At 43.4% G+C, this 1,051,116-nt stretch overlaps 6 protein-coding genes, 1 long non-coding RNA gene, 8 other non-coding genes and 2 pseudogenes across 28 annotated transcripts; 10 read left to right on the top strand and 7 right to left on the bottom strand.

The window, feature by feature from the left end:
* Window positions 1-13,745: 13,745 nt before the first annotated feature.
* Window positions 13,746-13,818, bottom strand: TRNAG-CCC (transfer RNA glycine (anticodon CCC)). The gene has a single exon. It is a non-coding gene; the product is annotated as a tRNA-Gly (tRNA).
* A 6,283-nt stretch (window positions 13,819-20,101) lies between these two features.
* Window positions 20,102-24,558, top strand: LYZL4 (lysozyme like 4). The gene is made up of 5 exons (XM_061129167.1): window positions 20,102-20,166; window positions 21,091-21,301; window positions 21,406-21,555; window positions 22,220-22,298; window positions 24,489-24,558. Exons 2-5 carry the CDS (start codon window positions 21,163-21,165, stop codon window positions 24,556-24,558), a joined length of 438 nt encoding a protein of 145 aa, XP_060985150.1. The 5' UTR covers window positions 20,102-20,166; window positions 21,091-21,162.
* Window positions 24,559-69,449: 44,891 nt separating this feature from the next.
* On the top strand, window positions 69,450-75,058 carry CCK (cholecystokinin). Its single transcript, XM_061129140.1, has 3 exons — window positions 69,450-69,496; window positions 70,530-70,745; window positions 74,655-75,058. The coding sequence occupies exons 2-3, from the start codon at window positions 70,532-70,534 to the stop codon at window positions 74,786-74,788; spliced, it is 348 nt and encodes a 115-aa protein (XP_060985123.1). The 5' UTR covers window positions 69,450-69,496; window positions 70,530-70,531; the 3' UTR covers window positions 74,789-75,058.
* Window positions 75,059-86,118: 11,060 nt separating this feature from the next.
* Window positions 86,119-185,149, bottom strand: TRAK1 (trafficking kinesin protein 1). 6 transcript variants are annotated; one of them, XM_061127859.1, is made up of 16 exons: window positions 184,907-185,149; window positions 158,200-158,394; window positions 125,483-125,559; window positions 119,069-119,185; window positions 116,254-116,354; window positions 115,326-115,434; window positions 113,410-113,488; window positions 112,304-112,434; window positions 111,352-111,426; window positions 110,666-110,803; window positions 107,545-107,621; window positions 105,877-106,113; window positions 104,329-104,645; window positions 98,459-98,803; window positions 91,024-91,126; window positions 86,119-88,970 (listed from the first exon to the last, which is right to left on the bottom strand). In XM_061127859.1, exons 3-16 carry the CDS (start codon window positions 125,531-125,533, stop codon window positions 88,172-88,174), a joined length of 2,679 nt encoding a protein of 892 aa, XP_060983842.1. In that variant the 5' UTR covers window positions 125,534-125,559; window positions 158,200-158,394; window positions 184,907-185,149; the 3' UTR covers window positions 86,119-88,171. The 6 variants fall into 6 exon arrangements, with proteins under 6 accessions (XP_060983842.1, XP_060983843.1, XP_060983844.1 ...); XM_061127860.1 differs by having other exon boundaries at window positions 98,585-98,803; XM_061127861.1 differs by having other exon boundaries at window positions 98,648-98,803.
* On the top strand, window positions 109,124-109,862 carry LOC133045655 (large ribosomal subunit protein uL24-like; annotated as a pseudogene).
* Window positions 185,150-206,802: 21,653 nt separating the features above from the next.
* Window positions 206,803-206,909, top strand: LOC133046354 (U6 spliceosomal RNA). Its single transcript, XR_009690485.1, has one exon. It is a non-coding gene; the product is annotated as a U6 spliceosomal RNA (small nuclear RNA).
* Window positions 206,910-235,590: 28,681 nt separating this feature from the next.
* On the bottom strand, window positions 235,591-237,689 carry LOC133045656 (uncharacterized). Its single transcript, XR_009690303.1, has 3 exons — window positions 236,819-237,689; window positions 236,393-236,501; window positions 235,591-236,159 (listed from the first exon to the last, which is right to left on the bottom strand). It is a non-coding gene; the product is annotated as an uncharacterized LOC133045656 (long non-coding RNA).
* A 174-nt stretch (window positions 237,690-237,863) lies between these two features.
* On the top strand, window positions 237,864-762,677 carry ULK4 (unc-51 like kinase 4). Of its 4 annotated transcripts, XM_061127853.1 has the most exons (40): window positions 237,864-238,360; window positions 241,436-241,588; window positions 249,537-249,780; window positions 262,400-263,173; window positions 268,040-268,196; window positions 273,501-273,600; window positions 275,244-275,383; window positions 277,996-278,158; window positions 281,206-281,307; window positions 281,865-281,948; window positions 283,564-283,639; window positions 285,961-286,053; window positions 288,276-288,391; window positions 288,543-288,612; window positions 289,956-290,052; window positions 294,619-294,723; window positions 296,516-296,576; window positions 297,922-298,103; window positions 298,986-299,032; window positions 306,356-306,434; window positions 341,937-342,044; window positions 348,835-348,918; window positions 359,248-359,409; window positions 377,339-377,521; window positions 388,901-389,028; window positions 413,149-413,282; window positions 414,727-414,848; window positions 414,967-415,023; window positions 421,549-421,600; window positions 421,702-421,796; window positions 431,235-431,286; window positions 431,381-431,525; window positions 451,225-451,317; window positions 483,902-483,950; window positions 531,960-532,065; window positions 594,308-594,474; window positions 605,540-605,638; window positions 639,581-639,766; window positions 759,880-759,965; window positions 761,366-762,676. In XM_061127853.1, exons 5-40 carry the CDS (start codon window positions 268,059-268,061, stop codon window positions 761,427-761,429), a joined length of 3,825 nt encoding a protein of 1,274 aa, XP_060983836.1. In that variant the 5' UTR covers window positions 237,864-238,360; window positions 241,436-241,588; window positions 249,537-249,780; window positions 262,400-263,173; window positions 268,040-268,058; the 3' UTR covers window positions 761,430-762,676. The 4 variants fall into 4 exon arrangements, with proteins under 4 accessions (XP_060983836.1, XP_060983835.1, XP_060983837.1 ...); XM_061127852.1 differs by lacking the exons at window positions 237,864-238,360; window positions 249,537-249,780 and adding an exon at window positions 239,280-239,420; XM_061127854.1 differs by lacking the exons at window positions 237,864-238,360; window positions 241,436-241,588; window positions 249,537-249,780 and adding an exon at window positions 239,280-239,420.
* On the bottom strand, window positions 270,985-272,784 carry LOC133046220 (T-complex protein 1 subunit zeta-like; annotated as a pseudogene).
* On the top strand, window positions 603,368-603,440 carry TRNAG-CCC (transfer RNA glycine (anticodon CCC)). The gene has a single exon. It is a non-coding gene; the product is annotated as a tRNA-Gly (tRNA).
* LOC133046323 (small nucleolar RNA SNORA70) lies at window positions 707,424-707,558 on the top strand. Its single transcript, XR_009690461.1, has one exon. It is a non-coding gene; the product is annotated as a small nucleolar RNA SNORA70 (small nucleolar RNA).
* On the top strand, window positions 707,466-707,946 carry LOC133046216 (large ribosomal subunit protein uL16-like). Its single transcript, XM_061129136.1, has one exon. It carries the CDS (start codon window positions 707,509-707,511, stop codon window positions 707,917-707,919), a length of 411 nt encoding a protein of 136 aa, XP_060985119.1. The 5' UTR covers window positions 707,466-707,508; the 3' UTR covers window positions 707,920-707,946.
* LOC133046348 (U6 spliceosomal RNA) lies at window positions 758,434-758,540 on the bottom strand. Its single transcript, XR_009690479.1, has one exon. It is a non-coding gene; the product is annotated as a U6 spliceosomal RNA (small nuclear RNA).
* Window positions 762,678-765,238: 2,561 nt separating the features above from the next.
* On the bottom strand, window positions 765,239-765,345 carry LOC133046365 (U6 spliceosomal RNA). The gene has a single exon (XR_009690495.1). It is a non-coding gene; the product is annotated as a U6 spliceosomal RNA (small nuclear RNA).
* A 1,102-nt stretch (window positions 765,346-766,447) lies between these two features.
* On the bottom strand, window positions 766,448-812,667 carry CTNNB1 (catenin beta 1). Of its 6 annotated transcripts, none has more exons than XM_061127868.1 (16): window positions 812,477-812,667; window positions 780,811-780,871; window positions 780,142-780,369; window positions 779,695-779,948; window positions 779,326-779,564; window positions 779,036-779,237; window positions 777,768-777,912; window positions 774,717-774,820; window positions 774,300-774,638; window positions 773,886-774,044; window positions 771,571-771,690; window positions 770,783-770,933; window positions 770,577-770,698; window positions 769,564-769,624; window positions 768,390-768,610; window positions 766,448-766,846 (listed from the first exon to the last, which is right to left on the bottom strand). In XM_061127868.1, exons 2-15 carry the CDS (start codon window positions 780,821-780,823, stop codon window positions 768,402-768,404), a joined length of 2,346 nt encoding a protein of 781 aa, XP_060983851.1. In that variant the 5' UTR covers window positions 780,824-780,871; window positions 812,477-812,667; the 3' UTR covers window positions 766,448-766,846; window positions 768,390-768,401. The 6 variants fall into 6 exon arrangements, with proteins under 6 accessions (XP_060983851.1, XP_060983847.1, XP_060983846.1 ...); XM_061127864.1 differs by lacking the exon at window positions 766,448-766,846 and adding an exon at window positions 784,665-784,764 and having other exon boundaries at window positions 767,311-768,610; XM_061127863.1 differs by lacking the exon at window positions 766,448-766,846 and adding an exon at window positions 767,311-768,086.
* Window positions 812,668-828,295: 15,628 nt separating this feature from the next.
* On the top strand, window positions 828,296-828,368 carry TRNAG-CCC (transfer RNA glycine (anticodon CCC)). Its single transcript has one exon. It is a non-coding gene; the product is annotated as a tRNA-Gly (tRNA).
* Window positions 828,369-864,094: 35,726 nt separating this feature from the next.
* On the top strand, window positions 864,095-864,201 carry LOC133046377 (U6 spliceosomal RNA). Its single transcript, XR_009690506.1, has one exon. It is a non-coding gene; the product is annotated as a U6 spliceosomal RNA (small nuclear RNA).
* The last annotated feature ends 186,915 nt before the right edge of the window (window positions 864,202-1,051,116 follow it).

Raw genomic sequence — 1,051,116 nt, 5'->3', positions numbered from 1 at the left:
TTACCTTCAGGAAACCCCATTCTGAAGGGAGATACAGCACTTCCTCAGAGAGCCTAAATCTGAGGGCAACACAACTCTTCCCTCGGGGAGCCACAAACTGAGGAGAGACTGCTTTGCCTCAGGGAGCTTCACTGTGAGGAAAACTCAGCCCTGCTCTTCAAGAACCATAGTCTGAAGGGAGATACAGTTCTGCCTCATGGAGCCCCACTCTGAGGGAGGCACAGCCCTGACTTCAGGGAGCCCAAGTCTCAGGGGAGACGTAGACCTGTCTCAGGGAGCCCACTCTGAAGAAACCTAGTCCTGCCCTTGAGGATCCACAGTCAGGGGGAGATACAGAGCTCCTTCAGGGAACCTGAATCTGAGGGAAGACACAGTCCTGTTCTCAAGGAGCTTCAGTCAGAGGGGAGACACAGCCCTCCCTCAGGGAGCCCTGCTCTGAGGGACAACACTGCCCCAAATCGGGAGCCCTGAGAAAACACAGCCCTTCCCTCAAAGAGCCCCAGTCTGAGGAGGAGATAAGCCTGGCCTCATGGAGCCTTATAATGAGATCTGAAACTGTCCTGCCTCAGGGAGCCCCACTGAGGGGAGATACAGCCCTGCCTTCAGGTCACTTGACCTTGTGGCCAGGCACCAAAGAATGGGATGTGCTGGCCAGACCAGCCCAAGCCTCTTTTTGCTCTGATCTGGGTAAAAATAACCTCAGCTACACATGCCGTCCACTCCCCCTTTATCCTGGACCCTGCCCAGACCCAAGTCACTTGTCAGCTCTTCCTACTCCTCAGCCTCTTCTTGCCTGGGATGGGACACGGCCCAGAAACATGGGGCTTTAGGGGCCCAGACAAGTTTCGGAGCTTTGCTGCAGCCCAAGTGAATCCTGACACCTGGCGCCACTTCCAGGTAGCCATCCTGGATTGGCTGTTGGCCCTCTTGCCTTGTGATATGAAGTGATTTGCTTCAATTTGTCCTTCCTTGAGGTGTGTAGGCATCTCTGTCCTCTGCCCTAAAGGTGGTGATGAGTTAAGGAGGCAGCACTGCTCCTGTACTGGGAGCAGTCAGGGTTATTGGGAGACCAGAATCCTCTGGAAGGATGAGTTAGGGTATGAGTGAGGGCTACAGGCTAGGCTTAGCCTCTCTGGGTGGTACAGCCCACAGGAGGGGCTCAGTGGGAACCATGCTCTGGAGGGGATGGAGCCTCAGGGAGGGGAGGTCTTGAACCGGTGATGGAAGTGGAGTATGTGTGTAGATAGCCTACAACTGAAGAGCAGGAAGGGAGTACTACTCAGCTGAGGGTAGAGGACTTGCAGGCCAGAGGGCCTCTGGGGGCAATTGTGTATCAACCAGAGGACCAGGAGAAGAGGTCCTGCCCCAGGAAGTATGCAGTTGTGTGCATTAAGAAATATTCCATCCCTTGTCTTGGAGAAGCACCAATTCATGGGAAAGCTTGGGCCTGAGGATCCCTTAATCTGCGGCCAGAGTAGGGTTGGGGTTGTAGCCTTCCCTCCAGGGGCTGGATGCATTTTATCATGGCCAGGCTGCTCTAGCCTGGCACATGCTGGCCATTCAGCAATTGGAGTCTTCTCCTTAGTCCTCCTGATGTCACTGTGAAAAATACATCCATGCAGAACATGTGCCTTCTGGTAACACATTGCTGATTATTGGAGTGGAAATCACTGCTCCCCTACTCTTGTCCATGTGGTTCAGTGGTTGGGTCAGGTTTAGCCTTTGGTTGCGGTAGTGTATATATGCTCTAGGTCTGACCAATGAGAGCCTTGCTGATGGTCACATGTCTCAAGCTGAGCCAGTGAACATCAGCCCTGGAACTTTTGCTGGAACTCTGGGAAAGAAGTGTTTCTCTGCTAATAAGCCAGGAAAAGATAAGCCTGCTGCTGTTGTGGCCATATTGGCTTGCCTGAGATTTGAGTCAATACACAGGAAATCAGACTCAAGAGATGGTGAGAGACATATCTGATGACATTATTTGAGTCCCTGGATTCGGCTGCACCTAAAACTAGTTTACTCATGGACTTCTCAGTTTCTGAGATATAACTCCCCTTTTTGCTTAAGCTAGTGTATGCTGGCCTTCTGTCACATCAAACAGAAGCAGTTCTAATACTGCCAGAGTTCAAGCTGTTGAGGGAGGCCACCCTCAGACTGTGCTAGGCGCCTCCATTGTGAGTATATAGAAACCCAAATCTGACCTTGTTATATAAGTCCTATGCTTTAACTCCTTCTGAATTACATCTTCTCCATCAAAATTTACCTGTCCCATGTCCCACCCTCTTGACTTTTCTCCTGCCTAAGAGTTGGCTAATCTGATAAACAACTAACACATTAATGTGTTAATTGCACATGCAATTAACACATTAATTCCATGGACAAAGGAGTCTGGCAGGCTACAGCCCATGGGGTTGCAAAGAGTTGGACATGACTGAGCGACTTAGCACGCAGTATGCACATACGCAAACCTTGGCAAGAATTTGTCTCAAAGAACCTTTTCCAGAAGGAGAAATTCTAATCTTGATAATCTTGAGCCCTCTGTAGACGAGGTTTCCAGAGAGGCTTTGGGGACCTGTCTCATTTCTCTAGTCAGGTGGCCCGGTGGGAGTTCCTAGTTCTGAGGGCTTAATAGCTTCATCTCTGGTTGCCTTCAGTGAGTCCTAGCCACATGCCATGTGGCAGCATCACCACCAGATGGCAGTGGCGCCAAGTTCCTAGGCCTCAGAATACTGCTCAGCCCTGCCATTAATCTGGGAGAAACAGCTTCCACCACCCCTGCACGTTCTCTACTTCAGATCAGAGAGGTCTCTGTGTCCTGGCTTACAGTATATGGGGATTTGTGCGGGAGATATTGCTGGTTCTCTTCTGGGGCCATTAGTCCTTTTCTGTGCCCAATTCGGAGAGTTTAAAACTCATCTCTTAATTGTCCTTCCTCTATCCTGGCATATCTCTGCATTCCCAGCATGCCAGGGCTGACAGGAGGGATGGCTGGAGACCCCGAGCATCTTCTGGGCAGGGCCAGCCCTCTCCATGGTCCTGGGAGTGTCATTGCCCAGTCTGCCCTCAGTCATAGGCTTGCGACAGTGACCTCTCACTCCAGAATTCCTTAGGCCAAGCCCATGGAGGATGAGAGTACAAGTTGTGGAACCAAATAGCCAGCCTCACATCTCAGTTCTGTCCCCTACCAGCAAGGTGACTCTGGGATACTCAGCTTACTTCTTTGCCTATACTACCTCCTCAGGAAAATGGAAATAAAAAATACCTACTTAATTGGGTTGTTGCGGGGGTAGAGGAGCTGACAAAGAAAAGACTAATGCGTTTAGAGAGTATGAAGCATAAAAGTGCGCAAACAATCATGGGCACATTTCTCGATCAGTGTGGGCTTTTACTGTTTTTGTACAGGGACACACGTACTCTGTGCGTGTGTGTGTGTTTGTGTGCGTGAACATCCGTCTGAGTGACACTACCAATCGCTATGTAAAGGAAGTGCTCCTTGCAGGTGGCAACTATATCCTCCTCATCTGACTTTGGAAACCATACCTCAGGCTGGCTCTGCGGCTCCCTGGGAAGCAGAGCAAACATTTTCCTTCCCCTGTTGCTAGCCTCTGGGTGGTTATGCAACCCAGGTCACTGTGTCCTGTGGCCCTTCCTTGCCTCTATCTCCCTCTTCAAGCTTGGAGTGAAGGGGTCTTTCAGATTCCCCTAGGAAGTGAGGTGCAGAAATGGGGCTGCCAGATTTAGCAAGTAAAAATACAGGTCACCCAGTGAAATCCGAGTTTCAGGTAAACATGGAGTGATCTTTTAGTCTGTCCCCAGTATTGTATTTTATCTGCAACCTTAGGCATGGGCCCTCTCTGTTGGGACCCCCCCCCCCCGCCCCGCCCCACAACACACATACCAGTCTGAGGTCCCAGTCCTATCCTCCATCCTCTGCAGGGTCCATCTGGTGGGTGGTGGAGGAGCAGGGCTGTTTCCAGGGAAGACCCCAGGATCCACCTTCCTTGCTGCCCATGTGACTCCTCTCGAAGTGCACCCTTCCTTGATCTTGGCATCCTCCTCTCCTCCAAAGCAGGGAAAACTAGGTCTGACCTATCACAGGTCTTCCAAGTTTTTAGACTGCCTGTAAATTTCATGCCAAGTCCTTCAGTTTCCTATAACTCAGAGTTGACTTCGGACGTTTAAAAGGCAAGCTAAGGTTTTGACTCTCTTGTTCTCCCGTCCTGCCCCTCAGGAGGTCTTAGGTATTGGGCTGAAGAAGAACCAGGATACATGATGAAGTGTAGCTAATATTTCCATGTGTTCCCCAGCAACACACAGAGGGTCTCATTGAAATCTCCCCATAGTCTCATTGTGATTCCCATCCAAACCTTGTTCTTTGTTTCCATGGCCACTGGGGTGCTGGTTGTTATAGGTGTCAGGCTATTAAAGGACAGGTGTACCTGGTTCAACATCCTCCTCCCTTGTCATCTGTCAGAGAGGACAGCAGTTGGCTCTTGGAGCTGCTTCCCAGAGGGGACTATCATTGTGTCTGTTCTGTCAGCCAAATGCATCACATCAGAGAATCACTCTGCCATGCGCTCAAGAGGGAGAGAAGACAGGAGGCTGCAGAGACTTCTGCAACTGTGAAGGGCTTTATCACAGCCCAGAACACCCTCCAGTAGATACTGCCTCAATGTCTCCTTGTTATTCGAGTGTCACTGCCGAATGCACTGGGAACCTGCATAATCAGGCTCAGGAGACTGAGGGGACCTGGGCATGACATCCCCACGTGGCACAGTGAAACTGCAAGACAACGGGAAATGGGAATTCAATTCTGGAAAGAGTTCTTCCTCAGCCATCAGGCTAAAAATGCACTCATTTGTGTAAGACACAGGACTTAGTCACTGAAGCAAGTGAATGTGTGACAAAAGGAAGCGTCCTACACTTGGCAAACTTGCTGAGAATTCACACTTCCTGAGTCAAAGCCACTGACATTTCAGAAGAGCCAAATTTAATCAAGGCGTTTTTGAAAGATCCAAACTGAATCAGAGAGACATGAGGCCCTATTATCAGCATGAATCTCGATGACTATGCAGAATTGCATTTGCTGGGAAGCACAGCTTTCTCTGAAAGTGATGGGAAAATCAGTTTTGCAAGACTTGGGAAGAGGGCTTGTTTTAAGTCAGGATATTAGGAAGCCTGGTGGCTCAGCGGTAGAGAATCGGCCTGCAATGCAGGAGACGTGAGTTTGATCCCTGCGTCAGGAAGATCCCCTGGAGGAGGAAATGGCAACCCACTTCAGTATTCTTGCCTCGGAAATCCCATGGACAGAGGAGCCTGGAGGGCTACAGTCCATGGGATCGCAAAAGATTTGGATGCTATTGAGTAAATAAACAACATTAGGATCAACTATGGAAAGAACTGCAATTGCTATGTTTCCCCTCAGATGCTATGTTTCCCCCAGGACGCAGCTCAGAATGTCTTGCGCATATAGTGTGCAGTTTTGCAAACTTGAGGATTATAGCCTTGAGGATTAGGGGTTCAAGGGAAGCCTCATTTAAAGGCTAAAATGCAAAACCTGAAAGGGAGCTGCTCTGAGGAGAAGACTTGGCGGCCTCTGTCCCTATCTGATATTTGCCACATCTGTCTATCTGTCTGTGTATAGTATTTCTCCCCCTACTAGAATGTAAGCTCCACAAGAGCAGGATTTAAACATTTTTTTCTATATTTATTATTTTATCTCTGGTTAGTAGTCATTTTATTTATTTTTAAAAACTTTAATTGAAGTATAGTTGAATTACAATGCGGTGTTAATTACTGTTGTACAGTAAAGTGACTCAGTTATACACATATATACATTCTTTTTCATATTCTTTTCCAATATGGTCTATCACAGAATACTGAATATAGTTCCTTGTGCTATACAATAAGAACTTGTTGTTTATCCATTCCATATATACCAGTTTGCATCAAGAACAGGATTTTTAAAACTATAATTCTTAAAGTTTACACTCCATTTACAGTTATTACAAAATATTGGCTGTATTCCCTGTGTTGTATAAATATATTCTTGTAGTTATCCTACACCCAGTTGTTTGTACCTCCCACTCCTTCCCCCCTATATTGCCCCTCCCTGCTTCCCCCTCTTCACTGGTAACCACCAGCTTATTCTCTATATCACTGAGTATGCCTCTTTTTTGTTAAATGAATTAGTTTGTTGTATTTTTTAGAGTCCTCATATAAGTGATATCAAGTGGCATTTGTCTTTGTTTGTTTGACTTATTTCATTTTGAATAATGCCCTCCAAGTCCATCCATGTTGCTGCGAATGGCAAAATTTCATTCTTTTTAATGGCTGAATAGTATTTCATTTTTCCGCCCTGATTTGTTCACTACCATATCACCAGTGCTGTGAACACTGTCAGGCACAAGGTAGACCTTGGTATGTATTCATTCAATGAGTGAATGAATGGACAAATGAAAGAGTGAATGACTTAATGAAAAGAACTCTGAGGCCATGCACATCACATCCTATATACTATTGTTAATATTTATTAGCATCCACTATACCCTGTATCCTAATGGCGTATTAAGCAGCTCATACACCTGATCTTGGCTTCCTTGGTGGCTCAGTGGTAAAGAATCCACCTGTCAGTGCAGGAGACACGAATTTGATCCCTGGGTCAGGAAGATCTCCTGGAGGAGGAAATAGCAATCCACTCCAGTATTCTTGCCTGGGAAATCCCATGGACAGAGGAGCCTGGCGGGCTATAGTCCATGGGGTTGCAAAGAGCTGGACACAACTGAGCAACTAAACAATAAAGAATTACAAGTAGCAAGATGCTGCTTTCCTTGAATCTATGGAGAGATGTTATTTTCAGTTCCTGTTAACATTTATGTCTTCCCAGAGCTAACTGATAGTCAATAAAAGAGTCCAAAATGCAGTACTTGGATGCAATCTCAAAAACGACAGAATGATCTCTGTTTCCAAGGCAAAGCATTCAATATCACCGTAATCCAAGTCTATGTCCCGACCAGTAACGCTAAAGAAGCTGAAGTTGAATGGTTCTATGAAGACCTACAAGACCTTTTAGAACTAACACCCCAAAAAGATGTCTTTTTCATTATAGGGGACTGGAATGCAAAAGTAGGAAGTCAAGAAACACCTGGAGTAACAGGCAAATTTGGCCTTGGAGTACAGAATGAAGCAGGGCAAAGGTTAATAGAATTTTGCCAAGAGAATGCACTGGTCATAGCAAACATCCTCTTCGAACAACACCAGAAAAGACTCTACACATGGACATCACCAGATGGTCAACACTGAAATCAGATTGATTATATTCTTTGCAGCCAAAGATGGAGAAGCTCTACACAGTCAGCAAAAACAAGACCGGGAGCTGACTGTGGCTCAGATCATGAACTCCTTATTGCCAAATTCAGACTTAAACTGAAGAAAGTAGGGAAAACCACTAGACTATTTAGGTATGACCTAAATTAAATCCCTTATAATTATACAGTGAAAGTGAGAAATAGATTTAAGAGACTAGATCTGATAGACAGAGTGCCTGATGAACTATGGACAGAGGTTTGTGACATTGTACAGGAGACAGGGATCAAGAACATCCCCAAGAAAAAGAAATGCAAAAAAGCAAAATGGCTGTCTGAGGAGGCCTTACAAGTAGCTGTGAAAAGAAAGGAAGCGAAAAGCAAAGAAGAAAAGGAAAGATATACCCACTTGAATGCAGAGTTCCAAAGAAAAGCAAGGAGAGATAAGAAAGCCTTCCTCAGTGATCAGTGCAAAGAAATAGAGGAAAACAATAGAATGGGAAAGACTAGAGATCTTTTCAAGAAAATGAGAGATACCAAGGGAACATTTCATGCAAAGATGGGCTCAATAAAGGACAGAAGTGGTAGGTACCTAACAGAAGCAGAAGATATTAAGAAGAGGTGGCAAGAATACACAGAAGAACCATACAAAAAAGATCTTCACAACCCAGATAATCACGATGGTGTGATCACTCACCTAGAGCCAGACATCCTGGAATGTGAAGTCAGGTGGGCCTTAGAAAGCATCACTATGAACAAAGCTAGTGGAGGTAATGGAATTCCAGTTGAGGTATTTCAAATCCTGAAAGATGATGCTGTGAAAGTACTGCAATCAATATGCCAGCAAATTTGGAAAACTCAGCAGTGGCCACAGGATTGGAAAAGGTCAGTTTTCATTCCAATCCCAAAGAAAGGCAATGCCAAAGATTACTCAAACTACCACACAATTGCACTCATCTCACACGCTAGTAAAGTAACACTCAAAATTCTCCAAGCCAGGCTTCAACAATACATGAACTGTGAACTTCCAGATGTTCAAGCTGGTTTTAGAAAAGGCAGAGGAACCAGAGATCAAATTGCCAACATCTGCTGGATCATCGATAAAGCAAGAGAATTCCAGAAAAGCATCTACTTCTGCTTTACTGACTATGCCAAAGCCTTTGACTGTGTAGATCACAATAAACTGTGGAAAATTCTGAAAGAGATGGGAATACCAGACCACCTGACCTGCCTCTTGAGAAATCCATATGCAGGTCAGGAAGCAACAGTTTGAATTGGACATGGAACAACAGACTGGTTCCAAACAGGAAAAGGAGTACGTCAAGGCTGTATATTGTCATCCTGCTTATTTAACTTATATGCAGAGTACATCATGAGAAATGCTGGGCTGGGAGAAGCACAAGTTGGAATCAAGATTGCCGGGAGAAATATCAATAACCTCAGATATGCAGGTGACACCACCCTTATGGCAGAAAGTGAAGAAAAAATAAAGAGCCTCTTGATGAAAGTAAAAGATGAGAGTGAAAAAGTTGGCTTAAAGCTCAACATTCAGAAAACTAAGATCATGGAATCCGGTCCCATCACTTCATGGCAAATAGATGGGGAAACAGTGGAAACAGTGGCTGACTTTATTTTTGGGGCTCCCAAATCACTGCAGATGGTGACTGCAGCCATGAAATTAAAAGACGCTTACTCCTTGGAAGGAAAGTTATGACCAACCTAGATAGCATATTAAAAAGCAAAGACATTGCTTTGCCAACAAAGGTCTGTCTAGTCAAGGCTATGGTTTTTCCAGTGGTCATGTATGGATGTGAGAGTTGGACTGTGAAGAAAGCTGAGCGCCAAAGAATTGGTGCTTTTGAACTGTGGTGTTGGAGAAGACTCTTGAGAGTCCCTTGGACTGCAAGGAGATCCATCCAGTCCCTCCTAAAGGAGATCAGTCCTGGGTGTTCATTGGAAGGACTGATGCTGAAGCTGAAACTCCAATACTTTGGCCACCTCATGCCAAGAGTTGACTCACTGGAAAAGACCCTGATGCTGGGAGGGATTGGGGGCGGGAGGAGAAGGAGACCACAGAGGATGAGATGGCTGGATGGCATCACTGACTCGATGGACATGGGTTTGGGTAAACTCCGGGAGTTGGTGATGGGCAGGGAGGCCTGGCGTGCTGCAGTTCATGGGGTCACAAAGAGTTGGAAACGACTGAGCAACTGAACTGAACTGAATTAATAATTCATGTCACCTCTGAGTCTCCAGTTCCCCATACAAAAATGAATGTATTTACTACTACATATAAAAAAGATAAGCAACAAGGACCTACTGTATAGCACAGGAAACTATATTCAATATCTCCCTTTAATTTATAATGGAAAGGAATATGAAAAAGAATTGATATATATGTATATGTGTAACTGAATCACTTTAATGTACATCTGAAACTAATACAACATTATGGTTTAGTGGTTAAGACTCCACCCTTCCAATGCAAGGAGCACAAGTTAGATCCCTAGTTGGGGAAGTTTCACATGTCTTGGGGGGTAGCCAAAAATAAAGTTTAAAAAAATTGTAAATCAACCATACTTCAATCTAAAAAATTATCCCTCAAGCTTAAGATTTTAAAATTGCACTGTGGTAACTTATACCTCAATTTTTTAAAACACAGACTAATATATATAGATAAACATATATATGTATACACTTACCATATGCACAATATATACACACACATTTATATATGTATGCATTATATATAATATTTATGCATATGTGTGTATTTTACAAATGTATATATTATAGATTCATATATGTTATCATATCTAAATCTAATCAAAGAGTTTTTCTTTTGACTACTTTTCTTTTACTCCTGGCACAGTTAAAACTTTTGTTTTCCTTAAAATCAGTCTCCTTTTCTTCTCTTTAAATTTGGATTTTGCCATTGTGACTCTACAGTTGGCAAAATATTTTAAGCTTTCAATATTTTCTAATCAGCTGAATCATCAGGAGTCATAGAGAACTATTCTTGAAATGCCAGGGATCAAGTTCATTCTGCCCAAACACACAGCCTAACCTTCCTCCTTCTGAGACCTTGCCTCCGCCCCGGATGCACTGGAAGTGGTCTCTTTATCTCAGACTTCTGTGACTTCACACAAGCTGTTCCCTGTGCCTAGAAAACCCTTCCTTCTTTCTTCATCTGTCTGACTTCCCTACATCCTTCAAAAACCTAACCATTCTCCTTGGTATCCTCACCCTTTCCTTTATCTGCTTCCCATGCATGGCCTCTGTGTCAGAATTCTTCCCACTGAACTCTATCTGTTTCCAACTCTGTGAATGTCTCCAACTAACGTCCAGAGATACACTGCACAGTTTTACCTCCCCTTCCAATATTGCCCAGCAAACAGCGAGTCAGCAATTTGTCAGGACATGACCTCCAAATGGATAGACAACCTTAGGTTCAAGTGAAGCACAGTAGTTTTACAGGGTTTTCATAAATTAAAAATTTCCAATATTGCAAAAAATCTGGAGACTGAGGAAATGAGTTCATAAAAACAAAAGTGCTGTGAATGCAAATGTGTAAACAAGAAGCCTCTCTTTCCTATGAAGATTAATTGTCCCCCACGGGCTAGCAGCAAAAAAAAGAGTAATGAAGGATGTCAGAATTATTTATAAAGATCTGGCTCCTGTGGCTTTGATGAATTTATCATAAAATGCTCTACAGAACTTCAGACCCAGTGGGAGCCTGTTGCTTCTGTGATCACAACTCGAGATGTGTTTAAGGTTCTGCCTCAGGCTGAGTTTCAGAAACATCAAATGCTGGAGTGTGTGTGTGTGTAGATAAGAATAGTCATAAAAGCTTTGGAAAGCTAGAGAACTATTTGGAAATATATCTCATCAGGGACTGCAAGTCTTTGAAATATCTACTCCAAATCCCCACTCATTTTCCCTCCATACAACTCCTGGGTAGAAAGACACAGAAGACCTGCTTTTGTGAATTTAAATACAGGCTTCCAACCTAGAAATCAAGTGAACGTTAGTGATTCTTAAGGATAAGATGAAATCTCTGAGTAAAACCCTCAGTTCCACCCAAGATTCGTGATCCCAGAGATGTCTCCCACCATCTACCAGCTGCCATGTTGTCACCACCTCCAATCCTTCCTTCACTGTAGGAAGTATTTTCAACAAATAAGTTGAGGGAAGAGGAAGAAGAAAGTCAGGTGGAGGGGATAATCATCTGAGCATCTCTGGATCCTCTTCAGTTAATTTTCAGTTCAGTTCACTTCAGTCGCTCAGTTGTGTCCAACTCTTTGTGACCCCATGGACTGCAGCATGCCAGGCCTCCCTGTCCATCACCAGCTCCAGAAGTTTACCCAAATTCATGTCCATTGAGTCAGTGATACCATCCAACCGTCTCATCCTCTGTTGTCCCCTTCTCCTCCTGCCTTCAATCTTTCCCAGAATCAGGGTCTTTTCAAATGAGTCAGCTCTTCGCATCAGGTGGCCAAAGTATTGGAGCTTCAGCTTCAACATCAGTCCTTCCAATGAACACCCAGGACTGATCTCCTTTAGGAGGGACTGGATGGATCTCCTTGCAGTCCAAGGGACTCTCAAGAGTCTTCTCCAACACCATAGTTCAAAAGCACCAATTCTTTGGTGCTCAGCTTTCTTTATAGTCCATTTCTCACATCCATACATGACTACTGGAAAAACCATAGCCTTGACTAGACAGACCTGTGTTGGCAAAGCAATGTCTCTGCTTTTTAATATGCTATCTAGGTTGGTCATAACTTTCCTTCCAAGGAGTAAGCGTCTTTTAATTTCATGGCTGCAGTCACCATCTGCAGTGATTTGGGAGCCCCCAAAAATAAAGTCAGCCACTGTTTCCACTGTTTCCCCATCTATTTGCCATGGAGTGATGGGACTGGATGCCATAATCTTAGTTTTCTGAATGTTGAGCTTTAAGCCAACTTTTTCACTTTCCTCTTTCACTTTCATCAAGAGGCTTTTTAGTTTTTCTTCACTTTCTGCCATAAAGGTGGTGTCATTTGCATATCTGAGGTTATTGTTATTTCTCCTGGCAATCTTGATTCCAGCTTGTGCTTCTCCCAGCCCAGCATTTCTCATGATGTACTCTGCATATAAGTTAAATAAGCAGGATGACAATATACAGCCTTGATGTACTCCTTAATTAGAAGAGCCAAATTTTATCTCAAGTCTGCCTGGCTTTATCACATGTCACAACCTTTTCATAGGACTGTAGAGAATTCACCGAAATCTGGAATCCGGCTGGCTGAAGGCTCTTCCCACCCTTGCTGCCTGGAAATCAACATTCTGTAGTCTGAAAAAACGGTATGCGTATCATTGAGGTCTAAGAATAATCTTACTTAAAGTTACATTTAATGACAATTACAGCATTGAATTGATTTCAGAATACTTGTGTTGTTAAGTATTGATATCTAAAATTTGGACCTCAGTCACTAGGCTGCTTTAATCAGATTTATATAATTCACCTGTTGTAATATGATATAGTATGACAATTTGCAATTCTGTGGTGCATGATAAACATCATGGTACATGTAAGTGAAGGAACCTTGTAACAGAAGAGGTTTATTTATAAAGGTGTCTGGGATAAGTAGAGGATTAACTGTAGGGATGAAGAGATTTAGTGAAATTGAAAGGCCAAAACAGGTCATAAAGAACACTTGTAGAGTGACATTATTTGTTTAATTGGTAGCTGCATGAAGGGCCATAAGACTATTCAATGAATTAATAAAGATTATCCATCTGAGCACTTTCTGTTGCTTGTGACTCAAACTACTTAAAGCATGGACTTGTGGTTTTATTTACTAAACCATCCAAAGATAGATCTGACAGGACTTCAAGGCTCAAAGTCTGTGTTCAGGATATGGTTTCTCTCTTCATTTCTGGGCTCTGCTTACTTTGTGTTGAGTCCATTAGCACAAAGACTCTCCCCTGTGATCCCGAGATGGCAACTGCCAGCTTCTCACTGCTGTGGCCACAGCTTTCATGTTTGACATCAACAGGAAAGAGTCAAGGACCTTCTTTTAACTTTCACTGAGCTTTATGGGTTCTGAATGGGTCCATGTATCTATCCCTGAACCAGTAACTGTAGCCAGGGGTATGGGATACACTGCGTGGCTCAGCCTCGGGTCACATGCTCCAAACTGGAGTATAGCCACTGAAAGTAGGTAGACCCTGAAAGAAATGTGTGGCATTATCTGAAGTGCTAATGGATGGTGGGAAGCAAACCAATAGAATTTTATTTTAGTCTGCTTCAGGATACTCTAAAACAGATTCAAGGAAGTGATTCAGGGGACTGTTCAGGGGTTCCCTGAAGTTGTCTGTACTTGTGTTTTTTTTTTTTTAATATTTATTTTTATTTATTTATTTGGCTACGTTGGGTCTTAGTTGAGGCATGTGGGATCTAAGTTCCTTGACCAGGGATCGAACCTGGGCCCCCTGAATTGGGAATGCAGAGTCTTAGCCACTGGACCATCAGGGAAGTCCTGGTAGTGTGCATTTATGTTCATTTTATAGGGGCAGGGTCCATAGCTTTGATTAGATTATCAAAGGCCAACCCAAAGAGTTGGCTCTGCTAAAATAATGGTAAATATTGAACCAGACAGAAGTGCTTTGTAAAAACTGAGCCTTGTGCTTGCACTGTCTTCTTGAATGCTTTCAATTTAAGATCTACAATCTGCTTTCCAGCTGCCTGTTATGAAATGATGATGAACCTATTGGGATTACCAGAGATCGTCAATAATGATTAAAATATCATTTCTTTAGCTTCCAGAAGTTGTGGGCCTCCTTTTCCTCCCAGGAAAGTCCTGTTTCTGGGGCCACAACAGAGGGTCCCCCACCCTCTGTCACAGAGGCTGAGCTCACAGCCCTGCTGGGAACCCAGCCACTACCCGCTCCCCTTAGAGCGGTGGCCTCAGCAGTCCGTTTGGCCAGGGATGGAGAGCTGCTCATTCTGGGTGAGGAAGAGGCCCTTTGGGAATTACTACCCTGTCATAATTCCAAAGCCTCATGCAGGCTGATATTTTCCTGCTAATCCCAGGCCAGGTACATTTTTGACACCAGATAATGTTAGTCTTCTGACTGATACAGTGGCAGGTGAGCAAACACTGGGCGGCCGGCAGAATCCCTTACTTCCTGAGCATCCGTGATCGTGGATTCATTGATGTTTAAACATATAGAGACCTGCCACACCCTCGCCCTTTGCATTTGCCAGATTAGGTTATCTGTGAGTGATTGCTGTAAACAGCTGCCCCTCATTTCCCCCTCTCACTTGTACTTTGGCTTTTAAATGGGTTCAAAGCCTGGCATTTTGCTGATTTTTCCCCATCTGTGACCCACAGACTAGCCCAAGGATGCTTAGAGTTTAATGTACACATGAGAATTCCCTGGTGATCCAGTGATTAGGACTCCACACTTCCACTGCAGGGGGCATGGGCTTGATCCCTGGTTGGGGAGCTAACAAGCCACTTGCCATGTGGCACAAGCAAATACGGCAATTTAATATTAATTAAATTAATTAATTAAAATAAAAAAATAATGTGCACATGAATCACCCAGGGATCTTGCTCAAATGCAGATTCGACTCAGCAGACCTGAGGTGGGCCTGAGATTCTGCATTTCTAACACACTTCCAGTGACACTCTTGCTTCTCCAAGGTCCTCATGACTAAGAGCAAAGGTCTAGGCCAAAGGCTTTCAACTCTGGCTACAACTCTACCTGGGGAGTTGTAGAAATACCAGTGCTTGGGTCCTACTTTCAGATTGTAGGACCCAAGCACTGGTCCTACTCCCAGATAGTAGGACCTACTAGGTCCTACTCCCTAGTTTGTAGTGTGACACCCCAGATGCCTCTGACGTGCAGCCAGGGTAGATGTCCCCTGGTCTCACCCCTCAGCCTACAGCCTCTGCCTGCCAGCTCTCCTCACTGCCAATCTGGCTCACTCACACCACCTTTGTGCTGCACTCCTGGAGTCCCTTCTCCTTCATCCTTGGAACTCACGGAGGGCTTCTTATGGACTAGAACTTTCCACACAACCTGATCTGATGAAGTCAGCATTACTTCTATCCCCATCTTGCAGACAGAGAAACTGAGGTTTGGAGAGTGAAGCATCTTGTCTTAGGTCACACAGCTATTAAGCAGCAATGTCAGGACTCACCCAGGTCTTCTGTTCCTGGAGCACAACAGCAGCAGAGTGAGGGTTTAAGAGGATGATGGCCTCGGGAGTCAGACAGACCTGGGGTCCACCACTCACTGTTGGTGTGACCTTGGGCAGGCTACCCAGATGCTGAAGTGTTGGGTCCTCCTCTGTAAAATGGAGCCACTTCTCAGGGCTATCGGGAACATAAAATGATGTGACCCATATAAGCCATTGCCCCCAAGGGCTTCCCAGGTGGCGCTAGTGGTAAAGAACCTGCCTGTCAATGCAGGAGACATAAGAGACGAGAGTTTGATCCCTGGGTTGGGATGATTCCCTGGAGGAAGAAATGGCAACTCACTCCAGTATTCTTGCCTGGGAAATCCCATAGACAGAGAAGCCTGGTGGGCTACAGTCCTAGGGTTGCAAAGAGTTGGACGTGACTGAAACGACTTAGCATGCATGTACAGCACACACCAGAGCCTGGCCCCAGGAGAGGTTCTGGCTGTCTCCACATCACAGTACTTCCCGTGGGCCCATCTTCTTTGGCACTGGGCACAGATGTCTAGATTGTAAGTCATCTTTTCTGTGCTCTTGTCAACTCTTCAAATGGAAAGCAATTTCCTCCAAGGCAGAAAAATGCAAGTATGCGTATGAAATGCCTGTGGATGTGATTTTTTGGATTCATGGCTTCAAATTGGTTTTCTTTGCTCCAAGAGGCCTTGCTGTAAGAGGCAATGGATTCACTAGTGCTTGTCAATGGATGGAATTAAGTGTCAATCAGTGGAAAATGATCGTGCTCAAAGCACGAATAAGTAATTGCCCCACTGAAATCATTCATTCATTCATCTACTCATTCATTCATTCATTGCCTCTGTTCCCTCTGACCTCATGGGATTACTGAAAACAACTCAGCCTGAACCCCCCAACAACAGGCAAGGCTGTCTCTGTGTCTTGTTTCCCATCGTGCTGGGGGCTAGAAAGATGAGGAGGTCGCATGTGTATCGCATATGTATCTCATGTACACAAGGAGCTACTTTTTAGAAGCTCCACACCCAGGACTTTCCAATTTTAACTCTAAAAGTCCCACATCCCTAGAAATCCCTGCATCCCAGACAAATGGGGACAGTTGGTCACCCTACCCCAACCACATGAGTCTGGGGGATGTCCTTTCTTTTACAACCCAACAGCTCTGTGCCTTTCTGCCTCCCTTCTCCATGGAGGGCCCTTTAGTGTGAGGTGGTTCCTGCTGGTTTCCCTCATTTCCTTTGTGTCCCAAGCCTCTGGGATGGGAATGGTGGCTGCTTCCCCCCCACCCCCCCATGCTGAGACTCAAGGTCATGATGGGTCTCCTGCTGGTTCCCTGCTCAGGGTCTCTCTTGGCCCACCATGAGGTCTTTCTCCTTCCATTTCAGTAGCTGAGGGAGGCTTTATCCTACGCGGGAAACTAGAAGACTCTTCATAGAAGAGAACACCTCCTCTTCCCTCCCCCTTTCTGCAAACACACTTTGCCTCAGACAAGTGCTCAGTGAGTAGACAAAAGTGGGGCTATTTTCTTTCTGATGCCATTTCAGATAAAGTTTTAAAATATTCTTTGAAACTAGGCAAGCAACACCACAGCTAAAAATGCTTGGCTTTGAAAATAAACCTGTGGCAGATTTACACAGATCCTTTGAATCTGTCAGAGATGCTTTCAGCAGCAAGTACAAGTGTGACGAAGTGGGGGCTCACGCCACACAGCTTTGTTTTTCTTGCATAAGAAGTCTAGAGATGGGCGGCTGTTGATAGTGATTCAGGGATCAAGGGTGTCAGGCTCTGATTTGGTATCTGTGTCATTTTCTATGTCCTCTCATGTCAAATAACAGCATCATGCCTTGGGTGGCTAAGTTCAAGGGGGAAGCAGGGTGGCCTTGAATGGTACACTCTCCTTCCTTGTCTCTGTTACCAAAGGGAAATCATTGCCAGAAGCTCTCTCCCCAGTGGGTTTCCCCTTATATCCTACTGGTAAGAACTGGGTCATATACCCATCTGTAGGCCAGGGACAGGGGCCACCTCCTTTGTAGTTCAGGGATCTCTGCCAATGCCTAAACACTACTGAGGTTCTTTTAGGGAGGAATGCTTTTGGCTGGATAACCAAAAATGAATTCCCAGACTTTTTTGAGCTCAGAAGCCCCAAGTTCTGGTCCTGGTCCTATTTCTGTCTTGCTCAGATATGAATAACGTGAACTAGATGCTCCTTCCCCAAGCTCTGATATGGCCTCAATGGGCCACTTGCAAAGACAGCAAGGAAGGTGAGCTGGCAGGGGGGTTTCTGCTTGAGATTGGCTCCATGGCAAGAAACACTTGTGAAAATAGGTAAACTAGATCATTCCAAAGATAACTTCTACCTGGAATGTTCTTGAGTGTTTACAGGATTGACTGGCCAGCATCTGTTCTTATCTCCAGGCATTTTGTATGTTTGTGTGCAGACACTGTATAGATATAGATGCAGATACTGACACAGATACAAGTGTAATTATAGATTGTGTTATTGGGTGATGTCTGAAGAGCATATGGATCTCCATCTGCTGGGGAAGGCTCAGGAGAAGTTCAGCTCGGGCCCAGGGCTGGGGAAAACTCAGAGACCACAGCCCTGTGAGAGCCGTGAGACTGAGGGACTCAAGGCTGGATCCCTATCCCCAGTTAGAAGTGGCTGAGCCTGGCCCCATTTCAGGAACTCTGGCTCCTGTAAGGGACTTGGAACTTGCAGCTGCCAGATCTATCTTATTGTTGGATTAATAGGTGACAAGTGATCTTTACAGAAACCAAAGCTGTGATGGAACAGCTGGAATGATCCCACTTATGTGCACATCTCTGTATTCTGGAGCTAAAGGTGGCCTTCCCGTACACACAGGTGTTCCCCACTTGTGGGAGGAGGGATCCCAGCAGCTTTGCTGGAAGACTTGGGACCAAAGATCAAAGATTGATGCCTGAATCATCAAGCCTGGGGAAAAAAAGATGAGTGGCCAGTGTGCTGGTGTGTAGCTTTCCCTGTAGGGCATGAGTGGCATATAAGATCATGACATCCCACTGCTGTCAGGGCTAAGCCTAACGCCTAGGTTAGAGTGCTGCCATCAAGATTTCTCCACATAAAGCACATTCTCTGCATCCCCTCCCCTCACCACCTTTATAATTAATACAAGCCAGGGAGGGAAGGAAAACGCATCTGGTTCTAGGACTGCAGAAGAGGATGGTCTCACAGCGCACCTTCCTTAAAGCAAGCACATCTCTGTCCACTCCCAGAACCCAGAGTGTGTCCAGATAACAATAAGCTCATATAATATCCACTCCCAAGGCTACAACTTTCTCCCCTGATGCAAATTCTGTTCAGGTCATGGCCACTGAAGAATGAGTGATGATGCATTATTCCTTGGAGAGGGATTATAGCATCAGAGCTTCCAGGGATCCCAGGGACCAGCTAGGGCTGCTCCCTTGGAAATGCTCCCAGAAGCAGAGTGTGGATGTCTCATAGTAGAAATGACCATAACCCTCATGCCTCCAATCCAGGCCCCCTGGCAGAAGCTTGTTTGTGGGTAGCTCCAAATGATGTAAATGGAGAGAGTATCCTGAAGAGTCTGGGTGAACCAATGCAATCACATGTAGCCTTAAAAGTGGACACAGCAGGGGAAGGATAGGCTAAAAAAAACTGGGAAAGTAGCATTGATATATCTCCAGTGTCCAGTGTCACCTACATCGGCAGGCAGATTCTTTACCACTGTGCTACCTAGGAAGCCCTTAAAAGTATATCTACACACACTATCACATGTAGAATGGAGAGCTAGTGGGAAGCTATACAGGGAGCCCAGCCTGATATTCTGTGACGACCTAGAGGGGTGGAATTAGGGTGGGGGGGTCTCAAGAGGAAGGGGATATATATAAATAATTATGACTGGTTCATGCTGATGTACAGCAGAGACCATCAGAGCATTGGAAAGCAAGTATCTCCCCCCCCCCCCAAAAAAAAAGTGGGAGAGGAAGCAGAAAGTGAGTTCATGAGATACAACAGTGGAAGGGGAGATAAGTGAGATTCAACGTGAAAGAGGGTTTTCAACCATCCTTGCCATCTTTGAAGATAGAAGAAAGAGGGAAAGCCTAAGAAAGGCAGATGGCCCCTAGCAGCTGGAAATGACCCTCAGCTGATAGCCAAGCAAGGAAACAGAGATCTCAGTGATACAGCTACAAGGACTGTAGTCTGCCGGCTACCCAAATGAGCAAGAGAATGGATCCCCTTTAGGTCCCCTAGGAAGGAGAACAACACTGCCAACACTTTGCTTTTAGCCTGGTGAGCCCTGTTAGACTTCTGATCTATAGAACTTCAAGATAATACTTTTGTGTTATTTAAGCTGCTAAGCTGAAGGCAACTTGTTATAGCAGCAATAGAAAACTGATACAAATGCATTGGTGACCAACCGCTCCCTGTGTCGGAATATTCTGGTGCATAGCAACTGATGTCATAGAAAAGATTCTAGAAAAGCAGGTCAGGAAGAAGGACTTACGGTTTGGAAGCTCTTGAGCAAAGGTGAATGGGTTATCAAGGCAGTGAAAAGTCCAGAGAACAGAGTGTAGATAGAGCAACTTTCCTGCAATAAATGAAAGGCTGCCACAGTGGCTGCTCTCCCCTTCCTCTGAGCAGGCACCAAGGGCCTCGGAAGAAGGGTGAGTGGGTGTATCTTGGGCAGGAACTGGGACAGGCAGGATGATCCCTGGCTGCAGGAGATGCTTATCAGCAAACTCACTTACTGCTTATCCGATGACAGTTCTGTTGGGAAGAGGAGGCTTTTGTTTATTCATTCATCCATTCACTCATCAAAGATTCACTGTGGACCTACTGTGTCCCAAGGTCTGTTCTGAGTTCTGAGGATAAAGCAGAGAGCAAGACAGGCCAAGTTTCTGCAAGCCTGCTGCTTATACTCTCACAGGGGAGGTAGACAAATGAATGAATGAACAAGGACCTTTCTGAAATTTACATATATTATGAAGAAAACAGAAGCAGCTATTTTCGTGATAGGACAGTGGGCAGGTGATCCTATTTGAGTTGGTGAGCTTGTTGGAGCTGAGACTGTGAACAGGAAAGGGCAGGCTCTGTAGTGGTTGGGGGAAATCATGGTCTAGGCAGAAGGAAGAGCAAGTGCAAAGGACCTGTGGTAGACATAAGATGGGCATGTACAAAGAAAGGAAACGTGCAAGGTGAATGTGACGGTGTGAAGGTGAACAAGGGGAAAAGAGGTGTGAAAGGAGAGGCTTTGTGAGGCTAAGGGACTTCTCTGCCATTTCCAATGAATCAGTGGCACGTCTGGACTGGACCAGGTCTCCCTGTGAGGACAAGAGAAAAGGTCCCTGGAGTTTTGTTTGTAGAAAATCTGGGGTCAAGACAGTGTAAAGGTTAAGGCCACAGCTCAGAATTTGTATTCCAGGATAAAAAGCAGTGGTGGAATAATCCAATATGACAGTGGCCATTGTGCTAGTCATGGCGGGACTCTGATGAACTAAGTATTGTGGTTAAGTCAGTAAGGTCTCTCCCTTTTCTGAACATGCTGAGTTGTATACCCCCTGACTCACAGCACCCTTCTCTTCTGCCAGGGTCCCTGTGATCTCAGTGGGGATTGTGACTCCATCCTCTCACTTAGCAGCCAGCACCCTGAGCTGGGGAAGATGAAGGTGTCCATGGTGCTGTCTCTCATTGGGTACCTGGTGGTTCCAAGTGACACTGCGGTTCTGGGGCGCTGCGTGGTGGCTAAGAAGCTCCATGATGGAGGCCTGAGTGATTTTGAGGGCTACAGCCTTGAAAACTGTGAGTGGCCCCTCTCAACCCTCCTCCTCACCTCTTTAACCACTAGCTCCTTTCTAGGCTTCCCCAGTGCTCCTCTGAGCCACGCCCTGTCTGTTCCATCTCAGGGGTGTGCCTGGCTTATTTTGAGAGCAAGTTCAACCCTATGGCTGTCTATGAAAACTCGCGCAGTGACTTCATTGGATATGGCCTCTTTCAGATCCGCAACCATGACTGGTGTGACCACGGCAGGAACCGCTGCCACATGTCTTGCTCTGGTAGGTCCCTCCCTCCTTCCGTGCTGGGGGCTGTGGAGGGTGGAGGGCAGCCACATTGAGGTCAGAGGGCTGCTTTCCCCATGACCAGAGTTAACAAGTTTGGAGCTGAGAGGAGGAGGGCCTGGCGGAGGCTGGACTGAGCCAAATCCAGAGTGGGGTCGCAGGAGGCTGTGCTGCACTGTCAAGAGTCCACAGGGAGAGAGACCTGTGGGCTTGGTGGCCTGGGATGCAGCGATGGAGACTCATGTCCAGATGGGCAGAGGAAGAGGCAGGGAGGAGCATGAGGGGTGAGACTAGGCAGCTCTGGCTAGGCCTAGTATAACTGTCTCTCTTCCTCAAGGGGAGCAGAGGCTGCCACTTTGACAGGCAGAAGTGATCACTGGGAGAAGACAGGCCTGTAATGTATATCTCATAAGAAGATGATGTGTGTTTATCTCCAGAATCCAATGGGAGAAACATTCAACTATCTGTAGTAGAGGTGGTATGGGGTATTGTGATGAAAATATGGTAGAATAGATATCCTGAAAAACCCTCCCACTAGATAAAATGTAAAAAAAGAGAAAAAAAACCTCTCTAACCTGAGCTCCTGGTAGCTCCCTTGATATCACTCTAACTTAGCTGCTGAGTGGTGATGTTGTATCACTCCACTTCATTTTCTTCACAGCTTTACTGAATCCAGATTTAAATAAGACAATCGAATGTGCCAAGACAATTGTAAAAGGGAAAAGAGGGATGGGAGCATGGTAAGTAGCCTGTGTTCCTGACTTTCACCCACACATCAGGTCCCATTAGTTTGTGACTTTTGATGGGTGGTGATGCTAAGTTGTGGCTAAGTTGTGCTCGACTCTTTGTGGCCCCATGGACCATAGCCCGCTGGGCTCCTCTGTCCATGGGATTTCCCATGTGAGAATACTGGAGTGGGTTGCCATTTCGTTCTTCAGGAGAATCTTCCCAACCCAGGGATCGAACCCACATAACCAGCGGTGCAGGTGGTCTCCTACATTGCAGGCGGATTCTTTACCACTGAGCCATCAGGGAAACCCATCATGTTTCTTATGTGCTAGAGAACACACGGAGAAGGAAATGGCAACCCACTCCAGTGTTCTTGCCTGGAGAATCCCAGGGACAGAGGACCCTGGTGGGCTGCCATCTATGGGGTCGCACAGAGTCGGACACGACTGAAGCGACTTAGCAGCAGCAGCAGAGTACACACATCACCTAGGAAGCCTTCTCTCACTGATCTTACTTTGACTACATTTGAAATTAACACATGAATGTCAAAAAATCTGAAATGGATGAATTTATATATGCTGATACATTCATTCATTCTAATACTCATCGGTCAGATATTAAGTGATCACTCATCCCATGCAAGGCACTAAGTCAGGCATGCAGGTTATACCTGAGCAAATGAAACCAATCCCCACCTTTACAGGGTTTATAGGGCAGTGTTGCTTTTATGTGTCTCATATATTTCCTAGTTAGATGTGTAGCGACCAAGATGGAGCCAAGATTAAGAGGAAAGTTTGTAAAGAAATCAAACCATGTTTTTCTCTCTGCTGGAACAGTATCCAGCACAAAATAACCTACATTAAGTTTTTGTTAAATAAATCATAAAATAGAATCATCATTTTTTAAATACTTAACTGTTAGTCCTTCTTGAAACTTATGTTGATACAAAAAGTGAGATAGGGAATCCAGCTTCGTATTTTTCAAATGCTAGTCGGTAGTCTTGACACCACTTCTGCCTTAACCCGTTTTCTCACTAATAGATTGCATTTTAAAGAGGGAATCCTCTTGTTAATGTTAACTGTCTTCTGAGTGTTTGAAATATCTTTCATACATAGTCTTGACTTTCCAGTTAATTTGGAAGCTTGGCTGGCCCCCTAGGGTAAGCACTAATGAGATAAAATATCTTTGCTGTGTGGCACTAAGTAGAAATGTGTTGGCCCAGGCTGATCAAGTCTTCTCACTTACTCAGAATTCCCAGTGAAATGAGCTCTTATTAAGTTAATAAGCTGCAGTGGCTTTTCCAAAGCTCAGATCAGGCTGCTCTGTGAAGTTGGTGTGGACAGGATGGGAGAGCACCCAGGCCACCACTCCTTGCTCCTCAACGTCCTCAGGAGTCCCATCTACAATGCCTGCTCGGGGCTAAGGAGGCTGCTGTGATTTCTGAAAATATGTCTGTGTGCTCACCCTGCTGCCTTGTAGCCACGAGGGGCCAGGGGACCCCAGCCGCTGTTCCAACTGTGGGACAACCTACCATGGAACCTCACACCTGACCAAGGGATGAGATGAACTAACAGGATGTCTAATGGTTTGCAGCTGGCCTGCTGACTCCAACGGCCTCTGGGATAAGAGAGGAGGACATGGGGTCTGGAAGCTGGCCAAGGGGCTGGGAATAGCAGGGTCATGTTTACAGGCACCAGGAGAAAAGGCAGAGAAACTCAGTCCAGCTGACCTAGGCAGGGTCGAGGAGCTCGAAGGAATTTTGGAAGGTGAAGGGTGAAACAGGTGCATGGAGAGGTGGCCCTGGCTTGGGGATGGAGTTTCCATTTCAGAACTAGAATCTGCCAAGTACTCACCACACATGTCACAGAACTTCTCCGATGCTCCCTTCAGGGAAGTTAAAAATGCCTTGCAGGACTGGAGAAGGATTTCACAGTTCACAGCTCAGCCTCCCCATCTCACAGTGTGGGGTTTATGAGAAAGGGGGTGGTGTATAGCGGATGCAGGGAGCACCCGCGCTCACGCCTGCGAGCGTTGGAGGAACCACGGAGAGAGACGTACTTGGGATGCACAAAAGCTTTCAGCAATGTGCCCACTCAAGTGCTCCAGGCATCAGGCAAGGGGTGTAAATGGGCCAGCGGGGGCTGAGCTGCAATGATAGGGAGCCCCCTCTGGTTCACTGTCCCCGGCTTTCCTCCCTCTAGGCCCTCTTGGACTCTCAACTGCCAGCACTCTGACACTCTGGCACGGTGGTTGGACGGATGCAAGCTGTAGCTGCTGGGAAAGCCACTGCCACACTTGCCGCTGGCATCTTCCTAGTGGAGCTGCTTTCCTGCTTCACTGCCTTTACTCATCCTGTTGATTATCCCACCGCGGGATGCTCCAGAGGGAAGATGGCAAAAGTTTGCTTCATTTGGGGTGCAGGATGCAGAATAAACTGCTGGTTATTCAACCTGGCCCAAAGGGCTCTGCTTGTCTTACTGTACTGTGATTGTTATGGTGGACATCATTATTCACCATTATCATGCTTCCTTATTGTTCCTTATTCCTTAATCTCAGGTGAAGGACTTTTTTTCCCCCCAAACACTAATTGCTGCTTCCCAGGTAGGGAGATGATGGTACTATTTTTTCATTTAAAACAATTTTTAAATGAAAATTTAAAAATTTTTCATTTAAAACAATTTTATTTATTTTGACCACACCCTGTGGCATGTGGGATCTTAGTTTCCTGACCGGGGATTGAATTTGGCCCCCTGTATGGGGAGCGTGGCATCTTAGCTACAGGGAAGTCCCTTCTTGCACTTTTAAAATTAAACAACATACATTTAATAGGTAAAACTTGGAGAGTACAGAGTCATAAAGAAGGAAATTAAAAATGCTCGTTGTCCCCCCACTGGAAGCAGTTTTCATTACTGTTATGTAGACACAGTTGAGGGTATCATATGAGTAAGGATGGTTAGTGTTAGTCTGTTTATATGCCCTTTCCTACTTCAGGGTGGATGTGGGCATATTTTTTTCCATATAAGCTTGAACTCCTACTGTGTACACAGTTCTGTATCTTGCTTTTTTTTACTTCATATTTTGTGGTCTAACATTTCCAAAATTGAAGGCAGGAGGATAAGGGAACGACAGAGGATAAGATGGTTGGATGGCATCACCAACTCAATGAACACGAGTTTGAGCAAACTCCGGGAGTTGGTGAAGGACAGGGAAGCCTGGCGTGCTGCAGTTCATGGAGTAGCAAAGAGTTGGACACGACTGAGTGACTGAACAACTACAATATTTCCATGACTTAGACGGGGATCCCAGCACCGTTTTTAACAACTGCATGATCTCATTTAGTGGACAAACTATAATGTAGTTTACACATGACTGTTTATACCCCCTCTTGTTACTCTGTTCGATCTATACAAGAACAAAACAAAATGATGTGACTGAATCATGGCCACCTGAAAGTCAGGCCACATGGAGAGCAAGTCAGCCCTTCGTTTTGTTTGCATCCTGGTCTCTTTCAGAAAGCCGAAGAAAGAGCTGCAAGTGAGAATTTCAGAGGCAGAACTTCTCCTTACTCTCAGCTCTGACTGATCAGCTTAATCAGTTGGTTTTGTATGGCTTCCCCCACCTCCAGGGAAAAGGGTGTTTGATAGATCCTGCCCACACAGCACGAATCATACAGTGAAATTCCTGCTGGCAGCCTCCCTTGCTGTTGAGGTCACTGAGAAGCTTTGCAGACCATGAGAGCTCCTCATTGAGCTGGGAACACACACCGTCTCCAAGGGTGGGGCTGCATGCGATAATGCACCTGATTTCAACCCAACATTATCCCAGACATTAATGACCACCTACAATTGATTAAAACTATCTCCTCAAGTGCTACATCCATTGGGCTGCCGCCTCCTTCCAGCCCATTACTTCTGCCGTGGCTCGTCATCATCCTCTAATGGCCACTTGTGTCAACATGGGCATGAAGCTTGAGGACAAAGCAAATGTTAATGTATCGATCAGACTGCCCTCTCTAGGGTTTCCCAACACTGTCTCCTGGTGTGATGCTCTCAAAGAAAGCCACTGATAACGGGCCTTACAATGAGCTGTCATCCCGGGGCCAGATCTCGCTGTCTGGTTTATTTATTTATTTATGGTTGTGCTGGGTCTTCATTGCTGCACAGGTTTTTCTCCAGTTGTGGTGAGCCAGGGTTACTCTTCATTGCAGTGCACAAGTTCCTCATGGCCGTGGCTTCTCCTGGGGAGCACAGGCTGTAGGGCATGGGGGCTTCAGAAGCTGTGGCTCCCAGGTCCTAGAGCTCAGGCTCAATATTTGTGGTACACAGGCTTAGCTGCTCTGTGGCATGTGGGATCTTTCCAGACCAGGGACTGAACCCATATCTCCTGCACTGACAGGTGGATTCTGTACCACTGAACCACCAGGAAAGCCACCCTCCCTATCTGGTTTACACAATAATCAAAGCTAGATTTTAAAAATCTCATGAACAAGGACTCCTGAGATCTCCCTGGTGTGGTCAGTGGCTAAGACTCTATACTTCCAATGTAAGGGGGCCTGGGTTCCATTCCTGATCAGGGAACTAGATTCTGCTGCAGTTAAGACCCAGCATGGCCAAATAAATAAGTAAAAATAAATATTAAACAAACAAACAAAAATTACTTCTGTTACTGTTACTTCTATCACTAGAAGCTACCATATTAACTCCAGTTTTACAAAATAATACACTGAGGCCTTTACATGCAATATTTTCAGACCTTGCAAAACCTTACAAGGCAAATATGAATCATAACTATATCACAGGTGGGGAAATTGAGGTTTGGAGGGGCTAAAAAACTTGAGTTTACTCCAGCCTGGTAGGTGATGGGGACATAATGGGTATCCTCCCCAAACCTATCACTTCCTCACACAGCCCCTCCAAACTCTGGTACTGTATCAGTGTTAATTTTTCATCCCATTAATTAGCTGGAAAATCAAGTCTCCAGTTTTTTGTTTTTTTTTTTTAAGTCTCCGGTTTTTGAATGAAAGACTTGCTATTGAAGAAGCTTTAGGCAACTGGCACAAAACAATGGGTCACTGTCAGAGTGCTCAGAGGATTGAAATTGAGGCCCCAGGAGATGAAGTAACTTTCTCAACTACAGAAAAATCAATGAAGAAGGCAGTGTGGTGACTTGTAATCTTTCCACACTTGTGTCACCATGAAAATCACCTGTACTGGCTGTTAAAATGCTGATTCCTGGGCTATGCCCTCAATCTACTGAGTCACAGTTGCTGTCTCTGACCTGGGAAGTATCAATGTGCACCAGTTTCTATGAGCTGGGGAATGTCTATTACCTCCATTCTGCCTTCTAAATGTCTGCAAATGTAGCTCAGTGGAGAAGCCAAACCTGCATCTGAAACCCTGTTGGTACAGGTCGGTACCTCCTGGGCTCCCAGCTCCTCCAACTGCAGGAAGAGCAGAGAAGCAGGGGTGTTGCTCATGATGCCTCAGTGGGAGATTTATTTACTACAACAAGAGGGAAGTGGGAGGGTGGGATGGATTGGGACCGACATATATGCACTGTTATGTATAAAGCAGATAACTAATGAGAACCTACTATATAGCATAGGGAAGTCTACTCAGTGCTCTGTGGTGACCCAAATGGGAAGGAAACCCAAAAAAGAGGGGCTCTATGTATACAGCTAACTGATTCACTTTGCTGTATAGCAGAAACTAACCCAACACTGTAAAGCAACTATACTCCAATAAAAGTTAATAAAGAGACAAAAGTGATTGTACAAATCCTCAGAGGTCTGATTTAATTTGGTTAATTTGTTAAGTACTTATTGCAGCAAAAAATTTTAATGTACTTTGTTTCTTCTACTCGTGTATTTATTTTTGGCTGTGCTGCATCTTTGTTTTTTAAACTTATTTATTTCTAAATGAAGGATAATTGCTTTACAGAATTGTGTTCGTGTGTCTTTGTTGCTTTGTGCAGACTTTCTCTAATTGCAGCGAGCGGGGGCTACTCTCTAGTTGTGGTGTGTGGGCTTCTCATTGCAGTGGCTTCTCTTGTTGCAGAACACAGGCTCTAGGCACACAAGTTCAAAAGTTGTGGTGCATGGGCTTAGTTGTTCTGTGATATGTGGGATCGTCCCAGACCAGGGATTGAACCCATGTCGCCTGAATTGGCAGGCAAATTCTTATCCACTGTGCCATCAGGGAAGTCCACTTTGTTTCTTTTGATTACTAATTTTTACATCACTCTATAAGCTCATAATATAAAGAGCAAAATAGACATTACTGTGAAAGAGATGACTGCTCACTATCAGTGGCTTTGAGGGCACCACACCAGGAGTTGGTGTTGGGAGACCTTGCCACTACTGCATCTCCGGGAACAACAGCTCACAAATCTGGCACGGATGAGCCTTCATAGGTTTTGACTACAACTACGTATCCTCATCCTCTTGGCCATCCCTGAGACATATAGGGGAGAATCCAATTTTGGCTACGTCCATCATATTCTCTGTCCTTGAACTCAGGGGCTGGGCCTCGGGTTGCTAAGTCATGGACAAGTCAGTTCACTAAAGAGGTCATCACCAAACCTACTGCTGAGTCCACATACCTGCCCCTGGCTCCTGCCCGTCTCCAGCCTTTAGTTGGCTGTTCCTTTTTACTCCGTGGGATCCAGCGGTACTTACACAGTGTGTACTCCGTCACAGTTGTGTTCAACTCTTCATGACCCTTTGGTCTGTAGCCCACCAGGCTCCTCTATCCATAGGGTTTTTCAGGCAAGAATACTGGAGTGGGTTGCCGTTTCCTCCTCCAGGGGATCTTCCTGATCCAGGGATCGAATCAGAGTCTTTTGTGTCTCCTGCATTGCAGGCAGATTCTTTACCACATTGGGGAAGCATTTACACAATACATACTGCTTTTTGTTTAAGATAGCCAGAATAGACTTGTCTCATATGCCATTCTAAGAAACTTAATCCAATGGAGAATTTAAAAAAAAAACCCAAAAAACAAAACTGCAGATGGTTTACACCAGTGAAGGTTCAAAGAGATGCTATTATATAGTCAAGGTTCCTAGTTCTGTGTCTGCACAAAGTAGGTCATCAACACGCACAATACATACCTCATCTCCCTTCCTTGTTTCCTTCTCTTGGGTGCCTACTTGAGCGATATACTCATTACCTCAAGAGGCCAGAAGGCTCTGGAATGTTGTCCTACTGTTCCAGGAGCCCACAGTCCTCTGCCCATCTCATCTCCATACTAATGCAATTTCTGAGCATGACATATTGTGAGTGTGGCAAAAAATTCTGGAAGATTTATTAAGTTCCCTAGTTCTTATAGGTCAGGGACAATTTCTTATAAATTCTTGCTTTTGCTAAACATTTTAATATGCCATTGTCTAGGCAACAGAATTTTTCTCAATTAGATTTTAAGGCTAATAGGGGGAAGAACTTTCCCTCTTCCTCTCCAACACTATCAGGAGAGGCCATAAGTCCTGATCAAGAGCTGGTGCCTTGCAGGGGAACTTCAAACGTGATTCTGTTTTGCAGCAGAACTGAGTCCTACCTCCTGCTCCAGACCTGATGTCTTGCTGAGGCGGTGGGGGCTGCCAGTGGGAAGAACCCCCAGTCACAGTGGACCCCACAGTGGCGTCCCAGTACTGCCCAAACAGAGTCTCCCACCAGGGGACACTGACCCCTGAGAATGAGTCACTTGTCTGGTTCTGATCATCAGCCACATAAGCTCAGAAATTCAATCTTTTAAGTCCCAGAAGTTATTATTGCTTGAATAAACATCACCAATAAGGGAGCTGAGAATAAACCAGAAAGGAATTTACTAATTTCAAGCAGCCTAGAGGCTGACAGCAGTGAGGGGAGAACATTCTCTCTCTGGAGGCATTGCTCCGCAGGAAGCCAGGTTATTCAATGGTGCCTTGGTGAACATGAACTCAGAAAGTGAGATGTTAATGGTTCCAGTCTCTTTCTTGGGCAGAGGGTGGGCAGGCCCCACAAACATGCAACTTCTGCCTCTCCTTCAGGCTTCCCTGGTCTATCAACCTTCACCGAGGGACCCATTCTCCCCACAAAATGGTGACTCCACTGTGGGCCTGGAGCCTCTGCATTTCTGTTTACTGGGTCTTGAGCTGATTTTCTGCTGTAACACTCAGGACATCCTTAATTCCTTCCTTTTCACACTCTTGGGTCTCTCTCTCTCTCTCTGTTTTTTGCTTCACTATGAGGCATGTGGGCTTCCTCGTAGCATAACTCAGTCGGTAAAGAATCTGCCTGCAGTGCAGGAGACCTGGGTTCGATTCCTGGGTCAGGAAGATCCCCTGGAGAAGAAAAGGGCAACACACTCCAGTTTCCTTACCTGGAGAATCCCATGGACAGAGGAGCTTTGTGGGCTTCAGCTCATGGGGTCGCAAAGAGTCGGGCACAACTGAGCGACTAAAACTTTCTGAGGCATGTGGGATCTTAGTTCCCTGGCCAAGCATTGAAACCCGTGCCCCACTGCAGTGGAAGCCTGGGGTCTTAACCACTGGACCACCAGGGAGGTACCTTGGGGGGTCTCTTTTAGTCATCTGCAGGTAGAATTTGGTTTGAATGGGACTTGAGAGTGGGCAGGAGGGAGGAGTTAAGGTTGACTCAAGTGAGAGATTTGGTGGCAGGCTGGGCAGTGGCACCATTCTGAGTAGTGTGACAACAGTCCTCCTGTATGGAGGGCTGTGCTATGGACCTCAGAATCCTCACCTCATTTAATTTCCCAGTGTTCCTATGAGGAAAGTACCAGTATATTTCCCAATAGGCTGAATGGCAACTTTGATAAATTTGCTCGTTTTGTTTAATCATTTTGTTTTAATTGAAGTTTTCATTTTGTCTTTATAGCAGCTTTTAAAAGGAGCATTCAGAGCGTCCTTGCTCCCGTTTCCTGCTGCTGCTACTCTGGGAGCCTAGGGGTGGAGAGAGGGAAGATGGAGGGAAGAGAGAGTAATATATTCTTTAATAAGGAGAAGTCTTATGAGCATATTCTTCATTCATGCTTCCTTATTCATACGGATGATGTATTTATGAGAGTCCTCATAATAAAGAGCACAGTCTCATGAATGTATTCTCCTTTTGCATCCCCCAGCCCTCACCCCAGCCTGCCTCTCTTTACTCCTCTTTCTCTCCTTTAATCTCCTCCCTCCTTGGTGCTTCAATTTCCAGTTGCAGCAGCAGAGAGCCTGGAAGACAAGAGCTACATATCCCATAAAATCCTGTTCAGGGGACCAGATGAGAGTTGATCAACAAAAACAGGATCCATCAAAGAATCAAGTGATTTGGTGAATCACTTATTTGGCAGACTGGCTCTTAGTATTTGGGGCAAACTGAACATTTGGCTTGGCTTTTGGCAAACTGCCCAGGTTAAGTGACCTGAAGTCCTTTTCCAGATAGCAGGAAGCAGAGGCTGGGGAAGTCGAGGAAGTTGTCTGAGGTCACAGTAACAAATGTGAGTTTCACAATGTTAAAAGGGCTGGTTAGAGCATGAGTTGGTGTCTGCAGGATAAGACTGCAGGAGAGAGGACGGTAAACCCAAGGATGGTTCCCAGAACCGAACTGGGCAAGTTGATTTTCTTCTTTTTAAAAACAGTTAAAGAGAAATTTGTATTTTAATTTTTAAATGGATAAGAGACAGTGTCAAATAAAAATTCCATTGAATTCATCTAAAGAAGCTGATTTTTAAGTGTCGAAACCTGAAATGCCTACAAAGACTGGGAAGGTGAGAAAACAATTGAGGGGGTAAAGGAATTAGAAAAATCTAACTTACTCTAAGAAAAAACAGCGCAAAGTGTGTTGCTACCTGGCTCCTGTCACTTGGCATCAAGGACAGGGAGGCATTAGAGATGGGTGGAGGACTGTGGTAAATAGAAGAGGGAGGGAGCTGCCATCAGTATTATAGATCCTCTGATTATTCAAAAGGAGCTGGAAATCTTGATTTTGATATCAAACCTCCCTAGCATAAGTGTAACTTCAAATTACTTTTAAATACCATGTAGGCCAATGTAGGGCTTTCCTGATGGCTCAGATGGTAAAGAATCTGCCTGCAGTGTAGGAGACCCGGGTTCGATCCCTTGGTAGGGAAGATCCCCTGGAAAAGGAAATGGCAACCCACTCCAGTATTCTTGCCTGGATAATTCCATGGACAGAGGAGCCTGGTGGGTTATAGTCCATAGGGTTGCAAAAAGTCGGACATGACTGACTAACCCACATACACACACACACACACACACACACACACACACACCACACACACACGTGCGGGCCAGTGTAAGCAAACCTGCATGGTGGATCTGGTCTGCAAACTTGCACCCTTGTCAGTTAGTGGGCATGGAACCATCACCAAGTCTGGAATTTGAATCAAAATCATGGTTTCCATGTGGCTGTGGGGATTCTGCAAATTCTGATTATTCTAAAGAGTAGATAAAGAGGTCAAGGAAAGACCTCAATTGTCACAAGAATATAATCTTACTACTAAAAGGAAATCAATTTCAAATATACCACCTTGTACATGGAGTGAAGAATTTAAAGAGCAGGCTTTGGAACCTGAGAAATCTGGTGCTGAATCCCAGACCTCTCTCTTTATGCGTTGTGCAGCCTTGAGCAAGTCAATTAACCTCTCGGTGTCTTTACTTCCTTATATCTATCTGCATTCTTATGAGGCTTCAAAACAATAAGATACAAAAATCGAGATAATTGGCACATGGGAGATTCTCAAAAAATGGTGCTTGCTAAAATAGCAACAGAGATCATTATCACTGATGATAATGATCATGATTATTATCAGTACATATATTTATAAACCCTGAGGAAAGTGCTAATTAAACTTGTGTTCTAAAAGCTCTTTTCCTGGGTGATTTTTCCATGATAATGGCGAGGCATTTTGATGTTACTTTCTCATTTCATTATACGTATATTTGGAAGTCACAAAGCCTAGCACTTTTTGGTAATTCTGTCTGCAAAGCACTCAGGGAACTCAAGTAATCCATTCAAATCCAAGCTCAGTGGGAATTTCTGACATTTGACTTATACAGCATAAGGCATCTCCAAATACTGACATCCATTGGCCTTTCAGCAAGACTATTCCTTGGGAGGATTCACACAGAATTCAGCCCCTTTCTCAGGCACAGAGCTCCTTAATTCTGTTGTCCACCCCTTCCACGTTGCCCATCTCTTATTGTGCTATTCAGCTCAGCTCGGTCTGCAATCACTGCATTTTACAAGAGAAGTGGTAATCTTCCAGGCAGTCCTCCCAGGACCTGTGCGTGCACACACACACACGTGTGTGTGCTGTTTCCCGCTTCCATGCTTGGGGTGAATCTAAAGAGCTGGTGCTGAGGGCTGAATTAGGGCCTGTGTGGGAAATAGGGACCCTTATGTTTTGAAAAGAGTGAGGAAATCACCATAGTCCCAAGTCAGTCCTGCAGAGAGAAAGCTGACCTGCCTCACACTCTGGATAGTGCCCAGGAACACAAGACTTGGGGCTCCAGAACACTTGATGACAAGTGTCCACAATCTATCACCTCGTTCCTGACTCAATCCTCACCTCCCAGGGCCATCTGTACCAGTTTCTGGTTTTTAAGTTTTTTTAAAAAAAATTTCTTTTTGGCTGCATTGTGCATGTGGGATCTCAGTTCTCTGAACAGGAATCAAACCCTTGCCCCTTGCACTGGAAACATGGCGCCTTAACTGCTTGACTGCCAGGGAAGTGCTGAATTTTAGGTTTTGCCTCCTAATTCTAGACCAAGTTCAGACCGGGTATGCAGACTTCTCCGGATGAGCTGTGTGCCCTTAAAGCTGATACTGTGGGTGTCTTGCCTTAACCATTCCCATCCACGTGGACCTCATGATGTCCCCAGCAGGTGCAACTTGCTGCTTTAAGAAGCCTTTCTCTGACTACTTAAACCTACTTGACACAAGCAGCAAGTAATGCTGGGAAATTAAGCCCTGTTCCCCAGCAGCCCTCAACCACTGGTGGATGGTCACCGGGGTAGATGACTATTCCATCTTGCTGAGGTGTGTTCCACCTGCTTTCGAGAGGTCTCAAAGGGGCTGAACTCTAATTGTTCACAGGCGTAGCCTACACATTAAACACTCCCTTTTCTGACGCACTTCCCCACTCTCACACTGATGTTTCCCAAGACCACCTCACAAATAGTCTCCTTGGCTCTGAGGGGGCCCAGCCTGAGACAGCCCTCTGTCTCAGGATGTCTCAGGATGATACAGAGTAGTATCATCCTCACTGGCCACCTTTATGTGTCAGACACAATATTCACCTCACGTCAGCTCCCCGGGGTGGATGCTGTTAAAACTCCCACTTTACAAGTGAGAAAATGAGGCCACAGGCTCAGCAAGTGGCAGAGCTGGGATTTGTACTCCCATCTTTCTGGCTCCAAAAGTCCTGCGGGTTCCATCACAAGACACTCACCTGATTCCCTCCATCTCTCCTGCCTATTTAAACCCTGGCTACCAGGACAGAAGTGGGCATGGTTGACCAGTTAGTGTGAGACCAATTATCACTACAAATAAAGAGCAGGAAATTATAAATTGGGGACCAAATGTACCAAGACAGCTGGCTCCAGCCCACAGAGGCAGGCAGGCAGCACCATTATTTTGAGAATCCTCCTGGGCACAGAAAAGCAGCCTTCGTGTCTACGGAGGTTGGCACAGGGATGCTGATGTCCTCCCCAGCAATAGGCTGTGTAGGAAGACCCAGTGGAAAAACCCAGCCTGGATCCTCTCTGGCCTGGCACTTCTTATAAGAAACAGAGGACTAACAGTTTGGAGTCTGGGCTTCTAATTCCCACCCTTCCCTTTATCGTCTGTGTGAATTTTGGCTTCTTGCTTCCCTCCTCTGGACCTTGGTTTCATGGGTTACATGTCCTGAAGCTACAAGCATAGGCCAACACAGTCCCTTCAACTGTTGCAGGAAGCGTTGAGAGAATTTTAAGAGTGAGGTGCTTCATTTGAAATGTTCTCCCATAATGCTTAGCCCGTGGCTGACCCCAGACCCAACTTCGTCCTCGGACAGGGTAAATAAAACTGTGTCCCACTTGGGCTCTCTCTGCTTCCCCTTGAGTGATGGCCTCAGTGAGGGCCCCCTGGTAGGGGAATAAGTCATAGCAGCTCGTAGAGAAAGGTAAATCTCCTTCAGACTTGAGGCAACTGCTTTGAGTATTGCAGAGGGGAAGGGCATGCCCAGAGAACCAAGAAGGGCTTTATAAAAAGACACGCTGCTTGGCTGAAGTCCTGAAAGGTATACAAGACATTTTTTTTTTTTTTTTTTGAGATGAAACAGGATGTTCCAGACAAAGCAAAGACCCCTGACATTGACCAGGGCACACGCTCTTTCATTTGGAAGCAGCAGCGGCCATCAGAAAAGAAAAGGATAATGGGGAAAGGCTGAATTCAAGCATTCAGATTGTGTGAGAGAGCTTCTGAATTCAGACAGAAGAATGGGCAACTCTGCAGAGGAGACTTGGCCTATGAGCTCTACCAGTCAGGACTATGTGACAAGCCGCAGAAATCAATTCTAACTGACTTTAGCAAAGAGAAGAATTTATTAGGAGGATGTGATGAAGCTTGCAAAATTGAAGGAAAAGCTGACCAACCAGCCTCAGAAAATACCAACCAGAATCAGGACATCTAGAAGGAAATAATGGTAGGACTAATGAGCAATGTATTAGTCAGATTGTGCCACAATAAAGCTGCTTAACAAATAGTCCTCGAGTCTCAGTGACTCTCAACCTTTCATTTTTCCTGTCCAGGGCCTGGGGATTGGCTGGGATGGCTGTTTCAAGCTCCAGTTAAATTCAGGTGTGCAATACATGTCTCATTCTCCTTGGACTTGGGGCTACCGGGGGCTTGTCTTTTCATAACAGAAAACAGAAGAGTAAGCCAAACCACAGAAGGACATTTAAGACCTCTGCTTCTGTCGTGTTCAGTAATACTCCACTGACCAAAGCAAGTCCTATGGAGAAAGAGAAGGAAAAATAAGAAGGTGGAAATTCACGAGGGATGTGGGTATGTATGTATGGGAGAAGAGGGTGGTTTTTCAAGGAAAGATACTGTAACTACTAAATAAGAGCAGTTTGTCAGTAGAATTACAACATGGGGGTAGGGGGCGGACAGCCAGCCAGAGCCCCCTACTCTCTTCAGAACCTCAGTGACCCCAGCTTTTTCCAACTTCCTGGGGAATGCCCTTAAAGTGTTAATATCCCCTAAGCCTCATGGTATGGGAGACCCTCAGGTGGTTTTACATATTCCTGCTCAGACCTAAGTGAAAAGGCTGAACCCCCAGGAAGCAGCCTTCATGTTCAAATTCTTGAGTGAAGTATTGAGCCCCGTGGCTCCCCAGTATTGATCACGGGGGAGCACCAAGGGTTGTCTCAGATCGCTCAGGGGTTGTGGCACCCGAGCTGAAAGCACCAAGCTTCTGGTCACTCATCAGGATGGGGAGCAAAGCTCCCCGAGGTTATCCCTGAAGCCATCCCCCCACCCCAACTCTGCATCAGGACTCTGTGAATCTGAGGTTCTCCTGGGAAAACAATCTTGGTTATTCTTTCTCACTCAGTGCTGTGCCTCTGGCTGCTCTCAAGCTCAAAGCTAAAAGTTTTCATTCCCATGGGTGATTTTCCTCTCTCAGCCAGGCCACAACTTAGGTTTCCATAAGCAGAGCACTGGTTGCTAGGTGACAGCCTCGCTCTGGGTTCCAGAGGCAGCCAAGGCAGATATGGACTTAAGAATCTGAAGCTTCCTCTTTCAAGACAAAATATAAAAGTTAAAAGAGGAAATAAGACCCTAAATTAATTGGAGGGTTATATAACAACCAGACACAGTCCACATGCCCTTCCCACCACCCTGCCAAGACCAGTGGGATATATTTAAATGTATTTTTCAAAATAGGGGGGAAAAGTAGGAAGTTGAACTGATAAATATAGTTGGCTCTTTTGATTGGGAGAGGAAACTTCTAATTACATCGCTTTTCTAAGCTCTGTCAATCAGATCTACACCTTCATTAGCCTCTGAGTCATTAGTGGGACTTATTAAAACAATTAGAGCTGCAGAGAACTGCAGCCATAAGCAGTTCTGACAGCTGTGTTGGAGATTTAAACTTTTCATTAAAATTGGATTGAGGCTCTTACAAATCAATACGGAATAGGCGAGCATTCCAAGTGAAAAATGAGCAAAGAACGTGAATAGGCAATTCATAGAAGAATCACAAATGGCCAATAAACAAATGAAAAAAGTTCCAATTCATTGGCAGCTAAGGAAATATATTAACAATAATGAGAAAGCATTTCTCAAATTTATTAAGTGACAAAGCATTTGTAAAATGATAGTATACAGGATGGGCAAATATACAGAATATCTGCTATTTTGACACACTGTTGGAATGTGGATAGAGCAGACCTTTCTGGAAAGTAATTTGGCCACATACTGAAAGTGGTAAACACATAAGCATCTTTTGAACGAGCAATGTGGCATCCTTGTTTACAAAGATGTTCACACTGCAATGTTTATAAAAAGGGAAATTTTGGAAAAATATCTAATGGTGGGATGTTAGTTAAGTCAAAAGAAAGCATTTAATCCTACAAGCCATCTTTCTCTGGATGTAGTAGGGAAGTGTGCAGGGAAGAGGGGCTAGTCCTCATGAGCTGAACACACATGTGTACCAGGTAGATTCCATGCAGAGTCAGGGCGGGGCTTCCTGCCCCCAGGTGATGGCTGCTTTAACAGTCGCTTTTCTCTTTTGCTAAGAAACCCAGGGGACTGTAGAATGTGAGGTGACAACCCAGGGTGGGGTTCCAACCTTCAGCCTCACCCTTGGACCCAAGGACCCTTATCTTCAGATAAGGCTGCCTCTTATCACAGATTCATTTTTACTGTCTTTCAAGCCCTGGACAACAGGTGTTTATAGGTAGTGGTGGAGCTAAGTTGTTGCTTTTGCTTTGGAGGAGTCACATCCGTGCAGCCTGCACATTGACAACGTTTATCCATAATTCATGAGGCTGGAGACCCAAACAAAGAGCACATTCATACGCTGGCCTGTGGGAGTCGATTATCCATACAGAAAAATGAGGAACATTTTCTCCTGGAAGAGTTAGCATTTATCATCACTCTGTTTTTGTCATCATCCTAGGCTTTTATTCTTGTGCAATTTTGTACCTTTCAGTGCTTCATGGTTAGAAATGAATCAAATTCAACTCACCACATCAGCCAGGAACAGCGCAACCCAAGGACTCAGAGGATGGGCCTGTGGTGTGGTGGGGAGAGCACTGATTAGGCAACTGGAAGATGAGAACTGCCTCCAGCTTTCTGTTCCTTACTAGCTTTGGGTCTCAGCTTGCTTTTGTTTGTAATCTATAAAATAAGACATCTGAATGATATTATAATAATCAAGTGTAGTGTCTGGTATATCATTTGTGTCAAATGTAACTGCACCAATATTTACCCACCAAAACTCAGATAGGCATGAAATGTAATTTTCTTTGTGTATGCATGTTTCTCTGTGTGAGTGTATGTTGTATATGGGATATATGACTGTATATAATGACCACACACACACATACATATAATCGTATCTTGCTTTAAAGTCATTTCCCTCTGAGGGCAGAAAACATCTACATTTATCAACGAAAGGTAAAACTGTCTCCTGATTTCAGTGTCCCTTTTGTGTAAATGTTTAGCTAATTCTAAGTTCAAACTTCATGTCTGGAATGACAATGCTCATCTGTCATGGAGTCTCCTTAACCCCTTTCTTTTCCAAGGAAAATGCAAATCAAAACTATAATAAGATATCAATTCACACTCACTAGTGTGGCTGTAGTCAAAATGACAAATAACAAGTGTTGGTGAGTATGTGGAGAAGTAAATCCTCAAGCAATGCTGGTGGGAATGTAGAACTATGCAGCCACTTAGGAAAACAGTCTAGCAGTTCCTCAGAAGGAATTAATATGACCCAGTAATTCCTCTGTTGGGTATATACCCAAGAGAAATGAGAGCATGTGTCCACACAAACACTTGTGCATAAATGGTCATAACATCATTGCTAATAATAGCTCCAAAGCAGAAATAACTCAAATGCTCATTGACTAATGAATGGATACATTAAATGTTGTATATCCATACAGTGGACTATTTAACAACAAAAGGGATATAATACTGATATATGCTACAATATGGATGAGCCTTGAAAGCCTTATGCCAAGTGAAAGAAAACATCACAAAGGACACATATTATATGATTTCATTTATATGAACTGTTCAGAACAGGCAAGCAGTAGAAATAGAAAGTAGATTGATGGTTGTCTAAGGTTGAAGGTGATGGTTAGGGGACATGGAGAATGACTGCTAAAGGATATAGAGCTTTGTTTCGGGATGATGAAATGCTCCCAACTGATTGTGATGATGGTTGCATAATTCTGTGAATAAATATCCTAAAATCCATTGATTTATCAAGCTAGCTAGCTAGTGAAGTAGCTCAGTTGTGTCCGACTTTTTGCAACCCCTTGGACTGTAGCCTACCAGGCCCCTCCCTCCATGGGATTCTCCAGGCAAGAATACTGGAGCGGGTTGCCATTTCCTTCTCCAGGGGATCTTTCCGACCCAGGGATCGAACCCAGGTCTCCCACATTTGTGAACTTAAAGAGGATAAGCTGTTTAATTACGTGAATTCTCTCTCAAGAAAGCTCTTACAAAAAGTGAAGAGATGGTCTCTTTCCTGCGATGTTAAGCTGGTAGAGTAAAAACCTGAAACTACGAATGACCGTATTTGCCTATTTCTAAAGGAAGCCAACACAAAAGAAAGCAAAGGCAAGGGTGGAGAAAGTTTCCTGTAGATATTACCTGGGTCTCTGATTCAGCCATGCCTGAAGCCATATTCTCTGGTGACTTCTTTGGTTATGGGAATCAGTTAATTCCTTTGTTTTAAAACATTTTGTTTTGAGTGTCTCTATCTTATAATTGAAAATATCCTGACTTGTATAGCAAGATAGGCAGCCTGGCTTTGTAGCATTTACCTTGCTTACAATTCCAACTCTAATTTGTAACAAGACATCCAGAACTTTCTCAGCTGCATAAACCTCAGTGTGGGTAAGAGGTGCCTGACTCTGCACACAGGTGTACCAGGCTCTGAGAAACACGTGCACTGAGCCCGCTCCTCACAAGGGATGAGCATGGCTGGGACCCCAGTGACCTGAGGCCCATAGTCACAGGCCAGCCTGTAACATGGGGTTGATTTTGCTGCAGGGGTAACTATTTCAATCACCACAGCTTCTTACTTGAAAATATCTCAGATGCTCAGACATAAAGTATAAAGTAAGTAAACTCATTAAAGCCATGGAACACTTGAACCGGAGATAAAAAGTTACACAAACCTCAGTTTGTTTCTAAAAAGCTATGTGAAATGTATTCAAGTTATTCAATTTAGCAAAAGCAAGACCTTAAAAAGAGATGTTTAAGCTGGAAGAAATCTAAGGCATTATCTGGCTCAGGGGTTTCTGTTTTCCAAACTGAGTTAATGAAAAAAGAAAAAGAAAAATACTCTCCTTCCTGTACATTGGAAGTAACAGTATTAAACTCTGATTTCACCCCAAAGAAGCATAGGGTGGCTTCCTTGTGGTTCCAAAGGTGCCATGGGTTGGCCATGCAGGGACCACTCAATAAACTCATTTTCTAAAAAGAAAAAAAAAACAAAACAAAACTCATTTTCTTACTCAGACTAAACACCATCATCTTATTAAAATTCATTTTAAGAGCAGATTTCATGTTAAAATTTAATTACACAGTTTGAGCTCTTCAGGAAGTGAGGATGAGGTAGATGTAGGGCTATAGACTGATGGGCAGCAGTCAGGCTCACGGTGGGTGGTGGGGGGAATGGAGAGAAAAGGCAATGTGTCCAAAGCTCAGGAGGTAAGAGGAGGAGTCTAAATCAGTCAAAGATGGAGAAGAGAGAAAAAAAATAGATGGAGGAGAGGGAAGCTCTAAATCAATAAGGTCTCCATCCAGGGCTCCAGTGAGAGCTGGGGCCAGACGGGTTGGGTGGGAGACTGGAGAGCAAGAACCTAGGAGTTTGGACAAAGATCTGGGTCAGCAGAAGTCAGGGAAGGGACGAGTCTGGGAACCCGGTGGAGCTCAAGGCCAGCAGGAAGGGCTGGCAAAGCCCCACCTGTGGGCTGAGGGCCACCTGTTGGCACAGACGTTCCTGGCTGGGTGGGAAGTCAGGGGCCACTTCTTCCTGCACCTGAAACTGGCTCTACCAAGGATTCTCTTCCCACCTGACCCAGCCCCCTGACCCCTAGTGCCCGGCTCTGCGTGCTGTGGCTTTGGACCTGGCTCCTGTGTTCAGAAGTTGGTATCTGATTTCCAGACAGTCACCCTGCCTGCCAGAGCTCTGGTCTCAACCATAACTCACCCCACAGCCTGGAGCCTGAAACCTTCCACTCACTTCCAGTCTCAACGGTCACTGTACTATGGTGTCCATTGTCCTTTCCCTCCCCCCATGTCACCTCTGCTCCCACCAGACTGTCCCAGTCTTCCAGGCACAATTCCCTCCTCCAGAAAACTGCCCTGTCCCCTGCAGCTTTAGGGAACAATGCTCAGACCATGATCTGAGCTGCACCTTTAGCCCTTACGTTGCCCGTGGGTGTCAGTCATCTGATTTGTGAGCCGTCTTAACCTCTCAACTAGAGTGGCAAGTCACAGAAAACACGTCCCTTGCAGCCTTTATATCATTGACTCCCAATAAAAGTTTCAGTTGAGTGAATGAGGCCATTGGGTAGAGTTTTCTTTTCCAACTGGCTTCTCAGCCTGATTGCAGGAGACTTTTGCTAACAAGCTGTTCTAAATAACATTGGTTTGGTATTTCAGCATTTGGAACTGCTTATTGGGCTACTGGTAGAAACCAAACCCAAGGGTGCCTTTCAAGTAAAGGACCCAATGTTTAAAGCTTACAGTGAAAATAAAATAATGAATACCCAGGAGGAATCTTGAAGTCAGGGCTGGAATATCAAATTCATTATAATTAATTTTTGTCCAGCTTGAGAGCTATGAAAGCAACTTGGAATTTCCCTCAAATCTAATCAACAATCTCCAGGAAAGGAATAAAAGACTGTCCCTGGACCAGAGTCACTTGGGGAGGGATGTCAATGAAGACATCCGGGCTGGCTGGGTCAGGTGATATCTGAGCAACAGGGGGCTGTTCCTAGGCCAGGAGAGGAAAGAGAAAGGTGGAAATGCAATGCTTGTTTCCATAGAAAAATGCCAGTGAGTAAAATAAACATAAATAAAATGTGATGATATTAGATCATTATTGAGCATCTTTTTGGTGTTGATAATGGTATTGTGGCTATGCTTCTAATAAAAGACTCTTTGTATTTTAGAGATAGCTACTAAATGATTTACTAATAAAGTGATAAGTGCCCTGGGATTTGCCTAAAAATAAAGGACATGCAAGTCATGGGTAAATGAAAATTTGTTATATTGTCTTCTCTACTTTTATACGTGTTTGAAATCTTCCATGATTTGTTGTTGTTTAGTCGCTAAGTCATGTCCGACTCTGTGTGACCCCATGGACTGTAGCCTGCCCGGCTCCTCTGTCTGTAGAACTTCCCAGGCAGGAATGCTGGAATGGGTTGCCATTTCCTCCTTCAGAGGATCTTCCCCACCCAGGGATGGAATCCAAGTCTGCTGTGTCTCCTCTGGAGCCACCAGAAAGCCCCTACCTTAATATAAAGTGAAAATGAATAAAACACTCCTGAGCCATCCCTGCTGGCTGATTCCTACCATTCATGGCTATGGCTTCAGAATTTCTTCACAAGCTGACTGACAGTGGTTGGGGGTGTGAGGGTCAGCTAAGGAAATTCTATGAAGTATTTTTGCATAACAAGAGCATTCCTTTCACTCAGATGGTTTATTTGGAATGACCTGGTGATTCCTAGATCCTGTGGCAGTTACGGGAGAGGGGATGGTAAAGCAACCCAAAGACTGGCTAATCCTGGGGAAATCCTGGTGAGTTTTACTTGAAGTCAGACTCCTTCTGGAACATTTGACCTGTTCCTACAGTTTTGGGGACTTAGCAGAGGAAGAGAATCAGCCAAGCCACAACTACTGCTTTATCTGGCTATAGAGGGACTTGGTCTACTCCTGTGACCTAGGCTGGCCTAGTTCTGTATGGCCAAGCACTGGACTCAGAGTTCAAAGAGTATTTGCAGGTTGATTAATTGATCAATTATGATCAATTAATTGATCAATTGATGATCCCCGTAAAGTCAGGTTGTTGACAGCACGCACTTGGCCCAAGCCTAGGCACACTCCACAAGCAGTCATCTCCTCCTTTGGATCCCACATATTATCTACCCCTTGAATATATCAAGACTGCATAGAACCGTTAAGCCGTTAGCTCAGGGTCCTGAAGGTACAGAGTGAGCATTATTCACTTACAATGAATATGGGAAATGCACATGAAAAAGCCCACCAAGTCATTTACTTATCCTTGAGGGGACCTGTAATTTTAACTTGCATGTGCTTATGATTCTCGAATCTGTCGTGGTCTGGGTATGGGTTGGGAAAGAAGTTCCAGACATAAGACAGAATGAGAGGGAAATAAAGTATTAGAGTGGGAGACGCTGTTAGAACAGCAGGCCAGCTCAAGGGAGAGCCAACATTGAACAGGGGTCCTCAGCCCACTTTTATACCCAGGGTACAAGGAGTGGGATAGGGGTCTTGTGGGTCATTCGCTGATTGGATGAGGCAAGATTACTGGATGGGGGAAGAGTAGGGCAAATACCTTCTCCCTGTGGGGTAGGAGGAGAGACAGGTTATGCTGTTCCATTAAATGCTACAACATGGGGGAGGGAAGGACGATAAGGGTCTGATTTTTCCACTCCTGCATTCCAAGACCTTCCTTGGTTTTATCTGCTCTTTCGTCCTTGGGTCACCACAGAATACACTTCCCAAGAACAAATAACTTCCCCAAATTCTGGGGACTTACACTAGGGAGATTTGATATCAAAATCAAGATTTCCAGCTCCTTTTGAATAATCAGAGGATCTACAATACTGATATCTGCCCCCTCTTCCATTCACCAGTCTTCACTCACCTCTAATGCCTCCCTGTCCTTGGTCCTAAGTGACAGGAGCCAGGTAGCATCACACTTTGCCCTGTGTTTTTTCTTAGCGTAAGTTCGATTTTTCTAATTCCTTTACCCACTCAAATGTTTTCTCATCTTCCCAGTCTCTGTAGGCATTTCAGGTTTTGACATTTAAAAATCAACTTCTTTAGATGAATTCAACCAAATTTTTATTTGACACTGTCTCTTATCCATTTAAAAATTAAAATACAAATTTCTCTTTAACTGTTTTTTAAAAAGAAGAAAGTATATTTCCCCAGTTTGCTGCTGGAAACCACCCTTGGGTTTGCTGTCCTCTCTTCTGTGGTCTTATCCTGCTGTAGATATACGGTCCTTAGCCAAGAGAAGGGCACCGTGGCACTGTCCTAGATATCATAGACAAATTGCCTTGGTCCTTGGTTTCAGACAGTCTCAAATGGATACATTAGCTCCACACAACTTAGGAACTCTTACTATAAAGGAATCTGGGAAATGTAGTTTTTCGTTTTCTAGAGGCTGCAGGACCAGAAGGCAAGCAGAAGAGGAAAGTGTGTGGTGGGTATTGACAGAGTCAGTCTACAGTATCTGCCCCAATGACTTTCCAAACTCTTCCAGTGAAAGTTTCAAGGAAGAAGGTAAGAAGAGAATCAAATAAATACTATGAAAGCTGTGAAGACAAAGAGCCTACAGCCAGACTCCACAGCTCTAACACTTCTTAGCCATCTCATATTTTATCTTAAAAATTAATGGTGAAATTGCCTTCTACTCCATCATACGCCTATGTTTGGTTGTTTACATAAAATTGTGACATTTTCCCTGGAAAAATTGATGCTCTAGGTAAAAGCAGCACTTTTATGTAACAACTGTTCATACTCCTGGGATGCTGAGAAGCTCAACTGGGGTAGGTCCATCTGCCCTGGCCTGACAGGTTTGGGATGAAGCCAGTGTGACAATGTTTAGAGACATGTGGATCCCTGGGCCTCACCCAGGCCCCAGCACCACCAGAAAACAAAGTCAAGAATCCTTCAGTGTTGAGGTTTGAACTCTTAACTGTAGGGTCAGGAACCAGGCAAGAGAAGCCCATGGAGGGTGCGGGATGTTGTTCTCACTCCTTCTCAGAGGAGCCAGGGAAGACGGAATAGTGTGAGTATTCTTACCACCTCTGCTGCTCTCATGGGCAATTTCTCCTGTATCACACAACTCCCTATCAGTTTGCAAATAAATTCAACCTCTTTCCGCCATGATGACTGCTTCCCATTTGTAATTCTCAAGCTCTTATCTGCAAAACATTTAACATTCTTATTAAAGCCTGTTTAAAGATGTCTTCCTTTGATAAAGTGGCAATTACCGGGTATATGGGTTGTACCTCAGGATCTTTTATCATCTGACGATCAATGGGATTGATTTAGCTTCTGAGCACTATGGATCTGAATGTTTTCCAGCCAACAGTAGCACCACCAAATGGTAATCAGGTCATCGTTATTACAATGGATAATAGATAAATCCCTGACAGGAATGGGATTCGAGAATACCATGATTCCCTAGGGCCCTTCCTTTGCAGTCTTAGGATCATTAGTGGGAAATAGTCGAGATTCTAATTTTGCTGTTTCCATTCCTGCTCTGAGGACCCAAGGACATTCTTGTCAGTGCTGCCTAATTGCCTGGTTATACATTTTTAAAAGTACATCTCTTGGATAAAGAAAATTATATGTGTTCTTTGCAGTCTCCTCATTTAAATCCCTAGAAATTTGAGAAAATGTATTTTTAACCATTTATAACTATTTTGGAAAATAAGAGATGGTACTGTTAGTGGAAATTGTGAGGTTTGCCTGAAAGTCAGAAGGCAAATGAAATTGATTTGAAGCAGGAAACCTAATTCCAAAATATGAGAAGGAGAAGGAAAGGACTCTTAAAAAGCAGGAAGGGTTTCTAGGGGGAGCTCAGAGCTGGGAAGAGGTGGGTACAGAGACCTGAAGGGGTTCTGGTGGCATATGAGAGAAGCAGACAGGTGGTTCCAAACCTCTCCCCTCTCCCACTGCTTGTGCCAGTAGTAGGTGACAGAAGTGTTAGTGTTCAGGTGGGACCAGGGAGTGTAGATGCTTAGGTCATCAAGCAGGCAGGATCTTTCATGCCCAATGACTCAGAAAGAAACCGGTGGTCCCCATGTCCAGAAAGCTGGATTCTTCCCAGGAAGCTGCATGTCACCCACTGCCTGTATCCATGATGATGCATGTGTGCATGCTCAGTCACTATGTCAGGTCCAATTCTTTGCAACCCCTTGGACTGTAGCCGGCCAGGCTCCTCAGTCCATGGGATTTCCCAGGCAAGGGTACTGGAGTGGGTTGCGATTTCCTCTTGCAGAGGATCTTCCTGAATCAGGTATCAAACCATCAGTGATGATAAACTGGTAAATCATAGTACACACACAGTCTTAAAGGACAACTCCACTGCAAAGATGAACCCAGAGCCAAAATGTATTAAACACCTGAAGAAAATCAAAATCACACAAGAGAGGCACTAATGAAGCACCCGAGGAGGCATAGTTAATCAAGAGAATAAAATCTCAGAAGCATGAGAGAGAATTTTACACTAAGCAAGAATAAGTTAGCTTAAAAAACAGCTTCAGGTTTTTTTAAAGAAATCTGTTCCTATTTTCTTTTAGTATTGATACTTATGATTTCATTTTTTTACATGTAGATCTCTGATCTATCTGAAGTTTACCGTACTGTACATGTAAAGTATTGGTCCAGTGTGGTCTTTTACCAAATGACTGGCCAGTTATCTGAAACCAGTGATTAGCCATCCCATTTTCCCCAGTAATCTGAGACACTGTCTTTATCCAACACTGGATTGACATATATTCTTTGGTCCTATTTCAGGTCTTTCTATGGTGCTCCATTGATCTGTCTGTCTCTTCAGCCACCAATTAGTTTAAATATTGAGGATTTCCAGCATGGTTTAATATATGATAAGGCTATACCCTATTCTCCACTATTTTTCTCTTTTTTGTGGTTTTCCTGGTCAATTTTGTCTTTTTATTTCTCCATAGGAACTTCATATTTATCTTTGCAAGTTCCAAGGTGGTGGTGGTGGTGGGGGTGGGAAGGCTTTTTGTTTCTGTAGAGATCACAAATTCTTTAAATAATACGAGCAGGATTAAAATCTTTATGATGTTGTCCTCCTACACAATAATACATTTTATCTTTCATTGGTTAAGGTCTGCCTGTTTTACTTTCAGGAGTGTTTTAGAGTTTTGCATAAAAGGTTTACACATTTCCTGTTCAATTTATTTCTAGATATTTTATCTTTCTGATGCTAAAGGGTAGTGGCAATAGTTTCTGTTTTGCCTTGTTCTTAACTTTAACAGGAATGCCTTTGGTAGCTCTCCATTAAATAAGAAGCTGGCCTTTGAGTTGAAACATATTTATTTTATCAGAACTCAACCTAATTTTTAAAGTATTCTTTGGCCATCTGGAGAATTAGGGGAAACTGTATTCCAAGATTGCGTGTAAGAGAAAGGCACATTTAGAGAACAGTAAGTCATTTAAAATAACTGTAAGTGGCAGGAGGCTAGGTTGCCTGTTACGGGAAGGGTAGGAAATGTGGATGAAGACCGTAACAGGAAGACCATGAAGACCTCACAGCTTGGACTTTCTTCCGTAGTATAAAAACCACCAACAGTCTTTAAGCAGGGGAATGACATGATTAGATTTGTATTTCAGTAAGATTCTTCTGGAGGCCATGGCTGTTGGTTCCATTGGCAAAACATTTCCAATATGACTGCAAATCAGACCAGCTACAACCACTGAAGAAGCCAGGAGGAAGAGGAAGCACTGAATAAGCCAGGAAGATGAACAAGTTAGGTCCAGAAAAAAAAATTGCAGCTATATCACTTTTTTTTCTTTGATGACAAAAATTATGGAGTAAGTAAATCTATTTAGAACTACACTGAAGGATGTTTTCTCTTTTTTTCTATAGTATCAGGACATTTTCAGGTTTTTCCCTTCAAATCTGAAAGTCTAGCTAAGGAGATTCAGTTCCAGGAGACTGCCAAGTCTTCACTCACCTCGGTGTGAACTCGAGTGGGCAGACCTAGTCAGGAAGTGGCCCCCAGAAACGGGGCAGGGCCTGAGGGACACTTACAGATAGTCCCAGAAGTACTTCCCTTGGCTGAGGACATGACTTTCTTCTCTCCCTCTCTGTTTTCCTGCGTGGAGGTGCTGGACATAATCAAGCACAAAGCACAGCTTAGTGGGCAAAGAATATGATGTTTGTATTCATGAAAAATTCAACCCTAATTACACCTTTGGGAGCCAGTGGGAGTTATTGAAACAGTGTGTCCAGGGTGTCCATTTGTTAATAGATGCTGGCCATGCGGGTACTTATTTTCCATGCCATTCATAAAGCCTTTGACGGACAGAAAGAAGCTACTTGTGACAGTCCATAAAATAATAAGATGTGAAGGATATTATGTTAACTCTTTGGGATGATTCTCATTTAGTATCTGGTCTAGGAGAATGTCTTTCCCCCCTTTAGTGCAATATTCCAATAAATGCAATAGTCAGCTTAGCAGGAGTTCTAAAAAGTAGACATACTAACTTTGGCTCAGACACCAGGGAGGCATTTTGCTGCCATTAAAAAGAAATTATTTTCAATATGTCTGTGAAGGAAATAGTCTTTAAATTTTATTTCTGACTCTCAGTTTAGTAATGATAGCTCCTAGGTTTCAATCACATGGACTGACATATAGAAACCATTTAATCAAATGGTTTTTGACCCAACTGAGATGGGGAAAACTCAAAGAAAGGTTTCAAAGGACTAAGGCAGATCAGACATGACAGTTATTCCAGCATGACAGCCAGCTTTCTGAAAACTAATGAGCAGTCAGTTAAGGTAAACACAAAAAACTGTAAAGGGAAATCGAGCTGGTCCTTTTGTTAGAAGACAGAGACTCTACTAATAGAAACAAAGGTCTTCAACCTGAAACTCTAGTGACTTCCACCAAGATTGTGTAGGTTAAACCATACGAAACTTCTGATATTCTACTGCTTTTGACCTACAAAACCAGTCATTTCATATAGCTCAATCTATGCTTTAGGAATAACATCATGTTCACCATCCTAGAACTTGGCATAAGCTGCCATTTCTTTAACTCTAAAGCCATAAGCTCCCGGAATGCAGCCTCCTGTCCTAAACCTCTCAGGTCCTCTCTTCCATCAGAAACCCATGTCTGCAGCCCAGACCAGTCTGCTAGTCTTCAGGCCCATGGAACCAAAAGTCCCTGGGTGTCTCCACAAGGAACTCAGTTTGATAGTTTAAGAAATATGTCCACAAACTCTTTGAAATGCTTCCCTTTAAGAGGTGGCGTCCAATTCCTCTCCTCTTGAATGTGGACTGAACTTGGTGACTTGCTGTTAATGAACAGAATGAAGGGATGTGTGTAGCTTCTGAGACTGGACCATGAAAAGCACTGCAGCTCCTGCCTTGGTCCCTTTCTCTCATCACTCATGCTGGAAGATTCCACAGTGCTGTGAGCAGCCCTATGGAGAGGTCCACATGGTAACAAACTGATTCCTTCAGCCAACAGGCATGTGAGAGAACTATTTTGAAAGCGAAAAGTGGATCCTTCAGTTTCAGTCAAGCTTTCAAAACCCTGCATCTTTGGCCAACATCTTGACTGCAGTCTAATCAGAGACTCTAGACAGAATCACCCAGCTAAGAATGTCTCAAATTCCTGACCCACAGAGACTGTGAGATAATAAATATTTGTTGCTGTAATCCAGTAAGTTCACGGTAATTTGTTACACAGCAATAGATAATGAATATATCCAAGAATAAGAAGCCCAACTCTTCATTCACTGTTGTATTAGTTTCCCAGGATTACTGTAGGAAATTACCACAGATTTGTTGGTAAAGAATCCGCCTGCAATGTAGAAGACCCTGGTTCGATTCCTGGTTTGGGAAGATCCAGTGGAGAAGGGATAGGCTATCCACTCCAGTATTGTTGGGTTTCCCTTGAGGCTCAGCTGGTAAAGAATCCTCTTGCAATGTGGAAGACCTGGATTTGATCCGTGGGTTGGGAAGATCCCCTGGAGAAGGGAAAGGCTACCCACTCCAGTATTCTGGCCTGGAGAATTCCATGGACTATATAGTCCATGGGGTCGCAAAGAGTTGGACACGTCAGAGCACCTTTCACTTTCACCTTTCAACTGAGCCAGTCACTCCAGGAATCCAGAAACATTTTAGACGCTTCTATTTCACTCACCCTGAACATCAGTTGATCACTGAGTTTTATAGCCTCTACTTGTTAGACACCTCGGATCTGTCCCATTCCATCCAGCCCCACCGTCACCGCCTCAGTTGGCTACCTCATTTCCTTGTAGCCAGATGGCTGGAATTGCTTCCTGAGTGGTCTCCTTCACCTCCAACTACTCCCCATTTCTTTGCAACCAGAGTGGTTTTTCTAATGTTCCCCATGTCACTCTTCTGCCTGCAAGCCTTTAGTAACTGCTTGTTCCCTCAAGAAGTCTTTGGGTTAACCCCCAAATTCATCCATGATCTAGATTCCCCTCCCTCACCTCCTGCCATTTTTCACAAGCATCTTTGGCTTTAGTAATGCCAAATTTGCCTTCAGACATGACATTAGGAAAACCAAGTCATTTCACACAGGTGCTGACTGTTCTTTCCATCTGAAATGCTCATGACTTTCTCTTTTCGCACCTTTATCTAGGTATATTCAAATGTGTTTAAAATTCAGCTTACATTTCATATCTTCCTAGAAACCTTCTCTAAGTCCCCAGAGGGATTCCGCTGCTTCACCTACAGCCTCCCTATGCAGTAGGATAATTCTGAAACCATCTTTCCCTTTAAAAATGTGTTTCCATGATATCTCATGCCCATTCACTTTTTTATCCCTAACGCCTGGCACAATTGTTGCATGTGGTAGGTAACCAGCAAAAGCTTGCTGTTTAATAAACAAGTGAATAAGAGTCAGGAAAAGCAACATTTATGGCATGATTATAGAACCTTGATTGAAAAAAAATCTTTTTCTTGATAGTGTAGCTTTGCCCCTTTATTTATTTAACAATATTCAGAATTCTAGATTAACATGGTGGTGCCTTCTAAAAATTCACCAGCATGGTGACTGGGCCCTGCTCACACACCTATGACCACGGAGGAAAGGGACAAAGCAACAGAGGAAAGTCACAGTCATCATCATCTCCATGCCTGTCATCCAGGAAGGATGGGGTTAAGCTTCCTCATTCCTAACAACCAAGGGTAAACAGACTGAGCTTGAAGGAATCCAAAAATCGTTCTCTTCTTCTAAAAGACACACTAGTCAAATTAAATTGAGGCCTGAAGAGTGTTGACAGATCTCTGTTTTGGAAAAGGAGGTGGTAGCTCCTCTTCCAGCAGATGAAAGGCTTCTGTGGCCTGAGGAGGAAGGAGTATTTCTAGTATTTGGGCTTCCCACAGGTGCATCTCCATGGCTACCTTTTCAACATCCCTAGAAACAAGGGCCAGGCTGACAGAGACATCTGCCAGAGGGCAACCTGGATTTTCCACATGGAGCCACCACAGCCTTGACGGAGAATGCCCAGGAAGAGAGGAAAGGGGGACAGGGCTAGTTGAAGGGGCAACCTAAGGGCTTGACGGGCCAGCAGAGGGGACCCACCAACTAGCTTGAGTGAATGGCCCAGGACACCAGCCTTGGGGAAACCCTGGAGAAATGGGAAGATGGCTTGAGTAACAGGAGAGGTCAGCAAAGCTCATGCAGCAGGCTCAGCAGTGGCCTAACACATCAGGAAGAGAGGCCAAGAAGGTGATAAGAGGCTGTCAGGGGAAGGCTGGGCTGGGCGGGGCTGCATGCTCCCAGAATCTTTGTACCTGTCCCTGGGCCTCACAGAGGTGAACACTGTCTGTTGGTCCTGGTAAAGATGGTCACAAAGAATGCCCCTGAGTCTGAGCAGAGAGATGGATATTTCCTGAGTAGATGGGGCAGAAGTTAGAGCCTACAGGAAGCTCTGCCGGGATGACCTCCAAGAATGGAGGTGGAAGAACCCTGCAGGTCAGGGGCATTGGCCAGTTTCCTAAGGGATCTTGCCTGCACACTCTCATGTGTGGTGCAATATGTGATTCTTGAGTAAAAGAACTAAAACCTGCATGATAGGGATTCCCAATTTCCTCTTGCCTTCTAACTTTGTCCCTTATTCTTATTTCTTTGCTATAGAGCTCCCTCATGTTCGAATCCTTGACTAGAAGATAAGCCACAGGGCTTGCAAAAATGCATCTTGGAATATACCATGCTGACGATGGTGTTGGGATTGTACCAACGACCTGAGCAAGAGGCAGAAAACCAGGAAAGTGAAAGTGAAAGTCACTCAGTCCTGTCCGACTCTTTGAGACCCCATGGACTGTATAGTCCATGGAATTCTCCAGGCCAGAATACTGGAGTGGGTAGACGTTCCCTTCTCCAGGGGATCTTCCCATCCCAGGGATCGAACCCAGGTGTCCTGCATTGCAAGCGGATGCTTTACCAGCTGAGCCACCAGGGAAGCCCAAAATGTGAAAATGTTAGTCATTCAGTCGTGTCTGACTCTGTGACCCCATGGACTGTAACCCACCAGGCTCCTCTGTCCATGGAATTCTCCAGGTAAGAATACTGGAGTGGGTAGCCATTCCCTTCTCCAGGGGATATTCCTGGTCCAGGGATTGAACTCAGGTCTCCTGCATTATAGGTAGATTCTTTATCATCTGAGCCAAAGTGACCTTTAAACCACGAGTTTCCATTAAAGGCAAAAACTGCTGCCTAAACCCAAACCAAGTGTCCACGTACTCAGTTTTCCCTGTCTGATAAAAACCCTGACTCTGTTTTAATCTGGGGTCACCTGTCCTTTAAGTACTCTCTGATGTGCCTTGGTCAAATAAAGTACTTAATTTCTATTTAAATAATGTTCTGATACTCAGAAAAAATGACTCTAGAATGTTATTCTGGTTGTCTGTTCCCAAAGTCACCTTCTGGCAAGTGCCCAGTGGCATTCAGAGACAGCAGGATTAGCCTCTTTCTGCTACAGTGTTGGGCTTCTTCGTCCAACCTTACTTTGCTGAGCACATGGCTATATAGGACAGGGAGAGTTGGGAGGGTGAGCACATAGAAGTGAGTGCAAATCACACTTCTTCACTGTTTTTTTTCTCTTGGCCACACTATGTGCCATGTAGAACTTCCCTAACAACAATCAATCCTGTGTCCCCTGCAGTGAAAGTGTGGAATCTTAACCACTGGACCACCAGGGAAGTCCATGATTTAGTGCAAATCAGATAGAGCATCGTGGTCAGCTCACCTGTCTCAGTCCACCTATAAGGAAAAAAGGTGGAGTGGAGTAGGGACAAGATAGGGGAAGTTTAATGTGCTTGGGTGCATGATAAGTACAAGCTTCACCTTATGAAATAAAGAATTCAAGAACTAGAACTTGCTGTGTATTCCATGACTCTAATTTCTCAAGTCCCAATTCTGCTGGGCTACAAGAAAAACAACCTCAGTCCTTCCTGGGAAACCCCACCCTCTAGGTGGCCTCACAATCCCAGGTCTTGCACAGCATCAAGGCATTATGGAAAAGGAACTCTATTTGGTCCTTAGTCATGGGTGCTCACAGGGATTCGTGATGACATTTGTCATCCAGTCTTCCCAACTCCTTCAGGCTGGGCAGATCTGGAAGAGAATTAGTATCTCTTTGTGAAGCATCAGTTCAAGTCAACATGATCTCCAAGTGAGGGAACACCACCCCTCTGCAGAGGGAGGGGTTTGCTTTTGCCAACAAGGGAAGTTCAAGGGAATTTAGGGATTCAAGACTGTTGAATTTGCCATCAAAATGTTTCCATCCCAGGTGTCAGGCTCTTACTCTTTTCCTATTAGTACCTCATAAAGGGGATTGTTTTCTTAATTTCTCTTTCTGATAGCTCGTTGCTAGTATATAGAAATGCAACAGGTTTCTGTATAGTAATTTTGTATTCTGCAACTTACTGAATTCATTGATTGGTTCTAATAGTTTTTTGGACCACTAAAAAACTTAGAATTTTCTTTAGGATTTTTTTATATACAGTATCATGCCATCTTCAAACAGTGTGACAATTTCACTTCTTTTTCACTTTTAAAAATATTTAAAATATATAGGGAAGATAAAAGATAATGACTGACAATTTTAATCCAGTAATCCAATTCATGGAGTTAAACTTGAAGGGAATAATGAACTTAAAGGAAAAAGATAAATTCACAAAGATATTTTAGGTCCTTACCTTCTGTAAGAAAAAGCTAGAAATATGAATGTTTAGCAGTAGTAACTCTGGTTCATTCATTCCTTCATTTCATAGACATTTATTTGGCTTTTACTATGTGCTAAACATTAGGTTAGGAAAAAAACAAATATGGCATTTGTTTAGGGATCTGCTGGAGGGAACGTGCAAACACATTTAATTCACAATGTGAGAAAAACCACGAGGATGATTTCCCATCTTTAAATGATTTCAGTGAACTTTCCCCGGTGCCCCACCACCTCCCCAGATGAATTGATTTCCAATTCATTTGACATTAATTTCTAATGTAATTGCAATGTGGTTTTATAAAAGATAAACAAAATGACTTTTCAGGTAGCACATATTGATCACCCATAGCACTGAAATATTGAAGAGTCACAAGATAGGGGAGGTGATATTTGTTCAACAATAGAATTGTATCCATCAAGTTTTAATGGCCTGAGAGAAGATGTGTGGGGGGGAAATGAGCATGATTTATTTGTAAGTGTAAATCTTATCAGTTTTTAATGATGACTTTTTACTCTCTCTGAGCCTAAAATGATGCCCCAAAGGTAGCTTACCTCAGGATAGTAGGGGATCATGCTTACTCTGTTGCCGGGCCCAAGTTAGCAGCCAGGTAAGCACATGGGAACACGTGTGTGAGGAGACCTAACTTTACATCAGAGGATCAGCTTGTTGCTGATCTTTCTTAACACAAAGGCTTTCTGTTCATAATCTCAAAGTGGAACTTAGACTCAGATGCTTAAATGTTCACTTGATAAGCTACTCTTCAAAGTATGTTTATGTAAAACACTAAAACTTTTTATGGTTGAATCAGACCTGGATGACGATTTAGGATGTCTGTAGTCCATTTCTCTGCCTTTAGATGGGACCATGGCTACTTCAACTCGGAAAGATGAGAATTTATCTTTTAAAAAAATCAGTGATTTATCTGAAGCTTGATAAAATGCATGTTTTCTAAATCCAACAAGACACACTTAATTCAGTATCTTTGGAACCTGGAACCTGGACATATGCATTTATTATTTGACCCCAGGTGATTGTGAAGCAGATGAATTTCTAATAAGATCTTAAGGAAAATAGTTCTATAGGAAATGATTTTAAGAAATATTAGTTCATCAGCTCTCTATAGAATTTACAAGTGTAAAGAACAGCAATAATCATTTGATGTTTTTCAACATTCTATATACCACTTATTAAAATTATAAATATTTTAAAATTATTTTAAAATTTCAAATAAATAAATCAGTGATAATGGTAATTGCCCCCAGAGCTAGATAGCCATTTCTGCTAGTTTGCTCCATTCTTTTGAGATATTAGCATTTCTTATGCTTCAGTATAAACTTAGTTACCAGGATCATAAACATTTTTACCTCGGCCATCACACACCCCTCCCACCCCCACCCCCATTCTCCTCTCCACCTACTCAATACCCCTGGCTCTACTTGGATACTCTTATTATTAATAGCAAGCCTAGAAAATGGAAACAAATCTATAGTGACAAGAAGAGATCACTGGTTTCCTGGGGATTGAGAGGGAAGCTGGGAAGAGATATCAGGAAACTCTGGTGGGGGTAGGGATAGAAATATTTGTTATCTTGATTGTCATGATGGCTTCAAGGGTGTAAACACATGTCAAAAGTGACCAAATGGTACACTCTATGTGTAATTTTTGTACTTTAGTTATACCTCAATAAAGTTATTTAATAAGTTCTTAGCTCTCTGAACTTCTTTCAGATTCAGCCTAATTTAAAAGCTTTGGTTTACTCATTTGCAAAGCCAGACCCCTCAGTCAATAGCTTGTCTCCTCAGTCCCCAGAGCTGGAAACCACAGCAGTAACCTAACCAAGCTTCACTTCATAAGACAGCCTTGGCTCCCTGTAATCATATAACTACTTCACTATCAAAGCTCAGAGAAATTAAGTCAGTTGCAATTTATTCTTGTCAGAGAGCACTACACTTGCAGTTCTGCTGGTTGTGGGTGACTCTGTGACACTGGAGAGGCAGTACAGTGGACATTTCATAGATGAATATTCTGAGGAGGACATTCAACTTCATGTGTATGGACCACCCCCCCCCCCCCCCCAAGATCTCCTCAAGGCCGTGACTAAACCTCTCTCTTTCTGAATGTGTTTGTTGAGGTGTACTGGGGTCCACCCAGTGTCTCCTTCCCAGCAGCAGCCCAGTGGTGTTATGGGGAAGAGAATCTAGGGCTTCTTCCACATCAGTCCCCATCAGTCCCTTACCTCAATTCCCTTCATGAGAGAGCAGTAAAGAGTGAACATGAGAACGCTGAGCATCTTAGAACACCTCCAGAGCCTTCCAGAGTAAAGGTTCCAATTGCATTTCACTCCAAGGCAGGGGCAGAGGGGATTGATGATGAAGACATGTACCTATATCTTAGCTGCCTTTTTGCAGGAGTGGTGTGAGTTTGTAATTCTAATCACAAATACCCTTCCTTCCCCAAGAAAAAAAATGTTTCTTCCTCCATTCACAAGGTGGGACAGGGTTGATAGAAACCAAGCTTCAGATTGAGTTGAATGTGACAAAAGCCTGGTTTAAACAAAATGACACAGAATTGGAATGTATTGACTATTATACTAGGAAATCCAGATGTAGGTCTTCTCAGGCACAGATGGATATAGGTGTTAAAAGGCTTAGTCCTACCTCTGTCTCTCTCCTTCCCAGCTCTCTTGCCCTCAGTCCTCTGTACAGGCTGAACTCTCAATCAGACTCTTGCATTTTTGTGACCAACCATGGCTCTTGATTACAAAGGCCCCTATTGATCCTACTGTTTCCTAGATAAAAATAGGCCAGCTCCCTCAATAGTAATATATCTATTCTTTGTAAGATTTTTTTGATGTGGGTCATTTTAAAAATCTTTATTGAGTTTGTTACAATATTGATTCTGTTTTATGTTTTGTTTTTTCTTGGCCACAAGGCCTGTGGGATTTTAGCTCCTGGACCAGGGACCGAACTTGACCCCATATATTGGAAGGTGAAGTCTTAACCACTGGACCACCAGGGAGGTCCTCAATCAAGTCTCATAGGGGAACTCTGATTGGCTCTGCTTTGGTTAAGTGCTGATTTGGGGACCAATCACTGCAGCCAAGAGAATGGCCATACCTACTGCCAAGGCCCACCCATGAGGGAATAGGTGAGGAGGGGAATTATAGACCCACCCAAACCCCATGGGTTGGCTTCCTGCAGTAAAGAAGAGCTCTGCCAGCAGAATAGGAGAGGAGACGGCACTATGGGAAGCTGTCACAGTCCCCTAGAAGGAGGAAGAGAAATTGCTAGCATCCCAACCAGACAGGCTGTTGCCTAAAGCAAAAAACTCTCTATGCTTGCTACCTCCTGGTGAGTCCCAGAACTCATCTTCTCTCTTGTGAACCTCCATGGCTCTCAGCCATCTGGGGGAACAGGAGACTCTTCAACTTTGCTAGAAAGGCAAGGGCCCTGCCTCTGCCTGTGCTATCTCGCTTCTGCAGCAGGAGGAAAGGCTATTGGGCTGCCTTCTCCATTCACAGGAAAATAAGGATGCCAGCTTGTGATTTATTCAGAGCAGAGAGAAATTCGACCTTCATCGAGAAGAAAATAGCTCAGAGGGGCAGAAGTGTTGATGAATAAAATGTCACCATTCTTGGTTTTGACCTGGAAGACTTAGGCATATGCTGATGACATTCAGGGAGGAAAGGGGCATCTGTAATCATCTTCTATTATGTGCCTGAGGTTAGGTTCTCAGAAAGTCTAGCATTTGAGATTCTTTCTCTCCTGCCCTTATTCAGTGTTATCCCACTTAAGAGAAAGGAAATTTTAGCTGATATTCCAGTGATTCAAAAGCAAGTTTAGCTCGCGTTAAAGTTTCTCCTTTTACACCGAGCCTCCCCCCGCCAGTTCCCTGATCCCTGCTTTGCCATTTGTTGGCTACATGGCCTCAGTCTCTCCAAGCCTATTCCCTAAAGGGCAGGTAGAAATAATCAGACCATTTTGATAGGAAGACACAGCAGAAAAAGTTCCCAAACTTGCTTTCCCCAAAACCTATGACAGCTTTTTAGAACCACATTTTAAAATAGATTACACTGGTATTATGACATGTGTGCTATATACCAACGGAAGTTATTATCCAAGCCTCCTAAAATGTGAATTTATACACGTTTTCTATCTCTTTGTCCTATGCTAAGAATTGTGTTTTTATCACACACTTTTCTTAAATCTATCCACAATTGCGTCCACTTTCCCCTGCTTCTGAAGTCTGAGCCTACTTTCTCGTCAACACAACTAGGACAACAACAGGGGAAGGGAAAGAGAAAGAAAAGAAAAGAGAGAGAGTGTGTGTGTATGTGTTTGTGTGTCCCCATGTGTGCATACACAAATAAGTGATGAGGTGGGCACCATTCTTATCTGACCTGTGCATTCCTGCCTAGGAAGGAAGTATTCCCATATGGACCCTTTGTGAGAACCCAGTGGCTTCATGATGTGAGAGGGCATTCAACCAGCCCCAACCTCATACTTAATGGAAGGGACATGTCTTTCTGCAAAGTTATTCCACTCAGAAAAGAAAAAAAAAAAAACAACCCTGTATTCCTGTATTCTTCCCTTTGCCTTTTTTGTATACTAATTGCCAAGTACAGAAAAAAAAAATAATAGCTTAGGCTTGCTTAGAGTAATGCTTTGAGGGCAGAGATTTCAGGATGACTTTAACTATATGACTATTGTCTGCTGAGAAAATATGGACTTGCAATCATTTCTCCAATAAGGAATATTTGCTTCACTGACAATATCTCTATGTTTTACTGCTGTTTCTGTATCCTTCCATGCACAGAACAACCTTTTATTTTGATGCCAAATTGTAGTGCAATGTTTTAAAAGACATTTAAAATAGTGTTTAAACTCAACATACGACAGTGCCATTACTTAGGTGAAGCCTTATCAATAAGAACAACCAGGGTCATCTACTCTTGAGCAAATTGTAAAATGCCTGATTTCAAATGCTAAAATGTGAAAAATGTCTACATCTTAGAATTGATAAAATATAGTAAATATAAATGATTTATGCACACAGACACTTCCATGACATAAAACCATGTTCAAAAGGAAATAATTTGCCCACAAAAGGTCTTCTAATTGCTGTTCTCATTTTGACATCTTCAAGTGCTCTTCAAAGTTGTATCACTGCTGACCCATTAGTTAGCCTAGTTTTGCAAACTGGACTACAATGTAAGCACACTTCTCATAAAATGAAAGTGATTACAGTGTGGGCATTCTGAAGGACATCCCTTGTTCTTACCACACACCCAGCTGGGAGACTGTAAACCATCCTTTGCTGCATGAACTGACTTTAGTTGAGACTTAACAGGGGCAAACCAGAGATTTAAACTCAAGAACATCTGACACTGAAGTCTAATGACTCAAAGAATGTCCTCCCCAAACTCCCCAGCCTCTCCATTCAAACCCCTTCTGAGTATAACCTGCCGTCTCAATGAAATACTGTGCTCTCTCCAAGGGCCTGTCTGAGAAGGTGAGGAATTAATGCTAACTCATACCTCTGATTGCATAGCAATCCCACAGCTGGCAGTAAGTGTCCTATTCCAGAGGAAGGGGAGAAGCCCAGCTCGTAACCCATGTCCCAGACACAACGGGCTTGGTCCATACCTGGTTTGCCACCATCCCCTACAGTGAAGACGGCCAGCTTCCCAGTACTCATAAGCCCTTACACTTACATTAGCCTTAAAGAAGGTATGAGAACATGACCCCAGGTATTCTTGGGACACATCTGGCTCCAAGTGGGAAAGGCAATTGTAAATTTCAGTTAACCAAGAAGGAGAGAATTCAGGCTTAAAATGGGGGACTCCTGGCCAGACAAATATTTTTCTTTAGATGCCCTTATTCTGGTTTGACCTCAGATCTTATCCAAACAGAGGATAGATGCAGGTGGGGAGTTAAGGTGGACATAAGGGGATGGGGAGGTCATTGTTAGAAAAAGCTAGTTTGGGGTGATTTGTTACGTAGCAATTGACTTCAGAAGGAAGAGGAGTAGGGAGGAAGGTTAGACTCAGAGGCTGTGAGAATGGCCTAGGTATGAGCCCATGAGAACCTGAGAGAGAAAAACAATCACCTTTGATTTGACCCAGAAAGCTCAGAGCCTCTAAATTACCCTGACAGACCTGCAAATAATCCAGCAGCCAGAAATTCTACCACCAAAATCTTCCAGATTTGGAACTTCCCCTGTGCTCCCAATGCAGGGGACCTGGATTCGATCCCTGGCCAGGGAACTAGATCCCAGATGTTGCAACTAAGAGTTCACATGCTGCAACTAAAGACCCCCCATTGTGGTTGTTTAGTCATGTCCATCTCTTTGCAACCCCTCTACAGCCCTCAGGACTCCTCTGTCCATGGGATTTTCCAGGCAAGAATATTGGAGTGGGTTGTCATTTCCTTCTCCAGGGGCTCTTCCCCACCCAGGGATCAAACTAACATCTCCTGGGGCTCCTATATTGGCAGGTGGATTCTTTAACACTAAGCCACCCGGGAAACCCTACAAATGTAGACCCAATGCAAAGGTTTCGATGGCCAGTAGTTAATTTTGGGAGGTGACCCCAGGAACCACAGGGATGGAAATAAGGAAGTGAGACAGGGCAGGGAAGACATCCAGTAAAGGTTGTATTACTGAGCATGACACCACCAAAGGCCATTATGACTGAAATGTGCTGGAAACCTATGAAGCCGGCGTGAAACACGGCTCAGTATCAGAGAGCTGGGGAATATGTTCACCACTTCCTGCTAGTCGCTGGCTGAGGGCTGCTCCTCTGGGCAGTCATTCCTCAGCCCTTGAAGCAGGCTCCCCTCGATTAGAGAGAACATTCTGGCAAAAAGTCACAAGGGCTGGGAGCTGGAAGTCAGAACAACCCACACAGGAAAAGTAAGTGCTAAACAGACTCGGGCAAGGCACCCTTGGCATCTGATAAAGTAGCTACAGTAACACGTGACAGCCTGGTCCATGAAGGCAAGTTCTTTCCAATCACAGTGCCGATCGCCTAGGCCTTTTTAAAGCAAGAAAGCAAATTTTTATGGGAAGAAGAAAAAGAAATACAACCATTGCCAAGAAACCAGCAGCATTTCTCTAGGCAAATCCTTGAGACCCATCTGTACCTTTCCAAGGAGAGCAGATTGCCTTGTGAGTTCCAAGGTTTTGGCTGGTAACAAACCCAGCTCCTCGCCTCTGATTTCCCAGCTGTGTGTACAGCACAGGCGAATGCCTTTAGCAGCCTGGCAACGCTTATAGCAATTAGGATTGCCAAGAAATAGCTACATGTTCACTCCTGCTCTCTGAATCCATGATTTTCCATTAAAATTAGCATATTGTTATGCAAGGGGTCGTCCCCAGGGAGCCCCAAACAAACCTCCTAAAACTTGAAGGTTTCAGTGGACTTGAGCCTTGAATGCTGTTCTCTGTTCGCTTTGACATCAGTGGAGCCACTGTTCTCAGAAAAGAGAGTGAGTGATAAAACTCCAGAGCCTTGGATCTGGGAAAATCCCAAGACATCTTTCACCTCTGCTTTCTCCATCCCCAAGGGCTATCTTCTCCTCAGTATCTCATTCTGAGATCAATAATTTTGTTCCAAAAATTGCTGATTGTGGGAAAGGGCTGGAGATGCCAGTCTCCTCATCCCCAAGCCCTCATCTCACACAGAGAAGGTTTATCCCATTGAGGGTTTACATCCTTCTAAGAAGTGGTTCTTTGCCAACTTGGATGGTTGTGCAAATGTAGGGCCCTTAGACTGAAGTGGCTTGCTCTACCTGATACAAACAGTGGGTATGAGACCTGAGACTGAGATCTAATATCATTTTCACTACAAAGTTCCCAGGGTCAGGGAAGAAAGGAAAAAGTACCTGCCATGACAAAGAGGACAGGTTGCTTGAACATTTCTCCAGGTCCAAGTATTTGTACCCATAGGTGCCTATGTTCCCCAAAGAACAAGAACAAAATAGGGAGATTTGTGTGTCTTTACAGTTTGAAAAGGTAATGGGGTCTTCCCTGAGATTTGAATTTAGGGGCTGCAAGAGCTGCTGTTAATGCTTCACCTGATATAACCTCCACCCCCCTGAATTCACCTGCAGCTACAGGGGACACTTCCTGTATCCACTGATGGCTTCCCATTCCGAATACCGGCATCTCTTTTCTCTGCCTGTTAAGGCCTCCTCTTTCCACCTGCCAGAGTAACCCTCAATAGGAGTCATGGATAAATGGTCCAGTGGAAAATTCTGAAGTGTTTCCTATACAGTTCTCTGAGCCCCAGTTGCCCTTGGCAGTAGCCTGTTCTTTAACCCACGTTGTAATCAGCTACTCTCTCTTTCCCATCTTCTCAGTTTGGTTGCCTGGAATGGTCCAGCCCAAACACACCACCTGCATCTGGACTTGGTCCCAGGGTCTGTTTGGGGGGAGACCCAAACTAAGGGACCCCAAATATAAGGCAACATTCTTGACTGAAGATTGAGCCTCATTTTCCTCCCTGCTCCAAGCTCTGGAAACTTACATAAGAAACCCAGCCTGGCAACTACCATCATATTCTCACTCCTCTGTACATCCTCACTGCCCCTGGGCCCAGGGCCCTGATGCTCCCCACTCAGCTGGAGGCCTGTCTGTTGCCAGCATCTCTGGGGAAGTCTCAGAATCTGGTAAACAAACTCCTTCCTTCACTTGACATCATGGGTGCTAGGAAAATCTAGGCACGAGTCCTCCATTTCCGGGCTGCCAATTTCTGCATATGCTGCAGGTTTGTGCTACTCCTGAAGGACTGGGTGTTGTGAAAAATCTAAACAGAACTTTTACTTTCATGGTAAAAAAAAAAAAAACCCTGCTGCTTTTCAGCACACAATGATTTTCTCTCTTCTTTTTGGCTCCCTTTCTTATCAACATGTCCTTCACACATTGCTCAGCATCATCCCTAGGCAAAGTAGCCCCAAACTTGCTGTTCCCAAAACCCTGAACCTCAAGAGCACCTCAGCTGGCTCTGCCCACCTCTGCACTGAAACTCGCAGCTCCCTTTCCACCCTCAGGTCTCAGGCTTGTCTGAGAGAAGCTAGTACAGATGCGATGGTGTTGTCAGGCCCAAGGGTCAGGAGCATGGTGAGATGGAAGAATAACTGTGTATTCAGAGCTGTTTGTGCATCATCTCTCCTTTTTTTTGGCAACCATATCCTCACTCGCTGCCCTCTACACACTCCACCCCATCTTTCTGGAATCCCTGCCTTCAATCCCTGCACCCAGTGTTTCCCCAGATTCAGTAAGGAGAGCAAGAAGCAGGTGGAGCAGGATTAAGCCTTAAATATCCATGTTCTGAAGACTTGGATTCCCAGTCCCATCTGACCTGCTCTGAAATCATAGATATTTCACATTCTCCCTTTATTGGCCTAGTATATCACATATAACTCTTATAATACGCCTCTATGTGTGTGCATGCATGCTCAGCTGCTTAGTTGTGTCCGGTTCTTTCGACCCCATAGACTGTAGCCCATCAGGTTCCTCTGTTCATGGGATTCCCCCAGAAAGAATATTGGGATGTGTTGCCATGTCCTCCTCTAGGGGATCTTTCTGACCCAGGGATCGAACCTGCTTTGGCAGGTGAATTCTTTACCACTGAGCCACCTGGGAATTCCATAATACACTTCTACACACAATATTTTAAAAATCAATATAATGCTCTCTATATAAGAGAATATAAAGTATATTCTCTAATATAAAAGGAAAGCCATTTAGAATACAATGATATGTATCTCAATATGTAAATGGTTAGGCACAGCTAACTAGAAGACAGTTGTCAGATGTTTATACTTACTTAGAATGAATAAGTTTGGATTTAAAATAAGCAACCCAGGTTGCAACTGAATTTTACAGACATTTTCCCTTTACATTTGATAACTTGAAATAAAAGTTAAATAACATAAGCACAGGATTTTGTGAGTGGGCCAATACACAGGCCAATAGAGGTGTGAACTCAAACACCACAAGCAACGCTGGGGCTGGCAACATGAGTTTTCAGAATGGTGGCCACTTACTCTTAAAACCACAAACAAAACGAAGTACGATCCTTAGTGGATTTAACATTCTTGGAAAGTTATGTTAAAACTGTGCCAAAATGCTTTTTACTTAAGTTACATGAAATTAGCTTCTAGTCTTGAATAACTAGAAACAAGCTTTTCCACATGTGAATACCCAAGGGGTCACCCAACATTATGTACTTGTCCGTCTAGCAGGTGGCCAGACATTCTGCCTTCCGGCACCCTCCCACCAAATGCCAGAAGGCATCACTTGTTATTTTGCTCACCCCAAAATTCTTCATAAATGTCCAAAATGTCACCTAGAGAGCAGTGTCATTCACACTGAGAAGTATCACCCACCCTTTGCCCTCTACACACACAGGCCACAGATTTTCAAACAGAACGGTGACCCAGAGATTAAACTCAGTGGTTTAGTAGGGTCAGCTCTCTACCACCTCAGAACTCATGTTCTCAGGCAGTGAGCTTGGCTGGGGAGCTGGCCAAGCATCTAGAGCTGAAGCATTGATAAACAAGAAAAGATATATATGCTGTCTTTGACAGCTGGGAACAATTGCCTGAAGGGTAACTTGGCAATATTTACCAAAATTTTAAGTGTACAAACTCTTTCAGCAACTTCTTTTCTAGGAACCTGTGCATGAGCAGTATGATATATATTCAAGGAGCCTCAGTTATAATTAGAACATATTGGAAACTATTTAAATTTTTCAGTAGGGCCCTGGCTAGATGAATTAAGGCACATCCATCCATTGGAGTATTCTATAGACACTGAGGTAGAATTATGCCAATAATACAAAGTGACCTCTAATACATATCTTAAATGAAAAAAGCAAAGCAGAGAATATTGTATATTATGTGCTTCCAAGTGGAAATTATTTGTGTGTGTGTTTGACACATTTGATTTGTTTGTATGTTCATGGATTCTCTGTGGAAGAATTCACTAGAAACTAGAAGCACTCCTTGCCTCTGGGAAAGAACAGGGGTGAGCAGGAGACTTCATTTTAACTATATAGCCTTTTCTACCTTTAAATTAATAAGCTTTTGAGTTATGTGCACTTAGGCCTATTATTGAATTTAATAACCACTTGAATTGGTAAAATTTAGAACCTTCCCTGATAAGGCTGTCCAGCAACAGCCATGTCCTCTGGCATTAATTTAGAGGAGGGCAAATGCAGCAACCAGGGTGGTAGGTAGGACATGTCTCCACTGGAGGCTGGGACGTTGCAGGGACATATGCTTGTCCTTTGCTGCAAGAGGCTCCTCTTCAGAGGGAACCTGTATCAGCAGGACCACAAAGACTTCAGACTTCCCCTGAAAGAACTTAAGCCTCCCTGTTTGTTAACTTTTCCCAGCTATGGACAATAGAGGCTGCTCTTAATACTTCTACAAAGGAAAGTGACACTAAAGACAAACCTGACGACACTGGTGGATGGTCTCCCTGGCAACTACCATTCCTGCTGGCTTTTTAGGATTGGTTTGAAAAGCAAAGGCTCATTCTGCATGTGAGGATCAATGGGCTGGCCGCTGACCTCTCCTCTTTCCTGTCATCTATTCAGGAGATGACCTTTCATTTCTGGTGGCTCTTACATCCCTGGCTAAAAGAGATTGTGTTAAAAATGATTCTTATGGCTATTTGAGAGTCTAAGACCCAGGCAGAGCCCAACAAATGGCTTTTCACTCACTACTATACATCTAGTCAATCCAATCAACTGAACTAAGCATTGTTTCCTCGGTGGACATGTATTGATCACTTAGCGTGTGTCCAGGATAACCCTTGCATTGGGTGACTAAATCATGGTTCCTATCCTCTGGCATGTTGGCAGATACGATGGTCAAAGAGATGAAGAGTTCAGTCAATAAATATTTATTCAGGAGCTGTTTTTCTTCTAGGCTTGGGGCTGCTGGTGAGATGTGTACTTTGGGTTATCTCACAGAGACCTTGATGGGATTGAGTCCACAACAGTATCCCCCTCATTAACATGCACTTGATTTCCTTCTCTCTCTTCCCTGCTCCCTTACTCCTACTTCCTTGAGATCACTCCCAAGTAATCTCCCTGCACCCAGGTTGTCTCAGCCTTGCTTTTGTGAGCACCTCATCTTAAGAGATTCTCAGGGAACTCATCATTAGTAAGAGGAAATGGTTCACCAAAACCACAGCTCCTTCTTTCTTTTCTGCTAAATTGCTCCATATAATTGCAGATGACATTGGCTATGTGGGCCTTTGGGAAATTCCAGGACAAATAATGGCATTTGCTATACAAGTTCAAGGGGGGAAAAAAATTCAAGATCCCAAACACAAGACTTCAAGCACATTTCTAATCACAGCAAACAATCTCCTGACCTCCTTTAAATGGAGATCACTGTAACAAGTTTAAATTCTGTGAATAATAAAGTAGGAGGGTCTAGTGTGTCCCTGGAAATTCCACTCAGTTTTCTACAAGAGCAAAATGGACATATGTCTTTGGGATACTTCCCATGGTTAAAAAAAAAAAAATCCTGCATGGAAACTATCACATCCCTGTTTCAAGGGCTGCTTTGGGGGGATGCCTCTCCAACTCTGGGTGGGATCTCAGTTAAATTATTTTCAGCACAATTAGATGGAAATTTCTAGGTTCCAAATCAGAAAACAGTTACAGGTTTTCACTCACCTCTGCTGTCTACAGTGACACATCTGGATGTGGTTCCCACCCTTTCCATTTCCTGGATGAAAGTAGAGACCTTTCACATCATGTGGCATTTATTTTCTGTCTCCCTGACTAGAATGGAAGCACCACAAATGCAGGCATTTTGCCTGTTTTGCTCCCTATTGTATCCCAACAGTGTCTGATAGACAGTTGGTGTCCCCGGTAGGATTATGCTGAAATTAGACAAAACCTTGGGGGCACATGATTTATTAGGGAGATGATACCAGAAGTGAGAAAATGAAAATACAGGAGGAAAAGTGTTCAATAAATATTAACTAAATGGATGGAGAGAAGGGAGTTCAGTAACTGGCTTACCCTAAGGAAATTCTATAGCAGTGGTTCTCTAAGTGTGGTCAGGGGACCATCACCATCAGCAGTAGCCTTAGGGAAATCATTAGAAATGCAGGTTTCTGGGCCCCACCTCAGACCTACTGAATCAGAAACTCTGGGAGGTGTTTGAGCAAGCCCCTTAGGTGATTATGCTCCATAACAACTTCATGTTCTCAGACATGCCTTGACCACAGTCACAAATAAAATGAGTTTCACCAAGTGAACTACACAGTAGCCTCGTGGGAAAACCACTGGGACACATCTAACCTGCAACTAAACGTTGCCTTTAGATTGCAGAAATGCAGCAGCCTCTAGAGTTGAGAAAAGGGGGACAGCAATCAGAGGCATCTCCCCACCAAGCGCCCTTGGCTTCCCACCCACCTCAACACGCACAGTCCCAGCACCCCAGGAGCAGAGTACAGATTCTGGGTTGAAAGAATCAGGTCCAAACCTTTCTCCAGGAAGGGGAAAGGCGGGAGGGGTGGGTGACTGCCCTCAAGCCTCAGGCTGGACAGTCTCAGTCCGCTGAGGCTCCAGGGACCTGTGGAGAAGCCTTGGCCAGGCGCTGCTTCTGCTCACTCCCCGGTTGCTGAATTGGGGTTGTCAGTAAACTCGCAGCCCCGGGAGAACTGGACCACTAACTAGCTGACTCTAACCCAAACGGCTTCAGGGCGGAGGTGGCTGTAGACCCCTAGGGCGCACTGGCCAGGGGCGCGACCCGGCAGGGAAGGGCACACAGCTGCCGCGGCGCCTCCCGCGTCCCCACTGGGGGGGTGAGTGACCAAAGCGAGTTCTTTATTTCAAAGACGGCGGGGACATGCCCAAGTGTGAAAGCTGGGGAAGATGGGAGTGGCGGATGCCGATGCCAGAGGGTAACGGCGACTGGGGGGCTTCTGGGGACACTCGCTGGCGCCGCTTGGCCACAGGAGCTGCGGGCGCCGCGGGCAGAACGTAGCTCCGCTTGGAAGAAAACACAGCCCTTTCCCAAACTCCGGGCAAAGCCCAATAGCCTCATCCTCATTTTACAGCTACGTAAAGCAGACGCCCGCAGCCAGCCGTGGAGGAGCCCTTTCGCTGACCCAGGGACCCTTGACCTCGGGATCCTGGGATCTAGGGGCTGAGAACAAAGTTAAAAGACCAGAGCGGCTTGGGATGCTCCAAGAGGGGCCGACACTTCCACCATCTCAGAATTACACTTTGCTGACACCCAGCACTGTCTAGTGCCACCCCATCCTATCCCCGGTTTCCTTTCCGGCGCCTCTCGTCCCCAAAGCGAACTACAGGCGCGCGGGCAGCTTCTCCATCCCGCAGGAGAGTCCCATGCCTAGGTCTCCCACCCTGAAGACAGGGAGCTTCGCGCTAGAATGGGCAAGGGAGAGGGGGTGCACGCAGCTGGGGGAGGAAGTCCCCCCGACCGAGACGCGGCTAACGCCACCCACCCCGCCACCACCCGGCTCCACATGGCCATTGCCCCCTGTCTCCCAGCAGCCACCTCAATCTATTGTCGCCCTGGCGGCCGCCCTCGGAGCACGTGCCGCTACCCCTCTGCGTCAGTCCTGGGTAAACAGATGACTGGCCAACGACTCAGGCGGGGCTATTTAAGAGGCAGCCTCCTGCCCGCCTACCTTGAACTTGGCTCAGCTCCCCGGCTGCTCTGGCTGGAACGCGAAGCCGGCTGCGTACTGCTCCGAAGGTAGGTTCCCGGCTCTCGGGGATCCAAGTGTCCTCGAAGAAGGGTTCTTCACTTCTGTTCCCCTTCCATTTCATTTTACTGTTTTCTGTGTCTTCTTTCCGACAGCTCGAAAGACATTTCTCCAAGCCACAAAGGGCAGTGCGGGCTGGGTGGGGAGGACTGGTTTACAGACTTCTCGCTTTGCTCTCCAGCGCAGGCGACGCTGGAGCATCTATTTGCTCGGGTTCGCGGGCAAATTGCGATTCGCTAGATGTTATACAGCGGTCCAGTGAACTTTACAATCTTTTCAAATAAACTACCGAGAGGTTTTCAATTTAAATTCATTTTCTGAATACTGCGGGAAAACTCAAGGTTTGGGGGATAGAACTGTCCCAGTGTTTTATCTGCGCGGATCTGAAACGCAGCGGTGCTTGGCGGACGCCGGAGGACTGAGCGCAGATTTCTGATTTTTTTTAAAACCCTGCCTGTGTTTTACATAGTTGCTCACTGCCAATTCCCATTTGCACCTTGAGGAAACTTGAAAAATAACGGCTTTTGTGTATTGGTCTCATCTTTTAAACAATGCTTCTCAGTTTTTCACCATTTATTTCCCGGTTTGAAGCGTCTTAGCTCTCTGGTAAGGTGCCTCTTTTCTTCAAGTCTCTTATTTTTCCTACAGAGTCGTCCCTTTCGGATAATTTTCACCTGTCTTTAATCTCTTGTTTTTCCAGTTAGGAGAAGAGAGACGACGCTGTAACACTTGCTCAAACTAAAGGAAAACAGAAGACATTCTTTCTGCTCAACAGGGCAGCGGACAGGGTCTCTCTCCGTCCCCCGCACCACTCCGGGTCCCCGCCTGCGGTTCACCCCAAAGAGGAACGCGGTGCGCCCGAACGCGCGTGCTGGGGTCACCGGCTCCCTAGTGCTGGCGGATCCGGAGTCCCGCGCCTTTGGGCTGAGCCCCCTCCTCTGTACCTTGGGTGTCCGACCCTCCTCAGGAAGCCACGGATGCCGCACCTTTTCGTTCACGTCCCCTTCCCTCTGCTCCCCGCAGCCATGAACCGCGGCGTGTGCCTGTGCTTGCTGATGGCCGTCCTGGCGGCGGGCGCCCTGGCGCAGCCGGTGCCTCACGCGGACCCCACGGGCCCTCGGGTGCAGCAGGCAGAGGAGGCGCCCCGCAGGCAGCTGAGGGCGGTGCCGAGGGCGGACGAGGAGCCCCGAGCACACCTGGGCGCGCTGCTGGCCAGGTACATCCAGCAGGCTCGGAAAGGTACGCAGGCCGCCTCTCTGTCCCTCCCTTCTGCCTCCAGGCCTGACCTTCTTCTCTACCATCGGGCTAGTGAAGATGGGCGACTCGTGGGGAGCGAGGGGGTACCTGGGCAACGCGATAAGGTGAAAGGTTTTTCACTTTCTTTTCTCTGATTCTGCTTGCCCCAGACAGTGCAGTTTTCTGTACCTCCTTTGTAGCAAACTGAGAGGGAAGGGGCAGGACTTAATTTATTAAGAGAAAGCTTTCTTTAAACTAATTTTTGGCACTGTGTTGCTGTTTAGGTTCAACATTTTGTAAAGATATTAAAAGATGATTACTGAGCAAATTACTAACTCAGAAAGAGTTTGCAGATCCACTAAACACCCTCTACTGTAAATATAAACGACCCAGGAGCTGCCCAGCTACTGCATTTGGAAACCCTCTAGCAGGCAATGGTCAGTGCTAAGAATTCTTGAGAGCTGACAGCAACAGTCTAAGAAGAAGTGACTATGTGTCGATTTTTATGGAAGTATGTAACAGGAAGAAAGAATCAGGAGCAGTTTTGAGTCCTCTTTTAGCAGTGGTTTAAGATGATGACCCAGCAAGAGATGTGTTTATTTTTACTCTGCTGTTGGAGACACAGACCTAACTGCGGCAGGAGCTAAACAAGTCACACTTTCCTCAGCATCAAAGTCTTTCTCTAGGAATAAAGTAATTCATCAGCTCAGTAGCTGAGTGGCATACGGACAGCCCTGTCCCTTTCCAGGGCCTGACTGTCTCATCTGTAAAGAGGGCATGAGGTGGGGTTCCCCTCGGCTCCTTCTAGCTCTTCATGAGACTCAGAGGGAGGCTCATTCATCTCTAGGGTCCTTGGAAATCATGATTTGAACTGGGACAGATTTTTTTTCCTATCAGCTTTATCTAAAGTGACACTAATGGTGAAGCCGTGTTTTAAATTGGACCAATATGGCTGGATGATAAACCAGCAAATGCTGCTGGGAGAGGTGGGAGGTGGGCTCCTTTCCCACAAGGCTCTTTTAACCTGCTGGGGTTCTGGGGGCCTGGATTTGAACTTTAACTTGTGGCTTGATGAGATGGGGAGAAAATAAAGGATTTGGCTCTCCAGAGTCTCCTACAATTCCATAGGAAGGTGAGAAGGGACCTTTTTGACCAGGGCATTTCAGAAGGAAAAAAAAAATAGAAGATGATGTATTACATTTCATCCTCTTATTGGGGGATTGTCCCAACTACCATCTTCTATTTTGCTTTCCTCCTAATTATATTGAAAGATGTGGAAATATTAGACAGATGACAGAGAATATCTGAAAATTTGGAGGTTCCTGCTGACTGTCTGAAAGTAGTTTAAAATCTGTCCTTGGATATGGGTTGAATATCCTAGGTTTTTCATTGACCATAATCTGGAAGCCCCTTCCTACCTTCAGGAAAGATCCACCAGAAACAGTTCTGGGAAAGAAGCCAGTTTCCAAATGATTTCCCCAGAACTGACACTTCACAGTGACTTTATACCACAACTCTTAGCTGGAAGGGCCTTCCTGCTGTCTTTTCTCAGCCCTTTGCCTTTAGCCTGCAGTGAAAAACAAACCCATATGGGAAGAATCGTCACTTGAAACTTTAGCTGCCAACACCAAGGATCAGTGCTCGCTGGAAAAAAAAAAATCATTCTCTTCTATTTTATAAATATGAACTAGAAATAAGTAACTCCATCTATATGGTTTCTTTGTTTTATACATTTTGAGATCACAGTGAATATTTACTCAACTGTAGTATATGCCATGCTTAAAGATTCTAAATAAGATAATGCACCCTTTGGGGAGAGCTCAAGAGTTTATCATTAAGAACTGTCTATGGAGATGTCAGTGATCTGAAGAGAAGGAATTCTATTAGTGTGCACCTCCCCCAAGCCCAGCACAGTCCAGTGCTCCATCTGTATTATCTCTCTCTGTCCTCACAATAATCCTGTGCAGTAGGGTCTGTTATCCTCATTGTGTCAGTGTAGAAGCTGGGATTCTGAAGACTGAGTGCCTAGATTGGCAGCACATCTCGGCAGCAGAAGGGCTGGGAATTTACTCAAGTCCTGCCCTCCCCAGAGGGTCTGGAAGCCATTCAGCTTCCCAGCTGTACTGCTCATTACAAGTTTTAAAGTTTCAAGGAGCCAAGCCCTTCAGTTGTGTGAGCTGGTTGTAAGTGCCTGCTCTGTGTACACAATGGGGAAGTGAGTGAGGACTCGTAAATACACAGAACCGTGTGTGGCATGGGGAAATTCTGGGTGAAACAGGCACAGTTTCCACACTGCACACGATGCCCCTGACCACAACCGCTGAGGTTGCTGCTCACGATGAAGCTGCCATGATGCTCCCATTAGGTGGCATTCCAGTGGTGCCCAGCCCTTGGAGGGGGCATTCAGCAGCAACAGGCAGGAGGATGAGGCATATTTTGGTGTGACTGTGTACAGATAACTGGGTCTGAGAATTTTGCTGAATGAAGGGACTAATAGTTCATCTGAAAGGTGTTAAATAAACAGCAGAGGCTGATTTCCTCTGCATAGACTGACAATGCCTGCAAAAGAGCTGGAATGTGCTGGGGTGATGCTTAGTTCCAAGACTGAGAAGTAAAGGGGAGGGGAGAGAAAGGGGACAGGAAGAAAGGGTGGGGACACTGCTCCGTAGGGTTGTTTCTGATTTTTAATTTAGCTAGCTTTATTTGATTATCAGGATACCTGCTTCTGCAGTGTCATCAATAAATAAACTGTGCTCTGACTTGATGCAGCTTGTGAGCAGCAGTTGGCAAGGTCAGCCTTCAGAAGGGCTCAATGCCAGCATTGTGAGCAGTGGGGACACAGTGGCCCCCAATATAATAGGAATCATTGAGTGAGCCTCTACCCCTCTGCTCTTGAAGCCACCTGGGCTTTGCCCACTGAGATCCCTGAGGGACCATTCTTGCCCCTTGGTTTGTACAACCGAAGGTATGATACTGACTTTATCCCCAGGATGCCAGTGTCTATGATCTGTGGGCCAGAATAGTCACATGCCTCATCATGGCCCTGCCCACTCAACATGAATCATACCTGGACTCATCCTGTTCCGAAGGACACAACTCCCATGCCCATGGGCCCATTTCAGGTTCAATGACTGCATGTTGCTCAAAATGGCTGAACTAAACTACCTCTGCTCTGCCCACCCTTCTTTGAGTGTTACTGAGATGCTAAGATTTTAATCTGCCGGTGTGCCTTTTTCTCAATATCGTTTTCTTTTTCTTCTTTTTTTTTTTTTTTAGAAAAAGAAGGTAGCTTTCAAATTAATAATTTTAAAACAGCATTTATCTAACAGTGAGATTGGATTCCATTTTAGAAAAGCCATTCTACCGTCAAAATATTGTCATCACATTACCTTGACAAGAGTCAGGTTGGCTCAGGGATATTAAGGGGTAAATTTTATTTTTTTTGCCCTGTAGGATCTTAGTTCCCCAACCAGAGAATGAACCATGCCCCCTACCTTGAGAGCATGGAGCCTGAACCACTTGACCACCAGGAAAGGCCCTTAAGGGGTAAACTTTAGAGATGGGTACTATTGGGGAAATCCTGCTACATAAGGGAAAACACACCAAGGAGTACAAAAACCTAGGCAGGTCTCAGCTATGAAAGGCAAGAAAAAGTCAATTCACCTAAATTCTTACAGATTGCAAACTACACCCAGGACTAGAAAATACTACCCTCTCTCCAGTTACATAGACATGGGTCTTTCTTTTCTCTTAGGTTTTGGCCAGGCAATCTCACTCTCTTGATACCTCTTTGATACATTTAAGAGGGTGTATGTTACATCTTGCCTGGCCTTTTCTATTATTTGCCTTTACAATAGGAACTAGTGATGCTCTTAGATATAATTATCCTGTTTCCTTCCTCTCTGCCCCTAGCTCCTTCTGGCCGAATGTCTGTGATCAAGAACCTGCAGAGCCTGGACCCCAGCCACAGGATAAGTGACCGGGACTACATGGGCTGGATGGATTTTGGCCGGCGCAGTGCTGAGGAGTTTGAATACACCTCCTAGAAGACCTGGCCTTCAGCAGTGTGATAGGAAGCAACCTCCTGACTCAAATGAGGCAGAATAAGAAAACAATCACACTCATCACTCGTCTCTGATGTCTGACATTTAAAGTATCTATTTATTAAGTTTTCAATGTGAAAAATCTGTCTGTATCATTGTCCAACACAACTTTGCACCTTGGCAGAAATGTACAAAAAGACAACAAAATGTTTTCCTTATCTGTGATCCCCAGTCCTAATGTGTTACAATGCTATTAAAGTGATTTTCTTCTTCCCTCTTTCTCTGTGTCTACAAATGGCAAAAGGTCCTTTAGTCTTCAGAAGGTTCAAGGAGGGATTCCTGACATATGGAACAAAAGGATGAATCCCTACAGTCGATGATCAGAGAAAAGGGACCTGGGTTTTATCCAGCAAAGGCCCTAGGTGGCCTGATGCAATAGGACATGAAGCCCCAAAGGAGACAGACATTGGAAAGAAAGGTAGTCAGTTTACTTTACAAGGTTCCATATCAGTTGGACACCGCCCAGTGACAGTCTGGGAAGTAGATGGTAGTCTATGTGTCACTTTAGTTCTCAGTCTTTGATATGCCAAGTAGGACCAGATCCAAGCATGCATGGCTTGGGGTTGAGTCCTGGAGTTCGTTAACGACTATATGGGGTTGCCTTCCTGAGCTACTCCCCCTCTCTCTACAATCTCCCCAGAACTTTCCAGTTCCCTGGGACTCTCCCTTTTGGTCCTCCACCCAAAAACTTGGCTCTGGTTATCCTGTTCTACCACACAAACACTCTCATATTTGGGCCCACGTTCAAGTCTGAGTAATGGAAGAACTGTGAGTGGAAAAAAGCAATAGCGGTTGATGAGACCCTCTTGAGAGCATAACTCCTCCGATCCAAGAGCCAGTTTCCTCTTCCTCAGTTTTGGCCTTGGCCAAAACTGACTGGCCTTGGCTCATGACTGACTGTTACCACTGTGGCTGTGTGTTGCCAGGGGGCTGTGGCATGAAAGAGAAGAAAAGAAAAATGGAATATTTATGCTCTCTGACCATTAGGAATTCCCTTTTTTATTCCTTGAGCCAGAACTAAGGGATATCTCCTGGACATGGGTTTGCTGTGCCCCAGACTGCACTTTTAGTCCTAGGTTATGTTAAGTTCAAGAAAAGTCCCACACACAGTCTTCCAGGCCTGCTTCTACATCCTCTTTGCCCACCAGAACCTGGTAGTTTCTAATGGAACTCTAGGATCTTGATGAAATATTGTCTCAAGATGTGATGAAATTTAAAAACTCAGTCACTCACACCATCAGGGTATTCTCTAAGATTGGGTGCCTTATTTTTTTATCTTAATTCTGAATACTTTACTATAATTTCGAAGAGTCTTCTGGTTTGGAAAAATCTCAAGACAGCACAAGAGTTACTGACAAGTGGGATATTATATCTAATCAAGCTCCAAGACTAGCAACTTTTCTACCTTTTCCTTCCCATGGCTCATATGCTGGTCTGGGCACATAGAAACAGGGAGAATTGGCAACAGTTGAAGCCTTTCCTGCCCTAACACTTCTGGACTGTAGCCAGAGTGACTCACATTGATTGATCTTTTTCCAAGTTCCATTCTGGAAAGGATTCAACTGCTCTCTTTATCACCTTGTGTATACTGTTATAAGCCCTTCACTGGCCCAACAACATGTATGGAAGCACACCTGTATGTCAGCCACTATGCTGATGTGGCAGGTATAGCAACCAAGAGCTCCAGTGGGAGATTTACAAAATCACAGTACAGTGCTTCAGGAATTATGGCAGATACTAATAATATTCAAAGGCTGGGAGAGAACAGAGAAGCAGAGCTGGCTGAATTAAGGGGCAGGACATCTGGGCAGCTGCCCTTGGAGCCAGTCTCAAAGGGACATCTAATCACCACGGCAGCAAATCAGGTGTCAGTGAATTTCTTATTTTTTTTTTTTTTAATTTCCTTATACTTAGTTAACTGAAGAAATGGGCATCCATTCCTCCCCTACAGAGGATGACAATGCCCTCAAGTGGACAGTTTTTTAAAAAAAAAAAAACCACTCCTATGGTTCCCAGCTCCTCTCTGTAGAGAGTCGCACTGAAATCTGCAAAATTCAGGCCCACTTCTTTGCCAACCTGCTGATTAACCCTCCCAGTCAGCTGAAGTTTCAAAACTCGATAATTCAGGGCCCCGGACTGTTTATTCTAAGAATGGGTGATTTCTTTAAATCTTAATATTGGAACTTTTAAAATGACTGCCAAAAGGCTCCAGGGTTTGGAAAATCACTCAATGAAACTGAAAAGGGAACAAGAGCCACTAAGTTCTTTTTGTAGAATTAAACTCAAGGAAAAAAAGGAACTCTTAAATGTATTTTGAAGACAAGTTGGTAACTATGGTTACCTCTAATTAGTGAGGAGCTCATGGTTTCCAAATTTGAGTGGAGGAAAACTGAAATGAAAAACAATTCCAAATTAGTAAAAATGCTAAGTTCCATTGAGTGCATGTAATGTACTTTAGAAATGCAATTTAATGTCTGTTGAGTCTAGTAATTAAGAAGTTGGTCTTGCATTTTGGATTTTTTAATTTTATTTTTTTCTGTAATTTATTGCATGTTACAAAAATATTGGAACATGACAGATCCGTTTGAAAAATAAAACCAACCAATTGATCCTTCACCATTAAGGGTTGAGAAGTACCACACTACATGTTCTTAAAGTCCCAGGGATTTGACACCTGGCTAAGCCCCTTGTCTTCACCCCTGTGTAATCTGCTGGTCAGAACTCTGGCCTTGACAGCAGCCTCAGAGGGGACCAGAGACTGGGCATCAGCTGATGCAAATGAACGGATCTTCCTACCCAGTTCCCGAGCCAAACAACCATTTCTGTGGTGGGTCAGCCACTCATACAGCTGAGCACAGAAGGCAATAGCTTCTCACAGACTAGTGACCCAAGGGTGATGAACACCGGTGGCTGGAAGTTAGGCAACCAGGGGAGTGGGGAGTCTCATGCATGCTGTTGCTGTTATCCTGCTAGTCTACTTAGTGTCACAGGTGACAAACAGAAGTTCTCTGGGAAGACCAAGGGTTTATGTACTGGGGGGCTTGGGAGAAAACACCTCTCTGGCTTTTCTCTTCTGAATAAGGTCGCTAAACGTTGACCTGCACTTGTGAGTCTCTGCTACCAATGGCCCCCAATGCTGCAGCTGCCTGCCCCTAGAAAACCCTGTTGAATTCTGCCTTGCCCTGTGCCTTCCCTCAGACTGGGGCTCCCTAAGGGAGGGCTGTGTCTCCCCTTATTTTCTGGTTCCCTGAAGGAAGGTTGTTATAACCTGCCCCCTGTGGTTCTCAAGGACAGGGTTGTATTTCTTCAGACTGAGCTCTCTGAGGCAGGGCTGTATCTTACCCTCAGACTGTGGCTCTTCAAGAACAGGGCTGTGTTTCTGTTTTCCTCATAGGAAGCACCCTGAAACAAGGCTGTGTCTCTCCTCAGACTGTGCTGATTTTTCTTCTTTTTTAAAAATAATTAACTAATTTATTTATTATTGTTATTATGTTGGCTGCACTGGGTCTTTGTTGCTGGGGCTTTCTCTAGTTGCAGAGATCGGGGGTGCTACTCACTGTTGCGGACATGAGGCTTCCCATAGCGGAGCTGTGATTCTGGGGTAGGGAGGGGGGTGACACTCAGTACTTGTGGCGTCTGACAGTGAGATCTTCTGTGTCTCCTGAATTGGCAGGTGGCTTCTTAACCATTGGACCACCAGGAAGTCCAAGAGCTGTGTTACTGAGAGTGGTTTCCAGAGGCAGGGCTGCTTCTGTTATCACACTGGGGTCCCAGCAGTCTTGGCAGGTTTTTTGTTTTCTTTTGGCTATGCCCCTCGCATCTTGCGGGATCTTAATTCAACTACCGGTTGAACCCCTATGAGGGCAATGAAAGAGTGAAAGCAGCGAGTGACCCTGAGGGAACACTGTATCTCCCCCTTCCTGTGTCTCCTCAAGGGCAGAGCTGTGTTTCCTCAGATTGAAACTTTCTAAGGCAGGGCGGTATCTTCCCTCAGACCAGGGCTTCCTGACAAACAGCTGCTCCCCTCAGACTTGGAGTTTCTGAGGCAGGGCTGTATCTCCTCAGACTGGCTCTTCAAGAGCAGGGCTGTTTTTCCTCATAGTGAGGCACTCTGAAACAGGGTTATGTCTCTCCCTCAGACTGTTCTGTGTTCTTGTTTTAATTAACTAATTTATTTATTATTATTATTTTGGCTGCGTTAAGTCTTTGTTGCTGGGATCAGGCTTTCTCTAGCTGCAGAGAGCTGGCCTGCTACTCTCCCCTGAGGAGCAGCACACGGCTTCTCATCGCGGAGCGGCAGCTCTAGCGGGCGGGACCTGGGCCGGGGCGCTCAGTACTTCTGGCACACTGGCACGTGAGATCTTCCCGTGTCCCCTGCATTGGCAGGAGGATTCTTAACCACTGGGCCACCAGGGAAGTCCAAGTGCTGTGTGGCTGAGAGTGGTTTCCTGAGGCAGGGATCTTTCTGTTATCACAGTGGGCTGGAAGATGTCTTGGCGGTATTTTCTTTTGGCCAAGTGCCTCGCGACTGGCAGGATCTTAGTTCCTGCACTAACGGTTGAACCTCTGTGAAGGCAGTGAAAGAATGAAAGCAGCAAGTGACCCCTGTGGGGGAACGCTGTATCTCCTCCTCTCCGTGTCTCCTCAAGGGCAGAGCTGTGTTTCCTCAGACTGAAGCTCCCTGAGGCACTATTGCATCTTCCCTCAGACTGGGGCTTCTTGAAGAAGAGCTTCTCTGCTCCCCTCAGACTTAGGATTTTGGAAGCAGGGCTGTATTTCCCCCTCAGACTGTGGCTCTTTGAGAGCAGGGCTGTGTTTCCTCAGCTTGGGGTTCCCTGAGGGTAGGTGTGTGTTTCCCTCAATTCTGGGCTCTCTGAGGAAGAGCTGTATCTCCACTCAGAATGGGGCACCCTGAAGGCAAGGCTATTTTAACCCTCAGATTTGCCCTCCCTGAGGCAGAGCTATATACTCCACTAGTCTGTGACTCTTGAAAAGCAGGGCTGAGTTTACCTCACAGTGAAGCTCCCTGAGGTAAAGCAGTCTCTCGTCTCAGCTTGGGGCTCCCTGAAGGAAGAGCCGTGTTTCCCTCAGATTTGGGCTCTCCAAGGAAGGGGGCTTTCCCTTCAGAATGGGGCTTTCTGAAGGCAAGACTGTATCTCCCCTCAGATTCGAGTTCCCTCATGCAGGGCTGTGTCTCCCCTCAGACTGCGTGTCCCTGGAAGGCAGCGCTGTGTCTCGCCTCAGATTCGGTTTCCCTGAAGGCGCACTCACTCCTCTCACTCCTCAAGCTCAGGGCTGTATTTGGTCAGAGTGGGCTCCCTGAGGCAGGGCTGTTTCTGATCTCAGTATCGAGCTGTGTGGCAGGTCTGTGTCTCCCTCCCAAATTGGGTCTCTTTGAAAGCAGGACTATCTTTCACGACAGTTGGGCTCCCTGAGGTATGGCAGTGTCTCCCCTTCCAGTTTCCTGAAGGATCATTATATCTTCCTTCATTGTAGCTTCTCAAGGGCAGGGCTGAGTTCCTCAGAGTGAATTCCCTGAAGCAGGGCTGTATCTCACTCAGACTCTGTCTCTTGGAGAGCAGGGTGGATATTTCCTCACAGTGAAACTCCCTGAAGTAAAGCAGTCTCTCCTCTCAGCGCTTGGAACTCCCTGAAGGAAGAGCTGTGTTTCTCTCAGATTTGGGCTCTCTGAGGAAAGACTTTAACTCCGTTCAGAATGGGGCTCCCTGAAGACAGGATGTATCTCCCCTCAGATTCGAGTTCCCTCAGGCAGGTCTATTTCTCCCCTCAGACTGGGGCTCCCTAAAGTCAAGGCTGTGTTTCCCTCAGATTCATCCTCCCTGAGGCAGGGCTGTGCTTCCCCTCAGATTCCATGTCCCTGAGGGAATGCCATGTCTCCCCCTCACTGTGGCTCCTCAAGCTAAGGGCTCAGAGCGGGCTCCCTGAGGCAGGGCAGTTTCTGATCTCAGTATGGGGCTCTGTGTGGCATGTCTATGTCTGTCTCCCAGACTGGGTCTCTTAGAGAGCAGGACTATCTTCTCTGCTAGATAGTCAGTGGGGTTCCCTGACGTAGGGCATGTATCCCCTTCAGTGTCTCCCCTTCCAGGTTCCTGAAGGATCACTATATCTCCCCTCACTGTGGCTTCTCAAGGATAGAATTCTCTCCCCTCAGATGAGGACTCCCTGAGGGTAGGGCTGTTTCGCTTACATTCCAATTGTGGAAGGGCTATATCCTCCCTCTTAATGGGGCTCCCTGAAAGCAAAGCTGTGTCTCCCCTCATTCTGGGGCTCCTTGAAGACAAGGTTGTGTCTCCCCTCATATTTGTGTTCCCTGATGGAGCTCAGTATCCCCCCCTCACTGTGATCCTTAAGGGCAGAGCTGTATCTCTCCACAGATTGGAGCTCCTTGAAATCAGTGCTGTGTTTCCCCTTAGAGTGGGGCACCCTGAGGGAGGGCCATATCTTCCTCTCAGGCTTCAAGAGCAGGGCTGTGTTTTCCCATAGTGAGGATCCCTGGGTAGGGAGGTGTCTCCCTTCAGACTAGGGCTCCCTGAAGACAGAAATGCTCCCTTCTCAGAGTCAGGTTCTCTAAAGGAGCTCTGTGTCTCCCCTTCATTGTGGATTCTCAAGGGCAGGGTCTCCATCTCTTGAGGCTTGTGCTCCCTGAAGTCAGGGCTGTATTTTCCTTCAGACTTGGGTTCCCTAAGACAGAGCTGTATCTCACTCAGGCTGTGGCTTTTGGAGAGCAGGGCTGAGTTTTCCTCAGAGCGAAGCTCCCTGAGGTAAAGCTGTCTCTCCTCTCAGCTTGGGGCTCTCTGAGAAAGGGCTGTATGTCCCTTCAGAATGGGGGTCCCTGGAGGTAAGTCTGTATCTCCCCTTAGATTCAAGTTCACTCAGGCAGGGTTGTGTCTCCCCTCAGACTAAGGGTCCCTGAAGGCAGAGCTGTGTCTACACTCGAACCACAGCTCCTTGAAGACAGGGTGATATCTCACCTCAGATTCCTATTCACTGAGGGAGGGTTGGGTCTCCCCCTCACTATGGATCCTTAAGGGCAGGGCTGTGTTTCCTCAGAGTGGGCTCCCTGAGGCAGAACTCTTTCTAATCTCAGTATTAGGCTCTGTGTCTCCCTCTCAGACTGGGTTTCTTTGAGGTCAAGACTGTGTTTTTCAGGGTGGGGCTCCCTGAATAAGGGCTGTATCTCCCCCCTCAGACTATGGCCCTTTGAGAGCAGGACTGTATTTCACAACAGTGGGGTTCCCTGAGGTAGGGCATGTATTTCCTTACAGTTTCCTGAAGGATTGCTAGATTTCCCCTCACCGTGGCTTCTCAAGGACAGAGTTGTCTCCCCTCAGATGTGGACTCCCTGAGGGTAGGGCTGTTTCACTCAGATTCTGGCTGTGGAAGGGCTATATCCCCTCCTCTTAATGGGGCTCCCTGCAGGCAAGGCTCTGTCTCCCCTCAGTCCGGGATTGCTTGAAGAGAGGGTTGTGTCTACCCTCATATTTGAGTTCCCTGATGGAGATCTATATCTTCCCCTCACTGTGATCCTCAAAGGCAGGGCTGTATCTCTCCACAGACTGGGTTTCCCTGAAGTTGGTGGTGTTTTCCCTCAGAGTGGGGCTCTCTGAGCCAGACTTGCCTCAGACTATGGTTCTTTGAGATCAGGGCTGTGTTTTCTTATAGTAGCGCTCCCTGCTACTACAGACACAGGACTGTGTCTGCCCTCAGATTTGGGCTCCCTGAAATCAGGATTGCATTTCCCCTTAGTATGGAGCTTAGTATGGAGTCTCCCCCTCAGACTGTGGTTCTTAGAGAGCAGGACTGTTTCCCCTCAGATTCTGGGTCCCCAAGGGAGTGCTGTCTCCCACTCACTGTAGATTCTCAAGGGCAGGGTTGTATTTCCTCGTATTGGGGCTCCCTGAGGAAGAACTGTATCTTAGAATGGGGCTCCATTCTTAGAATGGGACTTCCTGAAGGCAAGACTATTTTTCCCCAGTTCACACTCCTTGCTGCAGAGCTGGGTCTCCCCTCAGATTTGGGTTCCCTGAAGGAGCTCTGTATCTTCCCCTCTCTGTGGGTCCTCAAGGGCAAGGCTGGGTTTCCTCAAAGTGGTCTCCTTGAGGCAGATCTGTGTCTCCCCTCAAACTTAGGCTCTTCGCGTCAGGGTTGTGTCTCCCCCCATTTTCAGTCTCCTCGAAGGAGTACTGTGCTCCCCTTCACTGAGGTTCCTCAAGGGCAGGGCTGTTTCCTCATTTTGGGGTTCTTACATGCAGGTTCAGTTGCTCAGTTGTGTCCGACTCTTTGTGACACCATGGACTACTGTAGCCAGCCAGTCTCCTCTGTTCATGGAATTTTCCAGGCAAGAATACTGGTGTTGGTTATCATCATCTACTCCACAGGATCATCCCGACCCAGAGAATAATCCTGCGTCTCCTTCATTAGCAGGTGGATTCTTTACCACCATGCCACCCGGGAAGCCCCTGATGAAGGTCCATCCTCCTATCAGACTTGATCTCCTGAAGTCGGGGCTGCCTTTCCCCTCGGAGTGGGTCTCCCTGAGGTGGGGCTGTGTCTCATCTCAAATTCAGGCTCCTTAAGGTAGGGCACCGTGTCCTCTCAGACTGAGGCTTCCTCAGGTATCCATCTTGCTTTCTTTCCTAGGATCTTTCACATCTGCTCAAGGCATTGCTGAGCCTCCATGTTGCTGGCTTAGGCTGAAGGCCCTGCTTTCCCTCTCTGGTTTTCAGTTCTTTGGAACTTCAGAGTTTGATCAGCCTGAACCTTGGGATTTCGTGTGGTGAGATCCTAAGTACCACTGAACAATTACTTACCCCAACCCTGGATTCAATAACAAAGAATAAAAAAGTATTTTAAAAGAAAGATATATTAAAAGGGGGTGGGTTCATTTCAAAAGATGGAAATACCTTAATAGAGAATAGTTTTTTGTAAACTGCTTTTTAAAAATGCTTTTCTGTGTCTCCTGGGAGTGGCAAGAAGCTATTTGGGGTGGTTTCCTCCCCATCCTCTGCTCAATTTTTTCACTAATACCCTAAACCTGTGTATATGCCATCCCCTGGTTTATGAATGCCTCCCTTCAGTTCACCTGGCCTCATGACTTTCCTCAATATTTCTCCTAGGACAGTTGCCTGCCTTGAATTATTGATACTTTTCAGGGAAACGCATACTCATCTGATTTTAGGATTGGACCATCAGGCAGGTTCCTTCAGGTCTTCTGCTGTCTCCAAGTGCCCTCTACAGGCCAAAGAAAATAAATCCTCACAGGATATAGTGTTTTCCAGCCAGGAGCCCAAATGTGCAAAAATTTAATTAAAAAAAAATTTTTTTTTACTTAATCCCCCTTATAACCTCCCAGTCAGTTAAGGTAATTCATAACTTTCTACCTCCACCAACTTCTCCTCATAAAGCATCTAGGTTCTATGACCAGCTTTCATTCTAGCTTGTGGGAGGCACATGTCCACTTTATTTATCCTGTCTTACCCATTGGTTTTAACATCCACTGTTGTCTAAATGAGTTAGTTTTGCAAAATAGTGGTTTCTCTAACTCTATTGTCCTTCTATTCATCTTTCTACTTAGAAGTATGCATTCTAGGTTCCTTTTCCCATCCCTCCTCCATACCTTTACCCTCTGTTTGGAATGCCTTCCCCACTTGGCAAATCCAACTCATCCTGGAAACCCAGATGCAGGGTTACCTTGTCTCAGAGGCTTCCTGCACCAGTTGGTAGATTAATTCACTCGCTCTCTCTCCTCTTCAAGCGTGGTGGCTATAGCTACAGCTGCCTGGCCTCCCTGAGCCTCTGAGACAGAGGCCCCTCCCATGGCAGGACACCCAATCAAACTCTGCCTTATCTGGCACAGTAGAGCTTACTGAGCCCCAGGGTCACCTGGAGGACTTAGTGAAACATACCTGGGCCCTAGCTCCAGGGATTCTGATGAAGCACCCTAAAACCTCACTGGCTTAACAACGAAAGTTGGTTTCTCCTTCAGAGCATATGTCAAATGTGGGACGGCAGGTCTCATGGTTCCTTGGAGATCCAGGATGATGATGGCTCCACCAACTTGTGACACTACCATTTCAAATGCTTGAATTTACAGCAAGAGAGGAAAAATCATGAATGGCCTTTTCTCTGCTCACAGCCCACTGGCCAGAAATAATCCTGTGCCCTGACCACTGCAAAGTGGCTGGGAAACATTGACATCACATGGACAATTTGATGAACACTGGTTTCTCTGCCATAACCACTCGCCCCTTATTTACTGGCACACAGACACACAGACCTGCTCTCAGATCCTCAAACACACCAAGTGCGTTCCTACCTTTGAGCCTTTGTAGCAGCTGCTCTCTTTGCACTGATGCTCCTGTGCCAGAGCTCACATGGTTGATTCAAATGCCACCTCGGACAGGCCTTACCCAACTGCCCAAAGCAGCCACCTAGTCCTTCAGATCAGCCTATTTCAATTCTCTGTACAGCCCTTATTATGCCATATTTGGTTATCTCTTCCCTGTTAAAAGATTGTATGTATACTCCATGAGAGAAATCGACCACTTATCACCGTGTCCCCCCTACCTTCAACAGTGCCTGGTCCATCATAGATGTTCAAAATATTATTTCCTCAGCTCAGTAAGCTAAGGGATTTCCCATTTACAGGTTAAAAAAATGGAGGACCCAAAGAGAAGTGACTTACCCAAGGTCACACCACTACTAAATGGTAGCACTTCATTGAAATCCTTGCCACTGAAACCACCAACACTATGTTTGCTTGTATTACGTCACTGCTTCCACACATTAAAGTGGCAGTAAGTTTTGCCATTTTCTTCTCCGTCTAGTGATCCTCCACTGTCATTGGCTTTTAAATCTCAACCAAGTCCAATGGAAGGCAATACGACAACATCTATTTGGGAATTTATCCTAAAGGTAAGTTCATGTATGTGGAAAATTGCATATATGTGATATTTTTCTCATCTCAGTGTTGTGACAGTGAAAGTTTAGAATTAACTTAAAGGTTCACAGGGGTGTGTATGTATTCACACACGGGCATGTGCATATGGAAGAGTAGTATACAGCCCTGAAAAGAGAGAGCACCTCCAGCTCTGACTGGAAGTTTATCTAAGGGAGAGTATTACCTTAAAAGAAAGGTGGGATACAACAGAAATATATGTCTTTCATTTAAGTTCCCCCAAGAGCTGAATCCCTCATGTCTTTCAGAGATCAACTCCTCAATGAAAAGAACAAAATACAAATCAGTAGCAGTGTGGTTTCCATCATTTGAACTTATTTTATTGGTACTCATCAGCAAATAAAATTTTATTGTTGATTTTGGATGCATTACAACACACTTTTTGGTAGTGGTTGCACAATGTTGATCATTTATTAACTATACTAAATACTGCAACCTCTGAATTGCTGAATTTTACACGGGTATTTCCTTTGTGGTGATGGGTGGCTCCTCTCTCTGAATACATAAAATGGTCCATTCCATCCATGGTTTTCATATTCCTTTTTTATTCTACCTACTGCTTTAAAATACATTCAAATAAAAAGGTATAAGTTCCGTGCAGTGAGTGCACACATACCACAGAGAGGAGGGTTGAAAACATAATTAACCAACACCCTCGTGTTCAGAGAATAAATAGTCTGAAATCATGGGACTGAAGCTTGCTCCTGGGAACTTTCTCAAAGTATCTTCTGTGGACAAAAGTTCACACTCACTCAATTGAAGGATACATCTTTTGCCAAGGGGGTGGAAGAAAAGGGGAATGGGGGGTGCAAAATGATGATTTTACTTGCATATGATGTTATCCTTCCATAAACATCTAGAACAAATGGCCACAGAGCACCGTGATGTGCAGTCCCCAGATTAGAATAAATAAATGATCTGCTTGGACTGGAAAGCCACAGACACACTGTGACCAAGCTGGATAGGACAGAGAATGTTTGTTTAAAATACAGCACACACAAATAATAAATAAAAGTTTGAAACTTAGTGGATGACAGCGATGGGACCAGGCTCCCTGTTTGTTCATGGTTCTCACAACACCTCTACCTTTTCCTAAAGATAAAAAGTGGCACAAGGACATGAAGGGCTTTTCTGGGACCACTCTTTTCTGAAACAAGAGGGCAAAACGTGAGGGTATCGAATGGCTGCAACAGAAGACCACAGATGTGAGAATACGCTCAAGGGTCTCGGGTCTAGAGTAAAGACCAGAACCAGCGGACCACCAAAGCCTTGTTTCTCTGTGAACCAGTTTGGTGTTACCTTTGGCCCTGTTTCTACTCTTCCACTGTTGACAAGTTTCACTCACCACCTTTCCCCCGACCCCTTTTCCTTAAGGTCCTATTGTTAAAGTCACGTTGGGTCTGGTCTTAATCAATTGGCTGTGACACTGGGTCCCAGAAATAAGCTGCTATCTCACTAGCTGCTTGGTGTGTCTGAAACTTGTATTTTGGTGTCACAGAACCACAGAGAGAACATTTTACTGCGACTTCCCATCTAGTACCATTACTTCCCTGCATATATTAAAAAAAAAAAAAACATGGAAAAAGTAAATCACACGAACACACAGGGGCTGCCAAATGGTGCAGCAGGAGTGTAAATACATTCTCTTTCAGGTCAGATATCTGGCCTGACAGTGGATTACAAAACATGGAAGGATGACTTCGCATCGAAGGCATGAGAAGAAAAAGTCACAGGTCAAAAAAAGAAGCAACCGTCCATTGGGGCCAAGCAGTTAAGGTCTTAAAAAAGCTGGGACCCCAGAAAGAAAGAACAACTCTTCCATCATGAAAGCTACGGCAACTGCACGTGGCTGCGGACGGAGGCCCCTTACGCTCCTACGGGGCAGGAGAGGCGAGATGCCCAGTGACGCTGGGGTGGCAGAACCACTGTGCCACCTGATAGCTCAGGATGTGTGGCTCTGGCAGGCAGCCACAAGTTCACTGGTTTCCTATCCATGGGATAAGAACACACTTGGGGGTTTCAGTGCTTCTCAAAGGAAAGAAGAAGGAAAGACACCCGGCTGCTCCTGCCCCCGCCCGCCAGCATAGGCTAGGTCCTCAAGAGAGTGATGTCGGTGCGGGGGCGCTTCCTGCAGGATCTGAAGGAAGGGCAGGGTGGATACAGGTCTCCAAGTCCTATGTACACATTTTACAGAGTCTCCACTCTGCCCCCATTAGGCACGAGGTTGATTTGTCTAGCTCAGGAGGGGATGGACAGAGGAGGGCAGAGGGAGCGTGCGCAGGGCAGGGGGAGGAGAGGGAGGCGGGAGCCAGCCTGGTCTCCTCTAGGGGAAGGGCCTCTTCCCAGCCTCACCGTAAGCTAGTTTGTTTGGGAAGCTTAGCACCCATCAAGATGCCCGAGGTGAGGGTCACAGGGGCTTTCATCTGCATGCTGGACCCCACCATGGTGGGGAAGCTGCGGTTTCGTCGGATGCCACTGTTGAGCTGGAGCCCACCGATGGCACTCGTGACGGTGGGGCATCCGAGGGGCAGGCCTTCGGGTACCAGGCCTCTGGGGACGAGGGCCTGCGCAGGGCCTGGGGGCCCACAGAGAAGAGGTCCCTGGTCCTCAGTCAAGGCGGGGACGTGGGCTCGCCCCGAGTTCACCACTTTGGCCACGCCAAACCTCCTGACTTTGTCCACGAGGTTGAGGTTGGAGACAGACACGTCGGTCTGGCTTTCACTGCTCCGGACTGCCTTCTTCTCCCTCACCTCCCTCAGGATGGAGCTGGCTGGCTTGGAAGCCAGGAAGTTGTCGTAGGGAGGGCTTGTGCACTTGAACTCAAAGGAAGGTGGAGAAGATGTGGGTGTCTGCATAGGTGAGTTGGGTGGTGTGGAGGGGATCACGGCCATCCTGGGAGTATAGGAGTGCAGGAGGGTGCCCCGACCGGCCCTGTCCCAGCTCTGGGGGTCATACACAGCCGCGGAAATGCCCCGCTCCTTCAGCAGCCACACCAGCCCCAGGGACGTGCTCATGGTGGTCGTGGACTCACGGACGTTAGTGAAGGATTCGGCCAGGCTCAGCCTCCGGGGAGTGCACGGCGTGGCCACTGGTGTGGATTTCAAGTGGCTGGCACTGCCACAAGCCGGAGTCGGGGCCGAGTTAAGGCTGATAAGAAAACACAACAGGTCATTGATCAGAAAATGCCCAGGAGAACCAAGGAAAGGGTCCGGGCCAGCCTCCTGCAGGGGTGCAGGGCAGGCCTGGGACATACTGAGGGGACTCCTCCAACCCAGGCTCCCTGGATGCCTCTTTTCATGTCTGATCCTCCCTCTCATCTGTAGAGGCCATGGAGTCTCTGAAACTTGGGGGGCTGGTTTACATTAACAGGAAGCTGCACGTGATTCCCTTCTCTCAGACCTAGAGGGTGAGTACAGTTGTTGCCTTTACAAGTGAGGAAATTAGGCTCAGATTAGGTGACTTACTCAACGTCACACTCAGCTACTCAGTGGAAGATCCTTGGATTTGAACCCAAGTCTGAGTGACCCCAAAGATAAGAGAGGAAGCCCTGCAGCAGACAGGTGCTCTGTCTCTACCAATTTCCTCAAATTCCTGCACTCACACAAACTCGGGAGTGGGGATGCTGGTGGGTGGGGAGCACTCAGAGGAACACAGGATTAGAAACCACAGCAGATCCTGAAGCTTAAAATGGTAGTCTTCAAAAGGCACAGGTGGATTTCTACAAAACTGATCTATAAGCAATCCAGGGCGAAAAAAATCTGTACTTGGCCACAGAACCACTTCTAGAGAGCTTTTCCATTTTTGTTTCAGGCTGCCATTCTTTCAAACTCAGGCAAAAAGCTTTCTCCTGCTACTTACTTCTCAGGTTTTTTTTATCCCTGATGAGATCATAAGGACTTAGAGAAGAAGGCAGGGGTGCAGTGTTGAGTCCTGCAGCTACCATCAGAAGAGTGCCAGGGCACCAGCCTCTCCCCAGGGGAAGCTCTGTCCACTGGTTTTCAACACAATCTCTTCAAACATAGAGCTGGGGGACGGGGAAGCCAGGTTCTCCAGAGGCAGGAAGGGAGATGGAGACAAGCTAAAACTTAGAAATCCCCTTCCGGTAAGAACCTTGGTTAGACCTGTATTAGTGTTGGCACTTGGCTTGACTGGGGTGTTTAGACAGGTTAGGGGTATCTGCTGTCAAGGCCGAATTAGGCAGGCACAACCACAGAGACACATCCACGCCCACATTGCGGGTTAGTGGCGGCCACACGTGCACACACAGCTCCTTCACAGGGCCCTGCCAGGCGGGCCCTGCTGGCAGTGTGCTCACCCCCTGCCTTGCCTGTGGACTCACTCTCTGCCCTATATCTGCTCTCAGCTCAACAGGGCCTGGGGCTGCTTCGTCGTCCTCCTCACATGACCTGCGGAGAATCATTCATAGTTGAAGGTGCTCCTTGGGGTGGCTGCTCCCTGTGAGCTGGCCCAGCTCACCTCCCTCCTATGAGATACTTTCCACTCACCCTGACACCTCGCGCCACAGAGAAAATGGCTGAGGGGGGTCACACCACCATGTTGGGTAAGACCGTTTTCCCTTTCATCAGAAGCTCTGGGAGGTCAGAAATCTAGTCAAACAGACCCTTCCCCCAACCCCACCAAGGCCACACAAGTCCTCTCGTCAGATGGTGCCAACTTCTATCACTTCTTGGAGGCACCCAAGGGAAATGGACCACACCAAGCATGTGGTTCTGTTCAAGTTTTATCATTTCGGTTGTTACAGTGTGGCTGCGATGCACGCATGGTTCCTGGGGCTATTTCCAGAGGCATAAGGGTTACCACAGGGTTCAGTAACTCCATTCTGTGAAAGAACATGTTCTACTGGCAAATTCTGGGGCAAAAAGCCAACAGACTTGGCCTTAGAGCCTGCGGTAGTGCCCTGAACTTCAGCTGGTTGAGGCGGGGCCTAAGAATCTTTCATGGCCAATAAGAAGGCAACTTAAAGTGGGTCCAGGTCTCTCTATTCTGTGCTGGGTCTGAATCAATAGGGGTCTTGATTCAAAAAAAAAAGGATGGGACTTGAACAGGTGAGAGATGCTTCCACTGGCTGGAGTTGGTTTTGAACAACCCTCTTTCTATTTCAGCTTTCCTTGACAGTAAGTCTTGCAGGGAGTGCTCCCACCTCACCCCACCCTGCCCACCCCGCGGCTGGGTCCCTTACCTTGGTGTGACCCGCGTGAGCTCGTCTGAAGGATGCAGGATGCGACAGGTGGTGAAGGTGAAGGTGGAGTTGGTCTGTGACATGCACTTCCCAGGGTGGTGGGCTAAATTGGGGGGAGGGGAGGAACAAGATATAGTCCTTGCATCCAAGTAAACCCACGAGAAAAGTCAGAGTCCCGCATGGCCCTCAACAGATGCAAGAAGCGATGAGCTACCTTGTAAACTGGATCTGGGCGAGGAAGGTGAAACGCGAATGTTCTGGGTCGAAGGTGGTCCCTCAAAAACAACCACACTTTTGAGCACTGGCATGCAGAGCATCGAATTCCAGCTTCCAACCCAATCCAGACAGGGTTTCCCATCAGCGTTCTTTGGCCAGTAGTGGATCCAGTTTGAAGGGCCAAAGGGCCCTTGGGGGTAAATTTGGGTTCCCTCCTCAGAGATCTGAACCGGCTTCCTTCTTTTGTTGCTTTACTTTTCTTTTCACTGGCAGATAGGTGCCAAGCTCTGCCAAGGGGAGGGGAGAGGTGCAGGGCAGGGAGAGGCACTTACACCTAGAAACAGCGCAAGGCTCATGGGCTCCCTTTTCAGTTTATACAAAAAGGGGCTTGAGGAAGCTGGCTCCACTACTGCCTATCTGTGGTCGGCAGGGAAGGAGATGGAGCCTCAGCTGCCTCAGCAACAACACTGCTGGCAAGAGTCCCAGGGCCCAGGCTCTCTGCCAGGACTGGGCTGGCACACAGCACTGTAAGCAGCACCAGTCCCCCTGAGCTGCTTTCTTGCCATTTCTAGGATGTCTGGTTTCTGATGAAAATGAGTAAGTTGTCCTCAACTTATTTCCTTTGAAAGCTCCAAAGAGTTGTTAAGGCAGCTGAAGACTAGGATCTGGAGCAAAGTAAATCACAGAAGCTTTAGGACCATGCATCAGAAAACCACAGGTGAGAAGTAGGAATAGAGTCTACAGGAGACATCATGATTGTAGAGGTCATCCTCATTCACAACTCAAATGTAAAAGGAAAAAAATAAAAATAAAAGGAAAAAAAAAAAATGTTGCTCCCAACAGCATGCATGGTGAGGTCTAGGATCATTCCCTCCTCCCCACCAACTCCACCCCTGCAGCCTCTCAGCCCCCAGAGACCTCCTGGGAGAAAAACGATTAGGATATTGGAGGCCATGAGCACGCTGAAGATTCAAAAGTCTGGAACTAGAATCTTCTAGCTCTTTATGGCAAGTTTTCTCTTGGATTTGACAAAAAGGAAAACAAACCAGAAGAGATCAGTGCCCCAAACCTACAGATCCACACACAGGTGACTGTGTCTTTAAAAAAAGAAAAAGGAAAAACAAGAAACTAGATGAAATAAAAAAAATATTGGAGACACGCAAATTGAAGGCAGGCAGGACAAAGCCAAAGCACAAAAATGGTGGCAGTGACTCAGGAGCTTTGCAAGACTGGTTTGCCCTGATGACTGTGGCCCAAGTCATCTCTGGGTGGCAAGGAAGGCTCCGGTAGCCCCTGCCACGGCAGCCAGCATCACAGCCACAAGAGCAAACTCTCAGCCTCAAGGAGCTCCAGGCAAAGCAGGAGGGGTGTGGGAAACACATGTAAAAATAGCCTTTATGCATCTTTGTTGCTCAATCAAAAAAGTAGTGGTTTAGGAACTCAGATAGCTGAGAAATGACTGTGAGCAAAATAAAAAGGGAAGAAGCTATGAAGAAAAGGCAACCAACCAATCACGATTCTCTGATTGCAATAAAGTCTAGAAACAAAAGCAACAGAAAACCTGAGAAGAGCATCCCAAATAACAGACATGATGGGTTATTTGGGAGGAAAGAAAGAAAAATGCAGTAAGTAGAATTAGGACAGAACGGTTATAAGAGAGAGAACATTTTTTTAAAAAAACCAAACAAAAGCAAGGCTGGATTTAAACTTAGAAGCATACTCCATTTAAACACATGGCCAGAATATCAAATCAAAAGGTCACACACGTTCACCTCCTCCTCCACCCCATTACGTATTGGATCTTCAATCGCAACAGCTAGTGTGAGATGGACATTTTAGACACCGTTGCATCAGCAGAAGCAAAACCCATCTTATGCAAATGGGTTTTGGGAATAGGAAAAGGCTGCTAAAATTCAGAGGTCATCATTCCCCAGAAGCGATGGACAGCTTGAGAAGACCGAGGTAAATCAACAAGGATCAAAAGTGCCAAAGCCAGAGGTTCAGCCCCTCTGCAATACCACTGGGACGCCTGGACCCGCCAGCTCTCTGAGTCACCACTGCCCGCCGGGCCGCTGCAGCATCTCCCTTCCTTGGGATACAACACAGACAGAGTGAGTTGCCACAGAGCCGTTAAGGGCTGATTCCTACAGTTCTGTGTACAGGAGAGAGCAAATTCCCAAAGCAGGAGGCGCTAAGTCTTCAGGGCAGGGAGCAGGGGCTCAGCGAGAGGGCCCAGGCCCTACTGCGCCCCAAAGCCCTGCCTTCGGTGCTGTGAGTTCGTCTTGTGCTGTTCACAAGAGGCCTCCAAGGACGGGCTTTCCTGGATTTAATGCTCTGACTTCCTACTTAAATCCTCCTTCTTTTTCTCAGTCTGATTGGAAGACCGCAGTGCTGTGAGCTAGAAGTACAAACACTGACAAATACTTTCATCAAGTATTTTATTTAGGAATGAACTTGCATTTCTTCCCCTCTCCTCCCCCAAGCCCCTAATCCTTAATTATTTTTATTTGTTCTTCCTCCTCCAGGTTCTGAAACTGGTACAAAATACTAATCTTTCAAAGGGAACTTTTACACTTAGTTAATCCTTGATTATTCAAGATTGTCTCTGCATGAATTTTTCTGGGGTAAAATAAGTTCTGTGATGAGTCCATGTGGGAAAAACTCCATAAACCTTTGTTTGCCCTGTGCTTTGTCATTAACGTAAATGCTGTTTGGGACTAATGCAGTTTTAACAGGTGTTTTTCTCTGAGGAGTAGGGAAACAAGGGCAGTTTCAGATAGAGCAGAATCGGTTTTTATCTTTTCTTTTTAAAAAATAAGATAAAGGTGATTTTAAACTACACAGTGTTACAAGATGACATTTGAAAACCCTTAGTACCAGGCTTAACATGGGCCTGTAACTCTTTTTCTCTGCTTCTTAAGCATTTCTTCTACACAGCCCCCATCTACAGTTTGAAAGACCCATGAGTCCCCAATGCAGACATTCAGCCCATCGGTTCCAGGAAGGTTTCTAGCACAGAGACTGAAAACCACATCACAAGATCTTATTCTGGCTTCTGTACAACTTTTGGTTCCTGCAAAACTTAAAAAAATGAAAAGTTTAGTTGACCCACGGCACCACGTTTTCTACTCTCTGTTTCATCTAAAGAGTGACTGAACAGAGGAATAATCTCATGGCGTGGCAGAGAGAACCGGAAATTCTTTCAAGTGGCTTCTGGGGTATCTTCAGGAGATAAAGTGACTTTTTGGAATGCTGTTAAAAAGTCAAAAGTGCAAATATAAAAATCTCTTTGGAGTCTTAACATGCCAACAGAGCTGGATCCCGTGCCCTCTTGCCTTCTTGTCTGTCCTTCTTGTCTGCAACCACCGACATGTGTGGGGAGCTGGCCTGGCTAAGTTGCCCCAAGTTCATCATCCAGCTGGTGCTCCTGAAGCCAGTTCAAGGGTGCACTTCTCCAGGGCATCACTAGGTGGTACAACTGGACAACAAACCTGAAACTCAGTTCCCACCGACGTGCTCCCTCAAGGGCCCTTCACTTTAGAAAAGGCTGAGTGCAAATACCCACTCAACAGTCCACGTGGGCCCCTCCCAGCACTAGAGCACCCCCCTATGGTTTTCAGAGATGAGGTTCCTAGAGAAAACGCTTCTAGAGAGCAGGCTTGTTCTGGAAGTTTTAAGTAGGGTTGACTCCATGCTGTTTGAGACAAGTCAGTAGAGCAATTCTTCATTCATTTTTCCACTTCAGGCTGTGTTGGCCTGTTTTGCTGTGGTGTAGTATACACTTTGATGCAAGAGCCCAGAACTTCCTTAACATCTCCTAACACAGGGGTGCGAGCAGATCCTGGCTCTGTCCATCATGACCAAATTCCTATAACTGCTGCACACCAGAGCAAGGTTGAAACGTCTGGCCACAGTGGGAACTCCTCAGCTCTCTAGGTAGAGACAAGAAGGAACATCCCCAGACACAATGGTCTGTGAATTGAATGTACCAGACTTTTCCTTCCAGATTCTTCAGGTCTCCACGGCCAACGTTCCCTCACAAGCCCCTTTGGGTCCTGCTTCCCCAGTGGGACTAAGTGTGAGAGAATGCCCACTGGAGGCTTTGTTCATACCAGCCCCTGCCCCAGAGGAGGCTGGAGTGATACTCAGTTCCTTAATCGTCTGCTTTTTTTAGCTGTTCCCTTCCCTTCAAGTAACTTGCCTAAGCAGAGTCTGCTATGTCACAAATAAGAAAGCTACAAAGGAAGCTAGTTCTTGGCTTTTGCTTCTGAGGGGCCGAAGAGCTGCACCTTCAGGGATTTCCAAGGGTATTTTTGACCAAATGAGATTTTTGCTTTCAACGCTTACTTTAGGACCTCAGCCCCAAAGATAACACAGCTCTACGGCAGAACCATTGCCAGGCAGGCTGCCAGGACGTGTAGGAGTCTGTTTTAGGACATTTCTCCTACTGGAAATGGTCTCCATGTGTATGAGTATTAAATAAGCTGACCTTTACTTTCTTCTATGTTGCTTTAATCCTGCCTCTGTCTTCCCTTTAAGAATCAAGGCATCCAGGTAATTCAACTGGACTGTCCATCCAAACCACCAACCATCTGCTGACCTAACTGTGTGATTTTAAACTCCAATCTTAAACCTTTACCACATGCAGGCTCTTCACTACACGTAAATACCTAAAATTCGAAACACTGACAGCACAAGATTATTTCTGATAAAAGTACACTTTCTCTATGAATTAAAACAAAATACATTACTGAAATAAAGTAAAACTAATCATCTAAAAATTGTTTATCATAATCCATTTTAATCATCTAAATTATTTACAAATATAACAAGGATTCATCCTTTTTAAAGACATGGAATTATAAAAATCAAATAATGATACAATAATACATTAAAATATATTAATAAATATTTTTCAGTACTCAAAATGTTTTCTCCATGAGAGAGCAGGCTCTAGACAAAACTGCCTAATATACAAGTTTTCCCAATTTCCTCCCATAATACCAGTTGTTATAAAAGAAAGGTTAATCACCTTCTGTCTTCAAAGGTTCTCCCTACTAAGTCTTCCCAGGCAGATGGAAGCTCCTGGAATTATGCTGTTTGGCAACAGGAAAGGGGAGACCAAGGCAGAGAGCAGGCCAGCCTGAGTACAAATCCCAAGACAGAGGATGCCCCAGGCCTCCCCGTGGAAGCTTATCTGTCTGCCCATGACTCCACGATTATGTGCTTAATGTCACTCAGGGCCCCTGGGATGATTCGCGTCGAGTGACGTGCTTCTTACGTTCCAAGATCAGAATGGTCCCATCATTCCCCAGAGGAAAAAAAGCCAAATCATTGGCCATGCCTTTCCCTCTGGCACAGAACTTTTGACACATCTTACTCAGAAAACAATCTCAGAAGAACCCTTGTCTAGATGATCAGACCTTCTCTAAATTCCCTTTAGCAATCTAATTCTTTTTGCGCCACACACTTCCAATGTGACCCCTCTACAGTTTCCACTGGAGGTTTGTGTGCTCTTCTCAAGAGTTGTTAGGATGGATTTGTTCCAGGTTTGAGGAAGGAGAGAAGAAGCAAGATATGCCTCTGTCTGTGGTTAGGAAAGTGTTCAGGACTTAGCTCCTCATACCTGGTCCCCTTGCCCCCGCTGTCCTCAGAGGGATATTCTTAGCTGACACTATAAGCTTTATCCCTTCTCTACAATTTTTCAAAGATGAACCTAATGGTGCTTCTTTAAACTTACAGCATTCACTTCTATTTCACCTGTCAGGCTGCAGGGAGGGGTCACCACACTTAATACAATGCTTGCTGCTTCAGTCACAAAATCAGCAGACACAGTGTCTCTTGCACCACTGTCTGCCTTCCAGAAGGGCACTGATGCTGATGACAAAAGGAGGTAACAATACCTAAGCTGGTTTCCTCTTTGTGAGAAGATCCTAAATAATAAGCAGTTTCATTCCCTTGCAAGCTGAATTTGGTAACTTAATGGCTAAAAAATAAAAATAAACCTAGGTGTTAAACAATCTTTTTTACTTGATGATACCTAAAGTTTATGTCAAAGGAAAAAAAATTTAAAAAAGAGTCCCTTGGCCACAGGTGTGTGAACTTACCCAGGGGATGGGAGACACCACCATGAACCTCAGCTCTCAACTGCTCTGTACTATATGCGAGTGTTGTACCTTCCATGAATGAAAATTGTCAGTCACAAAGATGAATGTGCTCTTCTCAAACCTGGTGACTTGGAAATGTCATTAGGAAGATGACATTGGGTTAATTCTTCTTTATCTGGGTCTCTCTCCCTCAGCCCAAGCAATGAGGAGGTCCAGGAAGTCTGGGTAAATAGTAACCCATGTGATCCTGTGATCCCAGGGCCCCGAACACAAAGCCTTGCATCCCAGTGACCTCTAGGATGTATAATTCTGCAAACTCATGGTCATAACTTTAATATTGGGGGTGGGGGGGTGGGAGAAGTGGGCGGGAAGAAAACAGAGATCAGGCAGGGCTCTTTTCCAGATTCATCTAGAGTTCTCTCTCTAAAAAAGCTTACTGACATTCTCTTAGGGTTTGCTGGATTAAGGAGAATTGCTAAAGCACTTTTAAAAAATCCACTTTGAACACATGTATAAGCTGGAATGAAAACACACATATCTTCACTACAGTTAGGTAATGAACAGGCTGATCTCTGAAGTGCTGTCTGAAATCCTGAACACTTTCTGGGCTTCTTCCAATTTTACTGTATTATGCAGGTAACAGAGTCTTTCATTAACCTTCTGAACATTCCAGCACTCAAAATTGCCCCTAAAATTGCCCAGCTCAGCTCAGTTTGGAGGTCATCAGAGGACTCGAAAAGCTGCCCCTTAGACAGGGGAAGCAACCCAGAACAGAAATGGGGAGCTGATGCTCGGGATTGGGGGGCGGGAATGATGGGGCAATAATCCACTTCTTTTTAGCAGCCTTTCCTGCTCCCCTTCAAGAGCCTGCTGGGCCATGCACCTCCAAGATGGGCAAGGAGCCGCACCCATTTGTTACAAAAGGAGGCATCAGACTCTATTAAAAAACGGAACCCCATGATGGTAATGCTTTCATCATCACCCACACAGACGAGCAGAAGCTACAGACAGAGAGCCACTACGGATGGTGCTCGGAACGGAAGTGAGAATGGCCTGGAACTCTGCCTCCGGTGGAGGTGCCAGGTTCACAGGACTGATGGCGGTGCCCTCACCAGACCCCTCCTCCTCCTCCTCCTCCTCGGCCGCTGGTGGCTCCTGCATCTCCTCTGGGAAAGCCTGAGGCCGGCTTGGGTAACTTCTGCTGCCTGAGACAGTCACACGTGCTCGGGACCTCTCACCTGAGGTCTCTGGGTGCTGAACTGGCGTGGAGGTAGCTAGGCCCGGGAGGGAAATGTGGTCACCTGTGTCGTCTTCTTCAAAGTCGTTAAGGCAGTACACTTCGTCCAGGTCAACATCCAGCGTCCTGAAGCCCTTGGTGACCACACCAGGCCGGGGGTCCAGAATGCCCCCGAGGTGAGGCTGGGCCAACTGCTGCCAGTGGTGAAGGGTGGCAGAACCTTGCGAGGAGAAAGGGTGGGGGGGAGGGGGTGACAGGGAGAAGAGAGGGTTAGGATGGGAGTCTAAGCTGATGGCTCTTCACCACCCTCCAGCGCGGAGTGCGAGCCCAGGGGGCCCTGGGTGTCGTAGGTGGACTCTGGGAGGGACACCCACGGAGTTGCCTTGCCCCCCTCCTGCTGCGTGTCAGGCCCTAACCCCCTTCCATGCCCAGAAGGAGCACCAATCTCAGGGCAAAAATCCATTTTTTTAACAAAGTAAAATTAACATCATACTATGTGTCAAGGATGTTGGGTAACAAACTCTTTATTTTAAGCAACTGATGTCAACCCCCAAATCCAACACAGAATCACTTTAGAAACAGAAGAGGGAAAAATAAGCACAACAAGCTCAGAAAGAGGGGTGAGGGGCAGGGGTGGATATGGGTGGTTTCTATGCCAAGTATACAATGCTGGGAACAGGGAAGACAGCAGAATAAGATGATGTCAAACCAATTCTAGGCACCCACATCAAGAGAAAAGACAAAAGAAATGAACATAGCACATGGATAAGTGGTGGGCACGGCCGTCACCCCCTTTACCTAAGTTTTCTGTATGCTGCCAGCAACCTTGACAGGCTGCAGGTTTGGGGAGTGGGAATTGGCTTAAAGAGATGTGATTTAAGAACATGCAAGTCCACCCAGAGGTCTGAAGCAGAGGAGTCAATCTCCTCAATGACACCAGACCCCAGGACTCAGATGACATGGTGTAAGGTCTGTAATAACACCAGAGTGTGTCCTGAGGACCTTGAGGGTACACCAGGTACTCACAGAGAGAGGAAGTCCAAGACTAAGCCTTGTTAGGAAGCCTGGGCTAAGACGTATATGTACTAAATAACAACATATCAGACCCTTTAGCATGTTGCTCTGTGCCAGGATTCTGCCCAACCCATCTGCCAGAGCAACTCTTTCCCCCTTAGGACATTATTACCTCTCACACGGCTCTGGTATTGGGGGTGCCCAGCCCATGAGGCTGGGCATTCTATCCCCATTCCACAGATGAAGAAGTTGGCCACACTGAAAACATGCCAAACTCAACAGAGAGACTTTGAAAGTGGTTCTCAAGCATGAAAATGCAAGAGCCTTCCTGCACAAATAACCTCTCAGACTGTCACTGCTGGCTTCCTGAGGGCATCCTCTGTGAGGAAGGCAGCGATCCCTCCAGGCTGCCCTGGGGAAGGTCAGAAAGGGGAACTAGGGAGGCCAGGAGCCAGCAGCTCATGAGTCAAGATAAAAGAGAAGCGAAAGGCAGGCAGGCAGTGGGGCCAGGAAGTGGTCCAGGAATGTAACTGAGCTCCCCAACCTTCTGCTGTGCCCAGCTGAGTGCACTGCCTCCAAAACACTGCTGCAAAATAATTTCTCATCGACAGTCTCAGCCAAGGAGTCTTGAAAGGGTTTTGTAAATGGGCAATTTCAAATCCACTTAAAACAGAAAAAGGTCATACACACTTTGGAGTTTATCCCGGCATTAAGTGTCACAAGTACAATAGCACCCTACTTAACTGGAATCTATTGAATAAAAATAGAAAATATTCTAAATGCAAAAAGGAAAGAAAAAAGACCAAAGATGCATATAATGAAACAAACCTGGTCCATGGGATCCTAAGTCCTAGGTTCCATGGCACTATTTTTTAAAAAGCTACCCTGTACAGAGACATCTCAGCAGGGCAGCTTGTTTTATATGTATCACCTCGACTCATTCCTCAAAACCACCCGTCATGGTTAAGTATTATGACCCACACTTTCACAGACAGAAGTTCACTGAAGTTATCTAACTTCCAAAGTCACTGAGTTAATTGTAGCATAGTCAGTGTTCAGTGCTAAAGGCCTAGTTCTTTCCATAAACTCACCCCACTTCCCTCCCCAAACCATAGGTCTGAAAACAAGCAAGGCCATCAGCATTCCAGCCAGGAATCTGGGCTCAATGAGAATCTGGAGGAATACACAGTGGGCAGTGAAACTTCCTCATGGGTGTCCAGGGCCTGCCAGGAGATGCAATGGGGTTTCCGGCCACTGGGGTTTCTCCTGCCACTTCTGGGGACCTCCATGCAGAGTAATCCAAAATGGGCCCACAGTTTGTGTTCACTATTCACACATCCACATTCCTGGTAACAAAATTGTACTGGGGAGAAATTTTAAACAAGGAATTTTGATACCCAGCTTGTAGCAGCACAACCAGGGCTCAGAAGGAAGATGAGAAATCCCCAGGTGCAATGTGGCCACATCACCTCTACCTTTGGAAGGGGTCTAAAGGAAAAGCAAACACACTGGAAAGTGAAGAACTGTGTCAAGGAAGTGCCAGATCTCCCCATCCTTCTGAAGGGGGTTCTAGACATTTACAATGCACCAGGAAAGAACTCAGTGGGGCTAGAGGTCTAGGCCCAGAAAAGAGTCCCGTGGGCCTCCATCTTCCATCTGTTCAACAGGATGCCCCATTTTCCCCACCCCATGCATGAGTCCAAGACACAAATGAGGCTACAGAGAGTTGCTATTTGGAGTTCAATAGCCTACAAAGTACAGCGAGTTATTTGCATTCCCTGAAAATGCAGAGCAAGGGAATCTAGTGAGACTACAATGGAAAGATTATGCTGAAAGATGCATAATACTTGGCGTTTTACCCCACCTCCCGTTACCATCACCTTCTCCCGCCCACATGAGTGACGCTGGGGTCTGGCAGGCAAAGAGAGGAAATGTGTTCCCAGTCGGCACCAAGATGAAGGTCTACGGAGCAGGGTGTGGATAGGGCAAAAACATAATTACAGTTACTACCCTTTTCCTTCTGTTTGCTTTCTTTCCACACCCCACTGTTTTAAATAAAAGGTTTTCATGTCACCAAAGGAGAAGACGACTCAATCCATTTATGTCGGCAGGGCACCTGAGGCTTAAAAGTTAGAACTAAACTTGCTGGATAATGGACAGCTTGGAAGTGTGTGCTTTTCCCTAATTACATATTAACTTGTTTATCTGGAAATACTATCTGGTTATAATTAGAAAGGAAGAGCAAAACAGAGGGAAAAAATACTGTCCAACTCATCTTTTTAATGCAGATCTATCTCTTTCTAGTTTGAATGTTTTGTTTGTTCTTCACCTACTTAAAACGTGTAAGGTAAGATGAAGAGACAAAACACCTAGCCCATCTATTTTGGCTGACACCAATGAGCAGATAGCAAGATTAATTAAATAGGTAAGGAAGACAGATGGAAGACACAGACTGGCTATCTGCTGTGATCCCAGCCAACATTCTCCAGGGGCCTCAACCCAGGTACATTTACCTGGGTCACTGGAGAACACTGGAATCCTACAGCTTCTTGGCGGTCCAGTGAAAAAGGATGTAAGAACATGGCACCAGCGCAATGCTGGTCCAGGTCTCAACACTGGTGAGGCTAGCCTTCTTACCTGAGTTACCAGAACAGGGACAAGTTCAAGGAGCCCACAAGTTAATAAGTACCTAGTAGATGCTGAGCATAATGCAAAACACATCATGTTTATTCCTTGCCACAATCCTGTGTGGCCGATGTGAGCCCTATTTTACAATAAGGGAAACAGAGCTCAAAAAGGTGAAGTAACTTAGCCAGCACCACAGTTAGAGCTATAATGAACCCAGCATCAGGCATACTTCTGTGTTAGCACTCCACCATATCAAATTAAACACAGTAACACAAAAAGGTACTTGCAGAGGAAGAAAAAAAGTTGATTATATTTTAAACAGTTGAGAAGTCAGAGGACTATAAAATGGAGCCAGAGGGATAGACTCTATCATGAGAATACCTTACAGGCCATATTGATAAGATATGACTTTTTATGGTAGTGATACAGGTTCCTAGTGAACAGAGTTTTATAGATGAAATTTATCTCGCAAATCTAATAGGATTTCCTCTTATTCTATTAATTTATCACAGAAATACTGCTATCTATGTCACAAGATTAAAAAAGAAAAAGATGACTTGGTCAAAATAATTTCTTAAAAAAATCTCTTCTAAAATATGCCTGGAAAACGAGTCAAATATATATCCTTAGATGATCAATGAAACACAAAGTAAAATGTAGAAAGCAGACAAGATAAAGATGATAAATTCCAATGACCTTTGAGAGACAAAGGAGAAAAAAGAAAAGAAAGGCAAAAAGTAAAATTGCAGAAATGAAAAATTTTATTGAAAGAAAAACAGACATAATAGTGAATCAGAAAACAATCACCAAGCTTACAACTGAATAAATTAAAAAAAGGATGAGCTATCCCTCTTCTGAAATCTAAGAAGGACCTACATTATACAATTTAGAAGTAATCATGAAAAAGAATGTTTGCCCACCCGCTTCCTTCCTTTTCAGAACATGAGATCCAGCATTTCTTGGATCTTTAACAAGTACAATCTCATCTTACAGCATGCATCCTAACAGAGGTGAAACTCCAGCCCCCACTCCAGGGCTGAAAACTGGTTCTTTTGGGGGTGAATACCTGTACTCTTTTTAGGCACAGATACACATATAATACATAAACAGTATATCTATCACATTAAATTTTCTGAGGGGATAGATTAGGAATTAATGTCTAAAATGGGTTCTTAAAGAAGTTGAGAAATACTGCCTTTACAGAAATTCTGATTTGGCTTTGCATTAGATAAATAATATAGAGTTAAAATATCTTCTCAAACTCTCATGGGTTTTCAAACTAAAGGAGGGGGAAAAAATGAATGTTACAAATACCTGATGGTTCTTAGTAGGGCAGTGATAAGTAAAGGGAACATACTTTATAATGCTGAAAGCAGAAAGAAAGAAAGAAAGAAAAGTGTTTCCATGAGTTTAATCATCTAGGGTGTTCCTGATACTAAAACCTGAATGGCCCCTGGAAAAGGTTGGCTTAAGGAGGTACAGAGCTCACTTTCCTCCACAGCCACCCCCTTCCCGGCCCCCAAACTGTGGAGGTCTAGAAGCCTTGCTCAGAACACACTGCATCTGAAGAAAGCCACACCCTTTTTATTTGAAGATCAAAGCAGAACATGTGAGTCAACAAACAGGAAACTGCTTTCTCATGGTTACTGAATAAACAATTTAAAACAGCATTAGCTTTGCACCCCCTCCCTGACACCATATTTTCTGAAAAGTCAAAGCATCAATTCTCTACACTCCTCAGAGCCCCCTGACATGACCTAATTAACTCCTGAGGATGTCAGCAGCACCTCTGCCTTCCCTAAACATTTGTATTTCAAAGATTCTGAATCCAAGAGAATGAGGAAACCAGCGCCAAACACATTTTCTTTTCTTTGGCTTAGTTGATGGAGGTTAGTCTGGGCTGCCTGTGTGTGCATTTCCAAACCTACACCGGGAGGGGTGGAGGCCGGGGCACTCAGAGGAACTCAAACCAGCAGCGGGGGTGGCTATCGCGGAAGAAAAAGGAGTAGGCGTTACAGAGGTTGCCCGCTTTCCGGTGGTGGATCAGCGACCACAGGGAGTCGCTGACGAGGGCAGAGAGGGGCCGAGGCCCCTTGTGATCACCTTCCAGCGGCTTGACGATCTGAAGCTTCTCGGGCAGGTAGGAGCGGCTGCTGAACGACATGCCGGAGAAGCCGGTGAACTCGGAGAAGCGCGAGTGCGTGCCCAGGGACATGATGCTCTCGGTGGGCGTCAGGGAGCCGCTGAGCAGCTCGCCCTTCTCCGCCAGCTCCCTGAGCTTCCGCTCCTGCTCCTCCTCGAAGAATCTCCTCTCCGAGAGGTAGTTCTCCCGGCGGAGGGACAGCCGCCGCAGCGCCGTCTCCAGGTCGTGGGAGCCCGGGGTGCCCGGCGTGCCAGGCTTCTTACTCCGCTCCTCGTTTCTAGAAGGAGGGGAAACGGCGGGTGAGCGCGGAGCAGCCAGCAGGGGGCGCTGGACAGCACTGTCCTTACTACTAGTTTCCGGGCGGCAGCTGGGACTTCTAAGGGAACCAAGGCAAGCGGCTAAATGTAGGCAAAAACCGGGAAACGAATGCCTGTCCAGAAGAACAATTCCCTCTGCTGGGTTTTTCTTCCTCAGGGAGGTGAGGAGGGGGCACTAAGGTGCAAGGAAAACTTGCAAACACTACATAATAAACCCAGCTCCTACAAACATCTCCCTCGTGACACCTCGGGAAGAAACCTTCAGGCTGCAATTCCTGGTCTCCAACAGGACAGTTGGCTGCAGGGATGTGCCTTTTTCCTCTTGAATTTAGGGAGCTGAGAGCTCTAAGAGAGTTCTGATCCAAGCTAGTGGTTATCAGTGGGGAGGAGGCGATATAGGGGCAGGAGATTAAGAGGTACAAAGTACTTTGTATAAAATAAGCTACAAGGATATATTATACAACACAGGGAATATAGCCAATATTTTATAATAACTATTAATGGATTATAATCTTTACAATTGTGAATCACTATATCATACATCTATAACTTACATAAGATTGTTCTGCAACGATACTTCAGTAAGAAAAATAATAATTAAGTCCAAAAAAACCTCAGAGTTCTGATCAAGCATTTTACAGCTATCTGACTCCTTGATCAGAAAAGCCAATTTTGTTAAGTCATAGGAAAAGGATGGACAATGAGGGTGGGGGTGCGGCTCCTGCAGGGCTTCAGGAGGAGAGGGAGAGACCACTGCTAAGGAGGACCCACCCCAGGCATGCAGAGTGTGGTGGGCACTTGCCAGGCACGCTGCACCCTACTTTCTAAAGCAAACCAGATTCTGGTCATGAGACAGAGCCTGAGTCCTCCTCAGCCTTTCAGAATCCAAGCTACAAAGGGGTTCATGAAATAAACGCCTAACAGATAGAGATTAAGAGAAAAAAATATTCATTTATCCTCCCCTCCAACATTTTACAGAAAAGCTGACTTCTGGTGTGTCCTGTTACAACCCTTTAAACTGGTTAACATACCAGCATCAAGATAAGCATTAGCTCAGCCGGTTGGCACAACAAATATGAGAACTGAAAGGTCTACACTTTTAAGGCCTCCCTCTTCTGATGACTGGACCTGTGTTCACACACCCCCTACCTATCCCCCAAACAGAAAGAGAAAAGTCCCCGGCTGGCTCACCCCAGCTCGGCTGACTCTGCTTCCAGGATGATGCTGTTGGTCTTGTTGTCCAAGACCACGTTGCCAACGTCGCTGCCGTAGAAGCTGGACCGGGGGGTGCTGACGCAGCTGGACAGGAGGGAGTTCATGGCTGAGGACTGGTTGGAGCCAGGGATGTTCATGGGGGACGGGGTCAGAGACCTTTGCTTGACGACTTGGTTGATGTTCCTCACGGTCTCAAAGACCCGTTTCTGGTGACTGGGGAGAAAGCACAACATCACCCAAGACTAAGCAGATGCAGGAGTGACCCTGGCGTTCAACCCTCCCAACACTATTTACTGAGGACCCAACAGGCAGCAGGTCCACTGTGACCCCCAAGCAACCTGCCACCCTGTACCTCCCATGTGTTTCTTAGAGTGTTGGTTGGAATTCAAGAGATTCAACGCCCACAGAATTCAAGGCTCCACTACATGGCTGTGTGCTAAAGGTGATGCTAGCAAAAGTGATACTGCTTCCTACTTCCCTTAAGCTTGACCTACAAAGATATTTAATACTAACTTTTGTCTCCTACCTAGTCTTCTTGATAGTCTCTAGAATGCAAACTTCAGGAGGGCAGTGTTTACTGCTCAGCACATAGTAGGGCTCAAAATATTTTTATAGAATGAGTCTTTGTCAACCATTCATATTTTTTTTTAAAGTGTGACTTCAAGTTAGTCTTAAATGTTTATAATGAGATGATAAACACTAGATGAGTCTCTTTCTTTTCCCCCCCTGGAAACTGCCATCTCTAAGGGCAGAATTGCACTGTTCATTTGTTCCCTTTTAAGGAGAAAATGGTAGGTGTGTTTCTGTAATGGCTGCCTCTTTCTGGGTTGCAAACAGCTTCACACACGCACTGAGGTTTAGGGACACTGGTCGCTCCCGGGGTTCCAAGTTCTGTCTATGCCATTTGGATACAGAGAAAACTTGATTAAATCATGCTCCAGGTTTCTTACAGCTCTAAGCAGGTCAAGTGCAAGGTCTCAAGTTGGCAAGAGAGATGATAAAGGCTGACACCCCTAAATGTATGCAGAAAGGAAATGGAAGCCTTGCTCACACCTTCCCAAAGAGCTCTCTGTACCTCACACATACATGCATGCGTGTTCAGTCATGTCCGACTCTTTGTGACCCCATGGACTGTAACCCACCAGGCTCCTCTGTCCATGGGATTTTCCAGGCAAGAACACTGGAGTGGGTTGTCATTCCCTTCTCCAAGCAACCTTCCTGACCCAGGGATCGAATCCGAGTTTCCTGTGTCTCCTGCATTGGCAGGTGAATTCTTTACCACTGAGCCACCTGGGAAGCCCTTCTCTGTATCTCATAATGCATCCTATTTTTCTTTCCTTAACAGATGTTAAAAATATTTTAAAGTAATGTTTTCCATCAAAAAGAAAGATAAAAGTGAGTGGGGGTGTCAAAACAGAGCTTGTGTGACAAGAGATGAGAAATACATCTGCCCTTCCCCAACTTTCCACAAGTTCATAACATGTATTTAAAACCCAACCAGAGGAGCCAGTTGGAAGGAGGATGTTGTTGTCGGCTTCATTCTCTAAGTTCCCTTCATCTGGATCATCTGTGGAAGGCCCACGGGGAGTCCTGCACTTTGGCGCCCACCCCACAGCCCCTGGGAGCTGAGGACCAAGGCCTTACGCAATGTCTGGCGACTCCGACTCTTCCAGCTGCAGCTCCTTGCGCATGGTTCCCTCGATCTCCGCCGCCAAGGAGTCCTGGGAAAAGCCGGGAGACACACAGCGAGTGAGCGATTCAAGTTGCTCTGTCTCTAGAGGAGAATATGAGTGTGTGGCCCCTGCAGGGGTGGCCAGAGAAGAGACAGCAGCCAGGTACTCCAGGGGAAGGGAGACGAGAGCAGGTGAGCACATGGGGAGCTCCGACCAGTGGGCAGCCCTTCAAGAAGGGACTTCAGAGTAAAGATTCAGGAGATGAAGGAGGAAAAAAAAAAAAAAAAGACAAGCTAGTGGGAAGTAAGGTCTGAGAGTGGAGGCAAGGAAGGGAGTGCTGGACGCTATGGATGAGGTGATGAAGCATCAGAATGATGTTTATAAATGAATGACATAATTAGGATTGAAGAGGAAGCCAAATACATGGAGTTAATTACTAAAATGTTAGTAACTGCAAGTGTGATAGAGTAACTGGCAGCAACTGTCACTCTGAGTGGGAGATTAGCACAGGTGGTATTTTGGGACACCTGTGGCAACTGACAAGTGCTATTGTGACAAGACATGTGATTTTGATGGATGACGAAGTCCCAGAGATGACTGTGCTGCTGTGGTCGTTACCTACCTTCACAAGGGAAGGAAACACCAAGTGCAATTCGGGATTAATGAACATAAAAGATAAAATCTTCCTCTGAAGTTCACGGGCCCCCTGAATCCTGTCTGTAGATCCCAGATTAAGAACTATTGCCATAAGGTGAGAGAATTGGGAACATACTTGAGAAAAACTGCTACTCGCTGTTTTATTCAGCAGTTAGAAGGGGCTGGGAGCAAGGGAAGCAGATCCGAGTGTTCTGCTCCAGAAGCATGGGCATGATGTAAGCTTTAGATTGCCTTAAATACCTTTCATGCATAATGCACTTTATAAATAGCCCTCTTCAAAAACTGAGCTCTGCCAACAGCAGAAAAAGGCAAACAAAAGCTCCACCTCAGCAAATAATAAAAGCTGAGACTCAATCTCTCAAAAAGAAATTTATGTAAACCTTCAATTCAGCTTTTCTTATGGCATGGTTTAGTTTTAAAATACATCTGTCCTTGAGAGCGGGGAACGCAGGAGGGTGAATCCCAGGAATGCAGGAAATAAGATGGCCCTAGGAGACGAGAAGCCGGGAAGAAGGGAAAGCGAAGCAGGGGATATACAAAGTTACATGGGTTGTCTGTGAGTCGAGCACAATGAGCTCAAGATCAGTGGATTTGGGGGGCAGAATGTCCTTGTCTGCCTTCATTGGGATCACTGAATCACCAATGTGCTCCTGGGAAAGTTGACTGTTGATGCTGTGTCTTTCTTTTTGGTTTTCCTTAGATTTCAGTCAGGCTGAGAGAGAGTTCCAGCCTGACTTTATATTGTGAAGGTGAAAAGGAGACTATGATTTAGGAAAAGTGGGCCAGACAGCAAGGGGTCGGGGTAACAATGTCAGCAATGGGGTGGGGGGTAGGGAGGAATAAGAGTCCCGAGTAAAGGCTAATTCAAAAGGGACCAAGTTTCACAAATATTTATACAGCCCTCCATGCCGATCTCATTTAGGGGGCTTTTCCTCAAAAGTTATTCTCTTCTCAGAGGGAACTGGTATTTCATCAAACCACTGAAACAGAGCCTGAAACCTTCTTGGTGGCTGGTTTTTCAGTCTGTTGATTCAGCCACCCAGATCTAATGTCTAGTGAGGACCTGTGACTCTACAACATGCCAAGCACTGCACCAGGTGCAGAGTATTAAAGAGAGGGAAGGAGATCTTTTCCCTTCTGTGGCCATTGCTGAAGTGCCAGCGGCCAAAATGAAGTTCAATCCCTTTGTGACTTCTGACCGAAGCGAGAATCGAAAAAGGCATTTCAATGCACCTTCCCACATTAGCAGGAAAATTATGTCTTCTCCTCTTTCTAAAGAGCTAAGACAAAAAAAATAATAAAGAGCTAAGACAGAAGTACAACGTTCGATCCATGCCCATCCGAAAGGATGATGAAGTTCAGGTTGTACGGGGGCACCACAAAGGGCAGCAAATTGGCAAAGTGGTCCAAGTTTACAGGAAGAAATACGTCATTGATACTGAATGAGTGCAGCGGGAGAAGGCTAATGGCACAACTGTCCATGTGGGCATTCACCCCAGCAAGGTGGTCATCACCAGACTAAAACTGGACAAAGACCGCAAAAAGATCCTCGAACGGAAAGCCAAATCTCACCGAGTAGGAAAGGAAAAGGGCAAATATAAGGAAGAAACAATTGAGAAGATGAAGGAATAAAGTCATCTTGTCTACAGCTTCATTAAAAACTGTTAAAATGAAAAAAAAAATAAAGATAGGGAAGGAGGAGATAGCAAATAAGACATGGGTCCCCACCTTCAAGGGGCCCTAGTTTGACAGAAGAAGATAAAATGAGAAAGTTCCCCAACCAAATATTACTGGGAAATGACCAGCAGAGGGGCTCCACCCTGTGCCACCCAACCCCCCACCCCCCACCCTGGGAGAGGTCAGCCTCCTGGAAAGCCCTCTTCTCAACCACATTCCCCTAAAGCATAAACATGAAATAGATCAGGCCAGAGCTAAAAAAATAAGATTGTGGGGAAATAATATAAAAAATATTAAAAATACTGCACACAGCACAAAGGGAAATATTTTTTCATATTACAGATACCAGAACCAGTGAGAGAATTGTTAATAAGCATACAAAGAACGAGTAGAACCATAAGGCAACCTAAGAATTCTGGAATGCACTTGTGAGGCCCAAACAGCACATGCTCTATGAAAAAATAACGTAGAAATAGCATCTTCCAAATATCTGAGGTGTCTACTAAACCCAGTTCCTACTAAATTTATCTTCTAAGGGCGGGGTGAAAAACACAGATTCGGAAGGATGGAAAATAAAGAACTATCTTGTCTCGTGTGGTTAAGAAGCTACTGGCTGGGCTCACAAGACCTCAATTTGGATCCAGATCCGAGCTGTAAAAGGGAGAAGCCAGCCCCCGTAGAGACTCAGCTCCAGAGCCAGGGGCACCTGCTAGCCTGAGGGTGGGAGGCGGGTGGCCAGGCGGCAGGTGGACACTCACCATGGGAAACAGGCCCAGCGAGTGGTAGCGCCGGGACGTGGTGTTGGGCATGGTCTTGTTCCGGAGGTTCTTGAGCTCCTCCTGCGCCTCATGGAGCATCTCCATGCACTCCGCGTACTTGTCCTCCAGCTCGCGCAGCTGCGGGAGACCAGGAAAGAGCAGAAAGGGCTGGAATGGTGAGACCAGGTACCTCCCACGAGCCCGGAAGACCCAGGATCACTAACAGATGTCCTGGCCCCCTAGCAGGACCGGCTGTCCTGTGGCCTGAGGCCAAATAGGCCTCAAGGCGCAGTTTTTCTACAACTTGGGGCAAGCTTGCAGACTCAGAAATCTCCTAAAAGACTAACAACTGAGACAAAACAAACGAGAGGGCAAATCATCACTCCCTCGTTTCCTTCCCATCTCTGAATGGGGTTCCTTTTGTACACCATGTTCGGTGTCCTCTCCCTTATTGGAATGTTTGTCAGGAATGCATGTACGCCAGGCTCCAGGCTGGTCAATAGCCCAGCCTCCCGGGTGCTTGTGACCAGCGTCAGTGGAGCTGGGAGCTGCCTTAGGAGTAAGAATGACATTTAATTCATTATCAAAATGGTCACTAAGAAGGATGGGACCCACAGCCTGTCAGAGGGAGGCTGATGCGCCTGAACTGGGATGGGGGCCTTATGAAGTGAGGGAGAGCCACTCACCTCGGCCGTGAGCTGCCTCTGAGCATCCTTGGCAGCCCCCAGGTGCTGGACGAGTTCTTCATTTTCCACTGCACACTAGAATGTGGCAAAGGGAAGTCAGCTTCTCTTTTAAGACACTTAGCAAAGGCTAACATTTTCCCACTTATTGACCAATTCATTATGATCCTATCACACATCCACAAGGAGATTTTTATCTTATACTGGAGTAAAATTTTGTCTTTTAGCTTTGAAGGCAATGTCTTTCCTATGTCTGTATTCATTCCCTATTGCCCACCTCCACATCCATAGTTGGGCTTCCCTGGTGGCTCTGGGAAGAATTCTGTAAAGAATCGGCCTGCCAATGCAGGAGATGCGGGTTCGATCGCTGGGTCGGGAAGATCCCCTGGAGAAGGAAATGGCAACCCACTCCAGTATTCTTGCCTGGGAAATCCCCTAAATAGAGGCACCTTGGCGGGCTACAATCCATGGGGTTGCAAAGAGTCAGAGATGACTTAGCGACTAAGCAACAGCTTCCATAATCACAGCTGCTTTCTGGAAGTCTTTCACCTTGGGCTTCTAGCAAAGGCCTGATGTGGGAAACAATTGGTTTTTTGCTGCTTCATCTTAAATCGAAAGGGGACATTGTTCTGTGCAGAACATACAGCTGCCCTGTGTAAGGAGAAATGCTAACCTAGATGATTTATACCTTAAATTCCCAAACTCTCTATTTATAGCACCTTTACGTGTCTTAATGAGTTCTATTCATTTGCAGACTTTTCTTAGGAAAATAGATAGTGATAAATATGATCCCTTTGCCAATTCAGGGTAACCAGTTTTATGCTATTGAATCTGTTAAGCTTCAGCAAAAGTTTTCAATGGACAGCACAATTTCCTAAAATATGAATCCAAAGGGTCTTTGGGGTAAATGGCCCCCTTCTCGATCTCAGAACTGTTAGAGAAACAGAAGCCTTACAGCTTTCGCCTTCTTCTGCAAATCAACTATTTGGGAGAGGAGGTGTGTGATCTCTTCTTGCTGGCGAGCAGCATCCTCTGTCTTCTTGGCCAATTCCTCAGAGATGCTGGCAATCTGCACGTTGGCGTCCCCTTTGACCAAGAAACAACAATCACAAGAGCCAGAGACAATGGTTTCTTTGTGGTTTGTACAAGGAAAAAAAAAAGTCCTTATTACAAGACAAGGGAAGAAGTGGAGAGGGCACATGATGATAAGCTTGGAGGGAGAGTCCCCATCTTCCTCTATGGACTTGGTCTGTCCTGAGGAGGAACCAACCCCTAGCTGTGGCTCCCAGGGTCAGTATGGAAGCCTCACCCACTGCCTAGAGTCACCTCCCCAGAGAAAATCAGGCAGGCTTTGGCGGTCAGCCCAGAGACACCACGCCAAACAGAAAGTGACTCTGACCAATTCCACATGTCCCATACAAACACATCACCAGTGACAGGAACTCCTGTTGTACTCTGTTCTAGAAAGGAACTATTGCATGCACAACACAATTCTCCTGGGCGTTTTCAGCCCATACTCAGAGCCATAACTCATTTTACTAGATTTAAACATAGGGTGTGTTTCACTGATATTCTGCTGACACTCAAAATATTCTGTTTGCCCTTTTGTCTGATCTTAATGTGTAAACTTATCATGGAGAGGGTGGGGGAAGGCACATAATATTTGCAAAGCTCAGAACTCTGGCCTCAAGGTTTACACATCAAATCACTAGAAAGTTATTTCTCCACACCTTCAGTTCAGGACTCTAAAGCTGGACCTAATTTAGCCATTAAATAACCAATATTCCTGCAAAAAGCCAAAATGAAAATTAAGTAGCCATTTTGGAGAAAGACTGAGAATGTGTGGCTTGACGACCTCCCACCCAGTTTGTCGTAAATGAGGGTGAGGGGTGTCACACAAGATCAGGGGAGGCCTCTAGTATTCAGGGAAAAAATGCTAATGAACCCAGGCTGGCAGGAAGACCGCATTCTAACAAGTGATGCAAATCCATCTGGTCTTAACGATGGCAGATGGGAAAAGTAAAAGGTGGGGGGACAGGAGTGGCAGGGGGCGGGCCATACTCAGCTCCTTCACACAGTCGTTGACCAGCTGCTGCTCTTTTTCTTCATAGGTGATGGTCTCCGTCTTTAGCTGGCAGGCCTGTGGACAGGGCTCAGGTCAGAGGCCCCACAGTCACACCTGGACAGGCCAGGTGACACAGCGAGGGCTAACCTGGGTCTGGAATGCTGCCCTCAGCATCTCCCCAGCTGTCACCCACTGCGCCCTCAGACACAGAAAGTCATCCCAACCGCTAGAGGGCACCACACAAAGCAGTCGCTAAAACTTCGAGCCCCTCCATTAGTCCACCTATCTATTCATGTGTGTCTGTCCGGGCTCACAGTCGCGGATCCTTTTGTGACCCAAAAGAGCCTATGACACATCCCTGCCTACAGTGGGCATTCTAAGGATAAGCCCCACAATAAGAAGGGTTAACAATTATCACACCTGCTCTGTGCTAGGTGAGGTCCTCTGAGGTTCACAAGTGGGAATCTGTCCTGCTGTTTTCAGCTGAGCCAAAGCAAGACACAATATGAAAGCATTAAAGTTCAGAGACCTAGGAGCTATGCTTGGACTCTGTATGGCTTCGCTCCTGGGTGTAAAGGTGGGAAGACAGAGATTTGAAGGCTATAAGAAAATGCCACAGGTAGAGAGGTATCTCTGAGCTCTCAGGTCCTGGCCCCAGAGACATCACCATCCTGTAAGCTAGGTGGAGGAGTAAGAATCTGTGGCTGGGATCAGATTCCCTCTGCTTGCTTTACATGACGACTCCAACAGAGGGACCAATCACCATGTGCCTGGGGCCAGGGCATTTACTTAGGGTGGATGCTGGAACTCAGAATGGGGAAAACTGGACTGGAGTCTTGGTTCGGCTGCTGGCTGGCAGAGAAAGCTTGGGTAACCCTCTTGATCACTCTGGGTTTATGTCTCTTATCAGTAAATGAGGGGCTGAAAGAGGTGTGGGCTAAGAGCCATGACCCTTTTCTCAGGCATAAGAGTATCTTGTTAAGCCCAGACATGAGGCTCTTTGCAACAAGTGAGGCAAGTTCAAGGTGACAGGTGGTCTGCCATATTGAGGGACTTAGGGAAGCCCTGGGCCAGCTTAGGTGAGCTTGCAGCTCAAACTTGACAAACCAAGGGCCTGATAAACAGGATTGAACCAAACCTCTGGCTGGAGAGCATAAGCTCACTGATAATTAAACAAAAAACACTAAATCTCCATGCATCTGTGTTTCTGGATAGAGGCAGTAGGTAAAGTGAAATTATGTGGGTTTGGAGTCTCAGAGACTTATAAACCCTGGCTTTATTGTTCACTAATTTGCAACATCTTGGGCAATCAAAATACCTAGCAGCCTGGGTCCGGGTTTTCCCAAGGTTTTTCCAGCCTTGTTATGAAGACTTTTTTTTTTTTTTTTAAAGAAAGCAGGCAAAGTACCCACCACAGAAATACTCAAAAGCATGAGTTCCCAAGTTGCTTCGGCTCAACCTTTTAAAGTTAGTTGTCTAAGAAATATGTCTCCAAGTTCCCAAGTACTATTTCCTTTGAGCACATCTGACCTGCAGTAGCATGAGCACAAGGCTCTCACACCAGGCCTCCAAGCTGTTTCTACATCTGAGCTGGAGACCACCAGAGCAAGGCCCCACCTTCCAGGAGCTTTTGCCCTAACCGCGAAGGTGGAGGGTTTGCCACTCTTACCCATCCTCACACTGCACAATTCACCTGTCTGTCTGCTGCAACCAGGATGGTGTGTGCTGCCCGGCTCATAAATGAGGCACGCCTGCTGGGCGCTTGGTGTGGCCGTGACCCAGGGCCAGGTAGCCCTTCCACAGACCGTCACCCTTGAGAACAGCAGGGCTGTAATCACGGCTGTACTCTCCAGATAAGCATGCGGGGCCACCACGCTGGCAGAGAGGGGACAGGGCAGGGAGTGCACTTCACCTCAGATCGAAGTACAACGTTCTCCTCTTCAAGGTCCTTCAGCTTCTTCTGCAGAGAATCCAGATGGAAGTAATTCTGGACGGAGGAGGACGACTCATTCCTCTTCAACCTGGGGGAGAAAGTCCACTTCCTAGGGAGGGAGACACTTCCTCCCACCACCTGGCAAACCACACAGCACACAGAGGGGGGCTTCCAAGGAAAGCTCAGGCAGGTGTGGGTGTGACACTGATGCATCAGGCCTCTCCCCCGCCCCCAGGAAAACAGCACAGGCTCACCTCACTTCAGTCCTGCATCCCAACCCTTGGCTGCCACTTTGCCTCAGATTTCTGGGGAACCAACTCTATTTCAAGCCTGCACAACTCTGGGATGCCTTCTATCTGTCAGGTACTATTTTAAGTACTCTACATGTATGAACTCCTTCAGTGCTCACAGCTCTACGAACTAAGTTACTATTATTATCCCCATTTTACCAATGAGGAAACAAGCAGAGAGGTTAAGTAACTTGGCCATAAGCACACAGCAGTGAGCCCCAGAGCCAAGATCTGAACTCAGGTCATTGGGCTCTAGAGTTCATGTTCCTTACAGGAGACTCTGCTGACAGAGAAGAGGAGCCCAAAAAGCCCCCACAGCACTGCTGGCCCCCGTATTCCCTCCAACAGCAGAGCCCAGCCTGTTACTCATTCACAGCCAAGCCTAATCAATCTACACTGACAACTAAGCTGTCAGAAAGACCCAGGAAGAGGAAAACTAAAATCCCATCAGAAAAGGAAAATCAATCTGCCTGAGGCACTCAGACGCTTGGCCTGGAGGAGGCCGAGGGCAGCCGGCTTGTGCTGCCAGTGAAGATGACCCTGTCTGGGCAACTCCAAGGTCACGGAGCACAGCCAGCGGTGCTCCGGCCTCTGGAGACAGGCCCTGGGTGACTTACGGGGTGGAGCACACAGATTCCGGCTCACTCTCCTCCGCGGCGCTGGTGTAGAACTGAAGCAACTCATCCTTCATGGACAGTTCATGCCGGAGCTGTGACACCTGCACAGACCCAGTCAAGACCCATCACACACTCTCCAAACGAGACGGCATCCCCACTCATGCTTAAACACTTCCTGCCCAGTGGCAGGATTTTAAAATTCCTCATTCAAAGTGAAGGCACGTCATTGATTTTGTGCTATTCAAGGAGAACAAACGGTTGAGTCTGATCCTATTTAAGAAATATACGATCAATTACTTTGTGGCAAAAAACCCCTCCACTTAAATTTGTAGTTTTTACTTTGGTATGGAGAAGAGGTGAGAGGGGACGAGAAGGTGCTAGAATGATGGATGGGGTGGGGGTGGGGGGACGAGACAGCATATGGGTTTTGCAAGTAAACAGATGACAACTGGGAAGACACCCAGAGAGGTGGACCATGTTATCAAATGAAGGAAGTCATTTATTTCTGCCCAAACCAAATCCCACCTCAGATCAGGAACCTGGCAAGGCCAGCTAGCTAGGTGGGCAGCAAGCTGGTCGGCCCTTGTTCTTCCACCTGGAAAATCTCACAGCCCCATGTTGTGACTGCTACACCCTCACGGGAATTCTGGCCAAGCATGGCCAGATCTTGCTTTGCACTCAATGCTTACAAGATAGGAATTCCAGATATAAGAATAAAAGAGGCAACCATCAGGAACTGGCCATACCAACTACTGCAGGCACAGTTCGACAAATCACACTTATTTATACTTCAGGTTTAAAGTAAACAAACCTGGGTCATAAAATTGTTCACCTGCCCTTTCACTATTCAGCACTGATGAATAGGCAACCAGCATGAGAACTGTAATTGTTTTCATTCTTTCTTGTTTCGAATTTGATTTGGATTCTATAGTTGATTCCAACTTTTCCTACATAACACAGTAAATATATTTTATCTTCTGTGGTAAAGCCAGTTTTATGTGCTTCAAGGCTTCAGCTTCAACCCCTAGACATCATTTAATGATGTGCTAAAGGAAATCAGTTTTCCAAGTCCAGGGTTCCCCAAAGGAAAGAAAGGCACTTCCACCCTCATAGGGCAGGATGTACTCTGTGAAAGGTGAGGAAGCCCCACGCAAGGGCAGCAATGTGGAGAAACAGCACGTGAGGGCAATAGGTGACCATTTCCTAGTTTCTGACGGCATGTCTCTCTGCTCAGAGGGGGCCAAGGAGCGGGGCGGGCTAACCTTCTCTCATGTGTGGAAGAAGGGGGATTCAGATCAAGATGCTAGAGGCTGGGGAAGCAAGGGTTAACTTTATTTCTTCTACCTTATCAGTATCCTACCTCATCATCTTTTTTTAATTTTTTCTATTTTTAAGAAATTTTTCACTGGGGGATAATTGCTTTACAACGTGGTGTTGGTTTCTGCCATACAACAACATGAATCAGCTATATGTGTACATATATCCCCTCCCTCCTGAGCCTTCCGTCCACCCCACTCCCCACCCCACCCCTTTAGGTCATCACAGAGCAGTGAACTAAGCTCCCTGTGCCACATAGCAGCTTCTCACTAGCTATCTGGTTTACACATAGTAGTGTATATGTTTCAGTGCTACTCTCTCAGTTCATCCCACCCTCTCCCTCCTCCACTGTGTTCGCAAGTTCATTTTCTAAACTGTCTGCATCTCTATTCCTACCCTGCAAATAACCTACCTCATCATCTTTTTAAAGAGAACCCAGGATTAAAACCTGTCTTTATACAATGCTGTATGTCAACTGTCTCTCAATAAAACTGGAAGAAGAAGAAAAATCAATAAAAATGACAGTAAACCCTTAAAAACCTTTTTCTTACCTGGTGGCTACTCTATTTCATCACATGAAATGATGATTAAACCGAGACAATAGCTGGGAATAGCTTTAATGAGGAATACGTCTCAGTACATCTTAGGGACATGCATGAGGGCATCCCCTCCCACTAAGAAAGTTTCTGATAGAAAATAAGGGAGAAGAAATGAGAAGAAGGAAAGCAAATCAGAGTCCTCACAGTTCAAATGCCCTGTTCAAAGGATAGTTAAGATGATGGCAAAGACGCTACCAAAGCGGGACCTGATTCTAAGTTTCTTACTCTTGCGGCAGCAACCCCACCTAAGCCTGCAGCCTTCCTCCTCCATCCACACCACATCCCCGCGGGAAACCCAGGGCTGCTCTGCTGTGACCTCAGCCCCTAAGTTCCACACAAATTGTTCACAATGATGGGGGCTGATGACACCAGCCGAGATTTGTATCATCGAAATGGTAGGGTTTCTACCATGAAAACAATGGGCTACTTTTGGTTTTGTTTTACAAACACAAAATTATACTACTGTACTGACGAAGGGGCCATCACTGCCTCGCTCTGCAGCATGGCTGGCCTCCGGCTGAGGTTCCTTCTCCACCCACCCACACCCACCCCAGCTCAGGGAGCCCTACTCCTTGCTGGAATAGCCTGTGTGCGCTGTTGCCAAAGCTCTGAGTGCCTTTCTCAGCCCACAGGGTGATCTGGACTCTTGGAGGATAGAGACTGTGACTGGTCCACACTGTGGGTCTACTGACCACACGAGGGCAGGTCCAGCTTGGACCATCCCGTCCTCATTGTCAAAAGGGACAAATGATCAGAAGAGATGGCAGAAAGTCAGCCCTCTGTGTCTGGGCTGGGCTTTTCCCAACAGGAGCCTGTTCTAGCATCACTTTCTTCGGCTGTACCCACGGCACCCAAGCCCCTGCAGACAGCTGCTCCTGCAGAGGCCGCCAGCACCTCACCTCCTCCCTGATATGCTCCACCTGCTCCTCCAGCAGCTCGTTCCTCTCGGTTAGAGTCTTGTTCTTCTTCAACAACGACTGGCCAATCCGAGCAGCCAACTCTAGATCCCGCTCTTTCTGTGAGAGGCAGAAGTGAGAACAGAAATTGAGAAAACCCATGCAACCAGCAGGAGCCCACAGGACTCCATGTCAATGAAGGAAAACAAGGGTGTTTAGCAGTAACAATGGATTACTGATTCACCATCCATGCACTGGCCTCTGATACATGTTCAAAGAGCAGTTCACTCAGTGACACGGACCCCAAACAATGAAAGGGAACCTTCCAATCTTATGAAAACAAGTCTCTTCCTGCAGGGAAAAAAACGTGCTTCCCAAAACCTTTCTATGCAACTGCTTTTGGTCTTTGTGTAATCATTTGATAACCTGTCTTCCTACCTGTGGGCTGGGCTATAGTCTTATGAGTGCCCAGCAGAGGGAAACACTTGGGAACTATTTACGGGATGAATGAGTGAATCCAGAAATTCCAAGTGTGCTAAAATAGCCAAGGCAGCCTCTTTGGCATACTTAAGTTAAGATGGAATTTACTGAGTTCCTTAGATTCACTGCATATGCAACAAAAATATTTAAAGTGACTCTAAAATAGAATACAGTTTTTTTTTTTTAACGTATGGTTACTTAGACTTTATTTTTTTAAAGAAACAGCTCTAAGAATGGAGAAATAATGCATAAAATCACCCTACTTCAGAAACAAAGACCGTTGCAGACATAGAATTTTCTGTTAGCTCAGCAGCTGACATTTAGGGCACAGCAATGCACGGAGGAAAATCTTTAGTGGCATATAAAGGTCCAGCTGCGTTTATGGGAGGAAAGCTGGCCCCTGACAGTGGAGACAGTGGGGTGGATGCCATCACCAAATGCAGACTTATTGATCCTTGCTGATGAAACCACTGGCTACTATGTGTAGATTCACCTGCTCACTTATAGGTTGGCATGGGGAGGAGAACTCTGGAAAGTGAAAACCTTTAAGAAGTCTAGGCTAATTATTCTGCTCATTTGGTGTAAAAAAGCAGAAGACCAGGGACATGAAGTTTTGAGCAGAAAAAAGCTGGGGAGGAGTCCTAGCTTCTGATAACCAAGTGACCTTATGGTTTACACTTAACAAGGATCTTCTAGATCCATTTCTTCCAAACACAGATTATAAATATCTGTAGGTTGAGAATCATTCTAGTCATGGCAACTGACATTTTGTTTCAAACGACATTCAACAGCACAGAACTGACATACCAAGGTGCATTCCATGAAGGAAGGTTATTATCTCATGTTTAAATGTCACTTGTCACGTATTTACCTACAACCTAAGAGGCATTTCTTAGAGTAGCTACCTATCCAAAGTTTAACTGCTTCATGTGAACTGTTCTACCCTATAATTTGAGAGTCTGGGTTCTGGTTGAATATCCCTGGGGCCTGGTTCCCTTGTCTGTGAGAAGAGGTCAGGTGGAGGGGCAGACTAGCTGAATGACCCTTTCAAAGAATCTTCCAGCTTTATGGTTCATTGAGTTGTAAGACTTTACAAAATGCAGCTTTTATTTCCAACTTTTTTCATACCCACCAAATTATTTCATGCAATGGAATAGTAACACACCTTCCTTCACTCATCATGGGAGTTTCGATGAATTATGAGCAAAGCATAGTTTGGGGGGACTGGAACCAATAGTGATTTAACTCCCTGGAGCTCTTACACAAACGATGGTCTCTCTCCCCTAAGTCTTCCATGGTCCTGAAACCTGTAACTGCTGCCACTACTGTCCCAGAAGACAGCTGGGGGTCATGTCAAGTGAGCCATAGATTCATCCAACTCCTTCCCCATCTGTGCCTCCCCGTCCTGCCCTCCCAGGGAACAAAGGGGACCAGTGAGTTTGCCCAATCAACCGAGATGCCCCTCTCTCTGTGCGTTCATCTGCACTGCCTTCCACATCAAGGCAGAGTCCTTATCTCAGTGGCCCTTTATCATTTGTCAGACCCAACAGTTGTGCATAGTTGGTACCAGCAGGAAACGACCCACAGAGATTGTGTGAGGGAACCCACTTCTCCAGAGGCTGCCCCCAAATTACCAACTAGTACAGGTGGCTTGCACTGGCTGCTGTTGTTTAGATGCCAAGTCACATCTGACTCTTTTGCGACCCCATGGACTGCAGCACGCCAGGCTCCTCTGTCCATGAGATTTCCCAGGCAAGAATACTGGAGTGGGTTCCCATTTCCTTCTCCAGGGAATCTTCCTGATCCAGGGATAGAACCCAGGTCTCCTGCTTGTCAGGTGGATTCTTTAACTGCTGAGCTACCTGGGAAGCCCTTCAGCTGGCTACGTCTCAGTGAAAACTGTAGCACCCACTGTCCAAAATCATGGTCTCCATAACTCTCACTCCAGTCCATTAAATCTCTCTACTAGAACAAGCCCTCAGACTGAATACCCAGCAGGTGTTTTATGCTCTTCAGCTCACTGCCTACTGTTCTGTGTTGTTGCCGTCACGCATCCAAGCTGCTAAGATCCTGTGCACACAGACATTTCATACACAGATTTCAGTGCAAACAAATCAAGCCAAAATCATAATGGATAAAGACAAGCTCAGCAAGGCACTGCTGAGCACATGAAGGATGCCGAAGGCTTCCCACGGCACACAGAAGCCAGAACCCAAGAGGAATGGGGAGCAGGCAGGGGAAGGAAATAAGTGGGGGTGGGCTCAACCACAAAGCCCCCCAGCCCTCTCAACCTATGCTGATACACCCCAAACCTCAGACCCAAGGCTTCCTTGCCCTACTAAAGGGACGACTCTCACTTTGTCTATATCCCAAATCTAATCTTCACAGTAACATAAATAAAATGCTCTGCTGGGGAAAAATAAGAAGTTACAACAAAAATATTCAGAGATGAAATGAAAACCTTAAACAAAAAGGTTGTGAGAAGGTCTCTGGTTTTTCTCAGGCAAAAGACTGGCTGGGCTTCTCTTTAAGAATTTTAGGAATGAAAGAGTCTCATTTCTTACAGCCAGCCAACACATGATAAATATTTACTTCTAAAACCAGGAAAACAGGTAGGAGATGACCGCTGGAGCAAACTACAGTGAGAAAAATGGAACTGTAAACACACTGTGACCCTTGGAAATAAGATATTAAAATAACCGGTTCTTTGATTCCCCAGGAGATGGCAGCCAGGTGGGGCTCAATCTGGCTCTCCCTACTCCCTATCTACATCAAAGTTTTCCTGAAAATTTAAAACACTGTGACTTGTGTCTCGGCCCCATTTACCAATGAGCACTCAAGCTGCCTGGCATGGCCCCGGAGACAGAGAATAGCCTGCCTCCCACACTGAGCAGTTGACTCATCTCATTCACCCACTTAAGGATGAAAAGCATGACTAAGGGGCCCCCAGAATAACCCTCTCCGTAACTGGGGAGGAGGCAGCATTGCCCAAAGGTAAATTCCAAGCAGCAGCAAGCCAGGGCAAGCTGCAGAATCCTCTTCCCCTTCAATGAGAAGCAAACTCTTCGGGCTGGCTGAGGGCTGTGCGTGGCATCCTATGCAGATCCTGCTGGTACCCCATCTGCACGTGGCAGGTGTGCAAAACCAAAAGAAACAGAACCAAAGCCAGGAAGAGTGCAGTATGGGACAGCTGCCACGTGAGTGGGACAATCAGACTTTAACCATGAAACCCTGCCTAGTTCCAAAGAAAGGCGGCAACTCAGATATGACTCTTATCAGGAGAAGGACAGGAACGGCGTTGTATATAAGACACACAGATGCACCCAGACCATGGCCAGGGGAAGCTGCTAAAAATAAAACAAAGAGGGCAGAGCAAAGAGCCACCTGAAGAAACTGCCCCCAAAATATTCTTTTCAACAACCCAAAAATTTTTTTTAAAACCATGACAGCATACTTTTTATACAGTGACACTCATTTAGGAAATTAGCTGTGAATTGTTGATGACCAGAATCTAAATACAGGGCTGGAGTCCCAGTCTCCTCTGAACACGATCCTCAAACATCTAAGCAGAGATGGGTCTGGCCCTGTGAAAGCCTCACCCAGCCCTGCCAGCTCACACTCATCAGGAGCCAGGAACCATGGGCCCTGGACACTCACTGAAGCAGCATCCCATTTAAAAAAAAAAAAAAAAAAGTCACCCAGTTCATGTTTTTAAAGTAAAAATGTCTCATTGACAATCACCTAACCATACTCTCCAGAACTAAATAAACATGGCAATAAACAGCTACAGCCAAAAGCAACAGGGCCACAGTGGTTAAGGGCCCAGGCTGGAAAACAGCTGTACTATGTGGCCATCTTCTGTTCTCTCAAGAGTAGGTCCCTTCACTGTAGGATGGGGCAGCAATGACATCTACTTCTGAGAACTAGGGTAGAATTAATGAGATGATGCACTACAACAGCTAATTCTCAAAGTTTACCCTTATGAATAAGCATGACCACAGAGGCAGGCATTTATCTAAGGCCTGTCATTTCCAAGATTAAAACGGAGAAGGAAATCAACAGGGTTCCCGCCTTGGAGAAACTTCTAACCAACCCAGCTGGAAGAAAAAGCGAACAGAACAATAGGATGGCTTACAAACTCAGGGCAGGTGGGGGCACGGACTACCTGTGGCTGGGGGTGTGTGGCAGCTTCAGAGGTCCCCAGTGAGCCCTGTAGCATGACATTCAGAGGCAGGAAGAGACAGAGGGGCCAGACGGTGCAAAAGGTCACAGGTAGGAGAGAAGGAGGCAGGTACCGGGGAAGAGTGAAGAAGAGGATTCAGGAATGTGGTTAAGTGGATGGCCTTGAATGCCACGCCAAGGAGTTCCGAGTGTCGGGTTTGGGCTGGGCCAGGTGATCACAAAGGGTTTGGGAGGGTGGCAGTTGCAAAGAAGAAAGGGAGAAAACTCAAAATCTCGAGCCAGGGCTCCAGGAGCCGTGGTGGTAGCCTTGGGAAAAAATAATAAAGCACAGACACAGGAGCACCTTCAGAAGACTGACTGGGTGTGGGGTGAGGAGTGGATTCAGAAACAGGGCGCTGCTGGGGAAAATGGACGCAGCAGAAAGGGGGCTGTGAGAACCATTTCCGAAAGTTGGTGATGTTGGCCGAGCTAGCCTACGAGCTGCCCAGACAGATGCAATTGGAGAACCACCAGGGGGCCAGTGCCCCTAAAATGCCTCAGCAAGGGTCCTGTCACACAGCCAGAAAATCTAATCTCACTTATTTGGGACTGAGAAATCTGGGGTTTTCCTGACATACAGGTGGTCAAGTGGGTCTCCATTCCTGCTCTGTGTCAGCCCCAGTGGATCTACCAGGGGGTGGCCTTCAGGAGAATGAGAGGGAAGTGGGTACCCGGGGAGGTGGGCCCTCAGGAATGGGGCATGGGGGTGGATCAGAAGGATCCCATCCTCAGAACAGGTAGGAAAAACCTGGGTGTACAGAAGGGAAGAGCCCAGGGAGAGAGAGACATGAAAAATGGGGTGAAAAGACCATCCCCAACCCAAGAACAAAACCTCAGGTCCCACACTGCTGCTTTGTCCTGCCACTGGCTGAAAATGAGGGTTTCTGTGTCCCTCATATCTTTCTACTCTACTCCTCAAGAAGGGCTAATGAATAGTCACATGACTCCTATCGTGCTAGATTCTAGAGCATAAACCAGGATCTAAAAGTTAAAATCTCTGCATTTCAGGCCTGATTTTGTGGGAAGAGTGGAAGAAGTTTTAAAGATAGGCATTTATTCAGCAAATACTGAGAACCTACCATGTTCTGGCCTGTTCTAGGTGTGGGGATACACATAGTATACTCATCTGCCTCTAGAGACCATCAGAGCACCTTAATTCTCAAATGTCAACAGGATGCTGAGAAGAAATTGAGAAAACCATAGTCTCTAAAATGCCTGCAGCTCATCTGATCCTAAGAAAGTTTCCTAAATTTTTCTTGCCAAGCTTGTTTTGGTTATTTCCATGCCGACACTGCATAGTAACATTCCCTTAACCTGACTAAGTAAAAACACAGCACAACAAAACAAAAACATTACAAAGTTATGAATAATGATGTCTTTTTTCTGACATTTTTATATACATTTAACATATATCATTAGTGTACATTTTAAGAGTTTATAAAGCTTCAACTGGGTATTCTATAGCAAGTATTTAAATGTTACCCTATTCCATTATTAATACATTCCTTTTAAAATCCAAAATATCTTGTACAAAATTACAGTAACTAAAGCCAACATAGCTACCAGCTCAAAAAATAAAAGCCACTAAAATCATACTCTGAGAGGGCTCAATTTCTGACACTCTTCACCAAGAAAAATAGTAATGTCTGCTTTAATCAATATAAATTATAATCAGTCAGTTATAAACGACTTTTTGCCTTTCCCCGAATCACTTACCTCCTCAAGAAGCCGAGTTACAGCATCTATGTCATTATATGTTTTAGTCATCTGGCCAACTCGTTCAGCACATAAAACTGCAAGAAATAAAAATGACCATGTAACTACTGATGCTACAAGTCTGCCAAACAAATGACCCACCTAAAAAAGTGGCTCTAACTTATGTTGTCGTGAGTACAAAGGGTATTTGGTTTGGCCAGGTTCAGCCCCACTAGGTTTGATGCCAGAGAAAAGCCCCACTCTGTGTGGGGTGAGGGGACAGGGGTCTACTAATCACTGCAAAGCCTTGACACTGCATGTGTGTGTGTGTGTGTGTGTGTGTGTGTGCGTGCACATCCGCACGTGCACACTCGGGGGGTGGTGCTGAGGGCAAGGCGCCGGAGCGGAAAGGGGTCTGGCCTCCTATCTGGTCAGCAAACTAAAGTGGGTCAGCAGCACAGTGAGTGATATATAAACCGCCAGAAAGAGCCCTAAGATCTAGACCCCACTTTCTGTACAGACCCACGCACGTGGACACAGTGGGTCCTTTCCAAAGCAATTCTTGGTATCAATTATTAAACAGTCTTAGCTGATAATTTCATAATGGCCCAGCCTCCTCTTCCCCAAATGGCCTAAATTCTAAGGCTCTGCAATTAGTTTCCAAACCATGAAAACCAGGATGATAGATTTTTTTTTTTTTTTAATCCACACACACACACTCATACACAGAGTATTTCATAACATATGACATTTGCTTAAGAGGTCTTAAGAGGCTGCCTCCAGGCCACTTCAGGACTATGTCTTCAGGACTATGTTTTTCCTTTGGGGAAAAAGGGTGTGCACTGAAAGAAGGCTTTAGCTTCCAGAAAAATCTCAGGGTTGTTTTATTTTAAATCAATGGCAAGGAAATGATTTGTAGTCCAAATACCGTGAAGGTAGCATGGGTTTTATTCTGAGGAGGAAGGAGAGAAAGCAAATGGATTTAGAGTCAAAGTATAAAATTTTTTGACACCAGCCACTTAGGGGCCAAATAATAACTTGTTAGTAATTCCTCATAACTAAGACTCTAACAAATAATTCTTTTAAGAGTAAAAGACTTAGCTCAACAAGACTGCAACAACCCACTTGCAGTCATAGCCCAGGCAAGGCCTTTGGGAATTGAAATGTATTTCTAACCAAACTCAGTAGCATCACTAATGGCTAATTGCAGCTGGAAAGCAATATGTCTCTAAATATTTTATAAATGCAAGCAGAGATCATCCTAGTGGGTGAGCTCAGAGAAATCGGATCTGTTGGAATGATTTTCTAGTTTAAGGAAGAGACCTGAAATCTGGTTCCAAATCTGAAACCCTCCCAAAACAGGGCGCTCTGAGCCAGGATCGGGGAGGGTTCTTCTGCCGGCCTCTCCACCCAGCGCTTTATGGCAGAAACCCTCTGGCCGCTGGCTGGAGGAAAAGCAAGGGAAATCTACAGGGTTGGTTAAAACCAGAATTTAACTTGATGGAGATGGAGTCCAGCTCAAATTGCTCTAAGCAGTTCATCAGCTCGATGTCACAAGAAACTCTTAAGTGCAGAATCCTATGGTGCAGACAGGAGCCGGTTTTCATGCTGCAAGGCTGTGATGCTCTGCAACAGTGCAGACAAGACCCAGAGGATGTCCAGTCAGCTCCCTCTAGGAGAGAATGGCAAGCCGGGGCATCAACGGGCAAAAGGCCGCTATGCTGAAACCTGTGCTGTGCTGACTCCAGGGCCAGCTAACGCCCACCCTAGCTCTCCTCAAAAGACTAGGTCCTTCGCTTTACTGGAAAGAAAGACAACCAGGCTACATTTTGAACTCATCTTGGCTCTATGTTACCCTAACGTAAGAGAATAAGACTCAGAGAAGCTTTTTGCTCTGGGATTGAATTAATTGAAAACTATATTTACATTTTAAAGCTGTTTTTTGAATTGTGATCACTGTAGTTAATTATGTGTAGATAATCATATGCAGATGTAAGAAATAACAGAGATTCCATATACCCTTTACCTGACAGTAACATTTTGTAAAATTATATCACAACCAGAGTACTGACATTGCTACAATCTAGGAATCTTACTCAGATTTTTCCATTTTACCTGAACTTGTGTGTGTGTGTGTGTGTGCACGAGCGTGTGCACCTGCACATGTGAATATTAAGCTTTATATGATTTTATCGCTGGTGTAGGTCCACCACAAGGACCCGTTGTATTGCCCTTTCATAAAGCTATTTTTTTTTTTTTTTAGGATTTAACATGCTTTAACAACTGAACCCAATAAAACATACACCTGGACTGGGGTTTTTTCCCAGCATGAACCAGTCAGGCATATGTCATCACCACACACATAGTGACAGGAGGCGAGGGGTATAGAATGATGCAGAGACCTCCAAGGAGGCTCTGAGGTCCCTGACAGCCCAGCCACAGAAGTCAGAGGCAGAAATGAAAAACTACTATGGAAGCATGTGCTCTGTTATTCCAGCTACGTTTTCAAAAATACATATAATCCCAATGGTGAGGGGGTAAGGGACTACAGATTTATAAAACACAGAAAAAAATAGAATAGCCATCCAGTTCAGTTCAGTCACTCAGTCATGTCCGACTCTTTGCAATCCCATGAACAGCAGCACGCCAGGCCTCCCTGTCCATCACCAACTCCCAGAGTCCACCCAAACCCATGTCTACTGAGTCGGTGATGCCATCCAACCACCTCATCCTTTGTAGTCCCCTTCTCCTCCTGCCCTCAATCTTTCCCAGCATCAGGGTCTTTTCAAATAAGTCTGCTCTTCACATCAGGTGGCCAAAGTATTGGAGTCTCAGCTTCAACATCAGTCCTTCCAATGAACACCCAGGACTGATCTCCTTTAGGATGGACTGGTTGGATCTCCTTGTAGTCCAAGGGACTCTCAAGAGTCTTCTCCAACACCACAGTTCAAAAGCATCAATTCTTTGGTGCTCAGCTTTCTTTATAGTGCAACTCTCACATCCATACATGACTACTGGAAAAACCATAGCTTTGACTAGATGGACCTTTGTTGACAAAGTAATGTCTCTGCTTTTTAATATGCTGTCTAGGTTGGTCATAACTTTCCTTCCAAGGAATAAGTGTCTTTTAATTTCATGGTTCCAATCACCATATGCAGTAATTTTGGAGCCCCCAAAAATAAAGTCAGCCACTGTTTCCCCATCTATTTGCCATGAAGTGATGGGACCGGATGCCATGATCTTAGTTTTTTGAATGTTGAGCTTTAAGCCAACTTTTTCACTCTCCTCTTTCACTTTCATCAAGAGGCTCTTTAGTTCTTCTTCACTTTCTGCCATTTGGAGAGAACTGCAAATTTCAATTTTCTTTTTTTACTTTATTTTTTTGTAGTGACCATGCCCTGATGGGAAAAACATTACTTACAATATTTTCCAGGAAATATTTGACTACAATATAGGGTACTCCCTGAGGTAACTTTTAAGAGTAATTCATAATAGCACCACCCTACATTTACCAAGCATGCTAACTACAGCCTGGCCTTGTTCCTAGCCCTCTAGATGGATTATCTCATTTACTCCTCAGAGCAAAAAATACTACAGGGTAGGCACTCACCTTAACCCCATTTTACCAAAGAGAAACTGAGGCCTAGAGAGGTTAACTAACTCACCCAGTGTCACACAGCCAGCAAATGGTGAATTTCAAAGTAAGAGGAGACTCCTAGCAGAGGCAGCAGCTAACACTTAAGGAGTCCCTGCTATGTCCAGGAATTTAATGTGCTTTTCTTGTTTACCCCTCAGAACAATTTGCAGGGTAGGCACTATTATGATGAGTATTCTATGGATGAGGAAACTGAGGCTAAGAGAAGTTAAGGACCCGAGCCAAGGCCACAGCAAATGAAGCTGTGTGTCCTGTGGACTGAGCCAAGGCCAGTCTGGCTCCTGTATCAAACTAGGGAGCCATAGAGGATTCCAGGGCATGGCTGAGGTCAGCACAAATCAACAATGTTTAAGAAGCATAAAGAAAGCAAAAAGCGCCTGTGCTTTAGGTCAGATCTGTGATCCTGGTGACATGAGGCTCACGTTTTCATAGGAGAATCTACCAAGGCCATGAGGCCCTGGGCAAACCCCGTAATTATGTCTTGGGCTTCCTCTTTCAAGAAATGAGGACTAACAAATGATGCTTTAAACAGTACAACAAGCACAGTTTGCACTTTTCAAGCACCAATTTTCCAGATACTCAATCTACAATAAACCATCTCAAGTTTCTCTCTCCGTGAGAACAGTATCTCAAATAGAAGTTTCACTTCTGAACAAGGAAGCTCTACCAAATAAATCTACTTCCCCCCAAAAGGTATTGAAAACAAATGAAAACTTTATGCTCAGTAGGAGCCAGACATAAAAGACCATATATTGTATGACTCCATTCATATTAAGTATCCAGTATAGGCAACTTCTAGAGGCAGGCCGCAGATCCGTGGTTCCCTGAGATGGCAGATCCGTGGTTCCCTGAGGTGAGGAGCGGTGGTGGTTTAGTCGATGAGTCATATCTAACTGTTTGTGACCCCATGGACAGTAGCCAGGCTACAGTCTGTAGTCATGGGATTCTCTAGGCAAGAATACTGGAGTGGGTTGCCATTTCCTTCTCCAGGGGATCTTCCCGACCAAGGGATTAAACCGGAGTCTGCTGCAATGCAGGCAAATTCTTTACCGACTGAGCCACCAGGGAAATCCAATATAAGAAATAGGAAAGGGAATTAATTGTAAATAGACATGAAGGATCTTATGAGGCGGGATAGTGGGGGGCAAGATATGAATGTTCTAAAACTGAATTATGGTGATTGTTGCCAACTCTGGAAATTTACTAAAAAACACTATAAATTATTCACTTACAATGGGTGAATTTTACAGTATGTAAATTATACCTCAATATTTTAAGTTATCATCAAATTATATGCAAAGAAGCATCCCTGGGCTACATATGCCACAGCCAGTCATTTCAACAAAATGTGACAAATGCATTCTTTCTTGATCTCATGATGGAGCCTTTCTCCAGCCACAAGAATGTTCTCAGACAGCAAAAGTGTTTAGGAGTAGCAAATCAGTGATTAGAAAATCAGCACTGATAAATGGAACATAAATGAACTAATCTAACCCACATGGACTAGACTATTTTCAATCAGATAATTTTCATAGCATTTGCTTAGATGGCAGAAGTTCACGGTACATCTATAACACCAGCTCTTTCCAATTTTCACTCTTATACTTTCCTCAAGTTACAGCCACTTTTTGGAGATTCAGCCATGCCCTTCCCTTGGCTGTTGCCCTTTAATATCTATTTTCAAAATAATTTAGACTTGGCCCAAATGCCCAAGTGTATTAACTACTAAGACCTGTAAGACACACATGATTTGGCTTTAAACACCCCCCCCCCAAAAAAAACCCCCAAACCTAACTATTTTCATGCAGCCCTTGATGTGTGTATAGGAACAGAGTGAGGTTCACAGTGCTATAGTACTTGGTAATAAAAAACAATGCTCATTTGTCTGCAGTTAGAACAAAATGAAAAAAGAACTAATTCCTTGTTATTTCTGTTTAAATGGCTCCATGTCCAAAATGGCCAGAAGCATAATGAACCTAATTCTTACAAACGTCCTATGTCCCTTCCCACCTATATAAGTCACATGATAGCCCAACACATAGTTGATGCTCAAAAAAATGGAAGAGTTTCTTTTACTCCCAGACCAGTCTTTGCAAAGAAAGGCTCATTTCTAACCAACCAGAGGGCCCAGAGAGGGGTGATAACATAAAAGCTTGGTGTATATCTCATCACCTCCAGATGAACATGTATCTTGGAAAGAAATCCCCTCCCCACCAGGCTTCCTGCATAAAAAAGAAGACATCTGGAAACAGGCCAAGTTCAAGCCCAATGTGATATGATGAGGCACAAAGCTGCTAAGAAAGAAGCTGCATTAACAGAAAGGTATCAACTAATAAGCAGTTGTGGTCCTAAGCCAGAAGCAAACAGGCAGACTGTCGGCCACGAGTCCTCACAGGTGAAAGGTTCTGGTTGATCATGACAACTTTTAGGGACAGTCTCAGGGATGGCGTGGTGGCAGAGGCCAACCCAGAGCCCAGAGTTCACTGCTAACGGCAGTGTGTTTGGTCATGAGCAGCATCTGCATGGTGCTGGGTCTACGCACTGGGAGCGGGGAGCGAGGTGTCACTTGCCAAGCGTGGAGACCTGACAGGACAGCTCTGGCTACATGTGCCTGCTCATCAGTATCGCCATCAGTTGAGATGAGGGTGTGATGACTGTCCTGGCTCACTTTCCTTTGCCAGGGCTGTCTGAGAGAGGACACCAGAGCAACTTACTGAAGAGGCTGGGGAGAAAAAAGAAAATTACTATCTGGTATTTACAACAGGCTAACAGCTTCCAGGCGGAGAAGGCAATGGCGCCCCACTCCAGTACTCTTGCCTGGAAAATCCCATGGACAGAGGAGCCTGGTAGGCTGCGGTCCATGGGGTCACGAAGAGTCGGACACGACTGAGCGACTTCACTTTCACTTTTCACTTTCATGCATTGGAGAAGAAAATGGCAACCCACTCCAGTGTTCTTGCCTGGAGAATCCCAGGGACGGGGGAGCCTAGTGGGCTGCCGTCTATGGGGTCACACAGGGTCAGACACGACTGAAGCGACTTAGCAGCAGCAGCAGCAACAGCTACCAGGAGCAGTTTACAAATAACTATTTCACTTAAAACCAGAACAACACAGTGACACAGATATGACCTCCATGAGACACTGTGAGGCAGAGAGAGGGGCCAAGTGACTTGTCCAAAGTCAGACAGGACCTAACTATGGACTTGAACCCAGTATGTTGGATATTACAATCATCCACCCCGCCCTACACTGGAACACTCAGAGTTGACCTATGGGGGCCATTCATCACCAGGGTATTTAATGAAGGCCTCCTCGGTGATATCCAAATGGCTCATTCATGGATTGCTCACTATTTGCCCAGCAGTCTGCTAAAGTACTGGATGTCTACCACCTCCTTCAATGTCTACATTCATCCTAGGAGGGAAGTACTACCATAGCCCACATTTTAGACATGAAATTACACAAGGTCACAAAGCTATGAGAGGGTCTGATTCTATTCAAACTGGGGCTCTTAAGCACAGCTGAGTAAACAAAATGAATCCTACCCTTGAGGAATTTAAGCCCTAATTGAGAAGATAAGACAAATTAGCATAATACAGAGGAACCAGCAGAAGTGCCAGGTGGGAAAAGCTCTTAGGGAGTTCAGATGGCTAGGGACTGGGGAACAGGTACCACAAAATGTACAGCTTTGCTCATGGCCAGCCTTGGGGTGACGCTGTTACCTCTACCCTAGAAAGAGCCCTGAGCAAGGGACATGTGTGGTGCAGCCATGGATACTATCAAACAAACCCCAGGCTGAAACCAAGGTGACGAAAACAATGGGCAGAGAGACCTTTGTAACAGAGGTGAGGTCAGTGCCGATAAGCTAGGCCAGCTCCTTTCTCTCCGCCCTAGACCCTACAGGGCGGAGTCCTGCAAGACACTCATATCACTACAGACCCCAGGGCCAAGGCCTGATGGCGCTTTCTCTCTGGGGTGGACATTCCCACCCCACGAGACATCACACCGATGCTGCTCCTGTGCTTCACCTTGGGATTCTTCACTGAAGAATCTGGACACGTGATGCTGGACACGTGCCCGAGGCACTCCATCGAGCTCTGGGTTCCCACTGTCTAACAGCATCATTTGCATCTCGGCTTTTTGCAGATGATAATTACTGGGTAGTGCTCAGCCCCTGAAAACTGGCCTGTGTCCAAAACACTGACTACTGACCGGCAGCAGCCACCTCTGATGAGGGGACGTGCGCTCTCTCACAGTCTCAGGGCTCAGTAGACCCCAGACCACGCCACACGCTCTTTTCAAATCCTGCCACCCATCCTAAATATACCTGCCAGGAAACCAGTGACCAATCTGGTAGTTGGATGACAGTCTCAGAAGAGTCTTTGTTGTGAGAAAACACAACAAAGACCCCTCCCTCGAGAAAGCGGGAGGAAACTGCCCATAACACACCACAAGGGCGTGGTGAGAAAACTCCACTCTTCACCAGTGTCTTCCTGGAGCTGGTATCACAGCTCGGGCACAGAGGGGTGTGACCACTGCATCATCGCTCAGCAGCACTGTGACTCCCCCTGCTCCATCTCGGGGATGGGGGGAAAACAAGAAGGCCCACCTCAGAGAATGCCACTCAGCAAGAAATCACTTGAGATCAACTCAGTTTCTGCACCACACAAGCCTCCGGGGACCAGAAGGACACAGAACCTAGACATCTTCTCTCCTGAAGACAAAAAGAGCCATGCTGCCTCTGACAGCTGTGTGAGCCAAGCAAGCTGCTTCTCTGGGTGCTCCATGGGTTAGGAAGATGATGTGAGATAATGTGAGGCAAGGGCCCACAGCTCTACTAGCTGAGAGCTCAGGTGTGGTGGAGGGCAGACCCCACGGCGGGGTGAGGGCCCTGTTCTGTGCTTACAGTCCTGGGACTCTGGATAACCTATCTGAGTCTCAGCTGCTTTGAATGCAAAATGGAAATAATACTTATTTCAAAGACTGCTTTGAAGATGAAATGGGTGACATCAGGAAGTGCCTATCACTCCCACAAGGTGACCTGGGAGGGACCAACATATGTCTCCTGTATCCTTAGTTGCTGTTCAGTCACTAAACCGTGTCTAACTTCTTGTGACCCCATGGATTGCAGCATGCCAGGCTTCCCTGAGCTTCCCTACCTCCTGGAGTTTGCTCAAACTCATGTCCATTGAAACAGTGATGCCATCAACCATCTCATCCTCTGTCGTCCCCTTCTCCTCCTGCCTTCAATCTTTCCCAGCATCAGGGTCTTCTCCAATGGGTTGGCTCTTTGCATCAGGTGGCCAAAGCACTGGAGCTTTAGCTTCAGCATCGGTCCTTCCAATGGATATTCAGGGTTGATTTTACTTTAGGATTGACTGGTTTGATCTGTTACCCCAAATTAATTTTATTCTTCAGTTTTCAATCAAAAGCACCTCTTTAGGAACTCTTAGCAGTGTAGGAAACCGCCTCAGAATCCAGGGAACACAGTTGCATCTACATCAAGCACATATTTTCACTATTCACAGAGACTTCTCTTGCACACGTGGTAGTGTGACAGGATCAGAAGAAAACAGAGTCCTGCCCAGTGAACTCCTTGCTTCCAGCAAAAGTGGACACAGAAACCAAGCATTCTGAACCAAATCCCTGTCTTCCTGATCTACGCCACAGACTTCTTCAGGCTGGGAGCAAGCCTCGTGACTTTTATTTTCCAATGAAAACTGAGCACATTGATGATGAAGTGTGCCTTCCATATCCATGGGCTGTACATATGCAGATTCAACTAACCCCAGATTTAAAATATTCAGAAACAAAGAAAATTCCAAAGAGTTACAAAAAGCAAAACTTGAATTTGCCACTGCTGGCAACTATTTGCATAGCATTTACAAAGTATTAGGCATTGCATCAATAAGTAATCCAGAGATTTAATATATACAGAAGGATATGTGTAGGTTCTATGCAAATACTGTGCCATTTTATATGAGGGACTTGAGTATCCATGGGTTTTGGTATCTATAGTGGTCCTGCAACCAATCCCCTGTGGATACTGAAGATCAACTGTATCTTTCTCTTGCAGTTACTGTCTTAAAAATATTATTTTCACCTTCTGGACAGCTAAATTGGAGAAGGATATGGCAACCCACTCCAGTGTTCTTGCCTGGAGAATCCCAGGGACGGTGGAGCCTGGTGGGCTGCCGTCTGTGGGGTCACACAGAGTTGGACACAACTGAAGCGACTTAGCAGGACAGCTAAAAGCTTTTTTATTAGAGAAAGGAGGGAAATTGGATGGGAACAAATAAGAGGCCAGGAAGAGAACTGTAACAGGCTATCTTAAGAGGGCAAATACAGAGCAGAACCCCAATCCTCCCCTCCATCAAATCTGATCACAAAGTAGAGACCCTGGCATCTGTGAGGCATGAGCATCGGGCAAAGTGCACCAGAATCATGCAGAGGGTGCGTAAAACCCAGACTGCTGGGCCACACCCCAGTATGTCTGATTCAGTACGTCTGGGGCTGGGCCCAAGAATGTGCATTTGTAACATGTTCCTGGGTGATACGGATGCTGCTAGATGGGACCCCACCTTGAGAACTGCTGGCACAGTATTTAAGAGCGGTCTATGTAGGGTCCTAGAGCCAGTTTACAGAGGTTGAAATCGCCTACGAGCTGTGTTACTTCAGATGAGTTGCTCACGTTTCTTCTTATAAGCCTATATAATGGAAAATCATAACAGTCCTTAAACTCCTATGCTTACTTTAAAGATTAAATGCATGAATTTAATTAAAGTACTTGGAATAGCACCTGGCATATAGTAAGTACATAAAAACAGAGGTTATCATCATCATTTTCATCTAGCTTTCAGTTTAAAAAAAAAGTTTTAAAAAATATATATGAAATATATATAAAATATGTGCAGTATATTTTTTCTTCTCTTGATAAAGATATATGATACTTCTCTAGAACCTACTATAACCTTTCATTTAGAATCATATGGCTCAATAATTGATTTGAAAAATCATCTTACTATGCTTTAAGACAGCAGCTCATCTCATACTTTAAAGTGCACAGGAATCCCCTGAAGGTCTTGTTAAAATGTAGATTCTGACTCAGCAGGTCTGGGGTGCTGCCTGAGAGTCTGCATTTCTAACAAGCTGCCAGGTGATGTGGACACCCAGTCCACATGCTGAGTGGCCTGGCTTTAAGGGACACAAGCTGATCTAGTGAGGTGTGGGCTAGCCCTGGTTCTGTTAGAACAGATAGATGCCTTTCTCTGGATCATTTCCAAGAACCCAATAAATGCACAGTCCCCACTGGGCCGTCACTCCTCTCTCCTTTCACCTCCATCATCTCCTTCAGGGAAGGACTGGGTGGGGCTCCAGGCTTCAGCAGTGCTCCCACCTAGTAGTAGTAGTGAAAGTTGCTCAGTCATGTCTGACTCTTTGCAACCACATGGACTATACAGTCCATAGAATTCTCCAGGCCAGAATACTGGAGTGGGCAGCCGTTCCCTTCTCTAGGGGATCTTCCCAACCCAGGGATCAAACCCAGGTCTCCCACACTGCAGGTGGATTCTTTACCAGCTGAGCTATAAGGGAAGCCCCTGCTCCCCGCTCCCCTTAGCCAATTATACACTTTTAACTGTCCTATAGGTGAAGTGTTAATATTTCAGGGTAGTAAACTCAAAAGACAAACACGTTCAGTATACAGCCAACTATAAACCGTTTAAAAAACAAAAGTTATTGTAAGACATGGAAACAGGCCATCAGAGAGCAGAATTTTGAAAAAAATCTTTTGATTGCTTTTACTCAAAACCTAAAGAACTTCCCACAGTCGCTCTTTAAACATTCTGTTTTACCCCCCTCCCCACTCCTCTACAAAATCTCTTTTTCTAGGCTTTGAGTCAAAACCCCAAAAGCCCAACTAAGAAGCTCACACTCAGCATTTGGGTGTATCTTTATTTAATACCCTCCCTCTTTTCAAAAAGCAGCACCTCTTTGATAAAGCCTGGTGGTAGGTTCCCAGGTAATTCCAGTGTCAGCCCTTATACTTTTTCTATTAGAAATATTTCTCTCTATATATATACTTTTTTAAAAAATCCCTATTTCAAAATGATGATTAATAATTTTTTAAATAAACAATTTCCTAAAGTAAACAAAAACATTTAATAATGACTCAAGTTTCTATTAACCCACCAAAACTCATTCTGTCAAAAGAAAACAATGAAAACTCTTAAAACAGAGTGCTAAGATGCCACAAAGAGGGAGGGCACTACTGATATTTGCAACAAGTATGAATTTCAAAGAACGTAGTTAAGCAACAGAAGCTAGACAAAATAATACACACTGTTGATTCCATTTACATAGTTGAGAACAGGCAAAACAAATCAAAGGGGATACAAGTTAAGACAGTGAGTGGTCTTCCAGGAAGGAGGTGTAAGCTAGAAAGAAAAAAGGGGACAAGGAGACGTCCCAGGATGCTGGAAACACAGCCTCTCTCCTGGTGGCTTTACAGTCACCATGTAAGACATGTGTACTTGACCTTATACTCCACTGAGGAAATAAAAGACCGCTGTGAGACCAGGAAAACAGCCAGTTCTATGTAGATGCTAACAGGAAAAGGATCAGACTGGAGCAAAGAACAGAATTTACCCTCCTCCAAGAGGTCCAGGGCTTCCTGCTGCTCCCGGGGGGGCTTCCTCTCTTCATTCTGGCAGTCATACTCAAAACATTCTTCTTCTCCCACATCTCTTAGGGACATTGCTGAAGTCGCCCCAAAGCCAAAACATCACCCTAAGGAGCTGCCCTTGAGGGAGCTCCTGGCTGCCTTCCCGGAGGAGGCATTGGGGCCGGAGCCCCTGGGGCGCACGCAGGGCCCTGGTGGGGGCCACGGACATGCCCCGGCTCAGCTGAAATGGAGGGTGTGCACAGGGCCACTGGCCCATCGCCACCCAGGTGGACCCGGAAGGAGGTGGCTCCCAGAGGCGGGGCGCAGGGGGTGAAGCACCTATCAGGATCGGGAAAGCCCCGCCCAGTCCTGGCGCGGGGCTGGACGGAGGCGGGGTGGCTCTGACAGGTGCGATGGAGTCAGAGGGGAGGGGAGTAGGCAGGTGCACGGTGTCAGGCCAGCTATTTGCATCCAGATTCTTCTCCCACTTTTCCTCCCCCAGAAGCAATGACGAATGGTGACTTCCTGGAAGTTTCACGGAGCGATTGCAAAGGCTAATACCAACTATGCCTCAAGCAGATACATACACCTGTCTAAAGTTGGGGCTCTAGCAGAGGAGGTGCCCTGGCGACTGATTGCCCAATACTCTCCGATGAGAGAGCTTCTGTGGGTGTGCCTCAAAAGGGAGACAAATCTGAGTGTGACAACAGTATGACACAGTGCTCAACAGGGAAGGAAAAGACCGTTTGGGTTTCTAGCAAGAGGAAAAGGGGAAATTGCAGTAAACATGACTTGTGTTAAGCCTAATTCACCCCAGTCTTTCTTTGGTAGTAATATATTGCATTTGCTCTTTTTAAACTGCATTTTATAAACTCCACTCTTACTCTACATCCATGGTTTCACAGCCAAATTTATAAATATTTTTTTCTAATTGCAGGATAAGAAGGGAAAAATCTATAGCCTAAAAGTTTGCAAAGTTGCCTAAAAAAAAGAATCCAGTTTTATTGCATATCTCATGATCAATTCCTTTGCACTGTTTGATTTTGCCTGTAACAGTGAAATGACAGGTCCTTCCATCAAATCCACTGAAACGTGGCCTGAAGCACTGCTGTCTCAGAGAATCACAGCATATTCTACAATTCCTAGGCGTTAGCCACCTCCCCACTACACCGTGGCAGGTCTCTCTGCTCCTAAAAGCTATAGCAGGAGGCCCAAACTACCTCTCTGGCCAGTCACCTCCCTCAGGTAACCAAGAAGGCCTTCAGCAGAGGCAAGATCGTCAGCAAGAATTCTCTGTACAAGTTCAGGAACTTGGTCTTGTCCATCTTTGAATCCTTAAGGCTGCAGATCCTTCTTAGGCAGCTAAAAATGTCCTCTACACGGAATCACTACCTCCATAAAAATGAACAGAGGACCACAGACCAGTGCCTATAGACAGAAAATGAAATAGAATAAAGATTTTATTAAAATTAATACCTAAAGACATATGCCTTGACAGGTTACTTTTCTGGAACCTGAAAAGAATTGCTACATTTTACAGTGGTAAAAATGTGTTGTTTATAAAAAGTCCGGTCAGTAGGAAGTCAGTGGCAGGAAGCACAAAATCACATTTGAAAATCTTCATAAGTTTATATACAATGTTTATAAAGGCAAACACTCTGGGAGGGGGGATACTTTCTTTAATCTCAATTGACGTTATCAAATTGGGGCTTGTTAATTCAATTCAAACGACAGTGAGTCTTAAGGCCTGGGAAGGGAGGGAGGGAGAAATCTCCACTTCGTGCATTATTCATTGGTGAGTATCAGATGGACTATGAGATGTGCAGGTTACTGGGCGGGGCTGTAGTATATACAAATGAAAACAAGAGGTGATTTCATATATGTGAAAATACTATTAAGTGACTTTATTCATTACCAATTGGTTATACTCATCTCTTAACTCAATCCTAGGCTACCCTTAGTAAATGATGTCCAAGTCTCTCTGTATTATATAATTTAAAATATATATATACAAATTAAAAATAAATTTAGGACACGGTGTCATGAACACAAGACCACTCTAGCCTGCCCATGTCACCCCTATTCTCTCAGTTCCCTCATTCTTCAGGTACTCCCCACCCCCACCTCAAACCCCTTCCCCTTCCTTTGCCCCACATCCTCTGCAGGAATGTGAGGGAATTCTCCAACCTCATCCACCTCTGCATTCGCTTCAAGGTTAAAGGCAGAGATGGGCCAAAGTGCATCGTCTCTGAGAGAACAGTTTTTCCAAAAGTCAAAGCAGAATATGACACTTAAAGGTCAGCAAGAAGGCCTGGCCTTCCCTGTGCCAGGTGACAGACAGACCATGGGACATGGACGTGGGGCATGGAGCTGAGGGCGGCCCGGCCCTCCCTCGAGAAGCTGCTTGCTCCAAGAGTCAAGCAGCTACAGTGCGTGCTGTCCATCAGTGAGGACCAACGCAGGGGCTCGGAGCAGGAAGGAAGGGAGTGGGTTCGGCCCAGGTCTAGGGAAGCTCAGGGCTATGGGAGGGACGTGTCACTCGCCTCCCAGTGGGCAGAGGGACCTCTTCCTGTGAGGCTCCTCTCCGAATCTGTTTCACATACTCCCCGAAGCTCCACCCTCCTCTGTCCAAAGAGTGGTTGCAAGCCACTAGAGCTACCTGATTAAAATGAAATAAAGTCCAAAATTCAGTGACAGTAGCCACATTTCAGACACTCCACAGCCACAAGGGGCTAGTGGCTACCAAACTGGACAGCACAGAATGCTTCCATCATCACAAAAAGTCCCACAGCACAGGCACGCCCAAGGGCTGCCCCTGGTCTTTAGACAGGAGCTTGGCACTCCTGGACCTGCACTTCCCCTGTAGCCTGTTCCTGCTACACCTCCTCCTCCACAGCCAAGAGTCTCCTGCCCCTCCGTGTCCCATGCATTTTGCTTCACTCTCCATGAGCCTCGCTGTCCTTTTACTTCTCCAACCATACAGAGCAAGGTGGCCATCGGTGAAGGTCACTTCCCCAAGGCCCTTGCTTCTGCTATTTAAAAAAAGAGAGAGAGAGAAACAAAACACTCTAAAAACTTAGCCTCTATGCTCCCTCTGGCCCTCTCTCAGCTCTTGAGCCCTTGGCTTCTACATCTAAGGAAGGACATTATCTCTGCTTTACTAAAGTTGCTGATAAAAATGTACAGCTACATCATAAATTTACATTTAACTCTTAAAAAAAAAAATCCTCTTAGCAGTCATTCAGAAAAGTGCTATGTCTGGAAAGGGAAAGTCAGTGTCTACCTCCAGGGGCACATCCCACAAGAAACATGAAAAATGGGGCCTGCTTACATACATTTGACACAAGTGCAGGAAAGTCAGAAAATCATCTCAAAAGCCCAGTAACAGTTTCTCAGTGAATGCTTAAAATATCTGACAGAACCTCACTCACAAACCAGTTACCCTGACCCTGGGTACATTTTAGAGGTCACTGCAATCGGGGAACAGCATACGTGCTACCTAAATGTAACACCATGGATTTTCATCATGGATAAGAAGTCGTAAGAACAACCACTGTGTAATCTGCCTAAGTGTTTCCATTTATAAAATAAATATGAACTACCCCCATCTCCCACCCTGACATTCAAACCTGTAACGTTGCAAAAGGGGACACAAGGGTGGATGATTACCAAAGAGACTACAGCAAGAAACAGGGTCAAGATACTATACCTTGTTCAACAAACCAGTTACCTTTTCAGAGGAATTTTTAAAAAGAACTTAATAACTAGTACTGTTTCTGAAAAGATAAAATTAAGCACTGGCCTGGCACTTCGCTGGTCAGAAAGAGCATTTACTTTATTTACATGCTTTTACCATCCTACGAGATGGCTCTGCCCAGTGGGGTTGTCCCCATTTTCCAGATGGGAGAGTTGGGTTGATGGAGGCTTATGGGGTCCCAGGATGCACCTAACTACTGGTAAACAGAGACAACAGGCCTCCAATGGAGTCGCTTGTGCTAAGCCCCGGGGGCAGTCAACCAAGACTTAATACCTGACCTAATTGCAGCTTCAGCCTCTCCCAGGAATGAAGTCTTAGCCAGACAGTCTGGAATTTCCTGGTCAGCAGTAATGAGGTAATCGGCCTGAGAGACCCCACTCGTCCCCCAAAGAAAGATGAGATAATCCTTTTTCTTGTCCCCGCTGCCTTCTGTCTACAAAAGCCTTCCATTTCATATAGCTCCTCTGAGCTTCTTTCTACTTTCTAGATGGGATGGGGCTCAATTCATGAATGGTTGAAGAATGCCAGTTTTATCTTTATCAGTTGAGTTTTGTTTTTAAATACCACACAGCCTCAGAGAATGCAAAACGGGCCTTAAAGGCAGACTCCAGGCCCATGCTTTTCCTGCCATTCTGCCTATTTCTAGAATAATTATGAAAGTGCACTGTTTCTTTAACTCAAGGACATATACTTGAACCCAAACCCTTCTGAAAATTAAAAAGACCTCACACTCTTTCTAAGCATACTTTTCTTAAGTGACCAGTAGAGCCAAGAAACAACCTAAGATTTCATGACAGACAGAAAGAATCATCTTCCAGACCCCTGTGCCTGGGGATGGTCTCCACAGCACAGTTCTCCAAGCACATCTGCTGCAAAGAACCAACTACAGCATGCGCTAAAGATTCTGATTTCTCAGGGCCTCTCCTGGTCTGGACTTAGTCTGGGAATATGCTTTCTAAATAATGGGGTGACTCATGACTTGCCAGGTTTTAGAAGTTCCTGCAATTAAGAGATGGGACACATTTAATGTGGGTAACCAGGAACCTGTTTGATGCTAGAATTTTAAGCTGAGCGCATGTGTACAAATTCTGCTCAGGCCACTGCTGTATTACTGTGTTGATCATTGGCTATTTCAAACCACTAAAACTTACTTTAAGGTACTAGGCAATCAACCTCTCCAACTGCTTACTATTCTAAGCTCCTGACCCATGCCCCTGCTATACCCTCTGGGGTCTGATTATGTTTGCGGGGCAGGGGGGCAAGACAGAGTATTAAACTCCACAACTAAAACTCATTAAGGGGGAAGGATACAGTCAGTAGACTGAATAAACCTCAAAAGAGAACAGCAGCCATTTCCTAAGTCCACATTTAATAGAGTGGTCCCTAATAGTCCTGCAGTCTATATTCCCACCCTTATGTATTACTTTTTCAGTGCTAACCTTGCAACTTAAGTGCAAGTCAGTAACTATGACCTAAATGATGATTTTGCATCTTTTTTAAAAACATTTGACTCATCTTTTGTTATTACTATGGAAAGCGCCCTGGAAGTTTCCCTCATTCAAGATTCCAATGACAAATAATAAGAGAAACAAAGCAACACTGTGTGTCTAACTCCTACCTGGCCTCCTCACCAGGAAGTTCAGAACCAGGAGATGAACGGGCTATTCAAAGACTGCTTTGCAGTTTTAAAGATGCATAAAAACAAAGGCACATTGCCTCCATTTCCAGACTAACCGGGTGAGGTCAGGAAAGAACCCAACTAGTCAGACATGTATAAACAAGCACCGTCAATATTAGCATATTCCTGAATTCCCCACTCCCTTTTGCGGGCTTTCCTAAACCACATTAGTTCTGAGCTTCCATTCCTTTGATTCTCCCATTTTGCTAACTATCTTTAAAATGGGATTATGAAAATGTCAGTTGTCCCAGCAAATTCCGTCCCAGTGGCCTTCTCCACTTCATCCAAATTGGTACGGAGGAGAAAAGCAACTATTTCACTCAACATACACTCAGACAGTAACTGCCATCAACATTTATTTACCCTTGGACAGATGAGCTGCCTCTTTTTCTGTTTTCCTTTTCTGCTGGAAGAAGAGAGATCTGGCTGCCTGGGGCCAAAAGACTCAACCAAGAAACGGCTGGGTAAGAAAATCCTTCTGAGAGACACCCAGACAAGACCTGGCCTCCTCTCACCCTTCAGATTGAGCACCGCGAGTGACTGCCTTCATTTCCTCAGACAAGGGTGTAAATAAAGCTGGACAGTTCCACAGTTAGGGTAAGACAGTGAGAAACCTTCCCCCGTCATTTCCCGGGCGGCTCTGAGGGAGCCATGGCCACACCCAACACCTCCACTGGGAGGTTACTCCCTCCGCTGTAACCAGCGTGCCGTGGTCCAGTGGTCCAAACTCAAAAAAGTTAAGGAGGGTTCAGCGAGTCACAAATCACCAAGGAAAATTCAAGAGGTCAATGATGGAATCTGAAAAGAAGCATCCCTATAACGGCCTCCTGGAGTTGGGTAATAGGATAGGAACTTGCTTTAAGAATAATATACCCAAAGTAAAACAACTGAGTCATCTTTCCCCCTCACGACCCTGGGAGCTGCCCACCATCATCATCACTCAAGACGTTTACAGATGCACAGGGACTCGACATGGCAATGTCTGCATCTAACGCTCGGGGATGGTGGGGCTCAGCTGGGGAAGTTTCTCGGCGCATTCAAGTACCCACCCACCCGCTCCAACAAAGCCTTTTGGCCTTTCTTCTGTGGCTCACAGTCAAGGCTGAAATTAGCAAATACAGAGATAATTATGCAGTTCTTCAGCTTATTAATGAGGCCAGGTCCCAGCCTGTTACATCATTCAGGTTAATCAATTGTAGCCATGTTAGAGTGATCTGAAACTCCCGATTCAATTAAAAAGCAGTTACCTTACCTATTACTGCCTCGTGTGGGCTGAGAACATTATGAACACCAGGGAATGGACCCTTCAGGTATACAGATATTGGGTTCTCTTGTGTGTGTGTGTTTATGTAAAGGCATAGATAGAGGGTCACTTTAAAAGAGAAATTAAAGACGACAGGTTAACTGTGTCATGTACAATTTGATGCCAACCCCCTAGGCGCCCGAGGCCCCTCCCCTGTGGCCTGAGAATGCACCTGAGTGCCATTTTCTGGTGTCTGGAACCTCCCGAGGCTGCTCCAGCCACAGAAACTCCGCCTAGTCTCCTCTGGAATGCACCACACCCTCCCTGCCCAAACGCAAAGGATACAGACTCTTCCAGCCCCTTCCAACATCTCCCACCCCTATCTCTGTGGGATCCTGCAAGATAATTCATTTGACTTGACTGCCAGGTGGGAAGCTGCTTCTGCCTTTTTTCCAGTCTCCCCTGGGCTCCCAGGTCTGGGCCCAGGAAAGCTGGATTCTCTAAGGCCAGAGGATCACTTCCTGAAGATACTAGTCCCTGGACCATAGATGATGACGTCTCCACTTGCACACACACATGCACACACACACGCATCACCCCAGAGAGAATTCAATCCCACTGAAGTGCAATGCTCACAAGCCCAGCACGCCAACACCATCTCCAGACTGGCCAAGGAGCCTCCCCCCATCACGAGCCCTGCCCACCTGCTGTCCCCCCTTCACCACGCCTTCGCAACGGTCAGAGCCATGCGGTGCTGCTCCTGTGCCCCTCCCTCCTCCAGTCTCCCCAGGAAGGTTCCAGGACACCCCCTCCCCCAAAGGGAGACAATGGCCCTACACATCCCCGCTCTGTTTTGCAGGAGCCATAATTACCGTCTGAGCATTCTTCATAATACCAGTCTAGTTCATAATAATCCGCTTCGATAAATTTCTGCATAGTCAGTATTCTGGCAGAGGAAAGAATGGACTTCACGGCACCATCGACGTCAGGTGAAACGCTGCCATGCCCCCCTGCCCTTCCAGAATGCCGGGCAGAAGAGCATCCCCAAACATGCCAGAATTAAGCTGTGCATCCTTAATGACAGTCTGGAGCCAGGACGGAAAAGGGGCAGTGAAAAGGAAAATCATGGAGGGGGAAGAGGAGGAGCACAGCTATCAGAGACCCTGGCAGTCCTGCTAATAAAGCGGCAGCGGCCAGCAGCCGTGAATGGGAGTAGCCAGAGCCGTCCTATCCGGGAGCACAGAGGGTGACGTCAGGGACACACACCACCACCCTGAGGTCTCACTCCAGCCTCGCCGCCCGCTCCCGCTCATCTTTCAATCTAACAGTTGCCATAGAAACAGGCTGGCTCAGAAAAAAAAAAAATGATGCAGAGATGGAGGAAATGTCTTCCAAGGATGCTGGGAGCAGGGGCTGAGAGGTGCCACGTTGGGAGAAAGGAGGGCGTGCAGGCAGGGAAGGGGGTGGCGCCAGGAACCTTATCACCATCATCTCTTCCAACAAATGTCAGGACAAGTTTATCTATCTGCTTAATCCTGGGTCACTATGGACTTTGCATTTGAAAAATAACCCCTTTAAAAACCTGCAACTTCTTTCCTCAACCTGATTCTAAACATTAAACATCTTTCCTTAAAAATTTTGACCGCTGCCTAAAGGAAAGGTAAATTACTCAGAAAAGGGAACCATTTTCATACAGATACAGTCCTGTTCTCTGTTCATGCCTTGGCTCAAACTCCTGGAAAAACAGCCTGCAGCATGCAAATAGAGGAGAAAGCCATCACCGAGGGAATTGTGCAATAAGATAGACTGCTTTCATGGACAGTTAAATGTGTTATCAAAGTACAAAAATACACACCAGAAGGAAAGAGCCCACCCTCAGGAAGGTGGTTCCCTCCAGGAAAGGAGTGAGGCAATAGGACCTTGAAACTGTCCTTATAAATGCATTGTGGATGTTTTATTTGGGCTTCCCTGGGGGCTCAGTGGTAAAGAAGCCGTCTGTCAGGCAGGAGACAAGGGTTCTATCTCTGGGTCAGGAAGATCCCCTGGAGGAGAAAATGGCAACCCACTTCAGTATTCTTACCTGGAGAATCCCATGGACAGAGGAGACTGGTTGGGCTACAGAGTCCATGGGGTAGCAGAGTCAGACACAACTTAGTGACTAAACAAAACATTTTATTTCTTACCAAAAAAAAAAAAGGAAAGTGAAGCTAACATTTATTAGTCCTAATTATTTAGCATGTTTGAAATATTTCACTTAAATGAGTAATGGATAATTAAATAGATTTTAGACTTGCTATAAGTTAAACTCATTTGCTAAACAGGGTTGCTCAACCTCAGCACTACTGACACACAATTAGGGTCAGATTGTTCTCTGTTGCAGGCGCTGTCCTGGGCATGGCCTCTACCCATTTAGGTGCTAGAAGCACTACCCTGTCTCTCTGTTGACATGACATCCAAAAACGTCTCCAGATGGTGCCAAATGACCCTTGGGAGCAGAATCTCTCTTGAAAACTGTTGCCCTAGAGCAAAACTACCTATGGAACCTCACCAGCCTGTGAGCCGGGTACTGTAACCATCTGTTGGTGTCAGTGGCAACAAATGTGCCAGCTCGGTCCAGCTTTCCTCTTAATTTTCTACTCAAGACTGTAGAATGTGGGAATGAGTAATAGCAAAAGGACTTTTTTCCACTACTGGGAGGGCAAGCTTCTTTCCTTCCACAGTGGTCAAACAGGGAGGCTTTCCCTCTATCCTTCCAAAGGCACATGACGCCCTAGTTAATGAACTTGGAGGAAAAGGCATCCCTCTAGGGCAGGGCTTCCCAGGCTTTAAAGTGCATGTGAATTATTTGGAGCTCTTGCTAAAGTGCAGATTCTGATGCCTCAAGTCTGCAACTGTGCACAATTTTCTGCATTTCTAACAAGCTCTCACATGCTAGCAAGGCTGCTGGTCCCCAGATGACACTTCATGGCAAGGCTCTTCAGGAGGAAAGAACGATTTGGCAGTAGATTTTATTTGTGTGTGTGTGTGTGTGTGTGTATGTATATATATGTGTATATCTGCCTAACTGTGTGTATGGGCAGTAATTAATTTAAAGGAAAACTATTTGAGTGTGTACGTTGAGGGGGCGGTGGTTTATACATGCCCTTCCCTCTCCCTGACCCCAACTTGGATACACATTTAAAATTTTCTAGGACATTAACCTATTTAAAGTCAGCAGCCACCAGTTTTAATTCCTGCTGTAACTGCCCCCATTATCTGAACACATCTCTCTTCCTTTGGTCCTTATCATGTCTCTCTCTGCCATCGATGGCAGCTCTCAAGAACACCACAGCAAACCACCAGGCAGCCTCTCAGATGTCACTCCTCATGACAGATGAGCTGAGGCTGGCGTCCTAAGGTTTTTGTTTGTTTAAAGTTCCCTAAGGTGCTTCTGAAAGATGATTATAGGTCTCATAAATAAACTGATGGACAGTTAACAGTTTCCTCAAAATCAGCATGTTTAACAGGTTCAATCCAATACAGGGGGTGAGGTCTAGTATGAACTTTCAAAATGAAGATGGTATAAAGGAACAAAGAATGCAAACTCCATAGAGCATCATAGAAAAGTCAGGTGCAGTTAGAAACCTCTTCAACAAAGGCTTATGTAGGAGACTTGGGTTTGATCCCTGGGTTGGGAAGATCCCCTGGAGAAGGGAATGGCAATCCACTTCAGTATCCTTGCCTGGAAAATTCCACGGACAGAGGAACCTGGAGGGCTACAGTCCATGGGGTCGCAAATGGTTGCACACAACTGAGCGACTAACACTTTTCAACAAAGGCTTGGCACATTTACCTCACAGTGGTATGAATTTTTAAAATATTTTATTTATATACCATATCACCACAGAAGCAAAAAATAATGAATAGATGGATGGATGGATACACGGATGGACTACTAATGGCAGGCAGTTTAATATCATAGCTCAGAGCAAGGACTTTTGGAGTCGGACGGCCTGAAGTTTGGTTCAGGCTCCTCATTTGCCATCTGTGACCTTCTTAGACACCTGAGTCTTACCTGCTAAATGGCATGACTATAATACCTGCCACACAGACAGGGTGAGGCATTAGTTAATGCACGGGAGAGCACTCAGCATAGTGCCTGGGACAAAGTGAGTCTGCAACAAATGTTAGTTGCAATCATCTTCATCACTCTAATTCTTTAAAAAAGGAAACAAGCCAGTATGAGCAATTAAAAAGAGAGCACAATTTTCTAAGCTATAATTAGGGAAATGAGGTAGAAACATCATTTATTAGCTTTTTTCCAGCATAATAAAAGGCATTGAGTTCACAGTAATGAGCAGGCATGGTAATCTAGGGGTGGGATGGTGCCATTTCTCAATAGCAACATATCACTGAACATGACTTTTATCAAACCCAAAGATTGTATACATCTAATTTACTTTTTAAGAAAATGCAAAAGAAGGAAATGAGTAAGGAAACAGCATTATTTATGGGTGAATTTTACGGGCCTTGAGCAAGTTTTTGTTTTTGACCAAGTTTTAAATCGAACGTCTATATCAAAATTGCCGTGTGATAGGCTCCAAAGGATAAAGTAATCCATCCACAACTCTGCAGAGATTAAGGTTAAAAATCCAGGTTTCAAGGTTAAAATCCAGGTGTGCATGCATGCTCAGTGGTGTCCGACTCTTTGTGACTCTGTGGACCATAGCCCGCCAGGCACCTCTGTCCATGGGATTTCTCATGCAAGAACACTGGAGTGGGTTGCCATTTCCTTCTCCTGGGATCTTCCTGACCTACCCCCGGATCAGGAATCGGGACAGGTCCCAGAAGCAGCCTGAGAGAAGCCCTTGTCCACTCACTCAACACTATTTAAGGAGTGCTGACTGCACATCAGGCCTCAGCCCTTTACCGCTCACTCACTCCTCAGACGCCTGCTCCCTAAGACCCCCCCTCACTGGGCAGACGAGGGAAGGGGCCTCAGAAAGCTGAAGTTGTTTGACCAGGATCGCTCAGCAAAACCCAAGAGCAACTGAATACAAACCAGGCACCAGTCACCTCCAAAACTTTTTCTGTCAATAACTGAGAAAACACTGAAGGAGTATTTACAAATGAAATTTGAATGCATGATACAGGATGCTCGGGGCTGGTGCACTGGGATGACCCAGAGGGATGGGATGGGGAGGGAGGTGGGAGAGAGGTTCACGATGAGGAACACATGTACACCCATGGCGGATTCAAGCCAATGTATGGCAAAACCAATACAAAGTTGTAAAGTAAAATTAAAAAAAAATTTTTTTTGAAAGAAAAAAAAAAGGAGGGGGTTGGAATTAAAGGTATATTTCTCTACCCATCCCCAGCAGGTCAGCATTCTGATGCGAATTTTAACACGGCTTCTTGGAAAGTTGTTGATTCCATGTCTTGGGGCAGGAAAAATCAAGATAGGCCTGCAATAGCATGTTGCACAAAAGTAAACAACCACTCCAAAAGGTCTGGGGTAGGAGTGATCAGGCTTCAGAGCCCACTTAAAAAGACATCACATTGCCAGCTTGTGATAATTCTAACATCAAAAAGAAAATAAAATCAATAACAGTTAAAGGTTGGGTCTGTCAAGACCATGAATATCAATGAACATGAAAACAAAAAGGGCAACCAAGTGAATAAGGCTACGGACATAAAAAGCAAAGTGGAATATAATAGGGAGATATTTTTAATTTATCTTAAGCAAGGGAGGGTAGGTGTGTGTGACTGTTCTATTTCTGTCACTAATATTTTTCATAAAACACTGTATGAACACTGTTCTATGTAGGGTGGCTATGAATAAGCCAACCGGATATGGAATGAGGAGGCAGGTAAAAGAATAGGAAAACCTGATGCTGTGGCCACAACTACCCCCAGGTAGAAGGAGGATCAGCTAGTGAGCTGCAAAGTTAGTTACGTATCCTCTTTTGTAAGCATTTAGGAGAATCTAATAGATTGGGTCTGCCAAATTAAGAAGACTCTAATTACGAGAGGACTCATAATCAAACTTAAATGTTTGCTGTTCAGTCACTAAGTCCTGTCTGACTCTTCGTGACCCTGTGGACTGCAGCACGCCAGGCTTCCCTGCCCTTCACCATCTCCCAGAATTTGCTCAAACTCATGTCCATTGAGTCAGTGATGCTATCCAACCATCTCGTCCTCTGTTGTCCCCTTCTCCTCCTGGCCTCAATCTTTCCCAGCTAATGAGTCAACCCTTCGTTATCAGGTGGCCAACTTAAATGATTAAAAGAAAATAATAAAATTTCTAAGGTTTAAACTATTAGCTGTGTAGTAATTCATATACACATACATGATTTTATATACTCATATGCACATATATGTATGCAATAAGAATTCAAAATAAATTATTCACACATTTTAAAAATGAATACATGCTAACAATTTTGGATTAAATTACAACTGATGCAGTTATGAATTTGCCTTGAAGTGTCTCAGATGTTACATGCCACATGCCACCTTCCTCCACACCGCAGATGATGAGCACGGGCCACACCAGGGCCCCCGAGTGGCCGACCATACAAGCAGGTGGGAGAAGGGTGGCTCCCGTGTTCCTCCCTCTGGGTGGAAGCAGAACCGCTCAGGGCCCCAATCCTCCTCTACAACATGCCCCTGGTCTCCAGAGCTTTCCTCCCTTCAGGAAGTACTGCAAGCCTTCTACCTGCATCCCAGGGCAGCCAGGACAGAAGAGGGGAGGGCTGCCTAATCCTCCATTCTTGACGGGGTCAGGGGGACTCGCATGAAATACAGGCTGACAAGCAGGCCTTCCCTCCACCGGTTGCAGAAAATTAACTAACAGGATGCTTCTGCAGAGTTTTCTTTCTGATCTTTATTTTTTAAAACACTGCCACTGCCAGTCACCGAGCTCCCGCGGCAGAAGGCAGGATGCTAACGAACAGCTTGCTGTCAACTACCCCCTCCCAAACCATCTCCACCTCATTTCAGGCACAGGAAAAACAGGCACCCATCCCACCTCCAGGGAGAAGGTGGGGACAGAACAGAGGCGGGAGACAGCACCCAACAAAGCACTACAGAGACAAAGAGCCCCCCAGCTTGGAAGCAGTCCTCATTAAAATCACTCATACACCTGAGCAGGATACAGAGAAGCAGAGTTCTGATGTGTTGCTGGGGTTCCCAGTTTGCTTCCTGCACCCTGGGAGGGCTGCATGGGGCATCTCATTCCTGCGACCAGCAGGTCACGTAGCAGATATTCCAGGGTTCAAAACATAAATCAGAAGCTTAGAACACAAGCCATAACCCAGAATCACTATGGCCTGAGCCCATCGCTGGTGGGGAGGGGGGTGTGGATGGGCTAACAAGCTGAGCTGTCATGCCAATTTCCCACCTGAGTCTGTTCCAGCTTTGTCTTAGACATGCTGGATTCCCTTGAAAAGGAAAATAGTCAATCCATATAGGATTGCTTGCCAACCAATTTTGTTCTTAAAAGAAAAAGCAAAGACACACCAACACTGGAATCTGGACTGATGAGAAATAGTGGAAGCTGGCAGGCGGCAGGTGACAAAGCAGGCCTAAGGTCCCAGGGTAACCTGCCTCCTGGTCTGAGCGCCCAGCTGCCTTGCTCACTGAATACTGGGATTCCTGGTACCGTTGGCACCCAGTGTGGTATGGGTGTGGCTGCTCTGCAGCTTCAGAGATAAGCATTTTCTATTCCCCCTCCGCACTGATGCCTGAAACCCTGGCCCACACCTGGGGATGAGGATGGCAGGGGGCGGGGAGGGGGTGGGTGGGTGCCTTGACTGTGTGTCACTGACACATGAGAAGTGACTGTGCGGCCAGAGCTTCTCTGTCTGCAGAAGTCCACCTGCAGACTTCTGCTAAAAAGCAACGAAAACGGGCCCAAGCAAGAACCGTTCTGCTCACACGAGGAGTGAGCGTAAGAGGGGAGAAGGCACAATTCCAGGGCTCCCTCAGGTCCTCACCTGCAGACAAAATGGACTGAGGTCTTGAGAATGGCAGAAAGGACACAACTAGGATGACAGCATTTACCTTAGAAAATTCAAGGCAACTGTTTATAAATATACCATAACATATACATTTTAGTGTTATTTGTTAGCAAAGGATAAGGGAACATTTTCCCCAGCCATTAGATCCCTTCTCCATCCTCTATACGACCTTCCCGACACCCATCATTCATCTTTCCTTCCTTCTTTCAACCCCACCCACCACAACGCTTGTCTGGCTCCACACGCACCCCTCCTACACACACAAACACAAACACACCATGTTTTCTCTTAGGTCACACCTCCTATAACTTGTGATCCCTCCCTTTAGAAGGTCAGCATTGTGCGTAATTTAATTCAATTTGCACAGGTTCAGTGCATACTGTGGAGTCTATTTTTGTTTCACTTAGGATTTTGGACTTTCCTGATGTCTTAGATGGTAAAGAATCCACCTGCAATGTAGAAGCCTGGGTTCGATCCCTGGGTTGGGAAGATCCCTGGGTTGAGAAGGGAATGGCTACTCACTCCAGTATTCTTGCCCGGAGAATTCCACAGACAGAGGAGCCTGGTGGGCTACAGTCTGTGGAGTTGCAAAGAACTGCATAGGACTGAGCGACTTTCATGACTTTCACTTCACTTCATTTAGGATTTTGGTTAGATGAAGGCAGTCTCTGGAAAGTGGCAACAAAGTGATCTTTCTATTCTATACATTGTTTGCAATTTTGCTTTGTCTTTGCAAAAAAAAAAATAAGAGAAAAACTTGTTTTTTAACTTAAAAGATACTTTTGCATATTCTTATTTAATCGGCACTTGTTAAACACCTATTTCATGCAAGGCACTAGGCGGACTTCAGCCTTTTTAAACATGAAGCAGACATGGGCTGCACAATAACAGTTGGACTAGATGAATGGTCTTTGATGGTGTGTTGTTGTTTAAATTAAATTTTACAAAATTAAAATGGGACGGGGAGCTGGATTAACTGCAGTTGCCCAGACCCCATCCACTCCTTCCACACAAGCAAGGAAGGATGCCAGCCAAGGGCCTCGAGAGCATCCTGTGTTGGCCCCACCCGGTGCAAAGTCCCAGGTTAGGTAGTGAAAGAAAATCAGTAATCCGATGTTTTCACTTCCTGAGCCAGAAAACATCAACCTGAATGAACTCAAACAAAGTCAAGCTCACAAAAGATTATAGGTACAGACTAGTCACTCAATAAATACTTGTTGACTGATTCATTAATAGTACTTTATGGCAAAAGCAAACAATGAGGTGATGTCTTGAAACTCTCATCTGTTTTACAACCTCTTCTTGGGGCTTCCCTGGTGGCTCAGATGGTAAAGAATCTGCCTGCAATGCAGGAGACCTGGGATCAATCCCTGGATCAAGAAAATCCCCTGGAAAAGGAAATGGCTACCCACTCCAGTATTCTTGTCTGGAGAATCCCATGGACAGAGGAACCTGGTGGGCTACAGTCCATGGGGTCACCAAGAGTTGGACACAACTGAGTGACTAATAACACTTCTCTTCTTTGGGAAAAGATTGTTCTGTTGAAGTCGTCAGCAGATCATTTGCACTTGAGACACAGAGAGATTTCATTTCTTGACAAATGCTCTTTAACCAAAAAGTTACCAAAAACATGGCCCTAGGAAAAGGAACCAGAAGGAGCCATAGCTATCTACATACCAACACAGCAATCTTCATGGCTGGTGTCCACTGACTACTTTGTGACTAGAAAAATCTACAGCAGTCATTTCCACCTGAATTCAGGAACCATGACCTAGAGACCACAGGATGCAGGGGGAAAAATTGCAGGAAAGAAGGAAACCTCATCTTGAAACTAAGCTACATCAGGCTAAGTGTCACTTGGGACAGTGACCTTTTGAAAAAAAAATCAATTTTGAATATGTCAGACACATTTTTATGAACAAATAAGCTACGGACATATTCTAAAACAGGGTTCGCATTTTTCATGTTTACTAAATGAACTTTATTCTTAAACAGAATTTTTTTCTTATTTAGCTTCTCTGAGAGAATGGTTAATTAAGACATAAAGTTAGAGCAGACAATACAGGTTGGGAACTCAGAATCCCACTATGACATATGTATACCTGTGCCTGATTCATGTTGATATTTGGCAGAAAACAACAAAATTCTGTAAAGCAATTATACTTCAATTAAAAAATAAAATGGGGGAAAAAAAGGACCCCACCTTACTAGCTGTGTGATTTGGGGCAAACTTAACTTCCCTGAGCCTCAGTGTCCTCATCAGTAGTATGGGGGACAGCGAAAGTTTTTTATTCAGTGGTCACTGAGATATAACTGAGATATCTGTAAAGCATTACAAAACTGTGCCTGGCACACAGTAAGACTCTCCTTTCTTCTTGCTGGACCATCGAGTCTTAACTGTCCCGTGTTGATGGGTTCATTTGCTGTGTAGGTGGTTTTTACTTTGTGTATCCCTCAGACTCTGCAGGGGTGAACACTGCTGAGCGTTCACTGGACTGCTGAAATCTATCTGAAAAAGGTCATTCTACCACCAGGTAAAGGTGAACACCCAAAGCCTTCTTGCCTATCCTTAACAAGCCAGGCAAGGGCCAGATTTAAAAAACGAAGCGTTGCTTGTCTCCTCTGAGGGATGACATGTGGGCAAAGGAGATGAGTAAGCTCACCTTCTGACACCCAAGGTGTCCGCTCTGATCTCTGAAGCAATGGTGTGGGTGAGCGTATTATTCAGGGAGTCTCACCTGGGGAGTGTATCAGAACCCCCTGGAGAACCCCTTACCCTGATACCCACCCACTGCCCTGACTGATGCAGAAAACAAATCTAAAATGAAGGGACGGTTTATGTTGTCTTCCCACACACCTCACAATTTATTTCACACACTGGTGATGGCAGAAACCATCATAATATTGTAAAGTAATAATCCTCCAATGAAAAATAAAATAAAATAAAAAAACAAAGAAAAACACACGGGTGAGTCACAGTGGTGTGAACCATGGCATCTCCTGGGTTACACATGTAAACACACAGATGAAGTCCAGAAACGACACCAAGTACAGAGCAGGGCTCTTAACCTGGGCTTCCGCGGACCTCTGGCTCAGCAAGGCTCACAGATCCCTCCTCAGCAGAAAGATTTAAAGACAAAAGATACAAAGGACCACAAAGAAAGCAACTGTATTATAATGCAGTTATCAAAACTTCAAAAAAAGATCTGTGATAAAAGTGCTTCTTTATCAATGCACATTAAATAATAAGATCAGCACATCTAATAATGAAAGTAATGTCAAAGCAGAGATGAGTGAAGATCTTATTTCTTCCATATCTGCTTCTTCTGTAGCATGACATGAAAATATTTGTGATTTCTACTGGTGACTAAGTCACAGGTCTTAGTAATACCACTGCGCTTTGTTTTCCATGTTTATAAAGAAAGTAAATGATGCGTTTCAGTTGGACGTTTATGAAATTAAGGATGTAAATTTTTTTTTTCCTTTACAAGTTAAAAGAATCCCCAGTTTCTCTCTATAGATCCCTTGGAGGGTGGTTCTAGAACCTTGGCTTCCCTGGTGGCTCAGACGGTGAAGAATCTGCCAGCAATGCAGGAGACCTGGGTTGGATCCCTGGGTTGGGAAGACCTAGGACCTCAGTTTGAAAGCCCTGCTCTATGGGTGCTGTATTTAAAAGATAATGCTTGATCATTCAATTAACTGATATCTAGCAAATACACACTTTACCCTCATCACATGTACCACAGAAGAAAATGTAGAGTTAAAGTAAGACTTAGATGCAATCATGCTCTAAAAAATTTCAGAATATCTGGTCAACATATATTTTCAATTCTTGTAGTTTCATTATAATTTGTGTTATGCACTGCCAGACTCCACCAGGATGTTTTTTCCTCTCTCTCTCCTTTACATATATCACTACAGTAAAATAAATAATAGCAAGTCACAATATCTGTTCACATCTACTGTAAAGAATTTTAGAAGGTATAGATCAGCGCTATTGAATAAATACAATGAGTCTTTCACACTTCAATTTCCTTGATAATAAAATCAGCCTGGCCCAAACAAACTATAGACATTTTACAGGGATGAGAAGAGGCAATTCCTATGAAAGGTCTCTGACAACAGTGAAGTGTTACCCTCAGGTGGTGTTCCAATCACACCGTGATTTTAAGTGATTAATCAGTGTGTATGTGAGGGACCTAAGAGTCTCCCTTAGCAGAAATGGCCAAGCAGGATCCTATAAAATCATAGGAGAGTCTGTTAAAGAAGAGTAAGTAACGGGCAGGGATTTCTAGAAAAAGAATTCTACCGTGAAGCAGTCTGAAGGAAACAAATATGAAACCTACCTAAGAGGTCACCCAGGACACGGTTTTCCACAAATACCATGTCTCCTTGGGTGTACACGTACCACGAGTAAACAAAAGTGACTTGTAGTGGGCCTCCTCTAGGCTACAAGATACACTAGAAGTTCTAAAGCATCAACTTGGACATGAGTTCAAGTCTAATGTACTTCATACTGCCCTGGTGTAGATTATTCTATTTTTACTCCTGTCGAAACTGATTATCTGCAGTGCTCACAAAGAGGATTGTGCAGGATTTGCAGTAAGCATTGAAACACAGGCCAATTTAAACAAAATTCTTTTCTTATTAATATCCAATAGATAAAACGTGAAAATAGCCCAGATACATGCTAAGTGAGAAATTTAGAAATTCTCACTTGTTTATTATTAATGATTTCACAAGTTTAAGAATATTGGAAGTTGGTTTGTATTAGAGAAAATAATTATAGAAAACTTTACAGGTGCACAATAAGCTGCTTTTGAACCTAGTTATCCCTAAGAAGAAACAGGATTGTTGTACTTTTTAAAAAAAAAAAATGGTGATATGCTGATACATGAATATGTAAATGATGTCACACTAATTTAGACTAGGTTCAAATCAACTTGAATTTTAAGTCAAGAGTGTCAAAACAAAAGAGAACTGGTCTCACCAATCTTACAGGGCTGCCATGAATTTCTAAAGAGAAAAATTACATCAAAACTATCTCTTGAATGAACATCAGAAATATTATTGGTATGTTGTAAATCAACTATACGTCAGTTTAAAAAGAAAAAATATCATTGGTGTGAATTTTTTAAATTATCATATATTTTTCAAGTCTGCAAAATCAGGTTTCACACCCTTGCCATCACAAACACACTGAGAAAAGTCCCACCTCGCGTACTGCTCACCCCCCCAGTTGTCAGCTCTGCAGCCCACAGCAGGACCCGTCTGCTGCTGAAGCAACATCTTGCCTCTCCCGACTAACCAGCTGAGTGGACTTTCACACACACATCAGTAGCCTTGGCATGTCGTGTTATGTCTTAGAAACAGTGAGCAGTCTTGAGGTTTCCAATACTTGGGGTTTTAAATGCAGATAAGCTCCTCCCCAATACAAGCTGCTAAGGACTCATATGGAACTTCTAGTAAGGAGGGAAATGGGAGCATCTTCTAATCTTCTGCATGGTTAAGAGAAAGCTTGTTCAAATGAAAACTCATACTTGTTCCCACTACTCCAACATTTCTCTCCAGAAACCTCGAAGTCAAGTGAGGCCTTTTATGGAGCTGAATCCCACAGCCACATTTCTTCAGATACTTTCCACATACAGCAGGCCATGAGACACAGCAGCCAGAACACGCACACATGTGTGCCCGTGGCTAAGCGGGGAGGAACAAGGCATCCCAGGAAAGGGGAATCACTCACTGAAGTACTTCAGCGTCTCCTCAATCTGCTCGGTCGTGAGGTCAATGTTGACATCTGGAGAAATGAGGGGGGTGTGAAGCCAGTCGTCGTGGTCATAACCGTAGATGGTGTCGGCTCTTAGCTTGTAATGGGGCAGCTGCTCCTCCAGCAGGCTGATGATCTCGACTTCTGGAAGGTCGGTGCTGTTGCACACGTCTGCAGGGAAGAAGACAGACAGATGAGAGCCAAGACCTGGTGGTGGCCTTGCTGCTGCTAGTGACCTAACCCTGGCGCTTGTAGCCAGAGTCCTGGGCTACTTACATGCAGCACACAGAGGCCAGACCAGGCCATGTCAGAGATCTTTTTCCAATTTAAATTCTACTCTTGAAACTTCAAGTTAGGCATGTTTGTTGCCAGACCTACCTGAAATAGCTCCTGTTGTTTAGCTGCCTACTTTCTGTGAAGTAAAGCCAAAACTCTTATGCCTTCGTCAGAAGGGTTGGGCTTTCTTCCCAACCCTTTCTCTGGCCACTCTCTCTCAATCACCCCACACTTAGGTCACACCAGTTATAAGTTCAGCAATATGCCAAATTCCTTCCTGCCACTATTTTACCATTCAAGCCATGTCCACACATAGGTAAGATTTTGGCCTTCATTTAATTCATTCATTCACCTGTTTATCCTCCAACATTTCTCTTCCTTCCATCCATCCATCATTATCCAACTATATCCTGAGTCCCACAGTCACAGGAGACACGCCATAAACACAACAGTCACAGTCTTGCCTCTGTAATTCTTATATTCTCATGGGGATTCCGGCCACTGAACCAACAGGTACCCCTCCGTCAAGGCACAGTTTGAATACCACCTCTTCCTCGACAGGATGGTGCTTTGAGCTCACCAAGCTGAATTAATCCATCTTCCTCGAGGAGAATGTGGACACCTGTGCCCAGAAGAAGGGTTATACCACAGACATAGCATCTTCTTGTTTAACAGGAAGGCCACGCAGCAGACCAAAAAAAAAAAGGCATAGAATTGTAGGTAAACAAGAGTGTTCAGTGGGCAACGTCACCCCTTCTTGAGCAGGAGCCCATGGAAGGCACTTGCTAGCCCCTCAAATCTCCCACCATCCCATGCTTACCCCTTCTTACTTAAGTCAATATGCAAAGCTTCACTGTAGAAGGACATTATGACTCAAAAAGTCTGCATGGTGTTTCAAGTGCTGAGGAAAGAGTTATAAGTGGAAAGGGAAGACATTTCGAATTTTACTTGGAGCTCTGGGGACTGGAGAGGGAACATGTGAACGCTCTGGATTCTCTGCCTCATGTGGGAAATGTCACGGCTAGCACACTTGGCATTTCAGCCAGCCCCCACCAGGCCGGAGCTGCTCTGCCACCCTGCAAAGGTCTGCGGAGAACTGAGTGACGTTCCTTCCCTTCCCCTTGGCCACAGTCAACAGCCCACCCTCAAGGCAGATGTCTCGTATTTCTTTACCATCTCCCACTAGTGACAAAACACCCTCTAGAAGCTCCAGATGGGCTCCTAACTAAGGAAATACTTCCCCATCTTGCAATCAAGTGGGAAATAAGTTCCCACCAACCTCATCTCCAGGGGAAGCCTCAGAGCCATAAAATGACCACCATCTAGCTGAGGGGATTCAGGGTCAAGGAGGGCTGACACCTGACCAACGGCAGCTCTTGACCAACCACAGACCTGCTGCACAAAAGGCTGAGCCAGCCTGGCCGCAGGAGGATGGGCAGGGTACCAATACATTCCTGCACGATGTCCCCAGGCAAGGGGCTAGAACCTTCTGGTGTCACGGCCACTTGGTGGTGGGCAAGGCAACGGACTCCAAGAAATAAAAATAAAATCCCTTCTAAGAATACCGGGTCACTTGTGAGCACACTGGCAGCTGCTCCGACACTGAGACTCCCCTGTCCTTCCACATTCTCAGGGCTGAAGGTCAACATAGTTACAGTGTGGGTCCTCAGGCCCAAGAGGTGTCATTTTCCTTAAAGCATATGATGACCAGGAGATAAAGTATCAAAGGTGAGGCTGTGCCAGAAAGCCTTTTGAAAAACATTCTGTATATTTGACTTTTCCGCAACGTGACTTGCTATATAAACTTCAGCAAGTCTCACAGCTGCCCGGCAGGCCCGGAGAATTAGGAAGGGATGATAAAGACCACCCAGGGAGATCTCTGTGACCTTGGGAGCCAGGCCAGGTGCCCCCAAGAGCCTCCTGAGAAGGGAGACACCGCCTCTGCTGCATGGAGAAAACACATCTGAGGCCTCAGGTTGTATAAATATGACAGCCTTCGAGAATTCCCCAGGAATGCTTCCACAGTGCCAAGCACCCAGCCAGGAGCCTTCAGTGCGTCCTCCTGGCAACCTGAGACGTAGCTAATATTTGCTCTGACTTATATGTGAGAAAGCAGATTCACAGACGCTGTGGAGTACCTTGGAGGTCAAGGTCACACAGTTAAATAAGCAGCAGATCGTGTGTGAGAAGCCTCGGCCGTCTGACTGTAAACTATATCCTTCCCTCTTCCATCTGCCTCCCATCTCCCAGCAGGGACACTACAAACGCTGGAGGATTCCCAGGCTCTTCTCAACAGGAAGTGTTTGTTCTAAACAGGTAAAGAAGATTTCACAGGCACATTGGGTAGAGGTGCTCCGCTCGACACACTGACAAATCAGGGAGGTGTCAGGATGATTTTCGTCCGGAGAGCAGGAAGGAGAGCCAGGAACTGCAGCAGCTTATCAACAGACCCGCCCTCTCTCTCGGGGCTGTTGTGCATGAGTGCTTAGTTGCCCAGCCTTCAAGACCCTTTGGGTTGCAGCCCACCAGGCTCCTCTGTCCATGGGATTTTCCAGGCAAGAATACTGGAGCAGGTTGCCATATCCTCCTCCAGGGGATCTTCCCAGCCCAGGGATTGAACCTGCATCTCCTGCACTGAAGGCAGATTCTTTCCCGCTGAGTCACCACGGAAGACCCAAGAGGAAACCCCTTGGCGCTTTACTAAAGGTCAGTGCGTGAAAGGACACTGATGGCCCCATCTGGAGGAAAGGAAACATCAAGCTCTCTACAGTCCTCATTTCTCCACAGCTCCAACCACACTATTAACCTGCTATAAGAGGGGTGGGAGGGACACTCAACAGGGAGGGGATACATCTATATACATGTCTGATTCACGTTGTTGTAGAGCAGAAACTAACACAACATCGTAAAGCAATTACACTCCAATAAAAAATAAATGATAAAAAAAAAAAACAAGCTATAATATGTAGTCCTGGGGAAGTCTCAGATGAAGGGCATCCACTTCCTGATTGAACCCAGACCCTGACAGGTCCATCCATGGCTTCCGGAAGATCTACAGCAACAACAGCCTGGCATCCACCGACCCTCAGCTGGTCAGACCATCCAAAGGCCAGGTTCATCCAGGCAGGCAGGTGGACTCACCCTCAACATCCTTCCCTTCATCAGTCACAGCAGCCCCATGCTGGCTGGCCCCACCTGCGACAGACACAGTTGCTTTTTTTTTTTTTTTGGCCACATTGTGTGGCATGTGGGATCTAGTTCCCTGACCAGGGATCGAACTTGTGTCCCCTGCATTGGACGTGTGGACTCTTTAACTATTGGACCGACAGGGAAGTCCCATGAAGGATACTTTTTAAATCACAGTATTGCCCTGCTTTAAAAACCTCCCCACTCCCTATAAAGTGCTTCATGATTCAGCCTGTACCTTTCTAGGGCAGAGTCTCCTGACTCCTTCCCAGTATCAAATTTCTGCTTCTTTCTTGCAGGAATGTAACCTCCAAGGTAAGGATGGGCACACAGCCACACAGCTAAAAACTACATTTTCCAGCTTTCCTTGCAGCGAGGTCTGTCTATATGCCTGGGTAACAGGATACAAACAGCACTTCCAAGTCAGACCCTATCCAACTGTCCAAACACAGAGATGGGGCTGGTACTGGAGTCACCTTCAACTGTGAAAGTAAAGGCAGCACCTACAGGGTTACCAGAGCAACCTTGGGTGCCAGGGACAAGCTGGCAGGGAGCACACCTGGGCCATCTTCCATTTGGATTTTCAAGAGAGAAAGAAAAACACATCTACCTTATTAATGCCACTTCTCCAATATCCCCTGTGAAGCCACATTGATTTTTCACCATTCTCCAAACACATTTTTACACAAATGTTGGTTTTGACACCAGCTGCTCTAGCTATCTGGAAGGCCCTTCCCTGCCAGCAAACTCCATCCCAAAATATCACTCAAATGTCACCTCATATCAGGCTCCCCTTGACCTCTCGCCTCTGGTTATGTATTTAGATTATTTCAGGACAATGTTACACGCATTTTCTAAGTCTCTCCTCTACTATCAGTGAGGCCCTCAGGAGGAGTTCTGAATTACCCCCTTAACATCCAATCCAGCCCTCAGCATCACTCAGCAACAGGAAGCACTCAGGAAGCGCTGGATAAATCATGGAACAAAGGGAGAAGAATCAGCAATGGGTAGCATGTCTAGCCTTCAGCATGGGGGAGGTGGAGCCCTATAGTGCCAAGGTCTTTTTAAGCTCACTCTGTATCATCCAAGGTCTTAATCAGCAAGGAGTAAAGTCCTATGGGGAAACGAATGTCCCCTCAACCACTCAGAAAACACTGATCTAACGTCCACCATTCTTAGAGCACCACCTGCCTGGTGGGCTACACTCCATAGGGTCCTAAAGAGTCGGACCCAACTGAGTGACTAACCCTCTGGGAGCAGAACTTGAGAGCGCTCGTCACCTCTTCAGAACTATAACCCTTCCTAGGTTTCTTCACAGCATAAGGTTTGAAGTGGACCTTCCTGTCCAAGGATGAGGGCTGTGGGAGGTGGGAGGCTGTGGCAGGGGCTACAGGTTCAGCTGTATCCACTCTACACCTGACTTGGGTTAGATCCATAACCCCACAGAGGGGCCAGAAGAAGGAACCTCCTTCTAAGCATTTGTACTGATGCAAAGCTTCCCTGGTGGCTCATGGCAACAAATCCGCCTGCCAGTGCTGGAGATGCAGAAGACATGGGTTTGATTCCTGGGTTGGGAAGATCCCCTGGATGAGGAAATGGCAACCCACTCCAGTATCCTTGTGTGGAAAATCCCATGGACAGAGGAGCCTGCTAGGCTACAGTTCACGGAGTCTCAAAGAGTCAGACACAACTTAGCAACTAAGCCACCATCACCATGGGTCACATGTCAGGTTCATGAAACCTACTAGGGACCCCAGAGGATGCTGACATTTTAGATGCTGTGGCTGTAAACTAGCGTCCGATGTTTAAAAATCCGAGAATCTCATGTAAAAATACAGATCTCTGGCCTCTTGGAAAAAGTCAGCATGTCTAAAAGCACACAGTTATAGACTCTGAGTGGTGGCTGCCCCCAAATGGGAGGGAAAGGGAAATTCCAGGGGGGTTTCTGGGCCTTCTGCCCACACGCTGGAGCGGAGGGCGCTGGGCCTGGGAAAACAGAGAACTGCAAGGAAGTGGAAGTCTCCTGAACACTCTCCCAGGCTCCAGAAAGCCTAAAGAAAACAGCAGTGTGGGGGAGAGGCAAGGATAAAATGGGGCATAGAGCACAGTGCTGGACAAAGAGGAAAGGCCTGGCCAGAGAAAAGTCTGGCAAAATCAAAGCAAGAGAGGAACAGAAGGGCACAGGACGGGAGGAAGGAGGAAAGCCAGCACCCAAGGCAGGCCGGCCAGCAGGGCCACGGCTGCCACCTGCTGGCCGCACCGGAGGCCCTGGGTGCAGCAGGCGCTGCTCCAAGAGTGTGGAAACCAGGCTCCCAGCCACGGCCCTGCCCCAACTGCGCCATGACACCTGAAAGTCACCTCGCGGTTTATCTGGGTCTTTGTCCCTCCATCTGTAGAACAAATGCATCAGGTTGCACAAAAGTTCTCTTTCTACCCAAAAAGTCTCTGGGCCTCCAGACCGAGGGTGGGGTGGGGAGGCAGCCACCACACCCAGAGCATCCCTCCTCCGCGGAGGAGGCCCCATAGCACCTGGAAATGCCAAGTTCTTCTGAGAGGCCAGGGATCTGTTTTTTAACATGAGATGCCCTGATTATCAAATGTGGGACGACAGTTTAGAATTCTGTAAAATACGTGAGAGTCAGATCAAACATGTGTGAGTGTCTCCAGTTTGCATGCCAGGACTTCCCATCCTGGTGCCTCACTATGGGCCTCAGGAGAAAGTTCTAGGCTACACTAGAGGTGACGGTCAAAGAACATGACCCCAGTTTGTGCCTGAGGAGGTTCTGGAAGGGGCAGTAAGCCCCTCTCATCACCCATTAACCTCGGCAGTGACGGCAAACCCACAGCCACATGTTAAAGTTCTCCCAAGACCGCCGACCTACTGAGCCGCTCACAAGTCATTCTGTACAGACTTGGAAACAAAGCCTTTTCCTTGAGTTATTAGGAATAAAGGGCATGGGCTCAGAGACTCTCACACGGGCCATACTGGTGTCAGGGACACACGTGACACTTTGCAACTGGTACCTGTCATACATTCTTTTGGAAAGTTCTCCCCTATCATGGGGTTACATAGTTTAGAGCCTTAGCTAAGGAACTCAGTGTTAGTAATTACTCCCTAGAATGCCATGAAAGATGTGGTTTCACTAACTACAGAGGGACCTTTAGAACTAAAAATTACTGGCTCAACCACTTCGTTTAATAGAAGAGGACGCTGCACACAGAGGCTGAGGAGGTGGCTGAACATCCCAGAGCTGCCTGTAACAGCCGCGAGGGCTGGTGTGCACGGCCCCCACACCAGGAGCCACCCCTGACGAGGTGGCTGGCGAGCTCCACTGCTGACCTGGTAACCAGCAAGGGCTCAGTAAACATTGTGCTGAACGATGCAAACCGCTGGTATCTATTCCTACCTTTCACTGACTCTCAGAAACCAGCAGGCAGTGCGGGGTGAAGATCAGGAACACATTTGCAAACCAGGAAACCAGGGTCCGGAAGGTTATAAGAGGAGTTCAAAGCACCCTGCTAGGAAGGGGCTGAGCCCGCTGCACATGGCATCACCTGGTCCCTCCGACTAATCTGCACACGACTCACTGCCGCTCTCTGTGGCCCCCTGAGAGGATCCCCTAGGGAAGGAACCTGCACGAGAGCATTTCTCCTGCCTTCACTCATTTGTGGGCATTTCAGCAGAACTGAAGGACCCTCCCGAGAACTGAGCCCGGGGTGCTGGTGCCCCAGGGCAGGCAGCGGCGCACGGCATACCCTGCGATTCTGTACTGGGCTCCGTAGACGCTTCTGTGGCTCCACCTCAGGCCTCCTGCGCCGGGAGCTCCAAGGCTGGGACCTGGGAGCTGGCATCTACAGCAAGTCCTTCAAGAGGGTCTTAGCCACCAACATTGGAGGGTTGACAGTCCCTTGTGATTATAATTATAATTATAATTAACTAAATTTGCTTTCTTTAAAAAAAATGGATAAATGTGGCTCAATATTCAAACAGTCTAAAAGGGCAAAGTCCTTCCCCGCTCCAGTCCCTCCCACACACCTGCCCACTTCCTGCTTTCACCATCTCAGACTCCGCCCCGGAGCTGGATCCAGCCTCTCCCATCTTTTCTGCTTACAGAAGGGGACCCTGAGGCCCTGCCGCAAGTGCGGGAAGCTGGGCGAGGTCTCGTGGCTGAGCAGTATTGGGACTGGATGCCAGAACCACCGACCCTCTCCTGGGCCCCCATCCTGAGCTCACCTCCTGACGCAAACTCCCGCTCACATTCCAGCCCCACAGGGACAGGGACAAGAGCCAGACTTCTCTTCTCATCCTGCTGCCTGGCTGTGGGCAGTAACCTGGGTCTCCAGGAGTGGGGAAGGACAAGCAGAGACACCCGCCCAGGAGTGGAAAGAAACTGCCAAAGAAACTAGGATTTGGAGACAGAAACACAACCTGACCCTGGAAGGGCCATGGCCTTACCTGCCACCAGAAGCAGCTCTTTCTAAGAAAAAGGATAAATAGTGACCCCGGTTCAGTTCCGTGAAGATGGGGTGTTAGGTTCTGAGCTGGCGCTTGATCACACAGGACACCAGCCCCTGTGACAGCACACAAGCAGAGATGGCTGAGCCGCCCGGCGGCCGCCTTGACAGGCAGGGTCTCCCATGCGAGGTTCAAGGGCCACCTTGTGCGACCGAACGTGGCCCTGTCCACTCAGACACGCCAGAGCATTGTGCAAGCAGAGGGCGGGAAGAGGCGGGACAGAGCGAAGCCAGAAGGACCCTGCTATGGAGGCCCCAGGACGTCACAACTAACTGCAGTGTTCTGCAGAAATAGTGACTCCGACGGGCTTGGCATAGAAATCCACAAAAACAGACGATAGCACATCACAGGTTAGACCGATTCTAACACAAAGACATAAAGCTAGAACTGCACAGAAATTTTATTTTAAAAGAAAAAATTAATTTTAAGAGATAAACCTCCAGGAAAATGCTCAAAAAATGGGAAGGGTGGGGTGGGGTGGATTACTATTCATTTGAATTTGTTTTAACTAGGCTTCCCAGGTGGCACCGGTCGTAAAGAATCTGCTGTCAATGCAGGAGACCCAAGAGACGCAGGTTCAGTCCCTGGGTTGGGAAGATCCCCTGGAGTAGGAAATGGCAACTACTCCAATATTTGTGCCTGGAAAATTTCCATGGACAGAGGAGCCTGGCAGGCTACAGTCCATGGGGCCGCAAAGAGTTGGACACGACTGAGTGACTGAGCACATATTAAAAAATTTAAAAATAACAAAACACTGTGGTATTCCCATTTTCTAGATATTTCCTCTTAAAAATGTATATATTACATATAATTATTAAATTGTCAGAGGAAAATTTTTTACATGAAAATAGCCAGTGTCATTGTGATTGTAATTAATGTGCTCACAGCTGAATTAGTATTTAGACAGATGGAGCTGGTGGAAATTGGAACAACACTTGGAGTAAACAGTTTGACAGCATGTTTGGAGAATCAAAATTCTGTCATGACCCTGAAACCAGTAACCTCCCACATGGGATTAAATATAAGAGAGGAATCCAAAAAATCTGGAATGCAAAATACATAAGCGTGTTTATAGTACATATCTGATAAAGCTAAAAACATGCATAGCCAGGTTCTTTGAAAAGTTAAACAAAATTACCGTGTGTGTGTTAGTTGTTCAGTCATCTCCAACTCTTTGCGACCCCCATGGACTGTAGCCTACCAGGCTCCTCTATCCATGGAATTTTCCAGGCAAGAATACTGGAGTGGGTTGCCATTTCCTTCTCCAGGGGATCTTCCTGACCCAGGGATCAAACCCGGGTCTCCTGCATTGCAGGCAGATTCTTTACCACCTGAGCTACCAGGGAAACTGGATCAAATTACCATATGATCCAGCAATTCCATTTCTGGGTATATACCCAAAAGAAGTGAAACCAGTGACTTGACCAGATATTCGTACACCATGTTCACAACAGTATTATCACAACAGCCAAAAAGCAGAAGCAACCCAAGTGTCCACCAGTGGATAAACAGGTAACAAAATGTGGAGTTCCAATAACACTGGGATATTATTCAGCCTTAAGAAAAGAAGAAAATTCTGACATACATTAGAGTATGGATGATATGCCAACCAAAATAAGCCAGTCACAAAAGAGCTGAAACTCTATGAATCCTATTATAGGAGGCTGTTAGATTCAGATTCAGAGAGATAGACCGTAGTAAGGTGATTGGCAGGGGATGGAGGTAGAGGAGAACAGGGAGTGGGTGTTTAATGGGTACAGTTTCATTTGCAGAAGATGATAAAGTTGAGGTAATTTATGGAGGTGATGTGTGTGCAACAAAGTAAATGCTCCTAACACCAAAGAACTGTACACTTAATGATGGCTAAAACAGTAAACTTTATGTTATGTGTATTTTACTCTTCTTTTTTTTTTTTTTTGGCTACAAGGCCAAACTGCCTTCCAGTTAGAAGATAAATAAGTACTGTACTTGTTTATGTACAACATGATGAATGATGTATATAAATACATAAATGATGTGCAACATGATGAAAATAATTAATCCTGCTGTATGTTATATATGGAAATTGTTAAGAGAGTAAGTCCTAAGAGTTTTCATCACATGGAAACAATTTTTCTCTTTATTTAATTTTTTTGTCAATGTAAGATGATGCGGGATCTTAGTTCCCCAACCAGGAATCAAACCTGCATCCCCTGCAGTGAAATCACAAAGTCCTAACCACTGGACCACCAGGGAGCGCTTACCTTTTTCTTTTTTTAATAAAAGAGGACCACGCTACTATTGTTATCTCCCACTGTATGACTTTCACTAGCGTTCTGGCTACAAAGTTGTGTAACTCCTGGTATTTTTAGTGTCCAGTTTTGCAGAACAGGAAGTTTTTTAGGAGCAAGTATTATCGAGTTGCAGCAAGAATGCCTATATAAAGTTTAATTTTCGGGTAGTCAAGTTTTTTCCACCAGTATTACTGAGATATAGTTGACTTACAGCACTGTATGCATTTAAAGTGTACAGCAAAAAAAGTGTACAGCACATTGATCTGACCTACATATACCACTGAAATGATGATCACAATAAGTTTAGTGAACGTTCATCATCTCACATTGACAAAAAATTAAAGAAAGAGAAAAATTGTTTCCATGTGATGAAAACTCTTAGGACTTACTCTCTTAACAATTTCCATATATAACATACAGCAGGGTTAATTATATTCATCATGTTGCACATCATTTATGTATTTATATACATCATTCATCATGTTGTACATAAACAAGTACAGTACTTATTCATCTTCTAACTGGAAGGCAGTTTTAACAGCTTTCATCCAGCTCCCCTCTCCCTTGACCCTTACCCCCACCTTTAGTAACCACAAGTCTGATCTCTTTTTCTATGCGTTTGTTTTTGAAATATAACTGAACCACACTATGTTAGTTCCTGTTACACAACATAGTAATTCAATATTTCTATGTATTTCAAAATGATCACCAGGATAGATCTAGTTAGAATCTGTAACCAACCAAAGATACTACATAATTATTTACTACACTGCCCACATGGTACATTTCATACTGTGACTCATTTGTTTTGCAACTAGAAGTTTGTACCACATATTCTCTCCGTTGATCATTTTCTTTATAATCTTAATTAACTCTTTCTGTCATGCTTAGGATGGCCTTCTCCATCTCAAGATTATTAATATATCCAGCAATATTTACTTCTACCACATTCATAGCTTCATTCTTAACATCTTTGAACCAACTGGATTTCATTGGGTTTGAAGGAGCTACTTCCCTGGTGGATCAGATGGTAAAGAATCTGCCTGCAACACAGGAAATGCAGGTTCAGTTCCTGGGTTGGGAAGAAACTCTGGAGAAGGGAATGGCTACCCACTCCAGTATTCTTGCCTGGAGAACTCCATGGACAGAGGAGCCTGGCAGGCTACAGTCGACAGGGTTGCAAAGAGTCGGACATGGTTGAGTGACTAACACATACACACTTTTTATAATGTATCCAGCTGTACTTTTTATAATGATAACAAACAGAAGCAATAATAATGGCAAATATTTACAGATGCTACCATCTTCAAGTATTTATTTCTACTGACGCATTTAAACCTCCCAACAGGCCTAAGAGTAGAAATTATCATCATCCCCATATTACAGAAGGGGAAACCTAAGGCACAGAGAGGCTAAATAACTGAACCTACAGCACACAGTAAGTATTAGACCTGGTTTTCTAACACAGAGTCTGGACCCAGTGGCCACAGACACCACCCATGCTGCCTCTGACCCTCTGGTCTCACTGATTAAATAATTCCTCTGTATAACTGTCTTTTCTCTAAACTGTCCTCCTCTTCCCAACTTCCACTCCCTTGAGTACTTTGCTTTGAGACTTCTTGAGACAGAGAACATCACTAAACATCACTTTACTTCTGACCCACTCAGAGACTTTTGTCTTCAAACAGGAGCACATCAGACATGACTAATCTTACTTCTGTCCTGCCTCCTGGTGGTTCTACTCTCTTGAGGTTTCATTAATTACCTGTCTTTTGTTTTATAGACTATGTGCCACCAGATTCTTCTTTTTTTTTTTTTTTTTCGGTAATGATTTAGGGCAGAATTTTCTTCACGTGTTGGAAATAGAGGGTGCCAAGCAATGTGCAGGGTGGCCTCCAACTCTGAGTTACCATCACCAATCACCCTTTGAGCTACACAAACACTATCATTTTCTTGTGGGGGGTCATGACGTGAAAAAGAAGGAAACACTGATTTGAAAGGTTCACATTCTATCTTTAAAATTAGACATCTTATCATGCTAGTGGCTTCCCAGCCACCCACACTCTCCCACTTTCCTTAGCCTCCCTTATAGCAAGGTGTGACCAAGAGTGTTAAGCTCTGGTCACTGAGATTTAAGCAGTGGTGTGGCGAGGCTTTTCTAAAGGCTGCCTTCCTAAAGCCTGGAATTTGGACATGACAGCTGAACTTCAGTAGCCTTCTGAGAACGTGAGGTGACTTTGAGGATAAAAAGCATGAGTATGATGGAACTAAAGGACAGGAGAAGACTGGACCTTTGAGGACAGAAGGGTTATACCAGCACTGCAGAGCCTCCCTCTGAACTTCTTTGATGTGAAAGAAAAATAAATCCTGTGAGGTGAAGACACTGTCCTCTGCAGCAAAGCCTAAGACTTACTGATGAAGGTACTTTCCATTAAATTATTAATACTAGGAGATAAATCTGTATTTCTCTCATTATCTGTAGCAAAAATAGGATAATTTGTTTATAGTTCATCTCACTATTCTCAATCCTACCTTGGGTTTTGTTGCTCTAATCTGGGGGTTCAGATCCAATTTCCTGTTTTCAAATTAACTCTTTACACTTACATTTGCTTTCTGATTTCCAAATACGTCACACAGCTGGTATTTATAGTTAGACTCTCTCAGACCCTCACCCTGAGCAGCTGCCAGAGTTCACAGCCCAGTCCTTCTGTCTGTCTGCTCCTTCCCAAAGTCAGCCCTTTACCAGGGGACAACGGAAGTCAGTTAGCATAGGTGATAAACTTTGAGAGAAAGAATTATGTGCCAAATCACAGAGACTTTACTAATAGAAGAAAATTTTGTGATCCCAAAATACCTACTGTGCCTCTACCATTCAGTGCAGTAAACTGCTTTATTGTTCATCTAAATTAACTTCCTGAACAGGAAATTCTGTTTATAAATGAACAATGGTTACTTTTTCAAAACACCACATGAGATCATGTGGATATTAAAAGACTTCAAACTCATCCCTCAACAGTTCACTGCAGCCTGATAACAAGCGGTTAAAATAGATAAAACGGTAAAACCTGGGCAGGAAACAACTCCGTGTTACTGGAACCAGGTTTCAAACCAACACAAACATAAATTCAAAACGTATTAATAGAAAATTACAAAGGGTGACTTTTTACAAAGCAGAATACAAATAAAGAAATATAAGTGTTATTAAATATAATAAAGGAAAAAATTTTTAAGTTATCTCATCAGGTGACATCGGTATGGTCGTCATGAGCAGTTAAAGTTTCTGTTAAGTGTGCACTTGAATAGCACAGATGACTACTCAAGAAGAGCTCTTGCTCTGCTCTCCAAGGCCAGGGATGAGCAAAGAAAAACAAGGACAGCAGGAACCAAGAAGGGAATTCCTGAAAGCTTATTAAAAATGCAGCCCCACTGGGGGACATGTGAGTGTATTGGTGGGTGACAGCTATGGGGCATGGAGTGTCTTTTTAAGGCGATGGAAATGTTCCAAAATTGACTGTGGTGATGACTGCACAACTCTGTGAACATACTAAAAACCATCAAATTATATGCTATAAATGGGTGAATTATATGGTATGTGAATTCTATCTCAATGAAGCGGTTACTCACATACAAAAAAATGTAACCACAAAGAATGTTTAAAAAGGTTACTAGGCAGACCTACCATCTTTGGACACATCTCCAAATCTTCCACCAAACATTGTTCATAAAAGATGCATCTGAATCTACCTTCCCCACCTTCCCCACCATTCTAGGAAAGCCCAAGGAATTTCTAATACCCTTCCAGCCATTTCTACTGAAAATGGGTCAAGCAAAATGAGAGCTCATGCTTAAAAACAATAAGCTCTGGCGGCCCGGAGAATCCAACAATATGGACCAACTGTTCATGGCTTAACAATGCTGAGTGGGTTGGGTATTACTGGACCCACCAGAAGCCCTTTGAATTTATTTATTTATTTGGCTTCTCAACTAAAAAGGGATATTTCTCTCTTGTTAAGATGACATCCTGATACAGATCAGGGCTTGAAGGTGTAGACCAGGAGTCCACCAACTACGGTCCACTACAAAATTCAGTCCCCTGTCTGTTCTTATAAATAAAAATTCCACTGGAACAGAGCTATACCAGTTCCTTAGGGTACCGTCTGTGGCTGCTGTCAACTACAACAGAGACCACAGAACCAACAAACCTAAAACATTTACTCCCCGGCCCTTTAGGGAGAAGTATGCTAACCCCTGGCTCTAGGCCATTGGAATCTACATCCTTCCCCCACCCACACCCACCCAGTTCCCTAGCCCAGCAGAGCTAAGAGACTGTGCCAAGGGCTTAAAGGTCAGTGATACCATGGGGTTTTCCTGAAGACCACCTACATGCCTCTGCCATTCAAGGCCACTCCTGCTACCTGAGGATCCTCTAAAACCCAGGCTGACCTTCCCTCACTTCCCACCCTTGCTATGGCTCATCGTGAATAAAGTATCATTTCACAACTCTGTGACCTTGAGCTGGGCCATGGAACTTCCCTTGGCCAGTGGAATGTGAGTGGACATCATTTACTGCATGTCCAGTCGGAGGCTCTGAATATCCCTGTGTGGTTATATTTGTCCCCTTGAGCTCCTGCTCTCTGCCAGGAGAAGAACATGGCCCTAGAGAGCTGCCGCCCTAGGGCCAGACACGTGGAACAGAACTGAACTGAAGCCCAGGCATGGAAACTAATGACCAGGAATAAGTGTTGCAGTAGCCACTCTAGAATTGGGAGTTGTTTGTTACCCAGTATTTCTACAACAAAGCCTGACTAATACATACCCAATTTAAAATCGTGTCAAGTACGGCCACTGATAACTAGGAGGATGATGTTTACTGCATAGGGCTGAAATTCCATCACCATCAGGATCTCCTAACAAGCAGTCTAAGCAAGAAAGATGTGGCCATACTGGGCTTTCACAATACCCTCTCTTACAAAAACAACTTCTGGAACTAACTCCAGCAAAGAGCAGATGGGAAGAGAATAAAGGTGGGACAGACCAAGGCAGGAGAAGGGATAGGGGCAGATTTCTTCTGTTATACACATCTAAAGTTGGCAGTCCTATCTGTCATACTCTTGAGACAATTAACTCCTCTTTCTTCCATTCCCTTTCAAAAGTTGCAAACCGCGGGTTGCTGCAGGTGTCTGGTCCCAAGATTAAGGCTGCCACTCCTGCCGCTAGTGCTTCCCTGACCCACTAGGTGGCGCTGCATCTGCACCCGGTAGGCTTGCACTCTCCCTCAGGTCCCAGACAAAGGAGAGATCAGAATACTTTCAGGCTTTCTACAAATGTAGACTTGACCCTTCCCATTTCTACTCACCACAAACCCCTACTTAAATAGAACTGAAATAGCATTGAGTAATGGAGTTCAAACCTGAAGTTATGACAACCTGAGTTGTCTGTTGTGAGGTTTTTTCAATACAGAAAAAAAAAATTAGAGTAATATTTATCAGATACACTGAAATCTAACATGTTGGATTGGGCATGAGAACAGAATTTCTACCAAAAGAGAAGGGAGGTCAGGGTCCCCCTACCCATCGGCTTTGCCTCCTCATCATCTTTCTAACCATTAATCTGCAAGACTTTCCCTCTCTCCCGCCGAGAACATGATCCAGGTGCATGGTCCACCACACAGATCAAAATCCAGCTAGGGCTGAAAACCGCCTGGAAGAGGACCATTCGAGTCTCACCCTGAGCTGACTCTCTGGGGATCTGGGCTTTGTGCTGGCATTCTCTCGCTCCTCCAGCCACACTAGTTCATTTTCTTCCATCTGTCTTTCAAACTCCTTGCTCATTTGCGACTCACACTACGCCCGGCGTGTGCTCACTTGTCTACTGTCCAGTCCCTCCACCCGTGGCCTCGGATCCACAGTCACCTTCCCCACCGTGCCCATCACCTCCCAGGCAGACACCATTCAACTCCCCACCTCTCCTCTCCTGGAGGATCCCCTCCTGGATCACACCCCCGGTCCTCCCAGCTCTCCAGCCCTCCACTCTGTGACCCCTCCACCGCCTCTGCCCATCAGCTTCATGCCCACAGCCCTTCCTCTCTCTGAGGTAAGTTCGTGGCATCCACAGGACAAAACCCAATTCTGCACAAAAACAAATGGTCCACCTTACTCTGCCCTGCAGCTGGGCTGGGCGGGTCGAGGGGAGGAATTACAAAGCACGATGGGCAGACAGAGCGCCCTAGAATGTCGTGGGCTCCCAGGCTCACCACCCCATGTCCTCCTCCAGCGTGGTGCCCACAGAGGCCCTCAGGCACCAGGGACAGAAGTGAGATGGGCTGGAGAGGGTCTGAAGCAGCCTCTCCCTGGACAGTAAACTAGGGTAACAAAGCCTCTGCATAGCTTCCAGGTGCCTAGAGCAGGAGGGGCTCTCTCTCTCCTCCTCTCCCAGAGGTTGGTGGTTCCCTCCTGAGGACTCCCAGAACTCCTAGCCCGCAGGCCTCTTCTTCACTCCACTTCCCTCTCTGCCCAATTTACCTCCATCCAAGAATTCAGAAGGCTTCCTTGGTAGCTCAGCTGGTAAAGAATCCTCCTGCAATGCAGCAGAGCCCAGTTCGATTCCTGGGTCGGGAAGATCCCCTGGGGAAGGGATAGACTACCCACTCCAGTATTCTTGGGCTTCCCTGATGGCTCAGACGGTAAAGAATCCACCTGCAATGCAGGAGACCTGGGTTTGGTCCCTGGGTTGGGAAGGTCCCCTGGTGGAGGGCATGGCAACCCACTCCAGTATTCTCGCTTGGAGAATCCCCAAGGATAGAGAAGCCTGGCGGGCTGCAGTCCATGGGGTCGTAAACAGTCAGATACAACCAAGCAACTAAGCACAAGAATTCAGAAGACGTCCTGCATGGGCACTGCAGGCAGGGTGAGCGGAGGCCCTCTCTGCTCCATCCTCTCACCTCCAAGGTATTTCCAGTTAAATCCCGGTGTTTCCCAATGAGCAGTCCAAAGCCCTTCATTATCATGGAAAGCGTGTTACCCAGACATAATAGGGAAAGGGGCCAGCTTTACAACAGGCCAACTTCACCCCCTCCACAGGCTGGAAAACACCAAAGAACATTAACCCCACATGGCCTGTAACCTGTTGTCTCTACCCAAGAGGTCCTGAGTCTTGGCCAACCTAGATCCACCTCAATTGTAAAAAACTTTCTACAAAGGGGAAAAAAAAAAAGAACTGTGTCTGTGTTTATGAAGTAGAGGACGGGAAGAACTGGGAAAGGAGAGGAAAGGAGAAGGGAGGAGAAACAGGTGGCAAGGAGGAGAGAAGAGGGGTGGGAGGAAAAAGAGATGGAGGGAGGGAAGGGGACGAAGTGGGGAAAGGAAGAGAGAAGAAAAGGGGGTAGAAAAAGAAAACTGAAAATGAAAGTTCTCCAAAAGCACCATCTGGAACGAGAGAGCCCACTGGCCTCAGTCTCTATGGCGTTCCCTGTTCTGCATATGAGACCTCTTATGTCTGGCTTCTTTCACCTCGCACGTGGCTTCCAAGTGCTATCCATGCTACATAGCTATATCAGTACTTCATCCCTTTTGACCCCTGAATCATACCCCATGGTATGAATATATGGCATTTTGTTTATCCAATCATCAACTGATAGACATTTGGGTCTCCTTTCTGGCTACTGTGAATAATGCTGTTTGGAACACACATATAAAGTTTTGTGTGGACTTATGTTTTCATTTCTCTTGGGTACATAACTTGGAGAAAAACTGTTAAGTCATGAGCAGCTACTATGTTTAACCTGAAGAACCACCAGACTGCTTTCCATGGTGCAAGCTTTGGGGAAGTTTGTTACACAGTGACAGATAACTAACACAAGAGAATTAAACAAAGTTAGACACAAGAGGCATTGAGGACAGTGTGAAGCACATAGTAAGCACTCTATCAGTGTTAGCTACTATTATCAGAGTACTTTTCCACCACAGGGCCTTTGCTCATGCTATCTTCAATGTGTGGATTGCTCCTTCCCTCTCTTCCTCTCTGCTGAACCTACACAGCCTTCAGATTTCTGCCTAAATATGGCTTTCCTACAGGAGCCTTCTTAGAAATGCCACTTCAGAAATCCCCTTTACATAATCTCTAAGCACCCTGTACTTCTGTGAATATTGGACATAGTCATAGTTAAATAGTAATTTGTGTAACTATTTTCAAGACATTTTTTCCTCTTCTGAAATATAAAAGAATCTCACCCTGGCATACCACCCTACCCTCTGTACACACAACAGAATCTCCAAAATACCTCTTAAAGGCCAACAACCCACTAGAAAAATGAGCAAAGATAAATGGGCTGCTCAAAAATGAGCAGGCTGTTTGCAGAAAATGAGACAAAAGAGAAAGGAGGAACAGACTCATTCATAATTAAGAAGAAACAAAATAAGATGAAATACCATTTTGTATGACTATCTGATTAACCACGATGAAAATGGTCGATCAAACCCAAAGACCCCCGCCTCCCCACATGGATGCTGGGCACTTAATAGGTGCAGGCTCTTTGGAGGGCTATGCTGTAATGCACACCAAATCCTAAATTGTTAGCCCACAGACATGTGAAATAAGTGACCCAAAAGACATACATGCAAGAATGTTGTTCCTGGGGGCACTGTTAAAAAGCAAACACTGGAAACAAAGCAACTGTCAAGAGAGGATTGACAAAAACAGTGGCTCATTCTTGGCCGCTGAGAGGCCAGTATGGTTAACTGCCCTTAGAGCTAATACCTGCACAACAAGCCCATCCACAGGGGCGGCGCATGCCTGCTCACTACACACTCTAATGAGGCCAGGTCCATGAAGCTACGAACAGAACTCAGGCACCATCATTTTACTTTAGTTGCTCTTTTACATTACAATAAGGCATTCCACTGTTACTTCTAAGATGATGTATTTAGAAGGATTCATTACCTATTAATTTCTGGTTAATAAAGGAGGAATTGCACAATGCTTGTTACCAAAAAAAAAAAAAAAAATTTATGTCTGAGAACATAAATAAATGGAAGATGATAATGATACAGCCAAACAATGAGCAACTATGAAGTCATTTCAAAGCATAAGGCAACATCCTGTGTACTGCAATGAAGCAATCATAATATTGTTAATTTTTAAAATGCAGATTAGGGTATACGGTACGGTCCCATTAGTGTATTTTCAGAAAAAAGAATTAGGTGCATAAAAATTTACTGGAATGATTTTTTAATGGTTAAACTGTACAGATGGAAGGGTGATTGCTTCTCTACATTGACTATGCTTTGGTACAATTTTGAGTTTTACTATTTGCATGTGTTATTTTTATCATTAAAACTCTCCTTAAATGAACTTAATAGAAGAGAAAAACACACAATGAAGGAGGTTAAATAGGGTCAGAAAACAACACTGTTGGGTCCAAACCCCAAGGATGCCTGGTTTACATGAGAGGACAGGTCTCCCCCCTCTGCACCTCCTTAAAGATGAGGGTGATATCAGTCCCTGCCCGGCAGGGTTGTGCTGAGAACAAAGTGAGTTTCCAGAGCAGTGCCTGGAAAGCTGCCAGGCACAGAGCAACTACCCAGTAAGCGTCAGCCTTTGTTAGGATCTGTGATGGCTAATTGTCAACCAGACTGAGCCGTGGGGTACCCAGATATTTGGCCGAACATTATTCTGGGTTGTTTCTGTGAGGGTGTTTTTGGATAAGATTAAGCTTTAAGTCGGTAGACTGGGTAGAGCAGATTCCCCTCCGTGATGTGGGCGGGCCTCATCTAATCCATAGAAGGTCTGAATAGAACAAAAAGGCTGACTCTCTCTAGGGTAAGACAGAATTCCTCCTGCCTGACTGCCCTCCAGCTGACATCAGCTTTTTCCCACCTTTGGACTCAAACTGAAACACTGACTCTTTCTAAGCTGTTAGTGATCACTCAGTCATATCTGACTTTTTGTGATCCCACGGACTGTAGCCCACCAGGCTCCTCTGTCCGTGGAATTCTCCAGGCAAGAGTACTGGAGTGGGTTGCCATTCCCTTCTCCAGGGGATCTCCCTAACCCAGGGATTGAACCTGGGTCTCCTGCATTGCAAGCAGATTCTTTACCATCTGAGCCACTGAGCCTGCTAATCTCTGGACTGGAATTACACCACTGCCTCTCCTGGGTCTCCAGCTTGCCAGCTATATATCTTGGGACTTGTCAGCTTCCATAATTGCATAAGCCAATTCCTTAGAATATGATATATAAACATATATAATATATAATAAAAAAATATCCTGTTGGTTCTGTTTCTCAGAAAAGCCCTAACACAAGATCTATGAAATTTGATTTGTTCCAAGTCCAATTACAGCTATAAAGTTCCTGTTCATGATAGTTTCTGCTTGATTTGCTCAAGTTTGTCTGAGGTCAAGATCAGAGGTCAGAGAAGAAAGTCAAGGTTCTCTGGGCCATGAGTCCCAGAATCACCAGTGAACTGTGTGACTGGGTGAACATTCAAACCCACCTGCGAGCCACACCCAGCACTCTCTCTTGTTGAATCCCTTCCAGGTCCCTACAGCAAACCTCAGCAGAGGGTCACAAAAGGATGCTGAGGACAGAGGCTCGTGTCTGGCCCTTCCAGTCCCCCTAAAGAGCAGCTCGAACACAGCGTGTGTGAAGGGACAACTGCTCTGATACTTGCAAAACAAACCAAAGTAAATCCATTATGAAAACCCCGAACCTAAAGGAACACCCTTAGGAATGCTATTTGCGGCTGGGGGACTCAATGTACTGAAGCCCTTGCAAAGCACCCCTGATCAAACCTTTAATAACACTACTCTTTATTTTTTATTTTATTTTTTAATTTGGCCACACCACACAACATGTGGATCTTCATTACCGCACAACTAGAGATCAGACCCGTGGGCCCAGCATTGGAAGTGCAGAGTCTTAACCACTGGAATGCCAGGGAAGTCCCTTTATTTTTTAATTTTAATTTATTATTTGTCAGTTTCCTAAAACAGTTTGAAACGGGCAAAGACTAACACCAATACATCAGATACATTAAAACTTGTCTCAAATTCAGAACAAAAATGAATTATGAAGATAGGAATATATCAGGCATCTGTAACTATAGCCTGTCAATCACGTCAGGACTCTTACTAATAATTTTAACTAAATTTTACAGTACATGGCAAAACCCTGTCTGATAAATATTCTACCCACTCACTTAAGGATGAAGAATGGAGGAAAAGCAAGGTCAGCAAGTTTAAAAGACAAAGGTGAATGTTTTGTGTTTTGCTGAAGATTAAGTGTTAGCTCTAAAATGAGCACAACAGGGCCCTCCTCCTGCACTGCACTTGCAAAAACAAACCAACTGCTAAACCGGGGCCATTCAACTGAGAAAAGCAAAGATCATTTCTAAGTTATGAATTCGGAAAGAGACGTGCAGTTCCCTAGATCCTAATTCACATTTTCTCACTCTGTGAAAGAAGGGGTGTTTCATCGTCCATTTTTTTTCTGTTTCATTTAGCCAAGTAAGTACCATTAACATTATACGTTTTCAATGGAAAACACAATAAAAATTTTATACTAGACAGGAATTGATAAGAGACTTCACATTTAATTCATAAAAGACGTCCATAATATTTTATTTGAGCATGTTTTCAGAGGTTAAGTCACCAAGTCTGATGGCTTAAATTGGTGACAGAAAAGGAACAAGTCTGAAATGGTGACCCTGCAATGACAAGGACACCCAGGCAAGACAGTCCCCATGAGCATAGCGGGAGCAATCCTGGCCGGGCCACAGCGAGTCGCTTCCACCTCTGCCCGCCTCCAGGGCTCTGAGGGGGAGACCAGCTCTCACCTGTGGACACCATCAGAAGGCTGGCCTCAGGTAGCTGCTAGTTGAACAGAATGACTGGCCAAGCCTGAAGATATTTCAAATACACACACACCACAGCATCTTTATAATCTCCCATCCAGAGTTCTCATATGTCTTGAAACCTACAACTGAAAGGCACAAGAAGAGCTCACACTTCCGAGAAACTCAGTGGTGTGTGGTCCCAGACAGACAGTGAGTAACAGCGTACAGACAGGACGGCAACTAGACGCACCAACTGTCGGACTCCGATCAGCTTAGAGGAAGTGAGAAGTGTTAGCCCCACAGCATGAGACAAGCCAGAGCAGAACCGATTAGCAAGCTCGCCATCACTGGGGTGTGGACGGGAGGAATAGGATCAAGCACATTTAATACAGAGGGGAAAAAAGAAAACTGAGGGTAGAAAAAGAGGAAAGGATGGGGGGAGACACTGTCTGCCTGGGTTCCTCACCTTCTGAAAAATCCCTTGCTGACCCAGACACCAGATGAGGCTTTAAGAAACCAGGATAAGACACAGGGTCAGGAAAATCACAGAGGAGGAGAGGCCAGAGGGGACCCTGGAGACCTTGGTCAGCCGCTTCAGACAGTTTCGAAGGGCAAGGTGGTGGGAGTCCAGAAGCCTGGTCCCAACTCAGACGCGCTGCTCATGGCCCCGTGGGGGTCATCCGCCTCTTCTGAGCCTGGATGAGGGACTGAGAAGGGGGTGAGCGGCTTCCAAGGTCCTTCCACTCTGCATGTCAGCAAGTCAATATCGCAATTTCCCATCCCCGGTCCAAGGACAACCTGCCAAGCTGAACAGACAGGAGAGAAACAACTTCTCCTGCAGCCTTTCGGCTCTCTGGCCACAATCTTCACAAAGAAAAGCACAGTGGACATGCCGGGCAAACACACTCACCACATGAGCTTGTCCGAATGAGCCTGCCTGGGCAGAGTCCTGGCAGAGGCTGGGCCCTCATGGGCTGCCCAAACTGAAACACCAAGGCCATGTGCAGAAAGAAACTCCAGCGGCCGTTCAGAGTGAAGAGCGATCCTCCATTAGCACCCAGCCTGGGCAGCACCTCAGCACAGCCACCTTCTGCACCTACTCAGCATTTCTCTGAGTTTGCTTGTTGGGACAAATCCTAAGACTGTGCTCTGCCCTGGAAGCACAATGGGTTACGTAACTCCAGGCAGCCTGGGCACCCTGTCGGCTCATCTCGTTAAACCACCCCAAACCGAAAAAAGACGCACCCCAAAATGTGATATCCCTGGGGAGGGAGAGAGAGGGAGAGCGGGGCTTTGTGCTGGGCAGTTTGGCTTTGCCTAAAAATTAGAGAGGAACAAAAAGCCTGTTGTTCATCTCAGCGCTCCCTGGGAACCGGGGGTGGCATGGATTTATCTGAGGCTGGATGCCAAGCGGTCTCCCAGGACTGCACTTGGCAAAGCACTTGGAGTCCACATATGTGGACTCAGTGATACTCAATAGGGTTTTCTGTTTTGTCTTCCTCCCAAAGGCCAACATACAAAGCTTTAACCTGAGCGTGTTCTGCATTGCCTGGCTGCCTTAAGCACGCAACAGTGGCTGTGTTTACACTCTTGTTTACCAAGCCTCTGCCAAACGTGACAGCACTGAGCTGTTTCTCAGCTGTCCCAGGGCACCTGCTACGGATGTTCCAGCAAAGAGCCGCCAGCTACCACGCCCCAAAGGGTTTGACGTTTCAGCACTGCCATTCTGCCATTACTCTGCCCTCGTGTGTCATGTTCGAAGTGAAACTACTTTAACAAGTGAAACGCTTCCTGGATTTTACTGGCAAAATGCCACTAGGATCCCAGTGGTGAGCTTATGTGTTCAGACAAATGAAAATGCAGTTGGGACACTGCCTCCTCTGAGAAGCCCTCCTTTCCCCTTCAAGGCTCAGCCAGGCACCCTCCTTGGTGCTTATCATTGGTCTAACCATGCTACATAGCCTATTTCTACTCGCTCATCTGTCTCCCCAACTGGACTGTATTCCTGGCGGAGGTGGGGCAGGGAACATGTATCTTGGGGTCACAAGCTACAGAAAGCCCCGCCCCTTAGAGCTCAGGGATCTTCAGCGGATGCCGAGCCTTTCCTGATATAGTCCTTTACTTGCAAAATAGGGACAACATTCCCCACTTCATGGGAATGTAGTAATAATTAAATGACACGTTTCATTCGCTTAGCAAATAGTTACGGAGTAATGGCCACATGCAGGTGCTCTTTCAGTCATGAGACTCAAGGATGCACAAAATCCTTGCCCTTGCCTTTGTGATTACCCTAGTAGTAGTGTCTATTTAACTGCAAGTTTGGTCAACAAAATGCAACCATGTAGTAGCTCATGGCTAAATCTGGGGAGGAAGCTAAAGCAGGTAAGGGAGATGGGGAAAGGGGTAGACCATTCTCTCTGCAGGGGACTCACTAAAGGTCTCCAAGGAAATGCCATTTGGAGAAAGTACAGTAGGAATCAGGAGGCCACCTGTGGTTAAGGCCACCCAGGAGCTGGGCAGCAGCAAGAACAAAGGCCCTGAGGTGGGATGTTCTGGGTCTGTTCAAAAATTAGTGAGGAGGTCAGTGTATCTGGATTGGAGTGAGCTGAAGAGGAGATGGGTCATAAGGGCACAGGAAATCCTGTCACTTAAGCCATGGTCAGAAGGGAGCCAAGGAGAGGTGTGGAGCATAAGAGTTAAGCCATCTGACTTTGTATTTAGAAAGTCACTCCTTTGGATAGGCAGAGACTGGACTGCACAGAGGCAAGCAAGGAAGCAGGAGGCCCAGTCAGGAGGCCACTGCAACAATCTGAGCGTGAGATGAAGGTGGCTTTGACCAGTTACTGTTGGGGCTGGCGAGAACCAGTCAAACTCTGGACACACTATGAACCATGAGTCACTAGACTTCCATGTGAACCAGGGTAGGACAGAGATACAGAGATCACGAGTGCCTCCAAGGCTTCTGGCCTGAGCAGCTGAAAGGGTAAAAGGACCATTTGGAAAGACTGCAAAGAAAGCAGGTGGAGGAGGGAACCAGGAGTTCACTAAAGGCCAGGTTAGTCAGAGAAGCCTATCAGGCATCTATCCCAGTACAATGCTGTGTGTGGAGTCAGACCGTCACATCTGGCCTTCAGGGGGAAAGTCCAGCGTGAGGACAGGCACTGGGCAGTAGTCAGTGCAGAGGCAGGTTCTAACTCCTGGCACCTGGGTGAGATCACTTAGGGAGTTGCGGACCCAGGAGAGAGAAGAGCTGAGCCCCGGGGCTTCCCAGGTTCCCGGAGAGGAGCAGCCAGCCAGGTCAGGACCCAAAGCCAAGGGAGGACCACATTTTCAGGAGAAGGGGGTGGTCGGCAGTGTCAACTCCTGCCGAGAAGGCTGAGGACAGACTGCCGAACTGCATGAGGCCATCAGTACTGGGGGTACGGTGGGGTCTAAGCCTGTGCGTAGTGGACGCATGAGAAAACAGGAGAAAAACCAGAGTCAGCAAACCAAAGAGCAGAGACAGGGATGCTGGCTGTGGGGAAAAGAGCAAAGAAGGATTCCTCTTAAGAAGGAGGATGTGGTCACCTGTTTTTGCGCTAATAGGAGAGATACAGGAGCGAGGAGAAATGGATGGTGTGGTAGAGACAAGACAGGTGCTGGACATGTGTCCTTTGGGGGCCAGGCAAGTAGCAGGAGGATTCAGCACACAAGTGGAGGAAGGGCTCGGCACCCAGGGGTTCAGCTGGGATCCCCGGCATCTCCACGCCCCTCTTACCCAGGAAGCTTTTGACACGGGGTGGGGTGGAGTGGGGTCCTCAATGCTTAACTGGTGAGAAAACAGTGAAAACCAACTGGAAGCAAATCTGCATATCTGAAACTGTCAACGAACATTATTTCCAATAAGAGTGTGAAAGCAAACAGTGCAGACAAGGTGAGACCTGGGCAGAAACTTCGATAAAAATGCAACTGGATGTATCACGATGCTCCTCACTGCTGTTCCGCACACCAGCCCACACCGTTCCCACTCACGGCCCCTCTGGGGCTGGCTCCAAACACTTGTCACGAGGACCCCTCAAGGAAAGAGACAAGTCAGAGCTCCATTACAATGTGCCTGAACAGCAGGTGTTGCCAATGCACTGGGTAGGTGGGGGCGGATCACCCTGTTCCCAGGACACTGGGAAGGTGTGACTGCCCCAGGCGTCTGTAAGAATTTGAACTTGACGGTGTGCACAGGGCCCTGCAGGGAGTTGCCCACCGCGGCAGCCCACAGCACCATGGCGTGTTATTTTCATTACACCTATTTTACGTCGGAAGAAACAGAGCCTCAGGGAGAGGGGCAAGGGACCAAACCACCCTGAGCGCCGCTACGGGCCGGGCGCACTGCTCAAGACTCGGTGCTCCCATCTCTAACCTTCAGGACAATTCTGTTACATGGTGTCTTCATCTCAGACAGTTCAGTTCTGGAAGGCAGGCCTCACAACCCCAAAGCTGAGACTCTTTGCCTTCTGGTGGTCTCTCCTCAACCTCCAGGTCCCTCCCCTAGACACCCTCCTGCAGCCCCACCATTCCCCAGTCCTCACTGACCCCCCCATCCCCGGCAGGGAGAGGCCCCCTTACCGGTGATGGTGCAGGCATCTCGGTACCCTCTGCAGCTGGGCGCATCTTCCACGGCCTCGCTCACATAGTGCTCCTCGGGGATGCCCAGGCCGCAGGCTAGGACTGCATGGTTGCACGCCTCCGAAGGGGGCACAGAGTTGGCCAAAGCGTCGTCGTGCAGAGCTGTGGCGTCCAGCTTGGCAGGTTTCACGGGGAGGTGCCCACTGCCATCGGCGGCCCCGCTGCCGGAGTCTGGGGCAGTCGGGCAGACAGCCCCCAGGAGGTCTGGCACAGTGGCAGTGGCTCCTTACGGGGAACCTAAGGGACAAGCCAGAGAGAGGAGCATGGTGACTTAGAAGCTCTGAAAAAAATGAACAAAATCTTCAGAAAATAAGAGCCCCAAGATGACGAGTGATCACATTGCAAATTCTGTTTTCTTCGAGCCAAGGTATTTCCAATTGAATTCTTCAGTTCTGATAAAGAATTGCAAGTGAAGTTCTATTCAACCACTCAGGGACCAATACAGACTGAAATACAGGGTGTGTGGCTTCATTTACTAACTGAAACCTGTCTGAAAGCAGCTCTAAGCATATAGACAGACTGGACCACAGCTAAGATGAGGGCACCCACCCTGATATGGGGCTCCCCAGATGGCTCAGTGTAAAGAAATGCCTGGCAGTGCAGGAGACGTGGGTTTGATCCCTGGGTCGGGAAGATCCCCTGGAGAAGGAAATGGCAACCCACTCCAGTATTCTTGCCTGGGAAATCCCATGGAGAGAGGGGCCTGGTGGGCTACAGTCCGTGGGGTCACAAAAGAGTTGAACATGACTTTGCAACTACACAACAACAACCCTGAAATGACCATACCCAGGCCACTTGGCAGCCACACGGAGTGTGGGAAGAGCTGTGTGTGAGCATTCTGCACAAGACACAGATCCATCTCTCTGTGTTTGCTCAGTCACCCAGCGAGTGTCTGACTCTTAGTTCAACTCTTACCAGTCTCATTTTACAGCTGAAGGACAAGGGTCCTCAGAGAGGTTCAGAAGTTTCCAAAGGTCACAGAACCAGGTGTGAACTAAGAAAAGTGATAGGAACTCCATGGGAAAATGATCCTAGGCACCTGGTCACTACCCCTCACTCCACTGTATGCAGACATTTCCAAGACTTCACACGGGGTTCAGGAACAAAGCAGTCGCAGCCCTGGATGCTCTCTGGCTCTGGCCAACCCTGGCACAGCAAGCAAAAGGCTTCTTTCAGGCAGAGGAAACAAACAAGGCTTAAGCAGAGTGAGGGTGGACGGCCCTGAGAGATGAAAGCGCCTCTGTCTTACTCAGTTCTACTTGGGGAGCCTGCGGGAAGGAGAGATTTTTCTTAGCAGAGGAGTGAGAAATTCTGCAACCAGGTCAAAATGTCAGCAAGAGGGGCCAGGAAACAAAGCAGGAAAAAAGAACGCAAGCAGGCCAGTGGTTTTGCATTTGAGCTGAGGGGGTTCTCCTGCCTCTTGCTGGGGCCCCTTGGCCCAGGTGCCCTGCCTCACTCTTCTCCACTCGTGGTCCACAATTCCGGCCCCCAGGCTGTCAGAAAAGACTGGAGTTGCTCAAGCCTAATCCAGTTTGCTGTCAACAGAAAACATATATGCATGTTCCTACAATTTCCTTCTTCTCCAGCATGGGATTTTTCTACAGCTCAGAACTTGAGCTAAAACCCCCCCAGAGCTGTGTGACACTGGGGGGATAGTGTTGCTCCTCCAGACCTCAGCCGCACCATCATGAACAAAGAAGGGACTGAATGAGCATCAGAAAACCAGTGGCCTTGCAGCTGAGCCTCGCCAGGAACCCCAAATGCAGGTGGGCGGAGCTGCAGGAGGGCGTCTGTGTCCTCGTCAGCCCTTCCCCCACTCCCCCAGTGATATGAGCATGAACCCTCTGCCACCCATGTGGAGGTGACCTCTGGCAGAAGAGTCAAGTGACACCTTGCAGACAGAACTGCCCTCTGTGAACATGAATCACCCATTTCCCAAGCGATACTGGAAGAGCTTCCTCGAGGACAAACTTCCTCCAAGCTGTCCGAAGGAAACCAGAACAGAACTTTGGGGCTGGAGGCCCAACAGTTGACAAGGAGAAGCCAATGCTGGGGGATGGGGGAACCCCTTCAGGATCAGCCAGGTGCCTGAGCTTTCAAGGTTTATGTTCTGGGGGGCAGAGGCAGCCAATATATCCAGGGACTAACTTACTGTCACAGTTCAGCAATTCTGAACCAACAGGTCCCAGAACAGCAAAAGTTTTCATCAAGGGACAAATTGTTTATCAGGACCATGTAGCCCTCTACTTCTACTGTGACAAACTGCCACAAATCTAGTGTTCTGAAATAGTCATTTGTCAAGTCAAGACTGCTATAGGTTATAGCAGTCCAACAAGAGCCTTGCCAGGCGGGTTCCAGTCAAGGCATCAGCAAGGCTGAGCTCCTTCCTGGAGGAGCTACAGGGAAGAACTCATATCCAAGCTTATTCAGATTGCTGGCAGAAATCAGCTCCTTGTGGCTGCAGGACTGACGACCATATTTCCATGTTGGCTGTCAGCCAGGGGCTGGTCTTCTTTCCTCGGGGCTGCCCATGTTCCTTCTCATGCTTTCCATGGGCTCCGAGAGGCCTCTCTCCAGTCCCCGCATGTGACCCCTACATCTCAGAGCCTGCAAAGGCATGTTGAGTCCACATGCTCTATCTGCTTCTGCTGCATCTTTCTAGCCTCCTCTCCTGTTCTTTTCTGTTTTCAAAGGCTCATGTGATTGATTATACTTAGATAATCCAGGACAATCTCCCTATCTTAAAGTCATGTGATCAATAACCTTATTTCCATCTGCAAAGTCCTCTCATAGCAGTACCTAGATCATTGCTTGACTGATTAACCAGGGATAGGAATCCTGATAGAACAACTTGAGATTTTGCCTCCCTCAAGGGCCTTTGGTTCTAAAAGAAACAGTATGCTTTAGAAGTCCCCACATTTCCCCAAGCCTAGTGAGAAGGCAAATCAGTCAGCCCACAGTCACCCAGACCCTTTTGGTCCTAGAGGAAGATTTAGATCCAACGATGGGTACCACACAGGACTGGATTTAGTCCCAGCTCAACCATTCCCTACAGACTGCAGGGGTCAGGTCCCAGATAGACTCATCTATAAAATGTGGGTACCACCAACCAGTTGTCAAGTTGCTGGAAGAAGTAGACACAACAAAAGCAGATGGTCTGCCAGGCCTAGGACAGCAGGCCTGAAACTGAATTAAAAGTTAGGAGACCTGCCCTAAGGATCATAAGCATTTCAGCACCTGAATGAGCAGTGGAGGCATTTTTTCAATACTTATTTCTATCTTAGGAATAATAACATTAGGCCAGGGAACTTGCAGGCTGAGGACGGTCCTAAAGGAAAAGAGTCATTTGAAATTAGGGTGAACACTCCAGAACCTTGACACCTGCTTCAGGATGACTTGCTTACAACCTATTAATATCTTGACTATGGTGTGACTGGCACCGGGGCTTCCCCTTCTCTGGCAAGGGCCATGTGCTTTGTTGCCATCTTCAACTACTTCTCTGAGCAAACTGCTGCCTGCTTAAAAGGTGGCAAGATGAACATGTGCTTTTTGAAAGTGCAGAGAGCCCCAGCATTCCTTGTAAAATGAGCTGTGGGTCTGGCACTGGGCTTGGTCTTTTATATACATGACCTTGTTCAAGGTTCACAACCTATAAAGTAATATCAGTATCTGCTTTTTACAGTACAGTACACAGGCTCAGAGAGATTAAATAACTTACCCAGGATTTGAACCTAGATTTTTTTTCCCCCCTTTATTGTATTTTTTCATTGAAGTTTAGTTGGTTTACAATGTTGTATTAATTTCTGCTAAACAGCAAAGTGATTCAGTTATACATATATACATTCTTTTTCATATTCTTCTCCATTATGTTTTATTACAGGATATTGAATATAGTTCCCTGTGCTACACAGTAGGACCCCATTGTTTAACCATTCTATACATAAATGCTGATCTCTGCCAGCCCCAATGTCCCACTCCATTCCTCCCCAACACCTTCCCCTTTGGCGACCACAAGTCTGCTCTCTATGTCTGTGAGTCCGTTTTGCAGACATTTGTGTCACATTATAGAGTTCACATGTATGAACCTAGATTTAAATGGCTCCAAAGATGCTGCACTATTAGAGTGGTGAATATATTGTGCTTGTGTGTTTAAAGTTGTTCTATGTCCAATGGAGAATCAGACGTTTCATGGGATCTTGACCAATAATCGTTCTCCTGCATCTGTCCACTGTCTTTTCAAACACGGCTCTTGCCATAACAGAGGCAAAGGAACTCAAAACCCCATTCAGACCACTCAATTCCTTATAAGAAATACGCACACCTCAGATAGGCCAAAGATGGGGTCTGACCTCCAGGGCCATGCTGAGCTGGCTCACAGCTGATGGGCGACCGTGCAGTTCTGCTCCTCTTCTACCACCTCATCTGACCTTTCTGGCCAGCTCCATAAATAACGAGACAAGGGGCTAAAGAGTGGAAAATATGATGTAAGAGTTGAACAGCTGGAGAGGGAGGAGATGAGCTGCAGTTCTGCAGCAACAGTGCAGAACTGCCAAAAGCAGCCACTTGGCCCTACAGGAGGATACTGCTCACTGAGGGCTTTCACACGGGTGTAATACCCTTTGTCCTGTAAAATAAACCCACAGCATAGCTTGGTAGATCTCCTCATTTTGTGAGGAAGGGGTGGGGAACAGGGGTAGGGAAAAGTTAAGCGATTTGCTCAAAGTTTTCTTCCTATAATTGGCAAGAAGCAGGACTGGAAGCATTTCTTATTTACTCAAAAATTTCAACTACTGCTACACCACGACGCTGCACAAGGAAGGAGCAGTTTGGGAGAGGGCATATGTGACTACCCGAAGAATGAGTAAGATTTGGAACAGCTAATATCAGCAACTACCGCTTCCCTGGAGGCTCAGACGGTAAAGCGTCTGTCTGCAATGCAGGAGACCTGGGTTCGATCCCTGGGGATGGGAAGATGCCCTGGAGAAGGAAATGGCAGCCCACTCCAGTACTCTTGCCTGGAAAATCCCATGGATGGAGGAGCCTGGTGGGCTACAGTCCATGGGGTCGCAAAGAGTCGGACATGACTGAGCGACTTCACTCTCACTTTCACAGCCAGAAAATCAGAGCCATGTTGGGAACCAAAGGCCCAGGAAAGGAGATGCCCTATGATCTCCAGGAGGGCTACCATGGCCTTTTGTGAAGTCCTATGAGACCCCTGAGGGTCCCTAGAAAAGGAGAGGCCAGGACAGCTGGAGACTAAGACCAGAATGACTGAAGGAAGAACTTGAGCATGGAATGGGGGCTACACGCTTGTACCCATCACGTGTGACCAACACCTGTGCCGTCACATGCATACAGCACCTGCACCTCACGCATGAACCCAAGAGGTGTGCCTGACACATGCACAGCTGCCTTCACGTGCCCTCGTCACGTGTCCCCACCACGTGTCGCTGACCCTATGCAGCAGAGATGGGCGCCCGTCACATGCCCCCGACCCGTGCACCAGATAGGTGCACCCGTCACATGAGCAGCTCCTATATACGCACCTACATATACGGGCACCTCTGTGTCTTTCCTTCCTTGCTCTCTCTCTCTCTTCCACACGTTCTCATGCCTAGGCACCCACATACACATGTGAAATAAATTTCATTCTTAAGGCTATACTCTTCTCCAGCTCTGAAGGTGAATCTCACCCCATCCCACCCACCCCACTATTTTTTTTAAATCAAGAATCACTCAAAGAAAACTTCTGTCACTCAAGGCAATGACTCTGACCAAGCTTAGTCCCATACCTCAACCTCTTTCTAAACTGTGCTAAGGACAGAAACAAATCCACCAGCAAAGCCTCTGTCCCCTATAGATCCCTAAGAAGTAAGGAGAAATCTATTTCATCCATCAGGTCTCACTGAATGATAACTGTCATGTGACCAAATTGCCTGGTTTCCAAAAATAATTCTGCTGCAACCCACAGAACAGAAGTGCCCAGCTACCCTGCCTTCTGCAAGCCCTGCCCCATCTTCTGAAAAAAGGAGAATAAAAAGGCAGCATGCTCTAACAGTCTTACGTAACAGTCCCGGTCTCTCCGGCTGGCGGCAGCAGATTTATAATGCACCATAAATAGCTCCCACTCAGGGGAAAGGAGACCAAGAAGGAAGGCTGTGCTGTAGAGCCTCTCCTCTTTCGTCCCCAACGGAACCTTCATGTGTCTTCCAGCACAAAGCAAGTTCAGGGAGATCAGCTGGCCCATGTCCAGTGCAGATATAAGTTACCCAAGAGACCCTAAAAGCTGAGCAAGATGTTGAGAGCACTATCTCCCACGTTAGCATAGGAACCACAAGCTCCTCTGCAGACAGGCTCCCCAATATGCCTACAGGGCTGCTCTGTGCTTCCAAGCCAAACTGGGGGGAAACAGTACTCTCTGGACATTTCATTCTGCCAGCCAGGGAATGTAAGGCCAGCCTGATGGGTGGCAGGTAGGCTGGAGATGGTTCTTGGAGCATCCCCGCCCATACGCCCCCTGCCCCAATTCTAACCCCCTATCAGAAAATTCAGATCTGCAGCAGAGTCCTCTCCACATCTCCAAGTCCAGGGAGGAGCCCAGCCTTTGACTAGAGGCTGGTCAAAGTCAGACAGGGTGGCAAGAACAGGAACTTCATCCCAAGCCCCTGTGGGGTGGCTTGCTGGAAATCTCTGTGATTCCAGATTAGAAAGATGTTGCTATGAAGAAAGAAAACGTCCCCTGAGAAAACCTACATGTCCCAAACAAGGAAGCCCTGCAGTCCACACTGTGTGCGCTGCCACTCTGAAGGGGTGTGGGATGTCTGGGGAGCAAGAAATGGGGAGAGAGAGAGTTGGGGTCCATGGGCAAGGCAAGTGCATGAGGCCAGAGTCAGTAATAAACCATGTACAGCCAGAACAGCGGCTGCAGTGCTGTCACGCTTGAGGATAAAGTTAATACAATAACCAGAGTGAGAAAGAGGCCCAGGAATGTGGGGCCAGGGTGGGAGAGGGAGAGGGAAGAGAACAGGTCTCTGTACATGACCCCTCCTTGGGCCCTGGCTTTCACTGCACTCACTCCCCAGGTGGAGTCTGGACTTTAAAAACCCATAATGACTCCAACAAGGAAAAGAGCACGAATGGTTCCCATTTATCACAGTGACTGTGACTGTGAGCCCGGCCAGGCCTGGGTGCATTACCCCAGGGAATGCTGACCTAAACCTCACAAGACCTGTGGGCCAGCATCATGCCCCTCCTCCAATTGTTGGCAGGGAAACTGGGGCTGGAGGTTTCTCCCCACAGTCCCAAGAACCTAGAGGTGGGGCTGGTGTTGAACCCAAGGGTGTTTAATGCCTTAGCACATGGCAAACATACCAATAAACACAAACATCAATTTAGTTCATGGTATCCTTCTCTTGGGCTTCCATGGTGGCGCTAGTGGTAAAAAAAAAAAAAAAATCTGCCGATGCAGGAGACAGGGGTTCAATCCCTGGGTTGGGAAAATCCCTTGGAGGAGGGCATGGTAATCCATTCCATTTTTCTTGCCTGGAAAATACCGTGGGCAGAGGAGCCTAGTGGGCTACGGTCCACAGGGTCACAAAGAGTCAGAGACGACTGAAGCAATACCACACACAACACATCCTTCTCTTACCACTTACGTAGATCTGAAATTTTTCAAAAAACCAGGTGGGATATAAAAAAGCAATCCTACATGAAAAAGAAAAATTTAAGATTATAAGAGAATGTCAATTACAAGACAAATGCTTTCAAAGAAAGTATGAAGATTATTTTATACTGAAAAAATGTTAACGCCCCCAATAAAAATGCTCATGTAGGGAATCATTATGAGAGAAAATTCAAATAGTAGTTTTCAGGAGAAAAATCACAAGTAATCAGAGAAACAAAAATGAAAACAAGTAGGAGACACTCTTTTGCCATCTATCCCACTGCACACTTTTTCCCCTACTTATAATCTGTGCTGCTGATCATGCAGGTTATGAGGTGGTTCATGCTCAGGAGCGTGCATCAAAAGCAGTTCCAAATGCATTCTTTTTAATGGCTGAGTAATATTCCATTGTGTATATGTACCACAGCTTTCTTATCCATTCATCTGCCAATGGACACCTTGGTTGTTTCCATGTCCTGGCTATTGTAAACAGTGCTGCGATGAACACTGGGGTACACATGTCTCTTTCAGTTCTGGTTTCCTCAGGGTTTATGGCCAGCAGTGGGACTGCTGGGGCGAACAGCAGTTCTATTTCCAGTTTTTTAAGGAATCTCCACACTGTTCTCCATAGTGGCTGTACTAGTTTGCATTCCCACCAACAGGGTAAGAGGGTTCCCTTTTCTCCGCACCTTCTCCAGCATTTATTGTTTGTAGACTTTTTGATAGCAACTATTCTGACTGGTATGAGATGGTACCTCATTGTGGTTTTGATTTGCATTTCTCTGATAATGAGTGATGTTAAGCATCTTTTCATGTGTTTGTTAGCCATCTGTATGTCTTCTTTGGAGAAATGTCTGTTTAGTTCTTTGGCCCATATTTTTATTGGGTCGTTTATTTTTCTGGTATTGAGCTGCATGAGCTGCTTGTATATTTTTGAGATTAATTCTTTGTACACCCATGACTGATTCATGTGAATGTATGGCAAAAACCACTGCTGCTGCTGCTGCTAAGTCGCTTCAGTCGCGTCCGACTCTGTGCGACCCCATAGATGGCAGCCCATCAGGCTCCGCCGTCCCTGGGATTCTCCAGGCAAGAACACTGGAGTGGGTTGCCATTTCCTTCTCCAATGCATGAAAGTGAACAGTGAAAGTGAAGTCGCTCAGTCGTGTCCGACTCTGTGCGACCCCATGGACAGCAGCCCACCAGGCTCCTCCGTCCATGGGATTTTCCAGGCAAGAGTACTGACGTGGGATGCCATTGCCTTCTCTGGGCAAAAACCACTACAATATTGTAATTAGCCTCCAATTAAAATAAATTAATTAATTTACAAAAAAAAGCAGTTCCACTTCTGCAATAATTTCCTAAGGAAAAACCATAACTGTGTGCAGAGACTGACCTTTCCCCTTCAGCACTAAGTCACAATGAGAAACCAGAAAACAAAGTTGTCTAATAATACAGATTTCAATAAAATAAAGCATGGTCTAACCATATAACAGGACTGCACACGTCCCATTTCTAAAGATACTGCAGAGAAACCCATGCAAGCCAAGAAGAGATGCTTGGGATAGAATGGATGGGGGAAAAGGCAGGTCACAAAACAGTGTATAGAATATAGTGTCTCTGTTTTAATAAAAACAAGATGCATAAAATATAATTGAAGGGTATTTCCAGTAGAATTTCATCTCTGCAGGCATCCTTTCCCCATCCACAGAACTACACCCAACAGTCTGTTACCCCTCCTTATTAGGTCCTTGGCTGTCCTCCAGCACAACGGTCCAGCCCCAACCTCTTCATGCTTCAGCACTGACTGCGGCATCATCTGACCCACCCACACATTTAAACAGCCTGGATATGAGCACATTTCCTCACCCCGGCCACACAGGTGCAACTGCATTTCCTAAAGCACACCACTATAAGCTCAACCCCTCCGGGGACAGAAAGACACAGCTGCCATGAGTCACCATGGGATGTTAGGCAAGTTAAAGTCAGTTAAGCCTCAGTTTTCTCATCTACAAAATGGGAAGTAGTATTAATACCTAACAGTGCAAGGATCTCATGGGAGATGAAAGGAGCTAATATAGTACAGTCAAAATGTCCTCTAGTGAAAGTGAAAGTGAAAGTTGCTCAGTCGTGTCCGACTCTTTGCGACCCCATGAACTATACAGTCCATGGAATACTCCAGGCCAGAATACTGGAGTGGGTAGCCCTTCCCTTCTCCAGGGGATCTTCTCAACCCAGGGATCGAACCCAGGTAGCCTTTAGCAAATGCTCAATAAATAATAGCTCTGCTCAGAAACCCTCTGAAAGTGGGGGTTAACCTGTTGAGGAAATGGGGACTCTAGGTCAACAGGCATTTTCCACAATCAGGCTTTATAAAAAGTCCAAGAACACATAATTTGTATTCCATTCTTTGTATGGTTTGGGAAGAAATGAGTAAAATAAAGACTTATTTCTGATTTTTCACTGTTGTGTCCCCAGTGCCTGGGAAACATAGTAAAAGCTGGAGTGTAGACTTAATTAAATGATGTGGCCTTTATGCTCAAACCTACTGAACACAACCAACCCAACTGTTCTGTCTTAGCCACAATTACACAATAGGCTACTCACAATGGTGGTGACCAAAAAGTATAATGGCTTTCCACTGAGTCAGCCATTGTATCAGGAAATGAGAAGGAAATGTTTGAGAGGCTTCCTGAGTGACAGAAGTACCATCAACCAGGATCATCTCATGGTCAACCTCTGAAATTAACCCATAAAACTTAAAGGGGGAAATTGCATCTAAACATCAAAGGAAGACAGGAAGTTTTTGTTTTAAATTGTGTCTCGAAGAAAGATTCTTTCCATTTCCATATCGGCTTCTCCATGTGCGCTGACCTACAGTGAAATCATAGCCTTGTGTTTTTGCAAACAGATTCCGCAGCTATGGAAACAGAAGTTGTCGCTTACGCTGACTTCACTGTAGGATCAAGTGAGAAGAAACATCTCAGCTTGGACACGGCTACTTAGCTACAAATATTGTTCTTTGCAATAAAATGTGCTTAACTGCAATCAATAAATAAAACCCTTAAATTCCTAATCCCCTAGATAAACTGTACCACATAAAAGTTCATTTGGCTAACAATTCATACTTTAGGCACATATGTAGTCAAAAGGTGTCCCATTCCTGATTTTATTAATTCTAAATAGTCCCCAAGAGGCAATCGGGCCCCACTTGGTCCACATTCAAAGTCGGATTCTAGACTCAAACCACCTTGACAGCAAAGAACAAATTCCCTACATAGCACTGATGCAGGCATGTGGAAATTGCAAGAGAGGAATGGGGCATCTTAGCTCAATTTTTATCATCCACTTTCAGTAAGTAACCCAAGCAGACCTTGGTATTACTCATGAAGTAGCAAAAATAATTAGGAATGCATGGTATTGAGAGCAGAAGTCAAAAGTCTCTCTATAAGAACATCCCAGGAAGCAATGAGGTCAGAGATCAGAGCCACCAAGGGGCTGAATCAGGAAGCACACTCTCCCCTCCAAGAAAAACCCACCCAATTAGTCTTTCTGACTGAAATTAACAAGGCTGTTACTAGGAAACCGGTCAAAACAGCCAAGCACTCACTGAGTGAATTTACAGTTGGGCCTTCAGTCACAGAGCTTCGTGGGATGGCAGGCAGTCCCTAGGGTGAGGGACCATGACAAGCACAATGTATAAATGCAGCAGCAAGACAGGAAGTGAAAGGAGGAAACACCAGCTAGGAACGGGATGATGGGGGGTGGGGGTGGGGCAGGAGGGAGGGGAGGGGAGGGGGAGGGGAGGGCAGGAGGGAGGGGAAGGGAGGGGGAGGGGAGGGGGAGGGGAGGGGGAGGGGAGGGGAGGGGGAGGGGGAGGAGGAGGGGAGGGGGAGGAGGAGGGGAGGGGGAGGGGGAGGGGGAGGAGGAGGGGAGGGGGGAGGGGGAGGGGGAGGAGGAGGGGAGGGGGGAGGAGGAGGGGAGGGGGGAGGAGGAGGGGAGGGGAGGGGGAGGGGAGGGGAGGTGGGAGGGGCGGGAGCAGGGAGGACACCTGCTTGGAGTCATCCCCAAGCAGAAGAGGGCTGGCGCCTCACTAGTCCCCACCAGACACCACCTTCCAAGGGTGCCAACTGCTGGAGGCCGGCTGCACAGAGGCACCACTTCTGCCTGCTCATGACCTTGCTCAGAGGGACCAATAACCACATGCAACTTTATTTATCAAATCATGTTCTCTCTCTCTCTCTCCCCATCATCTTTCCAACACAGAGCAAGCAGCATCTCTCGACAGCTGTGGCGGGTCTAACACACCTCACAGCCTCTTCTTCACAAGCGAAAGTTGAACAGCAGATCCAGCTAAGATGTTTGATGCTCAACATCAAAACGACACCACCTGCATGACCTCAGGAGAACTGATGGGGTCACACTTTTACAACTGTGTTATGTTTTGCCTACACTGTGCTTTCAATTTTTTGAACTAATTGCCAAGTCTTAAAAATCACTAAGTGTTAACACCAAAAACAATCTGGATTTCTCAGCTCCTCTTGATAAATCTGGAGAGCTGGCAAGTTCAGGTTCACATTCCCGAGATTTTACTGAGAAGTAACACTTGGTTAGGAGCTAGAAAGTACCATGTACCGCTCCCTAGTACAGGGTACCCGGCTGGTCTCATTCCTTTGTGTTATCTACCTGGCCTCTATTAGCATGTTCTATAGAAAAAAAGTGGGGCAGTGTCCTGGAATCTTTGCTTCCACTAAGACAGAATGATTTCCCTCTTTTATACATCATTTTGCAAAATTCCAGTTATCTCTGGAATAGGGATAGGTTTTAGATAAAGTTGCAATTAGCTTATTGTTTATACTTACAATTGTGACATATAACCCAACATATTAAGTTTTTTTTAAAGAAATCCTTAAGCTTCACATAATGAGAATTTTCTCCAGCTAATTTTGCTGTTCAATTTACAGTCAGAATTTTATAGGAGAATTGTATTAGACCTTCAAAGACTAGATAATTCCAATTATAGTTAAATTGTTTCAGAGTATAGGAAATGAAAAAAAAATCAATTTCTTATTAAGCAAATATAACACTGACATCTAAGCTAAATAAATATAGCACAAAACAGTGCTGCTATGGACACTGGGGCATGTGTCCTTTTCAATTATGGTTTTCTCTGGGTATATGCACAGTAGTGGGATTGCTGGGTCATGGTGATTTTTATTCCTAGTTTTCTAACAAATCTCCATACTGTCTATATAGTGGCTCTGTCAATTTACATTCCCATCAACAGGACAAGAAAGTCCCTTTTCTCCACACCCTCTCCAGCACTTATTGTTTGTAGATTTTTTGAGGATGACCATTCTGACCAGTGCGAGGTGATACCTCATTGTTGTTTTGATTTGTATTTCTCTAATAATGAGCAATGTTGAGCATCTTCTCATGTGTTTGTTGGCCATCTGTATGTCTTCTCTGGAGAAATGTTTGTTTAGATCTTCCTCCCACTTTTAGAAGAGGCAATGGAAGATAAAACGCCAAGTAAAACAGCAAAGTATAATACTCAGAAGTAAGTGGAAAAAGGTATAGGTAAAACATAGGCAAACATTTTAAAAATCACACAAAGTTCTTCATTATGACACAAATTAATTGTAAGAGTTAAATACTGGAAGCAATCTCAATGTTTCTATATAGGAGTTCATTCAACCAAACAATGGAATGCTATGTAACAGTAAAGAAAAATATAGCAGGAAGAGCCCCATAAACACATTCTAGAACAGTCTCTGGAATATACTGTTATGTGAAGAAGAAAAACATGAAAACATTATTACTTTCTCTACAAGGACAAAGGGAAACAAAATATTCACACATAAGTAGTGGCAACCCACTCCAGTATTCTTGCCTGGAAAATCCCATGGACAGAGGAGCCTGGTGGGCTACAGTCCATGGGGTCGCAAAGAGTTGGACACAACTGAGTGACTTCACACTTCACACTTCAAGTAGCTATTTGTTTTTACAAAAAGAAACACAGGATAAACTAACAACTGTTAATGGATTCCCTTTGGGAGTGGGTAGGAATACGGTGAAAGAATTAAGAATGTAATGAGCCACCTTTGGGTATAGCTTTTCCTATACTTTGGACTTTGCAGCATGTTAATGTTTTACATAATCTAAAATTTTAATTAAGTCAATGAAGATGGAGACTCTAATATTGCATGCAAACAGAAAGAGGTGAACATAACCACAAGGCAAATGGTAACAACCTTAGCGACCTTAGCACATAGAAGAAAAGAAAGCATTAATCAAAAAAAAAAAAAAAATCAGGAAAAAAGTGTCAGTGACACTCTTGCACACAATACTCTACACTGACTTGATGAGATACATTCTTTATGGGTAAAAAAGAACTGCAAATAGTAAATTTTGAATTTTATTTAGTAGGTGTGTTGATGGTAGTGGTACTGTCATTCAGTTTCGCCCAGTTGTGTCCTACTCTCCAACCCCACGGACTGCAGCATACCAGGCTTCCCCGTCCTTCACTATCTCCCACAGTTTGCTCAAACTCATGTCCATTGAATCAATGATGGCATTCAACCCTCTCATCCTCTATCTCCCCCTTCTCCTCCTGCCTTCAATCTTTCCCAGCATCAGGGTCTTTTCCAATGATTCTGCTCTTCGCATCAGCTGGCCACTGTATTGGAGCTTCAGCATCAGTCCTTCCAAGAAATATTCATGCAGTAGCATAAGTACAGCCAATTTTTAAATTATTTGAGGTACAATGTGTAAATATATTGGTGGTGTTTAGAACAAGATTTGAGGGTTGTTAGTTTAGTTAGAAGGGCAGGGAAGGCATTTTTGGCAGAAACCATAAGAAAACCCTAAAGAAGTTCAACATGGGTGGAACTTAAGATTCAGGGGGTAAGGCTGGAGAGGAGCGGGCAGACACAGGCTACTTGAGCACACAGCTCCACACTGCTACCGCTCACACTGTAATCTACGTAACTGCACACTAAGGTGGCCCTGGTCTTGTACCTCGTGCTAAAAAGAGCTCGGCCTGCATCCAGGAGGCAAATAATCCAGCATGGCAGACGTTGTCTCAGCTGCAAAGTTCATCCTGAGATACTCAGTGAGTTAAAGGAAACCCTGGGCTCTGATGTGAGCGCTTCATGGCCCAGAGGCCAGGAATTCTCAGCATAAACCAGCACCACCAATTGAGATGTACAGAAAGGCACATGTTTTAAAATCTACTTCAGAACTTCCATAGTTCTGTGACCTCTGATTAGAATCAAACAGCAGCAAAATAAACAGCCTTCACCCAAAAGAACTACTGCAAAAAATGTGGCTACTTAACCCATTGAAGTTGTACCCTTAATATTCTAAGGTAAAATCAATTCATAGCTCATTTTCAGAACAGCGTTTTCATTTCTAAGCAGTCTTGCACAAATATTTTGATTTCAGTATTTTAGGAAACGTTCTGAAAGCTTCTTAAACTGATAATTTTTTGCTTTTTCATGATAAGTCAGTAATAAAGCAAGATACATCTGGCCCTTATTAGTCTAGAATCACGTGGTAGCTTCCCAGATCCAGTTGACAACATCCTAAGGGTTCTTAGGAATTACACTCGGGTAATTCAGCAAGTTCAGTGTTACAACTAAAAGTCTCCCTGACTGACTTGGGACTGACTGTGACAGAATTCATTTTTTTCTGACGTATCACTACCCAGTCCAGAAGGGTTCTGTGGCATGTCCCCCAGGTCCTATCTCACCTTGGTCTTGGGGTGTTTCAGTTATCTATCATGAAACAGCAAACCACTGCCAAACACAGGTGCTAAAAAAACAAACAAACAGTGACTCTCACACTTCTGTGGGTGTGGCAGAGGCCCAACTGGACAGTCTTTCTGCTGGTCTCACTTGGGGTCCCTCACGAAGTCGATCAGGTGATAACAAGGGTCAGAGCATTTTAAATGAGTTCCCTCACGTGTCCAGTAATGTGGCAGTGATGCCGGCAAGACTGCGACCTCTATCAGGTGGAAACGTGTCGTTTCCATCACTGGGCTTCTCCAGTGGAGGCGGGAGTGTTCAAAGTATGAGGCAGAATTCACAGATCTCTTTAAACTTGGTCTTGAGAGTTACACTGTGTCACTTCTGCTACAATCTATTGGTACCAGTAAGTCCCAAGGCCACCCCAGATTCAAAGGGAAAAGATACAGACTCCACTTCTCCACCGGAGTGTGGCAACAATCTGTAGCCCAGCTCAGGGCGAGATATCAACCTTCCCCTTAGACAATAAGGCACGGCTGTGTGGCTCCTGTCTGCCTTCTCTGTGTTTACCACATGGTTCACACTCTTTCCAAAGAGCAAGAACTCACAGCGTCACAACAGCTTTCCTGGAAGAAAAGTCTGATAGCACAGAGAATCTGAATGCTTCTTCAGCTCACGGTCAAGGACAAGGGTTGACAAACTTTGTTTTTGTAAAAGAAAAGGAAGTGAGTATCTCAGGTTTTGAAAGCAGTACGGTCTCTGCACAACTACTCAGCTCTGTCACAGAAGCAGGAAAGAAGCCGGCTGCTGCGGCTGCTGCTAAGTCGCTTCAGTTGTGTCCGACTCTGTGCGACCCCATGGACAGCAGCCCACCAGGCTCCCCCGTCCCTGGGATTCTCCAGGCAAGAACACTGGAGTGGGCTGCCGTTTCCTTCTCCAATGCATGCATGTATGATAAGTCGCTTCAGTCGTGTCCAACTCTGTGCGACCCCATGGACAGTAGCCCACCAGGCTCCTCCATCCACAGGATTCTCTAGGCAAGAGTACTGGAGTGGGTTGCCATTTCCTTCTCCAAAAGAAGCCAGAGATAATATGCAAACAAATGGGTATGGCTGTGTCTCAATAAAACTTTATTTACAACAACAGAGGGGGGATCGGGATGGGGAATACATGTAACTCCATGGCTGATTCATGTCAATGTATGACAAAACCCACCGAAATGTTGTGAAGTAATTAGCCTCCAACTAATTAAAAAGATAAAAAAATTAAAAAAAAAAACAACAACAGATCAGAAGGATGGAGTTGGCCTACAGAACATGATTTGTTGAGCCCTGGTCTAAGAGAATGAGTGTTGGATTTGAAATTGAACAATCAGGCCTGGAATTCTGACTTCACTACTCACTACCCATGTGACCTCCGTTGAGTTTCTTCAACTTTCTGAGGTTGCATTCTACATCTAAAACGTAGAGATAATGCCATTTATCTTCCCGAGATGCTTGTAGGCAGGGATACACAAGAAAGTGCAGAGCCCCCTCCCTCAGTAAGACAAATATGCCTTAGTTCTAGCCCACAGGACCTGGAGAACAATTCCTTTGTGGGGGGTGGTCCCCGGGAAACCTAGCTAGCAGGACAGAATGACCATCCACCACTGTTCTCCAATGAAATGGAACCTTCACTGATGAAAATTATATTTCACAGAAGACTGAACAGTCTTTGTTAGAGACCTGGCCCTGTTCTGCCCTTTCTCAATAGCAAACTATCTTGTTTTGAGGCATACAGACAGTATGCACACAAATGGTTTTTCACAAACAAGCAGCATATGTGGTCAGTGAAAAAAAAAAACAAAAAACAAAATAAGCAAGCCTCAAAAGTGTGATGACTCAAACAGAAAGTTTGTTCAGTGGCACAGCAGTAAAATCTTACTGTATTTAAGCTGGTTTTGTGGCTTCCGAGAGCTTAGCCAAAAAAGTCTCTGAGACAAGTATATATTTACATATTTTTTAATGCTAAAGGTATAACTGGAATTTTTTTTAACATGGGAATGCAAGCTTTACCTTTTTAAAATTGACCCTGATGGGGGGAAAATGTATTCAAAAATTCAAAAAAAAAAAAAACAAAAAACACAACTATCCTTAGCCCAAAGGAATTTAAAGCATTAAAGTATTTTGTTTGCATCTCCCCTAATGGGGCAGCACTTTGTAATACCAATAGTCCTCTAAGAAAATAAGATTTCTACATCAATAGCTGGCAGTGGTCTACTCCCGCTTTTGGAAAATTCCATTCATCCAGAGGAAAGTGGATATATCAGAAGGTGGGTGATTTGCCCACTGTCAAAACCTTGTCCACTGTAGGATTCTCCTGCAGCACCCACGTGAGCAGGATCCCGGCCACGGCTCCTCTCGCAATTTCAACGTCCTCTTCTCCCACAGCAGGGTGGCCCTCGCCAGGAACAGCTGTCCCTAGTCTCCAGGAGAGACAGCTGCACCCTGGAGAGACGGCGTTAGAAGGGTGCGGGTTCCCTCCTAAGCCCCAGAGTGCGTGCCAACGGCTGTCATCATCTGGATTGAATGTCCCCTTCCAAAGCAGTCTGGACCACATCCAGAGCGAAATAAATAAAGCTAAAATCCAGGCAAACGGATGGAAGGGTGGTGGACTGATGGATCGATGAACATGTTGCTTCTGATTCATAAATTAATAAATGGATACAGATTGTGGGTCTCCTGACTCAGATATCAGAAGGGAAAGGAGTAAGATGACTTAGCCTGAGACAAGCAGAAAGAAGCAAACATTCCCAAATTCCCTTGTACTTGTACTAGAGCAGAATGGAATTCTCACATGATAGCTGGGATGTCTATATTAAGGATCTTGGGCCAGGCCTCTACTAAATAAAGTTCAAGTGGCGCTGAGTTCACATGCTACCCAGAGCACTCCCAGACAGCTGATTGTTCTCCCTGTATCTCCTGCTTTGGAACTTGAGCTTCAAAGTAGCTCCTCGCCTGCTCTTGTCATGGCCAGAGTCCACAATGTACCTGGGAGGTGTGACTGTGATGAGCTATCAAAGGACCAACAGATAACAAAGCTGCCTCCCTCATACCCCATATGTGTGTGTGTGAATGTGTCTCTCTCTGCCTGCGTATGTACACATAAACCCATCACTGGAGGTCAATAGTTATGTAAGATGCTATGACCAGGGGAGGCTGGATCAAGGGTGTGTGGGAACTCTCTGACCTCTCTTTGCAATTTTTTTGTAAATCTAAAATTATACCATAAGAAAGAGATTAAAAAAATAAATAAATAAACTTTAGGTCAACTTGAAGGCCTGAAGCATATCATTCGAGTTTCCAAAGCTGCCTCCTGCGTAAGTCATCAATTCCTTCAGAGGGTCAGTGTATCTAGCCCTGAAATGAAGCTGATCAGGTTCCCAAAGGACCGCAAAACATACCCGACATTCTGTGACTATCTAACATGAAGGTGGCTTCTCCTTCCCGGGGGATCGTCTGCAGCTGCACCCTGGTGAGACTGAAGTGGAGCCGGGCAGGACAGGCAGTCAGCTGCTGACCATGCTCCGAAGCCCCCACATTGTCACCACCTCCCCGCCTCCACTCTCCCGGACGCAAAGGGCCAACAAACGCAGACGTGACACTGCCCAGGGGAAGGAGAGGGGCAGTCTTCACGAGCCTCCTTCGCACCCACAGGAGAAGCACCTTCCTCAGGAGACAGAAGCAGACCGGTCCTAACTGCAATGGCAGTGTCAAAGTCACGGCCCCGGTGGTGGGGAGTGGGAGGGGGATGGTCAGTGGGGGCAGGGGGTGGGGTGAAGAGGTGGGGGAGGTCGGGGGTGGGAAGTGATGGTCAGTGGGGTCGGGGGGTGGGGTGATGGTCAGTGGGGGTGGTGGTGGTGGGGAGAGGGTGGGGGGTGATGGTTAGTGGGGGTGGAGTGAAGAGGTTGGGGGTGGGGTGGTGATGATCATCGGGGGTGGGAGATGGGATGAAGAGGTAGGGATGGGGGGCTGGGGTGGGGTGAAGAGGTGGGGGATGGGGTGGGGTGGTGATGGTCAATGGGGGTGGGAGATGGGATGAAGAGGTAGGGATGGAGAGCTGGGGTGGGGGTGAAGAGGTCGGGGGCTGGGGTGAGAGATGGGGGAATGGCAGTGAAGAGGTGAGGAGTGGGGTAGGGGGATTGGAGTGGGGGTGAAGAGGTGGGGGGATGGGGGTGAGGAGGTAGGGAGGAATGGGACCACGGTGATGGGCCTGGACCAACCAATGCCAGCCCATCACTTCCCCTCCCATAGCCCCACATGTGGCTAAGGAGGAAGCTGAAAAGTGGAACAAAATCTGGATTCCGTTAGGAAAAAGGTAGAAGATGGATATGTGAGTTGGCAATCAGTTTTTGCTACTCCCATCATTCATTCACTCATTCATTTGTTCATTCATTCATTCAAGTAGTGAGTCTGCTGACAGTCCATGTCTAGAAAACTCTTGCCCAGAATTAGATTCTAGCTGTCTTGAAAGTTAGGGTACAGCCATATTTACATAGGACTATTCCATTTCCCTGATACTTAAAAGTAGCACCGGATATCCCAGTCTAAATACCAGAGAGTAAATTACTGTTTCAGAGTGATTTTAAAGTGCACCAGTGCCTCACTTCCCTGGTCACTGCTGACGGAAGCTGCTCCGTCTGAATTGGTTGAGGCAGTAGAAGGTGCCCTTCACCAGGCCCGGTCCTAATAATAGCAGCTGTGTGTGACTCAGGTTACAGGTTGGTTCAAATCCATATAAAACTTGCTCCTCTGACTGAGGCAATTTTGGTATTTAACTTTGTCTCTCACATGAGATTCTTATTTTTAAAACCTGAGTACGGGAAACAGAAAAATTGATGTTGAAGTATGTTAGAAGGGATACAGAGCAGTCTATTATTATAATGAAGGCCAGAAAAGATTAAGGACTTGTGATTTTTTGAAAAAAGAAATCCCAGGTACTCAATGTTATATCCTCAAGTGGCACACATTTAAAGCTTAATAGTGTGAAAAACGCATACTATTATGTTGCTACTGGGATGTTAAAAAGCAAGATTTCTTACCTAGTTTCTACAAGATTTCTGAGTGAATGGAACAAAAGAGAATGTTTTTGATTTTACAACTTCTAATACTCCCCTGGGTGAAATAATCTATTTAATGTCAGTTAATGAGTATACTAACTAATTTTTAAAATCAATAATATGAGATACAAGGGTATATTTACATTTATGTTGAAATACTGTAAGCATGTATTACAGAATACTTAGCCCAAGATATATTTCAATTAAATAAAATAATTTCAGAAGTTTGTGTGACACAAATGGCCAATAAATGCATGGAAAAATGTCCAATATCAGCAGCCATCAGGGAAAAGCAAATCAAACCCACAGTGAGACACTCATTCACACCCACTATGATAATGCAAACAAAAAAGACATAATAACAAGTGTTGGTAAGGACATGGACAAATTGAAACCCTCATACAGTGCTTGTTGAAAAAAGTAAATGTGGACTACCCTGGTTGTCCAGTGGCTAAGACTTCACACTTCCAATGCAGGGTGCTTGGGTTCAATCCCTGTTTAGGGAACTAGACCCCACATACCGCAACTAAAGATTTCACATGCTGCAACTGGAGAGCCTACACACTGCAGTGAAGATCAAAGATCCTGCATGCTGCAACAAAGATGCAGCGCAGCCAGATAAATACATATTTTTTTTAAAAAAAGTAAAACAGTGCAGCCACTTTGGAAAGTAGTGTGGCATTTCCTCAAAAGGTCATCATGTTATCTAGCAATTCCAGTCCTTCCAATCTAACCAAGAGAAATGAAAACCTATGTCCACTCAAAACCTTGTCTATGAGTGTTCACAGCAGCATTATTTATAGGAGCCCCAAAGTATAAACTATCCAAAAGTTCATTAGCTTATAAATGGATAAATAAACCATGGTATACATCCACATGTGGAATATGATATGGCAATAAAAAAGGAATGAAGTACTGATCCAGGCTAGAACACAGATGAACTTTGAAAATGTCATGCTATGTGAAAGGAGTCAGACACAAAGGACCACATGTTATATGATTCCATCTACATAAAAATGTCCAGAATAGGCAAATCCAAGAAAACAAAGTAGATCAGTGGTTGCCTGGGGTTGGGGGGTTGGGGGAAATATGGAGTAATGGTAATGGGTATGGAGTTTCTTTTTGGGGTGATGAAAGCCTTCAAAATTGATTATGGTGATGGCCGCAAAACTCTATGAATACACTAAAAACCAGTGAATTCTATACATTAAAGGGGTGATTTGTATGGTATATGAGTGAATTCTGTACTCTAAAGGGGTGAATTGTATAGTATATGAGTTATATCTCAATAGAGCCTTTTTAAAAAAGTTTTTTAAAAAGTATTTGGGTGCTCGCTTCAGCAGCACATATACTAAAATTGGAACGATACAGAGAAGATTAGCATGGCCCCTGCGCAAGGATGACATGCAAATTCGTGAAGTGTTCCATATTTTTACTTTGCAGTAGTTTAATAAAGGTGTGTTGACTTCTTAAAAAAAGATAAAAATAAAAAAAATAAATAAATTAAAAGTATTTGGGAGGGACTTCCCCGGTAATCCAGTGGTTAAGACTTCGAGTCTCAATGCAGGGGGTGCATATTCGATCCCTGGTCAGGAAGCTAAGATCCACATGCCTCGTGGCCAAAAAACCCCAAAACATAAAACAGAAATGATATCATAACAAATTCAATAAAGATTAAAAAAAAAATTCTATGGGAAGTGGGTAACAGCAAAGAGACAGGCACAAGAAAGTTTCTTAGGAGTGACAGAACTATTCTGTATATTGGTGGTGGTCACACAACTCTATACATAAATGGATGCAAAAAAAAAAAGCCTGTTACTCTGAATGAAAATATGAAAAATAAGTATTTTCCCATAAGTCTATGGCTTTGGGTATCCACAGCTGATGTGTGATGAATGAATGTTCAAAGATAATCATATCAGTGATTAATCTATGAGACAGGGAATGACTGACCACTTGCTGACTTGGCTGTATTTGCTTCAGTGAATAAAATAACCAAGTCACCTCCACTTAGTACCGTGCATAAACTGTAACATCCTTTCAAATATGCTGGGAACAGGTATGATGGTGATAAAACAGCAGAAGCCATTTTGATAGGAAATAATGGGGTCTTCCAGATAATGATGCTCTTCTTCCAGCCACTAGGTGAGGAATGGGACTTGCTATACAACTGGCGAGCAGGTGACCTGGGCTGAGTTATTTCAGACCCTCCTGCTTAAATCTTCCCACAGCTCCCCATCATGGCTAAAATAAAACCCAGACTCCTGATTCCATCCTGCAAGGCTCTCACTGTAAGTATGTTATCTGGCTGTACCAGGCTGGAGACCAGGACACAGCAGGATGGCAGGGTGGGCCATGAAACCAGCAGGCCCGACGCTTCAGACAAAGGGCAAAGGAGGTCATTCACTCCAAGCGATTCATTGATGGCTCTGACCTGGTACTCAGGACAGTAACTGGACATACGAGCCCTCGATAAACAGCCGTTACTGTTACTATTACAGACACACAAGTTCTATACACATACACAGACACGCACACACACATCAATGTCAGCTTCCTAAGGACAGGTCGTGGCCTCCTCTGTATCCTCAACACCCACAAAACCGGTCTTAGAGGACAGAAGGAAGATTCAGGAAGAACCCGAGTGTTCAGAGAAAATTCTAAGAAAATGGAAAGCAGACCTTTCAGTGTCCCAGTAACTTTCATCACACCCTACCTAAGTGTCAGGGTAGGGCAGGCTGTCTGCAGGGAGAGAGATTTTGGTTCCTACCTAGAGTGAGATGAGCAGTCTATCACTGGTCATTAAAAAAGCAAAGGGGACCCTCAGCAGAGTTTCATTTCACTCAGTGAAAACAAGTTAATGAGGGAGGGAAGGCAGTGTCCCTGGATTTGCAATACTTCTCTGCTCGGGCTCGTTGAGGCCTGCTTACCTGACCAGCCAGGTCAAGCCTGGTCGGTGTGAACCTGACTCAGAGCAGACCCTTGGCAGGGACCCCTCTGGGCCTGGATCCTGGGGGTGGTGGTGGGGAGGCAGTGGCTCCTCTGACAAAGATTTCTTTGGTTTTCCCCTGGGTCCAGGAAGAAAGGAGACTATACCACAGAACGGGGACCTAAGCACAGTACACCCAGCTCCCCCATGAAGAGGAGAAGCTCTCCAGCTCCCCTCAAAGCAACCAGTGGCCCCAAGGGTCCTCTTTTACCCTCTTCCTTTGCCACCAACAGAGTGACCCCTAATTCTGAATGGAACTGTGATATTTCCTGTCTCACAGAGTATTTGGAGTTTTCTGGGTTTTTTTTCCCAGGAATGGTGAGCAGGGGGGGTCATCACCCACTCTTTCTTTCTCTACATGCAAAGGATGAGTTCAGTTATCACACTGCACGAACTGTAAACATTCACTAAAAGTCAATCAGACAGGGTCCATAAGGTCCACCAGCTTAAACAAATGGAAAAGAAAAGACTTCATTGTGTGGGGCATTGCCTGGGAGAAGCAAGAACTCATAAAAACGGCCATTGTTGGGGAGGAAAGAATCTGATGGCTTTATTCCGGGCAGCACATGAAAAAGCAACATTCAGCCAGCTTGCAGAGTCAGGGAATCTAAATGGCAGTAGAGTGGCCGGTCAGCCAGCTCCCCCTGCCTTTCCCCCTTTGCAGAAGGCTTGAAGGGAGCCAGGCCCACCGACCGCTCCAAATGCCAAGGGAAAAATGACTCCTTGAGGGCCTGTGCACCCAGCCCCCAATTTTCTCACAGTGCAGGGATTTCTGATAACTGGAACTTAAATCCTGGGGCTCCTGGCCACCCCAGTCCTTAGCACACTGGTGTCTGGGGCTCTTCTGTGATGGGGGGGAGGGTCGGAGGAAGACAATGGAGAACAATGCATACAGTGTGAACTCAGCTGGGTTAAACACACATCCCGTACCCATATGCACAGAATAAAGACTGGCAGGAACCCCCAGAATGCCAGCTACTCTTATCGCTAGTATCCACATGCATAGGCCTTGTTAGTTCTTCACATAATGTACAATAAGACAAGTTGTTTTTTCCTTCAAGATTTAATCATGCTTTGGGTCCACTTGGCTACTTTCCTAAATCAGAGGCTGAAGTTGCTCAACAATGGCATAAGAAGCCTTAGGCAGTGATGTTCCAGGGCCATTTCCCTCAGGAGTCCTCAGATGAGATTACGGCTCCCTGGGGGGACAGCTTGCCAGGTTTTCTGGGACTAAACCCCAAACCAACAACAGCTGACTTCTCTGTGTGTCTGCAAGATCATCTGGACCAGTCAGCATGCGTTAGAAGCTTCTGGGGTGTGTGTGTGTTTGTGTGTGTGTGTGGGCACTCAGTCATGTCTGACTCTCTGCAACCCTGTGGACTGAAGCCCACCAGGCTCCTCTGTCCATGGGATTCTCCAGACAAAAATACTGGAGTGGGTTGCCATGTCCTACTCCAAAGGATCTTCCAGACCCAGAGGTTGAAACTGTGTCTCTTGTGTCTCCTGCATCAGCAGCCAGGTTCTTTACCATAGTGCCACGTGGGAAGCCCCAGAAGCTTCTGAGAGGCATGTGAAAATACAGTCTGCTGGGCCCCAAGCCTGAGCTTCTGTGGTCTGGAGTAAGGCCCAAGAAAGTGCATTTTAGACAAGCTCCCAGGCTGATGCTGATACCTGGGGACCATAATGAAGCCATTGTATGAAATCAACAGGTAATTTCAGGCCAAATGCATCTCTAAGACACCAACACACTGAACTACAGCATAGGGATGATGCCATGCCCCTTAGAGCCCTACCTGAGATAGGTGTTTTTGATTTGGAGCCTCCTTTTAATTCCTGTGAGTCTGGATGTAACTGATTACTCCCTGCTTCTGATGGAACCTACAGATTTAATCATTCAACAGTTGGGCACATCCCAAGTGGACTATCATAACAGAGGCCACGGGACAGCTGCAAACCACAAAAGGCTTCCAAATGAGCCACTGGGGTGTCACCAGGCAGTACAGAACACAGGACTAGAAGAGGAAAAGGCAATCCTAATGAGCAAGAAAGAGTTATTTTAAGGTCCTCAGAAAATACCAGAATTGATCACCAAAAAGCATACATTTACTGGAAAGGAGGAAAAAAACTAATCAATTAGCGCCAGAAATATGACTTGGTGTTTTATGGATTTATGATGGGAAGTTAGTCTTTGGGCAATACATTTTTATTTCTTCTTCCTGAAACAAGTACTGAAATTCCAGCAGACACTGTACCTTTTAGCCTAAATCCAAAGGTAACAACTCTGAACACACTGCTCCATCTTCTCCCGTCAGACAGGCTCCAAGCATGCAGCAGACATCCTCTGAATTCCATCTTCCTAGGAGTGGGAACTCCAGCAAGAGCTGGTTTATCCTCTGGGCCTGTTAGATGAGCCACAAACTCCTCTAAAGGAGGAAGGTCTTGTACAAGCAGCCGGACAAGGTAGCACAGAGGGAACCGACCAGAATCTACATCAGCTGGTGGAGCTGGCTAACTCCACCCTGCCTTCCCAAGTTATAGCCTTCTGAGGGGCTCTCTTAGAAGTTTTGGATTGGTGCAAAATTATGTGTGATTTTTTTTTTTTTCCAAATGTGCTCTATGACAGATCTGAATCTATAAAAAGGAACACAACTGTAATAGTTGCTCAATCAAAACACAATGCTTCCAGTTTCAAATTTGGCATCTGCTACCCAACTGAGGCCCCAGTTTCTTACCTGTTTGCCATTCAGTTTGGAGACCGCTGCCCCAGAACACACATTACTGGCTTAGGTACTGGCCTGGCATGGAAGGGAGGACGACAGGGAAAGAGGACTAATCTCTGCAGGCTCGGAGATGGGGAAGCACAAGCGCTCCACTTACAGGACACACTAAACCGTTCAATTATCTGAAGTTCACACGACTGAAAAGCTCCAATGAACAGATTTTTTAAAATTACCTTTATACGTAATGGGCAATGACAACAATGGCCCTGGAACATGGGGCTGATTCTGAAGAATGTCTGAATAAACAGTCCACTATGCAGTGTTTCAATTTATTAAACACAAAGGCCTGGGAATTCCCTGGTGGCCCCGTGGATAGGATTCAGCGCTTTCACTGCAGTGGACCAGGGTTCAAACCCTGGTCAGGGAAACAGATCCCGCAAGCCTAGTGGTGCGGCCAAAAAATAAGACTAAAAAAAAACATAATGGCCTGATTTCTAACCCTCCCAGGTGAAGGAGTCCTGACTAAGGGTGGAAGACGCATGCCAAGGCCTTAGGATCACAAGACAACCGCAGGCTGGGCTGAGATGTGAGGCCCAGTCAGGCACTGAACCAACCAAGGCAGTGAACCTCAGTTGCAGAGGCCTCAGAGGCCCTGTCCTCACTTTAAGCAACAGCATTAGGCAAAGGGTGTCTGGTCTCCCTTACCCCGGATTAGGCCCAGAGCTATCCCCAACCTCACAGCAAACCTTCAGATTTTGTTTAAATGAATTAAATGTGATTCCATCTTTAAAACTTCTACTCTGGAACAGTTCCCACAGTGGGTTTCCTGTAAACAAGCATGAGTCTGGCTTCTAAATAAGGTTATAAAATGAAAAGGTATACATTTATAGAGATAAAATATACTATACAATGTGTCTTCATAAGCAGAAGTTTATGGTAGCCATAGGTTTCTGCTTCAAGAAATCTTAATCATCCTTTTTCAAGACTGCCACCTCTTACAAGATTTTTTTTAAAACAGAAATACACAGGTATCAGCTGGTAAAGATTTGATTTTCTCTAGGGAAAGTGGCTTTACAACTCTTAATTTCTTAAACTAGACTAACTTTAAAATCCAGAGAAATCACATAATTCAAGTGAAAAAACAGAGGCCCCAAAAAACTGGCAGCAGGCTCGCGGCTGCTTCATTGGCTGACCTTTGCTACTAAGTATGTGTAATAGCCAATAAATAATATTTATTAATAAACACTTGGGCCTCCCAGGTGCCAGCAGTGATATACAGCCGCCTGCCAATGCAGGAGACCTACGAGATGCCGGTTTGATTATTGGGTCACGAAGATCCCCTGGGGGAGGGCATGGCAACCCACACTGGCATTCTTGCCTGCAGAATCCCATGGACAGAGGAGCCTGGCGGGCTAGAATCCATAGGGTCGTAAAGACTGAAGCGACTTAGCATGTGGCATGTCCCCTCACCCTCATCACCTGATGAAGGAAGCACCCCATCTCGCTCCTACCAAGGAGGAGCCTGCAAGTTTAGAAGCGTAGGAAATGGCTGCATAGCTGGCAAGGGGCACAGAGGGGCAAGAATCTGGGCGGTCTGGCTGCAGAGCCCAAGCTCTTGGCATCACAAGGCCAAACTTGTACCGACAAATCCAATTTATTGACTCCACTTTCTAGGAAAGCTGCCCTCTTACACAGAGAAAACTCCTTCCACGTAACACAAATGATATCCAAAGAGCTTTAAAAAAACAAACAAACAAAAAAAACCTGAAGAGTAGATGAGAATGAGGTAGGAATAGACTGTAGTACTGAAAAACGGTACTTTAAAATAACATCAGTTTTATTATAGTCCCCAATCTAAGACAATCCAGCATGTGGGGTCACCTGAAAGGTGGGTTTGTACTCAGGCCAGGGAACCGGGGCATCTGGGCTCCAGCAAGTGAAGAGAACTAGCTGGTCGCAGGCCACCCTTTCCATCCCAAAGCAATCCACTTCCGGAGATCAGGACAAGGACTCACAACCGCAGGGCAATGAACATTCGAGATTCTGTTTTCAAAATATTAAACTATGATCACAATCATCATTTTGCCTCCTGCTAACCAAAGGTATTTTAAAGGGCCAGGAAGAAGGCTGTCCATCAAGTCATCAAGAACCCTAAGAGGTCAAAGCATTGTCCTCTTCCACATCCCAGTCCCCTGGGGACAGAGCGGGCAGGGCTCCTTCTCCCCCAAACAGGCCATCGTGAGAACCGGGGACACCAAGAAACAAAGCCAGGGACTAGCTCAGAAATAGCCACGTCCTGCAGACACAGCCTATCTGAGCTCATGAATGCTGGGATCCCCTTTACTCCCCACCTCCATGGAGAAAGTAGGACACGGGGTTTCGAGTTGGAGAAATCTACAGGCAAAAAGCCAAAGACAACATCCACCTAAAGCTGGATTCGCTCACAGGCTGGGGGCTGGGGGCAGAAGAGGGGGGCTGGGTCACAGGAGGACAAAGCATTTCCAAGACAAGGGGGGAGGGGGAGGGCAGGGGTCAGGAGGAAAGGACTAGGGAGAGAAAAAAAGGGGCCAGAAGAGAAGTGGGGAGGGAAGGGGGGATGAGGGAGGGACCAGCAGGAGAGGCCATGGGGAGGGGACAAGACGGAGAGAAATGGGAGAAAAATAGGAGAGGGGCAAGGAGGAAGATGGGGGATGGGGCAGGGAGAAAGAGAAGAGGACAGGCAGGAGGAGAGCTAAAAGCAAAAGACCAAATGAGACAGCTGAGTGCCATGAAACGGTTGCTAAGCTGCTGCCCATAAACCCAATAATAATGGTCACGGATACACTAATCCTTGCCCCAAAAGGGGGAGGAAAGGTCAGAAAGAACTGTAAAGCAGGGTTCCCGGGATCGAATTCCACATAAGCATCCTTCCTAATGTATTCTTCACAAAGGAGGCCACATCCTCTGGTAACAAGAACCCAGGATCATCATTGTTTTTAAAAGATGAGACAAAGAATCAGTATAATGAGCAGCACTTCCAGACCATGACAGGTCAGGGTCTACTTCAGTAATCACAGACAGTAATCACAGCAGTGGCAATGATCACATAATCAGCCCGAGAGAGTGGAACAGCCCTTTCGCCATCAAAATTAAGAATTGTATTCCTTGTCTGGGATGTACACTGTGAAGCGATCACTTTCATAGGTTCATTTTCCAAAAGGAAAAAAAAAAGACAAAGAATTGTAGTTCAATGAAAAACAGTTTGCAAGCATAAGCAACTGCTACTAAGTCTTCTGCTTCATTGAAAAGAAAAGGTATTTTTACTTCATGGCAGTTCTGAAAAATATAAAAAGTAATGAAGCAATTGCTGAAAATCATGTATTATAATACACCATGTTAATATAGGACTAAGACTATATGATCAGCTCAAGAGATGCAGAAAATGCGTTTCACAGGATTTCAACCAACTTTCATGACAAAACATTCAACAAACGAGAAATAAAAAGAAACTTCCTCAAGCTGACAAATAGCACCTATGAAAAACTTACAGATAATATCAGACTTAGCTGGGAAAGTGTTTTCCCATATGATCACTTACTGAACATTATCCTGCAGGTTCTAGTCAAAGAAAGTAGGCAAGAAACCTACTTGTCAGCTGGGCAACCTCTAACTGGTTTCCATAGTATACCTCTGCTGGTTTACTATATACTACACTATACTTCACTATACTATACCCCTCCTGCTGGTATGCTGGTCACTGGGAGGATAAAATGCTATAATCCATGTAAACACTTGATAAATGTTGTCCATTGTTATCATTAAGATAGAAGAGAAAGGTTAGTCCAGACCAGTTCAGTCGCTCAGTCGTGTCTGACTCTTTGTTGACCCCGTGGACTGCAGCAGGCCAGGCTTCCCTGTCCATCACCAACACCCGGAGCTTGCTCAAACTTATGTCCATTGAGTTGGTGATGCCATCCAACCATCTCATCCTCTATAATCGCCTTCTCCTCCTGCCTTCAATCTTTCCCAGCATCAGGGTCTTTTCTAATGAGTCAGCTCTCTGCATGAGGTGGCCAAAGTATTGGAGTTTCAGCTTCACCAACTGTCCTTTCAGTGAATATTCAGAATTGATCTCCTTTAGGATTGACTGGTTTGATCTCCTTGGTGTCCAAGGGACTCTCAAATGTCTCCTCCACCACAGTTCAAAGGCTTCAATTCTTCTGTGCTCAGCCTTTTTCATTGTCCCGCTCTCACATCCATACAAGACTACTGGAAAAACCACAGTTTTGACTATAGAGACCTTTGTAGGCAAAGCAATGTTTCTGCTTTTTAATACGCTGTCTAGGTTTGCCATAACTTTTCTTCCAAAGAGCAAGCATCTTTTAATTTCATGGCTGCAGTCACCATCTGCAGTGCTTCTGGAGCCCAAGAAAATAAAGTCTGCCACTGTTAGAGCCCAACTTTGGAAACTGAAAGAGATTACCTAGATCTTGCTTGGCTTGGTTCCTCTAAAACACTCGCCCAACACAGATCATGCTGCTTCCTCCACCTGAAGGGCCTTGCTCCCTCCGTTTGGCTGGGTACTTCTCCTTTAGCGCTCGGTGCCTCAGGGGAGCCTTCTCAAACTCCCTAAGCCAAAAGATCCTATGACAGCCTTCCAAGCACAGTGGCCTCTTGGTCACAGTTACAACTTTACATTTGTTTGTGAAACTGCATTATGTTCATCTACAAAACCATACTATAAATTCCAGGGGGCAGGACTATGTGCCCACACACCATCCCCAGCAACCTGTTTACCATTCACTCAACAAAAACGCTGTGCCAGTTATCTAGAATAAACTTTACTTAAAACCAACTGAGTATGGAATTTAATCACATTTACAAAATACCTTCAGAATAACAGCTAGATGACTGATTGCATAACTGAGGACTATAGCCTGGCCAAGTGGACACATTGAACTGTCAACTGAAAAAATAGTCACAACTGAAAAGTTTATTTGGTGGGGATCTTTAGGACTTCAAGCCCCGGAAACAGCATCTCAAGTAACGCTGGGAGAACTGCTGTGAGGAGGCAAGGGGAGGAGCCAGGTTGTATAGAAGTTTGTAACAAAGGGCAAGTAGTCTGAACATCAAAAGTATTTTTGTGAATTAAAGAAAACAAGATATCTCAAGTTAAGGAATTTAGCGCCTTTCTATGTATGGGAAGATGCAAGAATCTGGGGTCACTGAAATCATTTCTTTAATAAGCATCTGAGTTCTCTGGGGCTGGTTATCCCGCGTTGTCCTTCAGTGCTCATTGAAGGGAGTGGCTGCAGCCTAATGGCTGCTGGATTGCAGGTGTTGGTCTCCTTCCTGGTTGCCCCGGAAGGCTGGAATTGCTGATGACACTGACATCTTTGTTTATTTATATAGCAGGAAATACTCCATTTCTCAGAACTGACTATCACATCCCCTAAGATCAGAAACAGGGCAAGTAAGTCCCCTTTAACACGGTGCTGGAAATTCTAGCCAGGGCAATAAGGCAAGAAATGGAAATGAAAGGCCTATGGATAGAAGAGGAAAAATAAAACTGTCTCTATTTGAAAAAATAAACACAAAATACTGTGCCAGGCACTCTGCTAGGTTAGGTCCTCAGCATTCCCAGCGCACATCATATATCAGGTCCCTGACTTCCAGCAGCTTCCATTCTATTTAGGGGAAAGGCTGAAAACAGAACCCATAAACCAGTAAGACTGTAAAAGAGAATCAGCCCCCAAAATGGGCATGCCGTAAGTATTTGTTCAACAAAAGAAAGACAAAGAACCTTCTTTAATCAGTTACTTGACTCTGAAAACTATCAAAGCAGCTTCCGCTTGTATCAGAGCACAACAGCACAGCTCAGCTCCACGGCTCCGCGAGGCTATCAACTCTGCTCTGCCAGGCTCACTTCAAAGGAGCTTCAACTCCCCCAGAAGGTTAAAAGTCACTTCAATAGCCAGAGGTAGATCTGGTCTGAAAGTGAGGAGACACTGCTTCTAATTCTCAGAAGCAGAAACACATCCATTTTTCCCAGTTGTGCCATGAGTCAGAGCAGCCTCAGCTATCTCACGACCCAGGAATTCTGTTACACAGCTCTGGTGATAACAACTTGTGATTTTAAAAGGTTCACGAACGTGCGATAAAAGAGAGCAATGGGAGGCTGCACAGAGAGTTGGCTCCTTTAAGGCTGGCTCCTATTTCCAAGCCCACGCCCTTCTATCACCTGGCAGAGGGGCAGAGCAGATGAAAACTGATCACGTTAAGATCGAAAAGCTCACTCTTGCTCTGCACTCATTCAGTAATATTTACTGAGCACTGATTTTCTGCCAGGCACTATTATGTGCTCCTGTATGCTCACTCAGTTGTGTCCAACTCTCTGCGACCCAATGGACTACATATAGCCCACCAGGCTCCTCTGTCCATGGGATTTCCCAACCAAGAATACTGGAGTGGGTTGCCATTTCCTTCTCCAGGGGATCTTCCTGACCCAGGGATTGAACCCAAGTCTCCTGCACTGGCAGGCAGATTCTTTACCACTGTGCCACCTGGAAGCCCTCTATGCCTTCCTGGTACTGGGACTATAGCAGAAAATGAATCCAACAAAAAGGCCTGTCCTCATGGAACTGGAGATCTATAAGGAGTAATTATCTCAACAAGCTCTCTTCCCTATACTACACAAACAAGAACGGCCCTTTGGGTCAAGAGCTGAATGCCAGGTCAGATGTCTGTATGCCCTCCACTGTCCAAGTGAAGCCTCTCAACGATCCTCTTTACCTTCACAGGGCCACAGACAAGAATATCAGCGGTGAGAGGCCACTGGGAAAAAAAAAAACTGCTGATACAGATGGGTAACGTGGTGTCAAGAAAGGTTTCCGAGGCCAACCTCAGGCCAGAATGAAAAGGTGAGTGGAATCAGCCAGGCTGCTAGATCAGGGTGTGCAGGGATGGGGGGAGGGGTGCTCTACAGGGGATGTAACAGCAGAGGCGAAGTCCTGGAGGAGAAAGAAAGCACCACTCAATTAGGGAGCTGAAAAAGCTCTGAATGGCTTCAGCAAGGGAAGGAGGGGCAGTAGTCACTTTGGCCCCATGGGGAGTTCCTGAACGGTTTTAAGCTGGGGAATGAAGGTATTCAATTTGCACTTGAGAAAGGTCACTTTAGCAGCAGAAAATATTGGAGCAGTGGAGCCCAGCAGGGCATTCAGGGAGATCTGGGAGGTGACTGCCTGGAAGTGGGGGAATGACAGATATGTTGAGTCAGGAAAAGGTCCAAGTTCCTGCTTGAGTAGCTGGAAACAGCGGTCCATATGACTAGTAAGACCCTTTCTTTGCTGGGGAGAAGGAGGGGGCAAGGGAGAGTATGTGGTGGTGTTCATGCATCTGGAAACGGAGGTGTGCAGGGGGCAAGCAGGTAGGTAAAAGGGTACAGAGCTCAGGAGGAAAGATTTGGGTAGTGGCGGCAGCCGAGGCCATAGGCATGGTGGTGTTCGGGGCAGAGCGCAAGGCAAGGTGCTCACCTGAGCACACCACCACTCAAAGGCTACTTGGGGACAGAGGAGGCTGCAGGCTGCCAAGGCGGGGTGGTGGAAAGAGGAGGAGGGAGGCCATGAGGGTGTAGCTTTCCAGAAGACAAGGGGAAAGAGAATTTCACATGCAGGTAATTTTAGTCTGTGCTGTCAAAGGTCAAGGACGCCAGGAGTGGAAGGTGTGTGCTGGATTTGGCACCAAATTCACTGTGCTGGTGGTGGAATCATGGGCTTGGATGCTCGAGAGCAGTAGGGCCAGGGACAGCAGGAAAGGATGGTTCAGTGAGACTGGCAGCAAAGGAGAGGAAAGAACTAAAGCTGGAGGGAAAAGCGGGCTCGAGAAAGACAGCAGAGTATGGTACAGGATAGTGGGTGGGGTCCACGGATAAGATGAAGCTCTCCTAAGAAACAGAAAGGAGGGCCAATCGTCAAGAACCAGCCCTGAGTAGGTGGGAGAAGGTGGGGTCCAACAATAGGGTGCAGATCAGCCTGGGAATAAAGAGGGTCTTTCCCTCACTTTACAGAACAGAGAACAAGAGATGGGCACTCCCATAGCTGGGCATATGAAGGCTGGAAGGCAGCTAGTTGCCTGCTTCAGCTCACTCGATTAAGAGGACCTACTAAAAGCAAGCAGTCAGGTGTTTGAGAAAGACATGGGAAGTCTAGAATAGTCACTGCGGCAAAAGATAGAGCAAGAAGCCCAAGGAAACACAAGGGGACCACTGAGCAGAAGCCATGCCCCATCTGAAGGTGCTTTACAGAGTGACAGGTGATTATATAATTTCTCCATTCATCCCCAAAAGAGACGGGCAGAGTTCTGCCAGGTGACACCAAGGAAGGGCAGCAGGTACTCAGCGATGACAAGCTGGGGTGGAAGAGGAGAAGCCAGGACCATGGATGGGGCAAGGAATGGGGACAAAAGACTGGAAGGACTGAAGTTCAGAGAGCAGAGAGGTTACACTTGGGATATCAGAGGTGGAACACATAACCCCAGGAGATGACATAGTCTGGCTGTGACCGGGAAAGTGGGTGAAGCAGGGTGGAGAAGTCACTGCTGGAGGAGAGATGGGCAAGGTGCGAGGTGAGTCATCAGAACCCAGAATGATTCAGAAGTCAGCCAGGGCAAGATGCATGTGTGTGTGTGAGTGTGTGCTCAGTAGCCGACTACAGCCCGCCAGGTTCCTCTGTCCATGGGATTTCCCAGGCAAGAATACTGGAGTGGGTTGCCATTTCCTCCTCCAGGGGATCTTCCCAACCTAGGGATCGAACCCACATCTCTGGTGTCTCCTGCACTGCAGGAGGATTCTTTACATCTGAACCCCTGGGGGAAAATGACCTTATGTCAAATGCTTAACTCTTCCCTGGTAGAGGCAGAGAGGCTTGGAGCAGAAGGAGGAAGAAGGGGATAATAATACACTGAAATTCACCAGCCCCAAAGGAACAGGCTCAGAGCTCCTTCACTAAATGCCTACCACATGCTGCCAAACCAGCAAGAATAAGGCAAACTGTTCTATGCATCACCTTCTTTACCCCACAATCACACTACACAGTCTTATTCTACAGATGGAAAAATAGAGGTTCACTGGCTAAGAATTCACCTAAGGTCACAGAGCCTGAACATGCTGGACCCAGAATATGAGGTTCTGACTTCTGAACATCACATCAGCTGGGCCTCATCACATTCACAGACAGACAGGGTAGATTGTATTATTTATGGCCCAGCAATCACTTATGCCCCTTCCAGGGCTCTCTAATTGTGCCTCACACCATCTTCAAGGAGGAGGGGTCAGGGGCCACCCGCTGGTGGCTAATAAGCAGCCAGCTGTCTTCCTCAATGGCTCAGTGTCCTGGCTGAGATGGGAGGCCACAGTAATTACCCAGAGCCCATTAAAAAGAGCCCAGAATGGGATGTGCTAACAGCGCCAGTATAAACACATTAAAATATCAGTTTTTAAGGAAACACTAGTCTGGAATTTATATTCCTAAAAGAGCTAACTTGATCCTACTCAACAAGAAAAATCCCTTCCTTTTCACACTTCCAAACAAAGCAGCCGGTGTTTTAATTCCATGACGGTGAAGTTTCATTTTTAGAAGGACAGCAGCCTACTACACTTGTTTTAGAGAGGTAAAAAATATTGGTGTCATAGTCTTGGAGTGATTTAAAAAAAAAAAAAAAAACTCTTCCAGAAGGCAGCATGCCTCTTTGTCCTCAAATACTTCAGATTCCAGGAGAATGTGCCCTCCAAATTCTTTGCCCATAACCTCAGCTCTGACCCACTTGAAGCATCAGCACCTGCTTTACCAGGGAAGCTGTTAAGTATTCTTAGCTCAGACCCACCAAGGCTGTGCGTGGACCAGCCGAGGCCCCTCCCTTCTCAGGGGCTATGGTCGAGTTCGGTTTCTCCCCGTGCCACGCCTGAAGGCCAGTCTTGCAGGGAGGGAAATAATCTCAGACTGCTGAGGTGAGCGACAGTGATAATGATAAACCCTGGATCAGCTGTTTAATCTTTTTAATCCCCCTGGTACCTGAAATTCTGATCCTCCCTGGGGGGAAAATGCTATCATCCACATCCATCATAAGGAAATTGGAAATGCACCTCAGACAGCCTCACTCTAATATATGAGAGAAACATTTTTAAAACAGTCAAGTTCCCAATGCCAATGGCAGCAACATGTCTGGACCTAGAGATTATCATACTAAGTGAAGTAAGTCAGACAGAGAAAGACAAATGCCAGAGGTATCACTTATATGCAGAATCTAAAAATGATACAAACTTATTTAAAAAACAGACTCATAAAAAAAAAAAAAAAACAGACTCATAGACATAGGGAACCAACTTACAGTTACCCAAGAGGAAAGGGTCGGGGGAGGGATAAATTAGTTTGGGATTAGCAGATACATACTACTAGATATAAAATGTATAAACAAGGTCCCACTGTATAACAGAGGGAACTGTATTCAATATATTGTTAAAGACTGAAATGGAAAATAATTTGAAAAAGAATCTATATATTACATATATATATATAAAATTGAGTCACTTTGCTGGACATCAGAAACTAACACAATATTATAAATCAACTATACTTCAATTAAAAAAACATGAAAAATAAAATAGCAATTTCCAAGAGGGCACTGTTTCCAGACACAGGTTAAACAAATGTGCATACGTATAATGAGACAAGACTATCAGACCTTTAAAGAATCTTTGGAACTTTTTCAATTTTGAAAATCCAAACTCCTAAGGTTAATTACCATCAGCTGTTACTGACACTGTGCTCTGAGGGAAAATGCTCCTCTCTCTCTGTCATCTGTGCTTTCTTCACGCTCATTGATCTGGGATGAAGTCTGAGATGTACCTTCTGACTCCTGCCGCGAAGACTCATTTCTCAACCATAAAAGAAAACAGCACTCTCGTCCTCCCTCTTTAGCTCCCACTTGAGATGAGGACGCCTCCGCTCACTTCTGTGGTGTCGGGAAAGTTTATACCCCGGTGTCCCTACCAAATACTTGACTAACAAATTACACACAAGCATTTTCAACACCAGGATTTTTTAATTGTGTAAATGCTTTAAGAAGTTAAAGCAAACAAACAAACAAAAAAAAAGAAGTTAAAACAATCCCACTTAGAATACATGTAAGACGGAAGCCATCACACTAGACCGGCCTTGCTCACGGCTCCCCTCACCATCGGCCAGCTATCCCACACTGCCAGCCCCAGGGCCACATCACGTCCCTCCGCTTCTCTGGAGCTGCCACCACTCTCGGGGGGCCTGCACCAACCTCTCCTGTCTCCCTGCTGTCACTCCTGCCCCCAAGCCCTGGCTCTCCACACAGCAGCTGGGGGATCCCTGAAAGAAGTCCATCAATTCACGCGTGCATGCCAAGTTGCCTCAGTCGTGTCCAACTCTTTGTGACCCTAAGGACTGTAGCCCATCAGGCTCCTCTGTCCATGTGATTCTCCAGGCAAGAATACTGGAGTGGGTTGCCATGCCCTCCTCCAGGGGATCCTTCCAACCTAGGAACTGAACCCATATCTCTCTTGTTTCCTGCATCTTCAGGCGGGTTCTTTACCACTAGCGCCACCCCAGCAACTTCCTTCCAATCAAATTCGGATTAAAATTTCAATTCCTGACCAGGACCCAGAAGGCCAGTGGAATGCAGGCCTGCCCTGACCACCCACTTATCTGTGTCCACTTGCCCCAAGGAGGTCCTACCCTCCAGCCTTTCTGCAGCGGCCTGGGCACTTGCATTCTGCCCTGCTTGAGACTCTGTGTCTCTGTATTTTCCCACGGTTCAATCCCCTCCCTGCACTATTACTGGGTCTCTGCTCATCACCTCTGCTCCCTACCTGGCATTACATCGTGCATCTGTTTCTCCTTTATGTCTCTCTCTTCTCTCTCCTGTCCCCAGACATCAAGTGTCTCCTTTACTGTCAAATCTCAACTCCTGGTCCAGGGAAACCAGTCAACACACACTTAGCAATTGTCATTCTAAGTAGACCACCAGCTCCCTACTCTGCCAAGAATGCCCTCATTCCAACCAAAGGTGACGTTTACCTGCTGAAGACGGATGAAATCACAACCAACCACCTTCCTGGAATAAGCATAAAACGCTCAGCAAACACATGGGATGCAGGCATGGACACATCTCTGCCCACAGTCCAGAGCTCCAGCACCTGTACCCACCAGTCTGTAAGATTTCTCTTCTCCAGATAAGGTTAGGAAAACAAAATAAGGCTGCTTCTGTTTTTCTTTCCAAATCTCTCAATTAGCAGGGAAATCAATATGAATAAATTAGTCACCCAGTTCAGCATCACTTTTCTTGTGATCTCACTCTATAGTTCGGGTTTGGGGTGGGGTTTTTAAAACTTTTTACAACTAAATACCTTTTTAAATTGAAAAGAAGTACCTTTCCAAAATAGTTACACTTACTCTCACTCAAAGAAAAATGCCTAGGTTATAGAAGGTTTTTCTTGAGATCTACTTCTGAAAGTTATAGCCATCATGAGAGTAAGAAATAATGCTCATGTATGTATGTATTATCACATTATTTTTGAAATAAGAATACAATGTTGTGCCATAGCTACAAAATTAATGTAAATATTTCAAAATATCAGCACACAAACAGGAGGAAACTTCTGTAATGAAGCTTGCATGACTCTGAGCTTTAAAGAATATACACTGAAGTCATATCACGTAACAGCACATTTCCTATTGGAAATTCAGGCTCCTAGAACAATAATTCAACTCAATTTGATATTGATTCTACCTTGTGATTCCAAGCTGAGATGTAGATTACTCTAAAGAGAAGGGGAGAGGGGAGGACCGATAAAAGTTGGTCAATGAGATGCATGAGAGGTCCATCAGCAGAACGGACAAGGCACAAACTGTGTGCCAAAGAAAACAAAAACTACCAGTGCTCCAGGCTGGCTCATCGATCTGTTCGGGTTTTAAAGCGGCCCTGCGGCTACCACTGTGCTACAGGACTGAAGATGGCATTAAGCCAAACAAGCTCCAACGGAACATTACCCTCGGCCTTACGGGCATTCATTATACTTTCTAGAAATGCCAAGGTTCACTTTAAACCTAAAACGGGCAAATTTGCTTCCTATCCTACTGTGTCTTTTTAAAGTCCATACAGGGTTAAATAAAAGGGCCTAGAAGTAGCAAAGAAGGAAGTATGGGAGGGAGGGACAGAGGGAGCCCAGGGGAGTGAAGACAACACAGAAATACAAAGAGGAGAGAGACAGAGGGAGGGGAAAAGCCGCAGAGAGGGAACACACAGAGAAGAGAGACAGAAGGAATAACAGAGAGAGAAAAGGAAAAAGTTCATGGGAAAAGCGAATAATGTGTTTCATGGAAAAGTCGTTTGTTTCCAAGTCGCTCTTTTTCCATGTACTGTATGATGCCATATGTGGGAAGTGAGGGCGGCTGGAACTCGGCCCAAGAACATCTGCCACGGACCTTAAAGGCCCTAATAATAGCCCAGCTGGTGTCCCCAGCCTAATGAGCTCACTGCCCACGTGACCGTCTCCCCTCCGGGATACTTCCAGGGAACGGAGGGGCCAAGGGCAGGCCCAGGCACGCCCCCTGCCCTCCCCCACGTCCAGGCTCTCCTACCTCCTCGGCCTCCGTCCTCCCTTTCCTGAAACCACCCCCACCCGTTTTCCTGAGCTGACTTAACTCTGATCCACCAGTTCCCAGGACATGGTTCTCAACAAGAAAGGCAAATATCAGAAACAGAAGGTGGGGACATCGCTACAGATCTTCTGGACGTTAAACGGGCCATGGTTATGCCAATAAATAATTCAACAGCTTAAATGAAATGGAGACACTCCCTGAAATATGCAACTTGCCAAAACTAACACCAGAGGCAAATAAAAGGATCTGAAAAGCCTACTAAAGAAATGGAACTCCTAATGAAAAACCATTCCACATCCAAGGAACAACCAGGATGCCACCAAGTGGGCTTTTCTGCCCAACTACAGGCCCCTTTAGGAGCCCTGGCAAGTCATTCTCTGGGACAGGGAGACTCTAGGCCAGCTTGACTTTCCCACTGAGCACTGCTTGTTACCAGGAGGAAACCATGAACAGCAAAATCAGAAAGTGGGGGTGCTGGGGGTGAGCAAAGAAGTGAGGCTTTACAAGTTCAGAAAGTTTTAACCCTCTCTGGTATAATTTTTTGAAACTAATTCTCATCACGGTGCACTTTCAAAAGCCCTCTTGCATTTGAACAAGTGGCCCCTTAACATCTGGATGGACACGGATTTCAGCGTCCAAGGGGAAACCTGTCTGAAATTGACAAGAGGAGACCCCAATAGCACTGACACAGTATCCATAGCAATTGGAAGAGAAGCTGAAAAAATCTGGTATCCCTCTCAGTCCAAGCAACACATCCTGACCGTAACAAAGAGCCAAACGGACATGATACATGGGGCTTCTTCAACAGAAAAAGACAAAGACGGCCACATTTCAGAAACCGCGCTTGGTGACACACAATAGCACCAATGTTTGTAAGCATGCAGCACCAGGCTAGCAAATTACATGATTCTATCCCTGCCTACCAGGTAATTATATCAACAGCAATCACATGATTAGCTGAAAGGTGGGCAATCATTAACTTTTCCTACTGTTCAACACTGTTACACACCAAATTATACCTTGTTAATGCCATGAATAAGTTATCTAAGCCTTGACAGCTTCCTGTTTCGATTTAAAACACCAATGCCACTCCTGCTGTAAGCTAACATGGCAAAATTCACAAAAATTTAAATAATAATTGTGGTATTTTAAGGACTATCATAAGTACTTTTATACATTATTCCCTTTTGTTGAAATGTTTAATATACTGAGAATCCTTTCCAAAAATAAGAGTTGTTTCCATTCACAAAGCACTAAAAGCATTAACAGAATCATTTTAGTCTTTATCAACCTTGTTCTTTCACTTTCACACTTTTTATGTCATACAGCCAAGGTCAAGTCTATGGTTCTCAAGTCTTAGAGACTCCCCCGGCTCATCTTCAGGCCTACAACGGTACACCTGGCCAAACCATATTAGGGCATCAGGCAAAACAAAACTCAGTAATACCAATTCTGCCTTTATTTAAATTTTTGATTTTTTTTTTTTAAAGATTTCTTTGCATTAGTTTACCTTTTGTTTTTGTTTTTTTTTTAGAAATACGGCACTAAAATACTGTTGATCTTGATTACTTAGATTTTTGGCAACTACCTCATCCTTAAATGTGCTACCTGAGGCAAGCGCCTCAGTGACTTTACCTTAGCCCAGGTCCGAGCCCACAATAGTAACAATACACCCTGGGTGCACCAGCGAAGAAGAGTAAACACTCAGGCTTCCCAACTACCTCCCAGACCAGACAACAGCTGCCTGATGGACCATCTACTAGGGTATGTGTGTATATGTTCTTCAAGACAGGGGGGTAGGGGGGAATGGGGAATGGTATAAAACTCACAAGTTTGAGCACAGTTAAATTCTATGGAGCAAATATTTTACATCATGTTGCATTAAAATCTAACAGTTGCCAAATCACCTAGAACCTTTAATTATCTTATATTTTTGGCTCCATTAATTTTTACTCATATATATTTTATACAGTCAATACCTCCTCACAAGTAACCACCACTATTCAGATCCCTGTTACAGGATAGTTTTGCCTATTTTTGAAAATGGAATCCTACAGTGTACACTTTTGTGTCTGGTCTCTTTGACTCAATTGTGTTGTTTTGTTTTGTGTTTTTTGGCCTCACCAAGTGGCATGCATGATTTCAGGTCCCCAACCAGGGAGAGAATCGGTACCCCTGCAGCAGAAGTGTGTAGTCTTTAACCACTGGACCGCCAGAAAATCTCTCTTTGGCTCAACATTTGCCTGTAACTTTCATCCATTTGTTGCATGGATTAGTATTTCACTCCTTCGTATTGCTGAGTAGCATGCCGTTGCTTGGACATACCAATCTGTGTATACAGTCAATGGACATTTGGGGTTTTCTACTTTGGAGCTACTGTTAGCAAAGCTGCTATGAACTAAGTCAAGAATATTGGTTTCTGTCGCGCACATATGGAGAAGTGAATCACTGGGTTGCAATGTATATGCTCAGCTTTAGTAAATACTGCCAGTGTTCCCAGTGTTTGTTCTTCTTCAAATATGGTGCGTGAGGCTTCCAGCTGTTCCACATTTTCACCAGTGGTTGATATTGTCAAATTTCTTATTTTGTCCATTCTTATTTGTCCATTTGTCCATTCTGATGGGGCTGCTAAAACAAGCAATTTCTAATGCCTTCCAATTTTATCACAATCCTATATAGCTCCAATATCACAAACTGTAAAACCTCAAGAAAGGTGTACAAAGATCACAAAGTGCAGAAAAATCTAACTCAGAGCTTATTGTTTCAGGAAATCATAAAAATACAGACACAAACAATATGTGACACAAACCCACATGATGTCTGGCAAGAAAACCTGCAAATGTTCACAAATACCCGAAGAATTCTTACAGTCGATGTGTTACTATAAGAGTACAAGGCTAAGCCAGCATCTCTTCTGAACCATAGAGAACCACAGAGAGATACAACTCTACAAATAAATGCACACCTATTATGCATAAACAAACACGAAGAACATTTTAGCCCTTAGCCTACTTGGCCTCTCACAGAAGAAGGACCCATGAACCCCACCTATTGCCACAAGAACACTTTCCCCCAGCACTTCGGTCTCCTGGCCAACCTGTGTGAGTGCTTCTACACTTATCATCACTGTCCACACAGGGATGGCCACCAGACCTTTTCCTCATACTCAGATCTCTCTTCCAAGCATCAGCCCCAGATGTCCCCCATCCCAAAAGCTTCCCTCATAGCTCAGGGGGTAAAGAATCTGCCTGCAATGCAGGAGACCTGGGTTCATTCCCCAAGTCGGGAAGATTCCCTGGAGGAGGAAATGGCAACCTACTCCAGTATTCTTGCCTGGAGAATCCCATGGACAGAAGAGCCTGGTGGGCTACAGTCCATGGGGTCACAAGAGTCAGACATGACTTGGTAACTAAACCACCAATCTCACAAACACCTCACACACTGCACCTTCACAATAGCATCCTCCAGGCCTTCACCCCTGCATAACTGAGAGATGTTAATACAGTTTGGAAATCTCAGCCCCATCCTTGACTCTGCCCCCTCCAACCCTACCACCATCTACTCAAAGTGAGAACAGGGCTCATCCTCCCAACATTACTCAAAGGAATCCACTTCTTTCCACCCACAGTATCATTTACAACCCCAGGTAAAGTCACCTCTCTCTCTCCTTGCATAAAGCCAGAGTTTCACAGAAGGTCTCAGTCAACCCAGAGGTGGATGGGACCTTGGAGCACAGACTGCCCTGGGCACATTCACCAAGAGAAAGCCAGTCGCCTCCGCTAACTCACCCCTGCCCTGCCACAGCCTTCTCTTAGGAGAGTCTAGAAACTGCATCCCTTGGCTGTCCTTGTGAACAAACGTTGCTGCAACTTCTGACTTTGTGAGGGAATTTCTGAGACTTGATTATCCTGATCATTCTCTATCATGCTGTCTTTTGCCAAACAGAGAATTCACTATCTCATAAATGATAAAGGTTTGACTAATAAGATGACCAAAATCCCAGGAATATTTACTTTATCCCCTTTCACATGAGTATCATTTCTCTTTTAGTATCAAGAGATTTAGCCCACCTAAAATTCTTTCATGTTAACATTTAATAGTTGCTATGACATTCCTCTTGTACTTCATAAAAAGTAGTTCCTTCATCTAATAATACAAACTATTTCCCTACCTTGCAAGTATAATATAACCACATCCACTGCATTAGTGCACATTTTAGTCTATTTTGCCAATGATTTGCTTGTCATTCCTTATTTACTATGGTAGTAGAAAGAATATTCTGCTTATTTTCTCAAATAGAAGGGTATTTTCTCAGAATTTTAACACCAAACTACACTTCTCCTTTTAAGAGACCTTTGAAATGTCTTGATATTTGTTTCCAAATATCACATCCAGAGGGATTTCTCTGGGATCCTTGCAAAGTTAACCCCTCCTCTTCAAAGCCAAAGGAGGGAAGATAGCTGTCATTTGAACAAAAGCCATAGCCTCATCACTGCCTTAGGTCACGGGGGCCATTCCTGTTAGTACCACAAAAATGAAGGCCAGCATATACCTCTAGGGCATGGTACAGATAAGTGTTCCAAAAGTATCTGTGGATGAATGGATCATAAGGAGTTCAATAACAGTAACAATAATGGCTAACACAAAATGCTTACTGAGTCAAGCATACATATTAATCTATCTGATCTTCTTAATAACTATATGAGATTATCATATAAGGTACTATATTCAGGAACTAGCTGTCACAAACAAGAGTTCTTTGCTGGGTTTAACATATCTGTCCCTGACAAAGCACCAATCTTAAAGGATGGGGGGAGGGGACATGGCTTCGAACACATCAACAGTATGTTATGGAGTTCTTGGTGGTCCAGCAGTTAGGACTCCCCAGGTCTGATCCCTGGTCGGGGAACTGAGATCTTGCATGCTGCATGGCATTGCAAAAAAAGAAAAGAATTTTTTTAAAAAGTGTTGGATGCCTATCTAGTATTCATAAAAATAGACAAACAAAATAGTATGCTAGTTTATCCAGACAGATTGTTACATCTGGATGTTTTTAATTTTTAACAAGTGAAAAAAACAAGACTACATCCTACTTAGCTCCATAAAGCAGAACTGTATAATCCCCATAGCACTCGGCATTTTATTTAAAACATTCTAGATGCAAAGGTTGGGATGAAATACTCATCTGGATAGGACTCTTCTCCGCAATGAAAGCCTGCACCCGGATGTACCACTCAGACAGAGCGCCAGTGAGTCATACATGTAACAAATTGCTCATTTTCCTGCTCCCCATCTTTCCTCTAAATCATTATGCTGCTATTCCAGAATCATAGGTTTGGATTTCTGTTTGTTTGTTGATGTTTTTAATCCCCCAGCATAGAGCTTACCAACTCCAACTTTGGTCCAACATTTAACTTGACAAGAATCTGCCTGTCCCTTTAAGTAAACCTCCAATTTTCTTCCCAGGCTTGAAATTCTCCCATGTAAGCAAGGCCAACATCTTTGGACTCTTGTTTTAACTAGGAAAAAAATGCCCTTAACATTTTAACTGTGCTGCCAGATCTCTGTTGATGTCAGTCCACCAACCCCCCCTACCCCTCACCACCACTCAAAGTCAAACCAAATTAACTGTTGGAACCCTGTATTCAGAATCACAAAATGGAACGGACTGTCTTACTGAGTTACCCTTCTGTTTTCATCCTCTTTGGTCCCCAGCTCACACACTCCAATTTCCATTCAAAATAAAAAACGTGAGGGAAGAATAGAAACAAAGATCATAAAGACGCAGACACTAAAACACTAACAGCTTCTAGAAACCTTATTAACCTGAATCCCACTACACTCACTAAATAATTAAATGCGATGCCCCTCGAGTTAAACAGCAAATAGCAGCAAGGGTTGAAGCAAGAGCTCCTGTTATCAACCACTTTTCAGGAATCCCCTGATCAAAGCAAGGCCAAGACCCTGGTTAGTGCTGGAGGATAACAGAACTCAGGGAGAAGAGTGACTTGAAATCACCATGTCGTGCCCAGTAAGATGGCAATTATCAAAAAAACCCCAGAAAATCGGACTTGCCTGGTGGTTCAGTGGTCAAGACTGCGCTTCTTTTTTTTTTTTTTTTTCTTTTTAAGACTGTGCTTCTAATGCAGGGGTCTCAGGTTCAATTCCTGTTTGGGGAACTAAGGTCCCACATGCTATGTGGCCAAAAATAGTAATAATTAATTTAATTAAATACACACAGCATAAAACTATAAAAAACACAGAGAATCACAAGTGTTGGTGAGGATGTTGAAAAATTGGAACCCTTGTGCATTGCTGATGGGAATACAAGATGCTGCACTCACTGAGAATAATGGTATGGTGATTCCTCAGAAATTAAACACAGAACTACCACAGGATCCAGCAATTCCACCTCTGGATACATACTCAAAAGAAATGAAAGCAGGGGCTCAAACAGTTGTTTATACACCCACATTCATAGTGGCATTATTCACAACAATCAAGAGATGCAAGCAACATGAGTGTCCAAAGAGAGATGAATGGATAAACAAAATATTTACATACATAGCAATGGAATAATATTCAGTTTCAAAAAAGAATGAAATTCTGGTGTGTGATACAACATGTTAAACCTTGAAGATATTAGGCCAAGTGAAACAAGCCAGATACAAAAAGACAAATACTGTATGATTCCATTCATATGAGATTCTTAGATATTCAAACTGATAAGAGACAGAAAGCAGAATGGTGTTCGCCACAGGCTGAGGGGAGAGGGAGGGTGGAGAGTTAGTGTTTACTCAGTACGGAGCTTCTCCGGGGTAAGATATGAAAGTTCTGGAGATAGACGGTCATGATATTTGCACAACAATATGAATGTACTTAATGCCACTGAACTGTGCATTTTCAAATGGCTAAAATGGTAAATTTTATGTGACATTTACTTTACCAAAAATTTTTTAAAGAACTAAAAATGGTCATTGCATTAGGGATTTCCCTTCATCTCAGACTGGGGGGACTTGGGCACCTCTGGGGGAAAAAGACAATTTGGCAAAGACAGGTAACTTGCTCCCACCCCCGCAGGAGATTATGAAAGAAGCATGGCAGCCCTATGGCCCTGTACCTGCTGGGGAAGCGGCAGGGAAGAAGGGAGGGTGGAGAGAGTTAGACTTACTGGGGTCAGATCCATTTACCTTCCATCTGGCTCCCACTCTGTCATTTTTGAAGTCTCCGGTGTTCACAGCACATGACCCAACACTGAAGAGTGACTCTTCATGGGGTAGGTGGATGGATAGATGGATGGATACATGGACCTTTCAACTACTTGGCTAGAATTTGGGGAGAAGACCCAATTGACCACTCTGGCATACTTTTAAGAGCTTAAAACACCTCTCAATGTGAGGGTAGGGAGGGTAAATCGCTGGCTAAGTTTTGGGCTGCTTTTCCTCACTTCTGATTAGAATGATAGTTTGTCCCTGCCCTCTTTGGGTCCTCCAATTTTAGGGTTCCTTGCATACAAATGAAGGAAGGGAAGAGGAGGGCATTGAGAAGGGAATGGGTTCAGCAGTCTTCCCGCTTTGAGCACCAATTCTCCCCAACAACATAGGGAGCAAGGGTGTGCTGGCCACTTACTCCTCCCAATATACTTGAAATCTGGCCTTGTGCTTCTAAAAAGAACACTTTGTGTAACCATGAAGGAATGCCTGACAAGTAATACCACCTCAGGACATGTTTACTAAGTAGATTCAGATTTAGCAGGTCTGGGCAGGGTCTCCCACTTTGAGGGTGTCACAAGCTCCCAGGTAATGCAGATGATGCAGGCTGGCCCACCACACGTTGAATAATAAGGCTTTACACTCCTGCAAGTACATCATGAGTAGTTCATATGAAGCGCCAGGACAGATGAAACACAAGCTGGAATCAAGATTGCCAGGAGAAATATCAATAACCTCAGATATGCAGATGACACCACCTTTATGGCAAAAAGCAAAGAGAAACTGAAGAGTCTCTTGATGAAAGTGAAAAAGGAGAGTGTTACTGGCTTAAAACTCAACATTCAAAAAACTAAGATCATGGCATCCGGTTCAATCACTTCATGGCAAATAGATGGGGAAACAATGCAAACAGTCACAAACTTTATTTTCTTGGGCTCCAAAATCACTGCAGATGATGACTGCAGCCATGAAATTAAAAGACACTTGCTCCTTGGAAGAAAAGCTATGACCAATCTAGACAGCATATTAAAAAGCAGAGACATTATTTGGCCGACAAAGGTCCATCTAGTCAAGGCTGTGGTCTTTCCAGTAGTCATGTATGGATGTGAGAGTTGGACCATAAAGAAAGCTGAGCATGGAAGAATTGATGCTTTTGGAGTGTGATGTTGGAGAAGACTCTTGAGAGTCCCCTGGACTGCAAGGAGATCAAACAGTCAATCCTAAAGGAAATCAGTCCTGAATATTCATTGGAAGGACTGATGCTGAAGCTGAAGCTCCAATACTCTGGCCACCTGATGCGAAGAACTGACTCATTAGAAAAGGCCCTGATGCTGGGAAAGATTGAAGGCAGGAGAAGGGGATGACAGAGGATGAGATGGTTGGATGGCATCACCAACTTGATGGACATGAGTTTGAGCAAGCTCTGGGAGTTGTGAAGGACAGGGAAGCCTGGTGTGCTGCAGTCCATGGGGTCGCAAAGAGTCAGACACGACTGAATGACTGAACTGAACTAAACACTCCTGCAATCAGTTGGGGCCATAACAGCAGTGACCAAGATCAGGCAGAAACAATAACAGTCAAGATTTTCCTCTCACGAGCATCCCCCTCCTCCCACTGCCATTCTCCATCCAAGCCACAACCATTTTGTTCCACCATGAATCTGGACCCTTAGCCACTTTGGCATAATTAGCCAAGGCATCTACAGTCACTCACTCCCAGCTTTTCTCATTACACTGAAGACAATCAATGCTCCCGGAGGTCAAAGAAATTTGTCCTCCCCAAGAAAAGTGCGCCTGTGGTCCTCAAACAGTAACTTGAAGACAGTCTCTGCACTCACTGCTTACCTGCTTCTCCTAGTTAAAATGCATTATTCAATACTACAAGCAAAGCCAAACCATTTCCAGCACCCTAGAGAGACATTTTAGTTTTGGCCACATCTCAAACTGGAAACTATTTGTTAAGGACCATAATAAAAGGGCTTCCCTTGTGGCTCAGCTGGTAAAGAATCTGCCTGCAATGCAGGAGACCTGTTGGGAAGATACCCTTGAGAAGGGAAAGGCTACCCACTCCAGTATTCTGGCCTGGAGAATTCCATGGACTATATATATAGTCCATGGGGTTGCAAAGAGTCAGACAGGGCTGAGTGACTTTCACTTTCACTTTCATAATAAAAGGAGGTGAGCCTACATGCTACTAGATCATGCCTCCTCTACTTTTTGTGAAACTGACAGCTTGCAGAACACCACTATCCAAAAAAAAAAAAAAAAATTCAGGCCCACCCAGAGCATATGCTGCTGATAATAAAGAACTGCTGAAAAAAAAAAAAAAAAGAACTGCTGGAAGGACTTTGATTTTACCAGAACATCAGAGGAACTGATGGAGATCTTATCTAAGTCCTCCAGTTCTCCACATGCATGGATGTTTCTTCTCTGCAAACCTGGAGAGAGAAAAATAAAATCTCATACCCTATTCTAATTAGTATCTATTTTAAGAGCTGCAAATACACCTGCATCTACGTTATCAAATGTAGAATTTGCCAATAGCTAATCTGTGTAAACAGAAGTCAGGAGACAGAGGCATTTTTTTCAGTCAACATATTCACACTATCTACTAACTAAGCCTAGGCATTAGAAGGAGCACAATGAAAAGGGGAGAGCTCTGAATGGTATGCTAAGGATGGGACTTCCCTGGTGGCTCAGTCAGTATAAAGGAGATCACCTGTAACACTCAACAGAAAGACAAACCACTTACTCCACCTGTTTGTAGTGATTTTCAACTAATTATTTTAAAAACTTTTTTTTTCAAAGTCCCCTGAACACCCAGAGCAGGGTCTTCCTTAACATTCAAATGCAGATAATTCATATTCTAGTGGTTCTTTAATTTACTCATATACCTATTTCCCCCCCAAAAAATGGAGCATCCTTTTCAGATATCAGTACAAAATCCATTTCCTCTAGGAAGATTACCTTCTGCTTTTAAATGTCCTGGCATAGCATAAAACCTGCAACTTGAAAAGAGCCTAGAAATAATTCAGCTCCAAGACTGTCACACTGGGGACTTCTCTGGTGGTCCAATAGTTAGGATTACTTACTTCCACTTAAAGGGGCACAGATTTGACCTCTGGTAGGGGAAATAAGGTCCCACAAGCCACGCAGTGGGGCCAAGAGGAAAAAAATTATCAAACTGGGGTACAAATGCTTACCCTGCAGGGAGCTCCCAAAGCCCCAAGGAAAATAAGGTGAATCTTTTTGAGTGTTTTTTGACTCCAGGCAGCAATTTAAAGTCTTTTTATACTAAAACAAATAAGATGAATCCTGCATTTTATTCATCAAAGGAATAATGGAAGTAACACTGAAAATTCACTGGGAAGTGCTGGAAGCCTCAGGCTGAGCCCCCCAGTTCCCCTTCCAGGGTTCCCTCAGCCCTGAGGGCTATGAGGGTAAGTTTCAGACTCTTTCAGACTCTAGGGACTGTAGCCCGCCAGGCTCCTCTGTCCATGTGGTTCTCCAGGCAAGAATACCGGATGGGGGTTGCCATTTCCTTCTCAGGGGACCTTCCTGACCCAGAGATCGAACCCGTGTCTCCTCTGTCAGCAGTCAGATTCTCTATCACTGAGCCACTTGGCAAAGTCCGGCTTTAGAAGGATCAGTAGAATCCTTTTCCTATTGAGATCCGGGAGCCAAAAGACGTTCCCAAGGATGTGAGTGGCTGCCTGAGAGGTCACTGCCCCTGTTAGTCTTCAAAGAGATTTACAGTGCTTCTCACCATCACCCAGGCGAGGCTGGGAGCAGTCCTTCCTAGAACACTGGACCAGAAGCCCAAACAGAGATTTTAAGAGCTCACCTTCCACTGTGTTCCACCCTCTTCTATTTCAGGTGCACTATTAACAAATACATAATTAAAACTGCTTCTCCATGAATAATGAAGCCACGCAGTCCTTCATAAAACACATGTCAAATCCTTTCTTTAACCAGCTGCACATCATTTGGTATTGTATGTAGTTCAGAGGCACCCAGACTGATACATATGCGATTATTTTCTCTCTCTTCACTAAAACTTTGAACTTCTCAACAGTGCAGGTAGCCTCCATTTGGATACACCTAATAAAAAGGCAAGTCAAATTAGGGAACATTGATTCAAAAAGAAGGAAAAAGAGCGGGAGAGGAACAAGAAGACCCATTCAACAGTGTTTCTGTATACAACAGAGACTCACCCAGGTTAAAAATCTAAGAACCCACATGAGCCCTGGGATTGGTGGAAATAGTTGTCCCCTAACATCTTAATCTCCTAAAAGGACCATCCCTTTGTCTCTCACAGAAATCCAAATACATACCAAATACAGGTGAATTAAACAGATCAGGGTTCATTGTCAAAACCAAAGGTCATGTGATCATATATTTGAAGAGGCTGGCTGTTGTAACATTATCCTCAAGTTTACTAAACTGAAAGACAGGTGAAAGACTTGATTTAATATCAGCAACCCTCAGTAAGTTTAAAGGAACTCCTCACCCTCCAATGCCTTTCCCACTGGAGCCCAGCAGGAGAAAAGAAGCACCTCTTTCGGAAGAGCAGCCGCCTGCCTGCCTTTCTCAGCTGTTTTCTAGGCTATATGGTGTAACAGAATAATCAAGTCTAGGAAAACACCAACAGCTGCTGGGCAGAGAAAGCCCAAGGTCGGCCCTCCACCTTGGGAGCAGACAGTCACGGGGGGAACCCAGAGAGTTAATTCCAGCCTCATCGAACAATTACAGAGACCTACTATGTGCAAGGTCAGGGGCAGGAGCTCAGAAGAAAGTCCACATCACATGGCAAACAGTAAAATGCTGCTAGTCAGGAAACAAAGTTTAGGAACTCCTCTCAGTGTGAGCAGTGCTGTTTCATTTTCAAAGTCCTTTTACAAAATCTGATTCAACCCTCCCAATAAACCTATAAGAAGGAAAATAACTTCTATTATGTTTGCTATCATACCCATTAGGGCTCAAAAACCTTACCAAGTCACAAATCTAGTCATGTTGGAAGAAGACCTAAAAACCCTCCCAGGTCATTCAAACTTTTACAGACACTTTCATTCACAGCAGTCTTTAATCCTTACAACAGTTCAGGGAAGTTTGTTTGGGTTTTGTTCGTTTGTTTTGCAGGGGGTGGGGGGCGTGCAATCCCAAAGAGGGGAGAGCCTGGTCAAAGAAGTTAAATAAGCACCCAAGGTCACATTGCCAGCAAAGAGAGGAGCTGTAATCTGAATCCAGGTTCCCCCCTTCAAGTTCTTCTCTAACACACCAGACAGGATTATGAGCAACACAGCCAGAGTGGAGACACCCTCCACGGAGAGCTGAGGGTGGGAAACCAAATCCCACAGGTCCCTAGGGCATCAAACAGGAAATGGTTGGTGCTGGGACCAAGCTGAAACCCAACTCTGGTCTAACCTGCTGCCCACGGACATGCACTTTCTACCCAGCTCAGCATCATCCCCAAGCCTGGGTGAGCGTTCCAGGTGGCTCGGTGCACAACTGTCTGGGCACCTCGGTGATAAAGATGGGGCCAGAGATAGAAGGGCACACACACGTGATCTTTCCAAACCAAGAGGCAGGAGCCATCTGTCACTCCAGGTTCAATTCTGAACCTGCCAGCCGACCTGTCATTGTCCACAGGAACTTGGGACACCCTCCCTGGTGCAGACCGCCCAGAGCCCCCATCGCTCAGTCTGGCGCCCTCCCTCTCTGCTGCTCTTGCAGTTGGACACCGGAAAGGACGCTGTTCCTAGCTTGTTTGCCTGGGGTGTATATCTCCACCCTACCCCAGACCCAAAAGATGCTCCACTGGAAAGGGTACCCATCCTGCCTACCCAACTGCAGACACTGACAACATTCACCCATTTGCTTGAAGCAAAGTTCTAGTGAGGCATATGGGGGACAAATATTTTTTAATCAGAGGCCTAGACATACTTAGAAAGGGCCTAAAGCGGACTCTGATTTCAGTTTCTGAACAGGCGCAGCGAAGGGGTGTAAAATACGTAGACTTAAAGGGTAGGGGGCACCCAAAGACAACCCGGGAAGCAAGGAAGCGGGGCTTTAGATTTGTGTTTTCCTGAACACAACTTTACAAAAGAGGAAGCAATACATTTTATTAAGTTTCTTGTAACTGCAGGAGGCTGACCTTGGAGATTCGAAAAGAACTGAAAAACTCGGGTCCAAAAAGTGACAAAGTGAACTTGTTAACTCTCGGGATGGAAAGGAGGGGGCCTAAAAGCCATTTGTCCCGTGCCAAACACTCTCAGAAGATGGAGTTTACATTCGTTTGGCGGGTGAGTAGGAATGGGGTGCCGCTCGCGCTCTGGCCTGGCTCAGCTCGGGGCTCTTTGAAGGTCGCCTCATTGTCACTTCGAAGCGCCGGAGCCGGGAATCCAGGCCACGCGGCATGACCGACACGATGCACTATGGGCACCTTTCTGTGCCCCATGGCCCTCCCGCAGGTGCGGCCGACGCCGGAGGGGGCCGCCCCCGCAGGGTCCCGGCCTCTCGCCGTTATCACTGCATGCACCCACACTCCCGAAACAGCTTCCCCACCCATCCCCGAGGGCCCGATGCGCTTAAGTCACCGGTCAGCGGTCCCCGGGCTTACCCTCGAGAGGCGCACGGAGCGCGGCCCCGTAGCAGGCGCGATCCCGGGGGCCTCCGGCGCCGGGCTGCCCAAACGATCGGCTCTCCTGGCCGCCTCCTTCTCGTTGTCCTCGGCCCAGTCCCGGCCGCCCGGCGGCTCCGGTTCCCTCCACAGCAGCCGGCCGGGCGGCACCGGGGTGCACGCGGCGGGCTCGGCTGGGGCGGCGCCTCCTCCTCTTTCGGCTGCCCTCCCACCGACTCGGCGCTCCCGGGCTCGGGGTCCGGGGTTCTGGGACGCGGGGCTCGTCGGGGCGCTCCGGGTCCCCCGCGCTCCCTCCTGCGCCGCCCTCCCGCGCGCGGCCCCTCTCCCGGGGCGCCTCACTCGTTGCGCGCGGCCGTCAGAGGCTCGGGGGCACGCGGGGGCGGCGGCCTGGTGGGCCCCGGGGCGGCGGGCGGGGGCGCTGCTGTGGACCGGGGCACTGATGCGGGCGCCGCGGCGCGGCCTCTCGCCATGGCTCTCGGCGGGCGGGCGCTTCGCACCTCCCCTCCGCGCTGCCGTCACTGCCCGACGCGCGCCGAGCCCTCCCCTTCCCCCGCCCCGCCTGCAGGCCCGCGCCACCACCTCCAGGACGCCCGCCGGGCGGAGCGCGTCGCTGCTGCCCGGTGCTGCGCCCCTCTAACCTCTCCGGCAGGTGGCCGGCTCCTGCGCCTTTACCGGCCTCTGGCCTGGAGAAGTCCCGGGCGAAAATACCTGGATCGGGAAAGGTATCCCACATTCCCACTACCACCGCCTCCGCCCCGAGCACTTCTAGCACTTCTTGGTGTCAGTCCGGCCAGTCTATGGGGAGGGTGAAACTCACGCTGACTGCCGTGAACGCGGGGGAAATCCAGGCGCTCCGTTCGTGCAGGCCGGGCAGTCCCCTAGGAAAGCAATCCTTAGGCTTAAATGGGGGTGGGCCAGAGCCAGGAGGTGAAGGGAATATGAATGAACAAAATGCCACCAAACGGTAAGGGAGGGAGACAGGGGTGTGGAGGATCAGGAAACGATCCAGGAAGTAAGTGCATTCAGGCTACTCTAATATGCAAATCACCAGTGGACAGTTTAACGGGGAACAACACGCATGACCTCATTTCCAGTTGAAGCTGCTGAGTTTACAGCAGCGGCCTCGTCCCTGCCCAAAGGTCATGAAGGACACTGGGAGGACATGGAGAAGACTCAGATCAGAACGGAAGACCCAAGGAAGCTAAACCAGAGAAAAACCTGGTTTCCGTTACTGGAAGGGGACTTGAAGAGAAGGTGTATAGTAAAGATCGGTTCAAGCAGGAATCATCCACGGATGCTGGCTCTAGGGGGTTGTGGTTTATTGTGGGGCAGATATTTGCCTGGGTTAGTGTGTCTCCCCCATAGGTGGTTTAGGCTTATTAGTAGCAAGAGAAAAGTATTCAGTATACAGAGGGGCAGGGAGACAGCACCTTGACCAGGATCAAAACTGACTTCAGGGATGAAAGCAGATGGATAACATGTCTTCAGAACACATCACCTAGACAGTGTTTCCAGGGAGAATGCAGAACCTGAATCTAATGATGATGAAACCCCAGACAAACCAAAATGAGGAATATCTCTTTCAAAAGGAGGCAGGGACTGTATTCTTCAAACATGTCAATGTCGCAAAAGAAGACTTGGGAAATGTTCTAAAGAGTGCTAAAAAGTCTTGACAACTAAATGTGATAGCTGGTCCTAGACTGGATGTTTGGGGGAGGGGAGATGCTGTAAATAACATTCCAATGGACAAAATTGGAATCCTGATAGTAAAGTATAGGCTCAATATGCTGATGTTGATACTTGTATTATGGTCATGTACAAGGATATCCCTCTTCTTAGAAATACACTCTGAAGTATTGCGAAGGGGTAAAGAGGCACTATGTATGCAATTTATCTTCAAATGATTCACAAAAAAACTGTTGATAGAAAAAAATGCTAAAGTAAATGGGCAAAAAAATTAACCATCAGTGAATCTGGATTCAGGGTGTATTGGAATGTTTCTGTAAGTTTGAAATTATTTTCAAAGAAAAAGATTTTGAAAAACCATCAAGTGGGAGATGAGATGAGATGGGAAGAAGGCAAGAAGTGGTCATAAAAAGACAACCCAAGGGATCCTGGTGGTTTTAGGACTTGTGGCTTTAGAATAGGTGATAAAATTTATGTAGAACTGATACATAAGTACAAGTAAAACTAGGGAAATTGAGGAAGACAGGTGGACTGTATGAATGTCAATACCGTAGTTGTGATACCATATTAAAGTTTTCCAAATGTTATCATTGGGGAAATTAGGCAAAGGGTATTATTTCTTATGACTGAACGTGAATCTACAATTATCTCATTAAAAATTTCAATTACAAGGAGTTCCCTGTTGGCCTCGTGGTTAGGATTCTGGGCTTTCATTGCCGTGGCCTGATTAGGGAACTGAGATCCCCACAAGCTGCCCAGCACAGCTGAAAAAAGAATTTTTTTCAGTTACCAAAAAAAAAAAAAGATCATGTATGTGCCAGATATGTACATAAATGAGCATGGCTGCCTGGGAGTTCAAAGAGCAGATATGCGGAGCTCCTAGTAGGTTTAGAGCCGACATGGAGCTGTTACCAACAGTGAGGGTTTTTTTAAGGATGAAGAGACTATGTGAAGTATAACTGACAGATCAGGTTCCTTCCAGTTCTGTAATTTAAGAATCCAAGAGCTGGGGGATCTTTGAGATCATCTAGTCCAACCTTCTCATTTTCAGGAAACTGCGGGCAGAAAAGTGGTACATGACCAGAGGAGCATCAAATTAGTGGTAGACCCGTAACTACAACTCTTGTCTGCTGAAATATGTCCAGTGCTCTTTGCACCTTTACCAGCTGCCTGTCACTCTCCATTTCCACGAGATAGAGTCAAGGTTGGTACAGAATTCTGAAGCCATTCATTCAGCCATTTTGAGCCCTTGCCTGTGGCCTTGTGGGAGCAGGGTCCTGACGTTTGGTTCCCAGCACCAGATGACAGACTGTGGATTGTGCTCTAGAGGAGGAGGGGCCGGTCTGCCTCTTACACTCACAGCTTGGAGGAAGCAGGTGGCAGATGGAACCCCTGGAGCAAGTCAGCCCCCCCCCAGCTATGGGCCCTGAGCTACTTGAAGCTGCTGGTAGCCTGCTGCTGCTGCAAGTCAAGAGTGCAGGGCCCTGGGAAGGATGCAGGATGGATACATGGAAGAGAAAACAGTCATTGCCCTGGCAGGTCCCAGCCTCATCCAATATCAGGCAGAGGTGTCTGCACCAGAAGTGACTCTGGCCTCCCTTGGGTCATGGAAAGTCACTATTCTTTCCTTTTGTCAAATCTAATCAAAATCAAAATCAACACATGTTTACAGATATTTGTCAGGCTCTGAATTAGTTACTGTGGGAAAATGCATACAAACAAACAAACAAAAAATATCCGATCCTTGACCTTTAAGTGAAGTGAAAGTGAAGTCACTCAGTCTTTGTGACCCCATGGACTGTAGCCTACCAGGCTTCTCCGTCCATGGGATTTTCTAGGCAAGAATACTGGAGTGGGTTGCCATTTCCATCTCCAGGAGATTTTCCTGACCCAGGGATTGAACCGGGGTCTCCCACATCATAGGCAGACGCTTTACTGTCTGAGCCACTTGACCTTTAGGAACCCAAAATATAGCAAGGGACCCAGGATGGAAATGTAGAAAATGACCTGACCAAATAATTAAGATGCTAGCTTTGTTGGGTCAGGTTCTCCTCAGAAGAAGGGTTAGAGAGGGCTTGAGGGGAGTGATCCCATGGAATAGAGGTGGGAAAAGGAATCAGGACCACACAAAAGAGGGAAGGAGAGAAAGCCCTTCCAAGGGTGCTTGGTCTAGGTGGTAAACACTATGATCAACTGAGCTCAGTCCCACTGCGGTGGCCCTCTGAGGAACTGCAAAGAATGAAAGACAAAAGAAGGGAGCATCTATCCGCCAGGTCCTGCCTCCCCCTGGTCAAGTGGACGCTGAGCAGAAAAGTAAATCAAGCAGGTATGACACGGGAGGTACAAACATAAAATGATGCCTGATGTACCAGCAAAAAAGCAGCCTGAGGGCAGGGATTTTTGTCTGCTTTTATCACACTGTTGCTTTCCCAGCACCAAAGGAAAATGAAAGTGAAGTCGCTCAGTCGTGTCTGACTCTTTGTGACCCCATGAACTGTAGCCTACTAGACTCCTCCATCCATGGAATTTTCCAAGCAAGAGTACTGGATTGGGTTGCCATTGCCTTCTCCAGAGGGTCTTCCCAACTCAGGGATCGAACCCAGGTCTCCCGCGTTTGCAGGCAGACGCTTTACCGTCGAAGCCAGTTCATAATTTCCCAGCACCAAAACCAGTGCCTAATTCATAATAGATGTCTAATCAATAGATACAGAATGGATGAAATACTAGCTTAGCTTGAGGATAGAAGAAATTATAGAAAATAGACGCATAAGTCATTTTTCAACAATTTGTATATGTATGCGCCTATTTGTGCCAGGTATTGGATAGTCCAGGTATTGGATAGGATGACAGTATAGTGAATAAAACAGGTATAATCCTGGCCTTATTGGACATGCCAGTCTAGGAGATGAATCAGGTAATATGATACATGAACACATATTCAATTAGCTTGTGACAAATGCTCTGAAGAAAAGGATGCAGGCACTAGAAGTAGGTAATAGGCAGATTTATGATAGTTGGTCTGGGAGGACCTGTCTAAGGAGGTGACCCTTAAGGTGAGATCCAGAGGAAGAACAGGAGCCAACCGAGCAAAGGGGAAAGGGACAGCATGAGACAAACAGAGGCAATAAAGACCCTCCTTGGCTGGAGTCGTGGGAAAGAGCCAGACCATGGGTTTGTGATGGTTTGGGTAAGGAGAAAAGAGTTTTAGGTAAGAGAGTGATATCATCAAAGGCAGATTTTTAAAAAGTTCCCCCCAGCTGCTGTGTGGAAGATGGACTCAATTGGACAACCAAGATGATCTCATGGCTTTGGAAGGTGTAAAGAGGACCAGACCATTTCAGGGCCAGCCAGGGAGACATGGCTTCCACGGCATCTACCTCCACCACCTCTACTGCCCGCCAGTCATACTTCAGTAATGTGCTGACACCCCACTCTAATATGCGTGGCCCCCCCAAATTGAACTAGTAGAGTATAGGTTTGCACAACTGAAGTTTCGTTAAAATCAATATTTCTCAGACAATTTTACAGTTACTATTTTTTTTTAAAGGAAAAAATGTTTTCTACTCATTTCATAGATATATAGGAAATAGGTCAATTATTACAAATAAAGCTTAAACTGACATGGAGCACCCTAAATGATTGTGGGGGTTACTCACCTGTAACCACCTCCCACACATACATCTTCCAAGAAAAGAACTTGAACCTGCCACCATTCTAGACCAAGAGCAAAAGTCCAACTACATTATACCCACTCTGATGTTATCACTGAATGTCTTATCCTTGGGTTTTAATCTAACATTTATTGAGCACATATATGTGCCAAGCACAGTACTAAGTGCTTTAACTATAACAGCTCAGTGAATTCACAGCAACTCTATGGGATAGCTATTAACACTTTATAGATAAGAAAACTGAGCCTCAGAGAAGTTAATTAACTTACCCAAAGTCACATACTATGGACAAGGTCAGAATCCAATCCAGGCTTCTAGCCTCATATGACTAATTAAATACATTGCTTTGGTTCTCCTGCAAATAAAGTAGAATCACTCAGTCTTGGAAGATGGGAAGGATAGAGAGGTGAGGATTGGGGTGGGAAAGTAATCTTATAATTAAGACAGGTAGCCTTCATGTTTATAATGCTGACCCATTGCTCACAGATTTCTCAGAAGGGAAAAAACATAGATTAATACCAATAAACTCTTTATTGCATCTAAAATTAATCTTGAGATTTTAAACACCATCTTTGCATGGATAACTTCCAAATTTATATTTTTGGCATTGACTTTCCCTCCTGAACTCCAGACTCATCAATAAACTTCCTACTTGATGTTGCCATTTGGATGTCGAATAGACATTTCAACCTTCTAGGTCCTAACCTGAACTGCTGGTCTTTCCCCAGTTTCTACTCTTACAGGCACCCAGATTTCAGAGGCTCAGGCCCAAAACCTTATAATTGTTCTCATCTTTTCTCTATTTTTTTGCAATGACGGTATTTATGTTTTTAATTAATTTTTATTGGAGCACACTTGCTTTATAATGTTGTGTTAGTTTCTACCACACAGCAAAGTGAATCAGCTATATGTATACATATATCCCCTCGTTTTTTTATTTCCTTCCCATTTAGGCTACCACAGAGCACTGAGTAAGTTTCCTGTGCTATACAGTAGGTTCTAGTTAGTTATCTATTTTATACATAGCATCAATAATGTATATAGCCAATCCCAATCTCCCAATTCAGCCACCCTCCCCTGTCCCCCTTGGTGTCCACACGTTTGCTCTCTTTGTCTGTGTCTCTATTTCTGTTTTGCAAATAACATCAACTATACCACTTTTCTAAATGCCACATATGCACATTGATATATGACATTAATTTTTTCTCTTTCTGATTTACTTCACTCTGCGTGAAAATCTCTAGGTCCATCCACGCTTTTACAAATGTCCCAAATTCGTTCCTTTTTATGACTGAGTAATATTCTATTGTGGGCTTCCCCGGTAGCTCAGTGGTAAAGAATCTGCCTCCTAGTGCAGGAGACTCGGGTTCAGTCCTTGGAGAAGGAAATGGCAACTGACGCCAGTATTCTTGTCTGTGAAATCCCAAGGACAGAGGAGCCTGGTGGGCTATAGTCTTTGGGATTTCAAAAGAGTTAGACACGACTTAGCGCCTAAATGACAACAACAATATTCCATTATATAAATGCACCACATCTTCTTTATTCATTCTTCTGTTGATGGACATTTAGGTGTTTTCATGTCTTGGCTAATGTAAATAGTGCTGCAGTGAACATTGGGGTGCATGTGTCTTTCTGAATTACGGTTTTCTCTGGGTATATGCCCAAGAGTGGGATTTTTTTCAACCCCACATCCAATCTGTCAGCAAGTCTGTTGCTTCTACCTTCAAAATATAAGCCAGAATCTACTTACCACTGTCACTCTCTGCAGCTTACTCCAAACCACCGTCATTTCTTCCAGATTCCTATAAGAACCTGCTAATTTTTGGACTAGCTCCCCTGGCCCCCGTCTCCCCTATAGTCCATTGTCAACACAGGAGCCAATGTTCTGGAAACTGTGAGTCATATCATGGCCTTCCTCTCTTAAAGCTCTCTATTGTCTGCCAGTTCTCCCAGAATATAAGCAAAAGTCTTCCCAGTGGCCCGTTAGACCTACACTATCTGCCCCAGACCTTATTTTCCTCTTTTCTCCAACTCCCTCACTCACCACACAGGCACAGTGGTCTCCTCGCTGTTCCTTGGACATTCCAGGGACACCCTCGCCTCAGCACTTTTGCTCTGTTCCCTTTCCTGGAATACCCTTCCCCTCACCTCAGTGAGGCCTCCTTGAACCATCTCATTTAATAATGCCACTTCTTTCCCCGGGGCATCCCAATCTCCTTGCCTGCTCTATTTTTCCCTTGTATAGCACATTTAAAAATATTACAAAATGTATTTATTATTGTTGATTTTCATTTCCTCTTTCTGGACTCATGAGAGAGACATATGCCCAGATGTATGTTCAGCACAATGTCTAGAACATAATAACTGCTCAATAAATATTTTTTGAATGATCAAGCCTTTAGAATCTAACCAAAGATCAAAATTTTATTGTTTAGGGTCTAAAAAAAGGTAGTAATTATTGTTTTTTAATAGCAAAGTTAAAAGATCTTGAGAATATGTACTAAACATTCTTATCTGCCTTTTCACAGCCCATTGTGAAGTGAACATCTATCAAAAACCTGCTAGATCCTGCTTGTTTTCACAATCTACCTTATTATCCTTGGCGTAATGAACGTCCCATATTACTTTCTGATTATGGTATAAAAGACTTCTTATCTCCAAGTTCTAGGACTTGGATGACTCTAAAGTGAACGCCAGCTAAACCTCAGGCTTTCATGGACTTTGAGCTCATCTAATCCTCTTTCTAAGCTAAAGATTCCTTATCGCAGTTTAGCCTGATAGAGAACTACCTTTACTATTTTAATGCTCTAGTTGCTCTATCTATTTTCAAATTTATATGCCTTTCTGAGTTTCTGCTGCATATTTTAAGTGTGGTTAATATTATCCTGGAGAAGAAAATGGCAACCCACTCCAGTATTCTTGCCGGGAAATCCCATGGACAGAGGAGCCTGGAGGGCTACAGTCCATGGGGGTGATAAGAGTCAGATATGACTGAGTGGCTGTCACAATATTATCCTAGTTGCCTGTTTCCTAGTGTTGTCTGTATATGTGTTTTTTTTTTTTTTTTTTTTACTTTTCCCTGAGCAAGGGATTCTTCATCCAGGGTCCATGGGAGTCCCAGGATAGGTGTTGGGGTTTATTAATGAGAGTGGACTAAAGTGATGTAAGGGCTTCCCTGGTGGCTTAGTGGTAATGCAGGAGACCTGAGTTCAATCCCTGGGTCAGAAAGATCCCCTGGAGGAGGAAATGGAAATCCCACTCCAGTATTCTTGCCTGGAGAATACCATGGACAGAGGAGCCTGATGGGCTACAGTCCATGGGGTCGCCAGAGTTGGACACGACTTAATGACTAAACCGCCACCAGCAAAGTGATGTAATCAGCAACTCTAAAATATAATGGCTGAATACAATGGCTTATTGTTTGTTCAAGTAACAGCCTAGAGTAATTCCAAATTGTTTCACCCACTTACAAAAGGACTTGGGCTAATTTTGACTCTGCCATCTTAGGTCACCCTGGGCCTGGCCATCTCAATTAGGGGCTGCAGTAAATAGCATGGAGGAAGTTTTATGAATCAGGCCTGGCAGGGACACACATATCACTTCCACTCAAATTTTACTGACCAGAGGTCCTAGTGACATGGTCAAACTTACCTGCAAGGGAGGCTGGGAAATATAGGCTAGCTGGACAACCAAGAAGAATGGGAAAACAGATTTTTGTGCTCAGCTAGCATTTTCTTTTTTTTTTTTTTTTTCAGCTAGCATTTCTGCCTAAAGGGGTCTGGGAAACAGACACATGCAAAGACTACGTCCTTTAGCTACATTTATTTTGTGTTGTTTTGAAAATTATCAGGAAATGTGCTTTATCAGTAAAAACTATAAGCTTACGGCTTTACTATACTTCATGCTTCACCAGCATGTATGACATTATATGATTGGCTCAGCTAGGTCACATGACTGTAAAGACTTAGGGTTACAGTTTGTTACTAATGAAAGATACCAGTACATATGGTCTGGTAAGGTGCAAGGCATTATCACGCCATCATACCAGGTTCTGACATGTGTTAATAAGAATTGAGAAAAACCTATTGTGAGGGATATGCCACCCACGTCTCTCATGGCCCTGTAGTTGTGTTCAGCCCATGCCAGCTGCCAGCCTTGCATCTCTCTCACTGACCGCCTCTCCTGCTCACCGAAGGCTGCTCTGCTTAGTGCAGTGGCCTGAAATTTCTGGGGAATCGATTGTACCAGAAGTTCCTCTGTCCCTTAGGGCAATGTATGTTTTATGCTGGCTGCCAGACTCCCTTCATGTGATTGTGAAAGTGAAAGTCGCTCAGTTGTGTCCAGCTTTTTGCAACTCCATGGATTATACAGTCCATGGAATTCTCTAGGCCAGAATACTGGAATGGGTAGCCTTTCCCTTCTCCAGGGGATCTTCCCAACCCAGGGATCAAACCCAGGTCTGCACTGCAGGCAGATTCTTTACCAGCTGAGCCACAAGGGAAGACCTTGTGATTAAGTTCCAGTTATTTTTGCTGGATTAAACATTCTTCATTGGCCATCTTTCTTCCTGTCTCTCTTCTCTGATCTCCTGCCTGTGTTTCCTTGTTGTTGCTATTTAGTCACTAAGTCGTGTCCATCTCTTTGCGACCCCATGGATTATAGCCCGCCAAGCTCCTCTGTCCATAGGATTGCCCCAGGCAAGAATACCAGAGTGGGTTGCCATTTCCCACTCCAGGGGATCTTCCTGCTCAGGGATCCAACCCGAGTCTTCTGCATTGCAGGTGAATTCTTTACCGCTGAGCCACCCGGGAAGCCCTGTTTCCTGGGATCACCAAATAAATTGCTTGCATAGTTATGGTCTTCTTTTGGAGGAATCCAAACTAAGACACCTATCCTACCATGAGTATTACACATATTAGTCAGTGTTTATGCTCAGTACAGACTCTACTGGAAGCCATCAAGGCAAAGAGCCTCAGAGAAAATTCTTTAGTCACGCTGAGATTATGGCACAATAGGAGAGCAGTAAGGAGAGATAGGGTAAGCTGTTTCTGAACTACAAGGACTCTGAGAACAAAAGTAACTATCTGGCACTGCTCAGCTCCAGCAAGTAGAATTCTTCTCCTGGTGTTACTAATTTTATCGCCTTTAGCAAAATAAAGCAGTTGACCAGTATGAATAGATTCCTTCTTCTTTGACTGGGCCCCAGGGATAAAAAACCAATAAGAAACAAACTCCATGTAGGGTAAAATAACTTGGCAAACAGGAAGCTGTTTTAGCTGACGGAATAAGGTGAGGAGACACAGCGTACCTTATTCCTCCCAAGCCCACCCCATGTGAACCAATTAAATGGAGGATGCACCAGCAGCCTCTTAAAGGAAGATGCTAGGCCTATCTCTTAGCTGAGTAGACAAAGAAGGACTTTCAGGAACGGGAACAAAGTGCTCATTCCTTTCATTTTACTTGAATCACCCCATGGGACAGGACACAAAAGCCAGCTCATCCCACGTGAGATGACCTTATTGCCAACAAAAGCACAAGGCATGGGGCAAAGTGCGAGAGCACCTATGTCTGACCATCTTGGACATTCTGAAGAAAGGGTGGATCTTCTTCCTGAAAAGAATTCCAATGTGAGTCAGCTGCCACTCAGAAGCCTTATTTGAAGCAGCCTTCAAGGCCATACATTCCAGTGCCAAGCAGGAAAAAAAGGACACACACTAAAAGAAATGTAAGTCATTGTTTTCCTTTTCCCCTCCATTTCAAAAGCTTGTTGAGCCGAACACACCTTATTGATTCTTTTCCTCCCCATCTCAATTAATTTGAAAGATTGGCACACTGTTTCTGTTTCTTTAATATTTACCCTTAAATTTGTAACAAATTTATATTTCTTTAAGAAAAAGACATTAATCTTACTTGAGGATGTACTCCAGGAAAACAAGAATAAACTCAAATAAAGAACCTAATCCTTCACATGCAAAACATAGTGATAAAATACAATACCTGCCTGGAGCAGCTGGGAGTACTAGGCAGTAAGAAGTGCTCAAAACACCAAAAGCAAACCCAACCCAAAATAATGGGGTTTGTCATAGGGCACAGAAAAGAGTTTCCAATTACCAAAGCTGAGAGAGCTTCCAATGGCCAAAGAGCTTCCAATGGTCAAAGCTGAAATAACTTCAACAACAAAATAAATCAGTGCTAGATTTTAACGCCAAGTACAAAATAAATAGCCATGACTCCACACTGATATAAATAACTGATTGAATGAATAAATACATGATGGACTTCCCTGATGGTCCAGTGGCTAAAACTCTACTCTCTCAATACAGGGAACCTGGGTTCAATCTCTGGTCAGGGAACTAGATCCCAAATGCCGCAACTATAAGATCACACAAGCAGCAACTAAGACCCAAACTAAGACCCAGCTAAGACCCAAACTAAGACCCAACTAAGACCCAGCAACTAAGTACAGCCAAAGAGATAATTAAAATATGGACTTCCTTGGTGGTTCAGTGGCTAGGAATCCACCTGCCAATGCAGGGGACATGGTTCAATCCCTGTTTGGGGAAGATTCCACATGCCACAGAGCATCTAAGCCTGTGCACTGCAACTACTGAAGTCCATGCAACTAGAGCTCATGCTCCGCAACAAGAGAAGACATTGCAGTAAGAAGCCTGCACACCGCAACTTAGACCCTGCTTGCAGCAACTAGAGAAAGCCCACGCAGAGCAAGGAAGACCCAGTGCTGTCAAAAATAAATAAATAAATATTAAAAAGTCACAGTTTAAATAAATGAATACATGGGGAAGCAGAGACAAATCTCTCATATAGAGGAATTTCAGTTAAAGTGTGTAGATCTCTACTCTCAAGTGGGTAGAGAATAACTCCATACTCCATAAGTGTGGACTGCACATAGTAACTTTCTTCCAAACAGTATAGTGCAGAAAGGGAGAAGAAATCCCTTGACAGCGGATAAACGTGATAAACACCAGTTCAGCAAGGCAATCAAGATTTTCAGTAGTGCTAAGTCAGGTTAATAGCATGTACTTTTGATATGATATGATGAGGATAGCAGTTTGCCACTGTGGGCAACCTCTCCCCAGCCCACAACCCCAGTCTAATCATGAGAAATATATCAGAAAAATCTCAGTTGAGGGACATTCTAAAAATATCTGACCAGTACTCTTCAAAACTGTCATGTTCATCAAAAACAAGGAAAATCTGAGAAACTATCACAACTGAGAGGAGCCTTAAGGGGACACAACTAAGTGTCATGTGGTATTCTGAATGAGATTCTGGAACGAAAAAAGAGCATTCAGTACAAACTTAGGATATCTGAATGAAACACGGACTTTAGTTAATAAGGTATCAATATTTTTTCATCATCAATATTTGCAACAAATGTACCACATTAATGTAAGATATTAATAATAGAGGAAATTGAGTATTGGGCATATGGGAACTCTTCTACTATCTTTGCAATTTCTCAATAAATCTAAAACTATTCTTAAAACGTTTATTTCAAAAATAGCAGTGAACATTGAAATTGGTATAATTTAAGGTCTCAATAACTTTCAATAATATGATAAGAATATTTAATGCATTGGTTATTAAAGAAAGTGAAACTGTTAGTCAAGCTCCTCTGTCCATGAAATTCTCCAGGCAAGAATACTGGGGTGGGTTGACATTCCCTTCTCCAAGGGATCTTCGCGACCCAGGGATTGAACCCAGGTCTCCTGCATTTCAGGTAGCTTCTTTACCATCTGAGCCACCAGGAAAGCCCTACTAAAGTAAAGTATTATTTAAATGTTAACAAAATGAATGACTTGAAATTAAAATATAATTTCTACTAAATCTGGACAGTTAAGGGAAGGGAAGAAGACGGAGAAAGGAGATCATCAGTCTAATGGCTTCATCCTGTGTAGTGTATTATGTTGATGAAGAAATATGTTTTTTTTTTTAAGATATTAGGGGTTATTGCTAGAAAAACTGAAGAAGCTGTTGAACATCCAAATCAACGGAGGGGAACACTGATAAAGTATAATAAAGTCAAAACAAAATATGGTAAGAGTAAGGGTCAGAGGAAACACTGAGAGGTAAATTTTCCTTTAGAAAGAGAAGACTCTCGGGGTGAAAAAACAAAGTCTAGCTTTCTGGTGTTTGCAAAAGACAATGATTTCTTTTCAAAAGTTGGAAGCAATGGGAAGGGCAAGAATACAACAAAACAATGCACAATAAGTTAAAAGAAAAAATAAAAAGAAAGCATAATATGGCAGCAGTGTCCTCAACTTCTCCACACCTGACTTTCCTCAGTTAGCTCACACACAGCCTGAGTCCATAAGACGCAGAACTGCAGGGAGTTCTGCCCTTTTCCCCAATAAACCTGAGGATCCTAAGAAATATTTACATGTTACAAAAATTCCTCCTATTATTCTTGTCACTTCTTGTGCTCACCTCCAAATGACTGTTGCAGACCCCTCACCTCTGCAGAGCTCATCAGCCAATACCACTCAGAAGCCCCCAGCTGTCCGCCTGAGCACAGCTAATATAAGGCTGTCATGTTTAATTAGATTTGACTAAAACCTGTGGATAGTAAATACACGTTAGCCCAGTTAATCAGATGGAAAGACTCGATGTTATGATATGTCATTTATCCCCAATCGAATCTGTGAATTTTATGTAATTCCAATCAAATACCAAAGACATATATATGACAATATATCCTAAAGTTCATACGTGAGAAAAATATATAAGAAAATATAAGACAATTAAACAAACAATCAAGGGGCATTAATTTTGACCACAAAGCGACATATAACATAAAGTGACAGTAATTAAGGGGTTATTTCTGTCATAGGAATTGCACAGAACTGAGAGTTGAAAAGCAGAATTATGTATCTGTGAGACTTTAATTTCATGGCTAACAACACACTATTTTCCCCTTGTTATAATAATTTAGATTCTTCCCTTGGGCTTCCCTTGTGGCTCAGCTGGTAAAGAATCCACCTGCAATGCCAGAGACCTAGGTTTGATCCCTGGGTTGGGAAGTTCCCCTGGAGAAGGGAAAGGCTACCCACTCCAGTATTCTGGCCAGGAGAATTCCATAGACTATACAGTCCATGGGGTTGCAAAGAGTTGGACACAACTGAGCGACTTTCACATTTCAGATTCTTTGTCGTTGTTCAGTCACTAAGCTGTGTCCGACTTGGCAACCCCATGGACAGGAGCATGTCAGGTTTCCTTGTCCTTCACTGTCTCCCGCAGTTTGCTCAAACTCATGTCCATTGATTCAGTGATGCTATCCAACCATCTTATCCTCTCTTGGCCCTTTCTCTTCCTGCCTTCAATCTTTCCCAGCATCAGGGTCCTTTTCAGTGAGTTGGCTCTTCTTATCATGTGGCCAAAGTACTGGATCCTCAACTTCAGCATCAGTCTTTCAAATGAATATTCAGGGTTGATTTCCTTTGGGATTGACTGGTTTGATCACCTTGCTGTCCAAGAGACTCTCAAGAGTCTTCTCCAGCCCCGCAGTTTGAAATCTTCAGTTCTTCAGCACTCTGCCTTCTTTATGTTCCATCTTTCACATACATGTATGATTACTGAAAAAACCATAGGTTGACTACTGGAAAAACCATAGGTTTGACTATACAGACCTTTGTGAGCAAAGTGATGCCTCTGCTTTTAAATACGGTGTCTAAGTTTGTCATAGCTTTCCTTTCAAGGAGCAAGTGTGTTTAATTTCATGGCTACAGTCACCATCTGAAGTGATTTTGGAGGCCAAGAAAATAAAATCTGCCACTGTTTCCACTTTTTCCCCATCTATTTGCCATGAAGTGATGGGACCAGATGCCATGATCTTAGTTTTTTGAATGTTGAGTTTCAAGCCAGCTTTTCATTCTCCTCTTCTCATCCTGGATAATCAAATAGAAATTGGTTTAGTGGAAGAAAACTGTAATAAGTTTTATTAACTCTATGGTGCCCATTGTGACACGGGTTTTAGGCAAAATCCTGGGACAAATCAGAGAAAGCATTTTTCAAAAAACCACTTTTCTCTAAGTGTTCCAGTCTGTCTTCTCTAGTTTCTTTTTAGTTCTTCTCCATTTTAAAAGAGATGGTCCTGATAATATATCCGTATGGGCCTTCCCTCATCCTTAGAAATTTCAAAATTAACAGCTACCACCAACACACTCAGCAGTTTTTTTTTTTAAGTTATGAAAAATTTAAAATGTAAAAATAGAATTGTATAGTGAGCTCTATGTATTCACTGCCAGCTTCAACAGTTATCAATGCAGAACCAATCCATCTCTAGCCTCACCCAGTCCCCTCATCTCTTGAATTACTTTGAAGCAAATCCCAATGCCAGACATCATATGATTTCCCATAAACATCAGGGTTACAACTGGGGCTAAGATTAGAGTCAGGGCTAAGGTTAGGTCTAGGGTTGCAACAGAGTGAGCTTTAGGGTTATGGCTTGGGCTTGGTTCAGGGCATTTGTTAACCTTAGGGCAAAGAGAGCCCTAGGGCAGAGGTAGGCTGCATCCACATCCAGGGTTATAATTAGGGTTAGGGTTAAGGCCAGTGGAATTCTAATATGATGAATGTAGCACCTGTTCTTGATTTCACATTCAGGTTTTCTTTACCTGGCTATGGCTCATCCCCCATTCACTTCCTTCTCCTGAAATTTACTCTTAACTGTTATAACCCTAGTGCTGGAAATCAGGCTGCCCATCCCTTGTAGCCTGCAGTAATAGTTTGACTGCTGTAGGCATTCTCAAGTGACACCTTGCCTCAAAGTGGGACCAAAATCTGTGTGCAAGTTATGGTTCCAGCTCCAAGCAGGCACAGGCCAAACGTAGTCTCCACTGCCTTGCTCTTCCCATGCCCTGTCCTGTTGCCTTCACTGCCCTCCCCTACAAGCACCTTCCCAATAAATCACGTACACAGAAATTCCCTTCTCAGCTTCCATTTCTAGGCAACTCAAACTAAGACAGCAATCAACAACCCAAACATAGGAAGAAAGGGGATGAATGTTCTGAGCTGTCAAAAATTGACAATCACCTGCTTATCTTAATAAGAAAAGGAAACAAGATGCATAACTTCCATTGACTACATTTTCCTACTCTAGAAACAATCTTTTTTTCTCTCTTCTTCCAGTAAGCTCAAGAAGTCAGAATCCTATTTTTTTTGTTCACTGCTTTAGCCTCAGGAGCTAATGTAGTGCCTGACATATGGGGGCTCTCAATATACGTCTGTTGATGTATGGACAGATGATGTGCATGATTCCTGTGATCTTGCTCATAGATTACCTCCCACTCCAGGCAGTCATGATGCCAGACTTTTTTCTCATCATTTGAGGTTCTACAGTGCAGAGAGTTGGACACGACTTAGTGACTGGAGAACAGCAGCAACAAGCCACAGCCAGACCACGAGAGAGTCAGTACCTTGATTCTGAATGACTCTCAGCAACACACACCACACTGTCTTGTCTTAACCATTTCCCCTATCTTTTCATTGTCATCCCTGTCCCTTCATTCTTGGCTGATAATTTTTCTTTCTTCTGTATTAGAAAAATTTAATACCCAAATGATTAAGAACCATCTTTAACTTGTTCAAAACATGGAGAACTCAATGGAGCAACGTTAATAAGCTAGCAACAAACCACTATGTGCATATTAAAAAACTGGTCTGTGTTGAAGGAGGCACCTCAAATTTGTGAGGAAATGGAGAATTTTAGTGCTACGATAATTGGTTAATTATTCTGAAGAGTAAGAAAATTATAACCTGGTTTACCAATATTCATCAAAACAGATTACTGATGGACTAAGTAATCTGACACTGAAAACTGAGACAACTAGAAAGATAGGTGAATAGTTAATCTCCCTGTGGGAAATGCTTAAGATTGAAAATAATTCCTTTTTTTAATCACAAAGGAAGTGTTAAGCCTTTGACACCACCCTATCATATATGAAACTTATCCTCAAGCAAAAAATCAGAGATACTCGCCAAAATGGTTGTATAAGATTGTTCGTTTCATTGTTAACTGTATCAGGAAAGAGGAAAAGAAGGACTTCCCTGGTGGTCCGGTGGCTAAGACTCAGTTCTCCCAATGCAGGGGGCATGGGTTTGGTACCGGGTCAGGGAACTAAGATCCCGTATGGTGCAGTGGGAAAAAAAAAATAAGAGGAAAAGAAACTGACTTTTACTCTGGACAAGGACAGCTTGCCTCTCCTCTCCCCTGTCACAGACTCTTAGGGAGGCTGACCTCATAATCTGAGAAAATCTGAATTTTTTTTCAGATTTTCTGAATTCGGAAAATTTAGAAAATGAGAGAAATATCTGAATTCAAATAATCTGCAGATTCTTTGCACTGCTAAAGGTAAAAGTCAGGAGTGGGTGATACTTGTCTAGGCAAGCTCCTCGATGAATTTGCTGATGATGAAAGGTTAGATGAGATCAGTTCTGTCTAGAGGGAGGTGAGTACTGGCTAGAGTTCAGATGCTCCATCAGATCACATGCTAAGGCTAACAGTTTTTCCCAGAGGACAAGGAAGAACGGAGGGTAAAGTCCTGAATGAACAGAAGAGGTAATAAGAGAAAACAGGCAGAGTCCAGGGAGGAGGGTGGTGCATGGTATGTGGTCACCGGTGGGAGGACTTGCAGGCTATCACTGGGCCACATTCCATTTTGTCCACTTAAATTATAGACATATAAATAAAGTATACATGTATATAAAATATAAACGTATTCGTTTAAATTACATGATGTACAGATAGAATACGTAGAACAGTTATGTGCTTCCACATCTGAACTGTACAAAATGCGTCTCTCATACCCCGTCCTACGCCCACCTACCCACTTCCCCTCCACCCAGTCAGTAGTTACTGGTTTCCTGTCCATCATTCAGGAGATGCTGGATCTGTTTTTTTTTACATATGAGCAAATAGTGACATATATTCTTGCCCCTCTTTTTTTCTCTCCACAAATGGTAGTCTACTATGCTCAGTGTTATGCATCTTTTTTCCCTTTACTCATTAATCTTGGAGACGTTGTCATATCCATACACAAAGAGCAAATTCATTTCTAATTTAATCAGTCTTCTGCTGATAGAAATTTGAGTTGATATCAATTTTCAAAAAATTACAAAGAAGGCTGTAATGAACACTTTTGAGCAAATGTCATCTTGCAAATGTAAAGAATATATCTACTAGATAAATTTTTAGAATTAGAATTTCTGGGTCAATGGGGATGTACATTTATTATTTTGATAATTATTGACAAATTGCTCACCCATCATCAATGTGAAAGTACCTGCTTTCTAACACTCTTACCAGCATTACATCTAATACTCACTTAAATGTTTTTTATTAAAATTAGTTGATTTACAATGTTAGCTAGTGTTAGTTTCAGGTGTATAGCAAAGTGATTCAGTGATTTACACATATATTGTTTTTTACGTTCTTTTCCATTACAGTTTGTTTCGAGGTATTGAGTGGAAGTTACCTGTGCTATTACAGTAGGTCCTTGTTGGTTTTCTATTTTATTTATAATAGTGTATATATTTTAATATCAAACTCCTAATTTATCCCTCCCCCACTCTCCCCTTTGGTTATCAGAAGTTTGTTTTCTCTATCTGTGTCTATTTCTAACACTCAGTTTTCAGTTGTGTTGTAACCTTTCTCTGCTATTGCCACACCTTCAGTAAAATTTGTTTCATACAGTAATATGAGCTTTGAGGAAGGAAGAAGAAGAAAGCAGTGTCAGGTGTAGGGGAGTCAGGGCCAGAGGTAAAGAGGATCTGAAAAGGGACCAACCATTAAAAAATTTGTCACACAAAGTAGCCAAAAAATATACATATTTTCACTGGAAATCTAGTTCATCCTGGAGTTGCCACAGTATGTGTGATGCATGTTAGAATGAATAATTTTGTTATTAAAGGAGAAAGGCCAGACATCTTACGGGCTATGGGTTATTAATAATATTATACGGTTGAAAATCCCCCATCCAAGAGGGAGGTGGTGTCTGGTTATTCAGAATAAGTTGGCACTGGAAGAATGATCATGCTTTCTCCCAGGCCTTCCAGAGTGACGAGGTGCAGCAATCCTGGACTCCAGCTTCCAGCAGGGTCTGTTCTCTGCGCTGGCCGCCTGAGAGCAGAGCGTGTCATACCTCAGGGAGGGCTAGAGACCCCGGGACACCATGGCCAACCTCTTTGTCCAGTTCTCCGGGGAAATGACGACCCTTCAGAATGTCATGGAAACCATCTCCTGCCCTCTCAAGTTTACACCCCTGTTGCGTTGATTCCTACCCACTCTCTCTTCTGTTTCATTCATTTCTGTGTTCATCTTTGCTAAGGCCTTTCATTTCCATCAGCACATTTTGTTGTTATTTTTCTAAGCTTGAACTAAATCTAATGACAAAGAATTGGCAAATCCACAACCGTAATGAGTAACTTCCAAAAACGGTTCTCAGGAACTGGCAGAGCAAGCAGGATAAAGCACCAGAAAAAGGGGATTTAAAAGATTTGAACATGTCAGTTACTAAGCTTGAAAATGTGCATATGAAATTTTGAACCCAACAAGTAAAAATATATCTTCTTTCCAAATGCCCGTGGAACATTTAACGACATTAACCACTTATTAGAGCACAAAGGAAATTTCAAAAAATCCCTCAAATCAAGTAGTATACAGGCCAACAACAACAGCAAAAATCCATCCAGTTGCTAATTAAAAATGAACAGAATCTAATTCTTAAATATCTCTTAAAGAGAAAATAAAGTGGAAACTATGGATGCTATACAGCTTTATTTATAAAACTTTATAGCATTTATAAAGATACTAATTATAATTTTGAAATTTCAGTCTGTTTTCTGCATTGTCTTTGTTTCCTCTGTTACTTTTATTCATTTGCTTATTTTAATCTTTGTCTTTAATGATAGAGCCTTTTCTTGTTTATTTTGATATTTCTTTGTGTTCACATACAAGTGAAGTGAAAGTCGCTAGGTCGTGTCGTGTCTGGCATTTTGCGACCCCATGGACTATACAGTTCATGGAATTCTCTAGACCAGAATACTGGAGTGGGTAGCCTTTCCCTTCTCCAGGGGATCTTCCCAACTCAGGGATCGAACCCAGGTCTCCCTCATTGCAGGCGGATTCTTTACCAGCTGAGCCACAAGGGAAGCCCTCACATACAAGAGTAAGACACTAAAAGGCTCATTCAGTGTTTGTTGCATATTTTGAAGGTTCATTGATTAAGAAACTTTATTTTGGGTCAAGGCACTTGAGATAGGCTCTTTCACTGGGAGACCTTCCCTAAGCTAGATGTCAATATTTTCTCTTGGGCAAATCTCTTTCCTGAACAAGGAAACTTCCAATCTTTGCACCAAATATGAAAACACTAGCCATGCCATCTTTCTGGGCAGGAAGGGCCACAAGGTTCAGAAGGCATTCCCCATCCTCCGGTGTTCTAGGTCCTTTGCTCATGTCACTAACAAAGTGATTCGAAAGTTTCATCTTGAAAGCAAAAGCCAGGGCAGACAGATGCTGCCCAGAGTGTCAAGCCAGCTGGTAGGGGAGGTGGAATTCTGTTCATCCATTACCAAGATGAGGATTACATGCCCGGAGACTCAAATGTTAGTGGCTAAGTTGGGGTTACTTCTGCTATAGATCCTCTGCTTTTCCAAGTGTTTTCTGTGTTCCAGATAGAAAGGCCTGAGATTGTCCATCTGATGATGATTTCCCTCCTTGTTCTTTTTAAATTAATTTTTATTGGAGTATAATTGCTTTACAATGTTTTGTTACTTTCTGCTATACAGCAAAAATGGAATCAATCACACATATACATACATCTTCTCTTTTTTGGGTTTCCTTCCCATTTAAACCACCACAGAGCCTTGTGGAGAGTTCCCTGTGCTATACAGTAGGTTATCATTAGTCATCTATTTTATATATAGCAGTGTTTCTATGTTAGTCCCAATCTCCCACCTCATATCACCCTCCCCTTTCCCTCTTGGTATCCTTAAGTTTGCTCTTTACACCCCTGTCTTGAATTCTGTTTTGCAAATAAGTCCATCTGTACTACTTTTTCAGATTCCCTGATAGCTCAGTTGGTAATGAATCTGCCTGCAATGTAGGAGACTCCAGTTTGATTGCTGGGTTGGGAAGATCTGCTGGAGAAGGGATAGGCTACCCACTCCAGAATTTTGGGGCTTCCCTTGTGGCTCAAATGGTAAAGACTCTGCCTGCAATGCGAGAGACCTGACTTTGATCCCTGGGTTGGGAAGATCCCCTGGAGAAGGGAAAGGCTACCCACTCCAGTATTCTGGCCTATAGAATTCCATTGACTGTACAGTCCATGGGGTCGCGAAGAGTCAGACACGACTGAGCGACTTTCACTTTTCACTATTTTTTCTAGATTCCACATATAAGAGATGTTATATGATATTTTTCTCCTCCTGACTTCACTGTATGTGACAGTCTCTAGATCTATCCACATCTCTGCAAATGGCACTATTTTCTTTCCTTTTATGACTAATAGTCCATTATATATATGTACCACATCTTTATCCATTCCTCTGTTGATGGACATTTAGGTTGTTCCCCATATCCTGGCTATTGTAAATAGTGCTGCAATAAACACTGGGTTGCATGTATCTTTTTAAATGATTATGGTTTTCTCTGGATATGTTATGCCCAGGAGTGGGATTGCTAGGTCATATGGCAGTTCCATTTTTAGTTTTTTGAGGAATCTCCATAGTGGCTGTACCAATTTACATTCCCACCAACATTGTAGGAGGGTTTCCTTTTCTGCATATTCTATCCAGCATTTATTGTTTGTAGATATTTTGATGATGGCCATTCTGACTGGTATGAGGTGATAACTCATTGAAGTTTTGATTTACATTTCTCTATAAGTAGTGATGTTGAGTAGCTTTTCATGTGCTTTTTGGCCATCCTTATGTCTTCTTTGGAGAAATGTCTATTTAGATCTTTAGCTTATATTGTGATTTGTTTGATATTAAGCTGCATGAGCTGTTTATATATTTTGGAGATTAATCCCTTGTTGGTTGCTTCATTCGCAAATATTTTCTCCCATTCTGAGGGTTATCTTTTCATTTTGTTTATGGTTTACTTTGCTATGCAAAAGTTTTTAAGTTTACCTGGGTCCCATTTATTTCTGTTTTTATTTTCATTACTCCAGGTCATGGGTCAAAAAAGATCTTTCTGCGATTTATGTCAAACAATGTTCTGCCTATGTATTCCTCTCAGGGTTTTATAGTGTCCAGCCTTACATTTAGGTCTTCGATCCATTTTATTTTTTTGTGTATGGAATTAGGGTGGAGAAGGAAATGGCAACCTACTCCAGTATCCTTGCCTGGAGAAACTCCATGGACAGGGGGACCTGGGGGCTACAGTCCATGGGGTCGCAAAAGAGTTGGACATGATTGAGTGACTCAGCAACAACAAATGGTATTGGGGAGTGCTCTAATTTCATTCTTCCCTCCTTGTTGTTAAGTGCCATTAGGGTTTAAGTCTTGATTCAGTCATTTCAGTGAGAATTTTGGAGGCTGCGTGGTAAATTGATGTGTTCAGTTCCTCCAATCATGAATCCAAATTATTTTGTGAGGACAGTTATAGCGTTTCCCAAATGATCTGGTTTGGTTCGTAAGTAGAAGTGGAACATCTTTCTTAGGTTCCCTAGTTGTTCCAAAAATATAGGAACTTCTTCAACACAGGTGATGTGTATTTAACCAGTTTTAAGGAAGAACTACATTCCAGATACTTATTTCTGACATTAAGGATGAGGCTGTCAAAACTCAGAATTAGATGATATTTCATTGTATGTCTTGATTAATTAGGAAGTGATATATGAGGAAATGTTTTTTCCACATCAAATCTGCTAAATACAAAAAACTGACAATCATGCTTCCCATAAGACTCTTGGGAAGGCAAGAAGGGTTAGATGTCAAAGAACAGGAGACGTGATTAACTTGAGATGAGAGACAGACACAGTTCCTACCCGTAAAGGTTTGCAAAGCGTGGTCCGTTATCCGCAACATTCGCATCATGTTTATAGATATGAGAACTTTGGGGGCTCACCAGACTTACAGAATCAGAAGTTCTGTGGGTGGGCGGGCCTCGTTTTAACCAGAGCTTCAGATAATTCTGATGCCAAAGGTGATTATCCATGAGCTAACTCCGTGTGGAAGAGAGGAGCTTGTGCTAACGTTTTTGGTGGTTGGAATTTGAGAGTTTGGAGCTTTGAAAGTCATAAGCAACCAACTCGAGATCAGGTTTCTGGTCTTTTCTCGTGTACAAGAAGGGAGATAATCAGTAACATTCTCTTTTCTAACAGGTAAGGAACCTGAGGAGCGATTGTCACAGACTAAATTGCCCCTTCCACCTAAAAGGATGGAAGAAAACTGAAGACAGTGGACGAAGGAAGAAACGATGAGGGCACAAGACTGTACTGCCACCAACTATGCAACTACTACTCATGAAGGGCTCCAACGACCAGTCCAAAAGCCCGATTCCCCCACCCAGTGCTCAGAGGGCTCAATTCTGTAATACAGCCGCCGCACTTCCAGACCCCAGCCAATAGCAACCCAAACTTCGCAGCCAATTAGAGCCCTGCGCTTTTTCTGGCGTTCTGCGTGCTGCCCTGGAGACGGGTTGGACCGATCCAAACGCGGAGGGGTGCGGAACTCGCAAGGCCAGTTACCGACGCTCTGAGCCTTGCCTTCCCAAGCACGTTCTACCCCGGTTTGGGGTCGATCGGTGAACTCGTCCTAACGCTGGGCGCGGGGCCATTGAAGTTGACTTGGGGCTCCTGAAGTTGACCCTAGCGGCTCCACTTCTCGGCCGTAACTGCTCAGCCAATCAGCGCTGGTCGCTCAAACCGGCGTTCTGCGTGCTGCCTTGGAGACCGGCTGGCCGAATCCAAACCCGGAGGGGTGCTTCACCTACACGGCCTCACGGTGCTCTTTTCGCGTCCCGCCTTGCTCCATTGCTTCGCCCCTTGCCTTTGGCCAGTGGACTCGTCTTCATGCGCGGGGGCCGAGACGCGAGCACTCGAGCTAGCTAGGTATCCATCCCATGGACGTGCGGCTTCTCACCACCGAGCGAGCAGGTGAGCGGCAGTGGCGGTTTTAGGGGCCACGAATTTATGTCCTCGTCTCTCTCAGCGTTCGCCGGTCTGCAGGGGGGCCGCCCACCACTCTCTCTCCCTCCGTGGACCCTGTGGCCCCAGCGCCCCTTCTCTCTTCGGGCTCCGCGTTTTTGTGCTTGTGTTGAACTCTACAAAACTTTTGACTTAGGGCACACGGGACACCTCTTCTAGGACCTGGGTTCTGGAGATGCGCTTTACAGACACCTCAAATTCGGAGCTTTCTCTCTTAAAACTCTGGTTTAGCTTCCTGGGTTCTAAGCTGGCCTCGCTGACTGATGTCGTTGGACTTGGGGAGGCAGTGAAAGCCTCCAGTTTGGGGGCGGGGGTAACGGGAAGAGAGGGTGTTAACGTAGCGACTTAGAGCCTACGCTTTCGAGGTCAGACGAAGCTCAAAGCCTGCAATTGATTTGGTCCGAAAAGTGCTGCGAGGAGGAGCACCAGTTTAGTGCCCGGTGTAGTGCCCGACGCCTCTTGTGCTCTCGGGAAAGGTTGACTTGGATTTCTAAGGTAGCGTGCAACCGGAGGGCTAGTTAAAACGCAAATTGCTGGACCCCGCTTCCAGAGTTTTCTGATTCAGTAAGGTCTGGGCCCCAGGGTGGGGAATTTGCACTTCTCAGTTCCCAGGTGTTGCTAATGCTGCTAGAGAGCGAGTTTAAAGATTTGAAGGTGTGGATGATTAGGAGAAGGTTCTTGTCTTCACCTGCGTGCCCCTGCTGCCTGGTGTGTTTCAGAGTTTGAGTATAGGCCCAGCCCGCTGAAATCATAAATGCTTCAACTGCTGATAGGTGTGAGTTGCTCTGTTGATACCCGGGTGAACTTGCAGATTAAGAGAGACTTAAAAGATGCACAGTGCTTTTTAGAAAATGTGCAAGACTAAACTGTGGTGTCTGGGAATGCGCACTTGAATGAGAAAACTATAAAGAAAGGCATGGAAGTCAGGAAGTGATTACTTTTGGGGGGAGTATGAGGAGTTGTGATTGTCCAAGGCTCAGGGAAGGACTTCTTGGCAAAGTGCTGTCGCTGGTCTGGGTGGTGATTACAAGGATGCCCTTCTTGTAATAATTCTTTAAGCTATATGTTTATTTTGTGGGTTTTTTTGTATTTGTGTTTTGTTTTACAATTTAAGAAGTTACAACACTTAAAAAATGCATTAGGAAGTCTGAGGTGAGAGACTGAATAAAAAAGAATCTTGAAGTCAGTGGTTTTCAAATCTGAAAGATAATTTATAAAATACTCTGAGTTCTTATTTTGCTGTAAGGAAGTTGAGCCCATAGAGAGAGGAGATACTGCAGGTATAAAACCACCCTTGTCTAAGCCTACTCTGTAATTGATACGTTTTGTTAATTTCAGGCTATGTGCCCTGCTCAGATGCCTCTATTCAGTGAAAGATTGAGGAAATGAATTTGGCCTGACTCAAATTCAAAATTTTAAGATTTTATTTTTCTTGTGGCCTAAAAACTTGTTCTGAAGGAATCACTCATCTTATATAAAAACTTATTTTAACATCTTATGCTGATGTATCATAGCCAATTTGTGAACATTTAAAATCTCAGGTTATTTTTTTTGACACATAATTTCTCCTGTGCAGCCTGCATTTTGGTGGCTCAGGAGTCAGGACTGGTTCTCTTTACCGGAACCAAAAGACTGCCAGATATTTCTCCAGAAAAGATGGCCTTATTTGGCATCAGCAGGGAATTGCAATTCGTTTTGTGTAACCACGACAAGACACGGTGCAGTTCCCCAGCTTGGCAGGGAAGGAGAAAGATTTTATAAAGGGGAAGAGTAAGTTGGGAAGGCTGTAGTAGACAAAGACTCCATTGACGGAGTTCTTGCCAGGAAAGAAGAGGAGTCTTTCTTCTTCCACTTGGGCTCGGCTATCATCGCAGGGTATGAGAGTGCCCCATTTCTTGTCTCCCAACTCTGTTTAATCGAGGTTTCTGTTTAATATGTATATACATATTTTACATTTCTCTCGTTTGATCAAGATCTTTCTCTGAAAGCATCGCTGATCAAGAGTCAGTTTTTGTAGTTGCAGTGGCTTTTTGTCCCTCTATGTCAGAAAGTATCTTTTCCTGGGGAAAGTGCAGAGTGGAACCCTATTAAGATAACAGTTACCAAGGAGGGGAAGGAGAGAGATCTACCAGGCATTTTTAATCTAAAATCTATGTGTTATCAAGGTCACAGACATTGGTGATCATTTGACGTCTTATGCCATCATCTAAGGTTTGGCAACCGTATGGTTAGCCCATTCAAGATGGTTGTTCTCTTGGTTTCTGTACATGCCTTGCTCGACCACGCCCTACTTCACTCACAGGACTATCCAATCCTTTTAATTAGTCTCTTGTACCTGATGAGCCCACCTGACATCAGTTCCCCTGTAAATGGTAGACTCCTCCTCCCTCAAGTAGTGAAGATTGCTGCCATGTCCTGTTCTGCCTGCTATCTGCCACACAGTGGGTTGTCTCTCCAGCACCTTGCTTCAGGCCTTTAAGACCCCCTGTCCAATAAGTCACTAATGTCTCTGTCACTGACTCCAGGCTCTCTCTTTGAGGCTGAGCAGTTGCGAGGCTCACAGGCCTGCAGGGTGCAGCCCTCAGTGACAGACTTCCAGCAGGCCAGATCCGCATACCTTGGGAAAGCTGTCTCACTGGATGTTGTCTGCTTTAATTCCGAAAAATCTTTACTTTCAGGTCACCAGTTGCTGTGCAGGTCCAGTCAAGAGTTGTGCACTTTCTTTTCACGTGTCACGTGAATCCAAAAGTTGTGTTCCTTGGAGTTCGGTGGCACAAGGGTTGGTTAGTAATACTCAGTAGGGACCTTTCTAGTGATCCTGAAAATGGTTCTTCTAGAAATGTCTTTTCCAGTAAACGAACTCTCCAGGTTACAAGGTGTGATGCTGGAGGTCTTTGTTTCCTGAGGGTGCCCTATAAAATGACTGCCCTGCCAAAACATGCTTATTTTTCATAGAAGCAATTAGGCCTTTCAGTATTGGAGTAACTCTGCATTTATTAGTTGTGGATTGTAAGAAGCAGGAGCCCAGGGCATTGGGTGTCCTGTGACTATCTCAAGAGGTTGAGAGTTTCTGAATTACAGAAGGGTTGGATCTGAGATTTAGAAGGACCAACAGCGATGCTTTTGGTCGAGATATTTGGAGGGCCTCTGTGTTTTGCCAGTTGAGTTTTAAGAATGCTGGTCCTTTAGCCCCATGAGGGACAGTAGACTGTCTGCAAGCAAAGGTTTCTGTCCAGTGTGACAACACACAGATCATGACTAAATCGTACTTTATCTGTTAGATGACACAGTATGTAATCCATTTGCCACTAATTAATGTTTCCCCAGTGGTATTGATTCATGAAGGCCGTCATTTTGTTAGCAGACTGACAAAATGCATATATAGGAATAAGGAGTGGGAATTTTAGTCTCCCATATGGCAGTGCTGTTCCTTAGTCCAAACCAAAGCTTTTTCTTTTATCAAACCAACAGTTGTTGAATTTCTAATCTTGTTTTTCCTTTTCTGAGACCAACTGTTGGCCCTTTGTGCCAGTTTTTCTAAATTATCATTTTGGGAAATATCTCTCTGGACCACGACAGAGGTTTGGTCGCTGTTGGTCCCTTTAAGGGCAGCATTTCTTGCAGCAATATTAATAGCAGCCAGGTGATTTTGTTCTGCTTCTGGAGAGTCAAGCTTAGGATGCCCCAGAATCTTAATAATAGCTCACCTGGCAGGTAAAAGTATTGCATTTAATCATTTCTGAACATAGGAGCCACTTGAAATTTTATTTCTCCTGGAAGTAAGGAAGCCATGTTACTTCCTTAGCATTCCAAGATTTTGAGCTACTCTGAAAGCATATCTACTATCAGTATAAATATTGATACTTCTGTTCTTGGCTGAAGTATAAACCCCTGTTGTTTAGTTGCTAAGTTGTGTCTGACTCTTTGAAACTGCATGGCCTTGTAAAAGACTATGTCTGATTGTTATTCACTCATGAATATAAGGTGATTTTGTTGGCCAAGAAAATGAAGTTGTTTTAGTGGGTGGTTTTAAAAAAATGATTTGAAAGAGTTGGCAAACTTTCTCCAGTAAAGGGCCAGATAGTAAATATTTTAGAGGGTGTGCAGGTCATAGGGTCAGTCTTACTACTATTCAACATTGCCGTCGTAGCTGGAAAGCATCCTTAGACAACATATAAATGACTGGACATAGCTGTGTTCCACTTACTTACAAAGGAGTCAGCAGGCTGGATATGGCCCAGGAATCAGTAGTTTGCTGACCACTGACTTTGAATAATATTTGAATTGACTCTTAAAATCTCTGTGGGTTAGATAGAAATGCTATCATTCCATATTTATTTACATAGTGTTTTCACATGCATTGTCTCATTTCTCGTAATTTATGGTTAGATGGGGCTTATTACCCCATTCATTACACAGTTACTGACAAAAAGTGCTTTCCGGTGTAACAGAGTAAGAGCTGTATCAAGATACATTGACTGAAATCTCATTCATTCCCTGGTTTTGTTCCATGTGTTCAAAATAGATGTCATTTTCATTACTTTTGTTAAGGTCTTGTTGCTAGGGAGTTGAATATTGGTTTGTGAATTCTTTTATTTATTTATTTTTCCTTAGTTTTTTTTCATTTTATGAAAACAAAGACACTTGTATCAACATTTGTAGGCGGATTTTTGAATTTATAGAATTATTAGATTTATTTATTACATATTAAATAGCTTAGGCTGATCAATCATGCAACTAGTTTGGGTTTTGAAGTGTCATTTTTGTTTACTTTTTAGAAGTTAGAGATGCTATTAGACTGTCATTTTATTGAAGGTGAGAAGTCAACCCAGAGATGGAAAACTTCATCCTGTATGAGGAGATTGGCCGAGGAAGCAAGACTGTGGTCTACAAAGGGCGACGGAAGGGGACCATCAATTTTGTAGCTATTCTTTGTACTGATAAGTGCAGGAGGCCTGAAATAACCAATTGGGTAAGTCAAGTACCTCTGCCTTTGGGAAACCTCTCCCTTTGAGAAAGGACAGAAAAGACTATCAGAGCAAGTAGTATGTAAACAGAAGTCGCTGATCTCACTGAGGCCGACAGTACATTTTCAGTCTGGGATGGGTGACCTTCTCTCTTTGGTGCCAACAGTCCTGAATAATGGCTACTAAACATACTCAAGTATCAATAATTAGCAACTTAGATTTCTGGCGTTTGTTTTTTTTTTATGAGTCAGGGAAAATATAGTCTATATCAGATCACTTAAAAATAAATTTATTTGACTGTGACAGGACTTAGTTGTGGCAGGTGGGATCTAGTTCCCCGACCAGGGATCAAACCCTGGCCCTCTGCGTTGGGAGCTAGGAGTCTTAGCTACTGGACCATCAGGGAAGTCCCTAGATCATTTACTTCTAAATTTAGTACATGCTTATGAAGCTTTCCAAAGGAAGGACATTAGGTGAGACTAACTTGGGTTTAAAATAGTTGTACCACTTTACAGCCCAGACTCCTTGGACCAAACCTAGCTTTTTTTTTTTTTAAATTGTGGAAAAATACACATAACAAAGTTTATCATCTTAACCATTTTTAAGTGTGTAGTTTGATATTGTAAGTACATGCCTATTGCTGTGCTGCCATCACCATCTTATATGAGGTACTTTTCAGAAACAAAGTACAATACAGTGGTGATTGCCAGGGAGAGGGGAAGTGGGGAATTATTGTTTAATGCGTAGAAATTTTCATTTTTGCAAGATGAAAAGAATTCTGAATGACTGAATAATCACACTCTTAGTACTTAGCCACAAGAGTTGAAAACTTAGGTCCACACAAAAACCTGCACACAGATGTTTACAGCAGCTTTATTTATAATCGAGATGCCCTGCAGTAAGTGAGTGAATAAACAAACTGGAACATATATACACTGGAATACTGTTCATTAATAAAAGGAAATGGGCTATCAAGCCACAAGTAGACACAGAGGAACCTTAAATGGACATTCTTCGGTAAGAGAAGCCAGTCTGAAAAGGCTGCATAGTGTATGATTCCAACCATGTGACATTCTGGAAAAGGCAAAACTATGGAAACAGTAAAATGATCAGTAGTTGCCAGAGTTTGGGGGGTGGGGGAGAGTGGGAGGGATGAATAGGCGGAGCACAGAGGATTTTAGGGCTGTGAAACTCTTCTATATGATAGACGCTATAATAATACAAGTCATTACAGATTTCAACAAACCCATGAAATATTCGATTTTCCCCAGAGACCCTACCATTATTCATTTCCACAGCAGTGTGCAAGGGATCTTATTTCTCCACACTGTGGCCAACACTTGTTATTTTTGTCATTGTTGTTATTTATTGTTATTTTAAACAGCCATCCTCACCTGCGTGAGGAGGTGTTGGCTTTTGAGAGGTGTGTGGACAGTTGAGGGAAGACAGGTGTATGGGACAAGATGCTCTCTAGTTGGTCGATTCGGAACTGGGAACAGGAGGAATTTCTCTTCTGATTACGTTTTCACTGAGGTGAGAATCTTAAGTCTTCAGTTAGGGGGAAGGGGCAGGCAGTGTTCTAGAAAAGAGGAAAGAAAAGGTGTGAATAGGTCATCTGGAGGGCAGACTGGCTGGGGCCCTTTGAGAGTGGGGTTCGTCAGTGGAAGGCAGAGCAATCAGCATGGTTTGTGTCTGCTTCGGTGCCTTAGGTATATGCAGACTGTGGGGAGGGTTGCACTGAACCAGAACTGCAGTCCTAGAGCGAGTGAGCTGGAAAGGGAGTGAGTGGTGGTCATGGATTAGGGTGTGTGGAAGAGATTTTGGAGAGAATAATATTACCAGTTAAAAAAAATCTAGCAATGCTGTCCAATAGACATATAATGGGGGTTATAAATCCAACTGTAAAGTTCATAATATCTACATTGAAAAAGGATAATAAATAGGTGAAATTCATCTTATTAATATATATTAGTCTCATTTGAGATTAATAATACCATGTATTATTTTTTCAGTGTGCAACCAGTGAGATAGTTTTCTAATTTTGATGTTGATTGTTGGGTATCTGGTGTGTATTTTACACTTGAAGCTCATCCCAGCTGCCGCTCCAGAACACAGTAGCCCTCTGTGGCGAGTCCTGGCCACAGTATCTCCTGCACTGGCCAGTGGAGGCTGCACATGGGTGATGGAGGTCTGGGCGGAGGGTGAGATGGGCAGAGCGGTGTCTGGAAGAGTAGGTACTTGGCAAGTATTGAGTGATGGGAGTCAGGAGGAGTGTGCTGTGGCCTGAATTCTTTTGGGATTTCTGTATCTCCTTTATTTTTTCACTAGGACCTCCCCTTCCCAAGCCAGAATTAGCAAGGCTACCTTTAAACTTATTTACCCAGGGTTCTCCCCGCTTTCTAGTGGCCTTATATTGGGGGTTTATTACAAGATGCTCCTCAAATTCTCCCTTGGTCACTCTGGTTTTCTCCTCATCTGTCTTCTAAGTCATGTAGATTAGTTCTCCTTTCTTTTTGTTACAATATGAGCCCACCAAGTTGTTCCTGGAGTGTGCTAAATTCCATTTCTTAAACAGGGAGCTCTGTATTTCAACAAATTATGGGCTCATTAGCCTGTGTTGAGTGACAGTAGAATTTTTTTTGGTTTGTTTTTCTTTCTTTCTTTTTTTTGGTTTGCTTTTCAGTGAATATTTAATAACAAGGTAGATGACATATGCTTATCTAATATTTTTGTATCACTGAGGGTAAAGCAAAATGTCCTGTTTACTGGGTAAGTATGACCTGCTGTGTGTGGACACTGCAGTGCAATTTAAAAAATAGTGTAATTATAATTTCAGACCTTCAGAATCTGAATAGGTGCCAGTGTTCTCTCCTTTTTTAATATGGGAAAAGAAAATCCTTTGAAGATCATTTGAAGCTTGGACCAAAATTCCATAGCTGTATTATTAGGATCACTCTGTAGTCTTCAGGATTCAGATACAAGGGAAGCTTCAATTCAGCCTTTTAGGGAAGACATTCCAGCTCTCATGATCTCATCAACCAGGAGAATGTTGGTGGCAATCACAGTGCAGGAGTGAGGAAGCTGTTTCTTTTCACAATAGTTATTCCATATGCCTGCTTTTGCTGCTACCATTGGTTCACCAGTGTTCAAGTCCACACCCACAAGCTGACCGGATTCTGAATGTTCTGCTTGAACTTTAATTAGTGTTTCCTGAAGGTCAAAACCAGAGTTCCGAGCAAGAACCTTGGGAATAATGAGCAACGCATCAGCAAATGCTTGGACTCCAAGCTGGGCCCTGCCCTTTACGCTGGGCTTGTGTTTATCCAGGGCTTCTGCCATGTCCACTTCCACTGCGCCAGCACCTGGGACTGCACAGCCATCATCAAGAGCATTTTTAACAGCCCTCAAGCCATCTCTTATTGCATCTTTGATTTGAGTAAGCATATGCTTATTTGGTCTTTTGATCAGTAATGTGACAGAGCGAGGATTGTTACATTTCTCAATAAAGGTGAACTTCTCTTCTCCCAATGTATATTCATAGACAAGTCCTGCATGTCCCAAACAATCAGGATTTAGGTCATCAAGAGAATTTAGTGCTATCCCACCACAAGCAAGAGTCAACCTTTCCATGTTTCTCCTTTTAGCTCTGCGCAGAGCTATTATGCCTTTTTTGGCAAGAGCATCTAAGGAAAGGGGATCAATTCCCTTTTGATTAATAACAACGAATCCTTTATCTGAATCACCACAGACTTTCTTTTTCAGGTCGATTATTTTTTTAATATTATTTTTTTAACTCTGTCTTTGATGAATTTCTTTTCGGCTTTCACTAATTTCTCTCTCTCCTCTGCACTCTTGTAAAAAAAAAGCCAGAATTCACTTCTGTTTTTTCATATTCTAATGACACGTTGCATGTGAGGATGTATGCATCTTCTCCTCTCTTCATATCAGGATGCTGTGCCCCGTGGTCCAAAACAAGACCTCTGATCAAGCTTGTATCTATTTCAGATTTATGTTTCATCTCCGTGATCTCAACCATGAAGAGATCAATAGGTTCATCTTGTTTTTTAATGGCCAAAATGGAGTCCACTACAGCCTCTGTTAAGACATCAGCGAGTTCAGCATGAACTTTAGTACAAAGAGATGTTCTGGCCACGTCTATAAGTGTTTCCCTTTCCATCTCTTTGCTTTGTTCCAAAAACTGAGTGCCTTTTCCTTTGCAGCTTCAAATCCTTCTGTAATTATTCTGGGATGAAGACCTTCAGAAATGTAGAGATCCGCCTGCTTCAGCAGCTCTCCAATGATGAGGACATTGGACGTAGTACCATCACCAGTTATGTCATCCTGGGCTGTTGCTACTTTGGCTATTAAGGAAGCTGTTGGGTGTTGAATTTGCATTTCAGGAAGCAGCACATTTCCATCTTTAGTGAGTTTGATGTCTCCAGCACCAGAAACAAGCATCTTCATGGTGCCCTTAGGTTCCAAGTTGGTCCTCAGCACGTCCTGCAGCCCCCGGGCCGCGCTGATGTTGACCGCCAGTGCCGCCTGCGCTCGGGCCACGTTGGCCTTGGGGTTCAGGGTCTTCACGGCTGCCATAGCTGACCCAGCAGAGGAAGATAAGGGGACGCGGCGTGGCGAAAAGCCCCGAGCTGGTTCCGACAGTAGAAAGCAAGGATCCAGTGCACTTTGATAGTCAGTCATCAGCAATTCTGAGTCTTGATGTTCTGTACACATTTTTGTAGTTTTAGTTCCTGTATTTAATGGGATTTTTAAAGGGAGAAAGCCAAAAATCCCCAAAGCAACTTAATATTTTTTAATGGACACGCTTTTGCATCTTTACTACTGGGTTTTTGAATTCACTCTTGTTTTTGGTATACAAGTATTCTCATAATCCATTGGAAATGTACATTTTAAGATCAGTATGTTCACACTAGGGCTTCCCTGGAGGCTCAGATGATAAAGAATCCACCTGCAATGCAGAAGATATGAGTTGGATCCCTGGGTCGGGAAGATCCCCTGGGGAAGGAAATGGCAACCCACTCCAGTATTCTAGTCTGGAGAATTCCATGGACAGAGAAGCCTGACAGGCTCTACGGTCCATGGGGTTGCAAAGAGTCAGACACAACTGAGCAAGTAAGCATATAACCATCATTCTTAATGTCTATGTTTTAAATTATTTATTATTTTATTCCTCTGAATAAGTTCCATTGTTTTCTTATCTATTTCCCAGGTGTGATATTTAGGTGTTTCTTAGTAGATTCAAAGGTTTTAAGAACTTGTTTTCTTAGTGTGAATGCTGTGTGTGTTTATAGGTCCGTCTGACCCATGAAATTAAACACAAGAACATTGTAACTTTTCATGAATGGTATGAAACCAGCAATCATCTCTGGCTAGTTGTGGAACTCTGCACAGGTAGGAATAAAGAAGTGCTATGATTATAGTCACTGTATAGGTTGCTTTGAAAAAACATATGATGTAGGTTTTGTTATTTTTCACTTTTTCTTCTATTATGAATATAAGCATACTATTGACTACATTAACTTGAACACCTGTTTTTGATATATTAGGGACAGGAAAAAAACAAAGGTGTTTGGTAAGAGGAAGAGATGCAGTTTAGGGTTAACTTTACTTTGGTATAAAATAATGCTATATCATCTTCATAAAATTTAGAAATAATTTTTAGTGATGATTGATGAAACAAGTTTTTCCATTCAATATAAAGAAAAGATTTGAGGTCAACTACCTATTATCTAATTAGTTCTTATTTTTTTATTCTTATGCAAAGGATACTTGAACTAGTAAAACTTAGGCAATATAGAAAAATAGCTGAATCAACAAATTCCACCACCTGGCAATAATTAGAGATAAAAGCTCTTGCTTGATAAAATTTTCCAAGACTGTATACAGAGAGAAAGGTGACTAAATACATAGGTATTGTCTGGACTTTTAGTTTCAGTGTCTTTAGGAAGAAAAGTAAGAAGTACCACAGTTATACATTGAGTAATAATAATCATTAAAAAGATGAAATGTAATCATTTCTAGCTTTATGAGTCTCTTACCTGTTGGCCCTTAGAATTTATAAAGCAATTATGAAAGAGCTTATTTGGAATAGTAAATTGTTTGCATTTTGCCTTTTATTTTTTGAATCAACAGGAGGAGATGGTTTAATTTCTTTCATCAGATGTACACACTGTTGAGGTGATCAGGGGACTCCACCTGTGTTACTTTTTGTTTCAGCAGTTATTTCTGACCCCTGGCTGTTGTAGCAACCTAACTCATTTATCCCTATGTTTGGAATGGTTCCTCACCCACGGAACAAAATGAACAGAACCCAGAATGCCTCCTACCTTCATCACAGGAATTCTGATTGAACTTTCAGCTGCCAGCTAAGACTTCTTTTTCTGTGAACTTGACTTCTAATTATAATCTTTTTTTTTTTTTTCTAATTATAATCTTGATCCTAAAAAAAAAAAAAATTGTTTCTGACACTTAGGTGGTAGAGTTATGACAGGGATCTTGCAAGGATATAGACGTGGAATTCACAATGTGTCTGCCACTGACCTTTTATTTCATCAGTGGTGTACATCAGAATTTGTAATTTTCTAATTCTTAAGAAGAGCACCTTTTTGTGCCAGGCAGTACTTGCGGAATGTGACCTAACTTTGCATGGGGGTAAACGTGACTATCCTTTGCACAGTGTGATTAAAGTGTACAGTTTATGGTAGCACTTAACACTAATTTCTGTAGCTGTTTCTTTCCTGAGGGGTCTGGAGTGAGAGATCACAGTGCCAGAGCGATTCTTCCTTCACTCCACTGGCGTATTTATTGACTATCCTTCCAGGCCGAGCAGCCATTCGCTCTTAGCTGGCTCTGGAGTGTGGAGATTCCTGTTAGGGTTCCTGGACCAGTGTTCATTCATGAGTATGTTTCCCTGTCAGATTGTCCAGATGAACTGATTTGATAATGTTTTAATGCTCAGGTCCCAGCATGGAACCTTTCTAGAAGCACTGTCTAATGTTGGTGGGTTAAAGTGGGTGATTTTAATCAACTTGCAGGTGGTTCATTAGAAATGGTTATTGCTCAAGATGAAAATCTCCCAGAAGATGTAGTGAGAGAATTTGGAATTGACCTGCTGACTGGATTACATCATCTTCATCAACTTGGCATTCTCTTTTGTGACATTTCTCCTGGGAAGGTAATTCATGAAAGTTTTGATTCCCTGACTGTTTGTGTCTCAATTTATAATGCTTCCTCAAAGATGTTTTTATTTTTAGATACAACTTTGATATATTTAGAGCATGTTGAAATTTTTTAGTCAACATTTTTTTTTTTTTAACAAAAGGAAGTACATAGTATTATATTTTAGGTTCCTATTTAGCTGCCTATTGAAGTACCTTTTAGAAAGTGAAATCTCCCCTCCTTTCAGGATTCTTGGAGTAAGTATCATTGCTCCTGAGGTACATTGTGAATGATGAGCTCAATAGACATATAGAATAAGACTCTTTGTTCTTAAATTATAGTTCACACTTATGAGCCATTATTTTAGTTTGATAATGACATTCTTGACAACGTGTGTTTGATTCCTGCTATTTTATATCAAACATTTTTCTTTTCTGGTAGAACTAATTACCCATCACTAATTGTGTTTCCGTGTTGTTGAGTCACAAACCTGTTTAGTGTCTGAGTCACATCAGTATCACTCACTGATGCTGAGATGCTGTGTGTCCTGGACCAGTTACCCTTTCTGTCTCTGTGTAGCTTAGGTTTCTTGCCTGTGATGTGTGTGTGTGGGGAGGGTAGATAGTTCAAGGAGATAGTGAGAGTGACATACTAGGTTTGGGTGACATTCATAGGACTTTTCTGGTAGATGGGGTGCTCTTAGTGGTACCTCTTACCTTTATGAGTTCATACTCTTAGGGGTTGTATGTGTTACTGCTCTTAGTTGCTGCTTCTCCTTTGTTAATGAAATGAAAAGTTGACTATGTCTTCGTTAAATGTTACTTTAAGCCATCTGTATAAGAACATAATGAAACCTACAAAAAGAAAACTCCATAAAAACTCTCTGTAACAGACATTCTTATTTGAAATATTCATATACTTGTTTGAAGGCTATAACCACTTAACTGTGTTACAGCCCTGAATGTAAATGGATGGGTGTAACTTTGTTTTAAAAAAAACCTCCATTTGTGGACATGGAAATGTCAGTTTCATTTTCACCTGTAATTTTCACCTGTCAAGAAGTATTATTTTCATTTTTTTCAACCATTTAGAGCCATAAAAACCATGCTCAGCTCATGCTTGTACAAACATAGGCAGTGGCAGTATGTGGCCCAGAGGCTATAATGTGCCAGCTCCTATATGTGAGTTTTTTTAATGAGGTCTCATATCAGCTGTTCATAATCTTGGAGTTTCAGGCTGATATATGAGGTAACTTTTATTCTAGAACTGGGTTTGGAGGAGTTCCAGCAGGATCCCTATATCTGTAAATGGAGTTCTGTTGGAACAGCCACACCCTTTCATTTACATATTGTCAGTGGTTGCAGACTTGAGAAGTCAGGGCAGAAACTGTATGGCTTGCAAAGTCTAAAATATTTACTAACTTAAGAAAAAATTACCTGTCACCTGCCGGTGGTTCTGCAAGTGTGTTCCTTGGACCGGCAGCATCAACATGACCTGGGACTTGTTAGAAATGCAGGTTCTTGGGCCTCACCCCAGATCTGTTGAATCAGAAACTCTCAGGGGAAGGACTCGTTGTTGTCTTAACAAGGCCTTCAGGTGCTCAAAAAAAAAAAAAAGTTTAAAAGCCACTGTGGTAGACTAACTGACATCCTTAGTATTTGTGACTAGAAGTAAAGAGTAAACTTTAAATTGCTTTTGAGGATCAAAAAGCCCCTTGCGAGGGAGGGAAAAGATAAAGGTCAGAGAACACTGGTTCCTCGTATAGTTTCAATAATCAACAGATAACTTCTAATCACAAATTATATTAGCAGACTTGAGCACTTTTCACATGCCCATCACGGTCAGAAGCCGTTTGCATTATGTATAACCTCAGTCCTTAAAACTATCTGAAGTATCACTTTCCCCATTTTATAGGTGACGAGGCTGAGATTTACAAAGGCTAAGTAATTTCTGCAGGTTAGACTGCCAGTAAGTGGTGAACCTCGGGGTCAAATCTAGGTCTCTAACTTCAGAACCCTCAGTCTGAACCCTGAATCACACTTCCTCATTTAAATAAACAACCCCTAGGACTGGTGGGTTTCCAAATCCTCTTTCAGCTGTCACTGAGGGTTCGTGAATAGATTGTTTCATTGACATTCTTCATCTTTCCCAAAAGACTACTGTTTCCCTCTGTGGTTTTATGACACATTTTTCATCTGCATCTGAGAAGGGAGAATTTAATATTTGATTCTATTAGTGTTGGATTTATATTTCCTGCTTTTTGGGGCTTTCCCAGTGACTCAGCAGTAAAGAATCCTCGTGCAGTGCAGAAGACCCGGTTCAATCCCTGGATCGGGAAGATCCCCTGGAGGAGGGCATGGCAACCCACTCCAGTATTCTTGCCTGGAGAATCCCATGGACAGAGGAGCCTGGCGGGCTACAGTCCACAGGATTGCAAAGAGTCAGACATGACTAAAGTGACTGAGTATGGCATCTTCTTTTAAAAAAATTTGTGTTTAATTTTCTGAGTTGTGATGAAGCAAGAAAGTCAATACTCAAGGTTCTATAGTGAGATTATAAGAGGTACAGATGGAAATGAAAATTATGTTGAATTTGCTTTTGAACACATTTGTTTCTTCACCTTTATAGATACTCTTGGAAGGGCCCGGAACACTGAAGTTTAGTAATTTTTGCTTGGCCAAAGTGGAAGGTGAAAATTTGGAAGAGTTCTTCACCTTGGTGGCAGCAGAAGAAGGAGGAGGTGACAGCGGGGAAAATGTAGTGAAGAAAAACATGAAAAGTAGAGTGAAAGGTATGAGGCGAGCTTCAAGGTCAGAACTCCAGTGGTGGGCCACCCAAGTCACGTGTTTTGGAGAAAATGTCCACTTTTTATGTTGCCAGCCAAATGATGTATTGAAAATAAATGATAAGGACCAGGAGAAGCCTGGATTTATGGATGGCTTTGTCTAGGACCTAAGGTTTTCCATGCGAATCTAATGCCGTTTAAAGCACAGGGAACCTCTGAAAAAGCCTCCTTCGCTTCATCACTGACCGCTCGTTAGAATGTAAGGAAGGGGATTTTGTCTCCCTTCCTGCTGTATCCTCAGCACTTAATACCGGTGTCTGGCACACAGCAGTAGCTCGGTACATGTTCAACATTGTTAAGTAGCTAATATTCTGCAAGTATGGACGATTTTTAGGGATGCATCCTTGGGAGGTGGTTTTGACAGTGAGAGGGGGCCTAGGCTGTTAGCTCACTGTGCTTGAGGGGAGAGTGTGAAGTCAAATTCTTTCTTTTTCCTACTTTTTTTTTTTTCTTTTGACCATGCCATGTGGCATGTGTGATCCTAGTTCCCTGACCAGGAAGTCATAATTTCTTATATGAGACCTTCTGATAAAAGTGGTAAAGATCTTTTTTCCTTAAGTTCCTGGTGCAGTACTTGAGACTTTGGACCAGTGAGACTCATCAGGAAGCAAAAGGTGCTGGGAGAGAGGGCGGCATCCCTGGGCCTGGTGGTCACATGGCTTTGATGAGAAGAATGAGATAACGTGATGGGGAGCAGCAGGTCAACCAGAGGCCCACAAATATGAGGAAAGAAATTTAACTTTTAGGGTTAGTGTTGAAGTAAAATTTCATGCCCAGGAAGAAGGCTCTTTAAATCCCCAAATATCTTCCCATGGGATGACTGGCATCCTGTGAAAATGAGTATTGTAGACTGCGCTTTAATTACAGAAGACCAGGAGGGCAGTGTGTTTCAGGAATGTACCTTTTGCAATAGTCCCTTCCAAAGGGGAAGAGGGCTGTGTTACAGAGAAGTGTCAGTTTTTAGCAGTGATGCTTGGTTACTTCTGAGCTTAATCCAAGAACAGTCCCCATGAAGGGGGTACGTTAACCTCTCTCCAAGTGACTGGTGGTGACTCACTTCATGGGAAGGACATTCTCATAGGAAGATAGAAAGCCCTGGATTTTGACAGGTGTTCTGTAACTGCCCAGCTCTGTGGCTTAGAGGATGTGAGGGTACTTTCCAGGCCTCAGCGGTTCATGTCAGTAAGCAGGGGGTGCTTTCTAACCCTGGAACTTGGATTTCTGGGTAATACTAAACTCTGTCCAGTGTACGTGGTAAACACTAGTACTGTTGACCAGATGGCTCCCTGCTCCTCTCCTGGACACACAGTAGGTTTGCATTGCCCTGCCACGCTCCCCAGGTGTGCATAGAAGTCTCTTAGAGTTGGGAGTTTCAAGAGCCAGTGTTAAGTTAACCACATTCTTTGCCCACCTTGCTGACTGAGGAAGCATGTCTTGAAATGTAGCCTGAGTCTTGGATGGACTGACTGTGAGGGTCGGAGCCCATTGGCTGACCTGTAGGGGATGTGTACTTTCATGATGAAGAAACTTGTGTCGTTAAGCCGGTGAGAATTTGGAGTGCTGACTTCTGTATAACTTAATCTATTCTAATCAAGATATTGTTGATAACAGTCAAAGGTCCTTTTCTTACAACTATCTGAATAGTTAATTTAAAAGAAGACACATCGGTGTGCCACACCTCTTACTCAGGTGATTATTCAAAAGCCTTAAATTTCAATACATTCTCACATATGCAGATAATACTACTTTACCTGTAGAAAGTGAAGAAAAACTAAGAGCCTCTTAATGAGGTGAAAGAGGAGAGTGAAAAAGCTGGCATAAAACTCAGCAGTCAAAAAACTAGGATCCTGGCATCCAGTCCCATCAATTCATGGCAAATAGAAGGGGAAAGAATGGAGGGACAGGTTTTATTTTCTTGGGCTCCAAAATCATTGTGAATGATGACTGCAGCCATGGAATTAAAAGATGCTTACTTAAAGGAAAGCTATGATAAACCTAGACAGCATTTTAAAAAGCAGAGACATCACTTTGCCTACAAAGGTCTGTCTAGTCAAAGCTATAATTTTTCCAGTAGTTGTGTATGGATGTGAGAGTTGGACCATAAAGAAGGCTGAGCGCCAAAGAATTGATGCTTTTGAACTGTAGTGCTGGAGAAGACTCTTGAGAGTCACTTGGACAGCAAAGAGATCAAACCAACCATCTTAAAGGAAATCAACCCTGAGCGCCAAAGAATTGATGCTTTTGAACTGTAGTGCTGGAGAAGACTCTTGAGAGTCACTTGGACTGCAAAGAGATCAAACCAGCCATCTTAAAGGAAATCAACCCTGATTATTCATTGGAAGGACTGTTGCTAAAGCTGAAACTCTAATACTTTGGACCCTGATGTAAAGAGCCAATTTGTTGGAAAAAACCCTGATGCTGGGAAAGATTGAAGGTGAAGGGAGAAGGGGGCAGCAGAGGATGAGACGGTTAGGTAGTATCACTGACTCAGTGGACTTGAATTTGAGCCAACTCTGGGAGGTTATGGAGAACAGAGGAGCCTGGTGCGCTGCAGTCTGTGGGGTTGCAGAGTCAGACACGTCTTAGGGACTGTGAAAGCACATATTCTTAGCAAGTGCTGTACTCAGTCACTCAGTTGTGTCTGCCTCTTTGCAGTCCTGTGGACTGCAGCCTGCTAGGCTCCTCTGTCTATGGAGATTTTCCAAGCAAGAATACGGGGGTGGGTTGCCAAGATCTCCTCCAAGGGATCTTCCCAACCCAGGGATGGAACCCGGGTCTCCTGCATTGCAGGTGAATTCTTTACCGACTGAGTCACCAGGGAAGCTCTCTTGGCAAGTGGGACCTTAAAATTAGAAAACATAAAAATGTAAAATATGCATGAAGATTTATTCATGTGCATGTTCTCTGATCTTTTTTCACTTTACTTAGTCTTTCCTATGTGTTGGCAACAGTACGAATGCCTAACAAAACTGTCCTTTCACCTTTATTTTTAGGATCTCTTATCTACACAGCTCCAGAAATTGTGAGGGGTACCGACTTCTCCATCACCAGTGACCTCTGGTCCTTGGGCTGCCTGCTCTATGAAATGTTTTCAGGTGATTACTTTCTGGTTCAGTTTAAAATCAGAGCTGGACACACATACATAATGGTTACATATGTAGTTTGCAAAGAGTTTACCTATAAGAAGTGAAAAAGCTGATTTTTCTAAATTTTTCTATATACTAATTTTGGCTGACTTGCTTGGTTGTCTCAGCATGTGCAGGTTTTTTAGGAAGGAGGTATTTTTATGCTAATCATTTGGAATGTTGAAATATGCCTAATTGTTGAAAACTGATTACTAGTAGAAAATCTTGTAAAGGTACCTTTGACTATGAATTTTCAGATGTGTCCAATGGCCCATGCAACCCTTGGAGTATGGTTATCCGTAAGTGAATTTTGTATTTTTAGGATGATAAATTTTCAGTTGCAGAAATATAAAAATGTATAGACAGTGTGCCTGGTGTATACTCAGCATTCAGTAATTAATTAGGCTGTATGTGTATATTTTTCCTATAAATTATATAGTCTTGAATTGTCTGTAGTTGAGATTTATTGAGAATTATTGATGGTAGCAAACTGTTGTTTAATTTTGCAAGTTTTTGTTTGGTTTAAGGAAAGCCTCCATTCTTCTCAGAATGTGTCTCAGAACTAATTGAAAAGATTTGTTATGAAGATCCTTTGCCACCTATTCCAAAAGGTAGGATTTCTTTTTTTATTGTAAATGTAGTCATTTTACTACACGGACCAACGGTGCACTTTTATCCCAAAGTGTTTCTGTTGATTCATAACCCCTCAAATTTGTGTTTTCTAAATAGTCACAAATTGGTATTTTTAGAAATTTTAGTATTCCCTTTGCCATTTTTAAAAAGATGCTGAAATGGAAAGCATAGTACTATTAAGTTCCCTCATTTAAAAATACAAATTATTTTGTCCTCCTATATCAAAAGAAATCTGGTTTAAAGATTTAAAACTCAAACTTTTATGTCGTTTTGGTGTGTTCATATGTCTGTACCATTTACTTAATATGTACTCATGTCCCATGTAGTTAATTCTGTGTAGTGTTTGAATAGGAACAAATCAAGCATTTCTCAGTCTTGTGTCTTGAGAAATCAGAATGCTACCCTGATAAGCTCAAGCTTTTAAGCTAGATTTGGTTGCAGTGTTTTAAAAGTATTGAAAATTTAATCATACAAATTATAATTAATGTGTCTACCATTATTAATTTTAAGGAAAGAAAAGAAAAAGAAGGTACAGACATAATAAAACACTTTGCTACATACCTCAAAAGATGTGAATCTTAAGACCCCAAAATATAAGACTTTATGAAAAATAAGGTTGTGAGTTTTAAAAGAAAAAAAAATCCTCAATAATTGATGGAAGAAATAGGAATGCAGAATATTTTCAGTATTTTAAGAATCATCCTAGGTAAAAAAAAAACAAAAAATCTTGCTATTTTGAAAGGGATCTATATTTCTTAAAAAGTGTTTCTTTCTTTCTTTTTTTTTATTAACTTTAGTTTTCATAGAAATCAGTCATTCCTTTTTCCTATAATGATGACTTCTGATTTTTTACTTGAGTACTCATAGCATTGAGTATTGTTTTCTTGTATAAGTTGAAGACATTTATGCAGGGTAAAGAAATCTGAGAATGAAGGTTATCAAAGGTCTGGGCAAGAAAACCACTGGCGGCCCAAGGGTAATTATTTCACAGAGATCTTGTTCAGACTGTGGCCATAGTGCCTAATAGCACCATCTGTTTTGATGGCTTTGGCCATCATCTTCTGGGCCACTTCTTTTAATTATAGACTGATAATTTGACCAAGGTATGCATCTGTCCAATATAAAAAGAGAACACTTGGAGATGTGTGGAATTTGACAGTATCATAGTATTGTGATGTTTATTCTTTTCCTGTTAAAAAATCTTTGAAATAAAGTGGGGTTACAAGTACTGTAGTCACAGTATATTATCAAGCAAAGCTGGTTAAGTTAAGAATGCCTCAGAAAATGAAGCATAATTAATAGTTGAAGACAAGGGTGTGAGCTCATGATCATTACTGGGGTTGTAAAGAGAAAGTTTAAGAAGTTAGTCAGAACTTAGTTTTTGAGGTACATGTGTTATTGTGGTCCAGGGAAAAAGTTTTAAATTTTTGTTCCCTCCTCCATTAAATGGAGGCTTTATTGTTACTCATATATTCAGTGTTCTTTTAAAAATAATTGATATGCTTAAAATGCTATTATTATAATGTTGATGCAGGGTGTATTTTCAGTTACTTATCACTTTTCTTTCTTTTTGGGGCATTATTTTGTGTCTAGATTCTTCTTGTCCTAAAGCTTCTTCAGATTTTATTAATTTGCTTGATGGTTTGCTTCAAAAAGACCCTCAGAAAAGGTACGTATGGGTAATATTTTAATATGAATGAGCAGTGGAATATTTTTTATTTTTCCTTTAGTGTACTTCTAAAATTGTACTCTTCTTATTATAGAAAGAACTGTTCAAACTGATCTCTCTCTTTTGGGGGGAAAAAAGAAATGAGAGTCTACATTGAGTGGCTGCTCTGTTGGCAGGTGTTTTTAATCAGGAGACATTTTAAAAGTCAGTTTTTCTTCTAGAGTAGCAGGTAGTTGCCTCATAGCTTGACAGATTTTCTTGTAACTCCCAAAATCCAAGGCATACACTTTTTTGTTTCCATTGTGGGTTTCAGGCTAAAACTGCTTAGACTTCCCCACTGTGGATGTGCTGTCAAGATACTTCATGTGATAATGACTAACAGGGCCCTATTTTAATGTGATGTCATTTATCAATATGATATTCCTGTCATACTGGGAATGTCAAGTGGCAGATCGCAGGCACGGTGTGAATTTTCTGTGTGGCAGGGATGGCAGAAAGTTAGAAATCCTTAGGATACAGAGTAGGGGAGGGCGGAAGGGAGTAGGGAATGAAGGCGGGGGTCTCCCTGGCCTGGAAGACAGGAGAGGCTAGTTTCTGGTTCTCGCACTAGATATCTTGAGGTTTTCGACAAATGTTTGGGGTCTCTACTTCAGGGTGTAAAATGAATAGATTTAATATAGCATGTAATGTATCAGCATTAAATATGAGAGAAGCTACAGAAGAAAATGTTTATACTTGAATAAATTGTAAGACACTGCTGTATTTGCAATAGAATGCTTTTAGGATCAGAGTTACTTTGGTGGATAATCTCCCAGACTTTTTGGATAAGATATAAATATGCTTAATTTAGGACCTTATTTAGGATACATTTTTGTGTGTTTATATTCTATATGAAATACTTTTTTGCATAAATGGGACCACCCCATAACCTAGTTTCTTTACTCTATATATCTGCTTGATCATTTTATTTTTTCACTTGGTAATTTTAAATGGCCGCTGAATGTACATGCAATTATGTATGATAACAACATTTAGAGTGCTTTTTTTTTTGAGAGTGCTTCTTGATTTAGAATATCATATATACTGACTGCTACAGTAAGATAAATATGTTTTTGTCTCTCTTTGTTGTTGTTCACTTAAGAAGTTATCTCCTTTGAATAAGTTTCTCAAGATGGGTTTGCTGGCCAAAGGCTAATAAGAACATTAAAAATGTGGACACATTTGCTGATCCCAGGAACATGGGAAGGTTTATACTTCCAGCAATTTTAGAAAGCTCCTTCCCTCCCATTGTTAAATACAGTGGGTGCTTTGTTGATCTTATACATTTTTTGCTACTTTGATAGATGAAAAAGAAATTCCGTCAATGTATGACAAAACCCACTACAATATTGTAAAGTAATTAGCCTCCAACTAATAAAAATAAATGAAAAAAAAAAAAGGAATTCCATTTTATTGGCAGTTTTAATTGTTAGTGAATTTTAGGAGCCATTTGTATAAAAGGGATATATACTTGTGGCTGCCAATTCGTTATCGCTTATATTTTAATTTCTACCAAAGTAGTTTGAATTTCATTTCATAAATTTTGAATAATTAGATATAAATGACTATCTTTTTTGAATTTTAGGCTTAATCATTTTGAGTCTGAGTATACCTCAGGTATAATTGATCAGTAGTAATACTTAATGGTTTGAAAGTGAGTGCAGTTTTCAGATACGGCCTGAAGTTATCTTAATGTGGGTGATCTAATTAAATAATGTTTTGATTCCTAAACAGAAGCGTGAGTGTGTATAGCCATGAAGTTGATAATCTTACTTATTTCTGAATGAACTTCTAAAAGTGAAGTTACCAAAAAAAAAAAAAAGTGAAGTTACAAAATTGGCAGGGCAGGAATAGAGATGCAGATAGAGAGAACAGACTTTGGACCCAGCGAGGGAAGGAGCGAGTGGGATGAATTGAGAGAGTAGCCCTGAAACATGTCCATTACCGTGTGTAAAATAGATAGCTAATGGGAAGTTGCTATATAGCATAGGGAATTCAATGGAGTACTCTGTGACAACATATGGGGTGGGTTAGGGGATAAGAGCGTTCAGGAGGGAGGGGACATGTGTACTTATGACTGATTCACATTGTTGTATGGCAGAAGCCATCACAATATTATAAAGCAATTACCCTCCAGTTAAAAATTAAGAAAAGAATAAAGAAAATAGATAATAAAAAGGAATATGTGAAACAAATCTGATATGTGTAACTAGGACATGTCCTGGGAATTCTCCATGGTAAATCATGTTAAAATAGATTTTAAACATTTCTGTTTTATAAAGACTGACTTGGGCAGACCTGCTGCAGCATTCATTTTGGAAGGATGCTTTTGCTAGAAGTGATCAGGACTCAAGCACTGAGGATTCCAACGTCAGGTAGTACAAGCTGATCTTTGTGTGTGGGGCATGGTTATCAAACACTTGGCCCATTATTATGATGGCAGCCTCAATGATGTGACTTTCTGTGCTTTTCATAATAGAAAATCAAGCATTTGTTTAATTAAGGGTTGCTTAAAGAGTTTAGTCATGACATTGTGTGTGCTTGACTTTGCTCATTTTCTGGTCAGTTGTTTATTCTCCAGACAGGGTTTTAGTACCTTAGTCATTAGTTGTGTTCACCTGGATTCCCACCTTGTCAGCACATGGCAGGAGCTCATTTCCCACTTTGAAATTAGGTGCAGTCCTGTGACTTGCTGTGGCTAATGAAATGTGAGCAGAAGTGATGAGGTATTTCTGGGTAGAAACTCAAAGAGCCAGTGTGTGATTTGCTACGTTTCTTTCTCCTGTTGAGGTGACCAGGAAGAAAATGTCCAAATAGAGTTGCTTTCAGGCTGGGTCTTTAGTGACCACGATGAGCATAGCTTTCTTGCCAGCCTGTGGTGGCTGTGTGCACGAGTGAGACATAAAGCTAGGAGATTCTAGGTCACTAGTATTTGTGGATCATGTTACCACAGCATAACCTAGCTCATCCTGACTAGTATACTTCATTTTTATTATTAAATCTTCTTAGCCCAGGACACTTACAGAAGTGATGGTGTTTTGAAAAGAACATTATGAGAAGTAGATGAGTCCATAATCGACTCCTCCTCTCTCCACTTTATTCAGTGATAATGGTTGTTTGATTCTTAATTTTAATCTTGTCAATTTAGTGTACTGGATAGAGAAATCTGAATTCTATATAAGGTCTCTCTCAAACTTTGGTTTCTGTGATCCACTGAGCTTCAACTGTTTTCACACTTCAGGCTCTATGAAGAGTACAGAAACCTGGGCTTGGGTCCTTGTCCATCAGTGTCAGCAAGTCCTAGGACACCTCTCACCTTAGTATGCCATCTTCCTTTTGATCTGTATGCCTTTTATTTCTTACTGGCCTTACAAGGGCTTTTTTTTAGCATGGTAATGAATGAGGTAATGAAAGAGTGGGACACGACTGAGCAACTGAACTGAGTGAATGTGGGGTGATGAGAAGGAACGCCATTGCCTGGTTTCTGATTTTAGAATGCATTCAGCCTTTCTGCATTAAGTACGATGGGCTTCCCTGGCGGCTCTAGTGGTAAAGAACCTGCCTGCCAGTGCAGAAGATGCAAGAGCCACGGGTTCAATCCCTGGATCAGGAAGATCCCTTGGAGAAGGAAAATAGCAACCCACTCCAGTATTCTTGGCTGGAGAATCCCCATGGACAGAGGAGCCTGGTGGGCTACAGACCTCAGGGTTGCAAGAGTTGGGTACAACAGAGCATGCATACACACCCACACACACATGAGCTGGAGGGTTTTGTAACTTCCCCTTTGCAGTTGGAAACATCAAATGCCTTTTTGTATCAGTAGATACGATCATGTGGTTTCTCTCCTTTAGATTCTCTTTATGGACTCTTATATAAATTGGTTTTCAAATATTGAGGCAACCTTGCCTTCCCATTGTGAACCACACTTACTCATGGTGTATATTTTTATGTCTTGATGGATGTGTTTGGGATGGATGGATGTGACAGGAGGATGATGAGAGAGGAAAAATAAGAGAACAGAGAGATTTGTCTCACCTTCTTGGGATCATAGCTCTCTGGTTAGAGAAGAGGATGTTCCTCCCGCAGGATTTTAGGTGTGGGCCAGAAGTGTCTGCTGCAAGATTACCTGGAGGCTGGGGCAGGACAAAAGGGAATAAGAAAAACCAAAAACCAAACAAAAAACTCGGGTATTTCCCCTGCTCTGACCCCTAGGGGTTCCCTTTCCTGTTCCTTGAAACAGAGGTAGAGGACTTCTTGTGGGGCTCCTTTGAGCCCAGGGCTCGCAACACTGGAAGGGCGGGAATAAAAGGGAAGCTCACTACTGCTCACTGATGCTTCGAGTGCTGGTTTACTTCTCCTGTTGGCCCGCTGCTATTTATTTTTCAGGGATGAATTTTATAGGCTCCTTAGCACAGTGCCTTGCACACAGTAAGTGCTCATTTTAGTTACTCAATGAAAAATACTACCTTTCTAATTCCATAGTTTGGCCAAATGTCCTGTGCAACGTAAATATCTTTGCCAGCCTCTTGTTCAACACAGAAAACTATAGAAAGCTCAGTAGTAAGCTTGACTGAGTTGAGTTTCTCTTGTTAAACAGCAGAAACACGGAATATTCTGGGTCCCAAGATGCCACAGAGCTTCTGAAGAGCCCTCAAGGTGGACAGGCAAAGGGGGAGAAGAGTGGGCAGCGACTCAGTCACTCTTTCAGGCTAGGTGAGCTTTCATTTGACCATGTTCCTGCTGCTCCGAACACTGTTTCTGGCAGTCCCTAATTTGTTTATCTCTCTCTTCAAATCTCTGTCTACATCGTGCCCTGCTCATATTTTTGTTCACTTATGGATATTGTTTTACCTTCCTGCCACAGAAAATCCTTCTGAGTTGCGGCCTAAGAGTGCCCTTGGGGGTCAATTGAATGAGTCCATGTTTCTTCTAAGGTACGTAAAATAACAGACTGGTAAGGAGTCTATGGGAGATGAAAGCTAAGTCTTCTTAAAGTGTCTTGTCCTGGTGGCAAACCATGTTGCACAGAAATAAAGGACAGCGGTAAATGCCATGTTCCCATTTTGCTGTCCTTGCAAGTTACTGTTCAGTGCTGGCCAGTGGAATGTAGACTTCCCTTTGTATTTTTAAAAATTTTAACCAAACCATTTTAACTTTTCTATGTATGAGGGTTAAAACTTCTTTATTTTGTACTTCTACTGCAAGTAAAATTGAATTTAAAATTTCAGAAGTCGGGCTCCTTTATTTGACGGAGATTTATAGGAAAGAACAGGTTGTGTTTTTCTTTAAATATAGTTTTATCTGGGAGGCTTAAACAATATTTGCAATCATCGAAATAATAAAATCAGAATGGTATTTAAAGTGATTAGGCCAGTGTATTTAAAATTTTAATAATGTGTAAATATTAAGTGTTATAGTTCATTTATAGGTTCAGCCTTATAGTTTAATTTCATGACATGGAAGTTATAATAATAAACTAAAATTTCCTGATTTGTTTTACCCATATTTAAATATAAAGTATGTTAAGTTTGTCTATACATCTTAGGCATTTAAATTCAGTTAAAAAAAATTTGTACAATCTCTGGTAAATTTTGTGATCTAAGTAAGTGCTTGTTTAATGAATGAATACAAAGGCAGGTAAGTGAAGGAGAGGTGATATTTGGAAATTTGAAGGAATTCATCACAAAAAGACCATAATGATTTAAGTGGAAGAATTTCATAAAATGCCAAAAACTCAAACTCAGAGATCCGGATGTAATGGAGTGGCCCCCAGAGTATGGCATCCATTGATAAGTGTGGGAGGAATCATTAAAAACAGATGAGGATTATAACTTGGTACTTAAGTAGGTACCAAAGTAATTTGCCAGTTCAAACATTTTATGAAATAAAGTTATAAACATTTTCCATGCTTTGTAGAATATCTGAGCTACTTTATTAATGTAAGTCCTGCCTAGATCAGCAGATATTAAAAAAATAATATTTTTAAGCTTCTGGTTAAAACAAAATACTGTATATAGCAGCCATGCCGTGCCCAGTTAATCAGTCGTGGTCTGCCTCTTTGTGTCCCCATGAACTGTAGCCTGCCAGGCTCCTCTGTCCTTGGTATTTCCCAGGCAAGAATAGTAGAGCAGCTTGCCATTTCCTACTCCAGGGGATCTTCCCTACCCAGGAATCGAACCAGGGTCTCTTGTGTCTCTTGCATTGGCAGGCGGATTCTTTACCACTAGTGCCACCTGGGAAGCCCCTTGAATGATGTTAACTGGTGTGTGTTTTTCAGTTCTCGTCCTACTCCAAGAACCAGCACTGCAGTGACGTTAAGTCCTGGTGATGCTGTGACTCAGAATTCACCACAGAAGACGTCTCCCTTGACCAAAGTAAGCAAAGATAGAATTTTTAATTTTTTTTCTTATGCAAGATAACAGAGACTCACAAGAATAATTGCAAGTTAATCTGTGAACTATGTTTGTAATTGTAAGATTTACAATTAAGTCATCTTCCTTGATGATCACTGGTTTTTCTAGTAAATACTCTTAAGAGAGAGGTGCTTCAAAGGTGTTTTCTTGATAGCAGCTGTATTGAGATGTAATTGACACACCATGCAATTCACCCATTTAAAGTGTATAATTCAGAGGCTTTTAGCATACTCAGAGTTATGCAGTCATCACCACAGTTAATCTCATCATTCCACGAGAAGCCCTGTGTACCCATTAGCAGTCACTCCTGTTTTCTTCCAGTTTCTCTAACATTTTGCTCTAGGCAACCACTAATCTGCTTTCTGTCTTTATAAATATGCCTGTCCTGGATATTTCCTTTAAATGGATCATATAATATGGGATCCTTTGTGACTGTCTTTTTTTTTTTTTTTTCACTTTAATGTTGTTTAAGATTCATCCAAGTTGTAACCTGTATCAATACTGTATTCCTTGTTATTGCCCGATAATATTCTGTTGTATATACCACATTTTATGTTTCCATTCATCAGCCTGTGGACATTTGGGTGGTTTTCTTCTTTTGGCTCTTCTGAGTGATGCGGCTGTGAACGGTTGTGTACGTTTTTGTGTGGGTATGTATTCTGTGCTACATCATATGGTAACTCTTTTTAACCTTTTGAAGAACTGCCGAATCGTTTTCCAAAGCAGCTGCACCATTTTACATTCTCAGCACCAGTGTGTGAGGGTTCCAGTTTTCACATACTTAACAAAACTTGTTACTGCCTGCCAGTCAGTAGATTTTAAAATTGTGGTAAAATATGCATTACATAAAATTTACCATTTTAACCATTTTTTAGGGTGAGTTCAGTGGTGTGTAGTGTTGATACAGTCACATTGTTACGTAACCGGCAGTACTGTGCATTCCCCACGTTCTCCCAGACCCTGACAACCACTATTCTACTTTCTGCCTCTGTGAATTTGCCTAGTAATCTAACGTAAGTGGAATCACAATATTTGTCCTTTAGTATCTGGTCTATTTCACTTAGCATAATGTCTTCATGGTCCATCTATCTTATAGCATGTGTCAAAATTTCATTCCTTTTTCAGGCTGAAAAATATTCCATTGTGTGTTTGTACCAATTTATTCATTCATCTTTTGATAAACACTTGGGTTGCTTCAACCTTTTGGCTATTGTGAACAGTGCTGCAATTGTCTCTCTTTTATTATTGCCACTCTAGTGGGTATCAAATTATATCTCACTGTAGTTTTGATTTTGTTTCTTTGTTGGCTAATAATACTGAGCATCTGTTTGAGTGCTTATTGGGAATTTATATCTTCTTTGGAATAATGTCTATGTCATCTTTTTGTCCATTATTGAGTTGTAGGAATTCTTTATATATTTTAGATATATGATTATAAACATTTTCTCCCATTCTGTGAATTGTTCTTTCACTTTCTTGATGGTGCCTTTGAACCACAGATGTTTTTAATTTTGATGTAGACCAAATTATCTTTTTTGTGTCTGTTGTTGCCTGTACTCTTGGTGTCATAACTGAGAAACAGTTGCCAACTCTCAGGTCATGAAGGTTTATTTCTATGTTTAGCTCTTACATGTCGGTCTGCAATCCATTTTTTTTTTTGCAATCCATTTTGAGTTAGTTTTTGTATATGGCATGAGGCAAGGAGGTCCATCCAACTTCTTTGGTTTACATGTGGATATCCAGTTGCCTCAGCATCATTTGTTTAGAAGGCTCTTCCTTCCCCATTTAAACGTCTTGGAATTCTTGTTGAATGTTGTACTTGGTCAGTCATATCCAACTCTTTCCAACCCCATGGGCTGCAGCCCATCATGCTCCTCTGTCCATGGAATTCTCCAGGCAAGAATACTGGAGTGGGTAGCCATTCCCTTCTCCAGGGGAACTTCCTGACCCAGGAATAGAACCAGGATCTTGTGAATTGCAGGTGGATTCTTTACCAGCTGAGCTACCAGGAAAGCCCAAGAATACTGGAGTGGGTAGCCTATCCCTTCTCCAGGGGACCTTCCTGACCCAGGAATTGAACTGGAGTCTCCTGCATTGCAGGAGGATTCTTTACCAGCTGACCTATCAGGGAAGCCCTGTTGAGTATTAATTAACTTAAAGGCTTGTTTCTGGACTCCACTGACTGATTCTTGCCTCATGCTGGTAGCACAGTGTCTTGGGCACTGTGGCTTTTTAGTAAGTTTTGAAATTAGGAAGTATGATTCTTGACTTCATTCTTTCTCAAGGTTTTTTTTTTTTTTTTGTCTATTCTGGGTCTCTTAAATTTCCATCGGAATTTTAGGATCAGTTCACCAGGTTTTGAAAAGAAGCCATCTGGGATTGTGAGAACAATTACGTTGCATATCTAGGTCAATTTGGGGAATATTGCCATGTTAGCAGTATAAAGTTTGCTTCCACAGACATGGGATCTCTTTCTACTTAGACCTTCTTTAGTCTAAGACCTTCTTTAGTTTCTTTTCTATTTAGACCTTCTTTAGTTTCTTTCAATCATAGTTGTTTTGAATGCAGAAATATTTTGAATTAAATATTTTTCCATGTTATCTTTTATTGTATTTTTTGCTTGGTAGATATAATTGCTTTTAATTCTTACCATAATTTTTATGTAATGTGAAATGCATTTGAACCATGTGAAACTTAATTTTGCATTGAAATGAAATGGTAAAAGGTTATAATAAAATCTCCCTGTACTAATACATGTTTTGTTAGATGTGAGATATGGAATCAGTATAAAAGTAAAAAGATGCATTCTAAAATGTGATAAATGTTGAATTTGTTTTGCCAAAGAAGTTTATTGTAGAGGAGTGTATGTAATCATCTTATTGAGAATATTCAAGCACTAATTATAGAATTACTAAAAGGGAGCTTAGATTTTATAATTCTTTAAATGATACCTGATGCTTTTTATTCAATTAGAACAATTTTAGAAAACTTGGAAAATGTAGAAGAGGACAAAGAGAATAAAAAAGTGCTTGTAATTTAATTACTACCTAGAGTAACCACTTATTACATTTTGATATAACTACTTTTGGTTCCATACATGTATGTTTATTTTTAAACAAAGGAACATAATTTTATAAAAGTTTCTTTTCCTTTAATAAATAAGACCTCATTGTACTCTTTGGTTAAGTTATTCCTGAGCATTTAACAGTTTTTTTTTTTTGCGACAGTCAATGATGTATGGTATTTTTATAATCTTTTTTTTGTACATACATTCACTGTATATGTATGAAATTAATTTTTACATATATAGTTTTCTAATTGGTCTACTTTACTAATTCTTAGATTATTTTAAAAGTTTTTCAGTTGATTTCACCTTGGCTTTTGAGTTTTTCTGTTTTGAAAGTCTGTGTTCTTAAATTTTTACACTTTTTACAAAAGTTCCTCCTAATTCTTCATGAGTCTCTAATATCCTGTCTTCTAAGTTGCAAAGTGGTGGTAGTGGTTTCCAGGAACTTTATTAGCTGATTATTCTGTCCTTTACCTTAGTTTTGAATAGTTTCTTTTTCTACTTATTTTTCACTTTACTGATTTGATTTTCTGGTTATCAGTTTGTTGGTCAGAGTTTCAATGGATATTCTTAATGCATAAATCCAGTTTTTTTTTCTGATGTGAAATACTTAAGGTGCAGCACTAGGAATAAAAATTGAATTTAAGAAGAGCACAAAGAAGCGTCTCGAATAACTGAAGGGGAACATTTAGTTATTTGTTTTCATTATGTATCAATTCCACTTTGGGATTTATAAAGATATAGGCGTTTAATACTTCAGCCTGGAGTTTTTTTACACTGTAATTTAAGCTTTTTTTTTTTTTGTAATTTAAGCTTTATATTGACTATTTGGTAAAGCGGAAATAAACAGATTAATTTTTGGTGGATGAAAGATAAAAAACATGCTGATAATTGTAAGATCAGTTTGCCTCTTCATAGTTGAGCACATCAGACTATAGATTATCTGTTTCGTAGTTCTAACCAATCTTTGTGGTGAGCACAAGCAAGTCAGCTACTTTCTCTGAGCTTTGTTTTTTCCCCTATAAAACAGGAATAATAATACAGTAGATACAGGGTTTTCGTGAAGATCAGATGAGACTGTCTGTGGAAGTGTTTTGAAGAGCAGTGGTGGTCCATTGATAAAAGTGACCTCTTTCAGTGGCGTCTACTTGGCATGTTACTGACTCCGCCACTTAAAGCTCTTCACTAGTCACAGAAACATGAGGCGTCCCAGGTGGCACTAGTGGGAAGGAATCTGCTTGCCGGTGCAGGAGAAGCGAGGCAGGAGGGTTCAGTCCTTGGGTTGGGAAGATTGCTTGGAGGGGAGGGCACAGCAGCCCACTCCAGTGTTCTTGTCCGGGAAACCCCGTGGACAGAGGAACCTGGCAGGGCACAGCGCGTAGGGTTGCAAAGAGTCGGACACAACTGAAGCGGCTGAGCACACAGTCACGGAAACGGTCTAATTCTTGTTACTGTTCCAGACTGCAAGTGGCCACGTGAGTCAGCAGGATCTGGAGTCCCGGATGAGAGAGCTTATCTACACAGACTCAGACCTCGTCATCACCCCAATCATTGACAATCCGAAGGTGTGGAAAGACCGCAAAGACACCCTACCACACTGGGGCTGGAGTCTGGGTGACGTTTTCATTCCCCAGTCTTATCTTCTCCCCTGATGCTTGTGGTTGTCTGCTTTTCTTTCTTTCTTGCCACCTGCCCATACTTACCTAGGTGAACGACTGCAGACATTCTCCCTGCTGGTATGTGGTGAAGGCACGTGTCAGTGAGCAGCGCTCCCCAGACTGGGGTGGGGGGCTGATCACAGAGAGACATAGCTCTCGTAGATGGGCAGGATGGCAGGGCAGGTGGTGGCGAGAGGCGGGGAGCTTGCATGCAGCTTCTCTTGGCGTTAATATTGTGCAGGAACGTAGCATGGTTAGTAGAGCTAGGGGACTGGCATTGGTACAGTGCTAGTAACCGCTGAACTTGCTCGAATTCTATCACCTGTACCACCCGTGTCCCTCTTCTGTGCCAGGATCCCACGTTACAGTTGGTTCTTTGCCTCCAGTCGGTCCTTGTGCTCCATGGTCTTGTGGTAATTTCTTACTCTTCCCTTGTCTGTTATGATCCTGGGCTTCTCTGGTGGCTCAGACGATAAAGCGTCTACCTGCAATGTGGGAGATCTGGGTTCGATCCCTGGGTCAGGAAGATCCACTGGAGAAGGAAATGGCAACCCACTCCAGTACTCTTTTCCTGGAAAATTCCACGGATGGAGGAGCCTGATGGGCTGCAGTCCATGGGGCCTCCAAGAGTCGGATACGACCTAGCGACTTCACTTATGATCTTGATACTTTGAAGAGTACAGTACTGGGTAGGTATTTTATAGAATGTCCCTCAGTTTGGGTTTGCCTAAGCATTTCTCATGATTAGAAATGACGTTAGCCATTTTTTGGTGAGAACACTACCAGCAAAAGTTTTAAAAATGCTCCCTAGGGAGTTGTTGGATATGTTAGAAATGAGGGTTGAACTTTTAAATTAAAAGTGTCACAATTAAGTCCCCCAGCTAACCCAAACTCATGGATCCAACTGCTACATGTAGTCTTCATTTTGCTTGAGAAAACTATATGGTCTTCTGTTCAAGACCTCAGCCCACCTTGCTGCTCTTCTGTAAATCCTGACCGCATCAAGCCTAAAGTCCTTATTGATTCTCTAGTTTCTTAGAAACATTTCTCTGAAGTCTGTAATTGTGTTCTGCCATTTTTGCATTCTAATATAAATATTTCATGTTTTTTCTGTTGTTTAACAGATGTTTGTCGTATCTTTCCAACCAGAATGTCAGCTCTCTGCAGTTGGATCATGTCTTTTATGTGTTTCTCTCCCCCTTCGCCCTTAGCACAGTGCTTTGCCTTGACAGGTAGCCAATATATATTTATTGAATAACTAAATTTCTAACCTAGAAGTAAATTAGCTTAAGAGTAAGCCAAGATAGGGTGACTGACTCTTTTCCATGAAGTTTTATTTTATTGCAGACATCAACTGAAATGATTTTTTTTTTTAAACTGAAATGATTTTATCTTATGCCTTATCACTTGTATTTGTATACTAATCTGAAAGGGCTCTGTTGAATGCTTGTTCTTTTTGGTGTTGAATTTTACGTTATTCTTCTCTGTCCTCATTGATTTGTAATGGTGTCACCGACTTGATGAACATGAGTTTGAGTAAGCTCTGGGAGTTGGTGATGGACAGGGAAGCCTGGCGTGCTGCAGTCCATGGGGTCGCAAAAGGTTGGACACGACTGAGTGACTGAACGGAACTGAATAGGAGATACATCAGGAGACAGATACCCATCTCAAAAGTTTTTTTTTTTTTTTTTAACCACAGATAATGAAACAACCACCAATTAAGTACGATCCAAAAATATTGCATCTACCAGCACATTCAGGTAGGATCCTAAAGGGCTTATCAAACACATAGATTCATGGCAGACAGATACAAATATAAAATGTAATTGTAAATGGAATATTTTATTTATGAATAGCTAAATTTTTATTTTCCTGCCAGCTGGCTATTTTCTTGAGGCATTGTTGTATAAACCCCCTAGAATCCTCTTGTGCCAGCGTTTGCCTCACTCAGCTGGATCCACTCTGCCACATACTCTCCTGAGCAGGAACGTTTCTGTGAAGCTGGGTGGATTTTCCTGTTGTGCATGCGGGCCCTTCTCCCACCCTGGACCTTAAAAGCCAGTTGAATTTCCAACATTAATCGTGCTGTTGTGGGTAGAGAGAGTTGGAAACCATAAGGAAGAATCGAGATTTCTCCCTGAGGGAGTGGGGCAATTGAGATTGGAGTCAGATGGCTCATTTTTGCAGGCATGATGTAGGCCTGGAGAGACTTGAAGGGTGATTGTTACTTTTCTTTTTTCCTAATGGAAAGTCTTATTTAGGGTGAGTGTAAGAATATTTTTAATACCTTGAATTTTGATGTATTTTGCTTGATAAATTATATTTTAAACTAGACCTGTAAAGATTCTTCATCATAGCTGGAGTAGAATCTAAAAATTGAAATCAAAGTAAATGTAAAATAAAATATGTTCACGTTTTAAGTATTCCAAGTAGAAGCACAATTTATGAAAACTAAGAGGGGTTTATCTCAAAATACTCCTTCCCTTTTCCACTTGATTTTGAATTATTTTAAGAAATTATTGTTAAAGCTTATTTTGTTTAAATGTAGAGATTATGTGAAATTACGTTAATTTTAGCTGGTGTTTCATTTTCCAGTTTTTGCCTTTTGTTTGTAGGCATTTGGAGGTGGCACTCCCAGATGGTTTCAGCTCTGTATTAACCTAGTTACATTTACTAGTCATTTCACTGGGACTTCATAACAACTATAGAAATTTTGGCTTTTCCAATATTTTAAGGCTAGGTTGCTTTATTTATGCAAAGGCCATCTTGTTTTTTTAATAGTAGTTTTATTTAGCTTTGCATTTTGTTATGCTCTTGGTTGCAAGAAAATTCTACTAAATTTAGGCATCTGACTTGTTTTTTTAAGCATAGTTTTCCGTTGACATAGTTTAAAACATCTCCGTGGGTAGAAAAATAGAAGACTATAGAAGAGTAACTAAACATAGTGACATCTTTAGAGTGTTTTTTGGTTTTGATAGTGTAAAGTTAGGATTTTCTTTGCCCTCACTTTAGCTGTTGAAATTCTGTGTTCCACTTTCTCTTGCAACATTTTTAGCAATCTTTTTTCATGTAATCCGTACTTTTGCTATTTTCTTTCTTCTGCAGTGGATAAATTAGTATTTCTGGAAGACCAGGATTGGAATGATTTTCTGCAACAAGTGTGCTCGCAGATCGACTCCACGGAGAAGAGTACGGGGGCCTTGCGAGCCAAGCTGAATCTCCTCTGCTACCTGTGTGTGGTAGCCGGGCACAGAGAGGTGGCCCCCAGGCTCCTCCACTCGCCCCTGGTGGGTTCCTAAATCCTGGGAAGCAAATACTCCCTTCACGTCCTTGCAGCCTGCTTTCTGCACTTAACTTTTTTATTTCTATAGAGAGAAAAGTAAGCACTAAAATACTAATTCAGTTTAATTAAAATGAGAAAAGTCATTTATCAAGATAACAGGTTTGCCAGTATTGTCCTCTGTTTAACGCTTAGATCTAAAAGCATTTGAATCGACATTGACTTTGAAGAGCTTCTTTGGTAACACTCCGCTTGCATTTTACGTTAACTTGTAGTAATTGTAAGATTTATTTCATCAGTGAAATCATAAAACAGAGATCTTTTCATCAGCTGCTGGAGTGAACTGCCCATGTGGAGTAGGGGCTCTTTTTGTGGGTCTTCCTGGTGAATTCCAAGGTTTCTGATGTGACACAGAATGGGGAATTGAGTCTCTAAGCCTTTTTCCTTCTTCCTCTGATAATAATATTTATTGGGCTGTCTTGGCTCATCAATGAAACCATGGGAATTTGGCAGAGCTTTTGAAGTCATCCTCAGAAAGGAGTTAGAGTGTTCTGGAGCATTTTCCTTTCTGGGCCTTCATTGGGGAACTATCTTGAAAAAATTTAAGTTCATTTTCTTGCAGAGTAGTGTTACAGTTCCTTATTTGATACTTGTGTTTGTGGGATGAGGGGCAGTGGCATGTTTAGAGAATAGAATTGAGTTGGAGAAATTGGATGTACTTGTTTCTTAGTTTTTATCCAGTATATTCAGTGCTTTTGCATCTTTGTAAATAATTACTTCCCTGGTGTGGAATTTGCATTTCATTTGTATATAGGTTTAATTTGTTACCTTAGTGGTCAGTTGCTGTCTCATTTCGTGATTGAAATTCATTTTAAATTTTATATTCTAGTTCCAGTTGCTAATCCAGCATTTGCGAATAGCTCCAAACTGGGATATGTAAGTAACATTTATATTTTAATAAATTATTCTTATTTTATTAAGTAGTTAAAACATATTTATTAAAAGCAGATACTCTTAAATTCTTATTACAAAATATTCTAAAGTAATGATAACTCTGAATCGTAGTCCTTTCTGTACCATTCCAACTGTAAGTTTAAAAATGAAAGTGAAATTGAAAGTCGTTCAGTCGTGTCTGACTCTTTGGGACCCCATGGACTATGCAGTCCATGGAATTCTACAGGCCAGAATACTGGAGTGGGTAGCGTTTCCCTTCTCCAGGGAATCTTCCCAACCAGGGATCAAACCCAGGTCTCCTGCATTGCAGGCGGATGCTTGACCAGCTGAGCCGCAAGGGAAGCCCACGAATACTGGAGGGGGTAGCCTATCCCTTCTTCAGTGGATCTTCCCTGACCCAGGCATTGAACTAGGGTTTCCTGCATTGCAGGCAGATTCTTTACCAACTAAGCTATCCTTATCCTAATATTATAAATACAATTCTGAGATTATATAAACTACTCTAAAACTTTTTTCATGGTTACTGTTTAGAATATTCTTTTTTAAATGATTTTAATTAGTTTATTTCTGGCTGTGCTGGATCTTCATTGTTGCAGGCGGTCTTCTCATTGCAGTGGCTTCCCTTGTTGCAGAGCATGGGCTGTAGGCATGTGGGCTTCAGCAGTTGTCGCACATATGCTCAGTAGCTGAGGTTCTCAGGCTTTAGAGCACAGGCTTAGTTGCTCCGAGGTATGTGGGATCTTCCCTGATCAGGGATCAAACCTGTGTCTCCTGCATCGGCAGGCGGATTCTTTACCACTGAGCCACCAGGGAAGCCCTTGAACATTCCGAATCAAATGCTTTACACTTATCCCTGTGTTTTAATTTAGTTACACTAAGGTGTTTTCCTTTGCCACTCTATCTTGCCTTAAGGTAGTTCACAAAATCTAATGAGATTATGGTCTGTAAACTCCTGATGGAAGGATGTGTACTTGCTTATATGGAGGCAGCAAGCTTGGTGAAAAGCACATTAGATAAAGTGTCAGCAGGCTTTGTGCTCTGGTCACCAGTGAGACTCGATCAGATGATTGATTATTTCTTTCGGAGACTCTCAGCTTCTGAGGGAATCTCTGGGGGATGATGAAAGTGCTTTCGATTCAGACAGATGTGGGAGTGGATTACAGGTCCGCCCCTGGGCAGATTATTACAACAGTTGAGTGTCAGTTTCCTCATCTGTAAAATGAGGATAGTGTACCAAGTTCACAGATTTTAGGTAACAATTACAATTCAAAAAAAAATTGAAGTGTAGTTGATTTGCAATGTTGTGTTAGTTTCAGGTCTACTATATAGACTATGTATACTACTATGTATAACTGCAAAGTCATTCAGTTATACATATATAAATTCTTTACAATTAAATATTGAATGAAGTCGGTGTGTGAGGTATCTTGTACGGTGCCTGGTTCTTAGTGGGTGCTCTGTATATTTTGGGGGTGTGGAAGTTGTAGTTGGTGCTGTCAAGCTCAGTTTACTGTTGAGAAGCACGTGGAAACACGAAGGTGAAGGGGTTTTGTAAAATGGGCCAGTGGCAGGAGAGGAATTCTTCCATGCTGGTGAAATACGGGGGAAGCAACGGTGTCCACAGAATGCTTTCTTGAATAATTACTCTTACACATCTCCTAATATTACTCTCCCAAGGTTAATTCTGGCATTACAAAATAGGATTTTTAGGTCATTTTTGAGCCTACTGAACTTTGACAAGGATTGTGGTATGCTCAACAACATCATCTAACCCTTCAGCTGAGACTCAAATTACACCTTTGAATGGGGTGCCCCCTGCTGACTTTTAAAAACAGACATTCTTAATCCTTTCCAGGTACTACTGTTTTTTTCTGTTTTTTTTTTAGATTGAAGTTTACTTGCGAAACAGGCTTTCTTGATAGCTCAGTTGGCCAAGAATCTGCCTGTAATGCCGGAGACCCCAGTTGGATCTCTGGGTTGGGAAGATCTGCTGGAAAAGGGATAGGCTACCCACTCCAGTATTCTTGGGCTTCCCTTGTGGCTCAGCTGGTAAAGCATCCGCCTACAATGTGGGAGACCTGGGTTCGATCCCTGGGTTGGAAAGATCTCCTGGAGAAGGGAAAGGCTACCCACTCCAGTATTCTGGCCTGGAGAATCCCATGGACTGTAGAGTCCATGGGGTTACAAAGAGCCAGACACAACTGAGCGACTTTCACTTACTTGTAAAACAGTTTTAATTTGAGGAAAATGATAGCTAGATGAGCCCTCTGCTCAGAGTCTTATTTTTCTCTCATTGTCCATTCAAATACTACTTCTTCCAGTGAGGCTTTTTCTGATCCAGGTCTTATCACCTTGACAGCATATGATAAGGGTCTTTAACTCAGCTAGGGGATAATCACTGTTGAAATAGGTATGCTTGCTCCTTGGTGGTGTTCTGCATATAGGAAAACAAAATGAAAAATAATGTGGTGTAATTTTGTTAAGTTTCTCTTCCCTTTATATAACATGTTTTTCATGTCATGAATTTTTTTGCCCATGATTTTTTTTGTGGTATGCCTCTTTTTATAGGCTGTGAATATTTGATCATTTTATTTACCCTGCCCCTATTTTTGGATAGTATCATAATGTAAATAATACACTGATGAACATTTTTGTGCTTAAATCTTTGTGCCTATCTATTTTTTCTTTTTCCTCTCAGGGCAGATTTGTAGAATTAGAATGAACAGGTAGAGAACAATAGATAATTTTTGTGACTTCTGATAAATTGCCGAAATGCTGTGTACAAACATATCAGCCTGCATTCCTAGTCACTTTGTATAAAAATGCCCTTTTGTTAGAACTCCTAACAGTGAACATTTGTAAAATCTTACTGTTTGATGTTCAGTTGCCAAGTCATGTTCTGCTCCTTATGACCAGATGAACTGCAGCATGCCAGGCTTCCTTGTCTTTCACTATCTCCCTGAGTTTGTTCAAACTCTTGTCTATTGAGTCGATAATGCCATCCAGTCATCTCATCCTCTGTTGCCCCCTTCTCCTCCTGCTCTCAGTCTTTCCCAGCATAACCTTTGTCAATCAACTTTAAGGAGGTATACTTCACAGATAGTGCATAATATTGTGATTTAAGAAAGTTTATTAATTATAAATTGTACATAACAAAATTTATCATTTAGCCGTTTTAAGTTATAACTCAATGGCATTACGTATATTGTAGTACTGATGTTGTGCAGCCACGATCACTGTCAATTTCCAGAACTTTTTCAGTTCCAAACAGAATCTCTTATCCAGTAACCATTAAATCCTGATCTCTCCTCTTCCAAGCCCCTGATAATCTCTATCTTTTGTTTCTATGAATTTCCATCTTCTTGGTACTTAATAGAAGAGAGATCATACATTTGTGCTTTGGTGTGTGCATTACTTCACTTACCTTAAGGCTTTCAAAGTTCATCTGTCTTGCAGCATGGATCAGAATGTCTTCCTTTTTGAGGGCTGAATAATATTCCACATATGTGTATGCCATAGTTTATCTTTTCATCTGTTGATGGACACTGGGGTTGCTTCTAACTTTGACTATTGCAGAGAGTGTGGCTGTGAGCACTGGTGTGCAAATACTTGTCTGAGTCCCTGCTTTCAGTTCTTTTGGGTAATATACCTGGGAGTGGAATTGCTGGATTATTTGATAATGTTTTGTTCAGTGTCTTGAGAATACCGTCATACCATCTTACACCATGTCTGCACTATTTTACATTCCCACCACCAGTGCATGAGGGTTCTAGTTTGTCCACATCCTCTTTAACCCTTAGTTTTTTCCATTTTTCTTTTCTTTTCAGTAGTAGCTCTTCTAATGCGTATGAAGTTATATACAATGTGGTTTTGATGTGCATTTCACTAATGACTAGTAATGTCAAGCATCTTTTCGTGTCCTTATTGGTCATTTGTTTATCTTTGGAGAGAAGTCTTTTCAGGTCCTTTGCCCACTTTTGGTTGTCTTATGTTTATTTTTAGGAGTTCTGTATGTATTCTGGATATTAACCCTGTATTAGGTACCTGACTTAACAAGTGCGTTCTCCCACTCTGTGAGTTGCCTTTTTGTTCTGTTGATAGTCTTCTTTGATGCATACATTTAAAAATTTTGATGCAACCAGGTTTTTCATTTTTTTCTTTTGTTGTCTGATTTTAGTGTCATAGTCAAGAAATCATTGCCAAATACAATGCATCAAGCTTATACATTTATGTTTTTTTCTACGCTGCACTCTTTACTGGAATGTTTGTAAGTCTGAACAGGACTACCGGCCTCCATGTTTGGTGGGAAACCCCATTTCAAATTCCTCTGATCTCGGGGGTCACCACTGCCCAAAGTCACCCCTTGTCTCAGAGACAAGCCCCGGACTCTGGTCTTCTCCAGGACAGGCTTCTGTTCTGCCTGTACAGTGTCCGTCAGTAATGTGAGTGTTTCTACACTTCCTTATGTAAAAGATTTTTATATAAAAGGTCCATACACAGACACAAACTCATTTGCAAGTGTACCAGAACCTGTATTCCACTCCAGTCAGAATGTCTTCATTTACTAAGAAAATTATGATGCAGGGCTTGAAAATCATGACCATAAAAATTGAAGGCAGGAGAAGAAGGGGACAACAGAGGATGAGATGGTTGGATGGCATTACTGACTGAATGGACTTGAGTTTGAGCAAACTCCAGGAGATGGTGAAGGACAGGGAAGCCTGGCGTGCTCCAGTCCAGGGGTCACAAAGAGTTGGACATGACTGAGCGACTGAACTGAATTACGAGTTTTATAGTTTTAGCTCTTATGTATTGGTTTTTGATCCATTTTGAGTTTTGTTTGTTTTTTTTTTTAGTACAGTATTAGGCAAGAGTCCAGGTTCATTCATTTTGTTTGGTTGTTGCCACCTGGGCTTTTCTCTAGTTGCAGCAAGCCGGGGCAACTGTCTAGCTGTGGTGCAGAAGCTTCTCATTGCGGCGGCTTGTCTTGTTGCAGAGCACGGGCTCTCGGGTGTGAGGGCTTCCGTAGTTGCAGCTGGTGGGTTCTAGAGCTCAGGCTCAGTAGTTGTGCACGGACTTAGTTGCCCTGAGGTGTGCGGGATCTTCCGGAAACCAGGGATCAAACTCATGTCATCTGCATTGGCAGGTGGATTCTTTACCAGTGGGCCAGCAGGGAAGCCCAGGTTCATTCTTCTGCATATGTATATTTCCGTTTCCCCAGCACTATTTTTTGAAAGGACTGTCCTCTCCCCATGATGTGGTGTTGGCAGCCTTGTTGATAATCGTGTTCACCACATACGGTGAGGGTTTGTTTATGGGCTCTCTGTTGTTTCATGGGTCTATAAATCTGTCTTTCTGTGAGTATCACAGTGTCTCAATTACTATAGTTTTGTAGTAAGTTTTGCAATCAGAAAATGTGACTTCAACTTTGTTCTTGTTTTTCAAGATGGTTCTAGGTTCCCTTGATATTCATATTCTAGGAATGAGTTTTCTAGTTTTTGGTATAGCTTGATACTTTAATAAAGTAAATGCTTATTGTCAGTTTTTTTTTTTTTTTAAATACAGTTTCTCCATTTGTGAGTTACTTCACTTATTAACGGATTGGATTTCATTTGGTAGGTTTCTTTCAGAATTAAAAAAAATTTTTTTAAGAAGGATGTCTCCCAGAGGCTGTGCTTCTGGAGTTACTCCTTCGTTGAAGCTTTCTGGCTGTGGTTCTGGGGCTCAGGCCCAGCAGGCTGACCGAGGCCTCCCAGCACCTTCAGACCACACCCGTCCTGCCCTGGTTTGTTCTCATTCTCTCGTGTCCTGACTGCAGTTTTGGTAGACTCAGGGCCCAGCCCGCCTCTTTCTTCTTCCTCTTACATGTGACCAGTTGGATTCTGTTTTTCAGTGAAAAAAGAGGTTTTCTTTATATTGCAGGCCTGCAAAATTTTACTAGGATATATCTTTTTACAAATTTTCTTTGCCAGTCGGTCTCTTAAAGGCTTTAAAAGCCTTTCTTTTGCTTTTCTCTATCCTTGTGATTTCTTCATCTCTTTTTCATCCTTTTTCTGCTCCTGAAACTCTTGTAGGATGGATGTGGGATTTTGTATCTCTTGACTCTGGATTTTCTTGTGCTTCCTTACTTTTTTATTGAGATAAAATTCACCCTTTCTTGGTTTTTATCGAATTTATTTTTTAGAGCAGTCTTAGGCTCACTGCAAATTGAGGGCACGGTAAAGAGATTTCCCATATACCTCTGCTCCCCCATACGTGTTGCCTCTCTAGTTATCAGTATCTCCCTGAACGGTACATTTGTTATCAATGAAGATCCTAAACTGACATGTCAAAATCATCCGGGCACTGTTTAGTGATGTGTTGCCATCGTTATGGTATCATAGAGTATTTATTGGAAAATAAGCAAATCTGTGTTCTGCCTGTTCACACCTCTGACTTTTATTTAACCACTGACCTTCTTATTGCTTCCATGGTTTTGCATTTTCCAGAGGGTCATGTAGTGGGGATCATAAAGTGTGTAGTTATTTCCGATTGGCTTTTTTTCCTTAGTAAGGAAACACATTTAAGGAACACAAGTAAGGAACACATAGTAAGGAAACACATTTAAGGAACACAAGTAAGGAACACATAGTAAGGAAACATAAGTAAGGAACACATTTGAGGTTCCTCCATGTCTTTCCATGGCTTGATAGCTCATTCTTTTTAGTGTCAGATATTCCATTGTCTGGATGTACCACAGTTTATTTAACCATTCACATACTGAAAGGAGTAATTACTATTTCTTTCCTCTCTCTGGCGAAGATCTTTGAAAAATTTTTACTTTGCATTTCACCATTAAAGCACAACTTCAGTTTTTGTCACCATTACAAATGGACTTTCCAGGTAGCTCGTTGGTGAAGAATCCACCTGCCAGTGCAGGGGATGCCAGATACACAGGTTTGATCTGTGCATCGGGAAGGTCCCCGGAGGAGGAAATGGCAACCCACTCCAGTATTCTTGCCTGGAGAATCCCGTGGACAGAGGAGCCTGGCAGGCAACAGTCCATGGGGTCACCAAGAGTCGGACACTGCTGAGCGACTGAGCACGCACGCACGCAGTTGGGCTGCAGAGGGCATTGTGTTCATGTCTCCCTGTGTACACAAAGTGGCATTGCTCTGGGCCATACACGTGGGGGAATGGATGATCACCCTACCCATTCCGCTTTTCTTTCATGGTGACGCTTACAGTTGTGTAATGTAACTAAATGGGGTTGATTTCCTTGGTCCTAACTCTCCACTTCAGAAGCCATTTTCTGTCTGTTTGCAGAAGGGCCAAGGTCGCTCGGGTGATTGGTTTACTGGCCTCGCACACAAGTGAGCTCCAGGAAAATGCACCTGTTATTGAGGTAACTTCTTTTATTACTGAAATGTGATGAATGGCAGAGAATGCTCTCAATTTTAGAACATACAGCTTTCATGGGTATTCACTTACGTGTTTTTCATGGAATGTGGCAGCCCCTATAAAGTAACCTCAGTAGACCTTCACACTTCAGCACAGCCTCTCATTTTCAACATTGGCAGTTATTGAAGGTGATGTGGTGGAGTTACATAGCTTCTGGGCTCTATTCATTGTGATTTCAACAATTTTTAGATGAAGCTTTGTTTCATTAACTAGATTACTTGGATGTCTGGATTAACATCCATTTCTTGGATGTTAATTTTAAAAAGTAATAGTGTGTATTTAGCTATCTAGGAAACTTTTGAATTAACGTATACTATATTGTGAACTGTTTTCTGTTGGATAATGAGGGATTTTCAAAATAACTTGAAATTGTGTCAGGTGCTCCTTTATAATGCCATCTTTTTACAAATTCTGTTATTGCTTACACGATTTTTGTATTGTGTTGCTCAGTCACTGAGTCACGTCCGACTCTTTCAAATCCCGTGGACTGCGGCACGCAAAGCCTCCCTGACTCGCACTATCTCCTGAAATTTGCCCAAGTTCATGTCTATTGAATCCAACAAAATTTTTAGTTCTGTAACAGTCGAAACAACCACTAGATGGCACTCAAACACAGGAAACAAGGTTTTGCAAGGTACGCCACCGTTAAGACCAATTGACTGTAGCAATTGAGACAACCACTAGAGGACGCTCAAACACTGGAAGCAAAGTTTCCCAAGTTAGAACTTCAGGAAGAAATAAGCTTGGCAGGTACATGGCAATTTGTTCATCTTTTCCCTGTTTTTTTGGTTTCTGCTGCATGAAATGTGGTTCCAGTCCATTGGCTATTATTACCATTTTAGATTAAGGAAAGCCATGACAGCCTTTTGAGAACAATGCAGTCGTTTCAGGAGATGAGGATTCCTGTGAGGCCCAACTATGAGCCTTAGGTTCAGAACTCTTGAGACGAGGTTTCTGTAGCACAATTGTGTGTCCATATGTAGTTTTTCAGTAAATCATCAATAAAATTCCAAGTGTGAAATGTGCCCTGATTTCTCCAGTACGTTTCAGTAAAACTCGTGGTAGAAGATCCTGTAGGCATTTTGGAGGCATAGACCTCATTTTATTTTATTAATTTTTAAAATTTTATTTTTTTAATTGAAGTACAGTTGATTTACAATGTGTCACTTCTACTGTCTGTCTATATCTCTTCTTTTTTCAGATTCTTTTCCCTTGTAAGTTATTACAAAATACTAAGTATGGTTTTCTGTGCTATACAAGTAGGCCCTTGTTATCTATTTTACATATAGTAGTATATAGATGTTAATTCTTAATTATCCTCCTCCCCTTTCCCCTTTGGTAGCTATAAGTTTTTTTTCCTATGTCTGTGGGTCTATTTGTGTTTTGTTTATAGGTTGATGTGTATTATCTTTCTTTTTTTTTTTAAATAAAGATTCCATATATAAGTGATATCATATGATACTTGTCTTTCTCTGTCTGTGTTACTTCACTTAGTATCATAATCTCTGTCTGTCCATGTTGCTGCTAATGGCACTATTTCATTGTCTTTTTATAGAACCTCATTATTCATCACTGTAATCCATGGTGCCTAGCCAGCCAAGTAACGTGTGTACATCTGGTATTCAGTCCATGTTAAAAGATTTAATAAACGATTACAAGAATGGTAGGAAAGTGTGGCAGTATAATTTGTTACAAGGAGACAGGAGAGATGGATGGAGAAAAATCTATTTTACTTTTCTTATGATACAGTTTAAGTCCCTTCCATCTTATTCTGCCATCACTGGCTACAGAAAAGAGCTAGTTGTGGTCTCTTGTATATATTTAGAAGCATTTATTAAATTCTTCATTATGTTTTCTACAGAAAAACATAGCTAGCTTTTTATACTTTTCCTCCTAGGCAACACATTATCACCCTGAGTTTGTTGTCATTCTTATGTGTAATAATTTAAAATAAATATTATGATATTATGTTACGTATATTTAAATCTTAAACATGCAGTGGATATATTTTAGGAAATTGAATATAAAACCTTAAGATTCAGAATTGGAAGGAATGTTAACAGATACTCTAGTTTGATCCCTTCATTAAACATTTTCATTATGGAAAATCTCAATATATGTAAAAGGAGAGAGACTGAAATACTGAGATCACTTCCGAGAGTTACTGAAATTTTACGAATGTTGTCTGTCTGTTGTCTCACCCTCTCACTCACCCTCCTTATCTCTTTCCCTTTGTCTGTTCTCCTCCCTCTGTCTCCCCGCTCCCCTGTTAGTGTTTTTTTTTTTTTTTTTGGCGGTGCTATGTGTCCTGCTTGCCGGATCTTAGTTTCCTGACCAGGAATTTTTTGAACTCCAGCCCCCAGCAGAAAGTGTGGAATCCTAACCACTGGACTGCCAGAGAAATTCCCAACCCCCAACCCCCGCTATAGTATTAAAAAAAAAAAAATCCTGGACATCATATTGTACTCATAAATGCTCTAGTGTATATATCTAACAGAAAAGGCTTTTAAAAAATAGTCACCATGCTGTTACCACAGCTAAAAAAATCGACAGTGGTTCCCCAATATTTAATACCAGTCGGTGTTCAGATTTCCTTGATGTCTCACACATGTCATTCTGTATTTTTTCTTTTTTTTTGTAATTTTTCTTTGAACCAGGACTGAAATAAGGTCCTGTACTGCATTTAGAGAACATTGACTATTGAGTCCCTTAATTTCAAACATTTTCCTATTATTTTTTAGTGCCATTTATTTATCAAAGAGAAATTGGCATTTGTTTTAACCAGAGCTGAGTTTCATTAGGTTTTATTCTATCCTTTGTGGTCCTCTCCTATATTTCCCATGAACTGCTTGTTAGATGCGTAGACTTGCTTAGATTCAAGTTGTTTTATGGAGAAAGGGTAGGAATTCTTCCTGGTTGGTGCTCTGTGTTTCCTGTTGACTCATAGGAAGATGCATATAATGATGTCTGGTTACCTCCGTATTAGTGATGGTGTGACTGCTCACTAGCTTCAAGTGTTGTCAATGCTATGATTTTGAACTTTTCCATCACGCTAACATTTCTAGCACCCATTGATGATCAATGCTTAGTGGCATTAATCCTTCAGGGTTCCAAAAATGATAATTTTCTCTTTCTATAATTCTTTTCTCATATACAGCTGGTAATTTTTCTTACGGTAGAACTTTCCCACCTCAGCTAATTGGTTATCCAAAAATACAGTGTGTTTAGCAAAGGCAGGATGAATGATTATCCACCTTTATAGACCAATATTCAGAATAACACGTTGTGCATTAGTAGTCTTAATTCTGTCCAGTGAGATTTTTTTTTTTTTGTATTAAGAAATTACGGATTTACATGTGTATGTTTGTACATTTCAGTCTTCTGTAGGTGTTAGTCTTTTGGACTGAGTTCCACCTCAGTCCAACAGGAGCCTGTTAAGGTTTGCTCCTTTCTCCTTTCTGTGTGAGCTGACTACTCTCTCTGATAACTTAGTTGCTTTCTGTCAACGAGATTTCACTACCCTTGGGAATAGTCAGTCTTAGTTCTGAAGTCAGTTCTACAAGAAACCTTATTTAATTTTAGCTGACAATAGTGCTTAGAGAACACAGTCTGGGTCTGGGTGTCACTGATGCTGGGATTGTCATTTCTTCTAGCTAGGAAATATTCGTAAAGAGAAAAATCACAAGTTCACTCATACCTGTACTTCCAATTCACAACTTTTCTATTTAAAAATTTAAGTGCTCTTGTTATAAGCTGAAAGCCTTAGTTGCTCATGACATCAACACACTTAACTTCTTTAACCAATAGTTGAGAATAAATGGTTTAAAAATAATAACTATTATTAGTAACAATAAAATTACAAAGTGCTATTTAAGCTACTATTATTATTATTTTTTGGTCCTTGGGATATACTCTACAGACAGAAACTGAGTTCAGATCAATTCAAATAATCTTGTCACCAATTTGATATATAATTATATGTATTTTCCTTTTGTGTTGCATATTTTGGGATTATAGATGCAGGGATTGCTTTGTGCGTTCTTTTTTTGGATTAAAGATGGTAATACTCTTTTTTACTGAAGTGTTACAAATATACGGAAATGTGCACAAAACATAAATTTCATGCCCAGTGAATTGTTGCAAGTGGAAACCCAGGAAACTGCCCCTGGTTCAAGAAACAGAACATTGCCAGCACGCCAGGAGATCTTTCGGGCCTGATCTTGATCACTCATCTCTCCCTTTGCTCTAAAGGTGACTCCTGCCATACCTTCTGATGCTGTGATTACTTTGCCTGTTACCCAGTTATATTTAAATGGAATCACATGGCATGTGGTCTTGTGGTCTCTGGCTTCTGTTACATGTCATGTGTGTGAAATTCATTCTCGTTGTGGGTGTCTGTCGTGCCTTTTCATTACACCATTGCACCACTGGTGATGGACGTTTGGGTTGTTTGCTATGTTTGGCTATTACAGGTAAATCTTGTGAAAACATTTTGATGCACTTATGTGAGCCTTCTATTGGATAAACCTAGGAGTTAGAGTTGCTGGGTCATAGGATATGTGTATGTTCAACTTCACAGGGTCATCTAAACTGTTTTCCAAAACAGTTTTATAACCTTAAAATCCTTTCACCAATGAAAGAGAATTTTCAGTGCTCTGTGTTTTCATTAATACTTGGCTTTGGCATAAAATCGTGTTAAATTAGCATCTACCAAGTTCTTGATTTTTAGCCTATTTTTTTTAACATGAATGAGTGTTGAATTTGATTCTGTGACATCTATAGAGGTGATTGTATCGGTTTTATTCCTATCTCTCTTAATAGATAGGTTATATCAATGGCAGTCCTAAAATTAAACCACCCTAGCATTTTTAGAAGGCCTTCCACTCATGATGTATTAACATCTTTATAATGCTCTGTTGGATTCTTTTTGATCATATTTTTTCTGGATTTCTGTCCCCATTTTTTTTCCCCATGACACTAAGTTCTTGAAAAGTCCAAGTGAGTTGCCTTGTGCAATGTTCCATGTTTGTCTGTTTGCTTTCTCTTGGTATCATTAAATTTGATTCTCTAGTCCCAATGTTTCCTATAAATTCTAAGTTAGGTCTGGAAACTTGATGGGTTCAAGTTAAGTTCTTTTTAGAAATACTGTATCATAGATGATGTTGGCTACTTCGTATTTCATTGTATCAGGAAACATGGTGTTTGAACTTACTTGGATCATTTGTTAAAGAGGTGATGCCAGATATCTTTGCAGTGTCTCCTTCACTGCCAAGTTGAGTGTACAGTAAGAAAATAACTTGAAAAGTTACATGAATTGTAACTCTCCTGTTTTGATCTTTTTCTAAATTAGAACTCGTGATTTTAGTTCATGGCATGCTAATCACTAATTCCCACTGTGTTTTTCTCTCGTTTTCAACAGATTAATTCATTAGTTCATTGTGTATGCAACTGTATTATTGCTGTTACTGTTTGAAAATTCATCCAGTTTTCAAATTTATTTTACTTTTTGTCATTTTTTTTTTGCTAGGATAATCATTATCTTATGAATTCTTAACTTAAGGGTATTGACCCTCTGTTATTCAGCCTTCTACTGAATTGATTTTAGATTTTTTTTTTTTAAACTTTTTGTTTTGTATTGGCGTATAGCTAATTAACAATGTTGTGATAGCTTGAGGTGGACAGCAGAGGGACTTAGCCAGATACATACATGTAGCCATTCTCCTCCAAACTCCCCTCCCATCCCGGCTGCCATATGGCATAGAGCAGAATTCCCTGTGGTCTTAGGTTTGAATTTTATGGTAAGTGGTAGATATATGGTGATTTGAAGCATTATGCAGCTTAGTTCTCTCTGAACCTTGTATACTTGTGGAACTCTTAATGCAGGACACGATGAACTGTATTTACGGACAGTTGACTCTTCTGGCATCTATTTTAAAGGCTGTGGTGTAGCATGTCCACTTTAGGCTCTTGTTCTCTGTTACGCTGCACAGTCTCACTGCTCCCCTGGTGCCTTGCATGCTGTAGCTTTTCATTGTAGCTTTTCATTACTGAAACAACTGCACACGGTGAGCTCTCATGGTCCTTGTTTCCCACGGTCCTCATTTCCAACATATCATTTTTTGGAAGAACAAATGATACTTGTTCCACTTTGGGGGATGTACCTGTTTCATGTACATAAATGGAATTATTTTTACCTAGAGTTTTTCCCATGTACTGTCTATTTATAAAATAACATATGTTTTTCAAACTATGACAACTTAGCTACTTAGATTACTTGGAAATCCTCCCACAGCAGCAAAACAAAAAATCTAGAAATACAGGATAAAATGTAACAAAGACTTTTAAAATACTTAGTTGGATGTCTGGGAAAGTAAGAAAAATTTGCAAAAGTCAGAAATAGGGAGCTGAAATGTGAAATGGTAAGACTTTGAGGCTATCTGAGGCAGGGTAGGGTGGTGGTTATTGTCATTGAGTTTTGAGATCTGGTGGAACCTGAGAATAGAAATTGAGGCCTTAGGTTGCCCAGCAGCAGTTAGTTGGAACTAAGGCTCTTGAAGAGCTACACCTTTAGTAGGAAGGGGAATTTGCAGGAAGAATAAGAAAAGGAGATATCAAGGAAGCTTGTTGATTTTATCTTTAGCTCTAGAAAAGTTTAAAGTTTTTATGTAAGTTTGTAACCAGAGTTTTTTGGGTTTTATTACTGTTTGGAGTACGCATTTACACTTCTTCCCAGGTGAGAAACTGTTTCATAAAAATCAGACCTGGGTTGGAGTTGTGGCTCTGGTAATGGATGAGATGCTTCTGCCAATAATGATAAGGCATCTAGACAGAAGATAAAACAGAAGTAGGTAGAAGGTGGAGGGGATGCCCAACTTGGAAGAAAGGAAGCTGACCCTGTGAGCTGTGTTTTCAACTGGCTTATCCTCGGGCCGTTGCTCCGAGTTCACGTAGGGAACAGAGTTCAGGTAGAACCCAGCAGTCTTCCCAGGTCAAGGGACTGAGTCCCACCTCCTAACTTGGTGGGACTTGACCTCCAAACTCTTATTTCCCCAACTGTGGGCAATTGTGGAAATTTCTGCTCCTCTTTGATCTCTCACCCTACTGCTTTCTGCTGGGTTCCAGGGAGTGTCACTCAACACACACACACACACACACACACACACACACACACACACACACACACACACACACACACACACACACACAGCCTCCAAGTTAGCTGGAGACTTCAGAAAATTTTGGAAAATTTTTAACACTTATGTTATCAAACATTTTTTCTAGCTCATTCTATAGTTTATGTGTATATTATGTTGTATGTACACATTGTGTGTGTTTTTCCATTGTATGTGAAATAGAGTAATGCTGATATAAAGTAAAATGTAATTACTTAACAGATGCTATCATAATCTCAAGAGTATCCAGTGAAAAAGTAAACAAACAGCTATAGCTAATTTGGTCAGTAGAAGAAATGCAATGCAATTCTGAACTCAATGAAAAGTAAGTTGGGAAAGGAGGATTAAAGGGAGAAACATAAAATGGGACAAATAGAAAGTGAATAGCAAGATAATAGACTTAAACCACATCACATTAATAATTATATTAAAGTTCAGTGGCCTAGATACTTCATTTAAAAGGCACAGGTTGTCATACTGGATTAAAAAGAGAAACCTAGCTATATGAAGTTTACATAAGACATACTTTAAATATGAAGATAGACTAAAAACATGGAAAAAGATATACCATGGAAACACTACTAATAAGAAAGCTGCATAGCTATGTTAATAAAAAGATAGATACTAAGGGAGTAACACTAGAGTTAGAGATAGGTGTTTTATAATAAAAGTTTCAGTGCATTTTGTTGTTTTAGTCGCAAAGTCATGTCCCACTCTTTTGAGACCCCATGGACTGTAGCCTGCCAGGCTCCTCTGTCCATGGGATTTTCCTGGCAAAAATACTGGAGTGGGTTGCCATTTCCTTCTCCAGAGGATCTTCCTGACCTAGGGATTGAACTGTGTCTCCTGCATTGGCAGGCAGATTTCTTTTTTTGTTTTTTTAGATTTAAAAAAAAATTTTTTTTAGATTTCTTTTTTTAAAAAAATTTTTAAAAATTTTGAATTGGAGGATAGTTACTTTGCAATATTGTGATGGTTTCTGCCATACATCAGCATGAATCAGCCATAGGTATATGTGTATGTCCCCTCCCTTTTAAACCTCCTTCCCCATCCCACCCCTCTTGGTTGTCAGAGAGCACTAACTTTGGGTTCCCTATGTCACACAGAAAATTCCCACTGTCTGTGTACTTTACATTTGGTAATGTATATGTTTCAGTGCTGTTCTCGCATCATCCCACCTTCTCTCTCCCTCACTGTGTCCATAGGTCTGTTCTCTGTGTCTGCATCTCCACTGCTGCCCTGTAGATAGGTTCATCAGTACTATCTTTCTAGCCTCCATATATATGCGTTAATATACAATATTTGTCTCTTTCTGACTTACTGCTCCTTGTATAATAGGCTCTAGGTTTGTCCACCTCTTTAAAATTTACTCAAATGCATTCCTTTTTATACCTGAGTAATATTCTATTGTGTATATGTACTACAACTTCTTTATCCATTCATCTGTTGATGGACATCTAGGTTGCTTTTAGGTCCTAGCTATTGTAAATAGTGCTGCAATGAACATTGGAGTACATTCCTTTTTCAGTTATGATTTCCTCAGGGTATATGCCTAGTAGTGGGATTGCTGGGTCTTATGGTAGTTTTATTCCTAGTTTTTTAAGGAACCTCCATACTGTTCTCCACAGTGGTTGTATCAATTTACATTCCCACCAGCAGTGTAAGAGGGTTCCCTTTTCTCCACGTCCTCTCCAACATGTATTGTTTGAAGATTTTTTGATGATGGCTCTTCTGACCTGTGTGAGGTAATATCTCATTGTAGTTTTGATTTGCATTTCTCTAATATCAAGCGATGTTGGGTGTCTTTTCATGTGTTTATTAGCCATCCATATGTCTTCTTTGGAGAAATGTCTGTTTTAAGTCTTCTGCCCATTTTCTGATTGGGTTGTTTGTTTTTCTAGTATTGAGCTTGTGTATTTTGTAGATTAGTTCTTTGTCAGTTGTTTCATTTGCTATTTTTGTCTGTCATTCTGTAGGCTGTCTTTTCACTTTGCTTATGGTTTCCTTAATTGTGCAAAAGCTTTTAAGTTTAATTAGGTCCCATTTGTTTATTTCCATTACTCTAGGAGGTGGGTCATAGAGGATCTTGCTGTGGTTTATGTCAGAGTGTTCTGCATATGTTTTTCTCTTAAGTTTTATAGTTTCTGGTCTTACATTTAGGTTTTTAATCCATTTTGAATTTATTTTTTTGTGTGGTGTTAGGAAGTGTTCTAATTTTATTCTTTACATGTAGTTGCCCAGTTTTCCCAGCACCACTTATTGAAGAGATTGTCTTTTCTCCGTTGTGTATCTTTGCCTCCTTTGTCAAAGGTAAGGTGACCATGAGTGTGTGGATTTATCTCCAGGCTTTCTCTCTTGTTCCATTGGTCTATATTTCTGTTTTTGTGCCAGTACCATACTGTCTTAATAACTGTGGCTTTGTAGTAAAATCTGAAGTCAGAAAGGTTGGTTCCTCCAGCTCCATTCTTCTTTCTCAAGATTGCTTTGGCTATTTGGGGTCTTTTGTGTTTCCATACAGATTGTGAAATTATTTGTTCTAGTTCTGTGAAAAATACTGTTGGTAGTTTGATGCGGATTGCATTGAATCTACTGATTGCTTTGGGTAGTGTAGTCATTTTCACAGTATTGATTCTTCCACTCCAAGAACATGGTATATCTCTTCATCTATTTGTGTCATCTCTAATTTCTTTCATCAGTGTCTTATAAAAATCCTCAACAAAATCTAGCAAACAGAATCCAACAACACATTAAAAAGATCATATATCATGATCAAGTGGGCTTTATCTCAGGGATGGAAGGATTCTTCGATATATATGAATCAATCAGTGTGACATACCATATTAACAAAGTGAAAAATGAAAACTACATGGTCACCTCAATAGATGCAGAGAAGGATTTTGGCAAAATTCAACACCCATTTATAATAAAAAGTTTCTCCAGAAAGTGGGCATAGAAGGAACATGTGTCAACATAATAAAGGCCATATACGACAAACCCATTTCAAACATTATTCTTAATCGTGAAAAGTTGAAAGCATTTCCTCTAAAATCAGGACAAGACAAGGGAGCCCTCTCTCGCCACTGTTACTCAGCATAGGTTTGGAAGTTCTAGCCATAGCAATCAGATAAGAAAAAGAAAAGGAATCCAGTTTGGAAAAGAAGTAAAACTCACAGTTTGCAGATGACATGATTCTTTACATAGAAAACCCTAAAGATGCTTCCAGAAGATTATTAGTGCTAATCAATGAATATTGTAAAATTGCAGGATATAAAATTTAATGCACAGAAATCCCTTGCATTCGTATACATTAGCAGTGAAAAGTCAGAAGGAGAAACTAAGGAAACAATTCCTTTCACCATTGCCACAAAATGAAATACTCAGGAATGAACTAACCTATGGAGACAAAGGACCTGTGTGGGAGGTGCATTCTTTACCACTGAGCCACCAGGGAAGCCCCTTCAGTGCATTAGGAAGTATTAGCAATTTATATGTACTAACTATGAGCACTTTAAAATAAAGGGAAAATTGACAGAACTAAAAGGAGAAGTAGACAAATATGTTACTATTATTGAATATTTTTTAAACAAGCAAGAAGAAAAGAACATACTGATAGAAGATTTGAATGATATGAATGAAATTGAATTAATTGACATTTACAGAATACTAATGCAAAGAACTGTAAAATACATTTATTTAAAATGCACACTGAATATTCACTAAGACTATTGTCAGCCATAAAACATATCTTAACAAAGGATTAGAATCAGTTAGGATATATTCTCTTACGGCAATGGGATGACATTAAAGTTAATAAGATGAAATTAGAAAATTTCTCAAATGTTTAGAAATTAAGCAAATTACTTTTAAGTACCTGATGTTTGTTTTCTTTATTCATCAGTTTCATGATTTATTTAATTGAAGTATAGTCAGCTTAAAATGTTGTGCTAGTGTCAGATGTACAGGGCAGTGATTTAGTTACACATGATACAGATCTATTCTTTGTCACATCCTTTTCTCTTATACAAGATATTGAGTATAGCTTCCTGTGCTGTATACTAGGTCATTGTTGCTCATCTGTTTTTATAGGAGTGTATATATGCTAGTCCCAGATTCCTAAATTATCCCCTGCTCCTTTCCCCTTTGGTGACTGTTTTAAGTTTGTTTTCTATTTCTGTGGATCTGTTTCTATTTTGTAAGTGAGTTCATTTGTATCTTTCTTTTAAAAGTTCCACACAGAAGTGGTATCATATTTGTCTCTGTCTGGCTTACTTCACGTAGTATGATATTCTCTAGATTCGTCCATGTTGCTGCAAATGACATTATTTCATGCCTTTTTTTATGGCTGAGTATATTCCATTGCATATATATTTAATCTATTGCATTTTCTTTATTCATTCATCTGTCAATGGACATTTAGGTTGTTTTCATGTCTTGACTATTGTAAATAGTTCTGCAGTGAACACTTTCTTTGTATGTCTTCTCAAATTAGACTTTTCTCCAGGTACATGCCCAGGAATGGATCTTACTGGTAACTCTTAATTTTAGTTTTTTAAGGAACCTTCATACTGTTCTTCATAGTGACTGTACCAATTTTCATTCCCACTGACAGTAACTCATGTGTTAATGAAGAACTCCCAAGAGGATTTATGTAACATTTAACCTTAATGATAAAGGATACCTAACACATCAAGATGTTTGTGATGTTGTTAAAATGGTAGTAAGAGGGGATAACCCACAGCTTTAAGTGCTTGCATAGTGAACATTAGCTGTGAAAAGCCTCATGCATATCAGAATTACTGGGAAGGTTTGTTAAAATGTGGACTGTTGGACCTCACCTCTAGCATTTCTCATTCAGCAGGTGGAGGAGGGCATAAGCATTTGTGTCTCAGTAAGTTCCCAGATGACTTTTTAATGTTGCTGGTTCTGGGACTATAGTTTGAAAACCAGTATATTGGAAATCAAAAATGTTTTAAGTTCCATTTTAAGAAAGTTAGAGAAAAGAGCAAATTCAACACAACTCTGTTAAAATAAAGGAAGTAATAAAAAGTAAGAGCTGAAATCAATGAACTGGAAAAGTAACTATATAAAACCCAGTAAAACCAATAATTCATATTTTGTTACCTTAAAATCATTAAAACTTATAGCCAAGAGAAAATAAAGAGAAAATGCAAATAAACAATATCAGGACTGAAAGGAAGACAGCAGGGAGAAAACTGAATATTCAAGGGACTGAGTAGCTTCATGCTTACTTAAATGGTGATGACCTAAATGGTCAAGTTGCCCGAATAACACAACTTTCTGGAACTGATGGAAGAAGTTCCATCAAGAAGTTCTCCACAAATTTGGAGAACCCTGAGTCTGTGAATAAATTAGTAAAAAACCTTCCACCCAAAACAGCTCTGGTCTTGTATGAATTCACTGATGAATTCAACCCCCCCTCCCCATACAGTGTAATGTACACATGCACACACACACACACACACATGAACATAAGAGTACATACACTGATATATGTTTATTTATATTTACACAACATTAGGTTTATTTAGCTTTATGAGAAGGTGCAGGGCAGCCAACATAGCATGAATGATAACAGGCTGATTGCCTTAAAGCAGAGAATGAATTCAATTCACTGTCACAGGAAGAAAGGATTAATAAATGTAGATGGAGTGGGGGTAAGATTTGGTGGTGGAGAATGAGGGATCTCATATCTAATGGCTTCTGATGATGGAGTACATCAAGGTCACCACCGCAGAGAGCCAGAGAAGATATGGAGCTGTCATCTCAGAATGATAAGAGGGCTCCATAGAAACCAAGTTTGATTTATTTCACCTTAAATTCTTCATTGCAGTCTGCCTAGTGGTTGTGTGATGTTCTGTGGAGGACAGTGGGTTTTAATCAAGGGAAGGGTTGAGTGTATTGAGGGGAGGGAGTGGTCACTCCCAAGCCCTCTTGCCTGAGGCCTTACTGTTTTAAGTCTTTCTCCCCAGAACCCCATCTATATATGAAAGCATGTAAAGACTGTGAGAAGGTGGTGGGCTCATGGGCTTGGATGTTTAAAGAAATATTGGTGAAGGGCTTTGGATAAGGAAGCTTGAGAGAAGCTCTGAGTGGAGGTGAGGGAGTGTTTGAATTGGAGAAGCTGGGGATACCATGAGGGGTCCGGGTGTGACGGTGGGTCAGCGGCTGATTCAGGGTAGAGGAACAGGGGAGTGAGTGAGGAGCTCAAGGGGCTGTTGTGTGGTCAGGGGTCTGGTGTGTCCTTCACAGAGACGGCCACTTGGCTGAAGGTGGGGGCAGGAGTACAGGTGGAGAGGAAGGCGGTGAGCCAGGAGCCCGTGGTCTCAGCGGACAAGAAGTGTGAGCTGGGGGCCAGTAGCTGAGGGCGCTGAGCTCATGTCATCATCATGACAATGTGGTGTCATGATGCAAGACTCAGAACCACAGGTCCTTGGCCAAGACCAAGGGTTTGAGATGGTCAGCCGGAGTGAGGAAGACACCAGCCTCACTCCGCCTCAAAGTGCACTTCGGTTCCGGCTCAAGATGCTTGCTGCTTGGCAGGGCAACGTGAAGCACAGAGAGACATCGATTTTCCACCGAAATCTCAGGGAGAATGATCTCTGTCTCCTTTGGATAAAGTGCTATTAGAATCTGTCCCACAGTAAGGACTCCCTTAAGATCCGTGCTGTGTACGTGAGGGTTTGTGTTACAGCCCAGGACAGAGCCCTCCACAAAGTATTGCCGGTGGGAAGAACTCTTGATACATTAGCCATGTTTTTGTGAACTTTTTTCTCTCTAAAACCTGAATTTGAGCAGGATTTTCTTGTTGATGGCAGTCTGTAGAAATGGTGCTGTGTGTTTCCCTGAGAAAACTACCTCTGCCTTGTGGAGTGTCTGTTCCCCTTCTTGTCAGAGTTATTCAGTGGCCCCGCAGGACGCTGTGTCCCTCACTTCAGCCGCCTCGGTAGTTTCTGTGCCGTGGGGCTGGAGAACGCCATCTTTCATAGCAGACGCTGTGTGACCATTTCTGGCTTGTGCGAGGCCCTGAGCTGGGGCTGGTTATCATGTGTAACCCTTCCCCGTTACTAGTTTCAGTGAATTTGCCCTTGCGCCTCCCTGCTAAACAAACTTGTGCTTCTTTTACCTTTCGGACGTCATGAGAGGTAAAATGTGTTGAAATTAACAAAGCAGGAGTTGTATCATGTTCATGCCTTTGTGTAGAATGATGTGAAATGTTCTGGGTTTGTTGTATTAAGCCATGATGTTGAAGTTCGTATCATTTGGGGAATTGGCATATTTGAATCAACTTCTGCATACAAATTAAACATCTCACATCAAAGCATATTTAAAAGGTGTGTTTCCTAATTTCTTATAATGATAGAATTCATTTAATTTCTTACCTGACATCTTGTAGAATGATTTTTAGCTTCTGTGTTTTCTCTCTGACTAATTTTTATGCTCATTTTACCTGGGCTTAATATTTTTAGAGCAGCCATTGTGAGGCTTATATATTTGAATGTGATGTAATTTAGTAATCCTTGGGAACTAGCAAACCATCACATTTAATTTTCTGTTAGATGAAAGAAACATGGGAAGAGAATTGGTGATGGAAAGAATTGCCAAGAATACAACTCATCATAGCTGATCCCTGAAGCAGAAAAATGCAATTTAAAAATGAGCTTCCGTTGTATTGCTGAGGAGTGTTGAAAAGATGATGTTAAGAATATAGTAACAAGTAAATAATACTAGTTTTATATATATATATATGTAGATGTGAGCTTGTTTTATATATATATGTATAAAACTATATATGAAGTAAAGTTGCTCAGTCGTGTCTGACTCTTTGCGACCCCATGAACTGTAACCTACCACGCTCCTCCATCCATGGGATTTTCCAGGCAAGAGTACTGGAGTGGGTTGCCATTTCCTTCTCCAGAGGATCTTCCCGACCCAGGGATTGAACCCAGGTCTCCTGCATTGTAGATAGACGCTTTACCTACAGCTTTATCAGCTGGCTGTCTGATAGCCAGCTCCAAACTATAGTATTGGAGCTATGTCTCTGTGCCATAGCTTTTCAATTATTATATATCAAAAAAGATTCAATTTTAATATCAGATAATGGTAACTTGACTTCTTAGGAAAACATTTATATAGTGAGCATGCATAATTGTGTTCTGCTGTTCCCAGAAAAAAAAGTCATTTAACCCTCAACAAATGTATATATGCCAATTGCACCGCAGGAGATGCTTGCATCAGATACAGAGGAGGGGACCTGCCACCGTGCGGCTGTACCTGTGATATACATCTGGCTTGGTTTCCTCTGCCTGGAGTGGCCTCTCCCCTCATCTGTGTCAGGATTAGTTTGTGGTCACCAGAGGGAAGTGAAGACGAGCGGAAAGAAGGAATATGCATCTTTTTCTGTTATGATTGCTAGGAGTCATGACGATACCCCACGCTGGTAAAAAGACGTGTATTAGGACAGCATTCCTGTTCTCGTCACGGTGGGTGGAGTCTCGGTGGTGGGCTCTGCAGGCTGCACGTGTTGGCTTGGCACCGCCCTCCTTAGCTGCTGCCACATCGCCATCCATGTACATCATTGCTTGACCAAGAGAGTGCGCTTCAGGGGCTGATTCTCTGATGCCGAAATGACATATAGATCCAGTGTCCCTGGTGACTCGAATAGTGTTTTTTTTTCCTTTTTTTTTTTAAAAAAAATGAGTAAACTAACTCAAAACTATAAGACCAATAGTTTGTGAAGGCCTAAAATGCTGTTGCTCAAAGTGAAACCTGACAACTTATTCATTGGTCTGTCTAAGTGTACAACATTGGTGTTCTGGTATTTTTTTCCAAGGAGGAGAGGATGAATCCAGCTATTGGGGTGGACCTGTCACTTTTTCAAAAATTATTTATTTGGCTGCACTGGGTCTTGGTTGCGGCCTGTGGGATATACTTCTCTGACCAGAGATCGAGCCCAAATCCCCTGCATTGGGAGCATGGAGTCTTAGCCGCTGGACCACCAGGGAAGTCCCTGACATTTTCTATATTAATTGGTTTCACAAAGCAGTATAAAAAACTAGAAAGCAAAGATTTTCTTTTTTTTTTCCCCCAATTTCTATTGGATTCTTATTTCTTTTTTCCATTTATTTTTATTAGTTGGAGGCTAATTACTTTACAGTATTGTAGTGGTTTTTGCCAAACATTGACATGAATCAGCCATGGATTTACATGTGTTCCCCATCCCGATCCCCCCTCCCACCTCCCTCTCCACCCCATCCCTCTGGGTCTTCCCAGTGCACCAGCCCTGAGCACTTGTCTCATACATCCAACGTGGGCTGGTGATCTGTTTCATGCTTGATAATATACATGTTTTGATGCTGTTCTCTCAGAACATCCCACCCTCGCCTTCTCCCACAGAGTCCAAAAGTCTGTTCTGTACATCTGTGTCTCTTTTTCTGTTTTGCATATAGGGTTATCGTTACCATCTTTCTAAATTCCATATATATGCGTTAGTATACTGTATCGGTCTTTATCTTTCTGGCTTACTTCACTCTGTATAATGGGCTCCAGTTTCATCCATCTCATTAGAACTGATTCAAATGAATTCTTTTTAATGGCTGAATAATATTCCATGGTGTATATTTACCACAGCTTCCTTATCCATTCGTCTGCTGATGGGCATCTAGGTTGCTTCCATGTCCTGGCTATTATAAACAGTGCTGCGATGAACACTGGGGTGCACGTGTCTCTTTCAGATCTGGTTTCCTCAGTGTGTATGCCCAGGAGTGGGATTGCTGGGTCATATGGCAGTTCTATTTCCAGTTTTTTAAGGAATCGTCACACTGTTCTGCATAGTGGCTGTACTAGTTTGCATTCCCACCAACAGTGTAAGAGGGTTCCCTTTTCTCCACACCCTCTCCAGCATTTATTGCTTGTAGACTTTTGAGTAGCAGTCATTCTGACTGGTGTGTAATGGTACCTCATTGAGGTTTTGATTCGCATATTCTCTGATAATGAGTGATGTTGAGCATCTTTTCATGTGTTTGTTAGCCATCTGTATGTCTTCTTTGGAAAAATGTCTGTTTAGATCTTTGGCCCATTTTTTGATTGGGTCATTTATTTTTCTGGAATTGAGCTGCAGGAGTTGCTTGTATATTTTTGAGATTAATCCTTTGTCTGTTTCTTCATTTGCTATGATTTTCTCCCATTCTGAAGGCTGTCTTTTCACCTGAAAGCAAAGGTTTTCAAAGGTAACTATCACTCACTCACTCTTAACTGGTGGCTCACTCAAATTGGGATAATTCAGTCATGGTTTATTTACAAAGGTGTGATGAGTAGAATGGATGATGTCATTTCCAGGGTTGGTAATAGAATCGTTCTCACCTTTTGGCCCTAAAGCTGGATTTAGAAAAGGCAGAGGAACCAGAGATCAAATTGCCAACATCCATTGGATCATTGAAAAAGCAATAGAGTTCCAGAAAAACATCTACTTCTGCTTTATTGACTACACCAAAGCCTTTGACTGTGTGGATCACAACAAACTGTGGAAAATTCTGAAAGAGATGGGAATACCAGACCACCTGACCTGCCTCCTGAGAAATCTGTATGCAGGTCAGGAAGTGACAGTTAGAACTGGACATGGAACAACAGACTGGTTCCATATTGGGAAAGGAGTACGTCAAGGCTGTATATTGTCACCCTGCTTATTTAACTTATATGCAGGGTACATCATGGGAAATGTCGGGCTCGATGAAACACAAGCTGGAATCAAGATTTTCAGGAGAAATATCAATAACCTCACATATGCAGATGACACCACCATTATGGCAGAAAATGAAGAAGAACTAAAGAGCCTCTTGATGAAAGTGAAAGAGGAGAGTGAAAAAACTGGCTTAAAACTCAACATTCAGAAAACTAAGATCATGGCATCTGGTCCCATCATTTCATGGCAAATAGATGCAGAAACAATGAAAACAGTGAGAGACTTTATTTTTTTGGACTCCAGAATCACTGCAGATAGTGTGACTGCAGCCATGAAATTAAAAGATGCTTGCTTCTTGGAAGGAAAGCTATGATCAACCTAGATAGCATATTAAAAACCACTACAATATTGTAAAGTAATTAGCCTCCAACTAATAAAAATAAATGAAAAAAAATCTAAAATAAAAAAAAAAGCAGAGACATTGCCAACAAAGGTCCGTCTTGTCAAAGCTATGGTTTTTCCAGTAGTCATGTATGGATGTGAGAGTTGGACCATAAAGAAAGCTGAGCATCGAAGAATTGATGCTTTTCAACTGTGATGTTGGAGAAGACTCCTGAGAGTCCCTTGGACTGCAAGGAGATCCAACCAGTCCATCCTTAAGGAGATCAGTCCTGGGTGTTCATTGGAAGGACTGATGCTGAAACTGAAACTCCAATACTTTGACCACCTGATGGAAAGAGCTGACTCATTTGAAAAGACCCTGATGCTGGGAAGGATTGAAAGGCAGGAGGAGAAGGGGACGACAGAGGATGAGATGGTTGGATGGCATCACCGACTCAGTGGACATGAGTTTGAGTAAGCTCCGGGAGTTGGGTTTTCCTGGACACCAGCAGGCTTCCTGGGACAGGGAAGCCTTGTGTGCTGCAGTCCATGGGGTCGCAAAGAGTCGGACACGACTGAGCACCTGAACTGAACTTTGGCCCCAGAGGGAAAAAAAAGTAAATGGATTGGGATGGATGTGGTCCCTGAAACCCAGAAGGAGCTCCGATTGGGAGACTGGTGGAAAGGGGCAGGACCATGGATAGTGGAGTCAGCACAAGTGCCAGGGCGGGAATGACTGGCCCCTGCCTTCAAGGGCCTCTCTCCCAGTGAGGGTACAGTGTGGTCCCCTCCATGATCAGAGGTTCCCAGTGTAATCAGTGTGCTGCTGGCTTGCAGGCTGGGCCCTCCAGGGACCCGAGCTCTCTCATTGCTCAGAGTTGGCCTCTGTTCATGGCAGGTGACCCCTCTACCACGGCAGTAGTCAAGTTAGTCTTGGTGAGTGAAAGTCCATGTTGTTGAGCCCCTGTGCTGCCTCCATCCTTCCCTCCATGTTCTTTGTACACAGCCTTGTTGAGTGAGGACCCGTGCTGGTGAAGGATGCTGCCTGGCGTCCCCGGGATAGGTCTGATCCTCTAGCTGTTTGGTAAGGCCCTTTTGCGGGCATTTATGTGAATCGGTCATGAATGTCTCCACTCTGTTCCCATTCTAGGAACCTGTCTGTACCTGTCTCTTCCAGACTTTTTTTAAAATTTATTTTTAATACAGTGGTTTTCTTTTCAAGTTTTTGGTCCCCTCGCAAGCCTATTGAAAGTCACTCAGTTGTGTCCATAAACTATATGAGAGCCCATAAACTATACAGTCCATGGAATTTTCCAGGCCTGGAGTGGGTAGGTAGCCTTTCCCTTCTCCAGGGGATCTTCCCAACCCAGGGATCAAACCCAGGTCTCCCACATTGCGAACAGATTCTTTACTAGCTGAGCCACAAGGGAAGCCCAACAATACTGGAGTGGGTAGCCTGTCCCTTCTTCAGTGGATCTTTCCGACTCAGGAATCGAACCAGCGTCTCCTGCATTGCAGGTGGATTTGTTACCAACTGAGCTATCAGGGAAGCCCTGATAGCTCAACTGCTTCTGGGTTGGTGTAGATGCATCGCTGCATCCGTCTCTCTCCAGGCAGTGCGTGTGCACTTACCATAAACAAAGTCCTGCCCACTATGGATGGGGTTGCATGAAGTGGCCATCTACTTTCTCCTGGTGCTGACGGGCCGTGGAGACCCATGTGTGCACCAGGTCTGTCTATGCTTTTCCTCCTGGAAAGAAGGAAACATAAAACTTCATAGGAAGTCACAGGGGCGGGCTGAGGAAGGGAGAGGCGGCTGAGTGGTGACGGCAGATACCAGGGAGTCTGAGCCGCCTGCCTATCAAATGCGAGTAAAGAATCTGCGTGGCTTGGACTCATGCATACCGTTTCAGTTTTTAAAATGCTATTGTGCATAACCAGTTTTATGGTGGCCTCTGATTCATGGTGGCCAGATCAGGTACCATAGTCTTCCAGAGACAGGCGTTAAGTCTCAGCCAGGGCCCTGAAAGGAGCCAGGTGCTGCTTTTCAAATGGAGATTGGCAGCTGGCAGAGGGTAGGGTAAGACCTTATTCCAAAATCTGAGGGGTCTGTGTTCTGGCTCTGCCACAGACTTTTTGTAGTGTTCCTTTCTGCCACAGACAGTTCTGACAGTCTGTGCTGCATCTGGCAGACCAGCTTGGACCTGCTGCAGAATTCTTTCTTGGGCCCCTCTCAAAACTGGCAGCCTTGTCAGTGATCACTAAGTGAGTTGGCACCCCTAAATCCAGACAGGCCCACTAGTTGTGGGACATCCTAATCTTGGGTAGTGTCAGGGATAGCAAATTCCCTCTCACTTTAGAAGGAACGTGATCATATGCTCCAAGAGGGCTCCTGGGAACTTCAGCAGTGTTAATAGACCATGAACTCTTTGAAGGCTTTATCTCCTACCCTCTGGCATGCAAATTTAGAGTACTGCCCACCAGATCCAGTTAGCATCACGTCCTCAGTGTAACAGAACAGCTGGTGTCCTGCAGAGTATCAAGATGGTCAGAGTCTGTATTGTGACAGAATGGGTGACTTGACCTATACAGGGGCAATTCAGCAAGTAGTAACTACTTCTGATTTTTTATTTTTATTTTTATTACTGATTGGAATAAAAAAGAGAGCCATACTAGGTGTCAGGAACTCTGTTGATTTGCTTCGGTAAAGATGCCACATCTGAAACTGAATCTGCAGCTACAGTTGGCATCATCATCTGATTAAATCTGCAAAACCAGTAGTCACTCTCCACGATCCATGTGGCTTCTGCACTGGCCCGACAGGCAAGTTCAGTGGGCACGTTGGTAGAAATCCCTGCCGTGGCTCCTTCCATGTCTTCTGTGGCAGTGATCCCTAATCACCGATTCTCCGTGGACATGATTTGCTTCGGGCTTACTGTCACTGAGTGGACAGGCAGGGTAGGTGTTCTTCTGCTTTGGTCCTTCCTACTTTAAATAGGGATCTTCTGTGAGCATCCTACTAATTACTTGGTATCTGTGGTCACTCTGTGTTCCCGGGCTGGGAAGGTAACCAGAGCTCGGTGCCTGGGATCACGGGACAGATGTAAGGTGGATTTGGCTAAGACTCCATGTTAGCCCCCGACCCTTAATGAGCTCTTACTCTGACTCCTGGACTGTAGTGGCGGCTTAGGTCTCTGGAGACCAGCCCTCATTCAGAAACAGTACCTAATACATTCAGAGAGTCTGGGTGTTTCCCATTCCCCAGTGCTCAGTCACATGGTCATTGGCTGTGGACCCTCTGCGGAATGAAGGTGTTGGGACAGATTGACATCATTTACCTGTGGCCAGTTTGGAGGAGTCTGTTTCAAGGGGATCTTCAGATTAGTCAAGGAGCTCTGGGTCTGTGAACCAGCTTGGCTGTGGGATCTGGATAAGAGGCTGTGAGTCCTTGATGCAGGGACTCTGTTAGGTCTCTGCCCAGTAGGCCTAGAAATGTTCTTATTCTATGTCAAACATCAGTTTTTGTTGTTTAGTTGCTAAGTTGTGCCTGACTCTTTTGCAACCCCATGGACTGTAGCCCACCAGGGATTTCCCAGGCAAGAAAACTGGAGGGGGTTGCCATTTCCTCTTCCAGGGGATCTTCCTGACTCAAGGATCAAACCTGTGTCTCCTGCATTGGCAGGCAGTTTTTTGGTTTTTTTTTGTTTTTTTTTTAACTGCTGGGCCACCTGGGAAGCCTAAGCTTAGTAGGCTGATTTGATGGTCAGTTTACCACTGTCTTAGATTCTAGTGGATCAGAATACTCTGGTCACCAAACTGCCCCGTGACTTACTGGCATTTGTGTAGTTAAGAGCTGCCATTGGTCTTCGCTGTCCCTCAATTCCGTTGTTCGCTCTGTGGTCAGAGAACCGAGCTCCGTGGTCAGTGTTTCTCACTGTCGTCTCTGACCTGCCAAGAGTTCCACTGCAAGGCTGCCCAGCGTGCTGGGGCCCCCGCACAAGGGGGTTGTTTCTCAGATCCTCCCTGGAGGGCTGGTTCAGCGGGTGGCTGGGCAGGTTAGATCGCCCTTTGTGGAACCACTCCAGCATTCCCAGTTCCCTGAGCTCTTCCTGACTCTGTCCTCTGCAGCAGTGCTTCTCAACTTGGGTGGCATATTAGAATTCCAAGGGGCTTTAAAAATTCTGATGTCCAGGCCATAGCCCAGACCAGTTAAACCAGAATCTCTGGAGTTGGATGCAGAAAGCTGTCGTTTTTAAAGTTCACAGGTGATTGCAGTGTGCAGGCACTAGAGTTCCACAGTAGTAATTCTCAAAGCATGGTTTAGACCATTAGCATCGCTTGGCAACTTGTTGGAGCTGCAAATTCTTAGGTCTTGCCCCAGGCCTACGGAGTGAGAAACTCTGAGGGCACGGCCCAGCATCCTGTGTTTTTACAGATTCTTCAGTGATTCTGATGCATACTCAAGTTTGAGAGCCACCCTCTGCTGTATGGGCTTCCCTGGTAGCTCAGCTGGTAAAGAAAATACCTGCGATGCAGGAGGCCTGGGTTCGATTCCTGAGTCAGGAAGATCCCCTGGAGAAGGGTTAGGCTACCCACTCCAGTATTCTTGGGCTTCCCTGGTGGCTCAGACGGTGAAGAATCCACCTGCAGTGTGGGAAACCTGGGTTTGATCCCTGGGTTGGGAAGATCCCCTGGAGAAGGGAATGGCAGCCCACTCCAGTATTCTTGCCTGCAGAATTCAATGGACAGAGGAAGCTGGTGGGCTATAGTCCATGGGATCGCAAAGAGTTGGACACAACTGAGCAACTTTCACTTGCTGTATGCTGGCGAAATCCTAGCATTTTGACCTCATTAATTATAGGCCATCGTTAAGGCCATGTTTTAATTGGTCAGTCTAGCAAATTCCCAAGTGTTTGAATCTCTGGACTCCCTGGCAAGAAGCATTGTCAATGTGACGTGCATACCTGCTTTCGAGGCCTGGTTTGGTTCTCAGGGAAGATTGCTTTTTCCCATTGCTTCATTCAGCGCCAAGGTCTCAAGATGCCTTACTGCCCTCTCTTGCAGTTTGGTTCATTTCTTACTCGTACATCATTGGGGTCCCAACTTAATGTGAATGGTCTCCTAAGTGATACCACACTCTGGGCAAGCCCTGGAGTTTGTCACTTGTTCCCTTTCAGAAGGTCATTTCAAGGTCACAGAGATTCATCACATGCCTGCAGGGTGAAAGTATCTTGACTGCTTACCTATTTTCTTATTTTCCTGTTTTCTCTCTGCTGGCATATTTTCCAAGTTTCAGTCTTTGAGATTCCCATAGCTGCCAGTTCAGCTGTGCAGTTTATAAAGACATTAAAAAATATTTTATCTAGCATTTTAAAATTATTTTCAGTGGGAGGAATATTTAGGACATCTTGTCTGCCATCTGCCAGAGACGGGCAAAAGAATTTTAATGATTAATCTGGTTTCAAACTGCAGATTTATTACAGATTTATGGCAATTTGACACCCAATTTCCTAACCTGCAGGGCAGGATTTATCAGTATACTTCTCATTCACAGCTTTTCTGGTGATTGGTGCTTCACAACTCTGGTGTCAGATCCGTGATACAAGTGTTGATGGCAGATATTAGCTGCGACACAAATGATCTTCTTCTCCCCTAAGATATGGGTGCAGTAATTTACTGATTGTGTTGTTTTGTCAGTAATTATTTTAAGGTACTAGAACTTTGTCATTACTATGTATGACTAAAGTGATCTGTCTGAATTGGATGATTAGAATTCTGTCTTAGTTGGGGTATGACTAGCTGATACTGTGGTAATAGCAACCATCAAAACCTCAGAGGCTTTAGAACTCTCTTGCTGTTGGCCTGGGTGCTCTGAGGGCAGCTGACTTCAGAACCCCAGCTGCTTGCAGCTCATCTCCATCCAGCAGGTATGCTCACGTTTCCTGGGACACAGGGACAGAGTAGAGAAAATTGCCTATGGATTCCTGGGTCGGAAAGATCCCCTGGAGGAGGGCATGGCAACCCACTCCAGTATTCTTGCCTAGAGAATTCCATGGACAAAGAGGATCCTGGCAGGCTATAGTCCACAGGGTCGCAAAGAGTCGGACACAACTGAAACGATTTAGCACGCACACATGTATACACATCATTTCTACTTTCAGCCAGTTGGTTAGAGTTAGTCACATGGTCCCATCCAACTTCGGGGGAGCTGGGAAATATTTTCATGTGTCCAGGAAGGGAGAGGAACTGCATGGCACAAGTACTGTTTACTGCCTCTGCAGGCTGACTGCCTAACTGGAGCATAGAGGGTATTTATTAGGGGAAATGAGCAAGGTCAGACTCCAAGAGAAGGATTAGAGCAGTCAGGGCCTGGCAGCTCCAGAGGGCCTTTGGAGCAGGGCCCTCTTGGAGTCTTGCTTGGAGCCAGTGCTAGTAAACTTCAGCTGGTTTGTTTATTCTGTGACACTCCACTCAAGGTTCAGGTTTCTGAGCAGGGGCCTTGCTGGCTGTTTAGGTTGTGGCCTCGTCTTTTTTTTTTTTTTTTTTTAGTTTTGAATAAAACTCTGATTTATTATTTTATTTTTAAAGACCTCTGATTTTGAGGTAATTAACACAAAATTTTATTCTCTGATAAGATATAAAGGACAAAAAGAAATCCTCTAGTGATGTAGTTTATTTTTAAAAAATTTTTATTGAAGTATAGTTGATTTACAATGTTGTGTTTTCAGGTGTATAGCAAAGTGAATCAGTTATATACATATGAATATCCATTATTTTAAAGATTCTTTTTCCATACAGGTCATTACAGAGTATTGAGTAGAGTTTCTTGTGCTATACAATAGTTTCTTATTAGTTATCTGCTTTATGTATAGTAGTGTGTACATGTCAACCCCAGTCTCCCAATTTATAACTTTCCCTACCCCTGATCCCCTGGTAACCATAGACGTGGTTTCTACATCCGTGTCTGTATTTCTGATTTAGCTTTAATTGAACCAGACCAGAAGGGAAGATGTTTCTGAAGGAGCCAGGGCCCTCACAGTTTCCATGTTTGGAGGGCCTGCTTTGTCATCGCATCACACAGACAAGCACAATTCAGGAGAGGTGTTTTCTTCAAAAGGAACTTGAGTGGTGTTAGGAAGAGGGATTGGGTGACTGGCGACCAAAAAGCGACACATTCTTTTGCAGTTTTGAAATTTGTTGACATCTAATTAAAAAAAAAAAAAATCAGGGAACTTGATAAACTTTGTGTACCAAGTGCTTCCAAATTTTTTTGATGGCTGTTAAAGAAATCTGCTTATGCATTTATTTGCTTTTCCTGACAGTGTGTAGTCTTCAAGATAAAAAATTCCACCAGTTCCAGGTTGTTTATTTACATTTAGGCCTCGGCAGGGTAGTGACAAGATAGCAGTACTGACTTTTTCTCCCTGATTATTTACTTTTAGGAGTTAGATGCCAGTTTGAATGCAGATAACCCTCCAGTTCTGTATTTGTTAAAATGAGGTGTTTATCATGGTATGTTCCAGGGGGAAGAGAGTTTTGTGGCTATTGTTTTGGCCTCAAGTTTTTACGTCAGAACATCCAAATCAAAGATTGAATGGTTTGCTTGACTTGATATTTATGGGCATGTGGGATTTGGAAATGCTAGGCAAAATATAGGAGAAGGAAATGGCAACCCACCCCAGTGTTCTTGCCTGGAGAATCCCAGGGATGGGGGAGCCTCGTGGGCTGCCATCTCTGGGGTTGCACAGAGTCGGACACGACTGAAGTGACTTAGCAGCAGCAACCCAATTATCAATAATATGCAGAGAATTAGAGATTAACGATTATATCCACTTTGATATCCAGAAGTCACTAGGAGAACTTCTTACCGTGTTGCAGCATTACAGTAGTATTTCCAGTTATTAGATACAGAACAGATTTTTTTTCTCTTCAAATAAGTTTACCATCTTTCTGTTTCTGCCTCTTCAGCCTTCTCTTATCTGTTTCTAGTGTGTGTTTTCTCTCTCACAGTTTTTAAACCAACACTTTTGAAAATGAGATCTTGAAGTTTCAAGTCTACAGATCTGAAATGCAGTTCCCAGTGGAGTCTGAGATTTAATACAAATAAAATTGAAGACAGGATTATGAGGTTCATGTTTTATGTGAGCAAGCTGTGTTTGGGACATTGAAAATGGTGTTCTAAGAAAGAAAAAGGTTGGGCAGAGTGGTATCCATTGGAATTCTCTGTTCCTTTGAGGTTGTGAAATGCTCCTGCTTGAGGGGTTGGGACTTCCACAGGGAAGAATGCTGAACAGTTATCTAATTTGAAAGGTTATGTTGTTGTGATGTCTGCTGCTGCATCTCCCATTGGGAACAGTTATATAGGGCTTAAAAACGTCCCTTTGGCCTAATAAAACACTCGAGTCTCTTTGGTCTGGAGTTTATTTCAATTTCTATTTGTAGCTGTTAATTGTATACCTGTTAACATGAACATTTAAAAACTATATTTTGAGAGTCAGGAGCAAGCAAACTCTGTGTGAGTTCAGAATATTAGTTTTATAACTGCAGAACTTCTTCATCTTCTGTCTCTCTGCCTAAGAGACTCAGTTCGGGTATGTGAAATTGAAGCACAGCCGACCTAGTGTCAATCCGATAGTTTCAGATAAAGCTGAAAGAGGCCTGGCTTTCCCTTGTCAGAGTTGTTGTAAAATGAGTTTTGAGTTTAGGACTTCAGAGTAGTTTAAGATATAGGATTTTGTTGTTGTTCGGTTGCTCAGTTGTATCCTACTCTTTGCAACCCCATGGACTACAGCGTGCAAGGCTTCCCTGTCCTTCACCATCTCCTGGAGCTTGCTCAAACTCATGTCCATTGAATCAGTGATGCCATCCAACCATCTCATCCTCTGTCTTCTCTTTCTCCTCCTGCTGTCAATCTTACCCAACTTCAGGGTCTTTTCCAATGAGCAAGCTCTTCGAATCAGGTAGCCAAAGTATTGAAACTTCAGCTTCAGCATCAGTCCTTCTGATGAATGTTCAGGACTGATTACCTTTAGGATTGACTGGTTGGATCTCTTTGCAGTCCAAGGGACTTTCAAGAGTCTTCTCTAGCCCCGCAGTTCAAAAGCAACAATTCTTCGGTGCTCAGCCTTTTTTTATTGTTCAGCTCTCATATTTATACAGTTTTATCACCACATACATGACTACTGGAAAAACCATAGCTTTGACTATACAGACCTAAGAAATAGGATTACAATCCTATTATTATATTTGGTTGTTGTTATAATTATTATTATTATTTATAATTATAAATAATTATTATTATTTGAAGTAATCAAGCAACCAGTCATGCCTATGGTTGCAGAAGCATAGTTTCTTTCAGGGTAATAGAATCAGTGATTGTGTGATATGCCTTAAAGCATAATAATACTAGAAGTAAGACACCCTCCACTCTCCTCATTTTCCTTAGATTTTCCAAAAAATACATACAATAGTAGCATAATACCTGAATATCCATCCCATTTAAAAAAAATCTATTTTAGTTTGATTTTTATACACTATAGGAGAAACATGCCTAAGAACAATATCCACATATTACTTGAATTTCTGAGTTGGAAGAAGAACTAAACAATCTCATTTACGTTTTTTGTTCTGTTTAGTATTGGCATATTTTAGTGTCATACTTAAGTCAGCAAAGTTATTTTTCCTGCTTGGTGTTTGTCATTTATGTGGTTATTCTTACAGTTTTCCTTTTTAATATTAATGTTTCTTGAAATTTTTACAGAATGAGTGGAAAATCTATACAGTAATATTGCAGGGAAACTTACTTGTGCATTGTTTAATGGTATCCAAAGTTAAGTTTTGCAAGTGAAATATTGGGCTGCTGTGACTTTACTAGCATAAATCATATGATGTTTGTCTGTCTCCAAGGCACTGAGTTCCAAAGCAGTTTCTGTTATGCTGGAGGCAGTTCAGACAGTTTTATATCTTTAAGGGTCTGCAGCATTAAAATGTTTTAATTTCCTGTGATGTTTACTGATACCAAATGGCCGGTGGATGATCAAATGGAGCAGAGCTATATGTCCCTACTGTGAATTTTGTGAAACAGAAAGTTGGATCTGGGTTTTGAATTTAGAACGAGGTTAACTTGAAAAAGTTAAAATTTTATTTTGGGGTAATTGTAGATTCACATGCAGTTGTAAGAAATAGTGCAGAGAGATGCTGGGTATATATGGTACTTCATCTTATTTTCCCTGATGGTGACATCTTGGAGAACTATCAGGCAATATCACAGTCAGAATGTTGACGTGGAGATAGTTAATGAACAGAACAGTTTCATCACCACAAAGATCACCCTTATTGCCCTTTATAACCATACCCACTTCCCTCTATCTCATGCTCTTCCTTCCCACCCCTGGCGACTGACTAATCTTTTCTTCATTTCTGTACTTCTTTCGTTTTGAAGATGTATATAACCTTTCAGAGTTGGCTTTTTTGTTTAACCTAATTCTCTGACTCTTCATTCTGATTGTTGCGTGTGTGCACATTTTGTTACGTTCCATTGCTTAATAGTATTCTGTATTCATTTACCTATTGAAAGATAACCTGGATCATTTCCAGTTTTGACAGTTACACATAAAGCTGCTGTAAAACTGAACAACAGGTTTTGTGTGGATGGAAGTACTCATTTCTCTGGGATAAATGCTGATGAGTGCAGTTTCTAGGTCCTGTGGCAGCTGCATGTTTAGTGGTTCATTTGTTATGTTTTTTTTGAGAAACTGCCAAACTATTTTCCAGCATGGCTGTACCATTTTGCATTCCCACCAGAGATGGTGTCAGCCATCCAGTTTCTCTCCATCCTTAGCAGCAATTGCTATTGTCACTCTGTTTTTGATAAGAGGTGTCATGATAGCTCATTGTGGTTTTAATTTGCATTTCCATAACTGTCAATACTGTTGAACATCTTTTCATATGCTTATTTGCCAGTTGTATCGCTTCTCTGGTACAATGTCTCTGTGCTTTTGGTATCAGATCTACTCTTTACCTAGATTCTGAAGACTTTATCATATATATATATGTATATATGATATATATATTTTATTTATATATATGATATATATATATTTTATATGTCGTATATATATATTTTACTTCTGTTTTTCTGTTTTACATTCAAGTCCATGATCCATTTTGAGTTACTACTTCGTATAAAGTGTCAGACTTAGGCTGAGGTTTACTATTTTTCCAGTGGAAAGCCAGTTGCTCCAGCAACATTTGTTGAAAAGATGGACTTTCCTCCCTTATACTACCTTTGCATATTTGTCAAAAGCTAGTGGGCAGCCATACCAGTGTGGAGCTAGTTCTTAATTCTCTGTTCAGGTTCATTGATCTGAGAGTCTGTCTCTCTGACATCGTCTCACAGTCTTGATTACTGTAGGTGTATACTGTCTTGAAACCAGGTAGAACAGTTTTCAACCACTTTATTCTCATTTTTCAAAATCATTTTGGTAATTCTGATACTTCTGTTTTCCCACATGAATTGTGGGATAATCTTGTCAATATCTACAAAAAAGTCTTGGTAGGATTTTGGTAGGAATTTCCGTAAACCAGGCTATCAGTTTGGGGGAAATTGACATCTTCACTGGGAGTCTTACTATCTGTGAACCTAGTATATCTCCTTTTCGTATTCATTTATGAGATGGTCAGTCAGGATTGGCCACACGAGGAGAAAGAGCAGAGGCTCAGGAAAATAGAGTTTATTATGCTTAGTGCTCCTCGAGACAGGTGGCTTACAGAGCCATGTGGAACAACACCAAGGTGGTCAGGAAGCAGAAGACCGGAGTGTGTAGGCTGTGCCCTTTGTTGGGGTTTCCACGGGAAAGGCAGAGCAGGATGAATAGCTTAGAATTGGTTGGTCTGAATACTTTCAGCAGCCTATGGAATAATGACAGTCTCGAGTTGCCCGGTACCTGGCCTAGGATGATGAAGACAGAAGAGTATTGCCTTCTGAGGTATAAGGACCAGATAGAGGAGGTGTGGTTCTGGGCTTGGTGGTTGGCATATTGAAGACACGCTTCCCTGCTGGCTCACGCTGTCAAGTATCTGCCTGTAATGTGGGAGACCCATGTTCGATCCCTGGGTCAGGAAGGTCCCCTGGAGAAGGGAATGGCTACCCACTCCAGTATTCTTGTCTGGAGAATTCCACGGACAGAGGAGCCTGGTGGGCTATAGTCCATGGGGTTGCAAAGAGTCGGACATGACAGAGTGACTAACATTTTTCATTTTTCACTTTCCTGGGCCTTAGCTACCTCTAAGAATCGGCTGGCCCTAGGAAGGTCGTTCTCTCCCCAGCCAGAATGGTTTATTTAAGATGTCAAAACATCATATTGTATAGAAAATAAAATATCCACACACATACATAAAAATACACCTCTTCTTTTATTTAGATCATCTTTGGGTTTTTCTTTTTTAACATTGTTTATATTTATATCATATATAATTTAATCACAGTCTAGTGGCATCATTTCTCCCGTTCAAGTGAAGTATAGAAAACTTACCTCCTTTTTCAACCATTTAACCTCCCTCTGTTTTATATAGTTAGCATATTATTGACCAGAGATATATTGATATGTCTTTTATTACCTTAACGTTATTGACCAGAGATGTTTCCGTGTTCGCTTACATAGCACATTGTTGGCCATAGGCATTAGTTTATGCAAAAATCCCCTGGTCAGTAGTGAGTAACATATATCCTCTAAACACACTTAGAACCAAATCAAGCATTTTTATAATGTTTGCTTCAACTATCAAAGTTAATTTAGAAAACTTGATAGGAGAAAGAAAGACTATTGAATTTACCTGTATTTTTGCCTGTCATGTTCTTGTTTCTTTCCTCATATTCCAAGGTTCCTTTTAAAAAATCATTTCCTTTCGTTTTAGAAAACTTGCCTTTATCCACTCTTTTATGGTAAGTGTGTGGTTTTCATAGGGTAAAAAATGGCTGAGCATTGTTAATTTCGGATGGTTCAGTGTAATATTAATGAATGATCAATGGCTGATCAATACAGGGTAAAGGAAAAGAAACGCTGTGTGTAGAAATGACCTGCAAAGGCTAATGTGTTGTATATGATTGCTTTTTCCTCCTCAACCATTTTATATAGGGGACACACCGTGTGTAAGGCAATAAGTGGTGGGGGTTACCTAAGATGTTATGTCTATATGGAGGAAGAGTACTCAGCAATAAAAAAGAATGCATTATAGAATAAATAACATGCCTGAATGAATGAATAAATAAATAAAAATAGCATGCCTGAATCTCAAATGCACTATGCTAAGTGAAAGAAGCCAGAAAAATAAGAAAACATGATATGTGAAATGCAAACTAATGACAGAAAGTAAATTGGTAGGAGAAGAGAAAGGTAATGGGATGGAGGGATTACCAAGGGAACTTGGGGAAACACTTGAGGGTTTTGCTGTCTTGATTGTGGTGGTGATTTCACATGGGATGTGCGTATGTCAAATGTATCTGATTATACACTTTAAATATATACGACTGAGGGAATTCCATGGCAGTCCAGTCGTTACAACTCAGAGCTTTCACTGCAGTGGCCCCAGGATCAATCCCTGTTTGGGGAACTAAGGTCTTGCAAGCCACACGGCACGGCAGAAAAACAGCAACAAGAAAATATAGCTCATTGTAGGTCAGCTATAAATCAAAACTGTCCCCACATCAAGTATTCCTCCCGTGCATGACTATCATGCAGCTGCTTGATGTCCAACTCCAACTTGTCCACACTCTTGTTTACAAAGTAGAACCAGTGATCACATGCTGGGATGTTGTATTATCACACTGTGAAGTTGTTCTGAAAATTTTAAATTGCTCACTTTCAGTTTTTAAACTTTTAAATGATAAAGCGAGATATAATTGACATACAACATTGTATTAGTTTTAGGTGTGCAACACAGTGTTTTGGTGTATGTTCAACTTAAAAACCTAGGTCTTATCACCATGAGAAATAATCTTGTTTGTGCACCATGTTTTGAGTCGCACTTTTTCAGAGCACTGTTTCCATACTACTTACGTACATATTTTCCCCCCATCTCATTCTATATGTATCATTCTGAAACCATTCAGCCCTAGTTTATGGTCACAGCGTGATTTGATTAACCTTGTGTTCTGGGGTATAAATTCTGGCATGGAGCATGGGATTTTCTCTGCATGAGTCCTAGAAAATTAACTAGATCTGATAAAAAATATGCTGCAGAATTTCAAAGTGAATTATACCGAAATGTTGTTATAATATTGCTCCTCTCATATTTTTGAAGGAATCACTTAAAATTTTAATGCAGTATAAGAACTGAATGCAGGATTTAATGTAGAATTTAATGCAGTATAAGCCTCCAAGTGGCAATAAGTGCCAAGTGGGGCAAGTTGCTTCCACTCTCTCAGCCTAGATTTTCTGGCTTTAAAGACAGAGCCACAGTTGCCTGGCAGAAGATTATCGATACAGTGAAAGTGCTTGGTAACTGATACATGCTGCAGGTGTTGTTTCTGTTCAGTTACTCAGCTGTGTTGGACTCCTTGTGACCCAGTGGACTGCAGCATGCCAGCTTCCATGTCCTTCACCATCTCCTGGAGCTTGCTCAAACTCACGTCCATTGAATCAGTGATTCCATCCAACCATCTTGGCCTCTGTCGTCCCCTTCTCTTCCTGCCTTCAGTCTTTCCAAGCATCAGGGTCTATTCCAATGAGTCAGTTCTTCGTATCAAAGTATAAGAGCTTCAGCTTCAGCATCAGTCCTTCCAATGAATGTTCAGGGTTGATTTCCTTTAGGATGGACTGGTTTGATCTCCTTGGTGTCCAAGGGACTCTCAAGGATACCAGTTTGAAGGCATCAGTTCTTCCACGCTCAGCCTTTTTTGTCCAGGTCTCACATCCATACATGACTACTGGAAAAATCATACCTTTGACTATTACTTTGAAGGCAAAGTAATGTCTCTGCTTTTTAATATGCTGTCTAGGTTGGGCATAGCTTTTCTTTCAAGCAGCAAGTGTCTTTTAATTTCATGACTGCAGTCACCATCTGCAGTGATTTTGGAGCCCCCAAAAATAAAGTCTGTGACTGTTTCCATTGTTTCCCCATCTATTTGCCATGAAGTGATGGGACTGGATGCCATGATCTTTGTTTTTTGAATGTTGAATTTTAAACCATTTTTTTCACTCTCCTCTTTCATCTTCATCAAGAGGTCCTTTAGTTTTTCTTCACTTTCTGCCATAAGTGTGGTGTCATATGCATATCTGAGGTTATTGATATTTCTCCTGGCAATCTTGATTCCAGCTTGTGCCTCATCCAGCCTGACATTTTGCATGGTGTACTCTGCACATAAGTTAAACAAGCGGGATGACAATATATAGCCCTGACATACTCCTTTCCCAATTTGGAACCAGTCTGTTGTTCCATGTCCAGTTCTAACTGTTGCTTCTTGACCTGCATCCAGTTTTCTTAGGAGGCAGGTAAGGTGGTCTGGTATTCCCATCTCTTAAAGAATTTTCCACAGTTTGTTGTGATCCACACAGCCAAAGATTTTAGTGTAGTCAGTGAAGCAGAAGTAGATGTTTTTCTGGAATTCTCTTGCTTTTTCGATAATCCAACGGATGTTGGCAATTTGATCTCTGGTTCCTCTGCCTTTTGTAAATCCAGCTTGTACATCTGGATTTTCTCAGTTCACATACTGTTGAAGCTTAGCTTGAAGGATTTTGAGCATTGCTTTGCTAGCATGTGAGATGAGTGCAATTGTGTGGTAGTTTGAACGTTCTTTGGCATTGCCCTTCTTTGGGATTGAAATGAAAACTGACCTTTTTCAGTCCTGTGGCCACTGCTGAGTTTTCCAAATTTGCCGGCATATTGACTGTAGCACTTTCACAGCGTCATCTTTTAGGATTTGAAATAGCTCAGCTGGAATTCCATCATCTCCACTAGCTTTGTTCGTAGTGATGCTTCCTAAGGCCCACTTGACCTTGCACTCCAAGATGTCTGACTCCAGGTGAGTGATCACACTATCATGGTTATCTGGGTCATTAAGATCTTTTTTGTATTGTTTTTCTGTGTCTTCTTGTCACCTCTTCTTAATATCTTCTTCTGTTAGGTCCATCCCGTTTCTGTCCTTTACTATGCCCATCTTTGCATGAAATGTTCCCTTGGTATCTCTGATTTTCTTGAAGAGATCTTGAGTCTTTCCCATTCTATTGTCTTCCTCTATTTCTTTGCATTGATCACTGAGGAAGGATTTCTTATCTCTCCTTGCTATTCTTTGGAACTCTGCATTCAAATGGGAATATCTTTCCCTTTCTCCTTTGCTTTTTGCTTCTCTTCTTTTCTCAGCTATTTGTAAGGCCTCCTCAGACAGCCATTTTGCCATTTTTGCATTTCTTTTTCTTGGGGATGGTCTTGATCCCTGCCTCCTGTACAATGTCATGAACCTCTGTCCATAGTTCTTCAGGTACTCTATCAGATCTAATCCCTTGAAACTATTTGTCACTTCTGCTATATAATCGAAAGGGATTTGATTTAGGTCATACCTAAATGGACTCGTGGTTTTCCCTATGTTCTTCAGTTAAGTCTGAATTTTGCAATAAGGGGTTCATGATCTGAGTTACAGTCACCTCTCGGTCTTGTTTTTGCTGATAGAGCTCCATCTTCGGCTGCAAAGAATATAATCAATCTGATTTTGGTATTGACTGGCTGGTGACATCCATGTTTAGGGTTGTCTCTTGTGTTGTTGGGAGAGGGTGTTTGCTATAACGAGTGCGTTCTCGTTGCAATACTCTGTGAGCCTTTTCCCTGCTTCATTTTGTACTCCAAGGCCAAACTTGGTGCGATAAATAGGTAAGTTTATTTTACTGGGTATGTTTGTATCTGCTTTGGCAAACTCCAGGAGATGGTGAGGGACAGGGAAGCCTGGCATGCTACAGTCCATGGGGTTGTGAAGAGTCCAATATGACTTGGTGCCTGAACAACAACAACAACAAATTTACATCATCGTCCAGGAGAGTTCCTATTTTTTCTTCAGGAATAAGGTCCATATATTGAAAATCATTTGTAGACCAGTTGTTAAAAAGGTCAGATGAATTTTGTAGAATGTTTTTCCTGTTACATATAGGGTAAAGAACTGAGAGGTATGCATGAAATAATACACATTTTTTCCCCTTCTTTTCAGGCAATCACTCTTTTAACTGAATTAATCAGGGAAAATTTCAGGAACAGCAAATTAAAACAGTGCCTTTTACCAACCCTGGGAGAGCTGATCTATCTTATCGCCACCGAGGTAAGACTATCTGGTTGACTCTATTGCTCTCTGATGTGTTCTGACATTTCCTGGCTGATAAGTGTTAATATCAAAGTGTTTTGATTTTACCTCTTTGGGCACATGTAAGGAATTCAGTGAAAATTTTGCCTGTGGAGGGGAGAGGCTCTTGGTGTCTTTCTGACTCTTCTCTCTCTCCTGGTCAGTCTTTCCTCTTTCCCAGTGCCCCTTTTTCTTTAAAGTGTAGGAGAGTCTCAAGCTGTATTTTAAAGCCAACAGACCAGAGCCCCTACCTTACCCCTCCCCACAAAAGTGTCCCCAGGTTGCTGCCATCTTTGACTCCTCTAGGCAAGAAGATATCATTGATTCTTCCAGTATAAAAACACCATTGATATTTAAAACACTGTGTGTAAATATACACACAGTAGGGTGTGTGTATAGCGTGCATCTCCTGGAGTTTGCCAAGGCAGATACAAACGTACCCAGTGAAATCAACTTACCTACTGAGAGCACCAAGTTTGGCCTTGGAGTACAAAATGAAGCAGGGCAAAGGCTCACAGAGTCTTGCAAAGAGAATGCACTGGTCGTAGCAAACACCCTCTTCCAGCAGCTCAAGAGACGACCTTTTAACATGTATGTGCGTGCGTGCTAAGTTGCTTCAGTTGTGTCTGACTCTTTACAATCCTGTGGACCGTAGTCCACCAGACTCCTCTGTCCATTCTCCAGGCAAGAATACTGGAGTGGCTTGCCATACCCTGCTCCGGGGAATCTTCCCAACCCAAAGATTGAAGCTGTGTCTCTTACTTCCACCTGCATTGACAGGCGGGTTCTTTACTACTAGTGCCACCTGGAAGCTTCCCTGATGGCTCAGATGGTAAAGAACCTGCAATGCAGGAGACGTGGGTTCAGTCCTTGGGTCAGGAAGATCCCTGGAGAAGGGAATGGCAAGCCACTCCAGAATTCTTGCCTGGAGAAGTCCATGGACAGAGGAGCCATGAAGTCGCAGAGAGTTGGACACAGTGAGTGACTAAAACACATGCTGTTATTAATAACATGGTGGTGAGAGCTTGTGACTGCAGGTTTTGGCCTCTCTTTGGGGGAATATCTTGAGTAGATATAGATACATTATGAGTCATTGATTTCATGTGATGCTCTCTTTTAAATGAGTGCCGGTACATTGTAAGTTAATCAAAAGTTCTTTGTTTCCACTTGTTTTGGTTCTAGAACTTGCTTAAGTGTTATATAACCTAAGTGTCCTTAGTATCTAAGTTGACTGGATAATCATCATTCTGAGATGATTAGAGTAATTATTAGAAAACATCAGTATTTAAAATCACTTAGTTCCATATTTAGTATTGAAAGCTGGTACAACAAATCTCTCCTCCTCATTCTTCCTTTTCATAAATGTCTTGGCTCTACCTGGTCATTTGCATGTCAAATTCTAGAGTCAGATTGTCCAATTTTGAAATCATCTTTTGAAAACAGCATCGACTATGCAGAAGTACTGATATATTTATGATTTTGAGTCTTCTAATACATGTTTGGAATTGTGCTGAGTCTATTAGAGTATTAGTACATTTATGGTATGTTGTCCTTTAATGCACAAAAACATGTTTCCGTATATTTATATTACAAATTTTTTAATGTAAGTTGTTTAACTCATAGAGCTTTTTGTGTATTTCACTTAGTTGAGTTTATTCTCAGATAATTTTATATTTTGAAGAGATATCACATTCATGAAACTACAAAACTTGGAAGTATAGAAAGGTACACAGCCTGTGGTCTCTTTTCTTTTTTTGTCCACTTCTGTGTAGTTCCCCAGTAAATAACCATTGCAGTTTCTTTCTTACTTATACTTACAGAGTTATTTTTTGCCCAAATGAGAAAGCAGAAATGTAGATTCTTACTTTGTCTCATTTTATATAACAAGTAGAACAACGTTTTTCATTTAATAGTTACACAGTATTAAAAAGTATATGGAGGTTTATACACTGGAGCTAATTCTTAATAATTAAAATGGATGTCTTCTTCAATTAGTATTTAGAGCTCCCTCCCTCCCTCCTCTTGCACTGGAACATTGTCTTGTGTACTAAGTTTTGTGAAAGACAGCTTTCTTTGTGGTTCTTTGGGGATGGGGCTGGAGAGTTTCTGTCAACTTTATTCTTACCTTGGGCCCTTGAGGCCTTGACATCAAACCTCAAAGTTACCAAGTTCTGCAGGCTTGGAGAATGGAAGCAAACTTCAGTGATGTGTTTATCCCTTCATGTTTGCAGCTAATTTTTGGCTTGATTATTCTTTGTTTTTTTGTCAGCTCTCTGAGGCATTTTAAGGATGTAGAGTAAAATTGCTTTCCTTAGAAGAGTGGTCTGGTATCTTGTCTGCCGTCTTATCAGGGATGGGAGTCCAGTCCAACTCTTTTTTGTGAGTGTGTCTTTTTTTTTTTTTAACCTTTTCACTCAGCTTAATCGAGGTATAGTTGGCATACCATAAACTGCACATGTTTAAAGATGGCAGTTTGGTCAGTGCTAATATATGTATATATCTGTGCAACCATCACTACAGTCAAGATAATGAAAATCTCCATCGCCTCCAAAAGTTTTCCTGAGCACCCTTGGTGATCCCTTCTTCCTGCCCCTCTCCCAGTCCCCAGGCAACCACTGATTTGCCTTCTGTCACAAAGACTAGTTTGCATTTTTTAGAGTCTTCTATAAGGGGAATGATACAGAATCACATTTTTATCTATTTCTGAAAGTAGATGTGAAGAATCATTTCCCTTGGCACTTACTTTAATTGGATATAAGCTAGGCTATTTTAGCATAGGGATGATTCTGTGGCCATGACACTTGACCACATATTAATGATATGGCAGAAAGCAAAGAAGAGTTAAAGAGCCTCTTGATGAAAGTGAAAGAGGAGGGTCAAAAAGTTGGCTTAAAACTCAGCATTCAGAAAACTAAGATCATGGCATCCGGTCCCATCACTTCATGGCAAATAGATGGGGAAACAAGGGAAACAGTGAGAGACTTTATTTTCTGGGCTCCAAAATCACTGCAGATGGTGATATGCAGCCATGAAATTAAAAGACGCTTACTCCTTGGAAGGAAAGTTATGACCAACCTAGATAGCATGTTAAAAAGCAGAGACATTACTTTACCAGCAAAGGTCCGTCTAGTCAAGGCTGTGGTTTTTCCAGTGGTCATGTATGGATGTGAGACTTGGATTGTGAAGAAAGCTGAATGCCGAAGAATTGATGCTTTTGAACTGTGGTGTTGAAGACTCTTGAGAATCCCTTGGACTGCAAGGAGATCCAGCCAGTCCATTCTAAAGGAAATTAGTCCTGAATATTCATTGGAAGGACTGATGCTGAAGCTGAAACTCTAGTACCTTGCCCACCTGATGCAAAGAACTGACTCATTGGAAAAGACCCTGATGCTGGGAAAGATTAAAGGTGGGAGGAGAAGGGGATGACAGAGGATGAGATGGTTGGACGGCATCAGTGACGTGATGGACATAAGTTTGAGTAAGCTCTGGGAGTTGGTGATGGACGGGGCAGCTTGCATGGGGTTGCAAAGAGTCAAGACACGACTGAGCTACTGAACTGAGCTGAACTAACCACAGGAAGTTCTATCCACAAAAATCACTAATGTTTCATGAGATGAGAGTGTTTTGTGGCCTTGTAACTTTGAATGTAGGTAAACCTTAATGTCTCAGGGCAGTGCTGACCTGCTGGAACTGACCTGAAGTGATTGATATATGTATACACATACCCGCATACATACATACCGTGTATAACATAGAGACTGGAGTCCTGACCTTTGGCTCTCTGATAACACCCCAAGGTTATGAGATTGAGGACAGCAACCCAGACCGTGATTCTGCAGAGGAATGTGTGAGACAGCACATCTTAGTTTATGCATTTTTTTCTTCCTTTTGTCAAGGATACATAATGAGCTAGAGTCCAGGTGTTCGCATGTTTTGTCTCTTTTGGTCCGGCACTTCACCATCTGTCACCTGGCCTGTTGTAAGAAGTCCCAGATGGTCTCGTTGCGTCACTCTTGTGTGCACCGCAGTTTCTTCCCCAGACCTGAGCTGGAGGAGCCTGTGGAGACACAGAAGACGCCACGGTTGTCACTCCTAGAGCTCTCCCTGTTCCCTGTCTTCCTGCTGCCACAGCTAAAACCCTCTAGTCACCTCTGGGCCTTGGGCGCTGCTCCTCAGTTCCCGTATGACCTTTGTCCTCACTACCCTCTTAGCCGCTTCGTCCTTCCAGCCTCACTGACCTCCCCGTGGGCCCTTGGACCCCCTACACACTGATCCTGCCACCACACTTGTGCATTCGCGTTTCTTCCTGCTCAGTGTTTACCTGCAGATATCTGCCGTTCCTCTCCTCTTGCATGGATTTCTGCAGAGAGCCTCCTCCTGAACCTGAGAACTGTGAGATGAAGCCCTTTGCATACAGGCTTCCTCTAACCCCTTGGCCAGCTGTGCTTTTCTTTATAGCTTGCAGGACTGTCTTGCCTTGTTTATTTTGTTTACTTAAAAAAAATTTTTTTGTCCGCCGCCCGCCCCACTGAATACTGTTAAGACAGAACATTTGTCTGTCTTGCTCACAGCTGCATGACTGTTGTTTAGAAGAGTTCTTGGCACACAGTAGGTGCTTTTTTTTCACTCATGAACTGCAGCATGGCCAGTGGTCCAGGAGGTAAGGGAGCAGGGCTGCAGGAGACAGGGATGTGTCTTGGAGGGCTCCTCGGCCAAGTTGGGGGCCTGGGTTTTGATCCTAAGAGCAAGAGGAAGCTGGTTAAGAGTTTTAAAAAAGGGAAGGATGTCATCTGACTTAAGTGCCACAAGGATAACTCTGGTTTCAATGTGGAGAATAGATGGGAGGATTGTAAGAGAAGCTTCTGCACCCTAACTGTGAGTAAGTGAAGTAGGAGCAAAATCAGGAGAGGAGTGGGCATTTCAGAAAAGAGTTTATAGGGCTGAATGTGGAGCTTAAGGTCCAAGAAAAAGGACTACAAAGAGTCTCCTGGTTTGAGTGGATACAAAAGTCACTGGGAACCCAACAAGAGCTGTTTTGTGTATTTATTTAACATGGAGGGGGAGGCAGAAGAAATCAGACTTCTGTGTGTTGAGGATTTAGAGGGACGTGGGATCCTGAGGAAGTCAGTGGAAAGTGAGCATCACCATGGGAAAGAGCAGAGGGATGTGGGGTGACAGGCTGTTTTGAAAATGGGAGATGACAGTGAGTCTGGTGGGAATGGGAAGGATCCCATGGAGACACGACGTTGAACACTTAGGAGCAGTAAGGGATAGTCCAGAAGCTAGTGACCCTGAAGGAAGAAGAGCGGGAGGGGACTTGTTAGCCCACATGGAAGGAGTGGAGGAACCTGCCCTGCGTGACCCAGGGTGTGAGCAGCAGCCAGCTACAGGTGGAGGTGAGCGCGTGGTTCCTCTCTCGTGACTCTCATGATCTCTGTGAAGAGGAAAAGCGAAGTTTTGGGAGGGCAATGGGTTGAAATGCTGTAGTTCTTCAGGAGAGGGACTGGATCAGAGAGAGCAGGCCTGGTGAGTGGCGTGGAAGGTCCCCGGGCTTCCCCATCCTACGTCACTCGTGGAGTCTGTGTTTTTGCTGCCACCCCTCCCAGAGCCCAGCTGTCTGACTGCAGGCCTGGAGAGAACAAGCCACTGCCTTCCAGTAAGCCTGAGTTTCCCCAGACCTGAGACAATGGAACTCCAAAGGATGAGGTCCTTCAGGCCTTTGTCAAGAGTGATTCAATTATAGGCCAGGAATCTCAGTGGCAGCCAAGGTGGGTAGGGGATAGACTGGGGTAAAGAAAAAGGGCGAGGAACATGGGAAGTAGGGTCCAGGGACGTTAAGGAAAGGTTGTGGTGGATGTCGTGAATAAATGAGCTGAAAGGGAGGCACGTTGTGTTTGAAAGTTAAATTGGGTGCTGAACGAGTGATTTTTGAGCTGGAGCAGCTCCGGTTGATAATGGCTAGATTATGACCATGTATGGCATTTTATGATTAAGGGTACTGTGTTAATGAGTCACAATTCTCATCATGGGTATTAAGTACTTTTGTATCGGTAAGGTACCACTTCTAACATTTGGACAATCTTAAAACAGAAATAGTCTGTCTAAGCAGACCCTCCTTTCTTCTGCTATAACCAGAGTGTGTGTTTTTTTTCACCTTTCTCTGTGGTCCCGGATTGATTCTGTGACTTTATGTGTTAGGTTCCAGGAGAGTTCTTGTGGTTATTTTTCTAACTTAGTTCTTCTGTGAAAGAATTGTTCCTGATATCCTTAAAGTCAGTGTACTCACTGATCCTAGTTACTTGGTTTTGTTGAGCTTCATCTTGCTAGGTAGTGTCCTGCGTTTTCCTTGTTCCTATGGATTATCCAGAGATACTACTCCAAACTGCATGTTCTGTGCTTTCAAGTCATTCCACATAATGTCACACCTTTAGGTAGAAGTATGTATGTCGTAATCTGTGGTTATCGATGGAGTGGTTTCTCTATCCACCAGATCATGCTGTCATCCCTTGGTCCTTTCCATCCAGCTGTTGCTGAGGGGAGCTTATCAACATCATGTGTGACATACTGGGAAACAGAAGAAATGCTTTGTATGTATCTGCAGTAAAGGCACCTCATCAGGTCGTAGTTGGCAGGTTGTAAGTAGTACTTGCAGTAGGGTGTTAAGAAGTTCTGCGTCATTTGTCTGTATGAAACTTAGCCTTTTTTTCTTGAAAGGGTTAACGCCTTCTGTGCCTTAGCCTCACTGCTTTTCCTTCTCCTTCATTTTTAGGAAGAAAAAAAAAAGAACCCCCGAGAATGCTGGGCTGTTCCCTTGGCTGCATACACGGTGCTAATGAGGTGCCTTCGGGAAGGGGTAAGGCTCCTTTGTTGTCCTCTGTGGACGCCTGCAATTGTAATAACCCTTCAGGCGCTGTGTGAGGATTGTAGCCTGCAGCGGTGCGGGAGCCTGTCAAGCAAGCACTGCACCGCTCCTGAATTTAAATAATCCCGACAAGCCACCGTGAGCCTGTGACCTACAGTGGAGCAAGTGAAAAAACCAACTCACATTCACTTGTTTAAATGTCTTGCTTTTAAAGAGACGATAGCAAATATGAACAACCTAAGTAGCTCTCAATAACATATCCTTAATCCCCCCACCCCTTCCAATTACCAGTAACTCAGTTTAGTAAGCCAGGTGTATGTAGGGAATTTTCTGCCAGCCTCAATAGCCCAGTGATTATCTTGTCATGTTGCCATTTTGTGGTTCAGAAACAAGGAAGCTGCCACCAGCATCCATTGATTTTAATATTAAGTAGTCGTTATTATGTGATGTGGTTTCTTCAGCTTATGCACATCCCTTCTCTTGCTACTGTTAATGGCTGAAAACCAGCCAGCTGGCCAACCAGCCAACTTGCATAAGTAGCTCCTGTGTGTGACCGTGAGGAGGTTTTATAACTGACCTCAAAGGCTGGCGTTTTTCTGTTTTCTTTAAACCTTGACATTGTCTCACCCAAGGCACAGCCATAGGCTAAAAGCATTCCTTAAGGAATGAAAAAAAAAATGTCAAAACAAACTTCTTCCTTTTGAGTTCATTACTTCATGCATGTTATGGTAATGGAATGATGTTCCAAGTACAGAAAAATCTCTGCAGTTTTCCCCTAGTGATCCAGAAAGGCACCGGGAGCACGTCCCAGCCTGTAGGGTGAATGCGTAGTCAGTTGTCCCTGTGGGGTATGCATGAAGCCAGTGAACTGTGCTGGATCAACAATATGAGAATTAAGTTATCTTTATCTGTAGTCAAAAGACATGTTTGGGTTTATCATTCAAGGCCTCAAGCTAGGCACACCCAGGGGGCACACGATGAAGAAGGTGGACTTTATGTTCATGCACACATCTACCTGTTGTGGGAGAAGAGATGAAACTATAAAGTGGGATCTGTCAAGTGCGTTCACGCCAAAGAACAAAATACAGGAGCTCAAAGGAGAAAGGAGTCTTCCAGGAATTTTTTAAATGGTGTAAACAAAGTTTCAGAACTTTGTATCTTTAATTTGTAAAACTTAGATTAATGCTGAGTGAAAGATGGTCAGTTCTAACCCATGAGGTGGTGTCCTTTATTACATATGTCCTCCCCAACCCCTCCTGTATTTGTCATTGAGTGCTTAGTATGAAGAATGTTTGCTATGCATGTGTATTGTTAATTGTAACATAAGGATACGGCTAATGATATAATGATAGAGTTAACAGTGAATATACACATTTGTTTTTTATTCTCTCTTGGTATGTGTGTCAGGTTTTGTATATTTTTCATGAAGAGGGAAGAAAGTCTAGAACTCTCTAATTTGTGAGAATGTTATATATTTGGAAGATGTTTTAGTGTATGCTTTGGCAGCACGTACACTAAAAAAAGACAAATTCAGAGGTGAACATTCCCCCTAAAAAAGGATTTGTCTTTTCAAAGATAATTCAGTTGTAGCATTTCTTGAGCAAATTTGTCTAATGTATTCAGGACATAGTTGAAGGTAAAATAATTTTTAAGCCACTTGTCTTCGATGATTTAATTTTTTAATGTAGAAAACTGTTTTCCCAGCTCCTACTGGTATTTCTGAAAGTAGGTTCTTTTCTTACAGAAGATTGTATGGATTGTATGGATGTGGTTAAAAGTGCTCTGACTCACTGTTAAAAAGCAAGAGGCTGGTTGCTTAGAGAATTCTTCTCCAGCTCTTCTGGATTGAAATTTGTACTTTCTTTCAAGGAATAATTGCTCTTCTGACTTTGGTGATAAACTTCACCAAGGTTTTCTTGTTTTTCTTAAATTTTTTTTTCTTTTTGCAAATTTTTCTTTATTTCGTTTCCCTTTTTGAGTGTATTGCTAAATACTAGATTGATTGATTCTAAATGTTGAACTCTGTATAGATAGATTGGCACCATGTTCTTTTGAGACTTAATTTTTCTTTCTTTTGCTTAAAGTTAGGTTGAGATTGATCCATGTTGATTGTGTAAAGTGTAGCTCATCGGTACCACTGAGTAGTGTGTTGGTGTATGCCTCAATACAGGAACACAGGCACACACGTGTATCAGTTTATATAGGAGTATCCATTAACCCACATATTCTTGAACATTTGATAGAGTCACAGTTTAAATTTTTAACAATCTCATGAGCATTAAATTGTTTCCTCAGTGTTGTTTTAATATGCATTTTCTTGATTACTAATGAGGATGACCATCTTTTTCTGTTTATCTTGGTTTTTGGAATTTCTTGTTTTGAAAATGATTATCAAGTCTTAAGCCAGTTTCTTCTGTTGCTTTGTAGGAATTCTGCATACCATCATCCTTCTGCCCTCCCTCCACCAGCTATTGCTATAAAATATTTCAAGTATTCGAAAAGGAAAGAAAACTAATGGCCTTTATTTCCATCAGCTGTTAATATATTTGCCTTCTTTGCTTTAAGATGTGTGTATGTATATATATCCATATATGTGTATTTATTATTTATTCATTTGTTTATTTTCTGAGATGTTTGAAAAAATTCAGATGTCATGGTATTCTACCCACAGAAATTTCTTTTATGTATTCTGGATATTAATCTTTTGTTGTTTACACGAGTCCCAGATACTTTCCTATTTTGTGTTTGATCTTTTAGTTTTCTTTACAGTGTCTGTTGCTAAGCAGAAGTTCTTAATTTTAATAGATATTTATCAATCCATAAGATGTTTGGTCTTTTCATTTTCTTTATAGTATCTGTGGCTAAACAGAAGTTCTTAATTTTAATAGAAATTTATCAATCCATGAGATGGTAATCTAACACTAAGATGTGCTGTTACATATTCTTTTTTGTGTGTATTAGTTCAGTTCAGTCGCTCAGTCGTGTCCGACTCTTTGCGACCCCATGAACTGCAGCACGCCAGGCCTCCCTGTCCATCACCAACTCCTGGAGTCCACCCAAACCCATGTCCATTGAGTCGGTGATGCTATCAGGGAAGCCCAAAAATAAATAAAAGTTTTTGTGTATACTTTTATTTTTGGGCTTCCCTGATAGCCCAGTTGGTAAAGAATCTGCCTGCAATGCAGGATACCCCGGTTTGATTCCTGGGTTGGGAATCTGCTGGAGAAGGCATAGGCTACCCACTCCAGTATTCTTGGGCTTCCCTTGTGGCTCAGCTGGTAAAGAATCTGCCTGCAATGCGGGAGACCTGGATTTGATCCCTAGGTTGGGAAGATCCCCTGAAGCAGAGAAAGACTACCCACTGTAGTATTCTGGCCTGATGAATTTGCAAAGAGTCGGACAGGACTGAGTGACTTTCACTTTCACTGGCTTTATTTTTGGCTGTGCTGGCTCTTCGCTGCTGCGCAGGCTTCCTCTAGCTGCAGCGAGCGGGGCCTCCTCTCTAGTTGCGGTTGCAGGCTTCTCACTCTGGTGGCTTCTCGTTGTGGAGCACGGGCTCCAGAGCATGTGGGCTCCGTTGTTGTGTCCTGGGCTCTAGAGCTCAGGCTCGGTAGTTGTGGTGCGTGGTCGTAGTTGCTCCGAGGCATGTGGGATCTTCCTGGGTCAGGGATCCAACCTGTGTCTCCTGCATGGGCAGACAGATTCTTTACCATTGAGCCACGAGGGACGCCCATGTTACATATTCTTCTACAAGTTTTGTTTTTTCCTTTTTTCTGTTTAGAAGCTTAATTTATTTGTAATTGTTCTGTGTGTCTGTGTGTGGTGATACGTGTGGGTCCAGTTCTGTTTTTAAAATGAATCAGTTACGCCAGCATCATTGAACGAGAAGTCCGTCTTCTCCCCACGACTCTTTGCTGTCAGCTCTGTCATGTCTGTGTGCATGTCTCTTCTTGGGCTCTCATTAGTTCTGTTGGGCTATTATCTGTGCCACACTGTTTAAATTAATTGTCTTTATTTTTTAATAATTTTGAAAAGTCACAGTGACATTTTTTGTTACCATTGTAATCTTTTTCATGAGTTTCTGAGCTCCTTTTTAACTTTCTTTTTACTTGAAACGTTGATTCTAAAAATTACATGCAAGGTCACCTGTTGGTACGTTGATTGAGAGTATACGTCTATGAATAAACTTAAGGAGGATTGATAGTAGTGAAAATGGAAGGCATACTCAATGAGAAGACTAACAAGAGAATGACATATTTGGTTTAAAAAACACTGAAATAAGATGATTGTAGTTCCTTTGGATTCTTCATGACATTCTGCTAGTGTATTTAATTGACTGCTAAGTCAACTCTCTCAGATACAGCTCCCATTCTTTAGAGGTAGCATTTATGAAACATATTATGTACTGGCTGGATACAGGAGAGGCAGAGATGATTAAGATACTGCCCTATCTTCATTTATGAGGAATAGGAAAATGAATTTTTTTAATCTCTGGTTTAGTATGCCATTTCTTGCTGTTTTGTAACTACATTTTCATTTTCTTCCCTTCTCTTGTGTAGTGACTAAGACACTTAAGACTATCAACTTTCGTCTCAACCTAGTGTTAGCTGTGTCCCATTATTTTGACATGTAGTGTTTCCATTATTGTTATTTTATAGATAATCCCTAGTTTAAAATTTTTTCTTGGTCCAGGGTTTTTTATGGGATGGTTTAAACTTTTTCAGATGGGTGGAATTTTATTGCCTCTTTTTTCTTTTGTTACAATAACAAAGTTGCATTACTGTATAGATTAAGAATGTCTATTCTATTTCTCTTTTATGTTTTTAAATTGTGGTAAAATATATATATAATATGTTCCATCTTAGCTATTAAGCATATAGTTCAGTGGTATTAAGGACATTAACATTGTTGTGCTGTTTCTGTTCTTAAATATATTGATATTTTCTGCCTAACTTATTAGCCTTTTTATACTTTGAAAACTTAGTAATGTGCCTTATTGAAAATGGGCCATTGATTCTGATTTTTACGCCTTTTCCTTCTAATCTGTGCATTGAGAAAAATGTGGTATGGGAATTGTACTTTTTTGTTTTAACTCCTATGAAAATTTCTTAGAAGACAATTTTAGTTTTAAATTATAAATTTTGTTTATGTTTCTGGTGCATAGATAACTAACTTTGCCAAGGGATTTTCCTACATGTTCTGTGATAAGGGTTTTCTAGTCAAATACATTGGGACACATTGGGTTAAGCAAAGTTGAATGGTTTCATTTGTATTTAGTACTTTTCAGAACTTTTAATTATGAATCCACATGGGAGCATATTGTATACAATGTTTTCAAATTTATTTGCCCACAGACATATCTTATCCTGTGGCAAATTGTAGGATGCACTTTGAGAGAGAAAGGTAGTCTTATTCTGGGACTGTTGCGAGTTTATTTAAATAGTGTTCAGTAAACTTTCTTTTTTTCAAAAGATTGCCTAAGAGATAATGACCTTGTTTTCCAAACAGGTCAACTTGTTATGATTTCTGTAATTTTAACAATGATAGTAGAAATGTGAGTCAAGTGGTTTTGATCTTGTTACAGACGTAAATGCTCAGGTGGAAAGAGGGAACTATTTAGAGTGAGAGACTTAGGGTGGAACATGCCAAAAAAAAAAATCTGGTATAACTTTTTATTTTTAAAAAATTTTGTTTTTATTTTGGCTGTACTGGGCCTAGGTTGTGGCACTTGGACTTAGTTGCCCTGTAGGATGTGAGATCTTAGTTCCATAACCAGGGATCGAATCCTTGTCCCCTGCATTGGAAGGTGGATTGTTTGTTATGAATCCTGGACCGCCAAGGAAGTCTCTCTGGTATAACTTTTAAAGAGAGCATGGCAGTATAGAAGAAAAGGTGTCCGTGATGACACTGGGTCATTGTTTCGACTTGGCGTTGGCATTTTGGAGACTTTGAGCTGGGAGTCAGAGGATGTGGATTTGAGTCCCAGGTGTGCCACGCTGGAGTAGTTTGGTAGTTGGAGCCCCACCTGATGTCTTGTGTGGAGAAAGGTACCTTGCTGGTTGATCTTCCACGTGCTCCTGACTTGGGCTCTCTTTGCTGGCTTTGCATTCCACTGCTCTGACCCTCATGTTTGTTGTTTTTCAGTCACTAAGTTGTGTCCAACTCTTTGCAACCCTATGAACTTTAGCATGCCAGGCTTCCCTAGTCTTCGGTATCTCCCTGAATTTGCTCAAACTCATGTCCATTGAATCAGTGATGCCATCCAACCATCTCATCCTCTGTCTCGTCCTTCTCCTCTTGCAATCAATCTTTCCCAGCATCAGGATCTTTTCCAGTGAAGGCAACTGGCTCTTCATATCAGGTGGCCAAAGTATTGGAGCTTCAGCATCAGTCCTTCCAGTGATTATAATAGCAAAGACAAATTATGTACTTGGTATCATCACTGTATTGATCCTGGGAATGCTTGGCATTGAACTCATGTGGCATATGTTCAGTATGTTCATGAAATAGGGAGGCTGAGAAAGCTGACTTTCCTTGAAGGTAGTTATTTTTATCTGGATAGGTAGCAACCTACTGTACAGTGCACATAGAAGCTGAAAATAGCACCTAGAGTGTTTCCACATGTTTAGAGGAGATTAATTTTATGCATTTGTATCTAATCAACCTCATCTTTTTAAAATAACTTGCATAATAGTCTGTATATAATTATGGGTGCTGAACTGACACCTGGCATATGTTAAAATGTGAGGCTCAAATAATAAATCCTTGGCTTAATTATTCATTTCTGAACAATAGCTTATTAGACAATTTCTATGTAACAAGTTTCTTTTAAGAGGAAATTGAATTTTCAGTTTTTAATTAGTGCTTTTAAAAAAGAAAGCTAGTGGTAAATTGCTTATGTATTTAATTAGAAAAAGACAGGACTTGAATTAGAAAGTATAGAGATATTAGTCATTATGTGTATTATCTTTGAAGTGTTTTTGGACACTAGTTATCTAAAACGAGGACAGAGAAGTTAAATTCTCTTGATATTGGATAGAAGTTAAACTGTACAGCTCCATTTTCTGTTTTTGTTACTGTCACAGTTTTAAGTTTAATCTTCCTAATAAAGAATGTGTGTGCCATCAACATCGGGTTCTCTGTAGGTATGCACCATTCCTCTTGCCTTTATATAGTGAAAGTGGGCAATGTGTATGGGGAATAGGAACGATTCAGGCTTTTTTTGTGGTTTTCTTTTTAATATCACTATTCATAATATTTGGAATGCTGATATTAGTAGAATGCAATAGGGCTTACCAAGTATGGAGTTGCCTCATGTGTCTTAAAGCGAAGCTTTGAGAATGGCATAAAGAAGCAATCCTGAGTTTTTTTCTGAGCACGGGAGTAGATCAGTTTCCTGACTCTTGGTGAGGTCAGAGGCACCAAGCGTGGCCTGCTCCCTGCCAGAGTGAGGTCTGCACCTCTGCTTCTCCTGTGGCAGATACTCTTAGGGGGGAAGCTCCACAGGGCTCTACAGTTCACACTGGTTGGACTTCTGTGGAAATTGTCATGTTCCTTTAACTGTTCTATCCCATTACATGCTTTGTAGACTTAACAAATTCTATAGCTCTTCTGTGTCTTTCTCATTTAATACCTGTCTTTTTTTAAAAAAACTTTTTATTATTATTTTTAGTTTCATGGTATTGTGGATGGAGGGAATGATGTACGTATGATTTTAAGTCTTTGGAATTTGTTGAGACTTCTCTCATGACTCAGTATGTATGTATAACTGGGTGGAAAAAGTTCAGTTCTGCCATTGTTGAGTGATGTGCTTTTTTTCTTGAAGCAGGTCAAGCTTGTTAATCTGATTGATACATACAGATATAAGTCTATGTTCATGCTGATTGTTTTTTGTCTCTTTTATCAGAGATAGATATTTAAATTGTTTTCAGTTTTATTGCAGTATAATTGACATGAAATTGTAAGATATTTAAAGTGTACAAAGTGATGATTTGATACATGCATACATGGTGATATATGCATACATTCCCCTATCAAGTTAACACATCAATCATCTCATATTTTATCCTGTTACCTTTTTTGGATGGTGGGAGTAAAGAACATTTAAATTCTCCCCTTTTAGCAAATTTCAATTATACAATATAGTGTTATCAACTAGAGTCACATTGTTTTACATTCAACCTTCAGATCTTATTCATCTTATATGTGAAAATTTGTACCTTTTACCAGCCTGTTTTGAAAGATGTTATTGTTGGGTATACATTTATAGGTTGACAGTTACTTATTTTTCTTTTGGTGCTTTAAAGGTATTGTTCCTCTGTGTTCTGGTTTGCATTGTTTCTGATGAGAAGTCTTCCATCATCCTTACCTTTGTTAGGTAATGTGTTAGATAGTCTCTATATGTCCTTTTACTGTCACTGTTTCTACAAGTTTCTCTTTATCATTGCTTTTTAGCAGTCTGATTATGATGTTCAGTTCAGTCACTCAGTTGTGTCCGACTCTGTGACCCTGTGGACTGTAGCACGCCAGGCTTCCCTGTCCATCACCAACTCCCAGCGCTTACTCAAACTCACGTCCATTGAGTCAGTGATGCCATCCAGCCATCTCACCGTCTGTCGTCCCCTTCTCCTCCCGCCTTCAGTCTTTCCCAGCATCTGGGTCTTTTCCAGTGAGTCAGTTCTTCAGATCAGATGGCCAAAGTATTGGAGCTTCAGCATCTGTCCTTCCAATGAATATTCAGGACTGATTTCCTTTAGGATTGACTGTTTTGATCTCCTTGCAGTCCAAGGGACTCTCAAATCTTCTCTAACACCACAGTTTATTATTTTTTTTTCCATTTATTTTTATTAGTTGGAGGCTAATTACTTTACAGTATTGTAGTGGTTTTTGCCATACATTGACATGAATCAGCCATGGATTTACATGCAACACCACAGTTTAAAAGCATCATTTCTTCGGCGCTCAGCTTTCTTATTATGATGTACCTTGATGTTATTTTTCTTTCTTCCACTTGAGGTTCATTGAGTTTCTTAGATTGGGCTTCCTTGGTGGCACCAAGGGGTAAAGCCACCCGTCTGCCAATGCAGGGAGCCATAAGAGACGTGGGTTTGATCTTTGGGTTGGGAAGATAGGTTGGAGGAGGGTGTGGCAACCCACTCCAGTAGTCTAGTTTTTTCTTTTTTTGCTAATTGCTGTGTCTTCACTAATCTTCTCTAATCATTGAGTCTGCGGAGTCTGATATGTTATTCCAATTCAGTGTATTTTTCGTATTAAACATTATAATCTCTAGTCTTCTGACTTGGGGTCATTTTTTAATCTGTTTCTTTCCTTCTTAACATGCTTATGCTTCTTTCTTTTTCAGTATGTGGACTGTATTTTTAATAGCCATTTAAATGCCTTTTTCTTATTCTTTCACTGAATTTTCTCTTATGAGTCATATTTTCCTGCTCTGTGTGTGTGAATTTAATCAGATGTCAGATACTGTGATTTTTATGTTGTTGGGCATTTTTTAAAAGTCTTTTAAGTACTTTTGTGCTTTTTCTTGGACTCATTTAAGTTACCTGGCAATAGTTTGATCCTTTTTGAGACTTTTAAGCATTATTAGGACAGTATAGTACAGCCTTTAGTTGAGGTTACTTTGGTCACACCACTGGAGCAATCTCTTTCTTAGCACTTTCCTTGATGCCCTGTATTTAGGTGGTCTTTAGTTAATTATTTCCAGCCCAGAGTAACTTCTGATGATTGTTCTGCATATTCCTTATGATTTTAAAATCATTGTTAAGTTTTTGTTATACTGTAAGTTGTTATGTGTATTTTCTAGATTATTTCAGCGTTTTTATGGAAACATGTGGAAAATTGGGGGCTTCCCTAGTGGCTCAGTGGTAAAGAATCCACCTGCAACGTAGGAGGTGTGGGTTTGATCCCTGGGTCAGGAATATCCCCTGGAGAAGAAAATGGCAACCCACTCCAGTATTCTTGCCTGGGAAATCCCATGGACAGACAGGGGAGCCTGGCAAGCTATAGTCCATGGGATCTCAAAAGAGTCGGACACAACTTAGCAACTGAACAACAACAACAACAATATATGGAGAATTATGTTAAACTACGTTTAACAATCAACCAAATGTAATAGTTCTGTAGTAGCCTGAAGAAATGACCACGCCTCCAGAAACACCTAGTGCATCCAGGGGCAGGTGATGGTCTTGGTGTCAGGTCTTTATTTATAAAGCCATGGTTATGAAGAAATGACATGTATATATTTGTCATCTGAAATATTAATAATACCTGTTCAATTTTCTCCTGGTTTTCTTCTCTCTGTAGGAAGAACGTGTTGTGAATCACATGGCGGCAAAGATCATTGAAAATGTCTGCACTACGTTTTCTGCTCAGGCCCAGGGCTTCATCACTGGGGAGATTGGACCTGTTTTATGGTACCTATTCAAACATTCCACGGTTGATTCTCTTAGGATAACAGCAATATCGGTAAGATGCAGTGTCTTTGAGGGATGTATTTGCATGTATTTAAATAGCAAGTTTGAAGAACCGTGCTAGATATAGAGTGAATTTCATTGGATAGGTAGAAATCTCAGAGTGGCCGTTGCTGAGAACAGTAATTTGATTCTTCTCCTGAGGCGAGAGGTCTGTCGGGACATTCCAAAAGGATCTTGTGTGATCCTGACACGAGGATTCTAAAAATTATTTGGAGGTGATAGTGGAAAACTGCTGAAGTGGATAGGGTATAGCGTTTGGTCTGGTATGTTTTTAGTGTTCCTTGACTGTTCTTGTCAGCTCCCTCTTTCAGATTTTATGTTCAGTGGGTTTGTCATATGGTTCAAATGAATTGATATTAATGTTCAGGCATCTATGATTTCGTAGTTTTTGTATTCTGATTGTTTAGTACTTCACTTCCGTGGTTATAATGACTTGGTGTAAAAGGTCATTCTGTATGAAGATGTGTTACTCTGGTTGTATCAATGTAAGGGCCAGTGAAAACGATACAAGCCTTTCTCATGCTTTATTTAAATGCTGCTTTTGATCACCAGTCTTATCTGGGCCCTCAGTGTTATCTGGTACCCTCCCTGTATTTCTCCAGTCTCATCCTTGTGCTTCTCGCTGTGCCAAATTTCAGACCTTATCTTTATTCCTTAAGCCTCCAATCCCACATTTTTCCCTCCTTCATTCTCACTAAGTGACTTCCCCCATACTTCCCAGATAAAAATGGAGTCGTCCAATGGGAATTATCGCAGTGTATGTCTTCCGCGTCTGTGGACCTGTTTGCATCTATACCTATCCTGCCTCAGTTCTTCCCTTCCTCTTACAACTGATGAACTGCCCCTTGTCCTCTCAGAGAAGCTTCTCCATTATTCTTCTATCTGTTCTTGAGAATCTTTAGTCAAATGGTTATTTTTGCTCTTTCCTAAATCTTTAATCTCTCCTTGTCTACTAACTCTTTCTAATTAGCGTTCATGTATTCTTTACCCCACTAAAAAAAAATCCCACATAAAAACATATCCAAAGTTTTCTAGGGTGTACCTCCATTTGTTCCCCCATCACCCCAGCCATACTTCTTGAAAGGGTTTTTGCCACAAATGCTCCTTTCTGGCCTGTTTTCAGTTATCTGTCCTAAAAATGTGAATGAACCTAGTCTTGCTGAAATCGCTAACGACTTCAGTTCAGTTCAGTTGCTCAGTCGTGTCCGACTCTTTGCGACCCCATGAACTGCAGCACGCCAGGCCTCCTTGTCCATCACCAACTCCCGGAGTACACCCAAACCCATGTCCATTGAGTCGGTGATGCCATCCAACCATCTCATCCTCTGTCATCCCCTTCTCCTCCTGCCCTCAATCTTTCCCAGCACCAGGATCTTTTCCAATGAGTCAGCTCTTTGTATCAGGTGGCCAAAGTATTGGAGTTTCAGCTTCAACATCAGTCCTTCCAATGAACACCCAGGACTGATCTCCTTCAGGATGGACCAGTTGGATCTCCTTGCATTCCAAGGGACTTTCAGGAGTCTTCTCCAACACCGCAGCAGTTCAAAAGCATCAATAATTCAGTGCTCAGCTTTCTTTACAGTCCAACTCTCACATCCATACACGACCACTGGAAAAACCATAGCCTTGACTAGACGGACCTTTGTTGGCAAAGCAATGTCTCTTTTTAACATGCTGTCTAGGTTGGTCATAACTTTCTTTTTTTTTTTTTGTCATAACTTTCTTTCCAAGGAGTAAGTGTCTTTTAATTTCATGGCTGCAGTCACCATCTGCAGTGATTTTGGAGCCCAGAAAAATAAAGTCAGCCACTGTTTCCCTGTCTATTTCCCATGAGTGATGGGACCGCATCCATGATCTATGTTTTCTGAATGTTGAGCTTTAAGCCAACTTTTTCACTCTCCTCCTTCACTTTCATCAAGAGACTCTTTAGTTCTTCTTTACTTTCTGCCATATGGGTGGTGTCTTCTGCATATCTGAAGTTATTGATATTTCTCCTGACAATCTTGATTCCAGCTTGTGCTTCCTCCAGTCCGGCGTTTCTCATGATGTACTCTGCATGTAAGTTAAAGAAGCAGGGTGACAATATACAGCCTTGACGTACTCCTTTTCCTATTTGGAACCAGTCTGTTGTTCCATATCCAGTTCTAACTGTTGCTTCCTGACCTTCATAGAGGTTTCTCAAGAGGCAGGTAGGTGGTCTGGTATGCCCATCTTTTGAAGAACTTTCCACAGTTTATTGTGAGCCACACAGTCAAAGGCTTTGGCATAGTCAATAAAGCAGAAATAGATGTTCTTCTGGAACTCTCTTGCTTTTTTGATGATCCAGCTGATGTTGGCAATTTGATCTCTAGTTCCTCTGCCTTTTCTAAAACCAGCTTGAACATCTGGAAGTTCATGGTTCATGTATTGCTGAAGCCTGGCTTGGAGAATTTTGAGCATTACTAGCATGTGAGATGAGCACATTTGTGTGGTAGTTTGAGCATTCTTTGGCGTTGCCTTTCTTTGGGACTGGAATGAAAACTGACCTTTTCCAGTCCTGTGGCCACTGCTGAATTTTCCAAATTTGCTGACATATTGAGTGTAGCACTTTCTTTTTTTTTTAAAAAAATAACCATACGGTAGCTTTATTTTTAGTTTTTTTTTAAAAATTATTATTATTATTTTTTTTGTCATACATTGATATGAATCAGCCATAGATTTACACATATTCCCCATCCCGATCCCCCCTCCCACCTCCCTCTCCACCTGATTCCTCTGGGTCTTCCCAGTGCACCAGCCCTGAGCACTTGTCTCATGCATCCCACCTGGGCTGGTGATCTGTTTCACCATAGATAGTATACATGCTGTTCTTTTGAAATATCCCACCCTCACATTCTCCCACAGAGTTCAAAAGTCTGTTCTGTATTTCTGTGCCTCTTTTTCTGTTTTGCATATAGGGTTATCGTTACCATCTTTCTAAATTCCATATATATGTGTTAGTATGCTGTAATGTTCTTTATCTTTCTGGCTTACTTCACTCTGTATAAGGGGCTCCAGCTTCATCCATCTCATTAGGACTGGTTCAAATGAATTCTTTTTAACGGCTGAGTAATATTCCATGGTGTATATGTACCACAGCTTCCTTATCCATTCATCTGTTGATGGGCATCTAGGTTGCTTCCATGTCCTGGCTATTATAAACAGTGCTGCGATGAACATTGGGGTGCACGTGTCTCTTTCAGATCTGGTTTCCTCAGTGTGTATGCCCAGGAGTGGGATTGCTGGGTCATATGGCAGTTCTGTTTCCAGTTTTTTAAGGAATCTTCACACTGTTCTGCATAGTGGCTGTACTAGTTTGCATTCCCACCAACAGTGTAAGAGGGTTCCCTTTTCTCCACACCCTCTCCAGCATTTATTGCTTGTAGACTTTTGGATAGCAGCCATCCTGACTGGCGTGTAATGGTACCTCATTGTGGTTTTGATTTGCATTTCTCTAATAATGAGTGATGTTGAGCATCTTTTCATGTGTTTGTTAGCCATCTGTATGTCTTCTTTGGAGAAATGTCTGTTTAGTTCTTTGGCCCATTTTTTGATTGGGTCATTTATTTTTCTGGAATTGAGCTTTAGGAGTTGCTTGTATATTTTTGAGATTAATCCTTTGTCTGTTTCTTCATTTGCTATTATTTTCTCCCAATCTGAGGGCGAGTACAGCACTTTCACAGCATCGTCTTTATTGCTAAATCCGGTGGATATTGATGGATATATATATTTTTTATAATTTTATTTATTTATTTTTGGCTGTTGTATAGACTTTCTTTCTCTCATTGCAGTGAGCAGGGGCTACTCTCTAGTTGTGGTGCACAGGCTTCTCATTGCAGCAGTTTCTCTTGTTGTGCAGCGTGGGCTCTAGGGCGTGGGCTTCAGTAGTTGCAGTTCCTGAGCTCTAGAGCACGGGCTCAGTAGTTGCAACACACAGGCTTAGTTGCTCCATGGCACGTGGGATCGTCCTGGATCCGGGATGGTACCTGTGTCTCCTGCATGGGCAAGCGGATTCTTTACCACTGAGCCATCAGCAAAGCCCCTGGTGGATATTTTTGAGTTCTTTTATTTACCATGTTATTTTGAAGATCAAGGGCTAACAGTCCTGCTCACTGCATGTCCGTAAACAAAGGACATCTGTTTCACAAGCTTCACATTGTTAGAATCCCCTCCCCAAGTTGTGATATTAGTAATTACGAAGAAACTGTACACCGGTGAACTTTTGCAAGGCATCTTTGAGTCATATCTTACTTAAGGCGTTCATTTTAATCCTGGACTTTAAAAAGAAAAAAAACCTGTCTTGCTTTAATTGGGTTTATGTTATCATTTTTATCTTTATGCTCAGCATGGTTTCTTTTCTTGGCAAAGTTCTTTCCAGTTTCCACCAAACTCTAAAACCTTCTAGCACTTTCTTCATCTGACACAGTAAGCTTCACTCTTTCATCTTGGGCTTCTTATATTTTGTTGTCAGCATTCATCTAAATTATTAAGTTTTCACTGAAATTTTACCAGTTTCCCCCCAAATGTCTCTTTCTTCTTTTGTGCCCCAGGATCATATTCAGTAACGTGTTAATATATTGTTTTCATATTTCTTTAGTCTCCTTCAGTTTGAAACAGTTTCTCAGCCTTTCTGGGAACTTCATGTCATTTATGAGTTTAAAGGGTGTGGGACTTGTATTTTGTAGGGTAAGGCTCAACCTGGGTCTGTCTAGTGTTTTCCCATTGAACCTCCTTAGCCCCATTGAGGATCCCTGCCTGTACCAGATGCCTCTGTGATGGTTGCCATATGATGGTTACCTAGTTGTTTCATTCCTTTTATATTAGAAGTTGGCGAATGTTTTCTATAAAGGGCCAGATAGTATGTACCTTGGGTTTTGCTGGCCACATACAGTCTCTGTTCCATATTCTTTTTTTTTTTTTTTAAGGCTTTATGTTATTATTGGAGTATAATTGCTTTATAATGTTGTGTTAGTTTCTGATGTGTGACAAATTGAGTTGTATGTATACATATATCCTCTCTCTCCTGGGTCTCCTTTCTACCCGACCTGATCCCACCTCCCTAGGTCCCATATTCTTTTTGTTTTATTTTTCTGTTTGTTTTCTATAACTCGTTAAAAATGTAAAAACTGTTGCACATTGTACTTAACAGCAGTGCAAAAATAGGCCTTTGGTATTGGTTGGAATTCTATCCTAAGGATGCGCTTTCCCTTCTCTCACATATATGTGTGTATTTGTATCATCTTGATCATGGATGCCTGTTTTATTTGATGACGTGTAATGTCATATTACTGTTACCACTGTTATTATGTATTGTTTGGATGCTCAGATCTTGCTAGAAGCCCTCCAAGCTGGCTTTTGTGTCCTATTGATCTATTTCTGTCATTGCATGATCACTTGATTCCTTTCTGAAACCATGCAGTTTCTGGACTACTTTTGGACTTTCACTCTGCCAACCCTGGAACCAATAATTTCTCCAAGGAAGCTTTGATGTTTAGAATCCACAGTCTGGGTGATGTGCTTACTGCTTTGGGGTTTTATTGTTTTCAGGCCTTCTAAGTATTCAGAGATAGAAAAAAAGTGTATGTACCCATATATACATACAGAGCTTCCCAGGTGGCTCAGTAGTAAAGAATCTGCCTGCCAGTGTGGGAGACATGGGCTCGATCCCTGGGTCAGGAAGATCCCCTGGAGAAGGGAATGGGTATTCATTCCAGTATTCTAGCCTGGAAAATTCCATGGACGGAGGAGCCTGGCGGACTACAATCCATGGGGTCTCCAAGAGTCGGGCACAACTGAGCGACTAACCACACACGCATGCAACATATACACACATATATAGAATTATTCTTACATCTATCATTGTAGGTATTTGGAACAAAACTCATGTATTCATACTGATACTTCCAATTTTAATCCAATATATTAGAATTCTTTCTAGACCTCCCATTTTCTATATTTGTAAATCCCTTCTTGGACAGAAACCTGTTTCCCTTTATTCTCAGTATATTTATTGATCTGTTCAATTCATTTATTCAGTGTAGCAGACTCTGTCCCCTCTGGCCTCCTCCTCCTCTGTGTCTTCATCCTCCTGCCTTGCCACTGCCACTCTACTTCCTGGGCCCCATGAGCAAAGGCTCCCATTCCTGTGTCTGCCCCCTTTCTTCAGAATCTGATGTGTTATCTTTGGGAGAGGAAGGAAAGTGAAGATAGATGAAGGAAAACAAAGGCCTAGATGTCATTTTTGTTGCTTCATCTTCCTTATTTCCTTCCCCTTTGCTGTTTATATCCAGCTCGTCAACCTGTCCTTTGACTGTAATTCATAAATACAGCCCAGGACTGTGTGCCTCTCTCTGCAGCTCTGTTGTTACCCCTGAAATCCAGGCCGCCACCACCTCTCACTCAGACTGGCCTGGTCATCTCTTGGCCCCATTAGTTCAGTCGCTCAGTCGTGTCTGACTCTTTACGACCCCATGAATCGCAGCACGCCAGGCCTCCCTGTCCATCATCAACTCCCGGAGTTTACTCAAAGTTATGTGCATTGAGTCGGTGATGCCATCCAACCATCTCATCCTCTGTCGTTCCCTTCTCCTCCTACCCCCAATCTCTCCCAGGATCAGGGTCTTTTCCAGTGAGTCAACTCTTCACATGAGGTGGCCAAAGTATTGGAGTTTCAGCTTCAGCATCAGTCCTTCCAATGAACACCTAGGACTGATCTACTTTAGGATGGACTGGTTTGATCTCCTTGCAGTCCAAGGGACTCTCAAGAGTCTTCTCCAACACCACAGTTGAAAAGTATCAATTCTTTGGTACACAGCTTTCTTCACAATCCAACTCTCACATCTATACATGACCACTGGAAAAACCATAGCCTTGACTAGACGGACCTTTGTTGGCAAAGTAATGTCTCTGCTTTTTAATATGCTATCTATGTTGGTCATAACTTTCCTTCCAAGGAGTGTCTTTTAATTTCATGGCTGCAATCACCATCTGCAGTGATTTTGGAAAAATAAATAATAAAAGTCTGACACTGTTTCAGCTGTTTCCCCATCTATTTCCCATGAAGTGACGGGACCAGATGCCATGATCTTAGTTTTCTGAATGTTGAGCTTTATGCCAACTTTTTCACTCTCCTCTTTCACTTTCATCAAGAGGCTTTTTAGTTTCTCTTCTCTTTCTGCCATAAGGGTGGTGTCATCTGCATATCTGAGGTTATTGCTATTTTTCCCGGCAATCTAGATTCCAGCCTGTGCTTCTTCCAGCCCCGCATTTCTCATGATGTACTCTGCATATAAGCTAAACAAGCAGGGTGCCCCATAGAGTCCCCTATACCAGTGTGGGCCTCAGATGAGCAGCATTAAATAACCTAGGAATTTGTAAGAAGCGTGGGTTTTTGAACCCTGACCCAGAGCTACTGTCTCAGAGTCTCTGAAGGGAGAGGCTCAGTAATCTGCATTCTAACAAGCACTTCTCATGCCTACTGAGGTTTGAGAACCACTGCCCTAGGCCTTGACGCTCTTGGAAAACACTGCCCTGGGTGTAGTGTGAAAGATGGCTAATTAATCCTTCCCCCTCAGGAATGGCATCCATTCCTCAGGGATTTGTGGTTGAAGGGAGTGGACCTGATTTGGGAAATGTGTTGAATGGATAAGAGGACTTCTGGATTTATTAGGTTTGTAGGGAATCTATATATGAACCACAGTGGGAACCAGAGAAACCTTTAGAGTTAGATTGAATAGAATGGCTCCAGTGAGGGAGGTGACTGGGCTGTTTACAGTCCCTGGTGTGCCGAGAGGAAGAGTGACAAAGTGAAGAGTTTCAGGGTGGTGGTTCACCCTGGTGTTGTAGGAGAGCTTTTCAGCAACACTGACTACTTCCTCCTCTCTCTCCACCCGCTGCCCCTTTCCCACGTATCTTAAGGTCATGTATCAGAGGTCAGATGAGGGGGTGTAGAGTTTGAAAAAGTCCCCAAGGTAATTTTGATATGACATTAAAAAAATCATTCAAGAGACAGGAAAGAAATGGTTCTTAAACTTATTCCACAGTGATTCTGTTCATGTTTCTAATAGGTATGCAGCCTTCACTTCCGAATTAGTCTCTTTCCTAGACACTGCTTTAATAAATAGATGGTTAAAATTCTGGAAAATATGGGTAAATCTATGGCTGATTCATGTTGATGTTTGGTAGAAACCAATGCAATACTGTAAAGCAATTATCCTTCACTTAAAAAAATATTTATGAAGAAACTGGAGATAACACAATGTTCTTTTTGAGGTAAATTTTATAGTGAATTTCGAGCTGAAAATGTTCTTTCCAGCTATAAAATGTACTTTCAAACTCTGTTTCAATAAGCAAATATTTTAAACACCAAATCACTGAAAATCAATCTTGAGATTTGATTTTTTTAAATTTGGGGAATACAAGTACTCATATGCTCTTAACCTCTGTGAACTCTTAACTGTGTTTTATATCTAGAAGTGACAAATTACAAGAAATAACCTTTATGAGTTTTTCCAAATGGAAGATAAGTTAGGCATTTGAGCGCCTTTCTGAAGACAGGACCTTATAGTTGCCCTCATATTGGTTTGAATACATTTAGAAGTAATCTGGACAAATCTTGCATCAAGAAATAACCCATATGGCTGGGTAGATATTTTATATCAGTTTCAAGTCAGTATTATTTTGAAAGCCTCTCCCAAGAATTGTTACAGTGCTAATGAGAATTACTGTTCACTGTCTTTAAGTCACTTTAAGGGAGATCTCTAAATTTCCTTAAAAAGTTCAAATTGTAGCATGATCTTTAGGGACTCCATTTAGAATGCTTTTTTTTTTTTTTTAAATCCAAGAATTGAACAATATTTGAGATAATATTGAAATAATGAAACAATTTCCTTTTTTCTTAATTGAAGTATAGTTGACTTACAATATGTTATATCAGTTTTAGGCGTACAGCATAGTGGGGCTTCCCAAGTGGCGCTACTGGTTAAGAACCTGCCTGTCAGTGCAGGAAGCATAAGAGATATGAGTTCCATCGCTGGGTTGGGAAGGTTCCCTGGAGGAGGGCATGGCAGCCCACTCCAGTGTTCTTGCCTGGAGAATCCCACGGACAAAAGAAACTGGCAGGCTATAATCCATAGGGTTGCAAAGAGTTGGACAGAATTGAAGTGACTTACCATGTACACATGCACGTGCAGCAGAGTGATTCAGTATTTTTATACATTATACTTCATTAAGTGCTATTACAAGATAATGGCTGTAATTTCCTATGCTGTACATGCGTCTTTATTGCTTGTCTGTTTTACACATAACTTTGTGTCTCTTAACCTCATGCCCTCACTCGCCCCTCACTGCTCCCTCCTCTCTGGTAACCAGTACTTTGTTTTCAGTGTCTGTGAGTCTGTTTGTATTTCCCTCTACACAGCTGTTTGTATTACTTTAAAAAATTCTACGTATAAGTGATACCATACAGTATTTGTCAAATATATTTCACTAGGCAATATTTTCTCTAGATCCATCTACATTGCTGTAGATGGCAGAATTTCCTTCTTTTTTATGGCTGGGTGATACTCCATTGTGTGTGTGTGTATGTGTGTGTGTATACACTGCATCTGCTTTATCCACTTACCTTTTTTGGGGGTTGCTTGCATGTCTTGGGTGTTTTAAGTAGTGCTTGTTACAAACATTGGGGCTCATCTGTCTTTTCAAATTAATGTACTCATTTTTTTGTAGATATATTCCCAGGAATGGAATTGCAGGGCCAAATAGTAGTTCTATTTTTAGAATTTTGAGGAACTTCCATTCTGTTTTCCAGAGTGAATGCCCCAATTTACATTTCTACCACCAGTGTACAAGGGTTCCTTTTTCTCCACATTTTCTCCAACATTTTTTATTTGTAGACTTTTTGATGATGGACATTCTGATAGGTGTGAGGTGATACCTCATTCTACAACTCCACTTTAGCCTGATTCCAAAACCAAAGACACTACAGAAATAAAAATACCAGGCCGATACCTTTGATGAACCACTGATGCAGAAATTTTCAACAAAGTATTTGCAAAACAAATTGAACAATATATAAAAAGGATCATATACCATAATCAAGTTAAATTTATTCTAGGGATCCAAGGGTGGTTCAACATTTGCAAATCAGTCAGTCAGGTACATCATATTAACAAAAGGAATAATAAAAATCACATGATTATCTCAATAGATGCTGAAAAAGCACTTGACAAAATTTAGCATCCATTCATGCTAAAAGCTTTCATTAAAATGGGTATGGGGGTACATATCTCAACATTATAAAGGCTATTTTTGACATATCCACACTAACATCATACTCAGTGGTGAAAAGCTGAAAGCTTTTCCTTTAAATTCAGAAACAAGACAAGGATGCTCACTCTCATCACTTCTATTTAACATTGTATTGGAAGTCCTAGCCACAGCAGTCAGATAAGGAAAATAAAAGGCATCCAAATTGGAAAGGAAGAAGTAAACTGTCATTATTTGCAGATGACATGATGCTTCATATAGAAAAACCTAGTCTCCACAAAAAAACCATTAGAACTGGTAAATGAATTCAGCAAAGATGCAGGATACAAGATTAATAGGCAGAAATTTGTTGCTTTTCTATACACTAATAGTGAACTATCAGAAACAGAAATTTTAAAAAATCCTGTTTTAAATCACATCAAAAAGACTAAAATACCTTGGAATAAACTTAACCACAGAGGTGAAAGACCTCTACTCTGAAAACTATAAAACACTGATGAAGGAAGTTGAAGATGATTGGAAGACATAGAAAAGATAGCCCATGCTCTTGTATTAGGAGAATTAATATTATTAAAATGGCCATACTACTCAAAGCAACCCATACATCTAATGTAATTCCTATCAAAATACCCATGACATTTTTCATAGAAGTTGAACAAATAATCCTAAAATTTGTGTGGAACTGCCAAAGACCCCTCATTGCCAAAGCAACCTTGAGAAAAAAATTATGAAGCTGGAGGTGTCACCCTCCTATGCTTCAAACTGTATTATAAAGCTACATTAATCAAAACAGTGTGGTATTGGCCCAAAAATAAGACATACAGATCAGTGGAACACAGAGCCTGAAATTAACCTATGCATCGGTGGTCAATTAATCTTCAGCAAAGGGGGCAAGAATAGGAAAAGATAATCTCCTCAGTAGGTGAGTCATAATTTTCCCCTCTTTCCTATTCTCTGTCTCTTCTTCCTCTGAGAGTTGCACAAGAGAGCTTGCCCTTCCTAGAACCTGCTCTGCATCTTCATGTCTCCATGTGAATACTTGTTCTCTTTTCTCTGGCTAGAATTTTCTTTTTTTTTTTTTTTTTGATAGTGGAGTGCAGTTTATTACACCGGCGGGCCCAAGGCAGAGTCTCCTCTTAGCCAAGGACCCCGACCAGCATTTGTGAAAATCTTTTATACCCCATGTGTCCAAACCCACTACCCCAATTCCCTTGAGACTTACATAAACAAAGGAAGGGTAAATACAACTACAATAACCCCATCATTCACGTGTTATGTGTTCAAACAGTCAATAATCAATAAGCCCGCAGTTACATTCCAAATAGTTAATAACTGATAAGCCTGTGCTTACATTCTGATAGATAGTGTCGGGAGGCAGGGGTGATTAGTGTCTGTTCTTCAAGATTCCCCTGCCCAGAGGGGGGTCTTACCTTCCATTGTCATCCCCACAGGCGCTAAGCACAGAGTTCAGAGTCCACTGGAGAGGTGGCCACGCACGATCAGCACAGACAGGCCTGAGATGGAGTCCAGGCCCTATGAATTCCTTCTTCATTCTCCCCTCTTGATGCTCTTAGTTTCCATAACGAGCATCATTTATTGAGATATATTGTACCTTAGCCCTCCTGCCACCCACATGAGAGAATGCTATCAACCTCTGGGTTACAAAATTCACAAGGCATTGTAGGAAGCAACGTCCACAACGCAGTATGATCAAGATTACTATAACAACAGTTCATTAGACATGGCTTTCACTTGATTTTGCATATCCTCCAAGGCAGCAGATACATCTTCAGACAGGTCAGGGATGTACACACCATTCGCCAAAGTCCCTCCTTGGGCTGCTGTGAGTATGTCTAATGCCATCCTATTTTGAATTACTGCCTTCCTCATCTGAATCTGTTCTTCGTTCAAAGCTTGAATGGCTTTAGTACTGTCTAAGAGGGCCTGTTTAATGAAATTAGTTAAGGCCTCTACCTTAACCATGATATCCGTTGTCCCTACAGAGGGTATAAACAAGGCAGCAAGATAGTCATACCATTGGAACACGGATCGTGTCCATCTTGCATGCAGATAAGGCAGGTTTACTGGAGGCTGGTGTAGGCTAGGCTTAATTCTGCCATGGGCGAAAGCAAATCCTAATGTGCAACTCCCCACCCAGCCAACTGGTAACCATGGCCATAAGTTAAGCCCACAGAGCCACTGGGTCCCATTGGGGGCTACCCAGCAGATTCCAGGATTATATTTCCAGTCGGAACCGGGCCACTGAGCAGACTGATTGGGGTGATAGGTAACTTCCAAGATTTGTTTACTTTGTTCAGGGGACAAATAACAGTTCTTTTGGGTCTAGGGGATGGTCTCCAAATCCAACTTTCTGTTCTTTTTGTTCCCAGCAAATAGTAGCAGGGGCAATCAACTGTCCTTTCTCAGGAGTCATCCAGAAATATTCATCCCAGACCTGGTAGTATTGCTCAAGGCACCGGGAGTCCTGGCCCCCTTTTGTAAGGGAGCCCTGTTCCTCTTTAGTTCTCATATATGAGGTATAAGCCTTTGTTATCTCCGTAAGGCTGGTGTTCATGTTTAATGTAACCCTATGTCCCTGGCCCATTGATGGCTTCTTCTAACACCAGAGGGCAAAGAAAGGTTATGGTTGGTGAGAGAGAGGAAAGTTCCTTTCTGTTGTTAAAGTCCCCATAACGGAGTGACGATACCCATCAGGGGAGTCTGTCTATTACTGACAGGGGCATAGCCCCACATACCCAAGTTCAAAATTGCATTGGTGAGGCCGAGCAGCAGGAGTCGTTTACCCAGCTCCATTCTGTGGAGGGCTCGTCTAGGACCTAGTTTTCTTCTTCCTCCTCAGAATGATCTTGGTTTCCCGTGGGTCGGTGGGGTCCTTCTGGGTGGTCCACTCGGCGTCCTCCGGGTCAGCGTGGTATGTCGTCTTTGCTCTGGTGTGATGGATCAAGGGACAATACCTGCAACTTTAACTGCAGTAGGGGTAGTTAGAATAACATAAGGGCCCTTTCACCAAAGGGCTAGCAAATCATGTTTCCAATCTTTGACCCATACTTGGTCACCAAGTGTAAACTCATGAATCTGTTCCCCAAGGGGGAACGGCACCCTTTCTTGTACAAACTTAGTTACCCGATTTATTACCTTACCTAGTTCCATCTGCTGTGAAATCCTGTCCCCCCTCACCTGAGGCAAATTTGTTGACACCTGTTTTCTTATGGAAGAAGGCCTCCCATACACAATTTCGTGTAGAGAATAGCCTTGGGACTGTGGGGTCATCCTGAGTCTGAGCAGAGCCATTGGGAGCAAGTACACTCAGGAGCAGTCAGTCTCTTTGATCCATTTGGAGAGTCTCTTTAAGTGTCCGGTTAGTTCATTCCACCATCTCAGAACTCTGGGCCTCCTCTTTGTAGATCTGTGCCTTCTTCTTCGACACCCGGTAACCTGCTTCCATCAACAGCTGGAGCAGTGCATTTGTCCTTTTCCAGCATTTTTCCTTGGTCTCAGGCAGCCAGCAGCAGGTCATCCCCCTATTGTAGGAGCTGACATCCATACTCTTCCGGATGGAATGAGTCCAGATCAGAAGCCAAGGCTTCCCCAAAGATGGCTGGGAAGTTTTTAAACCCTTGTGGGGGAGTCCAGATGAGCTGTTGTTTGGTGCTCCCCACTGGATCTTCCCATTCAAAGGCAAAGATGGGCTGTGACGCTGGGGCGAGGCATATGCAGAAGAAGGCATCCTTGAGATCTAGGCAAGTGTAAACTTTAGTCCTCGGTGGGAGGAGGCTAAGTAAGGTATAGGGGTTTGGAACAGTGGCGTGTAAAGTCACAGTAGCCTGGTTGACTAGCCTGAGATCTTGTACAGGCCTGTAGTCCTGTCCTCCTTCCCTTTTGACTGGCAGGATTGGCATATTCCAAGCTGACTGGCACTCTACTAGAATGCCTGCTTGTTTCAATCTATTGATGTAGGGCAATATGCCGGCTCAGGCCTCCATCCATAGCGGGTACTGGCGCCCTCTAACCGGGATGGTGCCTGGTTTGAGTTCCATTATCACTGGGGCATGATGTTTAGCCAGCCTGGGGGGGGAGGGGGTTGTCTTCCACCCAGACCTCAGGGAATAATTGAGTTAGCTCCCTCATGCTCTTCTGGCCCACCCGGTTCTGCCTTCAGAGGCTCATGCAACCTCCACTCATTTTGGGTTGGTATTGAGAGAGAGGGCAAATAAGTCATAGAGTCCGTCCAGAAGGTGGGCCTCTCATCGGGGGAGAAAGTCACTTGTGCTCCTAGTTTGGAGAGCAAGTCTCTTCCCAACAGGGGTACTGGGCACTCAGGAATGTAGAGGAGTTCATGAATCACTTGGTGCCCCCCACCCCCCCATCTGACATTTTCTGGGCTGGCAAAACGATTTAGTCATCTCTTCTCCCGATACCCCAGTTACAGCGGTAGTCTTTGTGGACAGAGGTGCCACAGGTTTTGTTACTACCGACAGTTCTGCTCCTGTATCCACCATGAAGTCAATGTTTTGGTCCCCCACTTTTACGGTTACCATGGGCTCTCAGGGACCTGATATCTCTGAGCCCTGGCAGCCCTAGTTAATTTCCAGGTCAGCAAGCCCCACAACTGCAGGAGCTTCCTCTTCCTTCCATGCCTTAGGGCATTCATTCTTCCAGTGGCCAAAAGCTCGGCGCCAGGCACACTGGTTTGGCTGTAATGGGCCCAGGGCCTCCCTTGGGACCAGCTGAAGGACTGTCCTGTCCTTGGGGCAGATGAGGTTTTCTGGAGGGCCCGAGATAGACTTTCCCAGAGCAGCAGCTAGCACTGTAAGTCTCTTGTCTGTTCTCTTTTATTCCCTCCGGCTCTCTGGCAGAGCACGGTCTCTGCTTAATTCCAACATCTCCCTCCCCCTCTTGTCAGTACTCACCGGGAGAGGCGGGTGTAGCTTGGGCGGTTCGGTTGGAGCGGGATCCTGGAAGTGTTGGCCAGAGGCTTCTGTCACCGGGATCGGAGCCTGCCCAAACGGCGGCTCTACGAACTCCGGGAAAGCTGGCTGTTGCAGAAACTTCACCTGGCCCTGGATCGGGCATTAAGGTGGCCTCCGGTCCTGGTGAAGCACTGGGAGGCAGGCGTGTCATTATCCAGTATGCGGGAGGGGTCAGGTCATCCCCGTCCAAATCCTGTAGAATTTCCTTTTTATCATCAGTCAATTTTTGTGCCATTAATATTTTTCCCTTTCCCTTCTGGATACAGAACCTTGTCCAAGTAGGAGGGTCTCGAGCTAACCCTAGCCATGAGTCAATAGATGGATATTGATCCAGGTGTCCTGGCTCTCCTGTGACTTTAAGTTCACGGTGTTCTCTGGTGGCCATCCTGCTCCCATAGGGGTCCATTCGACCTCACAGAGTATGTGGAGGCAGTTAGGCTTCATCTTCACCCCATAGTCTCCTCCTAATCCCTTCTTTAAATTTTTAATCATGCACTCCAATACAGTTGCCTTAGATTCACTTTCCCCCATCTTGCTTACCTTCTCGGACCTTCTTCTACTTTTCCTTTTCGTTCTGTCTACGAAGTTCTCAGTACCCTATGTACTTCTGATAGTTCCACTCAGTGACACTTAAATTGCCATTCTGCCTCCTTCCTAATTGGGGCGAGAAGAGCCTTACCTGCCAGACCCCAGAGGGAGAAGGGGGATCTGCGTGTCTTCACCTGACAGTCAGCATAGCTGAACCAGAACATCACATGGTCCAAGACTGTTTCTCCCTTAAAGTCCATTCTGCCTTGGTGGGCTTGATCAGGTGCGAATGAAAACACAGATGGGTTAAATATCCCATGTCCCAGGCCATCTCCGGAAAAGCCAATTCATACTCACTTCTGTATCCCCCTCCTTCTAGCCTAACAATTCCGAGGGGGTCAAGAATTTCACAGCAGATGGGACACCTCCTGGGGGAGGGCAGAATACAAGCATACAAGGACCAGTTTCCTATCCTAAAAATCCCCTGGCGATCGCTTGGTAATAATATTCCCCGAGACGGCGTGGACACACCTCCTAAACGACCTTCACAAATTTCCTTCCTAAACCCTAGCACGCTCGTCGACCTGTGTACCAAGCAATCGCCGCCTGCCTATTCCAGGCTCCTGTGGGTCCCCGCTCCTTCTAGTCCCTCCCAGGGGGGTGATCAGGCCCCCTCTTCCACCCTGCCGGGTGGGCTCCTCCTCACCTGAGCGCTCAGTTCCCCTGCTGCTGTCCACTACCTGCTGACGTGAAAGGTCCGGGCGTTGAGAAGCAGAATCCTTCCAGAGGGGCGAGGCGCCTTCCCCCCTCTAGGAGATTCAAGCCACAAAGCCTCGGGGTGGCCTCAAATGAGACCTGTCTCCTCAAAGTGAGGAGTTTCCCGGCCAATGCACCAAATGTTATAGCCAGGCTTTCCGGGAAACAAACTCACTCAGAAGGACAAGGCAGATAGTGGAGTGCAGTTTATTACACCGGCGGGCCCAAGGCAGAGTCTCCTCTTAGCCAAGGACCTGGCTAGAATTTTCTTATTTACTTTTTTACCTGTCCATTTCCCACTCACCTTCAAAAACTGACTCAGTTACCATTCTCCTTCTGTAGCTTTTGTTGACTTAACCTTTTGTGCTTTTCCAAGCATAATTGAGCCTACTTCTATTACAATACTTACTAAATTCTATTAGTTTGTTAATTGTAAATTTCATCTTTAATAGTCTATGAGAACTTGAGAACTCAGGGATCTTGATTACTTTGGTTTGACTTCTATCATTGCCACTTGCTAACTTTATGCCTTTGAGCAAAGTACTTAAATACTCTGTCCCTTAGTTTTATTATCTATAAAATGGGGCTAATAATAATACCTTTCAAATGTTATTTGGGGGAATTAAGTGAGATAGTCTTTAGATAGTCTCAGATTGTGTTCTTCACCTACTAAACATAAATGTTAAATATTTACTTTTATGACAGTTTCTTCAGCCTTTAACTGTCTACATAAAGAAGGCTTATCTTAATGTTTTCATTGCTTAAAATAATTTATGAGCCTATACAGAAAAACTTTTATCATTTTAGTTAACTCATAACGTACATAGGAGAAGGAAATAGCAACCCACTCCAGTACTCTTGCCTGGAAAATCCCAGGCACAGAGGAGCCTGATGGGCTGCCGTCTATGGGGTCGCACAGAGTCGGACACGAGTGAAGCGACTTAGCAGCAGCAGCATAACGTACATGATACTTGTAAGGTTTTCTAATGTTTTATAACTTAAAATTTTTAAATTTATTAATTTTTTATTTTAATTGAAGGATAAGTACCTTGCAATATTGTGATGGTTTTTGCCATGCATCGGTATGAATCAGTCATAGGTATACATGTGTCCTCTCCATTCTGAACCCCCTTCCCACTTCCCTCTCTGCCCCATGCTTCCCAACTTAAATTTTATTGGAAGTTGGATTATTGTTTTAATTTTAAATGTGTCTAAGTTGTTCACATTACTTATGCCAAGGTCAGTGATGAAGGAGCAAGTTAAGCCCCTTTTTCTCCTTTGCACAGAAGTATTTGCTCTCTTTCTGGGGGTTGGTTCATGCCCTTGGAGCCTTCTAATGTGTTTCTTCTCCTCTCGCTGCAGGCCTTGTGCAGAATCACTCGCCATTCTCCTACTGCCTTCCAGAATGTCATTGAGAAGGTGGGACTGACCTCGGTAATACACTCCCTGGCCTCTGCCATCTGCAAAGTCCAGCAGTACATGTTGACCTTATTCAGTGCAATGCTGTCCTGTGGGATTCATCTTCAGAGGCTAATCCAAGAAAAGGTTTGACCTATGATTCCACTTTAAAAATGGTGGTTTTCTCCTGCAATTTTAGTGGCTCCATAAGCAATATATCTCTGTAGAATTTATTTTTCATCTCAAGCGGGCCCTTTTGAATTTTGCCAAACCTCTGTACCACAGGCCATTCATCTGAAGATGTTAAAAGAGTCTTTTAGTGATTAAAATAGAAATCCGGTAAATGGCTCTGCCGACTTGCCCCATTTTAGTAATGTTAGAAAATTTATGAATCCTTCCTCCATGCTAATATTTCTCATGCCTCTTTGTCCTCAGCCCCCATCTCTCTTCCCATGTTCTTTGCCTGCCTTTTGGAGGGGTCCCTTTATATTCTCTGCTCACCCTGACTCATTTTTATTCCTTTCCTTGTCCTAATACTCCACTAGCACACTGAACATTCAGAGCACCCTTTCTCTTGTTTTTAACTTCGTCTCCTTCCAATCCTTTGATATACCTGTATTTTATGTACTGTAGAGTCTGTAAGTGTTCAGTTCATATCACAAAACCACACGGCTTTAAAGAAGTCTCTGTTGTAACTGTCCTCACTATCTTCTCTAGCGGCCTGCTGAGGAGCGATCCCTGAGCCAGAAACGTTGGCATCACCAGTGAGCGTTTCAGACCCTCAGGCCCCTCCCTGACCTGCTGAATCAGAGCTGACATTTTAATGAGGTCTCTAGAGGATTGGGTGGAAGGTTATGGTTGGAGAAGTCCTGCCCTTGAACATTAGTGTCCAGTGAGGTGTTAGCAGATGAAAGTCGTGGACCACAGCTACATACACACATTTGGAAAGCAGCGAGTCAGAGATATTTTCAGTTGTACAACCTTTCCCAGTTTTTCAGTTGCTCATGTGTATTATGAATCTTCCTAAGGGTGATGTAGTATGCAATGTTCTTTACACTTATTGGACCAATTATCTAACTTTTTCTGAGGGATAATAGCTGTCAAATTAGAGTGTTCTGAAACATTCTCAGCAGGTAACACTGCTAAGAAGTGTGGAATGGGGCCACTTAAATATAATGTTTGCTGTGGTTCTTCTGCATAAAATGCAGTGTGTTAAATTTGATTTTTTATAAAGCTAAAAATTTCTATAATTAATAATTGTCATGTTTACATAGTAAACTTGATTTTAAAAGTCAAAATAGAGAGCAAACCAGTTCTTGGCTTTTATTAGTCTGATTTTGATTCTGCTAAGAAATTTGAGCCTCACAGAAAGTATAGTTTGTGTATCTAATTTTTTGCTATTTAATTTACCAAGTCATTGAAGGTTGTTATCATTGTGTTAGAAAGATCACCATTTGAGTAGTTTTGCTGTGTAAATTGTGGTAAGGGTGGTTTACTTTTCTTCACACAGGCATGGATTGATTGAGTTTAAAAAACTGTATTTCACAAAGATAGTAAAATAATATGCATTAATTAAATGATTTTATATTTATTTTATAATGTTTAACTAATATTCCATATATCTTAATGATTGAATAATTACCTGTGTTAATTGAAAAATAATCTTTTGAATTTAATTAGTATTGTTACTTAAATATTTTAAATTGTGGTAAAAAACGTAAAATTTGCTTTCTCAACCATTCTTACGTGTAGTTAGTAGTGTTAAGTATATTTGCATTGTTGTGAGACAGAGCTCCAGAACTCTGTCATCTTGTTAAACAGAAGCTCTGTATAAACTGTACATTTTGGGTGTTATGTTTTAGGACTTTGGGTTTTATTGAAATCTCCCGTTTCGGTGGGTCTCCTCTGACACTGAACTGGCAGAGGAAGGATGGCGTTGCTTTGTTCCTCTCCTGTTGGTGTGGAAACCCAGATTGCCCTGTGGACTTCTGTTGACACCCCAGGGACGTGGCAGAGCTCCTCCTTCCTGCTGGGTAGGGGTGGGAGCCCAAGCTTCCCACCACCTTCTCTGATGCCTTCCTGGCTTCCCCAGTGAGGAAAGAGCTCCTCATTGCTCTTCCACTGACACTGGTTCGGTACAGGAGGGCGCCCCATTCCTAGCAGAAGTTGGCAAAGGTGGAGGCCTCCCACTAGCCTCTCATGATGCCATCTCAGCAGGAATGGGGAGAGGAGCATCTCTGCTGCTAATAAGGGTGGAGGTCTGAGCATCCCATCAGTATCTCTGCTGATAACCATGGTTGGGACCAAGGGGGCTTGTTGCTGGGTTGGGATGAAAGTCCCAGCTCTCCTTGTGGTCCTTTCTGTTTCCCTGGCAGGGAGGAGTGTTGGATGCCTTGTTACAATCACGTGAGGGTGGGAGTCGAGGCTCCCCTCTTGCCCTTTGCTGAAGGGGCCATGGTTTTTTCATGGTGCTTGGCTGAAGTAAAGTAGCTGTCATCTGAATGTTTTTGGTCTTTCCAGGCTGTCCCTTTCCTGATCTTCTGGCTTGAGAGAGCTGATGTTTCCTTTGTATTTGTATGTGTTTGTGTGTGTCTGATTGAGAGAGCTGATGTTTCCCATGTATTTGTGTGTGTGTGTGTGTGCGCGTGCACACATGCACATACGCTATTGGTGTTTCTGGACTGCTGCATTATCCAGCACCCAGCATGGGTTGTATGAGGCAGAGTGAAACACCAGCAAACTCATTGAGATACTGATCTTCAGGCGCAGAGGCCTCTAACTGTTGTGCATCTTTTCTGTCTTGTCCTCTAGTCTTTAAAATGTATCTGTGTCCATTTAAATACGGTGAATTGTCATTTAAAAGGTAAGGTTCTATTTTTCGTTAATTAAAACAATTTACCATCATATTGAACATTTATCATAGATTAGACACTTAATGACTTGTAACCCTGGGTTATTCGCAAATGAGACTTAGTGCCTTGAGTGATTTTGTCAAGTTCATGGAGGTTATAAATGCTAAAGCTGATGCTCAGGCCAGACAGTAAGCAAAGAAACAGAATAATTTCGGATAGTGTTAGTGCTCTGAAGAACATTGAGCAGGATGATGTTGATAAAATGTCTTGCAGGGGGATGTGTGCAGGGGGTGGAGCCAGACACCATTTGCTGGGGGAGGGCAGGGGGAAGTCATGGAGTACCTCTCTGAGGAGGTGATGTTCCAGCTGAGCCCTCAATGACAAGAAAGAGTGCATTGTGTGACATGTGCAGGAAGGACTCTGTAGTTAGTTCAGCTTCCCTGAAATGTGAGAATTCCCGGAGAGACCCTGGAAGAGAAGAAAGAGCAGCAGTGCTATCCACGGTGAGCAGTGGGGAAGGGATGTAGAAGGAGGCGCGAAAGTAGGAAGAAGATGCAGCTCATGTAGGGCGGTGATATTGGCCTTCCTTACGGGTTTTGACACAGTGCCGGTAGTGTTATTTTTAGCTAAAGAAAAATACAGATATTTGCATATAGGTGTGTGTTTTAGGAGTTATTGTTGGTAATTGTGTTTTTTCCAGGTGTTGGTTGTTAATAGGCTAGAATGAGTGGAAGAGGAAGAGACCCAGAAATAGATACCAGGCTTACTACTTCCAGGTGGATATGGGAAGAAAGAACCACACCTGTCTATTTGGGGGACTGATGCCTATGTATTGTGGTAGATTTTTGTGTTGAAATTCAGCCCCCAAAGAGGCCCCTGCCATTCCTTTTAAGTGAGAGAAATTACTGTTTACTGCAGAAAATTTAGAAGAACCTAAAGAAGAAAACAAAATAGACTATAATCTCACTGCCCAGAGCTAATTACTGTTGCCATATAGGTTTATCTCTTTTAGTCTTTGGTTCACATGTCTATGTATTTTATGCACACATTTATAAAATTATGATTGAAATGTGTTGATTTATCATAGTTAGGCATATGTCTTTAAATATACCCTAAGAACATTTTAAAAATAAGTGTTCATTTTGTGGCGTATGGTAATTGAACCCTTCTCCCACTGTCGAGCTATTTGCCTCTAACTTTGTGGTTTGTACTCAGCCTGATGCAGTGAACATCCTATTTCCATGCATCTTTGTGTCCACTGCTAATCAGTTACCACAGGTGTTATGCATACTTCGAAGCCTGTGCATAAATAATGCTAAATTATTCTCTAGAAAGGTAGATGATGAGAGTACTGTTTACTTGTAATTTAACCAGCAGTCATTAAGACACATGCTATATTTATCTTACAATAAAACCTAGAATTTAGGATTACTTGATTAGCAGCATACTTTATGATTTATAGTTACTTGCAGTTTGTAGGGATTCCCAGGTGGCTCAGTGATAAAGAATCTGCCTGCCAATGCAGGAGATGCAGGTTCGATCCCTGAGTCGGGAAGATCCCCTGAAGGAGGAAATGGCTACCCACTCCAGTATTCTTGCCTGGAAAATTCTTTGGAGAGAGGAGCCTGGCAGGCTGCAGTCCATGGGGTCGCAAAGAGTTGGACATGACTGAACATGAACATGTGTGGTTTGTAATTAATCTCTCTGATTCTCCATTTGAAGTATGTAATTGTAGCCATGTTTTCATGTTACACTAGATTCATTAGGTCATATTATTATTACCTTCTGAATAATGTTTATGTTCTTGAATGGACATTGATGTGTTCAAAGAATTAAACTTCACAGTATCACCTGCATTAGCTACATGGGTATCATTGTCCTTAGACGATCATTATTCAGCAGTCATGTGCATCACAGTGCTTGATTTATTTTTGTCATCATCTTCAAAAGGATCTGCTTGCCTATAATGTGCTAAATGCAGAAGATTCCTTTAGCAAAATGAGTGTGTGTTCTATACACTGTGGTGTGAAAGTGATTGTTCACAGCCATGGTACAAGGGGACTCTCTCTGTTACAAATCATGTATTCCGCATATTCTAGTAATTAGAAAAATTGGGCAAAACAAAAAATGACAAAATGTTTTTCTGCCCTGTTTTCAAAAAAGAGAAAAAGGACAAATGAAGCTCTTCATAGGATACTTTCAGAATCCTTGGTAGATGGTATTTTATATGTAATTCTTGCATCATCACTAGATGTAGGGAATTGATAACCTTTTCACAGTTCAGATGCTTGAATGACTCTGGATGAGTAGCTTCTGGAAGGCATGACCAGGCATAAGAGAAAACCTTGTAAGTTAGATGTGAGCTTATTTACCAGTCTTGTGCCATATAAACTGATTTTTTGAATACCTGGTATACTTCCTACTTTTATTTTTCGGTCTCTTCCAACCTCTTATGGCCTACAAATACGGAATCTTAAAGATTTGGGGCTGGAGGAGTTTGAGGGTGCTGAAAACATTTTTGCTGATGATTTACCAGGGAGAGAGGTACTGGATGAAGTCATTGCAATTCTCCTTAATTATAGTATCTAGAAACTAAAAGTAGTTAATGTCACTTATATTTATTTGTATTAGGGTATGTTTATAACTCTTATGAATTTTAGGATGTAGTATTGAAAATCCAGGATATATGGAATATAGAGTACAGAGGAGTAAAATAAAGTGCTTAATGTTCGCAAAATAATCTCATCAAGATTTTTGTATATACTTTTCAAACTGATATTTATTGTGTGTATGTATATTAATATGTACACATACACAGACATTGACAGATTTCCTTCTCCCTGCTGCCACATGCACATGCAATTTTAGAATCTTTTTACATAAATTAGATCGGTCTATTGAAATTAGATTGATTGTTCATACTTTCCTATTCAGTGGTGTTAGGAATGTGTGTGTAACTCAGTATAACTCTTCAGTATTGTTTCTAAAGGGTTATAGTGGTCCATGATGTGAAGGTACCCCAGTGCTTTCCAGCAGTTCACTACTGCACATTTTAGAATCCCCCCCTCCTTTTTTTTTTTTTTTTTTGCAAGAGAGAGCATTCTTATAAATTCTTTTGCGTGGACTTCTGTAATTATTCCTTTAGGAGAAACTCAAGTAAAATTAAGCACTCTTAGCTGCTCCTCTGAGAGTCTGTCACCAAGGATTTTGTATTCAGTATCTTGGGTGTTCTGTTACAGGGACCACAGGTAGATGTATGAGCATGGAAGAGGTCAGTTCCCATGAGCTCTTCCTGAAGAATTTGTCAGAGAAGGACCTTCAGGCAACCGAGCAATGGTTGAATCAGCTAAGAAGACCAAGTAATGTGAATCAGGATGATTGTTTGATACTAGATGTCATTGCAGTTTTAGAATGGCAGACTCCTTTCTTTCCTTCCTTCCTTCCTTCCTTCTCCTCTCCTTCCCCCCTCCTCTCATGTACTTATCTACCTATATACACACATATGCGTACATACATGCATATGCATGTCTATGAATGCATCCAGGGAGAAGGGGGAAAGCATGTGGAAATTGTAGTAAACTGGTGTACTGCTTTGTAAAAAAACAAAGTCACCCGTGTGACTTAAAAAAATAAAAGCAGACATTAAAAATCCAGTGCCTCGTTCTTGATGTTAGAAAACTGAAAGTATATAAAACCCTGGGAACCCTACTCTGCTCTATTTCAATTAATTGAGCTTAGTACACTCACATCAACTTGTTTACATGTTATGTGGATTCAAACATCTGCCTCAGTGACGTATTTTTTTCCCGTGAGGTATGTGACCTTGAATGTGCTTCTTAGCTGCACAATCAGTGATGCATACTTTGGCACTTCGTATGCTTTGGGGTCACTTAACAATTTAAACATTACTTTTTAAGAGTCATACCATGTTTCAAGGTGCATTTGTTCATGCTCATTGGTAAGATGATTTCCTTCTGGGTGTTACTGCCTATGGATACCTTTGTAATTTGTGCCTGACTTGTTAATTTTAACAGGAGCTGGTGTCCATTTTTATTTCAGCAATCTAGTTTGACTGAAGCTATTTCAGGTTTCATAAGTTGACCAAGTAGCACAACAGTGATTAATAATAAACCAGAAGGTACAGATTGCTTATGATATTTGGAGGTACTATGGAAGATTACTATGAAATTTCATGCATATAAAACTTTGAAAAATCTGAAAGCCAGTCAGCTCAGGTTTTGTTTTATTTTGTTTGTTTCTCACAAAGTCACTAGGCATCCTGACTCAAAGGTTGCTCATTTAAAATATGGTAATTAGTTAATGCATATTAATAACATGAGTTTGTATTCACATTTTTCATCTGTCTACATTAATAAATGTGTTGTATAAGAGACGTTTTACTTACTTGGCTAAACTTCTTTAAGGAAAGTGTAATCCAAAACCAATTTTAGTACGTTTTTCACTTCCATCGACATTAAATGGGAAAACCATGTCAGCATAGTCATTCACACACATGATTTCTCTCTCTCTCTCTCTCTCTTTTTTTTTTTTTTTCAGGTTACTGTCTTCTGATGGCCAGGCTGTACTAAGTGATTTTTACCTATGACAGTTGATTGAAACAAATCAATTTTACCTCTGGAGATTTGCAGGAAATAAATCACTGTGACGTTCTCTACATCACTGTGGTTTTTTTTTTTTTTTAATCTCATAATTTTGTCTTTATGATATGTACTGGAGGAATTTTTATCCTTTTGCTTAATTTTGATCAAGATACCACTTTGTGATGTAAGCTTCATATCTTTCAACCAATTCCTCACATGGTGAACATTTCATAACATCATCTTTATGTTATGTAGATATGTCTGTTCTGAAATCACTGCCAAGAACCATTTGACTGTTGGACAGAAGCTCTTCAATCTGTGGTTTGGGCTATAGACCTCAACAGCTTCTGCTTTTTTCCCTCCACGTGTAAAATTTAGTTGTGTTGAGCCAAATGGTGAGATGAATTTAAATCAAAGCTGAATACATAGTGGATTGCAACCTACAGTGACCCGGGGTTATTTTGACTCTCTGAAGGTGGTTTTGATTATTCATCCTTGGCACTAGTCTTTGCCTGTAGCCTGTAATCTTGTTGTAAGATTAATACTGTTCTAGAGGTCTGGTGCATGTTGCTTAAGATTAACTGTGGTGCCCTGGGCAGTTAGTTTTAGGGAGTCAGTCAGCACTGTTCATTTAGTTTTTCTGAAATGACAAGATGAGAATTTATTTGGGGCACAAGGTGCTTTCAGGTATAGATCCAAAATTAGAGTCTGTAATATATTGCATCTTATAAGGGACTGGGAATTTTGGTGTTACAAACAAATCTTGTATGCGATTTTTTATCTTTGTTATTTGCCATAGTTTTTCTAGTTTGTTTCACTCAAAATCATAAGCATTATTTTAGTTTTTCAAGATTGTTAGTAATGGCTGCATAACATTCCATCAATAAGACATAGACTAGACCTCATTATGACTTCTTAGTGACATTTCTGTGTTTTAAAATTAAAACTGTTGCTGCATAAAACTTTCATTGCACCTGGAAAAATTTCCTCTTTCACTGTATACTTAAGCTATATTTCACTTATCTCTTGCTGTGTAACTACTCAAAATGTAGTGGCTTAAACAAGACCAATAATTTATTCATCTCACCAGTCGGTAATTTAAGCAAAGCTGGGAAAGACTGAGAATAAACTTTCCAGAAGGCTCACTCAGATTGACTAGCAAGCTGGTGCTCGCCATTCCCTGGGAACCCAACTGGGCTGTAGCTTGGGATCCTCAGTTGCTTTCCACGTAGGGCCCCTGAGGGCTAGTACGGCTTCCTCACAGCATAGCAGCTGGGTTCCGAGAGAGAGTGTCTCAACAGAACCAGACAGGAGCCGCATGGCCTTTGCAAACCTGGCTTTGGAAATCGTGCAATGTCACTTCTGTGGCATCTTTTTCCTACTCCACCTGCCCTCCTCATATGCATCCTTACTGGGTATAATGTTGCTATTCATTCGCTCAGTAGTGTCTGACTCTTTGCGACCCCATGGACTGCAGCATGCCAGGTTTCCCTATCCTTCATTGTCTCCCGGAATTTGTTCAAATTCATGACCATTGAGTTGGTGATGCTATCTAACCATCTCATCTTCTGCTGCCCTCTTCTCCTTTTGACTTCCATCTTTCTCAGAATCTTATGATTTAACAAAACCCCTATTTTGGAATCTTAAGTTGGTTTCCTATTTTTGTCTGTCTTATGAACAGTACTGCCATGAGCATTCTTGTACTTAAAGCTCTTTTGATCATCACTTTGTTACACTAAAATTCTTGAGATACAACAACTGGGTCAGAAGAAAATAACATTTTTTTTTAAGGCTTTGGAGAAATGACAACTCACTTTCCTACCAGCTAGAGGAAAGACTAAACACTTAAACTTTCATTTTTTTTCTTAAGTGTTTATTAATTCATCAGTCTGTCTGTCTAACTATTCACCTGCCTGCCTGTGCCGGGTCTTAGTTGTGGCATGTGGGATCTTCACTTGTGGCCTGTGGACTTCTTAGTTGGGGCATGTGGAAGCTAGTTCCCTGATCAAGGATCGAACCCAGACCCCCTGCATTGGGAGTGTGCGGTCCTAGCCACTGAACCACCAGGGAAGTCCCACAAAGCTGACATTTATTTAACATAGCTAATTTAGACCTTTTCAGATTTTGCAGTTGTCCCTGTAATGTTCTTTGATGTGAAACAGAACTTCCAGATACTGAATTGCAGTCAGATATCATGTCTCTCTAGTCTGCAGTAGTCTGAAACCGTTTTTCAGTACATGGCTAATGGATGTTTTCATGGTTTTGCAGTTATGCACGTGTATGTGTGAGAGTGGTGTCAGTGTGGGAAACAGTTTGTTGTTTTGATCTATGGACTGTACTGTATAAATTAGAACTGAGAGTTGACTGTGGGGAAATGGGCTTTCTGCTGTCAACTGGAAAGGTGAAAACAGGTCCGTTACTCAAAGGCCACCTTGGTGTTGATGCTGTTTTTCACCCCAGTTGATGAATTAGTTTGATTATTTGGTTCAGGATCTAGGTGAGACTGATGGATTTGTTGTTCAGTTGCTCAGTTGTGTCTGCCTCTTTGCAGCCCCATGGACTACAGCATGCCAGGTTTCCCTGTCTTCACCATCTTGAGTTTGAGCTTGCTCAATCTCATGTCTGTTGAGTCAGTGATGCCATCCAATCATCTCATCCTCTGTCATCCCCTTTTCCTCCTGCCTTCAGTCTTTCCCAGAATGGGGGTCTTTTCCAGTGAGTCAGCTCTTTGCATCAGGTGGCCAAAGTATTGGAGCATCAGCATCAGTCCTCCTAATGAGTATTCAGGGTTGATTTCCTTCAGGATTGACTGGTTTGATGTCCTTGCAGTTCAAGGGACTGCCATGCCCTGTAGGCATGCCGTGTAGGGCCACTCAAGATGGATGGGTCTTGGTGGAGAGTTCTGACAAAATGTGGTCCACTGGAGAAGGGGATGGCAAACCACTTCAGCGTTCTTGCCTTCAGAACCTCATGAGCAGTATGAAAAGGTAAAAAGACTGGTGCATAGATACAGATATATCTCCATTTTAAAATAGAATCATGTACATGGCTGTGTAAGCACTTCTTGCCTTCAAGTATAGCACCCAGTGTGAAAGCACTTTGGCAAAAATAAAAAAAAATTGAGCTGCTTTCATCTACCTTGGACACACAGTGTCACTCGTAGGTGCTTGCCTCTGCCAAGGACTCTCAGGAACTTAAAGTCCTGCTCTCTGTAACCATCTTTATAACAATCCAATTCCATAATTCTGCCTACTTATATCCATTAACCCTGTGTGTATGTGTATTCCATTTTTTGTATATCCGTAGGCTTCCAGAATGATGTAGTCTTTTTGTTACAAGAGAAAAGACAGTAATACTCGTCAACACTTATTTTTCTGTGTTGTGTTAAACCTTTAAGCAAAGAATGTTATAGAAATAGTAGAGTAGGAAATGGCAGCCCACCCCCGTATTCTTGCCTGGGAAATCCCATAGACAGAGGAGTCTGATGGGGTCCATGGGGTCGCAGAGTCAGACCTGACTGAGCATGTGTACATATATACCCATATATGTATAGAAATTGAGGTTTTTTCCCTTGTGTCCCATATTGGCTGTTGTTTTTACTTTATGTCTGTAGGACCTCAGTTGTGTAGACTAGAGGTGTGATCTTTGTGTGTGCAGGTTTGCTCAAAAGTTCATGCATACGTACAGTCGTGACTTTAAGTTCTAGTTAGTTATTGCCACACTTCCAATCATGTGATGGGTGGTTAAGAATCAGGCTTTGTTGTCTGTCTGACCTGGATTTGAATCCAATTTTGTGATTTTGGGGCAAAGTGCTTAACTTTTCAAGATTTCCTTTTTTAAAACAGAGATAATATTGTCACCTTTTCCAGCTACTTTTCAGGTTTAAATGAGATCATACATTTTAATAACTTGGTATAGAGTATAGCAATAAAAAAGATTTTCAAAACTGACAGGTGATGTTATTTTATTTTATGCCATCTATTTTTTTTATTATAATCTATTGACCTTCAGAGTTGACTGTTCTATTTATTTGTTTCATGCTTTCTTAAAAAATATTCTCATGTTTCCCGCAGGACTTTGTCTCTACAATTATCCGTTTACTGGACAGTCCCTCCACTTCCATTAGAGCCAAAGCCTTTCTGGTTCTATTATATATTTTGATTCATAACCATGAGATGCTGCTGCTCAGCTGCCAAGCCAGGTAAGATTTTCTCTGATTTTGCCAATGACTTCAGTTTGGTGCCTGTTTTATTAGTAGTGTTTCTTGACCCCTATGTACCTGGTTATTGAATGTCATTTTCCTAGATTTTTCCAAGGGCTTAATTTTTCACTTATCACCTCTATTTGGAAACACTGATGTCGGCTGGTGGTTAAGTACTAGGGATTTCCTAGATCTGAGCACAGTGTGTTAAAGGTAGGGTGTTAAAGGTGGTTCTGGTTTGCATCTTTGTAAGGCATTGTTGATGGGTGGTTTGGTCATAGTTCTCATTAGTATGAGGTTCTGGAAAGAGTAGCAGGAAGCCCAGAAGAACTAGTGTAGTGCAGCAGAGAAGGAGGCAGGATGGGGATCTGGAGTATGTGGACTGTCCTCGACTGGGCAGATCTCTTATGGTTACTGAGTCTCACCTCTTCTCTCCAAAAGGAGAAGCTTCTTAATGTACCTCAGGTTCCCTCCATCCTCTGATGTTTCTCGATTAATGTCTTTGAAACCGTCTGGCCCTGTTTGTTACATACATCCTGGAGGAACCTTGAGCACATGGTTTACTGTCTATTTCTCGACCTCGTTTTTTACTTAAGGTAGAATACTGGGAAGATTCTAGAATTGCTGAGATGGATCTTGATTAGGGATTGGAAAATTTTATCCTGCAAACAGAGAGTACATGTTTTAGGATTTACAAGTCAAGAAGCAAAATTGTGAATATTATGTATGTACTTCTATTACAAGAGAGAAGACAAATTTTCACAAATTTTTGGTTGACATAATTAAAAATACACTATTCGCAATATATCCCTGGGATGGACTGGCAGATGCAGACTGTGATATATAGAATGGATGAACAAGGTCCTACTCTATAGCACAGAGAACTATATTCAGTAACCTGTGATAAACTGCAGTGGAAAGAATAGGAAAAATAATGTATGAATCACTTTGCTATACAGCACAAATTAACACAATATTGTAAATCAACCACTTCACTGAAGTTAAAGAAACAGTATATACTGCTAATAATTGAGTATATACTTTTTGTAACATAGGTCTAATAATGGGAAAAATAGAATTCTTTTGGGGAGAAGACTTAACATTTTGCTTAATTAGGGGTCAAAGTGAGAGTCCTTATTATCAAATCTGATTGCAAATGTTCCTGTTGATGCTGATCCCTAATGCAGTTCTATGTTTCTTATCTTTGAAAATGTCTTTTCATACAGATGGGTTCTACCACATGTCAATATCAATTCATGGGCACATGACTTTCATTGAGCATGTTCGTCACTTCGAAGGCGTTTGTAGTTTTCTGTTAGATTCTTCCCTGTATCTGTCTTTAGCCTGTCATCACATTGCAGGTGAACCACTTCTAGGTGTGGGTCATGCGGAGGGTCCTAACAAATTTCCATTGATTCTGATCTCTCAGGGATCAACCTGTTGTTGTCTTATGTCCAGTTGAGAACTGATGTCTCATATGTTTTGTTTATTTGTTAGTGGTTATACATGAGGGGGTGTGCCCTAATCCTGTGAGCCCATCAGGGCTGGAAGCAGAAGTCCCTTTTACCTATCAGTAAAGACCTCATCACTGTCTTTGCTGCCTCTCATCTCTCCTTGTATCTACCATCATTTTCCTCCAGGAGAAGTAATACAGTTTCTCAACAGGTGTTCTTCTATCGTTTCTTAGACTCACAGTCTGGTCTCCATGTAGCAGCTAGAGTGTCTCTCACACAGTGTGAATCCGCTTTTGTTTCTTGCCTGTTCACATTCTCCTCATAACATCCCGTTGGGCTGAAGTAACACCCCACACTCTGACCGTGGGCTGCTCTGTCCGACTTCATCTCATGCCTGCCCGTCTCTCAGCCCTTGTGTTCTACCACTCCTTCGCCCGCTCCATGCCAGCCCAGCCGCACAGTTCTTGTCGCTTCCTGCACACGCTTGCTCATCACACGCCCCTCCAGTGTTCCCCACGCCCACGGTGCTCTCCCCGCACCTATGTGCTTGGCTGGTTTCCTCAGCTCATGCAGGTTTCTGTTCAGTCTACTAGTTACTACTTCTGAGAGCCACTCTAATCATCCTATCTCAAATTCCGCTTCTCACCCCAACTCAGAGACTAACTGGAAAGAACCGAATCACTCAGACTGAGAGCCTGAGTGGGACAGGCTTGGTCCTCCTAGGAAGTGACTGTGATTTCTGTGTCCCCGAGTGAATATTTAGAAACTTTGGCCATGGTGGACAGATGGTGGCCTGAATGCACACCCTAACCTCGACCCCTACCCTGCACTCTCTGGAGAGAGAAGGGGCAGGGTGCCTGGAGGGTGAGGCTTAGCCTTGCAGGAGAGGTAAGGGTGGCCCCATTCTTCCTGTGCTGTGGGCAGAGACGTGAACACTCTGTCCTCTAAGCCTGGGGGAATAGCAGACTTTAGGTCTTCTGTTGGGTGCAGAATGCAGGTGCTGTTGGTGTGTGGTATTTGGGCCAGTGGTTCTGTCCCCAGGCAATCCACAGTGGAGCTGCCTTGGGGGCCAGTCTTCCCCTGACTGAGGGTGCAGGGGGGTGATCTCATTTTCCAGCACTTGGAGAGAACATGTCCCTTGCCCACCTGTATCTTTGCCACAACCTGGCCTGATCAGGTGCCGAGCCGGGGGAGGAAGTCTTGAGCGAGCAGAGCTTGGTCACAGTCCACTGACGGAGATGCTGGAAGTACTTGAAGGAGGAAGAACAAGGGCAGGCAGCCCTCATGGAGGCAGAACTAATGGAATAGACAGAATGTTAACAAACAAGGAATGAAAACTCCATGGAGAAGCAGTTTCCTGAAATTCAGCAGAAGAACCAAAAGCAAATGGCCTCTGCTGGGGACAGCATTAGTGCTTTGAAAGGACACAATGACCCACGCAGAGCCAATGACAAAGACATGGAGATGCATGTGGAAACAATAGGGAAGTTGGAGTGTTGGTCCAGGAGACCGCACATGCAGAGCATGGGGAATGCCAGGAGGAGGAAAGGAGCAGATGGAGGAGGGTTTCTAATGGAAGAAATCTCAGTAGTCATCTTCTGCTCAAACATGTTCTCTCCTGATGCTGTATTAAACTGAGGGCGAAGGAATCAAAAAGTCACAGAGCTGCAGAGGGGGAGGTGACTGGGGCAGAGGAATACTGTCACCTGTCCCTGTTTTTTGCAAGCTGGAAGGGTGAGAGATGAATGTTCACTGAGATCATTAATGTCTGCAGAGGGAGAAGCTGGGAGGAGACCTGATCACCGCCTGGCAGAACTCAGGACAGGCTGGGAAAGGCAGGTGTAAAGGTACCTTTGAAGTCAGTGGTGAGAGGGAGGTGAGACTCAATGTAGGAGGATTGGTGGCAATTTGCATGAAGACTTGATTCCTAGGCCTGAGCATCCGGGACCCTCTGCCTCTTCTGCTGCACCAGGAGACGTGAGATATATTCAGGGTGGTTTGAACCAGTAAGGCTTCAGAAGTGGGGTTTGAGACATATCAGAGGGAGATGAGATGCTTTGTGAGACCCTCTAATGAGGATCGTAGAAAAGCTGCTTAGTCTCAAGGGTGAGGACATCTGCTTTCTACCCTTCTTTAACTTGCAGGCTGTTGGCAGCCTGGTTTCCATGCTCTTGACCAGAGTTTGGAGATTAACCTCAGGGAAGCTGATCCCATCCCCGCAGGGACTGGCCATTTGGCTGTCCCCTACCGTAGCTCAAGAAACCTTGCCCCATATTCCTGCATTGGAGCCCATCCATCGTGAGCCCCACTCCTGCATGCAGACCTTCCAACAACACTTCAGTGCATCCTCTTAAAATATAGATGGGCAACCAAGAATCACCAGATACATAAGGAAGCATGGAACTCAGAAGTCAAGACTCGCCAATAGACAAGACAAACTCAGCAGAAACAGAGACTTAATGAGAAACAGACAGTTCATGGAAAAAGGAGTGAGGATGATCCTCAATCTGTGAGTAAATGCTGAATCTTCCTTATTATTAGAGGAAAACACCTCATACTCCTCGTTACAAGAGAAACTACACTGACTGTTCTTTCTCACTCAGCACGTTGATAGCGTCTGAAACATGTTCTGTGGGGGAGGCTGTGGGGCAGCTGGCACTGTCCTGGGCCGCTGGTGGGAATGGCAGAATACTGTGACTACATGAAGAAGAATTTGGCTGTATCTAGAGAAATTCCATATTTTTACCCTTTGTCCCAGCCATCTCACTTCTCGGATATGCTGTCCAAAGGTCTGTTATTGACAAAGACATGAAATGACACATGTGTGAGGCATCGTTTGTTAACGGTAAACTATATACAGCAGACTAGCTGGAGAATTGTGGTCACCCTTGTGTTAGTTTCTCCTTCTTTCTGTAACATGACAGCAAACTCAGTGGTTTAGGACAACACACATGTATTCATCTGACAGTTCATGTGGGTCAGGAAGTCAGGCTCTCCGTAGCTGGACCCCCTGCTCATGTCTCACAGGGTCGAAGTGCAGTTATTGGCTGGTGCTGCAGTCCTTGTCTGAGGCTGAGGTCTTCTCCAAGAGCACTGATTGTTGGCAGAGTTCATTCCCTTGCAGCTGTGAGACCGAGGTCCCCGCTTTGTTGCTGGTTTATGGCTGGGGCTTGCTTTCGGCTTCTAGAGGCCGTCCTTCCTCTCCATTGGCAATTCACAGCAGAGCCATTTGCTTTTTTCCTGGAGGCGAGTAGTTGCCCTTTTTATACCTTGAATCCCCTCCACCAACTCAAATGTCTTTGGCCTCACTCTCCTGCCACCACCAGTGGAAAACCCCATTTTTAAAGGTTTCAGCGGATTGGGTTAGGCTCATGCAGGTAACCTACATAATTTGAGGATAATCGAATTGGGACTTTATTTTTAAAAATTTTTTATTGGAGTATAGTTGCTTTACAATACTCGTGTTAGTTTCTGCTGTGCAGCAAAGTGAATCCACTGTACATATACACATATCCCCTCCTTTTTGGATTTCCTTCCCGTTTAGATCACCGTAGAGCATGGAGGAGGGTTCCCTCTGCTATGCAGTAGGTTCTCATTAGTTACCTATTTTATACGTAGTGGCGGACATGTGTCAACCCCAGTCTCCCAGTTCTTTCCCACTCCTTTCCCCTCTTGGTGTTTATATGTTTGTTCTCTACATTTGTGTTTCTTTCTGCTCTGCAGATAGGTTCGCCTCTCTTATTTTTCTAGATTTCACATATGCATACTAATATATGATACTTGGTTTTCTCTTTCTGACTTGCTTCATTCTGTCTTACAGTCTCTAAGCTCATCCACGTCTCTGCAAATGAAATAAATTTGTTCCTTTGTATCTTTAAACTCCCTTCACTATTGTACTCAGATTAGTGTTTTGAATAGTCAAGGGGTAGGAATCATGGGAGAGACATTTTTAGAATTCTTCTAGCCACGGTCCCCATGATGGAGGACTCTGCAGCTGTTAGAATGGACAAGTAGGATCTCTATACACAGCCATGGACTGATCACCAAGACGTATTATCCTGATAGAAGCAAGGTGCAGAAGGGTACTTTTTATATACTAACTTTTGTGTAGGAATGAGGGAGAAAACAGAAAAGACATATGCACTTATTACTATTTTCAAAAAGAATAGAAGGATAAATTAAAAATGAACAAAATGGCATTTTATTTGGAGCGAAAGACAATAGAGAACAGCGATGGGGTGACAGCTCTACTTTGCATACACCTGTTTTATGATTTAGATTTAAGTGTCAGGTGAATTTTTAATATAATTAAAAATAAAATTAAATAAAGCAGTCTCTAAAACTTGAAAAATAATTTGGTAGTGTGTGATGTGACTCCAAAGAAGAGATATTGAAGTGTATAAAGAACACTAATTGTTTAGCAGTGCAGTTGATTCTTGAACAACACGGGATTGAACTTTGCAGGTTTACTTACATGCAGGTATTTTGCCAATAAATATAGACAGAACTACAATCTGTGGTTGGTTGACTCCTTAGATGCAAAACTATGTGAACATTGAGAGCATAGTTCATATGTGACTTGAGCATCCACAGATTTTGGTATCAGCAGTGGGTCTTAGAACCAAACTGGTAGTTCCATATGAGACATCTTTCATTTCAGTTGCTGTTCCTTCAATAGCCATGGTTCATTTTTCTCTGCTGTCTTAAAGGCATTTTCTTTGTCTTTAGGATTTAAAAAAGTTTAATTGTTATATATCTTTAGTGTGGGTTTCTCCTATTTTGAGTTTGCTCATTTAAGTCTTCTGCTGAATTTGAGTATTTTTCAGGCATTATTTCTTCAGATACTTTTTCAGTCCCATTGTTTCTCTCCTCCCTTTCTGGATCCTGATGATAAAAATACAAGGCATTTTGTTATTGTCTGGTAGGTCCCTGAGACGCTTTCTTTCATAAGCCTATTTGTATCTGCTTTTCAGATATTGTGAATTCAGCTAATCTGTCCTTAAGTTTCCCGATTGTGTTTTCTGTTACCTGTGCTCCACTCTTGAGCCTGTCCATTGACTTTTAAGTTTTGGTTATTGTAGTTTTCAAAAGTTCTGTAGCTTACATTGGTTATTTTAAAAACTTTTTTCTCCTGAAATTTTCAGTTATTTCATTGGTCTTTCAGATCATTTGAAACATTTTTATGATGCCTGCTTAGAAATTCTTATTAGATCCTTCTAGTACCTGGTTCATATTGGTGTTAGCATCTCTTGATTGTGTTTTTTTGATTCATGTTGTGATTTTCCTGGTTCTTGCTATGGTTTGTGATTTTTAAGATTATATCCTGGACATTTTGCCTATTACCTTGTGTAATAGGATGTGTCTTCATCTCGCTTGGTGTTAAGTCTTGTCACTGCTAGGGGAGGGACGAAGGGCCCGCTCATCACTGGGCCCCGTTGATAAGTAACCTGCCAGGGAAGTCAGATTGCTGTTTGCTTCTCCCGGCCGGGGAATGGCAGTTCAGCCACTTGCTCAGACACGCTGTCACTGCCCCTGCAGGGAGACTGGAGAGTGGCTTGCTTGGCTGGGCAAGGAATGGAGGGCCTGCTGCCCGCTGTCTTATAGGTATTACGCCTACAGGGGAATCAGGTCACTGCTGCCTGCTTCCACCAGGCAGAGGGTGGAAGGTTAGTGCACTGTTTGGCCTTGCCCACACCTCCCAGATGGGAGGTTGGTATGTGTTCCTTTTTGCTTTGCTGCCCAGGTATTACATCAGTGTGCATATGAAATGCAGTGTTGAATATAAATGTTTGCAAAAGGGAGGCAGGCTTCAGGTTAGAGAGATGTTAAAATTCTCTATGATGAGTTCATAGAGAAAATTGTTCTCTCTTCCATACCTGTGCCTTGGAACTCCATTAGCAGCTGGATGTTTGAGCTAACGGCAATGCTACCCATCTCCTGAGAACTGAAACCTCACATCAAGAGCCCATGATAACCTTTGCTACATTATGTAGATATTTTTTTCCCTGCTTACCATCATCACCATCAGCCTTTTGTGGACTAAATTTCAGTACATTTTCTATGATGTCAGCTCTCAAATCTATCTTGCACGACAGGCAGTGAAATTGAGCTGTCAGGATTAGATAAAAAGGATATGATAGCCCCCAAATGTCCACCTATTTCTCCAAATGGCTTCATACTCATATTGAAAATGACGGGAGATAAAATAGGGTCTTATGTTTCTCTAGAAATGATAACCCTTTTAGGGGATGAAGAGCCTTGTAAGTTCATTGTGTAGTTTGTTATGAGCCAGAAATGTCAATGCCTCCTGATGGATCAGGTTTTCCTAGACCTTTTTTTTCTCCCTTCTCTATAGCATTGCTATTAATATGGTAATCAGTGGGGGGAAAAATCTGCTTTGATCTTAAAAGGAAGATTTAAAAAAATTTTACTCTGTATAATTGGTTAACTGTGTGGGAAAAATTATTTTCTCAGCTTACACCATACAAAAGTCAATTCCAGATGGATTAAAGAATTATATGTGAGAAAGAAACTCTAAACAGCTGGAAGAAAATATGTTTAAATATGGGCAAGGAAAGCTTTTCTGAGCAGAAAAGCAATGAAATAAACCATAAAAGGAAATACTGATAGTTTGGCTATATATAGTTTAGAAACTTTTATATGCCCCACAAATCAGAAATAAAATGCTAAGAAATTCTGTAAAGTTTTGTGTCGTATGTAATAGAGTTAATCTATGTAAAGAGATTCATAAAAATAGTCAGTCTCAAGAATAATCAGAGAAGTGCAATTTAAAATGATAAATACTTTTTCTATCCATTATAGTGTCAAATTAAGGAAAAAAACACCTACCACTATCTTATATCCTAAGTACAGTTAGAGGGGTAACTTTTGACTAGTTGGTGAGTTTACCTTTTTGAGGGCATCTGAGCATGATGACAAATGGATATCATGAATCCTAATGATTGAGAAGTTCTACCGTTATAAATAAACTTGAATCACAGAATTGTACTTTTGTCAAATACTTGAAGGATATGACCCAGGTTTTTGTGGGTTGCTTAGAGTTTCCTTAATTTTAGCTATTAGATACAGAAGTTATCTGGGCTTCCCAAGTAGTGCTAGAGAATACACCTGCCAATGCAGGAAGAGACAGAGATGTGAATTTGATCCTTGGGTCAGGAAGATCACCTGGAGAAGGAAATGGTAACTCACAGCAGTATTCTTGCCTTGGGAAATCCCATGGACAGAGGAGCTTGGGGCACTATGGTCCCTGGAGTCTCAAAGAGTCGGACACGACTGAGCGACTGTGCATGTGAAAATCCTGCAGGTTCTTCAGAGACTCTCCAAGGTCCTTGTGACCCTGTCCACACTGTTTGGCAGCAATGTAATATTTCCTCGGTGATTGTGATCACTCACTCTTCATCAGTAGAGTGATCCTCTCCATCCCCCAGATGAATTATTTTGTCCTCTGGTGGAAACCTTTCTTGCTCGGAACCATTCCAGCAAAACTCAGGGTCGTGGAAACTGTAGGTAAAAAAGCAGTGAGTGGGCTGTTAGGTGTAACAGTGAGAGGTAGTCATTCCCACTTCTGCCTCTCAGTTACCACCAGACCCGTGTGTTTTGATGATGGGGAATGCTAAAGCCTATGTTTAGTTTGCTGATGCAAAGCATTCCACCTCCTTGTTATGAGACCTGTTGTGTTTTTTCCCAGCTGGCAGCACCACCGAGTTTGCAGTCGCCCGTTCTTCCTCTCAGTTAAGCCCGGTGTTTCTGGGTGATGGGCTACTTGCTGAATTCAATGGGCCTGAGCATATTACCCACTTCTGCAGTCAGTAAGTTTCTTGATCAGATAGAGTGTTACTTTTGATTATCATGATGATATATAAGGGACTTCTTTTGTCTGTACTTAAAGGAGAGTTTACTGCCCCTTTCATGCGCCAGCCTGTTGTTAGCTGGCTGACTGGTCTCCCCAGGTTATGGGCCAGGCTGGGCGTGCAGTTTTGCTTTCTCGTGTTGGCTGGATGGGCAGGATCTCGGTCACAGTTGAAGAGGCGCATTCCTTGTGCTGAGCCCATGTGTCTCCTCTAACACTGCCGCCAGGGCCGCTCTGGCTGAGGGCCCATGAGCAAGCCCGGGAGTGACTGGAGAAAGAGTGTGGGCTCACGTTTGCAGGGTGTGTCATCCTCTCTAGCTGCTTGTAGAGAGGCTTCTCTAAAGTCATTGTCCTTTAGCGGGCATCCACACGGTGCACAAATGTCATCATGCTTTGTGTGCATTCTGAGATGTCCACTCATACAGACCTTTCCCAGAACTTCTGGTCACCAGTTTTTAACTCTTTTCTTCTTTTTTTTTTTTTAAAGTCCCTGGCTGCCGGAGCCTGCCGGCAAACGAACTGGTCAAGAACGCAATTACCAGAGTACCTAGGAAAAATAAGACTCAGAAAGAAGACTCAGAAAGAGAAAGATGGGGTTGAGAGGGACGGAGTCCACTTGCGTCTGACTCCGCCAACTTTATTGAAGAATACCACGCCTATATATACGCTAACAGGAGTTACTAAGAATAGATCGAGGGTTTGCATACGTGCAGAGCTACAGATGTTTTAAATTCCCACACTCAAGATCAGTAAAGCATTAATTACCCTAGCGCCCAACATGATTAAGATCATTAGAACATTAGATAGAAAACAGGCTTCATCAATAGAACAATAGATGGAAAACAGGTTTCAAGCATGATGAGCTTATCAGCACCAGAAAAACAGGCAAAAAGGTCACCGGTGTGTTTTTTCCCTGAAGGAGACAATTGCCAGTCTCTACTTTAACAAGAAGGGGTGGCAGGACAAAGAGAGACCTTTTGATCTCTCTTAGAGCCGTAAGGGGCCTGTACATTCAGGCCGGCTCCCTGCACCTGGCCATCAATAGAAGATTCGAGCTGATAGCCAGTGCCCATGAAATCAGCCGGCATCAGTACCTTTAGCCATGTCTCAGTTTGAACGTAAAGTAAAACAAAATGTGTTGGGCTTCCTTTTCGGGGATGCACTTGGTTTCTTTTGTCATGCTGTTAGCAGTCTACTTTGATTTGCTGCCAGCGTATTGTAGTGAACCGTTCACTAACCAGGCTCAGTGGTTTTCTTGTTCGGTCAACTGCTTATAAATAATTCTTCATCAGGATCGAGAGAGGAGAGACAGTGCTAAAGAGAATGTGTCAAAGGACTGTGCACCACCTGCTCATTCAGCTTAGTAGTTCTTACTGGACCTGTTCAAGCTCCGCTCTTAAATTTATCAGTGCACTTGGTGATGGGTTACTGCTGTGTGTGCCCAGCGGTAGTGGCTTGGCGTGTCAGGTTAATGATACAGTTAGTGATGGGTTACTCATACCATGTGATCATTGGATGCCACTCGTCGTGTTCATCCTCTATCAGGGGCTGTTTCTCACAAGAACAGTGATCTGCAGATGAGAATATGACTTAACTCTAAAACTTGGCAGCTAAAACCCTTAGCTGCTCTAACAAAATATCAAAGATTGGTGGCTTATAAAGGGGCTTCCTTGGTGGCTCAGATGGGTGGCTTATAAATGACATATATATTTCTCATAGTACTGGAGGCTGGAAGTTGGAGATCAGGATGCCATTGTGGGTTGGTTGAAGGCCCTCCTCTAGGTTGGAGGCTTATCTTTGTGTTCACACATGAAGGAAGGGATTAGGGCCCTCTGCAGGCTCTCTTTTATAAAGGCACTGATTCCTTCATGAGAGCTCTACCCCCGTCACCTAATCACCTCCTAACATCATAGCATTGGGTGTTAGGATTCTAGTTAAATTTGGGGGTGAACACAAACCTTCAGACGATAGCAACCTGAAGACCCGTGTTGTGATTCATTTATTGGTGTTTTCCTGGGGGCCCCATGTAAATATCACATAAATAATCCCACAAGATAACCCACAAGATCCTGGAGTATCAGTAGATGTGTTGGGTCATATGGCCCACATGGCAGAACTGCTTACCCTGCAGATGGGAATTGCAACAGAGCTTTCATTCATTCCAGCTCCATTAGAAACTAGTTAGTGTATGGGTCTCTCAGAAAATGGGTCAGAGGGACACAGTCAAAGGGGGTGTATATTGCTGCCTAGGTTCACAAAGCCCACTTTTTGGTCATAATCAGTAGAAGATAAAATAACTTGTCTTTGCTCTGGAGGGATAGCTCAACATGTTCTAGATTATTAAGCCCTAGTAACTTCACTGGGGCCTAGTAGACAATGGATTTTTATGGAGTTCATCTGTCTCTTAAATGTCTTACTAAGCCAGCTGAAGTTCCTCAGGTCCAGTAGCCTAATGTCTAACGTCATCGGAGTGCTGGTGTGCAAGTACAAGTGTGATGTTGGTGGGACATCAGGACGTGCAGGTCTCTGCTGCCTGATAACCGAGAGCGGGCTTGTTGGCAGAGCTCAGAGGCAAGGCCCTGAACGTTTGCTGTTTGCCGCGATGACTGTAACAAGCAAACATGTGCTGGTGGTTCTTCCATATTTACATGTAGAAAAAAGCCTTTGCCAGGTCAATAGCAACTATAAGATCCCAGGGCAGTGTTAATTTGCTGCAGTAGAGGTACCAAGCTGAAATCACAGCTGCAGTTGGAGTCACAACCTGTTTCCATTTTGGGTAATCCACAGTTGAGGTCCATCACAGTCATTTTTCTGAAATTCTACACAGACCAAATAGACAAATGGACATATAATAGATTTTTATCATCCCTGTGCCTGTCAGTTTTGTTTTTTTTTTTGATGTTGGTATCAATTTCTGTCGTTTGGTTTTCTATGGATATGAGTTAATATCTTTTTAGAGAAGGGACATGTCAGGAACTCCTGTTTGTCCCACCCTTTTTTTTTTTTAAATCATAATGGCCCTTGCTGCAGAGATCATGTAGCCAGTGTGTGGATTCTGCTGATTGCTAACTATGTCTATTCCTAAATGTTTATTACATTTTGAAACTGAAGAAATAAACACAGAATAGGTCTGTACATGTGGTGTGTCCATGTCATTTAAATTTAGATCAAAACTATCACCTGAGCATCATAACCCAAGAGGCAGCAGCTTTAATTACAAAAAAGAGTATTGGATGATGAGCTTGCTGAAGATCCCTTATTTTTCTTAATATGTATATTTTATTGAAGTATAGTTGACTTACAGTTTCAGGTGTGTGGCAAGCTGATTCAGTTCTACATATAAATTTATATTATTTTTGAAATTATTTTCCATTATAGGTTATTACAAGATATCGACTATAGCTCCCTGTGCTACATCTTTGTTGCTTGTTGCATATCTGTTTTTTAAAAATTAGAAATCTAGCATTTTATTCATACTGAGTCAAACAAGTAGAATCAAAACATCATAAATTTTTTAGTTAGGCAAAAATTCATAAGTTTTCTAAAAGGGTCCCTTATTTATTTATTGAAGTATAGTTGATTTACAATGTTTCAGGTGTACAAGTAATTCAGGGATATATATATACATATGTCTTTTTTTCAGGTTCTTTTCCATTATAGGTTTTTATAAGATATTGAATATACCCATGTTCTAAATAGTAGGTCCTTGTTTATTTTATACATAGTAATCTGTATCTGTTAATTTTAAATTCCAAATTTATTCCTTCCCCCAAAATTCCATATTTAAACTACACATTTTCTCTGAAGGGAGAAAAGTCAGTTATAAAAAATGTGCAGTAGATAGATACCAATGGGTTTAGATTGAAGTGAAGCAAGGAAAAATGTGGTGTTTTGATTTTCTGAAATAGTATGTGGTCTCAACAAGGAACTGTTTGTGAGGTGGTCTAAGGTGAATCCAAATGGGATGGATTAGCCACAGTTTGCATCTTATGCAGCATCATACTGCACATGGGAAGGTCTGCAGCAGAAGTAGACAGTGGAGTGGCCCATTGGTGGGCACAGTGAGTCCAGTAGGACCGGAAGGGGATGGAGGGGTTTCAGGGGGTAGGAATGGGGGTGGGGCAGGGGTGATGGCATCCTGGGGCATCCCGGACTAAGGTAAAGGAGCGTGGCTTCTCCGTTTAAAAAATACGTATGATTGATTTCTCGCAACGTGGATGTGCCATTCTCTCTGAAAAAGACTATTGGAGTCTTATCTCCTATTCTCACCCTTTCCAGGCAGTTTGTTCTTGTCTCTCAAGTTCCTTTCTGTTTCTCCTCTTCACCTGCACACTTGTAACTGCTAATGGCCTATCTGGCTTCCTTCCTCTCCCATCATTTATCTGTGCCATACCAGAGTCACATTCTTCAAATGCCACTTTCATCAGGTCACTCCTTTGCTTTAAAATCTCTCCATTCTGCAGTCTTCCTGGGATCCTTCTCCTTGTAGTTACCATGGTCTTTGTGCTGGGTTTGCTGGTACTAGTTTTTTCAATGACTGTCCTTAGGTTTGAGGAACTTGCTTCTTCTTATCAGTTCCAGCGCCTAAACTTGTCTGCCTGCCATTTGGAGCTGCGGATGCTGCTGGGGTTCTCCCTGCTTCCCGGGCAGGTTTCTCCTTCCTGTGTGCCTGCCTCTGCCCCCTTCCATCTGCACTGTCAGCTTGACAAAATTCTTGGAAGGTTCTAGCTGTGAATGGTACAGCTTCCTCTTTTTAGGGATAATGTGGATTTCCTGAGGGGATGTGGGAAAAAGAGAAGTGAAATGCTTGGGTTCAGCTGGCCAACTTAAAACCAGAATTTTCCTGTGCAGTGAAAGGGCTCGTGGTAGGAGTTAACATGCATTCTTTGCTTTATCCCCACCTCAGTCCCTTCTTCGCTGGTTCTCCCTCCTCTGCACCTTCCTGGGCCCTCTTTGTTGCTCTTTCACCACTGTCCCAGGGTCATTTCATCCAATCCAGTGGCTTCAAATAGGTTGGTATGCATCTATAAGACCTCTCCAAACTCCCGGTTTGTATATTCTTTACATATTCACTGTCATGCCCAAGAGGAATCTTCAAGTTGCCCCAAAGGAACCCACTCCGCTCCCTAAGTCTATCTCCATGCCCAGGCTTCCCCATCTCAATAACACTTGGATTATTGTTCAGCTTGTCGATCTTTTTAACTTAATACCCTTGTAGACCACTAAGAAATAACGTTTGCAGTTTGGTTGTAGAGAAATTGTAAGGTGTTTATGGATTCTATACTCAAATGTCTCCACATTTTATTTCCTTCATAGGATGTGAGTTCTTTTAGTAGCTAATGTTCCCTTGTCCGTGAAGTCAGTTTATAGCCTGTGTAAACACATCCTGTAATGGGAAGGCGTTGGAGAGGGCATGAAGAAATGGAGCATCATTCTAGAGGGAGTTTTATATTGTTATGGATCCCATCAGTCTTTTATTTCTCCCAGCAGAGGTAATGGATATCTCCTTATGTTTTAACAGTCTGTACTAGTGGCTGAAAGTGAGTAGTTTTTGCCTTAAAGAAATGGTATATCATACTATGGCAGTTAAGTAGCACAGTATTAAATTTTTTGTAATAGGTAATTTAGATTTTAGAAAAAATTGACTCCTCAGACACAAGTATAAATTTCCTTTTTCTATTCTATAAATTTTGATGGAAGTTCTTGTGCATTCTTTGATGTCCAGAAGATAAACATTTCCATTTTCTCTGCTCTCTGTTTCTTTTATTTATTTGGAGAATTTATTTATTTGGATCCCTGTTACTTATTTGGAGGATTTCCTGGAACAGGGAAAGAAGCCCACTTTTGAACCATCATCATCTCTGGTTAGATTAAGGTGATCCAGGGTTACATGTAAATCCGGTCTGGAGGAGCTTAACCCTCGGTCTCAAAGTAATCCTTCCACTTCTCACGGACTGTATATATAGACTCCAGTGCTCATCAGAAAGCAATTGGGCCTGCAAGAGGATAAGATGATATGATACAAAAAACAAGTGAGATAAATTACAGTATCCACAGAGGTTACAGAGAATGGAACTAATCACAAAGATACCTTAAAATAACTATGATCAGTGTATTCAGGAATTTGGAAAATGGACAATTTCAGTAGAGAACTAGAACTATAAAAACAAATAGAGTGGATATTCTATAACTGAAATGCAGAACTCGCGGGATTGGGTTAACTACATATTAGACACAGCTGAGTAGAGAATTAATATACTGTTCTGAATTCATCTGGGACCAATGAGGAGAGACAAAAGGATGGCAAATATGAAGAAGAGCAGAAGAGACACAGGAGAAAACAGGAAGTGATGGTTTTTATAGTAAGTGGTAAATGGATCATTTTGATATCAGTATAAGAAAAAAAAGCTCTAAATTACTCTCTGCATAGAAGTTAATTCATGTCGATTTAAATCATGTAAAAAGAGAAAACAAGTTTCCAGTAGCTAACACATGAAAATTTCTTTATTACCTTGGAATAGACCAAGATTTTTTTTTTTAAGTGGGACACAAGAGCACTGTCATAAAATATTGATAAATTGGATTACCTTAAAATTAAGATCTTGTGTTCACCACAAGGGATCACTGAGAAACTAACAAGTCCATAGTGTAGTGGAAAGTATTTGCTACACATGTAATTGATGTGGGCCCTTAACTAAAATGTATAAAGCATGGAAGAGCAGATAATACAAGAGAAAAATGAGCATAGACTTGAACAGGAACTTTACAAAACCGGTTATCTTCAAATGGCCAATTAACACATGAAAAAATTGTGGCAAGAATATAGAGCAATTGGAATTCTTATACCTACCCGTTGCAGTGTGAATTGACTTCATCTCTTTGGAAAACTGAACATCAGCAGTGCCTATTAATCTGAAGCCAGGCATACCTTATGATCCAGCGGTCTCACTTCCAAGTATATATCCAACAGAAGTGTTTCCATGGATCCAGCCTAAGTTATGCTTGGTAGGACGCATGAGTTGAGACAGCCTCAATGTCCGTCAGCACTGAAATGAATAAATTGTGGTATATTTACATGCTCGAATACTACTCAACATTGGGCATTTTTGACATGAACTTTAGCGTCAGTAAGTCTAGGATGTTTCTCTTGAGCCAGTTAGTTTCGCATTCCTGCTGTCAGCCTGGGACGCAGAGACCTGGTTGCCTGGGTCTGGGGAGCCCCGTGGGGAAGGGGGCTAGAAGTCCTGGTATTTGTTGAGAAATTCACCTAGACTCCCTGTTTTGTTAGGTGGCCCCTTCTTTGGCTTGGCTTGCTTTCTCTTAGTCTAGAACCTTTCTGCTTTACTTTCTGTAGAGAATAAATCTTCAAACTTCTGCCTTTGTACAAGTCTGATAGCTGTCACTTAGATTCATTGGGTAGAAAAGGTAATCTACAAATGAAATTGCTTTTTAGTCAGACTTTGCCAAAAATGTGTACTTGAAATTGCTTTTTAGTCAGACTTTGCCAAAAATGTGTACTTTTGCTCCTTTTCTTCCACCCTTAGTTTTATTTATTTATTTTTTTTTTAATTTTTTTTTATTATTATTATTATTTTTTTCCAGTGGGTTTTGTCATACATTGATATGAATCAGCCATGGATTTACATGTATTCCCAATCCCGATCCCCCCTCCCACCTCCCTCTCCACCCGATTCCTCTGGGTCTTCCCAGTGCACCAGGCCAGAGCACTTGTCTCGTGCATCCCTCCTGGGCTGGTGATCTGTTTCACCATAGATAGTATACATGCTGTTCTTTTGAAATATCCCACCCTCACATTCTCCCACAAAGTTCAAAAGTCTGTTCTGTATTTCTGTGTCTCTTTTTCTGTTCTGCATATAGGGTTATCGTTATCACCTTTCTAAATTCCATATACATGTGTCAGTATGCTGTAATGTTCTTTATCTTTCTGGCTTACTTCACTCTGTATAATGGGCTCCAGCTTCATCCATCTCATTAGGACTGGTTCAAATGAATTCTTTTTAATGGCTGAGTAATATTCCATGCACCCTTAGTTTTAGAAGTAGCTTTTCAATGCATATTACCAGGGCAAGTGTGTCTGCCTGGAAAAGCACTGGGATTAGATTCCTTTTAAAATCCTTATGATAAAGCAGTTTCCAGTGGATTGAAGACTTCATTGTGAAAGACAGAAGGAGAAGAAAGAAGAGGGACAGTTCTAGACCATATATAAATTTCACATCAATAACAAAAGACCAGTAACCCATGGCTGAATCAGCAGAAGACCTGAACAGGTATTGCAGAAATGAAAAAATATGAACAACAGAGAAATATCAGAATATGCCTACCATAATAATTACTAAAGTTTGCATTAACACCACAAGATCAGTTCAGTCACTCAGTCATGTCCGACTCTTTGCGACCCCAACAACTGCAGCACGCCAGGCCTCCCTGTCCATCACCAACTCCCGGAGTTTACTCAAACTCATGTAGATTGAGTCGGTGATGCTATCTAACCATCTCATCCTCTGCCGTCCCCTTCTTCTGCCTTCAATCTTTACCAACATCAGGGTCTTTTCAAATGAGTCAGCTCTTCGCATCAGGTGGCAAAATATTGGAGTTTTAGCTTCAACATCATTCCTACCAATGAACACCCAGGACTGATCTCCTTCAGGATGGACTGGTTGGATCTCCTTGCAGTCCAAGGGACTCTCAAGAGTTTTCTCCAACACCTCAGTTCAAAAACATCAATTCTTCGGCGCCCAGCTTTCTTTACAGTCCAACTCTCACATCCATACATGACTACTAGAAAAACCACAGCCTTGACTAGACGGACCTTTGTTGACAAAGTAATGTCTCTGCTTTTTAATTATGCTATCTAGGTTGGTCATAACTTTCCTTCCAAGGAGTAAGCCTCTTTTGATTTCATGGCTGCAGTCACCATCTGCAGTGATTTTGGAACCCAAAAAGTAAAGTCTGTCACTGTTTCCACTGTTTCCCCATCTATTTGCCATGAGTGATGGGACCGGATGCCATGATCTTAGTTTTCTGAATGTTGAGTTTTAAGCCAGCTTTTTCACTCTCCTCTTTCACTTTCATCTAGAGGCTCTTTAGTTCCTCTTCACTTTCTGCCGTAAGGGTGGTGTCATCTGGATATCTGAGGTTATTGCTGTTTCTCTCGGCAATCTTTGATTCCAGCTTGTGCTTCTCCCAGCCCAGCGTTTCTCATGATGTACTCTGCATGTAAGTTAAATAAGCAGGGTGACAATATACAGCCTTGACGTACTCCTCTTCCTATTTGGAACCAGTCTGTTGTTCCATGTCCAGTTCTAACTGTTGCTTCCTGACCTGCATACAGGTTTCTCAAGAGGCAGGTCAGGTGGTCTGGTATTCCCATTTCTTGAAGAATTTTCCACAGTTTATTGTGAGCCACACAGTCAAAGGCTTTGGCATAGTCAATAAAGCAGAAATAGATGTTTTTCTGGAACTCTCTTGCTTTTTCGATGATCCAGCGAATGTTGGCACTTTGATCTCTGCCTTTTCTAAAACCAGCTTGAACAGCTGGAAGTTCACGGTTCATGTGTTGCTGAAGCCTGGCTTGGAGAATTTTGAGCGTTACTTTACTAGCGTGTGAGATGAGTGCAATTGTGCCATAGTTTGAGCATTCTTTGGTGTTGCCTTTCTTTGGGATTGGAATGAAAACTGACCTTTTCCAGTCCTGTGGCCACTGCTGAGTTTCCAAATTTGCTGGCATATTGAGTGCAGCACTTTCACTGCATCATCTTTTAGGATTTGAAATAGCTCAGCTGGAATTCCATCACCTCCACTAGCTTTGTTCATAGTGATGCTTCCTAAGGCCCACTTGACTTCACATTTCAGATGGTCTGGCACTAGGTGAGTGATCACACCATCGTGATTATCTGGAGAGGTCTGCCAGAATGTGGTCCACTGGAGAAGGGAATGGCAAACCGCTTCAGTATTCTTGCCCTGAGAACCCCATGAACAGTATGAAAAGGCAAAATGATAGGACACTGAAAGAGGAACTCCCCAGGTCGGTAGGTGTCCAATATGCTACTGGAGATCAGTGAAAAAATAACTCCAGAAAGAATGAAGGGATGGAGCGAAAGCAAAAACAACACCAGTTGTGGATGTGACTGGTGATAGAAGCAAGGTCCAATGCTGTAAAGAGCAATATTGCATAGGAATGTTAGGTGAACATGGAATGTTAATGAACCTGGAATGTTAGGTCCATGAATCTAGGCAGATTGGAAGTGGTCAAACAGGAGATGGTGAGTGAACGTTGATATTCTAGGAATCAGTGAACTAAGATGGACTGGAATGGGTGAATTTAACTCAGATGACCATTATATCTACTACTATGGGCAGGAATCCCTTAGGAGAAATGGAGTAACCATCATAGTCAACAAAAGAGTCTGAAATGCAGTACTTGGATGTAGTCTCAAAAGCGACAGAATGATCTCTGTTCATTTCCAAGGCAAACCATTCAGTATCACGGTAATCCAAGTTTATGCCCCGACCAGTAACGCTGAAGAAGCTGAACAGTTCTATGAAGACCTACAAGACCTTTTAGAAATAACACCCCCAAAAGATGTCCTTTTCATTATAGGGGACTGGAATGCAAAAGTAGGAAGTCAAGAAATACCTGGAGTAATAGGCAAAATTTGGCCTTGGAGTAAAGAAAAGCAGGGCAAAGGCTAATAGGGTTTTGCCAAGAGAACACCACAAAATAGAAATGAGCAAAAATTTGATGCTACTGAATACTGGTGAGGTGTAACTCAGGGGGAACTTGTATGCTACTGGGACAACCATTTTGGGAAACCATTTGGCAGTGTTGTGAAGTGGGACATTTGAGGTTCCATTTCTTTGTTTTATTTTTTTAAAACTGAACTATACTTGATTTACAATATTATGTTAGTTTCATGTGTATAGCAAAGTGACTTGATTATATATATATGTATGTATGTCTATATTTTCTAATTCTTTTCCATTATAGTAGTTGTAAGATAATGAATTATGTTTCCTTCTTGTGCTATATGGTAAATCCTTGTTGTCGATCTATGTTTTATATAGTATTGTGTATCTGTGAATCCTGTACTACCAGTTTATCCCCTCCTACCCTTCTGCCTTTGGTAACTGTTAAGTTGTTTTGTAAATAAGTTCATGTGTGCTGTTGTTTAGATTCCTCATATAAGTGATACTGTATCTGTCTCTCTTTGTGTGACTTGGTTGAGTTAGAGAATAGGATGAACAGCAGAGGTGGCCTTCCCTGGGAATGTTCTCTTAAGATCTGTTCACTCCAGAAAACAGTGTCTTCATTTTGGTGGTGGTCATTAATTTTAATAATTCATAGAAGCAACTATTATTAGGAATAACAGCAGCTAACATCTCTTGAGTATGTACCTTGTGTTAGACCCCAGACAATTTTCTCATTTAATCTTCACGGCAATCCTACAAGGTAGGCATTCTTATCCCGTTTATAATGAGAAAACTGAAGGTATAAAGAGCTTAAGAAATTTGTTCAAGATCACGCTATTAGAAGGTGCTAGGGCTGGGAGTTAGAGCCCGATTTGTTGAAATCTCTGTCAGTATTGTCAAGTTGAAAGAGTGACCCTACTGAAGGAAAGGAGAAAAATAATTTAGAAATCATAATGGGCCACAGGCTATAATAAAGTTTTGGGATACTCCTGTGATGTTGCTGTTGATTTACCTCTTGTTTAAAGTCACCGTGGCTTGGCATAGTGAGAAAATGGAGGTCTGTAGTTCTTACGAAAAGGAGGTAATATTTTTGAGGACACTCACCATTTATCATCTGGTACGGTATGTTGTGTAATTGAGCGTTATATCACCTAAAGTTTTTTTTTTTTCAATTGGCTGTGTAGAGCATTGATACTACTTCATGTTTTCAAAACACTTAAGTTTTGAATAGATGACTCCTACTCATGGTTCATAAACCAGAAAAATCCAAAAAGTAAGAAGTTTGTCATGTATGGATGTGAGAGTTGGACCATAAAGAAGACTGAGTGTCGAAAGATTGATGCTTTTGAACTGTGGTGTTGGAAAAGATCCTTGAGAGTCCCCTGGACTGCAAGGAGAGCAAACCAGTGAATCCTAAAGGAAGTCAGTCCTGAATATTCATTGAAAGGACTGATGATTAAGCTGAAGTTCCAGTACTTTGACCACCTGATGCAAAGAGCTGACTCATTAGAAAAGTGATGGGAGTGAGAGCAGATTGTGGTGGGTGGAAGAAGTTAAGAGGAGCAAAGAAGATATTGGAAGTAGATTGATTTCTTAAGAGGTTTGCCTGAGAAAGGGAGGAGAGAGGCCATGGGGCAGTTGCTAGAAGTACAGGAAAATAGTTTGTTAAATGGGAGAGAGTGAGCATACAAAATGGAAAACAAGGAACTGGCTGTTTCAAGATTCTGAGAAAAGGGAAGGGAATGTGATCCAGACAGAATTGCAAGGAGAGAGAGGTCAGTGGTTGTGATGGGAGACCAGGAGGCCAGGATAGGACACACAGTAAGTTTAGATTTAGGAAGAATTTCTTCATGATGCTTTCTATTTTCTCTGTATAGTAGGAGGCAGAATCACTCACTGAGAATCTCATAAGAGGATGGAAATTTCAGGGTTTAAAGAGAAGAAAATTTTGGAGATAGGCTGAGTGCTGGTCCTGTTTTGTGCCGTTGAGTATTGGTGTCATCCTTTTACAATGGAGTGACTCTGCTCCATATTTAACTTCAGCAGCCTCTCTGCAGGCATACAGGAAGTGTATAGATCACTGGGTTCATCCGGATCATTTGACTACGTGGGTGTGAAAAAAAGCGTGTACTGAAATGATAGATGATGGGATGCAATCGTGGGTGTGAAAAAAAGAGTGTACTGAAATGATAGATGATGGGATGCAATCGAAGCAGGAAGTAAGTGAGGAAAAGGAAGCATTTTTTCGGAGATGTCTTGGATTGGGAGATGATGTCCTGGGTTTTGAAAGACAATGTCATGGGTTGGGAGGCAGTGTCGTGGGTTCAGTCAGTGGAAGTTCCTTGGAGGCTGAGGAACTGTCACAGTGGAAGAGTGCACGTAGCAATAAGAGCAGATTATAGTCAGTACAGTCAGAGGGCATATTTGAAATACTTAGCTTGGAGGGGCTACAGTTAAATGCCAGAATCTTTAATGTTGAATAAAGCTTTTCAGCAAATGGCGAGACTGGGCAGGGACATACCAGGCAACGCCATCTTGGGGGACCATAAAGGAAGATGGTGTTTTCTGGTCCTGCTCCTTAGTTGGGTTGATGGAACGGGAGTCAGCTGATCAAGAGGTTCCTGGAGTGGCTGCTATTCACTTGGAAGCCCTAGGCCACAGCGATAGCGTGTCCTGCTGTGGATTGCCGGGAACGCCAGGCTGACTGGCTCCCCAGGCTGATGCCATTCATTTTACCACATCTTCTATCACATCCCATTTTATGTGAAGCTCTTGGATTCCTCTTACCATGAAATGATTAGGGTCTCGTTTCTTTGGCTCACTTATCATCATGGAGCTCTGTGCTCTCTGTTGTTTAAGTCATAGCGATATATTTCTATGGATTCATCGGGATTTACTTTACATTTTGAGCAGTGTCTTGTATTTGTTAGAGTGTGACTAGGGCTTTAATCAGCAACTGAAACAGAGATGCCACCTGGCTTATATGGATCTTAAACTTTTGATTGGGTTTCATTCCCAGGTCTTTACTAATAGAGCTACAAATAATGACCAGCAAGAAGGCAAAAGGATGCATAAATCTACTAAGAGAACCACATAAATGCTGAATGTTAAGATTTCAGTGTATGTTGTGTATGTGTATTGTGTCTAGAACCACCCTTTTCTGGTTTACAGTGGGAGTTTGGTGAAGTTTTGGGAAGCAGAAGTTGGGTGGGATGATGATTGAAACAGAGCTGGAGAGATGGTTGATGATGGCAAGAGGAGTCCAGCAAGGGGGATTGCTACCAAGAGGCCTTTGACGTCAGGGAACTCATTGCCCTTTGGAAAGTTGCAGGGACTGGGAACTTGGGTAGTGGGCCTAGCAAAGGGAAGGAAGTGTGGGCCTAACAGTTTTCAACAATACTCTTGGTACCCAGAGTGATGATTCAACAAGTCCTCTAGTTCTGGGTTGGAGGCTATTGGTTCAGAGATGGATGATAACAAATGCCACTGGTTTGAAGAAGAAATAAGTTTATTAAGAGACAGATATCATTAAACCAGAGGACAAAAGGGCATGTGAAATCCAGGTGTTCAGATGGTATCTGCCCTCTGTATTATCCAGTGCTGAAATGAATCATTTTCCTTGGATTTATGTACACAGTTTAGTGAAAGAACTGGAATTTCTATGACTTGCCTGGGATTCAGAGCAAGTTTAAGACTCATGTCCAACGAACGTGCCGACAACTGGTGGTTCTACTTTGAATCTTCAAAATGCCGAAGCCCTCTTCTCTCCAGATGCTTTTGTTTGCCTTTCATCTGTCATCTGAAGAACGTGGGGTTTCTTTTAATGGGCCAAAGGCAAATGAAGTCAGGGCGTCGTTTTATAATACGCTGGCAGAGATATTCAGAGTTGCCTTGTTTTCTCTCTGCATTAACGTCTTCATTTTTCTAAGGCAGAAATAGACTGTGCCTGACAAGTCGCTCCATATCTAAATGTCAGCATGATGGGGGCGGTGCCCCCTGGAAACACTTGCCATGGTGGCATTTTCGGGCAGATGCTATCAACTATTTTATCATGAGAGGTAATCTTTGGCCCTGCTCTGTGTATAGACTGGTGATGTACATCGAGAGAGACAGCAGAAAGACCACTCCAGGCAAGGAGCAGCAGAGCGGCAATGAATACCTGTCCCGATGCCTTGACCTGCTCATCCGTCACTTGGTGCAGGAGCTGCCACGTATCCTGGGTAAATTGGAGTCTCGTCCATCCTTAGGCCCTTCCTGCTTACCTTTCTGTGACTTGGCTTTTAGGCATCTCTTCTCTTTTTGTTCTTGATGGTCTGTTTTTTACAGGCAAGTGCAATGATACTTCTTGAATGTGTAGTTTCAAAATTTCAACGTGCCCTATCTGTTATCATAAATATTTTGTATCAGTGACATGACTGAGGCAATGAGTAGGCTAAAGGGCTAAATTAAGTTTCATTGAGGTGTCATCTCGCAGTCCTGGAAAAGAAAAGGAAAGAATTTCAATTGGTGAAAATTGGACTTAAGCTATCATTTTAGGAACTTCTCTCAAGATTTCTCTTTGCACAATTCAGAAGAAAAACATTTTTCCTTCGGGTTGTAACCACAAATTTATTTTTTCTTAAAATAATTAAAAAAATACATAGGCATCAAAATTTAATATTAAAAAAATTTGATATTAAAGTTTGAAAATTTCGTTGGTTTGAAAAATTTAAGATGAAAGTAATAATGATCTGCAAAGGATGTTTATTACAGCTAACAAAATCTGTTATTCCACTGTTATTTACAGATGCAAAAATCATCTAAGGAATGTGTACATTTAGTTTAAAATCTCAGTCCATGCTTTCCCAGCAGATGTGGCTATAAACCAGAAATGTTTAAAATGTTAAATTTGATCCAGCCTGTTATGGTAAAAGATATTTAGACTCAGAAATTCAGAATATTAAATGAAAGTAATGAAAATATCTTCATGGCTGATTGACAGTGACTTTTTGCTCCTTATTAATAATGTGGGAGATTTTTGCCTGTTCATGACTGAAAATAGAGCTTTTCAAAATTTATTTGGATTGTAACCCTTTTAAAATCTCCAGACCAAAGGCCACAATCTGGTCAATTGGTAGCTGACTTTCTTTTTACATGACTCATCTTGTCTTAGGAGATGATGATGAGATTCATGTGTCTAGCAAGGCAAGGTTTATTTATTATTCGACTTGGCTATCCAATGAGAAGTATTGGGAATTGATCTCTTACTTCTACCATCCTATTCTATTACCAGAGAAGTCTAATCTATGATCTCTTAGCTTATAATTCTTACAATAACTTTTTCCTAAAAAAAAAAAACAAACAAAAAATAACTTTTTCTTGTTTACAAAAGTAATGGATACTCATGGTTGATATTTGGAAAGTACAAAAAAAGAAAAATCATTTTTGTATTCTATTTTAAATTTCCAGATGAGAGATCAGTCTTACATCCATCTTGTCCCCAGAGGCCACAGCTTTCTGTTGTAATGTCAAGAGTTGGGAATAAAACAACGCAGCTTCTACCCACTTCTTTTATTTGGAGATTATTTCCCTCAGCAATCCCATTAGTACTCAGCCCACAGCTAGTGCTCCCTAAGCATTTGTGGTCTCTAACCTCACATGTGTGCTCTGGGATGTGCTTTGCAGGTGACATTCTTAACGCCCTGGCTAACGTTTCTGGTCGTAAACACCCATCCACAGTTCAAGCGAAGCAGCTGAAGATGTGTCTCCCCCTCATGCCTGTAGTGCTTCACCTGGTAACATCTCAGGTATCATCTTTTTTGGGGAAAAAAGTGGAGCTGAGAAGCATCAACTCAGACAAACATGATCATTTCTTTCTTATGCGTGGTATTCAGGATTTAATCTTTGGAAACTGTCATCACACAGGTATTTCGACCTCAAGTTGTAACGGAAGAGTTCCTTTTCAGTTACGGAACTATTCTTGTGAGTAATGCTGAATTTTTCATGTTCCTAATAAAAATGTGGCTGTCCCTGCTGTTTGTGGGATTTGGTGTCAGAATGAAGTAATTTTAAAATCTTAGTGGTATTTATTTGTCTCTAGGGAAGTAACCTTTTTGTATTTTTATCTGTTGACTATAATAAAATTTGACATTTGGGGAAAAATACATTCTCTCCCAATAATGCATTTTGTTTAGAGACAGACCCAGGTAGGGTAAATAGGTCCATAGAAAAGATTTTCATAGTGTTTGGTATTAAACATCATGAAAAGATTTAAAATAATGAAATTGGTAAAAATGGAATTCTGGAAACATAGTATTATAATTTACCTTGGCTAACATTGTCCAGCTATGTGCATGCAGTGTCTCTTTCTGTGATGACATTTCTTTAAGTGGAGCTCGATTTAACCTTATCTTTAGTTTTAATGAGATGAGTAGCAGTGAAAAACAAATCACTGTATTATCTTTCACTTCGATTTTTGCTCACAAAAAAAAAATAGTCTTTTTGTTAAGGTTGTGGCTCGTGAATTATGTTATCTTTTCCCCTTGCCTGGAGCACTTACAGTATATACTGTTGATAAAACAGCGAGCTGTACAAAGGGAAAACGAAAACATTTGTCACGCAGCCTATTCTGTCTTCCTTTGATGTTACTAATAAACGCTGAGCTGAGATTTTAAAAATGCCATATCAGATAGGTATCTCGTTAAAATGAAGTAAATATCTCAGTTTTATTGCTGGTTTCTGTATGATGTTTTGAAGTGTGACTCTTGAGTAGAGAGGTCACTGACTTTTGTAAGCAGTGTGTTTAGTCGATGCAATATAGGTTCTTTTGTACTCAACTTCAGATCATTATCATCCTTGAATCTTGAATTCTACAAAGCATATAATTTTTGCAGCACATTCATGAATTTGCAAATTGTGAGAATTTTGTTTGCCACCTCCTTTCATATGCTTTCTAATCTTTTTAAGGACAACATGGGTATCGTTTTTAGCAGCACTGTAGTTCTATGTTTATACCTCCATTGCACTGATATGTTGATGCCTGATAATAGTAATTTTACCCTTGCAGCCCTCCTTGGAATATTTTGGCCCAGTGTTTGTTTGTTTGGGCTAAGTAGAGTTCTCCTGTGTTCATTCTCTTTATTTTTCCCTCGTGTAGTAGTTTTGCTGTGCTTATGTTAACTGAGTACAGTTTAGATTTTCAAGGAACTATCAAGATTTTCAAGGAACTATTAGGAACTCCAATATAGAAGTCTTTGTGGATTTTCATCTGTGTCTTTCAGGGAGACATGTAACCTCTACTTCATGTAACCCATCTGCTCCCGCCGAGGAAGGGCCTCCTCACCTTCTCCCAAGAGGGAGTGCACCCTTTGAGGGGTGGGGGGTGTTCAGTAGGGCTCAGTAAGGGTTTGCTTCACATAGGCACTTTCAGGGAATGGAAGATAACTTGCTTGGTTCAAAGGTAACTGTGATACTGAAAATTCTTTAGCAGTCTTTCGCTTGATAATGTTGCTCAAGTAATAGGAGTTTACACACACAGTGGAAAAGGTCTCTTGGCTCTGTTTGGGCCATTTTCCTAGTTTGAGTCACGGCCAGTTCCAGAGCTCTTCTTTTGTAATTTTTCTTACCGCATCTGTTATTTGGCCTTAGCTGTGCGTCCGTCTTTCTTGACTTAGTGTTGCTAAGTTGTCACTAGTCCAGGGAGAGGAAGCTTTGACTGAAGTCATGGACCTGGCTGTAGTTATCCACCCAGTTCTGGTGCATGTTTCTGTGAGCTGTTGAGAGTTGGCTGTTGCTTCTGTGAGTTGATCCACAGTCTGTCCAGAAGATGCCACAAATACTGTTGTTAGTTACAGTGTCCCTCCAGTGCCAGAGGCATAGTCTACTCCTCCCTTGGAAGGAGTAAAAACCCCTTGGAAGTTCACAGTGCAGGATCTGCACATTGAAATCCTTGAGTTTTCTGCTAGAGACCAATTATTTTAAGTTTTGTCTAGGCAAAGCTGCCCTGGAGTTAAGAGGGTTTGTTTGTTGATTTGTGTGGTTTTTTTTGGGGGGTGGGGGCAGAAGGTGGGGTGTGGGAAGGCTGCAGAGCTATTAATGCCCTGTAGGCCAGCGCAGGGTGCTTCTCCCATCCCGGGGGCACAAGGCGACCACACTGTTCCCATGTACACCTTTAGCACTGTGCTTGGAAAGCCTTGTTTTCCTGGTGCTGGTGCCCAGTCGCCCAGTTATATTTGACTTTTTGAGACCCCATGGACTGGAGCACAGCAGGCTTCTTTGTCAGTGGGATTCTCCAGGCCAGAGTACTGGAGTGGGTTGCCATTTCCTTCTTCAGGGGATCTTCCCAACCCAGGGATCAAACCCACGTCTCTTAGGTCTCCTTCATTGGCAAGGAGGTTCTTGACCACTAGCGCCACCTGGGAAGCTCTTTAGATAACATTAAAGTACCTATCAGAAATAATTACTCTCCAGTTTTGTTTTTAGAAAAAATATTCAGTTGAGGCTGCTCACCAAAGTGATATGTATACAGAAAAATGGAAAATAAAGGCAAATATAAAAGGACAACAGGCTGTAAAAGGACAACAGGCAGGTCTGTTGTCCTATTATATTTTAAAAAAGAAAAGTGAAAGTCACTCAATCGCGGCCCCCTGGACTATATATAGTCCATGGAGTTCTCCAGGCCAGAATACTGGAGTGGGTAGCCTTTCCCTTCTCCAGGGGATCTTCCCAACCCAGGGATCAAACCCAGGTCTCCCACGTTGCAGGCAGATTCTTTTTTTTTTTTTTTAAATTTATTTTTATTATTATTATTATTTTTTTCCAGTGGGTTTTGTCATACATTGATATGAATCAGCCATGGATTTACATGTATTCCCAATCCCGATCCCCCCTCCCACCTCCCTCTCCACCCGATTCCTCTGGGTCTTCCCAGTGCACCAGGCCGGAGCACTTGTCTCATGCATCCCACCTGGGCTGGTGATCTGTTTCACCATAGATAGTATGCATGCTGTTCTTTTGAAATATCCCACCCTCACATTCTCCCACAAAGTTCAAAAGTCTGTTCTGTATTTCTGTGTCTCTTTTTCTGTTTTGCATATAGGGTTATCGTTATCACCTTTCTAAATTCCATATATATGTGTTAGTATGCTGTAATGTTCTTTATCTTTCTGGCTGCAGGCAGATTCTTTACCAGCTGAGCCACAAGGGAAGCCCAAGAATACTGGAGTGGGTAGCTTATCCCTTTTCCAGTGGATCTTCCTGACCTGGGAATCGAACTGGGGTCTCCTGCATTGCAGGCGGATTCTTACCTACTGAGCTATCAGGGAAGCACATTAGCTTGAGGTATTCAGGCTTTTGGTCCACCGTTAGTAGCTGTTATCTAAGAACTTATTGGGCTTCTGCTCAAGGAGCTCTCCAGGGGTTGCTGGCCTGCCTCACGTGGGTGGAGACAGCAGCCATACTTGGTGTGATCTTCGCTCATTAGAAGGGTCCTGAAGGCACAGGCTGGAGGGGCAGTTGGAATTTTGCTTCCCATTGGTTTCTGTTTTCATACTGGTACCAGGCAGGCATGGTTTGCCTTTTGACCTGTAGGTATCATTTTTAAAAAATTTATTTTGGTAGAAGAATTCAGGATACTTTTTATATTTGGAGGCCTGAGTATAGGCTTTAGCTCCACCCCCCCCCCCCCCCCCCCCACCCCATGCAAAAGGAAGGTTTGGTCTCTTTATGATTTAAAGAGGCACGTGTTTGGAAGCAATTTAGTAGGACACTTTTAAACCATTATTAAGCTTTCGAAGGGCCCAGGCCAAAGAGGACTACACAGCTGATGATTGCTGTTTTTACTTCTTATTGGCAGAAGCAATGTGTCATTCTACCTGCCTCCCTCTCCAGTAAGAGGGGGAAAAAAAAGGTACCCAGGGACACTTACGCAGTAAAGCATCTGGGGAGGTGCTATGGGGAAGTGCCAAGGTGAACTTCAGCTTAGTTCTTTCATACCTTCACTGAATTGGGCTGGGAAACAGGAAGCAATGATATTAAGGAAATCTGTTTGAAAACTCGTGATATTCACTGTGTTTCTTGTGTTCTTCTGAAAATACTCTTGACTAATGAGCTGAGGAAGAGGACTTAGTCGTGTTTATTCTTAAGTTCTGGCCTCATTAGTTTATGAAAGTTCAGTGGTTATGTGGTGGTTATAGTTTCTTACAAAAAGAAAAATTCAGATTTTCAAATGAAAGAAATGATGAAATGATTCTGGTTTTCACACAAGAATGTGATTATAATATCCATCATCAATAAATCAGTAAATCTTTGCCAATCCTTGGCTTTGAGAAAAGACCCTCTCCAGATTTTTATTTTAAGTGAGTGTTGGTCTGTTGATAGATTTTGACTTCAGCTGTAGAAGATAAAGCAGAGAGCGGGTACTCTTATAATTTTATTTATTAATTTTTGGCTGTGTCACACATCTTGTGGGATCTTAGCTTCTGGCAATGAAAGTGCCAGATCTTAACCAGTGGACTGCCAAAGGATTCCCTTATATTTAAAAAAATATGATATTATATATTTGTTCATTGCCACATGAGTGTTCTTGTTAGGAAGATATTTCCTTTTCTTAAACATTGTTTATTTAAAAAAAATTTAACACACCTTGAAGTCATATACCCACCTTGCTTAGAGAACTTATTTTCAGCTTCTCAGAAGTACTGAACAGTAAAGCGGGGCACTGGTCTACGCTGGAGTCAAAGCTGTCTTTCCTTCCCCCCCCCAAGATGGGGCCGTACTTTTGCCCCACAGTCCTCCACCTGATGAGCCTAGTTGTGGAGTAGCTGCCCCCTCTGGCTGCTCATCTGTTGTACTCAGCTTTGAAACTCACACTATCAGAAGATGCCTGGTGTAGTGTGGCCATCTACAGATTTTTCTGGGTCATTCTCCCTCACTGCCATGGTCTTTCAGCACTGGATTCGCTGTCATTGTTAGAGAATCGGGTATCTCTGTGGAGGTTCCTTCTAGCACCTCCTCCTCTCAGCTCCTCGACCACCTGTCTTCCCATGCGTGTGTCTTTCCCTCCCTCAGCGGCCTCCACCCGTAGCCTTATTTTCAACATCATACTCTGTGGCTACCACACCTCATTTTCAGCTCACTACCCCTGCTCCTCATCTCCAACAGTCCTTTAGTTCCTCTGGGACTTAAATTGGCCTTACCACTTTGCACTCACCATCCTGTCCTCCCTGGGCCCAGTTTTCCTGAGCTTCGAGTCCCTGGTTCAACCCCATCCCTACCTGGCATATACCCGTGATCCCTTTCCTGTCCCTTCCTCCATTGTCCTCCTCTGGCAAACCCAAGTGCTGGTTCACTTTAATTCTCTACCTCCTTCACCCCTGCTTTGAGTGACTAAGTATGGCTCGAGAAAAACATGAGGAAAATAGCTGGTCTCACTTTAAATTCATGACTGCTCACTTCAAGCGAGTCCTCTCTGCAGACTGGGACATCAGGTTCCTTTTCCTAATTTATATACCTTCACGCTCACCTGGATGATTGTTCATACATTCCCTCCTCTCCTTGAATCTCCAGTGTCTCCTGCCCTGTCCTCATTCTCACCTGATTAATTCCTATTACACCGAGAATGAAGAGAAAGAAATCGACCCAGAGACATTTAAATTGGCAAATCAATGAAACATTCAGTAGGGATTTTTAAAAATTTAAACAGGGGAAGTATAAGGAAGAAAATAAATTAAAAGAACCCTATGGTTTCACCATCTAGAAAACGCTTGTTGCTGTTAAAAAAAAAAGGAAAAAAATAATACATGTACCTAGTTAGAAAATTCTAACAGTGCAGAAAGGCAGAAAATGAGTAGTGAAAGTATACCTCCTGATCCAGTATTCTTCTTTACAGGGAGCCTCTGTGAATGGTTCCTGTGATTAATGCCTCAAAAATCTCTGTCCACAACTATGTTCATGTGTTATCTACATATTCTTCAAAAGTTATACAGAAAAATTGTAGTATTAACACTGTTTTGTCTCTTTCTTAAGCTGTAGACATTTAAGTAAATTTATTGAAATCGAAAGATACCTTTCTTTCAATTTTTCAACATCAAATTGTGAAATTATTTCAGCCAAATTGTTAAAATGTCTCTTATTTGTTACGTATGTAATTTGGCTGAAATAATTTCACCTGATTTCAAAATAGGGACATGACTTTTGCTGAATAAATAGGTATTTAATGTTGAAAAAAAATTCTAATGACTTTTGTGTGTTAACTCAGAGACTTTCTAAGAATGTTATCTTTCCCCTTCTGGATAAAGAAATTAGTGCCTACTTATGACATGAAATTTAGAAACTGTAGAAAAATGTAAAAAGAGTATAAAAATCACTTGATGCCTACCACCCGAAGTAAATCATGGTGAACAGACATAGGATCATATGTTCAGTTTTTTTTTTTTTTCCCTCTGCATAGTTTTTACATCAGAGTTCTTTTAAAATCTCCATTTATTAACATTTTTATATTTTTTTCAGAGTCATATTAAATCTATAGACTCAGGAGAAACTAACATAGATGGAGCTGTAGGTGAGTAGATCATGGGGCATTTTACATCTTTGCTTGAAGATTTTGATACTATGATTTTGGACATGTAAATAAACATCTATAATAATTAACTGTATTTCTAGGAATGATGGCATCAGAAGAATTTATCAAGATCACGCTGTCGGCTTTTGAAGCAGTGATACAGTATCCTATTTTATTGAAAGACTATTGCTCTACGGTCAGTTCTGGGTGCCATTGAAAAACATATTTTTTTACTTACTTGGTAACTGTCTATAGGGAGATTAGTTTACATATACTTGGTCATACATGTTCCTCACATGAAATAACTGTTGAGAAAAGCTGACCCCAGACAGGATGAACCTAAGAAATCTCTCCCTATCTTGTTGACTTATTTTGGGGTTTTTCTTTGCTTATTATTTTCTTTCCCTTCTGGTCCACACCTTACTCACAGGGTGCCCCTTGTTATTCCTGGCCTAGAGTTTCTCAGCCTTGGCACTGGGCTTCCATGGTGGCTCAGATGGTAAAGAGTCTGCCTGTAATGCAGGAGACCCAACTTTGATCCCTGGATTGGGAAGATCCCCTGGAGAAGTGAATGGCTACCCACTCCAGTATTCTTGCCCGGAGAACTCCATGGACAGAGGAGCCTGGTGGTCTATAGTCCATGGGGATCACAAACATGACCGAGTGACTAACACTCTCACTTTCAACCTTGCCACTCTGGATGTTTGGAGATGGGCAGTTCCTTGTTGTGGAGGCTGTCCTGGGCATTGAGAGATGTTTAGCAGCATCACTGGCCTCTACATAGTAGATTTGGAGGCTCCCCTCAGTTGCAGCAATCAAGAAGGTCTCTACGCATTGCCAGATGTTTTCTGGGCCTGTTTTTCCACTATTGCTAGTAGTCCATCAGCCATTTACACATCTGCCGTATGTGTCTGTTTCTAGGCTATATGTTCTGTTTCATGAATCTCTTTGTCTAGCCCTTTGCTTGTACCAGCTTATTTCTTCCCATCATAGTAAACCTGGAAACCATGTCTGCTTCATGCTTTTTAACATTTTTCCATTACTCTTGACCCTATTCTTTCCAAATACTTTATGGGATCAGTGTGAGAAATTCACACAACCTGGTTGGAATATTTATGTGTTTTATATTGAAATTATAGATTAATTTTGCAATAAGGAGTTCATGATCTGAGCCACAGATAGCTCCCAGTCTTGTTTTTGCTGACTGTATAGAGCTTCTCCATCTTCGGCTAAAAAGAATATAAACAGTCTGATTTTGGTATTGACCATCTGGTGATGTCCATGTGTAGAGTCTTCTCTTGTGTTGTTGGAAGAGGGTGTTTGCTATGACCAGTATGTTCTCTTGGCCAAACTCTGTTAGCCTTTGCTCTGCTTCATTTTGTACTCTAGGGCCAAATTTGCCTATTACTCCAGGTATCTCTTGACTTCCTACTTTTGCATTCCAGTCACCTGATGAAAAGGACATATTTTTGGGTGTTAGTTCTAGAAGATCTTGTAGGTTCTCGTAGAACCGTTCAGCTTCAGCTTCTTAAGCATTACTGGTTGGGGCGTAGACTTGGATTACCATGATATTGAATGGTTTGCCTTGGAAATAAACAGAGATCATTCTGTCTCTTCTGAGGTTGCATCCAAGTACTGCATTTCAGACTCTTGTTGACTAGGATGGCTACTCCATTTCTTCTAAGGGATTCTTACCCACAGTAGTAGATATAATGGTCATCTGAGTTAAATTCACCCATTCCAGTCCATTTTATTTCACTGATTCCTAAAGTGTCGATGTTTACTCTTGCCATCTCCTGTTTGACCACTTCCAGTTTGCCTTGATTCATGGACCTAACATTCCAGGTTCCTATGCAATATTGTTCTTTATAGCATTGGACTTTACTTCCGTCACCAGTCACATCCACAACTGTCTGTTGTTTTTGCTTTGGCTCTGTCTCTTCATTCTTTCTGGAGTTATTTCTCCACTGATCTCCAGTAGCGTATTGGGCACCTACCGACCTGGGGAGTTCATCTTTCAGTGTCCTATCTTTTTGCCTTTTCATACTGTTCATGGGGTTCTCAAGGCAAGAATACTGAAGTGGTTTGCCATTGCCTTCGCCGGTGGACCACATTTTGTCAGAACTCTCACCATGACCCGTCTGTCTTGGGTAGCCCTACCTGCCATGGCTCATAGTTTAATTGAGTTAGACAAGCTCTATACAGTCAGCAAAAACAAGACCAGGAGCTGACTGTGGCTCAGATCCTGGACTCCTTATTGCAAAATTCAGGCTTAAATTGAAGAAAGTAGGGAAAACAACTACACCATTCAGATATGATCTAAATCAAATCCCTTACGATTATACAGTGGAAGTGACACATAGATTCAAAGGATTAGATCTGATAGAGTGCCTGGAGAACTGTGGACAGAGGATCATGACATTGTTTAGGAGGCAGGAATCAAGACCATCTGCAAGAGAAAGAAATGCAAAAAGGCAAAATGGTTGTGTGAGGAGGCCTTAGCTAAGAAAAGAAGAGATGATAAAGGCAAAGGAAAAAAGGAAAAATATACCCATTTGAATGCAGAGTTCCAAAGAATAGCAAAGAAAGATAAGAAAACCTTCCCCAGTGATCAGTGCAAAGAAATAGAGGAAAACAATAGAATGGGAAAGACTAGAGATCTCTTCAAGAAAATTAGAGATACCAAGGGACTATTTCATGCAAAGATGGGCACTATAAAGAACAGAAATGGGATGGACCTAACAAGCAGAAGCTATCAAGAAGAGGTGGTAAGAATATACAGAAGAACTATACAGAAAAGATCTTCATGGCTCAGATAACCATGATGGTGTGATCACTCACCTAGAGCCAGACATCCTGGAATGAGAAGTCAAGTGAACCTTAGGAAGCATTACTATGAACAAAGCTAGTGGAGGTGATGGAATTCCAGCTGAGCTATTTCAAATCCTAAAAGATGATGCTGTGAACGTGCTGCACTCAGTATGCTGCAAATTTGGAAAACTCAGCAGTGGCCACAGGACTGGAAAAGGTCAGTTTTCATTCCAGTCCCAGAGAATGGCAATGCCAAAGAATGTTCAAACTACCACACAATTGCACTCATCTTACATGGTAGCAAAGCAATGCTTAAAATTCTCCAAGCCAGGCTTTAGCAGTATGTGAACCATGAACTTCCAGATGTTCAAGCTGGATTTAGAAAAGACAGAGGACCCGTAGATCAAATTGCCATTGGATCTGTTGAATCATGAGAAAAGCAAGAGAGTTCCAGAAAAACATTTACTTCTGCTTTATTGACTACACCAAAGCCTTGGACTGTGTAGATCACAGCAAACTGTGGAAAATTTTTAGAGATGGGAATACCAGACCACCTGACCTGCCTCGTGAGAAATCTGTTTGTGAGTCAAGAAGCAACAATTAAAACTGGACATGGAACAACAGACTGGTTCCAAATTGGGAATGGAGTACATCAGGGCTGTATATTGTCACCCCACTTGTTTAACTTATATGCAGAATACATCATGTGAAATGCTGGGCTGGATGAAGCACAAGCTGGAATCAAGATTGCCGGGAGAAATAGCAATAACCTCAGATATGCAGATGACACCACCCTTATGGCTGAAAGTGAAGAACTAAAGAGTCTCTTGATGAAAGTGAAAGAGGAAAGTGAAAAACCTGACTTGAAACTCAGCATTCAAAAAATCAAGATCATGGTACTGGTCCCATCACTTCATGGCAAATAGTGGACAAACAATGGAAAGAGTGAGAGACTTTATTTTTTTGGGCTCCAAAATCACTGCAGATGGTGACTGCAGCCATGAAATTAAAAGACAATTGTTCCTTGGAAGAAAAGCTATGACTAACATAGCATATTAAAAAGCAGAGACATTACTTGGCCAACAAAGGTCCATCTAGTCAGAGCTATGGTTTTTCCAGTTGTCATGTGTGGATGTGAGAATTGGACCATAAAGAAAGCTGAGCACCGAAGAATTGATGCTTTTGAATTCTGGTGGTGGTGAAGAGTCTCGAGAGGCCCTTGGACTGCAAGGAGATCCAACCAGTCAATCCTAAAGGAAATCAATCCTAAATATTCATTGGAGGGACTTATGCTGAAGCTGAAACTCCAGTACTTTGGCCACCTGATGTGAAGAACTGACTCATTGGAAGAGACCCTAATGCTGGAAAAGATTGAAGGTGGGAGGAGAAAGGGATGACAGAGGATGAGATGGTTGGATGGCATCAATGACTTGATGGACATGAGTTTGAGTAGACTCCAGGATTTGGTGATGGACAGGGAAGTCTGGTGTGCTGCTGTCCACGGGGTTGCAAAGAGTCGGACACGACTGAGCTACTGAACTGAACTGATAGATTAATTTGCACAGAGTTGACTTCTTTGATGCTTCTCATCAATGACTATATTTTACCTTGATTTATTTTTCTTTCTAACGTATAGATCTGTGTGTCTGACCCATGTCACTTTCCTTTTTTCTAAGAAACTTAACATTTCTTACAAGGCAAGTCTACTGGCAAAACATTTCTTCAGTTATTGTTTGTGTGAGAAATTCTTTATTTTTCCTTTTATTCTTGAGGGATAATTTCACTCAGAATTCTAGGTTGGTGTTTTTTTTTTTCCTTCTCAGCACAAAAATATTTCATTCCAGCATGATATATCAGGTAAAATGACCTGAGATCAATGAGCTAGCTGTTAGTATGAAGTTTTATGTTTCTTTGGCTAGGAGCCAAGCTGTGTTTACTCTTTGTTGTAACTGTAGGTTTCAGAGGCTAAAATTAACGTGTAATGTCCTTGTTTTGTCTATCCTGTCGTCTTCAGATTTCCCTAACAGCGCCTTCTGGAATAAAGCCTGTGCCTTGCAGCTCTCTCAGTTGTAATCCTGGGTTATTACACAGGAGCCCCGTTGATGTTGGGGTGAGGTGTAGTGGAGTGGGTAGAGATCCATAGCCCCTAGGTTTAGGTCACATTCCTTTTCTGAGTCTGTATGCCTCGGCTGTGACCCTCACACATACTTCTCAGCACCCACACCCCCATGCCCCAGTTGGTGAGATGGGAAGGCTTACAGGGTGTTGGAATTGGATATTTCCCCCCCAGCTCAGGTTTTGGTAAAACCTGAGTAGGTTCAGCTTTTGGTAGAATAGTGTCTCTTGAGTCCAGCCTTTGTTAAGGAGAAAAGAATGCTCTAAACATATTTCAGAATGGTTAGTTTTTCCTTTCCTCTTCCAGAAGCATGAGACTTATCTCTGGTCTTCAGTCTGAGAATCTGGTGGGGCTCTGGGAAGTAAAACTTTTGGGAGGTGGGTGGTTGCACTAAGGTTGGACCTCTAGGAGGTTTTATCATCTCAGACACCAATTCTTAGTCAACCACTGTTGAAGTTTTTGTACCAGTTGCTGGCTCCAGTGGCAGCTTCTGCTCCTGTTAAGCTGTGATTTTCTGTCTTTGCCTTTCTCTTCAGTTCTAGGGACAGTTGGTTTTCTTTGTGACTTGACTTCTCTGATTTATCTGAGAAGAGTTGTTGATTTTCAGTTTGTTTAGCTGTTTTCTTCTTGTGAGCATGGTTGTGATAGCTTTCCAGCTTTTATTTTAGAAGTTATCAATGGTTATCATATTTTTTTTTTCATTTATTTTTATTAGTTGGAGGCTAATTACTTTACAGTATTGTAGTGGGTTTTGTCATACATTGACATGAATCAGCCATGGATTTACATGTATTACCCATCCTGATCCCCCCTCCCACCTCCCTCTCTACCCGATCCCTCTGGGTCTTCCCAGTGCACCAGGCCCAAGCACTTGTCTCATGCATCCAACCTGGGCTGGTGATCTGTTTCACCCTAGATAATATACATGTTTCGATGCTGTTCTCTTGAAACATCCCACCCTCGCCTTCTCCCACAGAGTCCAAAAGTCTGTTCTGTACATCTGTGTCTCTTTTTCTGTTTTGCATATAGGGTTATCATTACCATCTTTCTAAATTCCATATATATGTGTTAGTATGCTGTAATGGTCTTTGTCTTTCTGGCTTACTTCACTCTGTATAATGGGCTCCAGTTTCATCCATCTCATTAGAACTGATTTAAATGAATTCTTTTTAATGGCTGAGTAATATTCCATATGGTGTATATGTACCACAGCTTCCTTATCCATTCTTTTGCTGATGGGCATCTAGGTTGCTTCCATGTCCTGGCTATTATAAATAGTGCTGCGATGAACATTGGGGTGCACGTGTCTCTTTCAGATCTGGTTTCCTCAGTGTGTATGCCCAGAAGTGGGATTGCTGGGTCATATGGCAGTTCTATTTCCAGTTTTTTAAGGAATCTCCACACTGTTCTCCATAGCGGCTGTACTAGTTTGCATTCCCACCAACAGTGTAATAGGGTTCCCTTTTCTCCACACCCTCTCCAGCATTTATTGCTTGTAGACTTTTGGATAGCAGCCATCCTGACTGGCGTGTAATGGTACCTCATTGTGGTTTTGATTTGCATTTCTCTGATAATGAGTGATGTTGAGCATCTTTTCATGTGTTTGTTAGCCATGTGTATGTCTTCTTTGGAGAAATGTCTGTTTAGTTCTTTGGCCCATTTTTTGATTGGGTCATTTATTTTTCTGGAATGGAGCTGCAGGAGTTGCTTGTATATTTTTGAGGTTAATCCTTTGTCTGTTTCTTCATTTGCTATTATTTTCTCCCAATCTGAGGGCTGTCTTTTCACCTTGCTTATAGTTTCCTTTGTTGTGCAAAAACTTTTAAGTTTAATTAGGTCCCATTTGTTTAGTTTTGCTTTTATTTCCAATATTCTGGGAGGTGGGTCATAGAGGATCCTGCTGTGCTTTATGTCGGAGAGTGTTTTGCCTATGTTCTTCTCTAGGAGTTTTATAGTTTCTGGTCTTAAATTTAGATCTTTAATCCATTTTGAGTTTATTTTTGTGTATGGTGTTAGAAAGTGTTGTAGTTTCATTCTTTTACAAGTGGTTGACCAGGTTTCCCAGCACCACTTGTTAAAGAGGTTGTCTTTTTTCCATTGTATATCCTTGCCTCCTTTGTCGAAGATAAGGCGTCTATAGGTTCATGGATTTATCTCTGGGCTTTTTATTCTGTCCATTGGTCTATATTTCTGTCTTTGTGCCAGTACCATACTGTCTTGATGATTGTGGCTTTGTAGTAGAGTCTGAAGTCAGGCAGGTTGGTTCCTCCAGTTCCATTCTTCTTTCTCAAGATTACTTTGGCTATTCGAGGTTTTTTGTATTTCCATACAAATTGTGACATTATTTGTTCTAGTTCTGTGAAAAATACCGTTGGTAGCTTGATAGGGATTGCATTGAATCTATAGATTGCTTTGGGTAGTATAGCCAATGGTTATCATATTTGTAAACATTTTATATATATGTGTGTATTTATATTTTGTAAAAGTCATGATATCATAGACACCTTAGAATTTTAGCACTGTTGTAAATAGTGTCTTTTTAAAATTATGTTATTTGGTTGTTGTAGGGACATTGGGAAGAGTATTGATTTTTGGCTATTCATCTTTTGATAGTCTTGCTTTTTGGACCATGCTTAAGGGTCAAACTTACAGAATTGGACATGTAGATAATTTTATTTTAGTCCTACTCCTCTCTTAATATGCTCTCTTAAACCTTCAGGGTGGGTGTTGAGCATGTTGATAGGGGTTGATGGTGAGATGTATCTCTCTTCTTTGCATAGTTTTTGCTTTTGACATAACTGGGAGTTTAGAGTTTTCAAAATTCCTTTGTGAAATTCGAGGTCTATGCTTTAAGTGATGTGACATCACTCAGTGAAAGGGGGTAAAAAAAAATCCCTTATCCTTACGGTTCTTGTACAACTGTGTAAATTTATTTTGTGAAGTTGAGCTAGAACAGGGTAATACTGATGGGCCACTACCCATGTGTGGAGATCCTGACCTGTGTAGGACATTCTTTCATTGGTTTGGAAAACAGGAGGGTGGTGTTGGGCTGTGGGCCACTTCTTCTGCCTTTTGCTGTGGTGAGAATGAATAAATATCATAGGATCAGGAATCAATGCAGGTATAAACAATAGGAATTTTATTTATTGTCACCAAAATAGTTCACCAGGTGAGACAGTTGTTTTGAGAATTAGACAATGGGAGTGATTTGTCCTTTCTTCATCATCTGTTTTCATCCTGGGGTAAATTGTTATTTTGGAGTTGATTTCAAACCGTATTTGATAGTGCTCTGTCTGATATAATAAGAAAATCATAGAGGTGGTATGTGTAATGGATTTAGATCTTTTGAATCTGCGTCTCAAAACCACCAAGATTAACTTGTCATAGCACTTTGATGTACTTGTGAAAACCTGAAGATTGTGTATCTCCCTTTTTCCCAGTATTTTGATGATTGTTTAAACTTGATTAATGATCACCAGCTTAAGTGTGTATTAATCTGACGGTTCAATGTCAATGCATGCCAGGCAGATTTTGTATTACATACTAATGTTCCTTTCATCAACTCTGAAGGTTTTGATAAACTACTGTCTTGATGATCACAGTGTCATTTTGACCTGAAGACTTTTTCAGGTTGAAATGAGCTTGGTTGTTTATTAAATGTCATGCAGAGTTTAGATGCTGGGTGAATTTAGCAGTTGATGTTTTTCACCCCTCTGACTAGTGATTTGTCAGTGAAAAACGCTGTGGGTAGTGGTTGATATTGTAACAGGGGCGGGGCAGGTGTGACTGACACTTAGCAGTGAGCACGTGACCCCCGGGGGGTGGGCGAGGACTGTGGTAGAGACCCACTTTGCCTATGGTCAGTGGGGCAGTCGTCCTCGTGGCAGAAAGTACAGTGAGAGGTGGGTTGTGGCCTTCTTTCCCAGGACCTCCAGGCCCTCAGGCTAGTGGGTGAGGTGGGGGCCCGGGGACAGGCAGGGGGCTGTGCCCTGCAGGCTCCAGAGCTCTTGCCAGGCCCAGGCCTTGAGGAGATGCAGACCTCTCCCCCATTCTCACCTCCACGGCCTAAAGGTGGCGGTGGTCATCCTGGGTGTTGGTCCACAAAACCATGCCCCTATTAGGGCAGCCTGAGGGCCACTGGGTGCTGGGAGCCTGGCTCCCTCAGTGATGACAGCTGGGCAGAGTCTGGAGACCTGGCCCTGAGGATGCTGCCAGCTGAGATCTGCCTGCTTAGCTGGGCAGGGCACTGGTGGGAGGACAAGGCTGGGGGCTGTGCCAGCATTCAGGGCAGGGGGACTGGCCTGCATGGGGTCCCTTTCTCTTAGACAGGCCTGGGCCTGGGAGGGTGAAAGTAGAGTCTGGTGACCTTGTCCTTTCTTATCGGAGCAGAGAATAACATTTGTTTCGTGAAGGTTTATGGGAACATTGTGACCAGCTACAAGAACGCAGGATCTGACTCCTAGAAATCTGTAACAACTAACCACACCCCTTCCTCACCTTGCCTCTCAAAGGCTTTAGCTGAAAGCTTTCAGGGAGTTTGAGGGCATGAGCCACTCATCCCCTTGCAGGGCCCTGCACTAAACATTTCTCTGCTCCATACTCCGACTTTTGAGTGTTGTTTGACCCCACTGTGCATCAGGCACACAGACAGTATTAGTTTTTTGTTTGTTGGGATTTGAACGGAGTCTTTTGCATCTTGTCTTGTAGGTGGTTGATTATATCCTGCCCCCCTTGGTGTCACTGGTTCAAAGCCAGAATGGTAAGTGTGACCACATCAACAAGCACAGCAGGTGCACGTTCTGTTTTCATTCCGACTCCACGTGGTCACGTTCTTGGCATCTCTGTCTTTCCAGTGGAATGGAGACTCTTCAGCTTGCGGCTACTCTCAGAAACCACGTCTCTGCTTGTGAACCAGGAGCCTGACAACAGCAAGGAGGTGGTGCATGTCGACTCTGACAACAATCTTCTGGCTCTAATTAGAGACGTCTTACTTCCCCAGTAAGTCCCATGTGCTGCACTTGGTCAGGGAAGGGTGGGGTGCCCAGAAGGCCACCATCAAACCAGGTCCAGTGATGGGCTCGGGGTCTCAGTGAGGGTCCTTAGTTTTTGTGTGTGTGCTCATGCACTCACTGTAGGAGGTCTAGAAAGAGAGGCAGTAACTACCTCACTGCATGGGACCCAGGAGAATGGGAGAATCTCAGTCCATCTTCAGAAACATCCATTCAGAGCTTTATCTGTTTTTTACAAGGCACATGACTGAACTTTTGCAGATTCAAAGCTGTTTGTGGCCAGAAGGATAAGGTTTATTATTCAAGGTCAGCATGATGAGACTTCTGAACTTGAAACTGGGACTTTTCCTGGACCTACTCAGAAATTATAGAGAAGGAAAGACATCTTCCTTCGCTCCTCCCCAGACTCTTGGAGTGGAAATTGTTTAATTAAAAATAATATATTTGGGGGAGCTGATGTGGGGAATAGTACCAGAACAATTAATGAGTATTAATTAACAGAAGGGGTGTATTTTTTTTTTTACTCCATTTGCTTATGTAGCAGACACACAATGGGATGACTGCTGAGAGTACCCAGTGCAAATATGTTAAGCTCTAAAATGGCATGTTATAATTCAAGCAACTCTGTAAATTTTACCAAACAAAAGAAATTGAAGTTAAATAAGTGCATGCCATATATCACTATTAAATAATTTTTTCCCCCCAAATTAAACAAATGTTGGAAGGTGTGTCAGGCATTGATGTGCATGCCTGATCCTGCTTCCTTAGGGCCTAGGCTGCAGTCTGAGTCAGGCCAGCAAGTTTCCAAGGATGGCAGCTGCACCAGCTGCTCCCTGACATTTGTTAAACCTCTCAAGACCTTTCTCATTAAAAAACATTTTTTTTTCACAATACAGAAATGAGATCTGATTATATTCTGAAGAGCTCAACCACTGCTTGTTGACTCAGGAAGGTATATTTTATGAAATGTGTAGCCAGTGTGTGACAACCCTACTCCCAGCTGAGAAAGCCTGTGTTGACTCATGGGAGCTTGACCCTGATAGCTTGATGTTAAGGCCAGCCCCTTGGTTCTTTCTGCTCCCCATGCCTCTGCAGTTAGGTTCAGGGAGACCCCTGGTAAACATACAGTAAGAATACTTTTGATACCCCCATGTAAGAAAATGATAATCTGTATGAGAAAATATTAAACTTTGTCATTGGTGCTTTCTCAGTGATAAACTATCAATGAATATATTTTTGGTTGCATTTGTTATATTTGCACATGTGCATTTGTGGTTTGTACTTAATGAATATAAGATTCAAATCTTTTTAAAAAAAAAAAATGATGGATTGCTTGCCATGCACTGTGTGGCACGTGGGATCTTAGTTCCCTGACCAGGGATCAAATCCATGACCCCCTGTGTTGGAAGTGTGGAGTCTTAACCACTGGACTGCCAGGCAAGTCCAAAGACTCAGACCTGTCTCATGGAATTGATCAATACTTTCACTGCCGTCTTACATTTCCTAACTACTTAACGTATAAACATATGCATCTTTCTGATAACAAAAATGCTTAAGTGTAGTTTTGTGCAAAATATGTATTTTTTAAAAAATGTTATGTATGTATGTATTTTTGGTTGCTTTGGGTCCTTGTTGCTGTGGGTGGGCTCTCTGTAGTTGCCGCTTGCAGGCTCTAGGGCACGTGGGGTCAGTATTGTGGCACATAGGCTTTGTTGCCCTGAGGCAGGTGGGATATTCCCAGATTAGGGATGGAACCTGTGTCCACTGCAATGGCAGGCAGATTCTTAACCCCTGGACCACCAGGACAGTCCCAAGGGTTTTAAAAGATATACTTTGGATAATCTATTACCTGACAACTTGTACTGAAGTTGTACTGAAGCACTTTGTAGGACCTGAGATGTCCCCCAAGTATTTCCCCCAATAAAACTTCTTGGCTTAATGTTAGTTTGTTAACATCTATGCATGTTTATCTAATTGCGTTTCTGAAGTCTGCCCACTTTTGGAGCAGTTTTTAGTATAGAAAGTGTTGATTCTATAACTTAGTGCTCCTAGTTTATTCATCTGAGCTGTAATGAATAGTATTTATTTCCTTTCATGTGCATATGTACCTTTCCCAGAGGTGAGGAATTAAAGAGGAAAACACAAATGTAAATCACATGGCAATTCAAGAACAAATATAATGTAGATGAGCTCAGGTCTTTGTTCAGCAATTTGAAATGCACTTTGGATAATGGTATGGGATTTACTGGGATGTAGTGTAGAATGTTTTCAAAGCTTGTGGACTGATTCTGATGTGAAGCGCAGGTCTTGGCTCTGCATTTCATTCTCTAAACCTCAGTTTCCTCATCTATAAAATGAGGACAATAGTACCTAATTCAGAAGATTAAAAAAGGAGGATTACATGGGATGCTTCTCTTAGAGCACTTAGTGCAGTATGGGGGCATAATACGTTCTAGACAAACGTGGAGCTCCACTACTCTTATTATTAGGAACATTATCATACTCTCTCATATTAAACTCTAAAATGAAGATTGAGATGGTACAATGGGTGTTAGTCACTCAGTCGTGTCCGACTCTTTGTGACCCCACGGACTGTAGCTCACCAGGCTCCTCTGTCCATGGAATTCTCCAGGCAAGAATACTGGAGTGGGTTGCCATTTCCTTCTCCAGTGGTACAATAATAGTACATATTTCATAGGAGTGGCCATTAAATAGTTAATAATAATTGTGCCCACTTGTATTTAGTATGGGGTCAATAGGTAATCTATACAAATTTTAAAAAGTGAAATATATGTGATGCATTCATTTAACTTTGATAATGGAAAACTAGAAACCTTGACAAGGAATTTGGCTTCTGAAGATAGCTCTTAATTATAAGTTTAGAAATGCTCATAATGGTATGTACATATAATGGCTTAAGAATAATGAAGTTTCTAGAGTTTATAGGAGCTATATAGCACCTGCTTCAGTGCGCAAATAGACATATTAATGTTGATCCTTTTAATTTTGTTAAAGTTTTAGTTATCTTTGACTGTAAGCAGTACTTTAGATAAAGCCACAGTGACAATCTTTTCAGTCTTTTCACTTGAAAGGGTTGTCTTAGGACAGTTTTATTTGCAAACAGTAATACTTAACTCAGACTAACTTGCTAAGTAATTATTTTCTCACATAACTAAGAAGTCAGACTTGTGCTGGTGTCAAATATAGCTGAATTCAGGGGTTTGAATTATGTCCACAGTACTGTGTGTACATGTCCTCCTCACCGTCTCTACTCTGCCTGCATCTGTGCGGCTTTGTTCTCAGAGAGGCTCTTTCTACTGGATTAAGTGGCCCCTGGATGATGATCCTAGGGGAAGAGTGGATGTCTCTTCTGAGAGCTGTTGTAAACTTTTCAGGGAGCACAGTAATTTAATCCTGTTAGGTACCATGTTAGGTACCTGTGTTCCTGGTGCTTCTCAGAACTATAGTGTGATTCGAATGAAAACTCAGTTGTGAGAATAAACACCATATTAAATATTAGTTATGATTCTCAGAGAAACAGAAGGAATAGGATGTATGTGAGTATGTGTGTGTGTTCGTATATGTATGTATATATATAGAGAGAGAGAGAGTGTGAGAGCGCAAAAGAGATTTGTTATAAGGAATTGCCTCACATGATTATGGAGGCCAAGAAGTCCTGAGATCGGCAGTCTTTAAGTGAGGACCCAGACAAACCAATGGTATAGTTCCAGTTTGAGTCTGAAGGCCTGAGAACCAGGAGAGCTGAGTGGGTAAGTGCCAGTCTGAAAGCTGACAGGCTGGAGACTCAGGAAGAGTCAGTGTCTCCATTTAAGTTCAGAAGCAGTAGAAGACCCATGTCCCAGCTCAGGGAAGTGGGGCAGGGGGAGTTCCTTCTGATTCAGTCTTTTTGTTCTGTTTTGGCCTTCAATTGATGAGATGAGGCCCACCCACATTAGGGAGGGTAATCTGTGTTACTCAGTCTACTGAGTTAGTCTCATCTGGAAATACTCCCACTGATGCACTGAGAAGAATCAGTAATGACACGTCAGTAATGAACCCTTCATGGCCTGTGGCCCAGTCACATTGACACATGAAGTTAGCCATCGCCCCAACTATCATAGCTATCACGAATAAACAACTTACTGTGTGAGCTGTGGATATCGAAAAACTGTCACCTCTTGTTACTGTCCATGCTTTGCTTTCTCAAGGGATGAGCTTTGGTTTCAAGTGTTTGGTCAGTGCCTTTTGTATATGGAAGATTATATAATGTGACTTATAGAGAGTTGGTATTTGAGTTAGACTGTGAAACCTGAGAATGATTAGGCAGAAGAGGAATGGATACCCTAGGCTGGAATGGGGTAAGCACAGGCGTGGAAGAGGCAGAGCCTGGGCATTAAGCAGACCAGATTATTTCTAGCAGAAATCTGCATGTGAGTTCTGTGGAATAAGCTTGGGAGAAAATGTCTTCTCTCTTCATCAGCCTATTTATTCACTGATCCTAATTGAATCCATCTTATTTCACAGGCATATTTCTAATAATGACCACGATAGGCACAGCCTCTGCCTTTGTGGAATGTATTGTCTGGTAGAGCCAGATATTTCAGAAATGAGTAATTTTTTTATCTGAAGAGGTTTGTAAATCATGTAAGTCATAAATGCTCACTTAAGTCCACTGTACTGTACCGTGCTCTGTCGTGTCTGATTCTGCGACCCCATGGACTGTAGCCCACCAGGCTCCTCTGTCCATGGGATTTCCCAGGCAAGAATACTGGAGTGGGTGGCCGTTTCCTTCTCCAGGGGATCTTCCCGACCCAGGGATTGAACCTGAGTCTCCTGTGTCTCCTGCATTGGCAGGTAGATCGTTTACCACTATGCTGGGAAGCCCCTTACTTAAATATACATTAAACAAACATGGAAGCCACCTTTCTTAAACTGTGGGTCTGTACCATTTTTATAAATGTGCTTTGGAGCATGTGTTCTTCCTGAAATATTCTGTGTGCTTTTTTTTTTTTTTTTTTTTTTTTAGTTGGAGGCTAATTACTTCACAACATTTCAGTGGGTTTTGTCATACATTGATATGAATCAGCCATGGATTTACACGTATTCCCCATCCCAATCCCCCCTCCCACCTCCCTCTCCACCCGATTCCTCTGGGTCTTCCCAGTGCACCAGGCCAGAGCACTTGTCTCATGCATCCCACCTGGGCTGGTGATCTGTTTCACCATAGATAGTATACATGCTGTTCTTTTGAAATATCCCACCCTCACATTCTCCCACAGAGTTCAAAAGTCTGTTCTGTATTTCTGTGTCTCTTTTTCTGTTTTGCATATAGGGTTATCGTTACCATCTTTCTAAATTCCATATATATGTGTTAGTATGCTGTAATGTTCTTTATCTTTCTGGCTTACTTCACTCTGTATAAGGGGCTCCAGCTTCATCCATCTCATTAGGACTGGTTCAAATGAATTCTTTTTAATGGCTGAGTAATATTCCATGGTGTATATGTACCACAGCTTCCTTATCCATTCATCTGCTGATGGGCATCTAGGTTGCTTCCATGTCCTGGCTATTATAAACAGTGCTGCGATGAACATTGGGGTGCACGTGTCTCTTTCAGATCTGGTTTCCTCAGTGTGTATGCCCAGAAATGGGATTGCTGGGTCATATGGCAGTTCTATTTCCAGTTTTTTAAGGAATCGTCACACTGTTCTGCATAGTGGCTGTACTAGTTTGCATTCCCACCAACAGTGTAAGAGGGTTCCCTTTTCTCCACACCCTCTCCAGCATTTATTGCTTGTAGACTTTTGGATAGCAGCCATCCTGACTGGCGTGTAATGGTACCTCATTGTGGTTTTGATTTGCATTTCTCTAATAATGAGTGATGTTGAGCATCTTTTCATGTGTTTGTTAGGCATGTGTATGTCGTCTTTGGAGAAATGTCTGTTTAGTTCTTTGGCCCATTTTTTGATTGGGTCATTTATTTTTCTGGAATGGAGCTGCAGGAGTTGCTTGTATATTTTTGAGATTAATCCTTTGTCTGTTTCTTCATTTGCTATTATTTTCTCCCAATCTGAGGGCTGTCTTTTCACCTTACTTATAGTTTCCTTTGTAGTGCAAAAGCTTTTAAGTTTCATTAGGTCCCATTTGTTTAGTTTTGCTTTTATTTCCAATATTCTGGGAGGTGGGTCATAGAGGATCTTGCTGTGCTTTATGTCGGAGAGTGTTTTGCCTATGTTCTCCTCTAGGAGTTTTATAGTTTCTGGTCTTACATTTAGATCTTTAATCCATTTTGAGTTTATCTTTGTGTATGGTGTTAGAAAGTGTTCTAGTTTCATTCTTTTACAAGTGGTTGACCAGTTTTCCCAGCACCACTTGTTAAAGAGGTTGTCTTTTTTCCATTGTATATCCTTGCCTCCTTTGTCAAAGATAAGGTGTCCATAGGTTTGTGGATTTATCTCTGGGCTTTCTATTCTGTTCCATTGATCTATATTTCTGTCTTTGTGCCAGTACCATACTGTCTTGATGACTGTGGCTTTGTAGTAGAGTCTGAAGTCAGGCAGGTTGGTTCCTCCAGTTCCATTCTTCTTTCTCAAGATTACTTTGGCTATTTGAAGTTTTTGTATTTCCATACAAATTGTGAAATTCTTTGGTCTAGTTCTGTGAAAAATACCGTTGGTAGCTTGATAGGGATTGCATTGAATCTATAGATTGCTTTGGGTAGAATAGCCATTTTGACAATATTGATTCTTCCAATCCATGAACATGGTATGTTTCTCCATCTGTTTGTGTCCTCTTTGATTTCTTTCATCAGTGTTTTATAGTTTTCTATGTATAGGTCTTTTGTTTCTTTAGGTAGATATACTCCTAAGTATCTTATTCTTTTTGTTGCAATGGTGAATGGTATTGTTTCCTTAATTTCTCTTTCTGTTTTTTCATTGTTAGTATATAGGAATGCAAGGGATTTCTGTGTGTTAATTTTATGTCCTGCAACTTTACTATATTCATTGATTAGCTCTAGTAATTTTCTGGTAGAGAGAGTCTTTAGGGTTTTCTATGTAGAGGATCATGTCATCTGCAAACAGTGAGAGTTTCACTTCTTCTTTTCCTATCTGGATTCCTTTTACTTCTTTTTCTGCTCTGATTGCTGTGGCCAAAACTTCCAACACTATGTTGAGTAGTAGTGGTGAGAGTGGGCACCCTTGTCTTGTTCCTGATTTCAGGGGAAATGCTTTCAATTTTTCACTGTTGAGGGTGATGCTTGCTGTGGGTTTGTCATATATAGCTTTTATTATGTTGAGGTATGTTCCTTCTATTCCTGCTTTCTGGAGAGTTTTAATCATAAATGAGTGTTGAATTTTGTCAAAGGCTTTCTCTGCATCTATTGAGATAATCATATGGTTTTTATCTTTCAATTTGTTAATGTGGTGTATTACATTGATTGATTTAACAAAGGATCATAAGAGACTACTACCAGCAGCTCTATGCCAATAAAATGGGCAACTTGGATGAAATGGACAAATTCTTAGAAAAGTATAACTTTCCAAAACTGAACCAGGAAGAAATAGAAGATCTTAACAGACCCATCACAAGCCAGGAAATCGAAACTGTAATCAAAAATCTTCCAGCAAACAAAAGCCCAGGACCAGATGGCTTCACAGCTGAATTCTACCAAAAATTTAGAGAAGAGCTAACACCTATCTTACTCAAACTCTTCCAGAAAATTGCAGAAGAAGGTAAGCTTCCAAACTCATTCTATGAGGCCACCATCACCCTAATTCCAAAACCAGACAAAGATGCCACAAAAAAAGAAAACTATAGGCCAATATCACTGATGAACATAGATGCAAAAATCCTTAACAAAATTCTAGCAAACAGAATCCAACAACATATTAAAAAAATCATACACCATGACCAAGTGGGCTTTATCCCAGGAATGCAAGGATTCTTTAATATCTGCAAATCAATCAATGTGTGCTTTTGATTTTTCCCCATTTAACTTTTTGAATCTTAGGTTTCTCAACATTATATGCCACAAGGACACTACTTCCTACAGTTTATCTGTTAAGATGGCCCAGAACACTGGATTCCTTTGATCACAGTCTAAATAGTATTCCGTTATGGAGATTTCCATGTCAGGAGCAAGAAAGGGATGTTTTCATCACAACTTTAACTTTGAATATAAGTATTAACTAACAATACAAGAAAATTAAACTCTAAACATTCTATTAGCTTTTCTATCAATGCATAACATGTTAATGGCTTCCCCCATGGCTCAGTCAGTAAAGAATCTGCCTGCAATGCAGGAGACATGGGTTCAATTCCTGGGTTGGGAAGATCCCAACCACTATAATTTGGGACTTCCCTGCTGCTCAGACAAATAATCCGCCTGCCAATGCAAGAGACTCAGGTTCGATCCCAGGGTCAAAAAAAAGATCCCCTGGAGAAGGAAATGGCAACCTACTCCTTAGAATACTTAGTACTCCAAGTATTCTTGCCTGGGAAATTTCATGGAGAGAGGAGCCTGGCGGGCTACAGTCCATGGAATCACAAAGAGTTGGACACAACTGAGTGACTAACACACACAGTGTACAATACTGGACTTAGTCCTTGTCTGAAGACTCCAGGAAAATTCTGCTTCCAGGCTCATTCAGGCTACTGGCAGAATTGTTTCTTGTGGTTTGTATTAGTTTTTCACAGCTGCTGTAACAAATTACCATACAGAGACCGGCTTAAAACAACAGAAATGTTTTCTTTCATGGTTTAGGAGGCCAGAGGTCTGACATTCAAGTGTCAGCAGGGTTCTTTCTTTCAGGGAGACTCTGAGAGAGAATTGATCTGTGGGCATCGTGGGTTTATGACAGTGTCCCTCTGGTCTGCTGTATTCACGTGGCCTTCTCCGCTGTGTGTCAGCTTCGCATTTCCCTCTGCCTCTCTCTCGTAAGGACATCAGTCATTCTATTTAGGGCCTACCCTCCATGCAGGCCCATCTTACCTGGAAATCCTCAACTACATCTGCAAAGACCCAGAGAAGGTCGCATTCGCAGGGCTCAGGACTTGAACATGTCTTCCGGGGGCCGTTGTTTACACAGCTTACACAGTTGCAGGACCAAAGCACCTATTTCTGTGCCACTGCCCGGTATTTTAGCTGCCCGGAACTCTTTCCATGTGGCCCCTCCATCTTTGAATCAGCAGCAGTTTGTCAAATCCCCTTCATGCTTGCCATTTCCCTGACTTCCTCCTTGGCCACCAGCTGGAGAAAACTGTCTGCTTATTGAGCTTGGTAATGTCAGTCACTGGCAGTCTGGATCTTGTGATTAGAATATATTTGTATTCAGATCTCCGTCCTGCCATTGACTTGGTGTGTGTACCCTTACTTCCTCCTCCCTTCCACCTCTTCTGCCCATTTTTTCCCTTTCTTCAAGACAGTTGAGATGCCAGGAGCATAACTGTTACCTGTATGATTAATGAGAAAAGGCTTTTTTTTTTTTCTGAGAAGAAAGATAAACCACATATAGTCAGAAAATTGGCATGATTCTTTTCAGCAGAGACAAGATTTAATTTTAAAGGTTGCTGCAGAAGAAAAAGAGGCAATATTTAATGGAGCTTAATCCCAGAGTGACCTTATTAATTAAAATCGTTACTGCTCAGAAGTTTTATATCAAAGTATTATCAGTGAAATCTTAACACTGAAAGTAGTCTTCTGACTGAACATTTTTTTCTGTCGCTTGTTACATAACGGGAGGGCATTGCTCTTTCAGTATTTAGCTGTAAATGGAACTACATCATCCATTCAGGGAACACATCATTACTCTTTTTAGGGAAGAGGAAATTCTAATATTCATACAAACATAAATAATGTAATTTGAGCTCCCTTGTGTGATCATTCATAGGAGGTTTAAAACGCTTCCTCTCTTCTCGCCCTCCTTTCTTTCTTAATTCATTCAATAAATGATGTCAAGAGACTTCTGTGTCAGTCACTCAGGATATTATGGTGAAAAAGACCGAATCCCTGCCTCTTGGTGCTCTTACAGTCTAGTGGGTGAGACTAAACAAATGAACACATAAGGTGATTTCAGTTCATCGTGAGCGCTGTGAAGAGAAAACCGAATGTGTAAGTAGATAGAGAATGACACCTGCCGTATCAGCAAAGGGTGGTATGGCCATCAAGCTATCAGCTGGTGCAGCCACCCCAGACTGTTCCCTGGGGGGGTTCAGGATGGAGAAAAGAACAGGTCCTTGATAGCTAAGGTGTGTATCAAAGGAATGATTTTAGTAATCCCTGACTCTTGCATCTTCCCATACAGAGGAAAGTGCTAGATTCATTAACGTGAGATGTCTGGTTTTTCTTTAATTAACAGTAATCCTTTGTTCCAATTATCTACCTATTTTTTGTTATAAAAATGCCTGTATATCCTGACTCCTCCCTTTCCTCTTTGTGCAGTCCCTCAGAGCTGTCTGAGAGGCTGCCTCTCAGGTTTAAGTCCCCAGCAAGTCTGCCAAATAAAAGGTGTCTCAAGTTTTAGTTTATGCTTTTTTTCACCCCAGTTGATGAGGGGAATGGAGGGAGAGCTTATTTTATTTGGGTAGCATATCAAGGAAGGCTTTCTGCCAGGTGGAAAGCCATGGGGGAAAATGTGCTATGAAATTTGCCTTTGATAGATTGGAACCACTTTGCCCATATGTTTTTGTTCTATTTTCATATTTTCTTATAGCTTTGAGTGTTTTGTATTGAAAAGAGATCATGCTGATATAAATGTGTCTACAGTGTCTTTATGACAGTAGAGCATTCAGCATTTCTCTCCTGGGTAAAGTGAGTACTGTCTTTTTTTTTTTCCTTCTGTTTTCTAATTCTCTTGTGACCTGTACAATCATCAGGGCTATAATGACTTCATAAATTATTAAGACGTTTTTCAGAATTTCAGAAAGGACTGTATCCTTGACAACTTAGAATTGTATTTCCTTTTAGAAATATGAATTTATAAATGGGTTTTATTGTGGCAACACACTGTAGAGTTTGTCTCTGAAATAATATCCAGCAAAAGTCTTGAATTTCACTACCAAATTTCTGTGTTGGTGGCTCAAAAGACATCCAGATGGTTCTCTGTATTGCATCTTTGTCCTCCTTAACTACAGTATTCTGTGTTAAAACAGGCATGAACTTGACCATATTTGATGGGAATCAGACTATATAGGAGTATTTCATTTTCAGCCTTTCCTTAGATAAACTATTATTTTTTTTGCAGATAATATTCAAATGTTTTTGTACCAAATGAAAGTTCTACTTCTTTCCTTCTACTTAAATCCTTTTATGTTTCTGAGTGTTTACCTAAATCAGTGCATTTAGGTACATAGGTACAGTGATGTTTTTGCTCCCTTGGGGGAACAACCTATGAGAATCTAAATTGGGATAATTTGAGGAGTAAGGATAAATACTCTTACATTCCTCTGAATCAGAATAATTCTAGTGCTCCAGTTTTTTGGATAGTATTTTGTAAACCTTGAATATTACTTTTTTGAAGTCTTTTTTTTTGGAGCCTTTTGGGCCTTTATAATTAAAATTTGTTGATTTTATCCAAGAAGCCAGACATTAGGGCATACTATCTGAAATTATATTTAATACTTATTTTGAAGTCTTACCTTTCTTTCACTTAAAAAATTTAATATATATATATCTATATATCTTCCCACCATTTGTTTATTTCTCCATCCACTTATGTGTCCAGGTTACTGCTGATATACTTGAGTATCTCTGCTTTCATACAAGACAAGAGAGTATTGCATAGAACTCAGGTCATGTAAAGACACAAGACTGGAAAGTCTTAGGATATAAACTCATTCATAAAATTTTTTGACTCAGTTCATAAAATTTTGGAGTTGACTCAGGATATCACCTAGTACAAAGTTTGGAAGATCCTGTACAGAAAATGCCAAGAAGAGTTGGTTATCTACCCCTTTCTCATAGCAGTCCAGGGTAAGTTCTGAGCCTTCTCTCAGGGTAGATTTCACTTCCATGTTTTGATGTTTGGCAGTTTTCTCTTTCTCTAACCCTACACATCTCTTTCTTTTAAGCTGTTTAAGCCTGGAATTCACCCTGCATTGTTACAAATGCATTTTAACATACTGCCTTCCTCATAGCTTTCCCTTGCTCAGAGACATTGAAACCTTCAGAATGCAGAAAATAATATTAACAGTTCTTACCCAGCCATTCAAGATTCTCAGTGTTTTACCTCCTGCCTCCCATTTCGTGTTAACATCTGCCTCTTCCACTAATGGTTTCTCCATTCCTAATGAGATTTACTTAATACTTTCTGAAATTTCCTCCTTGCAGCCTGTTTCTTCCTCCAGACATCATTCTGTGAATATCTATATCTATACTTATATAATACTTATATAACTTATATAATGTATTGAATGTCTACACCTACGTTTATAAATGTTTTAAAATCATTGAACAGTTTCTGGTTAGTAAGTATCTGGGAGTTCCCCAGTGTTTCACTTTATATTTACTGCTACGCCATTTTCAGGACTATGTCTTTGGGTGTGTACTGATTTCCTTTTGTTGAATCTCTAGAGGTGGAACCACTGTGTTAAAAATTACATACATTCATCATGTTTGAGCAGATTTTTCCAAAGATAGCGAACGGTGTATATGACCAGTTTCCCTTTATGAAACTGCCTATTTTTCTGTACTCTTACTAGCTTCAGCTTGCATTCCTTCTGATACTCATGATGTTGACCAACCCCCCATGTTTGTTGGCCATTTATATTATTCTTAGGTGGGTTTTGTCCTCCCCTCCCCCAATGTGGGATTGTTATTGGTTTGCAAATAGCTCTTTATATATTAAGAATGTATAAAATATATCAAAATTCTGTAAATTTCCCTAATTGATTTGTTTATGGTGATTTTGTCATTGAGAAATACTTACTGCTTTAAAACTTGAAAGCTGTGAAATTTTTGGGTTCATTTCTCATTTGTTGTCATGCGGTGGAGGCCTTCTCACTCATGAATTTGTGAATGTTTACTCATTTTAGTACTTCAGCAAAGTTAAAAATTTTTTACTTGAATTTTTAATTTATTGATGATATATTTTCATAAGATATGGCCTGACTGTTCTGTCTTCCTTTCTGTGATGACTCTTGCTTGTCCAGTATTGGATCACCTTTCTTTCCTTTTAATTTGTGTCTGTTTTTGATCCCACCCTACACTTAACTGTTCTAGTGGCTTCGTAAAGTGCTTTAGCTTTTCATTTAGCAGGCTCTTCCTCATTGTATGCCTTGAAGTCCCTTGGATATTCTGGAACCACTCTTTTCTCCCAAATTCTCCACTGACACGTGAAATGTGAGTTCGGGGTTTAATTCCAGCATAGTGGACTTCTTTATAACCTTGTGCCTCCCATTTGCCTCAATCAAATAGGCCCTTCTTTCCACTTGGCCAGTTCTTTGGTTACACTCCCAGAATAACGTCTCACAATAATCCATAGTTATTTAGCTAGTCTGTTTAAATGTTCTGCTAGCCTGTCTCACTGGACACGGTTTCTCCAGACACTTAACAAGGTAGGGAAGAGTCTGTCCCTTAAATCCCCAAATGTGATTTTAAAAGCTTTCTCTCCTCTTAGAGAATTTGATATGAATGGCTTCCCCCCCTGTTTTCTAACTCTTTGAGACCTAGCAAAGACTCCTTATCTGGGGAGGATCCTAGAAGTAAAAGAGTGAGCCTGGTCTTGGGTTTCTATATGGACAGCATGCTTTTATGTCGGTAACAATCTCAGTCTCTGGCTCATGGCTCTCAGAGTGCTCCTCTCCAGCCCCCGGCCATCCAGATGGGCCATTCCTCACTGGTCACTCTCCTTTATAGCCATTTCAGGAGTCTGGATTATCATTGTTTTTCTTTTGTTAGTTTTTGTTTTTTCTGACAAGTGTCATTCAAAGGAGTGCAAGATCCATTTACTATCGGCTCAGTTGCTTTATCTCTCTTGTGAAGACAAGCTTAATATATCAGCATTTTGGGGGCTAATTTTTGCTGGCTATTACAAACCTATCTTTGATTAAACTAAAATATATTCAGCATGTCAATATTTGTGTTCTGAACAGATCCATTATTTGTTTTACCCTTCTTTTCCAAGGGGAGAAAAACAGCAACATTCTTGGGGAAAATGGTCATGCATAGGCTGGTACAAGCTTCATCCTTCTCTCCTATTTCAAGGTTAGATAACGTCAGACAACCTCAGCACATTTGTATTGTATTTCAGACAGTGAAAGTTTCAAAGGTGTTTTGTTTTTAAATGTAAGCTTTACATGTTCTCGTTAAGTCCATTTAAAAATATTTCATATTTTTCAGTCCTCTTGAGATTGTTTTCTCTATTATATTTCTATTTGTCTGTTTATCCTCCTATACGTTCTGTACCAGCACATGAGTTACATCACATGGGAAGCTTTTTAAAATTCATAAGTTTGTAGTCCTTTCCTCAGTGATTCCAGTAAGTCTGGGAGCAGGGATGGGGTGGGGCTGTCCAGAGTAACTGAGTGACTCATAAGTTTCTCACCCTCTAGTCAGTTGAAAGTCTCTGGCTGATGATTTCCAAATACTAGTAACCAGTAGAAGAGCTCATTCTTCTCTTACCTCTGACTCTACTGCCGCACTCTATAAACTCAGCAGTGCCTCTGTTTCCCTTTTAAGTATGTGTGCTATGAAGGCTTTGCTTAGCAGGTGGGGGCATGGTTCAAATCCTGCATATAATGAAGAAACTGGTGCTTGACTGCCTTGTGGAAGAGTAGTTCTGAGGCTTTGGAATATTCTTGCCAGATAAGAGAGTCTCTGTACTCCTGGGGCCTTGAGCCATGCCAGATATTTCTGGATAACAGTGTGAATTACAGTGGGGCATTTTGACTGTGACTCCCGAAGGGGCTGGAGACAGAGGTCAGTCACTAAGGTACTCTGTGCCTGAGGAACTGACCCCTAATAACACCCTGCATGCCGGTGCTTTCCTGGCTGCGAGTACTTCACATATGCTCCCACACATTGCTGCTGGGAGGACTGAGCCCTGTCCACACAGCTCCTCTGGGAGAGGACGACGAGAAGCTTGTGCCTGGTCCCCCTGGACTCTACCCTATGTCTTTCATCTTTGCTGATTTTAACCAGTTATCCTTTCTCTGTAAGAAACCGTACTTAGGAATACAGCAACTTTTCTGAGTCCTGTGAGTCCACCTAGCAAATCACTGAACCTAAAGCTAGGCTTGGGTGTCACCAATTTAGGATAAGAGCTTTTTATTTCATAAAACTATTAGAGAAAGGGATAATGCTGTGTTGTTCCTGTTTTGAAAAAATTCTGAATTGTAAGCTTTACAGATACTTTTTTTTCACCTCCAAAAATGTTCCCTGATTTTTGTTTTTTTCATATGATAGAATGTCTTACTCTCATCAATTTGAATTTTTTTTTCCATTCTTAATATTACTTATACTTGGTTTTTCTGTATTTCTTTTAACATTCTCTTACTGTTTTATTTATGATTTTATCATGAACAATTAGTGTTTTGTCTTCTGTCTTTATCATACATGGGCAGATTGCTAAAATTTAAAAATATTTCACAAGAAAAATTACTAAAATATGGTAGTTTCTGACTCCTTAAACAGAGCAGTCTGCCCAATTTAACATTTCCGTGATTCACTGCCCCCATATTGAACATTATGGTGTATAATGGGCTCTCAGGTCCCACTGGGGACTGAGCGCCTGCTTCCTCTGTGTTAAATGCTCCCTGAACTGCTCTCTGCTAGGAGTTCTTGGGTTTGCTTTCTTTCGTGTTTCCTATGCTTTCAAACTGCACTTCTTTAATTCTCGGGTTGCCTTTCTGTAATAGTCCCTTTCCTCCCTTTAGTTGGCTCTTTTTGTTTTTAATCATTGTGGGCTCAGAGGCTGTATAAGTAAGCTTATTATGCAATGATTTCCAAAATGAGAGTAAATAGGCTCTGAGTAAGAGCCTGGGGCCCTGTTCTCTAGATGATAAAGCTTTCGCTCCACATCATGGAATTTTAAATACACATTTTGGATTTTTGGAGATGTTTTGCTTCCTTGTTAGTTGTTTTGGAGAGTTATAAAGTTGATGGGTTAGTCTGTCTATTTCTTCATTCATTCAGTGCTTATTAACTGAGCGTCTGCATGGAGCTGTTTACTGCATAGCTCAACCTTAGTAGGTCAGACACAATGTTTAGTCCAACTCTTTTTCTGTTAATAGCAAATAACATGCGTGCACAGCCTGACTTTGTTGTAGAAACTTCTGATGATGGTATTTTGAATTTTATGATCTGTGGTAATACTTTTCATTTTAGGTTCTAAGGTATAAATAAGCATGCAATGCAGAAAACAGTTGACATAGCAGGCCTGAGACTGCTCTTCTGAGAAAGGTCTACTTGCAGGGTTGGCCATTGGCTGCCATCTTGGAGCTAGGCTCCCAGAGAGCTGCCAGTCAATGTTTAGCTAAAGAGGGTGTGTAGTCCACTGTGTCTCAGACTGTCTGTGCAGATGGTATGGTTTATGCCAGATGCCTGCTTCCATTTGGGAAGTCTAGGACTTTGATACATGTTAGGTTGCCTATGTGATCCAAGTCTATGCCCCAACCAGTAATGTTGAAGAAGCTGAAGTTAAACGGTTTTATGATGACCTGCAAGACCTTCTAGAACTAACATCCAAGAAAGATGTCCTTTTTATCATGGGGGACTGGAATGCAAAAAGTAGGACGTCAGCAGATACCTGTAGTAACAGGAAATTTGGCCTTGGAATACAAAATGAGGCAGGGCAAAGGCTGTCAGAGTTTTGCCAAGAAAATGCACTGGTCATAGCAAACACCCTCTTCCAGCAACACAAGAGATGACTCTACACATGGACATCACCAGATGGTCGATATTGAAATCAGATTGATTATATTCTTTGCAGCCAAAGATGGAGAAGCTCTATAGAGTCAGCAAAAACAAGACTGGGAGCTGACTGTGGCTCAGATCATGAAATCCTTATTGGAAAATTCAGACTTAAATTGAAGAACGTAGGGAAAACCACTCAGTCATTCAGGTATGACCTAAATCAAATCCCTTATGATTATACAGTGGAAGTGAAAAACAGATTCAAGGGATTAGATCTGACAGAGTGCCTGATGAACTATGGACAGAGGTTCATGACACTGTACAGGAGGCAGTGACCAAGACCATCCCCAAGAAAAATAAATGCAAAAAGGTAAAATGGTTTTCTGAGGAGGCCTTACAAATAGCTGAGAAGAGAAGCGCGAGGCAAAGGAAAAAAGGAAAAATTTCTTTGTTCCAAAGAATAGCACGGAGAGATAAGAAAGCCTTCCTCAGTGATCAGTGCAAAGAAATAGAGGAAAACAATAGAATGGGAAAGACTAGAGATCTCTTCAAGAAAATTAGAGATACCAAGGGAACATTTCATGCAAAGATGGGCTCAATAAACGACAGAAATGGGATGGACCTAACAGAAGCAGAAGATATTAAAAAGAGGTGGCAAGAATACACAGAAGAACTATACAAAGAAGATCTTCATGGCCCAGATAACCACAGTGGTGTGATCACTCACCTAGAGCCAGACACCCTGGAATGAGAAGTCAAGTTGACTTTAGGAAGCATCACTGTGAACAAAGCTAGTGGAGGTGATGGAATTCCAGCTGAGCTATTTCAAATCCTAAAAGATGGTGCTGTGAAAGTGCTATACTCAGTATGCCAGCAAGTTTGGAAAACTCAGCAGTGACCACAGGACTGGAAAAGGTCAGTTTTCATTCCAATCCCAAAGAAAGGCAACGTCAAAGAATGTTTAAACTACCACACAAATGCACTCATCTCATCTTACACGCTAGCGAAGTCATGCTCAAAATTCTCCAAGCTAGGCTTCAACAGTACATGCACTGAGAACTTCCAGATGTACAAGCTGAATTTAGAAAAGGCAGAGGAACCAGTGATCAAATTGCCATTGAATCTGTTGGATCATCGAAAAAGAAAGAGAGTTCCAGAAAAACATCTGCTTTATTGATTACACCAAAACTTTTGACTGTGTGGATTGAATAAACTGTGGAAAACTCTTAAAGTGATGGGACTACCACACTACCTTACTTGCCTGCTGAGAAATCTGTATGCAGGGCAAGAAGCAACAGTTAGAACTGGACATGGAACAACGGACTGGCTCCAAATTGGGAAGGGAGTATGTCAAGGCTGTATATTGTCATCCTGTTTATCTAACTCATATGCAGAGTACATGATGTGAAGTGCTGGGCTGGATGAAGCACAAGCTGGAGTCAAGATTGCCGGGAGAAATATCAATAACCTCACATATACAGATGACCCCACCCTTATGGCAGAAAGCGAAGAAGAACTAGAGAGCCTCTTGATGAAAGTGAAAGAGGAGAGTGAAAAACCTGGCTTAAAACTCAACATTCAAAGAACAGAAATCATGGCATCTAGTCCCATCACTTCATGGCAAATAGATGGGGAAACAAGGGAAACAGAGACTTTATTTTCTTGGGCTCCAAAATCACTGCAGATGATGACTGCAACCATGAAATTAAAAGACAGTTCCTTGGAAGAGAAGCTATGACCAACGTAGACAGCATATTAGAAAGCAGAGATATTACTTTGCCAACAAAGGTCCGTCTAGTCAAAGCTATGGTTTTTCCAGTAGTTATGTGTGGATGTGGGTGTTGGACCATGAAGAAAGCTGAGCACTGAAAAATTGTTGCTTTTGAACTGTGGTGTGGTAGAAGACTCTTGAGAGTGCCTTGGAGTGCAAGGAGATCAAACCAGTCATTCCTAAAGAAAATCAGTCCTGAATATTCATTGGAAGAACTGATGCTGGATTTCCAATACTTTGGCCACCTGATGTAAAGAACTGGCTTATTGGAAAAGATGCTGCTGCTGGGAAGGATTGAAGGCAGGAGGAGAAGAGGACGACCGAGGTTGAGATGATTGAATGGCATCACCGACTCAGTGGACATGAGTTTGAGCAAGCTCCAGGAGTTGGTGATGGACAGGGAAGCCTGATATGCTGCAGTCTATGGCATTACAAAGAGTCGGACTTGACTAAGCAACTGAACTGAGGTTCCCTGTGTGACCAGCCCCATGCAATAAATACCTTGGTCCCATGAGCCTGTAATGGACTTCCTTGGGTGCTAGCATCACACATACGTGCAGCAGTTTTCTGGCTGGGAGAAAGAGCATGCTGTGTGACCCCTTGTGGAAGGGAGAGAGGATAAGGAAGCTTGCATGTGGAATCTTCCAGCTCCACCCGTGTCTGTCTCCCTTATGATTCTGCTCTGTGCCTTTGTTGTACTAAGTCTATACTATGAGTACAACCATACATGGGTCTCATGAGTCCTCTAGAATCTCTGAATGTGAGGTAGTTTGCCACACCTAACACGAATGCTAAAGTTTCTGAGTCTCTTACTGTGAGGGTAGCCTGTACTGATCATTTTAGCTGAATTGTCTCACTGAATCTTCCCAGCACCCATGCTCTGTGTGGTAGGCCGGTGTCATCACCTCCACTAGCAAGTGCAGGTCCTGTAGCTCATGCATTTATTTCAGTATCTGCTTTTTTTTTGAAACATGTTTGAAACTCATGGGACATTGTTTCTGTTGATCAGAGGAAACTTACAGTGAGAAAAGCGCTGAGTGTTTTTTAATCATGTTGTCCTTTCAGGTATGAACACATCTTCACGGAGCCGGACCCTGTGCCAGCATATGCTCTGAAGCTGCTGGTTGCCATGACTGAACACAACCCAACTTTTACCAGGTACTGTTACTTCAGACTTTGATTTCTTTGTTTCTCATCTATGAAGTGAATTTTATGTGTTCTGAAAATGTTAAAGATGATGAGATTATACAAGAATCGAGTTTAAGTTACCAAAGTGATAAATTTTCATGTTTTATGACTTGTAATATCTGTGATCTATGGTGTTTTGGATTATATTCTCATATTTTTATTCTTTGCTGGAGTTTGCATATTGTGGAATCCATAATGCTCTAAGATTATAAATTCTTCGAAGAGAAAATACTAACACATGTACTTTTTAAAAAGTCAGTTGTCACCTCATTGTACTGAACAAGTTATTTATTAAGTCCCTGTCATATTTATTGACTATAACTTTTCAACTATTTTAAGTTGACATACTTTTCATTGAGTGGTTGAAAGCTTTTTGCCTTTATGGAAGACACCACCTGTGATGACACCAAATTAGTTGCTAGAGCAGCGGCAACTGCTTCAGTCTTGCAAGCAAGAACTGGTCAAAGAGCACCCAGGTCTGTAGAAGGGCAGGAGAAGAGTTGTTGCTTTCAAAGAAGAACACTGATTTTGATTGTGTGGGTTATGTGGGTGATGTCTGACCCTGTGGGTTTGGATCCTGCACCTGTAGAGCTGTCCTTCAGTCTTTCTTAAAGAACTAAATCACACAGTTGCAACCTGGATTTCAGCTAGTCTGCTGTTTACCAGTTCTGCATAGTGGTGGTGATGTTTTTGTTCAGTCGCTCAGTCTTGTCTGACCCTCTGTGACCCCATGTACTGTAGCACACCAGGTTTCTCTTTCCTTCACCGTCTCCCAGAATTTGCTCAAATTCATGTCCATTGAGTCGGCGGTGTCATCCAACCATTTCATCCTCTGTTGCTCCCTTCTCCTGCCCTCAGTCTTTTCCAGCATCAGGGTCTTTTTCTGATGAGTCGGTTCTTCTCATCAGGTGGTCAGAGTATTGGAGCTTCAGCATCTATCCTTCCAATGAATATTCAGGGTTGATTTCCTTTAGGATTGACTTGTTTGATCTCCTTGTTGTCCAAGGGACTCTCAAGAGTCTTCTCCAACAGCACAGTTCAAAAACATCAGTTCTTTGGTGCTCAGCCTTCTTTATAGTCCAACACCCACATTTGTACATAGTGATGAGCTACCATTAATGCTGGACAAGAAAGGCTCTTTGTAGAGTATCCATATTGAGTGGCAGTCTGAACCAAGGCAACCTTTGCAGGGGGTGTGCCATGCCTGGCATGCACCTTGACCCAGTCACAGGTCAGCCACAGCGCTGGGGCGGTTGCAGCTCTCAGGCTTGTGTCCTGTGGGTGGCCGTGTTCATTTCCAGAGAGTGACATATAAATGTGACCATGTAGTCTGGGTGTCACATTGCAAAAGAACTTGGAGAACACTTAAGTAACCCTTTTATATCCTCGGCAGTTCTTAATCCTGTGTTTCTGTAGCCTTTCAAAACTCTGTCCAGTGAGTCTTCCAAAATTTCTGATTTAGAAGGCATCATTCTTTCTTCCTACAGAAGAAATTTAAGTCTGAAGAGTGAATCTGTGTTAGAAATTAAAGCCAAATTCAGATAGTTGTTTCTTTCCTGGACCTTCCGTACCAAGTGGTAAAATTACGTACTAATTTTATCCCTTCATTAGATTGAATGGATTGTATTTCCTTTTTTTTAAGTTGTCTCTTGCTCATTCATGAGACATGTTTTCGAGACTACTTCCTCTTCTTGCCAATTCTTTATTAAATGCATCTAACTTTTCATGTTGAGGGTAAAAAGTCTAGTGAGGTAGAAACAGATAATTGATGACCTAAAATCTTTTTATTTTAAAATGATTAGACCCTAGGTTTAGAAGTCGGTTTATTCTTTTGAAAAAAGATTTACAACCAGAATTCAGTGGATTAATTTTTATAAACTTTTTTGTTTGTTTTCCTTGCATAATTAATATTTGAGTATCTTGTCTTTGTATTAAATTCCAATAATATAACCAAGAGGTACTCTGGGCTTCCTTATTCCCCACCACTGATACACAAATCTTTGCCAGGGCTAATAGTTATTATTTTGGTGGGTGTCCTTCTTGAACTTTTGAGGGGCTATTTAAATTCAGTGTGAATATACTGAGATAGCTTCTCTTTCTGGTGGTCAAATTTTAAACAATCATAGATAGTATCATTGGGTATGTGTTTTACTGAAATTTGCTTTTTCATATATCAAAATCATTTGAAGATCTTTTTATATCAGTATTTATTCACACTTTGGCAATCTTTGCCAATTTACGGATGGAAATGGGATTTTGTTTTATTTTGCTTTTACTTATCTACTGATAATCTGTAACCTCTTAATATTTATTCACTATAATTAAATTGTGAAAAGTGCATAGCTTTCAACCTCCAGTTCTACTTCTAAGTATCTATTCTAGAGAAAAATGCATATATGTGCAAAGATTTCAGCCTAAGCAAGTAAGTTTTAAAATGAGAACAATGATTTTAACATTAAATTATGTTACAGTTATAATAAACACAACTGTGTAACAGTTTGACAGGGCAAGATTCATTTTGAATATTGTTCTACACAAATATCCTAAAAATTTTGTAAACTGAAATTTATCACCCCCAAACCTCATTTAATAATCACTTTTCCCTTTTGTAGGGTCTCTTTCTGTATTCACTATTCTCCTCTGTTTGCCTTTTCTCTTGAAACAAGATATAAAAATAAGTGCTGTCCCATGTTGATTTTGACTGAGGCTCCACAGATCAAGAGCAAACCATTAAAGGCCTATTACCACCCACCTGCTCTCTCCCTCTCCCCACATCTTTCTAAATGGAGGTCCTAGATCCTATGGGTCCTAGCAACCTGTGTGCATCTTGCAAAAATCTGTTCATACACCTTGATGTGGGGGTGGGGGAAAGAAAGTTTTTATTTCCCTAACTAGATTTTCTTTCTTTTTTCCCCAAAAAATGATTTTTCAATCCAACATTTTGAAATGGGTAATAAATTTCTACTTGGGGAAAAGATACAATATGCCAAGAAGAGCAGTTCCTTCCTCTGTCCCGCATGTCCTTTCCTCATCTTCTTATTATATCCTGTGTGGTTTGACTACTTTTATTCATTTTAGGTTCGAAGGCAAACTAATAGCACTGTGTATTGTCTCATTTCTCCCTTTCACACACAAATAGCATATTATGTATGTTTTTCTACCCTATGACTTTTTCCCCAATTTTGTTTCTATATGGATGCATAGAGAGCTTCCACATTGTGTTTTACAGTTATAAAGCCTTCCATTGTATGGATGTGGCATGCTTCACCTCATTGATGTCTAATAGATAGATGTGGGTTGTTCCACATTGTTTGCTCTATCAACCCTTTGATAGACAATGACAATTGTCTATGAACAGACAATTCATAAACAATAATCTTATTCATGCATCATTTTTTAGTATGCATGTACATCTTACAGGGTAAATCTCTAGCTATGATATTTGTGTATCAAAAAATAAATGCACTTAAAATTTTTTTTTCTTAAGATTTGGCCACATTGCCCTATATGCGTCCTGTGTGTGTACATTCAGTCATATCCAACTCTTTGCCACCCCATGGACTGTAGCCCGCCAGGCTCCTCTGTCCATGGCACTTTCCAGGCAAGAATACTGGAGTGGGTTGTCATTTCCTCCTCCAGGGGATTTTCCTGACCCAGGGATTGAACTCGTGTCTCTTGCATCTCTTGCATTGGCAGGCCGATTCTTTACCAGCTGAGCCACTGGGGAAGCCCCTGCCCTATGTGGAGATTTTACCATTTTGCATCTTCAGAGGATATGTTTGAGGATGCCTGGTTCCCTACAACCCTGCCATCAGAACTCGTTGTTAAATTTTGGAATGTGCCAGTGTGGTGAGATAGATTATTCCCTGGTAATTTTCATTTGCATTTTCCTTTTCATGAGTGAAGTTGAGTATTTCTTTATATGGTTGAGGCCCATTTGTATTCTGCTTTTTGCTCGTGCTCCTTGCCATCAGTTCTTGGTCTTGGCGATGCCATTCTTCAAAGGGAAACTTCCTGCCTGGCTGTCCATTGCACAAATACACTACAGTCTGCTAATCCAGTTTTACTTTTAACAATGTCTGCACTGTTCCTATTTTTTTTTTTTTTTTTTTTTTGCTGTCGTGAGTAGCATGACCATGAGTATTACTTTATGTGCTCCTTGGTGGATCTGTGTATGTGTCTCCATTGAGTATTCATTCTAGAGTGGAAGTACTGGCTCACAGAACTTGTGCTTACACAGATCCAGTAGATATCACCAAGCAGTTTTCCTTATTGGTTGTACCAATTTACATTCCTACTAGCATTGGTCAAGAGGTCTGGTTGTCACACAAGCTTTAAAAATTTTTTTAAAGTCAGGTTTTATTGAAGTATAAGTTTCTATACGGTAAAACACATGCATTTTAGGTATGCAGGTCTCTGAGTTTTGAGAAACATACTCAACTGTGGAATTATCATCATGATCAAGATCGAGTATTTCCATCATTCCAAAATATTCACTTATGCCCCTTGGACTGTTGTTAGCTGATGAAGATTCTGCTTGTGTGGAGAATAATATGACCAGACTGACTTTATGTTTCATTTTAATTTTTTTCCCATTTATACAGAATTTCAGTACAAGTAAACTTTTTTTTTTCCATTTATTTTTATTAGTTGGAGGCTAATTACTTTACAATATTGTAGTGGTTTTTGCCATACATTGACATGAATCATTTGAATCAGTTCTAATGAGATGGATGAAACTGGAGCCCATTATACAGAGTGAAGTAAGCCAGAAAGATAAAGACCAATACAGTATACTAACGCATATATATGGAATTTAGAAAGATGGTAACGATAACCCTATATGCAAAACAGAAAAAGAGACACAGATGTACAGAACAGACTTTTGGACTCTGTGGGAGAAGGCGAGGGTGGGATGTTTTGAGAGAACAGCATCAAAACATGTATATTATCAAGTGTGAAACAGATCACCAGCCCAGGTTGGATGCATGAGACAAGTGCTCAGGGCTGGTGCCCTGGGAAGACCCAGAGGGATGAGATAGGGAGGGAGGTGGGAGGGGGTATCGGGATGGGGAATACATGTAAATCCATTTTAATTTTTAAAATGTATTTTCAGAGGTAATACAGAATGCATTTCAAATTTTAGTGTTTGAAAGAATTTACATAGAAAGGCATATTTTTACCCCAGGAGACAGCCACTTTTTGACCAGTTTGTGTGTGTCTTTCACATAGATAATAGTATGCTGACTGCACCATTCTTCACTTCTTTCCAAAAATATGTGTAACAGCTTTGTTGAGATATAATTCTCATACCATCTGTACTTTTTTTTTTTTTTAAAAACAGATACATAGTGTTACACTTTATGCATATTCCATATTTTGTCATCTTTTGGTGAATAGTTATGCTTTTCTAATGTATTGGTATTATAAAACAAAGTTGAAATTGATGAGGTAGGTTATTTATCATATTTGTGAACATACATGCAAGAGACAAATAATGAGAAGTGTAATTTTTTCACTACAGGGTACATAATATCACCTGGGGATCTTTTAAAAAGTCTAAAACCCAGGCCTTATTCCAGGCCAGTTAAATCAGAGTCTCAGACTGGACACAGGCAGCGGTAGCTTTGAAGCCCGCCAGGTGATTACAATGTGCCAGACGAGTTCAGGAACACCTGGTCTAAGCATTTGTAATTTTAGAGGTGTTGCCAAATTACCCCCAGTCTAGACTGTACCAAAGGTGTGTGAGAGTGCCTGTTTTTGCTAAAATTTTATTGAATTACTGTATACAAGTGTTTGATCTTTGCAAGTCTGATATGTGAAATTTGTCTATTATTTATTTCTAGTTTGCATTGTGACCAGATTGTGTGAAGTGTTCTATTTCTAATTTTTATTATTTGAATTTATTTGTGGTCTAATACTATGCCAAAACCTTTGACTGTGTGGATCACAATAAACTGTGGAAAATTCTGAAAAAGATGGGAATACCAGACCACCTGACCTGCCTCTTGAGAAACCTGTATGCAGGTCAGAAAGCAACAGTTAGAACTGGACATGGAACAACAGACTGGTTCCAAACAGGAAAAGGAGTACGTCAAGGCTGTATATTGTCACCCTGCTTATTTAACTTATATGTAGAGCACATCATGAGAAACGGGGGGCTGGAGGAAGCACAAGCTGGAATCAAGATTGCCGGGAGAAATATCAATAACCTCAGATGTGCAGATGACACCACCCTTATGGCAGAAAGTGAAGAGGAACTAAAGAGCCTCTTGATGAAAGTGAAAGAGGAGAGTGAAAAAGCTGGCTTAAAACTCAACATTCAGAAAACTAAGATCATGGCATCTGGTCCCATCACTCATGGCAAATAGATGGGGAAACAGTGGAAATAGTGACAGACTTTATTTTTTTGGGCTCCAAAATCACTGCAGATGGTGACTGCAGCCATGAAATCAAAAGATGCTTACCCCTTAGAAGAAAAGTTATGACCAACCTAGACAGCATAATTAAAAAGCAGAGATATTACTTTGCCAACAAAGGTCTGTCTGGTCAAAGCTATGGTTTTTCCAATAGTCATGTATGGAAGTGAGAGCTGGACTATAAAGAAAGCTGAGCACCAAAGAATTGATGCTTTTGAACTGAGGTGTTGGAGAAGACTCTTGAGAGTCCCTTGGACTGCAAGGAGATCCAACCAGTCCATCCTAAAGGGGATCAGTCCTGGGTGTTCACTGTAAGGACTGATGTTGAAGCGGAAACTCCGATACTTCAGCCACCTGATGTGAAGAGCTGACTCATTTGAAAAGACCCTGATGCTGGGAAAGATTGAGGGCAGGAGGAGGAGGGGACGACAGCGGATGAGATGGTTGGATGGCATCACCGACTCGATGGACATGGGTTTGTGTGGACTCCGGGAGTTGGTGATGGACAGGGAGGTCTGGCGTGCTGCAGTTCATGGCGTCACAGGAGTTGGGCACGACTGAGAGACTGAACTGATCTATGTTTAATTGCTTACTGTCACCAAAACAAAATTAGTGCTAGGCCTGAAACAAGTGTCACCCACCCCTAATTTGGGTAAGTGCCTAAAACAGTAACTCATTAACCTGTAAGATCTTCCCCAATGACTTGGTAGTAGTGGTTTTTTTAGGCAAAATGCTTTGTTTTTCAGTGCATATCAAGAGTAGATGCCTTAATTTTTTAAAATCTTTTTCTTTTAATTTATTTATTTTAACTGGAAGCTAATTACTTTACAATATTGTAGTGGTTTATGTGTAAGTAGGTTTCTAGTAATATAAAAATGAGTGTGAACCTTTTTTAAGTAAATTTATTAGATCCATTAGCATCATGTTCTTAAAAGGATAGTCATTTTAATTTAGATTGTACATATTAAGAGTTTAGAGAACCAAGCAGTAAGTATTGGAACATGAAATCATTTTATGTCAAGTGCAACATTTATTTTTTAATTGTTCTTATTTTATGGTATTCTTAGCAGATGAAGAAGTCTTCAAAAGCTTAGCTGTAGTACAATTGAGAATTTATTGTTCCCCTTCAAATACGGGCCAAGAGCATGATCAAAAAAACCCCAAAAAACCATGGGGCCGTGGTGAATCTAGCTTATTCCTGGGTTTATAGCAGAAAGGTAAATTGTTTGCATGAGTGTTGGTTCAGTTTTCCTGTCTGACGGGAGGTGTGAACTCCCCGGAGCTCTGCCCTCTTCTCTCACCTTAATTTTACAGTAGGGTGCACCAAGCCATTGCTCAGAGAGAGTCACACCCCAGAAGCGTGTTTCCATTAAGAGCTAATCAACTTTCAGCAAACCTTCCGTAGCAGACAAATTAAATTTTAACTTCTTGAGTTCTTTTGGAGCAACATTTAACTCTTTCCCTAAATTGGAAAAAATATGCTGTGTAAGATTTATCATTTTAGTTGCTTAAAAATTGTTAGACCCCTGTCTGTTATGGCAAGATTTAAAAAAAATGCCCTTTAGAAGAAAGGAACTTTAGTGGTCTCTTAGAGGAAGTTCTTGGTGACTTCTTACCTTACGGCACGAGTCTCCTTCTGACTTCCCTCATTGGCTTTTGGTTCTTTTGTTCGTTCATTCACTCACTTATCAAATATCTACTCAGCAACCATTGAATGATGCTAGGACAAGTGATAATTAAGGTAAAGTTCTTACCACCTTCTAGGTGCTTAGAGTTTAGTGGAGGAAACAGATTTATCAATAGACTTTCTTTTTTATAAATTAAAAAAAATTTTTTTAATTGAAGGATAATTGCTTTACAGAATTTTGTGTTTTTCTGTCATATACCCACAAGAATCAGCCATAGGTACACTCATATTCTTTCTTTTTTAAGATTTTTTTTTTTTATGTGGACCATTTTTAAGGTCTTTATTGAATTTTTACACTACTACTTATGCTTTGTGTTTCAGTTTTTTGACGGTGAGTCATGTGGGATCTTAGCTTCCTCACCAGGGATCAAACCCTCACCCCCTGCATTGGAAGGCAAATTCTTAACCACTAGCTGCCAGGGCAGTCCCTAGCCATAGGCTTTCTCAAGACAGTGTAACAATTGCAGGGTACAGTCATATCCAGGAGGTTATGGGAGCACCTAAAGGAATTTAACCTAACTAGCTGTATAATTTTGGCACAGTTTCTTAACCTGACTATACCTAAGTTCCCTCATCTGGAAAATGGGGGTAGTGTTAGTATGTGGTCAACAGAAAATGCAATGTAAGTGTCCCTCTTCCCCTCCCCTATCTTTAACTTTTGCCATTTTAATTATGATATGTCTTCATTTGGGTCTGTTTGGGTTCATCTTGCTTGGGACCCTCCTCAGTTCCTGTACCTGTATATCTCTTTTCTTCTTCAAGTTTTCAGGTATAATTCCTGAAATACATTTTTGCTCACCTTTTCTCTTTATGAGACCTCTATAATGTGAATATCGGTGTGTTTAATGTTGTTCTACAAATCTCTTCAGCTATTCCTTTTTTTGTTGTTGTTGTTTTCTTTTCTGAGAGTGATTTCCATCATTCTGTATTCCAAATTACTTTTTGCATTCTTTTGTATCTGACTGCTATTCGCTTATTTCACTTATTTATTTCACTTATTTAATTTTTCATGTCTGGTTGCATCCTTCTTATATTTTCTTATTCTTTATTAAAATTCTCACTGTGTTCATCTATTCTTTTCCTTAATATGGTTAACAGTTTTATAATTCACTGAAAAAAATTCAATGCTTTGAATTTTTATCTGGTAAAATATTTTTTTCAGGGGTGTCTTTTGATCTTTGATTTGAGACTTGTTTCTTTGCCTTTTCATTTTTCTTAACTTATTCTGCATCTATAAATTTAGGCGCCACATGTACAAATTGCCATCTTAAAGTGCTGTCCTTATGTGGGAGCCTCCCTAGGCAGACTGTGTGTGCCCTGGGCCTTTCGTGGGAGATCTGAATGTGCCAAGGACAGAACACACATCTTCCCTCAGTGTGTGCTCACACCTCTGTCCTTGGCAGGGGTTGGGGCTGGAGATGGAGAGGCTATGGCTGGAGCTGGGTGTGAGGTGGGACTTCCTCTCTGCTCAGTGGCCGTGGCCACCCTCACAGGGGCAGGGTCTGACCCCACGTTGTAGAGCTGAATCCCTGATGGTCAGGCTGGACTAGCTCTTTCTGTTTAAGCGTGTGCCTTCCGGGCTCCTGGCACTGGGACCCTCGTCCCAGAGAGGGGCAGTGCTGAAGCCGGGGGTCCCATGGGGGCTCTTGGCTCCTGTCAGCTACAGACAGAGGTCTGACCTGTCTCTGAAGCACCGCCTGTGGAGACTCCAGCAGCTGTTTCTCTGTCTCTTCTCGGAGGCAGTGTCAAGTCCAGATCCCCTTTGTCCTTAGCCTGCTCTCTCCATCCTGCTTCCAGGGCAGGCCAGCCCGTGCTTCTGCATGCTGGGAGGCCAGGCTTCCCGCAGCCCTGCTGTTCATCCCACTGATCCTCCAGCTGGCCAGAGGCTTGTCTCCCTGGGTAGGACCCCAGGGTTGGGGCACTCAGTCAGCGGCTCAGAGCCCCTCTTCCCCAGGGCGGGTCTCCACCTGTGGATCCTCCCCTTTACTCTGCATCCCCGCTCTTGGCACAGGTCCTGACCTGATCACTTTTCTTCCCTCCCTCCCCAATTATGTGTGGATCTTTATTGCAGACAGAGTCTTTTTGCCAGTTTCCAGTTACTTTCCACTGAGATTTGTTCCCCATGTAGATGTACTTTTGATGTGTTTGTGAGGGAAGGCAGGCACCACACTCTCCTGCTCTGCCATCTTGAATCCATCTCCCACCGCTGTTAGCTATTTTTTGAAAATGAAACATACCTTCCATTCTTATGAAAGATTTTACACTTGAATGTGTTCATTTTATGTTGTTTGGTTCTAGAGAAATCCACAGCATATAAGTGTATTAGAATGTCTCTCTGCTTTCCTTGTAAACGACTTTTTGATTTTGTGACCCTGTGAAGTTTGTGACTCCTGGACTTTAGCCAAGGATGGTTCTTTCAATACAGAAATCTTTTCTTTCAATGCAGATGTGAATTCAGGGTTACATGACTACTTAGCAGCTATTTCACGATCAGAAGTGGATGGTTTCAGCTTACTTTTATGGTGTGACATTTACAAGTCAATCACTTCTAAGTGGTTCTAAACTCTAGTTTATTGTACACCTTTGAAAGTGTGGTTCTCCAGTTGTGTACAATGTAGAGTGGTGGTAAAACTGAGTCGGGGTTCAGTAAAACTTTCTGGGTTTCACAAGACATCCTTATCTGCAGGCTTCCCCTTGTTGTCTAAAGCAGAGACTCACAAGCTATGGCCCACAGGGCCAGAACCTGCAAAGTAAGAGTGGTGATTACATTTTTAAAGATTCGTGCAACTTACCAACACAGAAGAATTAGAGGCCCAGAGACGTTGTGTCTGGCAAAGCCTAAAATACATACTTTCTAGCCCTTTTCAGAAGATCTTTCCTGACCCCTGAACTGAGGGAATAGAACTTTTTTGTCTTTATTCATGTGAACCCTAACCCCTAGAAAGAAATATTAGAACATTAGTGCTGTATGGTACTTTGGAGAGATCATCTGAATGTTTAAAAATGTATATTACATTTTTTTTAGCCTGGGAGTTTTTTTTTTATAATTCATGATATACTTTTGGAGGTGCCTAAAATTATTCCTGGTTGGTGAGATCAACAAACAAAGAGATGGCTGCCCTCAAAAAATTAATGTGTTATACTCACAGATTCCAAGAGGAGGGGGTACCCCACGCCACGGGCAGCCACATGGGGAGGCAACAGAGGCAGGCAGGAGGCGCAGGAGCCGAGAAAAAAACGTGGGCAAGAGCCTGTCTGTGGTCCACAAGGGAAGGAGTGCGTGAGCTGGCTTAGGTTTGGCTGCTTGACCAACTTCACTGGGCTTTGAGGTGAGGGGTTTGTCTCTCCTTACCTGGTACGTGGCCCTAGGATGATAAGGGCAGGGAAGTAGCGGCCTGGAGTTTAAGGGCTTTGTATGAAGGAGGCTGGTGGGGGTTTGGTTGGTTTGCATTGGAAAGGCAAGCCGTGAGAGGGGCCTTCCCTCCAGAGTTAGCGAGATCCTGGGCTTCCCTGGTGGCTCAGTTGGTAAAGAATCTGCCTGCTCTGCGGGAGACCTGGGTTCAATCCCTGGGTCAGGAAGATCCCCTGGAGAACGGAGTGACAATCCCCTCCAGTATTCTTGCCTGGAGAATCCCATGGACAGAGGATCCTGGAGAGTTACAGACCACGGGTGGCAAAGAGTCAGACACAACTGAGTGATTAACACACTAAGACGTCAGAGAATCAAAAATTCAGAATAAAAGGATATGATTAGCATCCTGATGTCTTCATTTTACACATGAGGAAAGTGAGGCCCTCAGAGGGAATTTGGATGCCCCAGACCCCATGCCCAATTCAGAGAAGATCAGATTTTGGATCTAGACCTCCTGGCCCTCTGTCCTTTGTACTATCCAGCAGAACCACTTTTTAAAAGGTACCCAAGTGAATACAACAGTGTACGTTGAAGTCAGATTGTTTTACGCTTCTTTGTGTCACACTACTGGTAAGATTGGTTCAGTTCCTCAGCATGGTTGTCTGTGGTGCTGTGTGGATCTTATCATGGCACCTGCAGGCTTTTTCTTTGTTTCCCTCTGCCATCATCACTAGTTTCTGGTTCTCCTCTCTGTCTATTTTTATCACTGAGGCAGCTCCTGGCACAATTCTGGTTAGTAATTTCCTGATTGCTGACCTCTTCGTTTCCTCTGCTTGTGACTTAAACCACTCCTACAGGGTTGGAATACTTCCTCATGTTAATTATGAGATAGCTAATCATCCTATCTCCTACAGGAACTGATGTGTTTATGTAAACCCTCATGGAGTATTAAATTCTCTCCATCCATCCCAGTATTCTGATTGAATTATGGAAGGATGTGTGAGTGTGTGTGTGATAGAATTATAGAAGAATTATGATAGAATTATGGAAGGATTGTGTGTGTCTGTGTGTGGTTAGTCATGTCCAACTCTTTGTGACCCCGTGGACTATAACCCACCAGCCTCCTGTATCCATGGAATTTTCCAGGTAAGAATACTGGAGCAGCTTGCCGTTTCCTTCTCCAGGGGATCTTCCCTACCTGGGGATTGAACCTGCCTCTCTTGCGTCTCCTGCATTGGCTGGCGGGTTCTTTACCAGCTGAGCCACCAGGGAAAGATACCAGACTAAAACTTCAGGAGTTTGATCCAAGGCCATCTATTTTCCTTTGTGATTTGTGAGGAAGATCAATCGTAATTGACTCAAATCTGTTTTGACCTTTTAGAGACATCTTTCCTTTTCCTAGTGTAGGTAGTGGTAACACTTCTGCTTGTTTTCTTCCACTGTTGCTCATCACAGAGATTGTCCCTAAGTTCCTGCTGACTTGGTGCACATTCCATTGCCTAACCTTATTGTATGGGGGTCAGCCGGGTCCACTGAGACTGTTCATCTCTGTCCTTAGAAACAGCTTAATCTTTTCACTCCGTATTCCCACAGCAGCCCTGCGTGCTGGGAACTTGTGTTTTGTGTGCCCTCTATCCCTCAGTGGTGTTGGACTCTTTTGCGACCCCATGGAAACTATAGCCTGCCAGGCTCCTCTGTCCATGGTAGTTCCCAGGCAATAATACTGAAGTGGGTAGCCATTTCCTCCTCCAGGGAATCCTCCTGACCCACGAATCGAACCTGCATCTCCAGCTTTGGCAGATTATTTTTTACCACTTGCACCACCTGGGAAGCCACACTGGAGGCGTACTCACTCTAGTTATCCTCCTCTGGCTTGCATGGGTTCAGTGACAGCTTTCGTTACAGAGTGGCAACTGGGTCCTGACCAAGAACCCAACAGGCCAATGTGTCTGGTCACATGGTGTCTGAGCTCTAACCACACTTGTCATATCGGAGGCCAGCATTTAGTTGAAGTCTCTGATCAGGGCAACGCCTGAGGTTTTGTGGTCTGCAATCAACAATAACTCACAGTTCCTTCCTTCTTTATTTAATAGATGTTCAGAGATCTTTAACAAAAAGCTACCTAACATTTTCTCCTGAAGTAGTTCCTTACTTGCTCACAACAAAACTCATTTGTATCTTTTCTCTTCTTCACAAAGTCTCTTGAAGTTTTGCAGTTTATTTCCATTGTAGAATTATGGAACTTCGGGGCAGAATCTGCTGATATTTTTCTGTGTACAGGAATAGTTAATATTATTTTTTTATTCATTGAGTCACCCTGCAAGTAGTGTTCTCTGAGTCGGGTGAAACGTACACGCTTCTGATTTTCATGGAGCTTATGAATGCCTGGAGGGTAACAGAATAAACAAGGAAATCAACTTAAAAACCCCGTGTACAGAATAATAAAAAGCAGGGTTAGAGAGTGGAGAGTGATGGGTGGAGTCAGCTGCTTTTAAGAGGGTGGTCAGGGCTTCTTGGGAAGGTGACAGCATGTAAGAGTGAGGTGAGGGAGCTGAGTAGCTGTGTTAATGCTAGCGTCCTAATGAAGGAAGTGAGCCTCTGTTTTACTGGGACTTACAGATGAAGGGAATAAGAACAGTGTCAATGCAGCTGCAAGTGTCAGTAAGATGAGAATGAGCTGGCAGCAGGAGTAATATCGTAGGGCTTATTTTTAGTGGCATTCAGGGGCAAAAGCCTGGGGGCAGGGGTGGCGGTTCACTGAGGAGGGAATGATGGTGGAAACAGGGAGCACCAGTAATTCTAAAAAGAGTTTTCCTATAAAGCAGAGCTGAAAAATGGGGAGCTGGAGGGAAATTCGGTGTCAAAGCAGTTTTTGGCTTGTTCTGAATATTTTAGTGACGTTTCTCTGTTGATGAGGATGATCTAAGTGCAGAAGTTGATAAACTTCAGTTTAGGGGCCAAATCCAGCCCACCTGCTTTTGTAAATTAAAAGTTTTATTAATAAAGACCCTGATGCTGCGAAAGATTGAGGGCAGGAGGAGAAGGAGGCGACAGAGGATGAGATGGCTGGATGACATCACCGACTGGATGGACGTGAGTTTGAGCAGACTCCCAGAGATGGTGAAGGACAGGGAGGCCTGGCGTGCTGCAGTCCACGGGGTTGCAAAGAGTCAGACACGGCTGTGTAACAACAATAGCAGAAAACAGGCCACACTTTTCCATTTGTTTATCGTTTGTGGCTGCTTTTGTGCTGCAGTGACAGGGTTGGGTAGTTAAAGAGACCACATGATCTGCAAAGCCAGAAGTATTTGCTTGTGTCCCTTTACTAGAACAGTTTCCCAACCCTCAATCTCACAGTAAGGGTAAGGTGGGTGAAGCCACAGAGTGAGCAGTGCCTTGCCAGACTGATACCTTGCCTCCTGAGGGTAGGCCCTGCAGCGCCCCCTCAGGGACAGGCGTTAGAATCCTGTGCACAGGCACAGGGTAGGTGAGCTGGGACGTTGGCAAGTGATGCTCTGGGTTTGGGATGCTTACAAATGAGACGTTTGAAGTGGTGCAGTTAGTAATCTGTCTAGAAACTGGGTACCTGAGGTGGGGAGATTAGAAAACAGTTTGGAAGTGTTGAGATCAGTGAATTGAGAGATGAAGGTATTGAATTCTTATTTGAATAACTGGAAACCATGTTCTGTATTCCTATTTTTAGAATATTTATAAAAATACTAACACTGTACTAAACCTCCATGCTGTTTACATATTTTCTCTTTGGGGCTGTTGTCATTTGTTACTTACCTTTTCCCCCCTGATTTAAAGTAGAGAGTAAAATGGTAAATATTACTGTGATTATTATAATTTTCATTTTTATGAGTTCCTCTTTTTATACTTGCTTGATTCCCAGGGATGCAGTGGTAAAGAATCCACCTACTAATGCAGGCGATGTGGGTTTAGTCCTTGGGTCGGGAAGATCCCCTGAAGAAGGAAATATCAACTCACTCCAGTATTCTTGCCTGGAGAATCCTCATGGACAGAGGAGCCTGGCGGACTACAGCCCATGGGGTCACAGAGAGTTGGACATGACTGAACACATACACACACAAACACACTTTTCACACTTGCCTTTGAAAAATTAAGACATTATTTTCCCCTGTGAAAAACGTGTTATGTCCCCCATAATAGACTGTTGAACCGTGTTCAGAATCACTATTTATTTTTAGCTCCTTCAGATAGGCTGGAGCTCAGTCCTTTCTCGAACCCTGCTGAGAGGTGTTTTTTAGCCTGGGCCTTCGTAGCTCAGTTGGTAAAGAATCTGCCTGCAATGCAGGAGACCCTGGTTCGATTCCTGGGTCGGGAAGGTCCCCTGGACAAGGGATAGGCTATCCACGCTAGTATTCTTGGCCTTCCCTTGTGGCTCAGCTGGTAACAAATCTGCCTGCAACGTGGGAAACCTGGGTTCAAGCCCTGGGTTGGGAAGATCCCCTGGAGAAGGGAAAGGCTACCCACTCCAGTATTCTGGCCTGGAGTATTCCACGAACTATACAGTCCATAGGGTCGCAAAGAGTCGGGCACGACTGAGCGACTTTCACTTTCTATCTAGAACAGACATCTTCTGTCTGGAAACATATCCGTGTCTTTCCTGGTGCCGCTTGACGCAGCCCTTTAGTGGTGGATGCATGCAGCCCATGATCACTGGTTTTCTCCACCTAAGCTCTACACTGTCAAGAGCCCTAGGCTTCCTCGGCCCCTAGACACAGCCAAAGACTGTTCTGCAGGCTCTGGCCATCGTGGAGATGACACGACAGCATTGTGAACAGAGCTCTGCTCACATACCGCGGTTCTTTTAGCACAGGAGTCTAGCCTGGGCTATCAGAGCATGATGCAAATTCTAGGACTGCCTTCCGAGCCTCCAGAGTAGTTCAACCTTGGTTCAGTGGCAGCCTCCTCAGGTCACCGGTCATTATTAGGGAGTGACCCAGTTGCATAGAGAAACTTTTCTGTGGGGTCTGTGCAGACACTTTCGTATGTGCGAGTCCACAGTGACCTATTCCAGCCTGTTCTGTGAGGAGGCGAAAGCTTGAAGTGGCCTGTGTGCCAGTGAAATGAGACCTTCCCTGTGGGTGGTTCTAGGGGGAGTCAGTGCCCGTGACTAGACGGCAGTCATGGGCATGGGTACGACGCACACCTCCGGTAACTTTCGTGAGCCGTTGTCACCTAAACATTGACGTCCTTCGGCAGAACACTTGATTTTTCATGTATATACAGGGTGTGCTGTCAAAGCAGTCTACTGTATTCTTTACCATAATCAACATTTTTCCATTTGTTTATCCAGTCACCACAGGCTGGATCGTTACCTTCAGGATTTAAAAGGAATATTCTTTAAATGATTTGTTTATTTAACATCTTCATTTTAACTGGTTCATTCCGGAATGTATCAAGATGACAGTTGAATCAGTTGCCTCCGACCAGAATATTAATGTGTGACACATTTATTTTGACTGGTGCATTTATTTTTCTTGGCTTGATGGGAGTTTCCAACTCTTCTTATTGGCATCTTTGAGTTTTGACTCATCAACTTAATGCCTTTTTGTCATTTTGCACTTGTAGAGCAAATTTGTCTTTCTTTAGATGGTGTTAAAATATGAGCACAGAAAACAATGCCAAAAGGAGAAGATAATGTCGTCTGGCAATGAAGCACCCTACGGTGCCCTTATTTTGATATTTTGTGTTTATAGTTACTAGCTGTCTTTACAAATCACAGTTCATTTAGAAACCTTTACCTGGTTATTGCAGCCAGCAAACCTTCGTGGCATCCTAACTGTAGAAATAACAGCTAAATAAAGTCTCTTGGTATGATCAGTGTACCTTCTAAAGTCTGAGAGAATCGGTCTCTTGATAATTTTGGGCAAGTTTTAGCCTTATATTTCTGTTGTCACGTTTGTGCTTTCTTTGGATGATTTCCCTAGGTAATGGACCATTGTAGAATTAACAGTCTAACAGTCTTAAGCTGCACGTTCCTCCTTGTTGTTGTTAATCTACTCTTGATGAAGCCAGGCGTTGTCTGTGATTCCGTCGCATACACCTGTCACTGTCAGTCAACTCTGTAGAACAAAGTGATACCCCACTGAATGGAATGTAACTTGAGGCACAAGACAGACTCCCAATTCAGCTCTCCTGTCTCCACACCAAATTCTCTCACACGTCAAGTCTTCTGATTCCATGTGGTGACAGTTATTGGTCAGAATGTATTACAGTGTTTGCTGTACAGATGGGACCTTTGTCATATAATTGAAGAGCACAAGAGCTGCCAGACTAAACAGTGGTCTGGGTTTCAAATAATGTTCTGTGACTTCCTTGGCATGTTTTTATCACCATCCCAAACATGTGTTATTACTTAGCATTCTCGGCCACAGCAGATTCCAGAGGAAACAAGCCCATGCGGTGAAGGGGACTGGCCCTGGTTCTTTAAGGAGGTAAATGCCGTGTGCCCTCAGGACGCACGTGGTGTGTGCGCCTCTCTTCTCTGCTTGGACTCGTATATCCTGCTTAAGCCAACTGTTTACAGACTCAACATAACGGTCAGCTTTTAGGGACAGATATCATTAGGTATCTTGACATTCTGAAGAAGGGTGGGCCCAAAGGGCAAATGGACAAAGAACTTGAAAAGGCCATTTCTAACAATAAACGTGAAAAAGAGTTGCCCTCATTAGTAATCAAAGAAAATTCCACCAAAATAATAAAAACATCATCATATTGATGGAGTTTTTAAAAATGTTAATAGCCCTTGTTCACAGACTAGTGGAACACGGACTGTCACAAATGGGTGCATCTTTTGTGGCAGGCAAACTGCCAGTATGTGTTAAACCTTAAATATAGCCTTTGATTCCACGTCTAGGAATTCATCCTAACAGAAAAGAGTAAGAGATGCACACAGATTCTTACATATAAGAATGTCCATTAAAGCATGATTTAAAACAGCAGCAACACTAACAGTAAAGACAGTTGGTATCTATTTTGACAGAGAGTTTTCCATGTACCAGACAGTGCCGGGTACTTCACAGGCACAACCTCATTTGCTTCTCAGCATCAGGAAGGGAAGCAGGCAGTGGTATCACTTGGGAGAAAAGTAATGTTCGGGGTTTCACACTTTCCTGGGAGCGCAGAGCTAGGAGGGTTGAATGAGAAGTTGAACTCATTTGACACAATCCCTTAACCACATTTTACTTCTCTAATGAATACTACCAAAAAGTGGAAAACAGGGGTCCATCAATAGAGGAATTCTAACAAGTAGGTTAGAAGAATATACAGTAGAATATTGCTCAGCTATTAAAAAGAATGAAATAAGGCCATTTGCAGTAACATGGATGGACCTAGAGATCGATATGGGGCTTCCCAGGTGGCTCAGTGGTAAAGAATCTGCCTGCCAATGCAGGAGATGCAGGTCTGATCCCTGGGTCAGGAAGATCTCCTGGAGGAGGAAATGGCAACCCACTCCAGAATTTTTGCCTGGGAAATCCCGTGGACAAAGGGGCCTAGTGGACTACAGTACATGGGATTGCAAAGAGTTGGACACGACTTAGTGACTAAACAACAGCAACAGAAATGATCCTACTAAGTAAGCCGGACAGAGAAAGATAAATATTGTATGATACCACTTCATATGTGAGATCTAAAAAATCGATTCAAATGAACTTACTTACAAAAGAGAAATAAACTCACAGGCATAGAAAAAACTCATGGTTACCAAAGGGGAAAGGACAAAGGATAAATTAGGAGTTTGGGATTTACAAAAACACACAATTATATGTAAAATAGATAACCAGCAAGGACCTACTGTGTAACATAGGGAACTATCCTCAGTATTTTGTAGTAACCTGTATGGGAAAAGAGTCTGAAAAGGATATATATATATAATACATATATATATATATATATATATATATAACTGAGTCACTTTGCTGTACACTGGAAATTAACACAACATTGTAAATCAACTGTACTTCAATTAAAAAAGAAAAAGTTGACAACTAACAAACAGAAAAGAAAGGTATGTAGATATGAGAACTAATATTTAATTGAATATGTGATGACATGGGAAATGTTCTTAATACTTTAAAAATCCCAATGTATGTAGTATGACTTGACTTTTTCTCTTACCCCGTATTATGATGTAATACACCTAATGGTTTGTCAGAACAGGCAGATTCCATTTCTAATCCCAGGTCTGTCGTTGGCTTTGTGAATGAATGACTGTGAGCGGACTGTTTCACTAGCCTAAGTGTCAATGTTTTCTTCTGTAAAATGGACTCAGCTATGGTTATTGGACATCAAACCAGCTATGGCTGTCCAAGCAACACAAAGAACATGCACAAGAAACAGTAACTATTATTTTAAAGATGAAGTTGGTCCCATGTCTTATATGAATCCAAAAACAGGGAAGTAATATATTAAAACTTACTAATGATTTTCTTATAGTGCAGACATTAGAATATTTTATTTGTAATGCTTTGCTATTCTCCCCAGTAGAACATTCAATGAATGTATTTTATGCCTCTGTATTTATATATTTTATGAAAATAATTTAAATAGCTATATATAATTATTAAGGCTTTTATTCATTTTGTATAATCAAGAAAAAGCATACATTTCTTAAGTACATACCCAGACACAGACTGGTGGTTCTTATCAAAAGCTATAACATGAATGACAATCTATAACCCATCTTATAGTTTTTGTGGTCAGCAGGATAGCCTTTGGTTCAATGGTTTCAGGTTGATCTTCTCTCTATTTTTATCTGTTAGCACCAGTATCATGGATTGATCTTAGAAGTAGCTCCTGAAATGAGCTTGGGGGTCCTAAAATTACTCAGTGTAATGAAAGTGCAACTTCTAGGAACAGAGACTAAACTGAAGATCTGAACACCAAGAAGATGAAGCTATTCTTTTTGATTCTTTTCCATTTCACTCCCTTTGACATCCTTTTCTGGTGAACTTTTGAGACTTCCAGGTTTTCTTTTTTTGGCCAGCTCTTTATTGACATATTGGTGTTCCATAGATGTCTGTCCTCACTTGTCCTTCCTCTTTCCGAGTTTAACTCATCTTCTTATCCAGGCTAGCCTTTCCCTGAAACATTGTCTTAATATTGTATCTTAGAGCAGCTGAAAATCATGAACTCTGCAAATTAATTAGCTGTGTACCTTGGATAAGGTTCAATTCTAGTGTCCTTCTCTGTAAGGTCACTCATGCCTATCTCACAGTAAGGATTAAGTAAGAGATGAAGTTCTAAGACCAGTGAATTGTTGTATAGGAGCTTCCGCAGATGAGGTTGCTTGCTGTGATGTTTGTTGTTCCGGTGGCGGTCATGGTGGTGGCCTCCAGGTAGGACAAATGAAGTACTGAAGTCATTCTGAACTTCTTTCCTCTTCTCTCTCTCCTGCATCAGATAGATTTTCTTTTATTTTCCTTAAAAATATATAAAAATTAATGAAAAAAAATAAAAAAAAATAATAAAAAAATAAAAAATAAACTCCTATTTCTTGAGTCTTAAAAAAATTTCTTTCTGAGTCATTGGGAGCATGGAGTCTTAGCCCCTGGACCACCAGGGAAGTCCCTGTATTTGACAGATTTTCAAGTCATGTTGATACAGCCTTGCTAATCTTTTCCTGTTTACTCCTGCTTTGGTTCTTATCACCTCTTGAGAGTCATCACTGACAGCTAACTGATCTTCCTGTTCCCAGTTCTTTTTGTGTTCAGGCCATCCTCTCGCTATAGCCTGAATAATCATTGTAAAAATTTAAAGCTGGTGATGGCATCGTTGCCTAGTCCTTCTCTTAGTGGCACCCAGTCACCTAGATCAGGGACATGTGCTAACTCATCAAACTTCTTCTGCGAAAGGCCAGATAGTAAACATTTTAGGCATCACTCGCCATATGGTCTCTGCTGTAGCCTCTCAGCTGTCACTGTGGTGTAAAAGCAGCTGCAGACAGTGTGTGAAGGAATGAGCATCGCTGTGTTCCAATAAAACTTTATGGAAGTTGAAATTTGAATTTCATGCAATTGTCATATGTCATGAAATCTTCCTTTGATTTTTTTCCAACCATTTTGAAACCTGACAATATTCTTTGCTCGTGGGCCACACTGGCAGGTGGCGGGGTTTGGCCTGCAGGCTGGAGTTTACCAAGTAAGTTAAGCTCACCAGCATGGATAACAGGATCATCTGCAGTCAGCCCTGGTTTATTCCTCCAGCCTGATCTTGCACTGCCTTCTCTTTACTTCTTCCACTTATGCGATAAACTTGCCTTTTCTGTGTCCTTAAGGAGCCATTCTGTTTTTACTTTCTCTCATGCTGTTCCCTTTGCCCAGGGCGCAGCTCATTCTTATCTGTCCTCTCTCCGCTTCTGCTCCATCCTTCATTGACTGTTGATCTATAACCTACTCCTCTTTCAGAGTTCAGCTCAAGCAGTCCTTATTCTGTGCAGTGCGGACACTGATCTAAGCAGCTGAGGTTTGTGTCTCAGCCTCACTTCTTGTCGCTAGACCATTTCGTTGTGCCTTAGTTTCTCATTAAAAAAAAAAAAAAAGAAGAATTAGTCATCACCATCATCCCTGTGGTTTCTCTTTGTTAGAATCCACTAATCTAGCACATGGGCAGCACTGGAAATCATAGTTATTGGGCCATCCACAGTTACTCTGCACCTCAGATGATTCCTGTGATCCTTTCTGTACCCTTTATAGCCATCTCTCATAGCACTTCTAACACGGGACATAGCTCTCAGTGTGTTGTATTCAGTAATGATAGCACTCAGTAATGTTTATTGAGTGAGAGCAAGGAAAGGGAGAAATCTTAGCCTGACTTCAAGTGGATTCAAAAAAGGTCTCTCATTACTGAGTAATAAGGATGAAAAGGAGCCACAGAAAACAAGCAGATTCATGAAATTGAAAATAAAATTTAAAATATCTCATATACAATTAGTGTTTTTTAAAAAGTATTGATTTGGCTGCACCAGGTCTTAGTTCCCACATGCGGAATCTTCAGTTGTGACATGTGGGATCTAGTTCCCTGACCAGGGGTCAAACCCAGGTCCCCTGTGTTGGGAGCCCAGAGTCTTGGCTGCTGGACCACCAGGGAAGTCCCTGCAAGTGCTCCTTCAAGTGTTGAGCTCATGTCCTAAGTGGAAAGAAATGCTGTCCACATAATATACAGTCTAGTGATTCTCTTAGGAAACTGTGTCCCAGCCTGTCCTTTCTCTTACTGGCTGGGTTTCTTTCTGTTTGTTGTCTTTGCCAGTTTGGTGCAAGGATGAACATGCTTCTTACCCGTAGCTTCAATATATGCGGAGCTGTGGGACCAATACAGAGCTGTGTCTTGAGGAGAGTGCCAAGGATGCAGTGGATTACTAGATCAAGGAGGCCAGCTGCAGAGCCACAGAGTTCAGAGAGAAAGAGGGTGAGGGCTCAGGACCCAGAGCAGGGAGCGGGGGCGGTGTGGGCGAGGCGGGCCGAAGCCCTTGGCTGGTTAACAAGAGCATCGGCGCCTGTGTGGGGACGGTGCCTGTAAAGCCACAGACGAAACGGGACTTTCAGGCACCTCACAGCATCTAGACTTAGAAGGAGTTAGAGATGTCTTGTCAGTCATTCCATACGCTGCATGAAGAGCCTCTCGACTGCTGCTTTTCTTTTTCACCTTTCATACTATCTGTTACAGAAGCGTTCTGTTGCCTAGATTCAATCAACGGGTGTGGACTTTCACAGGGCTGTATTGGGCATCTGTTGAGATAATAGAAAAGCATTTTGCAAACTTGCTAATGTTCTTCTTTTTCCATCTAAGATCTCCTTTCTGTTGGAAAACACGTGCTTTTTTTACATAACCAAAGTGTCTCTTAACTGAACTTTGTGTCTTTCTCATGCTATTTTAGTCAGTGGGAGGTTTCGGTACTTCAGAGGCACATTCTGGTATGGCTCATGTGCTCATTTAGTTCTCAGACTTGCTCAGCAAATGAAGCAGTCGGCTTTATAACTTGGCTTAAATTGTTTCTATATTGTATATGTTTTGGGACCGCTGGGGTGCAGATTTCCTCTAGGAAGAAGTGTGATGCCTGTTCCATGGAGGATTCTGTAGATCTTTGTAAAATGACCAGGTCTGAAATACTCTGTGCTAAAGCTGCTAAAATCTTAACCCCGAGTTTTTGGGTTGCTGGGGAAATAAGTCTTTATATGTGTCCTTTTATTGGGAAGGCTTCTGCAGTTCTCTGTAAGATAGTTAGCAAGCATTGCAAGCAAGGGCAAACATTTCAAGGAGAAACATCGTAAATGTTCCTGCTTTCAAGACAGACATAATATTATGCCATAACTAAACATTATGAAACCATTTCCTTTTGAAGCTGATTCAGTGAACCAATAATTTGAAATTCAGCTAATGTTAGAGACTTTTTATTTAAAATGACTGTTGTTGGCCCACTTAGCTGGTAAATTATGTAAGCCATAAGAAACAAAAAAAGCTTTGTTTGTAGTCTAGTGCTCAGTTGTGAACAGATACGAAATCTAAAACTTGTACCCAATGTTGTTGGAAAGCTAACCAATGTCCAGCATCTATTTTGGGGTTTATACACAAGTTGGTCAGAAGCAGCTTATTCAAAGAATCAAATCTGAATTATATTTTTTTAAAAAAAGGAGGTGAAATAAGATGGAATTGAGGTGGAGGCAAGGTCAAGTCTGTAGTGGGCAGAATTCTTAGATAACCTTTAAGACTCCAAGCCCATGTTCTCCCAGTTATTCAGTTAAAAGACTAATTTATTGCTGCTATGAGGGGTTATTGCAGATGTCATTAAGGTCCCAAACTAGTTGACCTTAAAATATAGAGATCATTTCATGGTGGGCCTGACTAATCATATGAGCCATTTAAATCTGATCTAGAGGTCAAAGACATATCAGTTAGAGAGATCTGAAGCTTGAGAAGGATTTTACATGGAGGAGATTCCCCATTGCTGGTTTTGGAGACGGAAGGGGCCACATGACAAGGAATGAGAATGTCCTCAGGAACCTGGGAGGGATCCCTGGCTGACAGCCAACAAGGAAATAGGGACTTGGGTCCTACAACTGCAAAGAACTGAATTCTGTCAGTAGTAAGGTTGAAATTGGACCCCTTCCACCCTCCTAATGAGAACTTAGCCCAGCTGGCATCTTGATTCTAGACCTTTGATACTCTGAGCAGATAACCCAGCCATGCTGAACTAGACTTCTGACCTACAGACCTTTGAGTTAATCAGTGGGTGTGATTTAAACCATGAATTTTATGGTAATGTGTTATGCACCAACAGACAACTAATACGAGGCCTCAGTCATGTCTCCTCTGCATCACTGCAGTAGCATATTAACTGGTTTCTCTGGTTCTGCATTGGTGTTACTCAAACTATCTGGTGAAGAAACAGATTTTGAAATTTCAACATGTTGCAGCCCAGTACCACGCCCATGGCAGATTGTGTTTTATAGAAATGGCTGCAAAAACATCTCCTGCCCCATGCTCTTCTGTTATGTGACAGTGCCTCTCCCTCTTCAGATGGCTCTAGCTCCCTCCACCTGAGTCTGGGCTGGACTTTTAACCTCTTAACTGTTTTCAAGTGATGCTCTATGTTCCAAGGTTCCGTTACAAAAGGTCATGCAGTTTCAGCCTGGTTCTCCCGGAAGGCTCTTGCTCGGCGCTCAGCTGCCCCGCTGTGCGAGGCCACGCCACGTGGACAGGGCAGTACTGGGTGATCCAGTGAACAGAATTAACAGCCTTCCTTGAGTCATCCCAGCCCAGATACCAGACATGTGAATAGAGAAGCCTTCAGATAATTACAGCCTCTAAGCTAGTCTAGTCAACCCCAGCCTTTGTGTCTCCCCGGCTGAGGCCTCAAACACTGGGGACAAAGATAGGTCATCCCCCACTGTGCCCTGTCCAGATTTCACCACCCACAGAAGCCATGGACGTGACAGAGTAGTTATTGCTCTCTGATGCTGCATTTGGGGTTGGTTTGTTAAGCAGCAGCAGATAGCTGGAATAAACATTTTTCTAAAATGCTATGAAAGTGAAATTAAAACAAACAGAATATGAGCAAAAATCACATAGTGTCACTTCTGTGCTACTCTGTTGGTCTAAGCACTTTCAAACCTGCCAGATTCAAAAGGAGAGGACGCAGACCCCACTTCTAAAAGAGAGGAGACACGAAGACTTCAGGAGCCATTAAAAAAGAAAAGCCTTTACATTTTGAGATAAATTTAGCCTCATGGCAAAGTTACAAAAATATTGCAGAAAATTTCCGTATATCCTTCACCAGGCCTCCCCTAGTGGTAGCATTTTATAGAGCCATAGTACAACTTTCAAAACCAGGAAATGAACATTGATATAATTTGTTGTTCAGTTGCTCAGGCAAGTCTGACTCTTTGCGACCCCATGGACTGCAGCATGCCAAGCTTCTCTGTCCTTCACCATCTCCTGGAGCTTGCTCATACTTATGTCCATTGAGTCGGTGATGCCATGCAACCATCTTGTCCTCTGTTGTCCCCTTCTCCTCCTGCCTTCAGTCTTTCCCAGAAGCAGGGTCTTTTTAATGAGTTGGCTGTTCGCATCAGGGGGCCAAAGTATTGGAGCTTCAGCATCAGTCCTTCCAATGAATATTCAGGGTTGATTTCCTTTAGGATTGACTGGTTTGGTCTCCTTGTAGTCCAAGGGACTGTGAAGAGTCTTCTCCAACACCACAGCTCAAAAACATCAATTCTTCAGTGCTCAGCCTTCCTTATTGTGCAACTCTCACATCCATACATGACTATTGGAAAAGCTACTGGAAAGACCAGTAGTTTTTTTGACTATACTTTGATTATACGGACCTTTGTTGGCAAAGTGATGTCTCTGCTTTTTAATACACTGTCTAGGTTTGTCATAGCTTTTCTTCTAAGGAGAAACATCTTTCACTGTCAACTAATCTGCAGATCTTACTCCAGTTTTGCCAGTTTTCCCAGTAATGTCCTTTCTCTGGTTCCAGGTCCAAACTAGGACCCCACACTGCGTTTAGTTTTCATGTCTTCTTAGTCTGCTCCAATCTGGGACAGTTCTCACCCTTCTGTTGTCTTTTTAAAAAAGAATTTTTTTTGTTTTAATTGTAGGATAATCACAGCATTCTAATGGTTTTTACCATACATCAGTTTGAATCAGCCATAGGTATACTTTTGTCCTCTCCCTCCCCACCCTGTCCCTCCTGGTTGTCACAGAGCACTGGGTTTAGGTGCCCTCTGTCATACATCAGATTTGCACTAGTTATCTGTTTTACATAGGGTAATGCATTTGTTTCAATGCTATTCTCTCAAATAATCCTGTTGTCTCCTTCACAGAGACCTAAAGAGCAGACCTTCTGTTGTCTTTCATGACTTACACTTTTGACGTATTATGAGTGGTTATTTTGTAAGATGCCTCTCACATTTGCTTGAATTTTTCATGGTTAGATTAGTGTTCTGCATTTTTCACAAGCATACCCCAGAAGTGAGGATGTGCCCTCCTTGATGCATGATATCAGGGTGTATATGACATCAGTATGTCTGACTCCTGGTGATGTGAAATGTGCTCCCTGGGGAAGGTGGTCTCTGCCAGGATGCTCCACTGTAAACATCTCCTGGACAGGTCCTTTGATGCAGATGTTCTGTTTGTCATCATGTGTTGCTGGGGCCATGTTTTAAAACTGCCATAAAGTTTAAATTTATCATCAAGTCTAACATAAAAATGTAATGTTTCCAGTTTCTGTCACTATATTGTCATAGGTCTGTGGCTGTTGGCAGGCTGGCTCTGGCCTGCAGACCACTCTTTGAGGAGCGATGTTCTAGCCTGCACTGCTTCACCTGTTCCTTTTTCCTGTTACTGTCAGATTGGAGTTTGAATAACAAATCCAACCGTGTTCTTCTTCGGCTTAAAATCCAGTGGAGGCTTCCCATCCTTTCAGGGTGAAAGCCACACTTGTGAGCATGACAGTTATGTTGTTGCTTTACTAATTAGCCTTCTCTGATTCTCTTCACCACATCTCCAGGTAGGCACGCCTGTCTCCACACATTGTAACCGGCCAATCCCCTGTCTTTCAAGCTCATGATCACCTCCTTTCAGTCGTCTGGGCTGCTCCCTAAGTTCTCCCCATGCCTGGTCACCTATACCCTGTGAATATGCCTCTGATGGAAGTGGAGTTTTGTTTTCTTGTTTGGTTGTGTGTCTGTCAAGCCATTTAAAATGTTTTCATGAGATATAGTTGATGACAGTGTTGTGTTGCAGGTGTATAGCAGAGTGACTCAGTTTTACATGTACATATAGTCACTCTTTTTAAGATTCTTTTCCCACATAAGTCAGTACAGAGTACTGAGCGTAGTTCCCTGTGCTGTGCAATAGGTCTTTATTATCTATTTTATATGTAGGTGTCTCTATACGTCAATCCCAATTCCCAGTTTTTCCCTTCCATTTCCCCCGTTAACTGTAAGATTGTTTTCTATATCTGTAACTCAATTTCTGTTCTGTAAATAAGTTCATTTGTACCATTCTTGTAGATTCCACATTTGAGTGCTATTATATGATATCTGTTTGTCAGACATTCATCAAGCCATTTGACTTGACTGAGCTTGAAGGCGTTGATTTTGAGCTGTAAGATTAGCTCGTGACAAGGGTTCAAAAGTGTTCATCATAACCTGACATAGTATCCAGGAAGAAGTGTCTCCAGTACTAAGTAAGGTCTTTGTGACTAGACAGACTCCAGAATTGCAGAGACCGCGGAGAAGCCTTTGGGGAGGACATTGTTCCTGAAGGATAGGATTGACTGATGAGGACTGTGACTCTAGGCTCCTGGCCCTTCTTTATGTGTGTTGTCTCCACCCTGGGAGCAGATTAAAGCCTCCAAGTAAGGAAGCAAACTCAAGACAGTGTAACTTGATGGATAGACCCCCATGTTTCTGTAGACGTGTTTTATCACTTTTGGAGGTCACTTTTCTTGCCTGTATAACTGAGCAAAAAGCAGGTGGAGATCCTCTGCCTGCTTTTTTTTTTAAAAAGAAAGCTAATAATAGTTTGAAATTCAACCCAACCTACTGCTGTATCTCTCTGAACAGAACTAGAGTGATCTCCCTGTACCAATTTTCCCTACCTAAGTTGAACCTAGTCTTTTGTATCTAAATATTGCTAGTTTATATTTAGCCCTATTTTCAAAGTATATAAAAAGTAGTTGTGCCAGCAAATAGAGAGAACCAAGCCCACCTTGACTCCATAGGTCAGTCAATAACTTTACCTCTGAAGCCATTGTTTCTTCTTACATCAAAAGTGTTGACCTATTATTTAAAGTATATTTTAAATAATAATAAATCCTTTTGGTTATCATTTAGCATGATTTGTGATAAAATTTTCTTGTAAACTTGTGCTATGGCTTTCATAGTTAAATCTCAACCAAGTATTTTTCAGAATTTAAATATATGGTATTTTAAATGAGTTATCAAACATCAGTAAATAGTTTAAAATTTTTATCAATACATAATTTATCAATTAATAAAATAATTCATTAATTGAAAATTAAAAAAAAATTCCCAACACCAATGGCAACATTTGCTTTAAGAACAGGAGTTAGAATTCCAGATAATATATCCTAAAGATTTTCACAAGTTCATTTAAAATTTTCTAATGCAAACAGTACCTGTTTTGTTAATAACATGAACCACAGATATACAAAAATCCCAGTGAATCTCCTGAAATAAACTTTGTAAGGAAAATTCTTTCATCACACACACTCTTATCATTAATTACACCATTTAGGGGAAAAAGAACCCCTCCCCTAAACCATCCAAAAAAACCCAACGTAAAGTAGTCCCAGAAATGGAGTTTAGAAACGGCAGTATATTCAACTTAATCATCTGGAATTACTTAAACACAGTGTGCTTAAATGGCTAACATAAAGGGAGAAAAGTTTACTACAGTTAATAACTTCACAATCCTTTGAAGATGTGGGATAATTTCAAAAAGATCTCTACTTTGTTTTTGGTTTAGAAGATTCAGATAAATCTTTCCCTTCCTGTCCTTTGGGCTGTCCATAAGCCATAGCATTTTCATTCTTTTCAATTTTAGGAAATAGCAGACTCATGTAGTAAAATGATACTGGTCATTTAAATCATGGAGGCCAACCACAACAGAGCCCCCAAATAAGGTCGCCTTTTGCATCATGATTTTCCAAAGTCTAATATAATGATTTAAGACTTTATGCCTGAATAATTCCCTGAGAATCAGCCACATCCATGTTGTTCAGAGGTAAGCCTCGTCCTCCCTGGGCTACAGAGGCCCAAGCCCCGGAGCTGCTCCCCGGAACACCAAGTCAGAGGAACTGCACTCCATTATTCAGAGCACATTAAGGGTTTGGTCATTTGAGAGCTGAGCTACTAATTGGACCTGTGGTGATAGGAAAGGAGATGCATTAAGTAAGCAGACCCAGTTTTTAAAATCAAAATTTAAGAACATATTAAAAACTAAGGTCTCTGAAGCAGCCTGGAATCTGTGGATTTCAGGTGTTTTTTATACAACTCACAATAGGTCACTACCCAGTACCCATATAAGTGAAATAAAAATGCCACAGAAACAATAGTGTGTGTGACACCTTTAGATATCTATTTTATTATTTTAAATTTAAGAAAATGCTAGTCAATATTCATCGCCTACTTATCGGTCACTTCCCACAGTCTGAAAAACGGATGCATTTTAGATAGTTGTAAGTGTTTGCAGCTAGCCCTGTCCCATACCTGTTTTAGCATTCTTTTGGGATTACATGTGAGGTTAGTTCATGGGTCACAGAAAATGTCATAGAAAAAATTTTTTTTCACTAAAAGTGATTTTTTTTTAACCTTGAGTTCACTTTTAATTTTCCAGACATGGCTCTAAATGATGTGTTAGTCAGATCAAAGAACAAAATTGTTCTGGTTGATTGTGTTCAGAAGAATGTAAGGATCGAACTGTTAGAACTTAAAAGAGTGTTAAGAGGTAGTGCAGGTCAGCCTGCTTGTCATGCAGAGACCTGGAGATGAACTAGTGGCAATCTTTAAGACTGAATTAAGGTCATTTATGTAGTTTATATGACGCTAGTGGTAAAGAACCTGCCTGCTAATGCAGGAGACGTGAGAGACAGGAGTTTGATTCCTGGGTCGGGATGATCCTCTGGAGGAGAGCATGGCAACCCATTCCAGTATTCTTGCCTGGTGAATACCATGGACAGAGGAGCCTGGAGGGCTACATAGGGCCCACAGGGTCGCAAAGAGTCAGACGCAACTGAAGCAGCTTAGCATGCACACATGTTGGTAATAGAATGTATTTTAAAATACCGTCATAAAAAGTCTGGCCTTGTGAGTGTCTGCTTTTGGATCTGAATGTTGGAGTAGGCTGTGATACAGGGAGCTGTCACTCCTTGGTACCACTGAGGAAGCACGGGTGCCTCTGTCCCTGTGATGTTCCTGGCTTTTGGTTGCTAGGGCAACCACACTCAGAAATATATGTGCTTGGCTCTTTCAGGCCTGGACCTGGTAAGAGTATATATCACAAAAATTTCAGAAGACCAATTTAGGAAATGATGTGGTTAATATCTAGGAAACGAAGAGAAATAAGGATGTGTTGACCTAAAGTTGCATTTGGTCCTGAGTTTGTGCATTTCCTATCCTACCCACTCATGGTATAAGGAGCTCCATCTTCCTTCCTGGGCCTGCAGTTGCCCAGGAAAGTGAGAGAATGTCAACGAATTTAATACTTGTAGTCAAAACTTTTCCCCTCTGATCTATCGAGACTATAGAAAATGATCACGTTTATTTTTGCTAGATACTGAGCTAGTGTTTTCTAAGTGCTTCTGTCTTTGGGGATTCACTCTGTAGCTCGCTTTTCCTTAACAGATATTTCTAAAACACTGTGATTTTTTTTTTTTTGCTAGTCTCATAGGCTTTTCTTTTATCAATGTAGTATTATAGACAAACAAGCTCCAGGGAGGCCAGATGATAAATTTCCTTTCTATCCACCTGATGTCCTCTGTGAAATAGACAAACAGCCCATACCTACAGCGAAAGGAATATGCTTGTCTTAAGCGCTGTGGTTTATCTACAAAGTAAAGTCTAGTCAAGTTAAGGAATTTGATTTTCTTTTTATTTATTTATTTATTTTATTTATTTTTCCCTTTTATTTTTATTAGTTGGAGGCTAAATTACTTTACAATATTGTAGTGGTTTTTGCCACTAAAGGAGGATCAACAAATTATAGTTTATGGACCTAATATGGGAAACTGCCTGTTTTTGTAAATAAAATTTTATTGGAACACAGCCATGCTTATTAATTTATAGATTATTTATACCTACTTTTACACTATTGTGGCGGAGGTAATTGTTGCTATAGAGACTGCGTGGCCTGTGAAGCCCAGAATATTTACTATTTGGCCCTTTACAGAGAAAGTTCTCTGACCCGTGGACTAAAGGAATATTTAGAGATTGAAGTATTGTTCTTAAAAAAACTATCCCTTTTGAATAAAGGCTATTTTCCTTTAAATTGCTTGGAGAAAGTCTTCTGTTACAAAAAATGACCACTTATCACTAGGTTTGATGAAAGTGCCTCGAAGCTATTGTGTGATTGGTGTCTACTTTTTTTTAAAGTTAAAGATCATTAAAAATCATTGAACATTACATCATTAATGTTGAGAAAATAACTAATGAGGTACATATGAAAGATTACAGTGTGGGAAGCTTATAATTTAACTACATGAAGGATAGGTTGCATTATTTTAGCTGACATTGCCTATTTTGATAGTCTTTATAATAATTGTTTTTTTAAATACATTTTTTACATTTATATATATGTTTGAGGTTTTGCCTGGTGCAGATCAATGAGGCAAAGCTAATAGTCATTCTCAAAGAAGCCTCACATTTCTTGTGTTTAGATGTAATTCAGTGTATTAAAATGAGTGTTTAATCATACTATTCCTCAGTCACAGTATTTCAGCAGTAAAACATGGGGCTGCAGTGCTCCCTGTTGGGGCAGCCGTTTAAATAATTTTAAGAATCATTATTAATACATTATCTTTGCATTTCTTTTTAACAGACTTGTGGAAGACAGCAAACTGATCTCACGCATTTTTGAAGTAATTCTGGTAAGAGAAGAAGTGTGTGTCTGAAATTCAAGTGAAAAATTGAAACATTTTTAAAGCTTTGGCCACATGGTTTGGTTGGGCGGTCTGCACAGCGGATTGTGTGTCTGTGGTGTCACTTAACCTGTGGGGCCTCAGTTTCCTTGTCTGAGCTCTTGTCTAGCTCTGCGATTGTACAGGGATATTGTTTAATGATCTGGACCTTTCTGGAAATCCTTCACATTTTATTTCTATTAAGTTAAAAATTACATTATCTACTATAGAAAGATATATATAGAAGTATGCTGGGAAAGATTTGAAGGCAGGAGGAGAAGGGGATGACACAGGATGAGATGGTTGGATAGCACCACTGACTCAATGAACATGAGTTTGAGCAAGCTCCAGGCAATGGTGAAGAACAGGGGAGCCCGGCATGCTGCAGTCCATGGGGTTCCAAGGAGTTGGACACGGCTTAGCGACTGAACAACAACAAAATATACAAAGAATATCTGAGTTTGGTTTGTGGATGAAATGGCAGAATGATGATCGCTGTGCTTCAGTCTGCATGTTCTCATGTTCAGCATGAAGCTCTCTGACTTTGTCATCACTGAGTCAGGTCAGCAGTTTGATGCCTATGGGCGGAAGTAGTCCTCATCAGAATGTAGAGTAGCTTAGCTTCTGTACACCATTTTTTTTTTTTTTCCTATTCATAGAACGCAGCTTGATTGAAAACCGCCAGTTAAAGAAAACCTTTCCTCTCTGGTTACTCTGTGTAGAGAATAAAATGGGATGCAGGGTTGGATTTTCTCACTTCTGCTAAATCTCTATTTATACTAAACTTAAATCTGAGAATTACACTGAAAACCGAGTTGGTACTTACAGCAAGGGAGTGCCCTTAGACAAAAAAATGTTCTCTTGTACCTGGGTGGGTTGTCCCCCTTTACCAAAAACTTTCCCTCCGTGGCTGTCAGTGCAGGCAACAAAGGAGGGGACCCATCCCTAGTCAGATCAGTGGAACCTGACTCGGTCATCCATAAAGCAATAGCTTGTACCATCAGATAACCCTACACATGGAAAATTAGCTCTCTTTAATCATCTTAAAATATTAATCTGCATGTTACTTGTGCTCTGATAGGGCTGTATGGTGAAAACATTATTTTTCTTGGCCACAGATTGCCCTTGGAGGAGAGCTGTGGGGTTTGCTGAGTAATTTGAGTTAGGTGGGGAGTAGACGTGGGCATTCCCAAAGCACGCTCAAGTGACACCAAGATGACCCAGAGCTGGCGTCCTAAGACGATTGAACCATTTCCAGTGGTCAAAGGGGATTTTAGAGGAAGTGTCAGGAGAAGATAATGGCAACCTCCTTCAAAAGGTCCCATGCACGCACTGCTGCACTCACTGCCCCGGCCCTGTAGCAAGCTGACCCACACCTCCGCCGGAGACTCCTGGACACTCAACAGGCAAGTCTGGGTCAGTCTCTTGTTGGTATGCAAATGTGATGCAAAGCTGCATGCAGATGAGGGCAGTGTTTTTTTTGGCACTCTGCTTGGGTCCTGAGCCCAGCAGAGCCACGCTCCCAGTCCTCTGGCCCCGCTTCATGACGGGGCCTGAGACTTGCACCCACAGAGCAGATCTGGGAGCTACAGTTATGCAAGGCAGTTCACCAGCTGGGTCAGGCACTGGGGGTGGGGGGTGGTGCCGAGGGTTGCTGGGAAAGGAGGGGCAGTGAAGGAGGTCCAGGCCGGGGCATCCTCCCCTCCGCTCCATCCCCGCATGATACCAAAGGGCCTCTGTCCTTGTTACAGCCAGGAGGGAAGGGATCAGTGTGGTGGCTCCCCTATGTTCCCCGGTTTTGTCTGCAAGGGAAACAGACTGGCTCAGTAGCTTTCCTCTATTTCCTGGTCTCAGCAGAGCCCAAGAACATAGCCAGAGGAACCGTGAGAATCTGCCCCCAGCCCGCAGGCGTTGCTCTAGCGCCCATTTGTTTCGCTTCCAGCAGAGCAACCTTTGGGCATTCAGGAGAAGAAATAGAGAAAATAGAGAAACAGGAGGTGACGCATCATGGCGATCACCAGCTGTCTAGTGGAGATTGTTAAGCTTCGCCTGGTGGTATATGTACCTCCTGCCTTCCGCAGGACATACATCGCTTGCTAATTTGTGGAGTCGGATTTGTGTTTGGAGGGCCATGGGTGCCGTAAACGGCTGGGTTCAGCCACATGGCTGGGCAGGGGGCAGGAGCCAAAGCTGTCTACTCTCAGCCACATCTGGCTTGTGCTAGACTTGGTGTTTCAGACTCAGAGAGCTGGAGCTTGGCCAGACTTGAAACTCTCGGATGTTACTCACCCCCTTGCTGTGCCCAGGGGGCTTCTGACCTGCTAAGATCACTACAGCTCCTTGTGACTGATAGAAAGTTCTCACCCCAGCCTTTGGCAGTCATCTCACGGTCTGAAATCCCAATGTGGGAAATTCTCCCTTGTGCCTTACCAATCCCCCTCCCCCTCGCCCCCAGGAACGTGCTGAATCTTTGTATTACTGGCAACTAGCAAGGCTTCATATTGTGCAAATGTTTAATTGATCAGTGCCACCATTTAAACCTTTGTTGTTGGGTTGTAACTGTCACAGGGAGTGGATGGAGGTTACACACACTCTCCAGGTCAGGATTCCAGCTGGTCCCATGTTGTGTGACTTCAGAGGCATTTCTAGGTGAGACTCTTCCTCCAAATAGAACATCTCCATGCTCAAGTTTCTTGTAGGCTCTTATTTTTTTAAAAAATATAAAGAAAAAACAATTGGAAATCACTTTTTGGGATAGGACTTTTGATGTCCTTGAAGAATATTCTCAAATCCTTATTCTGTTTTCATCTTTCTTGAGTTGAATACCCTGAACTGTTTTCTCTGTATACATACATTTTTAATCAATGAAGTGTCTTTTTTAGCGGTTATCCTATGAACTACTGCCTTGTCCTTTCCAATTTTTGTCACTGAGCTAGACGTAAGAGAGTGTTTTATTGATTCTGTGCTGTACATTTTTTTATTAAAATTTTAACATTTCTGAAACTGGACTGTACTTCCCAAACCAGTGACATTTAACAGTTGCCTTTAGCCAGGTGACCTGATTGTCATTGCCTTAACCGATACATTTCAGTTTTCCTTTTCTTTTTATTAGTGCCCAATAATAATATATTATATAAAAAAGTCTAAGTTTAAAAGAACTCTTTCAATAAAAATGAAATGCAAATTCTAAGTAGTAAGAAACCGTGCCGTAGTTTAATTGGCAGCACTTTTCTTCTGTAGTGCTTGATAAAATAATGGTGTATCTTAGAACTGACGGATTCCTAGATTCAAGGAAACACAGTTTATGACTTTAGTTAGGTTTGGTTTCTAAGTTCGAGGGCCTAGGTGGTGTCTGGTGTATATAGAACAGCTTCTCGTAGTGGTTTGATCAGAACAAGACATAATGAAAAGATTGGGCCGAGACCCTTGGCTACTGCCCTTCGGGCCACTCACTGAAAAACAAAGCAGCGTTTCACCTGTTCAGCTGGTGGTCCACTGTGATCTCCTGATGAGTTTTTTCTTTACTCTCAGCCCATAACTGTTTTCCATCTTTGGTTTGAGGTACCTAAAGCCTGATAATGGAGTTTATAACTTCCTTCTTGTCTTGAGTTTCCCATATGATGTGCACTTTTGCCCACGATGTAAGACATCCTGTCTGAGATGTTTTTCTTTAAGAAAGCAAAACTGCCTCATCTGGTGGGCAGGGACTTTAATCAGCGTCTGTGTCTTTCCTGCGGGCCCAGAGGAAGGTGAAGATGAAGGCAGCAGAATTCTGTATTTGTTGTCCTGTTTGGTAGGAGCTTTACTGAGAGAGAAAGAGAGTACTATCATTTCCAGGGGAGGGAGTGATGGGCTCTGCTCCATGTAGGGAGAGGAATCTCACAGAAGTAACCTTTTAACAGGGGGTTGTCATGAGGAGAGTGGCCTCGAAGCTAGGCTATACTGAGTACTTAAATGTGCCTGCACCAGTGCCATGGAGAGATGGTAGGGAGTGAGTACTTTGGGACCAGACCCTGCAGGTCTTTTTACTGTGGTTCTTTGCAAATAATTTATACTCTTCAAAATCAGGATCCTCTAAACAAAGTAGTGGTTTCCAGTGCAGGGGGCAATATAGGAGTAGAGGACTAAGAGTACAATTATGTATAAAATAAGCTATAAGGCTATATTGTACTTGGGGAATATAGCCAATATTTTATAATAACTGTTAATGTAGTGTAAGCTTTAAAAGATGTGAATCAATATATTCTGCACCTGTAACATATATTATTGTACATAAACTATACTTCCACTTAAAAATTAAAAAGTCAGGATCCTCTACTTAAAAAAATCTTTCTGAGCCCCTTTGTGCCAGGGCAGCATGCAGTGAGGACATAGACTGCCTGGCCAAGGGGTTGTGTTGGGGGGAGATTTAGGGTCATGAGCTTTTATTGGAAACTTGAAACAGGTTGAAAGCTGGATTTTGGGAGCTTCCCGCAATTTCCATCAGCGAGGCTTTTGAGATCAGTCAGAGGGACTCTGGGATGGAAACTTAAAAGACAGAACTGGTCTCAGAGGTCTGGTCTAAGGGCCCAGGAGTTCTAGCATCACATTCAGGCCAGAGAGCAGCCAGGATATTTTTAATCCTGGGTTGCACCTGCAAGTGTCCCCACTCTTGGCAGGCCAAGTGGTGGACAGAGCCAGGTAGCTGATGGCTTACAAAAAGGAGCTGCCGCAGCAGCTGGGTGCTGCTTCCCTGGCAGGGCCCACCTGGGTGAGACGCTGAGTCTTCCCTGACAGCACAGGGCCACTGCGGGACAGCAGAGCCTCAGGCAGCCTGCCCTGAATTAAGCCAGGCTCCCATACACAGGCTGCAGGGTCTGCGACACTCAGGCAGTCTGGATCTGCTTAATAAATGGGGACTCCTGGGGAAAGTCAATCACAGGAGGGCCTGATGGCTTGGGTTTTGAGTGTTGAGTTGCTCGATGAGCAGGATGGAAAGTCTTCTCCCTTTCTCCTTCTTTCCTCGTTCTTCTTTCCTCATTGGAAAGTGTTCCAAAGAGTAAACATTGTGTTTAAACGAGTCTTAAGTATGAATTTGGATGGATCAGCCTTTGGATTTTGCTATAACTCTGGTCTCTCCTCATTTTATTTCAGTAGTTTTTTCTTTTGGCCTACTTCCGTAAATCATTTTAATGCCAAGTAATATGGGCAACCTGTATTTTTTGGAAAAAATCTATATTCATAGCAGATTTTCCAATATGTGCCAAAATATCACTGTCATGATATTTTATGTCTATTCCAGAGCAAACAATTAAAGAGCAATTTCATTGGCAAATGTTAACAATAAAAATGGGATTAGCAATACACTAGTTTGACAATTATATTGTTTTAGCAGTTCTCAATGATAGCAGTTGAAGCAAGCTTGAGTAAATCTTTCAAGTCAATGGTACCTTTAGGAAAGAATCTCTTTATGGACTTCTGGTGCTGCATTGCTTCAGTCCTGTTTAACCCCCAGTGGATGCCTGAAAACACAGGGTGCTATCAGACCCTGCATGTGTGTATGCTGAGTCTCTTCAGTCATGTCCAACTCTTTGCGACCCTATGGACTGTAGCCCACCAGGCTCCTCTATCTATATCATTCCCCAGGCAAGAATACTGGGGTAGGTTGCTGTTCCCTTGTCCAGGGGATCTTCCCAACCCAGGGGTTGGACCACACCTCTTAAGTCTCCTGCATTGGCAGGCAGGTTCTTTACCAAAAGCCCTGTGGACCTTTGGAGCATAAAGGATTTAATCACTGACATACTGTGGTGGTACACACTGGTAGCCACATCACACTTAAGAAATGTTTCTAATCCTGAGTATTCATCTGACTTTTAAAGTTACTTTGTTTTTTTTTTTTTTTTCCAGTGGGTTTTGTCATACATTGATATGAATCAGCCATGGATTTACATGTATTCCCAATCCCGATCCCCCCTCCCACTTTGATCCATTCTAGTTGCAGCCCATCTAATGTGAGTTGGTTCTTAGGGTTAAAATGACAAGTTCCTTATAAGCTAAGACCCTTTTTGTGTTCAGTATGCCATTGATAAGCTTCCGCTATGCACTTGAACATGAATTTCTAAAACAGGAAACGTGGTTTGATTCCAATTTCAAAACACTTGACCTAGGAAAATACTAAAAGTTACACAAAGAGTGCTTACTGGATGCAGGGGGTGAATCTGATTCCTCAACCTACATGGATGCCAGTCAGGGATTCTGTGGATTGTAGGGTGGACTGATAAGCAATTCATGTTGTATTTGAAGATGAGTTTATACACCGCTAACCATGTATAGTTTGAAGTGTTTTATTTGGTGGCGATTGGGAAGGAGGTGGATTTGCACAGATCTATTCTTAGTAGCTTGTGTCATAAATGTATATTTGCCAGATAACTCTGGCAGAGTTTCGGGCAGAGGTGCAATGTACTGATACTGGATTGAATGAAGTGAATTTGCTCAAATAGTAACTGAACCAGTGGCTTTGATCTGATCAATACTATGTTATCTAGTTAGCTGAATAAATGGGTTGAAGCTTAGTAAAATAAACGTATCAATAACTTGGGTAAAGCATGGTTGCTTTCTGCATAATCAGCTCAGTTGGGCTTTGAGAGAATATGGACTTTATTAAGTTAAAAGCTACAAATTATACTCATTGAAAAAAATGCTGAAATAAGGCTTAGGATACCTTTGGCCAATCTCAGGGCACATAGTGAGAGTATGTCACATAGAGCTTCTCCCAAGCCAAGGGGATCTTGAGTTTTATCATCATCATTCTTGTTTCTCGGGCTTCCCTGGTGTCTCAAGCAGTAAAGAATCTGCCTGCAATGGAGGAGACCTGGGTTCGATCCCTGGGTTGGGAAGATCCCCTGGAAAGAGGGCATGGTCACCCACTCCAGTATTCTTGCCTGGAGAATCCCCATGGACAGAGGACTCTGGCGGGCTACAGTCCATGGGGTCACAAAGAGTCGGACACAGCTGAGCGACCAAGCACATTCTTGTCTCTAGTTCTGTTACAATTCCTGGGCTTCACATTGAGGAAACATACTAACTCTTCCTTCTTTCTTCTCTGCAAGGAGGTGGCCTAGTTACAAAGCACAGGAGAAGGTGATAAGTACTTCTGTAGAGTATAAGCTTTTGTGTTTTGTTTTTTTAAATTCTTAGTTGATTGTGGAATGAGACTTGTGAAGTAAGGGTAAAATTAGGGCCCAGCAAGCAAGTGAAACCTGAATAAGATTAAGTTGTTACAGACAAGTGAAGAGAGTTGTAGTCCAGTAAAGTGTCATGAGAGGGAATCGAGAGGAAACAAACACTGGATTAAATTTTGAAAAGCAAAAGAGTCAGTATAATACTGGAAGAAGAGGCAGAACTCTTGGTTGAAGGTCCGTGAATCTTAGGTAGTTATGTGCGCCTCTCCCCCTGCACTCATCTCATTGCCTATGCTGTTGATTAAATTTCTCGTGTAGACCTGCGCTTTTCAGCATGGCAGTCGGCAGCCACATAGAGCACAACAAGCATGTAAAACACGGCTGGTCTGAGTTGAGATGCAGTCTAAGTGTCAAACACATACCAAATTTCCAAGGGAAAAATGAATGTAAAGTAGTTGAGTAATTTTCTTGTATTGATTACATGTTTAAATGGCAGTATTTGGAGTATATTGGGCTAAAGGGACTATTGTTAAAATTAATTTTGATTCTTTCCCTTTTTTTTTTACTGTAACTTTCAGAATATTAAAAATATGTTGCTTGTATTCTATTTCTGTTGGATTATGCTGCAGTAGGTGATTTCTTATCTATTTCCTCCATCGTATTGTGAATTTCCCTTCAGGAGGAAGTCACTCTAAACACAACCATGTTTGTTTCCAGCACGTTGTCCTCCCTGCTTTTTGCTTTTCAGTACATTTATGGGATGGTTAAATAGCATCACTGACTCAATGGACATGAGTTTGAGCAAACTCTGGGAGATAGTGAAGGACAGGGAAGCCTGGGATGCTGCAGTCCATGGAGTCACAAAGAGTCAGACAGGATTTAGTGACTGAACAATAACAACATTTTATTTTATTAGTGAAGAAGTGAGAGAGGCAAGGCATGGCTGTTCAGTTTAGACCCTTTCCTTCTGGAGTGCAATCACACTTGACTTTTCTCTCTTGATGGTGGATTGGAAGATGAAACAGTAGGAAGGGCCAACATTCTTTAGTATAATATATTCACAAAAGGCAGTGTGGTTGTAGCTCCCCTGAATTTTGGCCTTGACTAGTGATATCACTCAGTTTTACTTCTTTCCTAATGCTGCTTTATCTGAGGATGCCCAGCCGTTGGCCATTGGTCAACTTTGGGTTCAGGCTTGTGTTAAAATGCCCACTGTGGTCCTCAGGCCTTGCCCATTCTCATAGCTCCAAAGTCCCATGTGTTTGGGGCTCTTTGATAGATGGAACCAAGTAAAATAGCTTGTGGTAAATATAAAGAGTTACTGAAAGAGTCAAGTTTAAAAGCGATGATCATTCTTTCTCAATATATGGTCAGCGAATGGTACATTTTCTCAAAATTCTTCGGTAATGTAGGACCGCATGAGTTTATTCATGTGCTAAACTATTGAGAATACCAACTTAAGAATGTGGAAATACCACTAAAAAGTTACTAGTTTTGAATAAAGCAGCAAACATCTACTAGCATTTGCTTTTCATGATTTTTGCATTTGTTTTCTTGGATGAGTAAGAGAAAGCAGAATTTATGTGCTGACCCAGCACTGCAAAGGGTTTTCAGGCTGAGCCAGGAAATCTGATGCTCTAAAGTAGTTTACAGATTTATGGGGAAAGGAGAGCTTTTTAAATAGTTATAGCAAGTAAAATTGCATTTTGGATTTATTAGAGGTACCAAATTGGAGGAGGACTGTGATGAGCCAGTGAGGGCAAGTTATTACAGAGGACTTTTTGGTTTATTTTTGCTGACAACAAAAGCAGTACATGCTTGTATAAAAGTTCAAACAGGACAGAAATGTCAAAGATAGAACGTGAAAGTCTTCCTAATAGTTTGATGCGTATTTTCTTCATTAGTTTCCATGTATGTATTATATCTGTTTTTTCTTTTAAAAAAGTGGGACCTCTTTTTTTCTTTTAAAAAATTTTAAAAAATAATATATCTTGTATCTATCTTACATTGTAACGTTCGTGGCATCAGGGTATGTGTGTGTACACCCCTGTGCTGTGCTGTGCTATGCTTAATTGCTCAGTTGTATCCGACTCTTTGCGACCTCATGGACAATACCCGCCAGGCTCCTCTGTCCATGGGGATTCTCCAAGCAAGAATACTGGAGTGGGTTGCCATGTCCTCCTCCAGGGGATCGTCCCAGGCCACAGATCGAACCCAGGTTGCAGTGGAGGCAAATTCTTTACCGTCTGAGCCACCAGGGAAGCCCATGAATACTGGAGTGGGTAGCCTATCCCTTCGTCAGGGGATCTTCCCAAACCAGGAATCAAACCGAGTCTCCTGCATCGCGGGCGCATTCTTTCGCCAGCCAAGCCACCAGGGAAGCCCCATGTACATGTATAGGCATGATTTATTTCTATTATGTGTTAAATGTATAATTTGATGCATTCTTACATATGTGTATTCAATTGAGATAATGAACACAACCATCATCCTCCAAAGTTTCCTTGTGCTTATTTTTAATCTATCCCCCTGTCCTCACTCCTGTCCCAGGCAACTATTAATTCACTTACAGTCTCTGTAGATTAGGTTGCATTTCCTAGAATTTTATATAAATGAGTAGTAAGGGGTGGACTCTTTTCTTTTTTAATGAATCCCTGGCTTCTTCTATTGAACATAGTTTTTCCTACGGAGAAAGCATTGGGTCTGTTGTGACCCATGGGGTTTTGTTAGAATCCTTGAGAAGGTTGAGAAGTTCCCTTTTATTCCTAGTTTGCTGAGAGATTTCACTGTAATGGATGTTTCTCTTCATCTATTAAAATGATCATGTAATTCTTTATTTTTAAAAAAAAATATGGTGAAATTACTGATTTGTGTGTGTGTGTGTGTGTTAAACCAGTCTGGCCACGTGGAGTTAAAACCTGTCATGCTCTGTTTTTTTTTAATATATAACATTGGATTTGATTTAGTAAAAGTTCTAAGTATTTTTGTAACTGTGTCCATGAAGGATGTTGTTCTATAGTTTTCTTAGAGTCTTTTTCTGACTTTTGTATCAGGGATATGTTGGCCCCAGGGATTGAGTTGGAATATGTTCCCTTCACTTTAGTTTTCTGGAAAAAATTTCTTTTATTAGAGTTGGTGTTTATCATCTCCTTTAAATGTTCAGTAAAAATAACCAGTGAAGCCACTTGGGCTTGACGTTATCTCTATGGGAAAGTTTTAAAGTATAAATTTATTTCTATGAATGGATGTACAGTTATTCATTTTATTTCTTCTTGATATCTTCAAGGAATTTGTATATTTCATTTAAGTTTTCAAATTTGTTGTCATGAGGTGGTTATGATACCGCCTTATTATCCTTTTAGTGTTTGAGAATCAATAGTGGTGCCTCCCTCTCATTTCTCATACTGCTTATTTGAATAGTAATGAGAAATTGACTATTTGCTGTCTCTTTTTTCCTCCTCTAATTTAGTTAGCTAGAGGTTTACTGCCTTTATTTGCCTTCTGAAAGAAGACCTCGCCTTTGGTTTTATTGATTTTCCCCCTGATTTGTTTTTTCATTAATTTCTGCTCTTTATTATACCCGTTTCTCTGTTTTTCTTTGGGTTCGCCTTTTGCTTTTATTCTAATTTTTTTAAGAAATGCTGAGGTCATGAGTTTATTCTGTCTCAACTAATATGTTCATTTAGTACTATGAATCTCCATCTAAGTGCTGTCCTAGTTCCATCCTACAAAATTTAGATGTTTCATTTTCATTTAGTTCAACATAATTTGTAGTTTCCGTTGTGATTTCTTTTTTGATTCATGGATTATTTAGAAGTCTGTTATTTAGTTTTCCCATGTTTGAGGCTCACGTGTATATTTTTGTTGATTTCAGTTTAATTACACTGTGGTTGGAGAACATACTTTCTATGTTTTGCATCCTATACAGTTTCTTCAGACTTGCTTTATCACCCAGCCTGTGGTCTGTTTTGGTAAATGGTAAATGTTTCCCCTATACTTGTGGAGAAAGTATAACTGCCGTTGTTGGTTGGAATGCCCTGCGAATGTCAATGAAGTCAAGGTGGCTGTTAGTGTCTGTTCAAATGTTCTGTGTCTTTACTGGTATTCTGTCCACTTGTCTGTCACTTTTGAGAGAGGGGTAATGGTGTCTCTGGCTATAATTGTGTCTTTGGCTATTTCTGTTTTGGTTATACCATTGTTGTTTTCTGCTTTGTAGCTCTGTTATTCCATGTAAAAATTAAACTTGGGATTATGTGTTATCTTGAGGAGTAGAACTGTTTATTGTAATGAGATTCTCGTCTTTCTCCCTGGTCATATTTTTTGTCCTAAAATCCACTTTATCTGATGTTAGCATCACCACTGCAGCTTTCTTTGATTAGTGCTAGTAGATACATATTTTCCCATCGCTTAAATTTTAGCCTGTGTGTTTATATTTAAAGGTGTTTTCCTGGCAATAGATGTAGTTGAGTTTTACCTCTTTATTCAGTCTTATATAATTAGTCTTCCATCTGAGGTGCTTAGAACATTTTCATTAAATGTAAATATTGATATTAGCATATTTAAATCTGTTGTACCATCTCACTTCTGGTTTTGTATCACATCTCCTGTTCTTTCTCCTTTATTTCTGTCTTTTCCAGCTGGCTTTTTTTTTATCAGTAGAGTACCTTGCCTTCCAGTGATTGGTGTAGGGTTTACAATATGCATCTTTAATTTACCTCAGTCTGCCCACTGTCATGTAGGTGATTACCCTGATCTATGATCGCCTCCAATGAACTACCGGACAGAGCAGCCAAGGGCTCCCTGAACACAAAGGATCACAGATCAAAAACAAAAACTCACATCACGTGTTTTATTGAATCATTTAAGTATGTACAGTGAGAAGCAAGGTATAGACTAGATTAACACGTTTTAAATAGGGTGCAAGCAGGGTGAAGTACACGCCATCTGAATCCTGGCTAACAGGATGTTAGTATCCCCCCCGCCCTCGTAAAACTTCCTCTGAGTTGAGTCTGAGGATCACAGCCCACCAGTGGAAAGTATCTCACACCAATAGTACATACTTGGAGAGACATGTATAGTTGGCCCTGTTTGTACTTGGTAGTGAACTAGCTCAGCATCCGTGGGTTTTATTTGTATTTCTTAAGCAAAGATGACACTGGACCTGAATAGATGTCATTGAAGTGCGAGTTAGTTAAAACTTCACGTATACTGAATATTTTTGGTACTTGCTGTTTCGGTATTCAGTTTAATATTTAGTGCATCATGAATATTTAGGGTCCAGATGTCTTATGTATGTTTAAGACATGTACACTGGTCTCTTCTGTACACTGGTCTCTTCTGGTCCTTTCATTCAGTTCTATTCACGTCTAGCACACTTACACTCTGTATGTCATGTCATACAGGCGTCAGGCATTCCATTTTTTCTTCCATCTCAGAATCCTTGTAATATGGAAGTGTAGTTTGCACCACTTCATATTTCATGTGAGAAGCTTTCAGCAGCATACTTGGATTTTTAGTGACTTCTCATCACATAGATCCTGAAATCGAATTCCAGCCAAACCCTGTGTGAGCTGACTGGGGCTCCTGCCCCGCGTCCTGTTCACTTTCTCTTCCCGACTCTGCCGTCACCATGCTCAGGCTCAGTTTGCGGAGTAGATACCGCGTAGACCTACCTTTCTTCTTCTCAGGACCTTTGTTTCTACTGGTCCCTCTCCCCAGAATATTCTTCTCCCATCCCTTGCAGGACTGAGTGCATCTCATCCTTCAGATTTCAGACAGACCTTTCTACCTTATCCAAACTGTGAGAATATGGGCCTGTCTCCCTAGCCTCACCTGCCGTCTGGCACAGAGTTACCGTTAAGTGGCCACCTGTTACGTATCGAATAGTTAAGGTGTCATGATTATTACTTGTAATGTAGTGCTAGATTTAACATGCACAGTTTTGAAAGGACTTACTTAAAAACAAGTCCTCTCACTTTTACAACAAATCATTGGCCACAGGCTTTAGTCTCTACAAAAATCTCCTAGTCAGTAATGTGTTAACTATAGTACATTATCAGAAGCAGAAAATCTACATTGGTATACCTTATATGCATCATTCAGTTTATGTATATTTTTTGAGATTTGTTTTATAGCCAAGAATATGGCCTATTGGTGTGTGTTCCATGGATGCTTGAAAGGAATGTGTATTCTGCAGTTATTGGTTGAAGTGTTGTATAAATGTTGATTGGACTCTGTTGGATGATGGTGCTGTTGAGTTCTATATTGCTGATTTTCTTTCTACTTATTTTATCAGTTGAGGAAAGAGGGGTATTGAAGTCTTTATTTATAATTATGGATTTGTTTCTTTCTCGTGTCTCATAGTTTGTAGTTCCATGTGTTTGCATCTCTCTTCTTGGTTCATACATATTTAGGATTGTTATGTCTTCTTAGTGATTTTATATCATTTTATCATTATTTTGTCATTATGTAATATCTATGTTCCTTTTAATTTTCTTTTCTCTAGAGTATATGTTTTCTGATACCAATATAGCCACACCTGCTTTGTTTTGACCAATGTTTGAAAAGTGTGTCTCTTTCTATCCTTTTAATGTTTGGTCTCCCTTTATTATTATAGTTTATATGAGTTTCTTGTAGGCAGCATGTAGTTGGGTCATTTTATTTATTAATCCATTCTTCAAATCTGTCTTTTCAGTGGTTCATTTAGACCTTTTATATTTAATGTAATTATTGATATGTTAGATATTAAATTTGCCATATTATTTTTTATTTTTCCTCTTTTTTTCCAGTTTTCTGTTTTCTTTTTCCTGTTTTCCTGTGGATTACTTCAATATTTAGTTATCGTATCTCCTTAATCTCCTCTAGCCTGTGGCATTTCCTCAGACGTTACATGTTTTGAATGACCTTGGTAGTTCTGAATATTACTGGTGTTTTGAAGAATATTATGTAATTTGAATATGTCCATTTTTTTCTCTCATGATGAGCTCGTTACAGGTTTGGGGGAGGAATACCATAGAGGTGAAGTACTGTTTTCATCACATCCTATCAGAAGTGTCTGCGGTCAACAAGACCTCTCACCGAGTGTGTTAACCTCGATTAAGTGGCTGGCGTTTGTCAGTTTTCTCTGCTCAAAGTTTACTACCCACCCCCACCCCCCCCCCACCCCCCCACTTTCTGTACTGTACTTTAGGAAGCAAGTTATTAGGCAAGTCTGGCACTCAAAGGGTGGGAATTAAGTTCTAGCTTCTTGAGGGCAGAGTATCTACATCAATTGTTTGGAATTCTCTATACAGATTTCACTCTTTTCCCCATTTAGTTACTCTTTGACAACTTTAAAACTTCTCCTCTAGATACTGACTCTTCAAGGTTTCTTATCTTCTTTAATTTACATTGAAAGTTTGAATTTTTCTAGAATATCTACTCCATTATTAAAGTACATTATGTGAATATTTATTTTCATATATGGACATTTACCCTTCTTCCTAACTTGGGGGTGTTTGTGACTTATCTCATTTTGTCTGCATTAAGATAACTAGTGTTTAATGGTTTCTTCCCTTCCACTCCCCAATCACTAACTAGCTCTTGGATATTTACCAGTTGAACTGATTGTGTTCTATTACATTAATTTAAAAAATCATTAATCGTTGCTTTTTCTCTTTTCACTAGAATTGTTTTGTTCTTCTTTTGGTCTCTTGATGTAAGTGCTTTGATCCATTTATCAGTTTGCCTTCTGAGAAATAACAGGCATCGACCAGAACTACATCCGTTTTCCCAGTGTGTGTCAGAGAGAAGTGGCGAGTATTATTGTGTGGAGGTGTGGACTGTGACCTGTGATGGTTCAGTCCGTTGGTTGTCAGGCCCTTCTGGGTGTAGTAAAATGCAGCACAGGCCTGGGCCTCAGTGAGCTCACAGCTCACTGTGGGGGCGGACAGAACTCCATAGCTGTAACGTGGAACAGAGACACCGTGGGCCATGTCCCCGCTGGGGGAGATCAGCGCCCCTTCCAGGAGGGACGCACCCTTGTGCCAGGGAGTGCGTTGGACCGTGTTCACCAGCAGAAGCGTGTGCTTGCTCTGCTCCGCTCCCCAGAGGGAAGGTTTGCAGGCCTCTCCTCCTGGTGCTCAGATGATTTTCTGCTCACCTGCCAACATCAGCTGCCAGTGGGTCCTCGTCTCTTTTCCCAGCTGTCTCTTGCGAGGATTACCTGAGACACCTTTGTCCCAGATGCTCATAGCACCCTGTCCTCCTTAATAACACGTGTGAAAGTTTGCAGTTTTATGGTTGCTTTGGGTGATTAGTTGGTTAAAAAAGTCTACCACTAGATTACTGACTTTGTGAAGTAGGAGCAATGTCGTATTTGTTTGCCATTGTTTCCTGCTCTTGGATCACTGACAGGCACATAGTAGGTGCTCAGTGAGTGAGTGTGTGAGGGGATGAGTGAGTGTGCGAGGGGATGAGTGAGTGTGCGAGGGGATGAGTGAGTGTGTGAGGGGATGAGTGGGTGTGTGAGGGGATGAGTGGGTATGTAAGGGGTGGTGGTGGAGGGTAAGGGAAGGTATGTGGGGTCCACACTGTGAAGGGTTTTATGTCCCTGCTGGGGAGTTCAGACTCTGCTTCCTGTTCTCTGTGAGCCTTGGAAGAATGTTCACCAAGGATTTGACATGGTCAGCTTTACTTTAGAAAGATCTGCCTAGGAACCATTTGTGTGGAAAGCACATTTTCAAACATGTGAATAAAAGAAGCAATATTAAGTAGATACTTTTTATTTTTGTAGGTAGTAACCAATAGTTATTCACTGACATTCACATTTTAAAAATGCCTTCTCTGAGCAAGCTTTTTATGTGGTAATGTAGATTCTCTCCTGTGCTGTGGGTAGGATGGTGTTGAGAGAATTTGCACTCATGATGGGCAAAATATTGCCTCCGCCCACTGAGATGTCCACATTCTAATTCCTGAAACCTATGCACATGCAATGGGAATCTAAGTTTGTAGATGGAATTAAAGTTGACATTTTCTTGGCTTATCCGAGTGGGCTCAGTGTAATCACGGGATTCTTACCTGTCCGAGGAGGAGGCAGGAGGAGTTTTCAGAGTAACCTGATGAGATGTGTAGGACCTGGGTAGCCCCTGCTGGCTTTGACGGCAGAACATGGGGGCCCCAGGCCAAGGGATGCTGCAGCCTCCCAAAACTGGAAAACTGGCTTCCGGGAAGAAGCGGAGCTCTGCTGACATCTTGATTGTCAGTTCAGGGAGACCCGCCTTGGAGTTCCAGCCTCCAGAACTGTAAAATAACAACACTTCTGTGTTAACCTACTAAGTGTGTGGTCCTGCTGAAGGAATACTACTCACCGTATTTTATAATAAGCCTGCCAGGTAAATGGTCATGAGGAACACCACAGAGCAGTCTTGGTAGAAGCAGCAGCTGGGACTGACTCGGGAATCCATGTGTGTGTATCTGGTAGGTGATGCCGGTGTTCACAGATATTTGATGTTTTCTTAGATTAAAATTCACATTGTGATTCTTGAACTTAACCGGCTGAGGCAGAAGCCACGGTCGTGTTACCCTGACGGCCGGCCCTCATGACTCACGTCTTAGTACTTCCTGTCGTGCTACCGTTACTCTGGCCATTTCTAGGTTTCCTTGTAAAGATGATTCATTTTGCTCTCCACGACAGGCTTCTGATGAAATCCATTACTCATGTGCTCCGGGAGACTGATCACATACGTGTCTCTCCCCCTGTCTGGTCTCCTCAGATACTCTGTATCTGTTGAATCACTGGGATTTTCTTTTACTTCACTGTAAAATGTATTATAGTTTTCCGTAGCTCCAGTTGAGCTACAATGAATATTTTAGAGGGTTTAGTGTAAAAAGTGTGCAGTGCTGTGAAACTGTTGAGATAGACGGTGGGGCTTGCAGCTGAAGCAAAGCCAGGCCTTTCTCCCTGTGACGGAGGCAGCTCAGGGCGGGAGTGAGGTCACCTGGGACCAGGGTGAATCTTGATTGGTTTTGCATATTGAGGATTCCTGTCATGTTCAGTGGGTCCACTCAGCCCTCAGGGGCCTTGGGACTCTTTAAGGTTCGTTAACTTGAGTTCTTTGGGGAGGCAGGGATTGCCAGTAATGAAAACCATGCTTAGAAATGAGTCTTTTAATTTTTTTTAAAGGAAGTTGTCATTTTTTTAATTTAGGGGACTACATTTCAAGAGGCATGTTTTTGTTTTTCCCTGTTTGCTACTCGCCATATTATGAATTGTAGCCTTTACCTCTGCAGAGATCCTCTGCGCCCCTCCCCACAGATCTCTTCAGTTTGTGTTTTGAGGAGTGTGTTCCTTTTCCTGGCCCCTTTTCAGTGGTCTCGTGATAGACTGGTGATCTAGGGAAGGTCACCAGAGCGGAATGTTTGCCTGCGGGTGGTACCGTCTTCTTACCTGCCCAGAAACCTGCCCCTCCGAACCTCAGTGTCCCTGGCCTGGGCAGTGAACCCAGAGGCCGACACAAGTTGGCCCTGCACTGAGTTCATTGGTGGGTGTCTCTAGGACTTGCCTGTATGGGAGACTGGATTGTCTATCCAAAGAACCCAGCCTGGGGTATGCTGTGGAGGGAGGGGCAGGGAAAGGGAATTAAGTCTAGAAAACTACATTTTTCTTAAGCTATAAAAGACAGATGTACAATTTGCCATGCTGACTGGTGCAAAGCCCTGCAGGTTTTGATCCTAAAGAAGAAAAGCCCCCCTCCATGGTCCACATGGAGAAAAGAAGCTTTGAACCCTGTAGAGTTGCCCCCAACAATCCTTCAGGAAGGTCCAGCTATAGAAGAAGAGTGAGGTCTTGGCTTGTCGATGGATGGTGTGTGGGGGCATTAGTCCCTTAAGGCTTTTCCATGGTGCCCTACCACGGGTCGGGGGAGACAGCAGAGCCTCTGGGTGGGACATCCCTTCCCAGTCACCTCTATGCTGCCTGAGAATAGGGGCGCTCAGTGGATTTCACTCCCAAATCCTAATGGAGCAGTCTGCTATTAAGCCTGGCCACCAACCCAAGGAGCTGTGAGGAGGACTCAGGTGTGCTGCTGCCTCTATCTTGAGGTGGAGTTCAGGGATGCTACTAGTAAGATGCAGGACAGACCCCACAACAAAGGGCTCCTTGGCTCCAAATGTCAATAGTGCCCATGCTGAGAAAGCTTGTCCCGGGATCTAGCTCACTCACTTTCTTCCCGTGGCTACCGCCTTCACCGTTGTGGGTGACTTTCGTTTCCATGTGGCTAGCCACTCAGTCGGAGAAGGCAATGGCACCCCACACCAGTACCCTTGCCTGGGAAATCCCATGGACGGAGGAGCCTGGTGGGCTGCAGTCCATAGGGTCGCTGAGAGTTGGACACGGCTGAGCGACTTCACTTTGACTTTTCACTTTCATGCACTGGAGAAGGAAATGGCAACCCACCGCAGTGTTCTTGCCTGGAGAATCCCAGGGACGGGGGAGCCTGGTGGGCTGCCATCTATGGGGTCGCACAGAGTCGGACACGACTGAAGCGAATTAGCAGCAGCAGCAGCAGCAGCCACTTGGTACCTCGGCCGTCTTAGTTCTCACATTCTGTCCATCCCTCGCGCTCCCTCATGCACCCAGCCTGTGGGCACCTGCTCTGCTTAGCTTCAGGCTTCTTTTGGGTTCTGCCAGTAGTCTCTGCAGGCCTGGTCAGGGTGAAGGGAACAGGAGGAGAACAAGGTCAGACATTCCCTCTTCTCATTGCCCCCCGCCTTAGCGACTGTCCTGGCAGAGGCTGAATTCCATTGTAATTTCAGTTCCTGTCTGGGGTCCCCTCCTCTGTGACTCCGCCTCCTCCTGGGCTGTGGCAACACGGCCCTTTCCCTTGTCTCTTGGGGCTTGGGGTGGTCTCTGCTGGCCCCTGGGTGCCTCACCGCCCTGCTGGCTGTCTCCAGCTTGCCTGCACACCCATGAAGAGTCCCTTCACTCTGTTTTCTGCTAAGTTCTGAGTGTGCCCCCTGTCATCTGACCTGGTGAGTGTATCACGCCTCATCTGATAGCACTCTCAGTATCTGCTGCAGGCTTCCAGATCTTAGGTTCAACTTTCATCTTTCCTTTGGAGTCAGAGTCTAGTGTTCAGCTGTACATTGGAAATCTCCATGTGGGTGCCTTAGAAGTATCTCAGACTTCATGTAGCCAAAGAGACCTTTGGATTCTGTGCCCATTGCCCTTCCTTACCCATACCCAAACTCTTGCTTCAGTAGTGTTCTCCATCTCTGTACAGTTTACCTCTCCTCATCCATATACGACGGTCCCAGATTGTATTTTATTTTATTCTTCTCCCAAACATATCTCCATTTGCCTACTTTTTCCATCTCTGTTACCACCACTGTATCCAGGTCACTGTCCTAGCTTACCTGGAAAGCCAATGTGTCCCGACTTAGTTCTCTGCTTCAATGTTTTTTGGTTTCTTACCATCTGGGTTCCAAATAGCAGCCGGCTTTTACCTTCCTAAGATGAAAATGATATATATCCCTCTCCAGTTTAAAACCTGCCAGGGCGTCACATCTAACTGGAAATAAAACCAGAGCTCTTCATTCAGACTCACCAAGGCCACATCATCTCTTCCTTGCACCTCTCACCACCCACCCCATCATCTACTTCAACCACGGTGGTTGTCTTTTTTTTTTACATTGTCAAGCTAATATCCACTTGGGACCGTTTCCCTGAAATGCTTTCCCGTCACCTTGATATGGCTGGTAAACCCATCATTCAAGTATAAATTTAATTTTGTCGGAGGTTCTTCTTTCCACTGACCTGGTATTTACTTAAGTCACTGTCTCTTAAGATCACATGATTTTAGTTCTTAATATAGCCCTTAACACTTTTTGAAATATTTCTTAGTTCTTTATCAGTTTTGTGTCTTCACTCAGTAACATTTAAGCTCCATGAGAGTAGGAACACTCTCTTATCTTTAGCACTGAAACCCCAGCACCTGGAAGAATGGGTGACATTGCTAGAAATTTTATTTATTTTTCTATTGATTGCCTATTCATGGTCTTTGCCCATTTTTGGATATACATACTTAGCATTTTCTTAGTGATATATAAGATCTCTTTATATGTTAATTACATTAATTTTGTCACATATGACCTAAATATTTGCTTAGTTTGTCATTTGATTTTCAGTTGTATTTGTTGATTTTTCGACAGACATTTTAAATAATTTTGAAGTCATATCTATATATTTTAAGAGTTTAATTTTGATGTCACACTTTAAAATACTTTCTCCACTTCTGATTTGAAAAACATTTCTCTCTCATGGTCATGATTTTATTTTTTAACATTAGACTTTTTAATCTACTTAAAATTCGCTTAGGAGTGTGATTTGAAACAAAGATCTAAAATTGTTTTTCTCCAATATTGAATGATTTAACATATACTTAGGGTGTTTTGTATACACAAGGTACTTTATGCATGTTGCCTTCTAATCCTCGTAACACTCGTAACAACCTCATGAAGCAGCTTTCCTCCTCCCCGCTCCCTGACTGTAGCAATGAAGAATGAGGAGGCACAGAGAGGTTAAGTAAGACTTGCCCAGGATCACAGACTAGTAAGAGTTGGTTCCCTCTTGCTCCAGAGTCTGTACTGTTCACCATTAGTCTGCTGTCTCTGTTACTATTAAATATTCATTTCTGCTCTGTTTTGTAAGTAGCCCATCCATCTCCACGGTTTTGAAAGAAGCCACTTTTAACATGATGTGAAGAGATATGCATATTCAGGTCTCGTCCCAAACTTTCTGACCCACTTAAATTTATTTAACCTCTATTGCAGTGAAAGTGCCACACTTAAAAATTTAGACTTTCACTTCATCTTTTCCTCATTCTTCCTCTTCAGATGTTTTAGTACTGTTATATTTTTTTTTTTTTTTTACTAAAACTCAACTTTATAGAAAAGTAAAAACCTGGACCTTCTCTATTAAGGTTGTTTAAGTTCTGTAAATTCTGGCTTTCCTAGGAAGAGCAATGAATAGACTTTTAGTGGTATGTGAGGAATTACTTTCTCACACTAGGATGACTCAACTCTATAGCCGCTGTAGGTCAGGGCTTCCCTGGACATGAGATTATAGTATGAATATGGTTAGCACAAGAATAGCATCTGATGACAGAACAGATGCTCAATAATCATGTTATGAATGTAGAAATGAGGGTAATGTGTCAGTCTCTGCATTCTTTTTCTAATTTTCATGTGTACCCTTTCTGTCAGCCTTACGTATTTAATGAGTAATAATGGTTTCGCTCAAATGACGTGAGGCATTGAAATCTACCCTCTTGTGCCAGTTCCTGTTGGGGAGAGAAGAATGCCACATTTCCAGGATTGCCCTTCCCTCCTCCATGGTTATTATTATCACCACTGGAATGGATTAAGAGAGGCACCAAGATGTCTGATTTCTCTGCAGGGACTTTTCAGAGATTTCCTTTTCAGAAAACTTTCCTCATTAGAGCCTAGGCAGTTGGGGTCTACAAGAAAAAGTTCAGTAACACAAGCCTGTTGTTTCTTCTAAGGGATTGTTATGTGACTCATTGTTTCTGAGAGAAACGGAAGCATCCATTATATGAGACACTAGTTCGTGGAAATGAAGATGGGTAGGGAGACAGAAAGCATATCATTGGGGAACCTTTTGTTCTACTGAGATTGGCATTACAAGTGGCCCCTTTCCAAAACTGATCTGTAAATAAAATTCCTTACCTTTTATTATGCCAGCATACCTTTCTTTAGGTCGGCCTAGCTGGAGAATGGTTTATGACCTAGAGATGAATGATGTCTTCCCAGGAAGAATTTAATCTGTTCAGTATCTTCATAGAATGTTCCATATGTCAGTATTTGTAACGAATTCCTTATGATGAAGCCTTGGAATTGATGTGCTACCTAGAGGACCACGTTGTTTTCTAATAGATGAGACATTAAAATCCCACTTAAATGGAGTGATTGTCAGTGCTAATGGTTAATTCTTGGGAAACACCCCCCGCAAAAAAAAATTAAAAATGTCAACTGAGTCATTCAGTTTGGCTTGTATCTTGCATCCATGACTTGGGTTCAGTTGAAAAGCGAAAACAAATTTGGACTTTGGTGGCCTGTGGCAACGTTCACGTTTTGCAGTGCAGATTTATGGTGCTGTATACTCAGTGTCAGCTGAATGTGCTTTTTTGTGTGTGGCTCATTTGTCCATCATTAATGAAATTTGTGATATTAGTTGCTTAAGAAAAATAAACTCACCAAAAAACTAGGGTGGGACTGTTAATGGGTCTACCAGAAAACAATTGTGTAAGTAGTCAACGTAATGGTAATATTATTTTGTACACTGTTATTTCTGCATGTATTTCCTCTTTTACATTTCAAATTGAGGGGCCATTCTAGGGTAGAACTTGCCATGATCTATGGACAGAGTTTGATAAACTCCTAAGCCAAGGGTAGTGCGAGTTTCTGTTGCATTGTGTTGTTTTGTGCCTTGCCCATGTGTGTGCAAAATATACACACATTTGCATACTTGTTGACATGCACACATCCACATTTTTCCTTTGATATTTTCTCAGGCAAACTCACTGCACTTACATTACTGAGCAGAAATAATTTATGCCAGATAATTTTTATGATGTAAATATGTAGATAAATGAGCAATGACTTACCCCCCCCCCACCTTGTTAAATGTTACAGTATATTTATGGAAGCCATCACTGCTTCAGGAGACAAAGAACTTGGGAAGAGGAAGTAAATGTGATAGTCTGTTCACTGGAAAAGGAAATAAACTAGAACATATTTACTGGCATTAGATCAATTAGTCACAGTGACATTTAATCAGTATTTACCTAAGGAAAATCATGAAAAACATCGTCATGTTCTGGTCTCTGCTGGTTTGTATGAGTTTAAAACTCTATGCGTTCTACAACAGGAAACGATAACATCCTAGATCACCACTTTAAAATTGACTTACTGTGTGTGCTAAGTTGCTTCAGTCATGTTCTACTCTTTGCAGCCCCATGGACTGTAGCCTGCCAGGCTCCTCTGTCCATGAAAGTTTCCAAGCAAGGATACTGGAGTGGATTGCTATTCCCTTCTCCAGGGGATCGTCTCCATGCAGGAATTGAACCTGTGTCACTTATGTCTCCTGCATTGGCAGGCGGGTTCTTTACCACTAGCACCACTTACTGTTGTCCTTTAGGTATAATTGATTTTCCTTTTTGTACAAGTATTGCATTTAGATCTTCATTGTATAAAAACTGAAATACACAGAGAAGCCCAAAGAATAGAAATGAGCTATAACCGTGTACCCAGAGATAATTGGACTTAACATTTAGTGTATTCTGTGTTTGTTTCTGGGCTTCCCTGGTGGCTCAGATGGTAAAGAATCTACCTGCGATGCGGGCGACCTGAGTTCAATCCCTGGGTTGGGAAGATCCCCTGGAGAAGGTCAGGGTGTGTGTCTCTCTGTATCATTTCTGTTTTAGATATGAAATAAATTTCTTTGCATGATTCCAGTATGCATGAATTTAAATTACCATGGTTTAGTTAAGTAACTCCAGTTTCCTAGCAACAACTGAGATTTCACTTATGGTGGTATATAAACTGTGAGCAATTGCATTAAGTACACAATTCTCTGCCGGCTCTTTAATCAACACTTGACTAAGTGAATAACAGATGCTACATGATGGTGAGTGGCCTATTGCAAAGTCTGTTGGTGATTTGTCACTGGATATCAGTTCAGGCTTAGACAGCAAAATGTGTAGTTGTATATCCTCATCATCTCCCAGTGAGAAACCCATGGGATGTTTTATTAATACAAAAGTGGATGATCAGAAAAGAGATTGAAAAAGTTCAGCAGGGAAACAAAAAGTGATAATGTGGAAGCAAAATCTTAATCAAATGTAAATGGAGTTAGAGAATAAAAGTCTGTGACTTGGTGAAGATCAAGTCTATCAGTGCCATTTTCCCAGTAACATTTATTTTTTCTTTTTGCTGACTTCACTGTCTTTGTGTCACATTTGGGTCATTCTCACACAATTTCAAACTTTTTTTGTTATTTTACTTGTTACAGTGATCAGTGATCTTTGCTGTAGCTGTTGTAATTGTTTTGGGATATCACCAACCATGCACATGGAAAATCGTAAACTTGATTGATAAAATGTCGTGTGTCTTCCGACTGCTCTGGTGACCAGTAGCTCCCCCATCTCTTTCCCTCTCTTCAAGCCTCTCTGTTCCCTGAGAAAACAATATTGAAGTTAGGTCAGTTAATCATCTTGCAGTGGCCTCTAAGTGTTCAGGTGAAAGGACGAGTCATACATCTCTCAACTTTAAATCAAAAGCTAGACATGACTGAACTTAGTGAAGAAAGCGAAACCCTTAGTGAAACCCTGTGATGGGTTGAAAGTTGGGCCTCTTTGTCAAACAGTTAGCCATGTTGTGAATGCAAAGGAAAAGTTCCTGAAGAATATTAGAAGCGCTACTCCACTGAACAGCAAGCTGCTTTATTGCTGATGTGGTGCAGTATGAATGGTCTGGATGGAAGATGAAACTAGCCAAATATTCCCTTAAGCCAGACCCTAACCCAGAGTCAGGCCCGCATGCTCTTGAGTTCAAGGAAGGCTGAGAGAAGTGAGAAAGCTGCAGAAGAAAAATTTGAAGCTAGCAGAGATGGTTCATGGAGTTTAACATCTTTGTAACATAGAAGTGCAAGATGAAGCAGCGAGGGCTGATGCAGAAGCTGCAGCAAGTTACCCAGAAGAATCAGTAGATTTTTGACGTGGACAGAACAGCCTTCTCCTGGAAGAAGATGTCATCTAGGACTTTCATAACTAGAGAGAAGTCAGTGCCTGACTTCAAAGCTTCAAAGGACAGACGGACTGTCTTGTTAGGAGCTGATGAAGCTGGTGACTTTTAAGTCAAAGCCAGTGCTTATTTACCATTTCAAAAATCCTAGGGCCCTTAAGGATTAGGCTAAATCTTTTGCCTGTGCTCTATAAATGCAACAGGAAAGCCTGGATGATGGCCTATCTGTTTCCAATGTGATTTGCTAAATTTTTTTATGCCTACTGTTGAGACCTCAAGAAAAATTTTTCATTTCAAAATACGTTACTGCTCATTGACAGTGCACCTAGTCACCCAAGAGCTTTGATGGGGATGTACAACCAGATTAACATTGTTTTCATGCCCGCTAACACAAGATCAATTCTGGAGCCCATGGATCAAGGAGTAATTTCAACTTTTAAGTCTTTATTTATTTATTTTAGTTTTTAGAATACAATCTTTTTTTCATAGTCAAATCCAAAGAAAGCACTTGGTTTTCCTTTCCTTTATGACACTTGTAGAGGGGAGGGAATGAACCTGATTAGTGGTGGGGAAATATATATAGAGGTTGGCAAACATTGATAGTTGCTGACCCATAGCTATTCCTCCCCCTCTGCTGTGGTTGGCAGTCATATTCCCCAGCCCCAAGGCATCCGCTTCCTAATCCTCGGGACCTGTGAATATGTTACCCTTTATGACAAAAGGGTGGGGGAGCTTCCCAGGTGGCTCAGTGGTGAAGAATCTGCCTGCCAGTGTAGGAGACACAGGTTGGGTCCCTGGGTGGGAAAGATCCACTGGAGGAGGAAATGGCAACCCACTCCAGTATTCTTGCCTGGGACATCCCATGGACAGAGGAGCCTGGCGGGCTAAAGTCCATGGTGTCACAAAGAGTTGGACATGACTTAGTGACCAAGCATGCGTGCATGATAAAAAAGGGACTTTGCAGATGGGGTTAAGACTCCTGAGGTGGAGAGACTATTGTGGAGTATCTGGGTGGTCTAATGTGATCAAAAGGTTTTATAAGGGAAGAAAGGAGGCAGTCGAGTCAGAAATGGAGATTTGATGCTGAAAGCAGAGGCTGAAGTGATGTGAAAGAGGGAACATAAACCAAGAAATGCAGGAGGTCTTTTGAACCTGGTTGATGCAAGGAAATTCTCCTCTTGAGCATCCAGAAGGAACTCAGCCCTCTCAACACCTTGACTGTAGCCCTGTTGGGACCCGTTGTGAACATCTGTTAAGTCTTATTCTTTATAAAAGGCATTTCATAGGGCTGTAACTGCCATAGGTAGTGATCCTTCTGAAGGGTCTGGGCAAAAGTCATTTGAAAACCTGGAAAAGATTTACCACTCTAGATGCCATTAAGATCATTCATAACTCATGGGAGGAGGTCAAAATACCAATATGAACAGGAGTTTGAAAGAAGTTGATTCCAACCCTCATGGGCGACTAAGTTCATGGCTTCAGTGGGAGAAGTAACTGCTGATGTAGCGGAAACAGCAAGAGAACTAGAAGTGGAGCTTGAAGATGTGACAGAATTGCTGCAATATCATGATTAAACCTCCATGGCTGAGAAGTTCCTTCTTGTGGGTGAGCAGAGAAAGTGGTTTCTTGAGATGGAATCTCCTCCTGGTGAAGATGCTGAGAAGATTGTTAAATGACAACAGAGGACTTAGTTGATAAAGGAGTAGCAGGGTTTGAGAAGACTGACTCCAATTTTGAAAGAACTTCTGTGGGTAAAATGCTATCAAAACAGAATGGCAAGCTACAGAAAAATGGTTTGTGAATGGGAGAATCCACTGATGCAGCAAAGCTTCACTGTTATTTTAAGAAATTGTCACAGTCACCCTGACCTTCAGCAACCACAGTCATGACCAGTCAGCAGCAATCAACATCAAGGCCATGCCCTCCACCAGCAAAAAGATTATGACTTGCTGAAGGTTCAGATAGTGGTTAGCATTTTTTTTAGTGATAAAGTATTTTAAAATTAAGGAAATGCATTGTTTTTTTTTTAGACATAATGCTTTGCACAATAGACTGTAGCATGAATGACTTCCACATGCCCTGTTACACCAAAAAAATTTGTGTGACCTGATTTATTGTGGTAGTTGTGTTTTTGTGATAGTCAGAAACTGAATTTGCAATAGCTCTGAGTTATGCCTATACCACTGACTGTGGGAAATTTTGCTCAGTCTTTACAGACTTTCTGCTCAGCTTACTAGCCTTGTGCAGTTTTAGAATCCATCAGATGTCTCCTGGGGATATTGCTTTCGCATTTGAGGTCTCCCAAGTTTCCCATTTGTCATTCCAGCCCTGTACAATCTTTAAAATTGTTGCTGGTTTCTCATGCCCTTAGTAGGTACTGAACTGACTTTTAGCCAGCATCCAGAACCAGCAAATGCCCCGGGAGGAAAATATTTGGAAGCATCAGTTCATCCTGGAAAAGTTTTCCACTTTCTGGAATTTTTGTTCCCTTCTTGGTGCTCTTAGAGCTCTCTGTTACCTGTACAAATTTGATTTTGTAATTTTTCTGGAGTTTTCCAGTTGTTTTAAGGTGATATTTTTGGTCTATGTGACGTATTATATCCTACTCAAGACAGAAGCATCCTCATTCATTAAATTCTTTTATCTTTTTGAATTTCATCCTTTTGCTTTGTCTTGGTAACTTCATGTTTTCCTTAGCTTTTAAAAATTGAGTATATGTGTATTTTGTGTGTGTGTGTGGGTATCTAATGCTTAGAAGGACCAACCTAGACAGCATATTAAAAAGCAGAGACATTACTTTGCCAACAAAGGTCCATGTAGTCAAGGCTATGGTTTTTCAAATAGCCATGTATGGATGTGACAATTGGACTATAAAGAAAGCTGAGCCCAGAAGAATTGATGCTTTTGAACTGTGGTGTTGGAGAAGACTCTTGAGAGTCCCTTGGATTGCAAGGAGATCCAACCAGTCCATCCTGAAGGAGATCAGTCCTGGGTGTTCATTGGAAGGACTGATGCTGAAGCTGAAACTCCAGTACTTTGGCCACCTCTTGCAAAGAGTTGACTCATTGGAAAAGACCCTGATGCTGGGAGGGATTGGGGGTGGGAGGAGAAGGAGACGACAGAGGATGAGATGGCTGGATGGCATCACCGACTCGATGGACATGAGTTTGAGTAAACTCCGGGAGTTTGTGATGGACAGGGAGGCCTGGCATGCTGCGATTCATGGGGTCACAGAGAGTCGGACACGACTGAGCAACTGAACTGAACTGAATGCTGCATATTTTCCTTTGATAACTTGAACAGTATTCCATAGATACTAATATTTTATGTTTTCTTTATCATTATTTTCATAAAACTTTGCAGTTTGGGTCTATATTTCCCTCAAGGGTTTAAAAATAGCAACCATGCTTCAAAAATATAAAAATTTTTAAAATCCTTAAAAAATAAATAAAAATAGCATTTAAGAAAAACTTGTTTGGTTTTTAAATTGATTAATAGTATTGAATAATTGCATTGAAGAATTTTTATTTGGGGCAAAATTTATTGACATCTTCTTTCTGCCTGCTGTGGTCAGTTCTCTGTATGCTTGAAAATTGTTCTCTCATTCTCTACAGAGCTTAGAATTTGACATACACCTCTAAGACACAGTTTATGGAGCATGTTATTGTGCATAGCCATACCGGTGTCCTAGCTTAGATGAAAGGAGGTGGTATGTGGTAACATATTATTAGTGTGTTTCCATGTGTTTGTCTTCGTCTCTCCTGATTTCTGGAAGTTGTTGCTATGTTATTGGGTATTTACATATTTTAAAAATATTTCTTTTTGTGTATTTGTTTGGCTTTGCTGGGTTTTCGTTACAGCATGTGGGAAGTTTAGTTGTGGCATGTGGGATCTTGTTCCCTGACCAGGGATCAAACCTGGTCCCTTTGCATTGGGAGTGTGGAGTCATAGCCACTGAACCACCAGGGAAGTCCCTTGGGTGTTTGCATATTAATAATCACTATGAACGTATTACATTTTACGATCTCTAGTTAAAATTGTTTCATCGTTATCTTGTCTTTCATGTTTTTTGTTCTTTCTCTTCAGACCTTAATACAAAGTTAGAATAGAAAACTGGTATAAATTTATGTCTGGTGATCATATACTGTTCCCCCAACCTCTTCTTCATGGGTACCATTCTTTCTAAATATAAATTTTTCCTCCCCAATTCTTTATTTCTTAATGGTTTCCATCAGGATTTGGCCCAGAGACTCATTTAATTTGCAAATTGTGATTCTGGTTAAGCTTTCTATCTTTTTCATCATCACACATTGTGGAAGTCAACTTGCTTTGGAAAGAATATGTGAAACCCCACCTGCCTATTTGGACAGGCACTTCTGTTCTCTGCAGGACAGAGTGAATGAACCACCTCTCCCATCTTCCTCTGCAGTGTCCCATGACAGAATGAACAACCTCTCCTATCTTCCTCTGCAGTGTCCCATGACAGAATGCATGATTGTTGATAGTCATCTGTGTGCCCCTCAACAGATCATGTGATTGTTCACAACTCATGCACTCCAGGACTCCCAACTGGATGTCTGTGCAGGAGCGTTTTGCTGGAAGCATCCAGTCCTGCACTTCTGGTCATTAATAGCACAAAACTGAACAGGGTAGCAGTGCCTCGCAGAGTGGGAGGGACGGAGGGCAGGCGTGGGGGCCGAAGGCCTGAGAAGGGGAAGTGGGAGCCAGCAGCTCCTGATGTGGAGATGACTGTGGCTCGCTTTCAAGTCTGGTCTAGGAGGAGCTGCCTGGCTGAACGTTGTCTAAGCAGGTAATACATTACTGTTCAATATGACTCTAATTAGAGGGTAATGTTTTCCTCCCGAATAAATATAAAACAAAGTATTCATCTCTCTGAATGGTTACTTCCTGATTGCTAGAATGGGTAAAATTTTAGATGATCCATCTCATCTTATTAATCCCACTGGGTTTCATAGTAGAAAATAAACGAGACTTGTTTATGCTTGCAAATCAAATTGCTGTAAAAGGTTGTTTCAATAGACAGAGGCGAAATCATAATAAAATAATTTGGTAAAAATGGGAGCTAAGAGTATGCTTAATGGAACATGATTAGATTTAATTTTCTTACTATTTCCATCATTAAAGCTCCATTATCTTTTCTGAGACCTCATTTAGGCTTCCGGCCACAGTGCAACTCTGAGGCATTTCTGGGGAGCACACAGAAGCTGGCAAGTTCCATTAAAAAACAAAAATAGCTAGTAATATGTTCTTCTTTCATTTCTGCTATTTGCTATCGGCGTCTCACATCCAGAATATCTTATATCCTCTTTCTAACCTCATCTCTTGAAAGCTGTGTATATCATTTTCTGAGAGTTTTCAGACAGAAGTTTGGTGTTATAGTTGAAAACAAAAGCTCAGACATACTGATGGCCATCCCTGAAGTGCAGAGGCTCTGAGAATTCATAAGAATCCCTCTGGTTACCCCTTTACCATCAAGTGTATCCACGGCTAAATCGTACTTGTAGGTAGTAACAGAATCAATAGTAGTGTTAGCCTTCTGCTCATGGTAGTAGGACAGTTAGGAATCTGTTTGCCTTAAAAAACCTCCAGAAGGAATTGCCCCCTGTTCCCTGTAACTAAAGGGTGAGAGTTGACCTTTCCAGCCAGAGAGGTAGAATGTAGTGAATTTAGACTTGGTCTGAAGTCAGAGGTCCACAGGGTGGAGGCCAGGAGATGAAGGATGATCAGAGGTGAGCTGAGCTGAGCTGGAGTGAGCCCTGTGAGCTGCCCACGAGGGTGACATATCACCACTCCTCCCCACTGTGTGCGGAGATGATGTAACTCATTTCCATGAGTCATGGTGACAGTATATTTCTAGTTTGCTTTTAATTCCAGTGAATCCCCAAGAAATCAGTATCCTGGGCACTTAGTATAAAGCAAGATTTAGTGTGGATTGCAAAAGTCTAGGGGCTTCCCAGGTGGCTCAGTGGTAAAGAATGTGCCTGCCAACGCAGGAGACACGAAATACAGATTCAATCCCTGGGTTGGGAAGATCCCCTGGAGGAGGAAATGGCAACCCACTCCAGTACTCTTGCCTGGAAAATTCCATGGGCAGTGGAGCCTGGCGGGCTGCAGTCCAGGGGGGTCACAAAGAATCAGACAGGACTGAGCCTGAGCACGTGTCACAGTTACAACACTTAGCTGAGTGATCGGCCTCGGCGTGTGCCTGTAACATCTGACGTCTCTCAACTGTGTGTTCCTAAGTCACAGGGTCTCTGCTCTTCCTCAGGTGCTAGACCTCCCCAAGGCTGCTGTTTCCTCCTGCCTATCTCCATTCTAACATTTCCTTCCTAAAGTCTTCTCTCATCATCTCAGTCTTTCAAAGTCTCACTTCCTGGGGTGCCGAGAGAGAGACTTGCCTTCGACGTGGCACACCACCCCTTAGCCTGTTCTGTCTGCCCTGCCCGCCCACCGGATGGGCGGCTACCCAGCGGCAGGTGTCTTGGGGCAGGTTTGGGGCGCTTCATCAGGATCCAGGGTGGGCCTGGCATATGCTGGCCTTCAGGACAGATTGTTGAAGGAGTGACATTCAGTTGTGTGTGGAGGAGATTTTTCATTTTTTACCTTCTTCAAAATAATATACTCATTTTCTGTAATACAGGAGGATATCAGTTGGGCATACCACTCAAAATGATGAAAAACCAACAAATTGTTCACATAGTACTTGGTAAACATAGTTTTGTGTCTTTGTGTGTGAGTGTATGAATTTGTATGTTTTAAAATTTATGCAGTGTCACATTGAAACTTTTTTTTTTTCAGTGTGGTATCATAGAATCATTCGTTTATTCTCTTCAAGTCAGTTTTGTTTTCTGTGTTATAAAACCCTGTGATTAAGAGCACAGTAATTCATAAACATACTCTTTTCTCCCTCCCTTCCAACATTTACGTGTCATAGTTGGTCTTCATAGTAACTCAGCTGGATTCTGCTCTGTGGGATTCTTTTAGGGGTCTAAAGAAAAGCAAGATTCTGAGGATTTTTCTTTTCACCTTATATCACAACTTTATGTTGTTCTTGGGTTGATCAGTGAGCATTCTGGGAATGGGGTGGATGGGGGATGCCCGTCTAGCCCTAAAGCTAACTGAGTGTTCTTTGCAAATTGTTGTTCAGTCGCTCAGTCACGTCCGACTCTTCGCGACCCCATGGACTGCAGCACACCAGGCCTCCCTGTCCTTCACCATCTCGCAGAGCATGCTCAGACTCATGTCCATTGAGTTGGTGATGCCATCCAACCATCTCGTCCTCTGTTGTCCCCTTCTCTTCCTGTCGTCAATCTTTCCCAGCATCAAGGTCTTTTCTAATGAGTTGGCTCTTTGTATCACGTGGCCAGAGTATTGGAACTTCAGCATCAGTCCTTCCAGTGAATATGCAGGGTTGATTTCCTTTAGGATTGATTGGTTTGATCTTTGCCATAATCCACCAAGAAATATTTGAGATGGTGCAGAATGATTTTGGGTTATAATCACAAAGCTTAGAAATTGTTATCATTTGAGGTTGTTTTACCTCTCATTCAAACATTCGTCTGTAAAGACATAGCATTGAGTTTAACATCAAAGGATGTTAGGGAACAGAAAGACCTTAGCTCGAGTCTCCTGGCAGATAATTTCTTTCCGGGAATCCATTTCTGCATCCGCAAAAGGCGGTACTCACCCCCCTTTCCCCAGCCCCTGCTGCTGCCGGCCTCCAGTGGAGCTCAGAGCCCTGTACCTGATGAGGCAGCCGCTGGGTGCTCTGCCCCTCAGTCGCCGTAGGGGAGAGGCTCCCTGTCATCTGTATGGCTTTAGACACCCTGTTTCCCGCTGTGTGAGGTTTTGCCTCTTTCTCTGCCCTTGTTGGATCTGGTGACAGTGACTTGGATGACGTGGCTCAGAGTCATTGCTCTTGGCCTCTCTCTCTGGTGGGAGGCAGAGTCTTGCTGGGAGCAGGGCCCACGTTTTGTTGAACTCCAGAGCATAGTTAATATGGAATGTTTCAGAACTGGAGCTCCGTGAATGATTTCTCCCGCCTCCTCAACAGTTGTGTGGGGTTGTTGGTTGGCTTAACCTGCTACTTGTGCTCTGAGAGATGAGATTCTGAGTTTAGCCAGTAAGGCTGGCATATAATGGCATCCAGGCTTCCGAGAATGGGCTCCATGTGCCTCTGAAGCCCAGGGACAGCTCCCAAAGATAAGCACCCTTTCCTTGTTCACCCCACACCAACACAAGTCCATGACGTGCATCCCAACAGGAGTAAAGGGTTCTTGCAGGGACAAGAACTCTGTCTCTGTGCTCCTCTCTCTGAAACGCTGGTCAGGGTTTACTGGGAGGCACCCAGAGGCTGGACTTGTGCTAGGCCTCTGACTCACTTTTCATTCCGGGTGGAGGTGAGCAACTGCCTGGTGACACTGAGACTTCTCGATCTGACCCCTGCAGACGAGGGCTTACACCCCCAGCTCAACCCTACTGGGTTCTCTTTTCTTCTTGGGAAAATATTTTCTGACACTCTTGTCTTCCTTCCCATCCTCTCTCCCTCCCTAATCTGTCTCCTTTCTATCCATCCTCCCTCCCATCCTTCTACCTTCCCCTTGTTCTTAGGACTCATTCTGATTTCTGTTTTTTTTTCCTCATACTTGCATGAGAAGAATTTAATGATGCCAATTTGACATCTAAGCCCTTCAAGCTGAAGTTCATTTCTTGAGATATAGGAGTTAAAAATATGAAAACACCATAGCTTACCCTTTCCCCTCCTCCTTACTCCTTAATTCCTGAGCTCCAGGGACTTCTCCTGGACTGGTGGGACTGTTGCATTCATGCAGAAACAATGTCATGACCAAATGGGCACTCCGTGGATGAGGCTGGGAAGCCTAGCATAGAGCCAGGGCTGCCAAGGGTGTTCGTCCCAGAACAGATAATAAAGGGGAAGGTTGGCTGATGTTTCAAGACTCTTAGACCTCCAGTCTGGCTTAGCGTATAGAATTAATTTAAGTTCTCATTCTCTTTTCGACTTCAGAAATGGACATTGACCAGTTTACCGTCACTTTCTCCCCTGGTCAAGTTGGTCAGTCTCCTGACACTTCCTGTTGCCCATGCCCATGCCAGGGCAGCCCATGCCCTGCTTATGTTCAAGGTCTGCTGGTTTATTGATCCTTTCTCTCAAACCTTTACCCAGCAAAAGACCCTTTGATCCCCCTATAGTGGTCCAGCATGACCCACATTAACACTGCCCAGTTTATGCTTGAACTTAGGGAATCTTCCAACTCCAGTTAATTTTTTTAAATGCCAGTAAGGGCACAAAATCCCATCTAGGAGATGAAAGATCCCTGAGATGATTTTATCCCATTGCACGCTGCCAGTTTATTCTCCAAGATGTTATAGTTGTTATCACTGTGTGGCCCAAAACGAGCTTACCAAATGTTCCAATGTGTTTATACAAATATTGCTGTTATTAACTAGAGTCTAAGAAAAGGAAAACTGATTGCCCTCCATTATGGAGCTTGATAACAGAAGTGTGATCATGCATAAAATACCCACCCAGTGCAGCAAATTCTGGGGTGAGTGACAGAGATCTGGACTGCCTTATGCTGCTGATTTTTAAACATCACATATATGTGTTTGCAGTTTCCCTGGTGTCTGATTTGTTACCTGCTCAGAATAACTTATTGGGAAAAGGTGCTCCTTGTTGAACATTTATGCTATGTGAAGTGGCTTGGTTCTTCTATCTTCTCTTTAGAGATGGCCCTCTGCAACAAAAACTGGTTGAAAAATCCTATCAGATCCAGGAAGTATTTGCTTTGAGGGCCTGGGGGTCAGTAGGCATCTTGTTAAGGTTTTCTCATTTGCTCAGTGGTAGCCCACCTACCACTTGCTGTTCAAGGATAGGAGCTACCTGTCAAAGAAGGTGTTCGGGACAACTGAGTCTACAGCCCCGGGGAGCAATGCTTCACTTATTACTTGTGCAATGTGAATACAAATTTTATCCATTTTAAAAGCTACCTCCTTGATTCTGCATACCCTGATGTGATCTTTATTGTTTTTATTAAAGTCTAGTTGATTTACAATGTTGTGCCAATTTTTTGCAGTACAACAAAGTGATTCAATTGTATATACATTATTTTTTGTATTCTTTCCCATTATGGTTTATCATAGGATATTGAATATAGTTCCCTGTGCTATACCTACTGTATGGACCTTGTTGTTTATCTAGTCTATATAAATAGTTTGCATATGCTAACCCCAAACTCCCCCTCAGTCCCTCCCTAGACCCTGGCAGCCACAAGTCTGTTCTCTATGTCTGAGAGTCTGTTTCATAGACTTCTTTCATAGGTTCCTTTATGTCATATTTTAGATTCCATATATAAGTGATATATTTGTCTTTCTCTGACTTCTTCACTTAGTATGATGATCTCTGGTTGCATCCATGTTGCTGCAAATGACATCATTTCATTCTTTTTTATGGCTGAGTAGTATGTGTACCATATCTTCCTTATCCATTCCCTGGTTTGATTTTTCAAGTTGTGAAGGCAAAATGAGGTGATGGAAAAGGAAGATGCACTTCTGAGTTTAAGTCCAGGCTCTGTTCCTCTGTTCCTTTCTCAGGGCTTCTCTTTCTTTATATTTAAAATCAAATGATTGACCTAGAAAATTCTCTAAGATTCTTCCAAAGTCTGGTAGTATGATTCTTGCTTTGTTCCAGGTTTGCCAGCTGGTGAATAATGGGGCACACCAAGAAGCTCTTTTTTTTTAAGCTCAGTTTTCTTTTTGCATATTGCATTGTTGCTTTATGTGCCTCAAAACCATAGGTTTAAATAAACATGCGGTCAATTCCCATTAATTTCTTTTTCCTGTAGGACTTACTAGTACTGCTTTGAGACAGGATCTATGAGTACCAACACTTGGAAAACTCCCATAGTCAAGAGATTGATAGTTGAAAACTGTCTTATGATAATTCTGTGTGTTGATCTTTTCATTCATCTTTGCCTTATGTAATATTTTCTTTCATTCTAAGGGGACACTTCTATTGGTGAGCAGTTCCCTTTAATGGAGGGTCCTGTTAAAACTGTGTCAAGGTCTTTCAGAATTTCAGAGTGTACATTTTCCGTGTGGATGCAAGTACTTCATGAGTACTTGACACATACACAGCAGGCGAGAGATTCTTATGAATTTCATTTGAAGTCAAAAGATCTGAATGTGTCCCTTATTGCAAACATTATTCAAAAGTAAATAAGATACCAATTGAACACATTTTGAGAGAGATCATTTTTTATCCTTGTGTAGTTCTGTTTGATACCGTTAAATAGCAAATTTTAGGTGTTCCATAAATATTTATCGATTGCTTGATTGAAAGAGGTTTCTAGTTGCTGGCAAGTTCATTGCTCGAAGGAGCATCCCACAAGCCATGTTTCGCTTCCCCAGCTGTGTTCATCATATAAGGAACATGGAGCATTTCAGTAATTTACCAGAGGCCACTGCATATCAGCCACCACACCTTGGCTCTGGAGACCTGGCTAAAAGTCCCAGTTCTGCCCCCAGAGGGCTCAGCGTTGATCCAGGAATGGATGAACAACAGTTAAGGGGTTGTGGCAGGTGCTGTGATGAAGGCAGGCATAGGACGGTGGTGGAAACGTCATGCGGCATGAGAAAGGTGGCCTCCCCTGCCACTCCCAGCCACAGCAGACGACATCTGGCCTGAATTTTTAAGAATAAATCTGTTTGCCAAACTTTTATTTTTGTTTCTTATTACTATTATTGTTGTTTTCACTTTGGACTGTGGCAGGGATGCTAGAAGAAGGCAGGAAGGGTTTTGTGTCTGGATGCACACTTGGGTTTTTTCTTTCTTCCCCATCCCCTTGCTGCCAGCCTGTACTTAGCTCAGAGAGCACATTGTGGGTGAGGAGGGGCCTGTCTGTCAACACTGCAGGCAGACATACGAAGGGGACACGATCCGTCCCTGGGGGCCTGCCTCTGGCTCCGGGGCCAGGGTTCTCCCGCCTGACCAGCACTGGCCCTGGCCCACCACGTCTGCCTTGAGGCCTTGGGCCCTCCTGGGAGCCCAGAAGATGGAATCTTCCCGCTGAAAGCCCAGAGGACGGAATCTTCCTGCTGGAAGCCCAGAGGACGGAATCTCCCTGCTGGAAGCCCAGAGGACAGAACCTTCCTGCTGGAAGCCTAGAGGATGGAATCTTCCTGCTGGAAGCCTAGATAATGTGAGAGGGCGCGACTGGGGAAACTCGGTGACGTGTTCACCTGCTGGAAGGGCGTCCGCAGTGCACTGCAGGGGTGTTGCGCAGACCGGGACCCTCGAGCCGCGTGGGCATACCAGTTGACAGATGGCTCCGGTTAACCCAGGCCCTCATCTGCGCCAACTGAAACGCATCGCTAATAGTAACTTATGTTTGCTGCTAGAGGGCCTCCACCATACCTGTCAGTCACGTTTAAAATCCACCTGAAACTCTTATCTCCCGTGTCCCTAACCAGAAAGATGGAGGGAGATCCAACTAAAAGAAGGGAGTTAATTTTATGCCACCAGGCTCTTAGGCCAAGAACACCGTATGGTCTTGTCTATAGGTGGAAGAAGACCCTGACCCCAGCGAGTCTCCTCCGAGCCTGCTAAGTCCCATGAAACCCTGACCACAGGGCAGAGGAGCTGGGTGACTGCTTCACGGCTGGCAAAGCAGAGGCCCAGCGCCAGCTCCCTCACACCCAAACCGTCCCACTTGGGACCCCCAAATCCTGTCCTTTCTTCCCAGGAAATCCCATGTGTTATGTTTATGAGCGAAAATTCCATGGACAGAGGAACCTGGCGGGCTACAGTCCATGGGGTCCCAAAAAGTCAGACACAACTGCGCAACTAACACTCACACATATTTATGAGGTACGTGAGTGAATTCATTTTAAATTACTCTGTGCCCAAGGCCTTGGATCTCCCTTGCTCTGTCATCTCCTGGGTCTTGTGGTTTTCTCCCACTCTCAGGCTTTGGGATCCTGCTGGGACTTTGAAAAAACTGGACTGTGGGAATCAATGGATCTCCTGTAACCTCCAGTGCGCTCATTCTCCAGACTCTGTGGCCCCAGATGTCAGCTCCGGGAGCAGAGACGAACCTCTGCCGCTTTCGAAAGCAGTAGCTGTCAGCTGTCAGGACGGGGAGGCCAGGGATAGAGACACATTAAAAGATGGCAGTGGGGATGGAAAGCAGATTGAAGAGGGGCTCGGGGAAAACTAGGGGGCTGCTGTGGCTGGTTGGATGTGGGAGACAAGAGTAGAGGCAGTCATCTCTGGTGATTCAAAGATGCATGGCCGGGCAGCCGGGCAGATCGGAGAGTTCATTAAAATGGGAAAAAGAAAAGAGGAAGAGTGAGGGCGAAGGAGCCGAGCTCAGTTTAGATTCCATCGAGTTAGTGCTGCTGGTGGAACAGCCTTGTGGAAAACTCAGTCATATGAAAGTGACCTTCTCCCCACATGTGGACTCAATGTTGTTTGGGCTCCTATTTTAAAAAAGAATTTTTTAAATGTTTAATTGGAGGACAGTGATGTTACAAATACTGTGTTGGTTTGTGCTATCCATCACCATGAATCAGCCACAGGCATACATATGTCCCCTCCCTCCTGAATCTCCTCCCACCCCATCCCACCCCCCAGGTTGTCACAGAGCACCGGGTTTCAGCCCCCTGAGCCATACAGCAAATTCCCTCTGGCTGTCTTTGTTACACATGGTAGTGTTTGTGGTTCCGTGATGCAGGCTCCAGATCTCTAGGAGTCTGGCCATGCAGGAGAAGACAGAAAAGGATCGTGGGTTGATGCCACCCTGTGTCCTGTGGCAACACCTCTGTGCCAAGTGCTCGTGCCTGCATGGTCCAGATGGCGCAGCAACATAAGCCCGCCCCCCGACCCCACCCCGAAACGTAGTCTGAACCTGCGCGCTGAGTGGGATGTGCTGTGTGTTCATTTCAGGGAGATCGTGGATGTCGTGTGTGTGTCATTTGCGTGTGCTTCTACTTCTCATTCTCTCAGTGGCTCCTTCCTAACCTCCCAGGATTGGTTCTTGTCTTCTGATATGTTGTCTTTTGAGTTCCGGCCCACACCAAGGGCAGAAGGGAGTGACCACGGTTCATTCTTACTGTTGATCATTAGAGGTATCTCCTACCTTGACTGTTGAGACCCCAGCCCAACATTTTCATCTGAAGTCTTCCAGTGCCACTTCCACCTTCATATGCTGGAATGGAGTCTGACGCTGTCTTTACAGTGAGTGCGCTTTGGGAAGGCTGATGGCTTTCCAGCAGCATTTCCTTGCTGTGCCCTTGGTGTTGCGGAGCTGTCCCCTTTAAGCACTGAAGCAATTAGTTTCAAGAAGGCTGATTCTTCAGGGTCCAGTGCTCTCCTGCCTTTCATTTGCTGAAGCTGTACATCTTAATGAAGTTGTTTCATCTATGTTACCAAACACTAGAATTTTGCGGCTTCAATTCTAATTATCTCTACTGGCAAACGCTGTTTTATTAGAACTCTCAAGTGCCCTGTTTATTAAATGTCCGTACACCATGGCGTTGGGGCACACAAATTAGGTCAGCTCTCCTTATTGGGTTCTGGACGGAGGGGTTGAGGATTGTCATCATAATCCTCAAGTGCAGTAGGATCGTCTTGGGTGTCTTTGTGGGAGGGCAGTGCTGGCTTCTCCTTCTGCCCTGAGCTCAGCTTCCATTCTTACCCCTCAGCCAATGCTGACGCTGAGTGTCTCAGTCCTGTGACTGTTGACTGTGGGGCCACTGTGTAACTTCATTCTTGGGTGTGGTACGCTCATTCTTTCCTGTCCTGTAATTGCCAAATACCCACATCTTGCTTCCCGGGTTGCATATCTCATGACAGGCCATGCATATTAAGGGATCTTTTGAAGCCAGGAGGTCCCAGTGGTGGTAGCACAGGGCTGGGCATGTTGTAGCTGGAGAAGTTAGAGGGCAGTGTTAGAACGGCAGCCTCAAATCAGCCTTTCTGTCCTCTTTCCACCCCCTGCTCCAGAGTCCTTTACGTCCCTGGTCCTCAGGTTGTGTTGGTTAACCTGGGATGGGCTGACCAGTGACCCTGATGTCCTGCACTCCGCCCTCCTGCTCTGTCAGTGTTTTCACTAGGCAGCGTTGCTTGGTGATCAAGGGTCACCTTCCATCTCCTAGATTGAATCCCAGCCTCACAATCAAGAAGCTCAGTGATCTTTGGCGAGTGACACTTCACCTCCTTAACCTCAGAGCCCGTATCTGTGAGAAGGGGGGATTTGTAGCCACTTCGGGGTTTTGGTGAGGATTAAATGAGATGATCCAGGTGGAGGGCTTGAGGTACGGGCCATAGCGTGTAGTCCGTTATCAGTATCTTTTCACTTCCGCCTTGTCCATGCTCGGGCTCGTGTGGCTGCTCTGCCGCCATCAGCACAGAAGCTGCTGGTGTGCTGGCCCCTGACCCTGTGCCCGAGGCCCTGCTGTGGTCATTAAATGTTTCCCTCTCTCCTCACACTGCTCTTACTGCATGTGTTGGGGCATCAGTGGTGTGGACCCCTTGTTTTGTTAGTGAGCTGTGGGACTCTCTTTAGGGAGAGGGGCTCTCTTAGAGGAACATCTAATGAAGACACAGCCTTTGATCAGCGTTATCCCTCCCCTCCATCTCTGGCCTGTGGTCTTTGAATCAAACTTGTGGTTCCTTTCCTCTTTATGCTAATCTTGCAGGGTCCCCACATATTTACCCTGATGTCCTCTCCCTTCATATAATTCTCTACTCTGGTTTTGAAAGAAATATGATGTTTTTCATAGCATAACTTATCCCCTGTGGGCTATGAATGTGGTTGTGAACCGCAGGAACAAATCTTATTAAAGTTGCTAAGAGAAGTGAAGTAACTCAATTTGATAGAAATTAATAGAAGTGTGCTTAATTCACTTTCATACCTTCTCAACTGCTCTTGTCATGTCTTGAGCATTGTTTTTGGGGGAAATTAAGTTCCAGGCCACAGCAGTTACTGTCTGATTTCCCCTAGAGAACCACATCGTTGTCTTGAGCAGGCACAGTCACTATGTTCTATGGTTTCTCTCTTTCAAACTAAGTAAGAAGCATTCTTGTAGGTAGAGGAGGGAAGAAGTGAATATAATTTTAACAAAGCCCCTATTTTATACTGAACAAAGTTCACGGTCTGTGAATAGTTTAAAAAATCAATAGCATGAATCAGCCATGGATTCACATGTGTTCCCCATCCTGATCCCCCCTCCCACCTCCCTCCCCATCACATCCCTCTGGGTCATCCCGGTGCACCAGCCCCGAGCACTTGTCTCATGCATCCAACCTGGACTGGTGATCTGTTTCACACTTGATAATATATATGTTTCGATGCTTTTCTCTCAGATCATCCCACCCTTGCCTTCTCCCATGCTTAGCTTCCAACTAATAAAAATAAATGGAAAAAAAAAATCAGTAGCAAAGAAATTAAAACAAAGTGTTTTGAATAATGGCTGAAATAGAAAAGGAGCCATGTCTCCCAGTCTGGTTATAGGATCTTTGGTCTCTATTCTCTGCATCAGATATTGTGCCCTGAGCATCTCCAGTGATAAGGTTAGTGGGGGCTCTTGATAGCCAGAGTACACCTTTATGCCCTTCTGCAGGTGGAGCACTGTGGGGCTGGCAGAGCCCCTCCTTCTACAGTGACTCTGGAAACTCCAGGCCGGGAGTCTCAGGACTTAATTGGCTGGGGTACATTCCTGGGCTCTTAGTATTCAGGGGTAATAGAGGTTTGAAAAGTTGACTTTTGTACTTAAAGAAAATGCCTTTATCAACAAGTAACTCTCACTTTTGAGCACCAGGAAAAACTGAAGCATTGACTTTAGAACAAGCCAAAAATACTTCCAAGAGCATAGTAAGATCATATATAGTCACAAAAGTATGTTTATGAAAGGAACAGTGGATTTATCTCTAGTAAAACTGACCTATATTTTCTGACAGACTGGCCTTTGAACAAGGACTGGTATAATTTTACCAAATGGAAACAAAAGAAGAGATTTATTACTGTCTTTATTCTTCACAAGAATAAGTTTCCTTTGTATCGTTAGCTACTTTATCATGAGTAACATGTCATGTCATCTTGGTGCTTATTAATCATCCTTTCCCTCCAACCAATTGTAAGAATAATTAGATGAAATTGGTGGTAGCCCATTGCTTCCACATTAATATTCTTAAGCTGGTGTCAGTGAAACAGTCAAACATGAATATCCACTTTAATACCTGTGTTTCTAAAGAATAGAACTTTCCAGGCATTGATATTTGGAAAGCAGACCTTTTGTAGATGATTAGGCTCAAGAAATAGAGTGACTCCCATTGGTGGGATGTACATGTCTGATGACTGCAGTTTAGAGCCCGATGCCATGTTGATGTTTTTGTGAGCTTTTGGAAACCATGTGTTCATCAAGGGACTCTGAGCAGCTCTGCTGAAGGTCCTCATTCTGAGGCCTGGGCTATTGGTGCATATTCCCTCCAGACTGGTCACAAGGCAGAGGAAGGATATGACCGTGAAGCCATCTCTAGCCCTTAAAGCTTCTGCCCAAATGAGTCCAATTGGCCAAAGCCAGTCTTTGGGGCAACTCTAAGTATGAGTGGGCAGGAAAGGGCCATCCTCCTATATATCTAGGAGAGGGAAGTGGGAATTGCGTACATTTGTAGTGACCAACTCAAAGTCACAAACATAGATTCTTGACTAAAATGGGAAGCTGGCTCCCTGAAAAGACCAGTAATATAGGCAAGGCTTTGGTGAGTCTGATCAAGAAGAGGGAGGAGATAGTGTAAAAGGTGATGTCAGTCAGCTCAGAGAAGATAGGTGAAGATAGGAGAGATTGTTCTGTATGATTCTGTTACAGTATGTTTGAAAACTTGGGACATTATAGATGATTTTCTTGGAAAATGGACATAAAGTTGGATCAGTATGCATGCTAAGATGTCTTTCAAAAAAATATGTGAAGATCTACCAGTAAAAATACACTGATCCCAGTTGCTTTTATTAAATACTAGGGAGTTCTACCATCTCCCCCAGAAATAGACATTAGATGCATAATAAATGTTTGTGGAATAAAATGAAGGGACAAAGGGTATCATCAAACTGATACTAAATTCAGATGAAGATGTAACTCAAAGGCCATTAACACTGGAGAACATTGATGGCAATTCAATTCAGTTGCTCAGTCATGTCCAACACTTTGTGACCCCATGGACTGCAGCACATCAGGCTTCCCTGTCCATCACCAACTCCTGGAACTTACTCAAACTCATGTCCATCACATTGATGATGCCATCCAACCATCTCATCCTCTGTCGCCCGCTTCTCCTCCCAACTTCAATCTTTTCCAGCATAAGGGTCTTTTCCAATGAGTCGGCTCTTTGCACCAGGTGGTCAAAGTACTGGAGTTTGAGCTTCAGCATCAGTCCTTCCAATGAATGTTGAGGACTAATTTCCTTTAGGATGGACTGGTTTGATCTCCTTGCAGTCCAAGGCACTCTCAAGAGTCTTCTCCAACACCACAGTTTAAAAGCATCAATTCTTTGGTGCTCAGCTTTCTATATGGTCCAACTCTCACATCCGTACATGACTACTGGAAAAACCATAGCTTTGACTACACGGACCTTTGTTGGTAAAGTAATGTCTCTGCTTTTTAATATGCTATCTAGGTTGGTCATAGCTTTTCTTCCAAGAAGCAAGTGTCTTTTAATTTCATGGCTGCAGTCACCATTTGCAGTGATTTTGGAGCCCAAGAAAATAAAGTCTCTCACTGTTTCCATTGTTTCCCCATCTATTTGCCATGAAGTGATGGGACTGGATGCCATGATCTTAGTTTTCTAAATGTTGAGTTTTAAGCCAACACTCTTGTCTTTCACTTTCATCAAGAGGCTCTTTAGTTCCTCTTCACTTTCTGCCATAAGGATGGTGTCATCTGCATATCTGAGGTTATTGATGACCTGATGGTCAAAACCGAAATCAGATTGATTATATTCTTTGCAGCCAAAGATGGAGAAGCTCTATACAGTCAGCAAAAACAAGACCAGGAGCTGACTGTGGCTCAGATCATGAATGCCTTATTGCCAAATTCAGAATTAAATTGAAGAAAGTAGGGAAATCCACTAGACCATTCAGATATATCATAATGAAATTGTTAGAAAACGCCGCAGGAGGAAAAAGCCACCTCTAAGGATCGTTGATGAAGGCCTTTATTGAGCGGTCGCTCTCGGGCAGAACTCCCAGGGGCGGGTGAGCGAGGAGACAAAGGGAGTCTGCGAGGTATGAGGGGTGGGGGGGAGGGGTTTTATAGCCAGGGCTGGCGTCCAAGCCAGGTCTTTTCATATAAGGAAGAAAGCGCGGGCTACAGCGGCGGTCAGTGTCTAAGGGCTCCGTGTTGGTACATGATTGGACCAGGCTGCAGGGGGTCGGTCTCCGGAAGTTTAGCCAGCCTCCGGAATTTGCCTTGCGGCACTTTTCCGGGGCATGTCTCAACATACCCGACCTTTCAGAAATCTCTTACAATTACACAGTGGAAGTGACAAAGAGATTCAAGGGATTAGATCTGATAGAGTGTCTAAAGAACTATGGATGGAGGTTCCTGGCATTGTACAGGAAGCAGTGATCAAGACCATGCCCAAGGGAAAAAAAATGCAAAAAGGGCAAAATGGTTGTTTGGAAAGGCTTTACAAATAGCCGAGAGAAGAAGAGACGCTAAAGGCAAAGGAGGAAAGGAAAGGTATATCCATTTGAATGCCAAATTCCAAATAATAGCAAGGAGAGATAAGAAAGCCTTCCTCATGATCAATGCAAAGAAATGAGGAAAACAATAGAATGGGAAAGACTAGAGATCTCTTCAAGAAAATTAGAGATACCAAGGGAACATTTCATGCAAAGATGAGCACAATAAAGGACAGCAATGAGATGGACCTAACAGAAGCAGAAGATATTAAGAAGAGGTGGCAAGAATACACAGAACTATATAAAAAAGATCTTCATGACCCAGATAATCACAGTGTGATCACTCACATGGAGCCAGACATCCTGGAATGCAAAGTCAACTGGGCCTTAGGAATCATCACTATGAACAAAGCTAGTGGAGGTGATGGAATTCCAGCTGAGCTATTTCAAATCCTGAAGATGATGCTGTGAAAGTGCTGCACTCAATATGCCAGCAAATTTGGAAAACTCGGCAGTGGCCACAGGACTGGAAAAGGTCAGTTTTCATTCAAATTCCAAAGAAAGGCAATGCCAAAGAATGTTCAAACCACCACACAGTTGCACTCATCTCACATGCCAGCAAAGTTATGCTCAAAATTCTCTAAGCCAGGCTTCAGCAATACATGAACCATGAACTTCCATATGTTCAAACTGGATTTAGAAAAGGCAGAGGAACCAGAGATCAACTTGCCAACATCTGCTGGATCATGAAAAAAGCAAGAGAGTTCCAGAAAAACATCTATTTCTACTTTATTGACTACACCAAAGCCTTTTACTGTGTGGATCACAGTAAACTGTGGAAAATTCTGATAGAGATGGGAATACCAGACCACCTTACCTGCCTCCTGAGAAACATGTATGCAGGTCAGGAAGCAACAGTTAGAACTGAACATGGAACAACAGATTGGTTCCAAATAGGAAAAGGAGTACGTCAAGGCTGTATATTGTCATCATGCTTATTTAACTTATATGCAGAGTACATCATACAAAATGCCGGGCTGGATGAACATTGATATAACTGTTCTAAAATAAATAAGCAAATAGAACCTGGCACTATAATAAAAGTACCAATCCAGATGTGGTCAGATGTGGTCTTCTGAAGGAGGTATGCCTTACTTGCTTTGTTTAAAGTTGTAACCTTCCCCTACAGCAAACCCAAACAACTGTTCCCTGTTCCGTTTCTCCTTGCAGTGTGTTTCATCCTTTAACATAGAATGTAATTATCGTCTTCCCCCCTGCTACCTGTAAATTCTACAAGGGTGGGGCTGCTTTTTGAAAATTTAAAAAAAAAATTTGGTTTGTTTTATTCACTGATATAAGCCAAGTACCTAGAATACTGGGCACTTTGTAAATAAAAGTTGTAAGAAAGACTTAATTCTCAATGCAAAATGGGATCCTGTACTGGATCCTGGAACAGAAAAGGATGTTAGCAGAAAATGTGACATTTGAATAGTCTTTAGTTTTGTTATTAGAACCATACCAATGGTACCTTAGTTTTGATCAACGTACTTTGGTTGGGTAAGATGCTAACAGGGGAAGCTGGGTGAAGGGTGTATGGAGACTCTGTATGCTGTCTTTACAACTCTGCTGTGACTCTAAAAGTATTTCAAAAGAAAATATTTGGGATCCCTTAAAAAGTTAGAAAGAAGTTATCTTTTGTGTCTTGTCAATGAGAAATTGGACCCAAGTTACTCCCTGGTATGCTATGTGAAGTGTTAGGAAAAGCAGAGTTCACTCTTTCGGGTCCCTGTATAGTTTATTACACTGAAGCAGTGATGCAATAAGTCATGTTCAACGTCACCAGCCATGTGTAAGAGTGAGGAAGGAGAACAGCAGTAACAGTTGACTCTCAAAACTGCAGAAATATTTCTTTAAGAAGTTTTTCTTTCGTGATCTCAAAGTCACTTTCAGATGTGGTTTCATAAGTTCTACGTACTTGACCTCTAGTCACTGTGACTCCTTAGTTGCCCATCAGAAGCCCCGAGGGCAGAGTGGTTGTCCTTCAGCGCTTGGGCAGGGGATAGCATGCAGCCATGCTGGTGCCCTGCGTGGTTCACGCTGCCTCCCAGCTCACCTGACTCACCGATGGGACCTTAACATAGAGGAATTTTGCCTCATTCAAGTGGAAAAAGATAATCACCCAACCTCGTGCAAAGAATGAAGGCAGGTCAGCAATCAAAAAATGGGCCAAAGAACTAAACAGACATTTCTCCAAAGAAGACATACAGATAGATGGCTAACAAACACATGAAAAGATGCTCAACATCACTCATTATCAGGGAAATGCAAATCAAAACCACAATGAGGTACCAGTCAGGATGGCTGCTATCCAAAAGTCTACAAGCAATAAATGCTGGAGAGGGTGTGGAGAAAAGGGAACCCTCTTACACTGTTGGTGGGAATGCAAACTAGTACAGCCACTATGGAGAACAGTGTGGAGATTCCTTAAAAAACTGGAAGTAGAACTGCCATATGACCCAGCAATCCCACTCCTGGGCATACACACTGAGGAAACCAGATCTGAAAGAGACACGTGCACCCCAGTGTTCATTGCAGCACTGTTTATAATAGCCAGGATGTGGAAGCAACCTAGATGCCCATCAGCGGACGAATGGATAAGGAAGCTGTGGTACATATACACCATGGAATATTACTCAGCCATTAAAAAGAATACATTTGAATCAGTTCTGATGAGATGGATGAAACTGGAGCCCATTATACAGAGTGAAGTAAGCCAGAAAGATAAACACCAATACAGTATACTAATGCATATATATGGATTTTAGAAAGATGGTAATGATAACCCTATATGCAGGACAGAAAAAGAGACACAGATGCATAGAACAGACTTTTGGACTCTGTGGGAGAAGGCGAGGGTGGGATGATCTGAGAGAAAGCATTGAAACATGTATATTATCAAGTGTGAAACAGATCACCAGTCCAGGTTGGATGCATGAGACAAGTGCTCGGGCCTGGTGCACTGGGAAGACCCAGAGGGATGGGATGGGATGGGGAGGGAGGTGGGAGGGGGGTCAGGATGGGGAACACATGTAAATCCATGGCTGATTCATATCAATGTATGGCAAAAACCACTACAATATTGTAAAGTAATTAGCCTCCAACTAATAAAAATAAAATAAAAAAATAGAAAAACAAAAAAAAGAATGAAGGGAGGTCAGTCATGTGACCATTTGTCTTTTTTATGATGTAATGATGTTACTCTGTTTCTGTACAGTTATGATGAAAATGGTACTCTGTTGCAGGAACATCAGGAGAACATTCTGGGTAACACCATGCAAAGTGTGGTTGCATTGCTCAACAATCTTGTTGCCTGCAAAGATTCGAATATGAAGCTACTTTACGAGCAAGGTAAATGCTTCTTAGAATTCATCTTTAATTATGTTGAATTTTGCCTATTTATAAGTTTCTTCATCTCACATAGTAGACAGTTAACAAGTACTACTTAGAGTTGATCGATCAAAATAGATGCTTAAAGGTCTACAAATATGATAATTTTACCAGCACAAATGGGAAGTCTGGTTGGATTGTGATAGTGTCTCAGAGTTAATTCATTCTTGTTCATGACACAAAATCAATAGACACTCCTTACAGATGATAGATCAAGAAATGGAAATGTAAGCATCCTGTGTAGACTTTTTGCTACCAATCAAAATAAAAACATACATGCTCAAAATCACCTTGGAAAATGAGACTGAATGCGTTGAGGGTGGCTTTCCTTTACATCTTATGCATATCTGTAATACTGAAATGAAAAACTTTTAGAAGTTTTTAAAGAGCTCAATTAAAGAGTTCAGTTTTTTGTTTGTTTGTTTGTTTTAGGTTTAAAACCAAATTGGGAGGGCAGTACAGAAATTTCCCATATAACCCCTGTCCCCACACATGGAGAGCATACCCCATTATCAGTATCACTCACCAAAGTGGTATTTTTTTAATTTTTTTGCCAAAGATAAATGTACATTGATATAATAATCATCCAGAGTTCATAGTTTACATTCAGGCTCACTCTTGATTTTGTACTTTCTCTGTGTGTGGACAAGTGTGTAATGCCATGTGGGGCTTCCCCAGTGTGACTCAACGGTAAGGTGCTCGCCTGCAGTGCAGGGGGCGCAGGAGACACAGGTTCAGTCCCTTGGTCAGGAACATCTCCTGGAGGGGGGCAGAGCAACCCACTCTAGTATTCTTGCCGGGAAAATCCCATGGACACAGGAGCCTAGCAGGCTACTGTCCATGGGGTCGCAAAGAGTCAGACGCAGCAGAAGCGACTGAGCATGCATGCATAATGACATCCATCCATCCATTATCATGTTGTACGGTGTATTTTCATTGGCTTACCAGTCCTCTGTGCTCTACCTGTCCATCCCCACTGCCTTCTGCAACCTCTGATCTTTTTACTGTCTACACAGTTTTGCCCCTTCCAGAACATCATAAAGTTAGAATCATACAGTATGTCACCTTTTCAGACTGGCTTTTTTTCACTCAGTAATATTAATTTAAGGTTCTTCCATGTGTTTTCATGGTTTGATGGCTCATTTCATTTTAGTACTGAATAAAATTCTCTACTGTCTGGACGTACTGCAGTTTGTTAATCCATTCACCTAATGAAGGACATCTTGGTTGCTTCCAGGTTTTGGCAATTATGAATAAAGCTGCTATAAATATACGTATTAAGGTTTTTGTGTGGACATAAGTTTTGAACTCCTTTAGGTAAATACCGAACAGTGTACTTGCTAATAGTATGTTAATTATTTCATTTTTTAAGGGATGCCAAACTATCTCCCAGTGTGGCTGTACCGTTGTGCATTCCCAAAGTGAATGAGAGTTTCTGTTCCTCAATACCCTTGCCAGTTTTGGGTGTTGTCAGTGTTCTGGATTTTGGATGTTCTGTTAAGTGGTCATGGTAGCTCCTTGTTTTAATTTCCCTTTCCCTGATGGTATACAATGTGAAGCATTTTCTTATATTCTTGTTTGCCATTTGTGTATCTTCTCTGGTGGAGGTCTCTGCTAAAATCTTTAACTTAATTTTTAATTGGATTATTTTTTCTTCTTGCTCTTGGGTTTCAAGAGTTCTTTGCATTTGTTGGATAAAGTCCTTTATCAGATGTGTCTTTTGCAAATATTTTCTCCCAATCTGTGACTTGTGTTTTAATTCTTTTGGAGAGCCAAAGTTTTAATTTTAGTTAAGTCCAGTTTATCAATTTTTAAAAATGGATTCTGTCCATGGTGTTATTATCTCAGAAGTCTTCACCATACCCAGTGTCATCTAGGTTTTCTCCTACATTATCCTCTAGGAGTTTTGTAGTTTTGAAATTTTACAATTAGGTCTGTGATCCATTGTGAGTTAATGTTTGTGAAGGGTATAAGGTAGATTTTTTTTTGTATGTTGCTGTTCCAGCACTGTTTGATGGGGAGACTGTCTTTGCTCCATTGTGTTTCCTCTGCTCCTTTGTCAAAGGTCATTTAGCTGTATTTATCCAAGTGTGTTACTGGGCTCTCTGTTCTCTTCCATTGACCTATTTGCTTTATACTTTCACCAGTACCCACTGTCTTGATGACTGTAGCTTTAAGGTAAATCTTTAAGTCGGGTGGCATCAGTCCTTCAAGTTTGTTCTTCTCCTTAATATAGACTTTAGAATCAGTTTGTTGATACTCATAAAATAACTTTCTTGGACTTTGATTGGGATTGCATTGAATCTATAGATAAAGTTGGGAATATTGTTACATCTTAAACACAGTGTTTACTACTTTTATATTAATAAAATCTCTCATTTGAATGTTCATGAAAATAAGACTTGCATAGGATCAATGAATAAAAAAATCCAAGATCAATGGATAAAATCTTTAACGATCAATGAACTAAAAAAATCCAAGATCAGTGGATAAAATCTTTAAGTCACGGTTTTGATTTTCCCCCCAACATTTAGAGTTGTGTTTCTGTGTGGTCACTATACCTAAATGTTGGCAATGTTTTTTTCTCCCTTAAGAAGCATGTGCATTCTCAACAATAATAAATATTGCTAAGAGTTGAGGGATTTTAGTACATTGAAACATTTATCCTTTTATACAGCAGCATCATATTCTGTTTTATGGGTTCATTTCAGTTCAGTCACTCAGTTGTGTCCGACTCTTTGCCACCCCATGAATCACAGCACGCCAGGCCTCCCTGTCCATCACCAACTCCCAGAGTTTACCCAAACTCATGTTCATTGAGTTGGTGATGCCATCCAGCCATCTCATCCTCTGTCGTCCTCTTCTCCTCCCTCCTTCAATCTTTCCCAGCATCAGGCTCTTTTCCAATGCGTCAGTTATTCGCATCAGGTGGCCAAAGTATTGGAGTTTCAGCTTTAGCATCAGTCACTTCCAGTGAATACTCAGGACTGATCTCCTTTAGGATGGACTAGTTGGATCTCCTTGCAGTCCAAGGGACTCTCAAGAGTCTTCTCCAACACCACAGTTCAAAAGCATCAATTCTTCTGCGCTCAGCTTTCTTTACAGTGCAATTCTCACGTCCATACATGACTACTGGAAAAACCATAGCCTTGACTAGACGGACCATTGTTGGCAAAGTAATATCTCTGCTTTTTAATATGCTGTCTAGGTTGGTCATAACTTTCCTTCCAAGGAGTAAGCGTCTTTTAATTTCATGGCTGCAGTCACCATCTGCTGTGATTTTGGAGCCCAGAAAAAGAAAGCCAGCCACTATTCCACTGTTTCTAAACCTGTAATCTAATGGATATGGGTAGTTTCCAATCTTTTGCTATTGAAGACAGTTCTTAAGCACACATAACCTTCACATGGGAGCAGAACTATCTACAGAGTAAATTCCTGGGGTTAGAATCACTAGATCAAGGGGTATCTGCTGCTGCTAAGTCGCTTCAGTTGTGTCCGACTCTGTGCGACCCCATAGATGGCTGCCCACCAGGCACCCCTGTCCCTGGGATTCTCCAGGCAAGAACAGTGGAGTGGGTTGCCATTTCCTTCTCAAGGGGTATATGCCTCTGTAATTTCCATGGGTATTGACAGGTTGTCGTAAGCAGCCTGACAGTTTATACTTCCATCAGGGCACATGAGATTACTTGTCTCTGGATCTAAGCGCATGTTATGTTTTCCCATTTGTTTGACTTTTCTTTCTTTATAGTTTTCTTTATATAGGCCATATGCATTTCTTCCTGTTTATCTCTCCCCAGATATTTTATCCTTTTTTACTTGCTATCGGAAATAAGGAATTTTCTACCAGTTTAGTTTTCAATTATTTTTTTAAGTATGTGTTTGAAAGTTTTTTTAATTTCCGTTTATTAACTTTGTCTCTAGGTTTATTCTCTTATTACTTTCCATGGTGATGACCTAGATGATTCTCTTTATTTTCTGGTTATGTAATAATAATGATTGCAAATAGAAACAGTCTTTAATTTTTATAGTTCTACTTTTTCTCTCTAGTCTAATTGCAAGATTCAAAGAGAATGATATAGAGGATATCTTGGTATTGCCTCAGAATCTTTTTTTTCTGGTTAAAGAAGTGTTTACATTTTATCTTTTGCAATCAAGAATAAATAATAGTAAATAAATAATGATGACTTTTGACCCCTCTGGAAATGATCAAATGATTTTTCCTTGGATCTATTCATGTCATGGATTATATTTAATAGAGTATCTAATATGCAACCACCCTAGTTGCATCAGTTTGGATCAGTAAGCACAGTTAATTGTGATATAATATTCTTTAATTGTGCTGCTTCAGGTTTTTGTTAATCTTTTATTCAAGATTTTCCTTTGCTGTTTATAAGTGATTTATCTATAGTTTTGTTTCTTGTTTCTTTTTTGCTGGATATTAGTGTTATTGCTGTATTGCTGCTTCTTTTTAAGGAAGTTTTCTTTCTTCCTTTGGCTCTGGAACAGTTTAGATATCTTAGATATTACCTTTTAAAAGTTTTATAGAAGTCCCTTGTGAAGCCATCTGGCTTGCTCTCTTTCTTGAAGGTACGGTAGCTGTGATAGCTCTTTGACACCATTCTATATTTCCACAGTGATAGTAAATCTTTTTTCATTTTCCCATCTTTTATAGAGTCAGTTACAGGATATTATATTTTCCTAGATTGTCTTCATTTCACACACAGTTTCAAATCTATAGACTTGGACAGAATAGCTTCTCATAATTCTTTTGTTTTCTTAGGTTTCAGAAGTTAACTTCCTGCTTCCATTTATATATATATTTTATATATGTATTTAAATATATTATATATATATTTATATATAATGCATATATTCCAAAATATATATATGTATTTGCACTTTTGTAATTTTATTGATTAGTTAAGATAATGGTTTTAACTATTATGTGCGCATTTGTGTGCGTATACAAATGTGCATATAGTATTTAGGCCAGTTTGGGAATTTGCATATTAGTCCTAGTTTAAAAAAATTCTTCTTTTATCTACTGATTCACTCTTTGTGAATGCTTAACTCATTTATCTCCTTTTTGCTTTATCATTAAAATATTTAAAGCTATGAATTTTCTTCCAGTATTGGATTCTGATCTGTAGTGCATCCATTGTTTTTGTTTTCTGCATATATTTCAGTTTTGGTGTACGTTCCTTCATTGAGCCAATAATTGTTTAACAGTGAGGGTTTATTTTGTTTTATTAATTTTGTTCTTTCTAGTTTTATTGCACTATGGTCAGCAAGTTTCGGCAGTACTGTTTTGTCTTTTTAGAATTTATTAAGGGTTTCTTGTAGCTAATATATGGTCAATTTTCATGATTTAATATGTATACTTGGGAAAGTGCATGTAGGATTTCTCTCTTGACGGTAACTGATACTAACATGCCCTCCCACCAAAACAACAGGAAAATTCAACAAAACATGTGAAGCAGTTTGTTTTCAGTCACTGGAAAATAGGCAACATTGGGTTCTGAGCCTTGAGAAGCGAAACACGAGGTGAACCTCATCACACTCTTTGTTTTTGTTCTCTTTGCTTGTTTTTTGCCTGTTTATGGAAGCAGAGTCCAAGAAGAATACCAAGGTCTTGCCGAGTTAGGGAGGAAGAGTTCAGTGTTCAGGGATGAGAACTAGTGAAGGTTCACAGGGAAGAGTATAAGAGAAGAGATGCAAAGAGGGATCGGGCCCAGAAGTCTACATGGAGGTTTCACACAGGTCCTTTGTGAGGGCTGGGCTGCAGTGGGCAAGCACAGAACAGGATTCTGTTAGGCCTAGAAAAAGGATAGAGCAGATGCCATAAGGTTGAGAGCTGGATTGATACAGCAGAGATTATGCTCATGGGGGATGTAGGAATTCCAGCCTAGCTACTGGGTGGTACCTTACTATGGTCCTAAGTAAAGTTGCATCAGCCTGAAACCAGATGCTAGTCTAGACCTTCCATAGCATTTCAATCATGTCCTGTGCATGCTATACTAAGTCACTTCAGTTGTGTCCAGCTATTTGCAACCCAATGAACTGTGGTCTGCCACGCTCCTCTGTCTATGGGATATTTTTCAGTAGTGGGTTGCCATTTCCTGCTCCAGGGGATCTTCCTGACCCAGGGATTGAACCCATGTCTCTCATGTCTTCTGCATTGGCAGACAGATTCTTTACCACTAGCACCACTTGGAAAGCCCTGGACTAATTCCTAGGGCTATGAATTAAACTATAGACCTGTCCTGACAAAGAATAAGACTAAGCCCAAGGTCAAAAGATTCACAAAGAAGTTTACTGCCTGCTAGAACAAAATCGCCAGGAGTCCAGGTGGTCTTAAGAAAGGTGGTTAGTCTGCAGGTGTGGTGGGGTGAGGAAGCGGGTAAGTGTGGGGTTCTGGGGTACACTGAGGCTGGGATCACTTTCCTGGCCCTTGCTAGTGGTTGGTGGGGAGGAGAGGTGTGACTGCGGGAAATCTGTTTCCATTCTCCAGAGATACACCAGGTGTGTCTTTTCATCATACTCGGTTGCTCTACAGGCTTCTTGGCTACTCAGCGTGGCTGATTTTTCCAAAGTTGGGTAAGAGATGTGTTGAGTGTTTGCCAGCCCAGAGTATACTAAGATTCAGTGGGGTGTGGCCACATGAGGAGTCACTAATGATCTGCCACTGTATGGGCTTGAATGTTTGTGGTTGGTTTGAATAAAGTCTTCTTGTTAGTTTTTATTTTGGGTCAATTCTGGCTCAGTTGTCGCTGTATGTATTCATTACATTTCATACGGAATTAAATTCCCTATTCCAAACGTTACAGTTACGTGTAACATTAATACTTTGAAAATCGTCCTGTTATAAGTGAGCTGTGGTGCAGATGAAGTGGAGATGATTATTCCTGCCTCTAAGTGCTTCAGTGTGGTTCTATGTTAGGCCAGTGTCTGACTGAATTTCGTTGTTGGGCCACATACTAACAGTGGAGGGACGAGTTCTAAAGCACACGTCTCCCCCCTCAGCTTTAACATCTCTGAAATGAGTGCAGCAGCACTGGTATCCAGACAGCAGTCCCAGTGTAGTTTCTGCTGTTGGCATGTGTGTGTTGAACCTTGTGGAATGAGTGTGAGTGTCCCGGAAGTGAACCCAGACACCTCGGAAGAGATGCATTGTAGTACTGTCCTGCATCCACGTTCTGATGGAGCCACATTTACGAAACAGTACAGAGGTTGGATGATTCCAGGTTGACAAATAAGAGGAGTCAGTCTCCAAATGGGAAGGACTTTTAAGAAAAACTCAACCAATTCAATGTGCGTAGACATCCCTTTTTGTGTGTCATAAAGGCAGTGAATGAGAAAATCCACATCAAAATATGTCTCAGAGCACACGCGTTGAGTGTAAGATGCAGTTCTAAGTGATAAAGTGTGTGCCATGTAAGTGGCAGCATTTTTTCTTTGTTGGTGGTATGTAAAATGGTGTGGTTCCTTATGATCTCTGGCATCTTAGACTCAATGAGGAGTGGTAGGTAGTACGGGTGAGAACCTCAACACGGCCTCTGCGCATCCCATAAGCACGCAGACTCTGAGAGGTAGGGTCATCAACACAGCACCAGTGTGTAGCTGCATTGTATCATCCAGGTTTTTTGCTTTAAAATTTTCATTTTTAAATGAAGTGTTTAGGGAAATAATTAAAAAACAAAGTAAGACCTTTTGTTTATATTTGAAAAAATGTTACTGTTATTAACATTTAAAATTGGATGCCGGCTCATTCCTGTGCAATGACCTTTAGATAATGGATATTAATTCCAGCTTCAGTCTTACCAGCAGAGCTGTCAGCATAATGGATTTACATGACAGACTGTGGCAGCCAAAAAACTGTAGCCCCTCCAAAGGACCGTTTAGGGAAATTATGTTTGTCCTCATGGGTTTATGGTGTGTCAGAAATCAAAACACTCATTTCTTGCTAGGTATATTATAAAACTGCCTAAGTTGGTGTTTCCTCAAGAGACCAGAAAATTACTGTGAGAGTTGTTTGAGCTTTGACGGTGTATTTAATAGCTCTCTTCAATTCTTTTGTGTTTAAGGATAATGTTCAGAATGATGTTAAAGAGGCGAAGTCGGCAAACTTTTTGTGTAAAGGACCAGATAGTAAATATTTTAGGCTTGTAGGGCCATGTGATCTTTGCCACCACTGCTGAATACTGCCAGAATAGCAGGCAACAGGACGGAGAATCCAGATGTGAGTGGTAATGGCCCTTGTCCGTAAGTTTTCTTTACAAAATTAGGTGGTCAACTCACTGGCCATGGTTTTCCAGCCCCTCTTGTACAGTACCTAACTCAAATTCTCCCAAAACTGCTCTCAAATCTTCACGTCAACATATTTGTAAAATTTAGTTGTTAAACTATGCTTCAACTCAAGAAAAACTGAAAATTAAATTTAAATGAATATATTCAGAAGAGATTACTACCTTCATGGTTGCATGAAGAAATAAATGAAATATTTGCCCTAAGGGCTTAATCTAAAAATCATAATAAATACATACATACATCTTACTTAACTCTGCTCCTGTAGCACAAAAATTGCCATAGAGAATAAATACATGAAGGGATGAGCATGACTGTGTCTCAGTAAGATTTTATTTACAAAACAGATGATTTCCCACTCTTATCTAGTTCATTCAGTCTGTCAACAAATATTTATATACCAGGCATTGTTCTTGGTGTGAGGAATGAACAAAATTGGCAAGATTTCTGCCTGCATGGCACTTCCATTCTGATGGAAAAAATAAACCACAAATCAAAACAATGAACAAGAAAGTTTATGTTAGATAAAGTTAGATGTCACATGATGATAAACACTGATTTAAAAGAAAAAAGGAAAAGGGGAGAGGTGTCTGCATGGAGGTGGGGTTGAAATCCTACTCTGGGGAGCCAAGGAAGGCATCACTGTGAAGGCGGTGGTTAAGTAAAAGCTGGAAGGAAGTGAGGAAGCAGCCATGCAGATACCTGGGCGAAGGTGGGTGGGGAGGACAGTAGGTGTGAATCCAGGGTGGGGGCCTCCCTGGCGGGTGAGGAGCAGCAGGGAGGCCAGTGCAGCTACAGCGGAGGAGACGCTGAGCCAGGGGAAAGGATGAAGCAGTAGGACTGGCTGGTGCCTTCGGGGGCACAGGGTCAGTTTTGTCCAGAGCGATCTGGAAACATGGCCAGACTGCAGTTCAGTTTGAACTGAAGATGAGGAAACTGGTCGGTCATTACTGACTACCTACTTACTCTGGGTCAGGAAGATGCCCTGGAAGAGGGCATGGCAATACACTCCAGTATTCTTGTCTGGAGAATTCCATGGGCAGAGGAGCCTGGAGGGCTGCAGTCCGTAGCATCTCAAGAGTTGGACACGACTGAGTGACTAACACTTTCACTTTCATCACATATTTGAACTTTTCTTATTTCTCACTACCTTGGTATCACTAAAACTTTGCATTAACAAACTGCCCCTATTAGCTTTATGTCTGTGTGAAGTTTTGAATCTGAAGTAAATTCTTATGCGATGAGTAGGTTTAATCCAGCTATTACTTTTAGAAATTGTTCTCATTTTAAATGAATATAGTGGAAATATATAAGATACAAATGCTGTCAAAAATATTGAACTTTAACTGAACAGAGAATGGGCATTGCTTGAATTTGACAAGACATTGTTTAGTAAGGTAATGTTGTTATTCGCTAAGTCCTGTCCAACTGTTTGTGACCCCATGGACTGCAACATGCCAGGCTCCTGTGTACTCCATTATCTTCCAAAGTTTGCTGAAATTCATGTCCATTGGGTCAATGATGTCATCCAACCGTCTCATCCTCTGTTGCTCCCTTCTCCTCTTGCCCGCAGTCTTTCCTAGCATCAGGGTTTTTTCCAATGAGTTGTCTCTTTGCATCAGGTGACCAAGGTATTGGAGCTTCAGCATCAGTCTTTCCAAGGAATATTCAGTGTTGATTGCCTTTAGGATTAACTGGTTTGATCTCCTTGCTGTCCAAAGGACTCTCAAGAGTCTTCTCCAGCACCCCAGTTGGAAAGCATCAATTTTTCGGCATGCAGCCTTCTTTATGGTCCAACTCTCTCATTTGTACATGACTACTAGAAAAACCATCGCTTTGACTATACAGACATGTGGCAGCAAAGTGATGCCTCTGCTTTTTAATAGGCTGTCTAGGTTTGTCAGAGTTTTCCTTTCAAGGAGTATTCTAATTTCATGGCTATTGTCACTGTCTGCAGCACAGAAAAATATCTGTCACTACTTCTACCTTTTCCCTTTCCATTTTCCCCATCACATTGTTTTCCAGAGTGGCTACAGCATTTAAAATTTCCACCAACAATGTTTGGAGGATTCCAGTTTCTCCATACCCTTTCCACTGTTTGTTATCTTGTGTCCTTTTCCATTATGGCTGTCCTAATGGTGTGAAGTGATGTCACACATGGTGTTGATTTGCAATTCCCCAAAAGTTAAGGACATTGAGCATCATTGCATGATTTGTGTAGGACTGACCTTGGGAACAGGAGAATCTTGGAGAAGATGATGACCCTCTGATCTATTTTTCATGTAGTGACTGCCAGAATGATCATTTGAAGGGGCAAATCTTATCATATTATTCTGTCTGGTAGCTTTCTGCTGCTCCTGGGAGCAAGACTGGACTCATTAACATAACAGACAGCTCTTATTTCACCCACTGCCTCTCAGGCCACTTCCTCCTCTTCTGTCTGCGCTGTGGCCACAGCCGCCTTGTCTCTGGTTCCATCAGGTGCTGGGCTGCTCTCCACTCTGTGCCATCCCACCCACCGTTCCCCATCCTTCTTACCTTCTTCCTTCCTTCAGTGCTCAGTTCAAACACCGTTTCCTCCAGAAAACCTTCCGTGATACCCCGTATTCTCCTTTGTTGCACGTATTTCACTTTTAATTAAAACATGAGCTGTATAATTAGCTGGTTAACGTCCATGCCATCTGCTAGGATGAAAGCCCCACAGAGACAGGAACCTGCCTTTCCCATTCACAACTGCACCTCCTGTGCAGTTGCTGATGCGTAGTAGTTGTTTAGTAAATTGCGCTGACACCCGGAGTGGTTCCCATGCGCTGTGTCTAGAGTGAGTGCTCTGGGTCTGCACTCTGCACCTCTGTGTTGTCTGCGCTCGTCTGCAGTGATGTGTTTCGTACGTCTCTTCCCTCCATGTGTGTTTGTTGAGAACCTGATATCCATAAGGCAGTATTCGCTGGATTCTTCTTAGGCCGCCAACGTGGGTAAAATTTGAGCTGCTCACTGATTTTTTTCATCAGTTCTTCTCCAGTTCTTCTCCACTTTTGCAATCCAGCTAACTCATCTCCAAGGAGCAGATCCTCTTGCTCTGAAGCATGATAAAAGCCATTGGCAGAGACTGAGAACGTAATCTGGGATTTTGCAGAGCCATTTTGGGGAGCTACAGACTTATAAGCAATGATTCTTTCTCATTTCTTTTATTTTGTCTTACCTTAATCTTGAAATATGAAGAATTATGTGTTGGATAGATTGAACTGTCCAGTTTTCCTTCTTTAGTATTCCATTGATACTGATTGGCCTGCATGTCTTCACTCCCCCTTCCTATGAGTCTACTGACCAGTGCTCACTTAGGCTTCTTAATCTGAAATACTTTGAGATATCCAAGCCATATGATCACTTATCAGAAAAGTTTTTCAATGAAAGAAAAGAAAAAGACATTTAACAAGCTCTTTGCAAGGTCACATTAAAAACATGTTAAAAATAGGAAGGAGAGGGACACATTATAGCAGGTGTGAATTGATAATAGTGTCAGGAAATAGCATACAATGAGTTGAGCATCCTATAAATTCTCAGAGGGCTACTGAAAGACTTTTGAAGTTATCTTCCAAGTAAAAGGAAGGATACAAATCCATTATTTAGGGAGAAAGTTAAGAAGTTAGCATGTGAGTGGAAGAAAGTAACATGGTGTGATCATTGAAATAGCTGGGTTTGAATCCTAGGTCTACAGTTTATTTGGTGAGATCTCTTTAGGATAATGGCACCCATTTCGTAGCTTTGATTTGAGGATTAAATGATAATATATGCAGGTTTGTCATGTATAATTAGTAAACTTAGCATAAGTATTTGAAAGTAAGTACTAAAAATAGCTGAGCAAGCCTCTCATGGGGCCATACAAGCAGATCATTAGAGTAAGAAAAGTGAAGCCCCAGATAGGTTACTAGATTCTAAGGCAGCATCAGACACTTTAAATCATAACTTTCCCACTCTAGCAGGTTATGATAGAATGTACTGAAAAATTCACAAATATGACCTTAGAGCCCCCTTTTAGAAAACGGAAGTATAGTTAATTTACAGTGCTGTGTTCATTTCAGGTGTGCAGCAGAGTGATCGTTGCGCACATCGGGTTGGCCAAAATGTTCATTTGGATTTTCCCGTAACAGCAGATGGGAAGCCCGAATGGACTTTTTGGCCAATCCAGTATATACACACACAGGTACTTTTTCATATTCTTTTCCACTATAGTTTATTATAAGATATTGACTATGTTCCTTGTGCCATACAGTAGGACCTTGTTGTTTATTTTATACACAATAGCTTGCATCTTCCAATCCCAGGCTCCTAATTCATCCCCCTACCCCTTTCTCCTCTGGTAACCATGTTTGTTTTCTATGTCTGTGAATGTTTCTATTTTGAACTTTAGTTCATTTGTATCATATTTCGTTTTCCACAGATAAGTGATGCAATATATTTATCTTTTTCTGCCCGACTTACTTTACTTAGTATGACAGTCCGTAGGTCATGTTGCTGCAAATGGCATTATTTCACTCTTTGTTTAATGACTGAGTAGTATTCGTGTGTGTGTGTGTGTGTGTGTAACATACTGCCTCTTCTTTGTTCATTTGTATGTGGATGGTATGTAGGTCGCTTCCATGTCTTGGCTGTTGTGAATAGTGTTGCTGTGAACACTGGGGCGCATGTGTCTTTTCAAATCAGAGTTTCCTCTGAGTGTATGACTGGGGCTTCTCAGATGGTGCAGTGGTGAAGACTCTGCCTGCCAGTACAGGAGACGCTAGAAACATGGGTTCAGTCCCTGGGTCAGGAAGATCCCAGGAGGAGGAAATGGCAACCCATTCCAGTAATCCTGGAAAAGTCTATGAACAGAGGGGCCTGGTGGACTACAGTCTGTGGGGTCACAGAAGAGTCAGACACAACTGAGCGACCAGGCGCGCACACATGGGGTATATGCCTAAGAGAGGGATTGCTGGATGATGTGGTAATTCTCTTTTTAGTTTTTTAAAGAACCTCCATAATGCTTTCCATAGTAGCTGCACCAGTCTACATTGTCACCAACAGTTTTGCAGGGTTTCCTTATCTCCACACTCTCTGTTCTTTATTATTTGTAGACTTTTTAATAATGGCCATTCTGAGTGGCCATTGTTTTTTTTATTTATAAATAGGTATTTATTTGTAGAATCCTTTCTTCCTTCTTTCTGTGCTCCCTCCAGCCCACCCTCTCTCTCCTTTCTCTTTCTTTTTTATTGAGATATAGTTTACATATAATATGTATGTTTAACATATATACTGTGTTGATTTGATACACAGTTATATCACATGATGTAATTACCATTTTCTTTTTGTGGTGAGAACATTTGACAGCAAAAAAACAAGTAGCCTAATTCAAAAGGAGACAAAGGACTTGTATAGATATTTCTTAAAAAAAAAAAGCCCAACCACATAGCCAATAAACACATGAAAGGATGCACAACATTATTTGTCATTATGGATATACAAATCAAACTATAATGAGATACTTCTTCAAATTTATTAGGATCTCAACTGTTTTTTTTTTATTTTTATTTTTTAAAAGGAAAATAGCAAGTGTTGGTGAGGTATGGAGAAATTGGAACCCTCACACATTGCTGGTGACCACGTGAAATAATATGACTGCTATGGAAGACAATAATGATTCCTCAAAAGTTATGCATAGAATTACCATATGATCTGGCAATTCCCCTCCTAGGTATATGCCCAAAAGAAGTGGAATAGAGCCTTAAACAGATAACTTACACGTGAATGTTCATTGCAGCATTATTCACAATAGCTAAAAGGCAAAAATAATTCTCAAGCCCGTCTGCAGATGAATGGATAGCAAATGTGAGGTGTACGTATAGCAGAGTACTATTCAGCCTTAAAAATAAATAAAATTCTGATTCATGCTGCAACGTAGGTGAACCTTGAAAATATTACACTAAATGTTGGAAGCCAGATACAAAAAGGACACATTGTGTATGATTTTTACTTATATGAGATACCTGGAATAGACAAATTCATAGGAGCAGAGTGAAATAGTGGTTGGCACAGGCTGGGAGGAGGGAAATGAGGAATTTTATTTAATGGGTACAGGGATTCTATTTGCGATGGTGAAGATGGTCTGGAAATTGTGACATTGGTTACACAACACTATGAATGTATTTAGTGTCACTGAATTGTATGGTTATAATAGTAAGTTTTATGTTAGGTATGTGTTTTTACCACAATTAACGAAGAACCCCAGCTGAAAATGATATATGTCTCTCTTGCTCACATTAATCAGTGACATCTGGTTTCTGGGCCATGTGAGAATATAGTTTTGGGCATTGGAAAGTCTGACTGGGCAGCCACTTCTCAGCAGAGATGCCACAGTTTTCAACAAAGAGCACAAATATTTTGAGAGTAGCAATTATTTTGGCAGCAAAGATTAGTTAAAAAAATTTTTTTTAATGTATGTATTTCATGAGATAGCAAATTCACTTTGGAAGTAACTTCCTTGAAGCTGTAGGATCAGAAGATCCTGAAACTTTCCTATCAAACACAAGCCAGGGAAAAGAAATTAATATTAACGTTCCCATTTTACCCATTTTAAATGTATGGAGTGTTGAAAATGAGTAGAATGTACCCTGTATTTGTGTTTGTCCTGTGTCTTAAAGTTGAGGTTTCCATGAATTTACTCTGATTTTATTGTCTCTGTTTTCCCCATATGTTCATATGCACTTCAAGTTCTCGACCACAGTGCTTTCCAGAAGCAGGCTACTCTCTGATGGCCCAACTCTGGGGCATTGGTGTCTCCTCTGTGTAAGGAGGGATGTTGAGTTTACTTTTGGGGGAAATGTTAAAGAAATGTTGCAGATAAAACTAGAAGCTCCTTCGCTTAGGCATCCAAGATGGAGAGGCCGATGGAAACCATTCCTTCTAAGGAGCAGCAGAGCGTGCTGGGAGGGGCGACTTGTAAGCTAGATGACCAATGAGAGCTTCCAGCGCTGTCTTTGGATGTGTCATGGGAAACAGGGAGGAGATTCATGCTGTGAGTTGCTCCGATAGGCAGGATGTTGGGTCTTAGGGAAAGTTCCATGGCAGCCACTTCCTGTTCAGCATAGGACAGTTCTTTCCAACAGTTTGAAGACTTAAGTAGGGAGAAGTCCACTTCAGGACAAACCAAGTACCATCAGTCTCAGGAGACCAAGCAGAGAAGTGATTCCAGTGCGGATGGGAGGTTGGCTTACGGCCTCTGGAGATCCTGACAGCCCTAGAAATTTTGTGATTCTCTTTATACTTACCAATAGTTTGCAAATATTTCTGCAGCCTCTAAGATGAACAGCAGAGGAGGAGTCGATGTAATGAAAGAAAGCTATTAAGATGTAAATTGTTTTCTCTGTTAAGTGCTTTCCCAATGTGCTGAAACACACATTCACTTTTATTCCCTTCTGTCTAGGCTGCTGACAGTCAGGAACTAAAGATGGAAATGTGGAATCAAGCAGGTTATACCCATACAAAGAGAGACAACTAACATCTGGCTCTTTCTATTATTTTCCTTTAAATGATATAATCAGCGTTGCATAGTGTGTCTAACGCCTTCTCTTTTATATCCTTAGTTTTAGAGAAAAAAATCTAATGCCAGGCAGCCATTATTGCAGCCCACTGCTGGCATATTCAGCAAACAGTAGGACATTTAAAGTGAGGACAGTTATTAATGGGTTTAGAACAGTAATAAAACTTTATAGAGGAGTTTAATAAGTCATTTACAGACCATGAAACAAAGCTAATATTCACCCTTCATGGGTGAAGTATTCTATTTGTCCTGTGGTCCTCTGCTTTGACTTTTAGTCAAATGTCAAGAGATCACTTAGATTTCAAATGTCTTTATATGCATTTTATTGTTAAAGCCTGTAGAATTTTGCACGCTTAGAAAAAATGAGTCCCCAAAGAGCAATGATATAGTGTTATCATTTTCAGTAAAATGTAAGCAGTCAGCTCTGTCTGTCTTTCCAGTTACAGATACATAAATGCACTAGTGATTGGCAGACAATATGATCTTCTGTCTATATAAGCACCGAATTTTGGACTTAATCCAATCTTTTTTTTCTAGATGTCTCTTGGATATTAGCTGTACCTAGCTGAATAAATAACAGGGCTTTTATTTTTCATTCTGTTAACATTTTCCACCACAGTTGAATCTTTCTGGGCATTATAGTTTGTCCTCCCCTCCCTACTAAGAGCTCTTACCCTGCACCATGCCCAGAAGATTTCCTTTCCTGTTAGAGACAGTTGTTCTGATTTGGGTTTAGTTTTTTTCCATGTCATTCAGTAACTCTTATATAAATCACAGAGGATTTAGAGTTGGACTGTTCCTAAAAGTCATTTATTCAAACCTCTCATTGTACATATGATGAAAGCAAAGCCAACAAGGTGCAAAAACTTCCCCTGGGCTCCCCCAGCTGGAAAACAGCTGAATGATCCTGAGATGTGAGGTTGCTAGCTGAGGGCCTCTGCTCCCTGTTCGGGCTCACCCCTGTCTTCAGAGCTGCAAGTGTTTGGTCAGAGCACTGTTGGGTGCTCTCTTCCACATCTCATTTGGAGCCAAGCTTTTGCTTAAGTTTCATTTGCTACTGATGAAATTGACTGGAACACTGTCTCTTTCTTTCAGGGTAATATTACTTACTGATGGCTCATGGTCCTCTTTTGTAAACATCAGTCAGTATCTTCTCCTTTGATGTCCTTGGTAAACAGTGGCATGGTATTTTATTTTTGAGACATCTGGCCAGTGTTGAGGCGAAGTGACTCTCTGCCCAGAGAATAAAGCCATGGAGTCTTTTTATTTTTTTTTTTTTAAGATTTTAAAAATGTATGGCTGTGGTGAGTCTTCATTGCTACATGTGGGCATTTTCTAGTTGCAGCAAGTGTGGTGCATGGGCTTCTCATTGTGCTGGCTTCTTTCTTGTTTTGGAGCACAGGCTCTATGTGTACAGGCTTCGGTATAGTTGCAGCTTGTGGGCTCTAGAGCACGAACTCGGTAGTTGTGACACATGGGCTTAGTTCCTCTGTAGCATGTGGGATCTTCCCAGATCAGAGATCAAACCCATGTCCCCTGCATTGCCAGGTGGATTTTTAACTACTGGACCACCAGCCCAGCCATGCATTCTTTAATCCTGGGCTTCCACCAACTGAGCTCTCCATCTGGGGATGGCATTCACCCTAGTGCTCTGATACATAACTGATATGGAAAACCTGATGCTTACTTTAAAGATGTTTCAAATAATAAAAAAAAAAAAGAGAGAAGTTACTTTATTTGAAATAAAGAGTAACTGGGGACAGGTCCATGTTGCAAAATTAAAGCAGTAATCAGATTGGTGGAGTGACCATACTATGCTTAGTCATGTCAACGTTGACAGCATGGCCAATCCAAAAGGTTTTTACTGAGCTTGATCAGGTATTTGTTATTAAATAAAAGGATATTCATTCAGATTCATATAGCATTCATATTCATATAGCATGTCATCTTTGCTTAATAAATATTTATTAAATGAATCAGTAAAAGAATGAATGAGCAAAGGCTCTTGAAAATTACATTAAAGATAATTGCATATGGTGTGTGCTCGTGAGAAGATGAGGTGAGAAGAGAGAGACTAGGTCTGAGAAATTGAGTATTTCTTGCCATATCAGTGAACAGGAGGTCACAGTCGTTAGCACTTCCAGCCCTCCACTGTGAGCTCCTGAGCCGTAATGTCAGGAAGGAAAAGAATACCTGCGACCTCACAGCATCAGACTGCAGCCACTCCCTAGGGTGAGCCTTGAGGAAGCTCAGGATGTGACAAACTCGGGATACTGGCTCCAGATAGCTGAGATGCATATGAAAGGAATAATTTCAGTGAGCCCAGACTCTTGCATCTTCCCATACATAGGAAGTGCTAAATTCCTTAACTTGAAATGTCTGGCTTCCTCTAATTAAGAATAATCTTTTGATATTCAGACTACTTGCCCTTTGTTGCAAAACTTCTGTAAAACCTGGTTCCTCCCCTCAGCTCCTGGGAGCAGTTGTCTCAGGGTTACTTGAGATGCTGTCTCTGGGCTTGAAGTCCTAAAAATTCCCGCCACATAAAACATAACCCTCAAGTTTTAAGTTGTAAATAACATTTTTTTAAGTTGACAGGTTCAGTAATGAAAATAATGGCATTAATTACAATAATAAGACGTGAGATCTGAAGTGGCACGTTTCCTGAGAACCATGCTGTCTAGCCCTGAACACCTCTGAATCAGGGTCTCTGCCTGAAGAGGTGAATGTCCCTTGAGGAAAATGAGTCATCCATATCCAGAGAGCCCATAGAGAGAACTTTCAGAATGGCAACATGGAAGTGGAACTTGTTTTTGGTTTTTTAATTGGGTTTCCCTGGTGGCTTATAGGTTAAAGCGTCTGTCTGCAATGCAGGAGACCTGGGTTTGATCCCTGGATCAGGAGGAGCCCCTGGAGAAGGAAATGGCAACCCACTCCAGTATTCTTGCCTGGAGAATCCCATGGAGGGAGGAGCCTGGTAGGCTACAGTCCACGGGGTCGCAAAGAGTCGGACACGACTGAGCGACTTCACTTTCACTTTTGCCTTACAATGCTGTGTTGGTTTCTACTGTACAACAGTGTGAATCATCTTTAAGTGTACATATCATCCCCTCCCTCTTGAGCCTTCCCTTCCTTCCCCCCACCCCCACCTCAGTCATGTCCGACTCTTTGCGACCCCACAGACTGCAGCACACCAGGCCTCCCTGTCCATCACCAACTCCCAGAGTTTACTCAAACTCATGTCCATTGAGTCAGTGATGCCATCCAACCATCTCATCCTCTGTCATCCCCTTCTCCTCCCACACTCAGTCTTTCCCAGCATCAGGGTCTTTTCCAATGAGTCAGTTCTTTGCATCAGGTGGCCAAAGTATTGGAGTTTCAGCTTCAGCATCAGTCCTTCCAGTGAACACCCAGGACTGATCTCCTTTAGGATGGACTGGTTGGATCTCCTTGCAGTCCAGGGGACTCTTGAGTCTTCTCCAACACCACAGTTCCAAAGCATCAATTCTTCGGTCATCAGAGAGCACCAAGCTGAGCCCCCTGTGCTCCCTGCACCTTCCCACGGGCCATCTGTTTTATACATGGTGGTGCATATATGGTCAATGCTTTCCCCATCGTCCCACCCTCTTCTGCCCACCCCCCACAAGTCCATTCTATACATCTCTGTCTCTATTCCTGCTCTGCAAATAGGTTCATCAGTACCATTTTTCTAGATTCTGTATACACTTGTTAATATGTGATATTTGTTTTTCTGACTTCACTCTGTGTGACAGACTGTAGGTCCATCGACATCACTGCAAATGACCTAATTCCATTCCCTTAATTAGGCAAATATTCCTTTGTATATATGTACCGCATCTTTATCCATTCATCTGTCAGTGGACATCTAGGTTGCTTCTGTGTCCTAGCTGTTGTCAGTTGTGCTTCAGTGAACACTGGGGTGCATGTACCTTTTCCAATTATGGTTTTCTTAGGGTGTATGCCAAATAGTGGGATTACTGGGCCACGTGGTAGTTTTACTCCTAGTTCCTTAAGGAAACTCCATATTGTTCTCCACAATGGTAGTATTAATTTACACTCACATCAACAGTGCAAGAGGGTTTCCTTTTCTCCACACTCTCTCCAGCAGTTATTGTTGTAGATTTTTTGATGATGGCCATTCTGACTGGTGTGAGGTGATACCTCTTTATAAGTTTTGATTTGCATTTCTCTAATAATGAGCATTGTTGAACATCTTTTAATGTGTTTATTAACAATCTGTATGTCTTCTTTGAGAAATGTCTGTTTAGGTCTTCCACCCATTTTTTGATGGAATTTTTTTTTTTATATTGAGCTACATGAGCTGCTTATATATTTTGGAGATTAATCTTTTGTCAGTTGCTTTGTTAGTAAATGTTTTCTCCCATTCTAAGGGTTGTCTTTTCGTTTTATGGTTTCCTTTGCTGTGCAAAAGCTTTTAAGTTTAATTAGGTCCCATTATTTTTGTTTTTATTTTCATTACTCTAGGAGGTAGGTCAAAAAGGATCTTGCTGTGATTTATGTCAGAGTGTTTTGCCTATGTTTTCCTCTTAAGAATTTTATAGTGTCTGGCCTTGCATTCAGGTCTTTCATCCATTTTGAGTTTATTTTTGTGTGCGGTGCTAGCAAGTGTTCTAATCTGCCATCTGTTCAAAGTCTAGCTCCTAGTTTCTCCCTTCACACTCCTCCCCAAAACAGTATGGATCTACAGGGGGTGCTTCTGTGTCCTGGGGCGGGGATTGGAGAAGGGAGAGTCTCTCCTTACAGTGAGCTTCAAATGAAATAAACATTATTTTAAACTCATATTATTCATTTTAATGGTATGAAATACCTTTTAGATTTTAATCAAATGTGCTCTATTATTTTTGAAAATGTGATTTAACCTTTCACAGTAGAGCAGTTTACAGATTGTATTATACAGTTTTATGTACTTTGCATTGTACAGTTTTATGGGTTTTGCCAGGTATATGTCATCATGTGTCCACTATTACAGTATCCTACAGAACAGTTTCACTCTAAAAATCATTTGCTCCACATATTCATCTCCCCATCACTCCCACCCCAAGCCCTGACTTTGTAATATCTTCCTACCTTTACCTTTTCCAGAAAGAATGTCATCTGTTTGGAAGAATCCAAATGCAGCCTTTATCACACTGCTTTGTTTTACCTAATGATACACATTTTAAGGTTCCTCCATGTCTTTTTTTAGCTTGATATAGCTCATTCCTTTTTATTGCTGAATAACATTCCATTGTGTTTACCATGTATTGTCTTTTAGTATTACACTGGACTACCACGGTTTGTTTATGCACTTAGTTATTGAAAAATATCTTTGTTTCTTCTCAGTTTTGGTTATTATGAATGAGTCTGTTACAAATATCCATGTGCAGGTTTTTGTGTGGCCCTAAGTTTTCAGTTCATTCTAGTAAATACTAAGGAGAAAAATTGGGTTATCTGGGAAGCTCGTGTTTAATTTTGTAAGAAAGTGCCAAACTGTCTTCCACAATGGCTGCACTACTTTACATTCCCACCAGCCATGAGGGAGAGTTGTTGCTCCATATTCTCACCACCGTTTGGTGTCAGTGTTTTGAATTTTCACTATTCCAGTAAGTTTTTGGTGGTGTCTTGCTGTTTTAATTTGCAATTCCCTAATGACATATGATGTGGAGCATCTTTTCATATGCTTATTTGGCATCTGTGTGTATTTTCTTTGATGAAGTATGTGTTCAGATCTTTTGCCTGTTTTTTAATTGGGTTGTTTGTTGCCTTATTGTTGAGCTCTAAGGAGTCTTTCTGTATTTTGGATACAAGTCTTTTCTCAGATATGTGTTTTGCAAATATTTTCTCCCGGTCTGTGGCTTATCTTTTTTTTTTTTCTTCTGGTTTGATTAGTTTTGATAGTTGGTTTTAATGGCTGTGGCAGCTGAAAAGTAAACCTCATCACAGTGCACAGATCTGCCTGGAGAAAATGCACCATTGACTCTGCTTCCTAAATTATACTTATTTTCAGAACCATATGCCAGTTATGCAAATATTTTAAGAAATAATTTGTCTAGTAAAATTTCATTTTCCCAGACCATTGCCTATTCTTACAAACTAATTGGAACCCATCACATTCTTCCATAAATTCAAGACCTATTGAGGTTTACTTGGAAAACATTTAAGTGGGTGTGAAAATAGTCTCCATTTGGGGGTCATATTTCATTTACCTTTTACTGAGCCTTTACCGGGTAGTAATAAACTACACTAATTTTTAAGCATGCCACTTAATGAATTTTTACATATGTATAAAGATATATAACCAACACACAGATCCAGGTTCAGAGCATTTTTACTACATCAGGAAATTCCTTCACATCCCTTCCCAGCCCGTGCCCATATGCAGGGCTCATCAGCATTCTTATTCCTATCACCATTGATTAGTTTAGTCTGCTCATGAACTTCATATAAAAGAAATACAGAGTATGTGCACTTCTGTGTCTGGCTACTTTCATGGCCAGATTTCAAACCAGTCAATCTTAAGGGAAATCCACCCTGAATACTCATTGGAAGGACCAATGCTGAAGCTGAAGCTCCAGTATTCTAGTCATCCAATGCGAAAAGCCGACTCACTGGAAAAGTCCCTGATGCTGGGAAAGATTGAAGGCAGGAGGATAAGGGGATGACAGAGGATGAGATGGTTGGATGGCATCACCGACTCGATGGACACGAGTTTGAGCAAACTCAGGGAGATGGACAAGGACAGGGAAGCCTGGCATGCTGCAGTCCATGGGGTTGCAAAGAGTCAGACATGACTGGGCAACTGAACAACGACAACTTTCGTGGCATAATTTTGATGAGACTCATCTGTATTGTTTCTTTCATAAGTTTTTTTTTTTAACTTAAAAAATTTCTACTTAGTATCCCATTGTACTAATGCATTACAGAGTCTTTCTGTTCCTACTGATGAACATTAGGCTTACTTTCAGTTTATATCTGTTATGAATAAAGCTGCTGTGAACATTCTTGTATACATCTTTTTGTGGACATATCTTCTCATTTGATTTGGATGCATACAGAACCATGCTTGCCCACACACAGGCACATAGACATACATACATCTGTCTGGAAGCATCTTCTCAAGTGTTATGCTAATTTGTGTGTTAACTGGCCATGTAAGAGAATTCCAATTGCTCCATGTATTTGGTCTCTGTCTTTTAATTTTAGTCTGTCTGTTGGTGTGTAGTAGTATGTGTGTTTGATTTTGTAATATTTTTATGTGCCAATTGGCTGTTTGCATATCCGCTCTTCTGTCTTGCATTATCTTTCTCTCAGTTCTAATGTTGATTTGTGTTTTTCTTATTGAGTTAGAGGTTTCTTTATATATTGTAAGTAAGAGTCCTTTGTTGGATGTATGCATTGCAAATAGTTTCTTCAGTTTTGTCGTGTTCCTTTATACTCCTTAGTGATGAACTTAATGAGCAAATGTTCTTTTTTTTCTAATTTATTTATTTTTTGTTGAAGGATAATTGCTTTACACAATTTTGCTGTTTTCTGTCAAACCTCAACATGAATCAGCCATAGGAATATATATATCCCCTCCCTTTTGAAACCCATTCCCATCTCCCTCTCCATCCCACTCCTTTAGGTTGACACAGAGACCCTGTTTGAGTTTCCTGAGCCTACAGCAGATTCCTGTTGGCTCTCTATTTTACATGTGGTAATGTACGTTTCCATGTTACTCTTTCCCTACATCTCACCCTCTCCTCTCCTCTCCCCATGTCCATAAGTCTATTCTCTATGTCTGTTTCTCCACTGTTGCCCTGTAAATAAATTCTTCAGTACTGTTTTTCTAGATTCTATATATATGCGTTAGAATATGATATTTATCTTTCTCTTTCTGACTCATTTCACTCTGTGTAATAGATTCTAGGTTCATCCACCTCATCAGAACTGACTCAAAGTCATTCCTTTTTATGGCTGAGTAATATTCCATTGTGTGTATGTACCACAACCTCTTTATCCATTCATCTGTCAATGGACATCTAGGTTGCTTCCATGTCTTAGCTATTGTAAATAGTGCTGCAGTGAACAATGGGATACATGTGTCTTTTTCAGTTTTGGTTTCCTCAGGGTATATGCCTAGGAGTGGGGCTGGGTCATATGGTGGTTTTATTCCTAGTTTTTTTAAAGAAATCTCCATACCGTCTTCCTTAGTGGCTGTATCGATTTACATTCCCACCAACAGTGCAAGAGCGTTGCCTTTTCTCCACACCCTCTCCAGCATTTATTGTTTGTAGACTTTCTGATGGTGGCCATTCTGACTGGTGTGACGTGACATCTCATTGTAGTTTTGATTTGCATTTCTCTAATAATGAGTGATGTTGAGCATCTTTTCATGTGTTTGTGTGCCATCTGAATGTCTTCTTTTGAAAAATGTCTGTTTTGGTTTTTTCCCCACTTTTTTATTGGGTTGTTTGTTTTTCTGGCATTGAGTTGTATGAGCTGCTTGTATATTTTGGAAATTAATCCTTTGTCAGTTGTTTCATTTGCTGTTATTTTATCCCATTCTGAGGGTTGTCTTTTCACCTTGCTTATAGTTTCTTTTGACTCATTGGAAAAGACCCTGATGCTGGGAGGGATTGAGGGCAGGAGGAGAAGGGGACGACAGAGGATGAGATGGCTGGATGGCATCACCGACTCGATGGACATGAGTATGAGTAGACTCCGAGAGTTGGTGATGGACAGGGAGGCCTGGCGTGCTGTGATTCATGGGGTCGCAAAGAGTCGGACACGACTGAGTGACTGAACTGATTGACTGACTGATAGTTTCCTTTGCTGTGCAAAAGCTTTTAAGTTTAACCAGGCCCCACTTGTTTGCTCTTGTTTTTATTTCCCTTACTCTAGGAGGTGGGTCATAGAGGATTTTGCTTTGATTTATGTCATTGAGTGTTCTGCCTATGTTTTCCTCTAAGAGTTTTATAGTAAGTGTTCTTAATTTAATGAAATATAGTTCACATTTTTATAGTTAATGCTTTTTGTTGAAGTTAATGCTTTTTGTTGTATAGTTAATGCCTTGTTGAAGATATTTTCACCTGTGCTGTAGTCAGGAAGATTTTTTTTTCTGTGCTTTCTTCCAAGTTTTATTATTTTCCCTCTATATGTAGATCTCAAATTAATATTTGTGTACAGTGTGATAAAATGGTCATGGCTCATATTTTATATTCTGCATTATTCATTTAAAGACCTTCTCTCTTCATGTAATTTTTCTTCTGGTATAGATTTGAGCTTTTCCAGCAAATACTAGAACAAATTATGGTATTAGAAAAACTCCATCAGATGATGCTGGAGACTTTCTCAAACATCCTTTTTCAAAGTGCTGTCTTTATAGTAGTTAATTTATGTGGTCAGTGTTTATGTGCTGCCCTCTCCTTGGGGAGTTTAGGATCAAGCTGTACACACAGCTGTGTGTAAAATAGACAGCAAGCAAGGACCTGCTGTGTAGCAGAGGGAACTCTGCTCAGTGTTATGTGGCAGCATGGATGGGCGCGCAATTCATGGGAGAATGGAAACATGTATGTGTATGGCTGAGTCCGTTGCTCTCCACCTGAAACTATCACAACATTGTTAATCAGCTAATGTTATTCAGTCACCAAGTTGTAGCACGCCGGGCTTCCCTGTCCCTTACCATCTCCTAGAGTTTGCCCACGTTCATGTCCATTGCATCAGTGATGTCATCCAACCATTTCATCCTCTGTTGCCTTCTTCTTCCACTGCCTTCAATCTTTGCCAGTGTTGGGGTCTTTTCCAATGAGTCAGCTCTTCCCATGAGGTGACCAAAGTATTGGAGCTTTAGTATCAGTCCTTCCAATGAGTATTCAGCGTTGATTTCCTTTAAGATTGAGTGGTTTGATTTCCTTGCTGTCCAAGGGACTCTAAAGAGTCTTCTCCAGCACCAGTGTTTGAAAGCATCAGTTCTTCAGCACTCAGCCTTCTTATGGTCCAGCTCTCATATCCGTACATGACTACTGGAAAGACCACAGTCTTGACTATATGGACCTTTGTTGGCAAAGTGGTTTGTCGTAACCTTCCTTCCTAGGAGCAATCATCTTTCAATTTCATGGCTGCAGTTACTGTCCACAGTGATTTTAGAGCCCAAGAAGAGGAACTCTGTCACTGCTGCTACCTTTTCCCTTTCTATTTGCCATGAAGTGATGGAACTGGATGCCTAATCTTAGTTTTTTTAAAATTGAGTTTTAAGTTGACTTTATCACTCTTGTCTTTCATCCTCATCTTGAGTTCCCCTTCACTTTAGCTCCTCTTTACTAAAAGTTCCACTTTTAAGCTCTTTAGTTCCTCTTCAGTTTCTGCCATTAAAGTGATATTATCTGCATATCTGAGGTTGTTGATATTTTTCCTGCCAGTCCTGATTCTAGCTTGTAACTCATCCATTCCAGCATTTCGCATGATGTGCTCTGTGTATAAGTTAAATAAACAGGGTGACAGTAGACAGCCTTGCCGTACTCATTTTTCAATTTTGAAACCAGTCAGTTGTTCCATAAGGTTCAAACTGTTGCTTCCTGACCTGCATATAGGTTTCTCAGGAGACAGGTAAGGTGGTCTGGTATTCCCATCTCTTGAAGAGTTTTCCACAGTTTGTTATGATCTGCACTGTCAAAGACTTTAGCATAGTGAATGAAACAGAGGTAGTAGTTTTTCTGTAATTCCCTTGCTTTCTCTATGATCTGTGGAATGTTGGCAATTTAATCTCTGGCTCCTCTGTCTTTTCTAAACCTAGCTTGAACATCTGGAAGTTCTTGGTTCACATAATGCTGAAGCCTAGCTTGAAGGATTTTGAGCATAACCTTACTAGCATGGGAGATGGGTGCAATTGTCTGGTAGTTTGAACATTCTTTAGTACTGCCCTTCTTGGAAATTAGGATGAAGATTGAACTTTTCCAGTCCTGTGGCCACTGCTGTGTTTTCCAAATTTGCTGACATATTGAGTGTGGCACTTTAATAGCATCGTCTTTTAGGATTTTAAATAGCTCTGCTGAAATTCCATCACCTCCACTATCTTTCACGGCAGCAGTGCTTCCTAAGGCCCACTTGATTTCACACTCCAGAATGTCTGGCTCTGGGTGAGTGATCACACCATCATGGTTATCTCGGTCATAACGATCTTTTTTGTACAGTTCCTCTGGATATTCTTGCCATCTCTTCTTGCCATGTCTTCTGCTTCTATTAGGTCCATACCGTTTCTGTCCTTCACTCTGCCCGTCTTTGGATGAAATGTTCCTTTGATTTTTTCAGTTTTCTTGAAGAGATCTTTAGTCTTCCCCTTTCTCTTGTTTTTCTCTATTTCTTTGCATTGTTCATTGAAGAAGGCCTTCTGGTCTCTCCTTGCTATTCTCTGGAACTCTGCATTTAGTTGGGTGTACCTTTCTCTGTCTACCTTGCTTTTTGCTTCTCTTGTTTGCTCAGCTATTTGTAAGGCCTCCTCAGGCAATCAATCACTCTGCTTTCTTGCATTCCTTTTTCTTTGGGATGGCTTTGTTTGCTGCCTCCTGTACAATGTTCTGAACCTCTGTCCATAGTTCTTCAGGCACTCTGTTTACTAGATCTAATCCCTTGAATCTATTTGTCTCCTCCACTATGTATTCACAGGGGATTTGGTTTAAGTCGTACCTTACTGGCCTAATGGTTTTCCCTGCTTTCTTTAATTTAAGCCTGAATTTTGCTACAAGGAGCTGATGATCTGAGCCACAGTCAGCTCCAGGTCTTGTTTTTGCTGACTTATACAGCTTTTCCATCTTTGGCTACAAAGAATGTAATAAAAAATGTGATCCACTGGAGGAGGGAATGGAAAACCTCTCCAGTATACTTGCTGTGAGAACCCCATGGACTATATGAATAGGGAAAAAGTTCACATAACTAGGAATAAATGTATTGGATAGACTGTCTACACTGGGAGCTCTTAAGACATGACTGAGGCATGTACAAGGATGTTCATATTACAGTATTTATAATAGAAAAATGAAAAGCGACTCAAGTGCTCATCAGCTGTAGAATGCTTACATATACTTTGGCATATTCACACATTGTGATGCTGCGTAGCAGTGAGAATAATGAACTACAACTACTATTAGCGCAGTGTGAATGGGTCTTGTGTGATTCTAATGCTATAGACTGCAAAACCAGGCAGGCAGTCCTTGATTTTGGAAGTCAGCACAATAATGACTTTTGGGGAGGAGGATGATGTCTGGAGGGAGAACAAGAGGATTCTGGGTGATGGTGATTCCCCTTTCTCAGGCTGTTTACATGGGTATTTTCAGATTGGGAAAATTCATCTAGGTGTATACTTATGCTGTTTATACACTTTTTTGTCTAAAGCAATAAAAAGATTTTCTAAGAAACTGTTTTTGTATATGCAGATGGTAGGTTAACATTGAGTATTGTGTGCCTTAGATTCAGTAAGTGAGATTGGTTTGTCATTTGATGGTACTACATAATAGCAATGTGACCTTGAGCACCCAGCTAGGGCACATGTGTGAACTGCTTCCTTATCTGTAAAATGTGGATAATATTATCATTTAGTTGTATCAAGAATTAATATGGCACATAAGTGTCACTGAGAAAATGCTCATTTCCCTCCCGTTAAGGGCTGTGTGTGTGAAAGTGTGTAAAAACTATATGTTTTATATATATATATATAAATAGGTGTCTGTGTACACATATATCTATAATAGCAACAACTCAGTGGATTTTATATTACAACTTGTGATTAGATGATCTTTCTACAAATGAAACAATTTCTAAATATATGTTTATGGTTTACATTTTGAGAGGAAAGTATAACTATATATTTAGCTATGTTAAAACATAGAGCAGAGTTCATTCAAAATTTTTACAGTGAGATTGTGGCCATATATTTTTTTCCCTCTAAAAGCTTTTATGTAATAAAATGAATCATTAGTTACATTTAGGTTTTATAGATAATAGGTTGGGATCTAATAATGATTTTTCTCTCTTTATAGCTTGTCAGATTTAATCAGTGGGTAATCAGACATTGATGGAAAATGAAATTCAGAGTTGTGCTTTACATTTTCATATTTGCATACATCAGTCTGAAGACCCGAGCCATTTTATAGTCCAAAATAACGGAAATGTCTTTGATTTCCATCCACATAGTCATTCACATATTCATTTATTTAAATATTTGTTGAGAGTGGCTATTTCCAACTATTATTTTAGGCACTGGTCACATCATTGGTTAAAACAAAGGATTCTGGCTTAACAGCACTTATATTCTAGAGGAGAGAGACAGTAAATAATTTGTGTATCAAGTATATGTCAGATCATGACAGAATAAGGGGATAGTACATGGGAGATGGGGGTTGCCTGCAAGATGACTGAGGGATGCTCCCCTTTTAAGATGATATTTGAGCAGAGATGTTAGGGAAGGAAGAGGAAATCATATCATTGTGAAAGGAGTGAGCACTCTGCCTGACCAGCAGGATACCTGATCAAATGACCCAAAATAAGAATTTTAAAAACACATCTCTACTTCAGTGGAGTGTTTTTCTTTTGTTTGCTTTGTTTTTGTCTAGTTTGACTCACCCCAAATGGCCTTTTGTATTGCTGAAATCATAGCAATGATTCAAATGACTAGTTCTGAGTGTTGAGATTCTGGATTCAGTATATCTAGTTTTAGCTCCTCTTTTCAGAATCCTTGCTTTTAAAATGTATGTATATCATGAGTAAACTTCAGTTTTTTTTTCCCCCAGAAGAACATAGAGCTATTGTATGTCATTTTTAGAACTTTTCAGATGTCAGCTATTAATCATCAAGTTTCTTCTTTTCTTAACAGACCAGAAACCCCAGATGATTCATAAAGCATGTGTACTAATTACATTTATGTTATATTTTTAAGGTAAATATAATGTGAAAAAGAGACATCACTATTTAGGTTAATTTTTCAGCAATTCAGAACTCAGTGTCTTTAGTCTTTTTCAACATTCTAACCTAAATAGATAATTTCTTAAAAAAGAAAAAGTTATACTGTGAGATTAGCAGGAATTTTTGGAGAGAATTTTAGGGTGGACAGGACCTTTCGAGCTCTTCTAAACTGCTTCCTTAATGTTGGTGAGGAAGTCTTGAGGAAGGTGGGGTGCCTTGCAAAGCTAGATCAGACAACCATGAACTGCAGGTTCTGAAACCAATGCCATCTTCCCTGTTCCTCAGGCCAGCTTTAGATCATGGTGTTCCCACAGTGTAAATAAGAGCTGAAGTCATGATTATTTGTGCAAGTAATCTCTGAAATGTTTTATACATATGGAGTTTGTTCAAACAGCTAACCATATTTATTGAGATATAATTTGCATGGGATAAAATGTACTAATTAAGCATGCAGTATGATGAGTGTACAGTTGTGAAACTGCCACCATAATCAAGATGTGGACCATTTTTGTCACCCCAGTTTCGTTGTACTCTTTTGCAGTGAATTTGCACACTCACTGTTAGCCCCAGACAATTGCTAATTTTTTCTGTGTCTGTAGTTTTCTCTTTTAAAAAATATGCTGGATCGAGGGTTCTCGGCTATCACCAGCACTTCTGAGAGTTTCTCAGTTGGCCTGATCCTGGAAATAGGCTGCAGGATGCATGCAGGCTCTCACTCTGTCTTTCTGATTCCTGAAGAAATGTTTTCTACCTTTGCTCAGCTTGATCTCTTCTTGCCCTCTATACCCGCCTCAACCCTCCCATCACCAGAAATAGATGATAGGAACTCAAATATGGAAGCTGATACCCTGGCCCCACCTTAGAGTAATGAAATTAGAGTTTTTGTATATTGGGACCCTGGCATTGATATTTTCTAGATATCAGGGTGTTAGCCAGGATTGAGAACAACTTTCTTAAATGGTTTCAGTAGGAAAAAAGAGATAAGAGGAAAATTAATGAGCTAGGGTCCAACTCAAGTTATAAAAAGGAAAGAAAAAAAGACCCAAGGGAAGGAGGTAATTAAAAGCAGCAGTTAATGAAGCAGGAAAGTTCATTAATACGGTAGAGAACATCAGCCAAACCAACACATGGATCTTTGAAACAATTGATAAGATTGATCAAACTCAGGAAAGCCTCATCAGAGAAAGGGAGAGAAGGTATAAATAAATAGTATGAAGAATAAAAGAGAGCAGTTACTGAAGAAGCAATAAAAGAATATTATGGAAATGTTATGCCAATAGTTTGAAAACAGAAGAACTCTCAGAAAAAGAAACTTACCAAAGATTCAAGATATGGAAAGTCTGAATTGTATTTATAACTAGCCTAAATATATAATTTATCATCCAAATCTAGTACCTTTGAAAAATTTACTCAACATATGTAAATCAGTAGTGCTGTCTGTCTATAACTGTTTAAGAAATTAAAAAACCTTCCTAGAAAGGATACGTCAAGCTCAGATGGTTTTAAATGGAAGTTCTATAGAAGTTCAAGACCAGATAATTTCAATCTTACACTTGTCGCCATTGAATAGAATAACAGTTAATAACCCCAACTCATTCTGTGAGGTCAGTATAACTTCATACTGAAACTACCATAGGACAGTACATTAACAAAAAATTACAGGTCAAACTCATGTATGAATATAAATGGCAAACAGGATTCAGTGAAATATAAAAAAGAAAACACAGTATAAACATACAGATTTTTACCTGGCAATCTAAGAATGGTTTTGCATTTGAAAAATCTGTAAAATGTCACTAACCACGTTCACACACTAAAGAGAAAAAAATATAACTTCAATCGATGCAGAAAGCCATTTGATAAAATTCAACATCCCTTTAGGATTAAAAGGAGAAAAACCCAAAGCCCTTAGCCAAATAAAAACAGAAGGAGACTTAACTTTGATGGAGGGTATTTACTAAAAATATCCAGCATACCTAAAATTTAAGATAATGCGTAAGAAGCATTACTTCTGAAAATCAGGAACAAGATCATTGCCCATATACAGAGTAAGCCCCTGTTCAGCACAGAACGATGTTTAAAGGATATAAAAAAATAACAGTTTTCAAGAAACAAATTATTGCTATCTATAGAGGATACAATTTTCTACATGGAAAGCCCACTATAAGAAAATTACTAGAAATAAAGGGAATTAGCAAGTTGGCTCAATTTAAGATTTATATAAAAAATTATTCTATATATAAAAATAGAATTTTAAAAGATAACACTTAAAAAAGCATATAAATAAAAATAAAAAAATAAAAAATGAAGCCCCAATACATTAAATAAATATGTACAAAACCTTTATGTGGACAATTATAAAACTTTATTCAATGACATTAGGAAAAATAAATGGAGAGATGTATGTTGTTCATGAATTAAAAGACCTGATGATGATAACAGAGATACCAGTAGTCTCCCAAACTGGTTTATGAACTCAGTACAATTAAAATAGGTGTATTATTGTTGCAGGAAAGGGGACCCCTTCCAGGGCCAGAAACTGGGCTCTTTTCTAACCCTCGGAAATGAATTGCTGACAAAGCAAGAGATTTTATTGGGAAAGGGCCCCGGAGGAGAGCAGGAGGGTAAGGGGCCCCAGGAGAACAGCTCTGCCACTGGCTTGCAGTCTCGGGTTTTACGGTGATGGGATTCGTCTCTGGGTTGTCTTTAGCCAATCATTCTGACTTGAGTCCTTCCTGGTGGTGCACGCCGTGTTCAGCCAAGATGGGTGCCAGAGGGGTGGATTCTGGGAGGTGGTTGGACATGTGGTGTCTCCTTTTGATCTTTCCTGAACTCTTCCAGTTGTTGGTGGCTTATTAGTTCCATGTTCCTTACCAGGACCGCCTGTAGTAAAACAGCTCATGCAAACGGTTCCTATGGTGCCTGGCGAGGGTGGGCGGTTCCAGTGTGCTTCCCCTAACACTATCAGGGTGTTGGTTTTGGAAGGTTGGTTATCTGATTCCAGGATTTTATATCAAAGAAGAAAGGCCATATATAATCAAATTCTACTAATTAAGACAGCAGCGTTTTAGTTCAGATATGGTCAAATAGACCCAAGGAATAGACAGATTGCTCAGAAATAGAGCCCTGCTTGTTCTGTGACAGAAGTGGCATTCTAAATCTTTGGAGAAATGATGTAAATATTCAATAAATGGTCCTGTAATAGTAGCTTTTTAAGATGAGGGATAAAAAGAAATTGGGTCTCTACTTCATACCATTCATAAAAATCAGGTCCATATGTTTTATATATTTAAATACAAAAGAGTAAACTTTAAAACTTTCAGAAGAAATGTTGAGTGCCGTGAGGTTTTACAAATTTGTCCTTTTTAAGACACCATATACGAAGTGAAAAGACAGAGCATAAACCGAGGGAGCTGTTTCTGACATATGTAAATTGGCATAGGGTTAGTTTCCTGTGTATTTGAAGAACTCCCTCAGTTCACTGAGAATCAAGAAAGACAAACTGCCTACTAGAAAATTAAACAAAAGAAATGAATAAGTGCTTATTGAAGAGATAAATGGCAAATAAATGTGAAAATAGCAGGTTTTTTTTTTTTTTTTTTTAATAATCGTTGTTGTTCAGTTGCTAAGTGATATCCAACTCTTTGTGACTCCATGGACATGCTAGTCTCCTCTGTCCTTCACTATTTCTTAGAGAGTTTACTCTAATTCATGTCCATTGAGTCGGTGATGCTATCTAACCATCTCATCCTCTGTTGCCTTCTTTTCCTCCTGCCCTCAATCTGAAAGCATTAGTTCTTTGGCAGTCAACCTTCTTTAGGGTCCAGCTCTCAAACAGGTACATGACTACTGAAAAAAATCATAGCTTTGACTCCATAAGGGCTTCCTAGGTGGCTCAGCTGGTTAAGAATCTGCATGCAGTGCAGATGTGGGTTCGATCCCTGGGTTGGGAATATCAGCTGAAGAAGAGAGTGGCTACCTACTCCAGTATTCTGGCCTGGAGAATTCCATGGACTGTTTAGTCAGTCCATGGCATCGCAAAGAATCGGACATGACTGAGCAACTTTCACTCACTTGACTATATGGACCTTTGTTGACAAAGTGATGTCTCTGCTTTTTAATACGCTGTCTAGGTTTGTCATAGCTTTCCTTCTAAGGAGTAAGCATCTTTAATTTCATGACTGCAGTAATTTTGGAGACCAAGAAAATAAAACCTGTCACGGCTTCTACTTTTTCCTCATCTATTTGCCAAACAGTGATGGGATTGGATGCCATGATCTTAGTTTTTTGAATGTTGAATTTTAAGCCAGCTTTTTCACTCTCCTCTTTAACCCTCATTCACTTCCTGTTCACTTTCTGCCATTAGGTCTAGTATCATCTGCATATCTGAGGTTGTTGATATTTCTCCCAGCAATCTTGATTCCAACTTATTTAATAATAGGGAAATACAAGTTAAATTCTCAATGAGGTACCATTTTTATTCTATTAGATTGACTCTCAGTTCAGTTCAGTTGCTCAGTCGTGTCCGACTCTTTGTGACCCCATGAACCGCAGCACGCCAGGCCTCCCTGTCCATCACCAACTCCTGGAGTCCACCCAAACCCATGTCCATTGAGTCGGTGATGCCATCCAACCATCTCATCCTCTCTTGTCCCCTTCTCCTGCCCTCAATCTTTCCCAGATTGACTCTAGGTTACTGCTAAAGTTACGGATCAAACTGAACACTGTTGATGACTGTGTACACTCATAATTCCACTGTGGACAGTAGTTATACTATCTTATAAAGTTGAACATTTGTATATCCTTTGAGCAATTTCTCTTCTGCAAATATATCTTAGAGCAGTTCTTGCATATTTGAGTCAAAGGAAATGTACAGAAATATTCATAGCAAGGGAACAACCCAAATGAATCTCAATAGGTGAATGTGGTAAAACCATATACTGGAATATTTTCCAGCAATGAAATGAATGTCTCATAGCTATATGCACCAACCCATATTAAATGAGGAAAAAGCAGGCTGCACAATTCTGTCTGTCATATAATAACCAATTTTATAAAGCTCAAAAACAAAAATAATACATTTAGGGATATGTACGTGTAATAGGACTGTGAAAGCAGAGCCAAAGTAATAAGCCATTCAAAATCCAAAATACTGGATATATCTAGTGAGGCTTATGGAGGCAGATTAAATGGAGTTAGTAATATCTTAATTTTTTAAGTTCAATATAACATTTATGTGTATATTTTATTATAGTATTATGCTTCATAATTTACTTGTATGCCAACATTCTTTTGATTACGTCAAAATACAGCAAAATTTAGTAATAAAATGTTGAAACTACAGCCATAGAGTATTTAGAAAATAATGGCTCAGGGAAAACTTTGTATTCACACCTTGGTTTTCAGTTAATCTCTTCTTAGATTGAAGATAAGGGATTTGAATTCTTCTATTAATAAATAAGAAAAAGGAAGGTACATGGACCATGTATTCAACTCAGGGAGTTCAAATGAAAGCAGCACGGAATGGAAGAATTAATGTGTTCATAAAATTAGATGGCAGAACAAATTTCAGAGCTGAAACGTTTTTGCAGAGGCAGATGGAACTATGCAACAAGATCAGGCAACTACAAAATGTCCAGAGGATCTATGTCTGGAGGTATACTCCTGTGGGGGGCTGCATCCCCATGTAAGAAACTTGTAGACAGAGAAATGGGTGAAACCTCTGAGGAGACTCTCAGCCATGGCCTGTGGTCCACTGTGGTTACAGGGACTGGAGGGCTTGGTCCTTCAGCCTGAGTGTAGGTGGGTAGGACCAGGGTGGTGGGTTCCTGGGCAGGGAGTCTCTGGTCACAAACAACCTTATTCTTCATCCTTCATTGCCGTGCAGGTGTTATTTTATTCTTCCCCATGAATGTGCCTTTGTCTTCAACATAAAGCTGGCAAGATTTTGTTGAATTAGACCATTAATTAAAATGTCAGTACATTCTCTTTTGTGGACATCTAAAGCCAAAAGTGAAATTGGACAACTGAAAAGCTCAAGTTTTAACTACTTTATGTAGAAGTTTAAATTTGAACTCCTACCCTTTGCATCTTATAGTTTGTTGTACCTAGGCTATGAGCCCACTGCAAGAAAGTGAAAAGTGAAAGTGTTAGTCGCTGAGTCGTGCCTGACTCTTTGTGACCCCATGAACTGCAGCCCACCAGGCTCCTCTGTCCTTGGGATTTTCCAGGCAAGAATTCTGGCGTGGGTTGCCATTTTCTTCTCCAGGGGAATCTTCCCGACCCAGGGATCGAATCCAGGTCTCCTGCACTGCAGGCAGATTCTTTACTGACTGAGTTACAGGGGAAGCCCACTGCATATTCTGTTCAAATGAAGAAAAAATTGCCCAAGATGTCTTGCCTCAGCACCCTACACACAGGAAAAAAGCTGCCACTTGCCAAGAAATATTAGTATTCCATTGTGGTGCTTCAGAGATTTTGCAGATATTTATTTACTTTGGTCTTTGGTGTAAGTCATCTTATGATTACCCAGACTACTGTAAAGGTAAGGTATGTGGTTGGAAGGGGAATTTAAGGGCATATCATAAGCAAGACATCGTTCTTTCTCTTCATTTCCATGGAGCACCTCTGTTCTCATCTGTTTTGTATATTGAGGTTCCTCGTGATACTTCCCAATAAGAGTTTTCATCAATTAAAAAAAATGGAGGAAATTTCCTGGTGGTCCAGTGGTTAGAACTTTATGCTTTCATTGCCAAAGTCATGTATTTGACCCCTGGTCAGGGAACTAAGATTCTGCAAACCGTGTGGCATGGCCAAAAGTCTGACCCAGCAATCCCACTTCTGGGCATACACACTGAGGAAACCAGATCTGAAAGAGACACGTGTACCCCAATGTTCATCGCAGCACTGTTTATAATAGCCAGGACATGGAAGCAACCTAGATGCCCATCAGCAGATGAATGGATAAGGAAGCTGTGGTACATATACACCATGGAATATTACTCAGCCATGAAAAAGAATTCATTTGAACCAGTCCTAATGAGATGGATGAAGCTGGAGCCCATTATACAGAGTGAAGTAAGCCAGAAAGATAAAGAACATTACAGCATACTGACACATGTATATGGAATTTAGAAAGGTGATAACAATAACCCTATATGCAGAACAGAAAAAGAGACACAGAAATACAGAACAGACTTTTGAACTTTGTGGGAGAATGTGAGGGTGGGATATTTCAAAAGAACAGCATGTATATTATCTATGGTGAAACAGATCGCCAGCCCAGGTGGGATGCATGAGACAAGTGCTCCGGCCTGGTGCACTGGGAAGACCCAGAGGAATCGGGTGGAGAGGGAGGTGGGAGCGGGGATCGGGATTGGGAATACATGTAAATCCATGGCTGATTCATATCAATGTATGACAAAACCCACTGGAAAAAAAAATAATAATAATAAAAATTTAAAAAAAAAACACACAAAAAGCAGTGTTCAATTGCACTTTAGTCATATTTATTGAATTCTAACTTAATAAAGGGCTTCCTTGGTGGCTCAGATGGTAAAGAGTCTGCCTGCAGTGCGGGAGACCCAGGTTTGATCCCTGGGTCAGGAAGCTCCCCAGGGAAAGGAAACAGCAACCCACCCCAGTCCATGGGGTTGCAAAGAGTCAGACATGACTGAGAGACTTCATGCAATAATGCAAACTTAATAAAAATATTGGCAAGAGAATATCAGAATGGATGAGTGAAGTGATCGCATGGTAAGTATGTAACAGAGTCAGTTTTAATTAAGCTTGATATTTAAATTGTCATTAAATTTGATCATACAATATAATACAGAAGTGTGAAATTTAGGGCAAATTTTTGTTGGGCTAGATTTCCCATTTGAGCTTTTGGTTTCTGGAGATCTTTTTTTTTTTAAACATTTCACATAAATGGTACCATCCAAGATAGTATAAAGTTAGGATAGAGTTCCCTAGAGGCTCAGATGGTAAAGAATCTGCAGGAGTCACAGGTTCGATCCCCGGGTCGGGAAGATCCCCTGGAGAAGAGAATGACTACCCACTCCCAGTATTATTGACTGGGAAATCCCATGGACAGAAGAGCCTAGCAGGCTACAGTTCGTAGGATCGCACAAAGTCGGACACAACTTGAAGCAACTTAGCACGCTCTCATGCCTGCCAAGATAGTATAGTTTTTTGCATCTGGCTGTTTTTTAACTTAACACTTCTTGAGGTTTATCAGTGTTGGCTTGTATGTTAGTATTTTGTTACTTCTCATTAAAGAATAGTGTTCTATTGTGGCTTTAATTTGTGTTTTTTCTTTTCCTTCAATTTTGTTGGGTTTTTAATCAATTAACTAGTCTTTAAGAGAAGAAACTCTCTAATGTTTGTCTGTCTTTTGTTTCATTCATTTCGGCTTAATTGATGTTTTCCCCCCCAAGATTCCTAAGATGGGAATTTATAGAATTGATTTTTAAAGCTTTCTTCTTTACTTGCATTTAGAGCTACAGATCTTTTCTAAACACTGTTGTGTTCCATGAATCATTTTGACATATTTTCTAATTACCCTCATTCCCTCTTTAATCCATGGGTATTTTAGAAGTATATTGTTTAATTTCCATATATTTGGGAGCTTTCTAAATACATTATTATTACTGATTTATAGTTTATTTCCAATTTTGTTGAAAGAACACGCTGTAAGATTTCAGCTTTTTGAAATGTTTGAAGATTATTATTTTGAACTGGCACGTGGTCTGTCTTGAAGATTTCATGTGTACTGTTAAGGAATGCGTTTTCTGTGGCTGTTGGATATAGTAGTCTGTAAAAATCATTGACCTTCAGTTTAATTTTGTTTTTCTCTTTTTTTTCAAATTGGATAATTTCTGTAGATCTATCTTACCTGCCTACTGATGTTTTCTGCTGCCATTTCTAGTTTGCTTTTATGAAAGAATAAATTTATTTATTTTTGACTGTGCTACGTTTTTGTTGCTTCACAACAAGAGAAGTTGCAGTGCACAGGCTTCTCATTGTAATGGCTTCTCTTTTTTCAGAGCATGAACTCTAGAGCATGCAGACTTTAGTTTCTTCACATGAGCTCAATAGTTGCAGCTCCCAGGCTCTGGAGCACAGACTCAAGAGTTGTGGTGCGTGACCTTAGTTGCTCTGCAGTATGTGGCATCTTTCTGGACCAGAGACGATCTTGTCTGTGTCTCCTGTTTTTGGCCAGTGAATTTGTGACCTCTGAGCTACCAGGGGAGCCCTCTAGTCTACTTTTGATTGCACCCGATGAATGTTTCATTTCCAATAATGTACTTCCTAATTTTAGAAATTCCATTTTGTTTTTAGGTTTTATTTCTTGAAGAATTGTGATTCTTAATTCATTATGATCATACTTTCTTTTATGTCTTTCAGTATATTTTCATTTGCTGCTTTAAAACCCTGTGTACTCTTGATGTTTCTTTTCTTGGTTGTTGGTTACATTTCCATGATCATGAAAAATGATGATGATCATATATGCAAAAACAGCTACCATTCCCTGGTAGCTCTTCTGGAGGCTATATCGTGAACCTGAATTTTGTTGTCTTCCTTTAAAGAATGTTGACTTCTTTATTGGCTGTCATTGTATTTACTGCTGGTTCTGCTTGATTGTTTCAAGGCTTGTTTTAAATTTTTGTCACCATAGGTTATCAGTAAGGTGTGGCTTTTCTGAGGTCTCAGTTGAATACTCAGTGTGTTTGACAAGGCCTGTCTTCTCTGAAATGTCAAAATTCGTGTTCTCCCAGCTCCATGCAATCTTCATACTCTCTATCAACCCACAGCTTCCAAGGTACTGTTCTCTATCTCATTTCCTGGAATCTCATCCAGTCAACATGTCAGTATTTGGCCAAAAACTTCAGGGTACCACAATGCAGATTTCTGAAGCTTCTTTTCTGGGCAGCTCCACCCTCTTCAATAGTCTGCTGGGCAAATTCTGGTTGCCTCAGCAAGCCCTTGGAGAAGGCAATGGCACCCCACTCCAGTACTCTTGCCTGGAAAATCCCATGGACGGAGGAGCCTGGTGGGCTGCAGTCCATGGGGTCACTAAGAGTCAGACACTACTGAGCGACTTCACTTTCACTTTTCACTTTCATGCATTGGAGAAGGAAATGGCAACCCACTCCAGTGTTCTTGCTGGAGAATCCCAGGGACGGGGGAGCCTGGTGGGCTGCCGTCTGTGGGGTCGCACAGAGTCGGACACGGCTGAAGCGACTTGGCAGCAGCGGCAGCGAGCCCTCGCTTTAGTCTCCTGCTCCTCAGCACAGTGAGTCTGTCATGCTCTCCCCGGGCCCTGCTACCCTGTGCTTAGTTTGGAAAGTTCCTCTAGGTAGAATGCCAGGGTGACTACAAAGCTCATTTCATGAATTTTCCCTCTCTTCAGGAACCAGAGTCGTGTACTGCTTGTCTCACATCTGAAAAACAATTGTGTCATTCATTTTGTCTAGGCTTAACATTATTTATGGTAGAAGGACTCATTTGATACCCATTATGGCATCATGACTGGATGTCAGAGTCCTCTCTGTTTAAGTTTAGTTTACTTATTACAAGTGCCTCTTCCTTTATTCAAGAGTCATTTGTGTTTCTGTTTGAAAAGTGTATCTGTTCATTTCCTTTGACCACTTTTCTTCTATGATTTTAGCATTTTCTTATTGGCTTGTCAGTGTTCTTTACAAATAAATGAAGATTGACCCAGTGATGTGTTATGCAGGTATTTGCTACTTTGTTGTTTGACTTTTAATGTTGTTTGTTAATGTTATATTTTACTATGGAAATAAGACATTTTTTACAAATATTGTTTATAGTCTTCCAAGTTTTGTGTTACATTAAATACTTTCTCAACTCTAAACTTAAAAGTTCTCTTTTATTCTGTTATTTTTATGGATTTAGTTTCAGTTATTAAGTCATTGATTCACCTGGAATTTATTTGATTTTAAATGGTGAGAGTAGGATTTATGACTACACAGTAATGCCAGTACTATTAAGTGAATATTCCATCTTTTCTCCATTGATCTGAACTGATCTGAAATGAAGTCATATTGAATTTCTGTGTATTTTTGTGTTGATTTCAGACCTCTTCATTTTTGCCTTTAGGTTTATTTACTCAAATGCCAATGCCAAAGTTTAAATTTTTGTAGTATTATTATGTATTTAAATGTTTGATTGGGATAATTCTTGCTTCTAGTCATTTTGCCTTTTTTAAAAGGTTCCTTGCTATTTTGTTTTTTTTTTCCTCCATGATAACTTTATAATTAGCCTGTCTAGTTTCAAAACACACATTGATGGCTTATTCTTATTGCAGTTACTTTGAATTTACAGGTTAATTTAGGAAAAAGCAACATTTTTATGATTTTGAGCTTTTCTGTCTAGAAACATGTTATGACTCAGTTTGTCCATCTCTCAGACTCTGTGTCCTTTGATAGTGTTTTATGAATTTGTTCATGTAGACCTTGCAAAGTGCTTGTTACATTTATTCCTAAGTATCTCATCTTCTTTTGTTGCTGTTATAAATAGAATCGTGTCTTCAATTCCATCTTCTAAGTGGCTATTAGTCTCTTACACTGAACGTTTTTTCCTTTTCTCAACAAATTCTAATCTGTTGATATTCGTAACCTTCACCTAAGTATTGTTTCCTGTCTCTGTTTACTTACTTTCCTCACTGTCATTCACACAGATGTTTATTAAGTGCTGGTAGGTGTTAGCCACTAAAGTGGACTCTGTATGGTGTTAGAAAGTGTTCTAGTTTCATTCTTTTACAAGTGGTTGAACAGTTTTCCCAGCACCACTTGTTAAAGAGGTTGTCTTTTTTCCATTGTATATTCTTGCCTCCTTTGTCGAAGATAAGGTGTCCATAGGTACGTGGATTTATCTCTGGGCTTTCTATTTGTTCCATTGATCTATATTTCTGTCTTTGTGCCAGTATCATACTGTCTTGATGACTGTGGCTTGGAGAAAAGGGAACCCTCTTACACTGTTGGTGGGAATGCAAACTAGTACAGCCGCTATGGAGAACAGTGTGGAGATTCCTTAAAAAACTGGAAACAGAACTGCCATATGACCCAGCAATCCCACTCCTGGGCATACACACCGAGGAAACCAGATCTGAAAGAGACACGTGCACCCCAGTGTTCATTGCAGCACTGTTTATAATAGCCAGGACATGGAAGCAACCTAGATGCCCATCAGCAGATGAATGGATAAGGAAGCTGTGGTACATATACACCATGGAATATTACTCAGCCATTAAAAAGAATTCATTTGAATCAGTTCTAATGAGATGGATGAAACTGGAGCCTGTATACAGAGTGAAGTAAGCGAGAAAGATAAACACCAATGCAGTATACTAATGCATATATATGGAATTTAGAAAGATGGTAATGATAACCCTATATGCAAGACAGAAAAAAAGGCACAGATGTATAGAACAGACTTTTGGACTCTATGGGAGAAGGCGAGGGTGGGATGATCTGAGAGAACAGCATTGAAACATGTATATTATCAAGTGTGAAACAGACCAGCAGCCCAGGTTGGATGCATGAGACAAGTGCTCGGGCCTGGTGCACTGGGAAGACCCAGAGGGATGGGATGGGATGGGGAGGGAAGTGGGAGGGGGGTCAGGATGGGGAACACATGTAAATCCATGGCTGATTCATGTCAGTGTATGGCAAAAACCACTACAATATTGTAAAGTAATTAGCCTCCAACTAATAAAAATAATTGGGGGAAAAAAAAGTGGACCCTGGGTAAAATGATGCAGAAGATGTAGTCCATACCCTCAAGCACCAGTGATTTTACTGTCCTCTCATCTAAATTAGTTTACATATTCATTTATCTATGCAGTTTCTGAACGAGTAAGTATTTACTGGAAACCTGTTATTTCCAATGCCCTGATAGACATTATGGGACTCACAAAAAGCACCCTGTTCAGTTCAACTATATATATTCCAATATTTTTAAATGTACTTTTCATTCCATTATAAGTTCTGTCTTTGAGGAATGTGCTGTCTAGTTGGGGAGAAGCCCTTTACGCAAACAGATAAGTAGTACTGCAAGATGATACTGGAGAGGCGGTTGACATAAATGGAAGCTCCCAAAGGAGAAGGAGGTGTGAGTGCAAATGTGTGTGCTGAGTGAAGTGGAAGGGCAGATGAGGACAGACCACCTCGGCTTGAAAGAACAGTAGGAACAACGCTCAGAGGTAGGAGTGAAGGATGAGGGCCTCTGAAAGTAACGGGTGGCCATGGAGGACCGGGCAAGATGTGCGTAAAGTGTGTAAGATAGCACTGCACTGAAAAAATATGAAGTGTTCAAGAAAAGATTACTCTTAAATGCCTATAGTATATATACTATTATTCTATATTATTTATTAGGGTTTTCCATATAATATGCCATAGACATATTTCTATGTCTGTATATATAGTTCTACTTAATGGTTTTAAATCTTATTAGTCTCTTCCCTGTGCAGGCTTTTAAAGAAGCCTGTTAACCACCAAAGTAGTTAACTATTATTATTGTTACCTTGGCTAGATTATCCAATAGAATTTTTATTTTTTAAATTGAAGTATAGTTTGTATACAATTTTGTGTTAGTTTCAGGTATGGAGCAAAGTGATTCAATTCTGTGTGTCTGTGTGTATATTGTGTATATACATATATATTTATTCTTTTCAAGATTCTTTTCCATTATAAGTTGTTACGAGATATTGAATATAGTTCCCTGTGCTGTACAGTAGGTCCTTTTTGTTTCCCAACAGAATTTTTAATGAAAATTGTGAGTGTGGGCATCATCTTCTTGTTCCTGACCTGAATCTACATACCTCTACTGTTGACTGGGCAGTGATCAGATCCTGTCTGAACATAGACTTCTGACTCACAACCTCTGCACCATTCAGTCCCAAATGCCAAACCACCACCTCTGTACCCCAAATCAGTCAGGACTTAACTGCCTTAATTTTTCCCCCTGCTTCCAACTCAGGACTAGCCATAGAAAGCCAAATACCCTCCCCCAGACAATAACAAGGGACCTTGCCACCCCCAGCCTCCCCATGCCAGCAGCCTCCAGCCAGTGCACTTGCGAAGCCTTCCTGTCTTTTCATTATAAAGCTTTCCCTCTCCCCTGCCTGTCTTTGCGTCTCTGCCAAATGCAAGTGATGGTTGCTGACCCCTTTGGGGGTCTGCAGGTTCTGAATAGCCTTTGCTTGTTCTCATTGGGATGGCATTTGTTTATTCCCACACACTGCTAAGTGCATCTTTTATTAATGGGTTTTCTAATGATTAATCAGCTCTGAATTTCTAGAATGAATCATTCATCATTCGATCTTATTGTAATGACAGTTACTCAATACATGTTTGTGGAGTGCCAGGTGTGAGCCAGCGACTGTGTGAGGCTTACGTGAGAGAGGAATAGCCCAAATGGATGTTTCCTCCTTTTGGAGAATATATGGGCTAGTAGGGAAGACAGACTCCTCATCAGATAGGTACACACCTAGATTGTGAGGAGAAGGAGAAAAATACTTCAGGAAACTGAAAAGCTGTGGGTGGGGAGGAAACCCAGAAGAGTGGGGTGTCCTGTTAACCAAGAAGAAGGCAGCTTTTTCAAAAGATCAGATGTGTCAAGAGCCATGAAGAGGTCAAGTGCAAGGGGGTAAAGAATGAGTAGTATGTTCTGTTTCTAACCAATCTTCCTCATATATTTTTTTTCTATGGTTATTTCTTCCAGCCTCATCTTTTACATTCATATTTGAGTCTTTACAAGTTCTCCTATATCTTGAATTGATTTCCAGCATGACTTCAGATTTTTCAGAAATGTGATATATAAAAGCTGCATATCAGATTCTTCCCTTATGTTTATTTTCTCCACCAGAAAATGGAAAATGAAATGCATTCCCTACTGATTGTTGTCATTTACTTGACAGCACTGGTGCTGAATGCGTAATATTGCTCTGCGTCTCCTGCACCGTCAACTAGAATGGGCTGGCTCTGTGAGTGGCACCTGTTAATTAACTAATGTGGAAAGATGTCACTGATGTGGAAGACTGTCATGGGATAATAGACCTTCTGTATACAAATGCTGAAATAACTTTCACAAAATAAGATTTTAATGAAGCAAATTGATTTTCAAGGCAGAGTGTCTTGGTGCCATGGCGATTTTCTATCCCTTCTTTTTGTTTACTTATGCTATAGCCCTTTTCTGTTTCTCTATTGGTGGGAGAGATTCAACTTGGTATGTAAAACCCTCCCCATTAGCTTTCTTATCCTTATCTGTTCCTTTTGAAATAAATCTGGGTGGTTTTTTTTCTTTTGCATTCATTTATTAGACTGAATAGTTGTATTTTCCTCTTTTTCCTTTCTAGTCATTTTAGTTACAGAATAGCATTCTTTCAGAGTAGGTAGTAGTGCAGACCATGGAACCAGAAGGCCTTGGCAGAGGCACCTAACCTTTCTCAGCCTCAGCTTCACCATCTGTGAAATGGGGCTGTTAAGGAGCTTTTTGGTTAGATAATGTTTAAAGCAATAAAAATAGTACCTGGCACATGATTAAGGGCCATATAGGTTTTTGCTGCTATTACTGTTTCTCTGGCTAGTTCTAATATCTAAGTGTTAGTTTGGAGTTTTGATATATTGATTTATTTTACTGATAGTCACAGTTTGTTATCATGAGTCTTTATTGAAATGTATGAAAATAATTTTTCATGTAGAGTTTTAATAGGTTTAGAGAAAAACAATATTTATTTGCCACATTTGTGGCTTATGATTACAAAGTATCAGAGCTAGAAGAAACTTCAGTTGTCACTTAGTGCTCCTTTGTCATCATTTTCTAAGGAGGAAATTAAGGCCTGGTGAGGAGGAGCGGGTTGAGCACAGTCACTGGTAAATTCTGGAGGGCTGGGACCAGGACGCACTTCTTCAGGTGTCCGGTCAGTTGCGCTTTTCTGCTGTAACTTGAATGACAAGAGTTTCACTCTCCATTTTTGACCAACCACAAATGAACCAATGCATGAGCCTTTCCCCACAGAACAATGTAAGGAATGTAGAATACCTCTAACATTCTCAAATTGGGTTCTCTAAAATTTTGGTCTGTCGATGTGAGCTCAAAAGGGCATCTCATTGGTCGGAAAAGTGGCTGAGGACTTCTTGGTAAAGACGACACACCAAGCCAAGAGAAAGGAACTTTTGTTCCTTCTGGGTATTGGTTTCTTGTTGCCATAGTAACAAAGCTGCAGGTTTAATGTCCTTCAACAGACAAAAATTTATTCTCTTACAGTTCTGGAGGCCAGAAGTTCTAAGTCATCCCTTGGCAGGGCTTTATTCCTTCGGTAGGCCTCTGTTCCCCTTCCTTGAAAACCCAAGCTGAAGAGCTGCTGGAAGCTGCTGCATTCCTTGCCTTGTGGCCGCTCCCTGTATCACTCCAGCCTCTTGCTTCTGTCATCACATATCCTACTACTAGCTCCCATCTCCCTCCTGCCTCTTATGAAAACTGTTATGATTATGTTGGACCTGCTTGCATAATCCAGGATAATCTCCCCATCTTGAGATCCTTAACTTAATCATGTTTACATTGTCCCTTTTGCATTATAAGGTAACATTCAGTTTGTGGGAATAGGGCATGGATATCTTTGGGGAGAGGGGGTTCTATTTATCCTACCACATTTTCAAAATACCATCAAAATAAGAGTCAAGTCTTCTAACTTATTAACTCCAGGGGAAATCAGAAGTTGCCCAGGAAAGGAAAAATAATCATAGTTTTCTTTATGAAGTATTTAGGAATAGTGTTTACAGTCATAGCAGTGTAATCAGAGAACACAGTTTGATTAAAAGTAAGAGATAGGGACTTCTCTGGTGGTCCAGTGTCTAAGACTCAGCATTCCCAATGCAGGCGGCCCAGGTTCAATCCTTGGTCAGGGAACTAGATGCCATATGTTGCAACTAAGAGATACCACTTGCTGATAAATAAATAAATAATTTTTTTAAAAAGTAAGAAATAATCATAGAGGGGATGAGGGGAGGGACTTGTGTGCCCGTGAGGTGGGGGTGGGGAAAGACAGCCTCATTTCATCACTGCATGGCAGGAAGTCATTGGATAGTGTCTAAAACGAAAAAAATGCAAGTGTGTTATTTAGTAAGACAGAGATAAATAATAAAATGATAAGTAAAAAAAAAAAAGCTAGTTGCCTCTGGGGAGAGAAGGATGACCTGGGAGTACAAGGAGACTCTGATAAAAATAAAAATAAGTGCGAATTGAAAGAAAGAGAAGCAGGACAGTGATAATGCATGGAGTCAAGAAAAGATGCTTTTGAACATAAAAAACCAGAGATCAAATTGCCAACATTCATTGGTTCATAGAAAAAGCAAGAGAGTTCCAGAAAAACATCTACTTCTGCTTTATTGACTATGCTAAAGCCTTTGACTCTGTGGGTCACGATAAACTGTGGAAAATTCTGAAAGAGATGGGAATACCAGACCACTTGACCTGCCCCCTGAGAAATCTGTATGCAGCTCAAGAAGCAACAGTTAGAACTGGACATGGAACAACAGACTGGTTCCACATAGGGAGAGGAGTACGTCAAGGCTGTATATTGTCACCCTGTTTATTTAACTCATATGCAGAGTACATGTGAAGTACCGGCTGGATGAATCACAAACTGGAATCCAGATTGCTAGGAGAAATATCAATAACCTCATATACACAGATGACGCCACCCTTATGGCAGAAAGTAAAGAAGAACTAAAGAGCCTCTTGATGAAAGGGAAAGAATGAAAAAGTTGGCTTGAAACTCAGCATTCAAAAAATGAAGATCATGGCATCCGGTCCTGTCAGTTCAGTTCAGTTCAATTCAGTAGCTCAGTCATGTCCTCCTCTTTGCAAACCCATGAACCGCAGCACAACGGGCCTCCCTGTCCATCACCAACTCCCGGAGTCTACCCAAACTCATGTCCATTGAGTCGGTGATACCATCCAACCATCTCATCCTCTATCATCCCCTTCTCCTCCTGTCCTCAATCTTTTCCAGCATCAGGGTCTTTTCAAATGAGTCAGCTCTTTGCATCAGGTGGCCAGAGTATTGGCGTTTCGACTTCAGCATCAGTCCTTCCAGTGAATACCCAGGACTGATTTCCTTTAGGATGGACTGGTTGGATCTCCTTGCAGTCCAAGGGACTCGCAAGAGTCTTCTCCAACACCACAGTTCAATAGCATCAATTCTTCTGCACTCAAAGTTCTTTATAGTCCAACCCTCACATCCATACATGACTACTGGAAAAACCATAGTCTTGACTAGATGGACCTTTGTTGACAAAGTAATGTCTCTGCTTTTTAATATGCTGTCTAGGTTGGTCATAACTTTCCTCCCAAGGAGTAAGTGTCTTTTAATTTCATGGCTGCAGTCACTATCTGCAGTGATTTTGGAGCCCAAAAAAATAAAGTCAGCCACTGTTTCCACTGTTTCCCCACCTATTTGCCATGAAGTGATGGGACTGGATATAGTTTTCTGAATGTTGAGCTTTAAGTCAACTTTTTCACTCTCCTCTTTCACTTTCATCAAGAGGCTCTTTAGTTCTTCTTGACTTTCTGCCATAAGGGTGGTGTCATCTGCATATCTGAGGTTATTGATATTTCTCCCGGTTCTGTCACTTCATGGCAAATAGATGGAGAAACAATGGAAACAGTGACAAACTTTATTTTCTGTCTCCAAAATAACTGCAGATGATGAGAGCAGTCATGAAATGAAAAGACACTTGCTCCTTGAACGAAAAGCTATGACACACCTATAGAGCATATTAAAAAGCAGAGACCTTACTTTGCAGACAAAGATCCGTCCAATCAAAAGTATGGTTTTTCCAATAGTCATGTGTGGATGTGAGAGTTGGACCTCAAAAGAAAGCTGAGCATGGAAGAATTGATGCTTTTGGAGTGTGATGTTGGAGAAGACTCTTGAGAGTCCCTTGGACTGCAAGGAGGTCAAACAGTCAATCCTAAAGGAAATCAGTCCTGAATATTCATTGGACAGACTGATGCTGAAGCTGAAGTGCCAATATTTTGACCACCTGATGTGAATAACTGACTCACTGGAAAAGCCCCTGATGCTGGGAAAGATTGAAGGCAAGAGGAGAAGGGGATGACAGAGGATGAGATGGTTGGATGGCATCACTGACTCAATGGACATGAGTTTGAGCAAGCTCCAGGAGTTGGTGATGGACAGGGAGGCCTGGCGTGCTGCAGTCTGGGGTCACAAAGAGTTGAACACAACTGAGCAACTGAACTGAGTAATGTGAAGGTTGACAATTGCAAGACTTGTAGTGTATCCCATTAAGAGACTTAAAAACAAAAAGTCCCAGTCACTGTGTTGGTTTGGACTCTTAACAGAGTATCAGAAACAACTCAAACTAGCCACAGGAAGAGTGAGTCTGCAGATGCAAGGCTGAGTGATGGAGCTCAAGGCAGAATCATTCCTGGGCCCCAGAAGCAGCTGGAACGAGGGGCCCACAGGTGGCACTGGAAGCCCTTCTCCTCCCTGTTTCTCTTTTCTGCCCATCGTTTTCCTTTCCTTTCTTGCTGTGGCCCTGCATCCTTGGTCCTTGAGATGATCCATCACCACTGCTATTCTCCTGTTTGAGATGTTAAAGTGTGTTCTTCCGAGAGATGAAGCTCTCTGCTTCCTTGCCTGACTCTGGAACTCCAAGGGAAGAAAACAGTGCCAGGATGCAGTCACCTTGTGCGGAGTGCACAGCGACCAAACTTCTCAGCTTTTCCTTCTTGGGATTAACTGTATTATGGAATTTTATTTTAAAAATGAGACACTGTGTATTCTATTTAATAGAACAGGTTAGCACCTTGTATAATGTGGGAAGATGCCTCTGGTAGATTCTTCAGTGAGAAAAAGCAAGCTATAAAATCTACTCCATGCGTGTATGTATGTGTGTGTTTATGTATATTTCACATGCCTAGAAAGACTCTATAACAGGCTCTTAAGGAATGTGAGTTTTGAGGAAATGGAATGTTTGGGAAGTTTTAATCGTCTCTGTCATACATTTTATATACAAATACATATAGTTGTATTATTTGAATATTTACAGAGTATAAGAAAAACAAGAAAAATGTTAATTTGTCCATAATGAGTATATATTGCTTTTAGAATAACAAAACCAGTGGCAGAAACCTGTGCCACTTTGGATTGCCTATAGGATAAAATCTAGGGTCTCCTGCCTTGGGAATCTGACTACAGCTTCTTTCTCACAGGCCCTATATTCTAGCTTCATATAATCACTTGACTACGGCATGTTCAAATCCCAACTGGACATCTTTATTGTGTTTCTTGGCTAAAACTAGTGAAGTCCTCCTCCTCCCTCCTGCCTGTCCAAACCCTCCTGTCTTTCCAAAGGTCACTTCCAGGCCCTCCTTCCCTATAAATGCTTGCTGCATCCTTCCATGGATCCTGATCTCTAACTGGTAGCAACAAGCTGGTGTTTTATTCTGTCCTGTGTTTCGCATGTGATTATCTTTTTTTCCCTTTTATAAAGTGATTTTATTAAATTGATTTGGACATACTGTAGATCAAATAATATTTTCCAAAGATAACAATTATGAACTTTAAATATCGACATAAAATTAGTAGCTTCAAAACTGTTAGTCATATTTTCTAGAAACAGCATGATAAAATAATTCTACTATGTAGAAATACAAAAGTCTAGGACTAGCTGAAAACTCAGAAATCACATGTGGATGTCTTTTTAATGGGCCTTGAAGGGAAGGAACTTTTTTTTTTTTTGAGTTTTTCCCCTCACTGCCTGGCACTATGAAATTTACATCACAAGTGCTCCAAGTATTGCAAATCACCCAGGGTTTGAGTGACTGATGCATGTCACTCTTACCAGCTTAGAGATGGATGGCAGGGGAAGGAGTCTTCTGGGCCCTCAAGAGCCCATCTCTGGCTTAGGGTCCCGCTCATAAAAGCCCCTCCATAATTCTATAAATGCTGCATTGTTATTGGAGCAGAATTAGACAAAGCTCTTAGGCTTTGCAGGAGGACCTTAGACCTCTGCCCTCCTCCCTGCTTCTCCATCCCACTCTCTACCAGGACTTTCCTGGGTCTTGCACCTGAATGATCCATTGTTCTTTTCCCATTAATTTCCTGATAAAACTTTGAAACTTTCTGCCCCTCTGAGTTAATAAAAGTTAGTCATAAATGACTTTCTATCATAAGTTTCAGGTATGAAATTAGCATCCACTTCTATATATTCTCACATTCCTAAATTGCTCCAGGGGTACTTGCTTAAGTTAATCCTAAGCTCTTTTAGCTATCTCTGAGTAGTCAAAATTCACGTGTCTTCAGTGCATAGATTCCTTAAGTGTGTTAAACTTCTTTCAGTTTTGTTTTTTTTTTTTTTAGCAGTTTTTATAATTGACTTTGTTCTACCCAAAACTTTTTCCTCTCAAGTAAGCAACTAGACCCTCATTTTTGGCCACACAGAAAAATAGGTTTACCTGTTGCTGAAATTCAGGGTCTCTGTTTAAATCAGAAAAGTGCATTGTAGCCCATGAGACAGGTGGCCAGAATAAATCAGAAGCTTGGAGCAATTCAGTGCAGTCTCGTTTATCTGTGGAGCTAAGTGATTCTATTGCTAATCGCAGGAGAATCCAGGGATCACTGTGGACTCAGGGGAACTGGAGTGGGTTTTGTTTTTAAGATAAGACTCATATATAGAGTTTTCATAGGAAAGTAGTTGGAAATGAATGCAGAGTCCCTTCAGGTTTTCAGAAGAAAAGTTGTTGTTTAAACATTAGTGTCCATCATGTTTGAGAGGTCCCAGCCTGTGAGGTACTTTGCATTTCAAGTTCAGTGAGATAGTAGTTTCAGAGCACAGGATTATGAATTGGCTAGTCGTCCTTATCAAGCAAGATGTATTCACTGTCCCTCTCCTGACTGGGGAAAGCCAGACTCTCAGAGACCCTCAGTGTTTGGGAGTGACAGGTGTGGGGTGGGGGCTTAAGGTGCAAGTGGACTCCAAAGGTGAAAGTGGACCCCAAAGCCCCATGACAGAGGAGTCAGAATTGAGAGGGCCAACACAGGAGAAGGATGAAGGCCGGGACTAGGCGTTGGACTGGCCTTAGGCACAGTGTGGACACTCAGGGCCTCTTAGGAAGCCCCTCTGCCAGCCTGTGCAGGCACGTTGGACAGAGATTCACAGGCTGGAATAGCAGAGGCAAAGGCCAACTCTGAGATGGCTCAGCCATTCTTAACCTCGGAAAAGTTCGGACATATTTTCCTCTGGGGCCATTTCTGTGTGTGGGTGGCAGCTCCTTCACTTTGGCGTAGGATCTGCCATTCACAGACATCTCCGTTTATCCTACCTTGTGTTCAGAACGACATCACCACTTTCACCCTCAACGTTTAAAAGAAGAGTTTTAATTCAGCTGACATGGTGTGACTCTGGTGGTTTTGGTGGTTAAGCATTGGTCAACTTGGGAAAAACGAAACCATTTCCCCACATTGAATTGCACAGATGTTTTTATACTCCTCTTCCGGATTGTCTATTCAGGTTCTCTGATGGACCCTAGTGGAAATGACCACATGTTTGTTTGATGTAAGCATGGGATTATCTGCAAGGAAGCCTCTATCTGGGGAGGTTACCCTTGGGTTTAGAGTGTTGTTTTCAAACCATTAATGATAGAAAGGAAAAGTACTTTCAAAAGCTTGGAATTTCAAAGTGTAGTCTCACATTTGTTCTCTGCTCCAACAGATTTTGAGAAAGTAATAGTATAATAAGGACAAAATGACCTTGGCTAGAGTGACCAAAGTTGGAAGCAGCTCATGCATGTCAACATTTCTGGAACATTAAACACTTGGAAATAACTTATGGGGATGGCTCCTTTAGAGATTTGCTTTTAGTTCAGTTCAGTTGCTCAGTTGTGTCCAACTCTGTGACCCCATGGACTGCAGCACGCCAGGCTTCCCTGTCCATTACCAACTCCCAGAGCTTGCTCAGACTCATGTCCATCGAGTTGGTGATGCCATCCAACTATCTCATCCTCTGTTATCCCCTTCTCTTCCCACCTTCAATCTTTCCCAGCATCAGGGCCTTTTCCACATCAGGTGGCCAAAGTATTGGCGCTTCAGCTTCAGCATCAGTCCTTCCAATGAATATTCAGGACTGATTTCCTTTAGGATTGACTGTTTGATCTCCTTGCAGTCCAAGGGACTCTCAAGAGTCTTCTCCAACGCCATACTCCAAAATCATCAATTCTTCATCACTCAGCTTTCTTTATAGTCCAAATCTTAAATCCATACATGACTACTGGACAAACCATAGCTTTGACTATATGGACCTTTGTTGGCAAAGTAATGGCTCTGTTTTTTAATATGCTGTCTAGGTTGGTCATAGCTTTTCTTCCAAGGAGCAATTGTCTTTTAATTTCCTGGGTGTAGTCACCATCTGCAGTGATTTTGGAGCCCAGGAAAATAAAGTCTGTCACTATTCCCATTGTTTCCCCATCTATTTGCCATGAAGTGATGGGACCAGATGCTTTAATGCAGAATAATTCTTGGATTTTTTTTTCGAAGAATTGGTTATGATCCATGTAAAGTAGTTCTTGCATTCTTTAACTTAATTTTTATTTCTTTCAGAGATGTTGGGATGGAATATTAAGATGTCACCTGGCCAGAGAACTGGGCAATGATAGAATGCTATCCTGAGTGTCTTTGTATAGGGTCTCTAAGGGAGATGACAGGCAGGCAAGGCACAGAAACCTTGCTCTTAGCCCCACCTCCTCTACGAAGTCCTCCTGCTGCTCGAGAAACAGAACTGACTGCAAGAAACAGAGTTGACTGTGGCTTTCCCTGTATATTTACCTCTGTGCTGAAACTTCACTCTTGGATCTTAACCCCTTCATGAAGGGGTGCCATCTCTTCCTTGCACGGAAATGGAAGCCATCTAGCCTGAGGGGCATGGCAGGGGATACAGCAAGGGGCTGTGCATTTGGCCCAGGAGGTCTGAAGCAGAGCTGACCTAAGCCACAGGTGGTGGTGGTTCTTGTTCAGTCGTAGGTCGTGTCCAACTCTTTGCAACTCCATGGACTGCAGCATGCCAGGCTTCCCTGTCCTTCTGTCTCCCAGAGTTTGCTCAGACTCATGTCCGTTGAGTCAGTGATGCCATCCCACCATCTCATCCTCTGCTGCCCCTTTCTCCTCTTGCCCTGTCTTTTCCAGCATCAGGGTCTTTTCCAGTGAGTCAGTTCTTTGCACCAGTTGGCCAGTGTACTGAAGCTTCAGCTTCAGCATCAGTCCTTCCAATGAATTTTCAGGGTTGATTTCTTTTAGGATTGACTGGTTTGATCTGCTTGCAGTCCAAGGGACTCTCAAGAGTCTTTTCCAGCACCACAATTGGAAAGCATCAATTCATTGGCTCTCAGCCTTCTTTATGGTCCAACTCTCACATCCTTATATGACTACTGGAAAAATCATAGCTTTGACTATATGGACCTTTGTCAGCAAAGTGATGTCTCTCCTTTTTAATATGTTGTCTAGGTTTCTCTTGAGTGTATCTCTGTCTGGAGTCTGAGTGAAAAGGAGAGGAAACCCCCTCCCAAGACAACTACAAAAGGCATGTCTAGGCCACTCCCAGGGGCTCTGGCCTCTGCCTCCACTGTATCGTCCTCAGCCTTCTTGGAGCAGAGGGAGGTGGACGAGAGTCATACCCATGTGCCTGCCGATGGTGGTCCCCACCTCACTCTGGAGAACGTAACCCTGGCAGTGTCCTGGGACTTCCTTCCCTCTTTTTGGAGGTAGGGGGTTTTTCTCTTGACTGGGGAGAAGGAAAGTGGAGACTTAGGGAATGTCACCTTCCTTCCCTTCCCTTCCCTTCACCACCTCCTTAGATGTATTCCTTCACTTTAGGAAAGCATGTCCTGTGTGAGGTCGTTCACAGCGCTCTGCCCGTGTTAACAGTCTTATCCTTGGTTCCCGTGGGTCAGGCGAGGGGACAGGGGCTCCCTCCTTGGCCCCTGCAGTGGTTGTGCAAATGCCAATCTACACTCCCCTTCCTTCCAAGAAACTCTATTTCCTAACTCCCTCTGTGAAAAATTCCGGATAGCACGGAAACAAATATGTCAAAACCTATCTGGTATGTGGGAAGATGTAACACAGAAGGTTTGGCAACTTGAAGTCTGACATCAGGGCATAGGACCCTACAGACTTTACCAACGAGTCATCAGGGACCTGGAAACTTTTCTCAGGCTTCAAACTGTGTCAACTCTGTACCCTTGACACCATTTTTCTCATTGATTCTACTCATTCACTGATACCTGTGGCATTATGTTATCGTGATTCTTTTTCTGTTATGTTGGCACCTTTGCCTCCATTTCTTCTATAAATCCCTTTCCTGTCTAGGGTCTACTCGCCCTTCAGTCTTAGACTCTGGGCCTTGTGTGTCCTTGGGAACTTTCCCACCCTCTCCAGTCATCTTCCACCTCTGTTTTCCAGTCTGACTGCTACCCGGTTTCTATGTGTTCATTTCCAGCTACCTTTGGACTCTGGCATCTGGACGTTATCTCAAAACTCAGTATATCTTGAAAACTAACTTATTATTCCTAGAAAACTTGCTTGCTCACTGCTTCCAGTGAGAGTCTGGTTTTTCTCTTTCTGGGGCTTTTTCGCCACACCTTACTGCTGCCACAGAGTCACAAATCACACTTGGTAAGTGATGTTTCTGCCTCCTCCTTGTTCCCCACCCCACCAGCACTTGGTCATGGCCAAGTTGCAAAGGCCTCCTCTTTGACTCTCTGGTCTCAGTTCCCCTCTGGCTGCTCCCAGAGGCTCCACGGTATTTATAAAAGTCCATGGACCTCAAGAGTTATAATATATGCAGGTCCAGATCACTTGGGGACTTTGGCTTACTTGGTGACCTTGAACTGGTGACTTAAATGCCATGAGGTTTTGTTTTCCCTTATACAAAGTGGAGATAACAGCATATGGATAATGAGCTCTCCTGGAGCTGTTAGAGAATTCATATGAAATATGACATGTAAAAAGCCAAGTAAAGGTCCAGGCAGAAAGCAGGTGTTCAGTAAATACTGCTCTCATCCCAGTGGAGACCACACCCTCGGCTTCACTTCACTTCCTCCACCCCGCCCAGTCTATCCCAGTCAATTTTATGTTTAGCTGTTTTAATCTAGAGCCTGTTACACAAAGTGAAGCAAGTCAGAAAGAGAAAAACAAATATTGTGTATTAGCTGAAACTCCAATACTTTGGCCACCTCATGGGAAGAGTTGACTCATTGGAAAAGACCCTGATGCTGGAAGGGATTGAGGGCAGGAGGAGAAGGGGACGACTGAAGATGAGATGGCTGGATGGCATCACCGACTCAATGGGCATGAGTTTGAGTAAACTCCAGGGGTTGGTGATGGACAGGGAGGCCTGGCGTGCTGCGATTCATGGGGTCGCAAAGAGTTGGACACGACTGAGCGACTGAACTGAATTGACTGATGTGTGCTTTGCGCTCGGTCGTGTCTGACCCTTTGCAGCCTAGTGGTCTATAGCCCTTAAGGTTCCTCTGTCCATGGAGATTCTCCAGGCAAGAATACTAGGGTGGATTGCCAGGCCCTCCTCCAGGGATCTTCCCAACCCAGCGATTGAACGCAAGTCTCCCTCATTGCAGGTGGCTTCTTTACCATCTGAGCCGCCAGGGAGGGAAGCCCATGCACATATATGGATCTAGAAAAGTGGTACTGATGAACCTATTTGTGGGGTAGGAATAGAAACACAGATGTGGAGAATGGACTTGTGGACGTAGCAGGGGAAAGAGAGGGTGGGTGAATTAAGAGAGTAGCTTTGATGTATATATCCACCACCATGTGCAAAAGACAGCTAGTGGGAAGCTGATATGTAGCACAGGCGCTCAGGCCAGTGCTCTGTGAGGACCTGGAAGGGTGGGATGAGGGTGGGTGGAAGGGAGGCTGAAGACGGAAGGGCTACGTGTATGCTTAAAGCTGATGAGCATTGTTGGACAGCGGAAACCAAAACAGGCAATTATCCTCCAATTAAAAATAGATTTTAAAAAAGTTCAGGTATGGTTTATATACAGTGAAACAAACAGATCTTATATTTATACCTTATATATTATATATATGTGCATTTCTGTAACCAACACCTCATTAAAGTACAGGACATTTCTGTCACCTTAGAAAGTTCTGTCCTGCCCCTCCCTCAGAAGCAGCTACTATTCTCTTTTCAATTAATATAGATGAGTTTTTCTTTAAACATGTTCTTACCACTGAGTTTATACACCTCATTTGCTTCTGGTGTCTGTCTGTTGGCCCCATTTGTTTTTTGAGATTCAGCCGTGTTGTGGGATTCAGTGGCTCATTCCTTTTTATTGCTGAGAAGTACTCCATTGTATGAATGGATATTGCTTTGTTTATCTGTTCTCCTGTTGGTGGTCACCTGGGCTATTTCCAACATGGGGCTATTTTGACTACAGGTCTCATGAGTCTTTTTGTGAATATATGTTTTCATTTTACTTGGATAAACCCCTAAGAGTAGAATTGCTAGGTAATATGGTAAAAAAAAAATTATTTTTTAAAAAAACTGTTGACTGTTTTCCATCAGCCATGCCTGTGAGTTCTGGTCACTCTGCATCTGCACTACCATTTGGTGTTGTCAGGTTTATTTTATTTTATTCATTCTAATTATTTCTGTTTGTGTGGTGGTATCTCACTGTGGCTTTCCTTTTCCTTTTCCTGATGGCTAATGGTGTTGAACACTTTTCATGTGCTTTTTGACATTATCTTTTGTAAACTAAGTGTTCAAAGCTATTACCCATTTTAGAAATTGGATATTTCAGTTTTTTATTATTGAGTTTAGGAATTATTTATATGTTCTGGATATAAGTTCTTAGATATGTAATTTATAAATTTTTCTCCTAGTCTTTGGCTTGTCTTTTTCTTAATTCTAGTGATGAAGAACCCCCTCTCCCAACTCAGAAGACAGAAAATGCAGGTTTCATCCCTGGGTTGGGAAGATCCCCTGGAGGAGGCCATGGCAACCCACTCCAGTATTCTTGTGTAGAGAATCTCATGGACAGAGGAGCATGGTAGGCTAAGGTCCATAGCGTTGCAAAGAGTTGGACACAACTGAAGCAACATAGCATGTATTTCTTAATGGTGTCTCTTAATTTGCAAAAGTTTTAATTTTTGATGCAGTGTAATTTATCCACTTTCAAATGATGAGGACTTTTTGAGTCCTGAAAAATCTTGCCTACCTCTTAGTTGTGAAGATCTTCTCTTACATTTTCTTCTAGAACTTTTGTAATTTTAGCTTTTATGTTTAGATTTGAGGTTTGCCTGAAATTAATTTTTTAATATTATATTAAATTAATTTTTAATATTATGCACCTTTTTTTTCTCAAACAGCTGATCAGTTTTTCTATTCTCTTTCATTGAAAATAATTTCATTTTTCTAAAGAATTCCTTTGTTAAAAATCATTTGATCTCATAGATGAGGGTCTGTTTCTCGAATCTGAAATTGGAAATATCTGCGTGAACTCATTATTTTTTTCCCCTGTCTGAAAGGTGTATACTTATCTCTATCCACTTAATCAGTGACCCAGTAGCAATGAGTTTTTCTTGTGCTCAGATCATGGTCTCTGAATACCCTTCTCGTTAAAAGAAACCGGGACTCCTGCCCAGTCTTAGGCAGTAATTCATAAGGTGAAATTGGGACATATTATCTTAGCGGAAGGTAAGACACTTTAAAGGGCCCTCTCTCAGTGACCAAAGATGGAACAAGTTGAGCATAAAAGAATAATGATTGAAATCAATTAATATTCATAAGATATGTTATTTAAAAATTTATTATATTCACAATGATGCTCCATAGTGAACTGATTAGTAACTTCAGTAATCTCTAGCCAGTTTGGTCACATTTAGGACCTCCAGACACTCCAAAATCACTTCTGGAAACAGGCAGATGACAACAAAGAAACATTTATCAACCATCTACCTTGCCCTGCCTTTACAAACCACATTTTATGATATCCAGATCAGTTGACAAAGGTTCTTTACAGGAGAAAACCAGCTCAAAAAATACAGAAGGGCTGATAGAATTTGAAAATTCTGTATTGCCATGTCTAATGAAATAATGGGACTGGACATTGGACATTAGTAGATAATGTTTGATGGGGAAATTTATACTGGATGAGTTGGGCTAACTATCCCTGAACCCGTAGGTCAATTTAACATCATTAAGGGTGGAACAGACAGACAGTATATCCCTCCAGATAGAATGCTACAGGGAATACAGAGTGCCCAGCTCCAAGTATTATTGCCAAAATAATCAAACCTGAAGTAAATCTAGTCTCTGGGTCTAATTACCAGTTTACAGGAAATGCATGGTTATAGGAGCAGCACTACAAGAACATCTATGGGAAAAATATCCTCATTTCTCCAACAGATAAATGGCGTGAAAAATTGAAGGTGGGGAAAGGACTGTTAGAGGTTGAAGGAGACTTAAGACAATGGCAAACTGTTGATAATTACTGAAGAGGGTGATAAGGATTCATTTTTCTAAAATTTCCCCTGGCTTTCTTCGTTTTCATAATAGTTTAAACAAGAAAAATGTGTGTTTTCATCTTCAGTGAAAGTTCTGTGAAGAGCACTGACAGATAGGCCTCTTACATCATATTAATGGGCTTCGCTGGCATTGTCACGGTTGTGAAGAAATATTTAGGTCATATTTCATGTCTAATCTCATATGGGCACCTTCCACGACAGGCGGTGACTTCTGTGTTTATAGTCAGAGCTTGGTGTTTGCTGTCTTTGTTCCTTCACACAACAAGCTGGAGAGTCCAGCCCAGGAGGGATTCGATTGCATGCTCTATTTGCACTCCTTCCTTGCAGACTGAATGAAGCTCAGGAAAAGCACAATTGTTCCTCATCTGTTTAGTCTGAGTCAAGCAGCACGCTGCTGGGTATCCAGTGGTCAGTGCCTCCTTCTGACGGGCTGTGTCCTCCTCTGCTGTTCACGTAGCTGGGTCCCCTGCTCCTCCGACCACCAGCATGCTGTGTCACAGAGTGATCGTGAACTCCACAAAGGAAGACACCTTCTCCGGCAGCATGTGTCTACCAAATACGACTCTCTTAAAAGACCTTTGTATTTTGTATTTTGAGTACTCCCAATTAACAAACAACGGTGTGATCATTTCACGTGAACAATGAAGGGACTCAGCCATACATACACAAGTATCTGTTCTCCCCCAAACCCCGCTCCCATCCAGGCCGCCACAGAACATGGGGCAGAGCTCCCTGCTCTACACTGTAGGTCCTCCTTGGTTATCCATTTTAAATATAGGAGGATGTACGTGTCCATCCCAAACTCCCAGACTATCCCTTCCCCCCCAGTCTTTCCCCCTGGTAACCTCTTTTTAAAGCCCTTCTGCTCTACCTGCAGCTCACAAACGCCAAGAGCTGATTCACAGCATGCCCTTGAGGGATGCCTTGTAACTCACAGGAGAATGCCTGCCAGTGTGATGCACACGTCTTACCAGTTGCTGTTCTTTACCATATGCTGTTGATGACTTGTACTATCAAATCTTGTCTTTCAGTCGAGAAATTTTGCTCTTAATTCATTAGCATATTCCTTTCCCTTCAAATATATTTATTTTCAACTTCGTGACTGTGCCAATTTTCAGCACAAGGAGTACAACCTTGATTGATGCCCTGTAATTTTGGTTTCTCTCTGCCTTTAGTGACAGAATTAATTGCTTTGTAGTCTAATTACTTTGCACTTGTCTAGGAAAAACAGATCGGTTTACTGGAAATGACAATGTGCAGTGTTTGGGAAAGATAGCAGAGCTTGGATGGCTGTGCTGGGCAGTTTCCATCTAGTTGATCATCTGGGAACTAGGGACAAATGGATTGCAGGTCCAATAAATAAATGGATTGCAGGTCCAGCTTATAACACATGTCATATTTCCTTACCCTGTTTTTTCCCCAGTTTGCTTGTGTAGAATAGTTACATTGGAAGATTCACTTTTCCTAGAACATTCAGACGATGATGATCTCTTCAGACTGAAGGACCCCCCACCATTTCGATTTATGACATTTCATGTTGTCTTTTCATCACTTTTGCATCTGAATCATTTGGGGAATTCAAAGTGTAATTTTACATAACAAAAACAATACGAAACATCAGCTTAAATGTATTTGTTGTAACAAGTACATCAAACTAAAAGTTGAAGACCAACCACACTGTAAATATGAGGTTTGCAGAAACAAAATGATTGAACCTGGCAATTTCTCAATTTCACATTGCTTGAAATCATTATGTTACATTTCATAATTTTGAGAATGCATGTGAAAAAAAGCACTTCATTGCTTGATCTTCTTGAGGTGACCCAGTTACTTGTCAATCCTAATAGATCCTTGGATTTGTTGCAGGAAGGGGGACCCCTTCCAGGGCCCAAAACTGGGCTCTTGTCTAACACTTGGAAATGAATTGTCCGAGGAGACACATGTGCTGACAAAGCAAGAGATTTTATTGGGAAAGGGCGCCCGGGTGGAGAGCAGGAGGGCCAGGGAACCCAGGAGATCAGCTCTGTCACTTGGCTTGCAGTCTCGGGTTTTATGGTGATGGGATTAGTTTCTGAGTTGTCTTTAGCCAATCATTCTGACTCAGAGTCCTTCCTGGTGGTGCACGCCTTGTTCAGCCAAGATGGATGCCAGAGAGAAGGATTCTGGGAGGCGGTCGGACAGGTGGTGTCTCCTTTTGACCTTTCCCGAACTCTTTTGGTTGGTGGTGGCTTATTAGTTCCCTGTTCCTTATCAGGACCTCCTGTCCTAAAACAACTCATGCAAATGGTTCCTATGGTGCCTGGCCAGGGTGGGCGGTTTCAATCAGCGTGCTTCCCCTAACAGATTCACCTGTGGTCTCTGGACCATCACATGAAGAACTGTGCCTTTAAACAGAACCTGGGGACAGGGTGTTCACACCCAACACATTTTCTTCCAGTGTCAGCGACTCTTCTGTCCCTGTGAAACCTGTCCATGTAGGATGGTGTTTTTCAAAGTGCAATTTGGGGAACCCTCCCATCAGAATCAACCTGGGGTGCTTTTTAGCAAGTATATACCTAGGCCTCAACCCCAGGCTCCTAAGCAGTCTTTCTGGGAGTGAGGGGTGGGGACCTGCGTTTTCAAAACCTTTCCCAAGTGTGTCTAGTACGGATATAGTTGAAGGACTGTTCAGAGTTTATGGAATGTAGAATACATGTGCCTGTTCTATTGGCTTCACGTGACACTTTATTCTTATGTTTTATGATGACAGTTTTACCCTTCTCCTATTTTACCCTCAGGACTGGTCCGTCACGTCTGTAACCTGTTCACTGAGACTGCCACACTGTGTTTGGATGTGGACAACAAAAACAACAACGAGACTGCAGCCGCCCTGCTGTTCTCCCTGTTAGACATTCTGCATGGCATGCTGACCTACACTTCCGGAGTCGTGCGGCTGGCTCTGCAGGTAGAGGGCCCCTCCTCCCGCCTTTCCAACAATCCTACACCACGCCCCACATTCTCATCATTCTCTTTTCTCTCATCTCCCTCTAATGTGTCTTTCAGTTTGAAAAAGAGCATATGATTCGATAGTCATCTTTGGGTGACCAGTGTCAGACAGCTAATCTGAATATGAAAAGAAAGCAGGAGGGGTCAAAGACAAGACTTAGTCAGCACTTATTAGGGAACTGCCAGCAACTCAAGAGGTCATTTGCATTGTGGGGTTGGCCATGCATTATGCAGTCTTTGCTGTCTGGAGATGGTGCTCCCGCCACCTCCAGCAGTATGAGTTAGCTAGTGAGGAGTAGTGGATTGAGTTATCAGGCATGAACACACATGCACATACATGTAATATGAATATATATGCATAGACACACACACACACATGTGTGCATGCATATACCTTGCACTTGCTTTCCCTTATGGTCGATAATGTGAAATTGCAAGATGCTTTTGAGAACTGGAGGTGTGTATTTAGTGGCCATGGAAAAAGTCAGGTTGCCCCAGACTGTAACCTGGCATTGTGGTCTGAGACAGGAAGGGCATATGAGTTCATCAAGTACTTTCTGGGCCAAGTGTTAGCTCTCACCACATGCCTGTCTCCTTTCATGTTTTCTCTAACCAACTGAGTTAGCTGATCCTTAGATCACATGATAGCACACGGCCAACAGGAATTCACTGATACATTTGGAGTCCCAGCTAAGTCACAAGTGCTGTGTATCACTGGTAGAATACTGGCCTGGATAGATGGAGAAGCTAAGGTTGGAAGCAGACCGTTCTGATACCTTGCCAAGAGTCATAGTAGCAAGAGCCAAGAATGAGTCCCTCAACCCTGGTTTAGTCTCTCTTGTTCATCATTATGATAAATGGCATCTTTTATCCACAGTGAAGCTGGTGAAGTATTTGGCTTGTTTCGTGTGGCTTAATAAATAATTCCAAGAGCCCCTCAGCAAAGATGATAGTTAGTCAATAAGTTTTAACCCAAACTTGTAAAGCCAGTAGATGAAAGTGGCCTTTGAACTACCTGCTTGTTTTTATTTGCTCATCTGTAAATGAACAGTAAAGCTTGGCTAAGTACTCATGGAATCCTGAATTATGGATTCTCTTAGATTTCCCTCTTTTTTCTAATAAGTATCTCATCAGAGAGCATCATTTCTTGTTTCAATTTCCACAGTGGTAGCTTTATGTAATTCTTTAAGGTGTAGATGTTTCTCAGAGGATACTTTGATGGTATCAATCTATAAGAGATTGTGTGTTGTGGATAAAAAGGATCAGACGAAAAATTTCTTTTAATTCTAAAACAATAGAAATTGCTTATTTCAAGTCATTAGGTAGATATTAAAGGGTGTTTAAAACTCCTTAATACAAATTATTTTCTAATTTTCTTTTTTCAATTTGATAGTGTACCAATACATCACTTTTTTCTTTCTTTCTTTTTTTTTTTTTTTTTAAGCACCAGTCTGTTTTACTGCTGTCATTGTTCTAAATCTTTCCCTTAATATCTGCCACATATTGCTTTTGATCTTGATGACCGACTTGGATCTCCATGATACCTGGTATCAGTCTGAAAGCGGTAGACTCTTTGAGATTGAATTAGGGAAAGAATTGGGTAAAGAAATGGAGTGGGCATCAAAGACAGACACATCCTCCTGCAATACTGAGCTGTAGGTTCTTTTGAAGCATAAGTCACCTCTTCCATCTGTAAACATGCTCCACACTTGGGATTCTTCTGCATTCAAAACCCGTTTCTACTCTTAACACTAACCTCTTAAAACTAGAACTTGACTGTTGCCAGTGTCTAAAATGATAATACTGTTTAGATTTTGAGGCACCTGTCTCTTTTTCAGGGAGGAGGAGGATATGACACAGGCATGTGTACCAAGGAGATGAGGAGTTGGGGAGGGAGGTGTCAGAATGTCTCTTAGGAGCCCAGACTCTGCCCCCAACTTGCCTTGAGGAGTACTGTGCCAAAGATACAGAAGCAGACACAAATATGTGTGCCCAGCTCACTGGGGTAGGGGGGCCCCATGGACTTTGCAGGTGGGAATACCTTGGATTCAGATCCCAGCCACAACACTTTCACCTGTGAGATGCTGGGCATCTTATTTCACCTGTCTGAGTGTCAGTTTCCTCATCTGTAAAGCAGACATGATGCCAACTACCCAGCAAGGGACTTAAATGAGAGAATACAAGATATGTAAATATAAAGGACATATTTATTGCCAGGAAAAATATCAATAACCTCAGATACGCAGATGACACCACCCTTATGGCAGAAAGCGAAGAAGAACTAAAGAGACTCTTAATGAAAGTGAAAGAAGAGAGTAAAAATGTTATTTTAAAACTCAACATTCAAAAAGCTAAGATCATGGCATCCAGTCCCCTCACTTCATGGCAAATAGACAGGGAAACAATGGTAACCAGTGAGAGACTTTATTTTCTTGGGCTCCAAAATCACTGCAGATGGTGACTGCAACCATGAAATAAAAGACAATTGCTCCTTGGAAGAAAAGCTATGACCAACCTAGACAGCATATTAAAAAGCAGAGATGTTACTTTGCTGACAAAGATCTGTGGAGTCAAAGCTATGGTTTTTCCAATAGTCATGTATGGATGTGAGAGTTGGACTATAAAGAAAGCTGAGTGCCGTAGAATTGATGCTTTTGAACTATGGTGTTGGAGAAGACTCTTGAGAGTCCCTTGGACTGCAAGGAGATCCAACCAGTCCATCCTAAAGGAAATCAGTCCTGAATATTCATTGGAAGGACTGATGCTGAAGCTGAAACTCCAATACTTTGGCCACCTGATGCGAAGAACTGACTCATTGGAAAAGACCCTGATGCTGGGAAAGACTGAACGCAGGAAGAGAAGGGGACAACAGAGGATGAGATGGTTGGATGGCATCACCACCTCGATGGACATGAGTTTGAGCAGGCTCCGGGAGTTGGTGACGGACAGGGAAGCCTGGTGTGCTGCAGTCCATGGGGTCACAAAGAGTCAGACACGACTGAGCGGCTGAACTGAGCTGAAAGTACATATACTTGGCCCAGGGAAAGTAAGCCATGATTGGTCACTGTGTTATTAATAGAAATAAAAGGGAAGGCAGTCATCTCCCCTTCCTGTTTACAGAGGGTTCCTGGGGGCAGTGATGTTCTCTTGTCTATGTCCCAGCACTAGGGAAGGCACTCAGTATGTCTTTATGGAGTAAACCAGCTCCTAGCAGGCTTGTGAGGTATTAATGTATGGTTTTATTTCGCATTTGTGAGCCTGGCCCAGGGCTTGGCCCCTGTGATCTTGGCACAAGGATCAAGAGAGGAAGGTTGTTGAGTGTCGGGGAGCTTCATTTTGGTAAGACCATCAGCATGCAGATAGTGGAGCAAATCATCACCTTGAACCGCATCCAGGGTCCTGCAGAGTGAACGGCGGGGCAGGGTGCTCACAAGTTTGGGGGTCAAGGAAGGAACATAATCAGTATCAAAATCCAAGTCACCCGACTTCCCAGTCTGGCCCTTGTCTGTCATTTCTGGAATAACGGGAGAAACTTCACGCATTACTCGAGAGGAGGGTGGTTAAACTGCTTTCCATTAGTAGATGTGTCAGTGTTGCCCAAGGACTGAAATGTGGCCCCCAGGTTCCTCCTTCATTTCACACTCATGTGAAGGCTGTTGGGATTTCAGTATCTCTCTCTCTTTAAGAAAGTCATTTTTATTTATTTTTATCCATTCTGTGCAGCTTGTGGAATCTTAGTTTCCAGACCAGGAATCAAATCCGTGCCCTCTGCATTGGAAGCATGGAGTCTTAACTGGATCACCAGGGAAGTCCCTGTATTTCAGTATCTCTTGAGGTTACCGGTTCGACTCCTCCACGGCTTTCTCCCTGCGATTTTCCCCATGAGCTCGCCCCTTTCTGGATGTTGTTCAGTCACTAAGTCGTGTACAGCTCTTTGCAACCACATGAACTGCAGCACACCAGGTTTCTCTGTCCTTCTTTATCTCTTGGAATTTGCTCAAACTCATGTCTATTGAGTCAGTGATGCCATCCAACCATCTCATTCTCTGTCACCCCCTTCTCCTCCTGTCCTCAATCCTTCCCAGCATCAGGGTCTTTTCCAGTGAGTCACCTCTTTGCATTAGGTGGCCGAAGTGTTGGAACTTCAGCATCAGTCCTTCCAATGAATATTTAGGGTTCATTTCCTTTAGAATTAACTGGTTTGATATCTTTGCTGTCCAAGGGAGTCTCAAGAGTCTTCTCCAGCACCACAATTCAAAAGCTTCATTTCTTCAGTGCTCTGCCTTCTTTATGGTCCAACTCTCATATTCGCGCATGACTACTGGAAAAACCCATTGCTTTGACTATATGAATTTTTGTTGGCAAAGTGATGTCTCTCCTTTTTAATACGCTGTCTAGGTTTGTCATAGCTTTTCTTCCAAGGACCAAGCATCTTTTAATTCTATGGCTGCAGTCACTGTGGTGATTTTGAAAACTCATGAGATTTGTCACTGCTTCTACTTTTCCCCCATCTATTTGTCAAGAAATGGTGGGACTGGATGCCATGATCTCAGCTTTGTTAGAGTTGAGTTTTAAGCCAGCTTTTCACTCTCCTCTTTCACCCTCATCAAGAGGCTCTTTAGTTCCTCTTTGCGTTCTGCCATTAGAGTGGTATCATCTGCATATCTGAGGTTGTTAATATTTCTCCCAACATTCTTGATTCCAGCTTAGGATTCCTTTAGCCCGACATTTTGCATGTTGTATTCTGCATAAAAGTTAAATAAGCAGAGTGACTATATTATACAGCATTGATGTACTTCTTTCCCAATTTTGAACCAGTCCATTGTTCCATGTCTAGTTCTACTTGGTACTTCTTGTCCTGCATACACTTGTGTCCTGGAGATAGGTAAGGTGGTCTGGTAAATTCCCACCTCTTTCAGAATTTTCCACAGATTGTTGTGAGCCACCCAGCCGAAGGCTTTAGTATAGTCAGTGAACGAGAGGTAGATGTCTGTTTTTAAAATTCCCTTGCCTTTTCTTCTTTGGAGAAATGTCTGTTTAGTTCTCTGGCCCATTTTTTTATTGGGTCATTTATTTTTCTGGAATTGTATATTTTTGAGTTTTTCTGTGATCTAGCGTATGTTGGCAGTTTGGTCTCTGGTTCCTCTTCCTTTTCTAAATCCAACTTGTACATCTGGGAGTTCTTGGTTCACATACTATTGAAGCCTACCTTGGAGAATTTTGAGCATTACTTTGCTAGCATGTGAGATGAGTGCAATTGTGTGGTAGTTTGAACATTCTTTGGCATTGCCCTTCTTTGGGATTAAAATGAAAACTGACCTTTTCCAGTCCTGTGGCCACTGCTGAGTTTTCCAAATTTGCTGACATATTGAGTGTAGCACTTTAACAGCATCATCTTTTAGGATTTGAAATAGCCCAGCTGAAATTCTGTCACCTCCACTAGCTTTGTTCACAATTATGCTTCCTAAGGCTGACTTGTCTTCACGTTCCAGAATGTCTGGCTCTCGGTGAATGACCACCCCATCGTGGTTATCCGGGTCATTAAAACCTTTTTTGTACAGTTCTTTGTATTCTTGCCACCTCTTCTGTCTCATGGTTGAATGCAAGTGAGATTCGTCTGTTGTAGCCCATGGTCCTCAGCATGTCTCTCCCTCCCTTTGAAGACTGATGATATCTCTTTGTCTCATCACAAGATTGTTTTCTTGGCAGGACTGTCCAGGCCTGCAATGATCAGCCCCAGGGTGGTTTTCCAGCCTCGTATGCCATGCCTTTGTGATTCCTGTTCCTGTACCAAACAGCCACCTTGGCATTTTCCGTGGGGCGCCTGCACCTTATCACTCCAGGCCTTCCCTCACCAGATGCCAGCTCCTGAAGCACCTGCTGTGCATGTCCTTCCCTGTAGACCTCATGCCACCATCCAACGATGAAGTCCTATCACCTTTCCCCAGTCCCACCTCAGCTTTATTTCCATGTCCACTGTAGCAGTTTCCACATTCTGCCTTTCGTGCCATGGAAAGCTTACCATTGTTTTTTTTTTTTTTTTTTAAATTATAGTTAATTTACAATATTGTGTTAATTTCTGCTGTATAGCAGTGTCTCAGTTATACACATCCCTTTACTTTGCAGTTTTTCACTAGATACTGAATATAGTTCCCAGTGCTATACACTAGGACCTTGTTGTTTATCCATTCTGTATGTCATAGTTTGCATCTGCTGATCCCATACTCCCCATCCATAACCACTCCCATCCTCTGCCATGGCAACCGCCAGTCTGTTCTCTGTGTCCGTGATTCTGTTTCTGTTTCATAGATAGGTTCATCTGTGTTGTAGTTTAGATTTCAAATATAAATGATATCATGTGGTATTTATCTTTCTTTTTGTGACTTACTTCACTCAGTATGATAATCTCTAGATCTATTTGTGTTGCTGCAAATGGCCATTTTTATGGCTGAGTATGGCAGAAAATGAAGAGGAACTAAAAAGCCTCTTGTTGAAAGTGAAAGAGGAGAGTGAAAAGGTTGGCTTAAAGCTAAACATTCAGAAAACTAAGATTATGGCATCTGGTCCCATCACTTCATGGCAGATAGATGGGGAAACAGTGGAAACAGTGTCAGACTTTATTTTTGGGGCTCCAAAATCACTGCAGATGGTGACTGCAGCCATGAAATTAAAAGACGCTTACTCCTTGGAAGGAAAGTTATGACCAACCTAGATAGCATATTAAAAAGCAGAGATATTACTTTGTCAATGAAGGTCCGTCTAGTCAAGGCTATGATTTTTCCAGTGGTCATGTATGGATGTGAGAGTTGGACTGTGAAGAAAGCTGAGAGCTGAAAAATCGATGCTTTTGAACTGTGGTGTTGGAGGACACTCTTGAGAGTCCCTTGGACTGCAAGGAGATCCAGCCAGTCCACCCTAAAGGAGATCAGTCCTGGGTGTTCATTGGAAGGACTGATGTTGAAGCTGAAACGCCAATACTTTGGCCACCTCATGCGAAGAGTTGACTCATTGGAAAAGACCCTGGTGCTTGGAGGGATTGGGGGCAGGAGGAGAAGGGGATGACAGAGGATGAGATGGCTGGATGGCATCACCGACTCGATGGACATGAGTTTGAATAACCTCTGGGAGTTGGTGATGGACAGGGAGGTCTGGCGTGCTGTGATTGATGGGGTTGCAAAGAGTCGGACACGACTGAGCAGCTGAACTGAACTCAGTATTCCATTGTGTATATGTACCACGTCTTCTTTAACCATTCATCTGTTGCTGGTCACTTAGGTTGCTTCCATGTCTTGGCTGTTGTAAACAGTGCTGCTCTGAACATAGGGATGTCTGGGTATATGTCTAGGAATGGGATTGCTGGATTATGTGGCAACTCTATTTTTAGTTTTCTGAAGAACCTCCGTACTGTTTACCACGGTAAAGCCTGCCATTCTTTTAAGGAAATTGTGAGGCTCTACAGCCTGGGACTGAGTTGTATCATCTGTGCATGGCAAGCATGTGAGTGATGGTGTTTGGGAAGCACACTGAGGATTGACTTGAATTGGTCTGGCCACACCACTGCTGGTTATACTTTAATTAAGCTTACTTAGGACATCAGACAGCAATTGCCTGAAGAACTGACTGTCCCTTATTCTCTACAAGACACCTTGTTGTGGCTCAGATGTTCAGTTGTGTCTGACTCTTTGCAACACCATGGACTGTAGCCCAGCAAGCTCCTCTGTCCCTGAAATTCTCCAGGTAAGAACACTGGAGTGGGTTGCCATTTTCTCTTCCCGACCCAGGGGTCGAACCCATGTCTCTTACATCTCCTGCATTGACAGATGGGTTCTTACCTGCCCCCTGTGTGCCAGACTCATGTAGTAATGTTAGATGTAATAGGTTTATATCCTCCCTGGCCTTTTTTAATGCCAAGAAGTTAGCTGAATCCCTTCATCTCATTGAAGGTAATGCTATTAATATATTCCATTTAATATTACATATGGCTCACAAGTTGTCATTCCCACATTTTACATGTTTACAGCCTAGAGATCTCATTTGAGATCTATTCTTAATATATCCAGTAGCTTCCTAAACGGGACCACAGGAATGCCCCATGGTCCCCTCAAACTCAGCATGTCCAGAGAAGAGCTCAGAGCAGAGCTCAGCATCCCCCTCCCACACCATCCTCCTGCTCGCAAGCCCCACCACTCTCTTCCTGCCACGCAGACTAGAAACCTGGGAGTTATTCTTAAAATTTCCCTTTTCCATATTCCTCCTCCAGTCCTTCACCAAATCCAGTAGATTGTACCTCAAGCCCTACTGGTAGCACCTGGCTAGTCTGCCGTCTCCTCTTGTTCAGGCTGTGACAGCCTGGGGGACCAAGAAGCCAGGATGGCCAGGAGTGGGGCCGGTTGCCACCCAGCAGTGCCTGGAGCGGTGAGTTGTGGCCAGGGGCCAGGGGGACCGCAGGCAAAGGCAGAGCCCTACACAGAGAGGCCAGCAGCGACATCGTGGTAGAGGCGGGGTGCCTCTTGCTGTTAACTGAGCCCTCTGGGTGTCCCTGGTAGCTCAGCAGGTGAAGAATCCGCCTGCAGTGCAGGTTTGGTTCCTCGGTCAAGGAGATCCGCTGGAGAATGGATCGGCTACCCACTCCAGTATTCTTGGGCTTCCCTTGTGGCTCAGCAGGTGAAGAATCCACCTGCAATGCAGGAGACCTGGGTTCGATCCCTGGGTTGGGAAGATCTCCTGGAGAAGGGAAAGGCTACCCCCTCCAGTATTCTGGCCTGGAGAATTCCATGGACTGTGGAGAATTCCGCAGTCCATGGCGTCACAAAGAGTTGGACATGACTGAGCAACTTACACTTCTGGGGATTTCCCTGGTAGTCCAGTGGCTAAGACTTTGCACTCCCAATGCAGAGGGCCTGGATTCGATCCCTAGTCAGGGAAGTAGATTCCACATTCCAGAACCAGGCATTCACATGCTGCAACTAAAGGTCCCACATGGCACAACTAAGACCCAGCATAGCCAAATATATAAATAAATATTAAAAAGAGAGAAAAAAGATCCCTCTGTAACATGCACACATAACGCCATGGATCTGGGAACCAAAAGGCTGACTGAGGGTGTGTGCTGTCAGGGAGCTCGAGAGACCCTGAGGGAGGCTAGCTGGGCCTCGAGGCTTGTTGCTCAGCTCCCTGCATGTGATACACGTCGCACACAAAGCTGCTGCCGTGGACCTGTACCTTGGGAGGAGAGTTGAATTGCAAGTGTGTCCCAGATGTGCACGTCCCTCTGTGTAAAGCTGTAGCAATCCCTTTCTGGAACCCTCGGCTTCTCTGCAGGGAGTTGGTACCCAAATGCCGGCAGGCAGGGTTGGGACATTTCTTGGTGATGATAAGAAATGACTGTAGGTTGTAGAGGGTCTGGAGGGCCACTGGCCATCCGGGTGGGAGGAGTCCCACAGTGTGTGCTATGTTTGTGGACGTGTCTCCTTGCTTACATGTGTTTGGAAAGGAAGCAGTGGCACGGTGCCCTTCATTGTCTAGGTGCTGGTTCGCAGGACTACCTTCTCTTTCCCAAGAGACGATCATCTTCTCTAAAGGCTAATGTGCTAATGTGAAAAGGTCAGTATTCTGCCTTCAGAAGGCAAGATTAACAGCCAAGCCTCACAAAGTTTCAGACCTAGGATACTGCTACACATCTGTTTTCTGGGAGAAAGTCCCACCTTTCTGGTAGAGGCCAGGGGTTGAGGTAGAGATAGGGGAGAGGTGAGACGAAACGCCGAGCTACTGCTTACTGTCATCCCTCTTGGCTGTAGAGAGGTGCAAGCTGTTAAAAGGCAGATGACTGATTTTCCATAATGTCTTTTTGAACCAAGGAAAGCAGGCAGCCCAGATTCCATCCATAGGCCTGAAGGCAGAAGGAGCCTTGACATTTATGAGTGGGGCCCTAGGGTCCAGAGTAAGGACCTGAGGTGGGGCAGCCTGCTCTAAAGGCTCTGGCAAAGGTCATTACCTAGTAGTTCTGTTCTGAGTAAAATTAAAAACAGAGAGGGTATACACAAATGAAATGTGTATGTACTATAGCAAACACAATAATCAGTGAGTTCTCTCAGTGTAGAATTACTCATCTGTCATAGAAATCTCCTCTAGAATGAGACAGTTTATATAAAGCTCCTGGGAAAAGATATAGCCACTCCTTTATCACTTCTTATTGCATTCTTCCAAAGCACTGCAGACGTGTATCTGAGCCTCTTCACGCAGTAGTCGAAAGTCTTGTTGTTGTTTAGTCACTTAGTCATGTCCAACTCTGCGACCCCATGGACTGTAGCCCACCAGGTTCCTTTGTCCATGAGATTTCCCAGGCCAGAATATTGGAGTGGGTTGCCATTTCCTTCTCCAGCGGATCTTCCTGGCCCAGGGATCGATCCAGTGGCTCCTGCCACATCTTCTGCATTGCAGATGGATTCTTTACTACTGAGTTACCAGGGAAGCCCCAGTCCAAAGCCTATTCATTCGATAAATATTTTAGATGTTATTCAAGCAGATGTGTGCACATAGAGATGGAAAACACAGCAGAATGGATTTGGTTTGCATCATAAAATGTGCATAGAAGTGCCCAAAAGAAGCGAGCTTGTGTTATTTGGAGTCATTTAGCCTGGATTCATCCTCCAGCTAAGTCATCCATTATCTGTGGGACTTCAGACACACTACGCAACCTCTCAGAACTTCTGTTTTCTCCCCTGAAAAATGGGGATAACCTCACCGTGTCTCAAGATGGTTCAGAAGAAAAAGTGCTTACCCCCCAGGGCCTGTCAGCATCAACATTATCCTGCCAGTGGCCGCCTGCGCTGTTGGTTTATCACACCCACACCCTCCTCTGTGGCCTGGGCTGGTGGCAGTGTGCTCTCTCTGTCACCACGCATAACTTCTCTTGGGGGCCTGTGGTTAGAGGCCTCCCCGGCCGCCGTCAGGTGTTGGACTGGTCTCCCTTAGCCAAGCTGACTAATCTCCAAGACCCCTTCCCCTCTCCTCTACCTGTGCAGGCACAGAAATCCGGCTCAGGAGGGAGCACTCAGGCCGCGGAAGACTTGCTGCTGCTCGGCAAGCCTCTCATAGACCTCGTCAGCCTGCTCATCCCGCTGGTAAGACAGAGCTCACGCACCTGCTCGTGCACCTCTTGGGTCGTTGCTGAGGGTCAAGTGATTATGTTAGTCTCATGATGTCTTGAGTTTCTCTGCAATTTTGATTCCTTTCAAAACTAGAACCAAAAGAAATGTCAGAACAGTGTTTAGCCTAGAAATACTAAATTTCTACTTTAAAACCCGGGTGACTTATGATTCATTTAAGTGGATATCTAGTAAGACTGAGCCTCAAATTCTTCTTCATGGAGGTGAGGTTTAAAAAAAAATCAATAAATGAATTCCAAGAAGGAAGAAGAAATCCATTGTGGGGATCAATTCTCTTTCAGAAAGATACATTAGAGTTACTTGGCATGCAGGACTCCCCCAAAATGCAGAAGCATAGGCAGACTGCTGTCTCCTTAGAAATAGACTGAAATAAATGAAATTACACAAGACACTGCACAAGACTACAAAGTATGTGAAAAGAACCCAGTGGAGGCTTGGAGTTTGGAGCAAATGAACCTCATTATCTGTTTGACTTGCATTTCCCTGATAATTAACAATGTTGAACATCTTTTCATGTGCCTATTGGCCATCTGTATGTCTTTGGAGAAATGTGTATTTAGGTCTTCTGCCCATTTTTTGCTTGGGTTGTTTTTGGTTATTGAGTTGTGTGAGCTCTTTATATATTTTGGAAATACAAATGAGGCAAATACAAATGAACAGAGGGGAAGCTAACCCAAATCCTGCTGTCTTTATGGACATATAAAAGATTCAGAACATCCTCATTAAATGTAACTGATGCAATATGTAGGATATTATCTGTAGGATAATACTTACATCAATAGCATATAAGATTTAAACAATAAAAATAGCTCAAAGCAGATGAAGAATCTATTTCAGGTAAACTTTGGATTCTCTTTTTCACATATGTCTCTTATGGATGGATTTTGGTGTTTGCCACATTCTGAGATTTGCTTTCTTTTAACGGTTGAATTTATTCGAATTAGAGTTATTCTTAAACTTATCTTTAGTCTTAATTTTATTGTCTTATTGTGTATTTTCTTTCTAAATGTTTTCCTAAATTAGATGTAGGGTTTAATGCAAAGCAAAGGAACCTTTATCAGGACAAAGAGAAGCATTCTACAATGGTAAAGAATAAAATGCACAGGAATATATAACTATGAACTTTTTGTGTCAAATACAGAGCATAGAACTCTAAAAATGGAGAAGAACAAGAACATACAGGGAAAAATATTTTTAAAACACAGTAGTATTGAGAGACCTAACCTATCTCTCGGAGAAGGCAATGGCACCCCACTCCAGTACTCTTGCCAGGAAAACCCCATGGATGGAGGAGCCTGGTAGGCTGCGGTCCATGGGGTTGCTAAGGGTCAGACATGACTGGGCAACTTCACTTTCACTTTTCACTTTCATGCGTTGGAGAAGGAAATGGCACCCCACTCCAGTGTTCTTGCCTGGAGAATCCCAGGGACGGGGGAGCCTGGTGGGCTGCCGTCTGTGGGGTCGCACAGAGTCGGACACGACTGAAGTGACTTAGCAGCAGCAGCAGCAACCTATCTCTCTCATTGCTTGATGAATCAAGTAGATAAAAATGATAATGTAGATCAGGGGTTGACAGATGAGGCAATGTGGGCTAACTCCACCCTCTTTTTGTAAGTCAAGTTCTATTGAACACAGCCACACAAGCAGTTCATTTATGCATTGTCTGCAGCTGCTTTTGCATCTCAACGGTAGAGTTGAGGAGCTACAACCTGGACTCTGTAGCTCATAAGCCTGTGATGTTTGCTATCTGACTCTTTACAGAAAAAGGGTATAGAGGATATGAAAACTATAATAAGATTAATAGAAACATATCTGTCTCTCTACCCTGAAAATTGAGACTGTACCTCCTTCTCGAATTTCTGGAAACACTTCACCATGCATTAGGTTAAAAGAATATCAGTAAATATCAGAAGAATATCAATAAGTAGGAATTGTATAGACAACATATTTTAACCATAATACACTTAAAGTAGAAAGAAAAATGAAAACAATTAAAAATACACTGTTAACAAATATTCTCAACGAGCACAAAGATCTTATGATTGTATCTCTCTGGATCTCACCAAAAGACAAAAAACACATAGTGATTTAAACAGGAGAATTTCAATATAAAGACTCTTTAAACAGTAATTGGAGAGTAAATGTAAGATTTATAAAGAACACTGTAAGTTATTCAAACGCTGAGGGAGAGTACCCAAGGAAGGACAGACTTGAAGGGTCAAGAAGCAGCAGCTAGAACTGGACATGGAACAACAGACTGGTTCCAAATTGGGAAGGGAGTACATCAAGGCTGTATATTGTCACCCTGCTTATTTAACACATGTGCAGAGTACATCATGCGAAATGCCAGGCTGGATGAAGCACAAGCTGGAATCAAGATTGCCGGGAGAAATATCAATAACCTCAAATACGTAGATGACAGCACCCTTATGGCAGAAAGCAAAGAACTAAAGAGCCTCTTGATGAATGTTAAAGACGAGAGTGAAAAATTTGGCTTTAAACTCAACATTCAGAAAACTAAGATCATGGCATATGGTCCCATCACTTCATGGCAAATAGATGGGGAAACAATGTAAACAGTGAGAGACTTTATATTTTAGGGGGCTCCAAAATCACTACAGATGGTGACTGCAGCCATGTAATTAAAACACTCTTGCTCCTTAGAAGGAAAGCTATGACCAACCTAGACAGTATATTTAAAAGCAGAGACATTACTTTGCCGACAAAGGTCTGTCTGGTCAAAGCTATGGTTTTTTCCAGTAGTTATGTATGGATGTGAGAGTTGGACTATAGAAAAATCTGAGCACTGAAGAATTGATGCTTTTGTACTTTGGTGTTGGAGAAGACTCTTGAGAGTCCCTTGGACTGGGTGAAGCAGATCACCAGCCCAGGTTGGATGCATGAGACAAGTGCTCAGGGCTGGTGCACTGGGAAGACCCAGAGGGATGGGATGGGGAGGGAGGTGGGAGGGAGGATCGGGATGGGGAACACATGTAAATCCATGGCTGATTCATGTCAATGTATGGCAAAAACCACTACAATATTATAAAGTAATTAGCCTCCAACTAATAAAAATGAATGAAAAAAAAAAAACAAACTTGAACTTTTCCACAAAAATAAAAACCATATTTGGGTGAAAAAAAAAAAAGAGTCCCTTGGACTGCAAGGATATCCAGCCAGTCCATCCTAAAAGAAATCAGTCCTGAATATTCAATGGAAGGACTGATGCTAAAGCTGAAACTCCAATACTTTGGCCATCTGATAGGAAGAACTGACTAACTGGAAAAGACCCTGATGCTGGGAAAGATTGATGACAGGAGGAGAAAGGGATGACAGAGGATGAGATGGTTGGATGGCATCACCAACTTGATGGACATGAGTTTGAGCAAGCTCTGAGAGTTGGTGATGGACAGGGAAGGCTGGCATGCTGCAGTCAGTGGGGTTGCAAAGAGTCGGACACGACTGAGTGACTGAACTGACTGACCTCTCCTCGCAGGCCTCACTGGAGATGGTGTGACTGCAGCCCACAGGACAGTGGACAGATCTGCTGGGTTGCCCAGTCCCTGGGCAAGCAGGAAGCAACCTTCACAGTGCAGGTGCATCGTAGCCAGTGGGTAAACACACAGGGGGAGGCAGGGTTCTGATGGTGGTGGGAGGCCTGGAGGGTGTGTAGGGGGATCACAGGAGATAAACCCAGAGAAGAGGACAGACAGGGGAAGTGGGGATGCCAGTGTCCTGGAAAGCCTGGAGTGCGTGATACCCCTGGGGGTGGTGGGTGTGGGGGAACAGTGGATTTCTGATCACAGGCCAGGCTAGGATGGGGGCCACAGAGGGGCCCATACTGTGGGCCCACGGAGAGGTCAGGTCTCTGTCAGATGCCGTCACATTTCACACTCTGGCCAACAGTACAGCTGCCAGAAGAAACAGGAGAGCCCCTTTTGTTGTTGTTGTTTGCTTGTTTTTTATTTTTAAGATTAAAAATTTTTTTTTAATTGGAGGATAATTGCTTTACAATGTTGTGCCAATTTCTGCCATACAGCCACGTGAATCAGTCATAAGTATACACGTATCCTCTCTCATTTGAGCCTCCATTCTTCCCTCCCCAATCACACCCCCTCGGTCCTCACAGAGCGCTAAGCCGAGCTCCCTGTTTTATATGGCAGCTCCCCACTAGCTGTCTGTGTTACACGTGGTGATGTCTATGTCTCAGTTCTTCCCACCCTTCCCTTCCCCCAACTTTGTCCACTATTCCATTCTCTACGTCTGTGTCTCTGCGTCTGCCCTGCAAATAGATTCATTGGCACCATTTTTTTAGATTCCATGTATATGCCTTAATATACGATATTTGTTTTTCTCTTTCTTTCTTACTTCACTCTGTGTGACAGGTCTTAGGTTCATGCACCTCAGTTCAACTGACTCAAATTCATTCCTTTTTATGGTTGAGTAATATTCCATCATATATATTGTGTGTATATATATACATATATATATACCACAACTTCTTTATCCATTCAACTGTCAATGGACATTTCAGTCATTTCTGTGTCCTGGCTACTGTAAATAGTGCTGCAGTGACCATTGGGGTACTTTCTGTGTCTTTTTCAGTTATGGTTTTCTTAGGGTATATACCTAGTAGTGGGATTGCTGGGTTATATGGTAGTTTTATTCCTACTCTTTGAGCGATCTCCATACTGCTCAATATCAGAAAAACAAACAACTATATCAAAAAATGGGCAAAGACCTAAACAGACATTTCTCTGAAGAAGACATACCAGCTGGGCAACAAACACATGAAAATATACTCAATATCTCTCATTAGTAGAGAACTGCAAGTCAATACTATAATCAGGTGTCACCTCATACCAGTCAGAATGGCCATTATCTGAAAAAATCTGTAAAGAATAAATGCTGGAGAGGATATAGAGGAAAGGGAACCCTCTTGTACTGTTGGTGGGAATGTAAATTGATACAGTCCCTTCTGGCTGCAATGTGTTCCCTGAGATATTTTCGCCAGACTTTGGAACTCTGAACTCTTATTAATAGTAACTTAATCACACTTAGGTTCTAGTACGTTAGCCAAACATTTACCTAAGGTATGTGAACTCAGCTGTATACATACATATTTATCACTGAAGTCATTAGCTTTAAAAATAGCCTGCAACAAACATTCAATTTATCTTCTCTGGAAAAGATAATACACATTTATATCTATGTATAAAGTAAAGAAAAACAGACATAAGGCTATTGAGGGCCTCAACTGGAGCACGTACAGACCAAAGATAAATTTTACATTGGTTGTTAAAAAATGTAATAAGTTACAGAATGAGGTGTTGGAATTGCTTTCCCACAAGGAAAAATAAGCAGACTTGTAGTTTTCAGTGGACTTGGGTAATTGTAGAGGTATTTTGCCTAAAGGAAGGAGAATGAACTTGTTAGCTTTTGAGGTTCTTTTCAGATAGGGTCCTGTGAACGTAAGCATGCTTATCCTTCAGGGAATATGAAGCCTGTCAAACCATATTTATACTATACCCTATGGAATCATAATGAACTATGAGAATAAGACAGCGATTTTAAGTCTGTCTTGAGTATGTACTGGTTTGAGAATATGATGATTCGAGACTCTCTTCCCAGAAATGCCTAGGCTTACCTATATTCTCTACATAAAACATAATTTCAAGGGGATCTTTGAACCCTCAGTTGGTAACTGTAGTATAAGATATGGCCAATCAAAGATGTAACAATTTGACTGTGTCTCCTGAAGAAAAGATAAATCAAAGTAATTGTTTGACCTGAATTTTTTTTTTTTTTTTTTAAATAGAAAGCCAGGCTGTACTTCCAGGATGAATTTTGTAACTAGGTAATTAATTGCTATTAAAAAAAATATATGCTACAGATTCCTTTTCCCTATGTTAAGATAAGTATTTTCAAATTTGTAAGAGATAACTGGTCTTAAATTTTTCTTTGTTATATGCCAAAGTTGCCAGTCTTTAGCCTGGCTTATACTTTTCGTATTAGCCATGCCTTTCTCATCCACTGAAACACCGACTCTGCCGCTTGGGTAGGATTGCAGTCCTCATCTGATATCTCCACTACTGATCTCCTAAAATATTCGCTGGATAACTTTTTTTTTTTTTTTTAGTGAAATGTCTGACAGTTCTACTTGTAAACTTGTAGCCTCCTGACAAAAAATTTTTGAATTACAGAGATCCAACATATACTCTGCAGTTGATAATATACAAGATCCTCAACATACCTTCGTAAGCATCCTGCCCAAGATCAAGGAGCAGCCACTGCGCACACAGACATGCCAGTTTATCACACAGTGGTGGTGGTGTTCAGTTGCTAAGTCATGACCCAACTCTTTGCGACCCTGTGGGCTGCAGCATGCCAGGCTTCCCTGTCCTTCACTGTCTCCTGGAATTTGCTCAAACTCATGTCCATTGAATCAGTGATGCCATCCAACCATCTCATCCTCTGTCATCCTCTTCCCTTGCCCTCAATCTTTCCCAAATCAGAGTCTTTTCCTATGAGATGGCCAAAGTATTGGAGCTTCAACTTCAACATCAGCCCTTCCAGTGAATATTCAGGGTTGATTTACTTTAGGATTGACGGGTTTGATCTCCTTGCTGTCCAGGGGACTCTCAAGAGTCTTCTCCAACACCACAATTCGAAAGCATCAATTCTTTGGCACTCAGCCTTTATGGTCCAGCTCTCACATTCATACATGACTACTGGAAAAACCGTAGCTTTGACTATACAGACCTTTGTTGGCCAAGTGATGTCTCTGCTTTTTAGTATGCTGTCTAGGTTTGTCATAGCTTTCTTCCAAAGAGCAAGTATCTTTTAGTTTCATGGCTACAGTCATCGTCTGCAATGATTTTGGAGCCCAAGAAAATAAAATCTGTCACTGCTTCCACTTTTTCTTTATCTTTAATTAAGTGATGGGACTGCATGCCATAATAAAGTTTTTTGAATGTTGAGTCAGTGCAATGTAGAAAATTTTGTGCTATACTTCTAAGTTCCATGGGGCCTGTGGAGGGAATAACTAACTACATTATTTGGGGCAAGGAAGAAGGGCAAAATTTACCCTCTTAATCATTTCAAGTGCATAGTTCAGTGGTATTAAATACATTCATAATGTTGCGCAGTCATCACCACCTCTGTAATTCTTCTCATCTTTTAAACTTAAATTCTACCTACTAAATAATAACTGTCCAATCCCCACTCCCCACAGTCCTTATCAACCACCATTCTATTTTTTGTCTCTGTGATTTTTTTTTAATTTTTTTAAAATTTTTATTTTTTTAATTAGTTGGAAGCTAATTACTTCATAACATTTCAGTGGGTTTTGTCATACACTGATATGAATCAGCCATAGAGTTACACGTATTCCCCATCCCGATCCCCCCTCCCACCTCCCTCTCCGCCCGATTCCTCTGGGTCTTCCCAGTGCACCAGGCCGGAGCACTTGTCTCATGCATCCCACCTGGGCTGGTGATCTGTTTCACTATAGATAATATACATGCTGTTCTTTTGAAACATCCCACCCTCGCCTTCTCCCACAGAGTCCAAAAGTCTGTTCTGTACATCTGTGTCTCTTTTTCTGTTTTGCATATAGGGTTATCATTACCATCTTTCTAAATTCCATATATATGTGTTAGTATACTGTAATGTTCTTTATCTTTCTGGCTTACTTCACTCTGTATAAGGGGCTCCAGTTTCATCCATCTCATTAGGACTGGTTCAAATGAATTCTTTTTAACGGCTGAGTAATATTCCATGGTGTATATGTACCACAGCTTCCTTATCCATTCATCTGCTGATGGGCATCTAGGTTGCTTCCACATCCTGGCTATTATAAACAGTGCTGCAATGAACACTGGGGTGCACGTGTCTCTTTCAGATCTGGTTTCCTCGGTGTGTATGCCCAGAAGTGGGATTGCTGGGTCATATGGCAGTTCTATTTCCAGTTTTTTAAGGAATCTCCACACTGTTCTCCATAGCGGCTGTACTAGTTTGCATTCCCACCAACAGTGTAAGAGGGTTCCCTTTTCTCCACACCCTCTCCAGCATTTATTGCTTGTAGACTTTTGGGTAGCAGCCATCCTGACTGGCATGTAATGGTACCTCATTGTGGTTTTGATTTGCATTTCTCTGATAATGTGTCTCTGTGATTTTGACTATTCTAATCACCTCATATAAGTAGAGTCATATAGCATTTGTCAGTTTGTGAATGGCTTTTTTCTTTTGTCATAATATCCTCGAGGTTCATCTGTATTAGCATACATCAGAATTTCTTCCCTTTTTAAGGTGGAATAATATTCTGTTGTATGTCTAGGCCACATTTTGCTTATTCATTCATCTGTTGCTGGACACACTTGGGTGGCTTTCCAGTTTTAGCTATTGTGAATAACTCTACTGTGAACATGGATATACAAATATCTTTTGGAGACTCTGCACCAATTTTTTTTTTACTATACCCAGATATGAAATTACTAGATCCTATGGTAATTTTAAATAAATTCTTTGTCCAGTTTTTAATTATGTTGTTTGCTTTTATGTTGTTGAATATTAGAAAGTCCCTGTATATTCTGAATGTTAATCCATCATCAAATATGTTATGAAAATACTTTATGACATTCTGTGGATTGCCTTTTTACTCTGCTGATATTGTCTTTGGATGGACAGTTTTAAGAACTTCATAAATTTTCATGATTTGCCTAATTTCTCATTTGTTGCTTGTACGTTTTGTGTCATATCCAAGAAATCACTGCCAAATCTGGTATCATGAAGTTTTTTACCTATGTTTCTTCTGAGAATTTTATAGTTTTAGGTCTTACATTTAGCTGTTTCATTAACTTTGAGTTTATTTTTGTGTGTGTTGTTAGATAAGCGTCCAGCTTCATTCTTTTGAATGTGCAGATCCAGTTTTCTCAGAACCATTTGTTGAAAAGATTGTTTTTTCCCATTAAATGGTCTTCATGCCCTTGTTAAAAAGTATTTAACTACATATGTGAGGGTTTATTTCTGGAATCTCTCTTTCATTGGTCTCTATGTCAGTCTTCATGCTGTTACCACATGCGTTTGATCATTGTAGAGTAAATTTTAAAATCTAGAAGTCCAGCTATGTTGTCCTTTTTCAAGATTGTTTTGGCTATTTTGGGCCATTTGAAGTTACATATGGATTTTTGGATGGGGTTTTCTATTTCTGCAAAAAACTTTATTGGGATTTTGAGAAGGATTGCATCAAATCTGTAGATTGCTTTAGGTAATATTGCTGTGTATTATTTTGCTTGATTTTCATATACTGAATCATCATTGCGTTCCAGGAGTAAAGCCCACTTGCTCATGGCATTTGATATTTTAATATGCTGTTGAGCTTGGTTTTCCAGAATTTTGTTGAAGAGGTTTGCGTCAGGGGTCATCAGGGTTATTCATCTGTAGTTCTATTTTTTTATAGTGTCTTTTTCTGGGGTTAGAATCAGGATAATGCTGGACTCATGGAATATGTTAGATGTTCCCTTCTCTTCAAATTTTGGGAAAAGTTTGAGAAGAATTAGTATTAGTTCTTTTTAAAATGTTTGACATAATTCATTAGTGAAACCCTGAAGTGTCTGGGGCACTAAGATCCTGCAAGCTGCAAGGTGTGGCCAAAACTATAAATAAAAGGAAAAATAGACTTTAAAAAGTCACATTATCTCAGTTGGCATCTGGCATGAGCAGCTGAATTGGTGTTTGAGGTGTAGCTGAGGACCCTGGTTCCTCAGGCAGTAATGAATCTGCCTGCAATGCGGGCAAGCCGGGTTCATTCCCTGAGTCAGGAAGGTCCCTGGGAGAAGGGAATGGCAACCCACTCTATTATTCTTGCCTGGAAAATCCCATGGACAGAGGAGCCTGGTGGGCTACATTCCACGGGTGGCAGAGTCAGACACGACTGAGCAACTGACACTGACGTCGTGTAGCCAGGGAGCCGGCCTTGTTTGTATGCCTCCACTTCCTCCTGGAGAGTCTCCGCTCTCTGTTCTGGACTGCAGAGACTTAATACTGATTCAGTCTCCTTGCTGGTTACAGTTCTGTTCACATTTTCTGCTTCTTCAGGATTCAGTCTTGGAAGATGTTGTGTTTCTGGGAATTTTTTCAACATTGTTTTTGTAGAAATTGTTTAATTTGTTCTAAAACGTTCATGGAATACAAAGAATCTTAGCATAGCCAAGGCAACTATGGAAGAAAATAAAGTTGAAGGGTTTAACACTACCTCATGTCAAGATGTACGCGAAGTTATTATAATCAAAATGGTGATGTATTGGTGGAAAGATACTTTTGAGGTTTGTGGATATATTTCTTATCTTGATTGCTCTATGTTATAAATATGTACAGTTTCTTTGCCTGCCAATTATGCTTGAAGGAAACTTTTAAAACATAAAGTCCCTTTGAAGTTACTCTATTATTATCATTTCTTCCAGAATGAATTCTGCTGGTGATCTTCGTGTTCAGTGGTCTTCTTCATTTTAGGCTTCCTTTCTAGTCAGACTCATTAAGAGAAGTTATTTGTACTGTATGATGCTGCTGTTTCTTTTCTCTGCGCTAATGCCTTGCTATGACTGCTCTGGGTCCCCAGATTCCCATATTATGGTGATACTGGATGTATCGCAAATCTAGACTCCGAGCCTGTCGAGGATTTGGCACAGGTTCTGTTGCTGCTGTTTTCAGTAGAGCAGCTTCATTTATTCGTGGAAGCCCCAAGGCTGGAACAGCTATTTCAGCTTCCTTTCGTGGACAGGGAACTCCAGCCTCCACTTCACATTCTGGGCCTGACTTTTGTCCTAGCCCAAACACGGGCTCTGGCCCCAATTATATTGGTGTTCCTAGTTGCTGCTTCTAACAGCTTTTGAACCTCAGGCTTCTGTGTGTGTGTTTCATTTGTGGTCCACAAAGATATTTCTCTGTATCTTAATTTTTTTTTCTTCTTTCAGTTGTTAGGCAGTTGTTGGTGCAAAGTGTGAAGTCACACACTGTGTTGACTAGAAGTCATTTGTCCATTTCCCAGCTTTATTACAAGCACTTTCAAAATGCTTGGCCACCACAAGCTCTCAATAAATAATTGTGGAGTACATGGATAAGATAAAACAAGTGCCAAAACCTAGTTACAAAACAAAATTGTAATACGAGCTGGTTTATGTCATGCTGTATGTGTGTGTGTATAAAGGACACCAGAAGAAGGGAGGGTAGGGTGATTTACACCAAAGATTTAACAGGGTATTTCTCGAAAGTTTTTTTAATTGAAATATTGGTTTAGGATGTGAGTCATAAAACAGAAAGGTTTCGTGTAATGAGGTGGGACAAGGATCCTCCCGAGGGGGCACAAAACAGTGGACATTCAGCCTCAGCCTTGGAAGCATTCTCCACTCAAAGAGTGTCCAGAAGGTGGCCTTGGAGGGAGCTGATGCGCTGCACCAGTGGGGACCAAGGGTCTTCTTGCTCTGCCCAGAGTGTAGGGTGTGAGGCATGGAAGCTCAACAAAGAAGTTGCTTATTCTGGCTCTTTACACTCTCAAGATATCTGGCATTCTCTCCATCAGATGGAGAATTGTACCTGGAGTGTAATTTTAGCTTCAGAATCTTGAGCATTTTTCCTAATACACTGTATCATTTTTAGTAAACAGTGAGGTGTGTTTTTTTCCCCCTAAATTTAGGATTTGAAATCCAAGTCAGATCTGACAGGTAACTCCACTCTTCTTGGATGATTCAGAAGCAGGTATCTCTCCATCCTCTCTTCCAGTGGCCAGCTCAGTAGGAAAACTTCATAAATATTCACCAGCTCTGCAACTCAAGTTTCTCACAGTAGCTGCTACAACAGAATTCACTCTTTAATTCTGCCAGTAAAGGTCAACATACTGTTCTGTTCTGTGGAGACGATGAGCAATTTGGTTGGATTTCCTGTGGCAATAAATTGACCCTGTAGTGCTATAATAAACTGTATTTCAGTCCTCCAAAATAAGCAGCTAGGTATGTCTCAACAGAGCATAAAAGTTCATTTTGAATTTAAAAATGTTGTTCTTCTACTTCGAGACTCAGGAAGTTACATGTCTTGGCACCTATGTTGCATCCATGAAATGATAAGAATAGTGATTTCTTTTAGGAAGAAAACAGGTGAATTTTTTTTTTTTTTATGTGCAGAAAGGTTTTTTTGAGGGGGGTGTGATTTGCTAATCAATTCTTTTTAAAGATATTGTTCCCTTTTGCTTGCAGTACAATTGATTTACAGCATCATATCAGTTGCAGATGTACAGCACAGTGATTCATGTATACATATAAACTTTTTTCAGATTCTTTTCATATGTAGGTTGCTACAAAATATTGAGTATAGTTCCCTGTGCTATACAGTAGGCCCTTGTTGTTTACCTGTTTAGTACTATGTATATTTTAATTCCCAAATTCCTAATTTATCCCTCCCCCTGCCCTCTTTTCCCTTTGCTAACTGTAACTTCGCTTTCTATGTCTGTGGATCTATTTCTGGTTTGTATATAAGGTCATTTGTATCTTTTTCTTAGATTCCACATATGAGCAACAGCATGTGATATTTATCTTTCCCTGTCTGACTTACTTCACCTAGTATGATAAGCTTTGGGTCTATCCAGATTGCTACAGATGGCAATATTTCATTGTTTTTTTAGAGTTGAGTAATAATCCATTCTTGATGCCCTTTTGAGTAGACATGTCACAAGCAGCAGCCCCTGGGCCTGCTGTCTAATTACTGTCAAAGAGCATGACTACCTGGCCCCCTTCCCAAGCAGGACATTTGGGGCAGACAGGCTCTAACACGTCCTTATACAATGGCCCAACACAGCCATTTGACACAATATATAAAGGCACCTTTTTCATCCAGTTTATTTGAAAGATTCACCAGAGAGTTGAAATGACCATTTGTCACCTGCTGCTGCTGCTGCTAAGTCACTTCAGTCGTGTCCGACTCTGTGCGACCCCATAGATGGCAGCCCACCAGGCTCCCCCGTCCCTGGGATTCTCCAGGCAAGAACACTGGAGTGGGTTGCTGTTTCCTTCTCCAATGCATGAAAGTGAAAAGTGAAAGTGAAGTCGCTCAGTTGTGTCCGACTCTTAGCGACCCCATGGACTGCAGCCTACTAGGCTCCTCCATCCATGGGATTTTCCAGGCAAGAGTACTGGAGTAGGGTGCCATTGCCTTCTCCTTCAAGTCAGTAATTGGACCAGAGGAGTACTTCTGGCCCTTTCAAGTTCTATCATTCTAAAATTCACTCAAGAGATAATGAAAAATACTTAGTATCAGTAGCAGAAAAGGTGTAATATTTTTCCAGAAATATTCTCAAGGAGTCTTTGTTGCATGCAGTTCCATGTTCATTCTTGTAAGGTATCACTTGGGCCAGAAAGTAATTGTATTCATATTTAGTTCAAAGTTAGGATTTACTCTCACTTGAATCCTAACAATTTTAGACTCATCTTTGGGCCATGTCTACATGATCTGGTAAAATAGGTTGAGACGCATCGGCCTTGACTGATTGGAACTTGTGAGCATACTTCTTGGGAATGTGTCCCGTTGTGGGTTGTGTGCCTGTGTCCCCGTTCTATTAGTTATTTTTATTTTCATTTTGATGGGATTCCCTAGGGTCATTAGTGGTCAGGTTTCCATAATTTCTGTCTATCTCCAGGAACAATAGTGGGACATCACTGAAGACTTGCCATGTAGAATTCACTTCCTGTCATCATTCTGCCATCAAGAGCATGCCTGTTGGACTGTGTACTTTCAAGTGCAGTAGACAAACATTGATTTTACAGAGAAGTAAATGTGACTATAAGCTGTTTGGTTGAGCTTTTCCTGTCTATCTTTTCTGTCAGTGTGAATTGAAGGGTTAAGTTTTCAGCTCATAACCTTTTTTTTTTAAAATAAGTATGGTTTCACACATAATTAAAGATACACTTGAGGCAAAAATAGGAAACTCACATTTCATGTAAATGAAACCTCAAAGCTGTTTGGAATGTGGAGACCAAGATAATTACAAAATCCATCATGCAGAAACACTGCAAATACAGACAATTCAATGTGTTACCCAGTTATCAGTTTCTCTTCATTTGTCACTGAGAGAAAAACAGATTGAATGTTTGATAGCTAACCTCATTTTTCCTGTACTAGTAATTGTTTAAAAATCAAGTTCAAAACACTTTGAGCATTAACACTGGGAAAATATAAAGTACCAAAACGTAAAATAATAATAAAATAAAATAATATGTTTTTTATGCTGGAACCTCACATACATGATGCCAAAAAATGTGAATGAAAAACTAAAAAAAAATTATTCTATAATCTTGATTTATGGGCAGAACAGCTCCCATCTGAGTTTTTGTTTGTTTTTAAGGTGAAACGTTGTTTCTCGCCTGCCTTTGAGGGTGTTTCTGGAGGAGATTAGCATTTGAACAGTAAACTCAGTAAAGCAGATTGTCCTTACTGATGGATATAGGCATCACTCAACTGTTTGGTGGCCTGCATAGAACAAAAAGGCAGAGGAAGGCACATTTGGTGTGCGCTTGGGCTGGGATGTCCATCTGTTGCCATCACACGTTGGAACTCCTGGATCCTGAGTCTTCAGGCTCAGACTAGGGTTTGCACCGTTGGCTCCCCTGGTTTTCAGGGCCTTTGGATTTGGATAAGAACTATACCATCAGCTTTCCTGGGCTTCAGGCTCTCGGATGGCAAATCCATGGAACTTTTCAGCCTTTATAACCATGGGAGCCAATCCTTCATAATAAATCTCTTTCTGCATAATTATGTATCTCCTGTTGGCTCTTTCTCTGGAAAATCCTATCTAATATACTAATTGAAAAGGCTGTAAATTTAAAATTTTAATACGTATTGCCACATTGCCATCCCTAAAAGGTAGACTACCGTTTTCATTCTCCCCAGAAGAAAGGCTACCTGTTTCCCCACAGCCTTGCTGATACTGAATTTTATGAAATTACATCATTTTGCTTTTCTTGTAGATGACATTTTGTATGTCTTTGGTGTTTTGTATTTATTTAATTTTTAATGTAATTTAACATCTTTGATGGGTTTGTTAGCCACTGGTGTATCTTTTTCTATAAATTCCTTTAGTGTATTCTTTGCTGATTTATTTTCTGTTTAGTTTACTCTTTTCTGTTGATTTTTTTAAGAATTCTTTGACTAGTAAGATGTTTATATTATTTTGTCATAACAAATATACCTTTTATTTTCTTTCTGTATTTATAATTTTTTTGGTACTTTAGCTCTAAAGGTAATTTTCATTTAGTAGTCACTTTAATCAGTTTTTCTTTATGACTTTTGAGTTTTATGTCATCTTTTAAAAGGTCTTCCCATTCCAAGAATATAAATATATTCATCTGTATTTTCTTCTGGTACTTTCTTGATTGATTGTTTTCTGCCTTTCTGTATTCAGTTTAGTCAGGATTATTATTTTGTTGTAAGGAGTAGGGTGGACATCTATGTGGTAGTGTATTTGTAAAAGATTTCAAACATTACATACTAATAAGATTTTGTTTTGTACGCTTTGGCATATAATTGTTAGGTTAGTGGGAGTAGCACCTACATATCCTATGAAAATACCATTTCTTTGAATACAGTTGGTTCTATTTGTTCTTTGTACCACAATCATTACCTAATTGGGAGTAGTTTGTATTCTAAGAGACAATAGGAAAACATGTCCTGTGAAAATAGCATCTCTTTGACCTAATTGGATATCTTCCTAATAAAACTAAAGGGGATGAAACTGTAGTGATTCTTTTATAGCACAGGAAAGAAGGTGCGTAGTAGGAGAGCTGTTCTGATGCGCACCCCCCACCCCAGGGGATTACCAGGAGAGCCTTCCTTTGGCTTTGTGTGATCCTCCAGAGAAACTAGCATTTTCGGTGTGAAAAGACAGCTCTTCTCCGCTGATTCACCAAGTACAAATAGTCATGATCAAGACATTTGGGATGATGATGAAAACTCCATTTAAAGTCAAGAGGTGTTATGGATAACAACTTGACGTGTGTGTGTGTGTATGTACTTTATATCTACTTCAGTGTCATACTAGTTGCATTTTACTTTGTCAATGTTGGTCTTTAATGTCTAGGCCTCCTACAGTGTATGCTAGATTTTTAAAGTGTGGAAACTGCTGTTGCTTTGTCTTCCAGGGGGCTAATAGCCTAATGAAACTGAACTCTGGATTTATAGGTAATAGCAACAAAAAGGGAAATGGTTACATCTCTTAAAGGGAGAGACAAAACTATATTAGCTGATTGATTGGACAGTCATTGTGAGTCTGTCTGGGGCTTCCCAGGTGGCACAGTGGAAAAGAATGTGCCTGCCATTGCAAGAGAAGCAGGAGATCCGGGTTAGGTCCCTGAGTCAGGAAGATCTCCTGGAGGAAGAAATGGCAACCGACTCCAGTATTCTTGCCTGGAAAAATTCTATGGACAAAGGAGCCTGGTGGAATACAGTCCATAGGGTCACAAAGAGTCAGACACAACTGAACACACATGCACATGAGGCTGTTTGGCAAGACACGTGGTATTTCCATGATGCAGTTGGGTCATCTCTGAGCACCCATTCATTTAATTGTGGTTGAGTTGGCTTCATTGGTTACCAGATGAAAGGCTTTGGGCAAGTTAGTAAGTCTCCATTCCCATGTCAAAAAAAGGAGGAAATTTTAACACCTCATGGGGTTTTAGGAAAACTAAAGGAACAATGTGTGAAGAACTCTTGTCACGGCACTTTGCACATAGTAATTATCACCATCACTGTGTTCTTTTCTCTCTCTGTTATACTGATGGTGGTCTTATCTTTATTACTCAGGAATATATTAAACATGCGGTGAAAAACCATCATGGCTACCACCTCCAAATGTAATTCCCAGATGCCTTTAGAAATGAACTGTGTTTAAAAGATGAGCAGTAAATACTCTTGAGTTTGTTTTATTTTTGCCACCCCCCCCCCAAAAAAAAAAACTCTTTGATTTTATACAAATTCAGAAAGCCTGTCTGCGCATCATTTTGAAGCAGAAAAATAATGTTGATATTTAGTAGTATGGATATTTAGCCATGACTGTGATGCAGTGAAGTTAACAGTTTTGATAACGATGTTTGGCTTTTTTGTTTTGTTTAATGCCTGCAAAATTATCCTGCCTACGGCTCCCAGAGGCCCTTCCCATACAGCATGTTCTGTAATCATATTACTGATCTAATAAACGTCTATCTCTTACTGTAATAAACTCTCTTTGTGAACAGCCTCATTAATGTGCTGAAATAAGGGACCCCAGGGTATTTCCAGCAATTTCACTGTAGCTCTAAAGTGAGCTGGCCTGACGGCACTGTTGGTGGGAAAACTACCCCTTCAGCTCCAAAGAGTGAGTCTCCTGCAGGGTCACAGATCACAGACGTGCAAGGGGCAGAGCCTCCCAGTAAAGCTGCTTTAGGGGCAGCAGAATCCTACAGCGCAATACTTCAGACCAACAGCCTCACTTTCATTTTAATTCTGGATCAGTCTCTTTGAATAAATGAACCATTAGTTTGTGAAGCTGAGACTTTGCTGTATGGAATTTATGTGCATTGTCTGGATAATAAAGCCATAACTATGATTAACCAGTTTTATGCAGAGAATTTTCTTCTTCCAGTTGTAAAAATTGCCTGGTTTGGTAAGTTTTTACTTTTAGGAAGTGGTTTTTAAATTTTATTAGCTTGGTAATTTTACCATAAAATATCTGTTCATTTATTGGAAATAAAATCCATTTTTAGAGATGAATGTATTATCGCCTATGAGTTTTCCTTTGGAGTATACTCTCTACTTCAAACCTCTACTATTTAAATACAAGCTTTGCAGAAAGGGATTATTTTAGCATAAAGAGGACTCCAGGTATATTTCAATATCCTGGAGTCATCAAACAGTCATTTTTGCAGAATTCTGAACTATAATTCTATAACGCATTTTAAAAAATTCAGATCTCTTTCTGCATTATTTGATGGTCATAAAAAAGTATGACGGTCTGTTGCAGAAACTATTATATGCTACCTTAGTCCATCTTAACCTTCTTCAGCGTTTGTCATTTGTTATAGTGAGTCTTGGATTTGCCTTTTGTCATTTAGTGAAGGCCATTATAGAGGGTACCCAGGAAATTGCCCCTTTTTAAAATTTTAGGGATATTTATTTTTCTCTTTCTGATTTACTTCACTTTGTATAAACAGTGTCTAGGTTCATCCATGTCTCTACAAATGGCCCAGTTTGTTCATTTTTATGGCTGAGTAATGTGTACCACACCTTCTTTATCCATTCCTCTGTTGATGGACATTTAGGTTGCTTCCACGTCTTGAATATTATAAATAGTGCTACTATGAACATTGAGGTGCCTGTATGTTTTTTGAATTATGGTTTCTCTCAGTATATGCTCAGGATTAATGCATATATGTGGAATCTAGAAAAACATGCATAGAAGATCTTATTTGTAGAGCAGAAATAGAGACACAGATGTAGAGAACAGGTATATGGATACCGAGAGGGCATGAAGGCAGTGAATTGGTGGACTGGAGTTGACACATACACAGTCTTGATACTATGTATAAAATAGATAACTGATGAGAACATACTATATAGCACAGGGAACTCTGCAACATGTGACTTATGTGTGCCCACTTAACACATCACTCTACTTCACTCCCCAAATTAGATGTCATTATTTTATATTGTTAGGTTAATTATGTTCCTATTATGGCTTGCAACTGTAATTATCTTTTATTTTTTGTCTGGCTATTCATTGTGAAAACTAATAAGCATCTTTTACTATTGTGATTATGTAACTATTATTCTTGCCTGGAGAATCCCAGGGAAGGGAGCCTGGTGGGCTGGCGTCTATGGGATCACACAGTGTCGGACACGACTGACGTGACTTAGCAGCAACTATTATTCATTTTAATACCATTGCATCGTGATTGGTCAACCAGAATATAATAGAATTCTGTAACGTAAAACTACGATTTAATAGAGCCTGTAATCACTTTTTAAAATTCAGATGCACATTAGAATTATCTTTTAATTTTTCTGAAAAATATAAAATGCCCAGGTGTTGTTTTTTTTCCTCCAAATCTCCAGATGTGATTTAGTTTATGTTTTCCAATTTCTCTCTTTTTTCAGTTGTTCTTTCTCAAGCCTTTATCAAGTGTAGTAAGCAGAAAAGCTTTTGTGTACATATATATAAATAATATGTATAATAAATATATTTTAGAAAACATGAAGTTTTGCTCAGTGAAAAAATTTTATGACATTTTGGTTCCACTTGTTTAACTAAGTATGACTAGAATGCTAGATGTCTAATTTGTATTCACTCAAAATTTTGATACAGTTCCATTTACTCTGGCATCTAGTATTACTGCTAAAGTGTAGAAGGCTTTTGGAGAAGGAAATGGCAACCCACTCCAGTATTCTTGCCTGGAAAATCCCATGGACAAAGGAACCTGGTAAGCTACAGTCCATGGGGTCATAAAGAGTCACAAAGATTATTTTAGGGATTTTTTAAAAAAATTTTCAATGAGGCTTGAAACTTCTAATCCAATTCTGAAAATACAAGAAATACTATGTTGTTAAAAAATTAATATGTGATACAGTATTAACTAAAGTACAGATTTTTCTTCAAATTTCACAAAATTTTATGCTAGTGTCCATTATTTGTTTTCATACCTTATTTAAAGAGTCCACATTGTATTTGGTTGCATTGAGCAACTTCAGCATGCAACAAAATCTGGTAAATTCTCTTTTCATTTTTATTCTGTTACACATTATTTTCTACTTTTCCTTATTATGGTTTCTTAGATACTCCCATCATTTAAAAGTAGACATTTTCAGCCATTAAAAAGAATTCATTTGAACCAGTCCTAATGAGATGGATGAAGCTGGAGCCCATTATACAGAGTGAAGTAAGCCAGAAAGATAAAGAACATTACAGCATACTGACACATGTATATGGAATTTAGAAAGGTGATAATGATAACCCTATATGCAGAACAGAAAAAGAGACACAGAAATACAGAACAGACTTTTGAACTTTGTGGGAGAATGTGAGGGTGGGATATTTGAAAAGAACAGCATGTATACTATCTATGGTGAAACAGATCACCAGCCCAGGTGGGATGCACGAGACAAGTGCTCCGGCCTGGTGCACTGGGAAGACCCAGAGGAATCGGGTGGAGAGGGAGGTGGGAGCGGGGATCGGGATTGGGAATACATGTAAATCCATGGCTGATTCATATCAATGTATGACAAAACCCACTGGAAAAAAAAAAATAATAATAATAATAATAAAAATAAATAAATAAAAGTAGACATTTAATTTCCAAATACTTGGTGTTAAGTATCTTTGATATTAATTTCTCATTTAAAAGCTTTCTTCTCTGTAGTTACCCTCTGGGTTTTTTCAGTGTTCTAACTTTATTGAGGCTTTTAATGGCTAAGTCAAAGATCTCTCTTGGTAAATGTCACATTGCACTTGAAAATATGTGGGTTATTTTCACATATTGTTTGATACAGATTTCTACAGAATTCCACAGTGATAAGAGAGCAGACTCTGTATAATTTCAATACCTTTAGACTGTGACATTTTTGCACCTTGTTTTATGTCCCTGGTTGTATTCCAGTGTCTCCTGGTTTATCATCCATGAGAGTTTGAATGAAATTTGTATCCTACTGGTGTGTTAAAATGGTATGCTGTGCTATGCTTAGTTGCTCAGCCGTGTCGGACTTTGCAGCCCCAGGGACTGTAACCTGCCAGGCTCCTCTGTCCATGGGATTCTCCAGGCAAGAATACTGGAGTGGGTTGCCATGCCTGCCTCCAGGGGATCTTCCCAACCCAGGAATCGAACCCATGTCTCCCGCATTGCATGCAGAGTCTTTACCATCTGAGCCACCAGGCAAGCCTGTGAAAATTGTATAAGTCTTAATAATGTTGAATTGGTTCATTGCTCTTCGGGTCTACTCTGTCCTTCTACTTTTCTGTCCATTCTATTAAGTTTTGAGAGTTTGATACTGAAACTTCAACTAAAAATCTGAACTTATCTACTTAAAAAATAACTAATATATAGTGGAACTATGTGTAACTTTGCTCTATGTTTTCCAAATCTCCCTCAAATATGTGATAATACTTTCGATAATTTAAAAAATCAAAAAGAAATGTAATTTAGAAAAACAAAAATTCAATCAAGGGTTAAGGATTGTAAAAATGCTCTAGGAGACATTCAAAGAACAAAAGTTCAAAAAAGAAAACCATAATTAAAGAATATAAACATCCAATAAAAAGACAAAATAGCATATTGAGCAAAGCTAAATGAATAATGAAGATGATGATGTCAAGAAAACTTTTTTTTACAAAGGTCAAAGAGAAAAGGCAGATTGCCAATCAACATTCCAATCATTCTGACAGTGGATCATTCAGGAGTATTAATAGAAACCAGAAGATGATGGAGTCCTTTATAAAAGGTCTGAGAAATAATGATGAACTTTGAAGTATCTGTTAAACTAAATAATCATTTTCACACACACACACACACACACAAGACATTGTTACCACTAGACCTGCAACTTAAAAAACAGTTACTGATAAACTCAGTATACTGGATAAATCAGGATTTGGAGGAGAGTTAAGGGTATGCAGAGGAGCTTAAAACTGCATTTGTTGGATCATCAGTAATTATCTTGCTATACTCTATAGATCTTTATGTTTGAGAGACTTCATCTCAATTTAAAAAGTGATTATAATATAAGAAAATAGATACTAAAAACACCACAGTGTTATTAATGACGATATAAGAACACTGTCTCAGAATTTAAAGGAAGAAGAAAAGAAAAGTAGATCAGGGGACTTCCCTGGTGGTCCATTGACTAAGACTCCACACTCCCAATGCAGGGCGACTTGGCTCCATCCCTGCTTGGGGAACTAGATCCCACATGCTGCAACTGAAGAGTCTGCATGCTACAACCAGAGTAAAAGTGTTAGTCGCTCAGTCGTGTCCAACTCTTTGTGAACCCATGGACCCCTGCCAGGCTTCTCTGTCCATGGCATTTCCCAGGCAAGCATACTGGAGTAGGTTGCCATTTCCTTATCCAGGGGATCGTCCCAACCCAGGGACCGAACCTGGGTCTCCTGTGTTGAAGGCAGATTCTTTACCATCTGAGCCACCAGCGAAGCCCACAACTAAAATAACCCGAAACTAAAAGGATCCCACATGCCACAACTCAGACCCAGCACAGCCAAATTAAATTAATTTTTTGATAAAGAAGGGAAGACAAGAGCATTTACAAGAAAGGCGAGCTTGCACGTCTTAAGAGGGGAGAGTGTTTCAGTGGTTGGAGAGTATTAAGAGCCATGAAGGGGAGACAAAACAAGAATGGAGAGAAAGTTCCAACTGATATATACGTATATGATATAAAAACTTAGAATCAACTTGTTGATTTCTACCAAAACAAACAAAAAACCCTATTGGGATTTCAATTGGGATTACGTTTAGTCTTAATTTGGAGAGAATGGTATTTTAACAAAATTGACTTCCCGCTCATGAATGTGGTGTATCCCTTCACTTATTTGGGTCCTCTTTAATTTATCGCAACAATATTTTATCTTTTTAAGTGTATAGGTCTTTCATCTTTTGTCAGACTTATCTCTGAATAGTTCAGTTTTTTGGATGTTATGGTACATGATATTTGTTTTTTTGTGAGCATCTATTATATTTATTGATGGACATTTAGGTGGTTTATAGTTTTTTCAATTACAGCAATGCAATGAATAACTTTGTAAATGCAAATATACTCACATCTGATTATTTCCCTTAAAAATTTTTTTTATTTTTTATTGTAGTTGCTATGCAGTATTATATTAATATCATAGTATAGGTATACAATATAGTGATACATAATTTTTAAAGGTTGTACTCCATTTATATTTATTGTAAAATATTGGTTATATTCCCCACATTGTACAATATATCCTTGTAACTTATTTCATACAGAATAGCTTGTACCTCTTTTTTTTTTTTTTCATTTATTTTTATTAGTTGGAGGCTAATTACTTTACAATATTGAAGTGGGTTTTGTCATACATTGACATGAATCAGCCATGGCGTTACATGTATTCCCCATCCAGATCCCCCCTCCCACCTCCCTCTCCACCCCGATTCCTCTGGGTCTTCCCAGTGCACCAGGCCTGAGCACTTGTCTCATGCATCCCACCTGGGCTGTGTACCTCTTAATTTCCCACTCCTATGTTGGCTGTCATCCTTACCCTTTCCCCATTGGTAAACACTAGCTTTTTCACTAGTTTTTCTCTATATTTGTGAGTCTGCTGCTTTTTTGTTGTGTTGACTAGTCTGTTGTATTTTTAAGATTCCGCATAAAAGTGGTATCATACTGTGTTTCCTTTCTCTGACTTATTTCACTGAGCATAATGCCCTCCAAGTCCATCCAGGTTGCTGCAAATGGCAAATTTCATTCTTTGTATGGCCAAGTAGTATTCCATTGGTGTGTATGTGTATATATATGTGTGTGTGTGTGTGTAGTGCATATTCTTTATCCATTCATCTGTTGATGGACACATGGAAAAACAGATGAGGTTTCTTTTGTACCTTGGCAATAGCAAATATTGCTGCTATGAACTTTGGGTTGCATGTATCTTTTCCATTTAGTGTTTTTGCTTGTAACCTTTAAACTCATTTTTGGACTCTAGTGGATAGTTTGTGAATTCCACTGAATTTTCTACACCAAGAATCATGTCTTCTGCAAATAAGCAGTTAAGTCTTCTTTTCCAATCTGGATTTCTTAAATTTATTTGTTTGTTTGTTTGTTTGTTTATCCGTTTTGGCCCGGCTGCACTGGCCAGAACCTCCCCTGCTCTCCCCTGGTGAGAGCAGATGTTCCTCTCTGTCTTCCTGATCAGGGTGAGGCGTTCAGTCTCTGACATGTTTCTATCACCTTCTACTCCTTGTTTGCCGAGTTTTTGTTAGAAACAGGTGTTGCATATTGTTAAATACTTTTTCTATTGAGATGATTGTGGTTTTTCTTTTTAAATTATTAATATGATATTATGGGTTGACTGTATCTCTTAAAAAAGATGTGTTAAAACCCTCACCCCCCAGTACCTCAGAATGTGACCTTGGTTGGAAGTAGGATCATGTACATAATTGGCTAAGATGAGGTCATGCTGGAATAGTGAGGGCTCCCTGACCCACTGTGACTGGTGTCCTTATAAGAAGATGACCATATGCAGCCAGAGACACAAGGGAGAATACCGTGTGAGGATGGAAGCAGAGACTGGAGTTCTGCTGCCACAGGCAAGGCACATCTGGGGCTCTCAGAGCCTGGAGGAGGCAGGAAGGATTCATGCCTGGAGGCTTCAGAAGGGGCATTGCTCTGTCCCCTCCTTGATATGAGACTTATAGTCTCCAGAACTGCAAAATCAGTTTTTGTTTTTTAAGCCCACTCAATTTGTGGGTTTTTTTAGCCCATTCAACTATGATAGCAACCCTTGGGAATTAATACATATGATATGTTACAGTGACTGATTTTTTTGAATGTTAAACTGACCTGTATTCCTGGGATACACCCCGTTTTGTCAAGAGGTATTATTTTATCATTATCCTTGTCATGTTTTGTTGGCTTGGAGTTGCTTTAATTTTGTTTAGAATTTGTGCATCTGTGTTCATGAGGGACGTTGTTTTGTAGTTTACTTTTTTATATGGTTTTTGTCCTGTTTTGATATCAGGGTAATGTTGATCTTAGCAGATGAATTGGGAAGTATTCTCTGCTCTTTGATATTCTTGAAGACTGTGCAGAGTTGTTACTGGTTTTTTAAAAAAGATGTATCAAGAAATAACTCATACCTTTAACCCCTCTAAAGTGTACAATTCACTGCTGTTTAGTGTATTTTCAGAGTTGTGCATCATCACCGTTATCTGATCACAGAACATCTTTGTCACCCCAGAAAGGAATTTCATACTCATGAAAAGTCACTCCTCATACTCTCCCCTCCAAACCCTTGTCAATCACTAATTGGCTTTCTGTTTCTATAGATTGGCCTATTCTGGTTATTTCTTATACATGGAACTATATAATATATGGCCTTTCTCTGAGTATGATGTTTTTTTGAGGTTCGTTCATGTTTCTAGCTTGCAACATAAGTACTTGCTTCGTTGTTTTGGTGAAGGATCTTCCACGGTATAGATATACAGTATTTGTGTATCCACTTATTAGTTGATGGACATTTGGGTTGTTTCCGCTTTTTGGCAATTTTGAGTTAAGGCTGCTGTTAGCAATTGTGTTCAGGCTTTTGTGTAAACACACGCTTTCTTTCTCTTGAGTATATATCTAAGAGTGAAAGTGCTCAGCCCTAAGGTCAGCCTATGTTCAACCTTTTGAGAAAATACAGTGTTTCCCAAAGCTGCCGTTGGCTCCAGCAGTGTATGGAGGTTCTAGTTTCCCCACACCCTCGCCGACACTTGTCATTATCTGCATTTTTAATTGTAGCCATCGTAGTGGGTGTGAAGGTGGCTCTGACTTGCATTTCCCTGATGGCTGATCATGTTGGATATCTTTTCCTGTGCTTACTTGCCCATTTTGTATACCTTTTTGGGGAAAAAAATGTCTTTTTTTCTTTGCACTTTAAAAAATTAGGTTATTTGTCTTTTTATTACTGAGTAGTAAGAAATTTCATATTTTGTGTGTATACACGTCCCTTATTATCTATTAGATTACAGTAATTTTCCCTTGTTCTGTGGATGATCTTTTCACTTTCCTCATATATGGAGATGAAGTCATTTATCAATTTTGTTGTTGTTCTTGTGCTTCTGGTGTCATACGCAAGAAACATTGCCCCACTCAAAGTCACAAAGGTGTAATGACTTTTATATTTTCTTCTAAAAGTTTTGTATGTTTTATTTCAGTTCAGTAGCTCAGTCGTGTCCAACTCTTTGCAACCCCATGGACTGCAGCCCGCCAGGCTTCCCTGTCCATCACCAACTCCCAGAGCTTGCTGAAATTCATGTCCATCAAGTTGGTGATGCCATCTGTTTGTATGTTTAGCTCTTATATTTAGATATTTGATCCATTTGGAGACAGTTTTTGGATGAGGTGTCCCAGTCCATTCTAAAGGAGATCAGTCCTGGGTGTTCATTGGAAGGACTAATGTTGACGCTGAAACTCCGATACTTTGGCCACCTGATGTGAAGAGCTGACTCATTTGAAAAGACCCTGATGCTGGGAAAGATTGAGGGCAGGAAAAGAAGGGGATGACAGAGGATGAGATGGTTGGATGGCATTACCGACTTAATGGACACGAACGAGTTTGGGTGGACTCTGGGAGTTAGTGATGGACAGAGAGGCCTGGCGTGCTGTGGTTCATAGGGTCGCAAAGAGTCGGACACGACTGAGCAACTGAACTGAACTGTGAGGTATGGGTCTAACTGCATTCTTCTGCATGTGAATACCTACTTGTCTCAGCACAATTTGTTTAAAAAGGCCACTTTTCCCCCATTAAATTGTCTTGGCATGCCTGTCAAAAATCAGTTTACCATAAATGTAAGTGTCGAATTTGGGACTCTAAATTCTATTCCACTGATCTTCTGTATATCCTTATGCCAGTACTACATTGACTGGATTATGGTAGCTTTGCAGCAAAATTTGAAGTTGGGAAATGTGAGCCTTCCAAATTTATTCTTCTTTTTTAAGATCATTTTGGCTATTAGTCTCTTGTATTTCTATTTGAATTTTACGATCAGCTTATCAAATTTCTGGAAAAAAAAAATCCAGCTGCAGCTCTGAATGCTTTTTATTTGCAAATCAGTTTGGGGCATATTGACAACCTAATAATATTAACTCTTTTGATCCTTGAACATGACATATTTTGCAGTTTATGTACCTTCCTTAACTTTTTCCTACAATGTTTCAGCTTTCAAGTCATGTACTTCTTTTAACTTCAGTTTTAAATATTCTTTTTGATGCTACTGTAATGCAGTTGTTTTCTTTGTTTGTTTTTTTTACATTCTTCATTGCCAGTGTGTAGACACACAATTGATTTTTGTATATTGATCTCATATTCTGCCCCCTTGCTGAACTTGTTTATTTTTATAGTTCTTTAGTGAATTCCCTAGTATTTTTGTATGTAAGAGTATGTCATCTGCAAATAGAGTTTTCCTTTCTAGGTGATTTCTACGTATTTTCCTCGCTTAATTGCCATAACTAAAACTTCCAATATAATGGTGAATATAAATGGCAGGAAAGGACATCTGCCTTGTTCATGATCTTAAACCATGGTAAGTATGGTGTCAGCTGTAAATTTTGCCCGAGATGCCCTTTATCAATTTAAGAAAGTTCTCTTCTATTTATAATTTGTTGAGTGTTTTTTAATACTAAAAGGGTTTTTAATTTTGTCAAATGCTTATTTTGTGACCGTTGAAAGACTCATATAATTTTTGTCTTTTATTCTATTCGTGTTGCACATAACCTCGATTGATTTTTTAGATGCTAAACTAGCCTTTCATTCCTGTGATAAATTCCACTTGGCCGTGATGTATAACCCCTTAATATGTTGCTGAATTTGGTTTGCGAACACTTTGTTGAAGTTTTTGCATCTATATTCATAACAGCTGTTGGTCAGAAGTTGTCTTTTCTTGGAATGTGTTTGTCTGATTTTGGCATCGGGGTAATACTGGCCACTAGACCATTCCAGTATGACCTAAACCAAATCCCTTACTATTATATAGTAGAAGTGACAAATAAATTCAAGGGACTAGATCTGATAGACAGAGTGCCTGAAGAACTATAGACAGAGGTTCATGACATTGTACAGGAGGCAGTGGTCAAGATCATCCCCAAGAAAAATAAATGCAAAAAGGCAAAATGGTTTTCTGAGGAAGCCTTACAAATAGCTGAGAAAAGAAGCGAAAGGCAAAAGAGGAAAGGAAAGATATACCCATTTGAATGCAGAGTTCCAAAGAATAGCAAGGAGAGATAAGAAAGCCTTCCTCAGTGATCAATGCAAAGAAATAGAGAATGGGAAAGACAAGAGATCTCTTCAAGAAAATTAAAGATACCAAGGGAACATTTCATGCAAAGATGGGCACAATAAAGGACAGCAGTGGGATGGACCTTAAAGAAGATATTAAGAAGAGGTGGCAAGAATACATAGAAGAACTATACAAAAAAGATCTTCATGACCCAGATAATCATGGTAGTGTGATCACCCACCTAGAGCCAGACATCCTGGAGTGCAAAGTCAAGTGGGCCTTAGGAAGCATCACACGAACAAAGCTAGTGGTGGTGATGGAATTCCAGCTGAGCTATTTCAAATCCTGAAAGATGATGCTGTGAAAGTGCTGCACTCAATATGCCAGCAAATTTGGAAAACTCAGCAGTGGCCACAGGACTGGAAAGGGTCAGTTTTCATTCCAGTCCCAAAGAAAGAGAGTGCGAAAAAATGTTCAAACTACCACACAATTGCACTCATCTCATACGCTAGCAGAGTAGTACTCAAAATTCTCCAAGCCAAGCTTCAACAGTATGTGAACCACGAACTTCCAGATGTTCAAGCTGGATTTAGAAAAGGCAGAGGAACCAGAGATCAAATTGCCAAGATCCACTGGATCATCAAAAAAGCAGAAGAGTTCCAGAAAAACATCTACTTCTGCTTTATTAACTATGCCAAAGCCTTTGACTGTGTGGATCACAACAGACTGTGGAAAATTCTTAAAGAGATGGGAATACCAGGCTACCTTACCTACCTCCTGAGAACTCTATATGCAGGTCAAGAAGCAACAGTTAGAACTGGACATGGAACAACAGACTGGTTCCAAATCGAGAAAGGAGTATGTCAAGGCTGTATATTGTCACCCTGCTTATTTAACTTATATGCAGGGTACTCATGCGAAATGCTGGGGTCGATGAAGCACAAGCTGGAAACAAAATTACCAGGAGAAATATCAGTAACTTCAGATACGCGTATGACACCACCGTTAAGGCAGAAAGCAAATAACTAAAGAGCCTCTTGAAAGTGAAAGAGGAGAGTGAAAAAGTTGGCTTAAAACTAAGGATTCAAAAGACTAAGATCATGGCATCGGTCCCATCACTTCATGGCAAATAGATGGGGAAACAATGGAAACAATGAGGGGCTCCAGAATCACTGCAGATGGTAACTGCAGCCATGAAATTAAAAGACGCTTGCTTCCTTGGAAGGAAAGCTATGCCAACCTACACAGCATATTAAAAAACAGAGACATTTCTTTGCTGACAAAGGTCTGTCTAGTCAAAGCTATGGTTTTTCCAGTAGTCATATATGGATGTGAGAGTTGGGCTGCAAAGAAAGTTGAGCACAGAAGAAATGATGCTTTTGAAGTATGGTGTTGGAGAAGACCCTTGAGAGTGCCTTGGACTGCAAGGAGATCCAGTCAGTCCATCCTAAAGGAAATCAGTCATGAATATTCATTGGAAGGACTGATGCTGAAGCTGAAACTCCAATACTTTGGCTACCTGATACGAAGAACTGACTTCTTGAAAATACCCTGATGCTGGGAAGGATTGAATGTGGGAAGAGAAAGGGATGACAGAGGATGAGATGGTTGGATGGTATCACTGACTCGATGGATATGAGTCTTAGAAAGCTCTGGGAGTTGGTGAAGGACCGGGAAGCCTGGCATGCTGCGGTCCATGGGGTTGCAAAGAGTCAGACACGACTGAGCGACTGAAGTGAACTGAAATACTGGCCACACAGAATGAGTTTGGAACTGTCCATTTTCTTTAGCTTTCTGAGAAAATGTGTATAGACTGGGTTTTACTTCTTCCTTGAATCTTTGGTAGAATTTGCCATCAGTGCCATCTAAGCCTATAGCTGTCTTGGTGAAAAGGTTTTTAACCAGAAATTCATTTTCTCTAACAGATAATATACTGTCCAGGCTACCAGTTTCTTCATTGTGAGCTTGCCCTTGCTCTCTTCTCTCTAGTACTTTGTCCTGTGAACTCTAGCTGCTTGGTTTTCTGAGACTTTTCACTCTGTCTCCTCAGCTTAAAAAATCTGCTGGTACCCACCTCAGTTGCTGTCTCTCTTAGGCCTGGAGACCTCTTAAGCCTCTAACCTGGGAGAGGGGTAGAGCTCACCTCAGTTATTTTCCATCCCTGGGCATCACTGTACTACATTGCCTCGTGTGTGGTATTTTAAAAACCATTGTTTCGTATATTTTTCTAGTAGTTTGTTTCTTCAGACAGTTGGGCATATCCTTATTCTGTTATTCCAGGGAGATTTTATACCATCACCATCTTTTTTGTAGTGGTGGGGCAGGGCTCACACACACACAAACACAAACATCAATTTTGCAAGAATCCAACAAATAAGGCATCTTTGGAGTTACTACTTATGATAAGCATCCTTCCATCTTTTCAACAATGAAGCTAAACTAACTCATAAATGAAGAAATGTTAAAAATAGGTTGAAATAGAAGCTTGAATACCTGTGCCTGTCTCACTGGCTACCCAAAAGCTATGAAAATATAGCATCAAATATCTTATGATCATGGGAGAGTGGAAAAAGAAGCTGTTAATGGAAAAGAAATCTCATGCAGTTACTCAGTGATAGAAAGCAGATGGAACTGAATCAAAATCTAGTGAAGAAACCAATTACCCAGAACATACAGAGGAGAAAACTAACCAGAAGGTAGGAACAGATGCTGTTGATCTGTAAACTTCGAGTGGAAAAGTGCTGGAGGCCCTAGACTCTTACCAGGCTATTGGAAGATGAGCATTTAGAACTGGCAGGCCAATCAAGCCCCTTCCCTTATTCATTGTCTCAGCTTTATTCCAGGTTAATAAGTTGAGGTCTGTGCTGTGAAGAGGATAAACCGTCTATCTGATGTGATTTCTAAGATGGGGGTCATCACTTAGAAAGAAACATTTCAGAGTTTGAAGAAATCACAGAGACGATTAGAAGAAATCGCAGGGAAATCAGCATGAAGAAACAGATACACACAAATGCAAAGGAAATTGGAGCCATCTGCCTGTACTAATCTGCCCACTCTTTCATTCATAAAACAGAATGCCAGGGACCACCAGACACTTGGGGAAGCCTGATAGCCTGAAGCAGAAAAACCAAGGTGAACAAACAGCTGAGCCCGTAGGAGACAAAGTTGATAGGCAGTGTAACAGGTTGAATTGTGCGGCGCCCCGCCCCCCCGCAATGAGATGTTGAAGTCCTAACTCCCAGCACCTCAGAATATTAAACTTTATTTGAAAACACATTCCAGATGAGGTCAGACTCAAGTAGAGTGCATCCCTAATCCAATATGACTAGCATCTTTATTAGAAGACAACCATGTGAAGTCAAGAGACTCACAGGAGAATTCCATGGGATGACGGAGGCAGAGATAGGAGTTATGCTTCCACAAGCTAAGGAATGCCTGGGATTTCCAGAAAATCACCAGACGCCAGAAAGAAGCAAGGGAATGTTCTTCCTTGGGTTTCAGAGGCACCAAGGTCCTGCTGTTTGATTTTTAAGCTTCTAGCTTCCAGAGCTGTGAGGTAATACATTTCTGTTGTTATGCCACGCAGTTTGTGGTACTTTTTATGTCAGCCCTAAGGAACTAATACTGGTAGTAAAAGGGAATTTAATAATTCTTATCAAAAACATAAAATGGTCAGATAACCCACAGGAAGATTTTAAAAAAAGGAATCAGAAAAATAAATGGGGAATAAATAGAAGACAAGTTATAAAATTGCATGTTAGACTTAAACCATAGCATTTTTATATTATTTATCTTAAAAATGGAAATTATCTAAATGTACCAATTAAAAGATAGAGATGACTAGAGGGGATAACAAAACATGATCCAACAGTATGTTGTCAAATATAATGATTTAGGCAGGTTGAAAGTAAAAAGTTGCAAAGTATATATGGTGAAAATAATTAATTTTTAAAAAGCAGGAGTGGCCGTCTTAATGTATAGGTTAATTTCTTGGTTGTGATCTTGTACTGTAGTTATGCAAGATGTTTCCTTTGGGGAGGTCCGATGAAGTATATATGGTATCTCTCTGTATTGTTTCTTATAATGGCATATAAACTTGCCAATATCTCAAAATAAGATTCATTCACATGCAAAAGAATGAAGTTGGTTCTCTACTTATATGCAAAGATTAAAATGGAAAGACCTAAATGTAAAAGTTAAACTATAAACTTCTTAGAAGGAAAAATAAATGTAAGTGCTAAAACTATAAAAATTCTTAGAAGTGTAAATCTCAGGACCTTGAAATAGGCAATGGTTTCTTAGGTTTGACACCAAAATCACAAGCAATAAAATGAATAGGTAAATTGGACGTTATCAAAATAAAAAATACATTGTGCTTCAAAGGACACTGTCAAGAAAGTGGAAAGACAATCCACAGAATGGGAAAACAGTTTTGAAATGTGTATCTGCTGAGGGAATTATATCTAAAATATATAAAGGGAATTGTATTTAAAATATATAAAGAATACTTAATTATGATAAGACAAATGACCTAGTTTTAAAAATGAGAAAGATCTGAGTAAACATTTCTCCAAAGACGATATACAAATGACCAAAATGCACATGAAAAGATTTTCAGCATCACTAACCATCAGGGAAGTACAAATGAAAGACCACTATGGGTGACCACTCCACGCATACTAGGATGTCTGTAATTAAGAAGATAGGTAATAACAAGTGTTGGTGAGGATGTGGGGAACCTGAAACTCTCATACTTTGCTGGTGCTAATGGCAGCTTTGAAAAATAGTCTGGTGATTCCTCAGAAAGTTAAACATAGAGTTACTTATTGTATGATTCAGCAATTTCACTTCCAAGTATATACCTGAGAAACAAAACGTGTGCACAAAAATGTATACACAGATGTTCACAGCAGTACTACTCATACTGGTCAAAAGTGAAAACAACTCAAACGTCCATCAGCTGATGAATGTATAAACAAAATGTGGCATATCCATTGCATAATAAAAAGAAATGAAATGCCGATACATGCTACAGCATGGATGAATCCTGAAAACATGCTAAGAGAAAGAAGCCAGTCACAAAAGATCATATTTTGTATGATTTCAAGTATCTGAAATGTCTAGAATAGGCAAATCCAGAAAGACAGAAAACTGGTTAGCACTGACCGGGTGGGGAGGAGGAGATGATACAGGGTTTCTTTTTCAGGTAAGATGAAAAAATTCTAAAATTGGTTCTGGTGGTGTTTGCACAACTCTGAATATATGAAAAACCATTGGATGATGGATACACGAGAAATCACTGAATTGCATGACCTAGGAATTGTATCTCAACAAAGCTATTAGAAATAAAACTTGAAAAACTAAAAGATCAAAATGCTTATGGTATGATTATTATTTCATAACATATCTTATAATATAGAAACAGTACTTTCTCTCCCACCTGTTTAGTCAATAATGATTTGGAAACAGTTGAAACCATTCCTTACTATCTTCTAGGAAGTGGATTTTCCTAAACAAGCTATGTCAACAATGTAAGGGTTGTGCCTCAGAAAAATCAGTGTTTCCACACCCATAGACACACACACACCTGTATGAACATATGCATATGTAAATATGCATCTAATATATAATTAGTCCTTTGCTTGTCACAGGTCATTCATCACTATGGATTAAAGAAAAGACTGTAGAATTTCCTTCTGATTTTGTGCTGTTAGTCTTGTTTGAGTTACTCTTTACATTTTGAAAAAGATCCAGTCACAAGAATATTCAATTAATTAATGTTTGTACTCAGACTGACATTCTATCTTTTGAGCTGTAATTCTTGAGGAATACCAACATCATCTTCAGTGAAGCTGATGAAGTCCTATTTGTTAATTTTCAGCTTCCTAACGAGGATCCTGAAATTTTTGAAGTTTCATCCAAGTGTCTGTCTATACTGGTTCAGTTGTATGGAGGGGAAAATCCAGAGAGCCTGTCTCCTGAAAATGCAGAGACCTTCGCTGATTTACTGACATCCAAAGAGGACCCAAAGGACCAGAAGCTTCTGTTGAGGATTCTCAGAAGAATGGTGAGTCCACACAGAAATTGGGTGGGCCGCCTCAGTGGTAGCTGGAAGACGGGGAGTAGTCAGGTTTCTCGACCTCCTTTTATTAAAGAACTCATGATTACCTTTGCCTGTAGTCACCTACTGTTAACATTCATCATATTCCACATATCTATCTGTATATACACAGAATTTTTGCTGAACTGTGAGAGAGTTAGACATATTATTTGTGCTTATCCCTTAATATGTGAGTGTGTATTTCCTAACGAAATGAATGTTCTCTTAACTATAGTTATCAAAGTCAGGAAATTTACCATTGAGACAAATCTTTTACTAATCTGCCATCCATATTCCAACTTTGTCAGCTGTCCCCATAATGTCCTTTATGGCTTGTTTTCCAATATAGATTCCAGTCCAGCATCATGTATTTTAGTAGACAGATGTACTTAACCTGGAATAGTTCTGTAGCCGTTCTTTGTCTTTTATGAGGTTTCTAAAGAGTGGGCCAGGTATTTTGTAGAATTTTCCCTCCATGCAGGTCTCTCTGCTGTGTTCTGGACAACTAGATTCAGGTAAGTCCCAGAAGAACCATCAGATCCAGAAGTTCATCATGTCTATTTGCCATTTACTGGTGATGTTAGTTTTGATCACTTCATTAAATCAATGTGTAGTTATTATTTTTTAAATTTTTTAACAGCTGCAAAATGGAGATTTTCAAACTCACAGTATTTCTAACTTCCATTATTGTACATTAGGGAAAAAATTCCCTTTTGCACCTTTTATGTTTTGTTTTTAAAAAGGTGTATATACTTGAAGGTCCTTTTGAAGACTTTTTACAACAAATCTTGTTGTGCTGGTTTTGAAGGCCATTGTTACAGTAGCTATTAGTGAAGTCAGTTGAGGAGTAGAGGTCTCATTAGTTTGTGTCATGTTTTGGCTTGTCTGTGTGTGGTCACTTCTAGATCCAGCTATTGTGAGGAATCCTTTGGCAGCAGAGGCTGTGGATGCTCCAGAGAGTTGTCCGCAAGACAGTGTTTGTGTTAATTTGATAAATAGCTGCAGTACAGGATGGAGCTGAATCTCCATGGCAGGTTTTGGGTGACAGAACTAAAAGAGAGATGAAGTTACCCTCCTAGCTGCTACATTTTACCTTCGTATAGCCGGACCTCCCAACCCCAGCCGTGCTTCCTGCCTAGTGGAGTGGCTCCCTGCATAACACAGTTTAGGTGAGATTCCGAGTATGCAGGATTAATACTTCTGGGCGCAGTAGATCTTGGTATGGTAATCCAGCCTAGCACTAGGTGACTGAATCACATAGTAAGGCAGGTATTTCCTCTTCCATTTCATTTGGCTCTTTCTGAGAATTTAAAGGTGAAACTCTCAGTTTGGTATTACTGTGTCTTTAACACCTCTTTAATCTTCCTTTTTTAATAGAGAGTAAGCCTCTCAGGTGACCAGCTTTTTCACTAGAGAGTAAGCCTCTCAGGTGACCAGCTTTTTCAGTAGAGATTTTATTCAGTTAAAAAGGGAGCGTCGATGTGAAATCAAGTACTAGAAAACGTAGTAACATGAGTGATATGTAGATGTGGCAAAATTGTGTATTTAGTATTGAATTACAAAAGCTTGGGGAATATTGACCTCCTATCTGATATGATTAATTTTATAGAGATTCACCATATCTTATTTGAAAATCTTAGGATGAAGTTTCGATTGGAACTTATAATTTTCAGATCTTTTCAGCATGGTTTCTTAGGCTATATATGACATGACCCCGTAGGGGTCACCCGGGCAGTACTGTTGTCAAGCAGTATGATAATATTTCTGTCCCAAAATGTATGAACAGTCACACTAAGTGGGCAAATAAAAACTATATGTGACTCCATGGGATTCAGGTTTTGCCACCAAATATGTTTTTAAATGAAACTTACAAAAATAATTGATTTTCATAGCTTTCTAGATTTTAGATTTGCAGATGGGAGATTATGGACTTGTCTCTGAAATAAATTACATCATTTTCTAAAACCAGATTAACTTAATCATGCAGAAAACAGTTAGATACCAACTTAGTCAAAGTAACCAGACTACACCATCTTTTAGTTAATTTCACAGTCTGAAATGATTTCCTTATAGTTTCTGACCTACCCCCTATAGGACCGGGTAGGTTTTGTTTGTGGGACAAAAGTTGAATCCTAGTGACTTTATCTGTGTGTGTGAAATTAAAAGTAGTTTGTGGTGCTGCTCATCCTTTTTTTTTTAAATTGTAGTAAACATAATATAAAGTTTGCCAGCCTTCTGTGATAAGTGCTTTATCATCTTCTGAAAACTTTCTAAATTACCCCTGAGTCAGTCAGTGTTGGATTCAGGTGATGCAAAATCAGGGATTCTGGGTCTTAAGCTTGCCTATCCTGAGGCTCCATTCTGCTTAAACCTGGTACTGAGTTCAGCGTGTTTGGAGAGAAACAGCAGCAGATGACGCAGAGAGGGGTATGGCGCCAGCGCCCACTCCCCAGCTGGTGTGAGCCTCCCTGCCTCCTCTCTCTCACTGCTTCCTGTCTTCACCTCCGTGGCTGCCGTGGATTTGTAACTGTCAACTTGCTGTTCTCACCTTCACACCTTACCCTTGTTCAGGGTGGTGATGCGGTCTTGTTCGTTTTTGTATCTTCAGCGTGTTGCAGTGCCTGGCCCCTAAAAGGTGGTCCGCCGATGATGTTTCTAACTGTGATAAGGACTTTCGGTGCATCACCTCATTTAATCGTCACAGCACTCTTAGAGACCAGCTCCAGTGATTGTTCCCATTTATTTGTAGGTTAAAAACTAAGGCTCAGAGAACTTATGTAACACTCCCTGGGCCACCAACTGGGAATGGGCAGGGCTAGCATCAACCAAGTTCAATTGACCTTCACCTGTACCCTTGCCAAGTAGCTGACTGCTTTGCCACTGCTCTGCCGAGTACTGATCTGGACTCTGAGGGCACCCAGTAAGCTGAATCTGACTGAATTTTGATCAGGAAGGCACCCACGAGATTCAGTCTTCATTATGGGAAAATATAGAGTTGTTACTCTGTGCCTGCACTACGCTGGGGATCCTAAGACAGTCAAGCATGGTCTTCCTGCTCCCTGTTCTCAGGGAGTGAGGCAGAAGCACGAGCTTCATTATGAAGCAGAATCTGATTGGTGCTGGGGTAGAGGAGCCAGCAGGGCCGCAGAAACAGTCCCTTGGGGGAGGAAGTTGAGCAGGACATGGTGTTTGAGCTGAGTGTGGAGGATGTGTTGGTCATCCATGCGTGGACCAGGAGGAAGCACATCCTGAACAATGGCCCCGAAACCCACAGGGCCAGACAGACAGACACGAGAAAGGACAAGACAGCCCGGGGGGACCAGACATTCGGAGTTCAGACAAGTGGTTAGAATTAGGAAGTTCCAGTCTCTGAAACTAGAGGACAGTGGTAACATCTCAATTGAGTTCAAATTACATTGACTGTGGAATAAGGCTTTCTCATAGCACCTGGCCTGCAATTGGAATTTAATAAGCAGCCACTGAGCTGAGTAAGAAATGTCTATAAAATAATCTCTACTTTTGTTGTGGGCGAGTATTCATTTTTGCTCTTCATTGTATATTGTCTGCTCATTTGAGTGCTTTATAGATGCACAGGTGAGGCTGAGAGGTACTTTGATAGGCATTCAGTTGGCCCTCAGCCTGACACTTCAGTCCCCTCCACTCTATCGCCTCCAGGTTTCTGAGGAATGGGTGAAACTGGATGGGCGGATGCATGGAGGATGGGAACCTGGGAGAAAGAAGGAATGTGACAGATTTCCTGTACTTAAATCCTTAAATCATAAGGGGGCTGGCTTCTTAGGCTCTCCTACTTGGACTGGAGGAACTAGATTTGATAGAGAGACAGGGACCAGTCAAGATTTGTTACCTGCTTCAGTAACTGGATTAAGGAGGCCTGTTAATTGCAGCCTTCATTTGTAAGAAGTTAAAAAGGAAAAGAAAAGCTCCTTATGTACCTACCTTATTAAGTGCACATTCATTCTGAGAATAGTTCTCTTTTTCTTTTTTTTCCTTAATTGAGGCAAAACTGACATATAACATTAGATTAGTTTTAGGCATTTAAGATAGTGATTTGACATTTATATATATCACAAAATAATCACCATAATAAGTAGAATTAACATGTATGGCATACATAGTTACACATTTTTCTTGTGATTAGAACTTTTAATATTTACTATTTTAGCAATTTTCAAATATACAGTATAATATTATTAACTGTAGTCACTGTGCGATATACATCACATCCCCATGACTGACTTATTTTATAACTGGAAATTTGTACCTTTTAATCTCCTCACCAGTTTTGCCCCACTCCCCACCCCTCACCACTTATCTGTTCTCTGTATCTATGAGTTTGGCCTTCTCTTTCTTTTTTTCTTTTACGATTCCACATATAAGTGAGATTATGTGGAATCTGTCTTTCTGTGCTTGACTTACTTCATTTAGCGTAATTCCCTCAAGGTCGGTCCATCCATGTTATCACAGATGGCAAGATTTCATTCTTTTTTTATGGCAATAATATTCCATTGTGTATGTGCATCACATCTTCTCCTATTAGTGGACATTTAGGTTGTTTCCATATCTTGGCTGTTGTAAATAATGCTGCAGTGAACACTGGGGTGTATATATCTTTTTGAAGTAGTGTTTTTGTTTTCTTTGGATGAATACCCAGAGGTAGAATTTCTGGATCTTAAGGAAGTTGTATTTTTAATTTTTTGAGGAACATCCTCACTGTTTTCCAAGGTGGTTGCACCAAATTATATTCCCACCAACAGCGCACTGGTGTTCCCCTTTTTCCATGTCTTTGCCAATTCTTGTTATTTTTCTTTTTGATAATAACCATTCTGACATGTGTGAATTGATATCTCATTGTAGTTTTGATTTGCATTCCCATGATTTGTAATGATGATGAGTATATTTTCATGTACCTGTTGGTTATCTGCATGTCTTCTGTGGAAAGCTGTCTATTCAGATCTTCTGCCCATTTTTTAATTGCTTAATTTTCAATTGGATTGTTAGGTGTTTTCTTACTCACTTGTATGAGTTCTTTCTATGTTTTGGACATTAATCCCTGGTCAGGTGTATGATTTGCAGGTATCTTTTCCCCGTAAGGGAGGCTGCTTTTTCCTTCTGTTGATGGTTCCCTTCATTGCACGGAAGCTTTTTAGTTTGTTGTAGTCTCAGTTGCTTGTTTTCGCTTTTGTTGCCTCTACTTTCCGTATCAGATCCAAAACATAGTCTCTAAGACCAGAGTCAAGGAGCTTACTGCTTATGTTTTCTTCCAAGAGTTTTGTGGTTTTAGCTCTTACGTTCAAGTCTTTAATCCCTTTTGAGTTAAGTTTTGTGTATGGTGTAAGATACTGGTTCAGTTTCATTCTTTCACATGTGTCCGGTTTTCCCAGCACCTTTTATTGAACAGATTGATCTTCCTCTAGCTTATATTCTTGGCTCCTATGTCAAAAACTAATTCAGTGTATAGGCATGGGTTTATTTCTGGGCTCTCTATTCTATTCCATTAATCTGTGTGTTTTTCTGCTAGTACCATACTGTCTTCATTGCTATATACTTGTAATATAGTTTGAAACCAGGGAGTGTGATGCCTCTAGATTGCTGTGGCTACTTGGGGTCTTTTGTGGCTCCATACAAATGTTAGAATTGTTTATATCTGTGAAAAATGCCATGGGAATTTTAATAGAGATTGCATTGAATCTGTAAATCACTTTTGAAAGGCTCTACTCTCTGAGACCATCTCTTTTTAAGCCCTAAATGAGAAGTGCCCACTTTTCCCCAAGCCTGAGCAAGCCTGAATGATTTCAGAAAGGGTGACCCCAAATACACTTGGCCCTGCCATTTCTAGGACCCGGTAATGAGTGTGTCTTGGAGAAGGCAATGTCAACCCACTCCAGTACTCTTACCTGGGAAATCCCATGAACGAAGGAGCCTGGTAGGCTACAGTCCATGGGGTCGCAGAGAGTCAGACACAACTGAGTGACTTCACTTTCGCTTTTCACTTTCATGCATTGGAGAAGGAAATGGCAACCCACCCCAGTGTTCTTGCCTGGAGAATCTCAGGGACGGCGGAGCCTGGTGGGCTGCCGTCTATGGGGTCGCACAGAGTCGGACACGACTGATGTGACTTAGCAGCAGCAGCAGCCATGAGTGTGTCTGTGACAGGTACACTGTGGTCTCTAGAGAGCTGTCTTGGGAATATTGTGGCAGTTTCCTCCCTATGACTTACACAAAAGGCCCTTTCTTGAAATATTTGTTTAAACTCCCAGTCTTGTGACTAGTAACTTTGTAAAAACAGAATTTGCACTAACAGATGAAAGAAATAGGATGTTTAATTTGTAGTGATGGTGTTGGGATATGTTTTGCCCCAGCGTGCTCTTCCTTATTTAGTCTGTATTTAGAACATTGAAAAAATGTTGAGGAAACCTAAGGATTTAATTATGTAACTGTCATTTACCAGGAAGTTTGGTGGTTTTATAATTATACTTTGCACTCCGGCTTTACTGTGATAGAAACCCTTCAGATCTCTTCCAAGTTTACCTGTCCCCTAAACTTGATAATCAGAGGGAGTTTTTTCAGTGTAACGATTGCAAATTAAATACCTGTCTCTTAATTAAAGCTATCTTACTCTAATGCTCAAAATGTTGACTACATACAAACCACCACAAGCTTGTTCTATAAAACTGGCTTAAATGTATGCTGTTGACTACTCTATGAAAGAAGAGGATGGTCCACAACAGGGTGATGGTAACATGCTGGGGCCACATTCACCTGCCCACCCACCCATCCACCTGGTGCAGTAGAGATGGGAGGAGTGGGACTTGGGATCACTCTCTGAAGATGATTAGTACTAAGTTCAGTTCAGTTGCTCAGTTGTGTCCAACTCTTTGCGACCCCATGAACCACAGCACGCCAGGCCTCCCTGTCCATCACCAACTCCCGGAGTTTACCCAAACTCATGTCCATTGAGTCGGTGATGCCGTCCAACCATCTCATCCTCTGTCGTCCCCTTCTCCTCCCGCCTTCAATCTTCACAGCATCAGGGTCTTTTCAAATGAGTCAGCTCTTCGCATCAGGTGGCCAAAGTATTGGAGTTTCGGCTTCAGCATCAGTCCTTCCAATGAGTATTCAGGACTGATTTCCTTTAGGATGGACTGGTTGGATCTCCTTGCACTCCAAGGGACTCTCACAAGTCTTCTCCAACACCACAGTTCAAAAGCATCAGTTCTTTGGCACTCAGCCTTCTTTATGGTCCAGTTCTCACATCCATACATGACTACTGAAATGACTAATCCATTCATACTAATCCAGTCTTGTAGTCATAAATGGATTAGTATTAAAGATTATTACAAATATCCACTCCTTGGGGGCCCTTTACCCTGTGCCTTTCAGAAATCTTGCTATATGCTCACCATCATTTCCCTTCCAAATTCTCATGTGGGCCCCCTCGCCCTTTCATTTTCACCATAAGAACAGAGATGTTGTGTTGCTAAAAATCGGTGTAACAGTAGTATCTTCAAGTACAGAGTTTTCAAAGCTCTGAGGATACCAAATAAGAAAAGGAGGAATTCTGCAGCCGTTCGTTTCTATTTCAGTAGCAGGATAAGTTGTAGATGTCAAATCAGAAGGGACCTAATTTCTATTAGAAAACTGAAGAACTATTCCTTCAGGTGGAGCACAAAGGCAAAATGATACTTCTCTCTCTCTCTCCCTTTCTCCTAGCTAATTTTTCTCATGGTAAATCCTTCTTTTCTTGGCTTATTTTCCTAAAGGAGAAAAACATGGGGAGATTGTTGTGAAAATTTTTAGAGAAACACTGTGTACCCAAAGGCATAAAAAGCCATTGTAATCGATTCTTGTGAAATCTCATCCCTTAGAACATTTCCCTGAGACTCAGAGGATTCTCTCAGGAGTTTCCAAGAGGGCTCTTTCCCTGAATCCATACACACCATTCGTGGTTAAGCATCTCTGCCCATGTTTGCCATAGGACTCGCAAGTTATTGAAAACTCTTTAATTTAGCTGTATCTTTCCACCAAAGAAACATCTTGCCTAAAAAGTTTTTCCTTAGTTTCCTGAGATTTTCAGCAAGACAGAATCAGGAAGTTTATGGCCAGTGGAATAAGGTCATCATTTACTGCCAGTATTCTTAGGACCGAAACTTCTGTGTTTCTGTGAGTGAAACCACATCCACCTCAAAGAGCCCGAGGAAGTGTGTGGATCTTTGCTGTAGGTTTCCTGAGGGTGTGCAAGTAACAGAGAAGGCATCTGTAAAACCCGCTTTGAGCAGGTCTCATTCCCCTCCCGTTTCCTGTGCACACCTTGCCCCTCGCCCACTGCCCCCTCCGCTTGGAGGCGCCTCATGGCCAGGCTGGGGTCCTCCCTGTCTTCCTTCTCTGTCTGATGGCTGTGGGCCCTGGGCAGCATCACTGCCTTCCTGTTTTGACTTTTTTATCTCAGAAGATTCAGCTCTCTGCTCACCTCCTGAAATTCCTCTATCAAATGAAATTCTTTCTCCAAGGGTCCTCTCCTCTTTCAAGTTTCCATTGCCGTGGATGGTATTTTTACTCACCTTTCTGTTATAAAAACCACACAAAAATTGGGAGGGTGAACACCTGCATGATCAAGAATTATCAGAACTGTTATTTTACCATATTTTCCAAGTTTCTCTGTATACTTTATTCACACAAAGTGGTGTCACCGTGATATTTCTCATTTCTGTGTGTGCCTTCCTCTGACTTTAATAAATGAACTCTGTCCACTGGAAGAATGGTTAATGTCTATGTTGGATTCATAGGAATACCTTCCTTTATTCTAAAGGGTTGTTTTCAAGTTGTTAAGCTGTACATAACAAAGAATCAGAATTGGGTTTTGGGTTTTCAGTCTTTAAATAATTATAGGAAAAACTGAAGATAAAATAATTTCAGTTGATATGTTAAATATTTATCTGAGAGAGTATCATATTTTTTTGAACTTCTTATTTTGTATTGGGGTACAGCTGATTAACAGTGTTGTGATAGTTTCAGGTGGATAGCAAAGGGACTCAGCCATACACATCCATGTATTCATTCCCCCCAAACCCCCTCCCATCCAGACTGCCACGTAACACTGAGCAGAGTTCCATGTGCTGTTGGTTATCCATTTGAAATACAGCAGTGTGGACATGTCCGTCCCAAACTCCCTAACGACCCCTTCCGCCTGGCAACCGTAAGTTCATTTTATAAGTCTGTGAGTCTCTTTCTGTTTTGTAAATAAATTCATTTTTGTATCATTTCTTTGTAGATTCCTCATATAAGGGATGTCATGTGATATTTCTCCTTCCCTGACTTATATCACTCAGTATGACACTCTCCAGGCCCATCCATGTTGCTGCAGATGACAGTATTTCATGCTTTTTAATGGCTGAGTAATTCCATTGTATATATGTACCACATCTCCTTCATCCGTTTCTCTGCTGATGGACATTTCTTGGCTATTGTAAACAATGCTGCAGTGAACACTGGGGTGCATGTATCCTTTCACATCATGTTTTTCTTCAGATATATGCCCAGGAGTGGGATTATAGGGTCATACAGTAGTTCTGTTTTTATTTTTTTAAGGAACCTCCATACTGTTCTTCATAGTGGCTGGACCAATTTACATTCCCAACAGTAGTGTAGGAGGGTTCCTTTGAGAGAGTATTTTAAATTCAAGCTGTTAGAAAAGTTGAATTTAAAGGTGAACTATAAACTCTTATTGTTGTTTTGTGTAAACAAGTGCTTTTAAATTGATCACCAGCAATATTTGACCATGTTTAAGATAAATGATTTTGCAACAGAGGAGTTCCTTTTTGTTCTGGAGTAAGTAATTCTGGAAAACTAACCACTTAATGTAGATTCACTTAAACTGGCCACCTAACAACTGTGGTAAATAATGACAAAATGTTTGACTGGGGCTTGATCTCAATAAATGAAACTGAAAGTTAATTAAGTTAATTGATTTTGTCTTTTAACTACATTCTGAGGGCATTCTTATAAGGAGTTAATAGCCTTTTGTAATACTATACAGGAAAAGTCTTCACTAAGAGTGACCACTCAGTCAGCAACCAGTTATGACGTGCCTGCTCAGTCCTGGGGATAGAACCGTGAACAACACAGACTAGGAACGCTGCCCTACTGGAGCCTATGGGGAGAGTGAGATGATAACTGCAATCACAAACTATTCCTACTTCAGATAATAAGAGCACTAAGAAGAAAAATACTGAAGGAAAGAAAGGAAGTACAGTGGGACACCTGCTGCTCTAGCTGATGTGACCAGGGAAGGTCTCAGCGAGATGACATCTCAGTAATGACCTAAAGGAGGTCAGGGGGCCAGCATTTACTAAGTCTGCAGGACAGGTGCCTCCCCAGCGTGTGCTGGGAGCCCCAAAGTAGGCTGTGTGTCCAGAGCAAAATGAGCAAGGAATAGATTTATCAGGCACGAGGGAGATGATGGGAAAGGCTTTGGTGGAGGGAGGAAGTTACCCTTGCAGAGATCATGTTTTTCTTCAGATGTATGCCCAGGAGTGGGATTACAGGGTCATGCGGCAGTTCTGTTCTCACTCAGGCCTTTATCCTGAGTGAGCAGGGACCTGCGGAGGGTTTGGGGCAGAAGGCTGCCACACCCAAGAGCAGTCACTGAAGCAAGTGAAGGGCGAGAGATGCTAGCGGGTTACTGGCACCCCGGGAGTCCTGGTCAGGGCTGGGGCAGTTATATTTTGGATAAATCTTGAAGACAGAACCAATAGAATTTGCAGAAGATTGGATGCGAGCTATGAGGCAAAGAGAAAAGTCAAAGGTGATTTCAGTTTTAACTCAAAACCTAAACGGGCAAAACTCAAGAGGAGCTTATCTGGGGGATGGAGTGGAAACTGAGAGCAGAGTTTGGGATGTGTTATGGTTGAGAAGCCTGCCAGACATCCAAGTCAGTCGGAATGTCCAGCTGGCTGTGGGAGCTCCAGGACTGGAATTCCAAGTGAGAGGTGTTCGGACTGGAGGGAGAAATGGTGAAAGGTGGTGATCAGGGCACAAGCTGCTTGTATGTGGATTCTGGAGGACTGCCACGTAACAGCAAAGGTCAGGTCTCAGGTCTAACCACACAAGCAAGTGTCTGAGATGTGGAGGAAACAAGGTCATGGGAGGGAAAGCCAGAGACCTGAGTGGTGCTAGAAGGACCCTCTTTATAAACAAAATGTTGCCAAGCACTGTGACAAGCGTGGTGCTGGGGACAAGGACAGAGCTGGGGACGGAGTGATCCCCAGAGAGCTGCAACAGGGGAGAGTAGCAGGTGCCATGCTCTGGTGACATTAGATTTAAAGCTGGGGAGGTCTGAAGGGGGGATGGGAAATGGTCAGGAAGCAGCAAAGAGAACCATGGAGCCACCTCCAGGCTGGTGGTCAAGAGACGCCTGCAAGGGAAGTACTGTCATGGGGGAGAAGCTCGGTGTTTTCATTAGAGCCAGAAAGTGAAGGGAACATCCTGGAAGAGGTTGAGGATGTAGGAGATGGTGCTGGTGACTGTCCAAAGGGCACGGTGAACAGAGGTCAAGAGGAGGGGTGAGCAGGGAGCCGGAGAAAGGGCTGCAGAGAGCCTTGTGGATGTGAGTCCAGGGCAAGAGGGGTGACCAGGGCTCTGCTTAGCGGTCAGTGCAAGCTAGGATAAAGTGTGGGTGGTGAGATGGTGTGGACAGAGTGGGTGAGACTGTGAGCAAGAGGCAGGGACCTTGCTGGCACCTTCAGAGTTCTGGGTCTTCTCCTGACTCCAGCCAGGACACAGAGGGGATCCCTCATCTCTCTGCCCATGGGAGTCAGCAGAGGGTTGGTCTTATTCTGAATGTGCAACTACCCACCCAGAAGCTGTAGCTGGGCCCTTTCACTCCATCACATTGGGCTCTACCAGCAGTTCTAGACATTTTCGTGTGTCATCTTTCACGTTATTGAAATTGCATGATGGTATAGCAGCCTTAATATTTTTAACCTTCTCAGCATCATCATAAAATGGTGTCTTTTTTTTTTTTTTTTTTACACAACTGGTGAAGGTCTTCATTTATTTTCCATTGCTATTCAAATTAGTATTTCCTTTTGAAGCTCCTGCCGTTTTTTCTCTTCTTTAGTTGGTGACCATCCAGTCTTGTTGATCTGTCAGACCTCCCCTCATCCAAGGCTTTGGATGTGGTTCTTCCACCATTGCCAGCAATGATTTAATGAAATCCCATATATTTTTGCAAGATTCAAGTTTTCACTTTGCAGTTGATTTATATATCACAGATATGTTAATAAAAAACTGTGCCTAAGCCTAGATGAAGTGTGTGTGTGTGTGTATACACACACGAGAGAGAACCACCAAACCAGTCTATCAGTAAAGATACCTGTGCTCCAAGTTCCTGGGGGCTGGGTTTTGAAAATAAAAATTTGGGTCATAAGAACCCTAAGCCACTCTGTAACCACCAGTTTAACTTAGCAAATCTGATGATCTCACATGCTGGCATAGTTTCTGCTTAAGAATTTGCCTTTAAAATCAACCATCACAATAAATGAACCTTCTGATCTATGTCAGTAGACATTTACTTTGATCTTCTAGTGTTTTGATTTGTGGGATGGATGAGTAAGACTGACCAAACCACACAATCCCTTTCCACTATGTATTTCTCCTTAGAACTTCAGGAGATGTATGAGGAGGTTAGGTAGCCCCCCATGTGGGGAACAGAGACTAATTCTTATGAGCATCTTAGGGAGCTGAGCCACAAATCCTAGACCAGCATCCCAGTGATACACATGGGACTGTTACTAAGACCTGTCACAACTTTTCCTGTTTCAGAGATTAGCTTTTTCTGACACCATTGCTGAAGGAAATATATGAAAAGTGTTCCTGAGAATTATTTCCTGTAGCATCTTACATTCCTATTTCAGTTGCAAACATGCCACTGTCTTGACCCTGCTTGAAGCAAATAATGATTGGGACTCTCATTTCCTATTAACCTTGCCTCCCTTCCCGATTTATACCCAGAACATATTTATCCTTTCTTCAAAGGAAGTCACTAAGTTCTACACAGTACGATGTTTTCAGGATATGAACTGCTAAATTCATTCTGAACTGATAGTACTTTATTTCTGTGAACCCTCAAGAAACAATGTAGGTTTCATTAATTGGGCCTCCAAAATATTTGGCTTTAAGTCCCACAAAAGTTTTGATGCCATTTGCATTTTTTTATTTCTTCCTTATTATGTTAAGAAACTAAGTCTGTTTATAAACTCCACATGGACTTTCTGTATAATGGTTATGAGGTTTTAATGAAATTTGAGTGTGTCTCTAGAGATCACAGATACTGGGGCCTTTAACATCGCAGTGTTGCCTAGCAACCTGGAAGTCATTACATTTCCAGGCTCCGTAATAACATGATATACTTTTCTTTGCCAGTCTCTGATGAAAATGTAATGGAAATAATCCCTTTCTAAAGGTTGCACTCCATGAGTGGGCAGCAAAATAGATTTTTTTTCCCTCTTTTTTTGCGGTTTGGGCAGGTTTTTAATTCAGCACACAAATATTGTTTTTTGGATGTTGTACGTGACAGAATGAAATGTATTCTAAGATGATATTCTTGAAAGGAAGACCTACTCTTCTGATCTAATGATGAGAAATACCGTAAAAGTTGTTAACATGCATCAGTATACTCTTACCAAGTTGAAATGAAGGTTAAATTTATTAGTTGACTACCAGTTAATGCAAGAATGTATGCTTACTCCTAGAAAATTTATTAAATCTAAGTATTTGCAGGTATTAGAAAGGTTTTCAATGTATGTGTGTATGCTAAGTCACTTCAGTGGTGTCAAACTCTCTGTGACCCTGTGGACTGTAGCCTGCCAGTCTCCTCTGTCCATGGGATTCTCCATAGTAAAACCAAATACTTTTGAGTAATAGGAGCAAAGCCAGTCTACATTAGTAAAAAGTTTGACTTATTGACTGTTTTTGAAGAGATACTTTGTAATTTTTCTAAAGTAGTATTTTTTAAATTATGAAAGTAATACACAGTTTGCACATGAAGTTCATAGCAGCATTGTTTGTAATATCCCACAAGTGGAAACAATCTGAGTGTCTATCAGCTGATGAATGGATAAATAAAGGTGGTATATCCATGCAATGAAATATTATTCAGCTGTGAAAAGGAATGAAATACTAATATATGCTACCACGTAGATGAACCCTGAAAACATTTTGCCAAGTGAGAGAAGTTAGATGAAAAATGCCACACACTGTATGATTTCCATTTCTGTGAAATACTGGAATAGACAAATTTAAAGAAACAGAAATGTTGGTGTTTGCCAGGGGCAGGAGAGAACAGGGAATGGAGGGTGACTGCTAATGGATATAGGGTTTTGAAGGGAATGATGAAGGTGTTCTAAAATCAATCATGGTGATGGTGATGCACCTTTGTGACTATACTAGAAACCACCGAGTTGTACATTTTAAAATGGTGAATTTTATGATATGTGAAGTTGTTATTAAAAAATTAAAGTATCAAAGAAAGGGACTATGACTTGGGAAATATATAACAGTAGAAAGAAGAAAATAATGGCATCCTTAAACTTATCCATACATTACCATAGTTGATGTTAAACATATATGTGTGTATGTGTATACACATATGCACATAAACATACATGTATATTGACATACCTTTCTAAACAAGCTGAGATTTTAAATCACAACAGTGAGAAAATTCGTATATTTACCTTGCTTGCCTCTGCAAATCATTGAAATGATCAAAATAAGTATAAAATTAAGTGAAAACACACAATCAATCTCACAGGAAACAAGGTCTCAGTAATAGATGCCTCGTTTGGGAAGTTTCTAGAAGACACAGTTAATTAACAGAAAAAGTATTCTGAATTGAGGAGACCAAAGACCACCATGGGGAAAGAAGCAGGACTAATGAGATGCTCTGGAAGAATCCCAGGCTCAGGAAGGGCAGGGCTCAGACCCAGCCCATGCCTCAGAGCTGCTCATCGCAGGATCTTCCCCAGGCTGCCGTGTGGTGTGCATACCAGGAGCCGACTTCCAGGCCGGACTGCCCTGGTGTCTCTCTTTGGCCGCCCTCCACCAGAGTGGATGCTCAGCCTTCCATCCTGCTCCTCCTGTCACGTTAGGTCTTCATTCCACCCCAGGGCAAGGCTGCCCACAGCTTTCCACAGCATCCTTCAGGAGCAGCTCTCCCAAGGAACTCAAAGTGAGCTCCTAAAAATTGAGAGGGAGCTCCTAAAAAGTGAGATCTTCATTTATGAAGACAGACAGACAAAGAAGAATCGCTGGACATTTGAGGGGAGTCTTTGGCCCAAGAATGGCCCCAGGTGAACCCAATGAGCCAGTGGCCACAGGGAGGGGGAAATATATATAAGAAAGAAGACTTTAAAAAAAATTCTAATTGGTATTCTCACAAAGACTTCAAAGACTATTGCATCCATAAAACAAAAACATGACTTTCAAATTTTAAAACCCAGCAGAGGGATTGAATAACAGAATAAACTCTGACAAAAAGCCAAGTGAATTTTTTATGAAACCAACGTGAAGAGTTCTTTGTGCACACAGAGTGAGAGAAATGTCAAGAATTGCGGATAGGTCCAGGAAACCCCGCAGCTCTTCATGGGAATGGAATTTAGCAGGTCTGAGGATCCACCCATCTTCAGTACCCTCCTGGCACAGAGAACAGGATGGGACGCTCAGCCGTGGCGTGTGGATGGTTTCCCCACACGCTTCAAGGACAGCAGTTTGCTTCTAGGGCCTATGCATAAGTGTATATCTATTTCCTTCTTTTCTCTCTTAAAGGAGGCAAGTGTTACTGTTTGCTGTGATGTGAAGATGTGTTCACTCATGACAGGCCCTGATATAGGACAAACAGATTTTTCAGAACAGATACTGAGATGACTCAGCAGACGTCACTGTTTAAAAATTGAGGTGTAGTTGGTAAACAGTGTTATGTAAGTATTGTACAGGTGTACAACATAGCGGTTCATAATTTTAAAGGTTATGCTCCATTTATAGTTATTTTTAAGTACTGGCTATATTCCCTGTGTTGTGCAGTACATCCTTGTAGCTTGTTTTATACTCATAGGATGTACCCCTCACTCCCCTACCCCTCCCCTCTTCCCACTGGCAACGGCTACTTCTTTCTCTCTATCTGTGAGCCTGTTTCTTTTTTGCTGCATTCACTAGTTCATTGTATTTATTAGAGTGCACATGTAAGTGGTATCATACAGTATTTGTCTTTGACTTATTTCACACAGTGTAGTACCCTACATATCCATCCGGGTTGTTGCAAATGGCAAAATTTCATTCATTTTTTATGGATGAGTGATATTCTTTTGTGTGTGTATCACATCTTCTTTATCCGTTGATCTGTTGATGGACACTTAGATTGCTTCCATCCCTTGGCAATTGTAAATAATGCTGCTGTGAACATTGGGGTGCATGTGTCTTTACCAATTAGTGTCTTGGATTTTTTTTTTTTTTAATATATACCCCAGAGTGGAATTGCTGGATCCTATGGTAGTTCTATTTTTAGTTCTTTTGAGAAACCTCCATACTGTTTTCCACAGTGACTACACCGATTTACATTCTCACCAACAGTATATGAGGGTTTCCTTTTCTCTGCATCCTCGGCAACATTTGTTATTTGTGATCTTTTTGATCTGCTTGTTTTGGTTTGCATTTCCCTGATAATTGGAGGTTTTGAGCATCTTTTCATGTGCTTCTTAGCCATCTACCTGCATGTCCTCTTTGGAAAAATGTCTATTCAGGTCTTCTGCTGATTTTTAAAACCAGGTTGCTTGTGTTTCGGATGTTGAGATGTATGAACTGTTTATATATTTTTGAGAATTAACGCCTTATTGATCATGCGTGTGCATGTGTTCAGTCACCAAGTCATGTCTGACTCTTTGTGACCTCACGGACTGCAGCACACCAGGCCTGCCTGCCCCTCACCATCTCCCAGAGTTTGCCCATGTTTATATGCATTGAATCAGTGATGCCATCCAACCATCTCATCCACTGTTGCCCTCCTCTCCTTTTGCCCTCAATCGTTCCCAGTATCAGGGCCTTTTCCAGTGAGTTGGCTGTTCGAATCAGGTGGCCAAAGTATTGAAGCTTCAGTGTCAGTCCTTCCAATGAGTTGGTTTCCTTTAGGATTGACTGGTTTGATCTCCTTGCTGTTTAAGGAACTCTCAAAGAGTCTTCTCCAGCTCCACAGTTCAAAAGCATCAGTTATTCTCGGCTCTCTGCCTTCTTTATGGTCATGTCATCTGCAAATATTTTCTCCTGTACAGTAGGTTGTCCTTTCATTTTGTCAATGGTTTTCTTTTCTGTGCAAAAACCTTTTAAGTTTAATTGGGTCCCATTTGTTTATTTTGAAAAAGCACTTTGGGAATCACAATTGTGTCTAGTGAAAACACTCAAGAAGTGCCGTCTTGGGGATAGCTTGCTGGTGTGTGGTGTTGACAGGACCTCCAGCCCGTTGTTACTCAGAACATGATCCCAGACCTTCAGCAATTTCATTACCTGGAAGCTTATTTGAAATGCAGAATCTCAGACCCCACCCTGTGCCTGTTAAATCCGAGTTTGCACTTTAATGTGGTCCCCAGGGAGTTTTAGAGGCAATACTTATACGGTCTAGAGGTGACTTCTGAAAATCCAGAATGGGTAGTTAACAGAACCATAAACACAATTTGAGTCTGAGAGACTCCCTTTTCAGAATCTAGTCTGTCTTTGCCAATTCCAAACTTACGGTTATGCTTGCTGAGAAGGGGATTGGAACTCTTAATTGCTGTCTATTTGTTTCTGGAAGACCTGCTGACATTGACTTCTACAAATCTTTTTTATTTTAATTTTTCTTATATTTGAAGGTGATAATGACATTCGAAACTGATTCAACTGTTTAGGGTTTCTGTCTCTAAACGCTGTTTCATCCAGTAAAGAATTCACAAGGGAAGAGACTCTTAGCAGCACTAGAAGGGAAATACCAGGCAGAGAATACTGGTTAAAGAATGCTCTGAAACAGGTTAGCGGGGGGTAGTTGTTTTATCTGTTAACGTGGTCATATCTGCCTGCTCACACATTAGTAATGCAGTAACGAGGACAGAGGGCCCAGCTTGGGGTCTGGCGGAGGTCAGGGGCTCAGCAGTCTTGCTGCGCCATCAGTTCAGGCGCAGAGGCTGGCCTGTGGGGATGGGGGAGTGTCGAGTGAGCCCTTTCAGACAGTCACACCCAGTGGCTGGCTTAAGGGAAGACACTGGAGCCTAGATAGCAGGTTGAGACCTTACTCTGTCACTTTTCTGCTGTGTGTCCTTGGACAAGTCACGTAACATCTCAAAGCCGAGTGCTGATTTGCCTGTTACGGTCCTTAAATGAGGATCACCGGGGATAGTTTTGCATGGGGTTTATCATAGTGCACTGCATCCCTTGTCACAGCCCAGAGAAAGCTGTGGATAAAAGACATGCCTACAGGTGCGCGCACACACGGATAGATATTTTGGAAACAACAAGTGTCTTCGTAAATATCCAGCACCCAGACATACATGCCTACCATATTCTACACTTACATCCTTCTTCTTTGCTCAGTCAAGGCTGTGTCTGTCTGAGAACACACATCCTTCTTGTCAGGGACCCACACCTTCTGCCGAGGTCTCCAGCGGCAGCCGGATGAGAACATCCTCTGCAGGATTCCCGTGTTTTTATTGCCTGCCTCTGCAGGAGCCTGGGGCTCTGATGTCAGTGTTCCTGCAGCCACAGGCAGATGCGAGGAGGCAGCCCAGGCCCCAGCAGACTTCCAGCCCTGGGTGGGGTAGGGGGAGTCTCTGCTGCCTGCTTGCCCACATCAGGGCCCGGCCTCTCTGTGTCTCGCCCCGGAGTGCATGGAGCAGTCAGCAGGGCCGCTCATGACTTATGCATGAAGCGAGCTGCTCCCATCTGGCCTCCCTCAAGGTCTTGACCCTCCCCGGGCCCCTCCCTGCTGCCGACGCATAATCCACAGCCCCTGGGGAAGCCGAGGCCCACGGCCAATTACTGTGGGCACCTCTGTGCGCCCCCTGAGGAGCTACTTGTGCCTTGTTAGGCTTAATTGCGAGGCCACCGAGAGCTGGAGCCTCTGGTATCATCTCATCGGTGGCCCCAGGGCATCCTGAGGCCCGATCCTGAGGATGGGCAGCGAGGCTCCCAGAGTCCGCTGCGAAGCGGCAGCGTGACGGCCTCTGTCACCGTGACAGAGGCCTGAGGGTGGTTCTGGTGTCAGGGCCACTGCAGCTTCCGACGCGGGAGACCCATCACTGCCCAGAAGCTTCCAGGGACAGTGCAGCCAGAGTCAGGCTTCGTTCTCCAAGCTCCTGAGCCGTAGTCAACTGGAGTGCTCACTGCCGCTAAGTGGGGGACCTTCCAGCCATCGTCACTGTTAGGTGATTCCAAAGACTTAGGAGACAGTTTTCTTCCAAGTTACTGTCTTGAAGAAAGTGAAAATGAAAGTCACTCAGTCATGCCCAACTCTTTGCAACCCCGTGGACTATAGCCTGCCAGGCTCCTCTGTCCATGGAATTCTCCAGGCAAGAATACGGGAGTAAGTAACCATTCCCTTCTCCAGGGGATCTTCTTGACCCAGGGATCGAACCCAGGTCTCCTGCATTGCAGGCAGATTCTTTACCATCTGAGCCACCAGGGAAGTTCTTGTTACTGTCTTGACCACCCTCTTAATAGTGATATAGAAGCCAACATTGTACTGGGTGTTTTCTCGGCTGCCCGCTAAGCTGAGTCGTTGACCTGGCCAGAGTTAGAGCCACTCTTGGAGAGGAGGTAGGAATGCTGTATTTTCCCCAGTTGAGAAAACAGAGGCACAGGAAGTCAGGTGAGGACGTGGGACATCCAGGATTTGAATCCAGATTTAACTTAACATCTTAACCGTCATGAGTAGTGTCCGTTATATCATACGTATTCCAAATAAGGAAGAAATTGTACACCTTAAATGATCAAGGTGGTGAATTGTGTGTTATGTGTATTTTAATCACCATTTAAAAAAAGTAAAGAAGAAAAGGAAGATTTGGCAAAATCCTCCAGGGACCTGTTTTATAAATCTGTTGCTGATGTGAGTGTCTTAACTGATCTCACTGTTTTATCAGTAGCCTGAATATGTCAGTCTCTAATTCAATCACAAATTCTATCTTTTCTCTTAAAGTTGCCTTTTCTCAAAAAAGAAACAAAAATATGCCCCTCTCAGAGGAAAACCCCAGCCTTTCCCTCACCTGCGAGGCCCCCAAAATTTGGCCTGTTCCACTCCTGACACATCTCAGCATGTTTCCTGCCACTTTTCTTCTTGCTCTCTCCAATCCCGACGTACCTGCTGTTCCTCAAACACAACCACGCCCCCATGCTTGTGCCTCAAGGCCTCTCTTTCTGGGAGATTCTTTCCCAGTCTCACATGGCCTTCTGCCTCCATTTAGGTCTTGACTCAGGGATCACCTGGGCGGTGGGGCCCCCCCTGGGTAGCCTCAGTGAACAAGATGCCCTTGTGCCCTCTGTTGCCTGACCCAGCTTGCTTTCTCACCATTTCACTCATCATCTTCTTGTGCCTTGTCTATATGCTTGTTTATTTTCTATTGAGTATCTTCCCCACTAATGTTATAAGAGCTATAAGGTCTGCTTTTCACACCTTTTCTGTGTCCCTAGGTACATTAGGTGTGTGCATGATCAGTCATGTCCAACTCTTTTTGACCCCGTGGACTGTAGCCCAGCAGGCTCTGCTGTCCATGGGACTCTCCAGGCAGGAATATTGGGTTACCATTTTCTACTCCAGGGGATCTTCCCAACCCAGGGATTGAACCCGCGTCTCTTGTATCTCCTGCATTTGCAGGCGGATTCTTCACTACCGCACCACCTGGGAAGCTCCTAGCACCTAGAACTACACTGGACCTGTGGGTTGTTTGGGTAAATGAATGGTTTTTGTAAACCTTGGCACCTGTTCCTCCCTGGACAGACTCAAGCCACAAGCTGTCCTGCAGAGCCCACTCCTTCATGGTGGGTTTGGCCCTGTGGCTAGAGATTGTGTAAGAGGCAGTGTGGTGTAATGACAAACATCATGGGCTCCAGAGCCAAAAGAGCTCATTTGAAAACTGGCTCCACTTACTAACCCTGTGACCTCAGGTGGCCTAACCTGCAGTGTCCTGGTGCCTTCATCTGTAACATGGGATTCTAATAGTACTCTCCTTGTGTAGAGTTACTGTGAAGATCAGGTGAGTTACTACTGCAAAAGCAGTCAGAACAGTGCCCAGCCCATGGGAGGTACTCTCTACCTATCAGCTCTATGGTTTTAATTAATATTTATCTTTGGATCTGCCATGACACCTGCTACAGCAGCCTCAACTAAGTGGGCATTAATCAGATCAACGTGTCCCCTGTTGGGGGGACAGCCTAAGCGAGAGTGGGTAGCACATTGGATTGGCAGGCGGTAGACTGATTCCCAAGCCACTCCCATTTCATGACCTCGTTTAGCAAACATGCCGAGCCTTGCTTTGCACCACTCTCTATGCTGGGCATTGGGCAAAGCCATCAGGAAGCATTCTACCTTGTACCCCACTTCCCAGCCTGCCCCCTTCTTTTTAGCTTCTGCTCCCCCTGACTTGTCCCTTACTTAGGACTTGTACTCGCCACTTGAAGCTACTCCCAAGCTCTTGGTTCTCATGGGTTTTGCCTGGTTTCACCTTCTACCCTGACCCTGTCTTCCTTGTGGACCACCTAGACCAGAGGAACATTCTTTTTTCTTAACTAGCAAAATTAAATCTTTATTTTCCGATTGTACAAATAACATCTGACCTTTAGTCATAATCATTGAAACATTGCAAAAATGCCTATGAAAGTTAAAAATCCCAGAAAGGGGAATCCAGCTAAACATATTATCCTATAACTGCCCTTTTGCACTGGTTGGTGTGGCATGGAGGTTTAAATCTGGTACATCTACAGTTAATAAATAAGAAGCGTATGGCTTCCACTGCTGTGATCTGGAATACCACTGCATTCTCGGACTTCTATGAGTGATTGTATCAGAAAAGAAAGGTCAGAATCACTAAGAATTCAAAAGGGAGTATCAAGATAATAGGGCAAACTTGACAATAACAGGTCAGATGCATTCCTGCCAGACAGCTTCAGGTCTGGTCTGTATGTCAGACACACCCCAGTGCCTGTCACAGCTTCATCTCCTGTTAACAAGGCCTGACGTGTTTGGAGTGATCCTCTTTTCTTTAGCATAGAAATACTGTGTAAAGTCACAGTAGAACTCATAAACAGCTCAGCAGAGAGAACACCAGGGGACAGGACCCCTCCACAGTGGCCTTCAGTAGGGACACAAATTTAATTCTGAGAGCCAGGTTAGGAGTGATTTTTAAATATTACCTGTATGGAAAAATGACTAGATAGTTAAATGCAGTATCCAGGTGTTTATCTAAAAGAGGCTGTGAGAGATCCTCCAGGCTTGAAATCTGCCTTACCAAGAGTATTTGTTCATCATAAGTTTTCTGTTTTGAATTTGATGACATTTTTGTTTTTAAGCTAGTGGTTTCATTTTAGCATACCCGGTAATGAAATAAACAAAGTGTGAAATGTGAGAGACAGTGCTAGTTAAACATTTATACCAGCCCTATCCTGTCTTTCTGGAAACCATTAAAATGTAATGTTTTTATATGAAATCATTATAAATTTATAACAAGTCTAATCTGTGGCAATGCACTGTTGCATGGGCTGTGAGTTACTGCTCTGAATTTCAGGTGGCAGATGCTTTCCCTGAGAGAGACGGGGCTGGGGTGACTGGGTCCTCTGATGCAGTGTAAGAATATGTATTCTAATTTGCATAAAACATGAGTGCTGATTATGCAGTTTGATTTGAGACCTTCTAAAATATTTTTCCCAAACAACAGTCTTGACAATCAGCTCTCTTACAACAAGAAAGTGCTGATTGATTGTGAATATTTCCCTGAAGACTTTCTACCCCCAATATCTCTATTAAGGATGTATCTGTAGAGATGATCACACACACACACACACACACACACACCCACACCCCCACACACCCACCCACCCACCCACTCACCACTGAATCTTCAAGATGGGTACAGTAATGGGGCTGTTCGCAGATATCAGTGTCTGCAGGACTTTGCTAAGCCCAAGGGCATTCTTGGGTTTGAAGATGGGGGTTCAACTCAGGACTGGACTAGATCTCTCTTCCAGGGGGAGTGTAGATGTGGGTGGTTCAAAAGCTACCATGTTTGGGGGTGTTTGAGGTGTATTATGAATGCCTTTTCACCTCACAATATCTCTGTCCTTCAGGGCCTCCCTGAAACTCATCATTTCCTAAAATTCCACTATGAGTTTCACTAGAGATGTTTCTTTGGGAAATGAGTGCTAATCATTAATAGGCATGCAGTATTGGAAAAGTGATGTCTTTACCCTTATCACAGTTAGTTCCTTGGGAAAATAGGAGTTTTCTAGCGGCTTTCCAAGGTGACAGGGAGCTGAGGGCAACTCCTTCAAGAATGTGGAACGTAATAGGATCATGGCAGTGCCTTGATGCCATGGGGTAAAGGAAAGATGATGACCCAGATCACGAGGGGTGAGGGGTTCACAAGGGAGGGGTGGGCTCAGCGAGCCATTGAGGATTTATTTCCACAATATAATGGACGGCAAGTGTTTACCTATACAAGAGTGCACAGTAGTCCTCGCCTGCAATTCCATGTATCTGTGATTAATACGTTATACTGTAGTAAACACAGTTTCTTTGGTGAGCTGGCCTGAACCTGGCAGAGTTTTACTTCTCTTGTCTCAAAGTGAGACCCTTGTTTCCTGAGCTTCTAGGACCCTTTTACAAGTTGGCCTCTGTTATGCTTCCTTCTGGTTCCCTCCTTTAAAAGTACAATAAAAGCAGATAAAGTACAATAAAAGAGCACTCTATTGTGTCTTGACCTCAAAGAGCTCCCAGTCTTAACAGTCAGGAGGCCTATTTCCACACATTGTTTTGTAATTAGAAAGTAAAATCAAGAAAAACTTGAACAGAAATGAGAATTACAGACAAACACGATCCATAAATGAGGTAGCTGGTTGAAATCCATTCTCCATGCTGCCTAAAATGGCCAGAGAGGCTGGTTTGTAACGGATGCAGTCTGTGAACGTGGCTGACGGTAAAGCTTGAGAAAGGAGAAGCCCCTGCCAAGTCCCTCAGGCCTGCAGTAAAAGGGGGTTGGTCCTAATGGTCTCATAAGGCCCCTGCCCGTGAGGTTGTGACCCCCGCACAGGCTGTGCTCATTCACTGTGGACTGATGGGAGGAGGAGCGTTATGGGGGTGCTTTTGAGGCGCTGACCATAGACTCCCTCTCACGTGCCTCACGGCTGGACTACATATCCCAGTGCCCCTTGCGCTCTGGTTCTAGCCAGTGGGGTGTAGGTAGCACGCGTTTGTAGTCTGTGAGTTGGGGCTGCTTAGGAGACAGAGGTGTCTTTTCCACGCTCGCTTTGTTAGCTGGATACACAAGGCTTTGAGGCAGTTGAGCCACAGGATGGAAGGTGCATGTGCCTTAGAGGCATCAGGCCACCTGTGAAGCTGGCACTGAACTGTCTGTTACAGAAGACGAGTGTAAACACCCAGGGTGCTCATCCCCTGAGGTTTAGGTGGCGGCATGGTGGAGACTATCTGATATCTCATCTGGCATTATTTTCATTCATGTAATCGGTGTTACTCTACAGAAGTAAATTGGAAAGTTGTTTTACTCTAGTTATGATTGGCTTCATATTAACACACTCTTACTCCAGATGGTTAACCAAATGCATCCATACAGACGTGTGCCTATTTCATTGGCTCTCTGAGAGCCTTATCTGGTTTGTACTCAGTGAAGCAGGTCAGTGCTTAGGGAGGCCAGACCCTGCTCGTTCTAGCCAGTGGGAACCTGATGTCCACAGAGGCTTCCGAGGTGGGGCGGTCCAGGAGCAGTGGGTGCCACACTTAGAACTTCACAGAGTAAGCAGGAGACGGGAGGCCTGGGAGAGGTTGAAGTCAGACGGTGTCTGAGATTTTTTAAGCCTAGAGAAGGCTGCCGGATACTACTAGTCTGGAAGGCAAGTCCAGTTGAAGAAAAGCACAGGAAGGAAAGAGCAGGAGGCAGATTTCGAGGCCCATGGGCACCATTCTGACTCATTGGGTGGAAGATGCTACAGATCTGTTTGGCTTGAGATTTGAAAACCATATGCCCGCTCTCTCTGGTTCCCTCCATTAAAAGCAGATAAAGTACAATAAAAGAGCACTTTATTGTGTCTTGACCTCAGAGAGCTCCCAGTCTAACAGGCAGGAGGCCTTGGTAAGTGAGTGGGCCTTGTCTGACCTCGGGAGCTTTCTCATTCCCTGTCCAGTCACCTGCCCTCCTCCATGCCACACAGCTTCCTGTTTGGGTTTGGGGCTCTGCAGAGGCTGGAACCTCGTCTGAAGGAGGAGCTTAAGCACAGAGGAGCCAAGTGCTCTCCTGGGCTCCTCCAAAGTGTGCTTTTCTGGGAGGGGAGGTTACCATGGCGTTAAGTGCTTTTGGCTTCCTCTTTGTGTCTGGAGAGTCCTGAGCCTGGAATCAGAGCCTGGGGAGAGTGAACTGCTACCTGAAAGAGGTCGGGGATGGGTTGGGGGGTTGTCCCAGCAATGTGACAGGGACTCGGAAAGCACTGGTTAACAGGGACCAGCTCGGACCCCTAGAGGGCCACCAGGACTTGATACAGACTTCTCAGTTGTCTTTTTTGAATGACCAGTCCCTTCTCATACTCTCAGTAAATACTGTTAAAATATTATTCACGAAAGCAATGCCTGAAGGGATAAAGGACATGGGACGAGTGTGTGCCCTCACAGGGGCAGTGTAGGTGTGGCCTCGCCATCCTCTGTGGCTGCAGTGACAATCGGAGCCCTTGACGGGGAGGGAGTCAGTGGTCCCCGAATCCAGGTGGTAGCCCAGAGGCGAGCCAGAGGATGCCTGCAGCCAAGAAAGAGTACGGGCCACAGCTAGAGGCGGGAGCAGTCTGGAGACATCTCAGCACTCTCAAATACACTGCAGCAGTGTTGCTCCTTTTATTGTTCTAATTTTGTACCCAAGGAAATGTAAGACATTTTTCCTAGTTGCTTCCCCATATAAAATTTCAATGCCATAGATATTTTGTATGTATATATGTAAATGTGTATATTATAAGGGCTTCCCTGGTGGCTCAGATGGTAAAGAATCTGCCCGCAATGCAGGAGACCCAGGTTTGCTTCCTGGGCTGGGAAGATCCTCTAGAGAAGGGAATGGCTACCCACTCCAGTATTCTTGCCTGGGAAATCCCATGGACAGAGGAGTCTGGTGGGCTATAGTTCATGGGGTTGCAAAGAGTCACACACGACTGAGCAGTACAATAATGTACATATGTATGACTGTATCCTGTATCAGTGTATATGTGGCAGTCCTTGGGGGTGGACGGCAGACAGGAGATGTCTACAGCTTGTAACTGGAATAAGAAGGAATGAAGCCGTGACTTGCCAAACACCTGAAATTTCTAATTATTTCAGAATACCTCTTTGTGAAATTGGCGGTTATCCCATTTTTCACCAGTTGCAAGTGGGTGAAATCCCTGGTGTATTTCTGGAAGACCAATCCATGGCTTTTGTCCATCAGAGGTGTGTGGTTTCCACCAGAGAGCTCCTGGTTTGACTCCTTTGTGAAGCAGGAAGGACCCTTAGCCTCTGCCTCCATGTACTCTGATTCCCAGCCTTCTGCCAACAGTCCCACCAAAGTATTTCCCACCAGGCTAAGTTGTTGCTTCGGAGAGCGGAGGCCTTGACTTACCAGCTTCTAAAGGGGTTGTCAGGTGGTGATGCAGGCTATGAAGTTCCTCTCCAACTCAGAGGCTTGCTGACTGTCCGGAAGATGACTCTGGGGAGGCTTAGCCAAAAGGGGTGGCCACTCTGAGAGCCAGCTGGGAGGGAAAAGTTTATCATGTGATGCCCTTAGAGGTTTTGATTTTATTTTTGCCGGATGAATGAGGGAAATTTTTCATCATGAGGTCCTACACTTGCCATCCCATGGAGTCACACACAGTGGTACATGACTGAGCACATGAGCATGTACACGCATGCACACACATGCCGTCACTGATGCTCCTGAGAAGCCCTGAGTTCTCATGACTGGGCTTTCATCCTGGAAGAGCAGGATGGAGGCAAATCTCTTGTGAACCTCCCTGCTCTGGAGGAAGAGGCCCTGCAGCTCAGTCTCCAAGAGGACAAAGTCTCACTAACTTCTCTGCAGAAAGAAATGGCACACAGCTGGCCACAGTACCCAACAGCTTTGAGACTTCAAATTGGAAATTCGAACTTCTGGATCTTTTCTGTGGTGACAGAGGCACCTCCATTGAGGCAGACTTTGTCAAACACAAAGATACTTCTTGAAAGCCATAGTAAAGAGTGAGCCATGAATTTGTTGCAAAAGAATACTACACAATTCTGGGGTTGCTTGATGCAGGCTTAGCTTTCATTACTGTTAAAACCTAACTACACACACAAACACAGAAGCTATTTATAACAGTAAACCTTCAAACTGGAATTTATTATGAAACAGAATTACTTTTTGGTTTATATGCACAGTAAGCATATAAAAAGATTAAGTGGGTTGACCAAAAAGTTTATTTTGATTTTTTCTTAACATCTTACAGAAAAACCCAAAGGAGTTTCTTGGCCAACTGAATTTAAAATTCTTTATACCAATTATTTCTACATTGTATTCATCTTAAAGAAACAAACCTGCAGTGAAGTATAACTAGTTATGAAAACTCTGGTGTTTTTCTGGAGAATGGATCCATAACTTTTATTTTAGTCTTAAAAAGGCCCATGACTTGAAAAGGAAAAACAGAAGGTCAGGGACAGGCTGCTCCTCTGTAGGGGGAGAGAAATAGCTATGTTAGAATTTTATAAAATGAATCCTTCAGCTTACACTTTCATTATCTTCTTAGGTTAAATATGAGGGCACTAAATATGATGAATAGTAAGTTTGCATAAAATATGGACAAGATCTGTGTTTGTGAAGGAATGACTCTTACCAGTCACATTTATCATGATGTAATATGAAATTATAAAATATACATCATGTGCCTGGAAATATACCCATGAAATAGCATAGAGAATTTATGTCCATATTAATAATGGCATGATGGTCACAATAATCGAGGTCTTATTTTTCAGAAGGGTATCGTGACCTTGACGGGGGCGCCATGGTGATACTTCCTTTACTTCATGGAGGAAAACCCCTATGTAAGAAAAATTATTCTGTTTCATTGACAGTAGGTGTGAAGTGCCTTGGGCTCTACATTGCATCGAAGGCCCCATCCAAGGGAAAACTTATGTGCCTTGTATGTGTGCCCAGTGTTCCAAGGGGAAATTGGCTTTATGTTTGTATTTGATAAATGGGGTGAGGGTAGAAAAGGCCCCATTCCTGTTTGACTGTTCTGAAGCCTGCTTTTGCCTATCCTAGGCTTCAGTTCTACGTGAGGGACAGGACTTTGAAGCTGATCCTTATTATTACTGCTACTAGTAATACTCAGTTCAGTTCAGTCGCTCAGTCGTGTCCGATTCTTTGCAACCCCATGAATCGCAGCACGCCAGGTCTCCCTGTCCATCACCACCTCCCGGAGTTTACTCAAACTCATGCCCATCGAGTCGGTGATGCCATCCAGCCACTCATCCTCTGTCGTCCCCTTCTCCTCCCGCCCCCAGTCCCTCCCAGCATCAGGGTCCTTTCCAATGAGTCAGGTCTTCGAGTGAGGTGGCCAGAGTACTACTACTAGTACTATTGTGGGTCCCTCTCATCTGTCCGCTCAAGAAATGTTGGCCGTTGGCGAATGGGGAAGTTCCATGCTGACCTCTGAAGAAGACTCAGAGTTTGGCTTAAATCATCCCAAGCTGAATGGACTTAGAGGCTGGCTCTCAGAAACCAACCTGCATAGCCAAGGCTTCTTTGAGGATGACCCCAGAGACCTGCAGTTTCTGAGCATGCGTTGTTCTGCAGATGTCCCTTTCGCCCCTGGTCAAGTCACAGGAGTCTGTGACTGCCTTCCAGGAGCTGTGTTAGGTGTGGACAGAGAGATGGAAGGATGTTGTGGTGAGAAGACTAGGCTCTATAAATGATACACTTGGGGTGGGGGTCAGTGTATATGGTCAATTCAGTAGGAGTTCAGCCTTCCATCTTCTGTTGCCTTTGGCATGGCCTGACCCCCACAGATCCTCTGGTCTCCCAAACATGCCCCATCTTTTTCTTCTTTTCTCCTCCTTTTGATCCATTTAGTTTATTGAATCAGCAAATCTGCCTGTTCATAACTTTCCAATACCGTATTGCTCATGTAGGGAACAGCTTTGAATGCCTGTTATAAATCAAGCTATACACTAGGGATTACCTTGTATTTATGTTGCCCTCAGTGAGCCCAGAGTAGACGGCAGGAGCAGGGTAACATGTGGAACATGCGCTGGGATGATTCCTTTGGGAGAAGGGCCTCCTTTTTTTTCCTGGAGATACTAGGACTGCTTAGAGAGGGTAGTATCAGAGGTGAGTTTGATACATATGTGTTTGGTATAGACATGCAGATATGGAGGGAGGAGCCTTCCAGACACAGGAAGATCATGAGCAAGAGTGTGGAGGCAGAGAAGGGACATCCATGTATAGGGAAGAGAAGAAAGTTTTAGATGGTTTTCTTAATGTTTTTATTGAAGTATAGTTGATTTACAATGTTTCAAGTGTATAGCAAAGTGACTCAAGTATATATATATATATACATACACACACACACACACACATATATATATATTCACACACACTTTTTCAGATTCTTTTCCATTATGATATTACAAGATATTGAATATGGTTCCCTGTACTATACAGTAGGCCCTTGTTTATCTGTTTTATATATGTAAGTGTTAGTATGTATCTGTTAATCCCAAATCCCTAATTTATCCCTCCTGCTCTCCCAGTCCCCTTTGGTAACCATAAGTTTGTTCTGTATGTCTGGGAGTCTATTTCTGTTTTGTAAATAAGTTCAAGTCATATCATTTGTATAAGTTCATTTGTATCACTTGCACATGGAATCATTAGATTCTGTGTATAAGTGATATTTTACAATATGTGTCTTTCTGTCTGACTTACTTCACTTAGCATGATGATGTCTAGGTCCATCCATGTTGCTGCAAATGGCCTTGATTCATTGTTGTTGTTTTTTTTCTGGGGTGTGTGTGTGTGTGTGTATACATGCCCAGGAGTGGGATTGCAGGTACATGTGGTAGTTCTGTTTTTAGTTTTTAAGGAACCTCCATACTGTTCGGCATAGTAGCTACACCAATTTACATTTCCACCAACCGTGTAGGAGGGTTTCCCTTTCTAGATGAGTGTTAAATGCGTGAAAGAGAAGAGGAAGAATGAAGTTGGCAAGATGAATCAGAGCCTTAGTTGGCAGTGGCTTGGCTGCCTCTCAATGTTTTGAGAGCCAGGGAAACTATCTATGTTGTTTCCTACAACGTTATAGGCTGTCAAAAGATGTATGTTAGTCAGTCAGTCATGTCCAACTCTTTGCAACCCCATGGACTGTAGCCTGCCAAGCCTGCCAGGCTCCTCCATCCATGGGATTTTCCAGGCAAGAATATTGGAGTGGGCTGCCATTTCCTTCTGCAGGGGATCTTCCCCACCCAGGGATCGAACCTGGGTCTCCTGCATTGCAGGCAGACATTTTACCATCTGAGCTACCAGGGAAGCCAGTATGGGCTGCTAGGGTCTCCCTTTTTCTTAGACCATGAACTCTAAACTAGAAATATGCACAGTTAGAAATATTTTTGTTTTATGATTTGTCCAAAACTGAAGAAGCATTTTGCATGCTAAAGGCTTGAAAGCAATAGACACACAGCAAGTCTAGTTAGAACAAGTGTAACTTTGCGTCTATTCCTGGGATAAACTTTAAAGCTGGTACAGTGTGCCTTTGAACTCAGCTAGAGCTGCAGGGAATGGCACTTTTATTTAACGCCTGTTCTATTGAAAAAAAAAAGGTATAAATCTTGACTTGTGAATCCTATGATTTTTTTTTTTTGCCTAAATTCTTGTTCCTATGTCTAAAAAGGGGGAGATTCCAGTGACTAAATTCTGTAATTGGAATTCTTTGAAGATAATCCCGAGTAATGACTCATGTATTATAGGTTATTTTTAAGCCATGAGAATAGTTGGAAGCGCATCAGAAAAGGCAATGAGTCTATACGTGACAGAGCCCCCGGATTCACACAACTGACTCACACCCTTGTCATGTTCACTGCTGTGTGCTCCAAAATCCTGGGGAAATGGCTTTTTAAGTGAATTATTTTAGAGGAAGAGATCTCAGGGATATAGCATCGCTGCTTGCTCTATTTTACCTGAGATTTATTTGCCACAGCATACATGAAAATGTACTTATTCCTTATTCATTTTGCAGTTATTATGAAAAGTCATCCACGATGAAAACGAACATCAGCCTGAAAATATTAAACTAAGCTTGAAATCATTCAGTGGCAAGATTCAGGCTTAGTTTAATCCCATTTCAAGCACCCTTGCTCCCTCTGCACATCTGGTATAGAGGCGCCTCCTGCCCTGATGCTGGGAAAGATTGAGGGCAGGAGGAGAAGGGGACGATAAAGGATGAGATGGTTGGGCAGCATCACCGACTCAATAGACATGGGTTTGAGCAAACTCCGGGAGATGGTGAAGGACTGGGAAGCCTGGCGTGCTGTAGTTGATGGGGTCACAAAGAGTCGGACACGACTGAGTGGCTGAAGAACAACTTGCTCTCCCCAGCCCTGTGTTCTGAGCACTTATAGGAGCGCTGAGTGGGTGCTTGCAGAGCTCACCTCCGGGAGAGGAGGAGGACCAAGGACTTCAGTAGCCAGAAAGGATGGGATTAGTGCTGTGAAAGAGAAAATCTAGTGTTAGTTGTGTGACAAGTACAAGAAAGAAACAATAGGATCTTTGGAGAGGCCGGTAAAATTAAATCCTGATATTTCATAATGTGTCCAGACTTGAGTGGCGTGTCATGTAGAAGACCTGGGTGACAAAGACCATCCCAGTGAAAGCGTGTCCTCAGTGAATCAGGTGACCCACTTGGTAAGCACTGGTTGATCACCTCATGAAAACACCTTCCTCCCCCGCAGAAAGCCCATAAGCAGGTCCCCAGTGCCTTCTGGATAAACTCTGGAGTCTTGAACTTGGCTTGAAAAGTCCCTTCTGACTTCTGCCCTAACCCTCCTTGTAACCTCACTGCAGCTCTTCTGGACACTGATAGCTCCCCTCACTGGCCAGACTCTTGCTCACCCTTGAGGTGTTCCCTATCCCTGGAGCTGTGTCCCCTCCCAGCCCCTGCTCCCGTGCTCACCCTTTTTCCCCTGGCAAATCTCTCCTGTTTCTGCAGACTTAGTTTGCAGTCTTTTCTAGCCAAGATCAGGTAACATCTTGGTCTTCCCCAGTGTAACATTTCATGGCATGATTGTGCTTTGTTTTGGCACATAGACTGGATGATCTTTGATGCTATTCACATCCACCAGCAGTTATCAGAGTGCATGGACTGTACATAGCAGACACTCAGCGATCGAAAGGGAGGGAGGATGGAAGCATTGAGGAGGGGATGAAGTGGGGAGGAAGAAGGAGAATTGAATATCTACAAGAGAGTGAGCCAGGCACTAGGAATAAAACATCAGTTTAAAAAAAAAAATCCCCTCACCCACAAGGAGCTCACAACCTGGTGGGGGAAGAGAGCTTTGAACTGAGTTATGAAAACCACAGCATGAGAAAGCATACGACAGGGGTGCAAAAGTCATGTGCAACCAAGTGTGCAGAACCCCCTCAGGGTCAGCGGGGAGCAGGGGCCTCCGGCAGGTGGGTCCAGGCGGCAGTGAGGAGGCCGCCCTGGCTCACATGCTCCCTGGCTGAAGGGTTACTGTCTGCAGACACAGGTGCCCACTGGGCCCTCCTTGCTTCCTCCCGAGATGGTTGGATCAGGCCTGTGCTTTGTATAGGGACACTGAGGGTCTCTGGGCTTCCCCAAGTCACAGGAGAGCCCCCAGGCCTGCTCTCCTGCGTTTTCTGCAGGTTCTTCCCCACCTCCACTCCCGTCTCTCTCTTGCATGAACAAGAAGAGGAATACTTTCAGCATTAATATTGATCTGATGAGCTGCTTGAAGTAAGGTTTACCCTCTGCAGTGCTGTTGTAATAAAGAACACATGTGGGAAAGTATATAGAGGCTTATCAGGCTTGGACATTAACCAATATTACCTTGTTTAAAGTGTTAAATACATATTTTATATATATATATATATATATATATATATATATATATATATGTTTACGTTCATATACATATATAAAGCTAACCTAAAGATGCCCGAAGTGCAGTCTGAGTCACTGTTTATCACACAAACTGTGTAAAACTGAAGAGAAGGGCACATGAGCCCTGCTGCGGCTCCTCGTTCCCCTCTTCCGTCCCATCAGTGATCTTCTCATGGGGTTCCCAGTGGGAAAGAAAAAGATAATTAGCTCCTGGCTGTGGGAGAGGCTCCCAAGGTGGCGGAAGCATATTCATTGTTACAGATGACTACAGTACGACCGGAAACGCGTAGGATGCAAACCAAAACAAGACCACAGCTTGTCGGCGGTTTGCTTTTTGTTCCTCTGCCTCTTTATTAGGCTTCTTGCGTATTTCTTATATGGCTTTAGCTCTAATCACAGTAGCAACATTCTAATTATCAGGGGCCTCTGAATCAGCTTTGATGGCAACACAGACAAGGAAGTCTGTTAGAAACCTCGGCTCAGCAGCAAGTCGGAATGGAAGCTTTAGATTGCCGTGCAAGTACGTCAGTGTCCCAGGCAACCTTCTCCTCTCCACGCCTGTCCCTTGCCCCTGGATGGGAGTGCCCTGTGGCTGTTACTGACACGGCTGGGTGCACTGGCCTGTCCCCATGCATGAAAATGCACATGGAAACTTGACTCTGAACCTTCACCTCGTTAACACCTACTCCCTATACGGTCCTGTACTCAGCACCGACCAAGAAGCTAAATGGAGACAGAAAAACATATTAAACCATCTTGGCAGTTTCTTCTATTTCATCCACCATTTTAAAAATCAGATTTGGTATATATGTACCACAGCTTCCTTATCCATTCATCTGCTGATGGGCATCTAGGTTGCTTCCATGTCCTGGCTATTATAAACAGTGCTGCGATGAACATTGGGGTGCACGTGTCTCTTTCAGATCTGGTTTCCTCAGTGTGTATGCCCAGAAGTGGGATTGCTGGGTCATATGGCAGTTCTAGTTCCAGTTTTTTAAGAAATCTCCACACTGTTTTCCATAGCGGCTGTACTAGTTTGCATTCCCACCAACAGTGTAAGAGGGTTCCCTTTTCTCCACACCCTCTCCAGCATTTATTGCTTGTAGACTTTTGGATAGCAGCCATCCTGACTGGCGTGTAATGGTACCTCATTGTGGTTTTGATTTGCATTTCTCTAATAATGAGTGATGTTGAGCATCTTTTCATGTGTTTGTTAGCCATGTGTATGTCTTCTTTGGAGAAATGTCTGTTTAGTTCTTTGGCCCATTTTTTGATTGGGTCATTTATTTTTCTGGAATTGAGCTGCAGGAGTTGCTTGTATATTTTTGAGATTAATCCTTTGTCTGTTTCTTCATTTGCTATTATTTTCTCCCAATCTGAGGGCTGTCTTTTCACCTTACTTATAGTTTCCTTTGTAGTGCAAAAGCTTTTAAGTTTCATTAGGTCCCATTTGTTTAGTTTTGCTTTTATTTCCAATATTCTGGGAGGTGGGTCATAGAGGATCTTGCTTTGATTTATGTCGGAGAGTGTTTTGCCTATGTTCTCCTCTAGGAGTTTTATAGTTTCTGGTCTTACATTTAGATCTTTAATCCATTTTGAGTTTATTTTTGTGTATGGTGTTAGAAAGTGTTCTAGTTTCATTCTTTTACAAGTGGTTGACCAGTTTTCCCAGCACCACTTGTTAAAGAGGCTGTGGTACATATACACCATGGAATATTACTCAGCCATTAAAAAGAATTCATTTGAACCAGTCCTCATGAGATGGATGAAGCTGGAGCCCATTATACAGAGTGAAGTAAGCCAGAAAGATAAAGAACATTACAGCATACTAACACATATATATGGAATTTAGAAAGGTGATAACGATAACCCTATATGCAGAACAGAAAAAGAGACACAGAAATACAGAACAGACTTTTGAACTTTGTGGGAGAATGTGAGGGTGGGATATTTCAAAAGAATAGCATGTATACTATCTATGGTGAAACAGATCACCAGCCCAGGTGGGATGCACGAGACAAGTGCTCCGGCCTGGTGCACTGGGAAGACCCAGAGGAATTGGGTGGAGAGGGAGGTGGGAGGGGGGATCAGGATTGGGAATACATGTAAATCCATGGCTGATTCATATCAATGTATGACAAAACCCACTGGAAAAAAAAATAATAATAATAAAAATAAAAAGTAATAATAAAAAAAATTAGCAGAAAAAATAAAAAAATAAAAATAAAAATCAGATTTGCATTTTTCCTCCAAAAATTACTTGATTAACACATCTGCTCAATTTCTGTGCTTTCTTGGCTCTTAAGATAGTGAAATTTGTTTCTGAAAGGCTTAGGGAATATTCTTTCAGATGATCTTATGGGTGATTTAGGTTTTGTCCTTCTTCCTTTAGCCTCCACCTGAAGATGTAGCCCATCTCCTCCCATGACTCTCAGGAAGAGTAGCCTTGAGTCCGAGGGCAGAGATGAGAGGGGTGCCTGCCCCACTGGGACCGGATCATGGAATGCAGCGCCAGCAAGGAGGGTGACTCGTGTCTGCCGCTCATGCGTGTCTGTTCTCCTGGGTCAGACACGACTTTGCACTTGTGTTGCAATCCCTAGAATGTCTGATGATAACATTGGTACAAGAGAAAAGAGGAAATGGAGATTTGAGGGATGAGGTTGTCTTCGGAGTTTCCCCTTCCCTCTCAGTTATAAAGAATTTATGGTAGAGGCATGGAGTATGCTCAGTGAGGATGACCTAGGCACTTGTGTTTTTGTGCAGTCGTGACATCAGAATCATGATACAGTACTCGTGATGGTTCCAGCATTAGGGTTTCTCTCTGTAGGGTGCTGTTCTGAGTTGGGCAGGTTTCCATGGTGGAGGTAGACTTGTCGCTATCCATATTTCCCCCATCTGTTTTCACTGGGGGTGCTGCTAGGCCAGCTTCTCCAAAGAGTGCAGTTTTGAAACAAAGTCACAGTACTTTCTCTGTAGTACTTTTTCTGAACCAGACCTAGCCCTCTGGTCACCATCTGTAATGGCCACCTATTAAGACAGTAATGCACAGCGCAGTAATGCAACAAACCACTGCAGAACTCTGTAACATTGCATCAATAAGTATTTGTTTCTTGACCACATGATTGCAAGTCATCTGGGTTTCTCTGATCTAGTTGAGACTCAGCTAGGTCTGGCCCAGCCCACAGTTTGGATCAGCCTCACTCCATTCCTCACGGCCAGTGAACCGATCTGAACAAGGCCTCCTCCTGGCAGTGGCAGAAGCACAAAAGACCAAACCCAGCCATCCAAGTGTATTTCCGGCCTCTGCCTCTGTCATGTTCACTAACATCCCATCAGCCAAGTTAAGTCACGTGGCCAAGGCCCAGTGAACAGTTGTTGAACATAAGGTAAACTATCACACCATCACGGGGCCTGGCCACAGAAGGCAATCCCATACCGGTCTCCTCGTTCCTCTTTTCTGCTTATTCTGAAACACAGCTGCCAATGCTGAAGGATCCTAACATCTCCATGGTATAACCATGGTACTCACGGGAGAGTTAGGGGCTCACATGCTGGAGAGCAGATGGGCTCTTAATCCAAAGGGACTGCCACTCGTGACAGCAGTCTGGGATGTTCCCACGTGGGGTGACTCAACAGCCAGACTTCCATCTGGAAATTTAAGGAGATTGGTCCTATCCCCAGCTTAGGAAACATCCTCATACCCCCGTTTGTAGTGTACTGTTTGTACCCATGTGTGTCTCCTCTCCTGGCTCTTGTGTCCTTCAAGAAGGGAAACTTGTCCCTTTGTCCCCTATTTTCCCCTCAGCTCACCCAGTTCTATAAAAGACTCCAGTGAACACCTAGAAAACAGCAGAAGCTCCAGTCTTACACCGCAAGTGGTTACCACTATGAACTTGGGCTTATTTTCCCATCATTTTAATCAGAGAACATTTGAGATAAAAAGACATTGAGTGGTCATATAGTTCAGCAGCGTTGAGTAGAATAGTCTACAATTGGAAAAGCTCTATATTATACTGCCCAGTACAGTAGCCACTAGTCATACGTAGCTCTTGAGCACCTCAAATGTGTCTAGTGGAACTGAGTTTTAGTTGTATTTAACTTTACTTAATTTAGACTTATACTTAAATAGCCACATGTGGCTAGTCACTACGTATTACAGTGTAGATCTGGTCAAGCACTTGTTGATCCAGAGTACACATCAGTAGATGTGTGTGTGTGTGTGTGTGTGTGTGTGTGTGTGGCTGTGATGGGTGTGTGTGTGTGGCTGTGATGGGTGTGGGTGTGTGTGGCTGTGATGGGTGTGGGTGTGTGTGTGTGGCTGTGATGGGTGTGTGTGTGTGTGGCTGTGATGGGTGTGTGTGTGTGTGGCTGTGATGGGTGTGTGTGTGTGTGTGGCTGTGATGGGTGTGTGTGTGTGTGTGTGTGTGTGTGTGGCTGTGATGGGGGTGTGTGTGTGGCTGTGATGGGGGTGTGTGTGTGTGTGTGCGCAGCTGTGATGGATGTGTGTGTGTGTGTGGCTGTGATGGGTGTGTGTGTGTGGCTGTGATGCGTGTGTGTGTGTGTGGCTGTGATGGGTGTGTGTGTGTGTGGCTGTGATGGGGGTGTGTGTGTGTGTGGCTGTGATGGGGGGGTGTGTGTGGCTGTGATGGGTGTGTGTGTGTGGCTCTGATGGGTATGTGTGTGTGTGTGGCTGTGATGGGGTGTGTGTGTGGTTGTGATGGGTGTGTGTGTGTGGCTGTGATGGGTGTGTGTGTGTGTGTGTGGCTGTGATGGGTGTGTGTGTGGCTGTGATGGGTGTGTGTGTGTGTGTGTGTGGCTGTGATGGGTGTGTGTGTGTGTGTGGCTGTGATGGGGGTGTGTGTGTGTGTGTGTGGTTGTGATGGGTGTGTGTGTGTGGCTGTGATGCGTGTGTGTGGCTGTGATGGGTGTGTGTGTGTGGCTGTGATGCGTGTGTGTGTGTGTGGCTGTGATGGGTGTGTGTGTGTGTGGCTGTGATGGGTGTGTGTGTGTGTGTGGCTGTGATGGGGGTGTGTGTGTGTGTGGCTGTGATGGGGGTGTGTGTGTGTGTGTGGCTGTGATGGGTGTGTGTGTGTGGCTGTGATGGGTGTGTGTGTGTGTGTGGCTGTGATGGGGGTGTGTGTGGCTGTGATGGGGGTGTGTGTGTGGCTGTGATGGGGGTGTGTGTGTGTGTGGCTGTGATGGGTGTGTGTGTGTGGCTGTGATGCGTGTGTGTGTGTGTGGCTGTGATGGGTGTGTGTGTGTGTGGCTGTGATGGGGGTGTGTGTGTGTGTGTGGCTGTGATGGGTGTGTGTGTGTGGCTGTGATGGGTGTGTGTGTGTGTGTGGCTGTGATGGGGGTGTGTGTGTGTGTGTGTGGCTGTGATGGGTGTGTGTGTGTGGCTGTGATGGGTGTGTGTGTGTGTGTGGCTGTGATGTGTGTATATGTGGCTGTGATGGGGGGTGTGTGTGTGTGGCTGTGATGGGTGTGTGTGTGTGGGGCTGTGATGGGGGTGTGTGTGTGTGGGTGTGTGTGTGGCTGTGATGGGCGTGCGCTGCTGTGCCCAGGCTTTCTCTAGTTGCAGTAAGCAGGGTTGCTCTGGTTGTGGAGGCCAGGCTGCTGCTTGCGGTGGGCTCTAGGGCACGCACACCTCAGTGGCTGCAGTGCTCGGGCTTAGGTTGCCCCAGGGCATGTGGGATCTTCTTGCACCAGGGATTGAGCTGGTGTCCCTGCGTTGCAAGGTGGATTCTCAGCCACTAGACCACTAGGGAAGTCCCCAGTAGCTATTTCTTGAGTGGATGCATGAATGAATGAGAGAGAAAGACCCCCTACTCCAAGGTCACACAGCATGGCAAAACTAAAATAAGAGCCTTGGGGATGGACAGGCTGACTCAGGCACACAGCCCGCCCCCCACCCCCCGACCCCGCACACATTCCATCACCTCCTTGAGGCCTATTTACGTTACTTTGGCCTTACTTCTGTACTTGAAACCTTCTAGCAATATCTGAATACCTCATGGTCAAATAGGTTGTAAAAAAAAAAAAAAAAAAGAAGAACAAAACTATTTTTATGCCTTTAGTAATTTGAAGAGTGAGCATTAAAAACTCACCCAAACATCAAATAATTTTTACACAGTAGAAATAATATATACTTGCCATCCAAATTAAAACACATGCTCCCAGCAATTTAATTATGCAAATATGATACAAGCAGCAGTGAAACAGTGTTAAAGGGGAGGAATGAAGATTGATAAGCTGAAATTTCTGGTGACATTTTCTTTTTTAATTTCCTCTTTTGGTTAATATTATGCTGATTTTCATGCACTGCTTAGGTGGAGACTTTGTGATAAGTGCCTCTACAAATTTATGCAAATAATATTAATCACCTTTGAGACAACAGCAGCCGTTCCCAGCCCCGCTGCCCACAAGAGTTAGGCAACCGCACTAGATGGGTCTTGAGCTCTGAATGTGATTAAATTCGCTGGTAAGCAAAGCTGCTGCGTTCACAAAGCTGTTTTCCTAATTTAGCTGCTCGGAGAATTCTAAATTCAAAATATAATTCCCACCTTTACTCTTAAGGCACTAGAGGTAAAGGACCCGCCTGCCAGTGCAGGAGATGTAAGAGATGTGGGTTGAATCGCTGGGTTGGGAAGTTCCCCTGCAGGAGGGGGTGGTAACCCACTCCAGTATTCTTGTCTGGAGAAGAGGAGCCTGGCAGGCTGCCATCCAGGGAGTCACAAAGAGTCAGACACGACTGAGCAGCTGAGCACATTTGCTCTCAGGGGCAACCGAACTGGTGCCCAACTAAAAATTGAAGAGTGGGATTGGTTGTGTTGCCCTGTTCCACTGGTCCTTTGCAGTCAGGAACTCTGTCTTAGGGTGGGTCCTTCACAAGCTAACTTTGAGGTGAGGATGCTGGTGCAAGGAGTTCATTGAGAGTGCTCCCTGGAGACACGGGACGGGGAAGTGGAGAAAGGCGGACAATAGTGGGATCTCAGGCAGAGCTCTGATGGTGGGGTGGTCCATCCTCATTTCACAGGGGACACCAAATGTTAGTTATGCACCCGAATTGGTCCCCATTTGAGACTCGGGCACTGGGCTTTCATCCGTGGCCCTCCAGCCAGTCCCTGGCAAGAGCCATCCTGTGGGACATGACTCCTAGGCACTCACCACCCTCTGGGAGCGCGGGCTGGGAGGGGCTCTGCAGAGCTGGGAAAAGACCCCCCAGGGGATTGGGTAGAGCACTGGCAGTGTCCCCACTGCGGGCACCCCCAGCTTCTCCAGAGCACATGGTCTCTCTGCCCTGGAGTCCCCCTGGGCACTGGAGGGCTTCCTAATGCCCAGGCAACTGGGATTTCATTCATAATGGTTATTTATTATTCCATCAGGTCACATTGGTATTTTAACAGCAGTCTTCAAGTCTTAAACAGAGGGGTGAGCTGTGGAGGGAATATGTAGCCAAGCTCATGAAGAAGGTGTTCAGATCAAGACAGCTAGCTCCTCATGGGCAAGGCCAACTCCTGAGGAGCCCATGTAATCCAGGAATTAAGATCTGGTGGTTTTTTTTTTTTTTTTTCAATTTATTTATTTTTAATTGAACGATAATTGCTCTGCAATATTGTATTGGTTCTGCCAGACAAGATCTGGTGTTTTTATTCAAGCATCTGGGAATTTCCATGTACATCCTGGGGGTGCTATGATGGTTCTTTCCCCATCGTGGCCAGAATGTTCAAAGATCGCTCTCTGAGCAGCAGAATGTGTCCTGGTGCCCTCCTGCCACCTCTGCAGCCCTGGATGTAGTCAGGGGCAAGAAACTGGAATTCCGGGGACAGGTACCCCTGCTTTGAGGCACTCAGATCCTATTGGAGCAAAACCGGGGCCCCAGACACTGTCTCTCTTCTTGTTTACTTCCTCCCTTTCAAAGAAGGTGCTCCTCTGATGGGCTCTTTCTGGAAAAGCAGAAATGCTCTTTCAAAGGTGAACATAAAAGCTTTTTTGGCAAAGAAATTGCTTTGTTCCATTTGAGAAACCTCTCTGCCTCTGAGGGGAGGGAGGGTGGCGTATTGTGAGCCCTCATCAGCTTTCCCTCAGGTTTTCAGAGATGAGGCTGGACAGAAAAATTCCCCTGTTCTCCCTGTGGCTCTCCATGACCCCTAGTCACCAAGCTCTCAGAGCTGCCCGAGATCCTGGGGTTTCTTTTAGGATGGCCAACTCGGGGGGCTGGGCCCAGAGCTGAGACAGCGGGAGAGGAACCAGATTTGGGTTGACTCTCTGGGTTGAAACAGACTAAGTGGCTTCGATAATTCTACCTTTATGAAATGAGGACATTGTGTGAAGGGGGACTTGTCAACTGTAGTGCGGTGCATTTTAGCTGTCGGTGGCGATAATGATGGTGAATTCTGGGTCTCAAGACCTCATTGTTCCATGCGTGTACACAGATGTGCTTGCATCTGTGTGTGTGCGTGCACTTTTTCCTGTCCTGGCAAGGGTGGTTGATGTTGTTATGCCCTCAGATATCAGCCCTTCTCCCATCGCCACCCCCTGAAACAGGGAAAGTGAGGAGCCCCCTTCTTCACCCAGGCCCTACCAGCGACAGAGCGGGGTGAATGCCACTCTTATTCTGAACCCCTCCCCCTCCTCCAGCCTATACTGAGAGTCTGTCAAAACAATGTCAGTTTTATTTTTTTATTATGGACATAGCATGCCTGAAAACCAGAAATTTTAAAATGAAGGAAAACAGTCACAATATAACAGAGGATGAGATGGTTGGATGGCATCATCCACACAATGAACATGAGTTTGAGCAAACTCCAGGAAATAGTGAAGGACAGGGAAGCCTGGCGTCCTTCATTCAGTCCATGGGGTTGCAAAGAGTCAGACACGACTTAGCGTCTGAACAACAGCAGCAGTTCAGTTTGAAGGATCCTTTAGCAAGGGTCATTTTTCTTCAACCAACAGATATTTTCTCCTTGTTTCAAATTCTGTAATGTTGATAATAATGGGAGAGACTTTATCCAGCCATCATTGTTCAGTACATACCAGGGTATAATTAATGCAGGACAGCTTTTCATATGTAATAAAATGAGTAAGATCTTTAGAAAAAGCCCTCTGATGGTCTGCATGGAGACCCCCACCCTGCCTGGTCCCACCCATTGCCAGACTCTGTAAGTGCAAACGCCGGAAACCTACCTGGGGGAGTTAGCAGCCTGGCCAAAGAAGGGGCAGACCACAGGCATCTGTGAAGTGGAGTGTGGGTGGGCTTTGGGGTGCAATAGTTTCACCTCCAGCCCCACACCTGACTGTACCAGCAAGCTAACTTCTTAAACCTTCAGTGCATTGACTCCTTGAGAGCTGGTGAGAAGTGGCTTCTTGCTTGTTCAAAAGCAACACGGGACCCACATCCATAAGACACTCCCCTGACAACTCTGTCAGCTGAACCCCAGGAACAGTGGAGAATGTTTCAGAGAGTTTGAAGTTCTTTCACCTTCATTTTCTCTTACGTTTTCTTACAAGCTTTAAACTAAACTGCATGTTATTTTCCCAGAGCTCCCTTTCTTTTGGACAGAAAATGTCTTCCTCCAGAGGCAGTTTCCTTATTGTGGGGATTTTCCTGGCACTGAGGTCCTGCTGGGAGTGCCTGAGGCTGGTACTCTGCGGGTTGCAGGAGAGGGAGCTGAGCCCTGATTCTCCCACTCACCTTCCCTGCCTGGCCTCCCTGGAGAGCTGAGGGAGTCTGCGTGGAGGACAGGCTCACCTTTTTTGTGGCAAATGCTCTGCAGTCAGCTGGCAGAAGTGGTTCCCTCTTCTGTCCTTGTAGCATCTCTTTCTCTCCTCAGCCTCCCTACCTCTCTCTCCCCCTCCCTCCGTCCCTCTCTCTGCCTTCCTGCCTCTCTTTCTCTTTCTCTGTCTGCCTTGTTCTAGAACAGGCTTACAGGGTCCTTTCCACCCCCCCCCCCCCCCATTTTCTGGTGAAATATTTCTTTACAAGAGTTAGAGCATTTTTTATTTGGGTTCCTTTTTTTTCCCATATTGCTTTAGAAGCTTTGAATGGACATTTAAAAAATATCTAAAATAAGAAATAATTTCAGACAAGAAAGTTGTATGCTATTCAAAGACCAAATACATCCTTTCTTTCTGTCCTTACATGTATGCCACGCAGCTCTGTAGCTCAGCTGGTAAGGAATCCACCTGCAATGCAGGAGACCCCAGTTTGATTCCTGGGTTGGGAAGTTCCACTGGAGAAGGGATAGGCTACCCACTCTAATATTTTTGGACTTCCCTGGTGGCTCACACAATAAAAGAATCTTCCTACAATGTGGGAGACCTGGGTTCGATCCCTGGGCTGGGAAGATCCCCTGGAGAAGGGAATGGCTACCCATTCCAGTATTCTGGCCTGGAAAATTCCATGGACTGTACAGTCCCTGGGGTCACAAAGAGTCGGACACAGCTGAGCGACTGTCGCTTCACTTCTGTCCTCACATGTGTGACATCCAGCAGTCTTAGATGCCTTATGCCTCCAGGACACACCTGTTTTGTCATCACTAACTTCTGTGGTGTAGGTCAGCATTATGCACAGTATTCCTTAACAAAATAGTCCTTTGCTTATATACCTTACAGGCTGTAATTTTCTTACATTTTATGTCATCAGTGGTTGTAACTTCTTTGCAGAAGGGAAAAAGTATTTCAGTTTATGAAACTGTTTCTTGTCTTTTTTAGTCTGTCCCCAAGGAACATCAGCTAACACTAAGAAATATTTTTGTAATTTCCAATCCAGTTAAGCTTAGTGATAATATGAAGATGAAGGTATTCTCATCTAACTACTTACTTATTTAATAAATAAAAGACATTTATTAACTTTAGTAAATAATTTATTTATTAAATAAAAGAAAATAGAGATTGATAAGTATTCAGAGTCACTGAAGACATCAGTCCTACTGTGTCCCTGGTCATGAAATGTGACTGTCTACACTCAGATCATCTTACTATGAAGGCAACCAGCATTAAATGCCCCCAAGCCTTAGTTCCTAACTCAAATTCAGCTAATTTAAAACTCCCTCTTACTTTGTTTTCTTTGCTGTCTTTTAAAAAATTATTTTTTTTTTTACAAAGACATAACGTAATTATTGACCATATTCCCCTCATTGTACATTTCATACCCCTGACTCGTTTATCTTGCAACTGAAAGTTTGTACCTCTTAATTCCTAACCACCCTCCCCACCGTGGGGAGGAGGATTGTTAGGAATTAAGAGGTACGCCCTCCCCACTCACTCCCTCCACTCTGGAAACTACCTCTTTGTTCTCTAAACTTATAAATCTGTTTCTATTTTGTTAAGTCACCTATAGGTGAAATCATATAGTATTTTTCTTTCTCTGCCTGACTTATTTCGGTTAGAATGATACCTTCTCAGTTCATACATATTGTCACCAATGGCAAGATTTCATTCTTCTTTACGGCTGAGTAATATCCCACTGTATTTCTGTGTGTGAGCATATGTGGGTGTGTGTATATGTATCACATCTTCTTTATTCCTTTATCAGTAGGCATTTAGGGTGCTTGTGTATCCTGACTATTGTAAATAATGCTGTGGTGAACATAGGGATGCATATGTTTTTTGAAATCAGTGTTTTGGTTTTCTTTGGATAAAGACCCAGTAGTGGAATTGCTGGATCGTATTGTGTTCTGTTTTTAGTTTTACTGAGGAATCTCAATACTGTTTTTCATAGTGGATGCACCAATTTGCATTCCCACCAACGATGCATGTGGGTTCTCTTTTCTCCACATCCTTGCCAACACTTATTATTGGCTGTCTTTTTTATAATAACCATTCTGATAGGTGTGAGGTAGTATCTCATGGTTTTTATTTTCATTTCCCTGATGATGTTGATCTTTTCATGTACCTGCTGGCCATCTCTACATCTTTTTTGTGAAAATGTCTATTCAGATCTAAAGTTCAGATCTTTTGCCCATTTTTTATTGGAAGTTTTTTGGAGTGTTGAATTGTATGAGTTCTGTCTTTATTTTGGATATTAGCTCCTTATCAGATATATTGTTCACAAATATCTTCTTCCATTTTTCACTAGGCTGCCTTTTCATTTGTTGATAGTTTCCTTTGCTGTGCAAAAGCTTTGATACAATCCCATTTGTCTATTTTTGCTTCTGTTTCCTTTGCCCAAGGAGACATTTCCAAAAAATATTGCTAAGACCAATGTCAGAGAGCATACTGCCTGTGTTTTTTCTAGAAGTTTTATGGTTTCAGGTCTTATATTTAAGTTTTTAATCCATTTTGAGTTTTTTTTTTTTTTTTGGTATATAGTGAAGAAAAAATAGTCTAATTTGCTTCTTTTCATGTGGCTGTCCAGTTTTCTCAGCATAGTTTATTGAAGAGACTGTATTTTCCCCATTGTATATTCTTGCTTCCTCTGTTGTAGATTAGTTGCCCATGTAAGAGCAGGTTCATTTCTGAGCTATTATAGTCCAGTCATCTATATATCTGTTTTTGCACCAGTGGCATGCTGATTTGATGACTGTAGCTTTGTAGTGTAGTTTGAAATCAGGGCGCATGATGCCTCCAGCTTTCTTATTCTTTCTCAAGATTGTTTTGGCTCTTCTGGGTCTTTTGTGTTTCCATATGTATTTCAGAATCATTTGTTCTAGTCCTGTGAAAAATGTCATTGGTATTTTGATGGGGATTCCATTGAATCTGTAAATTACCTTGTGTAGTACTGGTGTTTCAACAATATTCTTCCAGTCAGTGATCCTGGCATACCTTTTCTTCTGTTTACATCTTCTTCAATTTCTTTCAGTAATGTCTGTTTTCAGAGTATAGGTCTTTAACCTCTTTAGTTAGATTTATTCATGGGTATTTTATTCTATTTGATGTGATTGCAAATGGGATTTTTTTGTTAATTTCTCTTTCTGATAGCTCCTCCTTAATGTAGAAATGCCACAGATTTCTGTTTATTAATTTTGTATCCTGCAACTTTGCTGAATTCACTGATGACTTCTAGTATTTTTCTGGTAGGATCTTTAGGATTATCTATATATACCCTCATATCATCTACAAGTAGGGACAGTTTTACTTCTTCCTTTCTAATTTGGATTCTTTTTATTTCTTGTCTGATTCTTCAGACTTCCAGTTCTGTGTTGAATAAAAGTGACAAGAGTGGGAATCCTTGTCTTGTTGCTGATCTTAGAGGAAATGCTTTCATTTTTTCACAGTTGAGTATGATGTTAGCTATGGGCTTATCATACATAGCCTTTATTAATTTGACATATGTTTCTTCTATACCCACTTTATAAAGAGTCTTTATCATAAATGGATGTTGAGTTTTGTCAAATGCTTTTTCTGCATCTGTTGAGATGACCGTATGGTTTTTATTCTTTGATTTGTTAATGTGTATTCACATTGATCAGTTTGCAGGTTTTGGACTAGTATTGCATCCCTGGAGTAAATCCCACTTGGTCGTGGTGTGTTATCCTTTTAATATATTGTTGAGTTTGTTTTTCTCAAATTTGTTTCAGAATTTTTGCATCTATGTTCATCAGTGATTTTGGCCTGTAATTTTTTTGTGTGTGTGATATCTTTGTCTGGTTTTGGTGTCTGGGTGATGGTGGCCTCATAGGATGAGCTCAGAAGCATTCCTTCTTGCCAAATATTGCTCAATAGTTTGAGGAAGAGATGTGTTAACTCTTCTCTAAATGTTGTTAGAATGCACCTGTGAAGCCATCTGGTCCTGGACTTCCATTAGCTGGGAGTAAAACTCCATTCTTACTAAGTATACTAACTACAATTTTTTTGTAACTTACTTGTTCCACTTGCCTTGCAAAGAACACAATTATAAAGAAAGAATCTTGCGCCATTGTTAAAAACATCTTTAAAGAAATCAGTTTAGAATTTATCAAAGTTTTGTTTCACTCACGTTTCATCAGTTTCATGTAAATAACAATTTACCTTTGTAGACCTTTCTCTCCTTCACAGTCAACTTTATAAATTTTTGTCCTGCTTTAAAATCTCTGTCCTTCATGGAAGCAACCTAGATGCCCATCAGCAGATGAATGGATAAGGAAGCTGTGGTACATATACACCATGGAATATTACTCAGCCGTTAAAAAGAATTCATTTGAATCAATCCTAATGAGATGGATGAAACTGGAGCCCCTTATACAGAGTGAAGTAAGCCAGAAAGATAAAGAACATTACAGCATACTAACACATATATATGGAATTTAGAAAGATGGTAACGATAATCCTATATGCAAAACAGAGAAAGAGACACAGAAATACAGAACAGACTTTTGAACTCTGTGGGAGAAGGTGAAGGTGGGATGTTTTGAAAGAACAGCATGTATATTATCTATAGTGAAACAGATCACCAGCCCAGGTGGGATGCATGAGACAAGTGCTCAGGCCTGGTGCACTGGGAAGACCCAAAGGAATCGGGCGGAGAGGGAGGTGGGAGGGGGCATCGGGATGGGGAATACATGTAAATCTATGGCTGATTCATATCAGTGTATGACAAAACCCACTGAAATGTTGTGAAGTAATTAGCCTCCAACTAATAAAATAAATAAATAAATAAAATTTAAAAAAAAAGATCTCTGTCCTTAGGAAATGAGCTGTCATTTTGACTATCCCTTTCACCTACAGCTGTAACATTCCAGAGCCCCATTCAGTTTTTTCTTCCCCCCTTTATTCAAATCTCTCCTCATTCAAAGGGTGAATTAAAACATGAGTTAAACATGAAACTTTAAAGAAGCTATTTCTGGTTATTTCTCTTCCACAAAATTCAAATCTGTTCTGATACTAATATATCCATCTCACATATCTTTCTTAGGCAGTAATCTTCAAAGACTCAGGACTCTTTCTTTGTTTAAATGGCATTTAGCTGCACAAGGGGACTTCCTGCCACCTATTTGGAGAGCGTGTGGAAGTTGAGCGAGGAAGACTAGCAGAGAGAAGCACTCTCAGAGCCCGCATTAGTGTTGCTCTCCATGGCTCACACTTACATATATTTATAGACAAGCATAAAGCCTCCAAAGAGGCTTAAAGCAGGTGTACCAGGTAAAAAAGAACGTTTGTCTGTAGTTATTTGTGTTTACATAAATATATAGTCCAAACAGAAAAACAGCCCATAAAAAAAAAAAAAACAGTCATCTTGGAAGTCCAAGAATTTAGAACTGAAGGAACCTAGGATATCAAACAGGACACCGTTTCTTTGTAGCCAAGGCTTTGGGTCCCTCCACTGTGATGGGGGAAACAAAACAGTGGCTAATAGTATGTTTAGTGACTTGACAGACCTCCAAATGAGAAGAGGGCCTCTCAACCCAGTTCAGAGGGATCATTTTAACAAAGGTTTCTGTAGGTTAAGCCCTCTCCAATTTCCATCCCTTTCACAAACCTCTAGTTCTGCCCTCTTCCCATCACCATAGCAACGCTTCTAATAACCGACTAGAGGGGAAGAAGCAATTTTGCAAATGTGACCATCTCCTACTCTCAGTTTTGCCACTCTGTGTGTGTTTTCTTCAGTCATCCTATCCTGTGGACTTTTGTTCTCCTCTCAGGATCTTACTACGTTATAATAAATAGCACCTCACCATTAAAATGGGACAGCCAGGCCTGAAAGCTTTAAAAACTTGGCACTAAGTATTTCACTTAGATCAGTGGTTCCCAAGTGCCAGTCCATGGCCCAGCTGCTTTAGAGTCAGTGAGACCCCAGTCCAGACCAGGTGAATTCCAGTCTCTAGTCATGGTGCCCATCAGTCTGCATTCTTAATGTTCTCCACTGAGGTGCTACCAGGTGTGCCACTTACTATAAAAGAAAGGGTGTCCTGTTTGATGTCCTTGGTTCCTTCAGCTCTAAATTATTATACCTCTGTAATGACTTTGGGGGATTTTTTATGGGCTGTTTTTCTCTTTGGACCATATATTTATATAAGCACAAATAAATATAGACAGACACATATTTTTTACTTGGTACACCTGTCCTAAATAACCATCATCCTGACTCTGTCTATATATCCTATAGAACAAATAGATGAGGAATAGATGCAGTTCAGTTCAAACTGCATGGATGATAAAGGAAACTATAGGATCTGTTTTAGACAAAAAAAAAAAGAAAGAAAAGGAAAATTTAATTGGAAGATGGCACCACCCTTAGTTATCGTTAGGTAAGATATGAAAGATTTCAGAATTTCAATCCCACTTCTAGGCATATACCCGAAGAAAAACATAATTCAAAAATGCACATGCACCCCACTGTTCTTTGCAGCACTGTTTACAACATCCAGGATATGGAAACAGCCTAAATGTCCATCAGCAGGTACGTGGATAAAGAAGATGTAGTACGTATATACACAGTGGAATATTACTCAGCCATAAGAAGGGACAAAATTGGGTTATTTGTAGAGACATGGCTGGATCTAGAGACTGTCACACAGAGTGAAGTAAGTCAAAAGAGAAAAACAAATATCGTATATTAATGCACATATGTGTAATCTGAAAAAATTGACATAGATGACCTTATTTACCAAGCAGCAGTAGAGACAGAGCCATAGAGAAAGGACACATAGATACCAAGGGGGGAACAAAGGGGCGAATTGGGAGACTGAGATTTTTATACTGTGTAGAATACTAATGAGATCTTACTAGCACAGGGAACTCGACTCAAAGCTCTGTGGTGACCTCAATGGGAAGGGAACCCAGAAGGTGGGGTGGGGGGAATATGTATGTGTATACAGCTGATTGACTTTGCTGTACAGTAGAAGCTAACAGCATTATAAAGTAACTATAATAATTAAAAAACCTTCAGAATTTTAAAACTACTAGACATTAAAGCAAAAAGAGAGTAACGCAGGCCAAGGTGGGTATGAAACATCTGCCATTTTCAACCCTTTTTCCCTAGAGGCCCGGTATAGATCCCCCAATTCTGGTTGGCTGTCCAGCTTCTCAGCACTAATTTTTTCCGTGATTTATACTGCGTCTCCACTGAAAAGGATGTAAAAGCTGTCACGGTCACAAATAGAAATGAGTGGTGACTGTGTATCACCAGTTCCCATCTCTGAATGCAGGTCTGTTGTGTGTACCATCGGATTTTACTGTTATGACATTAATTTCCATAGATGCCCCTGGCAGCCAGTCTGCAGTTTGAAGTTATCTGGGTCACACTTGTCTGCTTGATTCAGTTTAGTGACTTGATCTGAAACATTTCCAGGTGATATCCTCACCATTTATTCTGACTCTGCTACAGTCTGCAATGGGACTTTCAGGAAAGGTTCTCTGTCGTCTTGTCTAGATTCATCACAGTCAGGCAAAACTCATCCAGAAGTGTGTTATTTGCCTGCCTTCTGGGTTTCAGTGCACAATGCTTTGCTGAAGAAAGAAAAAAAAGATTTGTTTCAGAAATTTCAGCTGAGATGACTAGCAAATGGTTTTGAAGATTGATTGAAGTTGGTGTAAAGGTTGGTACCAACCTTCTTAAAGAAAGGATCTTAAACTGCTCTTATCTTGCCTGCGACACCATCCGGCCTTCTAAGCAGCACAGTGTAGGCTTGGTCCATTGAGCAGCTGAGAGTTCTGGCTTCTGACCAGTACCGACGTTGAAAAGGTGGGAAGCTCTTCATACTGTCCTTTTACATCAGTGTCATTAATCATGATGAAATCAAGTGGATTCTTGCTTGGACTTGACTATTTTCCAGAATTTTTCCTAAAATCACTTGAATATTTGATTGGAATAATTCACAAACATTGATGTGGCCCCAAGATCCTCTTTGTCATTGGTGCTTCTGGAGTTGATCAGCTTTGAAATGGAAATGTTGGCTTGCTGGCTTGCATTTTATTTTTTCCCTCTTTGCTTGGAGAATCTCTGCCTCCTAGAGGAATTGTCCCCATCCCCCAGGCCATACAGTGGTCCAGCTCAGATTTCCAGTAGGTGAGAAAGAAAGCCGCATGAGCTTTTAAGATCCAGCATCCCAAGATCTAAACCTGGACAGTGTATTAAAAAGAGGAAACTTCACTTTGCTGACAGAGGTCCGTATAGTCAAAGCTATGGCTTTTCTAGTAGTCAGTGTATGGATGCAAGAGTTTGACTATAAAGAAGGCCGAAGATTTGATGCTTTCTAACCATGATGCTGGAGAAGACTCTTGAGAGTCCTTTGGACAGCAGGGAGATCAAATTAGTCAATCCTAAAGGAAATCAACCCTGAATATTCATTGGAAGGACTGATGCTGAAGCTGAAGCTCCAATACTTTGGCCACCTGATGCAAACAGCTGCCTCAATGGAAAAGATGCTGATGCTGGGAAAGATTGAGGGCAGGAGTAGAAGGGACAACAGAGGTTGAGATGGTTGGATGGCATCACTGACTCAATGGACATGAGTTGTGAACAAATTCTGGGAGATAGGGAAGGACAGGGAAGCCTGGCATGCTGCAGTCCATGGAGTCACAGAGCCAGACAAGACTGAGCGACTAAACAACAACAAAAATGATCTTGTATTGCTACAGCATATTTATTTTTACATTTCATTTTATCTTTAAAAGCTATTTATTTTAGCTTATAGAAAACTTGGAAAGATGCTTAAGAAGAAAGAAAAGTTATACCATAATCCCAGATAAATTGGTCATAACTATGATGTGTTTCCTTCTAATCATATATCTACCCATTACATATTAACAAATACTCACTGATCACTTGCTCTTCATAAGGTACTAAGGAAGGCTCTGAAGTTATTGACAGTTAAACAGAGACCAGTTACATTATTAGGGAACTCTCATTAAATCCAAGGGGATAAAGCAAAATGCTAAGAAATTTGTCTCAAACAACTTTAGAGATTCCCTGGGTTTGGCAGTGGTTTAATGATGAGGGAAGTAGATTGCAGAGAAAAGGGTCATTTTCACCTTGAATCTATAAACTATGTAAAGTGTGTAACTTAATATAGAAAAAAGAGAAACGGAGGCATCCTGAATGATGTAGTGACACTTTTGTTAACGTGGGGTTAGGAATATGGAGAGCAAAGAAGAACATGGGAATAACCGCAGGTAGACATTCTTCCTCACGTTTTTACCTTTTCCTCTGGATCTAAAGGCAAGGAACTAATATTAAACAGTCGAGTTTTATTCTGTGTCATGCATTATTATCCCAAGAACACTCCATTTTCATCAGATAATTGAAGTAGGTTAGCTGTCAAGAACCCTGGAGTAGATGCCCAGTTTGAATTGACTCACTCAAATGTTTCTGCTCACTTGGTAAATCCCTTACATGCATCACTGCTGTGCCATTTTCTCAACTATTGGCCCAGAGGGGCTGCCTGCCACCCTGGCACAGTGTGGCCTGATACAGTCCAGACTGGCTAGATCTCTTACCCTAATGGATGGTTGCAGGCTGGCCCTGCAGAACTCACAGCTACCTAAGTCAGTCTTGGGGCAACTCCCTTCTTTCACACAAATGGCTGCCATGCCTAAAAGAATTCATTAGGGAGTTTAGTAGTAGCCCATGTGTGTGTGTGTGTGTGTGTGTGTGTGTGTGTGTGTGTGTGTGTGAGAGAGAGAGAGAGAGACAGACAGACAGACAGACAGAGACGGGCCACTCCTTCTGGCCTCCTCACCTCATCTCTCAATGACCTTTGTAGCACTGTGAGCATAACAGCATGGCTTAATAAAAGCCCAGGAGCCCAGACTGCTTCCTTGGCTGTGGCTGAACTGCTTTCGTAGGCTTAGCTCTACTGAGACTATAGAGACTATAATGCCTTGAGATTGTAATGGAGCCCAAGTGAAACTGTGGGCATGAAAGTCCTTTGAAGCCACACAGTGCTGGGGGCGAAGGGTTCTTTGGGCTTTTTAGATGACTTAGGGGTGAATTGGATCTCCCAGCCTGTGACTTGGCTCTGAGCCTCTAACTCTCCAGTAACCTCTCACCTTGATGATCCACTGCTTCTTACAGCATCATTGCTGGTCCATGCCCAGTTGGGTTCCTGAACCTTCATTCCTTGGATGGGTTTGTAGGACCAAGTAGGCGAATAGTTAGACCTCACCTTACTGCTTTTGCCTATAAAAACTGCCTAGGTAAGCATTGCCTGGGGAATTGGGGTCCTGTGTGAGCAGTGGCTAGCCTTGGGAAAGGTCCAGATGTGTTCAATTGTCCGATAATTCATAAAACTCATTTTTAAAAAGTTAGTATAGGATCGATTTCCTTGGGAAGGCAAAATCAGTCCCAGGAGGCATGTGGGGAGAAGACAGAAGTTGATTGAATGGAACAAGGAGGAAGTAGGCATGCAGAAGTTCAAGAGCTGCTGAGCATCCTTGGGCTGGCAAAGTCTAACCTCTGGCATCGACTCTAATGCACGGAGTCCAGAAAGCTCAGTGACAGCAGGATTGTAAAATCGGTGGCAGGAAGCAGCTCTTAGCTTCAGGGGAGAAGCGCATTTAACTGTCTAAAGAGGAACCTCGGGGTCTGTGGTGACGAGGCCAATTAAGGTGATATTAATCTGAAACATCTTCTTGCTCAAACAAGTAGAGAACTTTAATTCTGGTGCTTATGTTCTAATAATCTTCTGTTTCTGTATTTTATTCCTTAATGAAATACCATTTTTCAAATCTAATGTGTTCTTCCAGTAAACACCTTTATGAAGAGCTTTATTTTTTCATTCAAACAATTTTAAATCCTAAGATATATAAACAAAGGTGTTTATTGTTGCATTGCATTAGTGAAAACTTCAAAATAATCTAATGTTGATCAATAGGGCACCTATTATGTAAATGGCTGGCCCACCTATATAATAGAATACCGTGCAGTACATAAAAATAATGAGGTGGAACTACTTATAGATAGGAAAAGATGTTTGTAGTATTGAATTATACAACTGTATTTTTGGTAAGATCCCATTTTTATAAATACCGAATATATATGACTAAATAAGCTTAGAAACTCATCTATAAAGAAGAGTCATCAAACTGTTAATGGTGTGTTCCTCTAAAGGTGAAACTTGCAGAGGGAAAATTTGATTTCCTTATCCATGTATATATGTACTGATCTGTAGCATATGGGTTTTCTTTACAGTTTTTTGTTTTTTTAGAATTCAGTTTCCTTTAAAACTGAACACCAGCAGAAAGAAAAAGATTTCAGGAGGAAAAGATCACTAGAGGCATCAGGTACTATAATTTTCTTAAACCGGATTCACCACTCCCCAGATTAAGCCAAGAAATTTGAAAAACCTGAAAAAAACAGAGATTTCAAAGTAGGCAAAATAGGCAATGGATGTTCCCCAACATCGTCTGCTTAAGAATTTGAACTGTGGATACACAGAGCCTCTGTCTTGGATGCATCTCGGAGGCATTGTCCTGAGTGAAAGAAGCCAGTGTGTCTAAAGGTTCCATAGAGTAGGATTCCGTTTATCTGACACTCTCAATATGGCAAAGCTATGGGGAAGCGATCAGTGGTTACCAGGGTTTGGGAAAAGGGATGGCAAAAGGAAATTGTTTTTGGTGAGGGATTCGCTCTGTATCTTGATTGTGGGTGATGGTAAACATGCCACTTACATGCCAAAATTCATAGAACTAGTCACAGAAAAGTGTATTTACTCTATGCTAATTTTTAAAAAGTAAAGCAGTAAAATAAAGAACAGGGAACCAAGGAAGGTTGTGTGTCTGACCCCCACATAGAAGCATGGCTGTGGTCTTCCAGTTGTTCAGCACCATCTAGCCATCCACTCTGCAGGTCTCACTCTCCTTGACTGAGCCCCAGAGGCAGCCTTACCCTCACCTCTGCCCATGATCAGTTCCTCCACCCACAAACTATAAGGGATTGTTCAGTTTCTGTCTGAGTAAATCCCATGTTCGGAAGCTTAGCATCTTTCAAGACTTTATGTTGGATTTGCATATATACCTTGTATGTAACTTCTCTGTAACTTCCACCAGTGGAATCTAGTCTAACTGGTAATAAGATGAACTACATCTAACCTCTTAAAACAACAGAAACTTCTGTATACTGCAGTAATATCTCCGCTCTCTCAGCATCTCATGTCTCCTCCTCTGAACTGCTGCTTTGCTCATCCAGCTACATGCTGTTTTCCAGACCCTCCACCTCTCCGGGCTCTTTTATCTGCTTCCTCATTTACCAGCATCCCTCTGGAAACACAGGGGCCAGAGTGAATGTGCTTCTGTGTCTGTCTGTGGTCTGACAATAGAGAGCAGAGCTGGCCCAGCCCTGTTGCTGATGCTAACGATTTGTTACTTAGTGACACTGATGGTCGCTTTTCCATCTCCAGAAACCATATAGCTCTGTGGACTTGAAGTGTGCAAACACTTCCTTTTTATTTGCTGCTGTGAAACCTCAACTCTCATCTCATTCTGCAGGAACAGGATCTTTGTCTTTTCCTGCAGAATTCCATGTGTATCCTGTTCAGTTGTGTCTTCCTAGAGTGACCATCCCAAGCTATCCAGACCACTTTTCCTCCTGCAGGGTTCTGGCATCTGGCATGTCTACTTTTCCCTCCAGCCTCAGGCTCAGACATGCCAGGTCTTCATCTCTGCCATCTTCATCTCCTAAAAGACTGGAAGAAGGGAGAAGTCTGAATTTCCTGGCTGCCCCATCACTGCTGACTCACGAGGGAAGCCTTTTCCCAGAGAAAAAAAAACGCCATCCTGTCCCCAAGCTTTCCTCTGCCTGTGTTCCTTTCTGAAAAGATGGCTCTTGTGTTCCGAATGTTGTCACTCCTTATAGGTGACTGTTAATTGTACGTAATTGTACACCGGTCTAGGTGGCTGGGGCAGAATGGCGCCGCCTAAATACAAGTTATCACACTAATTAGCATCACTGCATACTCAAGCAGGTTGGAACCCTCCCGGCCTCCTCCAGTACTCCATAGTGCGCAGTTACTATGAAATTACTACACATCTGCGTGATTATTTCCATAATTGCTGCACTTGAAAGGTGACTGCCGGTCTCTTCCACAATGAAAAGGTGTTAATTATGTTAATGATCAGGAACTCTGAAGCAGCTTCTCTTAGTGGGTCCTGGAGGGGAGATGTGCTGGAGTAGACAGAGAAGGCAGGTGGCCGGGGACCTGGTGCCAACGTGAGGGCAAATGGGCATGAAAGGAAGTAGAGGTTTTACAGAGAAAAGTGAGGAAAGTATCTAAAGGAAGAGCAAATTAGAAACGGTCACTGAAGCAGTTTGTTGGTGTGATTAAAAAGTGCCCTTGGTATAATGAGGTAGATAGGCTAGAGATTTGGTGCCGTTTGTTTCTGAACAAAGTCCCCTATGGTCATCATCTTTTAGCAGGTTGCTCAGGACGTGAGAATAAAGACAGAAGGTGCTAGCTTGCCCTTTTTCTTCCCTTTCTAGAAACCAGGGTTTTAATTCTAAAGTTCTTTTTTTTTTTTAATTCTCATTTCAGCAAATATAAATAAACTCCCAAAAGCAAAACTTCTGTGCTGGTCCACCTTATCAAATGCTTGAAAACACCAAGAGAGCCTAATGTATAAATGCAATGTTAACAAACAATGAGCTGTTTTATATAGTTATTCCTAAATTAGTTGATCAAGAGCCCGCATTCATTTCAGAGCCCTTACCTAAAGCATTGGGCTTTCATGATGGCTCAGCGGGTAAAGAGTCTGCTTGCCAATGCAGGAGACACAGGAGACGCAGGTTCGATCCCTGGGCTGGGAAGATCCCCTGGAGGAGGAAATGGCAACCCACTTCAGTATTCATGCCTGGAAAATCCCACAGACAGAGGAGCCTGGTGGGCTACAGTCCACGGGATTTCAAAGGGACAAACAGGACTAAGGGACTAAACAACAACAGTTCCAAACACGTAAAGGACTCATACAACTCATCAGCAAACAAACAGAAATAGCCCTATTAACAAATGAGTAAAGTATCAAAAGATTCAATTAGATATTTTCCCAAGGAAGATATACAGATGGCCAAAGATAGTAAAAAGATGCTCAGCATCACTAATCATCAGGGAAATACAAATCAAAACCACAGTATCACCTCATGCCTGTTAGGATAGCTATTATCCAGATGACATCAAATGCTGGCAAGGATGTGGACTAAAAGGGAGCCCTTGTGCCCTGTTAGTGGGAATGTAGGTTGGTGCTGCCATCCTGGGACATCTGCCCTGTGTTCTGAAGGCCTGGCTCTTGATGGGGTGAGCTAGGAGGGGTGGGGACATGCCCTCTGGGTTGGTGGTCCCTCGGGGTGCTAGTCTGGTTCACAGTGCCCCTGTCCTCCATGGCCTTCACTGTGTCCCTCCCAAAGCACCAGACGCTGTCACCATGTCTAAGTGACCTTGAAATAAACTGTCCAGCCTACCAGTCAGGGTGAAGCGACTTAGGGAGAAAGGAAAGAAGAAATGTCATTAAAAACAGCCTAAAATTTCTGTCAAATGGGTTTTGCATGTGACCACCAAAATGCAGACTGCCCGTGAGCTTTTCTTTTATTCCAGAGTCCCCCAACTTGTACCATATTGACCGTGAGATTCTTTTGCCTGAAGAAGCCTAATATGTTTCTTTTTACTTTTGTTTGCAACAGAGGAGGAAGGATATAGTAATCTACTATATATGTGTTCTTGTGTATATACAAGCACACAAATGGAACTTCCTTTAACTTAAGGTTAATACATTTTCTAACAAATGCAGGGTAATCTAGAAGAGGAGAATTGGGAATTGTAGCCGGCAGGCGTTTCAATCACGGATTCTAAATTGCACTTCAGTTAATAATGAAATTCTTGCAGGAATTAGCTTCAAACTTGTATTCAAGGATCGAATTTGAGGAGTTGTCCATATTGATTTGTGAGGTGTAACGGTGCCTCCCGTGATCCGAATGCTGTGAATTTGCTGCCTGCAGAGAGAAAGAGAGCACAGATCAGAGCAATCTGTTACTGAGGGGCCCCAGCTATACTAAAGCAAACAGCCCCAACTAGTGGGGGGGTCTGGGAGCCTAATCATTCTGTACAGTGATTTTTATTGCAGTATGAGAAAGCCTTGGCTTTATTTTATTACACACATAAAAGCATTATTTTATATCTCTATATAAGCTTGTGTGTGTATGCCAAAGTCGCTTCAGTCGTATCCGACTCTTTGCGACCTATGGACTATAGCCCTCCAGGCTCCTCTGTCCATGGGGTTCTCTAGGCAAGAACACTGGAGTGGGTTGCCGTACCCTCCTGCAGGGTAATCTTCCCAACCCAGGGGTAGAACCCACATCTCTTATGTCTCCTGCATTGGCAGGCAGGTTCTTTCTCACTAGTGCCACCTGGAAAGCCCCTATGTAAACATATTGGACATGAATTTGAGCGAACTTCAGAAGATGGTGAAGGACAGGGAAACCTGGTGTGCTGCAGCCCGTGGGGTCTCAAAGAGTCGGACACAACTGAGCGACTGCACAACAAATATAAACATATACATTTATCTGTACATATATGTACAGATATACATGCATGTACACAATGCAATTATGTGTATACACACTGTGTAAAATAAAATATATCATTTCATTAAAAACACCTTCTTCAGTGCCAGGAACTTCACTCCTCACATGCAGTTTGTGTCTCTAAAAAATCATTTGTAACCAAGACTGTGACATAAATTCTAGAATTTACTGAATGGATGAGTATTTGTATTGAACGTGTCTGCTTTATATAACATAACATAAAATCTGATTTGTTTTTTACATTTAATTGGAGTTTAACTCTTAGCCTTTCTTTTAAGAAACTGATGAATAATTTATATTTAAGTGTAAATATTTTTTGAAAAGTTTCTGTCTCTAGTCCACATATCAGTTCAGTTCAGTTCAGTTACTCAGTCGTGTCCGACTCTTTGCGACCCCATGAATCGCAGCACTCCAGGCCTCCCTGTCCATCACAAACTCCCGGAGTTTACTCAAACTCATGCCCATCGAGTCGGTGATGCCATCCAGCCATCTCATCCTCTGTTGTCCCCTTCTCCTCCTGCCCCCAATCCCTCCCAGCATCAGGGTCTTTTCCAATGAGTCAACTCTTCTCATGAGGTGGCCAAAGTATTGGCGTTTCAGCTTCAGCATCAGTCCTTCCAATGAACACCCAGGACTTATCTCCTTCAGGATGGACTGGTTGGATCTCCTTGCAGTCCAAGGGACACATATAGTCCGTCTTAATTCTTGCAACTTCCTGGGACATCCCTACCTCCTGGGCTTCTTTTAGATGTTCTCATTTTTCTGAGTGAACAAACTGACACTGTCACTTTTTGGAAAGAGGGTTTTACCTTGGGGATTCTTGAGAAAATCCTGCCATGATACCCATCTTACAGTCACCAGGGTCCAGCTGAGTGTACAGTGTCAAGCTGTATTTTAATGAAAAACATATCATTTAAACCATCAAAAGATTGTAGTTTATGCTGTGAAGAAATGAGGAACATTCTTGCCCTGTAACAAAGCCTACTGGTCGTTCCCTTTCTTCCTGCCAGTGTAGGCGATCTCATTTGGCTGATTACCTCCTTTAGAAGGATGATGCTTTGTTTTTATTCTCTTGGTGTTAATGTTTTCCCAATCTGTAGTTTTAGTACAAGGTTTCCTTCGTGCAAAAAGGAAGTGCACACCGTTTATCATGAGACGCTGGTTGGAAAACAGGAAAACCAAAGGTGACTCCTCTAAGATCATGGTGCACAGGGTGAAGGAGGAAGATGCCCTTATATTGCTTTTGATAAAGTGGAGAGAAAAATGCTACCCAGAGAGGGAGGGTACCTTTCATGTCAAGCCTTTGTTTATATATATTTACTGATTTTTGTTTATTTGGCTGTACTGAGTCCTAGTTGCAGTGAACAGGATCTTCAGTCTTCCTTGTGGCATGTGGATTCTTTAGTTGTGGCATGTGGGAATCTAGTTCCCTGACTGGTGATCAAACCCGGGCCCCTTGCATTGGGAGCACAGTTTTAGCCACTGGACCACCAGGGAGGTCCCTCAAACCGCTGCTTTTGCTCACACTGTTCCCCCGTTGTTCTTTTCACTGGTCCAGATCTCATCCATCCTTCTCGACCCCTGGCTCTTCCTGCTCTCTCAATAACTGTCGCACCCCTCTGCTGTCTTCACACTGAGTGGTTGGTCCCCTAAATGACACTTAACCCTCTGTACCTGATGGTAGTTCTCTGCGCCCTGTTGTCTCAGATTATTGAGTTCCTGTTAAACCTTTCGCATCTAGCCTCCTACATCTCATGCCTTTGCATACTTCTGTGTGGAGTGGGCTTTCCCGGTGGCTCAGTGGTGGAGAATCTGCCTGCAGTGCAGGAGACCCGGGTTTGATCCCTGGGTTGGGAAGATCCCCTGGAGGAGGAAATGGCAACCCACACCAGTATTCTTGTCTGGAGAATTCCATGGACAGAGGAGCCTGGCGGGATCCATGGGGTCACAAAGTGCATAGAGCAGATACTCCATAAATGCACTGAATGTGGTGAAGGATCTCATAAGATGTCCAGTGGTACCCCTGTTGCTCAGCTTAGCTTTCTGATTCTGCAGAGAACTGATGAGTGTTGAATAATAAGAGATACAGTGGCGCTGAGCAGACACCGCCTCCCCGCAGCCATGCCCCCGTCTTCTTTGTGTCTCCAGCCCAGGCCACGTGCGCCAGAGGTTCTCAGAACCCGCTCATTGAACTGAAAGAGAAAGGGCTGCCTTCTTGATGCTGTGGCCCCAAGTGAAATAGCTGCCATCTCAGAACCCAGGTCTCTGGTCGACCTGGCTTCCTGCGGGGCCAAACCCGCACTGTTAGCCATCGTTCCTGGAAGCATGAGAACCGAAATGCTGCCGGATCAGGGAACAGCTTGAGAGAACCAGGCGCAGGCTTTGCTGTATTCCCCTCCTTAGGGACCCAGGAAGTAACTAACCTGCACCATCTACCAGAAAGGGGAAACCTTTCATATCTTCTCTTTTTTTATATTTTTTTTCTGTTTTTCTATGTTTAAAATTCTGAAGTCTGTCCATTTTCTCTTGAACTGCAGTTATTTTTCTTGTTACTTTTTTGGTGACCGAGTAAAAATAATCCTAATACAAAGCCCCTACATCATCATACCTGCCTTTTACAACATCTGCAAGTGCTCATGGGAGTGAAACTGGGGAAGGGGTATCGGGGGATTCTTAGCACTCCCGCACCCAGCCCTGCCTGGTGGGTGGGGAGTAGGCAGGGCCACGGGCGCGGCTGCGGATCCCAGCCAGCATCAGCCCCTCGCCAGGTGAAGGACTACCTTTCTGTAGTGCAGGAGTGCTGAGACCGCGAGAGTATTTAGTCAGTACTGGAAGTCCTGATTGTCCGCAATGTTCATTTCTGTCTTGGAGCTGAATTTAAAGTCTCTCTCTTTAGACAGACTTACCTGGCCCATGCTTTGTTGTTGTAGTTTGTTGTTATTCAGCTAGAAGTCAGGATTTGGTTTTTTCTTCTCCAATTTCCACTCACGCACAGAGAGCTCTTTTGTGTATGTGTATATTTTTAACTTACACAAATGACAGTGTACTATTGATAGTACTCTTTTTTTATGCTTTTTTCCCCAACATTATAAAACTTTATTTGTGTTACTATATGTACAAGTAGTTCTTTGCCTCTGGAATATATTAATAGATCTCAGATGGACTTGCAGGACTACACTTAGAGCATGGGCAGGCTATCTTTCAAGACGTACTGAAAGATAGTTTGACGTGATTTGACAGACTGGATGCACCAGGTTAAACTCCCTCCAACAGTGTTTTTTAGGACTCTTGGCTTCTGCACATCCTTGCAGGGTTTGGTTTTACCCAACTTTCTGTTTGCCAAGGGCTTATATCCATTTTAATGGGTGTCAAGTAATGACTTGTAAATTTAATTTGTGTTTCTCTGAAAATAAGTACTTTTGTGAATTTTCTATTCCTATCCTTTGCTCACTGTCCTGTTGGCATCCTTGGCGTTTTCTTGTTGATTTGCAGAGATCACTTATATGTTCTAGATATTTAGATCTAAAAATGGTAAATATGATCTCTATACCTGTCATGCTTGTCAGCTCTTCCTATGATGTGCTTCATTAACCAGAACAGTATCTGTTGTCTTTGGTGTGTACCTTTGGGACCTTGCTTAAGAATTCTTCCCCTTATCCCAGTCATACAGATAACCCATCTACCATGTGTCCTTTTCACCTTAATTTTCAAAATGTCATCCTGTAAGTCTTTGGTATACATTGATTTCTGTTTCTTTTTGAGTGAAGTAAAAAATCTCCACTCTGGTTTCAATATGGTTGCGATGTAGTCCAGCAAGTATGCTGAGCACTGGGTGATACGGGCAGAAGGAAGCATCTGCCATGTCTTTCTCTGGTGGTTCCCAGACTTCAGTGTTTGTGGGGATCACCTGCGAGCCTTGAAGAAATGCACATTCTTGATCCCTACCAGAGATTCTGGCTTACTATAAGGTAGTATCTCTCAAGGTACCAGCTACAGACCACCTGCATCAGAACCACTTTGAACTGGATAAAAAGCAGAGCCTGATCACAGATCTAGTAACAGATGGATGGGATGGGGAGGGAGGTAGGAGGGGGCTTCAGGATGGGGAACACGTATACCCGTGGCGGATTCATGTCAGTGTATGGCAAAACCAATATAATATTGTAAAGTAATTAGCCTCCAATTAAAATACATAAATTTATGTTAAAAATAAAAAAATTAAAAAAAAAAAACACTGTCCACAAAAATTCAAACAAGGGACTTAGAGCAAAGGGAATGCCAGGGAAAATTTACCTGCAACACCCCCAACCCAGCTTTTAGAGTGGCGGCAGGGGGGTCTCACTGGCTGTGAGGGAGCCAGGCTTCTGTATGCAAGAGTTGTTAAATATTTTAACCCAGCTCTAACCCAGCTCTCTGTACACGAATGCTGAATTTGTAAAAGACACGGGAGACTAGAAAAGGATTTTTCAAGGCTGTTGTTGGTTTAGTCGCTAAGTCATGTCCAACTCTTGCGACCCCATGGACTGTAGCCCATCAGGCTCCTCCATCAGTGGGATTTTCCAGTCAAGAATACTGGAGTGGGTTGCCATTTCCTTCTCCAGAAGGCTGTTACCACCCTGTTAATACCTCTGTTAAGACTGCTGTTAATACCTCTCATCTTATTGTAAAGGAGCCCCCTGAAGTAGTAATGGGAATGTGAAATCTTGGGAGGAAGAACCTTCTCAGGATCCAAATTTGCTGTATTTTAAAGGGAAGAAGTGAGACCTGGCAGTTAAAGTTCATGGACTGTTTCCAGGCTTTAAAAAAAAAAAAAAAAGTCAGATATAATTGCATTAAATTACTGAATCTCCAAATGTGTTTTGAAACAGCCTCAATGCCTTTTTTGAAGGACAGGCTTCTTAGAACCAATTCAGTAGCCTGTTCAAAACTGAGAAGCATTTTGGTCCAGGACCATGGCAAGTGACAGCTATATGCAGTGCCTAGCCTGGGTTGTGGGGCTGGGCAAGGTTAGTGGGGATCCCTTTGGTTCTACAGATGCAGAGGAATTTATGCTAGATGCATGAGGCTCCTGTGGACCCAAGCACTGTCCTTGTTACTGAAAAATAGAAATGCGCTGTGATTCCAACAGTTGACTTATATTATCACATTCATCTTCATCATCAGGGTAATAATAGTGATACCCTCTGGATTCATACAGCATAGTTTACATAGGACTTTGCACTAGATTATCTCATAGTCATAATGGCTACCTTTTGTTGAGTAGCCACAATGAGATGGAGGTTTTATGTTTATTGCCCTTAGACCTCCCGAGAAATCTGTACTTTTATAGTTAGGGAAACAGAGGCTCAAAACCACTAGGAGAATCGCCTTTAAGTCTCATAACCAGTAAGCTGCGGAGCAGGACTCAGAATTCAAACAGCAGATTTTCGAATCACTTGTGGCCCATTCTACAGTGTGAAGAAAATTCAAGTTTTTTTTTCATTTAAACTCTGAAACATTTGAAATTTAGCATATTTATATCACTACTGAGTTTTATGAACAGTAAGTTATGAGAAAGTTCTGTGAGAACTGGACTGTAAAGAATGCAGAATGCCAAAGAATTGATGCCTTCAAACTAGTGCTAGAGAAGACTCCTGAAAGTCCCTTGGACAGCAAGGAGATCAAACCAGTCAGTCTTAAGGATGATCAACCCTGAATATTCACTGGAAGGACTGATGCTGAAGCTCTAGAATTTTGGTCATCTGATGCAAACAGATGACTCATTGGAAAAGTCCCTCATGCTGGAAAAGATTTCAGGCAGAAGGAGAAGAGGGTATCAGAGGATGAGACGGCTGGACAGTATCACTGATGCAGTGAACATGAACTTGGACAAACTCTGGGAGATGTTGAGGGATAGGAAAGCCTGGCATGCTGCAGTCCATGGAGTTGCAAAGAATTGGACATGACTGTATGACTGAACAATTTGAGAAAGTTTTGTATCTATATACATGAAGAAACCATTATGGAATCCACAGGTAAAAGCTTGAGCTCTCCATTTATTCAGTGACTTAGGTGCCACCTCTTATTAATTCAGTGATTTAAGGAAACTTATTTGACCTCTCTGATGTCAGTTTCCAGATCTGTTACTTGGTTAATATAAGTACCTATTTCATATAGCTCTGAGGAGGTTTGCATGACCTAATACATAGAAAGTATTTAGAAAAGCATCAGGTACCTGGTAGACAATAGATGTTTGAAAAATGAGTATGGTGATATGTTGGCATTTGTCTTGGCATGTAGGAGATGTATGTGCTCTGACCACATACCAGGATATATTTAGTCTAGTAAAAGGATGTGTGCACGGGTTTCTTCTTTTTTAACAGACCTTGATTTTGAGACAGCCACAGACCAGCAGGTTCTCCCTTTTGATCTGGGCTCTCCCCAGTTGGATAGCATTTAAACACCTAACTTGACTTAGCAACTGAACAACAGCAACAAAATGCCTAACTCTTTCTTGATAAGTTATGATATGACCGTGCATATATGACATGAAAAGCGCTTTTAAATCCTTAGAGCCATTAAGAGCTCAGCAGAAACAAGATGTCCTAATACTCTTATGATGGAAGTCATCTGGTTTGCAGTATAAATTGCAATCATGAGCACCCCCCTGTACTAGTCCACAGAGCACCCCCCCACCCAGAAGAGATGCCCTTGGACACCTGAGAAAGAAACATAATGTGCAGGTCCATTCCAAAGGCTGCCTCAGTCTCCAGATGGCCACTTAAATGTCTCTGGGGCCATCTTGAACTAGTTTTAACATTGTGTTCAAGTTAAAAGGCCTTAATCAATGATGACTTCCCTGGTGGCTCAGACGGTAAAGTGTCTGCCTACAATGCGGGAGACCTGGGTTCAATCCTTGGGTTGGGAAGATCTCCTAGAGAAGGAAATGGCAGCCCACTCCAGTACTCTTTCCTGGAAAATCCCATGGACGGAGGAACCTGGTAGGCTACAGTCCATGGGGTCACAAAGAAGAGTCAGACACGACTGAGCAACTTCACTTTCACTTTCAAGTTAAAAAGGGACCTTCACACAATGAATATCTAAACTCATTTTCGTAGACCTGTTTCAGCTAAACGTATCTTTTCAGACACAATCCTTTATTCCTCAGAATTCATCCTAATAGATCCAGTGGTACTGACCCCTCTATCGTTCTTTTTAGAACAAAATTAGCACACTTGGAATTAAGTTTTCTAAATGAATCAGTCATCTTCTGCCAGTTAAGGCCTCTTCATTCCAAATGCTGCCCGGTTTATTTGAAAGCGGTGATTGGACACAGTGTCAATCAACAGTGTCCAAGTTGTTTTTCTAGATTTTTTCTGACCTCACAGACCACACTGCCAATTGCCTTCCGCCCTCTCTCTGAGATGACTCAGGTGGCCTGCTGACCCTATTCATCGAGATTTCCCTCAGGGCCTATCACAAACCCTCCCCGACTTTTCTTCTACCAACATCGAGCACAGTATCCTAACTAGTGTTAGGCAGCTATAAACAAATCTTCATTTGTGGCATTTCTCCCAGTACTATTTATAATGTAAAGTTTTGAACTAAAAGCTAGATAAAACTATGCATGCTTACTGCATACAAAACCAAACCCAAGTATTCATTTTTATGAAAATATGCAAACAACCATTTAAAAAAAAAAAAACTAACCTAACAATCCAGTTCAAACAGATGTGTACTTCTTAAATTATAGCATCAAACTTACACTACAAACTGAAATTACGTTTTGAGACCCACATTTTAAAAATACCCTCTCAACTCTCTGCTCCAGAAAAGCAAAACCCCGTCTAGTACCACTTGCCACTTACCCACTCATGGAATGGAAGAACAGAAAACAGGGGCTTGTTTTCTCCTGTCTTATTTTTTTCCACCTATGTTTTCCTTAATTAGCATTTTCTCAAGAGAGAAGATAAAGAGTTGTGAGCCATTTTTGCCTTAAAATGCATTAATAATTTACCTCGGTCCCTGGGACGACAGCATAGGATATACCCATTAGTTAAAGGGTCAATAAAACCGCATCCACAGGAGAAAGGAGGTCCAGTGACTCATTCCCTGCAGCATGTGTGAGTTAACAGTAAACAGGTATCAAAGGAAAGGAGTCAGCAGCAACTTTCCCAACTGCAGGACCAGAAAGTAAGTCTTTCTTGTCTGTCATCACGGGAAGTTATTCTAGTTGGGTGACAGAGCCGCAGTCTATGGTTTAGATGGCAGTGGATGATAAATCAGAACAGCTTCTGGAGTATTTTGGTATGTTTCTTCATCAGAATTCCAATTCTGTTGAGCATCAGCCATTTATCCTGAGGTTCCTACTGTGATAAAATCAGTAATTTTTTGTTTAGAAGAATGTGTGTTTGACCAGGAAAAAAAATGGTGGCTGTGTCTTTGTCAGTGGCGGGGTGGGAGAAGGGGACGAGCACGGGGGGACATTGGGCTGGAACTGGCCTGTGTCACCTTCTCTTCTGTCACAGAAGTTTAACAAGCCCTTGTGTGAGATTATTTACCTGTGTGAATACCTAACTGGGCTTCCCTGGTGGCTCAGCTGGTAAAGAATCGCCTGCAATGCGGGAGGCCTGGGTTCAATCCCTGGGTTGGGAAGATCCCCTGGAGAAGTGATAGGCTACCCACTCCAGTATCCTGCCCTGGAGAATTCCATGGACTAAACAGTCCATGGGGTTGTAAAAAGTTGGACATGGCTGAGCGACTTTCACTAGCTGTAGGGGGACTGCTAAAAAGTGAAATGATTTGCAGCCAATTAAGCCGACTGTGCTCTTTTCCCCATGGGGGCCCAGTGTGCAATGGCTGCAAACAGCAGCCTCCTTGGTAGTGTATGCAACCTGTTGCCTGTACAGGTAGCCCTAAGGGACCTTGGAGACAACTCTTCCTAGTGGGCATTCATGACTGGCCTGCTGTTTCTCAATCTAGACTCCAGACAGGTATGCGTGGTGCCTTTGGAAAGCCCCAGGGCACAGTGGCCAGGGTCCACATTGGCCAGGTCATAATGTCCATCCGCACCAAGCTGCAGAACAAGGAGCATGTGATTGAAGCCCTCCGCCGGGCCAAGTTCAAGTTCCCTGGCCGTCAGAAGATCCACATCTCCAAGAAGTGGGGATTTACCAAGTTCATTGCGGATGAATTTGAGAACATGGTGGCAGAAAAGCGACTCATCCTGGACGGCTGTGGGGTCAAATACATCCCTAATCGTGGTCCCCTGGACAAATGGCGGGCCCTGCACTCATGAGCATCAGCTCTGTTCCCTCCTTAATCACGCTCACCAATAAATGCTATTTCCTGTCAAAAAAAAAAAAAAAAAGTGAAATGATAGTGTTTCAAAATCAGAATAGTTTGGATTGCTGAGAGCCTATTTTACATTAAAATATTCAGTCATATAAACATGTAAATGTTTAAAGGGAGTATTAATTTTTTAGAAAATATGTTTTTTAAGTTTCATAGAAAAATATGGGCCAAAGAGCAAAAGAAAAGGGAAATCTTCCAAAATGTTAACTTACTCACTTAACAAAAATTTGAGTTGCCTGTTATGGACAAGATACTGTTGTAAATGCTGGCACCTGGTGATGAACCAAAAAAGAAAGGTTCCTGCCTTAATGGAGCTTGTACATCCATTGTGGGGAAAAAGCATAGAATTCTAGTTTTTTTTTTTGAAGTGTAGCTGGTTTATGATATTATGTTAGTTTTAGGTATAGAATTATATGTTATTAGAAGGTAATGACTATAATTTGCCGAGCTGTTCAATATGTGCTTCTTGTTCATCCATTGTATGTATAGTAGTTTGTATCTCATTCCTACATTCTTAATTTGTCCCTCTCCCTCTCCCTTTTGGTAACCACAAGTTTGTTTTCTGTGTCTGTGAGTCTGATTCTGGTTTTTTTTCTTAACTGAAGTGTAGTTGATATACAATATTATATTTCAGGGGCACAGCATAGTGATTCACAATTTTTAAAGGTTATACTCCATTTATAGTTACTGTGAAAATATTGGCTGTATTCCTTGTGCTATCCAGTATATCCTGTAGCATATTGCTTTCATACATAGTAGTTTATATCTCGTGATCCCCTCCCACCTATTCTGCCCCTCACCCCTTCCCTGTCTCCAGTGATATCCACTAGTTTGTTCTCTGTATCTGAGTCTCTTTCTTTTTTGTCATATTCACTAGTTTGTTTTATTGTTTAGATCCTATGTGTAAGTGATACCATATAGTATTTGTCTTTGTCTAACTTATTTCACTTACCTTAATACCCTCCAAGTTCATCCACATTGCTGCAAATGACAAGATTTCGTTATTTTTTTATGGCTGAGTAGTATTCCTCTGTGTGTGTGTGTGTGTGTGTGTGTGTGTGTGTGTGTGTGTGTGTGTGTGTACCACATCTTCTTTATTCATTTACCTGTTGGTAGATACTTAGGTTTCTTGATTGTTGTAAATAATGGATATTTGGATGCATATAGCCTTTCAAATCAGTTTTCACATTCTTTGGGTATATAGCCAGGAGTAGAGTTGCTGGGTCATATGGTAGTTCTATTTTTAGTGTTTTCAGAAACCTCCATACAGTTTTATACAGTGGCTACACTAATTTACATTCCCACCAACAGTGTATAAGGGTTCCCTTATCTCCACATCCTTACCAGTATTTATTTGTGGTCTTTTTGATGGTAGTCATTCATCATGGTGGTTTTCATTTGCATTTCTCTGATGATTAGTGATGCTGAGCATCTTCTCATATGCCTGTGGGCCATCTGGATGTCTTCTTTGGAAAAATGTCTTTTCAAATTTTCTGCCCATTTTTAATTGGGTTGGTTTTTTTATATTAAGTTGTATGAGCTGTTTATATATTTTAGATATTAATCTCTTATAGGTCTTACCATTTGCAAATATTTTCTCCCATGTATTAGGTTGTCTTTTCCTGTTGCTAATGGTATCCTGTGTTGTGCAAAAGCTTTTAAGCTTAATTAGGTCCCATTTATTTATTTTTGCTTGTTTCCTTTGCCTTAGAAGACAAATTAAAAAAAATGTTGCTATGATTTGTGTCAGTGTTTTGCCTATGTTTTCTTCCAGGAGTTTTATGGGTTTGGGACTTACATTTAGGTGTTTAATCCATTTTGAGTTTATTTTTGTGTATGGTATTAGAAAACAGTATAATTTCATTTTTATATTATAGCTATGTAGTTTTCTCAGCACCACTTATTGAAGAAACTGTCTTTTTTCTGTTGTATATTCTTGCCTCCTTTGCCATAGATTGATTGACCATAAGTGTATGGATTTACTTCTGAGCTCTCTATTCTGCTTCATTGGTCTCTGTGTCTGTTTTTGGGCCCACGCTGTACCGTTTTGGTCACTGTAGCTTCGTAGTATAATCTGAAGTCTGGGGTGTGAAACCCCTAGCTCTCTTCTTTCTCAGGCTCATCTCAGCTGTTCAGGGTCATTTGAGTTTTCATAGAAATTTTAATGTTATTTGTTCTAATTTTGTGGGAAGTGTTCTGGTTCTGTGGAGCTGGGTTTGAGTCTCTGGCTGTAGGGCCCTGAGTGTGTCCTGGGGGTCCTGGGTCCAGTGCCTTGAGCTGGTTTGTGGGGTCCAGTCCTGGACCCTCTCACTGGGATAGCTAAGGGCTTAGGTTATCTTAAGGCAGGCTGCCTCCTGCTGAGTTGGGGCCCTGTCTTCACCCAGTTAGTTGTTTGGCCTGAGAGATGCTAGTTCTGGTGCCTCCATACTGGGTGGAAGTAGTACTGGGTCCTGAGGCTAATAAGCTAAAGGGAGGATTCCAAAATGCCACTTGTCAGCACCAGTGTCCGTGTGCAGAATGAGCTCGCTAAATGGCTGCCACCAGTGTCTGTGTCCCAGGGCGAGCTTTAGTTGCCCCTTCCTTCTCCAGGAGACTCTCCAAGATCAGCAAGTAGTTCTCACACAATCTCCTTTCATATGGCTGCTTCTGCCATATGAGATTTTGTGTGCATTCTTTAATAGTGGAGTCTTTATTTCTCACAACCCTCTGAGTCTCCTCAAAGTAAGTCCTGCTGGCCTTCAGAGCCAAACATCCTAGGGGCTTGCCCTCCTGACGCAGGACCCCCAGGCTGGAGAGCCTGTTGTGGGGCTCAGGCCCTTTCCTCCTTTGGGAGAACTTCTGCAATGGTAATTATTCTCCCGTTTGTGGATCGCCCACCCAGGGTTATGGGCCTTGACTATACTACATGAATTCCCTTCCTGCCCATCTTGTTGCGATTCCTTCTTTATATCTTTGGTTGTGGAAGAGCTTTTCTTACAGGTTCCAGTCTTTTTTTAGTTGATAGTTGTTCTGTAATTGTTCTGTTTTGTGATTTCGGTGTGCCCATGAGAGGAAGTAAACTCAGGCTCTTTCTATTCTGCCATCTTACAATCAAGTCCTCTGTTCATTTTTCTTCATTCTTTGTTTTCTCTTTGTTGTTTGGATTGTAGAATCTCTATTGATATAACTTCAAGTTTACAGTCTTTTTTCTGCCCTTTGAAATCTACTGCTGAGGGTCTCTAGTGAACTTTCTGTATCACTTCTGTACTTCTCAACACCAGAATTAATTTTTTAAAAAATTTCTCTGTATTGATATTCTCTATTTGACGAGACATTGTCATCATATTTTGCTTTGCTTCTTTAATCATGATTCCTGTAACATCTTTGAGCATATTTATAATGCTGCTTTGAAGTTTATTATGTCTGTTAAATCTAATATCCAAGTCCAGTCATGGTTTCCGTTGTCTGCTTTTTCTTCCTGTTTGGGTCATATTTATTTTTCTGATTGCATATGCATAATTTCTTGTTGGTAACTGGTATTTAAGATAAGTGAAAGTGTTAGTTGCTCACTTGTGTCCTACTCTTTGCTACTTCATGGACTGTAGCCTGCCAGGCTCCTCTGTACATGGAATTCTCCAGGCAAGAATCCTGGAGTGGGTAGCCGTTCTCTTCTCCAGAGGATCTTCCTGACCCATGGATCAAACTGGGTCTCCTGCATTTCAGGTGGATTCTTCACTGTCTAAACCACCAGGAAAGCCCCATTTAAGATATCATAGCAACTCTGGCTACTGTTCCCCCTTCCCTCGGAGCTTGTCATTGTTACTCACTTGCTTATTTGTTCAGTGATTGGCAAGTTATTGTAGTGGAGTCTGTTTCTCCTAACTCCACAGTATGAAGCCTTTCTTGGAGCTTTCTCAGGAGTGCAGCCTTGAATATACTTCACAGTCAGCCTGGGGTGATCCTGATTTTAGCAGCCTCTCTTTTCCTAATCTTTCCAGTAAGCTGTCTCCATTTTTGGTATAATATCCAGCTATGATCCTTTATTAATAACTGATTACTGTCTCTGTTTTCAAGGTGCTCTGGGGAAAAAAAAATTGTTCCACAGCACAATCCAAATAAATCTGGGCCCCTTCACAGGGGAGTTTTTGAGGCTAGTCTTGAGATTTGTTCTGACCCTGGGAGGGCTTCTCTGAGCCATCTGTCTCCTTGATTCTCTCTGGCAAAGAAGCTAGCCTGCAGTTTAGCTCGTTGCTGCAATGCAGCTACTTGCCTCCCCCTTGCTTGCCTCCTGCCAAAGGCTCATTTGTTTTTGAGAGCATCCTTAGACTTGTACTTTCTCAGTTCTAAATAAAGTCAGTTCATCTGGGAAGAGCTTTGATGTGCGTTGTTCTTATATCCTGCCTCTTCTCCTGGGCAAAATCTCTGAAGTTACAGATCTGGACCTGGGAGAGGGGATGGTGACCAGTTTCTCTTCATCCTTGTTTTATGGCTAGTGTTGGGTGGAAGACTACAGCCCCTGGCCTTCTCAGCTTACATATTCTGGAATGGAACCTCTTATGAACAAACTGGGGTGAGGGCCATCAGGGCACCAGTTGTCCTGGCAACCTGACCTAAGTCATCTGCTCTCTGAGTGGGAGCCGGGTGGAGAAAGGGCACTCCAGCCTCTCAGCTTTGATTTGTCAGGAATTTAGCCTCTGCAACACATAGTTGGGTAAGATGAGAAACACAGGTGGCTTGCCGCTGTTGGGGTGTATCATAGCCCTTAAGCAAAAAAGAGCCCAGTATTCTTGATGTACCAGCCTGGAGCGGAATCTCCGTGATACTGAGCTACAAAGGGTGAGGGATGGAGTAGTTGAAATGCCACATGGTTGAAATGCCACAGACTTTCACTGTTCTTGCTGAATGTTAGTAGGTTTTCTTGAATAACAGTTTCTTCATTTGCTGTAATCCTTTAAGACGATTTTAGACACTAATAATTTCTTCCAATTATGTTTGTTTTGCTGGGAATGGCCCATGAAGCTCCTCACACATTCATTCCGGAAGTTGGGAATACGATTTTTACTCAGAAGAACAACTACCGGCAAACTGATTAGACTTGAGCGTCTGGCAGTCATTTTCTCACAAAATGAATGAAGTTTGTCACTTCTTTTTTCTTAATATTTTTAAAAAATTTTACTTATCTATTAGGTTGGTACAAAAGTAATTGTGGTTTTTGGATTGTGAATTTTAAATCATCATACTAGGCTCAAACACATCTTTATTAATCAAAATAGGAATCATTACAATCAATACATTTTTTGCCAGTGAGAAATAAGTTTATTCTTGAAGCATAAAAATCTGTGCTTCAGGATTTGACAAACTCTTGGAAAGCATTTTCTGCCTCTTGATGGTTGTGGAAGTGTTTTCCCTGCAAAAAGTTGCCAAAATGCTTGAAGAAGTGGTTGTTGGTTGGCGAGAGGTCAGGTGAATGTGGCGGATGAGGCAAAACTTTGTAGACCAGTTCGTTCTACTTTCGAATCGTTGGTTGTGCGGTGTGCAGTGGGCGTTGTTGTGAAGAACTGGGCCCTTTCTGTTGACCAGTGCTGGCTGCAGGCCTTGCAGTTTTCAGTGCAGCTCATTGATTTACTGAGCGTACTTCTCAGAGGTAATGGTTTCACTGGGATTCAGAAAGCTGTAGTGGATCAGACAGGCAGCCAACCACTAAACAGTGACTATGACCTTTCTTGGTGCAAGTTTGACTTTGGGAAGTCCTTTGGAGTTTCGTCTCAGTCCATCCACTGAGCTGGGCATCTCTGGTTGTCATATACAATCCACTTTTTGTCGCATGTCACAATCCGATCAAGAAGTGGTTTGTTGTTGTGTAGAATAAGAGAAGATGACACCTCAGAATGATGATTTTTACATTTTTGGTCAGCTCATGAGGCACCCACTTATCAAGCTTTTTCACCTTTCCAATTTGCTTCAAATGCCAAACAACTGTAGAATGGTCCACACTGAGTTCTTCAGCAACTTCTTGTGTAGTTATAAGAAGATCAGCTTCGGTGATGGCTCTCAACTGTCATTGTCAATTTCCAATGGCAGGCCACTGCTCTTCTCATCTTCAAGGCTCTTGTCTCCTTTGCAGTTTCTTGAACCACCACTGCACTGTACATTCTTTAGCAGTTCCTGGTCCAAATGTGTTGTTGAGGTTGCGAGTTGTCACCTGTGCTTTATGACCCATTTTGAACTCAAATGAGAAAATCACTCAAATACGCTTTTTGTCTAACATCATTTCCATAGTCTAAAATAAATATACACAGAAAGTAATGTCATTAGCAAAAAAAAAATTAAGTGAGAAATGCATATTAAAATAATGTATAACATAACCACATTTATTTAAGAATGTATTCTAGTATTAAATGGCAAATTTCAACAGTGCAAAAACCACAATACTTTTGTACCAACCAGAAAAACATCTAGTTCTGTTTTATTGACTATGCCAAAGCCTTTGACTGTGTGGATCACAATAAACTGGAAAATTCTGAAAGAGATGGGAATACCAGACCACCTGACCTGCCTCTTGAGAAATCTGTATGCAGGTCAGGAAGCAACAGTTAGAACTGGACATGGAACAACAGACTGGTTCCAAATAGGAAAAGGAGTACGTCAAGGCTGTATATTGTCACCCTGCTTATTTAACTTACATGCAGAGTACATCATAAGAAATGCTGGGCTGGAAGAAGCACAAGCTGGAATCAAGATTGCCGGGAGAAATATCAATAACTTCAGATATGCAGATGACACCACCCTTATGGCAGAAAGTGAAGAAGAACTAAAGAGCCTCTTAATGAAAGTGAAAGAGGAGAGTGAAAAAGTTGCCTTAAAGCTCAACATTCAGAAAACTAAGATCATGGCATCTGGTCCCATCACTTCATGGGAAATAGATGGGGAGACAGTGGCAGACATTATTTTTGGGGGGCACCAATATCAATGCAGATGGTGATTGCAGCCATGAAATTAAAAGACGCTTACTCCTTGGAAGGAAGGTTATGACCAACCTAGACAGCATATTAAAAAGCAGAGATATTACTTTGTCAGCAAAGGTCCGTCTAGTCAAGGCTATGGTTTTTCCAGTAGTCATGTATGGATGTGAGAGTTGGACTGTAAAGAAAGCTGAGCACCAAAGAATTGATGCTTTTGACCTGTGGTGTTGGAGAAGACTCTTGAGAGTCCCTTGGACAGCAAGGAGATCCAGTCAGTCCATCCTAAAGAAGATCAGTCCTGGGTGTTCATTGGAAGGACTGATGCTGAAGCTGAAACTCCAATACTTTGGCCACCTGATGTGAAGAGCTGACTCATTTGAAAAGACCCTGATGCTGGGAAAGATTGAAGGCAGGAGGAGGAGGGGACGACAGAGGATGAGATGGTTGGATGGCATCACCGACTCAGTGGACATGAGTTTGGGTAAACTCTAGGAGTTGGTGATGGACAGGGAGGCCTGGTGTGCTGCAGTCCATGGGGTTGCAAAGAGTCAGAAATGACTGAGCAACTGAACTGAACTGAATTTTTATGTATTTTTGGCTGTACTGGGTCTTTGGTGATGTGTGCAGACTTTCTCCAGTTGTGGTCTGCATGCTTCTCACTTCAGTGGCTTCTCTTATTGTGAAGCATGGAGTCTAGGGTGCATGGGACTCAGTAGTTGGGGTACACAGGTTTAGTTGCCCCATAGCATGTGGGATCTTCCTGGACCAGGGATTGTACCCATGTCCTCTGCATTGGCAGGTGGATTCTTAACCACTGGACCATCAGGGAAGTCCCATGTCTGTCACTTCTGAAAAGATCATTGACATATTTATTGTCACAGATTGAGTTTTCAAGAAAAATTAGAATTATAGAAATGAGTCATCACCATTGAAGAGTTTGATAGCTTCCCAATACTTGAAGACTTTTCTGATGAGATCAGTTGTGGTATCCATGGATAAGACTTTTTTTTGGTATTCAATAATGAAATGTGTCAACACTTGGACACATCTTCACAGCTCAGGTGAACAGTGTCTTCAAGATACAAACACATGTTATTACAAAACTTTATGTAGTAAAAGATATTTAAAGTGTGTGGTAAGTCAAACAGTTTCAATGTAATAGAATATGAAAAGTTTACTGATATATTTCCACTTCTTATCACAATTATCCTTAAGAAACTACCACCTGTTGTCTTTTGGTATGATGTTAAAAAAGAATATTGACATGTCCAAGACATGTCTTGGAAAGACAACTATGATACTTCTCCATTTTCCAGTTTTCTGTCTATGTGAGTCTGAATTTTCTTCATGTACTTCAACCAAAATAATATACCCAGCAGATTGAATGCAGAAGCAGATATCAAAGTCCAACTGTCTTTTTATACACCAGACATTAAAGAATTTTCAGAAGTGTAGAACACTGCCACTCTTGTTGCTAAATTTTCTTGTGTTGAAAAATGCATTTTTTAAAGTAAAACATTTGCTAATATGCATGGTTTATCATGATAATTTTTAATGAATTTACAAATGTTTTTAAATGTCTCAGCTTTAATTTATAGTATCGTAAATATTAATGAATATTTTTATTAAAAAACATGGGTCCACTTCAGTATTCTTGCCTTGAGAACCCCTTGAACAGTATGAAAAGGCAAAAAAGATACGACACAAGAAGATGAGCCCCCCCATGTCGGTAGTAACATGCTACCGGGGAAGAGAGGAGAAGTGTCTGCTCCAGAAAGAATGAAGATGCCGGACCAAAGCAGAAATAGCACCCAGCTGTGAATGCATCCAGTGGTGAAAGTAAAGTCTGATGCTGTGAAGAACAAGATTTCCTAGGCACCTGAATGTTAGGTTAATGAATCAAGGTAAATTGGATGTGGTCAAGCAGGAAGTGCAACTGGGAACATGGACATTTTAGAAATCGTGAACTAAAATGGACAAGAATGGGCAAATTTAATTCAGATGACTATTATATCTACTACTGTGGGGAAGGATCCCTGCCAAGAAAAGGAGTAGCCCTCATAGTCAACAAAAGAGTCCAAAATGCAGTACTTGGGTGCAAGCTCAAAAATAACAGAATGCTCTTGATTCATTTCCAAGGCAAACCATTCAACATCACCGTAATCCAAGTCTATGCCCCAGCCACTGATGCCAAAGAAACTGATGTTGAACAGTTCTATGAAGATCTCCAAGACCTTCTAGAACTAACAACAAAAAAAAAAAAAAAAAAGATGTCCTTTTCATCATAGGGGATTGGAATGCAAAAGTAGAAAGTTAAGAGATACTTGGAATAACAGGCAAGTTTGAGAGTACAGAATGAAACAGGGCAAAGGCTAACAGAGTCTTGTCAAGAGAACACACATTAATAAATATACCCCACATAAACAAGAAGTCTCCATTTTTAAAAATATTATAAGGGGTCATGAGAACAAAAAGTTTGAAAACCACTTATCTAATGTTGACTTATAATAATTTCCATTAAATCTGTTTTCATATATGTGTGTGTGTATTTGTACATAAGTGTGTGATATATACATACATATTTATAATGTATATGCACAAAGACATATATTTATGAAAGCTTGCACTGAATAAGGATGTATTCTTTACAAGGACACATGGAACAATTATGCTTACAGATTATTACAAAATTTCTTAACAAATTTAAATTATATACTCAGACAGCATTTCTAATGACAGTCAAATTAGAAATGGATAATAAAGTAAACCATCCTGTCACCACTGCCTCCACTACCATGCTTTGTTTGTTTGGAAACTATGGAATACATATTCTTAAATGATTCATGGCTGTAAAATAATTTCATAATGTTAAGATTTAAAATGGAACAGTTCTGGTTGTCTATTGCCTCAAAACAAACCACAGTGAAACTTGGTTGCCTGAAAATACAACACTTATTTTGTTGACTGGTCTGTAGTTTGGCTTGGACTCTGTAGAGTCAACATGTCTCTGCCCCTCTGTCCACGGGTCATCCGCTGGCACATCTCAAAGGCTGGGATTGGAATCATCTGAAGGGCTGCTCTTGTGTCTGGCATTGGATCGTCACTGTCAGCAGCTGGAACATGTGCGCACAGCCTCTTCACATAGCTTGGGCTTCCCCAGTAGATGGCGGCTGATTCTAACAATGGCTGTCTCAGTAGAGCTTTGCAGTAACTACACACCTCTTATGACCTCGCTTTAGGAGTCACTCACCATGCCTTCTCTCCAAGTAAGCTCAGTCAGTGAGGCTAAAGGAAGCAGGGAATTAGACACCATTTTTTGATAGGAGGATTATCAAAGAACTCCTGAGCTTGTTTTAAAACCACTGTAGAACTGAAGTAATAAAATTATATAGCTTAACCTAAGTAGCACTTTGGTACCTTACCTAGAAGCACATTTTTAGCATTAAAAACAAATTTTGAAAGTAAAAACACTGAAAACAAATGTGTTAAATGTTCAGTTAAAGAAGCTTGTAAAAATAACATTAAGCCTGAAGAAAGCAGAAGGGGGGAAATGCTAGATGTAAGAGTAGAAGTTAATGAAATAGGAAATAGTGCAGTTAAATAAGATCAACAGAATCAAAAGATGTTCCTAGAAAATGCTAATAAAATAGTCCAACTGGCTAAGGGAAAATAACAAATAAGTGCCAACAGTGGGAGCAACAGCTAACGCTTAGCACTGGATGTATTAGTTATTATCACACTTGTTGCCAAGGACTGATCTAAGCGTTTTGCATACAGTAACCAGTTTAATTTTCACAACAATCATGTGCGATTGGTACTTTAGATAAGGCTAATTTACAGATGATGAAACCAGAGCATTATAGAGGTTGAATAATTTGCCCATGGGACACAAAGCCACTGAGTGCCTTACTGCTTTTCATCTTTGCTGTGTCTGTAATTATGGACTCTCCTGATTCCTAATGGCGTTTTTTGTCTTCTCTCATTTTCTCCTGAGGTTTGTCTGCTCAGTTGGTCTTTAAGAACTATCTCTTGACTTTGTGGATATGTGTTTGTTTCACACATCTTTGCTCATACAGTTCTATTTTCTCTAGATTTATTATTTTTCTTATTTATGTATTTACTTACGTATTTGACTGTGTCAGGTCTTAATTGCGGTCTGCACTGTCTTTAATAGCGGCATAGGAACTCTTAGTTGCAGCGTGTGGGATCTAGTTCCCTAAGCAGGAATTGAACTTGGGCCCCCTGCATTGGAAGTGCTGAGTCTTAGCCATGGATCACCAGGGAAGTCCCTCTTTTTCTAATTTATTAAATTGCATGATAGGCTCATTACTTTTCAGTCTTTCTTCTTTTCTAATATAATCATTTAGGGCTATGAATATCTCTCATAAGGCCACTTGCACAATTCTACAAGTTTTGATATATAACATTTTATTGTCACTTGCATCTTAATGTTTTGAACAATTTTATTAGAATCCCTTCTTTCTATCATGTATTATTTTTAAGTGAGGTTTTGGGGTTCCAGACCTCTGGGTTGTTTTGTTGTTACTGACTTCTAATTGAATTGTACTGTGGTCAGAGAACCTACGTGTGTGGATTCTTGAAATTTTTTGAGACTTGCTTCACAGCCTAGTATATTATCACAATGGGCTTTCCTGGTAGCTCAGACAGTAAAGAATCTGCCTGCATTGCAGGAGACCTGGGTTTGATCCCTGGGTTGGGAAGATCCCCTGGAGAAGGGAATGGCAATGCACACCAGTATTCTTGTCTGGAGAATCCCATGGACAGAGGAGCCTGGCGGGCTACAGTTATCACTAATGTTTTATGAGTGCATTAGAAGAATATACATCTTTCAGTTGTTGAGTGTAAAACTCTCTATGCAGTCATTGGTCATGGTTTAGTCACAAAGTTGTGTCTGACTTTTGAGACCCCATGGACTGTAGCCTGCCAGGCTCCTCTCTCCATGGGATTCTCCAGGCAAGAATACTAGAGTGAGTTTCCATTTCCTTTTCCAGAGGATCTTCCTGACCCAGGAATCAAACTCAGGTCTCCTGCATTGCAGTAGATTTTTTACTGACTTAGCTATATGTAGTCATTAGATTGAGCTTATTTTTGGAAATATTCTCTGTCTACTTATATTTTGTATCTGCCTGATTATCAGCCAGGTTGTAAGTTTGTACATTTCTCCCTGTAGTTCTATCAATTTTGCTGTCTACATTTTGATACTATTTTACTGGTGCACTCAAGTTAAAATTGTTATATTAGTGATTTAAAATCTTTAATATCTTGTGTAACTTTTTCTTTCCCTAATAATTGTTTTTATCTTTTTTTGTTTGTTTTTATCTTAATTAGTTTAGTTACTCTATTTCCTTCTTACTTTACTGGGAGGTCTTTTTCCACAATTTCCCTGCAAACCTTCCACATCCTTGTTTTAGAAATGTCTCATAAATATCAGGAAGCTGGATTTTGTTTGCTGTTCTTTGTGTAACTGTTGCAGTTTTAACTCAAATGTTTTCTTAGTTTAGCTCCTTTATTGTAAAATACCTTTTATACAGAAGGGAATGTGAATAATTGCATGGTTTAAAGAGTAACAATACAAAACAGATGGGTAACTGTGATGCGGTGTAGGAAACCAACATTGTCAAACCCTCCTATACCCTTCCCAATACATTCTGCTCTCTTTCTAAACATAACCTCTCTTCTCACTTAAAAAAAAAAAATTGTTTATTTGGCTTCATCAGTTCTTAGTTGTGACATACAGGTCCTTCATTGCACCATATGGCATCTTTCGTTGTGGTGTGTGGACTCTCTAGTTGTGCTGGGTGTGCAAGCTCAGCAGTTGGGCGTGCGGGTTCCAGAACACACAGGCTTCAGTAGTTGCAGAATGTGGGCTTAGCTGCTCCATAGTATGTGGGATCCTAGTTCCCCAACCAGGGATCCAACCCATGTACCCTGCACTGCAAGGGGGATCCTTAACTGCTGGACCACCAGGGAAGTCCCACTCTCCTCACTTTTGTGATAATCTTCCCCTTGCTTTTCTTTATAATTTCATCTTTCACATTAATGTTAAAATTTATTTTCTAATAAAAGCACTGTGGTGGTTTAGTCACTAAGTCATGTCCCACTCATGCGACCCCATGGACTGTAGCCTCCTAGGCTCCTCTGTCCATGGGATTCTCCAGGCAAGAATACTGGAGTGGGTTGCTATTTCCTTCTCCAGGGGATCTTTCCAACCCAGGAATCTAACCCAGGTCTCCTGCATTGCAGGCAGATTCCTTACCAACTGAGCTACAAGGGAAGCCAATAAAAGCACTAGAGACTTTAAATTATCCTTTGAGTAGTCCTTTAGTTAAAAACAGAATTTCAAATGTAGTCTTTCTATCCTTTTTTGAATCTAAATATGTTCTGTGTTCCATTAAATACACTCTGTGTTTTCTGTAGTCACCCTTGTGGCATTTAGCAGTATGTTTTAAATATTCCAAATTTATGCATTTTAAAGGTATCTTTAAATTGTTTTCTTCTATTTTAATTGTTTCATAGGTCAGAAGATACCATCTAGCTGATAATAATCATTAGCTATTCATTGAGACTATTTTTGTAGCCAATATGTGGTCAATTTTTTTTTTTTTTCATTTTTTTCCACATGTTTGAAAAACAACTGTACGTTTTAGCTATAGGGTACAGAATTTTATGAGCTTCCCTTGTGGCGCAACTAGTAAAGAATCTGCCCACGATGAGGGAGAGCTGTGCTGAATCCCTCCTGGGTTGGGAAGATCCCCTGGAGAAGGGAAAGGCTGCCCACTCCAGTATCCTGGCCTAGAGAATTCCATGGACTGTTATAGTCAGTGGGGTCGCAAAGAGTCAGACACAACTGAGTGACATTCACTTTCACTTTTCACAGAATGTTATAGAAATCTGTATGCAGGTCAGGAAGCAACAGTTAGAACTGGACGTGGAACAACGACTGGTTCCAAACTGGGAAAGGCGTATGTCAAGGCTGTATGTTGTCACCCTGCTTATTTAACTTATATGCAGAGAACATCATGTGAAATGCTGGACTGGATGAAGCACAAGCTGGAATCAAGATTGCCAGTAACCTCAGATACACAGATGACACCACCCTTATGGCAGAAAGTGAAGAGGAACTGAAAAGCCTCTTGATGAAAGTAAAAGAGGAGAGTGAAAAAGCTGGCTTAAAGCTCCACATTCAAAAAGCTAAGATCGTGGCATCTGGTCCCATCACTTCATGGCAAATAGATGGGGAAACAAGGGAAACAGTGACAGACTTTATTTTCTTAGGTCCAAAATCACTGCAGATGGTGACTGCAGCCTTAAAATTAAAAGACACTTGGGGAAAAAAAAAAAAAGACACTTGCTCCTTAGAAGAAAAGCTATGACCAACCTAGACAGCGTATTAAAAAGCAGAGACATTACTTTGCCAACAAAGGTCCATCTAGTCAAAGCTATGGTTTTTCCAGTAGTCTTGTATGGATGTGAGAGTTGGTCTATAAAGAAAGCTGAGCACTGAAGAATTGATGCTTTTGAACTGTGATGTTGGAGAAGACTCTTGAGAGTGCCTTGGACTGCAAGGAGATCCAACCAGTCCATCCTAAAGGAAATCAGTCCTGAATATTCACTGGAAGGACTGAGGCTGAAACTCCAATACTTTGGCTACCTGAATCAAAGAACTGATTCAGTGGAAAAGACCCTGATGCTGGAAAAGATTTAAGGTGGGAGAAGAAGGGGACAACAGAGGATGAGATGGTCAGATGGCATCACCAACTCAATGGACATGAGTTTGAGCAAGCTCTGGGAGTTGGTGATGGACAGGGAAACCTGGCGTGCTGCAGTCTGTGGAGTCACAAAGAATCGGACACGACTGAGCAACTAAACTGAATTCAGTATATTTATCTTGTTAGTTCTGTTAGAGTCCTACTTTTATCATCTTTACAATGTTTTTGGCTTCCCGATAGGCATTTCTCACTGTGACTATAGATTTCAATATCTTCTTACAGTTTAATCTTTTATACTTTGTATATTTAGGGTTGTAGTGTTCATGGGTATGCATATCCCAGTTGTTAAGTTCCTGGCAGATTTCCTAGAGAACTGTTCTTGTATCCATATGTTCGGCCTTCCTCATCTTCATTGCTTTTTAAAAAAGAAAGTTGTTGCTATACAATACTATATAAGTTACAGGCTTCCCTGGTTGCTCAGACAGTAAAGAATCTGCCTGCAATGCAGGAGACTTGGGTTTCATCCCTGGGTTGGGACAATCCCCTGGAGGAAGGCATGGCAACCCACTCCAGTATTCTTGCCTGGAGAATCCGCATGGACAGAGGAGTCTGGTGGGCTACAGTCTCTGGGGTTGCAAAGAGCTGGACACGACTGAGCGACTAAGCACAGCATCCACAGCATAGGTGTAAAATAGAGTGATTCACAATTTCAAAGGTTATAGTCAATTTATAGTTATTATAGATTATCAGCTGCATTCCCCATTTGTACAATAAAGCCTTGTAGCTTATTTTATCCCTAATATTTGTCCCTCTACTCCCCTACCCTTATGTTGAGCTTATGCTTTTTACCTGAAGGTCTCCTTTACCCTTCTTTTGCTCATTGTATTCGTCAGGGTTCTCCAGAGATATGGAACCAACAGTATGTGTACAGAGAGAGGTTTATTTTAAGTAATTGGCTTATGCAGTTCTAGAGATGTGGTGAGTCCAGTGTGCAAGGAGGCTGAAGACCCAGGGAAGTTGCATTTTGAGTCCAAAGGCAGTCTGCTGGCAGAATTCCCTCTTCTTCTGGGGAACTCAGCCTTTTTCTTCTGAGGACTTCAGCTGGGTAGATGTGTCCTACCCTCATTCTGGGAGGTAATCTGCTTTACTCACAGTCTACTAATTTAAATATTAACCTCATCTAAAGAATGCCTTCACAGAAACATCAAGAGTAGTGTTTGACAAAATATCTGGGTTTCTGTGGCCTAGCCAGGTGGAAACATAATGTTGGCCATCTGACTTGTCATTCATTTGTCCTTTTACTCTCAGCCTTACTGTGCTTTCTCAGCTCTTAGCTGAGTTTCATGTAAATAAATTAGAGTTAGATTTTGTTGTTATTTTTATCTATCTGACAATATCTGTCTTGTCCATTTATTCTATTTGCATTTATTGCAATCATGTTTGGAGTTAATTTTTTCTACCATTTTACTGAGTTGGCCAAAAAGTTCGTTCAGGTTTTTCATCTACGATCTTACAGACACACCTGAATGAACTTTTTGGCCAACCCAGTATTTTGTGTTTTTCTGATTCTTTCCCCCTCCTTTTTTTCCTAGCTTCTAATAAATTGAGAGGTAAGTGTGTGTGACACACACACCTTTTCTTCTTCTAGTTTGAAAGATAAACACATTCCATTTGTTTTATTTAGTAATCATCTTTAAAAAGTTGATGGGTATAATTGATTTAATGAAATCTAAATGGAGTGCTCCTCAAAGCATGAACTACAGATTGGTGCCAATCCAGGAATTTTTTGTACAGTGAGATTTAGTTCACAATGAGATTAATATAAGGTTGAGTTTCCTCAGCAAATGAGGACGGAAAGTGGGACCTTGGCCTAAGTATGACAAGGGAAGTGGAAACTCAAGCCTTTGGGTACCAAAATGAGCATATCTGAAGCAGCTACCACTGCTTCAGGTTCTAATTCCTTCCTTGTGTTTTCCCACTGGGAATTTCCCTTACTTCTTTGCTAGTTCTGCTATTTATTTAAGAAAATGTGGATTATATTACCAGCACATCTAGACGTTACAGTGTGAGAATTTTCAGTCGAGGCTTTCATGTTAGGAATGCAAGTCTCTCCCAAGGCACCTTTATCATTAGGAAAAATATTAATATATTTAAAAGAAACAAAGGAACCCACCTTCACAGAGGGCTGGTGTTTCCCTCCCCAAGGTGGAGATCTTCCCTCTCTGGGCCCAACCCTGTGGTTTTGATGTCCCAGCCTGTGTACCCCTCTCCAGATTAGAGAATGTTGGACTTCCCAGGTGGCGCAAGTGGTAAAGAATCCATCTGCCAATGCAGGAGATGTAAGAGACACAGGTTCAATCCCTGGGTCAGGAAGATCCCCTGGAGGAGAGCGTGGCAACCCGCTCCAGTATTCTTGCCTGGACAGTGCCATGGACAGAGGAGCCTGGCGGGCTACAGTCCATGGGGTCACAGATATAGACATAACTGAGCACGCACACATCACCTTGTAACTCTGGGCAAGAGGCTGCCCAGACTGCCCCGAGTGGTCATAGCGACGTTGTACTTGTGTTCTGGTGTCCCTTGCAGCTGGGCTGCAGGCAGGGGTTCCAGCTCTTCCTCTCAGATCCCCTCATGGCACGCAGTGATGTGGGGCTAGTGACATGAGAAGCAAGGGGTGGCGGGTGTGCGCTCAGTGGGGAAGTGACGGGCTCCCGGTCTGTGGGACTGCCGCCCTGGCTCTGCGGAACAGAAGCAGGGGCTGCTAGTCGTGGCTGTGGGCTAGCGAGCTTCCCACTCAGCAGTGGCCCTGGTGCAGGCCGGGGTCCCTTGTAGCAGTGGTGGTAATTGGCATGGACTTTGTCCCTGAAAGCTTAGCCTCACGGCTTTCAACTCCCCGCAAGACTGTGAGCTCCTAGTATCTTTCTGTGCTCACGGCAGTCAGGGTTGATCTTGGCGGCTTGCTGCTAAACACTAAGAATCCAAGTGTCACATTTATCCATGTTAAAAGTTCCTGTTGGTACTGAGCAAGCAAGTCCATGCTCTCTCTCTTTTTAAAAGATATTTATTTATGTGTTTGGCTACACCTGATCTTAGCTGCGACATGCGGAATCCTCAGTCTTCATTGTGGGGTGTTTGGTTGCAGCATGCAAACTCTTAGTTAAGGCATGTAGGACCTAGTTCCCAGACCAGGGATCGAACCTGGGCCCCCTGCATTGGGAGCACAGTGTCTTAGCCTCTGGAGAAGTCCAGAGGATCACCAGAGAAGTCCCCAAGTCAGTGTTCTTTTGAAGAGGAAAACCCCGGGCAGATTGTTTACGATTTTATGCATCATTCTGGGTCAGCCCTGCTCACATGTTGCAGGCCTTCAAAGGTGCCCCTCCCTTCAGTGACAAATACGAGCAGTGCATCCGCTGGACGTGCCTGCAGGATCCCCACCCCTTCCCAGTTCAGGGACGAGGGGGGTTCTTGGGGATTTTGAACACCTCTCAGCTGCCACCTCTCACTGTATTCTCTGCCGTGCAGCTCCCGGATTCAGTCCCAGGCGCTTCAGTACGCTGCCATCCTCCCCAGCTTGACATATCTCAGAGCACAGGTGTAGCCAGAGTTTGCTATTCAAGGTGACCCCGAGTTACAGACTCGAACACGTCAAAGGAAACTACAGTGCAGAAAAGACGCTTTTGCAGCCATGGTCTTAAAGGTCATCACCATTCCCTGGCCCAGAGAACCCCATATCTCCGAGGATACTGCTAGACACGTAGGCAGAAACTCACTTCTGTTTGTGAATTGTTGGAAGTTGGTTGTCTGGATTTTACTGTGAAGAAATAAGTTAGGGAGAAATCAAGCTTGACACCTCCCTAACTTCACTGCCTCACATTTGCATGTTACTCCAGATGTGCTCTAATATAAAATGTGGTGGCATAATTCCACCATCACAGGATCTTAATTTGAATGACTACCACTTCTCTCGTTCTCTTTGGGAAGTGGAATTAACACTCCAGCATGAACTAGAAATGCTAAATTGTTAATAGCCTCCCTAGAGTTTTACTTCTTGGTATGCCATCTTCAATGATTTAATCTTGATTTAGGCAGAATGAAATATCACAGTTGTAGGCTTCTGAACTGGAAGCTCTTTAAATGTTTTTCAAGAATAGGAAAACCTTTTCTCTCAAACCCTGGAAAGAAGACAGTGTCAAAACCAATTATGAGCCAAACAATGATTATCAGAGCCGATGCTATCATTTTTAAAAATTATGACTTAAGAACAATAATAACACTTGCTCGTTTGTATTTGAATGTTTGCTGTTTTTGCAGATTATGAGCATGATATTGATTTTGGTCTTCTGACATAAATGCATAATTCTGTCTTCTAATCCTTTGCTATAGACTGTTTTGTATATTTCATTTAAAGAAAATGAATTCTTTAATATGAAATTCTCTTACGTCTATATAAAATCAAGTATAAATAATTTACATTTTTTAATATTTAAATAAACTTGTTTATCTAAAATTTGACATAGAGAGCCAAAGATAGCTGCTTTGTTAACAAAAATCACTGGAATGTTTGAGATTATCCACACTCCCCAACAGACATTGATCCTGAATTTTTTATTTGGAGTCATAGATTTTTATTATTTGTCTTCATTTTAAAATTCTCTGTTCAGTTTAAATAAGGACTCTATTTTGGCAATTTGGAATCTGAACTTTTGGGAGAATAATTAGGAAGAAAATAAATCTATGTTACAGCAAAGCAACATTCTAAGTATTTCAAGTACTTTGGAAATAGTTAAAGTAAGTGGCTTATCACAACATGGTAAGTTTTCATAAAACACCCTCTTTCAATCACAGACTTGGTTATCAGAGAACAACCTCACTGCTCAGCCATCTATTCTTTCATATTTGTTGTTCAGAGGGCCACCAGACATTTATAAGCCACAATGGCAGCAAGGCCTCCACCGGCCTCCCTGTTCTCTCTCTTATTATGGATTCGAGACACAGGAAAAGCCCTGTCTACTAGCTTGCTGAAACAACTGAGCCCTGATTCAAATACCATTTTGTTTCCACTCAACCATGAACTGGAGAAAACTCTGTTTATCTCTGAGAGAAAAGCTAAACATATTTTAAACTGATAGTAAAACTCTTAAAATACGTCTGTTCAGTTCTCCACTAGCCAAGCATTCTTCGTAGCACTTCTGTTCGTAAAAGTAGCTTCTTGTGAGAACACATGAAATGCCCACTTTCTTCATCCAAGTATTTGAATGATTATAAATTTCTCCTGTTCTTGCTGTGACTCTGACATCCTCAGCTCGACCATTCCTTACAATTAAGCCTGGGCTTCAGTGTGGATCTTAAATAGAAAATTTTAGTGTGTTAATATTATAAAACTACTTGTTAATCAAGAGTCCAAGATTGTTTTCTGTTATTAAACTGAGATTCACTGTAGGTAGTCAGCATCAAGTAGCTCTTAGAAATAGAGTACCCCTGGCCAAGTGGTGTTCCATTCATCGTGAATTCAAGCTTAGTTTTCACAGACATGCTTTGTACTTGTACATATTTTGATTGTGAAATCATTCAGTGATAACATACCTGACAATGTCTACTAAGTGGCAACCCATCTCTTGATTTTATGTTTTTTCACATTTCTTCATTTGTGTTAATAGAGACGTAAAGATGCATTTACCCAAATGCATTCCTTTGCAAGTACTCTAAGCATAGGACCCCTGTTTCTGCAGATCATGATCAACTATTTTAGCCAGAGCTGTTGTCTGGCTAAAACGTAAATAAGTTAGGGTTGGTGTGAAATCTTTTCAACTGTCTCTGTGCCATTAAATAAGTTAGTGACCACATGTTACATCAGTTCCTGATAGATAACTCAGAGCTAGTTAGAAGGTATCTTGGGTTTGGGGGAAAGATGCACTCCACTGTGTTCTGTCGTTATGTTGAAATGCACATCTCCCCTCATCTAAAAAAACTGAATAGCGTTTCACTTGAGAATGAAATAAAATGCCAGTCGGTTAAGAGAGAGAAAAAAATCTACTTCATATAACATTCTGCACATCAACGGCACCATCTCTGTAGGTATTGATTTCTCCCCTTTCACTCAGCTCAGTCTCAACTATCAAAGGTAGCCAGCAGTGCAGATGATCCCTGATCAATCAATGATTCTGAAATCACGCCTTTTCATTTTGGAGTGAAATACAGCTGCCTTCTCAGACCCTTCCTGGGTCCTGTTCCATCCATATGGCAGCATGACCTTAGACAAGTCCCCGAGGCCATCACACCAAACACTCCCATGACCCTCCTTTTCAGTCTGGGTTCAGTTACTTCCTTATTGTGACTTCAGATCGCTGCTATCCTAGGTCAAACAGAAGCCCCCAAAAATCCAGGAAGTGGTCAAAATTTGATTATATTCAGTCCAGGAAGTGTTCAGTCAGGCTTGTGAGATCTGAACTCCAGAACCTCACTGGAACAACCCTGGGCCACGCCACAGGTGTCTTTGTCCTCGAGACTGTAATAAGTGACCTGACCTCACCTCCAGTGATCTTCTCCTCCTCATCTCTCCTTTGTCCACACTGGCCCTGCTGTTCCTTGAACCTCCTGGTTTTTGAGTGAGTCCAGTATACCCTCGTCTCAGGGTGGTGACAACGGGGTGGTGCAATGTCAGATTTTCAGAATGTTTTGGAGACAGAAATGGATTTCCTAACAGATTGGGTTTGGGGTGTGAGAAAAAGAAAGGAGTCAAAAATGACTGCAGGTAGAGTAGATCTGGAGGGCAACATGAGGTGTTCACTTGTTCAATATGGTAAAGCTGAGACGTCTATTAGATACACAAGTAGGTGTCCACCTGCATATTTTTTAATTTTATTTTTAATCAGAGGGTAATTATCTTACAATACTGTGATGGTTTTTGCCACACGTCAGCATGAATTGGTCATAGGTGGACATATGCGCCCTCCCTCTCGCATCCCTCCCCACCCCACCCCTTTAGGTTGTCACACAGCACCGGCCTTGGGTCCCCTGAGTCATACAACAGACTCCCACTAGCTCTCTGCTTTACATAAGGAAATGTGTATGTTTCAGTGCTGTTCTCCCAAATCACCCCACCCTCTCCTTCCCCCGCTGCGTCCAGAAGTCTGTTCTTTATGTCGGTGTCTCCTTTTGCTGCCTCGCACATCGGATCGTCAGTACCATCTTTCTAGATCCCATATATGTGTATTAATATATGATATTTGTCTTTTTCTTCCTGCCTTACTTCACTCTGTATAATAGCCTCTAGGTTCATTCACCTCATTAGAACTGATTCAAGTGTGTTCCTTATTATAGCTGAGTATTATTCTGTTGTGTCTATGTACCAAAACTTACTTATCCATTCATCTGTCAGTGGGCATCTAGATTGCTTCCACGTCCTAGCTATTGTAACCACCTGTGTATTTGACATTTCCTTCCAGTCTATGAGACTTGGTCTTGGCGTGGCATGTACACAGGCTCAGAATCTTCTGGGATTTCCTTGTTCTTGTGTGGATGTGATAAGCTGAAAGTTATACTGACTTCCTGGAGCATTAGCTATAACCCACCCCTTCATCTGCCATGCACAAGAGCCTGCCAGCATGCAAGAAAGTGAACGCAATGTTTCTTGGTGGTAACCTTGGATCTCAGATTTGTTTTCTAAGAAGACAAAAATAATTCTTTTATAAATGTCAGTGTTTTACCTACTGTTAGCCACGAATCACTTGAATCATGCCTGGGAAGATGTCACTATAGCATTCTCCTAGCTGAGACCTACATGCGGCTTTCATGTCATCCTCTGCATGCACTGCAGAAGTGATGTGGCTTCACCATGCTGTCTGGTGGCTGCGTGTGGACATCCTTAGTTTAAGACAAAGCTTCTCCCAGCTGTGCTCCTATTATTTGGGGAGTGTTCTGCAATCACTGGTTAACTTTAATATAGAAATCAGTGAAAACTTATTGCTAGATTCTATATGATTATGTTAAATAATGCCCATTAAAAACATACATTTACACATACATAGGGAAGTGACACATTCATTGGCAAATATTGTATCTGTCGTGATGAAGATTGCTCCTCTGAAAATTCATTTAGAAAAGCCAGTACCCAACAGTTTTTACAATTTAGAGCTGCTGTAAATGTCCGAGAAATAAACATCTGAGTAACATTTACCTCTTCCTTAATTCTCTGCATTTTCAAAGTTTTATGCCAACCTCATTTATCCAGTGATACATAAATCAGACAGCTCCACGGTTGCCCCAGGCTTTCATCCAGTCAAAGAAATGTAACCAAAGCTCCCATTTTTTTCAGTTTTTCATCTACTAAATTTGCACCTCCTAAAAATAAATCCAGTGCTAGCAAGTGTGTGATGACAGTGGTGCTCAAACCCTGCTGCGGTCACTGAAAATCAGTTCAGTCTGCATGGAAAGTATCTGATGGCATGTTTCAAGGGCCATATTATTGTGAATAACCTTGACTTGGTAATTCTGTTCCTAAGAATCTACCCTAAAGAAATCATCTGGAACATGGAAATGTTCTATGTGTAAAATCATTTCTAATTCTCAGAAATTATAAGCAATCTAAAAACCTATCAACATGGGCACAATTAGGTAAATGATATACTCCTTCAGTGGAATGTTTTATAGTGAGAAATTATTATAATAAATACAGATTAGCAGTGTGGGGAAAGTTGCAGGCTATGATGGTTGGAAGTAAAGCAGCACAAAAATAATACATTCACTGTGATTATAAACCATTCTTCCTGGGCAAAGAATCACAGAAGGTAAGAGCTTCCCCACTAGGAGACCCTCCCAATTGCATCAGTTAATTATGGCTGCATTAACCAGTCACCCCGAAACCTGACTTAAAGCAAGAGCCATAGCCGCAGCTCATGATTCTGCAAGTCAGCCCTCTAGGCTGGGAGGTGCCGGCGATTTCTTCGCTGGCCTTGCTTGGGTGTCTCATGCACCCCTGCTCCGCTGCAGGTCAGGATGGTGGCACGGCAGGACCACTGGGTGGGCTCATATATCTGGGGCCTTGGCTGGGACAGAGGGGACCATTCTGCCCGGTGCGGCCTCTTCTCCAGCAAGCTCACCTGGGCTTATTCTCTTAGAGGGCCAAGGGATGTGTGCGAAAACCTCTCCAAGCCATGGCTTGGAACTGGTGCAATATGGGTTCCTTCACATCCCATTGACCAAAGCAAGTCACAGGGCCAGCCTGGAGTCATGAATGGAAAACAGACTCCACCTCTTGAGAGGAGCCACAGGGCCACATAATCGGGTGTGTAGATACAGAAGGAAGAATCGTGGTAGCCATTTTTGTAAATGTTGGACCCCACCCACTCATTGAATTGTTGGGGTTCCTTGTGCCCCATGGTGATTCTCTGAAGAGCTAGACTGATCCAAACCTGATGTTTCACCCCAGCTGAGATCAAACCCAAACACCCAGACAAGCACCGCTTGGCAGGTGCCATGGTGTCCATTCTGGCTCCCATGCCATGCCAGTTCTGAGGTATTTTGAATATTTTTTTCCATCTGACCCTCTCTGATTGGAGGACTCCCATACGCATGAAAATTTACCACCTCTACTGTACAGTTTGGAGAAGAATCTGGTCATTATATGATTGAATCTTCAGTGAGAGAGGGTGTAACTATGGAAGCTGGAACCTTTATTTCTTATTTCTAGGCCAAAATCTTATTTTTTTTTTTTTTTTAATTTAAGAGCAGAAAACGAGAATAGGAAGATCCAAATATTTCTAAACAGCACTAATTCTGGAGACTTTATTTATGTTAAAGACAAGAAAATATGAGTGGACCAGGCATAATGTTGAAGTTATCTCTCACTTCTGGAGACTGACCAATGTGGGCATGAATTGTTGTTCATTTGCCAAGTTGTGTCTGACTCTTTGCACTCTCTTGGACTGCAGCACACCAGGCTTCCCTGTCCTTCACTGTCTCCCAGAGTTTGCTCAAGCTCATGTCCATTAAGTCAGTGATGCCATCCAACCATCTCATCCTCTGTCTGCCTCTTCTCCTCCTGCCCTCAATCCTTCCCAGCATCAGGATCTTTTTCAGTGAGTCAGCTCTTTCCATCAGGTGGCCAAAGTATTGGAGATTCAGCTTCAACATCAGTCCTTCCAATAAATACTCAGAGTTGATTTCCTTTAGGATTGACTGGTTTGATCTCCTTGCTGTCCAAGGGACTCTCAAGAGTCTTCTCCAGCACCACAGTTCAAAAGCATCAGTTCTTCAGCATTCAGCTTTCCTTATGGTCCAGCTCTCACATTCATACATGACTACTGGAAAAACCATAGCTTTGACTATCCAGACCTTTGTTGGCAAAGTGACAGCTTTTTAATACACTGTCTAGGTTTGTCATAGGTTTCTTCCAAGGAGCAAGCTTGTTTTAATTTCCTGGCTGCAGCAAAAACTACTACTTTTGTCCTTTGAGTCCCATTGTTCTCGCCCCTTCCTGACAGAAAAACTAAAATAGTTCATCCATCAGAAACCCAAAAGCTAAATTTTGAAAGTATTCCAGTAGCTTTCTGGTTTGAGTTTATATATTAGCCTTATAAGCGAAATATTACTTTTAATCTCTTGTGTTTTAAGCTGATTGTCACCTGCTGTGTCTGTTAGCAGAATTGAGTGTTAGATGTGATATCCTAAGTAGAGATGGGCAGATTTTTGCCTGCTGTAAACCCAGAAGGCAAAGTGCTGCCGCGTTGGTTGTTGACTGAGAGCATATTGATTTGTCTTAGACCTTTGGCCTGTGTCTGCTATAGGTGTGGGCATTACATTGCCAGGAGAGCATCTTTCTTGTCCTTCACATCTGGGATAATGAGCTGAAGTTCATGCTCTTTTGCAGTATGATCATGCACCCTGCCATCCAAGAACTTCTCATGGCCTGACTATCCTCAGCCTCTTGCAGTGAGAGGCCATGCTTGGCAGGCAGTTTGCTTTGGAAAGCAGCAGTGCATGGTCCATCAGAAAGCACCTCAGATGTTGGAGAAAGCAGATCAGTTCATGGTACAAGTTCATGCTTCGGTATCAGTCCTTCCAATGAGTATTCATGGTTGATTTCTTCTAGGATTGACTGGTTTGAGGTCCTTGCTGTCCAAGGGACTCTCACGAGTCTTCTCCAGCACCACAATTCAAAAGCATCAATTCTTCAGCACTCAGCCTTCTTTATGGTCCAACTTTCACATCCATTCGTGACTACTGGAAAAACCATAGTTTAACCATATGGACCTTTGTCAGTGAAGTCATGTCTTTGCTTTTTAATACGCAGTCTTATTTGTGTGCTGCCCTGCATTTCAGCGCATTTTCACAATTAAGAAGGGACTTCTGCCATCACTCTTGCCGATCCTATTAACCTGAAGTCACTTCCTTTCCATAATTCTCGTGATTCTCTGCTCATCAGAGTCAGGTGCACACTCCTTCGCATGGTGCACAAAGCCTGTCACAGCTGGCCCCACGCAGTCCCCACCTGGACCTCTCAGCAACCCCTCTGTAGACCCCACCATCACTACCCCTGACCCGTGCTGGGTCCTGGACTCACCACACCATTCATGCCATCATGCCTTGGTTCCCGCTGTCCTCTCTATAGGGAGCCATTTTGCTTCCTCTCCAGCTCACAAACTCCATCTCACCCTTCAAGCTGCAGTCAGGTGTCACCTCCACCGTGAAGCCTTCTCCACCCACCTCACACCTGCCAAATGCTAATCTCCAGGCATTTGCCTGAGCTGTTCCCAGTGAATCACGGCTTCTCTCTACCCAACTGGTCTCACCAGCAAGATCTAATCCACCACCAGCTGGAAAGGGAGTCTGGGAATTGTAGTTCCTGGGTTCCTGCTGACAGGCAAGAGCTTAGAAGGGTATGAAGAAAGAGCTTGCGTGTGCCACAGCCCTTCCCCACAGGAGCCATGACCTCAACGAGGTCGGATAGTCCTGGGCGGCACCCGGTTTGTATAATGTTGCCTCCCAGGCACTCAGCACCTCAGCGGTAGCACGCAGTCCAATTGCTGGGGCCACCCCCAGCCCTTCCCAGTGCAAGCCCATCCGTCACTGATACCACCACCGCTAATACCACCAGAAGGGCTTGTTGAGGAGTGAACGCCAGGGGAAGACGGCGAAGCCTGGGAGAGAGGCAGTATCACCTGAACCACACTGTGCGGGTCCGCGCCCCAGCCCCTCCACCCCCAGCAGGGTGGAAGTACTGGACTCCTGTCTCAGCTTCCCCATCTGCTCCGTGGAGGTGATAGTCATGCCCTGTGTGACGCTGTGGGCTGATTCGGTGAGTTCACACGCACAACCGCCTGGTACAGAGCACCTCTGCAGTGAGCACGGCTGTCCTTGTGGTCAGCACCACGCCATCTTCATCACCGCCGTCATCCCTGTGTGAACACACAGCAGGGACCTTACCGGGTCCGGTACCGCAGTGAGGCTGCGCTGATGGGGAAGGCGAGGGTCAGGGAGCCGTTCCAGGAACAGGCCCACCCGCTCCCCTCCTCGGGCTTCTGCCTGCCCGTCCGAGCTCTGTTTCCTCTCCACAAGGGGGAGAGGTGGGTAAATGCGCCCCCAGGTTCCTCCTGCTCTGCCGACCGTGGGCCCCGCCACCCCCCCAGCCTGAGGCTCTGAGAGGGGCCGGAGGGGTCCCGCTCAGGCTCTCGACTTGCGAATGCCAGCCCCAGCCTCGGCCTTTGTCAGTGTGAGTCACCACGTTGTATTAAAGTCACTTTGTACTTTGTAGACATTTTCAATAATGCTAAATTTCTGAGGGAGTTCTGTGGCAGTGTTTATGATCATTGCTATGGGTTTTGGGTACAGATGATTATAAAAGCTAATTAAGAATTCCTTAGGGATTTAATCATTGATTCCAGTCATTTCACTGTGTCTTCTCCTCACATGCCTGAAACAGTATCCTCGGTAAGCAGTAGCCATGATTTTTCAACGGCCCTTGCACTCAGGTAACGGGTGTTATTACAAAATTAAGACCAGTTTAAGTGTGTGGTTTATAATCGCTGTAACAGCAGCAGTAAGGAAGCAAAGCAGTTTAAATAGGCTGACTAAGAACGTGTGTGGATGCACGGGTGATGCACCTAGAACGGCACAAGGTCGGAAGCCTCAGAAGCGGCCCGGCTGCCGATGCCCCTGCCCTCACAGCAGTGCTCCCTGACAGTCAGATGGGGGCCCAGTGTGGGAGACCCTGCTCTCCCATGAACCAGAACAAAGCGGGGACCCAAAGGTTCATCAGGTTTGCCCATCACATTTCAAGACTAGGTTGGCAGTGGTGGCCATTCAGACAGTTACTCTGACGAGGCTTCTTAACCGGGTAACACAGCCACCAGGCGGTTCCAGGAGAAGGGCTGGCACGTCTCTGGCTGCAGTTACACGGGGGCATGACAAACTGAGGTCCTCAGAGCATTCTCAGTGTCAAATGCCAGGTACTAGTAGCTGTGTTACTGCCAAATCACAAAAAACCCGGAGCACTGTGTAAGCAGGGAGGGCGGGTGAACTCCTGGAAGGGAGTTCAGAGGTGCGCGTAACTCCCTGAGGCTCTGCTTGCTCCTCGGGCAGCTGCCCGCCTTCCATGAGCTGCTTTCTCGGGCGGTAGACAGTGTATTAAAAAGCAAAGACATCACTTTGCCGATTAAGGTTCGGATAATCAAAGCTATGGTATTTCCAGTAGTCATGTACAAATGTGAGAGTTAGACCATGAAGAAGGTAGGGCACAGAAGAATCGATGCTTTCAAACTCTGGTGCTGGAGAAGACTCTTGAGAGTCCCTTGGACTGCAAGGAGATCAAACCAGTCCATCCTAAAGGAAATCAAACCTGAATATTCACTGGAAGGACTGATGCTGAAGCTGCAATACTTTGGCCATCTGACGTGAAGAGCTGACCCATCGGCAAAGACCCTGATGCTGGGAAAGATTGAGGGCAGGAGAAGAAGGGGACAACAGAGGATGAGATGGTTGGATGGCATCACCAAGTCAAAGGACATGAGTTTGAGATGGTGAGGGACAGGGAGACCTGATGTGTTGCAGTCCATGAGGTCTTGAAGAGTCAGACGCACTTAGCGACTGAATAACAACAAAAAATCAGGGCATTTCTGCAGTACCGACCCTCCACGGTATCTCCAAATCCTGCCCAGGGCTCTGAGAAGGAACCTTTCCAAGAAGCTCCCAGCAGACTTGCCCTAAAGTCTCAGTGAGCAGACTCAAGCCTCTGACTCAGCCATCCAGAAACCACCTACTGTTCTCCAAGGGCTCAGTTAGAAAGGAAAGAAAACAAAAGATGGGTTGTTTATGATCACACACACTGCATTTCATTTTTTTTTCTTTCCTTTCGTGAAATTGCTTGAATTTAAGTTTACCCACAAAACTATGTGCAGAGAATAACCAGACTCAGACTGGATTTTAGTATGATTCTTACCTTTGTCGAGGAACTCGCTGTGTTCCTATGGGTCTTTCCACACCCACCTCAGACTCAAGCACCTTGAAAGCAGAGGACCCTCACCTCAGTCACCTTATGTTACACAGGCTTATGGGACCAAGAGCCAAAAGAAGGTTCAGTTCAGTTTAAGAAAACAAGGCTCATACTCTGCCCTCAAGTGTCCCCACATGTAGCCCTAATAAATAATAAGATTCACTGGACCAAACTTTATGATTATGAGCAAACACAACTTTGGCTCCAGTGCAGGACTTTGCTGATGACTCTCCTTGTTCATATATCTGGACTCCAGCAAATGTCAGTATCATCCTACGAAGGTTTGAGGCTCTTCCTGGGATGATTTGGTTAAGAGAAAAACTCTGATTTCACGAGACCCAGATCTCTAGTCAGAAGACCAGCTGTCTATCTGGAGACGCTCAGACCCCCAGAGAGCTCTGGCATCTGAGGGGTGAACGGAGAGTCTAAAATGTGCCCCCCATCAGTCACAGCTCTGTGCCGTGTTCTCTGCAGAGTGAAATTGCACAGGCACCTGTCACCCCACAGGGACCCCAGCTGATCTTACTTGTTTCTGAATTTTGGACGGAGAAAAATCAGTAGGAAGATAAGCATCATTTACACAGCCAAAGTCACACCGCAGGGGCAGAGAATGGAGGAGGCCGTGACGTCTTTTCTCTTCACATTTTGATTCTCGAGCCAGCGGGAAATCGTAGCCCTCTCTTCACCATTTAGTCCCCCTTTGCTTCCTTCCACCAAGTGAAACGGGAACCTTTGCTTCCTGCCTGATGGTCCCTAACCCCTTTCCTTAGCCTTTCTCAGCCCCTGGCCTTGCCGGGGCAGTGACCCTCCTCACTCCCCTCAGGTGCAGCCCCCACCCTGACCTTTTGGTGTCCCCTGGAGATGCTGACCAGGCTCCACTGTGAGCTCCTCAGATGTTCAGGGAGCCCTTGTACCTCGGCCTCTGCCAGCTTCTGTGGGCGGTTTGCACCAGCGATGAATAGGGGCGTTACAGGACGGGATCGCGGCACCCTTCCCCGAGACATACAGTCCAGGCCTTGCCATCTTGGGTGCTAGAGAGACGCAGCTGGGAAAAGATGCTGAACATCCCTGGGGAGCAGTGTGGGCTCTGCCTCCCGGATACCTGACCCTCCCAGAGCGAAGGTCTTCAGAGGGGCCGAAGGCACGAGGCGGGGAGAGCTGGTGTGGAGAGAGACAGTGGCCCCGAGGGTGAGAGGGCCTCCACGTGGAGTAGAAGGAAGATGCCCTGTGGTTTGGGCGGGAAGCCATGCCCCACACCTGCGCTCCTGCCCTGCTGTGAGTGGGCACTCGGGACCACCGCTCTTGACCTGGCCCCAGCCGCCCTGCCTCCTTAACCGTGGCTGAGGCCACAGCCTCAGGTGCTGCCGAGGCCCTGCCTCCTCTCCTGAAGGTCTGGACAGGCCTTGGAGCTACACCCGAGTGGGACCCTCCACTGCTCATCACAGCTCAGCCTGCCAACTGCCCTGCTCACCGTCCCGTCCGCTTCCCCCTCCACTTAGGGCAGGCTCACATGTAGAAATGCAACTTCCCTGGGGCTAGCATGTGAATTTCCGGCCACATCCAGGCTCGGGAACTTCCCTCTCTGAGCTGCACTCACTGCCTCCAAAAAGCCAAGATGAAAACAGCGCCCACCTCAGAGGGTTATTCAAGGATTCAAGAAGATAGCGTATGAAAGACCTTCACAGATGCACCGATCTGTTATCTTTCTAAAGGAAATTGTTCCACACCGATCTCTGAAGATGGTCTCTGGTTCAGTGTGGCATGTCAGTCCATCCCTCAAAAGGAGGTCCCAGAAAAGCCCTTCTTTCCCTAGTTATTGGCAAAACGAGTTCAGCTTTGAGGCCATTTCAGGTTCAAATTTCAGTTGATGAAAAGAATATGGAGTGAACATTCTCCTCCAGTCCTGTTTTCCAGTCTCCAGATTCTCCGCTCTGGAGGCAGCCAGCGCAGTCACTGTCCTGGCCACCCCTGCAGAGGTGCTCTGGGGAGGAACGTGTTGGCTGTCCACCTCCTCCGCCTTCTACACAAATGGAAGCTGACTCCACACACCCCGCCTTTCTTTCCCGCCCCCCAACCCCGGGTTGTTTCATCTTTGCCAGCAGGGGTGGAAACAATATTTTGCCATAGTTTTCATTTGTATTCTACTTCCTGTAAGTGAGAATAAGCACAACTTCCTGTCTAAAAGCCACGTAAGTTTGCTTTCTTGTGACCTATGTTTTCATATGTTTTGCCCGTTCTTTAGAAGTTGACCCTATTCTTACTGATTTCTTGGAGCTCTTTATTAGGGAAGGGAGCCCTTCGTGAAAGGTGTCGCAACTATTCTCCCAGTTTATCAGTTTTTACCTTTTGATTCTGTTCATATCAGTGGCTTCTATGCAGAATTTGATTTTATGTAGTCAAGTTTGTGTCAAGATTGGATAAAAAAGGAGGACAGAGTGCTCTTCAGCTCTGACCTTCCAGGGAGTTTGTCTCAAGCCTTTATTCTTTCTCTGCCCCCTGATCTCCCTGTCAGCCAAGGGAAGGTGCAGGGGATGGGGCTTTGACCTGGGCTGGTCCACAGAAGCAAGGGAAAAGTCCAAAGCTTTGAGCCTTGCCTCGGGCCAGGTGGATAATGCAGATGAGAACCTGAAGTGAAGGGCTGGCTCACTGGTCAGGTCATTGGAACACAGGGATTCCCTGGAGTTGTAGGAAGGGCTTCTTGGGTCCTCTTGGGGTTGGTTAAGCATTCCAAGCCTGCTCCACGTTTATCATCACCAGACATCTGTAGGAATATGAGAGGATGCAGCTAGTCAGTGAGCTGGAATCCACACAGTGTGGTCAGCCACTGGGGGAGGGTCTGCTCTTCACAGATAGCTTCTCTGTCTCACTTTCTCCCCCAGATGCTAAGCCGGGCCTTCGTTACATGTTCTGTCATTGTGGAATCCTGGACTCAGGGGCTGGGAAAGGGGCTGGTTCTGTCCTTTCTGCATTGGTGTTGCTTCCTGAATACAGTCGTGGCAAAGCCCACAGCCAGCAAGGACAGCTCACTACCCACTTGCTCTGCTGGTAGGCTGGTGATTGAGCAACTGGGTCAGTCTTGGTCCGAGGACACCGCAGAGCCTCTTGCTTCCTGGGCAGATGGCATCTCCACAGACCCCACCAATGTTACGAACAGTTCTGAACAGGGTTGCCAGCACTGGGTTGTTCTCTCTGGAGCTTTCCAACATCTGATGGATGCGCCAACTTGTCCAAACTAGTAGCTGGAAGCTTTGCTCTCAATGCCGTTCTTGCTTCTTCCCCACCCTTCCTCTCTCCGCCCCTTGGCCATCCCCTTAAAGCCGGTGTCTAATCTTTCTTTGAAAAGAGTGTTTCTCCAAAGAAATATCTTTTCCCTCCACTAGACACTCCTGCAGCAAGAGAAGATGAACAGGAGGCTTTGATCTTGTAGGCATTCTTTTTAAGTTTGATCTTTTGATCTCATGTTTTGTTTCTGTGTACTTAATGGTTTGCTTCAAAATCGCCTAAATATCAGGTCAAAGAAGACAAATGCTTTTCAAAGGCAGAAGCCATGCCCCTGCTGTATTGTCACCCCAGACAAAGTGCTATTAAATTGTCCTTTGCAGCACGTAGATTGTCTCTGCCCTGCCAGGAGGTGAGGGGAGGGGAGTCACCAACCTCATGACCCCAAAGGCCAGATAGCAGATACAGGGCAGGCACTCTGTTCTGTCACATCACTGTCCTAACAGCCTTCATAGGAAGTAGTAGATGAGTTCTTCTTGCAGGGCGTTCACCGAGCACCACGTGATGTGCCGTGGGCCCGTGTCTTTCTCATGAGGGTCATGGGTTGACCTAGTTCACCCTACTTCAGCCCACTGGGATATGGGTATGGGCCTCCGAGCCAGTTTAGTGGGCAGCGCAGGGCACAGACATCTCAGGCATTTCCACACAGAACTATTAGGAGCTTCCCATAAAGAATCCACCTGCCAATGTGAGTTCGATCCCTAGATTGGGAAGATCCCCTGGAGGAGATCTTGGCAACCCACTCCAGTGTTCTTGCCTGGAGAATCCCATGGACAGAGGACCTGGTGGGCTACAGTCCGTGGGGTCACAAAGAGTCAGACACAATGGAGCAACTAACACTTTCACTTTCACATACATATGTACAGTTTAGCAAATTGTACAGCTTCTGTCTGTGTAGTGTATCATGTCAATCAAGCCTCAGTAAAGCTGTTAAAAATTAATATGTACAGACAGAATGAAAGTGATAGAGAAAAAGGATGTAGAAAAAAACTTGAAAAAACAGTTGTAAAAGTCCTATATCAATTAGGTAAAAGTTGCATGTGGTTAACCATAGATGGTTAAAAAAAATTAGAAAGATGGTTATTCTACAAACTAAGAATTATTACAATAATTTTTGCAGTTGTTTTAATAATATAAAATGAGTAAATAGGAGACAAAAATACACTCTATTCTCAGATTTTTGTCATTTTTATGGACTTGAATTTCAGTTTCTCTAAGGTTTATAATGACTTCCTCAGAAATATAAACTTTATGTGCCATAATCTCTTCGTGTATTAAATGGGAACTTGAATAGCCTTTCATTCATAGAATGAGCTAATTTGTTTCTAAGCTCTGAGAACAGCAGTACTGAGCATGGAGTAAATGCACCATATGTGTTCACTCCCGCCATGACCAGCTTCAGAGCATTGATTCCTCCACCTCTGTATACTCAGAGACAAACAACAAAAGCTAGAAAAGAGATGATGGAGGGAAGGGAAAGGGCTCAAGATCTGTATTTGCACTTCCTGACTCCCAGGACTCAAGAGCTCACACAAGTGTGGAGCAATTCTCTGGGTTCAGTGGGAAGCGGAGTGGACAGGTTGGGTTGTGGAGCCCTCGTGGGCTTGCTCCAAGGTCATGGGCCCTCGGCTGGGTGCAATGTGATGAGGACAGTGAGTACCTCACCTGAATGTCCAGCCTTGGCCCTCAGACCCTCTCCTGGTTGGGGTTTGTATCCTCACCTCTTTCTCTGACCCCCCTCCCACCCACCACACACACACACACACCTCTTTGAGGAGGTAGTTTTTTGTGTATTACAGATGAGTTTTTATCTAAATGACCTTCTGGCTTCTGCATTTGCTAAGAACCTGATCTCTGATTATCCTGGGCTGCTTACAGTGATGCATGTATGTGTGTTTATTCTAATGTATATGTATATTCCCACAAGTTCAGAAAAGTCTGTAGTTTTCACACATAACAGTTCAAACTAGAGGTAGTGTCATCACACAGTAGTGAGGTTAGAAAAAAGATGGGCCCTTGAAAGGTCAAGGAATTTCTCTGACATCCTTTCAACTACAGTTATGTTGGAGAACTTGACTCCACACTTCTATTTATTAAGTCATTTAATGTTACAGGAAACTGTAACATCTAAAGCTTCCCATCTGAATAACTTTAAGAGGCAAGGAGATTGTACTATTTAAAGTAATCCTGTGAAGATCCAGTATGTAGGTATTCTATGAAGGAATTTGTCAGAAAGTTGCATTTCCTTGAAACAGTCCCAGAATCCCCATCATCTTAACTCATGTTTCATGATCATGAACCAGAGCATCTCATCAAGGTAACAATGGATCATGGTGCCATTTTTGTCATGGAGTGAAACGGGTTGTGGCTTCATAATAGCCCTAAAGTGAGGGAGCTTACATTCTCCTAAAGCTGTCTCATCCGGATATTAAAAGACCACATTTGCAGAGGACCATCAGTTCCTAGGATTTTCTGGAGAACGACATGTTGAGTGACATGTAAAATTCCTACAGCCCATGGTCTTTATTCATGGATTTGCATTGAAATTATTAGTTAAGCTAATGGAGGAGGATGGACTTATCCATTTCTTGGAATGATGATCAAGTGATCATACTCTAAATACAGAATAAGAACATCATGCCCATCTCGCATTTTTTCCCAGAATCTCAAACTTTTCCAAATATCATACAAAAGTAATTTCAGAGGAATGTGATCAAGCTTGCTTAATTTAAATTCTCACTCATGTTGGTCTTATGGGAAAAAAAGAACTACCTATGACAGTCAAGTGCCAGCCTGGTCTGGATATAAAACCTCTCCCCTGGGTGGATGAGTCAGTGTAACTGGTGAGCAATTGGTCCAGAAAGCCGCTTAGGGGCTGGCCTCTGTGAACTGCATGCGAGGTCTTGCTCCTGGACTGGCAGCAGCTACAGGCAAACTTTACTTCCTGGAGCCACGTCCAGGGATGGTGGCGTGTGGGGCTTCGAGGATGCTCCGCTGGCACTGCCCTGCGTTAGGAAGCCTTGCAGGGAGGAGTCTGCGGCACAAGTGCATTCTGGGTGGGATGCATCCCAGTGATGTCCACAGACCCAGGTACTGCAGAAGGAAGGGCATCAGGTACTACGACAAAGGCTGGTCCAGGACCAGTTTTGTATGTTTAAAAAAAAAAAGTGCAGTAACCTCCTGAGTTTCTTCAGGCATCCTAGTATAGCATGAGAAGGCAGCATGATCTACCTCAGCCAGGATCCAAAAGCCAGGGTTTCTCAGCCCCAGTGCTGTTGACATTTGAGTCAGATGATTCTTTACGGCAGGGCAGTCCTGTGCACTGCTTTCTGGCCTCTACCCACCAGATGTCCAGCAACCCCCCCACCCCCACGGGCAACAACAAAAATTTCTCCCAACGTTGCCAGATATCCTCTGGGGGACAGATCACCCCCCACATAGACACTGACGGGAAGGAACGGACGGCGCCAGGGAGCTCGTGAGTCAGTCGCAGCGGCAGCAGTGTGACTCCTGCCCTCCAGCCTTGGGTGATCTTGTGGACAACTCAGCTCACACCCCTGACCTGGCCCCTTCATTCCCCCGCAGTGTCTCTTGATGGTTGAGGTCAGGGGCTCTGAGGCAGGTAGACCGAGGCTCGCCACCTGGCCTCTTGGATGGGCAGTTTGCTCCTCTGTGGAACGAGAGGCACCACAAGACGCCTGTTGCTCTGAGGTCCATCATGGTCATGCAGGTAAAGGACTTCTCACACCGACGGTTGTCAAGTTAAGACCCAAAAGTCATGCGGAAGTGACTGTGTTAAGTACATGGACTTATATTTTGCCATCTGTTGTGTTCACCATTTCAGGATAAGGGACTCATATCTAAGATTAATTTATTTGGTTTTGTCTTTTAAAAAAAAACTTTTATTATAGTTTTAATTTTTATTGGAGCATAGTTGCATTGCGATATTCTTTTGTTTTCTGCTGTAAAGCAGAGTGAATCAGTATACATGTGTCCCCTCTTTTGGGGGTTTCTTTCCGGTTTAGGTCAACCAGAGCATTGAGTAGAGTTCGCTGTGGTATACCGTAGGTTCTCACTAGTGAAGGTTAGTGTTTAAAACTTTAATTGCCCCGCCCCCCCTCCATGAACACTCACACTCACTCACACCTGGCACATCCTCTCCTCAGAAGGTGCCTTCTCAGAAGGCACATCCTCTTTTCAGAAGCACCAGCCTCCCGTGGGCATCGCCAGCCTCCCATGGGCATCGCCATGTCTCTGGCAGAGCGGGCTCTGAAGAGAGTGGTCCTGGGGACCAGGGGCACAGGGGCACGCTTGGAGAAAGGTGGGCAGCACTTCAGTTAGCGGGTGCAGGAGCTCCTCTCCGCCTCTCCACAGAAAGTCCCCTTTCTCCTTCTCGCTTTATTTTCCTGCCTCTGCCCAGCGAAAACCTCCTTAGGATACTTCTCCCTCTGAACCAGGGTCCATGAAGCACTTTAAGTCATGAAATCCCCACCTCATCTGAGAGCCCCGAAAGGGTTACTCTTGGGAGATGCTCTTCGGCTTCCGAGAGGTGTGACCTTGTCCTCGATTCCCTTAAGCAAGATGGGGACAAACAGGTCCAGCCTGTGTCCAACCACCTGCTCCTGAGAACTGCCCCATGTTCCCTCGCCTGGGTTGGGGGTGGAGGGGTCTCTTGGTCTCAGAGCTCGGGGACCCGACTCCGCCAGGCCCTTTCTCTGTCCCCCGTCTGCCCTACAGAGAAGCGTGGGAGAGTCGGAGGCTTTTCTGGACCGCCTCCCCCCACTGGAGACTCCCTGGGACCCAGGCTCTGACTCCCTGTGAAAGTGCCCAGGGCGGCCCAGAAGGAGGCCACGTGATGAGCGGTCACCCCTCCCTTGAGTCCAGGACCCCAACCCTGTCGTGTCACCAGCCCCAGCTCCCCCACCTCCACCGGGGGCCCATGAGGATGAGGGCGGCACCGGCCAGAGGTCAGCCTGCCAAAGCCTTTTGTAGCAGAACATCCCAGCTCTTTGATGTTGCCCCAGAAGCCTCGGAGACCTGGCTTCAGTTAATTTTATCCCAAGGCAAATTGGACGCTTGTCCTGGAAGTTGTTCCTGCACGTACCACCTCCGCCGGGCTCTGTGTGGCCCCACAGGGTCGCCCAGAGTGGGGAGTGTTCGGTCAGTGGACTTGCCCTGGGAGCTCCCACCACCGCCACACACACGCACACTCTGTCTCACACACGCGCGCACACACCCTCCCTTCCTATCACCACTGTGCTGTGTAGAATGGATGCTTTGGGCTCAGCCAACAGCTGACCTGTCTCTCTGAGGTGGAAATCTAGGAACTTCACCAGCTCTCCCCCTACTTTTGGGGCCAGCCTTTCTCAGGAGGCCTCACAGAGAACCACGGCAGCCTGGCCTGCCCGAGGGGAGGGTGAGATCTCAGCGGGGCGGTCATTTGTGAAATGCATCCAAGGGGACTATTTGATCACGGCCGTCCACGAACGTAACAGCCACAGGGGAGTTTTCAGCTGTCCCCGAGTCACTGTCTGGCCTAAATTTGGACTCATTGGTGCCTGATGGTTTTAATCATATCAGCCAAATGTGCTGTAATTTTCCTTCCCATTTCATTTTCCTCCCAGTTTTCTCCATGTGAGGAAGTTCCAGCAGCCCCTGCTGTTTCCTTAGAGAGTCCCAGAGCAGAAGGGAACGTGCGGAGGACAAGGACACAGGAGAGGACGTGAAGTGGACGCTTCCTCAGCTCAGGTGTCTCCACAAGTCAGCCTGTGACTGCATCTGCCTTGTTCTGCCGCCTGTCGAGGAGGCTGCTGGGGTGACGGAGTCCCCCGCGAAGCAGGGTGCTCCCCGAGGCCACACTCTTGCTGCCCGCGGCTGCTGCTCTGCCCAGGCCCCGAGCGCACCCCCCACCTGCCTTCCCGGCTGCCTTGTTGCTCGGGCCCTGAGGCCCTCTGTCCACCTCGACACAAACCCCAGCTCAATGCCTCTCGAACTGCTAGTCGTGGCTGCCCTGAGGGCCTGGGGGGACAAGGTACTCAGGCCAACCCCACGACTCCCCCAAGTCTCCTTTTATCCTTGTGAATGTGGTGGGTTCCCGGGAGCCAAGGGGTTCCCGCTCAGCACAGCCTGTAACTGTAAGCAGAACTTACAGCCAGCTGTGACCAGCTGGCCCTCCCCGGTTTGTGACATGTGTTTTAGGAAAAGGTCAAAGACGTCACGCATTTAGGTGACAGTTTCATCCTGTGTTTAAAAAGTGCTCACCTACCAAAAAATGAAACGCTCATCTACTAAGTCTGTTTACAAGCTGGCTAGTGATGGTAGTTTATCCCCCTCAACGCTCTGAGAATTACTGTGTAGTAATCCATATTCCCCGTTTTCAGATCTAGCTCTCCAGGCCTGCCCTGTCCTCCTCCTCTTGGAAAAGTCTCTGAATTGCTTTCTTTCTTTTCTAAAAAAATGTTATTATTTTATTTTTATGATTTTTTGGCTGCACTGGGTCCTTGTTGCTATGTGTGGCCTTTCTCTAGTTGCAGCAAGCGGCGGGGCTTACTCTCTAGTTGCGCTGCGTGAGCGTCTCATTGCGATGGCTTCTCGTTGTGGAGCGTGGGCTCTAGGGCACATGGGCTTCAGTAGTTGTGGTACACAGGCTTGGCTGCCTCGATGCATGTGTGATCTTCTTGGACCAGGAATTGAACCCGTGTCCTCTGCATTGGCAGGTGCATTCTTAACCAGTGGACCATCAGGGAAGTCCCAAGAATGAATTCTTTTTTCTAATTATTTATTTATGACTGTAGCCTGCCAGGCTCCTCTGTCCATGGGATTCGCCAGGCAAGAATACTGGAGCGGGGTGCCATTTCTTTCTCCAGGAGATCTTCCCAACCCAGGGATTGAACCCAGGTCTCCCACACTGCAGGCAGAGTCTTTACCATCTGTACCGCCAGGGAAGCCATGAATTGCTCTATTTATGATAGAATCTCAAGGGCTCTGTTTCTATAGAATGAAGTCCAGGGTGCAGACTTCCCTCTCATTCCCCTCAAAAGGGTCTGTGGGTCGCTGGTCCCCTCCGCCTTCACCTGGACCATTTGTGCAGCCCCTCCTCACTAGCTCCCTGCTTCCAGAGGGTCCCTTTTTCTAGCAGGTCCCTCTTTCTTCTGCCTCCAGGTCCCCACCAGGGTCCTTCCCACCTGGGGACCCGCGTGACTGGTCTTCTTGTCCCCTGGCAGAATATGAGTCCCCAGATTCTTGTGTCTGGTTCTTTCTTCCTGCTGCATCCTCAGGCATCATCTCCTGTATCCTGCCCACCCAGCCACCCCCTGCCACACTTTCTCCCCTTTCCCCTTCTTGATTCTCCTTGATACCCACCACTGTCTCAGAGTGTCCTGTCTGCTTGTTTAATTGAAGTGTATTTGACTTACAGTGTTTCAGGCGTACAGCAAAGAGATTCAGTTATATATGTGGATATATACATATGAAAAGTGAAAGTGTTAGTCACTCAGTTGTGTCCAACTCTTTGTGACCCCATGGACTGGAGCCCACCAGGCTTCTCTGTCCATAGGATTCTCCAGGCAAGAATACTTCTCCAGGGGATCTTCTTGACCCAGGAACTGGACCTGGATCTTCCACATTGCAGGCAGATTTTTTTACCATCTGAGCCACCAGCAAAGTCCATATATATACATACATACATATTCTTTTTCAAATTCTTTTCCATTATAGGTTGTTACACAGTACTGAAAATAGTTCCCTTTGCTATGCAGTAGGTCCTTGTTGTTTATCCATTATATGTAACATTATATGTGTTATCCATTATCCATTATATGTGTCTCTCTCTGTGTTAAATTCCCCATTAATCCCTTCCTGCACTTTCCCCTTTGGTAACCATAAATTTGTTTTCTATGCTTGTGACTCTATTTCTGTTTTGTAAGTAAGCTCATTTGTATCATTTTTTTAGACTCCACATATAAGAGATCCCATATGATATTTGTCTGGCTTACTTCACTTAGTGTGATCAGCGATAGGTCCCTCCATGGTGCTGCAGGTAGCATTGTCTCATTCCATTTTATGACGAATATTCCACTGTGTTTACCACATCTTCTTTATCCATTCGTCTGTTGATGGAAACTGAGGTTGTTCCCATGTCTTGGCTGTTGTGAATGGTGCTGCCGTGAACACTGGGGTGGATATCTGCCCAGGAGTGGGATTGGAGGATCAGATGGTAACTCAGTCTTTAGTTTTTGAAGGATACTGTTTACTGTTTCGCTGTGTTCCTCACAGTGGCAGCTCTGCCTTGACACACACCCAGCTGTGTCCCCAGAATCTCACCAGGGCTTGGCACGTAGCAAGTACTCAGGACACGCTGTCCGCCTGAACACAGAATCACGCTCGTGTTCCTCAGACCTTTCTGCTGCAGGTGGTTTCACGTGTGCTCAGCTCATGTCGGACTCTGCTTTCTGTTGTGCCCACCTCTCACCAGACTTGAGGACCTTGGAAGTAAGGTTTATAATACGGGAGACTTCATGCTCACCATGGCCCCATGGTCATTTTGTAGAATCACAGTCACGTTCCACACATTGTTTTTATAGTCTCTGCTTTTTTTACCTAACATTCCAGGATGCACATTTTCCTGATTGTTCTTATTTATGATGGCTGGATCGCAACAGAGCAGTTTAGGGGCTGACTGGGTCCTCACACGGTGGAGTGAGCATTGGGGGAAGAAGGAAATTGGGGGCCTGTTAAGTCTTATTGATCTGCTATCATTCACTTTGCAACTCCCCCCCGCCCCATTTTCCCTGCCATCCAATCGGAGGTTCAGAGAAAGGGCTGGAAACAGGCACTCATTAAGTCACTTCTGCCTACTCCTTCCCCGCCTCAAAGCCCTCCTGTTAACACACACACACACCACCCCACACCGTACACTCAGGGATTGCACCATCAAATGGACTCCCTCAGTGTGACCCCATGGAGCATTCCTAAGGAACAGCTGAGATTCATTTGGGTCAAGTACAAATAGTGTCTACTCAAATGGTTCCCCACTTCTTACGACCCTGGTTCTCCCACCTCATAACCCAGTCACAGGACGGCTCCTACCTGGCGAGTTTTCTCTCATGAGGAACTGACTCCCACCACGCCCCAGCGCCACCGCCTCTGACACTTGTTCTCCCGGGGTCGTGTGGGGAGAATGGTGTCCTGAACCTGTGTCTCACCAGAACTTTCTTTGGGCCAACCTTTTTACCCACAAGAAGTCAACAATCCGGCCTATTTGCCAATTAAAACGGACTTTTCCTCACTTATTTTGGACCTAGGCTGTTGTAGTTAGTTGAATCGGGTTTAAAAGTTTTCCCAAACCAGCTATATTGCATTCAACATTTTAAACTTACTGGATTTAATGGCCAGAAACTGATGTAATTATGACCAGTTTCCCAGCAATAAGGGCATTTTTACTGCCCTGGAAAGAGCTGAGAGAATTGGCTGGCCCACAACAAAAGGGGGTAGGTATGGATAATTTTCTTCTAGAAAACAGTCATGTCTTAAGGGGTGAAAAAGAAAAACATTCACGTCTTCAGCCTGCCATCTTCACGGGCTCTGGGCTTAGCAGGTGCCCACAGGTATAGACGGGAGTCTGGAGGGGAGAATGGAGGTGTCAGGCCTACGGATCCCAGAGGAGGAGTGTCTCGACTTCCTCGAGCTCATCCCCTGATGACTAGCCCCACTCAGAAGGAGCCTCACTTACTTGTGTTGAGGAATATGATGTAACATTTCTGAGCAGACTCCAAGAAAGACGCAGAGGCCACGAGGCAGCCGAAGGCCGCGTGTGAGAATCACTCCTTTGCGCTCCAGGTCCGCTCAGCGTCTCGTGCAAGACGCGGGGCACACGAGCCCAGGAACAGAGCAGCGAGTGTTGCCGTAGTCTTGCTTTAAACGTGGATGTGCAGGGCAGGTCAAGAAACATCTGAAGCGACCGAGAATGAGTGTGCAACAGCAGGTGGAAAGCAGGGAGGGCCTGCCAGAGCCCACCACACTGACCGGGGCTCCTCGCAGATTCCATCCCGGCCTCTGAAGGCCAGGGGATAGCATGTCTTGATGTGCAAGCGGTAGACAGACATGGCTTTGAAGTAACCTAAAAACCTTTGTGCTCCAAGAGGAGACAAAGTACATGTTAAAAGTACAAAATAAAGGGGCTCGATGGAGAGGTTTGTTTTTGAAACTGAAACCCTCTGAAGTGCAGTTGTCAGAGTTTCCTGCTTGTCTGGACTGGTGTCTGTGAGATCTGAAGGCCACGGAATTAGAATAACCCTCCCACGTGTAAGTGTGGAGCACCTGGGCCGCGTGCTCGTCGGCTCCGCCTGCTGGGTTTCTTCTAGTCTGTCTGGGTTGCCCGGGCCTGTCTAGAGGAACTCACGAATAAGAAAATAAGGTTAATGAGACTTCCAACATATATTGGAAGCTCTTCTTGGATTTCTTTTATCAGCATTTTGTAATTTTCAGCAAAAACAAATCCTGAGTGAATTTTGTTAAGTGTGTATATAATAATTCATTTTCTTTGGAACTATTATAAATGGTATTGTGTTTAAAAAAAAAAAATAAATAAAATAAAATGAATAACCAAAAAAAAAAAAAAATTTAAAAAAAAAAAAAAAAGAAAGAAAATAAGGTTAACTTGGCTTCACCTTGCCCCACACATTCAGTCCCAGTGGAGAGACAGACATGTATTATTTCCCAGTGGTATCAGAGGCCCGCGGCCTGCCCGTGCCTGCGTCCCTTGCGGCCACGGAGCTCCACACCTGAAACCGCATCCAGGCAGGGAAGCTGCGCCCGAGCTTTTACGAGCTGCACGAGGGCGATGCTGTGGTCACATCTACGAGCGTCAGTTCACCCTGTATCACCAAGATACAGGTGAAGTGCGTTCTGACTGCCACGTGCTTTAAGGACTGTGCTCAGGAAGGTGGGCAGCAGGCCGGGCTTCGTCACCTGGTGGCCACTCGGCCCGGGTGAGCCACTGTCCCCTCAGCTGCCCTGCACGCCGAGGAGGTTGCCACTTCAGGCTCCTGCTGTTACCTGGGGCCAGAGATGGCTCTTTGTGTTGGTTTGCATGTGGGAAGCTGAAATCCAGAAAGGAAGCCAGTACAAACTCTGTCCTGGAGGGTGGGTGTGCTAAGAAAAGAAGGAAAAAAAAAAGCCCCTACCTTACAATTTGTGAGCCTGGTGGGGAACATGAGGGATGATTCTGTGGGCTACAAGCCTCTCCTTTTGGTGTTTTGGTTACACCAAGTGATTCCTGAATGCTGACACGACTCGTGTTCCAGGGACTGTAGCAGAAGGTTGAATAAAGTAGGGTGTTTACCCAAAGTCCATCATCTGCTTGTTTATATACTCTCAATTAAACTGATATGGGGAATTGTCTTTCCAAGTTGATCTTCATTCTAAACTCAGATTCACAACTTTTTAATGATCTTTCCCTTTAAGATCCCATGTTTTGAATGGATGCCTGTCTGTCAGGTGAATTGCACGTATTTAGTATATTCATGTTTCCACTCTGATTGATTTTAGCCGTCCAGCTACCAGTCAGACATCTCAGCAGCAGGAGGAATGTGAGGCAGGCCTCCTCTGTTTGCAGGAAATGAACACCAGCCATTTGATGTTTCGAAATAAAATCTACTCTCTGCTATAGAACATCATTGCAAAATAAAATTGTTTCCTTGTCTTAGCTAATGGGCATTACCAACTTCTAATGAAAATAACTAACTACAGGAGGAAGGTATTGTGTTGACACTCTTTGCAGTGTCCTCTTGCATTATTGATTTTCTTAGAGTCACTGCATTGCTGCATTGATCACTCCAGTGATCAGACCCATGAGAAGTTGTCTAGCAGCTGCTCAGCCATGAATTCAGCATCTCCGTGGACAAGTGTCACTTTCCCCTCTGCCTTACTGAGTGTGGGTCTTAGTGTGCCCAGAACGTCCTCTGCTAAGGTGGCTCGGAAGAGAACGAGGTGGGATGACCTCCAAGCAGACCCACAATTCACTTTTAACAAAGTTTAAGTACTGAGAACATAGGTTAAAGGCCACACTGTCTGATGAAGGCAGCGGAATGTTTTAAACGAAGGTTGGTGCCCGTCGTAATGGGGCGTCCCTGAGAGCTCATCATCATTTATAACCTGTGGTGGCCAAAGAGAAAACCAAGCTCTGGGGGAAAGGAATCACTCATTCCTATATAAGTACCGCGCGCTAACCGATTGTGCCACTGGAGCTTCAGAATCACTCGTTCCTAAGCCACTTAAAATCCTAATATTTATTATAAGTTTGAGCCAGACATCCTGGAATGTGAAGTCAAGTGGGCCTTAGAAAGCATCACTACGAACAAAGCTAGTGGAGGTGATGGAATTCCAGTTGAGCTCTTTCAAATCCTGAAAGATGATGCTGTGAAAGTGCTGCACTCAATATGTCAGCAAATTTGGAAAACTCAGCAGTGGCCACAGAACTGGAAAAGGTCAGTTTTCATTCCAGTCCCGAAAAAAGGCAATCCCAAAGAATGCTCAAACTACCACACAATCACACTCATCTCACACACTAGTAAAGTAATGCTCAAAATTCTCCAAGCCAGGCTTCAGCAATACATGAACCGTGAACTCCCAGATGTCCAAGCTGGCTTTAGAAAAGGCAGAGGAACCAGAGATCAAATTTCCAACATCTGCTGGATCATTGAAAAAGCAAGAGAGTTCCAGAAAAACATCTATTTCTGCCTTACTGACTGTGCCAAAGCCTTCGACTGTGTGGATCAAAATAAACCCTGGGCTGGAAGAAGCACAAGCTGGAATCAAGATTGCCAGGAGAAATATCAATAACCTCAGATATGCAGATGACACCATCCTTATGGCAGAAAGTGAAGAGGAACTAAAAAGCCTCTTGATGAAAGTGAAAGAGGAGAGTGAAAAAGTTGCCTTAAAGCTCAACATTCAGAAAACTAAGATCATGGCATCTGGTCCCATCACTTCATGGGAAATAGATGGGGAGACAGTGGAAACAGTGTCAGACTTTATTTTTGGGGGCTCCAGAATCACTGCAGATGGTGATTGCAGCCATGAAATTAAAAGACGCTTACTCCTTGGAAGGAAACTTATGACCAACCTAGACAGCATATTAAAAAGCAGAGACATTACTTTGCCAAGAAAGGTCCGTCTGGTCAAGGCTATGGTTTTTCCAGTGGTCATGTATGGATTTGAGAGTTGGACTGTGAAGAAAGCTGAGTGCCAAAGAATTGATGCTTTTGAACTGTAGTGTTGGAGAAGACTCTTAAGAGTCCTTTGGACTGCAAGGAGATCCAATCAGTCCATCCTAAAGGAGATCAGTCCTGGGTGTTCATTGGAAGGACTGATGCTGAAGCTGAAACTCCAATACTTTGGCCACCTCATGCAAAGAGTTGACTCATTGGAAAAGACCCTGATGCTGGGAGGGATTGGGGGCAGGAGGAGAAGGGGATGACAGAGGATGAGATGGCTTGATGGCATCACCGACTCTATGGACATGAGTTTGAGTAAACTCCGGGAGTTGGTGATGGACAGGGAGGCCTGGCGTGCTGCGATTCATCAGGTCGCAAAGAGTCATACACGACTGAGCGACTGAACTGAACTGACTAATTATAGGAAATTGATATCGTACGACAAAATAATTTAGCAAGGCAAATTAAAATTCTTATCTTTTCAAAAAGTATCCAGACTCATATTTACTGGCATCTCATTCTGAAAATCCAATCAGACCTGTGTACCTAGTAAGGCATGAAGGCTTTCCTAGTTGTTTTTCCATTTTTCTATTGAAGGACATCTAGGTTCCTTTTTCTTTTTAGTGATTTAGAATAAAGCTGCTACAAACTTTGCACACAGGTTTTCCTGTGGACACAAGTTTTCATTTCTCTTGCGTAAATACCTAAGAGTACAACTGCTGGATTGTATGGGAAAACTGTGTTCAGTTTTATACAGATCACCATACTCTCTTCCATGATGGTTGTACCATTTTGCAATCCTGCAGCCATGAATGAGAGTTTTTGTTACTCTGCATCCTGACTAGCATTGATTACTGTCAGCTTTTATGAATTTAGGTGTGTAGTGGTATACATTGCAGCTTAAATTTGCATTTCCCTGGTGACAACTTATACCAGGTATCATTTCACATGTTCATTTGTCATCTGTAATACCCTCTGTGATGGAGTGTCTGTGCAGATTTTCTGCCCGTTTATAAAGTTCTCTTTTTGAACTTTAAGAATTCCTTTTACATGTTCTGGATAAAAGTCCTTTATCAGGTATGTAATTTGCAAATATTTTCTCCTAGTCGTATGGCTTCCCTGGTGGCTCAGAGGGTAAAGCGTCTGCCTGCAGTGCAGAAGATCCGGGTTTGATCCCTGGGTTGGGAAGGTCCCCGGAGAAGGAACTGGCAACTCCCTCCGGTACTCTTGCCTGGAGAATCCCATGGACAGAGGAGCCTGGTAGGCTACAGTCCATGGGGTTGCAGAGAGTCGGACACGACTGAGCGACTTCACTTTGACTTTGCTTTCTCTTAGTCTGTGCTTCGTCTTGGGGGCTTCCCCGCTGGCTCAGCAGTGAAGCACCCACCAGCCGTGCAGGAGACACGGGACCCAGGGGTCCAGTCCCTGATTTGGGAAGGTCCCCGGGAGGAGGGCACGGCAACCCACTCCACTATTCTTGCCTGGAGAACCCCATGGACAGGGGGCCTGGTGGGCTACGGTCCACGGGGTTGCAGAGAGTCAGACGCGACGGGAGCAGCTGAGCCGAGCGCAGCCCGTGTGCTCGCGTGTCAGTCTCCTAACAGAGAGCAAAGGCTTTTTAAAGTTTTTTGTTTTTTTAAATCAAAGTGTAGTTGATTTACCATATTGTGTTGGTTTCAGATATACAGCAAAGTGACTCAGTTGTACATGTATATATCTGTATTTATTCTTTTCCATTATAGTGTATTTCAGGATACTGAGTATAGTTCCCTGTGCTATATACAGTAGGACCTAGTTGGTTATCCATTCTCTGTATACCAGTTTGTATCTGCGAATCCCACACTCCTAATTTATCCCACCCCCACCCCTCCTGCCCCCTTTGCTAACCATGTAAGTTTGTTTTGTTTCATTTGTATCGTTTTTCTTTTTTAGATTCTACATATAAGAAACATCATATGATATTATCTTTGTCTGTCTGGCTTACCTTACTTAGTATGACCATCTCTAGGTCCATTCATTTTGCTGCAAATGGCAGTATTTCATTCTTTTTATGGCTAAATAAAATTCCTTTGTAAATATATAAAGAGCAAAGTTTTGTAAACACTGATAAAGTCCAATTTGTCAATGTTTTTCTTTGTGGGATTGTGATTTTGTGTTGTATTTGAAAATTCATCAGCAAACCCAAGGTCATATATGTATTCTCCTGTATTTTTTTCAAGAAGTTTTTTTGTTTGTTTGTTTTACATCTTACATTCAGATTCATGATCCATTTTGAATCATTTATATTTTGGGCCATGCCACACAGCTGTGGAATTGTAGCTCCAACCAGGGATCGAACCCAGACCCTCAGCAGTGAGAGCTTGTAGTCCTAACCACTGGACCACCGGGGAAGTCCCTTGGATGATATTTTATTTGAGATGTGAGATGAGTGCCTGGGGTCAGGTTTTTACACAGAGGCGTCCATTTGTTCCAGCGTCATTTGTTGAAGTGTTACCCCATTCAGTTTGCCTTTGCACACTTGTCAAAACTTTGATATTATTTGTGTGGGTCTTTAAAAAATCCTGCCAGGATTATGATAGGAATTGCATTAAACCTGTATTTTGGGGAAATCAATACATGGACTATATTGAGTCTTCTAATTCATGAACATAGTAAATATATCCATTTATTTCATTAAAAAAATTTTAATCAGCATTTCGTAGGCTTTAACGTGCAGATCCTGATATTTTGTTATACCTTTGAAATTTGTCAGAACTTGCATTATGACAGTATATTTTGAAGACTACATGTACGTTTGAAAAGAAGGTATATTCTGCAGTTGTTAAATGAATTTTTCTTTATATGTCTATAAGGTCAGGTTTGTTAATCTTGTTGTGTAAAACATCCATATCCCTTCTGATTTTCATGTGCATGTTACTGGGAGAGATTGAAAAGTATGCCACCATAATTATGGGTTTGTCTAATTCTCACTTTGGTTCTGTCATTTCTTTAAACATATTCTGAGGTTGTTATTAGGTACATTTAGAATTTAGACTTGGTATATCTTCCTGATCAGTTGATCTTTTTATAAATATATGTCTCTCTTTATTCTTAGTTATAATTATTGGCTTAAAGCTGACTTTGATATTATTATAACTACACCAGCTTTCTTTGGTTACAATTTGTCTGACATATCTTTTTTCATTCTTAAAATTTCAGTTGTTGTTTGCCTTTGTATTTAAGGTATGTTGGCATGCATCACATGGTCACATTTTATTTTGGTTATATCCAGTCCAAAAATGTTAGTCTTTTATTTGTAGCACTTCGTAAATTACACTTAATATAGATGTTGATATATTGGGCCTACATTTATGACATTACCCTTGATTTCTGCTCTTTTTTTCCTTCTGTCTTTGGGTTTGTTTTGCTCTTTTTCTAGTTTCTTAACGTGAATGCCTGGATTATTGACTTGAGACCTTCCTTTTTTTTATGTTAAGTATTCAGTACCATAAAGTTCTCTTTAAACACCACTTTAGCTGCACCCCCCCCCCCCAGACTTTGATATATTGTATAGACATCTTTCAGCTCAGGATACTTTCTAATTTCCCTTGAGATGTCCTCTTTGATCCTTGGACTATTTAAAAGAGTGTTGTTTAATTTCCAAGTGACTGGAAATACATTTGTTATCTTTTTTATTTACCCTAACCCTCTAACCCTAGCCAACTCATGCCCATTGAGTCGATGATGCCATCCAACCCTCTCATCCTGTCACCCCCTTCTCCTACCCTGAATCTCTCCCAGCATCAGGGTCCAACGAGTCGGCTCTTCGCATAAGGTGGCCAAAGTATTGGAGCTTTAGCTTTCTTGAGCTCTTCCATGTCACCTCCCTAACACTTTCTGGTTCCCTGGGTCTTTCATTTTGTCTGGCCACTGACTACTGACTTCCACACTTGTCATGTCCGGGCCAAACACTGGGAGAACAGCGAGGGGGGTTTTGGCTGATGGCTCCTGTTGCTGCCACCGCAGAACTGCCTGCTGCCTGGGGCGGAAGATAACCAAGGGAATGGAAAGGGGCTTTCATCTGCACTCTTGGAGCTTTTGGACATTTCCTTTCCCCTTCCTGAAGCCTGGCTTCTCCTGGAGCCCTCTTCTCTGCCCCTCAGTGCTCACCTCCAGGGTCTGGGTGTGTTGAGTTCAAGGCGGGCTCCACCCAAGGGAAAGCAGCAATGGTGCCTTGGCCTCAGTGTCCTTCCTGACCGCTGGTGCTGTTGGCTTCCCTGCGATCTCAAAGAGCTGCTCTGTGTGTTCTGTTCAGGTTTTAAATGGACAAGAAGAGTGGCATGTGTTTTCTCTGTCTTTACCAGAATTAGAACCTCTGATTGATAGTATTTAAAAATTTTATTTTCTAATTAACTCATCTTTATAGGTGGGATAACAGTTGATGTTGCTAGTGAGAGTTTAGGTAAGCAGCCAGATTGCATAGTTTAATTCTCTTGGCTTTATTTATGCTTGCCTTTATGTCAGCTGCACATGATGCTATTTTGATCTCTTCCTTTGATCACATAATTTTCACCGTAGGTTTCTTTTTTTTTTTTTTTTTTTAATTTTTTTATTGGTTGGAGGCTAATTACTTCACAACATTTCAGTGGGTTTTGTCATACATTGATATGAATCAGCCATAGATTTACACGTATTCCCCATCCCGATCCCCCCTCCCACCTCCCTCTCCACCCGATTCCTCTGGGTCTTCCCAGTGCACCAGGCCCGAGCACTTGTCTCATGCATCCCACCTGGGCTGGTGATCTGTTTCACCATAGATAGTATACAAAAAATATGGAACGCTTCACGAATTTGCGTGTCATCCTTGCGCAGGGGCCATGCTAATCTTCTCTGTATCGTTCCAATTTTAGTATATGTGCTGCCGAAGCGAGCACTCACCGTAGGTTTCTATTTGCACTTTCCAAGTAGCCTCGTGAGTAAATGTACTCTTGCTATTTCTTTGTGGGTGGGGCTCAGCCTCTTACACATGACCGCGTGGCAGGTTAGTCAGGGCAGCGGGTTTGGATGTAGCTCACCTGAACCATATGAGGCACAGTTTTGAGAAAAATTAGATGGGAATCCTTGCTGAAGATCCTTTCTGGCTAAGTTTGTGCTTGCTTCAGAACTGCTGAACCACAGCAGCCTTCTGAACCCATCAAGCTGGGTGTAATTTCAGAACGGATTCGCATGCAGCTCTTCTAAGATGCAAATCTTTGCAGAAATTACACCTGATGCAGTTGAGCTGGCAGCTGGTGTCTACACACTCAGGAAGTGGGATAGGATCTCCATGGAGGCTCAGATTCATTCACATGCAACTCAGAGGCCACATAAAGGTCTAATTACCCCTGTGACCTTCCCATCTGCATCTGTGATTGGTTAAGAAGTGGGGAGATGATACTGCAGCCCTGGTTGCTATGGTCAGGTAGGAAGGCAGAACAACAGTGGGGGCAGCCGAAGTCAGCCTGGTTCCAGCCTCAGGTGGGATGAGGGTCCAGCTCCCTGTGCTGCCGTCGCGGCCCCTCATCTCACCCAGCCTCCGTTAGCTCATCTATAAAGCACAGTGCGCGCTTCCCTTCTGAGGGGAGGCTACTGAGGGAGGCGTGAGAAAATGCAGAGGAAACTGCAGTCTGCTGAATGTGACATGCCACCCAAGTGTTTATTAGAAAATATTTGAAGAATAACAGATAAAAATAGGAGATGAATGATGAATCAAGAGAAACAAGTCTAATACTAGAGCCAGGGTTCATTCCCTTCCAGCCCTGAGGGTTTAGGATTCTGCCCGTGGTGCCGCAGGCTCAAGGGTGCCCGAGTGTGTCTCCTGTTTCTCCAGGAAGTTGGCATGGGCACCCGGGCAGGGGTGTTGCCCTGGTGCGGCTGTCAGTGCCGCCTCCTCCTCCCAGCCCCCTGAGATCACCGGGAACCCAGAGTCACCCTTCCTTCTGTAGGAAAGAGGTTGTGTTGGGCTTGGGACGCAAGGGCCAGCAGGGTCGTGGAACCGACAGCTGGCAAGTTTGTTCCCCCATGATTTGCCTTCCCTGAAGTGTTCAGGCTCCCAGGACACACAGCCTCCTAAGGGGCCGACAGGAGGCACCCCATCCTGACCTGGCCCCTGTCCAACTCTGTGGTCAGCAGCACCCCGGGGCTCACTGCCCAGTTACAGGGGCAGCCTGAGACTCAGGGTGCCCAGCAAACAGGTCGTGGGTCAGCTGACTGCTCTCCTCTCCTCCCTTGCAGATCACCTCCAACGAGAAGCACCTGGAGAGTCTCAAGAGCGCAGGGAGCCTCCTGCAGGCTCTGGAGGGGCTGGCCCCGGCCGGGAGGTGAGTAGGCTTGGCAAACACTCTCCCATTTCTTCTTCCTCTCCTCGTTTCCCCTACACACCAGGGACCACCACCCTCCCACCTGACACTGCCCACTGTGCACCCTCCCTCCTGGTGGGTGGGCCAGCCGGCCCTTCCACCCCGGCCCCACCTGCTAAGGGGTGCCCAGCCTTTGCTGGGTATGCAAGACATGAGGTGGTGCCAAGCATTTCCTGGTAGTTTGTCTTCAGATTCACGAGGTCTATGGAATCTGCTTCCTGGTGTTTTGAGTATTGTATTCATTGGAGAAAAGCATGTGGTTGAGGTACTGGGGAGACGGTGATTCTGTGGAGAAGGCTCAGCTCCAACCAGCACTGCTACGTTAATCCTGGACTGGGTCAGGGTTAATCTCCTGGCCTCCCCCAGCTCTCTTACTGGTGCTTTCTGTGAGCTGAGGGGAAGGACAGGCTGACCTTGATGGGAGGGGCCCTTCTTGCCTGGGGGCCCCTGTGGTATAAGGTGTGGACAGTGGCTCCTGGGCCAGATGGGTCCATCCCCAGGGATGGCAGCATCCTCAGCCCTGATGGGGCCCTGACAGGCGGGTTGTCTCCCTGGCTGGTCACTGGCAGCCGGCGCCGCTCTGGCAGGTGGGATGGGCTCATGGCTCCACCAGAGTAGCATGGCCTGAGCCAGGAGCAGGACGAGTTCCCTCCTTTCAGAGAGACCCCTGATGTGCAGAGCAGGAATACGTGGCCTGCTCCCCCTGCACCCCACCTCTTCTTTGCAGCCCCCAGTCCCATCACTAGGAAGCAGCTCTACTACCGTGTAGTCGGGAGTGTGCCGCCAGCTAATTTTACACTTCAAGGTGCTCTGCCACATGCCACTCTCTCCTCTGGCGACACAAGTGTGTGTCTCAGACAGCTCCGGTAACAGAGAGTCCACTTTAAGGTCTTAATTGCACATCCGCACCTATGAGAATGAGAAATCCCGAGTTGCTGGCTGATTGGCCAGGAAGGGGCACCATGGAGCGTCTGGGATCTCTGCTGGTTGGCACAAGTTAGCTGCAGGCTGGCGCCAGGCAGGCTCCTTGTGGGCTCTGGGCTGACAGGCTCTGGCTGCCGTCTGCCTGACTCGGCTTTGGTGCATCTGTCCAAAGCAGCTCAGACGCCAAGTGGTGGCAGGGCCAGGAGCTCAGGCGTAGCTTACGGGGCTTGCTATGGTGGGACTGTGGGCTTTGGGGTTCTCACCTCCCACTCTTAGAGCCTGGGGATTCTGTCTGTGCTTCCCAAAATGATGCTCAGGGCAGCTTAGGGAAGCAGCTGGTCCATCAGGTACTTGGGTGAAAAGGAGGCCAGCCCCTTTGGAAGATGGGGCATTTAACCCTGGAAATGCCTAAATGTTTACTTTGGTTTTTCTCACAGGTCATCAGCCAACAGCGCAGTGGCGTCCTTGGCCCTGGAGATCCTCCAAGCTGCTGGACGCTAGGCAAGAAGGCACTCAGCACAGCCTCTCTGCGGTCCCTACCCCCGGCTACACACACTCCACAGGTCACCACACCCACAGTGTGGGTCCAATAAAGTCAGCTGAATCCAGAACCTCTGGCTGAGATGCTCTGACTCCAGCCCTAGAAAACCCACTCAGAACAAGCCTTCTCGGTGCCTGCTGGATGCATCTGGGAACCCCAGGTTTGTTCTCAGAATGCTCTCCTGCTGTGTGTGGGCTAGGTAGGCCTCTGCGCATCAAAGTGGAGGGAAGCTGCGGGCATCTCCCACCCTCAGTCTCCTCCAGAGATTTACCAGGCGGGACGATGCAGGAATGCTCCTCCAGCTACAGATCTAGAGCAAGCCTTTGGAAGCTTGTTTTATTTTACCTGCCTGGGTTTTCATTTCAGGAATGAACTGATTCTAAGAATCCTGGGGAGAAATGGGCAAGACTCCACTCACAGGAGCAGGTAGTTAAAACTCTGCCTAAAGGAATGCAGAATGCTCAAGGAATGCTGGCTTCCTGGCAGGTCTGCTCACCTAGGTGGGATGAAGGCATCGTGGTAGACTCCTTCCCCCGCCTTCCACCAGTGACCACCACCTCCCAGCCTCAAAACCTTCCCAGCTTCTATCTCAACACATACACCCTTAACACCCCCGACACTGCGGAAGGGTGCTAGGACTGCAGCACTGGGGGGCAGGGTGGGGGGAAGATCCTGGGCGGCTGGAACCAGGTGAGCAAGTTGAGAACGTTCCTTGGCCTCCTTTCTGGGGCTGGTTCCTTCACACTGCAGAATGAAAGGGCTAGACTAGATCAGCAGCGGCAGTGCCCCAGACTTCTCGGACAGAGGAGCCCCGTCCTGACGGGCTTCTGTGCCCGGTCACAGCCCCTGTGCAGGCAGGATGGGCAGGCAGGCAGGAGCTACGCAGGCATGAATACTGGAGTGGGATCTTTGCGACCTACGGATCAAACCCAGGTCTCCTGCATTGCAGGATTCTTTACCATCAGAGCCCCCAGGGAAGCCCCTTGGGCACACAGGAGGCTCCATCTACTGTGCCACAGGAAGCTGGTCACACTGTCACCAACAGCCTCATGGGCTGCTGTGATCTGGGTAGTGTGCCAGCTTCCATGTGGCTTTGCAGTGAACAGACGCCCTGTGCCCTCCTCCACAAAGGCATGGATGTAACTTACCTTATTTAAACCCCACCACCTGCCAAGCACACCTTCTTATCTCCATCTCATAGCAGAGGAAATCAAAGCTCAGAGCCAGCCCACTTGCCCAAGGCCCCACCATCGGGTCGAACTTAGGACTCGGACTCCAGAGCCTGTTTGTCCAGCAATGGGATGTCGAGCTGTGAGTAGCTGGGGTGTAAGGGGGACCTGCACCCTGAAGCAGGCAGTTTCTTTTGCTCCAGCCTCCCCACTGTCCCCATGAGGAGGCCCCACAGGAAGTCCTGCTGGGCAGCATGCCCATCACCCGGCTGTGCTCCCCGGCCTGCCCGGATGTGCCTGTGCTCCAAGGGTGAGGGAGTTGGTGGAGGCCTGGCCTTCAGCTCCTGTTGCTTTGGCCCCCTGGTGCAGGCAACAGGCACAGTTCTGCTTGCCCAGGCAATCCATTCTCTCCTTTCACTCAGATCTTGAGGGAACCACCCTGGAGTTCTGGGCTGAGTCCTCCCAGAAGATATTTCAGAGCAATGCAATCTTCTTTATGCTTCTGCGTTGAGCAGGGATGAGTCTTTGCTACTTAAGGTGAAACAGGAAAGCTTTACCATTCCGAAACCATGCTAAGTGGAGAGTCCGCAGCCCTGCTGCTTTGAGGAACAGGCAGGGGTGAGGGGAAGACAGGCCCTCGCAGGGCTTCTGTCCTCCAGGGGCGCTCAACCCAGGGTGTCAGGCGCTGAAGCTAGCCCATGCCACATTTTGCACCCTGGTGTGAGGCTCTTCTGACCTCCTGGAGTTGGGGGATCATTTATGTCCTTCTCACAAAGGCACCTTATGGAAAGCAAGAGCCCCAATCCTACAGAGCTGAGGTAGGGGACGTGAACTGTCTGGATGGAGGACGTGAAGGAGGGTGTTGAGGGCGGTCACCCCTCCTGCCCCGCGTGGGAAGCCCACACCCCTTTGTGGCCTCCCAGGCTCTGAGGAGAGCTGGCTGCCGGCCGCCCTTAGGGTTCTGGTAGTGTCCCAGGTGCCTACTGGTCCTGCCCTTCCTGTCACCTCCGAGCGTCAGCTGTCTGCTGACTGACTACAGTCTACTGGCCGGGCCGCCCAGGGAGGAAGGCCTCACAGAGGTGAGGGCAAAGAAGGCAGCAGAAGCACGCTGTGTGTGGAGAGGACTCGCGAGGCCACAGCAGGCTGCCACCTCTCCACTCACGGCAGGCCTGAGCTTTGAGACCTTGCCTCAACTTCCAGCCTGAGTCTGCGCCCAGTGAGCTGGCCCTCTGGGAACATCTGTTTGGGGTGACTTTGGCCTGGGAGGCCTCCTGGGCAGAATCTGGCAGCTAAGCAACAGCAGTGGAATTTCCTTCTCTTATGGTTCTTGGTACTTGTCCAGCTGCTCACGTCTCCCGTGTTACTGTGAGGTTGCCATGTCACCTCATGAGGGTCTCGAGTCAGTTCTGGGACTGCAGGGCAGGTCTCAGCCCTGTGGCACAGGTCAGAAAGTGGGGGCTCTGGAGGCCAAGGCTCTTGTCAAAGGTCTGGGTCTCTCCTGCCCCCACCTGAAGCAAAATGCCATCTTCTCCTTACTCAAACCACAGCAAACTACGTAGAAGTCAGTCTCTCCGACACAGGGACTTAGGCTGAGTGAGGTAGGAGCCTGAGGGAGGGGGAGGCTTGGTCCCTGGGGAGAGCTCTGGAGCCGGGGGACAAGACTCACCAAACGTGAGGAGGCTTTGGCCCCAACAGCCTCAAGCCTGGATAAGCGGAGGGAGGGAAGTGGCAACCGGCAGCAGCCTCGGCCCAGAATCAGGACCTGGGCAGAGTGGGGGGGGTCTTGACGTGACCTGGAAGAAGGCTGGCCTTTTACACCTGACCTCCACGTCTGAGGCGTGATGATGAGGCGGCAGAGGCCTGTCACCCCGCCCTCTAGCCTCCTCACCAGATGGGGAGGCAGCATGGACACCACAGACGACGCTGATGCCGAGAAAAAGCAAACACCACCTTTCCAGGGCCCCACACCCCCGCCGCCGCTATTTTCTAATCGCATCTGCCACGTGTTCACTCAAGCAAGGCAGTTAGGTTCTCACCTACTAGAACAAAACACCTGCAGTGGAACAACGCGGCTTTCTGTTAGCTTATAAACTATACAGCATGGGGCAGATCTTCTGTTTTTATTACACGAAGCAAGACAAAAATGAAAGAGCATATTTACCTCAAGATCTTTCACTATCAAGGATTCAGATAACCAGATCAAAGCCTCAGGTCTCAAACACCTCCTCCAACATGGAAAAAGCTTTATTTTTCAGCTCAGTGGTGGTCACTGCAATGGGATCAAACGTCCTACGCACCTCCATCCCCAGATAATAAATCACTATTCTGGTTTTTTTGGTAATTATTTTTTTGCTTTTTTGTTTTACCACCTGTGGATGGTTTGCTTGAGATGGTCTGCCCCGTTTTTGCACCTGTCCAGTCCTACCGCACGCCTCGGTGACTCGCTTTCCGCTCAGTTTCAACGCGAGACATACCCATACTGTTGTTAAAACTGTATTTTACTGTCACTGTTCTCTTGCAGTTACTGGACACATGGGCGTCTGGTGTGGGCTTTTATACTTTGTTGATCATGGATTTTTTTTTTACTTTTTTTTTTTTTTTTAAATATGGAACGCTTCACGAATTTGCGTATCATCCTTGCGCAGGGGCCATGCTAATCTTCTCTGTATCGTTCCAATTTTAGTATATGTGCTGCCGAAGCGAGCACTGATCATGGATTTTCTTCCCTGCATTAACTTCAGTTTTATCCAAATGGCTGCCTTACCTGTTCCACACTTGACTGAAAAGTCCCTCTTTTCCACACTGACCTCCAGTGCTACCTTCCAAGTGTCTATTGTCATCTTATTCTGTTCCCTTAGTGTACACTTCTATTCATGTGCCAATAACAGGGTTAACTCATCACTGACCATGTGACTTTTTTTCAGAAATTAACACCCGTGGCTGTCAACTTTTCTTTTGACTGGCTAAAAATTCTGTTGTTCCACTAACATTTTGTAGATTACCTAACACATCTTTCGTCTTCTGATTTTTGTGAAATGTCTTCAAACCAGTTTTCTGCAGAAGCAAAGGAGCATTCTCCAGAATCGTGAGTTTTCTTTTTCTTTCTGTATCAGAATCGATCACTAAGGTTTTTTTGTTGGTATAATATTCACATTGTCTGAATCAGAACTATATTCTAAAGAACTATCATCTTCTGAGACACTAGTATATATGTTGCTCTAAATTTTGAAAATTTTACATTTATAATACACACAAAGTTGGAACAAAAAGCTAACAGAACAAAATGTGAATGACAATCTTAAGTTGTATGCGCTAACAGTTTCTCACAGTGATGTTAATTCTCTCCCGCTCTAAAAATGTGTTGATACATCTCCAGTCAATAACATGTTAACTACCTCTAGCTTTACCTCAGGTTTTACAGTCAGGCCTTCACAGCTCAGAGAACAGCAAGTCCTCTTATGTGATTTTTCACAAGGGTCCTGGACGTTGCTTTGTCCTTTTCAGTACACTGCTGAGCTACTTTGCTGCATCAGATTAACCTTCGTATTAAGTTTTTACATGGAACTTCAAAATTACAATGATTTTAGGCCAAGCTCTGAAGTATTTTCTGGTTTTAAAAAGTTCTTTAAATGAAACACCCTGCTGTGATTCTTTATGTTAAAAGCTGAACTCACTATAAAGATCTTCACTCTAACCTACTAACAGTTCTCACAGTGCTACCTTCATTCTGTCATTGCACTGGAAGCAGAACTGCCCCTTCACCAAATACACAAATGTTTTCCCCCTCAGCCCAATTAGACCACAGGGAAGAATTTATAAAGCTTTTATACAGGGTCCTCATCCAACAACAAGGAACTGAATAATGTTTAAATACACAGTCAATCAGAAACAGCTCTCTCTCAGTACAAACACTTTCACTCTTTTTAAAGCCCCAAAACACAAGTTCTAACAGGTATACTGACTCTGCCCTCAGGGATGAACTAAAAACTTGTCAGACCTACCACCAGGATGACAGGCTCACCTGGCAGAGAGCAATGGAAGAAGGCCCATTCTAGTTCGCTCTGATTATGTTCAGATAAACATCGACAGGTAAACCATCTTAATTATCAGTTCAAAGTAGAGTTGAAGGAATTCCCCGCTCCAAATGAGTCACACTTCTGTGAAGGTGCTTGAAGTCCAAATCCAGGTGGATAATTCTTCATTATTACCTTAAAGGAATGAGACCATGTGATGGAGTTTGGGGTTGGGGGTGGGATGCTTATTTGGAGTTCAGAACCCCATGAACAGAGGAGCCTGGTGGGCTACAGTCCACAGGGTTACAAAGAGTCAGACACAACTGACAAACTAACCCACTTTGTTCTATGTCGCCAAACTACTAGATGCCTTTGAACCATGAGGCCTCTGGTCACTTGGACAGAATTATATACATACCTGCAGTCAGGCTGAAGGAGTCTTGGCCATAGGCTGTAAGCCCACAGTCCTTCAGTTAGAGATGGTGGACACTCTCCTCCTACACAGCTAAATGTGCAAAGCTAAAACATTTTGGTGCGATTTAACTCAGGACCAAGTGTAAAGAAATTATTTCACTGTTTACTCAGTTCAACTTCATCCTGAGGAAAACTTATTACCCTCACAGACCGCTTAGTGACAAGGAAAAAAAGGTGACACAATCGAATGAATTAAAAGTTTAATTCTGAACCATTTTTATAACCGCATTTTCTCTTGAAGCATTGTATCACAGCAGGTTACAACAACTTTGGGATAAAAGGCAACTGGTAAACTGTCCAAAACAAGGTTCCAAATAACACCTCTTACTGACTTACCTACCCATACATATCCCAAATAAAGTTTTTGATCAAAAACGTGAAATAGATCCACCTGCTTATTTTAAGCATATTAAAAAGGAAACTAATTGGACCATTTCTATTTGTCTATTTTATACAAAAAGGCTACACAATGTTACACTTTATCAGATTACAATTAGAGTGATTATGAATTAGTGTTCTACACCATTACTCGATTCTTAAAAATTAGAAATTGCTGTAGCAGTATTCACTATAACTTAACACTACGAGAGACTTAAAAAACTAACAGTTACTGCAAAAAAAAAAAAAAAAAAAAAAAAAAAGCTACTTCAAAGCAAGCAAAGTCAGTACCATTACAGATATTAAAAAAAAAAAAAAAAGTTTAACAAGCAAGGCTAGAGTTTGATAAATTCCATCTTGTGATCCATTCTTGTGCATTCTTCACTTCTTGAGTCACTCCCAAAATCCATTTGTATTGTAACTCCTCGACCAAAAAGGACCAGAACAAAAAGTTTACTTCAATTGTTCCCATAGGAAACTCAGCTTGGTTAGTGTGTCAGGCACTTTCTGAGGTACCAGCCCACCCCTCGAGCCCTCTCAGCAACTCTACCGGCCAACCACAATGCAAGTTCAGACAACACAGCTGTATGAAGAGAGAAAGGCTGCTATTAATGTTTAAAACAGCAAATGTTACTCATCTGAGTATTAAGTTGCAAAAGCTGTGGCAAAAAACATTAAAGTTAATAACTTCCACACATGACCACCTAACAACCAGAAATCTGAGAACATTCAAATGTTCCAAGACATCTTTCAAAGTACGTATCTTTTTTTTGTGGCAGATTTACAAATAGGCCTAAACCACTCCCACCCTACCAACCAAGTCTTTCTGAAGTTCTGTAGGCAGAGTAAAAGTATTTTACCCAAACTGGCTTGTTTAACTTCTTACCTAAAGGATGATTTACAGGTCAGTATCAAACCAGGCCAGCTGATTGCTGTCACCCGGGGGCAGCCCATCCATGAGGTCCTGGGCATGCCCCAGATCTGGCAGCCCGTCAACTGGATAGTCAGCACCGGGGTGATGGCCGCCCATCTCATGCTCCATCATGGGGTCCATCCCCAAGGCATCCTGGCCGTACCCACCGGAGTGAAAAGAACGATAGCTGGGATCTGGGAGTTGGGGCAGTGACACAGTAGGTGAGGGGGGAGAGAGAAAAAGAGAAGACATGACATGAACACGGAGTTAGGGGGATCCCAGGATAGCAAATGTGTCAGAAAGTATTCCTTCTAACCTCTTCACCTTCTTGCTTCCTTCAGTTGAGTAATTACCCAGTATCAGGCCACACATGAAGCTACACAGTCTGTTTCCACCAAAGGCAGACTAGCAGGTTCTAGTCCTGGACGTCTAGCCTTTCCCTGGGCAGAGAACAGTTGCTGAGTGGTAGCAACAGCATATACAGTGTGTGTGAGGTAAGGCAATATAACAAGGAGGTTTGGCAACGGCTGTATATTTGTTATAAAGTCTAGGTGATACCCTCAGGAGTACTAGGAAAATGTGCCAGTTTCCTATGAAACCTTTGTATGTTTTTAACCAAAGGCTTATTAACATTTATATACCTGTCAAGGTAAGAAGCTTATGAGCTTTAAGTGTTTATTAACTAGAAAAAACCAGGTAAGATTAAAAATTTAGGATAAATAGTATATACTCCATGTCCACTACCCAAATTTGAATTAGTTAGATTTTCAGAGTTTTCTGAAAAGCTATGTAAATACACATCCCAGATCTGAGTCTAGAATTGTAGACAAAGGTATTATATAAGGGTTCTCTGAACTAAAAACTAAACAGAAAGCCAGGCAACTTGTAACATACTGTCCTGCAGAAGTCTGGCAGCAGTGACACATATTTATTGGCATGATCCTAGTGCTTGCTTGGTGTGTGGCTCAGAATTCCCTGTGCACCAATGAAGATATTACTGCTGACTCTAGAATTTAAGAACTGCCTTTAATTGCTACCACTACTTTCCTGCCAACAGGTCCTCCCAAGACGAGCAAAACAGCTCTTCTGACAAAGCTCTAGACCTTTAGCTTGATCTGGAGATAATCAAGAAATATGAGACACATACCATCCTGGCGATATCCAAGAGGTTCTCCCTGGGCACCAATATCAAGTCCAAGATCAGCAGTCTAGATGAACAAATACAGGCAGGGAAGCAAAATGGAAATTCTCAACTCAAAGGATACTCTCTGATATTTTGAAAACATATTTTCAGATTACAAAAGGAATAAAGAACTCAAACACTGCAGAACTACTTACAAAGTGCAGAATTATTTCAAAATACAGATGTACACAATCACAGAAAAACTGTGTAATTTATTCTTTCTGCAAATATGTATTATTACCAAGTATTTACTAGGTGCTAGAAATGTAACAGGAAACAAAACAGGCAAAGTGTCCACCCCCAATAGGAGTTGCTGACAGGATGTGCTATGAGAAGATCCCTAGAACCTGCACAGCTAAAAGAACTAAGTTGCCACTAAACTGTGTGGAACAGGTCTGGAGAAAGGGCTGGGTGAGGATGTTCAGAGCTGAAGTTGGAACAGTTGAGACTGTCTATTAAACATCCAATTAATATATTACTAATTACCTGTTTAGCAGTTTGCTTCTTTTTCCCTAATAATATATAGCCTCTCTCTTTATAACCCACCTTATGATTATGTACAATAACTGTATCAACTTTTAGGGTGGTTCGACTGTTTCAATTTGTCTGTATCAAGGACAAATACTGAACAAATTAATAGAAATTCAAATAGAAAAGTAGGTTTAAGAAGTACTGATAAACTGACCTCCAACTAACAGCATTTAATTGACTGCCCCTTTCCTAACCTTTTGAAAAGTGTTTTTTAATCTGTTAAGTTTTTCATCTGTCTCCCTTACAAATTCTAACTTGTTTGTTCTAAACAAGCTGTATAAAGCTGTAGTTTTTCCTTACATCAGTTGCTAAGATAGTGTAAAGAATGAATATTCAAGCCAAGGACACAGTCAGTGCAAATGAATGTGCACTGAGTCGTCTGAGAGGAAACCACACTGCCTTGGTGCTCTAGCAAACCATCAAATAAACGTGCTCACACTGCCTACCTCATTCCAAGCCATTGGCTCTGTTCTGAAGAGAGAACTGGTCAGCTCAACCGAAAGCCGTTTCTTATAATCCTGGGGCTTGTCCTCAGACATTCGGAACAAAACAGCAGCTGCATATGTTGCTGGGAGAAGAAGGAAAAAGGTCCTTGAGGAAAAGCTGAGGCTTCACTGCACACAAGCTAAAGGCTGATTCCTGTCCTACTTACCCACACCCTCATTCCTAGAATGAAGTAATTCTGTCAGAGGAGCTGTGGCTCCCTCGGCTTCAATAGCTTCTGCAGCTTCCTTGTCCTGAGCAAGTTCACAGAGGACCCCTGCAGCTACTCTTTGGATATTTTCAATAGGAGAATAAAGCAGCTGAGGAGAAAACACACATGAAACCTCATCAAATCCAAAGTTAAAACATGGCAAGCCGCCCCGCTGTGGTGTAAACAGTCCCAGTTCACAGTGTAAGTGGTATCTGTGCCACTTGTATTAAATAGGAAGCCTGCATTAAATCATACACTAAGTTTATGTTCTTGAGTGTGTGATGCTTGGCAGCAATGGTTTTCTGGAGCATTTTTAGCTACAAACCTCTTATTCAGAGTATTATTCAAACTAAGAGTTGGAAAACCCAGAGGTGACTAGAGGTTTGTGCTGTGGCAGCCCAGACCAGCTTTCATCCCTTCTAAACCGAGCACACCTGAAAGTAGAATAGAAAATTTCCCCTTCCTGAGGTTCTAGTCCCAATGTTTTCTCCTTCTATACTGCCCAAGAAAAATGAAGGATATTTTCATAAATGTATTCAACTAAAAGGACATGACACATTTTCTATTTTTTGTAGTTGACAAAGAGCATGAACAGTACAACCATTTTATAAATGGTGATAGTAGATGAAATATTAGATGCTGGTGCCCCTATTTTGGTCTCTAGTTTCCTAATACTTTGCTTATCTTTAAAATCCTGAAATTTTACCGACACAGAATCTAGAATACCTCACTTAAAACTAACATACCTGCACAAACAATGGAATGGTATTTAGTCCTCTGATAACAATTCGGTTGTGAACATCCCGAGCTAGGATGTGAAGGGCTCCAGTACAACCTTCAACTATTTCTTCCATGCGGACTCCCTCCTACCAAAAGAAATATGGTTAATAAATAGGGGATTGTGTTCTCTAAAATCCAAAGTTCCCCAGAATCTGCAAGTAAGTTCAGGAATGAAGATGGATCCACTAACTGAATGTCACTCTGTGAAAATGGCCTCCTGTCAGCACCAATTCCAAGCGGCACCTCCAAAACTGCCCACAGCTTCAATGTACCTGATTCCTCCCAAAGACCACTCTCTTCCCAACAAGGCACCCATCACTCTGGGTAAAGGGATATATAAGAAAGGAGACAGAAAGATGGGAAAGTAATGTGCAAACACTGTCAGCGTTTTCCTTCAGGTACTCGCTCAATCTTTGTACACCTATGTGTATTTGGTGAAAATTTAGCAAAGTTTTACCACCTACTGCTAAAAGTCTACTGAATTGGCACGAGAAAATCCACTCACCTCCTCCAAGGCTATTCAACTGCTAGCCTATATGCAATAAAGAAGTTAGCTTTTGCAAAACATAACTACAGTCTGCTTTCCCTCTGAGTTTTAAAAAAGGTTATAATTCTGCTACTGCGAATTTGCAGCTTTTATATCCAACTTAACTTTTATTATGATACAAAAACTCCTTTCTTCCCAGGGAAGAGATTTTAAAAGGTACCCTTTGCATTCTATTAAGCCACCTCATGGAGACCGGCCGATATCCAAAGTACAGAGTGGAGAAAGCCCAAGTGCCCTAAGAGTGCATCCTAATCGCAACTAGCCACATCTCAGGATCTGCTCTGTGAAGCCTTGTTCTCTAAAGTAACCTGATTAAGTAAGAGAGACTCTGAGTCTTAAAAACACATGCTGGGGAATCATAAGTATCTTTACTTAATAATGAAGCTATTTTTAAGACTGAAAACATCAAAGTTTCAGACTAAGAATAACTATTAAAAACAAAAATTTCAGGCTAAGATTACGAGTAAAGATCCCAGAAATACTACCACATATTCTTGTAATTTGTTGATATTCTTGTAAAGTCCATGGAAATAGTTTAAACCACTCTTGGAAGAGAGAGTAAGAGATGTGTTAAATATTTATAGGTATCTACAAACAATAAATGCTGGAGAGGATGTGGAGAAAAGGGAACCTTCCTACACAGTTTGTGGGAATGTAAATCGATACAACCATTGTGGAGAACAGTATGGAGATTCATTTTAAAAATATGAATATTACTACCGTATGTCCCAGCAATCCCTCTACTGGGCATATACCCTGAAAAAACCATAATTCAAAAGGACACCTGTATACCAATGTTCGAACATACAAGCACTATATACAACAGCCAGGACATGCAAGCAACCTAGATGTCCATCAATAGATGAATGTATAAAACAGCTGTGGTACACATACAGTGAAATAGCCTTAAAAAGGAACGAAACTGAATCAGTTGTAGTGAGGTGGATGAACCCAGAGTCTGTCATAAAGAGTGAAAGAAGTCAGAAAAACATCATATATTAATGCATATATATAGAATCTAGAAAAATGGTATTGATGAAAATGTATCTGCAGGGCAAGAACAGAGGTCGAGAAGAACTGGTGGACATGACAGGGGAAGGAGAAGGTGGGATGAACTGAGAAAGTAGCACTGACGTATATACACTACACCACGTGTGAAACAGACAACTAGTGGGAAGATGCCTCAATACCACAGGGACCTCAGCCTGAGGGGTGGGGGTGAGGGGGTTCAAGAGGGAGGGGATATATGTATACTCATAGCTGATTCTTGCTGTTGGACAGCAGAAACCACCGCAACATTTTACAGAAATCATTCTCCCATTAAAAATAAATTTAAAAAAATATATGTTTATATAGGTAGAACTGCCGTGGGGGATAAGAGGCTCCAAATCAGACAGACTTGGATTCAAATTAATCCCTCTGCTACTTTGGACAGAGGTGAACCTTTTGTATGGACAAGATGAGACTCCATAGCAATAAATCACACCCCACACTCCCTTTGTAAGATTGAGAAGGCAGCGATGTGAAGGACATGTCAAGGGAGCTATCACCAGGGGCCACATTACTCCTTACATTCTTCACAGCCACAGAGACATGGTGGTTCTTTAAGCAATAGCAAGCAGCCCTTCAGGCAAGCTGGAGAATGGAGGAAGCCAATGACCGAAGTAGTTCAGGAGCCTATGGATCGATGCATTCCTTTTAAAAGGCCAGGGGTCACTACTAAGATTTACCTACCACAAACTGCTGCTGTGTTCCACCCATAGATGTACGGCGCTGGGTATCCTGATGTGCACGAACCAGCAACTGAACTAGTCGTGGAATGGCACCCTGCTCACGCAAAGGTGCATGATTTGCTGGACAAAGGGCGAGATTTCGAATCAATCCAACAGTAGCCTGCAGATGAGAAGAAAGAGTAAAGAACTGGCATACAACAAAATCATGTTCTTAGTCTAAAATGCCTACCACACTAAATCTATCACTATCAGCTAGAAGTAAAACTGACTACACAAACACTTCAAACCCCTACCCTCATCTCAGCCATATTTCCTATTTATGATTCCTTATCAGTCAGTCCCCAGTGCCGAGACAGTGTACTAGTAATAGAATAGTCTGTTTTCAACTCTGCAACCTTCAACTTTGACAATTTACCTTGATCAGAGGCCAGTGGGATGGTGGATGTAGGAGTTTAACCACCACAGGTAGTCCGTAGTGAAGGCGAACGGCGTTCTGGGCCATCTCAGCTTCCTGGTGTCGGCTGGTCAGATGACGAAGAGCACAGATGGCAGGCTCAGTGATGTCTTCCCTGTCACCAGCACGAAGGACTGTGCGCACAAGAGCCTCTATGCCACCCACCTGGCACACCATCATCTTGTTCTTATAATTATTGCAAGTGAGATTAGAAAGAATTCCAGCTGCACAGGTGACCACATTGATATCATCTGAGCCCAGAAGCTGAACAAGAGTCCCAAGAAGACCTTCCATCCCTTCCTGTGGAGATGAAAATGGACACTCAGTACATATTCAGCTCGACACTGAACAGCAAGGCACCGATTTACTCTAGTGTACCTGTTTAGTTGCAGCATCTGAAAGATTCCGTAGAGTCCAAAGGCAGTTCTGAACAAGGCGCTGACTTGGATCTGTCAGGTGAAGTCCTAAAGCTTGCATTCCACCTATAAAGATTAAAAAACATCTAAGGCGATGGCTGTTAGCTCACAATTCCTGTCACTACTGCGTGTCTTCTTTAGTCTCAGAGGGTATCCTCCTCTGTTGCCAAAGCTTCTCCCGTCCATCTAAGTCCTTTATTTTCTTTCATTTTCTAGAATGCTGCTCAGTTTCCCTTTCTTTTCTAGCTCATCTCAGCTTGTGACGACTTGTGTTATGTATCTACTGTTTCTTCCCTGTGTGGAAAAGCCTTCATTATCTCCACAGTCTCCCTGTAGGTAATACTCCTATTACTTATTTCCTTTCATCCAGTCGTTCCAAGAATATTTAATACCAGGCCCTGTTTTGCATTGGAGCTATGTCAGTGAGGCAGAGTCTAAAAGTCATACCTTCATAGAGCTTGTGGTCTAGTTGGAAGCACAAAATAAACAAATACACTATTAGCTGGAACTGTGTCAGACGGTGTTAAGTGTACACACAACAGACAAAGGAGGGGGCTACAGTTTAAAGCAGGGAAACTAGGATACCTGACTGCGAAGAGGCCATCCGAGCAAAACCCTGAAGGAGCTATGTAAACTCACAGGATGGAAATACCATCTAAAAAGGCAGCACCAGAATGCTTACTCTCTGGGACTGTATTAAAGGCACTCACGGCAAAAGATGCTCTTCAAAGATTCACAACCTCCTGTTGTTTAGGACCCTAATGAAGGATGTTTACACTGCAGAGGAGTCTAAACGGAAGCTCAAGTCCCCACACAATGGCTAGCTTAACTTCACCATCTCTCTCCCACTGAAATCACTTCTAAATGCAGTGGGATACACTTTCCCTCGTCTCCTTGTTTATCTTTTCAGATCTGTTTTATTTCCTCAATTAGGTTAGGTTGGCCATGCAATGCTATGCATGCTAAGTCACTTCAGTTGTGTCCGACTCTTTGCAACCCTATGAACTGATGCCCACCAGGCTCCTCTGTCCATGGAATTCCCCAGGCAAGAATACCGGAGTAGGCTGCCATTTCCTTCTTCAGGGGATCTTCCCCACTCGGGAATCAAACCTGCGTCTCTTATGTCTCCTGCACTGGCAGGCAGGTTCTTTAACCCAAACGCAGTGGGATATGGTTTCCCTTGTCTCCTTGTCTATCTTTTCAGGTCTGTTTTATTTCCTCAATTAGACTGGGTCAGCTTGCTGTAATTCTCATGCACCTTGTACTTTTCCTTCACAGCATTTTTCATAGCTATAATGGAGCCCACCACTCAGACCAGACCCTCCCTATCTGGTTCCTTCCTCATAGTAGCTCCAGCTACAGAGTGCACAAGGCTGACACTCAGTAGTTTCAAAACGACTTGGTTCCCGTTTCCCTTCTCTCCCTCTACTCTAACCATAAACTGTAAGAGAATGGATCTTAATTCCAGATGCCTCTCAGAACAGCCTGCAGAGACTTAAACACACACACATTCTGACTGAGCATGCCCAGGGTGAAGATGGCTTTGAGGCACCCCCATGTCTTCCCTGCAGCCCTTACCCGCATCCAATAAGAAGGGACTCCCTAATCTCTATCCCAGCCCAGTCTTCCCTTGCATTCCAGGAGCAAACATTTCCAGCTACCTACTGATCTTTTAGTCACATCACAGATATCAACTCCTTAAATAACATTCATCCTTTGCTACATATTTTTAACATTAAATGATTTCATTCCTAAAAGCCTATAACACATCCCAGCAGCCTGGTCGGCTTGCCTTTGGTCAAACTGTCACATGATGCTAATATTAATATTCCAAACACCTCACTGTGATGCTGAAGCCAACAATAGCTTCTCATTATAAGATAAAGAATGAATTCTTTAGCATAACCTTCAGAAACCCTTTAGGATTTGGACTTCATCTCAAATTGACCTAAGCATTCAATACCTGTTTCCAAAGCTGCAATAAAGCATGAATAAACATCATCCAGGGACCTAGAAAGTCCAGCACAACACAGGCCTGCCTGGCTCTGGCCCATCACCCTCATCCTGAGCTATTCATCCCACTACTCACTAGGTTCTAGTTACAGACTTCCTCTTTAGCACCTGGAATGCAACAATTTCTTTCCTACCTTTAGGACCATCTGGATTGCACTTAATCCTTACTTCTCATATAGATGAAGCCTTCTCATTCTGTGATTTCATTTAACATCCCCCTCTCAGAGAAGGACATTCCCGCCCTGTTAACTCTGTATCACTATTTGCTGTTCATTTCTCTCGTAACACTCATTCCAATTTGTAATCACCCCATTTTTTTGCATATTTCTGTCTCCTTCACCAGCCTGTAAGTATGGGGACCATACCTTTTTTTGCTGCCCACTGCATACCAGCTTGAAACATAGGGGCTGAATATTTTCAGAATAAACAAATGAGCATCAGAATAACCTAGGAAATTTTAATTAATTGGAGGCTAATTAACTTTACAATATTGTAGTGGTTTTTGCCATACATTGACATGAATCAGCCATGGGTGTACATGTGTCCCCATCCTAAACCCCCCTCCTACCTCCCTCCCCAATGGGAAACTTCTTATATCAAGATTCCTAGGCCTCCAGTCCCATGCATTTCCAGCTATTACTGACTCTCTTATCACTTCAATACTTCAGGGATTCTGATTAAGTAAATCTAAAAATCTGTTTTTTGTTTTTTTTTTAAAACAAACATTTCAGGTATTTCTGGAATAGCTGTTGTCAAGCCTTTTATCAGCCATCGTTTTTGGTAATATGATCTCTGCCTGAACTAGGCTTGAACAGCACCAAAGAAGGTGTCAAGCAGAACACGTCCTTCGTCTGAACGCAACTTTGGCTTCAAACTGAATATGACCATCCACTTGCAGCCTGTGAAGGTCAGTTTGATCACCCTTTTCCTAAGAAAGGCAATCTGATGAGAACTACATGCGCTTCACACATGAGAACTCACAGCAGCCAAGCACACTTACCAGCTTCAACAATAGCTGGCTTGTTACTGGAGCAGACAGACAGCACCTTCAGCACTCTGCTTGTGGTCCACAGGAGCTTCTCGTAAGTGTAGGTCCTCATTATATTCACTAGCGCTTGAGGTCCACCACTAGCCAGAATGATCAGCTAGAAAGATGTGTATATATTAATCAGGGAATCTTGATCAAATGCCTGAGAAAAGCCTTTATTACCAACCGATTTTATTATACAAGAATTTCAGCAGCTTAGTGACTTAATGTATTCCTAGTCATCATTAACTAGACCCCCAGACTGGGGTCATATTTAACCCCTGCTTCTACAAAATTTCACTCACATTCATGTACCTCAATCCTCCCAAAAATATATAAACTCTGGCCCGGTATTATTCTTCCCACACTGATCATAGTAAAAGGAAAAAACAAAATCCATGTTGTTGTGAATAGTAATGCCCAGATATGAAAGTTATGTCGTGGCTGATTTGTTGCACGGAAATCTGAACCAGAATGGGCGCTTATTAATAAAAACTCCTAATATATGCTCTGGTTCTTTGCCTTTCCTTATCATATCCACCTCAGAAAGAGACAGCATAAAATATTTATCCCCACCTTTCCTTCCCTGCATACCCCACCTCCTGACTACCCAGATTTCCAAAGACAAATCTTTTCACTGCATGCTTCTGCTAAGAACAGTTTCTCACTATTCTTTTAACATGTCCCACTAAGCCCTGCAGGATCTGCCCTATCTCAACAGTCTTATCTCACACCCTTTCTCATTCCTTACTCTCTGTATTTCTTGAATTTCCAAACCTCACCTGCTCCTCCCTCCCTCAGGAGAACTGTCACAGATGCCATTTCCTCTCCCTAACCTTCATTCACCTTAGTCAATCCCTTCTCATCCATGAGCTGAACTCAACTATCACTTTCTCCAAGAAATCTGCATAAACCCTCAAAAGAGGGTCTGGTTCATTTACATGCTCTCATATAGACCTCCTACTTCCTTCTAAAACTTGAACTAAATAAATTAGGTTATTATTTCAGTGTCTCTCTTCTACCCGACAATGAAAACTTTAAGAGCAGCTTGCATGCTATGTCCCTATCCCCTAGTACAGTGCATTACACACCAACTCAAACAGTTAAGTAGAGATGTCCAACTTCTCTGAGATACATACAGAGTGTAAGGCATACAATGAGTTTGCAAAAGTCTATAGAAGGACATGACACTGGGGGTCTCCAAGGCTCCATGACAACCACATTCAGAATAATTCTTTTACCTTGCTTTCTTGATTGCCGTAAGCTAAAATCTGAAGACAATCTGTTGTAATAGCCAAGAATTTAACATTTGTTTTGTTGAGCAAGGCAACCATTTTCTGCAGCCCGCCAGCTAAACGCACTGCCATTTTAGCTCCTTCCTGATGCAATAAAAGGTTGTGGAGAGTTGTAATGGCATAAAACAATACAGAATCCACTGGTGAACTGGGAAGAAGAAAAAAGTCTCATCAGAAATGGTGTGATTGCACTCTTCTCCTCCTGAGCTTGGAGCATTCTGACCATGTTTTCTTACCCAAGCATCTTCACCAGGGCAGGAATGCCCCCAGACTTAAAGATGGCCAGCAAGCCCTCACGATGGTGGGAAAGGTTGTGCAAGGTCCCAGCAGTACAGCGAGCTGTTTCCACGTCGTTTGTGTTCTGCATGGTGCGCACAATGGCAGACACCATCTGAGGAGAGCGCATGATGGCATGTCTGGAAGCTTCCTTTTTAGAAAGCTGATGGACCATAACTGCAGCCTTATTAACCACCACCTATAATATACAGGAATTAAGAAACATTAGTTTTCAGTTTTCAAATACTGAGGTAGGGTAGACATTTTAAGACTACTTCCTTGGGAGCTTCCTTCAAAGCAGATTAAAAAGCTGGCCATGTCTCTATTACCTGGTCTTCATCATTCAGCAGTTTTGTCAGTTCAGGGATTGCACGTGTGGCAAGTTCTGCATCATCTTGATAGTTAATTAAGTTTACAACTGCATGTTTCAGCATCTGTGATGGTTCAGCCAGACGTTGGACATTAGTGGGATGAGCGGCATCAAACTGTGTAGATGGGATCTGCATGCCCTCATCTAGCGTCTCAGGGAACATAGCAGCTCTCACCCTCTGAGCTCGAGTCATTGCATACTGTCCATCGATATCTGGAAAAGGTGAATTCAACAGTCAAATCTCCATAGCTCAGCATTAGCCCCAATAGTTAAGCTGATGATGCAATCACTCCCTTTTCTTTACCACGCTGTTTTATTTAAGCTACTGTATGCTAACTTTTATAAGAGTAACTATGCAATTCTCAAAACTGCACTCCAACTTTGAGTCAGGTGATAATATTCTTACCAGCTACTTGTTCTTGAGTGAAGGACTGAGAAAATCCCTGTTCCCACTCATAGAGGACTTGGGTGGTATCCACATCCTCTTCCTCAGGATTGCCTTTACCGCTCAGAGAAGGCGCTGTGGTGGTGGCACCAGAGTGGATTCCAGAGTCCAGGTAAGACTGCTGCTGCCAGTGACTAACAGCTGCTTTTCTGTCTGGCTCCATGGCCATGTCCAGCTCCATCAAATCAGCTATTAGAAAAAAATCAAACAGCATCAGTGTTACTACCAGGAAAATGTCACCTTAATTTGAAAATAAAAACCTGTGATATGACCCACTGAAATCTTTTCAGAAATAAAGTCTGAAAGACAGCGAAGGGTAACAGAATGATGGCCAGGATCAGCTCAGGGATGAAAAATCTATCCTCTTAGGAGACCACCTAACAGTTACTCACTGAGTCAGTGAAGAATGGTACTGCATCCAGGCTCCAGAAGCAGCCATCCAGACTAGACTCCTGCTGGTGGCTTGTTTGCTATTTCACCAAGCCATTAGGAGAAGTGGGCAGAAAATGGAGCAAAAGGTAGCCTGACAAGTAAGCAGGGAGAGAGGAAAGCAGGGGAATCTGAGCCAGACTGGGTTAATGGCAACGAAGCAGAGCCCCAAATTCAGTAACTAAAGACTATGATACAAACCTTGGGTAGCCATTGTCCACGCAAGATTTTCAAAATGGTAGTATGGTGTACTTCAGAGACCCTAAAAGAGTTAATCAAAGTCATTAGTATTTAAAATTGTTTGATTTTAATACTTTTAAGTCACTAGGATAGTCTGTCAAACATCACGGACTACATCCACAAAAAGCCCGAAATCCTCTTTGACCATGTGATATAATGAAACACAGACCTCATGATCTCCTCTAAATACTTCAACCACAGCTCTATCACTGCCACACTTTTAAGTTTTCACTTAAACTCTAACAAGCACCTCTTTTTCAGTAAAAATACAAAGAAAGTATAAGCACTCTAGTAATGAAAGCCGGGGGGAAAGGCTATTCAAAATCAACCCTTCCTTGGGTTTCAAAAGTCCTCTCCTCTCCCTTTTAACTTCTTTCACTAAAAAAATCATAGGTCTTCTTTGGACAACAGACGTCCAAAGGGATTTTTAAAACATGAAATTTCACTGAACAAGTCAACTCTTACTGTCTTCTGATATAATACAATGCCATCTAAAATACCATCTTAAAGCAGACTGTGGTGACTGGATCAGAACAGATTTCAGACGGTTTACTAAGAAGTAATATTACTTTTCAAATTAGTCTGCAACACAAAATTAGAAGCACCATCTTTTAAACTTTTCTAAGTTCAAATTTATAGCAACAGTTTATTATAAATACAAGTATTACTGTCTGGAATACTTTAATCAATATAAAAATCATTCACATATATATTAAAAATCTTAGCATCTAATTATATGTCTGCATTTTGGCTTTTTTGTGTAATATTCAAGAAAATGCGGAATTACGCAGCTATTTGCAAATGAGACCAGTTTAAGAGTTCATGGTCTCCAGATATTCCTAACAAAATTTCCTTCATTACAAAGTCTGTCCCTTAACAAGTTCACTTTGTACTACAAATTAAATATTAGATGTAAATTACCAATGTGGACTAGATATTTAAATGTGAACTGTGTTTTTTACCAATGTACAAAAAAGTTTAAATGTGTTTAATGCAGTTGGAAACTGTACTTTAAAGTCCTATTTTCTGTCCTGTGTAAAGAAGTATGTGTTGATTATCCTGGAATTCCTCTTCCAAAACTGGATTTTTATAACCACAAAGATCACTTGACACCTAAAGGTGACAAGAGTGTGGATACAATTGTTTTTATCATCCACAGTAGAAACAATTGACAGTTTACTTAGAAGGCAAAATGAAGGACAGAAAGTAACAAAGTTATTCCTGTCAATAAGAAACCTACATTTTAAAATCAAGTACTAAGTAGTATTATGAGTTCCATGTTTCCATTCAATAGGATGGGACTGGAGTGTAGAAGCTTGCATTTTTAATGAATATTCTAGTATGCAGAAAGCAATCTAAACCACATGGCAGGAAATACAATGATGGAAGAAACCTAGGTTCTTTGTCCACTTATGGCTGTATTTTAGCTCCTTATCTTTTGCCTATCTTTGAGACTGGTTATTTAACCATTTCTTTCCCACCCCTCGGAAAAAAATGGGTTCCCCATTCCAGCTCCAAATGTATTACTAGGGAAGGGGACTTACATGTTCCACACTGAGCTCCTCCTCTGGCTAACGCCACAGGGCTCAGAAACCAACTACTCAAATCTAAAGTTGCCACAGTTTAAGAAGTGCTTTGATATATCTGGCATTAAGAAAAAAACATTTATAGTGTTATTTCCTTGATACAAAAGCAAAACCTATTAGCTGTGTTATTGGGTAAAACGTATGTGGGCTGACCTAGTAACCTGACCATGATTTACAATGTCTTTATGGAAAAAAGTAGTTTCATGTTCCAAACTTACAATATGTAAGTTTGTGTGTTGGGGACTTCTTAGTACAATTTTTTTCTAGCACTTTCAAACTTACATAACATTATGCAATACACATAAAAATTATTTTTACTCTTTATGGCAACCCTCTGAAGTGTGGGAGGCCAAGTGTCAATCAAAAAGTAGAGAAATAAAAAGTAGGAATGAAAATGAGTATATACATAAGCAGCAGTATATACTAACTCACCCTCACACTGCTCTTCAGACAAATCTAGATTTACCTAAAACTTGAGAATCATTTACTAAACAACTGAATATACTGTCCAGAAAACTAGGGCAGAATCTTGCCTCAACAAAAAGCTTTCCTGATTCTTTCTCTAGGCAGAGCTTTTAGCCAAGGGTTGGCTTGCCTCCACTACACCCTGCCAATCATTAAGGGCCTAGAGTGCCTAATCAACTAAGGCTTACCAAAGACTTAGGGAAAAAAGGCTCCAGAGAAACAGAATTTTAAAATTGGGGTAAAGTGGGGAGGGAAACACTGTTTCACTTTACTGCCCTCATAAAGATCAGAGAGAATAAATAAGAATGAAAAGCTCAGGGAGCACGGATACATGTACAGGGTATGGCTGAGTCCCTTTGCTGTCCACAGGAAACTATCATGATGTCGTTAACTGGCTATATTCAAATACAAAATTTAAAAAAAATTTAACTTCAATAAAAAACTGAAATTGTGGAAAAACTCCTAGAGCATAAAGGAAAAACACACAGAATATAAGGAAAGAAGCAAGAGAATCAACTCGGGATCAAGGTTTCAACTGACGTGCACTTCAAAAAGAAATATGAGAAAGAAAAATGGAGAAAAGCACACTGCGTACCGATCAAGATAAAGGGAGTATGATGCTTTTCAAAAAAAAAAAAATGAAGTACTAAATGTTCCTAGATGCAAGTGACCTCTACTATAGACTGCATTTAGAATGCTTCATTTCCTACCAGCTTTATCACCAAGAATGCTCTGACAAAGAAAGAGGGTGCCAGGGGTCACCGACTTACCCAGTCTAACGGCATAGTGGACACATGCACCCTTTATTTTTCTCTTTTTGCTCAACATATGCTCTTTTCCTAATGATACATTTTATAAAGAACATCTCAAAATTCATCTTATATCTAGTACATATAATTTCAATCTAAGGATAAAGTTCATCCTGAACCATACCTTATTCAAAGTATTACTACTGAATAATAATTCAATAAGTATTGAATTACTTATTGATTCAATACTTCAGCTGAGTTTTTCCTTCAGTTTTTCTAGCAAAGGTACCTAAGCATGCTAGGTTTTTCTTTTTTTTATTATGAAAATTTTCAAATATGCACTAAGGCAGACACAACTTTATACTGCACACACACCTATACTTAACAACTGTTAATATCATGCCATATTGGTATCTTCCTACAGAATGATTTTAAAGCAAACTACATACATCAGTACTTTATGAAGCTATAAAAAAAACAAGGATATTTTCTTATATATCACAATCTTATCACAAAAGATTAGCCTTAAAGCTTAACTTCTACATGATGGTTGGAGTCTCTATTTCACCTTCTGTACTAAAAGTGGTCCTCGGTCAAAACCTACAATGGAAATTTTAACACAATACAGATTTCATCCATCAATACAAAATTATCTTGATTACCTTGGATTTCAAAAAGTTTGAGTACTACTTAAAGTAACTTTGCTATGTAAAAATAAAACATCTATTATAAAATAAGTTAATACTAAATTACTAAATTTATTACTAAATTACTGCTAACAATTTGCTTCTCCAATAATCTAGTAAGAAAGTTGATGATAAACTTTTCATATATTTTCAGGGATTTAAAAAATATCGTTTGTAGTAAAGTCTATTTTGTAAATCTAAAGGCACATACATATGCATTCTTATTAACTGTCACCAATACCTTGCCATTTAAAAATTTATACAGTCTCCTCAAATCTTCCTGTTTAAACACTTTTTATTCAACCTAAAATGTTTAAATCACAACTTACTCCAGTTTCCTTTCTGCTTTTACTCTCAGGAGTGGGGGGTGGCGGTGGTCTGTGTCCATCCATCCATCCTGGGAGGGTGTGTGTGTGTCCAGGGAGGGGCCTTTTCAACATGGGCAATAAAAAACTTTAACATTTAATGAGACTTTCGCTCCTTCCTCTGAAACACCTACATTAATGTCACTTTAAATACATAGGTACAAAACTCGCTATTAGAAATTTGAACTGTGGTGAGGGGAAATCAGGATATTCCTGGTCATTTTCCTGTCTTCTCTATCTCATCCATAAAATAATACATGTGTATGCGAAGTCACTTTAGTCGTGTCCATCTCTTTGTGACCCCATGGACTGTAGCCCACCAGGTTCCTCTGTCCATGGGATTCTCCAGGCAAGAATACTGGAGTGGGTTGCCATTTCCTTCTCCAGGGGATCTTCCCGACCCAACGATCGAATCCACGGCTTGTGCGGCTCCTGCACAATGGAGTTACCAAAGATAGGCACAATAAAGGATCTTTACTGCTGAGCTACCAAGGAAGCCAAAGGGTAGTTTTCTTTGGTGTTCCTATAATAATGACATTTTGTTATATTTGGTATTCTATTAAATTTACTATTAGGTATTTTTAACAAAAATAGAAAATCAAAAACCTTTTGTTGTAGACTCTTTATTAAATATTATCTGTACTTTATCATAAGTCTATACTATAACCACAGCTCCAGATTCTTGAATATTTAGTTTGTGTTTCCTATTTACCTTGCTATTCAAACAAAGTTGAAAAAATGTCTTTGTATATAAATTCATTCTCTTATTTTCATTTCCCTTCCACCTAAGGATTGCTTCAACTACTGGGTTAAATAAGAACTTTTAAGTTTTCAAGTTTTGATACAAAGCTCGAAAATATTGATGCAGCATAAACTGATACAGTCACCAAAGAAGGCACTGTACTAGTGACCAGCTTACCCCAAGAGCCTACCAAGCACCAGCTGCTTTCTCAGACAATTTTTAACAGCTACATCCACCTACCTAATGTATACCCCATCCCCTGCCCTACAAGTTCTAAATTCTGAGATTAAATGCTTCACCCCCCACCCCCACCACATGTAGCCATTTGTCTTGCTAGACTTTTATGTAGTTCTTTTGCATTTTTATGCACTACATGTGTATGTTATGCGTAAGAAGTCACTGGGATAATCACTGATATAGCAAGTTAAACCAACTATGTGTGTCAGAGAATATGACTTTACTACTTAAAACAATTCAATTATGGCTTTTATCCTTTACATGTATGATATGTTGTTAGTCTCAATAATGACTAACTTCACACAGAATCTTTGGTCGGTAACACAATCCTAATACAGTCCTGATCCTCCAGGGGAAAAAAAAAGAATGTTTTTCAATACAAATTTTCACTTTATCGACTCTAAGAACAAATGACTACATAAAGCAGAAACTTTTTCTCCAGCTTAAACTAAAATATAAGCTACCAAAAAGACTGAACTTTTCAATTTTGTTTTTATTTTCATTTTTATTTTATCTCAATTTTGTTTTTTAATTTAAAAAAATTTTGTTATACTTGATTTAAAATATATTCATTTCAGGTGTATAGTTTCAGATTCTTTTCCACTGTAAGTTATAAGATACTGAATACAGTTCCCTGTACTATATAGGTAAATTCTTACTGTTTATCTATTTTATATACAGCAGTGTATGTACATCAATCCCATTATCTAACCAATCTCTCCCCCCTCCCCTTCCCCTTTGGTAGCCAGTTCTCTTTTCTGTGCCTGTGAGTCTGCTTCCATTTTATACATAAGTTGATTTGCGTCTTGTTTTAGATGTCACATGTAAATGATAATCATTTTTCTTTACCTTACTTAGTGTGATAATCTCTAGATCCATCCGTGTTGCAGCACAGGACACTACCCCGTTCTTTTTCACGGTTAAGCGGCCTCCCATGCGCACGTGTGTGCACGTCCTCACCCACGCATCCGCCAGTGGGCACGCCCGTGTTTTGACTGTCGTGCACAGTGCTGCCGCAAACACTGGTGTGCATTCAAGATTGGTTTTTAAAATACAGCTATTTCAAAATACATAGAGAATAGCCTTTATCTACAATGGTACATTTCATAATTTCCAAGTATAATTTTATGCAAGTTAAAATAACTGTTTATGTAGTAAAAGTATAAAGAATATACACCAGTTTCTTAATACCCAGGGGTAAAAGGAACAGGAAAGGAAAGGATATTAAAAATGGCTTCAAGTCATTAGCAGTGTGTGTGTGTTTAATCAAACACAGCAAAATTACATCTGTTAATCTGGGTGGTGAGCTCATGGTATTTACTATATTACTCTCTACACTTTACATAGCAAAAATAACTAAATAAAACAAGAACAAGCTATACATCAGTATTTCATATGAGATGATTTGAACTCCAAATATGATTTTAAAATAAGACTACCTTTGTATAAACAGAGTCTCACAGACACAGAGCATGAACTTATGGTTACTAGAGGGAAGGATCCCTGGGGGAAGGGATAGGGAGTTTGGGAAGGATATGTACACACTGCTGTATTTAAAACAGATAACTAACAAGGACCTAGTGCAGAGCACAGGGAACTCCGCTCCATGTTATGTAGCAGCCTGGATGGAAGGGGACTTTAGGGAAGAATGGATACTTTCATGAATGGCTGAGTCCTTTTGCAGTTCACCTGAAACTATCACAACATTGTTAATCAGCTGTACTCAAATATAAACCAAAACTTTTTTTAAAAAAAAGAATAACTTTGTATGTTAACCTTTTAAAGTTTATTAAAATGGAGTTACCAAAGATAGGCACAATAAAGGACAAAAATGGCGAGGACCTAACAGAACAGATTTAGAAGAGGTGGCAAGAATATACAAAATACCTGTACAAAAAAGCTCTTAATGACCCAGATAACCACCACGGTGCAGTCACTCACCTAGAGCCAGACATCCTGGAGTGTGAAATCAAGTGGGCCTTAAGAAGCATTGCTATGAACAAAGCTAGTGGAAGTGATGGAATTCCAGGTGAGCTATTTCAAATCCTAAAAGGTGATGCTGTTAAAGTGCTGCACTCAACACGCCAGCAAATTTGGAAAACTCAGGAGTGGTCACACGACTGGGAAAGGTCAGTTTTCATTCCAATTTCCAAAGGGAAGCAATGCCAAAGAACGTTCAAACTACTGGATAATTGCACTCATTTCACATGCTAGCAAGATTATGCTCAAATTCCTTCAGGCTAGGCTTCAGCAGTACGTGAATCGTGAACTTCCAGATGTTCAAGCTGGATTTAGAAAAGGCAGAGGAACCAGAGATCAAATTGCCAACATCCAATGGATCATAGAAAAAGCAAGGGAATACAAAAAAAATATGCTTCATTGACTATGCTAAAGCCTTTGACTGTGTGGATCACAACAAACTGGAATATTCTTCAAGAGATGGGACTACCAGACCACCTTATCTGCCTCCTGAGAAAGCTGTATGCAGGTCAAGAAGCAACAGTTAGAACTGGACATGTAACAACCGATTCAAAACTGGGAAAGTACGTCAAGGCTGTATATTGTCACTCTGTTTATTTAACTTGTACGCAGAATACATCATACAAAATGCTGGGCTGGATGACTCACAAGCTGGAATCAAGATTGCTGGGAGAAATATCAACAACCTTAGATATCCAGATGATAACACTTTGAAGGCAGGAAGTGAAGAGGAACTAAAGAGCCTCTTGATGAGGGTGAAAGAGGAGAGTGAAAAAGCCTGCTTGAAACTCAAGAGTCAAAAAACTAAGATAACAGCATCTGGTCCTATCACTTCATAGCAAATAGATGGGGAAAAAGAGGAAACAGTGTCAGACCTCATTTTCTTGGGCTCCAATATCACTGTGGATGGTGACTGCAGCCACGAAATTAAAAGACACTCACTCCTTGGAGGAGAAGCTATGACAAACATGTGTGTTAAAAAGCAGAGACATCCCTTTCCCAACAAGGGTCCATAGTCAAAGCTATCGTTTTTCCAATAGTCACGTATGGATGTAACCATAAAGCTGGACCATAAAGAAGCTGAGTGCCGAAGAACTAATGCTTTTGAACTGTGGTGCTGGAGAAGACTCTTGGAGAATCCCTTGGACAGCAAGGAGAACAAACCAGTCAATCCTAAAGCAAATAAACCCTGAATATTCATTGGAAGGACTGGTGCTGAAGCTGAACCTCTACAACTTTGGCCACCTGATGTGGAGAGCCACCTCACTGAGAAAGACCCCGATGCTGGGAAAGACTGAGGGCAAGAGAAGAAGGGGGCAACAGAGGGTGAGATGGTTGGATGGCCTCACTGACTCAATAGACATGAGTTTGCGCAAACTCAGGAAGATAGTGAAGGACAGGAAAGCCTGGTCTGCTGCAGTTCATGATGTTGCAAAGAGTCAGACACAACTTAGTGATTGAAAAACACCCCAAAAAAGATACGAGTATTTTATAGAAACTCTTGTTAAATCAGCTGAGCCTTACAAACTCAAGTCTCAAATATGAGGGTAAAATAAGTATGTCCATCTACCTGAAAAGGTAGCTGTCACAAAAGCTAAACAAGGCTGTAAGTCATTTTAAAAGGCTAGAGATTTTAGGTATGTGGGAAATTTGTGGGAAAATGTTTCCATTACATCCTGAAGCTGAAAATTCTGTTTCTCAAAGTTCACAAAATGACTGCCTAATACTTTTAAACTAAGGACACTGTTTGCTAACATTCTAGAGACACTTTTATACCCATTTTAAGTCTGATAAAGCTGCACAGAAAACATCATTCAATTAAATTTTTAGTAAAAGTTACAAAATTATATACAAACTATTTTTCTATATACATTTAGGATAGTCAGCAAAACATATCACAGAAAGAGTTCACTCATAATTGCAACAATAAAAAACAAAAAAGGTACATAAAAATCAAATGGAAAGCTGTCTTATTCCTGACTAGAATTTCTTTGTACTGTATAAACAGGCCAGTTTTCTCTTAGTTCATAAAGTCAGTGTATTTCCAACAAAATAATGATTTCTTTAGGAGTGAAAATGATTCCTAAATTCATTTGAAATGAGAGTGTGAAGGTAATTTAAAAAAAAAGATTGAAATAATGATTAGAAAAAAGAACCAATTCTATCAGATACTAAAACTCAATATAAATCAACAGCCACAGCAAATAAACAATTTATATTATTGGGGGCAGGAATGGTTAAGAGACTATAGTAATCAAAAACACCCAGACATAATGTGGCAATTTAATAAATGTAAAAGGCGATATTTCAACTGTGGGAGACAGCTGGATTATTTGATTAATAATACTAGGAGAAAAGGACTTTTTTCCTTGTAAAAAATACTATTTTTAAATCCTTACTTGATTTACTCTATCAATCCTCACTATATTAAATTATATACTATAAATATATACTATATACAATCTTTATTAAATCTACACATGACAAATATTTACAGGCTAAAAAGAAAATCAATGAGACAAAATATGGTATTACACACGAAGGGTGGTATACATGGAAATAAAACTACAGTAAGAAGCCGAATATAAGCATGACTCTGAACTCTGAAATCAAAAGGTAAAGACAGGATTGTATGTGTGTGTGTGTGTGTGTGTGTGTGTGTGTAAAACTTAAAAAATTCCAAGCCCAATATAAGCATGACTCTGAACTCTGAAATCAAAAGGTAAAGACAGGATTGTGTGTGTGTGTGTGTAAAACTTAAGAATCAAAAGGTAAAGACAGGATTGTGTGTGTGTAAAACTTAAAAAATTCCAAGCCAAAAAAACCCAACCAACCAACCATACATAAAGTACTTTTAAAATGACATACTGAACACCATAGGAGAAACATGATTACAGGCTAATACCCACAGCACACAAAGAACTGAGGAGAAATCAGTGAATATAGCAGAGGAAGGGCAGGAACCACCACTGAAAGAAAAATAGAAAGCGAAAAAATATATTCAAAAGAGCTTAAATTCATTTTTCTCTGCTTATCTGATTGTTAAGAGCAAAAAGATTAATAATACTGATGATATGGATATATTTAAACTGGCAGAAGGTTTCTGGACAGTAAGTTGGCACTATTCATTAAATATAAGTGTAAACACTCTTTCACATAAAAATACCACTTTATAATAGAAATGTATTCTGCAGAATATTCACAGAAGCATGCCAAAAGGTCTGCACAGTGAAGCATTCATAAAGCTGGAAATTAACCAAATGCTCACCAACAAGAGACTGAATAATGTATCCACTGAATAGAATGTATATTCATCTACTGAACAAACATTTAAGTACCTTTTATGTTACTAGCATTGCATAACAGTGAATAAGAGTCAGAGTCAAGGTCACAGTCTAGGAAAGCCAGCATTCTATTAGAGAGTTAAGCAATAAAAACAATAAAGACTGAGAACTGCTGTGAAGAAAATAAATAAGGTAAGAACAGAGTACTAGTGAGTGGCTGGTGACTAGTTAAGAATGAGTGCTAAGAGAGGAGGCAACAGGAATACAGGAGGAGCTAGCCAGGTGAAGATGGAGCAGAACACTCCTGTGCAGAAAACCAGTACAAAAAAAGGAAAGACCTGTAGGGAAACAGCACTGAAGGGTCCCCTGTGGAATCATGAAAAGAGGTAGGGGCCAGATCGATAGAGGGTATACTGGGAAGCCAATGGATTCCAGATTTTTAAAGTTCACTCTAGTGTCTATATGGAAAAGAAAAGATCATGAGGGGCAAAAAAAAAAAAAAAGCAGAGAGAAGAGTTAGGAGACATCGTAAATCATCCAGGTGAGAGGGATAGAGGATTACTATGAAGCCATTAAAAATACCCAGGAAAAATACAACATGTATCTAATACACAAGCTATTTACATACTTTTAGACAGACTTTTCACATACACTTGCAAAAGAAAATGTTTAGAATATACTGGTATTAGAAATGATAATTTGTCCAAGAAAACACCTATCATTGAGCACACTATGTTAGCCAAACACTAAGTATATGTTTCTAAACATAAAAACTAAGTGGTCTATAAAATGGACTTTCTGCAAAAGAAATGTGAAAACTACTCAGCCAATCATTAGCACCTCAAGACACAAACTGCTTTTAAAAAAAGACGTTATTGAGGTAGATAAACCTAGAACCTATTATACAGAGTGAAGTGAGTCAGAAAGAGAAAGATAAATATCGTGTTCTAACACACACATATGGAATCTAGAAAAATGGTACTGAAGAATTTATTTACAGGGCAGCAATGGAGAAAAAGACATAGAAAATAGACTTACAGAGATGGGGAGAGGGGAGGAGAGGGTGAGCTGTATGGAAAGAGTAACATGGAAACTTACATTACCACATGTAAAATAGAGAGCCGATGGGAATTTGCTGTAGGCTCAGGAAACTAGGGCCTCTGTATCAACCTAGAGGGGTGGGACGGGGGCAGAGACGGGAGGGAGGTTCACAACAAAGGGGATATATGTGTACCTATGGCTGATTCATGTTAAGGTTGACAGAAAACAACAAAATTCTGTAAAGCAATTATCCTTCAATAAAAAAATTTTTTAAAAAGACGTTTTTTAATCTTAGGAAAAATAAACGTTTTCTAAAAGAAAGGAAATCAAACTTACTGCAATTTTTAAAATTATTTAGGCAAATGTCATTTTATTTTATTATATCAATATATTTCTATTTTAGTAATTTAATCTAAGTTTTTTCATTCAATTATTCTACTAAAGTGGAGATACTCTAAAAATCAACTTCATCACAAAATAATGTCAGATATCTGATTAAATTATTTATATTACCTTTAAAAGTATCTTTTACAGCTTTAGTGTGTTTCCTTATAGTATCAAGTAAACATCTAACTCTGCCCTAAAAATATTTAATAGGGTAGCATAATTAAATGCCTAGCAACTTCAGTTCTGAGCCAAGTGTCATCTTATGAACTCTACCCAGCAACCACATAAAGTAGTGAACACCCCCCCCAAGAATCAGATGAAAAAAATGACTAGCAGCAGTTAATATGAGTATGGCTGGTAAACTGCTCAGTTAAAACTCAAACCCAGGGGGCTTCCCTAGCAGCCCAGTGGTTAGGAATCTGCCACATAAGGCAGGGACATGGGTTCGATCCCGAGTTGGGGCACTGAGACCCCACATGCCGTGGAGCTACTAAGCCCGTGAGCCCAGGAGCCTCAACTACTGAGCCCGAATTCTGGAGCCTGCACACTCCAACTAAGACCCGAGGAAGACCAATAAATAAATAAAACTATTAAGAAAAAAAAAAAACTCAAATTCAAGTCTGTTTAGCTCAGTCACATCCCTTTTCAATCAAACCATGTATCCCATCCCCACCCCAAAGTTATAACAATTAGTATTTAACGATCACTGCTGCAGTTAAGAGCAAGGGTTAACAGTTTTTAAATAAAAGTATCATAAGTAAGGCTAAAGAACTATAATCTTTGCATAGTAACCACGGCATCACTATATACTCCATACTTTGACTCTGTGCCTAGAAATATGAGTATATTATACTAAGAAAATGGAAGATTTTACTTCAAGAAAATTTCCAGATATTAATCTCTAAATTCAGCCTACCAGCAGAATTAATGGCAAGTACTCAATGGCTTCCATAAGCAATTTGATGCATTGCTTTATATTCCATAACCTTCCTCTTCTCCAACTTGTTACAAGAGTTTCCCTTCCCCACCATACCAGCACACTGATTGTTAAAAATAAATATATGAAATTTAAAAAAAAAAAAAGCAAGCTCAGTAAGTGAACTTTGAGAGGGAGTCTCATGGGACTCTACCATGAGTTTCTCACTGTTTCCAAAATGCTTAGCACAGATCAAGCTCTTACTTAATGGACTGAATATGCTAAAAGTAAGAAAAATGTTCTAAAAGTAGGCATGATAACAACTAAAATGTAAAACAGAGGCTCTAAGCCAACAACAATTATATATAATCTAAGAGACTTAATGCTTTTAGGAACATGAAGGATTCACTTGTGAACAATCTATCTTACCTAGAAGAAAAGTCAGCAAACTTTTTCTGTTAAAGGCATACTGTTATGCCTTTATATGCATAGTTCTGTTAAAGTGAATACTTTAGGGTTCCATAGGCCAGAAGCTCTCTGTAGCAACTATTAAACTCTGCTACTGCGGTAAGAAAGCAACCAGACAATATGCACACTAATGAACAAGGCTAGGTTCCAATAAAACTTTATTCATGGAAAGTGCAAACTTGAATTTTGTAAATTTCATGTGTCATGAGATATTATAACCTGAGCTATTAGCTTTAGGCATTAAAAAATATAAAAATCATTCTTAGTTCACAGGCCCTGCAAAACCAGGTGAGGTGGCAGGCAATAATTGGCCAAACCCTATTTCTTACTTTCATGGAGAACAAACCAAGGGGCAAGTGAGTTTACTTTTGGATTAAACCTAAATGTGAAGAACAGCAGCAGAAAGGGTTTCTAAGTGGGCTACTAAGAGTAGTCACACACTTCTTTCCCAAGAGTATCTTCAAAAATAAGTATTACTTTAAAAAATGATACTGGACCAAATGACATTAAAGCCACATCAAGACCGTCTGTTTTGGAAAAACCATTTCAGACCATTAAGATCAGGTACATGCTAAAATAGAAATACAGTTCAATATATGCATGCATTTTTCTTCCCCCTATAAAAAATGTTAGCCACTGTTATTAATGATGGTCATTATTAATATATCACTTAGACCCACATGTTTGGCCAACGGCAACAGTGTCTGAAGAGGATGTGATGATGATACATAAATTACGTGTTACCTAGAGTTATTTTTTAACTCTCTAGAAACAATTTCTAGTGCTATCAACATAGACAGAATGATTTATTTTTCATTTACTTTTCCCCCAATAGTGTGTATTTATTTCTCATTATAAGTTAATAAATTTCTTTATACAGAGGAATGTTAAAAATATTACTGTCAATAATTCCAACTTTCTCTCTATGCCTTTTAGTTTAATTTTTCAACAGTTATGCGCCTGGTACTTTCAGGAAGTGTTTAATGAACATTTTTGGAAATATTAAAAGGTGGGGGTTAGGGGAACCAATCTCCACATGGTGGAAAAACTGAATATTGTTATCTCTACACCTCAGAAACATAGGAATTGATAAATGACTCATCCAAGGATGAGACAGAATCAAGACTCAAACACTAGTCTTTTTTTATTCCACATACTGTGATCTCTAATCTGACAGAAACTTTTCCTCACATTTTATTCAAAAATCTGTAAAATCAAAATATACGCACTATATATTTACTGGTGGGAAAAAGTTTTTAAGTTGATGCATGTGATTCAAACCCATGTTCTTCAAGTCAACTGTATTACGTATATTCATACCAAATGTGTTTCCTAAAGCATTTTTAAACAATGTACCACAGAGATAAATTCTATAAAAGCATATAGATCAAATAAATTCCTTATAGTGAACTGACTTTGATACAAATACTGTAACTTCTGTTTTTTATATATTGTTTGATATATTTTTGCTAATTCTTTTACCTTTTGACTCTTTTAATTGCCTCATATATTGAATATTCATTGGAAGGAACAATGCTGAAGCTCCAATACTTTGGCAAGAACCAAGCCATCAGAGGGGACCCTGATTCTGGGACAGACTGAGGGCAACAGAAGGGGGCAATAGAGACTGAGATGGTGGGATGGCATCACTGACTTAATGGGCTTGACTTTGAGCAAACTCAGGGAGATAGTGAAGGACAGGGAAGCCTTCACTATGAACTGTGCTGCAGTTCATGGAGTCACAAAGAGTCAGGCACAACTTGGCGACTGAACAACAACATATACTGAATATGAAGTTGGATACTGTCCTTTTCTAACCCAGTTTGACAGTCTTTAAAAAAATTTTTATTTATAGCTGTTATTATATGTTGGTCTTATTCCTCGTCTTATTTTTGTCTGCAAATTCTAATATCTGGTTTATTTCAGCATTTTTTTTCCCCTCTTGATCTTGGGTGACTTTTTTCCCTTAATTTTTCACATGTCTAGTAACTACTGATTGTATATTATATATCTGATATTGTGTATTGGATATATTGTGGAAACTCTGGTTTCTGGAGTTTTCTTTTAAACATTCTTTAAGGCAGTTAAATCATCTTAATTTTATGGAGCTTGGTTTCACACATTATTAGAAGCGATCTATCTCAGATTTTACCCTTAGACTTATGGTGAATTACCTTAATCCTGGGAAACATCTTTACTCCTAAAGTGTGACTGTTCTCTGGTTTCAAATGAAAAGCATGAAGTGTTTACCAAGACCCCCTAATTTGGTAGGATTCAAACTCCAAACTCTTCTTCACAGTGAGGATGGGAGCTGAAATCTCTGCTCATACTTCTCAGTGTTCATGTACTGCGTTAACATGAGTTTCCTTGGAACCAATTTCCTTGGTCAGCCAAGGATTTGAAAGGAGTTTACACACAGATTCTGAAGCTTCCCTCTGGGACCCCCTCCACTCTGAATCTACCTATCTCCTACCCTCAATTTCCAGCCATCCTGGCAACCCTAAGCTCCATCGTCTGATACTACATGAGTTCTAGATCACACCAGAAACGCTGGTCATAGTTCTCACTAGGGAAGCCTTACAAATATGGATGTCACCAAGTGAGCATGTCCCTTCTTTCATGGGTCACATCTCCTCAAAATTCTGTTTTCTTTTGATCATTCTCTGGTACCCTCAAACAGCTATTTTTATATTTTCTCCCAAAGTTTCTGATTTTTTCTTCTAGTTTTATTGAGATATAACTCATACTGTGTAAGATACATAGTATGATTTCATTTACATATATCATGAAAGGATTATTACAGTATAGTATATTTAGCAAACATCCATCACCTCATATATAGATATAAAATAGAAAAAAAATTTCTTCTAGTGATGAGAACTTAGGATTTACTCTAACAACTTCCACATATAACATACAGCAGAGTTAATCATGTCGTATGTTACATCCCCAGCACTTATTTGTAACTGGAAGTCTGTACCTTTAGACTGCCTTCATCCAATTTCCCCCCTTAAAATTGTTTTTTTTAACCAAAAAGATCTCCAATTTTGCTTGCAGAACCGTTTAAACTGGTCCTTCCAAAGGTTCTAACCTGGAACTTTATTTTTTTTAACCTGGAACTTTAAACAACACAGACTACCTGGCTCCATCCCCATGGTTTTCTATCAGTTGGGCTGGAAAGGACTGCTGCACTCTATCACTGTTTAAGTGCCATATATGTTGCTAATGCTGCTACTCCCAGAGCAAAGGGCTACAGGTGTAGACAAACTATGTGATTCAACTCTGTGTGTAACAGTAACCCAAGCTAAAAAACAAACCGAAAAAAAACAAAACATAAACGTGACTCCAGAGAGTAACCCTAGCATCAGTTCCTTGAGAACCATCTATCCATTAAGACAGCACATTCTGACTTAATCTTTAGCCAGCTTTTGTCCCCCACCACGCAGAAGGGACCACCACCCCCTCCCAAGCAGAAGGACCTCCTCTGCCTTCAACAGCCTTACCATAATATTAGGTCTCTTAATTATGAGGTTTTCATACATTTAGGAAGGAGAGAATATTATATAAAAGAGTAAGCTAGGAAGTGTTTACTTTCAATATGTTACTCTGTTACCTCAATACAAAGAACTCTAAACTGCTGTTCTATTGCGAGTCTAAAATTATACCAATAAGTGAGTCAAAACCCGGAGCTATATACAAATGCCCAATTGGTATATTATGTTCTTTGTCTTCTCAATTTACCAAATTGTGAGGTTAAGAGATTTTCTGTCCCACAAAAAATCTTTTCCATAATTCTTTCATTTCCTCAATAGTTCTAGCATACAGCAGTATCAATAGCATAAATTCAATGAATGGAGAGATTTCATATATTCAACAAATTTGTTATGCAACTGCTATATGCCAAGAAGAATAACAGATTCTGAGGATACAGCAGTGATATAAAACAGACATGGCCCTTGCATTCTTCACAGAGACACAGACAACAACTGAATAAACAATTATAAGGAGTGGTTAAGTGTGTAAGAAACAAATGAGAGAAGGTAGTAGAAATGACACTAGGACAAGTGATGGCCTTACTTAAAGAGTAGCCCCAAGCTTCCGTGGGAACCTTCAAGCTGAGACCTAAAGATGGAAAAGAGCCAGCATATAAGGAGCAGAGCAGGAACATTTCAGAAATCAGAAATAATGTGCAGAACTCCAGAATCGTTAGGACTATCTTTTAAGACCACAGTAGTTTGATTATAGTGGGAAAGGGTGATTACAATGAGATGAGGTTCAAAGTAGCCAGACCATGTAGACCTTTCCAGCCTTAAAAAAAAAAAAAAAAAAGTATTTCTTATTCTAAATGCCACTGGAAATCCATGAAAGGTTATGAAGCAGGTGAATAACAAGATCCTATTTGAGTTTTTCAAAACTGACCTTGGCTATAATGAAAAAACTAAAAGGGTAACAGAAAAAAGGTAAACCAGTGAAGCAATGTCCAGTGACAGATGGTGGCTTAGGCTAGGCTACCAGCACTGGGCACAAACAGTAGCTAGATTAGAGAAATACTTTGGAGACAGAAAAAAGAGGCTCTACTGATGGACTGACTGCAGAGAGGAATTAAAGATGACGCCTAATAAACAAGATGAAAAGACAACCCTCAGAAAGGAAGAAAATATTTGCAAACAAAGCCACCTGACAAGGGATTAATCTCCAAAATACACAAACAGTTCATGTAGCTCAATTAAAAAAAAAGAAAAAAACAAAAAACAGGGCTTCCTTGGTGGCTCAGTGGTAAAGAATCTGCCTGCAAATCCAAGAGACATGTGTCCGATCCCCAGTCCAGGAAGATCTCATATGCCATGAAGCAAGTAAGCCCATGTGTTACAACTACTGAGCCTGTTCTCAAGAGCCTGAGAGCCACAACTATTGAAGCCTATGTGCCCTAGAGCCCACACAACAAGAGAAACCACAGAAATGAGAAATCCACATGCAGCAACAAAGACCCAGCACAGGCAAAAATTAGCAAAAAGTTTTTTAAAATTAAAAAAAAAAAACCCAATCAAAAAATGAGCAGAAGACCTAAATAGACATTTCTCCAAAGAAGACATACAGATGGCCAAGAGGTGAATGGAAAGATGCTCGACATCACTAATTATTAGAGAAATGCAAATCAAAACTACAAGGAGGTATTCACCTCACACCAATCAGAATGGCCATCATCAAAAAGTCTACAAACACTGAAGAGGGTGTGAAGAAAAGGGAACCGTGCTGCACTGTTGGTGGGAATGTAAATTGACATACAGGCACTATGGAGAACAGTATGCTGGTTCCTTTAAAATCTAAAAAACAGAACCAACATATGACTCCAACAATTCCACTCCTGGGCATATACCCTAAAAAAAACCATAACTCAAAAAAACACATGTACCCCAATGTTCACTGCAGTATTATTTACACTAGTCAGGACATGCAAACAACCCATATGGCCAATGAGAGATTAATGGAGAAAGAAGATGTGTTGCATGTATACAGTGGAATATGACATAGCCACTGAAAGGAATGCAATAGAGCCGTTTGTAGAGATGTAGATGAACCTAGAGTCTGTCATACAGAGTGAAGTCAGAAAATCAATACCGTACATTAACACATGAATGTGTAATCTACAAAAATGGTACAGATGAACCTATTTCCAAGGCAGGAACAGACTTGCAGACCTAAGAGAAGGGAAGTGTGAACACAGGGATGAAAGGGGAGGGTGAGACGAAGTGGGAGATTATAACTGACACATATACAGCACCATGTGTAAAGCAGATGTTGCTGTCTAGTCGCTAAGCCGTGTCTCTTTGTGACCCCACTGGACTGTAGCTCACCATGCTCCTCTGTCCAAGGCACTTCCCAAGCAAGAATACTGGACTGGGTTGCTATTTCCTTCTCCAGGGAATCTTTCCAAACTGGGGATTGAACTCACATCTCCTACACTGGCAAACAGATTCTTTACCACTAAGTCACCAGGGAAATCTGTAAAATAGCAAGCTAGTGGGAATCTGCTAAAAAGTACAAGAAGCTTGGCTTGGTGCTAGCTCTGTGATGACCTAGAAGGATGAGATGAGGGGTTCAAGGGAAGTCGGGGGAGAGGGGATATATGTATACATATAGCTGATTCACTTCACTGTACAGAGAAACTAACACAACACTGTAAAGCAACTATACTCCAATAAAAAAGACACATGTACCCCAACATTCACTGCGGCACTATTTACAATAGCCAGGACATGTACACAACCAAAATGTCCATCAACAGATGAATGGATAAAGAAGTTGTGGTACATTTATACAATAGAATATTACTCAGCCATAAAAAGGAAAAAAGTTGGGAAATTCGTAGAGAAGAGAATGGACCTAGGAGTCTATCATACAGAGTGAAGCAAGTCAGGAAGGAAAAAATACTGTATTTTAACGCATGTATGTGGCACCTAGAAAAATGGTACAGATGAACCTACTGCAGAGCAGGAAGAGAGACAGAGATGTAGATAATGAACATGTGGACACAGGGGGTTGGCGGTGGGATGAAAATAAAATGCTTCCTGGGCGTTTGGATTGAGCAATTAGGCTGTCATACTTCCTGAGCTCGGAGTATGTGAGAAAAATAGCCATTAGTCACACATGGCTATTTATATCTAAATTTTTATTAAAATTTAGCTCAGTCACATTACCACATTTCAAGTGCTCAAGAGTCACATGTAGCTGGTGGCTACCATATCAACCTCACAGATGTAGAACATTTCCATTATCACAGAAAGTTCTACTGGATATTGCTGTTCCAAAGGCAAGTTCAAAAACAAAAACGCACCAAATGCTAAAGTGACCCAGCAAGATTAATGGTAAAAAGTATCTCTTTCATTGATCAACATGGAGGTCCAATAGTGAGTCCAGCAAAAGGAGGTTCACTGATAATGAAAACCAAACACGAGCTGAAATAGGAGATGAAAAATGAAGATCATATCCACAGGACATGTCTTTCAGAGTGTGAAAGGGAGTAGAGAAACTAAAGGGGCATTAGCTGCAAAGAAACAAGTCATCCAATTCCAGAATATTCACCTATTCAACCAATATTTATTAGCGTCTACAATTTCCAGACACTGAGTACCAGGCATACAAATCAGAACCAGATCGTGAAAGGAGATAAGAAGCAAGTAAACACAGGTTACTTCAGAATATGATTAAGTGCAACAAACCAAGTAAAAGACGATGGTAAAGTGAAAATGGGTGAACAAGGAAGAACTCAATCTAATGGGAGCCATAAATGACAGGAAGGAACCATCTCTACAAAGATGGAATATACTTATGTGCTATTGGGAAAGATCCAAAGTGAGGTGAAAAGATTTAAAAGTCATTCACTCAACACATATTCACTAATCAACTAGTATACACTATGATGATAGGCATTGGGAAGAAAGCAAAAAGTGAGGAAATAGACAATAATCCCTGTCTTCCTAGAGCTTATGTTCTAGGAGGTGAAAAAAAAAAGAGGATAAAAAAATGGTAAAATATCTATTATGTTAGTCAGTGTTGAAGGCTAAAGAAAAACAAAGCAAGAAAGGAGACAGCAAGTTAGGGAAGAACTGGGTGTACAGAGCCTGTACCTCCAAAGCATCCCTCCAACCCAGCTCTTCGGGGCCTAGAGCTACTACCCTGACCTCAGTCACCACCTGTGTCACCGGCAGGACTGCTGTAGCTCTTCTCCTGGTTTCCACTCCTCTCTTAAATCCTTTCAGTTTTAGTTCTTTGATGAGTGACAGGAGGAAAGAAGAAGGTGATAAAGAGAATAGTCTAAACACATAGGAGTGTGTGCTTCTACAAAATGAGACCATAAGCCCCTGGAGGTTTTTGAACAAAAAAGTTCTATGATCATTGCTTTATTTTTATTTATTTATTTATTTTTTGATCATTGCTTTAAAAGGATTATTCTGGTCACTGTGTTGAGATTACATTTAAGGGGAACAAATGTAAGCAGGAAGACCAGTTGTCTGCAGTAACCCTAGGATAGCATGGCTATGAAACGGCATAGTAAGAAATGGCTAAATTTTGCATCTATATTAGAAGGAGAACTGACAATTTTCAGGCAGGGTACAGTGACAGAAAGACAGTCATGAACGGCAAGGTTTTTGGTGTAACTAAAAAAAAAAAAGGTGCATTTAGGACATATTAAGACATGCAGCTTTAGGAGAAATTGGGAGCTCAGTTTTAGGTATATTACATTTGAGATGCTTCTTAAGACATCCAAAATGTTGGGGGAAACACTGGCTATCAGGACCTACAGTTCTGGGCAGAAACTCAGGCTAAGGATATAAATCTGGAAGCCATCACCAAACAGGCTAAATACTCTGTTTAAAGCTATGAGATGCAAGTCTATTTAGACAATGAAAAAGGAGAGATCCAAGTGCTAAAGTTTCAGCCATTGCAATATACAGATGAGACATAACAGAAAAAGCAAAGAAGAGTAAGGAGGAACCACCAGTAAGGCAGGAAAAAAAACCTGCTAGCAGATGTGGTGGCCTGCGAAAGAAGAGGCCAAGCGAAACATGTCTCAAGCCATTGTGCCAAGTGCTACTGAGAGGTTAAGTGAGATGAGGATTAGAGATTTATAAAGTGATGGTCACTAGTAGGAGTTGAAAAGGGGTGAGAGTGTATCCAAGCAATTGTTCCAAGGTGTCTTATTCAAAAAAGCAGCAGACTGGGAAACAAGAAGAAAAGATTTTTTAAAAAACAGGACAAAGACCATGCAAGCTCACAGAAGGAAAAACCAAGGATGCAAGAGAAGGCAGCAAGACAGTTATATTCTTGAGAGCAAGAGGGCATGCAATCTAGTATAGACATGAGCTGGTTGTCCTTCTCTCTGAACACTACAGTCTGTCCATAATGACAGAGCAGGTGAATGGCACAGCCACAGATGTGAGAGCATACACGAATCTTCCAGTTACTCAACGGGCTCTGTGAGACAGAAAGCAGGGGAGACATGAGGAGGAAGTATTGGGAGGTTTGAGAAGAGAGGGAAAAGACACAGTCATAGAGAGAGATGAACTAAGAGACCAAAGACTACTGGGCATGAAGTCAGGGAGGGACAAGGTTGTTGACAAAGTATATAAGAAAGTGATTATGATTCAATCTGAAATTTCAGTTGAGTAGAAGTGAGGGTGAGGGATACTGAAGAGCTTTGACAAACTGAAGTTATCGTGTCACTGAAGAGCTGTTGGAATTAGGGTGGCTGAATCAGACAGAAAAATAGGTTATTGGAGGAGAGGAAATCAAGAAACTAAGAGATCAGAATACTGGAGGCATCCTCTATATCAATGTTACTCAAAGTACCAGACCACAATACCATATGGAGCTTGTGCCAGATTATATAAACCAACATACTGCTTCTTTCATGAAAAAATTTTTGGTACCAAAAAAAAAAAAAAACCTCAGTTGAACTAAACACTGAACTTAGTGACATAGTTGTGTTACTTTCAGGCACAAACTACTTACTGCAATTCATACTGTAACAGTTCTCAGAACACGGGCCATTTTGAGTAGCACTTGTCTGCACAAATATTGGCATCACCAAGAATTAGAACAGAAATAAAGATGACAGTGAGCCAGGACAAGTGTCCAAGGAAGCAGGGGAATGACCCAGGAAAGTTGGTAAAGACTAAGACAACGAGGGTAGTAGGTGGTAATTTGATGGCATGAGAGTCAAAGCTGAAATTTTTGGAAAAGAATGGTCAAGAAGTGACAATGATGAACAAAGAGGACACTTCCTCCACCTTCTGGTTCACCAATAAAAGGTGCACAGGAAGGGGCAACATTTACCACTTGAGAGAGTTGCAAGGTCAGTAGCATTATGGGGAGAGGCTAGGTTATAGCGGGAGCAAGAAAAAGTAAACATTCCCAGAAAAGACTGACAATAAAAAGGATGTGCTAAAGACTATGAGTTCTAGAGTGACAATGAATGGATTTCAAGAGATGATAAAATGTGGGAAACAGAGACCCAAAACAGCAATGAGATCCAAATCTGGGAGGATAAGGGTAATACATACAGAACAGAGGCATAACTAAAGGAAATAAGTCCTACAAAAGTCATGTGTCAGGACTGGCCTCTGACTATAATGCTTCATTATAAAGATGGACCCTCCATGCAGACTGATAACAGAAGGTGAAGGAATTCCTGCTTACTTAGCTTCTCATGGGGGAAAGGGGGTTAGTTTAAGGAGCAAAGAAAAGGTTAAACAGTCTTCCTATCTTTGCACTTTGAAGAGAAATGTAATACGATCTGGTGTATAATGGCAATAAGGAGAAGTCTAAGGCCCTTCAGCACACAGTCAGGGCATTCTTCAAGCATGATTCAAGAATGTTAGTACTCTTTCAAAAGAAAATATCTAATTTCAGTATTTTAATTATCATTACTCTGCCTTATGAATGACTCCCAGATTTCTCATCTCTTAATCTAGCCTATTTTCCTTCCATGGGGAATAGACTAGCTGGCACTCTGATTTAGGACCTACGAAAAAATGACAGCAGAATTAAAGCAGAAAATAGTGACCTATAGAGGACAACTATCATATATAACATGAATTTTACTGTGTAAATGGATCACAGAGGACATTTATAACTAAAAGTCGGAACAATATAAACATCATTTCATATCATGTGGCTTTTCCAAAAGAGGATATCATATTTTAAAAATAAATTTAACAACTAAATGAACTTTAAATAAAACAACTTTAAAATAAAGCGAAGTACCAGAAAGACTAAATTTATGAATGGATCTAGAGAGTAGTACATCAGCTTACTATGTTCCTTATGTAACATTTGTTGTCTACTTTCCCTCCTGACTCAGCTGATAAAGAATCCACCTGCAATGCAGGAAATCTGGGTTCAATTCCTGGGTTGGGAAGATCCCCTGGAGAAAGGAAAGGCTACCCACCCAGTATTCTGACCTGGAGAATTCCATGGACTGTATAGTCCATGGGGTCGCAAAGAGTAGGACAGGACTGAGCCACTTCCACTTTGTATCTAAATGAACTGTTGAAAATAAAGTCACGCTTGACACTGCTACATTCTTTCCATGGCTCAGGAAAGATACTAAGTGTCTACCTCAGCACTTCTACACAAGAGAAAGGTTACCACTTAGAAACATCCAAGTTAACTGGATTGAGAACTATTTCCAAGAAACCTGCCGGTATACATGTGTCACTCATCTAATACACAGATAACTTCAAAGACACACTCACTCTCTATACCCTTATCTGCAAACCACTGAATTATACTTCGGGGTTGGGGGCGGGGGAGGATTTTACAACAGCCACCCCTCCATGAAGCAAATTAGAATCATTAAGATCAACTTCAAATTGTATTTTAGAAATTTTGCAGTAAATCTAACTTCTCACATTTTTATACAGATAATGTACAATAAAGTATGTATAAATACATATCAAGTATTTCAGTTATCATAAAACTGTTACTAAGAGAAACTTACCAACCACCCCTAGCACGTGTACACCTCTTACTTCCCAGTCAGACCAGCCACCAGCACTGAAGACACGCTCAGCACAGCTATCACCTGTATGCCACGTGGGCTGATGAACTTCTAACAGGTTAGAAATATCTCCCCAACCCCCGGATTTTTTAACTAACACACCTGTTAAATCAGTTAAAAGGAAAATCAGTCCAGCAACATGAGAATTATGAAATTACAAGTAAAACAATGGGAATATTAATGAAGAAATTAATAGATGGAAATAAATAGGGGAGCAAACTGGCATTGCTATGAAGCAGTTTCACCTTAACATCATCCAGCCAGCTGTCACACTTTTCAAACTAACTGGGGGCCGGGGGGCTTTTCAACAGGTTCAAAAGAAATCAGAGGCCGGAATTTTCTGGACTATTACAAGAGAAACTTGACAGTGGCTCTGTAAGTTATATGGGGATTGTGGAACAGGCCAAGGGGTGCGCACCTTGGGACAAATGCGCTCTGCAAAGCCCACTGCTCAGTTTGGCTTGCATTCTATATCATGTAAACACAACTGCAGTCAGCAGCACTATTTTCAGATGATACTTTTTAAAACCAATGTTAGCTTATGGTTTGTATTTTCAGTACAGACATAGTTGGCCACTTAAACATGTAATCTAAAGACTAAATATACAACTTTTCAAACTCTGGAAATGAAGAATCTTGCCCGAGCAGCAAAAGACTTTACCAGTATCTATTTGACAGCCTGCCTAAATTTATTCTGCGCAGGGGATGGAATGGACCGGGAGCTTGGGACTGCACTGCTACGTATAAAACAGGTAACACTGCTACGTATAGAAGGGGTGACTAATGAGAACAGGCGCTACAGCACAGGGAGCGCTGCTTAATGCTCTGTGGTGACCTAAGCGGGAAGAAAACCCAAAAACAGAGGGCATATACGTGTACCTGTGGCTAAGTCACACCAAGGTAAAACAAACTAACACAACACTGTAAAGCAACTATACTCACAAAAAATTTTAAAATATATTCTGACCAAATAGGAGTAAGCCATTACTTTAAAAAACAAAAACTAACATTCAGTTAATTTTTCACTATCTAAACTTTGCTTTTCAGTTTTAAATCTAGTCTGATAAATAGATTACCACAGAAATGCAGACTCTGGCTGAAAACCAGGATGTGATTTAAAGACATCAATAAAACTTCCGGCTGATGATTGTGTACACACAGCCATAATTTGTCCAGCATTTTAAGCATCTTCAAAGTTAAGTTGTAAGACCTCTTTTAAGAAAAGACTTTAAAAACTATACTTAAAATGATCAAGTGATGCACAAGTTTGTTCTTTCTCCTCTTTTTCCTTGATCCAATCCATCTTAATTCTTAAGACTTCTTAAGTGCAGGTTTCCCAGGTTTCAGAGTTAGTAATATGAACCTGCTTTAAGTTCCTGATCTGTTTATATAGTCAATTGATACAAGGCATTCTTAAAGTGCCATATATGAACCTAATGGTTTATCAAATCTTATTTACTAAGTTATGAAAGTAAAAATGTTACTCGCTCAGTCGTGTCAATATGTATATATAGAGACATAGATACAGAATTGTACTACCTTCAGTTACTTAATAGAATCACCATCATTAAAAAAAATAAATAAAAACACTGTACTCCAAATGGTTTACTGCAGATGTCACACACTGGCTGATTCTGCCAATAGGTGTATTTAATTTGTGTTGAAATGTCTTAAAACATGAATTTCACCAACCAACATGTACAAATCATGTGTGTGCTACGTTGCTTCAGTACTGTCCGACTCTTTGTAACCCTATGGACTTTAGCCAACCAGGCTCCTCTGTCTATGGGATCCATTCTGAAATATAAAGAATAATGGAGTGGGTTGCCATTTTCTCCTCCAGGGGATCTTCCCAACTCAGGGATCAAACCCACAGCTTGTGCAGCTCCTGCATCGCAGGCAGATTCTTTACCGCCGAGCCACCAAGACCCATTGGTGCAAATCATAGAATGCACGTTAATCCAGATTTCTTGCTTCTCTTAGAAGAAAGAAAAAATCCAGATGATGTGGAAACCTAAACTACTTTCCACACAATGGCTGCAGCTGAAGATTGGCTTAGATGGAACATATGTTCTCTTAATTCATTGTAGTTCACAGGGGCCCAGTGAGCCCATACCTGCTTGGAGATACTGAGTAGCTACTTCCACTGGGATGCAAGATCAATCCTATATGGTTTGTGACAGAGATCTTAGTCACTTATATTGTTTGTCAAATTGTTGCATGAAGACAAGCGGCCCATTTCAAGAGATAAATTAGGTCCCTAACAGGCAGAATTTTTTTAAAGATGTACACAGTTTTCAAGAGAACTTTCAAATCTACTCTCTTCTCATAAAAATCTTTGAAACTGGAACACAAGCTATTTGACCTTGAGGCAGTAAATGATGAAAATTGTAGTTATGGACTTGGACATTACTTATTCCATACATGATCCTTTATGAAGGATCACAACCCATTCTGAAATATAAAACAGCTGAGGCATTCTTGCCTTATGTTTTCAAAAAGATATAACAATAATACATTTCTTAAATAGTCAAAAATCATGATCAATGTTTCCACAAAATTATACTAAATTTCATAGCAAAATGGAGCAGTTAAGTGATATGATCACTTTCCCTCCCTACTCAATCAACTTGTAAACTTCATTTCAACCACCTATTTACGAAAAACATACAAAGGTAAAAACACTTTTTCTAAGCTGAGCATTTTCCATAAAAATGACCATTTGAATTCTAAAAGCTATTTTTAAATGGGTTTTATTCCTATTATTAATCAGAATCTGATCTGAAATAAGCATTTTTATAAAATAATGCTACTAACAGAAATAGCAAGAACCGTAACATAGGAGTGTGGAAAAAGTTTTTATTGAAGAATTTTCAGGTCAAAATATGGGAACAATGCATCAAAGCACTATACAAATGTATACTCTACACAAATGCCTGTAGTCACTAGGCATTATACTCTGGAGTTCACATAAGTTGACTCGACCAGCTTTGTTGATAACCAGTTCTTAACACAGACATAATATTCCTTGAAAATATAACCAAGTTGAAGCCTTACTTCAGTTTTATTGATTTTAGACAAATTGATAATTCATTTTTGTTAACTTTATCTGAGAATCTTAGTTTCTAGAATTCATTAATATGGCTCGATTTTAGTATCTAGGTGTAAGTGTGGTCGCTCAGTCATGTCTGACTCTTTCTGACCCTATGGGTTGTAGCGCGCCAGGCTCCTCGGTCCATGGGATTCTCCAGGCAAGAGCACTGGAGTGGATAGCCATTCTCTTCTACACGATATCTTTCCAACCCAGGGACTGAACCTGGGTCTCCTGCATCACAGGTGGATTCTTTACCATTTGAGCCATCAGGGAAGCCCAGATACTAGGATGGTTTACCTCAAAAGTTAGTATACTAAGTTCTTGGTTTATAATTATATTTTAGCAGAACTTCCTACAAAAAGTGACAGAATTTAACTCCTGATTTAACTTTGACCTCTCTCCTGCAAAATAATGGCTGAGATGACATGTTCTAAAGCCAATCTTTTAACTTGCAAAAATAGTATGAACATCCTATTCTCGAATTCAAAAGTTCTCTAGACTGATGCTTTCACATCAAAACTATTCATAAAAACATTTCACACAAATTTTATGGGGGGAAAATACCACCAGCACTACATTACATCCACTGGAGGGCACTCAGTGTGACCAAGGCATGCAATGAAAACATGCCCTGGCGCTGCTGTCCTCAGCTGCAGGGGTGTGAGGGGACTTTCAGGCTGGAGAATAATATCCTCTAAAAGAAAAGATGTTCACAATTAGCAAGATAGTTAATCTCTAAAAAGGGTTCCTAACATGACTGATTCTCTTATAAAAGCTTCTTTTTCCTTAGGGAGCAGATTTAAATACATGCTTCAGGGATACAGGGTTCAGGCCTCAACAGAAGTATCTAGATTTCAAACCTGGTCAAGCTCAGACTTGCATACAACACAAAAGCAGCATTCTTAAGTAAAGAGAGGAAATAAAGAACTTTCTCCAGAGTTTAAGTGATCAAGAACTACACAAAGTAACTTCTACTCATTTTCAAGCAATATAAATCACATATTTTCCTTTCCTGGAACTTACAAAGTATATATTTATTTTAGCCCATTAGCCTAGTTATCTATCAAGACACAATTAGAAGAGTATTACATAAACAATAGTCTGTTAAAGGAGGAGGACTGATTCTGCAGCTCAGTCTTCTCTCAATGCGGGTCCAAGAGGCAAGAGATACAAGCTCCGGACTAACCAGAAGTAGCTACTAGTCTATGTTATACTACTTACTTTCAAGATATAAAAATGTTTTTACTCAAACTGTTTCAACAAAAGATATCGTAATCCCAACAAAAAGAGAGCTACAAGAATACAACCAAGTCAATACAACTAGTGTTTTCACAACCAAAGTCACAAGTCAACACGCAGCACGAAAGAGTTGTTAATACTTTTTATTACAAGTTTGTCCTGCTCTAAAAGCATTCATCCTTTCTGCCCTGGGCTGGCAATCAAGCACGCTTCCAACCAAGCTCAAAGTACATACTTAAAATTTACCACCTACTCCTCTGCAGTTATTATCAGCAACGAGTAAACCATAAAAGAGAAACAAAATCTCATTATAACTGGATGCTGTATTGTTTCATTTCAATAACACAAAAGTTTCATGTGGCTGAAGATACTACAAACCACCTATTTCTGGGATTTTAATTTCACTGCTACTTACAAGTATAAAACAGTGAGATTCAAATTTTTGAATTCTCCGTGCCCCTAGTTTCAACAATACTTATGCTCCTCTTTCCACTCCTCCCATCTTTCCACTCCTCCCAACAACGAAACAGGCTGTCTGCAGATAGCTTTCCCAAGAACCAAATTGCAAAACACTCAGAGAAATTAGCCTACTTCAAGTTTTCTCTCCCTATATGGGAAGTGGGGGAGGGAACTGTATATGTAAAGAAAAATATACAACTTCATTTATATGGATAATTTTATTCCATTTATCACTAGTAACAGTAAGAAGCTCAATTTGGTTTTAATATTGGAATCTATGTAATTATCTACATAATTATCTTGGTAAAGGATATGCTTCCAAAGAAATAAAACTTCTGGATACTTACTGACACTTGAACACTACTAAATGTTTTACTTTTTTTAGGCACTTTTTAACATTTGGTTTTTCTTGAAAGCAATTTTAAATGACTGCTCTGGCTTCTGGGGAAATCTCAAGCCTAGAACTCTGCAAGGACTCTAAGTTACATGCTATACTAAACTTTGTGGCACAGTTTTTCAATTTCCCCCTCAAGGACTTCAGACTTGAATAGTCTCAGCATTCCTTTAATCCTATAGAATAGTCTCCTGGAAGTTTTTCAAGTTACTGTTGCAATCACTTTAGGGCCTTGTACATGGCCTTCAGAACAAAGACTAGGTCAAAATAATGAATACTGGACGCAAATTAATCACATTTTGTGAAAAGATATTCGCAAACATTAATGGCACCTTTTTTTTAAAACCCAGAGATTTGTGTGCTTAAATGTAAAAATAAATGTAGCAGCCGCCTCAGTTCAGACCGAAAAAAATGCCTCCCAAACAAAAGTTTGTCACTAATCTAAGCAGACATTAAACAGAAACATTAAAAAAAAATTTTTTTTCAAGCTATGTCCAGTATCTCTTAAGACAACACGTTAACAGGAAGATAGCCAAAGGTACTGAATGTACACCGAGACAGAATGAAACGGCTTCCTAAGTTCCAGACAAAATACTTTATAACTTAGCCATCTGAAAAACAGCAGCCCAGATTTTATCAAAGGCGAGCCGTCTCTTCAAGCTGCTGTCTAGTCTAAGCCACCACTATTCACGACACAAAGCTCTCGTTTCACTAAAACCACTCCTCGATTTCCTTTTGCCGACCTCTGCATACCAGCAGACCAGTCTCCCTTCATTCACCACTCACAAACCCGGGGTGGGGGTGGGGGGAGACCACAGATGTCTGGAGGATACAAAGTAGGAGACAATGCTCCCTCCAACACCGAAAAGAAACCGAAGCAAACAACTACACCCCATCTGGCAAAGCTTGCAAGTTTAGTGGACTCAGGAGAAGGCTGTGAAAAGCGAACTTCGAAAGTCTCAGTTCTAAGTCCCCTCTCCAGACAAAACACGGAACGAAGTTGCAACGCTCGAATTTCCTGCGGGCCATTTCGTAGCGAGGGGAAAATTCACCCCGCTGAAAAGTGCTCTCAAAATCAAGTTTAGTTGCCGTGAAACTATTTGAATAAAGAATCTCCAGGAACACAAGTATCGAAGCAGTCTCAGGCCGAGTCCTCTGGGTCACTTGATAAGAGACAGTAAGCCAGCCGCCCTCGCCCTTATTTTTCCCAGGACCTCCCTTGCACGCCCGCTTTCACTCACCTGCACCGTACAAGACAATATAGATGCAAGATATGGATTTTTATCTGTGCAAATCCTCCTGGCGCATCGCACAGTCTGCACTAACAGTTTGGATCCTCTAAGGTTTAAAGTTGCTCCGATTTAAACGAGCGCACTCACACCAGCAGGCCATTAAAAATCACTAACCTCTTATTAACCCTCAAAAAAATCATCCTTAAGCACGAAAAAAGGAACCTGGAGATAGGACCTCACGTGGCGTCCCAGGCCCAGCGCCCGCACCCCAACTCCCCGCGGAGGCCGTGAAGGCGGAGTCCCCCGTCCCCACCCCGCCCCCCACCCCGGCCCCGGCGCATCCCGAGGCGCAGGGTCCCTCCCCCAAACTCAGCCGCGGCCTGAGCCCGGGACGGAAACCACAGCCCCCTCCACCCACCCGCCCACCCCGCTGGCCACCCGACCTCCCGGACGCGCCCTCGCGGCGCCCCCTCCCCGAGAGCGGCACCCCCGGGGCCCCCAAGAAGCCGCACGACCGGAACCGGGCCCGGCCGCCGCCCTCCGCCCCCCGGGCGCGGTCCGCCTCTGCCACCTCCCCGGCGCCCCCAGCCCACACCGGCCCCCGCTCCCCACCCCGGGGCCTCGGGCTGCGCCGGGTCGTCTCCCAGCCGCCGCCGGGACCGCGCGCCCGCGACGAAGTTTGGCTCCGAAGCGGGAACCGGAGCAGCCCCAGACGGGTAAGGAAAGGAGCGCCCAAGCACCTCAGGGGAACAGGCTCCTCCCGCGGCGGGAGTCGGACCGTCCTCGGCCTGCGTTGGCTGCTCGACGGGACCGGAGCGGCTCCTCGAACCTTGCTCCGTCTCCGCCTCCCCCTCGCTCTTCGGTCCCGGGGCCGGGCTAGCGCGGCTGCCACAGACCGAGAGGCTTAAAATGGCGCCGCACAAGGAGCTCTTATAAGTCGCGCAGGATTCACTGTATCCTGCCGCCAGCGGCGCAGCGCGGAGCGTTCCGCCGCGCGAGGACAAGGGGCGGGCCGCGGGCGGGCGGCGGAAAGTAGTCCCCGCGCCGAGGAGCCGCCCGCTGCCGCCGCAGCCGCCGCCGCCGCCGTCCGCCAGCCCGGGGCAGGGGTGGGGCGCCCGCGCGCTCTGCGGGCGCTCTCCCAGGTTGAGGCCGGCGCTGCCCCGCCGCGCGGGACTGGAGGGCAGACCCCCAGGGCGCGGTAGTCCAAGTCAGGGAGGCGCGGGTCTCCGCGAGCCGGGGTGGGCTGGAGGGAGGGCGACACCGGTATTCTCCACTGTCCCGAGCCCGACGCCCCGGCCTCGCGCATGCCCCGGGCCAAAAGAACAGACGCGGTGCTGGCTGCGCGCTGCCGGCTACCCGCGGGAGGCGGCATCGGGACCCCGGCCCTCAGGGGCAGGCGGCACGCGTCCCGGGAGGGTGAAACTTCAGGCCCGGGGCGTCGGCGGCGATGCCGGAGCTGAGGTCTAGGCCCACCCGCTCTGGACTCTGCCGGGCGCCGCCGCCCTGCTCCCGGTCAGGGGACCCCGGCGCGTTCGTGCTTCCGCTGTCGTTGCGGTCTGGGCCCCAAGCTCTCTGCAGGACTTGGCTCGCAGCCGAGCCGCACATCACCCCAGAGCCCCCCACGGTCCGGATCGTGGATCTCGCATCCCTGCCGGCTGTTCATCTTGAATCTGGGAATGAAGTACCCGGCCGAGCCGCCGGCTTTCCCCGCTCGCGAAGGCTGCGAACTCTCGTTAGGATAGGCGCCTAGCCTGCAATTCAACAAGTCCTTAGGAGTCCCTAACTGAACAAATATGACTGATAGACATAGACTAACTCCACAGCCCTGTCAACTAGGTTAATTCTTACAGATTCCATTTTTAACTGGTTCCACTTTGCTACTAAGGATCAACATATTGGGGGGCGAGGCTTTTTCTTTCATTCTAAGTTCATTTCTAGGGTATTACTTATTTGAGAAATCCAAGTTCGTTGTTTATGGAAAGAGCTATACATTAGGCAGCTTCGAATTTTTTAAAATTCATTTTCTATTCTTCAAAAAATTTTCTAATTCGTCTGAATAGATTTGGGTCTTCTTTTCCCTTGGAAATGTCTCCATTGTAATCGGCAGGTTTGGTGTTTGTCAAAGTTGAACCAATTATGATCGGTTCACTTTCTCTAGTCTATTGTTAGATGGTTATTTTTCCTCCAAAACAATGGAGAGAGTACCAAAAGCAACAGTGAAAGTTATCTTGAGGCTTTTATCCTTGTAATTAATGCATGCAAACAATAGGTCTTTATACATAGGTAGGGCAGGAAACCCTCTCATTCAATTGTGGAGTAGCTTGTGCAGTTTTAGGCACAGCTAATGATTCAGGGCCAACATGTTCTTTAAAAATTCAGTTTTCCCCCTGTCTTAATGATATTTTATTATATACCAGTGATAAATGTTAACTGCTGTCTATCACCATAGCTGTGGTGGGCCCCTGCAGTGGAAAAAGTCCGAAGACTCAAATGATGTACAGTGAGATCCATTGTCTACAATGACTTTCTCATTTGTGTCTTTGCTAGTAGTTCTGTAGAATTAAGAGTAGAGGATGGTTGTGGTTAATGATCTGGTCGTAATTTGAACAGATTGAGCAGAAAAAGATACTTCATCAAAGCAGTGTTTCTAACATAAACTTAAAGGTATCGATGTCATTTTTCAGGTACTGGTCCCCAATTTTAATCTTCATATATGGAGTTAAAGAATATGCAGTTGATTAAAGTCATACATGTAAAATCAGATGACTAATAAATATTAATTTTTTAACAGAGGTTTCCTTTTTCTGTGTTCAGTTTTTGCTTTTTGTTTTGCTGAACAAGGCACACCGTTAAAACTGATTAAGAAATATTTACACCATTAGAACATCTAAAGGATAAAAACTCTCTTATATTCATATTTCTCTTTTTAGATGACGAAATAATTGAAGCATTTGTCTATAATTTAGATATCTTAATCTAAATTTATAATTAATATTTAAAATCCCTAGTAATACTTTAAGCAAACACATGTTAGTAAAGGAAATGTAAAATTTTGCAACAATGCAGCAAGCTATTTTTTGCATTACATTTAAGTGTACTGAAGAACTACTGGGTAACTAGCACTCAGACAAATTAGTTGAATTTAACAAATTGCTCTGAATTTTTATTTGCTTATCCCCCCCCCAAATAGAAATTGTTCCAATTGTCTCACCAAAAATATGAGATGAATAGCTTCTCTGAAATGAAGACAAATATTATCATTAAACCAACAAGAAATACAAGCATCAAAATACCTGAGGAGTTGGTGAAATGATTTTGTAAAAATGATGTTTAACAATTGAACTTGGGTCATACATTCATAAAAAATCCTTGATTATCTTCTTACACATTTTCCTTCCAGAGCCAGCCACTTGAGTTTGACGTAAATTAATCCATTTTGTGAAACTGCAGAGGACAAATGGTCCTAAATTTCAGGCTGTGTTCCTAGAAACCAAAAGGGTCTCCAGCTGGTTTAACAGAGAAAGTATTGCTTGTCATGATATCAGACCGTTGGCACACCCAGCAGTGACTCCATGGAAGCTGAAGGAAGGTACAGCGTCCCTTCACTAAAATATGTGCCTGTGAATCACCTTTTAGGCAAAGAAATAAATGCCCAGATTGTTTTTGCACTTCGGACAGGAATGCTGATCAAGGCGACATTGTCAAGAAGGCCCGTTTACTTTTCAAGATGGTTAAATCTATCAGATCCACTAATTAAACATTTATTGAACGCTAAAACAATGAGCTTCCTTTAGAGAGAAAGAAACGGATGCCTGGCTCCTTTTGATGAGGACCCCTAAATGAATGTATAATTGTGATTGTTAATAAGCCCTCCTTGAAAAGAAACAGTAGAAAACAGTGAACTGAGGGTGTGGTCTCTTCTGGACAATCTGAATCTCCTTGGGAAGAATCCTCTCCCCGCAAAAAGGTAAGACGAAATAATATTCCATACGTTTATAAACAATGAATGCCAACTCTCTAAGAAGGCTGGCTGAAAATTTTTTCTTTTCAGACAACCTGCAAAGACTGGACAAAAATTAGAATCAGCCTTTTCATTAGCAGTTCATCAAGTGGGATCTTTATGGATGGGGGCTTTTCATTTGCAATCCATCATCTCAGACTTCAGTGTTATCTTTTGATTTCTTTCCAGCTGAACAGGCTAAGTAGTTGTAAATACCTCATGTCACACGACATGGTTGGCTATTCCTGCACACAGAAGTCATCTAGGAACCCAGTGGGCAAATTCGGCAGAAAGTCACTGTGGAAAGCTTGTGTCTGGTGTGCACTGCGGAACGAGGGAGGGGCAGTGGAGGTGGTGGGAGGCGATGGCCATGGTGGTGGCGTGGCAGCAGCCGTGGTAGTTATGTTCATGGCCGCTTCAGATGTGCCAAGCACACTTTTCGTGCTTGGAGTTATGTGTTCTGCAGGCCTTCACTAGTTTGACACAACAGTCCTTGCCATACTAAGGAAGTACTTTCTAATGCTACCATTGATAGAAAGTGTAAGGAGAAGCAATGGAGACATCATCCATGATATTCAAAGAGCACAAAGGTGTTTCTCAATGTTTCTAAGAACTAAGACAAATACCGCTGCATTGCTATAAAATCATGTTTTGGAGACATAACCCCCCCACACACACAAACACACACATATACACACACCCTCCTCTATTAAAAATTTCAAAATGGTTGCAGATATTTCATTCACGAGAAGGTTAAAGGCGTTTCCCATCGAAAGAAGGATTAACTTACCGGAGGATTCTGGGACTGCAGATGTATACTGCGGCAAAATCCTAAATTCATCGAAAAAAATCATTTCTGGACTCCAGCTGCTAAAAATAATGGAATTATAGTAAATCATGGATAAGATTATAACATGCCATTTTCACATTCCAAACTGTTCAGGAAAAAGAAAATAATTCTTTTCTTTTAACTCATTTCTTAAACAATGCAAATTTTAAAGTAGCTTTTCCTTTCCAGAGCACGCAGCGCCATGAAATCGATAATTTTTGATCTTTCGGTTAGTAGGCAACATGGTGAGCTATTGCAGGGACTGCAGGCAGCAGACATGTTCTTGTCAGCTAAAAAAATTTTCATATTGTTTTTGAATCCATTGAGATTTGTAGATGTGATACCACCGGGTTTTTTTGTTTTAGCTTGCACTGAGGCTATGGGGACGCAAACCCTCAGTTTATCGACATATCCAGGTCTATCGCTTTATATATATTAAAAACAGGGAGTCTTACTGGATCTTAAACAAAAAATTATGTAAAAGGAGTGGCTGGTGTGATTATAATCCCATCATGCAGGGTCCACGGTTCCCATTTAGTGAAATTTCGCAGAGGGCAACTTCTTAAGAACATCCCTGCTGTGCAGAGTGAAAAGCATGAACAAACCAAAGACAGAATTCATCTGTGTTTATATTTTACAAACAATGAAAAACCTACTCTTTGTATGCCTTTTTTCCCCCACCTTATTATTTCATGAAAACTGCAGCATTTTCCCCGCCCCCATCCAAACACTCACCACCCCAGCACTGCAGTCTTCCGTCCCTCTGTTGCTTCTCCTTCGTCTTCTTTTTCGCTCTCACAAATTCTGCACGCGCCATCTTTGTGTGGGGTGATTCTTTGCTAATTTCAGTTACCCATTCTCTCACAAATCGGTTCAGAAATAGAAAATTATAGTGTGCTGTGGGGCTTAATTTGCCTAAATTTCTTCCAGCCTTCCCTTCTGACATAGAAACAACAGCGGGGGGGGGGGGGGGGGTGTGCAAAAAAAAAGAGAGGGATTTCTATTATTGCCATAACCTGTTGTATACAGTGGTGATAAAAAATATTATTAACATAATAGCAACAGCTGCAGCCTAAATAGAAGCTATGAGATAATTAATGTGCTACAACAAATTAATTTGCTGCAGGTGCCTCTGCTGTGAACTGAGTAACCCATGCCATAGAAAGCCTAAATAAAATGATTCCCCCCAGATTAAAAAAAAAAAAAAATACAGAGCAAAATGTCTTGTTCAGTAAATATTATGCGTGCCTATTGTAAAAAAAAAAAAAAGTCCTCCCCAGCCCCTTTCCCCCATCCCCTACCAACATATCTCAAATGGTCTAGTCATCTGTGGCTAAGTGTTCAGTTGGATCGGTGTGTATGTGTATAAGTGTGTATGTATACAGGTATACATAGCTTTCTTAAATATATGGAGGTTTGATGCTGTGTCTTAGTTGGAAAATGTATGGACCAGCTATAGATTTATTTTTAAAACTCAGCAATAGTTCATAATATTTAAGAACTCTATTGGTTTTAAAACAAAAATTAGTGTATTCATGTATATAGCCAGAAGGAAAATTACAGGGCTGAGCTGTACCCCATCTTTTAAAGATAATTAATCTCTTTTTTTAAAATCATCTTACAAAAAAAAGGAAATGTGTTTGTAGTGTGGCACTCTTCATTAATGAGAAAGAGAGACTTTTTTTTTTTTAAACTCTCATTTGCTGTCAAGTTGAGTGTTTATGGAGAACGGTTGCTGGTTGTATCACAAGTGTGTTCCAGAAATACACTGAATCAGAGAGGGCAGTGTGGACAGGGCCTGGAGAAGGTCACAGTGCCAGAAGCAAATGTCCATTTTCCATTTTGCACCACTCAGCAAAAAATAACTTTAAGCCTAGATAAGGGGGAGAACATATAGATTGATTTTTTTAACCACTTGACCAAAAAAAAAAAAAAAAATTCTCTTTGAGTAAGGATACAGTCATTTCTGAGTTTTCTCCTAACAATGCTACCAAAAGAAATGACATTTCTGATTTCATTGCAGGCTTAGTTGGTTGTTTGTTTAAAAGCCAAAAAGATATGTTATCACTGATATAAATTTTCAAGGTTGTTGGGTTACTCAAATTTATTTTATTGGATGATTTTAAATTTTAATTCTAAATCTTACAATAAAATAGATTAGTTTCTTAAACAAGGCATAGATCTTTTAAATAGCATTTTGATTTAGCTTCGCAGAAATTTTATTTCTAGGAGAAGATATAAAATTATTGAAACAGAACACTGTTCCAGGTGTATCCAGAAGGGACACAGCATTTGCATGGGTTTTTGTTTAAATATATTTTACTTTACACATTCTTTCAGGTGAACCACGATACTCTGAGTCACCACCATTCTCTAGACAAAAGTACTGTGTATTTGTCACACCATTTCTCATGCAGTGATGGACATGCGTTTTACTCCATCTTCCTTTTGTTTATGCTAAAGTGTTTTCTTCATAATCCATTTTCAAATCTGCCCATATTTTAAATTTACGTTTATAGAATTTGAGTTGGGCGGGGGGGGAATAGAAACAAAGACTGTATTGTTTCTCTCATGAAAAGAGGAGAAAGAAATAGCCAATTCTCATAAAAATGAGGAAAGTTGATAAGTATGAAATAAATCCATCATCTCCTCTGGGATTTTCCAGTAATTTTTATGTTAGCCGACTGTGTCGTTCCACACAAATGGACCTCTCTGAAATCATATAGTTCTGTATTTGTAAAATCAATTAGAGAAAGAAAAAACATGCCTTAATTTCTGTTGCTTCAAGGGATCATCCATTCAAAATATTTTTCCTTCCACTATAAATTGTATTAGAATCTAAGCTATAAGAAATCAAGATTGTATGTGTCTCACACACATATTCCTCTTTCCTGTGAAAGATCTCTTTGCATAGCATCACGATCCCAATTCTTTCAACCTTTGCTCATACGACTTAGTTTTCAGAACCCGTATTCTTACATTAGAATGAGGAACATTGTGCAGGTTCTAAAATTTTAAAAAATGGTTGTTGTAAACCAACTCATTTGGGGGTGGTTTGTTAAGGAGAAAAGCTAATTAATATAGCAAAGATTCCATATTTGTCTTGTTTTTAATAATCACATCATATTTCAGGTTTAACCTGAGCTTGTCTTCTAAAATAAAAATGTCTAAATATTTTAAGTTATGCAATCTGATTAGGAAAATAATTTGGGGGCATAAGCTCTCTAGATGTCTATTTATTTAAATTATATAATGTACTGCTGTCAATACATATATTAAATATCAATGAAACTTGGTTTCTTTTTTAGGAAAAAAGTCAATATAGTAGTTGCAGTTATTTTATTTCCTCATCCCAACAGATCCTCACAGGCACCATTTGGGTTATATTCACACTATTGAGGGCCACTCTTCTAAAACTCTGAAATCTTTCACAGAATCTGCCTTAAAGCTTTGCTTTACCTATTTTGAATATGTGTGATTTGTTTTTTAAAACTAAACTCAGCTTTATTACTCATAGTTGCTGATTGTTACAAAATCCTTTTGGGAATTATACATTGATCTTTTCTATTAACTGAGTTTAAATAAACCCCATTTGGTTAAGACCACCATTCATGTGGTTTTTTCCTAGCTAATGTATCTGGAATATATACTGATTTATGAGGTCTCTTGCATCACTGTTTTCTCTAGATACTAAATTCTTTTGTGTGTATGTATCCGATGTCTTTCTTTTGTTTATGTTTTAAGAAGGAGGTGCTAATGACATTTTCAACAAAGAGGATGAGGATGGCTTTTCAATGTCAAAGAATTCTAAGATACCTCACAGGAGAGTAGCTGTACTTTTAGTATCTGTTGGTTAAGAATCTGCATAATAATAAAAAGCTACTATTAGTCATATTTTTAAACAAATTTATGTTTTATTAACCACTGTGGAATCTATGTGAATACTAATCACAAACATATGCAGAGGACTCATTTTCCAGTGGACAGATGATTCTTCCTGCCCTTCTGGGGTATTCGGGCCCTTGCTTAACTTGGTAATAAGAAAGGCCCTGCGGGAATGAAAATGGGAGACGCAAATCCCACTCTGTGGTGCACCCGTGCGGCAACCTGGACAGACCCTTCAACCTCGCTTGAGTCCTGACATCCTCTTAATAGTGGCAGCAACAACAGTGGTGGTGAGAGTCAGTCATCCACATGGTAACTTCCATTTATTCAGGTTATAAGCTAGAGAAACAGAACTGGAATTTGAACTCTGCACTGTCCAGAGCAGTAGGCATTCGCTGTGGGCAGCTATTTAGATTTAAGTGAATTAAGGTTGAAGTAAAATTAAATTTTAATCCCTCGGTCTTGTTAGCACATTACAAGCACTCAGTAGCCATATGCAGCTACCAGATTGCACAGCAGAGATCAGGAGCCATCACCGGTTCCACTGGGCAGTGCTGAACCAGACTGACAACTGCAAAGCCTGTACTTTTGCCACAGCGTGGATTTAATTCTTCCTTCCCCATCCATTCCTTTACTCATCCATCCATTTAGCAAATGTTGACCGGATACCTACTACATGCCAGCCACCACGGTGAACACTGGGGAGTTTTCTCACAGTGCTGTTGTCAAGGGCAAATGTAATAGACATAAAAGAGCTTTTTAAGCGATTAAGTTTTAGATGAAAGATCCTTTTAGGCTGTAGGTGCTATAATAGTAGGGCTCCACTTCATTGAGGGCAGGGTCTATGTTACTCTTCTTGGAATCCTCTCTTCTCACCCCCACTCAGCAGGGTCTGGTACCCATCAGAAGTGAATGCAGAGCCTCCAATCATAGTGCATATGTGTCCATTTTTGTCTATCACTTTCTGAACCCTTTTCCTTGCTCAGGGGCATTCATCAGGTAGTGTATTGTGGGCAACATGGGCCATGGCAGCCCGATCATGTGCATGATGCCAGCACTCAGCCAGTCAGATTCTCTGCTTGGGACATTGAAACTAAAGCAAATGAAGTGAAGAAGCAGGTTGAATTATTTTAGTGACTGCAGCAGTGAAGTCCACTTTCTACTCAACTCCGCTTAGCTGGGTCTCCAGTGGTGAATCTTGAAAGCAAACTTTTTTTGTCCACCCCAACCCGACACCCTTCATGGGGTGTCCTCCTTCATGGGGTTGGTTCTCCTGTTACCACTGGATCCCGCATGAAGTGAGTACCCATGACCTTCCTGGTCTTTGTCATCTTAACAAAGTCTTCTTGTCGTTAAGTTGCAAAACACGGTCTCAATTTAACACTTCTATCTTCAGTCAAAGGCAAAAATTCTCCTCCTTGTCCCAGCTGGGGCTGCGAGGAGGGTGGCTTGATTCCTTCCTTGCACCGAGGAGGGTAAGAGGAATATGATATTCCTTAACAGGTTGGTTACTGTCATCACCTGGCTTTTGCTCTCCGGGTCTTGTCAATGATTAAAGGTGGCCCTGTTGTGGACATTTCTGTGGGTTTTTGTAGCAACTCATCCGCCACAGCACTCCGCCCCTCCCTTGGGTATGGAGCCCCTCTGACCTCCTCTTCAAGGATGTGCCTCCAGTCTCAAGCTCTCATCCCTTTCATGTTCCCACCCGGCCCAGTTCTGGATCACATCTGCTTTGACATTTCTGCCTGGTGACCTGCCCCATATCTTACGATAACATCTAAACACTGTCCTATCTTTGTGGTTCAACTGCACTTTCTGGCCTGACTTCCGTCTCCCCTAGGGACAGCAGAGGAAGCCAGGTCCAGTGGGGGTGGTGGTAAGTGTCCTCATCAGATGGGTCTGTAAGTAATGGTTCCCCACCTCCTTGGGCTTCAGCTTTTATTTCTGGGGGAAGGGATGGGAGAAAGGGATAGCTAGGCAGTGGATAACGGACAAGGGCCTACTGTCTAGCACAGGGAACTCTGCTCCATGTTATGTGGCAGCCTGGATGGGAGGGGAGTTTAGGGGAGAATGGATACAGGTATATGCACGGCTGAGACCCTTTGCTGTCCACCTCAAACTCACAGCATTGTGAATAGGCTATACCCAAACACAAAATTAAAAGGTTTTTCAAGAATATGTTCTTTCTCTGCTTTAGCCAGCCAGTAATTTTCTATTCCTTTTAGTTCAACACCTGCTCTGATCAATGTTGCCACGGTGGTGCATCTTTGACTGTTGTCTGTCTCCCTTGTTTGTACCTAGTCGTTGTATTGCTACTGTCTTTCACATGGCAAAACATGCATGCACCATGCAAAACGTTCAGACAAACCAGAAATCCGTAACACAATTATGCAAAAGTGCCACATAATTCCATGCCCCTCAGATAGCTGTGTTCATCAGCATTGCTAAATTTAACTTTTGAATAATAGATTCATGTGTTTGAAATATATTTCACCCTATCCGCCCATTACCATCACCACAGCCCTCACCTTAACTGTCTTTTTAAAAATGTATTTATTTTTGGCCACACCAGACAGTATGTGGGATCTTAGTTGCCTGACCAGGGATCGAACCCTGCCCCCTGCAGCAGAAGTGCAGAGCCTTAACTACTCTACCACCAGGAAAGTCCTTTAACTCTCTTATTAATCTCTGCTGTATCCTGCCAGTTTCTCTATGCATATATAAACAGATACAAGTTGGTGTTATTTGTCTTCTACCTCCCTTTATACACAAAAGATATATCATCTTCTTGCACTTTCCTTTTGTCACTTAACAATCCATCTTGGAAATGTCACCACATCCACTACTCAGAGAACTGCCTCAATTGTTTTTAAAGCTACAGAAAGACACATACTGTAGGATATCACTTATATGTGGAATCTGAAAAGAGACAACAAACTAGTGAGTATAACAAAAAAGAATCAGGTTCACAGACATAGAGAAAAATCTAGTGGTGACTAGAAGGGTGAGGGGAGGGGCCACACAGAGTTAGAGGAGTAAGAGGTTCAACTGTTACATATGAAATTAGCTACAAGGATGCACTGTACAACATAGGGAGTATAGTCAGTATTTTATAATAACTATAAATGGAGTATAACCTTTAAAAAATTATGAATCACTCTATTGTACACCTGTAACTTATATAATATTGTACAGCAACTGTCCTTTGAAAAAAAGCTGCATTTTAACTCTCGCCTTCCCAGTGATGGACATTAGATTGTGTCCAAGAGTTTGTCATTACAAGTAGCACTGCAGAAATCGTCTTAGCCATGTGTCTTTTACGACAGCTGCAAACCTAAACTGTCGGGTAAGTTCCTGGAAGTGAGGCTGCTGAATCAAAGGGTAAATGAATGTACCAGGAGAGCAGTGCATGCACGCATGCTCAGTCGTGTCTGACTCTTGCGACCCCAAGGACTATAGTCGGCAGGCCGCCCCTGTCCATGGGGTTCTCCAGGCAAGGATACTGGAGTGGGTTGCCATTTCCTTCTCCAGGGGGCCCTTCCCAACCCAGGGATTGAACCCGCATCTCCCGCATCTCCTGCATCGGCAGGCGGATTCTTTTATCACTGTGCCACCTAGGAAGCCTACATATTGTTAGGTTTCCAATAACTAACTGGCACTCCCAGTGTTGGAACAGTGTCCAGTCCGTTCTCACCAGCAGTGAGAATGCCTGTGACCTGGCATCCTCACTGATGGATGGTCTGGGAAAGATGCTGCCGTGCCCCACCCACACCCTCTGGGAGGTCTTCTTTAGACTACAGCTGCAACTCTGCCCCAGGGCTTTTTTCTGGCCTTAGGAAAGAGGCTTGACCTGTGTGCAAGCCTGGGGGGTGGACAGGGCAGAAATTCCTGAGAGTTCCTTCCCCACAAGCAGTCATCAGCCAGTGACAGGGAGTTGATGAATAAACACCCCAGCTTCTCATTCTTAGGGCTTCCTTGATAGCTCAGTTGGTAAAGAACCCGCCTGCAATGCAGGAGACCCCCGTTCGATTCCTGGGTTGGGAAGATCCACTGGAGAAAGGAGAGGCTACCCACTCCAGTATTCTTGGGCTTCCCTTGTGGCTCAGCTGGTAAAGAATCCGCCTGCAACGCGGGAGACCTGGGTTCGATCCCTGGGTTGGGAAGATCCCCTGGAGAAGGGAAAGGCTACCCACTCTAGTATTCTGGCCTGGAGAATTCCATGGACTGTATAGTCCATGGGGTCACAAAGAGTCAGACACAACTGAGCGACTTTCACTTCACTTCCCTTCCCTTCACTTCTCATCAGAGGGGACAACTCTGGAGGGTGTTTTGCACTGTCTTCACGGTTATCCAGTTGAGCCCCGGGCTTGCCTTCAGGACACACCATTCATAACATCCTTCTCTTTCCTCCTTACCTCCCTACCGGTGTTTCCTGCCCTCACCTCCCAGATGAACTACCTACATTAAAATATTTGTCTTAGGGTCTGCTTCTGGGAGAAACCAACTGAACAATCTGTCATCAGAATTTTGGAAATGTATAAATGATATCTCAATGTCATTTGGATTTGCATTTCACTTGTGAGTGAAGTTGAACATACATTTATACATTTGAGCTATTTTATTTATATTTCTGTGAACTGATGGTCATATCTTTTGCCTATTAGTCTCAATTTCTATAAAAATCACTCTATAATAGGAAGATTAGCTCTTTGTGATATGAATATTTTTCCAGTCATCTTTTTTCCCGTTTTTGTGTTTTCTTTTTTCCGTCTCTTCATTCTCTTTCTCTCTCTTTTTTGTTTTTTTTTTGGCACCATGTAGAAGTTTTGATTTTTATGTAGACAAATTCATCAATCTTCTCTTTTGTCTTGTCTGAATTTTGAGTCATGGTGAGAAATGCTTTCCTCCATTCCAAGTTATAGAAGAAGAATTACATGTTTTCGGATAATTCTTTTAAAAAATCTTGGGGCTTCCCTGGTGGTCCAGTGGTGAAGAATCCATCTGCCAAGGCAGGGGACACCGGTTCCATCCCTGACCAGGAAGATCCCACAAGTCTCGGAGCAACGAGGCCCATGTGCCACAACTACTGTGCTCAGACACTGCAACTACTGAGCCCAAGCACCTACAGCCTGTGCTCTGCAACAAGAGAAGCCGCCGAAGTGAGAAGCCACTGCAACAAAAAGTAGCCCCCACTTGCTGCAAGTAGAGAAAGCCCTCTTGCAGCAACAAAGACCCAGGGCAGCCTTAAATAAATAAATCTTTTTTAAAAAATCATTAGTTTGCATCTTTAACCCACTGGAATTTATCCTAGTGGATATACTTTTTTTGAAAAAAAAATTATTTATCTGGCTGCATCAGGTCTCAGTTGTGTGCATGGGATCTTTAGTTAGGATATGCAGTCGCAGCATATGGGATCCAGTTCCCTGACCAGGGATTGAACACAGGCTCTCTGCCTTGGGAGTGCAAACCACCAGGCAAGTGCCTATCCTGGTGGATACTCATCAACGTTTACCTTTTACCTTCATCGTGCTTTTCCTGCACCGTGACCTCTCCCAGAATCACCGACACTGAAACTGCCCTCAGGTTACTCTGAGTGAGGTGTTGCGTTTCACTGTCCCAACCTGTTTCCTCTTGGGAGACGATCATGGGTCTCTTGGCTTCCCTCTTAACTCAGCCTTTACCTCCCTTATTAGCAGAAGAGTTTTCTGCTGCAACCTCTTTCTATCTGCAATAGCCTCCTGTATCTTTCTTCCTTACTGAGCCCATAGTTTGTCTCAGCTCAGAGTGTATTTTCTTCCTTTCTCACAGCTCTTCATGTTTTCCCTTTTGTTCTGTTCAAACTGGCAGAGGAACTTGTGTGCTGTCTTCATATGGACTTCGACCCAATCTCTCAAGATGGCAGTGAGTTTTTCATTGTAGCCTCAAAAAGCAATGAAAAAGATCGAGAGTGCCACAAACAATTTCATAAATCTGTGGGGTCCTTCTGCAACTCAGCACATCGCAGTGTACATTTTCAGTTTGTTTTTGTCTTGATAGTTGCTCACTCTTAGGGAGAAAAATACAAAGACAGATAGATAGGTGGATATATAGATAGGTGGACAGATAGTTATAGATAGATGGATAGAAACCTGATATATATAGACAGTTGGATAGATAGAAATAGATATAGATAGACATGATCTATATTCATCCATAGAATGCTAAGTAAGTCACAAAATTCACATCTGCACATGAATTTTGATTAAATTCTGTTGTCTTGGCCAAAGTAGATAAACTAGAAGAATTCGACCTTTTTTGATTTGTTGCTATATTTCTGTTTGGCATCCCTCAGATTTGCTTCTAAAAATATTGCTCTTGCACTTCTGTCCTTTTTTATGATATTCTAGGCCCATTCTGTCCCCTAAATGCGGGTAAAGCATTAATTAAGTAACAGTCACGGAGGGCCAGCCTCTTCTTGGAATGAAAGACACTCATCATGTTCCATCGGCCTGGTTAACTGTCCTACCATTGAATCAGAGACAATGTTCAGTGAGAGAAAAGGAAACCAGCTATCATTCTTTCCTCCCACGGGCCTTTTGGGCTCCTTCTGCCCACAAATGTCACAAAGAAAAGGCATCACCTCTGTTTACTCATCTGCCTATGTGTGCTCCAAGCTCTGATGCTTCTACCTGAGAAGAGAACATTCCTGCCTGCTGCCACTAAAATCAGGCAGGGGCCGCTTTCACGGATCCTCTCCGTGGCCTTGCTGTCTTTTTTCTTGCCCAAAACCAGGGGAGGGCAATCGAGTGGTGAAAACACTCATCTCCCCGACGAGTCCTTCCTTCTTCCCACCCGTCTGCCGAGTTGCCTCTGTGGAAGCTTCCATCACAGACGGCTCCTCCAGGCACCCCCACCCTCCTCATCAGAATACTCCTCCCCTGGGTGTTGCAAGCCGTGGGATTGTAAGACTCCATTATAATAAAGGTGACGATGAGAGATCTCAAGGAAGTCGAGCTCCAAAGTGAGGGAGGGAGACACATCAGAGGGAACGGGCTCCCGGAGCCTGGTAATGAGATGGAGACGACTTTTTCTGCTTATGGGTGAAAAAGACCGGGAAGTCTCTGAAGACAAAGCACATAATAACGTGATCACAGGGCCCTCCTAATGGGGCCGATGTGATGTGCAGGGAACGTCTTCTTTTCGCTGCCTGACTCTCAGGTTGCAGTGGAAAGGGCCTCACATGGGTGTTTACCCAGTGGACCTCGCTCGGTCACACCACACTCCAGCCAAGATCTTTATTACACCAGAGTTACATGCAGGTATATGAGTAACTGACTAAATAATCCTGAGTCTCATAGGTAATTTTTTTTTTTTTTAATTCTTTGTCTCAGAAGAATGAAAAAAATGTTTGATCGGACACACATTCCTTAGTAATGTTGTTTATTTCTTAAAGATTTGGTAACATGCTTAGCTGGACGCTCCTTTGCCCCTTTGCTTCTCCTAAAAGGTGACTTTTTTTTCTTTCTTTCTTTCTTTTAAATAGAAGTGTATAAATTGGTTCAGCCAGCACGGCCAGCTTCCTGTGTAAGGAGTGCCTGGTTTTGTCCACGCTGGAATTTGGAGATACACGACCTCATTAGGGATGACCTGAGGTCCCCGTGGTGATGAGGAAGGAAACTGGTTACACCTCTGCCCCGTCTGCCCTGGAGATAGCTGGGGATGCAAATGCTCACGTTTCTCTTGGACTGTGACCCAGGCCTGACTTACTGCCATGGCCTGACTGGGTTGATAGAGTCTTTCTCTCTTTTTTTTTTTTTTTCTGTTGATGTGCCTGTCACTGAGTCTGACGATCAGACTCAGTGCACCTCCCTAGTAGCCCAGTGGCTAAGACTCTGCACTCCCAATGCAGAGGGCCCAGGTTCAATCCCTGGTAAGGGAACTAGCGCCCACATGTCCCAACAAGGAGTTCACACGCCACAAGTGAAGATCCCCTGTGCAGCAACTAAGGCCTGGTACAGCCAAATAAATAAATATTAAAAAAAGCAAGGCACTCAAAGTCATGATTCTCCCAACCACGGGAAGATAATGGGGGACTTTCTAGAGCTACCCTTTCCCTGAGGGTTTTCTGGATGTTTCCTGAAATTAGGAACTAGAGGGATGGTCCACCAGCCCTAAACATTTTTTGCTTAGGACTAAGGATTTTCAAATCCTTAAAAAGAATACTAATGGGTCTGGGGTTTCTTTTTTTGACAGAAGTTTTATCTTTTTGATGAAAACTTTCTAAAGCTGACTGTGGTAGTCATTGCCCAATTTTACTAAATAGACTAAAAGTGACAGAATTCTACCTTTTAAATAGGGAAAGTGTATGGTATGTGAATTGCACTTCACAAGGCTGTTATTAAAATGTGTTCATAAATTTCCTTGTTAATAATGAATCCTATTCTTCTAGGACCCTGTCCTTAATGAATCTAATGATATGCACCTCTCAAGACCCATCAGTAGTCACCTATGACTAACTGCGGGTGTCAAAAGCAATGAGCAGAGTCTGTGCGAAGATTTTTCCAGTGACAGACTCAGAAGCTCACAGAGTTCTTACAGAACACTGTTATGCAATTCATTCATTTCAAAAGAGGGAATCTGAGTTTTGCATTACTTAGGTAGGCTAAGATTAATTTTTTAAATGTTAGGGTAATATGCATGATCTTCTAGTCCCCACTGGCCCATCACCTGGTATTTCCTGACTCCCTGGCACAAACATTCCCAGTGGAAATGTGGGGTCTCTCACGTTAGCATTTTCTCAGGGCCACTTCAGGTAGGGTCAGGACTCTGGAATGTCCTTAAATCCAGGGCTCTAGATTCCTGTACCACTCCGGGACCTCTCCCTTCACTTCAGTGTTGACCTCCAGGAGCAAACCCCTGCGTGTCTTTTATAGAAGCTGGTCCTCAGTCTAGGGGACAACAGCCACGTTGTCCATTGGCACAGAAAGCCTGGGAAGACATGTGCCCACCCACATGGGGCGTGGCCCTTAATCAATGCCTGCAGGGTGCACACAGGGAGTGTTGAAAAGTCAGCCTCCCTGTCTCAGGTGCAGACAACTCTGAGGCATCACTCATGCTCTGGAGCCCCTGCGAGGGTCTCTGTGAGGGATCCCACCTTTGCTTCATTTCCTCCCCTTCCCTGCTTCCCCACAGGCCTCCCCTGGGAGCATGTCCTTAGAAATCCCCCGCACACCCATCCTCCCCACAGAGGCTGGGAGCCAGAGCTAAGACCACAGTCCAAATACTGGGCCCATCAGTGCAATGGCGCTAAGCGTGCCTGGACACGCTGCGGATGCAACTGGGCTCTGAGCCTTAACTGTGGGAACCCAGCCTTCCCCTCTGGAACACGGGATGCGTGGGCAGGCAACGGGTCAGTTGGGACTTGACAGAACCAGGAAGGAGGATGAGAAAGACACAGGCGTCCTGGAGCAGAGCCAGCGCTGTGGGCAGGCCGTCTGCGCCGTCACAATGGGCTCTGCACTTAGAAGGACCCTGTGCCTGCTTTCAGGCTCTTACACTGTCATCTTGAAATCCTCAGCACTCTTTGGAAAAGGGTCTTGAACTTTCATTTTGTGCTGGGCCTTGCAAATTACCTGGGCTTCTCTCGGGGCTACAGTAAAGAAGTCACCTGCCAGTGCAGGAGATGTGAGAGGCGTGGGTTCAATCCCCGGGTCAAGAAGATGGCTTAGAGTGGGAAATGGCAACCCACTCCAGCATTCTTGCCTGGAGAATTCCATGAACAGAGGAGCCTGGTGGGCTGCCGTCCGTGGGGTCACAGTCAGACATGAATGAGCATCTAGCAGTTTTATTTTCTTTTGCAAATTATGCAGCTAGTCCTAGTCCCTGTCTGACCATATCTGAGACTACAGACTCCTGGGGGTTTTAGGTTTCACAAACCAACAAATGCCCTTTGGGCATCTGACATTTGCAGTGTATAGAGCTATGAGTACCTGGGTTCCCAGATGCAAATGTCAGAAACCCATTTGAGCCAGTTTCAGCAGAAAATGCATTTGTTCAAGTATATCAACAACCCAGAGATTCTGAGAGGTCCTGAGGAACAAACCTGAATGCCCAATAGCAAAGAACAGTGGCCAGATTCTATCACAAATAGAAGACATCCCTGGACACAAACATCACGTTCACGTACCTGAGTGCAGGGCTCGGATGCAATTTGGAACCTTGGTCACTGGGAGCTAGCTGGCTACTTGGCCGCTATGGTCAGCAGAACGGGTTCCACGTCTTTATGACGTTAGCTTCCCAATCAAAGTCTCCAGTGGGTGTCATGTCGGTGAAGGCTGTCTCTTACCTGCGCCTGAGGAGCAAGAGGTATTCTAAATAGCTTCTCTCTTAAGGAGGCATTGGTGGGGGCAGGAGGGGACGGGCGGCAATGTGCGATCATGAGCCAGGGAATTTCCCCAAACACAGGAAGGGAATTTAAAGATGTCAGGAGGCATCCAGGTGTATCCACCACCCACTACTTACATACATTGGAATTCTGCTGCTGACTGTGCACATAGGAAGTACAGGTGGCTCAGACGGTCAAGAATACACCTGCAACATGGGAAGACTCAGATTCGATCCCTGGGTCGGGAAGATCCCCTGGAGAAGAAAATGGCAACCCACTCTAGTATTCCTGCCTGGAGAATTCCACGGACAGAGGGGCCTGGCGGGCTACAGTCCATGGGATCTTAAAGTGTCCGACACGACTGAGCAACTAACACTCTCTCATAAAAGTGGAATGAATTGCACACACTCAGTGATTCAGTGGTTTCCCAGTGTGCTCCCCATCAACTAACTCTTAGGACATCCTACACCTTATTGCCCTCTTGGGGCTGCCTCAGGCCTGATTTTCAACCCCATGTCCCTGGTACTCTACTATTTCCCACCCACCTGGAATCCCAAACCAGGACAACATGGGTACATTTCTGCAAAGCAAAACAGAACCCTTAGGTTATAACCTTTAGGTTGTAAGATGTTTGTTTACCTGGAGGCAGGTGGAAAGGTGCTTGCTAAATGTTGCTGGCTACCACAAAGCCAATCTCACACACTCACTGCAGGTGGCAGGGAATAAACCTATTTCTATGCAAAAAAGGATCTCTTTGTTGCTAATAATTTTTATGCTGCTTCCAGCCCGTTCAGAGGGAGTATTTTTCAGAATCAGGTGTTAACAAAGTAATGAACCAAATAAAATGTACAGTTAGCAATTATCAGTTTCCTTTGATGCACCCGCCCTAGAGTTTGTTATTGCCGATGCAATGTAAAAATTAAACAGGAGAACAAAAGAGTGCCTTTGGGAGGGGCATGAAATCAGCATTTAAAAACAACTGTTTCATCCATTTTGTACCTTCAGATTGAATACATTTATTTCAAAGGAGAGACTGGGGTAGACAAAGTGGAAATGGGAGGAGGGCCTGGGTGGACACCAAGCTCCTCAAGGAGGGGCTTTTCAGCTGTTTCGGAGGAGGTTCTGGGTGGCCTGGGGGCTTCCCTGTGGCTCAGACAGTAAAGAATCCGACTGCATTGTAGGAGACCTGGGTTCGATCCCTAGGTCGGAAGATCACCTGGAGAAAGGACTGGCAAGCTGTTCTAGTGTTCTTGCCATGGAGAGAGGAGCCTGGCGGGCTACAGTCCATGGGGTCACAAGGAGTCGGACACGACTGAGCAACGAACACTTTCATTTTCCAGGTGGCCTGTGGGGAGAACACCTTGGTGTCAGAGGGATGAGCAGGGTCAGAATCATGTCTTACCCTTGAGGACACACAGGCTTTAGACAGGAAAGAATAAAAGGGCTGTGCCTGGTCTCTCCCCACCCTGGGTTAGCGTGTGGGCTGGTTTTTCTGAAGCTTTACTACTGGGTGGGGAGGGGTTGACATGAACCGGGGCTCCTCTGAGATGCTACTCTCTGCCCCCCAGTTGGAAGGACTGCCAATGTTCATCCTCCCAGGGAGGACAGGCATTGCTAGAGCCTTCAGTGTCCTTTAAGGGGGTGTGGCTCTGACCTCTGCCTCCCTGGGAATAAGCGAGGAGGGCAAGGGCTTCCCAGGTGGTGCTGGTGGTAAAGAACCCACCTGCCAGTGCAGAAGACATAAGAACCACAGGTTTGATCCTTGGTCAGGAAGATCCCTTGGAGGAGAGCATGGAAACTCCAGTATTCTTTCCTGCAGAATCTTACAGACAGAGGAGCCTGCAGGGTTATAGTTCATAGGGTCGCAAAGAGTCAGACATGACTGAAGTGACTTAGCACGCATAGCATACATGGTAGGTGCTCAGTAGACACTTGCTGATCAAGGGCTTCTTCCCTTTAAAGCTTCGTCTGGGCTGTTTCCACTAGTGCATTCTGCCCTTCTCCGTGCTACCCATCCATCACTATGACGTCTTAGAATTTTGACAAGAAGCATTAAAACAAAGTGAAGTCATAAATCTTGAGGGAGAGGCATTCTCTGGAATGTCAGGAATACATAGTCACCATGCACGGACTGCCCCGCAGTCAGGATCCACTCCTGCACATCCCTAGTCCTCAATCCTGACTCCTCTGGGCTGCCCAGGATGGGAGAAGAATGCGGGTCAGATTCTGTGTGTCCACTGTGAAGCAAGCAGCTGCGTCCTTACAGGTAGTTTCTGAATAACCTGTGCTGTGTGTTTCCACCGACCTTAACTCCGAAGCCAGATAGACAAAGAAGAGCCACAAGGATGAGACGGGCAGCTGGAGACATTCACTTTTTAAGGCATCACTCAATCTCATCTCTGCTCCCACGTGCCGGTCTTCACGTCTAACACAGCGCTTCCTACTCGACCCTTCCTGCAACTCTCCTTATGCAGCATCCTTTGGGCTCTGGTCTCACCTCCTATTGTCCTGAGGAGATGACGAGGCTTTCTTCACACTGAAGGGGAGATACAGGATCCCACATCTCAGCTGCCATCCCTGAGATGTGAAACACACTCTTTTCCAGCCCTGGCAGAACCCTGGCAGTGGCCATAAATTCACAATCGAATTTGTTTCTGGGCATGTGGGAGGTGATTTTCTGAACTGAGATTCCTTGCCTGCAGCCTCTGAGATCAGAGTGACCAAACAGAGCAATCCTAAAGGAAATCAACCCTGAATGTTCACTGGAAGGACTGATGCTGAAGCTGAAGCTCCAATACTTTGGCCACCTGATGAGCCAATTCATTAGAAAAGACCCTGATGCTGGGAAAGATTCAGGGTAGTAGGAGAAGAGGGTGACAGAGGATGAGAGGGTTGGATGACATCACCAACTTGATGGACATGAGTTTGAGCAGACTCCAGGAGTTGGTGACGGACAGGGAAGCCTGGCGTGTTGCAGTCCACGGGGTCGCAAACAGTCGGACACAACCAAGCGACTGAACAACAACAGGTAGAGCTTCTTCTCCCCGGATTTGGTCAAGACAAGTCCTTCTAGTGGGCCAAGCTGCAACTCACCACCAAGATGTTTCTGAAACTTTTCTCTTCAACAGGATGCCTACATCCTCAGAGGGGGCAGTTCAGTTCAGTTCAGTTCAGTTGCTCAGTTGTGTCCGACTCTCTACAACCCCATGAATCGCAGCACGCCAGGCCTCCCTGTCCATCACCAACTCCCGGAGTTTACTCAAACTCTTGTCCATTGAGTCGGTGATGCCATCCAGCCATCTCATCCTCTGTCGTCCCCTTCTCCTCCTGCCCCTAATCCCTCCCAGCATCAGGGTCTTTTCCAGTGAGTCAACTCTTCACATGAGGTGGCCAAAGTATTGGAGTTTCAGCTTCAGCATCAGTCCTTCCAATGAACACCCAGGACTGATCTCCTTTGGGATGGACTGGTTGAATCTGCCTGCAGTCCAAGGGACTCTCAAGAATCTTCTCCAACACCACAGCTCAAAAGCATCAATTTTTCGGCGCTCAGCTTTCTTCACAGTCCAACTCTCACATCCATACATGACCACTGGAAAAACCATAGCCTTGACGAGACGGACCTTTGTTGGCAAAGTAATATCTCTGCTTTTTAATGTGCTATCTAGGTTGGTCATAACTTTCCTTCCAAGGAGTAAGCGTCTTTTAATTTCATGGCAGCAATCACCATCTGCAGTGATTCTGGAGCCCAAAAACATAACGTCTGACACTGTTTCCACTGTTTCCCCATCTATTTTCCATGAAGTGATGGGACCAGATGCCATGATCTTAGTTTTCTGAGTGTTGAGCTTTAAGCCAACTTTTCCAGGGGATGCCAAATCAGCTGCTCCTTACACGTGCTAGAAGTAAACACGGAAGAATAAAAGCCACAGTGTGGAGCACCCTCCTCACACTGCACTTGGAAGCATTTTGGCTTCTGAAACCTAAGAAATGTCATTGGCCCAGTGTAGGGCCAATGATAGGGTGTAGGGCGTAGGGCACACCCACAGTTCCATATCCCAGCTCTGCCTCTCTCCGTGTGTGTGACTTTGAGCAAGCAACTTGACTTCTGGGACTCCAGCAGGTCCATTGTAAAATGAGGGTAATGACTGCACTGCCTTATAGGGGTGCGGTGAAGATCAAAGGGGACAGGGCATAGCCTGGTACCTGGATCACACAGTAGGAGCTTAGCGAACATCAATGATTACTCTGTTACTCCTCAGATTGGGCAGAGGAGGGAGAGAGGACTTTCTTGTGAGCCTGGAATCCTGAAAGGTGCTCTTGAGGGGTGTATGAGCAGGGGCTCGGGGCACACGCTGTTGCCCTTTACAGCGGCAGTGAGGAGCCTTCCACTCTGACCAGCATCCCTGACACGGATGGAAGCATCTGCCCGGGTGACCTTTAGGACGGGCAAAGCTGTGGCCCAGAAGTTATTGCTCTCCCTGTGACTGTTCTGCCTAACTGCCCTTCTCTCTGGGATTTGACTGACCAGAGGTGAGCTCGACAGAAAAGGAGGAACCAGATTTCAGTAAGACCTTCGGCCCAGCACAGAGGAACTTGTGGAGTTTCCAGAGAACTCGGGCAAACCTTCCAAAGACTTTGAGCAGGAGGGTGACAGGATCAAAACCACATTTCTGGAAAATCACCAGGGGAAACGTCACACACCCACAGGTAGACGTCCGGCCAGAGAGCCAGGCAGGAGTCAGCGGGTGGGGGGGACCAATAGCGGACTCCCTAGCCAGATGAGAGGTGACCCACCTACACCAAAGAGGGCAATGGGGATGGAGGGAGGAGGGAGTGAGACGAGGATGGGTCTCAGTGGGTCAAGAGGTGGCATTACAATGTTATGTGGCAGCCTGGACGGGAGGGGGTTTTGCGGAGAATGGATAGATATATACGTATGCCTGAGTCCCTTCGCCGTTCACCTGAAACTATCACACCATTGATAATCAGCTATATCCCAATACAAAATAAAATGTTTAATGTTTGTTGGGGTGGCGGAAAAGCATCAGCCATGCTTTGTGAATGGCTGGGTGCCGCATTGGGCTGGGAGAAGGGCGGCCGTCATGATTCCGGCTGGAACATAGCACTGCCCAAGGGAGGATGAAGACCAGGGGTGGGGGAAGGTGAGCTTTGGGACAGTCTGAGTTTGGGGTGTTGTGTGAGGCCCCCGGGACAGCTCCTCCCTGAAGATGTAGGCTCGGAGCGAGGTAAGATCTGCACTGGGGATGAGCTGCCCAGGGAGAGAAAATTTAGGCAAGCCACAACCATGGCTCTGACATCAACCCAGCAGAGTTACAAATCAGCACAGCCTCAGCACAGCTGGGCACTGCCTACCCTGGGGTCCTCGGGGGAGGAGGAGGGGACTGCTGCTTCTAGAGAACTTGGAGGAGAAGCAATGTGGAGATTCCGTGCAGGGCTGGGGAGCAGAGCAGTCTCAGGGGAGCCCTCCTCTGGGCTAACACTGGCACACACACGGCATCCCACCCTCTCCCCATCCCCTGCTCAGAGCCACCATCAAGTGGGAGGGAAACCAGCCCAGAGACAATCCTCTGCCTGCCCTGAATCCCCGGGGATGCCTGCCAGGGAGCACTGGGCCTCTGGGGAGCTTTGCTTTCTCACCTCTGAGGCTCTGCAGAGCCCTGGCTGTCAGCAGGAGACAGGAGGGCAGCGTTCCTCAAGGCTCGGCACTACTGCGGGGGCAGCATGCCAGCTCCAGGAGCCTCTGCTCTGGCAGAGGAGGGGGCGGGAGTGGCAGTCATGCCTGGCGGCAGTTCACAAGCAAGCACTGGGGGGTGTGGTCCATGGCTGCCGAGGGAAGAGGCGGGGGGCCCTGTACAACCAAGTCATGCAGAGCTGGACAAAGGGACTCAGGCTCCTTGAGAACCTACCTGAGGCTCAAGATTGACCATGGGGTCCTCTGTAGGCAGGGACGTTATTTTCTCACTTATCATCATTTACTCACTTATCGTAAGTCTCGTGGAAATGCCACATCAAAACGGACTGAATCACTAGCACATCCTTAGGCTCTCATACTCGTGAGTCACCTACCCTCTCAACATCAAGAGGAATTTCATCACCCACCCATCCGTCCATCCGTCCATTCACCCATCCATCGATCCATACATCCCAGAGACCACCACCATGCCACACCCTCAGATGCATTTGGAGAACACAGAAGTGATTCAGACACAAACCTAGGAAACCCACAGCCTGGAAGGAAGGGAGAGATTAACAAACATGGCCCTCATTACCCCCACCATGACAGTCTTCCTGTTATGACTGGTGGAGTTCAGAACAATGGTAGGGCACATACGTGGACGTGATCAGTTCTGCTTAGGTTGGAATGGGTGGCTGGTCAGAGAGAACACAGCTTTTGAGATGGGTCTTGCCAAAAGCAAGAGGGATGTTTAGCAATATGCTATTCTGTACATCTCTAAAGTTCCTGAAGTTCTAGCAGTTAATCTCTGCTCCTTTGAACTAACTTGAGGAGGAAATGGCAACCCACTCCAATAAGCTTGCCTGGAAAATCTCATGGACAGAGGAGGCTGGTTGGTTGCAGTCTGTAGGGTCATAAAGATTCTGACATGGCTGAGGGACTGAGCATGCACACACCTTGAACTAAAGACAAAATCAGAGGTCTCTGGGTGGGGTACGGGATGGATTGAAGGGCAAATGATTCTTTTTAATGTCCTGGTTAGATATTGGAATCTGACTTAAATTTAAATTTTCCAAATATTTAAAAATATGAATAACTGTAAATTTCACTGAAAAAGAGAATTAGTCTTTTCTAAGAGTCCTGGCTATTGTCAAAAGAAAGAAAAAGGAAAAAGGCAAGAGGTTTTTTTTTTTTTTAAAGAAAACAAATAGGCCTTTATAACTTTTAGGGAAGAGGAAGCTAAAATATGGATATTTCTATCACTCATTTTTATTTTGTTTCATAACTGCCTGATTCTGTTAAAAGGGGCTTTTAAAACTCTGATAAGATTTAAACTATCTTTTAAAAATAAGTGGAGGGCTTCCCTGGTGGTACAGTGAATAACAACCCACGTTACAATGCAAGGGACACTGGTTTGATCCCTGGTCCCCAAAGGGCCCACATGCCGTGGAGCAGCTAAGCCCATGCGCCACAACTCCTGAGCCCACGCGCTGCAACTACAGAAGCCCTCAGGTCTAGCCTGTGCTTCACAACAGGAGAAGCCACTGCAATGAGAAGCCCGCACACTGCAAGGAAGAGTAGCCCCCGCTGGCCACAAAGTGAAAGCCCAAGCACAGCAAGGAACACCCAGCAGAGCCAAAAGTAAATAAGTGAATAAATCTGAAGTTCCAATCCTTGGGCCACCTGATGCGAAGAGTCGACTCACTGGGAAAGACCCTGATGCTGGGAAAGATTGAGGGCAGGAGGAGAAGGGGGTGATGGAGGAAGAGATGGTTGGATGGCATCACTGACTGAATGGAATGAGTTTGAGCAAATTCCAGGGGACAGTGAAGGACAGAGAAGCCTGGCATGCTGCAGTCCATGGGGTCGCAAAGAGTCGGACAAGACTGAGCAACTCAACAACAACAACGACGATAAAGAAATAAATTTAAAAGTAAGTAGAGAGACAGGAGTTCCAAGACGTCAGAAGAATGGAAGCGGCGCTTACTGCAGATGCCCCTTAGCATCGCGTGAGCCCTCTGCGGTATTTTGTTTCCAGCATGCCCCAACCTTACTCTGGGGACTTACACATCCCCAACTCCAAACACATGACCTGGGAGGGGGTATGACAGTCATGAGACTCTGACCCCTTACTGGGGGCATCATGTGACCCAAACAAGACCAATCAGGGTCCGTCTCTGAGATTTTCCAGTTGGAGTTGGAGAAGGACCCTGTCCCAGGGGCTATGGGTCAGAAAGGAGTTGAAGGTGAAGAAGAAGGTGGCCTAATTCTCAGCCACCCAGAGAAAGCCTGTCTGCTCTAGGAGAGGATGAGCCAAGGAGACACAGGCAAAGCAGTGAGAGAAGCCGAGAGCTCTGGTTTGTTACTTGTCAGTAAAACGATACAGAAAAATTAGCTTTAGATGGCCCCAAAGGATTAGGGGAAATAGGTCAACTAATACATCAATCCAAATGTAAGTGGTTCATTTGAATGAACCACTCAGTGTAGCAGAGACAGAACATGAGACAGTTGTTTCATTACTCATTGCTGGTGCTCCGTGAGATCCCCTTTTCTCGATCTTTAACTGACCTTAGCAGAGTCCATAACTTTCTGGCCACTTTCAAGGATTAAACACAGCTGGGTCCTGGTAGAAACACCAGCCTTCTAACCAATGCCGTGATTTCTCCTCTGCCACTGCTGCCTAGACATGCAGCTCAAAGGACTTGAATGGACGGAAAACATGGCCGTCCTTTACCTGACTCCCTCTCCCTCGTGTTTCCAACTGGTCTACACCAGGGCAGTCAGGGAGGGATGGGAAGAAGGGATCAACTTACCTGAGTCTCATGTGGTGAGGTGGCCTCGATTTCTCTCTAGTTCAGGACAGTCTGCCGCGTGGCGCAGGTTCCAATGACCCCCAGTGCGCTTTGCTTAGATAAGTGACCGGTGGACCCTCTGTCTCATCTGGTAGGCTGAGAGGAAATTGAGCTGCCAAGCCCTGTGAAGCCCTGGCTAGAGATTTGAAGGAAGATGAATGGTGCTTAAGTAACAAGAAGACCGTGAAATCAAACCATTAAAAACCAATTTCAAGACCAGTCAACTTCCCTCACCTTCTTTTCAGTGTGATAAAGCCCCCCAAAGTCATCTGAGGGCTCTTTTGATCTTGCTCAAGTTGGTGTGTTGACTGTCTCACCACGTTCTACCAGCGCACAGTGGTGCTCCCTGCTTTGGGGAGAGGCTGCCTCTAGGAGAAGATGGAGAAGGGCGAGACTCCCACTTCCTTCCCCCACTTTTGCCCAGCTGAAGTCACTAAGGTTGCTTGCAGGCATACCTAAGAGAAAGAGACTGAGAGAGACTCATTAGGTTTACCTTTCTCTTATTTTTAAAAACTTCTTTCAGCCAGTCTGAGCTCTCAGTCCCTGTGCACTCCCTCAAATGTGTTCAGTATTGAGATCTACAGCTTCCCCAGTGGCTTAGCAAAAAAAGAATACCCTTGCAATGCAGGAGACTCAGGAGATTCAGGTTAGATCCCTGGGTCAGGAAGATCTCCTGGAGGAGGATACAGCAATCCACGCCAATATTCTTGCCTGAAAAATCCCATGGACAGAGGAGCCTGCAGGGCTATAGTCCAAAGGGTCACAAAGAGTTGGACACGATTTAGTGAGTGAGCACATGAGCACACATCAAGGTCCAGAGGAGACTGGTGTGGAGTTTTTGGCCCAAGGAGCAAGAGGCTTTAAACCTACTGTGATGGTGGTGCAGGTGTCGCCTCAGTTCAGTTCAGTTCAGTCGCTCAGTCGTGTCCGACTCTTTGCAACCCCATGAATCGCAGCACGCCAGGCCTCCGTGTCCATCACCAACTCCCGGAGTTCACTCAAACTCATGTCCATCAAGTCGGTGATGCCATCCAGCCATCTCATCCTCTGTGGTCTCCTTCTCCTCCCGCCCCCAGTCCCTCCCAGCATTAGGGTCTTTTCCAATGAGTCAACTCTTCGCATCAGGTGGCCAAAGTATTGGAGTTTCAGCTTCAGCATCAGTCCTTCCAATGAACACCCAGGACTGATCTCCTTTAGGATGGACTGGTTGGATCTGCTTGCGGTCCAAGGGACTCTCAAGAGTCTTCTCCAACACCACAGTTCCAAAGCATCGATTCTTTGGCGCTCAGCTTTCTTTATAGTCCAACTCTCACATCCATACCTGACCACTGGAAAAACCATACGAGGACATATATTTCTTCTTCTGTCTCAAAAACCCAACTTTCCATTTTTTTATTTTTTAATTTAAAAGTTAACTGTACAAATTATAGAGACAGGCATTCTCCTTTGACATGTTTAAATCAAAACACTTTGGATGAGATTAAAGTTCACTTTGACACACAGTGCCCCCTTCCCACTGAAGAAGTCAGACTTGTTGCAGGAAGGTGTATGCTCTCCCCAGTCTGTTTTCTACGCATTAACATGCTTGCTATGTATGTATGTCCTCAGAGAAAATATAAAGAACGTGTGTTCAAACGTATCACAGGCATTCTCTTTGGCACACTATTCTACAGCTTGTTTTTCCATTTGACGTGGTCTTTCAGGTTGGAAGGACTGAACTCAGAGCCATCTCTTTGGTTTCACAGCCCAGAAGACATGAGGGAGGCTGAAACAGTCCATCTCTGCTGACTTAGCACAAAAAGAGGCCTGCCTTTCTTTGATTGGTCTACTTAAAGGGAACTATCTTCTTCTCATTCATTCAAAGATGTGGTGTGTCTGCTATATTTAAAATGGATAACCAACAAGGACCTACTGTATAGCGCCTGGAAGTCTGCTCAGTGTTATGTGGTAGCCTGGATGGGAGGGGAGTCGGGGGAGAAGGGATCCATGTATATATGATGGCTGAGTCCCTTCACTGTCCATCTGAAACTATCGCAACATTATTAATCAGCTGTATCCCAATACAAAATAAAAAACCAAAGATATGGTGTGTGATGTGGTGGCCCTGAATGGATCCTCTATGCTCTATTTAATTGCTTTGTAGTATTCCCTAGTGTAGATATATTCCTTCTTTTTTCTTTTTTTTTTATTGAAGGATAGTTGCTTTATAGAATTTTGTTGTTTTCTGTCAAACCTCAACATGAATCAGCCATAGGTATACATATATCCCCTCCCTTTTGAAGCTCCCTCCCATCTCCTGCCCCATCCCACCCCTCTCGATTGATACAGAGCCCCTGTTTGAGTTTCCTGAGCCTACAGCAAATTCCCATCAGCTCTCTATTTTACATGTGGTAATGTAAGTTTCCATGTTACTCTTTCCATACATCTCACCCTCTCCTCTCCTCTCCCCATGTCCTTAAGTCTATTCTCTATGTCTGTTTCTCCACTGCTGCCCTGTAAATAAATTCTTCAGCACCATTTTTCTAGGTTCCATATATATGCATTAGAATACGGTATTTATCTCTTTCTGACTCACTTCACTCTGTATAATGGGTTCCAGGTTCATCCACCTCATCAGAACTGACTCAAATATGTTCTTTTTATGGCTGAGTAATATTCCATTGTGTATATGTACCACAACTTCCATTCATCTGTCGAGGGACATCTAGGTTGCTTCCATGTTCTAGCTATTGTAAATAGTGCTGCAGTGAACAATGGGATACATGTGTCTTTTTCAGTTTTGGTTTCCTCAGGGTATACGCCTAGGAGTGGGGCTGGGTCATATGGTGGTTTTACTCCTAGTTTGATATACTGCTTTTGATGGCTCTATCTCTGTGGTTGGACATTTAAGTTTTTGCTAGTTTCTCATGATAGTAAGAAACACTGCCATGAAGTTTTGTATGTATCTCTGTGCACACATGCAGATATTTCTCTAGAGAAGTAGTGATATTTCTGAGTCATGAGGATGCTTATTTTAAATTCTACTGCTAAGTTGCTTCAGTCGTGTCCAACTCTTTGAGACTCCAGGGACTGTAACCCGCTGGGTTCCTATGTCCATGGGATTCTCCAGGCAAGAATATTGGAGTGGGTTGCTATTTCCTTCTCCAGGGGATCTTCCTGACCCAGGGATCAAACACACATCGCTTACATCTCCTGCACTGGCTGGTGGGTTCTTTACCTCCAGCACCACAAGACAATGTTAAATTGTCCTCTGACCAATATGCAGTCTCATCAGCAGTGTACAAAAGTGACTGTTCCCATTATCCTCTCCAACAGTGGAGGCTGCCAGACTTGGCTCTTCCTTCCAATTGCTGTCCCCTTCTTAATGTGCACTGGTCGACCCTACTGCTCTGGGTTGTCCCCAGCAGACTGTCTTATTTTATCCTTGGTTTCTTCATCTACTTGATCTCAACCTTGACTCTTTAGCCACCTGAGCTTCTTGTTCCCTGGTCCTGACAAGGAGTGTCTGCTCTCAAGCTGGCCTAAATTCCAGGTGGCAGGTGGGCAGGAGAATAGCTTTGCCTCTGCCTAGCTGTGTGACCACAGACCAAGCCCCAGTTTCCCCATCAGGACCATAAAGGAACTGAGTTCCAGGAACTCCAGGATCCTAGCTCTCACTTTAGCGATGCTTTTGCCTGCATCAGAGCTAACCACTCTTTGGTCCGATTGAAATGCTTTACTGCAAGTGCACATGGGCAGACATGAGTCATTGGAAGAGGTGATGGGTAGGTATGGACTTTATTGCTCCAATAAATTATATCACCATTCATTTCTGTGTTTTCATGGGTGGGGATGGGTGATGAAGGAAGGACCTTTCGGTCTGCCCAAGCTCTCCATCACGTAGTGAACATTTCTTGATTAAATCAGGCTTACTTTCACTACTGCAGCTACTTCCTTCTTGCTCCTCAGACCAGATCCTCATCATTTACTTCAAAAATATTTATTGAGCACCTACAACGTCCTCTACTCCATGGCCACTTTTGGAAGGGAGGAGAGCAGAAGATGCAGGGGGTGGAAAAGTGCTTTTATGAGCGGCCTGCTGCTCACTGCTTAGTTCACTGCTGTTTAATAGGGCTGTCTGAGATGATCGAAGTGTCCTCTAAAATCTGTGCTGTCCAATATGGGCAAACAGAAGTGCCTTGGACCACGTGCTACAGAAGGCATGCTTGGGAGCCCTGTGCTAATGTTTAATGAATGCAAGGAAGCAAAGCGGTGCTGGGGGCCTCACAGGGGACACTTCAGAACTCAGTCCTCTCCACCCTCTCTTTAAAGCTTCGGTCTCTTAATCTGTAAAGAACTGGATTGAAGATCAAAGGACATTGCGTGTGTAGGCCTTGGCACAGGGCCTGGCCCGCTGTAGATGGTCAACAACTGGGGTGTTTCTGTCCCCTCTGCCGGGCCGTCTGGGTTCTCAGGACTACTGCAGGCTTCCACCAAGTAAAGGCTTTGAGGAGGCGGGACGCAGGGAGCAGAGTCTCCGCTTCAGGGAGGGGCAGGCTGGAGAGGCCGCCTCCCCCTTCCAAGGCTCCGGAGCCTCCGGTTCTGAGTCACCCAGGTGAGTTGCACAACTTTATGGACGCCACCAGTCAGACAGCTCTCCCACTGCGGGGACTGTCAAGGGTGGGAATTTGCCTCTCCCACTACTGCCTACCAAGACAGGTGCCGGAGCATAATAGATGCTTAGTGAATAGGGCTGGGTGGGTGGGTCACCCAGAGTCATGTGGTTTGAGCGGCAGCCAGGAGCTAGGAGTTTTAGATACCTTTCCGCCCCACCTCCAGCTTTGTTCCAGGAAAACGCAAGGACTTCAAGTTAGGGTTTGACCCTCTGGCCTTGTTACTGGGCTCTGTGATCTCAGCAAGTGTGGACTTTGCTTGGGGTCTTGGTTTCTGCATCTGGCCCCTGGTATCCTTCAATGCCAGGACCTGAACACGTACATATGGGCAGCTTTTGCTGGGCAGGTCCTGAAGCTGGTGTAACTGCGGAGGGCACACACTCCCCAGGCTGGAGTTTGTCCTCCCACCCCCTCTCACCGAGCGGAGCTCGGAGCTCGCAGCTGGCTTCCTGCAGCTCCGACAACAGGCGGGCGGTGTCCTCCTTCCCTTCCCTGACCTCACTGGGCAAACACTCCAGAGGCGGTCAAAGCAAACAGGACTTGTGAGACCCGGCCAGGAAGTCCAGAACAAAGGAGGGCTTCTTTTATCAGCTGTTTCCTTTTGTCAGATGATAAATTGTGAGAGTAATTATCTACAAAAAAAAAAAAAAAAACTAGAACAGAAGAGAAATAAAATCGGTTATACGCTACTTTGATAAATTTGAGCAATCCATTTATTTTTCATTCAATGAGTATGTGATTATTATGTGTCAGGTACGTGGAGCCGTGGCTGTTTCATGGTGTACAAGACATGGAAGTTTTCGGGCTCTGGTAGAGGAGATGAGCAATAAGAAACCGACAGGACTGGGGTATACTATGACTGAGGGTCACTGACTTGGTCATTACCGTGTCCCTACTGCCTGGAATTCGGTGGGCATGTAATTGGTGCTTAACAATGATTTGTTGAGTGACTGAATGAATGAATGAGGCTGGATGCTTGGGAAGCTCAGAGGAGGGGTGCTTAATTCAGAATCCAAAGCTTTTTGGAAGAAATGACAGACTGGAAGACTTGAAGAAAGGGCAGGAGTTATTTAGTAAGGCAGAAGGGGTGAGTCGAGGCAGGGAAAGATGGGAGTAGACAGCCGTTGGGTTTTGCAGGCCAAGGGAGTAGCGTCTGGTTGAGGATGAGGGTCCTGGGTGAACTCAAAGTTGCCCATAACAGACCATTTTCGACTAAGAAAAACTGCACCGTCATATGGTTCAAGCAAACATTTAAAATGTCACTAAATCATCAGGGACAAGATCACGTGGGGCCTTATGAACTGCGTAAAGAGACTGAATTTTTCTCCTGAGGGCAGGGAGAAGCAACAAGGTTTTACTTTCTCTTTCCTCCCCTAAGATAAAGCTAATTGTTAAATATATAATTTTAAAAATTCATATTCTAAAAGTGTAAAGAAAAAAGGTAGCAGTCATCTTTGATCTCACCACCCAGAGAACCATGGCCAGTTTGAACCACCCTAGTCACAACAGCGTGGTGACTTGCTCCAGACTTTTCTCTCAGATCCTACATACGAGAAGGGGAGCAGAGCACGAAGCTGTGAGTTATTTAAGAGTTGCCAGTATGGCCTCTGTGTCTAAGTGAGGAGGCTGGAGGTTACCATGGAAAAATTCATTTTTGTTTTGTGAGCAGTCAGACTGGGAGAAACACACAGCAGGACTTTTTCAGACTCAGCGGCCGTGCCTCCTCACACATAGTTGACATGAGGTTGCTTGGGACAAGGTGGGTATGTTTGTACAAGGTCAAGGAAGCCCCCTGGGAGGCAGGGCATTGAGAGCTAACCTCTTCTCTAAGAAAACTGAAACAAAACCCAGAACATCGGAAATTTGAGAAATTCGCAAAAAGAAAATGATTACCTGTAGTCCAACCTTGCAGAATCCCATTAATGACATTTTGGGTATATTTGCTCCCAGTCCTTTTTCTCTATATACTGTGTTCACAGATACAGTGATAAATCAAACTGAATTAATGTTCAGCAAATATTCACTCTTTTATATTTGCATATGCATGCATTCATACGTGTACACCCATACCCCCATATATACCCACAGAAAAGAAGTAGGAATGTCTTGGGCCCCTCTCCCTTTTGCCATTTTATTTTAGAACTCTAGCTTGCAAGTTCATGACGGCATTCTGGTAGCCTGAGCTAATCCTTCCAACTCTTTGATGATATGCCCTTAGCCCCAAGAAGGTCTCTTATTTCCTAAAGTGGGTGGGCTGAAGCCTCTGTTGGTACCTCTTCAGCACCAGAGTCTCTGCCTTCTTGTGGTATTCTGCTTCTCACCGACTTTACCAAGGGTGGGCATGACTGACATTTATAGGGTAGCAAGTCAGGTCCTGCAGCTTTTAAAACTGGTATTAATAAGTGGGCCACAGACACTGCTCTGCCTCTGTGGTTGGTTCCCATGGAGCGTGGGTGGAGGGCAAGGCTGTCCACACAGGGCCCAGACCTGCCGCCCCGAGTGGAGAAGTGCACCCCTGAAACTGATCAAGTGGATGCTTGTTCATTACATGACCCCTGTACCCTTCCTGGTTCAGACCCAGCACCAGTGCCTCCCTCTTCCCCTCACCCCCTCACCAAGGTTCCAGCCTGACTGTCTCTCCATGACGGGGGGAAGCTTCAGACCACAAGCCCTGGCCCTCCCATCCCCAACCCTGGATGGGTTGGCCATGGAGAGGCAAAAATTATAGAGACTGTGACATCTCACCAACGCACTCCATCTTTGCTTCTGCTTCTCTTGGGGAAAGTATTAAGACCACCCCAGTACAAGAGGAAGATGCCCCAGGTCTCTGTTCTCTTTTAACATCTTTCAGTCTTCTGACTTTTTCTAAGTGCCTTTAAGTTTTGCAGTTTTAAACAAAAATTCTCTTTCCAAACTTTTTCTTTCCGCATATGCTCTTCCCCTCTTAATGACGTGTCCTAAGCCACCAGCATGTCCCTGGGTCTACAGGCAGGGGTTTCGCATCTGCAGGTTAAGGGCTCACTGCCCAGCCCTCCAGAGTCCTGGGGGGCTTTCCTTGCAGCCCCCAGAGTTGCTGTGTATCTTGGGACTCAGCCTCTTTCTCTGTATCATCTCATATTCATTTTATTAACCAGGAGAAAGGAGAGATTCTGTGTGGTCTGGCAATCAGAATTCCAGCCTTGATAATGACCCCTTCTTTGTTACTTGTTCTCTCCTCTACTGCTTTCCCTAGCGAGCTTTCAGGCTCCTGATCAAAGACATGTTGACTCTTCATCTAGTATAATATTAATAACCATTCAAAGTAATAATAAAACAACAACAGCAGCAGCTTGAAGTTACTGAGGGCTCACTACACAGTTGGCATTGTTTCTTGAACCCTACCCATATGATCTCTTTTGACCCTAATAACCATCTCCACTCTACAGATGAGAAAAGCATGGGAAATTTAAATAGCTTTACCAAAGTGCTAGGACCAAAGTACGAACCCAGTTAGTACCCCCAGATTAAGAGCCATGAAAACAAGCTGTTTTTAGAAATACCTGCATATCCTGTTAGTTCACTTCTCAAAGCCAGCTTCCGTGGTCAGGGGAGATCAGATACTGTTTGTCCTGAGGACATGGATGATTGCATATGTCTTCTGGAAGGCTCTGCATCAAGACTTTTTGTTGTTGCTGTTCCTGTCTACACTGGTGGCAGCTGCAGGTTCCCAGGGGTGTGCTTTATCAGGATTCAGATGGCCCTTCCCCAGGCCCAAGAGGCGCCTCTGGGACGCGTCCCCAATGGCAGCCCCTGCACTTGCGTTCCGATACCTCGGTCTAGCCTGCGGTCATTCCATGACGGGCTCAGGACTTGGGCCGGAGGTGGGAATCTGCGTGCATCAGCCTGGGGCTGCTTCTCAGCTTGAAGGTGTATGGGTGAGGCAGGCAAAGCCATCAGCTCCCAGACCCGGGGCAGCAGTGACAGTCCACAGTGCTGGAGATCACGTTCCTACTGGCGTCTCTTGTCCCCAGTACTCCCCACCCCCCAGGGATGCCCTGGGGTCAGTCTCCTGGCATTCCTGTAGCCTTCTTGACCCCAAGGATACCAGGTGCTGGGATCAATCTCCCTAAATGGCTCTATTGGCTTCCCCGGTGGCTCAGCTGGTAAAGAATCCACCTGCAATGTGGGAGACCTGGGTTCGATCCTGGGTTGGGAAGATACCCGGGAGGAGGGCATGTCAACTCACTCCAGTAATCTTGCCTGGAGAATCCCATGGACAGAGAAGCCTGGTGGGCTACAGTCCATGGGATCACAAAGGGTCGGACACGACTGAATGACTAAGCACAAACGGCTCTATGTACAATTTCATGGTCATTTTGACTGATGTAAATGACAGTGGTAGAGAATATAACCCCATGGGCAGAATGAGTCTGGTAAGGACGGTTGGCCTCAGTGGCAGAGGCGTGGGTTATGATCAGAGTGAGGCTTCACTAGAATCTACAGGGACCCAGCACCCTCATCAGAGACCTAGGCCTCCTGGAAACGAGGGATTTTCCTGGACTAAACCCTGGTGTTACCAGGGGTCCCATTTCTCTGCTGTAGGATCACTCCTCCAACTGACGACTGAATGAGCTAGCAGAGAATGGTGTCCCTTCCCACCTGCAGGAAGTAATACCCAGAGACCAGGAAGGAGGCTGAGGGTGAGAAAATTCCCACAAAGGCAGAGGAAGTGCTGAAGTGGGGCATTTGGGCCAGTGCTCCCTGAGAGGGTGTGGAGAGGTGTCAGCAGCATGGATATATACAGAAAAACGATGGGTAATACAAACCTAGAAGCAACCCTGGTTAGTGCATATGTCCTCTTCCAAGTTTCACTATGCAAATAAGATGCTTAAATTTGCGTTAAAATAATATATCATGCACTTCTTTCCAAGTCACTAAACAAACATTATATACGTAGGTTTTAAAATTATTTATTTGTCTTAGTTGTGGCCTGCGGGATCTTTTGTTGCAGCGCATGGACTCTCTAGTTGTGGCTCTCGGACTAAGTTGCTCTGCCACATGTCAGGTCTTTGTTCTCTGATCGGGGATAGAACCTGTGTCCCTGCATTGCATGGCAGATTCTTAACCACTGTACCACCAGGTGTGTGTGTGTGTGTGTGTGTGTGCTAATTTGCTTCAGTTGTGTCCCACTCTTTGCATCCCTATGGACTGTCGCCCACCAGGCTCCTCTGTCCATGGCATTCTCCAGGAAGGAATATTGGAGTGGGTTGTCAGCCCTTCTCTAGGGGGAGCTTCCCAACCCAGGGATTTAGCCCACGTCTCTTAGGTCTCCTGCATTGGCAGGCAGGTTTTCATCCCAGGTGCCACCTGGGAATTTTGGACCACCAAGGAAGTCCCTCAAACACTATAGTTTTAAGGTGCAGAGGCCCAAGGCCTCACCAAGGGGCGCTGAAGCCAGTGTACTCAGAACTACAGACAGCAGCTTACAGGCTAAGTAAGGAGGCATTCAAATGGCTAGATCACTTGGAAGAAGTGCCCTACCTCATTTATGTTTATTAAAAATCAGGCTGGCAAAAAATCAGGTGAGCACATGAAGAAAACAGCGCTGCTGGAAGAGCATAAATTAACGCCATTCCATAATCCATTACCAGAAACTCTTAGGGACAGGAATGTGTTGGAATTTAGAATTTTCCAAATTTTTGAAAGGCAACACGATGTATAAATTGTATATCATATAACACTCCCTGTAGGAACCAGGGCAATACACACATTTATGTGCCTGCATGAAATGTACAAAGACTCATACTACGTGGGATAAATGAAAGGCTTTAAATGGCCTCGTATCCATGCAGGTCAGGGTCTGCCATCAAATGAGTTTAGTTGTTAAACTTATTAAAGCATTTTCTGTTTTCAGAGTTTTGTGGATAAGGGATTAGAGACCTTGTGACCTTTCTGGAGGGTGATTTTGCCATAAGCGTTAAGAATCTTAAAATACACCGACCCTTTAACCCAATAATTTTACTTCTAGGAATTAGTTCTAAGGACATAATTGTGATTATGCACAACAATCTAGTATTAAGGATGCTCATTACTGCATTGTTCTTGTTTGAAAGAGAAAGAAAGAAATTAGAAGCAACCTAAATGCCTGCTAATAAGGAATTGTTTAAATAGGCAATGGACTAGGAGGCCGTCCTTAAAAATACAATGTTTGCTTATTGACCTGGAAAGTAATGCATATTATTTTAAGGCAAATTTAAGCTATGAAGACAATGTGTAGTGAAACCTGGAAGAGGACATGTATACTAAATAGAGTTATTTCTAGGTTTGTATTATACACAGTTTTTCTTTATTTATTGCTAATGTGGATTTTCTCATTTTCTTTATTTTGAGTTAGAAAAGTAAGACTTCCAAAGAATTCAGATGTACATAAGCTAAAACAAAGGCTTCCACTTCTCTCACCCTTCCCTAACTCCTCCTTGGGGGTAACACATATCCATTGAGTGGGTTTCTTTCCAGACTCTCTTTCTCTGTAAATGCATGAAAATTTGTAATTTTTCCATACGTGGAGTTTTCAGTAGCTTTTCTGTAACGTGTATATTGTCCTGTCTGACTCTATCACTAAGTCGCTTCCATGCTACAAAGGTGAACCTTTGTTTACTCAACCCTTTCCACATTGCTGGACATTTAAGTAGCTTCTGTTTACTTACTATCTCAAACAATGTTGCAGAGAACATTCTTGGGCATGTACCTTTGTCAATCTGTGTATCATTTATGGGCAAGAGTTCTTATTTTTCATCTTCTTACCATGAACGTGTGTTCCTTAGATTATTAAAAATCTTATTAAACACATTAAGATTCCATTAGATTGTTTCAAATCGCCTGAAGCCACTGAGCTGGCCCACTTTTTTCTCAGGATAAATGAGCTATTCAATCGCACCGCCTTGTAAATAAATAACCACATATTTTTGAGCCACATATATTTTCACAGATTCATCCTTCCCGATGAGGTCCAGGGCCGCAGACGGGAGTCTTGGTGGCAGTCGCCAGACCCTCGGGGGGGAGGGGGGCGTGGAATGGAAGTGTGGATTGTCCTTGGATGGCTGTCAACTTTTCACCATCAGGTGACCTGGGGGCCTTTCCTCGGCAGTTGGTGGTTGCTGATCACTCCTGGGACAGCATCATCGCTGATTCCAGAGGGTAATGGTCTCCCAGGGTGTGGGCTGGCTCCTCTGGAGCTGGGGCCTGAAGGGTTTTCTGGGGGTACACAGGGTTCCTGGACCCAGAGAGGGGCTCCTCGGCTTGTGAGCCAGGTGGAATAGGTCCTCGTCCTGGGCCCAAGCTCCTGGTTTCCAAGCTCCCTAGCCTTTCTCTTCCTCATGCATGCAAAGCAGATTTGCACGCACATTTCCTTAACTTTCAGATGACCATTTCTCTTCTGTGCAGCAATGCACCTGTGATGGGAAGTGGACTCTGAGTGTAGGGATGACCTTCCCCTGGCTCTTCCTGAAGCTGTTCTTAAAAAAAGGGTGCATCAGACAGTTGGTGGGTCCTAGGCAATGGCACCCCACTCCAGTACTCTTGCCTGGAAAATCCCATGGAAGGAGGAGCCTGGTAGGCTGCAGTCCATGGGGTTGCGAAGAGTCAGACACGACTGAGCGACTTCACTTTCACTTTTCACTTTCACGCATTGGAGAAGGAAATGGCAACCCACTCCAGTGTTCTTGCCTGGAGAACCCAGGCAAGATGGCGGAACCTGGTAGGCTGCCGTCTGTGGGGTTGCACAGAGTCGGACACGACTGAAGTGACTTAGCAGCAGCAGGGTCAGGAACATAGATGCTCTTTATTTCTCTTCACCTCCAGCCCAGGTGGTGCTAGTGGTAAAGATCACGCCTTGCGATGCAGGAAACGTAAAAGATGCAGGTTTGATCCCTAGGTTGAGAAGATCTCCTGGAGAAGGGAATAACAACCCACTCCAGCATTCTTGCCTAGAGAATCTCATGGTGGGCCTCAGTCCATGGGGTCACAAAGAGTGGGACTCGACTGAAGTGACTGAGCACCAGCCCCATCACACAAGCAGGTCAGCTGGCCCACCAGACCAGGGGCTGGAAAATCCCATCCCTTGCATGTAGAGGATGGGGGAAAGTCTTCTCTGGAATTCAGACTGGACTCAAGTGCGAGGCAAAAGCCGGACTTGTCATTCCTTTCTCTGGCTGCTCAGTTGCCCATCCCTTCCTATAATGCTGCCAGAACCCTCCTGTGTAATTATTAGGTGCATAATTAATACATGAGAGGCGTCTTCCTAACATATCTGAGCCAGTGCGCTGTCTTAAAATGGGATGGGAGGCAGTCCTTACAGGCTTCTACATGTCAACTGAAAACGTCCAGTCAGACAATCGCATCGTCAGCCCTGGCCATGCACATTTATATGCTTCTTGGACGCAGTGGCCCCATGGAGGGAAGCCAAGAGGTGAGGAAGGGTTCTGAGCTAAGGATTGGAAAGGGTGGGCTTAGAGAGGTGGGAAAACCATGAGCTGGGGTTCCAGTAAGAGCATCTTCAGAAGGCAGAGGTAGAGTGGGTGGGGAGGCAGACTGGGGATGTCACAAAGAAGCAAATGTTTGTTTTGCACCTATTGCATGCCAGGCACTGAGATGCTGTCCCATTTCACACCCGAGATAAATGTCAAGATCTCCCCTCTTACAGGTAGCGACAGGGAGTCCTGCAGTGGTGATGTGACCTGCTGAAGGCCACAGTTAGGGACTCGGTTTCTTCTGACGCCCAAGGCTTAAAGGAAAATCACTCTTGCTGCCATCTTTCTTCCGTGTGTTTTCCCATCAGTCCATCCAGCACACTGTTGCTAGGATGAGCATTCCAGAGTCTTGGTTCAGCTCATTCCCTCCAGAGCCTGGCTGGTCCCTACCTCTGCAACCTCACTACCTGTGGCTGGAAACGTGACAGTGAAGATACTGGCCAAGACGCTCTCTGAAGTCTCTTCCAGGACTATGGGTCAGGATTTTATGGTTGCAACATATTTATAAAATTCATAAATATTTTATTAATTTATTCTACAGGTTTCTGACTGCCAGTCGGCACAAGTGGCATCCTTGCCCCGAACCGTGACTTCCCACCACTTAGCTGACCAAGCAGGGCCTTCGTGCTCCTTTCCCCCTTCATTGGCCTTAAGTCAGTCAATCACTAATCATTAACGAAGCATAAATAGACTCTAACCCACCCCTATCTTTCCATTTCCCTTACCTCCAGACCTTTCCACTTGCTCGTCTTTCAGCCTTGAATCCTCTCTCTTCCCCACTCTTGGTTGGTGGATTCCCACTCATCTTTCAGGATCTCAATTTGGAAGCCCCTCTTTCAAGATGCCTTGGAGCCATTTTCGCCCCCAAGCTGAGGTTGGCAGCCCCTCCGATGTCTTCCTATGGCTGGATGACCTGGCCTACCATTCTCCCGTGGCGTGCACCAGTTAACATATGTGAAGGTGACTAAACTATAAAGTGCCATTCAAGCGTTTCTTCTTCTTGTCCTCTTTTCTTTCTTTTTCTTGTTCCTTCTTACTTCCACCCTTCTTCCTCCTCCTTGTTTAGCAGAGGTGTTTCATCTGAGGACTGGTGGAAGGGTGGGCGGCACTCCCCAAGTTTGGGTAAATGTGTATGTTTCTGGGGATGAGGTCCAGAGCTTTCCTCAGCACCTCAGGTGTCCTTGACCCAAGAAAGGTTAAGCATCACCTTAAATTTTCTTGACACAAATGGGGAGCGAGATGAAGCAGGCTTATTCTTTAGCTCATTACCATTCTCTCTGTCCTGCTTTGTCTTTCTAGAATGTGGACACGGACCTCATGCGGTAAGCCAAACTTTCAAATCTGGATGGAAGCAATACTGGAAGCACTAAAGTTCAACCTCAAAGCAACTTCTTGCTTCAGTGCTATTTGTCCCCAGGAAGGCAGTTCCAAGAAACAGTGCTTCCTTTAAAGGCCTGGGAGGGACTTCCCTGGTGGGCCAGTGGCTCAGATTCCTCACTCCCAATGCAGGGGGCATGGGTTCAATCCCTGGCCAGGGAACTAGAGCCTGCATGCTGCAACTCGGATCCCACATTGTTGTTGGTGTTTAGGCGTGTTCAGTCACTAAGCCATGTTTCTTTGCGACCCCAGGGACTGTAGCCCGCCAGGCTCCTCTGTCCATGGGATTTCCCAGGCAAGAATACTGGAGTGGGTTGCCATTTCTGTCTCCAGGGGATCTTCCTGACTCAGGGATCGAACCAGAGTCTCCTGCATTCGCGGGATTCTTTATCACTGAGCCACCAGGCAAGCCCCAAGGCCCCACACACTGCAGTGAAGCTCACAGACCCAGTGTGCCACAACTAAGACCCGGATTAGCCAAATAAATAAACAGTAAATAAAAGAAATATGTAAAAAAATAAATAAATAAATGCTGGGTAGAGTGAGGCCTGAAAGGCCAGGTTCCCTGTGTGGCTTGATTTTCCAAGGGCTCAGTCAAGGCAAGCAGGTGACGAGCAGGACTGGCTCCAAGGGAGGACAAGAGGCACGGCCCCCAGTGCCCCGGGGAAAGCTGCCTTCCTGCCTCATGGGCCCAGCATTGCCAACTGCTTCCTCCCAACGAGGCCTGAGGCTCTTGTGAGAAGCGATCACTATCACTCAGTTTAATGCCCATTTAATATACATTTCAAGATAAAGACTGAAGATTCATGGGTTCGGCCTGTGAAGGTGCAGCATAAATGTGTGAAAATAAAATAGCTCCTGACCTCGCCATCAGAGACATAGATTTTATTTATTTTCTTAAGAGTGTCTTGTGAGGTTTCTTTCTTTCTTCCTTTCCCTTTTTTCTTTTTTTTCTTGGTGGTGGTGGTTGTTGTCGTAGCTCAGCAGGGCATTAAATTTAGGGAGCAGTCTGATCTGTCATAGCCAGAGCTGGCAGGAGCGGGGAAGATATGACCTGGAGATACAGGCCTGTGTGTTTTGTAATAAATCCCTTGATCTGCAGCTGGGGCCCTGTGGGAAGGCTCAGGCATTAGCCTGCCCTGATCAGAAGCGTGGAGTCATAGAAACAGCGTCATCATAACACTCTCAGGGTGCTCACAGAGGCTCTTAGTGGAGGGTCTCCCAAAGCAGGTTGAGCTAGGAGAGGTTTGGGGAAGTGGGACAGGGGAGGGAAGGAAGCTCATCTAGGGTGAGTTCACTTGAGCAGGTTGCCTCTGTGGGCAAGGGGGCTCCATCCATTTGGGAAGGAAGTTGGGGCATTTATTCATGGACTCCTGTCCCCACTGGTGAAGGACCAGTGTGTTTTTTGGCTTCTGGGACACAACACCCTGCTACCTCCAATGGTTTTCAGTCTCCTTTTCTGGGATCCTCTTACTCTGTTGCTGTTCAGTCGCTCAGTCGTGTCCGACTCTTTGTGACCCCATGGACTGCAGCATGCCAGGCTTCCCTGTCCATCACCAACTCCTGGAGTTTGCACAAATTGAGTCAGTGATGCCATCCAACCATCTCTTCCTCTATCACCCCCTTCTCCTTTTGCCTCGAATCTTTCCCAGCGTCAAGGTCTTTTCCGATGAGTCAGCTCTTTGCATCAGGTAGCCAAAGTATTGGAGCTTCAGCTTTAGCATCAGTCCTTCCCGTGTATATTCAGGACTGATTTCCTTTAGAATTGACTCATTAGATCTCCTTGCAGTCCAAGGGACTCTCAAAAATCTTCTCCAACACCACAATTCAAAAGCATCAATTCTTCGGTGCTCAGCCTTCTTTATGGTCCAACTCTCACATCCATACTTTAAGGTCCATTTCTCCGATCCTCTTACTCTACCCATCATTAAATGTAGAAGTACCCGAGGACTTGGTCGCATCCCTGTTTCCTTGGTTGTCTACACAATCATCTTACACTATTTATCTCAATTGCTCCCTTGGCTTTAGTTCACCTACATACTCCTGACTCTGTCATTGCCAGCTTGCACAGACTCCGAGTTGTGCCCCCAAATGTCACCTGCATCCCTAGATAGTTGTCAAACGCCACCCGCAGCTCTGGAGCCTGAGGAAGGGGGAGGGATCGCATCAGAAGATGAGCTCAGGGAAGGGTCTGCTTAAAATACAGAAGACTGACAGCAAAGGAACTCGTGGCTCATCGTTTTCAGTTACTTCCTTATAAATAGCGATGAGCACCTTGCCTTTTTTTTTTTTTTTTTTTTTTGGCAGTCTAATCACTACTAACTCCCTTCTGGTGGGTACTTTTTTTTTAGAGCATAATAGAAGGTGTGATATCTTGTGAGAGGCACCAGAATCACTCGGAGCAAGGCAGCTCTGGGATTGAAGGAGGAGGTGACAAGTTCCTGGGAATATTAAAGATTAACACCAAATACTTTGTTGCTATTTAACTCTCTGACGATTCATGTTGCTGGTGCAGAAAGAGAACATTTCTTTCCCTCCCTTCTGTTTATGCCTTCCCTTCTCTGTTCTGGGGATCCAGAAGCTGTGGATGTCAGATGCCAACTCCTTAAGGGCTGAAATGGTTTTATATAATACTGGAGAGGGGGAGCCTACAAAATGAAGAAAGAATCTAATTCAGCGCTTGGCCTGCGATGGAACTGGAAGGGAGGGTGGGGGGAAGAGCGGTCTTAAAAATAGCTCACTCGGAGAGAAGAATGCAGCTTGTCTCCCAGCGGCAGGCAGGCGCAACCCTTGGGTAAATTATAGGAACCTACTGTAGGCCTCTGCGTTGCTTTTGAAATGTTGATCATGGCTAAAAGGAGATGGGTGGAGGGAAGGCTGCCGGTGTCTGAGTGCCTGACGCGGGGAGCGACCTTTGGCAATGGATGGGTCTCTCAGGCCCAGGTCCTCCATAGGCAGCATGCCACTTGGATATGTATGCCCTGTGCCCTGAGGCCAGTTCTTTATGCAGCTCCAGGCACTGAAATGCCAAGCCTTCCTGCAGGGGTACCCAGGTCTCCTAAGGAGATGAGGGAGAGGTGAAGAGAGAGAAGGAGGAGGGAGAGTGGAGACAGGAGGTGATGGTGAGCATCTCAGACACACACAGAATCAATGGACAGAAGTCCACAGGGAGAAGCAGAGAGACAGACAGACTCAGACACAGAGGAAGGACGACGATCGGCAGTGGCTTCACTGCCCAGTGATGAGAAGGTACGTGACACAGCCCTGCCACCGCCCCCCACCCCCCGGAGTCTGCAAGGATGCTGTCTTCCTGCCTATGCCCCGGCGCCTCACTGAGCTTGCAAGAGAAGTCACGGCTGATTGTGTCTCACGGTCATCTCTGCTGCTAGTGGCCCACTCCCACGAAGAGACTGCAGCCCCTAGGATTACTGCAGGCGTTCATCGCAGACCTCCCGCTCTGCAGGTGGTCCACCAAGGTCTTAGCTTCTGTGCCCAGTGCACTGAGGCATCTCAGGGTCAGTCCCCTTTCTTTTCCCTTCAATGAGGCCCCAAGGGCCTCAACTACACCTCCCTCAGGCTTCCCCAAACTAGGAAGTGACTCCTGATTCCTTCTTCCCTGGCCCAAGATGCCCAAGAAGGCATGTGTGCAAACAGACCAGGTGACCAAGAGCCCCTCCAATAGCATCGTGCCCATCTAAACCCATAAGGAAGAAGTGGGGGAGAGGCCAAGGGCCCTGGGCTGCATCCTGGGTGTCTGGCATGGCACCGCTCTGGTGGCCCCTGCCCTCACCCCCCTCAGTGCTCATCAGTCAACAGAGGCAGGTTCTGATCCCAGGCATGCCTGTCTCTGCCTGAGGACTCTGACCCCAAGTGCATTTGGCTTTGGGAGCAGACCTGAGCCAATGACTGCGGATAAATCCTCCACCCACCTCATCTCCTGGATGGCACGACTCTGAGGCCCATCGACAAAGTCTCCCAGAGCACCCCAAGTGCCCACGTCAGCGACCTGCCCGTCAACACTCCCTGTGTTACTTTACCTATTCTGTCCCACTTCTCCTACTGCTTGCCTGTAGCTTTCCGGGGTGGCCTTCCAGTGACTCAGGTGGTCTCCGATTCTAATCCTTAGGGGAACACCCACCCCCAAGAAAGGGTCTGTGCAGTTACAGCCGTTTTCTCCCAGGGCTGTCAATGGGCTGGACTCCATCACTGCCATGGAAGGCGGCACACCTCATTCTCGTCTGGGTTGCCCAGAGACCACCCAGGGACCTTACTGGAGTCAGTGTGTCTCTACGAGTGCCAAGCAGGTGCTGCCGTAATCGATAAATAGCAGCCTCCATCCTTCTCATCTGGGTCATCACGGGACACCAAACTGAGTTCCCTGCGCTGGACAGAGGGCTCCCACAAGTTATCTATTTTCATCAACAGATGAGTGGATAAAAGAGATGTGGTACATATATACACTGGAATATTATTCAGACATAAAAAGGAACAAAATTGGATCATTTGTGGAGACGTGGATGGACCTAGCATCTGTCATACAGAGTGAAGTGAGCCAGAAATAGAAAAACAAATATCATGTATTAACACATGAATGTGGAATCCGGGAAAATGGTACTGATGAACCCATTTGCAGAGCAGGAATAAAGACTCAGATATAGAGAATGGACTTGTGGATACAGCAAGGGAAGGAGAAGGGGAGATGAACTGGGAGATTAGAACTGACATGTGTACACTCTTTTCTTTCTTTTTTTCTTGCTGAAAAAGCAAATAAATATAAGCTTTGGAGTCAGACCAGAAAAAAAAAAAATACAGTAGAGAAATAAGAAAATCACGGGACAAGAGTAATCAAGGTCATTTCTGTAAAGTTTGACAGACATACCATGAGAACTAATGACCCAAATTAAGACACATGCCCTTGAAGCAAACCCTGAACTTGGAGTGAGCAGACCTGGCCTATCTCAGTTCTTCTCAAACTCTGGATGCCAATGGTCATGTGCGAGGCGGGTGCAGGCAGTGGAAATGTGGGGAGTGATAGCTGCCACCTCCACACTTAAGGAGGCAGATTCGGGAAACAGCGATCCTCCTAAGAGATGTGGCCGTGTCTGGGCAGCGCCTGGTCGCTGAGGGAGACAGACTGGAGTCGAGTCTCTGCTTCACCATGCCCTGGCTGTGCTGCTCTGCACCAAAGATGTAACTTCTCTGAGCCTCAGTTTCCCCACCTGTAAAATGGGGGCCACAGCAGCTCGGGAAATTGTCATGAAGTTAAAAATAACTTCATGCAAAGTTCAGCAGCTGATATCAAGTATAGCCGCCACCCCCACCCCCCAACTTTCGTCTTCTCTTAGTCCTCCTCCGAGGGAACCACCCCCTGTTGGAACACAGGTTGAGGGTAAGAGGAAATGTGTCCAGCCACACGCCAGGGCTCGGGACCGCCGGACACCGCGGCTCCCACACACAGCCCGTCTGCATCCGTGGGCGTGGGAAAGAGATGTAAACGCAGACGGGCATCAAACACGAGTTAGACATGCCATTCCGCGCCACCGACACATTTCAAAAGTGCACATCACAAGGCTCTTGTGGAAGTCCTGGCGGGCGGCCAGGGTCAGACCACAAAAGGAAGTTGGTTCCCCGCCGGGAGCAGCCGGGTGGCCGGGCGTGGCCAGGGCCCCACGTCACCGCAGAGCGCGGGGCTCCGCTGGGGTTTCCTGCCCTCCCTTCCGCCCTTTCTCCCGTGGGCCCTGCCGCCAACAGCTTGGGTGCTGGGGCTCTGGCCGGCAAGGAAAATCAGCTTCCCCCGGGCCCTTCCTTATGCCCCCTGGGGTGGGGGTTGCTGAGCCCGGGCGGTGTACACAGGGCTCTCTCCACGAGGCCCTGCAGCCCTCGGGACACTGGGCTGGCGCCTTCTCCCCTCAGGGTACCAAGGAGAGGCTTCTTCTGTCCACAGTTGGTAGAAGGCACATCCTGTCTGTGGCCTCAAGGTCTGAGAGGCAGCCACAGGCCAAGAGGTGGCAGGAGGTCTCTTGAGGCGGTTGGCCTACGTCAAACCTCATTCCCGGCAGACAATCTGCAAATATTTACCGAGGGGCTGCTCTGTAGCCGCTCTGTGCCCCGGTCTGCAGGGCAGACAGAGATGCCCTGTAACAGACAAGGGGCTTGTGTTCCAACTGGGAAGGCCAGACTGACACCCGGAAACCCGGGGTCCTGTTGATCCCCAGCTATGTCTGTAACACTCCAGTGTGTGGGGAGGTGCAGACCAAACTCAGAGATGCTGGGCTTACTCTCGGAACCCCAAGGAGGCTGGAGAAGGGACCTGGTTTGGCCCGAGGACGGTCCTCCACGCAGCACTAAATGCATGGAGTTTGCAGATGGGCCCCTGGTGGTCTCCAGCTTCCTACCTTACTCTCATTGGACATTTTACCCCATTTCTTCATCCCCACATAAGTTTGATCCTTTCCAACCAAGCACAAAAATATCCATAAGATGTCTGCATGTGTCAATCAGCCCACCTTGCAAGTGAGGTCCTGCTATTCTCGTTTTGCCAAGGAGAAAGCTGAGGCTTATGCAGTCTCAGGTATCAAACAGGATGCATTCGTGTGTGTTAGTCACTCAGTCACGTCTGCCTCCTTGCGACCCCATGAATGGTAGCCTGCCACGTTCCTCTGTCCCTGGGATTCTCCAGGCAAGTGGGTTGCCATGCCCTCCCCTCCAGGGGATCTTCCCCACCCAGGGGTCGAACCCGCATCTCCTATGTCTCCTGCATTGGCAGGCGTGTTCTTTACCACTAGCACCACCTGGGAAGCCCCATCAAACATGATCAGTCAGTTCAGTTCAGTTCAGTCACTCAGTCGTGTCCGACTCTTTGCGAACCCATAAATCGCAGCACGCCAGGCCTCCCTGTTCATCACCAACTCCCGGAGTTTACTCAAACTCATGCCCATCGAGTCGGTGATGCCATCCAGCCATCTCATCCTCTGTCGCCCCCTTCTCCTCCTGCCCCCAATCACTCCCAGCATCAGGGTCTTTTCCAATGAGTCAACTCTTCTCAAACAGGATACCTTCCACCAATAGCATTGTGCTTTTGTGGAGCACCTCAGCTCCATTTTCTTATGCGTCCAGTGACAGCTTGGCTCCCGTCTAACTCTCCCTCATCCAGGGGCCCTGAACATGGTTGGCCATACAGTAGCTTCTGGGTGAATTAATTTCACCAGTGAGTTTCCTCCTGACTCAGAGCTGAGCTCCCTTGTCTGAGGGATTGAGTATTTGTTCTAGGGGAACAGAAGTGGGGGGGGGTCACTGTGAGATTAAGGCTCAGATGTGGGGGTGGGGAGACCTGGGGCCTTGGAGGCTGGAAAAGGGGGTCCTAGGAGGTCGGAGATGGACATAGAAAAGGAGATGGAGGTGGTCAGAGACAGGCTTCTGCTGAGCCTCCTCTGTGCTCCGTGCAGAGTGAACTCCTAAGATCTAGCGGACAGCAAACCCTGACCACGTTGTGATGTTCTTTTCGACAAAACTGCCTTTTAGGTAAATACATTTTTGGGCCAATCTCACTGAATTAACTATCTGGGTCATTTGAATTTCTTCTCCAGGAAATAATTACGGCCTTTGGGAAATGTAAAGTGTACTGCAGCCCCGTGAGCAGACAGGAAGCGCCAGCCTCCCACTCTGCCTGCGCCACCGCCTTCCCTTTCTGTGTGACCCAGGGAACCGAATTAGCAGTGGCTCCCGTCTCCGGGGTCCAGCGTGGCTTTGGATCCCTCTGGGGGGCAGTCCCTGGGCCGTTCGAGGTAGCTCTGCACGTGAGAGAAAGGAGATGAGTATTCTTTTCTATGAGGGCAGTGACTACCTTCTAGGCAGCAAATTTTTTATTTTTTTGGAAAATAACATTCTGTAGATACCCTCTCCAATTGGAAGGTGAAATAAACCAGTGAGGAGTGTCGTTTCCCTGCTACTGCATTAGGGGGACTCACACTGCGGCTTCACGGCACGAGACAAGACAAAAGCTCGTAGGCCAGAGTTGGGGAGTGGGATGCTGGTGGGGGCAGTTGCAGAGCTTTGATCACGGTAATGAAATGTTGTAGGCGAGCAGCTGCTGGCCCCTTTTCTGGCTGGGGTGTGGGGAGCCACTGCGAACATATGAGGAGGCGGTGTTGTCTGAGGGGAAGAGCGGCCACCTTTTGTGTCAGAACAAGGCTGGCCCTTCCCCAAACCCCTGAGGAGTCAGGAGGGGAGATGGTGGGAAAGTTTGCAAGGGGCTTTCTGTTCATCTGCTGGGACAGCCCTAACAACGCACTGCAGGGTGGGTGGCCTGAACAACAGAAATGAATTAATTTCACAGTTTTCCTCATGATTCTAGAGGCCAAAAGTCCGAGACAAAGGTGTCAGCTGGGTTGCCTTCTCCTGAGGCCTCTCCCCGCGTCTCTAGCTGACCACCCCCTCCCTGTGTTCTCACATGGCTTTTCCTTGTCCAGGTCTATGGTCTAACCACTTCTTGTTATAAGGATGCCACCAGTCAAGCTAAGGTAGGGTCCGCTATATGCCTTCCTTTCACCTTCATTACATCCTTCAAGGCCCGATCTCCATAAAAGGTCACAGCTGGGACTTCCCTGGTGGTCCAGCAGCTAAAACTCTGAGCTCCCAATGCAGGGGGCCTGGGTTTGATCCCTGGTCAGTGGACAGATCCCACATGTCGCAAGTAAGTTTTTGCATGCCAGCAATTAAAGATCCCATGTGCTGCAATGAAGATCAAAGATCCCGTGTGCCTCAACTGAGACCCGGCATAGGCATATAAATAAATATTTTAGAAACAAACAAAATCCCCCCAAAAGGTCAAAGTGTGGGGGACTGGGGATTACTATTTCAACACACAAATTCTGAGGAAGACAAAATTCAGTCTCAGGTTTCCTGAGCACCAAAGAATTGATGCTTTTGAACTGTGGTGTTGGAGAAGACTCTCAAGAGTCCCTTGGACTGCAAGGAGATGAAATCAGTCAACCCTAAAGGAGATCAGTCCTGGGTGTTCATTGTAAGGACTGATGCTGAAGCTGAAGCTCCAATACTTTGGCCACCTGATGCGAAGAGCCGACTCATTGGAAAAGACCCTGATGCTGGGAAAAACTGAAAGCAAAAGGAGGAGAAGGGGATGACAGAGGATGAGATGGTTGGATGGCATCACCAACTTGATGGACATGAGCTTGAGCAAGCTCCAGGAGATGGTGAAGGACAGGGAAGCCTGACATGCTGCAGTCCATGGGGTCACAAAGAGTCGGACATGACTGAGTGACTGAAAGACAGGCTTCCTAGGTGGGAAGGTGGAAGCTAAGTGGAGAGTTGAGGGGAGATGACTGCTAATGCTCAGAGAAGTTAGGATCTCCTGGGGGACTGGGTCATCCTGACTGAGCTTCCTGACCAGAGGATACCCAGGGGCCCAAAGGTGAGCTCACCATGAGGAAGGGAGGCCTGAGTGCATCGGGGTCTAGAGGCTGGTGAGTGTGGGGGGGTGAGAAGTAGGGGTTAGTAAGGCAGGGTGGGAGCTGCAGTTGGATGTTCCTCCCACTGCACACACACAGCAGGCTAAGCATATGTGAATGCACATCAAAGAGCTGCCACCCTGGAGCCCAAGCTGAGGCATCCCAGCTGTGGGGAGGTTTGTAGGAGCCAGGCTGCTGTGCACAGCGGAACCAGCTGCAGACGGCATGTCTGTATTCTAGGGCCACAAGGCCGTGTGTGAGCACTGCATCTCTGGAGCCGGGGGCAGTCTGCACAGTGGGGCAGTGTGGCTCTGACCCCGAGTCTGCCCCCACTTCAGGACCAGTCTTCCGTGATGATACCATGTGGCAGCTGCAGACGCAATTACCAGACCCTCGCTCTCTCTCCACCAGGCATTTCAAGCCAAGACTGACCTCTTAAGTCTGTAAGGCCCAAGGATACTGGGAGATGGGGATAGAGAATGTCCAGGGAAGGAATTTTCTTCCAGACGATGTGGGAAGGTGGGAGCTGGGTGATCAAAGAGTAGAAGACAGACGACTGGTTTGTATCCCAAGCTGGGTGAATGGGATGTACTGGTCATGTTAAGATCCCTCTGGGAAGAGGGGGCACCTTTTATGGGTGAGGTTTTAAAAATGTGCACTTCTAAGGTGAATAAAGGCACAACTAAAAACTCAAAAAAAAAAAATAAAATAAAATAAAAACGTGCACTTTTGTGCTCGCTTCGGCAGCACATATACTCAAACTGGAACAATACAGAGAAGATTAGCATGGGCCCTGTGCAAAGATGATACGCAGATTCGTGAAGTCTTCCATATTTTTTGATATATGGCAGAAACCAACACAATATTATAAAGCAATTATCCTCAATTAAAAACAAATGAATTTATTTTGAAAAAATCTGCACTTCTGACACCATAAAACTCCTAGAAGAGCTCATAGGCAAAACATTCTCTGACATAAAACATACCAAAGTTTTCTTAGGTCAGGCTCCCAAGGCAATAGAAATAAAAACACAAATAAACAAATGGGACCTAAGCAAACTTACAAGCTTTTGCACAGCAAAGGAAACCATAAACAAAACAAAAAGACAACCTACGGAATGAGAGAAAATATTTGCAAAGATGTGACCGACGAGGGCTTAGTTTCCAAAATAAACAAGCAGCTCATACAACTCAACAACAAAAACTCAGTTGAAAAATGGGCAGAAGACCTAAATAGATATTTCTTCAAAGAAGACATACAAATGGCCAAAGCACATGAAAAGATGTTCTATATTGCTAATTATTAGAGAAATGCAGATAAAAACTACAAAGAGGAACCACCTCACAGTGGTCAGAATGGGCATCATTAAAAAGTCTACAAACAATGATAAAAGATGGAGAGCATGTGGAGGAAAGGGAACTCTCTTACACTGTTGGCTGGAATATAACTTGGTATAGCCACTATGGACAACAAGTATGGAGTTTCCTCAAAAAACTAAAAGTAGAATTACCATATGATCCAGCAATCCCACTCCTGTGCATACATCCAGACGAAAGTAAAACTCCAAAAAGATACATGTACCTTTACATTCACTGCAGCACTATTTACAACAGCCAAGACGTGGAAACAACTAAATGTCCACCGACAGAGAAATGAATAAAGAAGATGCTGTACATACATACAATAGAATGTTACTCAGCCATAAAAAGAATGAAATAATGGCGTCTGCAGCAACATGGATGGAAGTAGAGATTATCATACTAAGTCACGTCAAGTCAGAAAGAGAAAGACAAATACCATATGCTATTACTTGTATGTAGAATCTAAAATATCACACAAATGAACTTTTCTACAAAACAGAAACAGACTCGCAGACATAGAGAGAAGACTTTTTGTTGCCATGGGATGGACTGGGAATCTGGGATCACCAGATGCAAATTAGGATCGAGAAACAACAAGATCCTACTGTATAGCACAGGGAACTAAATATCCTCTGATAAACCATAATGGACAAGAATGTGAAAAAGAATGTATGCAAGCACCCTCAGTCACTTCAGTCGTATCTGACTCTTTGCGACTCTATGGACTGTAGCCCACCAGGCTCCCCTGTCCATGGGATTCTCCAGGCAATAATACTGGAGTGGGTTGCCATGCCCTCCTCCAGGGGATCTTCCTGACTCAGGGACTGAACCCACGTGTCCTGCATCTCCTGCGTTGCAGGTGGATTCCTTATCCACGGAGCTACCTGGGGAGCTCATATACATGTATAACTGAGTCACTTCACTGTACAGCAGAAATTAACACATTATAAACCACCTATACTTCAATAAAAAAGAAAAAAATCCACACTTATGGATTTTGGTTCAAACTATGACTCATCATACATCCAAAGGCACAGGTTTTTATTAGTTTGTACTCATCAACAGGCAAAGATTCTTGTGCAGGCACTGCGGTGGACACAGAGAGGTGCTGGCCTCCAGTGACTTATGAATGAAGGAGGAGAGACCCGAGTCGGCTGTCTTCAGGCAGGAAAGACTCTGACGCAGGGTGAGTTTCTCAGAAGCAGGCTCAGAGACAGGGATCGTGGGAAACTGATTTATTTGGGTGGTGCTCCCAGAGGGAGAGGGCTGAGAGAGCAGGGCTATGAACCCAGGCACAGCTCTGCAAGGTCACACCTCCGAGTTTATGGGCTTTCCTCGTCCCCAGTCAGTCAGCCCTTGGCTAAGGGACTCCTGAGAGGTCAGAAACTTCCAGGCACTCGGAGCTTTTTGCTCTTGTGGGCAGAGGGCTATGGCAGCCTGTAGACAGACCTCCCAAGGGAGAGGCGGGTATGGAACCAGAGGAACCCACTGCTGGGGGAGGGACACACAGAAGGGTCGAAGGACTGCCCCTGGGGGTGGGCAGAGTTCATCTACCGTCCCTCCTCAGGCTGAACAGCTCCCATGCCTCAGGTTGCCTCTTCCCCCAGAACTATTTTAAGCTCTGAGTCAGTGTGTGTGTGTGGGGGGGGGGGGGGGCGGTGTGGACACTTGGGTCAGAACCAACCAGGCTGAGGATGACTCCTTAACCCCCCAGCTTTGTGACCTTGAGCAAATGACTCTGACCTTCACTCTCCTCCTTGGCAAGAGGGGAACAGTAATTCCTGCCTCCCAGCGTGGCTGCAGAGATAAACGAGGCAGAGCCTGCTAGGCACCTGCCCCCTGCTTGGCGAGCAGCAGGAACCTGGGAAATGCCAACTCCCTGCCGTCCCTTCCCCTCCTTCCATTTGGTGAAGAACCTGTTTCCTGGTGAGTGCCAGGTCTGCTGAAAAGTCCCGGCAACCTGCTCGTTTTGTTTATGTACCACTCTGTGGAAGGTAACAATTTAGATGGCAAATTGCACTGCCAGACTCACGGAGTTGGTGTATTAATTCCTGACTATTTACTGTGACAGGTTTAAAGCCCAATATGTCAGGGAGCACTGGGGCTCCCGCTCCACGGCACACAGGATTGCAAAGCCAGACAAACTTCCTGCTTCCCGGGAGCATCGAGCATCTCAGAGTGCTGCGCGTCTCCTCTGCTCAGGGGGGTGGGAGTGCCCCACCGGGGGGATTTCATCCCGGTTCCTCTCCCAGCCACTCCCAGGCTTACAGGTGCGGTGGTGGGGGAAGCCATCCTTTCTTTCTTGGAGGGGCACAGACAAGCCCCTCCCCAATCTGTGCAGCTCTGCAGAGTTAGGGTGTGGAGTGAAAGTACCACCGAGGTAGCTCTGCTGGGGCCTGTCTCAGTCAGGCCATGCGGGCACTGGTGGCCTGGGAGGTGGTACTGATGAAGTTCCGCCTCTCTCCCTCTGTGCTGACCTCAAGCAAATGTCTATGTTAGCTGGCGTTGGCCTCATTCTGCAGGTCAGAACACTGAGGCTTAAGCAACCTCTCACAGCTCACGATAGGCGGAATCGGGCACTGAGCTGCTGTCTTCCTGGCTTCCTTTCTGCAAGTCCTGTCTCCCTGCACTGCTGCCTCCAGGCCTGCACGTGAGGGTCCTTCCTACATCACATAGGTTTTCTAAAGAGATAGAGGAGGGGCTTCCTTGGTGGTCCAGTGATGAAGAACTCGCCTTGCAATGCAGGGGACATGGGTTCGATCCCTGGTTAGCGAAGTAAGATCCCACATGCCACGGGGTGACTACGTTCGCACGCTGCAGTGAAGATCCCATGTGCCTCAACTAAGACCGGATGTGGCCAGAAACATAAAAAAATATTAAAATAAAATAAAGAGATTGAGGAGCTCCATGTGCGCCTCGCGCTTCCACCCTCCTGATGCTGCTTTTTCTGCCCTCTGCCTGATTTCCAGCAGGAAAAAAAAAAAAATCATTATAGAGTAATTTGATGAATGCCTTTTATTCCTTGGGCATGAGCCTGGAGTGTCAGCCTTTACCCTGAGCAGCGTATTAAAGCATTTCTTCCCAACACAGTACTTAATAATGAAGGGGAGAACATTCTTGTCACCAGAATGTCTCACTACGCTTAAAAGCGCGCCCACACCTTGGAGTCATGGGGAAGTGGCTGTGTGCAGGGGGGGACCAGGCACCTAGTCAATCCGCAGTTGCTGTTCATGACTATCGACTCTGTAGGGAGAGAAGGGAGCGGTTCGGTGTCTTCGCTGACCTGGAGGATGTACTTCATGATAAGCCAGGACTCGTTTTTGGAAACGCAGCAGCACACACAGGTTCTCTCTCTCCAAAGAGGAGTAGTTTGGAAAACATCCACGAGAACTCTCTGCCATTATAGGAGATTTCTCTAACACCCATGATCTGACACAACAGCCGTGAGACACATGTGGCTACTGAGCCCTTGATGTGTGATGAGTACAGACACGAATCTGCATTCGTAACCTTAGTTCGCTGAAGTTTACATAGGCACACGTGGCAGGTGGCTCCTGAGTCACAGAGCACCGGGGTAGTCTCCTTTTGTTGTGACTTATGGGTGCACTTCCCCGGTGGCTCAGACGGTAAAGAATTTGCCTGCAATGTGGCAGACGGGAATGGAGAGAAGAAAGGCTACTCACTCCATGCCTGGAGAATCCCATGGACAGAGGAGCCTGGAGGGCTACAGTCACCGGGTTGAAAGAGTCGGACACAACTGAGTGACTAACACTTTCACAGCACACATGGGTAGTGCACGTGAATAACCATGAATAGCACACACGAATGCCCTACAGTGAGTTACTGCTAGAACATACATCCCAGTGAAGTTAAGAAACACAGCGGGGGAGGGGGGTTCATAAAGATATAGCGGATCATTCCTTGGAGGTGATGTGCCTAAGACACAAATACTCCCAAGTGGCTCCTGCCTTCCAAGTTAAGGAAGGATTTCTGCCTGAAGGACCATGATGGTCACCTCTGTTTAAGTGAAGCTAGTGATCTCAGCCTCAAACAGAAACAGGAAATGAAGGCATTTTGGTCCTGTGGAATCCAAATGGGCAAGTCTCCACTGATGTTCCTGACTGCTTTCCAGGGATGAATTATTTCAAGAGAGGCAAATATCCTGGGGTAGATCGAATAGGCCAACTCCTATCTCTTTTCTTGAAGCTTCAGTGTCAAACCCTATGAAAATATGCAGAGGACCCTTCTGCCAGAAGGCCAGATGTCTATGCTAAAATAAGCCTGCAAGAGCAGCCTTTCAGAAACGTAAATAGCCAGCGACACTTTTAGACACAAGCTCTCAGAATGCGGTGTGTTTGATGACACAGGGACAGATGACTCAGAAGAGTTACCTGCGTCGTCGAAACTGCAGGTGCTGTGAACACTGTCCTTTATCGTGTGGTCAGGGAGGGCAGACCGACTGGCCCAGGGAGTGATCCTGCAGAAGAGAGTGAGGAGGTGCAGGGAGGGGAGAGGGGTGGAATGCTACAGGAGGCCGGGACTGCTGCAAAGGACAGCAGAGACCAGTCAAGGCCAGGGGACCCGAGAGGGGACCCAACCCAGCCAGTTATATTTTCCAATTCTCCCAGTCTCTTGAATGAATAGCTACTCTCTATGCTAAGAGGAGTTTGGCCCTGTAGATCATTTAGGGGAACTGTGACAGTTACAGTCTCCTTGGGAAGGGATTACAAGTACAAACTCAACCCTGTATGTAGGAACACAAGAATCAGGGCCAATGAAGGCTTGATTTCAGAGCACTCAGAGACAGTCCGCTGCATTCCAGGTAACTGTCACTCCAGGTCATTTCCTGGATCACTTGTCCTTGAGTCACTTAGCGTTTTGTGCTTCACCTTCCAAAAACATCTACTGTCATCTAGATTTCGAAAAACCTCCTCTTATTCATTGTGTTACCTACAGATTTAAGGATCCTCCCCATATGGTCACAGGGCTTGACTCAAGAGCCTCAAGCAAAGGAGGTAGGAAGGGGTGTGAGAGATAAGGACGAGAGAGGCGTGACTGTCTTCCGGTTGCTCCAGCTAGAGTCAGGGAGACGGGGATGGCAACCAACAATTATAACAACATCCAGAGATGGTTTAAACAAAACTGAACACGGTGTATCCTGGAGCTCAAAGGAAAGGATGACTAACTGGGGAGCAGGAAGCAGAAGGTGAGATAAGAGAAGCAAGCTACAGAGGTGTAGCAGCTTAATAGGTCTTGGAAAATAAGTAGTAGGACAGAGAAAGGCAAGGCAGCCTTTCTGGTGAGGGTGCAGAGGGCGCATGTGCAGAGATGGTGGATAAACGGAGGACTGTGGCCTGTGGTGGAGGGTGCAGTCCTCATGAGCCAAGGCTGGGGAAGGAGGGGCAGTAGGACCAGACAGGGCTCTGGGTGTGAAGTGGGGGAACCACAGCTTGATCTCGCAGTTACTGGGAGATAGCAGAGGTCTTTGAACAGGAAGTTTTATAATTGGTTTTGTTTCTTGGGGACTGGAACTGGGTAGTCTTCCTTCCTAACCAGCCTGTGGTTATAAGTGTACGTTACAGTGAAAGTGAGACCCGTGTATCACTCCCATAATTTCATATCCCCCTTCCACCTGCTCAAGGGAAAGACCCCAACCCCAAATGTAAGTTGGTACAGCCTCTATGGAAAACAGTTCCTCAGAAAACTAAAAACAGAGTAACCATAAGATCCAGCTATCCCACTCCTGGGCACATATCCTGACAAAACTATAATTCAAAAAGATACATGCACCCCTCTGTTCAGGCAGCACTGTCCACAATACCCAAGATGTGGAAGCCACCTAAATGTCCATCGGCAAATGAATGGATAAAGAAGATGTGGTACATACGTACTTTGGAATACTACTCAGCTGTAAGAAAGAATGAAATAATGCCATTTGCAGAAACATGGATGCAACTAGAGATGATCGTAGTAAGTGAAGTAAGTCAGAAAGAGAAAGACAAATACCATATGCTATCACTTTTATATGGAATGTAAAATATGACACAAATGACCTATCTATGAAACAGAAACAGATTCACATACATAGAGAACAGACTTGTGGGTGCCAAGGGGGAGGAGGTTGGGGGAGGGATGGAGTGAGAGGTTGGGGTTGGCAGATGTTAAGTTTTTATATATAGAATGGATAAACAACAAAGTCCTACTATATAGCACAGTGAACTATATGTAATATCCTATGATATAACAGAACATGGTAAAGTAATTATATTCCAATAAGAAATATCCTATGATAAACCATAGTGGAAGAGAATATTAAAAAAACAATGTACATATATGTATAACTTAATCACTTTCCTGTAGAGCAGAAATTAATACATCATAAATCAACTATACTCCAATAAAAATATTAAAACTGAAGGTCTTAATTTTTTAAAAGAAGTTTAAGGACTTCCCTGGTGGTCCAGTGGCTAAGACTGCATGCTCCCAGTGCAGGGGGCCTGGGTTCGATCCCTGGCCAGGGAACTAGATCCACCTGCTTCAACTAAGACGTGGTGCAACCAAATAAATAAATATTAAAAAAGAAGGAAGTTAAATGTTCACAGCCAAACTTCTCTTTCAGCTTGAGACACCCCTCCCCCGCTTTGTTCTCAGGGCATGGGGCTAGATTTGAGACTCACTATTAATAAAAAAATTTTGCTGGGCTGAGACATTGCTAGAAGCTTTTTAGCCTCCCCTGAAGCAGGCAGATCATCAGTGGGACTTAATGGTTGTATTTAAGTGAATTCTCCACAACTCAGAAATGCTTTAGAAGGCAAACTGAATTCTGGGGGCTTTTCTATCCTGAAAGCTGTGCTTTTCCTCTGGAGCATCAGTAATTCTGTGGAGGAGGGCAGGGAAGTAGTGACGTGGGCAGTTCCCGGAAAGGAACCCAAGTCGTGCAAATCCCGGTTCTGCCGGTTGCAGTGTGACCTTGGCCCAGGTACTGAGTTGGCTCTGCCTCAGTTTTCTCATCTGTTAAATGGGGATCATAACAGTATCTCCTACATAGAACTGTTGTGAAGATTGTGGGTGGGTGGAGTTTAGGGCAGTGCCTTGCACAACGCAGCAGCTCAGGCAATGGTGATACACGACTACTTTCTGCTTCGGTTAACAGGAAGAAGGGAAGGTTGGATGGTAAAACAGCAGTGTTGTAGAAAACCATTAAATTAGTAGGAATTTCAGGTGGCTCAAGCTGTGGGACACTGCTTTGCTTTTCAGATGAGCATGACTGCAAGAGGTCAGAGAGTATTTTTCTGTGGAGAAGATTCAGGCAAACACCGACAGCTATTTTTATGGCGGCTGCTGCTGAGAAAGTCACTCAGTCGTGTCTGACTCTTTGTGACCCCATGGACTATACAGTCCATGGAACTCTCCAGGCCAGAATACTGGAGTGGGTAGCCTTTTCCTTCTCCAGGAGATCTTCCCAACCCAGGGATCAAACCCAGGTCTCCCTCATTGCAGGCAGATTCTTTACCAGTTGAGCCACGAGGGAAGTCAATGTAGCTTTGCCCAGAGTCAAGGCAACAGATGATCTGACCTGGACGAGTGTTGTCTCTGTGAGACAATCTGGCTCTCATCGCGGGGTGTGGCGGAGTCTGGAAAAGTGAGCTATTAAAGAAGACAAGTTGTAAAAGGGAGACAGGACGCCCCTTTGGCTCTTACACGATGGTCGAACTGACAGCAAGGTGCCTGCGGGCTCGGAGACTAATTAAATGACTGCTAGAAGCCCCCAGCTCTCCTCTGGCAGCAGCAGGTTACTCAGCTGCTAACTCAGGAAGGCTGGGTCTTTCCCACCCTGGCCTTGAAGCCTGGGGATGCTGCTCACTGTTTAGCCCGGAAGGCAGGAAGCATCCTCATGAAGCTCATGTCTCCAGCAGGTCTTCTTGTTCACAGGCAGGAAGTGCAGAACCACCACAGGAACCCCAAGCGGGCATCCAAACTCAGCATCCCAGTGGTTTTCCGCCCTAGACCCAGTAGGTAAGACAGGTCAAGTGCTCACTGTGGCCAGGGTGGACGGTGCTCTGGGCAGAAGGCCTGCCTCCCCACGTTCTTCAGTGGCTCCTGGCTCTAGTAGGTTCCACGGGACAGGAGTAGTTGACTGGCCACCAAAAGAAGTGTCTTCTCTCCATTTTTACGTAAAAGTGATTTTCTTTTATCAAAAGCTTATTAGTATCAAATTGTAGTAATTAAAGTCAGCTTTAGAGAAAGAATAAAATCCCCTTCCCAGCGACACAATTATTTTTGCATATTCTCCTTCAGTCTTAGCCATGATGTTCACATACTTTCAAAGATCTGCAACCAGTAGTCTGCAACTTGTAGTTTAGTTTTTACTCGACATTATGTCATGAGCATCATTAGTGTTGCTCTATGATTTCATAATTAATTTTTAGAGCTTTACGACAGATATTCCACTGAGTTACTAGACCATCATTTATTTAATCATTCCCTCTTAATGAGCATTTGGATCATTTTCAGTGTTTGGCTATGATGGTGACTGCTGTGTGAATGTCTTTGTATTTATAGTTAGTTTCTTCTATTAAATTCTTCCTTAGGATAAAATACAGGAGATGAGTCTACCGGAATGAAAGGTATACACTTTTTTTTCTCCTTAATACATATCATCTTCCAACAGGATTGAACTAATTTATGTTACCAGCCGTATGTGATGGCACCACTTCCTTTCCAATTTCTCTCACACTGGCGACTGCAATACAAATTTGTGTTATTCATTTTTACAGTACCCTAAATCTGCTTCAACTACATTTCTTGGGTTGTTATTGTATCCTCTCTCTCCGACCCTTCAGTCCAAGGAGATCTAGCAATCCACCATGCCCTATTGGCCTTAACCTTCTAAGACATCCTTACAGCCCCCAACTTAACCCTGAATTTTTCACTGATTCTTTTTTTTAATTTACTAATTTATTTATTTTTGGCTGTGCTGGGCCTTTGCTGCTGTGAGGGCTTTTCTCTAGTTGCATGAAGAGGGGCTACTCTCCAGTAGCAGTGTGTGGGCTTCTCATCGTGGCAGCTTCTCTTGTTGCGGAGCGCAGGTTCTAGGGCAACAGGGCTCAGCAGTTGTGGCACATGGGCTTAATTGCTCTGCAGCATGTGGGATCTTCCCCAATCAGGGATCAAACCCTTGTCTCCTGTACTGACAGGCAGATTCTTTACCAGTGAGCCACCAGGGAAGCCCTTGTTTTCACTGATTCTTATAGCTGGGTAGAATCTCCTTGCCTGCCCCTGGCACCTGCCAGACCAGATTTGATTCTCTTCCAGCTCCTCCTAGCATGGCACGTTTTCTGTCTCGTCAACCCCTCCAATTGTTTCAATTAAGGAATTACTGTTCCATGCTGTCTGGACAGCAGCCCGCCCTCTCCTGATAGTAAGCACTGATGTAGACAATTAGTGCAAGTGGTAAGGAACATTCACCCATATGCTGATTATGATGTGCCTTCTCTTGTGGGAGTTGTCTACATCCTTTGCCATTTCATTTATCCACCCATTCATTCACAATCATTCATTCCCCCCCAAAATTAGTGAGTGCTTAAGCTATTCTGGATGGTAGAGATATGACAGTGAAAATGTAATCTCTGCCCTCATCTCGCTCACAGTCTACTGGGGCACACACACTACTGACAAGCAAGCGAGTAAATAAGTAATGTATCAGGTAGTAATAAGAGCAAGGAAACAAAAACTAAAGTACAGTAAAAAAAAAAAAAAAAAAGAAAAGAAAAGAAATCGCTCAGTTGGGTCCAACTCTTTGTGACCCCGTGGACCGTAGCACACCAGGCTCTTCCGTCCATGGAATTCTCCAGGCAAGAATACTGGAGTTGGTTGCCATTTCCTTCTCCAGGACATCTTCCTGACCCAGGGATCGAACCCATGTCTCCAGCATTGCAGGCAGATGCTTTACCCTCTGAGCCACCACGGAAATAAAGGTAAAGTCACAGTAAAGGGCTAGATAAACTTTTATCAGCACAAGCTGGATATGGTGGTGCCATTTTGAGTGGGTTAGTCAGGGGGAAATCTCACTGAGAAGGTGACATTGGTCCTGGAGGAGGTGAGGAAGGAGCCCAATGTATACCTGGGGGAAAGGCATGCCAGGCAGAGGGAAGAGCCCAGCGCAAAGTCCTGACACAAGGTGTGGTTGGCATGTTTTGGAAACAGCAAGGAAGCCAGTGAAGCTGAAACAGACCTGGAGGGTCTGGGCAGCAGGAGAAGGGTGGGGTAGACTGTTGGGAGATAAGATCAGACGTTGGCCTTGTGCTATGCTAAGTCACTTCAGTCATGTCTGACTCTGTGCGAACCCACAGACGGCAGCCCACCAGGCTCCCCCGTCCCTGGGATTCTCCAGGCAAGAACACTGGAGTGGGTTGCCATTTCCGTCTCCAATGCATGAAAGTGAAAAATGAAAGCGAAGTCGCTCAGTCATGTCCAACTCTTTGCAACCCCATGGACTGCAGCCTACCAGGCTCCTCCGTCCATGGGATTTTCCAGCAAGAGTACTGGAGTGGGGTGCCATTGCCTTCTCCGGCAATTGTAGGTCTTGTAAAAGTTGGCCTTGTAGGTCACTGTAAATATTTTGGCTTTTACTCCTGATTTGAGATGGGAGTCACTGGATAATTTTGAGCTGAGATGTGACATGTTCTGATTTGTTTCAAAAGGACCACTCTGGCTGCTATGCTGAATGTATAAATGCAGAATTCCAATCATCAGTAGGCTCTATATATCATCCAAGAGAGAGCTGATGGTTGGATTGGTAGTGGAGGTGAAGAAATGTGTATCAGATTCCAAATACATAGTCCAGGAAGAATCCACAGTATCTGCTGATGGATCAGGCCTGCTGTACGTGAGAAAGAAGCCAAGGATGATCTCTTTCTATGAAGTTAACTTTAAAGAAAGTGTTTCAGTTTAGGAAGATTTGAGGCATGGTGGCAGAGACCACCACTCAGCTCTTTGGTTTATACTTCTTTCTTCTTCATGTATCTTATTCTGAGGAAAGGTTTTGTTTCAACCATGTTTGATTTGGGGCAAGCCAACCACGCACCGATGTAGGGGAGAGGGCTGGAAGCACACAAGCGTTCACTGTACCCCATTCTCACATACAGTAGCAGAATTCACAGTAGGTGTGGGGCAGCTTGATGCAGCTCTGGAATGAGTATGGGCAGAGGGGAGGTGAGTGGAAGTATCCCCTTGAGGTGAGGGCCAGTCACAAGAGAAGACATCTCCCCTCTTCTCCTAGCCCATAAGCTCAAACGTTGATGTCAGATATGCCGATGGCCTGGCTGTGCCCACGAGCCAAGAACTGTGAAGGAATAAGACGGAGGACACGAAGGTTCTGAGATGACCGGGGGAGCAGATCCACCCCCTGCCACTTCCCCTAGGACTGTTATTTGGGATAGAAAACAGTCTTTTTTAAGCCACAGTTTCTTGGGAGTCTTTTTGGTACAATAGCTTAACCTTTACCCTAATAGAAGAGCCAATTCCAGGGACTCCCCAGTGATCCAGTGGTTAAGAAACCACCTTCCAATGCAGGGAATGTGGGTTCGACCCCTGGTTGGGGAACTAAGATCCCACATGCCCTAGGGCAACTAAGCCTACAGGTCACAATGACTGAGTCCACAAACCACAGCTAAGACCTGACAGACAAATAAATAAAATAATAATGATAAAAAAGAGCTCATTCCAAAACAAATCAATGAACCAGTGGAAAATGAGAAGGTAGAAAGTGACATATTCCCACCGAGGGAGGAAGCCTGAAGGATCAGATCCTTTGGATGAGTACAGAATGGAGGAAGAGCAAGGGTGAAGCATCATCCAGCAGCTGGGCATGCCAACAGAAAAAAAAAAAATCTAGCCACAATTTCAGGTGAGCATGGTGGGAACAGGATGGCACTGGCAACAGTGGGTGGAAAGACATTGGGTGGAGGAGACAAAGAATTCTGGAGTTTTAAGGCAGGAAGATTTTCCCAGCATGAGGCCAATAGGTATTGGGAAGTGGGGCTTGAGGTCAAAAGACTGGAGGGTAAGTCAGACCACTGTGAAGAAGGCAAAACGCAAGAAACCATCCTAGAACACATTCTTGCAGTCATTGGGGAGGTGGGTAGAAAGGGCCCAGTAGGTCTCTTTTAAAATGTCTTTTATTAGCCACGCACTAACCTTGATCTATGCTAAGGGAGGGGGGAGAAGACATCTAACAACCTTTCCCATTAAAGTTAATGGGGAATCTCCTATAAAGTCTAAGGGCAGAATACAGCATGATGAATCTGTATGATTATTTCATGAAGCTTCCCAAAGATAAATAAGGCTCTTAAGAGACATGTTTATTGGTGAACAATTTATATCGCTGTATGTACCATCAGCTAGAATGTAATACACAATTGCTGAGGAAACGATGACCAAGTTTGGCTCCAGCTGGCACTGCACCCGTGGGAATGCGGTAAATAACTCCTGAATCTCAATGAAGATAAATGGGTGTGCTGGGTGAACACGTGCAGGGAGCCAACGCGCTCCTCCTTACTCTGTTTAGTGTGTTAGTCACTCAGTCGTGTCTGACTCTTTGTGACCCCATGGACTGCAGCCCGCCAGGCTCCTCCGTCCAAGGGATTCTCCAGGTGAGAATACTGGAGTGGGTTGCCATGCCCTCCTCCAGGGGATCTTTCCGACCCAGGGATCAAACCTGCATCTCCTGCATTGCAGGCAGATTTGTTACTGCCTGAACCATCATCGAAGCTCATATATATATATGAGCTCATATATATACATATATATATATGTATACACACACACACACACACACACACACACATATATACACATAAGAGTATATGTATATACATATATACGTATGTTGGAGAAAGAAATGGCAACTCACTCCAGTATTCTCGCCTGGAGAAACCCACGGATAGAGGAGCCTGGTGGGCTACAGTCCATGGGGTAGCAAGAGTTGGACACAACTTAGCGACTAAACCACCACCACTATACATATGTATTTCAGATTATTTTCCATTATAGGTTATCATAAGATTTTGAATATACTTCCCTGTATTACATAGTAAATCCTCATTGCTTATTTATGTACAGTAAATAAAAATACTATATGTTGTGTCTGTTAATCCATAACATCTTACGGAAAAACCTGAATGAACTTTTCAGCCAACCCAATAGATTGGGATCCAACTGAGGTCAGGTCCTTCAAAGCAGAGGCATTGGGTTGTCTGACCCTAATCAGTTGGGTATGTATGTAGAGGGCTAAAGTTTCTGGAAGAACTGAAGTAGCCAATTAGATACAGGGTGCAGAAAATGGGGTGAGGCCTGGCTGTCACCATCTCCCTGGTCAGGGCTGTGTAGGGTAACCTGAGTTGGACAGGGAGGGCAGTAGTGACAACCATCTTGGGGACGCATGACATGGATACTAACTGGGCTGATGTTAAGCTTGCTGTACTATATTATTTGCCATAACAATCATTCCTCTCACTATAGCCATATACCTCTTTGCAATGATACTGCAGCTCTTGCCATCAGGAGGTGAAGCCTTTTCCCCTACCTCCTGTATCTGGGTTGACCTCACGACTTGTTTTAGCCAACAAAAAGTGGCAGACGTGACATTGTGACAGGTCTGAGCCCAGGACTCAAGAGGCTGTGTAGATTTTTCTCTCTTGGAAACCAGTCCAGTCCTATGAACAAGCCCAGGCTAGGCTGCTGGATGATGAGAGACTAAGCGGACTGGAGCAGAGTCAGACCAGTGGTCCAGGGCAGGCCTCAGAAATGTGAGAGCACAGTGACCGTCAGCAAAGCCCCTAGACAAATACCCCTGCAGCCAGGGGCAGGGGGAAATTTCTGCCTGATGTGTAGGTCAGTGGCACAGCTGATAAACTGGATGGTCAGTCTAGATCCTGTCTCAGAAGGATGACTTCCAGAGCCCTACTCACCTGTGGACATCATCTCCAAGGAGCACCACCAGCAATGGCTACACCACCCACCATGCCACCATCTGAGCTTCTTCTGCCAGGTGTGTGCCACGATGGGTGAGCCTGGGAAGCTAAGGACCATGGCACTGGCAAGTCTAGGCCTGACACCTGACACTGGCTCACTGAGGCACTTAGCCTCCTTCAGCTTCAGTTTCTTCATCAGTAAAATGGGGCTCCAGGCCTGCGTTCAGATTATTTTACAGTCATCGGAGGACGCCTGAGGCAGATGGGGCTCTCCCTCTGCCGCGGAAATCCTGTGCCTGGTCCTATTCTTAACTTCTCAGCTACTGTCCGGGTCAGGACAAGGCTGGGCCCTTGGCAAACCTTCTCTGCTCCTTGTGCTGGTGATATTGTGTTTAGTGAATTTCTTCCTGTTTTGGAGCCCAGAAAGGATTGTCCTGGTGGCCCAAGCCATGCATTTTTCCTCATAGAAGGGCATGCGGGTGGGGACTGGTTTGCTCGTTTGTGACCAGGTCCCCCCGCTCCCCACCAGTCTGCACCCCCCCTACCCACAACATTGCTCCAATTCCTGTGGGCCAGCAGGCTGTGCCCAGGGGTGTGGACTGACGTCCATCAGACGTCTGATTGCGGGTTAGGAAAAATCATTTGGGACGTGATGACAATCGCAGGCACAGACCCTACACTTGTGGCGGCTATTTCTTTTCATAGACTATTCCCAGGGGACCTCTGTCCTAAGCAGTTGCCAGTCTCTGTTAAAAAGCTCCATATTTCCCCATAGCTCTAGAAAATCTTAAAGGGGAAAATCCTTAAGCTTTGAGTCATCTACTCCTTTTGCTACCCTCTATCTCATTCCATACTCTTCCAGAAGTTTTGCACATGCACACATGTATGTATATGATATGTGAAAGTACCTCTCTCCATATATGTATAGAGATAATACATGTATATGTGTGTGTACACACATACATATATGTGTCTGTGTAAAATGAAATCATACTTATTAGCAGTCTTTTGTTGTCACGTAGTATATCATAAACAGCTTTTCTGATCACTGAGAATTTTATTAAAAGGCCACAGTCTCAAGACCAAAAGCCAAATTCAGTGCCTAAAAAGTCTTATTTGATGGTGTCTCTTAAAGAGTGGGACTTCCCTACAGCTCAGATGGTAAAGAATCTGCCTGCAATGCAGGAGACCCAGCTTCGATCCCTGGGTCAGGAAGATCCCCTGGAGAAGGAAATGGCAACCCATTCCAGTATTCTTGCCTGGAGAATTCCATGGACAGAGGAGCCTGGTGGGCTCCAATCCATGAGGTTGCAAAGAGTTGGACACAACTAAGAGACTAACACACACACACACAGAGGGAGGGGCATAAATCCTTTGATCCCTCACTGGCCCTGGAGGCATCTGAGATAGTCATCCTGAATTTTCTATTATAATTTAAAATTATTATTATCCGACCATCAGTTCAGTTCAATTGCTCAGTTGTGTCCAACTCTTTGCGACCCCATAGACTGCAGCACGCCAAGCTTCCTTGTCCATCACCAACTCCTGGAGGTTGCTCAAATCATGTCTATTGAGTTGGTGATGCCATTCAACCATCTCATCCTGTCATCCCCTTCTCCCCCTGCCTTCAATCTTTCCCAGCATCAGGGTCTTTTCTAATGAGTCAGCTCTTTGCATCAGGTAGCCAAAGTATTGGAGCTTCAGCTTCAGCATCAGTCCTTCCAATGAATATTCAGGGCTGATTTCCTTTAGGATTGACTGATTTGATCACACCATATCAGTCGATATTTCTCAGTAGTAATTGGCATTTGGAACCAGACACTTTCTGTTTTCTGAGACTCTTTGGTACACTGGAGGCAGAGTATCTCTGGGCCCACTCACTCAATGCCAGGATGCCCCAGGTCAACGTGACAACCAAAACCGACATGCATGGGCAACCTGGGCCATCTGTGAAGGGTGAATGACGAGAACATCGCAGACTCTCTTCATTGATACATCTCAGTAAGATGCCCTAGTTCATCTGGGGCAGACCCAGGAACTCCGGGGTCCAGCTGTATTTATTAACAGCACCCACTCTCACGCTCCGAAGTAACCTTGATTGGATGATAAATGGCTACCCCCAAGTACAAGGCTCTACTTCAGAACTGGTTGGACTTGACAGACTTCTACCTTGGAGAGACTAGATGCTAAAGGCACTCGGCGTGTCTTCCCAGAGTTAACCTGTCTGTCTGATGGTGGACACTTCTGCTGCACGCTGCCGTGGACAGATCCCATTCCCAACTTCACAGCTAAAATCATGGCATTCAGTGACCTGGGCACTTTTTTTTTTTTTTTTGAAGTGAGTGGAGGAATGCCTTAAGGATAAGGCTTGGCTGGAAAGTCTGAGAGTCTGGTGATCTCTTAGATTAAAGAAGACCTGGGGCTTTACAAAGAGGGAGAACCTCTTTTATCCACCCTCTAAGGGACCCCAAGCAACGCAACAGGCTGCATGTGTGGTATTAACATTTATTCTATGTATTGCATATCTATTTCCATGCTGCGTGTAGAAATGTGCTTTATGTGCGCCCTTGGTCACTTCAGTCGTGTCTGACTCTGCAACCCCATGGACTGTAGCCTGCCTGGCTCCTCTGTCCATGGGATTCTCCAGGCAAGAATACTAGAGTAGGTTGCCATTTCCTCCTCCAGGGGATCTTCCTGACCCAGGGATCAAGCCTGTGCCTCTTAAATCAGGCGGGTTCTTTAGCGCCACCTGGGAAGCCATCTGTGCTTTATATCTAAAGATTAAGAATTTTTTCAAGACCCTCTTCAAGAACCATTTTTTGCCCGCTAAGGGGTAACAGCTCTCCTGTTGAGACTGTGTGACCAGGAGAGGTCTGCCGGGCTCCTTGTTAATAGACGGGGCCCAGGGGAGAGGAGGGGAGCAGAAGCTTAGGGTATGAAGGGCTTCTGGGTTATTTCACCCTCCCTACCTTGGAAACTTGCATTCCCCCTGAGCACACCCACAGATGGAGGGTCAGCTTGGCTTCGAAACCCTAGCCCTAAGCTTCACCCTAACTGGCTGGTGGATTGTGGGTCATGGATATCACTATGGCAAGAGTTAGAACCAGGACTCAGGGCTCCCAGTTTTGGGTCAGAGTCCTTTCTTGCGTCCTTTACGTCTCCCTTTGGATTTCCTCCTAAGATGTTTAAACCTTCACTCTTCCATTTACATCTAAAAGATGCGATAGGTTAGAAGGGACCAGATGTCTCAGAGAGAAGGCTCCCCGAGGCTACAGGGGATGCAAGCTCAATAGTCACTTAGAAACCAAGTCCAGTGGACTGAGACTCTTCTCTTCTGTGGGCTGGTTGGAGAAGTGGATTCCGTCAAGAACCTTCTAGTTAACCCTTTCACGGATGGACATTTTATTCACTCAGGGCTGGGGAGAGGTTCTCTCCCAGGAACTATGCCCAGGCAGCAGCTGGTTATCTGGGCCATGGAAGAAGATTCATCCCAAACCTTTGACTGCAAAGGGGCTGGGCTGAGGGTAATTTGGGTGGACCTGGCTGTGGGCCCCACTTCAGCCTAACGCTATTTCCAGGTGAACCCTGAAGTGTTTGCAGCAGGCCCTGTGCAGGAAATGTGTCCTCTGTTGAAAGCCAAGATTCTTGCTACAATTCCTTCTCAATTTATGGCCTTTTATGGATTGGTGCTCCTTTAAAGAGACCTCTCCACTATTCCTGTAGGCAGCTCTGTGTTTGGACACACAATTCGCTCTGTGTTAGTTATGCGTGAATCACGGGCATCACTACCATCTGGAAGACCACAGAAATGTTTCACGAGGTGCTACCTTTCCTGCCATCAGACTTCTGCAATGTCCTTCCTGATCTTGCTCATCTCACCTCACCTCAGATCCATCCTTTCCACTAGGAATTATGTATTGCTACTGGATTTTAAAAATTATAACTATTCAGAACCTATGTAGCAAGAAGCACTTTGGGAATCGGTATGTGCTAATATCAATATTAATCTAAATAATAATATTATTTATTGGGTTCTGTTTACCAGGTCTGTGCTGAGCCCTTCAATGGACTAACTCATTTATTTCTCATGAACACATTGTGATATGTGTGTCAGTCACTCAGTTGTGTTTGACCCTTTGTGACCCCATGGACTGTAGCCGGCCAGGTTCCTCTGTCCCTGGAATTCTCCAGGCAAGAATACTGGAGTGGGTAGTTATTCCCTTCTCTAGATGGTTTTTCCAACCCAGGGATCAAACCCAGGTCTCCTGCATTGCAGGCAGATTCTTTATTGTCTGAGCCACCAGATAAGCCCACATTGTGAGATATATATACATATAATTAATTTCCTCATGTCCCAGAGGATAAGACTCAGGCTCAGAAAGGTTAAGTAACTTGATATCACCAGTCAGAATAGCCATCATTAAAAAGTCTACAAATAATAAGTGGTAGAGAAGGTATGGTGAAAAAGGAACCCTCTACACACTGTTGGTGGGAATGTAAATTGGTGGACCACTATGGAAAACAATATGGAGGTTCCTCAAAAAACTAAAAATAGAACTACCGTATGACCCAGCAATCCCATTCCTGGGTGTCTGTCTGGAGAAAACCATAATTTGAGAAGATACATGCACTTCAGTGTTCACAACAGAACTATCTACAATAACCAGGACGTGGAAGCAACCTAAACATCCATTGACAGATGAATAGATAAAGAAGACGTGGTCCATATATATTATGGATTAGTACTCAGATATAAAATGGAATGAAATAATGCCATTTGGAGCAACATGGATGGATCTAGAGATGATCATACAAAGTGAAGTAAGTCAGACAGAGAAAGACAAATTAAGAATCACTTATATGTGCAATCTAAAACATGACAGAGATTTCCCTTGTGGTCCAATGGTAGAGAATCTGCCTGCTGACACAGAGGATACAGGTTTGATCCCTGGTCTGGGAAGATCGCACAGGCCACGGGGTAACTAAGCGAAGGTCGTGTGCTCTAGAGCCCCTGCTCCACAATAAAAGAAGCCACAATGGAGATGCCTGAGCATTGCAACCGGAAAGTAGCTCGTGCTCGCTGCAACTAGAGAAAGTCCGTGCACAGCAACAAAGACCCTGCACAGCCAAAAACAAGTATTTTTTTAAAAGGATAAAAAAATGACACAATTAAGTTATCTACAAAACAGACTCACAGACATAGAAAAAAAACTTGTGGTTACCAAAGGGAAGGGGGCGCAGAGGGATAAATGAGGAGTTTGGGATCAACATATACATGGTACTATATATAAAACAGGCAAACAACAAGGACAGGGTTTGGCACAGGGAACTATATTCACTCTCTTGTAATAACCTCTAATGGGAAAGAATCTGAAAAGGTATATGTGTATATACATAACTGAATCACTTTCCGTATTATACACCTGAAACTAACACAAGATTGTAAACCAACCATGGTTCAAATTAAAAAATAACAGTACACAGCCATTGAATAGCAGAGCTGACTTCCCTGGTGGCTCAGAGGGTAAAGCATCTGCCTGCAATGCTGGAGTCCCAGGTTCAATTCCCGGGTCAGAAAGATCTTCTGGAGAAGGAAATGGCAATCCACTCCAGTACTCTTGCCTGGAAAATCCCATGGACGAAGGAGCCTGGTAGGCTACAGTCCATGGGGTTGCAAAGAATCAGACACGACTGATCGACTTCGCTTTCACTTTCAAGATGCAAATTTGGATCCGTCTGATGCAGAGCCTGAGCTCTTAACCACAGAGATGTATGGGCTCAGAGAACTTGTGGGAAGAGAACCCTGTTTTCCAGTGCCTCTGCTTACCAGGCACGCAGTGTGAGGTCACAGTGACATCACCACCTCACAGTCAGAAGGTCAGGATGTGAGTAGCAACAACGGCCCACCTGTATTCAGATTATCATAAAGCCTGAATGCTACAATGTGCATGAGTAAGGTTTATATAATTGTAGGTTGTGATGGCTTTCATAAAAAAAGGCTGTTACGCATATGTACACACCTGTCTCTACATGCTTATACACAACACACACATAGATGCCCATACAAGAGTAACCAGAAGGAGCCTAAGAGATTGTCTGTACTTTACAAGGGAGGACAGTGAGGTTTGGTAAGAGATTTCTTTGTACTTTTCCTGGGGCTGGCAAAATGACACCGAGGCTTAGAGAACAAATGGCTGGAGGGTAGGCAAGGGACCAGAGAACTGTAATACTGAAATGGAACATCGGAAAGCCAGGCTCACTTGGTGGTAGGAACCCCAGTCCAAACCGGGAGGGGAGCTGACTAGAACCAGAGAGACCATCAAGATGATGGGGTGACGATGGAGCGGGCAGGAAGGGAAGGTTCCAGGTGGCAGGACAAAGCTATCTGCTTTTAGGGGAGAGTGTTCAGAAAAGCTTTACACTGAGGTGACCTGATACTGTTTCTACCTTACGTGTCCTCATACTGTTCATTCTCAAATTGGGAATTCGGGTTTAACAGAGACACACCACTATGTATTAGAGATCAACAAAGACCTACCTATTGTATAGCACAGGGAACCACATTCAATATCTTGCAATAATCTATAATGAAAAGAATCTGAAATATATACATATGCATATGAATATATACGTTAAATGGAATCACTTTGCTACACACCTGAAACATTGTAAATCAACTATATCTCAACAATAAAAAGTAAATAGGATAATCTGAGACAGCGGAGGGCGTCAGGAAGAATCAAGCATGGGAGAGGGAGAGGAGAAAGTGTGGTGGGGGGAGGCCAGGTGGGCAGGATACAGTCTCCAGCAGATGATGACTGAGGATGCAGCGATAAGAAAGAACCAGGCGCCAGAGGACTTGGGGAACTTGTATTCTGCCACCTTCCTCAGGGGTCTGGCTGACCCCACACACATCAAGAGCAGCAGTAACAGTGTTCTCTGGCTGCCCACCAATGGCTAACGGGCTTCACCATGCTCAGGGAGGCTGGTCTGAGAGTATATATTTGACAGCTGGCCGGGAGGCTGGACTTGGCAGTGTCCTGGGGGCGGCCCCGCAGTCAAGTGAGCTCCCAAGACTAGGAAGTGGTTAAGGAGGGAGCCTGAACTGAGCCCACCGCTCTCAGGTCGGAAAGACCAAGGTGAGGGGTTTGATTACTAAAGGGGTTGGGAGTCATCTGGTCCTTACAGAAGTGACTCCTTGGCCACACTCCATACAACTCTCCTCCACGATGCCCCCAGACTCCACATCTGCCCATTCGTTCCTCAGAGGTCCAGTGGACTCCACACTCATCTTACCCTACCTTCCTGCCAATGCCTGGTCCCAGTCCAAACGAGATGAGAAGGCCCCGACAAGCGATCCAAGTCCACAGCTGACAAAACAGCCCACGGCACACGTCCTGTGCCCGGATGGACGGGGACCGGGGGTCAACTGTGTCATCTGTCCCCACGAAGAGAGCATGTTATTACACTAATTACAGGGTCCTGGGCTTTACTGGGAACCAAAAATAGACATATGTGGCTTCTGGGGACAGGCACCGACATTCCTTTGGCTTCCTTTGCTATGTGATTTTTTTTTTTGGACAAATCATTGCCATGATTAGTGAAAAAAAAGAGTTTGGGGTGGGGGGCAGGCTACCAAAGGCTGTGCTGCCTCAGGGCGGTTCTGGAAGGGAGTGTGCATTTGACCTGAGCTACTATCACACAGGTCCTGTTCACAGTGCTGTTCTCCATGGTCACGTGTGAGCGCAAAGGACTCGGAAGAGACAGCCCCGCTGCGTTCTCTGCACCAGTTTTTTTGATTTCCAGGTTCTTTGCATCTCCTAATGAGGCCCTGCACATGCCAGCCCAGCCCTTTTCCCTGGAGAAGAAATTGGTGAGAAGTTCAGGCTGACTCGGCACCAGGAGGAAAGAAGGAATTAGCATTTTCTGAGCTCCTGTGGTGTGCTCCCCTGAGCCAGATGCTTTTGCTGACGCGTGGCAAAACCTGTGGAAGGTAAATGAAGAACCGAAGGCTCTGCAGAAAGAAGTCAAGAGGGGAGTTGGAGTCTGGGCTCAAGTCTTTTCATTCCAAACCCATGTTCTTCCAGCATCATCTCAGGATAAAGTTAATCCAAGGCCAATCAAAGGATGAGTAGCACTTCGCGCTTGGCAGGTGCCTTGAGATACGAGTGGTGGGACATGGTGTGCCTGTCCAGGTGGGCATTGAGGGTAGAGGGTGAGTGGTGGGAGGAGATGGAACAGGGAAGTGGTCGGAACAGTACTGGGTACCGTCAGTACTTGGAAGATTCAGACGAGCCGGTGAGGAAGGGGTGGTGGGTCCAGACCTGTGTCCTACAAGCATGGCTCTGACTGTAGTGTGGGGGCTGGGCTGAGGGGAGAACTGGCTCAGTAACACAGGCAAGAAGTCATCAGGGCTTCATGAGTTATGGCTTGTGTTGGCTTTGGGTTTAGAAATAGGGACTGCCGGTGACTCAACGAGGCACAGACAGGGACAGGCGCTGTGAGCCCGGGCTGTGGCAATGGTTCCGAGTCACATGCATCAGAGGCCAGCCTTCGTCAATGGAAGCAGAAGAGAGTTTGATGGAAAGAATCCTGAGCACCTGGAAAATCAGTTGGAAGGCAGATGCCTGAGCTGGGTGATAAGCAGCCTGGGACAACACCCAGAATCACACGGCAGAAGGAGGCTGGGGGAACTCCTGCTGCTCCCACTGAACCCTGGCTGGCTTCGCTGCCACCTCTGTGTCACAAACTTCAACCTGCAGCAGAGAGGGAGAGGAGGAACTAAACCATTCCTGCTTCCGGCTCTGGAGTCAAGGCCCAGCGTGGCCACAGCCCTGGGGGCTCCTGCAGGTGGCTTGTGCCCTGGCTGCAGAGGCTGCTGGAAACTCCAGGTTTTGTCATCCGCTACAATGGGCGCCAGACATCCAGGACAATGAGAACTCAAAGTAGGGGACTCCTCAAGTTAAAAAGGCGATTGAGGCATTAGATGGCCAGATACGATGATCGGAATCCACTAACATAGCTTTGGCTGAGAACTGAGAAAACTGGGGACAAAATGGAGAAATTGGGTGACGATGATAAAATATTCTCTAACAGGTATTGAGTGATTGCTCTGTGTGCTGAGTGCTCTAAGTGCAGAATCTCGCTTAATCCTCATGACAAATCCATGGCAATCATGAGTATTATATCAATTTTACAAAAGAGCCAAATGTATTATAGAAACAGCCCTGCACATGCCTAGCAGGTGGCCAGACTGAGATTCTAGCTCAGGCTGCCCATCTTCAGAAACTGTAGTCATACTTCCATCAAAGAGGGCTGTGTGAGGAACTCAAGGTATGTTTCCTTAAGTCAGGGCATTGTAACCAGCTTGTCCCTAAGCCTCACTATTCATGGGGGAAATTATGCCGCATAAATTGCTCACCGGAATTCCAGTCTTTTGCAAGCCCCATCTCAAGGTTCTCCTGGGAGTCTCCAAGAACAGTTCAGTGGGCTTATGAGTCAGCATATTGGTGGTGACTGAGTTATCAGCATCCTTTGCCAAACTCGGACCTGCTGCAGGCACTGCTGACCACATGTAGAAGTTCTAGTGCTCCCATCCAGAAGCCTCTCAATTTTAAAAAAAATCGAAGTGCACTTGCTTTACAAAGTTGTGTTGCCTTCAGGTATAAAGCAAAGTGATTCAGTTATACATACACTGTTGTGTAATCACTAAGTCGTATCTGACTCTCTGTGACCCCATGGACTGCAGCACGCCAGGCTTCCCTGTCCATCCCCAACTCCCAGAGTTTGCTCAAACTCATGTCCATCGAGTGGTGATGCCATCCGACCATCTTGTCCTCTGTCACCCCCTTCTCCTCCCGCCTTCAATCTTTCCCAGCAACAGCGTCTTTTCCAGTGAGTCGGCTCTTGGCTTCATGTGGCCAAAGTACTGGCGCTTCGGCTTTAGCATCAGTCCTTCCAACGAATAATCAGGGTTGGTTTCCTTTAGGAGTGACTGATTTGATCTCCTTGCTGTCCAAGGGACTCTCACACATACATGTGTGTATCTATTCTTTATCAGATTCTTTTCCATTACAGGTTATTACAAGATACTGAATGCAGCTCCCAGTGTTCTACAGCAGCCCAGGAAAGGACTTCAGAAGCAGATGTCTGCAGCTCACTGGCCCTTGCGGCCCCAGACTGTCTGAAGAGAGAAGAGGATCAGCTCCCTGGGCTTCCTCTGTGACAGCAGACATGGGGATGTGCAGCAAGGCTACCTGCCCTAATTTTAGTGGTGGGCGGGGGCGGGGGGGAGGTGGTGTGTGTGTGTGGAAAGTTTAGTTACTCCTCCATGTCTCAACCACCTCAAATCATTCTCCTCCCTTCCCAACCTCATGTTCATTTGTTCAATCAGTCAGCAACAAATATTCATTGTGGACTGATTATCTATAAAATAACCACATCTATGGAATCTTTTTCTCTTGGTTTGGGTCCCCCTGCAAGCAGGGTTGAGACAGGGACTTAGGTGTGGGTCGTTAATGTGGAAAGTGACCCCAGGAAGTCACCTTTGGCCACCTGATGCCAAGAGCTGATTCGTTGGAAAAGACCCTGATGCTGGGAAAGACAGAAGGCAGGAGGAGAAGGGGGTGACAGAGGACAAGATGGTTGGATGGCATCATCAACTCAATGGACATGAGTCTGAGCAACTCCGTCCCCCTTTATTGGAGAGCTTCCCATGGTGAAGGACAGGGAAGCTTGGCACGCAGTGGTCCATGGGATCGCAAAGAGTCAGACACAACTGAGCAACGGAACAACCAAAGCAATCCAGAAGGCAGGGGTGAAGGGGCAGGAAGATGAGCTGGGAAGGAGGGAAGGCCCAACACGAGGGTATGTTATCAGGGTCTGAGAAGTGTGCAGAATACACCACCTTCCTGGAACTGTCTTCCTGAAGTGGGGGGGGAGGGGGCGGGCAGGAGCATTTATCCAGAGCTGCAACCCCGCCCCTCACCCCCACCCCCTTATTGGAGAGCTGCCTAGAGTGGGAACCAGGTTCTAGGGGCCACCTTCCCTGCCCTGCCCTTCAGAAGGCTGAGTTGGCCCCTGCAGCTTCAGTGGGCCTCAGGGGCAGAGAGGGTCAAATCTGGGCACACAGCTGAAGGGTCTCATCCAAGGAGAAAGCCCCCCACTACAGTGGACTGAAATCCGGTGTGAGACAAGGGGCCTTGATACGACACCCAAAACATATGCTACACTTCCCTATGAGGTTGTTACTGGTTAACTTGAGTTGACTTATGTATGATGCCTAGAACAATACCTGGTCCTCGTGAGGCTGTATATGGGATTATTTTTTTGTGTGATAATTGCAACATGCTTGGCACTTGGCTCTGTGGATAAGCCTTACGGGACTTACCTTCAGGTCACAAAACATGCCTTGTTTATGTATCAGAACTCTGGCATTGTTCAAATTCCTTTACCAGGAGGTTCTCAGGTCCCAGGTAAAGGGGTCACTTGCGGATGATGGGATGACATGACCCCCACCTGCCTATCTGCCTTATGTATCTATGTTCTATCTGCCCCCCACCCCCACCCCCCGCATTACAGAGGCCTGTGCTTCACGCCCTGCTGCTCATGCTCAGGATATGAACAGGGATTTGAGAGCTAAAAGTTTGAATTCTGGATGTAAAACAATCAAACCCAAGTTGTCCACCTTCTGAATTATATCCTGATGGGAAGAGAAGACAGCTGAAGATGAAAGTCACTTAGCTTCTTAATAATTGATGGATAAGAGACTGCAGTGTGTGTAAAAACATACTAAGAGTGGTTCAGGCAGAAGACACCACTTTCCGACCCCTGAGGCCGGCCTGCCCTTAGCTAATCTGATGACCTAATCCTTTCACTAAGGGCTTCCCAGGAGGCGCCAGTGGTAAATAACCCACCTGCCAACACAGGAGACATAAGAGATGCGGGTTCGATCCCTGGGTCAGGAAGATCCTATGGAGGAGGGTAAGGCAACCCACCACAGTGTTCTTACCTAGAGAATCCCATGGACAGAGGAGCCTAGAGGGCTATAGTCCACAGGGTCACGAAGTGTCAGACACGACTGAAGTGACTTAGCACACACGTGCAATCCTTTCACAAAGGGGAGGACTAGAGACTGTGCTCCCAGGCCAACAAATGCACCATTTCACTGGAGCTTTCTGAAGGCCAATTCGGTTTAGCCAGTGCCCACCCACCCAAGCAAGTTGACCTTCCTCCAGACCCAAATAGGAATGCCCAGTCCTCCTTCTCCTGCTTGTTTCCCATCTGAAAAGTTAAAGTGAAGTTGCTCAGTCATGTCCGACTCTTTGCGACCCCATGTACTGTAGCCTACCAGGCTCCTCCATCTGTGGGATTTTCCAGGCAAGAGTGCTGGAGTCGGTTGCCATTTCCTTCTCCAGGGGATCTTCCCGACCTGGGTCTCCCACATTGTAGGCAGATGCTTTTACCGTCTGAGCCATCCCATATGTGTCCCTAAGATACAACCCTCAATATGGCTCCTTGAGGACTGTCTTGGCCACCTTCTTGCTGGCTGCCTCCTCGGGCTGTAGCAGTTTCTGGCTTTGCAGGGCTCCCCCTTCCCCTCAGCCTGGTGACACAGCTTTCTCTAGCTCATCTCAGCTCTCATGAGGAGGAGTTGGTGAGGGCTCGCCCAGGGCAAGAGCCAAGAATTCACTTACTCTCCAAATCTTAATATATGGCTATGAAAACTTGCTTCTATTGGTCTATAATTTTCTAGTCACAATCTCAAGATCCAGAAAGCTCTGTAAAGCAAAAGCTGAGTATAATCCTTGGACTGGGGGATGCACGTCTTTAAAGGTAAGGCCCCAGCTATGTACTGATAAGAAAGTGGCCAAGTCTCTTAGTTCAATTCCAGGGTGTTTATAATGTCCTTCTCCAAACATGGTCAAACTCAATGGGCTGGACTCTAGGAATTAACTATACCTCCAGGGTACTTCTCTAGTGGTCCAGTGGGCAAGACTCTGTGCTCCCAATGCACAGGGCCCAGGTTCGATTCCTGGTCAGAGAACTAGACCTCACGTGCCTCAACTAAAGACCCCACATGCCCCAGTGAAGATCAAGGAGCCCTCGAGCCTCAAATAAGACCTGGTCAGCCAAATAGATAAATAAATATTTAAGAAAAATAATAAGTATACTTCCATTCAACGGTGAACGAGTAAATGTTTAACACATGGCTCTCAGGAAAAGAAAAAGTCCTGATACGTAGCATTTGCCAAGGTCCACAGCAACAGACGGACTTCAAGCTAGCAGCGGGCAGAGCTGTGCACACAGGTCCCCCTGCCCACCGTGGGTGGTCTCCTGAACCATCCCATCATGCCACATCCTGCCTCTCCGAGACCACGTCTAGACGTCCTGATGGGAGCTGCGGGCTGTTCCCAGACTTCTTAGTGGCACATTTACCGGGTGAGTCACTGCCACTGAACATGAACTTTTTCAGTTAAATGCTTGGGGAAAGGCCTCATTTTCAAGTCCTTAAAGAACACTTCATTTTTACCCCTAATCACCACCACCGAGGGGCTTCCAGATGGCACCAGTGGTAAAGAACCTGCCTGCCACAGCAGGTAAAAGATGTGGGTTCGATCCCCTGGAGGAGGGCATGGCAACCCACTCCAGTATTCTTGCCTGGAGAATCCCCATGGACAGAGGAGCCTGGTGGGCTACGGTCCACAGGGTCGCAAAGAGTTGGACACGACTGAAGTGACTTAGCAGGCACGTAGCACCACCAACTAAACCGGCGGTCAGGTGCCCATTATAGTGACTAGGAATCTGAGGGGCTCAAGAAACCAAAAATGAATTTTCTTTTCATAGTGTCTTAAGTCTGGAGTTTTGTGGAAAAAAAAAATCATAGAGTGAGGTATGGGGTCTGCAGTGGACGGAGAAACACCATGGAGAGCAACCAATGTATTAGTATAGAAGAATCTTCTGGAACACCCTCCTCCCCTCCCCCTGCGTCAATTCACTGTCTTGACCAATATAAAATGGCAGGGGAAAGGGAAAAAAAAATCTGTGTTGCTTAGTTCTCACTAAGCATCTCCCTCAGGACAGGGGGAGATAGGTCAATACAACTCTGAATCAGGGCAACAACAACCCACGGAAACTCCATCTTGAGGATTTATAGGAAAACCAAAGCACACTTATAGTCACATTGGCTGGTGGGGGAGTCCCATTAGTTCCCAGCACTGGGCTATTTAAGATGAAATGTCTGGGATATGGATGTTGTTTTCTGGGAAGAATAATCTACTCTGAGGTTGTCAAAATCAATAGGGCACTTTGAAGGCTGGCTCGAGCCATTACTGGTAATGTTTTGGTTGTGTTTGCGAATCAACCGTTCAACAGAAATAGGACCATTTAGCAGTTCCCACGGAGGGCCCTGTCGGTCCCGCAGTGAAGCCTCTCCATTCACTGAAAGCACCGGCATCTCCCAGGGGTTTGGGGAGCCTGAGGGAGCCTGGCAGGTGAAACCAGCACAAAAGATGGAGCCTGAAGCTTCCAGGGTGCCCCGTGCTCTGAGTTTGCCTGGGATTGAGGGGTTTCCTGGGACGCTGAACTTGTAGTGCTAAAAGCAGGACAAGGAGAAGATGGGACAAATGGAGAGGGAAGCATAGAAACATACACATGAAATAGCCAGGGGGGACTTGCTGTATGTAAAATAGACAGTGGAAATCTCACAGTATGACACAGGGAACTCAATCCAGTGCTTCGACATCCTAGAGTAGGGTGGGGTGGGAGATGGGAGGGAGGCTCGGGAGGGAGGGGACATGTGTACACCTGTGGCCGATTCAAGCTGATGTATGACAGAAACCAACACAATATTGTAAAGCAAGTATCCTCCAATTAAAAACAAATAAAAAAAATAAAAACACAATATTGTAAAGCAATTATCCTCTAATTAAAAAAAAAAAAAAAAAGGACAGTCCTGGTCAAACCAGGGCTGTTGGTCACCCTAAGCAGTAGTTCTCAACTGGAGCTGGTGTTGCCCCCCACATAGGATTCCCAGATAAAATCCAGGACTCTCTATTACATCTGGACTTCACATAAACAACGAATACTTTTGTAAAGACACATGTATCGCCGTGTTCACTGCAGCCCTATTTACAATAGCCAGGACACAGAAGCAACTTAAAAGTCCATCGACAGATGAATGGATAAAGATGTGGTACATATATACAATGGAATATTACTCAGCCATAAAAAGGAAAGAAACTGGGTCATTTTCAGGGATGTGGATGAACCCAGAATCTGTCACACAGAGTGAAGAAAGTCAGAAAGAGAAAAACAATATCATATATTAATACATGCATGTGGAATCCAGGAAAATGGTACTGATGAATCTATTTGCAGGGCGGGAATAGAGAACAGACTTGTGGACCCAGTGAGGGAAGGAGTGGGTACGATGAATTGAGCGACTAGCCGTGACATGTATCCACTACCACGTGTAAAATAGATAGCTAGTGGGAGGCTGATGTGTAGCACGGGGAGCTCAGCTTGGACGGAGCTCTGTGATGTCTTAGAGGGGTGGGATGGGGGGAGTGGAAAGGAGGCTCAGAAGGGAGGGTTTTTATGCATGTGTATAGCTGATTCACTTCATTGTATAGCAGAAGCTAACACGACATTGTAAAGCAGCTACACTCCAATTTTTTTTAAAATTTGACAATACCTTTTTAGTATAAGCATGTCCCAAATATTAAAGTAAAATGAGTCCTTGCTTATTTGAAATTCACATATAACTAAGCATCCTTTTTGTTTCTTTCCTTCTTCTGTCCCTTCCTCCCTCCTTCCTTCCTTCTTTCCAACCTCTTTCCTAAAGCTGGCAAGCCTACTCAAAGGGGACGTGCGGCAACCACTGGAGATGTTTTTGGCTGTGATAAGCACAAGTTGTGGGGGAGGGGGCACGGCTACCCAGTATCGAGTAGCGAGGGGTGCTGCTAAACTTCCTACAATGCAGGCGGCAGCTCCTGGTTACAAGGAATTATCTGGCTCCAAGTGTGAGGACTGCAGAAACTGAGAAAGGCAACCTCACTTCAGCTGAGCACCCACGTCTCCTTGGGAGAATACTGGAGGAAGGATATAGGTGCCTCTGCTTCATACACACAGAAAAATGTAATAAAAGTTCCTGACTTTGAACACTTTCAGTCCGGCAGTCACACAGCCACTGACGGTTAAGAAGTGACCAGAAAAAAGGCTCTTCCCTTGCAAGGGACCCCCCCCCCCCCACAAGGAGAGCCAGGCAGGGTGCGCGGGACACAACAGCGCCGATAAAAGCTCTATCCGTGTGGTCTCCAGGACGCTTCCATCTCCCCGGACTTTTATGGTGACATTTCCTGGCACTCCTGAAGCTTGTTCTTGGCTTTGAAAACAAGGCTTCAGAATGTCTTCATTGTTTTACCTACACCGGTACTGGCAGCGCCTGGAGTTTTCCTGAAGGAAACTGTAGCAGCAGGAATTTTCTGTAACACTGTAATAAGGGGGCTTTATCCTTTCAAAAATACATCCTTTCTCCTTGTTGCCAGCTCTCCCACAGCCCTGTGAAAAATGTAGCTGAGGAGTTACTGAGGCGTTTTTATGTTCCTCCTGTCTCCCTGTAGTTCATAGCAAGCAACAGAAGGCAATTATTCTGGAGTTAGCACTTAGGCTCGCTGGCTTGAAGGAATGAATGAATGAACCAAAATGGCACCTCTGCGCTCATTTCCCTATTGTGTGAGACATGAAATGTAAACAGTGACATCTGCTCAAGAGGAACTGGTGAATCTGATCACCCCTGGGACCTCAAGTAAGTGGAATTACTGTTTCATGGGTACAGAACTTGGGGAAGATGAAGAGGTTCTGAAGATGGATGGTTGTACAACAGTATGATCGTACTTAATGCCACAAAACAGTACGCTCCCAAGTGGTGAAAATGCTGAATTCTGTGTTATAAATGGTGGTGGTGGTGGTTTAGTCGCTCAGTCATGTCCAGCTCTTTTGTGACCCCATGGACTGTAGCCTGCCAGGCCCCTCTTGTCCATGGGATTTCCCAGGCAAGCATACTGGAGTGGGTTGCCATTCCCTTCTCTAGGGGATCTTCCTGACCCTGCTTCTCCTGCATTGCAGGTGGATTCTTTACCACTGAGCCACCCAGGATGCCCTCTGTTATGTACATCCAACCACAATTTTATAAAAGTATGGTATTCAGCTAAGCACAGAGTAAGTCTTCAGTAGTGTTTGCTGACTGACTATTAACCTCAGGTTGATCTGGGTGTAAGCTAACTGCATGTTTTCTCCCAATAAGCTTGTCAGGTGCCTCGTCATCTGGCATAATTATCCTTAAAGGAAAGTGGACGTGGCCTACTCTTCACTCCAGCAATCACATGAAGATAAGTCTCTACCCTCTTGGAGGAGCGTGCTAAGTCAATTCAGTCATGTCCAATTCTTTGCAACCCTATGGACTGTAGATCACCAGGCTTCTCTGTCCATGGGATTCTCCAAGGCAAGGATATGGGAGTGGGTTGCCACGTCCTCCTCCAGGGGATCTTCCTAACCCAGGGATCAAACCTGCATCTCTTATGTCTCCCTTCATTGGTAGGTGGGTTCTTTACCACTAGCACCACCCGGGAAGCCCATTGGAGGAGTAGCAACCAAGTTTAAGGCCTTGACTCGACTCCAGGGGCAGACTAGATGGGACTAGAAGGAATCCCAGTGGCCTCGCCTGTGATCCTCTTTGGACTGGTGAGTGATCTATTCTGGACCAGTGATACCCAAGGAGAAGATGGCTGCAGGTTCTGTGAAAGTTCTTAGAGGAGGCCAGGTGGCCCCTGACAGCCACCTCCAGAACAGAGGGGGTCCAAGCATAGGACGGGGCTGATTTGCAGAGGGCAGAGAGCAAAGGCACACAGGGCCTCGGCCCGCTCCTCCCCCACGTGGACTGCTGTCTCCACTCCTCAAGCCACCCACCTCTGACTTCCAGTCTGTATGCAGGGGAGGTTTCTTGTTTTTTGTAGCCAATTGGAGCTGGCTTTTCTGTCACCTGCAGCTAGAAGCAGGGCTGATCCCCGTGAAGCTAAATAAACGTAAGCTTTATATCTCTCTGCTTACATGGGCCCTGCCAACATCCCCAGAGGGCCCAACAAAGCATCCCCATACTTTTGTAAAATTTGCAAAGGTGAGATATTTTAAGAAAGAAAGTGTAAGAAAGTGTTAGTTGCTCAGTCATGTGTGACTCTTTGCAACCCCGTGGACTGTAGCCCACCAGACTCCCCTGTCCATGGGGATTCTCCAAGCAAGAACACTGGAGTGGGTTGCTATGCCTTCTTCCTCCAGGGGATCTTCCCAACTCAGGGATCAAACCCAGGTTTCCCGCATTGTAGGCAGATTCTTTACCAACTGAGCCACCAGGGAAGTCCTTTTATATTTTAACTGCAATGCTTTAGACCACTGCCTCGCTGCCTGGATGTCCCCGAGTCATGGTGCTCCGGGGGGTGTTGGTGCTATTGAGGCAGCCTGGGGAGTTCAGGGATCTGAGAAGGGGGGATGGAAGGCCTTGGTTCAGGGCTACTTTGTGATTTAGCCAAGAATTCTCTTGCCTTCCCCAGAGCTGACTCACCTGGTTTAACACCTTGCAACCCTCTATGTGCACCTATGTGAAGCTAAGCCTACAGCCAAGGGCGCAGGAACCATGGGGTCTTCCGGATGCACATTTATGTCCTGGCTCTGCGCTCTGTGTGGTTTGGGGCCACAGATACATCCCTTTTCTCATCCATAAAATGGAACTCACTTCACAGAACCATGGTAAGGATAAACTCATGCAAAGACCTTGGCACAAACTAAGTGCTCACGTAGTGAAAGACATTAAGGTACTGGATCTGGCCCTTAAAAGGATGACTCAGTGTATTCAAAGCCTCATTCCATGGACGACAGAGTCAAAGTCTTTCTCCAATACCCTAGTGTCTTCTGTTTTTTTCCAGGTATCAGTTAAGGAGAGGCCAGGAAGATAACTGGTTGAGGCCAAACAAGGACATGTGTGGGTGAAGTGTGACCAGAGGGGAGGGTGTGGCCTGGGACAAAGCAGTGAGGGGAGGCCCTGCCAGGGAGCAGCCATCTCTGCTCCAGCCAAGTGTTGCCAGGCAGTGGGGGTTGCGGGATGCCAGTATTTTTAAGGAAAGCCAGAAAATCTGATTGTTTTCCCCTGAAATTCTCCAGATTTTTTAAACTCTTCAAGTAATTTTTAAAAAAAGTTAAACCCTGTCCAGCCCAAACAAAATAGAAGTTAGGGCTGAATCTGGCACAGCTCCCCAGTTGCTACACTTGCTTTGAAGTCTGGAGGTCAGTCTGTGAGTTCCAAATGCCAAGGCCACCTGGCCTCTGTCCCTGCATGTCTCCATCCAGCCTCTTGACCCTCGAAAGGCAGGGAAAAATACTTTTACATGTGGACAGCTGAAGATTCGATCTGAAAACCATCAGAAGGAAGAAATGGACATTTCTGCAACTCCCTCCCCCTCGTGCAGACAGTCTGTTTCCTTGGAGGATGAAAGTCAACCTGCTTCAGCTGAATTCATTTCAACCAAATTTCCTAAATACTGCAAGCCAACCACTAAGCTAGGCCTTGGGTATGGCTTTTTTTTTTTTTTTTTTGCATGCCTACTGTGTGCTTGGCATGGAGTTAGAAGTTTTAACTACTTCGTCTCACAACAACCTTATGAGGTAGAAAGGACTGTTGCAGCCAAAATCTTGGCTGTCTCTGCCCACCAAAGTTGAATAAAAAAATACAGAGACAGAATTTGGAGGAAATTAGAAAGGTGGTTTTAACCCTCAGCCGGTTGAAGGGGAGAACACAGTACTCTCATGCCTCAAGGGGCTTCCCAGCTGGCGCTAGTGAACTCATCTGCCAATGCAGGAAACGCGTGAGACACGGGTTCGATCCTTGGGTCGGGAAGATCCCCTGCAGGAGGGCATGGTAATCCACTCTGGTATCCTTGCCTCAAGAACTGTGACCCCATCCCTCTTTCATGAGGAATCTGGTGGATTATATAGATGATGGCTCACAGTCAGGGGTGGGTGATGAGGAACAAAAGTCTAAGGATCTTGTATTCTTTTTCCTCTTCAGTTCAGTTCAGCTGCTCAATTGTGTCTGACTCTCCGTGACCCCATGGACTGTAGCAGGCAGGCTTCTCTGTCCATCACTCCTGGAGCTTGCTCAAACTCATGTCCATCGAGTCAGTGATGCCATCCAACCATCTCATCCTCTATTGTCCCCTCCTCCTGCCTTCAATCTTTCCCATCATCAGGGTCCTCTCCAATGAGTCAGTTCTTCCCATCAGGTGGCCAAAGTATTGGAGTTTCAGCTTCAGCATCAGTCCTTCCAAAGAATATTCAGGACTGATTTCCTTTAGGATGGACTGGTTTGATCTCCTTGCAGTCCAAGGGACTTTCAAGTCTTCTCCAACACCACAGTTCAAAAGCATCAATTCTTCAGTGCTCAGCTTTCTTTATAGTCCAACTCTCACATCCATACATGACTACTGGAAAAACCATAGCCTTGACTAGATGGACCTTTGTCAGCAAAGTAATGCATTTCCTCTTGCATTGTTTCAAAAACAGTTATAAGCTGGTGTCAGGTAGCCTATTTGAATTGTACTGTGGTCTCCTTTCAGCGATGCAGAAAGGAGAACTTCAAGAGGTGGTCTGCAAAGACAGTGCTATGATTTTGAGCACCAAACACGGGATGTGATTAGCATAGAGTTAAAAGATAGTAAGTGCAGAAGTAGCTCTTGCTGAGTTTGAGGGCGATAGGTACAGGATGTAATCTGCATATCAGGTTAGTCTTGATTACCGACTAGTGATCAGGAACAGTTGAAGTAAGAAAGAACTCTAGAAAGGGCAAGAGAAAAAAGACAACTTTTCCCTCTTTTTCACTGCAACAGGATCCTTTCCATTGTGGAAAAATAAAGACTCAAGAGTGGCAAAGCTCAGACATAAAGAACAGACCTGTGGTTGCCAAGGGGAGGCGCCTGAGGGAGAGTTGGAGTGGGAGGTTGGGGTTAGCAGATGCAAGCTTTTCTATCTAGAACAGATAAACAACAAGGCCCTAATGTAGAGCACGGGGAACTATAGTCAATATCCTGTAATAAACCGTAGTGGAAAAGAAGATGAAAAAAATGTATATATTATGTATAATTGAGTCACTTTGCTGTACAGTGAAAATTAACACAACATTGTAAATCAACTAAACTTCAATAAAATAAATTTTTTTTAAAAAATGGTGAAGCTACCTGCCTAAGGTCCCCTCACTAGTCAGTGACACAGCTGGGCTCGAGCCTGATCTGTGATCTGTGCACCTCCAGGTCCCTTGCAGGCTTCAGGCTCCCATTCTTTGCTTTTCTTAGATGCAAACAAGTGAAGTGTAAAACTTGCAGCAAATGTGCTAAGCATTCCAATGTGCTAAAGCATTCCAGTGAAGGTACTAGGGGGAGACAGGAAGGGGAAGGGCCTCTCCCAGCAATTCTCCTGCATAGGGATCACCTGGAGCTTTTCAGACCCGGGGTTCTGAGTTAGAGGCCAGTGGCGGGGCTCCAGAGTCTGCAGCCCTAAGAAGTGCCCAGGTGAAGTCCTGGGGGCTGCTCTGTCTGCCACACCTTGAGAAGCAAGGTGCTATCCCATTGATACGGACAGAATGAAGGGGCAAAACAGGTGATTAAACAGTTAATCCCACTAGTGGATTGTAAGTAGAAAAATTTGGGAGACCCCTGTAAGTTAATGATTACTCGAGAAAGCAGGTTTGCTTAACCATAACACCAGGCAGGCTTGCTTAGCAACAGAACCACATAACAGAAGCATGAGACAGGCCCCCAAACAATCAGACGTGGTGGCGTGAGACCCACACCCTGGCCAGTGGGCTCAGTGAGTTAGTAATCCTCAAAACATCTTCTCTGGCCCCTAAGACATGTTCTTTGCACAACGCCGCCCAAATAATAAAACAACAGAAGAAAATAAGGCCTACAACCTGCCCAGTGGTGTCATCAAGTTAATAACCCCCCAAACAAGCTCTGTGTACAGAAAAAAAAAAACAGTAATTTATGTAAGGGTGACTTTTCAAAATGAAAGACCCTCACTGCACTGAGACCTGAAACTATTTTTCCAAAGTGCTATGACAATCCTTGTGTAGAGTCATCTCTTGTGCTGTTGAAAGAGGGTGTTTGCTATAACCAGTGCATTCCCTTGGCAAAACTGTTAGCCTTTGCCCTGCTTCATTGTGTACTCCAAGGCCAAACTTGCCTCTTACTCCAGAGATCTCTTGGCTCTACAACATGGATATCACCAGCTGGTCAATACTGAAATCAGATTGATTATATTCTTTGCAGCCAAAGATGGAGAAGCTCTATACAGCCAGCAAAAACAAGACCTGGAGCTGATGGGCTCAGATCATAAGCTCCTCATTGCAAAATTCAGACTTAAGTTGAAGAAATTAGGGAAAGCCACTAGGCCATTCAGGTATGACCTAAATCAAATCCTTTATGATTATACAGTGGAGGTGACAAATAGATTCAAGGAATTAGATCTGGTAGACACTGCCTGAAGTACTACGGATGGAGGTTCATAACACTGCACAGAAGGCAGTGACCAAAACCATCCCCAAGAAAAAGAAATGCAGGAAGGCAAAGTGGTTGTCTGAGGAGGCTTTACAAATAGCTGAGAAAAGAAGAGAAGTGAACGGCAAGGGAGAAAGGGAAAGATATACCCAACTGAATGTGAAGTTGCAGAGAATAGCAAGGAGAGATTTAAAAAAGAAAGAAAGAAAGAAAGGCTTCGTAAGTAACCAATGCAAAGAAATAGAGGAAAACAATAGAATGGGAAAAACTAGAGACCTCTTCAAGAAAACGGAATATCAAGGGAGTATTTCATGCAAGGATGGGCAAGATAAAGGACAGAAATGTAAGGACCTAACAGAAGCAGAAGAAATTAAGAAGAGGTGGCAAGAATACAAATAGCAACTATACAAAAAATGTCTTAATGACCTTGATAACCACAATAGTGTGATCACTCATCTAGAGCCAGACGTCCTGGAGTGTGAAGTTGAGGGGGCCTTAGGAAGCAATACTACAAATGAAGCTAGTGAAGGTGATGGAATTCCAGCTGAGCTATTTCAAATCCTAAAAGATGATGCTGTTAAAGTGCTGTACACAATATGCTAGCAAATTCGGAAAATTCAGCAGTGGCCACAGGACTAGAAAAGGTCAGTTTTCATTCCAATCCCAAAGATTTTCATTCCAATGCCAAAGAATTCACATGCTAGCAAGGTAATGCTCAAAATTCTCCAAGCGAGTCTTCAGCAGTACATGAACCGAAAACTTCCAGATGTTCAAGGTGGGTTTAGAAAAGGCAAAGGAACCAGAGATCAAATTTTCAACATTCATTTGATCATAAAGAAAGCAAGAGAATTCCAGAAAAACATCTACTTCTGGTTCATTGACTACACAAAAGCCTCTGACTGTGTGGATCACAACAAACTATGGAAAATTCTTAAAGAGATGGGAATACCAGACCACCTTACCTGTCTCCTGAGAAACCTGTATGTGGGTCAAAAAGCAACAGTTAGAATTGGACATGAACAATGGATTGGTTCAATATTGGGAAAGGTGTATGTCAAGGTTGTATATTGTCACCCTGCTTATTTAACTTATATGCAGAGTACATCATACAAAATTCCAGGCTAGATGAGTCACAAGCTGGAACCAAGATTGCCAGGAGAAATAGCAACAACCTCAGATATGCAGATGATATCACTCTAATGGCAGAAAGTGAAGAGGAAATAAAGAGCCTCTTGAGGAGGGTGAAAGAGAAGAGTGAAAAAGCTGACTTGAAACTCAACATTCAAAAAATTCAGAGCATGGCAACTGGTCCCATCATTTCATGGCAAGTAGAAGTGGAAAAAGTGGAAATAGTGACAGGTTTTATTTTCTTAGACTCCAAAATTACTGCAGATAGTGCCTGTAGCCATGAAATTAAAAGACACTTGGTTCTTGGCAGGAAAGCTATGACAAACGTAGACAGCATATTAAAAAGGAGAGACATCATTTTGCTGACAAAGGTCAGTATAGTCAAACCCATAGTTTTTCCAGTAGTCGTGTGAGAGTTGGACCATAAAGAAGGCAGAGCACCGAAGAATTGATGCTCTCAAACTGGAGTGCTAGAGAAGACTGTTGAGAGTCCCTGGGACAGCAAGGAGATCAAACCAGTCAATCCTGAAGGAAACCAGCCCTGAATATTCATTGGAAGGACCGATGCTGAAGCTGAAGTTCCAATACTTTGGTCACCTGATGCAAAGAATCAACTCACTGGAAAAGACCTTGATGCTGGGAAAGATTGAGGACAGGAGGAGAAGGGGGTGACAGAGGATGAGATGGTTGGATAGCTTCCCAAATCACTCACCATGTCCACCCACTCAAGTGGACTCAATTTGAGCAAACTCTGGCAGACAGTGAAGGACAGAGAAGCCTGGTGTGATGCAGTCCATGGGGCTGCACAGAGTCGGACACAACTTAGAGACTGAAGAACAACAATGACAGCCCTGAACTGACCATGCAGGGAGGGACAAATAAATTTCCCTGCTCTGCCTGGGGGAGGAGCTGGTGATAGAAAATGCTTGATGCCTACTCAAGAAAGACAAAGAAGGTCTTCTCCCCCTCCCTACTTTTTCTTTGATTATAAAAGTGTAGCCCACTAAGTTCTCAGGGCATGGCATTTCTCACCCACCCGCTTATAAACCCCACAAGCATCCTATTCTAATAAATCACTTCTTATCGACCACTTCACTCTTGCTGAAATCTTCTCTGTGCTGAGGCATAAAGGACTATAGTGCCAGAGCTCTCTGGAGCGCCCTGAAACGACACCAGTCAGTTTCACTGTGATCTCAGACCCTTTGAGGACAACTTTCATGGCATGGTGACACAGCAAGGACGTAGGTGGTCATTGTGGACCCATCACTGGGTCTCTTGGCATGTAGCTGTCCGGCTTGCCAAGAACTTTGAGACTACTGTCCAATTTAATCCTCAGTTGTCCTATACACATGTTACACGGATGGGGCTCAGGTCTCTGAACAGTTCTAACAAATCCAGTCTTCCTGATTTCAGGCAGGGGAAATGAGGTTGCACTCCAGCAGGAAGGATTCAGCACAGTAAATAATGGCGCAAACCCACCCACCCCCAGAACCCATGTGAAAGGGACTAAGACCTAACGAAGCCCAGAGGGGCTGGTGGAGGGGTGAGACATGGTGAGTGATTTGAGAAGCCTGGGCGCTGGTGGCAGGCTGCCAAAAGTGGGCCGTGCTTGTTTGCTGGGGTAGATTTTGCACATAAAGGTCCATGCCAGAAACCACCATCTTCAGTTAAAGGAACTGAGTCTGAGCTTTCTTGAGAGGCCCAGCCTTGGGGCCACCATATTTGTGGTTGCTAATGCTCGCCTGCCCTGTGACATCCCACCCCACATGGTAGTTTTTCTCAGATGCTAGTGATGTGCATGGTAATCCCATTTTTATGACTTACCGGTGAAGACATGTTGGGAGATTTCAAGGACAAGACACGCAGGCATTGGGATGAGAAAGAGGGCATCAGGGACATGCGGGATTGAGTTCTGAGGTCCCTCATCACGAGAGGTGTGCTGGGCTGTCACCTTGGAGCCCTTAGATCTCTTAGGACAGAAGATGCCCACAGCTCAAGTTTTCTGGGCCACTGTATAATCTTGGTCTTCAGCCATCCCTGCACCTCTCTGTGGAAACTGGAGGGAGGAGGGTTATTGCTTGCTAGTGAGGGCTTGTGTTGGACAGACGATCTGGTCAGCTCTGTGATGCCAGGTTTGAAAAGACTGTTTGACAAGTCACACGGGAAATCCTGGATAAATACAGTCCTCTCAGAGCAATAAACATGTGCTGCTTCTTCAAACCCTCCTGAGTTAACAGAAATGTGCCCCCATGCCCTAATGAGAACCCCAATGGTTTCTAAATTTCCCCTGGCCTAGCTGGAACTGATTCTCTGAAGGCAGGAAGAAGTTAAAAATGTGTTTTGAGCTCCAGGCAATTAGTGCAACCTTGTAGAACCCCTGACACCAAAAGGACTTACATTGGATTTTATCTAGTATTAATAATGATCGAATGCAGTTTCATCGTAGCCCTTAAGATTCTACAGGAGAATGTCTTCTGGTGTGAGACTCAAGGGAAGACAGTGTGCTGCTTCGGGCATAGACCTTGCCAGGAAAATAAAATCAGGAAATGGAAGACCTCCCAAACTAGAGCCTTGTGCTCCTATTTTTAAAATATGCCATGAATGTAAATTGGTGTAGCTGCTGTGGAAAGCAGGATGGAGGTTCCTCAAAAATTGAAAAATAGAGTTGTCATGTGATCCAACAATCCCACTCCTGGGCATATATCCAGAGAAAACCATAATCCAAAAAGATACATGCACCCCTATGTTCATAGCAGCTCTGTTCACATTAGCCAAGACATGGAAATAACCTGAATGTTTATCAACAGATAAATGGATAAAGAAGATACAGTTTATATACACAATGGACTATTACACAACAATAAAAAAGGATGAAATAATGCCATTTGCAGCAACATAGATGGACCTAGAGATGATCACACTGAGCGAAATAAGTCAGAAATAGAAAGACAAACACTATGGGATATCACTTATATGTGCAATCTAAAATAAGACGCAAATGAACGTGTCTACAAAACAAAAACACACTCACAGACATAGAGAACAGACTCACGGTTGGGGGAGGGGCAGGAAGTGGGGATGGGAAGGATTGTTGTTATTTTTAGTTGCTAAGTTGTATCCGACTCTTGCATCCCACGAACTGTGGCCCACAGACTCCTCTGTTCATGGGATTTCCCGGGCAAGAATACTGGAGTGGGTTGCCATTTCCTCTTCCAGGGGATCTTCCTGACCTAAGGGTCAAACCCGAGTCTTCTGCTTGGCAGGCAGATTCTTTACCACTGAGCCACCAGGGAAACCCATGGGAAGGATTAGGAGTTTGGAATTAGCAGATACAAACTATTATTATATATAGGATGGATAAACAGCAAGGTTCTAATGTACAGGGAACTATATTCAGTATCCTGTGATAAACCACAATGAAAAAGAATATATACGTGTGTGTGTGTGTGTGTGTGTGTATACATATATACCTGAGTTACTTCACAGTACAGAGGAAATAAACACATTATAAATCAACTATACTTCAACAAAATTTAAAAGATAAAGTGAACTAAAATAAAAGCACGCCCTGAAGGCAGGCCCCGTCTGCAGCCTGGTTACCAACAACAGCAGTGGATCTCACAGTGTGGTCCCAGGACCAGGCACATCAGCATTTCATGGAATCTTACTAGAAAAGCAACTTTCAGGCTCTGGTCCAGAGCTGCTGACTCAGAGAGTCTGCTGGTGGAGCCCAGCGAGCCCTGGACTCCACCACATGCTGTGACAGACAGTGATGCTTACTTCAGCTGGAGAACCACTGTTCTGCATCAGACAACAGGAGTGGATCCACCAGCAGATATATTTGTAATTGACTGGTATGGTGTTTGAAATTTTCTGATTTCCAGTGTTTCATAACAGGCATATCTCTATGAAAATTTATGTTTCTGGCTTTTCTTGGGAAAAAAAATCGGAAGGTCTAGCCACAGGGGACCCTCACAACTGCTTGGCAATAATTGCCTGGTGCTGAGAAGAGGCAACTGCTCTTAGAAAGGGCATGAGCCCTCCTGGGAGTGGCGGCCCCTCATTACCCGCCTCACTGGCTGGCTGCTCTCACTTCCACTGGGGGCCTCTGAGCCACTGGCTCGTGGCCTGTGTAATGTCGTGTCACCTTGAGCTGAGGTTTATGCACAAACGCCTGTTTGCTGAACACGTACGTGAGAGGATGTGCTTTCTGCTGCCCTCACAAATTTCTTTTCTCCCTGACCCATATCATTCCTATCCTCAACTCCTTCCACTATTGGCTAAGATGGGGAAAAAAGGACAGCCTTGGTTAGGGCAATACCCAGAGTACCGGCAATGGAAGTTGCTCAATACCAGAAGAAAGAGGTTCATTTGTTTTGCCTACATTCCCCTCTGACCTCAGTCTTGAGAAAGTGAATTCATTATCACGTTCAGAAGGAAGGGTCACTGCCCTTCTTTCACGCTTGGGCAGGCTTTTATCCATGGTTTGAGGGTGCTGAGGGTGGACAAGTTCATTCAGCAGCTCATGCCCCCCCAGCCTGGGGTGGTCTGGGACACTTACTCCACTCTGTGTGACACTGGGCTGGGCAGTGAGGATATAGAAGGTGACAGAGATCCTCCTTCTCTTCCTTTTGGGGATGGTTGGCAGGGTCAGCAGTAAAAGTCGTTTTGCATTGTTAACACTAAACACATAGTCCTAAACATTCCCTTGCTGGTGGCAGATACTCTACCATTTTACATCATTCCATCAGTCCCTTCCTGTGTCCCTTTTTACAGAAGTAAAAATCCCTCTTTATAGAGGAAGGGTCTCCCATGGTGCTTTCATCCATTAGGTCAACTGGTCAGCAAGCGAGGGGTAGATTCTGGGGAAGGAATGAAAATAAAAGCTGGGAAATGAGAGGGATTAGAGGATGGCTGTGTGTGGAAAGGGAGGGGATGATGACAAAGATACACTTGGCTTCTCTAGAGCACCTATGACCTGACACCCCAAGGTACCCTCAACTGAAGATAAACTTTCTCGTTTCTGAACATACATCCATGGAGGCAGCTGGTGGGCCCGCTGGGGCCTCACTCTCCACTGGGATCCAGTGGTGCTGGGTGGGAACCAACCAGCAAAGTAGGGTTTTTCTGATGGGTACACAGATGCTGACTACTTCCTGGGGCCTGCTGGCTCAGGGACGTAGGGCCGTAAGAGGGGATGTGGGTCCTGGGGGTCAAGTTAGCGACAGGGGATGGGCGAGTGTTAATGGGAGGCTCAGTGAGGATGTTTGGTGGGAGGCTGAAGAGCCGAGGCCGAGCAGCAGAGGGGCAGAGGCGGGAATAGATGGACAAGAAGTTTGTTCAAGAGAAATGAAGAGGAGCGAGGGCTGGGGAATGAGGAAGAGCGACTTGACGCTCACTCCTGTGACCACCGTGGTAAACTTGGAGCTCATCTTGCCTTCATTGGCTCGGGGCAGGTCTTGAATAATGCTTACTATCAGTAGGACCCGTCATCAAAAAGAGTGGGAGGTAGGAGAGAGGGAAAGGGGCAGTTAGAATCAGGAAATGTAGTCGTTGAACATAAGCCTCACCTTAACCCTGCCAAGGATGGAGTTTTGTTCCTATGGAGCACAGGTATCAGCTGTCCTGTTTATCCTTTGACATCTAAACAGAGACGGTTCTGCCCCTGAGACAGGGCACAGCCCACACTGAGATGTCTACGATGCCCCCTCATGTGACTTCTCAACCGCTGTTTTCACCCCCACTTGCCTTCCAGGGCCACATCCTCTCTGCTCTGGCCTCACGTTTCTCCTTGTCCCACGCCTGGCCTCTCTCCTTAAACCACCTTTTGTGTGAGTGGCAGACTTTATCCAAGTTTGGAAGCGGCAGAAAGCTTTTTATTACAAGCAACATAAGATGACACTGGATTTTCTTGACCTTAAACACCTTGTCTTCACCAGCCCAGCCCTGACACTGCTGTCTCTCCGCCTCCAGATTCCCATCTCCATTGCTCACACGGTTCTCTCCCATCCCCACACATCTCTGATACCTTTTCAGCTCAGGGTGTGTTAGCTGCCACCTTGCCTCACTGTCTCCACGCAGACCATTTTCTGGGGTTCTCTCTCTCCCTGCCGAGGGTGACCCATCACAGTGTTTCCTGAAAAAAATACGTAATAGGGATGCTGTGTGTGCTAAGTCACTTATGTCCTCCTCTTTGCAACCCCATGGACTATAACCCCCCAGGCTCCTCTGTCCCTGGGATTCTCCAGGCAAGAACACTGGAGTGGGTTGTCATGCCCTTCTTTGGAGGATCTTCCCGACCCAGGGCTTGAACCCATGTCTCTTACATCTCCTGTATTAGCAGCCAGGTTCTTTACCACCAACCGCCACTTCAGAAGCCCAAAAGGGATGCTAGAGCAGTCAAAATAACTGTTTTCACTCTGCTACAACCATTTTACAGTTGAGGACTCTGAGGCGCCAAGAAATTAAGCAGCCTGGCCAGGCCACGTGGCTTCTGGGCCACCTGGGGAGCTATCTGAAGGAGCTTCCTGCCCCACCACCCCCAAGCCGCTGGACACTCAGAGGGCTTCAGCTGGTGGGGAGTCTTGTCCTGCTGTTTCCTCTTTGCATCCTGAGTCTCCTGGACTCCCAGGGCACTGTCTTTTACAGCAAGGTCGTGGAGAGAAGGCTGTGATGGGGCCGACATTCCACCATTCCCCTCTCCAAGGGGGAGAAGCCGTGCGTGCTGGGTCAGGCCAAAGTGCTACGCTGTCAGCAAGTTCCATCCTCCCGCTGTAGCCAGCCAGGCACACTTGTCTCCGTTTAACACACCGCCAGGTACATCGTACCTCATAGCTCAGAATCAATAAAGTCAAGGCAATTTCCTTAACATGCCATCAATAAGAGATTATGGGAGGGGGAGGGTTTTCTTTAGAAGCTAATGCCTTACTAAAGTTCAAATGAGGCAATATATAGTAAAATAAATTCAATCTCTATTTTCACTCCTTGCAATTTTAGTGGAGACTAAATGAAATGGAACTGTGTTGATCCTAACCCGTTCAATATATCTTCACTTCCTAAGAACCAAGGTCATTTTTACCTTCACGGGAAGGGAGGCAAAATATAAAATACTCACCCATACCGAACAGAAATGCATTTGCAGGGTTTTGAAAGCTAGGTAGATGGCTGATATATTATGTAATTCATTTCAAGGCATAGCTGAATGTGTTTTATAGATAGTGTTTAACCTTGCCAATTCTGCTCTGAGATAATCCCCCTTCTGAGGATAAAAATCATATATTTAACATAAAAGGAAAGGCTGGAAGAGAAAAGTAGCATAATGTGTTCTGTACAACAGATTACCAGAAGTTGCTTACACAGAAAGACGATCAGAGCAAGTCCATTGCTATTTTGCCTTATTAGCTAATCAGCACATTAATATTAATCAGAAATGAGGTGATAACCACTTGAGTGGCACTGTGCTACTGAATGACAGAATATATCCAGCGTTGCGCGGCAGGGTGGCATGTGGGCCAGGACAGACTCTGCATGCATTCTCTGTTCTATCACATAACTGTTCTGTGACCTTGGGTAATTTACTTAACCCCGTTGAAGCTCAGTTGTTTTTTTTTTGGTCTGTGAGTGGCCATCGCTATAATCACTGTGGCAGCCAACACTCATTATTCATCATTCATTCCTCTTCTTCCTCCTTTCAAACAAATCCCTGATTTTGCTCAGGTTTTCCCAACCCCTAACTCCATAGAGGAATCTTGATTCATCTCAAGCAGTACACACAGCCTCTGGCATCTATTATTGATCCAGGGAAGGGCATGTGGTCCCAGTTGGACTAATCAGATTAGAAGTATTTTATTGTCAAAATGATATCCTACCCAAGGTCATCAACAGATTCAAATGAAATTTATCAAATTACCAATGGCATTTTTCACAGGACTAGAACAAAGAAAAAATTTTTTTAATTTGTATGGAAACACAAAAGACCCCTGCTAGCCAAAGCAATCTTGAGAAAGAAAAAGGATGGTGGAGGAATTGGGTTCCCTGACTTCAGACTATATTACAAAGCAACATTAATCAAAACAGTATGGTTCTGGCACAAAACGAGGAATATAGATCAGTGGAAAAGGATACAAAGTCCAGAAATAAATCCACACACACGTATGGCCAATTAATCTACGACAAAGGAGGCAAGACTATACAATGCAGGACAGTCTTTTTAGCAAGTGGTGCTGGGAAAGTTACATGTAAAAAAATGAAATTAGAACACTTTCTAACATCATAAACAAAAATAAATTCAAAATAGATTAAAGACCTAAATATAAGACCAGATACTATAAAACTCCTAGAGGAAAACATAGGCAGGACACCTTGATATAAATCACAGCAATATCTTTTTGGAGCTATCAGCTAGAGTAATGGAAGTAAGAACAAAAATAAACCAAATAAGAACTAACTAAACTTTACAGGCTTTTGCACAGCAAAGCAAACCTAAACAAAATGAAAAGACGACCCACAGAACAGAAGAAAATATTTGCAAATGATGCAACTGATAAAGGATTAATCTCCAACATATACAACTTAAGAGAAGGAAATGGCAAACCCACTCCAGTATTCTTGCCTGGAGAATTCTGTGGGCAGAGGAGCCTGGTGGGCTGCTGTCCATGGGGTTGCACAGAGTCAGACATGACTGAAGCGACTTAGCAGCAGCAGCATATACAGCTTATATAACTCAATACCAAAAAAACAAAGAACCCAATTTAAAAAAAAAGGGGGACAGAAGACCTAAATAGACATTTCTCCAAAGAAGATATACAGATGCCCAAACACATGAAAAGATACACAGCATCACTATTAAAGAAATGCAAATCAAAACTACAGTGAAGTATCATCTCTTACTAATCAGAACAGCCCTCATCAAAAAGTCTATAAATAATAAATATTGGAGAGGGTGTGGAGAAAAAGGAACCTACACTATTGGTGGTAATGTAAATTCGTACAGCCACCATGGAGAACAGTATGGAGGTTTGTTAAAAAACTAAAAACAGCGCCACTGTATGATCTGGAAATCTCATTCCTGGGCATTATATCTGGAGAAAATCATACTGTGAAAAGATACATGCACCACTATTTACAACAGGTAAGACATGGAAGCAACCCAAATGTCCATCAACAGACAAATGGATCAGTAAGATGTGGAATATTACTCAGCCACAAAAAGAATGAAATAATGCCATTTGCAACAACATGGATGAACCTAGAGAGGATCATATTAAGTGAGCCAGACAGAGAAAAACAAGTATCATATGATATAGTTTGTATAAGGAATCTAAAAAAAAGATACAAATGAATTTATTTACAAAACAGAAAGAGACTCACAGAGATAAAAAATAAACCTATGGCTTCCAAAGAAGAAAGGTGTTGGGGGATAAATTAGGTGGTTGGGATTAACATACACATATTACTATATATAAAATACATAACCAATAAGGACTTACTGCATAGTACAGGGAACCATCCTCAATATTTTATAATAAGGCACAAGGGAAAATAATCTGAAAAAATATATATATATAAAACATGTACAGCTCTTATACAGCATTTGTCTTCTGTGATACAGTGATATCCACACCCTTGGTATGAAGGAAGATTTACTTGGTTAGTGTATTTAAATAATGTAAATTTTTATAACCAATCAGATTGGTGATACATGTCATTTCTGCAAGATTTTGATAAGTCACACCCTTGTATTTAAGGAAATTTCCATATACATATGAAATAATTTATCCCAGTTTTGGATGGCATCATTTATAGCTGTAAGATCAATAAATTCACCCTAACTTTACTAAATAAAAATATATATTTGTGTATATAATGAGTCACTGTGCTGTATACCCTAAACTAACACAGTTCTATAAATCAACTATGCTTCAGTTAAAAAGTTATAAAAATAAATAAATAACATTTGAAGCCAAAAAGAAACACCAGATACTGTACTTTCTCCTGGTGGGTATGAACAAGGAAGCAGACTGTCTCAAAGGTCAGCAGTCGTCATCTTGCAGCCACGTGGGGAGCTAGACTAGATGTGAAGGCAGAAGCTAGAATGACAAAGGAATGACACTACCCAGGAAATCATCTACCAGCTCTATGGAACTGTTCCAAAGAAGTCAGGGATTTGATAAAGATAAAAGGAGAAATTAAACGCTAGAAAATGAAAGAAAGAATAACCAGTAAACCTTAAACTTGTTCCTTGAAAAGACCAACAAAAAGACAAACCTCTGGCAAATCTGATCAAGGAAAAAAATGGAAAAGATAAAAATCTGAAATACATAATTATGAACTTTTTCCTGCCATCTTATTTTAGTTTTATATTTTAACATCGTTCTGTGTTCTCTTTTCCCCTGATTCTGGTTTTTAGTGGACTGACTGCATTTTGTTTGATCCTTTTCCAGTTGAATGACTTAAGAATTTATATATTACTTCTCATCTTCTAGTAGTTACCTTTACTTTTCAAGTAAAAATATTCAATCATATCTTTTTCTATCCATATTTAAAGTTAATAAGTGTTTATGTCCTCCTTACAAATAAGAACATAACTTTGGCATATTTTTATTTCCCTAGTCTCTGCCATCTCCCTTCCATCCCACTGCAGTAACCTCCCGTGCTGAGATCATTTAGCATTTTATCTTTAATTTTTATTGTTTCTATTAAGTCCATGCCTTTTCCGACACCTGTGAGTTTTGTTGATTTCTTTGTCACTAAACCTCAACTCACAGGGTCGTTTTCTAGTCTAGAATTTGTATTCCATAACAAAAGAATCATGACCACATTCTCCACGGTGAATACCCCACTATCCGATCAGCATCACCTTTCCTTCTGTCTCATGGTTCTGGTTCTCTCACGGCAGAAAATATCTGACTTTCCTGCAACTCCTAAGTCTTTGCCTTTATCTTCTGTCACCATCCTTCACTCCTGACCCACTTAGGTGACGCGGACAGCACCGTATGATCACCTCCTGTAAACTCTCTGCCCCTCTCTCCCTTCGGAATGACTCCAGGAGAAACAACCTGGAGAAGCCCAGTTTTCTGCTTACTCTATGTTTGTGCCCAAGAAGCTTCATATTACTGGAGAAAATGATATCACTTTAAATTTATGACCTTAGACCTCACAAGGGCACGCCACCCTTCCACACACTCCTACTACTCTTCCCCAGTAAATGTACTTTTCCACCCTCACAAACAGAAGCTTTACTTCTCTTCTTTTCTTGAGACTCCAAAAGCTACTCACCCTTAAGCCTCAGGCAGAACCTCAACTCCGACTTCATAGAGAAAAACATTAATTAGCAGTAAAGGACCTTGTCTTTCCACCTTTTGGTCTGCCATGTTGTCTGTATTTGTACCTCATTGTTGTAACGGAAAACTTGTGTCCCTTCCTGAGTCCAGAATTTTACCTCGCATCCCATCCCCCTCTGGGGTTTCCCTGATAGCTCAGTTGGTAAAGAATCCTCCTGCAATGCAGGGGACTCTGGTTCGATTCCTGGATCAGGAAGATCCACTGGAGAAGGGATAGGCTACCCACTCCACTATTCTGGCCTGGAGAATTCCATGGACTGTATAGTCCATGGGTTTGCAAAGAGTCGGACACGACTGAGCAACTTTCCCTTTCCCTTTCCCTTCTCCCTCTAAACTCAAGGATTTGCATACTGGGATTATCCCCTTTGTGTCCTGCACTGATACTTTCTCCCTTTCAATTAGCATCTCATGTATTCTATCTTAAAATCTCCCTCCTTGAATAAAACCCTCTTGATCTGGCATGTTCTTTCAGCTTTCCTATTTCTCTGTTCCCAGTCACAGCTAAAGTCACTGAAATATTGGAGTATAAACAAATCTTTCAAATTCATTGCCTCCCATCTTCACCTCAGTCACTCCAGCCACATTTTAGTCTCATCTACCTCACCAACAGCACTTATACTAAGGTTGCCTTTGACCTACATCTTGCCAAAGCTGAAGGCCAATTTTCTGTCCTCATCCAACCTCTTGGTGGCACCTGATCCAATTCACTGCTCCCCTCTCTGACAGAGGGCTTCCGATACTGAGATAACACACTCTTCTTGTTTTCTTATTCTACCACCCACACTTTCCCAGTCTCCTTAATTGGCTGCTGCTTCTTTCCTGATCTTTAAAAGTTGGAGTGACCAAGGCTCTTTCTTCGATCCCTCTCTATTGGTGGTCTCCTCCAGCTTCAAGTATGTAAATAAAATGCATGTGTTGACAACATGCACATTTTAATCAGCAGACCTGATATTTCCTCTGAGTTTTAGACTCAACCATCTGCTCAACACCTCCACACCCTTGTCTATTAGACATCTCAAAATTCACATGTTCAAAGACAACCAGAGGTGACACCCCCATTCTACTCACAACTATCCCCTCTAAGTCACAGCCAAGGTGAAACCATTTACCTTAGATTGGGACTTGAACCCACGTGGCTGGAACTCAAACCCAGCCACAGCCCTGCTTGGGACTCGAACCCACATGGCCAGGATTCAAACCCGGCCAAAACCCAGTTTGGGACTTGAACCCACAATCTTTAGTTAGAATCACTCTCCTGATGTCTGGACTTACTGAGGCTCAGGTTCTTTGTGTCTCAGAGCAGAAGGAATTCAGCGAGAGACAAGGTGATAGGCAAGAAGTAGACTTATTAATATAGGATGCTTGTAAGAGATGTGAAGGGGCAGGCAAGGCAGCTCTGCCCTGAAGACTGAGTGGGCTACAATTTATAATGGAAAAAAGGGAGGGGAAAAGACCACCTTCTTCAGGCAGATGTAGATGCAGGCATTAAGGCATATCTGTCAACACCTCCTTCACTAGCTCCTCCTTTATGTTAGGTAGGAAACTGACCCTATGAGATCCAACTAGGATTATCATATTAGAAGGGTGGTGACTTTTTCTCCATCTAATAGCCTGGGGCATATCTTGCGGTTTTGTTTATGCTTTTATAATTAAGCAACACTGCTTCATTGAATAATGTTCCAATAGCTTTCTTGAGCTATCATTGACTTACAAAGGCCTCCCAAAGTTTCCTAGGTTTCCTTCTCTATCTATAGTCTCCTATTGGGACATCTACAACTACGTGTATAATTATCCTATTCTATCCCTATCAATGGTACTCCATGTCGCCACCCTCCATGGGGTTTATGATGCCAAGAACATGGTTAATTTCAGTTCTTCTTTTTCCCTCATACCCCACACACAATTCATTGGCAGGTCTCACTGGCTTTCCCTCAAATTCATAACTCAAATCTGTCCACTTCCTTTATAACAAGACTATCTTCAATTTAGTTCAATTTTCCTTTGACCTCAGATATCTGGATCCAAATTCATGCAATTTGCATAGGGTCTATCAACTGCACTGGACCTTTGGACTCTCACTGTGTGCACTGACCCCGGCTGGTACTTCTGATTTCTCCCTTTGTCTCCACTTCTCACTGACATTATTTGAAATCATGTATATATTTATGGAAGTTGCTGCAAAACATTTTCTTCTCACTGGGCAAGGCTCAGGTCAATAAATAAATATGTGAATTTGACACCTCCTAAAAGAAAGAGGAGAGTTTGATATAGATCCTTACATGGTTGTGATGGTAAGCCCTTTTTAAAAAAAAAAAAAATTTATTTATTTTTATGCATTCAGGATTCTGTGCTACAACTGAGCAGGTCACCTTGTACTGTCCCAGAGGCTAATCTGATGTTTTAATAACATTTTAGGATTAGCTGCATTATTCAAAACTGTACCATAAAGGACCATGAACTATAAACCAGCTACTCAGACACCTAACCACACAATGTCATCATAATGATATCCCACGTCTCCATTTGCATTGGAGTGTGGCGGTGGAATAAGGACATAGGAAGTCCTCTCAGAATTCATATTTATGATATAATATATTTAAGATCACCTCCATTAAACCTTCTATTTCTTTGAGACAATTCTAGCATTGATTTTCAAGGAGAGGCTGGTACCGTGGTAGGTTATTGTGTCAGAAGAAAGTAAGTCTAGGATAACAGAGAACATGGCGGTTGCCATCAGACATGAAAAAGGCTACCGGAGGGCTGGGGTTTTCCTGTGTAGCCCATAGAGTTAGAACCAGGGCAAAGGGTTTAGTTCAGTAACAGAAAGAAACTTTCTCATGGTCAAAGCTGGCAGAAGATGGAATAGTTTAAGCTGTCTGTTGTTATTTTAGGTCTCGAGACAAGTGAAAAATGAGAAGAGTGGATAAGGTCAGCTGTGTCCTCTGGTTGACAAAAGTGAAGTCTCCATTAGCTGTGAAACAAAAGGACATTACCCATTCCTAAGAAGTTTACAGATATTCCTATGACACAACCATGAATTGAAGATGATGAATTCTGAGGGTTTAAGAATGTCACCCAACAATGATAAAAATGTGGGTGTCTGAGGGAAGGGCTTGTGACTTCTCTAAGGGAGTTTCATTTTCATTTATTCTGTGTAGATTTTTCCCAAGGTGACTGAGAGAGAGGATCCTTACACCAATGAAGAGGGCTAGGAGCTGAGAAAGTTGGAGGGCTTGCTGAACTCTGCCGTAGCTCACTTGGGCTATCAGCCCCCTACCCTGACTGATCAGTGAAAAGAATGAGAAAGGGACTTCCCTGGGGGCCCAATGGTCGAGAATCTGCTTGCCAATACAGGGGACACGGGGCTGGATTCCTGGTCCGGGAAGATTCCACTTGTTGCCGAGTAACTAAGCCTATGGACCAAGACTAGTGAGCCTATGCTCTAGAGTCTGTGCTCCACAATAACGAGAAGCCTGCAAACCACAGCTAGAGAGTAGCTCCCACTCGCTGCAACTGGAGAAGCCCGCATGCAGCAAATAAGACCCGGCACAGCCAAAATAAAGAAAAAAATTAGCAGCTCCAGGGCATTCAAATAGTTTTTAAAAAAATAAGACAGAGAGAAAGAATGAGAAAGGACTGCTCTGTCTTGGCATGTAAAGTGTTAACCCTGGGCAGTGTGCCCAGCAATTGAACAGCAGTGAGTAGACGGATATACGAGATACTGAGTGAGTCAGGGCTGAAAGTGTCCATTTTGATTTTCTTGTGTATTGTTACATGCGTACTCTGTCTTTCTACAGTCTGGAATTCTGGCAGTCCTATTTGAAAATCAGTATTTCACAACAAGCATTAGTACTTGTGCATTTGAATTCCATATTCTAAGTTGCCTTTCACCCCATGCACATGGCCAGTGGCCACGGCTTCCCCATCAGTCAGTGATGCTCAGAAACACTGGAGCACCTCACCATCAGGACAGCAGTGGGGTCCATCCCACCTGCCCGTCCTGGGTCAGCGGGGGCATCTGCTTGCCCACTCTGCTGCCCACAGCCAGGAGTATGGGCAGGGAGCCTCCCATGGTGAAACCCTTGACCACCAGGGACAGAAGCTGGCACCCCTTCCTTCTCACCTTCCCTTTTCCCAACACTCTACTCCTGTTCCTTAGGACCAATCTCCCAAATCATGCAATTGCCAAGCAAGCCCATGTCCCAGGTTCTGCTTCAGGGAGTAAACTTGGCTGAGACAGACACCAATTTGTTTTACTTTGTGCAGGTTCCTTTCTCTCCCTGGGCTTCTGTTTCCTTTTCCTTGAAATGAAAGTAGCAGGCTTGTTCATTCCTCCCAGAACTAACAGTCTATAAAATAGAGGAAAATTGTCAAGAATTCCAGGAAATCCCATCTTTCTCACTAGTTCCTTTATCAACATTCAAGTGAGTTAACTACAGTTCAGATAAGGCTTCCATAGCTTGAAACACTTCCATTCCCCCTTGTTGGGCTTCCCCAGTGGCTGAGGAGTAAAGAATCTGCCTGCAGAGCGGGAGACCAGGGTTGAATTCCTGGGTTGGGAAGATCACCTGGAGGAGGGAATGGTAACCCACTCTAATATTCTTGCCTGGGAAATGCCATGGACAGAGGAGCTTAGAGGGCTATGGTCCATGTGGTCTCAAAGTGTCTAACATGACTAAATGACTAAACAACAACAAAAACTCCCCTTTGTGTGGGTGCAACAATTCTGTTTTAGAGTTTCTGTTATCTCCCTGGCCCTTTAGAATTATCCTGAAGTAGCAAGAAAAAAAGCTATCAGAGAATGCAGTAATACAAGTGGTCACAGGCCCACTCCCTTACGACTTTCTCACATTAATGATGAATGCCTCACCCAGGGAAACCTGGAATGGGGTTTGGTCTCTGTAAATGACAGCGGCATCGCTGAGCCCAGTGGTCACAAAGGGCAGGGACACAGATGACGTGCTGTCAGCAAACACTGGTTTCGGTCACACGGTGCAATAAAGGAATAAAGACAGTCAAGCAGCTCTCCACTCAGAAACTTCACCTTGAGGGTCCAGACCTGGAAACACTGGACTGAATACATTTTAGGAAGTAGCAGGTTCCCATTCAGCTGCAAACTTTAAGGCAGGTGAAGATGGAGACAAAATATTTAGTGAAAATAAAGCGTGAAAATGAAAGTGGTAGTTGCTTAGTCGTGTCCAACTCTGAGACCCCATGGACTGAAGCCCGCCAGGCTCCTCTGTCCATGGAATTCTCCAGCCAAGAATACTGGAGTGGGTAGCCTATCCTTCTCCAAGGGATCTCCAACCCAGGCACTGAACCCGCATCTCCTGCATTGCGGGCGGATTCTTTACTGTCTGAGTTACCAGGGAAGTCCTGCACACTGAGGCTTATTTATTGGTTGTTCCTGATCTGAGTAGCAGAAGTCAGTAGAAAGGTGCCTTGTGGCCAGAGGTTGGAATTTTTGCATTCAGATGGTGGGGGACAGTCTCATGGAGCCAGAGTGCTAGGAGGAGCTTTCAGCTTCTAGGGAGTGTGGGTCTAGAGCTGATAACTTCCTGCACATGAGCATCTTTGCAGAGTTTGTAGGGGGCAGGGCGGCAAAGCTGCCACTAATGGAGGTTTCAGTGAGGTTCTTTGTCCACATTTCTGACTCCAGCCACTTCCCTTTTTTCAAGCTGCCATCAGCTCTCCCATGAATGGCCCTCTGATTGCTTTTTGTGCCCCGCCCTCTCTGTTCTCTCTGCATAAGGCAGCCAGTGTGTTCTTTAAAACATTAAGTCACATCATGTTTCCCCCAACCTAAATACTCCTGGGGATTCTCACTGCATTAGAGAAAACCAGAAGGTCCTACTTGATGTGTTCTTCCTGGCTCTTCAGACCCACCTCCCTCACTCCCATGCTCCAACCCTGCTGTTCTTCTCTCTCATCCTAGAGGATTCGAAGTGTCTTCCCGCCTCTTCCTTCCCTTGGTTGGTGACACGCTCTGTTTTGCATCCAGAGGTCTGCTTGGCTGGCTCCTCATTATTTGGGTACTGATTCAAACGTCACCTCTTCATGAAGGTGTTCTCTGACCCCCTAAAGTCCCTGTGTTGTATCTCCTTGTTTGTCTTTGAAGTTTTGTCACTATCTGAAAATATCTCGATTATTTATTGACTTGTTTGTTTTCTTTCCTGGCCCAGGAGAACATCTGCTCTAGCAGAGCAGGGGCGTCTGTGTTTTGTTGGCCACCGTAGCCTCAGCAGTTTGGCTGTCCTTGGGACTTCTGTTGCTGTTTAGTCACTAAGTTGTGTCCGACTCTTTGTGACCCCCTGGACAGTAGCCCATCAGGCTTCCCCTGTCTTTCACTATCTCCCATAATTTGCTCAAACTCATGTCCAATGAGTCATGATGCTATCTAACCATCTCATCCTCTGCCACCCATTTCTCCTTTCCCCTTCAATCTTTCCCAGCATCAGGGTCTTTTCTAATGAGTTATTAGGTGCTCAATAAATATGAGTTGAATTGCTGATTCCAAATGTCCTCAGGAATTCTCAGCTGTGTTCAGAGGGCACCAAAGTCCTCCAGAAACAGAGCACTCCCCATACCCAGGAGAATGCAGCAGAGGGAACTTGGAAGGTGAAACTCTGGCCAATGCTGGAGATGAGGAGGTGTTCTCAGACTCAGCAGCTCCTTCTGATGAAGGCTCTTAAGCAGGGAGAAGCCATGGGAACAGGAGGCCAAGCCTTTAATTCATGTCTGATTCAACTCCACGGGCTTGCCTGGTAGCTCGGCTGGTAAAGGATCTGTCTGCAATGCAGAAAACCCCAGTTCAATTCCTGGGTCGGGAAGATCCCCTGGAGAAGGGATAGGCTATCCACTCCAGTACTCTGGCCTGAAGAATTCCATGGACAGAGGGGCCTGGCAGGCTACAGTCCATGGGGTCACAAAGACGAGGACATGACCGAGTGACTAAACACAGCACAGCATGACCCCACAGGTAACGTATCCATCACCAGGACTGGGAACAGAACGTGTGCCAGGAGGCTGTCCTGAGACCGGTCACCTGGCAGGCAGTGGGCTGCCCAGCACACCTGCGGATGCACAGGGTCCTCCCCCTCCCATTCCCAGACACTCCCCGTGCAGCACCAGGGGTCTCAGGAAGGGAACGACAGTCACCTAGACACTGAGCGGCCCCCAGAGGGAAGAAGTGACCACCGGGCTGGTCCTACCACCTTTTCTTGGGACAGCAGAGCTGGCCGTAGCGGGTCAGTTGTAAACCAGAATTTGTTGCAGTGAGAGCTAGGTTTGAAAGCCTGGCTTTTAATCTGGATCGATGAGCGGGTGGGAGTGATTGATGTTGAGGAAGTGGAGCTGGAGGAGTGGGGCCGTCACCCAGGTGTGCTGGTCCTTTCATCTTCACTCAAATGCTACCTGGTGAGTTACGGGGCACAGGTTGGGGGTGGGGGGAGCCAGAGGCAGGCCACTGCTGCCCAGAAGCAGAGATGGGACCATGTGGCTCAAGACACAGATCCTGGCTTCCGGTCGGACAGCTGGCTGTAAGTTAACAGACGGCAATTTCCTGGGAGGGGCAGACAGGTAAGAGTCTCCTAGTAGATGAAAGACCTGGGGCTGATGATGGACACAACAGAAATCTGATAAATTATGCTCATCATGTATTCTTTCATTAATTTAACAAGGATCTGTAGCCTTGATCAGGAAAGTGGGGGCCATGAGCCCCCAGTCTCATCAGTAGTCTCTGGGGAGCTTGTCAGAAATGCCCGATCTCAGGCCCTGCCCCAACCCTCTGAACCAGGATCTGCCTTTCAGTAACACTGCTAGGGAACTCTTACCCACGGCCACGTTAGGAGGCCTGATGTGCAGGGTAATGTAATGGCCTGCTACAGGTTGGGGGGATGCGGCTACTGCAGAGATGCTGAGGGGGTCCGTCTGGCAAACATCACGCCCCCCCACAGTGGGGTGCTCAGAGGAGGGGCCCAGGTGTGCCTCTTGCAGGGTTGCTTCTGAGAAGACACATTTCACACCTGGGGTGTGTACACGTTCAGTTGCTTCAGTCCTGTCCGACTCTTTGCGAGCCAGTGGACTGCAGCCTGCCAGGCTCCTCTGTCCATGGAATTCTCCAGGCAAGAATACTGCAGTGGGTTGCCACGTCCTACTCCCGGGATCTTTCCGACCCAGGGATCAAACCCACGTCTCTTGAGTCTCCTGCACTGCAGGCAGATTCGTTACCCAATGAGCCACCTAGTGTATTCCTCTCCAAAGTTCAGGTAACACCTGCCCGCGTCAAGGAGACAGGAACACAAACGACAATCACCTGCAGCAGTGACCATACAACAAAGGAGGCGCGAGTGCCCTCTTTTGATGGGTCTGACACGAAGCCCCTGAAGGCCCCCAGTCCCTTTTCTATGTCCTCTCTCTACCCCACTGAAAATCCCAGTGTCCTCCCACCAAAGAAAGCCTGTTCTCTTTGTAGGACTGAAGGTGACCTGAATCACTTACCCCTCTGCGTGCATTTAAATCTATGACCATTTGCATTTTGACACTCTTGATGATGGTTACAGCTATGCCAGAGCCAACGAACAGGTGGGAGAGGCATTCAGGGACAGAGAATTTACACCATTCAGGTTAGCTGTGTCATCTGAGAATGAAAGTCCTGAAAATGACCCTCCCAACACAGAAACCTGAAAAAGCACTTGACAGTTAATAAAAGTATGTCTTTCCTCAGGCACCTGCTCTGTAGGTAAAGAAACCGAAGTCCAAAGAAGTCGTGACTTGTCCATGGTTGCATAAATAGTGCTAAGTGGTAAAGCTGAGATTTTAACCTAGCTCTCAACTGGAGAATGTGTTCTTCATATATACTGTTCATCTGCTTCTACAGTAGGAGTGTGCATGCTAAGTTGCTAAGTTGTAGCCTGCAACCCCATGGACCATAGCCCTCCAGGCTCCTCTGTCCATGGGATTTCCCAGGCAAGAATACTGGAGTCGGTTGTCCTGCCCTCCTTTGGGGATCTTCCCAACCCAGGGATCAAACCTGTGTCTTCTGCACTGGCAGGCGGATTCTTTACCACTAGCACCACCTGCGAAGAGTTCTGGGTTATCCAGGAAATCCCAAGTCCCTCATCTTTTTCGATTTTCCATTAATTCATGCAAAGAGAAATTTATTGAGTATCTTCTTCATGCTGAGAATTGAGGAAATAGAGGGCAGTTACAAGGATAACTGATCTATCTGCCCATCCATCTTTCCATCTATCCACCCATCCAACCATCCATCCATCCACTGATCTATACATCCAGTTGCTGCCTTCAACATCAAGAAACTGACAGAACAATCAAGGAGAAAAGACCTACTGAGACAACTGTATTATGCCCAGGCCCCGGTGGTAGGAACTAAACTTGCCTCAACACCCAATTTTGTGGCCCCATATGGTCAGCGTCCTCCCAGTGATGAATGCTCCATCTAGAATTCACTCACTCTCAGATCTCTTTCCTACCAGCTCCTGAACCATTGTGCTCACCACATTTCATCGTGACAGTAGACACCTGGAACTAAGCCACTTTACCACAGTCCAGAAAAATACCCCCTCCTGCACCCCCCAGCTCAGATAATGCATTGAGAGCTGAGAGTTGCTGGGTAGCAGTGACATCGTGGGGTTAGAGCTGCTCCCCAGCCAGTCTTCCATCTCTTCTCCTTACCACACCCTCTCCATTCAAGGAAGCACCAGCGCTTTTCTTCCTCTTTCAAGGCAAACCGGTCACCCATCTCCTAACCCCAAAGTTGTACAACGAAATGCATCCTAGTCCTTGGGAGAAAAAAGACTTTCCCTTTGCCAGAAGGACTTTCGACTTTTGATATTTTATCTTTAAAGACACTCTTTTGTTGACATACAGCATGCAGGCAGAGAGTGTACACCCTGGAAGCCTACTGTAAGTTTTCACAAAGTGAACACAGGTGAGTAGCCAGTATCCAGACCAAGAAACAAAAGAAGAGCCGCACCCCAAAGCCTCTGTCTAGTACAGCTGGTAACTGAATGAGCAGAGATTTCTTCCTGTTACAGATGTGAGAGGGACTCGGAAAGGGTCATGAAGGAGGAAGAACAGCCTACACAGAAAAATGGGGGAGACTTTAGTGCAGCAAGAGGGAATGAAGGGGGCTTCAGAACAGAGCCCTGCAGGATGGCTGGTGTTCGGGCACACAGGGAAGGGAGTGGTGCACCAAGGTGGTGGGGATGGCTTCAGCTTTCGCAAGGACAAAAAGGATTTCAGTCTGTGACTGGGGGCTGGAGAGAATGCTGGAGAACCTAAAGCAGGAACTGCATTGTGAAAGATCTGGAATGTTCACTGGCTGTGGTAGGACTTTAGCTACATCAATTAGACTCAGTGTGGCAACAGACGCACACGCAAAATTAGATTTGTTTAAGCAAAACATAAAATATAAAACTACACATCGCCTCAGGCACTGCTTGATGGAGAGTTCGAATGATGATGAAGAATAGGTTTTCCCCCACTTCTGTCATTGTATGTCTGTCTTTGGAGTTGTCACTTTTTAATTTGGGCTCTCCCAAAGCAGATCCCCGAGGCAGGGGTCTGAATGTCATTTGGGAAATGCAGGAAGTACCAGGAGGGGTGTGGGGAAGTGAGCAGAGAAGCGAAGACAAGACAATGGCGCAGCATGGAACCACTCTCCCTGAGGGCATCTGTCTGGAACCGTGGGGGGCATGCACTTCAGTGCTACCCTGCTCGAGGGGCGAGGGCACAGTTCCGCTGGTCTTTGGAGGAAGGCTGCTCCTGCTGCTAAGTCGCTTCAGTCGTGTCTGACTCTGTGCGACCCCGCAGACGGCAGCCCACCAGGCTCCTCCGTCCCCGGGATTCTCCAGGCAAGAACACTGGAGTAGGTTGCCATTTCCTTCTCCAATGCATGAAAGGGAAAGGGGAAAGGGAAGTCGCTCAGTCGTGTCCGACTCTTGGCGACCCCATGGACTGCAGCCCACCAGGCTCCTCCGTCCATGGGATTTTCCAGGCAAGAGTACCAGAGTGGGGTGCCACTGCCTTCTCCGAGGCTCCTCCTAGGGAATGTTAATTCTCTGACACTCAGGGAGCGCAGCCTGCTGAGATTTTTGAGAAAGCCCCTAGGCAGAGATGCAGTGGTGAGTGGCTGGTGCCCATGAAGAGGTGACACCCACACATAACAGTGGGGCCCCAATGGCATCAGCCATTCTTAGCGTCCACAAAAGGCAGCCAGCATTTCTTGCAGTGGGAAAGGAGAGATTTTTCTCCCCCAATACATGAGTAAAAGCCCCAATTCTGGTTTTCATTTTATCCAAACGGGGTCACTGAAGTTAAGCTCTGATGTCAGGAGGAGGTGATAGTCTAGAAAAGACCCTCCATGCCATTATTTGACTTGGCAGATGGAGGAGAAGTTCGTTCCTACAGTAAGATGTGGAGTCTGGTCGGGGTGTGATGGAGTGTCGTGGGGGTACCTGGTGTGTGGAATGGAAGCCTGAGAGAGGGCCTGGACTGAAAATGTTGACACAGATGTCTGTCGTCATTTGGGTCTCCCCAGATCAGATCCCAAGGCAAAAACCTGGGTGCTGGTGGCTTATGTGGGCAAGGGTCCCCGGAAGCAGGAAAGAGAGATGGGGGAAGTGAGACAGAGAAGGAAAAGAAGATAATTCAGGAGGTGTTAACTCCACGTCACCTCTGTGAGTGAGTGGGACTCGATCACGTTGGGACCTCTGGGAACCAGTATAGAACACACCTCAGAATTTCTCACTGAGGCAGAAAATGCTGAAGTTTCTGTTCACTAGCTCCTATCTCTCCTGGGCTGAGAGACTTTCTGGGGTATTTTCTACTCCCCAATTCCTTCCTGCCTGATCTCTCTGTGGAGTCAGCCTGTGCCTGTGCCTGTGGACAGAGGGTGCCCTCAGGCCGAGAGGCCCCGGAAGCCATCGGCAGCATGGTCATCCACTGGCTGCAGGAATCCTCCGGGGCAGACAGATGAGCCACGACTGGACCACCGTCACCATCTGCTGCGGGTCCTTCTGTCCTCTCGTCACTGCGGCAGAGCCTCTCCCCAACCCAGTTCACACCTTTTCCAGTCTTTAAATGCTTCCCTTTCTGTCCCCGAGTGACCCCAGAGCCCCCCGCCCCATCTCCTCTTATCCCACCACTTATACCTCCACTGGCCCTGGATGCTGGTGTACTAGATGAAAAGTGTAGTCCTTTGATAAAATTCCACATTAAAAGGAATCAAGGAATAAAAGTTTGCAGAGGGGAGGGTCCGGTGTTAATCCAAAATTGTCCCTGGGAAGGGAAATGGCAGATATGTAGGTAGAAATTATGCCACCCTGTCTACTGGTTTAACTGAATCAGTGCTTCTCAAGTGGCCTGGAGGACAGTTGAGAATTTCTGGGGAGCTTCAACAAGGCATGCATCCCCTCCTAACTCTGATGGATGGGCCTCCCTGCAGCGGGGTGCAGAGGTGGGGACATGTTCCCCTCTCGGCCTCTTGGGTGAGGAATCCTCGTGTGAAATCTGGGGAGTTACTGATGGGCTAGCCTTGGAATGTAGACAATGCGGCAGCACGGGGAAGGCTGAGAACCGCAGCTCTGAAATGTAACACTGCAGTCTGTGTGCGCAGTAAAGTGGGAGGAACTTGTGGAGGGAGGAAATGGGTTTGAATTCAAAACTTAGCCTCTGAGCTTCTCTGCACCCCAGTTTCATCATCTGTAAAATGAAGGCAATAATACAAACTGCAGGGGGGTGCTGTGGAATCTACAGAATTTCTGCACGGCGTTAGGATCTCACACTTACGTATTATTGTTAACTTTTGTGATCTTTAATGCAGAGCCCTACCCAGCCTGGTCATGAAACAGCCGTCTCCTGGGCCCCTCCCTTCCACCCATATCATTGACTTTCCTGCGGAGCTCCTGGTTGGCATCTGCCTTACAGCTCCCTCCACTGATGCCAGAGGGGTCCTGGAAGTGAGGGGTCAGGGCGACTCCCCTTCACCTCATGATCACCTCTCTCTGTCTTGTAGGCTTGGAGAGTGGGGGCTTTGTGACAGGTTCAGATGTCTCAAGGGCTATGGCAGAGTGCAGATGAGGTCTGCTTGGCAGTCTTGCAACAAAGGGTGATATTTACCAGGAAAGGCTTTGTTCAGGCAAGAAATGGAGGGTGAGCATCCTCCCTGGCAGGGACAGCGGACGTGAGAACCATGACCAGGTCACCTCTCCAGAGCCCCTTTCCTGACCTCACCCCCCTTCTCCTCCTGATGTGAGTTGGAAGATGTTTGCTCCCTCCACCTTGGGGCCCTACAGGACACATTTTCACAAAAGCACAACCGGTCTCATCAATTACACGCATTTGTCTGCAAGACTATTTCTCCTTTCCTTATATACCTGCAGTTAGTACTGAGTCATGGCCCTCAAATCTTCAACATGGTTATTTTTTTAAAACACAACAACAATAAAACATCACACACACACACAAAACAGCACGTACAAGGAAATTTCACTTGCTTTCCTAAAAAGATGCTGATGGCTGTGGATTCCCCAAGAAGCCTGGGTAAGTTAACAAGGTATCCTAAACCCAATGCAAACACAGATGCCGTCAGAGTGAAAAGCCTCTTGCAGCCATTTGGAGGAGAGGAAGTGGGTGGAAATTCCCAGGAATTCCCTGGGTGAATCCTGCAGAGGCATTGCCTCCAGGAGACTGACCCCAAATATAGCAGGTGCAGCTGGCCCCGGGGCAGGAAGGCATTCCCGGGCTGTTCTCTGCCCTCGGTTGGGAGGGGCTCTGCCTTACTCTGTGCTCTTTTTCTTTTCTGCCTCCTGGATCAGTGTGATATGCTCTGAGCTTTTTTCCCCCTCCTTAAAGCCCCATGTGGCAAAATGAAAAGGAAACTGCTGGGCCCCTCTCTCCTCCCCCTGCTTGCTTCACCCAATGACAGTCAAGGACATAGTTTCGCTCTTATCCTGTGACTGCTTCCCTACTCTCACTGCATACACCAGGAAGCCAAGCAGAAAGCCCTGCAACGAGAGCCTGCCCAGGTCAAGTCCCCCCAAGGCAGGGCCTGACACACAAGAGCTCAGCTGAGGGACAGAGATGATGCAAACTCAGCCCAGCTAGCACTCTATTGCACTGGCCACTTCTAATGCAAACCCTGCACATAATCCTTTCTGGAACAAGGTGGGAAACAGGTGAAGAAATAACTACATAATGTTTGTTACGTATCAACACATTTAGCTTTGTGTAGGGAGTGCATTTTCAGAATAGTCTGCAAGTATTCTACATTCAGGGACTCACTGTGCGCAGTGCAGTGTCTACTCATATTTGAATCTTTCTGTGATAACATTTGCTGAAAAGTGGAGAGAAGACTGGACCATTCAATAAAGGTGTTGGAAAGAAACAGTATTACACTCCTACACCACACCATGCACAGAAATATAACTGAAGAGGATTAAGAACTTAAATCTTAGCAACAAAAAAGTAATGGTATTAGAATAAGGCACAGGTCTGTTCATCTTCATAAAAAAACAGTGTCTGGATGACGGCCTTCATAAGTAAGAAATAAACTCCAAAGAGCCACAGTGATGGGAAATTAAGAAATTGCACCTGATAAAAATGAAAACTTTCTGAACAATAAAAAAAAATACCATAAACAAAGTTAGATGGCAAAAACTACAGGCAGAAGAAATATTTGCAATATATTGAACACAAAGGGATTATTAGCCAGAGTAGATATGTGTGTGTGTGTGTGTGTGTGTGTGTGTGTGTGTGTGTGAGAGAGAGAGAGAGAGAGAGATCAATAAGAAATAGTTGTTGTTACAGAAAAGGGGACAAGATACATAAATGGGCACATAAGATTTTGCTTGAATCTGGGGGGAATCAAATTAAGACAACTGGGTCCTGTTGGAAGAAAGGAATTGGTGGCACCACCCTTAAGCGACTTCCTGATCAGTGAGCATCAACAAAGGGACCAGATAAGAGGAAAGGACAACCATCCCAGAGCATACGTATGACCCCTGCGGTTCGAAGGAGCAGGGTGTGGACGTATTTTTGGCTTCCCAGGTGGCGCTAGTGGTAAAGAACCCAGATTGGAGTCAAGAACTCCAATGCAGGAGACCTAAGAGATGCGGGTTCAATCCCTGGGTCAGAAAGATCCCCTGGAGGAGGTATGGCAATCCACTCCAGTAATCTTGCCTGGAGAATCCCATGGACAGAGGAGCCTGGCGGGCTCCAGTCCATGGGTCACAAAGAGTCGGACACGACTGTGCGCCTGAGCGTGCATGCATGCAGGCTTGTGCCACTGAGACGTAACTGCTGTTGTTGGGGTCCCTACTTTGCTTACATCGCCATCAGGGGAGAAAACACATGCCATGTTAGAGCGTCTCACAGTCCCTGCTGTAAATAAGACAGGGACAGCTGGACTTGTGGGATTACCGAAGGTGCACTTTTCCCAGCACCAGCAGTCGCTGCTCAGAGATTTAAATTTCACACATGGAATCTGTAGCCTGTGAACGGCTGCTCCTTAAGTTGGACATTAATAATTTGTGCTCCTCCTACGACCAAGAAAAAGTTTTGAGAAATTACCGCTTATGTCATGAATTTTAGAACACCCCGAGTCAATTCATCTTCGAAAGTTAACTGGTTGAAGCAGCTACTGTTCACAATTATCAAAGATTAAATTTTCACAATCCACTGTGGGCTGGCTCCAAAGACAAGGCACAAGCGTCCAGCCTCCCTGGGGATGTTCGGTTTGAATCTTTTTCTTCCCCACACACAGCAATCATTGTTGAATCAATTCAAGCCACCTGGACTTATTATGAAGATCATCCTTTCTGGAAGGTGATATAAAGTCAAGATAGCCCTTAAAGGTACTTCTGAGTCTCTCCAAGTGTGTTGTGCTGTTGGGGTTGTTCAGTTGCTAAGTCAGCTCCAACTCTTTGAAACCCCGTGGAATGCAGAACGCCAGGCTTCCCTGTCCTTCACTATCTCCCTGAGTTTGCTCAAACTCATGTCCATTGAGTCAATGATGTTATACCACCATCTCATCCTCTGCCACCCCCTTCTCCTGCCCTCAATCTTTCCCAGCATCAGGGTCTTTTCCAATGAGTCAGTTCGCATCAGATGACCAAAGTATTGGAACTTCAGCCTCAGCATCAGTCCTTTCAATGAATATTCAGGGTCGATTTCTTTTCAGATTGACTGGTTTGATCTCCACACTGTCCAAGGGACTGTCCAGAGTCTTCTGTAGCACCAGTTGTGTTGTTACTACTGGCTATGTCAGAGTGGAAGACATAGTAGAGGTCAACTAGCTCACGCCAGCTCAGATGTGCCTGAGCCACCTGCCATGCTGCTCTCACATTACACTGGACTTAGCTTCTCCGAGATACAGCCTATGGAATGATCAATTAATACCGCTAACTGTGTGGCTTGACAGTGTAGACTGCGTTGACTGACAGGTGCCTGTATAGGTGCAGGTGAGTGGCAAGTAACAAAAGCTTCAGCAATTCGCTTTATTCATTAGCCACAGAAATACCTTGTCTTCTTAACAATGACATGTAAGAGAAAACTCTGTATTACTATAGAAGATAATTTTTGTGATATGTTGACGCTATAACTCATTCAGGTATTGCTCATTTGATAATATGCCAGGTGGTTTGGAAAAGAGTTTAACATTTAGCATGACTGGTCAAAAGATTTTGATGAGAAATCTATATAGATTTTGGCAAAATGAGTACGAAGGAAAAATTTCTTGACATAAATCTATCTTGATGGAAATCAATAGCTATTTATCCATCTATTTAGTCTGAGTAAAGATGTGCTTGTCAACAGGAGTCTCAAGCAGATATTGGAGTTATAAAATTTCAAGGTTAGGGTTACATGTTTATGAATTACATAAACCAAACTTTCAGAAGGACCCAGACCTTTAAAAAAGGTCTCATTCAGTGGCTGGGTCTCCTGGGACAGAGGGAGGCACATGACTGCCCAATCTTAGTAACATGTCTTTGAAAAAATAACCTTGTGTTTCCACCTAATTACAAGTTTCTTTGCTTATAAAAGATCTGGATGTGACTTTGTCCCCTTTTATCACCCAGCCTGGATGCCCAGCAGGGTGAGGGGTGGGTTGTAAAAACGCAGACAGGCTTGGAGTGGGACACAATGAGACCTCAGAAAAAGGCTTACGGGAGACAGAGAAGGCAGGGGAAGAATGGGAGAATGAGGGCTGTGGTAAAGGACAGGACTCCAGATCAGAGGACGGCCAGGATGACCCAGACTCCGGCAGACCTTAGCAGAGTCCAAAGTAGCAGAGGTCGTAGATGGTGCCCTGAGCTGGACAGAGCTGAGCCACAGGGAGACAAGTCCTCTAACCAGGCTACCTAGCCCCTGCTGCAGCCACAGAACACAGGATCATGTGGGCCCGCAAGCGTGAGGTGGGCCCTGAGCAGCTTCAGGGCTCGGGCCAAAAAGGCCGAAGCTCAGCACGAGGTTATGGACAACAGAAGGTGGGTGGCTGGCCCGCCCAACACAATGCTATGAGTGAAAGGCTGACACGGGGGCCAGGGAGCCCTTTGGTATCCAGATGATTTATCACAGGCTTGGAGCTCAGCAGGAGTAATTCCAACCCCACACGCTGGGGCTGGGCTACCGAGATGCTGTTTCCTAGAAGGCATGTTGGAAGGACTGATGCTGAAGCGCCAATACTTTGGCCACCTGATGTGAAGAGCTGACCCATTGGAAAAGACCCCAATGCTGGGAAAGACTGAGGGCAGAAGGGGAAGGGGATGACAAAGGATGAGATAGTTGGATGACATCATTGACTCAACGGACATGAGTCCGAACAAATTCCAGGAGATGGTGAAGGACAGGGAAGCCTGGTGTGCTGCAGTCCATGGGGCTGCAAAGAGTCAGACACAACTGAGCAACTGAACAACAACAAATGTCCCTGATTGGTCAAGAGATATGCCTTGCATCTTGAAGGATGCAGCTGTCTCATAAGAAGCCCAAGTATGGTCCAGATGCATGCAGGACTGTCTAGTAAAGCAAGTACCATGTAGCACGCTGACTGCACCACTTGTCCCTGCCCTGCTCTGTTCCCACATGCAATCTCGGCCACACGGGTCTCTTCGTTTTCCTTTAGGAAGCCCCAAGGCTCTCCTGCCCCAGGGCCTTTGCACTTGCTGTCCCCTCCACCTGGACCACTCCTCCCCCAGACACCCTCTGGACTCACTTCCTCACTTTATTCCAGTTGCTGCTCAAGGTCTTTCCAGATCATCCTCACTAAAATAGCACTTTTCCTTTCTCAAGGTGTTTAGTCTTGGATTTCTTTTTTCATAGTATTTATAATTCTTTGATATTTTATTGTTTTATTTATATTTTCATAAATATAGTTATATAAATTAATAAATATTAGAATGCTATACTTTACCCTTCTCCAGGGGATCTTCCCAACCCAGGGACCAAACTCAGGTCTTCTGCATTGCAGGCAGATTCGTTACTGTCTGAGCCACCAGGAAATAGAAATATATATTATAATTGTTTATGTATAAATATATATTTATACATATTTTTATATTAAATATATATTATATTATTATATTTTTTGTACAGCCTATCACCCCACTCTAATAAAAGCACTGTGGGCAGAGAACCAACTTTGCCATCATATTTTCAGCGTGTAGAACCAGACTTAGTACAAAGAGGTGCTCAATGAATATTTACTAAATGAATGAATGATTAAGCAAACTACCAGTGCTCATCACCTGGAGCAAGCGGCTCTGGTGTGCGCCAACTGCCCTCATGTGCTTTGATCGGCACAGTTAAATAAACAGGATTGCCTAGGTTGCCAGGGATCCTAAGAGGAGACTGGAGGACTCTGGGAAACTTGGGGTTGCTGGGTGTTGTGAAGAGAAGGTTTCAGCTCACAGTGAACTTCCCACCTCATCCGTCTCTCTCCAGTTGGCCTTCCCCATATCCTGAGCACAATGGCAGCCATGACCTACACGAGCATCTCCAGGCCTCCTGCAGGGGCTGGAGACGCACAGACTCGCAGACAAGTCACAGCCTTGAAGGCAACCTGAGAAGAGCAACTCCAGGAGACAAAACCCTCTAATGTGTATTCTCAGTAAGAGTCAAGAGGACACTGCACTGTGGAAAGCTGGGAAACCTGAAATCAGGATAGATTACTTTCTGATGAAAAACATGAGTTCCTTAACTCAGAAAGCCATCCTAGACAGCATGAATAGCACAGTAGATAAGGCAGAAAAGAGACTCACTGATTCTGAAAGATGGTTTGATAAATTATCTGATTACTCAGAAAGGTAAAAAGATTTCCTGTAGAAAGACTGAGATGGTGAGCAAAAAGATAAATGTCATGAAAAATTGATTCAGGATGTATAATAAAAGCTATTTTCCTGAGCTGGAAAGACTAGAATCTTCAGAATAAAAGAGCTTACCAAGTGTCAGAGAAATTAACATAAAGAAAGAACACACACTTAGAAATATCTTGGAACATTTTTTTAAAAATTTAAAAGTAAGAAAAATAATCTTACAAGGAACCATGTAGAAAAAACAAAACGATCACATTGACAACTCACTTCTTTTCACTTTTTTGATCAGAAGCAAATGAAGTAATGTTACAGGTGGCAGTTAAACAGTTCTGGGGGCAAGGCAAAGGCAAGAGGAATTCCCACACAGACAAGATCTCAGGAAGGATGCAACTCACTTCTTTTTCTTCCTTCTGTTTTCTCAAAAAAGTAGTCCAGTGATCTTAGAAACAACTCACAATACAGAACTCAAGCATGAGGAAAACACAAACGAAAGACATGGGGTGAGTACTGACAGAGTTAAAAGATGTGGTTGTTGCTGTTCCGTCGCTAGGTCATGTCCAAATCTTTTATATGCAATTATTCAACCATAAAAAAGAATGAAATAATGCCATTTGCAGCAACATGGATGGACCTAGATATGATCATACTAAGTGAAGTAACTCAAAGACAAGTAGCATATGATACCACTTATATGTAGGATCTAAAAACAAATGATTCAAATGAATTTATTTCTAAGACAGAAACAGACTTACACACAAAGAAAGGAAACTTACGGATACCAAAGGGGGAGAGGGATAAATGAGGAGTTTGGGATTAGCAGACACACATTACTCTATAGAAAATAGATAAGCAACACAGTAGAGCATAGGGAACTATATTCAACATCTTGTAATAACCTATAATGGAAAAAAAAAAGCTTGTGGGACTTCCCTCATAGTCCAGTGGTTAAGAATCTGCCTACCAATGCAGGGGACACAAGTTCAGTCCAGGTCTGGAAAGATCCCACATGCTGCAGAGCAACTAAGCCTGCGCACCACAACAAGAGACGTCACTGCAAGGAGAAACCCACACATCACAATGAGAAAGTAGCCCCTGCTCACCGCAACGAGAGAAAGCCCGCATGCAGCAACAAAGACCCAGGGCAGCCAAAAATAAACACAAATTTTAAAAAAGAAGCTTGCTTAATAGAAGAAAGTTAAATTATTGTTTAAATAATTAATTGTTTAAATGCAATATTAAATACAATTAATTCAATATTTAATTTTGCAAGGAAGCTATGCCAATATGAAAATAAAAAGAAAAAGATTGATAATTAAACAGTATCATTAGCTTGTACCAAAAAAATCTTGGGAAGTGGGAGGTGGACATGAATGGGAAGGATAGGCAAGGGTATTAGGTCTGTCACTTTCCCTGGAGAGGGTCATCAGGGCTGGTAGCATTTTTGACACTGATGTAAGGACATAGGAGCGATCACTTTTTGAAATATAAGAATAACCATTAACCCAGTAAAAATAGAATTCACAGCTTTTCAAATCACTTGGGTAAAAAGAACAAATACACAAAACATTTGGTCAAAGGCTGGAAGGAAAAAAGGGCTTTCCAGGTGGCGCTGGTGGTTAAAAAAACCAAACACAAAAAAACACCTGCCAATGCAGGAGACTTAAGAGTTGAGGGCTTGATCCCTGTGTCAGGAAGATCCCCTGGAGGAGGGCGGGGCAACCCACTCCAGTATTCTTGCCTGGAGAATCCCTATGGACAGAGGAGCCTGGAGGGCTACAGTCCATGGGGTCACACAGAGTCCAACACGACTGAAGTGACTTAGCATGCACACACACAGGAAGAAAAAAAGCCAAGAGGCCTAAAAATGCCAAATGGATTGCATAAACTAAGATGAAAGAAATAAGACCCACAATGTCCATCTTCATGACAAATACAATAACAAATATCCCACGTTGAATCCAAACGTAAGTGATTCATAAGAGACACATCTAGAACAATGACAGAGAAATAAAAATACACTAGTAAGTAAATAAATACATTCATACATAATGTTGATGGGGCAAGAATCTACAGGGTAAGATACACAATGGAGATCAAACCAGTCAATCCTAAAGGAAATCGACATTGCATATTCATTGGAAGGACTGATGCTAAAGCTGAAGCTCCAATACTTTGGCCACCTCGATGCGAAGAGCCGACTCATTGGAAAAGACCCTGTTGCTGGGAAAGATTGAAGGCAAAAGGAGAAGGGGGCAACAGAGGATGAGATGGTTGGATGGCATCACTGACTCAGTGAACATGAGTTTGAGCAAATTCAGGGAGGTAGTGAAGGACAGGGAAGCCTGGTGTGCTGCAGTTCATGGGGTCGCAAAGAGTCAGACACGACTGAGTGACTGAACAACAACAAAGACACATGAAGGAGAAAAAAGGAATCTGTTTGAAAAGCAGGCTTGTGGAAGGAAGCTTGTAATTCCCCATAATTCCTCCTAGCAGGAGCATCATATTTATGTGGAAGCGCTATCCTGATGGGCCACTGGAGTGGTGTTGGGAGCCCAGGGGCGAGCTTAAGCCTCAGGATATGCGGTGCAAGGCCCAAGAGAGGACTTAACTGTGATCCCCAGAGGGAAGCAGAGAGAGAAGAAAAGGAAGTGGCCGGATGCTAATGGGCTGCGCTCTGCACCACGGCATCAGCTAGGTCGGCTGAATCCCAGCTGAGCCCTGAGCATCAGTGGGCTCTTTGAGGAAATGGGCAAAGGAGCTGGGCTTGCCATCCAAGTTGATGAAGGTGGAAATATTTCAAGCAGGCTCCAGAGGCAGTAGGACCCTAAGGAGGTCTTCAGCGGTGGCAGCAACACAGGGGAGGCCTGCTGCGCGTTTCTGGGGCTGTGGGTTTAGGGTCTGACTCTGATTTGCTGACAGTGAGGTCACATCAGTAAACACACTCTGATGATGACTGGGGGAACACACAAACCAGAGCAGAGGCTGAGTGCTGGAATGTAACAGAGGCAGGCACTGAGCTCGCTTCCAACATCCATACCAGGACTGGGGGAAAGAGCCCAAGGTGAGGAGCTAGTGTCCCCAGCATCTGTGCTTGGTCAGGGGAGGCTGTCCGTAAGTCTGAGCCTGTGTCCTCAGGTGAAATAAGTGCACATGCACCACGTCAACGCTCGGTCCACATACCCTCAGACTCCTGTCTACCCCTCTCGTGTGCTCCCTGTCTGCCTCATATTTGCACGGCCAACAGCCAGCGCCTCCAGTGTTCTTCTGGAGGGCTCCTTGGGCTGCTGGAACCCACTTGGCCTGACAGAAGGAAAGGCTGGGAGTTCCTGGAAGTTCACTTCTCCACCATAGTCCTTAGCTGATGATTAACGAAACAAGTGGGTGTATTCAAGCCTATTTCCTTTTCTGTGGCATTCCTTCTACTCTGGGCTGCCCAGGTGGTGCCTTGGTAAACATTCCACCTGCCAATGCAGGAGACATAAGATACTTGGGTTTGGTCCCTGGGTCGGGAAGATCCCCTGGAGAAGGAAACGGCAACCCACAGCGGTATTCTTGCCTGGAGAATCCCATGGACAGAGGATCCTGGTTGGCTACAGTCCACGGGGTCACAAACAGATGGACATGACTGAGTACACACACACACACACACACACACACGCCCCCTACTCCCGTGTCAGATTCTCATCTCTTGGGGAATCCAAATACAACAGGTGTGCCAGCCGCATGCAGTTCTATTTCTACCATCTACTCTCTTCCCTTTGCTCTGGCCTCCTGCCAGAGCAGTCTCATGACTTGTTTCTCTTTCACGAGGAACGAGTGAGCTGAACTACAAACACCAGCCTTGGGCCGTGCTCTCACTTTACACCTTGCTCTCGGAGGACCTGTTAAAGAATATTCCCATCCAGCTTTTGGAAAACCTGTAAAGTGGCCGTGGAAGTTTGTAGTTGTTGGAGTCCCTCTCTGCCTATATGAGGTTTCTTCTCTCTGAGACATCAGGTCTGGGATGCTGCAAAAACAAAGATATGTGGAAGATAGTATGTATGGGAACACTAACTCAAGTAGGGAGTGTAGAGAGTCAAGTTCTACCTAGAAAAGAAATCAGGATTGGATATAACACATCAGTGGAGGATATCACCTGCAATGTAGGTGATGCAGGTTCAATCCCTGGGTCAGGAAGATCCCTTGAAGAAGGAAATGGCAACCTAGGCCCATAATTTTGCCTGGGAAATCCCATGGACAGAGGAGCCTGGTGGGCTACAGCCCATGGGGTCACAGAGTCAGACATGACTGAGCAACTAAACCACCACCACCGCCACCACAGATCATGGGTAGAGTCAAACCAAATACCAGGAGATGGACAGTGACTAAGGAGGGGTTAAGATAGGAAAGACAAGAGCTAAAGTGAGCATCCAGGGATGAAAAAGAGCTGGAGAAGTCTGAGCAGGCAAGAAAATCTGCTCTCACAACTTTTATTCAACACTGTACTAGAGGTCTCAGTCAATGTAAAAATGCAAAGAGGAGGAATAAAGGAGATACAAATTGGAACGGAAAAAATAAAACTATCTTTACTCACAATGACATGATTGTCTCCATAGGTTACCCAAAACAATGAAATAAAAAGACACTTGAACTAATGAATGGATTTAGCAAACTTACAGTGTATAATATAAAAGTAAAGAATCCATTGTAAATCTATATACTAGCAACAAATAATTGGGAACTGAAGCAAAAATGCCATGTACAGCGGCACCAAAAAGTACAAAATGCTTAGGGACAACTCTGACAAAAGATAGGAAAGGTCCGTATGCTGAAAACTATAAATAACACTGCTAAAGAAATTAAAGAATTTCCAAATAAATGGAGAGCTGAACTTTAATCATGGGTTGGAAGACTCTACATTGTCAAGATTAATATTATTCCTAGATTGATCTACAGATTTAACATAATCTCTATTAATATGCTAGCAGACTTTTTATAGAAAAATGACATCCTGATTCAAAATTCTTGTGGAAATGCAGTGAACCTAGAATAGCCAAAAAAATTGTTCTTTGAAAAAGAACAAAATAGATGAGCTTTTCTGGAGGCTCAGTGGTAAAGAACCCACCTGCCAGTGCAGGAAATGTGGGTTTGATCCCTGGGCTGGGAAAATTCCCTGAAGAAGAAAATGGCAACCCACTTCCATATTCTTGCCTGGGAAATCCCATGGACAGAGGAGCCTGGCAGGCTACAGTCCACGGGATTGCAAAAGAGTTGGACGTGACTTAGCAACTAACCAACAACAACAAAGGTGGTAAGTACTACCAGACTTCAAGACTTAATAAAGCTAGTTATCAAGATAAGGTGGTACTAGTCTCAAATTAGACAATTAAATCAATGAAACAGAAGACAGAGCCTAGAAACTGACCCAAACATATGTGGATCACTGATTTTTAACTAAAGGTACATGCAGTGTGGAGAAAGATTAGTCTTTTCAATGGAAGGTACTTAACAATTAGAAAACACACACATATACACACAAATGATGAACCTGAATCCATACCTTCTATCATATACAAATATGAACTCAAAATGGATGATAGATATAAATGCAAAACTTAAAAATATTAAAATTCTAGAAGAAAACATAAGCCATTTTTTGATCGTGAGTTAGATATGTCCTAGATATGACACTAAAAAATAAAATTTAATAAAATTAACATCTAAATCAAAAATTTCTTCTCTTAGAAGGACACTATTGGAAGAATAAAAATACAAACCAAAGACTGATATAAAGTACTTGCAAAATATTTTTTCTAATAAGTAACTTACATGCCATATATATAAGTCTCATAATTTAATAAGAAGAAGATAAAGTGGGTAAAAGATTTTAAAGTGGGTGACAGATCTGAATTGGGCTTCTCTGGTGGATTAGACAGTAAAAAATCTTTCTGCAACGCAGGAGACCCAGGTTGATCTAAATAGGGACTTCACAAAAGACAGATACATTGATGTCAAACGAGCACCTCAGAGGATTCTCAACATCATTAGTCACTACGGAAATTCAAATGAAAACCACGATGACATGTAACTACACATCTATTAAAACACATCCAATTAAAAAAACCTACCCTATGAAGTGTTGGTGAGGGTGTGAAGGAACTCGGACCCTGCTGTTCGATATGTTAATTGGTCCAATCACTTTTGAAAACAGTTGGGCTACTCCATTTCTAGGCATTTACCCAAGAGAAAAGAAGTGTATATTCGTACAAAAACTCATACATGAATGCATACTTTATTTGTAGTAGTCAAATATTGGAAAAAACTCAAACGTCTATTAAGTGGTAAATGGATAAACAAGTTGTGGCATATCCACACAATGGAACACTATTCAGCAATCCAAAGGAATGAACTATTTATACAACCGCAAGAAATTCTAGAATAATTATGCTGAGAGAAACAAGTCAAAGAAGAATATGTATACATTCCATTCGTATAAAACTCTAGAAAATGCAACCTTATCTTCAGGGAGATCTTGCTCAGGGAGGGAGTGTAGAGATGTGAGAGAACAGGTTACGAGGGTCAGCAGGGAACTTTCAGGAGTGGTTGCCATGATCACTGTCTCGATTGTGGGATGGTTTCACTGGTGGATCTAGATATCAGAATGTATCAACCTGCATTCTTGATACGTGCTGTTTACTGTGCCTCAGTTATACTTTAATAAAGGAACACCACTTTCCATTTTCTTTCCACTGGGGGAAGGAGCTGGATAAAATCTTAGAGTGAGCCCACTGGCCTCACGTTCAGCCTCTTTCCTCCAGCTCTCCACTGCAAATCCAGAGGTGGCCTGCCCACTGCTCCTCTCAGTGGTCGGGCTTGACGGGTAGCGCTGCAAAGCACGGCTGGGCCTCTGCTGGACGATGAGCACTATTTTCAGGGGAGACGAATTTAATCTCATCACCACCAGCAGTCCGGTTAGGGAGGATGGGCTTTGCTGTAAGACTGCAGACCTGATCAACAAGATAAGGTGCATCAATTCTGGGAGATGTAGGCTTGCCACTGTAAGATTATTTTTAGGAAGCCGCTTTTCTGCTCAGAACATCCACCTGAAAATAGCTCTGAGCACTGGGGAGGCAGCACTATGCAGCATCCTGAGCTGAAAGCTGAAACCTAAAGATTTATGGAGCGGATTTTACCTCTAATTCTAGATTTTGTAATGATACAGAACATATTGATAATAAATAGCTGCTCTAAGAAGCTTGAGAATATGATTCAAATTCAATTTACTCCTTGCCTTTTAGCCAGGAATAACTGAACTATTATGTTTCTAGAGGCAGGGGGAAACAATTAATATTTCACTCTCTTCCCAGATAATAGAGGGTTGTAGTTGTTGTGGTTTAGCCGCTCATTATATCTGACTCTTTACAAACCCATAGACTGTAGCCTGCCGGGCTCTGTCCACGGGACTCTCCAGGCAAGAAAACTAAAGTGGGTTGCCATTTCCTTCTACAGGTGATCTTCCTGACCTAGGGATGGAACCTGTGTCTCCTGCATTGGCAGGCAGATTCTTTACCACTGAGCTACCTGGAAAGCCCCAGTAGTGGGTTGATCTTAATACATTTCCACTCACAACTTGTTTCCTTTTTCTTCCCTGCCAACAGGGTCCTAATTTTATTCAGACAGCAAGTCATGTGAGCCAATCATGGCAGTCCTGTTTAATTTTGCTGGTGACTAGTCTAGAGGTGGGCATGAGAACCATGATTGGCAAAGGAGATGGAAGGGGAAGCTTCTAGGAACTTCTGGGGAAATACTAGATTGATCCAAAAAGTTCCTTCAGGTTTTTCCATAACATCTTATGGAATGAACTTTTTGGCCAACCCAATACAAGAACTCCACCACAGGAAGGAAGCCCTCTCCACCAGCTCTTCCCTCCTATCTTTGGGGCAGGGTATAAAGGGTCTGCAGCAGCTGACTTGTCACCAGAAGAACAAATCCAGAGGTGGTCTGCCCACTGCTCTTCTCAATTATTGGGCCTGATGGGTAGTAAAGCCAGGGGAAGTAAAGCCAGCACACTGAAGGGGCAGAGCCACGCTTTGTGGGTGCTTCGTGACACGGTGAATTATTGGGGCAAACCTTAAACTAGCTACCTCTGGATTTCTTGATAATTAAAGAATAAAAGTCTTAGCAGCTTCAAACACTGAAGACTGGGCTTTGGCTATTTATAGCTAAAGCTATCCTAAGGGACTCACATCCACTTGTTTTCCTCCAATATCTGTTCTCTCCATTTTCCTTAGTAAAAAGAACCCCTCAATTTTAATCTGGGCATAGAGCCACATGGATTAATGCTCCACTTCCCAGCCTCCCTTACAACTAAGCATGCCTGTGTGACCAACCATAGCTACTGTGTCCAGTGGCAGCTGCTGGGAACTGTCCTTAAAAAGAACGGTTGCATACACTTTGCTCCTTTTTCTTTATCCTGTTCTTTTTCCAGCTACTTGGAATGAGAATGTGATGGCTGGAACTTTGGCCACCATCTTGGACTGTGAGAAGGAAGGTCTCCTTGTAGGGAAAGTGGCAAGGTAAGAGAGCCAAGGTCCCTGAGTCTTTTGAATCTAGGTTCGAACAGCTCTGGATTGCCTATCTTCAGACTTGAATATGAGACATAAATCAGCTTCTACCATCTTTAAGCCATTATAGTGTTTTTTTTTTTAATGTAGCTGAATTTAATCCCAACTCATACATTAAATAAACAGCTGCTGGTGGTACCCCATAACCATCATGGCTATAATGCCCTGGGTCTACAGCAGCCCTCTAGCTTCTCGATGAAAACAAAGAAACTGACAGGAAGGTGCAGCCAACTGAACTCTGCTACTATGGCATGAAAGCAGCCAACAGAGCACATGTAAATACATGGGTGTATGTGTGTCCTAATAAAACTTTATTTATAAAAACAGGTAGGACCTCCCTGGTGGAGTAGTGGGTAAGAATCTACCAGCCAATGCAGGGGTCACAGGTTGGATCCCTTGGCTGGGAAGGTTCCACATGCCGTGGAACAACTAAGCCCGTGTACCACAACTACTGAGCTTGTGCTCTAGAGCTTGCAAGCCACAACTATCGAGCCTGCGTGCTGCAACTACTGAAGTCTGAGCACCTAAAGCCCATGTTTTGCAACAAGAGAAGCCGCCGCAATGAGAAGCCTGTGCACCACAACGAGAGGGTAGCCCCCACTTGCTGCAACTAGAGAAAGCTCTCAAAAAGCAACAAAGACCTAGCACAGACAAAAATAAATACATAAAAATTAACTTAAAAAAAAGACAGGGGATGGGCTAGATTGGACCTGTGGGCTAGGTGTTTCCAATGCCAAGTGCTATGTTAGATGCTCATTTATCAAGCATTTTCAACGTGACTGACCTTGCAGTATTTCAAAACCTCTCTCTCATTATTCTAATAAGAACCCTGAAAGTCTTCTGGATGAGGACACTGACACTAGAAGATAGTACATAACATGGTCAGAGCTCACAGGCAGTAACATTGCGGGGAAGTGGACCCAGACTTGCACCTCTAAAATCCATGCCCATTTGAATATACCACTCAGGCTATTTTCTGCAAATGAAATTTATCTTCTAACAACTGTGTGAGCGGTGCCTGTAACACGGTCAACAGGCGCACCTGACCACATTTCTGATACTCCCCAAGGACCAGAAGAGAAGAGCATGCTGGCAAAGCCCTGGAACGAGGCGTGAACACAAACATTGTCTCATTTAACACACTTCCTGCAGACAGAACAGTCAGCTTCAAACCGTGGGTGGGAAAGGAAGGGAGAGACAATGGAAGGAAAAAAGAGAGGCACGAGGCACTGAGGAATTCCAGAGCAGAATAGCCTAATTATAGTGTCTCCTCTCTGGGGCCTGAGAACCCAGTGGGCAGGATGTTAGAAATACCAAGCCTCCCGACAGGGATCTACCACGTGCTGACCCTTGAATGAGGGGCTTTCTTTCTGTGATTTTATCTAATCTCCACAAAATCCCCATGAAGTGGATACCAGGACCCCTGTTCTAAGTGGCACCAGAGACTCAGAGAGTTGGGTAGATTGCACAAGGCCACCCCTCATAAGGGGCAGAGCGGGGAATTAAAGGACACCTCTCTCATTTAGAAGCCCAAATCCTCTCTCCATCCCCTGGCTTTCCAGGGTCACTTTTTTCTTTTTATTTTATACTGGAATTTAGTGGTTAGGAACCACTAAATTGGCACTAGTGGTTAAGAACACATCTGCCAATGCAGGAGACATAAGAGACATGGGTTCAATCCCTGGGTCAGGAAGATCCCCTGGAGGAGGGCATGGTAACCCACTCCAGCATTCTTGCCTGGAGAATGCCACGGACAGAGGGGCCTGGTGGGGTACAGTCCATGGGGTCGCACAGAGTCATTCACAATGAAGCAAATTAGTTGATCAACTACAGTTTCAGGTAGGTAGCAAAGGGACTCCGCCATACATATATATGTATCCATTCTCCCCAAACTCCCCTCCAGGCTGCCACATAAGGAGCAGAGCTTCCGGTGCTGGACGGTAGGTCCTTGTTGGTTCTCCATTTTAAATACACAAGTGGGTGCATGTCCATTCCAAACCCCCTAATTATCCCTTCCCCTCCAGGGTCACTCTTGAGATGAAGGAGCCATGAAGGCTTCTTTGGGAATGGTATGTCCCAAAGGCAACACCCCCGGATCAGACTGTTTGCCTGTCCAATCCTGGTCTTCCCTACTCACTTCCCTGTGGTTGAGGCAACAAAACGCGCAGGGACGGAGGGCGCCCTGGCCTCGGGGTCGTTCCAGCTGCCCTGTGGGAACAGAGCTCTAAGTGTAAGGCGTCGATGATCGAGGGGGAGCTAGGACCACGGACATGGCCTTGGAGGTGGAAAGAAATGAATAGATTTGGGAGCGCGGTAGGACAAGGTCATGGACTCAACGTGGGAGCCAGGAGGAGAGAGAAACCCAGGGATAATGTTCAGAGTCTGGTTTGAGTCAGCAATTTGAGACAAATGGGTTACGAGTTCCACTCTAAATCAATTAAGTTTGAGATTTCGATGACATATCTAAGTGCATGATGTCACCTAGTAAGTCGAGGACTAGGAAGTGAGGTCTGGGCGGAAAATAAGACATTTGAGAGTCACTGGCCCTTGCCTGTGTGGAGCCAGGGCCCTGCTCAGTGTCCCAGGCTCTAAAGACACCTCATACTTCTGCTCTTCGTAGTGCTGACCGGCCCAGCATCTTGGGAGAGCCCTGCTGACCCCAGCACACCTTCACATTGCCTCTGCAGTGGCCTCAGAGCACATGGGACCTCCTCTTCTCTGGAACAATCCTGCGTGATCAGGGGCGGTCCCACCTGGGGCACCGGGTCCTCAGCACTCTGTCCTCCTTAAATGCCCCACCGTACCCACACTCTCCAGGACTGGGAGGCCAGGCGCCGAGCACCCAGTGCCACACATGGAGCTTTTTGTTAAGATGTCTTTGGGCTCCCTCGTTCCTGATCCTTGCATCTTTGGTCCTGGTCTCTTCTGAGCTTGGAAAGAGCCCCCATCTCCCTTGTTAAGCAGTCTTCTCCCAATTTTAGCACTATGGGCTCCATGCACTTTAAGTAATACTCAACCACTGCAAAGTTCTTTCTAGAGTCTTTTATATATTCACCTAAAATGTTTGCTCTCTTTGCTCCAGACGTTAACAGAATTACCAGAATCAGGCTCTCTTAGTGGCTGCAAGGGGCGTTTCTCCAAGTTTCATATTACCTGCTATCATCATGGACATGCTGGGATTCAGGTATAAACACCACTGCTCAGGAGGCATGAAGGAAGGGAGGCTATCACAGGTAAAGGGCATCCCAGGTGATGCTAGTGGTAAAGAATCCACCTGCCAATATAGGAGACATAAGAGATGCAGGTTCGATCCCTGGGTCAGGAAGATACCCTGGAGGCGGGCATGGCAACCCACTCCAGTATTCTTGCCTGGAAAATCCCATGGAAAGAGGGAGGCTGGCGGGCTGCAGTCCATAGGGTAGCTGGTGGGAATCTGCTGCAGGGTCCAGAGAACAGTTCTTGCGATGGGCCCAGACAACCTGGTGGATCAATGCCAGGATCCACCTGGTGATAGCTGTGTGAATGAGGGCACGTCACTTAACCTCTCTGTGTCTGTTTCTGTGTCTGGAACAGTAATAACAACTTCAGGCTTGTTAGATTACGAGGTATGTGGGGAAATTGCTTTGTACGCTGTATACAGAATTACAAAGGTAATGTGTTATTTCCTGCGCACAACATTCAGCAATTTGTGTAATCAGAGTCTGCTCTCCCGCTTGCGTTAGATGGTAAACATCCTGAGGGCTACAGCTCACGTGAGCCCAGACGGCTGCTGGGGGCTCAGTGATCAGGGGACTGGGCTTATGGCAGCTTCTTCTGTTCAAAGTTGCCTTTGTCTTTGTACCCTTGCACTTGGGCCGACTTTTTCTTTCTCTCCATCCACACAGTGATGTCAATCGGTTCACATTCGGCAAATATCAGGATCGTCAAGAGAAAGGATGCAGGGTACAGAGTAGGAGGAAGACTCCAGAGATTGTGAAGCTATCAGGTCTCATGTCTTGTTTTTTCTCTTGACCTGGACAAATAAATGGGAAGCAGCCCACCTGAAGTGGCCATAACCCCAGGACCTTTACAACCCGTCCTCCTGGGCAGCTACCTGAGGGGACTCTTCCAGCTGAAGGGGTCTCAGCCACACCTCCTTGTCTGTTGAGTGTCTGGGGGTTCTCCGTGTGCCCTTCAGCCCGGGAGAGCTGCCGGAAGCCTCCTCGACGTCTGTGTTGACTCTGCTTCTCTGGCTTTTCTCGGCCTGTTTCCTGTTCACCTCTGTCCTCGACTGTCGGGTAAGTCTGACTCATAAGAAACCACAGCCAAGTCACCTGGAGGTCTGAGTCACTGGCTCTTGGAGTATCTCTTTCTCAAAAAAATAACAGAGGCAAAATCAAGAGCCTCAGTCAGGACTGTATTTTGCAATAGATTTCAGCCAAGTATTGCTTTAAATGGTGAGTTCTGGGAATTCCCCGCATGGGTCAGATGACTTAACTTTGGCAACTGGGACACAAGTGAATCATTTCATTTCGTCTCCTAGCAACCGACTTCCCTCCTCCTCCCCTTTGCCTCCACAAGGGTTTGCAGAGAACCCCTGTGTCCTGAGCATGACACTAGGTCTTAGGTGTGGAAATGAGACACGCTGTGATGCTAAAGGAGCTCCCGGTGCACACAGGGGATGGCCTTGTGAACACACGGAGATACACGTGACAAGTTCGCCAGTCAGGGCAGCACAGGGGCGCTGAGTTCAGCCTGCGAGAGTCCTGACCCGGGTCAGGTGTGACCCAGCCTGCGCAGGGGCACAGTGGAGATGTCCTAGACGGGTCGCCGGAAACGCTCTCTTACACAGCAGCTCTCTTCTACCCCTGGGGCCAGGTGAGCTTCACAACTCGCCTCCATCACATGGGAGCGCTCTGCAGGAGGGGGGATGTGCCAAAGACCGAGGTCAGAAGGAAGATGGAAGAGGGTGGTCCTTTTCTCAAGGAACCCTAAGAAAGGCAGTATCTTCCAAGCCAGTGTCCTTTGGGCTAGACTCATTAATCAATCTTCTGGAGGACCCATCTGTAGGCAGCGAGCCTGCAGGGGAGTGGCAGATGCAGAGAAACGTGGTGGTAGCTGGTGCCTGTGGCACCCCATGACACATCTTTCTTGGCCCACCCACGTTTCCAGCCACAGCTCTGATGGAAACTTGAGTGGTGATGTCCACCTCAAATTAGAGGCGCATCTTCCTGCTTCCCCGCCACAGAGCTAGCTACCTCCGAAGCAGGGAGCCTCACATAAGCACAGCCTGGAAGTGAGAAGAGGAAACGGCCCAGGGGCCACCACCAGCCCACGGAGCACGAAAGTCAGTAGACAGAGTCTCATCCTCTGCGTGGGACGTTCCTTGGGTGTGTTTACAGTCCAGCGAGAATCCAGAGGAATGAAGGTGTGACTGCAGGTCCGTTCCGTTGCTGTGATCGCCAACAACTTCTCCAAGTGGCTATGGGCATGGCTTTCTACCCTCTGGCCACATCCCAACTCCTGCCCTGGGGAACCATCTCATAGGTGCAGCTTGTTCCGGGCACTAGTGCACCAGTTTTCTCCCTCGGCCCTGGGAAGCCACACCCTCTAAACTGGGAGGTCTGCAGCCTTGGCTGACTAATCAGTTGTTCGAGCCACATTGGTTAAAGGGTACTCTATGACTGAAGACCTTTGACTGGAAAGGAGAAGAGGTTGAGATTCGTGGAGCTGGTGCTCTTAATGGGTTTCCCTGATGTCTCAGCGGAGAAAGACCTGCCTGCAATGCAGGAGACATGGGTTCGATCCCTGGGTCGGGAAAATCCCCCGGAGAAGGAAATGACAACCCACTCCAGTCTTCTTGCCTGGAGAATCCCACGGATGGAGGAGTCTAGCGGGTTACAGTCCACGGGGTCGCAAAGAGTTGGACACGACGGAGCACACACGCGCTGAGGGTGCTCTTGATATCTAAGATAGTCTCCTTCTCTCAGTCCCCTCGCCCGTGGGCCCTGCGCTGGGCACGGGGGTTACAGCACGAAACAGGCACACGTCGTCCCTGCCTTCATGGAGTTTGCTGGGGAAAACAGACATGGAGCAAATCAGCTGAGAAATACGGACTAGCCTTTCCAGAACTCACTGCCAAGAGACCGGGAGCTGGAAAATAAAGCCGGGAAGTCCGAAGCAGATCAGGACAAGCTCCTCTGGGGTGTCCCTTCAGCTGAGTGAGGCGGGGTGGGGGCAGAAGGCTGGCAGGGCGCTCCAGGAGGAGAAGCAAAGAATGCAAATCAAGGGGCACAGAGCAGCTTGAAGCTGTTCGAAACGGGAAGGGGGCTGGTCCAGCTGGACAGTGGGCTGCCGACGGGCTGTGGTGAGATCCATCCACGGCCAGCGACGAACAATGACACAGCCTCCGCTCCTTCCAGCGGTCAGCCTGGGAGCAAGCACTTGCTGAGACCCCATGGGCTGAGCTACACTTTGTGGGGTGCAGAATAATGTCTGGGCCCTGCCCTTAAGGGATTTCCAAGCCACAAATGAAAAGAGACGTGTACTTCAAGGAGATGTGTTGTTTTTCAGTCTACGAAAGGGTGAGCTGGCGTTGGCAGCCTGAAAATATCACCAAAAGGTCTGACCAGCCTCTGCAGCTGTTATACATTACTGGGGTCCAAAGGTCTGGCCTTGAATGTCTGATTTTTTCTCTCCCAATATCCTTGCTTTAAAATAGGAAAAAAAAAAAAAACCCCAACCAACTTAAAAACAGTCTTGTTTACTTTATCCAAGATTAAAGAGCTTGAACTGACTTGGATGGTCTAAATGGATTTTTAAGTGCTTTATGGACAAGTACCCCTAATTGCTGAAATGCTAGACTGGGCTTCCGTGACTCTCTACAGTGCTTGTTTTGTCTGGGTTTGCTTATTTACTCTCCTTGTTAGAGGTCAAAAGCAAAGTCTCAGATTAGAAGATTTTAATTTTTGAAGCTGAGGACTGAGACGAGACAAGTTCGGGGGAGCCATGTCCCGCACTGGGCAGTGGCCTTCAGTTTTCTTCCCTGGGTAGGACAGTCCAAGGTCTAAGAGCGCCTCTACTCCAATGGTCTGCGCAGGAGAAACCAGTGAAGTGCTGGAGCGCCCTAGGGCTGCATGTCACAATCCATGTGTTTTGGAATTTCAGAGCCACCACAGAGAAGGGTCAGGAGGGCAGAACCAGAGTCTCTGGCCTCTCCTTCCTCTTCTTTTCACTCATCAGGGAAGCAGCCCGGGATGGTAGAAAGAGCCCAGAATACGGAGCCCCAGGTTCTGTCCCTGGGAGGCGACACCTGCCCTCTCTGAGTCTCCGGTTCTTTATTTGTCAAGTGGGGACGGTAATACCTGCCTCAGGGATTGGTTACTGGATCTAAATCATGAAGCCCGAGCTCAGGCAACCCCAAAGTCATGAGACTCCACAGAGTTCTTGTGTGAGAGTCCCTCCCCAAGAGAGACAAGTCCTAAAAGCTTTCCAGAACCCATCTTCCTGGCATCAAATGAGATTATATACTTGAGAGATTTTTCCAGGGACTGGGGAACATTTCTTGGATACTTTGTAAAGCTCTATTGCAATATTCACAGGAGAGGCCAAGGTGCGGCAGGGCAGTGTTTATATAATTTTTTTTGGACTTGATTATCTAACTGAGCTTATTATTAGTCAAAGGTGTGGCCCTTCTCTTTCTGCTGCGTCACCTCAGCCCTTGCTTTTCTCATGATCTCTGAGGGATGGTGGGCAGGAGGTGAGCCCTGCGCTGTGGACTCACTGAGCTGGTACAGGAGACCCAGTCAGTCTGGTTTTTACAGGACAATAAGATGAGTCTGTGGGCCTCCAGACCCCCAAGGTCTGAGACCTGGGGGCCCCTGGCTCTGTGGGATGCTGGAGTCCCCCGCAGGGTGGGGCAGCATTCCTGAGCAGTTTTCACGGACAGATGACTGAATGTCCCTTGTGTCCCTGATGCTCTGGAGACCAACAGGGCCGAGACCCATACTAGAAACCTGTGCAGGAAACAAAGGGAGATAAAGGCCAACCTCTGAAACAAGCCCCGCTTTGTCAGGCACCAGCTAGTGGGTGTGCGTTTCGGCCGGGCGGTGCTTCCTGCCCGGAGGAGACACTCCCAGTCCAGCAAGGAGGTGGACGCAGCACTAATCACAGAGTGGGGTGCAGCGAGGGGAGGGGGACCAGCAAGAGGTTGGTCCCAATAAGGGGAAGAGAAAGGGGGCTCGTTGAAGGAATAGTCTGAGCCAGGCCTTTAAGGAGAAGATTAGAAGAGGGGTGGGGAGGAGGTGTGAGCCGAGGCAGCCGCAGTTTCAGACGTACAGAGGTGTGAGCGCAGGTGTGATGTCTGGAGCTGTGACCTCAGCGTAAACCAGCTGTCGAGGACCACAGGGAGACCCGGGTGAAGAGGGGGCCGACCAGCCTGGATTCTCGGCCGAGGCTCTGGCTGGATGCTTGCCGTCACGCAGGTAACTCAGATAAGCTGACAGGTTGCATGTTAGTATGAGTCTCTTTTCAATCATCTACCATGTGGTGTGGGAAGCTCTTTCCATATCCTATCTAAGGAGAATTCATGGTGGAAGAACTAAACCAAAAGAAAGTCAAATGAGTGGAATCTTTAAAAATGGTACAAATGAATCTATTCACAAAACAGAAATAAAGTCACAGATGTAGAAAAGAAACCTATGGTTACTCTGGGAGAAGCAGGGTGATAACCTAGGAGGTTGGGCTGACATATACACACCACTATGCATAACATAGATAACTGATAAGGACCTGCTGTACATACACGGAACTCTACTCAATACTCTGTAATGGCCCCTATGGGAAAAGAACCTAAAGAAGGGTGGATGCATGTTTGTGTATCACTGATTCACTTTGCCATACACCTAAAACTAACACAACCTTGTAAATCAACTATGCTCCAATAAAGATTACTTTTTAAAAAGAGAAGGGCAATGAGATCAATGATCCGAAGAGAGAGTTACAAAGAAGAGTGAATGAATTTTTTTAAAAATTTGAAAAGGAAAAAAACGCACAAGGTCAAAGGGACCGGGAGGAAACAGCAACCGATGAAAAGTGTGCAAAAGAGGCTCGGAAACCAAGCTGTGGGTGAAGCATGGTAGAGTCAATTCATTCTACAGAACCTGGGCTCAAAAGCACCAAAGACAGGGACTTCCCTGGTGTTCCAGTGGCTAAGACTCCACGCTCCCAATGCAAGCAGCCTGGGTTAGATTCCTGATCGGGGAACTAGAGCCCACAGGCTGCAACTAAAGACTTCACATGCCACAATGAAGCTCCCACGTGCTAAAATAATTTTTTTTAAAGCATCAAGGACAGCAAAGGGCAGGGCGGCCCTAGAGGGGACCGGGGAGCCAGTTAAAGATGGCTGCGCCTTCGCTATAGTTTTCTGCAGCCCAGTGCCAGGGAACCTTCCCCCTCAGAGGGAATCTGCCTCCTCCTGTGTAGGTTGACTTAGAAGGACTCAGAATGCAGAGGATACAAGACACAGTCAAGGATGGTAGGGGAATTCAGGGGAAGTGTGTGTGCTGAGTAGGGGAAGCTCTTCACGACGTTCCTCTCCCAACCCTCCCCAGGAGGCTGACAGTCAAGTGTGGACAGCAGCCAGGGAAGACTGAAGCAATAACCTCTAGAGGGGAAAACTATCTCTGGACTGAAAACTTGATGTGAAAGTGAGCAGGACAGAACACACTGTCTGTTGAATCCCGTTACTCACTCTGCTATCATATTGGTTATTATTGATTCATTTACTGTACCAATAAAGAATACAGAAATTGTGCATACACTGAAGTTAGAAGGTATTGTTTGACCCTTGGTCAGGAGATAAGGAAAGTCCAATGACCTCCTAAAAGTGACTTTCTAAAGATGGCTCAAGATCACTCAAACGTCATTTTAGATATATGGAAGAATAGTGTGGCCTGGAGAATTAGGTAATTAGAGCTATAACAATGCTGCTCATGTTTTGAAGCCCAAGATATAAATGTTTTCATTAAGTTGAACTAATACCCAAACATCTTTGACACCTTGCCAATTGCACATGTTTCAAACCACTAAAGAGGGATTCAATACGACAGGTGGAGAGGGATTGCTCTGGGTTTTGTGGCTCCGGGTATCATGTCCTGGCAAAAAAATCTCTAATAAGAAATCTCTAATAAGAAATTACCTGGAGCCGAATTTAACTTCTTTAACAGGTAGGTATCTTTAAACCACAGTAAGATTTAGAATTAAGGATACAAAGCTACAAGAAACAAAAATCATTCTACTGATTTTTTTTGTTGTTAAAAGGGAATCATTTTATATTTGGTATTTTAGGTATGTATAAGAATTTGACTAATTATAAATGAAAACCTTGAACTCAAATTTAAAATGTGTATTAGCATTTTCTGTTTATATATATCCATGTATATATCTCTATCCCTATTCATCTATCTGTTTATCTATCTGGTCCACTACTTGTCTTTGTAAATAAAGTTTTATTGGAACTCAACAATAAAATTAGATAAAATGTGCATCAAATATTTGTTTCAAATTTGTGATTTTAGGTTGAATTAGAACATTTAAGATAACATTAGATTCAGCATGATTATGAATATAATATTTAAATGTAAAATTATTTACATTCATAGGAAACTTCTGTTTGTTAGTTCCTAAAAATGAAGTATTTAAAAAGAAAGTTGAAAATACATAGAACAAAAATGCCTAGAAATATAGGGAGAACTTAACAAAATCACAATGAGAGTAAATTTTATTGCATCTCTGTCATTATTTGGTATATCAAAGATCTAGAAATAAGCAATGTAAAAAGGATTTAAATATCACAACCAACAATTTAATAGCTCTATATGATTTTTTTTAAATCATATGTTTAAAACCTAGCATTTACTTGGTCATGAAGAAAATATTAATCCTCTTCAATAAGAGATTTTTCCAGGACTTCCCTGTTGGTCCAGTGGCTAAGACTCTGCGTTCCCAATGCAGGGGGCCTGGGTTCAATTCCTAGTTAGGGAACTAGACCCCACATGCTGCAACTAAGTGTTTGCATGCCCTGACTAAAAACCTTGCATGCTCCACCTAAGACCGGGATCAGCCAAGTAAATAAATAATAAATATTGAAAAAAACAAGGGATTTTTCATGTCTCATTTTCAGAACACACACATCACAGAAGCAGGCTATTCTGGCACCCCCTTCCCACAGGCCACTCCAAGGGAGGTTAAATAAAGCTTGCATGGGGTAGTAATGAGGGGGCAGAGAGTGGGGGATGGAGCAGAGGGAACGGGGGCTAGCAGTGCCTGCTGTATGCTGACCTGTCCGTGTACCACGTGCCTTTCCTGTATCTTCTCACCCAGTTCCCCACACAGTCCTGTCGAGGCAGCACCCCCCGTTTCACAGGTGATGGAGAGTTATTCTCAGTGTTCACTGTTTGGACCATCAGATCCCCATCATCTCCATCCAACAAAGTTCCCGCCTTTCACTGGCAGAAGGAGCCTTCCCCTCGGCCCCCAGATTCAAGTCCTCTTTCCCATCTCTGGGTGGCTCCCCTCCACCTCTGCGGTGACACGGGGACTGTCACACTGACCCACTTCCCAGCAGGAGTGTGAAATGTAACAACTAATTACGAAGGCTAATAAAATATTTACAGAGCCTGTAGCACACTCTGGAAGTGCAAGGGCTAACTTAGTAAAAACACAATGACAGCACTGGATAAACAGCACACGGAGCCTAGTGCCGCTCTGGAGAAGGGTAAACAACTTGCCGGGGTAATTTCAGGCTCTATTAGATGCTTGCAACAAATATCACTGTTATCCAAGAGGAGAGAAAAGCTGCCACACAGGAAATCCTGACTGAAGGCCACAGCCTAGCCATGCAGATCAATGCGCGTTGATTAAAATGAGCAGTGACCTTTCACGTGAGTGCTGGTGTCTCTGGGCTTTTTCAGAATTCAGGAAGGTAGATGTGAGTGTGAGCTGGTTCCCTGTAACCTTGAGCTCAAGCTCCAGGGCCTTGTCTGCTTAGGAAAGAAACCCCTCTCCAGGAATCTGCAGCAGAGGCAGCTCTGGGCTGGCCAGGCTTGAGAAAGGAGGGATGATCTTGATGAAAAGTGGAGTGAATTTGGATCTTTGCAGGGGATAATAGAAGGAGCAAGGAGCACGGCCACTCAAGAAACATAAAGAAGGCCAGTGTATCAGAAGGGTCCAGCCAGGAAGACAGATCCTATGCCAGGAGTTTGGTGCAGGGACTAGAGGGAAGGGAAAAGCTGAGAGGACATGAGGCAGACACTGAGGTCACCCAAGGACCATCGACAGAGGGAAGCCGCTCTCACCCCAGGGGCTGGAGAAACAAGGACTGGGGAAGTGTGGCCAGAGCAAAGATGTGAGTGGGGCCCATGGAGAAGATGTAGCTGATGCAGAGACATGCCTCAAAGCAGAGCAAACCCTCTGCACCCACCGATTGCATGGTGGGTTCTTGTGACAGTGAGCAGGGGAGGGGAGGGCTGTGAGGGCCAAGGCCAGGTGCTCGGCTCACAGCGAGACAGTGGAAGGCGGGGCTGAGCAAGTTCGGCTAAGAAACAGGATGCTCGGCTCCCACTGAAGCACCATGGGAAACACTTCAGGTTTTTTTTTGGGGGGGGGGGTGTTAATACTCAGCTCTTCATTTCTCTCTCCTACTCCCCCCACACCCCTAACCATCCCCTTTGGAAACCATCGTTTGTCTTCTATGTCTGTGAATCTATTTCTGTTTTGTAAATAAGTACCATTTCTTTAGATTCCACATGTAAGTGATACCATATGATGTTTGAACACATGTAGGTTTTTAAGCCAGGGGTGACCTTCCCATCCCACGTGCTAGATCAAGAGAAGGTCAGGAGCAGTGCTCTGGACACCCAGCTCTGCTCATGAGCCACCTCCTGGGGAGCCTGGTACCTGCGGCACACACTGCCCATCAGAACAAGTCTTTGGGAAAAGGAATATGATTTTGGTCACTTAACACGAGTTGTGGGAATCGCGAGGCTGGCAGTCCCCCGGAGTATATGAGCTCTCTTTCCCTGAATTTGAGTTCCAGTCTTTCACTGCTTCAAAGACCCAGTGCAAGGGGCAACCTCATTCTAACTGGGTCACCAAATTCTCGTACCACATAGGCGTGGAACTCCATTTATAGAAAGTCACCTTCACTTTCACCACGAGTTACTAAGCCTGACAACAGGGTCAGCAAAAGGAACAATGTGTGAAAGACATCAGAGTATGTGCACCAGCCAGGTGACCCCAGAAAGCAATCTAGAAAGTTCCAGACAAGCCCTGCTTTAGTTTCCCTCCCCCAGAATGGTGTTCAGAATTGTAAACTGTCTCATGAATCAAGTGAAGAGTGTAAGTTCATGGGGTGTTAATTTAATGGCTCACTTGGGCTTTGACTAATTTTGTTCTTCTGACAGTGTGATAATTTTGGAAACTCCAGACTGGGAGGTAACACTAATTTGTTTCTACTCACTCACTCTTTGTTCCCAGAACTGAACTGCTGAAAACGGAATTGTTGCGTTCTTGTAGGTGGGCAAGGAGATGAGGGGCATCTCATAAACTCACAGAGTCAGGGAAATAATTGACTGAAGATTGTCTAATTTGCTAGGGGTAGAACTGGAACCTAGAATTCAGGACTCCAGGCCAGGGGCTCTGTCAGTGACATGAGGAGAGCCATTTAGTTAATAGCATCCCCCCACATCCCATATTCTGTTCAGAGGCACCTTTATCTTTCAAATAGCTGGACAAGAATATGTACTCCCACCTCCCATGGACATGGGGCCTCCACGGTGGCTCAATGTTAAGAATTCACCTGCAATGCAGGAGCCACAGGTTCGATTCCTGGGTCAGAAGGATCACCTGGAGGAGGGCATGGCAACCTATTTCAGTATTTTTGCCTGGAGAATCCCACGGACAGAGGAGCCTGGTGGGCTACAGTCTATAGAATCGCAAAGAATCAGACATGACTGAAGTGACTTAGCACACACAAGTACATCCATGGACATAATACTTTGCTCTGGTGCTCCAAGACTTGTAAGAGCTGATCCTTACCCATGAGCTGTGAGGAGAAGCCCATGGGACTCAACCACTGGATCAGAGAAGAAAAGGAGGGAATGCATTTTCTGGTGCCTTGCACAGAGCCTGGCATGCTGCAAGAACTCCAGCAAGGCAAGTGTCTTCCGTGATGGTGCTGTTTATCAGCGAGGGTGTCTCGCTGCCTTTCCCAGCAGCCCAACCCTGAGAGCAGGATCTCCATCACCCCATCTTCTGTTCAGTGTTGTGTGGGAGGCACTAGAGGATGAAGGGAGGGTACATTTGAGGACTGTGCTCCTCTTCCAAAGGCTGTGGCTCTCATGCAGGTCTTCACCCCTCCCTGCCCCACCTCAGGACTAGGGATGCAAAGGCTCCCATGGGTGCTAGCCTCAACCAACCCTCGCTGGCTTCCTAATCCTGTCCACATCCTCAAAATTCATCCTTCCTTACACTCTCCTCAGCTACTCCATTTGTGTGTGCCCTCCTTTTCTTTTCTAGATTCTATTCAATCTTGCAGTTGTCAAGTCATGTCTGACTCTTTGCAACCCCATGGACTGCAACACACCAGGCTCCTGTGTCCTTCACCATCTCTCGGAGTTTGTTCAAATTCATGTCCATTAAGGTGGTGATGTTATCTAACCATCTCACCCTCTGCTGCCCCCTTTTCCTTTTGCCCTCAATCTTACCCAGCAACAGGGTCTTTTCCAATGAGTTGACTCTTCACATCAGGGGCCAAAGTACTGGAGCTTCAGCATCAGTCCTTCCAATGAATAGTCAGGGGTGATTTCCTTTAGGATTGATTGGTCTGATCTCCTTGCAGTTCAAGGGACTCTCAAGAGTCTTCTCCAGCACTCCAATTCGAAAGCATCATTTCTCCAGCACTCAGCCTTCTTTATGGTCCAACTCTCACATCTGTACAGGACTACTGAAAAAAACCGTAGCTTTGATGATACAAACCTTTGTCAGCAAAGTGATGTCTCTGCTTTTTAATATACTGTCTAGGTTTGTCATGATTTTCTTTCCAACGAGCAAGTGTCTTTTAATTTCATGGCTGCAGGCACCATCCACAGTGATTTTGGAGCCCAAGGGGAAAAAAATCTGTCACTGTTTCCATTTTTTCCCCATCTATTTGCCATGAAGTAATGGGTCCAGATGCCATGATCTTAGTTTTTTGAATGTTGGGTTTTAAGCCAGCTTTTTCACTCTCTTCTTTCACCCTCATCAAGAGGCTCTTTAGTTCCTCTTCACTTTCTGCCATTAGAGTGGTATCATCTGTGTATCTGAGGTTGTTGATATTTCTCCCAGCAATCTTGGTTCCAGCTTGTGACTCATCCAGCCCAGATTCTGCATGATGTACTCTGCACAGAAGTTAAATAAGTAGGATGACAATATACAGCCTTGTCATACTCCTTTCCCAATTTGGAACCAGTCCATTGTTCCATGTAAAATTCTAATTGTTGCTTCTTGACCTGCATATAGGTTTCTCAGGAGACAGGTAATTTAAGAATTTTCCAGTTTCTTGTGATCCATATAGTCATAGGCTTTCTCATCATCAATGAAGCTGAAATAGATGTTTCTCTGGAATTCCCTTGCTTTCTCTATGATTCAGCAAATGTTGGCAAATTGACCTCTGGTTCGTCAGCCTTTTAATCTAGTAGTTCAGTAAATTATATTTCACAATAAAAATATCAGTTTGAAAACTCTCAGGGCCTGTCGTAGGCTCTTTGTCCAGCTGTGATCTGGGTACACCTATGTCTTTGTTACTTCATCCTTTCAAAACTTCTCATTGGGCAGGTTATGGGAGAGGAAATTAGGGGAACTTGGACCTAAGAGGTTGATCGGACGTTTGACATATGGCCTATGCATACTGATTTCCGAATCATGGCAATTGAAAGTATCCTGTCCCACTGTAACCACAAGTAGGACTGGGTACCAGTGCCAAGCTCACGAGTCCTAAACACCTTTCTTCTGCATGGGCTAGAGATGCTTTATTTTTAGCTGATTTTTTAATTGTAGGGTAACTGCTTTACAATATTGTGTCAGTTTCTGCCATAAACAACCCAAATCAGCTACAGTTCAAAAAAACACATGTACCCCAAGGTTCACTGCAGCACTATTTACAATAGCCAGGACATGGAACAGAGATTCTTAAAAAAGAAGTACGATATCTAGACCATTTAGTGTGATTCAGGTAAAACTGAGTATCAAATTCTAGCACCTAGAGAAGTTTTAGGCACACCACAGGGGACTCAGTACCTGTTTATGGACTAACGAATGAATTCTGAGATCTACCACATCCCACCACAGTTGGCACATGGGGTAAAGTCACAGAAGTGTGACTTCTTGAGTGGTATTATGCCCCTGTGTCTCCATGCCTACATGTTCAGGCAATATCTGTAGAATGCAACCGAAGGAGCACTGCTAGGCACCAGCAGAAACCTGCAATAGGGTCCCTGATTTTCAGCTGTCTTTTCTAAGGGAATATACCTGGCTTCTTGAGGCTGGCATTTCATTGAAAGCCACTGATTTTAGCTTCTTAATTGACTAAAAGAAGAAAGGATGAAAGTGATGCTGGGAGATAACCAACAGCAGAGATTGCCTATGTGAACATTTCTAAAATCAAGAGCCAAGAGCGTCAGCTCCCAGAATGCAATTGCCAGAAACTGCAGGTATGATTCCCTAACCCTTTGCAATGCAGATTGCCAGTGTCTGCTAAGAAGAACACAAGGGGAAAAATGCAACCTGTCCCATAAATATAGCATGAATAAATGCTATGGAGGAGAAAATAATGGGGAAAAAAAAGAGGAACAAAGGATGAGAAGACTAAATCTCTGCAGCTACCTCTACCAACTCAAGGTTGCAGAACCTGGAGCACAAGTTGCCAACAGCAAGCGTGAGGGCTTAGTCATTCAGTTGTGTCTGCCTGCCAGGCTCCTCTCTCCCTGGGATTTTCCAGGCAAGAATACTGGAGTGGGTTGCCATGCCCTCCTCCAGGGGATCTTCCCGACCCAGGGATTGAACCCAGGGCTCCTGCATTGGCAGGCGGGTTCTTCATCACTGAGCCACCTGGTAAAGACTCAGACTAAAATACTGCGTGTACCCCACAGGTCCTTCTCTCTCTCTTCACGGTTTGGTAATATTTTTCTGCCCCTGAGTCAATGCCTCTTTCCTTCACGAACCCCAGGGCTCCAGGGAAATCTTGATAGAGAATTGGATTTGTTTGGCCTCCTAGCCCTCAGGCCTCAGTGGCTAAGCCTGTACTTGTTTATTAGTTGCATTTCTGAATGGTCACACTTCATAGAAAAAGGTCCTGTTAGAATGTGTACTTCCTGGGATATGAAGGACAGGGATGGGAGAGTTTTAGTGGGTGAAGGGGGTGGGAATATAGACATACTTAAATTTGACTAGAACATATTTAAATACGAGGAGAAAAAAGAAACTCACGTTACAGCACCTGTCTACACAGAAAGAAAGAAAACAGAGCTGAGAGGTCAGGAAGTGGGCTAAGAGCTCAGGCCCTAAAGCAGTGTGCTTGATCTGAACTTCCTACTGGTCACATTTTTCTTGCAGGCACTCTCTAAAACCCTGGAGAGCCTTCTGCTTTAAGAGTTGATAGTGTGGCAGAAATACAGAACAGACTTTTGAACTCTGTGGGAGAATGTGAGGGTGGGATATTTCAAAAGAACAGCATGTATACTATCTATGGTGAAACAGATCACCAGCCCAGGTGGGATGCACGAGACAAGTGCTCCGGCCTGGTGCACTGGGAAGACCCAGAGGAATCGGGTGGAGAGGGAGGTGGGAGGGGGGATCGGGATTGGGAATACATGTAAATCCATGGCTGATTCATATCAATGTATGACAAAACCCACTGGAAAAAAAAAATAATAATAATAAAAAAAAATAATAATAATAATAAAAAAAAATAAAATAAAGACAAAAAAAAAAAAAAAAGAGTTGATAGTGTGGGCATGAACTCAGCCTTTACCACATGTTGGCTATTGGAACTGCAGCAAAATGCTTAGGAGCTATGAGCTTCAGATTCTTCATAGAGAAATTAGTTAAAGACACTTATCTTTAAAAGTTGGTCTGCGGATGAAATTAGAAAACGTGAGTAAGGATTTCAGATTAGCTAAGTGATGGCATATGATCAGTGCTAAACAAATACATGATTACTCTGTCTTCTTTTTTATTAATAATATGTATGTATGTATTCTGCTATGCCAGGGTGGAGTTGCAGCATGTGGGATCTAGTTCCCTGACCAGGGATCAAATCTGGGCCCCCTGCATTGGAAGTGCTGAATCTTAGCTACCAGACCCCCAGGAAAGTCTCTACCCTGTCTTCTGAACTTAATTAATTTAATTTCATACTTCTGAAAACAAGGCAATGTACTCACTCATTCATACATCCCTTCATTCAACAAATAGTTATGGCAGCGACTTGGGTCTTGGGTATATAACCCAAGCATAACCTAAGTGATGAACAAATCTAACAGGTTCTTACTCTGAGGGAGTCCCACAAGAGAAAATAAGCATTAATGAAGCTCCACATGAAGAAAGTCTTAGCTACATGTGCTTTACAAAGAAAAAGAATATGGCCCATGAGACATTATAATAGACAGATATAAGTTTGTATGTGGAGGAGGTCAGAAAACGCCTCTCTGAGGAAGATATATTTACACTGAAACTAAAGGAATTGTTAACAGTTTGTTCAGCAAAATCAAAAGGGTGCGTGTAGAAGGAAGAGGAGAATTCTGCAGTAGATCAAGAAGCATGAAGACCCTAAGGCAGGAAGAGGATGGTGTGCTCAAGAAATTGTAAAGAGGGTGTCATGGTGGGAGAGCTTCAAGGGACCTAGAGAGGGGGCCCAGTGACAAAAGAAAAGAGTAGCCACTGATTGTGCACGGTACGCTGGTGGCCTCAAATGCAGTAGGAAAAGCAGACCAGAGGATTCATGGCCCTGTGTGCCCCACATTTAGAGATGGCCAGCTCCCACCAAAGATCATGCTTCCAGAGTACAAACTTGTCCCTGGGAAAAGTCTGTCTAGTCTGGACACCACTGGATTCCCAAGTCCCTTGTAGTTAGATGTGGCCATGTAACTATAAGGGCTTCCCTGGTGGCTCAGTGGTAAAGAATCTCCCTGCAAAGCAGGAGACATAAGTTCAATCATCGGGCAGGGAAGATCCCCTGGAGGAGAGCATGGCATCCCACTCCCATATTCTTGTCTGGAGAATCCCCATGGACAGAGGAGCCTGGAGGGCTACAGTCCATGGCATCTCAAAGAGTAGGACACAACTTAGCGACTAAACAACAACAACATGACTATAAATCAGCATGATGCATATTAACTCTAGGTCAAGACTTTGAAGAAGCAGGTCCACCTTCTCCATATGCCCTCCTTTCCATCCTTCCAGCCAGAAGTAGATGTCTATGACAGGAAGATGCTGGAGTGCAAAACAGAAGAAACTTTGGTCCCTAAATCCTGGGGGGATAGCTTCTGGCTGACTAGGGCCATTCACATGGACTGTTCTGGTGCTGTGAAGTAAATTTCCTTTGTGTTTCAACTATTACATAATCTTTTGTTCCATTTATTATAGCACTTAAGCATTACTCTAACTTAGACATTGTGCTAAGGAGTTTTTATTTTATTCTCAAAACGTTCTCTTGAGTTCTAAGTGTAATGGGAAGTCACTGAAGGATTCTCAGCAAGGAGCAGGCACGACCTGCTTCCACCATAAAATGATTACTCTGGTTGAACAAGTGGGGAGGGGGTTGGGAGGTTAGAACTGTATGATGAACAAGGCAAGAGATGATGATGGCTACAATAGTGGCAGCAGCTGAGACAGAGTTCTGGTATGCAGGGCTACTCAGACTCAGCGATGGGGAGTAAGTGGGTGAATAGAACCATCATGTTCTGATGGGAGCATCTGGCTTATGATAGATGGTAGACTCAAGGAAAGAGTCCTGGCTGGGGGAGAAAGCAGTGAGGGTCAGAATGAGCAGGGCAGAAACAGGGGCACTTCTGCGTGACACTTCTCTGCCAGTCTTTGCGATGCAGCTCACCTCGGTGGGATCCTGCAGCCATGTGACCAGATAGTCCTCAGTCTGGTTAGCATGGGATGCCTTAGCCATACAAAGCAGCAAACCCATCTTCCATTCATTCATTTGCTCATTCGTTCACTCACCCAGGCACTGGGCTAGGGACTCAGAGTCGGAGTGGGGGTGGTGAGCACACAGTTCTGTTCTTGAGGAGCTCACGGTCCTCATCCTCTCCACCTTGAACTGATCATGTCAATCTATTCCAGAGGAATCAATAACCAGAAACACGTAGCCAGAGGAATTGGCAACTCATGAAAATGGTTTCTGACACAGAGAGGGTGTTGTGAGGGGCAAGGGTGGAAAGGGGGGAGGTTGAGAAATAGAAATGGCAAAGAAGGACTGTTTTCTCTAGAAATTTACAGTGTTTCCTCCCATACAACTTTCTAGGACACTTAACACGTGCAGGAAAAAAATCAGGCCCCAGATGCTATGGGACCTCCCCAAGGTGTGACAACTAGAATAGTCTTGGACCCAAGGTCCGCACCTCCGTCACTGCACACCACGGGATGCCTCCCTGGAGGGGGAAAGTGCTGTTTGTAAATGAGTTTGGAGGAAAACGGGTGCATGCAGGGACTAAGGAGAGCCTGTGCTGCAGAGGGGCAGACTGATGAGCCTCACCTGGCCAGGTGCCCGGGGCTGCCTGGCCATCCACCCTGGCTGAGGTCCCAGGGGCTGGAACTGGTCTGATTGGATTTCCAGTACGGAGGCAGAGGGAAACTACAGGCTGTGACCTGTGGAGCCTGGGGGGAATTCTGTCTCCTGGTCACGTAGGAGGGTGCTGGGCTGGAAATGAGGACATGCCGACATGGTCAGTGTGTGCAGGCAGTGGACCATAGGGTCTAGACCTCAGGGCCTCAGTGGATGTATTACTGGGGGTGCTGTTTAAATCTAGTCAGAAACAATGTCATTTCATTAGAGCCAGGAGAGTTTAGAAGGATAACCCTGGCATACGTGTGTGTGTGTGCATGCCCACAAGCATACGTGCACGCTCACATACTTCTACACACATGTGCTCAAGGCGTGCTCCATGCTGGTGTGGAGTTGGATATGGGTAGAGTGGGGCTTCCCAGGTGGCACTAGTGGCAAAGAACTTCCTGCCAATGCGGGAGATATAATGAGACGCAGATTTGATCCCTAGGTCAGGAAGATCCCTTGGAGGAGAGCATGGCAACCCGCTCAAGTATTTTTGCCTGGAGAATCCCATGGACAGGGGAGCCTGGTGGGCTACAGTCCATGGGATTGCAAAGAGAAGGACAGGACTGAAGCAGAAGTGTACAGTCTAGAGTGGAAGCAGGGGAACTTTAGGACAGGAAGCTGAGAAAGCCAGCCTGGAAGGGCACTGGTTTCCGCCCATGTGGACTCTCTCTGCAACACTGAATCTCCCAGTTTTGTTCCCAAGAATCACCACACACAGTTCTTTCTTACATGATTCTTACTTATAACTAAGGAGGCATGCTGCAGGCCTGCAGGTGCTTCTAGCTCCCCTGAAGATGGAAGAGTCTTTGCTAGAAAGAATCAAGGGCAAAACAGACGCTGTGCTATTATTAAACACTTGGATTCCATCTGTGAAAGGTGATCTGTCAAATACAAACACACTTTAACACTTCCACCTTCTGGAGGACTTTTCAAGAATATATGCTTGTAAACTGTGAAAGCTCTGCCTTGATTTTCAGCTTGGAAAAAGAGGTTTCTGTATCAGCCTATAATGACCGTGGATTCCCTGAGGGTTATAGCCAAGTTAACACCAAAGTGCTTATGTGATGTGCCAAACACTCTAAAAATACTCTTTTAATCTTCTAACAACCCCACGAGGTAGGTACTCTTATTGTCCCCATTTTACAGATGCAAGCCACTGAGGCTCTGTGAGGTCAGATAAGCTGTCCAAGGTCACACGACTAGAAAGTGGTCCTGGCAGGATTTGGATCCAGGCTGTCAGGCTCCAGAGGCCATGCTCTTTTTTTTTATTCCTTAATTTATTTATTTTTATTTTATTTTTAATTGAAGGATAATTGCAATATTGTGTTGATTTCTGCCATACTTCAACATGGATCAGCCACAAGTATGCATATGTCCCCTCCCTCTTGAGTCTCCCTCCCACTTCCCACCCCATGTCACCTCTCTGGTGTCACAGAGCCCCGATTTGAGGTCCCTGAATCCTATAGCAAATTCCCCCTGGCTAGCTATCTGATATATGTTAGTGTATATGTTTCCATGCTACTTTCTCATTTGTCTCACCCTCTCCTTCTTACCCCTCCACCCCATGTCCATAAGTCTGTTCTCTATGTCTGTGGTCTCCATTGCTGCCTGGCAAACAGGATCATCAGTACCATCTTTCTAAATTCCATATATGTGTGTTAATATATGATATTTGTCTTTCTCTTTCTGACTGACTTCCCTCTATATAACAGGCTTTAGCTCCACCCAGAGAGCCCCTGCTCTTGACCATGCACTTCTCCTTCCGTGGACAAGAGTGGCCTCTGCTCTGCCATGCTGCATTGAGTGGTTACCAGGCTGTGTCCTATGCTAAACAGAAACCTTCTGGGAGGCGCTGTTTCCAGTTTCTCGTCACTCCTCCAGCTGGAGGCCCAGGAGCTGGCATGTGGGAGAGCCCACGAGGGCTTGTTACATGTCTGCCGTTGGGACTGGTGAGGCCGGCCAAGGTGACCTGTCCCTTCTCCGGCCCCAGCAGCATCACTTGGGACTCTGCGTGTGGCGACCTCATCCATAGCACCTCACCCCGTGACAGCTTTCCCTCCAGTCTGATCCTTTCTCGACAAGCTCCGCTGGCAGACCAGGTCCTGGTGCAGCACCGTGGGCATCTGTCACGGCCCTGCCGGGCCAACGGGAAATGTGCCTGCGGCACTGAGCAGTAAACACATCCTCTGGGCTGGGCACCAGAGCAGGCTGTGGGCGCTCGTTACCTCCGCCACAAAACTCCCTCCGGTTCCAACGAGGGGTTTAGCCAGTGAGCCTGCTGCCAGATTCACTGTGTTCCTTTCATTCCAGGAGCACAGTAGGTAAAACCCATCGGTGTGGCAGACACTGGATTAAATTTAGAGATTCAGACGTAGACACTTTCCTGAGTGGGGAAGAAAGAGTCCATGTGGCTTGGATTTGCTCCAGAATGTTGCCCTGAGGCCAAATAGGAATAAGAGAAATAGACGGGCCTTTTCCATTTTGCTAGTAGACTTGGAAGTGAAGGGAATTCAATTTTAGAGATTTTAAAGTCCTAACCACATTTTCCAAATGGCGGATCTTTTCCTTCAATTTTAATTTTTTAAATTGAAGTTTAGTTCATTTAGAGTGCTGTGCTAGCTTCAAGTGTATGGCAAAGTGATTCAGTTATACATATATATTCAGTTACACATATAGATATATATTCTTTCTCAGATTCTTTTCCATTATAGGTTGTTGAGTAGAGTTCCCTGTGTTATATAGTAGGTCCCCGGTGTTTACCTATTGTGTATATAGTTGTGTGTATATACGTTGGGCTTCCCAGGTGGTGCTAATGGTAAAGAACCCACCTGTCAATGCAGGAGATGTAAGAACCATGGGTTTGATCCCTGGGTCGGGAAGATCCCCTGAGGGAGGGCATGCCAACCCAGCTCAGTATTCTTGCCTAGAAAATCCCATGGATAGAGGAGCCTTACGGGCTACAGTCCACGGGGTCGCGAAGAGCCAGACAGGACTGAGAGACTCAGCACGCACATAGGCACGTGTGTATCTGTTAATCCCAACTCCTACAGAATGGCAGATCCTGATGCAATAGGAAAGCTAAAGGGGGCAGAAGCGTGAGTTACATTTGCTGGTCTCCTGCCCTGTCAGGTTCTTGCATTGGTTCCTTTAAAAGTCCCAGTAAGTTTACAAAGTGACTATTCTGAGGTGCAGGCAGAGGAGCAGGAGATTCAGGGGTTACGTGACCCACCCAGTGCTGCACGACCAGTGGGTCACGGAACAAGAATATGAACCAAAGTGCGTGTGACCCCAAAGCTCACAGTGTTCCCAGCACGCAGCACAGCCACAGACCTTTTCTTCGCTGAGCTACCTACAAAGAATGACTGAAATTAGTTTCAAAAAAATTTTTTTCTATATCGCTGCAAGAGAAGTCTCTAACCTTTCAAAACACCACCAGCGTATAAAGAAAAGTCTTCTATTTTGAACACATAACACCTGCTCTGAGATTTATATGATAAACAGCGTAGTGGTATGGTATATTTTTGGAAGTAGCTTAGTTTTTGAAAAGCTCTCCTGAACTAATTTAACAGAAATAAACTGTACCAAGTAAAAGTAAGGGAAGTTACAGCTGTTCCATTTGGTGTTTCAAAATTTTTCTTTCTGACCGAAGCTAACAAGCCACAGAGTCAAACAAGGAGACGTTAACTATTAACTTTGGGGTGAAGAGTCAATGGTTAGCACATTCTCAGAACTACTCTGCCCACACTCCAGCAAATATTAACATACACGGGCAAGGACGCTTTCCTGTAACTGGACAAGGGGGTTGTATACATTTGAAAAACACCAGCAGGGAAGGCATTTCCCCCATGCTAGGCCCGTGTGTCACAGAGGCCCAGCAAAGTGGCCTGCTTGAAGTCAGGTGGCCAGTTAGAACTGGGATCCCCGAGGAAAGCAGTCCCTGGCACCCCACTTTTGTGTGATGGCTGGATGGCTCTGTCCTGCTTGGACAGAACTACAGTACCTGGCATGACTGCTTCCATGTACAAAACAATGGTGAGCTCATTATCCTCTTAGAACTAATATCCCATCTGAAAGGAAAAACAAATTCACAGCCCCGCTCTGATCTTTCGCCTCAGTAGTACGTGAGGTCTGGGGCTAAGGGGTAGATGACTATTGATAACATTGCTTTCTTGCTTGAGTTTGTGGACTGATTTTCTAGAAGGAGATTGCTACTTAGTAGAGAATGCAAGGAATGGTGTCAGACTGAGCTGAGTCCACAACTTAGCACTGCCCGTGGGCGGCTGAGTGCCAGGGCAAGTAGTGTATCTCCTTTCGGATCTCAGCTTTCCTACTGATGAAAGGGAAATAATGATGTGTAATAAAACCCCGTGTGTAGAGGGTTGAGCACTGTCCCTCCCTAATTCATGCCCACTAGGACCCTCAGGATGTAACTAACCTCAACTTGGAAACAGGACCTTCGCAGAAGCAATTAGCTAACAATCAGGATGAAACAGATGGGATTCAGGTGGACCCTAAATCCAATGACTGATGGGCTTACGAGAAGAGGACAGGATGCAGAGAGAGAAGACTGTGTGAAGACAGAGACAGTGACTGGAATTATACTGCCACGAGCAAAGGAATGCCAAGAACCATCAGAAGCTGGAAGAATCGAGGGAGGATCCTCCCCAGAGCCTTCAGAGGGAGCATGGCCCCACCAACACCCTCATCTTGGACCTCTGGCCTCCTCAATTGTGAGAGAAAAAAAATCCTGTTGTTGAAACTACCACTTTGTGATAATTTGTTCTGGATCCCAAGGAGACTCAGACACTACGCAAAGGGCTCAGTAGGGTGAATAGGGGAGAATAGGTGAGTAGGGGAGAATAGGTGAGTAGGGGAGAATAACAGGTAAATAATGGATAAATGCCTGTACTAAGTTGGAAGATAGAAGATGTTGCAGGTGAAGTTTGGGGCAAGCCCAAAAAGATCTCTAGGCAGAATGCTGAAAGTGTCCACTGGTTCTTAGTGGCTATACATGGTTAAGTTACCACAAGAAAGAAATGGACTCAAAAGAGAACCGGCCGGTCTGGAAGTCAATTTTAGAGGGAATATAGAAAGGCTTGACTTGAAAAATTAAAATTCTCTAGCCTCTTGAGTAAGGAAAAGATGATCAAATTAATACACCACCTCAAGGTAAGATCAAATCAAGGATGTGATTATGAAACACTGAAAGAATTAAGGTATTCCTGGTAAGTCCACTCAGCCAGACAGAACGGTATACAGAAATTTTAAGGACGAAGTCCCACAGTGGATCATGTATTCAAGATGGCAGTGATTAAGTCTGCTGAGAGAGACTTGTTTTACAAAGGATCGTGGATTTGACCTTGTCTGTTCAGATAAACAAAACGGGGTCTGGAACACAATCTATATTTGTTCAGTTAATGGGTGTATTAATGAACGGGCTAGAAGGAAAAATGTCTAGAATAAAATGATGTATCTGGAGCTTGCATTCTAAATGGGGGAAACAGACATATACAAGTAAACAGAAAAAACAAAACCAAAAAATATTTCTTATAGTTGCAGATGCTATGAAGAAAACAGATAAAGGGACAGAAAGTGACCAGATCTGGGGGGCTTATGAGAGGCTGTATTAGACTAGCTAGTCAGGAAAGGCTTCTCTGAGGAGCTGACATTTTGTGACCTGAATAACGAGAAGGAACAAGGCTCTCCAAGGGGAGAATCTCCCACGTAGAGGGACTGACAGGTATAAATGTGTGAGGTGGGATGAAGGGTGGGTTTTGTAGTTTATGTTGACAGTAGAGGAAAACTCAATTCTAGATGATGACATTTCTTGGAATTCGATGGGGACTGGCCTGTTATCTGAATACCCATGGAGGCATGTTTTTGGTGGCCTCTGACAGTAGAGGAGGCAGTGCTGGGGTAAGGAGGGAATTTAGGGGGATAAAGGAACAGAAAGGCAGTGTATGCATTTGAATTCGCAATTCCAATATGAATGGCTGAGCTGTTTTTAGATTATCCACTTGGTTTCCAGATTACTGGAGCTTCAAGCCCTCCCACTACAGCCGACATTTGAGAGTGGCTGGTTCACGTCTTCAAGAATCTGTTCTTCCCTGTTGGGCTGAGCAGCAGGTCCTCCCTGTGGACCTATTCTCTCTCTACCCAGGCTCCTCCTTCTCCGAGCTGTGTGGTCAGGGTTGACCTCTGCTGGCCAGGAAGCTTCTGCAGGGTGGAAGAGAGAGTGAGCCAGAGTATGTGTGTGTCTGTGTGTGTGTGTCTGTGTGTCCTGGGCACCTCCTCCTCAGTACAAGCGGGCTCCTGAGCAGCTATGTGACCCATTGCTGTTCCTTCTACTTTGGGAGAAATCTCTGGGGCTCAGAATGGTGACCAACTTTGTCAAGGTCACAGGGCGTGACCGATGGGAGCCGCTTGGATCTCAATGCCTCCCTTTTGTGTCTGCAGTGACCTAAGAGCACTGGGTCTCTTCGTTCCCTGGGAGACCGCTCACCCCATGCCTCATGGTGCCTCTTCACCCAGAACCACCCCCTAAACCCTGCCCTCAAGCTGTTCCAGGTGCTTCTGCTGGGGCTTCTCCAGTCCTCGAGCCCACCACCACTGGCCTTCCTGGAGCTGAGACCCCCCAACTCTGGAACTTCATCTTGGGGTGTGTGGCCATGTCAGTCAGGCACATGGCTGTGACTCAGAGTCTGTTCGAGGGTCCTTCATGGGGCCCCACCTGGCTTTAGCCACAGGTGGGAACAAAGGCGGAGGAGCAGGGTCTCCTCTCCTTCCACCAAAGCCAGAGCCTCAGCAGGAGGCATGGGAAGCCCTGTCTTTGGTGGACTGAAACAAGTCCTCTGTAATCACTGTGGCGGACAGCCTTGGCTCTATTTTTACAATCCTTACTTTGGATCTCTTCGGGGCAAGGCTTCCCTGGGAGCCTGGTGAGACAGATAGCCCCCAAGCCAATCCAGGGGAAGCCTGCCAGGCAGAGCCACCAGTATGAGACCTTCCCGGTGAGCCCTGCAACACCCACTCCTCCTCCACACCTCTCAGAGACCTGGGGAGGGGGCAGCTGTGGGACCCAGCCACAGCCACGGTCAAAAAACTCTGACCCTCCAGTGACCATGGATCTGGGTAAATCGACATGTTGAAGGGCTTCCCAGGTGGCTCAGTGGTAAAGAACCCACCTGCCAATGCAGGAGACATAAGAGACGCAGGTTTGATCCCTAGGTCGGGAAGATCCCCTGGAGGAAGGCATGGCCACACACTCTGGTATTCTTGCCTGGAGAATCCCACCGACAGAGGAGCCTGCTGGGCTACAGTCCATGGGGTTGAAGAGTGGAACATGACTAAAGCGACTCAGCACGCCGGCACGCACATGTTAAAGTCTGGAGCGTCTCCTGTGGGCCAGGACTTTGAGGAGCTGGTACAAGCCCTGCAGTGACAGGTGAGGACACTGAACTGGACAGAGGCCAGCTCTCTGCTCAAAGAGCTTTCCTTCCTGCCTCACAGCATCCCCGCATGAGGCCCAAGGGCCTTCCTGAACCAGCTCCTTCCTCTTTTCCTCCATTTCAACTTCCCTTTGTTGTTACTGTTGTTTTTTGGTAAAGAGATGATATGGAGCCAAACTCCATTGGCCTCGTTTAATCTGTGATCTGTTCATTTGGAAAGGTGCCCTGGCTGTGGAACCTAGAGAAGAATTCTGGCCCTGGTCCTTCTCAGGACACACCCCTGTTAGCAGCCACCTTCTGTGCTTTCTGCCCGAGGAACAGGGCCTTGGCGCTATAGCTGGGGTGTAGCGCTACCAGACTTGCTGGGGTGAGTGGGCCTGGGGTGTTGACTGAATTCTCTGAGGCTCAAGGGTCCATGGACTAAACCAAGGGCAGGTTTTGGGGACGGTCTCAGAACAGGGAGACACCACTCCCAGATCACCAGGCACCCATCCCATCGTATGGGGCGTACTTGCTGCTGCCTGGTGCAGACTGTTAGATGCTCAGTCACTCTGACCACATGCACTCTTTGTTAGATGCTTGACTCTTTGGGACCCCATTGACTGTAGCCCATCAGGCTCCTCTGTCCATGGGATTCTCCAGGCAAGAATACTGGAGTGGGTTGCCTTGCCCTCCTCCAGAGGATCTTTCCAACCCAGTGATTGAACCCACATCTCCTGCATTGCAGGCAGATTCTTTACTGTCCGAGCCTTTGCCCTGGTGCAAAGGGCAGTGTTAACTGAAGCAAACCATCAGGTTGGTGTGAACAGCTAACAAACCACAACAGGAAGCGCCTCATACCACTGGGAACAAACACTGTGGAAATGTCCTTGATAGACAAGGAAGGGAGAATGTTAACATTGTACCAGACATTTGTACCAAATGGCTAGATGTAAAAATAATACGTGAAGTTATTTCTTTCGAGTTTAGTTGTTTGTTTTCCGTTTATTCTGATGTAATTCTCCTTAGTATAATGGCATGGTGTGCACACACACACGTGTCTTCAGGCCTGCATTTGAGCAGGAGATCCACCCTCAGCGGTTTTCGCTGGGTTGTGCAGCCAGCAGGCAGCACTGTGCCCAGTGTCCCCTGTGACTATCTGGCCTCACTCCAGAATCTCAACAGGCCCCTCACTGCTGAAAGAGCATGAACCCAGTGCCTGCCATAGGGACCTGCTTGGACAATCCCGATGCCATTTTCACAGCCAAGCACACTGAATTTTCATTTCTTCTTCTTTTTTTTTTTTTTTGCATAAGGCTGTTTCATTTAGCATATTCTAAAATGGGGTTAAAAAGCCCGGTCAGTGGGGGAGGGGGGTGGGGGTGGGGGTGAATTTATTTATGAGTGTGGGGGTGGCTGAGTGACACAGTTTCCCTATAAAACCAACCAGTTCTGCATATCCATGCATGATAGTGTGGCATTAGCCCATAATCAATCCAACATGCTAATAATCCTTACAAAGGTATTGTTGTTTTACAGGACAAATCTCTTACTTCAAAAAAGACAAATCAGAAAGATATTTTGGAATTAAGTGTTTATTCCGTCTCAAAATCAGGCCCCTGATGCTGTCCTTTCTTCCTTTGTAACAGTGGCATTCATCTTGTCTACACTGCCTGGAGCCGGTAAGCCCCCATCTAGTTGGTCTACATGGGTCCCTCCAATGTCCACTGGGCCATGTCTTCCATCCTGCATGGCTGTTAATTACCTGGAAGGGGCTGAAGTATCACCAGCATTGTGTGTGCACGCGTGCAAAGTTGCTTCAGTCGTGTCCGTCTCTGTGACCCCACGGACTGTAGCCCACCAGGCTCCTCTGTCCATGGGCTTCTCCAGGCAAGAATACTGGAGTGGGGTGCCATTTCCTTCTCCATACCAGCACCGTGGCTAAAGTCAAATGTAGGGGTACAGTGGTTGGTTCACACCCTCCAGTCTAGACGTCAGGGTGGGTTGTCATCCCCAGCACTCTTCTAGCGCATGTATCATTTTCCCTCATGGCATTAACACCTTCCTTATGTTTTATATTTTATAGCTTGCTGAATAGGACTTGCTCTATGACTAGACTGCAAGCTCAGTGAGGACAGGACTTGGCCTAAAGTATGTGCTCCCTAAACATTTGTTGATTTAAAACAAAGTGCTCTGTCCCCAGGTGTTAGCCAGAAAATAAGGTTGTCTGATTCCTCATTGGGAATACCACAGTTGTCAGAATGTCATTTCTGGGGCTTCTCTGGGGCCTCAATGGTAAAGAATCTGCCTGCCCATGCAGGAGACACAGGTTCGATCCCCGATCTGGGAAGATCCCACATGCCATGGAGCAACTAAGCCCATGCCCCACAACGACTGAGCCCATGTGCCACAACTACAGAAGCCCGGGCACCCTAGAGCCCCCTGCAAGAAGAGCAGCCATCGCAATGAGAAACCCTCACACGGCAACTGGAGAGGGGTCCCAGCTCACAGCAACTAGAGAAAAACCCACACAGCAACGAAGACCCAGCACTGCCCAAAATAAACAAATAAAATTTGAAAAGAATGCCATGTCAGTATCCCTACACTGCGTCCTCTCCTCCATTCAGTGCATTCGCCTCAAGTCTTAAAGAATCCACAAAAAGACAGCAGCAACCACAGTTTGTTTATCGGCTCTGAAACGTGAAGGTACTTTGCAGTTATGAGGCAGTAACTCTGCCGTTGTTCTGATTGGAAATGGTGACAAGAAGGCAGCGATTAGTTCTCCTTGCTGCCCCAGGATTTCCTTCATGATCAACGGTGTGCCCACTTTCCCTGTCACTATCAAATGCTGTGTGGCCCTTTGGCTGTGGGAATTATTCCAGTAGGAAGTGGAGGAGGGGCATATTTGAGCCCACCTCGATTTACGGGTCAGGTTTCATGCCGTTGAGAGACTATTTTCCCTGTAGCCCCTGCTGTGTTCAGGTGGCTTCTTGCAGTCTGTCCTTGACCTGGGCAGGCACGGTGAGCTACCAGGGCATGCCATAATGGAAAGTGGCCTGTTTGGTGGTACTGAACATCCACCTGGGGATAAAGATTGACTACAGAAAATGTAACCATCTTTAAATTCCACAGTTCTGTAATTATGTATAAAATCACACAGGACTGGGCTGGTTTGTCTTCATGAGAGCTATGGAGGAAAGGTGTGCTAACAAAACAAATAGATTAAACAAAAACGCAGGCAGCATGTTCAGACATCTTAGGGAAACCTTTTTTAGGCCTTTTAACAAAGGCTGTATGTAAGTCAACAATGAGAATATTTACCTACTGAACTTTGTTTTGTTAGGGGAAAAAAGTCTTTTTTGGTCAAGTCGTAGCAGAAGAAAAGGGAGTTCTTTTAGGTGAAGCTGGGCTGTGGGACTCTGCAAGCTCAAATGTCGTTTGACCATTGTACCCTCTACAGGGCCAGTGTTGGCCCCTCAAGCATGTCTGCAGAGACCTGGGAGACCAAGGAGACCAGTTTGAAAGCCACCAGTCTGACAGGTGTGAGCTCTATTTGGAGCGATTTGATGAGAAGGTAGAGGTACTATGCATGCTTTGTAGGAACAAGATTGTTCCTGAACAAAACATATTCTCTAACCAAGGCTTTTCATTCACCAGAGACTTATCCTCATTCAAATATCCTTTGCAATTAGCCCAAAGAATCGCTTGGAGCGCTTCAAATAAACCAATTACAGAGAACGTGTGGCAGAGACAACGATAAGCTGGGCTGCAAGTGATCGCAAGTTCTTGGAAGCGCAGCACAAGGACGGACGGAGTTTACCCAGGTCTATGCCCCGGTCAGGAAAGGAGGCAAGAGTTAGGAGGCTTGAAATGGTTATTCCCAGGAGCCAACATGAATCCATTTTCAAAGGCACTCCGCCAACCAGGAGTATGGGGCAACGTCACAAGGGACGGCTGCTGCCAGCATGCCTGCGCTGTGTGCCCCCTGGAGGTTTTCCAGACGACACGGTCCCAGGACTGGAGGCTGAAGTCCAGCAAAGTAGTGCCTCCAGCCAAGAAGCTCATGCACACCCATGCCTGGATCAGCCACCCACGCTGGAGTGCCCGGCAGCACAGCCCAGGGACCCAGGTCTGGTTGCTCTGATCCTGGCGTAAGGGTCAGAAGCAGCACTAAGAGGGACAGCCTGACCGGCATTCCCAAGCAGCTGCTGTGGTCAATGACCCTTCCATCCTCCCGTCTCCAGGTGACCACTAGGAATTACCATTAATCTGCTCTGGAAGATCGGTGGACTTAAGTGGGCAAGGATGCTTAGGGGTTGGTATTATTTAACTAACTCTCCCACTCTCTGTGCATTAGGATGTCTGCTCCTTAAAAGCAGGGCATGTGCCTTCTTTCTTCTATTTCCCCAGGAAACACTGTGTTGGGTGTTCAATGTATGTCTGAGGATAAGTGGAAGGGTGGGTGAGAAGTAGGACAGGAATGTGGGCAGGGACACCAATGACTCTAGATTTGTGATTTCAGTCTTTGAGCAGAGATCAGCCTTTCAGGCCACCTTCGGAAGCGGCTGGCCCAGTGTCTCAGGAGCCAACAGCCCCCATCTGCCTTGGTCTTCGTGCTCACTCTGCTTCTTTGAACACCAACTGCTCCCATCACAAAGAAAGGCAGCAGCAAGCCTTCCAGATTCCCTTGTTGGTGAGCTGCAACTCCTATAGCCCTTTCTGTTTATAAATAAGTCCGTTTGTGTCATGTTTTAGATCTCACCCATAATTGATATCATATGACATTTGTCTTTCTCTGATTTATCTCACTTAGCAATAATCTCTAGCTCTACCCATGTTGCTGCAAGTGGCGCTATTTCATTCTTTTTTTTATGACTAATATTCCATGGACCATTTTTTTATCCATTCCTCTGTCAATGAACAAGTAGGTTTCCTCCATGTCTTGGCTATTGTGAATAGTGCTGTTATGAACACTGAGGTGTGTGTATCTTTTCTAATAAGAGTTTTCTCCAGATATATACCCAGAAGCAGAATTGCTGGATCATAAATATGTTTCTTAAGTTTCTATTAAGCTATTGAAGTTTCTCATCTCTCATGTTCTGAATGTCATTTATAGGTTGGAAAAATCCACTCCTTTGTCCCATAGAATTTCCCATTTTTTAAAAATTGGGCTTCTTTCTTCTTTAATAATGTTGTTTCATTCACTCGTGCTCAGTCCCTCAGTTGTGTTAGACTCTTTGCGACCCCATCAACTGTAGCCCACTAGGCTTCTCTGTCCATGGGATTTTCTAGGCAAGAATATTGGAATGGGTTGCCATTTCCTCCTCCAGGGGATCTTCCCAACCCAGGGACTGAATCCACGTCTCCTGCATCGGCAGGCAGGTTCTTTACCTCTGAGTCACCTGGGAAGCCGCTAATGTTGTTTAGTATGTTCATCTATCTCTTGAATTTCCTGTAAACTGGTAGTTATATCCAGATTCTTGATTAAATCCAGGTTTAATTATTTCTGACAATAATACTTCTACAGGAACGTTCTCGTATATTTCCAACTGCATTACATGAGGAAACACATTATGCCATGGCAACTTCTTAGCTCACATCCTTACTAAATAAATAAAGTTTCTTCAACTTTATATACTTTTCTTGAATCACCATCTGGCCCGACTTGTAGGTTCTTACCATTGACTTTAAGAACCTAATGGTAGGTTCTTACCATTGACTTTTTTATCCCAGACCCATGATAAACCACTGGGGACTTTCAGCAGCTGAACCACGTTGAGATCAGCAGGTATAACACAGGACTTGTCCTTAAGAGTCATTTATTGTCCATGTTGTTGCTATTCAGTCTCCCAGTCGTGTCCGACTCTTTGCAACCCCATGGACTGCAACACACCAGGCCTCCCTGTCCCTCACCATCTCCTGAGGTTTGCCCAAGCACGTGTTCATTGCATCAGTGATGGAGTGGCCATCCAGCCATCTCATCCTTTAATGCTCTCTTCTCCTTCTGCCCTGAATCTTTCCCAGCATCAGGGACTTTTCCAATGAGTCCAGTGAAGCTCCAAAATACTGGAGCTTCAACTTCAGCATTAGTCCTTCCAATGAATATTCAGGGTTGATTTCCTTTAGGATTGACTGGTTTGATTTCCTTGCTGTTCAAGGGACTCTCAAGAGTCTTCTCCAGCACCACAGTTTAAGGGCATCAATTCTTTGGCTCTCTGCCTTCTTTAAGGTCCAGCTTTCACAACCATACAAGACCATGGCCTTGACTATATGCATGCTTGTTGGCAGAGTGATTTCTCTGATTTTCAAAACACTGTCTAGAGTCCATATTTATCACTATATCCATGCTTTGATTTTTAACCTCTGGAGCCACAACAAAGTTCCGCTTGGAATGAAACAGTGCATGTCATTGAACCAGGTGCTTGTGTTACACACTAGTCCTCAGAGCTGTCAGGAGTCAGCCACATTCTTATAAACAAAGCAAAGCAACTACATTCACAAATGTAAGTTACTGATACCAATAAATGACTTGTAAGCCTGCATGCTTTGCTTAAAAATTCCCTGCTGTATCTAAACAAGTTTGCTTAACTTGATTAACAGAATTCCTAGTTGCACTTGTTGTTGTTCAGTTGTGTCTGACTCTTTGTGACCCCATGAACTGTAACACGCCAGGCTTTCTTGTTCCTCACCATCTCCAGGAGTTTGCTCAAATTCAAGTCCATTGAGTCAGTGATGCCATCCAACCATCTCATCCTCTGTCTTCCCCCTCTCCTCTTGCCTGCAATCCTTCCCAGCATCAGGGTATTTTCCAGTGAGTCGGCTCTTCAAATCAGGTGGCCAAAATATTGGAGTTTCAGCTTCAGCAGCAGTCTTTCCAACGAATATTCAGGGTTGATTTTCTTTAGGATTGACTAGTTTGATCTCTTCACTGTCCATGGGACTCTGAATAATCTTCTCTAACACAGTTGCATTAATAAATACTCAATTACTGTCCTGGAACTCACAACTATAGTTTTGGGAACTAGATCCAAAAATGTCGTCCATCCTGCTAAGACTTTGGTTGGAGTCTCCAGAAATTCAGGCAGATTCTCAAGGACTTGGGTTTCCCTTGTAGATCGGCTGGTAAAGAATCCGCCTGCAATGAAGGAGACCCTGATTCGATCCCTGGGTTGGGAAGATCCCCTGGAGAAGGGATAGGCTACCCACTCCAGTATTCTTGGGCTTCCTTGGTGACTCAGCTGGTAAAGAATTTGCCTGCAACAAGGGAGACGTAGGTTCAATTCCTGGGTCGGGAAGATCCCCTGGAGAAGGGAATGGCTACCCACTCCAGTATTCTGACCTAGAGAATTCCATGGACTGTATATCCACAGGGTCACAAAGAGTCAGACACAACTGAGCGACTAACACTTTCACTTTCAAGGACTCCGTTGAGAATCTGGAGCCCCCAAGGCAATGGGCTATCAGGCACTGGAAGGGAATGCTTGCCAATAACTCCCAAGTCAGATCACTTTTGCAGAAGAAACCGGCGCTGTTTATCATACTGAGACCGGCACTCCTAGAGTCATCCCTGATCTGGGCCCTGGACTTGGCTCCAGGGGCTAAGCAGGAGGTTGAATCCAGAGCAAACTTCTGGAGCAGGGCCACGCTGTCACAATCCACTGATGAATCCACCAGCAGGTTTCCAGGGCCCTGCCCCAGTTCCTGGGGCAAGTAATCCCCACGTCTCAGTTTTTCCACTATCACGGGGATAACAGCAGCCCACACTGGAGAAGAAAACGATTTTAAGAGCAACACCAGAGTGTTCACCAACACAGTACTCACAATTCCCTGAGCCCAGATGCTCCCGTCCACCAAGGAGACCAGTTTTATCTCCTGATCTCAGCTCAGGAAAACACTCACTCCTCAAAGGCTTCATCGGCTCCCCCAGCCTCCAGACTGAGAGAAACCGAGTCGATGGGAAACTGCTGGGGAGGCCAGCCGTGCAACAGTGAGCAACTGTCTTTGTGAGAGGGGAAGGCTGTGCTGGGCAGTGGCTGATGGGCCTGAGCGGTGGAATTCTTCTCCCTTTTGAACCAGACTGAGCCCTGCTCCTTTCTGGCAGGCGGACGGCCCCCCTCTTCCAAGTACGCAGGAAAGTTCTGTTTGGACAAGCACACACATTCTTTTTTCAAAAGCCACAGAGGCAAACGCCTTTGTGCAGACAGACCAACTCCCTTCCAGCCTGGGAGGTGAAAACCCTTTCATGAGCCACACAATGGGAGCAGCCCTGAGCTGGCTGATGCAGGCCCCCGAAAAGTACATAACTTCCATTCTGTGGCTTCCACATACAGAATGTCCTTCCCCTCCCAAATCCAAAGGCTGGAGGGGCTGTTTGTCCGGCACTGGGCCTGGAGGGAGCAGGGGGTTGGCAGGAGTCATGAGGCATTTTTCTGTGGGCTTTGGTTTCCTGGCCAGTTGAACTCGGTCCAGTGATTGTCCCGAGGTTCTGCCAGATAAAACAAGGAGAGCTTTTCTAGATGCTGGTGACTTGGGGGAGGCAGCGGGAGGGGAGGGAAGACACAAGGAGAATGGGGGAAGGGGCGGCCAAGTCCCTGCCAGGGCCAGGGCTCAGGAGACCCCTCACTGAGCAAGGCCTCTGGCTCTGCCCCCTGGAATGGCCTCCAGAGACCTTGCCCTTCAGACGAATGCCTGGCACTCAGGCCATACTTCACTCTGGCACAGGGCCCTGATCTTAGCACCCCTTGTGACCGAAAGTCAAACTAGCCTTTTCAGTCAACTAATCCTGCTTGCAATCCTCAGTACTCTGAGCAGTCGGCCCTACGCAGGTGCAGTCTGGAAGGCTGCTGCTTCCCTGAGATGGTACCAGGGATGGTGTAAGACACTACCCACGTCCAGAGTACCTCTCTGAACTGCCCATCCACTGTGCTTGAACTTCCTATACATGGAACCACTTATCACAAGTCACTGAAGCATCATTGGGGGGTAAGGAGGAGAGGGTGGGATGAATGGAGAGAGCAGCATGGAAACATATACACTAACATATACAAAATAGATAGCCAGTGGGAATTTGCTCTATGATTCAGGGAACTCAAACCAGTGCTCTGTGACAACCTAGAGGGGTGAGATGGGGTGGGAGGTAGGAGAGAGGTTCAAGAGGGAGGAGACATATGTATACCTACGGCTGATTCATGTTGATGCATGGTAGAAACCAACACAATATTGCAATTATCCTTCAATTAAAAATAAATGAATTTTAAAAATCACCTTCAAAAATTCTATTTAATGTTTGCTAACAATGCAACTGACAAGGGCTTAACCTCCAAAATACACAAACAGCTCAAGCAACTCAATAACAAAGAAACCCAATCAAAAAATAGGCAGAAGATCTCTGAAGAAGACATATACATAGCCAATAAGCACATGAAAAGATGTTCAACACTGCTAATTTCAGAGAAATGCAAATCAAAACCAGAATGAGGTATTTGCCTTACACTGGTCAGACTTGCCATCATCAAAAAGTCTACAAATAAACGCTGGAGAATGTGTAGAGAAAAGGGAAGTCTCCTACATTGTTGGTGGGAACGTAAATCAATACAGCCACCTTAAGGAACAATACGGAGGTTCCTTAAAAAACTAAAATGGAGTTATTATATGATCCTATAATCTCACCCCTGGGCGTATATCTGGAGAAAATTATAACTTGAAATGATACATGCACTCCGATGCTCATTGTAGCAGTATTTACAATAGCCAAGATATGGAAGTAACCCAAATGTCCACTGATTGACAGATGAATAAAGAAGATGTGATATACATACACACACACACACACACACACACATATATATATATATATATATCTACAATGGAATATTAGTTAGCCATCAAAAAGAATGAAATAATGCCATTTGCAGCAACATGCATCAACCTGGAGATTATTATAGTAAATGAAGTAAGCCAGACAAGACAATATGATGTGATATCACTTATATGTAGAATCTGGGAATCCCTAATAGCTCAAGAGGTGAAGAATCCACCTGCAGTGCAGGAGATGCAATTTTCGATCCCTGAATCAGGTAGATCCCCTGGAGAAGGAAATGGTAAGCCACTCTAGTATTCTTGCCTGGGAAATCCCACGGACAGAGGAGCCTGGCAGGCTACAGTCCCTGGGGTTGCCAAGAGTCAGACGTGACTGAGCACGCAAGTTCATTATACAAATGAACCTATTTACAAGACAGAGACTCACAGAAACAGAAAACAAACTTACAGATACCCAAGGGGAAAGCAGAGGTTGGGTGGGATAAATTAAGAGGTTGAGATTAACATATATACACACAATATACAGAACAGATGATCATCAAGGTCCTACTGTATAGCACAGGGAACTATATTCACTATCTTGTAATAACCTATTATATAAAGGAAAAGACTGTGAAAAAGAAGAGACGTATAATGTATAACTGAATCACTTTGCTCTATACCTGAAACTAACACAACATTGTAAATCAACTCTATTCCAATGTTTTTTAAAGTTCTATTTGAGAGGCACATATAAAGTTCACTATCATGCTGTAATTAAAATACATAAATAGGGGCTTCCCAGGTCCAGTGGTTAAGAATCCACCTGCCAGTGCAGGAGACATGGGTTCGATCCCTGGTCCAGGAAGATCCCACATGGAGTGGGGCAGCTGAGCCCCTGCACCACAACTACAGAAGCCTCTCAGCCCAGAGACCAAGCCCTGCAACAGAGAAGCCACCGCAATGAAGAATGCACCCTTGCTCACCACAACTAGCAAAAGCCCGGGTACAGCAATGAAGACCCAGGGCAGCCAAAAATAACTTAATCCAGTACTTTCTAAAAAGTACTTATAAAACATACATAAATAGATGTAGGCAAGTCACAAAGTATATGCAGACTGACTCCCCTGGCAGTTAAGTGGCTCCTAAACTAGTGGCTAGTTAAGTGGCTCCTCCTCTTGACTTAACTTAGTGGCTGCTCCTCGCCCCTTTTCTCAAGGAGAAGCTGCATCTGTCCGAGAGGAAAGCCAAGGTCTGCTCTGGGACCTCTTCCTCATCTACTGCCCTGGTTCTGTGCTCCTCTCACTTCCTCAAAGTGAAGGCCCTGCTTCCACATCTGTCTCAACACACCCACACCGGATTGACTGTTTCCTAGTATCTGAGCTGAGGAATTACAGGCAGAAGTTGTTCTGTGTCCAGTATTTAAAGCATGGAGACTTTCTGACTTGGTAACAATTCAGCAATTCTATTTCCATTGCTCTGTTATTTTGGTACCTAAGTGTGATTGCATAGATCTGTGAAATGTTGACAAGCCAGGAGGAACTCTTTTCTCCTGAAATATAAGGGCTCTGTGTTACTGTTTTTTTTTGCAAAAATGTCTTTGAGGTCTTCCTAGGCCTGTGTTCAGCCCTGCAGAGGTGAGCAAGGTGAGCGGTCCTGCTGGGCAGGAAGAGGATTGTTATGAAGGCTCTTGGCTGCCAAATGGATTCTGATCACTCACGCCCATTCCCCTGTGGTCACTGGTGGTCTCCCACTATCGAATGCCCTTTTGGCTCTTAAGAGTTTTTCTCTGACCACAAAAGGTGGCTTTCCCAATGCTCAGTGTTTCATTATTTCAATTTCATTAAGTCTAAGTCACTCGGATTGCCCTCTTGTCTTCCAGGTCTTTCAAGCCCAAACTGAAGAGGATCTGAGATCCAGGGCTTAGGATCAATGGAGAGAGAAAGATCTGGGCTTCCAAGCCATTCCTATCTCTAGGTAAATGCATAAAATGAATAAAACAAACAAACCTATATAGTAGGAAGCTTAAGGTTTCCCACTGATTTTCACTCCCCCCTCCCCTTTTTTTGTGAAGGAAGGGTAAGGAGGGAAGAAGTGTGAGGTACACCAGAGGGAACGGACAGAAGAGAGGGTGGTACCACTTTGGGCCAGACCACTGGTGCAGATGGCCTGGCAGGAGCAGTGATGGACGTGAACCACACTGGCCAGAGCGCAGCACGAGCCTCCGGAGACTCGGTAAACCACGCTGGCTGCTCCAGCCAGCTTCACCCATGAGACCAGGCCAGAGGTGACCTCAGGGAGTGATTAAGCTCAAGGTGAGGCTTCTTAGTGTGGGCACAAGTCCCAGAGACAGGAAGAGAGAGCCAAAATCACAGACAGAGACAAGGGCTAGGAGCCTGGAAGCTGGAGCCAAAACCAAGCAAGAAGGACCCTGGTCACATGGACATTCTCACTGGAACTTTCTCTTTAACAGCCCAGACTGCGGATGGTGAGAGCTGGGTTCAAGGAAGGGAGAGAGAACGCATATTCTAGTAGATAAGGCTGGGCACAGGAGGGTTTCAGGTCATGCCTTATGAATGATTTAACATTCAAAGCCTAACATTTTTAGCCTCTTGTGGCTTTCTAGGAGCATGTGCCCTGGATTCTGTAGCTGTACCATGACTACTTGGCCCAGACCCATCCTTGAGTCAGATAAAGACAGTGACTGTCAGCGTGATAGCACATGAACTAGCAGCATATATCCTGCGTCCCAAGTGCCCATGCAGGACCAGGGGGTTATTCCCCTAACCAAGGTCTGTCTTGCTCTTCCTCCGCCATGTTTCCAAACCTCATTTATTTATTCAATAAATAATTATTAAACAAATCATGCTTCCAAGGTGAGGCAGTGGTAAAGAATCCACCTGCCAATGCAGGAGATGCAAGAGATGCCAGCTCTCCTCTTACACTGTTGGTGGGAATGCAAACTAGTACAGCCACTATGGAGAACAGTGTGGAGATTCCTTAAAAAACTGGAAATAGAACTGTCATATGACCCAGCAATCCCACTGCTGGGCATACACACGGAGGAAACCAGAATTGAAAGAGACACGTGCACCCCAATGTTCACTACATACTGTTTACAATAGCCAGGACATGGAAGCAACCTAGATGGCCATCAGCAGACGAATGGAAAAGAAAGTCATGGTACATATACACAATGGAATATTACTCAGTTATTAAAAAAAAGAATGCATTTGAGTCAGTTCTAATGAGGTGGATGAAAGTGGAGCCTATTATACAGAATGAAGTCAGTCAGAAAGAAAAACACCAATACAGCATATTAATGCATACATATGGAACTTAGAAAGATGGTAACAACAACCCTATATGCAAGACAGTAAAAGAGACACAGATGTAAAGAAAAGACTTTTGGACTCTGTAGGAAAAGGCGAGGGTGGGATGATTTGAGAGAATAGCATTGAAACATGTATATTACCATATGTGAAATAGATGACCAGTGCAAATTCAATGCATGAAACAGGGTACTCAAAGCCAGTGCACTGGGACAACCCAGAGGGATGGGATGGGGAGGGAGGTGGGAGGGGTGTTCAGGATGGGAGCATATGTACACCTGTGGCCGATTCATGTCAATGTATGGCAAAAACCACCAAAATATTGTAAAGTAAATAGCCTCCAATTAAAATAAATAATTTTTTTTTTTTTTTAAAGAGAGAGATGCCAGTTTGATCCCTGGGCTGGGAACATCCCCTGGAATAGGAAATGGTACCCCACTCCAGTATTCTTGCCTGGAGAATCCCATGCAGAGAAGCCTGGTGGGCTACAGCCCACAGGGTTGCAAGGAGTCAGACATGACTGAACACAAACACAATTACAGTATGCCTGTACCATGTGAGACAGAATTGGTTCCTTAGAGTCTGGTGGGGATTTCAGAGAGTAGGGAGGCAAAAAATAATTACAAGTTATTACCAATCACCATTATGGCTTTGAAGATTAAAAAAAACAGGATGCCATAAGAAGAAAAATTGGGGTTATCTACTTTGGAATGAGAAATCCATGAAGATTTCCCTGGAGGAGTGGCATTGAAGCTGTGCCCTGAATGAAGAACAGGAGTGGGAGAGAACTCATGTGGGCAGAAGGATGAGCATATGTGGAGGTGGTGAGTCAGGAAGGAGCTGGAGGCATCACAGGACCCAAGCAGGCTAGCCTGGGCACGTTGTCACGGTGGTGACAAAAGGCAGGAGCAGAAATGCAAATGGAAACTCGTAGGTGCTCTGTCAAGCGTCCGTTAGTCACCTCTACTAACATCCCATTGGATAAAGCAAGTCACATGGCTGGGTGCAGACACAGTGGGAGGTCATCAGAGGCCACGGCAAAGTGTGTGACTATAGGAAAGAGTCAAGAAGTCAAGCCATTCAATTCCTCCCATGGATGGGCCCACTGTACCACACCTACATTCTTCTTTTTCTGCTTTTTGGTAAAGGAGGAGAGCTCATCTCATTAGGAATTTAGTCTGATCTAATGTTTGAGGATCACTGATGATTTTTCCTTTATATATTTTAAATTTACACACCAGAAATTCACTTTTGCAGTACAGTTCTATGATCTTTAACATATGCACAGACTTGTGTAACCACTGCCACAAAAAATATACAGAATAGTTTCATCACCCTTGAAAATTTCCTGAAGTCACTGCTCTTTTGAGAGCTCAGGTCTGGATGCTATGTCCCAAAGAAAACTGGTGGTTTTGGATGAACAAAGTTAAAAGCTTTGACAGTACCTCTGGAGTGTTCTGGAGCTTCCCTGCTAGCTCGGATAATAAAGAATTTGCCTGAAAAAAAAAAAAAAAAAGAATTTGCCTGTAGTGCAGGAGACCCGGGTTCGATCCCTGGGTTGGGAAGATTCCCTGAAGAAGGAAATGGCAATCCACTCCATATTCTTGCCTGGAGAATCCCATGGAAAGAAGAGCCTGGAAGACTACAGTCCATAGGGTTGCAAAGAGTCAGACATGACTGAGTGACTAACATTTAACTGGACTATTTTGTAGTAAAAATGGAGATTTAGCAGAGAAAATGCCCCAGTTGAAAGGGTAAGCCAAGTCAGAGGGATCTCAACTGGAAGAGCTCTCCACTCCACCAATTTACAAAAACTACTAAATCCCTGATGGGTTTGAGTGCATTTTCAAAGGGAGAGAAAGAGAGAGAGCAAGCTAGGACAAGAACCCAAGTCTCTTGCTCAGTTCAGTGTTCTTTCTGTTGCTCTAAGTTTCTTTGGCCTTTGGCCACTCACCTCCTTTATCGTGTTCATCTCTACCTTTTGTGTTTATTCTCTTATCATCTGGTCCAGCGGGAATGGGCTGGTCTCTAGGTGCTTTGTTTCCTTAATTTCTTCAGTGGAAGCTAAGGGCATTGTTTTTCTCCAAGGAACCCTATCTGGTGCTGAGTGATTTGAGGTGCCTCCCCTAGGTTTTGCAGAGGGAACAGGGTTTTAGTTCCTGGAAAATTTAATGCACAATTTGATCTTTGCTACTCTACTGAACTCCTACTGAGTTTGCATTTCCTTATCGCCTAGCTCTCCCAGCTGCCAGGTAATTTGATCTGGATTTGTCTTATCAGGCTGAGGCCAGCAAGCAGGTGACGAATGAGGGGCCAGGGATGCAGCTGTCTCTTCTTTGAAGCCATGGCATTTCTGGAAGGGACTGTATGTGTGTATTCATGCATGTGTGCATGCGCGCGCGCGTGTGTGTGTGTGTGTGTGTGTAGCAGTTGCTAGAAATGGAGGTAAAACTCACTCCTACTCTTCTTAGCCCAGGGATTGTAGTATTCTTTGTCTCCATTCCTTGCAACTCACTTAGGGTGACCCTTTCATCCTGAGGGTTCTTGGTGTTCATGAGCTTCTGTGGCAGCCTGGTCATTGTGGCTCTCTTCCCAGAGGACAGAATTTCCCTGGCCTGACTTTGCTTGACATTAAAACAATCACTCACACTTAATACATTGTGGTCATACGCTCAAACCGAGTGTGGAATGGCACAGCAGGTGGATTATTCAACCTCCCAGAAGACAAGCCCTGCTGGTACCATGGGGGTGCTGCTCCAGGTAAGCTGGCTAGATCTTGGGCTTCAGATGTGAGATTAAAGGATCAAGGAGAAGCTGTTGAGTCATGGCATCTGACCCACTTAAACCTGTTATACTCTCTTCAAGAATCTGATATGGCCTTTGAGAGGCATCGCCTCTGCATTCTATCTCTCCCGCATGATGGCGGGGAGAAAGCCCTCTATTTCTGCTGGAATAAAAAACTAAGCAGTGAGTGAAAATGGTATCTAGACTAATGGATATCCACACCCAGCTAGACAAAGACCAGTGATGATGAAGCCACCAGGCCAACTCTACAATACTATTGCTACCACAGACCACCTAGCAAGGTACCCAGTCCACCTATTTGACACCTCAGCATCTGTGTGCCTTGGGGGTGTGATGCCATAAAACAAGTCAACCATCATTTAGGGGAGTCATTTCAAGGTTTCCCATCCCTGATCTCTGGCTCACTTTCCTTCAGCTGCTGTCACCAGGATGTCAGCACCCAAATTAATGCAAGGCCCCAAACCCAAGCAAGCATCAACTGGATTGTCAGCCCAGCAAATGACCCAGCCTGGGGGACCTGCTATTAGAGCCCTGCCTAAGCTGTCACCTTCCTGTGGCCTTCTACTTTCCCCAGACACGCAGAGCTGCCGAAAACAGCAGTCAGCTTCTCCCTGAGGAAGGAAAAGCAGAGGGCAAGGTCAGGTAAACACAGCGCCTGAAAAAGCTCTCCACTCTCCAACTCACATACATTGCTGTTATCTTATCCTGGCTTCAAGCTAAGGACCTCTAAATCCAGCCACAACAGTAATACTGGGATGATGGCAGGGGAGAAATGTTCAGCCCGGAAACCACATCTTCTGCAGTGCCTCAGCTAGCACCGGGTGAAGGACACGGCGTTAAATGGAAAAGAAATTTGAATGACGAAGTGACACGATGTCCATCTCAGCTAATGATGGGCCAAGCAGGTTTTCCATCACCGGCAAGGCAAAACTGCCAGGCCCAGGTCTGTATTTAAAAGCTATTTCGCGTGGCTTTAAGTCACCATCTCAGCTCAATATCTAAAACAAAGAGAATGAATTATGGAACAGGATGGAGGGAGCTTGTTAATTTTCTCACTGATGCACTGTGAAATGAAAGCTTTATTCTAAGAATGGGATATCCTCAGGGCTCTCTCTGGAGAGACGCTGACAAATCCAAATGTCCTTACTGTTTCCTTTACTGCACCCCACCCCCACCCCACCCCGCCTCTTTATGGCTTTTTCAATACACATTTATAAAATATGTATATTTCATGGTATGTCTGTATCTATAGGGCTTGCAGAATTCAAGTTTGTGATTCTCTTCAGGGCTTCCTCACCCATAAACTGTGCTTAGGTGATGTTACTGACGAACACACACACACACACTGGATTGTATACAGCCTGTGTGTATCACGGAGACATTTGTACAGGCTGCTTGCTATTGTCCATGCTGGGGAGCTCCAGCCCATCTCCAATTGGAACCCAGTGAAATAATCATGATAATTTTACCTTCATGTATCACCTTTCATCAGGAAGGATGAAAGGACTTCACAAACTCTGGGTTCCTCTTTGATCCAGGCTCGTATCTGGCGCACCAATCTCTATTGTGTATTCTGCCCCCACCCCCACAGATACCCTCCCAGGGACCATAACTGAACATCCATGCACACAGCACTGAGAGGCGGGCCTGGCCTGAGAGCCTCCTGTAGGCTCCCTGGAAGGAGAGGGCAGTTTCCAGAGGGGCTGGGTGGCTGTTCTGCATTTGCAATGGGGCAGGGACTACAAACATGGGGAGAGGGGGAAGGAATTCTCAACTGCAACTTTAGTGTTGAGACAGGGATGCTTAATGGCAGGTGGAGGAACATTCTAGGCAACGGTAAAGCGAATCTCCAGAATGTAGGTGTTGCCTAAGGCTCTGCTCTGAGCTGTCTTCTCATCCACACCCAGGACTTTAGCTATTAGCTTTATGGGAAGGACTTCGAAATATATATCCCAGGCTCAAACTCTCCCCTGGGTCTAGCAGGCATCTCCAGCTGTCTCCTGGGCATTTCCATCCATATATTTCACTGGAACTTCAAACTCAACTTCTACCAAATATAATGCATGATTCTTCCTACTTTGCTCTCATAATAGCTCCCTTCCCTGACTTTCCTATATGTAGTTGCTGGAGTCACAGTGAGCCATGCATGAGTAAGTTAGTCAAGATCTTTGTTCCCATGGAGCTTGCATTTTGGAGAGAAGGTGGGGAGGGGAGAAAGCAATAAACAAATGATAAATATGATAATAAATGAAGATGAGAAAAGCTAGGAAGTGGTGGGTCAGGTGATGAGAGGTTATGGGTATGGACCACCTTGGACAGCGATCAACAATGGCCTGTCTGGGGAGAGGATCACGGAGAAAAGCATTCCACGTGGAGGGAAGAGCAAGCACCAAGACCCCGAGTCAGTGATGAGATCTGCCCCTTTGCGGAACAGACGAGATGTTGGGCTGCTGGGGCGTGAGTGCAGATAAACTGGAGGAGATGAGATGGGAGAGGTGGGCAGGGAGCAGGTGAGGCAGGGTTGGCCACGTGGAGTTTGGATTTTGATCTGAGTGCCGTTCCAAGCCAGAGGAGGGTTTCAGCAGGGGCACTGAGGGCTGACGCTCGTTTGCTTCTGGCATCTCTCAGCTGAGCCTGTAAGTCACTTTGACTCTTCTCTGCATCGCACGCCTCTTGCTTTCCACATGGGCCGAGTCTGGCCGGGAAGGAGGGTAAGGTTTTGGTAATCCTCCAGCTCCCCGCATCTCCCCTCAGGGGCTTGGACAGAGTCCACTGTGTTCAAAAGGACTGGCAGCCAAACGGAAAACAAAGCATCCCTTTTGTGATCACTGGGAAAGCACCAGCTACCCCTCCGGCTGTGAATGCGGCTTAGGCTATCGGACCAAAGCATAGTTTTCTCATATTCTGAGAATTCAAACCTTGGGACCTACCTGCTCGGGCATGCCCACTGGAGGAGGGGGTGAGTGGGTGTGGGGCGGTAGGATGGAGACTGGCTGGTGCACCCACCCCTCAGTGGCTGTCAGTGTTGGCTGCTAAAGAATCACAGCTGTTTCCTCTGGCCAAAGAATTCCCTTAGGAGGTTACACCTCCCCATGGAGGCAGTGGGCAAGCCCGTTACCTGCTGGCACGGGGTACAAAAAGCTGATCCCTCATCTCCAGGTGAGACAGGTCTGTCATGCAGTTCGTGTTCTAGAGCTTCCCCAGCGATACAGGTACGGCAGCCTGCAGCAGCCCACCCACTTGCTCTGTCAGGCTCCCTCTCCCCGTTTCCCTGGCAGAATCCTCTCAACAAGCCACATGCCCTCGATCACTTTTTTATGCTCTGCTTCCCAGGAGGGTAACTCAAGACAAGTGGCGATACAAGCCAGACCTTCTAGGAATCCAGGACTTAAGCTCTCTGCGAGATTCTTCACTCACCTACCTGTTTTAAATCCAGCAGTTGATCACAAAGAGTTGGACACAACTGAAGTGACTTAGCACGCACGTACGCACGTTGATTCAACAAATGTTGAATCAGGTTGAGACAGGTTCGTATACTCAGGAACGTGAGAAACTCAATGGGCACAGCCCATGCCCTCATGGAGAGTACTAACCAGGAAAGGTTGATGTTAGACACATAAATGCATGCATGGGGTACATGGTAGCCAGGCGGGTCTTCCTTGTAGTAAAGAGACTGTTTGCCTCCAAGATCGTATTTCCAGGATGACAGAGGAGTGGGAGGAACACTGCCACCAGCCACCAGACTTTCTTCCACTTTGGAAGCTGCTGGGACATAATTGGGACTAGGGGCCGAAATGGCATTATTTAAGGCTCGCCATCTCCCTTGAGCTGACTCTTATCAGTGAACCCACAGGGGGAGGTGTGGTTAAAGGCAGGAGGATGCTGCAGGAGCCCCCCTGAGTCACTCACATCTTGTTTTCCTAATTCTTTTACATTCTTAAAAGACTTGCTCTTTCCGGACGACTCTCAGGAGTGTCGTCTACCCATAGCAGATAATGGCTGTGTCCCAAAACAATCTGGCCAGGATTTTAACCACCAGTCCACAAAATTCCAAACAGTTTATGCCCAGCAGCTCATTGTGAGCTGAGATTCATGCTGCAGTTCCCATGATCGAAGGAGAACATTCCAGCCATCCCTGGGCTCGTCTACAGCGGCTGCACCCTGCCAACAAATTCTCTTTGCCCTGGGACCCATGGCCACATTGCTGGGTTGAGACTTTGCTGTGTCCATGGGGTTCTCCTGCTCCCAGTGGCACTACTCATCTCCCGGGCCTCAGTTTACCACCTGGAGTTGGTAAAGGTGAGCTGTCAGCTGATGCTTATTCAGGTCACTCTGAGCGGTGCAGCCTAGGGAAGATCTCCGTGAATGGCAGTCAGATCCCGGGATTCTGTTAGTACTTGCTAACGGAAGAGATCCCGTAGGGCCTGTGCCCGCATCATCCTGTGTGCTCTGGGCTCCCACTCAGAAGGGTCTCGTGCTTGGCTTAACGCTCTTGGTTTAACAGTCAGCAGTGGGAGAGGAGGGGAGTAGGGGCAGAGGAAATCCTGCTTGCTTGCCAACAGGACCAGATCTGTCTTCTCTGCTCCGGCAGATGCTTGGAGCTGATCATTTTTCTCAGAGAGCTCTTGTGGGCTCCTTGGAGGGTCCCTGCTAGCCCTTCACTGCGAGTTGCCTCCCTCCAAACAGATGTTTCTCTCTTCCCAAAGTCAGCTGAGGCTCTTTCCACAGCCCTGAGAGATACAGCCCTCCATCCTCAGCTCCGGGGGCTTCTCTCGAGAGGAACCCAAGCGCACCCCACTCTTCGTCTCCTGCAGAGTCCTCCTCCACCCGACTCTGTCTCCTCAGTCTTGCAGCCCTGGACCACTTTGTCTCTGCCAGCTCTGTAGTAAGACACTGATCTTTTTTTTTTTTTTTTTCAAGTGGTGACAATTTTTATTTTTATTTTATTTTTTTACTTTCTTATTTTTTTATTATTATTATTTTTTTATTAGTTGGAGGCTAATTACTGCACAACATTTCAGTGGGTTTTGTCATACAGACACTGATCTTTCCTTCCACATTTCCCAACACAGGCCATGCATGTCACAGCTTTCTGAGTGGCCCCATGGAAAACCCCCTCACTAAATCTGAGGCGAAGGTAGCACTTCCTACCATTTCTCCCTTAAGTGGAGTGAGACATCTTATGTCACGGCAACAGCTTTCTCCAAAAATAAATAAACACACACACACCTTCAAAATTCTCTCTCCTTACTCTGTACTATTTTGTGTATTTTTTTATACAAAATATAGTCGAATGGTGGGTGGAAGAGGACTCAGGGCTTATCAAGAAACCAGTTCTTGACAAATCTCTTTATAATTTTTTTTGACCACACCGAGTGGCATGCGGGATCTTAGTTCCCTGACCTGGAATTGAACCTGAGCCCTCAGCAGTGAAAGTGCAGAGTCCTAACCACCGGAGCACCAGGGAATTCCCTTCTTTGTAATTTTTATATGAGGGATCCTGTTTTGCAATTCCACACTATTGTGTTTCATTGTCTCTGGAGAGACTTCAATATTAAGACCTTGTTATGCCATTTCCTTCTCCATGTTACATGCAAGGCCCTGGATTAAGCACCATCAATGAAATAACAGATTATTTACACAGCCCTCTGAAGTTTATGAAGCATCTCACATACCCTATCTCAACTGATTCTCCCAACAGCTCTGTGATAGACATTATTACATCCCTGCTTTACAGGTAAATCAGTTGGCTGTGTGGCTGACCCTTGTCACTTAGCTAATAAACAGGATGGCTGGGGTGGAGACCTCCTCCCAAGTTTTCTCACTCCCAGCTGCCAGCTCTACCTTGGCATCTCTGCCTAGGAAACAAACGTGGATGTTGGTGACCATGACAACAGCTTCCAGTGAGCACTCTACGAGGTATGGAAGTAATGGATGTGAACCTGCTCTGCAAACCATGCAACAAAGGACCAATAGCATGTGTCACTATTTTTATGATTATTACTTTCAGCTTTGGGTCAGCTGGGTTGACCATTTAGGAAGCCACAGTTCACAGTCACCTGAACAATCAGCCCACTGCTGGACCCTGGATGGCTCTGAACACAGTCTACACTTGTCTTTGCCTCATGTGCCTGCTTTTGTGTCTTCGGGGGGTCCCTGTCCACAAGTGAAGTTTCCTTTTCCTGCCTCTCAGTTCTTCAGGTCTCTACCTAACCTCTCACCTAATTACCTTGCTTTCAGAAAGGCGAGAAAGTTGAGGCAAAACTTCAAATCCCAACTGGGATATCAGTTTTCATCCCTTCACTGGCCTTTCAGAGACCATAGCTTCTGACCTGATCAAGTCCCACCCTAGTCATACCATCCCAAAGAGTGTCTGATGGGTGGGTAATGAATCAGGCTTCTGGGAGGAGTTTACATGTGGGCAAGATCTTATACCTTCAGACCTTATACCAGTTGGTCGTCTACAGAGGAGTATCCTGGCCTTGAGTGAAAGCAGCTTTGTACTCACTGAGGACATTGTAAACGATCTAAGGAAACACTGGCTAAGAACAAGAAACCAAAGATAATCATATTTAGTACATAAAGTATTTAACACCTGCTTAGCACTTTCATGGGCTTTCCAGGTGGCAGTGGCAGTAATGAATCTGCCCACCAATGCAGGAGACGTTAGAGATGCAGGTTCGATTCCTGGGTCACGAAGTTCCCCTGGAGGAGGGCACAGCAACCCACTCCAGTATTCTTGCCTGGAGAATCCCATGGACAGAGGAGCCTGGCAGGCTACCGTCCATAGGGTCACAGAGTCAGACATGATTGAAGCAGCTTAGCACGCACATAAGCTCATCAGCCTATGGGGTGGGTATAATTATTTCCACTCTTCAAATCAGGGAGCTGGGGTATGGAGAGGCTAAGTAACTAGTCCAAGGTCACATAAAAGTGAAATAGACTCAGGATTCAAACCTGGGTCTTTCTGAGTTTGAAGCTCATGCTGTAAATCATCATGTGTGTGATCTGACTCCTTAGGGACATTGGAGAGGAAAACATAGATGTGCCAAATGCGGGGGAAACCGTAAGAGTTATTTTAAATAAAGAATCAAGCACATTTGTTCCACTAGTGAATATGCTAGGAAAATGTGTACAAATTCTTCTAGATTCCTCTCTTTCAAAGTTTCCCAAATTCTCTGCCTTGGCTCGTAACGTAAATAATGGCTCTACAGTGGAAGTTTTGCAAGCTAAAGCATCTTTAAAAGAACTCTGGATGTGTTACAGAAAAGTGATTTTCCAAAAACACACATTCCTTTAAAATTTCTTTCTGAGGGGCAGTCATGAGGCCTCCGGCCCCTGTGGCCAAATCCACCACATTAAAGTAAATGAAAACATAACTCACATGGTTAATATGAATTAGCCTTTCCATAACCCTTCATACCGTCAAAGTACTTTGCCCTGCTGTTGCTGGTTTATATAAACTAAGTGATTCAGTCAGCCAAGTACTAGGAAGAAAGATTTCACCAGGCTTTGATTGAATTAAATGCTCCATCATTCTCTGGCCAACGCTAAAGGTTTTATATGAAATTGAAACAAGAGAAAATGCCTGGGCTAAGACGGTCTGATGACCAAGAAAACATCTGGAATAATATCCTCACTACAGCCAACCAGGAAAATATTCAAGGCCTCCCCCATCAAGTGAGTAGCTCTGAAGAAAATAATTGGTGGGTCTTTGTTCTTCCCCTCTCTGCAGAGCGAAAGCACCATCCCTTTCCATTTTGTGGCAAGGCTGGCATGTTAGTGAGTTCTGTCCCCTAGTACAAGGTACCCTGAAAAGCAGTGTCTCAATTTGGGTCCTCTCATCAGCAGACCCTGAGACAAAAATTTGAGTGTGAATGGTTTATTTGGGAGCACATGCCAGTAAGCTCTGGTAAGACAGAGAATTAAAATAGGGAAGACAAGCAACCAATAAAAGGCCCATATTCAAACAGGCAGCCACTGTGCGACACCAGAGCTTCATCTTGCTTAGGTTGTCAGTGCCTCTGAGTTTCCAGCCTGATGGGTAAAGAGCTGGGGTATTTACATACCACCTCCCATTATTTATTGGTTAAGTGAGTGAAAGTATCAGCTGCTCCGCCGTGTCCAAATCTACGTGATCCCATGGACTCTAACCCTCCAGGCTCCTCTGTCCATTGGGGATTCTCCAGGCAAGAATACTGGAGAGGGTAGCCATTCCCTTCTCCAGGGGATCTCTCCAACCCAGGGATCGAACCCAGGTCTCCTGCATTGCATGCAGAATCTTTACCGTCTGAGCCACCAGTTTACTGGGTAAGAGCTGCTGCATAAGGATGGCAAATCCCCAGCAATTTTAGCCTTTCTTCTTGCAGTCAGAGAGAGTCCTGGGGCAAAGCGCCCCAGGTGCCTGGATCAACCTGCACAGAAATGGTAAATGCAATGCAAGCTTCATCTTGGGGAAGAGTGGTGAGGAAGAAGAGGAGAAAAGGGCAGAGGCAGAGCTGACTCATATATTATGCCACTGTCTGGGGCCTATGAAAATGTTTTAGTTTTTTTTTAAGATTAGAAAAAGGGATGAACATAATCATTAAAAAGATATAATGAAAACCCAGCTTGTATTATATTTGTCTTTATACCAACACTGTCACAAAATATAATTTTTAATATTTTTTAATGGAGGAAGGGATCCATGGAGACTCACAAAAGTCATAGACTGTCCTTGGGCAGAGGAAAAGCTTCAGTTATTTTTCTTGATTTTTGACATATTCTGCCATTTCAAATGGCTTATACTGGTCCAAACCACCCACCTCTCCTGTTCCACTTCTTTCCTCTTTTCTTTCTCTTCTGCTTCCATGCTCCTGTGTCCCTCCTGCTGCACTTCCCTTTGTGTATCTGTAGTAGACATCAGTTATTTTTGTCTTCCCAGCATCTATTCCCAAATCTTTTGATAAAAACTTCTGAAATTGCTTTTGAGAAGCCAGTGTGCTCTACCTGCTCCTGGCCAAGAGATAGATAGACACTTGACATAAATGAGATATTGCTCCTTGGAATTCAACTTCTGAACAGAGTAATGCAAAAACTAAAATATTACTTCCTGCTCCCTGGGCCCCTGGCATGTCCCAGTGCCTGTCCTCTCTGAAATCTCATTCTATAGCTCTTCCTTCCATTCTGTAATGTACAGGATAGATAATGTATACAAGAGGCATATATATATTAATGTATTAATATATATAGGCATATGCAATATACACATATGTATAAGAGAGGCATACCATGTTCATAGATTAGAAGAGTCAGGATCATAAAAGTCATAAATTCTTTTTGACTTCATATACCAAACAAAATATGAATGGCTTTTCTTTCCATGAAAATCAATAAGTTCTTTCTAGAATTTCTATTGAATGCAAAGAGCAAAGAACCAAGCCACTCTTGAAGAAAAAAATAAATAAATCAGGATGATTTGCTCTGCCAGATGACAAGAATTATTAATAAAGCTCTAATTATTGAGGTATAGACAACTAAGGTAAAGATCTAGACAAAAACACCAGTTCATTTCAGTTCAGTCGCTCAGTTGTGTCAACTCTTTGCAAACCCATGGACTGCAGCATGCCAGGCCTCCCTGTCCATCACCAACTCCCAGAGACAAAAACACCAATGATACAGAAGAGAGAACCAGGAAACAAACCTGAATATGCACGTATACTTGATTTATGACAAGGATGGCAGTGCAGGGAATTAGTAAAATGACTTTCTAGTAAATGGTAGCGGGACAATGAGATGTGTGCTACGCTTAGTTGCTCAGTCACGTCTGACTCTTTGCGACCCTATGGACCATAGCCCTCCAGGCTCCTCTGTCCATGGGATTCCCCAGGCAAGAATACTGGAGTGGGTGGCCATGTCCTCCTCCAGGGGATCTTCCCAAACCCACGGACTGAACCCCGGTCTCCGGCATTGCAGGCAGATTCTTTACCATCTGAGCTACCAGGGAAGCCCACAGGGACAATGAGATACTATATGAAAAAATGAAGTGGATCCCTACTTCATACTCTACATAAAAATCATTTCCAGATGGATTTAAACCTAAATGTGAAAGGCAAAACAATAAATTCTTTAGAAGGTAACATAGGAAAACATCTTCATTATTGTGGAGAAAGGAAATAATAAACACAGTAATTAATGAAATAGAAATTTGTTAAGAAGGTAGATCTTATGTTAAATGTTCTTATCACAAGAAAGTAGCAGGAAATTTTTAGAGGTGAAGGTTACATTTTTGGTAGTGGTTATGGTGACATTTTCACAGATGTATACTTATCTTCAAACTTAAGTTTCAAAACTCAAAAGCAAGTTGTGGGAAAGTCTGTGCCTCTTTGGTCTTTCCACTCACCCTTTTCTTCTGAACTTTTTGCATTTCTTGGGCTAAACAAGGCATTAAAAAAAAAAAAAAACCACTGACAATAAGAGAAAAGATGACTAAACAGGACTCAAAATTAAGAACTTCCATTTATAAAAATCACTTTTAAAAGCATGAACTTATCTTCAAAGATATGGAAATGTAAGCCACTAAGTGGGAGAAAACCCATTTGGAACACATATAACTGATAGAGGACTTGTGTCTAGAATATAAAGTACTATAAATGAATAAGAAAAAGACAAAAAAAAACCAGTAAAAGATAGGCAAGGGACTTGAGCAAGTCATTTAGAGAGATGGCCAAATGGCCAAAAATACATGAAAAAGTGGTTAATTTCATTGCAATGAGGGCAGTGGAAATTGCAACCACAATGAGATGCCAGTGGATGTCTCTGATGAGGAAGATCAAGTGCCTTCACGTCAAGAGAAATTTACTCTTTACTGTATACCTTTTTGCATTAAGTATATTTTACATCACCCTTTTATTTCTTCAGGTTTAAAGAAGGAAATAAAATTACACTGAAATTCGAAGACTGGAATAGAGCAAGAAAACAAGGAAGCAAAGAATAGACGTAACAAGACAAACCCTATTTTCTTGTTGTGGAACAGTGACAGGCACCAGCTGATTTATGTTCTTGAGCTCTGACAACCACACAAAGAGAAACTAGTGGCTGACAGATCAATTGACCGAGTAATCCAACAGGTAATTCAGGCTCCCAGACCACTTTTCCTTTTCTAAAAGAAGACTGGTTTAGTGGGAAAATCTGGTTTCCCTGAGCTCACCGAGGGTCCTGTTGCCTGGGATGATACCTCATTGACTTGAAATAAACCACTTTGAAATATATGTATGTTTTAACTCTAGTATCTATGGAGGGGCTAAATTTTTCTATCTTGATGGACCATTCATTCACTGAATATTGACTATGTTTACCATGTGCCAGGTATGGAGTGGTGAACAAAGCAAATTCTCTGCCCTCTTGAAGCTAACCTCCTAGAAGGAAAAACAGAAAAAAAACAAGTATCCAGAATAATGCCAGAAATAATGTAGGCTACGAAGACAATGCAAGTAGAGTCAGAAACAACTGAGAGGGGTCCTGTAAGACTTCTTTAAGGGGCTGAGATTTCAGCAGACAGTGGAATGCAATGAGAGCAGGAATCATACATGCTTCATAAAGGGAATAGCAAGTGCAACAGGCCTGAGGTGGTCTGTGTACTGATGGGCTCAATGTGGTGGTTGTTGTTTCATGGGACTCAATGCTATTTTGCTGTGCTGCTTCCTTTAAAGAGGTAAAGTTACAAGTGGGTTTCGTATCTGTCGTTTGTGTGATGCATTCCTCTAGACAAGTCTCTGTTGAAGGCGGATGTCATCAGCAAACTGCTATGAAAGAACACACTGTCTCCCTTGGTGTCATAGTCATGTCATTCATATCCTGGAATGGCTAACGAGGTGTCTTCTCATATAAAACTAATGTCTGGGGATTGTCAGACTAATTCTGGAATGTTTCCAAAGTAAAGAGGTCATCACTAACCACCATCACAAACTGGGGGTCTTCAGCTCCCTCCCATCTCTCCTCTGGGTGTTCAGAGGGTGTATCTTGAAGCTTCAAGACCCCATCCGGGATCACTTGCTGCTCATATTCCCACGGCGTTCCTTCGGGTTCTAACCTATACTTTTGTTTCTTCCATACAAAAGCCCTATTTTCTTTTCTTTCACAATGAAACGTTGGCTCATTAAAATCTGGAGCTCAAACATTTAGCAACCAAAAAACTGGTTCCCCTTTCCTTCAGGGCAGGGAGGGCTGGCTCTTCAAACCCTGCCAGCAAGTGATGAGACACTTGCTTTCCATCCTGGAGGTGGGAAGTGTCCTCCCCTCCCAGAGCAGATTGTATCCCACTAATGGGACAAAGGAAAGGGAGGAAAAATAGTTGTCAACATGTAAAAGCAGGTGGAACAATCAGTTCCTGCTACCTGTTCTTCTGCTCGTGATCTGTTTGTGTCTCCAGTATCCTGAGGACAGAATTTCTTTCGTTAGGTAGACACACCACCCACTCCTGGGGGAGGGACTCCCAGGCTCCCTTGGGTGTGTGCATTAGCCTGGGCCCTAGGTGAATTGCTCACCCTCTTTGTACTTTGTTTCCCAGGGTGTGATTTCCTCATTATTCTGTCACTTGTTCACCTCTGGGCCATCCTGTGTGTGCTGTGAGGCTCCAGTATCACCACACAGGTGTTAACTGAGAATGTGGGAAAATCTTTGCCTCCCAAGCTCCCCGACCCACCCATCTCTCATAGCTGCTTCTATCTTCCTTCAAATCATATTTGACTTTCTTGCTATAATCTCTGGGGAGATCATCATCAGACCCACCTTCTTGGAAAACCCTTCCCATCCCCCTACCCTGAAGCCAAATGAGCCCATCTACATGGGTTTTGAACTACGCCCATGTGGAGACAGGATTCCCATCATCCTCCCTAAGAGAAGTAACCAGGTTATTTCTAACCTGAACCACCTTGGTGTTCCCTCTTCCATTTCTTCTCCATATTTTGTTGAAGGGTTAGGACTTACATGGGAGACTTTCAGTAATGACCATTTTCCTCTTGCCATATTGTCCTCAGGCTTCCCCAGTAGCTCAGCAGTAAAGAATTTGCTATAGTCCACGGGGTCGCAAAGAGTCAGACATGACTGAGTGACTGAACTGAACTGAAAGAATTCGCCTGCAATGCAGGAGATGCAAGAGACACAGCTTCAATCCCTAGGTTGGGAAGATCCCCTGAAGGAGGGCATGGTAACCCACTCCAGTATTCTTGCCTGGGAAATCCCCTGGGCAGAGGAACCTGGCGGGCTACAGTCCATGGGGTCACAAAGAGTTGGACACGCCTGAAGCAACTGAGCACGCGTGCACATACAGTCCTCATATTTGTACCTCAACTGGTCCCCTTCTTGCAGCTCCAGCCATCTTACTATGGCAACATGATTTAGTCAGAACCCTGCTGGACTAAACTGCAGTGGTGATTAACTGCTACTCTTCCTGGAGCTTGGGTCTAAGGCCACTTGTGCCCTTGATCCAGTAGCTCACCTTTGCTTTGCTTAGCTCAAGCACAGATGGCTGGTAACCAAGGTTCCCCATCAAACCTGATGGCATCTCTCCTGGTGGCATTAAGCCAACAGTAAAGTCATCACACTGAGTCTCTTGCTACTTCTACTCAGGGGAAGGTGTTCCTACCTGTTGTACAAGGTAAGAGGAGAGTGGGGCAGGCAATGGAAAGGATGACCCTCCTTCCTGAAGGCAGAAGAACATGTGATGTCCTATGAAGTTCCTGATCCAGTGAGACTAGGGTAGTAAGTCTCCAGAAAGAATATGCATTAGAACTTTTTGGTGGTGGTGGTTTAGTTGCTAAGTCGTGTCCAACTTTGGTGACCCCATGGACTGTAGCCCACCAGGCTTCTCTGTCCAGGGGATTGCCCAGGCAAGAATATTAGATTGGGTTGACATTTCCTTCTCCAGGGGATCTTACCCACGCAGGGATCAAACCCGTGTTTCCTGCTTGACAGGTGGACTCTGTACCGCTGAGCCATCTGGGAAGCCAGAACTCTTTGGGATCTGGTAAAAACACAGATTTCAGGGATCCACTGACAGATTATGAAACTCGAGCATAGAGATTAAATAATTGCCCCAAACTTTACAGTGACTGTGGTTTTCATCTGTCTGCCCTCTGTCTGATGCGAAGACCTGACTCATTGGAAAAGACCCTGATGCTGGGAAAGATTGAAGGCAGGAGGAGAAGGGGATGACAGAAGATGAAATGGTTGGATGGCATCACCGACTCGATGGACATGAGTTTGAGCAAGCTCTGGGAGTTGGTGATGGACAGGGAAGCCTGACATGCTGCAATCCATGGGGTCACAAAGAGTTGGACACGACTGAGCAGTTGAACTGAACTGAAACTTTACAGTAAGTTAACAGTATAATAGTACTGTCTCTATTTAATTCCTTTAAACATATTTATTTTATATTCTAAATTTGATGCTTTTATTATCTGAAGTTTTTAAGAGACCAAAGCTGCTGTTGGTTGATTCTCCTGACTATGGCTCATGGAGTTTTTTTTGAGCACTTGTTTTATAATTTGAAATTATGAGTTCATACTGTGTGGGCTATATCTGTGGGTGTCCTGTAAGGCTTTAAGTTGGGGTAGGAGGAATCTCTCCAAAAGGGTTTTAGTTTTGCTTCTTTCCAGATGTCTCAGAGATGTTTCCTACGAAGGATCACTTTTTATTAATTTCTTGACTGGAGTCTCCTGGGATAAATTTGAACCTGGACCTTATTTGTAGAAACCCCAGGGATGCAAATTCCCCAAGGAGACTATTTTCCATTCAGAGGAGAGTTGAGAGAGATTTAAGCTTGTTGGTAGGCTTCCCTTGTGACTCAGCTGGTAAAGAATCCTCCTGCAATGTGCTATACCTGGGTTTGATCCCTGGGTTGGGAAGATGCCCTGGAGAAGGGAACAGCTATCCACTCCAGTATTCTGGCCCTGTATAGTCCATGGGGTCACAAAGAGTCAGACATGACTGAGCAATTTTCACTTTTAAGCTTGTTGGTCACTTTCCTTTGGTGCTAAGAAGACTTTCTAGTTCACTGTTTGTATTAGGGTTCTCCAGAGAAACAGAACCAACAGAATGTGTATATATGTAGAGAGAGATTTATTTTAAGGAGTTGGTTCATGTGATTATGGAAGCTTGGGAAGCCCAGAACCTGCAGGGTAGGCTGGCAGACCCAGGGACCCAGGGACAGGTTGCAGTTCAAGTCCAAAGGTGACCTGCTGGTAGAATTCCTTCTTGCTTACGGAGATCAACCTTTCTCCTTAAATTAAGGTCATCAACTGATTGGACAAGGCTCACTCATATTATTCTTTACTCAATATCCACTGATTTAAACGTTGATCTCAACCAAAAAGCATCTTCACAGACACATCCAGAACCATATTTGACTGCATATCTGGGCATTGTGACCCAGCCAAGCTGACACATAAAGCTAACCATCAAATCATTTCAGTAAGTGTGGGATATCTGAAGATCCTGACTTTATGCAAGGGTCTCACTTCTAACTTTCTGCCTCAACACAGGCCCCAAAACTTCATCTCTTACCCTGCAGAGAATTAGTCTATTTTTAGGCCCAGGTTTCTGAGTTCCATTTAGGATGACCTAATTCTCAAAACTTGAATTTTCATCTGGAAGCCTATTATTGCTCTCATTAACTTACTCTTCTCACTTGATGTTCTTGAGAAAACCAGCTCTTTAATGATGTGTAGGGATTGTGGTAGTGTATTCCCCTGGCCCACAGATCTCAGACCGAGTGATTTGATAATGGATTTTAGCACCTGCAATTCACACAGTCTTCACTTGATGTACTAAAAGAAATTCAAGTTAAAATGTTGTCAGCTCAGAGAGCAATATGATCTGAGCCCAGCTGATTTGGGTATCATGCGAGCTCTAGCTTTATGAAACCATGATCAGAGATTAATCCAGAACTCACTGCAGAGTGTGTACACTAAAGCACAGTCATTTTAAATGACCCAATGGGTAAATCTTGTATTAATGCTACTGATGCTGATAAAGCCACCATTTATGAAGCATGTTCTGTTGGCCATTGTGCTAGGCACTGTGCTTAGCATTTTTACAAAAGTTATTTCCTTTGAAACTCATGGATCCAGGAGCTCCAAGGAACCAGCATCTGTTAGAAATAGGTACTGCTTTTACCACCTTACAGATGGAAAATAACCAAAGATTGGAGAGGTGGCCTTAATAGTTAACTTTATACTGCGATATTGCTATGTAACAAACAATTCTACAATCTCAGTGGATTTCAACAACAAGCACGGGTTGTTATAGTTATGTTTTCTGTTTAGTAAACTGTACTCACTTCAACCTACAGTGTGGATTCAGTTCTCATGAATTAACCCCTTTGAAACCCCAGGGGTCTTAATTCCAGTTCCCTAGAAGCAGAGCCTGAGATGGGGATTCTTGCACGAGTTACTTATTGGGGGAAAGCCCTCGGGAAGGACAGTGAAGGAAGGAGGAGGAGAACTAATCTGAGATGGGATCTCAGCTGGAGTTCACTCTAATCTGATCCCCTGATCTTTGATCTGGAAAGTGAATTGAACCACAGAATTTGCCCCACCTGGCAATAAGGGGGCTGGGGTTTTGTAACTCTGCATTGGTCAGCCAATGGCTGTAAACTGCCCAAGAGTTGTGATGGTGGGGATCTATAACTTCCACTGGCCTGTAGAACCCTATCGAAATGATGTACAGTCCTCCTGCAGCCAAACTGTATACAAGAGAAAGCTAACATGCTTCCACTATGCAGGGAGAACATCAGAACATCTGCAATCTGTGGCTGTGAGACCCTGAAACCCTCTAGAGAGTTGGGAGAACATCAGGAATAAAAAGTTGTGTCTGAGATAACTTGAGTGAAGCCTTGCCTGAAGGTGGAGGAGATTTTACACCAAATGGTTCCTTTCTGAAGATTTGAAATGTTTTAATAAAGTGTATTACTATGAGAAATCCCCTTTCCTTATTACACAATCAAAAGCCATGTGCTACATGCTATTTCTGAGATTTCTGCTTCCACCTCTATCTCTCAACTCCTTGTAAGAAAACCATAGTTCTCTGACAATAAAAGATAAGAAAGAGAAATAAAGAAAATAATCTCATTCACCATCACATCAAAAAGAATAAAATACCCAAGAATAAACCTAAGGAGGAAAAAGACCTGTATTCCAAGCTATAAGATGCTGATGACAGAAACTGAAGAAGATATAACAGATGGCAAGGTATACTGTGTTCTTGGATTAAAAGAATCAATACTGCCCAAACAACTATCCTACCCCAGGCTATCTACAGATTCAATGCAATCCCTATCAAATTACCAATGATAAGTTTCATAGAAGTAGAACAAACATTTTTAAAAATTTGTATGGAAACATAAAAGACCCCAAACAGCCAAAGCAATCTTGAGAAAGAAAAAAGAAGTTGGAGGAATCAGGCGCCCTGACTCCAGACTATACTACAAAGCTACAGTAATCAAAACTGTATTGTACTGACACAAAGAAATATAAATCAGAAAGGACAGAAAGCCCAGAAACAAACCCACAGACTTGTGATCAGTTAATCTAAAACAAAGAAGGCAAGACTACACAATGGAGAAAAGGCAGTCTCTTCACTAAGTGCTGCTGTGAAAACTGGATAGCTACATGAAAAAAAAAAAAAATGAAATTAGAACATTCTTTAACATCATGCCAAAAATAAACTCAAAATGGATTAAAGACCTAAATGTAAGATCAGATACTATAAAACTCCTAGAGGAAAAGATAGGCAGGACACTCTTTGACATAAATTACAGCAATATCATTTTGGATCTGTCTCCTAGAGTAATGTAAATAAAGACAAAGTCAACAAATGTGACCTAATTAAGCTTAAATGCTTTTGCACAGCAAAGGAAACCATAAACAAAATGAAAAGACAATCCACAGAATGGGAAAAAATATTTGCAAATGATGCAACTGACAAGGGATTAATCTCCAAGATACATAAACAGTTCATATCAAAAAAACAATTCAAATCAAATCAAACAAATCAAAAAATGGGCAGCAGATCTAAATAGACATTTCTCCAAAGAAGACACACAGATGGTCAACAGGCATGTGAAAAGATGTTCATCACTGCTAATTTTTAGAGAAATGCACATCAAAACTACAATGAGATATCACCTCACACTAGTCTGAATGGCCGTCATCAAAAAGTCTATAAACAATGCTGGAGAGGGTGTGGAGAAAAGGGAACACGCTTGAACGGTTGGGAATGTAAACTGATGCAGCCACTATGGAGAACAGAATGGAGGTTCCTTTAAAAACTAAAAATAGATCTGGGAAAAAAAAAAAAACATAATTCGAAAAGATACAGGCATCCCAGTTTTCACTGCAGCACTATTTACAATAGCCAAGACATGGAAGTAATCTCTATGCCCATCAACTGATGAATGGATAAAGTAGATGGTGTATACAGACACAATGGAATACTTCTCAGCCATAAAAAAGAATGAAATGATGCCATTTGCAGCAACATGAGTGGACCTAGAGATCATCTTACTAAGTGAAGTTAGCCAGACAGAGAAAGATAAGTATCATATGATACAACTTATATGTGGAATCTAAAAAAGTGATACAAATGAACTTATTTCCAAAACAGAAAGAGACTCACAGACATAGAAAACAAACTTAGGGTTACTAAAGGGGAAAGATGAGGGGAGGGGTAAATTAGGAGGCTGAGATCAACATATATAAACTACTACACATAAAACAGACAACTAACAAGGACTGCATATAAGACAAGTATAGTATAGCAAACTATATTCAATATTTTGTAATAACCTATAAGGGAAGAGAATCTGAAGAATAATTGTGTGTGTGTGTGAGAGTGTGTGTGTTCAGTCATGTCTCACTCTCTGAAACCCCATGGACTGTAGCCCTCAAGGTTCCTCTGCCCATGGAATTCTCCAGACAAGAATACTGGAGTGGGTAGCCATTTCCTTTTCCAGGAATCCTCCTGACACAGGAATCGAACCCAGGTCTCCTACACTGCAGGCAAATTCTTTACCATCTGAGCCACAAGGGAAGCCCATGTGCTTCACACACATGCATATATATATATAAACCACTGTGCTATACATTTGAAACTACCATGATATTATAAATCAACTATACTTCAATTAAAAATTTAAAAAAGAACAGCACTCAGATTCCAGCAGTGCAAAGAATTATTCTTGAATTATTCCTTCTATCACACCAAATTAGCTCCACAGACAGGAAGGAGGCTACCTATCATTTGGGAGTTGTTGGCTGTGAATCCAAGAGATCTGGTGACACTGTTTAAATAAAATCGGTTGGAATCCACAAACTGGTGTGAGTTGGGTGGAGTCTAAGGTATCTGGATTAATTTAAAACAAAACAGAAAAACCTTAGTTCTGACCCACATGGTTGCATTCTTGGGTTGCTATGTAACTTGCTTCATCATTCTCACATATCCAATCTCTTCTCGCTTCCAGCCTGATCATGAAATACTAACATCATCACATCTTTAATAAAATCCTCCTGCTGAACACCTAAATCCCCTATCTGGCCTTTCTCGCTGTCTGTGGTTTGACCCAAGCTGCTCTCACCACTCTTTCACTTTGAATCCCATCCCTTCCTCCTCTGGTTCCTGATCACACTCACTGGTGTCTTCTCAGCCCAGCTTACGGCAGGCAGGAAGCCGGGGTATCTATAAGCAGGCCAATAAGTCCCAGGAGATACTGCTGCCCCCAGGTGAGAGGTCCTATTTGTTGGGAGGGACAGAGGGGTTACCCTGAAACATGAGACAATACAGAGAAAGGGAAGAAGCAGTCCTTAAGGCAAACACGCTAGGTTGCTCTTGAGGGTATGGAAAGGTGTGGGCTTTGGGAGAGGAGCTCAGAGCACAGCTAGGCTGGAGGCAGAGCAGAGCTGAATCCCAAGTGTTTCAACACTGCAGAGCCGAGCCAGGCAGGGAGACAAGGAGCAAGGTGAGTTCCCCTCAGGGACCTGGAAGCAGGCAGCTCCCAGTCCAGTCCAGTCGGGCCAGTTATGCCAGCTGTTCCCCCAGGGCGCATGCTGCTTCACGCTGAGAGGAAGCTGCTCACTCTCCAAGCTGAAGCAGCATTCTTGATCTGGGCAGGTAAAGGCTGCAGCTGCGTGCTGATTCCCAGAGTAAGGTAGGGTCCTGTAAACCCTTCTGCTTGGTGACTCCAGCCTGAGCTCCAGGCCATCGAGGCTGAGGGACACTCAGCTCTAACAGTCTTTTACTTCTCTGAGCTACTATTAAAAGTTTCCATTTCTTGGGAATAACATTAGTTAGTTCATAGTTGGGATGTCTAAGTGAAAAACCATATATGCTACACGCCTAGCACAACGTTTAGCTCACAGTGGGTGCTCAGTTAGACTTTAATCTTTTCGTATCTCTGTCACATCTTCTTCCACAAGAAGCACTTCTCCTCTTCCTCGGGGAGTGAACTTCTGTACTAGTTACGCCTCCCCAGGACCTCCTGGACTGCCCCCACACCAACTATATTTTCTTAGCACCCACCCTACATGCCTGGTCGTATCACAAAGTAACAAGTAGCACCGGGATTCCAATAATTTCTTAACTGTGGTTTACATCTGCACCTTCTCCCTACCCTGTGGTGTTAATGCTGTTTATCAGTAATGCAGAAATACTTCTTACATGATTTTTTAAAATATTTATTTATTAATTTATTTTTGGTCGTGTAGGATCTCAGTTGCCATGCCAGATCTTCTGTTGTGGCAAATGGACTCTCTAGCTGTGGCGCATGAGCTCTCTAGTTGTGGTCCACAGGCTTAGCTGCTCCACCACATGTGGGATCCCACTTCCCCGACCAGGGATTGAACATGTGTCCCCTGCAATGCAAGCCAGACTCAACCACTGACCACCAGGGAAGCGCATTCTTGTCCAATTTGACCCCTTCAAATGTTAGAACTGATTCTTGGGCTGGACTACACCAGCCCATCTTGATGTCTTGAGCTTGGAGAGTGGTTAATAACATCATTATTCTCTCAACAAAAGGAAAGAATTTGCACCCTCCTCTGAATTTTTGCAAATTGGAAATTTCAGACTATGCTGGCTGAATACAGATTTGAAAAGTTTTTCTCTTTTATCTCAAGTCCAACTGTCAGAGCACGGTTGAAAGGTTCAGCCGACATGGTTTGTTTTCATAATGAAAATGTGTCTTACGAGACGTTTGCCTGTTGGGAAAAGTCATGAAAGCCCAAGAGTTAAACTCTGCCAGTGTGGCCACAGCTCCATGCCTATGTTGCATCGTCTTCTGTCCTTGAACAGCTGATAATATGAGTGGTGGGGGAAGAAAGGAAGATAACACAGCCACATTTTAAAAGTAAGCCTTGCTTTGGCCATGAGAACTGAATACTATGAAGATCAGAGCAAGGCCATATTCCAAGTCTTCAATGGATGATGTCCTTTGAACATGAAAGCCCCAACCTGGGCTCCCCAAGGCGTGGAATCACTTAAGCAATGGTCACCCTAGACCCAAGTCCAGCTGTGAATAAAATCAAAGATTTCAAGGCTCAGATCTTTATGAGAATGGGACATTTGACTACACTGTGTATTTCCAAAAATATGATGAGGACTGGAAGTGGGAGGAGACCTAGTGGATTGGTTTTCCTCCTTTACCATCCAGGGCTGTGTTCCTTCCTTGTTGTCCACTGTAGGACTATCTGTGCAATGTCACTCCAATTGAAAAAATAAAAAGGCCCCAGCCATTAGATCTTTTGCCTCTACTTCTCAATTTTTTTTTTTAAAGAATGTGTTTTGGAAACAAGAGTTTTAGAAATATTTATGCATGGACTCATCTGCCTTTTGTCTCATTTCCTCACCTCTGGATGAAATAGGTTCTCATTCACAGAAGAATGAGATCCATTTGCCTTCTCACCTTCTGCAGGTTTCTAGATTCCATAACTGGAGCTACTCCCTGGCGGTTCAGACAGTTAAGAATCTGCCTGCAATGCAGGAGACTTAGGTTTGATTCCTGGGCCAGGAAGATTCCCTGGAGAAAGGAATGGCTACCCACCCCAGTATTAGTGCCTGGAGAATCCCATGGACAGAGGAGCCTGGCAGACTATAGTCCATGGGGTCACCAAGGGTTGAACATAACTGAGTGACCAACACTTTCTTTTTTGTTCACTATCACCTCCAGACTCAGAGACCAGTCCTTTCCAGATCCTAAGATATTTAAACAGGTTCTAGGCCAGGTGTCCTGCTCTACCCACATGAGACTTATGCTGGCCTTATACTCCACTCCTGATCCTGGAGGCATCCCTTTGAGTTTTGGGTTTTCTTTTTTTCTTTTGAACCAGGCTGATGTTTTATACTCTACTTCTGGCTTTGGTTTTCTTTCTTCCCAACCCTGCCTTAGTTCCTGGGGAACTTTCTTGTTCTCACTCATCCTGTGCCACCTGCGTGACACCCTCCTGTCTTCCCACATTTCTCCCATTCAATCTCCCGCCAAGACACTTGCTACTCATTCATTCTCTGCCTGGATATCCCATCCTTGTACCTCCTGTCTGAGCTATATGCCGCATCCTTTGGGGCCTTTCTAGCTTTCCGCCAGCCTTGTGATATATTTCCAGTGCTTACAGTGTCTCACTAGTCTGTCCTTCCAGACCCTGGGATCCAGCTGGATAAAAGGCTATGACTGAGCCTCAGTGAATCAGCCATAGCTTGTTGTTCTGGATCAGGAACTATAAATATGGGTCTGGAACTCTAGTCACGTTTCGACAAAGTTACAGTCCTGTGTTTACTGAAAATACAATGGTTATGGAGGACCTGGGTTTGTGTCTTAGGTCCACCTTTCATCTTCCGGGGACGTCTAGCCAAATCCCTTGCTCTTATTTTCCTTATCAGTGAAATGGGACCCCAAAGCCTTTTCCAACTCTGAAGTGCCTTGATTCCTGTATACTTTCATCTGAAGTGGTTCTGCTTTCAAAGGTGCATGAGCTCCTCAGGAGACTCATTAGTTTGAGCAGACAGAGCTGGCATCCTATACTTGGTCTTACCTAAAACTTGGTTTAAAACTTAACTGTCTTCTTTTCCCAATGGCATTTTATTCTGTGTTGTTTTGCTTAGAGCCTCATCAAATAATTCGGCAAGTATCTATTATATATTGGCACAGAGGAAGAATGGCTTCGAGAATGAGATGAGACACTTGTACATGAGTGTCTTCCACCTGAATAGAGATAAAATGACCAACACTGCATCTGGGGACCACCCAAAAGCAGCCAGGGCTTCCAGATGCTCCCGCCCCTGCTGTGCCTCTTTCAGACCTAGGGCAGGGAATTTTAAGAGCCTTCCTAGGGATGCATTTTCTCTCTTTACAGAGGAAGAAAATAAAATCAACCTATACCTCGGGAAAGATAATAAACACCAGGGTCTTTAAAAGAGCACCTCTGAGCTGACCCAGTCAAGACAGGCTCTTCTCCATGTTTATCCTGAGAATTCAGCATCTCATTTCTCTAGCAATTCAAAACCCGCATATTGCTCTTGTCTACCTTATTTGAACCTGAAAATAACAACTTCATGAGACAGGCAAGGCAAATATATGTATATATATATGTATGTATATATTCCTGTTCCCATTTTTCATACAAGAAACCTGAAGCTCAGAAAGATTGTGTGACTTGTTCAAGTCACTCTCCCAGTGCCTGATCCCATGTTGTCTCTCTTCCCTTCATTATCTTTTTTAACGTGAGAACGTGTGTCTGCCTGTAGCCCGAGCCTTGCTTTGCAGTGAGGACCAAAGAACCTCTTCAGACAGTTCCATAGATCATTTTCAGGCAGCTGTGGAGAGGACAATAAACACGCTCTAACAGCTCAGGGTGCAGAGCAGCAAGCAAGATACGGTATTATATATGGCCATGGAGCCGGAAGCCCGAGATCCAATCCTCCTGGTGGTATGACAGATGACTTCATAGCTCCAAAAATATTTCCAGTCAGTTTCTCATAAGCCCCAGTCGTCTAAAGCTTCCAGAAACATTTATGAGGTAGGGAGAGCGGCGGCCACGGGGTGCTTATTGCTGCTATGCTTTCAACAAAATCACAAAATGAAGCTTTCAATTTGCTACTTCTCTAAGCAGCTCGACCAGAACATGTGGGTGGGTTGATAAGGTCTTCCTTTCCTCTCCTCTACTTTTTAACAGGAGAGTGATTCTGGGGAAGAACCAAATGCTGCAGTTACTTGGCAAGGAAGAGGGGGCCAGCCATGTATCTAATTATTAAGCCTCACATGTGTGCCTGCTTACTTCCTGATGTGTAAACAGCAAGAGAGTCCTATGTATGGGAACAAAGTTCAGGTAAGCTCACAGACACGCCCATGCACCGCTCCTCTCAGGAGGACCCTGTGGTTGGCTCCCCAAATAAACATGGCAGGGCTGAGCCTTTAAGAGCTGGAGGGGGAGATGGTCCTCCCCATCGTGGGAGTCTGCTGATGGGAGAAAGACTCTTCTCTTAGCATGTCAGAGAAGGGAAGGCCCCTCAGGAGACCTGCCACAGCCTCCTGGCCGTAGCGAGAGGAAACCGCGACCAGAGAGGCACGCAGAGCACCAGGGTCAGACACGGCCCTTGGGTGGCTGGTCTTGCTTTTCCTCCCAAGGCAAGGCCACCAAGGCAGCACAGGTCTCCAGAGCCTCCACACCTGTCGGGTGTCTGAGTAAGGGGGAGCATTCCACGGATGCCTGAGTCTCAGGCAGGAGGAAAAGGAATGCAGGAACAGTCAGGGAAGACTGTGCAAAACACAAACAACACTCAGCTGATCCCCACAGCCTCTTTTCTGAGAGAGAGAGAAACAGAGACAGCACTAGCTAGCCATCCAGGCTGACTCCTAAGTAACTAGGAAACCCAAAAGAACTAGGACAGTACTTGGTTTGCTGATAGGGGTAGCATGCTGTGAGCCCTGTCAGGTGAGAGAGAGAGAGAGTGTGTACCTTCACAAAAGCAAACAAAGGCCCAAGATGCAGTGACAACCTTCCTTTAAGTGGGCAGAAACTCCAGGTGACTCCACAGGGCCATGGATGCTCTGGGGGACACTGGAATCTTTGCAGCTATACTTTGAAGGGGCCATAAGTGTACAGGGAAAATTTCAGAGGTGGTTTTGACTTCATGAAGCATTTAAAAGCTCCTTAGAAACCCACCACAGCAATGAGCAGTCTCTGCTAAAGATGATTTTGAGAAATGGAGTGTTTCCTGCCATATCAATAAATGAGGAAGTCACAGGCATCAGTGAAATCCAGCCCCCCAGGGCAACCAGGAAGAACAATACTTGCCAACCAGAAGCCACTGGGCTGCAGCCACTCCCTAAGGTGAGCACTGAGGGGAAATGCAGGATGCTGGCCCAGGATAGCCGAGATGCATATGAAAGGAGTGATTTCAGTGAGCCCAGGCTCTTGCACCCTCCCATACATAGAAAAGTGCTAAATTCCTTAACTTGGATTATATCCAATCAATTTATATCCAAATTGAGATTCCTTAACTGGTTTTCTTTAATTCACAAAGATACTTTTGATATTCAGACTATCTGCCCTTTGTTACAAACTACTATATAACCTGACTCCTCACCCCACCCCCAGCCCCCGCCTCCTCAGAGCAATTCGCTCAGGGTCACTTGAGATGCTGTTTCCAGGCTTGACGTCCTAAAAGTTCCCACTGAATAAAATATAGCTCAACTTCCACGTTGGACTATGTCTCAAGCTGACATTTTGTAGAGAGAAATGTGTGTGCCCAAGTTCTCGGACCTCACTGCCACATCTGTCCAGCTGTCTAGCGTCAGCCCCAGCTCAGCACTCCTGCCACACTTGGTTATCTTGGGAGGCTGCACCAAGAGGTTTTTCTGTTCTGTTTTGCTTTCCTGAACGGGTTGGTATTTCAATTAATTCTCACTCATCTTTCTTTGAAATGTTCCATTGCTTTTCCTCTGTTTTTTACCCTCTGGGTTGACTTTTGGCTTTGGCAAAAGCAGGACACTGAAAAATAAATCATAAAAACTGGAAAATCTCTCAGCTCCAACATTAAATATCTTAATGCTGTACATACGGGATAAGCCTGGGTCTTTAGTTTTAATTAGATCAGAAATACTGCAGGCTTTGGAGCTGGACAGATGAGCAGGCAAATCCTGTATTTGATATTTATATCCAGGTTCCTCTGGGCAAGTTCCCTCGCCTCTCGGCCCCTCAGTTTTCTCATCGGTAGAGCAGAGACCACTGTGCCATCCTTATTAGGTTGCCTGAGGATGAGACAGGCAGTCATGTACAGCAGGCAGCACATGGTAGCTATTCAACAAACGCCACTTCCTTCTCCAGCTGTCCTCTCATCCTCCGTGTCCCTGTCAGCAGCTGCCACCCCAGACATGGCTCACATGTCTGTCATCCCTCTTCATAAAAAGCCTGACGATGGGGGTTCTTTTAGGGAAACATGAAGGGAAGGGGTAGTCAGGAGCTACGAGCTTCTGTTAATCCAAGCATTTTAACAGATTTCCTTTGAACAGAGAATACCCCTATCGTATACCACATACATGGGAGTTTTCATTTTCCGTGGAGAGGCATTTTGGTTAAATGTGAGCCTCTGGAATCAAGCAAGCCTGAGATCCTGTGCCAGCTCAGTCATTTACTAGCTGTGTGACATAGGGAGGTTACGTAACTCTCAAAACCGCAGTCCCCTCCTCTGTGGAAGAGAGGAAGCAAACCGTACCTCACAGGATTGGTTGTTATATCGATTACATGAAATAATACTTACTGGGCACTGTTTCCATTATCTGCTACCACACAGTACACCTTCCCAAAGCTGAATGGTTTCTCACGATTCTGCACCCTAAGCTGGGCTCAGCTGGGTGGCTCTTCTGTTCCAGGTCACGTCCATGGGGCTGAAACATCCCAAAAGGCTCCTTCACGCCCATGTCTCACACCCCACGGTGGCTGGAACAGCTGTGGACGATCCAGCAGCCAGCTAGCTAGCGAGTGCTCTTTCTCTCTCTCTGCCCCTCCCCCTGCCATTTGGAAACCCGGGCTTTCTTTCCACATAGTAGTCTCAGAGCAGATGGATTTCCCATTTGGCAGCTGGCTCCCGAGAGAGAAGCAAAAACTGCCAGACTTCCTAAACGTTAGGTCTATCACTGGCACAGTGTCATTTCCATTACATTGTGTTGGTCACAGCAACTCAAAGGGCCAGGACAGACTCAGTCGGGGGGCGGGGGGGAATGAGCCCCATCTCATCCAGTAAGGAACAACATGCGCCTACAGGATGGAAAGGACTTGACAGTCGCCACATCTGGGGACCAGCTTCAGTAAGCCTGTAGTCCAATGCCTGGAACAGAATTCAGTTTTAAAAATGCTCTCTTGAGATCTCTGCACCTATCAGAAAATGAAACATAGTCTCCACACCTAAAATTTCAGGAGACCTTGTGGGTCCTTCAGATGGATGAAATAATTCCAAGCAGGCATTCCTGTCTAAAGCCTCAAGAATGCCGAATTCCTTCTCTCTTGTTACATGTATGACTTGGGCTTTATGTAAATAGCCTTCTCAGGGTGTTGTAAGCAGTGCAGAGGTCCTATTAATGGGGATTAACACAAATTAATGCAACCAATCCTAGGGAAAAGTTGCTTCTTGGAACACAGAGCAGAACATGAAAACCCATTTTAAAGGAGACTTATGACCGGAGGTGTTTCATAGTAACTACAAAAAAACCCCACTTGGGAGAGACTTCTACTACATAAGGAATAGTTACATGTCTCTGTGATCCTGTGAACTATTAGACAGTGATGGATATGGAAGAGAATACTGTTGCACCAAGGTGGAGGTGAGGAGAATACGGATATTTTCATTAATCGAACTTCACAGCAAATGATGCAGGCAGAGCCTTCACAAATGCCAGGTCAAGTATTTCTCATGAAAGATTAGGTTTTCACCACCACCATCCCCTACCCCACACAAGTTAGCAAATTTATATAATATTCTTCTTAAATAAGAATGGAACAGAGGACAAGGCAAGGAAAGAATCAGTCGGTGTGGATGTTCAGGCCCAAAGATGGAGACTAAGAAAAATTTCACTAATTTTGGAGAAATTCAGAAAACGTACATACCCACCAGATGAAATTACCAGGTTTTGCTCCCACAGCTTGAAAGTGTTAGTCACTCAGTTGTGTCCGACTCTTTGGGACCCCATGGACTGTAGCCTACCACGTTCCTCTGTCCATGGAATTCTCCAGGCAAGAATACTGAAGTGGGTTGCCATTTCCTACTCCAGGGGATCTTCTCAACCCAGGGATCAAACCCGGGTCTCCCGCATTGCAGGCAGATTCTTTACCATCTGAGCCATCAGGGAAGCCCTAGAGCTTATACCAGTATATTTAATTACAGGAGGAAATAAGGCATCAAAACCCTATAAAATCCTACCTTTTGAAGTTAGGCAAAGTTTAAAGTTTGTAGAGTCAGGGAGGAGGTTATATCTGTGTTATATGTTCTGTGTTTGGACCCAGGGCAGATTTAAATGCATCTGGTGACACAGTGTGTGGTCACGGTGCAACTGAAGTAGGCAAACTTTGCTTAGATTCTTTTTGCTCCTTTTAATCACCCATCATCCTTCTGAGTTGCCCTTTTGTGCTTCTGAGTTGCCCGTTTGTCTCCCTATTCCTGAATGCCTAGTGGCCTCATGGTGCAGGGTCTCTTCTCTCATATCACAACAATTTATACCAGAAGAGGAAAAAAAAAATAATTTTTTTTTTAATCTGCTGGGAAAAGAATTTCTTTTAGGGAGGAAACTGTCTGTATGTAGGAAATACCTTGACAGGCTGTCGAAGGATGGAAGGGAATACCCCGAGGACATGGTCTGGGAGGAGGTACCAAAGGCTGAAGTGACCCATGCTGGAAACCCACTGGAGCTAGAAATAGGGACAGAGCCCAGAACACAGCGTGACCATCAGCTGGCACTTATGATGGCAGAGATGGCCCAGCAACATTTTTCAACAGTGTTAACTACTACAACATCAGTTCCCAAACTTTCCTGGCTCACAGTACCCTTAGTCTCCCTATAATTTTTTCTGGTGCCCCTCCCCACCCCCACAAAAGAAATGTAATCATTGTTTTATTAAGCAGTAAACCCAAACAGCTTAATCTATCCAAACATAACAGTGTCTCCTGTTCCATGTTGATTTCCACAAGGTACTTGCTTTTTTATCTCATCAACCCTGAACATCCAAGATTCACAAAGATAAGATATCATTGAAAGGAATGTAGCACAATCTACTGTTGAAACAGGGAACTACTTTGAGCTGGTAGCTTGTGCAGGGCCCAACAGATTTTGAATATTACTTTGTTTCTTTTGAAAATGTAGATGAGCCTACAGCGCAGACGTGAGCTTGCTGCAGCCCCTGGGGGAGCTTGGTACTACTGTGCTGGGAAGCATGGATTACGGAATTCACTTCTCTGCTGCCAGCACTGACTGCCATACTGTCCTGCTGTGTCTCCCACTTGCAGCAAGTTTAATACACCTGAAGAGGCCTTGTGTGAGCGTCTAAATGGATGAGTACTGAAGACAGTTCATTGAGGTAGGCTGGGGACAGCAGACACAGCTCAGAAGAAGAGCAGATAATCATATGGTTTTTATCTTTCAATTTGTTAATGTGGTGTATTACATTGATTGATTTGCGAATATTAAAGAATCCTTGCATTCCTGGGATAAAGCCCACTTGGTCATGGTGTATGATTTTTTTAATATGTTGTTGGATTCTGTTTGCTAGAATTTTGTTAAGGATTTTTGCATCTATGTTCATCAGTGATATTGGCCTGTAGTTTTCTTTTTTTGTGGCATCTTTGTCTGGTTTAACAAGTGGTGCTGGGAAAGCTGGTCAACCACTTGTAAAAGAATGAAACTAGAACACTTTCTAACACCATACACAAAAATAAACTCAAAATGGATTAAAGATCTAAATGTAAGACCAGAAACTATAAAACTCCTAGAGGAGAACATAGGCAAAACACTCTCCGACATAAAGCACAGCAGGATCCTCTATGACCCACCTCCCAGAATATTGGAAATAAAAGCAAAACTAAACAAATGGGACCTAATGAAACTTAAAAGCTTTTGCACTACAAAGGAAACTATAAGTAAGGTGAAAAGACAGCCCTCAGATTGGGAGAAAATAATAGCAAATGAAGAAACAGACAAAGGATTAATCTCAAAAATATACAAGCAACTCCTGCAGCTCAATTCCAGAAAAATAAATGACCCAATCAAAAAATGGGCCAAAGAACTAAACAGACATTTCTCCAAAGAAGACATACAGATGGCTAACAAACACATGAAAAGATGCTCAACATCACTCATTATTAGAGAAATGCAAATCAAAACCACAATGAGGTACCATTACACGCCAGTCAGGATGGCTGCTATCCAAAAGTCTACAAGCAATAAATGCTGGAGAGGGTGTGGAGAAAAGGGAACCCTCTTACACTGTTGGTGGGAATGCAAACTAGTACAGCCACTATGGAAAACAGTGTGGAGATTTCTTAAAAAACTGGAAATAGAACTGCCATATGACCCAGCAATCCCACTTCTGGGCACACACACCAAGGAAACCAGATCTGAAAGAGACACGTGCACCCCAATGTTCATCGCAGCACTGTTTATAATAGCCAGGACATGGAAGCAACCTAGATGCCCATCAGCAGATGAATGGATAAGGAAGCTGTGGTACATATACACCATGGAATATTACTCAGCCATTAAAAAGAATTCATTTGAACCAGTCCTAATGAGATGGATGAAACTGGAGCCCATTATACAGAGTGAAGTAAGCCAGAAAGATAAAGAACATTACAGCATACTAACACATATATATGGAATTTAGAAAGATGGTAACGATAACCCTATATGCAAAACAGAAAAAGAGACACAGAAATACAGAATAGACTTTTGAACTCTGTGGGAGAATGTGAGGGTGGGATATTTCAAAAGAACAGCATGTATACTATCTATGGTGAAACAGATCACCAGCCCAGGTGGGATGCATGAGACAAGTGCTCGGGCCTGGTGCACTGGGAAGACCCAGAGGAATCGGGTGGAGAGGGAGGTGGGAGGGGGGATCGGGATGGGGAATACGTGTAAATCTATGGCTGATTCATATCAATGTATGACAAAACCCACTGAAATATTGTGAAGTAATTAGCCTCCAACTTAAAAAAAAAAAAATGTACCTTAAAAAGAAAGAAAGAAAGAAAATAGTCCAGGAAAAAAAAAAAAGAAGAGCAGAAAAAAGAACTAGTTCAGTAGAGGCAGGAGGTCAGTGTGAGAAGTGCACCCTTGGATGTGACCTCTGGGTCTTTTAGGAACACCAGGATGGCATTCCACTTTCTGTAAGATTTGGAATGGGATTTGAGTCAATCTTTGGACAGAATGACTCCAGTTGGCATTTCTTAAGAGTTGAACATCTATTATCTATTGGCAAGGTTTGTAGAATATTTAATATAAATTACCTTGATTGCTTAACCTAAAATTGGAAAAATGTGTTACAGGGACAAAAAAAAGCCCTCCTATGGAACATATTTTTCAACAACAAAAATGTGAAGGTGGAGGTCAGCCTTAAAGATTGTCATTTTACATCAATCACCCAATAGTGTCATGCCTAACTGGTAATCTGCCCTTTCATTTAAATGCAGAACATAAGATTTACCACTGCAACTATTTCTAAGCATACAATTCAGTAAAGTATATCTAACGTATTGTGCATCCAAACTCCAGAACTTTTTCATTGCAAAACTAAAACTCTGTACCCTTTAAACCACTTCCCACTCCCTCCTTCCCCAAGCCTCTGGTAAGCACCATTTCTACAAATTTGACTATTTTAGATACAGCATATGAGTGCAATCATACAGTATTTGTCCTTCTGTGTCTGACTTATCATTTACATAATGTCCTTAAGGACCATCCTTATGGATGATACATGACATCCATGGCTTTTCCCTGATAGCTCAGTTGGTAAAGAATCCGCCTGTGATGCAGGACACCCCGGTTCGATTCCTGTGTCGGGAAGATCCCCTGGAGACGGGCTAGACTACCCACTCCAGTATTCTTGGGCTTCCCTTGTGGCTCAGCTGGTAAAGAATGTGCCTACAATGCAAGAGACCAGGGTTCGATCCCTGGGTTTAGAAGATCCCCTGGAGAAGGGAAAGGCTACCCACACCAGTATTCTGGCCTGGAGAATTACATGGACTGTATAGTTCATGGGGTTGAAAAGAGTCTGACACGACTGAGTGACTATCACTTTCACTTTTCACGACATCCATGCTGTAGCAGGTATCAGAACGTCCTTACCTTTTGAGTCTGAATAATATTTCATTGTCTGTATCTACCACATTTTGTTTATCTAGTCATTTATCAAAGGACACTCAGGTTGTTTCCACCTCTTGCTTATTGTGACTAGTGCTGACATGCACATGGGTGTGGACGCTCCTCTATTTTTTCCATTGTACTTCCCACTTTATACCATATTATACAATTTGCATATTTAATGTTTATTGTTTACTGTCCGTTTCCCCTCTCTAGCATGGAAGTTCCATTAGAGTAGGGATTTTTGTCTGGTTTCTTCCCTGATGTATCCCAAGCAAAACAGGGTCTGACATATAATAGAAACTCACTAAATTGTGCTTGTTAATAAAATTAGTATCAAACACTGACCACATACCAGGCTCTGTGCTAGGCTGGAGTAAGCATCAGCAAATAAGATGCGGAACTTACAGTTCAGTGGGGGAGTAAAGTAAAATTAGCTGGTGGGTTCAAATTTGATAAAACAAGCTTCCTTATAAGAAAGTTGTTAGTTCTGCAGCTGACCTTTTCCTTCACGTGGCTCCTCTTGCTTGAGTATCACTACCTCTGTTACTTATGTATCCTAACGACAAGAATAAGTTATTTCTATCTATGCACTTAAATTCTACTTGATTTGAAGACATTTGAATAATTTAAGTTGTGATTGAATGACGATTCTATTTTTATGTTATCTCTGCTGGAACATTTCCACCCACCAATCTGGCTTAACTGGAGAGTATATTGCAGGATTCTCCTAAACATTTTTCATTTAAGATTAATATCCACATGAAGAAAAGCTTTAAATGTTTTTCTCATCATACCCCCGTAGAATTACTTGGAATATCTCTAAAAAGGAATTATCTGATTTCCAAAACCCAGGTGATAGCTAATTTTTTTTAATCAGTATTTTTACTTGAACAAAATTCCAGTGTTTCTTAAAATAGCTAAGCATCCTCTTGGGTTGGTGTCCCAGGAGTTTATCTACGAAGAGCTCAGAAATTCTGTTCTGTTCTCTGGGTGTACGTGGTCAGTGTGCTTGATTCTCTCTCCTGCTTCTGCCTGAGCTCATACTAAAATTATTCTTTTGACCCCCTCCTCTCAGGAAATAGAAAACTTTCTTCATTTTTTTTTCTATGAAATAAAAAGGAATATATGATTATTCCAGAAAGCACAATCACAGAAAGAACACACAGGACACCAACTGTTTCAACTGCTATTCAAACCTGGCGAATAGGAGTCAAATTTGTGTTGTCCAGATTTGGTAGCCATTAGGCCCAGGTAGCAACTGAGTGCTTGACATGTGGCCAGACTGAACTGAGATGTGTTTAAGGTGAAAACACACATCAGATTTACAGATTTCACAAACACACACACACACAAAAGGAAATGTAAAATGTCTTCATAATTTTTATATTGATTACATGTTAAAATGATAGTGTTGTGGCTTTATTGGTTAAATAAAATATATGATCAGTTATATGAGTTTCTTTTCACCTTCTTCTTTAATGTGACTACTAGAAAGCGTAGAATTACAGGGCTTGCATTGTATTTCTATTGGACAGTGCTGCTCAGAGAATCATTTTCTGTGTCTGTACATATACACATATTGCAAGAGCATAATCATGATATTTCCTATTTCATTACCCACATTATTCACTTATTAATATATTGTTGGCATATTTCCATGTCTACAGATATAGTTCTCCAAAATTATTTGTAATAGCCACAGTGTTCTAATGTAAAATTAGACTGTAATTTCTTGAACCAATATCCTATGATTAAACAGTGGAATGTTCCCATTCTCTGCTGTTAAAAAAAAGCATTCCAAATGGATTGCTAATGAGAACCTACTGCATGGCACAGGGAACTCTCCTCGGTGCTGTGTAGGAATCTAAACGGAAGTAAATCTGAAAAAGAGGGGATGCATGTACACATATAACTGATTCACTTTGCTGGACAGCAGAAACTAACGCAACCTTCCGTCAATGAAAATTCTAAAAAGCAAAACAAACAAAAACCAAGTGTCCCTGGACTCACAACTGTGCTTACGTGAATGATTATTTCATTAGACTAATTTTCCAAAAGTGAAATTGCTAAATCAAAAAACACACATGTTTAGGATTTTTGTTACTACTAATGTGAGGCTGTGACAGCTAAGGCCATGACAGGCAGCCTAGATTAGAAGTAGGCCTGGTTTCCCGGGGTAACATAATTATCAGGCCTCCTGGAGCCAGCCAATCAACATATGCCTAGCAAGAAAAAGGGAACCTATCAGGGGAAAGCTGAAAGCCCCACGTTGGGCCAACAAAAATTACCTTGCAACTGTGTAACCAATCCGCTTGCACCAACTACCTACTGTGTAACCAATCCGCTTGTGCCAACTACCTGCTGCTTTTTTTGACCTAATAAATACCGGAGAGAACTGGGGCTCAGGGCCTTTTCGTCCTCACACCCTTGGTGAGGGCGGGAGGCCCTGGCTCCAGTCAGTAATAAATTCCCCTATTGCAAGTTGCATTGTTTCAAGGAGTCTTCTTTCCCGACCGGGGACTCGGACTACGGGCAGAACACTAAAAGCCATCAAGTCCCCTCTCTAAAAATGTGATACTAGTTTAAGTTCATCAGCAGGTATTCTTAGGTTCATTTCTTTATAGCTTTCCTTTACTGATTGTGAGGGTTTTAAGAGAAATCTCATTGTCTTCATTTTACTTCTTCTATCATAAGTAAAATGGAAGTGCTCCCCCATTTTTATTAGCATTTTGTGATTCATCTTTTGTTAAACTAACTTCATGTCTGTAGCCCATTTGTCTTTTGGAGAATTACTCTTTTGTTATTGACTTACAAGGCTTTTTAATATAGATTAATTATATTAGTCCTTGGTCACACATGTTTCATGTGTTTTTATTGTTTACTTGCCTTTTAATCTTTTGTTATTTTTTTATGTCCAGAGATTTTAATCCTTACATAAGTTTTTAAGCTAACTGTCCTTGAGCTGATATTTAGGAATTCCTTTCATACTTTAAAATGATGTCATTATTCAAGTATAACATCTTCTAGTATATTCTTGCTGACATATTTTACATTTATTCCCTTACACCATATGGAATCTATTTTTTGTGTAGAAATTATGAGGGCTATCTTTTCAAAATGTTTAGCTAGATATCCCAATTCCATTTATTAACCAGCTGTCCTTTTCTTCATTTGTTTAAAAAATAAGCTAATGTGAAAGGATTGGGTCCATACAAGGTCAGGTCCATGGAATGTCATAGAAGTAGGTTGGAAATGGCATGCATTTGAGTCCAGGATACAGGTGGGCAGGGGTCAGGGTAAATCAGAGTGGAAGATCAGAAAGAAGGGCACAGGCTACCAGTCTTCTGCACTGATCCTAGTCATGAGTGACCTTAGTTGAGTTTATGGTTTTAACCTACTCAGAATCATGTGCCACTTACAAAATCTGAGTAAATTTAAACTGTCTTGCCCCAGAAATATGTGCACACACATCTTTGTACAGAATTGCATGAGGTTTATAGGTCCCCTGAAGTCTTTCCAGGAGACTTACTGTGATACACAGACCTCAAGAGGGCTGTTTTCCTTGTGGAAGAGGAGATCAAAGACCTAGAGGTAAGTCATACTCCAGGTAAAGGAAGGTACAGGATTCTACTCCTCCCTTTCTGTGGTCAATATTGAATACTCACTCACCACTCCCCAAACTAAGACTATACTTCTCAGCCTCAGGCCTCTGTTCCTACTGACATCTTGTCTAAAATGGCATTTTCTGCTACAGTGGCTATTCCTGGTTGCCTCCCCAGCATCCATTCTCCACCCTGAAATTTCTATCAGAATCCTAAATTTTCTTCTGTTAGATTTTCACTCGAGGAATAGACTGCTTCCACTAAGCACCAGGGGTGGCTCCCAGCTGACTCAGACCAGCCAGGACACTATATTCTTTGACCACAGTCACTGGCCCAGGAGTGGACATGTGACCTAAGCCATCCACACGATGGAAATGGAGGCCTCTTGCTTGGGAAAAAACTGGAGCAGAAGCACTCTCTCTGCCACCAGACACAAAAGGGGAAGCAAAGGCACGCCCTGCTGCTGTCAGCCATCCAACCAACCAGCTTTAGAAAAAAGACAGCACCTTGGAAGGCCATGTGAGGAGCAGAGGATATTCCTTAGTGAGATACTGAGCCACCAGATCCATCAACCTTTAGGGCTGCCTCAACTCAGACTTCTGTTACTTGAATCAATAAATTACTCTGCTATTTATGTTGAGTATGTTTTTTGTTCCATGTAATGTAAGCTTCCTAACTGACACATGCTGGCCTAGGGAAACCCAATCAAGACACTACCTTCTCCGCACCTTCCACAGTTAAGCCAGCTGGAAGGGGTACCTCCCTCCAACGCATTTCTCCAGCCTTTTGTTCCTCCCTCCCACATTGCATGAATACCCCTTACTACACTGGACACAAATTCTAGGTCAGGAACCACAGCTTGGGACATTTCATGTCTTCACAACACCTAGCTGGTGTTCAATGATTTTTTTTTTTTGAAAGCTACCCTAGGAATGCCTTACTCCATGACTGGGTGTGGGTCTTCCATTATCACCAAGATAAACAAACAGGGACTTCCCTGATGGTCCAGTAGGTAAGTATGCTCCCATTGCAGGGGACCTGGGTTTGATTCCTGGTTGGGGAACTAGATCTCACATGCTGCAACTAAGACCTAGTGTAGCCAATAAATAAATATTAATTAATAAATAAATGATAGCCACTTTAAAAAATGGACAACATGCTTGGATGTCTGATGAAAGTGCTGCATCTTAGACCTTGATACTTTCTGTCTCAACATTGAGGAGCACTGAGTGTGTGGTTTGATAAGGTAGAGAGGAGATAAAAGAGGACTGGACCTGCATCTTCTGAAATGAGAGGATTATAAACACTAAAAAGGTGAGAAGTATGTGTGTGTGTATTATATATAACTTCATATATAGAGGTAACTACCAGAAGAATCAGCTAAAAGAATTGAAAGCAGTTAACTCCAAGGAGAGCAAAATAAGAAGGAGGCTTCTGTCGTTTGTAATGAATTTTTTTGAACAATTTGTTAAGTTGTCTCCCAATATAACCATAATAATTTTTTAAAATCATTGAATTAACAATAAAAAGTTAAACACCACCAGGTGAAAACAAATAGTTAAAAGTAGTCACCCCTGGAGAAGAGGATTATGATGGAAGGGGCTAAATGAAGAACAGAAATATTTTCATACCTTTCAATACCATTTAAGCTTTTATTGCCATGTGTGTTCAATAAACATCTTTATTTCTTTCTTTCTCTTCAGCAAATAGATGGGTCACAAAAATGGTCACAGTAATTGTTCTCCTTGTATCCATGCCCCTGTGTAGCACCTTCTGGGTTAGTCTCTGGCTTTGGCCTCTTGACTTGCAATGGCCAATGGGACGGCAGAAATAGGACACAAATACGACAGAAGCTTGAAGAGTGCTTGTGCCTTGGGTCTGTCCTCTCCTGCTGCTCTTGGAATTCTTGACACTGTAGCCCAGCAAGACCAGGAGAAGAGCCACCCAGCAGAGGCCAGTCCAAATTCCCCACTCACTGGATCAGGAGCTACTGAACAGTTACATGTATACGCATGGAATGAGAACATCCTCTAACACCATACACCAAAATAAACTCAAAATGGATCAAAGACCTAAATGTAAGGCCAGACACTATAAAACTCTTGGAGGAAAACATAAGCAGAACACTCTTTGACAAAAATCTCAGCAAGGTTTTTTTTTGATCCATTTTCTACAGTAATGAAAACAAAAGCAAAAATAAACAAAGGGAACCTATTTAAACTTAAAAGCTTTTGTACAGCAAAAGAAACCATAATAAAAAAGACAACCCACAGAAGGAATAAAAAAGACAACCCACAGAAGGAAAAAAAAATATTTGCAAATGAAGTGACCAACAAGAGATTAATCTCCAAAACAAACAGCTCACGCAGCTCAATATCAAAACAACAAACAACCCAATCAAAAAATGAGCAGAGGATCTAAATTAAAAAATTCTACAAAGAAGACATACAGATGGCCAAAAAGCACAGGAAAAGATGCTCAACATCACTAATTATTAGAGAAGTGTGAATCAAAACTCCAATGAGGTATCACCTAACACCAGTCAGAAAGGCCATCATCAAAAAATCTACAAACAATAAAGGCTGGAGAAGGTGTGAGAAAAGAGAACCCTCCTACCCTGTTGGTGAGAATGTAAATTGGTGCAGTCACTGTGGTGAACAGTACTGGGGTTCCTTAAAAAGCCAAAAATAGAATCCCCATGTGATCCAACAATCCCACTACTGGGCATATACCTGGAGAAAACCAAAATTTGAAAAGAGAGGTGCACCCCAATATTCATTGCAGCACTGTTTACAATAGTTAAGACATGGATGCAACCTAAATGTCCATTAGCAGAGGAACAGATACAGAAGATGTGGTACATATATACAATGGAACATTACTCAGCCACAAAAAAGAATGAAATTATGCCATTTGTAGCAACATGGATGGACCTAGTAAGTGAAGTAAGTCAGACAAAGACAAATATCATATGATACCACTCACATAGAAAATTAGTTTTAAAAATCATTAAAAATGAATTTATTTGCAAAACAAAAACAGACTTCCAGATTTTGAAAACAAATTAATGGTTACCAAAGAGGAAATGTGTGTGATGGGAATAAATTAGATGCTTGGGGTTCATATACACACTTTACTATATATAAAACAGATAACCAATGAGGACTTACTATAGTACTGTATAGCACAGGAAACTCTACTCAATATTCTGTAATAACCTAAATGGGTAAAAAGCTGAAAAAGAATGAATACATGTATGTGTATAACATGTATGTGTACAACAGAATTTTGTTGTACACCTGAAACTAACAAAACATTAAAAATCAAGTATACGCCAATAAAATTAAATAAACAAATAAATGCTTTTCAAAAGAACCACTACCTAAGTAAAAGTCTGCATTAAACTTTTAAATTTGGGGCAAGTTATTATGTGTCAAATGCTAACTGATAGATGCTGATACAGATATAGACACAGAAATAAAACGGAAATTATATATTTCTAGGTCTCAACCCAGATTTCTGGATTTCCAGATCCCGACCTAGATTTATGAGGTCATACTAGAGGGTGAATCCTGAGAATCTGTATTTAAAAATCTCTACAATGACTCTAACACAACCTGGGCAAGCATTTGAGAATTACAGGTATACAATGAAGATCAAAGGGTTTGGAGATCTGAGTTCGAAGCCAGGTACTTCTACTTACTGTGATCTTGGGCAAATGAAGTTAAACTTCTCTGAGCTTCCATTTTATCCTCGGGAAAAGAGAGGAAGTTGTTATGGTGATGCAATTGGCTGGTATATGCAAAATGTCCAGCATTATACATGGGATTTCTTCCCCTACCTCCTCCAGCAAACACTTATGGATCCTTACAGAGGAAGCCAATTCAGTGTATAATTCTGAAAGCCTGCGGGTGGTTTGGCTATGATATTGGATTCTTACTCTCCTTTCTATCTTTAACAAAGCACAGGACAGAGAGAGGTTGATGGAAAACCACCCTCGGAAGGGTTTTATTTCCCTCATTTGTCAGGGTGACTTTAAAAAAATGTTATAGTGTGAAATAAGAAACTTTCACAATAGAATGGAAGAGACCATAAGGGAAAAACAGGGCTGTTATCAGATTCATGATTTTGAACGAATGATTTGGAAAATCTCAAATGCAGGACAAGAGGTTTCCAATGAGGGAACAAGAAATCTTAGAACCAGGGCAAATAGCATGACAGCAACTTCAGAAAGTCAAATTGCCTCCACTTTTTTTTTTGAGTCTACAGAGCGACTGGGCTTCCCAGGTGGCGCTAGTGGTAAAGAATGCGCCTGTCAATGCACGAGACTTAAGAGACACGGGTTTGATCCCTGGGTCGGGAAGTTCTCCTCAAAGAGGAAATGGCAATCCACTCCAGAATTTTTGCTTGAGAAATCCCATGGACAGAGGAGCCTGGTGGTCTAAGGTTCACAGGGTTGCAAAGAGTCAGACATGACTGAAGTGACTGAGAGCAAATTAGATTGACTGCAAGCAAGCTTTGTAGAAGTTTGGAACTCATAAGCCTCAGTTTTCCCATTTGTGAAATAACAGACTTGAATTAATTGCTCTCTGAGGTCCCTCTGAACACTGACATTCTACTAATTTACAGCCAGAATGTTTCTCCTCCTTGTCTAACTGACCTGTGCTTTCAACTATCCATTTTGAAAAGAAACTGGGCAACCATTTCTTAAACATTTATTAAAAAATAAACAACTGTCTCTAGGTGTTGGCCTGGTGCCTAATTTTGATTCATTTTCATCCAAAGAGAAAGATAAGCACATTTGTGGCCGAATATCTATGTCTGTGCTTCTTACCTTTTTCTTTTTTTTTTTTTTTCATTTTGGAGCACTGCCCTATCCAAGACAACCTCTATGCATTGCCTCAGTTTCCCCCAGCTCACCAACATTTGTAAGGACAAAGCTAAAATGGCTTGGTGACATTAAAAACAAACAAAGGAACAAACAGAATGACTGGCCACCCTTGTTCATAAATGCCTGATTGCTCCCATATTAGCCAAAAAATCGGCACAAACTCAGAACAGTCATTTCACTGTATTACAAACTGCACCCACGTGGCTCAGTAGGTGAAGACTCCACCTGCACTGCAGGAGTCAGAGAGAATGAGGGTTTGGTCCCCGGGTTGGCAGGATCCCCTGGAGAAGGAGATGGCAACCCACTCCAGGATTCTTGCCTGGAGAATCCCATGGACAGAGGAGCCTGGCAGGCTACAGTCCATGAGGTAGCAAACAGTTAGACATGACAGAAGCAGCTGAACACAGCACAAACTGTACCGTTGGTTTATGTCGGAAAGAGAACACATACTCTGTGCGGGCTACTAGTGACCAGTCCCAGGCTTTACCCAGGGTTCTCTTACCCTAGCATCTGTCCCTGAGCCCGGGAGTCCTGCCTGAGACAGTCTTAAGCACAGTCCCTTCAGGGAAAGAAGTTATTATGCCAGAAAATTGGAACTGAATACAATCAGACAAGTTTTACCCATTCTGGACTCAGAAAACCATCTATCTAGTCAAAGCAATCTGTTCTAATAATACGTGAAATATAAAACTAAAACCTTTAAAAAATCCTATCAAAGAGATTGATGGCATTTTTCACATAGTGAACACTTTAATATTACCATTTGGTGATCTTTCCTGATGAGATCACAAAAGCATGCATGTAATACACAGACATGGCCACAGACACTTTCACTGACTTCATATTCCAAACAAAAGGCACAGAGTAGGGGCTTTCTACCCTTAAAAGAACCAGTATGTTATCAGCAGGCCAGTGATAGTCCAGCTTAGCAGAAAAAAGGGAGTGAATGCTATTCCACCTCATTATTAGAAACTGGCTGCTCTGAGTATATTCTGTGGCCCAGTGGCAGCAGCATCCCCAGAGATCTTATTAGAAGGATGAAAACTCAGGCCCCCACACCAGGGAGAAGTATCAACAACCTCAGATATGCAGATGATACCACCCTAATGGCAGAAAACAAAAAGGAACTAAAGAGCCTCATGATGAAGGTGAAAGAGGAGAGTCAAAAAGCTGGCTTAAAACTCAACGTTCAAAAAACTAAGATCATGGCATCTGGTGCCATCACTACATGGCAAATAGAAGGGGGAAAGTGGAAGCAGTGACAGATTTTATTTTCTTGGACTCCAAAATCACTCTGGACAGTGATTGCAGCCATGAAATTCAAAGATGCTTGCTACTTGGAAGGAAAGCTATGACAAACCTAGACAGCATATTAAAAAGCAAAGATATCACGTTGCTGACAAAGGTTCATATGGTCGAAGCTATGGTTTTCCCAGAAGTCATGTACAGATGTGAGAGTTGGACCACAAAGAAGGCTGAACACCAAAGAATTCATGCTTTCAAACTGTGGTTCTAGAAAAGACTCTTGAGAGTCCCTTGGACTGCAAGGAGAGCAAACCAGTCAGTCCTAAAGGAAATCAACCTTGAATATTCATTGAAAGGACTGGTGTTGAAGCTGAAGCTCCAATACTTTGGCTCTCTGATGCAAAGAACCAACTCGCTGGAAAAGACCCTGATGCTGGGAAAGACTGAGGACAAGGAGGAGAAGGGAGCAACAGAGGATGAGATGGTTGGATGGCATCATCAATTCAATGGACATGAATTTGAGCAAATTCTGGGAGACAGTGAAGGACAGGGAAGCCTGGTGGTGCTGCAGTCCATGGGGTCACAAAGAGTTGGACACGACTTAGCAAATGAACAACAAAAAGCTGCCATACCAGACCCAGTAAATCAGAATCACATTGTTAAAAGCCCCCCAGGTGATTCATGTACATGTCCAAGTTTGACGAGCACTGGAGAGAAACATCTTCCTTATCCAGGTGGGGTTATCTTCTCACTGGGAGAGATTGTAAAATCTGGCCATAGATTTCTCCCACTTCTGTTAGAATGCCCCTATGCTCCCCATCAAGAGATGGAGTCTTTTTCTCTGCCTCTTTGAAACTGAGTACTTTGTATCTTGCTTTTAACAGTAGGCTGCAGTACAAGTGATGATATTGGAGGTCCAAGTGTGGGTCTCAAGTGGCCTTGTAACTACTGCTTTCACCCTCTTGAAACCCTGAGAGCACTAAATGAAGAAGCTCAAGCTAGCTGGCTGGAGGATGAAAAACCTGCAGTGAGTGAGGCCCAGTCAAGAGCCATAACCATTCATCTGACACATGAGGGAGTTGTGTTGGATCATCCAGCCCCACTGAGCAGCCAAACAGTAAGTAGCTGCCTGAATAGTGTCCTCTGGAAGACCATCAGAACAACAAACGAGTCCAATTCCATCTTGGTGGAGGAAATCACCTTTGCTGATATAAAACTCAGGGTTGGGTAAGCTTATTCCTGGGTAAGCCCCTTTGGTGACAGGTTCACAAATGATGGAATGATGGAGCTATTCATGCTGGGTGGTTAAAACAAGCTCTTCAACCAGTGTTACCCTCTCCACAGCTCCCTGGATGGATGCTATGAAGAAACAATACATAGAATAAAAACCATGATCAAAGTTTCCTGATATGTGGCTCACAGATTTATGCAGCAGATACCTCTAGCCTGTCTGACTGCTCCCTCCCCGATGCCTTAACTCAGGCTCCTAATAGTTTCTGCTCAAACCCAGCTACCAGCCAAAGCAGCGAACTATGAGTCTTTAGTGAATAGGGCTGAACCGGAAAGACTAAGCTTTGGGTTCACCAGAACTGAGCTTCAAGCCTGGCCCTGCCACTTAGAAGCTAGGTGATTGGGGAAATTACCTAACTTCTCTGAGATTCAGTTTTGTCATCTGTCATTTGAGATTAAGAATCCCTATCCATCAAGACTGTTGAGATTATGTATAAGATGGAATATTATGATTGCTCTATAAGTATAATCTACATAAATGAGGCTAGGGATGTGAAAGCCATAAAATCCCTGACACGTGTAATTTTGAGAAAGACAAACCCACCAGCTCCCATCCCACCCCCACCCTTTGAGAACACCAGACTTTTAAAAGGCTGGACACTCTGACTGCAGTCTGGCTGTTTATCTGCTGACTGCTTGGCAGTGATTCCATTTAGGAGGGGGATGGGTGATCAGCATTCATCCCTGGGTCACCAGGTCAAGTGGGTACTAATCAGGAAAAATGTTTGGCTATCAAATGCTCCATTGAGTGCTTTAAATATCACCTGATGTGTCATAAATTTGGATTAGCTGTAGAAAATCAATCTTTACCATATGCAAATTAAAGATGAAATGAGATTGTCCTTGCGAGCCACTGCTCTCCCTCAGCACACTGGCTCTTCAGTTGTATTTAACTGATTTGAATTTTCTTACATTTTGCTTCAGTCTGTGACTTGAAATTCATTATCCCTTAGACAGCTTATGGTCAGAGAGCTCTGATCCCAAAGACAGCCTTGAGAGGGATTCTTCAAGTGGCTACTGGCTTTGTTTCCTCATCTCCCCCAGATAGACTCAGGAGTGAACTTGGCCTCCGAAACCATCTCCTGAAAACTGGATGTTAATCTTGATTGTGATGCACATGGAGCATACATGTGTGTGTCTGCAGGTGTAGATGTGTATTCTAGGAGTATTTTCAGGAAGTTAGATTTTCCCTTAAAAATAAGAAACCATCTTTGTTAGTCACTCTTCCTGATTCCACAGAGAAGTAACATCTTGGGATCAGACTTTTCAGAGCTGGACTGAATCGCTGGGCTTGGAAAGTCAGAAAATAGGCGAGTTTTTGACCACTCCCTCAGATGGCTCTGTTTCAGCCCATACAAATCTCTGTAGCAAAAAACCTCAGGTAGGGAAATGGAGCAAAAGCAGCGATGACCTCCCAGGGGAATGAGATGCTAGCTTTAAGTCCCAGGAGCTGCCAGCTACCCAGGAACTTATTAAAGTTCTTTCTTTGTATTCAGCAAGCTTGGAATAGGATCAGCTAATTAGCCTGCCTAGGAACCAACTGGCACAGATTAGAATGGGATGGAATGGAATGATGATAGTACTATGCGATAGTATTCTGTGTACTACTGCATACTTGCTAAAATCTTGCAATAATCATCTCACTTAGTCCTCTCAACAGTCATGCAAGGTTGGTCTTATTACTATTTCAAGTTATAATGTGGACACTGAGATATAAAGAGTAAGTTAACTTACGAAAAACCTTAAAAAATATTCATGCCTTCTGGCTAGTAACTCCATTTCTAGGAATTTACATTGGGAAAATAATAAGAAATCCAACAAAAAAAGAGATTTGTCGATAGGTATCTATAAGGAAGGTACTTAAAATAGTGAAAAACTGAAAGCAAACTACATGTCCAAAAATTAAAAATCAACTGAATAAATTACAAAAATTCAATATAGGAGATGCTAGATAATCTCTAAAAATTAGTTTTCTGAACATGATTTAAGGAATTAAGTAGACTATGACTTAAGGAAATAAGTTGACTGTTAAAATAAGGAAAATTTTAAAAGGATAATTACCTCCTTAAACATTGAGTATAATCCTAATTTTGCAGTATATCTGTGTATATGAATCAAAAAGGTGAAAGAAATATTCTAAAAGTTAATAATAGTTGTCTGTGTTCCAAGAGTACATTGACATTTTCCCTTCTTTTTATGTTTCTCTATTTTCATAATTCTCTAAAATACACTAATATCATAATTAAAAGCACATGACAATAAATAAATGATTTACAAAAAGAAATGTGTCAGTGTTGGCTTAATCATGAGGAACTAGTGAAAATCGGGAAACTAAAAGATACGAGATATTCTGAGTGCTTTTGAAGGTCACAGTAAACATATGCCAAATACAGTTATTTTACCAAAACCATTTTGCCCATTTCTAACTCATTTATCTTTAACAAGATAAACAAGATTTCACGAGGGTCTGGTAATGATCCATCTGTGAAATCATGGGATGTTTGGTTCATCCCTGCAATTTTCTATACTTATCTTCCTTATCCTTCACAAAGTACTGTCAGTGTTTGGGAAAATGGTTTTGTGAAACTTGGTAAATTGCTAGGTAAAATAGTTCCTTGGATAATGGTGTATCTGACACTTTAAACATCTGAAAACTCTCCGAGTTATTAGATGTGGGGTAGAGGAGGTCAGATAATGTCTCTAGAGATGGCTCCTATTAGGGGAGCTTTGGGTGATATAAAGTATGAGGCAGGGGTGGAGGGAAATGGCAGGCTGCAACTGCAGAATTCTAAACAGACATTTAGGAGGAATTTCCAAACAAGAGACACAGGCCCTGCTGCTATCAGAGTGGAGGAAAGCAAATTGATTCTGCAAGGGAAAAATCTGGCCTTCGTGAGAAGACTTCTAATGATGCCCAAATTCCATTTCTTAACATTTATTTTTTGGTTAAATTGCTTTGAAAGCTATAATTTTAGCATTTTTGATCTGGGGACACTGAACTATCAATGTATGGATTTTCCAAAATCATTAAATTCATTTGGATTGCAGTGACAGTTTTTTACACGTAATTCTTTAATTTACCTGGAATACAGGTACTTTCTCTTTTTCACATAAAATCTTTATCCACCAAGAATGAGTATTAGTAATTTTACTAATAGTAGTCATCCCCCTGCCCCCCACCGACTACCATTGATCAGCACTTGTTTTCTGCTCTGAATGTACCAAGTCCTTTAACACACAGCAGACATCACTTGCTTTCAACTTCACAACACTCTGTAGATCTGGGAACTGAGCCTCACAGAGGTTGATGTCACCTGCATCACAGACCAAAGAGTTACATCAGGCATGTCCCTGTCCGAAGTTTTTGTTTGGCTCCATTACTCTGCCTGCACAGTCTTGCACCTGATCATTTAAATAGCTGTGAAGTTTACCCTGCTAAGTCTATACAATTAAAATTAATCTTGACTATTCTTACCCATACGTCCTCCCAAAAGATTTTTAAAATAACGCTTATATTTTATTTATTCAAATAATACATACTCATTATTGAATGCTTAGGGAGTACACATAAAAAGGAATAACAAAAAGGAAAATCATTTATGAACTTGCCCATCCAGTGATGATCACTGTGACAGGATTTCCACATTCATCCTGTGTATTCATGATCTGTCTCCCTTCGTTAGAATACAATTTCCATGAAGCAGGGGTTTTTCTCTAGATCACTGTTGGACCTCTGGGGTCTATGTAACAAGTCACACCATCTGCTGCCCAGACCATAAGTTCAGGATCAAGGTGCTCACAACTCAGTCTGCTCAGACTGTTGGCTCACAGATCAGCCCTTCCCTCGGGATAGCCTTCTGCCAAGGGGAATGCCTCTTTCAGGGTTACATCTCCTCCACAGAGGTAGCCCACATCAATGACCTGTAGGTTTGAGGGTATAAAGGCCCAGCCCTTTTGTTCCAACCTGGAACAACTCCAAAGGGCCATTTCATTGCAGAGTTCCCTGCAAAACTGCTGGGACCTATGAGTGACTGCATCACCGTTCACCTCCCTCTGCCCAGTCTTGCTTCCGTAACTCCCCTACTGATGCTACTTCTGAGAATACTCCCGGTTACCTTCCTGAAGGTGAACTTTTGCTACAAAGCCTGTTTCCAGTAACCATGAGCCAAGTTAACAGACAACTATGCCAGACATAGGGCCGGCTTTACAGTATTTGTTGAATGAATCTATGCAAAACTTTTTAGGGGTGCCTCCTTCATTGCTGGTGATTCTCACTCCTCAGCAATGAAGCAGAAGCTCCATCATGCCCCATGGAGTCAGAAGAAGGCAGCCATTCCTGTGCCAGCCATTCCATCAACACGACTGCAGCTTCTACCCATTACTGCCACCTCGGCTTTCACGATGTCCCGGGGCCCCATTCACTGCTTGTCAACAACAGTGAATAGGACAAGATCCCAACTTGGCTGCCAGTTCTGGGTAGCTCTGGACCCAGCCTCCACTGTTCTCCCCAAATCCTCTGGCTTATTGTCACTGCTTGTTGAAGCCAGGGAATCTGCAGAGATCCCCTATTCTGCTAAGCCTGCATCCCTTGGGGTCCACCCAGGTGACAGTGGTCCAGGAGGGTGAGAAGGATGCTTCCACTTCAGTGTCTTACCCAGATAAGGGCACTCCATGATAGAAGTGGCCTGGACTTTAAACATTCAGCTCTTGGGTCCATTAACATTTCCTCTTCTCTAGAGTATGACCCAACCAAGATGACTGTGTTGGGACAAACAGGACAGATCTGAAAACCAACACATACCCCAGCTCTTGGTCAAGTTGTCACCTACTCTTTGGATGAAATCTTCCTCTGGGTCTATCTGTGGTCAGGATACTGAAACAGAACCTGAAGCTGGGTATTCTTGACCAATTAATTTATGGAGGAATAGGCGCTAGTGGTAAAGAACCCACCTGCCAACACAGGAGACACAAGAGATGTGGGTTTGATCCCTGGGTTGGGAGGATCCCCTGGAGAAGGAAATGGCAACCCACTCTAGTATTCTTGCCTGGAGAATCCCATGGACAGGAGCCTGGCGGGCTACGGTCCATGGGGTCACAAAGAATCGGACACAACTGAGAGACTGAGCATGAGCACTCAGGAGAAGGGAGGAAAGCACCACAGGGAAGGGGGGGGGAAGCCTAAAACATGTGGTCTCAGCTGAGGAGCTTCAGCCTGATCCCACAGGGAGCTGTGGAGCACAAGTTTTACCACACATTTCTGAAGAGCTGGAAGCTAATTTCTGTAAGTCATTGTCATTGTTCTATTTTGCAATAAGATACATCACTTGATACACTATAGAAAGTATGTCAATGGGATCTGACAGAATCCACATTATAGTGTAAGGGGCCAATATATCTGTTATCGAAATTTCCCCTTTTGTTCCCCCACAGAACATTTTCACTGCATCCTCTGAATCAAGAAATGAAGCCTCATTCAATTTCACAGACAATCAAGCGGGAAAAAATTGATGGTTCAATATCCTCAAAGCAATCAATGTGATAAACCACATTAACAAAATGAAGAATGAATACCAAGTGATCATCTCAATAGATGCAGAAAAACCTTTTGACAAAATTCAACATAAATAAAAAAGATTTAAAAAAAAACTTTAAAAAACGTTGGTATATTGGGAACATTTCAACATAATAAAGGCCATTTATGACAAACCCACAGCTAACATCATAGTTAAAGGTGAAAAAAATGAAAGCTTTTCCTCTAAAAGCAGCAATAAGACAAAGATGTCCATTCTTACCACTTACATTTAACATAGGGCTTCCCTGTTGGCTCAGAGGTAAAGAATCCACCTGCCAATTCAGGAGACATGGGTTCCACCCCTGGTCCAGAAGATCCCACATGCTGCAGGACAACTAAGCCTGTGAGCCACAGCTACTGAGCCTGTGCTCGAGAGGCCGGGAGCTGCAGCGACTGAACCCATGCGCCACAACTACTGAAGCCTGTGCACCCAGAGCCCATGCTCGGCACCGAGAGAGGTCACCGCAACGAGAAGCCTGCACACCTCGACCAGAGAGTAGCCCCCACTCGACACAACTAGAGAAAAAGCTGGAGTAGCACAGTCAAAAATAAATATACGTTTAATATAGTATTGCAAGTCCTAACCATAGAAATCAGACAAGAAAAAAAAAAAGTCACCCAAATTGGATGGGAAGAAATAAAATTGTTGCTATTTGCAGATGACATGATACCATATTTAGAAATCTCTAAAGTCTCCACTCCCAGGTGAAATGAAATCTACACACAAGGGAAATGAAAACATATGTCCACGCAAAATTCTGTACACAAATAGCAGCATTCACAGCAGCATTATTAATAATAGCCAAAAAGTAGAAACAACAGTAATCAACATCAACTAATGAGTGGCTAAATAAAATGTGATATATCCATAGAGTGGAACCTTATTCAGTATAAAAAGGAATGAAGTATTGATAAATGCTAGAAGATGAATGAACTTTGGAAATAGTATGCAAAATGAAAGAAGGAAATCACAAAAGACCACACATTGTATGATTCAGTTTAAATGAAATGTCCAGAAGAGACAAATCTATAGAGAGAGAAAGTGGATTAGTGGTTGCCTAGAGTACATGAGTTTGTTAGGGGTCTAGGGTGGAAAAGTGACTGCTAATGAGTAAGGGTTTTCTTTCCAGGTGATAATAAGGTTCCAAAACTAGACTGCGGTGATGGATGCCCAACTCTATGAATATACCAAAATGCACTAATTGTACGTGCATGCACAGGTCAATTTAATGGTATGTGAATTATTACTCTCTATAAAGCGGTTTAAAATAAAACCAGCACTATCTCCATACAAAGCCCAAGAGATAATCCACAAACAAATTAAAAACGAACTGTTAACACCCACAATTACAATGGCATACATTGCACAAAGTCCCACCATCTGGAGGGTTGCAATAATATATTTTACATCACTATGGAGTCAGCAAATCATGGCTGCCAACACAAGCATTTAGGGAGAAAAACAGTGACAACAAATTCAGAAATATGTATCCATTTGACACTAATTAATGTTGGTTTCAGTCCCTATGGGGGTTGCCATATAGCTTTTGTATTTTTTTCCTCCAACCTTTACATCCATTAACAAAATCAAGACATTTTCACGTCTTCAGGAGGGGTTTACTGATAAATGAGAAGAGTCTCAGACACACCAGGACAGTTGATTTTTCATGCACAAGAGAGGAGGAAAAGGGTCCTTCCTTTCCTGTGTAATGTTCCATGTGAGGACATCAGGCTGGACTATTTGAACCCCAGTGTCTTGCAGAGGTTTTATTCCTAACACATTAATATTTCATCTTTGTTGCCCTGATGAATGAGACATTTTCTTTTATATTACATCTACTGTTTGTGTAAAGGAAGCCTGCTGACTTTATGTATTAAATTTCTAACTACCTTACTGAATCTTCTTATTGTCTCTTAAAAGTTTTTCAGTTGATTTTTCTGGGTTATTCAAGGATTATAATCATGGTATCAGGACATAATTATAATGTTGCTTCCCTCCACCCATCCATTATTTTAATCCCTTACTTTTAAACCACTTTATTTGTAAAGGCTAAAACTTTCAGAAAACCCAAATGCTCAGTTCAGAAGGCACATTTTGTCACTTGTTTTAATGGCAATACTGCTATTAAATACTTCATTATTAACCTGGAGTTTTGATGGAGATAACTTAAGCATTTGGAGCAGATACCTATATATTTCTATTTTATCTTTTTTCAAATGACTTTTTTAATCCATGAAATGAACATACAGCTTTTCTCCTTTGATTGGGGTGAACTGTACCGAGGATTTCATAATTTTGAACCACCTTTGACTTTATTGAACCTGGATTTTGCTGAGCCATGGTTCAAAATTTTGCTAACACAATGCTCAGTTCTAGTTACTGATTTTTCTTACAATTTTTACATCAATATTCATGAATGAGCCTGGAGGTCTTCTCTGCACACTGATTTGAGTGCCACTGTTACTTGTGGCGTCCTTTTTTACCATGTGCTTGGAGACAGTTTATGTGTTTGATTTCTCTGTTCCTTGAATGTTTTAAATTATTTACCTGAGAAACCATCTGGTCCTGGTGATTACAGAATGATGCATTTTCAACTTCTTCTCTGATTATTGGCCTGTTTAGAATTCTTGTCTCTTCTAGAGTAAATTTTGGTTATTTCTATATTTTCTAAACAATCACTTCAACCATGTTTCAGTCTAATTTGCACCTAGGTTTGCCAATCATTTCTTGAAACTCCTTTTAATATCATCTATTTGTATGTTAGTTTCTCAGTTGTGTCTGACTCTCTGCTACCCCATGGACTGTAGCCTGCCAGGCTCCTCTGTCCATGGGATTTTCCAGGCAAGAATACTGGAGGGGGTTGCCATTTCCTTCCCCAGAGGATCCTCTCGACCCAGAGCGACCTAGGTTCGATCACCCCCACACTGCAAGTCTTTACCATTTGAGCCACCAGGGAATCCCCAAGAACACTGTATAATCCTCCATTCTAATTTTTAATTTTACTTCTAATATAAGTGGTTTTGTCAAAGAAATTAAAACCAGATTTTTAATTTACTGAGTCCTCTTTTTCTGCTTTGTAATTTATTAAATCCAGGTCTCCATTTATTACCCTTGATGGTTTTTCCTAACCTCCTGAACGCATTTAAAAAAAAATTTTTTTTATAGTTTCTAATATATATGTTTATGGCTTTATTTCCCAGGGAAACCAGCTTTGACTCCTTTCCATTAATTTTGATACTCTGTATTTTATTATTGCTTATTTCTATCATCTGTGATTTCAAATTCAATTTTCTCATTGACCCAAAAACCGTCTAAAAAGAAAATGAAGAGCTTCCCCCGTTACTGCACTACCAAATAATGTAATTACACTAATAAATATGATGCTGCTTATTGGTTTACAGTAAACATTATTCATCATGCTGAATTAGTCAAGACCTGGCAGGAAGCAGATGGCACATTGGAAGGAATTGAACTAAACAGACGTGAATGAGGACACTAAGTATAGACACGTGGGCTGGGTTGAGGGAACAGACAAAAGATGCTGAGGCACCCAGGACCCAGCAACAGTGGAAATCCATTACCACCCCTAGGCCTGAAGAGACAAGGGCAGGGAAAAATATCGCTGCAGCCACAAAGGAACACCACCACCCCTGAGACTCCAGGAGCTGGGGAGGAATGCAGAGAATAATTATCCCACCCCTCTTTCTCTTCCAGGCTTCTGCCCACATCCAACAGCCAAACACAGATGACCAAGCGGATGTAGTCTGTAGAAGTCAACCTCAGAACAACAGCCTCAGGTTGGGTAGAAAAGGAAAGAGGAAAAAAAAAAAAAAACTCTGAGAACAAAAACTGGGAATAACCAGCACCTCAAATAATCATCATTCTCCTCCTAGTCAAACATCAGAAATAGATATAAATTTCATTACCTCTGTGATCCACTGGTGAATTCTATTTATAGTTTATCTGCTTTCAAAGCATCCTTGAATTCCGAGAACCCTTGACATATTCTTTTCACTATGTTTTTCAGTTACTGTAATCATTTATTAAGAATTTTTACATCTATGCTCATAAATGAGATCGGCCTGTAATTTTCTTTTTTGAATAGTAATCAGGGTTATGCTTCTCTTGTGAAATGAATTGGAGGCTCTTTTCCCACTTTTTAGTTCTGCAATAATTTATATAACAAAAGAATAATGCATTTCTTAAAAGTTAAAAAAGTTATTCAACCGTGTTCCTGCTAGGAACTGGTGGTTTTCTTTCTGGTAATTCTTGGATAACTTTTAGAGTTTTCCATAATTATTAGTATGTATAGATTTTATGCTTTTTTGAGTCCATTTTGGCCATTTATAATTTTCTTAAAAGTGGCTGCCTTCCTGGAGATTTCTACCGCTCAGTAATTTCAGTCGTGTTCTACTCTGTGTGACCCTGTGGACTGTAGCCCACCAGGCTCCTCTGTCCATGGGATTCTCCAGGCAAGAATACTGGAGTGGGTTGTCATTTCCTTGTCCCGGGGATCTTCCCAAACCAGGGATCAAACCCGGGTCTCCCACACTGCAGGCAGATTCTTTACCACTGAGCCACCGGGGAGTGGTTTTCTCCAATAAGCCCATTTTCCCCTTAAACCTGGAGTTAAACAGTCCCAGGAAAGGGTTTCTGCACCTCCCAGGACAGCTCACGGGGTTGTCACGGCTGCAGCACAGCACGAAGGTAAGTTAAATACAAACAAGTTAACACTCACAGGAGGGGTTTTAATCTTGAGACAGGACCAGTCAGGCTTCTCCACAGCTGTTGACAAAGGCCACACCCCGTGGAGCTGACCACAGGAGGACGAGCTTAAGGTGACCTTCCATCCAGGGTGATTCACTGCGCGGCTGGGTAACCTCAGCACCTGCCCACTCTGGAGCCTGACCTCTCAGAACCATGGCCCTGATTTAGCCTCCTGCTCAGCAAAGGCAACAAGCAAGTGGGTGAGAGGAGAAAGAAGGGGAGGGAGGGAGCCCAGCTCTCATGACGGTGTGCCTTCCCTATGGTGCTCTCCTCCTGGTCCTGGCTCGGCCACTTTGGATGTCTCATTGTGAATAACCTTGCTGGGGTTCAGTTGCCTGATCAGTGAATTGAGAGGCTCTGAAGCTGTCACAGATTTATGATTCTATTAACAGATCCCCCCAGGAGTAAGCATAATACAAACAGTTTCATACCTCACTTCCAGCTCTCTCTAATAAGAAAAGGATGCTTCTCCCTAAGGAATGGTGTCTGAGATCTGCTTCAAGAAGGACCAGAAGGTGCGGCCGTCCCCCATATACCCCTTCCCTCCAGCCTAACCTGTCTTGGACTCAAAGTTCTCCCATGCTGGGTTCCAGGCACCAACAGCCTGAGTGAGAACACTGTTCTGAACAAATAACCTTCGGAGTAACTGACACCTTCCGATGCACCGAGGCATCCAGTTGGCAAGGTTCCTGGGCAGCAGAAGGAGCTGATGGGGATGGCGAGGACTAGGATGCTGCTGGGGAGGGCCAGCCTGGAATGACAACCGCAACCACACGAGACGGACGCGAAGGGGTGCACTGGCAGGCAGGCGACAACTCGGTGGCTTTGGGGCCACTAAAGGTGGAAGTGGACGGCAGCACATATTAGCCTACAAGAGTCTGAGGAAGAAAGAGCCTCAAAGACTCTTGGCAATTTAGTATCTTGGGAAGCCAACCTAACTGGGTATCCACCCCAGTACTGTCACTCACCACTGAGCTACTAAGCCTCTCAGTCTCTTTCTCCATCTGCAAAATGGGACTAATAATGCCTATCTTTATGTCTGATAGGAGTCAGAGGAGATGACACATAAAAAGTACTTAAGCATGGTGACTGATATGAGTCAGAATTCAACCCAAATATTATTATAATAACTCTCAGTTTTGCCACCATCATTCTCCAGAGGCCAACTTTAATTTATTACAAGCACTTTGTGCTCCTGCTAAGCACCATACTGGTCACTGCTGGGTTATGAGGCAGACTGTGGCATATTCCCTGCCCTCCAATAGCTTCCCATCCAGTGGATTAGAGAGATTTGTGCACAGTCAAGTAAAAGAGCAAAACAAGAATGAGAACCACACGGCGGTGCCCCAGCACACTGTGGGACATGTAGGAAGAAGCCATGGGCTTCAGGGTGGCAGTGGAGAGTGAGCTGAGGAAGGACCCTTGCACACAAGTTAGGCAGTAGAATCTGACAGGGTCCTCTAGGCCAACACCCTCGCTATGCAGTTAAGGGCCCAGGCAGATCAAAACCTCCAGGCTTGGGGACTTCCCTGGTGGTCCAGTGGTCAAGACTTCTCACTCTCACTGCCGAAGGCTTGGATCCAATATCTGGTTGGGGAACTAAGATCCCAAAAGCTGCATGGTGTGACCAAAAAAAAAATAAAATAAATACAAACTCCAGGCTTAGAAATCACTTAGATACTGAGCCCAGACCATGTGCCAGTCACTGTCAAGACTGAGTTTTCAAACCTGGCAACAACCCTAGGAGATGGAAATTTTTGGCATCACTCTTTTACAGAAGAAGAAACTGAGGTATGCAGAAGTGAAGCAACCTGTTCAAGGTCACAAAGACCGCAGCTGGTAGGGTAAGGATTTGATCCATGCTAAATGCTTCACCATAGCTGCCTCTCAGTGGCAGAGATGGAACTTAACCACATGACTCATGACTTCAAACCCCAGGCTTTCCTGTTCTCTCATGCAGCTACTTCCCAGAGGAGGAAAAATGTTGCAGAAGGAATCCTGGGTGAGCTTTCCAGACTGAGGACAGAGCAGAAGCAAAAGCATGGAGAACAACTCCAAAAAGCATGGAGAAGAGTGTGCAGATCCTCATATTAGTAGCTGAGGGGCAGAATGAAATTAATAAAAGACAGCATTTGAGGTTCCCGCATCATTTCATGCCTCAAATCTCAGGAAGAGAAGCCAGGAATAGCAACAGTCTATACACTTTAGATGTGAGGGGAGGCAAAGAGTGTCTATTCAGGTATCAAGGGCTCCCCAGTCATCATGGAGAACATAGGGATTTAAAGCAAATTTTCATATATCTGGAGAACACCATAATTTGAAAAGATACATGTACTCCAAAGCACTGCAGCGCTCTTTACAATATCCAGGACATGGAGTCAACCTGAATGCCCATCAATAAGGAATGGGTAAAAAAGATGTGATACATATACATAGGCTTCCCCGGTGGCTCAGTGGACAAGAATCTGCCTGCCAAGCAGAAGTTGTGGGTTTGATCCCTGGGTCGGGAAGATGCCCTGGAGACAGAAAAGGCAACCTACTCCAGTATTCTTGCCTGGGAAAACCCACGGACAGAGGAGCCTGGCAGGATACAGTCTAAGGAGTCACAAGGAATCAGACGAAATTTAATGATTAAACAGCAGCAGCAGCCCATAAATATAATGAAATACTACTCAACCATAAAAAAGAATGAAACAATGCCAACTGCAGCAGCATGGATCAACCTAGAGATTGTCATACTGAGTGAAGTAAGTCAGACAGAGACAAATATCATATGATATCACTACTATGTGGTAAGGAGTACGTCAAGGCTGTATATTGTCATTCTGCTTATTTAACTTATATGCAGAGTACATCAGGAGAAACACTGGACTGGATGAAGCATGAGCTGGAATCAAGATTGCCAGGAGAACTATCAATAACCTACGATATGCAGATGACACCACCCTTATGGCAGAAAGTGAAGAAGAACTAAAGAGCCTCTTGATGAAAGTGAAAGAGGCGAGTGAAAAAGTTGGCTTAAAACTCAACATTCAGAAAACTAAGATCATGGCATCTGGCCCCATCACTTCACAGCAAATAGATGAGGAAACAGTGGAAACAGTGGCTGACTTTATTTTGGGGGGCTCCAAAAGCATTGCAGATGGTGATTGCAGCCATGAAATTAAAAGGCACTTACTCCTTGGAAGAAAAGTTATGACCAACCTAGACAGCATATTAAAAAGCAGAGACATTACTTTGTCAACAAAGGTCTGTCTAGTCAGGGCTATGGTTTTTCCAGTAGTCATGTATGGATGAGAGAGTTGGACTATAAAGAAAGCTGAGCGCCGAAGAATTGATGCTTTTGAACTGTGGTGTTGGAGAAGACTCTTGAGAGTCCCTTGGACTGCAAGAAGATCCAACCAGTCCATCCTAAAGGAGATCAGTTCTGAATATTCATTGGAAGGACTGATGCTGAAGCTGAAGCTCCAATACTTTGGCCACCTGATAAAAAGAACTGACTCATTTGAAAAGACCCTGATGCTGGGAAAGATTGAGAGTGGGAGGAGAAGAGGACAACAGAGGATGAGATGGTTGGATGGCGTCACTGACTCGACGGACATGAGTTTGAGTAAACTCCGGGAGCTGGTGATGGACAGGGAGGCCTGGCATGCTGCAGTCCATGGGGTCGCAAAGAGTTGGACACGACTGAGTGACTGAACTGATATGTGGAATCTCTTTTTTTTAAAGGGTACAGATGAACTTATCTACAAAACAGAAATAGAGTTTCAGATATAGAAAGTACACTTGTGGTTGCCATGAGATAAGGGGAGGGGGAGAGATAAATTGAGAATTTGGGATTGACATGTACACACTAGTATATATTTATAAAATAGATAATAACAACCGAAAGCATAGCACAGGGAACTCTACTTGATACTCTGTAATGGCCTATGTGGGAAAATAATCTTAAAAAGAGTGGCTATATGTATATGTATAACTGGTTCACTTTGTTACACACCTGAAACTAACAAATTATAAATCAACTAAACTCCAATAAAATTTTTTTAAAAAGAAAATATACATGCACCCCAATGCTCACTGCAGCACTATTCACAATAGCCAAGACATGGAGGCAACCTAAACGTCCATCAACAGAATAAAGAAGATGTGGTAAATATATTAGTGGAATATTACTCAGCCATAAAAAAGAATGAAAGAGTGCCATTTGTACCAACATGGATGGACCTAGAGATTATACTAAGTGAAGCAAAAGACAGGTAAGTATCAAATGACCCCACTCATAGGGAATCTAATTTTTTCTTAATGATACAAATGACCTTATTTGCAAAACAGAAACAAACTTACAGATAGCAAAAATAAACTTACTTGGTTACCAAAGGGGAAATGTGGAGGGATAAATCAGGAGTTTGGGATTAACATACACACACAATTCTATATAATAAGATAGATAACCAACAAGGACCTACTGTATAGCACAGGGAACTCTACTCAATATTCTGTGATAACATAAATGAGAAAAGAATCTGAAAATGAATGAATATATGTGTACGTAAAACAATCACTTTGCTTTACACTTGAAACTAACACAGCACTGTAAATCAACTATACTCTTAGTAAACTTTTTTTTTTAAATAAAGCAAATCTCAACTCTAAACCCACTCCTCATTTTAGGTTCTCTAGCTCTGCCAGTGCTTCCTCCACTGCTGGTCAGAAGACCAGGAGGCATCGAAAACTCATCTTTCTCCCTTGTTCCTTTGTCAAGTCTACTTTTTAGATATCTAACATTTTTAAAAATTTGACATTGTTTCCTGTGTTAGTCCAGGTTCTCCGAGAAGCAGACGCCAAGCATGTGTAAACATGCAAGGATTCTGATTAGGGAAATGCCCATAAGAAAACATGCAAAAACCACTACAATATTGTAAAGTAAAAAAAAAAAGAAAGCATGTGGAGGATGCCAGCAAGGCGGGAAGAGCCATCGGCTCACGATGCAGTGTGACCCTGGGCAAGCGGGAGGGGAGGAAGGCTGGGCAGACGTGTCCTTACTGCCGTGTAGTATAAGGAAGTTTCCACAAAGCCATCCGGGAGCTCTGGAGCCAAAACCAGCCATCAGAGGAGTCCAAGGTCTCCAGGGAATATTCCTGACTCTGTATTACTGGCACCTTCCATAACTGGCAGAGAGCAGTCCACGGGAAGCATGGCTTTGACACAAGCATGCTGTTGGATTGCCCAGCATGAGCGCAGAGCTTGTGGTCAATTATGTTCCCCGTCACAGGAGGTCTGTGAGGCTGGACTCATGAGCACCACCGTGTGAGGCTAGACTTCCGGCTCCTCACCAACCTTACCATCGCTGGTCCAGTTCAGACACTTCGAGAGGACTGCGGCAGAACCCCCAACTGGTCTTCCTGCTGCTAATCTTTATCCCCCTAAATGTTTTTCCACACCACAGTGAGAAAGACCTTTCTAAAACAAACCTAACATGTCAATCCTCTGATTAGAGCCTTCAATAATGATTTTACCAATTCCCTCGAAATCTATAAATGGAGCTCTTGTTTTGCATAAGAGATTGATTGAACACTTAATCAAACAAGATGTCCTTGAACTAGTCACCCATGCATTATTCCAGCACTCAGCCACTGGGTGAGGTAAGACCCTATGGAGACTGAAAATACAATTTAGCCGAGACACTTAAGCATTACCTCTACTGAAAGTCAATAAATCTCCTGTTGATCTTGTTGGGGAATTAAAACTTTTGTAAAATGTGACTTTGCTAAGCTTATCAACAGAAGATTATTACAGGAAAACACAAATTCAAGAAATGATACTCTGAGTTCTTCATTTGGAATTTCCTGGACCTTGGGATTTTCCAATACTTTATGGACACCCTGCCATCTAGGACTCAAGGGTGGTACCATCTTTTGGAAACTGTATTAACTAACTATGAGGTAAACCAACCATCAGCCATGGAAAGACTGGAAGAAGTTCTTGCCACAAAACAGAAGAATCACAGTGTGGCTCCCTAGGAATACAATGTAAACATTTGCTTTCATCTCAGTAATTAAAAATGTCTGTAACTCCTGGGACAACTGGACCATTACAGGCAGCCCAATCACTAGCTTTTATCTAAGGATGAGACCATAATTTTTATTTTCACTCTCACCTATGTAATGCTAAAAAGCTTTGCTGTAGCAATATACCTAGAGCAGAAATACCTAATAGGAAAATCGAAATACCACTGAACATTGTCAGGGCAATCAGTTAATTGTGTGAAACCTGAAATTGGTTCATAATGTAAACTAAATATTATTTCTAATACAAAGGAACCTGAATCATTCCTGAGTATCAGGACCCATTCATATCTGCCTAAGAAGCACCACTGTTTTTCCAAAGACACTCATCACTTGCTAAGTTTAGTTATTAGGTAAGCAGGCCTTCTAGGAATTAACCTCATGAGAGTTTAAAAAACTCCTAGGCTTGATGGCTAGCTATTAATACCAGTATTGCCAGCATGCACAAAACAATCATACACTAGCAAACTATGATACTGGCTTCTAATGTCTTCCATGATCAAGAACTAGTAACAATCATTTCAGGTAAATGATTTCTTGATTGTGGTAGCTTCTTTTTCCAAATGCCTCCAAGCAGCTGAAGATTGAGGGTGAGAGGACCAACACTCAAAATCCTCCAATCTTTGGCCACCTGCCTGCACCTTTGGCAGGTTCCTGGGGAAGAGACAGGAAGCAGCCAGGGCCAGGGGAGTGAGTGCTATGTTCTTGTGTTAGCTCTAGAACTGCACAGGAAGAGCCCAGCCTCGGTTGTTACACTGTACCACAGGAGGTGGCAGATGACCTCTGTGGCTCTGGTCAACAACTACACTAAAAACAGTCTGTGACAGCTATATGCCTCAACTTGGCTGGGCCATGGTACCCAAATGGTTGGTCAAGCATTATTCTGGATGCTCCTGTGAGGGTGTTTTTGGATGAGAGTAACATTTTTATTGGTTGGTTGAGTAAAGCAGATTGTCCTCCAAAATGTAGATGTGCCTCATCCAATTAGCTGAAGATCTGAGTAGAACAAAAGACTGACCTCCCCTGAGCAATAAAGAGTTCTGTATGTGTATCTATATATATATATATATATATATATATATATATGTCTTATATATATATATGAAAAAATCGATATGAAAATTGGAATGCCACTGAACATATATATATATAAAACAATCATTGGAAAAGACCCTGATGCTGGGAAAGACTGAAGGCAGGAGGAGAAGGGGACAACAGAGGACGAGGTGGTTGGACAGTATACCAACTCAGCTGACATGAGTTTGAGCAAGCTCTGGGAGATGGTAATGGACAGGGAAGCCTGCTGTGCTGCAGTCCATGGGGTTGCAAAGAGTCAGGCACGATTGAGCGACTGAACAACAACAAATATAAAACAATCATACAGACAGATATAGAGCCTGTTGGTTCTGTTTCTTTGGAGAACCCCAATACAGAGGTCAGGAGGGTTCCTTGAACTTTCTCTCACCTGCAGTTGGGAAGAAGAAAGAAAGACAAACCCAGGAAAAACTGACCACAGAGCAGTCTGCCTCTCATGAGGGATGGCAGCCCGTCTGCCCAAGCTCACACACTGAGAGTCTCCCAGGGCAGAGGGAGCCCCCCGGACAGGCATGTGACAGTGAAGTGTGAGGTCCCAGTGTCAGAGCCTATTGCACAGTAGACCCACATCACCTGAATGCCCGGAGTCACCAAGCTGCCCTCTGCTGGATATATTCCACTTGACCCTTTCCATCTCATCTCTGCCTGTCCACACCAGTCCCAGAAAGCTGATTTTGTGAGCCACATCAACAGACTCTCTCACGTCCAGGCCTCCAGTTGGGTTCAGCCTCTCCCCCAAACGTCACTGCTCTCATTTGCATCCCTCTCCTGGGGCCTCTATGTCTCGGGGTTCTGAAACCTCTCCCTCTCCTCAATCCTTTAGAAGCAGCCACTGTACCCTGCTGTTTGAGACTGCAATCAGTCTGTGTGTTCTGCTGAGACTGTACACACTTCTGTAAATAATCTCTTTTTGACACTTTCTGCAAATTACCCAATTTAAACATATCATCTCTTTTTCTGAGAAGACCCTGACTCATCTACCACCTCCATTAGCATTGCCAGATATAACAAAATAAAACTACAGATGCTCAGGTTAAGTTGAATTTCAGAGAAATAACAATTTTTTTAGTAGGTGTCATTAGTCATCACTTATTTTAAAAATTCAAATTTAACTGGGCATCCTCTATTTTAACTGGCAATTCTAGCCTTCACCATCAACTAGGAAAATATCTTAGGAATTTTAGTGAACTTCAGCTGATCCCTGAAATAAACAAGGTTAATGACAGACTCTGAATCTTAACACTCATGATGTAGATATGGTCCTAATTAGCAGGACTGCTCTCTAAATTGTATACATCTGTGTGTGTGTGTGTGTGTGTGTGTGTGTGTGTGTGTGTGTGTAGATATGTGCATATACATTGAGAGAGAAAAAGGAAGAATGTGAATAAACACGAGAGAAGAAGAAAATAATGGAACATAAGCGTGGAAAGGAAGGGTGGGGCTGGTTATTCAAGAACTTAAATCCAATAATGACAACCCAGGCCTATCCACTCTCTACGACTTTCTCAAACTGGTGGATACACAGTAAGAGTTCTGACCCTCCTCTGCATTATCCAGATTTTCTTACTTAACTTTTATGATTGATTCTGATGAAGTTGGCTCTCCAAGTTTGCTTTGTCTTTAAAAAAAAAAATCTCCTGAGAGTTATATCAAAGGATAAAATTGGACTCTAGGAACCCTGCTGGTCCTACTAACTTCAAGCCACCTTTGGATATCATTTCATGTTCAATTTGTAGAACAGAATCTTGATAATAAGATGAGATGAAAAGACTCAATTTAATTCCCCTTTTCTTGTATTTTTCTTGCAAAGACAGAAAGAAAGAATAAGAAAGTGAGGATAAGGAGCTTTGATAGCTCAAATTAAGTGTGCTGGACAAAACTGAAAAGTTGTGTCTCTAGTAACCTATAGTGAAAAAATAGAAACATTATGTGATCACCAAATAAGTTATTATTTTTCATGGCCTCCAGCGATTATAATTCACCGGATACTTAATAAGCTTTTATTGTTCTGGGAGATACTCCAAGGCTTGCTCTAGGATTTCAAAAGGAAAGGTTTGCCACAGGTCTAGAAAGTGTTTGATGAAGTATAATTTGCAAGTGCCTTTTCAGCAACATGGTGGGGTGAAGCAGGAAGCAGGGGCTTCTTTCTTAAGATGATAGAGATTGAGATCCTGTTTTTGAAGGACAAGAAGTGATACAGAACTCCTTTGAGAAGATATACACATTGTAATGACTCCAGGAGCTGAAACTTTAGAGATGAGTATCAGAGCAACAAAGTAACAGTGAATGCAAAGAAGAGAAGGAAAACGAGGAGGAGGAGGAAATGGGATATGAGCTAAGAGGAAAACAATAAAGGAAAAGTCTAGGATAGAAATTCCCATACCATAGTCTTTAAGCAATTTCTACTAATTTGTGTGTTGGGGAAGCAATTCAAAATAACATAAATACATTCTTTTTTTTTTTCTAACTCAATTGTTACAGTACAAATATTTATCAGTGAATAGTAAATTAAAATCATCCTTAACACTCCCCTCCAAAAATCTTTCTGCTCTAAATGAATTTTTCCAGTACAGTAGTGGTTCCATTATTCCTTAAGGGCCTTAATAAATTCACTATATTGGATCCGCCTTGTTAGGATGAAAGATCCCAAAGTCATGAAATAAACAGATATGAAATGGTGGGCCCCACAAAATTTCTAAGATGCAAGTGTTAATCAGCAAAATGTCATTTAGGTGTGATCTCTAGATGCAGAACCTGGCAGATGATTTATTGAAGGCAGGTCGTGGGAGAAGGATGATGGAGGGAGCAGGAGGAAGCAAGGAAGAAGCTAAGCTTGGGTGTGGTCCCCGCTGGAGACAAGCCTCAGCCTGATCTCCTGGGCTGTTCCCGAGGCTGAACTGCAGCATAACTTTAGTCCCACTTTAAAGCAGGAGCTGACCTTCTGTCCCCATGTATCAGTCGGTTACAGGCTGCCTCTCGAGATAAGATGTAACCTCAGGCTCAGCCAAGGGCAGTCCTCTGGAGAAGGAAAAAGACAGCAAGCCATCAGCAGCCCACAGTCACAGCAGCTGGCAGCTGGGTGCACCTGCAGGTAAAGGGCATCTGGCGGGGGGGGGTGGTGCCTAACTCCAGCTGTGGGCAGGATTTGGGTCTTCTTCCCTGGAAAGTTCCCCAGCCCCACGCAAAGTCAGACGGTCGAGATGGGGCCACACAACTCTGTATGCCAGAAGCATCCAGGTAGCCAACCCAGCCAGGACGCTAAGTGACATGTTCTCAGCTCTACTTTTTGGTTGTCCATCCCTTCCTAGAGCCACAGTTGACAGAGTCCTGGCCACTGACTCTTGTGATTTACCGTCAACTCCCAGCCCTCTCTACCATCTCAATACTGGCTTAGGGGCTCTTGGCCACCAGTTTACCCCAAGGTGGGCACTCTGTCTCGGCGAATCTTCATCCCTGCTGAGATCTGATCTGAGAGGCTACAGGAGACTCTAGGCTTAGGAAAGACATGGGACACTGGAGCCTGAAGGACTTCAGAGACTCATGCAGTCCTCATGCAGGCCACAGGGTCCATGGTGGGGAAGGACCTGGCCACATGACTGGTCTAGTCTCTCACCACAGAGCCCTCAGGTTTTTTTAATACAAGCACTAACCAGCTCAGATGTCCACTCCTGGTCCAAGGACCTCTGGTCAGAGTTTTAATGTACATAGGTCAGTCTCTTAGAGGCAGGGACTGCAGAGAGAGCACGCAATGAGCATCCATTCATCTGGTCCAAAGACAGCTTATCCACTGGCTGGCCAAGAAGAACCAATCAGATTTTCCCCCTCAAAAGTGTAAAATGGGATGGTGTTGCTGCTGTTCAGTCGTGTCTAACTTTTTGGGACCCCAGGGACCACAGCCCTCCAGGCTCCTCTGTCCATGGGATTTCCCAGGCAAGAATACTGGAGTGGGTTGCCATTTCCTTCTCCAGGGGATCTTCCTGACTCAGGGATTGAACCCACGTCTCCTGCACTGGCAGGTGTATTCTTTACTACTGAGCCACTGAGTCCTTGCCCCCCACCCACCCAAGACTAGCATTTTGGCAAGGTTTTTTGTTTTTGCCATACCGCACAGCTTGCGGGATCTTAGATCCCGCAGGATCTTTGATCCAAGCAGGGATCAAATCCAGGCCCAAGGCAGTGGAAGCACAGAGTCCCAAACCACCGGACTGTCAGGAAATTCCCTTTGTAAGGTACTTGAAATTCTGCTACGTCCAAATGACAATTAACTAGCCTCTCAGTTTCAAAAATCTAGCCTG

The sequence above is a fragment of the Dama dama genome, chromosome 24 (genome assembly GCF_033118175.1).
Source record: "Dama dama isolate Ldn47 chromosome 24, ASM3311817v1, whole genome shotgun sequence".
NCBI classification, from domain to species: domain Eukaryota; kingdom Metazoa; phylum Chordata; class Mammalia; order Artiodactyla; family Cervidae; genus Dama; species Dama dama.
The sequence above is the reverse complement of the archived record's forward strand: the minus strand, read 5'-3'. Positions and strand labels throughout refer to the sequence as shown.

Bases quoted from the DNA above. Each gene is read 5' to 3' on its own strand.
- LYZL4 (XM_061129167.1), top strand. From the start codon at position 21,163: ATGAAGGTGTCCATGGTGCTGTCTCTCATTGGGTACCTGGTGGTTCCA. The intron at 21,556-22,219 runs GTAGGTCCCTCC...TTTTCTTCACAG, and splicing joins CTGCCACATGTCTTGCTCTG to CTTTACTGAATCCAGATTTA. The intron at 22,299-24,488 runs GTAAGTAGCCTG...TCCTCCCTCTAG, and splicing joins AAAAGAGGGATGGGAGCATG to GCCCTCTTGGACTCTCAACT.
- CCK (XM_061129140.1), top strand. From the start codon at position 70,532: ATGAACCGCGGCGTGTGCCTGTGCTTGCTGATGGCCGTCCTGGCGGCG. The intron at 70,746-74,654 runs GTACGCAGGCCG...CTCTGCCCCTAG, and splicing joins CATCCAGCAGGCTCGGAAAG to CTCCTTCTGGCCGAATGTCT.
- TRAK1 (XM_061127856.1), bottom strand. From the start codon at position 137,871: ATGTCCCTAAGAGATGTGGGAGAAGAAGAATGTTTTGAGTATGACTGC. The intron at 110,804-111,351 runs GTGAGTGGCTCT...GGTCTCCCGCAG, and splicing joins AGAGGCAGCTCACGGCCGAG to CTGCGCGAGCTGGAGGACAA. The intron at 98,804-104,328 runs GTGATCACAAGG...TCTCCTCGCAAG, and splicing joins GATCGTCAAGCCGCTGGAAG to GTTCTGCCACCCTTCACCAC.
- ULK4 (XM_061127853.1), top strand. From the start codon at position 268,059: ATGGAAAACTTCATCCTGTATGAGGAGATTGGCCGAGGAAGCAAGACT. The intron at 281,308-281,864 runs GTGATTACTTTC...GTTTGGTTTAAG, and splicing joins GCTCTATGAAATGTTTTCAG to GAAAGCCTCCATTCTTCTCA. The intron at 431,526-451,224 runs GTAAGTCCCATG...TTGTCCTTTCAG, and splicing joins AGAGACGTCTTACTTCCCCA to GTATGAACACATCTTCACGG.
- LOC133046216 (XM_061129136.1), top strand. From the start codon at position 707,509: ATGCAACCTGTTGCCTGTACAGGTAGCCCTAAGGGACCTTGGAGACAA.
- CTNNB1 (XM_061127868.1), bottom strand. The intron at 777,913-779,035 runs GTAAAAGAATTA...ACATCTTTCTAG, and splicing joins ACGGCAATCAAGAAAGCAAG to CTGATCATTCTGGCTAGTGG. The intron at 774,045-774,299 runs GTAAATTGTCAA...TCTCATCTGCAG, and splicing joins CCCACTGGCCTCTGATCAAG to GCTACTGTTGGATTGATTCG.